This window comes from Zonotrichia leucophrys, chromosome 2 (assembly GCF_028769735.1).
Source record: "Zonotrichia leucophrys gambelii isolate GWCS_2022_RI chromosome 2, RI_Zleu_2.0, whole genome shotgun sequence".
NCBI classification, from domain to species: domain Eukaryota; kingdom Metazoa; phylum Chordata; class Aves; order Passeriformes; family Passerellidae; genus Zonotrichia; species Zonotrichia leucophrys.
Window position 1 is genome coordinate 99,703,861 of NC_088171.1, and position 975,655 is coordinate 100,679,515.

The 975,655-nt window shown below is 40.0% G+C and overlaps 14 protein-coding genes and 1 long non-coding RNA gene across 42 annotated transcripts; 6 read left to right on the forward strand and 9 right to left on the reverse strand.

The window, feature by feature from the left end:
* Positions 1-8,829: 8,829 nt before the first annotated feature.
* LOC135443263 (uncharacterized) lies at positions 8,830-18,984 on the reverse strand. Its single transcript, XR_010438926.1, has 5 exons — positions 18,843-18,984; positions 17,484-17,542; positions 16,645-16,727; positions 12,154-12,231; positions 8,830-10,067 (listed from the first exon to the last, which is right to left on the reverse strand). It is a non-coding gene; the product is annotated as an uncharacterized LOC135443263 (long non-coding RNA).
* Positions 18,985-163,635: 144,651 nt separating this feature from the next.
* MC2R (melanocortin 2 receptor) lies at positions 163,636-176,169 on the forward strand. 2 transcript variants are annotated; one of them, XM_064703474.1, is made up of 2 exons: positions 163,636-163,704; positions 174,888-176,169. In XM_064703474.1, the coding sequence occupies exon 2, from the start codon at positions 175,030-175,032 to the stop codon at positions 175,999-176,001; it is 972 nt and encodes a 323-aa protein (XP_064559544.1). In that variant the 5' UTR covers positions 163,636-163,704; positions 174,888-175,029; the 3' UTR covers positions 176,002-176,169. The 2 variants fall into 2 exon arrangements, with proteins under 2 accessions (XP_064559544.1, XP_064559543.1); XM_064703473.1 differs by lacking the exon at positions 163,636-163,704 and adding an exon at positions 164,014-164,116 and having other exon boundaries at positions 174,888-176,167.
* Positions 176,170-204,827: 28,658 nt separating this feature from the next.
* Positions 204,828-213,746, reverse strand: MC5R (melanocortin 5 receptor). Of its 5 annotated transcripts, XM_064705779.1 has the most exons (4): positions 213,669-213,746; positions 211,279-211,332; positions 209,126-209,226; positions 204,828-208,300 (listed from the first exon to the last, which is right to left on the reverse strand). In XM_064705779.1, exon 4 carries the CDS (start codon positions 208,212-208,214, stop codon positions 207,237-207,239), a length of 978 nt encoding a protein of 325 aa, XP_064561849.1. In that variant the 5' UTR covers positions 208,215-208,300; positions 209,126-209,226; positions 211,279-211,332; positions 213,669-213,746; the 3' UTR covers positions 204,828-207,236. The 5 variants fall into 5 exon arrangements, with proteins under 5 accessions (XP_064561849.1, XP_064561848.1, XP_064561850.1 ...); XM_064705778.1 differs by lacking the exon at positions 211,279-211,332 and having other exon boundaries at positions 213,669-213,740; XM_064705780.1 differs by lacking the exon at positions 211,279-211,332 and having other exon boundaries at positions 213,639-213,669.
* Positions 213,747-237,588: 23,842 nt separating this feature from the next.
* On the reverse strand, positions 237,589-254,203 carry RNMT (RNA guanine-7 methyltransferase). Of its 3 annotated transcripts, none has more exons than XM_064705783.1 (11): positions 253,697-254,203; positions 252,118-252,375; positions 249,803-249,935; positions 248,185-248,307; positions 247,032-247,147; positions 245,921-246,102; positions 245,159-245,323; positions 243,902-244,019; positions 242,128-242,229; positions 240,663-240,696; positions 237,589-239,388 (listed from the first exon to the last, which is right to left on the reverse strand). In XM_064705783.1, the coding sequence occupies exons 2-11, from the start codon at positions 252,343-252,345 to the stop codon at positions 239,351-239,353; spliced, it is 1,239 nt and encodes a 412-aa protein (XP_064561853.1). In that variant the 5' UTR covers positions 252,346-252,375; positions 253,697-254,203; the 3' UTR covers positions 237,589-239,350. The 3 variants fall into 3 exon arrangements, with proteins under 3 accessions (XP_064561853.1, XP_064561855.1, XP_064561854.1); XM_064705785.1 differs by lacking the exon at positions 253,697-254,203 and adding an exon at positions 253,135-253,157; XM_064705784.1 differs by lacking the exon at positions 253,697-254,203 and adding an exon at positions 252,814-253,082.
* FAM210A (family with sequence similarity 210 member A) lies at positions 253,812-273,592 on the forward strand. Of its 5 annotated transcripts, none has more exons than XM_064705789.1 (5): positions 253,812-253,853; positions 266,584-266,690; positions 267,885-268,357; positions 270,462-270,573; positions 271,630-273,592. In XM_064705789.1, exons 3-5 carry the CDS (start codon positions 267,909-267,911, stop codon positions 271,960-271,962), a joined length of 894 nt encoding a protein of 297 aa, XP_064561859.1. In that variant the 5' UTR covers positions 253,812-253,853; positions 266,584-266,690; positions 267,885-267,908; the 3' UTR covers positions 271,963-273,592. The 5 variants fall into 5 exon arrangements, with proteins under 5 accessions (XP_064561859.1, XP_064561858.1, XP_064561860.1 ...); XM_064705788.1 differs by lacking the exon at positions 253,812-253,853 and adding an exon at positions 254,255-254,296; XM_064705790.1 differs by lacking the exon at positions 253,812-253,853 and adding an exon at positions 254,282-254,296 and having other exon boundaries at positions 266,587-266,690.
* A 9,439-nt stretch (positions 273,593-283,031) lies between these two features.
* On the reverse strand, positions 283,032-581,794 carry LDLRAD4 (low density lipoprotein receptor class A domain containing 4). Of its 9 annotated transcripts, XM_064705795.1 has the most exons (9): positions 572,424-572,540; positions 525,380-525,504; positions 523,586-523,705; positions 523,293-523,495; positions 465,661-466,118; positions 431,347-431,487; positions 304,820-304,974; positions 294,798-294,851; positions 283,032-293,594 (listed from the first exon to the last, which is right to left on the reverse strand). In XM_064705795.1, the coding sequence occupies exons 5-9, from the start codon at positions 465,698-465,700 to the stop codon at positions 293,052-293,054; spliced, it is 933 nt and encodes a 310-aa protein (XP_064561865.1). In that variant the 5' UTR covers positions 465,701-466,118; positions 523,293-523,495; positions 523,586-523,705; positions 525,380-525,504; positions 572,424-572,540; the 3' UTR covers positions 283,032-293,051. The 9 variants fall into 9 exon arrangements, with proteins under 9 accessions (XP_064561865.1, XP_064561869.1, XP_064561867.1 ...); XM_064705799.1 differs by lacking the exons at positions 523,293-523,495; positions 523,586-523,705 and having other exon boundaries at positions 283,032-284,266; positions 293,039-293,594; positions 572,424-572,542; XM_064705797.1 differs by lacking the exon at positions 523,293-523,495.
* Positions 581,795-597,786: 15,992 nt separating this feature from the next.
* On the reverse strand, positions 597,787-679,053 carry CEP192 (centrosomal protein 192). The gene is made up of 54 exons (XM_064703205.1): positions 678,872-679,053; positions 677,156-677,206; positions 675,995-676,141; positions 675,395-675,606; positions 674,595-674,693; positions 673,408-673,548; positions 672,976-673,133; positions 672,102-672,252; positions 668,350-668,533; positions 660,273-660,346; positions 659,636-660,055; positions 659,036-659,260; positions 658,137-658,259; positions 656,431-656,585; positions 654,889-654,935; positions 653,404-653,536; positions 652,179-652,327; positions 650,947-651,087; positions 650,355-650,691; positions 649,900-650,040; positions 647,419-647,483; positions 647,150-647,341; positions 639,951-640,074; positions 639,694-639,824; positions 637,020-638,043; positions 636,774-636,897; positions 635,540-635,711; positions 633,367-634,246; positions 632,075-632,223; positions 630,232-630,462; positions 628,678-628,803; positions 628,140-628,274; positions 627,885-627,948; positions 627,086-627,225; positions 626,870-626,962; positions 625,959-626,074; positions 623,973-624,149; positions 622,079-622,169; positions 621,188-621,364; positions 620,403-620,663; positions 620,079-620,188; positions 617,888-617,997; positions 616,564-616,705; positions 615,820-615,992; positions 615,389-615,512; positions 613,503-613,608; positions 611,917-612,121; positions 610,453-610,532; positions 609,510-609,605; positions 607,913-608,032; positions 604,072-604,193; positions 603,066-603,189; positions 602,540-602,598; positions 597,787-598,043 (listed from the first exon to the last, which is right to left on the reverse strand). The coding sequence occupies exons 1-54, from the start codon at positions 678,980-678,982 to the stop codon at positions 597,905-597,907; spliced, it is 9,381 nt and encodes a 3,126-aa protein (XP_064559275.1). The 5' UTR covers positions 678,983-679,053; the 3' UTR covers positions 597,787-597,904.
* A 19,300-nt stretch (positions 679,054-698,353) lies between these two features.
* PTPN2 (protein tyrosine phosphatase non-receptor type 2) lies at positions 698,354-728,344 on the forward strand. 2 transcript variants are annotated; one of them, XM_064705803.1, is made up of 10 exons: positions 698,359-698,572; positions 701,125-701,215; positions 708,717-708,817; positions 709,440-709,538; positions 710,687-710,824; positions 717,466-717,675; positions 718,999-719,157; positions 721,584-721,774; positions 723,331-723,432; positions 727,981-728,344. In XM_064705803.1, the coding sequence occupies exons 1-10, from the start codon at positions 698,504-698,506 to the stop codon at positions 728,000-728,002; spliced, it is 1,182 nt and encodes a 393-aa protein (XP_064561873.1). In that variant the 5' UTR covers positions 698,359-698,503; the 3' UTR covers positions 728,003-728,344. The 2 variants fall into 2 exon arrangements, with proteins under 2 accessions (XP_064561874.1, XP_064561873.1); XM_064705804.1 differs by lacking the exon at positions 727,981-728,344 and having other exon boundaries at positions 698,354-698,572; positions 723,331-723,668.
* A 3,348-nt stretch (positions 728,345-731,692) lies between these two features.
* Positions 731,693-738,940, reverse strand: PSMG2 (proteasome assembly chaperone 2). The gene is made up of 7 exons (XM_064705807.1): positions 738,656-738,940; positions 736,893-737,064; positions 736,063-736,121; positions 735,142-735,260; positions 733,677-733,850; positions 732,379-732,499; positions 731,693-732,020 (listed from the first exon to the last, which is right to left on the reverse strand). The coding sequence occupies exons 1-7, from the start codon at positions 738,938-738,940 to the stop codon at positions 731,928-731,930; spliced, it is 1,023 nt and encodes a 340-aa protein (XP_064561877.1). The 3' UTR covers positions 731,693-731,927.
* Positions 738,849-753,936, forward strand: CEP76 (centrosomal protein 76). Its single transcript, XM_064705805.1, has 12 exons — positions 738,849-738,959; positions 740,271-740,426; positions 740,748-740,829; positions 741,191-741,415; positions 741,940-742,125; positions 743,842-743,939; positions 745,016-745,144; positions 748,236-748,427; positions 750,374-750,540; positions 751,410-751,743; positions 752,933-753,150; positions 753,588-753,936. The coding sequence occupies exons 1-12, from the start codon at positions 738,897-738,899 to the stop codon at positions 753,724-753,726; spliced, it is 1,989 nt and encodes a 662-aa protein (XP_064561875.1). The 5' UTR covers positions 738,849-738,896; the 3' UTR covers positions 753,727-753,936.
* A 2,258-nt stretch (positions 753,937-756,194) lies between these two features.
* On the forward strand, positions 756,195-884,970 carry SPIRE1 (spire type actin nucleation factor 1). 5 transcript variants are annotated; one of them, XM_064705808.1, is made up of 17 exons: positions 756,195-756,815; positions 768,627-768,661; positions 811,868-812,101; positions 834,865-834,990; positions 844,914-844,997; positions 846,487-846,651; positions 853,059-853,145; positions 853,521-853,650; positions 857,201-857,242; positions 864,158-864,321; positions 868,423-868,513; positions 869,250-869,392; positions 875,482-875,619; positions 876,690-876,760; positions 877,527-877,554; positions 877,643-877,773; positions 878,618-884,970. In XM_064705808.1, the coding sequence occupies exons 1-17, from the start codon at positions 756,509-756,511 to the stop codon at positions 878,868-878,870; spliced, it is 2,229 nt and encodes a 742-aa protein (XP_064561878.1). In that variant the 5' UTR covers positions 756,195-756,508; the 3' UTR covers positions 878,871-884,970. The 5 variants fall into 5 exon arrangements, with proteins under 5 accessions (XP_064561878.1, XP_064561882.1, XP_064561879.1 ...); XM_064705812.1 differs by having other exon boundaries at positions 869,250-869,347; XM_064705809.1 differs by having other exon boundaries at positions 864,161-864,321.
* Positions 884,971-888,671: 3,701 nt separating this feature from the next.
* PRELID3A (PRELI domain containing 3A) lies at positions 888,672-899,575 on the reverse strand. Of its 3 annotated transcripts, none has more exons than XR_010439206.1 (7): positions 899,410-899,575; positions 896,966-897,134; positions 896,574-896,663; positions 895,751-895,821; positions 895,554-895,656; positions 893,867-893,979; positions 888,672-890,340 (listed from the first exon to the last, which is right to left on the reverse strand). XR_010439206.1 is itself a non-coding variant. In XM_064705814.1 (7 exons), exons 1-6 carry the CDS (start codon positions 899,439-899,441, stop codon positions 893,926-893,928), a joined length of 519 nt encoding a protein of 172 aa, XP_064561884.1. In that variant the 5' UTR covers positions 899,442-899,575; the 3' UTR covers positions 890,225-890,340; positions 893,891-893,925. The 3 variants fall into 3 exon arrangements, 2 of the variants coding, with proteins under 2 accessions (XP_064561883.1, XP_064561884.1); XM_064705814.1 differs by having other exon boundaries at positions 890,225-890,340; positions 893,891-893,979; XM_064705813.1 differs by lacking the exon at positions 893,867-893,979.
* A 2,767-nt stretch (positions 899,576-902,342) lies between these two features.
* AFG3L2 (AFG3 like matrix AAA peptidase subunit 2) lies at positions 902,343-926,829 on the forward strand. The gene is made up of 17 exons (XM_064705816.1): positions 902,343-902,505; positions 907,488-907,587; positions 908,055-908,123; positions 908,568-908,686; positions 909,662-909,814; positions 911,928-912,002; positions 913,420-913,541; positions 915,840-916,113; positions 916,687-916,824; positions 918,917-919,070; positions 919,660-919,767; positions 919,889-920,014; positions 921,039-921,149; positions 921,723-921,838; positions 922,741-922,941; positions 924,536-924,730; positions 925,838-926,829. The coding sequence occupies exons 1-17, from the start codon at positions 902,380-902,382 to the stop codon at positions 926,078-926,080; spliced, it is 2,430 nt and encodes an 809-aa protein (XP_064561886.1). The 5' UTR covers positions 902,343-902,379; the 3' UTR covers positions 926,081-926,829.
* A 4,431-nt stretch (positions 926,830-931,260) lies between these two features.
* TUBB6 (tubulin beta 6 class V) lies at positions 931,261-939,257 on the reverse strand. The gene is made up of 4 exons (XM_064705817.1): positions 939,122-939,257; positions 938,461-938,569; positions 937,262-937,372; positions 931,261-932,876 (listed from the first exon to the last, which is right to left on the reverse strand). Exons 1-4 carry the CDS (start codon positions 939,176-939,178, stop codon positions 931,813-931,815), a joined length of 1,341 nt encoding a protein of 446 aa, XP_064561887.1. The 5' UTR covers positions 939,179-939,257; the 3' UTR covers positions 931,261-931,812.
* Positions 939,258-954,478: 15,221 nt separating this feature from the next.
* Positions 954,479-967,219, reverse strand: CIDEA (cell death inducing DFFA like effector a). 2 transcript variants are annotated; one of them, XM_064705818.1, is made up of 5 exons: positions 967,061-967,219; positions 962,997-963,192; positions 962,709-962,855; positions 960,399-960,580; positions 954,479-957,378 (listed from the first exon to the last, which is right to left on the reverse strand). In XM_064705818.1, the coding sequence occupies exons 1-5, from the start codon at positions 967,096-967,098 to the stop codon at positions 957,246-957,248; spliced, it is 696 nt and encodes a 231-aa protein (XP_064561888.1). In that variant the 5' UTR covers positions 967,099-967,219; the 3' UTR covers positions 954,479-957,245. The 2 variants fall into 2 exon arrangements, with proteins under 2 accessions (XP_064561888.1, XP_064561889.1); XM_064705819.1 differs by having other exon boundaries at positions 963,036-963,192; positions 967,061-967,218.
* Between the last annotated feature and the right edge of the window lie 8,436 nt (positions 967,220-975,655).

Sequence of the window (975,655 nt, forward strand, 5' to 3'; positions counted from 1 at the left end):
AATAGAAGCTGTACCCTTCCCAAGGATTTGTGGGTTTGACTGTCCTCAGGCAAATAAGGAATATCAATTTTCCCTATTCTATTTGAGTAATGTAAAGAGTTAGTACACCAGCTAATAAAAGAGCCTTCACTGTTATAATTACCTCTTTGGGCACACATGCCAACCAATTAAAAAAAAATTTATGAAGATGAAAAACGAGTTCCAGACTAAATCCCAAGAGCTGTAATTCAGAAGATCCCTGCTGGCCTGCCAATGGTTTTTGCTTATGTTCTGAAAGCCCCTGTTTGTCAGAAGACATGGATTAACAGGCAAAGCTGCAGCATCCAAGGACACTGAAAACATCAGGTTTTTCTGTTGGTGTCCTGCAACCTCCACAGATAAATTCAGATGCTTGTGCACTTACCTCTGTTCAAAAGCAGATAAATGTCCTGTCTTTTGTCTTCAATCCTGATCTGTGTTGATATCAGGAGCTAGTTTGGGCAATTTAAAAGTGCTCTTTGGCGAATTAGCTCTTTTTTTTATACACTTTATTTTTGAAAAAAAAAATCTGGAGTCAAAATTCTCAACACTCTCCAGAAAAAAACCTCAAGAATAGTCCCCTGGTAATATAATAATATGAATAAAATAATCACCATGTTTAGGCTTACAACAAAGCACCATAAAAGAGTCAACTAATTCTTGTTAATTAAAAATTGTGTTCAACCTGCCTCTTTTCCAGATGTACGAGGATCCATCATCTGATTTCATAATAATTAAATTATAAAAATGTTTTCAATGAATAAATGAAGCAACAGGGCATAAAATACTGAAAACAGTGTAAGAGCAGTTAATTATGTTGTACAATATATTATGTGGTTGTAAAGCAGTCAGAACCAAGGGATAACATGAGAGGAGATTCAGTATTTTATTACCTTCAAAATCTTTTTGCTTGTACTGTCAGCACAGTAGCCTGAAAAGATTGAGTTTGTAGAGAGGCAATTTTATGTCATGATAAGCATGGATGGTGGAAGTAGCCTCTGCCCACAGCATGGGGTGGGGATGCAGAACTATGCTGTTTGTGCAACATAGGCTTAAAAAAATCATCTTTTTAGTTCTTTTTAGAACTGAGTAATCATTACTTCACAATTTTCTGGGCAGTCCAGGAGCTTAGGGCATCTGACACACAGTTTGTATGTGACAGGTACTGTCACAAGTCATTATGAGATGAATAATAGATTTTATGTATTTGAGATTAGCTATGTGGCAAGTGTGGAAATGTTATTTTTTCTGATATGTCTCTGTAGAATTAAACTAGTTGTCAGTCAAGTCCCAAACATATTTTTACTTAAGCCAAAATAACATATTTCAAATAAATGTAAATATAAATATTGAAGCAGGCAACAACAACAAGAAAAAAGGGAGCTTGTGTTTGCTTCATCTAATCTAAAATGCATTCTGGATGTTTTCATAAAATACTAATTTGGAAAAGGAAATAAACATAAAAGATACATTAATGAATACAAGATTATTTTTCAGCAGTCAGTCCATCAGCTGCAGATAATTTGGAGGTATTAAATTTGAGGGGGATGGAAGTCCTTGTATCTTCTGAGCTATTCGAGTACCTGTGAAGTGCTTTCATTCGAGCTGAAAGGGGTCTGTGATCACCCACTTGTCTTGTAAGTAGCATTTAATAGAAGAGGTGAAAGGAAAGGAAAAATCTAGATATATCTAGAGGGCAACAGATTTCTTCCTGATTGACTGTTTAAAGACAAAGCTCATAGCAAGAGGAAAGTGAGTAGCACCAAAGGAAATGCCAGTATGTTTGCCAACATGCTGACGTTTGCTTACTGCCAACATGACCTATGCTTTTTGTGATTTGTATTTATTTCCTCCTTTGATTGTATTTGTATTTTTTTTCCTCTGAGAAGCAGCCTCTTCTGATTCAAAATTACCAAGTTTCATGGAAAATTATTGTTGCAATATTCTTTTCTACTGTGTTGCTGGTCAGTATTACATAAGGTTTTACTTTATTTAAAAACATTGAAATATATTTATAATGTGTTGGTGCTAGAGTAGTGAAACAACACAATGTTGTTGCTGTAAACCTCATCCTCCCCTTCCAAGCTGTTTCTAAAATTAGTTTATGCAGTCTCTAAAACAGCATGAGTCTTCTGCTAGCGCTGCCACAGTTTGTAGGATAGCTAAAAACAACACAGCAGGATGCTGCAGCCTCTGTGGAGTCATCACGCCAAGCTTCAGGCGCCAAGAAAAAGATGATACACCACCAGATTCAGGCTACATGAACATGCATAAACCTGTGCATTTGTCTCCCCACTTCTTTGGGACATTCTCTTCTCAAAGGGGAGACATAACTCACCCTCAGCACCCTGAAATGGATTGTGTTTTATTTGAGAAGTCTCTCGGGCCTGCAGTTAGGTTTGGATCTTGTGTTTGAAAATACATGCACTGGAAATGTACAAGAGGAGATAAGCCTTTCTGCTCTTTCTGTTTTTTACACAGACATCATCTGATACTTGGCTAATGTAAACACATGTGACTATGAGTAGGAAAGGAAATAGCTCTGGTTTCATTGGTCTCAGTTCCCCTGTTTCTGTGTGATTTAATCAAACACCTTTAGCCTTTTCATGCCCTCGGTCAAAGGGTAAACACAAAATTATGAATAGTCCAAGAAGGAAAGTGGCTGAAAAATACTGACCATTTTACAAGTCTTAGGTTAGAGCAGGGGAGCAGTATTCCCATGGGAATTCCCTTTCCTGAAATGGTACCTAAGGCACAATAAATTGCTCGCTGACACCTGCTTTCTCAGAGGAGGTCACTTTAATGACAGCTCTATATGGTCATTACCACATACCCTCTGGTTATCATGAGGACTTCCAAAGCACTACTTCCACAAGTCATTACTTCTTGTATTTTCTCTGCTAACAGCCTTGGCAAATTAGGTGGAATTAAATCAGAGTGACAGCATAAAAATGGAAGAAAATTAATTTGGTAAATTCACCTAAGGACATTATCAAGTTTCACCTTATCCTGGAGTATCCTTTGTCAAAAAAAAAAACAAAAAGCAAGCATGTGTTTAGTGTTTTTGCTGGAATTGTATTTGCTGTAACATGGATGGACAGTCTGGTAATGCACATTTTTTCCAGCTGAGACAAAAGAACACTGCATGTTAAAACAGCAATTTGCCATGCACTGATATTTGCCAAACTTTTTGGCATCACTTCATCTGTTATTGTGGAGTTGGCTTCTGACAAATATGTGTGTGACCTGCATGTCTCTCTGTTTTGTGTCCTTAAGCATTTTGGTCATCTGAATGTTATCATCCATTGAATTCAGTTGTTACCTTTTTCACTCTTCAAGTTAATGAACTTTGTTTCTTAAGCTGTACATCAATTTTCTGTGCATGACACAGCAGTTTGGAATCATAAAAAGTATCTGTCTCTCTGGAGCCTCTTGGCAAAGTTGGATTTTAACGCTCTGCAACCATGGTTACACTGACTGTGCTTTTGCTGAATTTCATGTAATTGAGAAACTGGCTTAACAGTGCTGCAGCAAGAAAGTCTATTCACTCACTTGATCCTTCCATGTGGTAGCCCTTCCTTTTTGCTGTTTGTTCTAAGCAGCTCGATCCATGAAACAGACCCAGAACATTTCTGTGATTATGGAAGATATATTTCCCTTAATTAGAATAAGACAGAAACAAAAGTTCATTCCTAAGTGTGCATTTGTGTTTGGGGCTAATTTAAGTTTAATTTCTGTAATACTTTTGCATTATATTTGCAATATTATCATGATTTTTTTTTAATTCACTGGTTCATATAATGTAAGAATGTACATCTTGAACAGGAAATATCATAATAATTCAGCAAGAAAAGTAGAAAAAGAAACCAAGGGGACCACTTAACCCCCAGTCAGAAATAGTGGTTGCAAACCTTCCATTTGCTTTTAAGGCTTGTAAAGCAGTAACAGGCCAGAGGGAGAAATGGAAAATTATAGGCACAGATGGTCTGAGGCTGAGAGAAGTAAAGGTAACTGAGAAAACTCTTTTCAGAAACTGAAAAAATATCGTTTATGTTCAGGTATTGCTTGGCTCTGGGCAGTTAAGCACAGCTGACTGAAAACTGTGGCTTGTTTTGGAATTGTGTGTGTTAAGAGTAGTTTTGCCAATACAGTATGTTATTTTTGCTATTATTAATTGTATCTCATTATTTTCAGCTGCATTATCACAACTAAATTTCAAGCTTGAAGTGCTGAATGCCTTTTTCAGGCATTTTTAATTTTTATTAACAAAGGATAATTGTACAATGTCATATTAATTCCTGAAAAATGTACAGAGAGTTTTCAGAAATGGTGATATTTTGGCAAGTAAAATAGAGAATACTAAGTACATAATACGTAGTATGCTTAAGAGTTGAGGAAGATACAATTGTTGCTAAATGGTAGCAGCACATTCTAAAGAAAATAATAAAGGGTTTAGGAAAAAAAATGCCTAGCATAGAGTTGTCTTAACGGGAATTTTCATATGACAAAAGTCTTTGGATGTGTATCAAAGCCCCCAACGCTTTGAGAGCTATTTAATGTATACATTGGAATGTGAGGTGTTTCCCTGCACACATAAGTAGATCTCTCAAGTTCTGGAATTATGCCACGCAAGACCCAAGAACCAATCCCAATTGCTGGGAAAAAGAGATGTGCACCAGTGTGTATGGTCATGACATGGGCACAAATGTATCCATACCTCATAGACAAAGTAAGGATTTTGGATAAAGAAAGAATCCTTGAGTACTTCCATACCCAAACTCTTGTTATGGATAACTGGCAACAAATCCTACTGTATGAAGACAAGCATTAATTATTGCCCTGAATTAAATATGAGAAATGTAATTAGGAGGGTATAAACAATTATTAGTTCAGTTACAATGTCAACATAGCCATGTCCAAATTAATAATAAAAGAAACCAAACCCTCATTAGTAATAGATTTTTAATGGTTCTTGAAAAGCATTCAACAGTCCCTCCTCCTTTTCTCAGCTGTGATGCTCACCCTTCCAGGGTTCTTTTGGGTCACGAGGTTGATGGTTCAGTCTTTCCCAAAAACACCAGGACGAGGGATTTCCTGCAAGTTTGTCAGCATCCTAGAATTTTTGCTGGAGGTTGACAGTGTCTGTGATGGGATTTTCTTCATCCCCAGTCTTGGGATCTCCTTGGATTTATTTTCAAATATTTTTTTTCACTTGTAGTCCCAGCTTCCCTCTGAGGCCAGTGAGTGGTAAAATTGCCTGCCCCAGCCCTAGTTGCCCTCAAGTGCTGCTGTTTCATCCACTGACTTCCTGACTTTGCCAGAATGATGCCATACCATGGGTCTCAGGGTGAAACTAAAACAGAGGAGCTACGGCCACTGCTCCTCTTATCAAGTCCCAAACCAGGCCAAATACAGCTTTGGAAATGGCAAACCTGGGTAAACCTTGGGTCCCTGCACTGTTGGAGCAGTACAGAGCCTGTGACTTGCTACAACTCATGACAAAATTGTATTTTCTGGACTACAATAGCAATGGTGGTGTGATTAGAGGCAACTGCTGCTGGAGAATATGCTGTTAGATACCACCACTTCTCCAAGGTGCTCAACCAGATACAAATGCTCTCCCAGTATGGGTGTAACAGCAGCAGGGGCTGAGCCAAGCCACTTTCCAGGAAAATGACAGGTCCCCAGCTGCAGGAACTGGCATCCTGGCAAGGAGCAGGCAAAGGGAACCAAACAGGATATTGCTGGTACTTATCAGGGAGAAGGGCTACAATAAAAGCAATCTTAAATGAAAGGTGCAGTTTTATATTTGGGGAGATGGGGATGAGGCACTAATAAGACTGTAGACCATTAAATTCTTTTCACAGAGTCACAGAATATGCTGAGTTGGAAGGGACCCACAAGGATCACCAAGTCCAACTCCTGGCCCTGCACAGGACTCCCCAGGAGGCACTGCCTGTGCCTGAGGGCTCTGTCCAAATGTTCCTTGAGCTCTGTCAGACTTAGTGTTGCTATCACTTCCCTACAGAGCCTAATCCAGCGCCCAGCCACCTTCTCAGTGAAAAAACAATTTATAATATCCAAGCTAAACCTCCCCTGACACAACTTCAGACCATTCCCTTGAGTCCTGTCACTGGTCACCACAGAGAAGAGATCAGCTCCTGCCCCTCCTCTTCCTCATGAGGAAGCTGTAACTGCAATGAGGTTTGTCCTCAGTCTCCTCCAGACTGAACAGGCCAAATTACCTCCACCACTCCTCATGCAGCTTCCCCTCACAGCCCTTCACCATCTTTGTTGCCCTCGTTTGGACACTCTCCAACAACTTAATATTTTTTGTTTTATTATGGTGCCCAAAACTGCAGACGGTGCAATAATGTTCATCACAGGGTAACACCAAATAATTGTTCTGAGTATTGACCAGTGAAGCCTGCTCAGCCCTAGTGGTTGTCTAATTTATACTGTGATTCACAGAACAATATTATCACCATGATTATGACTTCAGAATGTTTCTATGACCTTGATAAAAGGAAAATCTGAGGAAAATTTTTCAGTGTTTATTAGATTGTAAATCATAGAGTGATATGAGGAAACTTTGGTCTTGGAATGCTACATTTAAGTGAAAGCATGTAATGCTACCATTTCATAGATCATGCCATTTTTTCAGGAGAGTTGTGTCCATTTACCATATAAAATGTTAAAAAACTGTTTCTGCTAATGAGATTTTGAGTGTTGGTGCTTTCAGATACTTCATCTGTCACAGAAAGAATGATACAACACTTAGCCATGTAAAACAACTTGGGAACTAATCAGAAATCAAGTCACTAAAATAATGAGAACATCTGTTCAACATCTGTTGTTTAACTTAATTTACTAGACCTGTGTACAGGAAAAAAGAGTGCTCTCATTACTGGTCCATTGACAAATAAAGTAATGAGAAACTGATTGAAATTATTAACAACTCCATTTCAGCCTAGTGCATGAGCTTATAATTTTAGTCTGGTATGAATTATTCTAATTCTGAATTTGATCATAAAAATTTCTACTCTTCAGCTGCTTCTGCTATCACCACTTTGCATACAAGAAGCAAGTAAGAAAATGTTGAACATGTTTGAAGTGAACAATCATTCTTTTTTTACTTTGTTACCACTATAACTTTTTGAGTTCAGGATAAAATATTTTCTTTTTATTTCTCAAATGATTCTGTGGAAATGAATGTAATATTATGGAACCCAGACCTGTGCTAAAGTTTCCATTTCATCTATCTTACAGTTCTACAGATATTTATAAAAATCTGAAGTAAGGGGTTTTTTTCATCCATTCTATCCACTGTAATTTAATTTTTTTGAAGTATGCAAGCACCATATTATCTCCCTTAAGATATTAAAAGTAAACCACATAAAATATGAGATTAAATTATACCTCTGCTTCAGTTGTGTAAATATTTATAAGCTTTACATGAAACATAACAGTTGTTGCTAATGCAGTTATTGATTAGTAAATCTCGTGTGAAAAAGGTTGCATTAGTCTTGCATTAAAACACCCTGAAATGGATCTTGTATCACATTTTATCACCTTTTTTTTTCTCTAATGGGAGTGTTTTGGAAAGCATTTAAATTCATAACTAATCTTTCAAAGTTTCTTAATCACTGACTTTTCTGTTATGGAAATAATTCATAACTGAATCATATTTACTGGGAAATAATAGATTCCTCCTACTAGAAAAGAAGTTTTAATTTAAGCCCTTCCCAGGGGCCTGCATCCAAAGAAAACCTCTCATTCTGCTGAGGCTTTTGTTCACTTGAGTAGAGGCATCATTTATGAGGCAGGAGGAAGAGGAGGTTTAGATATCAGGAACACACACAGTGAGTAATCCTGCAAGTGCCTCCTTCTCCCTAACAAGTGTTCCTACATACTTGTTGAGAAATTGTGCAATCTGAGGGCAAATTAGACCTCACACAAATGATGGAAACATCTAATTTAATTTAAGCATGTCATTTAGGGAGCCTGGTGAAAGTGTAGGAAATCCAACAGGTTCCAACCCAAGAATGTGTGGGAAAAGCAAATAACTTTGTACCACATCTCATCCATGTAGTGGGGAAAATTCACTGGATTCCACTAAGTCCAAGTTCAGTGTATAACAGAATACAAGCTCAATCCCTGCTCTTTATTGTGCGGATGAGCCCAGATACACAGTCATCATATGTCAGCCAATTTCCAGGTATATCTCACGTGCATGGATTTTTTTCCTATTTCATTATAAACCAATCTAAGTCAAATTGCCAAGAATGGACATGAGTTGAGCACATTCAAACCATTCAGTGCTACTGCTCACCTGATGAACTTGCAATGCTGTTGTAATTTGGTTTTGTATTTCAGGCTGTTTCACAGTGTTCTTGACATACCAGCAGGCAAAATAAGCCAGATCAGTTTAGCTGGATATTTTGCAGGGAAGCAAAGCATTAGCTCCCATCTGTTTCCCTTTCTCAGTGTTACTCTTCTCTGGCACTCTGACCTGGAACACCAGGCACAGAGGAGCAGGAGGAACTGCTGTGCCACACTAGGCATGTGAGTGGTGTCGGCTCCAGGACATCAAGGAAAGGGGGGCAGCCCCAGGCTTTCTCCCTGGCTTGTGCCTGGACTAGGAAGGCACCATATGACTGGTGAGGGGGCACACACACACCCCTGCCATCTGGCCTGGCACAGCACACAGAGAGACATCAGGGCTTCCGTTCAGGCCAGGACTGGACCTATCTCTGGATTTTCCTCTGAATTAATTCTGAGCGGAAAAAAGAAAGAAAGGATACAGGTCTTCAAGTTCTGGAAGCTGTGAGAGAAGTGTTTATTGAGTTATGTGTAATTAAGGTTCAATCTAATCACAGAAACAAGACTCTACAGCACCTGCTGCATGTTATGCCTGGCCCCAGGTTCATGCAATAATTCGCACACTTCATCAAAAACTTGTGAAATGAAGGAGAAAAATTCATACGAAAGAGATTAAATTTTTCAAATCATCATCTATAAAAAGAGCTTGATCTGCTTTTGCAAAAGTAGCAATACTTTATTCCTATACCAGCTTGTAACACTGATTCCTGACATAACCACAGTGAATTTCTACATTTCAGATTATTTTTGATTTCTCTGAGGCAGATGGAGTTTGCCTTTCACATGACGTCCTGGGGGTGAAGGTTCAGTAAGGATGAACTATGCAATCTGCTTCACTATAACACATGACATACTGTTGATCAAAGAAGAATGTGTTAGGGACCAGATGTTACAAGTAGTAATAACATGTCCCAAGCCTTGCTTTCACCTAATTCATGGCATGGTAGACCTAAAAGTACCTGTAACTTTTTTTTCCCTGTCAATAGGGAAAAACATAAGTGAATATCACAGAAGAAATATCTCAGTTAATTTTCTTCTCATTATTAATTCTCCCCTTCCCTATTTAAACATTCTACTGTATTTCCCTCTTGTGTTTAATTTTCTTCATGATATTTTTATCCCATTGGGATATTTAACTTAAAATTGGATTGATAACTGCCTTTAATTTATTCTTCTCTTTTAAAATGAATGAGTCCACTTTTTCCCCAAGGGGTACAACACTGCTGAGGATTATGTCAAATCCTAAGGGACTGAAGAATGTTGCAATTAGTCAACCTCCCTCCCTTTGTCTCAGTATGGTTGTTTAATTCTATTTATTCTGTCAACTTATAATGTAGAATAGCTATTCAAACAGTTATGCTACTATGCTTTGAATCTGCTGAGGGAATCTAGGATTTAAGAGATGGAAAAACAAAACAGATAATTGTTGCATTTGCATATTTGACATAGGTTTCTTATGTGATGTGGTATCATTTGATCTTTGTGTTACACTTGCCTATCTACCAAATGAATTAGTGTGGAATATCAGCAGAATGTGATTGAACAATATCACGTTTTTTTTACAAGAAAGGTCTTTCCATCCATACTAGAAGGACATTCAGTCTGCAAGTTGTCCAAGGCAAGGCCCTTACTTCTTTTTTTCCTTGTGCTCTCTCTCTTCTTGTGCCCTGTCAAGAAACAGTCCAGACAATTAGAATAATCTTTAAAAAATAAACAAAAAATTAAAAATCAAAAACTATTATCTATGAGGAAAGCTATGAGGATTGTTTAGACTAAAGAAGAAAAGGCTAAGGGGAGAGTATGTTGAGAAGAGGGTGCATTAATCTTTTCTCCATGTCACTACTGAATAGAATAAGAGGCAATGGATTTATATTTCAGTAAGAAAAATAGGGGTTAGTCATTAGGAAGAAGACTCTAATAAAAAGGACGATGAATACTGGATTATTTTGGAGACTTTATGTTCAATAATAGATAAATATCTATCATAGATATTAACACTTTGGAGGACATATTTATGGCCAAGCTGATCCCTTTACTTCTCCATTGGCCAGATGTATTTTCTAAAACTTCTTTCATTTCCTGAATATGTTGCTCTCCTGTCTTCTCTGTAAGAGGACAAAGTGACTGTTTCTGAGGAAGCACTGACAGAACACCACAGGTGGGACTATGCATTCATCACTGTATATGACACTGAAATGCAATTAATTTATGTATTGCATACTTTTACAGATATTTTATTGCAAATTCTTACCGAATACTTGCTTACATTGAAAAAATATATTAGAAAAGACCATGTCTTAAGAACACTGTTTGCCAAATCATTGCATTTGTCTGGAATGTAATATGAACTTCCTTTATGTTGTTATCCAAACCACAGTGTCATCTTGTATTTGATGGTCACAATCTGTCAACACAGTCTTCTGTCTCATTAGGGACTCATATGATTGAGGGTTCTTTTATTCATTCCTTCTGTGATTTCTTTTTTTCTCCAAAACGGAAGCCTATCTTGGCCTTTAAGATGGAGTCCAGTCTGACTTTCTTGTTTTCAGTGTGTTTGCAAACCTCACCTGAGGCTGAAAGAGCATCTGCAGTCTGCCACCTCAGCTGCAAGACGCACTTGTCCCTAGGCTGTAACAGGTCATGCTTGCAAAAGTTTGAATTTTTAAAAGGAGAATTTAAAATGCTGTAGCAAAAAAGACTTTCACCTCTTCACTGTGAAATTTTAGGGGCCTATACAGATTTAGAGGTGAAGCTGGATTCTCTGCTGGTTGCTTGCAATCATCCTGGAAACCTGATAGTCAACTATTATGCTGTGCACAGCAGTTAAACCACATCCTTTGTTTGGTGAGTGACAGCGGGAAGAGAGAAATTAGTGCAGCAACATCATTTGCCAGAGTAGCTATGGGGACTATTGGCTTTTTGTAGTTGAGTCATTCATTATACAGCACTTGCTGAACTCATTTCCAGTGGGGGTTACTGCTTGCAAACTGCTTTGGAGAATTTAAGTAAATCAGATAACATGTTAATGAGTGTGATATAAATAGATAAATAGATTCAGCTGCTGAACATCTTTGTAATTTGTGAAAAGTAATGATCTTCTGAAGCTTTTGAGGTTAATGAAAATAAATAGTGTGTGCTTAACATATCATTGAAGAAGGTAGCTCATATTAGTATCAACTTTTATTTCAAAACATATTTGTCCAGGACAAATATGAAAGGAGTACCATATGGACATTTTCTGAACTCAGTGGGGAAAAGCATTGGACAGGTTTAACCCCTTTACCTTGGCATATTTATATAAAGCTAAAATAAGCTTCCCAGTAGAGCATTAATAGAATGGAATACTTGTACCTCAGAGAAATGGTACTGTAATCCATCACCTACTTTCCTTCCCCTTAATTCATGTAAGTAGTTTCTTTTTTAGTTTAGTGACATGATAATATGGTATCTGTTATTCTGCCTTTGTTGGTCTGAGTAACAGCACTTAATATTTGAGTTTATATTCAGTTCCAATGTCCTGTTGAGGTTTATAATAGAGAATTTGTCCTTTGCCTCTGCACAGTGGATTTGCCTCGGTTTGGACTTCTCATACACAGTCCTAAAAAGAATTCTTTCTTATCTGTGAGTTACACAGTCTAAATTCACTCTCTTAAAGAGTTTAGTAATACTAATTCACCTGCTTAAACCATAACAACTGTCATTATGGCCCACATTGCATAAAAATAAGGCAGAAATGGAAGAATGATGGCTTACCCAGTGACTTTAACAGAAATCAATCTTGTTTACCAGTTTAGATCTCAGTAGTTCATTGTCCCCCTGTTCCTCAGCCAGCTAGTATGAAAACACAGAACAAAGTAGCTTTTTTTGCTGCAAAACTTCCACACTCTACACCATTTCAGTACCTCATTGCACTGGGAATCAGAAATTTTTTCATTATTCCCCACATGAAACTTTCCTTCTGCAAGTTAAGCTTCTTACTCACTAACCTATTCATTAGCTTCTCTTCCAGTTCAGCATCACAGCTAGCTAGAGAATTTCCATTAAAACCCAATTTTGCCCACAAGATTAGAAAATTGATCATCAACATTTTTCATATAAATTTTAGCTATCAGCATGCTCTAGGACCATTTTCAGAAGCCTGTGAAAATGTTTAATAACTAACTGACATTAAACAATATGCAAAAATATCTTAATAATCTAGCATTGCATTTAATTGAATATTTTAATAAAAACTTAATTAAGGTTCCCACATTTGTACTTGGGGGCTATCCTGAACTCAATACCATTCAAATCCCATTAGTGCTAATGGCTTAATGCTATATGTGGAGAATATAAAACACATAAAATTTATTTTTAATAAGTCATTCATCCTACATTAAATGTAAAACTATTATTAAAAACACATTAAAGAGGATTAACCGCTAGTATTACAAAGAATGTTTTTAATAATCTGTTGATATTTATTTAGTTTATAGTGCTGTCTAATCATTACACAATTATGGTTTTATAATTCCCCTCTAAATCTTAAGCAAATGAAATGTCTATCTGGAAACATTAATTTTAAAAGTTACCAAAAAGCATATTTTAATGTCATTGGCTCAATTTTTTAATTTTCTTGTCTTTGCTTCTTCTTTTTTTTTAAGGGAGAGAGAGGTAAAAGTCTTATTGTAAGAATATTCAAGCAAAGAAATTTTAATTTAGAGGAAGAAAACAGCAAGTACACACCAGATGATCAGAAGAACATTGTATCTCAGAGCAGATATTTTTTGATGCAAAAAAACCTATATTTAAGTGAAAAGAGTCTGTCTTCTTAGCCTAAGATTTTAACAAATAAAGATTAATTAACAGAGAGTTATCAGACCGAAGGGAAAGGGCATGGCAAATTGGACAGAATGCAGGCTGGGGACGTGTCATCTGAGTTTTAGACAAGAAAACTTTTCAAGTTCTATAAAATAAAATGGAAACATTGAATTTAGAATGTTTCTGTCTATTTATTGTCTTTGAAAGGATGGTGGAAAAACAGAAAAATAAGAGTAGTATTGAAGAGGAACTTATCATAAACCAACGGTGGACCATTTCTCTTTCATTTGTCACACTTCTGTTCTAAAACCTTTTAGGGTGTCTTCTAATCACTTCTTTAAAACCTTCACACTGTCTCACACAAAACCACATATTGCCACATCTTTCCTCTTGATAAGCACAACTGAACTTCTTAGGAATTAAAAGACCCTCTCTGGTGAAGGCCAAGTGACCAATGAATACTGTCTGATAAAAGGCAAAATGAAAAATGAAGACAGAAAATTGTTTAAAGTACCATAAAACACACCTCCATATTTTGGGTATCTTGAACAATTTGATGAGTGTTACATGAGATAATAGACATGGGGAGCCTGTAGTCAACACAACTCCAAACTAAATGCAGAGGGCTACACTCTACCATGGAATAGCTACTGCACACAGGACTAGCCAGGGCTAATGGAAACACCTATATATTGCTTCATAATTATCCTTGCAAATCCACTGCCATTAATGATAGGAAATCTCTAAGAATAGCTTGGAGTCATGTCTTCAAACAGTTTATATGGTACGCAGGCTCTGACCTTAAGTCTAATGAAGCCAATGCTCATCTCTTCATTGACATGGGAAGGGTATGAGTCACAAATAATGCCATATGCCTGGAGTGTATTAATCTCTTTAATGAGCTAAGGTTGTACTTAAAAGAAGAAAGAAAAAATTAAAGATGAAAAAGAGGGTCATCTTTGACTTTGCAATCCTTTGATTTCACCAGTTTCTGTCCTAATATTAAAGTTATTTAAACATTTTAATTGCTTACATTGCAAACACATAAGGCTTTGAAATACAAAATATTAATGAGACTTCTTACTATTTGGCCACAGCATCTTATGAAATATATGTGATTTAACTGCATTTGGAGAGAAATTATCCCTTGAGTTCCAAGATAATTCAAAGTTGCTCCTTTTACTTGTTTTACTTACGTGAAATTATGTGAAATTATGTGAAATTAGACACCTCCTCAAAAAAGATAAAAATATCCATTTTCAATCCAAGAATTATACCTAAATATCAAATCATTGAAAAATACTCAATTTCACTTTGAAATGTGATAATTACTTCAACTACATTGTGTTCTTTTGAAATAATAAATACTCAGAGATTGTTGTGTTTTTTTCTTAGACAATCCATATCATTCATCTCAGTTATGATGCTTTTTTGCTTTGTTTAAAAAGACACTTTGCATCAAAATTTCACTTGATTTCAGATTACTTTTTCTGCTGAAGTATTCAACATAACTGAGTGCTAAATCAGTCTAGAAGGAGTTTAAAGGTTCAGCGTGACATTTTATGTGTGGATCAGCAAATTATGAGCAATTCAAAAAGAATTTGAAAATAAAAACTAGACATTGGAATCTCTTGTGTATGAGTGGAAGACACAGAAAAAGGAAGGAAGAACAATGTTTCGGAAAGCACCCAAGTCAATTATCTCAATCCTTTTATGGAGCAACAATTCATATGTGCTCTCATTCAATAATGCCCAGTCATGAGATCCTCTACTTAGTTCTAAGAGACTTTTCTCCTTTCTTTCTGGTTCGTGTTGATCCACTCTGACTCAGAAGAGATGGAAATCCTTTGACACATGAAACAAAGATCCAAAAAGATGACAGAAGTAAAAATGTTTAACATCTTTTAGTGGTCATCTTTGTTTAAAAAGTTTACTTGAACATAGTCAACTACCATCAAAAGTTAAAATGCAATAAAAATAAAAATAAAAAAGGGAAAATGTTAGGGAATACTATGTTAAATGTTTTCCAATCAACCATGTCTGCTAAAATTTACTCCTAGGTACTTAATAAATGTGCCTGAGGCAACCTCGAAATCATTACCATTGTTTTTAGAACAGGGAATGTGAGAGCTGCCAGATAAATGCCAGTCTTTAAAGAAAGTAAAAGAGGGCATCACACCCAGGTCTATGAGTGCCAGTGGCTTTGTGGGGCCAGGGCCCATGGGGACTACCCATCGTTCCATGTAGGAAGGGGCCCATCCCACCTTCCCAGGTGGAAGCGGGTAAGACGGGGGCACTCGGGCAGCCCAAGCCCTGGGCATCTGGCATCTCCCTGGGGACAGGAGCAGGCCTGTGGTAGGAAAATGGGAATGCAGGCTGGCCTAAATCAGCAGAGCCCATGTCCAGGCAGGGTATGGCTGTGGGAGCTGGAAATGTGCCATCCTGGGGTGCCACTGGATGGGGCAGAGGCTGGTGGCCAGAGGGGCTGAGATGGGGGAGTCTCACATTTGGGCAGGACCAAACAAAGCTGAAGCAGCCTCAAGGACACCACACATTAAATAGTTTCTTCAAGGAGACCCCAGGCACCATTTTGCAAACCACTGTCTTAGGAAAGTCAGGCAAAAACAGAACAATTGGAGCATGTATGCCAAAAGAGGTGGATAAAAATATCGAGGACACAATAATCAGTTGTTCAAGAGCTGTTTCAGGAGGACAAGATGAATGTTTTCTTAGCACATGAGACCATAAAATAGAAAATACACTGATTAAACATGGAGAAAACACTATGGAGGAATGTATTCAAATGTAACAGAGGTGATCTTCAAAAACAGTAGAAATGGTCTGGAAAATACAGGTCATACTGAAAAAGAACATTATCAGTGTACAGCACTGAAACAATGATGTGCTTGCTACTGCAAAACATAGATACACATCATTCTAGGCTTTACAAAAATATTTTAGTCCATGAGACACCTCAAATTATTATGTCGTTTTCAGAATGCAATATGTTCACTGAAGTTATATATTTAGTTTAGGTAAAGCCTTCAGGACCAACCAAGGAAAGCCCAGATCAAAGCAACTTTCTCTCTGACTTTAGGATTCTGGGATTTGTTAAAGAAGCCCAAATTTTTCCCCCTAGTAACAACTCTGCATTCTGATCATTTGCTGTCCTGTTGTAGATTCGCAGGTTCCCTGGAAGGCATGAGTTTTGTAGGAGCATTTGAGCAGCTGTTGGTAGAAGTCTGGAAACGTGCATTTAACACTGGGCATGAAGGGGAGGGTAAAGGGCAAAATTAAGCATGGTAAATAAAGAGAGCATCACCGCAATATATTGTAAACCCACTAAGTTATCAGAAAAAGGCAAATAAAAACAGCTTTTTTCACAGGTAAGAAGTGGCACAATTTATCTCCCAAAGACCAATCTGACAGTCTGATCATACATACCTTACATACATCTATGTAGGAACCTTATGTACATGTGTACTCTGACCCATGAAGAGCTGGACTGAAGGTGATCTATTGCAATTCTAGAAGAGATACAGTAATGCAATGAAAGATGGAGAACATGATTTTAAAAATACCATGAGTTCAGTTTTTGCATGCATCATACCATTTCACTATTTTATTTTTTCTTTCTTGCCAGACTTTACTTGTTCCTTCTGCTTATAGAGTCACATTTTCCATTGACATGGTCAGATTGCAGTGGGAGAATTGGTGAGACAAAACTACTGCAAATTGGAAGATAAAAGATAGTAAATATTCGTTATTGCTTGTTATTTGGTAGACACACAAGGAGGATGTTAAAAAGGACGGCTTGTGAATACAAGTATTTTGTTGGGTTTTGGCACAAATGTTCTGGCTGCTAGCTGTTGAAAGATGTTATTCTGCTGCCACTCAGATGGGTCTGCCAATACTAAGGGTCTTTTTGATGAGCTGGAACAAGGCTTTAGTGGTTTGTCTGCCACATGCTGGCTTCTCCTCTTCATGATTTTTAAATTCTCTCTTATTTGGCCCTGATATTATATGTAAGTCTAATGAACTTCCATCCAGAGCTCTACAGAATGTAAGCGGGTCTGACAGCTTTATACTGCTTATGTGGATAAAAAACTACTAAACATGAAGACAAATTGAAATATTATGAACATAAACAAAGAGTTTGCCAGCTACTAGCTAGAAGACCTAGTCATGGTTGAGAATTATAATTTAAAACTCGGCGCAGAAAACAAAAGCCTTTTGAAGAAAAGTGTGCAGAAAAATCCTGCATAAAATTAAGAAAGTTTTACCTTTAAACATGCCAAGAAAATAATTAAAATAGAAATTGCAGGCCAACAGTGGAATGAGTCTGAAAAGAAAGTAAATATGGGAAAACAAGATTACTTTTGAATACTATTTACCTGGGTCAAATATTAGTTCTAACAAAAGATGGATCTATTTTTCACTTCATAACTCTGTTAAATGTTGTTTAATAAAACTCCTTCGTGGAATCAAATTAAGTTAAACCACTTGGATTTTTCAAAAAAAGAAAAAATTCTGTGGCATTTCATCATATTTTTAATGAATTGATAAGCAAATATGAATGGCATCTATAGAAAGATAAAAGATGTAATTGTTTAGAATTTCTTGGTAATTCTTGTAGTGCATTCCATATTCTAGTCAGAAATGGCAGAAATCTTCTGAGCTGTTCACAAAAAAAATGGAGTTTTATGACTGTATTTTCTGTGTAATGTTCACTCATGAATTCTAAGTTTATAATAGAAAAGTTCTGGACTGTATTGGCAGTGAGCAGATTTGATAAGAATCTTCTCTTGAATCAAAGGACATTTGCGGCTCCTACTGTTTTCTTAACACCTCCATTTATCTACTCCTCCAGAAGGAGAAACAAGAAAGTGGCATGAAAAAGGTTATGCTCAAAAGTTTTCTGTTTGCAGTCCCAGGAATAAGTGAGTAACAACTGACCTTTTTTGTTATCTGGAACTAACAGAATTTCCATATCTTGTTTTATTAAGTTTTTTTTGCCATGCTCAGTTTCAATAAAGCAGCTTTAACTTGAGTGAAATTTCATCATCTCACACTGTATCTCCCACACAAATTATTTTGGGAGTCCTTCATCCCATGACAGCAGTGATGGGAGGGGCTGACCCTCAAGCCCCTGGGTAAAGGCACACTGCTGACACATAAAATATAAATTTCAGGTTCCTGCTCTGTCTTGTCCCAGACTAGACCCATTGTTTCTCACATCTCATAGAAATATCTTACCCACCAGGCTTTCAGCTATGTTGGATGTTGTTTGCTCTCAAAATAACATAAAATGAGTGGTTTAATGATACAGTTTTTTATAGTGAAAAATTATTATTACAAAGATTTTTTTATAGAGAGAAAATGGGACGAGTTTTAGCCCCTCAGTCAGCTGTTGTCTTGCTGATAGCATGAACATTATGCTTTGCTGGATAGAGAGTAGATTATTTAGTTCATCTGTCAGAAAATATAAACAATCCTCCTGCTCTGTTTAGCACTTGCTCTGTGGGGAAAGAAAGAGCAGGACTTGGTCCCTTTAAACCACAAATGCATAAACTACATGAAATCCAGATGTTTGTTCATCATCCATCTCCCTGCTCCACCCTGCCCCCCTTGCTGTTGAGTACCTGGCTATCCCACTTTCCAGTGCTGGGTCACAGCAGTAGCCTCCACGCAGCCCTTCAAAGTGCTGTGCAGAGATAAATGTCTGCCAGCATTGCTGTCCACTTGCTGGCTCTACGTGTTCACTGCCAGGGAGTTTAAAAAGTGAGCTACCTTCCCCGCCAGTTGCCCTGATTCCATGGCAACCACTCCTCTTCTTTCTACCACTAAGCATCTGTGACTGTGACATTATAAACTCCTGTTTTCAAGAGTTTAGGGATTGGCGTAAATTGTTATTTTATCAGAAAAATAAAAGATCTGGATCTTTCTCTTTTCAGCTGCTTAAAGGAAAATAGCAACGTCCTCCAGCATTCAATGCAAAATAAAGCAAAACCAATTAAAATTATTAGAGGTTGCCATGGAAGTCTGAATGGCACTTCAGCTCCAGTTCCTACCCTTCTGATATCTCAAGAAGTGAAAATTAGGTACACGAGTGATTTAGTGACAGGATACAGCAGTTCAGCTGCTGACCTCATTCCTGCTTTTATCTGATGCTGTGGCAGCAGATAAAAATTGCACTTGTAAAATGTAGAAAGCTGTGCACACTGGAGAATGAGAGAGGTAATCAAAGTAACAGGTGATGAACTAAGATGGAAGTGGGAAATGAATGAAGGAGAAGAAGGTATCGCATGTTAGGTATAAAGATAGCACAGCAGAAGAGCTGAACCAGGGGGAATAGACTCTAGATGAGGATTCTTACCAGTAAGAAAGAAAAAAGGATACTGTCAGCAGTGACAGATAATGGTGCTGAAAGAGGATCATGGAACACGTTACCAGAATTTCATTTTTCTCCATGATAGTTGTACATTTTCCTTAGGGACACAAGTTAGAGGCAAGGAACAATGTTTTGGAGCCAATAAAAGGAAGTCAGGATTAGTAAAGTAGCTTTTATTATCACTGAAACAAGGCTATTTTTACTCTTTTCTTCACACTGCAATCCTAAACAAAAGATGATTTTGCAGATTAAAAACTTTAGAAAGGACACTGTGAAAGCCGTACTATCCTGGGTAAATCAAGGAGATTGAACAGAATAGGAAGGACTAGGAAAACAATATGCACTTTTGAAAATCAGGTTCATCTAATAAACTGAAGAGTTTATTTCTGAGATTATGTGGAATGGCTTCTCCAGGAGTTTCTAGACATCACTACCTCCCCTCATTTCTATCACACAGAGTAAACAGATTACGACCTTATTTATTTGCCTGTGAATAACTCTTTGGCTCAGAAAATGCAGGATGTCCAACCAAATTGAGGCACACTATCTCTCTTTATTCTGCTCTTAGGACTTGGGCCAAAGCTGGCACTTTGTCAAGATCAATGTCTCACATCTGCCAGGGATATCTGACCTCTTTAGTCACATATTAACTCAGTTCCATCGCTGTCAATCATAAGTCTTCAATTGCAGCAGAGCAAGTATCAAGAGAACTGTCTATATTCATGATAAAACAGCTTTGTGGTGAAAAGAACAAGGCTGTGAGAAGTCTCACATCATGCCTTAGGGGCGCACTAAGGCCAGAACAGCAGAGATGGTCACAGGGTTCAGCTTTAACTGTGCCAAAAAAGATGGGTCAACAAGAAAAATACCTGACAAGATTGTTCAGCAAGACAAATAAAAATGCATAAATACCCGAAGGGAAATGCAAAGATGGAGACAGGTTCTTTTTCATGATGCCCAATGGCAGGAAAGATGCAATGGGCACAACCTGAAAGATAGAAGGCTGCCTCTGAATATGAAGAAACAATTTTTAACAACTGATTAAGCAGTGGCATAGGTCTTCTGGGGATACTGTAGGGTCCCCCTGTTGAATATATTCAAAAGCTGTCTGAACGTGGTACTGATTAACCAGGTGTGAGTGCCCCAGATGGAACAGGCTTTGAACATGATAACCTGAGGAGTCTGTTTCAACTTCAGCTGTTCTGTAGTTCTTAAATTCTGTAACAAAATAATGAGTTGTTTTGTGTTAGGTTTGAAAAGTCACCCAAAATTCTTGTGACAAGATGTTCAGTAGTCCTAAATGGAGAGCTAGTGGCAAAATCCCTAAGCACTGTAGAGTTTCACAATAACTGTAAGGGTGCCAGAAGTCAGCCTAAGCTCTGAACAAAAGAAGCATCTCCATCTTCAGGCACTTGTTCCCGTCTTTACACCTTCTCTCCCTTGTGTGACCACAAAGCTTTCATGCAGTTCTGCAGTCAGGAAGGGCATGGCATACTTTTAGGAAAAAAACTACCTTGGCAGCAGCAGTTTCCAACACAAAATAAGAGTCATGAGAAAGTTTTTGACAGGACTAAGGGCAGAAAAATATCTTTCTACTTTCAGTGTGAAGTCATTTCTAAGTCATTCCTCAATTACCTTCAAGAGTTTGGATCAGCTTACAAATCAGTACCTGCCGGCAGCGCTCCATTGTAGCTGTTAATTCTTGCTTTCGCAGCTGTTACATTAGCATGCCAAAAGAACTTACAACCTCCTTGAAATTTCCTTCAGCATAGTTTGAGCATAATTGAATATTAAGAGATCAAAATTTAATTTTTGTATTTTCTTAACCAAATCTATTCAAATATGCCCTATGCACCTGCCCCCTTGGAGTATTAAGTGTAGAACAAGGTCAGAACTTTAACAACCAAACGTTTCTGAGTGACATATAAACAAAGAAAGGTTGGAACCTTTTCTCTCTTTTAAAACATGAAAAGCCCAAATGTTTCTAAGTAATTTAACATCCACTGGGCCATGCTGCCACCTGTCAGTCTAGTAACCCCTCCTTAGATTTATAAGGACACCCAAAGAATAGTTGAGTTAAAAATATCCTTCATCTAACCGTATTTCATTCTAATTAAAAGCATGTAGCCTAAACTTTGTTAAAGAGGGGAAAAAACCTCTTAGAATAAGGGCCTGAACAGACAGTAAGGCTGCCTGTGCTGTCTAGGTGCACATTTATAAGCGCTTTCATTATGTGGTGATCAAATCCTTTCGTTAAATATTCTCATTTAAAACCAATTTGCATAAATAAGGGCTCATTTCTCAAAGAGTGCACTCATTCAAAGAAAATTAGATTTCACTTGGAAACACACACAACTCCAAATTTCTCATCGTGTTCTCAGGCTGTGTGAAACAGAATAATTTCCCAGTGTCCTATAGCAGGTCTGAAACATGTTTTTCCTGTTCTCTGTTTGATCCAACAAAGCTGCACCAGAGCCTCTCTGAGCACATCAGTAAGTGCTTCCACTTCTGGTATCAAAGGAAGATGTTGTCAGGCACCTACCTCTGCCTTGCTTTGATTTCAAAGGAAGGATGCAGATTTGCTGTCCAGAGGGGAAAATGTGAAATGCTCCAGTCAGGTCCCTCATGATGAAGCAATCTGGATTTCCAGTTGTTCTGACACATGTGCTCCATCTCAGTGTGGACATGGGCAGTGTCAAGGAAAGCCTACATCTCCATCCAGTTTGAAATCAGCATTTTGGAGATGGACAGAGTCCCTCTGTTTCCTTTCTCACTTTCATACATCAGCTTCTGCCCAAACTTCCCAAACTGTGTATTGGAAAGTTGTTCTGTTCATCCTCCTAAGCTTTTTTAATTGGTCTCCCAGCTTTTTAAAGGCACCCAGGGCTATCAAAGAAGACTTTACGTGGAGTTTTTGGCATCAGAGGAAAATGATAAGTAAATGGTTTGCAAGAATTTATTGTTAACTCATCCTTGTTCATTAAGACCTTTTAAAAGTCTTTAAAGCTTACCTGTGTCTCCTTAGCAGGAGCCAGGTTCTGTCACTGACTCTTTCCAAAACAGTCTCTTCCAGGCTTAATCATGGCCATTACTGCCAGGGTAATTCAGAGGCACTCCCTGAGTGCAGCAAGGGGCTGAGGTGGCATTTTTGCGTTTGACCACAATGATAATGTGGATTACAACTCCATGAAAGAGGCCTGGGAAAGTCACAGATTTCCCAGCTGCAACTGCTACTGTGTTAAGCAAGGAACCCCATAACCAAATCAGCATTATAGACAACATTTAGAGTACAACTTTAACACTTTAGAATGGGTTTAGTTGCATTGCATGAATTTTTCAGGCGCAGGGGTCAGCTTCAGACTGATTTCTAGTTGATTTTAATGGTTTTTTTTTGTTTTGAGTTGAAGCCATTCAGCAACTCCTGCAAATATACAAATGAAACATCACATTTTGATCCATTTTTAAAATGAGTGGTTACAATTTATTTTGAAGAACTCCAGGAATTCTGTGATTTGAAAGGCCTCATGTTTGGCAAGGAATTAATTGCAGAAAAATTCTCGTAGGTTTGGAGAGTTTACAAGCCTCCAGATTAATATCTGTTTAAGTTCAGTACAAAATGACCAAGTTTTGGCAGATGAATTTTCTTAAGGTTTCACTTTCACAGCACATCCTCTGTCCTTCACTGCCTCCTACATGCCACTTTTATAATGGCTAAAATATCTGTGTAATGACTAAACCATCTCTGTAATGGACATAAATGTGTTTTGGACAGAATTTGTACTAAGATTTTTTTCTTAAACCACTTTCTAGTTTTGGAAATTAAGTGTTACCAAACTCTGAAAGCATGAACAGATAAACTTTTTCTCATGTTGGCATAACTATTCCCTGATAACATATCTAGTTTTTCAGTATGTTGGGAAAGTTCCAAAAAATTGTCTTCTAGTTGCTGATTTCCATTTTATGTTTTGACAAAGCTTAAAATGCACAATATGAAACATATCAAATGGGCTGAATAGCTGATTGACTGGGTGATGGGATTTGTTTGTTTAAATTTTAATATACAACATGCCCCAGGCATATGAAATTTGGTTATAAAGCTTCATAGGTTCAGTTATGTTTCCTACTGAGCATGAAATTCATATTAGCAGAAACATGGGAACCTCTATCATCTATTAGTTGTACTTTGTATACTATGATTAAAATACATTCATAAGAAACCAGGAAATAAAAACACTACGATGTCAGCAATGTAACCTACATAACTACAGTTGCAATCCTCCTAAACAATGTTTTCCACTTCATGAGATTTCTGATATAATCTAAGTATCCAATTATGACATTAAAATTACTTTCTTATTTATATCACATGACATATTAGCCATATTAGAAATACTTGTTATAAGCCTACATCTGATTTTAAATGTTTTATTTGCAGTGATTTTCACTGAGTGCAATTCTTGCCATGCTTTTCCTTAACTAATTTGCTTGCTTCTGTTTACTAGCTGAATAATTGTCAGAGTATAATTAACACAGATGTCGCATGAGTTTAGTTTTCAGGTTCAGGTTAAATTTATACTACTGCATATGGAAGTGTCTAATTAGATTGCCATCTGAAATGGTGAAGGAGTTACTACATTTTGAGAAAAATCTTTTTCACAGACTTCTATCTTAGTGGTGCTATAATGTTTTCATTCATTAGCAGTTTCAAAAATAAGACTTTTGTATTAAGCACATCAGTTTACCCACATCAGTGTTGACTGAGAGAGGAATGTTTGTAAATTTGACACTAAAACCCCCAGTTATTCCAAAGTATTCTGAATTCTTTAAGCTAAAGTTTTAAACTGGGCCAATAGTTACCAAGATCCTAAATATTCCAACTCTCTGCAGCTCTGAAATCCAAATTCATTTCTTATTCCAGTGATTTAATTTCCAGTGATTTACTTTCCATTTACTCCTTTCTCTTTTGATAATACTTGCCGACCTGAAAGTACCAAAACATAGGATTCAAAAGACCTGGCATCAAGATGGAGTTGTTTGTTAGAAATAATCTTGAAAGATTTATGTGTCTGTATACTACTGTGAAAAAACAAGACGTGTGCCAAGTCAGACTTTGATACTTTATCAAACCAGTTATGATGAATTAGGTATGGTTCTAGTGATAACCTTCAACTGTGATATTTTACATTGATGCCAACAAAGTGGATCATGTGGAATAGGGAACATAAAATGGTGGCAAAGTCAGTGAGATAGCTGGTTGCTACATGAGAAATGTCATTGTGAACATCTTTAAAAAGAAATTACTTGAAACAGTGAGAATGAAAGTCATACTGATAAGTTTTGGCATAGAATACTAATGAAAGAAAATGTATTTATCACAGTAGAAAATAAAAAGTTACTAGGTCAGGGCAATAACTAATGCTTTTGCTTAATATAAGTTGATAATGCACCCCTTCCCTCTTCGTGCCTTTTTCATTATTGAGTAATTCCCATAAATGATTAAAGTGCTGATTAGGTTCTGTAATCCAAATTACTAAATGTGAGCTAAAGAGCCATTCACAGATCTAGTCTATGTTTTAATTCTAAATTGACACTTCAAATTTATAAGCAGAGATATTAAGTATGTCATTCACATTAATTCTGATTTATAATCTGATATAACAACTAAATGACAGAAATTTATTGTTTTATATACTTTTTTATTGAAGGAAAACTCTACCGTATGTTGCTGAGAGCAACAGACACTGCAATAACATCAATGTTGCAATTGAGTCTTCAAGCTCTATTGTCTTTCCTTGCCAACATTTCCCTACAGAATAACACTTTTACTCAAGTAAAACACACATGGAAATAATAGCATTGTTTTGATTGAGATTCCAAACCAAATAAACTGTCTCTCTATCACTGTTCTTCAGTAAGTGTATAGCTTGTATCACACATTTAAGAAAAAGAGATTCTTCATACATGACTAGGGAATTAGTGGAGCAGCTAATTGCCTACATCCAAACAAATGTATGACAAGACACAACTCCTCAACACTGTCTCAGTACTCAAAACCATCCATTTAAAGCCTACATTAATTTTACTGTATAGAGAATTTTATGTATGGAAATCCATCATTACTCTAAAACTGTGCAAAGAGAATTTTTTATTATTTATGATGAGTGGCTTTCAAATGTGACTAAATCTCAGAAATTTAGACTCTCTTTCAAAACAAACATACAAACCAAGGCAATAAATTGAACAAGTGGCCATGTGTTCTGTTATATCATCCTCTCCCAATATGTTTGTTTTTTCCTTTTCAGTATGTTTCACTATAGTTCTGGATGCTTTGTTTGCAATGCTATGATTGCTGTCACTCATCAGTGTGGCAATGGTTCTTTGCTTACCACGAATGAGCCTCTGAAAAGCAGACTCAACTGGAGGCCTCTTTGTTTTCTTTACTTAAAGGGAAAAATGCTTCAAGAAAGGCTTTATGGCCAGTTAGATAGGTGCACCTTCTGGATTTTTCTTGGAAAATTTTTTGTCTGGAGCACTCAGTGTATCTCAGGACACCATAGTCAAGTAAGTAAATGTAATTTAAAATATTGTACCAGTAATCTCTGTGTACGTGATGTTGGGTCAAAGAAGCTGGGTACTTTTATCACAACTTTTTTTGCTAAATTTCTAAACTTCTAGGAAGTAAACATGAAAAGGCAATTGTATTTTAACTGTTCTTCTCAGCAGGGCTGGTTTGGTGACAAAACATCCCCTTTTTAGTAGCACAAGTTACTTACCTTACTACACTACTATTCTGTGGTCAGAAATTTCTGTTGAGAAAAAATGAAACATGGAAGAGACATAGGAATATTTATAATGCCTAAATTTGCACAGTGCCGTTGCTGTCCATAAAAACCACCAGTACAGAACTGGTTTGTGCTCTCACTGACTCCCATGAAGTATCTATAACAGGTAATGCACATCTGTTAAACCTTTCCCAAAGAAATGCAAGACTTTTCATGAGACTCTTCAAGACAAAGGCACTGAAAATTTCAAAATGTTTGATTCCTGGAAGTCCTGCCTTGCACCTTTTGTGTGTGCTGAGCACTTACATTTCTGCCTCCACATCACTTGTTTCATCCAGTTTTATTGGCTTATTCCCATTCACAGAGGTGTTACAAGTCCCCCATTTTGTAAAGAGCTGTTATAGCGCAGCAATAGAAATGGGGAAAAAAGCCTCTATCATGTCTCTGGGGTTTTTTTCCTTGATACCATTTAATTAGAACCAAAGAGTGCAGAAGAAATGTTTAGAACTGAAGATATCAAAATTATCACATCAGTGGAAAGCTGGATCTTTTGGTTAGTAGTTTCTAATTTATACTGTAGCAGATGGATGGTGTTGAAGGTCACAATTACTGTGTAAGGCCAGCTTTTCCGTAGAGTTTGAACTTCATGTAGATAATTCTTATTGATAGAGAATGCTTGCAGTGAAAAACCTTTTGTTCTTTTTTTAAATCTCTATTTCATGTTGGTAAATTACATCTCTGTAATGAAACAAAATCAGATTTCTGGCTAGCCTCCATTTCATTCTTCATATTGATTCTGGAGCTATCTAATTAGACTGAAGAATTTTGTAAATATCAAAGAAAAATGGATATGTTACTTACTGTATTGTAAGAAAACTGTGAACTGAGAAATTTTTAGACATTCAGGCTAATAAAATTAAAAAGGGAATGCAATGTCAAATTTAACTAATAGATGAAAAACATTTTTTTTAAGGCAAGAAAAAGCCAGGTCAAATAACTTTTAAAATAGAGCAAGAAAAAATTTTCAGAAATGTTGAACTCACTAAAGCAGCAAGCACAAAACTCGTTTAAAATCACTGAAATCAGGGCCTGCTGCAGAGTGGCCCTTTATCAAAAATTGTGGGTGTATATTTTCTCAGAATCATCAATGGAAAACAACTGCTGTTTCATGGTCTTTCTGGAAAATAAATTGTAAGGTAGAACACTCCACATTCAGCAAGAGATGAACTGCTTTGTATATTGTGGGATAAAAGCATGCAGATGTATATATATTATGTAACACTTAAAGAAAAAATATACAGATAAACCCCCTTTGTACTAATTTGTGGAGCTATATTCCAACACTTATGAGACAGACTCCTGAATAGAAACACTTAAAAACAAAACCAACCCCAACCAAAAACAAACAAACAAAAAACAACCCTCTCAAAACCCTTTAATTTGAAAATTCAAGACAAAATTACTTGGGTAATGTTTTGTACAACTAGTGACTTGAAAGTGACATTAAGTTGATACTGGGAGCATGAAGCAAATGAGCTATAGAATTTTCTGCTGTGGTTTTTCCAGTCTAACTTGGGCTATGAACATGACTAAAATATTTCTGTTGAAAAATTAAGCTTTTTTTTTTTTTTTTAAGGAAGTAGGTTCATTTTCTAGCAAATATCTATGTATATAATGGTCCAGGTCCCATTACAAAGCTTGAAATTAAATTGTCTCCTGAATATTCATGTCCTTTCATCACTACCTGTCTAGGTCTGATTATCTTTTTTAAGCTAACTACTCTCTTGAAGTCTAGAAAACTAGAGCTATGCTACTGATACAGACAAAATAATTAATTCTGGGACTCTTTCAACAAGGGAGATGCAATCAGCTGAAAAGTAGACTTTGGGAACAAGTGCAAATATATGGAGAGTGCTGCAGCTGAACCCTCACCAACATTTGGAAAAAAAAAAAAAAAGCTGTAAAGATTGCTACATGCTTTTTTTGATTGAACACAGACACTTAAAAAGACTGAGGCTTAATTCTCTGAAAAATCCTTTTATTTCCTAGGCGTTGACTTTGATCAAGGCAGTATTAAACAAGCTCATCTTTTTCAACAATCTGTTATTTTTTAGTGCATTGCTATGTTTTTTGCAAGAGCGTCATATATTTGCAGATGTCACCAAACTGCAGCGAGGCAGAGAACATGGCACTGTGAGGAATGATTCTCAGCCACTTGTCTCACCTCTTAAATGTATGGAAGGGGGACAGGTACATGTAGGTTCAAGAAGCTGGAACTGCCCATTGAAACATATACACATGATTAAGGTAGCAAAGAGAGAAACACATCCTCCACTCCTAGTGACAGCTAAGTATGACACATTTGATATGTCACCATCAGATTCAACGGGACCTGTGTCAGTGTGTAGTACCCAATCACCTGGGAGATGTTATTACGTCTTATCTGTTCAGAACTACCTGTGAATAATGTTCTTTTTTCCTCATTTGTTTTCCTCACTATCTGTGTCCTCTGCAAATCTTGTTTGAGCAGCTTTCAGGTTCCTTCTTGGCTTCCTCCCATGAATCCTGTGGCATTGCAGAAATGGCCTCCCTGCTGCTTCTCTGCTTGAGCCCTGCACGCCCACTCAGGATACTTCAAGAGTTAACCCTGAGAGTGCCACCGTGGCTCACCCAGCTCCTGCTTGGACACAACCTGTTTGCACTAGATTTCTTTCTTACACCATGGTTTTTTGCTTTTATAACATCATTAGCAGTGTTAACCATGTTCTGCTAAAAACCCACTCCATTTTTCTTCATATCATGAAATGTAGTTAGTAGTGGTAGGATGACAATTAATAAAAAGCCAATTTTCATTTATATGAGCAGCAGTTTAACTTCTAATTTTTACTGTCCACGTTAGTGCCTTTTTCACTTCTTTGTGATTAGCTGATCCATGGGATATTTTAACTATAAATTGTGCCAAAGCTAAAATATATTTGTTTAGGATACACATGGTGACATTTTAAGGAAAGAAGCTTAACTCATCTGTGCAATTTATGTAACTGCATGTGCAGGCATTTTCTAAAGATTAGTGCAAATTACCACTGATATGTAATCATTTAAGGAGCAATTATTAGGAGCTGATACTGGATTTGTGTTTGTAACTGTGATGGTGGCCTAGACAGCTTGCAAATTTGATCAGAAAAAAAACGTAGGCATAAGTTGGCATCTACTCTTCAACAATGAGAATTTTATTCAGATATATTGCTCAAAAAAAAACCAAAAAAAATTACTGCAACAGAACCCAGACTGGAATATTGAAGTTAGCAGAACTTTTATACATATCTATGCTAATGAAATATGTACCATATTTGTGGTGAATGTGAATTCACAAATAAGTTTTTAAAACCTGAAATTTCTCATTATGAATATTGTATGTAGAAATTAGATTTCAAACTGGGATCTGGGAGATATATTCCCAAACTGTGTAAGAACACAGTATGCACTGGATTCTCACCCAAAAGATTTATGAGAATACACAGGTCTGTCGGCCAGAGAATAACTGAGATGGGTCACTTTATCCAGGAAATCAGGGAGTGGCAGGGACAGCAACTCATACTCTAAAGTGTTTCTGCCCCACCATAAACAGAGTACCACATGAGGCACTTTTCTGTTTGATACTATCCTACATCTATATCTTGTGGAAGTAGTAAAATCTTATATATTCTGTGTCATATATAGTTTTGCAAAGAGTTTCCAAGCCTTTCTTCATGGAAAATTCTGAGGTGGTTAATATGGCCCTCGGGCAGTGAATTCCACAGTTTATCTACATAATTATAGGAACTCACTTTGTCAGGTGCTTTTGATAAAATGAGCTATAAAATGAGCCACATAATCAATACACAGATTTAACACATTCAGATTTGGACTTTGCGAGGAAAAAAACACCACCACCTATCATATCTTTATATTTGTTTCTGTATAATCAAAATCCTATATGCAGGAACAGAACTGTTCCAGAATGCTCTCTGCATTCTTTCAGTGCTGCTGGGACTGCAAGGAACAATGTTCTCAGGAGCTTTGGTTCTCCATCATGCCAGTCATGCTCCAGAATACTGGCAAAGAAAAGCAGCCAAGGCATATAAATGCCAGGTAGATGCTTAGAACCCTGCTTCTCCAAGCATTGGCCTGGGATGAGTGAGAACACTGTGCTATCAAAGATTACTCAAACCAAGTAGAAAAGGGAGTGAGTTGGATTTAATACAGCACAGCCTTTCAGAAAGATTGGGTTTCCCTACTCCCACCTGCACTATAATGAGCCACCCCTCCAAAAATGGAAATCCTTTTAAAATGAGTACTGCTACAGTCACAGAATTTTTCTAGTTTTTTCCTATTTACAGCTTAACATCTATTTATTTCCTTTTTTTTCCTCCTCTGCTCCACCTAGTTTGAGAGTAAATATCAAGCATAACTGAGTAAACAGTTTCTTCTTTTAGCATATTTTAAGGAAGCTGGAGTCTAAGGGGCATTACAGAGTTAAAAAAGCAACTAAGAGCAGGGGAAAAGAGAAAAATTATGTAGTAATAGATGAGGAAGAAAGAATAGAGATTTGAGCAGAGGGGCAATGAAGCAGTGAGATATAAGAAGGCTGTTCCAGATGGCAGAAGCAGCAGTTGGGAAGGCTCTGGCACCAACAGTGGCAAGATTGCGGGCAGGGACAGTGAAGAACCAGGCGCTCTGCAGAGAGAGGAGGGAGAGAGAAATACAAGGTCAGGGAAGCAGTCTGGCTCAGCTGCATGGAAAATTTTAAAACCCAGGGTGATGATACTCTGCAACTGAATCTTGTGCTGCTGATATACACCTCTGCAGACCTGTGTGAAATGGTCACTGCAAGGTACTAATCATTCACCACTATGGTAGGCAACCTGCACTGGTCAGTAGATGACGAGCAGGGCAGCGTTCAAACCTCAGAGATGCAGTTGGAGAAGGTCCTTGAGGAAGCAATCTGCTCCTTATGTTTGTGAGTGGAATGGAACAAAATATCTACATTTAAGTGATAGGTTTACCAAGATTTTTGATGATAGCAATTGCCTTTTCAGCTTTGGAATTTGCTCTCATACAAACCAATTCCACAAGAACACCATTGTGTTATACAGGTGATGGAACCATACCCTCTGATAAGGTCTGGTAAGGTCATTTCCTCTTAGATGCTGTAAAAATACCATGTCTTCACTTTAAAAGAAAGACCTTTTTTGTTGGTTTTCTATAGCTCAGGCAAGTGTAAAAGGCTTTTTAAATGTGCATGCAAGAAGTTTCCCTATGTGAATTAAACAAGTGGTATATTGTGCACAAACTCTGGAAAAAATCTCTCTGAAATGTCTGTGGAGGATTTTATGACGATAGCTCATTATCTGCAGCACAGTTTTGCATATATTAATCTACAGCAGTCTCTGACTGCTTCACTCATGGCTCTTGCCAGAATAGCACCAGAGACCTTTCAATGGAATCTGGGGTCAAGCTCTGTTGGATCTTCATTTCACCACCACAGACATGGGAAGCCATGAATCTGGGTCTGGTCACCCAGCACATACAAACAGCACCATTATTAACTATCCCCTCCCAGCTGAAATAAAGAAGCTCTGAGTGGTCTGGCCAAATGCCAAGACCACAAATGTGGTGAGGTTCTGTCCTGTGCCGTAAGCCCTGTGAGGCAGATGTCAGGTAGGAATGTGTGCATGCAGATGGATCCTTCCTCTCCTGGCAAGACAGACCTGGGACAGACTCAGCCTCAAGTGCTAAAGCCTCAAAGTGCTTAAAATTAACATCAGAATGCAGTCAGTGCTATACCAGTTGGACCACTATGTTAGTAGATTGCATTGTCCTCTTTAAAAGTCCAGTTTGCAGTTAAGCAGCTGGGAAATAAGACATCAAGACAAAAAATTCCTAAACTCCTTTTCAATTTGGGCATTTTGTTGTGTATCTGAAACTCCTGATTTTTTGGAGGAAGTGCCCTACAACACTCCAGATGCTGCAAGCTTTCCCCTTGATTTAAACTAGGGTTGGAGCAAGTGATTAATCTTTTTAGTCACATTTTGAGATACTCTTGTTTGCACATCTGTCTAATCATATTGCATAAAATGCTTAAGAACACAGAAAACAGAGGGAAGGAAAGGCTGGATATGTTGATTGGGTACTTAATTACATTTAACTGTTGACAAACTACTTCTCATATGGTGAGGTTTTGCTTGCAGTATTTTTAGTGTGCTCTTAGGGAAGATCCAAGTTGACCTGGACTCTGGAAAGTGGCTGTCGCTTACTCAAACAATAGTTCTACATGTTATGACAACTAAGAGGCATCCAAAAGTTTCAGTCTGATTTGTGACATCAATTCTGGTTTTTACAATAAAAAAAAGCTCATTAAATAGAGACAACACTGTCCTGTGCCTATGTATCCCATATGAATGCACAAACATGTTATTAATGATATACTAAGGAAGAGGGGAAGCTATTATCTGGTGCCTCGTGATTTTCTTTTGGTTTAACCTACAGTTTAGTATAAGTCGGACATGAATTTGCACTTATATGTGCATGCAATAGGAAATTTTATAACCTATAAAATTGTTTCACGAAGGAGACTGATAGTAATTCAATTGCCAAATCCTAATGATGGCTTTGGGTATTCATGTCCACAAGAATTGGCTTTACTCTTTGACCTCACTAGTCCAAAATAGTCTTACCCTTCTTCATATGAAAACTGTAGGATAAATGGTGTCAGACTTTCCCTCATCTCCCAGAGTATCAATTAAGCAGCATAGTGCACCACCCAGCACAAGTAATGACTACTGTGCACCATTCATTTCATACTTTCATTCAATTCCCTTTGCCACTGTGATTTAATTAATTTCACTCCATCTTATTAATCTACAGATAATATCTTGATATGGACTAGAGTACAGCTTCAACATGTTCATTGGATTTGTTCTGAGTGCCTCTTCGCGAACAGTTTTCTGACTTTTCCCTCCCTGGAAGTTTACGCGAATAGATGTTTAGTTGCCGAGTTCACAATTACTAATGTCACATCTATAATATTAGCTTGTGAAAAAATGCATTCATACTTCTTTAAAATATGATGCTAAGTCTACTCTTGATTTTTTCTCTCATTTTGAATTTTACTTAGTTGCCCAGGGTGCTGTACCACTGGCTTCAGACGTGATTCAGGCCTACGTGGCTTGAGAGGGTTTGGAGAATTGTTGCTGTCTAACAGTGCTCTCTACTGATGAAGAGTGGAAAAAACATATCATTTTTATGCTTTTCTACATGCTTTTAATTTCTCTCAGAAACTGTGAAATTGAACTTAAAGTATTTTAAATATTGTGACAAAGTAGCAATTTCAGGCTGATTCATACAACTTATTTATTTGCTTTCATTTAATTATATATGACGGGTTTATCTGTATGCTTGTGAAATAATCACAGTAATATATCAAAATATTTAGATATTGGGTAGATATGGGTACTTGGGAAGAACAGAATTCCCACAGTCTGTTTTTCCTAAACGCTTGCAGCTTTCTAGCCAACATTTTCCCATCACTTCAAAGTTTACAGCAGAGAAAAATCAAATATTAGGGAGCATGCTCACTTTGCAGAGAAATCTACCACAGCACACACAAAAAATTACATCTGCTGAAAGCTGTGAAAGTGTCTCAGTTAGTATTCCAAATCCTTAGTGTATTTCACTATGTGAAAGTCTAGACTATGTGAAGTCTTCAAGATTTGGCTTTAAGTAATCTCATGAATTGAATATGAGGTCAAATTGGAAGAATTGTTGCCATAAAATATTGTTTGGGTCTTTTATTATATAAAAGGATGTAGTAAGAAGTTGGAGAAAGACTTAACCAAGGCCTGTAGTGACAGGAAAAGGGATGATAGTCTTAAACTGAAAGAGATCAGATTTATACTGCACATAAGGAAACAAAATTTTTACAGTGAAGGTGGTGAGACAGTGGAACCGATTGCCCATGGAAGTTATGGATCCCCCATCACTGGTCAGGTTGGATGGGCCTTTGAGATACATGGCCTAGTGAAAAATCACTAGGTCTAGAGAAAGATGGGGTAGGTGATGTTTAGAGGTCCCTTTCAACCCAATTTTTTCCGTCATTCTGTGAACAGGAGGAAAGAGACAGAGGAAACAAGTGGGACATCCAATATAAATACATGAGATCACTGTCTTTGGGTCTATTAATAAAGGAGACACAAGAGATTCCAAGTCACACTGCCTCAGATGTCCAGCATTCAGAGGCTTACGGCAGCATCAAGCACAAACTGGTATTTATTACTGGAAGGGAGGAAGGGAGGGAAATGTGATGGCCTGTCCAGTGCTCCAGAAAGCCACTGGAGGTCCCCGGCTTTCTATGCATTCTCCCTGATGCATTAATAGTATTCAGTCCTTCTCTTTCCTGGAGATGTTATTGTTACTGCTTTTTGTTGCTTTTATGTTAGAAAGACATTGTGTGTCTTCTCGTTGCATACTAAACTTGCTTAGCCATTTTCTGAGAGAGAGCCTTTAAGCCATCTTCTGTGAGGTTATATGTAAATCAATTGGCAACATGGGGCCACAGCAGTGACAATAATATTCAATCATATTTCTCCAGTTGCTGGTCCTTTTAATGTCTGGTTATGAAAAAATATAATAATAACTTTGGCTAACCAAATTGAAATTGAGTTTGGAGGCAAAAAAAACAACACAGGAAAGCCCTGCCTTATTTGCAGTACCAATGCTGTCTGACTGAATTTCATAAGTATTCCTTTGCATTGATTTTTGTAGCTTTAATTTATTTCTCTATTTAAGTCAATATAGAAAAAAGAACAGCTGGATCATAACCTCTTTCCTTGAGTAAACTACAATCACAACAATACTGAGACTTCTCCTCCCTCCTCTTTTCATTTTTGCCAATGAATTTAGTCTCAAGCACACAAATTCCTTGGTCCATTTGGAATTCATGTGACATTTTGCATGAAAAACAGTGTGAAATGCTGTTTTCTCTGCTCCTGTGCTATAAATTATTCATCTTTTTGATTTATCAGACAGCTTTTTCTTGTAGATAAGAAGTCACCTCTCATTTGCTCCACAGATCACATAGCCTAAACAATAGAAAATGGCTTGAATCCAGCAGAAAAAAAAGAGACCTGAGTATCTGTAGTTTGTGTTAGGATTATTAAAAGAAAATGCTTTGGCTCCAAACCTGTTTACCTTTGAATGAAGTTGTTTATGCATGAACTAGGTTATCCAGAGCACAATAAAAATTCAGGTGGCACTAAAGCCAATGTCCAGTTTTGAAGGGTTGAAAAGGGAGTTATAGAAATTACTGGGGGAATACCTGTGGTCTGAGCCTTATAAAGGGGTCTAGAAGTAGCATACTAAAATAAATAATTACAGGAGGCCCTTATTGATTCTTGACAGGTTTCCTTTGAAAAAGTTTCAGAAGATTTTCTTTTGTTGTTTTATTTTTGAAGGACATTATGTATAACATCAGGTGGTGACCTTGCTAAAAGAATCACACAAGTGTCTGGGGATCTGTGGTGGAAGGATTGTCATGGTTGAGTACTCAGTTCTGCCTCAGACAGTCCCTCGGTCACGCACTGCTTTCCCTGTTCCTCCACTCTTCCCCACATTTCCACTGTCAGTTTCTGTCTGAGGCATGGCACAGGGCCAGCAGCACTGTTAGCCTAAAGCAATACCATCATGTTTCAGGTTTTGCATTTCCTGAGATTTGAAACAAATACCAAATTGTTACATGCGTGGAGAATTCTGACAGCTTCTGACTGATGTTTTGGTGTTTCTTTTCATAATCCTGTTAACGCAAAATTTCCTGCTGCCTTTCCTACCCAGCAGTGTCTATGACAGCAAGCCAAAGTGGCCCCTGCTCCCTGGCCTTGGTGGCAAACAAAAGTTCTTCAGGAAGCTGAATTCTCTTGCCCCCCTCAGAATAGTCTGACCTTATTCATACAATTGTGAATAATACCCGGGTTTGGCTATCCCCAGAGTAAATTTTGCACTGCCAGGGAAGGTGTTAACAGAAATAAGTCAAAATTGGATTGTTGTTGACCTATTTTAAAGCTGTGCTTTGATGGTGTTTAGCTTACTGACATAGATGTACCCCAGTGGCTCCAGCAAACAGAAGCCTAACGTTATCATCACCTGGAGAAATGTATTTTGAACACAGTGAAACTGAGACTGGTTTGTTAAGGAAATACATGGAAATAACATCACATGTACAAAACCAGAGAGGCTGTGTGCATTCTTCACAGCTTTCACTGAATATTTTCAATAACTTATGTCGATAATATGAAGACAGTAAAATGCCCTTGAATTGCTCCATTTTTTTCTCTCAATTCTAAAGTTGCTGCTGCAGCTGTTGCATTTTATAGTAGTATCACAGAATCACAGAATCATAGAATGGTTTGTTTAAAAACAGCCTTAAAGGTCATCACATTCCAACCCTCCTGCACTGGGCAGGGACACCTTTCCTAGACCAAGTTACTCAAAGCTCCATCAAACCTGGATTTGAACACTTTCAGTGATGGGGCCTCCATGGCTTCTCTGGGCAACCTGTTCCAGTGTCTCACCACCCTCACAGTAAAGAATTTTTCCTTCTATGAAATATAGATTTACCTTCTTTCAATTTAAAGCCATTTTCCCTTGTTCTATCAATACAGCCCCTTGTTAAAAGTCCTCTGTAGCTCTCTTGTAGGTACTGAAAGGCTGCAATAAGTTCACCCCAGATCTTTCTCTTCTCCAGGTTGAACAATGCCAGTTCTCTCAGCCTTTCCTCACAGAAGAGGTGCTCCAGTCCTCTGATCATCTTCATGGCCCTCCTTCATACTCATTCCTGTAAGTCCTAGTAGATTTTGCTGTCTGGCTTGATGAGAGGCTGTGGTTTCTGTCACTCAAAACCCCAAAGGACTCTCAAGCTTCTGTCAATTTTGATAATAATTTCCTTTTGAGCACTGAAAAAATTAAACCTCATGGAACCTGCTTGAGGAGACCACTCAAAAGTGAAAAACTACATAGTTCAAGGTGCTGGTGACAGCAGCTAAGTAAAATATTTTTAATCTGAAAAAGAATAAGTATTTCTATTACTTTCCAACAGTTGCTTTCTTCACCTTTGTGAATTACTGAGCCATTTAAATCTTGCTTCAGATTTTAAAAGCAACCAAAGCTGTTTGTTGTGTCAGTCAATGGAGGAGGAATATGTCATAATTTATGCATCACATGGAGAGGTTAATGACCTCCAAGACAAGACAAAGCAAAAACTCAGATACAGCACAATTTGATCAGTGGCAATGACTGGCTATCCAACATCAGCATGTGAAGAAGTGAGATTTAGCCAAGAATTTTATGCATTTTTCTCAATTTTTACACACAAATGGTGAAATCAAGAACCTGTGAGACCAAAGCTTGACATTTAAAGTTCTTATTGCACTCTTTATTGCGGGGGGCATTACATGGGGTTTACACAGGCAAACTTCACAGTGGGCAGTGGGCTTAGTGTCAATTCCCAGATCTAACTGAAATTGCAAAATGCATACGTAGGAGAGAGACATGAATTCAGCACAGACAACAGTGCAATCAGGTCTGTATCAATACTGACTTTTTCTCACTGAAAGAATTGTGTAGAATCATAGGTAGAAATATTTGTACAGCTGCCTTCAGATATACCATTTTTAATCCTCTTTCTCATTATTTATAATTGCTAAATTTTAATTCCTCAAGGCAGACATTTTCCATGCCATGTGTTTGCCTGAGGACACATTTTTAATTGATCTTGAAAGTAGATTAAAGCAGACTTTTGGCTTAAAATACTTGGCTATTCCTCAAAATGAATTACAAGCAAAATATGTTTTGCTCACATTAAGATGCCTGAAGTTCCAGCACCTCTGCATTTGAACTGCTGACTCAGAAAGCCTTGCAATGGAATCTACTCAGATATCATTTTTTCTTGAAAATATGATCTCCAAATTTACCCCAAAACGAGGAGTTACATTTATGTAAGATTTTGTCTACTAGATAAGTTATGTGTTTTGTCTCTGGAGGTTAAGATGACTAAGTTTTTTCTTTTTGCTTCCTGTCTGAAGACAAGGAGAGCTGATCAGAGATATTCTGATCTGTGAATCGCTACAGCTTCCAGGATTGACAAAAATTCACAAAGATGGCTGACTGTTTTGCTCTCTCAATAACAGCCTTAGTGAAAGGCACTGGAATAAGATAATGAGGCTGTTATAAGGATAATGGACAAGGAACTTCAGAAAGGCAAAAACAAGGAAAAACACAGACATATAAAATTGGACAGTTGCAGAATGATAAAAAGTAGTTATAAGAGTAAGGAAGATATCAAGCCCTTGGGACATGCTGAAAAGAAAAGCCCATGCATTGAATGCAATTAGGTAACCAACATGCAATTTTACCAGCTTATTTCCTCACCCATTTATTCCCTGCTGAAATGAAGTCTTACACAACAAGGAGCATACAAAGCTGTAAAAATATTTCATATGTCTATGTTAACAGGCAAAAATAAACTTATCCATGCAAGCTTAATTCTAGATTTACCAAATCTTCACAGTTTATTCTTCAATGTGGTTTTAAACACAGAAATATTGTTTTGAGAGTTAAAGACTCCCAAAGTTCAGAGAGAATTGCAAGGTTGTTAATAGTCTGTAGACAACTAGTTAAACCTAGTTAACACAATAAATGTTTTCAGAGCATGCTGTGATAGTTGGAAGCAGTTGAGTACTGTGGCATTTTCCATAGAGTTCCTATATCCTACTAAGTATTTTAAACAGCTGAATCCATCCCAGCTCTTAACCTTTTGAATGGCCATGGAAATAGACCATTCAGAGAATGATGAGGGGCAGCAAAGTTTGAATGTCACAATCAGTGAGTGCATCAATATAGCTGGGGTTTTACATTCTGTGTTATATAGACCAAAAAGTTTAGAGTGTCGTTTCATTTTCTTAGTGCACCATGCACCATGCAAAGGCAGAGCTGCATGTAGCATCTGGCTGTGCTAGTTTCAGCTGGTGATACTGTGGGCAGGCAAAGGAAAATCAAACTTGCAGCCCCAAGTCAGTGGAAAACACTGCACGCTAGGTTGCTGAGGCAGGAGCATAAAACTGATTGCCACTGTATTTCAGTACCTCGGCTTTTCCTCTCCACGTGTTCCTCCTCTGAGTGACAGGGAAAAATGTGTAGTGCAGTGTTTGGTTTCTTTTACTGAGACTGGAAAAGAGGGACAATTTGAGAAAAGAAACAGCCATTGGACTGATTTTTTAAAGGTGTGGATAATTGAACAGGTTTGAGGCAGCTATTAGAAATAAATATTTTAAAAATGAGGTAGAAATTAACCTACTCAAAATACTTTAGTGCAACTTGTAAAAGAAGAATATTTGTTGATGATCTTTGTTTTACCTATCCAGCTGACATTGTTACTTTAGCAGAACAAAGAAATTATTCCCTTGGATTTCTGAGGCATTGATATTTTTCTTATTAGTGAAACGCATGTGGAATTATTAAGAATCATCAAATTTTTTGAAAGAGAAAAAGATTGGCATCAGCATAATTTCTTTACTTACTCCAGAAAAACTACATTTAAAATTAAAATATATTGTTTCATTTAAAACACATGGATATTTTATTTTTTTAACACAAATATATTGAGAAATCTTTAAAAGTACTTTTATGTATGACAAGGATTTCAGCAGGAATCACTATTGTGTCTAAGATAAAAACACAAAAATAAATCTTCCATGTATGTCTGTACCTCACAACTAAGGCTTTTAAATTACAACCAAAGCTATTAAGTGAAACAATTCAATAAACATGTCCTGGAATTTCTCTGATCTTTTTTCAACATGACCTATTATTTGTATCTCCTAATCCCACATTAACATTTTAATACACTTTGTATGTTCGTGTAAAGTCAGCATGTTAGTGTAAAGTCAGCAGTAGGGTCCAATCCAGGGGTTTATGGGATTTTTCCTCTTTATTGCTGTGCTTTTATTTCCTGTTTGAAAAATAATCCCTATTTTAAAAATGCTGGACACATTCTTCAATAATACCATAGTTCAGAATTACCTAATGCTACTGACATTATTGACCAGGGACCCCAACCTGTCAGTGTGAGGCGACTGCTGCTGAAGATTTCCCCATGGCTGAGGTCTACAGAGGTACATAGATTAGAGCAGCTTTTGCAAGGTGCAGAGTGTGTTAAGCAGGTGATTCTCTGTTTCCCAAGCCCATCAGGGAGACCATGAGACCAAAACATAAAGCAGGATGGCTCTAGAGCTGCATAATATAAAGCAGGAGTCAATACAGGTCAGTGGACAGCACACAGTGCAAAGAGCACAACTGTGCTTTTAAGGGCCTTTGTTCCTCTTCTTTATGTCCACTCTAACTATAAAAGCAGCAGCTGAGCAAAGGCTGGATTTTATGCAGCCATATAACATCCAGACAAATAAATGCCCTTGCTCTGCCCTTTTAACACCCATGAAGAATTCATTTCATTAAGTCTACCAGACATTATTTGGTGTAAAATGAAAGATCTGTTTAGGTCTGATCAGAAAAACGCTAGTAACATATTTTTGGCAGAAAAAGACTGTTAGAATTATACCATAACTACATATATTTTTAAGTAAAATTTCCGTCTTACAAAATTAAATACATACAAAATGGAGTACTTATTATTTTTAAAAACCAGAGAAATAATATTTCATTATATACTTTTTTCCCTATTTTCTTTGTTCTCAGTCATGCTTTCCAGTGCAACAGAAAAAGGTTGTTCTTTGACATTAAAAAGAAGAATGAATACTTTGCCTACCCAGCATGACAGTCTTCCTAAGATAAGGTAGATATTCTAAGAGCAGATATTCAATATTTCAGAAAATCAATCCTTTTAAGACATTAAGCAGCATCTCACAACTCTGAGGTCTCTGCAAAACATCCAAAGACAAATGAGTGTCTGCAGAAAGATAAATGAGGCTGCAAATTATTTCAGAGATTTTTGTAAATCGGAATTATATTTATTAATGTTTGAAGAAAGAAGATCTATATGCAGTGAATTCTTGATTTCCTGATAAATTGGAATCATATAGCCATGGGATATTCTGAGCTGTAAGGTACCCACAAGGATCACCAAGTTTAACTCCTGACTCCACAAAGGGCAGCCTAGAGATTAAATGATATGCCTAAAAGCATTTTCCAAACACTTGCTGAACACCCACAAGCTTGAGGCTTAGGATCACTTGTTCCCTCTCTTTTTCTTAATAGCCAGTCTGAACCCCTGATATAACTCTAATCCATTCCCTTATATCAGCAGACATAAGAAAGAAGAGATCATAAAATCATCAGATCACTAAAAGCTTTGGGTTGGAAGGGACCATTAAAGGGCATCTGGTCCCATCCCCCTGCAATGAGCAGGGACATCTTCACTGAGATCACGCTGTTTAGAGCCTAGCGCAACCTGACCTTGAAGGTTTCCAGGGATGGGGCATTTTCCACCACTCTGGGCAACATGTTCCAGTGTTTCAACACTCTCATTACAAAAACATTTCCTTCCTTATATATAGTCTAAATCTACTCTGTTTTAGTTTAAAACTATTACCCTTTGCACTATTGTGACAGGCCTTACAGAAATGTCTGACCCAATCCTTCTCCTAAGGTCCCTTTAAGTATTGAAAGGCCACAAAAAGATCACACTGGAGCTTTTTCTTCTGCAGGCTGAGCAACCTCAACTCTCTTGGTCACAGGAGGGGTGTTCCAGCCCTCTGTTCTTCCTTGAGGCCCTCCTCTGGACTCACCACTGATTCCAGGTCCTTCTATTCGGGGGCCCAGAGCAGGATGCAGCACTCCAGGTGGGGTCTCATTAGAGAGTAGAGGTGGAGAATGACCTCCCCAACTTGCTGGTCATAATTCTTTCTGTACAGCCCAGGATGCTGTTGGCCTTCTGGTCTGCAAGGGCACATTGCTGACTCACAGCCAGTCTTTCATCCACCAGTACCTCCAGCATCTCCCTCTGCTCTCCCTCCCATGAAGAAGCTGTAGACAACAATGAGATCCCCTCTCAGTCTCCTCTTTCCTAAGCTGAACAAACCAAATATCCTCAGCCTCACTCCTACTAAGTCCTGTCCTCTAGTTCCTTCAATATTTTTCAAGCTTTCTTTTGGATATATTCTAATTTTTCTGTATCTTTCCTATATTTTGGGAGCCTAAACAGCACACAGGTGAGGCTGCACCCAAAATGAGCACAGTAGCCAAATCTGTGATCAAAATGTTTACAGCACCCTACACAAGGGTTGGCTCTTTTAGCTGCCAAGTCAAATTGCTGAATCACATTAAACTTACCATCAACCAAAACCCCCAGATCCCTGTTAGCAGGGCTGCATTGCACCCAGGCTGCATGTACACCCACCAGATCACACTGCTTCAGATACAGAATCAAGCATTTGTCCTTGTTAAATTTCACGCGGTAGGTGATTGCCCGGTGCTCTAATATAGCAAGATCTAACTGTAAAGCCTCTCTAAACTGTCAAGATCTATCTTAAAGCCTCTCTAGCCTCTAGGGCTAAACAAGTCCTCCTAACTTAGTATCACCAGAAAAGATGTTTAGTGTACACTCAACTCCTCTGTCCGGTCACTGATAAAACCATTGAAGAGAACCAGCTCTCAAACTGAGCCCTCGTAAATGAGCTCCATAGGTGGCTGGACACCAGTCAGATGTTAACTCAGGCACTACAACTCTGGGAATTGAGCCCCCACCACATTGTGTACATGTCTAGTTTCATGCTGGACATTTTGTTCAGGAGGGCACTGCAAGAAAAAGCTTTGCTAAAACATGCTGCTCTTTATATGAGAGTGTCTGTAGTGTTTTGAGTGAAAAAATACTCTATATAATATGATTTTCATGAGAAACTCCAATGGATAAAGTTTTAAATATAAAATAGTACATCTTTTTCACTGGAGCAGAAAAAAAGGGAAGTTTTTCTTTACAATACTATGAGGTATTGGCCTGTTTATGCCCTTTTCACCTGAATACTACAGAGAACACAGTTTATCCAAGTAATTGTTCTTTCAGATGAATTTCTAGAGTTTGAAACACTGTCATGGGGCTTGTGGGAGAGCTCTTTTAAGGAGTGCAGTAATCCAGACTATTTTTTTTCTAAGGCAAATATATGTCATTCAGTCAGTGGATAAGAGATACTTTAAATGGATTCAGTCTTCCTATTACTGCGGCAGTGAAATGTAAATATCAGGAGAAATTGATTTGGAAACATGATTTAATTCATCCTCTATTTAAGACATCCAGGTGTGAAATGTGTAAGAGTGCTTTATGGTTAATGATGTCACTGCAGTATAGGAATCTCCTCAGCAGGAAAAAGGTTATTCTGTTTTATTTCTTCAGATAAAACCTGTCCAAAGACTCCAGACAGGGAAGAGTTTAAATGGAGCCAGGGAGAAATATAAGTAGAGTACATTACAGGAAATAAAAAGAATTTGTAGTCATTCTATGAGGAAATAAAATCTCTCTTCACTGCAGCTCTGCACTTTACAGAAGGTGATTTGGTTTTAATTTTAAGGGCTTCTAAGCATTATTACCATTATCATCATCATTATAATTATTATCAATAATATCATTATTCTCTTTTTTACCATACTTTTTTTATCTCAGTATCTGCCATTAAAATGAAAGACTCTTCTGGCTCAAAGCTATTTTTCCCACCCATCACTGACTGTGTTGCACAATATTGCTCTTACTTAATTTTTCTCCTGGTCCCCAGCAACTGAACTTCATCTTTCCTGCAGGTGAAGGATGCCTAATGTACCTGTGAGGTTTCAGTTTGTTTTTTTTAATTCTATGCTGTGGGGTTCTCACAGACAAGTTTCCTCTCTGGGGAATATTTTACCAATTAGTAATAAAGCTTTTTTACATCTGTGTGCCCTTATTTTACTTTAATAAAAATTAGCAAGCACCACTCTTGTTCTATAAGCTTCTACTGCAGAGCCTGTACACACAGCCTCAGCCACACAAAAGTTTCACATGGAGGGGGAGTAAGATTGAGGCAAATGTGTTGTACAGCTGACCCACTGCCAAGATATTTTGACACAAGAAGAAACCCTCTTCTTTAGCAGGTGATGTGGGTGGTCCTGGACCATGGAACAGAAAGACCTTCCTCTTCACAGCTTTGCATAACTGGTAAAAGGGAAATTTCAGTTCATGGTTGTTCTATTGATAACAGTGATCTGAATCACACAATGCAATTGTCTTCATGTCTCAGGGCACAGGATTTGACAAGATGAACTCTGATTCATTAAGTGTATTTTCCAGAGTGAGCTGTGGAAAAAAAAAATTCCCCTTGATTTGGTTTAGCATATTTATACGTCCTGGTTTAAAAACGCTACATCCCACTGAGATGCCCAGCTGTTTAGATCTGGGGAATTTTTCCTTCTAGGAGACTGCACACCTAATTAAAAACTGCCAAAGTAGTTTGTGTTTAAAAACAATTGTAGCTTTCAATGAACTTGACATATCGAGTGGCTCCTATTGTTCCAGTTGTCCAGAAAGAATGTCAACTTGCTGAAGGACTTTCATAAAATAACTAGTAAGATACATCACTTTGGTTGTTAAATTGTATTTTCTATTTCCAAACCATTCTTCAATGTTGTATACTTGTCAGATCCTACCAAAGCTATAACTTTCCAAAAAGCTATGAACTTTCTAAGTAATCAGCATATGAATAGGGTTTCAAAGCAATAGTGAATTTCATTACAACTTGCTTTATCTGAGCTTATTCTGGATGCCTCTGCTCCCAGTAATTTTAGAGAACTTGGTTTACAGTTGCTAATAAGTTTACATCAGAAAAATAGAAACAATCAGAGGCAAAGCTCTTAGCAAAATAGCAAAGCTGTGATCTAAGAATATTCTCATTCACGGTAGAATTACACTTGAAAGTTATTACCTTCAACATTGTCATAAACGAAGTCAGACATTCAGTGAATCCAATGGCCTAGGAAATTTTCATTCTGGGCAATCAGCAAGGTAGACTGACTATTACTTTAAGAAAGATTTGGGAATCTAGCAAAAGTAACTTCTATGATGATATTTTCTATGGAGAAAATATCTTGAAAACTTGGCTGTATTTCTGTACCTCAGACATTTGATTCCAGCTCAGCTGACCAGTCTACAGAACTGCTGTGTTATTATCTACTGGGAAAATTCCAGGTTCTTTTGAAAGCTTTAAATTTCATAAACAAAGGGAGATATATGCCTTGCTATTAAGCCAAAATACCTTTTGCTTAACCATGAAGTTTTAGATTACAAGAGATTAGATGTAAACAGTATAATAAATATAATACATTTTATCAATACATAGGAGGAGACTGGAGCATAGATTTGTGCAGGTCAATGCTGACACCAATTCAGCTTTTGTGAAACTTGCAATGGGAATGACTTACCACTGGGATGGCTCCTGCATAGCTGATGGCACAGCAAGCAGCAGCTCCAGTGGCAGTCAGAAACTGAGCTTGAAATTGCACCCTTCAGCACTGCTCTTTCCAGGCACTGCATTTGCTCTGCTAATAACAATGTTCATATTGAGTCAATTTAGCCAATTCAGTTTTTCTTCATGGATGCTATGTAATTCAATACATGAGAAATGTCTTCTGATATCACCTACCTGTGCAGTTCTTTCCTCTCACAAGTTATATATTGCACTCCCAAAGTTCTGTACCAAGCCAGGGCCCTGGGAATTAAGAGGAGCAACTATTGACTCATTCTTTTGAGAGGACTGGCAAACGCCCTCTTTTTAACAGAGTGAGTTGCTTACCCCTGACATCAGAGCAACATATGAAAGTGCAGATAAACTGCATTGATTTGTGAAGCAATCGGGTCCATCCTCTTGCTGTTCCAGATTTGAACAGAACTATTACCTTTCAGAATGGCAATCTTAACTCCTCTACCACAGCTTGATATCTTGTTTTTCTACATCTGCCAAGAGAGATGAAAAGAGATATCTAAAATCTAAATGTTTACAGTGGTATTACATTATTACAAAACAGTGGGAGAGAAACCATTTGAAAATAAAACACATTTGGAAAACTGAGAGTTAGGTTGTGAGACAGAGTAAAGATCTATCTTGAATTAGGTGAAGTGTCTAACAGCGGTGAAAAGTCTGTGAGTCCAAAGCTGAAGGAAAAACTCGCATGCCAAGACAGCAAGGAGACAGAGAAAGAAAAACAGAAAAGACCACGAAGTCAATTTGCCCCGGCCTAGGAATTCCTTTGATAAAGAAGAGCTGGTGCTAAGTGTCATGCGGGATGAATATGTATGAACTTATTGTGAAACTGTATGCATATGCGTTTGGAAGGGAGATAAAAGGAAGTCTGAAATTTTCAGGGGTACGCATGCCTTTTGAGGAGAATTTTCTCCGTGTGTGCGTCCGGCATCGTAAATAAACATACCGAGCTTTACAACTTTTATAAAGTTGTGAAGTTTCTCCTTTCTCCGCAAAACAGTTGCCCCATTTTCAAGATGCATAAGACTGGGCTTACAACAGAAATATATGAAAGACAATTTGCTATGATACTAGACTAACTTATGGTGCCAAACTTTCTGAGTGCAGTGTGCAGCCCTTGTCCTCACATCACTAAAAATGATCTAGCAGAATGAACAGAAAACAGGGCAACAAGTAAAACCAGAGCTATGAAACAACTTTCATACAAGGAGAGGCTTAATAAAATAAGTTTCTTATCAGAAAAAGGACAGTTGAAGTCATATGTAGCAAGAGTCTTCAAAACTGTGAGTTGCAGGGAAAAAAGATAACTCATTATGTTTTCCAGATCAGGACATAACTAGTGGAGGGTGTCCCTGTCCGCACCTGGCAGAGGGATTGAAATAGATGGTCTTTAAGGTTCCTTCCAACACAAACTTATCTATGATTCTATGAATCAAGGAAAAAGTAAAAGCAACAAGAAACAAGCTGCACACTCAAACCAACATCCAAAAAGAAGAAACTTCTTTGTGTTGTCGGGGATCAGCTGCAGAGCTCCTTGCCATGGGTGCTGTGAATGCATGTTTTGCAGCAGAAGTTATACAGAGTTACAGGGAAACTACACCCAAAAATAAAATAAATATAAATAAAAATAAATAACTTTTAATTTTATTTTTTTACCAATTTTTTAAGTGCATGATTTATTGGAGATTCTTCTTCAAGGCATTTTTCATGTTTGCAAGTGTCAGACATGGGACTAAAGCAAGATAGACTAGTTCTGCAGTCCAATATGATCATTTCTGCTTTCTTCTGTTTAATTACAGAAGTAAATTTAAGTAGTTGAAACTTCATTACACTTCATGTGTACTTAAACACATTTTGCATGGGAATTCTATGTCAGTGTAGGGAGAGGATAGTGCTCCAAAGTGAGACAGCAATGAACTCCATGTAACAAGGATTTTTCAGTTATATTCATGCATGTTTCTCTAAGTCAGTGGGATCACTTCTGTATAAAAGTAAAATGTCAAGTCATTTAAAATATTAAAATATAAAAACTTTCTCAGAAAAAAAAAAGGTGCCACAGCAACCAAATTTGTGTCCCTAATTTAGCTGACTGGCAATAGGAGAGATTCATGATATTTATAAACGTCTTTTTCATTGAGTGCCTTATTGCCTTCTGATACAAGGCAGGCGGCCTGGTTTCAGGAAACAGCACGGCGACCCATTTCCCCAGGGTCGCTCGGGCCTAAGAAACACGCGGACACCAATATGGTGGAGGATCAAAGGCCTTTATTCTCTCTTCCCGTGGGGTTTTATAGTCTAGGGGGCTTCTACGTCAGGTGAGGGTCTGTCCTTACCATCTATGGTTAGTAGGGGATGGAAAGTTACCTGGGCAAGTGGAAAGTTACTGGAATCCGGTTTGGGGGGCTACATTCCTATGTTAATTTTCTTATCTAAGGGGGCAGGGGCCCTGTCTTCCCGTAACATCACGAGATCTTCCGAATGCCAGGCCCTATCTGCTACATCTCCCCCCCCTTTTTCACAAATGAATGAGGTAATCATACACTGAAATGAGGTATAAGGTTGTAGTTCGATAAGGAAAACGGGGTTTGGTAAATCTGAGTAAGTTTTCGCCAGCCAAGGTTAGAACTTGTGGCTGGCAGTGTTCCCTGGTTGGATTCGCCGCCCGATGAACAGGATGTTGGCTCGTTCCAGGCGGGCCTGAACGAATGAGACCAGCTTGTTCAGCAGGCAAGGTCCGAAGGTAACCGCTAGAAGCAGCAATGCCAGTGGACCTATTAGGGTAGAAATCAGAGTGGTTAGCCATGGTGATTGATTGAACCAGGACTCGAACCAGCCCTGTTGGGCTTCCCTGTCCTTCTGCCTCTGAGCCAGTCTGTTTCTGAGTTCTGCCATGGAGTCTCTCACGACTCCTGTGTGGTCTGCATAGAAGCAGCACTCCTCTCTCAAGGCGGCACACAGGCCCCCTTGCTGCATGAACAGGAGGTCCAGACCTCGCCTGTTCTGCAAGACCACTTCCGAGAGAGAGGAAACTGACTTCTCCAGGAAGGAGATGGATTTCTCGATCCTTTGCAGGTCCTCATCGATGGTCATTTGCAGCTGGGACAGTCCTTGGTGCTGTGTCGCTAGGGCTGAGACACCCGTTGCCGTTCCTGCTGCTCCTAGCCCGAGCAGCATTGCGATAGTTACACCTGTTAGTATTTCTCTTTTGTGGAGCCGGCTGGGTTCCTCAAAAAGGTGGTACACCTCTTCGTCTGAGTGGTACAGGACCCTAGGAACAATCAGGACTTGGACACAAAAGTCGTTAGAGTCATCAAATTTGGCAAGAGACACACAGGGACTCACTCCAGATCGCTGGCAAACCCACATCCCAGGTGTGGATGGGACTACCCACTTATTGTTTTTCCTGTTAGGCTTGACAACTTTGGTGCAGACGTTGCCTTTCCGCCTAGCTAGGGTTTCATTGCCAAAGCATCTGCCCTGGCCTGTGACCTGGCTCAGGGAGATTCCTTTCAGAGGGGTTTCCCATCTGCACTGGTGAGGGGCATCGGCTGTGGAGTAACTGAAGGGGGTGTTTAAAGCAATTCCTTCATAAAAGGGAGGTTTGACCTCGTAGCAAAGCCAGCAGGATTCGGTTAGGTTAGGGTTGGATTCATTCAGGGATATAAAGGTAGCTTCTAACATAAGAAGTATTGGGTCTGAGTCCGATCTGGCTGCGCGGTCTGTCTGAAAGACCTCCGCATGGCCGGTTGGGACTTTGCTAACTCTAGTGGGTAGGGTTTTAGGGTAGGTTGCGTTTTTCCCTTTCGGCACGCTTTTAATCACTTTGTTTGGTCCGACCGCTCTGCCATTGCACCGTAAGCGGGGATGCAAAATTGACCGCTCCCTGTGAGGGCACAGGGCACGAGGGTGTCCTGCCCCCCTGGGGGTTGCTGTGGCTGGGCCGCTGCATCGGGGTGTCTTCCCGCAGCTCCTACAATCCCTCTCGGGCATGCTCGGAGCAAGGATGCTGCCAGGGAAAGCTGTGCCGGCTGGGGACAGCTCGCTGAGTTGCTGCCTTTCCCCAGAAGCCTGGGCTAACGTGGTCGTCCCGCCACCCCTGTTTAAATAGAATCCGCCCTGCCCCATCAAAAAGCATGCGGCTTATTCGCGTAATATCAAAAGTGAGCAGATCATTATTGTTAGAAAGGTCGTCCACAAAGTGGGTACTACAGCTGAATCGACCCTCTTTCTGAAATCGCTTTGACTTCCCCTGGGTTAACTGGGGTATATGCCCCCCGTTGGTTTCCCTGCGCTCCGGCAACCCCCACCGGGAAAGCGTTCATGGAGGCTGCCAGTGTTTGGCTTCTACACGTTGCTTTTACTTTTCCCCAATCGGTGAGCCCGTGTTGCGACCGTTTCCCGATATTGTTTAAAGCTTTATTCGGTTTCGCTCGAAACCGTATTAATTCTGCTCTCTCGGTTTCCGAATCCCAGCCGGGCTCGGTCCGACCCCGCTCCTCCCTTCGGGGGTGGTGCCGTTCCTTCTCCCTGCGCTCCCCCCGCCTGCTGCTGGGAGAGGTCCTTGCCCTATAAGGACCTAATTTGAATAGAACGCTCTGATTGGTCTCCCGCTCCACTGCAGGGGCCGCCCCTTCTCCCCCCTCGCCCGTGCATGTGTTGTCAAGCAGACTGACTGCATCTCCGCCCCCCGCCTCTTCCCTTCCGCCCTTGCCATGTGGTTCGGCGCCATCTTCAAACCCATACGGCGGCGGCGAGTCCCCGCCGGTCCCGGCGGGGTCTGACAATCTGGCCGCACTCCGCGCCCCCTCTGCCTGTCCCCGGCAGAAGAACTGCGAGTGCCGCTCTGCCTGCCGCGCTGGGCTGGCGGCCGGCGGGGAAGGGACGCATAGAGAAACCGCGGATTTTTCGGAAGGTTCCGCGGGGGGGCTGGGACCCGGCGGGCTCCGCGAGAGGGTCGGGGGTCCCATGGGGGCTCCGGGGGGTCCCCTGGGGGCGCTGGGGGGGCTGGGCTCGGGCTCGGGAAGGGGTGGAACGCTCCAGGCCCCGGCATATTCCCGCATTCAATCCGATCGCTCTCAGACACTGTGTGCGTCGCGGCCCCCGCCCCCCGCTTTACTGCAAGAAATAAACGTATATGCGCGACTTTCCACGTCTCCTGTTCTTCTAATGCCTTGCGTAGGGCCTCTTCTCCTTTCCCCCACGCTTTGAGGCTTTTACCACTGCCTGAGGACTTAGTATCCTCTGCTAAGGCGGCAGTGCGCTTCTCCCGCACTTCCGAATATAATATATTTACCGGACGTTCAATCGTCCCGAGCTCTAGGAGCCTTGCAATAGCAAGATTAGAATTCCTGAGCTCACACTTAATTTTACATTCTATCCTAAACTGTGCATGCATATCTGATACGACCTTTGCATAGGATTCCATGTTCCTTGCTGGTCCGGGGACGTCTCCCCACGCTGCAGTCGGAACCGGCCGCTGGCAGCCGCTGCTTCCTGTCCAGGCGAATCCCCGTTCCCCGGGCGCTGATCGGCTTCCCGGGTTTCGGCACCAGATATTGCCTTCTGATACAAGGCAGGCGGCCTGGTTTCAGGAAACAGCACGGCGACCCATTTCCCCAGGGTCGCTCGGGCCTAAGAAACACGCGGACACCAATATGGTGGAGGATCAAAGGCCTTTATTCTCTCTTCCCGTGGGGTTTTATAGTCTAGGGGGCTTCTACGTCAGGTGAGGGTCTGTCCTTACCATCTATGGTTAGTAGGGGATGGAAAGTTACCTGGGCAAGTGGAAAGTTACTGGAATCCGGTTTGGGGGGCTACATTCCTATGTTAATTTTCTTATCTAAGGGGGCAGGGGCCCTGTCTTCCCGTAACATCACGAGATCTTCCGAACGCCAGGCCCTATCTGCTACAGTGCCTGGCATTGCTGAAAAGACAAAAAGAATCTGTTGCCAATAAAGGAGGAAAATGTCAAACTTGATTTAATGCAAACTGGTCAAAAACTGGTCATAGGAAAACAAATTATTTAAACAGATTAAAGAAATCTTAGAGGTCACACCCACACCTGATTTAAAAGCTATTCATCAGAATTAAGGGTGTCATGCTTTTTCTGTATCAATATTTATGCTTGTGCTGAGCTGAAGATGCAAATGGGATGGAAATATAAAAATCTAATTTATTTAGCATGTCTACATCTTCAGATGTTACAGAATAAATTTGTTTACAATTACCTTTACAATTACCTTTATGTCTTTCTCCACTCACTGTTTAAAAAACCCTAAGGCTGTCCAAAACCAGTGTAGAATGTTCTTCACTTCAGTCAATGAGCTTTAACAGAAACCAATGATTTTTTAACTGAATTTTTGTTTATCTCAAGCAGCACATTTTAATGAAATCAATACATTCTTGCTGAAAGCCTCATGAATCTATTGGAAAGAATACATTTTTTACTGAAACCAATATACAGTTTTATAATGTCTGTATGTTTTAGTGAAAGCATTGCAATACATTTTAGCTGAAACCAATACATTTCTCCAAGGCTGATACCAAATAAACCTTATTTTACAGTGAAACCAATGCATTCTTACTGAAACTAATATTCCATATTCCTGAGCCAACATTGTCAGGCAAAATGAAAGCTATGTTTTATTTTACTAAAGAAATTACACTTTCAATGGAATTTTAACACAAGGAGTTTTGCAAAGCTTATATTTTAGTATGTGCATAAAATAAGAAGCAGATCATAAGAAGTCATTCTGAGATAGATCCATCTTCTTGGAGATTTTTTATGTAGTCTTGCAACATATATGCATTCTATCAAATGAGTTACGATATAGATAGGAGTTTATTTTCATTCTCATTAGACTTCCACTAAATCTTTTTTTTACTTTATGTGCAAACTGACTTAAAATAAGTCAACATTATGGGTGATTTACACTTCAGAGCAGAGGAACAGAGCAGTGGTTAATGATTTTATTGTAGACTAGATGTGATTTATTATGCAAGAATTTTTTGTAAGAATTGTTTTCGGTACATCAGCTTTGGTATTTTTCTCAACATTATGACTAAAGACGTGCTGATCTACATTACTTAGAAATGTTTTGGATAGTCTGGTACATGTAGCTAATGATTTTTTATCCTTCTAAGTGTTTCAATCGATGCAATTAATGTGAATTAGAAGGCCCCATTTGAATTTCAAAGATCTGAAGAAATATATAATCTGCTTAAAATTTAGATACAGTTTTTCTTTCTTTATCTTTTCAGTATAAAGATATAAAGTAGACTGAGCAAGAAAACAATCAATACTGTGAATTCCAATAAAAGTGTTTTGGTTTAACCTGATACACAGAGAACCACAAACACAAAACTCTTAAACAAAAAAGACCAATTTTATACCATTATTGTTCTCATCACAGGCACATCATAATATTATCTTCAGTTAAACCAAATATACCATCATTTCCTAGTGAAAACCCAAATGTGATGAAACAATAAAGGAATTTGCCATAGTTTATTAAACTGAAAGATTAGCTGTGAAACTGCAACACGTTACAAGCTAGAAGCCCAGATTCTAGATCTGATAATTTGCAAACTGAAGAGTGCAGAGTTTCCAAAACTCCCACAGAAAATATGTTGAAATTATTCAGTCTTTATTAGCTAAGAGATGTAATTGATTGCCTTGAGGTCCCTTGACTAAGTAATTGTTAGGGCTTTGTGCATTACAGTATCCACTTCTGACCCCACTGTTCATGGGTTCCTTGATGGAACACCAAAGATACTAGCAAGCAACATGGAGCACTCCCAATTCATCAGCTCCAGCTCTGCATTCCTATCTGTGCAGATGGGATCCTGATATTTCAGGCACTAATGAAGCCATAGCCTTGCCATTGCAAAGTTTGCTTTGCCAAGCTTGCTGGTTTGCAGAGCTGACCTACTTACAAACCTTATGAAAACAAAATGGTCATTTTATCTCTGAAGTTATGCCTAATGACATCTTTCAAAAAATTCTTTCCCTACTAATGATGCTTGAGAAATAAAGAATTAAATGCAAATGCAATGGAAAGTCAGAGGAAAAATGCAATATTGAGGAAAATATATAGTCCAATTAAAATTATTAGCATAGAAAAGGGTAGTATATATTGCTGCTGCAGCTGCTTGCTCACTGAATGGTTTTCTTCATGTACAATAGGCTGCCTTGGGGGTGATTGATCCATTTCCAGAAAGATAATCATTGCATTCCAAAGAATCTAAAAGACAAAGTGCAACAAGACCATTCACTCTACTAGTATTGGATTTTACTTCTCCTCATTATTTAGGCCCCTCTAGCAATATTCCCTTAATAAGTTCCTATAGTGCTTTCCAGACTCCTTTTTAATATACAACATATTTTTTTCTTTCAAATTTGTATGGTCCACTCATCTTGACATGACTTCTACCCCACATCTTTCTAATTACTGTTCTTGCTGGCATACCTTTTCTTGCAAGCACTTTAAAATACATGCCATTATTATAGTTATTTCAGAATCCCACACAATGAGGAAGAATAATGTTAGTTGCCCAGTTTTGTCCTTTTCAATGCCATTATTAAAACATACTTGACTTTAAAAAGGAGTTAAAATTTTGGACCTTTCAACCAGACACTTAAATGTAGCTGAATGAAAACCAAAGTGGAAAAGAAGTACTTCACTGTAAACTTATGTATGAATTGTAAATTGTCATGATCACAGACACAAACAAGTGTTAAATTAATGGTTAATTGTAAAGGCATGTAGTAGAAACCACTGGAAATGGGGAGTCTGGTTTCCATAATCACATTATGTGCATGTTTAGCATGAGTGTTTCTGTAGTGCTAACATTCAAACAAGACTCAAAGTCTTGTCCACACAGGATGTACAGACACTTCATGTCACAGCCTTCTGTTCTCATTTTGATAATCTCAAAAAAATCATGAAGGTATTGAAAAAATTTGAAAGATTATTTTAGATCTTTGGGGACTTGCTTTTGGATAATTATATGCCAAGCATATCATTCATAACAGTAGGAGCATTAGAGAGGACTTGATCATGGTCCTTAAAAGACAAGTCAGGGAATGGGTTTATGGTAGGAAGAATCTTACAAACCAAGAACAAAGGAGAGTCAAATATGTGAAAATGACATTGAGCATGAAATTAGGGCCAGAAACAATATATTCCTGTGAAATGTAATTAATGACTGAAACAGTCAATACAAGAATCCAAATCTGTGTGTTTTGAAATATTTCATCCGGCACCAAAGTTAGTATTCTAGCTTGACAGCTAGAATGAAAGTGATAAAAATATTTATGTTTTCAGATCTCAGGCTATTTTCTACAGAAGTTCAGTTTAACAGACACACTAGTTTCTCCTGTTGATCATAAAAATCAACATAATTGACATTATTCCATTAAATACACTCTCTGAGATTTATAATCAAACACTATTCATATTCAGACAAGAAAACACTATAGAAAAATCTTCAAGATGTGGCTGGATATAACAAAGCAAGAGGGAAATCCAGTATCCACATTGTCTGTTTCATGTTGCATTAAAATTAACATTTCAGTTCAAAAAGGTTCTTCTGAATTTACTTTTAAGACAGTAAATTAAATTTTATTTTAAAATATGGTTGTCATTTGAGATTGCGTTTCTGAAGTTAATAAGAGGAAAAACAGAAGTAAAAGATGCAAGAAACCTTTCCTACCTTATTCCACATAGGATTAGACTGACCTTGTCCATCACCATCTCATTACAATTACAACCTTAGCTTCTTAAGCCTGTTTTTCCAGACTCTGCTCCTATTCACAATACAACTTACTTTCCTATTATTACTTACAACACCTTCACCATTTGTTGCCCGCAAAGATTCTTTTTCTGAAAGCCAATTATTTTTGAGATGGAAATTTCACAGCTCCTCTCTCTTTTGCAATTGCTTTCTGCGAACTGTCATAGCATTCTGATCCAAAGGAAAATACACTTTATTCCTACATAGCTCCTGACTAGTTCAAAGCTAAAAGAAAGACCTCTTGGGAAAAAATAGAGACCAATAAGCGCAAATATAGCATCAACAATTGCCATCATCTTAGTAAAGAACACTTCACAGTATCCAATTTTCAGCCAATATCATACCCCTTTCCTCCATCAGTCACCATGCTTATGCGATAGGTACCCTCTAAAAAACTCACCCCTTTTGTTTCTGCTTTTAAAAATCCCTCTTACCTCCCAAAGTCTTTGTGAAGTAATTACTCCATCACTAAGTATTATCTCTGCTGCCAGGTTGCTTTGCAGAAATTGGATTCAGGGCAGGTCATGTGATGCAAAATGTGTGGGTAACCAAAGTAAAGGAAACAGTGATATCCTAGGTGCACTTGTGAAAGTTTTCTGCAAAGATAAATTCATTGTATGGTTATGACTGACCAAAGTAATTGAAATAAATCTAATGCCACATGCTGGAAAAACTGTTTTCAGAATATCAGACACAAAAGAACTGCTGCTCATAGGTTACTCCTTTATGAAGCACTTAGATTTGACAGTTGTCTGGCAGAAAAAAAAACCAAAACAGCATGAGTAAATGTAAAACTACCTAAAGCACTGCTAATGCAGAATTTGAGATCTAAATGAACTACCTCCTCTAATAATGATGCACTGAGCTTTATTAAAAATGCTGAGTATTTCATATCCCACAGAGTCCTTTCTATTGAAGCACTAGCACCGTAAGAGCTCTCTCCTCCTGTCAGAAAAATTGCTTCAAATTCTCAGCATGTTCACTTGGGGATGCTCATACAAAGGTATGTCTTTAGTTGTTCTGATAAGACAGAACAGTCTTTGTCAGTAATTAAAATCTCTATTAAAGGTGAAAGTAACTCTTCTTAAAATCAGTGAAAATATTTGCCTCACTTCAGAAAGTCCCATATCTTGCCATAAGTGATTTACAGTATCTTCTTTCTCTTAATTTGTGAAGGATGGTCCTTAGAGGAGGGGAAAATAAGGCACACAGCATCATATCCCATGTGGTACATGGAGAATTCTCTGACATTTCCTGTTCATAGAAATTGTCTCTAGTTAAAATTCACTTTTCACTTATTTGGTCCCTATATAATGTCATCTGTGCACATCTAAGACTCAGAAAAATTTGCTGCCTAGGGAAGCTCGGTGACAAACAAATCAATGGTTTCCATTTTGCTCTTGGCATACCTGACAGGGTATGTGACTGCTGGATGTCAGATTCTTTTTAGACTGGATTTATTGATCAAGTCTGTCCAAAACATTTAAAGCCTTCCCTTGTGTTTTGAAGAATATAGAAAATGTTTTGCTGCTCAAGGTTCTGTGGAAGCTGAGTTATCTGTTTTCACTTATCATTAGCGCACTTACAGGCAGCCTGTATGGTAACCATGTGTCTTTTCTTCCTTTTAGCCAGCTTCTGCCAAATATCCTTTCTTTTACCTATCCCCATTAAGTATTATAACATAGGGTTGGCAAAATGTTCTGAACAAGGTAATTGTGGTGGCTATTAATAATCATCTTTCTAATATGTCCTGGAGAACTAAGAATATTTGTTCTGAGAACAAAGGAATGGACCAACAATCCTTGATTTACTCCTTTTCATGTTCATTCACAGATTTTCAGGATAAAATTGTAAGCTTTTTCTCACTAGAAGGCAGAATCCAGAATGCTTTTGGCATCCCAGCCCTCTGGCATTTCCATTTTATGTCAGATGTGTTGCCTACCCAATTCTGTTATCCTTTAAATTCATGGTAAGCTGAAGTGTGTCAGTCAGTCCTGCATCAACACACCGCTTGTCATGGGATTTCATGAAGGGATCTGAGCCTATAGCAAACATCTGTATCTTTTTTGCTTTGCCTGCCTCACTTGGTATTCCACAAAATGATCTAAATTTCCAGTAACTGGTTCTATTCCCACAATCAATAGGACCCTGAAGAACAGCATGTATTGTTTAAAACAGTCAATCCACTCATGTTAGTGTGTGGCCTCACATTTTCTGGGTCAGCACAATCCCTTCTTCACAAGAGTGAGGGATGGCATTTAAGCACTTGAGTTCTCTGTATTTAGCATACTGTGTGCCTGTCCTTATTGTTCTATAACTTGTTGCTGTCTTGGCAGCCTCTGACAAAGGTGAATTCAAACAGTTCTGGGGCATGATTTATTTCCAGGAACATCAACAGACCTGCTATGTGTTGAAGATTCATACAGACCGTCTGTGAATCAGAACAGCTGGGTCATTCCTTGGTGTCATCTAGACTGAAACTAAATTCCAAATTTTGTAAATCCTCCAGCAGCAAACATCTTTTTCCTTTTTTTATACATCTCTGGGAACCAACACTATTTTTTTCAAAACCTTTGTATAGTTACGATTTTCTGACTCTTCACAGAAAGCATGTATGTCATGTACCAGGACGAAGCAGATTCTGTGTTAGATGCACATGAACGCTTACAAAATGCTGATTACTTGGCTTCACTCTTCTTTTAATGATCCTAACAGAATTTTCATTTGAAAAGCAAATAGAAAGATAGTAACTAGAATGGGAATGATATGAGTTGCAGTTCTGCCCTACTGTGATGGCTCTGTTATGCCTGTGTACCTTGTCCTGTAGTAGAAACCAAAGTCAGGGGAAGTGGAAGTGGAAAATATTGAATCTACTTGGAAGAACCATCAGCAAACAAAATCTACCACTCACTCACATGCCTTTGCATTGTAACAGAATACTGAAAGTCTTGAATGACCTCCCCACTTCCTCTTTCATCAATCCATTAGCTGAGCTGTGAGAGGAAGGACATAGTAGGTGAACTAATATTTGTGTGGCCTTGTTGCCACCAGAAAAAGATTTAAGTAGATTTCACACAATTCAGAAGGCAAAGAAAGGGATATTGCGTTCACCTTGTGTATGTTATTTATTTTTACAGTGCAAATGAAGGTGCTGAGGTGTTTCAGGTGACAGTTTTAAAGTTAGATACACCCTAAACTTGGGACACAAGCCCTCTGGAGGCTGCCCTGATGCACAGAATTCATCCCTGAGCAAAAGCACCAATCCTGAAAAATGCTCATATGAAATGCTCATCCCTGTCCATACCTTTCCATTTCATGACACATTTTCTGAAGCAGCTGAAAATGGGGGAATCCTAAGTTAAACTTCACGTTGCTCCAAATGTTTTCTGCCCATATCTGAATAATTATTCTCCCTAGGTGACATAGATGATGAGATTCCTCACACTGCAGTTTAGTTACTCTGGCTGGCCCTGCTAAAAGAAAAATGAGCAAATGAAAAATCTGTTTCAAAAAATAAAAAACAAGAATAACATTTTGCCCCAGTGACTACCCAAACACTTTGAAAGCAGATGAATATATGTATGTATCTATGTATCTATATGTGTGGTTTTGTGTATATATATGTATATATATATATATATATATGTATATATATATATATATATATCTGCATATATAGTCTTGTACTGAAGGTAAGGTCTAAGAATCAGATATTTTTGTTAACATTTTCTGAGATAATGTAAAAAAACATACGAATATATGATAAGATGTCTGGGATACTGCCTCCTAAAGTCCAGATTTATTTATCTGTATCACTAGGATAGTTCTTCTATGTTATCACACAATACAGGAAAAAATAATATGTAAAAATATGGAGTCTGATACTTTTTGAATGCTTAAGTTTGCTGAGATTAGAGAGCTATTTAGAATACAGCAATGTTATTAAATTAATGCACAAATTATATTGGGTCATATAATAACAGTATTTTAAAGTATAATTTATTTATTTTATCAAATACAAACCCATGTATTAACATAGAGTATTTATTTATGACTACAAAAGCTCACAATTTTTTTCCCAAAGGAGTAGTTTATGTGTCCTATGTGTATGTATTATTCTGTACCTTTATTCCAATTTTTCTGCCAGCCCTCTTTCAAACTCTGAATTTGCTTTTTACTCTCTATTTCACTTTTCTATTTTTGCTTGCTAACTAAATTTATTCCTACTGCCCGTTGACCATTTTGATTTTTTAGCCTCTCTTTATTGAAATGAGAGTCAAGTGATAAACTCTGAGCTTCAATTTTGAAACTATTATGCTGGAAGGAGCTTGAAATTGGATAGAATTAGCTTATTCATTCAGCATTGCAAAAGGAAAAATACTAGTAATTCCTGAGCACTTCCAATTTCCATTTACTTCAGAGCAAATTTCACATATTCAGCATGTACCCAGTGCTCGAGTTGCTTGGGAAACTCTCTAGGAAACATTTTCCTTGTCTGTGAGCAGAGGCATTGCTGTCCAGACCTGGAAAATAATTACTTCAGAGACTGCAGCCACACAAATGAAGAAAAGGACAGCATTAGCCCACGACAAATGAGCAGACAGAAAATGGATGGGAAATCCAGAATTACTATGTTTTCTTATACATTCTGAAATAATTCATGCATTGGAATAATGTCTGTATAGACCTCTTGGTGTAGAGGCCTACACAAGCTGTGGGCAGTGCTGTTGTGAAGGAAAACCTGCAGCATGCTGAGTACCCAAACAGAGCCATAAGCATGTATGATATTAACTGAACACTTGGTTCAACCAGTGCTTGGTGCCTCAGCCTATGCCTAGCTGGGAGGTAAAAAATTACAGCAGCCTAAAAGTTCAGGTAAAATATGAATAAGGGGATTCATGTTATATATGTAAAGAACTGATAAAGCTCATGGCAAGGGATAGCTGTACCATGCATCCTGGTGCTTCAAGCTGCTGCGAAATTCCACCTGTGTCCTACTTCTGTCCTATACACAATGTTGTATCACCTACAGTTTTGTCTGAATTAAAGGTTTCCCAGTTCATATGTTCACAGAATATGCTGAGTTGGAAGGCATCCCCGATCATCATCAAGTCCAGCTCCTGGCCCTGCACAGGACAGCCCCAAGAACCTCCCCCTGTGCCTGAGACTGTTGTCCAAACACTTCTTTATCTCTCTCAGGCTTGGCGCTGTGACCACTTCCACTCAGTTTAGACACAATTCTAGTTTTACAGTGTGGCGTCTACTGAGAAAAGACAACTTGTTAATAGCAAGCAGTATTTTATACACAGTAATATTCCTTTAAAATTACACCTCAGCCTGAGCTGCCAAATTCCTCTTCAGACCCCTAAATAAACGAACAGATGTTCAGAACTAACCCACTGCAAGTCAGCCTCATCATGCTTATTAGAAAGAAAGGAAATTTGATCACAGAATGTTTTTCTTGATGCCTAAAAAGGGAAACAGGTTCCCAACTTTTTCAAAAGAGATTTCAAATACCTTTCTTGTACCTTCATTAGCCCTTATAGTTCTTAATTTCATGTTGCTAGAGTCATTAACTCTTCTGTTCATGTACTCTTTCCTTCTCATTCTGCAGCAGGATGGTAGTAACTTTTATATGACATACTGCAATGATCAGAATTACTCTGCTAGTTATTGCAAATGTCCTTATCAAAAGAGATTTTAATCATAAACAGCACCTTTCAAATTATTTTTCAAGGTGTCTTTATAGTGCTCTAAATCCAGTGCGCCTGTACTTCTAGTATTTTGAATGGAACGAAAATATAGACAGTGATTACTTAACATCATAATAGGTCTCTAAATATTTTAACTGAATTTATAATTTTTTGTGATGTTCATTCAGCAACATTTCTAGAAGAGCTGCACAGCACATGTACAGACCGATGGTGACATCAAGTGGTGGTTTACAATTTTTTACGATATTTGAGAAAAATCACAGGTTTGGTGTCAACAACTGGCAGAGGGGCATTCCTAACTTTCTTTCCTTTATTTTATTTTTTCTTTTAGCTTTCTGCTTTATCTTATACCTTTTTTATTTTCAGTTCTGCGTTATCCTGTGGAAAACACCAAATACCATCCAGCCCAAATGATGGTTGTATATATCTCCAAAAATCACAGGTTAGGGTTTGCTGAGGTCATCAATACTGTGCCAGAGAAATACGAATACTAAGTACTAACTAAATACTAATAAACTAAAAACTGGTATTGAGCTAGGTATTTCACTTTTAATATGTGAAAGTCTCTCCTTCTTTCAGGATCTGAATTAAATGTGAACTCTGAAGGATAGAGAGTCTTTTGTTTTCTGCAGACTTCAGCGGTATATTACTCCTCGGTAGGCACTAAGGACAACCTATTTCTTTTTAATTTGATCCAATATCAAATACTTGCCTTGAGTCTTTCCATTTTAGAGACTACATCAAGGGCTCTTTTCATTGGTCTTGCTGGTTCTTCTCAGTAAATGATAACTCTTACCAGAAAGTCAGCACATTTAAACAAAAAAATATTTTTCAGGTGTTTCAGTGTTGTAAGTAGCAAATTGGATGCTGTCGGTGTAGTAGGGCACAGAAATAAATAGCAACCACAGCCTACAAACACAGGAGTATAGTGATTGCATAGTTTAGGCTTCAGGAGTCAGATGACCCCTACATCCTTTTGCTTACAGAGCAGATGTGATTCTGTGCCCCTCTGCATCCTCTCAACAGCTCTTTCCCATGGGCCCCACCCTTATGGTGACATGGCATAACTGGCTTTTTTCCCCTATAAAATGTCAAAGAGAATCACAGCCTTCCCTATCTAATGCTTGGGAATTCACTCTGCACTGCATAACCAGGCTTGAAATCAGCTATAGTGCTAAGCATCTCCATCTGTAATCCCCTTTTGAGAAAGAACATACCACAGTTAGTTTCAGTAAAGGGTAAATATTAAAACAAATCTCACATTTTGTTTTGGTGCTTTTGTTTTGGTTTTTTTATCTTAGTCCAGACTTTTAATAAGCTTCCACTGCTAGGATGTCAGAATGATTGTGAAAAATATACAGAAAGCAAAAAGACAGTTTCTTTTTCTTTAAAATGATGGATTATCTGACCAGTTTCAGTGCATTGCTAGTCCATTACTAGTGTCCGAATTACTTTCTCCTCCAGCTTGAACTGTTACAATGTGCAGGCCTGACTATTGGAGCACTGGATCTCTGGAGCTGGTGGAACACACAGGGAGGGAAATATTTCAAGAAGGGTTAAATCATGTGGTTAAAAAGAATCTGGCATCAACTCCAAAATCCTGTTTATAACAATACATCCAGGGGAGATTCTTGCGGAAGCTAGAGAAGATACCTGACATCCCAGTGCCAAACTTCTGAGCCTGCATTACATCTTTTGGGAACAGAAAATAGAAATGAAATTATGGAATAAATTTATCTTGTGCAAAAGGAAAACCAAAAGCTCACAAACCATTCAAGTCTGTCTCCCAGGTTGAAACTGGAAGTTAAGTAAAACACAAACCCTCCTTTGCATCATTTCTCTGACCATGCTGAATGATTCACCAGAGTATATGAAGTCCTAGCAAACATGGTACACAAAATAGCCCTCCCACTACAAATCTTGGCTTTGTGTCACCTTTATGAGGAAATGTTCTTTTCTCAGAGCAGTGTTTCCAGACATTAAGAATCCACTCTTTTAAAATAGAAAGCAAAAGAAAACTGAAGTCTATTGTGACATCTTAATGTGCAATGGCCAAACATAGACAAAGAAGAGAGTAAGAGACATCCAGCAAAGCACATCACCTATCTTTAGTCATCTAGAGAGGCTTTCTATGGCATTCCATGTGATGGGAAAAGGCACCACAACAGAATGAGTCCTAGAGTTACAGCCCTCTTTGTCCTTATTAGAAGTACCTCAACACATCACCTGGAGTGGTAGATGAAAAAGAAAGCAGGAGAAAGTAGGAGTAAGTTCAGCACTTTCATAAGTACATTTCAAATATGTCTGCATAATCTTAAAAAATGCTATAGTAAAGTAAGCCTGTAAACTTTTGTAAAATTTTCAAACCATGTTCTTTCACATTTTTTTAATGTATAGGTGATGTTTATATGTATTTCTATGCTTAATTCCATCGTTAATCATCTCTTGTTCCACTTGTTTTTCCAACAACCTTGCCACTTGTCTTCTTTACATCAGTTGTAGACTCATGTTAGAGCTGCTGAACATGTCAGAGCAGCAGCAGCACTTGCTTTTTTAAGCAGGATTTGCTTTTTAGAGATCTGCTTGTGTCACTCTTATTTGAAAAGACTTTCTGGTACAGCGTTGAAGCCATCCTGGATACTCTGGAGGGTCAAATGGTACAGGAGCCAATACCCCAGGAGTTCCTTAAAGACAATAACTGTTAACAGTGCACCAAGAGTAAAAACTGTTATAATGTAGGACCAAATCAGAATCCAAACTAAGGGCACAAGATGAATGACGGTTTCTGAACTAGAATCTAAGTAATCAGTTCTTGGTTTGGGTTTTATGTTTATGATGTACATGTTTATTTCTTCCCACAAGAGGGCAACAGTGAACTATAAATATATTTTTTCCCTCATTCCAGAGTGTTGAGACTATTGCAACATTTTTCTTTATAAAAAATCAGATGTCACGCTACTATAACTCAAAACCACTTTCTGAAACTAAAAAAAAAACCTCTGTGTGTAAGAAAATCTTCCACAAAGAAAGGAGGGGGGTTTTCTCCATTAAAAAAAAAAAGAAAGAAATCCAGTGTTTTTCATGTTGAGAAGCTGAAAATTAGAATTACATCAATGACTAAAGAGCTGTACTCACATTTCTATCATCTGAGGACTTTGGTCATAATTTATGCTCTGCTAGGTGTTAAGTTTTTGTTGTTTTATGCTCCTCATTACTTAATTCTCATGTTTGGATTTTTCTTTATCCTAAGCAAGATTTTCATTTTTTCCCTCCAGGCATTTTCCATTTGAATTTCAATAGTCCACTTCTAATTTTTTTTTCTTGTCTCAGTGTATTTGCTATATATATTTATGGTTCTAATGTGTACCTCGAACAACCAGCACACAATTGAAAGGAAATATTTGTGTATTTCTCTCCAAGAAAAAGAATTAGAGGATTCTTTGAAATATTTAATGGTATCCCACCAAGCACTTGATATCTGTGCATTAGAAACCTGTTGTTTCAATGCTTTATTTAATTTTTGTCACAGAAGGGGAAATTTTAAGTTCAAAAAAGGCTAGAAAATTTGGCCACCCATAACAATATTTCTGTGTTTGCCGCTGACTCGGGGTAATTTTTGTTTGCTATTAACAGCAATAAGGGGAAAAAAACAGCTGTAGTTTTCAGTTCTTGCCCATGCAAGATGAGCAACATTATTTCCTGGATTAAGAACATCATTTCTGTGCACATCAATCCAGAAAAAATTTGGATATTTAAAAAGAGTTTTGTAAAAGCTCTGCAACTGAAACCATAACTGAGTTACTGAAAGTTTTACCCCCATGGAATTTGCCTAAGTAACATCAGAAGATGATGCATCCTGAATCATAGGAAAAATCTTTTTTTCTATTGAAACACTTGATATGAAAGAAAATAACTACAAAGTGAAGCACTGTTTGTTCACCTGACAAACAGTCAACAGAACTTCCCTGAATTTTGTGTAGTTAAGAAAACAGTCGATTCTCTGAATGTATTACAATGTCAGCCTTGAAGACAGAACATTTCCCTGCTGTGTTTTTTAAAGCTAGTTTGCATACAAAATCTTGTATGTGTTTTGGTGAAATGAATTGCACATGGAAACTCTTGGGTTAACAGGAGTAGTTTATGTCTAAAATACACAGGACTTGTTCCAACATCTGCAGTATATCTCAGTTCTGCCCTCTCCCAACACAACTCAGTTACCCATTGCATGGAAGAGCAAGGGAATAACCCTAGACCAAAACCATCAAGTATTAAATCAGTCATTGAAGTATAAGCTGAAACATCTGAATGTGTTTTCTTACTACATCCAAAGTTGCACATGAACAGCAACTTAAACATAAACATTAAACATAGGACAACATTTATAGGCAAGAAATCAAGTGTCTTGCCCACGATGGTTTTTATGAGATTTCACAGCTTTGCAGGCTTGGATTGCCTAACCCTTCTCTCAAGCACTTGTCAGAAGACAGAGCAATCACATTCTGGTGTGTAGGCTACTGTCACATAACAAGGCTTTCAAATCTTAGGGGTAGGGGAGCAGATGAGAAAATAAAAGGGAAGTATCTCAGAAGTATGAAGGGACTTTTGCACTCCCTTTTGCACTCCTAGAGAAATCCTTAGGACAAAAAGTTTGAAGAGATGAAGCTCGCTGATGGGAGTTCTTGGTGACCTCTGGAAGAGCTAAAGCCCTTCAAGAGTGCAGCAGGAGAAGTGAGCAACTCTGGTCCCAGTGCAGAGGAAAGGAAGAACGACGCTGAAGTGTGGGGTCACAGTAAGAGGGGTTCTGACATGAGCCTCTTGTAGGTCCTTCAGCTCCCGTTCAGATCTCCTGCTTGCATTACAAGCTGTCATGAGAATATACCCATGAGTCATTCACTTCAGAGCTTGTGAGAGAGGAGAGAGATGAGCCAAGGTGAGTGACATTTGACATTAGAGGACAAAGACTTTTAGATTACTTATGAACAAAGTGTGGAAAATCAATAGAACCAAGCGAAGCATGTTGCAAAACTCAAACACTTCAATTTAGACATGGAGAGAAGATATTTGAACTAGTACAGTATCATATAAAAAAGCCAGCCTTAGAGCAGAATGCCTCTTATTTCATTTTAGGACTCTGCTCTCATGACATGAAAGAAACAAGCAAGGGCATGACTATGGCACTCAGAATAAATGGTCAGAAAAGTTGAATTTATTTGGGCATTTGCAATATTGACTGCTGGGTGCACAGGAGCCAGTTGGACTCTTTGGTGATCCCCTGTATGAAAATCAGAGATGATGTTATATCTGATGAAAAATACAAATGCAGCCCAATAATAACTGATAAGGAAAGGCCCAACAATTTTGGCATATGGCTACCAATGACTAAAAGAGGTAAAGAAGAGATCAGTGGAAACCTAATTGAAAGCATCTATGTAAATCATAATATATACCCAAAAAAGTAATGAGGAAGTTTATAAACATCTCTGCATAAGTAAAAACTAACAATCAAGAGAAGGATGTACATATATTGGGTAATGGAAGAAATTCTGATTTAAAAAAAAAAACAAAAAAAAAATCCCAAACTTTTGGAAGATTATTGTCCTTTATTTTAACCAAAATTGACCTTGTCTGTTGGTGCAGAAAACTAGCTGCAGGAGTTGTCTGGACAGCAGGCACTTTTTTCAACCAAAAATTAAGTTAATCCATGGAGAAATACCCAGAAGCTAAAATACTGATATTGGGAATCACCACTCCGTTTATCCTTATGTATAATTCAGGTACTTTATATTCCATTTCTCTTTTGGTCAATTCTGCCTCCTAGAATATACTCCCAAGGAGATCGTAGTCTTCTCCACTGATGAAGAAGAGCAAAATATTACACAATTACCTGGCCAAAACAGTTCACATTGAAAGATAACCTAGTCAAAATGCCTGTGCTGGAGAGGAGACTTGGGAACAGCCTAACTTAAATACAGTTTCTACAGCTCAGTACAGCAGCATCTTGAATCAATGCATTTCAATTTTAATTGAAAAATTTTCAGTTTAAAGCCTTTCAATGATAAAAATAAATCACAGAAGAAAGAAAGTGTTCCACAAAGGAACACTAACTGAAAAAAGTATATATTCAAGCAGCACAAAAGGGGGGGAAAACGTCATCAAAGTCTTAAGTTTTTTAAACTCTATCCATTGTAAGGAATGTTCTATTCACATTTTCATGATTAAAATAACATTAGACTTCATGTTGAAGTTGAGGTCTGAACAGATGTAACATGGAGAACAAAGCATATATTCACAAGAAACAGATTTTTAATCTCTTCAGGAGACAAAATTAATATAGTGGGAATTTAAAATTAAATAATTGGCATGAGTTAGACTAAAAGTGCATTAAAATATATTCAGTCTCTTGTATGATGTGATTCCTCATGATATCATACAGATCCAAGAGATTTCTCATACATATAAAGATCATCACTCTTGTGTAGATTCAGATAGTATACTTCTTTTTCTTTTTCTTCATTATACTTTTCCTTGTTGTTTTATTTATCTTAACCTTGCTGTTGTCCTGGGATTTCATTTTGGGGGTTTTTTGTGTTTTTTTAGATTGATGAGTAATATATTAAATTAAGCAAAAGTAATCCCTTTTTTTACATTATTTTCCCAAAACAAGTACCATTTCCTACTAGAATACTTGGACTAAATATTAACATTTGAAATAGCTCTTGGATGCATACACTTGAAATTATGCAGCTTCTATTTGATGCCAGGAACATTGAAGCTGGGCTAGTTTCATGTAAATTGATTATTTTCTAAGTTGTCTGTATTTCTGCACTTCCCTTAATTTACTCTTCATCTGTGAGTGAAAAAAAATTTAGACGAGAAATGTCAACTGAACAAGAAAAGGGCTGATTTAGATTTTGGCATAGGCTAAGAATTTTAGTGAAAAATAACAACAAAAAATGACAGCTAAAGACTTACAAAGTTAATAGAGAGCACCTGCAAGGTCAGATATGTTATCTGTAATTTCTGGCAGTTGAAAAGTTGTCATTTAACAGATACTTGTGAAATGTGTCAGAATGGAAAATCCTGTTTGTACACTGTTGTACCTGTGCATAATTTCTACAGGATGAATAGGCAATTTTTCCAATTCTGTATTTGATAAGGCAAATACAGAATTGGAAAAATAGTTAGTCTCTTGCAGGACTTTGTACAATGGAATTAACTATTTCTGGTGGAAGAAAGGCCCCTACAGTAGAATCAGCCATTGAGTTACTCACTGGAAATTAGTATATTATCTGTCAAACTACATCCACACTATTATACTAGGGTATCTTAATGAGTATAAACTGTTTAGGTGAAACAGCAAAGAACTGCTTATTTTCATAGTTGAGGAGCAGACATCAGTCATCAGATAAGCAGTATTAAATGAAAACCTAAATGTTCAGAGACCAGAAGAGGCTTTTTCCACCTAACAAAAAGAACCTGCAAGAAACTGTCACTCTCTGAAAAGATATCAGACAATGAAAAGTTCAAGGCAATTAAACTACAGGAGCAAGGTAGCATAGAGTGGTGAATGCACACTTTTATTTATCCAGGTCTTCTGCTTTTGTGCTGAGAAAGGTTCAGGAGCAGAAGGCACAATGAGGATGAAAACACCCGGGCTGTTTTAAAACAATGCTGCAGAGATCACCAAAAAATCCCAGGACTGCTTTCAATGGCAAAGAAATGGGCCACATGTCCCAGGTGACTGACATCAGCCTGACATCCCTCTTGTCTTGCATTCTGTAGCAGCCAGTTGCCAATTGTCCTTGGAAAATCTTGTACAGTCAAATAAAATCCTGAACTACACGGATAAAAAAACTGATCTAGAGATAGTAGCAATTATTATGCCAATTAGAAATGAAAGAAATTATGAAAGTAGTTAGGTAAACACTATGTCATGAGTGGATCATTTACCAATGCTTAAGTTGCCTGTTATTTTTCATATAAGTGTAATAAAATATGATGGGTTATGTGTTCTCCATCTAAAAATTGGGCTTTTTTTCCTCTTCCTCTGGCTGTACATAGGCCTCTAAATGAGCCAATGAAGATTTAAAATATAAATGTCAGCAAAAATGGACTTTCAATATCATTCATCCAAATTGTGTTTCAAAATTATGCAAAAATATGGTCACAGGAAAAATAATACTTAAAATGTAATCTGGTAGTTACAATCCCACTTTTTGAAAGGAAGGATTTTTTCTATTCTTGGTGAATGAAACTGAATTCAAATGAACAATCAGTAAGTATCCCAATCATCAGTGAATATTATCTTACATCCACTCCAGGTACAGACCAGGAAAAGGATCCAACCACAAATGAAATATGCCCAACATCACTCCAAGACACTAAAGCCAGCTGGCACACACTGGGAGAAAAACAGGGTTTTTAGCCTCAGTATGCCTGGGATTCATTGCCATGCAAAAACGGTTGGCATAGACCATGAGAGCAGCACAGAACATTGTCACCACCCCACAGTGTGCATGATCACACAGGAGTACCCAGCAGGGTTTCTGGACATTTTAATTTACCAGTATAAATGCAGCTGTGGGAGGCCAGAACATGTTCAACACAGTGCTTCAGGAAGATAATTTGGACAAAGGCTAATGGATTATCATGGCAGAGGAAAGTCTACCCCTTCCCAATTTCAAGCTCCAAAGCATGAACATAGCGACCACCAAAGAAAAGGAGGGGTGTTTTAATGTATTTTCCTTGTTCTAACCTAGAACATTAAAAACATCCTAAACAACTGAAAATGGGCATTTGGAAGAGTGTGAGTCATACTACAAGTTCTATCAAGCAAATGTCTCGTGATATGTTACTTTGGAGGTTTCATAGAGAGAAAATGCATGAGTCAAATTATGCAGACTGATTATTATAAATGCAGCTTCAAATTTTTTAGTATGGAAAACAAATTGAATCCTTAAGTCTATTCAAAAATACCAAATTATCTGAATACCAATCTGGGAAATTAACACAGGCTAGATAGAGACTCATCTGCACTAAATCCATGTAATTCTTTTGATCGAAAAGACTAGACTCATAGAAGTAAACTTGATTGTCTTTTCTCTTCTAATAAATGCAAAGAAAAAGAATATTAAACAGACGTGACAGGGCTAATGCTGAGAAGGAAAATTATAGAAGAAATTATAAAAGAAATTATAAATCTTAATATCTTTGAGATCTTCATGGAGCAAGCTTTGATTTCTGTATCTGCTATTCAAAGCAGAGAATTCAGACCCTTTTGAATCCCTTCCATTGCTGTCTTTATTTTTGTTCTCCACATCATTAAATTGGTCTCCTTCCATCACAATAATATAAGTCAAGAGCAAATCCATTGAATTCAGTATTTTGACTGCATTCAGGGGATTCACATCCAGAAATAAAAAGGAAGAGTCAGGTTCAGTTCACTGGATAAAACCCTTCGTGATGTTATATCTATTTCTTATCTCAATTTGATGGGAAATAACATATAAATCTAGACTATAGATTTAATTAGACATATTTTCCAGATAGTTAGTATATAAAGAATGCAAATAGTTATAGTAGCTTAAAAATATGGCAGTGAATCTTAATAAATATGCTAATCCTAATTAAATTGGCTTAAGACAAAGTTCTCTAGATCAGAGCTTAAGGGAGTTAGTCTTCCTGATAATAGCTTGCATTTTCAAGGAGAAGTCTTGATCAAAGAAAATCGGATGTTCTTGTGAAGGTCTTTTTAAAAAGCTATACAACATACTTCAGATCACCATTTGGGAAAATGCAAAAAGAGACCTAAGCTTCCCAGTTTTTGGTCTCCATAAAAACTTGCCCAAACTTCAAAGCCCCTTATCCAATCAAGTTCCCATTTTCTGTGCTTTCTCATAAGTTGGTTGGTAATTCATGTCCAAAACAGAAGAAAGATCAGTGAGGCATGACAATCACAACATATTGAAAAGTACAGTAATCTCATCTGACTGGTACCATTACCAAAGACAGCTTCCAATTAAAAGACAGCCACAAAATCATAAAAAAACAGAATAATGGCCAAATATGCTGAAAACAATATGTGAGAGATTGCTATCATTTATTAGCCATTTTATATATGTGGAAGTGGGACCAACTTGCTTTAAACTTTTTTTCTTTTTGATACAATTTTTCTACAATTTGCTATATTTTCATGCAAGTAAAAGAACAAGATTTCAGCTTCTTTACAAATCCTAAAGGAGCAGTATGATACATTTAAATCTGAGGAAAATATTCACTTCTTATAAAAAACTTTTCCCCTCTTCTTATTTATTTGTTATATGAAATTTTAACCGATACACCTAAGTAAAACCTGATTAGCATGTTTATAGTGAAAATTCTGCATCTGTGCTCAAATTGGACTATCATTTAGTTAGCCTGGTTGTCAGCACATCAGCAATTATACCTTCATCAACCAGCTCCTAAAAGCAGAAGGAATCATCTTAGCTTTCTGAGTAAGTCTGAGAAAGAGAATACAATTTGATATAATTAAGCACATTGACAGCTTTTACAGTGTGAATCATTCTGTTGAAGGCACCTCATCTTATTAATTAGAGGGTTTTGTGGCTGTATTTTGGACACTAAACAATGTAAAATTTATCACATTCCTATTCAACCATAATGTGTTTGTACCAGGATAAATTGCAGGATCCAGCAAAGTCCAATTCACACAGGGGCTTTGTAACTGTTGCCATAATCAGAAGAGTGAAGGAAAGGAAGGAAACTACCCAAAAAGAGAATTTGGTTAACCTTCCATTTTACTGCAGCACTCACTTCCTCTGCTTCAGCCAGGAAATACCATACTCAGCAAAGGTCAGCTCAGACAGTACTTTGACTATTTGACTTTGACTGTCCCTGAAAGGCAGACACACACCATCCTTACCAGAAGGGCTTCCCAGAAAATGTACCAGCCAGCATTCTTAAACTCATTAAACTCATTAAAGGAAACCAATTAGAGCCCTAAGAGTCATAAAACTAATTATTTTGTGTCTGATTCAATACCCTAGAGGTTGAATACAGGGGCCTGCCAAAGCAGAAACATAGGGTTATTGGTCAGAGACAGCACACTTACCTGTGTCATAAAAAATGCAAATATATCTATATAAATCCAGTGTTATGCAAGATGAAATCTTTTTTTCTTCCCCAAAAGTAAAGTTAATTCTTTACTTTAGCTTGCTGCCCAGAGGTTTAATTTCATGGCAATAGGCTAAAATTTCTTTGCAATAGGCTAAAAGCAGTGGCAGAATAAAAGCAACCTTTACAGGAGAGGAATTAGAAATAAAAATGTCAAAATCTTGTGAAATAACATTTTCATAGTATTAACAACTAGTTACTGCAACTTGTTTGCAATTATTAAGGGAAATTACCCATGGTGAGTTAAAATCTGTTGCTTTATAGCCTTCCCCCAGCAGTGCTCATTCCAGGTTAAAGCCACTGGAATGATTGAGACCTGATATTATGGCAAGATAAGATCAGGTGACCTGAACAGTGACATCACATTAAAAGCTTTATCTCTCCAGTTTTAGAAATAGCTTTTTATGTCACATAATTATTGCTATTTCCCTTCTTTCTGTAACAAGCATCCAACACAGCGGGTAGGAAAATAGGCATTCAAATTTTAAAAAACCAGTTTTCATTATGGAACTTACTCACTCCTGAGGAAAGACACTTATGCCAGAAGACAAAAAACAGATTTTAGTGTTACCTGCTGTTAAATTGCATATCCAATAAAGGACTTAGGAATTTAGATGTAAGCAGAACTGGGTCCCATCACAGCAAGCAGAGCCCTGTATGAGGATGATGAGGACCATGAACTCCCTGTGAAGGCCCCAGCAGTGAAATGCTCCAGCAGGAGATGGAAGCACACTGGCCTGTGGCACCTGGATCAGTGCGCACAACACAGAAGGAACGCAGCATCGTCTGTGGGAATTGATGTTGACCTCTCCTGTCAACTTCTCTGTAAGAACCTGGGTGATTAAAATCAGATTATTTTAATCTACTCATCCCTACTGGAACATTACTTTGGTCACTAGTCTGTAAATTCTGTCTTCACTACTGATGAGTATGTTCTGTACCTTTCCCACACTGACTGCACGCCACTTGAACCTTCTGAGTCAGAGCTGATCAGTAATTTTCAGAAGCAGAAGTAAGAAAAATATAAAAAAGTGAGTGCAGTTCCTTTGCAAACAAGTTTTTGAGTGCTTTGCATCACCCATAACATCCAGCACCATGCTGTGATTGGGTGAAGGAGAAAGCAAAGCACTGAGGATGCAGAGAGAGACAGTCCCAGAAAAAGGGTGAGCAAGAAAATACAAAGTAGGTAAGGAAGGTGCTATTTAAAGTTTGTTTGCCAAGAAAAGCATAAATGTTGTTAACAGGAAGGCTTTAAGGAATACAAAATCTTTTAAAGACCCAGAAGAACTCTGGATAAATAGAATCAGGTAATTCCAGCTCCTCAAAGAACTCAAAAAAAGGTAGGTGGTGAATAAATGAGAAAGGCACTGAAATGGAGACAGCTCCTGGGACATGGATCATCTGCTTCAGGACACTCAGCATGCAGTAGATGTGGGTTTCTCTTGTTCAGTTATGTAATATAAATCATATGTGAAAGGGCAAGGGTTTTATTTAAAAAATACTTATGATGAGACACAGCACAGACTTTTACATAAAAGTGTTTACTCTGTGGGGGAATCTGACCTAGAAGAGTTGGATTTGGCTGCACATTGGACACAAGATACAGATTGGAAGAGCTGAACTTCTGGGCATCACAGGAGATCTCACCTCTGTGTAATACAAATTAACAGACTGAAGGTGAATGAATGACACCTCACAGGTAATAAAAGAGAATCTGAAATGTGGAGACATTGTGTCATTAGTAAATTTGCTTTAAAAAGCATGAAGACTGCTGACAAGACTGCTTCTGGTGCCGCAGATTTGTTCAATCCAATAAAAATATAGTAATCTATGTTGGCGGTGTGTCTGACAGCTATTCTTGAGCAAAGCAATCAGTAAGTTTATGAACCTCTGCCTGAAAGTTTGTGAAAGATAAAAGAAAATTTGACTTACTGACAGGAGGCAAATGACAGTGGGTCACAATCTTGAAAAATATTCAGAAGTTCCAACTTAGGAAAAGGGAAAATTGTACTTCATTTTCTAAGCAGCAGTCACCTCTACCTCCTTGTGGCAGGGTACAAAAGAATAAGAACAGACTGACACACTTAATAAGGGACCTGAATTAGTAAAAATGGAGATTTTGGGCAGCTGTTTTCATGAAACTTTAAATGTTGATTCATTCCTACAAGACCCTTATCTGGGAAGGCACCTCCTAAGGACTCAGGCAATCTAACTTATTCTATTAAAGATTCTATTACAAATAGACTGTGAGGGTCTTTTCTTAAACGAACATTACTCCATATCATGAAGGCTTCCACTTGTCTTGTAATCAAAATATCATTTGTTGTCCTTCCAACCACTGGGTCTTTCCTATGTCTCCAGGCACAGAACTGAACTTAAGGTATTCAAAGCAAGGCACTGATGAGCACGACATGCTGTAGTGGTGTATCCCTGCTGAAAGAGATAAGGAGCTGCCTGACTTCAGCAGGGTAAATTCTCTCAATGTGGCACTCTCACAGGTGAAATATTAAGCAGAAATTTATCATTACTGAGGGGGAAAATACTGCCTTAATTCAGTCCAAATATTGGATGTGAAAAAAGAGACAATGAGAGTAATTGTGTGGCAAAAACAAGAAATAAAGCTTTGTCAGCAAGAGGATGTTGAAGTGATGAGGAAAGCCTTGAAGAATTTTTGAGACATTACAGTGAGAAAATAAAGATTTTGCCAGCAGGGTGTTTGCTAGCCTTGCATTGGACAAAAAAAACCCTGAAAATATAGAGTTGGCTGAGAATAGAATCTGCTTCCCCCAAGAGGAGGCTAAAATCTGTGAGCTCAGGCATCTAAGAGAATTATGAGCTCCCAATTCACTGCATCTCAGTAACATAAAAAACTTACTTTCCTCAGACAGTTCACATTAACATTTGGAAATTACTGGGCAGCACTTTTAGAGGAAAGGGCCTTTGCTACAGAAAACTTTGAAATAACCTTCCTCCATGTAGGTATAGAAAGTTTCTGCTTTCCACAGAAAATCCTGATTTATGGCACTGTTAAATGTAAACTAGACTTGTGCAAACATTAGGATGAAAACTAAAATACATTAACCAGAAAATATTTTTATCATTGATGTCTTGGAGAGGCTACCTAGAACAGAGGTTATGCCCAAGATGGACAGCAGTCACTAGTTTTTCAGATAAATATAAGTTTGGTCTGTAGCAGTCATCTTTCATGAAAAATCCTTTCCTTAGGATTTTTCCTCCTGAGAAGCTGAGAGGCCTCAGGAACAAAATGTAAACATTGATTATCTGCTGCTGTGGAATGCAACAGGTGGATCTACGATTGGCCCATGTTGGTTGTTTGTCATTAATGGCCCAATCACAGCCCAGCTGGCTCGGACAGAGAGCCCGAGCCACAAACCTTTGTTATCATTCTTGGCTATTCTATTCTTAGCTAGCCTTCTGATGAAACCTTTTCTTCTATTCCTTTAGTATAGTTTTAATGTAATATATATCATAAAATAATAAATCAAGCCTTCTGAAACATGGAGTCAGATCCTCGTCTCTTCCCTGATCCAAAAACTCCTGTAAACACCATCACAGATGGTCCATTTGCTTATCAGGGGTTAATTCTCCATTTACAGCTTCAGGTTATGAAGTCATATGCTCCCAGTTTCCCACTCCGTTCACTTTTGTTTATACTTTTCCATGCCTGAGGCTGTAGGGTGTCCTTGGGTTCCAGGCCCAGAGGAATTGTTTTGTCTGACCAAGGAGCGAAGACAGTAGTTAACACTTTACATGAAGTTTAGAGTTATGCACTAATGCAGCACAGGAATTGAAAAATATAAAGGATAAATCTTAAGGCATCATCACGACTAACAGAACTGCATTTCCTTATGTGTCAGCTTCTGTGGACTAGACTGGCTCCTATGAGCTGCAAAATACACTGCAGTAAGATTTGTTTAGGAAGAGACCTAACAAGGACGAGAAGATCTGCATGCGTACCTTCTTTGCTCCAAAATTCTCTAGTATTTAGATTTTCATCTTATATGGGATATAGCACTTCTCTTTTCCAACCCTGTTATCTTCATGTCTGCCCTGTCATAAGACAAATTTTCTTTTAGCACTTTATATTTGTCTTCTGAGACCTGATTCTTTTGGATCCATATTAACTTATTCATGTCACCTGTTTGTGCTTAAAACAAGGACAAAGAATTTGGTAAGCTTGTATAGTGTACTTCCTTCTTTTTAGAGAAATCCTGGTAGACATGGTTTTTATAGAAACTAGGAAAATAGACAATTTTCTTTCATTTCATCTATACCACATGCTCGAAATAAGCCCAGCATGATTTCTCATCTCTAGACTAACTGGTCTCAACCTACTCTATATCTCACAGAGAAGTATTATCAGAGTTCAAATAATTTACATTTTAGTCCATTCTATTTTCTTTTTCCTTTTTGACAAGACAGCGACATTTACCAAGCATAAAATCTGTGATGGAGGCAGTACAAGTAAAAGGCCATGGCTTGCTATTGGCCTGACAGAGCAGGATCTCAGGACATGTCTTGGCCTGACTTAAATGTCTTAATTAAATGTCTGTCTGCTAGTGAGGGGGCAGCTGTCCTGTTGTTTTGGTGTAAACCCTGCAAATGCCATGTGGGTAAAAAAGCCAACTGAGGCAAGGAATCAGCAGGTGACAAAGAGCAGCCCCTTGAGAAGGGCTGGAGCTGCTAGAAAAGAAAACATATAATCTAGTCATATGAACGAGTTCAAGAATATTTCAGCTTCTTCTATTCTACTTTAACTTTGTTTGATGTTATTCTTAGCATATACGTGTAGGGTTAAGGAGTACAGCTGCCTGCCTCAAACACTGTCAGGGCCACAGAAGAAATTTGCCTCTCTGGGTGCCCAGAAGGCCTGGAAATCACTGAGTCACTGTCCAAAGTGCAAAGGATTGTTCCTAGAGTCAGTGGTCAGCCTCAAAAAATTGAAAGGCTGCCTATCCTGCTTTATCTGGGTCTAGGGATGTATTTATATGGTGACTGAAAAAAAAAGGAATGTCTTTAAGTAATTTTGTATTTTCAGTGTGTAGCAGGGATTTGAATATATATACAAACAAATGAAAGGCTTATTTAGGATATTGGCCATCTAACTCAGGGCCCTTAGAAATTCCTAGTGCTTTTCAGTGGTTTAGAGAAGCAAAGAACACCCTACTTAATGGATTTATCTCCCTTCTGTCTTTCAAGTCTGTTTTGTACAGCAAGCCCCATTGAGCTGTGCTCTAACCATATGAGCACCATCCACATAAAAGACAGAGAAAAGAGACATCACAGTGCTTTTGAAATTCGGATGTAGCTTAAGAAAAAAAAAAAAAAAGGGAATATCAGAAAGAAATTAACCAGGCTAATCTTCTGAGAAATATTCTCATTTCCAGATTTTTTTTTTCTTCAGAGTCGGTATAATTTTTAAAAAAATATTTCTTCTGTTTTCTTCTGTCTGGGCATGAAATTTATTAGGTTTTTGTGTTCACCTAAAATGTCATCAACCCCTTTTGCAGGTAATTTTGGATGATTTTAACCATCTCTAGATCAGTGGTAGGCCATACTACCCATCTCACTTTTCTTCCTTGCAGAAACAGCCCACAGAAGATGTCATAATTCCTGCTGCACACTACAGGAGGAAAATATTCTTTCCACAAGGAAATCTCTTTTTTGAAGCTGGAAGCTGGTTTGTTTATAATGCAGAGAGAATAGTAGTGAATGCCAAGAAGAGAGCAAGTATCTGTGTGTGTGTGTTTTCTACTGCACGAACAGCAATCTAAGGAAACAGATGCTCTTCAGGGGACTAAACCATGCATTGAGGTGGGATGCATGAGAAACTAAGATTTGAGAGATATTGACTTTTTCAGCCACAGTATATGAGAAAGCAAGGGGGAAAAAGTGTTTTCTCTGACAGAAAGAAAAGGTCTCAGAAGACTTTATTAAAACTGTATAAAACTCACTTTCTCATTAATGTGCCCTCCCATTGACCTGTTTCTGAGAACATAGGAACATATTTGGACTTCCGAGAACCTGAATTTGCTAATTCAGTGCTACAAGGGAGAATTCAGCTCTTCACTGGAGGCCCAGCCTTGAAGCTGCCTATCTGTGCCCTAGGCTTTTGTGAGTTACCATGTTCAACTGTAATATGTACAGCTAAGCATTTAAATAGCACCTAACGAGAGGATAAGAACCACAAGCCGTTATTAGGTGAAAGGTTTCTTCTTGAAAATAACAAAAATTACAGACATTAGTTCAGGAGACCTTTGAAAGGAAAAATGGAATTGTACTAATATTATTATACATTATTATATTTTCATTACACTTAGATGAATAAATGATATGTAATTTATGAACTCTATTATAATTTATGAAGAAATCGCTATCCTCACATCCCCTGTTTACCTGCTCTGAACGATGGCAATCTGTCAGTTTTCTTTATCCATCCCAGTACATGGTTTTGCAGACCTTGTACCACCCTGGCAGTAGAGTTCATCCTGGCTCATTGCGGCCTCAGCCTGCTTTGCCAGTTGCCAAGAGGAGCAGTGCCTGTGTCCTGTCCAGTTTTAGCTTCATCCTGTGACCTCAGGGCAGCACTGGCCCCACTGACCAGCTGGGGAGCCAGCAGGGGACAAAGAGCAGCCCTTGAGGGCAGCTGGGGCTGGGCCAGTGGCTCTGCCACTCCCTGCTTCCAGCTGGGAGCCCCTGAGACGGGGCTGTGAGGGGGGGGAAAAAGAGGTAAAAAAGAAGAAAACAGCAAAGCAACACAAAAATAGCCCCAGGTAACAAGACTGGGGAGGAATATGAACAACTTGTAATCCTCCCCATTTCCTCTTGAAAAACTGTCATTCTCTCATTCTAGTGGCACACAGGAAGGGTAACATCAGACCAGGGTAAGGGGTGAGATAGCAATAAGCTTTCCAGAACAGCAGTTCTGAAGCTTTTGTTGATTAGGCTTTGTATTTTTTTGCATAGTAAAAGCATTATATTGACTGATAACAGCTGCTTGCTGTCCTTTGATTAGATTACTAGTACTGCAAATAAATTAAAAATAAAGACTTGGATACACATTTGTGCCATGTTCATTTTGCTCTTAAGAATATTCTAAATGTAGTGCTATCACGTCACTCTTTATTGTGCTTCCATATTTTTCCACACATCTTCTTTTTTTATAACTGAAGTTATTTTAGAGTAAAGAGTTCATTCAATTGCTTTTTACAAAAAATCACATGCAGCAAGTTTAGGGCATGAGATGCTGCAGAATCTTATTTATCAGTTTACAAGATCCAGTTCTATTATAGAGCTCTGAGGGACACTGTAAGTTCCACTATCTATAGAATATTACAGATGGCAGTGACTTCTTTCATCCAGTAATCATCACTTAAAATGTATTTTGTAAAACATGCATCCCAGAGGCCCCTGGCTGTGTTCAGACCTCTGATGCTGCCACAGCACAATAATGCAAAACAGCTCAGACAAAAATCAAGTACTATATGTATGTGTAAATGCTTACCCTGTGCAAGCACTGTACTTATCAAGTGCTGACCTGTACTTAAAAAGCACTAAACTGTACTTTGTATCTCTTGTTAAGGAAGAGAACAGAAAGGGAATTAGTAATAAAAAATAGTCTGCTGGTCAAAAGTGAAGCTAGCTAGCTAGAATTCATTTATAAAGCAAACACAGTGAAACATGCCTCTCTGATGGATAGCAGCTTCTAAACAGAACCTTTGAGTTAGAATGGCAAGAAAATCCAGTCTTCATAGGCATTCTCTTCATATTCATCTAGCTGACAGCTTATGTTCATTTCCTGCTCCTGGGTACTCACACCAATTAAAACTGTACTTGATTATATTATATTGAGTGCCTTGATGAATAGAAATGGTGTTTTCAAAACAACAACAAAAATCAAAAAATGAATGAGCTAACAATTGGCTGATTGGCAAAGAAATTACCAATTTTTAAAAAAATACTGAAATGTGAGTCGTGCCATACATAACATTTATCAATAATGACTGCAAGGGAAAAACAATTTTAATTAGAAGTAATGGCAACTCAGATGCTGAAAAAATTTACTTTTGTTGTGCTTCATATTCTTGTTTGTGTACTAAAATGAACCAGCTTATGAATGACAATCACACTTAGAACCAAAGGTCTTAATTAATTGCTACTGCCTACTTCATGTCTTTGTTAAACATTTGCAAGAAAAAACAACAGTCATAACACTGATCTTTTTACAGAGATCTGAAAAACTTCATACATTACCTTTTTTGTTGTTTTTTCTCTTTGTACTTGAAAAGCACTGACTTTATCCACTGTTTCCGAGTTAGGAAGTAATTTCCACACTACTTCCTTTCTTTTGGCATTGCCAATTGAATATCCCAACTCAATTCTCAAGCTGAGCTTCACAGCAAGACAACTTAGATCCCTATTGAAACTCAGTGTGTGGCAAATGTGTTTCTCTTTGTCTATGGAAATAGCTGCAGAATGTTTATATCACACAGAACTTGTGTTCTCACATGGCCTGTTGCACATGTAAGCCATCATGATTATGCTTCCAAAACTGAAAGCAGTTACCTGATGATCAATCCCAGCACAGCAGGCAGGCACAGCAGCATGTGTGGACAGAGGCACAGAAGGAAATGGATGAAGGCAGCAAGGGTCCACTGCCATGGAGGAGATGCCCCACAGGGCACAGTGCCCATCATCCGCAGGACCAACTCCCCCAGCACAGCAGAGGCTTTAACCCAGAGCAAGATCTGCAGGTTTGCAGGTCAGCACCTGCTCAGGCAGGAGGTCTCAGCCTCAGGGAGTGCTTTTACAGCCATGAGATCCTCTCTGAATATGGCAGACTGATAGAAACAGGCAGTATCCACCTGAAAAAGTGGAGCAAGGACACCTTTGCCAACACGCTGGCCAAGCTGATAAGGAGACGTTTAAACAAGGAATGATGGGAGGGAAATTGCAAACCATGATTAACAAGAAGACATTAGGCAGAGGTAGAAAACAAAGGATGAACAGCAATGGGAACAAGAGCTCAGGAGTGGTCAAAGACTGATGTTCCTATAACTATGTACAGAAGGGAAGACAAGCAGGGAAAGGGCACAAGGGAGGATGTTGACCCCTAGGAGCCGGAGCAGGTTGGATATGTGCAGCTACTGTCCATGATGGAGAGAAATCTGGGTGAGAGCTTGCAGATCAGGATCAACAGAGAGGCTAGGAAAGGTGTATTTAAAGTGTCAGTTTTTCACAAACCATCCAATCTGGAAGACAAAGTTGTTGACATCCTCTTTAAATAGTTCATGAAAGTCACTGCATGACAGACCCTGGTGCTTGATGGGGTCTGCCAGATCCTGAAAGGGCAACATCAGACGGGACCCAAACCATCAAAGGTGTCTGATGGATGTTGGGAATAACTTCTTGATGCAGGGTTTTCACACAGTTTATGGGGTGAGTCCTCCTACAGTACATTTCCGTGCTTTTGGAGAAGAAAGTGACTGGTAACAGTTAGCAGAGGTAAACCATAACACAAGCCATTCACTTAAGACTTGCACTCAATGATCTTTGTGGGTCCCTTCCAGCTCAGAATGTTCTGATTCTGTGATATCTGAACTGGAGAAGAGTAGTTGATGCCATTTACTTAGCATTTAGCATGGCTTTTAGCAATAACCATTTTGTATACAAGTTGGGAACTTATGGTGTGGATGGGTGGACCAGCAGATTGGTGTAAAACTGGCTAGATAATTGATTTGAGAGAAGATATCTGTGGGCAGTGCTCAGTAACTTATAGAGTACCACAGGGATCTTTGATGGGACCTTTCCTGTATGACAGATTTGTTAATGACCTAAAGAAGGCAATAGAGCACACTATCCTTGGCATTGCAGGTGCCACAAAACTGGATTTGGGCAGGGGAAAGCAGTCAATATATTCAGGGAAAGAGCTGCCACTCAGAGACCTAGGTGTCTGAAAGGGGAACGGGACAGCAGGGACCATGAGGAACTCAACAAGGACATGTGCCAAGTCCAGAACTAAATCTGGGGGAGTTTCTGAATTTATACAGTCTGGAGGTAGACAGATCAGGGAAGGACAGATCTGCTGGAAGTAACTGATGGTGTCAGGCTCCTCACAGTAGTGTTCAGTAGGAGGATGGGAGAAATAGCTTGAAAGAAGTGAGGTTTAGACTGGAGATAAGAACAAACTTTCTCTGTGAGGACAGACAGGCATTGGCTCATGCTGTGTGGGAAGAGTGCAGCTGGTCTGTGGATATTTTCAGAATTTAAATAAACAAAGCCTTGTGCTTTGGACTAGGGACTCCCAGAGGGCCCTTCTAACCTGAATTTTCCTACAATTTTATTATCCTCTGAAGATCATGTCCTACTTGAATGCAAAGGCTTGGCAGATACCTCATTCATGTTGCTACATTTTACATGACATCTTGGGCTGTCTCTGCTATTTTCAGGTGTTTCCATGTTTGGTTAATTGTTTTAGGGGCTCTTTCTGGCAGTGTAAGAGTACTGTGCTGTCTTACAGGGTTGTCAAGTGAGAGAAAGTAGCAAATACTGTACAGCACCTTCTGCCCAGGATGGCCTGCCTGCCTGGTGTACCACAACCACTTCCATCCACTCAATCTATTTCTTTAGCCCTGCCCTCCTGCCTTTCCAGCATGCCTACCACCTAGTAATGAACTAAATTTTTCCTTCATCTATGGACAGTAAGACCTAGGAGGAGGGAATACATCAGTGTTTCTACTTTTCTTTTAAGGTATTTTTGTCTAGTATTTCTTAATAAGCATCATGTTTATGTATTTGCTCACCAGGAAGCCCTTCTAGCTTGATGCATTCCCTCTGAACAGGTTTTTGGCCTACCAATGACTCATCCTTCATCTGTTTGGTCAGGGTAGCAAAAAATAAATACCATCCAGTCATTCTTTTAAGATTTCTATCCTCAAAATGTTTGATTGGAAGGAATTCTAGACAGAAATTAAAGCTTTTGAAAATATTATTAAGCCGTGGAATATTTCCCAAGAGAAAACTGCGATAAAAGAATGGCACAAAATTCAGCAAGCCTGTAGTATCTTTTCTTTAAAAAAAAATTCTGTTGGGAGAAAAAGTTTCTCTCTTATCAAATAAACACTTAAATACAGCTACTTTCTGGAATAGCAGTTGTTTGTTTTAATTTGCTGGTTATCTGCACACTCCAGTTATGTCTTCCAGAGGTACCAATAACAATAAGAAAGTGCTAATCCAGCTGCAACCAGGGACAGGAGAATATAAAGACAATATCTGCTGGCTGAGTTCAGCTCTCAAAACACATTGATGCAGTGAGGTAGCTGCTAGTGCAAGAGCTTTAGAAAAATTACTTGCAAGATCTTTCTCAGAGAACAAACTGGGATGTCAGAAACAATAACTTCGAACATCTGTAGGGAGCAGCAGAGTGGCTGGGGTGGGAGGAGGCAGCAGAGGAGCTCAGCAGGATATCACTCAGCAAAGCACTTGGGAAAGTGTATGGAGGAAGCCTGCCTGGGCCAGGCTTTGAGTGTGATTTTTAAGCAGGTGTAAAACTCTTTTTCAATCATCAAACAGTAGGAAAGAGAGGAGGCTATGCAAGTTTTAAAGGATCCTCCAGTTAGATTGGGGAAAGGATTATATGGCATCTCATTTAGGAGAGAGAACTCAGTGGTTCTTGTTTCCATTGCTCCCTTCAGCATATGTCTCATATCCCTTTGCCTGGCACCAATGATTTTTCAGAGAAATAACATTTGTTTTATAAAATGGACAGCTGGAATACATGTGATTAAGCTCATTTGTGACATAAGAATCCATGGACGAAAGGCTAAGTGGATAACTACTATTGATTTTGGCTCTCTTGGCAATGCTTAGTACAAAATCAAGCTTTTAACAGATGTTTTTCCCTGTATTTTCCTTTCCCCCCACCCCACCCACTCCTTTTTAAAGTCTTCAAACACTGATACCAACCTGCAGGATTTCCTGTGGGCTAAGCAAGTGCGCAGCATACAATTTCAAAGCCACACACTATGGGCTTCAGTAACTAGCACATAGATATATGCTGATGTGTGTGCCAAGGATCTCGAAAGGTTGGCACAAATGCAGGCATCTGTAGAATCACAGCCTTATAATCCCATTTTTCAGTACTCTGCTTGAACAGTGACATTTATTTCTCTATAGGTCAGAATCATATGTAAGAAATTAAGTACAAAATCATGTGATGCTGACATCATTTGTTTTTCCAGTCCTTGAAAATGTTTCCAGTGGTGTTCACAGGTCCTCAGCTGTAGAGAAAAGACAGGCAGGTAGACAGGCACCCTGCCATAGCTGCAGTGCACACCTCCAGGAGGAGTATTTCTCCAATGACAAAGAATAGGGGGTGACAGAAGGCATCACTGTGATGTCTTTTTCTTTCTACATTCACCTGTGAAGAGCATGACCTACTGAACCCCCAAAAAAGCACTGCCCAATTTCAAGGCAAAGGTATCACTGCTCTTTCCCTTCACTTCCAGAAAACAATTTGTCTCTTCTTTCCCGACTTCTGCTTGAAGCAGTGAGTGAATGAAACTGCCCAGTCTTGAAGAAGAAAAGCATTAAAACCTACCACATAAGCCCACTTTAAAAGTGAGTCTGTTTACATGAAGATGTCACTTACAGAAAGTGTCCTAGGCCAGACCCAGATCTCCTCTTCCATGGCAACCGCAAAATTGCTCTTTTTCCAATGCAATTTTGTAGCTTCAATGTAATTTTTTCTCCTCAGCGCTGGGATTTTACAATCTTGCTTTTAAAATAATGCCACGGTAACAAAGAAACATTGTTCTGATTTTGGCTGGGTTAATTTTCTTCACGGTAGCTGGTATGAGGCCATGCTTTGGACTTGAGCTGAAAACAGGGTTGATAATTCAGGGATGTTTTTGTTACTGCCAAGCAGGGCTGACAAAGAGCCAAGGCGTTTTTTGCTTCTCGTACCACCCCACCAGTGAGCATGTTTGGGGTGCACAAGAAGCTGGGAGAGGACACAGCCAGGACAGCTGATCCCAGCTGACCCAAGGACGTTCCATACCACACGGCATCATGCTCAGCATATAAATAGCCTGGGAGAAAGAGGCAAGGGAGAACATTCAGTGTGGTAATGTCCCCCAAGTCCCCACTATGTATGACAGGGCCCTGCTGTCCTAGAGATGGCTGAACACCTGCCTGCCAACAGGAAGAGGTGAAATAATTCCTTGTTTTGCTTTACTTAGGTGTGCAGCTTTTGCTTCCTCCATTGAAAGGTCTTTCTCCCACGAGTTTTCTCATTTTCACTCTTCCAATGCTCTCCCATCCTGCTTCAGGGGCAGTGAGTCGAGTAGTTGAGTGGGGCTTGGTTGCCAGCTGGGTTTGAACCAGACAGACATGTAATTTTTCCTTTAATTTTGAAACAAAACAGAAAATTCTGGAAATTCTGTGCCACTTTTCAGTCTACTGACCACAAAGCTTGCTGTCAAGAAGGGCAGCCAGATTAACAATTTCCTCTCTCTCTCTTTGAGGAAAAACTGAAGGTCTTTCTTTTTTTCACTCATGTGACTGAAAAATAGAAGTCCACTTCTGGAGTGGACATGCAGGCATGCAGGAGTTTTGTCTTCTGTGGTTACACAATATATTTTCTGAACATATTTATTTTTCTTCTCTGAAATATTGCCTCAGATCTACTGAAGAGTTATTTGGCCATTAATCATGCATTAAAAGATCCAAAGAAGCTGCCAGCAAAAGAGCAGAGTCAGCATGCCCAGGTAGTCCTGAAAGCTCCACAGTATACGGAATGCTCTCCACATTTCCCTGCATGCACACAAAAAAACCAAAGCTTTAGCCACAAGGAAATGAATAGATATGTTAAATTATTCATTATCCTCAACTCCTTTCCTTGAGAGAAGTTCCTTTTCTCTTGAATTGATTAATACCTTTTCCCTTTATCCTAAATATCCTTTCCTTTGACAGTGCAATTAGAGAAAATGTTACTGCATCAATCAAGAAATATTAGCAAATTATTCTATATTCTTCCCCAGTGCTTCCCCTAGAAAATTCATATCCATGTACCTATTAAAATTTACTGAAGAAATATGTCAAGTATTTAAAATCTTATTATGCTCCTCAATAGCCCAGATGGTGAAAGGTTTTTTCCAGTCATTTATATGAAAACATATCAAGTATCTGGAATAACAATATGATACCCAACTGATAGAATTGCTACACCTGAGAAAGTAATAGAATATCTAATAGAGTGCACTTTCTACAGGTTTCTTGCTAGTAAATATGCTTTCTCAAATTGAAACTGTTTAGCTTTCTCATTGTCTTACCAAAGTGTTCATATTTTTTAATTCAAATATTTTCTTTTGGAAAAAAAATGTGAATGCAATGTGCTTCTAAGGAAGTCAAAATACCTAAATATTTACTGAGGAAGTCGAGCTCTTATTTAAAGTTCTACTATTCACCTCTGCATATTTCCTGAGCCTTTGATAATCCCTTGCTTTCCTAATCCAACTTCTTTTGAAGATCAGAGAGAGCATCTACTGACTTGAATGAATGAGACTCTGTGTTTTTCCTTTTAATATCCTACTAATTTAGATTCTTTCTTTAGGTACCGGCACAATTTTAATTACTCCTTTTTTCTCCTAAAGTCTTTCCCAGTAAATTTTCTTTCTCTCTCTGTCTTCAAACACACACACAACACTGACCCATTATCTTCAATACTCCCCTGGCTATTATTTTGACTTAGAAATTTTATACGAGTCAAGCGCTCTTACTGCTGATATGTAGCACAGATATAAAATAATTATTGTACTGCTTTTTTCAATAGCACAATTTTAAGGTTGACTTTGTATGATCATTTATTTTCTTTTGTACTTCAGGAAGAAGATACTTTATCTTAAATATTCAAAGGCTCTTGCGTCTTGGACTCTTTCATCTTCAGTGATCCCTTATTTTAAGGATCAGGTTGTGCATTGGTTTACATTAAAATTGAAAACAACAAATGAATTCATAATAAGGGACAAAATAAAGGATAAAAACCTTAGGTCCCCACCAGCAAGAGGATGTAATGTATGTGAAATATCCATTTTATTCTCAATTATTCTCAATTGCTTGGAAATGTTATGAAAAAAAGAACCCCAAATTTGATTTCTCATCTTAAGATGAATGAGGCCACATGCTACCGCAGCATGATGACCTGAATGGCACATCTATCTCACACACTTATGCTGGTTCCTGTATAGCAGAATTTTGGTGGAGTTCAAATCCACAGACCATTTGCAGTGAAACTATAAATACTTTCTCAAACAAAATGCAAGGTTTCTTTTTGGCTGGGGGAAGGGAGAATGCCAAGATAATTCATAGGGAAAAAAGTTTTGACAATTTTGTGAAAAATTTCTCCAAACTTACCTGAAAATATAGGAAGGAGCTTCAGTGTAACACAACAAGCTGTAGCTTCATGGACACATCATATTTGAAGGGGGATTGCAATTCCCAATGTTCAAGCACTACACAGGAAAATTGTTAGCTGGACCTCTATGCTTAAACTATGAAGGTGGTCACACTTCAGATCTGTAGCAAATAGGAATTTTGGATATTAATTCACTAAGACAATCTTCAATCTTTCTTCTGACAATAAGAGCACAGGTAGTTAATATTCTCTACCTTCATCCCCTACCCTCAAGACAAGTCTTCCAGCCTTCGAAATTGCCTTCACGGTAGCTTGGGGGTTTTGTTGGTTTGGTTTTTATTTTGATTTTAAATTATTCTTTGAAGCTCTAACCTCAGAAACTAACAAATATATCCCCTTAGGTAATCTTTATTTACAATTTTTCCAAATATGTGGTTTTGAGTTAATTCTCCTAGGCAAATATCAAAAAGTTATGAAAGTTCAAGTTACTTTTATGAATGCATTATGGCCCTAACTCCGTGCATTCCAGATCTTACCAATTTGTGGTTCTTTTTCAGTTTGTTTTGTGGGAGACTGGGATTTGTTTTGTTTTGCTTTGTATGAGGGGCTTTTTTTGGAGGAAAGTCAAGATTGCCACATACACTCATACTCCAGGGACTCTAAGGGAGCGCTGTCTACCAGAATATTGAGAGTGGACCATCACACTGGTTTTTCAACCAATCTTCAAAAAACAGCCAAAAATTAAAACGATAGAATGAATAAAGATCATCTTGTGCTCTGTTTCACAGACTTTAGGATTGTAGTATTCTCAGGAGAACTTTTGGATGCTGACTTCCATTGGCTTACCTGTAGTTAGGATAAGTGGCGTTAAGTTTTTTGGCCTTAGGTTTGGGATAGGGCAGTTGTTTGGGTTAGTTTGGGTTTTTAAAGAAGGCATAATAGAAGAAGATGTCAGATTAATAAGCCTTCACATTCTGAAGAAAGAGCAACCATTACATGGCAAGACACTTTTCTTTAGAAAATAGACACATGGAAGTAATTCTTTAAAATAACTACAGAACTGGGAATAGTGCTCTGGAAAGAAACCTTAGCAACCATTTAAACATTTAGCAGTTGTCATCGGTTGCTGGTGATGACAGACAAGTTATAGAAACAGTTTAAACTCTATAGGTTGTTAATCTTTCACAAACCATTTAACAGGAAAATCAACAGAAAGAAGAGGGCTTAGAATGACAAGCTGACAAGTCCACCTTGCATGCAATTATTTTCTGCTACCCACTTGTAAAGGACAAGATTTCCAAGAACTGTAGAAAGTTAACCTTCAGAATACTTTGTGTGTACAATAAATTCTGAAGCAACTACAAAGAAAATATACTGTAGTTTCTTCTTAGGACAGTTTAACACAAAAAAAAAAAGTGGTTTAGAAGTTTGAAGTACACTTACAACACAGAAAAATGTCTTTAAAACTTTTAAGATTACTGTTTAAGAGTCATTTTACAACTCTTGTTTGAATGTTGGGTAACCACTTTAGGCAATGCATATTACCTGAGTTTGAAAGTGGTAAAATATCACCTTTCCTGCTTTGCAAAAACTCTTCATAGTTCAGTCAGTGATTACCCTGCTCTACAAAGCCAGGAAACTATTGGAGCCTTTGAATTCATAGATGAATTATTATCCCTAGCTACTTGTAAAAATGAAAGGTGTAGCTTGTATCCAAAGAAACATAAATACTGGAGTCCACATAGAAAATAGCAGTTTCCCAAAGGTCTTGCCTGGTGCCTAAATTTCCCTCCACCCAGTCCTAGATAAATTAGACAAAACATATGAATGTGAACCAATGCTTTGAACTGATTTTGTTGCCTCCTAAAAGGATTTCTATAACCATGCACTATTTTTCCCTCAAGACATCAATAGGTAGCCACACAGTTTCACAGACAATGCTACTCCTAATTGGTAGAGCTATTTAACAAGAGAACCAAACTAATAACCTGTCCTGAAATGTCTTTTCTCTGTTATTGCATATGTAATAACAGCCTGGTAAAGGGCTCCACTACACATGTATAAATATCTCAATAATATACCTAGACATTTTGATATTATTGATTTGTTATAGTGTCCAATCTCTGCCCTGGAAGCTTTACCACTCACTAAGAAGAAAAATACACTCAGAAATAGCAGGAAGCCAGTAAAAAATGTTTTAATTTCGTTTTGGTGGGGCTTATTTTTTTTGTCTTTCTAATGTTTATCTTCTTCCTTGACATGAAGAATTGTTGAAAGTTAAAGAGGAACTGCAATGCCTGGGAGAGCATTCCACCTAAATATTTAAAGAAAAGTGATGTAGAATTTTGTTAATAAGTACTTCAATGCTGTACTAACACAATTTCATTCAGAACACAGTGGTGAGAGAGGGAGCTATCCATCAGTCTATTATAAACTTGATAAGCATAGGCTGTGACTTTGAGGGACAATGAAGCTGGTGGTGCCTGAGAACATTGCTTTTAGGAGACACTTTCAAAAGTCTGAGAGGAGGGTGAGATGAAGACTGTGTTTCTGTGCCAGTACACTATATTTAGCAAGTGTTCCTTTAGTACTAATTTGCACACACCACTGGGAAAAACATCTCAGAGAACCCAATGCAAATGCCAGAACACCCAGCAGCTCCTGGCTTGAGAATGTGCATCCAGACAGGTACAAAACCTCCTCTGCCATGGTACTGTCCCTTCTCTCCTTATTCTCCAGAATGTACTCTATCCATGGAACAATATTAACTTATTCCTGAGTAAGTACCTTGAAGAAGGAGGTCACTAACATTGAAGGAAGTAAAGCAGTCAGAGACAACAGAGATAACAAAAATGATACATTGGAACAAAGGAGACAGAGGTGACTATACCTACATCTAATGAAGGAGTCACAGGAGTAGGAGGGATCTTGGCGGAAGGAAACGAAATTTTGATACAATTTCAGATTTCTATGTGCTCCAGATGACTCAGGTGCCTTGCAAACACATGAGTTTCTCAGGGCTGCACAGTTAGATCAATCTGCACCAAGTCTTAAGGATATTATTCCCACTTCTGAATGGATATACAACTATATATATAAGTGTATCATTTCTGAGCCACTCTTGAGTGAATGAAATGGTATTATATTTGAAAAATAATGCATATAATAAATTTTTTGCAGTAATCTATATCTAAATAGACCAGTAATTAATTTAGTTTTTTGTAAAACTATACATTAATAATAAGAAGCTTTTATTTAAATGCTCCTGTGTTTCTCTGTATCTCTTTTTATTCCTTATTCTGGAAGTTACAATACTGTGGAAGCCACTTTTTTCACAACTAGACAACTATTTATCTCAAGGTATTTAAAACTGCAAATTAAAAAAATTGGCAAACATTAGCAAAATGTCTGACACAAAATGGATTTGGAACACTAAAAATATATTTATACATGCGTTTATAACTAGATATGGATGATGTAACAGTTTGAAATCCATGGGAAGGTAAGATCATTTTGAAGGAAGAAATTGTTAGGAGGCAAAACTGGAAATATTTGCATTTATAATGCAGAACTTAGGGTATTCACGTGGAAAGGTAAAAAAATATCATGTTTATTATCCTAATCAAAGTTAATAATGGAGGGAACATGTTCAGGTATTCTTTCTTCCATACAATTTCCATGATCCCTCGGCATTTGTAGGAAGATAATGTCTCATCCTTTTTTCAGTTGTAATCTCATTGAAACTCCCCTTAAGATTCCAGCCCTTCATATTTAAATTATCTTGGTTTTAGCTTTAAAGAGTGTTTTGGTAAGCATTGCTTTGAGACAATTAAGAGCTAAAAATATTGTATTTTTATACACAATGCACAAATCTAAAGTGCATCCACACTGACATCTTGACTGCAAAGTATTGCAGAACCGTATGCAAACACCCTCACTTCAAACTTAGGTCTTTCCCATTGCTGAAAACTGGTACTCCAGGGAATTCAGGACAAGATGCATGAAGACTGTGTCCACATCCCAATGAGATATCAAGTATAGGAGTTATTAAGTATTAAGATTGCAGAAAGAGCCAGATAGATGGCTCCAGAACAGCAGAAATGGTAAAAGTCCTACTGAAGTCATTGCAGGGTTGTCAGGGGTGTTCTTTTAAAGCATTTGCTCTCCATCTGCAATCCAGAAAGGCTTGCCCCTATGGTCTGGAAGGGGACAAGGGAACTGAGGGCGCATCAGTCATATCCACCTTCTTGGATGTAGAATCATGTCACCAGCACGGGGATTTTTACGTGCTCAGAGCTACATTGAGGATGACATTCTTGTACATTTTATCTATAGCGATTTGAAAGACTAGTGGGAAATCTTAACACCTAGTGATTTGTCAAGCTGACAGCAATTACCTCTGGATGAGCAAATGCTACATGCTGTGAGTTGTAAGAATGAGGTGCCATTCTTATTCTGCTTGGTTCCATATTCACACAAAATATTAAACAGTTCAGTGAAAGGACTTTGGGTAAACAGCTTTATTTCCATTATAGCAAAGGTGATCACATGAAAATATTCTTAAGTTTACTAATTTCTGCAGCCCAGAAAAAAATGAGTGAAACCCAGATTCAGTTAGCACAGTAAAAGCTTTTGTCTTCTCTCATTCTGGACAGGTACTCTGGCAGCCTCACTCTAAAGAGGGAATAGTAAGGCATTTTTTCAGAAGAATATATTCCCATATACTATGTTTGAAATGCAAGCTGATGTTTTTGAAAAACAGTTGCTATCTCTATAACTTTTTCTACTAAGAGATGTGAGAAGCACTCAATTTTCTTTTACATCATTTTCATCATTTTGAATACACATGTGTCACCTGATATTTTAACAGCAAAATGGTATAGTTTTCTCCTTGGCTTTAAATGTTTCTAAGTTTCATTCAAACATAGGTTGAAATATAGGTTTTCAATTTCACTACAGAATGATCCTTCTCAAACTTAATTTTGGAAATTTCAGTAACTTAAGAAACAACATACATGTATGGGTTTGAAGTTTCTGTCTATTCATAATGACTGAAACTCCCTAAAATAAAGTAGTTCTTCAGCAACCTGTGTGAAATACAGATGGATGGTGCCAAAGCAGCCTCCTGACAGACAAGCTCTTGTCAGTGCTGTTGCTAATTGGCAGTGTTACCATCATTCAGGACTCAGTAGACAGAGATGTGCTATTTTTGGACTGTTTACCTACAAAACTATATGTCCAGTGGCAGCTGAACAATCGCAGCTGTAAAGAGCTTTTTTTTCTATTTCTATTTGCTTTTAATAAGGTGTGTGCGCTGGGTCCAGCTGGGATAGAGTTAATTTCTTCTCAGTAGCTCTTAGAGGGCTGTGTTCTGGATTCAGAATGAGAATGATGCTGATAACATCATGCTGTTTTGGGTTTTGCTGCATTTTGTTTATCCCCAGTTGAGGACTTTGTGTGTGTGTGTCTCATTTTCTGCCTGTGAGGCAGAAGAAACAGAGGACACACTGCTGGGGCAGATGACACAAACTGCCCTCAGGGATATTCCACACCACAGAGCATCATGCTTAGTGTGTAAACTGTGGAAATTACTCATAAGAGGGGGCAGAACTGAGTTTGGGAACAAAGCCTGGCATGGGTTTAGGTCTTGTGGAATTTTTTCTTTCCATTTTAATTATTATTATTATTATTTGCTACTACTATTATTGTATTTTAATTTGTTTTCAATTCTTGAACTTCTTTTATCTCAACCTACAAATCTGACTTTTGATTCTCTTCCCCATTCCACGGGGACAGGCATGGAGAGAGAGGGGAGTTGAACATGCAGCTCCGTGGTACTTAGTTGCCAGCTCAGCTTAAATCACAAGAGCATGTTAGCTTAATGGCTGGGACAAATGATCTCAGAGGTCTTTTCCAACCTTAAAGGCTCTATTATTTCTCCCTGAAGTGAAAGAGAGAATTAAATTTGCAGTTTCCCTAGAGAGAGAAAAGTCAGTTTTTACTCTTTTTTTCACTGTTTGTCGCTGTTGAGTGGCATCAACAGAGGAGGCTCCACCTGAAGACAAAAAAGTTGCTCTTGACTTTCAGCAAACACCAGGCTATTTTGTAAAGAGGGACATTACTTCTCCTTTACAGCTTAGTTGTTAAGAAGCCTTGAATCTAGCAGTTATTGACAAATAGCTTTTCCAATCTGGAGTGTTTTAAAAGGATGTCTGCTTTTGTCAAATGTCGTGTGGTTTCTCAATGACTGCTTTGCAGCAGTCCTCTGCTTTTGGTAACTCACAAATAGTGAGTAACCTAAGAAGTCAATTACTCCCCCCCAGTCTCATGAATACTTTTAGTTTTGGTAATTCATCCCAAGATGCAGCTAGTCTTTTTCTGCTACAAAGGCACCCTGCTTACTCATGGTCAACTTGACTACCATGACATCCAGATGTTCTTCTACAAAGACCTTAGATATCTGAGGGCAGATCACATTAGGAAAAACTGAGGCAAAAAAACCCACTGAGCAACCCAGTCTTCTCTATGACTTATGTCCTTGGACCCTCCACCTCGCTGAGCAATGGGCCCATTTTCTTTGGTCTTTCTTTTGCTGGCAATGCACTTGCAGAAACATTTCTTTATTGTACTTCACATACTTACTAGCTTCAATTCCGAATGAACTTTAGCTTTCCTAACTTCACCCCTGTACATTCAAGCACTGTCACTAAATTTCTCCCTGCTTCCACCTTCAGTACACTTCATATTCCATCTGTGCTCTGAAGTAGTTCCTATTTTATCCATGCTGGCTTCTGCTGTACTTACCTGACTCTCTGAAGATCAATCAGCTCTCTTGGGCTCCTTTGTCCTTCATGCACCAGAGTGCAAGCCTCTGTTCAATTTTAACCACAATAAAAAATGAGCCAAAAATTTTTCTTTTCATTATAATTGTAGGAATAAAATGACAGTTATGCAGTGTTTCCTGTGTTGCTACTTGTCAGTGCCTCCTGACATTTATAGGGATTGCTAAAAATCTTGAGTTTGCTAGTAGTACCATTTTCAAAAGCACCAGTCTTAAGTTAAATTAAGATGACCTTGATATTGAATACTCAAGTCAGAGACATTCCTTCCAGTGACTCCAGAAGTTCTTGGTCAATTATCCTTTGGCAGAGAGTAATGAGTGGGGATTTTGCAGTTTAAGGTTTAGAAAGGCAGGGTTTGAGGATGAGGTGGGCTTTTCTTCATTTTTTGAAGAAAACAAAGACCTTAAGATGATTCTACTATAATACTTTTTTATGTTGCAATGCATATTCTGTTTGGGAACTGCCTACTCATGAAGACCGTGGAAGGAGGATTTTCTTTGCTGTAATGAGGTAACCAAGGCTGAGTTTCCATTCAATATTCCAGCCCAGTCACAATGTTTTAATCAAAGGATTTGGGCCAAACAACATCTGTCCTATTCTTTTCCGGTTTGTTCAATGTCCTGAGATTCTGTTGCCACTGTCAGTGTAGTTTTTGGAGAAGAAGTGGGAAAGAAGGAATGGAAAGAATATTACAGAATTCATACGTAAGGTTGCACCATGCACTGTGGAGAATAGATACATGTAAAAAGGTTGGTCATGTCTGATTTTGTTTCAAGGGCTTTCATCCACAACTGTAAAACATTCCAACCAAAACCAACCAAAACCAACCAAAACCAGGTCTTATTTGTACTTTGAAGTATAAATATCCGAGAAGTGACATTTTCATAATCTTGGACAATATATCAACAGCACACTTCAATGTTTATGCACGTGTCTCCATAATGACATCTGATCCTTGTAACTCATATTTGAACATGATGAAATAAATACAAGGTCAGCTTCTGGGCTATTAGAATCAAAGTAATAAATTCATAGCTGACTTCTGGCTTCATTATGGGGGCAACAGTGGTGTAGAAAGGTTGCATAGGATTAAAAAAAGCATAAGAGAAAAACACTGCTGATGTGATAATTTATAAAAGCTTAAAATAGCAAGGCTAAGACTGATGTTTATGCATAAAAACTACATTTTTATTACAAAAGGAGAAAAAAAATATAGTGAAATATTGTACTTGAATGGGGGAGAAAAAAGCTTTAAAACTAAGAGGGACGCTTAAAAAACTGACTTCACATAAATATTGTTTTAAAAGGTCTGTTTGAAACCATCTCTGAGAAACGGACACTGTGCAGTGGAGAGAGAAGGAACTTTGGAAAAATCACCTGAGGGAGGAAAAGCAGAAAGCACAGCTCCACCATGAGAGAGATTTACATCACATGACATTATTGCTTCTTGTATCAGAAAAGACAAATAGTGCTAAAGATATTTTGTCAGGCCCTTGAGACAGCAGGGATTTGGCTACAGCAAAAGTTCATTTGAATTCCTTTTTCATTGAGGAGGAGAAAAAGACATCTAATTTGTTCTATCTAAAGTGGACCAGAAGAGCCCATAAAGAAACCACAGAAAGAAAAGACTGAAGAGTATCCTTCAGCAGTTAGGCTCAGAGCATATGACAAGTGTTGTGTCTCCTGCTTTTGAGATCATGCTGCAAACAAAGACCTTGGCAAACATTTGCCAGTGAATGCATTGCATGGTGACCAGGACAGACTTGTTGGGATCTTCATCTGCAGACAGTAGTTTTTCATAAAATAACAGTCATTGCAGAGAGATTAAGTCAAATTTGCCGGGTTGGTGTCAGTCACCAATTTGAGTAGAAGTGCTTGCATGATATTCTGGATGAAGATACACATACCCAGCAGATCTTCAACATTTAGACCTAAGAATTTTAGCAATGCTTTTTGGGCAGCCATTACCAAATCTAGTCAGAATGACTGAAAGCAGAGTTGCACATGCCTAAAATAATTCGGCAAAAATACTAAATTCTCAATACTAAAATACTAAATATTAAATTCTAAATACTAAAATACTAAATTCTACTAAAATAGAATTTTCTAGGATCAGACAGCTTTAGTTAGAGTTCAATGTATCTGTGAATCAAATCTCTATGACTATCTATTCTACAGACTCACTTGTAAACCATGTATATATTTATTGAATGTACATCATTAGTTTATCACTCATATTTGAGTGTTTTTGATTTTTAAATTGATGCATCCATGCAGGCTTTTTTCCATCCCAGCTCAGTGAATCTAATGTACAGCATCCCATGTTGGAAGATGTGGGTGGAAGTTTCAGAAATCATTTTGCTAGCAAAGATGAGTTCTTGAACGAAGTAGATACACTCTCATTTCTTCCATTCATCAAAAGTTCCCTCTTCTCAGGGAATGTCAGGATTTGTGGTAGTAAAAAAGGATTGCACTGCAAGCCCTATGAAGATTTCTTCAGTCAGTAGACAGATCCAGCAAAAGTTTCACAAGCTGGAATGGGAGATAGTTCTGTCTATTTTCACTCCTGGCTTATAATGGTTCCATACAACATAAATCAGGATTTTTGCCATATTAACTGTAAATTAACAAAATTTACAGTTAAAATCAACAAAACAGCCCTGATGTATTTGCTATTGAGGACCTAATTGCCTGATCAGTGCTTCCACTTCTATTTGGTTTTCAGATATAACAGAGCAAATGTATACTTATGGAAAAGGACAAATGAAAGAGGAATATTTATTTGACTGAACACTTGTAGCACAGGTATATTATAGGAACTTTGCATAACTATTCCAAAGGAAAACTAGCATAAAGAGAAAGGAGATATGGATGTACTAAAAAGGACTGAAGAAAATAAAATCTATAGGCTTTTTTCACCTTTAAAACTTGCAGTTAGGACAAACAATATTTATATATATTCTATTCAACTATGAATATTCTATATATTATGTTTTGCACAGTCCTCTCACATAGGTTTTCAGGAACTTCAGTGAAGGAAGGGAGATAAATAGAAAGATTTTTATTTTTGTAATATTTAGAGACAACAAATTTGTACACCACTTTTTTAATATTTTAGCTTACACAAAGACATTTCAGGTAATAAATTTTCAAATACTCTAATAAACTTTCAAATACTCTAATAAATTTTCAGTTACCCTGTTCTTACTTTTAGTATGCAAGTCACCACACTGAAACCCAGGTATGTTAAATATTCATCAAAGTGTCTACAGGGATAAGAATTTAAATCTCACCTGGGAGCTAGAGCAATCTCATCAGAAAATAGCATTAGTTTCAAAGCAAAATATGGAAAGGATGCTCAGCACCTTGGCATTTTGTTACTTAGCATATCAAGGAAGCTTCTTTTTAATGAGAATCAGCTATTACCTTGAGGATAGTGCTGTCTATCTGCATCACAACTTAATAACCCTTGGTAAAATCTTTCTAATCCTTGTATTCCTCTTGGACTAAACGCGGGAAATGCTCACACTAGCATGAAGACCAGCACCACAATATATCAGTAAATACACACCAGAAAAGGCAGATTACTGTGCCTGTGCATAGTCCTGAGTGGTGATTCCCTTATCTCTAAGTCACAGAGACAGGCATGTGGCAGCTTGAGCATGAAAAGAAATGCATAGGACAGAGTCCCAACACTGCAGCACTCCTGAGAGTTCATTTGTAAGGTGAGCAGTGAGAATTTGATGTGTGACTGTGTCCATCAGCCTCTGCATTTGTGATTAATTTGAATCCTTCTGTGTGCAAAACCAAGTTCAATAAATGTGAAAGGAATATGTAGGAGAAAACATGCAGTCTTTCTTAAAATAATGCCAATTTTACTTTTTTTATATGTAAATTGCTGCAGTGCCACAATTCCAAGACCAAGGGGAAAATGCCAAAAAACTCAATAGTGAATTGTGAAGCAGGTACCCATGTGGGCTGTAGATTCATTTAAGTTGTGTAGGATTTCATTTGTCTCTGTGAAATTGTATGGTTTTCTCCAAGAATCTCTGCTGCCCAATTTTTGGAAAGGCAAAGCATGATGTACTCTTGAAAAATATTTTTTTGACATGCCAGTCCCAACTGCATTTCTTGGAGTCAATGTTTTCCTGCCATTCTAACAGAGCCAAATTTTATCTATGGTACACTATAAAACCCAACTTCTCCTCTCACAAGAGCCCTTCTCTTCATTGTAACCCTCATCATGTAGTTATGAAAGTTAATTTGTGAAGCAGAGAATCATCAGGCCAACTGAATTTTAGCAAAACAGGCCTGTTAGCCTTTCAACAAAACTGTCATTGTTATAAGGCATTATGTACATGATTACGTCCAGCTGTTGTGAAAGCAACAAATATGGATTAGCAGAAAAAGAGTTTGCTTGCTCCACAGAGTCTATAAGGATTTCTAAAAAGTTTCTGTTTCCCATCAGCGCAGAATTTTGACCTTAGGAAAGCTGTAGAAGACAGATAAGCAAGCCTGGTCAAGCCTGGAAAGAGGTCTTCCCTCATCCAATATCAAATTCCAAATGGCTTTTGCAGTCATCTTAGGTCATCATCCAAGACCTTTCCTATTGCGCATGCACACGGATCAATATGAAACAGCTGAAGCAAGGACCAATATTCAGCCCTCCAAAAGGCTGAATGAGCACTACAGCCACCAGAAAATTATGTAATCTTTCAGACCTATAAATACTTGCCTGACAGGGTTCAAATGAAGAAAATGCTGCACTAAAAAAATTCTCCAAATTACTTTAAATGTGGAAAATACCAAGAAATTTTATTCTTTCCTGAAGGGATTTGGGGAGAAAGGTTACAATTTTATAAATATATAATATTCTATTTATGAATAGAATTTTATAAATTCTATTTCTCCTGCTTTTTATTTCAGTACCTGTGAAAATGAAGTAGCCTCCAAACTGTTTTCATCCCTGAAAAAATGTGCAGAAATGCTGTTTGGATTGTTGATGGAGATTGGGAGGTTTTTGTAACTGGGCACTTTGACATCCACCACTCATGTGCAAAAGTGGGAATTCAAAGCAGGAATTATTCCACAGGAAGCTTGGAAAGACAATGTGACCAAGAAAAACACTGGGCACTAGAAGAGAAATAAGGACCTCACGAGCCAAGTACCAGTGTCATTCGGTAACTTCTATGTGTAGATATTTCAGCTCACAAGGGCATCAATACCTTTGATTGTAGAAATCTAACAGAGACTATTATAGTTATCAAAAATGTGAACTAAATACATTGACAGGTGTGCAAAAATCACAAACCCACAGGAATTACAAATTGGCTACTCTTTCAGTTGGTGAGATATGTTACTATTTATTTATTTATTAAGAACATAAAGATGAAATTACCTTTTTTCCCCACTGGTTAAATCAAAAGAAAAGCCTGCAATATGCCAAAATGCCATAAATTTCCTTTTTTTTTTTTTTTCTAATAAGAGTTAGCTGTTTATTTCTATACACAAAAAAATTTATTATTGGCAGAAAAAAATGTAGAATAAGAGGTAAACATTCTTTATTTGATAATATTGCAAGTAATTTCTGGGGAACAAATTTTTCCCAAATAAATACTCTGCCACAGTAATATTATTTTCTTTTTATCCTCTGTAAATCTGCCTCAAAACAGAAATGCAAAAACGTTCTCCATTACTGATAGGTTTGCCTACTGCAATTTGTGCCATGTTTGTATAATGGAGGAAAACTTCCTTTCACTCTAGTTTTGACTGAAACCAGAATAAAAAATTAAAATTTGGGATTTTTTTTCCCAAATTAAATAATGAATAATTCTCTTCAGGAAACTGGTTCCTTTTTTTTTTTTATTTGATGGACTCTACATGAAAAAAATCTTTATTTTCAAAATGTCAGCCTGTGATATTTCAAATTAAGAATTTTCCATCTTTAAAAATTGACACCTCTGCTCTTCATCTACAAATTCATATTTTCTGTTAAAACTTCTAAATTCTTCCCTCTTGTGTTTGGTGTTAACAAGGTGGTGACTTATTTTTCATGCAAGAATAAAAGAAAACAAGAAGTGCATTTAATTTAGAAATATTCAATGGAAATAATTAATATTCTTTCAGGACAGACTCTTTACCATCAAAAAAAAAAAAGAAAATTGATATGGTGAAAATGTCTTTTATAACTTTTTTATAACATAAATTAAGAGGAGGGCTGTCAGAAATGTAATCATTCTGCAGGAGGCATTATAACCGAATTCATAATTTCTTGTCTAGTCAACTTCATGTGATTTTCTATTCTCTTTGGTACTACTCCATGACAGAGGAGTAAACTTCTTTGTAAACTTGCATACAAATAGATTTATATCAGAATAGAATAACGGGGAAGAAAGGGGTTCTTTTTTTAAGCTCCCACTTTTTTGGTTTTTTTTTTTCTTTGCTTGTTTGTTTGGGTTGGGGGTTTTTTTCAGGTTTTTTTTTCCTTTTTTGGAAGAGGAATGTATGCATGCAGAAATGTACATTTTTAGAGGCAGAGCAGCTTTGGGGGGGGACTCAGTCACACACTGCTCTTTAGGTCCTTGAGAAAATGAGGGTAAGGCTGCAGGGAGCTCAGTGTATTTGATTCTGGTCTGCCAGCAGCAGACTTCCTGCTAATACCTTCTATTATCACTATCAATAATCTGTGTTTCAAATCCACCCAAATATTATTGCATTAATTTTTTCATTAATTTCCATATGCTTTATGGATATTACATTGTTTTGTTCCATTACATTTATTGAACAAATTTAATGACAGTGAGAAATTGGTGGAAAAACTTTTACCATATGACAGAAAACCTATCCTAACACTGCAATGTAAAATAAAACATTATTATCTGCAACAACTTTTTGTGAACCTATAAAATTGGGGGTTTTGAGGAAGTGATAACAAAGTTTACTTTTATAAAGATAAAAAAAAGCAATTCAAGTCCTCAAAGAAAATTTTTATTGAGCCTTGTGTAGCTTATAACAGTATCATTTAATAATATCTTTAGTGTCAACTTTCCTCCTTCACACCCCACAGACACAAACATTTCCTTCCTTTTCTGCTAGCCTTCATCTGATGAAGCTAAAATTTTTGAGCAAAATCAAGTTTCGGACCTTCTCCTGAGGGGTGGTCTGAATAAAGTACATTTTGTTCTAAGGGCACCAGCCTCAAAATAATGTTGCTGCCAATCCTTTGGGATCAGTTTTCAACATACCATCCAGCTTCTTTCTCCTTCTAACAATTTCCTCTCTCAGGGCTGATATTTTCAGTAGTCCAGGGGACCGCAGCTGTGATAAAGATTGATTACTGGTGAGGGCAAAGTTGTTCATCATGGGGCTGGCACTGCAAGAAGTTTTTAAGGTAAAGGTCTCTTACTCTGTACAGAAACCTAAATTCCTCAGTATTGGTGATGATATGTTCCAGACTCCTGCGAACTGAATCAGACAGGAGGGGAGTTTTCAAGTAAAATGGATGAACAATGTTGTTGTGAGGAATTTGCTCTGTTCTCAAAGGCTACCTCTGTCAGGGAGCTCTGACTTTTCTAGCCATGAACTAGACTTTGTAACTCAATTGCCCTTCAGGTTTCTTTTAATCAGACAAGAAGGCAAGTGGCAAAACAGTTTTAGACCAAGCTTGAAGGAGAGGCTGTTATTTTTGTTTCCTTTTCAAGAGCAGCATGACCCATCATCCTCCCCCTCCAGCACCAAGCTCCTGAAGAGTTGACAGATTTCCTGCTGGTTGTCTTGTGTAATCACTGTGGTCAATTATGCCCAGAGATGCTGAGGGAGAGGGCATAGTCAGGGTCTTACAGAAAAAAAAATTTTAAAAAAATTTCTCTTTTATTAGTGTGAAAGGTACAATATTTGGCAGAGAAAAACAGAAACTCTATTGTCCAGCTAAAGATTATCACTATTTTAAGCCCTATAATTACCACTGTTTTAACAGCAACAAGGTTCTAATTTTTTTCTTTATGGTCTCTTTTTACTCATGTTCCCATTATCCAAAAGAATAAAGTCCAATTACAGCAAAACTTACCATCTTCCTGAAAGCTACAGCAGGATGGGGGAGGGAGAGGAACAGGTTTTTGCCCAATTTACTACTAGACTGCCTGTTTTGGTCATTAACAGCTGCTTAAATGACTTTTCCTTAGGTGCTCTAAAGGCACAGAATCATGTTTTGTAATGTTCCTATCCCTCAGTGAATGTTTTTAAAAAATGCCAGTGGAATCCTCCCTACCTCCCACCCTTAACAGTACAAGTTGCTTGTCGACGTCAAGGACAGCTTCCATGAATTAGTGATAAATAAATGACAAAAATGGTAAAAGGTGACTCAAACCTCAGGAGAGCTCATTTGTAGAGATTCCATTTCATAGCACACTGGGAAGTGTTCTGTCTTCTTCTCACACTTGGATGAAGTTTACAGCTGAAAAAATATGCATTCACTGAAATAAAAACTTCTCAAAAACTTAGAAACAGTTAATGAATTGTGTTGTTTTATCTCCTTTTCACCTATTTATTTTAATTTACCATTGACCCTTTGCACTCAGGTTTGTAATAATATTAACAATGAAAATGTCACTTTTACAAGGTTTATTTGTAGTGATATTACCAGAGATACTATACTTGAACCTGATAGGACACAATAGGACCAGAAGAACTTTTTGGACTCTGAAGTAGAAATATTTCTACAATTCATCTTTTTGTCATTGTCTGAGTTTACAATTTCAATTAATTTCATTATATTCTGGGGAACAGTCAGGCCTCTGTTAAGGATCCAGGTGCTATAAAAGATACTTCAGCAATTTTCAGTGCTTCTGTCAGTGTGTCCTGGGGTGACGTTATGATGCTTGTATATCCCCATTCATCTGTTCTGTGCCTTTAAGACCGGCACTGAAGAGTGGAAGTTTTGTTTGGGTTTCTCTTATCAGGACACAGAGACAAGCGGTACACAGAGCTGTTTTTTTTTACTTCCAGCTTGGGCTTGCTGCTTTCGCTTGCTGCTTTTGCTTGCTCTCTTTTTCTGCTCTTGCTTCTGCTCTGCTTTCTGCCTCTGCTTATTAGCTAGTTCTAGCTAAACAGTCCACATTGCTTCCTGGACTGTTTCTCCTCTCCTGTTCCTGTGACCATCTCGAACCTGCTCCGGACTGGGACCCGGGAACACCAAGGGTTCAGCTGCAGTGGCTGGCCCAGCGCCGGAGGGACTGAGAACAGAGCAACCACCCCCGAAAGAGACTTTCTGATTTTGCCATCTTTCTCAGAGCGGTGTCATCGGGTATTGTTCATTTTGTGTGCTGGGGGGTGCGGGGCCAGTCAAATAAACAGGTTCTTTCCACCTCTCTCCGAGGAATTTTTTTCCCGAACCGGTTGGGGGGAGGGGCCGTGTGGGTTTCGCTTTCTGGAAGGGCCCTCCTTTGCATATTCTTTAACAAATTTGCCCTAAACCAGTACACAGTGAAAGGAGTGAAAGGAGTGACTTTAAAGGTGAAACTAAAGTGATCTGATTCATACTATTAAGGCAGGTTTCTGATATACTGCAAAAAAATGTATTTAAAAAAAATACTCTAATTAAAGACTTTCTTGACTGAAAATCAGGACAGAAAAAGCAGAAATGAACACTAAATAATTGCAACACAAATTATTCATGTTCAAAATCCTTTTTCTGCGCTCAGAAAACCTGTCTTTCATGTCACCATCATATGTCATCAAATACAGCGTTTTCTTGACAAGACCCTAGTCTGGACCATGGGCCCAAAGTCTGCCTGTACAGACCCAGTTCTTGGAGCAGCTGCCTGCATCCCTGTCTGCCTGCATGAGATGATGTGTGATTTCACAGACTCTGCAGTTCTGGTCCACTTTCAGCACAGTTGCTGGAGAATTTTGGAAATATCACTAGGCTATACCATAAATATATTATTTACTGAGCAAAGTTCTACTAAAAGTTCCTAAAGACATCACAATTTAACCCATAATAAAATCCCCTTAAAATTGATGTGCTTGAGTGCATTTGCAACTGCATTGCAGTTCATTGTGCCCAAACTCCTTTATAAATATTAATTAAAGCTAAAATTCTGCTGATAATGAGGCATATCCTGAGCTCTAGAGAGCTGCCATTGTGCCAAACTCTTATAATTTGAATGCAAGTTTAGCATATTCTAAATTACATTATATAAATAATGTCATGTAAATTGATTTATAGAGTACATATGCAGCTATTAAAAATTAGATAAAATGTAATGTATACAACATAATGATAATTAAATAAAATTCACCTTTTTCTTGCCTTCTTAGCAACCCAAGCAGTGAGTAAATCAGCTTGGTTTGGGGAGAAAGGTGAGCCTCAGAAGGGCAAAGTGAAGAGGAGGAAGGCTGCAGCTTCATCTTGCAGAGCCAGCTAGCACTAGACTGACTCCATGTCTCAGAAAACCACCACTTCAGACAGGAGCAACAGAGAAAGTTCATTCATGACTGCAATCATATTGTAATATGTGAAATAAATAAGTCATATTCATAACCATAATAATTACATGTTCATAATTATGGAATTAAGTATAATTTAAGGACAAAAATTATCATACAAACTGTCAGGATCTTTCCTTTATGTTGTTATTATAGTGTTTTCTTGCCCTACAAAGTGTTTTCAGTTCTGGAGTTATATATTAATACAAAGGACAAACTGCTTGCAAAGGGGATTATTGGAATTGAGCTTTTTCTTTTTATCCCTATGATTATATTAGTGTTAACATAGACATTAATAAAATTCATTACCAAAAGAGTATATTGCATCTGTTTTCCATATTTTGAAGGACACTGAAAAAGTTTCACTGAGTTTGTATTATTCTTTGCAATGTTCACACTAAGCTGCCAGAAGAGTTATACTTTGTGGGTTCCATGTTTCATATTTTCAGCCACCAAGGTGTTATATTTTGCTTGAAACTCTAGCCAGGCTTTCTCAGTGTCTTCGCTTCCACTGCTATCAAACACTGGGGCTCTCCAAAGGCAAAGGCTATTCATTCCCAGCTTCACCCATCACTGCCAGCAAAGGCTGTATCCAGAGCTCAAATCAACGATCCCAAAATTGCAACACTTTGTGTGCACCGGTGCTGGCCCCAGCTGGTTTACAGCACAAGCATTTGAATAGAACAGGTGTCTTATTTTTCTATGAAATAGCCCTGACAATAGAACACTTCTAGATGAGCACTGTATTTCAGAGAGCTGGAACTAAATTGGTTGGTGATGTTCAGCAGCTCTTTGAAGCATGCTCTTGCAGCCACAGGGACCTTGGGCATCACTGCCAGAAGCAATGACAGCAGTGCTAAGCTGCCTTTTTCCCCAATGCAGACAAAGCTTTTGTTGCTCTCTTTTTTTGAGTCAGACTACCATCTAGTATAAATTGTTGCTTACTGTTTTTTACTTAATAATTTTTCCTTCCCGCCCTTCTTCTATTCCGTTTGTTTGTTTCATTTAAGAATATGTTAAATGTAGCCCCCAGAAATTAAGGAGACAACATACCTTTCAATGCTTTTCCAAATGGAAATCCCCACATCCTGAAATATCAGCCTGCAGAAAAATAATTGCAGTACAATTATTCAACTTCAACTTTGTAAATACTTAGTATTAAAAAAAAAAATTATCTTGAATGCTATGTACCTTCCCACCTGAATGGAAGTTTGTTAAGAAAGTAATGTTGTCAAAGTCTATTGAAATATGCTGAGAACTTTGGGGAAAAAACATTGGAAGCTGTGAAATCAAAGGAAAATTGTTAAATGCTGTGATGTTTCCTCATCTTTGTCAAAAATACATTAAATACAATAAATAATCTATAATTTTCAAGAAATTTACAGTTGTGTTCTTGCTCTTTGGAGATTTGGGTGCTGCTGGAGACTAAATTATTTAAGGCTGAGAATGTCTCTTTATCCTTAGCCCACTATCAAACTTTTAAAACAATAAATATTCTAAGGAAGAAGCACTGTTATTTGAGTTATGTTTAGATAATCCCCAAATTAAAAAATAAGAAGGAAATGTGAACTTCACTTCTTCTGATTTAGACTGAGAAATAAAGCAGTAATGGTGTTGTAACCATTTCTGGCAGTTTTCTTGTGAGAATCTTTCTCCTCAAATTGTAATGACAAGAACAACAGAAACAATCCATGGACAGATCCTGTTATTGCAGAGATTTTCACACATAAGTTTCACATTACAGCTCTACAAACTTTCAAAGATTTTCCATCTAAAAATGGTTCATTAACGTATTAATTATCCATTATTTTAATGAAACATAAAAATTAAATTAACTGCATTTTATTGACAGCAACTGTAGCTGCACCAAGGAAATACTGATTTCACAGTTGTCATATTAATTTCCTAAATATTTCATTTATCATACTTTTCCTCTTTCCCTTCTTTATTCTATAGCCAAAAAAGTAACAGACAGAAAAAGCCATGTGGATTTTTTTCCAAAAGGAAAGGGTCTCACAGTGAGGCAGCATTCAAACACACTCAGCAGGAGGCTGAAGTGCCTTTGATGCTATATGGCAGCTGAAATATATTAAAGGAGATATTGTAGTTGACAAAGATGAATTCTAGTTTTCTACAGGCAACTGCAAAATACCTCTGCTCTACCACTGTATGACATTTTCCACCAGGAATACATGAAAGATCCTCCCTTATTTCAGTGTATAAAATCACTTGGCTTGTAGACAAAGATATATTCTGTTGATTCTTTTTTAATTAGAATTTCTTTTCTTTTTGTTTTAGTTCTACCTTAAGAAGCATGAACTTTAGTCTCTGAATATCTCTTCATGTCTCTTCTGCATAGGCTCACTGTTTTTTGGAAGATCTCTAACTCTTTGATTAGTTTTTCCCTCTTACTTCAATGGCTTAGATAAGGGAGTCATCATTTTGTAATATGACACATTATCTCTCTCTCTCTTTCTTGTGCCTATCCATATATTTATTTCAGACACATATTTGACTAACATCAGCTAATTCTGCACTATAAAGCCCAAATTTTGTTCATTAACTAGATTTACATCGTGATTCTGCCCTTTTATTCATTTCACCATGTTATCTTAAAAAGAAAAATTAATGATAGCCCAGAATTATTTATGAACATTTATCTTTTGAGGTTTTCATAGCCACTGCTAAATATTTTCCTGTTTATGAGACTCCTCTTTCAAGCCCTATTTACATCCACATTTTGTAATGCTATCATGAAGATAGGAGCTAGCTTTAAATGTAATGGTTTAGAAATCAGAAATAATTTTGCCATGGCAGAACTGAGACCAGCATAAGTTAATTTGTAATCTCAAAAAACATGATGATATTCCAGTCTGCTGTGACAAGGTTGCTTCAAACTATAAAAAGTTCCTTTTTTAAATAATGCATTTGTGCATACAAAAAAGCTGACGTGGAATCACCTTGACAAAACCTGTTGGCCCTTTGTGCTATAGCAGGGTTTAATCATAAGTGCTCCTGAAACCTCTTTGTAGCCAAAAATTTAAGCATGCTTATAATTGCTATGTCATTATTTAATAATTTAAAGCCATTACAAATCTGCTAAGTGTTGCAGTCCAAAGAACACCCACTCACATGCAATAGTACTAATTACACACTTGAATTTGAAGATTTTATGTGCTTAATGCAATGCATTTTCCTATATAGTACTTGTCTCAGCTGGGATAATTCTCTTCACAGTGTCTGGTATGGGGCTGTGCTGTGGATTTGTGTTGAATACAGGGTTGATAATATAGAGATGTTTTTGTTGCTGCTGAGCAGAGCTTACACAGACCCAAGGCCATTTCTCCCTTTTTGTACTGCCATGCTGGTGAGAAAGTCGAGGGTATGTGGGAGCCAGGACAGGTGACCCAAACTGACCAAAGGGATATTCCAGACCATATGGCATCATGGTCAATTTAGAAAATGGGGGAAGAAGGAGCAAACGGGAACATTGGGAGTGGTGGAGTCCCAAGTGACCATCACATGTGATGCTCTCCTGGAGACGGCTGAACAGCTCCCTGCCCATGGGAAGCAGTGAATTCATTCTGTATTTTGCTTTGCTTGCACACATAGCTTCTGCTTTCCCTAACGGTCTTGATCTCAATCCACAAGTTTTCTACTTGTTGCTCTTCCAATTCTCTCCCCAATCTCACTGATGAGAGAGTGAGCAAGGGTCTGTGTCGGGTTTGTTTCCTGGCTGGATTTAAACCACAGCAATAGCAAACACATTTACAATATTTTCCCCCTGCATACAGACACATATTTGCAATATTAGAAATCCAAGCCACATAAAGGAGTTTTGCAAAGTTCCATGGAGTGGTCAAGACAATTGTGTGAACCTTTCCATTTGGGAAAAATATTCCTTGCCTTCTCCCATGTTATTTCCTATGAGGAAGAGGTCGACTCCTAACTCAGTGATTAAGGCTCATTTGTTCAGAGACTGATATTACCATGAAAACATGAATAGGATCAAAGTCAGTTCTGTGAAAGACAGCTGAGTAGATGCCAGCTGCCTCCTCACAAAAATCCAGCAGACCCTCCAGCAATTCTTCACCATCCATCTGGGCTTCTCCAAGCAGTTCTTTCCATTCGCAAGGACAGAGAGATTGGAGCCTCCAGGCTCATGAGTCTATGTCCTGAGCAGCACCAATAGAGAGACATCTCTGGCAAATGAAGAGAGAGGGCATGACATTTCATGCTTGGCATATCTTGCAGACACTTATTTCCTTTTGAACATATTTTTGTGTGAATCCCTTTCAACTTGCATTTCAAAATGAGTAGTTAGTGTACTCACCAACTTCTGATGACAAATATTTTCTTAGAATGTTCTAATTCATAGCATCTTCCTGAGGTTCCAAAATCCACTTTTCAAGAATTATGTAAGTGTGGATACTAAGACATTATGAGCAGCAAGGTATGCTTTAACAAGAAAAGTGCAACCGACATCTCATTGCCTTAAAAACAAAGATTGGAGATTACAAAGGTAGCTCTCAAGTGAAAAATTATCCATTCAAATTTTTAAAGCATTTTCTTAATCTCAGCTTGGGCCTGAACAATTAGATGTGCTCCATAACATAATAGACTGCTTGCAGCATGATGTTTATTTAATTAAATAAATAAAAATTAACAACTTACTAATGAATGTTTTCAGAAATAAAAACTCCTAGGCTTATTTGTTGAAAATAATTAATCATTTTAAAGTATTAATAAAAAATCTATCCGCTCTCCAATGGACTCAATTTCTTTCCCTCATGATAAAGATTTACTTTATAGGCACCATTACAGAGACTTGATCATGTGATGTAATAACACTGCAATAACACTGCAACTATGAGAGTCCAGATCTCAGTGATTTTAGCTGGTCAGAGTGACCCCAGGAAAAGTTAGAAAGTCTCTTTTCCCAGCCCAGCACTCGAAGAAGGAGTCAGAGCTCTTCATTCTTGGTCTCAAGGCTGTTTATTGTATCTTATCTATAAAATTCTTTCTCCTGTCCTGCCAAGATCCGCTCAGCACTGACAGTCCAAGGCACTCTGCCTGCCCTGGGGCAGTGTTATGTCTTTATACTAAAAACTATGTGTACAATATTTACAACTACTTTCCAATACCTATCACCTATGTTAGACAGTAAGCTTCTACTCTAAACCAATCTAAAAACACCAACATCTCAGCAGAAGATGGATGCCAAGAAGAAAAAGGAGAAAGGCTGGACATGCCCAGATTCCCCCATCTTGCCCCCTGAACCCCCATTCTAAAAATCCCAAAAATCTATTTTTTCACCCTGTGATAAATTCACTATCATTCTATCTAAACTTTTGTGGCTTTTAATTCTTCATACAAGGTTGGTAATTGTTTTTTCCAAGGGCTAACTTAAAGGTTCAGGGGTCCTGGGCTCTGTGCCAAGGTCTCTGAGCCCCCTGGGCAGGGTCTCAAGGCCTCCAGGGCAGCTAGAAGAATTTCCTGGATTCCCACATCCAGACATGTCTAAAGATTATTTAAACTATTTGATGGAAATTTTGGTCTGGAATTCCTATCCCAGAAAAGGATCATAAGCACATTCTAGTAAATGACTCTTTCCTTGTTTTAGGCAACCTCTGAGCTGTGTCCATGTCCAAAAAGCTCCCTCTGGATAAGCTGGACCACTCTGTTGGGATAAGAGTGCTCTTAGAGAAAGCAATTTTGCAGACACTGACCAGAGGATGCTGGTGGACCCAGGACAGCTGGTAAGACACATCTCTGGTGCTGGATCTAGATATGGGCTCCCCAGAACAAAAGAGATGTGGGAAGAGTCCAGTTCACTGGAAAGTCCAGGGCCACAAAGGAACCACAAAGATGAGTAAGGTAAGAGCTCAGAGCATGCCTCATTTGAGGAGAAGCTGAGAGAGCTAGAGTTGCTTACCTTGCAGAAGACAAGTCTCAGGGGCATCTTATCAATATGTAGAAATATGATTGGGTGTGGGAGGAAGGCGTGTTAGGGAACAAAGAAGTTAGGGAATAAGTTGTGCTTCTCTCAGTGGCTGGCAGCTCTGGAACCAATACAGATCATTTTATTAATGTTTGCAGTTTTCAAGGCATGATAAGCATAATTTAACTCCAGAGATTTAGGCATCAATTACAGTACAAGACTAGATATACCACTTTTCTGTGAAGATTTTGCTATCTGATCTCAAGTAGAAAGCGCAGTATCTTAGAAAGTAATCTTGAAAAGCTGCTAGGGAGCCAGTCCTGACTCCTTTATGAGAAGTTGATCTCAAGCTAAATCATTTTAAACTTGCCAGATTAGAATGCAGTAGAGAATGAGTCATTCCCTTGTGTGAGCAAGACTTTTTACCCAGAACTAGAATATTAAAATCAGAGCTTATCATACAGCTGTGAACACTAGAGAACATTTCTGTTCTGCATGTAAATGAAGAGAAGAATAAAAGTCTGCTAAGGGACCAGACAATGAGAGAAGATCAAGAGAGACAAAAGGAAAGAAATTCACAAAGAAAATATGGGAAGTAGCAGCAGGTCAAAATATAATTTAAAAAAAAAAGAAAGAAAGAAAACAAGATAAAGGGAAAAAGAGCCCCATTGGAGATTTAAACTATTTAGATAAGAAAAAAATTATTATAGGAAATGCCTCTAGCACACCCAAGTCTTGAAGCAGACAGGAGTATAAGAAGTGATGAAACTGTGTAATCAAATAAGAAGACCCTTAGTTAGAAAGAAAATTTGAAGAAGAAACAAAAGGCATGTAGGAGCTTTCACTGCAAGAAGCACAGTAGATAGTACTCTGGAATTTTCCACACATTCACATCTGCATTGGGGCTCCTTCTTTTGAAGCCCTATTGTAGGGTATGGACAATAAAAAGGATTGCTGTCCCTGGAATGTGTCAAGGACAAAAAAGCTACATCACTAAAAAAATTGAGAATATTAGCATGTGAGTTTGCAAATGGCTGAGATATGGCAGCTCCCATCAGTGACATTTGTAGATGTTGGACCCCATGGAGATAAATTGAAATCCTACTGAACTGGCACATTTAAGATGCTTTATCAGCCTCTAACATATAAACCCCATTCTTACACACACCCCTTACCCTTCTTACCCATCACATTTCACTTGTGCTATACCAGATGCAGGTCTACACATGTAGAGAAACATCTAGATTAAAACTGATCCAGACTTTTTTTTTAAGAGAAGTTCTAGTGTTTCACCTGTGCCCGAGCAAGGAAAGAAGCCAGAGGAGTGGCAGACATAGCAGGTAGATGGAAGACCATCTTCTTGAAATGCTGGACTACAGCATGCCCAAAACTGCCTTAAATGTGCCGTGCTGGATGCAGCTGACACTGCAAAAGGCACATGGGTGTAACTGCAAGGTGTAAATCCAATGTTTCAGAAAAGGGCTGAAAAGATCTTTTAGTTCATTGGTGGGGATGGGGATGGAAGAGACAGATCATACTCCAAAAATTCAATTTCTGTCTCAGTTTCTGCTGTGTAATCCAACTATTTTCTTTACAGTTGTGTACTGAGAGCTTACCAGATGCACAGAAAATGTTTTGAATAGAGTTTGACTCTTCTGAGCTGAGTGCTCAGTCCCTGAGAGAGAAATCTAATTCAACAGAAGAGCTTAGAGCAGGACTGCCTTTTCCAGTGGCTTGTAGATGGCTTTGCCATTTTCTAGAAGTTTATCCCACCTTCAAGACATTTCTTCTTGCCATCCAAACAAATGGTATTCATGTTAAGTAGTTACAGAGAACACATTGTGCCCATACTTACAAAATGTAACCCCAGGCCAAGCTAACACTTCTTGGACAATGCCTGTCTGTGTGGAGCATCATTATCAGAAAGAGCAAGTCAAAGACTCTCACAAAAATAAGATGAAAAGTAGTGCACTTGTACTGAAGTAAAGTGCTCTTGAAGATAATATATTCAGCTTTCAGGATTCAGAATAGCCTGTTAGGAAATCATGAGCATGTTTCCAAAGGTGTCTGCTGTAACTGTGGGGAGATGCTAGCAAGTACCTCTGCATCCTGGAGATGCATAGTCCCCATGGCAGATGCCTACAACTTTCCAACCCCTTTTGTTCTGTTATTCTACCATTATAATGCATAAAAAAGACAATCCAAATGTCCTAAAGTCATGTAACTCCCATGCCATAGAGCACAAATCTCCTTTTCAGTCCTGGAAAATTCAATTTTCAACTCCAAAACAATTGATCTGAAAAGTGTTCTTGTTCTGGAACAGTGTGTTTCAATTATGTTCTCTTTCCCTGAAAATGTGCTAACAAATTTTTGTGTGCTGCTCTAATTGCATCTCAAAGAGTCAACCACTTGTAACGCTTTCAGCATGTTTGAAATATTTATCTGAGGAATTAATTCAGCTGTTTCTCTTTTAGTGGTTTGAAGTCCTACATCCCCTCTGAAACACCAGCACACAGGGTGTTCACATGTATATTGCCTCCAGCTTTTACAGTCCTGGTGCATCATCTGGCTGTTTTCACTTGAATTCCTTAAACTAAGGAAGAGGGACTCTCACAATCCAGAAAGTCAAGGTGCTGGAGGAACTAACCTAAAACTTTTTAGTCAAAAAAGAAAACGGCTGCTCCTGTTTTCCTACATGTTGCAGTAACTCAGAAAAAAAGGAACAGTGATGCTGAATGCATCATTGCTGGTGTCGAAGCTGGGAGAAAACAAATTGCATAGGTCAATTATGTGAGTCAAACCAATTATTTTCAGACATCAAGCAGCACTGCCAAATGAATGGTAACACTCAGTTACATTTAGTCCAGTTTTCAAGGTTTTCTATACAACCATGACAACACAATGCTTCCTCAGTCTCTTATGGGGATGGTTTGTTTTGAGACTTTTTTCATTTTAATTTTTTTTTCTTAATAGGAGCCGACAATTAAAAATAAGAGCTAGGAAAGTAGCCATTAAGCAATCTTGAATGTCTCTGACAGAGAGGAAAAAGAGAATACTGTTTGAAAATAGGAGTGTAGACAGGAATAAATGCTTCCCCAGTGATACTTCCATGAACGTTACCAAATCTTCCCCGGTGTGTGTACATGGATATGTACACATGCACTAAAATCTCATTCACATCTGTAGAAAAGTGAGTCTCATTTTTTATAGCATGGTTACATATTCTGAACAAGGTGATAGAGAGAGAGCCACAGTCATGATGAGTGAAATTTAGACAAAACCTTCTTGGGTTTGGAGGAGTGTCCTTAGTACACTACTGGAAAAATTTGGTTTCTGGGGTTTCTTCTATTTTTAAATATCTTTGCATGTTATAGGGGGAAGGGCAGTGGCGGATGGGGGCTGCAGAGGGGGATGTGGAATGTGGAAATGTGTAGAAAGCCCTGGAGCCATTAAGGATAAACACATGGTAAAAGAATCATTATTCAGATATGTCAGTAAAGGGAATTGTGCATCCAAAAGGATGAACAGTTGCACTGCTTCTGCAAACACCTGCATTTGCAGCTGAGAAAACACTGCATAATTGAGGTTCTATTTGTCATATCACCAAATGCCTCAGGCTTTTTTCCTCCCAGCATCGTTCCCATTGCTGTTGCAAAATCAAGAAGCTTAATTGCTCCTCCTGTTAAGTCTGAAGGGTCATTTTTTTTCATCCTTTCATTTTATATATTTGATTAATTCTAGCTCAAAAAAAATTGTTAGTATCCATTAACTATTTTAAGCATAAGCTGTTCTGTTCAATACTTTTTCCATTTTATCTTCTCTTACAGTGTACTTGTAGAGAATTCTGATTAAAATCATTCTTATTGGACCATTCCAAGTAAGAAATTAGGAAATTACATCTTGTAGGTAAACCCATTGACTGATTTCTTTGTCATAGGGGATGAGACCATTCATACAGGCACAAATTGAACTGAAAAAAACTAAAACAGGTGTTTCATAGAGCTTTCACAAAATAAACCAAATCTTTTTGGGTATGAAAATTCAGTGACCATTGCAAATCCCACCATCTGGCACTGTAGTGTCTCAATTATTTCCTTAGCAGCTTCCTTTTAACAAGTGTACTAAAAGTTTTTTAAAAAATAAAAAATAAAAAAGAGGGATAAAGAGATTTTTGCAGAAAACCTTATAAAAAAAGGTGACTTGTACATGTATACACAAGAATATATAAGAATTTTAAATGCATAAAATTAAGCAGTTTTTAATTGATATGAAAATCTCCTTATCATAAAACCTCAAGTATTCATTGTCAAGTAAATCTCCTTAGCAATAATAACAACATACTCCAAATTTAACTCAATGGAAAATTGCATAGAATTATTATAAAATTTTTCTTTCCTTTTTTAATTAAGCTTTAATGCTACTTACTGTTCCATCCTAGCTAGCATTTCTTTCAACAAAACTTTTGAAGATTTGTAGGATATCATAAACTGGCATTGGGCAGATAGACATGATTTTTTTTCCAGTGCCTGAAGACCCACACTAGCAGGAAGACAATCTAGGGATCCAACCTTAGCCCCACATTTTCAGTCACAAATTAGTAATATGTGATTTTTCTGCCAACTTCTGTTAGTTCTTGCCTCCTCCTGGAGTCTTTAGTCTTGATCCTAACTTCAATATTTTTTTTTTAAGCGCAGTCTAAATATTTAGAGAAGATATTTGTTCCATACAGACTGAAAACATAGACCTGAGTCTGCCTAAACTGACAGCAAATCATCCCTGACCTGAACATAGCTCCTTAAAGCAGGAGCTGTGCAGGCTTTTCACCAAAGATTACCATGGACCTTACGGGCTGGTAGGGGACAAGAGACATTGTAGCAGGAGAATGACCATGTCAAAGCAATACTAATTCAAAATATCAATTTAGAAACTTTTATTAAGGCAGGTTTTTACATTATGCTGCTATCAAATTTCAAGATTTTTTCACATTCACAAGAAAAAAAAAAAAACCTGTCTTCCTCTGGGATTGAATTACATTTTAGAGTTGGAATCATGCACTTCAGATAGGACAACTACACAAGTATCTTATGCATCTCTTATGCATTAAAAACACATCTTAATAAAAGCCGTGACTGCTTAATGATATTTAATAGCCTTTATTTAACATCCAGTCTGTGTTCTTTCTGAAAAAAATCTCTCTTTGATAGACACTTATTATCCACACAATGTTATGCCTTAAAATATGCAAAGCTGGTGACTGCACACCATCATCAATTAACTTTATTTTTCATTTTGCCAAAGGAGAGGAGGTTTCTGTAAGCAGCTCTTTTATTACATACTGTACATTTAAAAGTAAAGAGTGGCTCTCACAGAATAATTTTCTGTTGCTAGTGTGTGTGTAGATTTTTCCAAGCAGCAAGACTGTAGGAGACTATGATTTATCGCTGTTTCAAAGGTATCTCAGTAGGACTTCTGAATGAGACAGACACACAGCACAGTATCTTCCAAAATAAATATTATAAAAAGCAAATTTTTAAAATTCATTGTAAATCTTGCATGAGTTTTCCTTTTTCCTTCTCTCACAGTGGCATTTTAAATAATTCTCCTATTATAAATGTGTTTACACATGGTTTTCTCATTTTTTGTTTTTTCACTGTAATCTCTCAGGGACGGGGATAATTTACATCTGTGCTCCAGAGGATCCCAACCACACTGTTCACATATAACAAACAGCACCATGCCAGCTGTTTGCCTGTGCTGTAATGTGAGGTAATTGCACTGTGATCATTCTCTTCTGCAAGTTTTAATTTGCACACTTCAAAGGCAAGCTTGACCTAGACCTGGGTCAGTATATTTCTGAGTCCAATGTGTTTCCACACAGCTGAGTTTCAAGAATAAGCATAAAATTCCCAAAAATTTTTAAATTTTAGTTTTTAAATGGCTATCAAAGCCCAATTTCAAAACAGGTATTTTCTAGGTTTAGATTCAGTAAGTCTCTGTTCCTGTTGCATTGAGAGATACTTACTTTTTACAATTATTGGTAAAAGACAATAATAATACAATTTTAAAACTGTCTAGTTGATCGTTCTTTCAAAGAAATCAGCCTATAGAGCTGCAGAGAAAGGATGGCAGTAACAAATAAAGGAGAATTAGTGTGTCTGACAATTAAGACCTAGGTTAATATTTACCAAAGGTGTGGATGAACAAGAAGGAAAGGGCACTCAAGAGACGCTGCAGCGACAGTAGAAAGAGCAACATCTGGTGACTCCAGACTCATATGGAAAATGCACAAGGGACATAAAAGCAGAATTCTTCACTTTCACACCAGGACAGCCTTTGTCAACACATCAGCTGTAGCAATTATACATCCCAATTCTCATCTAAGTAAAACACAAACTAGCTTCTCTTTGGAAGCAAAGGCTTTTGCACAAGCAGGAGCAGCAGCCTGATAGCCCATAGCAAAGGCAGTGATTGCAAAACAAAATAAATACTGACAAAGTAGGGAAAAGGACAAAATTTTTACAGAAAAGTCAGTCTTGTATAAAAACATGCTTCCTGCCCATGATTCAGAAAATCTTGAGAAATAGATGACTTTCACTGGGGTCTTTATACCTGAAAATGTTCAAATTCTCATTTGTCATTTTTATATTGAAGTAATGTAGGAAAGGCACGCAGAGACTGAGAACAATGAAAGAGCTCCACATCCCATTAGCAATAATTGAAAGGTGTCCTGTGTGTCCTGAACAGCTTAAATCAATATTGATATCTCTTGACACATCACAGTACAGTCAGTCCTCACAGCCTTTCACCTAACAACCCAGTATTGGCAGGCACTTCACACACTTCATGTTGCAGAGACACGTTGTTTCTTCTACACTTAACTACTTTGTAAAACACAGACTGATGGTCCTTTTCAAAATTTTAAAGGAAGAAGGCTACTATATTTCTTAATTTCTGAAGTTTCTTTAACTATTTTACTGCCAAGGTATAAGTCATGTTCTTGTTTTTGCCCTCAGCAATGCGGTTCAATTCTCATTATTGTATTTGTGGAATGTAAATTTTCTTAGAAAGACCAAAACTATCAGTGATTTTAAGAGAGCTGTTGCAATGCATTGCAAATTCTCTTTTGAAAAGGTCCACATCAATAATTCTATAGTCATCCATGGACAACAATTGACATTTGAGGATTCTTCATGTGTCTTACTCCATTTACTACAATTAGAGGGGAGCTATCAGATGCTGGAGAGGTGCTGATTAATAACTGCTTTCAATTTACCTCTATGATATTCTGACTAGACTGAGACTACAAAGACCCAGGCTTGCTTTAGAGTGTAGAGGTGCTCCTTTATATTTACTTCAATGTGCCTTCTTCACCTTATTTCTAATTCCTTCCCACCAAGCATGTACACTGCTGTATTTCCAAGAAATGTACATAGTGCGTCTATAGGTACTTGCACAAATATTTATTCATCACTGTAGGATGGCAGACTCTCAACTTTCTTTTAGTTTCAGTTCAAAATCCCATCTTATTAAACTGCAAATGTTCTTCCCACTGTATATGCAACAGAAAGATTGATTGGTTTCTTCCTCTTTTTTACCGACTCTGCTGAGGTGAGATTTTGAGATCCTTATTCTAGCTCTTTCAAGTGAATGCTAGCTGAACTCCATCAATGAAGAAGAGACTATGGGATTACCCACAGGATTACATCTGATCCTGTGTACAGTCCCTAGTTCCATCTGTGTCATATGTAGCATTGCCAGATTTGCTCTTTGGGCAAAATTATTTAAGCTGATAGTCTGAAAATCTTATGCAGTCTATGTCTTCTTTCCAAAGAGCTGAGGCTTTGCAGTATCTTTTCATCCTCACTTTGTTCCTTGAAGATGAGTTTGGTTCTTGAGTAAATTATGGGACTATAAGATTTCTAACTTCAAGTAAAATCATCTGGTATTATGTATGTTAACATGTAAAACCTCTTACATAAGTTGCTGCTGAAGAGAATATCAAATGGCTGCTGTCATTGTGTTCTTGTGATCCATAGCAGCAGGGCTGAGCTGTTGAGTCCACAGAGAAAAGGTGAATACGTGGGTCTGCAATACCCAGAGGCAGAAAGATTATGCTTTGATCAGGAAAATGTCTTCCATAATCACTGGGGAGTTTTCAGTCTTTGAGGTACTGAGGCCAGAAATCAGACCCAACAGTGCTCATCAAACTAAACTAAAACATGCAACAGAATAGAGATTCTGTGAAAAATTAAATGAAGGCCATGTCCAAATCAATTATGGTCACACACAAAGATTCTCTAATAAACATCTACACTGTGGAGATTAGATTCACAGAATCCTCTACGCTGCTGCTTCTCCACCTCTTCACCAAATGATGATGTTATATCTGGAGATGGTCAATATAAGCTGAATTTGTAGCCCACATAAGCAAGGCAAATAGATATTTCTTTAGAAGGCAATAAGGAATGACAGGTTTACAGAGACCCACACAAAGGTGTACAGAAATAAGGTTTTAAAACAGAGCCAGGACTGGTGGATAATATTGATGGAAATTGTTCCCAAACTGCAACTTATGAAGTAACCATAACTTCATAGGACCAATATTGTCTCTTTTCATCACAGATGAAAACACAGGTCCTGGTTTCTGAAGTGTTTGATTTATTTATATAGCACATTTGAGAAGGCAATTTTCTCTCCATTAAAATCCATTGAATCTGAAAAATGTATTTTAGCTACTCAAGATTTTGACTTTGTATAGCAAGCATAAATACCGCTTTGGTAGTTAAGTTCACCTTGGTTTAATTCTATCTTCAACAAAGGCTCTCAACAAGAATTTTCTATTTAATGATGTGTTTTCCACATGATCTGTAATTAAAGCCTGTCCACATGTTTTCTCCTAGTAAGTAAATGGCAGTCTGGATAATTCCTCTTCCCACACAACTACATCTAACAAAGATGCCAAAAACCAGTTTATTTTGCAAATCAACAAGCTCTGTCCATGCAGCAGTTAATTTGAACTCATGAAAATATTATTAGCTTGTGAAGATTAATTCATAAAAAGTAGCATAACACCAAGATATTTCAAGTGCAGAGATGAACAGCTGGGAGGGAAGGCACCCTTTGGGTGCAGTAGCTTCTTAGTTTTAATCTTAAATTCTTTTTGTATCTAGAGATCTATGGACTTCTGCTAGACACATAGAATACATCAAATGGCAAGAGTTGGGTTCCAGGTTTCAACAGTTTTCATTGTGAACTTCATAAAGAAAAATCAAATTTATGAGCATAGATTTTTTTTTTCTCTTAGCCTTTCCATTTTTTATACTTGGGAAATATCCAAGGCCAAATTACCCAGCAACACAGATTAGCCGTTGTGGCAAAAGTCATCTGTGTCTGAGAGTCTGTAAACATTAATATATCCAACAGAATAACTATATGAGTTGCTGATGGTTGTTTCTCTTTCTCTTCAGTGCCATTGTCAGGGAATTTTACTGAAGACCAAAGTGTGCTTAATCTATAAACAGAACTAAAACAATATTTTTAAAGTACACTGATACACATGCAATTCTTGACAGCAAAAGCAAGGAAATTGCTCTGCCCCTGCTCTTAAAATACAGCCTCAGGAATCTGTAAAGAGAAGTCTGGAGGAAGATGCACAGTGAGGTGTAGGCTACTTCCCCAAAAACCTTTAGCTCTAGGTAATACTTCTACAATGGGATTCCCAGGTGGGAAGGATGGACCTAAGGCTTGGGAGGCTCTTGCACTGTCTCTGGGACAAGAATATTGACACAGCACTAGCTCAACCATTAACCTGTAAAAGCCTCATAGCTGAAGATGTTGCAAAGGTCTTTTCTAAATAAAAGTGAGGAATTCTTTAGTTAGGCTTGACAGCTAAAAAAAGCATGTAATACAAAAGCACTGTGTCTGCTTTTCACAGCTCAGGAAGTTCAGCGGGAACGGTTTTGAATACAAATGGGCAATAAACTACCAATTATGAAAATAACCCAATTAGCTTGTTCTTGAACACTGAATATTTGCTTTGCATAAATATGCCTTATTATGCACTTGAAGAATGAGGAAAATCTAAATTTGGCGATCAGAGGAGGACAATTTTCCTCTTACTTTCAAAAGCAAAGCCAAAATGCTTTGGGGTAGGGCTGGCTCACTGTGATTGGGGAAAAAAAAGAAAAAAGAAATGAGAAAAACTGTGTGGTGCAGTTGACACACTGGAGGTAAGGGATGTCCTTCACAGGGACTTTGCCACACTTGAGAGGTGGAACTCTGCAAACCTTATGAGGTTCAACAAAGCAAAGTGCAAGGTCCTGCACCTGGGTCGTGGCAGTCCCAACATACCTACAGGTTGGGTGGAAAGGGTTGAGAGCAGCCCAGCAGAGAAAGACTTGGATGTGATGAAAAACTCAACATGAGCCAGCTCACAGGCTAGAAAGCCAATGAGTTGCATCAACAGTAGTGGGGCTAGGTCACAGAAAGTAATTCTGTCCCTCAGCTTTGCTCTTGTGAGACCCAACCTGGAGTGCTGCATCCAGCTCTGGGACCCCCAACCTAAGAAGGAGATGGAACTGTTGGAGCAAGTCAGGAGGAAGGTCACAAAATTAGTTAGAGGACTGGAGCGCCTCACCTGCAAAGACAGGCTGAGGAAGTTGGGGCTGTTCAGCCTGGGGAAGAGAAAGTTGCTAGGAGACGTCACAGCAACCTTCCAGTATCTGAAGGAGACTACAGCAAAGCCAGAGAGGGACTCTTTGTCAGGAACAGTAGTGATAGGACAAGGAGTAATGGCTTCAAACTGAAAGAGAGGAAATTTAAGTTAGATATTAGGAAGATATTCTTTACTGTGAGGGGGCTTAGACACAGGAACAGTTTTCCAAAAAGCTGTGGATGCCCTGACCTTGTCAGTGTTCAAGGTAAGGTTGGAGAATGCCTTGAGCAACCTGCTCTATTGTTAGATGTCCTTGCCAATGGCAGTAGGGGATGGGTCTAGATGACCTTTAAGAGGCCTTCCAACACTTAACATTGTAAAAGTGGAAAGATAACAGTGAAACACTGCTGTAAGTGCAAATCCTGGAAAGAATTGCAAGGCCAAAGAGTGCTACACTAAAAACACAATTTTCAATTGACTGTATATTCTATTTTCATATTAGAAAAAGTTCCCCTCTTTAAATTCAGGTTTAGCATTAAGTTGAGAGCAGAATCTAATTATTGTTGCTTCTAGGTGGACATGCACATGTGGGAACAGAGCTGGCATCCTCATTGTCATGTTGAATTTAATGTTTTTCTTCCAGGTATGTTCCTTGGTAGACGAAAACCAAAGCATTATATTAAGCTACTTTGAATATTCCTTTTTGTGACATATAGTTTTGCACACATACATTATAAATCTTTTTCTCATCTAGTTTATCTGCAATATTTCTGTTCTCATCAGAGTTTCTTCTCTCTTCAGACCCACATATTTTTTAACACAATGCCTTGAATAAGCTCTCTACAAACACTATTTTTTTAATATCCTCTATTTTCATTTGTTTGAGAGGGTTTTTGATTCAGTTTTACTTAATTCACATTTTGAAATCTACTGGAATGTGATTTAATTCACATTTTGAAATCTACTGGAAGGTGATTTAATTCACATTTTGAAATCTACTGAAATGTATGTAACTGGAATATAAGAGAGAAAAGTTAAGAACTTTTTTGTTCTTAATTTACTTGAAACTAAACATAATTTGTTTGCTTGCTGGGATACCAATATTATAGTGACTGTCTACTTTCATGTTCACTTCACAGGGGAAATAGAGACTGTACTTTGCTCACCAGTGCTACTGAGCCAACAACCACTCAAAACTCAATACTACTTTCACAAAAAAAGGTAGCAAAATCACTTAACAACTTAAAGGAAAAAAAAAAAGTTTTTTTAACATCTGACATGTTCAGTGAGAGAAAGGAGATGTCATGTTTATCCCAGCTTCAGATGTCCTTCTGTAACTCTTATCTAAGTGAATCCTCAAATATCCTGACATCTCTGTTTTTAGGAATATTTCTATGCTTAAACAATCTGGTTTTCAGCCGCCAGAGGGACTGGTTAAGCTCATTTAATTCTTTTATGACTTAATTAAGTTAGCATTAGTACAGCATAAAATAATGTGGTTATTTAATTTCTTTAAAATATTTATAAGAAGAAGCTAATACTTTTTATTTTTTTGATTTGACATTTATAAATGTAATAACTGAGTCAAACTTTCAAAATGAGCTCTGAAATTAATGGCAGTAAATCTTAATTTCTTCTTGGGTCTGTTTTCCATAGAATGGGAGAATTTATAGAAGAGCACTGAGTCAAATTCTACTCTACCTGAATTAATCCATTCAGCTCCCAATTCTTTGTTGTGGTGCACATTAATGCAGCTTTTGACCTATGAAGAGGAGGAGTGATAGGGAAGCCTGCTGAGCTGTTAAAAGCAAGCTGTATCTGCAAGAAACTGACTCCCTTTCCCTATACCTTGCCATCCTGCATGCAAATTAGGATGGTCATTTCTAATAATCCTCACAGCCCGCAGAGCTGCAAGGCATTTGTGATTGAAAACTGCAGTGATATGTTTTGGCAGGAGACAAAAAGCAACAGGATCAGAACTTGCCACATCTCAAAGATGAACTTTACTGGTGCTGCTTGACAGTGAGTGCAACAATAAATGTGCCTCACAAGTAACAGGTACTCTGGGAAAAGGATACCATTAGGAACTCCATGCTGCCAGCTTCTCCACAGCCTGCAGAAATATGTGAGAGAAGACCAGGTGTGCAAATAGAAGCATCTCCTCTCTTATTCCATAGGTGAATTCAGGTAGACAAATGGGCTTCCTGTTAGGGGTTATGTCAGTGGCAGTGCAAGTGGGTGAACTGATAGTAACAGCCATGAAAGTGATGAGAAAGCAATATAGGTAAAGAATGACAAAAGAAAAAGAAAATATCAAAATCAATATATATTTTCCCTTTCATTGAAACAATTATTTTGTAGGATGAAGATTTTCTATTTCTTCTGAAATTATTTTCTCAAATTCTATTGTGTCTACATTATGTTCTCTTTTAGTCAAAGTGTTGTAACATGATAGAATAATTAGAAAAATATTTCCAAAATAATTAATTTCTTAAGTACCTGGTAGCAATTAAATACATGAGGAAGAAAATACAAAGGGGTACAGAGCAGTGGGAACAGGATGAGAAATATCATAACGGATGTAACAGCTGTAGCTTCAAATAAATATTCTCCTGAAGAGAGTAAAGAATTGTTCCAACAACTTGACAGCTGAGGCAGTAGGGGTTTCAGTAAACAAGGAAACATCCTCTCATCTCTTTATGCAGTTTTCTATCTATCTGATCACTCTTCTGCCTTTTATCAGTACATTTTACCACAGTGATTCAAGTCTACAAGGGGAGACTGATAAACATCAGTTCTCTGTGCTGGCTTTTCTCACAAGCCAGTGTTCAAGCCTTTTTCTCTGAAGGGCAGTGTTCAATGAAGGCAGCACATAAGCCAGCAACCTGAAGTGGCGTGCCTAGCCATGAGGCAGGACAGATCCCAAAGTTGCCCTTCTACTGTATAAGAGGCAGTTAGAGATTCATGATGCCAGTGCTCCATACCACCAAGCCATGCCCATGGGAAAAGTCAAAAGCCAGTTTCTGCAAAAGTTTCTTGCATGGTCTGCTCACCTCAGGTGGGCACTTGCAAAACTAAACCCTCCAGCTAGAGTCGGCATCAGCAAGTTGGGCCGCTGTGTTCTCACACAGATAAAGCATACCTTTTCCCTTGGACAGTATCAGTGAGAAAGCAGAAATAATCCAGAGACTCTCTGGCCTCAGCCAAGTCACCTTACTAGCCAGGTTGCAAGAATCAGGCAAAGAAAGGTGCCAAACCAGTCAGCTCAGTCTGAAGAAATCCTACTGAGGAGCTCTACAGGTTCAACAAGTCCAATAACACAGCTGCAGATATCTTGGAAACTGCACAAAGCCTGCAGCATTGACAAATTTGCAAGCACCATTCAGGTAATTTCTTGTATTGTTTTTCTGAACATATATTCTTAAATTCCATTTCCACTAGACAACTGATTTATTTAATGCCTTCTGTATCTCAGTTAAAGGATTTGTCCCACTGCGTGTCCTTGGAAATTAAGCTGCTAAAAATTTCAGCCGTAAAGGTTTCTGTCATCTTTGGCATGTTTTTTAATAATAAGTTCCATAAGGCTTAAACAAAAATAGTTTACTAACCTTTAAAATAGTTGAGGTTTTACCTTTATGAATTTCCTGTTACTGTATTGTCCATAGCTTATCTTGCTACTCTAGCCATCTCCCTCTATGTCTATTTTTTCTGTTAAAAGTGTGAAATATGGGGTTGCCTGGTACAGATTCAAGAAATGACACAATACATGTGTTATCTAAAAAGTGATGGTATATAATCTTGATCCTTTCGACCTAATAGCATTTTGCATTACCCGGAGAGTATCTGACCTTTGAAGTTATGAAGTATAAAGTCAGATATTCAAAGAGATAAATAGTTCTTCTAATATTCAGCCCATTTCTAAAGGAGAAAATTAAGCTGGCAGGATTTCTGTGCTGTATAAAATAAAAAAGTTCTGTATTGTTTGGATTAGAGAGGAGATATAGAAGGATAAATGATAAATATACAGATAAGCAGTAGATCCTGCAAGTCAGAGCTTTCTTCACTTGACACAGAACCAAGAAAAAACCTGAAGTAAACAGCTGGATATGTTTTTCTGCCCTATGTGAAGGGGCAGTTTAGTTTAAAGATGACAAAATGAGACACGTAGCGGCAAAACAAGAATGTGAAATTGCACAGAGTTTGTGAGCTTGACTCAACTTTAGCACCAAAAATGAGTAAAAATCTCTGAGTTTGAATCATTGTTCAAGTTTCAAAATACTGCCTTAAACTCTTTTTAATTCTTCTGTATCAGAAAGCAAGTAAACATTGATACCTTTTCAAAACTAGTGAAAAAACTCTCTTGAGAGCAAGATTTTGTATAATTGGACATTTAGAGAAGACAGTTGTGTCCTACAGTGACACTTTTATCATTGACCCCTGTCATGGACAGAATGAAACAGATTAGTCTGACTTTAAAAAGAAATCAGGCATAGCCCTAAGTTCATGTCTTTTATCTACATTTTTACTTCACAACACTTCAATATAGAACACTCCACTTGGAACTCCTCAAACAGTTATTTTAGAATATAAAATATTACTCACTAAACAGGATTAGATTACGGAGACCAAGTATACAGCGCTTGTTCTTATATTGGAGATTACAACAGAAATGGTAGTGGGCTACTTCTTTAAAGCCAGCCAAGAAAGTACTCAGCTCCCATGCATTGTCTAAACATCTTTTCACCACACAGATTGATGCAATTTATGTTTCCAAAGAGTTAACAAAAGCTTTAAAACATTGCGTTCCACTGAATGCAGTTGCAGAACAGTTGATGTCCATACAGCAGAGACAGATTAAACTCCCACTGAAAGAAAAGCCATGAGGAAGAAAGAAAAGCAAAGACTCTTGGCTGTAAGCTCAGATGCTTACTGACCATAACTGCAATTATTAAAAAATATTTTTACCTTTTTTTTTTTTAGGCAGAACTGAATTCCATTCTGTACTGCAACATAAACACCCCCCAGATAATGAGAAAGGCAATTTCTATCAGTTTCCTTGTTTGATTGCAATTAGCACAGACAAAGGATTGTCAACACAAATGCTTTCAACAACCTCTATAGGCTTTTCCGAAGATGCCCCGAGAAGTCAGCAATGTGCAATTTATATGGAACAAATATGGGAGGTGCAAGATTAATCCTGCCAAGAGAAACTCGTATGAAGGTTGTCAGCTAAGCTGCACCTTTCTGAGCACTGTTACCTTGAGACTGATGTTTTATACACAAAAACTCACACTGCTGCTCAGCTGAGAAGACCTGAAGAATCAATAGTGCCACAGTTACAGTGCCCAAAACAGAGAGAGGTCGTGAAACCTGACACTCAAATTTGAAAGACCTGGCAGATTCACGGACTCAGGACCTTTACAAGAAGCAGAGAAACAAACACAGAGTAATGTAGGAAAGGAATTCAACAGAAGTGCCAGTGCATTAACAGCCTTTAAATTACTGCTATAAGGCAGAAGAAATAAAATTATTAAGTATAAAATATACTTCTATATGCATAATGAAAGGAGGTCAAGAAATCTCTTCAGATGCTACAACTGAGACATGTCTGTCTTAATTATTTTTACAGTGTCTGGTACAGTTGGGACTGTGCAAAGTCACTCTCTCTGAAACCTTCCCAAGGTTTGGGAGGGGTCATAAACACCTGCCAGTCAATCATCCCAGTTTGCAGGGTTGGGAGGATTAATTAGTTGCAGTAGTTGATTGCAGTCATTCAATCTAATGCCAGCCAGCATTCAAGCCCAGAGCAGTTGAACACCTCTTTAATTTGCTATCATAGACACTGCCTGATGGACTCAGGGAAGAATTTGAGGATGATCTTCTTTTACACCATATGGTAAATCCATAATGGGGTAAATCCAGCTGCAACATATTTTAGGGGCTGGGAGATGGAGGCTGTGATGGGGCTGCTGGAGCTGGCTGGAGGCACAGGATAGCCTTGGGCTCTGCTCACAGAGGCTGCCCTGCAGTAACAGCAGCACCCCTTGCTCTGTCCTCCTCTCCTGCTCCTCCCCATACACACCTAGACATCCTAAGGCATAGTTAAACTAAGAATAAGTAATCCTATCAATCATCTGAGTTACCAAAAGATTGAGCACGTGCAGAGAACTTTCCGTAACTTTTTACTCTACTGGTTTTACTTTTCCTTCAACAGACTACAGAGATTCTTGAAATGCAGTTGGTACCTAGATTTTGCAGTTGTCTGATGGTTACAAGGAAAGGCTCTGCACATGAGTACATTACCCATTTTTGGAAAACAGAAAGTTCCCATTTGGGGGAAATTTAAGCAGTTTGTGTCATCCCAGGAGATGCTACTCATAGCAAGAAAGACTCCTCACTGTCTTCTGCTCAGATTTCTCAGTGGCAGCCAGTTTGGGTCTCCTAAACCAGCACAACCCATTCATGTTGCATTTGATTTAAAAAGTTAATTTTCGTATCACTTTCTCATAGAGCAGCAAACCCTTCTTGAGATATTGAATTATTGTTAATAATAGCATTAGTCATAGGAATCTCCAGCTACCACTGCTTGAGCAAACACTGAATAAACATTCACGTGTTCTACTGTTTTCAGAGTGGGCAATCAGCCTGAGGAGCTGCAAGATCTTTGTAAAAAATACAAAGTTTGAGTCAGTCTGAAAGGTCACCTTCAGTATTTGCAATAGCATTCATTTCTACCGATCTTAAGGAGAGAAAAGAAGATAACATGGTGTGTTGTTAATATTAAAAGAAAAAGCAAGATGTGCATTTGCTTTAAATGCAATGAAAGCATTGTATTTCAGACTTCTGCACTGACATAAGAATGTAAGATGAAATAAAGCCTGAGCTTTATTTTATTTTTAAAATTAAACAAGCTGGTAGTAGAAATGAAGTTATGGTAGAGAAAATAATATTTGGTAATGTTTTAAGAGAAATAGAAAAAATGTTTAAAATTACCTGTGCATAGAAATGAATACAGAATTTAAAAATGCTTTGTTTAGAGAAGAAAGAAAGTAGAATTATACTTCAGGCTCTTCAGTTGCACTGCTTAAAATTGATTTATGAAACAAGAAAATGTGAATAAGAGAAATTAGGAAGCTTGGGTTTTTTTACCAAAACATCTGTTTTTAAAGATTTGTCTTAAAACAGCAGAATATAGCACATACTGGTCATCAGGCTTAACTTTATAGATTGGCAAATACAACTCTGCCATTTCTAATAAGGGTCCATATGCTTTGGAGTTATCTGATGCTTCAAGCTCTCAGGAACTTGTTTGGGCTGGTCTTGGCCTGAGAAACTTTAGTTTGTTTAGCTGCAATAGCAATTTTCTATCTGTCAAATAACTTGCTTGAATTTGGATTAGTTTTGGTTTGCTTGAGAGCCATAAGAACCCAGGACTGGGCCCATGCAGAGCACAATGTGCAGAGGCAGAGCACAGACACATCTGGGGGCAGCAGGGTTCAGGCTGCAAACACAAATCACAGTGGTCACATCACAGCCAGGGCAGGAGGGCAGCCTGGGAATTTGGTACAGCTAATTGGTTTCAGAGACAAGGATGAGAATGGGAGTAAGTACATTAACTGGGGAAAAGTGAACAAAGAGCATGTGCGGTGCCACTCTTAAGGAAAAAAAAAAAAGAAAACAAACAAAATCAGGCGAGTGGATTAGATGCTGAGGAGAAAGGCAAACAAGACATGAGTATCACTCTTGTGTCTGTGACAATGCCAGTACACTGCCAGATTGTTGTGAAGCATCCCTCCTGGTCTTCCCAGGAAAGTCAGAAATACCAGCTTTCAGACATCATCAGAGACCCATGGGAAGGTCAGCTTTGCCATCAGCTGAAGAAAAGGTGTCCATGCTCAGACATTCTGGAATAACATTTTGCACTGTATTACTAATGAGACTTTTCTAGGTTAATTAGGGCTATCATTGCTGCTAGACTCAGGATAACTCATTGTTGTATTTTGATTATCCATTTCAACCAGCAGTAATGTCTCAGCTTCATAGAAAAAGGTCTGTTGCCTTTTGTCCATACCCTGATTTTGAAAGTAATGGTATCAAGGTGGATTTTGATGCGTAGTGTATACAATCTGTAGCTTTTGGAAAATTAAAGAAGCTGTAAAATTGACAGAGAAAACTGGAAAATCTAAAAACAGCTTAAAAAGAGATAGCTTAGACATGTCAAAAATAATTTCCACTGGTTTTTGTGGAAGGGTTAGGAAGTGTAACAGGGCAACAGGCATAAACACCAAAGTGACAACCAGATCATATCCATTAAAAAGAAACTATAACAGAAAATCTTTAACACTGTTGGCAAGAAACAAAGGCTAGAAGTCGTATAATTGACATGACTAGGTATTCCTATATGAAAAAGCATAAAGAGTGAAAAATTCACCAAATTAAACGGTTACTATGTTTTCCACATTTTGTCAGCCATGTTATAAATGCCGACAGTATCTCAAAACCAATAAATTTTGGAATATATCGAGCCATCCTATCTATCTAGAAAAATCACTTTTAAATGGCTCTTTTATGAAATCTGCCAAATGGACTGAATGCCAACTTGGAACTGCAAACACATACTGATTCTGCAGTAAATCAGTGAATCATTTAAGTGGGAAGGCTTCAGGGACTATAAATGTACTGAGTTTTAGTTAACATTTTAACCAATTAACAAAAAGAGGAAAATAGTATGTTCATTTAAATGAAAAACAAATTAAATAAACCAATGTTTATTTGTGATATTACACAAAAATCTCATGTGGTATAATCTTTGTACTTCTATGACTGATACAAAAATGTTTGAAGACAAGTGGAGCGCCTACAGTGAACAGTCTGTCTGTCCAGTGTCAGTGATGCGACTACTAACCATCCATTCCCAGGCTTTTGCCTTGGGATCTTCCTCAAATTTCTCATTATGGCCCTGGGACACTGTTTTGAGACATCACCTGAAAAGCTGGATCTTCCAACAGTAAATGGGTCCTATAGACAGTATTATCAAATCCACAGGGTTCAGGACACAGTAAGAATGGGCACAGCCACAGACCCATCCCCTGTGGCTGCACTGGTTACTGGACTTAGTCTGCATTCTCCTTTCTTAAAAATTAATTTTAGAGCGCTTTATTTTCATTCACAAATATCCACAGATATTCTCCATTTAATAGCCAACAGAAGAGCACCAGGCTGACTGTTTCATGAAGGGAAAGAGAGAAAGAGAACTGACTTATAATCTTGAAAATTTTTTATTTTTCCAGTAAATATGTGTCTTTCTCTGGAAAACTTTATTTCATCAGGAAGCATGTTATGAATCTCCTAATTATTGATCTTCACAAGAGAATGTAGGAGGCAAATGTTATTCTGAATTCTGCTTCAAGCTCAAGTAGTCATTATTTGCCCACAGCCATTTCAGAATTAATAGAAAAAGCATTAAAATGTCACTCAGCACTGTTGCCCACAGCCTGGGTTAAATGCTTTATATGCTTGAATTTTAAGTGAGTACCTTTCAGTCTTCATTTGAACCTCTGAATTTTTTTGGGGAGGTTATATTTATAAAACAGTCTACATTTATTTAAATGCATGAAGAAAAGCTTTGGCCTTGTTCTATTTCTCTCATTTCTGTTTTTCTCAGCAGATTTCCTGTGGAGGGATAGAATGTAAGAAAATAAAGATAGTGCAGAAGGTAGTCTCACACCTGAGGAGCTGCAGCTGTGCTAATCACCAAAGATTAGGAACAGGCCACAGCTGTGTCCAATAAGGATGAGTGCTATAAAAGAGTGGGTTAGCTGAGTGAGAAGAGTGTTGGAGTTTGTTGCTTGTGCTGTGAGGAAAAGCCCTATGAGAAATCACCGAGAAGGCATGGGAGCTTTACAATAAGATGACAATATCCTTCTTTTTGTTGTTAGAAATTCTTTTGGGCTAACTTTGCACTTCAGTATTTCTGATAAAATGATTGGGAAATTTTGTGGCAATTTAAAATATTTATTTAAAATATGCTAAGCAATTTCTGAAGAAAATTTGCAGCCAGCAGCTCCAGAAGGGTCGTTTTCATCCCAAGTCAGGGAATTTCAAGAGTGGATCCTGCTCTCAGCTTTGCCACAAATCTGCTGAAAGACATTGTCCCCTGTTGCAGTGCTCTGCTTTCCCTCCAGGCTGTTCCAGGTAGATATCATTCCGTATTCTGTGTTCACTAGATCCATCACAAGACAGGTGACTTTCATCCACAAAGTATATATTTTGTTAAAGCAAAAAAAATAAATTAAATCTGGGAAGAAAGTTCTGGTATTTTAAATGAATGTGAGGTTTTGTTGAGGGTTAAAATTTAAGCTAAAACAGCTGAAGTCTGAAATTGATCTCAGGGTGAGACAAGCTGAGAATCAGACATCTTGTTCCTGACATCAGTGTAGCATGCAAGGGTATTCAAAAAGCCACAAAAGTTCTTGGTTTGTCAGAGACTCATCAGTCAAGTAAGCAGATAAGAAATCAACTGTTGACATGAATACACCTCTGAGAGCACAGGGGGTTAAAAGCAGAGAACTCCCAGGAAAACTACTTCTGGGTTCCGGTCAGAGAACCAAAGGTTCAGACCTCCCCTGCCCAGCTGCTGTGGCTGGGTGAGGGAGGCCTGGGCCCTGAGGATGGAAGGGTGGAGGAGCACCAAGAGACATTGAGCAGCCACCCCCAGGAGAGAGAGAGTCGGTGCCACCTTGAAATTTGATAGCAGGGCCAGCTGAGAAGCAGAAGGGCAAATGTTGCAGCAAGAAGGTGCCTGGCAGGGCAGCCATGGGAGTTCTGGACAGGCAGAGCCTGAGATTTTTAACCCTTTTCTTGCATGACATGATGGAACCTTACAAATGCTGATCCTCCTGGAGCTGAATGAGAAGAGAGATAGGGATGAATAGCGGGAAATGGGCAAGTGTGATGCAAGTTTGTGCAAGTGAAAGATGTCCGAGAGAAGTTGACAAGAATTCTAGATAGCAGGAGATGATGGAGTGGCCTTTGGCTGGACTTTTCTTGTATAGCCATGGACAGAACCATGTTCCTGTGACACAGAGACTGCATCAAGGGAGAGGCAATGCCCCAGAGCCAAGAGGGTTCAGTGTTGGTACCCCTCGGCCCCAGGGGGTGGAATTTGGGTGGGACAGTTTTCCTGAAAGTGAGAGACTGTGCTCTCTTTGGAACTGGACAAAGCACCCTTAAAAGGAAAACCCTAGAAGCAGCTCTGGTCCGTGTGCAGTGGTGAGAGTACTGGACATGGAAGGAAGATGTCATGATGGCAAATGTTCTCCAGGTGGTGCCACGAATGACGTGGAAACACACAGGGTTCCAACAGTGTTTCCTATGGCACAAGAGGGACTCCTGTCCTCTTGATGAACTGAGAATTGATTATCTGAAGGGTGGTGATAGACTGAGAGTTGGTGATCTGAGGGATGGCAACTGAATTGAGAGTCTAAGGTTTTGTCTTACTGTGATGCATTGGGAACTTGGTTGGGGGAGGAGGAATGTTTGGAAGGTATTTTCATGGGGGCACTGGCATTGTGCCAGCATCAAACTGTGACTTTTTTTGGCAGGTAGGGGAGGTCTGGATGATGGTCACAAGCTTCTGTAGTTCCATATAGTCAGTAAACATATTCTTACAGGTCATTTCGTAATGCCTGGTAGCCTCAGAAAGCATGGACAAGTGCTCCTCACAGGTCTTGACAACATCCTGCAGGGTGCCTGGTGGTTCTGTTGCCCTGTCACCCAGTTTCAACACGAGGCACTGCAGTTTCTCCAAAAGATCACTCAGTTCTTGCTCCGCTTGGCTGCTGATTCCCCAGTCCAGGGCTTCATAGATCACCCCTCCCAAGAACTCCAACAGCTTGTCCTCTGACTGCTGAATGATGCCAAAATCAGACTTGAAGGAAACAGTACCATCAGTATGGATAAAGATGCTCTCAGAACCCTTTATGAATACAGAATGGAGTGATGGGCTGTGGGCCAACTGCTCTATTTTTCTGCAACACTGAAAGAAGTGTAACCAGGCTTAGAGGAGAATCATAAGAAGCTCAGAGAGGAGATTAAAGAAGAGCTTCTCCAAATCTCCACTGTACAGATCAGACGTTCTGGTATCCAAGGCAGATGTTCCCCAGATGGCGAGAGAAGGTACGACCCTGCTGGCCAGGGGAGGGGAGGCCAGGAGGCTAAAAGCAGAGAACTCCCAGGAAAACTACTTCTGGGTTCCGGTGGTGAAAGAGCTCAGAGCTCTCCCCTGCCTGGTTCTGTGGCTGGGTGAGGGAGAGGGAGGCCTGGGCCCTGAGGGTGGAAGGGTGGAGGAGCACCAAGAGACATCGGGCGGCCCCCCCCCAGGAGAGAGAGAGCCAGTGCCGGTGTCTGTGCCGGTGCCACCTTGAAATTTGATAGCAGGGCCGGCTGAGAAGCAGAAGGGCAAATGTTGCAGCAAGAAGGTGCCCCCGGCAATGCAGCCATGGGAGTTCTGGACAGGCAGGGCCTGAGATTTCTAACCCTTACAAATGCTGATCTTCCTGGAGCTGAATGGGAAGAGAGATAGGGATGAATAACAGGAAATGGGCAAGTGTGATGCAAGTTTGTGCAAGTGAAAGATGTCCGAGAGAAGAATTCTAGGTGGCAGGAGATGGTGGAGTGGCCTTTGGCTGGGCTTTTCTGGGCTTTTTTTGTATAGCCATGGACAGAACAGTTTTTTCCTGTGACACAGAGCCTGCATCAAGGAGAGGCTATGCCCCAGAGCCAAGAGAGTTCAGTGTTGAGACCCCTTGGCCCCAGGACGTGAAATTTGGGGACAGTTATCCTGAAGGTGAGACTGTGCTCTTTTTGGAACTGGACAAAGCATTATTATAAAGGAAAACCCCAGAAGCAGCTCTGGTCCGTGTGCAGAGGTGAGAGCACTGGACATGGAAGGAAGATGTCATGATGGCAAATGTTCTCCAGGTGGTGCCACGAGTGACATGGAAACACACAAGGTTCCAGCTGTGTTTCCTGGGGAAGTCTATGGTGCAAGAGGGACTCCTCTCTTCTTGGTGAACTGAGAATTGATTATCTGAAGGGTGGTGTTGGACTGAGAGTTGGTGATCTGAGGGATGGCAACTGAATTGAGAGTCTAAGGTTTTGTCTTACTGTGGTGCATTGGGAACTTGGTTGGGGGGAGGAGGAATGTCTGGAAGGTATTTTCATCCTGAGTTTTGTGTGTTTCTTTTATATATTGTAGGTTAACATAGTGGGGTTTTTTTTCCCTTCTATTCCTAAGCTGGAGCCTGCTTTGCTGTATTCCTGGTCCCATCTCACAGTAGACACCAGGGAGAATGTATTTTCATGGGGGCACTGGCATTGTGCCAGCATCAAACCATGACATACATATATATATGCGCATAAGCATACATATATATATATACACTTGTTAGAAGATGCTGAGACTTTCATTTGAATGAGGTAAGTAAAGGAGCCTGAGGCCAAAATAGAAAAGGAGAAATTGTCCAGGCAGGAACAGAGTAAAGAAAGGCCTTGAATATTCTCTTGCCTTTAGTTAGTTGATAGAAAATTAAACAACTGGAGGATCACAGTGACTGGCAGCGACATAAACAAACTGTTAGAAACAATGCAAAAAAATCTGTTGTGCTTGTTTGTGCAAGTTAGAGTCAGAAAGTTAATGAAAAGAATAAGGTTTTGAGACCTTAATTAAGAGGTGGAGTACATGGATGACTGCACACAAAGTAAATTGTAAAGTAATAGGGAACAGAAATGCCCCTTCAGCTCAATACACATAAGAGTATATAAAAGAACAACCATCACCTCTTGTTCAGGTCCAGTAACAAGAACTGCGTTGCTGACAACAGCAAAAACCCTGAAGTGTAGATCCTGGAGCATAAAAGGTATAATTTCAGACTAGAAATATATTAAAGGAAGGGATAGTCCACTCACAGAGTCCATATTAAAAGAACACAAAATTCATCCCATGCTAGCAGGATGCAAGTAATTTTTCTCAATAGCTCCTACCTTAAGCCAACTTATGGTGGATGGGAAGTATTGAAAGTTCTAATTTTTTTTAAATTTCATTCATGTCTTTGTTATTCTGCCAAACTTGGATAGAAACATTCTGTATCATTGAATTTAAAGAATCTAATTTTGTATTAAACTGCTAATGTTTCTGTTTTCATTCCCACTTTAAATTTGAATCTAACCTTAGATACTCAATAATTTTAATGATTCAAAACCCTAAATGTTTGGTCTAAAAATGTGTATCAAGTCAACTGCATTTCCTGTGACCAGCTAGGGTAGGGATAAAGTCAAAGATCCAAGAACTTAATCTAGTTCTTCTCTAAACAGAGGGAAATTTCCCTGGACAAATATTTACTCACCCCTAAATAAGTGGTTTTGAAGGAGTTATTACATCAAAATGCACATTGTCAATTGTGAATTGTAACAAGTAGGTATCTTGTTACAGACGACCATGCCTCTTGTTGCAACAATTGCCAATTCCATAGAAGTGAGGAGATATTAAATATTTCTCAGTCAAAATGATGTTTATTAAGTCTTCTGACTAAACCATATCATCCAGAAAATCCCATTTTTCCAGGAATCCCTCTCAGTTACCAAAAAAACATGTTCCAGAAGATAAGTCTTGTGGAAAAGAGGAATTATGATGGTCATTCAAACACACTGATCATTAAAGAATAAATCTCTGAAGACAGTATTTCTTATGCCACTGAAACCTGGAATAAGCCAAGTCATGGTTTACTCCATTTCATGGCCTGCAGCTCAAGAAGAGTGTCTCTACTGCAGGAAATGATTGCAGCTGAATCACCAATTTTTTTAAACTGGTTCCACCTTGACAGTGTTAGCAACAATTAATTGGAAGCTTTAAGATCAATAATTCAGACTTAAATTCCTGAGGCAGAATGATCAATGTAATTATAATGATGGTAACAATAGCAATAACTATAGAAATAATATTACCGTGGAATCACAATAAGCAAATAAAACAATGACAAGAGAGTAAAGCTACTGAGAGAGATTTCTCTATTTCATACCTGCAGTGAAAGCCGCAGCTCGCCTAAGATCTAAATGCTGTGCTCTAATTATTCTTAAATGACAGAATAATATAGAATTTGTATAGGATATCAGTTGAACACTGTACTAATTAACTGCATTTTTGCATGTTTCAGACATCCATGAACTCTAACATCCCACAGACAAAAACTGAAATGCTTTGAATAAACTCTTAGGAAATATCTGCTTTTATCTCTAAGGTTAAGAACCTTAATTTAACTTGTGTCACTGAAGAAAATTGGGTATTTGTGCTAGGAGATCTCTCATTCCAGGAAACCAGAGAAATTTTTGCAAAATTCTAATATTTCTTATATATATTAATGTTATTAGTCTTATGTGTAATACTTACAATTACCAGCCCACAAAAGCTGTAGAGAGTTGGAGGAGTGTTAGAGAAGTTACTCATTTATTTCATATAGAGTTTGTCTTTATTTTGGATGGCAAAATTTCTCTTTCATCAAGGAATAATAGCTGACTCCCTGAGATGAATTTCAAATTCTGGCCATTTTCCAAGCCATTCCAGATTAAAGGGCTACATTTGTATGGAGCTATCAGCCTGCATCATAGTGAAAGAATTAAACTAGCAATCATGGCTATGAGTAATGGTTCCTTTATTATTAGTGTCAGATTAAAATATTTCACTATGCAAGTAAGAAACTCTCCTTCCAACAGCACTGTGAAGAAAATGAGCATCACTCAACCCAAATAAAATGCAGTTAGTCATCACTGCAAATAATTAAGCACCCACATATTGCTGACACACTAGTTTCCTTCTGCATGACCCAACTACCCAGAATCTGTGTGTTTACAAGAAAAAAAACCCCAAAACAATCCAATCAGAGCATCTTTTTTCCTACAGTTTTGTTATATCAGGCTTCTGTCTTTGCCTTTCCCATGACAGCAACTACCAAAAGTGAATGAGTTTTCATTGAAAACTCGGTAAAATTGTTGCTCTACATGACTCATGGACTGGTAGTCAGCAGCAACATTTTCCTGTGTACAGCCAAAGTATATAATAATTTTATTTCATCCTCTGTTTTTAGTTTCCAAAGTTTCTGCTTTCAAAGCATGAAGTTGAATATGCTATTGCTTGTTCCAAAGTCACAGATCCTCACTAGTTGTCTACACCTGCACCTCTTACAATATTTATTTTCAAGAAATATTGGCTGAATCTAAACACACTTTTTTCCTTTTTTGTAAAATTTTATTTTTACTAGTGCTATTCAACATGTACAGCTTTATCTGTTTTTGCAGAGTTACTGTTGTAGAGCACAAGTTGTTAATGATGTTAGCAAAGTTCCCTTGGATATTAAGGTTATAGGCTTATACTTCTAGTGAGACTACAGAAAAGGTATTTAGTAATGATATATTACTCTGGGAATGGGGGTATGTTTTGATTTGGAAATTAGTGAACTCAGTTGAGCAACTCTGCACAAAAGAAGGAAAAAATTGCTATGATTCACAGTGTATTATAAAGCAGAGGGTTTGATAGAATAAAATGTTGTTTGTCCCATTACCCCCTCCCTTGCTCACTTAAAAAAAGAGCACTTCTAAGGTTAAGCTTCCATATGTGAAGCTAATAATGTCTCAGGGTTTTTGTTTTTGCAAGAGATATATTTCTTGAATCATCTCTTATACTATAAATATGGAACATAAAAAATGATTTGCCATTCATGTTTCTGAAGTATCTCTAAGCCTCTTAACAGTCTTTGTACAAGCAGGGAGAGAAAGTAATTTTCATTTTACTGAAATTTGGTTCAACAGTTATCAGATTGCTCCTCAGTTTAGCACACAAGATCCTTCCATGCTGGAACACAGTTTCTTAGTGAATAACATCCAGATGCCTTGGGATGTGCCACCAAACCAGACAAGCCAACTCATGTCTCCAACTCAGGTGGCCTAGATGGAAAAGAAATGCAGGAATGGTTGAGGGCAGTGAATGGAACTGGAGACAATGAGCAGAAACTGAAGGACAGGAGGTTCCGTCTGAAGAACACTTTTCTCCTGTGAGGGTGACCCAGCACAGGCTCAGTTTGCCCAGGGCAATTGAGGAGTCTCTATCCTTTGAGATGTTCAAAAACCATTTGGATGTGGTTCTGGCCAATAGATGTAAGTGACCTTGCTTTAGTGGGGAGGTTGGAGCAGATGACATCCAGAAGCTCATTCCAAATTTGATCACTGATTCTGTGATTCTGTGCTTTTGTTCCACTGTTCTTCACACCTGCAGGCGTTACTCCATTCGCCAATAGCTGCACATTTACCTCTCATGACTGCAGCAAACAAAAGAGCAAAACAATGCTCCTGTAATTAATGCAAATTATTTCTCTCATACGTCAAAATCAGATCATGGATCAGTCAGATTGTGGAACTACAGTTTATGATGTTGAAAAAATTAATATTGATACTTGTACTACTGAACAGAGAACCATAGAGTTACAATTAGATAGGCATAATTCTTGTATGGATGGATAGGTAGGGAGGCTTGACTTTAACTTCTGCTAGCTGTTACGTCAAAAGATTGAAGGGATTCAAACTGACATGAGCAAATATTGGCTATTTGAGAGTTATGCTGGCTGTGATTTAGTGGGGTTTTTTAAGAAGTGAAAGTGCTTTCATTATTAACTTTTCCCTCATGGTTGTATTACTCAGTAAGTGTACATTTGAGCCCCTCTGCACATAAATGAAGTCTTCAAAATGATAATTACTAGGCAGATGAAAGTGGGATTTTCATTTCTGAATTTTTGCAAAGTATCGAGTGCACTATAGAGCACACAAATGTTAATACTTGATGGAACATAATTGAGATTTTATTTAAAACCCATCTTATCTCCCATGACAATCTTGTGTTTTCTATTATCTGCATTGTGAACGTATCTAATAATCATGTTCTAAATCTGAAATTCCATCAGACTGGGCATTTTGAACATCATTGTCTATTAGAACAGCTTTTTTTCCCTCAGTCTGCAATTTTGAATCTAATTTGTGGTTTTATTGTGATGCATCTATGACACAGTTGCTGATAAGAAAAGGTAACATTTCTTCATTGTAATCACAAGTTGTAGACCTATAATTTATTTTAATGCTGTTTTGATAGGAAATCTCATAAACTGAAGCTTTAAACCTTTCTCATTATTTTTGCAATAATCTTGCATCCATCCAACTTCCAAGCAAAACGAGAACTAAGAGTAACCCATAGAAGCCCCAAGATAGAGGGAGATTTGTCTTTCTTATTTTAACTCTGAGACAGAAATCAAGAATGTACCATGTTTCTAGATACTGTAAGAGAAGAGCTTCTGCCCAGGGCAATTCCATGGAGCCACAGAGGAAAACACTACCAATCATCTTCTGTCTGCTGAGGTGAATTTTAATCCTGTTGCTCTATTTGCAGGAGCTCTATATAGAGAGCTGCTAATGAAACACTTTTTAAACAATCTCTGATGCCCACAGATTACACATCACATAGCAAAGTCATAATCAGCCTAAAAAAACATCAGCCCCTTCATTAATACCCTCTTTATATACATGCTTAGAAATTATGCCTTAGTAAAGTTTCTTAAAGCAACACATAAATATTTTGAGGAAGAGCTTGATAGAGGAGGGGAAAAAATGAGTATTAAAAGTTTGGTGCTGTCAGATTGGATGAATGAGCCCAGAAGAACAAGTCTGAGTGATGTCTGTATCACCCAAAATATAAGAGGAGATTCAAGTAAATGCAGTTCAGTAATTCTACCAGAACAGACCAGCCAGATATCTTGTGTAAGAGTATGGGAAATTCTGCTCCCACAAGCAAGAACCACAATAATTTTCTCTAGGCCACCTTTCTTCTGCAAATTATTTGTCCACAGTTTTCCTGCCTGAGGCTTTAAATCTGCCGTGCCACAGAGCAGAGTGATCCAAAATTTCCTGGTTCTGACTTAGATGGATTGGCTACTACAATAATTCAATAGATAATATTTTTTTCAAATAAAATATTATTTGCTTGGGAACTTCAGCTTCCCTATTACATCTGTTCATGAAATCAAAATATCCATCAAGTAAGAAACAACAAAATTGGCTATGTACTTCTATGAAATGTGCCATATAATTAAACAGGGAAGAAGCTGTTTGGAAAAGATTGCTGAGATAAATTCCTCAGAGGAAGGAAGTACTTGGCTTTGCTGGTTCTCAAAACATACTTACAATGATTCTGAAAACAAACCCCAAAACATTGGCATCTGAACAGTCTTGTTATGTGTCAGATCACAGGATCTTTCTTTGAACAGATAAACTTTTAAAATTTATTCTGTAGTTAATCACAGTAAAAGTGGGGATCATCATTTAGAACTGATGAAATAGTATCAGAGGGAAATTGTCTTTCCTGAGGCAAAGTCCTGTGAGATTCAACTATTTTCTTTCACAGAAAAAGGTGCTTCATTACATTTCTAGGACCTTTTGTTTTATTCTGTGAATAGCCTCCAGACCAAATGTTGTGAGATAATAGCATAGATAATTTCAGAAGCAGCTTTACATAAATTTGATTTAAATGAAGTGACAGAAACTCTTCAATGCTGACGCCTTCAGTGTGGCACTGTTAAGCAGATGAGTTTGGCGAAAATCAACAAAGAAACAAACACAGTAAGAAAAACCTGAATTGAACGTTTCTATTTACTTTCAAAGCAGGAGACTTTACTAGATCCAGGGGAAAATGGGATTTAACACTACCTGTAAGATCATATTTCACAGAATATGCTGGTTGCTAAAGACTTGTTAAGCCACACTTCCCCAGAACACAAGTGCCAAAGACCTTCACCAGCACTCCAAGAACAAGCTGGGGACACCAGAATGGGCACCACATCACCACAGTGGTGACATCAGACAGTCCTGTTGCTGGCATAGCCACAGCTTGGTCAGTCTGTAAAGCTTTGTTTTCCCATATTCTCACATGTGTTTGTATGTTTCTATTCCACCGGATCAAGTAACTGATTACAATTCCCTTATATTAATTAGAAGAAAAATAAATACCAAAAAAAACCTCACACACACACACACAAAAAAAAAAAAAAAAAAAAAAGCCCCACCAGACTCTTCAGCCTTTTCTTTTTCTCCATTGCTGTCCAACATGCTTGCCCTTAGGGTTTTTTTTAGCAACTCTTCTCCTGCAATTGCTGTTGATGCCAATGCTGGACAGTTGGAACACATATGAGGAAGAAAGCAGCTCCCCAGAAAATCTAAGGCATCTGTGTAAACTACTGCTTCCCTATGCTTACCACTTGTTTCATTTAAAGTTGATAGTACAATAAAAAGCCCAGATCCATACTCTGGTTTCATGCCCCACATGTATATCCCCCTACAATATTTCTAGCTGTCTCTGAATAACACCCACAGAGAAGATAAACAGATTTTTCTTCTTTTTCTACCTAAAGAGAATATACTCAAAGATGAATCCCATGGAGGATGCTGATTTATATTTCTGTCGCAGCTGAAGCACAGAAAAGAATTGGCTCTCTTGGGGATTTTTTTTCTGTTGGGCTGGTTTGGTTTTTTTTTTTTGATAATGGATATAGATTTCATTTTGTATGTGTGAAATCACCTCAGATGCAATTTTTGAAGAAATTGTTTAGAAAGTGTCAATGTGATGTAAATGGCTGTTTAAATCACAGAACCTTTGCATGGAATGGATATGTTAATTTTTGTGTTGATGAGAAGAAAACAAGTGTCTGATGAAGATTTGATTCAATATTAATAAAAGCAGCCTGTAACCATGTCTCTTAAAGAGAGAGGAACTTCTTTCATTGCTCTACTGAACACTGTGAAAAATTATACCAGTACTCCATTCCACAAGATCTCTGATTGAATAAGGTACTATTTTTTTGAATAGCATCAATCAAAACCACAAAGTTTTGCTGCTAAATATATGTGAATATAAATCAGGGGGGAGCATCCTTTGTAGACACAAACTACCTGACAATTTAAGCCAGTCTAATAGGTAATTTAAATATCCTGTAGTAAAAACTGCTTTAATGGATACCAACCTCTCCTCTATTAGATGTAAAATAAGTTCAGTCTAACTATAAAATCAGATAGTTTATGCTATAGGTAAGCTTTGAACTGTGTGCTTTAAAGGTAAGATTTAAAATAAGAAAGCATGAAACAGAGATGAGATAGAGAGACTAATGCAATAGCCCTATGATTTTTGTTCAGAATTAAATAAAGAATTTAATTATATAGTCACTCACATAGAAACAAAATAGATGAGTACAAAAAAAAAGCTAAAAGGAAAATTACTGTGTTGTTACAGCCAGCAATAAAAGCAGGAATAAGACATGTGCAAGCCTATCCAAGAGCTGAGGAACAAACAACCCAGCCAAAATGATTGCAACTGCCAGAGACACTCTGTAGAAGCCACAGTACAGGTGGGCTTTAGCTCTTAAAGGCTGTAAATTCAGATATTTCAAGGTAGCCATCTGGAAGATTGGTGTTTATGTATAGGCAATGTGTCTGCACTCCCACTGCAGCCAGTGGCCAGACCAGTGTGCCCTAGAGGGGGCTCAGCTGACAGAAGCTCAAACTGCTCATTTGACTCACTGGGTAGACTTCAGCATCCCTCACATCAGTGCACGGATCAGCTGCCTAAACGTGGGTGCTCGCTGTCATCTGGGGCCCAACACTCACACACAGCATCTGATGGGTGGGCTGGTGGGTGTGACAGCAATGACACAAGAACTGCTTCTTTTTGCAGCTGCAGCTGGGCACCTGAAAGGGTATCTTACACAACTGCCTAGAATAATATTAGACATCTCTGTTTATGCAGCTGGTTCCCCTTTTCCCCTTCCCCAGCTCCAGATTGAGAATGACTTGCCAGACTTGAGCAATCTGATATATTGAGGGCTATTCTCAAAAGAGATGCCAGAGAAACTGGGAGTTTATAAGTTAAAATACATGCTACTTGTTCATTTTTAATGATCAGTCTCCAGGAGCTTCTTCAAAAAATTAAGGCACAACAGCCGCTCTCTAAAAAATGCAGTTTTTTCTCTCTCTTACATCTACTTCTGGCTGGTAGGATAATGATGAACATTTCAGGCTTGAAGCAGTTCAAGATGTAAGGAAAAATTCTTCCAAGTCAATTGACAGTTTCTGACTCCTCAAGCTGGGAACAGCTGGAAAATGACAACCAGCTAGACCTTGCAATAAAAGCAATGATATTAAAGCTCAAGTTTATTCCTAAGGGAGTGAAAACTGTGCCTAGACACTTGGGCTGTGATATTAACCAACTGTCTATTCCCTTTTTTTGTGCCTGAAAGGCTGAGGAGATAAGATTGTCATTTGAAACAATAAGCAAAAGAGGAGGACTTTAAATCATATCAAAAAGTCTTGCTTAATTTGTCATTTCTGGACAGGCAATTCACATCACTGCATTGATTCCCAGCAGCACTTAATCAGCAATTTGTGAAATTAAAAATTTAGAAATAATTGTAAGGTTTTCAGGGACACTACCTAATACAATTAGATTATCTCTGTGTGCAGTTCTGTGCCCTGCAGTTTAAGAAGGATATTCAGTTAGTTGAATCCATCCAGAGGAGGCCAACAAGGTAGGTGAAAGGGCTGGAAGGCAGGGCCTGTGAGGAGTGGCTAGGGACTTTTGGCTTGTCTAGTTTGGAGAAAGTGAGGCTCGGGGGAGATCTTACTGCACTCTGCAGCTTCCTGAGAAGTGCAGAGGGAGGTACTGAGCTCTTCTCCTTGGTATTCCGTGACCGGACACATGGAAATGGTACAGAACTGTTCCAGGGAAGCCTTAAAATGAAGATTAGAAAACATTTCTTTATAAGAGGGCAGTCTAACACTGGTGCCCGGTCATACACCCTAGAGAGGTTGTCAATGCTCTGAGACTGTCAGTGTTTAAGAGACATTTGGGAATGCCTTTAAAAATATATTCTTTAACTTTTGGTCACTCCTGAAGTGGTCAGATGGGAAGATTGCTGCAGGCCTCCTCCAGTTGAAATGTTCTGTTCTGTTCTAGGGATTCAGCTGCCTCATCCAGCCTTCAGTGAAGTGACAACTGCTTATAGCAGGGATCTCCAGCAGCCTGTGGAGAAGCTGTTGGCAGTTCAGCTGATCAGCAGCAAAGCTCAGGGATCAGCTGAGGCAACAAAGCCAGGTATTTTTCAAGTGGGACACAGGAGGCTCTCTGCCACATATGAACAACAATTTGGCAACTGTTTGGGCTTTTTTATATCCTATGCTGGATTTTGCCTAAGCCTCTGCTGTCAGCATCTTTGTTCCCTTTTTTGCAAGTAAATCCCACACACCCAGAGGAAGCCACACAGCCAAGTGGATGACCACCCATCTGAGAGCATGAGATATCTCAGCCCCTGTTTGCACACTGCTGTAGCCTCCTGGCAGCTCAGCACCACTCAGTGGCAGTGGCTGCTGTCAGACCTCTTGCTGCCTCTCATTGATGAGTTAAAGATTTATGCCTTCACTCCAAAACACTTAGCATTGCAATCTGTGCTTTAATGACTTATTCGAAACCATTTTTGTGCTGGATGTATGATTAAAAGCAATAAAGAAGCTTGTAATATTTTTCTCTCCTCAATGTACTATTTTTTTTAGATGTTAGCATTTAAATGGAATTAACTTCACAGCCAATACATTACTGAGGTGTTGTGGTGTGTTTTTAGCTTCCGGGTCCCTTTCTCAGGTGTGCCAATATTCCCTTCTCCCTTCCCCCTCGCCCCTTGCTGAGTGTGCCCTGTCAATCAGGCTAACATCCCAGCAAGGCGTCGTGTGGTTGGTCGATTTCAAAGGATGCTCCTCAGGCCTGGGGGACATTGGCCCGTATAGGTGTCCCTAGTCCCTTGAGACCCTGCCCCTTTCACCTGGTTGGTAGCTCACCTGTCCCCTCCCCTTCCCCTGTCCCGGAGCTTAAAAGGTTAATCAGACCATGCGGCCTCTATTCTGGTGGAGCAGTTGCCCCGGTTCAGACCTCTGTACCCATGGAATAAACATCTGGATATAACCCTCCAGCAGAATCCTCTCCTTTTTCTCTTCACCATCGCCAGAAGCTCTCTCTCCTGAGGTAAACGGAGTTCCTGACAAGCCTGGACTTGTTCAGTGCCCTGCTGCAATCTCCAGCAGCCAAGGTATCTCTGGGCTGAATTACACTACAGTGCTGCCTTTGGCCCAGCAGCGAAGGTCAGAACTGGCCCAGGCACCATCTAACTGGTAATATTGGGATTCTTATTCCAATACTGAGGTAAATACAATTTGTAATTTCTGAACTCAGCTATTGTTTCTGCTTTTAGCGAACTAGTTTTCTGCAGAGTTACAAATATAAAAATAATCATTTCAGTTGCTTTTCTGTGACCTTAAAAAAAATTTTTTGTTGGAAATATCATGTGTCACAGCAAGGATTATATCTCATCCTAAAGGAATAAGCTTGTGCTTGTGCCTAAACATTCTACTTTACCCACTCATAATGAAGTATTGAATAGATGTCAGCATCTATTTAAACAGGGAAATAATGTTATGAAGGAAGTTCATGTATCTATATTCTTTACTATGATTCAGTGCTAATAATCATATTGGCTAAAACCAAAATCTATAGAACTAGCTGTCAAGTGCCTCAACATTGGTTATTAGCATTCTGTAGTTAATCAAGCTAACAAAAAATAGTTTTTAAAGAAGATTAGATAAACATTTACTTAAAAATTTGCTGGTGCTTTCTTTTCCTTCATATACTTGAAGCAAAAGTATCTTGCGCTAGACCCAGTTCACAGTCATAAAACAATAAACTCAAAAAAGATTTACCAGTTTACCTTGAGAACACAATTATTTACTTACCATACTGTATCTCATCACTTCATGGACAGGATTGAAACACTGTCTGAAACTAATTCTCACGGCAGTTAAGTACCACTGTATCCCTTGCATGAACTTTTGATCCCATACATTATAAATATCTCCTAAGTGGAGCAGCAAACACTGCTACAGGTCAGCTGGAGAAGTTGTAAAGCTTCCATGCTCATATCTATTCAAAACCCTGCTGGACACAGCCTTGAGCACTGCAAGCTGCAATATGGAACTAGGTTTACATTGACCCTGCTTTGAGCAAGGGACTAATTCAGATGACTTCCACTGCTGCCTGTCAGACAGTCATTATATTTCTAGGGGGCAAAAAAGTGTTGTTAGCCTCTCTTCCTTTTTTTTTTTTTTTAATTTGCCTAATGGGTTGGGGTTTTTTTCTGTTTGTATTTTTTCTTTTATTTTTATTTCTTTTCCAGACATACATTTGCTCTTTCAAACAAAGATCAGGCCCCTGTTCCCTTGCTTCAGCATACAGGTTCCTGTCCAAGGAATAGTACTGTGTTAAATCTCATAGAAACTGATAATTGTTCTCCAAGCAGTTGCTATTCTTATTATTTCTGACTTCAAACTATGGCTCTGACCTAGTGATCAAGACACAGTTGGTTTGATTTGCATAACCTGCAGAAAACAGTTCTGGAATTTTCCTGAAAGAAAAAAATAAAAGAAAGAAGGGCAGAACCTCAGCAAGAGAGGCAGACAGAAGTGTCACCATCTTTTTTTATCACTAATTCTGATGTTAGTATAAATTGACACAATAGAGCACTGCATGCTTCATGACTTCATAAACCCTGATTCTGATGTTTAACCTAGTTTTTACCCATTGCAGTTTAACATTAAAACCTCTCTTCTTCTGCTTACATGAATCATAATCAGAGAAAATGAATTCTGGTGTTACCAATGAAAATTGTGGGCAAGCACCTCATCTCTGTGATTATGTTGTTAGTTAGTACACTTTCTTATTTTTTAGCATTATTACACTAATTAGAGTTTTAAAGTGTTTCATGGGGTTTGATGCTCTCTATGATCTTTGAGTAATTGCTTAGTTTGCCTTGAAACATAGTTTTAAAATGAATAATGGATCCTTTCTGGTGCCAAAGCCACATGAACCATTGTAAACAAGGAGATAATGATTTTTCACTGCATAATAATGTTTTCCAGGGGAAAAAAAAAGGGAGAAAAAGAAGACAACAAAAGAAACCTTAGTGTAGTACTGCTCAAACAGGATAGGATATAATTTACTCTGATACATTTAGTAATCATTGTCATTTGAACATTTATTTTATCATCACACTGCTTAGCAGGCAGAAGATAAAACGTTTGTTTTATCCATTTACCCTCCTATAAACTCATGACAGATACAAATCCATTCACAAACTGAGATTAATAGGCTCAATTTAATCTTTTGCAACAAGGGACAGATAAATTTTTACAGTGTCATGGTTCAGGCAGCACCAATATTCTCAGAATTAGTGATCACATATTGCTTAATCCTGGAATCATCAGAGCTCCTATGAGGTGGTTTGAAAAATGTGAATCGACACCATTTCACAAGGGAAGAAACCTATTTCTCTCACATTTTTCTCACTCTTCTCTCTCAGCTGCTGCACAGCATTCTTTGCCCTTTCTCAAATATGTTTTCAAGCGATGTCACCAGCGTTACTGATGGACTCAACCTTGGAAAATCATGACCTGTTTTAGAGCCATCTAGAATTGATGCTGTCCAACCTGGGGGCAGGCAGCTCCTGATCTCTTCTGAGACTAAAACTTAGACCCAATATAGCACCGCATAATACACAACTAAAAGCCAGTGCAACATCTGGCTCAGACCCTTCATTTGGAAATCTGAAAATTCTTATATTATACTTGTTCCCTTTTCTCATGTTCATGACCTTATTGCCCAAGTCCCACATCCATACATGCTGCCAATGCACAAAATCATGGTGCCTCTCAACCCAGAACATAATGACAAACCATGACAGGTATTTGGGCACCCCAAGAAACACCCCACACATAAACTGGAAAATCATCCATAGAGGGATGATCTGGGAGACTTCACAGAGCAGAGTCCTCTGAGCTTGTAGCCCTTTTCATGAAGGAATCCTATTGCTCCTGATCTTGCCATGAAAAGAGCAAACCCTAGCTCAGACGTGTATCAAGTACACCAGGTACAACCCTTCTTCCCTCAAGATGTTTGACATTTCAGCTGCATTTCCCCTCTTTAACTCTTCTTCCAGCCACACTAACAGGTAGTCCTTGCCACATGTATCTATTTACAGCTCTTCATGAAGGGTTTGTCTCCAGACACAGCACCACCAAAGAGCATCCACCAGCTCCTTCTAATTCCTGAGGAATACTTTCTTTCCCTATAGCTCAAAACTATCCTTTGAGGCTTAATTAATTCCTTGTATTATTCTTTGCTCTGCATCGTAAACTATACTGCTTCCTACAGCATGGATGAAAACCTTACATGGGTTTCCCTACAAGGGCTTCTTACAAGCTCTTCTTACTTACCACATGGATCAAACACACACAGGAAAATCCAGTTCAAATCAATTTAGGATGATATACACAGAGGTCCAAGACATAAAAGGGAACAGGAGATCCTCTTGTTGTTGAGTAACTGAGGTTCAGAGGTGAACCTGCTTTCTGAACTCCTCAAGAAGCTTAGGTGTGGCTTGATCCAGTCTTAGTCTCAGAGCTGGACAATGGTTCATAACTGAGGGAATTAACTGTATGGGTTTCATTAGTATTAATTTAGCTAGGTCTCAGCAATTTACTGAGGATCTGTTGTGAATAAGGGGTCTCTTCACTTTGGGTGAAGAAGAATCTCTCAGTCTCAAGTAAGGAATTTCAGACCTTGAGAAGTGTCCCAGCTCAAGGGGAGAGTCACTGGAATGCAGTCCAGTTGCAATTTACAAAGAATTCAAACTGGACTCATACAAAGATCTGTTGTTACTAGAGAGGTGCCCCTGCTTTAAGGAGCAACCTTGAGAGGTTTTGTGGCCAACAGGGAGTTCGCATACATACAGCCACATTGCCTAGCAGGGGGAGCTCAAAGAAGGCTCACTTGGGCTGTCACATTCATGGGATATAGCAGTTGGCTCACAGTCAAATTGCATGCCAAGGAAAGGATGTGCATGATACTTGTCTCAGTTTGAAAAGACAGGTGTTTGTTAAGGAAGGCAAGAGCCTCTCTTGAAATGGAAAATGTAAACCCCCTCCCTCTGAATTACTATAATTTTGAAATTAAGGGGCTCTCAGGCAAAGATATGGGAGTAGGAATTACAGTTCTTTATTTGGAAAAATAGAAACAAAAATAAAAATACAATAATATAAAACAACACTGACAAAGTATGACCTGACATGACACTGACCTGACACTGTTGGTCAGAGTGTTGGTAGCAGTCCAATTAAATGGCAGCTGCAGTCCTCCTGGAGTGACAGATGTGGTTCTGTTGGAACAGTGATCCTGTAGAAGGGTGGAGCTTTCTTCTGACAGTTCAGTGGTGGTATAGATGGATCTGGTCTTCCTGTGGGAATCCAGTGGAGAAGAAAGCTGCTCCTTTAGGAATCCAGTGGGAAAAGGCTGACTGTGGTGTTCCGGTTCTCAGATTATATCAAGGTAGGAATGCTTGGCTCCTCCCCCTGGGTGGAGTATCTCACAATACGATGATGTGATTTTATCAGTCATGCAGTGAGACTCAATGACCTATTAACAGAAGATATCTCCCTAGAGGGAGGATGGGTCCGGAAAGAGATAAAGAAAACTACCCCACCTGGTTTTAACAGGTGGCCCAATTAACAGCTGATAACTGCCCCACCTCTAACACAGAGCAGTAGAATACACAACCCCCGCCACATCTTGCATTTGCAACTTAAGACAATACTCCCTGTGCCCACAGTTTTCTCTGTTCCTTCATTAGTGAGTTTTGGTAAAACCATCCACTATTTGTGTGTTAATCTCACAGCTGATGTTCCAAGCTCACATGCATCAATTCTTATTGAGCTACTCTGCTCCTTTGTGGACATTCTTGGGGAATTCTTGGCTTGTATCCTAGGCCTTTACCTTATTTGGAGCCTCTACCAAATTATTGCTGGTCTGGTTAAGGGCATCAAGTACATCCATCATCCGAGCTTCCCCACACACACACAGGTTAACATCAAATGTCAGATGACACATCTGACTTCTCCAGGATGGATGGAGGATGTCTGCTGGGTTGGATGGTTTGTTTTACCACCAGTTTTTTAGCATCCCTCTGCATAAACTGCTTTCTGGGACTGTTATTTGTCTGACTGTGTGCCAGTGTGAACATACCAACCGTCCCTTGAGCTCTCTTGCTGTCTTTTGGTGTAGATTTTTCAGTGGCCATGTTTTCATTCATAGCAGTCAAATCCCTTCTGTAGGAGAAATGTCAAATGTTTTATTATCTGAGACAAAAAAATTGTTGATAGGTGACTTCCTGATGTACTGTCCATGATTTCCTTCTGCTGCAGGGGAGCGAACTTAGCAAATATTTAAGATGTAGTCTTTTTTGGTGTTTTGTTTCTAGACTGCTTCTAATATCCCTGGACAAGTAAATGAAAGTTTTTGCAGAGGCAAAATGGCTAAAAACAGTGTGTAGTATTCAATTAGTTACAATTGCAACAATATTATATGTCAGAAGAGCCTGTCCCATACAAAAAATAGGATCAGGAAAAGGCTGACCTAAAACTTTGAGGGACTTGAGTCCCTCAAAAACAAAATTATTGTTCATTATTTGCCTTTACTTTCTTTTTCATTTTTCTCTTATGAACACAAAAAGTAGGCAGTTAGAATGAAAAAGTAATTGTTCTTTAGAGCAAGTCTGTCAAAACACAATTTCCATTTTCAAATCATGCTATTTTTATACCACTCTGACTTTGATTGCAACAAAGGAAATTTAATTCACATGTGAAGAAACACTCAAGGAGGTTGTGACATACACAGAAATAAAGGGGTTTGATAAGAGGTTAGAAAAGTAACCTGTGCAAATCAGAATAGGTCTTTCTGCCTTGGGACCAGGGTACAGAGGAGTTAGCACTATTTTCGGAGGGGTTTTTTCTAATTTTACTGGAGCTAGCCAAGCCAACTCTCAGTGCAACTCAGTAGTAATTATTCTACTAATACAGCAGAAATACCACAAAAGATGTCTGTGAAAGGTCTAATGCTATAATTGTTTAATAACAGATTTATAATCTGTCACTCTCCTCTAATAGAATACAGAATTAATGAAATGTTAGAGCAAATGATAGAGGATTTACACAAACCAAAATGTGCAATTATCTAATTATATTAATTAGCTAGATGTTTGTTCTTTTTCCTATTTCACTATTGTGACACTACCTGGAGAAGTTTTTTCTTCTTTTTTGAGCTACTTATGTATGTTTTAAAATACATTTATGCAATATCACAGCTTGATTACCAGATCCAAGAGAAGTTAGGAAAAGGGCTGTTTTTTCATTACATTCCTTGTGCATCTCAGCTACTCTAAACTGACTTGCCATAATTATCCTTCTAAAAAATGTTCTATATATTAAGTAAAACCCTATAATGTTGATTAAAAGCAATTAATTTACCAGGTTTCAAAAAGAATTGGAAACACACACAGAGGAAGCAGCAGTTCTCTGTTTTCACATTGTAGTTGGATTTTGTGCTCCACAGCTACATCCTTTGAGTCCAGCAGAATTCTGCTCTATGTGAAATTGCATATATAAAAGGTATAAAACTAGAAAACCACCAGCAATTCCCCACTACTTAGAGATTTGAGTTGTTGTGGATGGGTTGCTGTTTGTTTTTTTTTCATCAAGCCTAGGCATCCTACAACATAGGCTTTAGCCTATCAAGGGGGAAAGGAATCTTGATGCAGGAACCATGGTGAATATGTCTGAGCAGCCCCTTACAGACAGACACAGGCCTGTTCTGACTGTTCTTCTATTCAATCATAGGATATAAAACTGCAAATCAATGCCAAACTGAAGCTATTAGCTTGGATTCTGCATCCAGCTAAATCTATCCCTTTTGCTTCTAATCAAGAAGTGGACATGAATGCAGAGAGACAGTGAACCTTCTTCTGCCTGCAGTCATATCTCATGTACCAGCTACAGCCTGATACACATAATTGTATTTTTTGTATGCCTCTCCCCGCAACAGAAAGTAATCAAAGAGGTAGTCTCTTAAATGAGCACATAACTCCACTTGAACACAAGGGTTTGATTAAATAAATGCAGCAATTCAAAGACATAATCTAGCAGGGAAGCTCTGACATCTGTAAAAAAAATCTGGTTGGCAAAGAAGACAGAATTAGTGGAACGGGAAGAAAACTGGTCTTATCAGCAACCACTCCCCACATAGTAATTTAGTTCTCCTTGCTACAGCACAGAAAAATTCCCCAGCTCTCCATATCTGAGTAAAACTAATATGTGAAGTGCAATTCTCTTTTCCTCCTGAATCTCCCAGAGTTAATCTGCTCAGTTTTCCATTAATAATACTGGCTTTATCCCATAGAGTAATTAACAATCAGTCCCAGGAAGGGTAGAAGGTTGTTTACTTCCAGTAGAAATGTTTAACTACTACAAAGCTTGAAAAATGCCTTTCACACATCAAATGCCCCATCCAGGCATCTCAGTTCATGGCAGAATGAAGCCATTGCACTCCACTATCAGTTTCAACCCAGCGTCATGTCTGTTCCCATATAGCATCCACACTGCTCAACAGATACTTTAGAGACTGCAAAGTCAAAATATGACATTCACCTCAAAATTGATGTGCAAGTGTTCATCAAAACTACAATGTCAAAAGTCTAAAATGGTTGCATCTTTCAAAATAGTATATTAGGTAACTATACTTTTTGTAAAAGGATACTTTATTATAATATGAAAAAAAACCCTGAGAAATCTACTTTTAGAGGTCTGTAAAGACTATTTAAATTCCACTGGACTGGAAATGTGTAGAATATTTTTAAATGACAATTCATATTATTTGGCAACCTTTACCCAGAGCCGAGTTCTAGGGAATAAGCAGAGAAATAATTAGTCTTAATAATTAAAGTGGTTTTTACAAAAGTAGGTCACTCCTAGACTTTTTCACTTCAGAGCAAGACTTTGCTTGTTCTCTGTGTCACATAAGGACTTGCTGCTGGAGAAATGACCATTACAAAATGCCCAGAGAGCACTCTGACAACGGACTTTGCGTCAAGTGGGATGCACTCAGGCTCTCATTTCCATTAAAATCAATGGCTAAACACCTCTGAGAATATGATGTTTATGGTTAATATCACTAATCAGAACAATAGCTAATAATTAAACCATGTTGCAGGGGCCGTGCATTCTGGCACCCTGCACAACACAAGCCATAGATTTAAATTATCGCTACTTTACCCTTTACACATTGTACCTCTTTTCAAAGAGGTAAAAAAGAAATGAGAATCTGAATGCATTCATCTTCAGCTTTGGACCTCTGTCCTTTGGTCATATCTTTAAAACCCTTTATTTTGAAACTGCTACTTGTGTGCCAGTAAGATGTATTCAGATCATCCCAATCTCTCTCTCTGGTACCCTGGATTAATGAGATAGAATCCAGTGTTTCGTTCTGATATTTGCTCAACTCTTTGTAAATAGTCTAAAAGTTAAAGAATATTTTTTACATATCTCTAGATATTGCATATTTTGTCAAATATTTGACAAGTAGGGCAGTTTGGAAAGTGATGCCTATTTGTAGTACTGTGTGCCAAATAGTCAAACCAATAGGTGGCTAATTGTTAATCCAATAGTGGATAGTCTGCATTTATGACAGTACTTATCTCCCTGTTTTTCAGTTTAGTAGCAGTGATGCCTTGGATTTTACATGCAACAGTTTTATCATAAAATCCATAAAGCACAGACAGCTTAGGAAAACTTTTGCTTTTGTTCAACGTTTTGAATGCCAAATCATGCCCTTTGCAATGCTGCTTTTACAAAGTGGACAGGTTTATAAATGGAAAAAGAAATGGGCATAATTTACAGGAATCTTTTTAAAGACACTTTTCCTAGCATAATGACCAGCTATTCAAATTCTTTTTTCAAACTCTTTCTTAGTCAATATCTTGTATTTCCTCACCTGGTGCAGACTCCTCTTAGTGAAGAAATAAAATAGCTCCTTCAGCTCCAGTTTTTAGCAAGACTCCAGTACCAAAATTACACTCAGGTGTATTTATAACTTTGCGTAAGCATTTGCAGAAATATAATTCTCTCATGGATGGCAAAATGCACTCATTCTCTCTTTTGCCATATCATTATCCTAAAATGTGATCATTATAATTAAAATTCATTCAAAGTTCAGGTTTAAATAACATTTTGATTAATTATGCATTGTTCCTTATTGTCGCATTTTGACATCTCCCCCTTTAGCCTTGTAGTCCATAAGCAAATTAGTATGAAAGAATAATCATTAATAATAACTCTTAGTTGAAATAATTTTCATAATCAATACACTGGATGTGTCAAACTGTACACATTTTTGTTACTGTTCTTGTTGTTCATTTTTTCAATTTCTGAATCAGTTAATTGTTCAGGCTTAATGTAATTATGCACCATCTTTCTGAATAAAGAACAAGCTATTTTGAGCTCTGCTGAGAGCCAATACAGCTCTTCAGCAACCCTGGAAAAAGATGAAAAGTTAAAGCACACATAATTTGCAGAAGAAAAACATTTTCTGAATAACATGGTGAAGGAGATAACTCTTTTTATTACAAAACATCAAAGATCAAACATGAATGGCAAAGTACAGGAATTCTGTGTTAATTCAATGTGATTGTTACAGGTGTTTTCACTCTTCTGCTTCTTGAATGTGTTTAGAATTGTTTCAATTTTAGCTATTTCATGTAATAAACTTGATGAGGGGAAATACTTTTTCAACTGATTTTTTTTTAAAGTGTTTGATTCAGCAACTTTAAGATCATCGTTGATCGGTACCAACACTTCCCTGGCCATGGCAAACCCATTTCACAAGCACATTCTGTGATCACATTGCACACAAACTGTAACATCATTAATGAACTGTGGAGAAAATCCCAACTGTTTTTGTTCCTTTAGGGTGATTCAATTGCACTGCCCATTGGTGGGAAAGAGATGGATGCTGAGAACCGCCTGGCCCCTCTTCTAGGCCATTTACTTGGCCAAAAACACAGCAAGAAACTTCATCTTCTCTTCTTCTATTACATATCAGTGGTAAGCCCATTAAAATGTAGCAGAAATTAAAAAGTCAATTTCTTTTTGATCAGGAACTGTCCCAGCTGTGGATGCAGGAAGTCTTTAGGTCTTGTCCCGTAGAGAATGGATGTGATTGTTTTGTGAAGCAAGGTGTCTTCAGAATTTATCCTCCTGACTGATGGAAATTTCTGGAAGATTGCAGGGAGGGAAGAAATAAATTCCACATGGGAGTCATTGTTTCTGGAAACACTGTGAGGATTCAGCATATTTGGAGTTTGACTGGAGCACATCTCAGGGCAGGTCTGTAAGAGCACTTTTCTGACTCTGCTTGCTTGCAAGCTGCCTTGGAGCCCAACAGGCAACCTAGTAGGAATTGTGCAGGCTGTTGTGGTTTTGTTCAAAAAGCATCCTTTGAGACCTCACCAATTGCAGTGATTTTTTTGTTTTACAGGATTCTCACTGCACTGTAGTTTATATCTAGTTAAACACATGTAATGGTCCAGGAAATTTTTCCATTTTCCACCTGTAAGTGGCTTAGTGTGGAAAGTTCATTCTATGTAACAGCCAGATTAAAAGTCAAGAATCCTCACATTTCTAGTGTTTGCTTTCTTTTTGTTTTTTTTTTTTTTAATTACATTTAGAATGCATTTCCAAGGGCTGACAAGAGACCATAGACAAAAATATTCACTCAACCTTGACAATCTTGTATTTAAATAGGAGCAGGCACATGGGTAACAAAATACAGCAAAAGGACATCAAAGAAGAGTGCCTGTTAGTTAGGGCACTACAAGAGAGTAAGGTGAATCCCTTGACAAAATATATGACTTTTTAAATGGAGGGGGGGAAAACAGAGACTCTCCCTTTTTCTACTTTTTTTTTTCCTACTGAGCCTAAACTCCACTTGAGAAGATTAGTACAAGAACAAAAAATTCATTTTTCCAATGAAAACACATTCAATTTTTTGCTCCAAGTCTCAGTACTCATGCATGGCTGAGAATGACAAATGAATGATATAAGAGGCTTTTCAATTATACATGATAGATAACCAAACACTGTTTGGGGGAAATGTGTTTAGTGGGAATAATAAGCTGGAAGATACAAACTAGATTGAGAACAAAATCCAAGTCTTTGTTGATTTTCTGTCACACTAAACAAATGAAGCATTCAATAAAAGCATGCTATGCACTAATTAATAGTCAGAGGGGAAAAAACCTCCAGTTGCCTGCAGAAATAGGGTTTTTTCTTCAATTTCCATCAAAAAGCTGAAACAAAAGCTGAATATCAATTAAAAGAGAAAAATCAATAGACAAATCTGTTGTATTGATTATCTCTGTTCTTTGCATGCCAAAAATTGTAAGCATTTATTTCGGGCAGTAACCACTTAACGCTAAACAGAATATGAAAGTACACTAACAGTATTTTTAAAAATTACATGATTCATGAAGTTAGAAATTAAATATAAGAAAAGTAACATGTCAAAAATGTCCAAACTAAAAAAAAGAGAACCAAGAGTTGTAAATGCATTTAGAGGCTACCCAGATAAATTGTTTTTAAAAATTCATTTGGATAATGCATTTGTTTTTATTAAGTAGTGATATGTGATGGTCATCAGAAAAGGTAAATTAACATACTTCAGAAATTTCATCTGTCTGCCTTTTGATATAAAAATTGTAAAACTTGAGCTGTATTTGACATTCCTGTTAACCCTCCTCCACCCACATATTCACTACAAGAGAAGGTCATATTTTAAATTGCATTATTCACTTCTCCAAAGTTGTTCCTCCTGCTCAAGCTTAACTCCACTCTCAGCTTAACTCCACTATCAAAGTTTCAAACATAGAGATAAACCAGAACTTTATAGAACAAAATGTTGTAGAGGTGGTCAAGTTTACTGCACCTGCAATCCTAGAATTGTAGGGATGCTCTTTCAGCCTGCCGAAATCCCTCTGCACAAAAGGAAATAAGGAAAATAAATGGAGATCTTCAATCTGCTTTATCAAAGGATTGCACTTTCCCTCCTCCTGCTCAGAACAAACAGACAAACTGCTGCCCTTGCCCTCAGACAGTCCCACTGAGAGCCCTGGGGCTCAAGGTATTTCTGAGACCAAAATAAGAAAAAAAAGCTGAAACAACTGAAGTATTCAGTCTCTGAATCTTCTGACAGAGATTTCAATAAATGGACAAATTATTTTACTTGTCCGAAATTGTAGAATACCATTTGTAGAATACATAGAATATTCTTGATAGTATTCATCCCTGTCATTTCACTTACTCCTTTCCATATTTGTATTTGTTAACTTTATTTAACATAAAATGCCTTCATGTTTCTTCTCCTACCTAGAGAGAAAACACAAATGTATAAAACTTTATTTAGAAATTCAGATTTCTTCAGATATTCTTTCTAAAGGAGAAAAAAATGTCAAATATAGTATTAAATTTCAAATAAAAAAACTTCTTATGTTGCATTTCATTTATTTTGCTATGCAAATTCTTCAGATATTTATGAGCTTTTAAAAAAATGAACTGCACTAACTAAGCATTAGTTAACAGGTTACTAGAAACCCCAGTCAAGAGACTATTGTTTTACAAGAAACTTCATTTTGCTGTTCTTAAGATGATGCATATTTTGCAATTAGGCAATAAAACATCTTCCTCATCAGACAGGGAACGGTAAGAGAAGTAAATCATCCCAAGGGACCTGAACATCAGATCCAAAGCTGCCTGATGTGTGTCACAGTGTGCAGAGTGTCTTCTGCTTAAGAAAAACCTCTTCTCCTGCTAATGTTTTCTCTAGCCATCTGTCCCCAAAAGTCCATTAGCAATTCTTGTCATAAACCAGGCTGGAAGGACAAGAGGGAAGATCTCCTGCCCTGGAGATCTTGGAGGTTCTGGAAGAGGAAAATGCAAAGTTCTGGATGTTTCCCTTCTGAGGTATTGACTCCTCCTGAATGTTAAAAGACTAGAGCTTCCCAAAAAAAGTGAATTTATATCTGTCCTGAAGGCTTTATTGGTTATAAGTTCATATAAAACTTTTAAGTTTTTTACCATAGTTACAGATCCATTCTTAACAAGCATAATGACCCAAATCTACAGATACATGCTGTACATATGTAATTTTCATTACGTTAAGGACATGTTTATTTCTTGAAGTCAACTGTATTAATTAAAATAGCTTTCACTGAAAACTACATTAGGAGAAATTAACATTAATAAATAATTAACATTATTTTGGTGCTAGTACTGAAAAAGCAAAATTAGTAAGAAAAAGCAAAAACAAAAATTCAGGAGTTTAAATAAATTGGAGATAATCACAGAAATAAAGTTTTTCATAGAAATAAATTTATAAATTGAGAAGAGTCACAATATTTGCTTTTTAAAAGTGAAAATAATTAAATACTAATTTTGATCATGGATAATCAAATTAACAAATGTCTCCTCTAGGTTTTCTATGGTTAGAATATCCTCCAAAAGCTCCATAAAGAGGAAACACAAGGAAAACAAACTAATTAGGAAACAAAAACTTTTAAAAAAATTAAAACCAAAAACTTAAAAAAAATATATTCCTCTGAGCTGTTCTTATTCATACTTTTGAAGAAATTAATGTAGTTTTTAATAAGATTACTAAATTCTCCTGACATACTATTGACTGAATGGAAAATGTTTTCCATCCATGGAAAATGTTTTGATCACCTTGAATACCAGTATCTGAGTAGAACATGAGCACTACACTATGTATGTGAAAATTATCTCCCAGGGCAAAAGCAATACCAGCTTTTCCTTTTAAAACCTAACTAATTTTTCATATTGAATAGCAACATTATTATTATACCTAGAACACTTGCAACAGCGCAATACAAAAATAGCAAATCCAATTATTTATAAATAAGTAAATGTTAACATTTAGTAGACCACACAACTCCCACATGTAGAGTTTTTAATATACTCCCTGACTATGTTGTAGGAATTAACAAAATTTCATAGACAATTCCTTATATAAAAATTGATCAAAAAAGCCCAGATTCATCCAAAAAATCTCTACTGGCATTCTAATCCAATTTTTTATCACTTGCTATATTTCAGTTTGCAAGATAAAACATGCAGACATCTGAAAAAGTTGGCAGAATCCTTCCTTCTTGGAGCTCTGCTTGACCATATGGCACTGCCTCAGGGACAAATTCATTACCAGTGTACCTCCAGAAATTCCCCAAAACTTGCTTTGCTTTCATACTGCAAGTCACTGAAAAATTATTTGGTGGCATCTCTGTGCAAATACTGGATTACTAGTAATAAAATTGCAAATACTTACATATTTTTGATTTACCAATTTACAATTAGACTGTCTTCTGCTTAAGAAAAACCTCCTCTCCTGCTAATGTTTTCCCTAACTATCTGAACCCAAAAGATCAGTGTTTGCTTTCTGATGACAGAGTAGCTTAATAGTTGCCTTTTCTGCAAAGCTCCAAGTTGGCACAGCATGTTGAAAATTGCTTGGAATAAAAACCTGGCCTAACAGATCTACTGTGTAGCAAGAATGAAATGGCAGGCTAAATCCATGCTTGCTTGTTTTTTTAAAGGTCATGGCTAAAGAATCTGATATTTGGCCAAGTATTTTATATAGCTAATAAACTACAGTTGATGTGTTCCCTGCATACTAGATGGGGGAAAAAATGTGTACTGTGGAAAGAGTATTTGTGTTTTTCTTGACCCTTCTGAGGTCACATTTTTCGGTCACTCCTAACCAACAACCAATCCTGTCTTTTCCTTGAAAGCCTGGACTATTTCTAGATCTCTTTTCTGCTACAATTTCTATATCTCTTACTCCCTTCACATGTTGTGAAAATACTGTTTATTTCCCAGAGTGTTCTTTTGAATTGAAACACAGTAGGATGAAAACACATGCAATATGAGTGTTAAATTGGTTATTTTTTTTTTAAGCACTGAACTGGAAAAATCATTGTAACAAGTTTTTCAGGTGATAAGGTCATTCTCTAATTATTTTGTATTTTTCAACCTTCAAATTCAAATAATCTACTGATTTAATGGCTCAATAAATAGAAATAATGAATCTTACGCAGTGTGATAACAGGGATTCATTTTTTATTTATGACATGCAATTCTAGATGCTTTTTCATTATAATTCACTGTAGTATATTTTTTTAATATTACATAGTTTAAAAAAAACTTGAATAACTCTTGGCCTCTCCCTGACAAATCCTTTCCTATTTACATACCTTCCCTTCACAAAACAAACAGAAAAGTCAAGAATTAACATTATAAAAACTGATTTGCCTAGAATTGTAGTGATTTATGCTTAGATAGGTGACTTGTCACAGGGCATTTTCATTTATTTCTCACCTCTGATCCCTTTTCTAAATGCCCACAGCACCTTTCAGAATAAAACTCTGCTAAATACTAACCTTCCTATTTCTTACAAATGTGCTTGCTCAAGCATTCACTTTGCATTTCCCCGTAGCATCAGACACCTCTGCTGAGCAGCAGAGAGCCTCTGTGGCCAGGTCAGAAGTACAGGAAATGCATCCCAAGCTCTCCTGCTGCTCCAGCTTTGCACTCAGTGTGATCCTGGAGGCTGAGAGTTCTGTGAGCTGCAGGTGGAACTCGAGGGCATGGTGCTGTCCCCTGTACATCTACAGTCCCAGCTTTGTTGGGCTGGTTGGAGTGACATTCACATTGTCCCTGAACAGAGGTGTTTGTAATGCTAGTAGGGACAGGCTGGAGTGCTGAGCTGATGTCTTTATTTTACACAGAGTCACAGAATGGTTTGGGTTGGAAGGGACCTTAAAGACCATTTAGTTCTGACCCCGCTGCCATGGGCAAGGACACCTTCCACTAGGCAAGATTGCTCAGAGCTCCATCCAGCCTGGCCTTGAACACTTCAAATGATGGGGCATCCACAGCTTCTCTGTCTGAACATCATTATTTTGAGTTCTGACTCTACATTTCATTCTCAATTCAGATTTCTTCCAAACTTACTTGTTGCCCAAAGCTGAATGAAGCACTCTCTGTGCCTCCAGTGTGTTTATTTTCTCTGTAACCAAAATACAATGCAAGCCTGAATCCATGGACTTTTCCTTATTAACTATTTATCACAGCTTATGGTACAAATTTTTTTGTGCATACAGGATATTGTTAGGCTGTGTATTGCACTCTTAGGGCAGAGCAGAAATTCACAGCACAAGGAGTGAAGGCCTTCACAACTTTTGAGGCACCTAATGAGTGCCTCAAAGCAGTGCAAAGAACCTGAGTTCATAGGATGAGTTCTGCCTGAAAATATAAAGAATGAGTACTCCTGAAGCTTGCTCCTGCAAGGACCATAACCAGTTATATTTGAAGAAGGCTATTCAAATGCTGCACAATGCGGGTAAAAAAATAGTAAACAAATGTTGTGCACTCCTGTGACACCAGCTGTCCTCTTGACTTTATTCTATTTAATTATTTTTGTGGATCATAATGGCGTTCAGCAGGTTCAACTGGTCTAAAGAAAAGGAAGTTAAAAGCAAACCTATGTAAAACTGAGGATGAAGAGTAAGAGTGAGACACTTTTTTTTCTCCTTGAAAATTTGAAGGACAATCAGATGATGGATATACCTTCCACTTTTGAAGGTTTTTTAATTTTTTCAGGTCCTCTCCCTTTGCATGTGCTGTTAAGATTTTTCTCCACCAGTCATTATGTTCCAGGGATTCAAATGACTCTCACTGAAGCTGTCAAACTGCTAATTGCTGGGAGTTTATGTTTTTACCAGCCCTGCTGCACAGAGATGAATTAAAGCCTCATTTCTTGAGCCTGAATTCCTTAGGTAGCTTGGAAGCAAACAAATTTACTTGGTTTATGCTGTTAAGAATATAATTCTGCTTTTGGGCATTGAAATTTAATTGCTACTTAATAGATCCAAATGTGAAGTCTTTCCCTAGGGTAGCTCACTTATGCTATTCCTTCCCATTTGTTTCAGTAATAGAGCCAACCACATCTTCATGAAATGTTGTTAAAGCTCAGTACATTTTTTTTAACCTTCACAACCTGAATTATGTATCTCCATAATGATCACTTGTATTTATTCAGACTAGTGCAGTTGGATTTTGGTGCTGCTGAGTTCTCTCTACCACGTTAACTTTTCAGTTCAGCTACCAGATGTGTCTTTAGTAGAGATGACAGTTTGAAAACAAAGACAGTGACATCTTGATGGCAATAAACATGTTACACCATCTCAACTATTTATCTGAGTGTTTAACTATTATTTATAATATAACCCATGGTCTTGTTGTGATTTACACACTCCTCCTTCCAAATATTAGGAAGGGAGGTTATAAAGAAGAGTAGCTGACAAGAAAATCCATCTGAAACAGAATATTTTCCCTTTGACTGGGCAGTTTTTGCTTTTTTTTTTTTCCCATAAATGTTTCAAGAGACAGTGGATGATTTATTTTAAAGAGATTCTAATTCAAGGTTGTGCCAATGAAACAACTGTCGTCCTCTTTGATTTAGATGTTCCAGTCTTTCCCTTACGCAAAGGCTGTGTTGGCTTCGTTTCCTTTATAAATAATCTTGCTCCCAGAGCTACCAGCAAACTGACTCACAAGTGGTTTCTCTAGCAGGTAAGTGGAGGTTCCAAAATATATCTAATGTCATTAGGCCTCCTTGGAGAAATTAGAAATATGCAGTGTTATTGTAGAATGAAGTGCCATATATCCTAATGTTCCCTGAAATCTTTCATCTTCTAGTCATTCTTCTTTCAAGCAAAATTTTGGCAAGGGTTTTTATTCCTCTTGTATGAAGACTGAGTAAGATTATCCTCTTTACCAATGGAAGAAGTTAAGTTATAGAGTAGGAAAACTTCTATTGAAATGTTTATCTTTTGTTTAATGTTTTTCCTGCTTCAACTGTTTTGGGTTTTTTCACTGTGTCAGCCAGAGGCCACACATCCCTCAGAGACTTTCTAGCTGGTCATCAATGAGTGGTCTTCTGAGTCTGGACTGGGAATTATCTGAGGAGGGCTACACCTGCCAGGTATGGTTTTGTAGTATTCACTCTGTTCAGGGAGACCAAATTCTGTTCTCGCTTGTTCAAGTGCAAGTATTGAATAATTCCATCGATGTACCTGACAGGTACAGATTTCTCAGACGACTGTGTGGTTTGCTGCACTCTAATTGCCAATACTTTCAGATGCTTAATCCTGCGTCAATCAGCAGCACACAAGAGAGGAAGGCAGAGAACAGCAGCAGTCTCTGCCTTCAAGCAGATAAGCACAAATGAGGGCAGAACAAATGTCTCTGCTTAAAACTCGTTGTTGTAGAGAACCAGAACTATTATTTATCCTTTGACTTTCCCTGTTAACTATTTCAGACCAGAAGCAGAAGGCAAATTTCACCACATGCACACACATCCACATCCCCTATATGTACCTTTAATTCTATTATACCTGTGTAGAAGTGGAAATACCTGCTCTGCCAAAGTGTCATTGCCATAGGAGTTCCACATTCATGGGAATGTGCATGGGAAAAACAGGCTAAAATTACCTAATCTTAGGTATCTTCATAAATCTCCCACACCTCTCCAGAGGTGGCTTTGGATGACAGCACACCTTTTGCAATGAGATTTTGTTTACTTCCACCCATAGCAGAAGCCACAGCAGCACTGAATGCCAAGATGTGATCAGACTAAAGCTTTATGTGGCCACTACTCCAAATGCAAGTAGATTTTTACAGTCTTAGAGAATTCAAATATGAGTCCTTTCACACTTTTTTCCTACTCATTCTCCCTCCCAGGCATAAGGAATTAACATGGCTCTGAAAAGACAAATCTAAAAGAGATATTTTTTTCACCCTGCCCCCTTTCTACAAGCTTCCCAGAGAAAATAACTATCTATTGAATTAATCTTTTTAATTATTGTCTTTTCACTACGTTACATTACTTTTTAGTATAGATGGATGTAAACATATTCATTCAGTGGCAAGACAAAAAGCACAATGGCACTTTGAAGTAGCTCTCAGGAAAGAAGGTCCTGTATTTTTGATTCATGTTTTTGTTTCAAAATAGATAGTTAATACATACCATAAGATAATGCGTTTAAACAGCAGGCTATATGCTATAAATCCACACCCTTGTTTTCTGTCATTTAAAAATATTAAATATTACTCTAATGATACCATCTACCTTGACTATTATTTTGTTTGCAACTATTGGAGAAAGCACAGCCAGAGAAAAAGATGGCTGGCTCCTAAAAGAGCAGCTAGGGGTGCTTCTTTCTTTAGAGCAGAAACACAGGACATCCTTTTCATTAAATGGTAAATGCTTTTATGTAAAGAAAATTTCCTTAATGCTTGTTGGTAACATTTTTGTGGGGCATTATTAATGGCAAACAGTGATTTAGTGGAAAGTGTAAAAACAGAGCAATGGCCTCCAGAAATGTCACTTGAAGGCCTCTTGATTGATTTTACAACGATCCCAAAGAAGAATTCACCCTGTGTTCAAATCCAATATAATTTTTCATTCTTTGTAGAAATTTACAGTTTTACAGGCTTAAAATTAATTTATTCTGGAAGCAAATAGGAAAGAATAGTGTCATAAAAGCCAGCTACAAAGTCTGGGGCGCAATAAATATTGTTTCAAAGAAACATGCATCTTTCCACTATAATCTTAATAAAGAAACATATTTAGTAGGCACTGATCACTGTAGCTTGTCACCAAGTGTCTCCAATGACATCACACTGATCTGAGGGTGAAGGATGTGACCAAAGTTTATAAGTACACCACTTCCAAAGCAATTACCTGCATCAGGCAGAGCAAGCTTGGTTTGGTTTGGTCTTTTGAGGTCTTTTTCTTTAGGTAGATTGCATTGTAAAAATTACAACTGATTAATAATTCTATTTCTTAGTATATCACAATAGCTGTATTTCTTCATGTATCTCAACTTTGCAAAGCAGCAGAAGCTTTGCAGAGAATGAGGCTCCACATATTTCAGAAAAAAACTCTCATGATCCCATGTACTGTCCAGCAGTAAAGGCAGGGGAAACCTTCACTGCAATTTCACTCCCTTCCCTGATAGCTGTGTAGTAAATGAATTGCAGAAGTTCCCCCTCCCCAGGGCACAGCATGTTGTCTACACTGGTGGGAAGGTTGCTCCAAAGTGTAACTACTGAAAAAGGAAGCAGAACACCAGTGAGAAGTGCATTAATATATTTACAGTCCTTGATTTTGTACAGGTCCTAGCTTTAATCTCTACAGGTTACTCATTTTCAATAAATTGTCCACACACTTGATATGAAGAAGATTATTTCACTAAAGACTTTGTGAAATAAAGTGCACTAATGACTCTGTTAACATTCTGTGTTTATGCCTTGTTACAAAACAAAAGTCTTTACAAAACCTCCAACATTTTATGCAGCTTTTTTTTTTAGTTCCAGGCACCTCAGCTAACAGCATAGCTTACAGACTCAGAAATTGTATGTGAAAAATGATCCTGCCACAAGGACTTCATCAATTAGAAAATGTTTCCTAGATTTTCAGGATTTTCAGATTTAATTTTTTTTCTCTCCGCCTTTTTAATGGTTCTTGCCATTTCATTCATAAGTATCCTAAATAATTCCTTTTTCCTCTCTGCTACTGCAAAGATTTATTTTGTTAAGGATATTAAGAACTCAGTCCATCCTTTTTAATCCTTTTTACTTTACCTGCTTCCAGTATTTTGCTGAAACACCCAGAGCTATGCACATCTTGCATGAAGCTACACTCACATGACAGGGAGAGAAGTCCTGATCAGTTTGTTTCTGCATAGCTTAGATGCCTTATTACTTTTTTTTTGCAACAAAATCATTGCATAGTGAATATACCTAAACTCAAATATGAATAAGAAAATCTTTCCTGATTTTTCCTTATTCATAAAAAAACACATAATTGTGTTACCTTGGTGCTGATCCTAAGGAAAAAAGAATTACCCATAAGAAGTAAACCAAAAATTCAAATTTTTTTCAGCTGTAATCTTTGCAAGATCTCCAGTCTGTTCAGATTATGATTTGGTCAGAAAATGCTTTTATACAGTTTTCAAAGCCAGGAAAAAAGAAGTTCTCTTCAACATATGCACACATGTCATACATTTAAAATTTTGGCAATTATGATTTGCACCTTAATTTCACTGTGGAAAGTATTTTTAAAAGGAAGCCACAGTTGTAATTATGTGAGTGAAATTTTAGTAGTAGTAGTTGACCCAACTGGTATATGCACAGCTTTAGATACAACAATATTTTTCAATGTATTTAACTTGTAAACATACACACTTCCCTTTTTTGCTTCCTTGCTTTTCTTCAAAAAGTGCCATCTCAATCAATGTGAAGTTATTTCTAAGAAAGTAGCGACATTGGAATAATATGGGACATACCCTCACTATCCTGGTGCAATAAATCACCAAGACCCATGGCAGTGAACACCCTTGCACAAAAAAAAGTTTATCTAGGCCTGATAACAGTTCATGAACTCGAGATTAGGAAACACAATGTTATGTAATGTCCACGCATGTGAAAAATTAGAATAGCTCTGATCAGTCATTAATACCTGGCTGACACTATTTTCTTGAACACTAGAGGGAGATCAAAGCAAAAGAATAAATTACCTGATACAGAGTGGATACTAATTGCAGTTGTTAATAAAATTTCAAAAGATTGTGTGATGAAAATCCAGATGTCTTAGCATCTCCAGTTTTCATCACTGTTTTCACATACCCTTATTTGACATTATTTAACCTACACTGTAATTTTAAAAAACAAAAGAAAACAGGATTAAAATACTTTAAAGGAAAATTATTCTATCAAAGCTGCCAGTACTCTATTCTGGATTAAATTGGTTTTTCATATGAAATATGTTTACTTTGTTGAGAAGATACAAATTCTAGCAAGAGAACAATGAAATGTGACCACGTGGTACTTTTTCCTAGCTGTACCTACAGCAGTAAGCAGAAAGAGAAACGCATGTTCCTTCCCTGGAAAGAGATCTTTCTGCTCCACCCCAATGCCAGCAACTGAGATGTTTCACATTGAGAAGTGAAAAAATCTGATTTCTGACGGATGGAAATTAATGCCATCACTCTTTTGCGATCACAGCCACTGTTTTGTTCAGCGTTTGCTGAACAAAATTTTTAACATATAATGCCCAATTTAAAATATAGACTTTCTTAGTTTTACAGGAAAGAAGGTTATCAGATATGCACCCTTTTACCATCCCAGTTTCTGATGGGAGATACCAATGCTTTCAGAAAGATTCCCTATAAAGGAACAATACTTGGACAATATCAAAGAACTGTGCTGCCACTAAATTTTAGCAACTTTCTTGGATGCTTTCTGCTCCATTTGGGTCTGTTTAATAAATGGTGAAAGATTTAAAATCAAGGTCATTTGAGGAAACTATTTTCTTCAAGAGTTTAACAATTACAGCTGAGGATGTTACACTTATGATCTGCTACTCTTCCTCAAGCAGGCAGGTTTCTTTTTGGGATTCTTTTGTACAGGCCATGCTGAGATACCTTAAGCATGGTCAACCTAGAAGTGAGCGAGATATTTTCTGTGCTTTGAGACAGACAGAAAAGCTACAGGAAGTAGAGAAGCTGACAGGGCCTTTAGGAGTCTGTGTTTTTTAGAGTAATTCCTCTGACACAATTACTTCTAATGACTGTAAAGAACCATACGATGTGCAGGGCAAGGCAGGATCAGGCTAGATGGGTTCTTTCACTAACTTGCTTGTTCAGGGTTAAGCCAGGCTGGCAGACAAAAAGAAATTCCCATTAGCGCACGCAGGGATCATCCTGTCCTCATAACTCACCTGCCTATAACAAGTCCAGCCCCTCTTGTCCCCATGAAAGCCATTGCCTACTTACTAAAGACCAAAAAAAAGAGAAAAAAGGTTGCATTTTCTTGTTTTACAGCTTTAAAAGCTAAGACTCCACATCCATGTTTTTGAGTGGCTTGTTTCCTTCTTGAACGCTTGGTACTCCCAGAAAAGCTAGAAACGAGGAAAAAGGTATTTGTCACCAGTTTTTTGTCAAATGTATCTTGATACAAAATTGCAACAGCTTAAACGCGAGTGACAGAAAAAATACATTGCTCCTGTCTGTGGGACTTTGGCTGGCATTTTCAGACAAAGGAGGTCATTCTAAGCTGCACCAGGCAAGGGGAACAAACCTGAACAGATTACCTGGTGTCCCAGTGAAAAACCTTTGGAGCTAGCTAGAGATAAAGGCATAGAAACAAGTGCTAGTACATTGGAGACTTTGGAGAACTGAGGGAAGGTTATGGCATTTCAAGAGACAAATGAGCACCTATTTATATACTGAGTGGGTTGTGAAATACACTACTTACACTATGTCTGATACACAATTCCCTTATTCTGTTGCATTCCTTCCAAATTACTTTTTTTCCCAAAAAAATTTAGATATATAGAACCAGGAATTCATACATTTCATGGTTCTGAAATAAATCATTGGCTCTATATAATTGGCTTGTTATCACAGCTGTTTTGTGCAGTCCTAAAGCTGAAGAAACTACTCAGTACCCTTTCAGGTTTTATTTACTTACAGCTATTTAGAGAGTAAATACATCTTGGGGTCTCTACGATAAAAGGAAGTATGGTTTGCTATTAAAACAATAATAGATGAAAAAAAAAGCCCCTGGGAAATTATACAGTATTAAGGTATATAATTTTTTAACCGTATCTTCTCATTATAGTTCACAGCTGAAATTACTTTTATTGCTATTGCAGCTGACCTGGCCAGATTATTTAGTATTTTGGCATCAAGGGAAAGGTGTTATTTATTTATTCAGTGAAATAAGTTTTCATCCAATAAAAAAAAAAGTCAAGACCAGACCCATTATTCCCAGACCTTTCAGATGCTAAGTTATTGTATTTCTACTGCAGAGAAAATTGTATTTTAGTTATCAGTGGGCACAAGACACACGGGAGAGAGTTATGGTTTGTGCCCAAGGCTAATGCTCTGGAGCACTGGGAGTTCCCAGCATCTTCAAGGGTATTCTCTGCCTTGCCACAGGCTGAAGAACTGGGGCTGGCTTTTAGTTGTGTATTACATACCAGTGTAAACAGGCTGTCGTGGTTTGAGAAGAAGTGAATTTTTTGGGATGCTGTGGTCAAGCCAATAGGTGCTCAGATTTGAATATTGGCACCTGGTGTGGACACTGGGGACACGGATATGACTCTGAGAACACAGGGGGTTAAAAGCAGAGAACTCCCAGGAAAACTTCTCTTGGGTTCCGGTGGTGAAAGAGCCCAGAGCTCTCCCCTGCCTGGCTGCTGTGGCCGGGTGAGGTGGGCCTGGACCCTGAGGATAGAAGAGGATGGAAGGGTGGAGGAGCACCAAGAGACATTAAGCAGCCAGCCCCCAGGAGATAGAGAGAGAGCCAGTGCCGGTGTCTGTGCCGGTGCCACCTTGAAATTTGATAGCAGGGCCAGCTGAGAAGGAGGAGGGAGGATGTTGCAGCAAGAAGGTGCCTGGCAATGCAGCCATGGAAGTTCTGGACAGGCAGAGCCTGAGATTTTTAACCCTTTTCTTGCATGATGGAACCTTACAAATGCTGATCCTCCTGGAGCTGAATGGGAAGAGAGATAGGGATGAATAGCGGGAAATGGGCAAGTGTGATGCAAGTTTGTGCAAGTGAAAGATGTCCGAGAGAAGTTGACAAGAATTCTAGCTAGCAGGAGATGATGGAGTGGCCTTTGGCTGGACTTTTCTTGTGTAGCCATGGACAGAACCATGTTCCTGTGACACAGAGACTGCATCAAGGGAGAGGCAATGCCCCAGAGCCAAGAGGGTTCAGTGTTGGTACCCCTCGGCCCCAGGGGGTGGAATTTGGGTGGGACAGTCTTCCTGAAAGTGAGAGACTGTGCTCTCTTTGGAACTGGACAAAGCATCCTTAAAAGGAAAACCCTAGAAGCAGCTCTGGTGCATGTGCAGTGGTGAGAGCACTGGACATGGAAGGAAGATGTCACAATGGCAAATGTTCTCCAGGCCATGCCGCGAATGACATGGAAACACACAAGGTTCCAGCTGTGTTTCCTGGGGAAGCCTATGGTGCAAGAGGGACTCCTTTCCTCTTGATGAACTGAGAATTGATTATCTGAAGAGTGGTGATGGGCTGAGAGTTGGTGATCTGAGGGATGGCAACTGAATTGAAGTCTAAGGTTTTGTCTTACTGTGATGCATTGGGAACTTGGTTGGGAGAGGAGGAATGTTTGGAAGGTATTTTCATGGGGGCACTGGCATTGTGCCAGGGTCAAACCATGATACAGGCTTTCCAAGCAACAAGAGCATCATAAGGAGCCACACCATAACCATGGTGATTACCATTCATTGTCAGGTAATCTGATTTTGATTTGTTTCCTAAGTTTGTACAATATTCTCAATATAGTTTCTGGTTCTGAGTTCCATTCTCCCAGTTTGTTGCTTCATCTTCCTTTAGATAGCAACCAAACAAATAAAAAATTGATGATAGTACTGCAAAAATATGCATGTTTTGTAACCTTACTATTGCCATCAGTTCCTGGCCCATGTTACCAGGTCAGGAGACTGCATCCTGATAGATAAATAATGTTTCTGAATATCCAGTGTTACTGAGCTGTTGATTTCTCCATCCAGGATCTAATTTAAACAAGAATGGGTTGAAGTTTTTGCTGATTTTGTTATACAGCTACATATGTAAATGTGTTTCAGATTTTAAGTTTTTCATTGTCATTTATTGCTTTTTGACAGTTTAACATTTCTTGCTACAGTCAGGCAGATTTATTCTTACACCATGAATGACCTCAAAAAAGTTAAAATCCAAATAATTCAGCTGTTGATTGTTAGGAAAACCAGACTTGTCCTATATGGTATTTTTTTAAATTGTAATGTCCTGTTTTTAATAATTCTGAAATGTAAGCACTAGTTGGGAAAGGTTGACTTTGCGGTACCTGCAAAAGATAAATCTGAGATATTTCAGAGAGTGAGTGGCATGGACCTTTCATCTGGACAGTACAAAGCAAACTGTCAAGGTACTGACAGGGGAGAGAAAATCTGTTGCATCCAAACTCTCTTTGGTATTAACACAGGAGTGTAAGCATTTTTTTCACCTTTTATACTTGTGTGAAAGGACCTCAGCTCTAATTTCTGTAGACAGTAGAAATATGCACCCAAGCCCCAAAGTGTCTTCTTTTCCCATTACCTTTTAAGACATTGTTAAGATCCAATTATTGAAAGACGCCTCTGCCTGAGTGAAGGTGAAGACAAGACCACATGACAAAGTAATAGCATGGGTTTTATTTAACAGTATGTGTGAGGTAGAGAGATAAAAAGAAATACAAAAGGGCAAGGAGGGAAGAGAGAGAGAGAGATCAAGCAGAAGACAGTCACTACCCATGGATTCAGTGGAGTCCTGGTGGTCCTTCTTCACCCTGGGCTTCTTGGTGCTGGGGCCCAGAGTCATTTTTCTGGGAGTACCACTGATATTACTCACCATGCTCACAACAGCTTTACCTCCCTTGTGTAGTCTGCCTGTTCCTTAGAACCACTAAACTACTCAATGCACCCTACCTGGGAGATCAGTAGCAGTGAAAACAATCCTGTAACTCTGGCACTTACTGCAGATGTATGATATAATGTCTGTTGTGAAGAGATCAAGCACTGATGACCCATGTTAAACACTGAATACACAGATATTTCTGTCTGGGATATCTGAGATTGAAATATGACTGTGCACCATGCTGAAGCATCAGAAAAGGAGATAATGGACAAGATCTTTGGTGGAACCCTAATAGAATAGTGTGCAGTAGCCATGTATACATGCTGAAATGATAATCTCTGAAACAAGATGGTCTTTTTTTGGCTTTCTATTGATTGTTGGAAAACAACATTAAGTGATGTAATTATTCAGTTTATTGTAAATCCAGCAAAGCTCTTATAAATTCTCTGCTCTTAGTTTAAAACAAAATTACTGTAAAATTATAAGCAGCAGATGTAATATACCATGCAATTCATAATATTATATCTTTTCAGTGAAGGAAACTTCATGTTTTTTCTGGTAGATTATTTCAGCAATATGACTATATCAGCCAAGAAGCATTCTTGAAATACAGTTTTGAGAAAACAGCAACTTACTAAATGTTGCTAGCTGATTCTCCTGTTTAAATCCTATTGAAATGAAGTTTTGTCTGAAGTGCCTGTGCTGACTTCCTATAAAGAGTGAAAATTGGTAACAGAGTGCTAGATTAGAAATCGTGAAACTTAACTGTGACAGTAGCTCCAGGTGAGAATAGGAAAAACATATCATTACAAAGACATTGTCAAGTTTCTCATTCTTGTTATAACTCCTTCCATCACATACTGACAGATGCCAGCCTAATTATCTTTGTGAATGTCTACACATGCTGCAGTGCAATACACTTTATTCAGCCCGTGTTTTCAGATATGTATGGGTACTCTCCTGAATACTTCTAGTTTCATCAAATTTGTGATGGCTGGTGCTCCAAGCCTTGTTTGTATACAAAATAAATGAAACTTTTAACTTCTCCCTTTGAAACAGGAACTGTGTGTTATAATATTCAGCAACCCTGATTATGAACAAATGTCTAAAGAAATTTCAAGATTTACTGATATGAAAGTGTCAAAGAAAGCTGGTTTAAACCTAAAAACAGAGGTGGAATCATGAAACTTTAGACTCATTTAGACTAGAAAACACCTTTGAGATTACTCAGTCCAGCCATTAACCCAGCACTGCCAAGTCCACCACTAAACAATGTCCCTAAGGGTCTCATCCATACCTCATTTAAATACTTCATGAGATGGTGACTCAACCACTTCTCTGGACAGCCTGTTCCAGTGCTTGACAACCCTTTCAGTGAAAATATTATCTGTAAAAAGGAGACTTTCTAAATACCAAAATTGCATCTGTATTTCCCAAATTGGCTATGACAAGAAGAAAAATTCTCTTATCGTTTATGGGTCATATCCAAGCTAAATTAATATCATATCAATTTATACATTCATGTAAAGAGTAAAAAGTCCATTCCTTTGGAAAGATTCCTATATGCTTGGATGTAGTTTAGATTAGGATCATTATGGAAAAAGGAAAACATCATCCCAGTGCTGAAATAATATTTGGGGTTTTAGATAGTTGTAAAATACAGACAAGAAAAAGTTGTACATAGGATCCTAGAAATACTTTCATGGAATCAAAAGACAGTTTCAATCTAAATTAAAATGAAGCCTTTCACTAACATCTAATATGCCTCTAAATCCATCAGTATTTTCTAATGTTCACATTTAAATTGAGGCCATTTCACTACACCATCAACAGTATGGGGGTAAATGTTATTGTTATGTTATTACAATAATGTAATGTTATTGTATGACAAGAGTTATCTTGGCAGTAGTTTTATTTGTGTCTAATAATGCTGAAAATCTTGTGAGAACTGCCAGGCTTTCTCAAAGCAAACATCTGGGCCAGTAAAGATTGCCAAACTCTTCAAGTCTGTAAGATTAGTTTCAGTAAATGTGGGATGCACATTAGTAAAGAAAATTACACACATTTTTTAAAATCACTTTGAAGCTAAAAGACAATTTACACTTTGATTCTCTTTAAGGTTTAATGAAGCCTTGAACAGCTCCTATTTAATAATTTTTTTTTTCTCTATGGTGATTATAGATGTGCTTTAAACTGCAATTCATGATATTTCAAATATCTATTTTTGCCTCATATGTGTGGTCAATTTCTTCCTGATATTTATGTTTCTACATGTCTTATTGTAGGAGAAATTCCAGACATTTCAGTTAAGTCTTAAAATTGCTCCAGATGAAGGACAGAGCCTTCATCAAAAGAAGAATGGTCTGATTGACAGGTCAGCCTCACAATAAAGCCAAAGCTGAAAAAGAAGCAACCTAGACTCTTTCCATGACCAGAAGAATGAACACTGAGAGACCTTCCAACTTAATCAAACACCCAGGGCAGACAAGCATTCCATCCCTTGAAAACATAAGCAATTTTTCATTAAATATCACTGACTGCACCCAGGTTGTGGTGCCAGAGGAAGTCTTTTTCACTGTTGCTGCCGCTGGGATACTGGAAAATCTACTTATCCTCATTGCTGTTGTGAGAAATAAGAATTTACACTTGCCCATGTACTTCTTCATTTGCAGTTTAGCCATTTCAGACATGTTAGGTAGCTTGTACAAAACTCTGGAGAACATCTTTATCATCTTGTGCAAAATGGGATACCTGACACGTCACGGAGACTTTGAGAAAAAACTGGATGATGCCATGGACTCCATGTTCATTCTGTCTCTGCTGGGGTCTATTTTCAGCCTGCTGGCCATAGCAGCAGACAGGTACATCACTATCTTCTACGCTCTGCGGTACCACAATATCATGACACTGAGGAGGGCCTTGGTTATCCTGGCCATCATCTGGGCGTTCTGTGCCGGCAGCAGCATTGCCATCGCCCTCTTCTCCTATGAAGCAGCGACGGTCATTCCCTTCACCATCCTCTTCCCTTTGATGATGTTTTTCATACTCTGCCTCTACATCCACATGTTCCTCCTGGCTCGATCTCACGCCAAAAATATCGCCTCACTGCCCAGCAGCACCGTCCATCACAGAACTAACATGAAAGGCGCCATCACGCTGACTATTTTCCTTGGAGTTTTCCTTTGCTGTTGGGCCCCCTTTGTTCTTCACATCCTCTTAGCAAGGTTTTGCCCACACAACCCTTACTGTGCCTGCTACATGTCCATTTTCCATGTGAATGGGACACTCATCATGTGCAATGCCATCATCAACCCTATGATTTTTGCATTCCGAAGCCCAGAGTTGCGGAGTACATTTAAGAAGATGTTCTATTGTCCCAGGTCAAGCTGCAACTGGTGAACACTTCATCAAAAATGAAAATTATAGAAGCATTTATGGGGTGCTGTGCAACATCAGTGTGAAGAGTTAAAAATACCAACAATTACACCCAAAGTAATGCTATGCTTGTAGTATACTGCCAGAGATTTTTCAGTTAACAAATAATGAATAAAAAATAAGTAAGCACACAAATCTTTGTCAACCAGACCTCCACACTAAGCTAATTCTGCTGATAATTTTCATTCAAGGAAAAAAAACTGAACAAATGTCTTAATTACCTTTTGCCATTTCAGAAAAATCCAAACTAAAATCCGCATCATGTTGCATTACCTGAGACATGAGCAAATTCATTTTGTATAAATTTCAATTCAATGCATATACTACTTAAAAATTCTGTTGGTTAAATTGCAATGAAGTGAACATTTGTTTCTAAACCATGCATTTGCATAAAAGTATATGGTTAAGTAGAAAACATGGACATGTAATTTTGCTGTAAAAGGGAACTCAAGACTCTTCTTTAACATCTAATCTCCTTAAAATCATGCAATTAGTGATCTCTAAGTTTCAAAAGCAACTTTTGGAGTGTAAGTCGAAAAGAATAGGATGTTTTGATTAAAAAGATATTTGTAGTCACTGAAGTTTTTTTCCAACATAAAGTTGTCATGCCAGCAAAGACAGGTTTTGAATTTTAAAACCCTTAAGCCAGGTCTGAACTAGCAAAGGGGATTGCTGAACTTGTCAGTGCCAGTTCTCTTCAATAAAATAATAACCTCCACAGATAGGAAAAGCACTTTGATTCAACCATGGCATGCTGCCACAAAGAATTCAAAAAAACATAATACCAGAGATAAAACTCAAACAGTTCCGAGGAAGTCAGCCACCCAGATAAGAAAACAACTCTCCAGTCTGGAAGGATGCTACAAAGCAGCCTGTAATTTAGAAACCCTGGTGGGAAAATTTTGAATTGTTCCTGCCAAAATAATACAGAGTTCACCAAATTTAAAGGCAGAATAGCTTTCAGTTGTAAAACATTCTGAAGCAGTCCAGAGTATATAGTGAAGAATTAAACTCTCAGTAATTCAAGGAAGTCATTCAGCTGTGCCAGAGAGAAGTTTCAAGAGTATGGAACATGGACAAACCATACAAATTCATGTTATCTTGGGTTGAATGAGGGACAATAAACCTGAAAGCCTCTACAGACCTGCAAAAATCAATTGGAAAAGAGATACTAAAATGAAAACTTTTCAAACCTATGCATTTATTGTAAAAAAAAAAAAGGTTCATCTATAAAATGCAAGTTTAGAAGGGAGTTCAGATAGAATCACATGTTTTATTTTAATAAGAATTGCTTCATTTTCATCAAATGGCAGAATAAATGTAAAGCTGCACAGGAAGAAATGACTGTTAGAATTGGGGGGAAAAAGAAAAGAAACATACAATGTTAAAGAAAAGGGAAAACAAAACATCTACACTACTGCAGTGCCCTGTGCTCACAAATGATGAATTTTAAAATGATAAAAAATGTTGGAAAGAAAATTGTGATTAACACAGAGCTCATATTAACTCTGCAATGCATGAATTATCAGCCAAAAGTTCCTTCCCTCAAAACACTATTTTCCATCTGCTTCCCTAAAGCAGACTTAGTTAAGAGAGATAAGTAGCTTCCACCATGTTAGAAGTGAATGCATCCTGTAAGGAAGACTAACTGTACACATGGAAAGACTTCACATTCACAATGAGCTGTCCAAATGAAATTATTCTTATCATAAAATTATTTGTACCTCATAACACCTAAACATGGAGAAACACCTAATCATTAAAGAAAACACCAAACATTTAGCCCCATAATGAGGAATGCTCAAGAGAGACTCATGTCAAAATCTAAAATTCAGCAGTAAAAAGTACTATTGAAAGTCTATAAAAAGTCCTTTGATAAGGACTCCTCTCCTGGAGATGCTGGCAGTTAGGGCTTGGATAGGTACCCCTGTGAAAGCAGGGGATGAACAAGGTCATGGCTACAGCAGACCTCAGGCAGTGCCACCACCTACTGCATTTTTCTACCACACCAGCCAGTGGCAGCTCAGGGTAGTCCTGACAGGTTTGTTTAACTGGCTGCCTTCAGCCCTCATCTGAGTGCCCTCATCTAAAAAAAGTTTTAGGGACTGGCTGGTGCCAACCTCACTTTGCAGCATCCCCAGGCCCAGGGGAAAGAGGCAGTGGTCACTCACAGACCCCAGGAGACAGAGACCAGCTCCCACCCCTGCACTGCCATTTTTTTTGCTTTGCTTTGCTTTGCTTTGCAATGAGGACGTGGGCTTCTACCTCACCAAACAAAATTCATCCCATGGGCACACCTTTGATTGTGTTCCTCTGAGCCCTCCTTCAAGGGCAGGACAAGCTGTTCTCCAGTAACCCATCTGCCCACTCTTCCCAAACTATCCCACTGCCTTTCCCAGCACCATCCCCAAGCCTCCAGGCACCATTTATCTGCAACACACAGAGCAGGTGTGGTTATGCAGGTTACGGACCAGTGAGAATTTTTTTCCATCTAGCTTGTTAAAACAAGAAGTCAACACCTAGGCAGTAAGATTTTGGTAGGTTTTATCCCACACTGCTTTCTTAGACTTAAAAGTATTTCTGCAGTCACTGACATTGAACCCAAGCACAATCTGGAACTGGCTCCCACCTTGTCTCACCAGAAATGACATGCCTGTTCTCTGTAGCCTACCTGCACTCAGCTGTGAATGCACTCAAATCAATATCCCAAAACATCTGTTCCTGTCATGATGCCTGAACAACACCCAAACTTACAGTTCATGGTAATCTCTTTAAACTGGTGTGGACACTTGATGGCTCTCACTGTTATACTCTGTGTCTAATACACAGACAACCAGCAAGAGTGGGAAAAGGCTGCAGGGTAGACAGGTTGCAAATCATGAAAACTGCTTATTTTTTTCCATTTTTGTGTTAGAGACAACAGGATTTGCCATATTCACTGTGTAAATTTGTAATAAGCAATCCTGTGCATTTGCAATACAGTTGAAATCTGTGTCTACAATATTAGATCTGAAGCTGAGCCTGGGGGTTACGTAAGGAGTCAATATAAAATTCAAAATACACATGTAAACATTTTTTCAGTTTGCACTAGTTATGATTAAATGGATTTTCTCTTGAAAATATTCCCTTCCTGGGAAGAAAGAGTCAGGAAGAACACAAAATATGTTTGAATAAAAAAAGCTTCTAGAAAGATTTTAATTTTTCAGTCTGCCTGGATTTCTAGCATGTTAGCAGATGGGTAAGTCTCTATGCATTTTCTCCTAATTGCCTGTAAATTTTTACTTGCATTTTAGTTGTCCACTGTCCCAGCAAGTTTCTCTGTCACGTACCAATGTCTCCATATATTTACCTATGTTGCTTTTTGAACAGATTCTTTAGGCCACAATTTTTGAAGCTTTCATTGTATTGTGCTGAAGTCACTATTGAAATTCTCACTGAATTTTTAAATTCTTGCTTTTATATTAATATGTAAAAGTGAAGACTTTTCTCAGATTTTGGAACTTCCCTTCATCTACCCAGCTTGAAAAGTTTAGGAGGCAGAAATGTACCTTAACTTTGGGAGAAAAAAAGTTCATTTTGGATTCTACCAGAAGCTAATAAGCCTGAAAGGAACATCCAGTTCTTTGAAGATCACAGGCAATGCTACAATCAATGTTTCATTTGGAAGGGCCCACAGAACTTTACATGCCTGTGGCAACAAAACATTTCCCAGTCACTTACTGCAAAACCAAAGAAGAAAAACTCCTCCTCTCCTTTATTGTTTTGAACTGAACTTCGTGTTCAGGAATAAAATGAACAAATCTGATAAAGACACCCAGGGGAATTAATTCTACTGAAAGAGTCAGTATGCCAGTGAGAGACAAACTTGCGGTTTGATTTTGTTTACAAATTAGCAAGACAAATACAGTTTATCCATGAGAAAATATAAGTTTAGAGTTAGTTTATTTATGTGAAAAAAATAAAGTTTAGAGTTAGTTTATTTATGTGAGAAAAATCTTGTTTCTATGAATTGTTGTTCTGGACAAGACTTTCAGAAAAATAGGTACCCTGGACTCCTTTCAGCCAAACAAAATTTCAGTTTTTCAAACAAAACTACATTCTTCAAATGATACATTTATTCAAACAGAATTATGCACAAGTAGGGCCTGGTTTATTAATTCTCTCAAGGTAATTTCAGCAGAGAGCTATCCATTGTGTCCTTATCATTCAACAGCACTTTAATACAGCTTTATTTGAAGTGTCATTTCTCAGAAGACACAATGCTGTTGTAAGCTTCCAATTCAAAGAGGATGACTTAAAGTACAATTCTGGAGAACTGAGTGGGACCACTAAACAAATGCTTTTCATGTCCACTGAAAGAAGTTTTCTTACATCCTCAAATCCCCTCACACCTATAACACAAAATCAGACTATTGAACTGTCACACATAGTCTAATGAGTAACCATTAACTATCAAATAATTCTGCATAATGGCTCTGGAGTACAAATTCTTACTGAGTAACTAAAATTATTTATTGCTTTCAAAAATTGTGGGGGTTTTTTTACATTAAGACCATGAGATGGGTTTGTTAGTCCACAGTCCATTGCTTCATAGCACTTTTACACTACCATTTATTACAACTTCAGTCCCTGAACAGCTACCCCTAAACTTTGTACTATCTGGATAAAGATGGTACATTTGTGGGTGGAGTTACTCCATTGGCAGCTTCTCACCCTCTGACAACCTAACCAAGGATAGAGGAGATGCAGCACATGGCCCAGGAGGACACTTGCACTGACATTTCAGCTGTAGTTAGCTGTACAGAAGGGTCCCCTGTACAAAAATACAGATTGCCCTGATGGACCCCAAAAGAGTCCCATGGCCCCTGCAGTGTCCTGACTCTGACCTGGTGGTTATAAAGTCAGGCAATAAAAAACCACTTTCACAATGTCTAAAGCCTCTCAAGAGCCTCTATGCTATCACATCAGGAGAGCATTCAGCCCTGCAGGAAGTCTGGGAGTCAGAATAATACCATGAGGTATAATGCAGTCTCTAAAATGAGCAAGAAATGTCTTCAGTCCCTTTAAAATCCCATCACATAGGTTTTTCTGGCTAATTGCCCCTGACAATTTAAATTGGGTCTCAGGGTTTGGTGGCATTGAAAATCTTGGGTAGGTGTCTTCCAATTCAGAACTAACTTCCCAGTCCAGGGACTCCTGCAGCTATTCACTTTCAAAAGTAATAATTATTATCCATCATTCTAAATATGCATTTGAGCTTTTGCTTGAATTTTAAAGAGTTGCTGATCCACAGAGTTGCTTAATGCACCATTTCAGTCTCACAGACCACAGTCTTACATTTTCATTTACTTGAGAAATGAAACCACTGCCAAGTAATTTGGGTAATCATATCATCCCGTGTGACAGCTAAACCTGTCTTAACTGCCAGCCTGTGCAACGAGATAAAAAGAGAGGGAAAAAAGAGCTCCAGCCCAGTATGGAGCAGCCCATGTCAGAGGGCAAGCTGAGAGGAACTGACAGAGCCCTCAGCCCTCATCTGCACTTTGCTTCCTCTCAGATCACAGCAGAACCTTTGAAAGAAGGGGGATTTGTATAAAAGGCAGCTGTTGACTCCTGGGTGAGCAGGAGGTGGAAAGAAGCACAGCCTTGCAAGTAAGAGCTGGCTGGTTAATAAGGGGCTGAGGCTGGCAGCGTTTCCCATTAGAGGGGCTGGCACTATGGGCAGTTAAATGCCTGGGAATACGCCCAGGGAAAAGGGTTGATAAAGAGTAATAATGTTTTCAAATAACGGTGCTAAATGAGCAAAATCAATTGTTCAGTTTTTTTCTGTACAGAGGGGTCTTTACTGAAGGCTTTGTCTGCGTGACTCAGGAGTATCAGGGGCACAAGAAGACTCATCACATGGAAGCATCCCTGGGTTCCCAAGTTGGAAGCTTTGCCTGCAAGGTCAAGATTAGGTTAGGAGAGACAAGGGCAGGAAAGAAAAGAGTAATTTCTAAGACTGAGTAGCACAGTATGGAAGTAAGCTGAAGAGAGAAAGAAACAGGTGGGGAGGACCTATTCATCTTGCATTCTGGAAAGAAGCATGTAGAGCTGAGAGAAGTAGAAATGAAAGAAGTAACATTCATGGTCAGACAAACAGAAATGCTGAGATGAGTGAAAATAGCAGAGATGTCCAGAACGTGGCTTCTGATTTGCAATAGCAACCAAAAATTGGTGCATCCATTTGATTTAGAGATCAAAGACACCTTGAAGTCTTATTTCTTTGGATATGTGCATGTAAATAAAGTGGTACCAGAACTCATGGAAAGAATTCAAAACAAGTCCTGAAGAATTCATAATGTAAACAGGGATGATGTTTGTGCTTTATAGCTTGATTATTAATTTATTTTTCATTTCCTTTCAAAAATGTTCCATTTCTTCCTTAAATCATCATCATAAAATTCTCTGTAATGATCCTGGTCACTGTTAATGTATCATGTCTGGGGGTCAGCCATAATACAGTCAGATTAGGCGTGATGCTTCTGGTATTTCAAAAATAACCTGGTAATTTAAATTTAAAACATATTGCACAGTCATTTGAATTTCAGATGTTGATGTTTCAAAAATATCTCATGCATCGTATGCTTTACATCCACTCTATAACTAAGCACCTTGCAGTACACTTTCCTCAGCTGATTGTCCTTCCAGCAACTAAGGCATGAATGCAAACTTTTGCTTTTACACGACTAAAGTTACCTGATATAATATCTACACTTACAGATAGTAGTCTGTTCGATGTCTGTCTTCTTATATTTGAAACAGAAAGCTTGAATAAAAAGCAGTACTGTGAAAAAGGAGGGCTAAATAAACTGAAGGACTTAGGTGGAATTTGGTGCCTGAAACAGGAGGACCTTCATCTGTTTCTGTTTTCCTTGCAAGCAAATGAACACGAGCTCAGATGACTCCTTGTATTGCACTAAGCCTGTAATGGAGAATTCTCCCCTAAAGAAGAGAGATAAGCTTACTAAATCATTTCCTATTCCCTGCAGATAGCTTTGAAGAAGCACAAACTCTCAGTTTAAGGTTTGGAAAATATTCTCCTGAGGCAACATGCTAGGAAATAAGGGGGAAGCAAAAGATCTTCTGAATTAAGTAAGTCTGCTCCTCCAGTGCTTCTAGACATATTAATGAAAAAGTCTTCCCCCTAAGGAATGTGCTGTACCAACTGGCAATGTTTTGAAACAAATGCCTAAAATAAGAGGCAGAAATAGCATCTGGCAGTTCAAAAATGCATCTGTTCTCTTAATGATACTTTCATATCAGTGTTTTTGGGTCACAGATGAAGCAATATGAAAATGAAAGTGGTTTTACTTCAGACTAGCTTTGCTTACACTGATTTCAAGCTGAGGCACACTTTTTTGTCCATTAGTGAATCTCTTCCAAAAAACATATTTGTTCAGGTCTGCTGAGTAAGTCCTGGAAAGGTATCCTTGGCCTGATTTGTGCACTTTACCTGTTACCAGCTTCTCCACAACAGAGTGAAATGCAGATTGCCTTGTCTGTGATTTTGTGGCCCCAGCTTCATGAATTAGGACAGCAGTGGGGAGAGGAGGCTTTTTCCATAAAAGAGAAACCTGATGCATCTGCAGAACTGGGTGACAGTCCCTCCAGGTTCTGAGAGGGAATATTGGTAGGAGAAGCCAGACTCTTTAAGGGCACAGACCTCTGCAGCAAAGCATGGCAGCCAGACCTATAGGATGGGTGACACAGAGCAAAGGAGTTGTCAGCAGATGTAGCATTAAGATAAAAAGGCAAAGAAAACAACCGAGTCGTTTTAGTACTGCTAAGAGTAGAAATAGTGTCAGCTATCAAGAGAAAAATGGCAACCACCACTGCACCCAGGATATTGTGGGTTGCAAGAAGTTGGCACAATAGCCGAGAATTAAGAAATGAGAAAGGTCTAATGACAGAATATTATGAACTAAGTTTAAAATGTATATAATTGGTTAAAAATGAATTTAATTCTAACATACCCGCTTCTTACCTAGCAATCTGTGAACAACCTGAAATGCACTCTCATTTTTGAAATATTTGCCTTTTGAAGGATATTCTGTTGTTGCCTGCATTAACTAGAATCCCTTCTATCCATCAACAGTAGAGATATTTTGCTGCATTTTAAAAATCACTTTTAAAAAAATCATACTTTCAAGACCTATTGTTTGCTGCTAAATCTTCTACACCTTTTGTCATTACCCACTCACTCCTTTTTTGACCTAGTTGCAAGAGGAAATTTTAAAATTGCTCTCCTAGGCTAGTTATCTCCTAGACTAGTTATCTCAGGGTATTTTCTTGAATGACAATACTTGAATTTATTACAACAATATAAGATGGAGTGAAGGTCCTCTGATTAAGTAATGAAGACATTGGAAAGTGGGAAGGATGTGTTGTGACTATGGGGAGGAAATGTTCTTGCAACAAAGCTCCCTCATGCTTTCCTCCAAAAAAGCCAAGGTGGGCCAGACTAATAGTAGTGTCCGGGCTGCAATACAGGAAAAGCTGAAAAAGATTTCATCCCATCCTGACCACTGTACCTAAAGGATCCCAAGAACTAGGAAGTCTTTGCTGTCAGCACATACACACACCTCCACACACATCAGGAGATCTCTGCAGCTGAAATAATTGTTCTTTAAAGGAATTAGAACTTTAAATTAAAATTATTATTAGCTGGCCAAAGGAAGACTGCATCTGGAAACAGAGGCCAGAATGCAGCCCGTTTCTATTTCTGAGGAGGAGGTTAAGGAAAGCGAAGGTAAGGAACAGACTGATGATATTCCAGGGAGGGTAGAAAACAACTGTGTCAAACCCAAACATGGTTTATCGAGCAAGAAAGTTAAAGGCAGAAAAACCATGCCTACAATAAACAGAGTGAATTCATTAGTTTTAGTACTTAGTGGTACCACTGTGTGTGTTTTCTGTGGGATGTTGGGCCCTGTTTATATCATGGGGACGTGACTCTTCTTTTTACCCAAGATACACAACAAGCGCAGTGCATTTACTGTGTGGAATTAAACAGCCCAAACAGTATCTTCCTTAAGGAATAGTAGCATCTCTTCAGGAGATAACTGCTCTAGCAAAGTGTAATGGTGAGAGTAAATAGCAGATATTTGAAATACACGTTCAAATATACACTTCCATGGGAGCAAATTAGCCATAACATATGGAAGGCAGTACCCACACTCCAGCCTGCATTGCTTCCTCTCCATTCCCTGGTCACCTCTTGCTGCCTACATTTCAAATGTATGCACAGATGCTCAAAGTTTAGATCAAGAGTCAGTCTGTCCTCAGCTGTCTTTAAAAAAATTGTGTATTATCTTTGGCATCTTTTATAGATGATTTGACAAGTTACCAAAACCACAATTACATATACTTGAAACACAATTGTACCCACACCTAAAGCTAAGCAGGCAGCAGCAAACAACAGGGAGAAGAAATGTAACCAGATCCTTTTCTAAGACACAAGGAAACCATAAATTGACAACCCATGAGGACAAGAGAAACAACTGACAGGGGACTGCATGTCTTTCATGCTGATGCACAGCTTGCTTAAATCTCTCCTTGGTTTTTCAGCCCATGACCTTTGGATCTGTGTACAGATGCCTGTTGTACAGTACCCTTTTGTTCTAGGAAAAATGTCTTTCCCAACTATAGTTTTCAGCTGGTTGCACAAGTTTCCTAATAAAGAAATGAGCTATTACACCAGGATGGCTTTAGGTCCCTTAGAAAGGTCGCAAGTGTCTGTGCTGCTGTAGGGGAAATTGGAAGAGCCAGAGGAACACATGCCCGTGCAGGATCTGATCTAAACGGAGTCTCTCAATGGGGGTTGTTACAGACACCAGTCCTCTTGCCTTCATTTACAGGGGGTGAGCTCTTCCTACCCTGAAAACAACTAAAAAGAAATAGTAGGTGACTCTTTGACATTTAACTAACTACTCACAATTTTTTCTCCACTAGATTGACTGAGTTCTTGAACCACATATTCTGAGCTGCCAGCACTCTCTGCATATCTCTGACATGGGATGCAGTTCCATAGAGCTATTTGTACATGGGAACAAAATAGGAAGGTTAAAAATAGACACCTAAAAGATTTTATCAGGATGTTCAGATGTGTTTGATGAGCTGTCAGCAGTTAGATCACCTACATGTGCCACTTGTCAGACAAATAAAGGAAAGGATAGATAGAAAATTATAGACAGACAGACAGATAGATAGATAGTGTTCCATCATCATTGAGCTATTTTCCTCCTTCAGAAGAAAATTTGGCCACTCAATAAAGCAGTACAAAATCTTCAGAGACAGAAGCTGAAAGGTAAGGAAAATATATTTTTGGACAGGACAAACAGAAGCAGCCCAAATAATGATGCCAATTTGATCAAAGTACAATGGACTGGCTATTTCCCACTAAGAAATGGACATGAAGGAACAGTGGTTGTAGGGGAATTAAAACATTCCCATCCTTGCAGAAACAGGAAATAACAGAAATAATGTTGCTATCTACAGTACTTATGAGGTTCAAGACCTTAATGAAGGCAGTTTTCATGTTAGTGCCAAAGATGGAACTGCAGTCCAAGGAATGGTCCAAAATTTCTCAAAATGAAAGCATAATGAAAGCATGTCTGATATGTTATGCCTCATTTCAGAATAGAATTTTATTTGCCAGAATGCAAGGGGCTTGCTACTTCTGTTCATCACTTTTACAGACAGGTGTTTCCCAATCTCTTGCTGCACTCAATGGTTTTAAAAACATGAAAATTTTGCAGTTCAAGGTAAGCACAGAATAATTTTATGCACTCAGCCATGACAGCACTTGATTTAAAGCCAATGAAATTATTACTGAAAGAAATCCCTAGCATATTTTGCAGACAGGTCATTACTTTGGCTGGCCTCTGAAAGCTCTGCTGATCAAAAATGTGTGTCTCTTACAAAGGAAAAATCAAACAATTACAGTAATTAACCAAGGAACAATACTGGAATCTCCATCAAGGACGGTAATATATTCCCTTCTAAAATGCTCATTCCAGGCTGCGTTATTAACAGATGTGTCACACTGGTAAGAGATGAAATATTTTTCTTTATCTTTCACTGAAAGTCTTATTACATTTACTTAAATCAAAGGCTACCAGAAAACAATAAGTTCTTCACTTCCTTTTTCTGTTGATTAAAGTAAAAAGCTATTTCTCTACCTAGTCTAGTCAGATTGAATCTAAGTGCTTTCAACATCATTATCACCATGGCAGCTATATTCATAGTGTTCTTCATTGCCTTCCCAGCCACTGTAACTGCTTTTTTGACAAACAGTGTATTAAATATTATAATTGCTCAAAAAGCTCTTCATAGATTAATTTTCTTGTGTATAAATTTATCTTTTCCCCAGATAACTAAAATACTCTTCTCCAAAGACATTACTTTTCTTTCAAAAACCCTCTATTAATTCTATTTGCAAAAGCTGACAACAAAACTAAAATATTTCAAACAGAAACACTTCAAAATCAGTTGTTTGGTTTTTAGTTTATTTTTTTTCACAAAGTAGAAAATTGTAAATGTTACTTGAGATGATAAATGGAACAAGGACATTTTGATAATGTGAAGGCAGATATCTTGGGGACAAAGGTTGGTAACCACAGTCCTCTTCATCTCTAGTAGTTGCATAACTAGAGATTTTGAAACAGAGAAGAAAAAACAAACTTAATAGTGATGCCAAAAAAAAAAATAGTTACTAAATTTGCAGAAAGCCAGAGTGAATAGTTAATAATTAGTCCCTTACACAGCCAGTGAGAAATATCTGTGTTTCAGAAAAACATGTTTTGGCTTCTTTTATTATTATAATTACAGTGAGTAATTGAGGATTCACAGGAGGAGGAGGGAGGAGGAAGGAGGAAGGAGGGAAGGAGGAAGGAGGGGAAGGAAGGAAGGGAAGGAAGGAGGAAGGAAGGAGGAAGGAAGGAAGGAAGGAAGGAAGGAAGGAAGGAAGGAAGGAAGGAAGGAAGGAAGGAAGGAAGGAAGGAAGGAAGGAAGGAAGGAAGGAAGGAAGGAAGGAGAAGGAAGGAAGGAAGGAAGGAAGGAAGGAAGGAAGGAAGGAAGGAAGGAAGGAAGGAAGGAAGGAAGGAAGGAAGGAAGGAAGGAAGGGAAGAAGGAAGGAAGGAAGGAAGGAAGGAAGGGAGGGAGGGAGGAAGGAAGGAAAGGAAGGAAGGAGGGAAGGAAGGAGGGAAGGAAGGAGGGAAGGAGGGAGGAAGGAGGGAGGAAGGAAGGAAGGAAGGAAGGGAAGGAAGGAAGGAAGGAAGGAGGAAGGAAGGAAGGAAGGAAGGAAGGAAGGAAGGAAGGAAGGAAGGAAGGAAGGAAGGAAGGAAGGAAGGAAGGAAGGAAGGAAGGAAGGAAGGAAGGAAGGAAGGAAGGAAGGAAGGAAGGAAGGAAGGAAGGAAGGAAGGAAGGAAGGAAGGAAGGAAGGAAGGAAGGAAGGAAGGAAGGAAGGAAGGAAGGAAGGAAGGAAGGAAGGAAGGAAGGAAGGAAGGAAGGAAGGAAGGAAGGAAGGAAGGAAGGAAGGAAGGAAGGAAGGAAGAAGGAAGGAAGGAAGGAAGGAAGGAAGGAAGGAAGGAAGGAAGGAAGGAAGGAAGGAAGGAAGGAAGGAAGGAAGGAAGGAAGGAAGGAAGGAAGGAAGGAAGGAAGGAAGGAAGGAAGGAAGGAAGGAAGGAAGGAAGGAAGGAAGGAAGGAAGGAAGGAAGGAAGGAAGGAAGGAAGGAAGGAACAACAAAAGGAACCTGAAGCTGACAAAGGAAGGTTGATAACAACAGCCATTGCTCTGCACTTAGCAGTGGTATAAATGAGAATGATTCAGGGAATTGCATATTCAAATAGTACAGAAAAAAACAACTAAAGAGCTACCATGCTGTAACAGTAAAGTAGCCAGGAAAGAGTAAAACCATTTTTTATTCAGCTAATAACCCTTAAATTCCACTAGTTCCCTTCAGTTGTCAATAGGTTTCACAAAAACACTTCAGCAACAAAATCCTCTTTAAATAGATGCTATAAAGAACTTGGCAAGGACAGTACATGTTGTGAAAGAGAAGTGGAAAAATATGTCAGTCAGTCTGCATGTGCTGGGATGCTACCAGATGATATGTAAGACATGGATATCTTAATAAAGAGACAGCTTCATTTTTAAAATATGAATCATTCTGAAGCTGAAAGTATATAATCTTCATTGACCTCATCATAACAGGGCAATGAAAAGGAGAGAAAACAGAAAAGGGGTCTAGCTCGTTTGTGGTGGCCCCACTATCCTTCCATGACTTCTGTCATCCTGCTCAACCCATTACATTCTCTACCTGTCCCTAAACTTCTTGAATCATCTTTGACAACTTCACCTTTCATCACAGAGCCTTCAGTTCACTTGAACTGCTCAAGCAGATCAAAACTGCTTGAAGGAAATTTCCTCCTTTTCTTTCAGCTTTTACAAGAATGTGAAGTCAGAACGAACTCCAGTGTCATGTCTTCAAAACAGCACGGGTCACTTGCGACCTGTGAAATGCCTCTGTCGCCATTTTAGTCATGTTTCAGTGGAGTTGTATTCAGCTTTTTATCTACTTATTTCTGCACTGTATAATCCCTCACCCCCAGCTGCACAACCAAGGCTTTGAGAGGAACAGAAACTCTTCTCTGAATGACAAAAAGAGCTAGAGAACTTGGCAGGGTTTTGCAGAGAACTCCTCTAATTACCCTGCAATATTTAGACCTGCAGCATCATAATTTGCCTTAGGAAATTATTCTTCCACAGAGTTTTGCTTGGAATAAAATCCTCAGAGGACGATAGTGACATCTGCAGCTCATGCACCACAGGTTTCTAAGAAGAAGGGCAAGGCTTTTGCTTCAGTGAAACTCTCTTTCATTTCTGCTGGTTATACATGAGTTCAGTGCTGCTCTGTTCTAAGTAGGCAGTTGTTGTGGGTGAACCACAGGTGGCAGCTCAGCCCCACACAACTCACTCCCTCCCCGGCACTGGTATGGGGCAGAGAATAGAAGGGTAAAAGTATGACAGCTTGTGGGTTGAGATACAGAGAGTTTAACTGATAAAGTGAATATTGGGCACACAAGCAAAGCAAAACAAGGAATTCAATTACCACTTTCCATGGGCAGGCAGGTGTTCAGCCTTTCCATCCCCAGGAATGCAGGACCTATCGCATCAGTGGCTTTTGAAGACAAACAGCATGTCTCTGAATGTTGCTCCTTTGTCCTTCTTTCCTTGAATATTTTTATCGCTGAGCATGACACCGTGTGGTATGCAATGCCCCTTTGGCCAGGTGGGGTCAGCTGTTCCACCTGTGTCACCTCACAGCTTCTTTTGCACTCTCAGCCTCCTCACAGCCTAAGGAGCTCAAAAGGGACCTTGCTGCTGTGTAAGCACTGAGCAGCAATAACTAAAACATCAGTTTTCTGTCAACACTGTTTTGGTCACCAATCCAAAATATAGAGCCATACAAGCCACTGTGGAGAAAATTGATCCAACCAAAACCTGTACCTCAGTGTGAAGAAATTATATTTGCTTCTGCTGTAGAAAGTATGATCACATAAGGTAAAAAAAAAAACAAAAAACCCCAAACGAACAAACAAACAAACAAACAAAAAAAAAAAAAACAAACCAACAAACCCAAGCTTTGTAAAAACTATCAGTAAACTTTAAAGGAGAAAATAAAAGTAGCACCAGTAAGATCCTTAGTGTCACAAAATACTTAACCTACTTTGAAGTTAGAGAAAATGTGGGAAAATAGGCCATTAACTTCCCATTCAAATTATGTCTTCCTCATTGCTTTTACACATGGAACTTCAAATTCTAAGTCATTTATGGATTTTTCACATATATGTTGAGCAGATACTCTACTACTATAGAATACTACTGTACTAGCTACCAAATACAGCAGTAAATTATGTTAAAACAGACACAAAAAGTGCTAGAAATAAGATTGCTTTACCCTCTTATTGGAAAAGAAGAGGTTAAAGCTTTTGGAGGTTTCTATGTTGTGCTTACTCTTCCTTTATGCAAAAAGTGTATTGTTACAAATGGATGCTTTCTCATGAGTTAAATAGACAGATGAGAACAAAAATGTTTTACTGTTTATATGGAATTTGCTTGCTCATTTCTGCTTTACAGAGCCACCACTTAGCTGAGGTGAACTTGCACAGAAGTTCATTAAGTGAAAGTGGAGAAGCAGGATGTACATTCCTGGTTTCACTCACAGTGCTGTATTTTGCATTCAACTGGGACATTAGGAACAATCAAGGACCTGCACTTCCCCACTTGTCAAAAGGAAATGCTGTGGTTTCTGGAGCAAGGCAGTCGAATGCTCCTACAGAACAGAGCAGAAATAAATGGTACAATCCTTTTCTTGTGACCATTAAGGGAATTTATGCTAATACAGTTCAGGCAATCTACATGACCAACCTTGGAACAAAGTGTATTTCTGCAAATTGGGTTGGGATGCACTAGTAGAAGTCCACAGCTCTAATCTAGACTAGCAGATATTCTTACAGCTGTCCAAAGCCTAAGCATGTTCAACTGCAGCCACATTCCTTTTCAAAGCTGCCATTTTTAGGAAATTATCTCTGTCACATGTTCTTGAGAGTTATTTAACAGGTATTAGCTGTTCACTGGAGCAAAACTATATCAGAGAAACAATAAGTTTCAAGTTTTCACCCTGTTTCCAGTCTTTAAAGAAATATTGATCTTTATTGCATAAACCACCTCTCCAGAAAAGTCTCCTAGCTCCCTGCTTTGTAGCAACAAATCAGTGAAATATCAAGTGTTGCCATACTTCAACTAATGTAAAAGGAGACAGCAAAATTATAAGCTGGAATGAATACAAATATTTTAAATCCAGTCCTTTAATTTAAAAATTAAATCTTAACTGGCTAGAAATTATTGATTTTTCTGAGAATTAGACAACATAAGATGATACTCCTTCAGAGGAACATCCTTTTAAAAGCATATGCAGAGAAACAGGACTTGCACCACTTGTGCTCCTACAGAAGAGATGTCTTAGACACACTCAGAGAACGTCCTGTATCTTCAGAAGGTTCATATATATAACTTTCAAGGTATAAGATAGTCATTGGATAGAAAAGTTTTGCTCCTGATAATTACAGAAGAAAATAACTGAACATGGAAATGCAAGCCTCTGTGTCTGACATCTTTATTGTAAATTCAATTGGTTATGGAGAATCCAATTGCTAATGGAAAAACTGGAGTTCAAATATGTAGGAAGAAAAGATCCACAGTGTCTTTCTCTTTTGGTAGCTATGGTTTAGATTTTTCTGTGACTGTTATGAGATAAATAGAGCTTCTAGTTAGAAATGTGTTCATCAAAACATATGGAAAGGGACTTTTTACAAGAGTATATAATGACAGGACAAGGGGAAATGGCTTCAAACTGAAAGATGATGGATTTAGATTGGATATTAGGAAGACATTCTTTACTGTGAGGATGATGAGGCAGTGGAACAGGTTACCCAGAGAAGCTGTGGCTGCCCCATCCCTGGAAGTGTCCAAGACCAGGTTGTACAGGGCTGGGAGCAACCTGGGCTGGTGAGAGGTGTCCCTGCCCATGGCAGGGAGGAGGTTGGAAGAAGGTGGTCTTAAAGGTCTCTTCCAGTCTGTACCATTCTGCAATTCTATGACCCTGCTCCAATGAGAAACACACCATGATCCAGCTGCAGACAAATGTTGCAATCTGGGAGGAAAATTCTTCAGAGCAAGTCAGGAAATAGCAGCAGGTACTTGTTGGGAATTTCTCCCTTTTTATCAGATCTATTCTGCCTACACCATTCTTGACTGCAACTGACTCTAAGAGCTCCAAAAGCAAATCTGGATTACAAAAATAAGATCATTTAAAGTACCAGAGGTGAAAAAAATTCTAGTATAGTCAAGTTCTGTTTCCAGGCCAAGGCAAATTAGACACTTGGCACTGAATGGATAAAGAGGAGCAAGAGGATAAAGTGTTCTTGAGCTGTTGCTTGGTTGTAAGTGGGCAAAATTACTTCCCACAGTGTCTCACACTAAGAAAGAGGGGCAGCACTTTCCATTTCCCTTCTCGCCTGCTTGAGGGAAATGCATGACTATGAGAAGACTGGAGCAATGAATTAATTTTTTTTCCCCTTTTCTTCTTGCAGTTGTGCAAGGTCTTTTATTCCCTCTATAGCCAGGCTTCAACTTTCAGTCTGTCACAAAGAAGGAGAAAAATCTTGCCTCATATAGAACTGGCCCACAAATTGTTGAATTAAGTAGAATGATGTGCAATGTGAAGCATCTCTCTGCATGATCCAAATAGTCTGTCTCTTCACCTCTCCATTCATTTAAAAAGTCCATTGTACTCCAGATTTCCTGGAGTTCTACTAAGAATGGGTATTTAGAGATATTTAATGTCTAATGGCATTCTACTGCTGAGACAGTCTTTGGGAAATTCCTACCCTGTGTTTACTGGTTTTTCTCTCACATTTTCACTCACATTTAGTTTCAGGAAAAAAGGCTGAGGCATAATGGGGTTTTTTCATTCATTCATTTTCTTTTAAGTCCATTAAGATTTAAAAAACTTGAATCAGAATAATTCAAGACTATAGTAAGAATTTTAAAGAAACAGTCATTCAAGGGAAGAATATCTCCAGAGTCCCAGTAATGACTACCTTTTATTTTGTCACTTAATTATAGGTTATCATAGATTATATAATTGTGTATGAAAATTGAAGATCAGTATAGTACCGTTCATATAACTGGCAATTAATCATGTCCTTTAAAATTCTCCATGTCTTTCCTCTTGTGTAGAAGAAAACAAAAATGTACCATCAGAGAACATCTGAAATGTGTGTCCTCTTTCTAAATACCCAGCCTGTTGCATAAGGACTCATGATGCTTATTTACACCTTTTCCAATCCACTTCTTAATTAAATTGTATCTCACCCAAATTTTTGTATCTCACCACCCCTCACTGCCCCTCCCTATGCCAAAGCCACAAAAAGTCAAGGAGCTGGTAACTCCTAATGGCCTGCAGTCCCTGGTCTGCAGACAGAGAATCTGGCAAAACCGTCTGGACTGGCAGATCCCAAACGCATTTTATGTGGACCTCAAACAAATTTTGAGTGGATCCAGTAAAGAAGAAGAAAATCTAAATAAACAGAAATTTGCAATGTGCAAGCAGTAGCAATAAAGGCATCTGTTTGAAAATAATTTTTAAACCACTAGATTATGGGGCTACTAAAATGATATCCAGACACCATATATGTTAGATTTAAACAGGGATTTGTGCTCAAACCCAGTTAAATTTCAAACATACACTTGGAAACTCCAGAACTGCTCTAGAACCCATAGTCAAATGCTTATTTCTAAATTTGTCCCAAAGGAATTCTTGCACCTCATTCAGGAAATATTATTTCATTTATTTTTTACAATTTTATTTAAACTCATGTTCATCCTGATGGTTGAACAGTTGTTTGAAATGACAGCTCCTCCCTTCCCTTGCAGGAATTTAAATAGGAACATTAGCAGATATGAATTTAAGGCAATTTTTATTATTCCCTTGCATTTCACCTCCTCCAACTTTTGTAATTCCTCGCTACCTATATTAAAAATTTTAGAAACAAAATACACAAATAGCCAAAGCTATGGGTGATTAGAGGAGCAGTGACAATAATCAGTGCAAAATAAAATCAAATAAGGCTAATCATGGTTGATTTGAATAAGGTTAAACAATTACAGGAAATTAAATTATTAATAAAATGGGTCATGTCACTGCTAGATCTGGATAAATTGATTTTAGCATATATTATTCCATTAACTTAATTCTTCTTTGTGTTTTGGTGGGGGGTTTTAATGAATCAATTTATTCCACCACTGCTTCTTAGTTCAAGCAGAACTTTATACAATGTTGTTTCACAGTTCAGGCTAGTCAATTGTACAAACGTGATTTCTGACTCAATCACATTAGTGTTAAATTTCATCCATTTCTTATGCTCTGGTCTTAACCTGAACTCATGAAAACTTTCATCATGAACCTTCACCTTTATAAATGTAGGAAGATTTCCTTTGGACCATATTTATTTACACGTTAAGAAGAACAGAGTTTTCATTGTTCCCATTCTTTGTTGGGAAAGAGACCTGAATATCTGCTAAATTTTCATTAAACTTATTTCAAAATTTTAAGACCAGAATGGATCAAAACAATCCACCAGCTTGACTTTCATAATAAAGACCATAAAAATCTCATCCTGTGATTTCTGCAGCTAGGTGATTGGTGAATTAATTCCTCACTAATAACAATGTAGCTTCTGCAGGCTTTTTTCACAGCCTCTCAATTTTTTATTTTAATGCAATAATGGCACCAGACAGGAAAAGTTACATTTTCAAATGTTTGTGGAAAAAAATTACTTCATTGATTGTGACTACGTAGTCTTTTACGGGTGTTTTCTTGCTTTATTCTAGCTCCAATATGAAGTATGCACACTGTATGGAGAAGGGACAGAGATTAATGACCTTTTGCAAAAATAAATTGTGTGATGAGTCATGTCATATCTTCAGGCACTTGAATTTGTCAAGTACAGAACATGAACACAATGATCCGGCTAAGCAATTTACCCAGGGTCCATCTACCTCTACATTGGGCCACAATGCAGAGATCTGTAAAGAAGCTCTAGGCAACCTGGTGCCAGGGCTGTGGGAAGCATAACATTGCTGGCACTGTCAGCACACAGCTGTTACACCCAAAGACAACACCAAATTACAGGTGGCTAAATCACCTGGGACCCTCAAGTCCACCCATGTGCCATGTTTTCCTTTGATCTGCTGGGATATTGGGTAGCAGGATCGCTGGTGTGGTTTCCCTGCCCCCAAGTCATCAAGTATGCAGTCCTGCGGATTTCAGAAATACAGTTTGCAGTTGTGAAGAACAGCCTGTTCTCATTTTTTTTTCTGCTTGAATTTGCTTGAACTAGAGGCCAAATCAAGAATGCTACCATAAAGTTAATGAACAGTGGGTGCCAGTCAGCTACAGATCTTTTCAAAGGAAAACCTGCAAACTGAAAAAAAATGCCTTCAAACTGTCTAATTGCAGATAGACTAAGGGGATTTTAGATCAAGTGCTTATGCAAAAGGTGAGTAATCAAAGACAGCAGCCTTAGAAAAACAGGTATTTCAAAAAACTTTACTTGTTTTCATTCACCACTGATTGTCTCTTTCCCATAGGATGAATCCATTTAAAATCGTGTCTGTTTCTGCAGTGCAGAGCAATGTGTTGCTGCAGGAGGTACAAGCAGTGCTTATTATGAGCTGCTATCAAAATCCATGGTTACTTAAGGAACAGTTAACCCATAATAATGATCGTCTGGATCAGTAGATTCGTGAAGGTTTAAAACTGAAAAAAATTTACCTTGAGATTGGTAGAGTTCTTTAGAGCCCCAAGGTCGTGGGTTCAACCCCCATTTACTTAAGAGCTGCACTCGGTGATCCTTGTGGGTCCCTTCCAATGCAGAGTGTTCTGTGAATTTGGGATTACAGCTGCTTCATCTGCACCACAAGCAGACAAATGCTGGTAGAGGGTCCCAGAAAGCTAAGCAGCAGCAACCCTAATGCCCCCAAAAAATTAGGAGTCAAATATGCCTTAGGAAAGAAGTAGAAAAGATTTTTAAGTGAATCCTACCTTATAGAAGAAGAATGATTTCTGTAGAACAAAAGTCACTTTCACTATTTTGTAGATAACTCAGGTTGTAACAAAATCTTAGCTTAAAACTGTGGATGTCATTAACAAATCTCTGTCTAATTTCCATCTATTTTTCCATTTCAAAGGTAAGAAACAGCATTTCATATTCTAACTCGACTTTTTTACAGAGAATTTTCAAATTCTCCCAGGGAACAGCAGGGAGAATTTGACACAAATGTCTGTCTTTGCCTTGTTTGTGGTTTTGCCAGGGCATTTGCACTACAAATAATGTTTCAAGACTACCATCATCCTTTTAAAGTCCTTGAAGTACAGTCTGAGCATGCCTCCTTCTGGAACTCCTCAGCCCCACACTGCAGGCCAAACTAAAAGAGAGATGTAAATATTCAAATTACAGTATCTGGTAGGAATTATTAAGTTTAGTTTGTCAAGTTGAACTATGCTGGTCACTTCGGGATAGAGGTTCTTTGCTACCTGTGTGCTATCCTGTCTCTCCCTTACAAAGTTTCCCTGTCTGAAGTGTATTTTGAATGAAAACAGACATTATGTTGAAAGTACATTTAAATTAAAACCTCCACAGGAAAGTGCAGGAACCCCTCAAGTACAACTTTTAAGGTGTCCTTCCCCTGTGACCTGGCTTATTAGAAAAAGGGACAGCAGTCTAATAAAGCCTGACCTTACCTAACAACTGAGACAATTGCTAAGAGTAGCAATGAATATGACACTCTTAAGCCTTGAAATCCTATCAGCTGGGACTGTTTAAAGTAATTAATATAGAAACTGGAGTGTAATTTGTTTGTTTCAAAGGACAATCGTGCTCAGCACAAGCATTTCAGAGGACTAAGGATGCATTAGTAAGAGGGATTACTTGTGTGCAAAATGCTCTCAGTCTAAAAAAGCCTCCAGACACTTTCACCTTCTGAATGTCACAGTGTCCTACTCTCTGTCCTTAACCTGTGTTTTAGCAATGCATTTATTTGTTTATTCAAACAGCAGTGATCGTAGCTGCTGCTTCAGTTTTTCACATTGCAAGGACGTTTCAGGGATGTTGCAAAGTTATCATTCACAGGCAACCAGCCATAGCTGAGAAACTAAAAGAAGAAAACAAAAAGAGAAGGGTTATTTAATCACAAAGGTATGAAGTCAGTATTTTAGAGCTCTACTTTCAAAAATAACTCATATTTACCTCCATGCCTGCACCCTCGGGACAATGCTAGGCTTCTGCAAGCAATCTTGCAACCATTGTTTGAGACTTCATTCATTAGTGTTTGAAAAATACTTTGAGACTCTCAAAAGAGAGATGCTACAGTATTCTAAATATCTGCCTAATTAGCTCTGATCAGAAGTTGTTTTACCCAATCAAGAGGAAAGATCAAAAATATCATTGAAAAATGAACCGCAAAACAAAACAAAACAAAAATCAAATTGAAGATGTTTAAATACCTTCCTATTTATTTATGGAGAAGGCTTAGTATATCTCTTCCAAAATGCATGACTTTTAGGACCACGTGGACATCCCTATCCAGGCCTGGAGCATAGATGAGGGGCACTGCTGCAGGCAGTGGTCTTAGGACAAGGTCTGGTAGCAGCCTCCACAGGGAACCTTCTTTATCAGCTCTGCTAGTACACCACAGTTTTCCTTCATTACTGTTAGCCCTAGTCATTGTCATCAGATGGTTTTGTTCTTACCCAGCACCAAAAATGCTGGCACTACACTGGCTGTTATTAATTCAACTAAGTTTTAAAGTATGTGTAGTGCTGGATGTCCAGCCTCCCTGCATCCTCACTTTGGTTCTTCCCTCAGAATTTAACCTTTCATTATTCAGCCCAGTTATTTATTACCCTCTTTAAAAATTCAGTACAGTCTTCTAACTGACATTTTCAACAAAAGGTCATCTGAAATACACACAGTGTTTCTCATATTGCCTGCTTTCCCCTCTAAAGGTCCACCAGAGATAATGTTGTGTTTGTCATCTATTTACTCATTACATTGTGCAAGAGGCCTTTGATCCCCGGTTTGTCTGCATGCCAGGTCTGTCTCACAGGAGGTAGCTCTAGGGTGGCTTTCCTCTTTTCCATTTCCATCCAATTAAGCTGGACATATTTTCAATATTCCCCACTCTAAATAAGAGTGTATTTCTTGAAATGCCATGGCTAAGTTCAGTTATTAATTGCACCTGACTGGAGCACCAGGAAAAACCAAGGAGCTGGCAGTGTAAATTCACCTGTCACTTATACCTAAATCCCTTGCACCTTCCAGTTTTCTGGAAGCTGAGCACCTCTGCTTTGGACAGCAGGAACACCAAGAGCCCACAGACTACAAATACCATTTTAAAAATTACTTCAATCAAAATTAGTAAAATATATGTTTCTCCTCTTATTTCACCAATGGGACCATTCAACTTTCCAGAGTGCAACTAAACCATCAGACTATGCAACAAATACTATCTTTTTCTTCCAAAAAATCGACCTTCAAATATCCACCTCCAGAGTCAGAGGTGGCCACACCAATGTCCCTTTTCAATGTGAAAACCTGAATATTTAGCAGTTTTATTGTGAGATTAAAAACTTGGATTTCATTCAGGATTAACTTTCTACCTCTTCATTTTTTATCTGCTTTATGCAGGAACAGGAACTCTCATTGGAACTTGAATTGAAAGTCAAGTGATTCATCTCTTTTCTTTGCCATTTGAAAGGAGGACTATTCAAGCACCTGCTTTCCAAACTATACCAAGTACCAAGCAGAGCACTTTAGACCAGGAGAAGTCAAAGGCTTAACTTACCTTTTCCAAGCGACTTAAGCAGTTTCCATATGACATGACTTTGCAGAGACCCCCAGCCATAGCACTGGAGCTTGGGGACTCACCAAGATGGGTTCTTGGTCTGAGGAACATAAGAAATAAATTTCTTCCTGAACATACTGATTTTCCATTAATGCTTAAAATTTTGTTGTTTTCCTTTCTGAAGGAGAAGGAGCTTGAGAGGTCCCCTATCCTGAATTCCTACTATGTGGCTCTGTGGGGAAAAGATGTCTTACAAGACACTGCAGTGGAATGGGATTCAGTCACACCTGGTGAGGGTCTTGCACACAGACTTTCAGCCACATTTACAGCAACTCACTGACTCTACTCCTCTAAAATTGAATTTGGCACAAGTATGTGTACCAGGACGCTTTTTAACGCAGCCTAGTCCTCACAGCAGGACACGGCTATTTATCTTCATCTTTTGTTAAGAGTCAGGTGTGAACTTGACAAAGACTTGAAATTCTTTCTTGCCCAAGCTCCTCCACTTACCTACCACTATGTGAGCAGAGAGCGGGAATGTCATCTCCTTTTTATAGCCAGGGCTCCTTATGTTCTCTGGGAAAAGCTTTTGTGAAAGAGCTGCTTTTAGTTTAGGTGAAGTATCTCTGTGTCACTATAGGACACGAAATAACACAAGCGCACTCACCGCTGCTCTTAAGGTGAAGAAAAGGGAAGTTTATTTTCTGACTCTAACATTTATACTTTTTTAAAAGTGACAGTGGATTGGAAGGTGAAAGTGCCACCTCTCCAATGGCACTGGACAAACCAACAGTCTATCAACTTTCTCTTCCTCTATAAAAGAATGCAAAACAAGTTATTTACAGAAAGTGTGTGAGAAAGTTTGCTACAAGAGTGTAAATATCAGAAGGTTTAGAAAAATCTTAAAAAATCAAAGTGACATCTCTGAGCTTAGGTCAAGGTTGGCACTACTAATCATGATGTTGCTATATATTTATAACAAGGTTAAAGCAGAGTGTGGTATTTTCTGGGTTCCCAGGACAAAAGAGGAATTGGTGAATCTGACTCCATGTTCTTAGAAGGCTAATTTTTTGGTTTATGTACTTATATTATATTAAAGTAATGCTATACTAAAACTATACTAAAGAATAAAGAAAGGATACAGACAGAAGGTTACAAAGAATGATAATGAAAAACTCGTGACTGCTTGCAGAGTCCTGACACAGCTGGATGGTGATTTGTCATTAAGTGAAAACAATTCACATGAAACCAGTCAAACAACCACCTGTTGGATAAACAATCTCCAACCACATTCCAAAGCAGCAAAACACAGGAGAAGCAAACAGATAATTATTGTTTTCATTCTTCTCTAAAGCTTCTCAGCTTCCCAGGAGAAGAACCCTGGGCAAAGAGAATTTTTCAGAAAATATGATGGTGACAGCAGAGGAATCTTTCCTACTATTCTTTGAATGGAAGAATATCCTGGACAGATTCCCCTGACTTTAAAAAATACAAGGAACCTCGGAAGCAGAAATAATAGTAAGGTCTATGTAAGGCTATCTCAGCACTATGAACTGTGGGAATGTAGAATTTCAGGGACTTGCATTCTGACTCAAAAAACCATGCAAAGCTTTTCAGAAAGAAGTTCAGAGCAAAGAAAAGGTATTATAGAAGGATGATAGTTACTACTATGGTCATATTTTCAGAGTAGGTGAAGTAGGCACATTTCCTTGAAAAATAAAAATGAAAAAGCTAATTCATGGGCAACTTTACTTATTGCCTGCCAAAACCAATTGTGTCCTGTTAAAAAACTGGCAAACTAAAGAGAAAAATGAATCTCATTTTGTTGTGGGTTTTTGTTTTGTCACTGTTAATTAAGGCATTTATGCAACAGAGCATCAAAAAAGTTCATGTGATGCCTTTGCAAATCATCTGGAGCCAGCATACAAAGCTGATCATTCTATTTCTCATAGTGCTTTAATCAGGTGTAAAACCAGCCTAATTGAAAGGAAGGGAGTGATAAATCACCATCTGGAGGTAGCTGTGCAAATTACAGGCTTACCACCCTTCTCAAGGAAATTATGAGGAGAAGTGCGTGTCTGAACTTGAGATCCCTGATCCTCAGCCAGGCAGAGCATGGCTGGGACACAAGGCCCTTCCAGTCTCTGTGGCCAGGCTTCCATCCCATCAGAGGTAGAGAAATGAAGGCTGTGTCCAGCAGATGAGTTCTGCTACAGAGACAGGGCACGGCCAAGGCATGTACTTGGTCCAGAAACATCCCTAAGAAATGTGGTTTTGACATAAGTTTTGCATGTCCTTAACATCAAAAATGAAAGCTTGTTTAGAGAACAGAGAGCCTTTGTTCCCATGAGCATTTTAGAGATCTTGAAATTTTCCAAATTATAGAGTGTGTTGTACGAAATGAAAGTATATTGTTACATACTGCATAGACAACAAAGAAGGCAGCAGCATCTGGCACTGTGGAAATGTAGTTTCCATCTAGATCTGGATTATCATTTGCTTATCTGGTCCCCTCTGAGCCAAAAACAATATAATAGGTCTAGGAAAACAACATAATAACAACAAGGTATGAAGATACCAGTAGAGATTAAATGGGCCAGGGTTCTTAGCTGGCAAAGATAAAATTTATAGAAGAATATAGGGGAGTAGGATAATGAATGTCACAAGGGAAATGAATGGGCAGTAATTACTTCTATTCTTTGCAACATAAGGACTGTAGGGCATTGAAGAAAACTTACAAGTAGATGTTTTATAAGAGAAAAAAAAATCATTTTTCCACTCAACATATCTAATTTGTGAAACAAGATGTTGCAGATTAAAATAAAGAGATCCAAGAGTGATTAGGTAAATTTGTGTAAGACCCATTCATTTAGAGCTATTCGTCACAAATCTGTAAATATAACCTCCTGCGCAAGAAGTCCCTAAACCACAGCTTCCTGGGAGCTCTGCTCGCATTCCAGAGGATTGCCAGACACAAGTCCAGACTTTACATAATGTCCCTAAAGAGCTGCCCTTTGTTTTGATGAAAACTCTTCACTCCTTGCTCAGCACAGCTAGTCATGCATTCCTAGGTCTTTTTTAGGCAAGCTGCTCAAAAAGAAACTATTGTGGGAATAATGCTTAGGCCATAAGAATTCGACAATTTTACTAGATCTTTAGTTTAACTGGTGTGAGGGGAACTCTGTTCTGTCACGCTAATCTACTACAATTTTCAAAACCTCAAGATGCAAAAAGTACTTGAGGTTTTTTTCTTCTGCTTCAGATTTTGACTGTTGCTGATTTGTTCACAGGGAGAGGAAATACATGAAAAACACTGCAGATTGGAAAGCAAATAACAAAAAGCAGAAAGGTTGGAGGAAAAGGAACTATACATTCTCACATACATTTCATCTATTGATGTCATTTGTGCTTTTATTTTATAATTGGGAGTGAAAAAACTGGTGTAGACAGGTATGTAGGTGTACACATACACTTCAGACTCTTCTGTCCTGCATGAAGAACAGGAGGATCCAAGGTACACCCACACCTGAGGTTGTAACACAGGCTAAGATTAGAAAAGGAGGGAGAACATCTCACCTGGAGATAAATTAGCAGAGAATCTTATGCAGGCAGCTCCGCCACAGCCTGCATGACTTTCTGTCCCCCAAGCGAGGATCCCTGTTTCCACGTCCATGTTCCCAAATGTTCTTCACCTGCCTAACAGGAAGGGCACTGTACTTGAAAACCAGCACAGCTGAAGACTGGGACCATCCTCTGCAATTCCTGAATGCAGCAGTGGTCACCATGATTTGGTCTCCTGTGCAAGAAGCTGATGAGCAACAGAGGAAGCATTTGCTGAAAAATAGGCAGGAGAATCCACAAGATGACTTTGGAGTAAAACAGAGTCCTTGAATATTTCAGAGAGCAGACTGTGTGAGGGAGTTGAGTTGTTTTCCCAAAGATTTTAAACCTTTTCTGCCTTCCTAAAGTTCGTGTGTGCAGGAAATTCCTGTGCTTTCTGCGCTTATTTTGCACTTATTTGATCCACAAAAAATGCAACTCCGGTCTCCAGAGAGACATTCTGAGAAGGTGTTCTGAGGGGATAAGCCTAAGAGGTGGGAATGAATGTGCAATCCACTCTCAAAAGGGTTCCACGCTATGTTAGTGGACTGCTGGACACTGGTTGCACAAAGGATGTAGACCTGTAGATTGTAGATTTGAAAACAATCATCCCTCCCAGCCCAGACTCAGTGGCACTGGTACTCAGTAATTAGAGCTTTTTGTGAAAGATTTGTGCCCATTTGGGGAGCAGGATCCTGAAGCCCAGGACCAACTTCTTCCCCAAAGAAGCAATTTTGTTGCTCCATCCAATTATAACCATTTTGTGTTACAGGAGATGCTAAGGGTCTTTGGGAAACTAGTACTTCCTAGAACCTTATTGTGGCCTTGGCATGGAGGCAGGATTCAGATTTTTTCTTTTAATATTCCCCCTGATACTAATCTTCTTTAAATGCAGATGACTTTATAGAAGTTGATCCCACCTGCGACAGGAGGGAGATCAGAATACTTGCTTATTAAGAACTTTTAAATTGTGACACATGAGTTAGAAACAGTGAAGTGTTCTATCATCAAAGCAACAGTGGGCAATAAAAATTAGCTTTGGCGCTTTGGGGCAGAAATAGTGTGATTTGAGCTTTCTTTTTGCAGTGACTAAAACTAAACCATAAATGTCTGGTTGGATAAGCAAGAGAAGTGTCATTAACTGCAGGGACATGGTGCAATGACAGTCTAGCAATTAATTTTCCATGGCTGTCCTGTGACAGCAAATTTCCTGCTTACACAATGCTGGCTCGTCCCAGTCTATCACAACACTTTGTGTTTTCCAGGCTCTGACAGATGTGACAGTATGCTAAATGTTCCTTTTATTCTGCAGCTAACTGGAAAAAGAAACAAGTTAAAGCTTGTCATGGTCTCCCAGAGATATGTATTTTATATTCATTACTAGAGTGTAAACAACCTGTTTTGCAAGAAATGTTCTAGGGTGTTTTGAAAATACTTTCATTTCACTTTTAAGTTGTTTCAGCTCCCCACCTTTAAAGCCTATAATGAAGATGTGGTGTAGACACCCACAGGAACATAGGTATGAGTGTAAATACACTGTATGAGTCTGTAACTCTCATTCAGAATGTTTCTTAAGAAGGCACCTGTTTAAATGAGATGTGAAAGTCTGTAATGCAATATTCCCCTCTGTGAATAATGCAGCAGAAATGTTACATTGAATAACCAGAAATGTGGGAGTTTCCAGCAATCCAGTTTAATAGTTTTTTCATATGTCTGTGTTTAAACATCAAACAGGCTTCAAACAAAACAAAAAAGAGTAATATACAATTCAAGAAAATACCTAAAGCTATTACAGTTTTGGTTTCTCCTTGGTTGATTTACAGTTATGTACAAAACTGTCTTATTTGCAATATCCAGTAATGATTTAATGATTTATTTACATCAGCTGGTGACTTTCACTATGCAGTGGAATGGTCTCCTTTTGTCTTGTATATTCATAGTTGCAAGAGCCAACATTTAGAGGCTATTTATGGATAGGATTAAGAGATGGGCTAAATCAAGGCAAGATTCTCACTTCTGACCTCCAGCATTCTCTGAAATCCTATTTTCAGATATAGCTGAAGGAAGACTCTATCCCCTAGTGCACTGATAATCAGTATATCAGTCAGCATAATAAGGGATCTCCACTGAGAATAATATTCCCACTTGTGTCAGAGGGGGATGTATGTAAGCTGGAGGAATAGTAAATTTTAAGCAGACAAAATGTATAACTCTGGTGCTAAAGCTGCACCTTACCTCTCCTGTCAGAAACCTCCTAAGCAAATGAAGACATAAAGTAGGCTCTGAGTGTGTGGAGGGGAATACTTTCCAATTTTTCTTATACAAGAGATAAAATTAGAAGGGAAAAAATATAATTTTATCACAATATGCAAACTGTGTCATAGAATCACTGAATAATTTGGGTTGGAAGGCACCTATGGAGGTAATCTGCTCCTAGTAGTTCAAAGCAGGGCCAACTTCAAAGTTAGTCAGCTTTCAATTTAGTGCAGATTTTTCAGGGCCATGTCAAGTTCTAAATATCTCTAAGATGGATTTTGCACAACCACTGAGCACCTGTTCACACATTTGACCATCCTTATGGCAAATAAATTTCCTAAAACCCAATCAGGAATTTCACCTTGAAAATGTAACCTAACACTCATGGAATAAATCATAAACTGTCTACTGATAAACAAGAGTTTTACAGCATATATAAACCAAGTATTACAAGCATTATTCTTCCAGATTTCAGATGGAAGAGTTCATTTTTTCAAGATATATTCAGCTATCTAGTCAGTAGTTTAACACCACTTGGAATCTTTCCATAACTTAAATCACAGCACAAGATATGCACCATTCATGCTCATCAAGAAATATCAAAGTTCCTCCCTCTTTTGTAAGCCCAGATTTTGCACCTTACACAGCTGTTGCAGAACAGCAGATTTATGAAAGCATGACTAGATGCAAACTACTCACACAAAAGGCATGAGGGTTTCAGCTTAGGATCCTCCCAATTAAGAGGAAAACTGTTTGTTTGGGGAACAAAAGTCAGGACTCTGTTATAGCTACATGTACTTGATGTTTCTAAATCCTTTTTTTTGCCATTGTCTGCCATGCCTTTTGATTATCAAACTTGTTTTGTCTCTCCCAACTTGAAAGATGCAATCTGCAGTAACACCAGCTCTTCACATCCAAAAGGGTTTTCTAATGTGTATAGAAAGGCAGCCACTCACTCAATCTTTCCATCTCCACAAAAATATTACACGAATATCTACAGGCTGTACTCCCTTTGCTTCCCTAGCCCTGCCAAAAAAAAAAAAAAAAAAAAAAAAGAAACTAGAATCTGCTTAGTCTTCATATTCAGCCTTAAAATCCACCTGTGGTACATCTTGCTTCACAGTGATTTGAACATATATAGTCATATATGACAAAGTGCTGTATCCAGCCTGGAAAATCTCGTGGAAACATTGGCATCTTACACAATACAGATTTTATTGACAGTAACAGTCATGACTGGAATACAAGACTGCTGATATGTGCATGCATATTGATCATAACTGCCAACCAAGGTACGTGGAGCTTGATAATTGGAGCTATTTCCCTGATTTTATGTCTTCAGAAGGAAATAGCAAAAAACTTCCATCTTAATTCTGGGCATCAAAATAAACCATGCTTGTTTATATTTAGAAAGATAAATTTTTATTATTTTTTTTATATCTAGAGAGAGAAATAACACTAAAAGAAGCACACATAGAGAGGCTAGTGGGTTCATTCACATGTCAGAACTCACTCATTGCATTTAGCAGAAATAAAAATAAGGTTTTCCCTGTATAATCCTCTTGTAAATTCCAATCTTCAATAGAGTAAATGAGATTGAAAATATCCTTTATCCGGATAATACAGATGGACTGAGTAGCTCCAACCACCAGCATGAGAGAGGTGTGTGGAGGGAAAGAAATGTAAAATCACATGTTTAAAAAGGGTTTCTGATTGCTGTGGGAATCATGACAGCTGAATGGAGAAAATGTTCCATAGGCATTTCACCAGAATTACAGGATGCAGGAAGATGTTGCCTTTCCAGTCTCTTCCCTGGTTTGGTTTTGTTATCTTAATATTTGTTTGATAACCCACAGAGCATTCTCAGGCTATAGCAACAAATTATCTCTTTGAAGGTCTTCCTCATTTCCTGGCTACGAAAGGCGTAGATCAAGGGGTCAATCACTGAGTTGCACATAATGAGGATGAGGTACATGTTGAAGTGAGACATGAAGCAAACACAGTAGAGGTTTTGAGGGCAGGAGATCATCAGGATGAGATGAAGGAAGAATGGAGCCCAGCAAACAATGAAGATGCCAAGAAGCATAGTCAGAGTGATGGCTCCTTTCATGCTGGTTCTTTGACGGACAGAGTTGTACCCAGGCAAAGCAGCGATTTTCTTCACATGAGTACGAGCCAGGAGGAACATATGGATGTACAGTGAGACCATGAGGAACAGCATGGTAAAAAACATAGTGATGAGACAAATGACCACGTAAGTTGATTCATAGTAAAGAATGAAGATAATGCCACAGCCCGTGCAAAAGGTCCAGATGCATGCAATAATGAGCCCCGACCTTTTCACTGTCATGATGTTGTGATAACGCAGGGCGTAGAAGATAGTGATATATCTGTCTACTGCTATAGCCAGCAAACTGCACATGGAAGCCACCACAGATATACAGATCATGGAATCAAAGACATTGTCTATATGACGGACAAAGGCATCTTCCATGATGATGTGTCTATTGTTTATTAAGTATATGGTTATGGTCTCCCAAGCATTAGAGACACTAACCAGCATGTCAGCCACTGCTAAACTGCAAACAAAAAAATACATGGGTGAGTGCAAGTTCTTGTTCTTAACTATTGCACATATAACTAGTATGTTTTCAAGGAGGCTTACAATGCCCAGAGTTAGGAACACCTCAGCTGAGACGACCACTTGCTCACATGGTGATGACTTGCTCTTCGCAGTAGGCACAGTAAAGTTGCTACCAAAGGCACTCAGGTTTAGTTCAGAAACATTGAATTGAGAGGATGTGTTCATCTCTGGGAGCTAACACATTCTGTTCCTTCTGAAGGGCTTGCCAAGGAGTGTGGTAAATGCATTTTCCAAAAGGCAGAAGATCCTGCCTAAAAAAAATATAGCATGAAGATTACAGGCAGAAGTTGACAATAAATACCAGACATTTCTATTTAATTTGGCTTGTACATGTCCCACCACATTCCTTCACTGATTCTAAATTAAACTTTGGTTGGCTCAGAGATTTTCTACCTATCCTTACTGGGAAATTAAAATCACAAACTGATGAAAAGATTCCTGCACTCTTCATTCATAGTTTTGTTTATTCTATCTGGTTCCCTGGAGTACTGCCCCAGAATGTCCTGGAAATTCTGCTGAAAAGCAAACAAAAAGCAGTTTTCCCAGTCCCAGCTCTCAGACCCCAGAAATGCAGGAGGATGTAGCATTACCTCCAGCAGAAACCACTCACTTGAATACAATATAGAGAAGTTTCTATTATTGACACAATAAAGGATTGAACATTTTCAGTAAAAGGTTTAAATGCTTTCCTGACCTTTATACATTTAATTTGGCATGAACTATATTACAAACAGCTTATCTGTGCAGTGTTAACATGCTCATTTAGAAGCATGGTATTAAACATCTAACCAAGGCAAATCCATACATTTCAGGACACACTAAGGTTACAGAACTGGTATGAGTAGATTTCTTTAGTAAAAGAAGTTTTCTCTTCCAAATCCAGAATATTTTATTCAATGGTTTTCTGGTAATGACAATATTTAGGGAAAGTTGTAAGTCATCCCATTTTCAATAAAAGGAATATTTAGAGCTGATTGTCAGTGACTTGTTGCAAATACAAATTCAAAGCATATCATGCTAAACAATTTTCAGTTTCAAAAAGCCACATTTTCTTTGCAATCAGGAATTTACTGTACCTATTTACCAGAGCCGCTCCTTCAGCTGCTTTTCCTCGTCTGCAACGTTTCCTCCAGAGAGCCCAAGTTTCAGCCCCCCTGACATCTGGGGCTGGGGACTCCTTGATGGCAAAAGATGAAAAAAAAATAGAGGGAAAGGAATTAGTAAATCCATAGAGTCAAAGCTGACCACCTTTAAATTACTTACTGTGCAACTGCCTTTTTATAGACTCCAAGCAATAATGACTTCAGTACTCAAACTGTGGCTCCTCCTCCCCTTCTTTGCCCCCCTGGACTTCTCTTGCCACAGATCTCACAGCAAAGGCTTGGGTTTTTACCACCATCTAGTGGCCTTCCCCTCTCTTTCTAACTGAACACGGATTCTGATCTGAAATTCATTATGGGCTTTCTATAATATTAAAGGGGGAAAATAGACCAGACAGGCTCCTTTCCTTTGTTTTCTTTGTTGTTCCTAGTACACTGACAATAATTTCATCCTACAAGAGAATTTTAAAAGAGGAGAAAAGACTATTATTGAAGTGGGAGGCTTATTGCTACTATAAGCTTTTTTTCTCATATTCAGCTTTGCTGGGATTTTTTCAGAAATAAGAACCCCACTGTTATAAAACTTAGAGAACATACAGTCAAACCCACCATGCCACTAATAGAAAATATATTTAAATAATTTGTATTAAAACAATTTAACAAATAAGCAGCTGTGTTCTGTGCCCCTTGCTAGAATAGAGATTTCAGTGCAAAAATGGAAGGCGCAGTGTATCATTCCAGGAGCCTGGGCTCCCCGAGATGGATGTGAATTCCCCCAGGGGCCCAAGAGCTGCTAAACTCAGTGCTCAGTATTCCAGTGGCTGAAGGTCCTCTGTGGATCTAGCAGTCAGGCAGCCAATGCTCCTTCTGGGCCTTGCCCAAAAGATGGTAAAATCAGTTTTAGTCCTTAACAAATGGTCTCTGCTTCCAGGCACGGGCTGGGGAAGGCAAAGCACACACCTTCCTGACACTGCAAATGCCCTTCTCCTGAGCTGATAACCAGACAGGCATCATGCAGGATTTGAAGTTAAATCGACACAGGAAGTCTCCTTCTCCAAGTCACCACTTTTCCAAAAATCAGTGGGTTGAGGTTTTTTCATGGTGGTATAACAGATGCAATTGCTTCTTTTTAACCTATTTTCTTAAAGCATCACTGTCGCAGACATCTTTTATGAAGAATCCTTTCCTTAGGATTTTTCCTCCAGAGAAGCTGAGAGGCCTCAGGAACAAAATGTAAACAATGGTTTTCTGCTGCTGTGGAATGTAACAGGTGGATCTATGATTGGCCCATGTTAGATGTTTCTAATAAATGGCCAATTACAACCCAGCTGGTTCAGACAGAGAGTCTGAGACAGAGCCTTTGTTATTCATTCTTTGCTATTCTATTCTTAGCTAGCCTTCTGATGAAATCCTTTCTTCTATTCTTTTAGTATAGTTTTAATGTAATATATATCATAAAATAATAAATCAAGCCTTCTGAAACATGGAGTCAGATCCTCATCCCTTCCCTCAACCTGAGACCCCTGTGAACACTGTGACAGATCACCACCAACAAATCCTAATTTTCCTGTGCCACTTTTGTGTTTTCATTGTTAGCTAAGGTTTATCATTGAAAAGCAGATAAATCCCTATTTCTAATTAATGTACTCCACAGTAGGTTTCTCTGTTGTCACTGCTGACTTCACTCTCTAACCCTTCACTCTAGGGGTGCAGAAATACCTGGGCCATTATATGAAATGTTTTTATGTACAAATAATCCCTGGACAAAGGGTGACAACGAAAACGGTTTTTTATCATTTTGAGTAAAATGGCTCTTTTAGCATTGTAGAGTTGTAGTCAGGAGATGAACTTTGCCTATCCCTTCTCTCCAGTACTGGAAAGAGAAGTTAAATTATCACAAACTAGAGGTCACAAACTGTGGTCAAATGCAGCTGTTAAATCCGAGTGGATCATGCCATCTGCTGAGCACACACACTCCCTGCTGTATCTCACCTGTGTGCCAGTTCTGAGCTCTTAGTTCTTTGCTATGACCAAAAGAAAAGAATAGAAAAAGATCATCTGCAGTCCTCTTTCTGTTCTTTAATGTGAAGCATGGTTTTGGTAACATGTTTTCAGCAAAGTTAACTTACCTTAGCTAACTTTGGTTATCATTTCCATAGCTTTTGATTTTCCCATTGCAGGTCCTGGAAGTCAGATACCTAACAGTAAATTTTACTTGTTCCTGTGCTCTTATATGTAGCAAGAACTGTGCAGACATTGTGCTCTTTCCCCTTCCAATTACTTCTCTTGCAGTACCCAACTTGCTTTTTGTTGTTGTATATCACATTGTCTCTTGTTATGTTCAGTTCATTCCATTTACAAATTGCTCTGTATGTTCAGTTTAACAAAGCTCTTTGCAGGCCAGCTTTACTGCTCTACAAAAGTTTTCAGTGTACCTGGTAGGGCTCAGCAAACCAGTCAGTTGCAGGAAATTAATTACTCATCAGACTGGGTGGCTTGGCTGTTATTTCTTAGAGCAATGCCAAGTTTCTTACAGATAAATTATGAATCAGCATTTGGATTTTTGTTCCACAAGCCAGACACTGCAGGTGTAAACCTTGGTAGAATTGCTTATGCTACAACAAAGAAAAAGCCCCTTATTTACAAAACTCACAGAAAAATCACCTGCCTAGGAACTGGGTAGTCATACAGACACATTTTTTTCTTATGTTAGAGGATGAAATGAAAAAAAATACTTCTCTTTTCCACCTCTACCCTCCAAAAAAGTTTTATTATTATATTGCTGCAGTAAGCAGCTCTTTAGTGCTTGCTGTATCTTGACAAGCAGGTAACTGAAGGACACCCAAACAGCAGTGAGTAGAGGCAGTGAGTTATAAAGATTTGAATTAAAGGGCTATGGGAGCAGATCTTTGGATTCTCTGGGGAAGAATCAAAGAACAACTTCCCAGCTGCAGGACTCCTGAACAAACAGGCTTGTTCATGATCTCAATGTTCAGCTCCCTCAACCAAGAAATTTCTTTGGGTTGTAGGAAAAGAGATTGAAAGTGCTACAGAAAGACACCAGTGAATAAAAGAAAGAAGTAAAATAGTATTCTGAGAGAAAAAGAGAAGCCAGGACCTGTCTCAGTCCCATGCTGTTCTTTTCAGCTGTGAAGTGGTTGAGAGAGAGCAGAAGCCACTCCAGATACATATTTGCCTCTCAGGTTTTGTCAGCAACCAGATTGGGAACCATGACAACATTGCTTACAGAAACAGCCGGGCCCTGCTTGCCATCAGCAGCACCAACAACCCCAGCCAGAATCCCTTTTGCCCTGCGCATCCACTGGAACTACACTGACACGTAGGGCAAGTTACATCACATCCAAACCAGCAGGGAATTGCCATCTGAATGATAACAAGATACTGATTTTATCAATAAATGGATAAATGAGGCCAATGGAAGCACATGTTCCCAAACAAGTTCCTGTAGAAGAGTTGGTTACACTCAGATGCTATCTGCTATTAATCTATGCTAATCTTAACAGATTCAGAGAAGTGTTGGTGGTGTTAATAAAAATTTACCAAACTTGTCTAGCACTAACACATGTAAGAAATTGAATTCCAGTATCCTTCTGCAGCTCTTTTTATCTATTTGATGAAAATTTCACATATTGTTTCACATAACAACTAGGATTGGTGCTCTTGGCCTATTTATAAAATCCCTCTTCTGTCTAATTCTTGTCTATGTTGTCATCAGCAGAATATTTCAAAGTCACAGAGGATCCTTCCAGACTGCTCTAAGAGATAACCTGTGCATGTGCCAAAAGGGAAGATCATGGTCTTCTCTGCATTCAAATCACATAACAAATGTTCTTTAATTTCCAGACTGAGAAAACTATTTGTCCTGGCCTGTGTACTGAGTAGCCTTGTCTGAGCCCCATCAAGGTCCCCACTGTCAGCTCCTCAGCATTACAGTCAGTTAGCCTTTAGTAATGACAGCTAATTAATTGAGATTAAAAAAAAGAAAAAGGCTTTATTACTCCTTGTCCTGAAATAAAAAAGCTGGATGAAGTGATGACAGACTGTCAGTATTTCAGTCCCCTTATCTGCCCAGGGGATGTCTGAAAGCCTAAAAGTTAAAAGTTTGGCTTGGCAGTAAGCAGTGGCATAGTGAATACTTTGTTTTACCTCATGGCCCTAATCTTCAAATCAACATCTGATCTTTTGTATTTTTTTCAGAAAGAAAAGGAAGTCTGAAAAATGACATCAAAATATAAAGCAATCTGTGCCCTGTTAAGGGTAGGATCAGCCATACTTAGCATGACTGCAGCAGCACTTTTGGCCATCAAACCCCTCAGCTGAGTCCTTCAAAATGGTTTGAGATAGGTACCAACTGAGAGTGGCCAGAGACTATCAGTGGTGCTTCTTGCATTAGAGTACAAAGCTGAGAAAGATACAGTATGGTACAAAAGGCATTCAAGATTTATCCTAATAACTGTTGATATCTTACTGTTATTATCGTATTTCTAGAGTCCCATACTTGCAATCATATTTCTAAAGCCTTGTATCTTCTTGGCTGGTTTTCTACCATGCCGCTCTCCTCTGCTCTGCAATTCCTCATGACTTCACAAGAACTGCTCCAGGGCTCTCAACCCACCCCCTTTTATCCCAGTTATCCTCACAAGCCACAGCTGCTGCCCAACCAAGGGGAGCTCATTTAGAATAACTGGGACCCACTTATCCAATACATAGATTTTACAGGGGCTCTCAGGGACTCTCACTACAAATAACCTAAAACGGATGATGTTGTAACCAGCCTCCCAAACTGTAAAAGAGCAATAAGAGGTTTAGCAACCATCATTTTTATGTGCCACTAAATGGAGCAATGAATCACCCCCTAGCCTTGTGTTAGAGGATGGGCAGCAGTACAGACCTGGTGAACCAGAAGGGTCAGCTGCAGTCCCCACAAGGCACAGATAACCAGCAGGAGGCTGCAGAAGCTTTCTGACAGAAAAGAGAGATGATTCCATAATATACAAACAGTCTGGGATAAGGAAAAAACCAAACCAGCAGGTGTTGATTTGATACTTCTTTCTGGAAGGGCTTGTTGAGACCCCAGAGTAATTTAAAGCCCTTTAAAGGGCCTCAGTAGGTTGGAGAGATGAGCAGAGAAGAACAGTCTGAAATACAACAGGGGCAAATGCGGGGTCCTACTAGCAAAGAGCAAACCTTCCGAACACAGTGCGCTGTGCTTAGATCATCCTTCCCCACTTTATTTTAGTACAAAGTATATGCTCAAATCTACTTTATTTGAGTGTAAAGAGGCAAGAATTCCTTGGACTGAGTGACAAAATTCTGATTTCTGATTTTTTTATAAAGTACTGGTCTAAAGAGATCCCTTGAAAAGCTGCTCACTTCCATCTTCCTTTCCTCCAGATAAGCAGAGGAGCACAGCATGAACCCTTCCCTGGGAGCACTGCACTCCCCATCCTGGCTTGCTTTGAGCAGAGAGCCTTGACAACTCAGTGTCTCTTTGTCCTGTGCTATCTCCCTAGTCAGGTGTTGGCATTTCAGCACAGCATGAACATGGAAAGGTAACAAAGCAGCTGAAGAAAAACCTCAATTTAATGCGCAGTGAGAATTATCCTTAATTCTCCATCTCACAGAGACCTTGCTACACACAGAAAACTGCAGATGCAGTAATGTGTGCATGCTGCTACTGTCAAGGCAATGCAAATGTCTCTGTTCGATGCACATGGTAGCTGAGCATGGATCCATGTGCTACACAGGCAATTTTCAAAAACACCCAGGCTACAATATCAACATTTGTCTCTAGTAGTGTTCAGTGCTACCTCTCTGTACTCATATATAGGTTCTTTCCTCACTCTCTGTTCAGGTTGGCAAAAAATGCAGCTACTTCCTATTTAACGAGGTGTCTAAGTGCAAAAAGAAGAACTAAATAACAGCCATTTAGCTTAGAACTCAAATTCTTTCTGTCAGTCCCTTCCTACACTATGTTTTCTGATCTTTTTGGCAATAAAGTCTTGCAATAAACAGTACCTTGTTATGTCAGGATCTTTTTTTAATCCCTGTATCCTAACAGAAAAAAATATTATTTCAGACCTTGCGATTATTTTCCTTCTAGTATTCACCTGCTAAGGAGTGAAAGGGTGGAATATTGCTATGGCTGAAATGAAAGCTGTCAGAATTCAAAAGGTTAAGTTATGTTAGCCAGAAGCAAAGAGACTTGCAGAAAGGAAAGCAGTTCAGTATCAAATCTGAACCCAGAATATCTTCTATACTGCAGTAAGTAGTATAGAAGTATATTTAAGTATACTTAAATCAGTTTACAATAAAACATTGTCCTCAATGGTAAGCTGTTTGCTGACATACAAAAATCAAGTGATTCTCCTGGTCCTCCCAGATTCCTGGCATTTAAAATTTCAAGCATCATTAATCCCTCACAAAAGTAGGAAATGTGTTCTGATGTTCTTGGTGTCTGATCCACTATTAAAAGTGAAGCAGAACCTGAGAAACCTCTTGTGATGCTGATTTGCTGAGGATGCTGCTATGATTCACCTTCCTGGCTTTCCTGCGTTTACAAAAAGTGCCTAGTTACAAAAGATCATACAATCATTTCCTTTGAGCTTGTTTTGAAACATGAATAAAAACCCCTTTCCTTTCTTTCTCCCCACCCAAACACAGAAACACATCATAACACAAGAAACCCCAAATGATTTCAGAGAGAGAACAAGCAAGCTCTGGTTCTGATGAAATTTAACCCTGAGCCAGTGCATGGCTCAATCATTCAGCTAAGAGGGATGGCAGATCTGTGTCTCCAAGAAATCTGCTATTGGATCAGTTGGGAAATCAATTTCTGCAAGAGCTGAGATGGACTATGCAATGGTTACTCAACTAAGTTATATTTCTTCATTCCATCTCCAGTGGCTGATAAATAAAAAGAAAAAAATAATGCTTGGCATCTACAATTTTCATTACTTTTATTGTTGAGCTCCTCATTAATTACAGGGTGGAGGTCAATGCTGGCTAAAGATCACGGCCTTCAAAGTGGTGAATACCTGCATCCTTGTCAAAGTGCTTATTAAAGACATTGAATACCTACCATGCACACCAAATTCAATGGCTAATTGAAAGCAGGCATTGAAATATTTCTATTTGGGGGATGACAGATAAAAACTGAAACTTCTGGGCAAAAAATTAAGCTTTAATCTTAAGGAAAAATCCTTTTTTTCCCCCCCCGCTGTGAATCTGTACTTGAGTTACCAGCCTTCATGGCCTCCAGGGCTGACAGAAAACTCCAGCACTCTTCAAGAAATACCCTGGGGAGCTGAGAGGGAGGATACAATTGTGTAGATCCTTCACCAGAACGTGATAGGAGTTTCTGTTCCACCTGCCCATGTAAGACACATTGATGGACCAGCAGTTTGGTACCAGCAAAACAACACAACCCTCTAGCTCTGGAGACTGTCTGTATTCCTTGTACTCTCCTCTGGACATATAAACCCACCAGCAATGTTGTAATTGAGATTTAAACAGCAAGGATTGCCCATGTTAGCGTAACTCCATTAATGTCACATACAGCTACAGAACATGGCTCTGATTCCTAAAACCAAGTATGCTTTTGTTGATATATCCTGGTCTGTCAATGATCAGCTCATACAGAAAATTTCCTGAAAGCCAGCAGGGAACAATTAAAGTCTGAATACTTACAGATGCACAGATTTGTAGCTAAGATATAGCCTCTCCAGGGAGAAAAAAAGGTTCAGTGAAAGTAGTAGCTGTGTACTAAATTTATATATATGCAAATATTTTTTTTCAACAGTAAGGGACTAGTTAATCCAAAGATTGAGGTGAATTAGAACAACAAGGCCAAAGAGAACTTGCAAATCTCCTAACTTTTCTCCAGAAAAAAAATTTGCAGGGAGAGCAAGTTCACATGCTCTTATTCAAAAGATGAAACAAAAGGAGCCTCATTTCCAGCAATGAGAAAGAAACTTAGTCAGTATACTCTCAATTTTACAAACAGAATTAATATTGACCTGCAGGATCAACATTATCAAGTTCAATGATACCACCATTTCTGACAAACAGGAAACACAAAGTATACTTCCCAATACAACATGAATTCAGCCTTAACAGTAGGACAGTTGGAGCTTTGTCTTAAGACACAATGAGAAAAAAACTAGAGAAAATCAATTCTCTCTTTGAGCGTGTTTGGCTAATTTGAGGTTTGCAATAAACTGATGTTTTTGATGCTTAGTTAAAATTAACTGTTACTAACGTAGTGACTTATAGCCATGAGAAAACAGAACAGTAACACAAGTAAACAGCCTTCTTTTTCAGGATTACAAAATTCTATTTTCAGCAGGCTAAGCAAGACTAGGAAAAAAATCACAGTGCTTCTCAGTTATAAATAATACAATTAATTAAAATACAAAGGCAAATGAAAGTTTAATATTACGGCATTTATAAGAGAGATAATTTAATCAACTAATGAAATTTCCACCTCTTCATTAGTCCTTTAAAAGGTAGTAAATTTGTCAGTAACTAGATGCAAGAAGAGTCTCTAAATTATTTTAAGATTATCACAGCAGGTTCACAAAGTGCCAGAAAATAACAAGAAGGCCATGGGAATTGCCTGAGAAGCAATATCCTCTAAAAGTCAGTGGATACAGTGAGAGGAAGTTCAGGACTCCTGTTTCTGTGGAATAGATATATTTTTTTATCCTGATTGTTAGTGCTGGATTTAGCCCAATGTAGATTTTATGCCCTACAGTGGATGATCAGTGTCTGACCTGACACAGAACGGGGTGGACAGGCAATAAGCACTGCCCTAAAGCATGACACTATATAGTTAAGCTATCAAAATTGCTTAAAGAAATTCGAACCAGCTGAATGAGCCTGTGTTGCATCAGAGCTTTGCATCACAGCCAGATTCCTAACAGAGGATCAGAACATTATCTTTACTGCAAATTCAAGCTGCAGCCCCTGCATCCTTTCCAGCTGAGATTCTTGCCAATTTTAACGTTGCAGGCTAATGTGCCAACTACTTGCAATTGTGTTAATAAGGCTTTTTCTTTGTGAATATGTGTACATTACATACAGCCAATAACACCAAAATACATTGCATCTTTATCTTTTAGCCCTGACCATTTTTTTCTATTCTGCCAGTCCACTTTTATTTTATACTTAACTTTTGATTTTGTCTTTCTTGAAGTTGACCTAAGAAAACTTTGATTTTTTTTTTCCCATAAGACATTTCAGAATAGAATTTTATTAACAGCAGAACGACTACTGCTTTCGAGATTCAGGACATATGTTTGGGTCATTAAGTATTGACTTAAAGGCTAACTCCACCAAGGGAAATCTTTGCCAAACCACAGCCTTAGACACCAAAACCACTCTGTTATCTTAAATGCTTCTCAGAAACACATAAAATAAATACAATTGACCTTACTTGTTGATGCGTTTTCTAACAAATTACATCTGTTAGCAGGAATACAGAAGCATTGCAAATGCTTTTTGTATCTACCAAAGAACAGCCCAATAACAAAGGGGCGAGCTCACTCAGATTAGCTGAGGGAGCCAATTAGTAGATGAGGGCAATGAGGTGACCATGCCCAACAGAAGGATGACAATGATACCTGCACTCCTCCTCTCCTGACCCAGAGCAAATCACAGCATTTAGCTGCCTGAAAGACCACATATTTACTTATTTAAGAGGAAGAAGAGTTGAGCCCTCTGATGTTTGTTGCTGTTGTGAATCCAGCGCTGATAAAACACATTTTCCAGGGAAGCAGGCCCATAATATCAGATTCTCCTGTCTCAGAGGAGGGTCCTAATGAATGGCTGCTATTAAAAGATCATGACTTACTACTTGTTTGATCCTCTTCCCTATCCAGAGAGTTCGCTTTGGTGTAGACTCAACAAATAGCATCTCCTACAGCAGTCTCTTGGATGAACAACTACTATTACTTACAAAGTGGGAGGCTTGGAGTTGGAGCCCCTGACTCCAAGGGCACTCAGGCACCACTGGCCTGAGCAAGAGCTTGGGCTCCAAGGCTTTTCAATGAGATGTAGGCATCTCCTTTACTGCTCAAGGCCATGCTTTACAGGGCTAAAATGCAGCTAGTGCTATATTTATTCTACCTTCAATCCCAATCTCAGTGTAACCATGATAAAAAGTGTGTCAGATGGAGCACAATCGTTAAAAACACCAGCTCTAGTAGCTTCTCTTCCTGTCCAGTGTCAAAACTAGGTTTGAAACTGTTGTAAAATAGTTGATAATTGTTAAGCATGTACTGTTAGTTTGGTTATGGTAAAAGGGGTTAAAAGGGTAGTTATAAGAAATGCAGTACTCAACATACCATAATACACCTGAGTGAAGTGCACCACCCCCCAAGTGAAATGAGCCAGCCTGGACAGAACTGTAATGGACGAATCAAGAGCCTTCAACCTTCATGCAAATGAAGGATCCAAACAGAAACCAATCCAAAGTGACAAAAAACAGGATAAAAAGGGGCATCTGACCAGTGGAACATTGGGGATATCGCTGCCCAAGAAAACCCAGTGCCGGCGCTGCAGCATCCTCGATGGGAACACTCCTGTTCTGCCCACACTTGAGGCTTTTTTTTTTTCTAATAAATGCCAAAATCACTGTTAGTACTGGGAGTGTGATCCCATTTCTAACACTAGGACACAGAGCAGCACTCACCAAGTGAGCAATGCTGGCAGGGCAGGAGCGAGAGCTGGAACACCCAGCTGTAAATAATATTCCCAAGCCTTGAAGGTTAGGAATGTGCACGATCACGACAGGAAGATCAACTTCCATTTCAGCTCCCACCATCTATTTTAGAACTGAAATATCAATTAGAGAGATGTGACATCTTTGCCAGGAGAGTTTACCCTAGCACACCTGGTTGTACTTGAGCAGGTGGAGATGTTTCTGTGTATAACATCTGTCGTTCTGTCTGTAAATGCAAGGAGCAGTCCAACTACACCTCCAGCAAGTACAGGTGTCCATCTGGGGGTAGGGGGTGGAAATCAGAAACAGACAAGCAAACATTACCACTGATTTTGAAAGTCAAAGTTCTGCAGTTAATGACGATGGCTTTTTACCATCCAATTGCTGTTCTAGCAAATTTTTTCATATTTTTTTTCAATTTATGCACCTTATGTAAGGTGATAAGAGATAAAGTATTGTATCTATGCCAGGAGCAGACACACATGTTGGGGACCAAATATCACAGGGGGCTGGAGAAAATGCTCAAACAGTGGAACTGGAGCAGAAGGCAGCAAACCCCAGGTGGTACACAATAACTAAAATGTCGCTTACATTTCCCTGTCAGGGGTAAGAAGTTAAAGGAATCCACAGAAATACACTCCACTGCCCCAGATTTCTTTCATTAGTTCAAGTTAAAATGTTATTTCATTAATTGTTTCTGTTACAATTAACATTTGGGAAGCCAGTGTCTTCTGCTTGATCCATAAGATGAGTGGGCTTGTTTCTTTGAAATAGTATCAACAAACTAATAGTATTTTGCAAATTCTGAATTTCTTATTAGATTAAATTCTACTATTTGCTTTCAATCAGGAGAAAAGTTTAAGTATACAAGATTGAAATAATTTGTTACCTTTCAAAACCACAAAAGTCACACTGGATTTTACTATTAAAATCCAGTAAAAAAATAGGAAGATTTTAAGACAAAATTTTCTGAGCAATTGAAGATAGATACAATTGAAGATACCTCTTAATACATCTGCTTTAAGTTGAGAATTAGCAGCACATCTAGTTCAACTGTTAATGAGAGAGAAAGCACAGCAACCTATCCTCACACACAGAAATAGTGACTGATTTCAGAGAAAGCAATGGAGCTCTCAGAACATCAACGAGACACAGCTTCAGTGAAAAGTCCATCCTTCAGCTTTTCACAGGAGCATTCTGCCCAATCTTTAAAGCAATAATGGTAAATTTGGCCACAAGTACTTCAAACCAATTTGCTTTCTAATATGTCTTTTTTCTCTTCAAGGGCATTTTGACCACAGATTAGGAAACTGTAAGTTTTAAGGAACAGATTCAAACAGATGGAAGAGAAATATTGCACTGAAGAGGTTGCTGTGACCTTCAGGTCTGAGCGAAGCCTTGTCCAGAAATTAACTCCTTTTGCCTCTCTGTGTTTCTTCGCTATTATTAAAGGTCGCCTCAGCAGAAGTTACTTGAAGTTGCCTTGGAAAACAGTCATGAAAAATTACTCAAAAGCACATTGAAGTTTTAGGTAAGGTTTGATATCCTTGGGTATATGTGGCGGCCGTTATTGCAGTATAGACTTGTACATTCAGATATTCTCTTAAGTGGTTGCTTGTTTTACTGATGTTGAAGAGGTAATAGAGGCCTTCTTGTTCATTTTAAATTATTCCATTTTAGGGGTTTAACCCCAGCTGGCAACTGGGGTTAAGCACCACACAGCTGCTTGCTCCCAGTAGGACAGGGGAGAGAACCAAGAGAGTAAAAGTGAGAAAATTCATGGGCTGAGATAACGATAGTTTAGTAGGGAAAGCAAAATACATCCACATGCAAAGCAGAGCGAGGAATTCAGCCACCACTTCCCAAGGTAATTCACCACATCCCTTTGGTCAGTTAGGGTCAGCTTTCCTGGCGGTGTCCACTGACAAGTCTTTGAACTCCCCCCCCGCCCCCATTCTCCTTGCTGGCAAGGCAGTAGGAGAAGCAAAAAAGGCCTTGACACCATGCAAGTGCTGCTCAGCAATAATGAAAATGTCCCTGAGCTATCAGACTGTTGCAACATACATTCAAAACATGTCCCCATACCTGCTACTATGAAGAAATTAACTCTATCCCAGCCAAAACTAATGCAATAATCCAATTATTTCCTTCTCTGCAACTTCAAGTGGATGTATAAATGTCAAAGAAAAAATAACTGAATACTTATTTTTTTTTTCTCTTAGTTGTCTTTGTTTCTTTCTGAACATGTAATAAAAAGTGATCCAAGTCTGGCCACAAAAACGCTTCTTACAAAGTCAGCAGTGAAAAAAGAAGTCTATTCCTGGGGTTGGAACAGCAGTGAGTAAAGAGGTACCAAGGATAAATTTGCTACAAAACTGCCCACACTACTGAAGTTAACACTGAACCCAGGTAACCAAGTTCCCCAAAAAGTCTGCTTTCTTCTCTAAACTTATCAAAGGTGAAAAACTAAGTGGTACATTTCAAGCAGCTACAGTAATTAGCACCTTTCCATCCAGTCTTAATTGCCTCCACAATAACAAGAGTCATAATTATGCTGCACTCCAATTTGCACTTCGTTACACTAATTGCACAGCAACCAAATTTTGAAACTTTAAGTAATGTACTGATAAACAGAATCTTCACTATATTTCACAAGTGTTTAATTGCATTTCAAGGCAGCAAAACCTTATTCTGTGTAGCTGTGCTGAAGTAGATCACTGTAATGATTACACATACTCCAGAAGAGATGTGTCTGCAAAAGCTGTGAAAAATCACATTGTGCTACTACTCAGTGAGTGGAGCACAAATATATTATATAAAGGCAGTCACCGGCAATAGTCTTGCCTTTAGCTTTGTAACTCATAGACTTCTAAACTTGCTCATCTTGCTCTCATGTTACTCCTTGTATTGTAGTACACACTGCTATTCAAATATCCACACGCACAAATAAATTTAGCAGCTAATGGAAATGGCTTTAAATACTCATTATACTTTCAGGATTCTAGGAGGGATCTGATTTTCAAGGACTGCCAAATAGGTCATCTTTAAAAAATCAGATCTGTTAATATTAGTTTTAGTAGGGTGCCTTAAGGCATTATTTCTAAAATCAGTAGCTTCTTAAAATTCAACTTTGTTGTACCATGGTGGGTTGGGCCTGACTAGCAAAAAAAATCCAGCCTGACATTTGCCCTACACTCCTGCTGTGGTATCTGAAGAAAATATCAGGAAGGTTAGAAGACTAATGGATCAAGATAATTATATTTTAATAAGAAAAGCAAAAGTGTTGCACACAGGCAAAGCAAAAATAATTAATTCATCACTTCCCATTGGCTACCAGATGTCCAGACTCGTACAGGAAAGGGGGTCCTGGCATCCACAATGATTATTTGGGAAAACAAGCACCATAGCAATCAGGATAACCACAAATGTCTTCTTTTCATCCTCCTTTCCCCCAGATTTTACTGCAGAGCTTGACATCATATCATGTGACCTCCCTTTGGTCAGCTGCGGTCAGCTGGCCCAGCAGTGTCCCCTCACACCTCTTGCCTATCCCCAGCCTGCTGGCCTTTGCAGGAGTGGTTTGGAGAGAAAACCTTGGTGCTGTGATAGCACTGCTCAGCAGTGGCCAAAACAATGGTGTATTATCAAGAGTGGTTTTGTCACAAATGCAAAGCACAGCTTCACTGATACCAGTGTGGCAGCAACAAAGAACAATCAGGTCTTTTTGTTTGTCCTACACACACACACAAGCCCTTGCTGTCTCTGATGGGCAGTCTGACTCATCCTAAGAAAAGAACATCAGGTGGAAATTGCAGAACTAACTGCCTGGACAGTTGCATAATTAATCCATTCCAGAAACAGAGGAGGTGTGATGATTGATACACATGGTACACATCTGCCTGCAAAAGGTTGTAAAGTGCTGCTGGACGCTGGGAGAACTGGAAAAACTGGTCTCCTGAGGTTGCAGGCAGCTTGTGGTGGATATTTGCCTTGACAGGGATGTCTTCAGGATACATCCAGCCTGAAGATGCAGAACACAGTTTTGGATGGGTGAGTAGAAGTTCTGAGATCTGATCACATATAGAGATAAAATCCTAAAGTAGCTCCTTAGGTGCTTTGTTTGTGTATTCTGCAAGGCCAAAGACTGTAAATTTCTAGCCAAACCTGCTTATATTATAATCCTCTAGACCTGCATGTATTAGATACTGCACGGGCAATGTTTAGACACTGTACAAGCAATAAACCTAATCATAATCATCCATATAATCAGTGTCATACTTCTCACACCTGACCAAGAGTCATCTCTCTACTAATCTGTCACACCCAGATATGTGTGACAGACTGTACAAATACTTTCCATATTTGATTTCTCCAGAATTCCTGTAGACTTTGGCCATACTGCTTTGTCTAGGTACTCTTTGTGCTATTCCTTCTCTTATTTTAGCATGTATGCTGATTGCAAGCCCACTGGGCAATGCAACTAACTCTTCTGTAATAAATAGTAAGATAATGCCCTCAGAGTTCAGCCTGTGCAGAAGAGAGATCGCAGTAAATAATTTAGAATGCCTAAAGTCTTACAATATGGTACTTGGAAAATACCCTCATTCAAACTAGAATATATATTATAATGCTTAAGTATCACAGCCTAATTGTACAAGCAGACACTGAATTTCTTTCTTTAGGTAAAACCTAAACAAGTAGATTTTGATATACCTTAACTCCATTAATCCTTTGTCCACCTTTCTCTATCATCATTCAGGCTGATAGGAACTCCATCCCAGACAGACCTCACACCAGGATTTTCTCTTTCCTCTTTCTGGTAGCAAGCCATACTTTTAAAGCTATTCCCCAGCATTACTTCAGTTTTAAGAGTGAGACTGCAGATGTCTAAAACTCTGCATTTGATTATGTAGTCAGCCTCATAAAACACACACCTTTCATTTTTTTAAAAAAGCCCAATAAAAATAATAATTGTTGTGAATATTAGAGTACCTAAAGTTTACTAGGATGACATTATCACCTCACAAAGCTACACACAGGTCACAAAGCACCTTTTCTCCCTCACCTAATACACAGTATTGGAAAAGGATGCTACACATGTTAGTGTTCTGGACTGCTCAGTGGTTTTTGTCAGGGTGACCCTGGAGACAAGAAGCAAATTACCCTGTCTTGGGAGAATGCAGCCTTGTATTTGAACAGTGTGGAACTCCAAAGAAAAGCTGTTATGGGGAAACCTGGCCCTGGTCTTGGGCTGGCAAAGGGGACTGAGTAAAAAGGATACATTCTGTCCTGGAGCCCCCATTACATCCTGGTGCTCCCAAGACAAGCATCACTGGTTTTATCTCCACAAATCTTCACACATGTGATACCTCTCAGCAAAGGGACAAAGTCGAGTACCAAAAGAGGAAAAAAATCACATGTTCAAGATTGACATCTGCGTAACCACCAGGCTCCTGAGAATTAATAGGACCACATGATGAGCCTGCATCCTGATTACATCCCATCTGCAAAATCAACATGAAGGAACTGGTTGAACTGTGAACTAACTTGACAGAATAATTGTGTTGGCTGATAAAAAAACCACCACAGTTACAAACCACTCCCTTAGATTGTTAACCTCCCTCCTGAAAGAAGGTTTAACAGCTCCACTAACAAGCTAAACAGTGAGAGCAGCAAAAATAGGCCACCTCCAACACAGGAAGTCTTGACTAGATCAGTATTTCACAAGTGTTTCTTTGGTAGCATCAGAAACTGGAAAGGACAGTGACTCCTCTAAACACAGCATACAGCAAGTCCCAATTGCCATCTGCTTCTATTTCCCAAAGGTCTGTAACAAAACTTGACCCTTTTTACAGTATTTTCCACCCTGGACCCTACTGAAAACAGTCAGAAGTTAAAATTTTAAAGGGAGCCTAGAAAGGCTAGGGATGAAAAAATCACCATTTCTTTTGGATCAAGGGCACACCCTAGCTCTCTGTAGCCTCCTTAGAAATTCCCAACCCCTGCTATTTTGGGAGATGGAGAGGAGTTAATGAAGATGGAGGGTTCTTGCATTAAAGAGTCTTTGCCTTATTTAAAACCACTTTAAAATTACTGTACTCACAATACAATAGAATAGACACACACAACCTAAATAGACAGTACTCACAGTGTTCCTGTTGATATGAAAGGGAAAGGGAAAACTCCAAATGTGATGTTTTAAGCCTTTTGAGTTAAATATCTTGCAGAACAGAGGCTATATGATACATGGACCACCATGACAATTTACACTTGAAAAATTATTAAAGGTATTCAAGTATTGAGGATCTCCAAAAATAATTGTATCACAATTTTAATTGTGAATGGTAAATGCAAGAAACGGAATTTAAAGATATACTGAGTGTGATTTTAACAGCTACATCAGCCAAGTATGTCTTCTACTAATAAAACCTACTACCATGCTGTTATTGTGTCCTTCCAGTTACATCAGAGTTCTGATGTGTTTAAGGAAATACCTTTTATTTTATGCTTGACTCATTTTGCTCTGTCAGACTGTAATTTGTCTGTGTCATTAATGGGTTTGTGCGTCAGTGAATTACAGCTTCTGGCAAATTCTGCTTCTGAATTTGCATGAAATTCCCATGTGATTTACAGAAACAGTTTCCAGGTGTTGAGGTATCATCTGGTTTCTAGCAATGGCAAGGAAAGTTAGCGCTGAAATCAGCAAGGCAAGGGATCAACTAACTTCTGAAAGAAGACAGCCAACAGTATAAAATCAACTTTCCAAAGTATGTTTTTAGTTTGGAATCAAGCACAATGCACCCAGTGTGGATATATCCAGGTTCTCCTGCACAATGCACCCAATGTGGATATATCCAGGTTCTCCTGCATAGCAAAATCAGGGTGAGTTATAGAACACTGCTGGAAAACTCTCTCTGACTGCAATGTAGGTCAGACTGAAGCCTGGTCTTCGTTTCATGTGGCTTTTCATCCCAACAGCATGTGCTAAACAAATGTCTTCAGCAAGTGTGAGGGGACTCAAGCTTCAACAGGCTCAGAAACTTTGGGACAAAAGTTGTTGACAGATGTAATACTTTCAAACAGAAAACAAATGGACTTCTATATTGCCATAGATCTACTGCAAAAATACCTACAGGCTTACACTCTTTCCCTCTGTAAAACTGGAACATGACCACAATTTTCCATGGTGCTGGGTACCAGACACAGTGGTGACACTGAGCACATTTATTTTGGCTCCACACAACTCTCATGATTGTCACTACTGGGAAGTGCTGCCTTCGAGGCTGAGACTACAGAAAGAGTCACACACTCAATATCAAGGGAACACCCTCTCCCCTCATTTCAATATGATCCTGCTACATTCACTTCTGCCATTTGAGGGTGTCTTGCCTAAATAAGGGATTTTCTTTCCAAGCACCAGCAAGCTTGCAGCCAGAGAAGACAGCCCTGCTGCAGTTACTCCACTTTTCAGTAACAAGCTGGAGATCTGCATATAAGCATGAGTTGCAGACAAAGCAGCACATGTCCTGGATTTGTTTTTTCCCAAGCAGAGTAAAAATTACAAATATCTTTTCTTCATTTAATAAAATGTTCATCAAATAAATAGATTAATGATTCAAAATTCAAAACAAAATATCATTTAAAATTATTGATCATTTTCTCTTTTCTGGCCTCTGGAAACAAATGAAAAGGTTTAGAGGAGGATTGGAAATAAAACTTTGTGAAGGCATGAAATAAATTTTTGGTGATTTCATTTTTCCTTTTCTCACCATGCTCCTATTTCTATCAATAGAGAACATGGTTTGCCAGCACTTTTTAATGTCAAGAAGGCTCTGATCAAAATCTACAATGTTTGGGCTGAAGAATGGCTCTCTTGGCTTGACTCTGTACAGGCATTGTCCAAATAACTAAGTCAGAAACCTATGGCCTTGGGAAAATGAGAGAAAAGGCATTCTGCAATTATATTCCATGGAGAATTGGATCAGAGAGGAACTCATTGTAGCAAAGAAGTAAGAGGAAATTTTAGAGACACCCCATCAGATCAGCTCTGTGTACAAATGCAATTGATGCATAGGAATAGGACAGAAAGACAAGAACAAACCTGGACCTACCAATGAAATAATAACAGCCACAGGCAGAAAAAAATGTTATGTTATAAAAAATGTTTCCTGGTTTATGGTACAGGAAGAAAAAAAAGTTTTGTTATATGCATAAAAGCCAACAACGAGCAGTTACAGCTGAATCAAATGGTTTTTAAGTGATTCTCTGGCAGTGCTAAAACACTACAGAGTAGACCTGCTGCTCCTTACAAATTCGTTTCTGGCTAAATCAGTCATCTTGACAGGAGAGCAGAAATATTTTTGTGTGCAACGCCACACAAAGCCTTTGCTGAGTCACTTTTTTCTGTCTCTATCAGCATACCAATTGATATCAGAATTCAATTGCTTGTTCATGTATTTGTACTAGTTCAGGATTTCCCAGACTCCTGAGCTCTTGCTGGTGGTCTGTATGTCTACCCTGCATTCATTCTGCTGCCTGCCATACATCATTTTACAAATTGGTATAATGGCCCATCAGAGCACTGCCTGGCATGTCTCATTAGCATGCTTTAATTACAGCAGGACTGAATGGCATGTCATTTACTTGTAAAAACTATTCACTGTACAGTACAAAAAAAGTGATTATAAGCTAATCTCTAAGCTCTGGCTTCAACTTGGACATGGCATTTTTATAGACATCTACACCTCATTCTGGTAGTTCATGACAACACATCCCCTTGACAAAGCTGTTGCCTGTTAATAAGCAATTTGTTCTAATTCATTATCTCACACTTTATTAAGCATAGGACAAACAAGGAGCAGGGAAATTCTTTTATTGCTTATTTGACTAGCAAGTAAATGATCATGCTAATTTGAGCTACTCTCTTAGTTCCTACTTTCCGATTCCACTGTCTAAAAGGAAGTTTGTATTTCAGCTGGAGTTATCTAAGTTTTGTAGTACAAGTACAAACTAACATGTTCTGCCTGAGTGTTGGTCCTTTTGCCTGAGCTCTCTTGCTGTCCCTTCTCCTTGCAGAAAATGATGGCAATGAAATAACTCTGAAAAAAAATACTCTTTTGGACTATGCTTACTCTGCTCAACATAGTTTGAGTAAACCCCTTGAATCAGGGCTCTCAAGGAGTCAGCCACAGAAGGGGCAAAATGTGGGAAAAGAAAGAAAAATTGGAGAGTTAAAAAAGAGGAAGGGGTTTCTATAAGAATTTGGAGTCTTCTGAGCAGGTGTGTAGGAATCAGAACTTCAAATCCAAATACTTAAAATTCCTCCTCTGTCCAGCTTCAGAAATTTAAAACCTGTGTATTACCAGCCATTTGTATAATCCTGTTCCAAGCCAGCCAGATAACAGAACAAAGTTTCACCTCACAGCACAAGGTTAAGTTGCAGAAACACTTATTGATCTTAGTGATTGATCTACAAGCAACCCTGTCACTGGGTGTCTACATAAATGTTATCACCATAGTTGATCAAAGCAAATTACGTTTTTATATCTAACATGCTTAAGTCTAAAAATAGTTTCATGGTGACAGAAGTAAAACAAGTGTTTTACTGTGCAAGTGCAAAGTCAAGATTAGCCAGGTTGGTTTGTTACTAAAAGAAAGAAAAATTACTACATCCTCTAGGGAATAAATGCCATTTTCCATTTAGGCTAAGGAGAAGTGTGGTTAGCCCCACTAGCTGAATACAGAAACCCAGACTATGAGTTAGTTTTTCTCCATCACACTGAGCACAGCCATCTTTGTACTGGACAAAGTGGGCAATATTAACGTCCTCAATCCATCAGGGTTTGGTTTCATGCCCACATAGGAGGTTCAGCACAACAAATGGCTGAAAGGTGACCTTGTGAAAGATTCATTTTTCTTTTTATAAGCCAAACTTCAGTGTGTAACAGAGAGATTGCTTCTAGAAAGGGCAGCTGAAGAAGAAAAAACCTGATAAGCAAAACCAGATACTGTCTGGAGAGAAATGCATCTTCAAGAAGGGAAGCAAGATGATACTCCCCTCACTTAAGACGTTAATTTAAAGGGGAAATTGCTCCTCAAGGTGCAATGAGGTAATGTTCTCTGTGCCATTAACTGCCTCTGGCCTTTGTTGTGGTGTGTTGCAATATCCTGTTTTACCTTCTCCCTTCCCCTCGCCCCTCGCTGAGTGTGCCCTGTCAATCAGGCTAACATACCAGCAAGGCGTCGTGTGATAGGTGTCCCTAGTATCTTGAGACCCTGCCCCTTCACCTGGTTGGTGACTCACCTGTCCCCTCCCCTTCCCCTGTCCTGAGCTTAAAATGTGAATGAGACCATGCGGCCATTATTCTGTTATCAGCAGTAGCCCAGTGCAGACATATCTGTGCTCATGGAATAAACATCTGGCTACCTTCTAGCAGAATCCGCTCCCTTCTTCTCTTCACCATCGCCAGAAGCTGTCCCCTGAGGTAAACAGAGTCCTGTCTTGTGCCCGGCTGCACTCTGCCGCCAGCCAAGGTATCTCTGGGGTGAACACCGCAGTGCTGCCTCTGGCCCAGCAGCGAAGGTCAGAATTGGCCTAGGCACCATCTAACTGGTTATATTGGGATACATATTCCAATAGCCTTGAATCTGAAAGCAGAATGTCATATTTTTCTCACCGTGGCCAATTTATGGAAAATTTCTTGCCTGCTACACCCAGAATATCTACATTGCTTTATTAGGCATATTCCCATCAAAATCTTGTTTGTACCCCAGGATTCGTGGTATTTTGCCACATGAAATAGATGTGTTTCATACAATAGGAATTGATTATTTAAGGCAATGACCAGTGAAGACTGAAATTCATTTTGAGTAAAACAGAAAAATGGGCACTGGTTATTCTGCACTCCAGTTTGAAGGAACTCCTGCAAAGCTGAAAAATGTATTTTATTAATAAATGTTCTTCTCCCCAAAATATTCTCTGTATAGAAGACTTAGTTACAATAATTGAACTGATCAACTCACAAAGGGAACTTGAAAAAACTTTTTTCAGAAGAGCAGCTGATAGAAAAATAGGGAACAATGAGGGGAAAGGAAACACACACACACAAAAAAAAGATTTTTTTTTCTCTTCTGTTTATTGTAAAGTGCACTGTCCCACCCTCCACAAACCATTTTTAAGGCAAAGCCTAATGAAATTAGTTGCTGAGACAGAAAAATTCTACAGCAGGCTTCAGCAGCGACTCCTGCACAGGCGCACAGACACTGCATATGTTCTTCATCAGTGCACCTAAGTCATCTTTGAAGTTAGAACAAATTGACAACAGCAATGATGACTAAAATTAAAAATTGTACTACAAAAGTAATGTTAGAATAGAAGAAAATAATTTAAGACACTGACTCTTCTCTCAGGCTGGCTGTAGATGAAAGTCAGCTAAGAAACCAACATTTTAGACAGTCTTTTAAAAGAGACATCACTATAAAACTCCATTGTTTTGTCTTGAGATTCTTAAATAATGCCACAGGAATGACAAGTTAAAATGCTGCAGAATTAATGGACTTGTACCTGCAGGAAATTCTTCCCTCTCTTCACTTCTTAGAAAAAAGGGGCACAACTTTGCTTGGTGTATGAAAATACTGAAGGCAGTGACAAAATTACACATTTCATTCCCATTTATCTTAGGAGATGACAGGAGATGACCTCTGAAAAGAAAAAACATAAAACTTGCTCCTTTTGCCTCTTTTTTTCCTAATACATTGCTAGTGATTAGTAAAACAGCAACGCCATTTTCATCAAAAGAATAATTTCATAAAGCAACTATAATTTTATAATATGTATTTCCATATATCCCTATTCCCCTTTCCCCTGTACTGCAGGATGGGAGGAGGTAAAGAATTCAGGAGTGAAAGTTGAGCCCAGGGAGAAGAAAGGGGAGAAGTTATTTAAAGATTTAGTTTTTCTCATTATCTGACTCTGATTTTTCATTGATAACAAATTCAATTAACTTCCTCAAGTCAAGCCTGGTTTGCCCATGACAGTAACTGGTGATTGATCTCTCCCTGCTCTTATCTTGAGCCACAAGATTTTCACTGCATTTTCCTTCCCCTGCCCAGCTGCTTGGTGGGCAGCTGGCATCCAGTCGGGATCAACTCACCATAAACATACAATAAAATATTGCTGCTTTGCTTGAAAATCTTTTGCCTGGAGCTCCAGGGAGACATTGTTAGGTCTTTTAATATTCAAAGAGAGGTTATTAAATAGGTGAAATTAGTATTTTATCAAAGCCTGTCGCAAAAGGACAAGGTGTAACAGTTTTAAACTAAAAGAGGGGAGATTTGAATTAGGCATAATGAAGAAATTTTTCACTGTGAGGGTGTGGAGGCACTGGAAAGTGTCAGCCAGAGAAGTTGTGGGTGTCACATCCCTGGGAATATTCAAGACCTGTCTGAATGGAGCTTTAAGCAATCTAGTCAAGTGAAGCTGTCCCTGTTCACAGCAGCAGGGGTGGACTAGGTGATCACTAGGTGATCTTTATTGGTCCCTTCTAACATGAACCAATCTACGGATCTATGAAATAGGCAAAATATTCTCACAGAGTTAAAATAAAGCATTAATTCATCTTTATTCAGGCACAAAGTCATAGTACCAGTGAAGCAATGTTCATCCAGGAAGGGCAACATAGAAAACCATTGTCTTCTGATATAAGGACTGGTCTTCAGAGGATAATCCATTTTTCCACCTGTTTGTACAGCATCAAACATGCAAGTGATATCACATCACAAGTTAGTGATACAAACCACCAGCAAAAAAAAAATATTTAATTTAACCATTGAGAGGTATATCTTTGGGGCAGCTTAGGAGTGTCTCCTCAATTTGTGCTGCATTTTATATCAAATTTACCTTAAATGGGCATTAGACAAACTATGTAATCAGCCTCTTGATTGCCACAGTTTGGATTCCATGGTTTTGCCTGAAAGCCTCCTGTGGGCTCAGACTCTCAGTAGCCAGCCCAGATCCTGCACTTTCTAAGAGATCCAACAGTACACCACCATAATGAAGGTGCAGGGTGCCCTGCACACTCAACAGCAGCCCATTTCTTCCTTGAGGCTGCTGTTAAGAGGAAACAGTGATTTGCTTCCAGCTGAAGAAATATTTAATTAAATCTTTTATAAATTATATAAAGAAGCCAAAACTTTCCAACCTTGTAATTATTGTTATTTGTTCAGCTCACAGCTCTTTTATAAAGAAGCAGGCTTCAGTTCCAGCTGTTTGTTGCAGAGATGTACACTGCAGGTGTCAAAATGAACTAAAGAAATTTTCTGCTACCAGAAAATTACTGTTCCACAGAGAAGTTTCCTTGGATTATAAAAATTAGAGACTTAAAAGCTGAATCTTATATATAGAGCAAGGCTTTCTTTGTGCTTATTATTTCGTGTAGCATTTTGTAGTCTAAAACCTACAGAGCCTAGCCATGTGTCTTGTGTCTAACTAATTCCACCACAGTCCAGTTGGAAGTGAATGCAAACTGAGAAGGAAGTTGTTACTAGCTGGGAGCTAGTAAGTCACCAGCTGAGTGGTCTTATTCCAAGATTGTGAGAGAGCCATAAAAGTTAAGAACAAAGTGAGAAAGTATGACTCCAGCAATGACAACAATGTTACTCTAAATCCCATGGTTCATGCCACTGCTAAAAGCAGTACATTTTTAGTTTAATCACAATTAGTGATTAAATCAGACTTTCAGAAACACAGCTTCAGTGAATTTGTACAATACTGTGAGATGCAGAGGGAGAGAGCCCAACCCTTATGAATCTGCCCCTTGAAAAAATATGGTCTATGACCTAAAAAAAAAATCCTTTTCTTGGACTTAAACTAATAACAGCACAGTTCAGTCAGACCTTAAATGTTCAAATACCTTATCCTGCAAATGGACCTCAGCTGCTGGGAGACACATTAACCTGAATAAAAAGGCAGCAATGTTCAGAACCAACTTTAATAAAATGAAGAAAGGATGACAGCTTCCATTAAAATGGCATTAGAAAACCTTTAACTTAGCAAAACCTAATTTATCAAGTTAGCTTTGCTTTACCTTACATCTGTTCTTTAAGTAACAGAAACATTCAAGGCAGTATATAAATCTGTGATGGGGTTTTCTGTAAGGGAGATTAAGGGAAAGCCATTTCACATCCATGTAAAATGAAGCTGCAAAAAACTTAACCCTAGTAACAGTTTGTTTAGTACACAGCATTCATAATGTCATCAGCAAAAGGATTTCAGACTTTTTCTTTATATCTCAGGTAAGGTTTCTTGTTCAAAAATGACTCAAACACTTTTCCCATGTCTTTTGGCATTGAAATGACCTGATTTTTGTGCTTCAAATTTCTGAAAAATCAGGATGCTTATTTGCACTCACAAGTAGCATTAACAGATGTCCATTTCCTCATTTCCATACAGACATAGGTTCTAATTTGTGGCATACAAAGAACAACAGGAACTGAGATTACAAGATTACTGTTAATCCTGTTTGATATTAGATCCTGCTTCCTCCAGAAGCATTATTACTCTGGCTTATAAGTGGCTTATATTACTCCACTTACAAGTGGATTGCAAAAGTGGATTTATTATTAGCCCCGTAATTACCCTGCAGATGTTTTACACTTGTTGCTCTTCAGCCGGATGTTCCTGAAATTAACGGTTTTCAATGTCTTTAAAAACAGTTTAGCAATTAGGACACAGCATATAATTACTCTTTTTCATAAAAATAGGTATTAGAGTGCTTTATTAACTAGACTATGACTCAAAAGGAAAACACTCATAGTCAAAGGACTGAGATGTTAATTATAGAAATTAAACTATTCAAGGGCTGTAACAGGAGAACGTGTAAGATTTGAAACCCACCTGAAGGATGGGCTGCCATTGAGAGGAATCTGGACAAGCTTGAGAAGCAGGCTCTTGAGAAAATCAGGAAGGTCAAAGCCCAGTGCAGAGTCCTGTCCCTGGGTCAGGATAACTTCCAGTATCAATACAGACTGGGAGATGAACAAACTGAGAGCAGCCCTGTCAAGAAGGACTTGGGGATTCTGCTGGATGAGGTTGGGCATGAGCCAGCAAGGAGTGCTAGGAGCCCAGAAAGTCAACAGGATCCTGGGCTGCATCCAAACCAGTGTGGCCAGCAGGAAGACGGAGGGCATTCTGCCCCTCTGCTCTGCTCTGGTGAGACCCCCCCCCCTGCAGTGCTGCATCCACGTCTGGCATCCCAGCACAGGAAGGACAAGGACCCGTTGGAGCAAGTCAGGGGAGGCCCCAAGCTGACCACAGGGATGAAGCACCTCTCCTCTGAGGAAAGGCTGAGAGAATTGGGATTGTTCAGCCTGGAATAAAGGCTTGGTGTGACCTCAGAGCAGCCTTCCAGTAGCCAGAAGGAGCATACAAGAAAGCTGGAGGGGGACTTTTTACAAGGGGAACAAGGGGAAAAAGAATAAGGAAACAAGGGGAAAGCCTTCAGACTGAGTATTTTTGAATCAGGTATTAGGAAGATATTCTTTACTTTGAGGGTGATGAGACACTGGAACAGGCTGCCCAAAGCATTTGTGGGTGCCTCATCCCTGAAGTGTTCAGGGCTAGGTTGGATGGAGGTCTGCACAACCTGTTCTAGTGAAAGGTGTTCCTGGACACGACAGGGAGGGTAGAACTAGATGATTTTTAAGGTCCTTTCCAACCAAACCATTCTCAAAGTCTGTCTTCTAAAGTCAATTAAACACCTTCCACCAGGCAACACAATTGCTTAAACCTTTGCTTGAAACTTAAGCATGAAACACAGTGCATGCTTAAGTGTTTTGCAGCAATTTCTACCACTTAACCTAAGCACAAAACATTTTCTCAGATCTGCTGCCTCCCCCTCCAGCAACTACATGCTGACCCTCTTGGTTACAGTTCTCACACAGATCTGAAGTGTTTGCCATTAGGGAAGAAACTAGAGGAAAAGGCTGCAATGTTTTCTAGCTGCTATTCCCAACTCATACATCTCACCACCTAGCTGAGGGAGGACAAAATGATCTACAAAGTTCAGTTGCTATTTCTGATTTCCTTCATAATGTAAAGTGAATTGGAAAATGGAAGAACTTACTTGGTGCAGTGTGGTGGTGTTTGAGGGTCCCCAGGATGAGGGAAGAGATGAGAATCTTGATTCCATGTTTCAGAAGGCTGATTTATTATTTTATGATATATATTAGAAGTGTACTAATATCAATACAAAGAAAAATATATATTAGAAGTGTACTAAAGAAAAAGAGAAAGGAGACATCAGAAGGCTAGCAAAGGAAAGGAAGGAATGATAAAATCTTGTGACTGACCAGAGTCCCGACACAGCTGGACCTGTGGTTGGTCATCAAGTAGAAACAATTCACATGAGACCAGTCAAAGATGCATCTGCCACATTCTACAGCAGCAGAAAATTATTGTTTGCATTTCATTTCTGAGGCCTCTTAGCTTCTCAGGAGAAAAATCCTAGCAAAAGTATTTTTCAGAAAATACATCAGTGACAGTGCAGCACCAGGTATCACTCCTACAGCTTCTTAATTCAGGAGATTACCAAATGCCTTCCATTGCAAAAAATCATCCAGCTCAGATGACCTTAGCACTCCCCTATCTTCAATGTCTCATCAGCAGTCCTGAGAACCCAAATGCTCTGCTCACCTTTAATTGCTTCTCTAAGGTCATATGGTTCTACTGGGAAATCATGTACTTAACAGGAAATGTTGCAGGGCTGTGATCTTGCTGGAATCATGGAGAAATGGTGAGATGACCTGCATGACTGAAGCTCTGCAATGAAGATTTTTTTACAGAGTAAGGACTAAAGAGGTGGCAAGTATAGGTGACATTATAGTGGTTGTTGGCTACAAGACCAAACACCTGAAGAGAGAGAATTGGATGAGGTTCTCTATGGCTGGAAGCAGCTTCACATCTACAGCCCTGGTCCTCAACAGCTACAGGAGGGATAACACAGCAAGATAAAAGCAATTAAGAAGATTCCTGAAGAGCATCAATGACTTCCTGGCCCAAGTGAGAGAGGAACCAAAGATGCTCTGTTGGACCTCATACCACCAAGGAGCTTGTTGAGGATGTGAAGGTCAGAGGCTACCTTGGCTGCAGTGAGCATGAGATACTGGTGTTTAGGATCCTGAGATGTGTTAGCAGCACAAAAGCCAAGCACAACACTGGTCCTCAGAAGAGCAGATGTTTGCCTTTTTAAAGGTCTGCATTGTAGAGTCTGATGGGATAATGCCCTGGAGGAAAGGGGTTCAATAAAGCGGATTATTATTCAAAGATCGCCTCCTCCAAGATCAAGAGAGGTCTATCCCCATGGAAGTCAGGCAAAAATGCCAGGAGACCTGTGTGGATGAACAAGGAGTTCCTGACTAAATTCAGACACAAGAGGGAAGTATACAGAGTGTGGAAGGACAGACAGGTAACCTACTCGAAATATGCAGTCAGGAGAGCAAGTGACCAAGCACTGGCACAGGTTGTCCAGTGAGTTGTGGACTACTCACCACTGGAGCTGTTCAAAAGCTGTCTGGACAAGGTCCTGGCAACCAGCTCTGAATGGACCAAATGACCTCCAGAGGTCCCTTCTGAACTCAACCATTATGTGATTATGTGATTGATATGTTAAGATTCATTAAAAGAGGAAAGACACTTCACTGTACTCCCTCTGTTTTTATTATTATTTCTTCCAAAAATAGCATAACAACGTATTTTCAAATGAAATTTGATACAAGAAATCCAACAAAACTAGTTTGACGCACACAAATTTCAAAGAAACATTTCAGTACTTCTAAAGTGTCACCATTTTTAGCTAGTTTCATAAGTACTAATTCTAGAAAACAAAAACATCTTATTGTCTTAATTTCAGCAGCAGAACTGACAGATTCTACTGCTTCAGTGAAGGTTACAAGTGTTCTTCTAGACAACAAAAAATAGGAGTCATGGAAGAAAGAGTACAACCTAATTACAGGGGGAAAGTAATACAAGTAAAAACTCTTATAATTTGAACATTTAAGTCTTAACAGAAATGTTCTCTTCTAGGTTTGCTATAACTTTTCAAAATACTCATGTACCATCATAATTTCATCTCTAAGTTAAATCTATTGCCCAACAGCAGCCATCAGCTACTGTTAGCCCAAAACTGGAGAGAGGAAACATGAAGTATTCAGGCCTTCTAAGTAATGGGTGGCAACAAGCACTGGGAAAACTGAGCTAACACTGTAGAGAAACCCCTAAGCCAGCTCTAAGAGACTAACAAGCAGTTATGACAGTAGATAGGCACAGTTCTGCTTACTGGTATCATTTGATTACATGCCCAAAGTAAGTACGTGTCTCCAATTTGGGGATTGTTACCCACAGGTACCAGAGTGTGTACGCACATACAAACCCTCCCTTCCAGAGAGAACTGCTGGTATCCTCAAATAATACACAAGTTCCGCTTTTGGTTCATGATACATGACACGACCATGTTTTTTATGCCTTAAGACTGCAATGAGGTCCCCATCACCACCAACAGCTCATTCTACTGCCAAGCCCATTTGGAATTTTATGAGATGAGAAAGAAAGGCATCCTAAGATCTGTCTAGTAAGTTTCAAGAAACACTAAAACTACTGAAAAGTCAGGAGAGTCTTTAATACAATAAAAAAATGTTCAGTAATCTTACTTAAGCAGCTGTTACTGATTACCACATAGCCATATTTGGAAAACGAAGTCGAGATTTAAAACATTAGAAATTGAGTACTTTCAGAGCAGTTTTGTACAGAACAAACTCATTTAATCTTAAAAGCACCATGAAGTGACACTACATATCAGCAAGCAGGAAAAACAAGAACATCATGGGATTTTACCATGTAAAATACACCCTGAATACCACTAAGGTAGATTTACAATGCAGGCTTGAGCACAGCACAGAGGTTTTCAAACCGACTCGGGTATTTTTTGCTCTGCATGCAATGTAGACATACCCTCTATGCTGAACAGGTCTCATTATGAATTAACTGAGCTCTGCAGAACAGTATTTAGGCCCTCATTCTGCATTATCAAAGTCAATGTTCTTCCATCAACTTCAGAAGGTGCAGGGTCAGGCTCATAATCACAAACATACTTCTACAAACAAAACATTTGTTTCTAACAAAGTTATGTGAGTTCAAACACAGGTTTTGAGAGCATGCAGATTGCTTACAAATGCTTAAAAAGACTGGTTCAGAATCTTTCTTATATATACACACACAAGTCCATCTGTCACAGACAGGCAATGTAACTCTGAATCACGAGCTTGCTCTAGTTTTTGGTAGTGTCCTGCACACGTCTGATAATTAAAAAATAAAAAATAAAAAAATAGTTGCCACAATGGATTTCTGATCATTCCAACTTGCACGTGGATATGATCCCTTCTTGCTGCATCCAGTATGTGAAGTTTCATGGTTGCTTCTCAAATGCAAATACTAAGTAAATACCTAAAAAAGAAAATGGGAGTATTTAAAGTTTCAGCTTCCTTGGTGACTCAATTAAGTTTTCAAAATGTAACCAGGTTGATATTATGCCCAAACAACCTGTTAGCAGATTACTGAAATGACAAAAGATCTTATGATTTTCCAGTGAGTAACTCTAGCATTCCACTCCAGCATAATTTTACATGCTTTCAGAAATGTGAATCAAAGTCATAAATTACTGTGCCATTCTACATATAATGAACACTCACTAGCACCTAAAAAGTCATGCAAGTTAAGTTTAAAGACTCCTTCATACTTGCAGTAATGGACAATCAGGGTTGAATTGTTAACTTCATTTTTAATTGAAAAGTGAATGAACTCCTGATACATATTACCAATTTTGATGGACAAAGATGAAATTATAGCATTTTTTCTGTTTTCCAGAACAGTATGATTCTATTACTGGATACTTGTACAATCCACACCAGCATCCTTAGTTGGCACATATTACTACAACTTAGTTGGCATATATTCAGTGCCAGCCAAGCCAGATGTTTCCGTGCTCCACACCAGACAGACGTGTTAAACCAGTCACTTGAGACCACATTTATAGATTTCCACTTGATTTCAACTTTTATTTTAAAGAGTGAGGTGCCATAGCTACTTCCAAATCTTTCAAGACAAGTTTATCAGACATTCTTCAGCAACAATGCAAAGTTTCATGTAAGCAACAAGCTATGCTAATACTCTTCTCAGAAGCTCAATACTCCACATGTTTCTGGAAAAAGAGACTGCTTAGGAAACATGGCAATCACTGGAGTTTTGAAGGTATAAATATATTTTTACATATGAAAAGGTGTAAAATTATATAAAAAGCCTCTCTCAAACAGCTAATTGAGATAATACTTCTAGATTGCTGGAAATTTATGTCTACCTTATAATTAATTCATAGATTCAATAATTAGATAATAATTTAATAAAGCAGAGTGAAGATTTGTCATGGTTTGATGCTGGCTTCTCACCGTGAAGTAAACAGCATTTTTTGGTTTTAAACTACTACCACAACCAGTATAATGGTCTGGGAAAATGCAAATCCTGGTTGGCTGCACTTATGCATTTCCTCGCAATTTCTTGAGATGTGCACACTATAAAACTATACACAGACATTTTGAATTACACAAATAACATCATCTTATTATATTTTTAAAATCTGGATTTTCTTCCATGACTAACAGGCTATTTTACACACATTTCAAAGCAGTCATTCAGTCAATAGTATTTTCAAAACCATTACTTACTTGTTGCTTCCCATTCAGATTTACTCAAGGTTCCCTAGAAGGGGACAAAAAAAACCCAGTTTCAACAAAAAATAAGGAAAGAATAGAACACTGATTTAGCTCCATTTTTCACTGACCAGTGTCTAACCACCCACACTGACTGGCTATTTAGGGGCAAGGAAAGCACTGCTGTAGACCACAAATATTTACAACTCCACTAACTATGCTGGATGGTTGGGAACTGGAAGATCCAGATAATGGAACACACCTAAAGTAAACAGGTACAGGAGAATGGGCCACCAGCCTGTTGGTGTGGATGCCCCTGCAATGCAGAGCACGCCTGTGCCCATCACCACCCACCAGCGTGACCTGAGCTGGCTCCAGGTGCTCTTCAGACTGAGATGCCCAGTATGTGTGCAGAAGCCAGGAAAAGGCCATACACCATGGTGCTGCCACCTTCCTCAGGAACACTGCCTGCCTCCACCCAACAACACCCCACAGCCCACAGAAACTCTGCTTGCAAGAGACTCTCACCCTCACTCACACATTCTGGAAAAACAGCCTGCCTTCCAGCCTAGGAAATTCCCAGCTCAGCTGATCAGATGAAAGCACGGCCAGTTCACAAGTAAAAATCTGCTTCCATTTACCCCACCACTTAAGACACATAACGCAACAAAAAGCTGATTTTCTGTTCTGCTACTCCATCCCCATCCAAGGAGTTATCACTGGGGCCATAATTTAGTCCATATGCTACGCACTGACCAAACCTTCACCTTTTAAAATAGCACTTGGCAACAGATGGTTTTGGTCTGACTTGGCTGTTCTCATGTTCTTAAGGGTATTTCTTAAAACAAGCATTTTTCTTTTCAAAAATTTTTAAATTTCAAATGTGAAGAGCAGGTTTCTTTTCTCTCTTGATGCAGGATTTTATATATGCAGTTAAAGGACTACATCTTGAAGAATTCAGAACATGAACAGTAGATGAATCAATGATTAAAAAAAAACCCAAACAATAAAATTAAGTGGAAAAACTTTAGGCTGACCACCCTCATACTGTATTGACGAAAATTGAAAGAATGATTTCAAATATATACAGTGCTACGGAGAAAGCTTTGAAGTGCCCCATCAAAGGATTAGAATTAGTGCTTTAAATCAGTACTGTGAAGATCCAGACATATAAGAAGATTCCTCAAATTAAGAATGGCTAGAAAGGAGAGCTGTCAAGTAAGATGGAAAAAATATCCTTTCCCTTCTGCATTATTAACAAATGTCTTAACAGCTACCAAATATGGTAAATTTGATTCTTTGAGTGTGGGATATAGGTCAGATGAACCCCTCAGCCCTGCAGCTCTACAATTTTTCACATGCTAAGAAGACACTCACACCAACTTCACTGCAGTTGAAACGAAGAAGGCAGCACAGTTTGAAAGATCAGGACCTCAATTTTAAGACACCATTATCTCTAGTGAAGAATGAAGGAACTTACCAATGGTAACTTTGCCTTGCCATCTTTGATAAACTCTTTTGCATGCTCATAATCATCAGGTTTATCAGAAACAAGCCTGGAATCACCATGTGTAGAATATGGCTGGAGAACATTGAATAAAACATTGAGTAGTGAGATACATTAATCACATCAAGTAAAAGGTTTGTCACAACACAGTCCACAACAGAAGTCAGTAAGTCTTAAAAATATTTTTAATTTATGTCTCTCCTTTATAGCATCCTCAGGAACAGGTCTGATATTCCCTACTTACCGGAAAATTTGACATCCAAGAATTATAAATTAAGTTTTATCCTTATATCTCTAAAGCAGGGGAAACAGAATAACTATAAACACGCTCCTTCATGTATAGTTCATTATAAGCACTACCTAGATATACCTTCTTTTACAAGAGCAACTATACCAGCAACTCTTCAGCAGAAGTTCTAAGAAATGAGCAACTACAATTTCAAGCAGAACAATTAAAATGCTTCAGTAACACACAAGCTGTAACAGTAGTATACAACAGGTTCTTCGGACTAAGATGTACTTACTAAGGATCCTGGGTACTAGTGATCTGTGTAAATAAATCTAATCATAGAAATGCAGTCCTCAGATATACGTGGCCACTACTTTAAGACAACTCTCTCTTTCCTAAAAAGGAAGATGGTAAGTCAAAAGCTGTGTCTCTGTGCTACTGTCAGTGTGAGCCCTTGGAGAGCACCATCACTTTTAGAGTCAACAAGTGCAGTCAAGTTGCAGTCTGACTCAGATCAACTAAATGGTGGCTTAGTCAGCTGAGAGTTTTCTGCAGAAGAATTCTACTGTTCAAGGGACAGACAGACAGCTGCAAGTAAAACCAAAGCCTCAGAGGTGGCCTGGAAAAGCTTCTCTGAAGCTGCTAAAGTTATTCAGGGTAAGAGTTGGAGGATAAACAAAAAATGCAAAAGCATTGGGCAAAAATATATGCTCAGTTACAGTTAAGTCCCATTTTTTTCTATGAACACAGACTGTTCTTTTATTCCTACAAAGATTCCTGTCCGTCTTTTAAGTCAATATTCCTTGCACAAAGGTCCAGTTTTCAGTCTCTCTGCTGAGGAAGAAATGGATTACAGTCACCACCATCTGACACTTGGCATGACTCTTCTGTTTCCTGCTGCACAAGAACAGAAACTTGCCTCAATATTGAAATATTATCTTCAAAACTTGAATAATCCATTGGGTGGGACCTGTGCTGATCTAAGAGAAGAGTGTGAGGAAGAAGGAGAGGCAGAAACAGAGTGTTATGAACAGACCACAATCCCCCTTCCCACGCAGAGGAAGGGAGAGGAGGTAGAAAGGTCAGGAGTGAACAAATGAAGCTGAGCCTGGGAACAAGCAGCGGGTGGGACAAAGGTGTTTTTAGGTTTTCATGTTTCTCACCTTTCTACTTTTTTTTAAAATTAATTAAATTAACCTTCTCCAAGTTCAGTCTGTTTTGTCTGTTACAGTAATTGCTAAGCAATCTCCTTGAATTTATCTTGACCCACAAGATTTTTTTTCTATTTTCTCCCCCTATCCTGTTGGGAAGAAGGAACAAGAGTGCAGGTCAGTGGGTGTCTGGCAGCCAGTCAAGATCAACAACCAGAGTCACACTTTCAGCCCCAGGAACTAAATACTTTGTATTGGTGGTCCTTACTTAATTGCAAAATGTTCACAAAGGAAATTTCAATTATTGTGCAAAAATTAACAAGATATGAAATGCTACTAAAATCAAACAAGTCAACTCCAAATTTACCTCCAAGGCTTGCATTCTCCTTAACAGCATTTTATGCTCATCATTCTTGATTTTTTCTTCATAGAATTCCCGAAACGTCATTTTGTAGACTAATTTCATACCATGCTTCTTTGCCATTCTGTCAAAATAACAAACTTAATTAGGGAAGCCATAAAATTATTGCAGCTTTATTTTCAAAGGAACAATTTTAAGCCAGAGTGACATCTTATGGTATTCACTAGAATAACACTTCTTTACAACTTTTTTCTCTAAGTAAAGACATTTAGATGAAAAAAGCTGCAGTTCCACCACAAATTGTAGTTTGTTTTTTTTTAATTAGGACATCAAAAATCTACACAGAAGTAATTTACAAACATTTTAATAGAAAAGGTCTCTTCTCCTGAAACATGTAAGTTCCATGTGGACTTCCAGAAAGATTACACTTTTCCCTGCAGAATCTATCATGTCAGATATTAGGAATATATTTAGAGAACTTCTTTCTGCTGTATTCAGTGGCTTACATTTCAATTTTATGTAGACACCGTGGACATGCAACACTGAAGTTACAGCTGTCAGTGACAGATGCTGTTATTTTTCACAGACATCTACAAATGAAGCTCTTGAACAAGCTTGAAGGGAAAGCTTAATACTGTTTAACCATACTGAGCTTGAATAGCAGGAAAAAAAAAACGTATGGAAAAATTTGTCTGTACCTCAAGATACAGCTGGGAAAACCAATTCCAAGGTCACAGAGAAGTAACAGCAAAATATATGCTTACAGATGAAGATCATTTAGAGGAAGAAAAAAAATCATCATAGCAAAAATCCTATTAACATCTAAGGAAAGGTGGAAAAGACAAGAAAGAGGTACCATGATGAAGAAGATGCACAAGAAAGCTTACTGAAAGACTAAAAAAGGGGTAGAAAGAAACACCTCAAAAAGTTACAAATAAAGAAGAGAAAGTTTAAAAGGTTTTAAAGGTTTGCTGACAGATCCAATATATAAGATCAGATGGTCCCTCATGAGACATAGTTTAAATCCTTACAGCTTCTGACCAGAGCATCTTCAACAGAGTTCAATGGACAGATTACAATTGTAGATAGAAATGCAAGAAACCTCTGTATGTGAAGTAACAACAAAAATTTAATAGCTGAAAAATATAATAAGAAAGGCAAAATATAATTTTCTGCAAGCATTATGCAATGACACATAAACTAAACAAATGTTTATTGCGCTCCACAGTTTTTATTGTATAATAAATTTAAAACATAACTTACTCCTCCAGTAAGGGAAAGTAAACCAAAAACTCAGGGACATCAACCACTTCTTCCAAGTGAAAATCATACTTGCAGCCAAATAAGGGATAGTCTCCCTTCTTTTCAAATTTTACATTGTACACATCATTCCCAAATGAATTAGTTTCTGAAGCTTCGAGTCTCTTTCTATAGAATGAGATATAAACAAACATTTTTTGATCAGTATTGAACAGGCAGAGAAAACTACACATAAGAAGCATGAAAGTATTTCTCCCAGTAATACTCAGTGATCTCTCCAGTTTCCCACTTCCCTTATCTCAAAAGGCACTGAAACAATGAAATGAAGCAGCATACTGGGTTTTAACAGGTTATTATTCCCATACAACATAACAAGGACAAAATGGACCTAGAAGATGAATTTTTAGCCTAGACACACAGACAATCTACATGGACAAGACATGCTTCTAGAAACAACCATAAAACCTTGACAGTTTTTCCCCAGGCTGTGGAAATTTTGACACTATTAAAGTCATGACAGAGGGATGAAGTGTATGAAGACCTGTATTCCCTAACAGAAGAGCCATGACGACATAAGACAAGGGTAAGTATTGCTTTACCTGTTTGAGTCAAGTTAGTGAGTGAGATTCTTTTTTATTAGATTCCAAAATTGTTGCAAAAAATTGCTTTTGCTTGCACAAACATATTGGAACACTGTAAGAACATCTATCACTTAACAATGCTTCCCAGAGTTTTGGAAGACTAAGAGGATATAAGAGTACTTACACAAGTTCAAAGCTGTTTGGAGTTGTGCCAATGAAATAACCTCCAGGAGAGAGGTTCCCACAAGCATTTTTAAGCATCATGTCAGCCTGCTCATACGTCTCAAATGAATAGTGGTAAACAAATTGACAACTGCAAATGTCAAAGCGCATATCAGGATCATTGTACTTGGAAGACAAGAGATCCTGCAACAGATAAAATAGAAAAAAACCTAAAGAAACAAGCATGATTCACTTAAATCTAACAAATACACCACATTCATGATAGAGACCAAAAGTCAGGGAAATTAACTTTTGTGTACAAGGACACATAGACCAAAGCATGCAACAGAAAATACATATACATCTAAAATTGAGCTGTAATAGCAACATGAAAATATCCCTTTCTTTCCTGGCCAAGTCTCTCTTTCCTCTCCCCCAAACTGAGAGATGACATGACCCTGCAAGAGACTATTTCTCAGAAGAAGGAAAGCCAACCAAGAATTCAAGCAGACCCTTCATGCAAGGTTGAGAACAGGTTCAGCTTTTCCACAGACATGCTGGAACCAGGTAGGTTCTGTCTCAGCCTCTATCAGCAGGGCACTCTCAGCCTGCACTTCTAGGAAGCAAAAGCAGTTCTGTGTACAAGAGTGTCTCCTAAGGCTCAGCCATGCATTCACCACTGCCTCCAGACAGTCTAAGAAACCTGCTCTACCACACAAATAGGGGCAGTTTTAAAGGTACCTATTATAGTAACAAAAAGATTTTTTACTTTCTAGTGGCAAAGTGTTAAATCAGTTAAATCAGAAGAGGTCCTTTATATATTCCAGCATTCACCAAAATAGTTTCCAACATCCCATGCTGTCTCATGTGACTCCAAAGCTGAATTCTGTTCCCCTTGTCGAGTAAAGGATAGTGAAAGCCCCAGATTTACTATCTGGAAAAGACCTTCAGGAATGTTACACTGAAAAACAGCAGCAAAATGCACCAAAGTGCATCTTAAGCAACTTTCCAGTAACCCCTAAGGCTGATTCTCCTGGCAGTACAATAATCCAACCTTAAAAATGTATATACCCAAATTGGTACAACATTACCACATTAAATCTCCAAAATATTACAAAGCACAGGAACTGTACCTTGGTACTATCTGCTTGTATGAATTCTGCATCAAAAATATGTTCATTATACCGACACCGGGACTTCATTTCTTCATAGCGGTGCTTGCACTGCTGCACAGAAATGTCAGCAATGTCTATATATGGAAACATAATAAATATAATAAATGCGAGTTTTAAAAATGTGTACACAGCTCCAGACAAGAAAGCTGGAATGATTACTGGAACACAGAAGGTACAAAAAGGTAGGATAAAAAAATGAACTTGAGTTCCATTAAAACAACTCAGCTCCCTGGGATTCTTAATAATCTTAAAAATATTAAAGATGTTGAAATACATCTCTGATATGTCACATATTCTAAGACTGCTTCTTTCTTAGTCATTGAGGTTCTCACAATATGCAATGAATTCACCTAAGAACTTTGTAAGTAAATTGATTAAGTGTATTTGAATGCTGCCCACTGAATAATGCAAGAAAGAACTGTAAAATGTGAAGTACACAAAATAATTCCCACTGAAAGAGTTTTAGGAAATTTCAGTACCTAATTAAATTTGGAGTTAAGTAATTCTTTCTCTGAATATCCTTGGGACACTTTCTGAGAAAAGGGAAGATGCATCATTCTCCCAATATCTAGGCCAATTATTCAAACCAGAATTTTTTTTAATCAGCTTTCAGCTCTACCCCGTTTCTGAGTCTGAAAATCTTTAGTTGACTGTAACACCCAAGACCATTTTTTTCTCACAACATTGGGGGAATTATTTGGTTTTTTAAATGCAACTCTCCTGTATGTGTTTCAGAACAATTAAAAATACTACAAGAGACTAGATGAGGAAGAAAAGAGATAAAATAAAAAAAGTCAGTCTTTTCCCCAGGGCCACATTTTACCTAAGGCAACCTGTATCAATGGTGTTTTTCTTTAGTGATAGCAGTTTTTATATTATAGTGATACCAGTTTTCAGTTGAACTGAAAGCTAAATATTGATGATTCTTATATTTCTGCTAGCAATCAAGTCATATCTTCAGATTAAAAGACAAAACACAACTTTTTGCACAAAAGGTGTACATTACATTCTTTGATTAACTGGCAAAAAAGAAATAATAAAATACTGGAGGTGTACTTGGTTTCCCATAAAACCTGATGTAGTTTCCCTAGAAAGTTATCATACTTCTTACCAGTACAGACGAGTTTTTTAATTCTGCCTTTTTTCCATTTCAATAAGTCTCCACCTTTCCCACATCCTAGATCCAAAACAGTTATATCACTCTTCTTCTGTCGTACCCGGTCTATAAATTCACCTAGGAAAATGAAAACCAGGAGCATATAAACATCTCTGCACACGTACTGCACCTAAAAGCCCAAAGAACCAAAAGGAGCTGAGAATTTTAAAACACCTCAGACCTTACTTTGCCTATAAAATGTTCTTAATATTACAAACTTAAATCTCTTTTTTTTCTAGAAGGATGAAAGGAACCACAAACTTTTAAAACTGTGGAGAAGATTAATATTTTCTGTGCTCAATGTGCTCTGCATATAACTTGACTGAGGCTCTGAACTGTTTCCTTGGCTAAGGTAAAACTGCACAAGGCTAAACAACCATCCTGGACACAGGGAGACAAACAGGGCTCCCTTTCATTAGCATTATAATGAATGCAGATGTTATTTGAAAGTATGGGAAAGCCTTTTGCAGAAAGAAAAAGCCAATTAAATGCATCAGCCACAACATCTCCTCCCAGTCACCTTACAGAAATGCATAATGTTTTTCACTCACTCTCCCAGGCTTTGCAATAACAGTAGCTACTTCTTTGCTGTCTTTCTACCCTACATACACCAGTCACATTTTTACTTCCCCTCGAGGCTGCCTAGATTCTCTCTGCTCTGACTGATGTTGGCATATTATGTAAAACATATCAGCCTGCTAGCAACTTTTCTTCACAGTAGGAGATATGAAATATGTTTTGATACAACTGCTATAAAGCCACACTGCTGAAATTCTTTATGACAGAAAGGCTTCAACACAGGCTTGAGGAACAGCTTTATAGAAATCTAAATATTGCTTCTAACTGCTCTGATACAACACAACAAAAAGCAGCATGCTAAGACAAATGGTGCCAACATCTTCTGGCACAGATCCCTCTTCATGAACCTGTGGTGCTGTGCTGATGATTCTTTTCTTTGTTGGCAGATATTTGATGGTTTTGTTTCCTCAATTTGGAATTAATGTGTGGAACAGCAGACTTTGCCTTTAAATAAAAACCTGCTGATTCTTAAAGAACTACATCCTTTAGCTTTCCATCTTTTCAATCACTGACTATGGGTAATATACGGGTAATACAGAAAATATTTATGTGTTCAAGCTTCCTGCAAAACTGCTTAACCAGGATCTGAACAGAGAGTGCTTTGGGAAAATGCCTAAGAAATTATTTGAGATAGATTGAGCTGTTCTTAGAACACTTAAGTTCTTTATGATTTAAAACTGTACTTTTCTCTTTAAAAATGCCATGGAGAAGAATAGTTTCCAGTATGAACTTTTAAAGTCAGTTGACCTTTGAAACTTAAGCATATGCTGAAGTTGCTTATGCAACTTAAGGATATGAACTCCAACAATACAAAACACTATCACAGAGATTCAAATTAAATATAAATATAGACATTTTACTGCAGCCGAAAAACTTACTATACATTATGAAACAAAGTGTTACACTCAACATCAGAAAACAGAAAAAATTACATTTTGATACAAAAGTTATTTACATTTTAATCATGTCTAAGCAATAAGTTAAGGGAACTTACCAATGAGGACACTCTTTGTCCAATTATTAAAGTTTCGGAGGTAGAATATGCGAGACTGGCTACGTTTCTCCAAACCAACTTCTTGAAGTTCATTATAATGTGCAGCTACAGCTTGCCCATGGCCAATCACATGCTGCAGAAAGGAAATCACACCACAGAAGCAACAGACTCAAGCAGTCAATTCTTTTTATGACTTAGTCATTTAATCAAAAGACACACGTGTTCACTTCAAGGATTTAAGAAGGTAAACAAGCAATACTATGAAGAGTATCATCATCATAAAGAGATTTCCCATATCTGTCCTGGTACTGATGTCAGTACTTCAATTATCACAGCAACACTCACAAACTTAACCCCCTTTTCAGTTCATTCAAGCAACTTCTGGATGACAGACACTGCCCAGCATCTTTCCTTCACAGAAATACTTAACTTTCAGTTCTCTAACACTCTCAACCACGCTCAAAGAACACGTTTCATTCTTCTTAAGTCTGGGACAGAAGAAGAGGATGTTCCTTCTCAAGGAACTTTGAGCCTCTTCAAAGAGCCTGTTTCAGAATTTCAGTGTTTTAATCTGACAGAAGTGTATAAACTGCCAATTTAACCAAAAGGCCAGTTGGCTGATGTCACATTAAGGTCCAAGTGGGTGACCCCACTGCCAGAGAACAGATCATGATAAAGGAATGAGAAGAATCATTTGACAACATATTCCATATAATGCTTAAGAGTTAGTTGCAGAAATGTCTCTGATTTAGCTTGAACTCAAAATACTCCAAGAGATTTCTGTCCAGCCTTAGCTTCAAGTACTACAAGACAGTTCTCTCCCCTATTACACAGAGAAGCAGTGTACATCCAGATATTATGCTCCCAGCATTTCTTCACCTTGAAAATAATCTTCAACTATATATATGAAGTGAAAATAAATTATAAGTAAAATCCAAAGTAACAGAACAGACACAACCAGCACTGACTCTATGAGGTACAAAAGCATTTGAAATAACAGTACAAACCAGAATGAAGCCATTAAAAGCATTCCTAACAGTTCACTGCAGAAGTCAATATTTCTGCATCTTGCTATTCAAATAGCAGTTCCTCAAGGGAAAAGAAGGTTTGGCAGATAGATGTGAATTCTTCAGTGTTTCATATACTTCTGGAAACATTCAGAATGAACACAGCCTTACTTGTCTGAAATCCTCATAACCTCATCACCTGTTTATTCCCACACTGGGCTGACCGATACTAACAAGTATTTTGACGACTTCTATTCTTCTCCAGGGTAAGCACAGACGCTCCCTGCATGGCCACTGAAGGTGACAGAAGCCAGAACAGCTGACTCAGACAAGTGTGGGGGACATACTCATGCAAACCATCAGCACATCTCAGCTGCAAACAGCCATCAGCAACATCTAGATGGTGGCACCTATGCTCAGTCACCTCTCTCCGCCCTTAGGCTACACAGACCCGAGGTACTTCTTGCTCATCCAAGCCTTATTCTCCCTTATTAAAAGGAGGAAAGGGTTAATAATGTTTCTACCACAACAAAGGACACCCTTTATTTTGCCAGACTGCTAAGCCGTATATTAACATACTGAGAAAATTCTGGGCAGATAAACAAAACTCTAGGTCAGACATTTTCGAATTACATTTAAATATCCCAAAAGGATGACCTAGAATGGATATTGAAGCATCAGCTTCTACAAGCTCATACATAATAAAGGACAGCATCATGTAAAATGTTTCCCTTTTCACCCTCCCAGGTGGACATATAAAAGGACATACATTTTCTGCTGCTTTTGAACTCTTAAAATACAAAGAAGCACCTGTAAGTCTTTCACTGCTTCACTTTGCCAACAAATCATACTTAACTGTATCACAGAGGATGCAGTCTGTTGAGTTTTGCAAGCCATGAATTTTGTCCTTTTATTACCAAGGAAATAAAAGGACAAAATTACCTTACCCAAGCACAGGTAACCAGACTGACACACAGATAAACAACATACTTGAGAACTGAGTTCAAGATACGGAACCTGGACTAATGCCACGAAAGCCTACACTACACTGCCAGATTGCTACCACAAGGAGGATGGAACAGTCTTAGAATTAGACTAAGTATGTGCTGAAATGATCATTCTAACTGCAAGCCCTCTTACTCCTCTGTGAAGCCCAACATCACTGTGCACCTGTTACTTCCCTAGGAAACATTTCCATACTTGTTTTGTGCTGGCTCACAGGCATCTAGCATAAATATTTTCAATCTTTTCTTGAGCTAAGGCTTTGAAACAAGGACTTGAAAAAAGCTCAAAATAAATGATACTCACTACTTTTTTAGAAGGCTCATCTTCAGAATCTAAATTCTTTGCTCTGCCATCCTGACCACCACCATCAACTTCTTTGTCATTTGCAGTGGACTGCTCTGCACCTGAAGCAGAACTATTGCCTTCACACCTGACACCTGAAGCTGACTCTAAAGCAGGAGGGGTTTTCTGCACTTCTTCATTCAAATTCTTCTCTACTTGCTGTTCTTCTGTCTTGGTTACTTCAGCCATTTTGACTGGTCCACTGATCAGAATGGATATCTAGGGGGAAAAGAAACAAACCACCAAGAATTTTCAGTGCTGAAAATTTCACTTACTTGTGGTTACGATCGTGACCTTCAAACATAATATTGGTATTTCACCCTAGGCAACATATAGACTTCAAATTTAACCAGTTGTTGAATAAAGGCAGCTCAATAAAACATGTGGGACTTAAAAGTACTCATTAAATAAGTTCAAATTAAGATAAATTCTTATTTTTCATTTTAGTCACTCTTACATATCTTTATTGACTCAACTGCCAAATGTTATTTTTTTTTCTTTCCCTTCCAATAAAAGGTAACCTACAAATCAGTTTATGTTTAGAAATACAGTAAGATTCTCTCAAATTAGTAAATTTGTTATTTAAACTGATATGTTTTGAAATGGATGCCTTCAAATAAGAGATCAAGATGGGTTTTTATGAGTAAATTTTCTTACCAGTTGTGGGTGGATTTTCCAGTTTGCCAAGAATATCCACTAGGCTCTGAGCTTAACCAATATGTGAATATTCAGTTGCACCTGTATTTTCACATCTCCACCTCACAAACATCAGCAGGGGCTGCAGGACTGCAAACAACTCCTACAAAGCTCATTTGGTCTCCAGCACATCCCAGCCTTCTTTACGCCAGCACGAGGAAGCAGAGCACCTACTTTTTAACAAGGCATGGGAGAAGGCAGTTTGGCACCCCCTGTTCTGAAAGAGTGGCCTAAAGCACAATTTAAAAAAAAAAAAAATCCAAAAATCACATTTAAACCCACCGTGTCCAGGCTCACCTCCTAATGAGGGCCGGAACACATCCACTGAGTGGGCCACCACACAGAAGCACCAGAGCAGCTTTCCTCGGAACAAATGGCCTCAAAGTACGACCTACAAAAATAATTCCTCCACTACTGCACAGCACCACAGCGCTTGGTTTGCGAAGCAGCAGCAGACTCCTCGTTATCCTCACCGGGCTATTCCAAGATGTTTCGAAAGCCCTAATTGTGAAACGATCCGACTTTCACAACTAGCGATGGCAACCAGAGAAAGCAGCAGCTCCTTCAGCCGGAGAGCTCAAAACGCTTGCAGTGATGTGGGAATGGCCCCGCCGGCCTCGGGACGCTCCCGCCCCCTCCTTTCTCCCTTCCCTCCTTCCCTTCCCCCATGACGGGGCTGGGAGGCCTCAGAGCCTCCGCTCCCGTTAACCGGGCGGCGGCGCCCGTGGCTTGTCTGCGGCCCGCCCGGCCCCGCTGTCCGGGGAGGCCGAGGGCCCCGGGCCCCGCCGCCGGTCCGCCCGCGGGCAGGGAGGGCGGCCCTGCACAGCCCCGACCCGGCACTCACCCGGCTCAGCGCTCCGCCATCCCTGTTTGCGGAAGTGACGAATCCCCACGGCGGCGTCACGTCCTGGGAGGGACCGCGGGAAAGGGAGCGGGAAAAGACGGCGGCGCGCGGAGTCCTGTGAGGGGCGGCTCAGGCTGCTTAGCCTGGAGAAGAGGAGGTCTCGGGGGGACCTTATCGCTCTCTACAACTGCCTGACAGGATGGTGTAGTGAGCTGGGACCGGCTTCTTCCAGCGTGCCTGCTCTGGGAGAGGGGAAATTTCGATTACATACTAGAACAAGTTTTTCACTGCGAGGAGGCTCAGGCGTTGGAATAGGTTGCCCAGGGAGGTAGTGGAGTCGGCCTCTCTGGAGGTGTTTAAGAGACGCCTGGCCCTTGCGCCGGGTGGTTTGGGTTACGGGGTCACAGTGGCAGTGCCGGACTGACGATTGGGCAGGGTGGTCTTAAAGGTCACTTGTTTTAAAGGTCACTTCCAAACTTAGCTGCGTGAAAGGCGGCGGTGTCCCAGCAGGGTAGAGCAACTACATGTTCCAGGGGGCCGTGCGAAAGGGGGGGGCGGTGCTCGCGCCTGCGCAGTGGGAGGGCGCCGCCGGGCCTGAAGGTGATGGTGGGGACGGGCGCCGCCGCACGTTGCGCTGGGCGGGCGGGGGGGGCGTGACGGGAGCGGCCGTTGGTGGCACCGTGCCCGAGGCGCGCGGGCCCCTGAGGAGCGGCGCGGGCCCGGCACGAGGTACCGGCGGGGCGGGAGCGGCGGGATCGGGAGGGATCCCACTCCGGCCCGGCTTGTGGGGGGATCGGGCTGCTGGCGCCTTCTGGCTGTGCCTTCCCTGTGACCGGTTCGCCTTGCCCGGCGCTGAAGGATGTCGGCCGCGGCCCAGGAAAGCGGGGTGGAAAGAGAGATTTCCTAGTAGGGAGGTGACGCTGGATGGGCCTGGGTGTTCCGCCGTGGGCTCCTGCTGCAGCATCTGGGTGGAGAGAAAGGGATCTCTGGGTGGGAGCTCAGGCTGTGACTTCTTCACGAAGGGCAGCGGCGATCCCGACTCCGCGGTGCCCAGTGACAGGAGCCAAGAGAACGGCACGACACTGTGTCCGAGGAAGTTTAGGCTGGATGTTAGGTGAAGGTTCTTCACCCAGAGGATGGCTGGGCACTGGAGCAGGCTCCAGGGAAGTGGTCACAGCACCAGCCTGGCAGAGCTCCGGCGTTTGGCCGCAGTCTCAATCACAAGGTGTGATTCTTGGGATGTCCTGTGCAGGGCCAGGAGTTGGCCGTGCGCAGGACATCGATGATCCTGATGGATCCCTTCCAAGTCAGCGTATTCCATGGTTCTATGTTACCGCTGAAGGACCGCGGATGGCTTAAGGGGGTTCTCTTCCTAGACATTCCTGTGTCTCGTCTTTTCAGAAAGCTTGAAGTGGCTTAACAAATGTTTTGTTGTCCCCATGTTATGTTTCCACTCCTGTTAATTAAGTATATCCAGGGAGTCAGAGAAGTCATCAGAATTTTTGTTAAGGCTGTTAAGTGAAACATGGATCTATGTCAGCTATTACAAACTACTTCAGCCTCACTAATGTCTATTAACAAAACTCTCTCTACTAACTGTCCTGAAAGAGAAAACATTACATTGGACAGCACTACATGAAGTGTCCTAGAATTCCTTACCAAAGCCAGTTCTTAAACTGAAAGTGTTCTTCAGTTTACCCCAAGGTGTCATTGCTGGTACAAGTATAAACATAAAATGGTTTGCCAAAGTTTTGCTGCTTTGGGAAGAGATAGGGCACAGGTTCCTCGTTTGGAATGTGTTTTGCTGCCTGTGCTTATGTGACTTGCAGCTGTTTCCGTGTGGGAATTGCATGCACAGAGGATAGTATGTCCCCACTGTCCATCTCCATGGAGGTGGGGGTGACAGCAGGTGTTTGTCTCCTTTTCTGTTTAATGGCTGTTTGAGGTAAAAAGGGTACGATTGACCCTTGTGGCAGCATTACTGAATTGCACTCACTGTCTAAAAGGCACTTCCATCAGGAAATTTAAAAAAAAAAAAATCATTTGGTGATTTGGGTAGGTGGATATCAGGTACCTTCCGCATGGCAAAAACTGAGTAGATAAATTCAGGCTGTTAAGGAGTCTGTAAAGAATGTAAGAAGTTAAAGACTTGTCTGGTGTGACTGTGTGCAGGTCTGCTTCACAAGCTATAGCGCCTGTAATAAAAGTTTTGATCGGGTTTGGTTTTTAAAAGATTCTTTGTAGTTCTGCTGTAGATGGTCTTTTCTGCAGGTAAAGCACCCCAGCTCTTGTGTATGCTCATAGGTATCACTTGGAAACTGAAGTGTGTTTTTGCAAGACAGGGATTTCTTGGTGTCCCCTAATGTCAGATAAGAGCCCTCAGTTTGCATCTTGGCACATTTTTGGATCTGCAGGGAGTTTGTTCTCGTCTTGAAGACGAGGGCATGAGAAATTCAACAAGAGCAGGAAGAACACTGATTTTCAAAAATTTAAAACTGCTAATGGAATCTCAGCAAATTCCTTGTAATCAGTTGAGTCCTGCAGGTTGGAAAGACAATCCAACGTATTTCTTTTTGGTGTTAAATCAGATGGTTGAAGATGAACTCATTTTCAAAATTAGATGCTGAAGCAAATTCATAATCATCAATATTCAGTATTAGAAATGGAATGAAATCACTGAAAGGACTGAGACCTGGGCCCAAAACCTGATGGGAGTCTTCCTGGACAGCCAGGTGTCATCAGAATGGATCATAAGGATTTTACCTTGATATGCTGATAGGTAATTGCATGGTTCCATCACTTTAGATCAGGGATCAAACTCGGGGTCAGAGACTCTTAATGACAATTATGTGCCCCTGGTAGATTTTTTTGCTTGAGATGAATGGATTGTGCAGTGAGACAATAACAACAACAACAAAAAAGAGCACTGTTTTAAGTTACAGAACTTTTTCTTAATTTTTGAGTTTTGAATCGTGACACCTCTAAAAAACACACATTATTCTTTTTGTCCCTGCCAGTATAATTCCAGTGAGAGTAAAATGTTATTATTCAGTTAAAAAATCCTTATGGTCTATTCTGATGACACCTGTGATTCTATTTTCGTAAATTTAGTTGAGTCTTGAAGGTACCAGTACAGGTCTGTTAAGTCCAACACACTTTGTCCACATTAAATTTTGTCCAGAAAATTGTGATTTAAGCAGGTGCTGACAGGCCAGAGTGGTGTGCCTACTTAGGACTTTTTGTCTGGTGAAGACTGAAGCCACATCTTCTTTTAGGCATTGGCGTTACACAGTAGGATTTACTCTGTTTGGAACTTTGTGCTTCCTCTAAAAATCTCAAACCCTTTGTGAAAATCTCAAAAACCCTTTGTAGCCCAGTGCCTTCCATCACTCAGTTTTCCTCTCATCCTCTTCAAACGAGACACATTTTTTGTTATGTTTCCAGACATGACCCTGCCCCTTGGAAATAAATTCATCTGGATGCTAAAGCTCTGTTTGTTCACATCAGGAAATGAAAGGGACGCTTAGATGGGCTATAAATTTTAATTCCCTGCATCTCCTGTTTTATCTTGTCCTGAGAATTGACCTTGATCCTGTGTAACAGTTCTTATGTAAACCAAACAAGTTGTGTGGCTGTGATTGTGGCTTTGTAGAACGTTGCAGCAGATATCCCCTGCAGCTCTTTAGGACTTGCCATGTCCTTGAGGAGAGGGATGGAGCAAGGGAGTGGTTGTTAATACAGTCAGGTGCTCATAAACAAATTATAAAACAAATCAACAACTTTTTTTCCAATGGATTAATTTTGTGGGTTGGAAATAAAAATGCAGCAAGTCTCTTCCAAAAGTGGCTGCTGAAAGATTTTAGTAAAACGTGACAGCACTTACCTTTAACTGCAGTGGTAGTGCTTAGCCACAGCGTGAACCAGGCGGTTAACTATTCTCTCTTAATATTTTGTGAATTTAAAAACTGGCTTTACTGATGTTAAAATTAGATGGCATCCTTTGCTTCCTGCTGTCTCAGGCCATAGGACAGTACTTTCTGATGAGAGATGTTTCTGTGCTGAGCCACAAGCCTTGGGCTTTGCTGATGACATCTGGCAGAAAGCAGCGTGCTTGCAAAGGTTGCGGTGTTGCAGTCACAGGATTCCTTTCCCAATCTGAATACAGCAGTGTTGTAATGCTGCTGCTTCAGACTGTGAATAGGAATGTTATTAGGGTTCTGATACTAAAGTCTCATCAGAGCTCCTTCTGGTGTTAAAGACACAGCTCTCTGAATCTGATGCACTTTCAGACACTTGTAGATGGTGTAGTTTTGTTGTTTGCATGCTTCTGTGCAAGAAATGCTGTGTAAGGCAGTAAACTGAATAATGGGCAAGAAGGTATAGCCACTCAGGTATCAAGACCTTAATAAAAATTTTACGTCTTTTATAAGAACTGTTCACGTTCATTTGTAGAGATGTTGGGAATAGCGTTTACTGAAAATTAGATGAAGACTGTGGTTTTGAGTGTGTGTGTGTTCTGTAAATGTTATGATCAGCCTCTTCACACATAATTTTTGAAGATATTCTGATTGATACTGCACATATTTCCCCATATGGAGAAATTTGAATTCACAACAGAGAATTCAGCACTTACTTTGAATATTTAGAAAAGATTTGTACTGGAAGTGAATGTCTGCCAACAGTAATTCTGCTGAAGGATGAACGTTCTGTATTTTTTGCTGGGAAAAATGACAGCTTTTCAGTGTTTGAAAGTGTGAAATAAATGTGGTGAGAGAATAAAAGAAAAAATCTTGAACCCAATGCTTCCACTGTGAATTCTGTTTTTACGGAAGCTGGGATGTTTTTTTTTCCAGTTTCATGCTGGTTTGCTTTTATTCCTACTTTGTTTCTAATTGTAAGGCTTCAGAGTTCTTCCTTGAGAATGTTTTTTGGGCATCTTTAGAAGCATTTTGGGTGAATTTGATGAGTAAAAGACTTGGTACTTAGAGGTTGTTAAGTGTCTTACGAAATTATTACATAATATAATTTGCCCTTAATGTATTATTACAGATAGTACTGTTGCTTGCTGTTGGGTTATGGAGAGAAGAAACAACAACGAGGCAAGACCTGTAAAGATCCAAGGTGGCCAAAATGGCATTTATCAAGGCTAGAAAGGAAACAGGTTTGGTAGTCACTGTGGAAGGTGGGGCAGAAGGCTGTACAAAGCTGATTCTAAGATCAAAGTTTAAGCATATTCCTAATAAATGCCTTTTATAATTAGTCATGATAAAGTATTTGAATATCTACGATTGTATTCTGTAGTTTGGTGTGGTAGTTTGACTCTGGCTGGATGTCAGGTGCCCACCAAAGCTGTTCTCCCCCTCCCCTCCTCAGCTGGGCTGGGAAAAGAAAATACAATGAGAGGCTCTTGAGGTGAGGGCAGGGAGAGATCAGTCAGTCATCGCTTGCTGTCATGGGCAAAACAGACCCAGTGTGGGGAAATTGATTGAATTTATTACCAGTCAGATCAGAGTACGGAAATGAGAGGTGAAACAAATCCTGACATTTCTTCCTGGCACTGCTCCTTCCTTACTGGGTTTAACTGTACTCCCAGTTCTCTCCCTGCTCTTCCTCTCTGTGGTACAGGAGGCCAGGGAAGGGGGTTACAATCCATTTCTCACATGTTTTCTCTGCCTCTGCTTCCTCCACAGGGGGAAAATTCTTCCCCTGCTGCAGCAGAGGGTCCTGCCCATGGCAGACAGTCTTCCACAAGCCTCTCCAACATGAATCCCTCCCATGAGCTGTAGTTCTTCTTCAACTGCTCCAGTGTGGGTCATTTTCCACTGTGTGCAGTCCTCCAGGAGTAGCCCATTCCAGCATGGATCCCCTATGGAATCACAAGTCCTCTCAGCTAACCTGCTCTAGCATGGACTCCTCTTGCCCCAGGTCCTTACAGGCCCTTCTCCAGTGTGGGTTTCCTACAGGTTCACAGCCTCCTCCTGGCATCCACCTGCTCTGGCGTGGGCTCCTCCAGGCTGCAGGTGGATCTGTGTTCCACTCTGGACCTCCATGGGCTGCAGGGACACGGCTCCCTCACCATGGTCTGCACCACAGGCTGCTGGCTTGTCTCAGCTCCTGTGCCTGCAGCACGTCTCCCTCCTCCTTCACTGACCTTGGTGTCTGCAGGGCTGTTCCTCTCGCATGTTCTCACTCTGCTCTTCCCTGGCCTCAATTACATCTCTGCAACAGTTTTTTTCCTTCTTAGCCGTGTTATCCCATGGCTCTACCACCATCACTGATGGTCTCAGCCTTGGCCAGCAGTGAGTCTCTATTGGAGCTGGCTGGCATTGGCACTCTCAAACATGGGGGAAGCTTTTGGCAGCTTCTCAAAGAAGCCACCCCTATAGCCCACCCTCCACCAGAACCTTGCTGCACAAACCCAGTCTTTTGCATCTGGGCAAAAAGGCTGAACTTTATTGGTGTCAGCACCATCTGTTTTTGTAAAAGTCACTGTATCTGCAGTGTGTCTCTAATTGTTTCATTACATTTTTCATTAATAAATATTTTATTACAATTCCAAAGACTTTAAATATTAATTATTATCATCCACACTGTGTATATCAGTGATGTGTTGAGTGACCAGAAAAGCTATGAATTAAAAAATGAGCTTGGCTGCTAGAATCCAAGTTGCAAGTAGCAGGAAGTCTTGAGCAAGAGTTCAGTTTTTGGCAGCAACCTTTTGACTCTCATTGACGACTCTATTAGTGAAAAGAGATGTGCACTACAGCTCTGAATTTCATCATAAAAGAAGTATCTGAGCTCTGAACATAGAACTAATAACCATATTTCCAGTGCATTTCAGTGTGTATTAAAGTGTAGAGTCAAAACACTCTCAGTGATGCTCAGTGAGTTGAAAGAGGTGTCAAATAAAATACAATGTACTATTGAGAGGGAAGATCCTAAGAGCTTCTCAAATGTTTTGATGAAGTGTAGAAAACTGATCTGTGTATTTTTTTAGCGTCTAACCCCTCATAAGTTTAGTTGTGGGTTAGTTTGTTTTTTTCCTGAGGGAGTTCAGAGTCATATGCAGGAAACTGCAGATCTGAGGCTTGCTTATGTGAAGTCCCTTTCCAGTCCCTGTTAGTTATCCAGTGGAAGCTTTCCACTGCTTTGTACACCAGACCACTACACACGTGCCCCTACAGCCCCCACACCTGCATGGCAAGGCTGGAAACCCTCTGAGAGACAACCACAAGTGTTCTAGGAGGAATGAACTACTGATAGCTTAGGATTCAGAAAGTTACTACCTAAGTGGAGTAGAAAGAGAATCAGATCTTATTTTGATCATTAGCCTGAAGTGGAAGGTAGTGTGAAGAAACAGATTAATACAGCCCCTGCTTTCAACTAACATAAGGCTTTTTTGGCCTTTTTTGGCATAGATATATAATATGTCTATTTTTAAGCTTAGTTGCAATCTATAAGCATAATTTCTCTGCCTTGCTTATTGCATACATGTCTGTAGAGTGATCAGTGGACCAAAAAAAATCAAACCAGATAGCACTTTAAAAGCCAAATTTTTCCTTGACGTGTGCCTATAATCTGAGAGGCTCTGGAACTGATACAGAGGATGATCCAGCAGCACTTGTTGGACGGAATCATAAGCGGCAGAGACCTTTTTGTTGAGTTGTACTTACATAAAAATTCAGTAGAGGGCAGAGTGAAACTTGTGAAAGAAGGAACCAGCGGTAACAGATGGAATAGCACCAGCCATTAAAACCTGTTCTGAAGAGCAGAAAGCACTGGAAGTGATCGTGATCCTTTCTTTGAGAAGCATTTGAGAGAGAGCATTCACATCTTCATATAATGGTCAGCTACATGCAACCTTAAGATCCAGTACTTTCCATCCCAGAGGAAAATGGAGTTACCACGGACTTACTGACTGTGCTAAGGCTCCTATTTAGCATTCCAGATGTATAATTCAACACACAGGCATTGCATTACGTTCTGCTTTATTTGTCCTCTGAATCCAATGTGCAGACTTTACACATGTCTGCAGTATCTTTTATTCTTCCTAAAGCTACTTCTTCTTGTCCTTTTTAATATTTGAGTATCAGAAGATTGTAGCAGTGAAGATTATTCGGTGTGTAAGGACTGTGGAAAAGTTTATTTGACTTTTTTGATTTTGCTCAGGGTGTTTTAGCAAGAAGAGTAGTTTAGGTAAAATAAGAGTAACAAAGTTATCTTATCTCCACTTAGCAGTATTGAGTTGTAATAATATGATCAATTAAAAAAATTATAGCATAGCATTTACTAAGTGAAAATAGTGTAGAGGTAGGGTAGGGCTAATGCTTTAGGGTTGTCTGTGTGCAAGGGTTTAGTTCCTTTATCCATTTTAACATGATTTTGCCAAGTTTTAAATAAATTCCGCTGTGACTTATTTTGCATTACTCCCTTTAACCTAAAATGTGGTGTTATATTTTCAGACAGTCCTGAGTGGTAGACAAAACTACACAGCTAATGATGCCCAAACTTCAAATTATAAGCAATTTTCTTAGTTTAGAGTGAGTAACAGATAGTTTTAGTAATACTGCAAAAGTAGTAAAGATCAAAATAGAAATTCTAAATGTTCATTGATGCACTCAAGGTATTAATACAAAGCATAAAAAGTCCCTGTGCATTGCCACTTTCCTATCCATGCTTAGTGACTCCATGCTGTACCAACCCTTTCCAGTTACCAAGAGGTTTATAGTTTTATTTTACATTGAATTTAAGAAAAACAATGCTTTGCATGTATTGCACTAGTCTTAAAATTATTTTAAAATATGTTCTCAGACTTTTAGGACACCTATATATGTTTTCAATTGTGGTTTTCCTATTTTCTTATTTGGTTTATAAGCTTGGCAAAATCAGTTTTGGGGTTTTTTTTATATACACTGTCAATGAGTGCTTGAAAAGAACAAGTTAAATCTGAAAACAAGCTTTGGGGTTTTTTTATTATGTTCAGTAAAAATGTAAGCAATATGGTGGTGTTGTTTATTAAACTGAGCTGCTTGGATGAGAGCTCTGTATTTGCTTTTTATGCCATCTGAAAGATGAGTTGAAAAGGATTTCTGAAAACTTGATTTGTTTCCTTTCTAAATTCTACTCTGTCTGCCACACACAATTCTCTAAGTTTTCTAGATTTTACACTAAATATGACAAGAATGTAAATTAATTCTCTGTTTCCATAGAAAGGTGCCTTGGGAGTAGAAAAAGCTCATGGATTTTCATTGGGAACTCTCCTGTGGTATAATTAATGTTCTTTTTTTAAACAGTAACAGAACAAGTGAAAATGCTTTAAAGTCATCCATATTTACATATTGTGTCCAGAGTGTTTCTGGTATAACTGAGAAAATAATCCAGTGTTCTCTGCATATACTATACCCTCAATTCCCTCAGATGCTTTCTGACCTCTTTTACAAACAAACTTAACACTAAAGTTTTTGCCATTATCTTAACACTTAAGTTTTTGCCATCTTTTATGCACTGCCAACTTCTTATATTTTAATTTTCCTGGTAAATCAAAAAACATTAATTGTAGCAGGGTAACCATTTTTAGACAAAATATCCTGATGAAAGTTTCATCTGACAGTATCTCTGACACGTTTTCTCTTTCGAACAGTAAATATCTACAGCAGCCTTTGCCAGACCTGTATTGGCCAGGCCCGTTACTTCTGTGTTTTCCAAAGATCTCCCAGAGTTTTTTTGGCATAGAACGTGTTAGCACACATCCAAAGCCAATGAGTTTGCGACAGTCACATAAACCAGATCTGTGGCATTTAAAATTCCTGAACTTTTTTTGTCCTCAGGAACAAAAAGCAAATCTAATATCTACTTCCTAATTATCACTGAAAGTAGAGCAAATGCAAGAGCTAGGATGCTCTTGTAGTATATCAGGTTTATGCCAAAACTGATCTGAATTTATAACACAAGTACCGAAGTTTCCTAAGCAAAGCTTCAGCACTGCAATGGGAAGCTGATCTGTTCTTTTCCTTAAGAGCCCCCTAGAGTACTCCCTTTATGTCAGAGGCCTTGTTAGCAGCTCACCACGAGACAAGGGTGCCTTTAGGAATTAAATGGATGTGCAAGAATCCCAACCAGGAGTTTGTCTTGAACAGCCAATATCTCCACAGCTCAATTTACAGTCTGCTGGAGATCCTACTAAATAGTTAGCTGGGATGTGACGGTGCTGAAGAGGAGACCATATCACAAGTGTCTGTGTAGCATTTCATGATTTCTGTAGCTAATATCTATTCTGTCACTGACCACATGGAATTCTTGGAGCAGAGAACTTGAGTTATATTTGTCCTTAGACAGACTTTTTTTTTCTTTGTGGCATTTTTAAGAGAAAACTAATAAAGTAATCTAAGATGTTTTAAAACACCGTTCCCCCTGCTCCCACCCCACAGATAAGTGCTTTCTCACGTTGGTATTTGGAGCTTGTACCTTCTTGTCCTTTTCTGTATCTTTGCAACAGGAAAAATGTTAAACACGCTAAAATGAAGAAGCAACTTCTCACAAGTCACTAGGTGCCATTGTGGGTAACATTCAGGTTACTGTCCTGACTTCCTTAGAATCTGAGTGTTTTTAACATCCTAAAGTTACAGGGGCAATTGTATAGCTTGTGTAGCTCCAGTAAGTTCTTTGAGAAGTATTATGCTTAGAGAAGAAATTCTTGTCTCAGATCCATAAGCTGACACACTTCCTCCTGCCTGTTGAGTGCACAGGGTTTTAGAAACTTCCTCTTACTAATTGTCTTAAATCACAAGTTTCTTTGTATTCATCTCATGTTTTAGAGGGATGAAACAGCTAGTTTCATATTTATTTGGATCTCCAACCATAATAACTGTGTACTTTATATGTCCTGATAAAAATTTGTTTGCATTGTTGAGCCAAGTAACTGAAGTATAACAATTGAGCAGCTGCACCCATCACCTCTTTAAAAATATTTGCTTCTTTAAAATGAATTTACATAGTGTATGCTGTATTAATGTGTTCCTTTATTCATATGCCTTTTCTACATCATGCTGTAACCTTTATAATAGTTCCCTCATGCCGTGCTTCTGGACAGCAGTGTAAAACTCAATGTACCAACACTTCAAAAGGGCTCTCCTTTGTTCATTTAAATAAGCAAAGCATTTCCCTGTGAAACACAGTAAGGTCATTAGGAAAACTTTTACCTTGGTTCAAAAAATGTTTTCTTTTATGCTCTCAAACATAAGCACTGTCATATCATACCCTTTCCTTATCTATCAAGCTATTGTGCTTCTCCACATTTTAAAGTGGAGAAACAAACAGTAAGCAGTTATGCAGAATATCACTAGAACCATACTATCTGCTTACAAGGTGCAAAACCTCTTCAGGGTCTACTGTCGATGTTTAGATAGCATTCCTTTTGACCTACCACGTCATGCATCATGGAGGAAAAAGCCTTTAATTAATGACTTTCAAGTCCATCTGAGTCTAGGAACAAAAAGTGGCATGGAAGTTCTTGTAATAGCCCCAAAACCTTCTCTGCTCTTTACATGGTGCATGTAACTTGGTGAGCAAAGACCTTGAAACTCATTTACTGATCACAGCAGTGTCATGTGCTGCCTGACAAGCATTGGACACGGTGGACCCACACTCAGGAGAACGGAACCATTTCCTCCCCAGATGTTCTGCAGCCACTGTGCTGGGTCAGAGGTGCTGGGACAGTGCTAGAATGCAAAACCTAGAAACAGTGCTCTGAGAAGTGCTGCTGTAAATAGACTACAAAGAATGGAAAAAATTCAGAAATGCTTGTTCAGCTTCTCAGTGTTGTGCTGAAGAATGATCTCTTCCCAAGGCTGCTGGAATGCAGTGTCCTGTTAATAACATAAATTACTTAAAATTATGGTTTCCCCCATGCTGGAATTTGTATAGCTTGTTTGAACCAGATATTTTTCAATAGGGTACTGGTGAACAGTAGAAGTCTGACTCAAGAGCCTCCAGATTCCCATACGTGGATGCCTTTTGCTGAGTCTGCTGGCTGGATATTGAGAAAATCTACTTAGGGCAGACACTCAGTGCTGTGTACTATTAGTGAGAGAGGAAAACAGTTCTCTGTGGAGAATGTTATCCCTCAGGAAAGAACTGTAAGTGGCAGTAGGCAAGGAATGCAGTTGTCATGTTCCAAGTTTGTTGTTACAATTTCTATAAATCAGTTAAGTAGTTGGCATATGATGGAGTGCCATCTGAACACTTGAGTTTTACTGAGTGTTTTCACTACTTCTTGTTTTGAGAAGCAATTGCATTTGGATTTCAGAAGTAAGCAAAAATCTCTGCTTCTTGTAAAACTAGACACACCACAAGAATTGCTGCTTCCAATGAAGTCTTAAAGAAAACTGAGTTGTGGAGAGCCAGTACCTGTAGCTGATTTACTGCTTCCTTATATAGAGACACCAGTTCCTTTTTCCCCGTTGATGCAGTACCTTTTGTTAGCAGGAGTTCAACAAAAGTGTGTGTCACAAGCAATGCAGAGGTTCCCAGGGAGTTTGCAGCCTGGGAATTTGTCTTGTCCCCACATCAAACATTGTAATTCTAGTAATTGCCATTAATTCAAGTACAACAGTAGCATAAAACTACCTAGAAAACATACAGGCAGGACTGTTCCAACAGATCCATTTGGATTATGAAACTTTCCTCTCTTGGAAGAGAACGGTAATTCAAAGTTGAGGAACTTCTAAAATTACACAGAAAAAATCTCCCATTAGCATGTCAGTATTCTAAAGGGAATTTACACCAATAACTTTTCAGTTGCAATGTTTCAGGTTGATCATAAATAAATCTTCACAGGATTAATTTGCTCTTGTTGCTATCTCTCTAAATGTGCCCTTTTTTCACTTTAGCAGGGGCCTCAATGTGTTCAAGACATATATTTGAAAGGTGGGGAACTAGTGGAAGAGTTGCAACTTTTTGAAGATACACACCTTACTGTATCTAGAAAGTAAAAAGGGTATGTATGGTTTCCATTTCTTTTTTTTTTAAATTCTTCCTGTGTTAGGAAGTATTGATCATTTTCTGCAGCCTAGAAAAATTCACTGCTAAAGCACCTGGCATATATCTAAGGTGAAGGGAAAGCATATATGATGTTTCAATTAAATTTCAATGATTTCTAGTTTGGATAAAGAATTGTGATAAGTGAAAATGGAAAAGCATTAGTAATGTACAAAACTCGTAAGGTAAGTAACTTAAGTGGCATTTGTTACATCAATTAGCATCACCTTTTTTTTGTTAGTTCTGTAACTTGCAACCATTGAATAAAGGAAAGGAACAAGTATTTCACAATTTCAAAGCATGCTTTTTGGGGGGTAAAAATTATTTCTATGCATGCAAAACTAAATTCCTTTCTTCTTTGTGGGGAAGCTCTCAATAGTTGTTTCAAACTTTCAGGAGTAATTGGTAAGTATTCAAAATCAGGAAGCTAACTGGGTTATTCCACAGTTTTAAAATATTCTTTGCATTGCAATGTTTGGAAAATTGCAATTCAGTTTTGCTCATGTTAATACATGACATTCAACAGTACCTTCCCCCTTCCTGACAGGTGTTACTGACAGACGTTGCAGTTACATTTGTTACTATTTAGGCTATTGCTTGATCATTAATAATTATTTCTATTGGACTTTTTCAATTTTATAAACTTCTATTGAAAATAGTATAGAACATGAAAAATTTTACCAAAACTAAGAATGCACTGGCACCAAAAATAAATTTTAATTGCACACTTACTTCAGTGAATTTATAATGCATTTATGTAGGCTCAAGGTTCACTCAAGTTATCAGATGCTACTATAAGTGAAGTTTAAGGGTAACTTTTCAATGGCTGTGCCAGGTTATGTAGATAAAAGCAGTAGAATTAAGTAGATTCTTAAACTCCTAAGAATGTTTTTTTGGGAGTATTGCAATCATTTTAGCAGTGAGGAGCAGAGTATGTTATGTGAAGGGACTATTTTTGTTCAGAATGCTGAAAAAATTAGAAAATTATTTCTTTCATTTCAGAACATAACTATTTCTGCAAAGGAAGATAAAGAAAACCTCTTTAAAGTAGAATAGGAAGCCATTTAAATTTTGAGAATTGTAAGTGGCATTGGAGCAAGCTGAAATCCCACCATTGAAATGCAGTTTGTTTACTCTTGTTTCTTTTTTACAGAAACTTCATCCACACTTCTCCAAAATGCAGCGGAGTCTGCTCCATTCTGCATCTCAGCTGGCTCATGGGACGTGTTGGTTCTTCCCTCGCACCGGTGTCTTTCAGTGCTTAAAAGGACAGTCTGTGCTGCCTAATGTGGGATGCAAAGTGATTCTGGCACTGGACCCTCCTAAACGATGTCTTCATGCAGGCGCAGCTCACTTTGCCTCAAAGAAAACTGCTTTTCCATCACAGCCAGCAGACACTTCTCACAAAGTACCAGAAGAGAGAAATCCTTTGCCTTCAGCCACTGATGCGCCCAAGCAGAGCCCTGCAGAGTCAGATTCTTCAGAACTTGATCCATTACAAGATAAATCAATTAGTCTTGTTCAGAGGTTCAAGAAGACTTTTAAGCAGTATGGGAAAGTCATGGTTCCAGTGCACCTTGTGACTTCCAGTGTATGGTTTGGATCCTTTTACTATGCAGCCATGAAGTAAGTTGGTATTTTGTTGCAGTGCCCAGTACCATGGTTGAATTGAGATCTACTAGTGAATGGACATATAAATTATTCTTGCCTGTTAAAAAGTGCCTTTATACTTAGAAGAGAAATGTGGCTACATTTTTGACTAAAGCATAAGGGTAGTGTTGGAAGTATATAGGATTCCTGAGAGTGTCATGTGGATACTATTACCATGCAGTTATTGCTGTGTGCCAGGTATGGTGCTGACATTTACAGGTATGCTCATCTCTCCAAAATGATGAATGGATGTAAACAGCATTGAAATTATTAGTAATCTCTCAAAAGGTAAAGATACAGATTTGGAATCCTGATTATGAATGGCTAGTTGAGATCTTTATAGACCTTTTTTTTTTGCCCTTGGACTTCATCCCCAGTCCTTCCTCATAACTGGATTTTCATTTCATGGATTTACCTCCCTTAGCTGTTCACAATGTGTATCCCCTCCTTTTTTGTTTCTGTTGTTTCTGTTTCCTGTCTTTCCTGCCATCCACTGAAAAAAATGCTGCTGTAGACCATACTTTTTAATTGAAAATTAAATATCTGTGTGGTTAAAAAAAAAAAAAAGAAGTAAACTAAGTATTCTAATTTTAGTTTCTTTTAGTTACAGCATGTGCTAGACACCATTCTGGAAAATGGCATTTATCAGAAAAAACTACTACATCAATTATGAGCTGCTAGTTTGCTAGTTCAGATGAAGGAGGTTTTATTTATCTGGAAATAGTTTGCTAAATATAAGCAAATGTTTATCTCTGGACTGCTGGTGTTGTATATTTAATAATAGAAAGCATGAAACAACGAGGTTTGTGGTGGCAAGGATGGAACTCTGACATCAGAATGCCTTACTGCACAAGTGTTTGTTTTAGTTACTCTAACCAGCTGGCATAATTGCCCTTTCTGGGAGCTATAGATCCAAATGTCATTCTAAATTTAGCTCATGTCAGAGGAATAAAGGTCTTGAACTATAAAAATATTTTGCTTTGAATAAATTCAGGTTGATGCTTATGTCCAGACATTTCACATTGAGTGAAGATTACTTTTCTTGAAACTCCTAAGCCTGCTGCTAAAGGAGGTATTTGGCAGATAAACAACTGAAATATTCAACTAGAAACTAATTAAACTAATTATAACAAAGCTTCAGTTTGTTATACCACAGGAGCAGTGCTCTCTTGAAGTGGAAGAATAATTCTCAGAATGACTGGTGATACAAGACTAAACAGCAGTGGTTTATGAAATGGCACAGTTAGAGCTGTGTTTTGGCTCCTACTAGATCTCCATTCCCTACTCTGGGAATTCCCTACTCTCTACTCAGACTGTAGGTTCTAGTAGCTGTTGGTAAATTACTGCCTGTTACTGTTCTTGATGCTAAAGTGATTGCATGCTCAGAAGAATGCTTAAAATATTAGATAGAAATAGATAATGGTACCAATAATATAAACTGTCAAATATTGGAAACTCAGGTCTTCTATAACTGCATGTAGCTTTCTTCTATAATATAAAGATGAGCTTTCCTTTCTCTTTTGGTGTTTTCCTGGATGTCAAATAGAAAGAAATTGCGATAGGAGCTCCCTCCACCATCTTGACAGCTTATATTGACACAGTAGAAGAACTGAGCACAAAGCCCCTGAAGTCTTGTCTGTGTGACATGTTGCTTCCTTTTCTTTTGCCACATTCCATGTTTGATATATTTAGAAGTGAATGGAGAACATTGTCTGAAATTTTAATAGAAAAAGAAGGTAATTTTAGGCAAAACAGAGCATGAAATTGAACGTGCACAGCTGGAACCTGAGTAGCTGTCTTACCACCATTACATCTACTTACCTCAAACATAAACTGGGACACAGGTAAGTTAGAAACCATTCCATCCAACAGAGATAATATAAATGGGTCACCTTTTGAAATGCTGAAAAGAACATTCATTTTCTTAAGGTCAGAAACATAAATCTTGTAAGTTTATTGTTTAGATAAAAAAAAAATTCTTTTCAAATTATGAAGTTTGTGTAATAAAGAAATAGTACTCTAAATTACTGTTCAGGTTTCAAATTCCCATTCAAGTTACCAATGTTTTTCTCTTTTATAGTGGGGTGAATGTTGTTCCATTCCTAGAGTTGATTGGCTTACCAGACAGCGTAGTAGACATCCTGAAAAATTCCCAGAGTGGAAATGCACTAACTGCATATGCATTGTATAAAGTAAGTATGATTATAGTTTGTAAATAAGCTCTAAGTCTTGCCTGGTGAACTAAACAGGGTTTACTTGTTTACAGCAGAAAGAATTAATTAGCTTTCTTCGATAGCTGCATGTACTTAAGCATTCATTTTGTGGTAAAAATAGTCCCATGCAAGTTGATATGTGTCCTGTGTTCCTTCAAGGAGTCTATCTAAAATAGACTTCAAGGAGTATTTCTAAAATAACTTCTTTGCTGCAGAAGTATTGCAGCCTTCTGAGATGACAATTAAGTTATTCTTCTGTATCCCTGACATAATTAGCAGGGACAAAGAGGTTAAGTCTAAACACTTCATTGAATTTCAGATAAAAGGACAGTTCTTTTTATCCTAAGTGATTTTTTGTCTTCCCCTTAGATGTCCATCACTCTCAAGTATTTTCATTGTCATTTGAATCAATTACTTATATTCAGGTTTGGGTTTCCTTTTGTTGCTTTATATGTGCAAAGTCTGTGTTTGGGAAACTTGAAACATGTCAGACCATTCAAAAACAAGGTACAGTATTCGCTGTACATGCCACTCAATTTGTTTTGTTTCTAAAAGCGATGTCCTTCTTGCCTGTTTTCAAAGGGGTTACTTTCCCAAACAATATGTGAAAGTACGACTCTTTCCAACTTTTCCTTTGCCTAAAAGAGACCAATAAATAAATACAGTTAAATATAAAGATGTTGTTATTGCTGGGAGATGTGGAAGTGTTGGAAGAAACTCGGTGTTCACATGCAGTCTGTTCTGAATTGCATCAAGATGCCGAATGCTTGTCTGCAAGCTGCACAGGGAGGGTTTGTGTGTTGAGTTTTTTTAAGGGAGGTCTAATGCCCTTGCTGGCTCTGACAAAATGATACTTAAAGTAAAAAGGTATGCATTTCTAGGGGATGCACTGTAAACTGGCTCATTTCATTATAAATTGAAGATACCTTTAGAATCTGACACTGGTCAAAATAGATTTTCAACACAAAAAAATACCTTTTGCTGGATGTTATTTTCCTATTTTATCTATGTGGTGTATTCTTTGGTTTCTTTAAGATTGCAACTCCTGCCAGATACACTGTGACTTTGGGAGGAACATCTGTCACTGTTAAATACCTACGTAAGCACGGCTACATGTCCACACCACCACCAGTAAAGGAATACCTACAAGACAGGATGGAGGAAACAAAGGATAAAATCACAGAGAAGATGGGGGAAACAAAGGATAAAATTACAGAGAAGATGGGGGAAACAAAGGATAAGATTACGGAGAAGATGGGGGAAACAAAGGATAAAATTACAGAGAAGATGGAGGAAACGAAGGATAAAATTACAGGGAAGATACAAGAAACCAAAGAGAAAGTTTCATTTAAAAAAATAAAGGAGTAGGAGAGATACTTAATTTTTGGATATATCAAACTTAGCACTTTAACCGTTTGTGAGGCAGGATATGCAAAGTGCACTTCTGAGCTTTTTTTTCTTTTTTTTTCTTTTATATTTTTTACCCTTTGTCTGGAGATGACAATTGCTACATGGATTTAAAGGTTAAAGTTCCTTGGGGAAGAGGTTGTGACCTAAAAGTTTCAATTTTCAGAAGGAAAAATAAATCTCAGATTAGAAGTTAACATGTCCCTTGGTAATAATGTTAAGAATTACTCTTCCCTCTTTTTTTTTTCCCCACACCCTCTTCCTCAAAATGAAGGTGATTTCTGCCAAGAGCCACTACTCTGTTCTTCTCCCATCATAGTGCACAGGCATGGTTCCACTAGACTGAGTCTTCCATAAATAAGAATGAAGATTTCTCTGTTGGGAAGAGCAGCATGTTTAGATTTTTAGAGCACGTGGACCCAAGCCTCTTCAATCGTGATCATCTCTCAATTTGGAGCAGACCGTTGCCACTGATACTGCACATGAAGGAATTTATGGATCAGCTGCTCAGCAGGAATTCATTACAATGGCTTCCTTGGCTTCAGCCAGGCTGCTGTGGTTTATGGGCTGAGACTATGAATCTTTCTTGAACAGTGCATCTCTTCAGAAATCTCAACTGAAAGCTATAGGAAGATGAGTTAATCACAGTAGCCATACTGTCAAGTATACTTTGTTTCCTGAAGTTGATTTACAGTACAAAGTCATTAAAATCAATAATTGTATATTAAACACTAGGATTTGTTCATTGTGTTAAAGTTTACAAACTTGCTCTATTTCATTTTTGAAACAAAAAAAATTTGAAAGAAAAGTTTATTTGAGAAATTGCTATACTAAGGGGCTTTTTAAACACATGGAAAGTTAGAGTTAAACCCCAAAGTTCCTCCTCCTCCTCCCTCAGTAAAACAATTTGACTAAAATAAGCATGATTTCTGAGACAGCGATCACAGTCTACCAAACTTTTTTCCCCTAGATTAAGTCAAGCAAACACCTATTCATACCTGAAGGCTGAAATGCTGTCTCAGATGTCATAAAGGACTAAAGTTGAAAGTGTTCTATTTGGCTGGGCAGGCAAACTTCTCTCAGTTTTATTCAAATGTAGGCTGAATTGAAGTCTGTTTTTCCTATTTCTACTACAGATCTCACTCTGCAGCAACTCAGCATGTGTAAGTTGTTTAACAAAGGTGCTTTTTTCAGGGGGATATGGGAAAGCAATAGAGTTGGACCCTGAGCATTGCAACTGACTGGAGTGAAAAAAATACAGCTGATGAAGTATCAGCTCTGCCCCATTGTCCCATTCTCATTCAAGTCACTGAGGGCTTCTCCATGTTTAAGTGAGTTGAACTTCATTAACTTAATTGTGCAGGATTCATTACATACTTCTCTGCCTCTGCCCACATGTTAAATAGTAACTGCAATCTAATGCCTACCTCACAGGGATGTTGTGAGGAATAATCATTGTATATTCAGTGACCTGAAGATGTAAAGTGCCATGTTTCTGATAAAGATTATTAAAAAAAATATTTCTGTGAACTCTTACACTGCTACGTACTACTGTTAAGGACTAGAGTTAATAGATGCTATTTTGTTTTTCTCTTTTAGTGTGCTTTTCCTTACTGTCCCCCTGCACACAGTCTTCTGATGTTGGCATTTCTTCTGATTTCCCACTTTTGGGGGCAGTGTTACCCATGTCCTGCAGGACCCTGCAAAGCCCGGAGTGTGCCCCAGTAACATTGCATGATCACTTTCAGTCTGGGGCCACGTATGGGATTCTTTCAGTGCAACTTACACGTGGCAGGGATTGCACAGGGGCACCTTTGTGTCCTAGGATGAGTTTTTAGCCCTGAGACATGTTAGAACTTGTTCATCACAGCACCTCTTCCTGCCCTTCCCCTTGCCCAGCTGGCCTGTGACCACTCCAGTGTTTATTGATCCATCTCTACTCATGCCAAGTACAAAAGCTGATTGACCTGGAGTTGACTGTCCTGTGTGATCATTTCTGCGGCTGCAGGAACAGCTCACGGAGACTCTTGCCAAGTGCCTCCTCTGTGTAGGTGGTCAACTTTGCAGCATGGAGAAGCTTGAGGAGTTTCTGGGACAACCACTTCCTCCACCCAGCATGTCAATTGACAAAGCACAGAGTTACATGGATCCATTTATACAAAGCCAGAGGGGAAATCTTCAAGACTTTAGAAGTCTGACCTGGAGAGCTTTTTTGACAATTAGTCACATGCTTGATGATCTTGTCTCAAATTGGCCTTCTATGGAACCTCTGCCTTGTTAGTGCAGAGAGCACCTGGGGAGTTTCCTGGGCTGCCCAATGAATGTAATGCCACTTGGTGCCCAGCAGGTGCCCAGCCATGCTGCAGTTTTAACTAAGCTAAAGTTGACTTCTGTCCTGTATCTCACTTATAAATTATTGCCATGATACTGAGGTGCAGTTCTTGTTAGTGACAGTCTGCCTTAGCATGAGTCTGCATGGCTGGCAGCCAGGGGCCACCACCCTTTGAAGAGGCCGTGTGCCTGCACTGTGCTGGCAGGCTGGGGCAAGCAGGGGGCACCTGGGGACAGCATCTCCTTCTGGTGCCCAGGCCAGCACAGTTGGCACACTCGTGTGGCAGCAGTGTCCCTTAAGGTGGAACAGTGTCAGTGAGAGCAGCAGAGAAGGACAGGGGAGCAGGTGCCATGGCCTGGGAAAACAGTTTGGCCACAGCACCAAGAGCCCCTGAGGCAGCCCACAAGTGACCCAACCAAGGGAGTGCCCAGTGAGTGCCAGGAGTCCTTGGTGAGGTGAAAAGCCCAGCAGCATCTTCTATTGCCTGTAGGACCGTTCAGTCAGTGCTACCAGGGCTTGCCTTTTTACCTCTCGCTGTTCAGCACCCTCATGGGAAAGGGCTGTCCCTTCAGGCTCTAGAGGGTGGGTGGGGGTGTGGGTCCCTCCACCTCTGCAAAGCTTCAGAAATCTGGTGAGACCAGGACTGAGACATCTATCAATACATGTACAGCAGGGAAATGGCTGCTTTGGCCACCTCTCCCACTGGTCTGCTGCCAGCTCACATGTAAACACCACTGCACAGCATCACCAAGGGGCTGGACCTGCAACTGTGCCTGTAATTGGGATCCCAAGATGAGTCCAGAGTACATGCTGTGATCAAAACAGGGAATCTGTGCCAAAATTGGGGCCCCAGGATGGAACTGGAGTAGATGTGAAGGTCCAAGCAGGGGGCAGATCTGAAATCACAATCCAAGATGTGACTGGAGCTGAAGCTGCAAACCAGTGCAGAGCCAGAGCCAACATCACAACTCCCTACTTGGCTTGGGCCTAAGTTGCTGCTCAAGATAGGGAAGAGACAAAATCAAAGCCCAAGCACTGTCCAGAGCCAAAATTGCAGCTAAAGGTGGGCCCAGAGCCAAGATAACATCCCTTCTGGGACTGGAACAAAAATTATGGCCCAGTATCAGGGCAGAACAGCAATCACCACCTGAGGCAGTGCCAGAGCCAAAAAGTTCATAACCCAAGATGGGCTGGAACCAAAGCCGTGGCCAGAGTTAGGGCCAGAGCCTGCACTGCTGCCAGACTGCTGTGGCACTCACTGTGTAAGCATGGACCAGAGCCAAATTTGAGTTGGAGGCAAGTAGTGGTCCAAGACAGAGCAGGAACTGAAGGTGATGAAGTTTTAGCTCTCTTATTTTTCAGATTCTGTACTGCATTAGTATATAACTCTGAACTTGCTATAACATGTTAGCAAGTTCTCTTCACAGGTGAAAAAAAACAATCCTTTTCCAGCCTGTGAACCAAGGTCACCAGGCTCTTGTACTGCCCAAGGTGTAATCTTTGAAGGCCTTTTTAATAAATACCTACTTTATTTCTTTTACTCTGTCTAGCTTCTGTTCTAGGTGACTTCTCCAGGCGTCCAAATCACAGCCAAATATTGGGCCAGAGCTGAAATCATGCCCAGAAATGCCACTGAGATGAAGCCACAGATCAACATGGGGCTACAGCCACAGCCACAACCTGCTATCCAGCCCTAGCCACAGTTACAGACCAAACAGGTACTGAAGCTGAAGTAGCAACCTGGTATTTGGCCAGACCTGTCTGAGGCCCAAGATGTGTCTGGAACTGAAATCATGGCCTGAAATTGCAATGGAGCTAAAGTCACATCTAGAGAGATGGGGCCAGAGCTGAAACCATGGCCCAAGATTTCCCCTAGAAGCAAAGTAACAGCCCACGATATGACAAGGAACAAATAGCAACCCAAATAGGGGCCAGAGCCACAGAACATGCTGAGATTGAGCAAGAGCCAAAGATACAGCAAAAGTGGCACTGAAACCACTGATGTTACAGCTCAGGATGGGGTTGGAGCTAAAATCACAGTCTGATATAGGGCTGGAGCCAAACTTATGCCTTGAAATGAGGCCAGAGCCCAAGTCATAGCTCAATATGGCACTGGAGCAGAAGCCATGATCCTCACCTGGGCTGGAGCAGGGACCAGAGCTGAAGCCCTGATCCAAAAACTGAGCCAAGCTCACGGCCTCACAGTGGACGTGGCTTGAAAATAGCCACCAATCATTAAACAGGGAACAGGGCTGAAATCACTGCTCAAGAAGAAAAGTTGCAGCCTGAAATGAGCTAAAGCAGAAGTCATGAACCAAGCAGGGACTAAAGGCAAAGTTGCAACTGAGTATCAAAGCAGTGACAAAGATGTGGATGGCCATGTGGCCAGAGTCTAGGCCACAGCTTGACACAGGAGTGAAGCTGAAGTAGCAGCCCAAATAAGAGCTGTAATAGCCTCCAACTGGGGCCAGAACCAAAGCTGTCCTCTACCATCAAGCTGTTGGCAGAGCATCTGGCCAATATCAGGCCAGAGGTTAAGTCACAGCCCCATACCAATCCAGAACCACAACTGCAATCAGAGCCAAAGCAGGAGCAAAAGCAGGAGCCCAAGATGGAAATTAAGCCAAGTTTGTGGCCTGAGCCATAGCTTAAGCCAAAGTTGCAGACGAAGATGTGGCTGGAGACAACAAAGTCACAAGCCAAGACGGGGCCAGAGCCAAAGCCATGGCCCAAACAGTGGCCAAGTCACAGCAGCCTCCTGAGGAGGGGTCAGACCCAAAGCAGCCACCTGAACAATGGCCAGAGCCAAAGTTACAGCCAAAGATGGGGCTGACACAAAAATCTCAACCCAGTGTTAGGCCAGAGCTGCAGTAGCAGCCTGAGGCAGCCAGAGCTCAAACTGCTGCCACAGATGGGAGCAGATAAAGTCTCACTCCAGTATCTTTACAAAGCTGAGGTTAACAGCTCAATCTGGCACCAGTCACAGCCCAGGCAGGGACCAGAGCCAAAGTTGCTGCCCCATGTCAGGCTGGACCCAAAGTCATGAACTGAGAAGGGCAGAGCAGAGTCAAAGACCAAGCAGGGGCAGAGCAGACATGGGAGCCTGAGCTGGAGCTGGATTCAGAGCCCTGTATCAGGCTGGGGACAAACTCATGAACCAAGATGGGACCAGAATCAAAGATGTGGCTCAGGATGGGTCCTGGAGCTGCGACCATTGCCCAAGACAGGGCTGGAGACATGATAGAGGCCCAAGGTGGCTCCTGACCTCTACTCACAGCCTGAACAGAGGTCAGACCTGCAGTCACAGCCTGATGGGACCAGAGCCAAAACCACAGCCCAGCCAGGGGCCAGAGCTGAAGCCTGATACCAAGTTGGAGATGAAGATACAGGGTCGAGGAGCAGAGGATGGAGCCCAGCTCAAAGAGTGATGTACAGCCAGAGCCAAACCTATGACCAGCGTGGGGCTGGCGCTCACATACTGGCCTGAAACAGGCAGGAGAAAAAGTTGCAGACCAAGATGGAGCTAAGTGGAAACAGCAGCTCAATATAGGGCCAAAGCTGAATTTACATCCTGAGCAGGACCCAGAGCCTGACAGGGGAACAGATGAAGTCTCAGACCAAGAGGAGCTGAAATCTTGGCCTAAGCAATGGCTGGAGCTGAAGCAATAGTGAAAATGGGGCCAGTCAAAATAATGGCCAGAACAAAGACCAGAGCCAGTCACAGTTGAAATTAGTGCCCAAGCTGAAGGTGCAGCTGAAGGTGCAGCTGAGCCTTTTGAGCAGGGTTGGAGCCAAAGCTGTGACCCAGTAACAGGCCAGAGCGAAAATAGTGACTCAAGATGCTGCTGGAGCCAAAGTTGAAAAATATTCCTCTGATTGTGTCCCCTTCAGGGTGTCAGCTTAGGGCATTGCATCACATTCATCCTTGTTCATCACTTACCATCAGCAACAATAATAATTAGAGAATTGTAATTATTCCCTGGCAATTAGCTACCTATTTTTATGATCTTCTCAAGTAGAAAGAATACATCTTGATTTCAAAAGCCCGCAGGGTAACATGTAGTGTTAAGTTTGGGCTTGAGCTTGATGAATTGATTGGACAATCAGAGAGGAGGGAACACAGGGGAGGATATTCAGGCTTGTTTAGGAATAATGCCCAAACATGCTACAGTTCTTGAGTCAACTCCATTGCCAGTCAAGTATTGAATAGTCTGTGTCCTCCTCTCAAACTCATGCTGAATAAAAAATCTTATGTACTCTTGCAATCAGACTAAAGTCATAAAACTGATGTAATTTCCACCTGAAATGCTATGCTGAATCCATTAGAAATGCAGTTGAGATCCTACATTTAATATCAATCAGAACTGTACTGCTGGGAGGCTGGTAGTGGAACAGATCCAGCACTGGTAATTTCAATGGGCTGCCTTGGTGACCCAAAGCAGGCATGGAGAGACAGCACAGGCTCCTTGTGAACACTGCCTTGACCTGGCCTTTGTGCTTGCTGATGACCTTCCATCTGGGATCACAAAGCAGGTGGAGACAAAATCCAACTCCACCATGAGGTTCTAAATACACAAACTGCAAGTTTGCCTCACATCCTTTTCTTGTTATAGTTTCACATGGATTTGTTCATAGGCACAAAAAGAGTTGCCAGACCTTGTAAGGGTGTTGATATAGGAGAACATGAGAGATCTCATGAGCAGTGATGCTGTTCTTGCCCTTCAGCTGAACAGACTCTGCAGTAAGTGGTGCTGATCCCCTCCGCTGGCACTGTCAAGCACTTCCACCAGCACATTTACACCAGCTCTTTATCCAGCCCTGCCTGAGAGCCACCTTGGAGCAGCTTTCCCCCAAAAACAGGTGCCTGCACACAGCTGTGACCCCCAGCTACCTCCCAGATGTGGCAGCTGTGTTTCAATGCAGAAGGAGACCTTTGGATGAATTGTAGTGGAGAAAGGGAAATTTCTCAGCCTTGGCTAACTGATGACTAATGATGTGGTTAGCTAAATACCTGAATGAAGTTTTTATCCTGGATTAGGTTAGAAAAGCCATGAACATAAAGAGAACACAGTGTCATTTTATAGAAGTGACCTCAAAGTTCTGCCTGATGTCCTAACAGTGTATTTTCTATTGCTGGATTGCTGTGCACTAGCCCTCACACCTCTGCACAGCACAGACCCACGTACAGGCAATCTTCTTCAAAAATAGAAGTGCCAGTGCACAAGCAGCACTCAGGCTACAGCTGCAGTTTACTCTTGAGCACAGTTTCACTGCAGACAGGCACTTCACTTCTGTGCCCTGACAGGTGGGGATTTAAGTGCACCTGATGCCATTTCCCTGACAGAGCACAATTTTACAGCACAGTGCCTGATTGCCCTGGCATATGGCTGGAGATAGCATGCATATTATCTATAGGTATAAGATACAGCATGACTGTAGAAGGTGAGAGGGCCTGCATGCTGAGTACTTAATGCAGTTATCACTCAGCCACAGGGCTTTTCTTGTTTGCCAATGCACCTCTCGCTGAAAAGCTGTGACACCCAGTAGTGCACCTGTAACTTCCCAAAACAAACACAGTCAGTCACTATCAGCACCTTTGATCTGCAGAAGGAGCAGGGGGGTGAAAGAAACCAGACTGACTCTGCAGTCCCTCAGTCAAGCCTTACCTGTTAAGCTTCTCCTGACAGTACATTAGTTGAAGTTACCAGCTCATCAACTTTTCCCCCAAGAGATATAAAGTTTGTAGCATAAGCAAATTTTATAGCACTTAAAATCCTAACCTCCTTGTTAGGAAAGAACTAGCTCCTATCCTTTTTGCTGTTGCCATAAACCCTACTGAGCAGTTATACAAGCACACTTGTGCTTTTATATTTGACTTACACGTCTTCTTCACCAAGTAAAGCCAACCAGGACAAACTTGGCTCAGTTCATGAAATATTCACAGCACTGTAACACAATTACACGTGTTTGCATATACACAGGGACATGTAATAAGTGGGAATGTTCTCACTGCTTTCAGATGAAAACCACTTTTTCTCTTTTCTCCTAAGAATTTCTTGCTGCCCAGGGTTAAATGTAGGTCAAGCTGTCTGAGCCCATGTCTGTGGCACACAGAGCAGGATTAAACTGGAATTTTCCACTCAACTCAACTGTCAATCACTATAATGTCTGCAAATGTTAAATTAAGCTGGAATGATCTGGTGTTGGCACTGACGGGGGCTCAAGGGTGGCATTTTGGCCTCTGTGAAAAAGATGCCCTCTTTCTCTGAACAAGGGGTGGCTATGTCCTGGCTGCTTGCTCAAAGCCCTGCCAAACAGAAAATAGCTCTGCACAAGACAGTGGGATGTGTTGGAAGTGGGCAGAGAGAGGGACTGGGAATGGTGGCAGGGAAAGGTTATTCCCAGTATTGCCACAGGCTGTGCTGAGACCTGGCATGTACTTCTTCATATGTTTCCTCCTCTTTAAAATACTTTTGGCACCTTTCTGCTGCTGCTCTGCAACATACTTCAGAGTGGAAACCATTAAAGGATACAAAATATTTTGTCTGATTTACAGATTAGCCCCTTTTTAAGGAGGGTCAGCCTTCCAATGTCCCCCTCTAGCCACAGCAGAGCATCCACAGGCTTAGCATGTGGCAGGAATCCCTGGGATGGATCGTGCAGTCCTGCCAAAATAAACAATGTATTTAAGGCAATTTGGAACACCTAAGGCAAGCAGAAATTTGCAGTTAAATAGTAAAAACTGCAGCATACAGCTTCCCCCTTATGTTTTGGAACATTCTGGGAACAAGTAGGGTTACTGACTATACAGGACACTGAGAAACTCAGCTCATCAATTTTACCACATGTAAAGAATTCAGTGTTTCAGCTCTAATCCCCATTCTCAGGCTCTCAGGAGCAATCATTTGGCAGCCAGTCTGGAAAAAAAAATGTAGAAAACAAGCAGAAAAAAAAATCATGCAAGTTTTTAGTTTTCTTAATCAATGCTAGAGTTCTGCAAAAACAGCACAATGCAAACTGCACAAAAAGCAGGGCATCACCGCAGTAGAAGCGAGCTATTAGGAGAGGATTCAGCAGTAAGGGTTTTAAAATGTGCATTTTAATTAGAACTCACTTAAAGCACAACCGATCAAAACAGTGATAATGAGAGAAGCCTAATTAATTTTTGTCTAAGTAACGAAGTCTCATTACAGAGAGGTCTTTGGAAGAAAAGGGTTTGGGATGTTAAAACCAGGGTGTTTGAAATGAGACACAATACTGCTGGGAGCCTGGAAGCCAGACCTAGAGGTTTCACAGGACTGCAGCAGCCACTATATTAATCTTTCAGCAGAAAAAAAGTAACCCTACTGAGATGAGACATCCCATTTACAGTCGAGTTGCAACCACTGGCAGTGATATTAAAACACAATCAAACAGAATGGCATATTATAAACTAAATATAAATACAATTAAAACCAGATTAAGTAAAAGATCAAAGCAGGCTCAAAAAATGCAGTTTCCAGGGAGTTCAGGGTTCAGACAGCAGAGGAGGAGCAGAAGCTTGGAGATTTAGAGGACTTCTAAGGACTAAGGAACTAGCATTTTCTACATACTAAAGAAGAATTAAAGTGCTGTATGTGGAGGAGAGCAAGCTCCGGGTGGTTATAGGAAAAAAATATGATTACTTTTGACCCAAAACGAAGTACTGTAACATTTAAAGAACTAAGTCTTTGAAAAGAACAGCAGCAAGGGGAACGCCCCCTGGTTCCTCTCTGAGTGGAATGTAGAGGCAGCTCCACAGCAGGCTGCCTGAAGTGGGATGGACCATGGCTCCCACAGCAAACCCCTTCCTGGAAAAGACCTGCAAGAAAGCCCCAGGTTTGAAGCATCAAACTCAGCATCACATCGCAGCAACACAGACACCCAGCAAACACAGGTATAAAACATAAACCATGAAAACTATGTTATTAATAATAATGCTAAATAAACCATCACTTCATACACAGAATGTACAGAAACTATCTGTTCTTTCCCAGTTTTGTTAAGCTTTAGTATGGCAAAGTGGGAAGTGCCAGCCAGGGATAATTTGATCTCCCTTGCAAAGATCTGTATTGCCAAAGACAGATCTTTGCAAAGGATCCTTTCATCTGGTTTCTTACTGAGAGCATCATCCCTCTCTCCACCTCATTACTGGACCACAACTGCTCTTTTTTTAAGCACTGGCCAAAGCATGTCCCAGCTTTCTTAAACCAGGTTGTGAATCTCCCTCCCACAAGCCATATTTTGCACCTTCATTTTTTAAAGAAGTTTTGCAGCTCAGTGCTTTGGGGCATTGCTTATCCCCCCTCCCTGCTGGTCAGTCAGCACTGCTGTGCCAGAGGCCGGCACCACCAGCAGGGCTTGAAATGAGATCGAGGTGGGGTTGTTGTCTTAAAGGAATTGAAAGCACAAACTGGCTTAGATTAAGTGCCTAGACTGACCTCCAGTGTGTGACAGGCTGTCTCCCTGTTCCTGCTCCAGCCCATCCTATGGCACAGGCAGGGCAGAACCGTCCCAGCATTAATCACCAGAGTGGGAGGGTCAGAAGACTGATCTTAAACCCTCATCAGACACAGCAAGGGAAAGAGACAAGTACTTATTTTTACCAAAGCCACTCTAGTGTTCCATGCTTTTTTGTTTTTTTCACTTCAAAGGGAAAATAAATCCAACAGGAGACAAATGGATTTAATAATTTTTAATAATTTTGTGCCATGGTTTAACCACAGCATATTAAGAACAAGCATAAAATCTGTATTTAAAACTAACAACAGCACTTAGAGCAACATCTTCCTTTAAAAGTATTGCAATAAACAGACCTTAGGTCTAAAAACTAGGACATCACCATTTGCTCAATTAAAAGAGTCAGATACACAACAGTTGAAATCTTTTTTCTGTATATAACTGGGAGTTACGGTGGAAAATAAGCAACAAATTATTGTGTTAAACACAAAATAAAATTAAAAAAAATAAAAAGTAAAGCAAGCCAGGTTTGTCATAGCATCACATGAACAGCTATTGAGAAATTCCAATACAGTTGTAAAAAGACTTACTGTTCTTAATAGCTTTGTTTTACAACAATAAATTTTAAAAGAAAGATTAAATATTGTTGATAGTGCTGTACATATTTCAGAATAGCCTGAAAGAAAATGGACAAAAATAATAGATGTGTTGAAAATGTGATCTTGAAAGCCACAATGTTGGAGATACAAAAAAAAAAAATTAAAATCCATACAGCAATAAAGCATTTTACACAGTAAATTAACTAGCAAAAAACAACAAATAAAGGGTAACGCTCTAAAAACAGGCATTTGATGGTTAATTTTGAGTGTAACAGCCTGACCGATGTACATACCATCATGAAATGCTCTGAGCACAGCAGCATTGGGCAGTTGAGAGTTATACAAAGATAAAACCCCTATCAACGCTTGTGTAGTCTTTACATTATGAGTAGAAAAGCTTTGTTAAGGAATACTAAAGTGATTTTTTAAAAATTATTATTATTATTGTTTTTGCTGTCCAGGTCTATGATGCCTGCGGCTCTCGTAACTTCTGCTCACAGTCCTTTGGAAATCTTGGCTGCCTGCTGTGCTTTGTGGTAAATGGAAAAGCATGAACACAGCTGTGAATACACTTAATAGACAGACAGTCTGCTCTTTCCACTGCAGCTTCAAAGCAAATTAGTGCCTCTAAAAGAAGACATGCTCGTGTTTGGTCCACTCAATATGCATGTTTTGTTATGATAAATCCTACTCTAGACTCCTCCAGCAGGAGGTTTACTCTGTACAGTCTTCCTAGTGAAGGCCCGGGGTTTTTTGTTTGCTTCTCTTCCTTCATGCACAGAAGTGGTTCTGCAGTGCAAACAGAAACGTGAGGATGGCCAGGCAAGGCACACTTCCAAAACAATTACTCCACGCCCTGACAAACAATAAATGAATTAACAAGTGACAATCAGGAAATATGTGTATTTACCTATGGTACATGCTTACTGACAGAACAGCTCAATAAACAGAAGGATGTGATGATACAAGCTACCTATGAGGGCATGATGATGCAAAACTGGCCATAAGAAACTTAACACACTTCTTTAAAACAAAAAAAAAAGCCAAAACAACCATGGTCAACATTCAGATACAGGACTCCTGTGAGGGCTTTTCAAGAGATATTTACAGACAAAGGTGTAGATGCTCCAGGTGGACAGAGAAGCAGTGAAGGAGTGTGCCCCAGGCACCACCCTCCAGCGCCACGGACGGGTTGAAAGCCCACTCAAACCAGAGGAAGCCCCACCACTGACTTCACTGGCCCCGGGTAAGGCCCCCTGAGTTTCAGCACAGCACTCTGCTAATCGTCTGAAAAACCAAACCAAAAGGCCATCTCAAACATCACCCAACACCTTGCTACCTTACATCTGTGGTTAAAGCCTGGCAAGTATAAAAAAGCTACATACAGACAGGAGTGTCTATCAAAGAGTAGTTGGCATCCATCTGTGAGAGGACGAGTCTGTCTCGGACCAATAAACTTTTATATTACCTACTGTCCTGGGATAGTCAGAACTAACAGGTTAGAAAAGTAAATACAGCATCTGCAAGTCCCTACACTAGAACTTCATGGTGAGTTTTCCTGAGGTATTTGCTTTACCGGAGAGCGTGCGGAGCACAGGAATGGAGCGCCAAACACAGGGAGACGCCAGGGGAGAACTAACTACCAAGGGAGCCCGGCAGGAAGCTGAAGTGTAACATTACTGCCCACACCACTTCCCCCATTGGGTTTGAACAGGTCTAAGCATTTCTCTGTCACCTTAAATATGAACCTGGGTGAGCAATTGCTGTCAGAAGCCAACACAGCAGCAGAGCTGCCAACTCAAAGCTCCCACTCAAACCCTGCATTCACTACCAGCTGGGGCCACTCTTGTCCACCCTGCAAGAGCACAGGTCACCAGGGAGCCCATCCACATCCCAAGGACACCAGGGTCACCAGGGAGTCCATCCACACCCCAAGCCCAAGGACAGTCTGTAGTGGCAGCATGGTGCACCAGCAGTGGGCACAGAGGGTTGGCTGCTGTCACAGAACTCTCATTGGCCTGGTTTTGATTTTGCAGGGATGCTTTGGGTCAGTTCCCTCTTGTCTGAGCTTCATTTCAAATCTAGGATGTGATTAAAAAGGTTTGAAAAGTTTTAGCCCATTTCTAAGTTAAAAAAAAAAGGTAATCAAGGATAGTAATAAATAATGTATCTGCTGGAGAAGTAGTAACTAATACTGGTCCAACTCAGCAATAGCAAGGCAACAACCAATACGAGAAGCATTTAGTTGCAAGGTTAAAGCTGTGGAGGTTTTGTTTGTTTTGTGGTTTTTTCCTTTTTTTTTAAAGTGACACATTAAGAAAAAAGAAGAAATCTTCACAGCAAAGATGCATCAAATGACTAATTGCTATACACAGGCTTGTCAAAAAGGATTTGTTTAACCTTTTTCCCTTATGATATTATATTGATATTTAATAGGAAAATAAAATACATAGACTTTTTGTCATTTGTATGCATTCATTTGCAAACTTTCTTACAAAAAAAGGACCACGCACAGATTGGCATTCAGAAAGTCTATGCCATTTTTTTTGTGTTAAAATTGGTATCATCTGTACACTATCTTACAGTATTAACAACATCTATTTGTTTTCATATGTTTGTTTGCTTGTTCTACCCATTGGGTAGGATATGTGCATAATATATTCAAGTTATACACAGCACCATACAAAGAAAAAAAAAAAACAAACTAGATAAAAAGACAGACAACTGAAAAAGCACCATTTTAAGTGAGGCACAACAAAGGTGGGAGTGTAAGGCCAGATGCAAAGCCCCCTGAAGTTGGCAAGAGTCTTCCTACCAACTTCAGCAGGCTTTGGATCAGGCCCTCTTGAGTGCAAGGGGATTCCTATCAGCTCAGACCTGAACATGAGGCACCTTAGTTGCTTACAAACTACTGACATGCAAACCTCCTCAAAATTATACCTAATAAGGATGTCTTTAATTGATTAGTAAACCTACCACAGCAGACAGACAAGCACAAACCAAGGAGAGAAAGGAAGAAGAAAAGAGACAGCTTTGCAACCCACGAGATCCTACACACACTGTGTTGCTTCAGGAAGCTCACACACCAAACCACTTAAAACAGCAGCAGCAATATAGCAAAGAAAAAGCATCATCTCTGGCAGTAAATCACACTTCTGTCAGAGGGAAGGGGAAGCATATCCACGTTACAGTTTTGTTTTTCTATCATTAATCAACATAAAAAGGTAAGCTCCTTTATAGCAAGAAAGCAACACCAGCAATACCCGAGTTGCTTGTGTTCAGCCTAAAAACAGAAGAGACACCAGCAAGGCAGAAGTAGCCAGGAGAGTTTGTGACACAAAATGGTCCTTGATCTTCCCTTTCAAAAGCAGGAGAATTGTACTGGGTGGTTACCAAAACAGCATTAGCATCCCTGAAATACATTTAATGCCAATGACAATTTCAAGAAAACATCAGTAGGCCCTTCCACTCGTGTCTGTGGTACTAAAGAGTGCAGCAAAGCACTTCATCCAAACACCTACACTTCAGTTTGCTGGGAAGAGGCAATGCAGGTCTCAGGCTCATTTTGGAGGATGGACTTAGTGGTGCAGCTTCTGTTTATTCCCCAGAGCTGTACCAAGAAAACTACTCTTTTTTTTTTGCTGGTGCAAGTGTGCCCAACGGGGCTTTTGCCAGCCCAAAAATGCAATCAGAGGTGGCTCAAAAGGTAATTTACATCTCTGGATAGGCTGGCAAACAATATATTAACTAAAAAAAAAATCCTGCCAACATTTTCAGTCAGCATACTCTCAAAACCTAAAGCTGAATTTCCTAACGAAACATACAGACCAGTTTTTGGATGGGAAACCTCTCTTTAAGTTCAACACATCCTCACAAGGGACTATCCCATGTTTTAAAAGGCCTCAGACAACTCAATAAAGCTGCCTCTTTCCAGGGACTGAAATGATTGACACATCTGGGGCTAGTGTAGGAGAAAAGCTGTAATTGTACTGGTGGGCAAGCAGGCAACACAGTGCAGAGAAAGACCAGATATGTGTAATTAAATTATGTGCAACAGCCTTTATCTAAAAAGCAAGGATGCAATCAAAAGCCAGACTTCATCTGAACCCACTGCACAGAAGGATCATTTGGTTCTCACCATCAGCTAGGTCTGAAAAACATGCTTATGAGATTTAGGGTACACAAGTGTTACTTTCTTCCTGTACATCAATACAGGAGATCTGCATTGGGGTTATCCCAAAGCACAAAGATTTTTCAAAGCTCACCCAAAAGGAGAGAGAGCTGTTGGATGGAAGATGCACAAGCACACCAGGTGACAGGCAAGAACTGGTGCAGCAAGAAAGCCCCCTACTGATAAAAACATAGGTCATGACATTTACAGGACTGAAAAGCAAATACTCCTCAGGCTTCCTGCTGTTTGACAAATGACCTGCCATTGTCACTGAGAGCTCAATACCGAGCCATTCAGCACTTCTGGAAGGTGATCATGGAATAGAAACTAGCACAGACAGAATCAAGGGGACAAGTCTGCAAGCAGGTCTGTATGTGCATGGACATGACTTAACTGTAATGACCAGAGAGAACCTGTGAATAACCCTGAATACTTTCAAATGTGCCAGCAAGCCTATTGTTTATCCTTGGAGGGGGGGCAAAAAAAAACATCGATGTGTATCTATTTTTTACCAACTTGCTATTTTGTTTTTCTTCGCCTACAAAATCAGGTTACCTTAGCTACCGTGAGCGCTCAGGGATAGAGTCAGAGAAAGGTCAGCAATCAATCCTCTCCAAAGCATCCAAACATTCCTTACAGATTACAGTGTCAGCTGTAAGGCCCAGCATCTCACTGCCTGGCAGGGTTAGAAATGACCACCTCAGACAGCACTGTTCCACACAGCCTCCACTCAGGGCTCTTCAGCAGGACAAGGATTTCTTCTCCATTGCAAAGAAGTGCACTCCTTAATAAACAATGCAATTCTGCTCCTTACCCTTCCCTGCACCTCATTCACAGAAAAAAACCCAAGAACTCTCAATGACACTTTTTAAAAAAAATATATCTGCACCAAGAAAATTCTGGGATTTGGCATAACAAGCACCTTCCAGCTGGGACAAACTGGTATAAGCAGTGGGCAAGCAGTAATAAAAGGCCAAATTGAAGCACAGCAGATTCCATGAGTGCAGGAACACAATCATCTTCCTCACTGGCCATCAGGAACTTGTACATGGGGCATATGCTGGAGTTATCATACTCCCAGGGGAAATTCATGCTGTAATAAAGTCCCATCAGCCCAAGACTGGCCTACATGCAGAGTCCATCAGTGACAAGATCAGGAGTAGCGTAATTAGATCCTCCCTGATGAAAAAATCCTATTATACAAATTCCTGTGAATTCTGGATGTGCCACACATGCCAGGAAAGGGATCTGAACACTGCATTGTTGGTTGGATACCCCTCTTCCTGTCCCTCACTCACACCTTTTAAGCAGCATCCCACTCAGTCTGCTTATCCAGCACTGAGGCAGGCCCAAACACAATTGTTCTAAACACAGGTACAGAATTAGAGCTAAGTGCCAAGTGCTGCATTGGTAAACTGGGAGAGAAACAGGTTTTTTCCTTTGCTAAACCCCCTGCCTTTTCTAGCCCTCAAAGATCATACAAAAACACCAAAGATGGGGCATATTCAGCATCAAGAAGAGAGTCATGCCAAGACATGTAAGGGAAAAATTAGTCTTTGCAGTAGGACAGAGGTCACAAAACTTTATTTCATAAAGGTGCATTTAAAAGAAAAAATCTTTCAACCTGAAAATTTCTAAAGTAGGAACATCGCTATTCTGAATTTTGGGAAAACGAGTTACTGGGCAAAGTCAGAAGATGCAACCAGAATTCAGGCAAATATGATCTATCACATAGAAAACACCACACACATATTGTGTAGGTTTTGTGGTATGAGACATATAAAATCTACACAATTAATGCTACAGTGTTTGCAGGACAGTTTCATTGAGTGGCCCTGGGATACAGTCTATCAATTCTGGATATTTTCAAAGCTGGTCTTCCATAAGTGCTTCATAGAATTACTTATCTTCAGAGCTCACCAATCTGTTCTGTTATCAAGAGCAGATTTTCTACCAAGTCAATGGAAGAAAAAATAGAAAGTGTTTCAATGTTACACTGTTGACTGCCATTCCATTGGAGAGCACTAATATCCATCAGAAAACAGCCTATTTACTGCTAAGAGAGGCCCCAAAACAGAAGATTACAAGCTCACCTATAGCAAGTGAACTAATCACCACACTCCCAGAGCTCAGTCACCACATTACATGTGGGAAAGCAGAGCAGACATTAAGCCATTAGAGCGTCCAAAGGAGGGCCATGAGGATGATGAAGGCTCCCGAGGGGAAGCCATGAGGAGTGGCTGAGGTTGCTTTCTTTGTCCAGCCCAGAGGAGTCTGAGGGGAGCCCTCAGTGCAGTTACAACTTCCTCATGGGGAAAAGAGGAGCAGGCACTGATCTCTTCACCCTGTTGACCGGTGACAGCATCCAAGGAAATGGCAGGAAGCTGTGCCAGGGGCAGCTGAGGTTGGGTATTAGGAAAAGATTCTTGCCCCAGAGGGTGGCTGGGCACTGGAACAGGCTCCCCCACAGCACCAGCCTGACAGAGTTCAGTTTGGACAGTGCTCTCAGGCACATGGTGTGACTCCTGGGGATGGGGCTGTGCAGGGCCAGGAGCCAGATTCAATGATCCCGATGGGTCTCTTCCAGCTCAGCTTGTTCTATGATTCTAGGATGATTCGAGGATTCTGGGATGAGAAGACAAAGATGCAAGAGGAGATGCAACTATTAGGTGAGCAAAGTTATTTTTAAACAAATATTTTCGAAAGAACTGGAAAAGGCTGCATTTTCCAGGCAGAAAAATTTTTCATCCAAGAAAACTTAAGAGACAGCATAGTGGACAATGTTAATGGGAAGTGCATAAATCCGCTGGCATGCAGAGATGGTAAAAGATGGCAAAGGGCTGTTTTTAAAGAAAGAACATTCCCAAGAGGCAACTTTGAAGGCAACTTCAAGGCTCACTTTGCTGAGATCACACATGGGGAAAGTTGGTCTCCAACCAGCCCAAGCCCAGGGCCAGTCCAGGTGTGCTCTGCCCTGACAACTGAGTTCCAGCTGTTCTCACCTCAAAGCTTCTCCAAACAATCCTCACTTAGGCAACAGCACAGTACCTGTGTAGGCACACATATACTCTGGCTTAAAGGCTTGCTCCTCAAGTGACAAAAGTCACTGAAGACCAAAACCAACATTTGCTGGCTTTGTCCTCTGGTTGGGTTTTGTCTGTTTGTTGTTTTTAACTAAGAACTATGTTTCTAGGTTCTTTGCAAAAATCTAATTTCACAGCTTTTATTCCCAGGAACCAGACAGTGATGAGAGCCCCAGCTGACTGAAAGCCACCTAATCATCTTCTAAACACCTGTCCTGCGGGTCTGAGAGGAAAAAAAATAAGTGAACCCCACCATGCAATCTCTATCTCTCCCTTCAATTAATACATACAATAAAAGGCAGCCTTACTCTGCATTACCAGCATGACTCAGACCAAAATAACAATTAGAGACAAATGGGGCTGTGCATTCAGACTAACAGTTATACAAATGTTTTCTAAACTAGAATAAAATCAAATTAACTTATGAAGAAAACAAATCTACACTGAGGCCCAAAAGACAACACGCACGCAGACACACAGACAGTTTTGGCATTAAAACTCTGCATAGATCAAAGATGCACTTCAGTTATCAGAGTCCATGTACAGAAGTCCTGCAGAAATCCAGCTTCCAGCCATGGGACCAGGGCATTGGTGCCCTTGGGGCACTCAGCAGCTGCTGCCCACAACCAAGCACAAGGCTCAGGAAAACAGAAAAAAGTGAAAGACCTTAACGTGAAGAGGTCTATGACACACTCATACACCTATATATATTAGAAACTATTCAAGCTAAGATTCTAAAGATTCTTACTTTTAAGTCCATTTCCAAAATGCATTTTAAGTGCAATTTGTGCTTTTTCATGTGCTTGTGATGCCACTATCACCTTCTGTCAACTGTGTTCCGGCACCGCGCGTGTTTCCACATGGGAACAGCCAGTGGAGAAACACCCCAGATGCCATGATACAGGCAGGGAACACTTCCCAACTACTCTCCAGGCCAGGTTAGCAAAAATCAGGGCTTACAGACACTTGGTGAACACATGAATCACCTTTAGCCATGAGCACAGTCCTGCTGTTGTCACGCAGACATCGTGCACCCAGAAGGGTTTCTGCAGCAGGGCCCAGAGCAAAATGGTTTGCAGGGAGAATTCCTGGTGCACCACCAACCCTGCCAGGAGCCAGCACCAGTGCCACGAGTGCCCTTGGTACTGCTGCAAAAACACCACGGGGGGGGGTTAGCCACAAGGGCTCCCTTCACTTCGACAGGACAGACCTCCAGGACTGAACTTCAGCATCTGAAAGGATGAAATGGAGAGCGAAAACCACGACAGCCTCACGTACTTGAACAGCAGAGCAGGGGAAAATAATCCCACCCTGCATTTTCAAACCATTTATTGCATAATGTCATGATATGCGACTAAATACATTTCAGGCTACAGTGAGGACAGAAATCTCTAGCACGGTAAGTACTGGTGATACTGCATTATGACAAGGAAAAGAATGGCAGCACTTAGAATCAATACAAATCAATGCATCTGGAAATTGTAGTTTTGCCATTTATGAAAGAAATAGTCTACACTGCAAAATAGATAAACCTTAAGTGATGGAAAATGCTGGGATTTCATATTTGCCTTCTTCCATCCAAAAGTCTCCAAGACACTTCACCGATACATTGTTATTTGAATGCAAATTATTGCAAAGACAAGTGTCCCTGTATTTTTTGAATTGTAAAAGTCAAGAGATGTTAGCCTAAGTCCTGTCCCCATCTTTTAGCAAACCCAGGGGGAGGGGGCAAACTCCTCCAGATTACTTCTAGGGCTCTATCATTATTCCACAGGTGAAACAACAACATATAGAAGAACTTCACATAAAACAGTTCCCTCATATATACTTTTTTTTAAAACAGTAAGATAGTGCAACTTTTTAAAACACATTTATCACAACACAAATTAATTCCTCGCATTCATCTAAGTTCTCAACTTTATACCTTGGCACACAGAACAGGAATTTTGTTTCATATTAAAAAAAAATTCACATCCTGGGAGAAAAAAAAAAGCAAACTGGCCAATTCTTCCCCCATTTATCTAGCAAAACCACCTTTTTCCTTCTGCCATTCAGTGAGTATAAAACAGGCTGTACAAGCCTCATTTCTGTGCTAAGTTAACTTTTAGAATTAAATACTTGAAATAGTTTATTAAAAAAAAATAATATATCCCCCCCCTTTCCCCTGAAACACTGCTCATAGACAAACCGAATGGAAGTTTGTATTTCTTTCAATCTGCTTTGCATGCAATTCCCCTGAAAGGAATCAGAAACAGAGAACTGGTTTGCACGTTTGGTTTTACTCAGTTGTACCACGTAACAACACTGTGCACCGGAGCACGGGGCTCTTCCTCCGCCGCCCCGCTGGGCTCTCCCGTCTTCAGTCCAAACGCACCTGGGCAGGTGACCTAGACCAGGTTCCCTGGCTTCCGGTCCTGGCCTTTGCTGGGGACTATTGTGCTCTCTGAATTGTTTTGCTGAAACTGAAGTCTGCTCCCCCTCTGCGAGGAAGGAGGCATGTTGCTGTGCTGGTGATGGAAAAAAGAGGAGCCGGGGTAATGGCCCATGACCTCGCTGTACGTCGGGGGCGGTCCTTCCATCCTTCCATTACTGCTATAGTTGGTTGCACTTATGCCCGAGTTGCTGCTGGGTGGGCAGGGACCCCCATTGTACATGGAGATGTCTATCAAGTCGCTATCAAAAATGGTTCGGTTGGGCGGCGCCCTGACGGATTCCCGGTTGAGCTCCATCTGCTGCTCGGGGTCCCGGAGCTGCAGCGTGCACGGGCCCTGGTACGGCGGCGGCTCTTCGCCGTCCGAGAGGGAGATGGTGGGAGGAAGGTCAATCTCATGCTGCATGTAAGGGTAGGTGGGCTGGAAGCGACTGAAACGGTCCCGCTGCATAAAGGATGGGGTGGTGAACCTGTCCCTGGACCTCGGGGCGTACATGATCTGAAACAGGAAGAGATACGCGTGACTCCACCTCTGCGCCAAGCGCCGCGGCTGCTCCAGTGCTCACCCCAAACTGATAAAACACAGAACGCTTCTTCCTGCCACCTGTCTTAGAGGTTAAACCCAGCAGATACCATGCACACAGATACCTGCAGGTGAAGAGGCAGGAGGTGCAGGAAGGATCCAGCACACTCAAGAACAGCTGCACAAAGGAAGCACAAGACCCCACACAGCTCCTTCTGAAACTAAAACATTCCAAGCAAAAATAAAATTATTCTGTTTCTGAAATCAGGAAATTAATTCTCTCTAGTCTGAGTAATTGACTAGCTCTACAACAATGTCCCAGTACTGAATTTCAGCTGCAGTCTGAGCTTCCCCCTCCTACTCAAGAGTTAATGCATCCCCAAAGAATTCACATGGTCATTTCAGTACAATCTGTAAAGGCTCAGTGTATCTCACGCTTTCACCATCAGAGTGTATCAGGTGTCCTCCTCCCCCTCAGTTCTCAGCCAGAACTCAGCCTCTGGGGAGAACCTAGAGGCTTTACATAAGGAAGCATTCAAGATACTCTGAGTGGTGCTGCTCCTCACTTGGTCTATCCCAGACCTGGACAGACACAGCAGCTTCTCAGATCTAGAGCTATCAAAATGCTCTTCTCGTTTTTGGATCCCTGCAGGGTCTTCAACCCCTGACCTCCACAGATGCAGGGCCAACCACCAGGAAGTTCTGCTGCTTGTCACAGGACAGCTGGACCACTCAGAGCAATACACCCACAAATTATTACATAGACAAGGAATCTGTGCTAGCTGGAAGAAGGGAGACACTGGTGATAGGTTATGTGCCGTAAACCCAAGAAAAGTTCAGAGACAAGAGGAACTGGTCTCCCAGCTTCCAATGAATACTCAAATTACTGAGCCACTGTGGGAAACAGACACACCTCCATCACTTATTTGTGGATGCCTACTATGACACAGGGAGTTGCTGATGGAGATGAGGTGTCAGGTAGGCAGAACTTCATTCTTTTACGAAAAGGTCTCAGGAATTTATGAAATGCATGTCAAGGCGGGCTTAGATGACAGTGTGAACTACACTGAAAAAGCTTCCTTTACAAAAAACAGATGTATGTTTTTGAAAGGAACCAAATACACATTACAGGAAAAAAATGAAAGCACTCGGTGAAGATAGTCAGAAATCTGTCAGTACCTCTGAAGCACCCTGGCGTGAAACCGAGCTTTCTGAAGGCCACAAGCACCCCTCCTGAAATGTGGAAGAAAACAACAAAAAAGAAAAATTAATAGATCACATCACCATTCTGCCTCATTATCACAGCTCTTACCAGCAGTCATCTTCTAAGGACTGGCTGTCTCCAGGAGCTAAACAAGCAACATCCCACCGCTTTCTTTCCAAATCATGAGCAAAGAGCAGCTCTGCTCCCAGGCAAGTCAAGCCTGGTCCATTTTGCAAGTGCCAAGATGTCATCCCACTGCACCCAGCCCCAGAGGCCATAAGGATGCAGCAAGCTGGTGGTGTCTGAGAGAGTGTGGCAATGCATGGAGATGACAGGAGACACCTCAGCACCTGTGTGCTGAGCAGGTACCTGTCACCTCCCAAACCAGCAAGGGTGGCAGGTCTGACAAAGGTCTGCCAGCCAGGATCCCAATTACACAGCACAGGCACAACAGTTCACAGCAAAACCTGGCGTCTGTAATCTCAGGGAAGTGACAGACACACTAAACCCAGGGATAATCTGGTCAGAACTGCCAGTTGCCCAATTCCCACCACAAACAGTAGTTAAAGCAGCTGAGGTTTCAGCCACTTTTTCAAACACTTCTCCAACCATCTTCTCAGGTTTTTTTCTCTCTCAAGCCTTGAAATGCTGTTCTGACACCGTACCAGCACTCAGGGCAGAATAAAGGGGTGACGAACAGTACATGAATAAGGAAAAATAGCTTAAGGTGTATCATTATTTTTCTTCTCAATTAATTGTTTGGAGTAGCAGTAACTCCCACAGTGAATTTATTTTATTGAAAAATTTTGAAGCTGAAAAGGACATACCAGAGCAGCTATAAAGCTCAGAACTTCAATTTTGGTGCACAAAGAGAAAACAAAAATATTTACAGCTGTGACTATTTTCTTGATGTTAATTCAAGTTTTACATACATAAGAAATTTCAGGAACTGGAAAGAAAATGCATACTGTCCCCAAAAGCATTACCATGTATAGACTGCTTCCAAATCTTACTGTACTGCTTCTTCTCACCATAGCATCTTTCAACATATTTCAGAAGTAAAAATAGACCCAACTAGATGTTCATCATGACACTCAGAGACCAAATGCCGTCTGTGATCTTGTCAGGAGAGTCCACTGCAGAGAAAAGCTGCTCTTAGAGGACTCTCCCACAGGATTCAGCTGCTAAGGGAAATGCTCTGAATAGCAAAGCTGGTACACTTCTCTTCTAGCTTTAGAGAGCAAAGATAGAGAGAGGCTGACAATTGCAATTATTTACATCTTCCCCAAGTATTCCCCTTTGCAAAGCCCTGAAAGGTAAATCTTATGCAGAGTCACTTATTTCAGTGCCTAGATGTGGTTCTGTCAGTTAAGGAATTGTAACTGTGGAACTAGACACATACATGTATATACACACACTTGTGCACACATTCGTTTCCATTCCTTCATTTTGAAATATCTGAGGGTATGTTTGCACAATTAAAGGCAATCAGGTTATCAGCAGTTGACCCAACGGGCTCCAAACCCACTGCAACTGTTTGTAAAACACATTAGTCAAAGCTAAAGTTCTCAATTAACTGCTCCTGAGTTACAGGCTCAGAAGAGAAGAAAAAAGGCAAAACCAACAAGCCACTCAGAAAGAAATAAAATCTACCTACACCAATCATATTACTTCAACTCCCTTATGAAAAGGAGCTGCTGATGAGATGTGGAAACAACTTCCATTCTAGGGCCCATCTCCCCAAAGGCAAGAGGGTAAGATGAGCTGAGAGAGATGGTGCAGCATATGGAGAAAAACTCCTTGCATGGAGATGGAACAGGACGTGCTCACTGAGCCAAGTCTCCCAGATCTGCTACCAGCCATGCCTAACAGAAATAACTTTTTAGAAGAGAGGAGTTGCCTGTTACTTCTACCACTGATGCCTGAATCCCAGAAGAGCCAAAGGCCCTGCCTGGAGCACTGCAGCTGCTGCAGGGATCCCGGTGAGTAACCAGGGCACTGGGATAGTCACACCAAGATGAGACCAAAGGAGCCCAAAGCTCTCCCCACTCTGGGATAACTACTTGAGAAGGTAAACAGCCTGGGATGCAGCTGAACTCTCAGGCTGTGAGATCCTTAGGATGCAAGGACATGCAACAATGTTATCCCTGTGACAGTAGGTCCTACACTTCACCTGCAGCTCCTCCCTTCCCTAAGGTTTCCCCTGGAGAGAGCAGCAGACAGAATAAATGATTTGGCAGCAGACAACCCCCAGCAAGATCTCTATCCCAGGAGCCAGAAGAACTCCCCAAGCAGATGGCTGGGTAACACGTGCTCAGCATGCCCACACTTGGAAAATACCAGGCTCAAACACGTGCAGAACAACCTCATGGCTGGTCCAATGACACAGCACAGAACCCTCTCCTCACCAAGGCCAGACTAACTGATCCAATACAGAATTTCTGCCCTCCTGAAATCACTGCATCTACCACAGGAGACATACTACCTTACCTTTCTGAGTCTTTATTTAAGGAAAACTCCCCTTTCCCTGCACTGGGTAGATACCAGCTAACCCTAGGCTTGGTACCCATCAGCTCCACTGATCTTGGGGTGATGGGAAGAGGTGGAGATGAGAACAAAGTGCTGCAGAAGAAAAATATGCCCATGACTACACTCCTCCACCCTGAGACACAGATTTAGGAAATAATGTGCTGGGATCACCCTGACCAATCTGGGGTAACTTATACTGAGGGAAAGTGTGAGTTCTTGCTCCCTACTTGTCCCTGTGCTTACAGACCTTCCTTTGAAAGCTAAAATGCTTCTTCCCCTGTGCTCACATCAGTGAAAATCAGATGAGAACTGACAGCATTTGTATTTATAATAGGGATTTGTACAAGTAGTTATCAGGTGTGTGCAAACAAGGCTAAACCTGAGCAAATGCAATCTACCCATATTTTGATGAGGGCAGTACCTCATTTACCTGCTTCTTACAGACTGTCAATAGCTAGGCCAGCTCAACGTGCTCCTTGTTCAAGAGACTTCAGGCACGAGCTTCCATGCTTAAAAGCAACAAGGAGAGAAAGCTTATGCATGCATTCCCTCTAGTGTATTAATTTTTAACACTGTTGGGCTTTGGAATGAAAATTCTAGCATCTACCAATAACACCAAGCAAGAAAAATCTTAGGGATCCACCTATGTCTTTTGCCGACCCACTGTCATTTTTGGGTTTCACCACAATTTACAGAAATTAACTTTGTGATTAGGTTTTGAAATAGCAGCATCATTTAATAAATCCAGCTGAGTGATTACTTAATTATCTCATGGTGATGATTATTTAACTCAATATTTAGAGCTTAGGAGAGTCCACACGCCTAGGATAATTTGTTATTTCATATTTTACAAAGCTTTAGAGCCTCCAGAATTAAACAGTGTAAGAAGATGACTTTCTGAGAACATTTTTAAATAGTGGAGCATACACTGTCACCCAACTGCCTCAGCTGAGCATCAGCCCCTCAACAGCCAGCAGCAAAGACATTTACCAGAAGAATGATTCTTAACTCAGGAAAAATTAGAGGTAAAAATTTACATTCAGCCAAAACTTTTCCTCAAGCTGTAATAAAGCAAAAGGATCCCTGTGCTTGTTAAAGCTGGGACAGAGTTAATTTCTTTCACAGTAGCAAGTATGGGGCCATGTCCATCTTGGATTTCTGAGCAAAACAGTATTGGTAACCCAGGGGTATTTTCATAATTGCTGAACTGTCCTTACACAGAGTCAGGGCTCACCTCACCCCACCAGCAAGGGGGCTGGGGGGGCACAAGGAGCTGGGAGGGGACACAGCCAGGACAGCTGAGCCCACTGAGCAAAGGGACACGCCAGACCAACATGGCATCATGCTCAGCGCACAGAGCCAGGGGAAGAAGGAAAGGGGGACTCTGGGAGCAAGAGCATTTGTTCTTTGCAAGTCCCTGTCACACAGCATGGAGCACCAATGCCCTGGCAATGGATGGGCACGTGCCTGTCCCTGGGCAGTGGTGAATGAACTCCTTGTTTCGCTCTCCCTATGAAACTGTCCTATCTCAGCCCACGAGTTCTCACTTTTACTCTCCCAGTTCTCTACCCCAGCCTGCTGGGAGCAAGTGGCTGTGTGGTGCTTAGTTGCCAGCTGGGGTTAAACCATGACAATCCCATATAATCCAAACTTTTCTTTTTTTGCTGACTCTTAAGGAGATTTACAGGCTTTCTCCACTATTAAGTTTCTGCAAAATAGAATTCTACCTGAAATAATGTCTTCTGAGAAACAAAAGTCAGTTTTTCACTTTCTAAAATGCATTACAATTATTAAGAAGGTCCCTCTTTTCCCCTTAACATAGATTTTTATTTTATTTTTATACAAAAACGTGCACACACACACACAAATACACACATTTCTTTTGCAAGTGAAATGTTCCAGATAGCAGTGTAGTTTCTGCTTTTGGCCCTAGGTGGTACATTACACCACATTAAAGCACTGGTTTGCTGAAAACGCTCCAGGAAGGCACAAGGGCTCGTTCCTCCCAGTATCTTCCTGGGTCATACAGACCACCACAGCTTTGAAGATAGCAACAAACACAAACAAAACAAACTATTCTGCTGTCCCCAACAGAATGGTGAGTATTCCAGCAGGACTGCTTGTTCCTTTAAAAGCAATTCCTCAAGGACAGGAGAGGTGACGCTGTCTAACACAGCAGTGCACAGTACCAAGCAGAAGTACTAGAGAATTACACAGAGTGCCAAATCTCTCACACATAATCTGCCTCCCTACACTTACTGCAATTATTCCTGTTACTTAATGCTTTAAAACTTTTATTTCCCCATCTTCACAGCACTTCATCACTTTAAGTAATCTTCATTTCATTTCAACTGAAGGGAGTAAGTACTATTATCCTTCCTCCTTTGTTTGGAGATGAAGCAAGTTGCCCAAGGTGACACACTGAGTCAGGTGCCACCCAAAGCCAGTGCTCCTTGCTTCTAGTCCTGCCTGCAGATTTCCTGGACAATCCTGCCCTTATTAAACATATAATGACTTTACTGTGGGAGACTTCAAAGGGCAGCAGCCGAGCTCGCTGTCCCTCTTGGCAGCACTCCCTGAGGAGAGGCAAGCCCATGTCCCTCAAGGAGACAGCAGGAGAATACAGTGCACATCCAGCCCTTGCCAAATGATGACTGATACAAACAAAAAGATTTGGCAAAGCAGGGTGGTCTACAGCACTCACACCCTCTCCTGGCTGTAGACTGGGCTCTCATTCCCAGTGGGATTTTCTTTCCTTTGCACATGTCAGTAAGAAAATGAGAATGAGTGGCGTAGGAACACCAGCAGGAAACAGACAGAGTAATGCCAATGCCAGTAGGAAATAATTTAAAAGACCAGCAGGAAAGACTATCATTTGAAAAAACGGCAAATCCCTGAGCTGTCAATATTATTGACTATTTTCTGTCACCCTCCTGACATTCCCCTTTTATTCTGAAATAGCTGGTGCAGGGCAGAGGGGAATATTTTTTACAGCTGTGCTCCTGGAGCTCAGCATCCAAGACTGGCATTCCCAACACAGGTTTAATGCAAGCTGAGCAGTCTGAGCAGCAATGCTGCCCTTGGTGCTGGGAGGCAGGGGCTGGTCAGGGTGAGCATCCTGTGTGATGGATGCAGGAATTTGCTGCCAGGAGTAGGCCAGAGGCACTACAAGTGTTCAGCAATCATTCAACACCTACTTTATAAAAGAGGACAATGCAAAGACACCAGGATAGGGAAAAGGAATGAAATTAGGAACGTCAAAGTTCATTAGGTACCTCTCTGTAAGTCAGTCAATCTCCTTCCCCTCAATGTCCCCATGGAAATCACTGGTGATGACTTTAAGAGTTAATCATTGGGAAGCAAGATTTATATTTGTTTTGTCCCAGCAAACAGCAGAGTGCCACAGCAGCAGCTCAGCTGCAGCTACCTACATTCCAGCAGGAGACTTTGGCTACAAGCATGAGTGCCCTCCCAATACCAGATCAACAAAGGCACAGCCAGCAACGCTGCAGCAACACAGATCTCCCCTGGGGTATCACACACACACACCCCCCCTGTGCACACATGTGCGCTGCCAGGGCTGCCACATGGCTCTGCCCCAAATTCCCCCAGCACTGCCAGGAGCATCAGCTGCCCGCACACCAGAGGCTCTGCTGTTTCACAGTGAAGCAGCCCCTGGGTAAGCTCCTGGTGCACTCCACGCCCCACGGCTTTTGCATCCCTCTCAGGTGCTCTGCAACCCTTGGCTTGCTCCCAGCTGTGAAGCCCAGTACTGCTGATGGATAAGCCAGCAGCAGGAAACGTTCAATATTTTATCCATTGTGGTACAGACATTGCTCAGCACCTTGCAGGCTCACTCCAGGCTACTGCTCATGCCAGCATGGCTATTGCTCAGCATCTTTCCACCTCTCATAATTAGGACCCCAAAACTCTTATTTCTGCTAATGTAAAAACAGGGCTGGAATGCTTAATGGCCTCACTAGGACAGAGCAGGCAGCAATCCTCAGCACTGCAGCAGAAGAACCCACTGCTCCTGAGCACTCAGCATTTGTCTGGTCTGCTTAAGGCCTTGGCCCAATAACCAAGGTAATAAAATACCAAAGACCAGGGGAAACCCTGGAAGATTATACTCCAGAAGAATGAAAAGAAATATAAATAAAAATTATCAATATGAACAGAAAACTGTATTTACAGAACAGGCGTGTAACAACATCATTTAGCGTGTACTTGTTGAAGAGCAGCCTTTTTTTCCTATGACTGGTCCTTTTTCTGCCCTTTAAACATTACTTCAAATCTTGTTAATATTCTAATTTTTGACTTGGCGTGAAAGTTGAAATTCTCATTATCATCCTCTTTTATTTTTTTTTTTTTAATTTGAGGGCATTTCTTCAGGGTGTTTTTGGGTTTTTCGGTTTGTTTGTTTTTGTATAACCACAAAGAAGTTCAGCCACAAAAAGAAATCCACTAATATCTTTCATTTCAGAAAAAAAATCCACTAAGATCTTTCATTTAATTACTCCTGATGCCTAACCCATGAGTTTTACAGGTGTGAGGCTGGTAATAAAGGCAGCAGGTAATTTAGCTGATCACTCCTATTACACTCTGTAGAAGAACCACAATAAGAGAGATCATTTGTTCAATAGTTGATCTTTATGCAGCCAGAAACCTGTGCAGTTCAGCCACCACTCAGCTGGTGGAAGGCATGATTATCTAGAAACAGGACGGGCTTAAAGAAAAAGAAAACTGAAGATAACAAAAGGACCAAAAAAAAAGAAAAAAATCCCAAAAAACTGAAACAACAACAAATCTAACAAAAACACAAACAAACAAACCCCCCATCTGAACAGGAAAGGCTGAGTTCTACATTTTCATACACCTCTCCTAACTCACTTACATGAAAGGGTGTTCACTTCAGAACTAGTCAACAGTCAAATAATTTGCTTTACCATCTTCTTTAAAGAAAGATGTCTGAATTTCCTCTATTTCCACTCACTATTTCTCTACCAATGAAAGACTTAAGTCACAATAATATTTTCTTCAGGTATTAGTGGTTAACAAACATTTTTATCTGTTTTCAGAGATATAATACATACCATTAAAAAAAAATTCCTTTACAAGAAAATCCACTTGGACAGCATGTGCACACAGAGCAAGGTGTGCCTGGCACAAGAAATGAATTTTACAAGTGTATAACCTGCATCTCACCACTCACACTATCTATTATCCTGTGCAAGCCACTCCACTGTGGACAATGAGAACAGGCTGGTCATTTGCAGTTTCTCACCACAGAGAACTTACTTTAGTTTTCTGACCCTCATTCTCTGCACATTGCTTTTAAGGCTTGTACTGCACAGCCAGTTTCTATCAGAATTTCCTTCTAACACCTGACACAAAAGAAAATTCAAAGTTTTTGACATCTCAACTCAGAGACCTGTAAATCCCCATTCCCCACAAGTATGACCTTCTTCTAAGAAGAGCTGCAGCTTATCAGAAATTCAGATGAGTAATAGTGATGACAAATCTATACCAAAGGCTTTCAGAGGAATCAGTAACTGCTTCTTGCCATCCCCTCATCAATTCCCATGAAGTGCTCACTTGGCTGTGATTATCATTACTTATAATGGTGACATCAAACTGAAACTGAGTCAGTGTTTTAAAAATGATTTAAGATCAGTTCTGGGCACTAAAGCAGCTCCCAAGTCCCTGTTGCCAAATTGCATGCTCTTCTTCACCAGAAGGCAAAGTTTTCTCCCTTGTGCCCAAGAGAAGGCAAAAAATAATCACTGGCTCTGATAACAGACAATAGTAATGAACCATACAAAGGAAATAATGGGTTATTTCATGCATTTGACAGCTTACTACAGTTTAAAAAGATTTGTGAAGATGAAAATGCATTTCATTTATCTCAAACTACTTCATTTTAGGCATCTGTAGCAATTACAGCTAACATTTTTCAGACAGAATTGTGGTTCTTGAATTACAGTGTCCATTTTAAAGCAACATTCAAATTAATCTAGTCAATTTTTCCAATCCTCAAGTCCAAGAGGTGAAGGCTTGACAAGTTCCAGTTTCATCTGTAACCAAATTAGAGCTAACCATTCGTACACTACCCAAGTGCCAGGCAGTGAGGCAGCCTCTCCTTGAGGAGGCAGCTCCTTTCCTCCCCCTGCAGCCTCCAAGGAAAGAGCAATTCACCCCAGCAAAATGGCACAGGTGATGCACTAAGAGAGAGCTTTGGGAACCCTGCATTGTCACACTGTACAGCTGATTTTCAGGAGGGAGCTGCCAATTGCCAGAGAGGCAGCTCCACAGCAGCCCTGTGGCATCTCTGCCTCCCCTGCTGAAATCTAACCATAACAAAAAGGCAAAAGCAAAAAGCCAGCAATTAGTGCTCAGCCAGAGCAGTCCCCAGGCCTCTCACCATTACCTTGGCAGCTCCCTAAGGAGCACAAACAGGGAAGAAACGTAAGACTGGAATGGATAAAAAGGTGAGACTGCGGTGTCAGAACTGGTGTAAACCATTACAATCACACCTCTCGGTTACAATCCGACTTTTTTTTTTTTGACAGCAAAAGGAAGCTGTGAACTCAGCACTGTTACCAGGAGTTCCATGCATCAAAAGGTGACTTCATAAATGGCCCCTTGGCCACCTCTGCCAGCAAAGAGGCCAAGGGCACCTCTCTGGGAAAAGCCCATCAGAAGGAAGGACCTCCCTGTAACACCATGGGACTCTGCATGGCTTGTGGGGGATATCCCAAGGTCAGGGACACACTGTGCTTAACCCTCACAAGGCAGCAGAGCATCCCACCCAGCAAACTCCTGGCTCACAAGGCAAATTAGGTGCTCATTTACTCTTGGGGTCACTAAACACATTCTTAACAAGTTCTGACTGAGATTCCATCTTAAGCCTTTGACCCAGTAACAACACATCTTAAGCACACCAGGTCCTTGGAGAGATCCTTTTCCTATCTCTTCTTGCTGTTCTAGTGAAACAAACACAACATCTTCCTGGGCCCTTACTGGGACAGTGGTTTTGATACAGCAAACAGCCATGGCAGCTTCACAAAACAGTAACAGATAAAACCCCAGGATACCAGACAACATATGGAAAGTCATAACAACATGTATTTCAAATCTTTGCACCCCAGCTCATCTCCATTCATTCCCCTTCCACACTCCCCTCTCAAAGTACAGCAGGAGCAAACACAATGTCCCATCTAAGCTCCAAATGCAAAATGAATATAGGCTACATAAAAGACAGCAGGATCTAAAAATAATTGAAGAGCATGTACCTTAAATTTGCGTTCCAAATTTGTTTTCTACTGACAAATACAACTTTGGCAAAAGACCTAACTACAGGGAGTATTAAAAGTGATATCAGAAGTTTTTCCAGCAGCTTCCTGTAGCAGAGCTCTTTGGGAGGCTTTGCTGCAGGCCCACACAGCCCAAAGAAAGGGCTCACACTCACCGTCTGCAGAGTTTCCTCCTGCCTCCTGCTTTGGCTCTGCCGGTTGATAAAGGAGCGAGTCGAGAGTTTGTAATGGTTCAACAAGCAGATGATCACTACCACCATAACAGTTATAACCACGATTATAATGATGATTTGAACAAACTCCAGTTCAGCTAAAACAAAGGAAAAAAAAAAAGAGGAAAACGTGTCATCAACACACAGAAGGTTAACCATCAAAGCAACAACCTGAAAAGACACTCAATATTTCTCTGAGACTGATCTGGCTTGAGATACTCTTGCTGTCCATTCTGCAAAGTTTTGTGATGAAAACTGTTCTAAAAAGTATGAAAAGTATTTAATTTTTGCCAGAGCAAACTGACCAGCATCAGTGGCTGTAGGTCAAAACTAAGAAGCTTCTTAGTGATCCTTCTATGCAGCCTCCAAAGGAAAAAAACTCTTCAACATTAACACCATAGACGGACCTTTTGGACAAAACAATTTCACTGAACATTAAACCAAAGGAACCTCATACACACACAAACCCCACTCTATTTTAATAGCCACCTGTAGTACCAATAGAGTCCAGAGGGCTTCATAAGCTTCAAAGCCTGAGAGGAATCAGGACACTGATTATTCAGTACACTAACCTTAATTTTTTTATCAAGTCAAGGGCATGAAAGCTATTTAACCAGAGTGGAAAACCTTAAGCCTATTGAATGTACATGCAGTGTCTTTTTCAATTACTACCTTCTCTCCAACGAGTGTAATGCTAACTTTTCCAGGCCTTTCCCGGTCAGAGCTCAAAAAGAGCTCTGGTACTCTAAAACAAGAGATGTTCCACCATGGATAAAAATGAAACCAGAGCCCTGGTTGTTGCAAGAGATACAATTACAATGAACTCCGTCAGAACCCATCATCTTATCTGAAGCCCTGCCTATACCACAAATATTAAGTATATTTAGAAATGAGTCACTCCTGCACCCTTTTGGCTACACTGGAGCAGCAAGGATGAGCAATGAAAGGGGAAAAATTGCCCTTTGCAGCTACCTAGTTGATGATATTTCTATGGAAACTGCATTGCTCACAGGGGATGCTCATCTTGAAAGACAACTCCAGTTAATGGGAGGAGGTCTTTGGTTGCTAGGCTGGTAGAAAAAGCAAAGAAGCAGCTCAAGTTGCTCAGTTTCAGTACTTTCCAAAAAGGGCACTACTTTTTGGATGCAAAAACATGAACTTTGGGGAACTGATACTAAATATCTGTTTTAAGAAGTTAACGAGTAAAGAGACATGCCACATGAAAATGGAAAATGAAAGAACAAGTATCAGCAAACAAGCCCCTTTTGCCCCCATCTTTAATTTGCAGCCACGCTCAGCTTTCTGTGTGACAGCAGAACACTTGTGCCGACACAACACAACTGTGAAGCTGAGCTACAAAAAACCCAAGATGAACCTGCAGTGCACCTAAAGGAAACCCAAGGCTGTTCCATTATTCTAAGATCTCTTGCAAACAAACATCAGACTCCAGGAGCTGTGAGCGTGCTGGTGTCCAGCGGGGGCTGGTGCCAAGCTCCAGCTGTCTGTCACCAGCCACGGCAGGCACAGCCACAGCACCAAGTGCTGAGGGTCTGCAATCCTCTCCTGGATTGCAGACCCTAACTAAGCCTACTTAAGGCTAAGGAAAGAGTAAAGGGCAAAAATATGTCTATCAGTTTATCACTCTTCGCTGTTAAGTGCTTCCCACTCATCATTAAGACCACCAGGGTTTTCAAAGAATTTGGTTAGTCAGTGCTTGGTGCTCTGCTTTTGCTATCAACCCCACACACAGGGCAGCGATCTTTCTTTTTCCCCTCTCTTGCGTCACTGGAAGCTCACAATGTCAGCACCAGAAGATCAAAAAGGCGGAAGAACAGAATTAATTAAAAAATAAACCCACCCAAACCACAGTTAAGTTAAAAGTCTTGGTTTTTCTTGGCTCAGAAACACAGAACACAGACTTCACACAGCTGACAACTTCTGCAATTCACATTCTGTGGCTACTGAAGTATTAAAGGGTTTCTTTTTCTTTATACAAACTTTTTTTGGGTTCATGTCACACTTTAGACTGGAAAATGGGAGACTGTTGCTAAAGGGCAACATGCAAAACAACCAATGTTTATTTGGGCTTTCCTAGAATGCACAGATCACTAGAATGACATGTTACTTCTCTATCTGCCAAGGACACAGTCTTCTAAATTTATCAAGACCCCTGCATTTCAGTGGCAAGGGACAGTACCTCTCCTTTAGAGATGAGTGATTTGGTCTGTGAGCACTTCCCATAGGAGGGAACAATTTAAAAATGCTTGATTAAAATATGGCCATACAATAAAGAAAATAAAAACCACAGCACACAGCTGTGAGCACATGGGGTTTCCCACATTCAGTTTGCATTGTAAACACCAAACTGCAACAGAACACCTTACTGATGTTCAAGAGGATTTCCTCAATGGAAAGCATGGGGAAAAACGATAATTTTAAATCGCTTCTTCCTCCTGAGTGACATTCCTGCTGCTCATTAGGTTATCAGCGCTAAAAAGCAAAGGCAGCCTGCAGCAGCAGCAGTCTGTATTTGCTGGCACGGATCGAGGCCATTTAAATAGTTCCTAGCGGCTGCTGACAGGCGCTGGGTCACCGCGGCCCCCATCGCGTCCCCTGCCCGACACCTGCCAGGCGCGCAGGGCCACCGCCTTCCCGACAGGCATCTCCTCCTCCCCACTTTTCCCGTAAACTGACCGGGAAAGAAACCGGGCAAAGCTTCAGGAAGAGAAATGCTTTGGTTTTACGACCCTGAGCCTATGACACTCACACACATCGGTTTCTTAACGCGCAAGAAACTGTATTTCTAATAAAAATTCTCCAGCGGAAAAAAACCTAAAACCAAACACAACGTTTCAGGGTAAACGCCCAACACGGAGAAAGCAACACGCTGAATCAAATTACCTTCTCAGAAGAGCTCGAAAAGGGAGACACAATTTACAGCCCTAGCAGCGACCACACCAGACCGGCACCCCGAGCGAGCCTCCCCCCGCACACGGATCCCGCAGCTCCGCCGGGGAGCGCTCCCGGGCTCTGCGGTGCCCCGGGCCGCATCCCGCGGCCGCTGCCCCTGCGGACCTCGGCACCGGTACCTCTTTCCAACAACAGGTCTTTTAACCGCGCATCCTTCACCGCTGTCCTGTTAAGCCGCTCACTGGACATGCTCGCCTGCGCCGGGCGGGGGGCTCAAGCCGCTCCGCCAGCCCCCGCGGCGGGCACCGCATCCCCGGCAGCCCCGGGCTCCATCCAGCGAGGGGGCACGGTCAGGGGGGCTGCCAGGGAGCCTCCCGCCCGCGCCTCTCCCGGCGCTCGGAGCGCCGCTGCCGCCCCGCAGCCGCCGCTGCCGCCGGAGCGGGCGGGCACGGCCGGCACCGGCCGCTCCCGCCCCGCCGTGCCCCGGCCGCGCGTGTGCGCGCACGCACGGACACCAGGGTCCCGCCGGGCTCCGCGCCCGGGGCGAAACGAGTTCGAGAAAAAAAAAAAAAAAAACAAAAAAAAATCGAAAATCCCAAACCACAACAACAACAAAACGAAAAAAAAATATTAAAAAACAGTCGACCGGCGAGAACAAAAAGAACGGAAAGGCGCTGCCCCGCTGGTGGGCGAGCCCCGCGGGGAGGCGCGGAGCGCAGACAGGGAGGGAAGGAGGGATGCAGGAAGGTCCGTACCTGACCCGCGCCGCTGCCGCTCTTTAAGCCCGGCCCGGCGCGGCGCGCTCGGGGCGCCCCGGCTCCGCCGCCTGCCCGGCCCGCCCGCGCCTGCGCCGCGCCCGCGCCGCCCCCGCGCACGTGCCCGCGCCCCGCCCCGCCCCGCCCGCCGAGACGGGACCGCGCTGGGCCGGACGCGCTCCCGGCCCTGGGCCCTTCAAAGGGCGCCGGCAGCCAAAGCTCGGGCCCAGCGGCACACCGACAGCCAGACGGATCCTGGGATCATCCCAGCTACGCGGCCTCCTCTTCCTTATCCCAAGTTTCACGGGCAGTCGTGTGTGTCTCCGCGTGTGCGTAAAATACTAGGGAGTCGCAGCCCGGCGCTATACCATAAAACCATAACCATCAGAAGGAACGATGCCTGTAACCTCAAGTTAAAAAAAAAAAAAATCTAAAGAAAGAGGGGAAAGAAGAACACCGGGCTTCAGCCGCATGTGTGTTTCTTTGGCAGAACTCCCAGCTCCAGCAGTGAGTGCTGCCTTCCTCTGAAGCCCTGTGCCTGCCAGTGAACCCTTGTGCCTGCCCCTAAAGTCCTCTGCCTGCCACTGAACCCCTGTGCCTGTCCCTGAAGCCCTGTGCCCATCCCTCAACCTCTCTGGCCCCCCAATCCCCTATGTCTGCCTCAACCTTTCTGGCTCCCTTCTGGCTGAGGAACGCTGCCAGGTGGGTTCCTCGTCCCGCTCCCCACCTGTACTCGCACTCAGCACCACGATGGAGGCCGGCAGCAGGGACTCAGGGCTGTCCCTGCTGCCACTGTGCAAAGGAGCAGCACAGTCCCACAGTGTCTCTGACATGTTAGGAAGCACTGTCAGCACCGTGTCCCTCAATTCCCAGAATATTCCTTCCATCCTGGCGTCAGCATCATGGCCAAGACTCCTCCCATTCCTAGTTACTTCTCTGGATTATGGTGGCATCCCCAAAACACTGAATGAGACCAGTGTCAAGAAAAGTGAGCTGACCCTCTGGGCCACACTTGGCCAGGGCCTTGGAGCTCCTGAGAGCAGAGGAGATGGCTGCAGCACTGGGGAGGCTCCAAGCCCCTCTCCAGCAGGCTGTGGATAGCTCAGCTCAGCTCAGCTCAGCTCAGAGCAGCACTGCTCTCCCCCACAAACAGCACAGGCCCCCAGGACATGCTGGCAGACCATAGAGGCAGACCCAGTGTTGCCCATGCCTCTCATGTTTGTAAATCCCAGGCACCAGCCTCAAATATAAAGATGCCCTAACTCAAAGTCAAAGAGCAAAAGCCAAGAGGGGAAAGAGGCAGAGAGGAGTGGGCCTGCTTGCAGTCACCTAGCTAGCACTATGAAGAGCCAGGGGCTTAAAAATATTAGGGAGACATATCCTGCTATATATATCCACAGCACACAGCAGGGCCCCTCTCCTGGTTACAGGCTATCCCTACTGTCTGGATTTATTAAACTGTTGTTGACGTTTAGCTTGATACTGAAGGTCTAAGGCCTCAATCCAAACACAACAGTCAAGCTGGGGGACAGTGATTGTGGACTGTAAATAAATATCCTTTGAGAGTTCCTAGAAGAGCAGAATGAGTTTAAATTATGTGTCAATAGAATGCTTTTGTACAAGTGGAGTATTAACCAAGTACGGCACTGTTACCAGCAGAGATAAGTAATTCAGTACAGATAGCAGATGTGAAGCGCCTTCAAAATTACAATCTGATTGTCCTTAAACTACTTTGAAGACAATTAATTCAATAGATCAGACTTCTGAGCATGGCTGTTGTGTGAGCATACCCACTCAATGTGTACAGAGCTGCTGCTGAGGCCAATTACCTTCCTGTTGCAAACTCTTTGTTTTCAAGGACGTTGTAAGATAAAGTTTCTGACCAAAGACTGACCTACATACATCATTCCCCAACCTCATGTTTAAAATGAGAAGCTGGTTTCAGATGAGTGCAGTTTAAAGACTACAAAGAAAGCAGAAAACAAACCAAATTAATATATTGGCACTAATGCTTGTCCTTTACTCATACAATTGAACTGTAGATGTTTAGAGTCTTCAGTTTCTGACGAGCATTAACCCATGACATAAAATAATTGCTTTGGCAAGATGGGGGATTCAGCACACAGACTGGTAACTAACACACTTTACTCACTCTCTTGCCCAATACCCACCAACTATTATTGTACAAGTGCAGGCACAATGACTGCAAAATGGTTACAGACTTCTGTGATAAGCATCCTCAAGAACGTCCTCAGAACAATATTTGGCTCATCACCTGTTTATTAAGAATTTATCACAAACTTTTTAATGTGAATCAAGCCCTGTGCCAGAGAGCCCATATAAGCTTCTCTGTCAACAAGAATGGGGGAGCAGCTTCCTGCTAAAATTCCAAGTAGCAGGTTCCACCATGACCTCTGAGCAGGACGGCTGCTCTGGCGTCAGGGTAGAAGTTCCTTAAGCAGGTTCTGGCACAGAGTCATAATGCTTCTCCACAGGCCATTACAAGTCTAGCATATTAATGATAAAACCAAGGGCTAGTTCAGCTTGGTAACAGGTGAAATTTTATGAAGGACATGTTCACTGATCTGTCTCCTCAGATCATTACTGAGAAAACTAAAGACTCATTTTGGAACCCACAAGAACAAAACCTGAATTTTTTATTTTACTGCTAGTAAAGATGTTAATCTCAAGTGTAAAGAAACAGTCATGCTTTGGTGACCAAAACTGCACAGATACTGTTTTCTCAATATGACTTTTGCATTTCTGCTACTTCTCCCTTTTTTTCTCTGATCCTCTAAAGACATTAATGACCGTGGGCAGGTTCTTGTCCAGTTGTGATACTTTGAAGAATAAGAGAAAACCCGCAGTCTTCAAAGTGGACAATAAGGGGGTGTTTCCTCCTGCCTGCAGCCAGCCCCTTGGGGAGCCTGGACAGTGGGTGTGTGTGTAGAGGCGCTTCCCCCTCCCTGCACTGCCAAGCGACTTCAAGGCTTCAAGCAACTGCAGATGCACCCACTGAATGCCCCATGCCCCCACCTCTCAAACTGCCTCCACCTGGGGGAAATGTTCACCTTTCTGATTAAATCTAGATTTTGTCAGAAAAAGACGGAGGAACAGCACCGACCGAGGGAAAGAAAAAGTGCTTTTCTCATAGGCAGTGAACTCCAGTAACCGATTTGCCAGTAGCATGTATCCAGATGTATTATGTTGTGTTTAATGTGATTAGGTGCAGGGAACAAGCAGATGGGAGCACTGTGGAGAGATTAGCAACACAGCCCAAAAGAAGTAAAGTTGGTGGAGGGAAGAAGACAGTATTTAAGGACTCTAAATTAACTCCCTGTTAAAGCTGTTCTTTACTCTGCAGTAATAAGAAGGATTAGGAAATTCAGGCAGTCCTTCACATGCATAGTTAGTTGCACAGCCTGAGTGATCCCTGTGCTGGCCACGCATGCAGTGGTTTGTTTTCCTCTGCTGGAAGGAGGGTTCAGTCAGGGACACTGAATTATAACATGCTGATTTAAAAGTAATCACCGTTTCAGACCTGACTAGCACTGGCTCTGTTTACACTGGCGAGTGAGAAAATCTACTTATGAATTATCCCCACTGCAGTTCTATTAGTCCTCACATGTTGGCTCGACATAGGCAATTTACAGTCGTCTGTTCCAGCAGGGTTAAATGGTACAGTGAGCATAACGCCCTGGCCCTGCTTACCCTGCAGATCACACTGCTGCTAACTTGGATGCTCCCCTGCCACTGCTGCAAAACAGGTACAGAATTTCCTGGTGCTGATGCTTGAGGAATGAGAAGCTCTGGGCAGGGAAAGGCAGCTGTAAATATGAGGAAGATAATCAACCCGGACCATTCAGACCAGGAAAACATCTCCAAGGGGACAAAGCCACCGGGTGTCTGAGAACCAAAATTTCCCACCATTAGGGTGAATATTGTGATACAGTGGCTTCCATGTGTTTTAGTCATTGGCTGCTTCAATCCTCCATTTAGTTCTGTCAAAAATTAGTGAACAAAATCAGCTGTGCTGAAAATATTGCACCTCATTCCACCCTTAGTTTTGATCACATTCCACAGCTTTTGTCACATTTTGAGCTCAAATCGACTAAGTGTAAAAATGAGCTATTTAAGTAAGAGAAAAGACAAGAAAGGATATTGTTTGTTTGGGGTTTTAAAATTCTGTTATTATTTAGAGCTCTCCCAGCAGTACTTGCAGTTAGTACCTGGAACTGGATTCTGTGGAGTCTCTGGTTGCAGCATGACTACCCTGCCTAAGCTCCCTGTGGTTTCCAGGCAATTCCCAGCGAGTACAGGAAAGAATCATCCCTCATTATTAATATTTTTTTTCTGTTCAAACAGGAGCTAGAAGAAATGCACTAAGCACCACATTAAAAAGCTGAGAGATCACATCATGCATTATCCTGCCATAGGAATGGATGAAAGTTAAATGAGGGACAGAATTAGCATGGATGCTAGAATTAAGCATATGCAAAAATCCACCTCCAACACAAAACTGAAAGCCCTGTTGTAGAAGTATAGGTTGCTAAATAAGTTATTAGTGGTATTTTAGATACACAAAGAACGTTCATTCTTTCACTAAAGAACATACTTCAGTTACAGAGAGTCTCCTGCCAGGTGGATTATTCGCTCCATAAATCTCAATTGCCAGCAAACTCCCTGGCAGCCAGGAAAAGAAAACAAGGGGTACTCAACTGCAGGTTAACAGACTATCAAATATTTTAGTACTTTCTGACTAAGGTGTATGCAAAGACTTCAAAAAGCTGGACAGTGCAGAAACATCACAAGGAAACCCAGCAACCCTGGTCTAAAAAAAAATATAATCTCAGGGCAAGACAGAACAGAGATAAGAAGGGAAAGCAGAACCAGGATTACAATACAGTACTAAAAATACAAGTAGAATGTGAAGAGCTGTATTTTATTTCTGACATGAATATAATCAGCTGGTTTAGAGATACAAAGCTCTCCTTCACTGATGGTGCTGTCTTGCACCTGAAAGTAAAGGATGAAGAGAGAACCTGAAAAAAGTATCTGAAGACATATGGGGAACAAAGGAAATAACAGAATGCAAAATTTGAGGTCGGGGTGACATAAAAATAATGCTTTTAAAGAACTACAATGCCATTATAAGCTAGTGTTAACATTTAAAAGTGAGCAAAGGAAAGACTTCAATACTGGTAAATGAATCTACATGCAAAACAAAGGAATTTGTTTTCTTTCATCCTGCAGTTTTCTTATCATTTGTCTTGAAGCATTTACATACATGCTGTCTGGATGTGTAATCATAAGGGAAATTAACCCTGGATAACCCCATGCTGCAGCACGTTTACAGAAATTGCTCTAGAGAAAACAACTCTAGGAATAAAATGAGGGATGTTCAAACCATCGGAAATCAAGTGAGTCACAGACACGATAGGTCTGAAGGATGGGAAAAATCTCTTTATGAGAACATGCCATTAAACATTACAATCAAGCATAAAATTGCTCTGCCACAGTATTTTGTTTTATTTGCATTGTTAAATTTCTTCTCCTAACAATAATGGATAGTTTATAGCACTAATGATTTATACAAAAGGAGCTCCGTAAATGCATCCCAAATGGGGCCTTCTTTCTTAAGAACCACAGGCTCAGTTTCCTTCAGCTTGATGGCAGATCGGTGACTCACACAGATTTCACATCTGCCTCAGGATACAATGGTGCAGCTTCTAACGAGGTTTCACGATGGATTAAGCTCCTATGGTGCAACAGAGGTGTAAAAACTTATGCCAGTTTAGAAAAGCACACTGCATTTCCACGAATTGCCATGGTGGTGCAAGAGCTACAGAGGCTCTGCCATTAACAACTGTTATCAGATTGCTAAATTCATTACTTCTGGCTTCTGCAAGCCCACTTAAAATAAAATACATGGCTGGCATACAATTTGTGTATGTCCATGCACAGAAACACAACTTTTCCCCAATAAATCAATGTAATTGATCACATTGTGTACAAGTATTTACATGTATCTGCAAAACACAGTCACCTCATTTGCAGCGCACCCTCAGAAGAGGTGAGGATTGAGATTTTTGGTGGACAAAATGATTTGGATTTGCTCTTGTTTATACTCTCTTTATGATATAGCACAGGAATCTATTCCCAATCCACAGCGTTCCAAAACAGTAAAGTCAGGCTCCTTCAAATCAGAAATCAGAAGAGTGACAGAAAACATCCCTGTGGGATCCACCCAGATCTTATCTTTCCAGAGTGTCCTTGACCTTTATGTCAAAATTAAGGTATTCATTCATGCTTGATTCCAGCATCTGAAGCATTAAGAAAATAATTTAACTCAAGGCAAAATCTTGAGAAAGGACAACACTGGGAACAAGAATCAGAATCTAGTCAGGATCTCTCAGGCCAGCAAGAATGAGAACAACTGCAGATAAGAAGTGCTCAGGTCATGGGGAAGTATCAGGAAGTTTGTAATGCACGTCTTTTCTGACTAATGGCCTAAGTGAGTGTGTGGACAATAATCTTCAAGCAGAGATGTGAGGAGGAAATAGGAGAAGTCCACAGAGAATGTCAGTTGTCAGATGCTTCCTGCAGTTTTTCCATAACCACTTATCGGGAGCCAGTTTTAACGCATCATCACAGGCATTCCTCAGCAAGCAGCAGCGTTTCTGTCACTTCCTTCAGACTGGAAAAGGAGTAAGACTTCCCAAAAATACATCTTCTAGAAAAGAGGAAATTAAGCGAGCAAGCTCAGCACTCAATGGGAATGGGATACCTCACTGCTACTTGTGAAAAGCAGACCTCTGAGTAAACCACCAGCGAAACGACAACCACACTGCAGAAGCTACCAGGATATTTTTACCACAGCAGAATATGTTATCTTTTCATTTTGTAGAAAGGCAATAAAAATTCATAAGATTCGTGCTCTGCATTTAAAGAGAAAAACTTGGTAATACAGCATTCAGACCACATGGTTTTTAACATTACCATGAATGGTCTAAGTTCTTCAGTCTTCTGACATGTTCAGAAGGGATGGTGTTTACATTGACTTGTTCATAGTACATCATATCACATTTTAATGATTCAGTTCACTCTGACAAAAGGAAACATCTGCCATAATTTTTTCTTTCGTGAACTTTATCACAATTAAAAATCTGACGTTTCACCAGCCTGTGTGCCAACTGAGAAGAACGCCAAGTTCGGCACTTCCCGATACATACAAATGAGTGCGGCATGAACAGCTAGTACCAACAGCACCAAGCCATCACTGACTTGTCATCTCTCACCACAAAAGAGAAGAAAGATCACAGTTTGTGGGCAATAGTTTTATAATCTTGATCTGGTTTCCATATGACAGAGTGCAAGAGAGAGAAAGCAAAAAAAAAAAAAAGATAAAAAGAACGTTTTGCAGCTCTGTGTGATGACAACATAAGATTTCTATGTCTTGCCCTATTGCAGCCAGAAAAATATTAAAACAGCATGTCAAAACTGGCATCGCTTCTAAAAATGATTTCCAAACATTGCTTGATGGACAGCACCCTAGCAACTCGATACAAAGCTGAAATCTGCATGTATTTTACATAAAATGAGACCAATCCCACCCAAGGCAATGACAGAATTCTCGTTTTCAACAGAATTAATGTTATCTTCAAACTCAAGCCACTTCTGAGACACTACACGTGACAGCAAGGCAGCTTGACCGTTTACCATGAGTACCCTGTGTAAGGGCAAGCTAACTTCTGTATTTTTAGGCAGTTTAAACTACACTGTCATTTCAGGATGGAAGCTAAGAGCCAGGAGCAAAACCAGCAGCCATGCAGTGCTAGCTCTAGTAGAGTAGCAGAGTCCCACTCTACTGTGACGTTACTGAGCCCAGGCAGTCGGAGGGATGGATGTCTCTGAACAGAATCCAGGACAGAGCTGGCGTCTCAGTGATGGTTGAGAGGTGTTTTCTAACACTGCTGCTCCACCCATTTGTTCCCTGTAGCCCTAACATAATATTGGATCAGGTAAGATACAATTAAACTTCAAGTGTCTCATAGGAGGACTTGAGGTATCAAGAAAGGAAAAATGACCCTGTATGCAGAATATACAAGACTGCATACAAAGTATGGCATAGATGCTTAGGGAGATGCATAACCTTCTGTCTGTGAGATCAGACTGAGACTGAGTTTCTCCCCTTAACTCTGTCACAGACCTGTTAGTGACCTAAGGCAAGTCCTTTCAGCTCTTCCTGCCTGTCCTCTCTTCTCTCTCTTGGTACCACAGCAGCACCTACACAGCACTTCCACAGAGCACAGCCTCACTCACCTCAGCCTTCACACGCTGTCCACTGCCAGTGCCATTTGTCATTTGGGCTGCCAAGCCGCTTTTGAAGATGACATGTGAGCATCAAAATCACAAAGATGCAGTTTCAAAATCTGCCCAGTGGTAAGTGAACAGGTGCCTTTTCCCAGTTAGCAAAAGGCTGGTCCCAAGGGACCGCAATGGTATTTTCCTGTGTGTGACAGCAAAAAAACCCAAAATTTGCTTGAAATCTTACCAGATGCACTGGGAAATGATAGCTAATGCATCTTACAGTTGGTTGGCTGGTATTTTTGGATGGGAGGCTGCATTGCAAACTACTTCATCCTGTATTCCCACTCTGTACAACTGCACATCCGACATTGTACTGACTCACCGATAGCATTTTTGTGCAGCCCACTAAAGAGATAACACTACACCCCATTTGGGTGGGGCAAGGCTTTCTGGGCAAACTGACTTGTTGGAGAGGAAGTTTTGAGAGTAAGATACTTGTTTTCAGGGTCACAGATAAACCGTGATCTCCTGTGAGTGCATTCAGAGCAGGAAAAACACATCCTCTCCCTCTCACTTCTCCATGTTACCCCATTGGGGGAGCAAAATGATGGATGCTTCACATTTGGTGCAGCCCTAATTTTTAATATAAAATGTGTTTTTTCATTAGGATTAAGGTAAAGGGTTAAAAGCAGATGAATCCAAGTTTTTATGCAGCCTTCAGGGAGAGGGCTAAGCTTTGTGCCCAGCCTAGGAGGGGAGGGGATGCTGTCCACACAGCACACCTTCCAGCCTGCCTCCAGGCAAACCCAGGGCAGACAAAGCCTTCTGGAGAAGCAAAGGGCAGAGAGATCTCTCCATCATCCTTTCCACTCTGGGATCAGGGGTCTCTGCCACACTTCTGATCCGCTGAGTTTTAAGTCAAAGCTGCAGAGAATCGGCCTGAGCCAGGCAAGCGTTTTACAGCGCTGCTCTGTGATCCCCTGCCACCGGCGCCGCTTCACGCGTTCGTGCAGCGACTCCAGAAACAGCCTTGACTGCTCACCCATTAACTGAGAGGTGCGAGTCAGGTTTGCACTGCTGGGAGACAGGCTATTTTTACCATACTTAGGATGTGCTGTCACAACGTTAAATCCCAGTTGCAGATTTACCAAAAGCGCTAAGGGGATTTGTCCGGGATTTCAGGATGCCGGCATCCTGATCTGCATAGCAGCTCAGACCAGGCTTTTTGCCATTCATAAGTCCCAGACAAATGACTCGTGAGAGCGTGCAGCTTGCCAGCACGGCGCATACCCAGCGAGCACGCGGGGTCTGGGATGTGTCTGACACTGGAGGCATGTGCTGGCCACCTGCACTCGGCATCCCAGCCTCCCCCACAGACTTCACCAACACCTGGCTGCGTCTGTGCGCCCTCTCCTCTGTGCACCATGCCTGGGCACACCACACCACGAGGACCACACATGTGGCACAGGCCTGGCCACACAGCCCCTGCCCTCAGGCAGGGCAGTATTTACACCCCGTACATCCCACGCCATTCCTGCTTTCTCTAGTCTCAACCAAGTGCAGCACAAACTTGCAGTTGCTTCCCTTATAAAGTTTACACCTTGCAGCAAGAGCTTCCCAGGCACTTCTGCCCTCAGGGATCCAATCCCCTGGCTGTGGTGGGTACTCAAAAGGGTCTCCTGGGAGAGATCATTGATGGCTCATGAGTCTTGGATAAAGTCATGGATAAAGTCTAAATTGCTGTCTGACACTCAGGATGGTGAGGCTGAGGTGCTGCCAATACCTTACCTGCCGTATTTCCTGCCTTGAAAGCTGCATGTCATCATATTAGCACGGTTTTGCTAAGTGAATTAGAAAAGGCACACCCTTTCCAGGGTTTATCCTGGATTTTTTTTAGACACACCAAATACGTTGCTGTTAATGCATCTGGTCTCTGGTTTACACACCTAACGCAGGAAGAAGGGAATTGCTCAATCCATAGTTGTGCATATAAGAAGCATGAATCTGTATACAACCCAAACTGGCTCTCAGCTTCAATCTATCCTTTTTTGGGCAGAAACAGCTTAGACATTTTGAATTTAAAAAGACTCTGGTAATTTTTTCCTTATTTCCTCTCATATTTCTTGCTCTGAAAGCTCAGTCTACGACTTTTTGTTCATTGTAAGTGCCTTACCAAAAGCCAACTTAAACCTGAACACCTCTAAAAATTTTCAGGAAGGTGGTTTTTCTGTTTGGCTTTGGGGTTTGGGTTTTTTGTGTTTTTGCTTTTGAGGTTTGGGGAATGGGAGGGGGTGGGGGGGAAGGGAGGGTTTAAGAGTCTTTGAGTTAAGAGTTTTGGTTCCCAGTATTAGAGGTAAGAGTTGTGGTTCCCAGTGTTAAATCACATAATTTTGAGTGTCTGGTCTTCTGCTAAAAAACAAAATAAATTTGCTCTTTTTTTTTAGCACAGTGAATTTTTGTAACCTAAAGAACTGAGTCCCAGTTTCCAAAATGTTCGTATTTTATCTTTTCTGCTAGATTCCGCTGTTTCTTCAGTTAATACTTTAACATCCTGCCTGAAACTGAAGCAGTTTTAGGTTCTGCATTGCCTACACATTTTGTCATTTCTAACACGACAGTTCTGTAACCTGTTTGTTTTCTCAGTGCGTCTTTGAGCATTGCTTGTACTTCACAGTGCAGATGTCTAATGCAGATCAAGGCGGGCGCTGCAGCATATTCTGTTCCAAAAGACATCCCCACCTCCTCATTTGTTTTGCAACATGGCTATCAAAGCACTAAATAAATAACATAATAGTTAGCATATACCCATTGTCTTACATATTCTGCATGGTTTATAAATGTTAACTAATTTCTTTACTCTTTTGGAATGGATACAGAGATGATCTCTTTATATAAATTGTGGATACAAAACAAGTTAATAGCTAAACAAAATAATCAGATCAAAGCCCTCTCTCAAATTTCTGAGGCCAAAATAAATCCCATTTATAAGGAAGAACACGCACGCAAAAAAAATTGTAGACCACCTCTTGCAAACAAATGAAATGCAGGCTAAAGTTTGATTGCAGCTTTTTCTCGGTGAGCCTCCAGCCCAAATCTGAAACCTGAGTTTTCTCCCTTAAAGCTCACACCCAGAGGCATGGCTCACTGGTCAATGCAATCCTCAGGGTTTCCCATCTTGAACAATTTATTTTCAGGAACAAAGACTGGAAGAGATCCAAACCCCTCGTGTGGATTGGCAGCAGCTCAGGATGCTGTCTAGGTGTGTCTGGCTTGCCCAACTAACAACTCTTTCCAGTTCGTCCATGCAGAGCACACTTGTGTTTCACCATACTTCAGAAAGCCACCCATAAACGTCTATTCCCTCTTTTCTAAAAAGGACAGCAGTTTCTCCCACTAGATCCCCAGCTTTTTGGGCTGTCAGACACTTTGGGGTTTAGCTGGTGGCTTAGAATTCAACAGCGAATGTACGGTTTAGAATTTACAGCTGGGAAAACAATTTCCCAAAATATCTGTATGAATGCAATGCAGAAATATGCCACATTGTAACAGTGAGTATTCTTTCTCAAAATGGAAGTGTTAAATTTAAAGCACAGCCCTATGCCTCAGATGAGCCAAGAAACTTCTGAAATGAGTAGCAGGCCTTGCTCAGCACCCTGTGTGCAAAGCAGCCTCTTCCTTCCTGCGCCTCTTGCCCCTCCAGGTAGCCCTGGCACAGCAAAGCAAAGTTTCTCAGCTGTGCTGTTAAGCCAAACTCCCCTCAACATTGTTATCAGGAGAGTGTTTCCCAGCTGTTACCACCAAACTGTTAAATCCTGAAATGGGTCCATCTGAAGGTTATTTGTATCATAGAATCATTTAGGCTGGAAAAGACCTTTAAGATTATTGATTCCAAACACAGTCCAATTTTTAATGTGCAGAAACACATAGGGAAACAAACACTAATATTAATCTGTTCAAACAGCAAGAAGTCCCCCTCCCCCATGCACGAAGCTGCAAAAATTAAATCCATAAGGACATTTATAAAGCATATCTTATTTCGGGGAGAAAACAAAAGTGACTGACACAGTTATTTGTCAGCGCCGGTAAATAAATTTGCACGGCTTACAATGTTTACCCTGGAGTACAGCTGAAAGATCCATTCGTGCTGCATTAGAAACCTGCCTCAATGACAAACTTCAGCTCCCCGCTCCAGCAAAGCTGATGTATTGACTAGACAGGTAGATATTAGGTGCTCCGACTGTCTGGATGCTATGGAAATCATGCCGCATGCATCTGACCGTTGTCAGCGGCAGAAGACAAGCGCTGGCCTCATTCTTATTCCAGCCAGGAAAAAGGCCTCGTCTGCATTAGCCTTTTTACTGAAAGGCTGCCATATTTGTCAGTTCAGACGCATGTAAGATAAGCTCTTTCCCCGTTATCTAATATTTCACCAGGCAGTGGAAACGAAGGATAAGCAGATCCTAATAGTCTATGTGGGCAGGGATCTTGAATGCTGTCAAGCTCAGCGCAAGGCCTGGATGCCCTAGACAAGGGGAAGTTTACAGCAGGAGTTAATCACTTCATTTTGAAGAAAAACTCACAGGGATTTGGGGAAATGGCTAGGACTTAACCTGGCTACGCAGCAAGCGAGGAGACGAGTGTAAAACCCTTAGTGCAGCATTATACTCAGGGCCTCTCCCCTCTTGTAATGTAGGTACTGCTTGGCTGGAATTCCAGCTCAGTCAAAAGGGATAAAGAAGGCAGCTGGAAAACCGCTGCTTTTTCCTAAGCAGCTGGACAAAACAGGACAGGCAGGCAGAAGCAAACTAAAAAAGAAAATCTGCATTCTTGAAATGTCCTGGGCTGATCAGTCCCTTGTACAGCAGCTAGCAGAGATGCCAAAAGTACTGCTGCAGTCTGATTTACCTATACTTGTACACTCCAAAACTGCCCAAATTGCATGCAGAGTTGGTAACAACCTGGCAAAGGGATCAGAAAGGCTCTTGCTCAGTTGCAGGACTCCCTGGCAAGCACATATCTTAACAGGCTTTTCTGCTGCATAATGTGAACACAACAGTGCTAAGTGAATTCCGAATCAAATTAAGATAGCCTGTTTTAGAGCTCACAGAGTAAGTCTGGTTTAACAGTATGTCTTCTTAAGAGATACACCATTTCAAACAGTAGTGACTATACAGTCACACTGCTCCCTTTTAATGCACCAACATCTTTGGTACAGCCCCAAGTGTAAGCTTTACATGTTGTTCTGGTTCACCCTGAATAGCCAAGCTCTGCCCAAACAATTTGTTGGGGTTTTTTTCCATCTGGCAGAAGTAGAGCTTTTGGGCATAACTGTTCAGAGGTGCCCTGCCAAAATGTATGTGACAGCCTTTAAGGGAAGGGTTATAACACATGTGGGATGTATCCAGCATCCCTCTGCTGCCAGTTCCCAATCCACTGCCCACTCTTTAAACCACCACCTCAGTGACACTTAGGTGAGCTGTGTCCTGTGCATGGACTCCTAACGTCAACGCTGCACTTAATACCTCATGTGGTCACCAATAATAATTTTGACCCTCCCTGGAGTCAGCACCGCTTTGGCTGCCGGCAGCAGCAGTCCCAGGATAGCTGCTGTCACCACGTGTGCCTGCACGTGACAGCAGCTCTGCCGTGTCGCCCACCTGCTCCCACTGTGGGATGATGGGGACTACACAAAGTCACAAGAAACCTATTCCCAGGGAGTCAAGTGCTCCTTGGCGTCAGCACTCGCCGTCCTCACGGAGTAGGCCAACTGGGGGAAGACGCATGTGGCATGTGAGCCTGCAAGGAAAACAAAGCCTAGCCTGCGTCTAATTTTAGGCTTGGCAGCCCTAAGGATGTTCTGGGCTGTCTTTATCTTTGGCTTTTCCAACTCCTCTTCCTTTAAGGTCATACCCTTAAAAGCTGTAGTGCTGCCTCTTTCCCCGGGTCTCTTTCCTTCCCCACACCAGCCCAGTCGGAAGATACAGCAGCTTGAAAGCCCTGACCCCCTGGAAAGCTTTCCTTTCAGCGAGCTGGCAGGACAGCCATCCAGGAAAAACCTTCCAGCCTGCCGGCTCAGCTGGGATAAAGAAGGGACGATCCCTCATGCTTTATTTCATCACCAGCTGGCTGCAAGGCTTTCTGAACCGCCCTTGTCCTCGGGTCAGTCCAGAGCTTCTCTGCCTTTTTTTCTCGCGAACCTTGCAGTGTACTTTTTCCTTTTTTTCAATCATGTACATTAAGTACGTCATTTAAGGTGAATGAACCCCAGTTTCATGTTAATGGGAAAGGAATGGGAAGGTACCAGGAGCTGATGCCACATGTCCGAGCTCTATTTCCCTTTATATACTCCCTCAAACCCCTGTCCAACAGGATTCAGATTCACCCATTCCTTACACAAGAGCAAGATGCCATAGGCTAGCTCTGCAGAAATTGCCAGGAGGTACAGGCAGGATAACTTCCAGCATCCTCCTGCTCTAAGCAAGCCACAATCTCCCTGCTGCAGCATGCTGAGGGAGGAAAGTGATGCTGGACCACCACCCTCACATGGGAAAGCTGCTCATTCTTCAGGTCCCTCAGCCCAAGACTGATCCCATCATCTAGGGCCAGCTCCAAATGCCAGCTGCAAGGAGCATGTACACAGCTGCCAAGCCTGCACTCACAGTCAGTCCCAACATCCAGCAAAGCAGTGCTCCATTTTCAGGGAGTCTAGAAATGCAAAACACAGAAAAAGGCTAAGGTGGTTTTCCGAAATATTTTGTTTCACTCCTAATTCCCAGGGATTTATTTAAAAGCTGGAAGAAAATATAACCTAAAGGTACTCCTTTATCCTTTACAGCATTCCACCTCTGGCAGTGTTTTCCACCCATGCCCAGAGAATGCAGCAGGTTACCCAGCCTGACACCAGCGCAGCATCCCAGCCCCAGGGGCACTGCACAACCTCCTGCTCACCTCTGGTAGGGCTGAACAAAAATACAGCTTCTAGAGGAAAGTATCTATGGTGCAGCCATAACCATGACCACTTACTTTGCATCCCAGCTGCCACTCTGAAGCTTGAACAGAAATGAATAATCTTATTTTCTCTGCTTTTTAATTTTTTTTTTCCAGGGGGAAGAGGGAAACCTTGATTACATAGATGTGGCTACTTAAAAGCAGTCTCTAGCAAGTCCATTCTCAGCTGAAACAACTGGGGCAGAATGGGTCTCTGTTAATGTTACATTTAGTCATTAAAAATGTGCATTTGTGATTCTAAAAGCTGCTAGAGGCAAAACACAAGAGAGAGATACATACTCAGATTTACATTCAGTTTCCAGCCAGGGAGACTCAGTGAAACAAAAATTAACATCTCTACCTTTCATATTTCTGGACAAACATACGTGGAGTAATAACCACCACTGCTGTACACATTTGAATCCTCTTTCAGCAAAAGCCTAAATGCCTTTTGAAAAACTTAAATAATTTAGCACTGTGATAGTGTGAAGTGTGTTAAGACACTTTTATATACTACTACATCTAGCTCTGGGGTACAGCACAGGAGACATTATAAAGGAGCAACACACAGTGGCTTAGGGCAGAAAAACAGTTAACAGATAAAAGGAACAAAAGTATTTGCACTGGATGGGAAAATATCACACAGGAATAACAGATAATCAAATAAAAATAGTACAAACTATAGAGTGGAATGTTTAATTATGACTCACTACAAAAACTTTGGTTTCACATTTAACCCATGCCAGTTAAACACCATCTTGGTAAAACTAGTGCATTCTCACCATTCATTTGTGTTACTGGAACATAAAAATCCTTCAGTCAAGGATCACACCTTCAGTGGCCTGAGCACTGCACAATTAAAAAAAGACAGCCCAAGGATTCTGAAGTCTGGAACTATGACAAAGAAGATGACTTGCTTATGAAAAAGGAGGTGAGATTAAGGCGTAAAATGTTCACATCCACTGCAAAAAATTCTGGGTATTCTTAGCTCAACAGCTGCCTAGCCAAAAAAAAAAAACTAAAAAAAACCCCAAAAAGTGAAGAAAAAAAACACTCCAAGGAAAGCCTTTTTAGGACTTTGACAGCAAATAGTCTTTCCCATGGATCAGTGTAGGGGGCCTTTTACTGAATCACCAAGACAGTTTTCTGTTGCACTGGGACAATCCCCCACAAAGCCACATGCAGTAAATGCACAAGCAGACTAAGGGGATTGGAAGGAAAAATTGGCATTGTATTTCGGTACTCCAAATTCTTTCTATTCTCTGTTTTTCTGAGCAGTAAAAGAAACTAAAAACAAGGTCCAGACACTACCTGAAATAAAGCTGTTTCTTATTGTCCTATTACCTAACTTGTAATAGTATTGGTGTCTCAAAAAACACACACTAGGAAATAAGTGAAGGTTTAAAAAACCCAAAAAGACCAACTTTAAGAAAATTAATTAGATGGACACACAGTTCAAATTCTGTGCCCATAGGCTGGACCCAAGTATCTCCTTTAACACCAGCAAGTGGAAAAAAAAATGTTAAAGCTGTTGCATTTTTGTTCTATCACCCAAATTTTGCTTTGTTTATAGGTTATGGGGATCAGAAACAGAGAACTATACCTGCTTTTCCTGTAACAGTTTCCAAATTTTCTTCCCAGAGCTCCTTGGAGCAGGGAAGCTTTAATAATTTGCTCATGCAATGCGAAGCAGAATACAAAGATGAAAAAAGAAAGGGGAAAAAAAAGAGAAAACAATCACCAACAAAATAAGCTTCAATGCTAAAAAGTAGAGAAATAAATTAAGGTGAAAGTAAGGGGGTGAGATGAATCAGGCACCCACGCAGGTGCTCAGAAGCAATGATCCAATAGTCTCTTCTCTGATTTCACAGTTCAGGAGCTCCTGGCACACTACTGCCCTATCTGCAGTATCTCCATGCTGGAAAGAAAAGTTTCCATCTACAACTCATTTGTTAAAAAGTGGCTCTTTAGGCTATCATGATACACTAATTTACAGTGCTTAGGTTTACTCTGTGCTTTGTTGCTGAGGAGAGCAGAAACAAACTTACTGTTGTTGTTCTTCTTCTACAGTGGTTTAAAAGCACAGCGCAATTTCAAGGGCAGATCAAAGTTAGACTAATTATTTCCTTTCTGTATATCACATAACTAAATGTAACAGGTCACTAGGGAAGGGGGAAACAAAAGATGAATGTATTTGCACACACCAACAGCAAACACCAAGAAACAAGGAGATTATTTATATAATAAAAAGATGCATAAGGGAAAACATCAAAGCCTATATTAAATATACAAACCCACAAATATATCACCAATGGTGCCTAAATAACTAGGGAAATAAACTGGCTGCTCTCTTCTCCACACTTCACATTAAACATAACTGCTGAGGTGGTTATATCCTTCAACAGCCTTTAGTACTACTGATGATGGAAGGTTTGGTAATTCTAGTATTGCTCACTTGATGTTAATCCCAATACCAAAAAATACATTGCCATTGTTTTCTGTTGTTTAGAAACATTTGAATTTACTCCGGCTATATCCAAAAGATTTGCACTGCAGTCAGGAAGGCTAGAAACATGTTTTACTGTATTTTTTTTGATGAGACTTGACATTCTTACTATACAGTTCCAGGAATCAGAGTTTTAAAATACTCCAGCTATCATGAGAACTGAAGAGTGGTCAAGAACATAACTTGCCTGTAGAAACTTGCAGAAGCAAATAGCTTCTGCTCTGCATTAATTCCTCTCTAGGAAACTTAACAGGCATATTCCACTTATGTTGCTGTTCCTTTGTCCTTTTCCCAGGTTACTTCATCAGCTAGTTGAGAAACTGCAAGCTTTGAGGCAAAAAACCCCCAGCGTGTAACTGCAGTGTGTTACACAGTGTACCTGTCAGCAACCGCACAAGCAGACTCCATGGCCTATCCTCAGCATTCCTACTTCCACCACAGCTTCAAAGTACCGACAAGAGGTACGATGGCCCCAGCATACAGGGACTCCTCCAGACAGAGCACAACACACAGTGGCATCTGTCAGGGGTCAGGCACTGCCCAACTTCTCTTAAGACCCATTAAATTTTCTACGATTCGGGACAGCTTTTGGTATAGGACAATACTGCTCCTTCTTCTGAGACCTTTCCAGTGAAAACCATGTTCTTGGACAGTACGTTTTTCAATGCTCACTGGGTGAAGAGGTTCACTGGAATAGCAGGAGAAAATGATAGCGGCATTTTCAGGCATGGAACTGGGGATCTTCAGGGAAAGCTCTCCTGAACCAAAAGGTGGCACACAGGGAAGGTCCCTGAGCTGGACACAGGTATGGTCACAGCTGCACGGAGCTCAGGGCCACAACCAGCAGCTGGGCCTCCAGGAGTGGCAAAGTGTGCAGTCCTGCAGGAATAATACTTTGATATTTATTGGTCTTTTCTTTCACTCCTGGAGCACCAGGAGGGTTGTTGCCTGGCTCACCTCCAGAGAAGGTGGCATGGATCAGGCTGAATGCAGAGAATTACAGCCTGGCATGCAGAGATCTGAGTGGCACACCTAAGTTTCTGCAGTTAAAACCACAAACAACCCTGGACTCCATCTCTACACACAAATAAAAGGCCTTTTATTTGCTTGACAGTACTCTTTATTTTTTCAGTGTGTGCCCTTTACTGTTCTTTGACTAAAACTACAGATACAGGCATTTCTCGCCCACACAGTACTCAAATGACTTTCAAACCTTTGTGTTAGCTTGTCATTTTTTGGTAGCTTTCACACCCCTATTGAAACAAAACTTAGACAAACCCTGAAAACTAAGGATCTCTCCAGACATGTCTAGACTCTCAGTTCAACCAGGCACAATATTTCTGAACTCTCTAACCTTTATGGGAGGTGACCAAAGCCAGCTCAGACAGACTAAACTGACACATTGCCAGCTAATACCCTGAACACCTTAAAATGCAAATAGCTCTAATCTTATTAGAAATGATGCAATTCACCCTACCACAACAGTAAGAGGGGGCAGGGAAGCAAAAATACTGTTCTTAGCACAAGCTACAGTTCTCATCAGAAAAACAAAATGGTAAAATTTATGAATTACAGCCATTTACAGTTAAAAGAGCCAAAGAATTAGGATTTTTTTTTTTAAATCCATATCGAGCCTGGTAAAAGACTATATCTAGGCTATGCGTGGGAGGTGAAGAACTGCCACCATCTCCCAAAGACATGACTAATACAAGATTTGGTAAGTCAGGATGACAATGCTGTCTTTCCTCATACTGTACAACTTGGATGAAAGCAAGTATGTAGGAAGGTAGCTAGAACATGCCAGAGGAGGCTCAAGCTGTACCCAGCTACTATAAGACAGGCATCTCACTAACTCGGAGCAAACAAGGTAGAAACAGAAAAAAGCAGCTCTTTGAAAGGCAGAGCTGTCATGCTCTCCTCCCTCCTGCCTCCACTGTGGGACAGCAGGAAACCTGCACTGTACAATGGAGGAGCTGGGCAGCCGTGAGCCAGTTCTGCTTGGAAGAGGCATTGTGCCACTGATGTGGTGAGCCTTGCACACCACCTGATTCAAATTGCCTAAACCCTGCTCATCTACAACCTGTTAAAGTACAGTCTTGATTTCTGAACATAAGGTAAACGACAACTGGTGAAAAGTTCCTTTTTTCTGACAAGCTACTTGTATCCAGTACCCTGGAAAAGTAATGCTGCCTTGGATTTCTGCATGCTCCTCCAGCAAAGAATTTCCAGATTCCTCCCAAAGACTTCCAAGTCCTGAATCTGTCCCTCAATGGAAATACCTCAGGTGAGGCTGCCCAACTTGAAGCTCATGATAGATCACATTGCCAGATACTGAATTCAGTTCTTTTCCAGGAGCAGAAACGTATGACCAGCCAGGGTAATTAAAGTATAAAAAAAGGACACTGATAATGAATTGGTTTCTATCGTGCCATATCAGCCAACAAGCTGCGCTGCAGTAGCACAAAAGCCTTTCAGCCATGCTAACAAGCAAAGGCACATAGGAGAAAAGACTGCTGGAGTTTTGGAACCTATTTGCTGTGGTAATCTGCAACTGGTGTAGAGCAGCATGTACAGAAGGAGTGTGGCAACTTGACAGAAAGCGAGTAGCAAGCTGCTTCTCTTTTATTGCGGCTTTGCTCAGCTGGGTTGCCTTATGCAACCACCACAGGAGCAAATTCACCATGGGAAGCAAGAGAAAAAAGACTGATTTATCTTAAGCCCTGTAGAGCTCCATTCTCAGTTTTGCAAAGAGTGCAGCCCCACAGCACAGATACTATCACATGAAAGACCTGCCAAAAATAAAAACCCTAATAATTCTCTAAACTCTAGGGCATCATCAAACATAGTTTGTCTCTAGATCATGGATTACTGTTAAATTAGGACAAATATCTTTTCAAGTGACATCTCAAAGTAAAACAAAACCAGCCACACCACTGAAACCCAAATGAACCAAAAGCCCTACAGCCTCCTCTCACAACCAGACACATATATATCCATGTTTCTGTCTGTTTTGGATCACAAGAACATAAATATGAACCTATCCTCACACAAGCATTCCTATGGCATTAAAAAATTTGCTAACCAGTCTTCCACACTGAAATCCCTGGTTTAAGTCAGGTCACAAAAGAAAGGATGGAACAGTCTTTGTAAGCAAGCTGGGTTTTGCTACTCCTTTGATGGATTTGAGATTAGGAATCTGGTGACAGTCTGGCAGTCATCAAATAAAAGGCCAGCAGGAATGTCAGCAATTAAGGGAGACCTGTGAGGAACAGGCAACTTCTAGAAAAAATCCTCAGTAATGAGAGTAAAGTTTGACTGGTGATCTTGTAAAGGGAGTTTCAAACACTGTGGACAGCGCAATGAGCGCTGTCTCTCAAGTTGCACTGAGTCACAAAATTCATCAGTTCCATTAATAAAAAATGAAATGTTGCCAATGTGGAGCACTTTGAACAAACCCTACTCCATGGTCTGTTATTCCTGCTTACATAAGGGTCCAGCTGACCAGAACTGCAGCTCTGCAGAGAAACTTGCATGGCTACTGCTAGTTCATTGCTAGCAATCTCAGACTACTCAGTCTCCAAATTACTGCTGAGTGTTATTAAAGGCCCAAAATAAGCCATCATTCCTATTAACATTTGGATTGCTTAACTTTTTCCTACAGGATCTGAGCATTGACTTGGAACATTCTGGGTCTTTATGTTGGTTTTAGTCTCAGAATGAGTTGGGCAAACAAAATGTGAAAACTGAGTGAACAGTGCATCACTGGGACAGCAAGACAGGAGTTTCAGGATTTTCTTCACAGCCTCGCAGACTCCACAGAATTCAAGGACTCAAATGGCAACAATGTTGGAACAGGACAGTGTAAAAAACGAGGGGCAGTAGAGCATCCAGTTACAAGCCCCACCTTCAAATTGCTAGAAGGACTTAGGTCAGTCATTCCAAGTCAATAACCTAAGACCCCTAGTGTGGAGCTTCTCCCAAGGAAAGCATTTTGCTCACGTCTTCTGCTCCTGTTCTTTGGCTCTGGCCCCAGTGCAGCACTGCTGACTGTCTAACTCCCAAAATCTGGCATGTAGAGACAGGAAATTGGAGAGGCACCACACTATTGGGAACAGAAGTTGTGCCAGCACAGCGACAAAGAAGCAGGAGATGAGAGATCTCTTCTGTAACGCCCCATGAACATTCTCAGCAAATCCATGTGGTAGTACTACCACCTCTGTGCCACAGAGAAGGAAAAATATCACCCAGAAATAAAAAAATAAAAACAATCTGAACACTGAAAGAGGAACTGGGAAGTTTTGTGTAATTTTCCTTCATGCTGCTAGCTCATTGAGGTTACTGAGTGCAAGGGAGGGATGGTAGATGGACCACAACTGTTCTGCATGGCATGCACTGCTGCATGTCAAAGACACAGCATCAGAAAAACAACAGGAACCATAACAACCTTTAATAGTTTAACGGTGTTTCAGCTGGTAGACCTCCACCTTGGAAACCTGCCAGGGATGGCAAAATGCAGAGGAACCACAGTGATCACAACATGAAGCAGAAGAGAGACCCAGGCACCTAGACATCTGTGATACAAAAGAACTTTTTTCACCCATTCAGGCCATTTTCTTGGCTCACCTTGCCAGCCCCTTTGAAAGCTACACAAGTCATTCTGATGGATACAGCACACACTGCAGCATTCACTGCCCATGAACTGGCACAGCCCTGCCCAGAGCCATGGAATCCTTCAGGCTGGAGTGGTCCTGGGAGGTGCCTCATGCGATGCTATGCCCAAAGCCAGGTCAGCACTGGAGTCCAGACCAGGCTGAAATTTATATTCTGCTGATCAGATTGACTTAAAAAATACCCTTTAACTCATCAGGACAAGAAGTCCTGATGGACAAGTCCACTAACTTAAATGAATCCACTTTTAAAAAGGCATTACATTGGTATTGTTTGGGTCTAAGTAAGGCTGGCGAGGGTTTCTGGAAACAGGACATCTTGGTCACTGACAATACCTCTAGCATGAGAGCACTTTGACAGAGTTCATGAAGTCGTGTGGGTGACTGTCTGTTACCCTAACACAGACTACATGTGCAAAGAAGCCCTCACACAGTACACTTTAGACCTGTCTCTTGGTGAAACAAGCTACACCAGCAAAATTTTTAAAAAAAATAATTTCATTTATCTTCCAAGTTCTGCTGAATGTGCTGGGAGAGTGATTTACGCACAACCCTTGCTGATGTGCCATTTTCTAGTGCAAACTAAGCTGCAGTCATTAACTAAGAGAGAACTTCAGAGTACAACAAGTTTAAAGGAGCTTCTAACCAGTTCAGAGATACATGCCAAGAAATTAATTTTTAGAAGTATAGCAAACAAGTCAGTAGTAAACACACAGTGTGGATATTATGAACACAAGCTGATGTGATACCTTAAGAACTCTCCAGGTAATATGAATTCATGTTCTCAAGTGCACCAGTACTGCAAAAGCTCTGCTTACAGCCCACAAGCTTCTAGGGACAAAACAGTAAATAGGAAATTTTTTCCTGTATTTAATTTAAACAGAAAAGTTCTCAGATCAGTCAATGAGTTATGTTTGTGCTACCAAGGTAAGCAACTCTCCAAACACACTGGGTTCAAAGCTGCAGCTCCCTCCTACACATGGGATTCCTGAAACCTCACTGGAGTACTGCATTTTTTCAGGAAATAATTACATATGCTTTCATTATTTTACTTACTCTGCTCTGTTCTGGTTCCAGAGGGTTTGTTTTCCCTTGCCCCGAATGATCCATTGCCACTTACACAGGCTAAAATTACACACATAGCTGGCACATACACTGAGAAATATGAAGAATAATTTTAAAAGTGATTTGCTTTTAAAGGCAAACCAGCAGTTACTAATCGGTTGACCTATTTCTACTCTAATTCACCACACTTAAAACACACAACCCAAAAAACCCTCTACAGAAATGAAAAACCACCTCAAAACTTAACTGGGCTAGAGAAAGAGGTAAAGATGCCATTACCTATTAAATTTCCTAGGGGAAAGAAAATTGGTATTTAGAAATAAGATTAACTATAATAAAAAAGAAGAAAAGCTTAGGGAAACGATCCAGGTCATGAGGATGGTATTTCCAATTTTTTTAAAGCTGCAATGCAACATTCCCAAGTTGAGAAAAACCTGCTCCCTGCCCTCATGGCAACCCCACCACAGAAATGCCAGTGGTCATCTATCTCCTGTTCCAGTTCTTCGTGTCCCACACCTTCAAACCCAGGGACTGACTCTTCCAAATAAGCACGAAGCTTCCCACATGTCTGAAGGAAGAGTAGCAGGACTAAAGACATTCCTTACAAAACATGTCCCTGTGGGTATTAGCCAGAGTATGTTTTACTGGTATCATTATTTTCACCTATTTGTGCCTTTCCTTCTTCTTTTTTTGTTGTGTTTTGTGTTTTGGGTTTTGTTGTTGTTGTTGTTTTTGGGTTTGGGTTTTTTTTTTTTTTTAATTCTTCCTCCTTGAGCAGGCAATAGAAAATGCCTGATCAGTTTCCCTCTTCTTGGCTGGCACAGATCCTGGTCCCAGTGCTGGGGCTGGCGAAACACCTGTGGCTTCCAGTGGGAAGAGGATCAGGCCCAGTCCTGCAGATGTTACTCATGCAAGTAACTCCAGCTCCACCCTTCATTTCTCACATCCTCCATGCTCTGCTGCTTAAAAAACAGGGAAAAAAAAAACCAGGGCCTCTTATGCCTTCTTGAAATTCTTATGTGATGCCCCCCCAAAGCTCTTGGTCCTCCGGATAACATCCAGCATTTCACATCTGGGACTGCCAACACAAAGCAGATTTTGGTGGGAGCCACACAGCATCATCTTTATTTGTCAAACACCGTCACTCTCCTGGTCTGTGGGAAAGTAGAAAGACAACAAAACCATCTCCAATGCAGCAGCATTTGCTCACTCTTTTAGAAGTCCCAGTCCCTGCAGTCATGTTTCTTCTTGAGAAACTTGGATTTCTTCTAAAAACTGAACTTTCCGGGTTCCCATAATTGCAGAGAATAGCTTGAAAATCTGGCTGCAGAGTTTCCCAAGAGAAAATAAAAAGCCAGTAAACAAATAAAAAGAACTGGAAGTTTGTCTTGGTCAAATGTAATTTGTTGATTTTTAACATCACTATTTTAAGCAATTCTCTCAGTTTTTTTTTAGTCTTGGCAAATTATTTTTGAATGCTTTAGAATGGCAATTTGCTCTGAGCTAAATCCTGATTCAGACTGTCATCACTTAATAGTAAAAAAATATTTCTTCACCTGTTTGTCAGCATTATCCAACAATAATTAATTATATTTTTATATATATTCTTTTATAGTAATGCTTTAAACTGCTTTATTGGATTACAGACATACTTGGGAAACAAAGTCCATTCCCAGTCTAGAAAGCCCTCAAGGCAACTAAGAGACTTGGATCTTATTTTATGCTTATGAAGCTGGTGTAGGAATTGTAAATGTATACCTGTGAGACACTCTAGATTGGGAAAGAAAAGCTGACTGCCGCCCCTTCACAACTGGACAATCTACACATCACTGTGTAATTGGGCACTAGTTGCTGACCTGTGAAATATGCATTATTTCACTATTTCCAACTCAAATAAAATGATGCTCATTAGAAAAATGTTCGGCTTGCATGAATTGAATACTTGAAACTGCTCTTCCCTAAGCAGAACTGAAAAAGCAAACAGGGATATATTTTATTTTTGTATGTATGTCTACACATACAAGCATGGTCTTTTTTTTCAAACCACACTTTGTGCCTCCAGCAGAGCAAGAAATGCAGCTTGGACCACTGCAGATGTCTAAGAAACTCTTACAATGCTTAAGGAAAGAAAGAAGTGAATTGTATTTGCCTAATGTCAATGTATTTTATGCATGTGGGTGCAAGAACACATTAGCTGTAAAACCCCCAATGCATTGTTGATCTTAAAAAAAAAAATACAGAGAGAGAGAAGAATGAGACTTTGAGTGCAGCGGGGTCAGGCCGTGCCATGGGACTGGTGTCTGGCACTGGCATGGCCCAGCTGCACAGTGTCTCTCGTGCCAGTGTCACAACCCAGCTGCGACAAGCGAGGGCTATTGTGCAGTGCTCACAGTCTGGAGCAGCAGCCTGCTGGGGCTGGACACACACAGCCCTGTCCTGCCCCTGCCACCTGGAACCACGCCTGCCTGAGAGAGGCTCCTGCTCGCAGACTGGCACTGACTGGGACTTCCATGCTCCCAGAATTTATGGCCCTCTACACTCTGTAGGCTTGCAGCAGCACAAGAGGGGCTGGCTGGCTGTGCTGGGGCAGAAATGCTTCCCCCACCCCTGAAAAGAAACCCTCTGTGTTTTCCCCTGTGCCCAGCCCTGACAGCCATCCTTCCCCATGGCCCACCATCGTAAAACAAGCTGCATTCAGAGAAAAAATCACAAGGAGCTATTTCACATGATATTTTGTTTAACCAGAATCTGAGCATGGGGTTTCCAAAACACACCCATGAAGATCTCTGGATTGGCCTCTTAACAAAGTATATCATCACAGCAAAAGTAAAATGCAATTGATTTAATTTTTTGATGCCAGAAGTGAGAAGCAGGAGGTTGCAGAAAAGATTTTCAGCAGCATGGAAATAAACAAACAAAACCCAATCATAACAACAGTGCAGTAAGCTTTGAAACAACTTAAATATAATACATTTGATTCCAGATCTAGTCCTGCCAGGCAAATAGGAAAACTTGAAGCTATGTTGGCAAAGTCAGGCTTGAAAATCTAAGCTGGACTGTTCTGCCCACCCCACCAACTCTCCTGGGTTTTGGCTGTAGTTTTCCTTATTTTAAGGGAAAAGTTAGGAAGCTGTTATCCTGGGCCTTGATGTGAGAAGTAGAGATGCCTGAAGAAGACCTTCTTTGGCTATGGTGTACAGACAAGTAAGTGAGACTCAAGGACACGTTTCTGAGAAAAATAATAGCAATGTATGCTGCTCCAGCCCATCAGGTGATGGAAAAAACAGCAAGCAAGTTTAAGGAACTGCCACTGCCATGCAAATAATAAGATGTTGCAGACAGGGGAAAAGATGGGACAAGATAAAAGTACCAGGAGAACATGGTGCTTTCAGGACTGACTCCAAGTTTCTACACCTGCAAAACATTCTCATGGATTAACCCTAACACAGATACTTTTACTTGGGATTCTGATTCAGAGGAAATAAACTCAATAGTAAATCATGTAGAAACTAAAAATTACCAAGGCTTTTCCTTTTCAACTCTCCCCCAATGACTTCAGGTCTAATTTAAGCATAAAAGATATTTAATGTATTGAGACAATTTCTTAATGGTAAACTATAATTTGGGGGCAAAACAAAAACATTTGATTCTTCTGGAAAATATCTATTGCCTTTTAAAATGGTTACAAAAAGCACCTGTTTGGAATGCGCACAGACTCAGAATACTGCTTGTGTTTACAACACAAAAAAGTAATGTATCAGTCCATGCTGAGATGTCAGGAACTGTCGCCGACTGACCTCACTGTGACTGCCCATGAAGGAATTTTCCAAAGAAAAACTTCAAAGAATTTTCAGATACTGAATGTGAGGTACAGTTTGGGGTGGGTTTTTTGTCCAGGAAGATTCAAATAATCTTGTTCTAGTTTGTTCCTGAATTTTAAATGAGATCAGGAAAAAAAAAATAAATCAGTCATTTCTTCCCTTCCCACAGAGGACTTTTTTGTGTCTGTTCTCTGAGAAATGCTTACATTTAATCAAGTGTAGCCTTTCAACCAAACATTCCCTAGGATTAGGCCAGTATTTACAACTACACAGAAAATTTTGCAGTGCATGCAAATCCTTCCTCCACTAAACTGCTCAGCCTTTAGTATGTTCAAGTAGTAACAGTCTTGAGGACTTGAGGAACTGCAGATCTGTAAAAACCACCCAAAAGCCCCAACCAAACATGATAAAACTCTTTAATCCAATTCCCACATTTTGTTTTTCTCCTGTTATACATGTACAATTCATACAATCTGGATGTTTTTATGCAGAGAAATCTGAGAGTGTGCTATTCCATATCTTCTTTCAGAATTTTTTTTCTGCTTCTCTTTGTTTTTCTGGGAATATGGGCTAAGGAGAGGAGAACTCTTTACATCCACATGGAAATTGGACTCCAATTTTGGTTTCTCCCATAATGGCTGGAATCAACTACAAGCTCAGTGAAAACAACTGAGTTATTTTGGTGGAAACTTCAGTGAAAAAAAAAGAAAACAATAACTAGGCTATTGCTTCACTACAGAAATAGATCAGTGATGTGTGTTTATGCAGTGGCATTTTTCAACCATGAACTAATAAGAACATTCAGCTTGAATATTCCACAAATTCCTTAAGATACTGCTGCCTCTTCCTGGCACTAGCTCTTTGTTAAATTTAATGGCTCCTTAAAAGAGAAAAGAGAAAATGTCCGTACCACCTGCTAGCAAGAATGAAAGCTACCCAGGTAGACCTGGTCAAAAAAAATTACACTGGAAACTTCCATGCATTCAGTGGCATAATGAGTATTTTCTTGAACACATGAAGGGGGAATAAAAACCCAACCTGTTTCAAATTCCTGTCTTCTCCTTGTAATCATCCCAACCCCCACCCCAACCCGAAAATGTGATTTACCAGAAGGAGCTCACAATGCTGCTCTGGCTGAGAAAGTACACTGAGAACTTCACAGGAAGCCCAAAATAGCCTGAAAAGAGGAAATGGGTGGGGGTGAGGTTCTTTCTTCTGCTCACAAAGGACTTCGCCAGCCGATATAGATCAAGTAAAAACAGTCCTGACATGCGGAGCACACTTGGTGACAGTCCTCCCCTCTTTTCCCAGTCTGGTCTATTTTAAGATCACATCACAGGAAACTTGGCAGCTACATGTTTCCGAAAGTTGCCCCTGCCACTTCCACAAGTTCAAATCGTTTGTAAGGGCACAGCTCACGGCACAGAACATTCTGAGGGGACACAAAAGGTACTGTCGAGCTACCGAAGGCAGGTCATTCAAAGAAAGAAGAAAACAATTAATAATTAAATGAAGCTGAAAACACCCTCCTTCTTCTGTCCTGTATTACTGGTTTTTAAAGAAATATAACATTTACATGAGCCATCCAAGTGCTGGCAGTACTTGTGGTGGATACTGTCTGTGTGTGTCTGCTCAAAGAACGAAGTCCTCTGCACCAAGACATTCAATTGTGCGGGCTATGTCCCCATCATTTTGTTAAGGACTTTCTCTCACCTTCTTATAATTTTTCCAGAAAATTTTAACACTGTTAGTTGCAAATTTAAAAAGGACACGTGTGTGTATGTGTGTGAGATTTCATGCAGACACAGAAGCAGGAACAAAGAACAATACTGTTGTTTTGTGTCAAGCTTCAACTCTGATTCCCATTAAGCATGAGTAGGAGGAATGTTAATGGCATGGTCTGGTTGGAGAAACTGATGATAATTAGAATACTAACAAAAAATGCAAAAGCACATAAACATTGCCAGAGCCTTCACCCTACATTATAAAACCATCCATATGTACAAAAGCAGCAATGGTAGATTTTCTGAAACTCGGAAAATGAAGAACAATTATAACTAATAATAAGCTCCTATGCTTCTCTTATAATTATTATTCTATAACCATATTTTTTACAAATGCCAAAGTTTCCCAGTCTCCCTTGTTCACATAACTAGGTTTCTGAGTAAACAGAGCTCAAAAAATTGTTGGGAAAAAATATTCTGCAGAAGAAAGATATACTACTTAAGCTCATTGGGTAAAAAAGTGTCAAATAGATGCTTATCTCCATTTCTCAAAGTAATTTATTTCTGGATATGGGAAGAGCATTCTCATCCCCAAAAGTCAATTTTAAGATATCTGTAAATACAAAATACAGGTTCTGAAGTTCAGTCTGTACACTAATATGACAACTGGAACACCATAAATCTTGAGTGGTAATCTAAATCCATTTAAAAAAAACCCCAAAAACTAATACTGTCTATGAAGAAAGAGAGCATGCCCTTGCTGCTTTATGATGAATAAACCTACACAAATGCTTTCAGGGAATTTCATGTGGTTGGTATTTTGCCTTTCAATGACATCTGCCTCAAAAAGAAGGCCACCAGAGGACAGGAGCAATAGATCTCCTCTTGCAAAGCTCACTCACTGCTCCCATGCTGAATATCACTGCCCCCTCATGCGAGGGCTCTCTGCTCAGCTTCCACACGCAGGCAGATTATCTTAAATTGCTCTAAATAACTCCTGCTTGCTATTCTTGAGCCCTTTATTCCAGGCTACTCTGTATTCTTAAACTGTACCTGAGTTACCTTCATCTGTTGTCCTTGTTGCTCTGGGAAGCTCGGGGTTTAGTAAACAGGTTAAGCAAATGAAAAGATTAGTCAGTATCCATTCAAATGGATGCAAGATGAGATTACACTGAAAGCAAGTGTATTAACAAAGAAAGTTTTCTAGAATCTAAATAGCATGTACTGCACAAAAAGAAACCATGTGCAAGTTTTATGCTTGAGCCTTCTTGACTTGGTATTGAAGACCATTACCAACACTGCCAGCTTAATGGGCAAACTGGAATCTTTGGTTGCCATACAGGCTGGACAACATGGATGTTATGAGTTCCCTCTGAATGAAATGAAATAAATTGGAAGGAACTGAAATTAAGGTGCCAACTAGCCGATAGTATTATTTATGGAAGACAAAACAGCACAGTGTACTTACATTTACTCCTCACCATGTGTTAATGTGTATTGCTACATCAAACAGCATGAAATTCAATATATTGAAGTACTCTTCACTAAACAAAAGAACAACTAAGGCAAGTTAAAGCAAAGCTATTTAAGAATGAATACTGACATTTGAGAAAGGCTTGAGATAACACTTCATTCTTTTTCAGGTTTCCCTCCCCTCAAACAAACATGCTAGTGACACTTGGGCATGACAAGTCACCACCAGTTCAAACTCAAAGCATGCCAGGGACAAAAGCAGTAGGTGGGAAGCAACATGATCCAACCAGTATGGCAATGAACAGGAAATCTACAGAGGCATGGAAGCAATCCAGTCTCTTCCATTCTTCTCTGTGCCTCTGTCACAGTAAGTCCAACCCTCACATCTCCACTTTCCACTGGCCAAGAGATAGGTCATAATAGTTATTTATCTATAAAAGCACTTTATAGACACCACAGGAAAATTCTCAAAAAGAACCTTGTATTCCTATGTCCTAAAAATAACTCTTCGTATGAGCTGGCTTTACAGTCTTAGTTTCTCCATGTTATATGGTCTCTCTGCGTGAACACATTCAGGTTCTGGTAATTACGCCACCATCTCTGTAGAGAGACCATCCATCATCTTGAGTTGCTAACAAATCAGCATCCTCAAAACTGAGAAGGGCAAAAGAAAGGCTAGAATGATTTCTCCCCTGAAAATTATCTGTTCTGAACAACAGAGAAAATACGTTGGATGTAAATCTGATCAAGCAGAACTTAAACTGGCTCAGTTTTCAGGCTGAGGAACTGCAAACTGACAGGAAATGTTTGGTGCAAATAACCCAGCCCTCTTAACAGTTTTCTGCTGCAGTCCTTCAGCTGTGAGATAAGGTGACTATTACAATCACTCTTTACACAAGCAGAACCCACACAGAGCTGAAGAAGGTTTTCCAATTCAGTGAAATCAAAGAAAGGAAACCCCCACACTGACACCACTGCATGTAGCAGCACTGCACCCACGAGCTGCTGCGGTGCCACGCGCTGCCCACGCGCATCGTGTGGCCATAACCAATTAAAGTTTCAGTGGGTGATAAAGGCAAAGGCTGGGCTGAGAAATAGGCACAGCAAGATGAACTCACTGCCCTGACTACCAGCTGAAGGCACATGGAAAAGCCAAGGGAAAAAAACAGCTGTGTCTACACAGTTGTAAAATCTGACTCGTGGAGAAGCCATAAGCATGATGCATTCCTTGCCTTCAATATACAGCTCTCACTCTGTGCTTGTCCTTACTCCCATGCCATGCAGAACACCGTTCTATCTTCTGTGTTATCTGGACTGCCACTTTTTTTTCTTTTTTTTTTTCTGACATACAGTAATTTCATGTAGTGGGGCACATTTTCAAAAGTTCTCAGCATCCAGAAATGTTGAGCTTTAGAAGAGCTCAGCACACACATTTTCTGAAAGTATAATGACATATCTAGAGATCTGTCTTGTTCAAAAATCTAACCTTGGTAACCTCCCTGGAGATTACATCAACAGACACAATGAGAAGAGCTGCTGAAACCCCTCCTTCCCCTCCTCCCCTCTCCCAATTAAAAGAGAAAAAATGAAGTTTAACATTACATTCTAGTTTTTAATAACTAAAAGCTAAACCCCAAATCTCTACTGGAACTCGAATGTCCCTTTCACAGCAAGTGGCAGTGAAATTCTTGCAGGGATGCCACCAGCTCTGTATAACAACTTTTATGGTGGCTCTAACTTTTTGAGCCTCTTGGTTAGCTTGAGGCACAGTTAGAGCCATGTACCCTACCAGCCTAGTGTTCACACATGTACACTTATTTTTTTTTAAATAACAATTTTTCTATAGCTTTTCAGAGATGCCCATCACTGTTTCCTGTTAGCTACTCAAGAAAGAGTGGAAACTCATAAATCCAAAAACTAGTCCACAGAGACTTCAGCGCTGAGCCAGTACTCACTGGGGTGACACCTTCTGCTCACTTACAAAAGCCAAAGTCTTTCCAAACTAAAGAATGGATCAGGATGGAACTGTGTACACAGAGCTACTGTGTCTACACACAAACATTAAAAGAAAAAAAATCCTAAAAAATCTGGCTATTTTTAATATATTGGCATTTAAAATGCAGCTTATCAGAGGTATATCTCACGAAGTGAGGGATCTGTTCTGTAGCTAGGAAGGATTTGTCGAGAAGAAAACAGCCACTGTGGTAAATGCAAAGGAACATGGTATTTGCCCCACCAGCTCAGACCCAGGGGTGTTGGCAGGCTCACAAAGGGGCTGTCAGCTGGGGAGGGATGCCTGGGGCACCACTGAGAGAAGGGCAAAGGCAGGTCCTGGGGGACACCTGCACCAGGAGCTCTTGGAAGGGATGAGAAGGTGCTCCAGGCAACCTGGTGGGCTGGGACATACTGTGCTGAGCAGTGACTGCAATGGTGAAACGTGATGCCAGCAGATAAGGGGTGAAGAAAATCTGGCAAGCTAGGATAGATACCACCGGCATTTCAGATAGGTAATGTCTGTCCACTCCTCTTTAGCCTCCCTGTTTGGATTACAGGATGCCCGTCTCCTGCTGACAGAAAATGTTTGGTGAAATCGAGTCCTCACTGCAGGCTCCACAGCTGGGAGCTTTCTCTACCATTTCCCTTCAAGTTCTCTGGGTGGGGGTGCGTATCAGTTTAGGGAGCTTTAAGGAGCTGGTTGGAAGCCTTCGGATGGGATGGGATGGGATGGGATGGGATGGGATGGGATGGGATGGGATGGGATGGGATGGGATGGGATGGGATGGGATGGCAGAGAAAGGCACTAAACAACTGTTTAGTTATGAAATATCTACGTTGTAATCCAACTATTAATTATTAAACAGTTCGAGGAATTTGATTCACTCTTATTTATTGCTAAATAGGTGACGGTCCAGGCTCGCCCCCACCTCTCTCCCTGAGCCCGGAGAACGGCTGTACTGCCTCCCGGCCGGATGAGGAGGGAGGGAGAGGAGGGAGGGAGGGAGAGAAGGAGGGAGGGAGGGAGCCCTGGCGTGCCGGGGCGCGGGAGCCCCGCGGTGGCGAGAGCCGCTGCCGGCCGGCGCCGGGGACACCTGCCGGGCACGGGCAGCGCCCCGCAGCCCCGGGCCGGCTTTTTCTGGAAACATGACAGCCGGCCCCGGGAGCAGGCAAAGGGAGGGGGACCCGGGTGCCCGGCAGGACGCGAAGGCGCGACGTGGCGACGGTCGCTAAGGGAGTGACAACAGAGGATCAACAGAGGGGCTGGGGCCGGGGGGGCGGCGCGGCTGAGGGAGCGGGCCCTGCGCTGCCCCCAGCGCCGCCCGCCCCGCACGGAAATAGCCGGGCCCGGCCAGCCCCCTCTGCGCCGCCCTCCGCTGGCAGCCCACCGCGCACGGGCTATTTTTGATCGGCCCGAGCAAGATAAAACTTGAAGCGCGGCAGATTTACGGCCGCTTGGAGTGCGGCGTGCCCGGCTGCGGACGAGCGGGCAGGCTCCGCCGCCTGCGCAGGAGGAACGTTCCCCGGCACAGCCGAGCGGGCCCGGCTGCCCTCCCGCCTCCAGAACCGTGCCCGGCGCTGGCAGCGCCTTTCCCCACGGCCACGCTTCCTTCCCGCAGCCTGCGTGCCCGCCACGGCTTGCCGGCCCTCTTAGGAGAGGAGCGGATCATGTCCTGGGACCTGTTTGTCGTGGGGCACAAAACTGGCCGTGGGATTGCCATCCTCCCTCCTGCAGTTCAGCGCTGCATCCGCCCGGAAAGCTGCTGTGCTTTCTGAGCCTCTGCACCTGGACAGTGGGGATGGGCAACTAAATCCAGCTTGCTTAAGCTCATGCTGCCACACCGTGCCTTAGAAAACAAGGAAGATATGGAATCCTCTCATGACAGAATTAATGTTCTGAACTGCAACAAATGCCTTGACAATCAAAGTTATGTTCCAGCAAAGCACTAACAATAATCTCCTACACTGCTGTGGCAAGGCCCTGAGTTGTGTTACATATACTCTTCTTTTTTTCTTGGAGAAAAGGAGAGGAAAGAATTATCTTCATTTACTAAGCTTCCATAACAGCAAAGGATTGGGTACCTTTAAAAAAATAACAGTATTTCAATGCAAATATAAACTTATCACAAGCTTCCTGAGGCACATGCAGCATAAAGGCAGTATCACTGCAGAGAGGTATCTGCTTTCAAGGGGATTTGCATTCTCATTGAATGCTGGACCAGGTCCAGAGCAGCCAGAGGATAACCACCCTCTAACCTCCCTGCGGAGACTTACAGAGACGAGACTGAAGCAGTATCATTTCTGACAGAAATCAAATCCTGGCTACTGCACTGCTGGGAACTCTACAGACAGGAAGAAAAAAAAAATAGGGAGGAATTGGAATTAAAACAATTCTGTGAAGCTCATTTAGGTATTACCTTGTCAAAGGACCTGATATGGAAACACACTGCACATTTACTGAATGAATGCAGAAGTTAAGCATCTCCTAGCATAAAATATGATTTTAACAAATGGAACATGCAAATATTAAAGATGACCAGTAATAGCACATGGGCTCAGTTGCATGCCTAGGTTAACCATGCTAAATAATACATCTAGTCAAATCATACATGAAACCACAAAGAGCATTCAAAAACCACAATTTTGCTCAAATTCTCATCAGTCCCTATCACAGCACTAGTGTTTCAGAGGACAGGATAATTCCTAGTGATGTGTCTCCGAAGATTCAAAGACAAGTGACCTTAATGGAAGCTTATGAATATTAGGATATTGCATTACAGGTGCTGGGCACATATTCAGTACCTCCTTCTTGATGTCATGCACCCAGAGACATAGATAAGAAAATCCCAGGACAGATTGATGAGCAGTTTCCAGGTATTCCCTATCTTGCTGTACTCATTCTGATGTAGTGGTAGAAACCTTTGAGCAGCCACACAGAACAAACTGGATCATAGAAATTGTAAGCAATTTTGGAGTGCCAGCAAAGCACAGGAGGCAGCACAGGAAAGGGAGCAAAATGACTGCACAAGGCAGAAACCACTCAATTCTGCCAATCTGGCCAATAAATGAGTACTCCTCACATATTTTGTTCAGGGTCAGTAAGCTCCAAGACTGTCCCAAAAGAAGAAGCATCTGAATTGTATTAAACCTACAGAGACCCTAAGCTGTGGCTGGACTGTCTGTGAAAATATGTCTAGACTACAAGAAAATGTAATGTTTTAGAATGTCCTAGTTGGCTTGTTTAAGCTGTAATACTAGCAACCCAAATTATAGATATGCCAAACCCAAAAGACAGACAGATATAAAGCCATTACCAAAACATTATATGCAATTTATTTTTCAACTGATACTTAAATGTCTACTTCTTTAAGCCACAGTTTAAAATACTTCTAACCAGAATATTGTTTTTTTCAGTTTTATAGCATTTGTAGCAGAAATATTAATATTGGTCTGAAGAATGCATGAACAGGAACAGTCTGTCAGTAAAAGCAACAGGAAGGGCAATAGAGCACAGTCACAGGAAAAATCCCAAAAGATTTTGAGAGCCATGGACACACTGACAGCAATCAAGCAGAGAAGAACTGAGGAATGTGGTGTTTGCACAAAACTTTGTGCCCTAGGAAGCCCACAGCATGCATTAGCTGAAGACCTGTGCCCTGACGGGGAGAGGATAGCAGGGAGGCTGCACCATGCTCTGTGTGCCCCTTCTTTTCCCTTTGTTCACCCAAAAGGGAAGATGGCTGTAGCCAGGAAGACACCCACAGCAGGCAAACCCAGGAAACAGCCTGCAAGCTGGGATTCACCTAGGGTGAGGTAAGCAAGAACAAGAGTTGAAAGGATAATAATGTGTTTGATTGCCAAAGGGTAGAGCAGGCTACACAAAAAACAAGATTCCAGATGCACAAGCAACGTGGTGACAACTAGGTGGGTGTCCTCCAGGGACAAAATTGATCCTGGCCAGATCACTTCTTGGTCACACATCCCTTAGCCCCCTTCTTAAAAGCATGGGGGTTGTGAGAGTGGGAATGTAAATGATAAGAAGCAAGTGTGGGACAAAGCAGTTTTGTTTAAAACAGATACCACCTTCTCTTTCCATAACATCTCTCTGAGGGTTTTTTTGCATTAATTTTCTTGTGTTAACAAGTGACATAAGCTTCTCAGATAATCATTAGAACTTCAGAGTTGAAACGTGCAGAAAATGGAGGAATATACAATGAAATCACAAGAACTAGCAGGCAATACTGCAAACAATTTAGCACACTAGCACATAAGAAGCCCAAGTGATGGAGAACCCTACTGCTGTTTATTTTACCTAGTTAATGATTTTTAAAGTACAATTTTCTCTATCAAAGTGTTTAAAGAATGTTTGCTTAAAAATACCTCACTTTCTTCCCTGCTTTTAAATGTCCTCCTGGCAGATTTAAATGGGGTCTATGAAAACCTCCATCAGCAGTGCAGTTAGACAAGGTTTGGGGTCTGATTGTATGCTAATTATTTGCATAGAGACATTTTCTGAAGAGAAAGGAGAAGGAATATACAGTAATTGTGGCCTGCCTCTAAAAATGGGACAGATTTACCAGAGGGGACAGTACTTATAACATCAAGAGACCTGTCAGTGTTAGTGCTTTGCCATCACATGTCTGTGTGGGTTCTTTCTCTGCCTCCACATCCACAGAAATCTGGGGATGTTTGCCCAGGGAAGGCAGCTCTTCATCTGATACAGAATTCAGGAGCTAATGCAGTTTGCTATTACTTGAGCCAAACATTAAGAAAGGCAAAAAAAAAAAAAACCAAAAAAACCCCCAAAAACAAAACAAAACAAAACAAAAAAAAAACCCAAAAAAACCCACCAAAAAAAAAAAAACCCCAAAAAAAAGGAACAGGGCAATCTGGTAGAAAAGAAAAAAAGAAAAAAAGAAAACCTGGAGCTATTCTAGATTAACAATTTCCTCACAGAATTGAGGAAAATCTCTAAAGCTGAGATTTATGTGAAAATAAATTGACTTTTTATGCTGAAATGGATTGGTCCCAAAGATTTGGGGGGATAGGGAGGGTGCAGGGGGTGAGTGTCACATCAATTTCGCTACAGCTGGGTAACCACTCTGCTACTGCTGTAGTGCAGATCCTCACAGTACAAACTAGCTCTGAGATCTGGTCTGTTGTTTCTGCACATTCATTTACAGGTGTGAGTCCTGCCTAAGTGGTTTACACCACCACACCTGTAATACAGACACCTCTACAGTTGTATGGAAGTTTCTCTGTGATGCTATACCTCCTCCCAAATGGGAATTCTCTGATAGTGGACAGAGAGAATCAGTACTGAAATCAAACTGGTTCACATTATTTTCAAAATAATTTGTTGCAGTAGAGTGGCTGCTTCCAAATGCTGGTTGCTCTTCAAGCACCAGTTGCTGTTTTCTGGGATTTATGACTGAAAGAATTAAAACCAAAGAAAACTAAAATAGATCTCCAAAAGATACTCACTCCTCCAAGCTCTGCCACATTTTAGATCTTATTATTACAGTAAAATATTCTTAAGGTAATAGATATGGCTCTCTAAATTTAAACATTTTTTACCAAAATGTAAATTCTAATTCATTGTACAAATATCCCATATCCCAAAAAACAATCCATGCAAATGTTAACTAGGTGATCATTTGCCCCATTTGTAGATATATTTAAAGAGCAGCTGAAAATTTGGGCCGGTGTAAACATATATGCATGCCATTGTTTTGCAAATGCAGGCCTAATGCCCTGGAAACATTGAAATGCCCAATGGCATCAGTGGGAATTGAGGGATTTCAGCATTTGGCAGAACTGAGCCTTTTCTACATGTGGGTATAAACACGTTTGCTTGCACATAGAGACGTTTTGAATAAAAGGCAGATGGACAATAATTTCCTATTCATCTGGACACTCTCAGAGATTACACTCCTGACCATAGTTTTAATATTATAAATTAAGATTTGGTCGTGCCTTTAAACATAGTTCATTTATTTTCTAAGGATTCTGGATTGTGCTTCTTAGCAAATTAAGAAAACATATTTCCAGCCAGCAGACCAATCATAATATTAACTCTCTCACACTTGCCGATAACCTTTAAGGAAGGTTTACTATTTATACCACAGCCATGCGAAAACATCCAAGAAGCACATTAATTAATAGTGATAATAAAAAAATAAAGCCTTCAGTCACGCGTTCCCTTCAGTCACTTGTACCCATATATTTTTAAAATGAACAAAATACATTTGCAGTTTGACAGGGAATTATTTTAAGGCCCTGGTATCCCTTAGAATCTCTTCTCACGTCTTTAGATGTCTGCCTTTCGCTCGCGCGGCCTGAAATGTCTAGACATCCAAATTAAGGAGTGACCAATCACTGACAGGCTGCTCTCTCTGCCTACAAGGTCAGCACTGCAGAGGCACACACGCTCACACACGCTGGCAGCAGGCACTACAGCAGCAGACCTTTATTTGTGCACAGAAATATTGATGTTGCTAAGTGATCCGAAGGCAGCTACTGGCCCTGAGTCTTTGTGTTTGTTTGTTTGTTTATTGCCGTGACTTCTTTCCCCAGTAAACAATGCAGCGGTGATGCCGAGATGGAAGAACCTGTCTAAATTAAAACAGCTATGGAACCTAATTTATTATGTCTGCATGGTATCAACCTATTGCCTTTTTTTTTTTTTTCTCCTGATTTTGTTCTGTTAAGTCAGAAGGAAAAAATTTAGGAGGAACTTCAAAGCACACATGTCCCAAATGGTCCCAATCATCCTCCTTTTCTTCAGTTAACCAATAAAAGCAATTTATTTGCAAAGGTCCCTCTGCATTTTATGCTTGCTGACACCACATTTAAGGAAAATTTTTTATATTAAAATAAAGGCTCTGTAGTAAATTCATATGTCTAGTCACTGGAATAAGGGGCAACCTGACAATCCTATCCATAATACATGTGGATAGACTTTCCTTATCTAAAAATTCAGTCCAGTTCCATTCAGTTCAATCCCCCCAAACCAAACACATACACACAGACACACACACAACTTTTCTGAGTCATCCCTAATTTGAAAAACTGTATTTTGGGGTATTAAGAGTAGATTTTCAGAAGCACAGCTGTCCATGACAGGGAACCTGTTCAGAGTTTTCAAAATAAGTCTGCTTTCTTGACTGCAAGGGACTCAGACTATGGAGAAGCTGGGTTTCCTTAATCACCTCCCCTGGCTGGCTTTCAAGGCTTCTGGAACATCCCAGCAGTGCTGCAGGCCCCCAGGCTTGTGAGCCCCTGATCCAATGGAGCTCCCAGGGGAGGTGCCCAGGTGAGATCCCGGGGAGCTCTGCAAATGCAGGTCCCAGACTTCACTGCACTGTCTGCAAGCATGCTGGGGGAGAATCGTTCTCCTCCTAGAAGTTTCCAGATGCCCAGAAATTTTTACAATTAACATGGCAGACCATTAGATTGCAAATCCTTTTTTTCAATACAGAAATATTTCAAAGAGCTTTGGCATAGCAGTGATACCACTGAAGCCAGGCCACTCTCACTCTCACCTAGAGCAGTGCTACTGACACCTGGAACCACACAGAACTTATTATTAGGAAAACAGTGAGTGTCTTTTGACTTTGATTTTATTTTAGCAGCAAGTTACAAAGATGACTACCAATGGCAACTGGCTGTGGGAAGCACACCTTGAGGAACACTTCAAAACTCCTTACATCCTACTGGAATAGCAAAAGCCTGCCCAGCAATATAAAGATGAAAATGAGTTGAGAACTAATGTAAAACAGTAATTCAGGTAACTTGGTTTTGGTTTTACTCTAGCTTCCTACAAGTCTTGTAATAAAGCATAAGACACCCATAAACTTCTGGCTTTAATTGTTGTGCACATACTAGTTCCTCCCAAACTCTGTTTCTCCCTCTCCCAGAAAAGCAACAGCCAGTCTACAAACCCATTATTCTGATGAGTACATTTTGGATGCCTGATACATAACCATACCCAAAGCAGTGCTGCTCCAAACCATCTTCCAGTCAGCCACCGGAACCATACACAGCAGCCATCAGTCCAGCAGGGACAGGACAGCTCGGTCCCTTTCTCCCTACATCAGTAATGTGCTGGATGAGTCACCAGTCCTTCTCTCTCCCCGTCTGTCTGTCTGTACAATGTAAGCTGTAACAATCCCTTCCAAGCAAAAAGCACTGCTTTAGATTCCATAGATCAAAGACCAGAAATGTCCCTGTTCTGAACAAAAGCAATTCCTTGCCTTATTCCCGAGCTGCTTGCATGGCCAGCACTGAGAGCAGACCATTCCTTCAGGAATCACAAGGTAAGTGTGATTCACCCAATCAATACTTTCCATTAAAACATTATTTCTGAAGATGTGCTCTGGACAAATACTTCTGTTGTGGGGCGTGCCCTGAACCAGGACAAACACAGATGAGGGAATAAATAAATCATGTTTTCATCAGAAAAGATGTATGTTAATTAGAAATGTTCTTCTCTAAGAGACTTCAATTTGTAGGAAGAATGAGATACTGCAAAGAACAGGCACTGCATTGAAGGACCTGACTTACCTGAAACTACAATATAGCCTCTCAGGCAAACAACACACACTGAAGAGCACATAATCACATATGAGCTTATTTATATTGCTCTTCTTCCTCTTTTCTTAAAAAGTATTTTACATCTCACTAAAATTCTAATTGTCCTGCTGAAAGTTCATGCTTCTGATTTTGTGCAGAGGAGAAAGCTTATTCACAAAAAAACCTTTCAGGATGGAAAAGTGACAAGGAAGAAAAGATCAAGTCAGACAAGTATAACTGGAAACTCAGATGTAAAGATTTCAAATATTTCAAAAGATGCCTTGATAGGTATATTCCCACCTCATTCCAAGCAAATAAGATTAGCATGTATTACAGAGAATTTTATGCCTCAGTAGACGGCCCTAATTATATTTCACACTGCTCTGAAGATTCCTGTAATATACACACATCTTTAATGTGGAATTTTATACCCTATTTATAGCATATAGGCTCTTTTTGATATTATTACTTTTCTATGAAAGTTCCTTTGAAGTCAGGTAATTACCTTAAGCGAAATATTTAGCCTGTTGTGAGAACTGAACCATAAGATTTGTGTAGAACAAGTAAGTCATCCTGTAGCTAAATATAAAGGTTTCTGAGCCACAAGTGGGGATGGAAACATTAATTATGAAGACAAAGACAAGCATACATTTTAGAAGTAATTTATTTAAAGTGAAAGCTGATAAATCTGTATGGTGCTACACCATGCTTCATTCACACACCTAAAAACTGTTTGAGCTAAGCACTAAAGAGAGAAAGCATTTAATTACTAGTTACTATCCTTAGTAAAGCAACAGACCTGGCCAGAGTAAGGCTGTAACTGTGAGGAGCTCAGGAGGAGTTGCTAAGATGGCTAATAATGATCTGCAAAATCTTATCCCTAACCAGAAATGCTGCATCATTAAAGATTTGTAAATCTCAATTCTTCCATACTAGACGAACGTGTATCTCTTTCTCTGCAAGGCTATGAATCTCTTTAGTGGGATAAATCGTAGACTCAAATTACGTGTGGCTACCATATATCAACATACAAAGTTGTGTCACTTTTGTATTGCGTTTGATCTAGGACTGAACCATGACCATTTTTATTTGACAGCAGTGTTTTAAAGAGACATCCCTTGTAGAAGGGAGAAGTCACCAGCAGATTCCCCTCTTCACCTCCTCAGGCACAGTTCCTTGAAAATACCTAAAAGTACAGGATGTTAAAAAACGATGCCATATGGGTTTGCAACTTGTCATGCAAACGTTGTCCCTCATAAGCAATGCATAGCATAACACATGAAACCAAAACTTCAAGATGTAACAGAGCCATACATACTGTGCATACACTCACAACACAAAAAGCCAGTCAGGCAATGCAGGACCACAAAACCAATTTATTATCATTTTTTACAGGGGTAAAAATTCACCTAATCTGCTGCATCCAGACAAGTGTTCCCAATTGCATGTACTTCAGTAATCGGAGAATTAAAATCACTGTTTCTCTTAAATTTTTTGCCGAAGCAAAAGTCTAGCTTCGTGTTAAGAATGCTTAATAAAACCAACACACATTAAAAACAGTCAGCAGGGAGTGCTGCAATTAGATACTTGCACAGTGCTTCCCTCTGTGCTACATGCAAATAATTTTCATCTTATATGGACTTTCAGAATCTTCAGCATGGTGCTGCAGTGAGAGAGACCTCCTCCCTTTTTTGTTCATGTGAGATGTAAATGTAAGGCCGCTGATTGCTTATCACCATTAGTTTATAGAATATAATTGCTTGGAAATTGGCTAAAAATATAAAGCTCCCCACTCCACGTGGGATCTTGTCACAGTGTAACTGAAAACACTGATACTGCAGTTTCATCCCCCAAAACTTAGGGGTGGAGGACTACAACTAAAAAGGGAGATGAGATATGGGTCTATAAGAATACAAAATGCTGGAAGAAAAATTTAAGATGACAGAAGTATCCACATAGATTATATGGAACATTTTCCTTTATGCAATATAAAAATGCTATTACGTTCTTCTCAGGAGGGGGTGGGAGGGGAAGGTTTGGACTAATAAGGACAAGCATAGGGAAGACAGGCATAGAAAATCCTCTCTATTGAGCCAGTCAGATGCAAAATTCACTCTGATTGCTGTGGGATTCTCTATATAAAGCAGGAGTCTACCGAGTCTACAGAATGCTTCGTGTTCTCAGCGTAATTCCTTCCATCTGAGCGAACGACGCTCAGCATTTTAAGGGAGGCACTCTTCCATCCTGTGAAATTGGCTGCACATAACTTTGTTACAATGTCTGCAATTCTCTGAATTCGTATTCTTCCTTCCCAGAGTAAGCTGCTGAAGGGACTGCAGCGCGTACATGAAAGAAACTGAACTCTCAAGAGGAAACTTAAGGAGGGAACAGCAGAAAGGCTCTGAACTGCAGGCTCACAGAAGGGTTGAGGGAAGGAGGGACCTCTGGAGGCCGTCTCGTCCAACTTGCCCATGCTCAAGCAGGGCCACCCAAAGCAAATTGCTCGCAGCTGTGTCTGGCTTCTTCTAGCCTTGCTCTGGCAAATGAGGGGCTCAGTTTGAGGGGAATAATTGCAGCTGTCTCACCTCATCCCAGGATGCTACAGCACACAGGCCTTTCCTAAACCATTTCTACAGTGTATCTTTTCTGAAAAGTTCAACCTTTCTTAAAAGGCTTCCAGTCAAAGGTGGCATTTGACATCAACTTTTCTGATGCCGCAGTCTGACAAAGGAGAAATCCATTTTGTCAGAGCTTTGTTCCCAACTGCTGTATCCTAGCCTGCAAACATAGCAAAATGTCTCTACCAGGAGCGAGTATGCAAACAAACAAAAAAATGCTGCAAAAATATTCAGTGTGAAAGAAAGCCACACCCACTGTCTAGGTCTGTCCACATCCATCTTTTCAATGTATTTATATCCCCATGTTGCAGGTTTTCCAGTTTATTAATTGAAAAATTTGTCTGTGAGAGTCTCTTGCACGTTCGTGACAGTCTTTATGAAGATATTCCTTGCAAATGCCTTGAGGTCACACTTAAAACCATGGTGTGAACTGTGCCAGACATGGAATTTGTGAAGGAGCTTCTCCCGGGCCCGTGCGTGCCGTCTGCCTCTCCGCGTGGAGCGCTTCCGAGGGAGCCGCAGCCACGGCAGGCAGGGCCTTCCCCAGCGCCACGGCCGCTCTGGGTCACGGCCCATTCCCACGAGATGCCACGGCACCGCTTAATCTGAGTTTAATCTGAGATTTTTAACGATGACTCCCGCACTGACGCAAAAGTCTGCCAGCGCGCTGCCTCGCTGCACATCTCTCACGATTCGCTTCCCTCACCGAGTGCCTGCAATTTTCCCTGGATCAAAACACCGCCGGTCTCTCCCTGCTGACAGCAGAGCACTTGTTTCTTTAGAGCTCTTCTGCAAAACAAAGTTCCAGTAACTTGGAAATAAAGGGAGTATTAGGTTGTGTGATCTACCTGAAACACCACTCAGGCAGTGAAATGTTGAAATGGTGAGGAGTTGAAAATAAAAGGGGAAAAAAGAGACAAAAAATGAAGAGTGTGGTTTTGGTTTGCTTTAAGGTTTTTCAGCTTTGATTCTTGTCAGTGCTACTAGTGCTTTGATTTAAATCAGTCTTGAAACAGTCTTGAAATCTTTAGTAAGAAATTTAAACTGAGATGGAAAATTAACACTGGCTCATCAGTACAGCCCCTCTGTTACACAAAATCTCCAATAACAAGTTGGGAAAAGAAGAATACAATGACATTTCTTGTAGCCATGCATGAAGTTGCAGAGAAAAACAACCTTTTGCCAAAAGCTAAGTAAAAATTTCCCCTTCTTTTCCCTATCTTTGTGGTTTCTACCCCTTTTTCTGCCTGAGACAATATTTCAGCTGGCTGTCTGGGAGCATTCTGCAGAGAAGCTCCCACACCACTGGATGTGTCCCTGCCTGTCCATGGCTGGGGAGAAAACAGTTAAGTTCAGCAGCAAAGTGACAAGAGAGGCAGCAGCCTCCGGGAGCCATGGGAACAACAATTTCTACAGACTAGAGGCTGAAATTTCAGAGGGAAATAATCCCAACTGTCACAGCCAGGTCAGAGAGCAGGGCCCCAATGGCACTGGCTTGAGTTTTAAGGCAAAATGTTACCAGAGACATGTGTGAACCTGACTTTACCATCCTCTGAAGGGCCGTAATAATGACATCCACATACCTGCAAGAGGTAATAAAACAAAGCAGGAATTTTGCCTGCACAAAATGTAAACATCAAAACAGATGGCGCAGTTATGTTAATCAGTTAATGTTTGCAGAGTGCTTTGAAGATGCAAAGCTCTGTAAAGGTACTAAATACTTACAGTCTTGTCTAGACATCATCAAGCTCATTTTTAGATTGCAACCTTTCCAGGCCAAACAAAGCCTCTCTGTGTATGGTTGCACTGTTCCTTCTGTAGCAGCCTCCAATCTCAGGATGTATTTGCAAGGGAGGAATAACAGAGGAGCAGCTCCTGGAGATGGAAAGGCCAAGCCAACAGCTCCTGCTAAAGCAGCATGAAGTAGCACAGCAGAGGGTAGGGCTGAATATCATCAGGGAATCAGATGGAAATCAAAATGTACTGAACCAGATTTCACCAGAGAAACAGGTAAAGATTGAGGCTGTCACAACAGATAATCCCTTAAAAAACAGTTTGCCACAATGGTGAGAATGGCATACTTGCACTAACAAGCCCTGATGAGAAAAACCCATCTTTGACAGACTAAACTATGTATGTAGACTTAACAGAGCTGTGAGAAGTGCAGAGGCAATCCTCATCACCCATAGTCCAAGTATGGAATTTAACAAAGTGAGTTATGAACAATGAGATCACAGATTTTTTTTAGAGGCTTGGGAAAAATCCGTCTAAACCATTTCAAAACTCACACTTTTTATTTGCTCTAAGGAATGTGGAATGCAAATAAAATTAAACTCCAGGGGCTTATTCTGCAATAAGCAAGCCTTCTGTGTCAGACTGCCCTGCAACCTAACCCAAACCTTACTATTCTGACATTAGGAAACCACAGATCTCAGAAACCTTTTCCACTCACATTTCCTCATCAGCTCAGACTTTAAATGGGGAAAGAAGTCTGGTGTTACACAAAAGGTGCAGACAGCTGAAACACGTAATCCTTATTCATGCCCTAAAAATAGACCCTAACTGACCACCCAGTGCATAGCCAGTGCTGCTGAGCATGGAATTGGAGTTTGGAATGGAGATTTCATGTCAGCTGTTAGCTTGGGGCTAGGTGAGGAGCTGGCACATGGAGCCAGCTTCCAATCCCTCTGAAACAGCCCCTTGACCCATTCTGAAATAAAATTTACAAGATCCACGAGGCAATAGCATCCTTTTGCCTTGAACAGAAGCTCAGCTCTGCTCAGGGGGCTTGGAATCAGAATAGAAAAGACTAAAGGAAGAGAGCTGTGTTTGTGTTTAGGAAATTGATCTTTTTACCCTAAAAATAAAACTTGGGTTTTTTTTAACCTCATTTTTTTTTTACATTTCCAGACTGGGGGGAAAGATGGCTTTATTCTTGTTCATACTTTTGAACCATTCCCCAAAATCTACTTTCTTATTGTACTGGGGGAGTATGCCAGGGGTCTGTAACTAACTCACTGTTCCCATAAACAGCTGTATAACAAAGGTCCTGTGCTGTAGACTCTCTTGAATCTTAGTGACAGGTAAGGCTATTCTCCTGCTTTTGAGGTTTTTGCCTATTTCCCAGCCTCTTCACTTCAGTTGTTAAACATTAATTTCTAAGCAGAAGAAAAACTTTATTATCATTATAGCTCTTATTTATCAATTTGTTCTCAAATAATTTCTGTCACCTTCCCCAAAAGAAAACCTTAATTGGAAATGGATTAAATTAATAAAAAACCTTGAGTCCTTTGTACTGGCAAAGCACATTAAAGAGCAATGCCAACACCATACTGACTTCTTTCTTTCCAGGGAAAGCACTGCCTCTCCCTTTTTGTTTCAAACAGCATGTATATATAAGAAGTCAAATTTTCAGTCTCATCTTAACTGGGTTACCAACTTTCCTTGCCCATAATTTTGCATATGCTCAGATAATTATGTCCTGAAATTTGCAAATACAATTACTTGCTGACACACTTTGTTATCTGAATGATAAAGTATTTGATTGTATCCAATGAAAACAATATTAAGACGGGGAAGCAAACGTGTTTTAGCAAACCTAATACACCACCTTAAGCTTCTGTTGTTTTATGGAAACATGATCCTCTCACAGCATGTCTACACCCTGTAGAGAAGTATTGTCTGGAGACCTGACATTAAAAGCAGCAGAGCCATGTCGCGGCATTACCACGTTTGCACTTGCCTGGTAAGAAACACAGCTACTCAGGAACAATCACCTTTTCATTCTTTCAAAACACAGAAGTTGGCTTGCATAAAAATCATCAAGTTAATCATGACATATTAATGGAGTCACAAAACAACTAACAAAAAGGTGCTGCCAAGTTAAACTAGTTTAGCATTCATATTGCACCTTGGTATCTGTAGGTTCCCAACATGTAATAAAACTTATTGATTTCTCTCCCTAAGAGAAAATTTGCACAAAGTGTTGAATAAGAACCCCTGATCAGAAGAGCAACTCTCAAGATACTGGGATACAGTTTAGCAGAACTAAGAGATTTTTGACTGAGTTTAGTTAGATTTGTCAGTAACGTCTGAAACTACATTTATTTCTCATTAGTTCAAATTTAGCAAATCTTCTATTATTAAAATTGAATAGGAAATCCTTAAAACTGCACAGTGGGTCTCTGAGAGGGCTGGCCCTTTCTCACCACATTTTCACAGAGCTCCTGCTGGATTTCCTAGTGCTCACCATAAATGCAAACAAGTAACTGGAAAATCCAGATGGGGTTCAACTGTATTTCAAGAACAGTTATGACATAAGACTTTCTTGATACAGAGCTCAGATGTGATGCTGAGGAGATTACACTAACAACTCTTTCTGGTTAGCAACTTACAGGAGAGACTGTAATGTAGGGGTAAGTAGCCTATCACTTATGTTTAAAGATATTATAAAGAAAAACCCAATTAATTAAAAAAAATACCAATGTACTTACATGCTTTATCAGTAAGATCATAAAGAAAAAACTTTTCATTAACAATATTATTCTCTGTGTCTGAACATACTGTCATCAATGCAAAAAACTACTTAGAGCCTGGAGTCATTTGTTTTAGGTCTTGAAAGAGGCACTGAACAAAAACACAGCCAAATATAGTGAGAGATATTTAACAAATTAATATTATATGGAATCAAACAACAGAACATGAGTTACCACTTCAAACTATTCAGAAATTGTGGCAGCACTTCTATCAGGAGAGCTTAAATATCCTTTTTGTTTTAATTTTATCTAGTTTCAAAGTCTTCAGGAATCATATTTTTAAGCTTTTCTTTGCAACTGGGAGAGCTGGAAATTAACCTTTTTTACAGCGAGACCAAAATTCTTAAGTATTTCTATAATCAGTAGCCTTGGAAGGCAGGTTTGGAAGAAAATGCAAATCAATGTGTGACTACAGAGGAGGACAGTAAGAGTTGGTAACTGTAATCCAGCAATGACAACACACCATAAATTGGATATTAACTTCAGCAAGAATCAAACAGCGAAATTTCAGTCAAGTCTTGAACAGTGTCAGCCTCCAGCTGTAATCCAGAGTGCCAGCACTGTGCTGGCCAAACCAGAGACAGAGTGCACACGCAGAAGACAGGTAGCCACTGGAAGCTGCTCAGTATTTACAGCTGCACTTGACACCAGTGTTAATGTACAAGGTCGTTTGCCCCTCAGTGAGTGTACTTAGCCATCCATATCTAAATGCTCCAGCAGCTCAGGAGGAAGCCTACACTTCATCAGACCTTCCACAGGACACATCCTACCAGCACTCAGTCCCTGGCTCCAGGGACAAGCACAACGCTTTTCCCATGGGCTGCCAAGTGCTGCTCCTAAAACCAACCTGAACTTGTGTTTGTGTTCCCGATTTCTGTTCCCATTGCAGCTATGCAGGATCAAAAGGTGTTTACTCCTTTGCCTTGGTAGGTTCTATACCAGGGAGATTTCAGGAAAATGTGCCAAGACTGCCAATCAGGGCTTTCATGTTGTTGTTAGAGCCTAAGGAGGGATGACACAGTGAGTTTACAGCTCATGCAGCTCTGAACTCTCCAGTTCCCTGGGCAGAAGAAAGACAGTCATGATCACAGTCCCCTGATTGCAGCTTGCACTTTGTTCAAATGTTCAAATCTTTGCAACCTTTCTGCAGCATTCAATGCATTTTAACCAAAAACTGCTCCAGAGGGCAGGCAAAAACAGTTGGGGAAATATTAAGCCTCTCCTTATGAGAGAGTGAGAATAAAAATAAGAAAATACCGTCTGCATTAAATATAATAAATGTCTAAGAAATTCCTCTTTGAGTTGATACTTTGACTCTACTAAGTACATTCACAGGAGACAAATTATTTTGGCATATAGAGATAAAAAATTGTGTCAGCTCAAGTTAACATTGTACCAAAATTATTAGAAAATTCTATTTTGACCTTTAAAAAAATATAGTATTTCCAGCCTTTCACCCACTCTTAATTCTAAGTGCTGTACAACAGTTCTTGCAAATTAGTCAAATATTTTTATTTTGCAGACGAGGAAACAGGATAAAATATTTAAGTGACTTCTCCAAACCATTACTAGACCAGAAGAAAATTTCAGAAGACCCCATCCTTTAACTTGTATGATCCATTAATCAACATTCCTGACAGAGTATGTAAGTATTACCTACCACCCCTATAAATGTTTACATTACATCTATGGAATGGCTACGTAAGTTGAATAAATTGCAGTAAGCTAATCTCTTACTGGGCTGCTTTCCTGTTGGGTCAGCACCACAGTCTAGGTCACCACACAGCTGTAGGAGAGCTGTCACAAGGAAGTGGGCAAGAACATGTGGCCGGAGGTAGAGAGCAAGACCAAGTGCAGACAGAGATAAAATTAGACACGGAGAGCAGACAGTGATCTAACAAAGTCCTCTGGGTTAGCCACAGGGTGCTGTAGGGGTCTCTTTATTCATGCATGAAAACAAAGAAATATGGGGCTGAAGAATTCACATATTTACAAGGCCAACCCTCCTAGTCTAAGATAAGAACAAACACATGTACATTGCCCATGGCTGATGGCTGTCTGAGCTGTTCTCTCCTCTAGTGAGGATTCTGCACTGGGTAACCCTCAGGTTGCCACTGATGATGCTTTATCATCTCAGTAATGGAAAGACCCAGTAGACTTAGCCAAAATCAGATCTGTGGCACATTAAATTGATTTCTTTGCTTCCTCTGGAAATTATGGCAAGCCATTGATTGCTGATACTTAAATACTGACATTTTTCATATCAAAGACTTCTGTCCTTTCTGGTCTCCTTTTTTTTCCAATCTTTTCTCTGTGGTTACCTATTTGAAATCTCTTATAATTCAGAACTTTCTCCAGTTCAGTCTTGTCTCTTGAAGGGAGGGAACTAAAATCAAACACAGTATCCCTCTGATGAGGATCAGTACCAAACATAGCAGCAAAAGACTTCCATTGTCTGATAGCTGATTTATCCTTACATGCAACAGTAAGTGCTGAGTGAATTTCAACAATATATTTTTATGTGGAGAATAAAATTAAACATGATGTAAGGAAAGTCCCTGCTCTACTTTTGAAACAACATAATTACACACACATTCTCACACACATTATAATCTGGCTAGCTGCCTGTCTGACCTACAAATTTAATTTCTTGTTATGTGCTTTTATTTATTCAACATTCTTCATTGTTCAGAAATGTTGTGTGCCACGACCTTGTCACTGCAGTCAGGAGACTGAGCAGGAACATCCTGGATGAGACAAAAGCTGCACCTGTCAATAACTGCAAGGACTGTCCTTTCAGACGTGGCCTCTCCGGCCACTTCAGAGGAAAGAAATGAAAAAAGAGAGCAAGGCTCCCAGCAGAAAGGTCTCCAGTGAACAGAAAAGAAGTGGACCAAGTGTCAAAGGTTCACTGCTGCCATGAGCTAACATAAGCAGGTGTTTAAGAGCAGGTCTTTCTACTTCCATGGGGCTTCCCATGTTGCACACTGCCAGTGGTCAGAGGGACTTGCATACACAGGTTTCTTTCCCACCTTCATATCTTTCTTTCAGAGATGGACCTGAAAAACTGAGAACTGCAAGCCGCCAGAAAAACAGGAATGTGGAGAAGTGTCTGCTTAAACTGGGTATGTGGACTGATTAGTACTGGCTCTAATGCCCTTTGCTTTTTTCCTAATTATTTTTCTGACAAATAAGTTCCCAGAAATACTTGACTGTAGTAGAAAACACCTGCATTTACAAAGCTCAGGACAGGAAAGAGTGGCTGGACAGCACAAGCTGAAGTCACCACCACTGACTCAAATGTGGAGCCAGAGTCTTCAGTCCCTTTGGTCAGGCCTGAGAAATACCAAAGAAAATCAGGAGATCAGTTCAAACAAAACTATTTTTATATCTTAAGAACCTGCAGATCCATTTATATGGATTATCTGAATATTGCAAACTACATGTTTTCTCATGACATGCTACACATGTTGGGCTTCACTCAAATTGCCTCTCATATCTCATAGCACAAGCAATCTATCATGTTTTTGCAAATCAAGGCAATGGATTTCCTTTAATTTCAGCCAGCAGCTGTTGAAGCAGACCAATAAACAACAGCACAGTTCCCACTGAGCTCCAAAAAAAGGCTGTAAATACATTTAACAACCTGCAGCATAAACACATCTTCTGCTTTTAACCCCACTGAATACCTTTCAGAGAGAGTTTTTATCATGTGTGTATTTGAAGAGAAGAAAGGCTTTAAAGGACACAAATGAAATGCCTCTTTTTCCAATGGACATATCCACGCTCCCTGCTGCATTGCATCTCCCAGATGAATCAGCAATCCACAAATACCAGCAGCTAACCAACATTCTGAAAATGAACTCAGTAATCAGTCTGATTAATTTGACATTTACGCATTTTAACGTGGAAACTTTAACTTGGGGAATACATGACAACTGGTGGAAGTCACAGCAGCCTGTAATTGTGTCTTGCTTGGTTGGAGGTATTTCCATAACACACTCCCACTGCCAGTACTTACACCAATTCAGACCTCTGAGTAGCCTGTGGTGTTTGACACCACACCGAGCTGAGGTTCCAAGGGTGCCCCTCACGTGGACTCGCACCACAGCTCTTTGTGCCACCATCCTACAAAACACATCTTTGAGTTGGTCTAGAATAACAATACCCAGCTTGTTTGTTCCTGCAGAGCTGTTTTTCCAGACAGATCTCTCCAGCAATGGCTCAGCAGCTCGGCCTTGCCAGCAGCCCTTCTGCCAACGCCTCGGTGGTGGCAGGCAGATGCAGAGCCAGAAGGCTCTGGCGCTGGCTTTGCCAAGGAAGCCACTGTCGTACCGGGTTACGCTCTCAGGAGGCAGCAACCTCTAAAACTCCCCTTGAGCTTAGCTAAGACGTGCCACTACAGCAGCATATACAACGTGCTGAGGCAGCTTCCAACTTACAAAACACAAAAATAAAAAAGGAGACAGAAAAATCAACCTGAAATATTTAAAAAGAATTAAACTTGAATTAAAAATTGAACTGTGTTTCTTTATAGCACTGAGGTACCTGGTGCTTCACCAAATCTGCAATTCATCCAAGAAACACTGAATTCGTATAAAATTAAACCAATTACAGTCTTTGCCATCTTTACTAAAAGTGATGGGCTCCCTCTGCTTGGGAGAAGAGTCCTTGAGGAGAAATCTCTAACCAGGAGAGCTGGTGATGCAAGCCCCAGTGCCTCCCTGCCCCTGAGATCAGTCTATCACAAAGTCTGGATAAATTAAATCAAAGCCAAACATTCCCTATTGCTGGTGCAGGATGTCTCACATTCATACCAAGTGAAAACTTTGCCTTAGATTAAATCTCTGGAAAAACAGGATATGCTGGGGAAGAGCTGGTGTACATCTGCTTGCCATTTCAACTCCACCTCCAGCTGGGGTAAGCAGGAGTCACTGGGAAGGTATTAACACTGTTCTGCAGCCAGGACCATCCCACCAAGGATACACAAGGAATGACTAACAAAGGAGACATCTGTTTATGCAGCGTGGAGTGTCACTGGGAAAATCATCGCTTTGGCTGTGTCAAATCCACTCTTCAGTGTGAGATTGTGGATCTTGGTATGGTGCTGGGCTGAAGGCAGGGTGAAAGTCAGGGGCTGGATCACGTGGCAGATTCTGGCATTAATGGTCAGGCAGTCAGTGAGAAAATCACTTTGCTTTCTGTCTCTGTTTCCTTCCCTTGCTCTGTTCCTCGTCTTCTATTTTTGCTTTTGTTTCGCTTTATTTTTTTCATTTCAACACATTGAGGGAAAGATTGAAGCCTTCTGTGCAGCTGTAGGTTGCCTGGCCATTTTATGACTTGTTTTCTGTTCTACCTTACTCTGTTTCACAAGTTTTTACTATTGCACAGTACTCCAGTCTCCAGAGAGTTTCTGTCCCTATTTCTAATTGCAGTGCATGTAAAAGGTGCAAAGTTTTCAATAAGAACAATAAATCACTAACAAACTCGGAAAGAAGAATTTGAAAATGTTTCTCCTTTAAGCAGAAATTAAATTACTCAAGTGGGGAGTGGGGTAGAAGCAAAGGCTGATCAGAGAAGGCTTACAAAATCTGCTTCCAAAACAGAGAGCACTTACCTGAGCAAGGAAAACTGCCTCTGCCAGCTTTAAAGAAAACATCCACCTTGGGTCTCCCCTAGCATCCCTGTCAGGATACAAAAGGCTCTGCTGACACCTGTATCTGCTCTCAGTAGCAACTTCCACCAAGCAAGAACAAGACACACTATATTTGGGGCAAGCAGTGATTCCCCATGTGAGGCTCTGGTGGGCTATGCAGGAGATCCAAGGAAGTAGGAATAATTCTACCTCCATCCAGGAAAAGATCTTCAGGTAGGCACTGCACTGCAGTTCTTGCGTTTCCTTGGTTTTCCTAAGAGCTTTCTGTAGGTTCAACTACCCTTGACTCCAACCCAATCCACAGAAAGCACATGGTAATTAACTACAGCACAATACCTTGTACCATTGTAAATGTTTAACCTACTCAGAAAACACCATGCAAAGAGTAATTAATCATGCAGTCACTATTGCTACATTGCAACTGAGGAAAAGATAGCTGGAAAGAAAAGATTTTACTACTGTTTGATAAGGGCAATGAGAAGTGCCTTAAAACAGGACAGCATTATTTGAAATGGTATTTGTGCAGTAACTAACACCATTTTCAGTGCAAGTGAGTGGAAACACAACCATGCTCAGCTGAAAAAAAAAAAAAAAAAAAAAAAGTACTTTCCTGTCAGAAAACCTTCAAGCAAATTCTTTGTACACTGGCAGGGAAGTCCTTTGGTTCTGCTTCAGTCAAAGGAAAAAAGTCAGTTCTACACTGTGAAACAGCCCAAATTAATGCTCCTAAAGCACTGACAGAAGGAAACATGGTGGGGAAAAAAGAGTTTGTGACAGTTTTTTGATTTTATTAGCTTAGGCATTCAGCTTCTGGAAAAGATGTACAAATACTATCTACAGTGACATTACCTCAGCTACATATTTGTGAGAGAGGCTGAGCAGCAGAGTCTGGGAAAAGTGCGAACTATTTCTCAAAGTAACCTCTTGTCCGTCTGGCACATTTCAGGGGACAGAACGTCTGGGTCACATAGGAAAGAAGCTGGAGTCTCTGTGAACCTTGACAGAGCCATGTTGCAAGCTGCATGAGCTGCTTCAAATGAGGAGGCTGGGAGGGAAGGGAGTGCCACTCTAAATGTCTCACAATAGCAATTAAAATACTGTAAAGCTTGTAGAATACAAGACTCAGCATTGCCAACCCTTGAAATTTTATTGCAAGTCTCATGATCCTCTATTTAAAGTCATAGCTTTTGAAAACAACTGATTACCTTGGAATCAGCTGACATTTAAGAAGGCCCCCAGCTGAGCTTACACAGAAGAGCCTGAAAAGCCCGAGTGGGCTACAAAGACTCAAGAAAATAACCTGTTTATTAAAAGCTCATGATCTTTAAGCTGACCATGATTTTGACAGACTGGCTCATGACTTTAACAGTTGGTGTGAGCCGTACCAGAGAGGTGAAAAAGCCCCAACAAACCCTGCCTAAAAACTAAGCTTAAATGAATTCCTCAACAGCATGAGAAAATTGGCAGCAGGAATGGAAAGCGATCTCCGCATTGGCTTGCCTTTGAAAGTCTCTGAACCAAACAAAAGAACATAAATCTCATACTTCTCTAAATCAAAGCGTAATAATTAAAATCAGCAGAACTCAAGAACTACGTTGGGTTTATGGAGCCATTCCCAGAAGGAAAGGTAATAAAAAGTGGAAGAGAATCTCTGACTTGTTGGTTCCAGCACGATAGCTGGAGCCTGGCAGTCAGCTGCAAAATAGGTGCAGCAACTTCAGAAACAGGAGATGTGGGAGCTGGTGGAAAACAGATGGATGGTTTGCCTACTATGCCAGGGAAGGTTATTTTTTGCTGCTTCTGCTTCCATCCACACAAATTATAATATACATCCTGTGGATGTTGACTATGAGGGAAGTGGGGCGAGAGGATCAGGCTACGGCCACAGCAGTGGGAGAGAACCATCAACACTCATCAAAGGAGCCTGGATGGGGAAAAAAAACAGTCTTCAAGTAGGCCAGATCAAGATAAGAGAGATGTAACGCCATGAATAAACTATCACTTCCACCTTTGCTACATTTATCTCTTCCTTCATCATTATTTCTCCACTCCCCCCCCACCACTCCTTCAGATTTCCAAGTAAGACAGAACATCGAGATGAGCACTTTATTTAAAAGGGAAGGCAAAGTGGAAGACACAAGGAGATTAAAGCAATCAGACTTACTTCTCGCTTGAAAGTTTTGTTTTTACAAAAGGGAGGAGGCTGGTCTGACTTAAGTCAACAGTGTTTTGTCAGGGTATCATTGCTGCAAGCAGTGGAGCACCTCTAGCCAAGATCAGCTGAGCCTGCTGGCGAGAGCCACACCAGAGACAGGAGCAAACAGGGCAGGGAAGTTCTTCCCATCCAGCCCATTTGGCACATCACCACGAAAGAATAAAAACAGTGCTTTTCCCGCAGGAAAAGGGTCTGTTTATCTCTATTAGACACAGATAGGTATATCCTTTTCATAGTCTTCATCTCTGTAAAGCTGCTAGCATGCAAAAAAACTGCTAACAATAAAAAACACACTTTTTTCTAAGATGGAAATTAAAAAGTTACAATCATACAAAGAATTCCTGGCAACTCTCAATGCCTGTTAGGTCTATCCCTGCTTAACTTGCTGCATGGAAATAATTTAGAGGTGGAAAGCCAGCCAGGCAACTCACAGGAGACTTGTAGTCCATATTTTTCTAGATTTTGGTCAATGTCTTATTTCCCATTTGTTTTTAATATACCCAGGATTCCTCTCAGACCTGCTAACCTCTGCATTGCTTTTGTTCATTCCGTCTAAAATCTGTTCCACACATACCAGAAAAAAAAACAAACAGGAAAAACACTTTGGGGAATGGAGCACATCTGCCATTAAAACTGCATTAAACTTTCCCAAAGGCAGTTTCCCTGGCCCAACACACCTCTAGATAATGACCACAAAGCAGAAGGTTAGCAAGCCTGATCTTCCTCATTTAAGTGACCTTACATTGAAATGGTTAGAGGAAAACGCAGATGTTGTCCTTAAAATGAGCCCATGGACGCATGCCAGCCCTGCTCCCAACAGCAGGGCCCAGCCTCAGCAGGGAGAAGGGACGAGGAAGGAGCAATGGGATCTAATCCAACCTTTCATCCACCTGTCCTGCGGTGAGCAAACCAGAGTGGCTCAGTTGAGAAGGGCTTGTGCCCCTACTTAAACGTGTGAGGCAACTACTGCCTTGTACTGGTGTTGATAACCATTCCTGAAGCTCTGGCAGATGTTTTTATTTCTGGCCATCCTTGCCACAGGTCCTGCCCCTCACCCTCTGAGAGCTGAGCTGGTCAGGGCTGGAGGGAAGGATGCAGTGGTTTCCAGGAGCAGCTTCTGCAGAGCTGACAAGTTGCTCTGCCCCAGCTGCAGAGTCTGCTGTTTGAGCACAGCTTAGCAAGGCTTTTGAAAGATGTTTTTTTGCTTCACTAGCAACTGTTTGAGTCAGTCGCTGATCAGGCACAGAGAACTTTCCACTGTGGAGACACCAGATAAATTGTTCGTTTACTGGACCCTGTAACCATTTGGAAGAACTGGGATGGTGCCAGGCCCAAGCTGCAAAGTCAGGCTGATGTGTTGCTTGCATAGTGTATGCTCATGCAATAACACTGTATAGACTGATAAATCACTGCATGGAATCTATTTATATGTGCCTGCTGACATATATACTACCAGGTCAAAGCCTTGTGTAAATGTAAATATTTAACAGCAAAGCAGGGGTAAGATTGTGCCTGTATCAAAATATTTTCAACCCAGGCCTTTACATTAAACTTATACCAGGCCAAATAAATGCTGCTGCTTGCTTTACTGAGTTCTGCTGGTGATTAGTATTTGTTCACCAAAAGACTCCATGTGCTGTTTGAACCTGACAGTTACCAACAATTTGCTACACACAACAGTCCTCAGAGGAATGTGCTACCCTCTTTAATATTTCCTGAAGAGTCCCAGCTCTGCCCTGTGCCACAGAGGAGCGAGGATGAGGCAGAGGTAGGACGGAACACGGCGTCACACACAGACATGTCATGCCCTGCCAGGAACTGATAAGGCCGAAAACAATTTTCATGTAAGCAGCTCAGCGCTACAGATAAAAGCACACGAACGCCTTTGTTGCATGAAACTTTTCAAAGACTGTGTGTAGTAAGATATGAAATCAAATTAATGGCCAACATGATATTGTGTAAGCATAATTATCAAGATGATGGGATGCATTAAGATAATTTAAGGAATAGTAACAGGTTCGTAAATCTTGCCAGATATGTTTATCAGATTGGAATATTTTGAAAACCTCACCAAACAAGCTCTGACTTTAGAAAGAGGAAGATTAGACTCTGCTGTTGCACATCTCATATAAAAACAAAACAGAAAGGTCAAAGCAGTGTGCCTAACATAAATTGCACTTGGAAATTTCATTACGGATTGGCACGCACTCTATTCACAGCATCATCTAAAGTTACCTTCAGCCAGGAAACGACAGATAAAAGCTTCCTCAATATTCAAGAAGTATAAAAAAAGGAAAACAGTATCTCAAGTGTAAAGCTGTCCAAAATGCTCAGTAAAGCATATTCCATCTATGAAAATTAGGCTCTAGTCAAAGGAATATTTAAGGACTATTCTGCTTCCCAGCCTTCCCACAGGACCCAGCCATGCTTCCCAGGCACAGATCATGTCCTAACTCAGCACATAGCTTTAGCTCTAATAACACAACTGCAACTCCTTTTAGCCTGAGCTACACAGACAAAATTAAGCATGCCATAACTTAAGATTTAACAGTATCAAATTAATTCTTTAACACAATTGTAACTGTAGTTGATATAAGATTCAACTTTGCCCATGAAGAACCAAAAAAATTTTAGCATATCTTGGGCAATGATTCAACCACCTAGTAAGAAGAGAGTTTATGTCATATATAGTTTAGGTTAACATCCACACATACCATACTAGGACCTCTCTGATGCAACAGATTTTATTCCATTTCATGCTATGCTGTCAACAAAAATGTTTCAAGGCTTATTGTTTACAACATTTTAAGCCAAAAATAACTAAGTGCGTCATAGGTGCTTACAGAATCATGGAAGTTGGGACGAATATCTACACCAATGCTTTTCTCCTCTAACAAAGCTGAACAATGTGCCTTCTTCTGTGCTGATTAATGTGAAACAATAGGCTGTCCATAACATCTTAGGTGAAACTTCTGCAGTCAGGGTTAGGGACTTTCTCTTGACTTAATTCTTTGAATCAATTTTACTTCCAACCATGTACTTTTGTTCATCTAAGATATTCAATAGCTCAGTAATAATTTTAAAACCATTCCTCTGTGCAATAGCTTGAGTCAGGTGTTTCACAGGGTTTCAAAGAGTCGTCTGATTTGAAATCTGGCCACATCATTTAATAGACCACCAACTCTAGCTGAAAGGTGGAACTCTCTTCCAGATTCTGCGAATTCCCCCCGCCCTTCCTCAGCTTCACAGATTCAAAGCAGATGCCTTTCCATATGTTGTGAGGATTAGTATTTGTTTGCTATTTTGGGCACAAAAAATACCATAAAGCATGTGTCTTTATTCTAGGTGCACAGAGCCACACCATTCTAGGAGTCTGCAATCTCTACAAAGCCTGACACTGGGCAATCTGCATCGTGATCAAATCTAAACCAAAACAAGGTTGTAGGGCCTTGAGAAATACTACTGACTACTTTCATTGAAGGAAACACTTTTCCCTGCAATATGCAGATGACGGTAGAATTGGCTGCTGAAGGCTGTCGAGGGTAAGAATTTCACAAAGTGCATGATGACATCTGTACAGATCAAAAGGCTGTCCAGAGTTGCAACAGTTAAAAATTCAGCAAGAATATTAAGTGTCTGACTTCTGGGTTTAAGCCAATCATGATTAGAAATCAAGCTGAAGCTCAATATGGAGCACTTTTCCTTTTTTTTTCCCCTTTAAACATTCCTCTAAAACCGTAATGATTCACTCATGGACAATTAAGGCAGATTTTCATTAGGGAGGATTTTCATTTTCATTCCCATCCAGCTGTTTTATTGAGCCAAGGGTGTTCCAGAAAGAACATTCATCTCAGTCCCAGCCATAGTGAAGGAAAGTATGACATGGGCTTCATCACCTCTCCAGCAACAGGATGAGCTCTCAGTGGGAGCACTCCGTGACTCTGGCACCCAAGAAAGAGGCTCCCACTAAACTCGCACTGGGAAGAGGTGGAGCACACCACATGGATCATGCTGGGCTGGCAGGGCTTATCCGCTCCTGCTCAGTTTAAGCTCTTTGGGACACTACAGTGCAATCTGAGGGAAGAGGCAGCCCAGTTCAGGCACAGAGGCAAGCCCTGAGCTATCTGTGCCTTATGGTACCTAAGGCACCAGACCTTGAGGAGGTCAATGCATTAACATCCATGTTCTTCTGCAAGGAGCCAGACCAATGGCCACCACCACAGCCCAGTGCTGATGACAAATGATAGCATTGCTGAAATAATCTGGAAAAAATGTCTGCTAAAAAAATCCTTTCAAGCCAGAAGGGGCTCTGCAGGGAGAAAAGGCTCTATTATTCCTGATTCCTCTTAATCTGCCACACAGGTAGCTGAGGTTGACTATCTGAGTGCGGGACTCCGGTGTTCCTTATCCATAACCTATTCACCCTGCCTCATTACATAACATCTCCTCCTGCATCCTCTGACTCTACTATGTGCTGAAATCTCCATCTTTTGTCTTTATACACTTATGAAAGAGCTGTACACAAGCAGGGTGATAAATGATTTACATGACTCACCAGGGATGAAGGGGGATTTGCACGTAAAAAGTATCATCGGGCTGGACAGATGGCTGTTCTGCAGGGGTTATGGCCAACAAAGAGGCAGCAGAGACTGATCAGAAAAGGGAGGTCCAGACCAACAAATTGCCAAGCACAGGTTTGGCAAGGAGTGCTTGACTGGGGCAAGATTTATGTAGGAGGCCATCCAGGTAATTTTAAGGCTGGATCCCTAGGCAAACACGTAGGCAAAGGACTGGAGAGGCTGCTTGTTAGATAAGGGTTAAGTATGCCAGTTTTGCCAGTATGCAAAGTCTGATGAATAAGCCTTGTTGCAGAGAGGGCTGCGAGCTAAAACTCCTTTCTCCAGCTGTGTAAGCCCTGCAGCCTCTGACAAGACACAAGATGAACACTGAAAGAGAGCAAGAATGCAAGGAAACCATCCAGTGATGTAAGTCAGAAGAATACCCTAACCTCATCACTGCCAAATTTCTGCAGACACAACAGCTAGGGAGACTTCTGAGAAGGAAGGCTCCTGTAGTGCTCAGAGGACGTGCCCCCGCAAAGAGGCTTCCAAAAAAGAGCATCCCAAAAAGGTGCTGAAAGGACAAAGCTAAGGAAAGTTTGCTCATGTCACTCTTCTTCTAATCCACCAATTCCTCTTCCTCCATAACAAAACTCCAGCACATAAATTACTTGCTTTTGCTTTCAAGACCTATTCATTTCCTACCTATCACATCTCATTTCTCACTGAAATATCAGCTCCTGTCTCTGATCAACCAGTGATGCCAACATTCATCACCAACTTCAGTGACAAGCTGGGACAACAATCTTTGCAGGAGAATTTGCCATGGATATGAGCAAGACTCTGTTTGTCAGGGCAAGAGAAAGTACACAGCAGTAGTTGAAACATGAAAGTGAATTTTAGTTAGATGAGAAGGTGGATAGAAACAGAAGATGTTTTGAGAAAATTCTAATTTGTCTGAGACTCTTCGCAGACTCTTCCTGCAGCTGTAATTCCACATATTCTCTTCCAAAATAAAAAACAAGGTTGTGTTCTGAGATTCTCATTACTTTTGCAATCTTTCTTTGCTTTTGCCTTAACGCAAAAAAAAATTCCATTGTTTTCTAAAGGAAGACACAGCTACCCAAACAAGTATAAAGAAAGGTAGTAAAACAATCATATAGAAAAAACAGAGAATCCAAAATCTTAACGGAGGCAGTAAAATTACTGCAGTAAATGCAGGGCTGAACGAGCTACAGACACATTGCATGGAAACAAACATCAGAAGACTTGCAACCTTGGACTAAATTTCAGGTTTAAGTCCCAGCTTGAGTTGGAGCTTGACAAATACTTGAGACATCCAGAGAGCATTTAATGTTAAAAAAGATAGATATCAATTACACTTCTGTAGCACTCTGCAAAGACTAAGTATTAATCTATCCTTTTGCCAAAATGTTTTAATTTACACTAAGAAGAGATAGTGTGAGGAGCAAGCAAAAAAAAAATATCATTGGCTCAGTACAAGCCACACTAGGCCAACAAAAGTATTTCACTTGAAGATGAGAAATTATTTGCTGAAATTCTTCATACAGTTAGCACTTGACAGGGGATTTTTTTGCCCCCGAAATCATAGACATCCAATGATAATTAATCTGCCAGCAGATCTGCCAGAATGGGCCTGACACAGCAGCTATTACCAGTGAAGCACAAAGCCTTCACAAGATGAGAAGCAGCAAAGCTATCACGTCCTTCAGGACTGGCAAGGGGCCAGGTGATGATGGGTTGCACCTAAGTACTGCACAGCCCACCAAGACCACGTAGGTACAATCTAACAGGCAGCATTTCAGCAAATAGAGCAAAATAAACTTTTGCAATCCCTCCCATTAAAATATCAGTTCTTTGATGGGCAGAGACCCTCAGACAGGCAATGAGGTGCCAAGGATAATGGACACAATGCAAGAATTCAAGTGGACTAATCACTGCAAGAATGATCATCCAGTTTTATAACCCAGTCTGTATTTGAGCACTGCACTGAAATACAAGAGAAGGCTTTAATACCACATTAACTGCAAAAAAGCAAATAATGTTAATGTAAAATAATGTCTTCTTTGGCAAAGGAAGTAGAGGATCTGTTCCACATCATGGAAGAGTTGCTGGTTACCAAAAGGGCTTTTGACTGTGTGTAGTGAAAGAACTTTTCAAAACTCTTGAAGGATATGCACTGCTATTTAACTGTGAGTATTCTTTTCTTTTGAATATACAAATTTTAAAAAACAAAACTTTTTGTGGAATACTTCTTTCTCCACCATTTGAAGTACTTGAAAATATTGCTCATGCTACTATTTCAACTTAAAATTTCTCCTGGGAGCAAATGAGAAGAACTATACAAAAAAAGGCAATAACATGAACAATCAAGTCTATAAAAATTATATGATGCCAAAAGAATGCTGCAGCCATTCCAACATTCTGTTATTGATATTTAGAAGTTGGTTTGCTGAATCTTAAGATATTCAAATTAACCAAGTATTTGATGTCACTATTCTGCATTCCTAGGTTAACCAAATCTGAATGATAATTTAAAGTGAACAAAATAAAGCATGCCTTGGTTAGGTAATGGATGATGAAGTACAGTTAACATCACTATTCAAAATAATGGTTCAGGTTCTCTTTGCTTTAGAATTTCTGCTTGGTTCAGCAGGAAGGAGGGTTAGAAAAACATTTACAGCTCCCTACTCATTTGTCCAGCCTTGAAACACAGACAAGCCTCAAATTTGCTTTAACATGCAGCACAAAGAAAAACTCAAAACATCCTCTCTCACCTAAAAGGAGATGAAGTACTTAAACCACAGCTTCTCCCTGTCTCCACCATGCTGTCTGAAAATACCCATGTCCTAAGATTTGGTGAGGATGGCATCCAGAGTAACCACCTTAGAACAAATCGCCAAGATATATCTGAACAGAGCCCAGTATAGGCAGCTGTGAGGACAGGAAAGATGAACAAATAGAAAAATATAATGCATTACATAGACAAAAATTATATTAACAGAAATAACTGGATTTTGTGGTGCTGCAACGACATTGCAATGCGACAGCAAAAATTCCTGGAAGAAATATACAGAGATTAATAACAAAATAAAAATCCAAGTAGTTTAAATTCAATACAAAGCAAGTAGCTGCCTGGAAAAATATTAAAAGCAGGATTAAAAACATGAAACTGCAAGCTTTAATATCTTTTGTCCTTTTTCTAGTTCCAAAACCAGACAGCACTACCCTTACAGAAAAGACAGACACATTAGGATATAAGCATGTGTTGCACCAGATGTAATTCAGCTGCAGCTGCTAAATCAGAGGGTCCAACAGCCCACGGACAGGTAACACAGATCGGTGCTCCCTTCCTCCTCAGCTGGTCTCCATATAGCACCAGCAATAATTTTGTCTGCTAAGCAACCCAAACCCGAGATGTGGCTTCAATAAAGCTTTTTCTGGTTTTTGGTGTTTTAATTTTTTGTTTTGTTGTGTTTTCTCTCTAAAACCAAACAAGCATTGCCTTGCTTCTCAGTGATCTAATACAATGTACTGGGCATTTCTAATTTGTAAAGAGACCTTGTTTGAATGGAAGAAAAAATAATTAATACACACACACACACAAAGCTACTTTAGACTTCTTTTGGGAGTTTCTATTTGTGCAATAGAAAATGTACAGGATAAGATCTTGAAAAAAATCAAAAGAAGATTACACAACTTACATTTGAATAAGGTTTAGACTTTCAAAGCAGAACATTTTGTAAATTATTGTAATGACATACACACACACTTTGCCCCTCTTCCTCTCTCTACCATTTAGCTTTCATAATATATACATCAGATGCATTTCTAGAACAGCACCATTCTCCAAACAAAAGGAAGACATTTGACTTAGTTATGGTTGAGAAAACATAACTACAGTTTGGGAGAAGGAAACAAAAAAAAACCGTAAAGGATTCTGAAGGCATTGCAAAAAGAAGGAACTTTAGAAAGCAGAAAAATTCAGAGATCAAGCTTGAAATCTGTATGTTTAAAGGCTGTGAAGATGTATAGCTGACAGAATAGAAAGACCTTAACTCTGTTCTCTAGGGAGGTCATTTACCCCACCCCTTTCTCCTCTAAAATCCCTATGGAAAATGTAACAACCTCAAGAAACTGTTATGGAGGGTGGAAAGTGGTAAAGCTACTTCATTCACAGCAAATTCATTAAATTCTTTATAGAAAGAGGGCATGTCAAGTAGGAAATCACAAAATCGGTCAAAAAACTGTTTGATGCTATCCCATTTCCCCTTCTTTTAAAACACTGAGGCTGAATACAATATATAATTAAGAGGTGGTAAAGTGTTAACCAGATAAATACTTTGGTATCTACTGTTGGAGGTGACAGAAGGTAAATCGTGCCAATAATTTGCATTCATTGTCATTCATTGTACAGAGCTTCCCCATCCCAAAGGCTCCATCTCAGAATTAAAGGTGGAGGCATTAGATGCTGCAATTGCCACAGAATTAAAGGTGGAGGCATAAGATGCTGCAATTGCCACTCCCTCAAACTTTCTAAGAGTCCCCATTTCTAATATAAATGCTCTGTGTGACACTGTATGAAAGCCACAAGATGGTTTTTTTTTTGAAAATCAAAGTTTATCATGCAGGGTAACTGGGTAGAACTGCACTTCAATTACCTTCTTAGGTAGCAGTGGAAACCAAACACAGGAACTCAACATTCCAAGAGATGTTTTGCATGCCCCGACTTAATACCAAGCATTTCATTTGTTTACTAACAGGCGCCATCTGAACAAAGCTGCACTGCAGTAAGTTACATGGGAAGCCTGATGAACATTGCTTGATGTTTCACTTCTACTTGGCAACAACCAGAAGCTCCCTGCTACTCCTAGAAAAACAGTGCCCTGGAAGGGAGCTCTGTGCTGAACCACTTCTCAGCTTCCCCAGCCACTTTATACCTGAAAGGTCTTAACCAATACTTACTGAATTGTTCCTGATGCAATTTACTCAATTTCTCATTTCTCAGATTTGTTTCCAACATTATAATGAAGAATTTCAGCCCTTGATTTACTAACAGGAACTTGTACCTTTAAGGTTTCAAGTATTAAGAACATTTGCTAAGAAACAAATATGTTTCTAAACAACTCATCCCTATCATATTGTGTATTGATTTAGATTTGCAAGGGCCTGGAACTCAGCAGAAATTTCAAGTGCACAGGAACCAAGAGTGTTCCCATCAGCCTGCTGGTACCTACATACGTTGCTTCTGAAGAAGCTGATGATCCTGAAGTGGCATCAAACACTTCTCTGGCAAAGAGATATTATCCACGGCTTTAGATACCAACTACCAACCACCCAGAGCTGCTTCCTCATCACTCCTTGCAGGAAATGTCTGGTCTCAGAAAAGACCAGCAAGGCACTGGCACTACCCCTGCAGTGACTCAGGATGGGTTATCAGCTGCTGGCTCCTTTTGAAGGACTTAACACAGTCTGAGCCATTCTTCTGTATATACAACATTGACGTATATCAGTACCACCATCAGGTGATTTCAAAATTTCATTCTGATGACTGTCTTTACTATCATCTTCTCAGTAAATAAATAACTAATAATTGAAAAGGAATATCAAGAACAGACAGACATTGTTTATTTATGTGGAGAAACATTTCAAGCTAGAAAATCTCAGAAGAAATGTTTGGTCTTATCTGCTGTTTATAGACTCACACCTTACCCCCTCTCTCCTGCTTTACTAATCTCTGGTGCACATGCCACACCTTGGGACATGTGCTAGCATGATCCTTACAATGATCTGAACCCCTCTAAAGTCACATGTCTTACTATGACTCAAAACCTGTCAGAACTACAAAATCTGGCAACACAATTCCTAAGGCATTCTGTTCCCTTTCCTTTTGAGAAGGGAAATGCTTCCAGTCAGTCAGCAACAAAAGCACCTGAAATCATCCTCCACCATTCCTGATGCATCTAGCCTGCCTCCCTTATACTTTCTAAGAGTCTCCATTTTTAATATAAATGCTCTGTATGACACTGCATGAAAGCCATGAGGGTTTTTTGAAAAAACAAAGTTTATCACGTAGGGTAAGTGGGCAGCAGCTTTCCCTGCTAAGGTGCTTTTTGCCCAGTATGGAATGATGGCAGAGACTGCATCATAGCGAGCAAAATGATGCATCACAGATTCCATGGGGGATTGCAGACCAGTACATGTGACACTGTGCCCAAGTGACGTAATTTTTGTGCAGCATTGCTTTGATAAGCAAATAAAAAAGAAAAGACACAAGATATAAAGGTCTGCTAAACAGCTTCAATCCTTCCCTGGAACTTCAGCAATAAAAATAATTCACCATTTTACTATTTAGTCATCAAATTTTATTGCACTTTTGCTAGCATTAATGCTTTTTTTCTTTCTAACACTCTGGGACTTAGTGATTGTAAGGTCTCCATGTTCAGCTTAGAGCAAAAAAAAAGGTGCAAATGTTAATACCTGTTACAGTCATTCCTCTCCACTCCCTGCTTCCCTGTGCCTGAGACCTTCAGAGCCTAAAATACATTTAACAAACTGAAGAAAAGCATTTGCAAGACACGAGGTGCTCTGAAAGCCACGCGCTAAAAACATCACATACATAAATATGGGGCTACAGTCCCAACACTGCCTCTACAGCAATGGCACCAGTTTTCTGTTTTCAGAAGCAGTGTTTGTCTTTGGGGTTTTTGTCCCACCCAACACAAGGCTTCTTCCAATTGCACTTCAGTGGATACTTTCTTTGGGATTTGATTTTTTTTTCCAGGAGATTTTTTTTCCACTTCCAGACAGCATCAGAGGAGTCATAAGATCTGGTATTCAAACCTGAAACTACTGAAGGCAGTGTGAACCCAATTGCATATCCAGCCACACATTTTTAATTTCATATGTATGATCACACACCACTGTCTTTGTATAAAAAGACATTTTGAGAGTAAATTTAAGATGTGGCCCTTCAGTTAAGTGGATGTGCCAAGCCAAAAGTCAGGTTGGAAAGTAGCAGGCCAATGTGATGTGACATTTCACCTTTCCCTCTATGCAATCTTCCCCTGTTCATGCATTAAAGGTTTATGTAACTGGATTTCAACATTACATAACACGTATGAACACATAATTCAGCGTTCACAGCTGAACTGAGTGAGTGCTTGCATTACCAATGGTCTAACAGTAATTTTCTAATGGTTTTAGAGTTAAAAGCTCTGGAGTCCAACTTTAATGATGATTACTTCCAGAACACAGGAAAACACAACCTCTTTATGTATCACTCCATCTGCCATTTAAAAAAGGGGGGTGATATGATGTCAACCCCACTTTAAGTGTTTTCATGGCAGTTAAATTGCTATTTGTGAATTATATTAAGAGCTTCGAGATAATATGTTTCAATTAAACTTGTTAAACTGCCACATTCAACACATTATCATTTGTCTGTATATCTGCTCTGTTACTCATTCAATGAGCAGTGATTTGCACAAGTTCACAGTGCATAAAAGCTCTTGGCATGAGATCCAAAAAACCTCAGAAGGCTGGTAGTGACTTTTTATTCAAGATATACCAAGGTTTGTATGACCATCAAAATACAAGCACATAGCTGTATCTATTCACATCAGCCTTTTTACTACATTCCTAGCATCACACAAGCTCTCTTACCTACTCTCAAACACTGCACAATCCAGAAAAAATTACTACAGGAAGCAGCCTCATCTTCCACTGATGCAAAACCACATGACCCTGGTCTTTGGGGAATTCATTAAATCTTTTTGTAAGCAGTGTTTTATTTGAGCAAGGGTAGTAGAGGGCATCCCACACACAGCTGTGTGTACATGGGGACAGATACACGCTGTGAGTAGAGTGAGATCTATGAACACTTTTAAGATTCTGAAAATTATTAACTTAATAATTTTTCCATAGATCAGAAAACTTTATGAAAAGTATGTTCTTCTCCTTACCTAACCTCCTACTCAACATTCACCTCTTAATTCAATTTATACTATTTTTAAGCATCTCTCATGGTACCTTCCATGGCATCTTGAAAGATCAGAAAATATAGACTAAATAATGTAATGAATCAACAGACTTGAACGAAGTCAGTGAGAAAAATGAAGTCAACATTTTGGGCAGCCCACTAGCAGAGGAAAGTTCCCTAAGGCTGATGCATGTTCTGCATTTTTACCACTTTTGAAAAATACTGCCCACCTTTGGTTATGGCCAAGGCTAACTCCTGTTTCAGTAACTAAACTGTGCTTTCAGAATTTTCTTATATGGCAACTAAAAAGAAAAACAGGCCCTAACTCCCCCTAAATTCTTACTAACCACACCACCATGTTAATGATTAGTAAAAGCTAAAGCACTTAGTGCATATTTTTTGTCTGCTCTTTAGAATATCTAAGTACATAGGATATTGCAAAACCATTTCAATTAAACCCTGGTTTCACTACTGTAATATAATTTATTTAGCCATCCTTTCTGCCAATTTTTAAAGCTTAAGAAAAAAACCCCACTAATAAAACTTTAACCTATTGTCCTTCAGTATCTGAGATACTTAAAAATCCAATATCTGTTTTTAAGAAGATACAGAAATGTGAACAAAAAGGAAAATCTACAATAGATGTTGTGAATTGAAAATCAGTTATATCAGAACCATACCTGAAGCATGTTAGTAAGAAAAAAGGACCCTTGGACTCTCATATCACTCCCCCCTCATTCTGCCCTCAAACCCAAAGTGGTCAGAACACAGTTTTTTTGCTCCTAAATTGCCAATTCAAATCCATCTTTAATTGGTAATAACTGAAATGAATTGTCACCTTGAAGGCTTTTCAGATTATGTTGAAGAAATCTGAGTTCCAAGTCTAGGTCCTGGAGCAAAGGTGACCACAACATGCCCCTTGACAACTGATTCAACTTGGCAAGTTCCTTTCCTGGCTGATTCACAAATACAAGAATAAATGGATATGGAAGGGGAAGCACCTTCGAGCTTTTGCAGGCAGCAACAATTGTGCCTTTCTGAAGAGCTCTGATGAAACGTGCAGGCACATAGGCTGTTACTCACACTCCTTTGCTATGGGACAACACACACAACTCTGAGGATATAAACATGGCAGTATTCATTCATTCATCCCACATGTTCTTCAAAGGAGATGTTAAAATCACACAGGAGTCTGTGAACAGCTGAATTAATGACATCTGATTTGACCCAGAGCTTTCTGGTTCAGTAAGACACCAGCACTAAACGGGAGTTCTGCCAGCAGCTGAAGCATCCATGCCATCCCCTTCCTGCCCCACGCTGGTGCTGACTGGGCATGGGGCTCTTCCAATGGGCTCACTAGCAAGGACTCTCTTCCACCTGCTTCTCACTTTTGAAGAAACCATTCCATCTCTAAGACCTGCTCCTCTTTCAGGGAATTCTTGGTTCTAAAATACTTGAGAAGGGTGTGAAGCAGGCAAACAAACAGGTAAATGAATGTCTACATATGCATACGCACACACGTGTACATAGGAACACAGGCTTCACAGACTGTCACGAAATTCTTATTTCTTTGGGAATTTAAAACTGTGAAGAAATGTTTTGCACTGGGTTTAGTACATCATTTTAATTTACTTTTAAGTGTCTGGAACATTATCAGAAGAAAATATCCAGAGCTTAGCAGCATCTGGTAAACACAGCACTGTGTTAAAAAAAGCAGTTTGAGCTTTGTGAAGAATGAAAGTTGGCCAGAGCTCCTGGCTCAGTGGAGATGAGTGCTGCTCAGTCTCCCTGTCCCCCAGGAGAGCAGCTAAGCATCTCTCCATGCAGCTGCAGGAGCCTCCTGACACTTGCTCCCTCGCTGTGCTGGACCACAGAAAACACTGCTGAGCACAGAGTGCACCCTCCCACCGCAAACCCAGGACCACAGCAGCTGGGAATCAGCTGAAAGTTTAGGATGTTGACAATACTCTCTTCCCATGCAGACCTCCCAGAGATCTGGATGCCACTGATGGAGTATGGTAAACAAAGACTCAACAGGCTGTTCTCAGATCTGAGTTCTGCCTATTACACTTCTGTCTGCAAAACACAAAACAATATTTATTTCCTGCTATTCAACCTTATGCAAAAACCTCTTCTCTTAGAAAAGGCATGAAGGAAACTCTTTAGTTTTGTGTTATAGTGTAATGTGCCAAACAACTTTGTTTATTTGGAGTTGCAGTTTTATCACTAAAACAATAAGGAACTGATAAAATCAGATTATCAATATCCAAAATAGAGTATGATCTGAAATGCTGATAAGTGAATGAAAACAATCATCTAAGGAATTGAAGACATTGCACATGGACATTGCAAATCCATTTGACAGCTGCTAATGATACTGCTATTAAAATAAAAAGGCTCTGTATTTTATTTATTTGTTCCTTATTTATTGATTGATTGATTGATTGATTGATTGTATATTACCTATTTACAAAGATGAAACAGGATAGCTGTTACTTTGTAATGGCATGACATTTGAGGGTAACTATCACTATGTAGTGAGCTCATAGGTTTCGTAAGGAAGTAGTAAAATAAAAAAAAAATTAAGTCAAGAAAATATAGAGGGATCACAGCTCAGGGAGGGGGTGGAGGCTGATGAGCTTATAATCACCAGGTGAAAGGATACATCTGCTTAATGCAAAGGTGCCACCATTTAGTCAATGAATCTAGGAGTCCATAGTCACATAGGACATGTATTTAAGAGGAAGTAGCTTACACAGTGCCAGCCCTGTTTTGTCATATTGACGCAGGCAGAGATTGCTGGTAACCATGCCATGCTGTTGGCAACCTGCTACATGTCCAATTCAGATGGAGATGTAAATTGTCAGGTCAAAAGATAAGCCACAGGACAACTTCTACATGCATCAAATTTTTGAGTAGAAGTAAAAGTGCATGCCAAAAAGAAATGTGTAACCAGTGCCTTACACATTTTTTGTCTGAGCCCTGAAATTGAAAACTTTCGTTTGGAATATACTGAAAAAAATTTGTTCACTTTTGGATGATCACTGGCCAAAAAGCAGCACAGGTTGTGCTGGCACTGTACATCACTACTGAAATAACATAATATTTTCTGTCACATCTTAAGCAATGCTGTTCTTTCTTTTGCCTTAAGTGATGAAATATTCTTAAAAAAACCCCGAAGATTATGTTCCGCCTCTGTTTTCCCCTGAGAAAGATTTAGAGAGCAGTGTCATAACTCAATGTCCATTCTTCTCATCCGCAGATGACAGAATGGAAAATACCACTTTATTTCAGAAATAAGCTACTTTTTTCGTCTTCTGTTAGTCATTCCTGCCTGCAGGCACAGGGGTTACGGAGATGACGCCTTCAAACTCGTGTTTAGAGTACTAGTGCTCTTCCCATCTGACAAGATAATGCTTGCACACTCTGATAACTAAGGCAGCTCAATCTTTCAACAAACCAGCTGGCCCCAATGCTATAGAAAATTTAATTCTTAAATCAAGAAGCCAAATTACTTTTATAATTTAGGTACAAACTAACATCCAGAAATATTTTGCAGTCTACAGGTACTTTCATAGAGAGAGCAATCTGACTTTGCCAGTCTTTTACCACTTCAATAACCTGGCTGAAACATGTTCGATTGAGGTCTTCTGCCTGCATCAAACTAGTTCGAATCACTAGTTAGAGGAGAGTGCCCTTTGTTTGACTATGAAGTATTGGAAATACAGGAGTGATAACAGACTATGATTATCTTTTATATTGCAGAGGAAAGAAAAAACAATTAGGTCAGAGACCTCCCTCAGATACTCTGGTGAAATACAGAGCTTTGACATAATTTACTGAGATCAAGCAAACATCTTTTTCCTTCTCTGCTCCAGAGGCCTATAACCTCTCACTGTTCTCTTGAGGAATGTCAGGGCACAGATCCCCTTTTGCTGATGGCATGTCTTTTACACTACTGTCTTTTAAGCCCTCACTATAAAATGGTACTACTGTCTCTGAAATGGTAGCAAAATCCTCATAACCAAGGCTGAACATTTGGTTCCGTATTTCTTTTGTGAGCTTTCTTTAACATTTCTGATGGAAATCTTAAGCACTGCTTAATCAAAATTATAGCATTACAAATGAAAACATTCAATTCTACCAATAACTGTAGAGTGGAGAGCCAATGTCCACCTCAGTGTTTTTGTAGTGTCTTTAACCCTGCAGCTGAAAGACACAGGATTTTTTTTTTTATTTAAAAGATGTTTCTCCTCCTTTAAGACACTCAGGAGACAGCAACTTGCTGCTGTGTACCAACAGAAAACATCCTTGCTGAAAAATAACTCAGCCATTACATAGGCCTATTGGTCCTAGACTGTACATCTCCAGTCCCCACACCATTTCCAGGGGAGTGATGCAATTTTGGCATACACTTTCTCAGAATTAGAACCAGTAAGCGTGAGGAGAAAAGTTACTTTCAGAGTTTGGCCACCCAGGAGAGCAGCTCAGGTAGAAGCCACATCTGTCCTGGCAGGAGAGAAGAAGGTGGAAGAGGCCAATCAGCCCAAACCTTTTCTCCATTAGGTAAGATGCCCATCATTTTCAACAGCTGAGAGTACTGACCTTTAAAAATACATCCAGTGATGAAAACACATAGGAAATCTACAGTATAAATACTACTTCAGATTTATCAACATCAAACCAGAAGAACAAGAGGCTTAATTTCACTGTGACTTTGCTGCATGTTTTCTTGATAATGCAAGCAATGCAGCCAAGTCAAGAAAAAGCACAAAAGTATTGGGGTGTCCAGCTTCCTGCAGGTTTGAAATGGAAATACATGTATACATGGGAAAATACTGGCATGCCAACACCAGGGGAGAGTGACCTATGGACATCTGCAGCTCTTGAATTCACAAAGGCATTACTGTGAGGACTTGGACAAATCAGTAACAGTGATACTGTATCCTGGAGTCCTTGAACCTTGCTATGGAAAAAAGAGTAGCAGTAGCCAAGCAGGTGGATGCAAGGGTAGGATGCTCTTTTAAAGGTGTTGCAACAAAAGCAACTGTTGTTTTTGCTGGAGGTTTTTTTCTTCCACTTTGTTTTTTTCCTATTACTATTTTTATTACTACTTGTCAGACTACTTGTCTGAAATACATTATGAGGCTTAATTTTTTAAGGAATATACAGCATGCTGCGAGTCTGTGATAGAAGACACTCTACACAGGCCAACTATCATAATTATGCTATGATTTTACACCCAGCAGGAAACTTATGATTTACCACCCAGGAACAAAGCTAAAGAAATGATCTAAGGTAGCCAATTAAAGTTTTCATAAAGAAACCCTCATCTATTCTCAAAACCCAAAAATCTCCTTTTATAGCACAATCCTCTTAGCACTTATCTCTCCCTTCCTCATTAATCCAGTTTCACCTAGCTGGCACCGACACATGCAGAGACGGGAAGGCAGATACACATATATACACACACTTTTTTCCTTCTCTTCTTCTTGACCTTTCTGATTTGGTTCACCATTTATACTAGCCCACCTGTCTGACCAATCTCCCCTGCAATGTGCCCTTCAAGATGAAAAACATCGCTTGATAAGGCACGGTGACAAACCTCGCAGAGAGCAAGCGTGCGAGCAAAAGGGAGAGAAAGCACTGAGGGAAATCGCTCCTAACCAGGATCTGCTGCTGCACAGCTAATCAGGCAGGTATTCAGTTGTTCACTCCTGCAGACTTGCTTAGCATAGAAATAGGCTGTCTGCCCAGGAAGATGAGGTAATGTCTAGGTTTAATGCCAATCTCTGTAACTGGCAGGACACATCGGGTAAATATTTCTGCAGCAGGAGACCACATTAATTTGATTTTGCTACCAATTTTCATTATTGTTATTATTTCTATTGATATGAATATGCATGAGTTTACCTGCTGACGCTGAGGATGAAGGGGGCACAGGGCTTCAGGTGAGGCAGCCTTCATGCTGCAGTGCTGTTTCCCCCCTCACACTCCTCCCCACACTCATTGCTGAACACTTTCTTCTTTCATCTTCTTTATGAAGGACCAGGCATTTGTCTGCTCAATTATCTCCTCTGGTCCATTTATGTCGTATTAGATCCCCTTTTCCACTCACAGCAGATGTTTTTTCACTCCTTATTGTACCACAGAACCCACCTTCCATTCAGTACTGCAATACTGTGGTCACCCACAAGTGCTTCTGCTCTACCTGCACACTGACATGGCCAGATCTTCTCTCCTATGGTCAAACATGAACAAAACCTCCATCAAACAAAACTTCTCACTAAACACTGCCCAGCAAATAGGCAGAGAAATCTTTTCCCCCTCTCTGCTCTCTTCCCAAGCAGAAAAGATCTTGAGAGGGTAAAGTGAAAACATAAACATGAAGTGAGGGTCAGTCTGTCTGTCCCAGAGCTTCACAAACATAGCCAGAGCTCTAAAACTTAAGAGATGTTTGAAGTAAGTAAGGAGCATGAAAGTCTGCAAAGAGTAGCAAGACAGAAGTGGAAAAATCTTTCAGAAACAACAGCATGAATGAATTCTCCATGACATGGTGACTCCAAAATGAGCAAAGACTTGTGGGGGAAAGGTTTCATTATAAAAGAGAACATCAACTTATGGTCTGAGCAGAGGATTGCAAACTAAGAATTGCCCAAAGTGACTCATTCTTGGCCTTAATCATGCTCTCATTTCACTATCAGTTAGACCAAAACCAACTATCTGAGCCTTAAAAAAAAAAAAAAAAATTACCCCAAACTCTGCCCAATATACCACATTTTCCATTTCTAGATCATCTGCTTTTAAGCTCTACAACCTACTTGAAAACAATATCCTGAGGATACAACAGTGCTTGTTGTAGGTTCATATTTGCTTAGAAACAGAGACAAGGGCAAAAATTTGGTTTTGGCAACTATAAAAGTATTCAAAGTCATAATGTTGCCTTTATTCAATTGTAAAAGCCTCAAATATAAATATAAACAGGTATTTTCTCCCTTTTCATGAGGTCTCTCCAGAGGAGCAGATTCCAACCACCTAAATACTCTCCACATCAGGTTTCTCAGCACAATGAGTACAATCATATTTTTGAGTGATACCACACTTGGACACCACACCCCAAGGCAGTTCCATGCAAACTTGTTCCAGTCAGGAGAGACTGTGACAGCACGGAGCTCAGGCAGAGCACCCCTCTCCTCCAAAGGGGTCTCTCAGCCCCAGCAGTGGGACACATTCACATTGGGACCAGTTCCCTGGTCAGAACCCATCTGCAAGTCCCCAGTTCAGACCCACCATGCAGATGTTTGCATCTCACCTTTCAAAACACTCATTTATATTTCTATTAATTGTTGTGCACAATTATATTATTTGGGGTAAAATCAAACGTGGTCATTTTCTTCTGTTCAGAAGTTTACTGTGTTTAAAAAAAAATCTTCTCAGTATTAAAACTGACCAAAATATTTGAAAACTGCTAGCAAACCTCATGCATTAAAACTACTTTTTTTCCTGGTCCTACCTTTAATGTCTTGAATGTCAGCACATATTTTAAATCATATAACATCAAAGAAGGAGAGAAGATGTTTGAATTCATTCTACCTGTATACATACTGTATATTTCAGTTTAAAAATCTGTTACCACTTGTGGTCGGCATCCAGACACTGAAAACAGCACTCCAGTTCTTCCCTCCATTCCTTTGTGCTTCAGGACATGCCCTCCTTTCAAACCATGCTGTTCCATTTGGTTCCACCATAACCACTCCTTGCACCAGATTTAATTTAAAACACATGCGCCACCAGATGAAATAGAAGTATTTGTTTCTGTGGGGTTCAGCCAATCTAGGGCAGATATAATACAGACTTACTCACTTTTACTATATATGTGTATTTTCTAAGTTCTTTGTAGCTTCTGCTGAAGAAACTGCTCAAACATCACACTTCTATTACAAATTTGTTTCTGGTTCATCACCACCAGCAATTCAAAAACATGACAGGAACATTTTATGTAAAGGCAGACTAAAATCTTCATGAAGGTGAGAGGCAGAAAGTGTCACCATTTCTTCCAGACAACTATTTGTGGCAAACAGCAAGAACTGAAATGGAGGAAACTTATAGAAACTGTCTGAGCAATGTGATGCATGTGTTCTTTCCTCTCACGTGCACTGGATACCAGAGATGTCTGACAAACCTGAGACACAGAATGAACCAGGGACCTTTGTCAGAACTAGAAAGAAACGTGACTCTGTTTGGCAAGAATGTGGTGACTATTCCCAAGCTGAGTGCAAGCCAGAGCATGAAGAAAGAAGCCATTTTCAGTATTTGGGATGGGCAGGCACAGAAATCCAGCTTGAAAGGGAAAACATCTCACTATGAAGCATAGCTAAAATAAAATCTGCAGGCTTGGTAGTTCTGGGACCAAGTACCGCCAAGCACCTTTACCCAGCAAGCCTCAGCTACTTGAGCTGACAAGACAAAGGTAATAAATGTGCCCTGCAAACTGCTTTTCCTGATAGGAATATGTTTTCATATCTCATATTCAACTGAGGCCATGCCCTGGCAAAAAAAAAGACCAGCACAGATTTGACAGGTGACACATTAAAATAAATTTTCAATATTTTGTAGCAGAAGAATGTGTCTGTTTAGAGAAAGGCTGGATATGCTGGCTGCAAAACAGTAATGGTATCCAATTTTTGGACATCACCAGATTGTACTGTACACCAAAGTGCTAACACATGTCCTCGCCTGCTTCTATTTGCTGCCAAAATCCCAACAAAACAGGTTCTCATCTCTGGGTCCCTCAAGGTAGCATGTTTATAAGGGACAATTTCATTTCAAAAGACTGGAATTATTTTCAGCAACTCCAGTTTTAAGCCATGATGTCACTGATAGACAGTAATCAAGGAGAGCTGCTTTTGAGTGCCAGTACCCTGACAGGTTGATGACACCTCAGTTTTATGCCCTGAAGTCCCTCATTCTCTCCTGTATGAAAGCTCCCTGGAGAGGTTCTTAGCAGAGACTTACCCACTTTCAGTTCCTACGCTTGAGACAAACTCCCATGACAAGATAAAAAGAAGACACAATTCTGACAAGATTCTCATTGCAACACTTGGCCTTCTCAAGGATGCCCAGGCTCAAAATTTTCATAATTATGTCAACAAGAGCATGTTCCTATGAGTGTTTCAGAACTCATTTAATAAAATGACAGCAGCTTTGTAAAAAATAAGGAGAAAGAGGTGGAAAAAGGAGTGTCCCAGCCAGAACCCAGCTCTGTGGAGAGTTAACACTGCAGTGAGCAGGCCAAGCTGGAGACAAATCCCTGCTCCAGGGTGTCCTGCCAGGCTGAGGAAAGGGAGCAGGGCAGAGGGTGGGCATGCCCCATTCTCCCTGACACTCCGTGGGTGCAAGCAGCCAGAGCAGGAACGCCATGGCCAGGTCTCTGTGATCACTGGGGTAGCTGCGGCAATCACATGAGGGGCAAACAGCAGGGTATCTTTGGGATATAGGAAAAACAAAAGAGTCCCTTCTTTGGCACTACACGGGAACTCACAGCAGAGCAGTACAGCTGGAAAATGGGGATCAGGCAACTTTACTGAGCAAAGGTTTTGATAACTGGAAAAGGAGGTATGGTGGATACAGCAGGGCCACAGGAGAATTTAGTTTACCAAAAAAAACCCCAAAAAACAAAAATCGCCAACAAAAAAAAAAAAAACCCAAACAAAAAACCCAAAAACCCCCAAAAACCTACCCCCCCCCAAAAAAAACCCAAATTGAAACAAAACAGACCCCCTACCCCCCAAAACAAAACAAAAACAAATAAACCCACATCCAACCAATAAACACCACCAAACCAGAATAAAGAGGATTTTGACAACAGGGTGTACTAAGGGCATCTACCACTCAACAAATCTAACACATACCTCTAGGCTGATGTGAACTTTACACTCTCCACTCCAATCTGCTGAAGAAATTCTCTCAAACCCCCTCAAAGTGGTGACAAGTATTCTTATTCCTGCTGGCTGCCAAACTTCCTTCCTCCCCCAACCTGTTAGAGCAGCAACGCAGGAAGAAGATAAAAGAGGAGGAAATAAAAGAGCCTCTAACATGGCTTTCCTAGAACAAAATCACTGAAGACCAGGTGGATGGATCTTTCCTGAGAAGCTTCTTATTTGTCATATTCTAACTGTGCATCATAACCAGGGGACTACAAAAAAAATATTCAGCTTCCTTCAACTCAAACAGAAATCAGGCAGCTGAAGATAGTGAATTAAGTAAATAGCAAACAAAGAAAAGCTCTTTTTTTATTATTTAGTATTTAAATATTTTCTAACATATGTTGTCTTGTAAAAAATATGTGAAATATAAAACTTAAAAAATTCTGAAATGAAATGTTTTGACAACTTAAAAATTGAAATACTGGAATACTTCCCTAAAAAAATTATTTACCAAGTGTGACAGAAATTTTTGACAAGACTGAATTAGCTGTAAACTCTTTTTCTCAGCAAGCTTACACCTCACCTTTTCTGTGGTTCACACTCCTGTGAAGTTTAGCTTCTCAGTCCATCTTCAAGATCAATTTTTCACCAGCAGGTCAGACTACACAGAAGTCCAGAGGTCCATGAGAAAACTTGTATTGAGATTGGCCTGTTGCCTTTCAGACCATCAAGACATCATTCAGTTCCCACTGATGTTAGCACAGAAAGCCCAAAATTCAAATTGCTTCTTAATTTGTTAACCAACTTTGTGGCAACTTCAAATACCAAACAAGACATTTCCTAATTACTTCCTTCACATAAAGCCACACGTTTTGTTTAATGCTGAGGTTTTGGGAAAGCAATCAAACTGGTTTACTACCCTTCTTAAAAATCCTAGTACATCTGATTTATCACCACATATCCTTGATGACAAACTTGTAAGGGGGTTTCTCTGAGATGCTCCTGAACCAGGAGTGAGATTCAGATTTGAGAAGGCTTCTTCACATGTCTCTACCACGTGGATTTCCAGGACTTTCAGAATTATAATTTTTTACTTCTTAAAAAAATGCCTTGATTGCTTCCTTGCCATGTACTCCCAGCCCCTCTTTTGTGTTCCTCTGGGTAGCAGACAAACAAGAAAAAGCATTGCAGACATTTTCACATAGCTAATCTTTATGAACCATCAGTGTTTCTGACAAGCCATTACCTACAAACTATGGCTATTACCAGAGGAAAGACATTTTTCAACTACTTACAAGGATACAACAACATCTTAAAAACACCCTGACAAGAACATTGTATGCATCACTCCAAAACTTTACACAAGCCTGTATCATCCTCCAGCAATCTTAAGTCTACGGGGAATAATTTTTCTTTTTGTTGTGCTTAAAGGCTTCAGGTTTGCGCACACAGGCAGTAAAACCAGGCTCCTGCCAGAATGTGAACAAGTTAACTCATTAGAAGTAGCAAACCTAAAGTTGTTTATTAGGCTGATGGAGACAAGACATTTGTTTTCTGAAACCAGTAAAAAACCAATAATTTTTTGTTAGCATGGAGCTCTATTTTTCAAAAGGGCATTGAAAGCTATACCTCAAATTAATTATCTCTGCACTAATGAATTAACCTAAAAGGTGTGATAGAAATGAATACTAGATTATTTTAGCCCTTTGTCCAGTTCCTCTTGTCCTTCCACAGATCTGTGTGCTCCCCTTGCCCACCACCTGCAGGTAACATGCAGAGCAAAGGATGGACACTGTGGCGAGTTACCACCAGGAAAATAATGGCTCCTGTAGAACCAGCCCGACTGCTTTGGCACCATTTCAGCTCAGAGAAGATCATATGAAGAAAAAATGTGAATGATGCTTTCAACCACCCACCCGTGCCCACTCGTGACACTGTTTGCTCACACTACCCACGCCGCAGCGTGCGGATCGGTTCCAAATTACCACCTCAGAGAGAAAGCGCCAAGTGGAAAGTTCCCCAACTGTTCCAGAACAGTGTGGTTTAACATCAAAATGCCTCAGCACACAACAGCACCTTCCTCACTGCTGACCACATTTATTTCCTACACGGTTATAGACTATCACATTTTACACTCCTATTTTCCATAACAGCTCATGACACCGCCCCTTCTCTAGAATCTTTAGTGGAACTCAGCATATGACAGGAGGATCACAGAGATCTGTTGTATCAAGGTCTAGCTTAGCCCTGTGAAGCTATTGAAGCTATCATTGTGGAGCTCAGATGGCTAAAGCAAAGTCAGGCTTGCATCAGGTGGAAATGCACCAAAATTTATTCCTTAAATAGAGCACATTGTAGCCTGCTGTTAAGTCTCAGGTCCTTCACTACTACGCTACGTTTGTTAAAAACATTTTTTAACACTGTGAGCTCATCAAAGTTTTCATTTATAATAAAATGGTTTCCACTGACAACAATCTACCCTAGATTCATGACAATCAAACTGCTGTAGCCCTTAGGACCAGAATGGAAGTCTCTTCAGCCTCTCAGATTTCGATGGCTACATCTGCAACATCCCCAAATCACAGATCAATGTTGTTTGGGGGGTTTATTACACTTTGTTGCATCCAGGAGAACACAGACAAGGGTTTTTATTTGCCATTTTCACTGAATATACATCTCATGTCAGCTGAAGTGAAAGCTAACACAGTTGGACTATACTAAATGTCAATATTTAATCTGGCCTTTCCTTTCCAATTTTTTTAAACCACAATGCATCATCTCAGCATGATTAATAACAACTCTTCTGTTGCTTTCCCCAAACCAACCTGAGGCATTTTAGTTGCTAGGTAATGTTTTGTTGCGAGCTGTCCTCCCAACTGTAGGAAAGATTAAGAGATCTCAGATGGAACCAAAGACAGCATGCCAGTAATCACAGCTGAAAGACGCTTGCACTTGACATCTTGAGATGGGAACAACATGTCTATTGTTTGGAGCCATCAGTCCTTTGCTATAATGCATGACAGACAAAACCACTTACCTTGTCAAGAATTGGGAACCTTGTCAAGAAGTCATTTGTACTGATTGGATAAACAAAAAGGGGAATCCAGAGAAGCAGGTTCATAAAAGAAACAGAATGTCCTAGAAATGGCCCATATTCACCGTTACATTCCAGAGAAAAAAGGAGCTCTCCATCTACTTTAACTGCTCCCAGGAGGATCCAATACTCATAACGAAATCTTGCATTGGCCTCAAGCTTCCACAGCAGCTTTTATAAGAATACAATGCATCACTGCCAAGAGAGTGGGTTTAGCCAGAGAAAAGAGAGTTTTGGCCAAGACATTCCTCCATCTGACTAATCCTTGGCTTTCCAAGAGCCTGTTAGAGCCACTGGCAGCTGATTCAAAAAGCCTAACACCTTCTTAGTCCCAACCTCTATGAGATAATATTTCAGCAGCCCTAAATCAGACAAACATGCAGTCATGCTGCATACTTCCTCCAGACTTTAACTATTCTTTTTCTTGCCTGACCAGGAAATCCATTCTAAAACTTTTTTTTTTTTTTTGCAAGGATCAACATTCTTATTAGCATATTTACAAAAATACATAGCCATATCTCCGAGTTTCCCAGCAATACCCTTGGCAGAAATAAAGGAAGCCAGACTGATAGAAGAGTTACACTCCAAAATTACCATGCTGTGTTCTTTGCCAAAGGGTAATTTGTCAATGCAGTTGACAAATTGAAAAAGGGGAACATTTTTAGTGCCAGCCCCAGAAAACAGCAGAAGTGAAAAACAATGCTTAATCCCTCACTGAAAATATCACCACGTAGCCTATAAGATAAGGACAGGAAATATAAGGGAAGAAAAAGAAATCACTGCGCTGAGGAACCTAGCTCTCTAATCTTATATTCTCTAAGACTATCCAAGTGAAGAGAAACACAGTTTGCTTTTTCCTAGTTAACAAGTTATTTGTGCATTCTGGTGGCACCAAGGCTCCCATCAGAGATCCTTTTGTACGAGGCACTGTAAAAACACTTACTAAAAGGACAGGCAACCCCAATGGCTTTATTATCTAGAATAAATAAATTACCATGACTTACAAATGAATTCTCTAGTAGGGTGGGTAATTAAAACCTGGAAAGGCTGCCACATGGTACTGACCATCACATGGAGTCTTGAAGATTGTATTTCTCTCTAAAAAATACACTTTCAACTAACTTACAGGAAAAAATAAATGCCTAGCTCCTAACAGGGAAGGTCAAGCTGAATAATTACAATGATCAGTTCTGCCCCTTGAACCTATGAATACCCCCGATTCAGCCTCTTACTGTATCAAAACAAAAGCAGATAATTAACAGTATCACACTCAGCTGCTACTAATACCAACTGTTCTGCATAAGGCAACAATGACAAATACAGTTCACACCTTTGGCCACCAGGCAGGAGTGAATCCGAGTTTTATTTTCTTCTGCACATTACAGCAAAGTGCTATGCCACAGCAAGTTACTGGATTGGATGGAATGATATTCCACAGTAACATGATATTCCACAGTAACACAGATAACTTTACTTCTTCAGTGCTTAATCTCATGGGCGTTATGGCTGTACCTGGTTATGCTGGCAGCATCTCCCAGATCTGGAACATTACAGGAATTTTCCTGCAGTGGTCTAATGACACATTTGCTTCCTTTTTTAGCAAAGTCTGTGAATCACTCGGTTCAAGCCTGGATCTCAGCTTATCCAGATGGGCATATGAAAGTTTTGATGTGATCTCTGTTCTGACTTCTTTTCTGAATATGGCATGCAACAATTTTTTCCAAGTAACACCTCTAGTGTCAATATTATGAACACCATATACATGGAATTCCACAGCCTTTTACATCCTCAAACTAGTCAGTCTAATGTAGTCCTTCAGGCTCTAACAGGCTCTAAACTCTCTGGGGTTGATAAAGTGGCTTCTCCATGAGCAAAGGGCACCAAACCCATTCTTTTCTAACATCTGTAACTCCTACTTTCAGTTTAATTAATATTAAACTGCTTAATCTTCATTATATACCTCACTGTGTCTATGCAACTGCCTTGGCTACTTGGAAGCACTAAGCTACTTGTCCCCAGTGACTTCTTAATGAACTGCATTCTCCTACTGCATGTCTGAGAGCTTCTCTCCCTTTATTATTTACAGGCCCACGTGCACAGGTGGTCATAAACAATGTGCTACATCTATACATTATTCATATGGTGACACCATATTAATGAAACTCATAAACGCAGAGCAACCTTAAAATAAAACTGATTTCTTCACAACAGTGTTCTCATGAATTAATACAAATCTCTATGAGACATTTTGCTCCCTTAGGTCCCCAAAACCTTCCTGGACCAAAGCAGAGAAAAAGCTGCAATATGACCTTCAAGATTATACTGGGTTTTGTTATTGCAGCTTTAAGAAAGCTGGCAGACTTGCTTGCCACATCCCACACCCTTCCCACATCCCTGCCAGTTGTCTTGAAGAGTGAAGTCAAATTAACCTTAAAAACCTGAAGTAGTTGGCCAGCAGCTGTGGAAATACTAAAAACAAGGAGTGGTTGAGCCAGCCAAATCACTTCATTTCCTCCGGCAACAGCAAAGAGAAAATGGAATAGGTAAAAACCCTGTAGGACCCGGGGGACTTCGGGTATATGTATTTGTACTGGAGGGTGAAATCCTCCCTTCCTGAATCAGAGAAGGGAAATAGATAAGAGAAGTTAGTGTTTCAGGTTAAAAGAACATCAAAACCTCAAGTAAACCACCACACTCAAAATTCAGCAGTTCTTCCTTCTTTGCTTAAAAGTCTTTGACCAAGTATGACTTTTATTATGTCCCTATTCTAGTTTGAATTCCAAACACAACACAAAGCACAGAGAACACAAACTCACTCGTATCAAAGAAAAACAAAACCAATACCCAACAACTCACATAACCACCACTTTTTAAAATAGCTCTGCTTATAAAACATTAAGGGAAGAATAATTTGTGTCCAAATGCCATTTGAACTGGCACTGCCACCCAGGAACACTGCCCAGTATAATCAGTAAGACAGATTCTAACCTTCAGGGATATTTTAATCATCACAACCATCCATGGTTATCAGTTCAAATTATGTGTCCACCCCTAAAACATTCTTCAAGGAGCGTTGAGTGTTCTGGCACTAGTTTTAGGGCATGTATTTTATGACACAACAAGTAGATACAAGTCTAAGAGGACCACAACATTTGCAAAATGGCATAAGCATGCCACCCTCCTATAAAATATAATAAAAATCTACGTCAGATCAGTGCAGGGGCTAAAGTTTTATGCAGAGTAGGCATCTGCTGGCAATCACCACCAGCACAGATCCTGTTTGAACACTGCAGCAGGAACATCTTAGGTGCTATTTGTCCCATAGGGTTTATGCTGGTTTCAAGCCGAAGGAAGCTCCATCAGGGCAAATAGCAGCTTTCCCTCAAAACCAAAAAACCAACCCAAACCAGTCCTCCCTACAGTGCTACTCATGACAGCTGCACCAGAGTTATTCAGCCTCTCTTGCTGGTCCAGAGAAAAGCAAGGAGCAAGACCAGGCAGCTCTGGAGAGGGAATCTTCAGGACAGCCCAGGCACTCTCTAGAGGAGTGCAATTATCCATATCTGACTCATCTCATGCCTGCAGTTCAGCTGCTTGCACTGCACTTTACTGTTGCTGCCATCTTAAAAAAACCCCACCAAACCAAACCAAACCAAACTGATCCTCTTTCAGCTGCAGATAGGCATCATCATCTGCTTAATATAATCATATCACCCCTTTCCAAACTCAAGAGATGAAAGGCTTCTCCTTCCAAAAGCTGTGAGACAGCAAATTAAACATCGTGATAAAAGAAGTTTCCGATCAGCAGGTGCCTCCTGTGCTGGCAGCAGGCAAAGCTCCTCCTGTCTGTCAGCAAACACGGCGGCCCCCAGACAATGACGGCTCCCACCTTGGGGCCCCTGCCAGAGGCTCCATCACCGCCACTATCAGGTAGCTGACAGCACACAGCGTTGTACGAGCACAGATTGCCCCAAGGTCACCCAACATTTACCTCATGGTTAAAAGCCAAAATGAGATTATCCCCATGGATGCCACCTAATAAACACACACACCAAGCTGTAAAGGATGCCAGTGTGTCTGCAGCGATAAGCACCTGCGGTGCTCGCCCTGGCTGGCAGCAGGGAAGCACGGAGAGGGAGCCTGCCATGCCTGCTCAGCCCCCTTTGGGAGGAACTCCAGACAGCCCCACAGCACACTTCATGGCCCAGGCACTGTGCTTTGCTTTTTAAAGCCTTGCCCTGTGCACAGGCCGAGTGGAATCACCTGAGCTGCCTCAGTGTACCCAAAGCAGCGCTGCTTCTTCTCAGCAGGAACTTTGTAGGGTGGGTACTTCAGCTGAGGTCTACAGATTGGCACGAGAGTTATTACACAGAAAACCTATGCAACAGATACCTGAAATGTGGGCAGTCCTCGGGAAACTTTGCTGTTAGAATGAGCACTGCAGAAAAACTCACTTGGCGCAGACTCCAAAGGTGCTATTTTTAATAATAAAGAGAAAGGAAAAAAGCTCTCAAAGTAAGAGGAAAGGCATACAGAAATTATGGAGAAAGGGCTGAAATGAGATTGTTTTGAGGTTTTTTTTTTATTTTTCAGTTGCAAATATAATTTCTATGATGATGCATGTATGTAAATAAATAAATAAATTAATAACAAGTGGATGTCATGCCAGGAAGAGATATTACTTCACAGCAAGTCAGTAAGTTTCTGTCACAGACAAAACCATCCAGCACAGACCAGATGCTCAAAAAGTCCAGATCCCAAAACCTCCCAAGTTCTGAATAAGGCACCATTTTGTCCTGAAGCCTCCTCTGCCATCCCAATGTGTTGACAACTGAAATTCAGGCGTAGCTCCACTCCCAACAAGGAGCAGAGTTTGCAGCTTGCCCTCCCCCAGCTCCTCTCACTGTCCCTTTCCATCCTCTCAGGAATGGCCCAGACCGGCACCCCCACCTGCTGCATCCCCATTGCTAGGTGGGACCCCAGCAGCACCCATCACACACATCTAACAACTTCTACAGCCAGTCTGGGGGAGCACCAACAGAAAAATAAATAATCCTGCTCTGGCAGCTCAGGATCAGATCAGTCAAACATGTCTAACTGTCCCTGGGAAACGCTCTCTCTATGAATTATTGAGAGGTAGGTTTGGAGTTGTCTAAATAATTTTAGGTGCAGCCTCTCAGGTTCTCAACAGCAATTAAAGGCAGTGAGCATTGGTCCAAAAAAAAGGTTAAAACTTTTTAGGATCATGCCCGTATTATTAGCAAATGCCTTTTTAAAACAATTGGCAGTTTGACTTTGTTGCCTCACAACATCAGGAAAACAAACGTCACACCTCTCCCCAACTAATAATGAGCTGACTTCACCTAGTCAGTGGACAGACATTTGTGTGGCCCCAAGAATATCCCACTGTTCACCCTACACCAGCAAAAAGCACCATATGGCCTACTATATTGGTGTCATATCTAATTTCTGAAATTATGTAGGGCACTCTTTCAGAGAAGTAGGTCGCTGTGATATTTTGGATGCAAAGGTCTTCCACTCTTGGAGACCTGAATCAAACTTTCATGTAAGCACAGTGCTTGTTGCTATGACATAATTGCAGGCTTGTTTATGTTATGAATACTGTGTAATGAAGTCTGCATGCAGTCTCCTCTATTCTGGGATTGAAAGTACTTTGACTTATGAATTATGGCAAACATTTTCAGTCTGGGTATCTGCTGTCACAGAACTATTTGGAAGGCAGTGGGGAAGAAAGGCGTGCACAAGGGGAAGGTGCTCAAGGACGTGATCAAAGGAACAAGAGCACTACTCAAAAAGCAAACTCACCAAAATAAAGTGCATGAGGTAGAATGTTCCTTACATTGCTCTCTGCTTAAGCCAGGGTTATTCCTAGTAGCCCCCTGCCCCTCTCCAAACAAAACTGCTAACTGTGCCTAGGAGTCACTGATGTGACTCAGTGCATACATCAGTCTCTGAATACACATTATTTTAATTTGAGGCAATACACCAAGTCATCAGTATTACTTCCCTTCCCTATGGCTGGCACAGCCCTCTAGCCCTCCCAAAGGAGCAGGGTATTACCAGAGCAGGAAACACTGGCATAACCTTTCACAGTTAATTTGCTCCTAGATCTCAGTGCAGAAAAGAAATATTTGGGCATGTATTATTATAATCATAATTTCTCCACCCAAGGTGGCAAAGGGAACAGCTCTGCTCTACACAAATACTTTTGAGTACTGATCTGAAGCTTAGAGACATTGAGATAGATTAACATTTTCTTTTCCAACTTGCATACTCCCATTCCCAGAATATATATGAGAGAAAAAGCATCCCTGGGTGACTCCCTCACAAGGGCAGTAAATACCCCAACAGGATAACTTCACCTGCAGAGTCATGGGTGAGTCTTGTCATGGTCTCCTCTGACCAAGCCAGTATTTTTACTCTTCACAGAGATGTCTGCAATTTCATTTTAAATGAAGTTTCAAAAACTGTGAACTATTTCAAATGAGTAATGGAGAAGGGAAAAAAGAAAGGAGAGAGAAAAAGAGACACACCAAGCTAAAGGCTATTTAATACTCATTTTATAGCTTTAAGAAATAATTCTTCAGGAACATGGAAAGAACATTACTTTGGAGTGGAGTATTCAGCATCACAGCATTAATTGCTCTACCTGAGAGCATAAAAATAATTTAGCCAGGCTTCTGCTCTCAGTGTGGAGCCAAAAAAATTGATTTCATAAAACTGAGCCACAGTACAAATTTATTTTCACAAGGAAAAAGTAACCATTTTCTTTTCCTCCAGAAAGTAATATTTTCCTTGAGTTTGTAATAAAAAGCAGTGGAACTAAATATCTAGTCTGTCTAGGAAAAAAAGCTAGGTGTCAGAAAGGCCACAAGACTGTATAAAATTGTTTTCAAAATGGAAGCTATGAAGAGATTAACTACATTACATGCTCTAGTAGGGAAAAATAATGGAGGGACTAAAGCTACATTCAATGAGGAAAGAAACAAGTCAGATTATCAAAGGGCAAATCATCACTCAGACCTACTTCAGGGTTTGGAAACCAGATTCAAACACTGCTGAAGGACTGTCTCCCAGGTGCAGACAGCACCCCTGAACAGCCAAACTCCGGTCACTACTTTCTCTCTCACATTACACACAACCACACACATCCCACCACTGCCTGATTCTCCATAAACAAACCTTCCCAAAGACGCTTTTTCAGGAAAAACCTGTCTGTGCTTCTGAGCATTCAAAATAGGGAACCAAAATGGTGGGAAGGCTTTGAAGGACCATTGACCCTCCAGTCACTCGGCCTGTGTCCTCCCTGCAAGGTGGCTGCAATACCAGCCTTGGTGAACAGAAGGAGACGAGCTCTTGGCTTTGATCCTGCCTCCAAGAAATTCGTCTGCCTGAGGACAAAGCACCAACAAACTACATTGAGAAAATTTTATGCAGAGATAAGAGCAAAGCTAAGGGCAACACCCGAGAAACCAAGTTAAGCCAGAACATGGAGTGCTGAAGAAGTTGTATCCAAATCAAAAGGAAAAAACATTTCCTCCTGGTATTCACATTTTTATGGCAGAAATAAACACACACAGCACCTTTAACAATAGCTCCAAAATCAAGAGAGAATAGTTATGAGAGAGTGAGTAAACCAGAAAGCACTCACTGGCAGAGATTTGCATTCAGCTGGAGGAAAATCAAAACAAAATTAAGTGCAGGGTAAGTTGAGCGCTAGAGGGGTGCCAGAGGTCCCCATAAGGTACTGAGATACACTGACTGAAGCACTTAATAGAATACCAGGAGCTCAATATTACACTATCATGCTTTTTCAAAGTCAAACTAGAAAGTTACCTTACAGCAGAATTTATCTTCCGGAACAAGACTCTGTGCTGCCTCTGGTGATTTGCATATTGTCTGCATTGTTTGCCAAATGCCATCAACAACTTCTCAAGGCCATTTAAAATTGGTAACTTGCTATATCTGTTTTAAATTAGCTGTGCAGGTGTATATGGGTTCTTTAGAAAAGTGGTTCAGCTTAAGGGGGAAGAGTAAAGCCTTTAGTAAAATGGTAATAACTGGAAGATAGACATGCGTTTGAAAAAAACACCAAAGCAAGAGAATGACCTCCAGCTGCAAGTCGGAGCAAGCAGAGTACAAAAAAGCACCAAAGTGCATTTTGCTGTCAGCCTCTAAGGGCCAAATCATAAGAGGTACTGTAGGGAGTGTTTATTTGCCAGGGACAGCAGTTACACAAGGCCCCCTTCCTCTCCTGCTGCCTTACGTAAGCTTCCCTGTCTAGACACAAGCTTGACTTTGACAGAACATGCTGGTCCTACATTTTTCCTGGGACTTTCCTCACCATCTGGAAGCTACAGGGGAACAACAATGAGACTCTGCCTCCCCTCAGCTGCTTATATAAAAAGTCTGGGCTCTTAAAGCACTCAATGGAGGATGAAGAGAGTAAAAATCTAACTGCTTGGATTTAATTTCTTACTTCAGTGAAATTTCCAAGAGGTTGAGCTGTCATGCCAACATAGACAAGAATCACTATTCCTCAGTTACTTCTGAAAATAAAAAATAAAAACCAGAATCTGCCTAAAAAATAAACACAGAGTGAGAGAAAAAAAGAAAAGGGGTACTAAAGGACAAGGAAACTACACATAAGCAGGTTATATAAAAAGTATTTTATATAAAACACCTTCTATACCCCATACACTTTTTCAATGCTTCCTGGCAATAACAAATGGCATTTTGTTCTCTGGAAAATAACATAGCCTAAATCAATGACATGTTGAACTCTAATACAAGAATGCACTGAAAGTAACATACGGGTTTGGTTGAGGTCAAAATAATACCTTTGCTATACAAGCTAAAATACCATCTTTTACTGGAGTTCCAAGAGAATCTGGCATCTTAATAACTCTTAAGGCAAAACTGGGGTAGAAGAGCATCTGTGAGACATCAGAAATTGGTTGGAGTTCATGTCCCAAGTTCTGTTGTCCTTTAACTCAAAACACAGACAGACAAAAACAAAAAAGAAAAACGCCATAGCCAATATTCATAGCTAGTGAAAATTTGTTTTTTGGTAGAAAGCAAACAAGAAAAAAAGACAACAAAGTTGATCTCTTAGTTGAAAACACTTGGACATCTCTTCGACTTTTGTCCGGGCATTGTTTGCCCATCCTGATCCAGTGGTCTGACATGAGCCAGCCCGTGCTCAAACAGGTGCAGCTGGACTACCAATAGAAAATATAATTTTGCATACTTAACAAATTTCTAGATGCTAGCCAAAAACTCAAATCCAAATAGGATTCTGAAAAGTATCCTCTGGATCCTGTCCAAAGCAAGGCAAATATCATTTGAAACAGGCCATAAAATTTAAAAAACCCAAAAAATTGTAGTAGTAAGTGCCTTGTTAGTGGAGCTCAGCAGCAATGAGGAATTGATCAAGTTGGCTGTCACCAGTGGGAATCACTATAAAGGTTTTTGACAGAGGGACTAGGATGGGATGATGAAGTATTTGCTTAACTAAGGAAAAGAAAAATAGCAATGTTTAATGCAATATATATTAAAAGATATTCACAAACATGTTTCATGGCAACCCTATAAACTCGAGAATTTTCTGCCATGACACAGGAGGACTGAAGGATCTGATGAAAGGTGGAACAAAAAGCATTTTATTCTTATGCATATATAATAAATAACACCCTCGGCTTTTGTAAGAAGCCAGTTAAAAATTGTTTGGCATCTCCCAAGATTGCTCCTCTTTGATCTCTCTGCCAACATGATCCATACTAAATGAAGAAGCAGAGCTTACACTATATATCTGTCAGTAAGATTCAGGAGAGGCGTTGGGAGAGGCATCAGGAAGGCACATCATGACATTTTCACCTATGTCATTTTTGCAAATTAAGGCAGAGCTTGCTATACAAGGAAGGGGAGGACAAAAAGCCATCACCTCTGTGTGCAAGAGCTGTTAAGTAATGGATGAATAATGCAGAACAATAGGATTAAACAAAATGCCATTGTTCACATACATATGTGGAAGAAGGGGATACATAAACACATGAACACATTTATGCAACTCTCCTGGTCACAAAGAAGAGGAAAATGGTGCAAGTGTTTTGACTGCCAGCATGAAACTTCCATTATCCTATCCAAACTGACAGTGTTCATATCAGATGTGATTCTTGGTTCTCATAATCCCTCCATGAACGACTGAGAGTCTCAGCACAGCAGTCTCAGGACAATAAGGAAATCAAGGAAAGAAGAGTACAAGTGACCCTGTAACAGGAATGCAAACCAGCCAGATGTGGACACACTGGTCCATTTACTCTGTCAGCTTCACAGCTGTACAGTGTCCAGGGGCACTCAGTACCTGCCACCATAAGGAAATGCAGAGAAACTTGTTTAAGGAATAATAAAACTGAAGTTAAATAAATTATGGACAGACCTTAATTATTCTGCATACAGCCAAAGAAAATGTCTGGCCATGTAGTTGTTAAAAAAAAAGAAGTGATGAACTAGCGGGATCTGAATGTTCATATGAATTAGGAGAGGGAAGTGAAAAGCCAAATATATCCTGTATCAGCATCGGCTTGAACAGTGTTAAAATTGTTGCGAGTGGATAGCTTTTGAACAGCCTGCATGAGATCTCACCTCTCTGTGCATTGTACAAGTGTCCACAGCACAAAGGCATCAGCCCAGCTGGCACTCTGACTGTTACAGCAAAGAAGTCAATAGCTCTACCTGACCCGAGGAGCAAAGACATAAAAGGTGTTTACGCCGAGACACCAATGCTGGGCAAGCTCGTAGTAGCAGCGTCCATATGTTCTACCCACTGAAGTACTGCCAACAACAAATACTCAAGAATGTGAGTCAGATGCCATAAAATTCCACATTTGGCATAAAAACAGACATTTCTTTTAACAAATAATGGACTTCAACATTTTATTTCCTTCTAATTTCTGAGCACTTACAGCTTCTAAGTATTTTTTAGGAATGTTAGGAATGCACTCTTCAAAAGGAAGAGCTGAAATCTTCCTGAAATCCCAGGATGCTAGCAGACAGGCTTTCCAATAGAAAAGAAACATACCTGAGAAAAGATGCAAATCAGAATGTTAGCAAGACTTTTACATAAGCAACATCAAGATCATCATCCACAGAAAGTCAAGAGGACAGGAGTGCATATTTTCCTGGCCTGACTTGTACAATAAGTGATTTACTTGCCCTTCTTGAACAATTTGTGATTTTGACACTAAAATTTCACATTGCCATTGTCGGTTTAGAAGGAGGATTGCATTTCTGCATGCAAGTACACAACTGAGTTCTACTTCCCTGTTCTCAGTGGAGGAAAAGAAAAAAAAAAACAACAAGTTTTTATTTTAAAGGGAACTGTAGCTCAAACAGACTTTTAGTTTTGGAAACAAAAATACTTATCATAAGAAACATTTCTTATAAAAGCACTAAATGATCAGAAAGCAGCACACCACACCTAGGGGAGCATCCTCATTCTGAGAATCACCACATCTCTCTCTGACAGCCCCACTGCACAACCCCAGCTTTCCTTGGGGGGACCAAAAGCAGTTCATTCTTCACTATCAACATTTCTTCAGTCTGACAAACTCAAAACTTGTAAAACTCAGTTAAATATCCTGTTATTGAAGAGAGCTGATGTCTCTCCTGAAGTGAAAATGTGCTATGACTTCGCTACCTTAGATCTCTGTGACTCAGACCTGGGCAATCTGCAGTTTCACAGGATAGTGTCCCTTTAAATAACTTTTTCTCGGTTTCATTAAGTTGTGTATTTACTTTAAGGAACATTTCTTCACATCAGCGTCAACAGAGTACTGTGAATTATTCCTCAGTGATTTCTCATCATACAGACAGAAGCGCTTCCACAAAGAGACAGTGGGTGGGCAGCAAGTCAGCTGGTTATCACCCTCCCGTGGGAGCTGCTCTCCTGGAAGCTCCCCGCCCAGCAGAGCGGACACTGAGGACCTCCCAAGCAGTGACCCAGGGGCTCTCTGTTACTCAACAGTCGATGCCACTGACTTAATTCACAAAGAGATCCACTGAGACAGAACAATTCGGCTCTCTTCATCCTTGTATGAGCGGTGTTACCGCTGTGTAGTGAACAAAAGCCAACTATGACTATGTCTGGTCAGTTATTAGCAAGTCCACTTCTCCCCTCCTCTCCTCGCCCAACACAAGCTGTTTCCTCTATTATTCACTACCCTCATTATCTGTGGTCAGGCCAAGGCATGGAAGGGACAGAGGGAGAGAATAAACACACCTGGGGAAAAGCAATGGTAAGAGTGGCCACTTGTGGACTATGTAAAAGCCTGAGGGACTGGCAGGGTCCAGGTACCCTGTGCTTGCTTCTTCTTACAGAGCATCTTAAGGGCACTTCCCATTTGCCATCTTGAGGTGCCCCTCAAGTGCTGCCCACCTCAGCATCCCCCAGCTGCAGGAGCTCGGCCATCCCAAGGCTTCTCTGGTGGCTGGCTACCCCTGGCAGCTTGGGATCTGCAGGGATGGCCACGGGGGTGACCACAGCACATCCCTGCGAGCTGCAACCCCACGGATCTGAGCCTTAACGTGACTGCAGTCAGTCACAGAATCAGGTCTGAGTCTGAGCTGGATTCACATCTTCAAGCAGCTGGGCTGAAGCTCAGCTTCTCCAGTCTCCTCTCCTTGCAGAGCCTCAGCCCACGCAGGTATCTCTGCGCCCGTCGCAATTAGAACTCCAAATTGCCAGGCAGCCATGGCAGTGACAAATCTCTCTCCGTGCCTTTACACTCCCCTCAGCCTTTGCCAGATCCAGCAGAGCCTGTGAGATGCAAATGCTTTCACACCTACGTGTTTTGTTTAATCAACCACAGATGCTCAGATTGATTGAGCAGTGATTTGCATAGATTAGCGTGATGTCAGTATTTATAATACAGCAGGAATATTATGCCAAAATCCACCCCTGAGGAGGTATCTACTCACCAACTAAACTAATAATTGGATGCAGTTCATATCAGAAAAAGAGACTAAAATTAAAAACTGGGAATCTTCAAGTCAGATTGATCAGATTTACTCAATCTCCTTCCCTCTAGTGGGTTTCTTTCTTCTTATCTGTCTGGTGACATTGGAGATTTTCCTCCACACCTTCCCTAGAACAATTACAACAGCTGTCAAGGCTGTCACTGTGACCAAATCTACCTTAAGTAAATAAGATATACAGTGCAAAGTGGGTGTTTCTACACATTGTAATTATTACCATCCTCGGAGATAGTTGTGGGTGAAGATCATAAATGTTCCTATTAAAATATTTATGTTTTAACAAGAGTGAAAAATAAAATGGAAATTATTTCCAAATTCAGTTTAAAATCAGCAAGAGTTGGCCAAAATAGGTCTGAAATCTGTAAGAGTTTTTTGCAAATAAAAACTCAGTGTTTAAGTAAGACTTAATTTCAGAAAAAAAGAAATTGTTAACATTTCTAAGCAGCACTAATCCTTTTTCTCCTGGCCTAAAACACAGATAGCTACAAGATCCACTTTTGTATTTTTGTAATTTGCATGGTGACTGCCTTTATTTTTAAAAAATTAATTAAAGTACCCAGAATATATAACTCAAGAAGATGAACAAGAAAACTAGATTAAGTGCTGCATGCTTTTCTGGAATTCAAGTTACACATTTTTTTGAAATATAGTGATAACAGTGAGTACAGATTACTCTAGACAGGCGATAATCCCCATTTTGTCATATAAGAAATTAATACCTACGTAACAGCCAGCCCTAGAAAACACCTATCAAAACAGCAGGGTAGAGAACTTCCCTTGCAATGTGAAGCAGTTACCATGACCAAAGGAGGAAAGTACAGTCAGCTGTCAGGAGATGCAAGTTGTACAAACAACACAAACCCCAGGTACTTCAAAAAATAAATCAGATGTTGTTTTGCAGAGCTTCAGAGCAACTGGCAACATTACTACCACTGTACTGACATAGAAAACTAAAGGGTTTCATTCCCCCCAGAGTTTCAAAATAAGATTTGGCACTGACTTATCTATTTTACTGTGTGTTGCCAATGACCAATCTATTTTTTCCCTTCTTTTTTTCCCTTCCTTTTCAAAAGAACAGCCCAGGAGCACATTCCAAACATTATACCACCAGTAGGCACCAAAATCCAGAATCACACAATGTAACTCAGGAATTACTGCCATGGCACATTGCCTACAATTTATTTTCTGTTTTTTTCTCCTGGTTTACCTCCTTAGAGGATGACAGATGTTTTCCAGAACACTGAAAACTAGCTTGGGGTTGAAAAACCCATGTAACTTGTTTTGAAACCCAAAGGTATTCTGGTAAGGCTGAATAGGACAGTCTTAATTCTGTACCTGAAGGTTCTTGTTATATTAAGAGTAGTACAGAGACATTTTGTTAAACTGTTCTTTCTTTTATCTATTTGATAGTAAACATAGTGAATCAACAATTCAGAGAGTATTTTATCTATTTCTATTTAGTTTTTACTGTAAGATGCTGCCCAGTTCAATATCCTAGCACTCACCTAACACAACCATTCCTGGCAGCAACAGGTATTACTGACTGATTTTACTGCCCTCTTGCAGAGGCCTTGTAGCAAGAAGTTTGTTTTACCCTTGCTTTTGAATGACAGTTGTAGTATTTTCAAGAGTAGCAAATTTTTAAATGGGATTTTAGCTGGAAATTTAAATGCACCTTTTGCTCCCATTAATTTTCATTGAGCATCTGCATGCACTGATGAATCTCCCTGTACTTCCACTAGAGAAAGCAAAGCTATTAATAAACCAAAAGTGAAGAAAGAATATATGAACAAAAAAAATTAAATGGGAAAAATATCCCCAAATACACAATCCTGTCCCCAAACATCAGTATAACACTTAAAAAATGCACAAATTCTTGAGGATAACAGGCAGGGTAGGAAAGGACTCTGTACAGTGATGCCAGCAGAAAAAGCATGCATTCACTCACTGTTTCTGAAGTACATGAATATGCACTTCCCTGTCTATAAATTGACCAATTTACCATTCGGAAAAGGCAGAGTGATAATTAATGTACGAGGTTAAAGAGAAAGGAAAGAAAAACAAACTCTTTCAAGAATGCAGCAAGAGAATTTTCTGCCTGCGGCTACATTAGCCAAAATAAGAACGTCCACTGTACAAGATCTCATTTCATGCATGAATGCAGCTCTGGGTCACAGCTCTACGCTCTCTCCCTCTGAAGCTTCCCCATTCACGCCTCTACCCCAGCCCAAAATACTGCTATTTATAAATGCCTTGGAAAACTGGTATCCCATCAGCCTCACAGGCTTTACAAACAAATGTGTCTGTCTAATCTGATACCGAATTTGTAGCATTTTTCAACCAGGAGCGGTTAACAAGATGATGCAGAAGGCCATTACTTCCAGATTCAGGCAGAATGTTATTGACAGATGAAAAATTGCTCCTATTTTTGCCTGCAGAATTAGGAACTCTGCTGGAACAAAATGAAAACTCTTTCCAATTTCCATTAACAATTTTTTTTTTCGTTTAATGGCAGAACTCAGGTTTGTTTTTGGGAAACCATACTCCTCAAAGCCAATTAAGATATGGTTTATCAGGACAAACAGTGCTATTTCTTCTATTTCAGTTTAGGAACAGCAAAATTGTTCAAATACGTCCCACATTACATCCTGGGGAGTTGAAGTCTGTTGAAATAAAATGAGGGCAGATACCAGGCTCCAGAACAACAACTCTAGCGCTGACTTACACAGGACAGCATAGTAACATACATGAGCAACTAATTACCTTGGACTTTTTATCCACATTAGCACAGCATTTTCCTAGACTAATGCAATTATGGTTCTGATACTTAACAAGTTTTCTGAGGTATCTCAGCAATCTTGACTGCATCCACATGGATACATCTTCTGATGTTGGGTTGTATAAACAAACTGATTCACAAGTTTCAGCCATCAGTGGACAGTCTGCATATGCAAATCAGGCACAAGCCAAGAGGGAAGGCAAAATAAATCCAGTATGAACTTGCTCTGTGCACCTGTGGAATTGCTATGACTGCAAGTCAGATAAGCTGCAAATAACAGTTTTATCTGTCTAGACTAAAGGTTTAGATTGGCTTGCAATCAACTGCTTCAAATAAGGCAAATCTTTGGAAAAGAAAGATGAAAAAGGAGAGAGGAAAATTAGTATACAAGAACTCCTTTAAAGACATGGAATCACAGAATGGTTGAGGATGGAAGAGACCTCTGGAGGTCTTCTGGTCCAAACCACCCTGTTAAGCACAGCCACCCAGAGCTAGTGGCCTGGGCTGTGTCCAGGCAGCTTCCGAATAATCCCAAGGACAGAGACTCCCCATCCTCCCAAAGCAGCCTGTGCCAGTGCTCAATCACAGTGAAAAAAAGCATTCTCTTATGTTCAGGGGGAACCTCCTTTGTTTCAGCTTGAGCCCACTGCTTTTGGTCCTGTCACTGGGAAGCACCTGGCTGCATCTCCTGTACATCCTTCCTTCAATGTATTAATATACACTGATGGTACTCCCTGAGCCTTCTCTCCAGACTGAGCAGTACCAGCTCTCTCAGCCTTACTTCAGAGGAGAAATGCCCATCATCATCTTCATATTCCTTTGCTCAATTCTGCCTGGTAGCTCCACGTCTCTCTTCTACTGTGGATTGCTTAAAGACCCTTTTTCCAAAAGATATTTTTCAGTCTGAAAGTAGTAAATGTCTCCAAATTCTAACCAGCAAAGAGTAAAGATTTACTTGGGATGGTTAATACAATTCACTTTCTCACTCAAAGATATTAAGCTTTTTTATTTTAAGGGGTAATTACTACTATTAGACCCACAAAAACCCAGAGAAGTCTCTAAACAAAACTGTTGATGCATACCATAATTTATACATGGCTTTTTCACACAATTTATAGCTGTCTTCTAGAAAAGGCTTGAAAATGACTAAAAAGGAAAGTTTATTAAATTGTTTACTGTTCAAATACATTCTGAGGCAAAAATAAATGCCTTGCCAGCTGGTGTTCCTGTGCTCTGTGCAAAGAAGCAGTGTTCGACACTTATCTCATAGGACCCAAAATTCTTCTTTCTGAATCTTTTTCCCCCTAAACCATCAGTTGCTTTTTTCCTTACATTTCCTCTTTAAAAAAGCAAGATCAATAAACAAATTCTTGTTGTAGCTGTTTGCATAATGTCATCAACACTGTGGGAGAGCACAAAGTGATCCTTGAACTGTCCCTCACTGCCCAGGGCAGCTCGGGCTGGGAGCGGTGCCACAGGAGGGAAGTGACCCTGTTGTGTCCCACACCTGAAGCCTTAGGTGTCCAAACTCTTCAAATGGGGAGCTTTCCTAACCCTTTCAAAGTCCTAGTTCCTGAAGCTTGAAAGAAGGAGGAGAGGGGGAAATAGGAAGGAAAACACATATGCCTGAGTCCTCTATCTGAAAGGAAGTAACTTGATAAAGGTTGTTTAAAACCAGCATTTTAATGAAACCAAAGGCAGGATATCAACTTTTAAACTACTCCTGTGCACAAACTTTTCCAGTATATGTTGGGAAAAAGTAACAGCAAAAACATGCTAATCCTGTTCTGGCTTACTAGGAAGTTATTTATAACACACTTCAAAATTTTGGAAGGTTATATTACGGAGGAGTTGTATTGTCTATTGTTTTACAAGCAGGTGCAGGAAACTCAAGCAGAGCCAACATGCTTGCTAAAAAAACCAAAACAACCAAAACCCAGAAATCTCTGGGTTGTTGAACTTGCTTTTTGTACTTATTCTCATGTATTTAGCAAATGCAGATACGCCATAAATTAATATTTACTAAGCAAAAATGGAAACACCATGACTTTCTCCTTATGTTTTTTTGGGAAGCTCCAAACTCACCTTAAAATTGTTCCTTCTGGATGACTTAAGATGACTGAAGTCATGTAATTTAAAGCAGCTTTGATAGAGAAAGGCAATTTTTTTGCAATAGTCTGCTTTGTGTACACCAAAGAAGAGACCAGAAATCTTCTTGGTTTTCTGAACACACAAGCAATAGAAAATTGTGGGCGTCAGTTCTTGCTACCCAGAAGCAGGAGTCACCTACTGAACACATCTCATCTCACTGGGGAGGGCATTCCCCAGGTCCTATAAAGCAAAGAAATCCAAGCAGAAACAATCCAACAGTACAAACACTATAAAAGGAGTCTGTATTTTAGTTTAGGTGAAAAAACACTGACTTCAAGAAACAGATGTTGAACAACCACATCAAACAGCTGCCAATTCTGAATGCTTTTCTGATCTTGCACATTAGCAGCCAGAATTTTGCTTTATTTTAGTGTTAGGTCAGGTAGTTGAACACAAAGCCTGTCTGGGGAAGCTATATTTATGTACCACTTATCTGTTCTTCCCCTCAGAAAATTCATTACCCAGTCTTCCTTCCTGCTTAACCTTAACCTCGGCATCCAAAAGAGTACCAAATTCTGCTTGCACAGTGTTCTTTATAATTAGACACAAATTGTTCAAGACGTTCAATTACAAAGTTTTCTGCTCTAGCATCTAAAAATTCTGGATATTAATGAAAGTTTTAATCATCTTGAAAAAATACTATGCTATCACAATTCTGTTCTGTGTTTTAAATTTCTCTGAGAAAGACTGATATATTAATTATTATTACTCACATAGCCATCATTCTGTGAATTTTAGAAGCTGCATTACAACAGTCTTACAGTGCTTAGAATACCTCTGTCAATTGAGTTTTCATCTATGGTGTTGGATACAGTAGAGCTTATTTTATACTATACTATATTTGTATTATTTTATATATTAGTTTAAAAATTAAATATATTACATTATTTTGTGTAGATATTACTTTTTTGTACACTTATATTATATAACACCATACAATAAATATATACATAGGTGAATGCACATCCATATATGCATGTGAAACAGGCAGAAGAGGTGTTCATATCCTTAGCAGCCTTTGACAGGTAATGCACACACCAGTCCAGTGAAATTCCTTAAATTATTCAGTCTAAGTGTTTAAGTACTTAAGTACCAGGTAAGGCCAAAACAACCTACCAAACCACACACTGTGGCAAACAGATTGTAAGACATGCAACGTGTCCAAAAACCATTCTTTCATTTCTGAAGATTTTTTCATATTAATATACATTTTTAACCCAATATAGGCATAGAGGAAATTTGCTGTCTTTATATTTAAGTATATAGTGCCTTGGTTTTTTCTCTCTCGTCTCAAACCTCTCTCCGTTAATTCTGCTGTCTGCCAGCAGGTCAGTCTCCCATTGTCATTTACCACATTTTATTTCTTTGGTCACTGGCATTCATCAACAAAATTTATTTCACTGGCACTTGTCAACAAAATTTACCCACTAACCTGCTTGCTGATGTTGACCTTTTCCAGGAATATGTGCGTCACTGAACGAAGAACTTAAATAAAATGAAAAAAAAAAAAGGCGGATTTCCTGGAAGATGCTAAATTAGTTTGTCCCTTATGCAAAGTCCCTTCAGTTACACAAAGACTGGGCACCCAGTGTAAAGTCCTGCCAGATAAACTCAACCTCTGCCCTTTGCTTTTTCACAGCAAGTACCTTTTTCCCTTACCAGCTTCTGCTTCCACAGGCTGGGCTTGGGGAGTTACCTGTGGCACTGCTGGTATTCTGGAGGATGTTTTGGTTTGTGTCTTGGTTTAGGGTAAATTTTTGGAGGCAACTTTTGAAGGAGTTTGGTAAGCAGTTACGATGGGTAAATACAGGAATGGATCACTGAATGCTGGAGAACCCTCTTGCTCCCTGCTGAAGGGAAGCCTTGCTCCCTGCTTTTTCACATTTACTTCAGCAGCTTCTGGGCTTTTCCCCCTTTTATTTCTCTGCTGAACACTGGCTCTGATCATTAACAAGGGCAGACAGTTGCAGCTGTTCAAGGGCCAGCTATGTTTTCTTGCTTTTCAACATACCTCTCTGTAGTTTTCCTCCCACCCATATGCTTTAGGTTGGAGAAAATGGTTTTCATGATGGCTTGCCAAGGAGATGATTCCAAACCTAAACCAGAAGGTTTCTAATTTAACATATGCTCTTTGTCTCCTTTCCATGAAAAAAAAAAGGTGTTAGAACTACAACTGGACAGCCATTGGTGGATGAGGCGTAGGATAAACACAGATCCAAAGGACTGAGTGCCCCTTTCCCAGGCACCAAGAACATCACACCCAATCTGAAGATACTCAGTGTTTCTGAAAATACTTGGAACACATGCATGGCCCAATGAAAATGAGGGGTGCAGTGACATCATGTGACTGGACACATTTCTATTTCCAGCAAAGAACTTTACATCCCAACTAGCACTGTTGCACTCACTCTATAGATCATAATCACACCTCCAACATGAAAACATTTGCACTGTATGTGATGAACATATCACAATTTACCATTTTAGGTAATTTGGATATTTTTATGTCAATACAGGCTTCACAATCATAAACAAGAAGTTTTTAGCCTTCCTGTTTACTCAGAACATATACAGATTTAAAAAACAACCTATTTTACAAGTTCATATCATAGGTCACATTTTCTTTTAACAAATGTTTACCCAACCAGAACATTATTTTTTTTAAACAACAGAGAACTAGGACAAAAAGTCCGAGCCTGAGGACACAACAAAATATAAAAAACAAGGACCCAAGGCAAGCCAACAAGAATTTTGGGGTACTTCACATGGAAGGCTCTTAGGGAGAAGATGAGTTTCATTACAATCATTCTTTGTTCCAAAAGCATTTTTTTCCCCAGTACTCTTGTGTGCAAGTAGATTTGTTCTAAAGTGTAAATTACTGACCTTCTTAAAGTCAGTAATGAAAAACAAACAAACCCACAGAAGAAATATAACCTGTAAATACTTAAGTACAGCTACACCAGCAAGAGGTGAAAGATTACACTTTCCTCAGGCAGCAAAACTAATCTGTGCTAAGTCAACTTAGCAAAAAAATACCATGCCATATCTCCTTGTAATCCTTCCTTGTTGAAGGAGGCAGATCTAACGAGATAAATTAATTTCAAACAACAGTTTTCCAAGAAAAAAATTGAGTTTTCCAAGAAAAAAAAACCAAAAACAACAAAAAAAAAAAGAGATAAAGCTAAAAAAAAAACCCCGAAACAAACACAAAACCAAACAAAAACCAACCAACCAAAAAAAAAAAAATCCCCCACAAAACAGAAAGAAAAAACAAAGGAAGAAATCAGGTGTGCTCATTTTATTGAAAAACATTAAGAAGTATTCCAAGAAGCCAGTTTGGTTTTTTTCTGCACTGAGTGGCTAAAAGTACTAAAACTACCAAACAGGAACACTCTGATGGGGCCATGGTGTAGAGAGTACAAACCCACGTCTTCAAGAGCAATGACGAGGACCTAAATCAAATCACACAATTTTAATTAAAATGAGTTCATCAGTTTGTTTATAGTAGTATTTAGTTTATCTTAATTGTGTTGTCCTTTTGTGTAAATGAACTTCAGCTGACTTGCTCTAATTTTTTTTTATTACTCTTTTCCTCTCATGCCCTTTTCAACTGAGCAGTTTAGTTAATATCTATTTCTCGGAATACATGCCATCTTTGAGAATGGAGCTAAACATGCTGAATGAAGCCTGTTTCTGAGAAGACCTTTAACAACACACCAAGCTTCAGTGGAGTTTCATTTCCCAGAGCACAAATCTCTCCTTGAGCTTGCTGTAACATCTGATTTATCACTGGGAATGTACAAAGTTTACATTATGTTTTGTGGAAAAAAAATATAGAAGTCAGCTCAAGTTAATACAGGCCCAAATGACCTTCTCAAAAACAACAACAAAAAAAAAATCTTAAGCTTCCAGAAAATAGCTCTTTGTGATGAACTGGGTACTTTTTCCTGCAAATTCTAGTCTATAGAGCCTTTCAGTAAACACTAAGCATTTTGCACTCCCTTCCAGCAAGACTGCCTCTTACTAAGAAAATAATATAAATAAATTTAAATAACATAAATATATTGATAAATAAGGTCTAAATCTTTTAAAGCTGGAACTGCTCCTTACACAGCGGCAAATTCATGCAAAGCAACCCTGTGACCTGACACGGGTCTGTGAAATCCAGACTTTAACCCTGAGCTGGTTCTTGAAAACTCCTCCTACAGTGGTCATGTGGGATGATTTTAAAGAACAGGAGAGTGGAAAGGGAAGAGAGAAAGGAGAATGGAAAAGGGACCCAAATTTCCAGTTAATTTTCTTCATTAAAATCCACATGGTTCAAAAACCTGGTGTACAACACAGGACAGGGTTACAATTCAGCAGATACAGTATGAATACTTCTTTGTTCACATTATTCTTAGATATTTTGTCCCAAAGAACAGAAGCCATACTGTTAGACTGGAATATGTCACCAAACTTGATTCTTTCATCTGAGACTGAAGTCTAAATGACTCCTTTTATCTTCCTTGCTGACTCATTGTCCCTTTCCAAGTGCCTGAATGAAAGCAAGGAACCTCAAAGCTGTCAGTGGACACTGTAACACCCACACTTTGACCAGAAGGAGTTGGATTGATTTGGCAAAAAGGATTTTAGGAGGCAAAACATCAAAGGATGGCAGGATGCAAGAAGAAAGAGTGGGATCACTGGCTAGTTCCATCCTTGGCATCAACTGAATCAAAGGGAGACTAAGCCATTTTTCATGAGCTCCTTTCACTTCTTTCCTCAGCAATGGGCAGCTGAAAAAAGTAGGTAGAATTCAGTAAAAGGAAGCATTTTACTTGAGTTTAGTACTTTTACTGACAAGCATGAATTCAAGTTCTCACAACCGATACCAGCATACTACACACCACCATCCATGTTTTGTACATGCTTGTTTTCAGCACCAGTTCCAGTTGGCAGTGTATCTGTTCGCTAAGAGAATCACTGTCCTACAATCAGCAAGTCCACACACCCTTCTCTCCCAGCCCAGAATTTGCTGAAGCTTACCCAATATATAGATTTGCTGTGACACAAATTAACTACACCAAGCAATGCTTTAAGAGAGCCCCTTCCATGCCACCATGTCCCAGTTTTGCTACTCTGTATGTCCATACTAAATAGGCCTCCCTGGATGTGTTCTGTCTAGTTCCCTACTTCTTTTGAAATTAAAATGAAAAAGTAGTAAGCCCTTGTACTATATTTGCTGAAGTAACTGAAGACATGAAGGAATTTACACTACAAACACAAATACTATTAAAACACAGCTTCGTCTGTATTCGTGCTATTTACCCTCCTCACCAGCAACGGTGGCAATCTCTAACTCCTCTTTTTCCTAGTCCTTAGGCTCCACAGCTTGGTCAAAAGAGCTGCAGCTGAACCAGAGCCATGCACACGCAGCCAGGTCCCTGGTATTTAACCTTCCAGTCATCCATAGGTTTGAAATACATTCAACACTTGAAACATTTTATTTTATTTTTCTTTTGTTTTTTATATTTACTGGATGAATCATTAGATATCCAACACAGCTAAATCAACAAAGCTTCTTTCAATGTAAGGTTCTTCCCACCCAGGCCGATCAAAGGGCCCCAGACAACTTCAGTTATCAATCTTTTTAATCGCTGCCTAATTTAGGAGTGAAAGGAGTGATGCCATGTAAGAAAGAACAAGGTTATTTTCACCAGCCTGAGCTGAGACACTATATATGAGCAATTAGGACCCTAATCCTGCAGCACTTAATTTCCCAATTGCTTTTACAGGGTGTTTAAAACGATGGATTATTGCTTGGTGTTTTCTTCATGAAACACCAGCAGTACAACTAGGCATTCCAAACACCCCAAATCTGAATAAACGAGGATTTGCAGTGCTCCACCTGGAGCAGCATCCTCACTACCGAGATGCTCCTGCCGAGTGGCTGACTGCAAACCCAGGACTGTCAACCCCACAGCTGCCTGCTGGGGCTCCTGCAGAAACAGCAGGACGCAAAACCCCAGGGAGTTACAATGCACTGACTTCAGGACAAGGAGCAGGAGGGGCAGCCGGCACACACTGCGAGTTTCGGATGGCAATAGCCAGGCAAGGCAGGGCGATGTCTTTGGGAACTCCGGCAACTTTTTCTTCCCACAACCTGCCACACCTCCTGCTTTCTTCCCACCTACTGACTCGTCAGGCAGCCTCACTCTGCCTACCACAAGTTATCCATCTTCCAGTCTCTCCACCAAATCTCACCCAATCTGTTCACTCTCAGACTTGTGAACTGTCCCTGTTTGAAACTTGAAACTGTCCCTGTTTCTCCATACTTCATGGACACACATAGAAAGCCCAGGTGTTTTTTTCTGAGGATTGTCACTGTTGAAACAAGTCAATGCAACATTTTGTAGAAGTCTAAACTCTTTTAAGGCAATTTACACTATAGACATGTGACGTAACAAATTAAAGGCTCTGTCAGAATACAATTACTCCTATGAGCAGCGGAAATACTGTGCAAAACTGCAATGCATTGTAAGGGCTTCATGTCCATGAAACATGTTTTATCCATGCCTAACTTCAACACACTGTCAAAGGCCAGCAGTTAGCCTGTGAAGGAATCAAATGGAGGTTACAAAGTCAAGATGAGGCTTTAATTCCTGTTGAAAGAATACAATATTGACAAGATTCAAAGGCCAGCAGGAGCATTTAGAGACCAGGGCTGATGCCTTTTGGAGAGCAAGTGATTCAGTCACGTAAAAAACAAACACCTCTGCAACTGAAAGGATTAGATGCTTGCTTATTTGTATTCAAGAACCTTTAAAAGACCATCTTCTACCCCAGCCCTCTACCAAAGATGTGAAAAAACTGAAAACACTATTCTACAATCTTCAAACACTCATGTATTTGTCACTTTTTCATTTCTATTTCCCAGTGTTCGTGCTCAGCCAGCTCTTCTTCACAAACATTGTCCTTCAGAAGAGAGCAAGGCACTGTTGGCAAGGAAATATAATGCCATGTGAAATAGAAGGGGTTTTTTTTAAAGATTAACAGTTTAGGATGATGTGGTATCATCACCCCTACCTGTCCATCTGGAAGGAGCACATTAAACCCTGGTTTCTAACACACAGTGTCCTGCCTTCACCGTTTTCCAGAGATTCTGTCACTGTGGATCATGGATAGATGCAGCTTCATGCATAACATGAAGCAGAAAAACCAAAGTATTTTTCTGATATTTTCTTTTGGTTTTAACTGAGATAAATAGATCACTAAGAAAATCCCAGTAACTGCATTTCTATTTCAGATTCATGTGATGATCAAAGATTTTTAAACCTCAAAAAACTATATCACATCTGCAGATTTCTTGCAGTGGCTCCACTCTGGAATCAGATTTTCTCTGGAAAATCACCTCTGGAGTTCTTTTTTTTTCCTCCCCCACTGGTAGACAACTATAATTAATTAGAAGAGAGGTGTGTGTGTATGTGTCTGTCTGTCTGAATAATGGAATGAGACACAGCTGGTAAAACTAGCAAAGCATAAATGTAATGTCTTGACCACTTGCTGCTATTACAAAATCCTATGGCATTTTTCCCTTGTGTATTAGTCTTGCAATGGGGATAATTACATTCTGTCTGCTTAAATCCTCAGCTTAAATAGCTACTATGGTCACATATAGAACACATTTGTGTGTCTAGCTCCTACTTAAATGACTTAACTGCTGCTGAAATCAGGGACAAATATACCTTTTGACTGGGGCTTATATATGACATAATTAAAGAAAACAATTTCTATAAAAAGTCTATGCAGTCTGTAGTTTACTAACGTAATTTTTCTGTTTAGCTGGGGAAAAAAACCCCAACACATTCCCTGTAATAACCAGTTATCCACCTAGTTAAAAATATGCTCTAAAGTCTGTGATTGCTCTTTTTCAGTCAGAGACCACCAGTGTAATGAAAATGCACTCTGCAAGCAAGATTTTTATATTTAAATAATATTTCACCTTTTCACTAGAGAGGCCAAAAATTAGAAATATTAAAAACAAAGAAAACCCGATATGCTTCAAAGCACTAGGTTTAGTTAGCCCTGCAGAATGGAGAGAGGAATCCTATTTATTATTTTTACTATCATTTAATCCAGCTCAGTATATTGAAAAGCACTGCAAAATTTTGTATCTGTGGGTGCAATTCAAAGGTCTCTGAAATCCATTTTTATTGTGCATAAATATTTTTGTACACAATTATTATCGTGACAAATGATGTCTTTATAAAATCCATACTAGAAAGTATGGCCAAGTACATAACTGAAGTGTTCCACGCAATATAGAGAAACAGTTTTGCTCACATAGAAATTAGGCTCTCCAATAGAGATCTCTAAAGCCCCGTTTGTACCTGAAAGACATGTCTCTTGTTTTCCTTTATTCTTTGCTAGCCAACAAATATCTCATCTGTATTCTGCAAAATACATCTTTCAACTGTGGGAGGAAAAACAGTATTTTAGTATTCTGTGGGAAGGGAAGATAAGCAGGGGGAGAAGGGGAGGGGAAAAGAGGGATTATTCCCCAGTTACCTGGAAGTTTAGAAACAGTCTTCTAATTCACAAGCATTTTACAAATAAAGAAACTGGATCAGAGGAAAATCATCTCTGTATTTATGTTCTGGCATCACATTCAGAGTCACTCTGATCTACAGATGTGCCTTTTACCTGGAACACAGCACAGTATAGAGTAGTAGATAATTTATAACCCCAGTGTGGCAACTCTAATTGTGCTGTCTGCTACTGCTTGTTCCTCTAATAATGTGCAGGACTGAAACATATCTTGGATCTGGACTTCACAAAAGAAAAAAGTCTGTTCTAAGAATACATGCTCATGTGTGTGCAAGCATGCATGGTTTTTTTAGGACATATAGCAGCTGGAAAATACCTTGCATCAAAATTCTTAAGAGATAACACAGCAAAACACAAACTTAGGATAAATTGCAGTAGTTTTCCTAAGAAGCTGCTTGTCACACAGGTAATATTATCCCATAATTTCCCCAGCTATGGGCAGCTGAGAAATTGGCTCCTCTTTGCTGCCTCATCACTGAAAGGGGTACAGTGAGAATCACCAAGGGGGTAGTTTAAAGTTGAGATGGCACACACTAGGTTCATTAGCATGAAAGGAAGCAAAACGGATGAGTCAGATTTCCCCTCCAGTGTTAACTCAAATGCTAGCCCTTCAAGGGCACAGAGAGCTGATGGCCCTGTACTTACAGCAATCTACACCAAGAAATTAATCTGTTGTAACAAGGAAGTTCTAGACACATCACTTTCAAAACAATTTTAATTGAAGCATGTTACTTATGGGACTGTGCAGCGATTGAGACAAGTGTGAAAAGCAGATGCAGGACTGCACTCAAGCAATCACACCAACACCAACGTTATTCAACATTCCAGGCACTAATTAGCAGGAGGATGGTATCTGAGTAATAGCTGGTGGTGCATCTATGACCACACATCTGTTTCCCACCTCTGCATCACTCTGCATGTTCACAGCCTACACACATTTCTCTCCCAAAGTCCTAATTAATGGAGAGCTCGTGTTGCAATACACAAAGAAACTGTTATCACCTCCTACAAGAAGAGAAGGCTTACAAGTGCTGTCCACTAATGTTGGGCATTTATATATGGAGTTCAGTACACCGTGTTTAAGGAGTAGATATTTTTGAGTATCTGGTTTATTATCTGCATGGGTTGAATGGACAGAAGGGCTGTAGGAAACTTCAAAGAATCAAATACCAATCCATATTGCAACACACTTAATTCTAATCCTTGCTTGCTTAAACCGGCTTCCTTTGTAATTCCTAGTAAACTCTTCCCATCAGCGTGCTCTCCTGCGCTGGAGATGTGCTCAACACCCCTCCCAGGGCTACAGCATGGTGTGCAGCAGGAATCCAGCACAGGCTGGCAGAGATACCACAGTTTTCACTTGTTGAGCAACTCAGTGTGCCAGCCTCACTAGATAACCACCTTCTATGAAAGACAGATACACACGACAGTCAAGATTTCTGTGTTGAAATATGACAGAAGGTTGTTACACACAATATCAGTAAGTACTTAAGTCAGGGAAACTCCACATAAGGATTTTGATCACAGCTGCCACGAGGAGCATTACAAGCCACTTACTATGGACTTCAGTTTCACACCAAATTTAGGAACCCACATGTAGTCTTCCTGGATAAGGGTGTTCAGTTCTCCAAAAGAATGAGAAAATGTCCTCCCAAGCTCTCAACATGATCTTGTAGCTAAAAATTAACTGAATGCCTGAAACTTTAGCCTTATATTTCTTAACGACCACCCCCTGGATAAATTACACACAAGTGGACTTGGTATTGAGAGGCTTCCTTTCTTTAAGTATTGCTAAATCCTGGCCTCAAAAGCATTGCGTGGTAATGAGCTATACAGCCTAAAGACAGCGAAAAGATTTCTTTTGTATCAGCTTTGAATTGTACTGAATGATCTTCTAATCTTACCACACACACCGAGTGCTTGAGCCACCTCTGTTCCACACCCTGAGTTCTCTGTACCTCTTTATTTCCCCACTCTTTACCTACACTCAAAACCAAATGATTCCAAAATATTTGGGCTCTATACATATCTAGGTCTGTTCACAGTTCTTTCTCAGTTTTTTTCCTGTGTTTTCAACATCCACAGTAAGTTTCTGTGCTGCAGCAACACATCATTCTAAATAAAGGTTAAATGTTGATTTATGTAGCAGCATCATAACATTTCACATCCTATTTTTATTGACTCAAAATACTTTTATCTGACCACAACTCTGTTCTCCAAAGAGATCTTCATTCAGCCTTTCATAGTGATGCTTTTTAGTAGTCCTTTTCCCTAAATTACACAATTAATTAGGACCTAATAAAATGTATAGTACTTTGCCCTCCAGTATGAATTACTTGCATTAATCAAGATTGAATTTCATTCATCATTCTGTTGACTGGTAACCTCATTTGATTAAATCCTTCCAAAGATCTTTTTCAAACTTCACTAACACACCACCAAACATCATTATGTTGCATTACATTCACCACGTTTTAGGAAATTCTGTTTCAACTGTGAAATTACAGATGACTGATGAAACTCTTTCCTCATCTTTTCTCTACTCACATTTTAATATAAATTGTGTACCCAATTTTTATGTACCTACTTAGAAACTATCTAGCATATCCATTTCCTTGTTGCCACACAAGTAAAAAATTAAATATACTTGTATTAATAACAGACTGTATGTGTTAATGTTAATGTACAACACAAAGCACATACTTTCAATTTTTTTCTTCTCCCTGTCAGCTTATAATTGCACTTTTTTCTAGTACATAATACTCATTTTCTGAGGCTATTACAGCTTAACGTCCCTTTTCATGTTTTTCAACCACATAAAAATTTCATCTTCTTTTATTACTTCTGCAAAGTAGATGAAAATCATAATCTCCCTTTTTAAAATAAGGAAATTCAGAAAGAAAACAAAGAATTATTTCATCAGGATTGCACAGGAAGTTGGTGGCAGAGACGTCAAGCAAATGTGGAACTGGTGATAAGCCCTATTCACTAATTGATGATTCCTCATATCATTTCAGTCCTTCGTTTTCTAACATCAGTGAAATTTATTTTCTTTACACATTATCTAAGATGCTTGTCTAAAGGGGACATGGTTTGAAACCTGTGTTCTACACTGCAGCAAATTTATTTTGCTGGAGGAGCACCACCAGCCCTGAATACTCAGGGCCAGCTGACTGATCACCTACATTGTTATAGCCTATGAAAAGTGACAGGTATTCACAGTGAGAGATGCACCTGATTACAAACAAAAGCCATGTGCATCTTTCCTGCTGGTAATTAAACAAGCCAGTATTTTTTTTTAGGGAGAGGGGAGGTTAAAAAAAAAAGGAGAGGTTTGCAACATAATGATGCCCATCAACAACTAGCAAATCTTCAACTGGTACAAAAGGTAATTTCTTCAGGAATATCCAAATCTGCTGGAAGTAAGTCAAGACCATTTCCTATTGAAAGAGCTGAAAGGTTCCACAGGATAGCAGCATCATTCTCATTAGCTGCAAAGCCCTGAACAGAAAGGAGGAGTGTGACCATTTGAAATGCCACGAGGTGGGTGGTGAGGCTGAGGCACTGGAGTGGAATGCAGGCCACTGTGACTGTTCTCCAGGAGACGATTCACTCTTCTCTGGGAAAGACTGGGAGTTGAGCTTTAGATCACACTGTGGCTCTACAGTTTCTCAAAGCAAACGGTTTATTCTGGCTCGATGAGCTCAGTTTTGAAACCAAGAACAAAAAAACAATCTGAAATTTAGTAGGAGATGTGGAGCATGAGCTATCCAAGAACTAGAACAGCAATCTCCATCATCAAACACAGGTTTCTTACAGAGCCCCTATCTGAATAAAGATGGCCCTGGCCCAACCAGCCTTAGTCATACCAATTTCTTTATACCTTTGTTATCTTGGACGACAAAAAAGAACATTCTAACTCTTAGTAAAATATCAAAGAAAGGAAGATTGTTTTGGAGGACTGTGCTGCTAAGAACACAATAACATCACCATCAGCCCCCACACATTTGTTATTGCATTCAGCACAAGTGCTGGATTAACATCTGCACTGTAAAAATTAAGCCCATTAGCTCCTTCAGCTTGTTAGCATATTTTAATACTGTGATCACAGCTTTCTATTTCTATCAAGGTGCTACTAGGTGTCAGACTCAGTATTCACATAATGCATCACTATTGTCTCTGCCCCCCCAGATCCCTCATGTGTTTTGGTTTCATGAAACTATTACACAGTGATACTGAACAGAAAGAGAGAAGAAGGAGGAAACTGAGAAGGAAGGAAGAAACTATCAGTGTAGCAATACTGCTGGAAAGATAAGCAGACCTGTGATCTTATCAGGTATGGTTGGACAATGCTGTGTTCGATAAATCTCTAGCACCTTAGACTGCATTGTTAAGTAAGAAAAGTCATCTAACACACACAAAACACAATTGATTTAGCAACTCACTGTCCTGATCTGTTTTCTGTTAGCTCCTAACAGTAACTCAGTATAAAGAATTGGTTCCACTGTCTCATTTATGGTCTAAATAAAATGTGAAATCCTCTTTTAGTCATGATTTTAAGCCTTGAACTGTAATTAAAAGAACAGTTGTTTTTAAACAAAGATAGAAATACCAATTTGTGTTTTTGTAGAAGCCGATTATAGATATTTCTTATGTAGCTGGTATTTTTCTTAACTCTAACTAGTCTGTATTCACTCCTTAGGTTTGCACACAACCTACATGTATAGAAAACAAAAATAAGCCCAAGCCTGCTCTAAGATACACGTGTACACCCACGGTATCTGATGCCTGTGTGCTACACAGTCACAGGTGACAACTGTGTTTTCTACGTGCAGCAGGCTTCGTGAGTGCATTTGTTTTCTTAAACAGCCAAGACAAATTTAAGCCTGCAAGATGAACTTGGTTCACCATTAACTATAAAGCTGACACACAGTCCACAAATCCTGACTAAAAAAACCCACAACATCCCTCAGAAAAAAAACAGTAAACTTGGAGAAACAAAAAGTCCATTTTCCTCACAAAATAAGTGAAAATACCTAGGCAAATAGACCCAGCTGACATGAATTCAGCACCTTCTAGCTCGTGTCCTACATTCAGAATGCCTCAATATGAAAAGTATGCTCTGCATACAGAAGAAGCCAACGGTGCCCACACATCTACTGGTTAGTGAAGGGTTGGTGGATCTTTGCTTATTCTCACACTTCAGAAATGAGGTGTTTTCTCTTTACCCCAGTTCTGCCCTTTCTAAATGCTAAATTCTCTCCAGAGGACATAAACCCCATGCTCTTCATGCAAAGCAGTGAAGCATTTCTCCAAGGAATCAGGTTTATACTGGGAAAAGCAGAACTCTTTATCTAATTTGCTTTTACTCTTTCACTTAGCATCTGCAATGGCTAGTTCTAGGTTTGATGGTGAGCTAGAGAGGCCTTTGATCTGACCCAGGAGAGCTGTTCCTATGTAGTCATTTAACTAGCTAGCATCATTTCAGTAAAGCGCTATGACTTAAGCCAAGCTGCACTTGGATAACCAAGTAATATACCAAAATGGCATATTACATTGTACTAGCAAGGGTTCAGTCCAAAATAGCCCAAGCCCATGGATGGTCTCAAGAGATCCAGTCTGGTACTTCACTCTTCTCTTTCATTTTTCTATTACAAAGGATGACAAATAATGAGATTTTCAGAGTTATGGAAAAGGGGGAAAGCAACTGTTAGTTGTTAATTCCCAAACTCTTTTGTGTTCAGGGAAAGGTCTATTAGCATGTACTTTAGAGGGGCAGGGACTAAGGTACAGAAACCTTAAACCATTCTAGGATAAGCCACAACTGAATAGAGCCACTTGTATCTCCCTCTGCTTTTGTGCAGGCAGAAGAGTCTGCGGAGCTGAGCTGAGAACAGAATCAAGGACATGACACCAGCCAAAGCAAAGTGCATGTTTCTCAGAGCTCATGTTTCTCAGAGCTCAGCAGACCCAGACCAGTCTCCAACCCAACCTCTGTGTGCCTGCACTAACACTTGCACAGGAGAAAGTGAGGGAGCAACCACAGGAGGCAACAGTGGCTGGTGCCACTTTCAAGCACTTGCAAAACTGTGGAGAGCACAAAGATTTCTCAGGCTTTCCAGTCTGAGAAAAATAGCTACACACTAATGACCAAAGCAACATGCTTTGGTTAAACACTACATAATATGGAAAAACATAATTTCACTCACAACACAGACCATTTTAGAGATCACTAAAAAGCATGGATTTCTTTGAGCATGATGCTGTTAATTTACATAGAAACTTCAGTCAGAAATATTTCAGTGTGCATGTATTCATACCAGAACTTAGACGTAAACTCCCAATTCACCTTAATCTCTAAAGCTGTTACTTTACAGCAGAAGTAGAAGAATGAGCTTGCTTAGGAAAAGTTAAAGTGGTTAATTTCATCAGGGAGATGAAGAGTTTCTGGAGATAATGGTCAGATACACATCTGGAGAATGAAAAGCAATCAAACATCACAGTCTGCAACATTCTTAGAGAAAGAAGGTAATCTGGTCTAACTTAATGTCCCTTTCTTGTGAGGATTTTTTTAAACATTATTTTTTATTAAACCTTAACAAAACACTTTCAACTATAAGAAAATATAATTTATCTTCATTCTGCCTAAGCACCTGAACAGCATCTAATGCTGTACAGAAGAAATAGGTCCCAGTGGCTCCTCCAGGCTTGTAGTAGCCAAGTGCAAACAGCACAAATGCAGTGCTCCTCCTAAGGAGTATTTACCAGCAATAACCAATGTGACTTGAATGAATCATGGGGAAAACTGGCTGTAAAATTCACACAGCAAGATTTCAGAACTGCATCTAAAACTTACAGAGGTTTAGCTAGGCAAACCTAGCTGTCTAGCGCACAGTACAGTGTGACCCCTGCCAATGAAAATGTAGCAGGGAAGGGCAGCAATGGACAACACTTACTAATGTGGACTGAAAATAAAAGTAACAAAAGTTGCTCAGTCACAACTTAAATGATTTCTGATGTTGTCTTCAAGCACCTACTAGGTATATGTGAAATAATGTCTCAAAATAATTGTCTCAGTTTATTCTCTTTCCAGGGGAGCATCTTGCCTGTGGTATGAGACTGCACTGTGGCTTTCATACTTGAGTTTTACACCCGCATTGATGAGATGTTTATGCTACCATGCCCTTCTGGTGGAGGACCAGTGTGTACAAAGAATGCCCTCAGAGTGTGTGGGAGGTCATTTCCCAGGCTCACAAAGGTCCAGGAGGAGCTCTGGTGACTTTAAGAGCCAAGTGTATCTGTAAGATACAAAGTCCCATCGTGCCTGGCAGTACTGCTCTGAGATTTCCAACCTGAAGCTTAATCACTTTCTAAGAGACATAAAAATCAGTCTTTGAATGAAGATTTTATTACACAGTATACTTTGAGAGCTTACAATTTGCATTTGTAAGAAATCAGTAGCCAAAAAAGGGGACAGGAGAAATCACACCCAACATGATCATTCTGAGAAGTAACATTTAGTAATGGATGAAGTTTCCTAAAAGTTGACAGGAATTGATGGAAGGGTGAATGAAATGTACATAATGAGCAAACACAAACAAATTTAAAGAACATTTTTTTCTACATCTTGATTAAATGTGATACAAATGACTTACATACTTTGAGAATGAACAAAATAGCATTTCAGAGCTACTGAGATTCCCACATTTTTATCTGCACAATATTGTGAGTTTTTCTCTCTCTCTTTAACCATAAATATGGGATTAATGTTCAGCTGTAAACTTTGTGAAATGGAAATTCCTTACCAGGAGCCCAGTTTAGCCCTGTTGATAAGCAGAAGCAAACACCTAATTTTGTACCAGCACATTCCATGGTTGTTATTGGCCACATATGTGTGTGTGTGTCTGACTTGCCCAAGTCACTCACAGTGTCAGGCCTTAGGGGAAGAACAGGTAAACTCCAACATTACTGACTTCCACTGCAGTTTTGTTACAGCATTCATGGGACCAGGATTCTATTTCATTTATTAAAAGCCAGGGAATACAGTATTTTTTTAAAAACAGAATTTTAAGAAAATAATATACAACAGTCACTTTAATGTTTTGCTCTTTTCCAAATTTTCAAGATCATATAATTGCTAACGTTCCATAATGTGCTTTAAAAATATGCAAGGGGGAAAATATTTCAGAACAAAGCACAGAACCTGATTATAGCACTTCAAGAAACAAGACTGCACTATAGGCTGAAAACCAATTGGGTTTTCTAAATAAAAATATCGGTCTAGTATTTAATGACATACACACAGAACTGAAATCCAAAGTACTATTATTTATTTGGCAATCTGAATCCCAGAGAACATCCTGATTTTAAATAAGTTAGCATATGTCTCAAATTGAGTTTTTGTTAAAACTCTGCTGGTCAAAAACTATTTTTTGCTCCATCTACATGAGAAATTTCCTTATCATTAACTGTGCTTGGTGACAGAGAAGGGACAAGTAACAGCACGAGAGATCACTAAATAGCACAAGATGTGCCCCAGGCTGTGGGTCTCACCTGCTTACCCACAGCTTCTCCTTTCCAAAGGCGGCCTCACAAAACCTCATCCCAACAGCCGGGGACACTGGGAGCCCCGGCTAGGGAAACGGATGAATCCTTCTGAGCAAGTGGCCAAATAAAGAAAACGTAAGCAAGGAAGTCAGCATTTTCCAGCGTATACTTTAATCACTTTTGTGGCTAAAGCAGCTGATAAATACAGGTGACCGGCACTCTTTTACAGTGTGTTCTTTATGGCCAGATGCGGACTCCAATGCCCCCCCTCCCGAGATCCACGCTCCCGGCTAGCCCAGCCCGCAGTCCCTGGGCAGACGCGGCCGAAATCAATCCTATCGCACCAACACGCCTCTCCTTTCCCCCCACAGCCCCCCAGCAGCCACGTTTCGGCTGAGGCCGGCACTGAGCGGCCCCCAGGCCGGCGGCAGGCCCAGCCCGGCTCGCTGTCTGCGAGAGGGGAGCACGTCCTGCCTCTCCCCAGTCACTTAAGCCGGCGTCTCACTGCTTGTCCTTAGAGACCACAGCTCCACTCAGGCAGAGAGCGTCTAGACAGTATTCATGATCCATCTGTCTGGCACAGCCAGGCTGATGACAAACTCTATTAGAGCCGAAACAATTTTTTTTTTTTCCTGCTCTTCCCTCCTCCCATCTCCCTTTTCCTCCGAGAAGCAGTAATCTGACACTGAAAATTACTATCATTGTTGCAATGCTCAAAATAGCAGTGCCAGACTTTCATTAACATCAACGCTAGACTGCTAAATATTTAAAGAAATGGATAAATTTCACCTGAAGTGGGACAGCCCGGCACACATGAAAGCAGAAGCACAATCAAAATGTAAATCTAAGCAGTTGTTTTTATCTGCGCAAATTCGGTGTCACAGTCAGAGGGGGATGCCAAAGGTCTCTTTAAACAAAATATTTTCCTTTGATTGAGCTTTTTGTTTTTAAAACAGAATCATTCTCCAACCCCCTGCAGATCCCTACAAAGCTCAGAGCTGACAGCAGTAGGTGGGGGTGGTGAAAGGGAGAGCTATATATTTGATTTGTTTGGGTTTTTTTACCTTGCAGAGGAAAATGAACTCCTACAGCAAACTCTTCTATGCCAAAACAGCCATGACACATCACCTCCATCAATGCTGACAACTTGAAATTTGATGTAGACATAATTTGCACATGACAAGAAGGATTTGTTCTCACTTATTTTATTCTTCTGTAAATTCTCAAGCATGTCAATATTTGTGTTTGATATACCCACAAACACATACAGATCACAGCAAAGACAACTACCGGCACTGTTTTCCACCAAACAACTAAAAACCCTAAAATCTCCACCACCACAACCCTTCTCAATAAGACACGACTTGGATACTGCAGCCTGCAGACAACAGACTACACTTCCCATTTCAAAATCTAATTTACTTTTAGCAGGACAAGGCAGGCTGATCATTTGTTGTGAAACAAAGGGAAATGCTCAAACAAATGAACTGCGTCCTTCTAGATGTAGGCACATTGTTTCAGTTCTTTGGAGTCCAAATTCTCCAGGTCACATGGAGTGGCAAGCTGCTGCCAAGGCCAAGTTTGCAATGTTTAAAATCCTACTCTTTGCCTCATTTTTCCTGTCATGGCTTTGTGCTGTTAAATACACCCTTGACCTCCAAGCAGTCTTAAAAGAACAGTCATCTCCATTATCTCAATCAATAAGCCTTTACAGCTGATGAAAACAAAAACAAGTAGCCCCACTGAAAGCTGCCACGGGTTCTGCACAAGGCGAGCTGCAGGGAGAGATGTAGCAGCACTGGGTGTCCTCACGGAGGAGCGAAGGTGTGCTTCAACATGCATCACCAAACCTGCATCCTGGGGTAAATCAAGCAAGCTGTTACCTTAACATGTTCAGCTTAAATGCCTTAGCATGTATTTTGATCAACTTGCTGGATTGCAGCTTGTGCCATCTAAAATCAGACTCTAACACACCTTGGATTTTCCCAGCTGTCCTCCAATTTCTCTGTGCTATACAGAGTGAATCGCCCACACAGCAGCAAAAGGCTGCCCTACCTGTAAGTCAGCAAAGGAAAATTAAGACAACCAAAGGGCTTCAGAGATGCACTTTTTGTTTTCCTTCGCACATGTGAGACACTGAGTTCAGCAGCAACATTTTTACAAGGGCATGTTGTGATAGGACAAGGGGGAATGGCCTGAAGGAGAACAGGTTTTAGATTAGGTAGCAGGAAGAAGTCCTGGACTGTGAGAGTGGTAAGACACTGGAAAAGGTTGCCCAGAGAAGCTGTGAGTGCTCCTGTCCTTAGGAGTCTTCAAGTCCAGGTTGGATGGGGTTTTAAAGCAACCTGTTCTAGCAGAAGGTGTCCCTTCCATGGCAAGAGGGTTGGAACTAGATGATCTTTAGGGTCCCTTCCAACCCAAATCATTCTGTGATTTAAAAGACTAAATTAACAGTGTACTAAATTAGTACACTGGAGCCATATAAGAATGGCAAAGAGAGAGGAACACCAGATCTGGGAGATGTGAACTCCTCTAACAGTAAGATAGCATCTCCTATAATCATGAGATCCAGGGAACAGGTCACCCACAAAAAAAAATCTTTCTATGCCATTGCCCATGCAACTTCAGTAAACTGAACAAGAAGTTCCAACAAGACATTCTGGATTTGGCTGCTGGCAAGAACACAAATGAGAAATGCTTCAGCAGCTGGGAAATATGGGGTACCACTAACACGGCACATACTGCTTAAATAAACTAAAGCAGAACTTTCATATGAAAATTTCTTTATTTAGACATTGGATATTTTTTATATCACAGGAGAACAGAAGGTTTGAATACAGCATGACAAAGGGATTCTTCGAACAAACAGCAGAGGGAAAGGCATACTGCTTGTAGTGACAATATGCTGTAGGTAAAGACAAGGGCAGTCCCAGGGAGAAATAGGATACCCTGCTTGGATGTTAACCAGCACAAACTAATAAGTGGCTCCTTTCAACAGCTTCTTTCCCATTTAAGAACTGCACACAAGCAAGAAGATGCAAGAACAGAGCTTATATGTAACACTAACTAGAAAGAAATACCTGGTGTAACATTCCTCAAGTTTTTTTTTTTGTTAATACTAATTTTCTTCTTATTGAGCTGTGTTACCGTCTTGTTACTAGTGAGAGAGCAATGAATGTATGCACTTCTGTGTTGAAAGGCAGCCTGCTCAGCTGGGACATTTCAAGAGCATACACTCTGTTGTACTCTGGTAGGGATCCCCATTAAAATCATTGAGCAAAAGCATGCACACATTTCTTAATTCAACATGTCATCCCTCTAAGGCCTGGGGACCTCACTTCAGCAAGTATTCTAAAAACATTTTTTCAAAGCTGGAATAAACCAACACAACTGATGTGTCCATAATAATCTTGTTTCCTATTACCAACTGGCACTGATTTCTACCATGCAGTAGTCTGTTTAATAGCCAGAACCTGGTAAATATAATTTAAATAGAGTTTATGGTTGTATTATTTTTCTGTCTGGCTTTGATCTTCTTTTTCTCTTTGTTTCACCATTAGGATCCTGTTTCACTGGGATTTGTTTGTTTTTTTATATTGAAAACCAAAGTCCCTTTATTTAACAGCACTTTTCACACAGTCCCTATTGCAACAAAACAGTACAGACCCTGTCAATATCCCCAAATGCAACAAATAATGAACTGCTCTATCTGCCACCAGGTAAGCAAAAAATAAAACATTTCCAAATCCTCCTAGCAATGCATCCAGTATTTCTTCTACAAACTCCTCATTTCCAATGATGTTGCAAAACCAGCAAATAGGGTTCTTGAAATAATAAGACTGTTTATGTAATTACCCCTCTTGCACTTGGACTCTACTCTGGAGATCTCAAGTAGTAAGCCTGTTGGACACCATATTTTAGAAGCAGTCATAGAAAATGAACAACTCTAACAGATTTAAGGAAACATAATTCATATGAATGAACTTGGGTGGGTTTGTTTGTTGGGGTGTTTTTTAAAACCCATGGATGGGTGGTAACAGCCCTCACAGCTGTAAAAGGCTGACTGGAGGAGAAAGCTGACTGTCTTTCTCCAAGTCCACTGAAAAGTAAGAAAACTGCTGTCAACTTGCACGATTTTCCAGAGACAGGATCATGAAACACACCAACTGCAATTCTCAGGAAAGCAGTAGGGAACCTTCTGCTGAAGGTTTTTCACAGACACATTTTTTTTTGGTTTGGTCACCACAAACTTCATGTCACTGGAGGCTAGGGGGATGACTTGCCAGCTGACCAGGCAGGCCTGTCTTCATGATCTGCAGCAAGACCAGAGGGGATAGATGTGACTTAGGGGAAGAGCAGGAAGTTTGTAGATCCTGGGTCAAGCAAATAACCATTTATAGAGTCCAGAGGGCTTTTGAGGAGAAGGTGCCAAGATGATACTTGATTACTACAAGACTGTCACCAGCACAGAGGGATACTGCAAAACCACTGTTGCCCTCGTTGTCAGACCTCAGGATAAAGAAGAGTTTGGGAGTTTCACCTAAGAGGCTCCACCCAGGAACTCACAGAGTGCCATCATCACACTGCAGCTGTGCAGGGCCACCCCCTGCGATGCCACAGCTGCTGCTCATCACCAAAGCCCTTCCCTCCACCTGCTATCACTGCGAGTTTTGTGGCCACCTTTTGGACAAACAGTTGTGGCTAGCTTCATTTAAGAGAAGAGCTGTACAGTAACCCAGTCAAGAAAAACTCCTCTATTTGAACTTAACAGATATGCTTAAAAGTTTTGCATGAATAAATAATAAAATGTTAACCTTTTTACAACTCAAAAGTCAACCTTATGGGCAAACGTGACATTTTGACTTGGACGCATCCCCAAAGCCTATGTCTTGTCTGGGACTTGGGAAAGAGTTCCACTCAAAACCAAACAAAACAAAAATAAAATGAAATAGCGTAAAAGAATACATAGGTGATTATTATTTCAAAGCCACCGAAATCACTGCAGAGGTACCAAAGTAACAGAAAGTACAAGATTTAAATGATTTAGAGTAGAGCATTTAGGAACATGTTCACTTGGAGGTTAGAGGGTACAGGAGGACAGACATCCAACACCTCACTCCGTCTTCTGTCCTGCTTATAGCCCCATGCATTAATTACAAAAATTACAGACACATGCTGCTCATAATTGCTATTACTGATAACAGCATAACAAAACAGATATTCCTAAGATATAATCACAATCAGAAGTGAAATAGAATACTGAGGGATGTCAGTATGGCCCGAACAAAATTGTCTGGAAAGCAGAAGTAACATAACATACTTCTATTGTACCTGAAAAATGTATCACCCATCCAGAAAGCTGAACTGTAGTTCAAAAATAAATAATTGCACAAGAAACAAAAGCAAAGTTTGATTTCAGTAGACATGACTGAGGACAAAGCACTAAGAAAGCAATTTCTGTGATAAACTCTGTGTGCAATATTTGTGCACTGAAGAACAGTAACTAAAGATATTTTAAATATATCAAAGGTCAGTAACCTACCAAATGATGCTGATCTCAGCACTAATAAAACTAACAGAAATTATGAACAGAAAATTATAATTTTCTTGATAGTCTTATTAGCATATAAAGACTTTTACACAGAGCACAGAATATTTTGTAGAATCTTGAATACAAATATTTAATTATGTTTTCTCAGAGGCCACGTATGATCCATATGATTATAACCACAATATCCATAGCACAAGCTTCCTTGGAATAACTAAAAATTAACACATTTAGAGTCCTGGGGAAAGTGCATCACAAATCCCTGCTAGTTCTGAGAAAAATATTATTTACTTTCTGTCTCATACTCCCTTGATATCATACTGCAGATCAAGATTCCAAAAAGACTGATTTCTGAGGTAGCCAGACATATTTGACATACATGGATGCACACAAGGAGCCAATACTCACAGCTGAAGATGCCTGGAGGTGGATGCTCTGTTACAAGCAGGCAGTTCTCTTCATCACTGTTATCCCCACAGTCATTCTGTTGGTTACAAATCAGTGAACCAAGATACAAGCATTTACCACTGGCGCAGGTGAATTTGCACTCTGAAAGGAAAAAAAAAGAAAAAGAAAAAAAAAAAGAAAAAAAAAGAAAAAATTGTGAGAAAATTGATGCCCACCCTTCTTCAGTGCTAAAATGGCAATCTTTTTCAAGTAGATGCTATAATGGTGGGTGGGTCTCTGGCAATTCAACACCAACACAAACAATTTTGTCCTTACAGTATTGCATGTATAAATATATATGTGACATATTTCTGATCACCAGAATCAAACCACTAGTAAACCAGATTTGCCACTTGGGAAAATTCACCTTTTTCAATAATAAGCAATATTTTTTGCAGCTCATGTTGAGTATAGTTCCCTTTGGACAAAGACTGTGTTTTCATATGTGTTTGTGTGGCACCTTGCATATCTGGGGTAAGACAGCACTATTAATAAAAATAATAATTGTCCCACATTAAAAAAAAAATCTTGCCATCAGCTGTAAGGTATCAGTATAGTTTGTAACCAGGAACAATCCTGTTCAGACACAGACAATTATTCCTTAACTACCTTCCCAAAGCCAATTTGCCAGTCTCCCACCTAATTACAGTCAAGCACTTGGTGTCTGCACATTAAAATCCCACATGCTAGTGTTCTTTATAAGTTAGTAAACTTCTAAAATGCCTATAAGATGTCTGAATGCTAAATGCAGGCATGGTGTAGCTTTTACACTTTGTTTTTACAAAAAAAAAAAAAAAAGGAGAACAGTTTCCCCTAAATATGATTCTGTCACGAGAACAATTCCTACGAGACCAAGTATACTTTATAGCAAGTACTGGAGATGAAATTAGATAATGTTCTCAAAAATATACACACAATTATGAAAAGCTTTCTCACTAGGATTGCTCCAAAGTAGAATACTTGTACAGAACAGAGAACACACTGTATCAAGACAAACTAAAATTTAATGATTACACTACTAGTATGTTGACAAATTCTGGTGATGCCATTCACAAGCAGAGGCAAAGCAGACAGAATTAGAAACTCTCACAGGCAGTTTATTAAAGGAATGCCAGTCCCAGAACCTTGGGCTTCCCTAACACTGCAGTATGGGTTGGCTGATTCTGCTTCAGAGAGATGATTCCTGGTCCTTCCCAGCAAAGAGGCAGAATTTGTTCATCTTCAACAGCATCAGCAAAAGACTTTGCTTTAATCTTAACTTAGTCTGAACTGAGACAACAGGACCTCCAATTCTAAAAGGTCCCTACATCAGTCACCGAGGTGTGACACTTACTCACACATGTCTGTTACATAATGCAAGCACCGCAATAGCAAAGGAGAGGAAAAAGAAACTGAGAAAGGGAGCGAATTCATTCTCATTTTTCATTTGCTTCACAGATAAAAGCAATTTGCAGACTTCACTCTGAACACTTTTCAAGAGTATTAATGATATTTTGGTATACATACCAGCAAGAGCCTACTGCAATAAAAAACTGTATGCATAAATATGTGTAACATATAAAAAGTTACTTAGGAATATAAATAGAAGGTATGAAAAGCAAGGAAAACAAGCCTTTCCTGCAGGGGAAAAAAAACAGATCTATTTTGCTTGGTGGAAGAGTACTTATAAAATAAGTATTTGTCTAAATGAGGTCCTCAAATTTAAGCTTTTTTTCAGTCCAACCCTGCAGTCCCTAACCTATTAATAAAATACTGTACAAACAAATTATTTTCTTCTGTATGTTACTCTGTTCTTCTCTGCAACAACAAAGAACTGAAGAGGCATTGAAGGGCTTAGATTCCTTCTGAGTATAGACTATAAAAAAATCATAGTGAAATGAAGTAAGCCTTTGAAACCCGTGGAACTGAAAAGGTCATTAACAATTACTCCTGGAAAGGAGACTTTAAAAGCCAGGCTCAATATTAGCAACCTGATAATTACAATGCTTTAGGACTCATTTCTGAAGAAACTGGAACAAGAAATGAACAAAGCTATCTTGGAAGGTTAGAAGAGTCATCTTGAAAGGATTCAAACTTCCCAGGTATATTAAAGGAAGAATATCACACAGGGTAAAGTTGGAGTGGTAAAGAACATAATGAATGCTTCTATTAGAAAGAATCAATCACCCTATTGCAGTTAGAATATGTGGCATGCTACTTTGGCTAGCTTTTACTGCTTTCCTGTGCCTTTGTGTTGAGTCCTAATGTAATGCTTTCCATGCTTCCCCCATGGCTGATGTAAAATGCTCAAGCAAGATGTCAAGCCAAAAGCAGTTAAAGCCAAGAGCTCACGGTGTCTGTTTGCCACCAGATTATACAGTTTTCATACAAAAGACTAGACGAAGCATTACATTTTTCATAGCTACATTAAAGTGTTAAAGGTTCTGGGGTTTAACTAACATTATCATAAGAGGACTAACCAGAAGTAAGGATTTGTGATTTAAGGTGAAGTGTGGGGGGGGTTGTCATAGATAACAGACCACACTGAAATTTAGAATCAAAAAATCAAAAAGCAGACTAAATCAACTTTTCCTGTAGAATATTAAGGCTACTTCCTCATTCCCTCACACATGTGAAAATAGCCATTGTGAAGGTGCCTTTTTAAAAAAAAGTGTCATGAGGCCTCTTGTCCCCTTTTTGCGTGCCCACATTGACTGTAACATTGCTCACAATACCACGGGAATTCTGTGTTGATTTGAAAATGGGGCATGTTGTCAAAAATCACATTGCCTTCTGTCTCCTACCAAACCTATTTGCCAAGGAAGCAGTCATCCTCTACTGGCCCTGGCTGGGATGGAGGTAACATTCTTCACAGCAGACCCCTGTGGTGGCTATTTGGATTTGTGATCCAAATAATCAGTGTTGGACAGTGTTGTAGGACAGTGCTGATGTCACAACGATGTTTTGGTTAGTGCTGAGCAGTGCCTGCACATCCATGGGGCTTCCGCTTTTTCTCACTCATGCATCTGCAAAAGTAACACCTAAATCTAACAAAATACAATATCTAATGGAGGACAGAAATTTGCAAAACTTAGTCTGCATAATCACATTCTGTTGAAGTCTGAAATAAATATTCAAAGAAAAAATGTATTGCAGGAATAAGATTAATTAATTAAACAGATTATCCAATGAGAATACAGATATTTCTGACCATAGAATATACTTAGCATCTGGTATTTGCAACTTGTGAACAAAATTTCAGTACTTTAAATTAGTTTGCTTAGTGAATGCATTTAAGCAGTGCTTTTACTAAAACCAGAGAACAACCCTTCCTTGTAAAGCAAAATGGATCAAAGTCAGGTTGAGGGAGGTAGTAGAAAGCAAATATTAGAGTATTTTCAAACTGAAATAAACTTGCAGAGCTCTGTACCAAAACACAAGGAGTGACCTCAAAACACTCCAACCAGGGAATCCAGACCAGTCCAGACTAAACCACTGTGCCTAATGACACACCAGAGAGACCTTTTCAGTACAAAGTCTTGTACTTGGCCTGTCTAGACAAGACAGGGGGGAAAGATCCTGTTCTGACAACGTGCCAGCATGATCCTTCTTTCATGAATAATGTTTCAAAGCTAGACAGTTTCCCTTTTCATTTTCAAGTGGCAATTAGTGAAACATCAGTCGGTTGGTCAGCAAGGCTCTGACTACAGCTAAACCTGAAGTAAGACGACAGCTACTGGAGGTTGAAAAATATCAATCCTTCTTATAATTATGTCTTACTATGTTCATAATTATGTCTGGAGCATACTTTAAAAAAAACTATATGATACAGTGGTTCTTCAATTTAAAATTTTAATAAACATACTTCCAGGTAGAACTTGACTATCTTGAAAAAAAAAGGAATTCTAAGGATACTATTATGAACATTTCCTATTTTTAGAAACTGAATGCAAGTAGTATAAATAAGTATATTGCACACATGTTCAAGGTATATGCTTGAATGCATAAAACTCTCTACAATTACCAATATACTGCATTTCAAATAGTTTCAAATAATTAATTGAAGGTTATGTTTCTGTTGCTACAGCAAAAGATGGATTTGCCTCATGATACAAAAAAACTACCCTGATCTGATTTTTTACTGTGAAATGCAAGATCTGATTTATTGGGTAGGCTTATTTTATACTTTCTGTGCCTAGCCAACAAGATAATTTTATCCTTGCATTCAACTTAATTCTTTTAGACTTCATTTACACTTGACTTCATCCATATGAACAGCATTCCCATTGTTTTGTCATCCCACTTACCGTAGGGCATTTTTAATTATAGCTAAGTGCTGTTTGTTTTTCTAATGTAAGCCCAACCACAGGCCAAGGAAAAAAAAAGCAACAAAGTGTCATATTGAAAAAATATGGTGGTTTAGGCCACTGTTATGATGCATGTCACAGCTGCTTATTTAACGGGTCTGAGATGATTATCTGACCCAGGGGCAGAATTCTCTTCCATCCATTCGCATAAAAACCAAAGAACTCTGTATGCAGCTAGTGACTCCAAACTGTTGTGACCAAACCGTAGTAACGCGCTTCAGAGGCACAAAGTGAAATCCCAAGTGATGGCTGGGACTCCACCAGGGCAGAAAGGCACTCTCCCAAAATCCAGCAGACTGGCAGCTGCCCGGGCAGCTCAGCCAGCAGAGGGTGATCAAATGCCCTACTGAAGTCATGGAAATGGAAGGTAAGGATCTCTTTGCCTCCAGGTGGGTGGATCTAGATCTCCAGAATAAAGGCCTAACTTCTAATTTCTTATATAAAGACACCATTTTAAGTACATCATCATACTTCCTCATACTCCTGCTTATATTGCAGCATGTAAGAGCCTGAAAGAAAATGTGTTTAAAGGGCACCATCACCTATTATAAGGCTAATAAGAGGCAGAAGCAGTAAAATGGGGAGGGTGGGAGGAACCACACTTCACTAGAGATTAAAGAAATATAAACCACAAATACCAGAGTCAGTACAGTAAAACCCTGTTCAGCCTCTCATAAACATCTGTCTGTGTATTATTTTTAATATTGTAGATTGTAGCTTTATAATGGGAAGTAAATCATAAATAGGAGACGTGCACACAAGGAGCATGTTTATTTGGGAAAAAGCTTGGTTAATAAGGAAGATGGCAGGCTGCCATGCAATCTAATAAACCTCCACTGGTGCAGGGAAGGGAGGGATAAATAGGTCTGTACAAAACAAAAAAGCACTTCACAAAAAGAATGCCAAGCAGAACACCAACAGGAATGAAAGAGGATCAGCTTTATGCAGGCTAAGAGCAGAGCTGTAAGGCACAGCCAGAGGCCCGTCCTCAGCGCCCACGGCCTCACGCAGGACAAGGAGCGAGGCTGCTCCCAGAGCCACACAACATGGGGACAGGGACCTGCTCTGCCCAGGGGAGATTACAGCCTTAAAACCAGGCTGATTGAAACAAGATTGTTGTTGGTTCACAACCAGTCTCATTTACTCTTACAGTCCCCCATGCTTGCTTGCTTATCCAGCAATTATCTTTTCATCTACTTCTTAAGGCAAAGCCTGGAGCTATGCCCTTTAACGAGTTACTATTTATGTCAGCAGCTAAAGGAAGCAAGCACAATATTCTTGCACACAGGTAGCGAAATCCACTGCTCAGTTCACCAGTTCAGGGCATTAGGACTTTTCACAAAGCTCACCTTAATTAATAGCCTGAATAAAATTACCCCAGACATCGTGGGGGTAAACAAAAGAGCTCCTTTATTTTGAGATTGGTCAATGAGGCTAGTTTTGCCTGTGATCTTTCTTCACAGCATATGCCTGTCTCTGGTGTGAAAATAAGGAGAAAAATCCCCCCCCGGGGGCCATGGGGGCGTTAAGAGAAGAGTTTTTACCAACACTGGAAACTAAACTCAGGAGAGTCACTGTCACTGAGCCACCATTCTGTCCACGCAGCAATTCTCCACAGCTTCACCTTGGGGACCAGCAGCAGCCCTGAGCATGTCCCCTCAGGAATGAGACAACAGTTCCCATCACAGCACTCATCACTAATGGACAAAGCCTCTCCAAGGTGATCTCAAAGACTGCCAAGCTCACACAAATTGCCAGTTCTGCCAACATACAGAAAAGCCAATAAAGGAAAGGATCTTCTATTGCCACTGTCATAAATGATTTGTTCTATTTATCACTTACCTTCCCATAAAACAGCAAGGCAGTATAAATAAGGAGTTCCATTTTCTGCCCTTCCATCCACTTGCGTTTCCTGGACTGGCAGTGCTCTGCCTGCTTATGCCCACAGAGAACTGAAATGCCAAGACTTCTCAACAGAAGTCGAGAACTGTGTCTCCTTCTCCTCATTCATGTGAAGATCCTTTACATCCTAAAGCCCACTGACACCCTCTCCAGCCACAAGGCTTCTGCAGAAACCTCCTTCCAGCAGCATGTGCCTGGCACTCCCCAGCACAGGGACTGGGGCCAGTGCCAACAGCTCCAGCAAGTGACAGTCTGGGCACTGCCCCAGGGCTCCACCTGGGTCAGAGCCCCCAGACAGAAGGACATGGCACCACCACAGACTCTCATTCCACCTGATGGGAAGAAATGACCTGTGAGGAGGGATGGGTTTCCAGAAGCCATGGGAAGGCCTTGTGTCTGCCCTGACAGACCACACAGGAGCTGCCTGCACTCCTCTACATGCACCAGCAAAGTTTTCCAAGTCAAGTATGGGGAAGGGGGGAAGGAGCATTGGTGACTCAACTAATGACACTCTCATTTTCAGTTGAGAAATTACATGAGGAGACTATTAAAGATACATTAAGCATGTACCTTATAATTTTTGTCAAGCAAAATGTCATTATCATGGGCAAGTGCAGGTAAGAAGGGTATATGTAAATGAGATTTTCTTAACATCTCATCCTCCTTAATCATAATTCAAAGAATTCTTGAATTATGGTAAATATTTTAAAATTATCTTAGTTGGTGTTCATCTTAAGAAATCTTTAATAATCACAAGCAGTGCCACTTACTAGGTTTGTAGAGTACTGCATATGTAGAGGAATATAAAATTAAAGAATCACATTACTGAAGCAGTTTGTTGCTCTTCCTTTGGAATATTGTTTGCTTGACAAACAGCTCAAGACAAGACCATTTTATCAGACAACCTCATAAAACTTTGAACCCACAGAAATACAGACTAAACCATATCCCTTCACAGATGCCTTGTGGACCTTTCACTAAAACCAGGCCCAGATGAAGACACACAACAGTTACTGCAATACCCAAGGATTATCTGGGGTTGGATAATATGGTTTGATTGATGGGGAAAAGAGTTCTCCTTATGTATTTTGTTGTTTAATTAGGTCACATTAAGCCTGTGACCCCTGTAGGGCAGGAGCTGTTTTACGTCAGCTCTTCTAGGAGGTACTGAAGTACAGAACAAATACCATTCTCCTCTGAAATGCTGTAATGCTACTGAATCAAGGAAGGGTCTGAAAACAGACCTGAGAACTGGACTTTTCATAAAAGCAATGCACAATGCAGGCAAGAGTACACTGTGTTACAGGTGGCTGCTCAGATATCAACCTAATACTGATGACAGTACCTTTTTTTTCATATGTCTTCCTCAGCACAAGGTGCAGAAAATCTAAGAGAAAAATCTAAGAGAAATTAATGTATTTACTCTGTGTCAAGATGCAGGACAGTTATGGAGTTTCCACTGTAACAGGAGTTCATATTTCCATGGACAACAGCATTCTTCTTTCATTTCTCAGTGGTATTTGAATTGTGCAAGGCACACTAACATGAGTAATGAGAAGTCTGTTATCACCCAGATCATATTCTCTGATCCACACCTGTGAAGATTTGCATGTTCCTGCAGTAAATACCTTGTCACTGTTAGATTTTGTACTTTAAAAGCAATTTTAACTAAAGTCCAATTATCTAAGAAGTGTCTAACTCAGTTCAATGTGCCTTAGGGTTCACATAAAAATATAAACAAAACAATAGCTAGATTACAGGGAAATTGATAGCTCTCAGTGTTTTGCACCATACAGCATGGACCAAGTTTTTTACAAACTAGTACTGTCTTGTATCAATTCTTACTAAACTCTTCCCTCCTTATTCATCTCTATCTAAAAATGAGTCATACATTCTATTCACCTTAGTATTTTTCCCAGAAGTCCACAGTTTTTTTGGCTAAGCCTTTTAAAGAAAATAAACAAAATAAGTCCTTTCTACCTGTCTTTAATTCTTCCTATTTACCAGTTGCCATGAACACTTCCACTCAGGTATGTACTGTAGTGCAGACTTCCAAGTATATGCATTTCCATACAGTGGAGCTGGTATTCCTTTGTTTTGCCTAATATTTTCCACAATAAATATCTTGGAGAATCCCTCTCATTTTCACTGCATGCAGCAGGTCTGTGATGCTGAGCTGGAAGAATGTCCCTAGCCTACAGAAGTGCCTTTTCTATGCCCCAAGAAATTATCTTCTGCTTTTATGGAAATAAAAACTGTTAAAAAAAAAAAAACAAAACAAACAAGAAAACCCCAAACAAACAAAAAACCAAAAACAAAACAAAAAAATCATTTATCTTCTTATTGTCTGCATCAGGGGAGTTTCTGGCAGCACTCCCCAATAACTCAAAGGCGCAAACACTGTGAGGCTCCAGCAGTACCACTGGCAGAGCAACAGCCCGAGCCATACTGGGACAGCAGGGGAAGAGGCAGATGTGGGGAAGGGGAAGGGAGGTGTGAGCTCTGCTCCCCCTCACTTTGACACAAGATTTCCACTTCACTTCCAGGCACAGCCAAGTTCAGCCATTACTACAACCACCAGGTGCTCCTCTTCCTTCCCCAAGTGCTCCCAACATCAAGTGCACGAAACAGACACAAAGAAGAAATGTGAACAGAGATCCAGTATTTTATGCTTTGACAAGGCCTCATTTAGCAACCTGTTCAGCATAGTTTTAAAAAGATTATTTCAAACTACAATGATGAGATTTTGTTTAAGCATCAGCAACATCTTTGACCACCTAGCAGGTATTTAATCAAGATTATTTAACTACTTCCATGGCCAAAGTGCTTACAAAGCACACTGTGCAGAAAACTCTGATACAGGCATTGCATAGAAATCTCTACCACTTAGATCTTTCTGCTTTTGCAACAGTATCATTTAAAAATGGACAGTGTGTTTAGGACAGTTCATTTCAGGCTGTGTACATGAACAGACTATTAACATGATGCTGGATGGTGTTGACTCTCTCCTTGCACCATGCACTGTCTTGGGTACCTTCATAGCAGAGACAAGCACAGCACATTACTTCCCTTCCCTAATCTACACTCAACTTTGCAGATACACTGAGTGTGTAAGTCAAAAAGTACCTAATAAGTAGACCCAAGCCTAACACAATGCAAAACTTGAATATAAACAGAGGCTCTAGTTCACAAGCTCAGGCCATGACTACACTGCATGTGATAACCAAAAAGAACAAAAATAAAAACAAGCTGGAGAACCCTGTCCCCATAATTGAGTGGTTTTTGCTGGCACTGCTTCCCAGTGACAGCTGGGGGGATATTGGAATATGAATCCCAATATTACCAGGTAGATTGTGCCTGGGCCAGTCTGACCCTTGCTGCTGGGCCAAAGGCGGCAGCTGTGGTGTATCACCCCAGAGACACCTTTAGCTTGCTGGATGTTGCACCTGGGCAGTGAACAAGTCCAGGCTTGGTAGGAACTCCGTTTACCTTAGGAGGGAAGGCTTCAGGCTATGGTGAGGAGGAAGGAGACGGATTCTGCCGGAGGGTCAATATCCAGAGCTTTATTCCATGGTCACAGACACCTGAATCTTGGTAACAGCTCCAACAGAATACTAGGCACATGGTCTGATTGACCTTTTAAGCTCGGCGGAGGGGGACGGAAGGGACAGGTGAACACCAACCAAGTGGGAGGAGGAGGGTCTCAGGGGAGGATGACACCTAGACAGGCCAATGACCTCTGGGCATAGGGGCATCTTTTGAACTTGACCAACCACACGATGGCCTTGCTGGAATGTTAAGCCTGATTGACAGAACTCACTCAGCAAGGGGGCGAGGGGGAAGGGAGAGAGGTATTGGCACACCTGGGGAAGGGACCCGAAGTTTAAAACAGGATATTACAACACACCACAACAGGGGGACATGGCACAGCCTTTCTCCAACATCAGCTGCAGTTCACATCCATCTGCAGCCACTCATCTGGAAAGAGACAGAGAAACTAAGGAGGTTTCTGACAGGTCTGCTTGAGTCAGGGGGACACCTGACCCAAGCTGAGTGTTGGCATGGTGAGGAGGAAAAGACTAGAGTGGGGCACCCAGGGAGGATTGATGGTGCCTGGGTGTCCAGGTGTCACCGTAAGGGCTTGTCTTCACACCTACACAACTGGCTTGGGTGAAGCCACACAGTCCGGAATCCTCTTGACAGAGTTGGCTTTTAGAAGTTAACCATGCTTGTCCCTTTCTAAACACAAGTTTTGCAAAAGAAGCTCAGTCTAGTGCCCACCTGGTATGCACTGAACCAACACACCTGAGAAGTGCCCACCTGCCAAGGCACACATCCAGCTGTGACCTGGGCTTGGAGTACCACTGATGGTTGAGTCTGGCTTTTCTGACAAAATGTGCTTTGCATCTGAGATCCAAGTAGAACTTGATCTACAAACCACACTCCAAAACTCTGACACATTACCTCACGCCTCCGGCTGCTCTGGACATGATTTCTGTCTGTGGTTTATCTTAATACGCTGGACTGGAAACTACTGTGCTTGACATGCAGATCAGTCATGCCAGCCTTGAGACAGCAACGTCTGTCAGAGAGGCAGGGTAGGCAGCCAATAGCAGTAATCATTTCAGACATCTAATTTAAACCTGCCACTGTAGATCTGTCAGAGGCCCCACAGAATTTTTTGGGTGGGGACAAGAGAGGGGCCCAGGATAACTCTCCGGTTACAGCGCAAGCTATCAGTGTATCGATGACAAGTTAAAGCACGTTAAAAATTGTACAAATGATGTGCTGAACACAGAGAACCTCCCAGCCACGAAGGAGAATAAACAGCCAGAGCACTGGAAACTCAAGAGCAACTCATTGTGTTTTAACTCTAGGCAAGGCAGTTTGTAATATTGTACCAGATCATCATTATAATCTGTTCAAAGATGGTGATAATTTTCTGTGTTTTTAGTCAAGATAATTGAACTGAGGTCAGTTTCACAGCACTGTTCCCTCCTCAGAATACTTCAAATAAGAAGCTCATAGTAAAGCAAAAATCCAGTTAATACCACACTGCTCATTTTCTAGCAACAACAAAGGAACAAAGTATTTGTTAGAGCTTCCTAATAACCCTCTAATTTAGGGTCCTTATGTTTAAGAAACTACTGAGACACTAAGAAACACCATCTAAATAGATTCCTTTTCCTTGGCACTAGGAGGTATTTCTTTAAAATATAACATGTCTTACTAGTGAATGTTACACTAACATACAAAAATACTTCTCCAGAGATGAGCCCAGTCTAAAACCCAGGATGTAGACCAAGAATATTTTATAATCTCCAGGCACTGCTTTCAGATAAATGGATATAAAAGGAATGATCTTCAAGAAAGAAAAAAGAAGTCCAACAGTCACCAGTACTAGGCAAAAATAATCTAGCACACAAATCTTTGGAAATCAAGTTCAAAGGTGAGTGAAATTCTACAGCAGTGTAATATAGGGGTCCCTCTAGGGATTTTTTCCTAGTCTAGTTCTCAGATACTGAGAGGTAACAAAGGCTACAATTAAATGAACACTGTGAACACATTAGCACATTCTAATGTTTGTGCATCTAATCTGTTGTTTTTAAGGTCTGAGCTTAGAGGTGGCATCCAGCAAGGAAATATCATCTGCTCTATACAATATTAAACAAAAAACATTCACCTAAAGTACTTCAGCAAAAGCTTAAACAAACCCTTTGTATTTCGCATGCCAGTGGATTAGGAACTACCTAGAAAAGTCGCAGTTGACAACAGTGGGGAAATGATAGTGAAATATGTCTTTTTATACTTCATGAAGTAACTGTCTTTGAGTTGACTGTAAAATATTTAAATGTGCCCTACTGCCTAAAAGACAGAAGCAGTGATGGCAGGACAACACACCCTGATAAAAGGTCATTTAAAAGGGTAGGAAGTCCCCTTCATAATGGATTAGTGTTATAAAATATGTAAGAAAAGTTTCCTTAAATGACCTATGCATTAGGGGATTTTGTGAAGTTCACCTATTTTAAATAGCAGACAAACACTTTAATACTTATTGGTATATGGCAAGCAGTCATCAAAGCCTTCAAAATGGGATTAACTATTTAAAAAAGATGAGCATGTCTGTAACAGATATGCACATATAAGAGTAATAACTTACAGTCTTCAGAGCATATTGCTGTTGTTAAACTCATAGCTGACATGGTAGAATGTTTGAGAGAAGAATATGGTTTAGGTTTAAACATGCTTTCTAGAGTTCCAAATATGACCTCACACACCCAGTGTTATTTTTGTCAAAGCTTAAAAAACTGAATAAAACAATCTTATTCTGCAAGGACATACTAAGCAAATCATTAATAAAAGAAAAATTACATTATCTTGTGAGTAAAACACTAACATTCACATGATGTCACACAGCAGAGTATCTGATTACTCTTCTTGAACGGCAAAATTTTGGCAGAGCTGCTGCTAGCTGAGATGGACTCAGTTTGCTTTGAGGAACACTGCTCCTCAATGTTATTCCTTAGGTTGCAATCTTTGATTTCCATGGCATTTTTTTTTGGGAATACAGATGAGAGTCCTGCTCTTTGAGAGAGTCCTGCTCTTTGAGAACCTTAATGAACTAAATTAGGGCAAACATCCTAAATGTCAGGTATTTGAGAGAACACAAAGGAATAGCTGAAGAAAAGAATTCAGTCTATTTCAGATTTCCAAATAGAACATTAGGATCTTTCAGGGAATCACCAGATTACAGCTTTTTAGAAGCACAGTCCCATTAGACAAAAAATTGGGTAAAAATTAATTCTATTTGATGACATCACTGATGGAAGGAATTCACATATTAACCATTAAAGAAATGGGCAGTGGGTATAGAAAGCTAGGCATCTTTCTAACAGTGTGCTGACGTTAGGTAGCTCTGTCCCATTTTGACATTTTGGGGGCTAATCACATGTATTTTAATGAGAACTCACTTCACTGAATTCCACCCCTAAACGTGTATTTTAAATAACTTGCTCGCTATTTTCTTTGACACTAAAGGTGACCTATATATGTTAAGATTGTGGAAAGATACTGTGAATATATAGAGAGAGATCTAGGAATGTGGAAAAGGAAGACTAAAAAAAGAGAGAGCAATGTTGCCCCTTCTTATTTTTTTAGAACATTAAGTATTTCATTCTCTCATATTACAAGTACCTAGAGATGAGAGAGGACTACTCCTTAAATCACTTTAAAACTCTCTAGATAATATCTTCAACTTTAATGGGGCTTCACATATTTATTTCACTTAAAGCTTATTTATATCACATGCCTAGCAATCAGCAGCCTACATCTTGTCTTTTGCATAAAGATTTCTCCAAGTGTCTTCTAAATATTTTTTCTCTCTCAAGCCATGTATCAACAGTAAAACGAGGAAAGAATAACCTGATTTTTAAAACAATCTTATCAGTGTTCTTTTCTTATAAAATAATTTCCTTTTTCACAACATATAGGCAAGTATCTTGCAAAGAAATAAAATCAAAGAACAAAAAAATCCAATCTTTCCATACGCTTTCCTTACAAAGTTCACCTTTCATGTACCATTATATAAAGAGACCTGTACTTTCACATGAATATATCTAACAGCAAACACAAAGCATAGACATTGTAGGCCAAGGTTTGAAGCAAAATCTGGCCTAAGATGTACTGACCTGGGGATTCCTTTACCAAGTACTCAGCCTGTGAATTATTTCATATTTCTTAAATGCAAGGACAACATAGAGCTCAAAATCTCAGCGCAAAACCATCTTAAAAATGCATTGGCTTGCTTTGTATGGAAATTTCCATGAGTCAATAGGCAACACATTTTTTATTTTAAACACAGTATCAACTGATTTTGAATCCATGTATCAACATATTATATAACCTAGATGTGATTAGGCAACACAGGTTGCAAAAGCACATTCCAAAAACACATGGAATTGTAGCCAGACTGTGCTACAATTTCCCAGCTTCCGTTTTAATACTTGATGTCTGCATATAAAACCAGCAGGCCAAACAAGAAGACTGGCCTGAATTATTTTCATTTGATATTCAGGAGAAAAGAGATTTGCTGGCTGCTGCACAAGGGAGCTGCCTGCAGTACTGCACTATTACATTTGCAAAGCATGCAAGACTCAAGTCCTATAAAGAACATGGAGCAGCAGGAAGAGAATGCATAACTCTGTGTACCAAAAGATCCAGGGGGTAAACTATTATGCTGTCTTAAGTAATAGTTCTAGAAATTTTCCTTTCAGTAAAGTCACAGAAGGTTTTGTAAGATCTTGAAACAAAATCGTCACGATTCTTTTCTTAGCTGCAGTTTTCTCACAGTCTGTATGACACTGGGCAAGCTGCTTGGATCTTCCCAGCATACCTAGAGCTGTAATAACAGTAATAACAATAATAATAATAGTAATAGTAATAATAATAATGATGATGATGATGATGATGATACTACTGCTGCTGTGAAATTATGTAGACATGTAAAAGCTCATGGTGACTGTAAGAAGGAAAATATTGAGGCAAACTGAGCAACATTACCATGTGTTGCAGTGTAAAGAAGATTCTCTATTGATTAATAATTTTAATAATTTTCTAGTTCCATTAGATTTTTAAAATCTCATCAACTATTAAAAAACGTATGTTATCTGCAGATTTTCTCAATGGAAACTGTTTCAGATGGGCCACCCAGACAGCTATAAGACAAGATATAATGCTCTTGCTCACTTCCATTTAACCCAAACATTTATCTCTAAAGACAAAGTAAACCAAAACAATTTTATGTCCCATCCTGCATGACAAGCCACTTTTTTGTTGTTCAGACATGGTTTCAAGCATCTCTTTTCAGCCAGCTACAGAGAACAATTAAATCAGTACATAACTACCATGGCTTCAGTGGTCAGTGGAGCTTTACCTTGTTTATCTTTCATTTCCTCAGGTAGATGCAACACCTGAAGAAGAAACCCTGAGCAATATACTCTTAGAAGACTAATCCATATTCTTGCTTCCCAGGATCTAATCTCTGTCCTCAGTGAAGGCAACAATAAAGCAGAACTTCACTAAAAGGCTACAAAGATCAGGATTTTAATGAGGAAGAATTATTAGAAATTTCTTGCACCAATATACAATGATATCTTTGTCCCTGATGACATTTCTCCTAAATATTTCAAATTGAAGCAGTCAAAAATATGAAAATGCTTTATCTCTGTATGAAGGACACGAATACTAGCAGGGTATATGAGGCATCCTAAGGATGGAAAGCTGCCATGAGCTCTGTCTAAAATACTGTGCATCACAGTCTGTGTCAATTGTCCATGACCCTGTCACCTCTCCACCCTGGAGGCCATGAAATTGGGCCTGTCTGAGACAGCCATCATTTCATGATAGATCTGGGACAGTTCCGAACATAAAAAATTATTGCAGTGTTAAATTACTAGTTTATTAGAAAGATGTGAAGGTTTGAAAGAACTGCTCAGATTTCTGCTGAACCTGAAAAGGGTTTTGAAGAGGAAGAAAAATAAAAGTACAGTTAGTGGACAACACAATCTAGCTATGGATTGCCTTTGTTTTATTCCTTGCCTTGGTTTATTATTCCACTCCCCAGTATCTTGGGGAAGGATAATTTTAAGAAGAACTACAGATGAACAGAGACCAGTAATTCTTGTCTTAACTGCTACTAAAACATGAACAGCCATTTTATTTTATTGCCAGTTCAGCCATTAGTACCAATGGGTCAGGGGCTCAAGTTCACTTCCCTTTGACACTGTGTCTCCAGTCACAAACTCAGTCATGATAAAACTTCTCATATTTTCCTCTCAAGAGCCCAATTTCAACTGGACAGCTATAGGATCTTAACAGGAATTTCAACAGGATATAGGACTACACCTCAAAACAGGGACCATGCTTTTCTGTGACTGCATGCAGCCCTACACCACCCTACTGCTACCCCCAGCTCCAGTGAACAAGAAGTGCCCAATGCTGATGGAAAGGAGTCTCCTCTGCAGCAGCAGTCGCAGTTGGGCAGATGTACTTGGAGCACATGACAGATCCAGGTGCTTCTCCCAGTTCTCCTATTCCAGAAAAATGAACAGGATAATTAAGCATGTTGGCATTTACTGAGCTGGCAGATTTAGTGCTGAAGGAGAACACCTTGTGCAGTAAGCAAAGTCCTGATGCATGCTACATTACCTGCAGGGCAAAAGGAGACAGTCTTTTTGTGTGTCAGCTTCCCCTCATCTTGCATCCAGTGATTTCCCTACTTTCTCCTGCCATGCAGAAAATACCCTTATAACACACAAGTTTTCAGTCTACACAAGTTTTCAGTTCTTATCTAATATTGATAAGGCCATAGTTTTGCTGGCAATGCCAATTACCTTCTGAAAGTGAGCTTCATGTATGTGTTTTTCTTTCTTTCTTACCACAGACAGCCAACAGACGCTGGTCCTTCAGAACTAAAACTAATTCAATCTTTAAAATATTCACAACTAGTTTTTTAAGGAATCACATGCACAGACAAATAAGTGCCAAATAAAATGAAAAGGTGAAAGTCAGAAGATTTTGTGAGCTGTGGAATTGCCATAGCTGGTTTTTTGCCATGACAGAAATAATGCACATTACACACAAATGTCAGAGAGGAACTGCCTCCACTGCATTCAGAGTGAAAATCAAACATCTTAAAAATTGATGAAAATATATCATTGATATTAGCATATTATTTGACAATGTCATTAATTATTAGATGTAAAATTACACAGAAAGGTAAAAAGTTTCTTAGAAGTCTTCAGTCTATCTGCACTTAGGACCTTAGATGTAGCTTCCTTATAATTGATATTTCTAGATTTTTTAAGATATCTTCTTCCTTCCTCATGAAATGTAAAATCTACCATATGCTTGCTGTAAAACTCTAGTTTCAGAAAATTTTTTAATGTTTCAGGCTACTGCTTCAATAATAAAAGTAAAAAGTTACTAGAGAAACAAAAAAATATATTTTAGCATTAAAAATTCCCCTCTTAGAAGGAAGTTTTATGGGGCAGTTGTGAGAAAATTTTAAATGCCAAATGTGCTTAAGTAGTTGCAAAAAGCCACCACCAACAAAACCATCTTACATGATGGCTCATGCAAGGTCTCCATGTACTCTTAAAAAAAAAAAAAAATTAAGTTGAAGAGTAACACAAGATGTCAAAGCCCAGAATCTAGGATTTCAAGATCTACAACCCATTTCTGCTCCTCCTGGTGCTAAGTTTTCATCACTTTACACACATTTGAATCACAAATACTTGCATACCTTGCTGCTGCACAAAGGAAATTTTAGATGGCATAAGCAGAGCCCCATTAGCCAGTCTGATGGCAGAAAGCTTCTAACTAAAGCTTACAAATCCTGATTTTGTAGGAAGGCTCCTTACACATGATCATCTCTCCTAGAGGACAAGAAACAGTGGTCTTAAAAAAAGATTAAATTTTTTCTCTTCCTCAAAATGTGTTGTAACTCAACACACACATCCAGCAGTCCATGCCCTGCTAGAAGGGATCTTTCAATCACTCCTCAGCATAGTTCATGCACAGAAACTGCTACAGACAGCTTGGTCAGCTCTTGGCAAGACCACTGAAGCCAGCAGAAGCCAATCTCTTGGGCTGTAAGCTGGAACAAGAGGGTTGTGATGGCTTCCAGCAGAGCCCTCTTTTTGACAGCTGCTTCCTCTCCACGAAGAAGAGGGAAAAACACACAGAGTCAGGCTCCCAAGCTACCACCTGGACCACAACCCCTGAGAGGAGATGGTGAGTCTTTTTCAAAGGCTCTCCTCCTTTGGAACAATCACCAGGAAGAGGTGAGAAATCAGGGCATGCACAGGGCAGCTGCCAGGAAACTTCTTGTCCATGTACTGAATCCCTTGTGTGCCCTTCCATTGGTCCCAAAAAATCTTCCCGAGGCAAAGGAATGTGCAAGTGGAATGTAGGCAGAGCTCTCAGAGGAGCCAGGGATCAGAAAGTAGGAGGAACATTCAAACTGACAGAAAACTGCAAATGCTACAAAGAAGAAAGCGACTAACCTGCTCTAGGAAAATTCCCCTCGCAAGGACGCAAAGCTGTGTGGTTGTCCCTGAAGCCAAGGTGATTTGACTGAGGAGCATGAAACCAAGCTTTAAATAGGCTGCTTGCATCACATATGACAGGCCACAAAATAAATACTTTGGCTACCAATGAGGTCTGTAGTGAAGTCTGAGGGATGGGAACAACATAGAAAACTGAAAAGCAAGTCACAGGCTCAACTGCTTCATCGGGTTTTCAGCACAACTTGATTTGAGCTTAGGTAAAAGAGTCAGCCCTTCTGGCTATACCCAGAGTGAGAAATGTGAAGGGAGAACAAAGCAAAATGGCTGAAAGTAACTTTCATTCAGGCACTTCAAAGAAAATGAGGATATGTGTCCTGATGGCAAATGCTGAAATTACTAAGCTGTGGTTTATTGTAGACATGGCAGTTTAATCAAGGTGAGCTTTATAAAGAGACAGGTTATCTTTTAATTGATCAACAGATACAAGTGGAAAAAACAGGTCAAGTTTGGAGCTTGCAGACCTGTCATTCAGGATCTTTCTCAAGACCTCAAGAAGGAGTTGCAGTGCACTCAGATTGTCTATTTTCTCCAACTAAATCAGATGGTCTAATAAAAGAAACTACCACCTCCTATAATTTATGCCTTGTAGAAAGTACTGATATGGGGATGTATAGCTCCACATGATATATTTCACAGCAAATGGAACAGCTCTTCTCAGTAACAAGAATACCCATGAGATCATCAGACTTGCAATGTCTTCCAAAGTCAGCCTAAGTTATTACAGGGAAACTGAATCTCCAGATATCTAACAACATCCAGAAGAATAAATTTCAGAAGGAACATTTCATTTGACACACTATGCAGCCACACACCTGCCAATACCAATATCTAAACTCTAAATCACATGCAATCTACTCTTCATGACACCAACAACAGTCGGTTGGAAGAAGACACAGAACTATTAAGAAAGTAATGATTGCAAATTTCAATTACACTATCATAGGAAGTAAAAAACAGTCACTTTTTTTTCCCAGAGAAAATACACTGAAATAAGACAACTGTTATTACTACTGAGAACCAAAAACCAAAGTTATGTCTTATCTCCCACATGACAATTGTCATAGCTTTTCCAATTACCTTTATTTTAGTCTTTGTTCCTTCAATTTTTATTCTTTCAATTTCTTGTTTTACACAAAACTATTTGCTGTTTTAAGGGGCAGTTTGAATTCTCTGTAATTCTTTCTAATATACAAACTCAGACAGCTAAACTTAACTGATTATTACTTGTTCAGAATACAGAAATCTATTAAGTGATCTTATAACCCAAATAACATCTTGTGTCTGCTTTTGTTGTAAAACTTGACAGAAGAAAGAAAAAACCTTAACAGTATTATTAACAAACTTAAAGTAAGGAGGGAAGGGTTACTGTCTCACTTCATACTAAACTATTTAGTAATTCTTAACGAACAACAGTATCAATGGCAGGTAAAAATATTCTCACTATGTTAGAACATTTGCACAGTAGTTAGAGAATACATTTCCACAGTGGACCAGAGCAGTAATGCATCTCCCCCTATATATCTGAATCTTTATGAAACTTGAAGTACTCTTTTCTAAGTGGAAATATTTTTCAATTTTGTCTCTTCTGGTAGACACATTTAGCAAAACTAAGTGTTCTTAACTGTTCAAGTTTTATTAAAATGGGAGCTCTTGTACCATTTACATGAAGACTACATTGTTCTTTACTTCACTTCTAGTTTCTGAAGAATAGTCTTGAAAGATTAGAATACAATAAAGGCATGAGGGTCTGCAGATATTCTACACATCACCCTCACAGTTTGAGCTGCACTCTGGAAACCTCATAACAGTCAGAAGATATTGACAATCTTACATAATATTAATCAATAAAAGAATTCACTTTGGAATGCCTTTGTAAAATTATTTCTATTTTTATATCTCTTGGATTATTGCTGCACTCAATTTAACGATTCATTACTACCACAGAAGTAAAACGAATATGTGAGGTTAACAGCTATAGCTATTAGGTGTAACCTAACCAGCATTATACTGCATAATTGATCTACTTTCTTCAAGAATGATATTCAGGAAAAGGGAATTACTACTACCATCTCTATAAATAGCACAGAAAGCCTGGGGCAAGTGTGTGGGATAATGGCAAAGATGAGAGACAGGAAAATGGGAGCGCACCAAGAGTTTATTTATAAATATCTGGGAACTCATTGCTTGGCATCATGTAATGTCTACACAGTCTAACACTGATCGAACTTTTAGAGTGCGGCTCTATATTTAAGAACATAAAAACTAAGAATGAGCACACTAGACTTCTGACACTCTTCCCCAAAATTAATGTAGCTCTTTCCCAGTTGAAACTGTTTCAAGACTGTCACTGCAGGGATAAGATTTCCAGAGTTTGTTCCCTGTACAAGTATTTTTCTGATCCGGTGTTGGCAGAACTTCAGTGTGGTTGAAGTGACAGCAATCACTTTTAAAAGAATCACCTTAACCACTGTACACACATCTAATTCTATCTTCAGCTTTACCTTCTGCAAGCATCCCAAGTCAGGCTTTGATGCTCTTCTGCCTCTCCAAGAGCACTATATCCAGGTGGAGGCTCAAGCACACATTTCTTTCAGGATGGAACTCCACAAGTTCAGTTCAGTTGCAGACATGGTCCCTAGGTCTCACTCCTCTTGCCTTCCATCTCACATTAATAAATCCAGCATCCCATTGCCTCTGAACAGCTGGAAAGAAGCAATTTCACTTTCTCCAACCTCCTGTTAGCAGGACACTACTATCTACTCTGGTAACAACAAAGCTGTCTTGTGGGCTGAACCACAGTGCCACGAATGGGGACAACTGGGGGATTTTGTTCCCAATCACAACACTAATTGAAAGCACAGGGCCAATATAGCAACAGCTGGTTTTATTTGCATGAGAATTTTCTCCTTCTTGCTTGTCCATTTCTGGTTTTAATGATGGTTTATGTAGCAGAAGATGTCCCTTAGCAAACTGAAGAATCTTGAATGCTTACTAAGAGTTTTCCTAGAGATGAAGAGCTCATATGCCTGAATATTTGTGGGGTTTGGCAACTTGTTTGTTTGCCTTTCAAACAGACCACTAGATGTAGTATGAAACAGAATCTTTCCACAAAGTTTGCCTTTTTGTCCTTCAGACAGAGCAAGTCACATAAAACCCAGGACTTTCTGAGGCTCTTCAAATTATGTCTTAAGATACCACATCAAGTCGGATCCAAAAGTGTATAATGCAACAAACCAATGAGCCTGCCTGCATTACATTAATGAAATTGTATTTTGCATTTAAAGACCTTTGAAAAAGAAGTGACACTAATATGGACAGCTTTATTTGTATTCATCTCAATAAATTTTGTTCTCATAAATTTCAATAATCCTGCTCTGTAGCTGGCAATTCAATGGCAGAGTTTCTTTAAGCCTTTCAGTAATATCCCATATACTTTAAGCAGTCTGGTATCCCAGCATCCTCTTCTTCCCAATGCACAATTAATACTTGCAGATGAGAAGGGTTTTTGTTTGTGTTACATATTTTATGGACAGCTGTAATTGTTCTTCAGAGAACTTCTTTCCAGCACTGCTGGCATAAAGCAAGCCTGCAGTTTCCACAAGAAATCTTACCAGTTTACATTCCTCTCCTCACAGCAGCAGGCAAAAAGTACAAAAATACAACACAGAAAATAGTGCATTAGGTACATTAGTACTTTCTGTTATAACTTCACCCTTCATACAGGGTTTAAATTCAGAGGCTGTAGCTTTAGTCCTCAGGTCTGCCAAGCTCCTGACTCACCTCACATCAATACTGCATCAGTGTCTCAGGTGCCTGTCTGCAAACACTGGACAGCAACACTTTTTCCTTCTGCTTCTATCTTGTCTTTTTTAGATGCTGAGGCTTTAAAAAGAGCTATCCTTCACTGTTTTGGCACAGCAGGGTCCTCATCTCAGCTGAAGGTTCTTTGGTGCAACACTGACCACTACAAGGAGGAGTCATGCCTGAGAGAACATTATCATGTTTATCTCAAAAAGTAGAATAACGTGGTTTTAAAGCAGTGACATACTTGAAAGATTGTACAAAGCCACTAAGTCAATGCTATGGCACTTTTTCCATGCATACACTAGAGAAGCCACTGAATAAAAACATCTTCAAGAACCATACTTGTTGCCTTTCTTGTTTGGGCTTGTCCCTCTTTCTTTTATTACGCAGAAACTGTCCAACAATTTATATAAACAGCAGTGGTTTGGGCACAAAGGTTATGATTGCTACAGGAAAAAAAAAGAAGTATCTTCAGTTTACAGATGTCACCTACTTCCCGAGTTAAGAAGAGTGAGGCTTTTCTGAACTTTAGCATTGCTGTGGCAGGTCATGTGTCTCTTCAAATTCTCGCTCTGAGCAACTGGAAGCAGATATTATCCTGAAAGTATTTCTTTTGAGATAAACAAATCAAGAATAATAACGATCAGAAAGAGAAAAAATGGAGACTCATGCCCAAATTCCAATTTTTCCGTTTAAATCAAGGACTGACTGAGTGCACAGCCAGGCTGTGAATCCATCTTCAGCCAGTATAAATTACTGGTTTGTATAGTCTGAGCCTCCAGGATAAACAGACAATTCTTAAACAATTCATAGGCAAGCCAGTCTTCCAGGCTTTTCTGAAGCCATTACCTCGTCCTCAGTCTACCTATCACCACCTCAGCATATGCACACCTACAACACAGGCATCCAGCACTGTCAGCCATCAAACAGCATTGAACAAAGCTATTTTACCCACTAATAGCAGAGACATATTTATCCTCAGAGGCGTGGATTGAAGGTGCTGCTTAGATGCTGGCTGCAGAGAAGGATTCTTCTTGGGCATTTTCATCATGAAAACTCTTCATTGTTAATTCCTCACAACTCAAACAAAGCTTCCTTTACTCTTGCACTTAAATTAGAAGGGAGTGACTTTCTTGTGAAGAAAGTGAGAAAGCTAAGAACACAACAGGATAGAAATTTTTAATAAAAGAAATCAAACCCTACAATATATGAAAGACATACTGCTCAGTCTGTTCTCCATTGCTAACAGATTAATCCTGGGATGAAAGAGAGCATGGAGACAGACCTGTGGCTCTGATGAACAGGGAGAGTGTCCCAACTTGCCATCCATGTACCAATACATCTGCTTAAACCCCAGGGAAACTCATCTTCATGGCTTTCAAAGTTTAAGGATTCAGCAGGCCAAACTACTGGGTAAGTTTCATAGGCAAATGATAGTGGTGTGATCCTAATAAATTATAGTGGAAAGGATTCAACTATGATACAGAGAAATTTTGGTTTGCTATTAAACTCCAAGTTCCTGGGCTCCAGATACTGTCAAAGCCTTCCTGTTTGAAGCTCCCTTGGTTAAAAAATCAGCACAAGCACAGCCTTGGAAAAGACGGGTCTCAGAAAGCAGCACTGTTATTACAGCTATATCATGGTGACGTATTCTCACAGGGAAAACAGTCTCATTGGGTGTTTGGAAGAGGGTGGAAGAGCTTGAAGGCTACACCATATTAGCAAGTAATGATCTTACTAGAAACCGACCATTTTGGTTATTCACTGTTGCCGACAGCTGAGTAGAAATTAAAAAGGGTGTGAGTATCCCTCCAGAAAGGTTTTGGAGTAGAGGTTGGGCAGCCCCCAGGGAGAAAACCTGGGAGAGGCAGAGCGTGGGGTGCACGCCTGGGTGGATCCATGCTGCTCCCTAATGAAGAGCTCCTGCTGAGAAAGCCAAGCCCCAGGATGGGAGGTGCAGCTGATACAGGCACAGGAACACGTGTGCTCACAGAAGGGCTCAGAGCAAGGGCTGTGCCAACCCACAACACCCAAACCAAACAGCAACAAAGAAAGGCCTAGAAAGAAGTTAATACCTGTGAATCCTGGCTTCTTTTGCTAAAAAAGCAAAAGGTTGTAAATATCAGAGAAGTGAGTGTAGCATTTAATCTGTATACAGGGTATTACCTTCTGCTCAGTAACTTTAGGCTTTTCCACAACATTTATCCTGTAATGTCAACTTTCACTTCTCTGTTTATCCAGACTGCAGTCTCTGATTTGTTAAGGCATTACTACAGCACAGAGCAAAGAAACATAACACTAATCCACACTATTTTTTTTGGTGGTAAAAGAAAACTGAGAGAGAGAGAGTATCAAGTCGAATGGGCCTGCCTGACATTACAGAAAAACCAAACAGCAAAACATTAGCCCAAAACTTTACCTCACCTCAAGACAAGTGCCTGGGAATATCCTGCATCATTTTTACATGAATAAAATTTGTTTTTTTCTAACAGCATTTATGTTTCCAATTAGCCACTGTATCTCTTCAGCTTCCAACACGGCACAGTCAAGTGCTTCTGTTGCTTTGCACTGATTTGGGGCTTAGGCTTCCTCTTTTAGAACTTTTAAATCTGTAACAAAATGCATTTCTAGCCTGCCTCACACTGGTGCTCCAACACAAGGAGGCAGCCCCACTGCCACTGCTGGAGACCACCAGCAGCAACAGGTAAAAGGCCTTTCCAGCAGTAAAAATAGACTCAGCCAGCCATGGGCACAGCCAGACTGCCTCTTTTCCCCTAAAGATAAAAAAACTCCAAAAGCAGCCCACCTAATTAATTAGAAAGAATTAACAGAAAGTATAGACGGCCAATTTAACAATCAATTTTCACCACTTTTTATTTTCTGAGTTTTACTTGAGGGACGATGTGCATTTTGTCCTTTTAAAAAGTCTGCCTTTTTATTATGATTAAGCACTGAAACATAGCATATTTACAGCTAAATTTATTGTCATATTCAGTCTGGAATTGGCCATTTGGCTGACTAAGTTGTACCACACGAAGGCATCGTGACATGTACTATTAAGAAATGAGAAATGGCAGATGGGCATTTCCAAAGAACCATCAGCTTTGCAAATGGCAATGCTACAGCTGAATATCATCTGCTAAAAATGGTTACCAAAGGTGAGGATCCAGGCTTAACATCCTGCCTGAACATGCTGGAGCATTTCCTCCCACTTTGGGAAGAAGTTTGCCATTTCCAGCAATACACTACTTCATAGAATAATTTTAATAATAGCACTGGCCAAGATATTTCTCTCAATTTGAACTTTCTTTTGCTCTGGTGTGCCCAAACCACTGCTTTTCATTTGGCTCTGGACTGTCAGAATGAGGGGCCCACATACATGTACCCAAAACAACACCTAGACTGAAAACTAAACTACGTCTAAACTGAACTTAAATTAAATCAAAAATGAATGAAAATTTAATTTAAAATAATTCTTTGAAATATTCCCGTATCAGAGTAAGTAGGATGTTGCTTTATGTGAATGGTGTTATATCATGCAGTATTCTGTAATTCCAGGTAGTGGAGAATCCTTTTCCAAGTCCAGGGACCCTCAAGTTGCTTCACAGGGCACCCCACCACTGCACTTCCTCTGGAGTCTCATTGGCTTCTTTTCTGCCCTTTTTTGCCTGCTGTTCATTGAGCTCCAGGTGGCTTCACATTGGCAAGGCCTCCTTCTGGCAGTGACTGCCACCCAAATTGTTCCCTTAGCAAATGGAAAAGGATGTAGTACTTCACTGAAACAAGCAAACAGGGAAGGAGGTCTTGCACCCCAATTAAATATAAATTTGAAAGGAGAAGCATTTAAAATGTGAAATCTTTGGCCTGTGTGACATGTCCCTCTGTTTCCAAAAGGACTGCCACGGTTCAAGAAGCAAAGGTAGTACCTGGCCAGTTGAAGATTAAACAATTCTCCAACCAGACATTTTAAGGGAAACTACCCATTTTCTTGAAGTGAAAGGAAACAAAGAAGAAAACACAGTATTTCACCTACATAAAGTTTGGGATCGAAACTTAAAAGCCAGCCTTGTAGGCTTGAAGAAAATCCTAAAGAGAAAGCATTCTGGTTCTAATCACTGACCATGAGGACGATGGAAGAACTATGCTGTGACCAAAAGCTATCACTTTCACGTGGCAACAGTGCTCTCAGATTCATTTTCACAGTTTCACACTCTTCTGTACTTCTATTAAAGTTTTTAACCCTGAAGAGGAGACTTCCAAACAATGCAATACTATACTTAAAAGAGGAGTGGTGAATGCTACTGAATGTCACATATTTAGATGGGAAACTCTTAGAGACCATGGTTATATCTTCTTCCATGTACTTTTGCTGAGAATACTATCTGTATTCCAAAAATTGCTTACCCTAAATAAAATACCTAAGGAATACAATGGAATATGATCTGTTACTATCTGTGTGCTGAGTAAGGGGCATTGCAAAAGAGCAATCTGTTTCTCACAAGAACTAAGAGACAGAGTTGTCTCCGAGTGACACAGTAACCTTGAAAATTCATAAAATAAGAATGCAATTGTTAAGAAACTTGCAAACATTTTAGTAAGGCCAGAACAGTTTCATGAAGGAGATGAAAATAAACTAGAACAGAGAGGGGTGAGAATTCTCTGCTACATATTCAAACTGAATTTTTAAATGAAATGTTTATCTGTACTTGAAAATCATGCAAATAATGAAAGCAGCAATGTGGGAGATCTGTATTAATGTATAAATTAATTTTCAACTGTTTTCAATATTAATTACACTATATACTTAATATAAGACATTTAAAACCTGTTTTTCTATTTTACATTGAGCCTCAATTATAATTCTGAGGAAGAAGGCTACCTTCAGCAGCAGATATACCAGTTACAGATCAGTTTTGCTCACAATAAAGAAAACAACCTCAGGGGATTGTTGATTTGGCTTTGTCCTATTTTTGGTTATTCTTTAAAATTACCTTTTAAATATGCTTACTATCTAAGAGTGGCAAAAGTGTTTCTTAAAATACTTGCATACTGTGAAATGGAAGAATGGATGCAGCATTTCTGTAACATTAAAATATTTCTATACAAGTTGCACAGACACAGAAACATGTCACACCCCCAAAAATAAGACATCTAAACAAGACCAAGCTATAAGGAAAGCAACGGAGTAATATTCCAGCAAAAGGAGAGTTAATACTTTAAACACCCACAACTCCTAATCTATTTTTTATCAATTATTCCAAGAGCTCAACAGAATCTACTTAAACACTGAGATGATAGAGTAGTACAGGTGGGTTACTAACTTTAAAAATGTACATTTATTATCCAGGGAACCAGCAATAAGAGCATCATTTTTACAGAAAAGTAAGGCTGGAAGTGCTCCCATGAAGTCCATTCCCCTGCCCCAGGGCAAAATCAACTGTACATAAACCATTCCTGACAGATATTTGTCTAACTTGTTCTTAAAAACCTTCAGTGACAGAGGCTTTGCAACCTCCCTAGGCAATCGGCTGCAGTCCTTAACTATCCTTACCATTAGAAAGATTTTCCTAATGTCTAACCTCAATCTCTCCACTACAGCAAACCTGACTGCTACTTTGTGCTCTATCCCCAGCAGAACTGGAAAACAGTTTCTATTACTTTACTCTTTACATGAAATTTCCATATATTTTTAAATGGTTATCACATCTTCCCTCACTTTCCCATTCCCTAAATGCATAATGGCCAACTAGGTCATATGCAACCTGCTGGAGCAATTTATCTGGTCTACCATGTAGTCCCCTCAAGGAGACTCCCTATTCTGGCACTGCCACCCCTGTACCACAGCCATCTCCACCCAAAATGCAGGCAAGTTAAGCAAAACAAGATGCAGGGAGAGAAGCCAAAGTGGATGGCAGCCTCTGAGATTGCCTTCCTGCAAAGAAAGATCCCAGCAGAAGCGACCATGGAAGAGATGCGATGTGGGGAAAGGTACTCACCCCAGAGAAGGGCAGATGAAGAGAGGAAGGGTTGAGTCTAGAAAAGAGGGAGAGAGGCTCTTACACAACCTGGAATTAGGGTGTAGTTAGTTGTCTGGAAGTGGGAAAGGTCTGGAAATAAAGGTGAAGGAAAGCAGTAAAAACAGAAAGATTACCACAAGAGTAGGGAATTTGGAAGATAAGTGAAACCAAATGTACAAATGGGGAGGGATGAAAGAGCCTCAACACAGAGAGAGGGGAGGGGATGTTGGCACTGACGGGAGAAGAGGCAAAGAGAGGTTGGGACAACATAAAACACAGGAAGAAATGCAGCAGAAATCCTGTGTGCCAGGAAATACTGCACAGAGGTGGGGACACTGGAGAAGCTCCACCAAGTTGTGTTTCTATGACCATGAGCATCTTCTAACAGATGAATTCTCTTTCTCTGCTACAGCAGGACCTGTGGGACTGCCAGCCAAGCTGAGGAGCTGCTCCTTGGGAGTAGCCTGGTCTCTCTGGATATGGCCCAAGGTCAAACTTTGGTGAGAATGACTTTCAGACATAAGGCTGCGAGGGATTACGGAAAGATTTGAGGGTGCCATCACTTTCACAGGGAAAGGTGTGAAGGAGAAGATATGCAGCTATGACAGAATGGGATCAGGAGATGACAGGGAAAGTCAGTGCTAGATTGAAGGGCAGCAGCACAGAGCCTCTTACTATTTATTCTGGTTTCCATAGTGCCAGAACTAATAATCCCTCCAGCACTGCTGAGGGTCACAGGGCAGGAATGCCTCTGAGTCAGCCCAGGTCTGACAGAGCTTGTGCTGAGATGGAGTTAATAAAATCCTGATGAACCTAGGCTGACCTTGCAAGGTCAGGAAGCTTCATACACTGATTCCTAATCCATCCCACAGTGTTCCCATTATCCTTTGATCATCCTGGATGTCTCTGTGCCACACACTCCCCAGTGATGGAGGGCAGACTTCAGAATCGCACTGTTCTCCTAAATGAGCACTCAAAACACACACTAGTGAAGGAAGTGGCTGATTTTAAAAACAGACCTTGGCTGTCCAGAATTGCCACTGCTGTTATCCAGCACTGGTGTGGCACTGGGAATGGCCAGTGCAGAAGGTGCAGAACTTCATGTGCAAGCGAGAATGTACAAATGGTCCTTCTGACCATCACCCCAAAGCAGTGCTGTGTCACAGCCACATCTTGTCATGTCCCTCAGTGCATCAGACACGCCTTGACACAAATCTGGGCTGCTTCTGGCAACCAAGGGAAAAAATCCTCAGAAAGTTTGAGAGTTACTGCTCTGGTCTGAACAAGACCCTTTTTGCAGTTCCCAGGGGTCATGTTGTCTAGACCTCTGGCCATTCATTCTGCTTTTCTCTGGATGCTTCCAAGAGACCCACAGAGCACTGCTCAGAGCAGAAATAGTACATCAGCCACACAAATGCCAAGTAGAGTGGAAAAATCATTTTGCAGGCAGACTCCTGTCCATATATTCTAGCACAATATTCATGGGACAGAATTGTTGATTCATAGCCATTTTCTGAACTCTTGCAACTGCCCGTCTGTTTTCTGCAGACCTAGTGTTTCACCAGTTATTCTACATTTTAATTTGCACAGTTGATTATTCCTGTTGAACTACAATTTAGAACTTGTCCTTGATGAACTGCATCATATTTATTTCAGATCAGTTCTCCAATATATCACATTAATTTTGAATTCTAATCCTGTGCTCAGAGGGCTTACATCCTCCCCCTGGTTGGTGTCATCTGGAAATTTTGCATGTAGATTCTATCATCTAAATCATTAATTAAAATATTGAATATTTTCTGGCAATCTAGGGCAGAATCCCACTTGACAGATCCTTCTGGTTTGACTGTGAATCACTAGTAATTATTCTGAGAAGAGCTTTCCAGCCAACTGTGTACCCACCTTGTAGCCCATTGTGCCACCTTGTTTATGAGAAGCTGAAAAGACTTCCAAAAATCAAAATATATTATTTCTCTGCTTACAGGAAAATTAGGCTCCACTGACAAGGTACCTTCTGGGAAAAAAAATCCATGCAAATTCATTTATCATATTATTATCTACAGGCTAATTATTAAAAAATACAGTTGACTCTTTGACTCAAACTTTTTTCCCCAAGAATATAAGATAAGCTAGCTACTCCAGTGGGGACATGGAAGGACCCAGAAGAGTTTATACATAGGCGCAGCGTTTGCTCTTTCATAGATTTTTTGAACCTAATCTGTCCTCCAAATGTTCTCCAGTGTTGCCACTAATTGTTCAGAGATTGCTTCAGCTATTTCATCCAATGTTGAAGAGATAATTTAATAAACTCCATCTTGTTCTAAAACACCCATTATCCTATCTCATTAGTTTATAATCTGTTCTTTTCCTGCTCTAGGTGGAATTCTTACCTTTCTCAAGGTCGCAGTTCTTTTCCTGCCACGTGATTCCAGACCATCCTTTTAGGCAAAGACCAATACAAACACTTACAGGAACTACTCAATCCTCTCTGCACCATCAGATTATGAGTTTTGTAACTTACATTTTGTAATTCCCTGTCAACTAGTAGCCCAGAAAATCAGTGTTCCTCTTATTACTACTGAGAATGTGGTATGTCTCTTTGCTATCATACCCTTTATTAGTTGTACCTTGTTCTGTGAACTGGCCTACCTGATTTCACCCTTGCATTTTTCTCATCTTCTTTTATCGTCATCTCCAGTAACATATTGAGTTTCCACCTTAGGTATGAGTCAGATTATCAGATCATATAATTTTGTCTCTTCTTGCCCTTTTTCTACTCAAATGCCTTTCATCTAGGCTTTTTTTTACTCTTTATTTTGACTGGGAAAGAAAAAGTTATTTCCTTTTAAAATTGCCAGAATTTCTCAGGCTTGTATCCCAGGAAACATTACCTATCAGTTCTATGAGCTCAATGCAATATACTTTCTTGCATACTATTGTTTTTATTCTCAAATTCTCTCTTCTCACCTTCTGAAGAAGGACAGGCTCACTCTTTCCTGATTGCTACCACTCAAATTGCATTTTACCACCATAGGCTCAGCCATCTCTTTCCTAACCAAGCCCAGGAGCACTTCCCTTCCACTGCTATTTCTACATTCTGTAATGCTGAACCTATTATACTCACATGATCTACTGAATTCAGTATTTAGCACATAAAGTGGAAATACTCTAAACCTCTGCTATTGTTTGGTAATATATGATAAAATGACTGGGTGAGCCCATGTCTTGGGACAAGAGCCATCTGCAAGAAAGAGAATCTTTGGCATCAGTGCCAGTAAACTGAGCATACAGACAGGATAAAAATTTCTCCTAGCCATAACTGCAAACCTTTCCAGGTAACAGCAAACAGCAAAGTGGAAAAGAGGTTTAGGAAATACTCTAACCATGGCTGCACAGAGGCATTGTCCTCCCAGGCTTCTTTTGCCAGCACACTGGTCAGCTGTAAATTGAAATTATTCCTCTGGTTGTTGCAATAGCTGCAATCACTTAGCATGTCTCAATTCAGTGTTGACACCACCCAGGCTTCAGATATCAAAGCTTTTTTGTACAAATTAGCTCCCTTCTCATGAGGCCATGCCCCCTCTGCTGCTAGCAGATATTGTTCTCTCCTACAGCTAAACTGGCACTCCAACAAAACAAAAGGAGCACTACAGCAAGGATCAGAGGAGCAACCATATGTACTGCCATTACATCCTTATTGCAACTCTTAAATTAGCATAACACACTCCAGTGGATTTCTCTGAGAAATACATACCTACCCAGTGTTTATTATTGTTGAGTACATCATTTAAATCTAATAAGGAACAAGAAGGATCTCCAAAAATATAGATATCAATTTGATACAAGCTGGAAGTTTTCTCCTCATACAAAGGAAATAAAATTCAACCTGTTTCTTTAACAAGTCTCCTGAACGTTTGGTGCACCTTAATGTTTAATAATTCTTTAGTACAGCTGCCAAGATTTGAATATGTTTATTAACATCTTTACCTAAGGGCAATTCCAAAGGAATATAAGAAATTCCTACAGGAGACCAAGCAATCTTCATGCCATTAAGTCTCCAGAATAGGTCTGAATCTGAATCTGCTGGGTTGTACCACTGTCTGACTGTTGTCCTGGGCTTCCGAGGACTCCATTTCACCTCTGAATTTTATGCAGCTCTGCTTGCCAGGTGTTTTCCATCCAGCAGCAATCATGAAACCTCAGCTTTCCAACACACCCTTCCCCAAGCACCCTGGTGACAGTGCCAACTTCTGGGAGCTCAGGGGCAGCAGACACAGTGGCAGAAAAGTGTAAAACTGGACAGAAAATAATATAGTAATGCAAGGGTGTTAGAAGCAATAGGGTTTCCAGCAAAGGAGAGAGCCAGGTTAAGGAAGAGAGCAGATATCCTCACAGTTGGGAATTTTGGTGGAAAGCAAAAGAGTGACAAAAACTCCTAAGAAAGAGCTGAGGATTGGCAGTAAGCAGCAAGGACAAGAACAGCAGTGGGGAGCTTTAGGAGTGTGCTGCTGGCTAGACAGAGGAAGGAGAGCCCTGGGGTTGTCCCAGACTTCACCTCTCCCATCAGCACTGGAGCACATGTGGAGGAGAGTTCCTGTTTCCTCTCCTTCAGGACACGTCTCACTGGCACACACAGAAACCAGGCTGGAAATCAAAGCAAGGCAACACAGACAGCTCAGAGCTGCACCACCACTCCAAACTGCTGTGCTGGTGCAGACAGCTGGGCACAGAATCACACCCATTGCAGCCAAAACTCCTCCTAAAGGCAAATATTTTATATTAGAAAAATAAATGTCTCGCACATCACTAGTTTATTTACACTGTGGAACTAATCCCTTATCTAGACCTACCAAAACAAGAGCAATATCCAGTTGATTTTCTATGCATTTTTTGCTGCATCTCAGCTGGCTGGCAGACATGGAAACAAAGCAGTAGGATCTGCTCATCCTCTTTTCCTCCTCCCACGTCTCAAATCAGAAACTATCCCATACAGGGAAAGCACTAAATGAACTCCAGCAGACTTTACACTAGAGGGAGCTTTCCTCAGAAAGTCACACCAGCGTGGCATCCTCTTTCTCATTGCAGTATTTTTAATTAATCTACAGAGAAATACACCAGACTGAGGTGAAACAATTCCCATTCAGACCATCCAGTTTAGCCCGTTCAAGCACTGCAGCAGGCCAGTGGTGAGGAGGGGGAGTACAGAGAGGGTGCCTGGCAAAGTCTGTCCAGAAATGTGCTCCAGCAGACAAGATCAGGCTCAACACTGACATGTTGCTGAGAAGCCTCCTGATATGACCCATGTCCATCCTGCAGCCTCACCAAACTCCTGTGTTGAGCACAAGAGCAACTTTACAGACCACATTTTATACTGACCCAAGAGACCACTCATGGTTAAGCTGTTAATGAGTACTTTAACGAGGAAAGCTGAGATAAACCTTCCCCAAGGCTCATGGCCATCCATTTCTGAAAGCAGAAACATGGATAACTGTGTTCCTCACTGTTAGTACAAGTGTTGAACTGATCTTCAAGTAAATTGTTTTTAAATACTATTTAAGTTGAAAGTACTACAAGATGCTAATGACAGTCAGGACCTATTCATTTTCCAAACTCCAGTAAATCATCCTGAGAATATGAGTGGAACTACAACAATGTCACATTCCTATTTTCTGGAAAAATCGCTTTGCCCAGGATTTTTCTCCTGGGAAGCTGAGAAGTCTCCGAGAAAAAGGAAAACAATAATTATCTGATTTGCTTCTCCTGTGTTTTGCTGCTTTGGAATTTCTTTGGAGATTGTTTAGCACAGATGGTTGTTTCATTGGGTTTCTGGTGTGTTTTGACTCACCGGCCAATCAGAGTCAAGCTGTGTCGAGACTCTGGAAAGAGTCACAAGTTTTCATTATTATCTTTTTAGCCTTCTGTAAGTATCCTTTCTGTATTCTTTAGTATAGTTTAATATTCTTTAATACAATGTAGTATCATAAAATAATAAATTTGCTTTCTGAGAACATGGAGTCAGATTCATCATTCCTTCCTTCCTGCCACGGGGCACCCAGCAAATAGAACAGAAATTCTTACCTGTGAAAGCATTTGTGGCCTGAAAACCAGCTTCCTGCATACTGCTCTTCCAGAGAAGCTTGAGATTCCCGTCTCAACCTGTCCTTACTGGAGACAACTGCTGAGCTTGTTGCTGTCAAGTCACTTCCATCTTAGCTCGTCAGAGTCCATTTCTCTTTCCATTCCTGTATCTGGCACCATCCAGTTCCCACCTGTTCCCAGGTCTTTTGATGTGTAAGCAGAAAGGATCTGCACTGAAACTAAGGAGGAGTGTTGGACAGTCCCATCAACCAGCCAGCCAAAGGATTTGTGCCATGATGAATGTGAAAATGAAGCAAATCTCCTGTCAAGACTTCCCTTCCCTTTTACAATTAAGTTCTAATCCTGTGTTCATCCAGCACCATTTTTCCAGGTCTCGGCCAATGGTGATGTTCAATTGTCTCTCCTCTCTTGTGTTCCTCTCCCCTCAGGCACGCTCACTGAGAAATTAAAAAAGAAGAGATTATGTTTCCTGATGACCTGTAGCAACACTAAAATTAACAGACTCCAGGGAACAAAAACCCAAAATACATTATCAGGGATTGATTGTACACATTAAAGGAGATCTTCAGAAGGCAAATCTTGCGATTTTGCTGAGATGCAAAGTGTGACCACACAGCTCTTTGAAGTGCAAAGAGGAACAGTGCTGAGGGTGTCATATGCATCTCTGAGAACATGATATGATTTACATTTCAAAAGCCATATTTAGCAGAGATGGGGGCAGCAATACAATAACAAAATTGCAGTTAAAAGAGAAAAGGAAAAATACTCAAGGCTCTCAGGTCTAGTCTATTCAAAACCACAGTGAAACCATTAGCATTTCATATAGCTGCTTCCCTCCTTTTCTGGAGCAGGAAAAAAGAGATCTGTGTGCCAACACTATATATGCCATTCTTACAGTCTTCTGCGGTTAAAAACCTCTGCATTTCTTCCTGTCGACTACCAAACTTTGTAGGTCTTGCTGTAGATTATCTTTTTAAAATCTCAATTGTAACACAGATGATACAATTCAGATGCCTTCAGACATTCAATGAGGTTGGTTAAAAACACCCACAGGCTACTCAGGCAGAAAGGTGGTTACATTTTACTTGATACTGCTACTTCTATAAAGCATGGACACTTACAGCTCACTGGAAACTACAGCTTGTTCCAGACCCAGCTTTTAAAAACTAGGATAAAATTACTTTAATGAACAGCAGACAGGCACATGTTGAAGAAGATTATTTTAGAAAACAAGGAAGAAAGAAAAGGGGACTTGGATGAGAACCTATCAGTCCCAAATCATCCTGCTCCTCGTGCAATGATGCTTGGCTCACTACTCCCAGCTCAGTGGCAAAGGCGGGTTGAAAATATATCTGTGATGATCTTATGACCTATTAATGGATTTTAGATGATGAGCCCAGCCAGAGCTTGCACTACAGGACTGGACCCAAGGTCTACCTGCTGGAGCAGCCCCTGTCAGAGTATGGCAGTCCCAGCAGCCGCTGCTTTGCAGAGCATTGCAAGAGCCAGCTCAGGGATATCCCAGAGAGTCCAAAACTGCAGAGAAGACTCTCATGCTCCTTGGGGTACTGCCAGCCAGGCCTCGAGGGCTTCATCAGGGACCCACCTTGGGTGAGGGACAGAAAGGATCTCTCCTCAAGTGTGCCACTGAAACCAAGTGAGCCTGACACCTGATGAATGTCATTTTCCTTGCAACACATTGAATGGAAGGTAGGTGCTAGCAAAGATGAATCTCAAAGGTATTGCTTTTGCCCCCAATTTTGTAACGCCACTAGTACTGAAGAACACATGGTTTTTGTCTCAACACACAGCACAGGAATGACTGATTAGTTACTTGTATTCAAATACAGTAATCTGCATTCAAATCAAACAAGGTTACAGAACAGATTTTAAATGTTTTCCCCATTTCTTACCCAAAGATCTCAAACTAATAGAGAAGAAAGTGGAAATTAAGGGAGAAAGAAAAAAAAAATTATGTGTAATATCTTTTATCAGAAAACACTGTGTAAAAAATTTTAGAATAGTGTTTAAAAAGCCATTATTCCTGAATATTATATAGGTCCTTGAGATACTCTTTCAACCCTTTGAAGTGCTCAATGCAACTAATAACAATTTCATATGAAGCTCTTTTATTCTGAAATATATATAACTGAGGAAATATAATATACATACACAGCAGCATATAGTTCTTTTGGGTCTTAACATTGTGCTAATTATTCTATAATGACTATAGGTGGATGCTGTACTCATTTACCAAGCTTTCTCTCTAGTGGCCTAAGTTTCCTCTGTATTTCTAAGAGGAGATCCATATTTACATTTACAGTCTTCTAACTTTTGATTTTGGTTTATAAATCCAAAATTTTGATGCTTGTATTTTCAACATTTTCATTTCACATCTCAGAGATGCTCAAGAGATGTGCAGTAACACATTTAGCATCCAGGGAAATTCTCCTTTTTGATTTCTATATATTAGATATAATAAACTTCTAATTCTTCAAAGAATAAAGTATTTTCACTTTACTGAAAATTAATATTTTATGAAAAGAATAATTATTCTCAACATCTTCAACAGTTCTGCTAAACTAGTTAAGAACCCAGTAGTGCTGAAGAAATGCTACAACACAGGCACTTTCAGTAACAACTGCTTATTCACAAGGAAAGATGTAATTTGATCAACATTACAAGATACTGAAACATTTCAAGAGTTTATTCCGACCTTAATATGCAAAGGATAGTGCACTGCATCAGGTTTAAGTCCTTCCTTAAGGACTCAAGGTACGCTAGTATCTCTTGATTGCCCTAAGTGAGCATTTCCTATCACCGCAAAAGTGCTCTTCTCCAGTGCCAGATAAACTCAGAGGTGGCTGCAGGATGGAAGGAAGTGGAGCAGGATGTTGGGGAAAGCCTGTGCAGTGCTCAGCCCTTGCTGGGCCTTGTCACCATTCAAAACCAAGTTCAGTACTTATAAAATGCTTGTCCCTTCCAGCTATGTAGCCTATTTGGTGATCCTTTTCATTAGGCAAACTTTAATCAGTCACATTTGCACAATTTCAGGTTTCTCAGATTATTAATGCATCCAAATGAAGATGACAAAGCAGCAAAAATTATACCACAGCAAATAAGGAAAACTGAAAATTCCAATTAGAACAGCATGCAGAGCTACAACCTTTCTATTGTACTTCACATTATCCAGAAATTTTCCACTAAAGCTGAGCTTATGTTTAAAGGGAGGAGTTTTATGTTTGTTTCCCAACACACTGGTATGTTTGCACGCATGGAAAGGGTCAGGACCTCTGCTGACACATTTCAGCGTGGCTCAGCCAACTACAGTGAAGCCATGTGCTTATCCTTTTCTACCAGAGTGGTGCAGAAATGCTGAACCAACCTGCTTAAGGCCCCAAAAAGTGAAAATACCAATCTAAAAATGAGAGAATAAACCATACTGATAGAACTGTAATAAGGTGTGATCTTTGATGTAACTTTTTTGCAACCTGCAAAGACCCCAGTGGGAACTGATGGCTAGCAAGAGAAAATGTGGACTAGAAAGAACAGAGATGTTCTCTTTGCTCCATCTGTTGCCTTCCTTCCAATAGCAAAAAGAACTCTGCTTCCACTTCTGCTTTCATTCATCTACTCTGCAGTGTTTTATGAGTCTCAGAAGCAAACCAGAGCAAACCATTGTGGTGTATAAATACATAGCTGTGCTATAAGGACTTTTGGCTACTATGCACTTACACAATGGAATATCTAGAAGAAAAATCAAACCCACTTATTTTCATCCTCTCTGCTTTTCTCAGATTTGGTCCTGAGAAAGACACAACCATCTAAACCTCACATGAATTGCAAACAGAAAGTATTTTGACTATTTAACATCTTTTGTGTCTTACACATTCTCATGGTATATTTAGCTAGTAAACATGTTATTTCCCTTTTCTAAACTTTCAAAGATGCAAAAGGCTAAAAAAGTAAAAAAAGAATCTGAGGGAGAAAAGCAAAGACTATAATGAAATTCTGTATTAATATCTACATTTTATGAAGTATTATGCAACCATCAGCCAGGACAAGACTGGAGGAACTTGTGCTGAAAGAAGAAGTGAAATATTGCTTTTTCCAAGACTGATATTTCCGTAACATCTTGAAAAACTCAAAAGCACTGGCTGAAATGTAAATGCTCCAAATTGGGGTTTTTTTTTGTTTGGAGAGGGGATTTTTCCATTTCCTTTCACTATATAAAGTCTGCTTCTCTGGCTCATGCTTTGGTTCCCACACAGGCTTGAAGAACTCAAGTGTGTTGCCAGAAGAGCTACATCCATAGGAAACGTTTCCTGTGATAGCCCTTGGCATCCTTAATGATGCTAAAGGACAGCATTGCACTAAGGTGCACAACACATTTCCTAACAGGAATATCTGCACAGGGAGCCCACGCATTCACATTTTTAAGAAAGTTACTGGACAACTTGTGAGCTGTGCTTTAAATTAAATTAATCCAGGGAGGACTCATGCTTGGATTTCTTGCTCTCAGGTGAAGGAGTGTAAAAGGGGAGAGAGCTGGAGCTTCCCTGCCCTGCTCTCCCTGCAGAAGGAGGGCGCAGCAGGGGCAGCCCCACTCCATGGATGAACGGAGGACAGGAGCACAGCGGGCTGGGCTGGCAGCATCCCATCTCAACGGGAGATGGAAGCACATCTCCAAGGACAAAAGTCTTCAGGCTGAAACCCACACAAGCATTGAACTATCAACATGCTTCAACACTTTGCTGAAGTAATGCCTATACTTCCCATAGGTTAAGGCAGCATAGACTTTGATATTTCTCTACGAAGTTTCTGGGTAGAAAAACACTTTCAACATTTTCTATTTTAATTTAACTGTTTTGTTTCAAAATATCTTTTCAAGTTTGCTAAAGCCATTTCAAATGAAGCTCTTGTGCACACATATAGCTCACCTCTCCAGCTCCTTTTGGATTTACCAAGTTTTCCAGGGTTTGTTTTTGCTTCTCACAGAGATTCAAAACTAGATAAATTAATAGCAACCAATTATACCTGATCTTTTTCAGTGGTAAGGCCTGCATTTTACTGTGCAGTCCTCATTTATTTTATTTTATTTACTGCTATCTATAATTTGTCTTCCATCCAAGATAGCACTGCACCAGTGCTAAGTAAATCCTGCTTCTTGGGAAATACTGTGCTCTATAACTCAAAGACCACTTAAAAAACTCAACACAACTTTCACAGGAGACCATACACAAATCAAGCAGAAAACCAGATGTTTGAAATATGTTTATCCAAGCACATCTTTCTCTCTCACACACGCATGCACATATATAATTTGCTTTTACTTTCAATCTTCAATATTTGCATAGGTCAGTTGGGACTTTTTAAACAGCTGCTGTATTTCACTTTTTTGGTGCATTTCAGCGACATAAAAAATGAGTTCATATGTTAAGCTATGTTATACACATTTATATTCCTATAGATATTATCAGATACTCTTAAGCTTGTCAAGGAATCGTGTCCAAGCTTTTTCTTACTTCTTTTTAGTTACAGCACTCCCTAAATTAGGGGAAATGGAGCACAAGCAAAGCAAGGTGGCCTTTTTTTATTAGCTGAAGCAGGAAACAGGTCTTGAGAAGAGGGCTTATGGCCAAACCCAAGCAGTGTTTTTCCTAGCCTGTTAAGAAAATGTTCTATAAAGCAAAATATACTCCAAACACCATCACACACTAAAAAACATTGCAGACAAGATCCAGCTAAAAAGGAAAAGGATAACTGTTTCAGTACAGACACTTCTCCTCCTCTTCCTCCTGTTTATTTCTTTCTGGAATGAAGAAACAAACTGAAGCAATGGCAAAAAATTTGTCTGTCTGGTAACTTCATGCTGAAGTAAATAGCCTCTGGTAACCATGCAGAAAGTATTATTTCCCAGAATTACAGAATATGCCAAGTTGGAAGAAAAATTATCGAGTCCAGCTCCAGGCCCTGCACGGCACCATCCCCAAGAGTCACACCATGTGTCCGAGAGCACTGTCCAAGCAGTTCTTGAACTCAGGCAGCCTTGGTGCTGTGACCACTTCCTTGGGAAGCCCTTTCACATAGGAAGAAATCCTACAAATAACTAATAACACAAACAAACATGCCACAATCCCTTCCATTCATCTTGTTAAGTGAAATAATTGAAACCTCTATTTTCTATCTCTGCAAACAAACTAAGAAGCCATACATTTTATCATATCTGTGCTGACAGAATGCAGTCAGTGGAAATCTTCACTAAGATCTCCATGGCAAATGACTGGATTTGGATGAGATAAGTATTGGGAGAAATTGCACAAGTTGTGTTATGCAGTGCAAGTAATAAGATTGCATTGTTTATTTTTGCAGCTTAATAAAACTATAATTAACAGAATCTGTCACAAGAAGTTATTAATCATGCTGCCCTGTGAACCTGACCTCTGAATTTTATTTGCCAAAATAACAAAAAGGTAGTAAGAGCAGAATCCAGTCTCAGTATTTTCCCAGAAAGGGTCACTATTTGAATTTGCAGAAGGCTGGTAAAAGCAAAAATTACACTGAACAGTAATTAACCAGATTGAGAAAAAAATGACGAATTTTTGACTGGTGTTTCTGCGACTTGTTTGGGAAATGAGCAGTAGACAGAATCCATGGGAATCCTGCATATCTCAAGACTTTGAGTATCCAACATCCAGCTACAATCCAAAAGGCATTTAGCAATGCTGCACACCACTGGAAAAACTGTGGTTGTTAGTCACAGCTGCAGAACCTGATCATCCTGACAAGGAGCAGTAGGACAGGGAAGTGACTCATTTAACCCTCTCATGCCACAATGGATGTGTGAGCAAGGAGGGGAGACCTTAGGAGAACACAACACAGTGTGCTCTGCTGTCAGACCATCGTCAATGCGGAGCTGAGCATACGATGAGGCACATTTGTCTCCTTCTCCACTCCCACAGAAACCCATGGCTGCTTCAACAAAATCTTTCTTCTGGCTCCCTTTCACCTCATCCTGAGAACCCACCACACAGACACACTCACTGTATGTTGTTTACAAGCTCTCCATTTGCCAAGTTCCTGGTTTTTTATCAGCCAACACAAGTTCCTCAAGGTCTTTATTTAGGCTTTTACGTGTAACAGGAGCACATGGTTATTTGCCATCTCTGTGCATTTCTGTTGCATAATAAAAGCAAATGGGCAGTGCTTCTTTTCTGGAGCAAATTACAATTATGTCATACATGCCCATCATCCCCAGAGGATCCAATGTCAGGCTTCCCCTCTCCACTGACAGCATTTTCTGGGCAAGGGCATCACATCCACCAAAAAAAGGTGCACAGATGATAGCAGCTTCTCCCACTGCATTGATCAGAGCAGCCAAAATGCCTATTACACACAAGGAAGACACAGACACACACACCTACTACGCTCAAAAAAGTCAAGAGTTATGTGGATCCAACCAAGCTGCACTTTGTTTCTGAAAGCAGAAATATCTGCTCATTGTTCTGGAAAGTGTTGAAGACAGTATCTCTCATGTGGAAATCTCAAGCATCTTAGGGACACGGAATGACAAGAGTCCTCCCACAGTACAGGAGACCATGGAAGTAAAAATATATGGGAATCTAAAAATTCAAGGGTTGGTTAATAAGAGTTACCCAAAATTATTCCAATTTCTATCAAAACACAGGGTACAACTGAAAAAGCACAACACTATGCTCATTTTGACAAATGCAAAATGCAGAAGAGAACAGTTCTAACTGTAAGGAAAAAAGAACTGATGCTGAAGAGACATTCAGGGGTGAGGAAGCTTCTGGAGAATGAAACCACAGTCTTGGAATACAAAGCTACTACCTACACAGCACTGGGGCTTGCTATGCACAGTTCTGGGGAGTGAGTGTGCTCTGCCAGCCTGAAGAGGGAAACAGCATCCTGTGCACCTGGGCCAAGATCAAAGCAAATTCTCTTCTACTAAGGAGTCAAACATGAGTTATACAATTGAATTAGCATAAACTGACACCATATTATTTGAAGAAACACTGATAAGAATGGCCTAACTTTCTGGAATGCTGAATCAGTCAGTGCAATTAACACCCATCTGCTGTGATCAGCAGCTGTTCAGGAGGGCAAGGGAAGAGAAAAGTCCACTAGTATTTTATACACATTACCACACAAAACTAGTTCTAGCTTCTTGTGAATCAAGCCATACCACAAAACTTCATTTGGTTTATTGACAGTGACTCAGGAGCCAACATCATCTGCATGCTGCGTGAAGAAATGCAAATGGAACATTATCCAGACAAGAAAAACCCAATTTGAAGAAAATTTTGACAGCACTGAGCACATCAGCTACAGGGTGTTCCCAGCACTATTTGGAGCAGCACAGGAGACACAGGCTCATGTGTATGCCTCTCCCAGCCTCAAGAAGGCATGCAACTATTTCTGACTGCACAGATCCACTTCACTTCCAGTACCATAGAAATCTTAAAAAGATGTGTGACTGTATCCAAAGGGGCCCTTGTTATAACAAATACCTAAAACTTCTCCTATAGAATGGCACCAGATTTTAGATGACTGAAAATCCATGAGTTATGCTGATGCACACTCTACCAGCTCTTTCACACTAAACTACAACCATCTACATGATGTAATAGGAGTTTTAAATTCCTGTTTGCCTCCATTAAGACCGGGTCTCCATTTTGACCAGTATCTAACCAAACTGGTATGTTTAAATTGCATCTCCATCATTACATTATGGCTGAGTTCTGAACTTAATGGAAAAATTCAAATGGATCCAAACCACTTCTTCAACGTGGTCTCCTGCTGCTCTGCTTTCCAGAGCATCCACTTGAATGTCATCCTCTCAATGACACTAGGTAACAACAAGATTAATATGTATCAGAAGCCATATCCGAGGAAAACTTTCTCCTGTGTCCACAGTGGTGTTGTCCATGCCAGACTAAGGAAAATGAACTTTGCCTTATTGCTCAATAATCCAGATAACACTGAGGAAAGTGTTCTTTCAGCATTTTAAAGGTGTGTGCTTTTGAGCCCTACAGTCAATGGGGCATAAGTAATTGTCTCAGCAAGTCTTAGCTACAACTAACAACACAATTTTACTCCAGTGTTTAACACATAAATGAGAAAAGGAACAAAATAATGGGTTAGCATTTCTTGTATTTTTCTTGGACTTAGTACATTGGACTTCATATTTCTGGGCATGTTATCTGATCTCTCTGGGCTTCATATCAAGTCACTGAAGTACATATAACTTCTACCTGTGGATTAAGGAGCTATAAAAAGCTTAGGGAACAGAAGTGTTACTGGTAAAACAGACAGAAAATGCTAAAGCAGAGCTTTGATTAATTTTTGTTCTCAAGAGAATATATCATTCTGCCAAAATCCAAACCAACTCAATTAGCACTGTAAAATCATGCCAAAGAAAGAGTTTTAACTAAGGTAGAGTCAATGATGCTTTATTTCCAGGTAATACCAACACACATAATCTGCCTCAAGTCTGGCCTTCTTCAAAAAATATACTGGAAAACTACTCCAAAAACTCACAAAAAATCACATGAAAAGCACATCAGGAAAGCAGTATCCTATGGTGATCAGCTAAATCTCATGTCCCAGAAAACCACAGTTCATTCTCTCCAATTCCCCATTACTCAAGATACAAAAGGAAAAGAGGTTATTTTCTTCCTGTGCTTGAAGGACAGCTTTTTACATAAAAACTGCATAAAGGCATGGGAGGCAATGCTGTTAACAGTTAAATCTGTGATATTCCTGAGAAGTTCTCGCTTAGCACAAATAAAAGAGAATCTCAACTCACTCACTTCAGCTTCAATTCATGAAGCATTCCTAATCCTAACTGGCAAAACCAAACAACTCATTAAGAACACTGTGTTTGTGTAATCTAGTGCCTTATCTATTTTCTGCCAATGTTTTTTTAATAATAGATTTATTTTAACATGCCCTTGCTGTATTTTAAAATCATTCTTGCTATGCTCACGTACAGTGTCTGGGTGCAACTGAGGCCTGTGACTGCATGCAAGTGTAGAAATGTGTTACTGACACAATGCTGACAGCACCTCCCTTAGTAACAGCGAGGGGAGGTCGACCAAACAACTCAACAATTGGTATTGTTATGAAGGAAAATTGGGCTGATTTTGTTTTTTTCAAGCAAACATCCCATTCAGCTGTTCTCATTACTCTCCACACATACCATCCCTTAGCTTTGTGTTTCACAGCAGCCTTTTAAAAGTACAAATCCACAACTTTTACTTTCAAATGTCCATGAGATTACATGTGCAGTATTTCAAGCCTACCTGTCAGTCCTCTCCCCCACCACCACAACCCTCTGCAATAAAGACAGATTCCCATAGGAAGGGCCTGCACAGTTGTAATTTATAAATAACTGCAAACTGTAATTAAAGCTTCACAGCCCCAAACAGAAACACTGCAATCTCATATTAGAAGAAAATAATGATCTCTGCAGATGAACAATCATTATCTTCCTTGTTAAGTCATGGAGCCGCAGCTTTGTATTTCCCAGCTGTTAAGCTACCACCAGTCTTACCACAAAAAAAAAACCAAAAACTTTTTGCCTTTCAACCCCACCAGCCCCCCTTTAAAACAAGTGGAAAATTTAATGAGTCTGACTTTGTGCCTTTGATAATTAAGCTTCCAATATTATGAAATTTGTTCTAACAGGAGCATCTGCTTGCTGCATTGCAGCCCTACAGCTAAGAAAGCATTGGACTTATTAATAAAATACAATAAAGAACTGAACATCTGGGTGGGAGAGATTCACAGAAAGGGAGAAGCTTGTTTTCCTCTCAAAATATTTAGGAGACAGCAAAGCTCATCCAAATAAAATGCAGTTTTTCTGTTGAGGAAGCAGCTGGAATCAATGATGCTGATTATTCTTACTGCACTATATCCTGCTGTAAGAAACAAACCTATTTAGAGGAAATAGAGGGGAAAGCAGGAAAATCCCTCCTGTAATAATCTACCACACAGTTAAAAGCTCCTGGTAGTGCAACCCATTGCCATGCCCAAGGAACAGGCAGATGGGTATACATAAGTTCTTTCTGCTAACAGCGCTGGCAGAAAAGGGCTTCGTATCAACACTTCAAATACTGAAAAGAGAAAACAGGACAAAAATAAAACAAGAAACACTAAGATCCCAGAAGAGTTAAATAGCTAGAATTTTGGATCAACAATTTGAGCATCTTATATAACACAGTTCATCATATGGTACCCAGTCACTCATGCATCAAGAGCAGAAACTGGGTTAACTACAAAATTTCTCAGAAACAAATTGAAACCTTGATTTTAAAACACTTCTAAATGTGCCAGATACTTCAGTACACTGTTCAAAGTTAATTACCATCAAACTAAATATCTGTGCCTCACATTCTTTTTAAATGCAAAATCCGTGGGGCTGCACGCAGATCCTGCAAATGGCACTCGCTTTCTGGAAGGCTTTGCAGTATTTCTTTGCACCCCTGAGCTAAGGGAACGTGAAGGTGTCAAAAAACCTTTCTGAAAGAGGATGGTCAGCCCAGAACCCACAGGTAAACTGGAATCTTCCCTGCAGCAGTGACGCGTACGTAGGCTTGACTGCATCACCCCACCTCCGGCTGAACGGGACACACCCCATGCCCTGGGACCACTGCCTGCCCTCCTGTCTTCTGGGACAGCAGAAAAAACATTAAGGGCTGCTGTCACTGATGGGACAACCCCAGAGGAGCTGCATCGTGCATCTCTTCCTATGGCAAACTGAAGGATTACTTTTCTCAGTCCCATTTTTTGGAAGGAGTCGGTTGCTACCCAGTACATGCATAAGCTAGCAAGACTGATCCTGATTTATCTAGACATTTTTCTACCTCTTCTTATCTCTTCTAGCTTAAAACTCCTTGTGTGGTGTTTGTTGGTGTTCTTTGTTCTTAAACAAGATGCAAGAAAAAGCAACCAAAATGATGTGTAATATCTGTTCCCTGCCATGATGACAGAACTAAAACCAAACCAACCAACCCCGGTATGTTAATTCAGTGCACATTATGGATTGGTAATGGGCCATTTTTAGTCACATACATCTTCACAATTTTAGAAGTCAAAGGTTTTGCTACTGTTTGCATCATCTTATACATAAAAATAATGTGGATGTAAACCCTATTTTTTATCTGTTGAGACTTCATGACATGACTGAAGTTCCACATTTATTTTAGAGTTTAGAAAAGGCTCTGGGCTTTTTTATGAAAATCATACAGAACTCACGAGGAGAAAAAAATCAAATATGCATTGCAGAGAGAGCTGAGTAGATTTTTAACAAATAACCAAGCCAAATTTACATTGTAGCCAGAAGCAAACATCAAAAACTTCAGTTCAGAGGGGTACTTTTTTAGTAACACAATCACTTCAGGAAACTATTAAAATAGCACAAACTTAAAAGCATAATTGGCAAAAACTGAATGTAGTTCAATTTTGGTTTCCAGCTCAATACCTTTTTTGCACACATATACTTTACCTTCCATACTCAGCTACATAATATGAACCACCAAACTGCACTACACCAAAAGTCTGAAGTGACAATGCCAAATTTTAATTGAAACAAATGAGAGAAGTTGGGCAACACTTCTCATGAGCATTTTAGAGGGAACTTAGCAGCAGTCACAGCTGGGATAAACCTCCACCCCTACAAGTGAGAAAGGGATCTAGTTTCCTCCTTTTATTTTAATCCTTCCTTCAAAAACCCAGACAAATCTGCTAAATTAAAAAAGAAAAAAACCACTGCAAACGAACAGTCTGACAAGTAGTGACTTCAAGAAAAATGTTATCTTCTCCCTCTTAATGAATGAAAATACATTCTCCCAATTCAGAGGCATTTTCTCGCAGCCTTTTTATATGTCAGCAACTTGCAACAACCTCTTGTCATTTTAAGCGCGATGCAAAATGTCTCTGAAAACTGTTGGTGTATTTGTGTACACACTTGTGTGGAAATGTCTTTGTACAAAGCCCTGGATGCAAACCTGGATGCCGGCAGTAAATGCTCTTCTAGAGCACTTCATGCCACCACTGCAGACGTCTTACTGCTTAAAGAGAAGACTAATTTACACTAAAAGAGAAAATCACCTCACAAGAATATGAGTCAATCCTCCTCCAGGTGCTTTTGCTGCACTTAATAAAGCAATTTTATCGTGAAAGTGAATGGAATAGAGGTAAAGGACACCTACAAAAATATCAGGAACTAAACACACGGCATTCAAATTGAAATCTACTAGCGATACCTCAAATCTAACTTTAAAATCCAGACTTCTCTCTGTTATTCCAGTTAGGTGGATGAAAAACTCCCTACTTCACTGTTACACCTGCTCCTTAGGAAAGCATGCCCATGGATGATAAGGCTGGGTGGGAACAGTCCAAGGTGACTGTAGCCATAGTACTGTCAAAAACCCTTGGCTTATACTTGGTTTTGGAAAAACAAAAAGATCATCTGAGATGAAGGAGGGTAAATCTGTCTCCATTTCCAACTGGTTCTTGACTCCTTAGGTGAGCTCATCAATAAAACATCACTGCTTATAATAGTCATGCAGTCCACAGAGAACTACACTACGATTACGGATGTCACTAAAAAGTCACAGCCCTAAATTATTTTTCAAATGCATTATGCAAATGTAAGTAAATGTATTTATTTCTGCAACCAGCTGAATCATAGCAGAAGTAAACTTCTGTTTCCTTACTGAATTTTTTAACTTCAAATCTCACATGCAATCTATGCAGTACATTATAATACAGCTGCACAGAAAAGCACCTCTATAATGACAGAGAAACCATAAAATGTAACTGCTGCACCTGTTCCCCTTGGGAATGCTGAAGATGCTGGGCAAATGCCCTTTGCTCACATCATTAAAACAAACAAAGCCATTGTCATGAAATCATTCACTGCACAGAAACTTTATAAGTTCTTCTATTATCTTTTATAGCTTAATTTGAGCATTGAGAATCTCTAGAGTGCTTTGCAGCACATTAATAAGAGACACTTGCTTTATAAAGTTTATCATTATTACTATACAGCCTATGTCAGCTCATTACACTCAAGTTTGGGGGTTTTATTTTAAAAAATTTTTCTCAGCCCAAGACTTGACTTTCTCAGTGAATGATAAAGGCAGTGGTGGTTCCCAAGGTCTCTTTCACAGAACTGCTGCTAGTTCATTTTCCATACTGCTTTAAGAGCCTATTATTGCTAAAACGGATGAAAGGATCTTCTCTGAAGTCATGAGGCACCAGACCCTGACTGCACTGCTATTTCCCTCACTAAAATCAGGGGCTACCAGAAAATACCAGAAGTGGCAGCTGGCAAACAAGGGAATGTTTCAGTTTTTAAACAAATTCCAGTGTTTCATACAGCACTTAGGCTACTTAAACACTTCAGAGCTTACATCCATCTTTATCCCATAAGTAAAGCTGAACCTGGAGTCAGCCATTTGAGGGGTTTGAAGACAGACATGGAGGAACACACAGGCAGCAGAGGCCAGACCGACACCAGCAGCTTTCACCAGCCCCACAATAATCCCTCAGGGCCTTCCCTGCTTCTCTGACAAACTCCCTATGCAGGTGGATGCCCCAACACAGCAGTAAGAGTATAAAACTCCACAACTGGAATGGCTTGGCTCAGCCCCTGAGGGCTACACAACCCCTTTTTCTGGAGTGAGCTCCATGTTGCCTTTCCTGAGGCTGGTGCAGCTCAACTGCCCTCAGGAGCCCTTCCTGCCTCAGTGCCCAGGTGGGAAACACAGGGGCGGCCCAGAGCTGGCCCATCCAACTCCACCCAGCTCCTACTGGGAAGGATCCATGGGAGCATCATCAGTGGGGACCTTGTGTTTCTGGAGCCCTCCCAAAGATGGAAACCTCCACCTGGATGTGGAGCACAAGCTGTAGCTCAGCACAGGGCACTTAGTGAAGCCCTCAGGTGATGACTACCACACATCAGAAGCACCACTGCAGTGCTTTTGGCAGAATTTTCCTGATGTCTGAGTTGGTGTATTCCTGTAGGATCCCCAACAGACAGATCTTGTGGGAACCCAGAACATCCCTCTGGCTGTCCTGAGCAGCCAAGACCCCTGCCAGGGGTCTCAGGGACCCTGGCACAGAGGCCAAAATGCCTGTGGTTTTGATTATGACCTGTGGAGCAAGTTACCAACCTTATATGAAGATCATCAAGCCACAACAGTTTAAGCAGAATAATAGTGAAGTTATCACAGGGTGGAAAAGTAGATTTTGGGCTTTTTGGAATGGGGGTTCAGGAGGCAAGATGGAGGGATCTGGGCGTGTTCAGCTTTTCTCCTTCTTCTTGGCCTCCATCTTCTGTTGTGATGTTGGCACTTACAGATTGGTTTAGAGTACAAGCTCACTGTCTAACATAGGTGATAGGTATTGGAAAGTAATTGTAAACATTGTATACCTAGTTTCTACTATAAAGACATAACACTGCCCCAGGGCAGGCAGAGTGCCTCAGACTGTCATGCTGAGTGGTGGACCTCAGCAGGACAGGAGAAAGAATTTTATAGATAAGATACAATAAACAACCCTGAGACCAAGAAATTAAGTGCCCTGACTCCTTCATCAAGCACTGGGCTGGGAAAAGAGACTTTCTAACTTTTCTCGGGTCACTCTGACAAGCCAGAGATCCCGACAGGATCTTGGCCTAAATCTGCAAACAAACTATTTCAAACAAATCAACCACATAAAGTGTTTTTCAAATCATGCTTCACTTTGTTAACAAATACTGGCTATCCACACTCTTTTGTAGTTTTTTTTTTCTCCCCTCAATGCTGCATCCCAACATATTAACCATGTTGGATTTCTCCCAAAAGGGGTAGGAGAAGGGACAGAAAGCACATGCAGGCTTGCTGGACCATCAAAGGCATATAACATTTTTAATTTTTCTTACACAGTAAAAAGCATTATTTAAACTCCCATTTCTTCACAGAACTTCTTTGAACAGAATTTATTTACTCAATTAGTTCTAAAACCCAACTCCCTAAGCAAATAAATGAGTGCTTAAGTATGGTGATGTTTAATTAATATTGCCAGAATATTAACTCATTTTTAACTATGAAATCTCACTGAATCCTTTTAGACACACGTAAATGCAAATAAGTTTTTCCTCCATTTCTACCCAGATCCTTGTGTACTCAAGAGAGTGTAGGTAATGGATTTTAAAAAAATTAAGAAATCTCAATCTCTTTACGATCAAGAAATACAAACAAAAACTAAAAAGGTGGGCTTTTGCTACTATATAAGGATTGCAAAATTTCTCCATGAGCTCTGATACTCTCAAACAGAGGATCACATCAGTCTCATGTTGATGAAAGCATCATGAAACATTTCTCTTTCTGATCAAAACCTTGAAGGCACAGTACAGAGAACATTATTAAGATGTTCAAATCATGTTCCTAAAAATGATTGTGTCGTTCCCAGTCCATTTGGGAATATGCACTAAGCTAATCAAACCGACAGATGTTGCAGCAGAACTCAAAACAATCCAAGTCCTGCTGTTCCTGGAGCCCAGCAGTCCAGAAGCTCAGACCTTTTCATATTCACTGTGTCTTCCCAGTACTCCCCAGCACAGCACTTACTTTAACATAATTTGTGTTTTTCTCAGAGTCCAGGACAAAAATGTTTTCAGAAATGAAATATGAATGTCTGATACTGCTTTTCTTCGTTGTCCTCAGAACACTGCCTCAGTCTTAGTTAACAAATCTGTTCAAACCCTGCTTTGACAGAAGAACCATGTACCCCCTCAGGGGCTTTTAACAGAGTTCTTTATTGCCTCAGTTAGATGTGGGTACACTTAGGTGAGACAAGAAATGCTTTACTAGTACTTATCGGTAGCACTGGAAAGTTAAAAAGCAAAAACCAAGTTTCTGTTCAATTCCTAAATAAGCAAGGACCATAAGCATCTAAAAAAAAAGTCTGCCAGAGTATTTCCTTTTTATAAATGCAAAACATGCTTTATATTAATCCCATTATTGTAAACCATGGAGCCATTCTGACTAAAATAAAACACACTGGAATGCAGGCAGCCAGCATGGAAAAATTCAGCCCAAAAGTTAAAGACATGTGAATTAATGTGCAGCTGAAAACAATCATACAACAGCAAATATTTAATAAATAGCAGTAGTTACATTACACACAGTTGTTTTACAGTATGTGCATGTGTATAATTCACACACATTTCCTTCTCACTTTGGAACCCTGAAGATTAGCAAAGCTTCCCTGGAAAACTTCTACAAGAAGTATTTCCCCTAATAGCAAAAACTTTCACTAATAATACAGGAAAAGGAATGCCAAGAGTATGAGTGTAAATCCTTGGGTAGTAAGCAAGGTAGTTACCAAGACATTACTCTTATAGAAACACACACAATCCATCCAAACACGCACCAAGAGTGCATGATCTGTTTACAATTAAATCTGATGCATTTCCTTGTATGTGTAAAATATGTATGTGAAAGATTCTAAATTTCTGAGTTTAAAAGCCTGTTCCTGTCAAACTGGGACATTCAAGGAGATGTTCAAATCTCCGAAGAGGAGGCTTCCCCAAAGATGTTTCCAAGAAGAAAAAAACATACAAGGAACAACACTAACGTATTGTAACACTAATGTAATCTATTACAAGGCTATGCAAAAGAGTTTTTAAAACTAATTAAATGTGGTAAGAGGGTAGCTCCTTGCTCCCAAAGGATGTGAATATAAAACAATCTCCAGAGTACTGTCAGAGCACTTTCAGGAGCTACCACCAAGAGCACCGTGGTTACCAACCACTTGCAGGCACTGCATCTTCCACTCTCCCAGAACAAGAGTAGGAGATAATGCAGGCTTGACAGCTTCTGCCTGCTTGCAGGGTGAAGGCAGACTAGATGCTGTCATGATTCCATGGTGTCGGCATGACAACAAAATTAATGCAGAGTCCACTAACCAAATACAACAAATTTTAAAACTTCAACATGTGAATTTGTTCTACTTAGAAAAAGTGGGGGAAACAGGATCCTCCGCAGCTTGTCAAAAGAAAGGGCAAATATTTTTCTCTCTCCTTGAGCTGTCTTCTCATGAGTTTAGTCATAAGAGAGCTCTGCTACAGCAGAAAGAATTTCACCTAAAACAGGTGAAAAACCGACCAAAGCCAGTCACTCACAGTGACTCTGCCTCATAGTGTCCACTCCAGCCAGAAAAGGAGAAGGGAATCTGGGTAGGACATGGGCTGGAGCAAAAGTATTTCTTAAATCTCCTGTGGTCTGCCAGAAACAGAAAATAAGAGGATGCTAAAATGCAGAAATCACCTTGCTAGCCCTCTTTAGGGCCAAAAATAAACACAGAAAAAAAAATCCCTATTTTATAAAGCATATTTTTAACAAACTGATTGGTCAGGCTTTTAGAGTTCATAGCCAAGCAATTCTTGGCAAATATGAGGGATAAAAACTAAAGAATCTCAAACAGATTAATTTATCAACCAGGAAAGTCATAACCAAACATTCAATAGAAGACTACTGAACTCAGTTGCTAACTGCTTAATGCTACCACCTAAATTTGACTTGTTAATCGTGCCCTTGTTTTAAACCAGAGGTCTGATTAACAGCTTCCAGGTTAGTGTTTAAGCTCATGACATTAAGTCAAATGCAGTTAATGGAGCAAGTTTTTTCATGTTAAGGAGGATGAAAATATTTTTCCTTTAGAAGGCACAGCCTCTGGCTATCTCCAAATTATAGAAAAACTACAAATCACAACCTAAAATAAAACATACTAGTGAGTATGTTACTAAAGACAAAATAGAGACCATCTGAAATTGCCTAGAGGCAACTAAAAATACTTGCTGAGGTGAAACAAGCCATCTTTGCTCCAAATGTAAAACCACCTCCTGACAGCTCTCCAGGCAGAGTAGGAGAGTTAAGAAACACAATTCACCTTTGAAGGGTATGATCTCTCAGGGTTTGTGGAAAGTTGCCTTAGATAAATTATGAAAGAAGTGAGTAGCAGTCATGAAGGTAAGGCAAAAATGGAGAGAAAGAACCAAGTCAAAATGGTTTGTAACAGCCAAGACAAATGCCTTTTGCCAAAAACTACAGGAGAATCCCCAGTAAGAGGTATTTCCCCAAGCAGCAATGAACAACAGAAATTATCATCATGAGCATTGCTTTCTAGCCTCCTATGCTGATCAAGCTGCTGCATTTTCCTCAGGAAACTTCAGCCTCTCTAGTTTCTCTGTATGGGATGAGAAATGGTTTTAAGCCTTTCAGTAAAAACACAGAGGGAAAATCCATGAGGACTTTCTCACCCTGCCCTTGCCACAGCTGCGCACTCAGCAGAGGGGACAGGCAGTCAGGGACTCCTTCCACCCCCACCATCCATGGAGTGGGCTTGTGCCCTTCACTGCTCTTCATGGACTCACACAGGTCTCTGCAGATTTGGTCCAGATACCACTGGGATCACTTTTGGGACAGTTTCTCCTTTCCCCTTTCCCCAGCATGTCTTCCAGCTATGCTAGTAACTCCATCCCAGCTGGACACAGCACTCCCCACTGCTCTGTCCTCCCTAAGAGGGATAAGGATTGATGATTTTCAGGCTCAAAGCACATCTCCCTGAGGTAGTGGTGACTGTGAAGGTCCCACAAGCAGACTACTTCCTGGCAGTCAGCAGGGCTTGTGTTTTGTCCCAGTTTTAAGTGCAGAGCCTAGGAACAAGCCGTCAGGGATTTCTTTCAGTGCTGCAGACTTCATGATGAGTTGGGTTCTGCCCCTCAATAACCCTCCATACAAAGTATGAGAGCTGAAAGCTCTGCTTTCATCAAAACAAGAAAACAATGAAGGCAGCACCTCCACTTTGGTTTTATGAGTCATCATACAGCATGAACTATAACTAAACTATGTTGCCTAGTCACTTAAAGACAAAACACAAGAAAGGCCTTTGTTTCACAAAATGTGGTTACTTGAATAGGGATAATATGAGGAGCTTCTCTATTTAGGATTAACACTTCTAATACTTTGTGCCAAGAGACTGATTCCTTTTAAAGGAAACCCAAATGGACATAAAAAGGTCATCAAACTGGAAAGGTGCTTATTAGTGCATCATCAATAAAAACAATCAATAATTGAACACAGTGAGGATTCATTTCTATAAAACTCAGTCAGATTTAACTTAGTATTATTGTCTGGAGAGAGATGTGACTTAGTTTGAAGAAGAGTAAATACTTTTTTTTAAATAAGGATGTAAAGTTTATGAGACAGACATATTATATACTTTTCAAATATGAATTAGGGGTTTGGTTTATTTTTTAACCTTGCACTGGATTTTAAGTGTCCCATGTGTCAGTGAAATTCTGCCCTCACCTCGTTCAATGGGAATTTAACTAATAACTTCACTCTGAGCAGAATTTTACCTAGGGGACCCACATTCATTTCATAATTTTATAGGTAAACCCAAGAGCATTATGTCTTATACAATGAGGACAGCTTGAAGAAATCAGAAGATCTTACACTTTATGCATTTTCCAACCACAGATACTTAAATACACTAAGACTTAGGGTAGCACTTTGTATATTTACTTTAGTTTTCAGCCAAGGATTACAACAAACTCCTAAGCTTTATTTTCTCATAATCAAATGCAAACCTTTCTAAAACATTTGGCATGTTTCACCTGAGCATAAAAAGGTTTGCACAACTACATTACTTCAAACTCCTATCACAAATTACAACTTCATATTTACTGTGGAAACAGAATTTGAGTTCAGTTGAGAAATAACTAAGTCATAAGGATTTAACTCCCCGTGCTATTCATTAAAAATAATTATTCACTGCATAAAGGCTTGGTGCTGAGTGAGTGAACGGTCAGGCTGGAGAATTCCATTTAGCCGTGGAACAGACATCTCAGATGCACCAAAGGTGCCTTTCCTCATGCAGCCCCCTTTATTGCTCAGCTGGAAAGACTATCTGTAGAACAGGATGAGACCTCAGACACCCATTTAGTTCCCCACTCCTATATTGGCTTTGCCAATAGGAGCACTGATTACCGACAGACAATAATGATTTTTGTAATGCGAACATCTGTGCAACAGAAAACAGACGGAGATCAAATTAATGGCCTGTGTCTCATTATTAAGCAGGTACCAAATAGTCAAGATGTTTTTAATTGCTAATAAACCTGAATTCTTACGGAAAATTTAGCCAATAGAAACACCAAAATTTTTATAAATCTACAAGTGAGATGCCCTTCAATACCCTTCTGAAATAAAAGAGAAACATATTTTTTTAAAAGTAAATAATCAAACTACTCTTAGGCAAAGCTCTAACTAAGGTCTGAACATTCAGAAATCCAAATTATGTTAGTTATTGGTCTCACTGTAACAATAACTCAGCCATACTGCCCACGAGTAGCAATTAATTAAATTTAATAAGGAATGCTACGAGTTGTTCCTGTTTTTAAAAACCCAGTCAGGGCCCTAAACAATGCTGCCTTTCTTATTCCAATTTTCAAATGTTTAAAAATCCAATTGAACAAAATCATCTTCAGTGCTGGAGAAAATCCCAATGCATAAAAAGTCACTTAAGTGCACTATTAAACAAACCAACCAAATCTACGTGGCAGAGGAAATGTCAGTTTTTAACAGGTTACTGAATACCTCCTTTCAATAACAGAAATATAATTTATCTTAAATAGCACACAAGAAGTTTTTCTCCATCACTAAACTCTGAATCAGGAATTCACTGAGGATTAAAAAGCAAACATTAGAAAATAGGAACTTGGTGTGCTGAAAATTCTCTAGTCACTTCAATGCATGCAGAAGATTTTCCCTTTCTTTTTGCAGTGAACAGGAGGGTGATCTTAAAAAGTCTGGAATTCTTTTCCTCTCTTTACTGTCTGAATAAGAAACATCACCATACAACAGAAAACCAAGGGAAAAAACCAAGCATTATACAAGTCCATAGTACCCATCTAATTCCTGGCTACTACAGGACAAGTGATAAATGGAAAACCAGCAAAATTTTTCCAACTGCCTTTTAGAAAAGCACATTTACCTGAAAAGACAGAGCGAAAAATTGTGCCAAATGCTCTCAGAAAAAGTGATCAGAGACAGCCTTTAAAGGAGTAACATTACAAATTACTGCCTCCTGAGTTAAAAGTTAAGAAGTAACTGATCATGTAAATCCATAAAACTACCAACACAGGGAACAGGGTATCCCATCTACATTTGGAAGACAGTTTAATGTAATCAGCACAAAAAAACCCATCACACTGGAAAACCACTCGATTAATCCAGTGTATTACATGTTTACACTGTGATTTCTATAATCTGATATTGTAAAACTCTAGTCTGCTTCCTCATTTATGCTTATTATCAATGCCATCAACAATATGCTAAGACAGAAAAGTGTAACTAACTTTGCAGAATTAGTACAGAAAGCACTATAGCAGCATAAATTCCACTGATCTGCTCCAGATTGGGAAAAAAAAAAAGCCTGAAATAAATAGGGAAAAATGGCAAAGGGTAAGCACTTTGAGAGCTGGATTCATAAGTGCCAACAACTATCTCTCCTAAGAAATTCCTGGGTTTGCTACAAATTGGGCTCAAATTCTGAGGATTTTCAAGCCATATTACACAAGGAAATTCTATGTCAGATTCAAAGTTTCTATTTCAAATTCCAGGTGCAGCTTTAGCACTTTTTACTTGTTCTTTGAGGAAAAATGTCTACAACGCTGGCTAGGACCTATACTTGCAAAATCTGCTTATGAAGGCAATCATTCCTTTTCAAGCCTATGGCAGAGTTTCAGGTGCTTAGAGCATGAAACAGGAACTCCACTGAAATGAAAGGTCAACGAGCCCTGCATTCCCACCAGGAAGCAAAGACTGGAAGGGCTTTATAGCAGCCAGTACCTCAGGAAGGATGCCCTGGCTGTCAAATGCCCTTGCAGACAGGTGGAGAACTCCTCCCAGCACTGTCAAGGGCCACAGGTTCCTTCAGACACTGAGTTCCCTTGCCATGCCACCAAACAAGGATACTTACCATAAAGGAATTACTTGTTAAAGAAAGCTCCTCATAGAGAACCTCTTTCAGTCAGGAAGGCTGAGAAGAAAAGGAAGAGGAAGAAAGTAGAAGAGTATTTTCCAGCCATATTTCCCTTTGTTGGAAGCTTGTGTGCTCCCCTCAGTGCAGACCCCCTCTTGCCTATTCAGCCTGGGGACCAGGATGCCAGCAGCAATCAGTAAATAAAAAAACTGACTCCCAACTGCACATGTTATTTGCAGCTCAATAAAAAATAATGCTGGGTCTTTGACACATGTTTATATAACACCTAATATAAAAGGCTTGTTTCTCATGAATAAATATGTGGTGCAGGCCGAAGTCTGGAAGCATTTTCTAACTAACAAAATAAAATCTGTGAAGTCTAAACTCCAATTCAAATTTCTCCTAAGCTTTTTAGACCTAGGGTTCAAGTTTGAGACCATATGCAATTAAAACAAAGTAGACTTGCCAAAATAAAGCATATTTTGTGATGCAGTGATCTTGACTGATTGGGTTTGTTTATTTCTGCTTACACAGAATTTGGTAAACTGCGACAAGTGACTCTGCTAATGCAAGACAGATTCATCCACCTGGAAACAACCAGTATTTTAATATATTTTAATGAAAATGCTCTAAGAGTAAACAGTAGCCTTTCCTACTGGGTGCATTAGTTATTGTAGAGGTTTATATAGCTTAATCTGATGATGCAGCTTCTTCTTATCACACACTACAGTGCTTATATTTGGAAAATTAATATTACAGCACTTTAATCTTTCTTATTCTCTACAGTTTGGAGTGACCTGCCTCTTCAACTTTATAAATAACCCAAATACTCTGTATGCTTAATTTGCTATCACCATAGTAATTTTTTCAAAGGATGACTCAAATTTTTTTTCCAAAATTAAATGCATTTTTTCAATCAAGTCTCTTCTTGCGGAACTAAAGCACTGGACAAAATTTTTATTCAAAAAACCCTTTCTTCTTCATGAAAACATTACAGCAATCATAATAATCCTTTAACATGAAACACTAAGTCTTATATAAGATGTGTTTACAACATTACTACCTTGTTAATTCTTTTGTTCATGGAGCACGCATTTGCTATGACACAGTGTCTGTCATTCTCAGCAATTCAGTGATTCATCTGCCTTTCCTACACTCATCTTCCAACCTGTCTTTCCTAATTTTTTGTTTCACTTATCACTGTTTTGGTACTGCTCTCCCTCTTTAGGTTCTGAACCAGGCTTTTTCTTTTTCACTATACAAGGTCTAATGTTTGAAAAGCTTTTGAGCCCTGCCATTTGTGGTACTGTGATTCATTTATGTAATGACTACTGTTTTCTGCAAAAGAAAACCAGTGTTACTTGCCAAATAATTATAAACAGTTAACTTATCCAGGTGTTATCCAGGATCACTGTAGTTAATGAAAGTCACAGCTACCAAAGCAAAGATACATGCAACTAAAAGCCAGGTCTGGAACAGGGTGGATTCCCTGATACAAGGAAAGAAGCTTTAGGAAGTTCAGTTAGGTCTGACCTCATCCTGACCATTCTGGATAAACACAAATACACTGGCTTAATTAATCATCTTATATATAGGTGTCTGCTTTGTTCAGCTGCTAGAGAATCTCTATAATAAACATTCTTTCTTTTCCAGAAATTTAGATTTTTTTTCATGGCTGTTGTTCTTACATGAGATAAAAATGGAGAGCTGCAGCACCCACATTATTCTCTTCCTTCTCTCCCTCACTGACTCAACTTCCAACATTCAGACACTAGTGGAATAATGAGATTTCCAGTCTCATACTCATTTTCATATGCTAACATAAAAATAATACCTCACCACTGTTCTCACTCTGCCACTGTACAAAGTCCCTTTTTTTTTTTTTTTTTTTTTAGTTTTAAACTATCTCTGAAAGATAACACCCATAACTCTAAGTTTTCAAACCCCAAATCCCTTCAGAAACACTTCCCACATGGCCGGCTGGCACTCTTGATCAGTGACAAACTGATGATTGCACAAGAGGTCAGTTGCAGGACAAATTATTTTTTCTTTAAAATAATCCTGGTATCACAGAACTTCACACCTTTCAGACATATTTGCTATCCAAAACCCAGTGGACAAGCCTACACTACCTTCAGCTTCATTACTTCTTCAATCTGAAATGCAGGCTCACACCACACTTAACTAAAGACACTGGTGCAGATCATCTCATTAAAAGTAATACTACATTTATTTTATCGTACCTTTTTTTTTTTATTGAGACAATTTATCTACAAGACCATCTTTGCTTTATCTAACAGAATGTTTTAGAAGTTTAGAATCAGTTCAGTGGGATTCTGTCATGCACTGCATTCAATCAATTTATATCTGCTCAAAATACTACTGTCAGAAAACAGAGCAGTCCCTTGCAGAGCATCTACTCTGTCAAGCACAGAACAATCCAGGCTCTATCCCAGAAACACAAGCACCTTCCCACAGGTAATTTTTCCACATCCTTCTAATGGCATTAAACCCCTGTCCAACACTCACTAAATTCCCAGGGCTAAGGTAAATCAGAGAGAACTACAGATGAACTGAAGCCCCAGGACTTTTAGAGACCATCACAGTGCTTTGCATCACATTTTACAAGCCACCATAAAGTCAGACTTTCCACACAGAGAACTGCTACTGGACTTTAAGCTGGATAATGGATTGCAATGCATCTTGACGCTTTTGAAGTTAAATTTCAAAGATAATTGTTTGCATCTTTGATACTTTCAATAACCATTTTGCAAAGAAAACTATTAGCACTGAATCCCATGAACATAGTAGTCTTTTTTTCTTTCTAATATTAAAGCTATTGAAAGAGTTGGGATGAGGAAGAAAACAAAAAATACATTTGTTTCAGTAACTGCAGCTAAAACAGACCCTAGGAGGACATGGTCTTGGCCCATCCACCTCTCTGATGCTCCAGCAGAATATAAAAATGGTTGGAAAGCTCAGGAGAAAAGTCAAAATTATCCAAATGCCTGAGGCTATAAGATGCTCTGCAGTAGAAGTAATTCCATCAAAAACCACAACTAACATTACCTTGCTAGCCACAGAAGATTTTCTGCTAGTCTTTTGTCTCCTGAAATGACAACTGAGAATCAAAAACTTTCTGGCAAGCAACAAAAAAACTAGATAACTGTAACAACATTAGAAGAGCTTTGGAAGACAGATGAAAAGAAGGAACAGATGTAGTGCAGGTGCCTGCTCTCTGCTTATAAAATGATGGTTTCTTGGGGTCACTACTGAAATAACAGAAACCTGAAGCAGAATGCAAACCCTGAGAAGGTTCCCCTCTTGTGCTTTCAGACATCAAATGTAAGATTTCAAGCATTCACTGTTACTAGGTAAAGTCCAAGGGCCAATTACTTTCTTACTAATTCAGGGAATGACCAAAAATAGAAGACAGCTTGCAGCACTCTTTTCAGAGCCAACCTATGGAGATCACAAATCTCAAGAAGGGCTCTTGTTTCTTCTCTCACTGAGGAGTGTCTGACATGACAATTCCCTAAAACTCCTACCAGAGAGACCAGATGCAGTTAGTGTCTCAACCTCCCCTGGTGTATATGAACACCAGGAAGTTTGTGATAACCTAAGTGAATCAGACTGTTGGTGTAATTTCACCTTAATAGGGCCTGTAGAAGTGACCTGCCTTTGAGCTTGAGTTGCTATCAGACTTTCATTTAAATTCAAAGTAGACACTTAACTTTTACAACAGCAGGGCCTTATACAACCCATACTAGGACTCAAATAGTTCAGACTCAACCCAAACTTGAACCTGAGGTGTATGAAACAGGCCCCTACATAGCAAAGAATGTGGGTGAACCACAACTATTATTCAATCCAGAATGGTCTCTCAAACGTGTTTGATAAGCCCATATCCTCCCTTCCTGGTAGGCCCATGAAAGACCAGCACCAAGCTCTGAGCCACAGGCTCTCCTGACTCAGCTGTGCTCAGTAACAACTGCACTTATTAGGAACTAACAAGGACTGAGCCACCTGAGACTTCTTTATCACAAAATCTTGGTTCAACATCTTCACATGCCAAATAATGATTTGCCTTATATTTGAGTTTCTCTAAATCACACCAGGTGCTTTAAGGTGCATAAGAGGACACATCAAGAAGCAGAATGGCTCTTGTTCCCATCAATTCTGCAAAGACATTGCCTTCAGATGAAGTTTGTGTCATGAAAGCAACTGTTTTGGGGATCTAGGATCTAACTTAGACATTTTGTTAGCGACTCTGTCTCTGGTCTGCCCAAGGAAGCTGATAGAGTTGTATCTCCTGAAGAAACAGAGACCATCTACTGGCACAGTGCACCTATCACTATCACTAAGGGTTGATATACCTCTTGACTAGTGACACAATGCAGGACACAAAACACCACAGCTGGGGCTGTAATGCTTGCACCATCACCCAGGGCCAGGAGATACTGGAGGGTGTCATTAAGATGCTGCCTGGTGTTGAAATGAAAATCCTGGAGCTTACACAGTCATTGTACACCAACCCACAGAAAGATCTCATGGACTTCCTAGAAACCTTTTTTTTTTTTAAGCCTTATGTTGATAGAACATCTCTAAATGCACATGCACAAATCCACTTGTTCTTCAACTTTCTTCAGCTGATATGCAAGGAGGAAACCTCCAATGCTCCTGGCAGAAACTGCCTAGCAGAGAACCCCCATAAGCTTTTAGCAGCCTCTTGCACCTGCTGAAAAGATTGTCTCCTTGAACTGACACCAGGCTACCAGAGGACAAAAATCTTGCAAGTCTTCAACAGCTGCTTTTCACTGTAAGTCAACAGGGGAAATGTATAAGCAAGGGAGAGAGTTTTCAAAAGAAATGGATACTATTTTATGATACTTTGCAGTCAGTCAGTGGTGGTAAGAATGACTAACAGGTTCCCAACACTTAAACAAAACCTGTGTTTCATCTATATCTTCCCCAGCACAAAGCTGTGTTCTTACACACGTGGCAGAGGTGTGTGGCAATATCCTGGGCTCTGATGACTAAGAACAACAATATCCCAATCAAGGAGCAGAAAAGTATTTTTTGGAGCTGAAAGCTTATGCAGAGAAGTTTCAGCAGCTCAGCAACTTCCTAGTATCTGGCTGGCCTCACTGAGCACAGCAAGATGAATCACCATTTTTTGTAGAAGAGATCTTCATTCCCTCCCCAGACAAGATTAAGACCTTTCTGTGAGTCTTTTTTGGAGGAATGCGGTTTGTGGCAACGTAGAACTGGCTGCCTGTAACTTTTGGCAGAACTACTATCGGCAAAAAAGGAAAGTAACTTGCATTCCTTGTATCAAGGAATCAACACCTTGTATCAATGTACAAGTGGTATAGAAACATGTGTATATGATGATATCCACTAGCAAATATGCCTACAGAACCATAGTACCAGAAAATACCCTGAGCTGGAAGAGACCCAAAAGGATCATCCAGTCCAGCTCCTGGCCTTGCACAGGACAACCCCAAAATAACACCATGAGCCTGAAAGCATGATATTTCTTGGCTGTGAAAGGTATTTTTAAAGCAGTCATAAAGCATTCATCTCTGTGAACATTTCTGCATAAAAACTTGTGGATACCTAGGGGTGATGTGATTAAAGCGTTTCTAGAGAAGTTGTTTGTGAGCAGAAAATCATCACAGCCAGCATCTAACCAGCCAACTGCTTGAATAATACTGACCTCAAACATGCCTGCTATCACATACAGCAATACATAAAATAATTTTCCCCATTCTTTCCTGTTATCTTTCTCCCTGCTAAAACATCAGTTGTCTATTCCTGCAGCAAACAGCAAGAACAAACAACTGGCTTCATCAAAACACAACACGGCCAGGTAACTAAAAGCACCCACATTTCACATTTTCAGACTACAACAATAAAACTGTACATGACTGTTACCTGCTGTTGGAATTCAAGCTTACAACACAACACATGGTCACATACCCATTAGTTAAAGTATGAAACATGTTTCTTTCTTCTAATCTTGCTATTTATTTGTTAGTAATGTCCCCAGTTCTCGGGTCATGTCTCCTTATCATTACTATAACAAAAAAAGCTGCCAGCAAACAAGTACAAAGATTTCAAAACTAAAACTGACTACAGGGAAGTGAAAGCTTCTGCAGCTGCTTGAACAGAGGTTTTGTTTCATACTGTGGTCTTAACAGGACACCAGGACACTGTCACTCAACTCTGCTAAATCCAGTAATTTGAAATTAATTTTTTGTTCTTTTTTTTTCCTGGTCTGTTTGTTTTAATATCCACCCCTCATCCAACTAATTTTCATATATAACTTGTCAGGAGCAAAGAATTTAGTCACATGTGAATGGAAAAGCATCTAGCAACTGAAAAAAAATTAACCTGTTTCCAACTGTGCCTAAGTTGTATTACTTCATTTTCACAGAAACTCTTTCCAATAAGCACAGAAATGCTGGTAACATTTAGGGCAGGGATGGGAGAACAAAACTGGGAAAAGGTTTAGCATCACTTGGCTGCTGTGCTTAGGTAGGTTGACATCAATAATTTCCAGGTTGGAAATTGCTGTATGCAGAGGAAACTAGTTTCATACACTTGGAGGACTGACATTTGAAATATCAACAAGCAACCTTTCCCTTGAGAATAGCATAGCTGCATTTTGCTGGCATTGCAAATTCCTTGAGCAATTATCTGATCAGGGATTAACAAAGAAAAAATGTAAAAATTAAGGTTGCTGATCAGTCACTGTTGTCCATTACCTTGTAATGGAAACATTTGCATTCAGCTTCATGAAAGTATCATCCACTTAGTGGGTGGATCATGGAAGTCCCTCAGTGGTCATGTGAACTCAGTAATCCTGAGTTTTTCCTCACTTGTGATGGAAACACTTAATTGATTAGAGACACATTGGAATTAACATGTAATCATGGCTACAAAATTATCCATGTTTTGTGAGTACTCTGCATTTTACCTCCTTATTTTTCAAATACTAACTTGCGTTGAATAAACAAGACCAAAAAAAAAGAGAAAAGCAGTAAATTTAAGAAACTCATGCATGAAAAACAGTATTTAAAGATTACTGTTAGTCTGGAAAGCATTAAAAAGGGGGACATAAACGTTTAGTTCAGGTCTGGTTAAAAGATTTCCTGGCTTGTCATTAAAGAAGAGATTTTCTGAGAGGCCCAAGGAGACAGTCTTGAAAGTTAAGCACAAAACTGGGCATTCAGACAAGTCTTTCTTGCTTGATTCTGGGTGGGTTCATTTGACCTCTGGCAGCCCACATAAGTCAGTTTATCAAAAAGAGTAACTAAATTGGGGTGCTCGGTCTGAAAGTTTTAAAGCCTGACAGAGGTGCTGAATCCTGTAGTTCAAACCTGAGTGAGCACAAGGTAAGAGCACAGGATTTCTCTTTAAGTCAAAGCCTCCCTCTGAAGCTTGGCACCCAGAGCTGATGCCCAAAATAGACTCTGTGAAAAATGTTAGCCTGAATTTCCCTTTCCCTCAGCCTGAGCACTTCAAACTGTCATCTGATGTGAAGCAAAAATGAAAATTATAAAGTATATTATTAAATACTTTAGATGTTGCCTGGAAAGAATAAAGTTATATTTTGTGAAAAACTATAGCTCCTATACCAGTGTGGCTGCAGAGGGTGGAAAGTTAAATGAAGCAAAAAAGTAAACTGGCTGCTGAAACAGAAACAGGGGGACATCCTGATCGTTTGCACTGGACTCCATCTATTCTGTGACAGACAGACCGACAGCTTTTCACCACTGTATGATATGTCTGTCAACCTAAATGTGGCAACCTGCTGTGATTATTATCGGGGTGTCAGACAACGATGTAGAGACAATTTGCTAAACCAAGACATTTTCCTTTTGTTTACTTCCCTCTACATTCTTGCTCCAAACAAATTAAGAACAAATTAAGACTCCTACTTTTAAAAAGGAATTTTCATTTTTACTTACAGCATGGGTTCTCAATTCAGGCAATAATTTCACTAAATCAAGGGTCATTCAGAAATGGTACAAACAGCCCTGGGTACTAAAACACAGCTTAAAAATAACTCCACACAAATTTTAAAAAAACTGTATTGCTATATTCATACATGCTCAAGATAATTCAACTTTACAGTTTTGACATCTGTAGCTTATTAGTCTCTTAAGTATGTAAAAACACCATTGGCATTTTTCATATTGCAAGTGTCTGGAGATAATGGCCGTGCAGATTTTGTACAGAACGGTGCAAATAAACTTGCCAAACTTTCATCATCACTCCTTCGGAAACTCTGAGGGGGCCGATTAAATTGGCATTTTGTTTGACATGTACACAGAATGTGCTTAGCATGCAGAAAAAGTATGGCAATAAACCTTGTCTTAACAGCTGTGTTATTTTAGCTAATGATAAACATGTATCCACATATCACCACGACTAAAATTGGTGAGAAAAGCTTAGTCACCCCGTGGAAAGAGAGGCCATCACAACAGAGGAAGGTTTTTTTTATTATTTCTTACTATGCAATTAATTGTTTCACCAATAAATACAAATACATAAACATTTGTTCTAAACTGAGTAAAATTTATTATCCTTGTAGCTTATATTCTGTCTCTGACCTTGCAGCATCTATTCTTTACCGACTCACTCTTACCCATGGGCAGATGTGTGCAACTACCACTGATCTCCCGTGGAAGCTGTGATTGCATAACTGAGCCAAGTTTATTTCCAGAAAGTTTCGTTACAGTCAGAGGGCTTTGGAGGGCCAAAAGGTTCTTTTTGCAATCACTGTGGCTCATTCCATTGTGACTGCATTCAAAATGCAAAACACCTTGACATGCGAAATGCAGACATTACCAGGCAAGACAGCATATTGATTTGGTTAAGCCATTTAATTTTGACAAACTGCCAAAACAACAATAAAAGAATCGCAAACCTGAAATATTGGAGATTTCAGCAGCAGCCTATAATGAACAGGGAGACAATGAGTACCCAGCAACCTCTAGGAAGGGATCGATGCTCTCCATGGAACTGCAGTGATTGGGAATTTCAGACAGTACCTTTCGATTTTCTCTGAAATCTTATCTTTACAAAGTAAACAAACACGAGATAATAACCTTTAAACTTTCCACAGCCATTCATAAGGGGATTCGTCGCTGCAGAATAGCAGCAGACATTCGATATCAGTCTCTGTTCAATGCATGGTACCCCGTGTGTCACAAAACTTCTTCTGTTAAAAGGCACAGGTTGCCTTTTAAATTAATTTCATTGCCTTTTAAATTGCCAATTCCCAAAATCATGGCATTTAACAAAATAAGCAGCGTGCCTCAGAACAACTTGTCAGTTTTTCACTGGACTAAATTTATCATATTATCACTGAGTCTGTAATTCAAAGTCTTAAAAAACACTAAATACTGCCAAAAACACTGCAAAAACCAATATCTAAGTTTCAAAATGGGAAAAAAACATTATTTCCACCATTAAACAAAAATGACAAAACTTGGGTCAGATTTTAAGATACTAACTTTTATGTAACTGCAAACAATCTTATTTTGGCTCTTATGTTCACAAATACCTGAACTAACTATGAGAGTTTTTAAAGAGTCGTGCTTAAACATTACTGGACTCCATAGATATGTTAACTAAATATTTTAAAACATCCTCAAACTTAGGTTAATAGCTACATAAAAGCAGATTTTTTCAAACCCAACTTCACACATCCATCTTCACTGAATTTAAAAAAAAAATCAGGTATTTTACTTTAAAGGTTGGCAAATGCCTTCTAATTCCTTAGAAACAACAGCATTTAGACTACATTACCTCTGTATCTTCTTCAACCATAATTGTATAATTTTATCGCACTGGATATAGAAAAAAAGAATAAGAAGTAAGTGATGCTACATTACTCCTTGTACTATTTTTTTACAGCAATTTGCAGGACATCAAGAGTAAACACAGCAGTTTACAAACCACATAAGAAAGGTCATTACTCCAGAGAGCTTACAACTACAGCAAACAAATCAAGTACAATAAACCTTCCATTCAAAGGAGATATAAGGACATTCCTCTTTAACATATTACTGCATCATCATTAAAGAGATCCCTAAGTCACGCAGCACCAAAACAGCACCAAAAACTTACAAAAAGGGTCATGTTTTTCTCCTTGCCCTTCCTTTCTCACAATGTGGATCCTTTAAACAGCAGGCAGAAGCATGTCAACTCACTTCTTCACCACAGACCCAGAAGGGAAGACATTGTGACGTAGAAACACATTGTGCCAGAGACACAAGTGACACCTGTCAAAAAAGTCTTTTTCCAATTTCTTTGATTAAAAAAACCTAGTCCTTAGTGCTCACTGCTGTGGTGTGCACTCCTTTCATTTGAAAGAATCCAGTCCACCATAGCCCAGGAAATTTCCTTTCTGGCTTATGCACCATCATCAAACTCCTCCTGCTACTTTTGAGGGACACACTTCATAAATCCTCACATGCTACAGCCTCCATGTTACCAGAATTTTCCCAACACTGAAGAAGGCAAGGAAGCTTGAAAAAAAACTGTGAGGGGACAAATACAACTTTCCATAAGCAGGACACATTTAAACCTCCAGGTGTCAGTGGTGAAGGGCCAGGGAGGTCACTGGGGCCTCGACCAGACCCCTCCAGGAAGAAAGGATGGGAAAAATAGGTGTGGCCGCTTAATGTATGAGACAAAATAATGTTCTGTCTAGAAATAAAATACTTCTTCAAAATTATTATTTAATCTTATTTTTCTTTCCACTACCACCCCCAAACTCAACCTTACTTTCCAACCAAAAAAAAACACTGGAGAAGTCTATCACTTAGCTAAGTGAGAAAAACTGGGGAAAAAAAAAAAGAGGCAGTGCAAACACCAGTAAAGAGAAGGTAAAAATGCTCAATATTTTTAGCATCAGTAAATTCCCAACAGTAATGTTTAGGAAAAAAATAATTACTCAAAAAGATGTTCCTTTTAAGAAATTATTTCCAGAGATCACTGTCAGACTCACCAAATATTAAGGTTTCATTTATAGTTGATTAACACAGATCATCTCTTTCTATACCCACTGCAGACAATTAATTTTATATTATTAATCATTATAAACAAAAGGTGGCTATCAATTAGCATGGTGTTTTCTTTTAAAGATGTATTACTGATAATGAATAAGGTATGAATACAATAAGGTCTCAATCGGAACTGTCAATTGCTTGCCCATTCATTAAAAAATCATTCCTGTGTTACTTGTGCATGACTATAAACCTGAATATAAAGTGGCACATTATTGTCTGACGACCTGTCAATCCAGCTGCCCAGCTTGCACTGCAACAAAAAAATTACTGAAGATGTTTCTTGTGGCTAAGTCAAGAAAATGTCTGGAAAAGTTACCACTGAGGTTGCCTTTTGTTTAACAAAAGCAAATAGATATATTGCATTTCCCCAGTAAGCCCCCATCCTGAGGCTTAGAGAAGAGGGAAGATAATTTACGAGGTGTACACAATCTATGCTGAATTACAAAAACACTGGAATGAAAACAGGAAGCTGCTGAAATGCAAGGGAAAAAAAAACCAACCCACATCTAGGTAAGGAATCAAATAGCTTAGCTTGATTGCATGGGAGACCAATTAGGAGCCTGGATCAGTCAATTACTTCAGGGAGTAAAGTTCTCCTGGACCACATTCAAGCTGACCAAATGGCCAATGCTAGATAGAATAGTCTTACTTTCAGTACACTCAAATATTCTTTTTTGGACTTGCCACCTAGTCAAGTGCACACCCATCATGGTAACTTCCACCTCGTATGTACCCACACTATCTTAGATTTTATTTGCAACTTACTTCTGTAGATTCAAATTATTTTCAGGATCTTTGCCCCATTATCTAGTCTGTACTACATTTTGAAGGTTTTGGGGTTTAAATCAAATTTATTCCCATTAGACAGCATCCTTCAAACACTGAGCAAGTGAAACAAAGTGGCACGGTTTATTGAGTTTTCCAACAAAGCATATAACAAGAATTCTGGAAAAAAAAATTATATCTAGCCACATGGGATACTGTTAGGAAGATACTTTATTTACTTTTATTATAAACCAATGTCAGGCTTTATTTTGCTGCTGTTCTAAATTTGCAAACATTTTTAAATGCCATGTTTAACAAATTGTCATGGGATTAAAAGCTATGGTCAAACACAGTCATGTGCAATACACCATTCTTTGTGTACCAAGCAACAAGCAATGTGAATTATGTCGTTATGCTCCAGTGCACTCAAGGAGACATCAAGTCCTACGAGAAAGAGGGGGTTTGGTTCTACTTGATTTTTAAATTGAATTCTTAGACAAAAAGAAAATGTTAAAAGCTAACAAAAATCGAGCCTCTCCCTTGCCCTCACAGTCTCAACCCTTCAGAACGGTGTAGGCTGGATGAGGGCCAAGGCATCCATGACCCAGCACTGCTCCTCACAAAAGCCAGAGAACAGATGTTTTAGAGTAGTGGAAATTAGGAGCACCAGAGATGCTGGTGGCTCTTCCAATGGCTTTTCTAATAACAGAAGACTTCAAAGAAAGAGCACAAATGCTAAACAAGCACCCAGGTGTGTTGGAAACAACATTTGGCAGCTGAAGCTAGACAAATCTTGTAAGAATGGCCTTGTGTAGCACAGACCTAACAGAACTGCAAGGTGCTGCAAGTTGAAGCAGCTGCACCAAAGGAGGTTTAGATTTGATATCAGGAAAAATTTCTTCACTAAAATGGTGGTCAGGCACTGGAACAGGCTCCCCAGGGAAGTGGCTGAATCACCATCCCAGGAAGTATTCAAAAAATGCGTAGATGAGGTGCTTAAGGATTTGGTTTAGCGGTGGAATTGTCAGTGCTAATGGTTGGATTAGATGATCTTAGAGGTGTTTCCCAACTTTAACAACTGGCTCCTGTGGAGGGAGATCCCTACACTTCACATACACAAAGAAGGACAGTCCTATAGGAAGCTGGGCACCTTGCAGTTTGCACAGTACATAAATCATCCAGTACCTATTTTGTGAGTGTTTGAGAATAAACTTAATTTCATCAGTGAAGCAGCAGCAGTGACTGCAACCAGAGCCTCAAAGAGAAACAGACAAGAAAATATAAAGGTGAGATACCAAACTTGGAATTACCAACAGACATCCGGAATGGAAAAATCAAAGCCAAACAAAACACTGTGACGCTGGGCAGTGGCTTGCCTAACTTAAATAAGCAACAACCATGGTGCATAGAAACCATCAGTGACGGATTTCCTTGAAAGATGAGCTCTCATCTATCCTTTAAATGCCCGAAAACACCGGCTGAACAGAGGAACGAACATTATTTAAATATACTCCTAAAAGCAGACTCAGAATGCTTTTCCTTTTTAAGCAAACATAGGAGAATAGACCATTCTGGTGAATCAGAACTTCTAAGCTAACCAAGTGGGGTGAAGGAACAGTTATTCATGGAGAAACAAAATAGGAAACAAAAGGAGGAAGAGCATTTCCTCTTGCAGAGTTCTGCTTCAGACTGTAGTCCCATACCTACAGTGAAGCAATAAATCTTTTCTTTGCTACTTAGGAAACGTCTCTTCCTCACAACAGAAAAATGCCAGATCATCTAGAACTCAGAGATTTAGGTCTGAAATGACAGTCTGCATGATGGACACATGCTTTTGTAAATAATTAAGTCCAGGCTGACAGGTTATCTATGAACATAAATGTCCTGCAAAATACTAGAAATAGCTGGCAAGTCTGATATACTGCATTACGGCTCACAGTTGTTTGAAGATTTTCTTCTTTTTTAGAAATATTAACATGTGTAAGTTTTACATGTACATGTTTTATGGCAAGTGTTTAGCATAACCAGGATCCAAATAAAATTGCAAGAGCCTAACTGAAATTATACTGTAGTTGCATCTATTTTATTATTTAATGTTACATACACAAATTGTACACCATGCTTACAACATTTTATGAATGATAATAAATAATCAAAGCCCTAGAGGATAAAACATAAAGCTTTAAGTAAAAGGGGAGAGTCAAATGCTACTGTAAAATGTATCATTTAAAAAAATATAAGGTAGATTTGTTTTGTTTGCCTTTTTTTTAAGTGTGTTCATCAAGTGAGAGTAACTACTAACTTTGCTTGGCAAATGGTCCTAGGTAACTACCAGGAATCACTGCAAGAAGTGGAAGAGTTTGTCTCATTAGAAGGTAATGAAACACAAGAAGCCTGGAAATGAGAGTAAGGCAATTTCAGAACAGGTAGCACACTTTGGGAAACACTGCAGTAGGCAGGAGCTGAAATCAGACAACCATCTTAACTCAAAAGAGCCAGTTAAGTAAGGCTTTAAAGCTTTCCGAGTTTGCTTTTCTTTCCCACTGTCTAATTTAAGACACGTTACCATCCCTATTGATTCTACCCATTACACTGGATTTTGAGATTGCAAAGAACAACAGAACTTTTCAGGGTGGAGTCCAGCCCCACACAAGAAGGACCAGCAGCTAACTCCAGCAGACGTGACCTTTCCGAAGCAGTATTATTCACCCTCTGCTCGCGGGCGCTTTGACACATTAGCACTTGGTGAGATCTCCAGGCAGTATTATTTATCAGCAGGGCCCATCCAGGCATGATGTGCACTTTCACAGTGCATTAGCATATCCAGAGGAGGAACACTGCAGACTGCAATGGCCTTTCCTTGTAGGACAGAGTTAAGTGTGAAACAACATCACTGACATTCTCACTGACATCCAGGAGCTCCTCTGCATATCCAAAATTCATAAGCACATAAAACCTAGCACTGTGTAGGGAAGAGACTAACTTCCAGAGCACCTCACCTGTTAGTACATTCGTCTTTGACTTGCTTATAGTCTTATATCCTGAAAAGTTCATTATTTTAACTTTTCCTCCCTACCTTGCATGTTAAGAAAGTATGGTCTATATTCTAGATACAAGCTGAATGCTGAAATTTAAAAAGAAATCAAATGTCATTGACAATGTAAACAGAAACCTTGCTTCTCACCTTACATCTGTACTGGCCAGAAGTAACCCTGGTGAAATCAGTCAGCACAGGTATACAAAGAGAGGGAATCTCGTCCAAAGAGTAACATAACCCTTTGCACACAGACGCAACTCAGCAAAAGAAAGAGCTGAGGAACCGATCTGAGGTCACACAGAAAGATGCCAGTGCAGTCTCCAAGAGATTTCTCCTCCTTAATCCACAACCAGTTTTGCACTCATTGTCTCTGGTGGCCACTGAATCCTGGTCACCTGGGCAGGGGATTCCCACAATGTGAAAATTCCCCACATTGCTCAAATCACAAACAGCAATCTGCAGTTACCCCAAACCAGTGTGAAGCACAGGAGCTTCAGGTGGAAAACTAGACTCAGATCTAGCTCATTATTATTGAAAACATTTCAAGCTGCTTCAAAATAGAACTTCCAAATTTTAGTAACAAAAATTTGTCCTTTCTCTTCCCTCTTTTATTAAACATAGCAAATGAGCAGAAACTTGGGCAACAAGCCCTTGGATATGAGTGCTTTTGCCAATGTCTGACTGCCTTCATCACTTTCTGAAACACACTGAATGCATTCCTTAGCAAACACTAGTTTTGACTTCACTGTCACACTTTGATTAACTTGAAGACACAACATAGCTCACTGCTTGAAAAGGCAGGACAGCAGGCATTCTTTAAAGTATTAGGATAAGGAATTTGGTTAAATGGTTACAATAATGAGACACTCTCGTGGATCTTGAGGTGACTTTTTCAGGAATATGCATTATCAGGATCCCAAGAGTTTCTTCTTAAATAATAGATGCTAAACAAGGAAGAGGAATTTCATCTTACAAACAGAGGTAAACTGCATCCCAAGTGCAACTGTGCTTCCCAAAGGATTTGCACCAAGAATTTACCTACTTAGTTGTACACTTTATAACCAACCCTCCTATTAGCAAATCTAACTTTTCTTAAAAGGCATTTATATCCCCATATCACCATATGATACATTTCACTCAATTCTGCAGTCAGAGAGAATCATGTTTATATCATAAAATTTTGGCTAATGTTACATACAGAAACCAACTTTAATCTGCATTAATCAATTTCAAAATAAATACTGCAAGCTAATGTTCTATTTTTTTTCCCTGCATCTTTGTCTTTAGGCTTGAGCACTAAGTGATTAAGAAGTTTATCTCATACTTAAGACACTAACACTAATCTACTCCCTCCCCAAAACTTCAACAAAAGGAGCTAAGGGTCATTGAGCCAAAAAATTAAATGCTGACATGTACATCCAACAACTACCCTTCACTAGCAGATACCCTGTAGAGGAAAAAAAAAGTCAAATAAAAACAATTCTAATGTCTAGCCAAAAGAAAATATTCAGAAAAGAACAGGCTGAAATTCAGTCCCACTCTTCAAGGACTACAGGTATCTTGTTACAGCTTCAAATCTTCTGTATCGTCTGCTTAAACACAGCTAGAACATGAGGAGAAAATTTATGGGACTTTATCATGGTTGGCTTGGGGGAAGGAAGAGGTTTCTCTGTGAGGTCAGGCACAGGACATTATTAGCTTTTTTCCTTCAGCTTTTCCACACATATTTTCTTCTACTGCTAACAGAGCAGTCATTTTGCCCATAGAAAACTGAGTGGCCAAAGCAGCTCTAAATTAAGGTTAATCCCCACTATAAACAGGCTGCCACTTTAGTGAAAGGTATGCTATTTTCCACTCAAATTCCAGTCCATATTTCAGCTATAGGTTTGCACCTGATGAGCTTCAAGCACCATATATTTGTCAAAGCGCTGCAGTCAAAAGAAAAATACAAAAAACTTGTAACTGTACTGTTATCTCTACTACTATTTTACTTTACAGGCCCTCTCCTCAAGTGGGGGAGGGGAGACTGGGGCACAGAGGAAAAAGCTTAATTAAATAATATAAACATAAATTACTCTCCCAATCAAATTCATCACAATTTTATAAATGGGAAAGAGACTGAATTTAAAAAAAATATATATTGTCTAAAAGCTGTCTCTGCAGTGTTCCCAGTTCAGCAGTTAGTCATCCAGCAACTCCAGCCAAAGCTCAAGGCAGATGTCCTAAGAACAGGACATCACCAACCTCACAGGAAAACAGAACTAGAAAACATTTTGAAGAAATGTTGGGGAAAAAATAACATTTACTAACTAAAATGAGAACAGAAAAATCAAACACAGCCACCATACAGTTCATCCTTTTCTAAGCCTGGTAGGGATTTAAGAGAATTTAAAAGAATTTCTTCATATTGAATTGGACAAAGCTGAGAGCAACTTCATTGTAGTTTGAAGTGGATTTAGGATAATTGCTGTCCAGAAAATTGATAGTTGGAATGGCTCTAAGCACACAACCACAAGTGTTCTGTAGTCCCAGAAAAGGAAAGAGCTAAAAGACATCATATGACATTTCAGATAGCTACAGAGAAATAGAGGGAAAAAATAGGTAAAAATGCTTGTAACTAAAATACATTTACTAAAAAAATATATCTAGGCCTGGAGTCATTAAAAGGATGCATTAATGAGAATATCTATAATATATTAAAACAACTTTCAAGTAATGCACTGAAGAAGACCAGAGAACAATAATTAAGAAATGATGGAACAAAACACACATATACTCAGCATCATTTAAACAGCTATGATAAATGAAACAAAATTTTGCTAGGCAATACTGCAAGATATGCTATCAAACTTACAGTTATACTGCCCACACTGGAATATTTTTAATCACTAGCAGGATAAATCCTGGGCAAAACATAGGAAAAGAGAAAGCAGAAGATTCAACACTTGAAATGAAAAAAAAAATTATCATCCAGTCTATTTTCCTCATTAGTATTTCAGTATCTAATGCACTTAAGTTCAGGCTGGAGACAAGCAATTCTCATTGCCTGCCCTCCAAAATAATCAAATCTGTACATTTTTTTCTTAGAATTCCCTTTTAAATATAAATTCCTTGTGATATATTTCCCCTAGTACATAGTAATACTGTAATATGCTTCTATATAATGTTTGCTCTACAAGTTTGACATGAATTCTTTAAATTAGAGTAGTATTTTAGGGGGGAAAAAATCCCAGCTTTGAAAGATGCACCACTTTTCCAGAGAATTCCATCAGATTTCCATCACAAACTTTGGACCTGATGATTAACAAGACCAAACTTCAGCTGTATTAAGATGAAATCCAAACCTAGTATTTGACATTCCATCAAGCAGATTGAAAGGAAGAAGGACCACTAGAAACAACCCTGTGCATGCATGAAAGCCACCCCACCACCACTACCAATCTCCTTTGGTCACATTAACTGCAAAGCAGCTGCGCCCTCACCAAAAAATCTCAGCCAGACTGACCTCTGTTTGCTAGAATTTTTCAGAGGACAAGAGCTTTGGTAGCAGTCTGTCATATCTCTTACAAATACTTAAAATTTTCCAAAAGGAAAGGAAAATGAAAACATCTCTCTGGTAATTAATACACAGTTCAGTATAAAATATTAATGTACCTTCAAATGCTGATTATTCAGAATTCTTTTTTAAGTGCTTTGAAATTTGAGGTTCAATTTGCACTAAATGTGCTTATTTCTGTTTCAGCAAGAAGACTGGTTATAAGCCAGAAACTAAAAAGGTAAATGAAACTAAATCAAAAACTTGTATTAATTTGTTTTTAAAGTCCTGTGTTTTAAGTGTATCTCTCTCTCTTTAACTTAATCCTCAAAATTACAATTAGACATTTTAGAACAAAGACCTTATGCAGAAACACAAGTTCTTCATCCTCCAAGGTTGTTCCTTGGTGTCACATTTGTATAAATGCTGTTAATGTCACACGGTGTCAGTGCATGGCAAAGGCTGCTATTACAGCCTGGAGCACTTCCCCAGTGCAAGCAAGCGCAGTGAGCCCCAAGAACTGCCCAGCAGCTCCACTTTAATAAAGCCAGAGTCATGCCCTGATGACCAAAGCTTCACTTAACAAACAGTAAAACACATGAGCAAAACTTTCTGAGTTTTGAGTTTAGGGGGAAAAAAAAGCAAACCATTTCCTTTGAAAAGCCAGAAAGTCTAAAGCACAAATAAAAACTAGAAAGTTGGCAACAGAGTGAGTTTTTATAGCAGAAGTGTAGAATTAAAGGAAGAGCATTCAAATTTGCCTTCATCTAAAAGAGCCTCCTCAGAACCATGAAAACTCTATCAAGTGATAATTTGTTGAGTGTGCGTGCTTTAGCACTGCAATTTGTATTTAATTACAGCTCCACAGTTATTCCTTATTTAAGCTATAATGTTCTCCAGGCAGAATGCATCTCACAAGGTTTATTGCATACCAAGGGAAGAAAACCTTGCTTCTTCAATCACCAGAAGGGCAGCAAATTTTCCCATGTACTCACTACTATATTAGAGAAATAGCATTTTTAAATATTACGTTCATATACTTGGACTGAAATTCATACATTACCTGAAATCAATGAAGATTTAATCAAAAGTTTAATTTGCATCTAGAGTCTAAGCCTGCAATATTAATTTAATATCACTGAAAACAATCAATTTCATAGGTGATAAACAAGAGGGCAAAGGACAATGTTATCATAAAAACAGAGCAACTGCCATATTCAATCCTTTGGGATTCTTTAGATCAGCCTCTAGACACTTATGTTTTATTTAATCAAGAACTTCAGACAACAGCCATAACTGTACATTTCAGAAACAAATCAAGGCCCATCAGTCTGCAGATGTATAAAAAACTTTCCCCACTTCCCTGATCTGTGTCTTAGGCATTTGTTAAGCCTTGAAGCACAAGGTTTAGTGTCTCTTCCAATGAAAACTCTCAGCATTTTTGCAGTAATTGGCATTAATGTTAATATTTCCTATTCCAATGACATCTCTTTTTTGTTGGTGAGGAGAACATAATCCACACAGCAGCACATATGAGGCACAGAAGACACACAGTGCCCACCCAAACACACTCAAGTGATGAGCTGCCCAAAAATTAAAACTACTATTAACAATGAGGAAAAGTTCTAAGCTCAGAAAATCTCAAATTATATTTTTCAGTTCTGCAAGACTGCAATTTCTTCCAGATAACCAAAAAAAAAAAAAAAAAAAAAAAAAAAAAGCCAGTGAATATGTGCTGAACTGAATTTGACACAAAACCACCACTCTGAACTTTGGAAGTGAAGCACATCTTCAGTAAAACAGAGAGAAACACAGATAAAACCAAGAAAAATGAGGGAAAGCATAAGGTCTCCTAACAACACAGCAGAAATATTCCCTGTTCCTTCATCACATTTCCCTTACAAGACCACATCAGAACTTCCTGCTCTAAACCAAACCCCATTTCAAAGCAAACTTTTCTATCATTAGGCTGTCATCAGTCAAGCTGTGCTCTGCCACAAAGAGTACTGCGTTTTTAAAAAAACTGAAGCCAAAATACCAGGTCCTGTGAATTTTCCTTAGAAAAGAGATCAGACTCATGAAGTCTTATCAAAGCCACACCACCAAATAAAAATAAAACCCAAAGCAGGTAAAAGAAACAACTCGTTCATGAGACAATAACAAGCTACTGAAAGCACACTAGGTGCAGATCTCTGTGTGGACACAGTTACCAGCTACAGGATTTCCATTTTGTACTGAAGTTTCAAACAGAACTTCCCTGATCTGTGTGCCAAGCTGTGTAGGAAAACCAGAAAGCTTTGGTTATCTCTGATATGCATCTGCCCTAACTAAAAATTTGTGCTGCTAAAATGTCACAGATGCCACAACAAAGTTGTTTTTCATGTGTAGGCACTGAGGGTCCAGTCATGTCAATACCTCTACCCACCTACATCTGGGAGACCTCTCAGCATTCCTAGAGGAGATGCCATTGTGTTGTCACACAGTGCAAGAGTTCTACTGTCATTACATTGCAAGGATTCCATATTGCTAGAGCTTCATACCTCCTTGATGGTTTCTTGTACGCAGCTCCTCCAGGCACTGACTCTTCCTTGTCCTCACAGCAGCCAACTGACTCCAGTTCCCACCAATCCACTCCTTTATAACACTTCTTATGGGCTACAGGTGTGGCCTGTTAACATCAGGCCTGCTCCTAATCTTTAGTAATTGGTTCAGCTGCAACTCTGTTAGGGGATAACATTACATTCTATACCACCTTCATTTACCCATACTGTATCCCCCTACGATTCCCCCTTTTTCTTTTAATTGCAGAGTTGCAGCATTTCTAGAAGTACATATTCAAATAAATTAACATTATGACACATTCATATATTTCATTTAGAACTAAGAGTTATACAAATGTTCAGACAACCTATGATAGTACGAATAAATATGTATTTCTGAGTGTTGGTTCAGTTTTGCAGCTTTTCTCAGTTTACAAAGTACTTACCTTCAAAATCGTTTATACTCATATTTAACAAATACTAATAGCTGCAATCGATATATTTTACCAGTAGTTTAGTATTCAAGTCCTTTTCCCCAAATCCACAGGCTCATATAGTTTAGTATTTGAGTCCTTTTTCCCGAATCACATGAGGTTCACCATTTGTTGTCATTATAGTGCAAGAGTTCTATTGTCATTACATTGCAAGGGCTCCATATTGCTAGAGTTTCATATCTCTTTATTGTTTTCTGTAGGCAGCTCCTCTAGGCACTGACTCTTCCTTGTCCTCACAGCAGCCAACTGACTCCAGTTCCCACCAATCCACTCTTTTATAACACTTCTTATTGGCTACAGGTGTGGCCTGTTAACATCAGGCCTGCTCCTAATCTTTAGTAATTGGTTCAGCTGCAATTCTTTGGGGGATAAGATTACATTCTATACCACCTTCACTTACCCATACTGTATCCCCCTACACCATCGTGCCTAACATTCAGGCCATGTGGATGGCCTTGGACAAGTCTAATCACTGTTCTGACTGTATGGGTGAGGAGCTGTAAAATGAGGTCAAAATTAAAGGTAAACTGAGAAGATTTACAATTCTTTCATATTTAAAGTTATCTTTTTAAACTGAAGTCTTTGTAAGATTTGCCTGTTTAACCTCAAAAATCTCAGTGCTCTAGGACACTGCTGACCCACTGTGGACCACTGGGTATTTATGTAAGGAATCCTTTCTTTTGTCATATTTTGGATATTGGCTTTCCTCACATGTGTGCAAACACATGTTCTTCTGAATTAGCTTAGACAAAAAGACAGACTGGTTTGCATGAGTGAAGGAGTCTAAGTGGTGCTGACTTTTTCACATTTAAAACGCAAATTATTTATTCAACTACGTAATGCCACATCATTTTTAAAAAAACTATAAAACACATTCCACAGCTAACCCTATTGTAAGTACAGAATGGAGCAACTAAAAACAAATGCTACCTTAAAATGTTATTTTCTTAGTACTTAAGGCACGTAAATTAGGGTTTATACGAGGTCATTTGCCTAATAAATATAAAACCACTATTAAATAGCAATAGCTTCTTCTAAAATGGCTGTTGAGGCCTCTGATCCAATGAACATGATACAAATACATGCCCATAATTCAAACTCAGCTATAACGTCCTAAACACTTTTTCCATCAGAATAGTCTCCATAATAACTATAAAGACAACATTTAAGAAGCAATAATAATACATGCAGAAACTGTGCTCATCTATATTTTCTAAGCTTTTATATTAAGACTTGACCTAAAACTTACATCAATTAAGACAGTAGATATTCATATGCTTCCTATAAACAACAAAACCAGTGTCATGCCCAGAATTTCGGAAAGAAAGCAGAAATTATAATTATGTAGGAGAGACAACCTGGCTGCAGTACCCTAACACACACTTTCAATAAAGACTGGAGAGGAGGAGACTGGAACACCCCAAGTTATCACAATATTATAGTTATTGCTTTATAAGCAAATAAACTGCATTTCCAAAGACAGAACAAAAACTAGACAAACTTTGTCAGAAGTTATTAAATGACAATGCAACACAGTAAGTTAGTTAAGCTTCATGACATCATGAATCTTCAGTACTTTGTTCCTGCTGCTTTTCCTCTCCCCGGAACCAAACTGAGAAATGTGTGGATATGAATGAATAGTTCACATTTTTGTAGGTATTACTTGAGGACCAGGTAATACTTAGGAAAATATAATTCAAGAGTAATTCAAGAGAGCCTGTAATTTGCTGGGACGACTGCAGGAAATGTGATTTTCAGCCACACATATTCACACACTCACTGCTTTCTTTATAAACATTAATAGAAGTGTTGATGAATCTAAGACCTTTACACAAGAAGATACAAGCTGACAGCAGCAGCAAAACCACAAGAGGTATGGCTGGTATTAGAAACATGGATGTGAATTTGATTTTTCAAGATGATCCTTTGTTAAGAGCCAATTTCAGTTTTGCAATCCAGCAAGGAACATCATGCCTCATACCAAATTCAGGGGATAAACTCTGCAATTCAGCTGAGCAACATTTGTCTTCTCTAATCATGATGTCTTGCACTTTTAAGATTTACACTAATTAAACTAGAAAAGGTCACACAACTGAAAATGTTCACGATTTGGGAAAGACTTCATAACAAAATCTTTCCTGTCTATCACTAATCTTCTATACACAATAACTGTCACTTTGATAAAGTGTCTCTGTCAGCCTGCTTGTGATTATACACAAGAAGCTTCAGCCTTTATCCACTACAAGAGTTCATGAGCTTTTTCTTGCGAACCTCAGTGAAACAGAGCCACAAAAGAGAGGAAGAGGAAGCAAAACCCAGCACTCCTCAGGATTACTCTGTCATCTGTTCAGGAAACAATTTCTTTGTAGTTTAAGAACTTGAGATTTTACTTAAGGATTTCAGTACTGAAATTCCAGAATAAAAATATGTCTATATTTACACAGACAGGAAAAAGAGGAGACAGAAAATACCACCTTGGTTATAATCCCAATCTTTGAAGATTAGCTGCAGTGTGATCTGCAGTTCTTATGTCTCCCTTTCCTCATGGGTTATCTGATAATACTGTTATTCTTCCAATGTTTGAAACCTTAAGACCCTATATAGAGGGTCCACTCCTTCCTCATCCCATACAGTACCTCAAAAAAAAAAAAAAATGAGACCAGAAAGCATTAATTATGTCTTAGACTGTGCCAACAGCCAGTGAAAATGCTTAAAATGCTTCCACATTTACAGATAATTGGTGAAAAATTGATCTGTCTTTAGTTCAGTTAGGAACTTGAAAAGATGCTGGGGTTAAGCCCTGTGTTCAGAAGTCCTCCCACAATGTGAATAATCTTCCAGGCATAACCCAGAAAGCTGCTCCCTCTCTGAATCTCTTCTTCTCCAACTTTTCTTATTATGTAGAAAACTTTTTTCCCCAATATCCTGCTTTTTCTCAGGTATTTAATGGGTGATTTGAAAGAAATAAAAGGATGAAGAGAAAAAGGTTCCTACCCTTCACATCACAGTGACTGCACAGGACCAGGAGGAAAGCCTGCATTGCAGCACAATTCTATCAAACTTTTGGGCCTTTCAAAGGCTGCAGAAATGCCTTCCTATTGCTGAAGGAGGTGAAAGAAAAATAAAAATCACACAATCTAACCAGCCTGAGAACAGTGGGCTTAAGAGTAAGTGTTCATTCAGCACAGATGCTGACAGAGCAGGTGAAAATAAAATGCTTTCAGAACCTTTCACAATCTATTTCTGGATCAAGTTCCCAGCTTCATATGGTTTCCTGCCACTTTGAACTACACCTTAATGTAGCTACCTCTTCAAACAGTATTCAGCATAGCAGACACAAAGAAAAACTACAGAAAGTACCAAAAAAACCCCCCACAACTACATATGAACCCACGTACATGTGTTGTTGCCATTCAGCCCAGACCCAGGAAGTTTTTCCCAGGGAAAAAAAACTTTAACTTAAACAACTCTTACATGCTGCACAACATAAACAGGAAACCCCAACAATCTAGCACCTTGTGTAAGGAAACCATATCCTCAAGTAGAGAAAGTAACATACATAATCAGAATATACTAAAAATCTCCAATAAACTCACTTGCGAGACAGCCATGCCATTGCTCTCTTTCAACAAAATCCAACAATCAGACTGCAGCTACATTTATTTCCCTCCTCATATGCAGGATTTCAGGATATATTCCTCTTTTGTCCCAGTCCTCATCTTTTTCTTTTTCCATTAGGACACTACAGATTGCAAAGGCTAAGAGGAAGCATGCCTGAGCCAAAAGAATTTTCAGTCTAAAGAAAACTGGTACAAAATGAACTCCAGAACTGCAAGTTAAGAGGAAGTTGGTCAAATTCAGTGTTCAGAAAATAGAGCATAAGCTTTTCTGTGGGAAAGCTTCTCCATAGTAACTAAAACTGCAATCTGAGCATTGACTCCCTGTCAAAAATACGCTCAACATAAAAACAAAGTACAAAAGCCTCTGAAAAGCGAGAGATTTCAATGACCCAAAAAAAGAGGACAAGAGGAGGATTCTCTAAGCATATACAATTTCTCCGCTGCTGATCTTTTTTACTAGTAAGGAATGACAGAAAAAAATATAACAAAAGATTAAACAGGTATTTAACATGTTCCAGGTAACATTATCATGGCAATTAGTAAATTGGTGGTAGTGCTTCTCAAGCAAGAAGGATCGATGCAGCTGACTCTCAGCATTACAATTAGGGATCAGAGAACTGTTCATCCCTTAAAACTGCTAAGCTTTAAAAATTGGTCTGTATTTTTTCAGGTCAAGTCTCTGCTTTGTCTTAATTTTTAAAGTATTTTAATTTCAGACAGAACAACTCAGTTGTTTCACAAAGCAAGAGAAAAATATCTTGTTTAGTCCTTGTAAAAAAGACAGACTTTATAAGAAAAGTTGCAAAGACTGGTGTTTCCAAGAAAGGGTCTGGGATAGTTTTGGATAAAGAAGATACCCTGTGACACTCAGGATAATGTCTAAATACATATCACACATATTTCAAAACATCCAGATTGCTCGTATTTTTTATAATACAGTTGAGGTCCTAAAAGAGTCTGATCTGACCAACCATTCCTACTTTCTCACCCCAGAAGGAAGAACCCCTGAAGAAACACACACCACCACAGAGCCAAAGCAGTCCAAGGAAGCAGTCATTGTCATTGTCACAACTACAGCTGCCTGCTGTAAGCATCAGGACAAGCTACCATCAAAACTTAAATTTTAGCAAATATACACAGTAAGGAATCTGCTTTTCAAGAAGAGAGGAATGTTTCTAACACTGGAGACCAAAATTCTAGTTGAACGATATTACAAAGTTAATGTGTATAAACCGTTTCAGCCACTAAAGCATCACACCCTGATAACGTGTACCTCCATCCAGAGGGATCACATTGTGCTTTGAGGTTTTTCTTAGGATTCACAGCACAAAGGAAACACCACAGGATGCCAGTCACCAGGAATGGGAAGCACAGCCACACCATTAACCTGGCACACCCCACAGAACACTCCCAGTAACAAGGACAGCAGGGAGAGTGAGCTCGCTGCCCCTCCAACTCGCCTTTGCCTCCCTTCTGTAGGGAGGTGATGAGCATGAAAAAACTGTTACTGTCATTTTCCCCACCATAAAAACCACAGTAAAAAGCACAGTAAATGATAGGGACAAATGAACTATGGCCAAGAACACTCCATTAAGTCAGCACTCAAAGTCTCATGGTTTCTTTCTGCTTAATATTTTGTACCTTACAGCAAGTTTCCCTAATAACACATACAGCTCAGATTCCTACATTTCCAAGGGCTTATTAAATTAGCATAGGTAAATATGAACATTTTCATATAGAATTAAAGACAAATATTCAGAATTGCAAGTGAAAATAAAATAACATCTGACCCTGTACTTAAAATACAAGGAATAATAAACTTGATTTATTAATATCACTGAAAAATAAATTAGATGTTCATAAATTAGGTAACTCCTGAACAATCAGGAATTTTCATCCAAAATGTTGGGGGATAATGTGGAAATTCTTTCCATTTATTATTAAATTGAACACAAACCAAAAAAAAACTCCACACCACAGGCCACTGTATTTTTCCCAAGATCATTAAATATAATCTTGAAACAACTATCCAATCTTCAAAGAATTTTTCTACCCTAGCTGAAATCAGTACAGAAACTTTGCTATTTTTTCTTGAAGGAATCCTTGCAACTGATTTCATTTGAGAACTTCCTAATTGAAAACATTAGCAGAGCCAAGAAGAAAATGTGATGCAGCATAAAATCATGCAAAATCAATTGATATAATTGTCAATACATCCGTTTTTTTAACAATAAATTGTTCAAAATTTCAAGAAACTACCAAATAAAATCTTGATGAATTTTCCTTAAAAATCTATGATCTTTTCCCGCTCTGTACAATTTGCAATAAATTACCCTCAGCTTCAAAAGAGTTCATTCCTGTGAGACTGGTTTCAGTTTCAGGATTGCAACTGTGTGGTAACTGCTTCTCTTTCTGTTGTTTTCCATTTCCAAATGTAGGCTTTGATCCCCTCACTCTTGCTGGTAGAGCAGTCGCCTCACACACACAGGCTCTCTTTGAAGCCTTCCAACAGTGCCAAGAAAGAAGCAGGCTATGGCAGCAGGCTCAGTATTCTCTGGTTATGCAACAGATTAGATCATTATCAACAAAACTGGATGCCTCCAGCAGAGAAAAGAAATGGGGAATTTGAGAGCAAGTTTTTATTTACTTTTTGTATTAAGGGTGGCTGCTTGGTCAGTTTGAAAGGAGGAGAAAGTTACCTCCAATTAAGAGCTGGTCATGTCAGATAAGATTACAGTGAAAAGCCCCATAATAAATATTACTGTCACATTTACCAGTCAGTTCTGTTCTTTCCCTGGCACCAAAGTTTTCCCATTCATTGTGTAATGCAAAAGAAATATTTGGCTCAAACTAATGCCAATAATTTAAGAAGTCTGATTTAGCCACATGGATTTCATTCCCCATAGATCAATGACCATGTGCCAACAGGATGCAGGAGAAGAGTCTGGATTCTCACATACCTGCAGAGAGAATCTGTGCATCTTATCTATGATATATACACAGCCTGTGCATGTGGATATCCTACACATTTGTCACATTTCTGTCTTCTCTAGTTGCTCCAACAACTTTTAAATCATCAATTAAAGATATTCCAGTTCAGAATTCCACTTCAGTTAATGGATAAAGCACCTACTGATTGGGCATGCAGCAAATATAGGGATTTTGAGTCTTCATATACAGCAGAAAAGTACATACTTAGTAATTTCTTAAGGGAATTCCTTGTATAGCTGCATCTTCCTGATAATTTTGGTTTCCTACATGAAACAAATCCCCCGAGTCAAGTTCTGACAATTAATGTATAGTGAGGAGGAGAGATTAGAGAATACCGAACAGATTAAACAATTTACTGTTTGTATGTAAGAATTCAGCCACTGAGGCTTACAAATGCATGCAGATGAAACCAAAAGGCTTTGAGAATCCTAACTGAAAGCTTTTACAGCTTCTACAAAAGACATTAAGAGTATTTAGATGATGGTTATAGGGAAAAAGCAAGTATAAACAGTTTAATATAGAAAAAACTATACAGTTGCTCTTAATAAGAGAGAATATTCTTATAGCGTTTCAATGTGTTAATTCTAGATCATTATAAATTTTTAAACTTAGAAAGCACTACAGAAGTTGAGTTTTGCTTTTCAAGTTCCCACAAAACAAGCATTAAAAGTATTGTGTGCCTGGTTACATTACAAGATGAATGTAACACTTAAAATGACATTATCCAATAAAATAAGTACTATTAAGAATGGCAGAAGTTACATGACCAGTGTAATTTGTGTACAAATGCATATTATAATGAGATCATCAGTAGCTTAAAGAAAATCTAGAAATCAGAAGTTCTGTGTTCTGGGCTTTATTTGTAGGAGATACTTTCCAGACATGAGATTACTCCTTTTTTTTTTTTTTTTTTTTCATTTCTAATACAGCTGAAAAATATTGGGCCAGATAAATTATGAGCATAATAATGAGCTCTTAGTCCTCACTTGTTTCTTCCCTTCTTTGATATTATCACTGAAGGAGCAGAAAAACATGTCCCCATCTCTCTTGAGAAATCATACAATACTTTATTGTATGATTTGACTCTTTAGAAACACAGACCTAAATAAAATCAGGTATTTATCTGGACTGCCTTCATCTCTATCTTTATCCCACAGTCAATAATTATTAAAACTTCCAATGAAAAAATAAATGGCATTGCCCCCAAATCATGCCAGAAGGAAAATCACTGATGAGTCAAAGCTAGTCGTAAGTGGGACACAAAGTATGATTCATAAGTCATTGCTTTGGGTTTAATTCTTGAGAGAGAAAAAGCTCCATCAATAACACCAGACAGAAACTCAAACTCCCATTACAAAAACATACCATTAAATTCAGTGCATCTTTTCATTCTGAATATTTCTGTTATGTGTGTTCACCACAAGGGTTTGAAGCCACGACAGTAACCTTCAGCAGCTCCTGCAGGCAGTGAAATTTTGCAGAGGACACTGAGAGTGCTGGGCCACATTCCTGAGCTGTCTCCTACACAGCTGCAGGGCACGAGCTCTGTGTCCACCACTGGGGCAGAGGGAATGGGACCTTTCTGACTGAAACCACAACAGAACACCAATCACGGCCCCACTCGGTCATTGCCAGCATCAAGTTTATCAAAGCAGATAAGATTCACCTAATTTGCCTTCTTTTTTTCAAATGTATTGTTTAGGCAAACTGGACTACAACACTAAAAAAGGAGATTAGTCCAATGAGATGATGGCAGAGGAACCAAGGGGAACAAGGAGCATCACCACTACTTTCAGGCAACAGATCAGATACTAAATACTATGTCAAAATTACCTCTGGGCATCAGCTTTTGTAGCAAATTGGGTTTTCAAGGGCATTCCCTCTCCTCTGCACGGCATATTTATCTTATGTCTTTCTTTCAGCCCACACCCAAAACAGAGGCTTTGTGCAGTAATTCCATTTTAAGCCCAAAGGTCATTTATGACAAGAATATTTTTAATATTTAAAGTATAGTAGAGTATATACAGAATTCCAGATCAATAGAGAAACAAAAAAAAAAAGAGACCAGGGAGCCTTTTTCATTTAGGAGGTAATAATAAAGTAAAAGGATCTATAAAAAGCCTCATTCAAAACCCTGTATGACCTTGCTGTTCACTCACATCCTTCAAGCTGACCACTGAAAGAAATATAAAGTAATATTCATTTTCCCACATGCTCATGGCAGTCCAAACGACAGCTCTGACACTGGAAACAGACTGGCAAAATATTTTATTTATCTTTAACCTCAGCCATGAAAAATGTGAGAAATAAAAAATTTAAAAGCCATGCTGCTATTGGATATTTCACAATTTAATACATTATACCTGTACAGCAGAAAACATGCAACAAGACTAAACTTCTAAAGTGTAACTGGATATAAATGTATGCTGCTTTCCCTGTCCTGTCAGCTAGCAGGCCTTTAAAAGAAGATTATCAAAGGCACTCCAGTCACTGTGATGTGAAGACAGAATAAGTGAGCACGACCTTGAGTTCTCCCTTTGTATTTCATGGCATTTTTTTAAAGTATTTTTAAATCATCCAAACAGTAAGTACTAACATGGCCACTACTGAATTCACGTGCTTTTGAACAGGATGATGAAAATTACTTGAATGAATGTCTTTTGGCTTATGTGCTCATTTACATTCCCCTCAGGAATAATATATTAGCAATGTCACTGCTATGAACAAGGAGGTGACATATCAATAACTATCATCTATTAATAAATACTTTGCTCATTCCATGAGGTTAATCTTCATATGCACCCATGAGGCAGGAAAATTACAGTCAGTATTTCCCCTGGGGATGCTAAAGTCATGTTATAGACTGTCCTAGTCCATGCAGCAATTCAGGTGTCAAAGCCATAAGTAAAATCTGTCAGAGACCTTGCCTCCTAATCCTACATTCTAATCACTGAATTTTGCCCATCTGACAAAAGAAACTATAAGAATCATGCTGCCTTATCATAACTGAAATTTAAAACTGACATTTATTAAAAGCTGTTATAAGCTAAAAGAAAAACTTGCCATTAAAAGGGGAAATTATGAAACCCCCATGATTTATCAACTGGTCTCCCCTTCATCTTCCAAGGATATATGTATGATAACTGCTAGAGTTACTGCTCCCTCGGATTAACATAGACCTTTATTTGGAATAAACATCTTTTATAAGGAATTTGAGAATGTTTTCTCTGTCTAAATTTATTGACTTCTCTTTACGCAGCTCCTAGTTCTCAAATACTCCCTGGAACGTGAACAGAACAACTATGATACGAGATACTGCTACTGTTGCCAAGAAAAGAAGGAGAAACAAAAAAAAAAAAAAAAATATATATATATATATAAATGTTTTGCTGCACAACACAAATTCACTGCTCATTTCCCTAGTTTGTTTCTAATAAAATTAATAAAGTAATGAATAGGTAGGCACTCCTCTACTTCTACAAGAGTGTAGTGATTGCCTTCAGGAAGGGAAAACTCTTGTGGTACTCACAATCTGCAAGAGTATTATAAAAGTTAGATTCTATCCATATGTTACATGTTTATTTCCAGCACATCTGTCTTAGCTCAGTAAATGTTTTTAAACTTACAAGGACACTGACTTGAAGAACTCCCTTTAAAAGTAGCAGGAAGTGTATGAACAAATCCCTTAACAAGCTTTCGGATCTCTACCTATGAGTTAAAAGAAAAATTAGGTTGCCAAGATTTCAAGGAATTCAGAATGTCACTTGTCCAAACCTCCCCCCACATCTACCCTCAATGTGTGCAGCAATGCATTTCAGTTATCACCCAGAATCCAGGAGGTGAGAATGTGAGAAATAGTGAAGTTCTAATGAATTTTTAAAAATCAGTTAGGAGCTCAGCATGGAGATTTGAATGGGTTCAGGGCTTTGTGAAGATTCCTTCCATCTCAATTGTCACCTGCCTGCTCGTGCTGAACGCACTGATGAGGAAATCCTCGGAGCATGCAGCAGCAGCCCACTGCAGGGACCTACGTCATTGGAAATCTTCCAAAGAAAACTTTGGTGCCTGAAGAGTTCTTTCCTTTCCACAAGTTCCTTAAGATAGAAGGAAATTAATGTGGCAGGTTCTGGTAAGCACAGACAATGGCACTTTTTTGGGTGGGTATTACCTCACCCAAGAACACCCACTTCTCATTTTTCAGCTGACTGAAGACCAGCTTCTTCTAGTACAGCCATGTCCTCCTACAGGGAACACTCATTTCCACTGCTACTCTAACAATTAGAAGACAACACTAATCACTGCAAGTACTACAGGCCCCTATACCCCATCACACGCACACAAAACACTGCTCATTTCTACCAGGAATTTCCAGCTTAAAGGGGAGTAGACAGATCAATATTCACAAAGTCTAGAATACAACTCTCAAAGCATATTCTTCCATAAGAGCTGGGCCAATACAAATGTTATTAAAAGCGAAGGAAAGGGGGTGGATTACCCATGGAATTATATAAATTATGAATACCATAAAAGCAAATGTCAGTCTTGAAACAAAACACTAATTTAACTGTCCTCCACGTAAGGCAAAAAAGCAACAAGTAACACATTCCTTGATGAAAACCACTCCTTCTAAGCCTGAAAGCAGGACTAAACTGAAAAAGAGGACTAAGCACTTCACCTTGTTTTGTGGGGAGTTTCACTGAGCATAACAAGAATATTCCTGTGTGCTTTATGCAAGGGTGTTTACAGGACAAGACTGAATTGCTGAGCCATTATTTTACTTGTGGCTCAGGAATCATTCCAAAGCAAACATGAGAGGGAATACAGCAACATGTATTTTCAAAATTAATCAAATGCATATTAAATTTTAAGCTATGAAATTTTCAATTTCATCAAGGTTGCTAAAGTTCAGCTCTAGTTGATCATCAAGAATATTTATTGCCTCGCTAGTAGTCAGTACTGACAAACAAGCAACCCCAAAGCCACTAACACTCAGCTCAGGAGATAAATACTTCTTCCAAAAGTAAATACTTCCAGAAGGAAAACAAAATCCTCTATATTGCTGATAGTACAAATAAGCAAACAATACAGGAAGTCCATGCTTTTTTGTTCTAAATACAACATTTTTTCCATAAAGGAATGTGTTTTGCTCATATGTCAGAAAGGAGAATGAAAGTAAAGGTCCCTTAACTTTATTTCCACACAGTGGTAGCTAATCCAGTGTATACAACAAAATGAGATCCAACAAATCTTATCTACCAAAGTGAATGTTCTGGAACCTCACACTCATTCCTCTGTCTCAGGAGTCAAAATATTTTTATCTTCTAAACAAAAAATTATTCTATGCTTATGAGCATGCACAACATTTAAGACTGTCTCCTCATCTTTTAAATTCTTGCTTAAAAACTACCTCTTAAAATTTTCCATAGTATTTCTTGCTGCGTAGATAAACAGTTTCTCTTGTGCCAATGTCAATAGGGCAGTATTTGATACAACTTCACCCAAAAGCAAGCCAATCTCAAAAAATATGGGTAATATTTAGAAGATGCACGTGTTCATGATGCTTTATCTTCTCTTCATTTATGAGAAATTCTGAAATTTGAGCCATCCACTATAAGAAAAGAAACAACCTCTAACAACAAGAATTTCACCAACTCAAAATCCTCCTCAAGGGTCTCCAGAGAACCAGGACAACCCAGTGTTTCATGGCACACACTCCAAACCACTGAAGCAAGCACAAGCCAGATCAGAAGAGTTAAATAAAGCAGCTAAAATTCAGCAGCATTGTGAGCCATTCCAGACTCCGGTTACTGTAACCTACACTGGGTGTCCTCTGCATAAGCACCAGTGTGACTTTGTGGACTGCTGAGACTCAGTCTGTTGCAACTGGCATAAGTTGCCACAGGCGAGTAATCACAAGAAACTGACCTTGGCAAAAGCACATTTTACACTTCACTGCTGTTCAACTGTGTTATACTAAAGAGAGAGCAAGTGAGCACAAGCAGAAGGGGGAGGGAGAGAGAACAAAGGGGATAGACAGCATAAAAGTGAATGTAGCCATTTTCAGCTTTACCTGCTTTTAAGATTTTAAGAGAAGTACATCACACCTCCAATGCACATCACAACCTACACATAGCTACATCAATTCTGCATGGTATCATTTTTAAACCATCAGGGTCTGAGGAGATTTTTGGAGGAGGAGGAAAAAGAAAGGAGACTAAGTACTAAATTAGAAATTAAGATCTAAAAAAAATTCTCACAGCAAGGAGGAGGGAAGTATAGAACTCAATTACAACTTCACATTTTCTTACCACTGGATTAATGCATAAATGAGGATTTTTAAATTGCTCCTTCCTCCTGTTTGGCTACATCTGTTGAGAGTACATTTTTGAATCAGCTGCAGCTAATAAAGCCTAAATGCATTCCATGAGGTGTGCTGCAAGATGTCCTAGTCCTAATTTTTAATGTTTCAGCTCGACCTTACCTTCAGCTCTCAACAGCCTGGCAGCAATTTGCAGGAACCAGTATGGTAAAATCCCCACTGCTGCACATCCAGTTGTGTCTGGCTTTTCTCAACCATCTTTGGTCTCCGAGAGTCTGAATCAGTTATTTCCTGCTAAATAATTTTCTTAGTTTCTGCATTACTTTTCTTTGGTATTGATTACTGCATCTCCAAAGAAACGGGACCTGGCAGAGCAAAATGGCACAGGATCCCATCATTAGCGCTAACCCACATCCTGCCCAAATGTTACAGCAAGTTTAACACAAGGATCTAACCTTGAGGGTATGCTGGGTTTCCAGGACATTCGCTGGATGAAGCAAAACACGCAGAAGGTTTGTACGAGTTCCAAAAGACCGAATCACTCTCCACTTGGGAAGGATACAAGGTATGCAAGTCTAGACAAAATAAAATGAGACCATATGCATCTGTATCTGCTTCCTCTTAGGTCAGTGGCCTAACAACTCTATGCAGCTTCTCTTCCAGATCTTGAAATCTGCTTTTCTCCTGTGCAGCCAGTTTCTCTCTTCCTCATCTGGTTCCATAAATAACTCAAAAACCCTGCTACAAAAGCCAGCCTTGTTCCTCTCAAATATGCCAACCCTTCACATTTCTGTCTTCACAAAGTCTCCATTCCTCTATTAAAACTCCCAATCCTCTGCCTCAGTCCTCTAAATGTCATTACTACCAGTAAGCAGAAGTGACTTTTTCGGACACAGCCACGTTGTTACCTTAAACCATTCCCATGTGAGATGGTATAATGACCTCCCCTGTCACTGGCCAGGGAGATACAAGACTCAGCCCTGACAGCAGATGGCTGCTTCACACACACGAATTCGCTCAGCGACTCAACAATGATACCATCACACTTAGCCTATGAATTATGAAAACAGCAATTCTATGAAGCATGACCTAAAATTCCAAGGGACTGAAGTATTTCCAAGTCTGAACTTCAGATCTGGGTCAAAAAGGTGTCAGCTGTGGATCTGCAGAATTTTAATCATCTCATCAGACTGTAGCTGCGTCTCTCACAAATACACAATGTTTGTAAGGCCCACGGGCATGCTTCCTGACACTGAGGCAGGACTCTGTCACACAGGGCTGGACAGGCCACAAAAATACTCACTGCTCCTGTGAAATGAAGTGTGAGAAACTCTTGCAGGGTCTAGACAGAAAGTAAACTGATGTCTGTCACATTTTTCTGACTGCACTTGGGCACAAAACAGACTTATTAAAATTTTTATTTACTAAGTCCTATAGTAATTAGTTATAATAGACAGAAAAAGGTAAAGTAATAAAAAGAAAAAGATAAAAAGATAAAGTAAAAAGGGCACAATAGTTCTGCAACAATTTCTGTGATTCCTCAGGCTTGGCTGCCTATGGTCAGCATTTCTCACAATGACACACAGCAAAAGACAGAAAAAGGTGATGAAAAAAATCCTCATATCCACAGAAAGAACAAATCTTTGCTTATACTAGGCCAAAAGTTAGCAGCTATTTGTATTACACAAGAGCACCCTCAGCTGAACATAAGGATTTGTAATCTCTTACTTCTTCCATGCATAACCTAAACAACAGGTTATTGAATTAGTCTCTCTCTTTGCAGCTCCCTTTGGGTGTCCCCAACCACACGATATTTTAAATATATGTGTCAATCAGTACTGCTTGAGTAATTTGACTTTATAGTTCACTAGCTAGGATCTCATTTTCAAGTAATTTTACTCATTAGGCAGAACAGAAACATTAACTGGGTCTTCCCCATCCATACAAGTACCAATAGGCTGGCTACTGCAGCCATCTCCCTTCTCTTTCCTCTTCCACCTTTTTTCATGTTAGAGAATTGCTTGAAACTAGTACATTTCCACAAAATATACAAGGGCTGACAAATCAAAATCTTTTAACATCTAAAAATCACTAGGAAGGTTTTGCTATAGAAATATATATATGGATATGTATCTACACAAAGTATCCAAAAGATGATGATTCTGTGGTTGAAATGTTACTAGAATGGGATTAATTTGACCTAACTATTCCTCAGCTGCAAAAAGATTGTTTGTTTGAATTACATTTACCTTTCTCAAAGTGTTGAAGAAAGAAGTCTTGTCTAGTTTAAACTCCTCCAATACAACATAATGATATCCTTGAAGTCCAGAGAGTCAGGAGAGTCTTGCTTCTAGTTGTGAATATGGAGTGTGATCTAAAAAAAAAAGAAAGTAGGGGGAAAAAAAGTTTGGCAGACAGTCCTTTATCTTTTCAACTGGTCAGTATTTTCAAAATCCTTACAGAAAATGGCCCTGACTCCAGAAATTCAATGAATCAAACAAACAAACAATCACTACTTGGTTTCCAGAAAGAATTCAAAGCAGATTTATTTTTCCATATGAAATATTCTGTTTCTCTCTCTTCGCTGTCTTAAACTTGAAGATATTAGAGTGAAAGGCATGACTTCCTCTCCTTATTTAAAAAAAAAAAAAAAAAAACAAAACAAAAACAACCTTGCAGTGCTAGCATAGGCTGCCATAAATTTAAAATTACCATCAGGGAATTTATAACTTCTTGTTAGAACCTACGGAAGAGAAAGGCTACAGTTTCTCTGATGTGAAGTCTAACACATTTCATAAAGTCAGTAGCAACTTAGAACTAAAATTATGAAAAACATAAAATACCCTTATCTCCTACTAGACACTTCAATTAATCAACAACTATTGGGGAATAAATTAAGTACTTAGCAGCTCTGTTGAATAAGCATGTTTTAGTCTGGAAACAGCTGTGAGAAGTTCACCAAATTTTATTCTCTGTGTTGTCCTGCTGCCTCTGGAGTTTCCACTTTTCTAAGGAATGTCATTTTTTCTGGAGAGCACATTGAGCCCATAATTTCGCAGATACTCATTGGGTATAGTATCAGCTCAGTCTTTCTAGTTCTTTCAGCGACAGCAAGCAAACTCACAAAAGCTTTGCCTCAGATTTCACAGGCATGTGTGTGCCTCTCTCTCAGTACCCCGGCCGACGTGCCAATATGTAGGATTAAACTTTTTCCAAGGTTGAATAAGCCACCATCTGTCTATCTTGTGTGGTGCTGTGCGCCATCCGGGAGACTTGTCCCTTAGAGCATGTTTCTACCATATGTCACTCCTGAGTGATCAGTTATGCCAAGACATTTGGGAAAAAATGACTAAGTCGAGCTGGAAAACCCTTTCTGAATTCCAGAGGAGGTTTGCCAAGCTTGTATTTGCAAATAACTTCACATCCACCGGTTTTTGCATATATTGTGCATAACAAGAAATAGTAACCTTTACTCAAACAGACAGGAGGTGCGTGCCTTCCACTGTCCCGAACTCAGGGACTTTTCAATAAGCCAAGGGATTCAAGTATGACACATCTTCAGGAAAAATACAAGAAACTTTTACAATCACTAACTTAATAAAGGGGGGGGAAAAACCATACTATAAGAATGCATTTTAAGAAAGACTCAGTTTGCTGTTTTAAAGCCACAACAAACCAGTAATTTCTTTCAGAATACTCAACTAGAAATACCTAAGGCAACTGAATAAAGAACTTTTCCTAATAGTAACCATCCAACAATGACCATCTAAAGCGCTCACCTGCATGCAAAGCGATCACCGAAACTAAACGTTAAACTGCTGATACACTCCATGCAATTAGAATTTGTCTAATAAAGAATATGACTCTATCCTATTTTAGATTTAAAGAACGATTTTATGTTCCAATTCCTCAATTATTAAATTAAAACTCAAGCCAACATCATTCTTATGGCCAGCTCAAGGCTGCTCATTTACATAACTGACTTTCAAGGGCACTTCCTCACACAGCAATTAATACCAGCAAAAAAATCCACCGGATCTGCTACCTAGTATTAAGGAAGACATTCTTGAGAACATTAAAAGAAGAAAGAAATTAGTAAATCTTGATTACAGCCTCCCTGAGTAAGATTAACATTGAAAGGAAATCTACTCCTAAGGGCAAAAGGAGAAATATTAAATATAAGAAGACAAATTATAGGAATCATTACATTTAGTGACAAAAGTGAGATTAGGAGCAGTACTAAAGTCCAAGAGAGAACACCGACCTTTGTGTTTTGCCTTCAGAATTCGGACAATCATTGAAAAAGAGGGAATATGTGAAACAAGGATTCACTACAGCCCACTGAGATTTGTAGAAAAAAAACACATCAAAAAGCACAAAATGTTCATGTCAAACAAAGAAAACCACTACTGAAAAAGGCTATTATTAAAGGAAAATTAGGTAAATTACCACCTTAGAATGGATTATGATTTTTTTTAATGCATCTAATTTAAACTGCCTCCTTATGCACAAAGAGTGAAACTTACAAAGGTGAGGATGTTGGTAACAAATTAGACGACCAAGGAAAGAGAGCCTCCTACTGCAACATGGACTTGCTGAATGGAAAGAAGACAGTAAAATAAATATAGAGCAGCTAGGCAAATCTGGACTACTTGCCTACATAACACACCTAATGATATTGAAGCCAGCATATTTTCTGAAAGGCTCAGCTCCTTCCTGGCCCACTCCAACAGCCTGAGGCATTCACACTGTTGAGCCAAGAGAGACTGGAGAGGCTGGTTCTACAGCACCAACTTTTCTGCTAACTCTCCTTATTCCAACAAGAAACCTTTAGGGTAGCATGCACCTGCCCTAAAGTCCTCCTTGCTTCTTGCATCCCCCTACAGGTCCCAATAATCTTCCCTTCAGGATGAAACATGATTTGCATGTAAGACTGACCAACTCATAAAGTTGCAAATGGGGACAAGAGAGGAAGAGGGAAATTCATCAAAGCTGCCAATTAAGAAAATTCTTATTCTGGAAAAAATTTGCACTATGAAGCCAGTCAACAGCTTCCTCACAGAGAGAGCAGCCATGCAGCTTCTGCACTGTCATCTCTTGCCAGAACTACAGCAGAAACAAGAGTTTCTCTTGAGCTTCTCAACAAGCATTGTGGAGATCCATACATATCTGTAAGGAAAAGCTATGGAGCAACATAAAGGGAGAAAACACTGAAACCTGGACAAAGACTAAAATTTTTCTTTCCCTTTATTTTCGGCTTGGGGAGGCTCAGGATCCATCACCCGTTAGTCCCACGCCAGTGCAGACATCCAAACAGGAATCTTATCACTCTTTGGAAATATGATGCTTTTTACTTTGGTTTAATCACTAGGAGTTCCTTGGAAATTCTTGGCACACACAGGCTGTTTTCTTTTGTGTTCCACTTCAAGTATGTACTAAGCCTCATCTCTTTGTTGTTCTCACACACTTTTTAGGGAACTCTCAAGTCCCCTGGAATTCAAAAGTTCAGGATACCAATAACCACATGCAAATCCGTTCTTATAGAAATAAATTCACTCTTGTGGCACAACTAAAAGTTTCTGTTACATAAATGCAAAACTTAACTGAAACATCTACTGATAAACACAAAACTGCAATACCTCAAAGGCAACAACATTGAAATTTATTTCCACAGGAAACCTCATTTAGCAGGTATGACTTCAGAGACAATGTTTAAAGACAAGAAGGGCTCTTCAAGCACAAGGCCAAACCCAAAGAGTAGTTATGTCCTCTGAGCCACCCATCTGCAGGGTATTTCATATATTCCCACAATCATTCATCACAATTTGCTCCCCAGTGGAGACTCAGGTAAGACTATTTTATTTCAGTGACCATGATATAAGGGAGAAAATGCAGGTTGATGGGAAGCTATGAAATGTCTCTAAAAACTGCCAAGCAGCCAGTCCTCTAACATAAAGTCCATTTTGCAAGGGCTATGGTACTGCAACATGGAGAGTTTGTTTTTCAAAAATGTTAATGCAATATTAAAACAATACACATTCTCTTTTCTTATGAATATTCAATACTCATAAAGTAACTCGAAGAAAGACAATCTCCACGTGCCATGTGAAAGCAGCTTGGAGTTACCTTTGCTAAGGGTGCAAAAAGAGGGATTGTTGAGGCAGAGGTAAGCCTTGCTTTTTCCAATCACAGAGATAAAGCAGTTTTCCTTACGTAGCTTTCCTCTTCCTCACTTCCCCCTCCTCCACACAAAACCCAAGAAAAGCTGCCATTGCTTCAGGTCAAAGGAAAACAGGCCCAGCTGCCGTGAGCCAAACAACGTACAGGTTTGCTATCTCCCCTGCTGTTTTGGCTCGGGCTCTTCAGACTGGAAAATTCAGAAGCACGATCTCCCAAGCTCTATAAATGCCAGAACCATCTAAGAGGAAAATAGGACAAGGCCACCCCCAGGCAAGTTTGTACTAAAATCTGCTGGCTGCAAGGCAAAAACACAGTAAACATCGCATAGGGACAGACTGCTCCTCAGAAAATATTCCACAAGAACAATATAGCTTCCAAAGAAAGGCTGCACTAAGGGGACTTCTGGAGGGAAAAAAAATGCAATGTTTTAAAATCCTTGTGAGGAGTTAGCAAGCTAATGGCACACTCAACGACAAATTGTTTGACAGGCAATATGCTTTTGACATTAATCCAAAGAAGAAATGTAAAAGCGACATTGAATGTTCTTCACGAAGTGGTAACAAATTGGGTATCCTAGTATAGTCCTGCAGCTCACTAAGGATATTTTGCTTTTGTCTGAACAATTGATTGCATGGAATAAAACAAGTAATAAAGGCAATTAATCATCAATATCACCACCCTGTCTTTTCAGGAAGGACAATTTTAGTTAAATTTTTGCAGTCCTTGAGAGATGAACTTTGCAACTCATTATAGTATGTTTTAACGTGCACTATACTGACTCAACCTTGAAAAACAAGCCAAAAACAGAAGTTGAAACATCCTTTTTCCTGTGTAGCTCCAATTTGCAGTAGCAAGAAGCTAAACAACATGCTCTCCACCAGATGGCTGAAATAAAAAGAACACTCCTTCTGATTAATTAGGAAACAAATGAATCTGCTGTTAGCACAACAAGTTACCATCAGGAAACCTGGGTTCCCATTAAACTTTGATATCTGTGCTTTCTCTGCAACTGTGTTCAAGACCATCCTCAGATCTGTCTCTCATCACAGACACAAAGTGTTACACACCAGTCCATCACACACAAATATCACACCAGCCACTGCACAACCAAAAGGGGAACTGGCCCTTTTCACAGACAACTAACACCCCAGTTTTCCTAAAACAGAATGCATCCATCACAGTAGAAACTAATTAAGGCCTCCTAGTGCTGTGAGGAGAACTGATGGGTAAAACCACCCATCCCTTGTCAGGGTTCAGTGAGCAGGGGAGGCTCATGCATGCACACCCAAGCTCTCCAGCTGGTCCTGGAAACGGAAATCCCCAGAGCAGATACAGTACAAGGAGCAAGGATGTGACAGCCCAAGCAGCCCATGGTTCCCTGCCAAGGATGACTGTGAACATCTCAAGTGAAGGTTCAGGATCCAGTGCAGGCACTGGGAGGAGAGGGGTGATGGCATAAAGCATGTGGGACTTGCACAAAAGATGTATGAGTGCATGCGCTTAGAACGTGAATACAATGTTTGCTGCTATGAGCTGAGTGACTCTGGGAAGAAGGAAACTGAACTTACCTGACCCAGGAAGGTGCAGATAAAAGCTCTTGGTATTGTCATTATTCCTCTGGTTTCTTGGCAAGAACAACTGCAGTGTTACACCAAACTTTAAAGAAGGATCATTTCAGAAGCTGGCTATGGGAAAGAACCTACCATATTTCAGGTATGAAGGACAATTTTGCCTTCTTTACTGATAACACATATGCCTTAAGAGGCACGATGCCTTAATGAGAATCCAGGACTGCCAACTAACCTACACCTCTATAATTTAGAGTATTTCTCCTATGTGCACAACTAAAGTTCTCAAACATGTTGAGTGTGTTATTTTCTAAGGCCAAAGGGAATGCAGAAGACATTTATTACAAACTAAATCTAGACTCCTTTTTAAAATCCAAGGTACTATACCCTATCAAGTAACTGAGAAAGCTCAGACACTTGGATAAGAAAACCCAAAACCACTTCCCCACACATAAAAAAAGGGTTTCAATAATTTTAGACATCTAGGATGGCTGTTGAATTGTGCCAAATGACTGTATCTCGTTTTTCCTTACAGACTGGTGATACTTAGGTACTCTGGGAAATACAGGGATACACAAAAATACAGGGATACGCAAAAGAACATAGAAGACACTAATATTTCAAAGTGCACCTATCCATTACATCACACATACAATCACAGGGGGGAAAATTACTATTTTTTGAACCTTTACAGTCAGAAAATGGAAAACTTCAATAAATGCAATATTCTTTGGCACAGTGTTTTTAGAAGACCCGCTTCTGTTTGCTTATGATTTATTTGATGCCTCCTTTAAGAGCTGGCAGAGACAGTGAACAATAAACCTGTGTACCCTCTCCTCACTACTCACAACGTTGAAGATCTCAAGAGTATCTTCCAATGCATCTTCTTCTCAAGATTAAAAAAAAAAAATCCCTGTTTCCTGTGGACATAAGCCATTCTATATCTCTTAAAAATACTGCTTTTTCCAAAATTTTCTCATCCTGTTATATTGTTTCTGAGCTGAGGGAACTGAACTGTGCATGATGCAAGATGCTGGTGAGCCATGAACATACAAAGTGGCAAAAAGGATGCCATCTCTTTAATGCTCTATTCCTTTACTAATATTTCCTAGTATTTGATTTGCTTTTCTGATCAGTGCAGAGTAGTGAGCTCTGGTTTTACACTGCTGTTTATCATAACCTGGTAACTGACTCACACATGGCAACAGCTCAAGACTCACCATTATTTTCTCCCTATGTAGACCACTTTATCCACACTGAATTTTACCTGTCTTTCCACTACTCAGCCACCTAGCCATGTCAGTCAGTCCTCCAGTTCTTCATGGTCCACTTCAACCTTACTACTACGAGCAGGTTGTCGGATCTCAGGATCTCAGTCCTGAGGTGCTGAGCCACCGAGACCACCCTTGGGGGGCTCGGGACTCCTGGAATGTTGCCAGAAGTGTCTGGTGGCTGCACTTTGACCCTACACAGGATGAGGATAGGAGGACTTCACCGGGGTGAATGGTGAAGGGATTAGTTAATTAGAGAGTGAGACACAAGGTTTAGGATTTATGTACAGGGGGGTTTAGAGAAGTAAGATGGAGGAATTGGGGTGTGTCCTGTCCTTCTTCTTCTTCTTCTCCTCCATCTTCTTTGGCCATGGTGGCACTTTTGGATTGGTTATTACTGAAAGTGCACCGAGTTATAAGAATAAATGGTATTGGGGAAAAATGATAAATATTGTACACGTAACAATGGGTATAAAGATAGGTGGCTGCCCCGGAGGGCAGACAGTGTGCTCATGGCTGACTGCTGAGCAGATCTCTGTTCGGCTGAAAGAACATCTTTTAGATAAACAATTAATAAACATAAAAACCGAAAGAAGAACTGAAGCCTCTTCTCGTCCTTCGATACGCGGGCTGCCCCAAGGCCACCTCGGGCCTTTCCAGGCCCCTCAAACAGCTGAAAAAACCCGACAGCAGGTTACAATCATCAGCACACTCTCTCACTTCATCAACAAGGTCAAATGCCCAGGCCAACTACTCTGAGAACCACTGTGTGGTGACAAGTGACTGAGAACCACTTAATTTATTCCTACCTTATTCCTCCCATCTTCTACTGATTCTTCCTAGAGAGCTTGTATTCATCTTGGTAACACGTCTGTAAATACTGCATTATGAAGTAGATAGTATCCTTGTTATTTACAAATTCTACATCTTTGCAAACAAGATGTAAGGGAAACAAAGTAATGTCATTTTCTGCCTTTTGATTAAAAAAAAAATCCCTAAGTGTTTGCATATTTTGAACCCAAATATCCAGGGAATATAAAGTAACATCTCTTTCCTTTATATATGGCCATAAGTAAGAAGTGGCATAAGCAAAACAACAGCAATTTCTCCTCTTTCTCTTCACAAAGACAAGACTTTATTAAATCTTCTAACAATTTTTAACCTGAGGATCAAAAAGAAAGCAAATATGTTTTTAAAAAAATTAAATATTTTTCTGCTGTCTGCCAGCTGTGTGGGAGTGCCAGCAACTGCATAGCAACAGAAAAATTTTTGAGTCAGCAAATTACAGCTTCCCCCAAGTTTTCTCCTTGATCTTAAGCAAATTGCTACTATTCTTTACTAGATTAATTTATTAATATTCATCCCCCTAGTGGCCCATTTTTGCTGACCATTAAGTTAATGGTGCAGGGAATAATGTCTTTCCAGCCTCCTAACCTGGCTGTTTCCTACCAGCCTACCACAAAGGGCACCTGAATTCTGAAAAGATACGACATTGATTTGTGGGAGTTAGCCATGGGAAACTGATTCCACTTGCTCCCATGTGTTCCTGCATTAACAGCAGCCACAGCTCAACCCTTAAATTATTGTCTGAAACCTGCAGTGACTCCTCTCATCAAAGTTCTCTCCCAACATTTATCCCAGCACTATTTGTGGCACCCTCAGCCTCTTTGATATTACCAATTCCAAACTCTTTGTACCTAGCTCATTAGTGTGAAGAGTGGCCAGAAGCTCTGAAGAGCACAAGACACAAGATGGGTGCTGGCACCCTCAATTTTTACATTACACCTCACACCAAATAACTATGTTGTCATCAAGCTAAAAAGACCAAGAAAAGAGCACAATGGAAAATTTCAACAAAGTGTGGCTTCATCATTAAAATCTCTATTTGATTTTTTTGTTGGTTTCATTATACAGAGAGGCAGAGAGCTCTCTAAATAGATTTGCTTAGTTTCCGTGTCTGTTGCCAAATTTCCATCCTGTGGAACCAATTTTAAATAGAAAAAAGTGTCTCTTCCCATCCTCTGATCCTTGGTGTCATTCTTATTAAGGATCCAGAGTAAAAAATGAATGGAAATGAACTAGTCCCAGTGAGGTTCAAATCCAAATGTTAGCTTTTTTATATGCCAAAAAAAATTCAGATCACTTTGATCCATAAGTCTTTCTTGCAGCTATGGAAAGTTTTTAAACGGAAGGCTGCCAACAATGACTTTGTTATAAACTAGAGTTCACAGTTGTTTTTATGGAATTTTGTCTCGGTAACTTTTAGCTCAGCAGTTCTCATGAAAATATTTCCAAACCACCAGCTTGGCTAAATATTTCCAGCAAAGCAAAATAATCCCTAGCTCCTAAATACAACTTTATTTCTTTTTTTAACTTCAGTTTATCCTTCAGAAAACTAGTATAGCTTGAAACATGGGAATGACAGAGAGGGGAGAAAGGAGACAAAAAAAATCTAAGAACTTCAAGCAGCCTCTCATATCTCTGGGTCATAGCAGATGCAGGTCTGGAAATGGAGATGAGATTTGGGAAATAATCTCCCACATATACACCGGTATTAATAGCAATAGCAAATAGAACCAGAATGAACACTGCAACTTGAAACAGTGCAGTACGTGCCTAACAGAAAGCTCTCAAATAGATTTAGCCATTGTTAGCCCATGCTCACTGAGAGAATTTCCACACTAGCACAAAAAACATAAATGGCATTGTATTGCCATTCTGTTTAGCTCTTCTGAAGAGGGAGTGTAAAGGAATAATTTATTATAACCCTTTTCATATCCGTCAGATGTTGCATGTTTTATGTAACTATAACACATTTGGCAAACTCTTCCTACCTACCCATATGCTAGGGAAAAGCTCAAACTGTGCAAGAGAAACCTTTCTTCACAAAGTGAATTTCCTCATAGAGAGGAACCGCGAGTTGGACTTAGAGCTCCAAGATCTCCAGGCCCTCCTCTCTCCACGAGGATTGACACTTCCACACAACCTAGAACTCACGTATCTGCCTCCTGGGAAGCAGAACTATCCATCCTGTGCTCTACACTGCCAGAACAGCAGTTGCACTGGGTCATTCCACACACCAGACCATAGCACAGACGCAGTACAACCAAGGCAAGCCCTCATCCGTGCCCCTACAATGGCTCTTTCAGAATGCCAGTGCCAGATGTGCTGGCAGTGCCCTCCATCACCAGTGACCAGGCCCATTATTCCCCAAAGCACAATAAAAGTACCCTGACATCCACGACTCCACCACAGACTCCAGGACAGCTGGGCATGAGAGTTGACCCCAGGGGCCAGTCCATGTGGGATGCACTGTTCTGCATGCAACAACCCTTGGTCTTTCACCTCAAGCACAAGAGGCCCCTGCCCCTGATCTTGAACTCAAACCTCATCCATCATATGTATGAGACCAAAATTTGCAAGCTCCATGGGTAGTCCTGAAACTTCTATCTTCCAGCTCTTCCCCGCAGTACATGGGGAAAATGGCAGCAGCTGTGATGAGTGGGAGCTGCCACCAGAATACCCAGCAGAAGAAGGAGAGGAGTGTACGGAGAATACGTAGGAAGCTATGGAGAAACAGAAGAGGGTACGCCACAAAGAACTTACAGCACAACTTGAGAGAAAAAACAAACCACTCTCAAACAATGGGGCTGAAAAAGAAATGGCAGTGAGGAAGAAGATGATGAGAAGAGTCCAGGTGCAGAAGAATGGGGAGGAAGGAGCAGGCAAGCAAAAAGGAACTTCCTTGTTGATTCATCCTTAAAACACATTTAAAATTTAGAATTTCAGAAATAGATTAGCAGAGCAAACTGATAATGCATTTCACTCACCAGAGCTTTCACCTGCAACATATCTATGCAATTTTAAAATGTTTTCAACTAAAAACATTTGTTAATTAAATACTTCACATAAATGTCAAACAGTTATGTTATCTTGGCAAATATGTGACAAAAAAAGCAACCTCATTATAAAATTCATATTTTCACTAGGAGACTAAGCAGGAAATACCCTCTGCCTTCAAACTTGTGTGGGACTTTGCAGACAGACCAATTGCTTTATCTAGCAGGATCATCCAGTCAAGTTTTGTGGCTGGCTTTGCTTGGAAAGCTGCTTCACTACCCTTTAGAGACTCTTGAGCTGCAGACAAAAACATCTGTACCTCAAATGTATGGGCACAATTTAAAACTGTGATGCATTGTGTTAACAAGAACTCAGGCAGCCTTTGACTGCAGCAATTGTGGCAGGGTTTCTGCAAGAGAAGATTGGAGGTGACTCTTTTGAACGCAGAAAGTGACCAAAGGGGGAGGCTGCAACACGGCTCATTGCAGCTGTAGAAAACAGTGCTAAGCTCATCCATGAAACAAGAACAGAAAAGGGATTTAAAGATTAAAAGACACAGCACTTGTTTTTTAATCAAGGAAATGAACCCTGCAAGAAAGTAGGATGGAATCGGGATGGGACAGGCAGAGGGATAAGAGCAGGCTGCATGAGAGACCTGCAGGTCAGAAAATGTCTGACTGAATAGGTTTTGACCAGTCCTATCAGTGCTTTACATTGTCTCTGCAAAGAAAATGGGAAGCAAATCCTTGTACCACCCTTCTCGCCCACCTGAATGTAGCTGCAGCACTAGATCTGAACCTGATGGGCAAAAGCATCTTTTGTGGACAGGACAGGGAGAAATGCACTCATTTGTCAGCTAAAAGGGACTGTAACTGCCTATCACCTTGAAGTCTTGCCTGTTATTTCTAAAAGGGTACCAAGGTACTGGGTATTAACATTTAGAAACCAAACCAGGTAGAGAAGCTCGCAGGAAGGAAGATTAGGTTTTCTGAGTGCTAAGAGATGTCATACTAAGCAAAGCATGGGTTTTATTTTACAAAATGTAAATTTATATATCAAATTGTTTCAAACAGCTAATAAATGCCCCCAGAATTGCAGAGTGGTTTATACACCCAAAATTATGGAAATTAATAGACACTTCTGGATATCAATTTTCTGAGATTCGTTTTTTTTGGCCCACTGCTCTACAAACAAAATGCACATTGATAGAAATGCACAGATGGCCAAAAATACTCCTGCTTCACAAATATACCAGTACACTAGATGGATTACATAAAATTCTTAAACTTTCTAGATCTCTCAAGTACACTGTGTGAATTATGCTTGCTTAGAATAGTGATAAAGCAACAAGAACTCCAGTGTTGTCTTATACAAGCACAGAAAACAAATGTATCAACTCACCACTGATTTTCAAACAGGTAACTATTTAATCCCTCCTAAAGTAGGCATGAAGAATATCAATTAAGGTATCTTTACACACACACTGAATCTCTTCTCCAACCAGTTTATAATCCTGTTCCCAATTAGCCTTAATGCTACTGATGTTTTTTAAGGTCTGTTTTGGGTTTCTGCGGCAAGGTTTTGGTAGCAGAGGAGCTACAGGGGAGGTTCCTCTGAGAAGCCGCCAGAAGCTTTCCCTGTGTCTGACAGAGCCAATGCCAGCTGGCTCCAGGTCAGACCCACCACTGGCCAAGGCCGAGCTCAGCAGTGATGGTGCAGCACCTTTGCAGTGGTGCATTAAAGAAGGGGGGGAAACTGTGCCATTTCAGCCAGAGTGAGGAATGAGAAGATGCGAGACAAGCATCCTGCAGACACCAAGGTCGGTGAAGAAGGAGGGGTAGGAGGTGCTCCAGGCACAGGAGCTGAGACAAGCCAGCAGCCTGTGGTGCAGACCATGGTGAGGGAGCCGTGTCCCTGCAGCCCATGGAGGACCACAGTGGAGCAAAGCCACCTGCAGCCCATGGTAGAACCTCAGCTCAGAGCAAGAAGACGCCCAAAAGAATAAGGGAAGTTGTGGGAAGCCCACTCTGGAACAGGCTCCCAGCAGGATCTGTCGATCCATGGACAGAGGAGCCTGCACTGGAAGAGCAGAAGAGTGTGAGGAGGAGTCCTCCCTGAGGAGGAAGGAGCAGCAGAGACCACATGCCATGAATGGAACTCAACCCCTATTCCATCTTCTCCTGTGCCACTGAGGAGAAGGAGGTAGAAAACACAGGAGTGAAATTGAGCCTAGAAGAAGGGAGGGGTAAGGGTGAAAGATTTAGTTTTTATTTCTCATTATCTTTCACTAATTTGATTGATAATCAATTAATTACTTCCCCCAAGTCAGGTCTGTTTTGCCCATGAGGGTAGTTGCTGAATCATCTCACTCCATCACTTCCATCTCAACCCATTAGCCTTTCAACATATTTTCTCTCCCCTCTCCAGCCAAGGAGGGGAGTTGTACAGCAGCTTTGTGAGCACCTGGCATCCAGCCAGGGTAAATCCACCCCAAAAAGTCCCAAATTATGTCAGAAACAAAGGTCTCAACTCCATAGACTGAGGTCAGCCCTGATGAGAACCACATTCTCCTGTGTCTTGACCAGGCTGGATGGGATTTTGAGCAACCTGGTCTGGCAACAGGCATCCCTGCCCACAGCAGGGGGTCAGAACTAGATGATTTTCAAGGTCCTTTCCAACCCAAACCATTCCATGATTCTATGACTTAACAAGTTTTTCTTTCAAGATTCCTCACTGAAGGTGTGTAGGAGTCTGTGCTTTGAACGCCTTCTAAAAGCAACCAACTTTACCAAAAGGAACTCAGAATATGTCCAAGAGCCAGGCAATGTACTCGGGGATAGAAACACTGACAATAAATCATTTCACGTGTGCATTGTACACTTCTAACTAAATATTGCTTAATAAAAAGGCAAAAGCAAAGAAAGCAAAATTATCAACCAAAACTATTTTAAAAGAAAATTGGGAGGAAAAAATACATATATTTGTCAAACTGTCTGCACTAACTCTAGATTTTTCCTACATGCACCTATTATGCCAATTTTTAACACAATTGTATCTCAACACATAAAAAATACACTCCCATTACACTTGACATACTATATCAATTATTTTATATGCTTATATTACCAATATCCTGCATAGTACATCACATATATTGCATGCTCCCTCCTAGTCTGCTCCCAAACACCTTCTCCAATAAGGCTGTCACAGCACCATCTCATGACTTGTACATTTTATTAATCTGTAGTGAAACAGCAAAGCTGAATGCAAACACAATCATTTAAACCTTCTACATTTCTAAAATTTTGGGAGTGTGTATCCTAATTTGACTCCATGCATGCCTTTAAAATATCAAAGGTATATTCATGCTTGCTTAAAACCTATGTGTCAAATAATTTTGGTTATGGTACTTCGTATACAGGTAACGTTACACATGCATGTAGAATGTCACATATGACCTAGTGGCAACTGTCATGTGTCACATAACAGTCTTCCTTTCTTCCTTCCAAGGAAGAAAGGAACATTTATTTACAGTTGCATCCAGAGCTGAACTCTTCTTTGAGACAGACAAGAAAAATTACACAGTCTACTAAAAAAAGTAAAATAAAAGGAATTTACTAATTCTGTGTCTAATCTTCCCCTTTGTAGCTGCATCAAGGCAGTTTCAGGCGCAGGGAGCGCAGCGTGCTGCGACAACCCCATCCACTATGTCACGATACTTCACCACGTTTCTAAGTTCTGCAGCTTATGCAAGCTCCCAAATCTTCCGCATAATACTTACTCATCCAGCTGGAGAAAACACAAATAATCTAAAGAACCAATAATATACACGGTTTACATAACACACCCTGCAAAACAGAACTGTGGGACCAGCCTAATGAATTCCAGACAGACTGAGGCTGCAAGGGCTCCAAGTCCCCAGCTGGCTGTGCCAGGCACTTTGCACTGTGTGTGCTCCTGGATCAATCCCTGCGCTGAGAAACGGACACAGCATCTGCACAGGCAGTACCTGCTCCATTGTTAGGGCTCAGATTCAGCTAATGGTACACCATTTACAGTGTTTTCTAGTATTTGCCTCACAGCAGGTGCTATCATGGGAAAAACTTACCACCCATTGCCATCGACTGCTGGGGGAATGGTAGCTTCATTTGATCAAGAGACAGTGAGTAGCGAACCAACTCAACAGAGTCACCTGTACCAATGAGGGTGTCACAATCACTAGGAATGGAGGGAATCAAACCACATGGGTGAAAAGTAGTTTATGTACATGGAGTGTCTTCTCGTAACTGGCTTCATCTCAAAGAGCTCCACTTTTAAAACCACCTAAAAATGAAAAGTGATTCACTGGTAACCGCATCTGAGTTTTTCAGTACCTTAAAAGGATATCAGCTCCTAGAAGATCAGAGATCCATTTATTTTCTCTTATCACATCATTTTCACATTTGTTTTTTCTGATGTTCATTTAACAACTTGTATTATTTTGATGTTCATTTAACAAACAGGACCAGACAGCTACTTTCCTTTTCCTGTCACCAGGCTTCTGCTAAGCAGCAGGGGTAAAATCATTACAATACAATAAGGAAACAGAAGTTACTAGACAGATTTCAGCAGCTTTAGTATACAGAACTGCTTGCAATTTAGTCAGTAGTTAGGACTGATTATGATAATTTAACTGTTAATGTTATACAACACAACTCCCAGTGATAGAAACATCTATGACATGGAGAATCAAGTGAGGGAGAAGGGGCAAGAACAGAAGAAATGTGAAAATCCCAAGAAAAAGGGAAAACAGCAGATTCAAAAAGCTTTGGAAACTGCAAATGAAGGCAGTGAACTGAAAACGTATTTTATAAAAACACAGACTGTTTTTCCAGACAGCTAAATATTTCTGCTAATGGATAACACTTCCTTAATATGTAATTCTACATGGTAACACTGAAATAAGGAAATAGGAAAAAAAAAAAAAAAAAAAGAAGCAAGCATCATATACAAAAATTGCCAATTTCTGTCCCTAGCCATCTTTTCCTTCTCTGGTGTGTTTTGGAGCAACCACAGCATTAAACAGAAAGAAGGCTGTAACTAGAAGCTTAAATATGACAGGATACAGACACTTGCCTTCCATGCACACTGTCACTGCGAATTAGCCATGAGTTGACAAGCTAAAGACCTGGCTTGCAGTCTCATCATTCAATCATCCATCCAATCTCATCAATTGAGCAAGGCAGTAACACATGTCCCCTCCAGCTTAAATGACAGCAAAACTGTGGGTTGTAATCACAGGTCATCTTCAAACGACACTTACCATTAAGGATGGCTTTGTTCCGAATCAATTTTTATTGAGAATTACTGTAATACAATACTTCTCTTTGCTTCTTCTAACTCCTGAATTTAACACTGTTTAGAAGAATATTTCAAAATGATAATTTAATCATTCTCTAGGAATAAGTTAACAACAAATGACATTAAGTAGAAGTCAGAATTAGCCATTTGCAATCCAAAAACGCTGACAAAAATAAGGTCACCTAGATGAACATGCACAACTGAATCTTTAGTTAGTACTAATCTATGGTGTCTTAGCTACAGTCTAGACTATTTTAACCATGTAGAAGCTATCTCAAATTACCTGGACATAAAAATTCAAAAAATAAACCAAAATGTAAATGACAACATTATGTATCCTTAAAAAAAACAAACAGTTCCACATTTACATGTAGCCCCTGATGTTTTCATAATATATAAAATGCATCCTTTTTCTAAATTTGTCAGATTGATATTTTGTTCTTTATTTCTCTTCTAGAGAGGAGTGTTCCTCTCTTTTTTTGGACCTTGAGCAGCAATTCTTTACTAAGTCAGCTGAGTGTGACCTGAAAGGATGCTGATGAAGCCAATGGAAAAACAAAAGGAAGAGAAGTTATGTTTCTATATAGGGTATAGAGCGGGTAGAAGTAAAGTGAGAATCCCTGCTTCAGAGAGAGGATAGGCTCATCTGGAACTCATTTACCAGTTTTTAAACAAGAATTCCTTAATAAAAAAGGGTCAAATCCAACAGACACCACAGCAGCATCTCTGATTTTATACTAGTCAGAGAAATATAATCAAATCTCTATTAACCTAATTTGCTTTGTGATAGTTTACAACCACTGAGGATCTGCCTTAAGGATAACTGGAAATTTATTTGTTTGTTCTCTCATATCACCAGATAGGATGTGCACATTTCCCAAATTGTACCAAGCTTAAATGAAATTCTAACCACCTGGCACAGATACTTCATTACACGTTTATTTTTCTCTATGGCACCCTCACCACCTTCCCCAGCATATCAGTCTCAAACATTTGATAACAGCTACAGAAAATATGGAAACAAACTTCTGTGACAGCATATAAACACTACCAAAAATACACTTTATTATCAGAAAATGTATTTTAAAATTTGCACCTAGTAAACAGTTAAACATGCAATTTTTCCATCACTCTGACCTGTGAAATGCGTTTACCCAAGCCAAAAGTAAGGAACAGCTTTTATGATATAAGCATATATCATGGGCTCGTAGAATAGCTTGTATTGGAGGGACCTTTAGAGGTCATCTGGTCCCATTCCCCTGCCATGGGCAGGGACATCTTCAGCCTGATTAGTTTACTCAGAATCCCATCCAGCCCAACCTTAGATGTTTTAAGGGCTGGAGTATCCACCACCCGCTTTTAGCAGCCTCTGCCAATGTTTTACCACCTTCAGAAGTAAAAAACTTCTTTCTTAAATCTGATCTAAACTGTCCCTCCTTCCATTGAAAGCCATTCCCACTTGTAAAAGGTCCCTCTCCCGCTCTCTTGCAGACCCCCTTCAAATAAGGCTGCTCTAAGGCCTTCCTGGAGTCTTCTCTTCTCCAGGTGGAACAGCCCCAGCCCTCAGCCTGTCTCCACAGGAGAGGAGCTCCAGCCCCATGAGCATCATCGTGGCCTCCTCTACACTCGCTCCAACAGGTCCATGCTCTTATGCTGGAGATCCCAAAGCTGCACTCAGCACTGCAGGTGGACTCTCACAAGAACAGAGTACATCCATCTATGTGCATAAACACATACAGAGTTTTACAATTAACTACAATTTCACAAAGATTGCTATTATATTTTAAACAATTCTATTTTCATGTCAGTGATGTTAAAAATGATCCTATGTTTCCCAAAAATGAGAGAACCAGAAGTGATGGAGATCCTGAACTGACCATGCAATCTGGCCCCTCTGCTAGTTCTGCCATCCTGCCTGGATGCATGCCTTGCAGCTGATCTTTGGACAAAAAGCCTAAATTTCAAAGGAATTTCAACAAAATATTTCTGTTGTTTCCAGAACTGAGTGTTGGGAGATGCAACATAGAGATAATTATTTATTCTCTCTGGGTTTATATCAACTACAATTAGCTTCAATTTGTTCAGAAAGATGTAACAAATAGTTCAATCAAGGAAGAGTTCTTACACGAAAAATCACACTAAAAATTGCTTTAAATAATAAAAGTTAGAAGATAAGGAACAGTTTAAAGCTCAACTTCCTCTGTATTAGAAGAGTTTTAGACTGCAACTTGATTATTCCAAAATCTTTAAAAAAAAAAAAAAAAGAGAGAGAAGAGGCTAAGTGCATGCAGACCAAATCAAGTATTTTGGGATAAGCACAACAGACTTGATCATTTGTATTTATTTTTCTTCAAGCTCTATCTCACACTACATATCCTCAAGGTTATCTTTTTATTTAATCTTTGTTCAAATACACTTTATTTTCTCACAGAGATAAAATATTTTCATTATACTTTTCAAGCTGGGGAAAAAGAGTACTAAAACTTATTACTGATATTATCAAAAAAGGAAACTTCTAAACCAAGATTTACAAAATAACTTGGAAAATTAATCCAGACATCCAACAAGAACAGTAAATCTAGCAAAAGGAGTGTCCATGAAAAATGAGCTATCAGAAGAATACTAGTTTTGACATATTCATAGTGACAACAAACTTCACAAAAGCCCTGAGGAATGGCAGATATTTTGTAATTTCTTTCCAGTCACTTCTTTATAATTAACTTTAAATGTGAGGCTTCCAGTGTCAGAGCTGCACTGCTTCTGTATAAACAGCATCTATCCAACCAAGGATACCAGAAATAGTTGTGCCCCTCAAAGTTAACATAATCACCACCTCGCTACACTGATATGGAAGCCCTCACACTGGTGGTTCTTGTGGTGTAACACTTCCTGTAAGCAGCAAAAGATCTGCTGAGAGCCAGGTAAAAAGAAGAATGTTACCCATAACAGCTCCAGCCACACATGAAACACCATCTCCCCATATGACAAAGCAAATCCAAAAGGCAGAAGGCACTCACAGCATGTCATAGGCAGGTCTTTGTATGACCTTTGTATGACGCACAAGGCATGACATAGGCAGGTCTTTGCACGACCTTCCAACAAGTGAGGATCCCACAGCAATATTTAAAAAAAGGGAACTCAACTTCTGCAACTGGCTAAAGAAAGAGTGATCTTGAACCAACATACCACACCCAATAACTTTTTTTTCTGAGACAGTGCTTAGTTGGAAGGACTTCATGTTCAAGGTAACAGACTGGCAGTAATGAAATGTGAACTTTTCCACTTCTCTTCAAAATCGCCAGCAACAACACAGGGAACTTCTCACACTGCCCAGTTCAATTTCCTTCTCACTTAATTATAGATCAGGAGTAATTCCACTACAATTAATTAAGTTACATCAGAGGCTGACAAGAGAAGTAGCAGTCTGTCTACAGCATGACACAGGGGAAAGACGGCTGCTCTCCCACCACGGCCACTCATTTTTAGCCTCAAAGAACATTAGCCCATTACAACTGCACTAATGACCAAAGCCATTCAATCAAAGAGCAATTAAAGTTCTGAAAAATTAAAGTCCTGAAGTCCAGTCCCACTTTTTAGGAAAGTACCTTAATGAACAACGTAAAGACAAGCCTCAGAGCAGAGCTCTGCAGCCTTCCTGTTTAAACTGACACAAGAGCCACGAGCAGAGGAAAGGAGGGACAGCCTGCAAGGACACCACTGATGGAGAAGTGTCCACCAGTGTGGTCCTTCTCATCAGGGCTCTGCTGTTAGTATTCCCTTTGGCAAACACCCAACATTTGCTGGACAAAATAAGAATACTCCCCCCTTTAGTTTTTTTTAATTTGCTCCTCCACAGCCGTAGTACTGACTTCATATTTAATTCCCCATTTTCACTGCAGAAGGAAGAAAATGCTACAGTGAATGCTCTTGTACACCCAGCGTACAACATCCACTCCAGAACCACACAAGACATCCAACACAAGTGAGAGTTTTCAGGCCTGGACTGAGTGTGAGTAACTACAGGTAAAAGTCACCTATAACCAAGGTTCCTTAATTTCTGAATATTTTTTAATAGTATCTACACTTTTGCAGTCATTTGCCACTCCTGTCTTCAGGATCTGGTTTATCCATCAGTTTCTCCATATCCACCTCAAACCTTCAGCATTCTCTCAGCTAATCTCTTCCCTGCTTGCTCATACTCCTGCCACTGCTTCTCCTTAGTTCTTCACTACACAGAGCAGCTCCATGGTCTCTCTCTCTATAGAGTCACCATTCGCTCATGTTTTACCAACAGCAGAACGAATCTAACTCTCACCCAGGCATGGGCCAGTCACCGCAGAGTGACTGTAGAACTGTTGTAAAACCCAGTTTTACAACAGAGTGCAGAATGGCACTAGGACAACAGACCTGGAGCACAGGAGGGGAAGAGAAGCAAGCCAAGACAAGCAGGGAGGCAGACAGAGCTCATTCTTTTGGGGGCTTTCTCTGTACTGCACAGATGTTGCCTTATGCAGCTCATCATGGGAAGCAGAGTGTGAACAAGAATCCTGGTGCTTCAGAGACTTCCAGGGAAAGGCTACCCAACTACAGGAATGCAGCTGAATAAAAAACCAGAATGCACAGGAGAACAACTTTTAATGGCAATACCGATTACAAGTCAGAGGGCTAAGAAAATGTCATGGGCTGCATTACAGCAGACATAGTTTTAATACCTAAAAATTAGTTTACTGGCATTTGGAAAAGTAAATTTGAGGCGACCAGCACATGACTATGATTAAGGACAAAGAGTTGGGCTGGACAAATCTGAACAAGCCACCTTTATAGAGTGGTGGCTGCTGCAAACCTGAGCTGCAAGGTGGGCTGGCACTTTCCAGGGAAACTCATGGACAGCCAGTTCCTCCCCTGCATTGCATTCATATCAAAAATTCACAAGCTCAACATGAGACTGTATTTTAAGTTAGTACCCAAAAGGCACTGTGGAACCTTCTGTTTGTACTCGAGTATTCCTTCTCCCTTTGTTACAATCCCAGAAGATGGAAACACATCCCTAGATTTGATCCATCCAAAACCTCATGGATCCTCTACATTCCTAACAATGTTTATTGACATTTTGATGGGCTACCCTTAAAAAACACATGAATAAAGACAAATTATTTATTACCCCATGTAAAAAATGCAGAGAAGTCTGCTTTAACCAGCCATTCCAGATCCATTTCCACTGTTTGTATGACAGCATGTGTTCTTGTTATTTATTGGGAGTAATCACACAGGTTACTGGATAACTTTACAGCAACATGTTTGCATTTTTTCTTTCTTGGTCTAACTCTCAGGCAATGTTTCTTTCTGCATTTATTCTGATGACTTAATGTGAAATAATTCTACTATCCTAGCCATTTCCTTTGTTAAACAGCAGAAATCCAAGTGTTTCTGGATTCAGCAAGTCTGAAAACCACAGGCATTGGCAAATCACAGTTCCCTGCAGCATAAAGTTGACAAATAGCATGAGAACAAGAGTTAGAAGTTATGTATCTTTTAAGCTGCATCCCAAGTACCTTACATGGAAGACTCGCCTCACTGAACTCACTGACCAGCATTTTATAGAACACCACAAACAAAAGGTATTATAGGTGTATTTACATCTATTTTAAGCCAGTAATAAAAAAATGCCATCCATTGCTGTCAGGCAGTATGGCAGGGAAAATTATTTTTCCATAGTTATTCTTCACATCACTCTTCCCTCAACTTACTCCCAAACCCAGGTACTTCCAATTGTTGACACAATTAAACAACAATTTTTATAGAACTGGTCCCATAGTGGGTAATCTATAAAGGCTCCTTGTTTCTAAATAGGAGTTTTTATTGTTATTTTTCTTATAAATTCCTCCTGCTACCTCCTGCAGGTTTTTTACATGCAGACAGGACCTAGGACCCTTGGAGGGAGATTTTCCCCAAACAACTGAGAGCTCTGTGTTCACATACATCTGGGGCAGAGGGAGATCACAGAACACACACATAGGTGCTCCTCCAGAAACCATCCTTTAAGTACAGTTCATTCTCCTAAACAAGAGGCTTCCAAGTGAAACACACTGTGACAGCCCCAGATGTATGGATCAAAGGCTGGCTTAAGCAGAGAGATTGTCTGAGAGATTCCCACCCCAGCAGGCCTTCCATTCCCAGCCCACAGACTGCTGACCTTCCTCTTCCTCCCACACCCCAGTCGTGCCTCCACAACCACTTGCAGGGCTGCAGTCAAACTGCATGGCTGGAAGGATCGGTACCAGCAGTAACTCCCTTCCCATTCCCACTGGGAGGTTTAGTCTAAATCCAGAGCCTTTCAGTAACCCACTTTGAAGTGCAGCACTGCAACATCTGTCCTGGCACAGCCCCAGCAATGCTCAACCACCACATGTCAACTCTTCCTCCAAGACAGTTGTGAATGGGTGAGACCTCACCACTGAGACAGCAGCGATCATCTTCATTCCTAAATTCCTGCTCAGAAATACTTCCAGCTGGTTCACTGCATCTGAAAAGCCTTCCAGACCAAATAACCAGTCCAAAGCAGCATGGAAAATTTCCAGTCCAATTTCCAGCTCCTGCTTGAGAAAGCAACAAACAACTGAAATAATCTTAACTAACTGAAAACCACTGAAAGCCTCAGCTATGGATACTCAGTCTTTTATAATTTGAGTACGTTATACTAATTTTTATTCAATAGCATTTTACTGTTTACATTTTTTCTCTCCTGAAGATCACTGAAAATTGTTTTGTGCAGGTTAATATTATAGACACCTTTTATTTAGAAAGTAGTCTCTCAAACTAATTGATACCAGTCCTAAGGGCAGAGAAAGTAAAGTACTAAGCATAAGCAGAAGACTCAAGTTCTTTTTCCACACAACCAGGTTGTTTTTATTAAAGCACAAAGATCTTATGCACTGTGACAGCCCAAAGAGCGATCCACAAAAACGAAAGATGAGAAATTCAAATCAAGACACTAACTTGTTCCTCTTGTTGAATGCATACTTTTACATCTGTTCAAACAAAAGGGAAAGCAATAGTTCAAATCTTCTTTCCTGGTTCATTTCAAATCTTTTGCAGGGGAGAAATAAATAATATTATGATTATCCTCCAGAAATAAAAGAATGGAAACTCAAAACCTCCACCTCTTACCATCAGCTTCATGGTCTTGACTACTGCCTTCCTCTCCATAACATCTCCAGATTTAAGACAGATATTTCAAGAAAATACAAGAAAATGTTACCTTTCTGCTATGAATTAAACATCCCCAAAGCAATTCCTGCCTCTGCAAATTTATGCAAAATAATTCCCAGGGATTACTCACGTTCCTGTAGATTAGAACACTGCACTAACATGCTTTTGGACTACTTCTCTGGACAATAGTAGTTTCGCAGAAGAGTCTTCCATTGCATGTTCAAAGGAACACACACAAAAAGAGGGTTTAATCACATTACATCCAAGCTTTCAATCAGCTCTTCAGCAAACAGGGACACACAGCAAGTGGGGGCTGCCAGCCTGAGAGAAACAGCAGCAGTGTCACACCACACCCCAATCACCTCCAGTGTTACATGGCAGATGAATGATGTCTTTCTGAACAAAGGCATTTTGCAATAAAAGGGACTCTCAGAGCTCATCTTTCACAGTTCCAGTAGAATAGTGATGTTTCCAGCATATGTGATTTTAAATACAATGTCCATTCTTTCACAAATAGTTAAAAAAAAAATCTCACTGCTAAATCTTCCTTTAAAATCACAGATGGAACCAGAAAAAAGGAGCTTGTCCAAACTCATTTACACTAACTCCCACTCCACTCCAAAATGCAGCCCACAGAGGATGTCTTTAATGCTGGGTAACAGTTCCTCCACTCCAGAAAAATTCTGCAGGTAACCAAAGAGCCTTCCTGGGTTTTTGTGCCTTAACTGAACGTGACATTTACACACAACTTCTGCTACAAAATCCTTATGCTACCTCCTCTAAAGCACCCTATATGCAGACGAACAACTTAATGCTGAGCCTGAACTGCTGTTCCTCTTCAGAATGAGGACCAGAACTTGAGTTCCATGTTTCAAGGTCTGTTCCCACCCTGCTCTGGTAAGAAGCATTATTAGCACAGCAGAAATGCTGAGGAGCAATCTGGTTCTTCTGGGAAAAAAATAGAGATAAAAACCTAATAACCTGCATAATAAAAGTTTGTGTACTGTTCATACTGTTGTCACATGTTACAGTGCAAATAGAGTGTCATCTTTGCAGCAAACTAGCACAAATTAACATGTTTTATCACAGAAAAAACAGCATCTAAAACAGATACAGATGAAGCCTACTATAAAACTGTTGTGCCATGGTGAAGCCTGAGCTTCTCATGCTACAGATCTAAAGCAAACATATTTGTGTGTGAGGTCAGGTCTCAAACTCAAAAATAAGTTTGAATTTTGTGAGAATTATTATATATTTGGACTTTTGGATTCTTTAGTTATCTATTATTAGGTGGAGCTTAGTTGTCAAGACAACAGTTTCCACTCCTACGAAATGCCTGAACTGTCAGCAAAACGTAACAGTCAATATCAAAAGGTCACCAGATTGGTCATGTCTATAGCCAGGAACTAAGAATATCTCCTGAGGGTAAGGGCAGGCAGCCTCCAGAACAATGGCAATTAAACACAAGGGGACTGGATGTTGCTGAATGATCCACCCAGTAGAAACAGAAAGATTCAAGGAGCAATCTACCCCACACTGTCCTGCTGGGCTTTGTGCAGTGCATTACCACAATGGCCATTCCAAAGCAGAGTACATACCTGATGAAAGTACATGCTTCAATAGAGAAAAACTGGATTTTAGATATCAGAGATACCTGAGAATAGAGCAAAAAACACCCCAAAAAAACCATCATAATGCAATGAAATCCTGTTATCCAAGAACTGACAGTTAAAGGAACACAGTAGTGAGGTACTGAATATACTCCATTGCAGAAATGTGGGGGAGAACGGAACATGCTCCCAAAATTAGGTCAAGCCTGATATCAAGAAAAAATGTGATTAGACACTTAATATTCTTTTTTTTTTTTTTTTTACTTTGAGATGTAAGCATGACAGCAATAAACATATTTCAACATAAGCTACACCCCAAAATCTCTAACTCAGAATGTTCCTGTATGCCCACAAGTGACTACTGGGAAACCCTACCAATATGCAGTTTAGTTTAGTTTTTGTAAAACCAAGTACCTTAGGATCACATCTCTTTTTCTTATACTTTATTTTTTTCCCCTCACAATAAGTATTTTGCATCAAGAGAAATAAAACAACAAACAGACGCAGCAGACCAACATGATGAAACAATGCACATCCTCCTAAAAGTCCCAGACTGGACTCTTCAGTGTGTGACTCTGTGCACACAGACAAAACAACACAGGCAGGTGCAATGTGTTCCCTCTCACTACTCACCTTCAGCTTTACATGAGCCATAGGTTGAGACAACAGCAGAATTATCTTCCCAAAGCATTTTTTCCACCCAATTTTTGGTTTTCATTCAGCACAGGGGAAAAGGACAGAGGGAAGGGTACTCAAGGGCAACTGTGCACAGAATAATCTAAAGAACTGAGAGTCAGCTAGCATTAGTCTCTCCACTTTAGAGATGCACGTGACTAATTTTTTTCTTTATATATAATGTATGTCTCCATGCACACACAGCTCCCCTACGCAGTCATCTCCTGCCTTTTATCTCCTTGTCTCTCTAAATAGACCCTTGCTTTAACTTAAGAGAAAGCAACTGTACCCTCACCCCAACCTCAGAAGCAATCCTTGCCCTCTGATGGAATGCTTCATACATACTTGCAGTACTCAGTCAGAACATTTATTTTGTTGCAAGAACAGCTGGGAATAAACTACCTGAAAGTAGCAATATTAGCTCCTGTTAACTCAGTTTGCAAGGAACCAGAACAGCTCACAGGCAGGGAAACTCAGTGGAAAGGCAAGGAGAGAAAGGAAGAACAGAACATCACTATACAAATAACCTCCTCAGTGTGTCATCCTGATGGATATGTGGGGAAGTTGTCTGGCAAATTAGAAAACAGTCCTCTTGGACAACAGGCACTCTTGTGAAATTAGCATTTCCTGGGATGTGAGAGTGTTGTTGCCTCCATACCTAAGTTGGAACAGCTCCTCAGCTCAGTGAAGGCATCAGACATTGCTTTTGCCAGATTTAAATCTTCTGACCTTTCTTTTTTAGGCACTATGTTTTTATTTTTATGGCACAGGTTATTTTCAACATATGGAAAAGTAACCTCTCTAATTTCTGAACTAATGTCTTTGCATTAAACTGGGCCAATGATAATCTATTCAGAAATCTTTCTTTTCCTTTAGATTTCTATATTTACTTCCAAGCACAGGTTGAAACCTACACGTCATAAGGAAGGTTAGTGACCTGGGTTGTTGTTGTTGTTATTTATCATTTCATATTAAGACTTACAGGATATATATTTATTTTTTGTTGTTGTTAATGGTCATTGCTTCTTTCAATATCTTTGATAATACACTGTAAACATCCTACAAAAATTCAGCATTTCAACATTTGACATTGCATTGGTTTTGATACCTAACAATAAAACAAGGTTCTCAGATTGCTCAGTGTATACCAATTCCTAAGTCTGAGCAATAAACAATATTGTCATCTGACACATCCCTGTGGTCCTGGTTTTAGAAGAGAAGATTTTTTCCTTCTGAAAAGTTAATCATCTTGTTTTGTATCTGGCATAACATATAAGAAAATCAGCAAGGTCTGTGAACACTGCTAAAATTACACTGCTAACATTTCCCTTTCAAATACCCACAATCAAAATATTACCTATATGCTGGGATCCTTCTACTAACCTTAAGTTAAAGCAGATTTTTTTTTTTTTTACACACACCCCAAATCCTAAACTACTGAGATGAGCATTCCTAAAGCCTTGTACAGCACAAATCTTGATGTGTTCAATAGCTCTCCTCACATCAAGAGGACCTATATTTGCACAGACACAATATGCAGTCACTTAAAACATAAGGACATTTTCCCCCTCACAGACACGAACAGAAGTTCAAATTTGAATATATCCCACACTTTCAGTTACAAACACAGACTTGGGTATAAAAGGAGAATCCGTATTGAGAGTAGTCAACACGTTTTCTTGGTTATAATCTCACTTGAGAGCCGTTCTCTTGCCAATGAACACAGCCAGCCATCAATATCAGCACAGGGCTCCTGCAGAGTTAGTACCAGTAAATTTGCTTTCCTGAAAATCATAGCTGGGAAGTACTTAATTTAACCTCAGTCATCTGGTAAGCTAGAAAGAACTGGGAAGGGAGGAACATCATGTTTTATAAAAAATTAATATAAAATACATAAAAGTACTGATCAGGGAAAACACTTTACTGTGTATTTGTTGATAATCACATTTCCATCTCTTCTACTCTCCCTGTTTTCTTGACAACTCTTAGCCTGGAGTGAGGAATAGGAAGAGGCCACTGGAGAATTTTTTGTTCTTTTTTTTAATGCAGAATTCAAACCACGGGACCAAACCCTTCTCTTACAATTAAATAAGCACTGCGTGTTAACAATTCATGTCTGACCCCTTCTGCAGTTTTTAATGAAAATGACAGCAAAGTTGGTGGCAAACAAGTGGCAAAGTTTGCCATTTTTCTGCCATCATGGCAAAATTTCTTGCAGTAGGAGGATAACATAAAACCTCCACCCCACACAGAGCCCTTAAATTATCTACTCAAGAGGGCTACTTATTCACAAAGTCAAATTCAGACCTCATACCCAGGAAACTCTCACTAAACTAAGATTGCCAAAGTTTGTAGAAATGGATTGAGAAATAGTCTGAATAACAAGAAGATCTAGGAGTTATCTTGGTGGCTCCGGATGACAGATGACAGTCAAGACCAGTTTTCTGGTTTTAGCTGGGGTAGAGTTAATTTTCTTCACAGTGGCTGCTATGGGGCTGTGGTTTTGATTTGTGTTAAACACAGGGTTGATCATATAGAGATGTTTTTGTTATTGCTGAGCAGGGCTCACACTGAGCCAAGGCCTTTTTTGCTTTTTGTATTGCCAGGCTGGTGAGAAAACTGGGGTGCTTGGGAGGAGACACAGCTGGGACTGGTGACCCAAACTGACCAAAGGGGTATCCCAGCCCATATTCCACGCTCAATATAGAAAGTGGGGGAAAAGGGGGGAAGGAGAGGATATTGGCAGTGATGGTGTCTGCCTTCCCCAGTCACTAACAGACATGAGAGGGTCTTGCTGTGCTGGAGGTGGCTGAGCACCTGCCTGCCCACAGGAAGCAGTGAAATCATTCAGGGTTTTGCTTTGCTTGTATGGACAGCTTTCATTTTCCCTATTAAACTTCCTTGATTTCAACCCATGAGTTCTTTAGCTTTTACCCTTCTGATTCTCTCCCCAGTCCCACTGGTGGGGGAGTGAGCAAGGGAGCTTTTTGGGGTTAAACCATGACCACCAGTCAGTTTAATTAAAAATAAGGAACAGGAAATGGAGTCTTATTCCTTCCTTAAACTTTTAAGACAGCATGAATCTAACAGCCACTCATGCAAAAAGAAGAACAGCAAGTAATTTTTTTTTTTTGTAAAATTATTAGAAGCCTCTGCAACATATACTTCAGGTTGGGTTGTTTGTTGGGGTTTTTTTAAGACCTTGCCACAGTTCATTGTGGATTTTAAATATTCACGAACTTTCACTTCAACTTTTTTATATGCTAATTAACATAATTATAGGTCTCATAAGCATATTTGGATTCTGCATTATCCATATTTCTCTACCCCATTTTTTCAGTAATTTTCAATTATATGGGATATTGTATTTGTACCATTTATCTTTTACAGTCTCTCTTAATCGAAGATGGAAAACATGAATAAAATGTGTCACTTTTTTTTTAAGTTAACAGATAAAATCATGTTTTCAGGCAGGTATCATCATGAATAACTGCTCAACAATTATTCTTAATTACAAAAAATGAAAAAAATATTTAATGGCCAGCTCTTTGCAGGGCTGTTTGACACTACAAATGGAGTACAGAGTTCACAGCATAGCTACGAAACCAGTACAGAGGAGACTGCACAAGGGGACTCATTCTCCTTTAATCAAACTCTAATCTGATGGTTTTACATTCTGACATAGTTTTGGTGAACACAGACACACCTAATTAAAACATGTCTTGTTTATCCAGCAGCACATAAGGTTTTGACTGTAAAAGTGATGTTCACAAAACAAATTCACCCTGTACTATGTAATTTGCTTTGATATGAAAAACCTTGAACAAAAAAATTATACTGTGCCAGCAATCAGACAGCTAAAATGAAATGTAAAAGATGGCTAATTGCTTCAGCAATAAATAGCAAGTACTTGCAAACAAAGCCAGTGTTTTGGTATCATCTACCATGTCTAGTAGGTCAGACTGATGTGATAACTCACTAATTGAAGTTAAACATCGTGTCCATCCTTAGTTGTGTGTTTGAAGTTCAGCCCCTGCTGATCCAAGTTGAAATGACCAAGGGCTCATTTCAACCTGGATTTGACAGCATTCAGGCCTGTCACATGCTCAGGCTCACCAAAGAAACTTTCCAGGCAAAAGTCAAAGTCAGTCTTTCCCATTTATTTTCTGAACCTTGTTTTTTTTAATTTAAGTAGCATAAAGGCTATACCACAAAACAGTGCCAAAGAGAAACCACTCAGCATAAGGACTACCAAGGGATCTATGTAGATCCCTTTTTTTTCCCCTTATTCTGAGTATCCAAATATAAAGACAGGACTTTAAATTCTACCACTGTGAGATCCAAGCAACAAGCATTCCACAAATTATACCAGAAAGATGTACCACCATTCTACATTCCCTTTTTTTATCATTATGTGTTAAAACACTACCTTAGCATACATAAGCTAAATTGGATAAGACAGTCCAATTTTATGTTAATTACTTCCATAGCTGTCAAGCACATAATCTTCTTTTGAAACACAGCACTTCTGTGTCACTGGACAAGAATATTTAACAACAAGGAAAACATATTCATCCACATATATGAAGTGCTGGCAGAAGGAAAACACTTGGCTAATGGGACAAAGACCTGACACGGGCAGTGCTATGCCCTTCAGAAGCAAAACTTCGTTTGGTTTTCCGTTAGTCTCAATTCTTAGCAAAAAGAAACAAAGTGGGTTCAAAATTATTTTGTATAAATCTCCTTCCATTAAGCTACACAGGATTAGCAGCAGGTGAACAGAACTGGGAAATCAGCAGCAGGAGATACAAAAAAATAATTAAGGTCTTGCACATGTAATATCTCCACATGTAAGAAATTAAGAAAAGAAGATTAATATTTCTGGCTATAGAGTCAGACAAAACATATCCAACACACAAGATAAAAGATAAGGAAGATGCCCCATTACTTCTACACATTAATATATTCTCTTACATGGTAAAACAAATACAAAGAGGAGTGAAGCAATGAAACAAAATGAAGCTTCAAATCGACTGAGTTTTAGTAATATCCCTAATCAAGTTCCAGATTTGCAGTGGAAATGCAAAGAAAGTTAAAGCACTTTAAAAAATACACACCCAAAACAAATAAATGTAAGATAAAGTAAATAAGTTCTTCCCAAACAAGAAGTAATCAGTTCTTGTCAAATACTCCTGCAGATCTGTTTTCCATCAGAAAATCCAATGCATCAAAACAGAAATACTTCCCTTTGATGACACCAATAATAAAATAAAAAACTGAAGCAGGCAGTTTTAAAGGCAGAAATTTATAAAACTTCATAGCTTTATGACTTCTAATTATTTTTTAGATTTTATTATGCATGGTATCATACAAGACTAAAGAATGCATCAATCCAATGCAAATCTAATTTTTGTGGAAAACTACAAAAATGCTTTTTTCATTCTGTTTTAATCAAGTTTTGATCCTGTAAGCTTTACAGCACGATGTAAATACCCCTTTTCTCCAAAGGTTTAATCAAAGTTACTCCAACGAATCAGAGTTACCTCTGAGAGGACTTCTGTTTTCATAAGGTGATACGGAAAAGACATTTTTATCTTATTTTATTTAACAATGGATAGTAGCCCTGTGACAAAAGGAATACAAATAAGTATATGTAAACTCATATCAGTGAAGAGTTGTCAGCTGTTCCCCTTCTCAGAAGGGAAACTACAACATTATTTAATTATTTAGAACATCTCAAGGAAATAAAAGTGTTGCTTACTTTAAACACACGCAACAGTTTTCAGATACTCTTAACATGGTCACTCCCTCCCATCTACAGCTAGAATTGTGTCAACTTTGCTGGGTTTGGCCTTACTTAGCATCTTTAGAAGTAAGATACTCTTTTTCTCACACTTTTTTTTCTTCCACTTAACCTTTTCTGCACTTCTGCCTAAACAGAAGCAGTTCAAAACATATGAAAAAACACTGAGTTTTGAAAGTTAAGATCTAGATAACAATTTCTAGATTCAAAAGTATTTCTTCAAAAAAGCCTTAGTCCTGTTACTGCAGACTGGACTAGAACTCCAGAAGGTTCCTTCTGACCTAAATTATTCTACAATTCTCTTTATAGCATTAGAGAATGAGGCAAAAGTGAGTACAGTTCACCCCTTCCATCTCCACACTCCTCCATGGAATTGTCCTGATTTCACTTTTACTCACTTTTCCAGCTTAGAACTGCTAATGTGCTCACACACACACAAACACCAAAAAGAAAAAAAAAAAAAAAAAAAAAGACCTCTAGTGTGCAAGAAAGCACATTTTTTTCTGTGCCTTACTTATGATCTGTTTCTCACCTGCATTTAGGACTGGCATAGACTACTGATTATTTTTTCCTTGAAGTTCACTAAGTACCTGTATCCCTGTCTGCTACTTTAAACAACATCTGTCAGGTAAAATTTACCAACCTCAGTAGACAGCCCTATGTTGGCTTCAACCCATTGAACCCACCGAAACCCATGTGAAGCTGCATATAAACTTCCTTGCAAGACATGGATGAAGATATGCTGGATCTAATTGTACAGTGGTCTGAATACACATCTGTATTTTTCCAGATTAAATTCAGTAGATTGCTTCAACGTAAATCAATATAACTGCCATTAACACAAAACATTCTTTTCATCTAAATTTGCATTTCTCCTGTTGTTTTGTCCCCTTCTCAACTTAAGTCTGACTCACAGACAGATTAGAAATTAGATTAAGCTAGAAGTTGCAACAAGAGTGACTTGGCCTCTTTGGACCTCGAAAAAGACCAAAACAGCAGGACAGAGTGACTGGAAAGAAATCAATGACAGTCAGTCCCAAATTTACCTCAGTATGAATGCAGAGTTTCTGAAGTTCACAGAGCTGGTCCTCCCACAGTATATTTCCAGCACAGTTCCTGGAGCTCTGACTTTCTGCAGGGCCATATGAGATTACAAATATCTACAACATGTATGTGGAAGACCCTGAATCCTTAGTCCCAAACAAGCACTTTCACACAAGTCACCGAGTGCAACAATCACTTGGGTTATTGCGTGTAGCCGGGTGAAATGTTCACTGTGACAATTCCAGCTCTGCCCACGGCAGGAGGAAATCCTCCCACAGCCCTGTGTGCTAAAATAACACCCTAAAGCAGCAGCAGCATGATTGGATTTCCCCATGCAGCTCAGGTCACCCAGGCCCTGTGTCTGCTCCAGGATTCCCTCGGCCCCCAGCCCTGCCTGGGCTGCTCGGTCAGGGAGGCTGGAGCCGCCTCCCAGAGCGGAATCACTCGGAATCTCACTCAGAATTCAGGACTGCAGCATCCCCAGGCAGATAAAACAGATCAAACCCACCAAGCCACAGGCTTCCTGATGTCCCCCAGAGCAGGCAGGCTTCTCTTCTCCAGAGCAGGGAGGTCTTGGTATTAATTTGAGCAGGGAGGAAAGCTGGATTCTGCTCTGCAGAAACAGAGTCAAATAAATACGTCATTAAGCTAACTAGCTACAGGATTGTCTAGCAGATGGATGACATCTTGGTTGCTAGTGGAACACTTTTCTATAGCCTTGTTTGAGGCAGACACATATGGCTCTCCCAAGCATTGATGCAAGCTCCCAGATGGACTAGATCATTGCTGACACCTTATTATAAATCCTAGAGATGAAAGAAGGGAGCACAATTTTTGAATCACAACACAGGACTCTAAAATATTCAGGCTTCCTAAAAATCAAATTTACAACAGAATATCTTAACTTCTTTATGTTGAAAGAAGCTATTTCTAACCAGGAACAGAAAATAGGGCAAAATGCTGCATCAAGAAAGACTAGAAGAGCCTTGAGGAAGCTTAAAAGACCAGAAGATCCCTAATGTAAATGTATATCATAGCTACATGTATGGAGTTGCAAATATTACAGTTCTAAGGATGCAACAAATTATCTGCTGTGCAGCTGTTACTAACACCAAAGAGCTTCCATCTGGAATTTCTTGATTGAGGTGGAAGGGAAAAAGAAAGAAGAGGAAGCCACTTAGACATTACAGATGCATCTCTGAAATGTCTGTACCCTAAAGGACTACCAAGGGGGAAAAAAGAGTGAGAGAGAGAGAGCAAGAGAGATGTCTAGATGGCCACAGGAGAACTACCAGAACTATGTGGGAGACTGGCCTAGATGGCCACAGGAGAACTACCAGAACTATGTGGGAGACTGGCAGATAACAGAACCAGCTGCACACAGCATTTGGCTTTTTGTAGGTGTCAGGGATACCTGAGAACATCTCAAGAACACAAGGGTACTACAGTACACTTTACACATCAAGGTCAGAGGCAGGAAAAAATATTCTTTCAACACTTTCACACTGTGAAAAGAGACAATCCTTAGCATCCATAAGAATTTGACCCTTCAACTTACCCAAACAGGAGACTCAAAATGTGGGGAAGATGACATGCTACAGATTTTCTCTCTAATGTCTGCTATACCACATACACTAAGAAAGTTACATCTTGAGAATGTTGTAACTCTGCAACAAAACTTTTCCATTTCAAAAGCAAATTAACTTGTTGACTCTGGGAATAGGTCAAGAACTCTGTACAATCATAGAAGAGATTCTTAAGGTGCTAAAATTTATCTGCTTCTACTGCAGTGGCCATAATCCTAATAAGCATGCAAACATCTCAGGACAATAAGCTAAATGTGGGACAGCTAATATAGCATAACAGTGCCTCTTGTTTTTTCAGACACACAAGTGTACTTTCAGTGTCTTCAACCATAAAAGAATTCCAATGTATTGAATTCAGAGTGGCTCTCGAGTTTTCCTTGACAGCTTTTAATGTGGCTGTTATCTTCTTGACCAACTGAAAGTTCAGAAGATTTATTTTTTTTACAGAGGAAATACAACAATGCTTGAATTACCTCATAAAATATAATATTTAATTTAAAAAAAAAAAAAGAGAGATAGAGAGACTCAAGAGAAATGTCCAGGAAAAGTCTTGATTTTGTAAGGTCACTTACAAAAGAATGTCCAGCTATGCACACTGCACCTGCAACTACTTCAACTGGACAGTTCCTCTTCTCTGTGGCACAGCTCCTTCTGGGAGGCAAGTTCAGATCCCTGAAGAAAATATGCTTCACTGTTCATTTTAATATTTTGGAATATAGATGCTTCAGGATATTCTTTCCTGTATTTAAGCCTTCCTATGCAAAACACAGGAAACTGCAACTTGCAAACCTCTGTCGTAAAGGTTGCCATGGAAAGGGGGAAATTAAAGACTTTAGGCAAAAGAGGTTTGGGTTCTCCTGAGGTACTCTATTAGATGAACTTCAGATTGAAAAGAAAGGGGAAGAGAGATATTAATTGGCACCCACAAAAGCATGATAAAACACAGCTCCAACTAGAACCAGACAGTTTCTGGGCTCTCAAACCCCATAAAACTCCAAATTTCCCACCAGCTGAAGGCTTCAGTTTTAAAACTGTCAAATAGAACTTTTTTTTCTTAGTTTTAACATTTAGAAGACTGACAGCTTCAAAAGACAGATACAGAGGATTACTGCAGGTCCCCAAATATGAGGCAAGTCCATGAGGGATTTCTTCAGTCCCTAACTTTGCAGCAGACTTCTCCTGCAGGTTATCCAATGAAACCACATGTTCCTAGAAACACAGCACCCCTGGTCACAAGCTGGGATCCTTGGCAGTTTATCTTTGCGACAAGGACCATGGAAACACCAGGCCTCTGGCCAAAACAAGTTCACCAGGAATCAGAGAGAGGTTGTGTCTTATTTTGATTCGGGTCAAAATCTGTCAGATCTAAAATACTGGCAGTGAAACTTAGCAATTTCAATGAACTGCCACTTTATGTGTAAATTACATCTACTTCAAAGTTTGCAACTAGGCCCATTTAAGATATCTCTAAATGGTAGCAGCATCATGAAAACTAATCAATAACAGGCAACATGGAGGAAAGTTGAGATAAATGAAGTCTAGTAGAAAACACTGAACCTGGCCCCCCTTTTCAATTTGTTGAAAGGGGGAGAGGGGCTTAGTTCCCCTAGGGCTCTCACCCCAGAGGCTCAGGTAGCTTTGGACAAGATCCAAAAGGCTATTTCGGCCAGGCAGGCCCACCGTTACCACCCGGGCCTGCCTTTCAAATTCATCGTACTGGGAAGTTGCCACACCTCCATGGCATCATCCATCAGTGAGACCCTGATGGACCAAGGCTTGGGAGACAAACTCTTAATCATAGAGTGGGTCTTTCTGAGCCATCACCGGTCCAAAAGGATGACAAGGCCACAGGAGCTGGTAGCCGAACTGATCCTCAAAGCGAGATCAAGGATCAGGGAGTTGGCAGGATGCAATTTCGCATGCATTTACATACCAACTGGATTGGAATCGGGCCAACTAAAATTGAAGACCTTCAATGAACTGCTGCAAACAAATGAAAACCTTCAGTTTGCATTAGACAGCTACACTGGGCGCATCACAGTAAATGGGCCGGCCCATAAACTGTTTAATTCGGAATTTAAATTATCACTTAAAAAGGTCCAGAGCAAGGAGCCCCTGGATGCAGTGACAGTTTTTACAGACGCGTCTGGAGCATCCCACAAGTCAGTGATGGAAGGATCCTCAGACTCAGCAGAGGGAGACAGATGTTGCTGTTGTGGAGGGTTCTCCACAAATCGCTGAGTTGGACGCAGTCGTCAGGGCATTCCAGAGGTTCCCAGGACCCTTCAATCTGGTTACAGATTCTGCGTATGTTGCCGGTGTAGTGTCCAGAGCTCTATTTGCGGTTCTTCAGGAGGTCTCAAACCAAAAATTATTTGAACTACTTAGCAGGCTCGTCGACTTAGTCTCCCACCGCGAGCACCCATTCTATGTAATGCATGTGAGATCGCACACTGACCTGCCTGGGTTCATCGCTGAGAGCAACCATCGTGCCGATGCCCCGGCTGCGGCTGCAGTCACGGTGGGCCCACTCCCAGATGTGTTCGGCCAGGCTAAGATCAGCCACCAACTCTTCCACCAGAACGCGCCTGGCCTGGTCCAGCAATTCAACCTAACCCAGGACCAGGCCAAGGCGATCGTGGCCACATGTCCCCAATGCCAGAAAGACCAAACGCCCACCATTGCCTCAGGGGCTAATCCTCAAGGTTTGGCGAGCTGTGAGGTGTGGCAAATGGACGTAACACATCCCTTCTTTTGGTCGATTGTGTTACGTCCATGTCTCAGTGGACACCTTCTCCGGGGCTATCTGTGCTTCTGCCCACACAGGGGAAAAGGCTGCAGATGTCCAGAAGCATCTGCTTCAGGCATTCGCTGTCTTGGGCATCCCTAGGGCCATCAAAACAGACAATGGCCCGGCGTATACATCCAAGGAACTGCGGAGCTTCCTGCAGCAATGGGGAATAGTGCATAAGACCGGCATCCCCTATTCCCCGACAGGCCAAGCCATGGTGGAGAGGGCCCACCAGAGACTAAAGAAGATAATATCACATCAACAAGTGGCATTGAAGGTGGAGAACCCCCACGTCCGGTTGTCGAGAGCACTGTATACTCTCAACTTCCTAAACTGCTCTTTTGACAACCAGAATTCTCCAGTGGTCCGGCATTTCGGCAGTCACCAGCAGCTGCAGCCTAAAGCCAGGCCGCCGGTCCTTATTAAGGATCCAGAGACCTGGCGGACGGAAGGGCCTTTTGACCTGGTGACCTGGGGGAGAGGATATGCTTGCGTGTCCACTCCCTCAGGCCCCCGCTGGATACCATCCAAATGGGTCAGGCCCTTCGTCCCGAAACAGAGGATGCAGAAGGAGGCTATACCACAGGTCCGGGAAGCGTGTTGGCGGCGGCGGAGGAAGCCCTTCCATAGAAGACCATCCTTCTCTCCAGGACTCCCTACCGTTACAGAAGAGCCTTCACCTCCTTCTTCCCCTCCACCCTTTGATTTTCCATTTGTCTACGAGCCCCAACCCTCCGCTCCAGCTTCCTCCCCTCTTATTTCAAATTTAAGTTGGTTATTTGGGGCAGAATCATCTGTTTAAGTTTTTCGTGCTTTAACTGTTATCCTTTTGTCTTTTAGTACATCTCCCCAACTTACTTTTGAATTTCACTCCCTTGATCCGCGAGCTGGTCCTGAGAAACTGACAGCGCCAAGTGCAAGCGCTTGACACATCAAACCCATGGAGATGAGCAACCCCTCTTCTTCGACCTCTCTTCGGAGGCAGAAAGAGCCACAGATGAAGGGAGGCCACCGCTCCACTGTCCAGCTATCCATGGGCCGATGGACTCTATCTAGAGAAGGCACTTGGCAAAGACTGGCCGCAGATCCCTGCGTTTTACGTTTCACATGGACTTTCCCGTTCTTTTCTATTTATTTGGTAAAAAACAGGGAGATGTTGTAGTCCGTTCGGTTAGTTTATTTAATTGTTCCCCCATTTTGTGTATTACTCCCCCATTTTATGTATTGTTCCCCCCTGTTCTATGTAAAATGGTTCTGCCCTCTCCAGTTTTCCCGCCAGTAGCTCTATTGTCCATTACGTTGCTAGGGTTACCCCTGCCCTTGGTTATGTCAGTTACTTAAGTTATATAATTTCCCCTCCTCCTTTTCCCCTTATAAGTAAACTTTTTCTCCTCCCTGGGCCCAGTCAATCACCCCCACTCCTCCCAGCTTGCTGGAATCTTCTTCCCTCTGGGGGTTGTGGTTGGCTGTGGTCCCGGGGCCCCTCCTTTACTCTGTATCTATTGGTTTCCCCTTAATGTCAGTTATGCTAAATTCATCCCCTTACCCTTCCCCATTAGCTCTCTGTAATCCCCTCCTCTGTACACCCTCCCCCTTTATAACCCCGTTCCACCCTCCATTCTGGGCCATTTTGCTGGTTGGTGCTATCCTCTGGTTGGTGCTCCAGTGCCATCAATAAACCGACCTTCACCCCCAGCAAGTGTGCAGCTCCTTCTTCTTGTCCCTTACGCCGTGAGACCAGTCCGCAAGCCAGCCCAGCCCCAGGCCCATAGGCACCAGGGGGGCTGGCAGTTTATGCAGCTGGGTGTCAGCCGCTGACCCTCTGCTAGCCGGACTTTGCCCTAGTGGCCGAATACACTGCGCCGCAACAGCATAGTAAACATCTGTGTCAAGAGCCTCTCAGCCATACAGAGATAGAGAGATGTAATTTAGCTTACATTCTGAATTATGATCTCCATCAGATGACAACATGAAATGACCTTTGATGGATTCAAGTTAAACATATAAAGCTGTTCTGTATTCAACAGAGCACTCACACACAAATTTAACATACTCTAACATACACATCCTGACTCAACACTTCAAGTGATTTGCTCTGGTGTCTCCATGTAGAGATGATTAAAGGCTTTCATCTCCAATTGCTAACAATACCCAGGGGAGAACAGGGAATGGGAAAAGGCAGAGTCTGGTACTGGTTGCGTATTCAACTGAAGAGAGAACTCAACATTTCAGAAGACACTTCCACAATACCTTGCACACCTAACTCCCACTCTTCAATCTAAAGAGGTCCTCTTATTCCTCTCCATACTTCTTTTAACTCATTTGCTTTGCTCTGCTTTTAGGTAATTTCAAACAAAATTATGAATCATTATTCAAATGCTTTTTTAACTCATTAATGTGCATTATCAGCACTAATACATTATCACTGTGATACTTCATTCTTGAAATTTACCTATTTTCCCAGCCACTCCCTATGAGAAAAAGGAAACCAGGCTACATAGGCTGTAGGAGCTTTCTGCTGTGGAAACTTTACATTATTCCAGCTGTTTTCTTCAAAAAGCTGTAAAGATCATTAGAACAGAATACTGATTTTTACCTACAGCTGCAAGTTAGAATCATCATCTGTGTAGCCACTGCAGGTGACTTCATCTTGCAGCTGAACAAAGATTTGTCCTCTAATCCTTGGTAAATGAATCCCTACAGTAAAAAGTTAGACTACTGTTGTTACCAACCTAATAAGGCGCTGTAAGAATAAAAATATTTGTAAAATGCTTTGATGAAAAAGTTTTGCCATAAGGTGCTAAGTAGAACAGGTCAGATAAAGCACACATTTGACAAACACTGGCAGTATTTCTGTTCATCAACAGATGGTTGCTTTTAAAAAAAATTATTATTGTAAGCTATGTGAAAGTAGCCACTGAACAGTACCTGTATTCAACATTATCCAAGCTGCTTTAATTGGACAGATGGATCACACGCTAGAGGCTTCCCAATTAAATAAGGATAACTCATACTTTAAGATATTCTAAGTGAAAAAAGGTTATTTGCAACAAGCTTGTCTCAAATGTGCTGTTTCTAAAAGCCTGCTAGAAAGGTTATTACATCAGCAAGAGTAACATGAGAGGGTCACAAAACCCAAAAACATCAGTGCTGGAAATACCCACAGAAGAGCGAGTTCCTCACTCACTCCTAATATCTATGTAAGTTTAAAGAGGAATTATAGTCAACACAAACCTTCTGTAAAACAAATCATCTACACATGAACTGCACTGGCCAACAGATGCCATTAGTTAGCCCAAGTCTAACTATTTTATGACCAGGTGCATCTCTAATTTAGGAGTACTGAACCTTAGCTGCATGCATTCCTACAAACATGCAATTTAATTTTGCTTAGCACTAGTTAAGGAAAACCTACAAAACCAGTCATCCATTGAGGTGAAATTGTAAGGGAAGAACACACACCACTGTGGTATCTCAAAGTTCCACAGCTATGGGGATTAAGTTGGGTTATTTATAAGAGTTCCTTACATTTTCTCTCCCACATCTTCTGCTGACCTATGGGGCAGAAGCCAGAGAACTCACTTCTGTCTTTTGAAAATCCCAGGAAACCAAGGCAGACATCCAGCTGACATTCTGTACAGCACAGGCCCAAAGAGGCTCTATGGATTGGCATCAGTTCACTCAGTAACGGGGCTGAGCAGAAGCAGAAAGTGAAGCAACACCAACAGTTGAATAAATACTGTTACATCAAGGCAATTACCTATACTAAGTACATCCTAACTAGATACAGGACTAACAGATTCACATTAATTCTTGCTTCATGTGTCATTAACACCTAATGGAATGTTCAGAGGTGTTTACAAGTCCAGAGTGATAATGGATCACTTTTAATTAATGCACAGGAAAAATTTCACGAAAGTCTCCGTGGAAGGAGGCAGCTGTTAAAGAGATGGCTTCATATCTCAGTCACAGACTGCCCCCTCCTTTCCCTCTATCAAATGGAGAACAAGCAGGTTACAGGTGTGAGAAACCAAAATAATACGCTCAGCCACACAACACAAAGAGGTAATTAAGAAAGTGTCACACATTTTCTCTCCTATAATTCTTTGAAAAGTTGAAGAGTGGAACTTGTGTTTAAAAACCAGAGCAGGGTACTGTTTGAAGATGCTTCAAGCACTGGTGCTGAAAACTGAAGACTAAACACAGTACCCTTGTAATGGCATATGCTAGATAATATGAGTCAACGCTCAACACTTATTTTAGAACTCTAAGTACATTTCAGAGTTTATCCAAAAGAAAACACTATTTTCCAGTCTCTTCTCAATATGAGAGAGATTCTAGATCTTGTTTTATTAAGCATTAACATTTGTTTTAACAGAAACCCTAAGAGAATTCTGTACTGTCCTCTAAAATCACAACTGAAATACACTCAGTGGGTCCAAGGTTATGACAGAATCGTTCAGACGTCAAGGTATTTCTCATACAAACATGCAAAAAAAGCACATCTTCCCCAAAGGTCAGTACATCTTTTACAATTTCAGAACATAGAATCTAAATGAAATGCTGAGTTTAAAAATAATTGAAATCTCCAAACTCATCTTTTACAGGCAATACAAATGCACTATCACGGCTACATTTTTTCAGAAGTAGATTTATTACTAGTTTTTAACAAAAAGGGTACCAGGGTGGTTAGCACAGAAGAAATCAAGAACACCAGCAGATGGAAAGACAAGGACATTCCAACAGACACTTCACCAACCTGCTCCGTTCTCACATGCAGCATTTGAGCACTGTATTTTTCCAGGCAGTACTGTCCTCCCTTTTAGAACTAATCCTAAACACGTGCTAGATTCAAAACGTGGGTACAATGTCCAACACTCTTTTTGTTTTCACAGTCCTATAGACAGCCAGGAGTCAATGTCAATACAGAGAAAACTTTGCAAAGATCCCCACACAACTGGCAAAATTTTTTTATCCACTGCAATTAGCACTGAAGTCCAATGAAGTCCAATAATTTAATTTCTCATCGCACCTTAGTGAAACCCAACAAAATGAAACAGGAGCACGTGGATTTTGATTTAGTCCTACCCAACCATACTCATCAGGTAGGTGCCACTATTCTAGTGAGTAGAATTCCTCTAAAGAGGAACAGTCCTCCTAAATGGTGAAATACGCAACTGAAACCTGTACTGAAAAGCAGGTAACAAGCATACATATTTCCAAATTCAGCCACGTGCAAAAAATACTCCTATCAGAATTATTTTGTATTAAAAAATTATTTTCAGTCATACCTACCAACCAAATGTCTATTTATAAATTTGTCTATAGTGGAGGAATACTGTTTTGGGTAGGTAAGGGAGAGACTAATGCCTGGGAAAAAATGCTGAAAATTTTCACACTTTAAATGTCTGAAATAATGTTCAATTCAGAATATAGCTAAGTTTGCTCAGCCAACCTTTAAGACTAAATATCTGATTCAACACAAACCAATATATTCTGGTTTTAATGGCACTCTTATGGAAAAATACCTCATCTGGGTGAATGACTGATTCTTTTAACAGTTACCTAGTCACCAGAGAATCTATTACACCTGCAATTCCACCTAACATGCAGCAAATCCTAAGTTCAGCAGAACCAGGCAGAGCCCCCACCACAGGTTTACACTGAGCAGAGGTGTCCCAGCAGCAGGAATTTAGCTATCCCTGCCATGTAACTTTAACAGCTTTTCTGTGGGGATGCTGGCAATCACTGACTTCCATTGTCCCCCAAATCATCTAACAACATTTTCAAATGCTTTTCAGTTTTAGCAGATAATAAAACATAAAATCACTATTATATCCATCCTCTTTTGGTGCTCTCCTCAAAAAACTAACCCCCCTAACTCATAAACTGTTCTCCTAATAAAACTGCATTTCTATGAGAACACAGCCCTCCCAATTTGAAGGATCCAGACTTCTGCTCCCAGCAAGTTTTCAAAATCCTGTGGTAAGGACTTCTGATCAGTTTCTCTGCAAAATGCAGACATTAAAAATAAATTATGGGTGTGTGTGTGCCGCCTTCCCAGCCCTCTCCCCACCGCATGCACTTCCACCCCCAGCTCCTTTGCTGGTTTTCATGCAGATTTGTGCCAGACATTCTGCATCCTCATTAAGTGGTGTCTGGCAACCTGCCTAAGCTTTAGTGGGTTCTGGGAATGCCAATATATTAACCAGAGGACTTTTTGCATACCCTGGAGGGATTTTTTTTTCTAGAAAAGTCAACCACTTGGCACTAAGAAAACTTACTTCAAATCTAGGAAAGCTCTCCATTGGCAATAAGAAGAAAAAATGCATTTACATTCCTCTTAATTTCTGTCTCCTACCTGAAAGAAAAGCTTGATGTAGAGCAAGATCATTCAAACACAGTTTAAAAGGTCGGTGTGTTCTCTGTAGTAGGATTTTAGAGAAAAGAACAACAGATACGAGCAACACAGACAGCACAACATCATGAAAATTACTCATTTTCAGTCCCTTGTCTCTTGTGAGCAAAATAATCTTAATCAGGAAGATTAAATTTACCAATTATTATGCTGAGTGATAATGAATGGTGATATTGGTGCTTGAAAATTTCCATTGCATGACTACACAATAAGAAAAAGCATTTAGTAAAATGCATCTACACTTAGCATACTGCAAATATGCTAAATCAAAGCATAGGCAACAGAAATCCATATATTAAATAAATACAGATGATGAATACCAACACATTCTGCCAGCATGAAATACAGGACACACTGTAATGTCATGCTCCTATTCACCTGCAAGCATTCTTTCTACTGCTGTCCCCTTAGAGTTACTATTATTCAACTGACAGTCTCAGAACCAAGCAAATAAAACTCTCTAAGAGGAAAAGAAAAGACACATTTCTTTTTCAAATATGAGGTTCAAAAGAACACAATGGAAAAAAAGAAAGGCCCATGGCTTTCCTTCACTTGAATATTCTGCCCATGCAGCACACAGAGAATTTTAAAGTACACTGGACAAATGTGTCATTTCAAGATCATTTCTTCAGGCTTGTGTACCCAGAGAACCCAATTCATTTCAATAAGTTAGTCAAGTAATCTGCTACCATATAGATATCACTACTCATTTATTACTGTAAATTTCTTCAAACTGGCATCTACTTCAAACTCATCATCTTTCTTTGTGCAAAAAATTGCCAACTTCCTGACATCAGCTCCAAAACACCACAGTCCCTTTATAATGGCCAATTAGAACCAGAGATTCAGCAAGAATCAATTAAAATCAATTCCATTTAAGTGTTTTAGTGTACTAAGATTATGTTTGGTGTGAAAGAAATTTTTAGCTATCTAGGCTGCCTTTGCTTAGATATCAACCTTCTAGGCAAGACAGCTATTCTTAAAAATAGCTGTCAACTGAGAAAAGAAAAATGTATATGCATGAATCATTTCACTACAGGCTTGGATTCCCAGCAACTGATGCACCACTGTTCTGGCACCAGTGCCTTGAACGAGCAGCTGATACTAGATTGGTGCCATTGAAGAATTTCACGGTTACCACAGAACCAATCTGCAGAAAAATTCATCTCCAAACTCCTAGAAGTATTTGCATTCTGTAACTGGCAATGCACTTGCAGGGAGCTGTTTCAAACCATGAAAAACCAGACAGAAAAAAAAAAAAAAAAAAAAAAAAAAAAAAAAAAAAAAACCAAAACACTTTTCCAAGACCACTCACAAGTTAAAGGCAATAACCTTGACTCCTGATGCAAGACTTGTTGGACAGGCAGGCACTTCTCAGCACTTCATTTCTCTTTGAGACTGTGCTAAATTAAAATACTTTTAAGGTATTTCTCTATTATTTCAATAATTATTTACTTTTTTCTGTCACATCATATTCACATTTGGAATGTATTCCAAATTATTTCAGACAGTGTCACTGACATAAAGCTAGTTTTTGGTGGAAGGGTAGCGCTAGACAGCGCTAGAGGGTACTGCAGGGCAGCTGAAAAATAACTAAATTTTGGTCAGGATAATCAGAGAGAAAACTTTCAATCCCCTCTTACCCACAATCCTCTCTTGCAACAATGCTCCTTCAATGCAGGGGAAACCAACAATTCCTCATTTCAAGTCTCACTTTAATGTTCTGCACAGAGAAAACAGGATTTTATCTACTTAAAAATAACAAAAGGTGAGTTAGTTCTAAATTCCTAGGTTAAGCTACTGCCAATGGCTGTAATCTTACCACATTTAATACAACTGTGCCTCAACCTTGAATCTCAACTTCCTTCTACTTGCATAAGTTTTCTTGTAATAAGTCTAAGGTCCCGAAGACTAAAAACTGCATCAGTCAAATGCTGCCTAGTGCCTGTCGTGTTTCAGTTAACCAAAACCAATGATCTCACAGTGTGTCTCACACTGTTAGCTCATTCTGTGTTACACACTGCTCATCATTTAGGCCTATTCTGGCTTCTGAATTTACTGGAGAACATTAATATGCCTTATGTGTGTGCAACAATGATCTTCACATACCTGAGCTGCAACTAACAGTGCTAGTATAAACACTGATTATACAAAAAGATGTGTTTCTACTTCTATAAGTAACTGTAGAGAGTTGGCACATTCCAGTTTGAGTCCTCCTCATGCTGGTCACTTTGTGTGTCACAGTAACTTAATACATGGTGCTAAACCTCCAGGACAGATATAGATGTTCAGATTATCATCTCTATCTCAGCTAATATGGACAAGGGGATGTTGATTAGGCTGCTTCCCACCAGTGAGTACAGTGGTTTTCCAGCAAAACTTCCCCTTCCATTTAAAGCCATTAAGCCATAATATCTATACATTCATTAGAGAATCAAATACGTGTGCACCATGCACAGTAATTTAAATCTACTCAAGGATGCATCGTATATTAGAGTGCTCTGGACCACTGCAAAGAATAAGTTTCCCAAAACATTTTCCTAGCAATGAAGTTAGAAAGCAGAATTGAAGTTCTGTCTAACCAACATATCCAGGTGTTGAAGGACCAGCAAGAGCACTGCCCCTGCTTAGGCAGCATTTATGTTCTTACCTCATCTATGACTACTGGTAATTGTCCCTTGGGCTTTCTTACTGGCAAAAACTCTCTCCCCCTTTTGGTCAGCTTCAGATTTATGATGCTGGAGACACCTCATTCCTCATGCTACGTGATGCACCTTTCCAGTCCACAATATTTTAATGCAGGATGGTTTTGGTTTGGAAGCTCAGACAAATCTCTTAAAGGAGCCTTCCATCCTGACTAGAAGATGTCTGTGGTTCTAGATGAACAAACTTTTATAACATCCAACACTATTTTTAACACCACATAAAATTATTCACCTGATATTTGCTCTTCTGCACAACCACCATTTGCTACTTAGAAAAGGTTCTGAATCCCACTAAAATCTGTACCAGTCTAGGTGTTAAGATCACCCAAGAAAACAGAAGTTACTTATCATTTTGCCTGCTTCCTGTTTGTTCTTTACCGAACTTAAACCTACACACAACGGTGTGTTTGCCTCTTCAGCAAGCATCGAACCATAGCCTACGCATAACTACCTACATGACAGGAAACCTGGCACACCATTCAGAAATTCGGGATGCACATACTCACTGCAAACAACGCATGCAGGCATCCGATACAGCCAGGCAAAGCTAGACTTCTGCTAATAAACTTTTTTTTAAGAGGAAAAAGGCACTCCATCAAATATAGGTCACCGGTGCGTGAGCCCGGCGGCTGCACCGCCGCTTTGCCTTCCTGCCAAAGTTGCCCTCCCGGCGCCGGGCGCGCACCGCGGCCGGGCATCCCCGGGAGGGTCACCCCGCGGGCCAGGCATGTTCCGCAGCCGGGCTGTGACACCGGCCCTGACCGAGCGGAGCTGCGGTCCTCGCTCGGGAGCAGCCGGGAGGTCGAGCCGCGCACTCCGCGCTCCGAGCGCCCTGCCCGCCGCCGCGGCTCCGCAGCCCCGCTCGCCTCCGCCTCTCCTGCGGAGCCCCGGGGCTCTCCCGTGCCGGCTGCCGCTCCGGCTGCTTCCCGGGCCGGCCGGGGCAGGAGGGCAGCGGGGCTGCCCGGAGCCCCAGCCGGGCCCCGCTACCAGCGGTACCTGTCACGCTGCCCTGCCCGCCGGCACCCCCACCTGCCCCAGGTGCCGCGGAGGGACACGCTCAGCGCGGTCCCGGCAGTGCCCCCGCCAAGGCAGGCAGGGTGGGCGAGCGCCGCCGGAGCCCCACGGCAGCCGCCGCCGCCTCGTCCCCCGCACGCTCACAGACCTTCGAGTCGGGCCTGCCGCACTTTCTCCAGCACTTTGTGACGCGGCGCCCCCCGGCCGCCCCCGGCCCCGCCGCCGCGGGCAGCACTCACCTCCCGCCGGCCCCCGCCGCTCGCCCCCGCGCCGCGCCGGCCTCCTCCGGAGCGCCTCGCCTCCTCCCCCTGCCTGTCTCCGGCAGCCGCTCGCCCTGCGCTGAGGCTGTGCCTGCCTCCAACTCATCCCCAGCCTCTCCTCCTCCTCCTCCCCCCGCCCTGCCCGCCCCGCTGGCTGCCGCCTGTCTGCAGCGAGTCTGGCTCCGGCGGGCGGCCGCGGGGGCCGGCGGCGGGGGGGCGGGCGGAGCGGGGGAGGGGAGGCGGCGCTGCCGCCCGGCCCCGCAGCCCACACTGACACCTGCCGGGTGGATGTGCGCGGCTCCGGCTCCGCGGGACCGGCCCCCGACAGCCCCCGAAATGCCGCTCGGGACCCGCCTTCGAGGAGAGAAACATAAGGAGGTTCAACAAGGGCAAGTGCAGGGCCCTGCTCCTGGGGAGGAACGGCCCCAAGGACCAGCACAGGTGGGGGCTTACCTTCTAGAGGGCAGCACTGTGGAGGACTTGAGAGTCGTGGTGGATGACAAGTTACCATGAGCCGGCAGTGCCCTTGCAGCTAAGAGAGCCCATGGGATCCTTGGGAAAAGTGTGGCCTGCAGGCTGAAGGAGGTGATCCTAACCCCCTGCTTGGCCCTAGTGAGGCCACATCTCCAGTGCTGTGTCCAGTTCTGGGCTCCTCAGTACAGGAAAGACAAGGCGCTACTGCAGAGGGTCCAGCAGAGGCCACAAAGACCGAGCATCTCTCATGAGGAGGGGCTGAGGGAGCTGGGCCTGTTCAGTCTAGAGAAGACTCAGAGGGGATGTCATTAATGGAGGCAAATACCTCAAAGGCAGGTACGAAGAACAGGGTGCCAGACTCTTTCCACTGGTGCCCAGCATCAGGGTAAGGAGCAATAGCCATAACCCAAAAAAGAAGTTTCACTTCAACATGAGGAAGAACTTATTGACCTTGAGGGGAACAGGCTGCCCAGGGAAGTAGTAGTTTCCCTCTGGAGACATTCAGACCCCATCTGGATGTGTTCCTGTGTCACCTGCTCAAGGTGACCCTGCCTTGGCAGGGGGTTAGACTAGGTGATCTCCAGAGCTCCCTCCCAACCCTACGGATTCTGTGAGCTGCTCCATTAGTGTGGGAATGGTCCTGCTCACAGACTCATGGCAGCCCCAGCACACACCCACCAGCCCTCAGGCAGCACCTCTGTAAAGGTCAGGACAGGCACAGGGTGCAGGAAACAAAAAAAGTACACTTTGTCCCATGCAGATTGAGAAATTTTTTAACTTTTCCAAAAATGTTGCAGGACAGGAAAACCCAGTTCATGTCACAGCCCAGCAGGCACGAACCCAAGGCAGCTTCTGCCTTGCCTGTGTTCACTTGCAGGTACTGTCCATTCCAGGCTCAGTAAGGCAGTCCCACACAGAACATTCACTAGCCCTTGGCCTCCCCCTGTCCCTGTTGATATCCTTTGGGATGCAAAGATAAGGATTATCTTATCCTTTACAAGATAAGAATTATCTAGTAAAAATGCTGCCTTAATCTCAACTACACCCAAACCACTTGGGTACAACCAAAGTTGTATTACACGTTTAAATGCAGGAATATTTATGCATGCCATTCTCACAGAAATAAAGAAATCCCTGTTTCTGGGAGCACCAGAACAGGTTACCCAGAGAGGCTGTGAAGTCTCTCTCACTGGAGATATTCACAAACCATCTGGACACAATCCTGTGCCGTGTGCTCTGGGATGACCCTGCTTGAGCAGGGAAGCTGGAACATATAACCCACTGTGATCCCTTCCAAACTTGCCTATTCTGTGATTTCTGTTAATTTGGAGAATCAAAGAGAGAATTAGATAATTTAGAGCCTCCATTCACATTCCCATCCACAATTGTACTCTGAAGACTTTTCCCTTCCCAGTTATACCTGTGAGCCTAAGAATGAAGAGGATAAATAACAGGGATGAGGTAACAAAGTATAAACATTGCTGACCTTAAGCATGTGCACATTCGATTCAAATGTGCTTGTTTCACTTTTTGCCTCACCTCTCCCAAATTGCAGGTTGGAAGAAGATGTAAATCTGCTTGAAGGAGCCAGGAATCTGCCAACCCAGAACACCAAGCTATGAAGATTGTGGAAGTGATGGCCTCAAGTTGGTGCTGTGGGTCACCATATGACCGGAAAAGGGGGAATTACCAGATTACTTCCAAAACAGAGAAACAGTCAGAATGGCAGTGAAAGATTATTTTAGCAAACGTAGTTTGGATTAAGCCACAAGGAGCCAAAGAAACATCAAACACTACAGAAAGGAAGAGCTTCCAGTAACATGGATAATTACTGGGGCTACTTGTCCTCAAAGTTGCAAAAATCATCAAGCGGTCACAAGGTTATTCCATAACTTGGTATTTATAATTCATTTATTTATAATCTAACAAACTTGAAAAAAATTGTTTTAAAGTTTACTCTGTAGTTTGCCACCAAAACTCAAGTGTTCCATTTCCAAAAGTGCCCTATTAATCTGTATACACTTCATAACAAATTAGTCTGACACACTTCAGCTGTATTCCCTTCAATGACTTCTCAAGGAATATCAGTCATTCACTTCCATCAAGAGAGTCTTCCCATGTGCAGAGGAGTATCCTAACCCATAGAAAACCTTATAAAGCATAACAAAATCACCTACCAAGTCACAAATTATTCCTATACAATACCTTTTGAGTGAAAAGATTTGCCTAGCAGCAATTTGGGATATTTTGGGCTCAAAGGAGGAGGAGGACAGCAAAATCTGATGAAAATGCATAGACATGCTCAGAAAGCATTGTGATAGATGCATGTCTGGAAAGTGAAATGCCAAGAACACTCTATGCTGCTGATACTCTTGTTCCTGTCCAAGATGTCTCTGGAAGAGAGAACCTGCAGCCCAGCATACTGGCACCTGCCAGGGGACAAAATTTCCACAGGTATACAAATTCCTTTACCTTTTCCTCCCCAAAATTTCCATTTAAAGGTCTGTTCAGGGTCTTGCTCCACTTAAATGTATCTGAAGAATGACAATATTTCTGAAGCTTAGAGGGACAGTTAAAGGGGAGTGTTAACATTTTTTCCCTGACAAAGTTATAAATCATAGGAGAACTTGGAGTTGTGTAGAGGGTTCACCATAAAGAGAATACCAGGGAGAGTTTGGTTATATGAAGAAACTTATCTTAAAAAAATGATTGTAAAAACCCCAACATCTCTTGAGTGAAAGCCATATTCACAGTATCATGAAATTGGGTTCTCATATCTGTAAGGCTGCACAGACATCCTGACTGTTTGTTTCCTGGATAAAAAAGTAAAAATTTTTATAACTGATTTAAGATGTAGGCAGATCTCTGTGGGGTTTTTTTCCTTCATCTTCCTCTCTAAACACAGCAATGGCATAGCTAATATTTGGACTGCTGGAGGTTTTGTTGGGATTTTTTAGTACTTCATTGTTCATCTGATAGTAAAAGTGACTTCAGTGTTACTGACAGACAGCAAGGTGCTGTGTTCCCAAAGGTATGGCTAACAACAGAAGCACCACTTACCCCTGCCATGTCCAGAAGCCTGGTGCGAGAACCCAGGAAACCTGGCAGACAGAGTCTCTGCTATCCTATAATAAATACTTGGCCCGATCATGCTATCAGATGTGGTAGGAGATACACAGTCTGGTGAAGCACTTAGGTCTGAGTGTCCACATCCATCCCTGGTGGGCCCCTTTCCTGGGCCTGTTACACATGCTCTAACTGCTATCACTTCTTCCTTCCCAGTCTGGCAGTCTGCTGCACTGCCAGGGAGAAGTCAGTGGGGAAAGCAAGTATTTGAACAATTATACTGAGAAGAACAAATTTGAATCCAGGGACATAAAGGCTGTTGGTTTTAGTTACTGGTGACTCATCTTGTTTCCCACCAGGAAGCCACAGATCAGGGTATTTCAAGCATTGCTGATTCCTATTATCTGTTATGCTGAGAGAACAAGGAGGAAGAAATTAAAAACACTCAAACCACAGTAAGAACACAGCTAAAAAACATATGGGCATGTCATAAACCAGCCTTGATAAACTACACATAAAAAGCATGCTACAATAAAATACCTACAACTAGTCAGATGAGTATTTGGTAGAGTTTGTTGCAGGTCATCCAAGTTCCTCTCCCAGTTGTCCACCATGGACAAACATTGCTCATAATTCTAAACCTGGAGCTGTTTTGAAAAAAAAAAAAAAAAAAAAAAAAAAAAAAAAAAAAAAAAAAAGAAGAGACTACAGCCTTATGGGAACCCTGAAGTACACAGGACAGAAACACCTTCGATTCTTCAATATGCCGTCCTCCAAAAATCCCCACTCAATCCAGCTTCTGGAGTAGGAAGCAGGGCTTGGTTTTGGTGGTTTTTTGCTGGTTTGTTATCATGACAGAGTCTACTGAGGGAAGCATTACAACAGAGAAAAACATGACAACTCTCTCTTACTAAAGCCAGGAAGTTATAGTCTTTCTCTTGGATGATTCCCAAAAAGGTCATTCATTCCAAGGGCTTCCACTCTCCTTCCTGATTAGACTAACCATAGCACACCAGGGGAGAAAATTTCTATATTAGGCAATTTATGGAACTAATGGCAAGCAATTAAATCCTTCATAATTTTAAAAATCAGTAACATGCCAAAAACCATGCCACAGGCTTGCCATTACGGTTTGGCCATTTTGAAGGAAAAAGGTCTGTTAAAGTACCACTTTTCCAAAGTGGTTCAAGATCTTAATTCAAATTACAATGTTTCAGTTGTAGAGGGATGAAGGCCTCAGTCTGCACCGGAGGTGCAAGGCCTTGACAGGTGCCTCAGTGCCCCAGCAGATGTGTGCAGATGGACTTAATGTAGAGCCCCTTGAGCAGACACAGGACCCAGACTGCATTTCCAACTTGTCACTGTGCTGTGAAATTGTGTCACTCCAGTGAGTGCACCTGTGTGCCTTGTTAAGGAGGTGCTAGGTAGGAAAGCAGTGACAGGGGGAAAATGGATGTAAGGATGGCAGCACAATAAATGTTATGGTTTTACTTAAAATATTTCCATGTTGTAGAAAATTCTCTGCCTGTTCTAGTCATTCACTGAAGTTAGACTCTGGCTCCTTTGCTGTTCCTGGGTGCACACACACACAGCTCATTCTGCAACACGTTGTTCATATGCCAATTCCACCCACACACCTGCAGACCCCATCACTAGATGCCAATCTCAGTTTTAGATAATCCCACATATGTTAGGAGATGTTTTGGTTTGCTTATCATGATGGACATAACTAAAATAGGTTTTCATGCTAAATAAAATGTAATGTCAGACTGTAAACTTAGTGAGCACTATCAATATCAGAAGCACCCCAGGACTCTCCAGACTGTAACAGCAGCAATGCCATCCTCTTTTCCTAAAAGGAGGCCTAAAATAAAGTTGACAATGACTGAGCACAGATCAGGTTGCCAGGTCTACCTTCAGCTTCTGATAAATCAGCCAAGAAAACTAGGATGCCAAAACTCTCTGCAAGGGACCAAGAAAAAGGGGCTGGAATCAAATTGGGTCTTATCATAAGATAAGACCATGTACATTACCATAATAAACAGAGAAATTACACACCCTGTGCAAGAGGGGCTGGGCTACATCTTATTATACAGAGTCAATAATGTATGTAGCAATTAGACAATATTTGATCATCAAATAAGAAGCTAATTCTTGTCTTAACCTAGATGTTCTACAGGATGTGCTCTGCTGTCACAAATTTACAAACAATTCACAAATAGGTATATTGTCAGTTTTGCAAAATAAAATCTTTGCCACATGAAAGGTACAAATTTTTTGTTTATAATACCATTTCCCAAATATATTTTTAATATCTTTCCCAAGTCTCAGACCGATTTGTGTTGGAGGGTAAGTCTCAATTTTCAGTTATATAGACACAGAATTTAAGTTATAAAATAAATATGATTTGCTTTAAGAATGTACTGTGAGAACAAGCATAATCGGGAACTGATCCAAGTTCTCCTGGTTTATTCTATGGTGTTCTGTCTACTGGATCACAAAGCAGCTATTCACTGCTTGTTATTCTACACTTTTTGATTTAATGTATTACCAAAACCCCCTTTTTCTCCAAAAACATTTCCAGAATTACTTTCTTAGCTACCAGTCCTACTATATGTGAGGTAAGTAGTTTGCAAAGGACTTGTAAATGAAAGAATTGACAAATATTGTTGGGAAAGATCGTCTTTTCAAAAAAAATCCTCCTGACTTCAGAAGAATAGAAATGATCAGACTCATTTGTCACATGCACACACACACAGAAAAAACTGACAGAAAAAGTATTCAATAAACAATGTGTTGTCCACCTACTACATCAAATGAAGCCATGAGTCAAAAACTACAAAACCTTGCAAAGTCTTGCATGAAGAAAGGGATATTGTATGACAGGAAAGTATAACAGAACCCATAACCAAGAGCAGCAGCAGCATCTTATATTTAGCTGTAATGGTAAAATCAGTATTACAATCTATAACCTTCTGGGTTTATGTTCACCAACATCATAACTCCTATTCAGCTGCCCATCTTCCTACCTTTCATAACCTTCCCAATAACTGGACACATCCACATATGTTTAAAAGTCACTCAGTTCTTCTTCAGGTTACCTTAGAATATTTCTATCTTTCTATTTATGCACTCAAAAAAATCCCTCATTTTTGGAAATAAGGACCATTTTCACTGTTTCCCTGGTACAGTACACAGGCATCTGTTCAATGCTTAAACTTTAAAATATAACTACCTTCATTTTAAAAACCCTTCCCTTCTGGTAAAAGACTTCTGGTTCTGCCCTTCAACTCTCCTAAAAGATAAAGCTGCAGAGCTCTGAAAACTTCCCAGTGTCCACTTATTACAACTCCTCCTTTTCTCTTTCTTGGGTTTGGTTTTTTTGGTTTGGTTTTTTTTGTTGTTTTGTTGGGGGTTTTTTTGGTGGGTAGTTTTGTGGGGGTTTTTTGCTTCTGCTTTTGGACTTTTCTATTAAAGCCTTTACATTAATGCAGCATTGAAAAATCTGAAGGTTTACCATCAGAGAAGACAATTAAATTGAAGCAAATAGTTTGGACAGAGGACATGAATCGAATTGCATGTATTGTCATATAGTATAGTAGATGAGAGTTTTTCATGCCTAATAGGAGCATCACCTTCAGGGACGCCAGGCTAACACAGACCACTGAATCAGATATCCATATTGTCCATAACAAGGACAAGTTGAACCTGCTGCTGACCACATGCCTGCTTTGCTACATCTGCTGCTCTAAGCAAATGCATCTTTTCATGTCTGGAAAAATGTGTGCACAACTGATTACAGAAATACTGCAAATTAGAAATTCCCTTCTAGGTAACTCCTCCCAGAGGGATTTTAGGAACTGTTCTCTATGCTCTTTCTTGTCAAATGAACCTCAGTGATTTTTTTTATCCTCTCCACTGTTTTTGCATATCACCTATAATATATTTTTAATACTGAAACTCTGCATAGCATGGAGTTGTTTAATGCCTTCCATTAAAGGCTCTCAAAGCATCTTGTTGTCACTAATCAGTTGAATCTCACCAAGCCGGGCATACACAAGCATTATCCCTATTTCGTAGACAAGAAAACAACTACAGAGAGGGCTGAGTGGCAGAATTCATTCCTGCATTCAAACTCCAACCATTTGCAAAAAGACAAACTGTTCCCTAATGCTCAGATCTGTAGGACTTCATTAACAGGATTTCCTCCAATAACTTGCTGTGTCTTCTCTCAGATACTTCCTTAGCAACTCATTTATTGGCAGGTTACCTACAGATGCTAACATACCATACAGACATCAAGAACAGAGGCCAATGAAAAATAAGTTATTAAAAGGCACTTTCACAGTTATTTTAGCATCAGTTTAACAAGTTGCAAAAGTGCAAAATACATAAAAGCTACAGATTTTTACATGTTTTTCCTTTAACACACTGTTTACTCCTTGGGCCATCATCTTCAGCATTCTCCACTGTCAGCTGAATTACTTTAAACTAGACACTATTGGACAAAATATTCAGAACATGCAAAAGGAAAAAAGAGTTTCTACATCTCAAAATCTTAACTTCAAAGCTCTATTTTATCTTTATAGGTACCATCCTAACAGGTTATACATATAGCTCTTGAGTGAGTGTTAGAAGTACTGAGATGTGCCCTGTCATGTTGTGAAAATAATACCTCAATTCAGATGTTTAACATAATGGGATGCACAAAAACCCCCTGTTTTTCTCTCTCAAATCCATGGAGTGGGAAACTACTGTGTTCCTGGATAGTCTTCTGTGACTGATTAGAAATGGTACAGATTATACACTATGCAACCCAGACTTTCACAAGTGAACCAGTTTTCCTAGGTTAGGAATTTTTGCAACAGGCAGTGATGCCATATACTAGAGGTTTGGAGGTTTTTAAAATGTTAAGTGACACGATGGATTGTAATCCTAATACTGAAAAATAAAAATCCTATTCCAGAGTAATGCAACTTTGAAAATTATTCTGATATAATAGTAACATTAGCAGAAATATAAGTCAAATTACACTGTAAAATTAACCTCTACTTTTGTTTATTTTCTGTTATTATATTACTATTTTTAGAGTAGTTTGACCTTCATTGCATAGAATGGAAGCTGCTTAAAGGATGAATCAGCAATACATATGGAAGGAGGTTGCTCTTGGTAGAAACTTTGCCTCATTTGTGCAGATTAACATCTGGCTCTTGTTGATTATCATATTGACTACACCACACTCTAACAGTAGGAATTCATGAAGGAATTGTCACAAGTTAAGCTAGGATGTCTAATTTACTATAAATCAGTTCATCTTCAGTTGTTTTCTATAAAATGTATACTATGCCCTAGCAGCACATGCAAAAGAAGTTTGCTCCTAACCAAGAAAATAAACAGCTTGGAATTGGCTCATACTGACCTGACAATAACAATTTGCATGCAGGCAGTTAATGCAAAACAGCTGACTTGGAGTAATTTCCTTAGAATGAGGAGTTAGAGACCAAGCAGGTTACTGGTGTATGTGTCCTCTCTATATACATGCACTAAGATTATATCAGACAGTCTGGCAACATTTTGATAAAATACAGCTACACCTGGATCTTATGCCAATCTAAGGCATTACCTTGTTTCCAGAAAACTTCACTTCTTCAAGCTACATCTTTCTGGCAAGGTGAAAATATGTGAAATAACGTCCTTGTTCCTCAAACTTGAGACTTTTCACATTGTGCAAACGAGGGCACATAAATACTCTTGCCATCTTATTTCAAAAGCTCCCATACCTTCTCAGTGATTTCTCACAGGTAGCTCCTCACAGCACTGACTCCTTCACGGCACAACCAACCAACTCCAACTCTCTCCTCACCCACTCTTTTATAGCACTCATCCTTATTGGACACAGCTGTGGCCTGTTCCTAATCTTTGGTGATTAGCACAGCTGCAGCTCCTCAGGTGTGAGACTACCTTCTGCACTATCTTTATTTTCTTACATTCTATCCCTCCACAAAATACCTGCTTAGGTTTATTTGTGGCTATGCCATTCACAGTCTTGTAGCACATAACTATCCTAAACTTCAAAACTCAACAACTCTAAGACAATAAAGCCTGTTCCTGCTCTCAGGTTTTAGAACTAATTTCTTAAGGTTTATTTGTTTATTCTTTATAGCTTTTACAATGCTATTTATTTATTTCTCTGCTGTACTCCATTTGTTACACTGAAAGCATGAAAGATGAGCAAGAATACAACTTGAATTACACCCCATGCAGTGAGGCCATGCAGAGACCTCAGAGCCTCCCCAGGCAAACAGGCACAATGTTATCTCCAAGCCCTTTCTCCCTCCAAATATCTGCCCTTCTGCTGGGGGCAAGGCAGCAGGGCAAAGAAGACATTGTTCTGTCCCACCCCATTCCTGGCACCGCAGTCCAACAGCAGCATGGAAATCTTGGCAGGGAACACTGATGCCAGGGCCACTTGAGCAGTTGCATGGGGCACGCAGCCAGAGGCTGCCCAGCTGCTGCTGGAAGGGGCTCCAAGTCCCCCTCTCACCTACTGGGCCTCCCTGGCTCCACAAACCACTCACCCAAACACTGCAAACTGGAGCAATATCATGGAGGCTTCTCCCCATCCACAAGCCCTTCTATTAACTAGTACAGGCTCTGCTTGGTGGGTAACTGCAATGATCCAGGCACAGGCTGGATGCTGAACTCATTTAAAGAGGCCTCAGAATCACCTCTGCCACCAGAAATAAAACCAAAACCGCTTCAGAGTCAGTATAGCTGTGATTTGTCTGTTCCTAAAGAGAATTACATGAGCATAGGAATTTATTTGTCAGTGGGCAGTCTCAGCTTTGTACTAGACATATGATTTTATATGAAATCCAGATGTCATTTAGAACAGTGTCAAAAGTCAGACTAAAATTAGTATTCACTGAATGAGTTTTTAAAAGAAAAAATGTGCCTTGCAGCTCAAAGAAGGAACTGTAAAAATATCTCAGACTCATGTATTTCTCTTAGCAATGTCAATGGGGTACAAATATATAAGTCTAAAGAAACAAGAATGAAAATACTTTCCATGTTTCTGTTCAGATATGGCTCATAACTTGGGATCAAATTAGGAGGCACAGTAGTTCCCCCAGAGTACAGATCTGTCCACCAATACTCTTTGATTTACATTCACAAAATCTACCTACCTGAAAATATTTCAAAGTACCAAGATGGGCTCTCTACATTTATTTAGCAAACAAATGAAATTACTTTCAACAGTCTTAGGTTTACCTAGGCAATACCAGAATTCTCTGCACACTAGTCTACTAGTTAGTGTAAGTAGGGGAAAAAAGCCCAAAATACTGCTTATTTTGTTTTGGAACAGCCACACCAAAGCTCTACCTTCCACTCTACAGAGTGAGTTCACCTTCACGCCATGCTGTGCCTACCCAAATTGTAGCAGTCACCCGCTTTCCCCGAATAAAATGGTGCTTTATTTGTAAAGATGTAAATAAAGCTCTCTTTGTTCATGAAAGATCCCTATTCTTTTCAGCAAAAGGCATGATCTCATCATTCTGATATAATTGTCCCATTAGTTGCATGAAAAGAAACTTTGCATTGCCACAGCTGAGAGAGATCACTCTAGCAGGTGAATTTGAGAGTCTAGAGGGATGTTTACAATTTACCTCATCAGCAGGAAGAAGAATATGTGTCATTTAGCTGTTCCCTAAGAGTGAGAAAGAAAGCAAAATCAGCATGGGGCTAGGCTGACATCGAGATGCCATTCAAAGAGTGTCCAGACCCAACAATGTCTCAGCCTCATAATAAGCCTTTTACGATCAGTTGGCCCTCAGCTGCACTGCAAACTTCCATTTCAGAAAGGGATTAAGGATATCTTTTAGTCAGGAACATTCCATTGCACCTTCAGGAACACCCATTTGCATTAATGGTTGGCTTTGATATTTTCTGCTGCATGGTCCTCTTTAAGTTCTGCGAAGACATACTTCATGTAGCTTTTTTATTAATTGCAGGTTTCTGGTTAAAAAATGTTTAGATTTGTAAGACACAGCAAGGAGAATTTCAGAAATGAAATATTATTATAGTTTGGTGTTTGTTTTTTTTTTTTTTAAAGAAGAAAACATTATGGTCATACAATAAATAAATTTCTCTGTTGTAATAGAGACTACTATTCACTACAAATTTTGAGCTAGACTTTTTTCTCATCACTCTTCTTTCCAGAGTTCTAAACAAAGTGAATAAAAGGTGATCAGACACAACAGCTGTATGAAAGAAAAATCCTTTCTTTCAGATGCATCTCAGTAAGTAGTCTCAGCAACTGAACACTCACTCTTGGACTGACACAGTACTTGAGTAGTTTCTAAAACAAACATTGCCAGAGTGAGCTACAATAGACATCATGTTACCCTTCAGTGCTTTGAGAGTTTCCATTTATTGAGACTGACAATTGCAGAAGCTTGATGCTGAAATAGCAGTACTGATCTGGGGAGGTGGTGGAGTCACCATCCTTGGATGTGTTTTAAAGAAAATTGGATGTGGCACTTGGTGCCATGGTTTAGTTGAGGTGTTAGGGCATGGGTTGGACTCGATGATCTTGAAGGTCTCTTCCAACCTTGTGATTCTGTGATCTGGATGCAAGAACGCTGCATTAAGCAGCCAGCATGTTCCCTAAGTCCCTCTAGGAAGACTGAAAGTCCTCATAAGAATATGCTGTTCTTGGTGATTAAAGCCAGAAATTCAGGAATGTGGAGTTACAAATTAGATCTAAGCACTAGAGAAGGCAAGACCAAGTCAAACTATCTCCAGTACAGGTCCTTTTACTACTCCCAGTTGGATATAGTGGTGCAGACTGACACCACGCCAGAACAGGTCAACAGACTTTTCACCTTTCCTCCAGCTCATCCTCTCATGGCCCTAGGATTGCAGTTCCCCCCTTGCACTCACATCACTGCTGCTTGGATTTCACTTCAAATATCTTGTTTGCCTTTTTGTTTCAGAGTTTGTGTCTGACCTCACATGTATGGCTGTTCTCTTTGCTTAAGATCATGACCTCTTGGATTTTGGGACTGAGTGGAAATACATCATCATCTTCAACAGGAAGCTCCATTTGAGAGACCATATATGTCTGACCTGCTAGCAATTAGGCCTATCATATTAACATAGAAAATAGACCTCATCCTATCCTCACATAAGTAAGGAAAATTCTTGGCAAGAGGAACCATAAATTGCCTCCTTAGATATCATTATTTAGATATCTTTTATTTATAAAGTTTCATATCCTGAGATATATAAACTAGGCTGAGCATTGTGGAATTCTTCCTCTGCAGAGAGGAAGTTTGGCCTCCCACACTAATAAGTCCTCAACTCATGCATCTCAATGAACAAATGCTTGAGCAACTCCCACATTACCACATTAACTCAAAAGCATCTTAGGACAACCTTCATGTAAGCATTTCAGCATGTATGAATGGGATTCATGAGAAAGCAGGTTTTCAAGAGCTGCAGTGCGCTCCAGGGCATTGACAGACCCCCACAGTCTCTGCTGTTGTTCCTGCAGCATTTGTTCCCCATTTTGCTGCAGTTACAGTATGAGAGCATCTGGATTTCAACCCAACTGCATCAAAGAATAGCACTGCCCCTGTAGGTGGGCTGATCCTTAGTCAAGCTTACAAAGGCATTCTCATCCTCAGCATCACTGTTCCAAGCTGGCCTGCTTTCCACTCCAGCATGTCTTTTTGACTGGAACAGGCTCTAAGTACTGACACCCTGCTCTAAGTCACATGCCTGTAGAAGGGAGCAGATCAGCAGCATGGGTGGCTCCTGGCTGTGGAAGTGTCAGAAGCAGCTTTTGCAGGGTGAGGGGTGTCTACAAGACCCCCGCCCCTACAGCAGATATGCTTGCTTCCACTCAGGTTTTGGAATAACTAATTTATCTCAAGAAACTCCTCCAGCTCAGAAGAGGTTACAACCTCCAGCCGCCTGTCATCACCCTTCTGCTTGAGATTATCTGCTGGAGGGGCTCTTATTACAAATGTTCCACAATCTGTTGCCTTCAAAGAGAACCAAGTTAACTTGAAAAAAAAAAAAGTCTTTTCAAGCTAACTCATTTTGACAGACAAGTTAGAAAATGACAACATGCACAACGAATGGATCTGAGATGATGATAATCACCAGCTGAAAAGATGGTGACAAGCAGGTGAAGGGCAGTTAGCTCTTCTGAAAACATAGCAAGATCCAGGCAGTAACTTCTGCCCAAGACTTCATTAAACTAGTTTTGAATTCTAAAACACAGCTTATTTTCTATACATTGCTAGAATAAAGAATAATTAATTCTCATATGTAGCTAAAGCTAACGTCTACTTAATCTACCAACAACATTCCTGCACAGCCAAGTGTTAAAGTATACAGTCTCCTCCCAAAATCTTTTTTTTAATGACCTGTCAACTTCCTTACCTTCAATGGATCAACATTTTCCTGTTTGTCTCATTCTATGCTCCAAAAAAAAAAGGTGTTTCATTTTTCATGTTACACATGCAAGTTCCATGTTAGTATACAAATTTCTCTTTGATTCTATACTCATATATGCTTTTGCAATGACACAAAATAAATTTCATCTTTCTACAAAGAGTGGATAAGGAACTTCATGCCATTAAAAAAAAAAAAAAACACAAAAACCTCCTTGCTGAAGCAGAGCAGGAGAATCTCACCTAGACCCTTCCTAAGAGGGTAAACATCTTACTGCCGCATAGCTGCTTTCATGTCTGGTGATGCCAGTGATTGTTCTTCTTGTGAGTAATCCTGCAGTGCTACAGCAGTTCCAGGAAGCCTCAGCTCTTCTAGGGGAGGGTCCTGTTTGTTTGCTTGGAGCTTGGAGGGGATTTTTTACTGCCTGGAGCTTTGGCAGTAATTCCTCTGGGGACTCCAGGAGTGATCACAGTGGAGAAGGGTACACAGAAATTATAGAGCCTACGCAAGAAATAGGTAGCATATGCAAGAGGCTTTGAAATAACTTCCCAACATACACCAGCTGCCTATCATGGACTGACTGACCCCAGAAAAAGCTATGCAGTTGTGAAGGAGAAGCAAATGAGTTTTGGGGAATCAAAAATTTGCCTGCATTAAAAGGTTTATACAAGCAAATGGTGAGATTAAGCACTGACTGCTGCTCCAGGTATGCAAGGGCTTTCAAAATTTCATTCCATCATTAAATTTATTTGATTTCTAAAAATGCCAAACCCCTTCAATTAGTACTCAACTACACAATGGGTTGCTAGTCTGTAAATCAGCAATATTTCCAGATGTAAGTTTTAGGCTCACGGATCTGTTTTCACAGTTAAAACCAGGTAAGAATCTTTATCTCATGATCTCAGTTTATGCTCACATCCTGTTCATACACATCTTGCTTTCTGTTTTATCACAAGAAAAATAAAGCTCAGACTTTTTACTACCCCTTCTGTACTTTCATTTAATTCTTCTAGCTTTTTAATATTGTAATATTTATTCAATTTTCAGATATTGTTAACAACCAAGGGGATCCACATTTTCCTTTCTTCTTTTTGACTCCCTAGAGAAAAAGCTAAGGGCCTGGCAAATGCATAGTTTTAAAATTTAAAACTAAAACCATTAAAAGTTAATGCTGTGAGTCCTTTTTCTGTATGGTTATTCATACCAAATATGCCAAATTTACAAGACCATGAAGTACGTAAGTAAGCCTTCAAAAGGCAGGAGTTTGTGAGAGTTTTTAGAGATAACATCTGTTTAAACCATTAGAAAATGAACTTAAACAGTTCATTAATGTTTGTTTTGTCAAGTAATCTCTGTATTTCATTAAATTAATATTTCCTAACAATTTATTTCCCTAACATTCAGCAATACAATTTAGAAAGGAAAGCATATTTGTTCAAGAGCAGCTTGCAACAGAACACAAGGTCCAAATATTCTGGAATTTTGAGAACTCTACTCCACACTGTTGTCTTTATTATGCTGGAAGAGAGAGAAAACTGTGAGAAGCTGTAGCAACATCAAAATGAGAAGGACATTTTAATACTTTACCTTTGTGCCGAGTGTTTCCCGTAGAGCAAATAAATCAAGAAACCACTCAAATACCAAATACTGAAAAAAACCCCCACAATGCAATACTAAAATTTTCTAAAACCTACCATAAAGACTTGTCAGACAATCCACAGGGTGACACTCTGTGATTTACCAGAAAGGTGGGTTAAATTACAAGCCTTCATTGTTTTGGCATTGCCCTCCCTTTCTGTGGAGGTCTCCAAACATTGATAGATAGAGCATGCACAGGAACAAACTGAAGCTCTGAGCTGATTTTCACACAATTGCTGAAAACCTGTAAGATAAAGGTGAAGAACCACTGAAGAACAGATTACTGAGACAGAAAAAAAAAAAATCTGCAGTATGAGGACACAAGATATTTCTTCTGAATACAGAAATTGCACTTGCCTATCCATCATCCTTTACTATGAACCACCTTTCAAAGACTATTTCTCTCTAGTACTCGTGAGTCATTTTCTAGCATCGCGTCTTTGGCAGCTTGAAGCATTTTGAAAGTGAAAGCAAATAAAATTGCTTTTAATGCACTCATAAGAGGGTACTTCAGGTTTTTTAAAAGCCATTTTTTCTCTATCTTTTAGCTGCTAGGAGGCTTTAAATGGGACCCCTGTAGGTTTTTGTCTGTAAACCATACGAGAGCATAAAAGCTTGGAAAACTTGCAGAGATTCTGAAGCAGGTTCACACAGCTTCATTGAAACTGTGTGTGGTTTTGAAGCTCACCAGGACTCTACTCACCAGGAACCATTTAAAATTGCCAACTTATGAAGTAGATTTAAAACTCAAAAGATTATGATGAAAACCTAAGACTTATTTTGTAGGCTTCCAGCTTGAAAGAAAAAAAAAAAACTTTCTGTAAACAGGGAGGAATGGGTTTTCATTCTCTAAAGGTTTTGGGGTATTGTTTCTTTGAAAACACATACAGGAGCCTGAAAAGGGGATCAGAATAACCTCTGTAAACACAGCCTGAATTAATCTGCATCAAAGTAATTTACCTGTATCAAAAGAATCAAACTGATCAATCCATTATAGCAACACGTGGTGGCTCAACTATCCTAAAAGCACTTGCAGGATGGTTACAATTGAAATGCATCAAATCTTTCCATCTTTGGAGATGACTCTGCTCAACCCACTTTTCTATCAATCAGAACAGCCAGCAAGAAAAGTAGGCTTGGAAAACCACCATAAATACCATGAGAAATGAGAAACTACTTTCAATTATCTGAAGAATCAGTCATAGAAGATGTCATGACTCTCTCTCTATTTTGTATTGTAAGGTTTATTAGGACTCAGTGCTACAAAAGAAAATGGAAAAATGTTGGTTTGAATGGCAAGGAAGGCATGAAAATTTATCACAATAGAGTCTAATACAGTATTTTCTTCTTTCTGTACCTATACAGTCATCTTTGAAGGCCCTGAAAGCTCTGTGAACAAAGATTGGGTTTTTACTTCAGTCAGCCCAGAAACTCTAGCAAGATCCCAAGAAGTTAATGGACAGAAATGAAACTGCTTTTCATGATTTCTGATGGCAAGCAGTACAGTGGAGGATGTCTGCTACTATTTAAATTTGTTGTGTGATTTGTTGTGTGATTTTTCCACTAGTGGTTGCTTTTGGCTTTTATACTCATTATTTAGAAATTTTATATTCATTGATAAAAAAGGATATTCAACAGTCCTGTTGATTTCAGATTAAACATTCAATACAACAGCAGCTGTGCAGTGCCAAGAAATCCACGACACTTTTCACTAGGGTCATAAAGAACATGGGGTTGCTCATAGAAGCTTATTTTTCCACAGTCACAACCAGCCATGGAATTAATTCCTAACTTGGGAAGGTCTATGTAACAACTCTACTGTTAATATATAATACACCAAAAGCTGACATTTTCTTCCTATTTGGCTTGGAATCCGTTGGCCCACACCAAATGATCAAAATCTGTAATATGAGCCCTTGCACAAGAGCAGGAGGAAGTAAAGATCACCAGTTGGTGAAGTCCTTAGACTAGCTGAAGTTTTTAAGAGCTTCCAGAGGTACAAAGGAAAATATTCAAACCTTGAAGAGGATGCCAAAACATTTATTCCTGCCTATTTGGAGGGGACAGAGGTCCTGACCTCAAATGTAGGGACAGGAAGCAAAATACACTGACTAGGTGCTTAAAAGATGAGTGCCAAAGGAAGTTCCACTGAACACCTTATGTGTACACTTGTAGCAACCTTCAGTGCTTCAGAAGAAGGGAAGGGAAGGGAAGGGAAGGGAAGGGAAGGGAAGGGAAGGGAAGGGAAGGGAAGGGAAGGGAAGGGAAGGGAAGGGAAGGGAAGGGAAGGGAAGGGAAGGGAAGGGAAGGGAAGGGAAGGGAAGGGAAGGGAAGGGAAGGGAAGGGAAGGGAAGGGAAGGGAAGGGAAGGGAAGGGAAGGGAAGGGAAGGGAAGGGAAGGGAAGGGAAGGGAAGGGAAGGGAAGGGAAGGGAAGGGAAGGGAAGGGAAGGGAAGGGAAGGGAAGGGAAGGGAAGGGAAGGGAAGGGAAGGGAAGGGAAGGGAAGGGAAAATTTCTTCCTGAAGCTTAAGGGTAAGTAGCAATTCTGAAGCATGGCATCAATACAGCAAAAGTGTAATGTAAACAGATACTCAAGTAGTCTGTTAAAAAAAAAAAAAAGTAAGAGAGAGGAGGGGGAGAGGTACTATTCAAGTACTACTCAAAGAGAGCAAAGTCTGGAAGAGCACAGCCCATGGCTGGCATCTTGGCATTTCTTTTCCACTAGACCAATTTGAAGAAAATCCCTGCAAAGAAGCTTTCATAAGATGGCATTTTTGTGATTCAGTATAGCACCAATATTCCTTTTGAGTTTTATAACTGTTCCTAGAACATTCTTGGCAATGAATTTAAACTTTTGAAAGAGGTCGCATTTCACTGTAAATGGTTATCTGGTATTCACAACACAAAATAAGCATTTGAATATTTATTGTGAGCACATTGCATTTTAGGGAGAACACACAAAGATTCTTACCACAATTATCTTGTTCCAGCTTTAATATATTAGCTGTCACCTCTTTAATGGATCTTGTGAGAAAGGAAAGTTTCTTTCTTTAACTCTCTTTTCCCCCTGAACGCAATTACCACCTCATTCAGAGCTCTTTGTGTCCACCTAATCTCTCTGATTATGTCTCTGACACCACCACAATACTCCATGACTGACATACCTGACAGCTGTGACTGGTGACAGAGCACTCACAATGCAAACCAGCTCTATGCAGGATGAGTATTACCTACCGCCAGCCTCCCAGAACAAACATGGAAGGAAGGTAGAAGGGGTGGGGGCATTTCAGCACCAGCCTAACCCCTACCGATTCTGCCTCCTTTTAGAGCCAAACAGCATTGACGAGCAGAGCCTCTTTGTACATACCTACCTAATGAACCAATTGTTGGATGAATACAAAAGCACACCCATTAGTATTTTAATTTTTAATTTATAGAGTGGAAAATGCATGTTTGGAGACCTGACTTACAAGCAGGACTTGATGGATCATTTTGTCATGCTCCAGCCCTTTCATGCTCCTCTCTGGGTCATAACTCCCAGCTGGTGCTCAACTGTCAGACTGAGGCAGGTGGCTATGGATGAGAGCCTGTGAGGAAAGACATACCTGAAAATGTCATTCCCAGACAACAAACTGCCCCTGCAATCAAGGACAAACTGTCTCAGCATTCAGCATTTTGAGCCATAAAGACATGAATTTGTGTTACAAATAGTTGCCAAGTACAATGGCAGTAATGAATACACTAATCAGGAAAAATATTAGAGTGCTTTATAAAGGGTCTTATACTTTATACTTTTTTATACTTTAAAATTCCATGGTTTTCAGTAGTATTTATACTTCAAAAGCTTCAGCTTGTCAGCACTGACTACCTTTTTTCCCCCATGGAAAAAACCCCAAAACTATGAGAATTTTGAGAACAGGGATAAAGCTGATTATTCAGACCAAGCAATTTTGTTGCATCTTTCTGAGCTTTTGAGCAGCTCTAGAAATTACATATTCTTAGAATGAGAGAAAAGGTGCAAAAATAAAAAAAAATAATAAACATTTTCATGTAGGAAATGTCTAGAGCCAAAAAGTAGCACCCAAGGATCCAGTTGTAAAAGATGATCAGATAATATTTACAGACAATTAATCCCAGTGCGTTATATCAATCTAATTTTACATCTGAAAACTGCTCATGTAAGACTGTCCTCCAACAATCATATAGCAAAAGTAAAACATCCAGGATGGAGGGATATGCTCAGGAAAGCTTTGTGGTCAAACAGTGTGGTATTGAAAGCAGAATTTTCATTTTATATCTTAACCTCCTTATGCTGCAAGTTAGGTGTTTATGCTATTAGTATAGATTGTGCACATTGAATTAAGTTTGAAAAGATTTCAGGATAAGTTTTAGCAAATTAATAAAATGTCTAAAGAAAATCCACTTTTTAATCCACCATGGTCCAGCCTGCAATACTTCCTTATTCTGTACTTGAAGTTACCACTCCATAGGAACCTGTAAGGCAGATTCCACATTACTTAATGTATCAGTGAACTAATGCAGTGCTCTAAAGGCGAAAAATCATTACTGTTATAAGAACATTGAGAAAAATATTTTCTACTGGTAATACCAACTCAAATTTTCAAATGGGAAGCTAGAAACAATATTCTACTTAACTGCAAATTTGGGGAGAAAATTGGTATGATGCAAACACTACCACTTAAAAAATTATTAAGTCACCTTTCTTACTGAATATGAGGCATCATGGCAGGCAGGTGGATCCTTCACCCAAATACTTGATGTTTGTCATTCTTATAAAAAGATGTATATTCTTCATTTATGGTATACAATGAAAGCAGTAAGGCATGAACTTGTGTTACCTGGAGGTTTTTTGGAAACAAGGTAGAACAAGATAGCTGTGACTAAAAGTCAGGATACTCAATTACAGTACGAGGGACAACTGATCTTATGTCACCTGCCCACTCTCTCACCGACTTCCAAGGACTTTGGCTCCCAGAATGCCTTTTCTCATTTCCAAAGATGCTGCAGTATGGCAAGCTAACATGCATAAGATACATAACCTCAGATACATAAGATCGCGTACATAACCTACTAACATAACCTACTAACCTCACAGTGAATCTTGTTACCCCTCAACTCCTCCACAAATCATAGGAACAAGAATATACCAGTATCTGACCTATCAGGCATTCCTACCACAGAAATGCCCAGAGTATTTAGTATTCTATTTCAAAAGGCCAGCACTGGCCTCAGTAATTTACTTTATTTATCAAAAAACACTCACAAAATTCTCTTTACCATTATAAGCTTTTATATAATCAAAATAACCTTCTAGACAGCCAGGCCTTGATATGCACCTATACAAGGTTTTCTGAACACTAATTAGTTTCAGATGCCAGGGCAACCATCTCCAAAACACACTGAAGCACGTGTACAGAATGTATTACAACCCCATTTGCAGCCAATGATGTGAAAACTTTACAAAGCTCTTGAATAATTATGATTACTAATATCCCAATTAGGTTGAACAGGTACACAGACATCCTCAGTGCTAGACACTTAATGAATTTTTAAAAATAATTATTTTCTGAATTTCCTTTCTGACTGGTATTAAAATCAACAAGCAAGATCGCTGTAATTAAAAAGACATAGTTTTAGGTTTGTTTGGGTTTTTTTTAAGTTTGCTGCTTGGGGCATTTGAGGCAATCTTGCCAGTCTGAGACAAAAGATTGCAGCCAGCAACATGAGAAAATTGAAAAAATGTTTCAAAGCTGTCAAAGATCAAAATGAGAAAAGAATTATACCTAAAGTTAATTCTGCTTACTTTATTAAAAGTATTACAGCTTAAAATCTTAATCAAATCAAATTCTGGACAGAATTGTTCTGTTTTTCTGCATCTCTAAAAGAAGTAGACAGAAATCAGGACTTCTTCACTGTAAGCACTGGAAAAATCAAAGCAAGATTGTCTTGACTACAGAAGTTTATTATATAAATAAAGCAATCATGGGGAAGGAAGCAATCTTATTTTGTGGAGAAGGAATGGAACCAGTTTGAAATGACTGCAAAGAAAGTGAAAGTCATTATTAGGAGTGAAACAAGCACAGTGGGCTGCAAACAGGTACCAAAATAATTCACATCACCTGCAAATCAGGATTATGAAGACAGGTCATTTGCTCATACTTAGATGTATTTCACCTGTATATATTTACATATTTATGTACACAAGCATAGTTCACCAGAATATCCACAGCAGCACATTCTGCGTCCTTTTTCTCCCTTACATCCAACCCAGGAGAAAACATAGGAAAAAATGCATAACCATTCCTCCCAATTCTTCTCATCTCAAGAACTCAAGAAAAGTCCATAGGAGAAGTATGAACAGAGTCACAGACAGCAGGCCTAGCAGAGGAGTAAAACACAAAGACAATTCAGAATTTACACCAAATACTTCATTATCCAAAATCAGGGCTTCTTATTGTAATTCAAAGGCAGCTTAGTCTTTTTTTCAGCTCTGGAAGAGACTTCCAATTGTGCTTCTAAAACTGATCAGACACGGGTTTTTGTACACTAAGGTCCTTCTTAAATGAAGCAGCCAAGCCTCTCAAGCTAAGGCAGCAGGCAGAAGATTCCCTCTATTCCAATTCTGTACTCAGAAGTACACAGGCATCACAGCAATTGAGGAAACACGAAACATCTGGCAGAAAGAGGGCAAAAAGAACATGGTCACAGTATCTCATAGACATGAACTTACATGTTGGGAGAATAAGGTGACAAGACTTCTCATCTCTAGTTTAATTTCTTTTAATAAATCTGCCCTTCCTGGTTTCCAGACTGCTGAGAAACAGCAGCTTTAGTATACTTTTACTTAACACTGATGGTATGTACCAAAGGCAATGCAGAGGGTACTTCAAGTCTTTCCACCCTGCTTTTTCACATTTCAGCTGTTTTAAATGCTGTTAAACCAACAACCTCCTACTAAAACAAATTTCAGTCACACTCCTACCAACCTGAAGGAGGGAATAATGTACATATGCTATGACAGAATAACACAAAAACCTGCACTTCTATCTTAAAGCAACTTTGGCCATACATGCTACAAAAATAAAATAGAAGACAGAGCCAAAGGCTACAAGCAATATGATATTGGAAAAGTCATGATGGTGAAGTCCCAGGTCACTGAAAAAAGGAAAACATTGCACCCATTTTTAAAAGGTAGAAAGGAGGAGCCCAAGAACTACTGACCCATCAGCCTCACATCTGTGCCTGGGATAATCATGGCACAGCTCCTCCTAGAAGCTATGCTAAAACACATGGAGGACAGGGAGACAACTTGAGACAGGCAGCACCCTGCACCAAAGGGAAATCCTGTCTAACCAGCCTGATGGCCTTCTGCATGGAGCGGCTACATCAGGGAAAAAGGGAAGGGTTACAAATGTTATCTCGACTCTTTAAAGCCTTTGGCACAGTCCTGCACAACATCCTTCTCTCTAAACTGTCTGATTTTCGGCTGTTTGGATAGCCTGGAAAGGCCCGGGGTGGCCTTGGGGCAGCCCGCGCTTCAAAGATGAGAAGAGGCTTCAAATCTTTTCTCGGTCTCGGTGTTTATTAATTGCTTATCTAAAAGATTTTCTCTCGGCCCGACAGAGGTCTGCTCAGCAGCCAGCCATGAGCACACTCCTTGCCCTCCAGGGCGGCCACCTATATTTATACTCAAAGTTACGTATACAATATTTATCATTTTTCCCCAATACCTTTTGCCCTTATTAACCAGTGCACTTTTAGTAATGACCAATCCCAAAGTGCCACCATCACCACAGAAGATGGAGGAGAAGAAGAAGAAGAAGAAGGACAGGACACGCCCCAATTCCTCCATCTTACTTCTCTAAACCCCCCTGTACAGAAATCCTAAACCCTGTGTTTCCCTCTCAAATTAACTAATCCCTTCACCATTCACTCCGGTGAAATCCTCCTATCCTCATACAAGTGTCGTCTCCTGTGTAGGATCAAAGTCCAGCCACCAGGCACTTCTGGCAACATTCCAGGACTCCTGAGCCCCCCAAGGGTGGTCTCAGTGACTCGTCACGTGAGTCCTGAGGTGCTGAGATCCCACACTAAACTGGAGAGAGATGGATTTGATGGGTGGACTGCTAACTGGCTAAGAAATTGTTTGGATGGTCATATCCAAAGGGTAGTGATCGCTGGCCCAGTGGGCACCAGTGCCAAGTGCTGTCCCTCAAAGGTCCATACTGGGACGAGTGTTATTTAATATCTTCATTGGTGGTACAGAAAAAGGGATGGAGTGCACCCTCAGCAAGTTTGCAGACACCAAGCTGAGCAGGGAAGGACACACCTGAAGGATGGGATACCATCCACAGGAACCTGGACAAGCTCAACAAGTGAGCTCTTGGGAGTCTCTTGAGGTTTAACAAGACCCAGTGCAAGGGGCTGCATCTGGGTCAGGGCAGCCCCAGCACCATTCATGGGAATGAACAGATCAAGAGCAGCCCTGCCCAGTCCAGCCTGGGGTGCTGGTGGGAGAGAGGCTGCCCATGAGCTGGCAATGTGCACCTGGAGACCAGAAAGCCAATTATACCCTGGGAACAGGCTGCCCAGAGCAGAGGAAGACATCCTATCCTTGGAAGCAAAATTTCAGATCAGACTGAGTTGGGCTCTGAACAACCTCATCAAGTTAAAGTTGCTCCTGTCCATGGCAAGGGTGGTGGACAAGATGACCTTTAAAGTTCCCTTCCAACCCAAACTACTCTATGAATCTATGACATGGCAACAAGGGATGGGGGAACAGTTGCTCAATGACTCCTACAATATAAAAATTAGAGAGTACTCAAATCAGAAATAATCCAGTTTATCACAGGAAAACTCAAATTTTCTTAAAAGAATAATAGACAGTGAATGTTTAGAGTTTGCTGCCACATAGAGCTGTGGAAACAGTCTCAAATGGGTTAAAAAATGTGAACAGGTGAATTCACAAACAGGCCAATAAATGCAGTGAAAAGGCAGAGGTGGGATTCTACCTCCCATCCTTATTCATCTGGTGGCAGACACTGAGGAAATGGAATTGAACCAGTAGGCAGCCAGGCTTCCATCATTTCTCAAAGTAACATCATCTTTGTGTGACTTTCAGAGACAGAATACTGGGTAAGATGCATAATTCTGGAGGGCTGAAGGCATTATTGGTAATGTTAAAATCTACATTGTTTTCACACTGTTAGATTAAAAACAATGCTTATGCTTGCCAATGAACTGTGTAAAAAGGTGGGGGCTGATTGTCAGATCCCAGCATTACCTCATGGAAATGTGATATTCATAGATCAGCTTCTGGACTGCAGTGCCTACCCCTGTTCCCTCACACTCCCCCAAAAATTTAGCATTGTCTAAGAGAAGGCAGCTTGATCCCTTACGTACAGCAAACAATTCTCTGAAACAGACAGAAATCAGGTAGAACCAACTGTTTACAAATAGATTTTATTTCTGAATTTACAATGTTTAAAATAAAATATATCAGTATCTAGCTATTTCTAATAAATGCAAAAATACAAAACTTCCATTTCCTTTAAAAGTGCAGAAACATAAATTACAAAATGGTAACTTTACAACATACAATGTTATTTCTCACTGTTTTTACTATCAAAACAGATTTGTGAAACAAGCACCATAATTTATCTTACAGAAGACTTTTCATCAAAGCAGCATCACAGGGCAAAACAAGTAGGACATTAGTATGGAAATGTAGTAGCAAATCTTTTAATATTTTAAATTATATTAACTGTTATAAATTCTTATAAACAGATAAAAAACTGTTCTATTTTTCTGCAATAGCTTTACCATAAAGCCGAATTTTAATTGGGCCATATCTGCTTGTCAGCACAACGAAGACATCTTCAAACATTCCTTCTACCTTTGGCTTGAACTGGACGGGCACAGCAATGTAGTGACAGGATCTAAAAAGGCAATTGTGGGCATAGAAATTGTTAATAAAGAAGTAAATACTACCTGATAGACAAATTCTTGTCTAGTTTAGATTTTCACCACAATGGTATACTGGATGTGCACCAGATCATCAAGTTTAGTTTTATAGATTTGATTATCTATTTTTCTTCTAAAGGGCTTTCACCTTCAAGGTAATTTTTTCCTTCTGATTATACAAAGTAATACAATACTTTACTGCTGCTTTACCTTGGTAAGCTTGGTCTGCCTCTTGGCAATACTGACAGTGCATAAACTTTATTTAGAGCAAAATGACTACATTTCTTCCCTTCAAACACCACACAAGTACACTAAGATTTCCAAGTCTTTTCTGAAATCCATGCATTTGAAGCTACTAAATTCTATTACTTTTAATTGCCTCCACATTAAGAAATGTTTTGTTGAATTATTGTAAATCAGTACGTCCATCCTCAAACAGCATTTTAGAAATCTTACACCATTTTTCTTACACAATTTTTCCTCTTCTATTTGGATTACATAAAAACATATCAAATGTAATAGGTATCCGTGTTAATTGCCAAAAGCCTAGACTGAATTACTTAAAAATATAAGCTGTAAAAGCAATTGCTGAAAATTCTGAGTGGCAGTCTATTGGATTCCATGGCATCCAATAGAAACATCCAGCTCTGAAACAGGTGGCAGTAACAGGCACAAACTGAAATAAGGAATTATAGAACATCCCCACTTAGTAGAAACAGAAAAGACAGTTTTGTTTGCTTTTACTATTCCTTCATTTTCCTTTCCTTAAGAGTGTATAGTATTGTCCAAAGTCCGCTGGAATGCGCTTATTTCTCCTACTTTTTCTCACAGTGTTCCTTTTTGTACTCCTTTTCTCTACACTAATTCAAGCTATTATAATCAGTCTGTGATTTTAACCTTCTACTCTATCCCTTACCACATCTGAAAGCGTAATACCTGCCTTACACACAATTCTCATTTGCTGGTATCCTTAGTGCTCAAGTAACCACACCAGTGATTTTTTTCTTACAACGGCCTGGTCAATCAAATAAGAGCATACACATTTAGAATAAAGACTGGGATGCTACTGTATTTTTTCATCAGGTGAATACAAAAATAAAGTACTGATTGTACCATAGTGAACTACATCCAACAGTGCACCAAAGGAATACAACCAAATTAGCTTCATGTCTCATACTTGACTGCCAAGTGCTGTATAAACAAATCTGGCAGTGTCTGTCTTTTTAGCCATCTATGATATACAGGCTGAAGATATTTACTCAGCTCATTTAACAGAAAATCAATTTTTTAAAGTGAAGGACGTCAGTATGACTATTTAATCTGTAACTTGCATTATGCTAGAAAACATAAATTTTAGTAGGAATAGAGTGTGAAGCTGCATATAACTAGGCCACCTGAGAATTTACAGAAGTAAATTCAGTAGAAAGCCAGAAGAGATGCAGAAGTCTGTATCATCTCCAAAATAATATATGTATGCTCCCTGATACATTACATAACACTTACTCAAAAAGAACAATATTACCATTCTCAAACTTACACTTTATCAAAAACTTAACAGTAAGTTAGGTATTGCTCTTTCAAAAAGATGGCCACATCTGGCTGTCAAATTTTAATTTCCAGTATATGTACCATATGGCCTGAATGGTACTGAGGCAGAGCAGTTCTTAGCAAATGACAACCATATTGAATTCCTCTTGATCTCTAAATTCAGGTGTCCATTGGGTGGGTGCTAAACACATTATTGTTCTTCCCTAAAAGCAGAGTAAATCAGACATCATGTAGTCTGTTTTGTAATTCTCACAACTGAGAAAAGACTCATCACACTTGCTTCCATTTCATTTTCTCAGCTACAAGACTGGAAAAGTTCAGACTCCAGATGTAATAGCTCTTTGGGCTACTCCATAACATAAATGTTCTCAGAAATTAGGCAATCTGGAAGATTTTTCTCAAGTACAGTAATCAAAAACTATAGTTTCAGGACAAGTAGAATTCTGCTGCAGTTAACTCTTTTTCTCTTAAAACAGCCCTTTTATTTCAAACTTTCCACTATGCCAGCACCTCAGTTAGTCTCTGATTAGTGTATGGCTTTTACAGGTTGTTGCATCAGTTTCAAGCGCCCATTTCTGAAAAGTCAGGCATGTCTGAAGCCTGCTTCACAGACAAACTAATCCTCTAATCCTCAAAACACAACACTGCAGTAAGTTGGAAAAGAAGAGTATGGGCAGTTAGCCCAGTGTAAGTCACAGTAACCAAATGGTTCATCAATGAACAGTGACCACTGACACCCAGAAGGGTGGCTACTGGAAACAAAACTAATTAGTGAAGGGAACAACTCAACAAACAGCTTTACCTTATAGTAGTATTTGGAAAATATACTATTCTGTAATCAGATGGCTTTTGAAAGCAGTAAAATTGGGACACTTTTGTTCTCAAGCTTAAAGTAGGCATAGCAACATGGTAGTCCTTCCGAAAACAGGAATTTGTCATTTTTTAATGCTTTATTCATACTTTTGTATCACTTAAGAGTCATATTGTTAAAAGTATTCTCCTTGCAGTAGAAGAAATTCTAGTCTGTCAACAAATAGAACTCTTTTGGGTGTAAATTGGAGACAGAATTCCACAGCAGAGCTGTGTACTGGTACTTGGGATTGCATAATCAACTGAAGAACTGGCAAAACCACTACACCAAATTCTGAAGGACAAGACTCTTGATATTAGATACAAAGTTTTACTTTCTTTATCTAGATTTAAAACTTGATTACACAGGATTACTTTTAAATTTGGCCCTCAAAATTACGAGCATCCAATAGACCACATTTAGTACATTACAATTTTTTTGGCAAAAAACATAAAAGTAGATGGTACTTTCTACTCTTATACTCTTATTTACAGACTTATATTTCAAGTTCCTACAAAGAGTCCTCTCATCCAATTAGTTTTGACCATTACTTCCTCAGATGCCAAGTTTAGAAGGAAACAGTTACCGACAGCTTTACTGATGTCCTCCTTGATGCTATTCTTGAATAAAAGCCTTTTAAAACACTTCTAACACTTTTTAAAAAAACATCTATCCAAGTCAAGCAAATCTTCTGTGCTTTATGCTCATAAATGGGAGAGCATTATGTTGACTTCAGAGAAATTATTTTTTTTAAATAGGAAAGGCTAGTATTTACAACCAAAGAAAAAACTGCCAAAATTACTAGGAAAAAAATAGTAGACTGACTTTTAAACTTGTTAAGTCTACTTTAGATAAATGCAGCAGGAGTGCATAATCTCATGCAGAAAATATACCAAATAGTTTCTACAGCATTCCTCAAAAATATTTTTGAAATATCAAAGTATCTTCTAGTGAAGTTACTATTTTTTTGTCAAGGACGTCTAAATCAAGTCATCCCGTCCTTTGTGTGCTGCTGTACAGCCTCAGACAGATCCAGGTAGTTGTCTTTATTTGAATAGATGTTATCCTGGTCATTACCCCCCAAAAAACCCTTCTGTGTCTTCTCATGTGAAATATTTAATAAAAAGATGACATTTAAATTGAAACACTAACACAAGCCTAAGAGGGGTTACAACACTTGGCACTGAGAAGTGGCCTTAAGAATACCTTGAATACCTCTGGCTAACACCACCACAGCCCTGTCTATGTGGGGCAGATTAGGACGCAGAATATCTAACTCCATTTACAATTTGCTCACAATTTCTGCTCTCTATAGCCTTAGCTTTCCTGTGTTTAAAATGGGAACCTGTTTAAACACTGAGAATGTATGCTGTACCACTTCTAATGAAACAGTAGCATTTCTGCTTCCTGACAATCCCACTGTTGCAGATGAGCATGTGAGATGCTGCACTTCTTGAAGAGATGACTAATACTACTGGCACATACTTGTAATGAACTCCACAGATGACTGGGATTTTTTTTAGGGACTGCTATCACTAACTCAAAAATTTCTTTTATGCAGGTAAAATGCTGACACAGTTGGTATGACCAGACAATTCCAGTGGCTGCTGAAACCTTGTGTTTGCAGAGAATCTTTGATGCAGCTCTGCAGGTTTGTCAAATTAGAAGCATGATGAAGGCAATTTGCTTGGTCTGTTGTGCAGAAAGTATAAATGGAAGGAGTGACTTGATTGTGCACAGCATGCCAAATGGTTACATGAAGCATTAGGCTTAACATTAAAAGCAGCAGCACTGTTAGAAACAATTTGCAGTGAAGAAATTGGCAGATGCAGAAATAACTGTGTGGGCTCATTCTGTTTCGAACAGAGATTAGAGAGTACAGTTTAACCAAAAAAAACAACCAAAAAAGCCTCACAAGCCCCTCCCCCCACCAAACCAGCAACCACAAACAAAAGAATCCAGAATATTTATATGTACATTTTAGCACTGTACATATATAGAAGATATTTATCTTACTGAATTACTTGGTTAATTTTTTTGTTAGGAGAAAATGTTAGCATATGCATTACTCACCTTAGAGAGTATTTCAAGTGCCTGATGTAGAAAGGCTCCCTGGGACTTACAAATTTCAGCTGTAATTTAATACAAAATGCTTAAAAGTGCACTATATTTAAGGCCATCATATTCAATTTATGATGTGTAAGATAAATCAGGTCATTTACAAATACAGCTTTACACACACACAGGGTTTAAAAATAGAGAATGCCCACATTTGTGAACAATAAAGAAAAAAAACTAACCTCAATATTTTGAATTAATAAAAAAAATTAAAATCAACAAATCAGAATAATAACACGCCTATGCAAACTATGATCTACCATACTTTACTATTAATATATTACAAATACACTCAGTTATTCAATCAGATAAAACAGAAAAATTACACATCAAAATTCTTCAAATATTGATTTTTGGTACTAGCAAACTAAGACATGTCCTATTGCAATCTTTGTCAAGAGTAAAAGAGAAAAAACCAGTGCAGTTGAGCAACTGAAAGGACTTACAAGTATCTATTTAAGATTAAATCTGTCAGACTCACCACGTGTGTTGTACGCGAGTTATTCCGCAAGTGAACCTTTAACGTGCATGCATCCCCAACTCTGGTTAGAGGAAAAACGTAGACATCTTCTGGTGCATACACCCCTTGAATGACCTCTTTTTGTCTGATTTGAAAAAGGAATTTAAGGTATTAACATTTCTGACCTGTATGATCAGTGTATGTTGATTGCATACTTGAAGTAACAAGTGTATTTTCTGAGAATAAATCAGAAAAAAATGGAAAGATCCAGAAAAAATCTACTCTCTCACTTCAAGTTTTGTAGGCAAGATATTTTAGCTAGAAAGAATAATGAAAGTATCACTCTGGCATAAATATACAGGAATTTCCTTATATGTACTTTCACAGTCTGAATTTTTCCCCCATATGCTTTACCAGAGACCTAGAGTCTTATCAAAGATTGCAGATTTGACCAATTGTTTTACTCTCCTGCCATATTGACATCATCCCATTGTAAAAGAACTGACAATTAACTTAAGACTGAACAGCAAGGTTAAGACATGCAGTACTTCGTAGTCAATTGGAGTATCCAAAAGGCAAATACATAAAAAGCATAGACAAAATTCTACTCCCAAGACCATTTCATTCGCCACAGCATATCATAGTTAGACAACTCAGAAACTCAACTGAAAACAAAAAGCATGGAAGATTGAATAATACAAAGCTACCAAGAGTTTTTGGCAAGTCTGTTTTTTACAGCTGCTTATTCTAACATAGAATCACAGGATCATTCAGGGCAGAAGATATTCAGATGGTTTGTAGCCCAACCTCTTGCTCCAGTCAGGGTCAGATGTGAGGTCAGAGCAAGCTGACCAGGTAAATCCCAAAACCATTTGAGGACAGGGACTGCACAGACTCTCTGCGAAGCCTGCTCCACCCCACAGATGTCCCAATGGTAAAAAAGGTTTTGGTTGTGGAGTTGGGTTCTGCTCCCTCACCCCCTTGCCCAGATGCAGACATACTCTTGTCAGGTTTTGTGCATACATACTTTATTCTTTTTGGTTGTCCTTCAGGGTAAGCTTTCCTTTCTGGTGTAACTGCAAGCTCACTTTTCTTAAGGGCACTTGGAGAAGATTTCACGACTGGCGTTTCATTTTCTGCTTTAGTACTCTGTTGGCAAAACCAGAGAAGATTGTAAACTTCAAGTTCAAAAGTACTTAAGTATTCAGGAATGTAAGTCATTCCCCTAACCCAATCCAAGACTTTTTATTTCAATAATAATCTTTCAGGAGCATGAGTCTGGATCATAATGATGGAAGCAATTAGTTAGGAGGACTACATCAACAGGCTTCTGTGCTTTACAAGTACTTATTTATTACAAGACAGTTCACAACAAACTAGGAGTGCAGGTGGAATCTCAAAAAGGCTGCAAGCAACCAAGATTTTACTAAAAGCCAAAAAACCCCTCACTTCCTCTGCAGGTATTATACCCACATGCCTCAAGAACAACCAAGTTGGCTAAACAACTACTCAGAAAGAAGACATAAGTCAGCATTATAATCTGAATTCTTAAGACAGCAAAAAGCTTGGTAATAATTCTGTACTATGAACAATACATCCTTCTCAAAGAAAGGCCTCTCCAGAGAGGGAGAAACAGATAATGCACGATATGGTATTTTCTGCATTCAGAAGTTAGGCCAAAATATTTATCATCACCAAGACCCCCACTTAGGGTATTCTAACACAGGGAGACCAGATCACCCAACGGGAATAATTGGACAAATAATCAATTTCAAATTCCATGTTGCTTAGTGAATCTTGCCAGATATTCTTTGGAGTCCCCTTGGGTCACAACATTTTAAACAAAGTTAAAGAACCAAAAGAACCTCCTACACTTATGGTTGTACAACATTATGTCAATTTTTGAAATGGTGCTGACGTTTTAGACAAGCAGTTGATTCCCTGACGCAGGGAAGATGAAAAAAATAGATTCATCTTCAATAGAGCTGCTATGACAAACTTGTCTTTTAGACATTCATTTCTTCTATTGAAAGAGCTGCTAATCAGTCTGTCAGAAATAGCAGCAGCCATAAAAAAAAATTCTTAATCTTATTTTAAAGAATGTATTTTTCAGTTGCAAATAACCCATGAACCCCAGTAGAACCTGATAAAGACAAGAAGGGATTTGCACATGTGTCGTTTCAAGAGCTTTTATTTTTCCACATAGTGAAAAACAGTGGACATCATGCCTGTTATCATTCAAATTCTAATTTATCAAAAGGCAATTTGACTGCATGAGAATAAGGTACATTATGGAAAATGATCCGAAGTTACCCCAGTCTTGATAAGGGAATCTTGAAATACTGATTGCTTTACCACAGCCTGTACTGACTTCTGCTGTTTCAAATGAGAGCAGTACATTAACATTCCAAATGGTTACAACTGAGCGCTGCAGTCCCAAAGACACCTCAGGAACACAGAAATTTATATACCTTGAAAATTGGAAATATTTTTCTCACAGAGTTAAAAAAGGTTTTCCCTCTTCTCACTTCTGAGATACACAAAGATAATGAAGCTCTGTGCTGCTGATACTTTCAAACTCATTTATTGTTACTTATATACATGATTTAACTTTTTAAAGTACATAAACCATGTAAATTAAAAAATAGCATGCATTCAAGGTTTGTAATACCTTAAAAAATAGCAGGGGTTCTTTATAAAGTCCTCAACTTTCTAGATGCTAAAGGAGCAGTCAGGACTTTGCTGCTGTCTCAGCCTTGTGGCAGATGCTTGCCAGTTCACCCAGAAGAGACTGATAGTTAGACCCAAATACCAGTCCAAGACTCCTGTGCATAACATTCATTTTCAGCTCAATGACCTTCAAAGAGCCCCCAGGAGCAGCTCCCAGCAGCAGGAGCAAATGTTCCTCAGGAAAGGACAAAACTAAGTTGGAATGACCAGCACTGAGAGGCTGGGGCTCAGAGCACATAGAGAATCCCTCCTTCCTCTGTGTCTCAGACTGCTTTCAAAGACATGATGAGCTGAACTCCTGACTACAGTTTCCAATGGTGAGGACTGCAAACACATGTAGAGCATAACCAAAATTACAGTCAATTAATTTGTCAGGAAAAAGATTAAAGTGGTATGTGCCACTGATTTTCCTAACTTGATGTTCTTTTAGTTCCTTACTGAGCTCTTTCAAATTTTTCATTTCTTCTGAAGTGGTGCTATAAATAAACATCACTCAGTCACTCTGAATGACAGTCAGTCACTCTTCCCCCCTTTATTCTATCAAAAGTCACACTAACCACAGCTGTAGCCCTCTGCCTCAGCAAAGCCACCAGATTCCAAGTCCTTTTCAAAGTTTCAGTTACACTGCCTAAACTCTTGATCCCAAGAAGATAACAGATTATGATTCACTTGTCTTGTCTTCTCAACTAAAAGCTGCAACACTCTAAATGTTCTGTGCTGATCCCTCTTCTGAACAGATGTTCCCTACCTAGTTGATAAATACAGTACTTCCTTTTCAAATCTTTCTGAAAATGATCGTGACATGCATTTCAAGTATTTTCTACTAACTTTTCTCCCATGTGCAGAGATGCTATCAAGATCTAATTGTTAACAGCTCTGAAAAAAATCAAGAACAAATCTGACACAGTAGTAGTTTGAAAACATTAATATCAAGTCATGCAGCTCAAAGATTTACACAACTCTGACAACTAGTCACGTTTTAAGAAGAGACTTCCTTAAAACTCGAGAGTTCTGTTAAAGAATTAATCTTCTCCACACTTCAACTAGCTTTAAAAAGACAAATGATTTAGACATTTTCCTAATTTTCAGGAAAATTGTGACCAAAGAATTTGATGAAAGTTACATAAAAACCCTCTAAAACCAAACATTATACAGAAAAAAATAATCAGAAGTTATTTAATATTAAACCTGTTTACAAGTACGATTTCAACACAATTAATTTGGAAAGAACAAGGAACCTACAAAACAAATGTAAGAAGGATAAGTAAGGTTCTTACTACTGAAGCATGCTTAATACACCAAAGAAAGATCCCAAATCTTGGAGTGGACTTCTTAGAAAAATCAAGTCAAACCTTCTAAAGAGGACAGCAAAGCACAGACAGCAATCATGCCATACTGAATGTAGAAAGCTCTTCACATTCAGCTTATTTAACTTATTTAACCATTATAATTAATTCTTCCTTATGGTAATAAATCCTCTGTCCTAGGTAAATTCCTCTTGTATAGATGGGATAAAAAGCAAGGTAAGGAGAGAGAGCACAAAAAACCAGTTGCAACTCCCAACCCACTTCTTCCAAGCCTTACTATGAAGTTTGAGCTGAGGAACAAAAGGGGAGCAAAGGGAAGCTCAAACCCAGTTGCTGCCATGTATAAATTTCACAATTATCCCCACCTACATTGTTACTCTGAGAAAATACTGAAGCAGGTTTTATTAGAGACACAAATACCCATTTGCAAGATGGATATTTGAAAATTCCAAAACTACATTGAGTTATGTATTACAGTAAAGGTCAGTTAGTCAACTACTTATTTACAAAAATAAAACCAGCAAGCAAATTAACAAACAAAACTGACAGAAATACCTTTGTCTACAGAAACAATTCCCATAGAATGTAAATTTGTCTCTAGTCTCTTTAAATAACAAATAGTTTTATACCATAAATGGCAAAAGATAATGCATTATCACATAAGGAAAAGGAACATAAGGAAAAAAATACAATTTAATCCAGCAAAAATACTAGCAGGGTTGAGTTTTCCCAGAATATACCAATGTATACATGAAAGAGAAGTGTATAGTAAAATCAAGATGTTATCAAAAATTTGAGCTCAAACAGTGTTTATAGGTTTTATATACTCACATTTCCAGAAAGCTGAAATTTTAATTTGTATTTCCTGCTTGGATTTCCAACTGAGTAATACTCAAGGTCCCAGAACTGGGAGTAATCTCCTGTATCTCTAGGTGAAAAAATTACAGCAACCTGCAAAAAAAAAAAAAAAAAAGGAAAATTTTGCAGAACACTAATAATCTTCAGGTTCAGGATCTTCACAATTTAACCTGTACAAAGTTATGGTTCAGCCAGCACAAAATTTACACACTACAGAATACACATGACACACACAGGTGATCTTGCAGAAAACTATGCAACTAGCTAATCCTCCTCTGCCCGCAAGTGGAAAAAAATGGATTAAATATGTTGTGCAAGAAGTTTTCAACAAAACTTGAGTTCAGATAATCTGCTTTAAGCAAAGCCAGCAAGTGCTGGCACAATTACTTCTGTTAGTAAAATGGAGAGAAAGGGGACCAGGAAGGGAAATATGTGCACCTGAAAAACTTCCTTGATCTGGCAACTAAGTTGTGAACAACTCAACTCCTCCAGCTCCAAAACTGAAATTCCTGCATTACAATTATTAAAAAGCCTAAAATTTAAACCAGCTTGCAACCTATGAATTTGATCATCCTTAAATGTCACCTATGTAACAATGGCTTGTCTCCATATAGTTCTGTACCAGGTTAATTCAGGAATAAACTTTCAGAACTGAGGTTGAGGGAAGAAGAGAAAGAGAGCAGCAGATTAGAATAGATGATTACAACTATATCTCATTAGCCAATCATAATATCCACTGCAAAAAAACCCCAGACAGTCATGATAGCACTGTACCTTCACAGCTCCAGCCCACAGCCTGGCATGGCAATGATGTAAATGGTATTCAAATAGGCCTGAACAAGGATTGCTAAGGCAAATACAATTGTTTAAATTCAAATAATGGCTTGCAATGTTATGAAATTACTATGAAACTGGTCAGGAATGGGTTTTTTATTCTTGTAAATAGATTACAAATTCCATCTCTATGGAAATAATTATCCATAACAATGAAAAGATAGGTTTTAAGGAAGATGAAAAGATAGAACTCAAGTAGCATTATGAGAGAAGATAAGGGAGCAAAGGACCCTTATAAATCCATTCAGTCTATCCGTGGATGTGCTTTATAATTATGGTTATGAAACCCTCTACTGGCCAGGAGATAAAATTGCAAGTCAAATGAAACCAACTTCAGGTGCAGACAGCTGTCCCTGAAGAAGTATAGCAAGAATGCTTCAAGGAAGGGAATCAGGTGCTTACACAAGTTTTGTAAGAACCCAGGATTATTTGCCATTTTCTTCTGGAATTTTACAAAACATTTAAAATAATTTTCTCTTCTGAAATAATTTGTCCTTAAAAACCCTCAAAGAGTAACATAAACACACCACCACTTTGAAATCAAACTACTTTGATTGCGTGAATTCTTAGAATTAACTCTGCTGAATTAGGCTGATGCAGAATATCTGACACACTCCAGAGCCCAGTACTGAAAGGCCAACATTTTATCATTATCAAATAAAATTTATTTCTCATTTAAGATCTTATTTTGCAATTGAGATACACTAATATGCCAGAAATATTTATAAGTGTTTACCTTCTCTTGTTCATGAACTTCAAGGGTACCAGAAACATGGGAAAATCCAAAAGCAGAGTAAGGAACCCTATAAACAGTGCCACTTCCATCCACACCCTGCAAATCAATTTGTGAGTCAGATTTGAAGGGAAAGGAAAAAAATAGCCTGAAACCACACAATACACCCACACACACACCCCTCTTGCAGAAGACTGAAGAAAATACACTCAATTAAAGTACTTTTAAGTAAAGAATTAAAACTGATTCCCTAAAAGCAAATTAATAGAGACTGAAACTACTAAATCTAGTCACCACTACTACTGACTTACAGTTCAGAGGTGGTGCACTGGCTGGAACATGACAAAGTACCCATGGGTACTGCTAAGCGTAATAACCATTTTTCATAGTTTCACAACAATAGAACATAATAATAATTCAAGCATAAAATCCAAAATCATCACAGCATTTCAGACTGTCAAAAAATAGGGAAGCATTTACAAACATCAACAGCTAGGCACAGGCAACAGCACTGTAATTAAAATATCCTTGACCTAACTCAAATTTCTACAGAGACACCACGTACAGTGCAATTTCAGCAGCAGAAGTCTGGCATTCTGCAGCCAAAAAGACACACCTATCTTTCATTTATGCTTGATCACTTAATGAAATCTGGATGATGACACTGTATGAGCACAAGCAAACTCTGTAAAGCAGTAAGTGAAGCAGAAACTGTACCACAGAGCACTGATTGATTCATAGTCAGGGAACACATCAGGGATGAAAAAAAGGAGCAAAACATTTCCCTGATATGAACAGAGGAAAAAAACCTTTGTAACTGAGGTCATGCTCAAATATATATTCTTCCTTGAGAGGCAGCAGGGAGAGAGAGAGCACAGCAGGAAGAGAAAAGTTAAAATAAAACCCAGAGATTGGCATAAAACTCCCAATGCAAGCATTCACTCACTTTAATATAGGGCGGTGCAAAAGATGATATTTTCCACTTCAGATTTTCGTTCCCTTTATTCTCCATTTCCAGGTAATTCTCTAAAAGAGAAATATCAGACCAGCATACAAAATATCTGTGTTCAAGTATCCCTGGTGTAAAGAGTTAAGCAGGAACTGTGTCTCTAGATGAACACAAGTTTAGTGGAAACAGTTTTCATTATAACAAATCTCAAGAGCAGACTCAAACAAGGCACACTGCCATAAAATTTGTAGAAGCTTATACACAAGAAATTTAGACTCCACCAAAAAATCCCCAAAAGATATCCAACTCCTTCCCAAGATATTATTTGATCATTCAGAGACAAAACACAATATCCCAGTCTGGGACCAAATAAACTTGTACCAAATAATGTGTTTTGTTACTCATCATGCATATAAATATGTCTCTTGGCAAGAAATTATTAGAAGATCATCTCAGTCTACAATAGCACTTTAAAAAGTTTAAGCTGCAGACATAAATGATATAGGAAATATATAAACACCAAAGTATTATTATTACAATACTTTCATAATTTTAGCAAAAAACCCCAAGATATTATTGATAAATTAAGTCTTGAAAGTCCTCAAGTCTGCTGGAAAAAAAATAGTGGCAATGAATCATTAAAAAAACCTTTATTGCCTAAAAAAGTATGTACTACAAAAAAACCTGGTCTATTGATAACAGAATGAGAGTTCCATAGAGTTACTTTGAGAATTTTAAGCATTACTGGAACTAAAAGTACAGTCCAAGCATTTCAGACTCCATTATTGACCCTGTCCTCCTCAATCACTATGTACCAAGACAAGGACAGCCAGCCTCACAACAGCTGACACTCCTATTGTCTTCAGGAAGAGCATTTATTTCCCTGCTAAACCCAGACAGATTGGTCTCATCTCTTTATGGGCATAAGTGCAGATGAGAAGGGATCTACTGCAAAGGTGCCTTGAGCCAGAAGAGTTTCAAGTGGACTTCTAACAGTCTCTTTTACCAGGCACAGCATAGCTGCATTCATCATAGTGGCAACTGATTTGCCTGTACACAAACCTAACTGTGGAAAAAAAGGTGTGACTATGCTGTATAAGGAGAATTGGGAAAAAAAAACCACCAAAAAACACGACAACAACACAACAACAAACAAAACCCAAACCAAAAACAACAATAACAAACAAACAAAACCCTCAAAACAAAACCAAAAAACAAACCCAACCCAACAACAACAAAAAACCTCCAAAACTCCCAAAAAGCCAAAACACAACCCAAAAAAACCCAAAAACCCAAAAAGCATTTCAAACTAAAGGCAGAAGTGGAGAACTGGTCATTCTCACTTATTAGACTCAGAGAACAAAACTAAAGCACTAAAATTCCCAAACATGCAATACAGTACACAAAGCCTCTGAACACAAGATATTACAGATGCTATATTTAATAACTAATTCCTCTTACCTGAGCTTTGACCAGGTCTTGTTTTAGGAAAAGCAATGTTTCTGTTCCTTATGTGCATTTCTGTTAGAGGGAACCTGGGGAGAAGCTTTGGCACATCAACAGTGGGATTTTCAGGCTGTGGAGTAATTATGTCACATCTTCTACATGGAAAGTCTGATCCAGACACGCTCTGTGTGCCAGCCTCTTGAATAAGCACTTTAATAAACTATTGCACAATTTGGAGAAAAGCAAAGTTTTAAACAGTCAATATTGATAGATCAATAAATCAAACCATTTAGTTTACACACAAGAGCTTATGTTCAGCTTTACATTTCAACAAAGGAAAGCTCTCATACATTACATCACCAGATGTTCTCCAATCTCCAAGTTTAAAGATTCTAGGACAAGTTTAATTTAGGAAAAAAGAAACATTCACTGAAAATTTGCTATCTAAGCAATTTAACTCAATAGGAATAATAATTTCAACTAGTTTAACTGACAATTCCTACAATGTTCTCTGTTGCAGATAATGAAAACAGAGCTGCCTCATTCAGGAGGAGATTTGTGTTCCTTTTTGCTACATCATTAGAAATTTTACAAGTTTCAATTAATGCCAGTAAAATCTTAGCATATTTTTTGCTAATTTGGAGAGGTAGCAAATAAATGACAAAAGCATTATTAACTACAGGATTTCCTATAATTTGATGGGTTATACTACATTATCTACACTTGTCCTAGTAGATTTCTTAAATCCTTTTCTCATATTGTAGAACACAACACAGTTAACTACGTGCAGTTATCATCTCCTTCTCAACAACTTCCCTGTTTATTTGGGTTTTTTGAAAGCAGTTTCCAATTCTGTATCATACCTCACACTTCCCTCCATGCAAAAGGAAAGTAGATACAGTTTTATCCTTTCAGTGTCTATTTCTCTCTCCAAGCATTGTTACAAATAACTCAAAACATACACTAACTGTAAAAATAAGAAAAAAAAGTCTCTTTCTTTAGGAGAGATTACCAAGGAGTCCTTCTGCTCTTACATAGAAAAAAGAAAAACTGTTGGCTTCATAAACTTTATTTCTATGCCTCAATTTTATCAGGGAAATGTCTTGGATTAAGATCTGCGAAGAGGCAGAACCTGTTCTAGACATTCTTTATCCCTGACCTGTCATCCAGAAGGTCAAGATTACCCTAAGGGAGCTCAAAAGGAGCTATGGCGACTTGTCCAATACCCTCTTTTAACTTCTTTTATTTTACAATATGATACAAACTACTTTTATGTGTGCACATCTACATACATACGTATATATACATATATATGTATATATAGTGTTTTATAAAATGATGCATAAGGCAGTGGTGGGTTCACTTTTGTTGGAAATTTAGTTAGTGTCTACATCACGGCATTTCTTTAGAGATTACGAACCAAAAATCAGTTTACAAAATGGCATCTTGACTACTTTTCTTTATGAGAACTTCACAAATTAAAAAGAATAATGGAAGTTGACAGAGCTTCTGATTCAAATCTACAAGGTTTTAGCAACTTTATTAGAACTGACAAAGTAAAATAAAAAGTTCCAATCTGAAGTCTCAAGTAAACCACATACCTTTAGTCCATTATCACAATGGATATAGATTAGGCCACTCCAAGGAATTAATATGGGCCTTGTGGCAAGTGATGGATTAGGACTCACCAGAATTAGTGTACTGGCCCTAAAATAAAAAAAAAAAAATTTAAAAAAATTAACTAGCATGACTCTCATACTAGAATCAGCATCTACAACATTTGTCACTAGCCCACCCAAAAAAAGGATGCACTTTTAAGATAGCAGATAAGTGAAGAGGCTCTACAGATAGTTAAATCTCAGGTGCTCAGATATGCCATAAATTAAGCTTTAAAAGCCATGATCCCAGGATCTTCTTTCACCATCACTGAAAAATCAGATCACCTCTTTTCATGGCCTAACTCAGTTCAAGAATTCTGCAGGCTCCAGCCCCCACAGTGCAGAGTATAAAATATTCTGGCTGGCTCCTGTTGTGACAGGTTGACTGCCCTTGGCACTGTGATGAGATGTTCATGAAAAATAAAGAACTGGGCAAGTGCAGCTTGCCGTGCTTAAGTCAGCTGTTCTCACGGGTCTGCTTCCTACTTGCAGACCTCTGCTCTTGATCCACACTATTTACTTGGACCCAAAATGTGAGGATTCTGCTCACTCTTTTCCAGTGAACACATTTTAAAATTCTACACTGCAAGAAAATGGCTTGCAGAAGGCCTTCAATACCCTCTTTCTAAAAAACATCCAGAGAATCTTGAATCTGGGGTATGAGACACTCAGTATATCCTTGCTTTCACAGCTACTGGAAAGTCATTCATTGTTACTGCTCTTTCAGATTATTTTTCTTGGCATTGACTGAATTTGCAATGAGTCGTAGATATCCTAGCCCTTCCTGAGAACAGAACTCTATTCTGTTCTCACCAGTAATGAAAGTTTCCCAGAAATTTACATCTACATGAATATGAAATTAAGTGTTTAAAATGCAATCAGCCAAGTAGGACTGAAGAGAAAGTATTTTGGGTAAACAACTTCAAAGTTAAAGCAACTACTGAAATATAATTCTGAAAGCAAAACCTATTTTTTGGTGGGAGACTTTTTGGAAGATGAGAATAGTTTAATAACAGGTTCTTAAAGCTGTCTTAACTGAACCTTAAAAGTACCAGAAATTTAGAAGGGAGAGATGAGCAGACCTTTCAAGCACAAGTTGTGGAAGTCTTTGCTGCCATATGTGAAAAGTCTTATATCCATATACAATGATATTATGATTACTTTTCCAAGAATACCCTAATTAGGGCATGGGCAAGCTGACACTGGCTTGTCATTATTTTCATACCTACAGATACTGAGAAGCCAAAGGTTGAATGGCAAAACCAAGTTTTCTCCAAATAAAAAGAATCTCAAAATCAAGTTGTGAGGAATATCAGCACATTTGCTAAAGAAATGCTAAGTCCCCAGAAGAGAAGCCTTCTGTAAGAACTATTATTTTGGGGGTTGTTTTCTGGTTGTGGGAAGGGCAGAAGAGTTTTTTGTTTTTAAATGCACAGCTAAATTTTAAACAAAAAACTACTGTGAAAACAGATTTTTAAAGCTTCAGCTTCACTGACCATTCAACTCCTTGAACTATGCAATAATAATAGAACTTCCAGGCACAGAAAACTCCTGGAATCGAGGTAATTTTACTTATGACAGAAGAACATTCCCACAATACACAACTGTAAAAGGATAAGGTCCTAAAAAAGCTAGATTTGCATGTTCATTGACCAAAAGTCTATACCCTGGAGCTAAAATAGTCTCAGGGTGCAGTCTAAGCAAACTAAAGTAAATTCCTAAAAACCAACTAAAATTCCTAAACTAGTTATACAGTTAAGCTAAAAATAAATTCCTCCAAAACCTCACCACACTTTCACACATAAAGGAACTTACGGAAATATACTTACCCTGGTTCAACATCTCCATGTTGTGGGGTTACAGTAAGGCAGTGAGCTGGCCATGAAAGTTCAAATGCCAACATTCGATTGGAATTGTTGAGAATTTGTACACGTCTAGTATCTGATGTTTCACCTGTAACACAAAAAAAAGCTAACATCATACAAAAATTCACAAAAATGCCCAAGATAAAGACATGTAGCAATGAAAACAAAGCATTTTCTGTCCTAATTTTACCTTCACATACTTTAAAACCTCCATGGGTATGCAGTGCATTGTCTATGTATACACAGAGCACATAACCTCTGATGATTTATCCAAAACTGTGCTCAAATCAAGTCTGTATAAAGATTACTGGCCAATCCACACTTAAAAACATCTTATGCAGTATAGTTATCTTAATACTTAAGTGGCTATTTCATTAACTTCAAAAAATACTTACCAAGAGTAGGAGATGTCAAAATCAAATACTCAGGTGTAACAGCCCAAGTCTCTTCAGCATCTGATTTATTCTGAGCTCGATCATTAGTTTTTGCAGATAAAGAAGTACCCTGAGGTCCTTTAACAGGAAGAACGTCCAAAGTTGCAGCAGTATGTGTGACAAAGTTCTCCAACCTGAAAATAAGACTGCATTAGGCAAAAGCAGTAAAAAAATATCTCATGAGTAATTATAACAGCCTACTTTTAGTATTTCTCAAAATTTTACTACAGAAGTACAATACTTTTTACATGGGCCCTCAATTTAATTCAGTTCTCCATTAAGTATAAAACAATCCAGCAGCTATACCAGGACACAGCTTTTTCACAGAATGTTTGGAAGTGGAAGGTACCATTTAGAATGAGAGGAATTAAAATAAAAAGTTATCTTCAGAAGATAATAATATAAAATAATTTGAAAACATATACAGAGAAAACAAGTACTGCATAGAGAAATAAGGCAACAGCATGCTGTGCAACACATTGTGGAGATCAGGAGGGACCTGTGGAGATCACCCAATCCAACAGCCCTGCACAAAGGAGGGGCAGCTACAGCAGGTAATTCAGGGTATTGCCCTACCAGGTTTTTAATTTCTTCAGAGATGAAAACTTCCCAGCCACTCTGGGCAACCTGCTCCAATGCCTAATCACTCTCACAAGAAAAAAAAAATAGTTACATACATATAATTACTAATTATGGTTCCAATACCTGTCTAATTCCAATTGGGGTGCAGTAGACTGCTGAAAGCCATCCTGATCACAAGTGGAATATCCGACCACAGAAAGGAGAATCCTTTGCATATTTGCATAGAAAAGATGGATATCATTTGTCTCTCGTGGGACATCACATACTAAAAATGAGAGTAATAGAGAAATTCTAGTAAGAACAACTCAGTAATACTCAGACATTACACCAGAGAGATTTAAGACATAGACTTAGGTAATAATCCATCAGCTAAGAAATCCTAGATCATTCCAAAACTAATTCCTGCAAGCTTAGCTATCAGGTGTAGCTCAACACTAACATCAAATACTATATAGAAATCTGAATACACACCAATTTAATACTTTTTATTATAAGACATAATAAATAAGACATATTAAAAAATATAAAAATATTATAATATAATTTTCACCTTTACACAAATGCTATATACTAATTTGATTCTATGCCAAATTAAGAGTTAGCTTTTACTTTTTTCTGCAACACTGGCTTAACAATTTCAAAGGATACTCCAGAACCCAAGTATCTGATATTCACCAGGATTTCACCTCAACTAAGATGAATGATAAAAAAAAATCTTTACTTTTCCAAGTAAAGACAATACATAATTCAGGGAAAGAAACAGACCATATTTATTCAGCTGTAGTAGCCTTAGGACAGTAAGTAATTCCATATGTGAATATAACTAACTCAAGAATAGGGTTTGACAGCAAATTTATTCACGACACTTGTGGGACTGAACACTTGGGGGGTGCTTTAAGGAACCCTTTACAATACACTGTATTCTTATTAAGGCATTTCTTACTAACAAGCGGAAGAAAATGCTATTTAGGAAGAAAAATATATATTTTGGTGTCAGCCAAGTTGCCTGCCTCTCAATTTTCAAATGTATCTGTGTACAACAAACTGAATCTTTCCCAATAGTTAATAAGGCAAACACTTTCCAAATAAATTCAGCATTTTAATGCTACAATATTTACAGACTGGGGATTCATGTTCCTAGGAGAAAATTACAGAAAATCATTCAAATAAATAGATACTGAATGAAAAAAGGCACATTCTGTTGTGATGGGTTGACCCTGGCTGGATGCCAGGTGCCCACCAAAGCCATTCTATCACACTCCTCCTCAGCTGGACTGGGGAAAGAAAATACAATAAAGTTTTGCCCAGTACAACTGTCCAAATTCAGAATTTTTCTTCTACATTTATTAAAAAAAATAGTGAAAAAGTAACAAGGATTCAAGCCAAAAGCACATTTGCCACATGAAAACAAGTACTATATTTTTCTTTTAAGAAGTCATAGTCTTACCTTCTGTCACAAGCTGCTCCCCTTGAAATTCTTCATCAAATACAGCATTTCTCACTAAGTTATTTTCTGGGATGATGCGTTTTTCCACCTCAGCTTTATACATCACAGCTCTGTTAGAGGTAAACAGAAGTCATTAAATTAAACAAAGTACTAGAAACAACAAATTGCAAAGATTGATATGAATCGTAGGAATCCACTATAATTTTCACTTCATCATTTCTTGACTACACCAAGCTCAAATCTGGGAGCATCCATTTAAAACTGAAGTCTTTTCACAGTCTTAAAAGGGTTAAAGAAATACCTGCTCTATTGCTGCAGAGTAAAAGGAAACACTGAAATAATGGTTATCATATGTTTGTCTTTCCATACTTGTTCTCTGCTGTCAGTCACACCTACCTAGATTTTTGATAAGTACATCAGGCATCTGAGTGATGTTTCAATCACCACAGGAAGCAGGAGAATGCTATTTTGGTTACAAGTGAAAGTTTTTTGAGAGGAAAAATTGACTAGTCAGTGTCAGAGTGGCAGCAGGTGCCAGCCAACAGCAGGAACACAGCCAACAGCATGACTGCCAACAGCATAGAAAAGACTGGGAGGCACAGGAATATAAATAGTCCTGGGAAAAATGGGAAGATACAGGTCAGCAAGAGGAAATGTGGCACTCAGATAAGGTCAGGGCCATGGAGGAGGAAAGAATACCTGAGCACTACTAACTCTCAGGTCTAAGCTACTTACTGAGCTGCTGACTATATATAATTTTGGAGTAAGGAACTTGGGGCACAAGCTGGCAGATGAGGCAGAGTACTCATCTCACATTCTTGCCCCTAAGTCCCAAATCACACTCTCATTCTAGTGCATAATTACAGAATGGGGTTGGACTGGCTTGGAGAACTCAGTCATTGCAAGACATAAACATCTCTTTCAAGTTATCAAGGGAGATTTTAGAAAAATCTCCCATCAAGAAACAACCAGCTAGACCACTACTTTCAAGAACAATATGTCAGCCTGCTGACTAATAAAATCAACAAGTCATTTTGCGTACATAATATCCACAATCTGAATTTAAAAAATTAAGTTTCCAATAATACTTATGTAGTTGTATTGAGCTTCTACATGGGTTTTCTGTTGATCTGTAGACTAAAAGCATTCCCTGCATGGGTTTTCTGTTGATCTGTAGACCAAAAGTGTTCCCTAAGTACTTTATCCCTTTTAAGGAGGATTCCAAGATAGACAGCATTGCCTCACACAAAACAATTCATACAAAAAAACAGGAAAAAGCATCCTCTAAGATATCTAAAATAAGCCAGTTTCCTATCAAGGTCAGGAACTCAGCTATTCCATGGGCTTTTTATTCAAAGCCATGCAGTTAAATCCAGACGCGTTTAACACTTAGTTTGGATAAGGATATACACAATGACTATCATACACTGTCAGGCAATAGCATTTAAAATCAATAATGAAATAATGCTGTTTTGAAGTTTTGCACTGAATTATGATTATCAGCACCTTACTGCTCTACCTAGTCTGAACATTCTGCATTACACTGAACCCCATGGACAGCACAAGTCACAAGTGCAGCTTCTGTCACTGAAGGCAGAATATGCCACTTCTGTGTGTTTGAGTTAGACAAACTGAAATGCAGAATAACATGACCACTATTTAAGATCAGCAAGGTATTCTCCACAAGTTTCCATGAGCATATGTGCATGTTATTTTTCTCATATATACACCTACTCAAACACATTCTTTGTCAACAGAATTCAGCAAACCAAGACATGAACTTTGCTTGAAACTGAATACCCCTGGATTTCAGCACTATTCTTTTCATGAGCCTTTTCTTTAAAGTTACATACACATTAGAAAGAGAAATACAAAGACATAACACAGATCTCTTTCAATACATAAATGAAAACATTTCCCCATAACCCAATACACTTGAATTTAAGTAAATTAAAACAGAATAAAACCCTTAACTAGGATTCTAGCTACAGTAAGCAAAGCCATAAATGAACAAACCCCCATCAACAACTTATATGTGCAAGGCTCTTAATAGATCACTACATATCACCATATTTTAGCTTGTTCTTGCTCTTTTTGGAAACACATTAAAATCATACTTGTGGCAGCACATACCCCTAGCTTTAACTTCTTATTAAACATCTGTCTGTTCCAACAGCAAAGCACATCTCACCTGCGATACTGCTGCCTAGAAACTTCATCTCCCCAAAAGAGACATAGTGTTGATACCACCATGCTTGGAGAGAAGTTCTTTTCCATTGGATTCCATGTTACAGTGACCACCTGATAAAATGAATAGACAACACACAGAGGGAAAAAAAAATCTTAATGTTTGCATTAATGTTTGGACTATGAGTCAACAGATTACTACAATAAAAGTGAAACAGGACATAACAAAAAACAGGCGAGATTTTAATAAAGAATTAGTCAGACATTTTCAATGATGACATTTAATTTAAATTCATAAAATTTGCTCAGAACAAAGCACTGTACTTACTTCATGTGTTCCTTCTCTTAGTACAAACTGCTCTGGAGACACTCTCATAACCTGAGGATCTATCTTTGTTTTTGTGTGCAGGTTTCCCAAGCACAGCACCTTAACATAGGCAGCCCGGGAACCTATGTTTCTCACGTGGAAGGAAGCTTTCTGTGATCTTGCAGACAACGAGCATTCCAGTGTAACCAAGAAGCTATCTGACAATTTTTTAACATTTTCTAAAATTATATTGCTTGTTCCTCCATATCCAGATAATGGTATCTGGGAGAGAAACAAAACCCACCATCAAAAAAAGACGTACTTCAAATGAAAAACGCTTACTAGCAAAACACATTTATGTACAACTATGGTAAACTATATAGACTTACAGAAAAACAAATGAAAATGTTAAAAATGTGAACTGAAAAGCCCTTGCAAGAAATAGAAAAGCTTAAATTTACTCAATCATTTTCAAGTTCTACTTCCAAGTTTGTTTAAGCCCTACCTATAGAACAAGACAAGTTCAGATTTTTTAACGCTTCTAGAGTTAAAATCTTAGGCTACTTTTAATGTAGTACATAAAATATTTCATCATTCTCAAAGGAAAGAATTACATGCAAAATCGATACTCATGTTCAAAGCATAAAATGTAGTGGCCATATGACTTTAACAAGTATACAGATGTCCATAATATGTATCTTGAATTTTCAGGTTTTTGACTGAAACACCTATTCGATGTTAGATTTTCAATAATTATCCAAAAAAAGTACATTTAAAATTTTTAAAAGTTATGTTGGGACTCTTACAGTAAACTTAATTCCTGGCTTTGATTGAATCCCCAGCTGTTTGATTTCCAGCTTTGCAAAGCAGCAAGTTACTCGAGTGGGTGTAAACATCAGGTATATGTTTGTATCTTCTTTGGGACGCATTCTGAGCTCCCAGCTACTGGTTAAGCGTTGTTCTGATCCAAATATACTTTGCAGCTATAAAAACAAAGACATCAAAACTGAGTGACTATAATAGAAAAAATAACATAGCAGTAAAACTTACTACATTTGGATGGAAGAATTAACTTCTTTGAACTGCACATTGACTTCTCAGACAATGGCATATTTAAAGTTGCAATGCTTAATATGCAATCAAATTACAAAGTCCAAGATACTTTATAGTCCCATAATGAACACTTCGATGCCTCTCAGTTTAGACAGATTTTTTTGTCCTCAATCCCCAACCTGTCAAGGCTGAGCTTTACCATGAGTACATTAATTCCCTGTCAGTATAAGATTTTAAATTTAAAAAATCTGAACATTTGAGGGAAAATGAGATATAAGTCAATGTAGGTTACATAACAAAAAGACCCATTAGCCATGGTAATTCCTAAAGACTAATTCCAGTTTTTCTATCCTCATCCAGACTCCCTCCTGCAAGAAGAGCCATTGATGGACCACTCCACCAAGTACTGACTCTGCTGTGAAACAGCAGCTTAGAGAGCTGTAAACTGAGCTCCAGTTTGCTGCAGCACTCCCATTTCAGCGGCTCCCAGGAATACCAGGGTAGCTTAAGCTCTGCTACCACACTCATCTTGGCAGTCTCAAAACAAATACAGGCTGCTAACACTTCAGGGCAAAAACATTTTCATTATAAACACAGCCTGGTAACTGTCATAAACACTAAAGAGAAATTTTAATGGCAGGCACCTGAAAGGAGTCTTGATCCTGGCCTCTTATCAACAATCTTAAATGCTGTGGCACAGATGGAGAGTCATTTCTTAGAATTAACTTCTTCTGTCTGAAAAATACGTTTGGTTAGATTTTACAGCAAATACTAATTAACGGCATATATTAATTCATGGAAACAATGGAACTGGGACAGTCAATTTTGAAGTAATTTAATGGAAAAAAATCACCTCTTGGAGCAACAGAATATGTTAAATAAAAAGTTATTTCTGTATTATCAAACTTACACATCCTACACTGTTATACACCAAAACACACTCATAAAATACTCATAGCAAAACAATCCCTAAATATACATATATATTAAAAAATATATATTTTTCTGAAGTTCAAGTACTGTACTTAACAGCTTGAACTTCCAAAGAAACCAGCAATTGTATCAATACAAAAACTCCATAAAAATCCCCACTTCAGGACACAGATATGATGAGTTTATCAGAGAGACTTGGTTATGCAGAAATAAAGTCTCATGAGTAGTCTGGCCCAGATTCACAGGAACAGTTGTAAAGAACTAAATTCAGGATAACTTTTCCTTCCCATGCACTTCTCAATGTAATAGCAACACAGAAAGTTAGGGTCACTTAACAGAATCAGGTTGATTGAAACAGTTTTTTTCTCTGCGATACATCCTAGCAGTGACCAGGCTTCTGGTACTCAGAGCTTTCCTCAGCAGAGGTAGAAAACATCTCCAGCAAGAACAAGTGCCTTTGTCATTTTAACAAGTCAAAAAACATTGACAAACTCAATTTGACAAACTCGGAACTGCTACAACATAAGAGAACAGATTGTGCAGTTGGAATTAAAGAGGAGGACAGAGAGAGCAAAACCTCTCTCTATCAACACTGGCAGACACTCTTTTGTATTCTGTTGAAACAAAATTACAGAAATAATTTCAGCTTCCTAAAACCAAGGGTTCCTCAACACCGTTTTACAGGAGGAACAGAAAATAAAAACATTGCAGCATACAGGAAAGAACCTGTAATTCCTAAACACCAAATAACCAAAACTACTGTTAGAAGCACACTACACCTTAACAAACCAGAAAAACAGAAATGCAGCTATTAGAAACAGTTATTGGATAAAAACATTGATTTTAAACCACCAGGAACATGATTAGATCATTAGAATCAAAAAGTTCAGTATCAACCAACAGTGGATTAGTCCTTCAAGTAATAATTACTAGAAGTTCAGAGATTTGCAAAACTTGCAGAGTTTACCCATAAAAGAAGCAAAGACCATCCTAACAATTAGGAACAGTTTCACTAAAGCATAGAATAATAAACCTGTAAACTTGAAACTAAAAAAGTGTGGACAAGAAGTAGTCAGAAGGATAAAATAATTCATAATTAGGGGCAAAACAGATTCTCCACATTAGAAGTTTTAACCCTGAAACACATTCAAATCAATCAAGGGATGTTCAACAGTTTATGCTATTCAGATGGTCAAATTACATTACCCAGACTGGATTCTGTTCCTTGTCATGGATGAGATGAAGAATAATTAATCTCTAGCAAGAGATAGGTATCAAAAGAACCAACAGAATTTTTCTATCAACTTAATTGAAAAATACTTTTCTCCTCATTTCTACTTAGGTGACACACTAAACTTACAAAACCAGATATTCTAATCATAATTAAAGAGTCCTCAAGAACACACAAAGCTCAAACAAGATCAGTTTGTTTCTAAAACTTTCTTGCACAAGAAAAATAATTGCAATATACTGCTTCTTTCACTTGAGGCACAGAACAAATTACTGCCAATTATCAATGTGAACGAGAAAATTTACTTCAAAGAAGTGCAACATAAAATGCTTAACATGATATTCTATATGAACAGCTGTTCAACTTGTACTTACACTGATGATCCAAGTGATACTGCTCCCCAGGCAATGAACTGCTTGTTGGAGAGGATGGGTGGAATGTCTGAGCACCTAGCAGGTGTAGACACAGGTCTGTTTTGCCCAGATTCTACCTCACCTTTGATCATCACTTCAAACTGAGGCCCAGATGGCAGCACAAGGATTTTCAAGATGCTTTAAAAATAAATGCAGAAATTTAAATCTCACAACATGTCGTAGGAAGGGGACCAGGACACCATATGGTTCATCACAGGCTCAGCAGGTCCGGTCCTTCAGGTCTAGTTTATTGAAGAAAGTATCAAACGCTTATACAGCAAATAATAAGCTTCTGAATATTCTGTAAGCTAAGCAATCTATTGGTTAAACTATACCATGAACTCTTCTTCATTCCTTAGGGGTTACATCTCTCTTTTCTCATGTCTCTTTCACTGTTTGTTATCTTACTACAGCTAGGCCCCAAAGACACACTATCTTGCAGGTGCAGGACTTGGAATTAGCCACAGCTTTGTAATTTTCTATTCTCTAGCAGCTAAATTCCCAACAACAACAGAACAAGATTAGCTGGGGAAATCAAAACATAACTGAAAAAATATTACAGATAGGCATTTTTAAAACTACCTTCTTAAGGCAAAAATATAAACACTTCTTTTTATTTTATGACAAAGGCCAGCTTTAGGTATGGCCTAAAGTAAGCTCTAAGTACACAGGCCCCACGTACCTCACACAGTCTTACAAAGTATTCCATCTGGAAATGATTCAGATAAATATTTCAGAGACTACAGCTCAAAAGTAATTTTGTCCATACGAATTATTTTGACAGAATAATTTTAGAAAGAAACAAAGTCTGGCTGTAGACTAAAGAGATGCCTTTTGAATGCCATGAGAAACTTCAATGAATTTTTACAGGTGTGAGATAACCAGGAGCATCAAGAAAGGAAATCTAGTTTTTAAATAATAGCCTGAATAATTTGTTATAGCACAGAGATATTTCAAGTAAAAAAAAATAATTCAAGAACCTCCATTGTAGCTGTCAGTGAATCCCCATGATGCCTGCTGACCAAGCCCCGAATCCCATCAGCAGGGAACATGGACCCTGGTTACTGCCTCAGTTAGGTTAGTAGTCTTTAGGCAGCATTTGGATGAAGATTACCAAGTTTCCAATCCTCCTGAGTACCTCAAGCCTGTAAAAATTCAACCTATCCAATAGGATCGTACTGTCACTAGCACAGAACTTCATTGTTTTACTTAAACGCACTGGGGAGAGTGAAGTGGAACATATAGTGAAGATACTCCTTTGTCCATTCTTGCAGAAACTGGAAGTCATGTAACAAGAGAGGAAAAGCTGCTCTGGAGAAATGAGTCATTGCCAAAAACTCTCACATGACATCTTAATTGTCACTTGAACCAATCAAGTTTATTTTGCAGCATGAAGTTCAACAGGAGCTAATGAGCAAAACTACGAATGCTTCATCCATCTGCAAAAGGAACTTGTACATTAGTGTTGTACAGAACAAACTTTTATTTGAGTACAGCAGACAAATAAATACTTAGGATCCTGATCTGTTCTTGACATTTTTCACATGTAAAACAGAAATAACATTTCCCTTGCCTCAGCAGAGAGAGAAAGAGGGAAGCAACTGAAGAGGCTGCTGAAGGTAAGTATTTTGAAGCTTTGCTGTACTTTAGAAATAACTACTAGATAAAGGGCCACCGGGATTTACTCTGTTTATTTACACTAAACATGTCTTAGAATATTTCTTGATAGGAAATGTTATCTATTCATTCTGCTATACATACCTATAAGAGGCAGATATTCTACAGAAAGGTGAACCTTAACATAAATCCTTTTGTAATGGATGAGAACTCTCATGAGAACAACTGAAGTCAAAAACTCTCATATGGGTGAAACTTTTAATTTGTTCATTACCTTAAGGTCAAAAGTAGTTCAGTTTAACATATGTAGCACAGAATTAGTTATATTACCTTTCTGTAGTTGTTGTGCTTTTTGGAAAAAACTGGACAGTCACTACTTGTTCTTCTCCAGGAAAAAGGAAAAGATCCTCGGGTTTAACAGCAAAGCAGCTGTCTTGATCTGATATCTGAAAGCAGGCAAGGGCAAAAGGGAGGGTTAGTTACCTATTTTAAGGGACTAAATACTTCTACAAAATGTAATACAATTTGGTTCTGCACCTGTTTTACATGCAATTCAGACAATTTGAATACACCTGGCGTCTTCAACACTATCAATTAGCACCCAGTATCATCACTTAATGTGGCAGATCCTATTTCCATGGCCTCTGATCTTAGAAATGATGGGCTAACACATCTCTTTTTGTAAAATGGAACCAACTGTTCCTTCTGTTGACTTTGAAACGCAAATTTCAAATGTGGTTAGTTATCTTTCAGTCTGGAACCACACTTTCCATAGATTCTCAAAAAGGTCAAGTAAAGATACGGCATATTTGAAAAGAATTCACTTTGAGTTGGCAAGATGTACACTAAAAACTACTGCAGTTTTGTTAGAAAATACAGATGTTTCCCAATGCTAATATTCATCTTTGCCTTAGGCAGGCTTTACTCTACCAGCTAACTAACACCTGCTATGCAGCACAGGCTTCACTACTTTCACATAACAAATATTTTAGCTAAAATTTATTAAAAATCATAAAGGTATGTTTGTTATAACAAGTAAAACTGAAGTTGAGCAAAAGAACACTCATAAGCTTTTTCTAAAAAAGCAAGAAAATCTCTTTGGCATTTTTCATTCCCTGTATGTAAAGTTGTAAAGCTTTTATCAAACCAGAGCTGAGCTAAAATCCCAAGGCTCACCTCTAGCTTCAGTACAATATGAACAGCACAAAAATAATGATTTCAAGAGGGAAAAGCCAACCTACCTGAACTTTCAAATGTACACTAATGTTTCCAGAATTTACCAATGGCAGCTGCTGCTTGACTGTTGAACACACACTAGCAGACAGATGTATTTTCTGTAAAAATAAAGTAAGTGTATATCTGTATATATACATATATAATAAAACCAAACATTACAAAAGTAGGAGGCTAGGAGAGGGCAACTGTTCTTGAAATACAGTTTGTAAATACACACAAACCTCTAAGTCCTTTGGAATGCGTATCCTTGCTGTTCCAGCTCTTGCTCTGAGAAAAATACTTTTAATCACAGTGCTAGGTCCTGGACTATCCACTTCCACATCCACTCTTGCCAGGAACTCCTCTGCTGGACCCAAGGAATCTAGGAACAATTTCATGAGTAGCAAACGCAAGTGTGCCAACAGCAAAGGCCATTCCTATGGATGCACGTCTCACTTCAGCTACTCTTCAATCTTAACATATCCATGGGGTGAGAAGAACAGCTCTCCCATTACTCCTGCAACACTTTTTTCCCCCTCTTTTAAATAAAGTCTCACAGAACCTTATTTAAGAGTTTTACCTTTTTGTCATATGTAACTGAAATTGTCACTAATGCAAAGAAAAAAACTCATCCTACCACACCAGCCAAACTAGTTGATATATATAGTATTTTCTATTCAGCAAGTCAGAACAACTCAGAGATTTCTTCAAATTTATTATCTATTTTGCAATTAATGCAATATTTTCTTAAGTGATGGTTTAATTCCCTCAGCAAAAAGAGTTAACACAAATTCCAGGCATCTTGCAGTAAACTTTGTACAGCTTCATACTAAAGTAAAAATGTCCCTGGTAATACATAAAGGATTAAGACATAGAGACATTCTGTCTCCTACAGTTACTAAAAATGAATATGATACCTGAAATATTAGCACACACAAACCAAACATGTTTCAAGTTTGCAGCCTGTTCCTGCAATTCTAAAACACATATACATTAAAAGTCAAATCTGTTTCAGCTGAAATGAAAATCCAATTATTTTACCTGAAGAAGAAATTTGTTTCTTAGGTGCATGGAACAGAACCCAAACTGTTAAAGCTTCAGGATCCTGAAAAAGAAATTGGTTGACTCACCTTATGGAAGGGAGAAAATTATTGAGAGGAGAAAACAAAACACCCACAAAACCTGAACATGCAAAAGGTGTGCTGCCCAAAAATCATTACTGTGAACTCAAATATTCAGCACTGTCACTTCAGACAGCAAGTAAAAAGAAGAATTGACCAACTATAAACTACTCACTTGCCCATCATAGCTTGCATGTATCACATGGTTTACAACTGATGGAGCTGCTGCCTGAGAAACTGCATCCATTTGTTCATTAGAAGTATTAACAGGTTCCTTGGAAAAGGTGAAGCACCTCCAGGCTACTGCATTCTGTCAAAAAGAGAAGTATTACAAGTATTAAATCTCTTATTGTCAGTAACAGCAATGCTCACAAAGCTGAGAAATGCAAGACAAGTTTTGAACAATTCAAGTAGCTTGGAAAAAAAAAAAAAGAAACAAATTTAGGCTGTAACTTTGAAACATGAAACAAAACCCCACACACCTATCCCAGATGCATTTTTGTTGGTACCATTACAGCAGAATCAAATTACCACCCTGCAAAAACTATTTATTTCCTGACTAACAGAAGACTTCTTGAGAAGTCTTATATCGAATGATATAGATAAGAGTGATATAAGATCTATTTCTTAATGATCTGTAACAAAGTGTTTGGGTACTAAAATCCAGTATCACAAGATGTTAGCTCTCACATACAGAACTTTACTGTACTTACTGCGTTAATAATAAGTCTAATTGGCATAAAGGCATGGGTTTTGTTGATAAGTTTTAGGGGAAGAGCCTTCAAATTGCCAAAAGGCAAGTCACCAAAATCCAGGCAATCTTCTTTTCCTGTTTCCACCTGGTTTTAAAACAAAGCAGAACTTAGAAGAAAGGAAAACCTTGAAAACACTCTACCCTACAAAAGTACCAGGATGTTACTCATCTATTTCACCCTCTTAACCCTATATCCACATATAATACAAACTATTACAGCCTAAGAATCATGTTTTCTTTGATATTAGAAGGAGCTACAGCCAATTGGCTATCTCCCATACATTTTACCTCAATCAATTAAGCCAGTCTTAGTGCAATGTTTATCCACCAAAATCCAGCATACAACCAAGTTATTTTGGATAATTCAAATTAAAAGTAAGTTTAAACCATGATTATTGCTAGCAAGTAAGAAATGCCAGGTTTAGATAGCTAAAAACACATTTCAGCAAGTTGAAAGTTAAGAAAATAAGGGACAGTAATTTTTGCTAGCTTAAAAACACCTAAATGTCATGATCTGTAGCAAAATACAGCTTTTATTTGGTACTTTTTCCAATCTCAGGAATGTAACAACATGCAGAGATTGAGCACAAGGTTTAAATTTTATTTGAACATGACACAAGTTTGAATATACTATGAGTAACATGGAGAATGGACTACATGTGAAAGAATTAAAAATGCATTAAAAAGAAATAAAAATTTATTGAAGAAGCATTAAAAATTATGTCAATTTGTGTGCGTTCATTACTTCAAAACACAATTAGCCCAAAACAAGTTATAAGACCACCATAAATTAAAAGAAAATGTCCACTGTGGCTGATGACTGAAAATTTTACTTTTATCAACCATGTCACAGACTACCATGAAATTTCTTCAGGCACCTCCACAAGTATCATCAAGCCTTTCTATGCCTGTCCATACTCTTAAATCAAGAACTATATGAAGCCAGATTTAATTATTGTCACACTCTCTCACTTGGTTGTTCTTCATGATAAGACACAAGACAAAAGCACTTTACACATGCATGTAGTTTTAATTTTTAATTAGTCCAAAATAAGAAAATATTCTCTACAATCATAAACAAGGTAGTGGTAGTGAGAAACCAAGACAAAGCCTACTTGATGTAAAAAATAAAGAAATCCTTACAATTGGAAATAAATGCTTTTTGTTACGATAAATTCCCAATCCAACACAGCAGATAAGCATCTGATAAGCGAAGCATCAGATGTTTAAGGTCTTAAGAATGAAAAAGGTAATGCCCAGTCTTTTCACAACAAAAAAGTAATTTTTAATTTATTCTTTCCACACAGAAGCCTTCACTTCTAGCTAGCTGTTTTTGCACAACTGGAACTTCCCAGATAACAATGTGCTTCTCAAAAATTTCCTCTATTCCACTCAAACATATGAAATTCCAGGTTTCTTTGAGGAGCAACCTTGCAATCCTATTATTTTCCAGTGTCATGAAATTATTCATAAAATTGCAACAACAAAAGACCCACAATAAACAGCAACTTACTTCTAAATTAGGATTTTCAGCAACTGCTGTCAGAACTACCCTGCTTGCCAAAGCTTCTGACTGAACGATTGTCTCAGCATCTGCAGAAACTGGCCAAGATGAAACATTGAGGATACACTGGAAGATGCCCGAGCGGGAAGGTAAGAAAAGTATTTTCAGGTCGTTGGTAGAGTAGGGTCCTACAATGGTTTTATTCTTGAAAACCAAACATGGATATTTCATAGGATCCATCTGAAAAACAAAATACCTGGCATTTTCAAACAGGCCTTTTACCAGAAGACATTTCATTTCCATCTGGCACCACTGCTTAACACAGACATTTTGTATATATTTCTCCTCCATTTAATTAATGCATCTTCATATCCATGGCCCGTTTGCATCCTGCTCGACTGCAGACCTCTTCTTTTAATTTAAACAGACAAGTCAGCCTGAAAATTGCTGAGGTTTCTTTCTACCATCTAGTGAAAGATTGACACTGGGAAAATTATTAAGTAAAACCCTGATTTTTGAGAAAGAACAGCAGTGGATCTCAAAGTTGACTGAAAAAACATCGGTTTTAAGCACACTGTGCAAACAATTGCATATATTTATTCATGAAAACAATTGTAAAGCAATTTCATTTTTAAAAAAAATCACCTCTTGATCTAACAGAATCACTGTTTACAGGAGATGCATAAAAGCTCTACGAAGCTGATTAGAAAATTATGCAACAAATCCTTATACACACACACACAAACACACACACACATCTATACATACACACAAGCACACAGAATTGTGGCCTGATGTTCTTCAAAGAGGAAGCATTCTAAGAAAACAAGATCAAAACCAGAAATCATACCCCTGGAAAGACACATGCTACATCTGCTGGAAGAATATACCTGAGGGATGTGATCAGGATTTCTAAGACTTATAAGATGCAATATTTAAAGCAAATAATTGTCTGCTATTCCTCAGTAATATGGACGAAATAAAACCAGCATGAACCGTATTTTAAAAAAGAAAAAAGCAATACTTGATACAATCTACAGCTGAACTGAACTGTGGACAACACTTCATAGTTTCAACAGATTAGCTAGATAAAGAGCACTATACCAAAAACTAGTAAGAACAGGAATAACAGCTAACTAAAGTTACCAGGTATCAAACTGCCAAAAGCTCAGAGCATCCTATGCCTGTTCTGTTGTTATATTCTTATCTACTAAGTCTATTCATCAATAAAAGAAATTAAATCCTTCTGATGGACCTTGAATCTAACTCATTCTCAAGTTCTCAAGGTATTTAACTTCTGGAACTATTAGTATGATAACAGAATTATACAGAATTTAACAAAATTGAAGTGGAAGACAGCCAACATATGGCCTACAAGCTACCTACAACCCACAGGACAACCCATCTAGCTTGAAGCCTGCCCTAAATATTTCTCATTTTCCATCACTCAAGATCTCCTGATTGCAAGAAAAAGAGGAGAAAACTGCCAAAAATATTTTTGCAGTAACAGTCCTATAGCAGTTTTTTTCAGTAGCATGGATGTTTTCTGGCCTATGGTTGACTTTTCTTGCATGTACAAAGGTGGGAATGAATAACTCAAACTCAAACCTTCCACGTTACATACACACAATATAATTCTACAGAACAATCCTCATGTGGCATTTACCTCACAAAGTCTACTTGCTAGAGGAAGTCAGGTGGCCTGGCTAAAGAAATTAGCATTGATTTTGTGCATATTAATGATAAAACAGGAAAAAAATCACAGATCTGTACAGAGGGCCTTGTTTTTACATATGATATCTGCTAAGATTACAATATTAATCAGTTTTATGAAAAAGAAAAAATCTCTTACCCTTTCCCCATTAACTGAAACACTGAGTATCCCAATGTTGACCTGCAACCACCGGTCAGTTGGATTATAAACACTAAGAACTGTCTGAGATGCAATTCCCACACAACAGGCAGTAGGAAACTTCAGTTCTTCTGGCACTTTTATATGTCCTTTGGAAGAAAAAATGCTCCTATTAGTTACAAGTACTCAGAAGCAAATCAGCATTCAGGCTGCCACCAAGTTTGTGAACTCATCTGACAAATGCTTCATTATGGCAAGGAAATGTTTGACTCCCACAGTTCTCATAAGAATGTTTTTCATAAGCGTGAAATTTGACATTTTGATCATTTCTAATTTGCATCTTAAAGTTTTACTGTCACACAAGCAAATACTTATGGAAATGGCACATTCCATACAGACCCACAAAGTGTGTATATATTATATATATATATATATATATACACACACACACACACATACTTGATAAACACTCTGTGGTCACAATTTAATCAGCACTAGCCCAGCTCGGAAAATCTGAACATTACTAGTACAAAATCTTGTTAGTATAAAAATTGGTAAGGAGTATTTCACTCTTTTAAAATGCACTAAGATCAATGATTTGGAACAATCAATAAACAAGCTCTAAACTCTTATATATTCAAATCTTCAATTCTACTAGTTTGTCATTTAGGCTGAAAGAATTAGCCAGGAAAAAAAAAAAGTACAGCAAGACTGTAGGTTAAAATAAGTTTTTAAAATTAAATAGTAATTTGTGTTGCTTAGGTTTAGAGCTAAGTCTAGAAAGGACAGAGAACACTTAGCTCATCCTTCCCTGCATAACCAGCAAACAGTTTCAACCCTCCATGGGGTTCAAATTTCTTATGAGTTTTGGCCTTCACTGACTGCTAACACTAAATTAGGCTGAAAATAGAAATGTCCTCTACTTTCCAGATAAAATACAATGGAATTTCAAGAGCATGACTTGTCTTGCCTAGTTTGAACTGCAGCTAGGATTTCTCTTCCTCCTATGAAAGGTAGTGCTACATCCTTCACACAAACAGACAACTAATTAATATTGAAGAATGCTGAAATTCTGATAAATGTTTTTTTTAAGACCATTAGGGGAGCTATAAGAATAGGCACTAAATTCAGAGAACAACATTAAAGGAAAACTAGTAACAGGGTTTGCACAAACAATAATTGCAGTTACATTTAGTACCATCTTAATTGTATTTACTCTAACATAAGCAACATCACTATCACCATTCCTGTCCACAGCTGTATTTCAAATACACTGTAAAAATCACACTCACCATTATCAGGTGACTTCGACAACTCCCACTCCCTTCCCCCAGCTCCAAGAGGTTGTCCAGTACATGGTTTTATATTTAAGATATTATTATTCCATGAGGTACTGTGTGGATTATAAAGTGAAGCTGCACCCAAAAAGCCAGGACCAATATTTGGACCTAAAGGAATTCCTAACATAAGTGGATTCTCAACATGTCCTCCTGGGATACCAGAACAAGGAAGCCCTGCTGGAAGGCCAAAACCTGCAGCATTGCAGCCATGAAAGTGAGACAGAACTGCATTTCCTGGAGGTTGTTTAGCTCCCAGATGCTGTTGTGCAAATGGAGTTGTTGCGAGACAATGCCCTGTAAGCAAGGTGGGGACCGAAGAAGAGATTGCTTGACTCTCAGAGGTAGTGACATGGGATTTAACAGTTGATATATGAACATGCTGTTCACCACATGGGTTTTGTTTGCATGGCAAACAGGTGTTTAATCCAGAATAAACAGGCAATCCTTGTCTCTGTGCTTTGTTTGTTTGATCCTGACACAGTTCTTGTGCATCCTTGTTGACAGAAAGTGGCGGAAAGGTGCAGTGTTTACTTGGTAAAGCTGATTTAACACGGTCTAGTTCTTCATGATTTGCTGGTACATTTGAAGGAATAAATGGAAGCTGATTCATCCTCAGAAAACCTTCTTTGGCCAGTTCTTGGTCCAGTACATTATGAGGTTTTCTTTGAAGACCAGCAAGTTCATTTCCTTCTTGTTCCTGGTCAGTACTAAGTATTGCTTTTTTTCTATTTCTTTGACATGAGCGGTCTTCTAGATTTTCTTTTCTATGTTCCTGCAGAGGAACTGGGCTGGCCTGAACTATTGTTGTGCTCAGTTCACCAGCATCTTCCTCCTAGTAAACAAATATAACATGCAGTATCACATACTTAAGAAAAGCAATAGGGTACATAAGACACACGTATTTCTGTAATGCCTGGAAACTTTCCTGTCTGATCATTATTGGGACTGCCATCCAATATAAATAATCAAGTTTGTCTTGTCTGAAGTTTTACTTTTTTAACTGTGACTCTTCACCTTGAAAAAGAAAACTTGCAGCATCAACCTGTCTGCTGTCCTTAAGACACATTTTACTGGGTCTGGCTGAGATGGAGTTGATTTTCTCTGCAGCGGTCTCTGTGGTGCTGTATTTTTAGATTTACGTTCAAAACAGCATTGACAACACACCAGACGTACTAGACAGATTAAAAAAAACCAAAAAACTGAATGGTCTTGAACCAAATCAGTAACCAAAAAGGATTTGAGATGCATGGAAATGCACTGATACAGACATTTTCTTTGTGTGCTCATAAGAAATCACTGAAGTCCAGAGAACTGCCATTTTGACAGGTAGGGTATAGCTGGAATAAGCATTCATATTCATATTACAGACATGCATGTAAATCACAAAGGTTCTTCAGGTTTTATCTGTCTGTTTTTAAAATTCCATCCACAATTACACAGACTTTGGAAAGGGGGAGACGTAACAGATTTCAGATTCCAGGGAATGTACAAATTCAGATAAAAGATTGCCAATTATTTTAATCAGGGTAAGACTGCAAGTCTGAACACAAATTTTACCCTCAGTGCACGTTCTCTTCTAAACCAGTAAAAACAGTGAGAATGACTGTCAGAGGTAGAAAATTATAGCTTCAGTCCTGAAAAAAGTAGTCCAAGCTACATTATGTATTTATAAATATTTCTCCAGAAAAAAAAAACAAACCAGGAAAATTATTCTCCCAACAGCTGAAGCTGAACAGCAAGGGAGCCTCAGGTATGATGAGAACAATATAGATCCTGCAAAATACTACTGGAATACTGCAGCACATTCCAAGAACAGAATGACTTAATGAGAAACTATCAAAAAGAATTAAAGGAAAAAATACATCAACTCAAACTTTTTCAAAAGTTCCGAGTTCTTGGATTGTTTTACTATGTTTGTATTTATTAGAGTGTGCGCATTTAGCAGAGTTGATATCAAAACTCAAATTTCCATATAACTCAGAAGCTGGAAAGAAGAATACCTTCTCCCTATGCACAGCATATCCTAAACTGTTTGAAAACCCTTAAGGCTTTTCTAATTTAGAATTACTTTGACCTATAAATGTTGGTTTGGGGGTAAGGTTGAGGTGCTGGATTTTTTCCTTACCCAGGATGTCTCTGGACTATGCATCACTGCTGAGTTCTTACGGGCGCTGCCGGATGCAGACACATAGGTTAACCTGCTCATGCTTGGACTCGAGTAAACAGACGGAGGTACCACATTCTCTTTGCAAGGAGATTCCTGACAACGTGATGGGTGAGTAAAGTCCACTTCAGATCTAAAAAAGAGATTCAAAATAGGCCAATGATAAAATATATACTTTTAATGCTGCCATCAAGAAAATCAATGTTAGCCATTACCTATACTATTCTAAAAGTCAACTTAATTAGCTGTTCTGTTAAATGCAGTAGAAATGAGAAATCAGCTCCCAATCTTTACAAGTTCTGGCTTTGATGTACACAAAACACATTTTCATTCTATATAAATCCATATAGGTAAAACATCAGAATTCCAAAACTGACCTCAGATGCCAAGGCCACAGAAGCAACACAACTTATTAAAAGAGGTGAATCAATATACTTGTATCTAACTAGATTAAAAAGTCAAATGAAATCATTTAACCTCCCATCACACCATTAGATTTCCTATTCACTGCTGAGATTCTCTTCATTTCAAACACCTGAAAACACAGGGTCTCTCAGCACTTTGCTCAACAAAAAAAGCTAACATGACAACAATTAAAGCACTGACAATTTTAATCGGACATCCTAAGAGCTATATAACATGGCTGCAAAAATACATATTCTCCTGCACATATTAATTTCTGAGAAATGCCAGACAGCCTGTAATTCTAATAACACATCCAAACATTTGGTATTAGTTAAATACCAAACAATGAAGTTCAAAGTTAAGTCAGGGAAATCAGCTGCCTCATCCTATCAGTCTGCACACAACCATTAGCTACTGGCCATGTTAGTGTTTAGTTGGAATCTTATGACACTTACTGTTACTGGATGTTTCATTTAAGAAACATTGTACTTTCAGTTGCTAAGGTAACCTTAAACCTTGCACACAAGTATGTATTAAAATAGTCAAAAGCCACACAAATATTTCTACCCACCCTCTCCCACAATAAGCAATGACACAAATCAGAGAACCAGATGGAGCAAAATACTTCTTAGTTTAAAAAACACATCTACATTGGTCTATACAATGTCCAGCTTAATGTATAATGAAGTCTTAGCCTAATAAAGATCACAGTCAACATTCAAACAAACACATGATCCCTCAACAATCCTTATGAAGCACTAATTCTTGTAACCTGCACCAAGAAATTTACCCTGAAAATGCTGTTCCAGAAGTCTCACTAGGAGAAGAGTGAATCAGAGGTGAAGTTGAAGGTCTGAAGCTACACTGCTCACCCTCCAGATTTAAGTCACATTCAGGTAGAACGGGTTTATGGTCTGGCAAATAAACAAAATTTAAGCACCATATTTATTTATGGACAGGAAACAAGTTTACTGACAAAACAAAAAAAAAAAAAAGCTTTTTCAACAAATAATTGCATCTATATAGGTTTACTTACCAGTATTAGTATTAGTCTGGAAAGTTGGGGACAGCTTCTCAAAAGTCACATGTTTTGCATTCCCCCTATGAGGAGTACTGGCATCCTTGTTTCTCTTCTCTGTATTTTGCCTCCTGTCATCACTGTTCAATTTCTGCACAGGCTTAGCTGCTGTAGGACTTACTGAGACACATTTACTCAATTGCTTGGCAGGTTTTAAGTTGCTGAGGGGCACGGTATTTCCTGCACTTCTCTCCACTAAATCATTACACGGTTCAGGAACAGCATTTGCTGCTTGATCTGCTGTTTCTCTATCTTCCCCTATACTACATGCATTAGTGAGATTGCTGTTCTGGTAAGCAAGTAGATGTCGCTGTGCCACTTCCAGTTTTGCTGCTGAGAGAATTCCACATGTGTGGGCTTCATTTTCATTAAGTGTCTCTGATCCAATATTGGCATCCATTGACTGTAAATGTTTACAATTTACCAAATCTGACAACTTTTCTGAACACCGAACATTATCTGCATTTACATCTCTGTGGCTGGGAACACCAGATAGACTAGAAAAATTCTGACTGTCACCTTCTTCATTAAGATAATCAAGCAATCGCTTCTCTATTCCTTGCTGTTTGCTGTGATTATTGATCCAGTCTTCTGCAAAAGCATCCTTACATTTCTCTTTACCCACTAAAAAGGTATCAGATGTAAAGTTCTGGACAGATGCTTCATGTTTCATGACACTCTCGTATTCACTTTCACATCTGTTCTCATCTGTTTTTTTGAGGTATTTTTCCATATCAAATGTACTATTTTCCTCATTGCTGGATAATGCCTCATTAGTAGAGAGTTTAGCCTCTTTAACAGCTCTAGGAAGGACACGTGTTCTTTTACTTTTACTGGAGAGTGCCATCATCATAGCAGCTAGCTGGGAAGGTTCAGCACTGGAGGAAGCATTAGCAATAGCATTTGCAATTGTGCTGATACTCAAGACAGAGTCAGAATTATTAGACAAGCTATCCTCAAACTTGCCTTTATGAATTCCATCCTAGAACAAAACAAAATGAGTTAAGCATCACGGCAAAAAACTTTTTGTTTAATGTTTTGTTTCATGTTTGCATTTTAGGATATGGGACTATATTAACACTCTTCGTTGATGCATTTTGAAACACCTGTCTAGAAGGAACGCTGCAACAGACATTCTCACTCTTCTGATTTTTAAAGTCTACTTCACAAAAGCTTTTCTAGACTAAATAATAACAATAAATAATTCTTCCTTCTACTAGGAAGCCTTAGCTCCTGTGAAACTTTAAAAATCCTAAAATGCTTTATTCAGTTCAGTTGAAAGAACTGGGAGGAAAATCCTATCAGGGACAAACAGCAGAGAAGTTACCATGATCAAATATACAGTAACATCCAAATTAACTTGAAATCATCTGCCTCTATAGAGAGAAGACACAGCTATTCCTACAGCTTTTTCTACTACTCAAGTCTGATTTCTTCTTTAGTTTTCACACTGGCTATTCTTAGCAAAGGGCACAGAGTAGGTAGACAGTTGGAAACTGGGCTCTGGACTTTTCTGTCTCTCTCAGACAGAAACAGACTCAGGAAGAATTGAAACCACCTGTCCTCCTGTAGATACACATGCATGACTTAACAACCTCCTCATCAAAAGACAGATAAAGCACAGAGCAGACACACACACCATGACTGGACTGAAAACAAGCTGAACTGCCAGGCTCAAAAGGTAGATCAGCAGCACTAACAGTGCATCAGGAGGCCAGTCACTCACTGGTAGAGTATCCTGGGGATCAAGACAGGGGCCAGTACTGTTCAGCAACTTCAATAGTGATGTGGATGATTGGGCAGAGGTACGGTACCTTCAAGAAGTTCCATTATTATACAAAATTGGGAGGTGTGGCTGATAGACCAAGAGAGTCAGCTGTCATTCAGAGGGAGCTCAACAAGACAGAAAGATTGGCTGAGAAGTTCAAAGGGAAATGTGAAGACCAGCACATAAGGAGGAATAATCCCAGGCCCCTGTACAGGCCGTGGGCCAACCATCTGGAAAGCAGCTTGGGCAGAAAAGGACTCGAGGGTCCTGGCAGACAGGAAGTTGACCACAAGCCAGGCAAAGAAGCTCAACAGCATCCCGGCCTGCATTAGGAGGAGCGCTGACAGCCGGCTTAGGGAGGAGACACAGACAGGGAAGGTAGGTATCAAGGACTACCAAACTAAAAAGACACTTTTCTCAGACTTGCACCATGCTTATCTTCTTAAATTCTATCAACTGAAATATTTTATTCCAATGCTAAAGGTAAGCTGTTTCATTAAAAAAATAGAAGGGGAAGACACAGCTGAAATTCAGAAACTTGATCACAGAACATCAATGGCCTGAGTCTCTGAAAAACTATGGCCTGACAGACTGAGCAATTCTTAAAGTGAAGCAGAAAGGAAAAGGAAAATGAGATGGTGATACTATCACCTAACTTACTACTACTAATGGATCATGCCATTCTAATCAAACCTACCTAAGAAACAGGGGCACCTACTAGGATTCAAATGATCAATATAAAAAGCAGTGAGCTGACGTGAAAGCCAAAATGTAGCTGTATTCAAAGAAACAATAATAATTGGAATAATCTGAATTTTGTTTCAGTTCATAGTTGCACTTTAAAGAAAAATACAAGAGAAATACCTTTGCTTTACTTTTGGTAGCAGCTTCTGTATTAATATTTTCACGCATTCCAGCAGCAGTATCCACCCTATGCCCTGAACCTTCAGAGCTGGTAAAATTTGCATGTTTTTTTGTTTGTGCTTCCAAGTCATCTAACAACAACAACATCAAAAAAAAGCAATTAATTTACAGTAAGGAAATTGTCTAAAAAACCTGCATCATTGGATACATATGCTCCCTTAATGCCCCATAGAAAAAAAGAGCTGCTCCATAAGTACCTGAAAACACCTCAGACAACTGTGAAATCTCTCGGCCGATGTCACCTCCTGATGAATCAGATCTCATGAGCAAAGGAACAGGCTGCCTCTTCTTCGGGGATGTAATATAGTAACCAAAAGATGGCTATAAAAAATATCCCAGAATACAGCATGAGTGTGACCATGGTCACAAGAGTTTGCAGGATGAGAGAGAGACGAGAATGTTGATTCCATGATCAGAAGGCTTGATTCATTATTTTATGATATATATATATAACATATGACTATACTAAAAATAATAGAAAGAGAAGTTCTCAGAAGGCTAGCTATGCTAAGAATAGAAAAGAATGAATAACAAAGATCTGTGTCTCAGACAGAGAGCGAGAGCCAGCTCTGCCATGAGTGGTCAGTAAATCCAAACATCCACACGAGACCAATCATGGATCCACCTGTTGCATTCCACAGCAGCAGATAACCATTGTTTACATTTGGTTGCTGAAACTGCAGCTTCTCACAAGGAAAAGTCCTAAGAAAGGATTTTAATGAAAAGATGTCTGCGACATGTCACCTTGTTTTATTTTGTTAAATTAAAAAGAAAAGTGTTTGTAATTTTCTCTGCTGTGCACATGCAGAGGAAAGGACAAACACTTGACAGGTTATCTGTTGCCAATCAAACTTCACTCAAGTGCTCCTGTGGAATGAACAGGGAATTTCTTCACCTGTAGAACATAAAATTCTATCATATCGCTAAAACAATTTTACAATATAAGAAAATGCAAAAACAATGCAAACAAAGACCAAGTCCAAGGAGCTGAGTTTCAGGAAAAGTCCATGGACTGAAGATGTTCCTCTTTCCATCTCTGAAAGTCCCTTTTGGTCCTGAAACAGGCTTGCTACAGAAAAATCCATCAATACTTATCAAAAGTCCATTGACAGTCATCAAACAATTTCTAACAATTTTGAGACAACTTCTGGAATGTACTGGCCACAGCCCTTTATTGAACAACTTGGGCTGAAGCTAATTTTTGGCCCTTCAATGCTTCAGAGCTGCTGCCAGCTATTTCAACCCTTTTTATTTAATTTTTTTTTTTTTTTTCAAAAGAGCAGCAGCAGCAGCAACAGTAGAGCATGAGAAAGGCCCTGGGAGGCCCTGGCCCATGTGGACGGTGCCCCAGGACCAGAAGGGGGAAGCAAAACCCCCAAACCCATCAGGAGGCCGGGAGGTGGCCCTAGCCCAGGGACCCTAGCCCAACAGCCAGGGCCCAACCCATGAGGCAGGCTCTGCCTTGCCACAGGCCTGCACTCCGCTGCCAGTACAATGGCAGAACGAGGGACGAGTGGCCAAACTCTTCTTTTCCCCAAAATCACCAAGGCATGCCAGCAGCAGGGGAATAGAAGCCATTCCAAGAATCTTCATCTCGGCTCTAGGAATGTTTTGTTCCCCACAGCAAACAAGCCATGATCGCTTCTCACTGTGCCCTCTGCCTCTGCAATGAAAATGCAGATGATGTTGCTCCCATCTGCCTCACGGCACCACGCAAACATTCTCCGGCCTGGGGACCAGGGGACAGAACTTTTGGGACCCACCTGCCCCTCACCGCTGGGATGCGCGAGGGGCAGCAGAGACGGCAACCTCCAAGGGGCAATCCCCGAACAGACACTCCCCAGCCCGCCAAGAAGACTGATTTTGAACGCAAGCAGACGGACTGCACCCACAGCCAGCTGGCGAGCCACACCTCCTCCACGGAAGGAGAGGCCAGCGGCCGGCGGCCGGGGCTGCTGCTGCAAGGGCAAACGGCCCGGGACGGTCCGAGCTCAAACAAGCCACCGCAGCAGCTGCCGGGGGCGGCAGGACCGCGGGCAGCTCCAAGGGTCCCACAGGCTTGGCGCCGTTTTCAGCATCATCCGGAACAGGGACTGGCTCGGTAGAAGGCGGCGAGGGGGCTGGCGGGTCGCTGATCTCAGCTGCAACCTCCAGCATCGGCGCTGCGGGCAAAGGCGCGGCCGTGGGAAGCGGAGGAAGCGGCTCTGGATGGCGGTTGCCTAGCAACAGCGGCGCTGGTGCAGGAAGCCATGTTTCTGAGCTCGCAGGCGGGGCCGCCGCGCCCACAGGCTCTGCTGAAGAAACGGCCACGGGAGGGGCCGCGCGGGGCGGGTTGGGGCGGTGTTCGTGGCGCTGGCCAGGGCGGTGCTGCCCACTCTTCATCCCCCAGAGAGAGAGAAGAAGGGGAGAAAAACGGCTCCATGTGAGCATGCTCCGAAAACGCAGTAAAAAAAACTTCAGCTCGGGGCAAAACTTTGCCCCCCCCGCCGGGATGCAGGGGGGCTGGGAAGCAGCAGATGGTCCCCCTCCAAAGGGTCTGCTCCCGCTGGAGTCGGGGTAAATGGGGCGAGCCCATTGCAGTTAGCAATCCAGGGAAAAACAGCTGCTCTCCGCTTCAAGACCAGGAAGAGTGCCTTAAATGTTAGGTAAATTCGGGGGTGTCTGAATCCACGGTCCAAAAGGAATTGGAAAATGAATTCCATGCACTCCCATACAAACACGTCCAGGGCATACAGCACATTCGTAAAAAAGCCAAAAAGCTTTGCCCATCGAAAAAACTCATGTAAGTGTCTCTCTGCCAGGACAATTCCAAGAATTCTTCACCCCATTTTGCCTTTCTCTGAAGGGGAGAAAGGAACTTCAGCCTTGGTGGGAAGACCCCACCACCTTTGCAGCCATAATCTGCGAAGGCCAGGATCATCAGGAAGGGAAAAGCCTGCAGTACTTTGTGACAGAGTCCAAAAATCTTTGGCCAGCTGCATGGTGCTGCTGAGCTTTCCGGCCATCTTCCTGGAGTCTTTTCAGAAGGTTCTCTTTGTGGTCAGCCTTGCTGTGAACTCTGTCCAAATCAGGATCTTCAGTTCTTCAGCTCCTGGCTAGAATCCACTTCTGTGATCACTTGTGAAGCAACCATCAATGCCACACATTTGGGCTTTACCCAGTGTAGCAATTGCTCCTCTGGGGTCTCACCAAGTGATGATTTCCGCTTCAGTCACTCAGGGTCACGAATTGTGACCGTGGTCACAAGGGTTAGCAGGATGAGAGAGAGACGAGAATGTTGATTCCACGATCAGAAGGTTTGATTCATTATTTTATGATATATATATAACATATAACTATGCTAAAAAGAATAGAAAGAGAAGTTCTCAGAAGGCTAGCTAAGAATAGAATAGCAAAGAATGAAAACAAAGGAGCTCTCTCTGACTCTGTCTGAGAGAGCTCAGTCCTTGATTGGCCATTACTTGTAAACATCTAAGAGGGGCAATCACAGGTGGACTTGTTGCATTCCACAGCAGTAGATAATCATTGTTTACATTTGGTTGCTGAAACTGCAGCTTCTCAAGGAAAAATCCTAAGAAAGGATTTTAATGAAAAGATGTCTGCGACACATGAATAAATTGAATAATGAACAAACAGATTCAATACACTTGCAAAGCAGTTTTGGCCCACAGTGCTTGCTTGGTATACCTCTCATACCACTAAGAAATAATACAGCATTGCAAATGCCCAATCTGAACACATACACTGCACTTCCCATACACAGATAAAATAAACTAACAACTGGCATGGCTGAACCCCAGCTAGGGACTAAGTACCTGTCCTGGGTTGACTATATGATGCTTTTATCCCCAATCGTCTCATTCTGTTTATGTTGAATAATAATAAGTTTTGTATCTTTAAGAGTGTTACAGAGAGTGAAGGGGGAGAGAGAAGAAGCGCGCAGTTTGTTTTCAGACACTGCACTCACTCCTCCACATTCCTGCTCCTGATTGTGTTGTCTGCGGACAGACAGCGGGACAGAGAGCTCTTCTTTTGCTTTTTAGTTAGTGTTAGCTAGCTGAGGCAAAGAAGTTCCCTGGACTGTTTTTTTTCCCTTTTCTTTGGACCTCTTGGAACTGCTCTGGACTGAACACCCAGGAGAGCACCGGCAGCTGCAGCTGAGGCCCACTGGGCCGGCCCTGGCCTGCGACAATTCCAGCACTGAGAGACTGATCAGAGACTGAGTGAGCTGCTGCTTGAACCCGGGGTTTTCTCAGTTTGTCATCTCTTTTAGAGTGGCAAGGGGTCTCATTGTTTTGATACTGTTTTGGTCTTATTTTGGTTTAATAAACAGGGGGTTTTTTTCCACCTTTCTCCAAGGAGGTATTTTTCTTTCCTCCCGGACCAGTTGAGGGGGGAGGGGCCGATTGGATCTGCTTTTCCCATCGGAGCTCCTTTGGGGGGATTCTTCCCCAAACTTGCTCTAAACCTGGACAAATACATGAATTGGCGCCCAACGGGGGGCTCGAGTCGTACGAGTTTTCGCCACATCACAGACGTGCATGGTACTAAATCTGGGTTCCTAGTTGTTACATCATCTGAGAAGATAATCTCAGCCACGGCCATTTCTCTCAGGCATTGGATCCCTTGCTCTATTGTCTTCCACTGAGTCTGCTGCATATAGAGATCGTCTGCACACAGGTATCTTTCTGCTACACTTCTTAGGACCCGTTCCCAGAGGCTCTGAGAGTTAGCCCCCCTCATCATTCCTTGGTCTATGACAGAATCCTGTGACAGGGATCCCAAATGCCTGGCTTCAGTGCCATCCAAAACGGTAGCCTCGCCTGCAGCATCCCAGAGACGGACCAGCCAACTAATTATGGATTCATCAGACCTTCGAGTGTAATCCTTCCGTAGGCCACGAAGGTCCTTCAGGGAGAAGGACTCAGTATTGGCATCTGATCTTGCATCTGCTGCTTTGACTCCTGACTTTACGTCAGGGGGCACTGAGGTTCCTTCTCCTTCATCATCATCATCATCCACTGGTCAATTGGTCTTGGCTGTGCATTTCCCACTTCTAGTGCTGGTAGCAACAGCCATGGGTTTGGCTGCTGGCTTCGAGCCTGGAGTGTTAACTGCAGCCTGAGTCACCGGGACAGTTGCTGATTTATCTCCCTGCCCCCCTGCCTCTGTCTGCTGCCCGACAGTATCTAGCAGTGTGCGATAAGCATATGCCAGGGCCCAGCTCACTGCAATGACCTTCCTCTCCTTAGGCTCATCCTGGTACTTCTCTTTCAGATATTTCCCCACCTCAGCTGGGTTCTGAATTTGTTCATGGGGAAAATCCCACACTATAGGGTCAGAGAATTCCTTCAGGATTTGGCCCATATCCTCCCATTTCCCACACCACTTAGGATTTTCCACACCAGGGTTTACTCCTGAGTCAGGGGTCTCATCCCAATTCATGTATTTGTCCAGGTTTAGAGCAAGTTTGGGGAAGAATCCCCCCAAAGGAGCTCCGGTGGGAAAAGCAGATCCAATCGGCCCCTCCCCCCTCAACTGGTCCGGGAGGAAAGAAAAATACCTCCTTGGAGAAAGGTGGAAAAAAACCCCCTGTTTATTAAACCAAAATAAGACCAAAACAGTATCAAAACAATGAGACCCCTTGCCACTCTAAAAGAGATGACAAACTGAGAAAACCCCGGGTTCAAGCAGCAGCTCACTCAGTCTCTGATCAGTCTCTCAGTGCTGGAATTGTCGCAGGCCAGGGCCGGCCCAGTGGGCCTCAGCTGCAGCTGCCGGTGCTCTCCTGGGTGTTCAGTCCAGAGCAGTTCCAAGAGGTCCAAAGAAAAGGGAAAAAAACAGTCCAGGGAACTTCTTTGCCTCAGCTAGCTAACACTAACTAAAAAGCAAAAGAAGAGCTCTCTGTCCCGCTGTCTGTCCGCAGACAACACAGTCAGGAGCAGGAATGTGGAGGAGTGAGTGCAGTGTCTGAAAACAAACTGCGCGCTTCTTCTCTCTCCCCCTTCACTCTCTGTAACACTCTTAAAGATACAAAACTTATTATTATTCAACATAAACAGAATGAGACGATTGGGGATAAAAGCATCATATAGTCAACCCAGGACATTACCACAGACCTGTTTGCTCACTCCCCACCTATTCCCCACAGAAAGCATTGGAAAGAACAGGCAAACCTTGTGGGTTGAGATAAGAACAGTTTAATAACTGACACAAGAATAAATTACAACTATAATACTGGTAATGAAAAGGAAGGAGAGGGGAATAACACCCAAGAGAAACAAGTGGTGCACAACACAATTGCTCACTGGCCAAAGACCAACACCCAGCCTGTCCCTGAACAGTGATCCATGGCTGCCAGCCAACTCCCTCCAGTTTACAGACTGAGTAGGATGTTCTATGGTACAGAATATCCCTTTGGTCAGTTTGGGTCAGCTGTCCTGGCCATGCTCCCTCCGAGCTTCTTGTGCACCTGCTCCACTGGCAGAGCATGAAACACTCCCAAGTCCTTGACTTAGAGTAAGCACTACTTAGCAACAACGAAAACATCAGTGTGCTATCAAGATTATTCTCATACTAAATCCAAAACACAGCACTGTACTAACCGCTACAAAGAAAACTTAACTCTATTCCAACTGAAACCAGGACACAATTTACTTCTACCAGTTACTCAAAATAAAGAAATAAAGTACATCACATTATCTCTGCCTGAAGGCATGGTCTGCCACTAAGCCTTGGAATGCTTAGGACAGACTCTAACTCTGCCAACTCCAAAAATTCCTCAGGACACAAGTGAATTACACAAGCATGTGTGACCACTTCTTCTCATTGTACACACTTCCCCACCTTATTTTTTTTTTTTTATGAAACACAGATGAGATCCTGTCTACCAATAGTAGAAGAGAGAAGCGTCAGTTATCCACCAGATATAAGACATATACAGGGGTTGGTAAGTCAGAATCTAAATGACTACATTTTTACTGAAGTTGGACACTGCCCAGATAGCACATCAGCTATCAACGCCACTCAGAGATGCCCTCATTGTTTAAATACCCTTGTCTGACCAGCGTTTCTCTCAACTGTGTGGGTAATTTGCTGGGATCTCTAACATGCCTCCTGTATATGGTGTACTTTTCTCCCTCTAATCCTACACATAATTAGTTCCTGACCAAAAGGCAAAGATCAACATTCAGCAATAACACCAGGCAGCACTTCACATCAGAAATTCCAGTAGGAAACCAGTCAACCCACAGCTGTAACACACAGAATTTCCTTCCTAAATCAACTTAGAAAATTAGATCTGATAAAGAACTGTTTACAAAATAACAAAACCAGTGCTAGCTGCCGTTTGTCTTGTCTTTTCCTTGTTTCTCAATACTAACATTTAGATACATACCCGTTTCACATCACTGCCTCCACCAAGACATCCAAGAGCTTCAGACCTCTGACCAAAGAACTCCCCCAAAGACAAACGTAAATAGCTGGCATCTTTATGAAGATCAGATGTTCTTGGCAGAATGAAGCTATTAGCAGATCTCCATGAAGTATTTGCTAATTCAGATGCATTCAGACTGCCTACCTTTCCTGCCTGCAACCAAAGAGATTTCAGAAGTTGTAATATGTAAATAAGAAAACTATTTTGTTTACATTGAGGTCATTAGTTACCTGCATAAGCCTGTGTGCTTTCTCGAATTCTTCCTGGTCTTGTGCAAGCATAGCTGCTGCTTCAGCTTAAAACCAAAGAGAATATTTATTAAAATAAAGCAAAAGTTACTAAGTACCATCATTACTATTTGTCATCATTAACTCAATTTGATGGAAAGTTATTGCACATAAAATTCTAGGCCTGAGACAGTCTGGGGCACACTAGGAGTTATTCAATCCCAGTTTGGTGAGAAAAGTTATAGGAAATTAGTTTTAAAGGAGTTCTTGCTGGATTTTTAGAAGCCAAAGTAAAATCAGCATGTAGCTAATTAACTTAGTGGTAAATAAAGAAAGTTTCTAACAGCCTTAGCCCCAGGCTAAACTAGAACTTTTTATAGGTTATGATACCCATACTAGCTAGAACCAAACATCACATGGCTAAATCAGATCAAACCTTTACTATATTTGAGGTTGAAAATTTTTTCCATCAAGGTGGTACCTTTGAATTGGAGCAAAAGAAAGACACTGGCTTGTACCTATTAATGAAAAACCCATGCAAATTAACAGGCCAAATAACCCAATCTTACTTTTGAATTCAAATGCCTGTACTATTTTCACAATTATCATCTACAGAACAACTAACACTTAAGAATCTCTGCACCAAAATGTTGTGAAAAAGTTATCAAGAGATACTACTCTACCACCTGACCACAATGTAAATGCATCATTAAGCTCATCAAAACTTCAAAAATACATGTCCTTGTACACAGAGTATCCCTAGGCATGGAGGGCAAAAGCTGAGAATGCATGCAAACTTGTAAGGTGAATACAACTGTTATCCATCAAACTACTCATGGGAAGTCACAATACACACTCTGAGGAAAAAACAGAGTTGACAAAGTTGGAATACATCTTCATTGAGCAATCCAAGTTCATCCCCTAAAGGCACTGTGAATGACATGTTGTTATATTCAGCTCTCTGACAGCATCAGTTCTTTATCTTCTATATGAGCCCTAAAGCCCCAAGAGACTTTCTGAAGCACCCAACACTGTCAAGTGAGCATTCCTGCACTACTCCATACAAGAACACACTGTGTGCACAGTTTGCTTACAGAGACATGTCATAAACGAGAGACCAAAGAATCAGATGTAACACGTCCTTTCTGTCCTTACAAATAAAATTTCTTCAGCTGTCAAACACCACTGCAGACAGACAAGCAGAGCAGCAGCCAGAAAAATGCCAACCACGTGGAATCTGTCAGTGCATTATCATCTACCATGCAAAGAGGTAAGCTCATTGACTTGAAAGCCAAAGTTTTTAAAAATCTATCAGGTGGAAAAACCTAAGTAGCCTTGGAAAAATTTATAACAGTCAAATATTCTAATCACCTGACAACTCCAGTCTAAGATATAGAAGGTGTCTGAAATATAATGATTCTGAAAAATCATGGGAGAGTTCTACATTACTCACATAGTAGATAGGAAAGTGTCACCCAAATGATACTGACTTGACCCATCAGAAAACCACTACAGTGCTGAAAAACATTACTTCAACCAGTCAACCCTGTTTGATCATTCATTCAAAATAAACAACATTAGACATAATTTGCTTTGAAAGAAAGAAGAATCTTGAGTGGACCATGGACATCTTGAGAATGTTAGCCCACCTACATGTCAGCTTCAGAAATTAGGAGAGATTAGGAGAAATGCTGTTGCACACATTGCTTGAATCTCTTACAAAACAGATGAACACATGACATTTTGGTGCTAAGGAATCAATTTGCTTATAGCACTGCATGTGTATTATCCAAGCCTGTATGACAAATATATAGACTCCCATGAAGATCAGTCTGATATAGCTTAAGGATAATAAACAACTTTTTAAGTAAACAGAGGTACAAAAAGCCTGGAACTCAAGGGAAGATGAGAGTCCCCAAGTCCCTCAAAAAGCTCCAATATTTTTCAGTACAATTTTTAAGCATCAAGACATTCCAAAGGGACTTCACAAAAAACCAGCAGCTAGCCAAGTCTCTCAAATTTTGACATTGTAACTGCATCTATTTGATTTTGTAGTAATTCCTCATTGATAATTATTTCCTCTCTTATAAGCATCACTCAACACAAAATTACTCTTCTTCTCTTTTTCTTGCAAGAAAGGAAAACAATCATTAAAGTCCAAAGGAAAAACTGTGGAAGTGAGAGGAGTTGCCTCAGCTCATACAATAAGTACCAGTGGCAAATGTTAGAATGCTTTTTGTTTTGTTTTAAAACACACTTCATGGGAAGAGTAGGGTACACAGCAAGAAGCTATGTGCTATAAATAATGATATAATATCACTACAGATTACTATCAGCATCACCTTTCAAATAATTTGTAGTATCTAAAACCTGGAGTCTTTGCAACACCAAATACTGATTTGTTGAAGTGAAAAAAAAAAGGAAGAAAGTTTACTTAACATTATTACAGACAACAAGAGTTAAGTAAAAAAGATGATTACATACAGCCAGTAACGAATTCCTCATTTCTTTTATCATCTTGAGACATATTTAAATCTTGTTCTTCATCAAATGCAGTATAATATGCAAGATCAGTCACCCATTTGCCCTCCTCATTTTGATAGACAATGCTGTGTGGCAAATCACCTAAAAAATACATCAAATGCTTCATTATGGATTAAAATAAAAAAGGGATATGGCAAAAGTTGCTCCAACTGCAAGCTTAAACTAATTTCATCAGCAAATAAGTAACAGTTAAGTACAATATACAACAATCAGTGTTTCTGAAAACAATAGCAAGTCCGACTTAATTCCTGCTACATTGCTTTTTATTACCAACTCCTACAACTAAATAAAAATGCCTAGCTTACAATTGTATTTCTTTTTCCATGCAACAGAATATGGTCACAATTGCACGGACAGGTTTCATGTAAGGATAGGTAGTATGTAAAGCATCCTACCTTTGTCTGTTGTAGCTAAACTTAAGTTCTCACAGCTGTCCCCAGCTGGAGACAGGTAAGTATCAGGAAGACCAGCTTTACATTGAGTTGCATCTGCCTGAGATGCATTTGCACTAGGAAGCTCAGGAGTGGTGTCACGTCCCAAAAATCCTCTTGCTGTGTGTAGCACTTCTGCATCAGAATAAGTAGCCTGACAGACAGAGGACTCCAGTTCTTGCTTTGGAAGGACATCTGAGACATCAGCTTTATGGCTGTCCATGCACTGGAGGTACAGGGAGTCTAATCGCAGCTCAGCAGCTGTGCGGGAATCCAGCACATCCTCAGCAGTCACCGAATTCTTTGAAAACAATAATCATTTGAAAAGTGACAGAAGCACAGTTATTAACTGCATGTATTAAAAGTTCTAGATACAAAACAGTCCAAGCTGACTATGTTTGAAAAACAGGCATAGAACCAAAGTGGTATTATTAATTTTTTGTAAAGGAAGATTGGGTGGTTAGCTAAAGAACTAACAAGTTTTCAAACACACTGCCATCTTCTACTACAGACTTACTCTACATGAATAATAGGAATTTAACTGGCAATTTCATACCATTTGCTGCACTGCTCTGGGCAGCGTTTGTTTTTGCACAGGACGTCCAGTTATCCCTTCATTTTGTGAATCTTCATCACTAGCACTTCCAGAGTCTATTTCAGTCACAGCCTCATAACCGGCAGAATCCTTAAAGCTCTCCTTTAGATAAAAATTATAAAACATTTAGGTAATTAGATATTAAAAAAAAAAACCAAACCAAAAGAAAAAACACTACAGGGCCTTTTAGAATACTAAAATTTCTCTGGTAGAAAAGAGATTAATGATTCTCTGTTCACTCATACGACACTGCCATAGCCAGCACCTCTAGTTAGCCTCTGCCACCAAGAACAGTTCCTGGCCATGCCAATCCATAGATGTGCCTGCAAGGGCATACACAACAAGAGGATGGGAAGATCTCTTCTTATTCCTACTACATCTTTTCATTCCCTTTAACAAGGGTTCTGTGTTATTCCCCTTTCACTCCTAGCTGACCCATTGTTGGATGAGGGGTCCAAATCAGACTCAGAGCCTTTTGCACCTACCCTACCGTCTATCTACAAGGCAGGGACATGTTGCACAGAGAAGCCCTGAGAGCAGAGCTCTGCTATTCTCACTCTTAAAACCACTTATCCCTTCCTTCATGCACCGCTGTAACAAACTGCAGCCTATCCAGACTACTTGAACAGGGTTAACATCACTTCCCAAACAGCCTGGAAACTCTGATGTCAGTTGGGAAATTTCTGAAATTTCAGAAGCTGCAGTTTAACTGTTTAAATCACACTTTTCCACTCTGGTCAAGCATGAGACTGCCAGGATCACAATGACTCTTGCAAAGCCAAGAAAATGGAAAGGCACTTAATCCCTGGCAGCTCATTTGGAATGGAGCTAACTGTTGCTCAACGGCAAACCACAAACCAGCCTGTTACTGCCCTACAGTTAACTTCCACATTATTAACCAATTATTTAAGAGAATTATTGACTCTCCTGGAAAGACAAGTCTCTGTGTCACTTTAAAAGACTTTAGACATTGCTATGCAAGATGAAAAACAAACGATTAAAATTATTATTTATAAACTTGTATCATCAAAAAGAAGTGTCAGCATGTTGCCTTAATACCTATAGAAACAAAAAAAAGAAACCAAAAAGACCATTAAAACTAACTCTGTTTAGAATACCAACAAATATAATCATTGAAAATTTAACATGTTTAAGAGCCATTGGGCATGCTGAGTTTTGAACTTTAAACCTACTTTTAGTAAGACATTTTCAGACAGCTTCAGTGCTGCACAGCGTTCTGAGAGGTTTTGCAGGTTGGTGTCTCTTCTTATTTCTGGTTGTATCAGCTGCTCAAAATACGCTTCTAGTTTGTTATCAAATTCTTCATCATCAATATCTTCACCTATGAAAAGAGAAGAAAATATCCTTTTCATTTTAACAGACATTTTATATCACCTGATATACTACCAAAACAATTCCATATTTTACACTGAATATTGAATTGCATGATAAAAACAAAAAGACCAGTTAGGTTCACCAGTACTGGAACTCTGAATAGGCAAATATTTCCAGCTAACAGCTACCAACTCTTCGGAGGGCAACCAAAAGTAACTTCATCTTCTTGAGTGTAAAAAAAAACCCAACAGTATTTCTACTCAGCAAACTATTAACTTAATTCTTATTATGCTAAACTCTCAAGTGAAGTTATGCAACAAGAAAGAACAAAACAACTTCAAAAGACAGTCATGACATACGTAGATGCCACGGGAGAAATGCAGTAACTTTACTGCAAGGGTACCTCATCTCACAACAGTAACCCTGTTGATCTCTCTGCCTCCCCCATTGATACATCCAAGAACATGCCCTGTCATCCTTCATGTCATGGGCAAAGTCAGCTGCACTAATGAAGAGCATGTTTGTCCTTCTGCAGCAGCCCCTGGAAGGGCACAAAAAGTTCCAAATTCTTAGTGATCTAGAACTCATGCATTCACTTTTATGCCTGCAAGTAAATTAGACTTAAAACTCAGACGTTACCGCACACATGCAGCATCTAAAGAGAGGTGAACTCAAACTCAAGTAAAAGTCCTTTTTAACTGCATGGGTGTGCTCTTCACTACAGAATTTTATCTCTACTGAACTGAACTGAAAATGTAGGTAGAGTTACCACTTTATTAAATCAATGCTGATGTTGCCACTTCTATCTTTGCTTCACAGTAACTGAGGACTATTGTTTAATTTTTTTAGATTAAAATTCCAATTGTGATCCTCTCTGACAAATTCCACAGCCACCTACTCCTGTTACAATTTTAAAATAATCAGCTTTCCAAAGAACAGTTTTCTTTAATATTGTTATACTACTTTTTTATCAAGCACAATCTGATATTAAATACTTAAGTAAAACAGAATCTTTCTTCTGAAGTATGCAATAACATTGAGACTAATTCTGACTCAGCTACCAAGAGTTATAAACACACCTACCAGTGGAATCTTCATCTGTGCTTAGAAGAGATGAGAGTTTCTCATTCTCCAAAAAACTTGAAAGGCTATTGCTAAGGTGAACACCTGAGATAACACCTTCCATCAGCTTTTCAGAAGGTTCAGATGGACCAACCTGTGAAAAGCACCCATAAAGAAATGTTTCTAGAAATTACTAACTATTGTATGAATTCAGTTAATAAAAATAATTAATGAGGTGAATAATAAAAATAAAATAATTAATGAGGTGAATAATATTGCAAAACTCTGCACACACTTTTTTATTTATCCCAGGAAACACTCTAGTTCCAATGGACTTTGCCTGCTAGCATCCAGAATGGATGCATGCAAGAAACATGGGAAGCATAAAAGGGGAAGACCAAAAAAGCATCTGAAGGACACCAAACTTAAGAGACCTCAAAATAAAGAACTGAAACATTGCAATGCAGAGTTTACACTTGAAAAAACTATCCTCCATCATTCATTGAGCTGCAATGCCAACTTAAATGTACAAAGACATCTCTCAATAGTTTCCTGTGCTGTTAAAACAGAGCCTCTTCAGAAATGGTACACACAGATCCAACTTTTGTTGGAAATTTCTCCAAAGGAGCACACTGAATTACTCATAAAGTAATATTTCAGCTGAATCTAGTTAACTGGAAATACTCCATCTTTTCCATAGCTGAATGATTTTTAAAAACAGCATGATGTAATGTCTGCTATAGATTTAGTCTCATATTCTTTGTGATGAACAGATCTTTGACACAGCAAAAAAAAGTCCAAGTTCATAAAGTAAAGAATTTGAAAGGAAAATGAATAATGGTTTTCAGAAGACAACCAGCAAGCATTCAACTGCAACTCACTGACCACTGTGGCCCCTACAAAAATCAAATGACAGAAAACTAAATCAGAATACCAGCTGACACGTTAAGGAGTATGTATTGGACAGCATTTGGTTGCAGCCTGATGTGTATTTTCTACAAGGAACAGGAGACCCCCCCATTCCTGTCTGCAGTGGGTCTCTGTGACCAAAACTCTTAGCATCTCTAATACAGTAGATAAAAACAGGTGAAGCATAACCCTACCTGTCAATACCAGCAGCTATTTGCTAGCTCTGGATTGTGTACTTCAATTTCCAAAAGCACTACAAAAGAATTCCTCAAAAGATGCTTCACTAAGACAGACTACAACAGGCATAAAATGCAAGGTCCATACAGTGACAAAGAACTACAAGACAGTGGAAGCTAGGAACAAACAACAGTTTTCACAGCTGAGGAATATTAGATGGAGTCATGTTCACACGGTACTAATGAAGTGATCTGCAAAATGAAGGCACAGTGAGTCATGACAGCACCTTTAAAACACAAGATATACACAGTATAAAACAATAAACACAGCTCCATTCCTTCCTCCTCCTCTCACAGAATTAAATTTATTAGATTAATATTAAAAACCATTTCATTTCACTGTATTTGGAAAAGTTTTTACCTTGCTGTTTTTAACATCTGGGAGACAACATATTCCAGTTGGCAAATCTGAAACATAAGAAAGTGGTGTAGAGCAGTATTTTAGTAGTAAAACATGAGAACATAAGTGCTGACTATTCTCTAAGTTTAAACTGAGCCTCTGGAAGGTCTTGGCATACACCATAGAAGTAACCCAAACATACAGATTACCACAACACTAAACCTCGTACGTTCTTATGACAATGATCTAAAGCATCTTGTTAAATAGGCAGAGTTTCATCAGGGCTAGAACTCTAAAAATGATCAAAGTTATTTATTGCCTTAAGGATTTCCACAAGGCAGCACAAGAAAGCAAGGAGTCCCAGTTTGTGCTAGCAGAAAGAGGAACAAGGGTTCTGTTCCACTGCTGCATTTCATCTATTGGACCAATTCTTGTTCTGGATCATTTAAAGCAGCTTCCAAATGTCTTTCAGATCCACACATAATCCAGCTGGAAGTCCCACATGACAGAGAACAGTTTAGATTTGCACACACAAATTTTAGCAAAAAAGGTTTGTAATTCTTTAGTAATAGGTGTGAATAGAAGACAATTTTCAAATAATTTCCAAGTTAAAATCAAGTAACTAAATCTGCCTGGCCACCATCAAGTCCAAACACTTGGGCAGTCTCAGTTTTCAAAAGCATCACCATTTTCTTGCCAGTTACTACCACTTACTCAAGACTACAACAACAAATGACTGGAGCCACCACTTCACTGTTAGAAGTGGATTTTATAAGCGTCTATTTATATTACAGGTCACAGTACTTTACCATTGAACATGTTATCTGTCAAAATCATTAATACTTCACAAAAACCTATGCAAATACTCAAAGCTTGGAAAAGGATAATGTCTAAAAGTATATATTTACTAATTGTATTTACTGACTTTTAAAGGACAAGTAGAATTTATTCACAGAACTGGCATTAGCAAAAACCCCAGACAAGCTTAGTATCAGTAGCCATGCTATTAAAATTAATTTGAGAATATTCTTTTGTTTCCAGTACTCTACCCAGACTTCAGAAAAAGTATAGTTTTCACAGCAAGTACTCAAAACTATTTTTTCATGCATAACCCCACTAGAGGGGCATGCTTCCAACACCTACAGCAGCAATAAAAGACATCTATTACAGGTTGGAATGGGGCAAGAGAAGAGATGCTAGCTAAAACATAACCTTGCAGCCTCACACTTATTGAAATAGAAGGGGTAGAGAACAAGCTACATACACTTCTTCCATAAAGTTCCTGAACTAAGTCAGATTACTACTGGCATTCTATTTATGGTACTATATAGCAAACACTTTTTTCAACAACTTGCTGTATAGCTTTGTACTTTGAGGAGAACTCAGAGAACATGTCAACCACAAGCTTTCTCTGTTTTCAATTTGCTCAAATCCAAGAGGTTTTTTTTCAAAAGCCCTTTATAATCTGCCATAAAACAGTGAAATGGTCAAAAGAAGACATCTGCAGTATAAAAAGCTAATTACAGTGACAGTAAGTACACAATTTTTCTCAAAATGTAATACCTTTCAATTGTTCAACAGGCAAAACTTCACGTAAGGTACTTTGACTGTGATTTGAATGTTCAACGACATTCTCAGGTTGCTCTCCATATATTGAGTGGGATTCTTTCAAATTAACACAGGATGGCTGAGGGTCTTCAATTTGGGTAGCAATTTCCCTAGAAAGAGAATTATTTAAATGAAAAATCAGTTAGCTACACAGACCATCATCTCTTGTGATAAAGATTTGATACATTCTCCAATTGCTTTGTCTCAGTCTGTTGTTTCCAATATAGGATAGATTCTAGAGACCCGTCATTTTACAATAAAAGAATACATATCAAAATTACAAGGACTTCAGCATCACAATCTAAACTGTGAAACAAATAGTGAAATTTCATGCAAAACATGCCTCTCTACCTATTTGTTCCTCTCTTTGATTTCCATAAAAAGAGGGATAAGTATAAGGACAAAAGGGCTTACTCTGGCCAAGTTCCATGCTCCATTTGAGACCAAGACAAACACTAGACAAGATTTTGCCAAGTTCACAATATCACCATTTCTGTTACACTCAATAAAGGACCAAATTATAAAGAACATGAGTTACTGAAATTGCATGTCATTAAATAACAGCTTTTGCAATTGTGCAGGAAAGTTATCCTTCGCTTCTGGTTTTACAGAACATCCACACAGGCTTATAAACTAATCATGCCAGATGTTAAAGTTTCATACTTTTGCTTCAGTATTTCAAGTAAATAAATGAAACTAACATTTCAAAGTCTAAAACACAACTAGTTCATGTTCTGTATTTTGTTTTCTTTCTTGAGTACAATCAAGACACTGACTCTGTCTCAAATCTTACGTTCTTTGTTTTGATTGAGCCCCACTGCCTGGGGTTCAATTTTATCAGTGAGAAAGGCACACAGTACAGTTTGTGTCACAACAGCAGCACATCTGGCCTTGGTCAGAATATGCAACAGCTTCCAACACTTCCACCACTCACCAATGCTTACTCAAGTGTATCTCTAACAATAACTATTTCCCAAGAAATACCAATCACTGAGGCTACAGGAAAAGCAAATTTAATAGAAACTGTTGCTCCTTTCTGTAAGCAAGCTGCTTGATTCTTACTCAAAATATATTTTTATCAGCGCAGAATGCTGTTCACACACATGACACGAACCAGAAACAGCAGCTTAATTCTAGATTATATAAAGCGAACTAGATAAATACAGGCCAAATTCAGGTAAGTCAATTAAATAATTATGCTTAGGACATTTTAAATTAGTATGACAACAAAACAAAACCTCACAGTCTAGGAAACATCCCTTGTGAAGATTTCGTTCCTGTCACATATATGAAGTCCAATTAATCAATCAAACAGCAGAATGCTGCTGATGTAGGGCTGCACTGGCTAAGTGGCACCAGCCACTGAGTGGAAGGCCACTGGGTGCTTCCACGTGGCCCAGCACGATCCCCCTTCAGAAAACACGGAGGAGCTGGTTTTGTAGGAAAAGCTGCCCAGGCTGCCAAACACTGTAAGCTAACAGGCCAATGCACAGCTGAGCTCTCCAGTTACTGCAGGCCAGTAGTAAAAGCTGCTGCTTTCAACTCTGCAACTCAATTCTGAAATAGCCCATAATTAGCCATATAGTACATATAAATCTATATACTAACTTACACTGTGCCTGCATTTTAGGACAGAATTAGATTTTAACTACCTCACTTACATGTCATCATGAAAGCAGAGGGCAGCTCTTTCCATTGGCTCAGGATGTGACTGACTGCTGTGAGAAGATCTGGATAGAGGTGAATGTTTCCCTTCTAAATAGGATGCACAGTCATCAGGAAGCCTGTAAATGTGGGGCAAAAAATCACATACCAGAGTCATTCTAATATGCACTGCTCCTGTTTTCCAGAAAATTGGGGGGGAAAAACTCGTATTTGTGACTACTTGTTTCCTGTAAGTTAAATTATTGCAATATTGTAGCTAATCTGTATTTACATATGTATCCTGAACACTCCTCTCCAGTCTTCTGTAGGAGAAAAAACACATTACAGTTTTTAGTGGCTAGTGCTGTCCTTCTGGGAGGACAGGGTATTAAAGTCTCATCTTACTTGTTAAGTAACAGGACAGCAGTTAAGCACAAAGGCTTCAAATTGTTACTCTTTGCTCTACTCCTTGTTGAGCAAATTTTAGATCTTATACATAATGCTGGATCTTACAGTTTCTAAAAGGAGCTAAATTCAGGTAAGTTCAGTGAACAGTTAACAGAGAACACACAGGTAAAAAATACATTCTTCTCTCTCATTCTCTTCTCTACACAGCTTCAAACTCGAGTCAAGTAAGCTGAAGAGACGAGTTAAAAGAGATTTCACAGTTACAGTCTAAAAATTAAATTAGTTTCGAAGAGCAGTTTTTGTAAATGTTAAGTATTCTACTAGTTACAAATTAAGTGTGAAGTTTACACTGGTAATACAGACAATCCTATGTTTGCTTACTGAGATACTGATTGGTAAATAGTTTTATCACTGACCAAGTAATCTGCAAAATTAATTTTTGCTCTCCAGAGTTAGATGCTTCAACTATTTTTTTTATATTTCTGAATGGCACTCACTGAGACCTCACCTGTTGTCACCGCCCTCTTGGCTCCTGGCGACAGTGGAGGCCGCCACAGGTAACCCCGGGTTGGAGGAGACGGTGACATTCTCAAAGAGCACACTCGCGCTGCTGTTCAAGGACTGGCCCAAGTAGCTCGGGAAGGTCTCGTCGGCGATACCCCTGAAGTCTTCCATCATCCCGCCTGGAACAGCGCTCGGCCCGGCACCACCATCAGCCCCGCCCGGGCAGCATCTGCAGGCAGGACCCAAACAACTTCACACTCGCACACGGCAACGCATTTCACCCTCACATCACTGCCTGGGAAACCTGGAAAACCACCCCGCTTTAGCCACAGAAGTGCTCAAGAACCGTTCCCAGCCCTCTCCCACCAAGACTTTAGAGGGACACGCTTTCACGGCGCTCTCGGAGCGCCCAACAAGAGCGGTGCTCCTGCCACTCACTCCAGCGCCGCTGCGAGACGTGCCAGCCTATATTTAGCGTGTAAAGCCGCGCGGACCGGGCAGTCCCAGCTTGCCTTCCACCCTCCGCGGCCCCTCCAGGGAGCAGCTGGGGCGACCCCAACTCCGTGTGACCTCGGGCCGCGGCAGGAAGGCTCCCGCTGCTCACCGGCCACGCTCCGACGCGCAGTTCGGAAGCCGGCGAGCGCCTTTTTGTCCAAAGAGGAGGGAGAGAAGGGCTCTGCCCTTCCCGAGGGTTCCAGGCGCACCAGGAGCGCTGGCGGACAGACGGACCGACCGCCAAAACTCGGGATGGGATCCGCCCCGCGCCGCCGCCGCAGCGCTCCCCAGCGGCCGGGCGGGCACCGCTCGCTCCCCCGGCACGCAACGGAAACGGCCGCGCGACTGGCCCGCCCCACACCCTCGCGGCCGGCAGCGCATGCGCAGCGGCGCCGCGCGCGCCGCCAAAACTTTGGCGCTCCCTCCCGCGCAGCCAATGGCAGCGCCCCAAGCGGAGCCGGCCATGGGCGGGCACGGCGCGCGGTAGCGATCGGGGAGCGAGACAGTCTGGGCGGGGCAGGCGGCAGCCCTGATTGGGCGATGCGCGCGCGGCACCGCCCAGCCCCGCCCCCCCGGCCGTTAGCAGGAACGGGGCCGGGTGTGGCCTGAGGGAGCGGGAGTGGAAGCGGGAACGGGAGCGGGAATAGGTGGCGGGGCCGCGGGCGGTGTGGGGAAGGGGAGGATATCATCGGTGTATTTTGTCTCAGGTATTTGCTTTCAGGCCAGCCTGGCTTGGGTCCCCGTACCAGGGAGTAGCTCCGGGTCTTCCAGGGAAAGGGCCGCTGAACATCCCGCCCGAGTCTGCTGTCCACCGTCCTACCTAAAAATGAGAAAAACAAAAAAGGTCCATTCAGATTAACTCATGTGAAGTTGTTTATATTCCCGGCTTTGCTTTCTGTTCCGCTTTTGCCATCGGAATCAGTTAGATGAGTGTGCCTTTTCTCAAACATCAAAATGAATATTGTATCTGAAAAACGCCAGTCATTTGTTTTTAAAATTTTAAAAGTTTAATAGTAATAAAATAGTTTTAAAAATAGCAATACAATTACAGTAATAATAATTTGGACAAATTGAATTAGGACAAAATGAAACAAGAACAAAGAGTTACGGACGGTCCAGGTACCATTTCTGGGCAGCACGAGCCCAAAAAAGGACCCACGTTAACAGAGGATTAACTCTTAAAAGGAGCAGCCTGTTGCACATTCATACACCTCATCCATGATGCATAAATTCCATTCAAACACAGGATTCTGTCTCGGCAGTATCAGCTTCATCCTCTGAATCCTGACAATGCTTTTGAGGACCAAAACAGGACCAAAGGGACCAAAACATGCCAAAACTAAGCTCACAGATGTTACAAAAGCAGGGGAAATGGCTTTTGCATTTCCAGATGCAGCAAAGCCTGCCTAAATCGATCTCTGCTGAAGGCCAAAGCAAATAAGAAGGACTTACAAACACTCTGGAATGGAGATTCCATCCAAGCAATTGCAATTGGAGGAGAAAAAAAACAAATGTGGGAAATTTGGGAAAAAAGTGACTACAACAAACTTGACGGGGATTCTATCAGGTGCAGTGCAAAGGACCAAAAGATGCCAAAACGAAGCTCAGCGATGTTGCAAAAGCAGGGGAAAAAGTGAAAGAGGAACACACCACTTGGAGGGGAAGATATGAGGGACATGCCATGGATACTTAGGAAAAAAAGAAAAAATCAAAGAAAATCTTGCTCAAAGTCATGAAAAGGCATGGCATGCCATCTAGTGCAGGGACATGCACCAAAGATTCCTCTCTTGGTCCCCATTGAAACCGCAAGATTCCGTTTCCCTTCCCGAAAGGAAATTTCATTTCCTTTCATTTCCTTTCGGGAAGGGAAACGGAATCTTGCGAATGCGAAAAGAAAGGCTAACAAACACTCTGGAAAGGAGATAGGATCAAATGAAATGCAATTGAAAAAAAAGCAGAAAATCGGGAGACTTAGTGTCTTCAAAAAATCGTTTATGAGGAAATGAGCTGCAGAGCAAAGGACCAAAAGATGCTAAAACTAAGCTCACAGATGTTGCAAAAGCCGGGGAAAAAGTTAAGGAGGAAGACTTAACTTGGAGGGGAAGATGTGAGGAACATGCAATTGATACTTTGGGGAAAAAAAAAAAAAGAATCAAGACAATCCTCCCAAAGTCAAAGCCATCCAAACCGTATGCCATCAAGTGCAGGCACATGCAGCAATGCCTGCCTAAATCGATCTCTGCTGAAGGCCAAAGCAAATAAGAAGGACTTACAAACACTCTGGAATGGAGATTCCATCCAAGCAATTGCAATTGGAGGAGAAAAAAAACAAATGTGGGAAATTTGGGAAAAAAGTGACTACAACAAACTTGACCGGGATTCTATCAGGTGCAGTGCAAAGGTGAAAAACATGCCAAAACTAAGCTCACAGATGTTGCAAAAGCAGGGGAAAAAGTCAAAGAGGAACACTCCACTTGGAGGGGAAGATATGAGGGACATGCCATGGTTACTTTGGGAACAAAATAAATTAAAAAAATATACTCCAGAAGTCAAAGCCATCAAAACCGTATGCCATCAAGTGCAGGCACATGCAGCAAAGCCTGCCTAAATCGATCTCTGCTGAAGGCCAGAGCAAATAAGAAGGACTTACAGTCTGTAATGGAGATTCCATCCAAGCAATGGCAATTGGAGGAGAAGAAAAAAACAAATGTGGGAAATTTGGGGAAATACGTGACTAAAACAAACTTGACCAGGATTCTATCAGGTGCAGTGCAAAGGACCAAAAGATGCCAAAACTAAGCTCACAGATGTTGCAAAGCAGGGGAAAAGTCAAGGAGGAACACACCACTTGGAGGGGAAGATATGAGGGACATGCCATGGATATTTAGGAAAAAAAGAAAAAATCAAAGAAAATCTTGCTCAAAGTCAAAGTCATGAAAAGGCATGGCATGCCATCTAGTGCAGGGACATGCACCAAAGATTCCTCTCTTGGTCCCCATTGAAACCGCAAGATTCCGTTTCCCTTGCCGAAAGGAAATGAAATTTCTTGCGAATGCGAAAAGAAAGGCTAACAAACACTCTGGAAAGGAGATAGGATCAAATGAAATGCAATTGAAAAAAAGCAGAAAATCGGGAGACTTAGTGTCTTCAAAAAATCGTTTCTGAGGAAATGAGCTGCAGAGCAAAGGACCAAAACATGCTAAAACTAAGCTCACAGATGTTGCAAAAGCCGGGGAAAAAGTCAAGGAGGAAGACTTCACTTGGAGGGGAAGATGTGAGGAACATGCAATTGATACTTTGGGGAAAAACAAAAAAATCAAGAAAATCCTCCCAAAGTCAAAGCCATCAAAACCGTATGCCATCAAGTGCAGGCACATGCCGCAAAGCCTGCCTAAATCAATCTCTGCTGAAGGCCAGAGCAAATAAGAAGGACTTACAAACACTCTGGAATGGAGATTCCATCCAAGCAATTGCAATTGGAGGAGAAAAAAACAAATGTGGGAAATTTGGGAAAAAAGTGACTACAACAAACTTGACCGGGATTCTATCAGGTGCAGTGCAAAGGACCAAAAGATGCCAAAACTAAGCTCACAGATGTTGCAAAAGCAGGGGAAAAAGTCAAAGAGGAACACACCACTTGGAGGGGAAGATATGAGGGACATGCCATGGATACTTAGGAAAAAAAGAAAAAATCAAAGAAAATCTTGCTCAAAGTCAAAGTCATGAAAAGGCATGGCATGCCATCTAGTGCAGGGACATGCACCAAAGATTCCTCTCTTGGTCCCCATTGAAACCGCAAGATTCCGTTTCCCTTCCCGAAAGGAAATGAAATTTCCTTTCGGGAAGGGAAACGGAATCTTGCGAATGCGAAAAGAAAGGCTAACAAACACTCTGGAAAGGAGATAGGATCAAATGAAATGCAATTGAAAAAAAGCAGAAAATCGGGAGACTTAGTGTCTTCAAAAAATCGTTTCTGAGGAAATGAGCTGCAGAGCAAAGGACCAAAACATGCTAAAACTAAGCTCACAGATGTTGCAAAAGCAGGGGAAAAAGTCAAGGAGGAAGACTTAACTTGGAGGGGAAGATGTGAGGAACATGCAATTGATACTTTGGGGAAAAAAAAAAAAATCAAGAAAATCCTCCCAAAGTCAAAGCCATCAAAACCGTATGCCATCAAGTGCAGGCACATGCAGCAAAGCCTGCCTAAATCGATCTCTGCTGAAGGCCAAAGCAAATAAGAAGGACTTACAAACACTCTGGAATGGAGATTCCATCCAAGCAATTGCAATTGGAGGAGAAAAAAACAAATGTGGGAAATTTGGGAAAAAAGTGACTACAACAAACTTGACCGGGATTCTATCAGGTGCAGTGCAAAGGACCAAAAGATGCCAAAACTAAGCTCACCGATGTTGCAAAAGCAGGAGGAAAAGTCATGGAGGAAGACAGAACATGGTGGGGAAGATATGCGGGACATGCCCTGGATAGTTGAAAATGGAAAAAAACGGAAAAATTCTTTTCCTATGTCAAAGCCATCAAAAGGCATGCCATGCCATCAAGGGCAGGCTCATGCACCAAAGATTCCTCTATTGGTCCCCATTGAAACCGCAAGATTCCGTTTCCCTTACTGAAAGGAAATGAACTGGGAAAAACAAATAAGATCATTCAGATTAACTTGTCTGACGTTGTTTTTATTCCCAGCTTTGTTTTCTGTCCCGTTTTTACTATCTTAATCTGTTAGATGAGTGTGGCTTTTCTGAAACATTATAATGAATATTATATCTGAAAACCGCCAGTCACTTTTTTTTAAATTTTGAAAATTTAATACTAATAAAATAGTTATAAAAATATTAATATAATTTGAGTAATAATAATATGGTCAAATTGCATTAGGACAATATTTAACAATAAGAATAAAGATTTACAGACGGTCCAGGTACCTTTTCTGGGCAGCAGGACCCCGAAAAAGGACCCACGTTAACAGAGGATTAACCCTTATAAACAATAGCCTGTTGCATATTCATATACCTCATACATGATGCATAAATTCCATTCAAACACAGGATTCTGTTTGGTCAGTGTCAGCTTCTTCCTCTGAATCCTAACAACGCCTTCGATGCAGGAAGAAGTTAGTTTCTTCTGATAGGAGGGCAATAAATTCTCTTTCTTTGAAAGACAGGTGTCCTGTGGCTGCTATCTTGCTGCAAGTCCTTTCTTTAAAAAAAGTATCTTGCATAGCATAGTTTCTATTTTAACCTTACTTTATAACCAAAAACTATATTTAACACACTACTTAAGAGAATTAATACAGCATTCGTTTCTAACACAACACATATAATATTCATTTTAATATGTGTGAAAAGCCAAAAACAAAATACTCATTTTTTACATTATATGTGTTATGTTAGAAGGTTATGCTGTATTCATTTTCTTAAGTAGTGTGTTAAATATATTTCTAGGTTAGAAAAAATGTTAAAATAGAAACTGTGCTATGCAAGATACGTTTTTTAAAGAAAGGACGCGCAGCAAGATAGGAGCCACGGGACACCTAAATCTTTCAGAGGAAGAGAATTTATTGCCTCTTATCAGAAGAAACCAACTTCTTCCTGCCTTGCTCAGCCTGAAGATGCCGTCAGGATTAAGAGGAGGAAGTTGACACTGACCAGACAGAATCCCGTGTTTGAATGGAATTTATGCATCATGTATGAGGTGTATGAATATGCAACAGGCTGTTGTTTTTAAGGGTTAATCCTCTGTTAACGTGGGTCCTTTTTCGGGCTTATTTTGCCCAGAAAAAGGTACCTGGACCATCTGTAACTCTTTGTTTCTATCATCTCATATTCCAAATTGTCTAAATTATTATTATTCTAATTGTTTTACTATTTTAAAACCATTTTATAACTATTAAAATTTTAAAAACAAGTCATTAGCGTTTTTCACAATGAGGCTGGAAAACAGAATTATTAGGAGTGGAAGGAACCTCTGGTCCAGTCCCACCGCCATGCCAGGGCAGGGTCACCCAGAGCAGGGGCTCTGGCTGGGGTTTGAATGTCTCCAGAGAGGGAGGCTCCACGACCTCCCTGGGCAGCCTGTCCCAGTGCTCTGCCACCCTCAGAGTAAAGAAGTTCTTTCTCATGTTGAGGTGGAACTCCTTGTGTTCTAGTTTATGTACAGAACATGGAAAATTTCATTTCCATGCTGAAGCGTACATGTCACAGGGATTTTTTAAGTAGAGGATGTGAGCAGGTGCCTTCCAAATGTGTGTGTGTGCATGAAAACTTCTACAGATCTACATCAAGTTCAGTGCTCTCCAGGATGTTTTCAGAATGCATTTCTATGGTTGTATTCCTTGTATGGAGAGTGAAAATCCACATTTGTCGTAATCAGAAATTCATACTGGTTCAAATATGTTCAAAACAAGACCAAACAACACCAAAAGCAAAACCACCACAGACACAAACCGCACACACAAACCCACAAAGCCAAAGAAAGCAAAGAAAACCACCAATGCCATCTCATGGCTTCTACAGGACCCAAAACTTTCCAATCCTGGCAGCTCAAACTAAGATGTGCTCCAAGCACAGAAGCAGTAGAAGGGCTATTGTGGGTATTCTTGCAGAAGAAGAAAAAGGAGTGTAGCCTTAAAAAGTGCTGCATAAATTTAAAATATTGTGTGTACCTGCTGTAATTATCCCTTTCAAAGCCCTTCTCTAATCTTCCCTCCTAGAGTTTTGCTGCCTATGTCCAAGGGCCCAGATCCTGCACAGAAATTCACAGGCTTGAGTCAAGGAAGAAGAGTCGATGAGTTTGAGGAAGCAGAGGTGGAAAGTCAGGGATGTGCATCAAAGGCTACTGGTTTGGAGAGAGGTCAATACAAAATAGCAGGTAGGGGGCAAGGCAGGCATTGGCCACAAAACCAGCCTGAGCTCATTTGCTGAGGTTAAAGTACCTGGCCACTGTGTTCTAACATGACTTGTTTGCACTCAATCTTACAGCATGTTTCCATTAGTAAGAAGTGTGACTGGAATTAGGATATCTAATAATAACACATGTTCATAACAGAGGAAAATAACGTGACCGTGCTGAATAAACTATTAACAACGCACTACTAGAAACTGCAAAAGATTGTCATTACTCTAACTGGTTATCAGTGACCTCTTCCAGGGTTAAGACATGAATGCTGCAAATGGTTTAACACTTAAAAAATATGTTTTGTTGCTTCCATATCAAGAAACAATTTGGTCTGGTTTAGGACTATATCCCAGTGTAATAGTGTTGATTTTTAATTTTTCAATTATTCATTCTCCCTTAGAGGAACAGTTATTTTCCACCCTCCATTTAAGCATTATCCTTTAATCATGTAACATTTCTGTTTACCATACAAAGTTGGCATGGTTTCGTGTTAACTTTTTCTAGTAAAGGTATAAAACTTTTTTTTCCTTTTGTTCACTTCTGTTCCTGTTGGCTGGAAAGTATCAGCAGCCTCCCTCCACACATGTTCAGCAAGCACATTCTAATACTAGTGTACCTCACGGGTTTTTAAATTAAAACTTTATTCCTCAGAGAGAAACAAAAAAACAAATGTGGTGGATCTGAGCAATTGAAGTTTTCAGAACACAAGTAAAGCTCATAGGAACATGTCATTTTGGAAAAATACAAGTTGTCCTCTCCCTTACCTCACAGTAGTGGTCTAGGAAACAGGGTAAGTCCATTTTGAAGCACATTGAAATATACAATTACACTTTGGGTTTCTGCAGCACGAAGGCCTCCTCTTTCCTTCCTTCCTTCCCCCAGGATCTGCCCAAAAACCTCAGCAGTCCCATCCTGTGCAGTAATGCTACTCCTGGGCAATACCAAGTATTCTTTGCCCAGCATTGTCTTCCTGCCTGCCTTGCACCAGACTGAGTCAGTGCCAACATACTGATCCACAGCAGTGATGCTCCCTCCCGTGCTGACAGCACAAAAGACATTTGGCATTTTTCAAGCCAGCACTCTTTCTTCAAAGCACCCTGATTGAATTCAATCACTGGAAAAGAACTGAGAAGTAATGTGAAACCAAACAGCTTTAGGAGCCTGCACAGACCTCCAGCACAGCCATGGGAAAAGTGAGAGCACACCTTGTGGCACAGACTGGGAATATGCAGCTGCACATCAAGAATGGCACAGAGCAGAGCTAGGAGAGTGGACACCTGATTCAGAAAAACTCCTTCATCAGGAACCTGTTAAAAAATAATTACAAGGAAAGACATACAAATACAGACCTTTCAGAACAAGTTTATTAGTCAACCACAATTATAAAATTTAAATATTTATATAGCAAGATGGAAAAACCCTAAGTAACCAAACACTTCAAGTTATTTTGCTGCAGTATACACAGGAATGGTTTTGTTTCTTTAACAAGGTGATGCAACATCATTCTTCACTCATAAGTGTCTTGAAGGCATGTCTAATTTTGAGAATGTGCTTCACACTTAAATGCAGTATACAAAAAGAAAAAAATAAAAACCATACTAAATTGATTCAAAAAAGATAAAAAGAAAAGGAGAAAACCCCAGGCAAATTGAAACCATCTACTCCATAAAGAGCGCATGGCTAATACTGTTTATGTACGTTCCCAAAATTCAATGGGTACAAAATAAAATGATCTTTGATACACAAATAACATGTTCTAAATGTTTTTTGTCTCACAAAACATGCACGAAATTCCCACATGTTTAAAAAAGTCTTTTGTACCAGAGAAGGAATACAAAGGCAGCCAGAAATGGAAGCATTCACAAACACCCAGAATAAGGCCCTTCAGAATTTATTTAAAGGAACACATTAAACCCCTTCATTCTCAGGTAAAAGATTAAGAGGCCGAGACACACATCGTCTGCGAGGGTGAGGATACTGGAGGTTGGCAGTGTCAGCATCACAAGACTGCTCTATCAGAGGAGGAGGAGGAAGGAGCTGGGCATGACTGGACCATCTCGATCCAGCCCGTGGGGAATCCAGAGGGGGAAAGAAATACCTGAAACAATTAAGAAAGGAACAAAACACCAAAACAAAAAAACAAACAAAAAAAACAAACAAACAAACAAAACCAACAAAACAAGAAAAGAAGAGAAAGGTAGTAAATACAAGGAGAACCAAAGGGGAGAAAAGACATGCTGGAAAAAAAAAAGGCTTTAGTATATCCATGCCAAAACCAATAGAACATAATAGCAGAAATCAAGGCTTGTAATTCAAAACAAGACAAATCTGGAAACTCTTCTTTAAAGCAAAATAATAGTCTTTTCCACCAAAATTCATTGAAAATACCATAGTCATAGTCCTAGCATACATTTTTACAAAAGAATCGATTATTTTGAAGTCAAAAAGGTGGTGTAGTACAGCTATTACCAGGCTTTCATTCTCCCAGAATTTCTGTGATTTGTTAACAGCTTTCAGTAATGCTTTCTTTGTGACACAAAATATACATTAAATATTATCAAAAAGTACACTTGCTGCATATGCACCTAATTCAGATTAACTTCACAGCATTTCTAGAAGACGTAAAAACACCACTTTTTACATTGATATACATTTACAAAGAATAACTGCTTTGAATGAAATACAGTCTTTGTATCTATTTACATATTTCTGCAAAATCCTCAATTTTGTGTAAATTCAAGATTCCTGGTGAATGCAAGATTCACAATTATGCCACTCCATGTCATTTTGCTACTGCTTTTATTAGAACTTACCCGTAACACTTGTGCATTTTAGTATAACTATATTATGTTTTCTGTCTTATTTACAATTCTGTGGACTTACAACAAAGAACAGCTATGAGTTTATTAACGAAGTTATGGGACAATTAACAACAAACTGCATTTTGGTTTCTATCTCTGTATGGCTAAAGTGTTTGCATTTTTCAAGGATATTACGTTGAGAGAATTTAAGTATTCCATGTAATTATAACTCTTACCACAGGAATGTACATATGTAACAGAGAAAGTACTTCTTTCAGAATGAAGTATGACAGTACTTACAAAACATTTATTTGAAGTCATACTAAAGAATATAAACGAAGCAATAACAAACCACTAAAAGCCATCATCTGTACAATTGTCAAAACAGATTTCTCACTTCTTTAGAACTAACAGTTGCATATATATTACAAAGCAGTTACAACCTTGTAATGTTTAGGGAATCCTTATCAAATGCTGAACACTCTGAAATGCAAAACAAATTGGTTCTCAAAACAATTTTAATGGAAGTTACTGTAATGGTCGTTTCCCTCCTCCCATCCCAATCAAGGACAAAAATTCTTGTTTTTAATCACAAACTATCTTTTAATTTTACAAGCTTTCAAAACTATGTTCTGATGGAAGTTTTGGGGTTTGGGTGGGTTGTTTACGTTTTTTTCCAAACAAGATGCCTCTCCAAATATTTTTCTATCGGGCGTTCCATCAGTATCAAACTGTGCAGGCTAGTACAAAAAATGCATACAACGTGTTTTAAAAAGGCTTTCTGAACAGTATTTAGTAGTTAGCAGGCTGCTGGTGTCTTGGGAGAGGTCAAACGGCGCTGGGGAAGGGGAAAAAGGAGTTCGTTTTCCATTCCTGTGTGCATGCAACAAGCAGCAAAACACCAAAGTTACTCCAGTTAGCTTGGTATCAGCTCTGCTTTCTGTTAAAAAGGACATAATACAAATGGAGAATGGAAATTGTATCATAAATCTACACACACAGTTACATCAACATAATAATACAGCCCTACTGGTTTATTTCCTAACAATCTACATCACATGTTCTGAAATTTATTTCAAGTACAAATTCAGTTTGGCCATAGTGCTTTTATAAACTTTTCCAGATCTGCCTGTGCTATAGCTGTCTTAATTGTTTAAATATATAGACACGAAACACAGCATGTACAGTCAGAGACAAGTAATGTGTAGGATACCTATTTAGTCAAATGTCAATGCATGAATCTTTATCAGCACGTTAACACTAACACAGAAGTTAGCAGCTGTGCTTACACAACTCAGGCCAGTATCACTACAAAAGAAAGCCTGTAGTAAAGTGTGTATCTTTTAATGTAAGGCTCAATCCTAGGACAAGACACCATACATCCCAAAATTCCACAGGCCTTGACTTAATTCTGGAAATAACATTGTTTTACAAATCAGAGGCAAGAATAATTTATTAAAAACCACAACAAAACACCTTCCAATACAGAGCAATGAAGGGAATAGAAATAATGCTAGAAGTTTCAGCTGCACAATGGCTTAGCACCAAGTTCAGGGACAGGAGAAGAGCCACGAGAGGGGTGGGGATGGTTAGTCTTGGTGGCAGCAGAGTCTTAGATAAGGAGATTGTAAAACCACACCCTATGCCAAAGAGCTGTAAGACAGCCTGCATTTCCCCACAGGAGCCCAAGCAAATGCAGCTACATAGCTCTGGATATACCATGTCCAAGGCAGGGCTGCATTTCATTTGCTACACTGCAAGTAGAATCTGGAATCATGACTAACATAATTTTGCTGCCCTTTCTTGTTGGGACCGGGCCCATTACCACCTCTTGTGTCCGCATTTATCTTGTGAGGAAAATGTGAAACCTGTTCTCTGTTCAACAGGGCTAGGGATTGTGAACTGCCATTCAGGACTGACTGCTGAAAGGGCAAGAGGGGATAGGCTGGTGCTACTCTCCACAAGCCAACTTTGCCAATAAGCTTTCCAAACTGAAAAAACCCCACGAGTAACTGCACATGGACGGAAAGGAAACTATCCCAAGGCACTTGAAACAAAGGTGGCCACAAAACTTGGAAACCACTGCTATGGAATCTGCCCACATCTCATTCTTATATTCTTATACAGAATCCTTAGAATTCTGTAAAGCTGATTGTACACACTGCACCATACACATGCAAGACTCAGCATATTTCTACATTTCAGTGTGCACAAATGAAAATGTTTTTTCAGAAGAGGCAGTAAAATTTACTCACTAAAATGCAACGATTACAGAACAAAAACCTAACAGATTGAGGCATATTATTTGCAATATGAATGCCATATGAGGAAAATTTTAAAATCTCAGAACTTTTATTCAATTGATGCTACACACCTGAAAAAAACAAGTAAACTAAATCACACTAACATTTGATTGTTGAAACTGTTATCAAGTAACTTTTCTTCCTTCCCTTCTGCTATATTATCCCAGAGAAAAGACAGAATTTGTTGCTGGCATTTTTGCTTCACTTTTAAGTATATATCTAAATCAAAGGGGCAGTTACACACCAGTAGGATGAAGCTTCTCCTTTAAAACTATTTCAGAAATGTTGTTTTTAATAATATGAAAGGACTACAAACCAAAATAATTATTTATATTGCTTATTTATACAGACTGATTCAGTATGACTTACTGTTTTGTTCATTTTCCTCTTAACACTTGCATAACAGATGAACCACAGAGCAAAACCAGAGGAGCTTATAGAAGTACTCATGCAATAAATGACACTGCACTTTAAAAACATGTAAAACAAATATGAGAGCTAAATGAAATAAAGATTCAGAGAACAGACTACTGAAAATCAGTCTCTCTACTACTTAACCTACCTGCTGGCAGATGATCCATTTAGTGAATTCTGCAGACTTGTATTGGCTGAACCTAGAGAGGCATTAAAAATTCCCTGCTGAGAACTACCATTCACTGGACTCCCATTACCTTTCAGTATACCAGTACACTTCCAGTTGTCCATGTAATTAGCTGCAAACACAGATATACAGACACTGTTAGTTTCTCTTCTGAAGCTCAGTTTCTCTACAAATGTTTCAACTGTCGCACATCTGGTGTGAATCACACCTGAACTTCAATACCTATATATAAATTCCAAACAGCTGAGGATCCGGCCCTTTAGCTGCCTGATATTCCCTGCCTGTCCATAATTTAAAACTCAGTTTCCACTGTTACAATACTGAAGAACAAATGAGAATGTGTAAGGTAACTGCCAGTAGATTTTTATTGTTGTTGTTGTGGGAATTTTGGTTTGTTTTTTTTTTTTTATTTGGTTGGTTGACAGAGGGATGCATTTATTTGTTTGTTTTCTCTTAAATATGTACACAGAAAAAAGCCATTTGCCTTGACATTGTGACTGAATGTAGATTTTCTAGGTTTAGAGGAAAATTTTCAAGTCAGAGAAAATATCCACCTTACTTTTTAAAATGACAACTTTATGTAGCTCTAGTCTGGTGAAACAATTTCAGGGTACAGTAACAGCTATTCACAGCAGCCTAAATCATGCAAGTATTTCACACAGAAAGTTATTTCTGAATTCTGTTTTTCTTAAACGTAAACAGAAATATAGAAAATAAAAATCTATCTTTCACAAATCTAAAATGGACACTCACTCCAGAATTATGTTTTGAGTAAAATTTCTCAAATATATTCACTAGACTACAAAGTTAATGTGATTCAAGTGGGTGACCTTACCCTTCCAGAGCCTAACACAGCCATCATCACCAGAGGAGGCAAGCACTGTGCCTGTAATATTCCAGCTCACTCGCCACACCTGGGAGTTGTGATTATCAAACTGTGCCACAATATGAATTTCAAATTTTGTTAATCCTCCTGATGAAGTCAATTCTTTCCTGTTTAAGAGAAAAGTGACAGTTCTGCACACAACTGTTCAAAGGTCTGGGCTTGAACATGATGTCAGAGACTACTAAATCCTTGTAATAACAACTGTTATTAGATTAGGTATTCAGACAAAATTATAGACTTGCTCACAATCTTGTCACCTTAAAAATCAGGTTGCTAAAAACAACCCTGCATACATTATTACTTTTGCTTTGCAGAGACAATTTGAACAAGATTGTATAGTGTGCATCACATCACATCAAACCATCTTCCTCTTAAGCTCACCTTAGAGGTTTTAGTGTGAAAATTCGTACATCTTTGGTTGCTACAGCCAAGATGTGGAAGGATCTTCCCAGATTTGGAGCAAATGCAATATCATGTACAGGATCTGTGACTGTCATCAGAGCTTCTGCTTTTGCATACTTCCTGTAGAGGGCAAGAAATTAACCTTTAATGCCATGAAAATTGCCAGTGATTAAAATTATATATACCAGATATAGTGGAAACGGGGAAAAGGGTTAAGAATACATGATAAGACTTGGAAAAAAAATTTTTAAACATAAATTTCTGCAATAATTTCAAGCAAATTTCTTCAGAAATTGAATCTATCAGATACAGTAGCCACTAAGTACAGTATGCTACAATATTGTGAATCATACAACAAAGCAAGGATTGCAGTACAAAGGATATTTTCATCTGCAATTGGAAAAGGAAAATGAAGAGAAATATTCCATTCACAAATCTAAAGGGAATTTGCATCTCAGTAATTCACTAAATTTTCCATGCTTTTAAGCAGACTACTGTCTGCCTCCTCTGCTGTATGATAAACACATATTCCATTTTCTTAGTACGTTACAGTAACTTTATTGTTAATGCATGGAGAGCATTGCCTGAAGCTGGGCATAAAATCCACAGAACACTCTGGCTCCTTTCCCACATCGGTCACTCCCAGTCAAACACAATTTCTCTGTTATCATTTAACTGGAAGTGGTGGTGCACAAACTTAGTAGCCCTTTCTGGTTCTGTGGACTCTTGACTGTACAACCTGAACTTTGACAGACCATGAGCAATTCAGAGTACTTTCTGTCATTGTAATAATGCCTTTAAAATCATTGCAAGGTGGCCTTGAACAAAACAGTGCCTGGTGCAACACAAGTCAAATTTCAACTGTTAACTCCTTGTGCAAAATTAAACACACAATTTAACAGACACAGAACAACTACTCTCCCTTTAAAATGCTGGTAAGAACACTGACACTTCTGCACTGACAGAGAATAAAATTATCAATATCATTTCTGTTAACATCAGTTACCATTCTGAGGTCTCCCTCTCTTTTCCTACCCAATGGATCAGGGACAAAATTAAGGTATTTTTATTTATTACTCCACATCTAATGATAGGAATAAAAGGTCATATATCATAAACAACTTCACAATCCCACAAATGTTATATATTATTATTATTTAGCATACCTGGTATTTTCATTATATTCATAAATTTGAACCTTAGCCAGTATATTTGGACTGTTGTCATCACTTCCTACAGCGATCATTGGAGAATGTGCTCGAGAGCTAAAAGGTGAAAACAAGTATTGTCATATTTACATATTATATCTATGTATATATATAATATTAATATATAGTATTTCCCATAGAAAGTACACCAAGCCATTTGTTAAATTTCAAACACATTATCTATAGAGAAAATAGAACACCACCACAAAATACCGCAAGGAAAAAATCCCAAAGAAAGAGGAGTTAAATGCTATTCAGAGTTACCACTATCTCACTCTGTTGTTTTGAAAGCCCACCTTATACACTCACTAAGGTGAAAACATTAGACAACATTATTTAGCAATTCAAGATGATGTTCTCAGAGAGAACTTTCCGTAACAGAAATTGCATCTGCAGTCTAGTATTTGCCACCAGTTTCATAGCAGAGTCTGCATTCTTTGCAGTGCTTTTAATTATTGATTTTGTGATATTTCTATCAGTTTTCAGAAGATAAATCACATAAGCTAAATGTACATGAATTTTAGTTTTTAAATCCACTTTTATCCTATCCCATGCATTAAAGTGAACTCCTGTATGCTGAACCTTCAGCATGGACTAGTGCTAATGAATAAAAGAGTAACTGGATCAGCAGGACACAACACTGTGTCCACAGGGAAAGCCATTAAGTGCTTCTGGACAAAGAGAAATCAAAGCAGTTCAGCTTTGAATGGTTTTTCCTTTCCTGTTACAGTCATAAAGCAAATGTTTTAGTAACATACCTTGAAGGATTCCAAGAAATACAACTGCAGCTGAGCTTACACGAGATTTCATGCTGCAGTGACCACTGGCTGAGATTCATCACATCTGGAGCTTCATAGATCCTTACAACTCCATCTGCTGAACAGGTTGCTAACATAAGACCCATGTGCTTGGGAGCAAACTTCACATCTGTAACAGATGTTCTACTGTCTACCAGAGTGGTCCTCTTGACCTGCAAGGAAATTTCCATCAAAAATTTATTTCCTAAGGAAGGCTAAGTCTGACAATACCATTTCATAGGATTGCTTACATCTTCCACGAAAAAATTCCCCCCCAACTTTTATATTGTTTGAAAGATGAACAAGAACAGCCAGTGTTGCTTCAAATTATCCCTTGTCAGAGAAAAACCCAACTGTAGGTGGGAATTCATGTCTGCCAGTTGTTTGCCAGGGAACATCTCATTATGAAACATTGATAATAGTGACACAAACTGGCCTGAATGCAACCAGTTAGCTGTTTTCCTCAAATGTTTCAAAAATACTTTGTGTTGGAATGCTGCCACAAATGAACAAAACATAGCCAAAATCAGAAACTTTACAGCTACAGAAAAGAAGTCTCACCCAGTGACTCTGGCCTCGGAGTTTATCATTTGACTCTCCCACTATTTCTTCCCATACAGCTGCTGTTCTATCAAAGGAGCAGGAAGCCAGGACCTGCCCAAATTCAGGATGGGCCCATGTCACACGCCACACTGATCCACTATGTGTCTGCAAGAAAACATCAGAACACTGTAAAGAAGCAAACTTACTGCCTTAGGAACCATATATTTTCATGACTTTCTGAAAAAGAGAATTCTAGGAAGTAGTAACACTGTTCCTCTGAAACCTATGTTCTTTTATACAAAGTTACATATCAGCTGTTGCAGTTCTTTATTCTAACCAGCACTGCAAAGTTGTTGCGCTTAGTGTTTAAATGCAATTATTACAAGCATATTTCAAGGCATCATTTATTACTACTTTAAGTTCCAAACTATGATTTTGCCTTGATGCAAAAAGTACAGTTTTGTTCTCCATCAAATTTCAACCATTACCATGTTACTTTCTGGCTTGCCTGTACTTTTCAAAAGCACTTGTAAGCACGATTAATCTTCTTTTTAATATGAAGCTCCTCTTTCATACCTAGTTCAACATTCCTGTCTTAGAGAAGGGGAATTCAAAAGCCTCCCTTGCGTTGACATTTACAGGGATGAATGCATTGTGGTCCTATTAAACACAAGTTTAAGAACAATTCAGAAGCTGAATGCACTAATTATCCAGATGAAGCAGAGCATCTATATGACACAGTTCTCAGAAAGGTTTTGGAGAACAAAAAGCAGAGGTCAGATGTTGTAACATTTAATAGCCAGACATTTTCCTTTTCATTTCCCCCTTCCCGCTTTTTTTTTTTTTTAAGTCTTACTATACACAGAAGGAAATATTAAATTAAAAATTAAGGTACTGTTTTCCCCTCCCTGAACACCAGTCACTGATAATATTTACTAATACTCATCTACCAACATAACTAGTACTAACAAGAGCAGACTGAATGTTTGCCTCTGCTTTAAGTGAGAGGCACTAGAGATGCTTTACAAAAGCAAAGAAAAAGTATTTTACACAAGACATACAGAATCTACATCAAACAAAAAACATTTCTGCTCTAAAATTCAGCAGAAATGAAGCATGGTTCTCCAAAAACAAAGGAGAAATTATGATTATGTCTGTGTAATTTTTACAAATACAAACCTTCCAGCTGGCAGTGCAATGCCAATCTCCATTTTCACTTTTGTCCCAGACCTAATGAGAAATCAAAATACAATTTGTAAATAAACCTTACTGACTAGTACTTTAAAGACACAACCATTCATATATATAAAATAAAAATAAACAAAAACATACACACGCATCCCCACTAAACCTTTTCATCGAGGACACTGTATTGGGTTGAGTACAAAATTGCACTTTACTCCACCATGAAATTATCCCTATTACAAGTAGGGAGAAGAGGCACTGCCTGCAAAACCCACTATTTTATGTCTTCTATCTTTTTTTAAACAGTAAATTACATAGAAGAGAAATTATTACAATTCCCAAAAGTTCATTCACTTTGTTCCAAGAGCACACTGTTCTGTTTCATTCCAGAGCCCCCAGCACCCTCACGTGCTCAGCTCTGGCTGCAAAACCCAAATGCAGCTCCCAGCACTCATCCCAAAAGCAGAGTAGGAGAGTAAAATATACACCACGGTAGTGGGGGAACAGATCTTGTTCCTTTTTATGAGCTTTCTGCCTTGATTTTTGACCACATGCAAGCCACTGAACCTTCCCCTCTCTTGATTTCCCATACATCTTTATACTTACGAGTTTCTTACTGAAAAATTATGTAGAAAGTCATGAACATAACCAAATGAAAGACACTACCTGACACTCACTCCTGTCAGTCACTCATTCACTCTGAAGCTGTACTAAAAGTCACCACGTCTGCCACTCCGGCTCTCCAACACAGCCTGGGTGATGTTGTTCCTCTGGCTGGAGGGACATTCTGAACATTCTCATAAAGGATTCAGTTATGACCGGAAAGTAACATTACACTGCTAGAGAACAGTTTCTGTGTTCAACCCACCTCATGGTATCTTTTTTAAGAACTGTACACTCTTGGTAGTCAGTCCAAATCAAAGATCTCCATGGCTTTGGCTTATTTTCTGGGGGGGGCACATTTTATTGTGGTTGGTTATTTGCTTTTTAGTCTGTGGTCAGGGAGAACAGGCTACTTCTTAGTTTTTAAGCCTAATATACATGTGACACAGCTTTCTACAAAAAGGTGACTTTTTCAACCATTTATCTGGATTTAATAACAAACATGTCTGCTCTCTGCAAATTAGATTTAAATCTATCCACGTGACTCCCAAATATTTGCCCATCTTCTCACTATGCACAAAAAAAAGCAAAAAAGCAATCAACTTTTCCTTTAAGTAAATGTAAAATGCTACTTTAATTCCTCTACAGGAACGTAAAATTGAAGACTTCTTGTATTCCACACTTTCCCCAGTCTGCCAGGGCACACACAGACCACTACGGCTTTTTGCTTACTGGCACTTCACCTCCTTCCCACAATAAATACAGATTACTGACACTACATTACTTAATAATAGTTTTTTTCGTAAGCATTCTTTAATAAACACGGATGTTCCGCTGAATAAACTCCACAAGCGGCACGGCTGCAGGCACAGCAGCCGGGAATGCGTTCCCTGCCGCAGCCCCGGCTCGGAAGCGGAGTTCCCGTGTTTACACGCGTTAGGGCGCACACAAACACAACGGGCACTGTGCGCTACAGCCTCCCGCCCCACGGCCCGACACCGCACGGGGACCCACCGCGCACCGAGCCCTCGGCCGCGCCCCGGCCCGCCCGCAGCTCGGTAGGCCGCGACACTGGCGCGGCACCAGGCCCGGCGGCTCCCCGCTCACCTTGACGCTCTGGTCGCTGGAGCAGGTGGCCATGCGGCGCCCGTGGAAGTCGAAGGACACATCGTGGATGAGGTCGCGGTGATCCGCGGCGATGCTGCGCGCCACGAACATCCCGCCGCGGCCGCCACGCGCGCGCACCGCGCACGCCTCACGCGGCGAGGCGGGGCGGGGCAGGGGGCGAGGCCGACGCCGCCGCGCGCGCAGCCGCCACAGCCCGCCCCGTGCGCAGGGGGCTGCTCCGCGCATGCGCGATTCTTCCCACCGCCGGGAAACGCGGGGCAGGGACCGGACTGGAGCGGACCGGAGCAGTCCGGACCGGACCCGACCCGATTCGGAGTCGGCCGGTGGGGGTTGGGGCGGTGCGGTGTGCTGCCGCGCCTGACTGCGTCATGTACCCTCGTGAAGTGACAGGACAGGAGGCCGTAACCTCAAGCTGCACCAGGGGAGGTTTAGGTTGGACATTAGGAGGAATTTCTCCTCAGGAAAGGTGGTTAGATACTGAAATGGGCTGCACAGAGGGGTGGTGGAGATACCGTCGCTGGGGGTGTTTGAGGAAGGACTCGACGCGGCACTGGCGGCATGGTGGTGTTCGGTCTCGATGGTCTCGGGAGTCTTTTCCAGCCGAGCTGGTTGTGGGATTCTTCTGCGGGGTTGCTGTGCCCGCAGCGCCGCAGTCCCACTCCATAGCGGGTCTGAAAAGCTGCGGAGGTCGCTGTGGTAATGCAGATCAATAAACACACACTCGGCGCTGTGGGATGTACTGCGTTTGCTTCGTTAATGATTTACGGTACTAATGAGCCCTGACAGATGAGCCTTGAGACCTGCTTCCTTGTCGGGGAAAGATTTGGGAGGGTGAAGTGCGTGAACGACAGTGCAGGCAGGGGAGGAATCCGCGGCCAGGTTGAGAAACTCCTCTGAGGAAAGGCTAAGAAAGTTGAGATTGTTCAGTCTGGGAAAGAGATGGCTCAGGGGTAACCTAATAGTGGCCTTCTAGTACCTGAAGGGAGCCTACAGGAAAGATGGAGAGACATTTTTTACAGGGGTGTGTAGTAACAGAACAAGGGGGAATGGATTCAAACTGAGAATAGGTTCAGATTATCTATTCTCAGTTTTCAGATTAGATATTAGGGATAAATTCTTTAGCGTGAGGGTGGTGAAGGACCACCATCACCACAGTAGAGCTGTGGTGACTGGTCTGTAGTCAGAGAGCTGTGCAAAATAAAGGAACCACAGCAGATGGAGACTCCTGAGGGCTCAGTACTTTCACCCTTGACCTTCCACTTTTCAAGGAGCTCTTCACTACAAGCAGCACTTTCTTCCAGTTTGTGTCCTGCAGTATCCCCTCACAAACTGGGGCATGCAGCTCATTTGCCAATACCTTTTAAATACCATTCATTTGTTGTAACACTGAGCACAAGACTGTTACAGCATCCTGTTTTTAAGGAATGTTTGATCTGCAAGCTGTGTTATTTGCTGACTGTTCTGAAGATAGCTACAATAGTGGACAAGTATTAGCAAAGAGGATAATTAATGCGCTATATTCCAAATAACAATAATGCAGTCAGTAGATTTAAGAGAAAAAAAATTATTAGCATGTCAATAGACAGTGAAAGCAAATACATTTGTATTTAACTGGTTTATATTTCAGGTTCATAACAGTTCTGAAGTCATCAGAACACCTCCAGTGCCTTAAAGCTATGATCCAGTTTTCCAGTCATCTATTAAAGGCGAAAGGATGAAATTCCCTGACATCAGATACATTCAAATTCTCCAGATTCAAGTCAGAGTTAGACCTTTTCTAGAAGATTTTTGGTAACTGCAGCTTTAACAGAAAATTAGTTTTGACATTTTCAAGAAGGCTTTTGCTTTTCACTATCTCATTTAAAGTTTTCATGTTTTTATGTTCTCGTTTAAAATTTCTGTTCACTCAGTGAATGGAATTTGTTCAGAGATGTTCAAATTCTTCACAGAATTATAAAGAAACTGTTATGTGCTTGTGAAATAAACCTGACAGTTTGATATTTTATGCATTTATTTTTACAAACTGCAGACTACATTCAGTAGGGACTGATGGAGGTGCTGTTATCACATGCCAGAGGGATTCTTTCACTCTTTCTGCATTACCTGCATACAAAATATGCAAGCATTTAGCACCCTAATGCATGAGTTTCATTGGCAGGCCTTATAGTAAGATAGATATGGTGGTACCTAAATGTGATAAAGAATTATAATAGAGAATAACAGATTAAGGTAAATTACAACAAACTTGGACTTGAAGGTACACCATAGCTTTTAAATGCTAGGATTCAATTATTGTAGTGATACTGGGTAAGGAAAAGTTAACGTGTTGAAAAATATATTTTTGCCCAAGTACAGCAAATATAAAAAAGCTTTCAATTCAACAGAGGGTCAAAAATGTGGAAGAATTTGGAAGAAAAATCACCAACTGATTTTACATTCTTGTCCAAGTTGGCCAATATTAGTTTTAAAAATATATTGTTAAAATACTACAGAACTAAATCTCAATAGATAACATCTGGAGCTGAAAAGAGGAATTTGCAAGAAAATTGTCAAGAAAATTTAGATATCTAAGCATTACCTGTTTACATTAGTGGAGAAATTTAGTTGGCATTTATAAATAACAGAAAACTTGCTAAGCATTTTTAAAAATGAGAAGTTAATGAAAGGAAGAGGTTAACATTTTCTCATTTCTGAAGATGAACTGGTGTTGCACAATTCCTCTCCTAGAGGGAACCTCACTCTGGGCTCTAGGTCTAGAGTAAAAATACCCTTTTTTTCCCCTTGCAATCATATGCAATCACTTTGGAAGCTGAAATTTCAGTATTTTCTAAACCATGGCTAAGTTATAGCTAATGGAATAGAAGAAGGAAGGAAATGTGTTTGTGACTGTTTCAGTGCTGTAGTGAGAGAGATAGTAAATTTTTCATGCTGTCCTCACATGTAAGAAAAACAAACAAAGGGCAAAAACCCCCCCCAAACAAATAGTAGTAATGCATGTATTTAGATTGCAAAAGAGGAAGATTTTTTTTTTTAATCTTTTAGCATAATTAGAGACGTGTACTTTGAAATGTCAGTTACTGCTTCATTCAAACAGCTGGAGAGACAGTGCGTAATAAAAAACATTAAAGCTGACTTTTAAGTTCTTTAGTCTGTGACAGTGTATCTGAAAGGTCAATTTTTTTAGCTATTTGGGGAAATGTCTTTTACTGTAAACCACTGACTATGTTTATAAAAACTGCATTTTTTTTTTCAGAACAATTGTTTCCAGTCAGTGATTCAGCTGTCAAAACCAAATTCTTTTGCAATTTTAGTAATGTAATGGTTTTGTTGAGACTTTTCAACTAGTACATTTCAAATAGTGAATTAATATCTTTCACTTGCTCAAACTTAGTTTATTTCTTCAGCCAGTAATATTGGTATAGTTGGAGCAGGGCAAAATTGTCAGATTCACAAATAATTAGCATCAGTCATTTTCATTTGAACAATATATAAATATGTAAATGTTTCACAAAGGCACATTATGACCTAAAATGTTTGTTTTCTCTGACAAGACACAAAAATTGTACACTTCAAGTCAAGATTAGGCTTTATTTCTGACATTTTAGTTTGGTCAGTAAGCAAAAAAAAAGGAAAATCAAACCCAAATAACTTTTTTTTTTTTTTACTACATGTACACATACACAAATATTTGTTCATTTTTAAATACAACAAGTCCCTGACCTCGTTCCCTAGATTCAAAGCAAGTTAGGTCAGGTTAGATTTATTTAGAAACTGGGTCCAAAATCATCACTTACTTAAAAAAATCCAGGAAACATGGATGATTGTCATCCCAGAATCTTCATTTACTGTGGTGTCTGGTTTTAGTCAGTGCCCAGGAATGAGATAAATACATTTACCTCATGTAGGCAATTGTATCTGGTGTTTTCAGCTAGTAGAAAGACTGACACAGAATTAAGGTTCAATAGAAGAAACACTTCATAGTGAAACACCAGAATTAGAAAGGGATGAGAGGACAAGATACAGCCTTTGTTAAGGCAAGCAGTCATTAAATAGACAGCCAATTAGGATGGAAGGCATCCAGTCTAATGAAGAGGCTTCATATTTTCTGGGAAATGAAATAACACTTGTTTAAATTCTTTTAAATGGCCAGAGTATCTCTCATATTAAAAGTAAAACAAAATTTGTTGAATAAGATCAAATCTCCCTGGATCTCTTCAGGAAGATTTCAAATGTTACCAAAAATTGGCTATAAAAGCTAACATGCTACATCAAAAGAGGGATTTTCCAGTGATGTAACATGAACACAAATTATCTTGGACCACAGCAATCTTGACATCTGGGTTAGTATGGTAAATCAGATGGAAATAGTATGAACAGTATGTGAGCACTTTCCTTTTGCTTCCTTACCTATGTCTAATAGAAACCTTTGTTATGAATAAATTTCTTTTTATCTTAATCTAGGTGAAATTAATAACAAATTCAATACTACTGCCTCGTGAGACATTCCCCTTTGAATGGTATAACAAATCCAGAAAGCAAGACACTTAGTGCTGGAAAGCTGCAGCTCCCTGCTGCATTTCCAGAGTATCCAGAGGGTTGTGAAGTTGCTGCACCAAGGGACAGTCCCCAGTGCACAGCAGTGGTTGGCAGCTACCATGGCCAGGTCAGGGGGGCACAAGCATCTGCTGCTGATGGTAACCAGAACATTTCCTGTCACACAGCAAGATGATGGGAAGCAATCTGGAACTCAGGGGAGCCACAGGAAGTTTGCAGGTTCCAGTTAGCTGAGGCGTGAATCAGGATTCAGCTACCAGCTAACCTTGGAGGCTTCCTCTTACAGCTGAACAGTAAGGAAAGACATTCTGTTTGTGGTGATGGTGTGCACGAGGTGGAAAAGACAGTTGTATTTTAACATTGCTATTTGCATAATGATGTGCAAAGGAAGATCACACAACTATGACAATGCTGGTACATATTTTTTAACATTTTGATTCAGTATTATACCTTGATTAAATTAAATTGAACCACAGCACAGAAGAAGAAGTAAAAGCATCTATAATAAGGTTAGTTTTTCACTTTTGACACAGTAGGCCAATTTTGTTCTCAATTTGACTTTATAAAACCACATAACTTAATTTATTTCTGCTGAAAGTCCAGTGTAAGTGTATTAGCATTGGTAGAGATATTCTCATGCAAAATTACTTTAACTGGCATTGCTTGGAATTTTAAAACCTACAGCTAGTACTTTCCTTTTCTCCCTTTCGACTACCTTCTTCAAGTAAAAGAGGCTTTTAAAATGCAAAGTCCTACCAAAAAGAAAGTAAATAATGAACTGTACTCATTAAGAATATTTGTATCAGCATGGGATAGAGGGTGAGGAAGCCTGCTTAAAATGGCTCCCACTGTTACATGCTTCAGTCATGTCTGCACTCGAAGCTGGTCTGTTACAGGCACTCATGGGTTATCATGCCAACAGCAAACAGCTTTCAGCAGAGTTAAAGGTTCCATTCCTGACAACCTTTTAAAAATATTATTTTTGGCAAGGAACACATGCCTGACTCTGTGAAATCCACACAGTTTTTTGTACCATGTTTTCCTTAACTTAAAAACTGGATTCACAACAATTAGTAATATTTCACAGAGAGTAAAATGATATCTATTATTATATGTCCTGGATTAAGGCAATGTAGAAATACAAACTGGTGTTATTGAGCAATTAAATTTGGGGGAAAAAATTCTGGTAAACCCAGTCATTTAGGAGTTTGCTTTGCTTCAAGAATCTGAGGATTAAAACTTGGAAAGCATTTGAAAATGTCAGCAAGTGGTCTTGTATGTGTAACAAAAGTGTCATACAAACTGGAAATCTAAAGGTGGATGTTTCAGAGGAAAGCACACATAATCACAGCAATGTGTGCAAAATGTGGGTAGAATTCCTGTTCAGAAAAAAAAAATACCAGCAATTACTGTTATGAAGAGTAAGACAAATTAAGAGGATCACTTACCAAGCATGACTGGCCTATCATGGCAAGAAATTAATAGCAAAATATTATTTTGTGGGTAAAAATGAGGGTAAAGTCCCCAAGCCTTTATGTGAGTAACCTGGGAGTAAAATAGGCACCTAAAGCAGAACAGTGAACCTTTATGTATCACCCTGCTTTGTTGCTGCTGCAGAGTTCCACTTAGAACCTGTTATTTATTTTGCTAGGAACTCAATAGAATGTCCCAAACTGGATTTAAAACTTACTGTTTTATCTAAAAAAAAAAGACTATTAGAAAGATGCAAGAAGAAAAATATCAGCTCCAACTCTATAAAATTAGGTTTTACCACTTAATGTAAAAAAGAGTACAGGAAGACAAAGTAAGCAAAATAATTATTAGAAATGACAGTCAAGCAAAGCAGTTACTCAGTCATGATCAAATATAGCTGTGGCAGCACATAAAGTTGAGTTAAGGAGAAACAGAAGTGGTGTTATATGTAAGTAAGTGGCTTATGGATGGGAAACTATTCTGAGTCATATGAATGTGCAAAGAAATGTGAGGGAAAATTGGAATGACAAGTTGACAAGCAACATAACTGACAGGAAGGGAATACTGATGGCTTCATAACAGATGAATATGAAGGTTGATCTCAGATGGTATAATTACATCAGAGCTATCTTTAAACTACTGATCTTAAGTTGGGAAATAGAAACAGCTTGTGGGAGAAAAAGTAGAAAATAGCTGGCCCTGAGAGTTTTCACAGTAAGAACAGACAGAAAAGTCTAAACTTAGCTGCGGTGGCTTTCCTCCGTCTGTTCTGGGGTGTGGAAAGAAACATCAGAAGTAGAAAACAGGGTATAAATGCTGACAAAGTTAGCAGTTAAATCATTTTTGCAGACTACAATTATGATGGGATATCAAATGCATTATTATAGCTGTTGCTTACAGAATGGTTGTGTATGCTTGTTTATGGGCAGAGGAAGCCTTTAATGCCCACCCTTTACTGTTGGGTGCTAACACAAATCTTTCACTACCTTACAAAAAGATTTCCCAGCACCACCAGTTAGCACAATAATATTTAATGATTTCGACAGTGAGGTCAGGCAGGGTTTGGTGAGCTGGGTTTGAAGAAGGACTTCTGCCTTCTAGATTCCATAGCCTCTCAGTGACCTCAGAGATGAGCCAGCTCCCGTTTCCTTCAGCAGTTTGCTCATGAAGAGGGAGAGAGTGCTGAGGGAAGGAGCACGTGCTGCAGCCTTTCCTCTTCAGCCTCTCACCATGGATGGAGCTGCAGGATGGCAGTCCTGCTCTGTGGGGACAGAGGCAGAGGCACAGCCGTGGTGGGCCACAGAAAGCAGGGCTGCACCACAGTACACATAGTCTTTGCTGCCAGACACACATCATGATGCCATCCATTCTGAATGTGACGATTTCATTTACTGCAAGTATCTCTTTCGATTATTTTTTCTTTTATTTGGAGTTTTTCTTTCTCACATATCTGAAGTGAGCGTACTACTTAATGTGATCTGCTTAATAGATTGGAAAATTTTAAGTAGCTGGTTCCTGGAGCTGACTCAAGGCTTCTCCACGTACAGGAAAATTTGAATTTTGCAGCAGTACTAGACTCTACAGAAAAGAACGTGGAGGTTGCAGAAGGTGGATGTGCATGAAGAGCATGGAGGAAAGAGGAGAGGGAGGTGTAGCGAGATCCATTGTCAAGGCCATTCAGCAAGTTTTGGGATGACCAGGAGTAGAATTAAGATGTCTCCTTCATCAGTCACTGAATTCCAGCTCTCCAATCTCTAGTTTCAGGAGATAGTTCCTCTCCCTGCCCACACTCCTCAACTCTCAAGCAGCAAAATCTCATCATTTACACCTCCTCCACTGCTCCCAGTGCTCAGCTGCTCTGGCAAAGGAAGGGGCAGAAATAGGATTGGCTCAGAAGGTCAGGTTTGCTACTGCTGCTGATGCATACTGACTCTTAAAGTGAGTACAAAACACACACACATACAATGTAACATATATATCCTTACAGTATAAAAGTATAAATTACCTAGGCTGAGCTAGTTTGCTGTTAGAAGGTAGAGATCAGTTGCTCACATGATATGAACAGCTCAAATGCATGATCTTCCCATCCACAGGAGAAAGGCCTTGGCAGAGGAAAGAGCAGAACTTGGCTGCTCTTTACTGGGGCCCTTGTGCCACCCTGAACAGCTGCATCCACAGGCAACCTGCCCACATATCCTGCCTATACCTGCTGTTTTCTGTTCAAATAAAATAAAAACTCTAAATTTAAAATGGAAAGCTCGCCAATAATTTTCTTTAATAATTTCTTTTTCATTTGGAAAAAGAAGAATAAATATTTATATTAGGGTGTAATATCCAAATGTTTGTCTGATACCAATCTGAGTTTATAGTGCAGCAGAGCTGGTACAATGCAGTTGAAGGATGATAACAACATAGTGAAGAAACTTGCTTATTACTCATTACATTTTGTTGTTGGTAAGTATAACAAACATGCTTCATTAAAATGCTATTTAGCTATAATAGTCTAAAGAGCTTTTGAAATCAGCATTTTAGGAAAACCGCATATTCCCCAAACACAACAGGATTACCCATTCTAAAAAAAAATTACTTAAGCAGCTATACAGAACGTTTACAAATCTTTGCATCTACAAGCAGAGCAGCTTAACAAACTCAAGGTCCGTCCCAAAACCATTCTTATACTTCTGTCTTCTTCTGTCTTCCAGCAAAATAATAATTCTTGGAGCCATTTTCGTGCATCTAAAAGAAGATGCATAAGAAATAAGGACCTATTGTGTGCTCTGGGGTTAACAGGAATCTCAGCTAAGGCAAGTGGCAATACCTACAGACAGCATCAGACTTAAGGAATATTTATGAAAGGGCATAGCCAAGATTTTCAAACTGTCAGATGATTCTTCAGTCTCTTCTTATGGAGAATAGACCCCATCTCTCTATCTCAGATTTCAAATTAAATTTGTGCAAGGTGCATGGGGAGACTATGTTATAGATATGGAATCACATATTTAGGGATGTCATATGCTATATATAGCTTATATATAATCATGAGGCATAACAAGACAGAGTAAATTTGACTAAGGAACAGTCTGGGAATATAGTCCAGATAATATACATCAGCAAATTTTAAATGGGGAATGTTAGAGTAATTTTCTGCTTTGACCACCATTAGGAGAAGTTAAACATATTTGTCTTGGGAGGTTTCAGACTCCAGCAGAGAAAACACCAAAAGGCTCCCTAGAGATGTGCTAAGCACTCCTCCTCCCTCTGACTTTTCTAAAAGGAAATGTGATTAATTTATTCTGACAATAATAATAGTTCATTGTTTCCAAAGCATTTGAAACATCTGGATTAAGGACATGTAATGAAATCCCAGAGAAGATTCCAGGGGAAGCATACTGAATTTCTGGAAGACACATGACTACAAAAGTTAATTTCCCATTCACTGGAAGTTTTGAAAATATTTTGTTGTACTCAGTTCTGCTCTCCTCTGCTCATGAAATTCTCATTAACAAAAATGCTGCCTTACTGTCAGATGTGAGGGTACACTCCCTTTAAAGAGAAAATGTACTGTGACTTCATACTAATCACCAGCTACTTTATTCATCTTACGTCTCAACTCAGCAATGCTGTTAGATCAGAATCATAACAAGGAGAACTTCCCAACAGGAACTGCTATGAGGACAGATTACTCAATCATTAGAATCATTAGAAGCAGCAAAGAATTTAAATAATTTGTAAATGTTATTGTGTAAACTGTATGGTCACAGTTTACGTTAACATATTTTTAATTAAATGATTTCTAAATCTTGAAATTTCATTGTTGCAAGAGAAGAATCAAGTCTGCCTGTTGTTAAGTCTCTTTTTTACAGTCTTGTACAAATTAGCATGGTGAGTTGGCCTTACAGGAATAAGGGATTTTTGTGTTGTGACAGAAATTTAAACTGAAAACTCAAGGCACATGCCAAAGCAAACACAGCCCAAATCTGCGAGAGCATCCACCATATGAGCATGCTGAGAAAAGTACTGAGTATTTTAGGAAATGTTCACATCGTGCCGCAGGATTAATGGTGCGCTGAACATTCCCACACAGCCCTGTGATGGAGAAATACAGCAGCTGCTGTTCAGGGGATGCTCCTTTCAGCTAAGGTCCAGTCAGTGACACTGATTGCCAGCGACTGCTTTCTGCCCAAGGTAACCCATTGCTACATTGTGCAGGAAACAGTGTATGCCTGAAAGACATAATTTTTATGCATGCAGCTTTTTCAATATTTCCCCCAGCATTATGCTTTTGCACAAGATGAAATACAACTATTTCAGATAGATGTATCATTGGTGAGTGGCTTATGTACCATGCCTAAATGCTGAGCATCTCTTCTGAGCCCCTGCCCTTGAGATATCTGAAATACAAAAAAAATACCCCGTACATTGAAGCGCTCTGTGGGAGGACAGTAGGAGCAGATGATATTTATATACACAAGTATCATGCACAAAGCATAAGCCTACAAATGGAACACTGAACAGTGTACAGAGACTACTTAACCACCATCTGCTGACTTGCACAGATTAATGAACACAAAAATATTATTTCAGTTTTTCCCCCGATAATGCTATATTCTGATGAAAAAAGTAAACTTCCAAGACCTAATCATGCAGCTATTTGAATGATGATTAAAAGTATCTGCCTTACTTCTTATAGAAATATTTTTAAATTATCAAGAAAAATATAATTTAGCACTTGATAATTTTAGCGAATTTAATTTCTATCACATTGTGTTAGAATGGTAGATTTAAAAAGTATATATCTATGAAATTCACATTAGAAAAACAATTGTATAAAATGCTGTGCATATAAGTTTCCAGTTAGAGTAACCAGAGGGCTACAACTTTCAGCACAGATTTTATTAATCTGATTAATTATCAAACCTATTAATGACTAATTCCTCTCTGTGAAAAAAGCACCTCCACTGATTCCTTTCTGAGAAAAGTGAGAGGCAAAAGAAAGAGAAGGGAAAGTTTTAATATCACCCTGAGAAGCATATATATTTATGTTTTAGAAATGTAATCCTTGCATTATTTCATTGGAACCTCCTGTCCAAAGAAATTCAGGATTTTTGCCATTTGCTGTGACAGAATTGTGTAAATTCAATAGTAATATTGCACACTGTAGATGCATATTTGACAGCAGAATTAGCTGTAATAACTGATGTCGTCACCTCCTTCAGTTGTCTGCTTCTTCCTGCTTTCCAAGGTTGCTGGAACTCTGGAAATTAGGTGAGAGTTATCCTTACCACTTTTTCAGAGACAAAGAAATATTGCCATCACCTGATTTGTGATGTTCCCCAGAGAAAACCCCAGGACAAAGACCGCAGGGTGGTCAGATGTGGCAGAGTTTCACAAATAACACATCCCACTTCTCATTCACCATTGCTGCTGGCATATTGCTCCTTGTATGGCATTTACCAGCCAAAATATATTCTGAATCTAGAAATTGTGCATTTACAACTTCTGATAAGAGTATCCATAAGGTATTACCAATGTGCTGAGAAGCAATAGAAAATCAGGACTGTTCTGATTATGACATACACGTTAATGTAACATTAACGTGTATGTCATAATCAGGGAATGCAGATATGGGCTTATGGCAGTTGTATCTCCTAACCCCTCCCCACAGTATTATTTTCAGGAACCTAACCACTAGACTCAATTAAATTTTCTTTCTTAAGTAAGAAAAACAAAAGGGAAAATTGAGGTGGTCTTTGATGAGCACAAAACAAATTTAAAAAACCCAAACATCTTTGTTTTTACTCTGCACCTCACCATTCCTGCTCAGTGCTTCAGAGGGGGCTGGTATGAAGCAAGCAGCCATCTTGGACAATGAAAATGAATTTCAAGTGAACAGAGCTTCCAAAATTAGTGTAAGAGAATGAGAGCTAGAAGCTACCTGAGATGTTGAAGCGACCGTGTGGGATATTTCTTGATGAATGCAATCTTAATAACATACTTTGTTTCTTTATTTCCTTGTAACATTTTTTCCTTACTGCAAATCTGTGTTAGAAAGTCTGCCACTAAAGAACTTGCAGAGGTCTGCTTGAGGTGGGGTATCATATGGTTTTTAAAAGGTAAACAGTGTCTTTTAGTGATGTCTCTTTGTATGCAGTGAGAGAGCAGGAGAAAAAAAATTAAATGCATAACATGTAAAAGATCCAGAGAGTTTAATATACCCATTCTGATACTGGACACGTTCTGCACAAGGGCACTTTTCTCCCTGGGTTGTTAATTCCAGTAAGTGGTCATGTCATGACTTGAACTGCTGGAACTGTTCCACTGGCTAAAATAAGATGTTAAAGACCTTGACAGCATTCCAATTGGAAAACGCGTGTTATGGATCCTTCTTTGAGTACATTACATTCAGTTTTTCTTTTCTTTGAGAAAACAAACAAATTGGCTTAGCAGTTATAGCCCATTTGTATGCCACAAGGGTATGAATTAGAGGTTTGAAATGTCTGGACCAAAGGAAACATAGCATACGTTCAAAAGCTCTATTATACTGGTTATGCAAAACAGCTTTTAAGACTCCTTACTTTAGCAGATTAATTTCAAAGACATTTTTATAAGAGACATTATCAAATTAAAAAAGGAAAGGTAAATTTTACATGGACTGCTAATTTGTTTTTGTTAGGAAATCATAACTGCCTGAAAAATTAACAATTTTTTCATGGCTCTTTGCCACCTACAGGCAAAATCTATTTTCCTCCTTGCTTTTTGATTTACTTTGGAGGTAAAAAGAGAGGTGTATTGATTATTGCAGTCCTGCCTTGCCAAGTAAGTGCAGCAATGTGAATTTTGCTGTAGTGTTCCATGGCCCTCACAAGATCCAGTGCCCAAGTCTCCACAGTGACACAAGTGTGAACACCTTGTTCTCTATAACATACCGAAGGACATCTCAGCAGGAGAAATGAGCCACACACTCATGGAACTCTGCCATCAAAACAGTGACTCAGAGAATGTGGCTCCTACAGGGCTGCTCATTATCTCAAGAGGACAAGCTTCTACGGGAAATTGTATGAAATTTGATATATTAACGTCAACTTAAAAACAGGCAAAGATATCACAAATCCTGTACAGACCTACCTCTGCTATCACAGGAAAGACAGAAGTAATTATTGTAATAAATGCTAAAGGCTCACCACTGCATGGTAAATTTTAGTATCTATGAAGTTGGTAGCAATAAGATATTTTAAATCCCTATTACAGCAAGTAGTGCAAGAAAATCCTTTCCTGTTATTGGCCCATCAGATTGTTTAATGCAGGAGCATAAATTACAAACATGGATTACAATCTGAAGACTCTTATCTTGAACAACTGGGGCCAAAAAAAAAAAAGCAAAAACAAAGCAAAAACAATTCAGAGATTGTTAGACCCATGAAAATAGTCACAATTGCTTTGTTCTGATGCTGGGAAACCCAAAGGAAAACCGGAACATAAAACTGAGAGCACAAGTTTATAATAGAAACATTTACTGTTACTCCTCAGGAGAAAGTCTTCTGTCTTCTGCTAAAACAGTATTTTCTTACCAGAACTTCTCCTAGCAAACAACAGTGGTCCGGTGCATCACAATCTTTCCTGCTGTAATTCAGAAAATTACCTTAATTTTGTAATGTGGAAGATAAGCTTGAATATAGATGAAGATACATATAATCAAGCATGGAAACCACTAAAGTACAGAATCTGTGCTAGAAACAGGTGACAAGATCATGATACTATGACTTCACAATTGTAAGAGAACTTGAGAGAGACTCCCCGGCCAGCATAAAGAACTACTCCAGAACTGTTTCCAGAACTGCTCATTAACCATTATGCCATCATACAAAGTAATGCTTCAAAATAATATCTGTGAGATTAGAAATGGTCTAAGCAAGGAACAGCCCTATTCAGTCTGTGAGGCAATTTTAAAGTTTAACAAACCCCTGATCTTCAAACAAACTTTCAACATGAAAACAATGTCAGCTACAGACAGTTATTATAGATGCCATTTCTAGCAAAAATTGACCTGACAAGGACCATGGAATGACACTAAGCCACACTCACTGAATTACGAGTTTCCCACTTGCAAATGATGATTTCAATAAATGTCTCTGTAGCTTGGGGTGAAAAGGAAAGAGAGATAGAAAGTCAAGTAACGTACACAAATCATCCCCAGCAAGCAAGGTCATCTCTACAAGCAAGAAAAATAATAACTCGGAGTCATCTTTCTTTTGGCAACTGCCTCTTTCCTTCTTCCCGTAGCTGTACCCAGCACCCCCTGCATTGACTCATAGGCATTAGGCTTTGTGGCTGACTGCACAGCCCAGCTTAGGTTGCTGGAAGGGCTGTTGCACAAAGCCACAGCAGAGCCTAAAGCTGTTCTATCCCTCAGACATCCTGGCTGGCTGCCTTTTCTGCCAGCTGGTGTGTCCATTCACTCGTGACAGCACTTCTGCCAGTTACCCTTTTCTTTTCATCCTCCACAATTATCCAGCTTCACCACGGGACTCCAGTGCCATACAGACTGACACAAATCTCCAGACTTGAAACAGACTTCCTTAATAGTTCTTAATATTTCCCTTCTTCCTTGGCTATGAATTTCTTCTACATAGAACTCCAGACAACAGTTTGGGCAATCGTACAGTCTGGGCACAGCTGTATTCCCCTTCGCTCCATAATCCCATCACCTTTACTACAGAGCTGGTTTTTATCAGACACTGGACACTAGGATCCCACTGTTGTGGATTTCTGACTGATGTGAAAGACCTCCTCAGCTGAAAGCAAATCTGTTTGAGGCCCTTGCACTTCTGCTTCTGTTTCTGCTTCAATGATTTGCATTTTGCTACATACATTTTGAAGGGTTTGCTATGGGGGTCTGGGTGTTTTCTTTCTTTTTTCCCCGCCCTTCTTGTTGTATGCTAGAATACAATTTTGGGCAGGGGAAGGAAAGCAATAATATTGCTGAGGAAAAGTATTTGCACCAACACCCACTTTCAGTTATGAAAATTTTAACGTTCACTTGAGCAAGGAATACAGCTTTCAAAAGTCTGAAATAGGAGTGCACTGTAAATGCACACAAAAAATGAAACCTGTTTTATCCTGACCACTGGACCTCTTCATTCAGCTTCTCCTACTCCCTACCAGATGCCAGAAGAGTGGCCAGCCCTTCTGGGTTTCAAGTCCTATCCAGTTCATCAGGGAAGGAGGATCCTCTTCTCCTTTAGGCCTTGGGCTATAAGACTTAAATCAGGAATTATATGTTCTCCTCCTTTCACATTGTGGCAAACTCAGGCACATTACAGCTCTCTTCCTTAACAATTAAAATTGATGTGGAGTGTATTTGTGAATAAAACTACCTCAGGGAAGAATTTGTTCTTCATCTACCAATATCTAAAATGGTTCTCAGAAAAGCAGCACAAACCAGATCATTTCCAATAAATGTGCTTAAGTAGTTCCAGTGAATGACCCAAAAAAGTACACAGAGGAACAAACACTTAGTCTGTTCCAGACTGGTACTAAAATAATTGTTCAGCCAAGGTCACTGGACAAAAACATTTAAAATTAACTCAATTGGTCTTCATGGGCACCAAAGTCAATTTTGAAATCAAAACTGCTGCAGATACCAATTACTTTGGGGTGACTGATTTGTCAGTACAGCAATGGGCTTCTCAAATTATCAGAGATTTTAATTAAAAAACATTGCTTGCTTGTGTTTATACTAAGACAGAAAACACTACAATACACTAGACTTTCCAGCAACTGTGTTGTCCCTCTTTACATGTCTTACATGGTCTCAAGGGCATAAGACTTTATGTAGTAGTTCATCTGGGCTTGGCTGCACAGCTAATACAGAGTGGGAGGTTACTATTGGCAGAATAAGTTTTCTAATGAGTGTACTTGGTTTATGTTGTATATACAGTTCTCCTTCACAGACCATTAGAAATGTAATCTTGGGCCTATCCTGGGCTCGGATACTAAAAGCCAGAGAACTGGTGCTGCATTTTCAGCATATTTGCAGTAAAAATAAAGCAACCCAAATATGGACAATAGCAGTTTCTTCAGAAAACCCTGGTTTACAAGTTATTGCTTTTCTAAGCCAGCCGCAAAAACCAAACTAATAAACATTTTTAGCTTTCCATGAGATGTCACTGGGCACTGATCTGCACTAGAGATTCTAGATGGAGCTGCTACCATAAAACTCCCTTTCCTAACCACACAATTACATTGATGTCCCAGTATTAACTACATCCCCAAATATCACAAGCACAATGAAAAGCACATCATGTCATAAATGCTATAAATCCAGACCAATCAGCAAGCTTATATACAGGGAAAAGCCTACCAAAGACTAAAATCAGTGAAGAAGATTTCTATTTTAATTTCTTTATTAAAATAGATTATTTTGCAGACAGCTTCCATGTACCTATTTTCTTTCTTGCACCCAGCTTGTGCAACATAAGTTTTCTGATAAAGAACAATTTTATTCATTGAACTTAAAAAAATCTATTTCAAATGAAAATCAATCATTACCTTGGACCCTTTTCTGTACTCTTAAATCACAAACATAATTCACAAAAGTTTTCTTATTTGCTTGTTTCATAACTGATCATACACAGAACTAATTAACTAGAGAACACCTGCAGAACTACAGACATGACCCATTTCTCAGTCGTGCAGGCAGAAAAATCCAAGAATGCCATTCCCTATATTGATTTCAAAGCTTAACCCATAGTTCAAGAAAATCTTGTGCAACATTTCCTTGAGTTTCTTGGAAAAACTTGTTATGAACTTACTGATTCATGCTGTCCCATCTGCTGTACTTCAAAGGCATCACACAGTCCCATGGTGTCCAGGACTCCAGCTTTTCTTCCAAGACTTGGGGGAGCACGTGAGCCAGTGGACTTAGAGCATTGTATGGCAGAAAGGAAATGCAGCAGCATTCAGTGACAGGTATTCAAAATCAAAAGTCAGTTTCAAAAAAAAAATGCTTGTTGTTGTTGTTGTGCTTAAACATCAGGAGAGGCTCACAGGAGGCAGGGGCTGTGGCGATAGCACACGAGGAACCACAGTGATGGCACAGGCACATTCAGCAAAGTGACACTGTAGATCACAGAATCATATGGTCTGGAAGGGATCTTAAAGATCCTCTAGTTCCAACCCCTTTGCATTCCACAAGAGCAGGTTGCTCAAAGCTCCATCCAACCTGGCTGTGAACACTTCCAGGGATGAAGCATCCACAACTTCTCTGCACAACCTGTTCCAGTGTCTCACCTCCATCTGAGCAAAGAACTTCCTCCTAATACCTAATTTAAACCTACTCTCAATTTAAGGCCATTCACCCATGTCCTATCACTACATGCCCTTCTAAAAAGTGTCTATCCATGTTTTCTTATAGGCTTCTTTCAGATACTGGAAGACCATCACAGATCACCCCTGAGCCTTCTCTTTTTCAAGGTGAACAATTCTTTCAGCCTTTTTTCATAAGAGAGGGACTGCATTCATCTGATCAACTTGTTGGCCCTTCTCTGGACTTGCTCCAACAGGTTGATGTCCTTCCTGTGCGGGGAGCCGAGGGGAGCGCCTGGCGCACACTGCAGGACGGGGGTCCCTCGGGGATGGGAGAGGGCAGATACAAACATTTCCAGGGAAATGATTCCGTGAGGGGCCGAGTTTGGGGTGGGGGAGAGCCTGCGGCAGGGAAAGGGTGTGCCAGGAATTAAGGTTCAGGACAGGAGCCCGCGGGACAGGAGGCGACGGCAGGGCGGAGGGTAGGACTCGGCCTGGGGTGCGGGAGGCGCTGTCACCTCTTACAAAACGTGGGAGATTGGGAGAGATCGTCTGATCCATCCTCCCTGCTCCAGCGGGGTCATCCTAGAATACATAGCCCAGAATTACGTCCAAACGGTTCTTGAGTGTCTCCAGTGAGGGAAACTCCACAGCCTCTCTGGGCAATCTGTTCCAGTGCGCGGGCACCCGCACAATAAAGAAATTTCTCCCCGTATTCAGGTGGAGCTTCCTGTGCAGCAGTTTCTGCCGTGGCCTCTTGTCCACTATCGAGAAGAGCCTGGCTCTTGGCACCCTTCCCTTCAGATACCCACACACACTGATGGTTCGTAGTTCCCCTTTGTGGCACTAATTCACACATTTTTAAGGCGCCGGGCGTTACCCAGCGGCCTGTGCTGAGCCACGATCTGTGCTGGGCCCCGCCTGCCCGGGGGCCCCAGGCTGGTGTCCCCCGACAGCGCAGGCCTCTCCGGCCCGGCCCGACCCTTGGCTGTGCCCAGCGTCTGCCGGAGCCGCCCTCTGAGGGACGTTCTGTCCCAGTGAGACAATCGCTGCGGGACACGGCGTTTCTGCTTTCGGCACGGCGAGCCCCGCCGAGATTTGTCTGTCCGACATGTCCGTGTCTCCGCACTTCTGCTTTTCGGAGCCAGCGGCTGCCGGTGGGGCACATGGCCGGGGGTGGGCGCTGAGCCGGGCTGGGGACCCGCCAGCGCCTGGAAGAGCTCATGCACCTTCCTTCGGGGCCTGTGTCCGCTCAGTGACATCGGCACAGCCATGCAGCACTACAGGCTGAGGGCAGAGTGGCTGCAAAGTGGAAAAGTGGAAAAGGACCAGTGGGCAACAGCAGCAGAGAGCCAGCAGAGTGTGAAGGTGGCCAAGAAGGCCAATGGCATCCTGGCTTTTATCAGCAATAGTGTGGCCAGCAGGATACGGGCAGTGATTGTCTCCCTGCACGCACTTTGGTGGGGCTGCACCTTGAATACTGAGGTCAATCCTGGGGCCCCCGGTTCAGAAGGACATTGAGGGGCTGGAGCGTGTCCAGAGCAGGGCAATGAAGCTGGTGAAGGGTCTGGAGCCCATGTCTTGTGAGGAGCAGCTGAGGGAGCTGGGGGTGTCTAGCCTGGAGAAGAGGCGGCTCGGGGGTGACCTTATTGCCCTCTACAAGTGCCTGAAAGGAGGTTTCTTCTCCCGGGCAATCAGTGACAGGACGAGAGGACATGCCCTCAGGCTGTACCAGGTTGGACGTTAGGAAGAAATTCTTTACAGAAAGGGTGATTAAATACTGGGACGGACTGCCTAGAGAGGCGATGGAGTCACCGTGCCTGGAGGTGTTTAAAGAAGGCTGTGGCACTTAGTGCCATAGTCTAGTTGATGCGGTGATGTTCGGCCACAGGTTGGCCTCGATGATCTCGGATATCTTCTCCAACCGAACTGAGTCGGTGATTTTTGTGATAACAAGCGCTCGGTGCCCGTTTGGCGACCGAAGCCCCCGGCCCTGCCGAGCCCCCGCGACACCTGGGCGCGGCCCCGCCCCCCGCCGGGACAGTGACGTCACCCCAGGTGCTTCCCGCCTCCTGCTCCCGGAGAGGCGTGATCGCCGCGGCCCTCGGTGGGCGGGGCGAGGGCCGCGCATGCGCTCGGCGCCGGCTGCGGGCCACCCGGTCGCGAGCGTATGTGCGCGCCCGCCGCTGCCGTGAGGCGGGGGGCTGCGTGCGAGCGGTTGCGGGCTCGCCGCTCGGCCTCCTGCGGACAGGCTCGCGCGCCCTGGCGGCCGCCGCCATCATGTCCGCCGCCATCGAGCAGGAGTTCCAGGAGATCGACGCCACGAACGACTGGCAGGCGCGTTATCTGGTGAGCCGAGCGGCGTGGTCGGCTCTAGCCGGAGAGCCGCAGGGAGGGAGGAACGGCGTGGGGCGAAAGACCCGCGGGCCGGCAGCACCCGTGCCTGGCGTGCGGCTCCGCCGCCGCCTCAGCAGCGGGGAGAGCGGAAGTCGCTGGGCCAACACGACTCTCGCCCTCAGGTGCGAGCAGCGGAGCCGTGGGCAAGCGCTACGCATGCGCACTCGGGGCGGGCTCGGTGGCGCGCAGGCGCGGGGCGAGGCGCGTGCGCGGGCTCGGACGCGGCTCCGGGTCCGCGCTGCCCCCGGGGCTGAACGGAGCCGGTACCGCTCCGAACCGGGACCGCTTCGAGCCGCGACAGCCGCCCCGGGGCTCCCGCGGCTTGTGGGAGCTGTGGGAAGCTGTGTCCGATAGGGCGGATTCGGCTGAGGCTTGGGTGCCCCCCCCAACGCTCCGCTGGTTCGTGCGGCTCCTCAGGCACCCGTGCTCCCTCCTCAGCCCCCGTTCCCGCTGCCTTGGCCAGCTCGGCGTCTGCTGCGGGGGCTCTGCGCGAGTGGCTGTAAATAAAATGCAGTATTTGCAGTTTTATTTTTAACGAGATTAAGAACTTCAGAGAACACTCAGTTCCATAAAACAGGCATTATGTATCATCTAGAGCAGTTATTTAAGCTCGCAGTATTTTATAGCACTACTTCACAAATTAAGAAAGAGAACCGAACCCCCAAAGTTTTCTTTACTGTCTTCAAATTATGCTTTTTCTCTGTTGAATCAGTAATTTATGTGATTTATATGTGACTCAAATGCAGCATCTCTACTGCAGTATTTCAGATGTTGCAGTTTTGGATATATTTGTATTACAAATAAGTAGGATCTAGCACCAAGCCTGCCAGAGTTCAGGAAGGGTTTGGACACTGCTTTCAGGCACATGGTGTGGTACTTGGGGTTATTCTGTGCACAGTCAGGAGCTGGACTTGATGGTCTTCGTGGGTTCCTTCCAGGTCTGGTTGTGCTGTGATTCTGTGTGATGGCTGGATATTATGTGGGAAAACGGATTTCCAAATTAGTAATTAAATTTCTTTAAATTTAATTCTTTTTAGCAAGCCTACCCTCCCACACCATCACAAAATTGCTAGAAGTATTTCTAGCTATTTTAATACTTCTTTACCAAAGCTTGGGTCTGTTCCTGTGCACTGATGGTGCAGGTGCTTTAAGAAACAGAATATGTTGCATCCTGTTACTGAGTAATACAAAATTTACCTTTCATCGAAACTCGGGTGTGCATGCCTGCCAGATCCATTTGTTCCATGAGCAAGTTCCCTAAGCTTGTCAGCCATGTAAACAAGAGAAGTTCCTTCCAGTGTGCTGTATCAAAATGGAAAACCTAATAGATCAAGAGGTTTTTATACAAAGATGTGGAGTATTGCTGCTTGGAAGTTGCTGCTCCACATTGTGATTTATGTTCTTTGCAGATTGGCAGTACATTTTACAGAAAGGTCATGCAAGCAGTGCTAAAAATTAGAGCGTTCTTTTGTATGTTCTGTTTCCGCTGATGCCCTTTCTGGCTGTGTTCATTGTCTGGGAATAGACTAGACCATTTAGGAAGTTTGAAGACAGAGATAGTGGGAACATTGAGAAGACCAAATAATGCTCAGTTGTAATAAATTTAAATGCCCTTTGGGACATAATGATCAAATGTGGCAACATAATCTAAAAACAGAAGGAGAATTCAAAGTAAAATATTGTTAATTCTGTACTAAGCAACATTTCTGCTGAGATGGCATCAGTACAGAGATATAAATACAGAGTACTTTGAAGGCCATTTTCAGTTTTCTACATAAGGTAATTCTGTATGCCTTAGTGAGATTGTAGAAAAGGTGCACTCAGGGAAAAAATCAATAAAGCAGAACATTCAGAACGTGTGAACAGTAGGGTCCTTAAAATAGTGTGTGAGTCTGAGTATCTCAAAGATCATTAGAAGGTTTGTGTTAATGTGTGGGGAGAACAGGCTTTGATTCACATTGATATTTGGGACTCCAGAATTCTTCATATTGGTTCACATTTAACTACAGCTGTATGGGATGAGCCATCAAACCACCAAGAATAATCCTATGGCCCTTAATAGCAGCCATAAAATCATTAACTGGTTCACTTATGTTTGTGGGGGTTTATGCTGCCAGTCACTTTAAAGGAGCCAGCAGAATACTGCTGTTGCATCTGAGTCCCTTACTGCTTTGGGAGGAAATGTGCAGCTCTGAGGTAAACTGTGAGCATAATAAGTTTTTGGGATTAGGGTTTTTTTTCTTGCCTTTTGATCCTGATGCATCAGTTGCTTGTCAGATGGTGCTTACATTTGGTAGTTTTAGCCAAATGTAGGAAGATGTAAATAATAGCAGTTTGGCCATGAATGAAATGCATCTTCTGGGTGAAAATGACACTAGGGGCAGAAAAACTTGGTTTAAAAAATGTTAGTTATTGCTAATGTTGCTTAATTAATAGTATGTGTAGAATGTTAATCTTAATCATGTTGCTGGCTATAAGTAAATTATTTATTTTGTCTTTTTAAGGAAATCCGACACAAATCCAGTGACTACCCTCACAGAGTTGCAAAATATCCAGAAAACAGAAATCGAAACAGATACAGAGATGTTAGTCCATGTGAGTACCTTTTCTGCAGTCATTGCACTAGACCTTCTCTTACCTTGTCAACACTGGAGTTGATAAATCATGGTCATTGCAAATTTTGCATTTTGTTTATTTCTGTAGGCATGTGTCCTGTGGTAAATGTGGGGGTTTGGCAACAAATACAAATGTGTATAACAGAAGGGAGAAGAGTCTGCATGTTAAACTCATTGTGCTGAGTGGTGAATGAGAGATGGTTGCAAATCACAGGTCTTAGTGTATAGGTAAAGTTTTGTGAGCTGCAGAGTAATGTTTTAGAGGTTTTTTTCTCATAGGGAAATTATTTGTTTGATAGTGCTTTTTCTGTTGTAAAAATGAGTACAGAGGTTAAGTTAGTACACCTTGACTAAAAGAAATGTTTTCTTTTTGAACTGAGTGATTCTGTGCATTTTTAAGATGGTGTGGATAAATGCCACTCAATTTCTACTGTTGCATTAAAAAATGCTTGAAGTTTTGTTGGTTTTGCCTGTGTAGTAAATAAAGTGTGGAGTGCTTTGTACTTCTATTAACTGCCATAAAACGGTCTTTTTGACATAAGGATCTTATGTCTCACGTGAAAAAAAAATTTTTAGACCAGCTTCTCTGCTACAGAGATGCTGTGGGCTTCTTTTCATCAGCATTTTACTTCAGAAATTGTAAGCCAAAATTATTGCGAAAAGGTATGTGAGCTACAGATAGTGGAAAACATTATACAGCTTTAATTTTTTTGTAGTATATTAAAGTTGGGACAGATAACATGTTTATGTGTTCCTTGTGAAGTTTCCCAGAATACTCAAGGGTCCTAAAAACCACTTTGTTATTGGATCTAGAGTTTTTGGAGGGTTGCTGGTATATTGGGGCTTTTTGCTTGAGAGCCTGATCTGAATACCTATTCTAAGATTTGGAGAAGTGCTGAGCTCCTTGTTTCCAGTTGAAAGTTGTGGTGACAGCATGTGCACAGCGCTTCTCAAAATGGCACAGAAAGGGTCCTGGATTGAGTCACACTGGTGAGATGCAGCGCTGCTCCTTAGGCTGCTGCCAGGATGCTCCCCTGGCACGGTGAATTTGTACCAGATGGGTCCAGTCTGGCGTGGTGTTGAACCCCCCTCCCTGAAATTTTCTGTAAATCCATTTCCCACACATGCTGATGGAACTCAGCCTCAGAATTCAGTGCATGGCCTGCTGGCTGTGTCTGCATGACATCCCATTGGAGGAGTGTCCCGTGCTGAGGAAGATCCCTCAGATGGGCCAAGGCTGGCTGACTGGCACCAGGCTCAGAAATGGAGCCAGGCCTCTGGTGGACACAAGATGGTCTGTGCAGAGGCACTTGGGTGTCCTGGCTTTGCTGTCCTGTTGCAGCACAGCATTAGCATCTTACCATCTCTGAAAGAGAAGTTTCATTAAATTTCTGTTTCATACCTAAGTTGCAATGGGGGTTGTAAGATTAGAAGGCAAGAAGTAAGATTTGAGTCCAGAAGTCCTAGGTTCTAGTGCTGGGTCTAACATCCTATACAATTTCCATGTCAGATGCTGTGTCTGTGCATTTATCTACTGTTTCTCCCATACATGAATGTAATTCATATAAAGAGAGTGAAGATTTACTTTCAAACTGTTTGCATTTTTTTCTTTTTAAAAATAGTGTTTCTAAAAGAAGTAAAAATGCATGATATTATTTAAGTAGTACCTAATAATGCCTCCAGTAATACCTTATGGATGTGACTTGTATTCATCTCCTGCAGCTATCTGGAGCTCAATATTTTCCTTAATCATGGCATGCCTTTTACAGTAGTGGGGAGCATCAAACGCCTTTGCTTTAGTCATGGCAAAACCTGCTTCTGAAATGCATGTTTAGCCAGTAGAAAAAAATATGAATGATTGCATTAATTCCTGGAGCCAGTGCAAAAGCAGAGAGACAGATAAAATCTAAAATTGAAGTAGTGGTTTGGCTTAGGAAAAGGCTAGAGCTTTTCTGTTACACTCTGACATAGATTATTACATGATGAATGAACTGAATAAGATGGTGAATTTTATGGAGAATGAGTCAGTTTCTAGCATTTATAAAAGAAGGATGGTTTGAATTGGTCCACCTAGATAGTTTGCAGAACTGGGCACTAGGAACAAAGTTGTATCAGGAGAACAGAACAAAACACTGTTTGAACTAGCTAATTCTTCCTGAATTTTACTTCTGTATTTTTAAATATGACTCAGTTGCTTCAGTAAGAACGATGAGAGTCAGGAGCAGAAAGAGGCCTGGAAGGGCAGTATATGATAAATAAGATTTCAAGGTAGCAGTGCCTAAATTTCAAAGCAGCTGGGATAAAAGCTGCATAGTTTGGTCACTGTGGTGAACACATCTAATTGTGGTGCATGCATGCAAGGACTTGGTGTTGCAGAAATGTGAGACAACTCAGTCCCACACAATCTTGACATTTCAGTCCTTCACTTTACTAATTTCACTGCTTTTTAACAGTGTTTTGATGAAAAACAAGTGGTACTAATATTCTCAAATAGTCAAATGCCTTCAGAACCAGCTGTTGGACTTTTAAGATCTAGCTACTTAATCATACTGGAAGATGTACTTTAAAGAAAGAGTTTTATTTCTCCAAAAGCAACGAGAAAATGGTTTGTTAACCATGGTAGCTGCCAGGCCTGTCTACAATCTGAGGTGGTGTGTCTGCAAGAGGAAGTGCAAAGGTTGTTCAGTTTTACGAGAAATATGTCAATGACGAGTCCAGGCAAAAATATTTTGGGTTGGTTTGCCCCGTTTCAACTGTGATACCTGGGACAAATACACTGAAACAAAGTTGTGTCTGTTCCATACATTTCTAGATAAAAGTTGATTTGTTTGCTGGGAAAGGTTAAGCATTGCTGCCCATTATGGTTGAATTTCACAGTGTTTCCTGTTTCATAAGTATTTTTGTTAGTGTCCGTTTTCATTGGCTAAAGATCTGTAGCATGTGTAAGTTTGGTTTGGTAAAAGCCCTCAAGAATTACTGCCTAGATGAAAAAAAAAATAGCAGTCTAATAGTTTGGTATTAGTCTAGAATAGGCAGAGGAGTATTTTGGCTTCATAGTACTGAAACAGGAAGTTAATCTGAAATAGGTTTGGTTTGACAGCCAGTCATTTCCGGACAGATGAAACCATTTCTCAGAAAACGTTGTTAACAGAGGAAAGTAACTTGTGGGGTTGTTATTCTTTATTAATAATTTTAATGAAACTCTAAAGATTTCTGTAATTAACTTTCTTTCTAAATCTTAACCTTGGTTCTTATCAGTGAAGTCTAGTGTCTCAGATTGACTGGAAAGACCTTTAGAGCTGAGGTCCCAGATTTACAGGCAAGAAGGAAATCCCCTCAGCAAAATTGGAAGGATTTTTTTTTTTGCCTTTTGCTTTTGGAGGGTAGATGGGGGTTTACACAATTTTGTCTTTAGCCTTCCTTTGTAATATGGTGTGTTGCTCAAGAACCTGGGTCATCTGAGCATTTTTGCTGTGATAGATCATGTTGCTTTTAGAAGATCTCGCAAGGTAGTGATCTCTCATGTTTTCTTCCTGTGGCCTTGAGTAGATTTTGTGTCAGATCTTTCAACCATAGGCTTATAGAGTACAGGAGAGGAACATGAGGAGAATTGTGCTTTACAGGGAACAGAGTTGGAGCTGATTTGAATGGTTTTTACACATGGTGCTGATTAATTATCATTGCAGAAATGTTTGTTCCCTTTCTGTCCTGTGCTTCCAGTGTATGTGCTGAGAGCAAGGAGATGTTCAGCCCAGAATAAGCCTGCTACATTTCTTGTCCACGTTAGAAGCTGACATTGGTGATTTTTATGATGTTATCTAATGATTCTCTAAAACATCTTACCACGTGAAACATTGTAAAATAAACTCAACTTGCTGTTGAGTTTGGAGATACTTCTTCCTTTGGGGTTGGGGAAGAGGGGAATTTTATAGCACATGCTGATGTAAACTTTATTGTGCCCTAAGATTTTTTCCCATAATCCTGCTTGCAATTGTATGGATGCTATGCAGCAGTGACATGTATATTTTGGTATGAATACATTTCAGTGGTGAGCTAGGCCGTGACTGATGGCATTCATTGTGTACAACCAGTGACAGGGTGGTGAGGAAAAGTCATTTTGCCTTTCCTTTGCCTTAGGCTACCTCTGAAACTTGAGACTGTAAGTCTAGTGACAGAGTATTGCAATTTTAATAATTTAGCAGCTCAGATAGGCTAGATTTAGATTAGTGAAATGGAAGGGATTTGTTGGTAGGCGGGAAAGGTTAGGCAGGGTCACTGGGATGGCTTGCGGCTGCATGTTTTATTTATGACTTTCTTTAATCCACTAAGTAGCATTTCTCCTTCCTCTATTGTTAATAGCTCTATATTTGGGGGACCAGAGATGTCTCATGGATAAAAAAAATTTTGAAGCTATACAGTGTTCTAGAAACACACTTGTTTTATAATTAAAGCCTTTCATTAATCAACTGCAAGAACTGCGTGATGTAAAATGCCAAACATTTTTTGTCTTTATTTCAACTGGATCTGTCATTTTTTGTTGAGCAAGAGATGGGCAGATTGATGAGCATTGTGAAGTTTTGGGAAGTATTGTCACTGGGATGGAGTTCCACTGGAAATGGGTAATCAGAATTTGCTTACTCAGACAGGGTCATTCTGGAAGTGTTTTTTCTCAGTGCAGGAGCCAGAATGAGAATAATTTTTAAGGTTTCCACTTCCTTTTCAGGCTGTGTAGTTTGTCAAAATAGGGGAATTAGTACTTCAGAAAAGCAGTACTGTGTTTTAGCTGCTGTGGGCATGGCAACACATAAGCTAAATCTTATCTTAAAGATAGGTTTATCATTCATATAAATCTAAGTACTTGGTAACTGGAAATTATATACATACGGGAAATACATTACAGCTAACTCACTGTCAAAAGCTGGCTTGCTTCAGTTAATTCAGAAGAGCAAGCCAGGGTTTGAATGAGGTTTCTAGGTCATTGTGTCCTTTAAGAACCTCATCCCTTGAAAGAAGAGAAATCAATATATTCTAGTGGTTTTTTTTGGTTGTTTTTTTTTTTGTCCTTTGTACTGTCTGCCAGAGTTCTTGCAGGATCTCTTCTGTTTTAGTTGGGGAGGGAGAGAGAGGCTGGCTGTGCATAGAATTTCTTATTAAAGGAACTTAAAAAAAAACATCTTGCAGAACTTTATTTGTTATGTTTACAAAGCAAAATGTGCAAGAAGGGAAAAAATGAATCTGAGAATGTAAGGATTACAGTAGGAAGCCTCCTTGGGGGCTGCAGTTATTTGTCCCTGGCAGCAGTACAGCAGCTGCCGCCGGGTGATTAAACTGTTAACTGTGCTTGCTTGCGTCACCTTTCCGAGAACACTGGTACCGGTATGTGTGATTTACTATAACAAGATCTTAAGTTTTTCCTGTTGGCAAATGACATGTAATATTTACAGAGGTCTTGGTTTCTTTCCAGTAGAAACATTTCAGATAAAGTGATACATGAAAGGAAAAAGTAATGCTTTCCTATCCTGGCAAAATAATATCAAAGAGATATATTTTACTTTAAAATGCACATGTGTCTTAATTTTGCTGTGTCTTGGCTTTGATAATATTTTTTTTTCTTCATACAGGGGTATCATAATTCTTTTAAGACTCCTGAAAGTTAAGATGGTCTTGCCTTACAGCTGGAATGCTAATGAAAACAGACTAACCCAGTATATCAAAAATAATTTTTCAGCATTTTTCTGTTCTCTGCACGTTCGTATGTGACTGCATATAAAAGCTAGGAGCTAAGGGAGGTGGGGCAACAACCCCAAATTTGAGTGCTTCAGCAGCAGCAAACCAGTTCTACTTTACTGTTGACTTCTTTACTCAAATCCAACAAGATCATCTTTGGTGGTTGCCAATAGCAGAGGGAGAAATTAAAGGCAGATCAAAACCTAGTAAATGTAGTTTTCCCAGGTTTCCAAACACATGGAAAGTATTCATATTAAATCATACAAGCAGTCTGTAGAACAAGAGTCTATCTAATTCTTTAACTGGTTTTTGATTGCCATCAGCTTTTTGCCTATCCAGGTTTATATAAGCCTGGTGCTGCACAGGCTGCCTGTGAGTTCATCTATTGCAGTTGTGCTGAATTTGATACTTGGTAGTTGCTAATGTCTTTGTGTGTTTCCCCAAGTGTTTGTCTAAAGGAAGTGTGAGCCTTTTGGTGCAAGGATGGGTGGGCTGGCATTTTAACAGCAGTCTGGGCACTACTTGAGTTTTGTGGGTCAGACTAGGTGAATTCAATTTTAAAAACTGGTATTGCATCATAATTCACTTTGCTGTCAGTTTTCTTACGGAATCTATTCCATCTCTTCCTGAGATATGTTGAAGTTTCTTAAAGTAATTTTAGTTTGCTATTTTTTATTTACTCTTCTTATTCTGCTAGATGTTGAGCTTCAGGAGGTTTACAGTCAGTTGAATCTCATTTTCTGGCATGTAGTTGTTTACAGATTTTAAATTGAAATTACTGTTTATTTCATACAGTGACTGATAAATGGCTGGAGGATTACTTACTGCCAACAAGTCTGATTACCTAAATATCTTCTAGAGGTTCATAAACCTCCTAGAGGTTCATAAATCACATACTAAAAGGTTCTAGAAACAGCCACAACGACTTTTTATTATGCAGTTTTTTAGTTTGACAGTATGATAATCTTTCTCATTTTAATAGTAGAATTTTAAACAGAGTCCTTTGCTTGTCTCTGCCATAAAAAGGGGAATCGTCAGTCTTGCTTGTGTAATTTTGAGATGAAACCATGTTGTTAGATTAGGCTTCATTTAATTGGATGATTTGTTGATTATTTTTGGTTTTGCATGCGCCTTTTTAGTATTTTTGTGTTGTATAATATTAGACAATAGCTTACAGGGAAAATGAAATTAATCAAATTCAAGCCTGGCTTGAATTACTGCGAGTAGATTTTCCTGGTTTTTTTTTAGCTGTGTGAGCTTAGCTTTATGATTCTACACCAACCTTTGAAACTTCAGTTCACCAAAAGTCTCAGAATTTAGGAAATAATGAACTTAGGAAATAGTGCTGTGGAGTGATCTGGTGTGATAGGACAGTTGTTTGGTGTGAGTTGTGGTGCTGTTGTATTAAGGAAGTGTAACTGTTGAGGGATGACTGTGAGGACCTTTAGGCTTGTGTGGGAGTGTTAATTTGTTTGCTTGGGTTTTTTTTAAAGAAAAATAGGTATTCCAGTTTTCTGAGCAGCTTCTATTAATAGCTGCCTGAAATTACTCTGATGAAATGCCAATGGGAGAATGGGACAGTTATCAAAGTTATGTGAGAAATTAGTTTTTCTTATTTGTAGTTTGCTGTTTGGGTCTTAGAGCAAAATTTAGTTCTAGTTGCTTGTAGACTAGACCTAAACCTAAACTTGCCTGTTAGAGAGTATTCATCGAGATGGATGCATCATTAATTCTTAATTTTCTTTGAATTTTAGATGATCACAGTCGTGTAAAACTCCAGAACACCGAGAATGATTATATCAATGCCAGCCTAGTGGTCATAGAAGAAGCCCAGAGATATTATATTTTAACACAGGTAAGCAGTACAATTACTGGGTTATTACAGGGATTGAGAATCTAGGGAGGGGGATTTGTACAGTTGTAATTCATATTTGGATTGTTTCATCTCTCCGTGAATTAAAAGTATCTCATTATTACATGAAGTACAGTATCTGTGTGATATAGTTGTTAACAGATTATTTTATAAGAAAAACTAAAGGGGATATTGAAGTATGAGTAATTTACTGCATATGAAGCTTCTCAAATACTTCTTGCACTTTTTTTCAGTTCTTTTGTAAATATGTTGCAACAATACTTTGACCCCTTAAGCCATCTTGTACCCTCTGAGCATGCCTGCAGTAGCTTTTCTTTTAACAGCACAGTAGTAGTGATGCTTAAACCAAAATAACCATTCCCTGAGTTCTTACTGATTTGTTGTTTGCTTTTGTTTGGTATTTTTTTCCTTAAAAAACCCCCAGCCTTTTTAAGTTCTGGAATGATCTGTGGCTACTTTCTTGCCTGCCATTTCTATAATTCTATTAATAATTTGTTTAAACTTAAGGGGAAGACTCCTTCCTGTTTCCCACAGTGAACTATGTGCTCAAACCCTGCTTTGCCTATACATTCTCATGCCTATTTTTGTATTTTTTACTACACAGGGTCCGCTACCTAACACATGTTGTCATTTTTGGCTAATGGTATGGCAGCAACAAACCAAAGCAGTTGTCATGTTGAACAGGATTGTTGAAAAAGAATCGGTAAGTGACATTGGGCATAAAGTTGTAAAATAAGCCACACAATTTTAATACAGTCGAGCAATGTTTGATTGTTACATTAGAAGAACTAATAAATATCCTCACTTGTGTGCAGTATAATATGTATTTAAGATGACAGTGAAGTGTGGGAGCTAAGACCTGCAGTTTGGTGAAAATAGCATCTAACAAACGCATATCCAGAAAGGTGAAAATAGCATTCTGAGAAAGGGTGTACAAATAGAACTGGTGAGGAGTAGAGGCAGTGCAAGATGTTCCCAGGACAAAATGGAAGGTGTGAAAAAAAAATAGATTGATTCTTCTAACTGTCATGGAGGAGCACATCTGTTATATAGAGATGTTAGCTGTAACAATGAAGGCAGACTGCTGCCCAAGAGCTGTTGAATTGATCTATTAAGTTAGTTATTTTTGATTCTTTAGAACCATTGACATATGTGCAGAATACACAAATCTGCTGTTGTGATGTAGTTTTTCTGCTATGGTGCCTGAAAGCATTGCAGATTTTTGTTATAAATGCATGTCATTTGAGGTTAATGTTTTTTATTCATTGCAGATTTGTGAAAAAAAATTGACTGGTCTGTTAAAAAGTCACCTATTTTCTTGTGCAAAAAATTTCCTAGAGAAAGTTTGAGTGCAGAGCAAGAGGAATACAAGACAAAGAATAGTTTTGCATTGGTTTGTTCATTCTTTTGTTTGACTAGAACCTTCCAGTATTCAGCAGGCCTGGGTAGAACTAGGTGTGATAGATGAGTTCTGTAAATGTGCAGGTGTGCAAGTCAGAAACAAAGGGGAGAAGTGCTGAAATAGCTGAGCAGAGATCTCAGTTCCCTGTGGAGAACTGGAGGGGGGAGGGGAAGGCTTAAGATGTATCTCAAAGCTTGTTAGCCATGTGATGGAAGAAAGCATAAACACATAAAACTGGAATGCATAATAGCCACTGAAACAGTTGTAGTAACTTAGCTGTAAACATTGTGGACTTCAGCAATTCCTCAAAGTGGGAGCAGGTGCTTGAGTCTTCTGTATTAATAGTGTGGACTCAGAATTTGCACATGCAAAGCCTAAGATACTAGGATATTTAACAAGATTTTTCTTTTTTTCTTTCCCCTTTTTCTTTCTCTTAAAAAATCCATTAGGTGAAGTGTGCACAATACTGGCCAACAAAAAAAGACGACGTTATGACATTCAATGAAACAGGATTCCGTGTGAGACTGGTGTCTGAAGATGTCAAATCCTATTACACAGTGCATCTACTGCAATTAGAAAATATCAATGTAAGCTTTGCTCAGTCTGTACAGCTCCTATTTGTGGGCTTAAGTGTGTCATGAGAACAACTTAGCATGATGTCACTTCAGGTTTGAGTGAGCTTTTACACTGGAAATTTTAATGCACTTTGCTTCTGAGAATGTTGAAGATGTTTGTGTGGAAATAAGCAGGTGATTTAGACCTCAGCCTATACATTAGGAGAGATAACATCTTTGGCATTTGTGTACTTGTATTTTCCATTTGGTACCTTAACATGCTGAATTCTAAGTGATGGTAGTGGTGATTCTAAAAGGAGCTGTAAGAATTAACTTAAGGGAGGAACACAAGAGTAGAAAATTCTGATTTCCTTTGAATATCAGATACCTGACTGAGTAATTACTGATTTTGTACTGGAACTTGAGATTTCTATGTAATTTAGTCTAGCTGTCTTAAGTTTCTTGGGGGAGGAGTGATTACCACCTGTAGGTAGGTAACTTTATCTTCTCTTGCTCCACCTCCCCTTTTGCTCCATAGGACCAACCATCCTTTTCTCTTAAAAAATTAAGCACATTGACAATTTAACCAAGCTAAGCTTAAAATAATTGTTTCTGGCCTGAGCTTGGGTTGGAGCTTCTGTTTCAGATTGGAAGACAGGATTGAAGAGCTCATCTGTTTGTTCCAGCTATGTCTTGTAAAATATTATCTCTTCCTATAAATCTTGCCTTATTTTAATTGAAAGTGCTAGTGTGGCAAGTTTTCAAGGTCATCTTTGTCAGAGAACTTGGGAAAACAAAGCTTGAAGGTGTTCTGCCTGTTGTTTTGTACAACCATTGATCTATTTGAATTTATAGTAACTATTGATGGTATTCTGAGATAATATTCATTAATTCATAACCTCCCTCATGAGATCAACATGAAAAAACTTGGCATGTTATTGCTTGGTCTTCTCCATGTTAGAAGAGCTTTATGAAATATTGTCCTGCTGACCTGAATAATTTCTCTTTAGTAGTTTGTTTATTGACAGCAAAGGCAAAAGAAAGATGAGTAATGCTGGGTAGCTAGTGCCTGAAAAAGAACAATTCTGCCTTCTGGAAAGCTGAGGCAAGTTTTCCTAACTACCAGAAAGGCTTCTTTGTGGAATTGTTCAGCTGATGTTGGCTCTTACTTTTAAACTTCCTATTTTCAAAGGATGCAATTTTCTTTATGTTTGAATATTTTGTTTATGTTTGAACATGACATTAACTGGAAAATGCAGAAATGCCTCAGGGAACAGCACAGTGTATACTTTAGTAGACTTTTGGGTTGGAGATATTGAGCACTTAAATTTCTGGGTTTGTTTTCGACCAGCAGTGCAGACCTGTCAGCACTGTACAGAGTTTCTTGTGTGTCATTGTCCTGGTTTAAGATGGCAAACCCAGGACAGTGATATAAATCAGTTTCACAAATACCAATCTTTCTGTAATGAATTTTTATTTTATATCTCTAACACTCTGGTAAGGCTCCATGAACATGAACTCCAACACATAATTTTTGTAGGAGAAGCAGAACATACTTGGTTCCTCAAGCAAAAAAAGCTGCATAGTTTCTAGTCTAAAACTGTCAATGTTATGTGCAGCCTTTTGTAAGAATTTGATAATTATACCATAAAACTTGTGGGAACTGGCTATTCACAGTAACTTGAAATGTGAGCTTAACTGTGTTTATGTAAGTTATTCTGCAGGGGCCTTTGGTGGAGGCAGTGTAAGACATTTAGCCACTCAATGCCTGGAATATAGGATGACTCATGAACAAAATATACTCTGAATGCCCAGAATACTTAAAATTTAGTATTTCCTTGAAAACAGAGAGAACCAAGGTTGTCTTTATAATGCAAGCATTCTGAGCTCAATTAAGTTTGTCTTACTGCAGCAAATTTCTTTAAGAGATAAACAAAATATGGGTATATGAAGAGTCAAGTGTTTATGTGGTTACCAATGAAACAACCTCTGAGTAGTTGGTTGGTTGGTTTTGTTGCTTGTGTTAAAGATTGCTTAGAAATACAAGTGGGATTTGGGGCTGTTCTTTCTCAGGATTGTATCCAGGTATTTGTTGGTTTGATTTTTTTTCTTTTACATCTGTTACAGGAAAATTTTGTTCTTAGGGCTAGCACAGAGAAAATGGAGAGAAAATGGTGTTTATTGGTATCTTTCCAAAAGATGCCTAATGTTCTTTGTTTTGCTGGTGATCATTTTTGAATTTGCTTATTTTTTTGCCTGACCCAATCTGCATTTTAGAATGCAGGTATTTGAAGCTGCTTTTCCACCACGGTTCATTTTGTATCTTCCATGGGTTTGGTGGTATCAGTTGTCAGCTTTTCTGAAAGTTGAGTACTGCTTTCTACTGGAATAGTTCAGTTATCAGAACTGTCCCTTAATAGAGACTTACTGTGAAGGCTTCCACCAACCAGTGCCCCTTGGAAAATAAAGGAGAAGAAAGATAATGTGCTCATGTTAAAATTTTATAATAATTTATGAGTGAAGCTGTTGAATGGCTGTGGTTTGAAGCAAAGTCACCCAGCTTACTGGAGAAGTCATAGCAAGGTGTATGAGAGCCTGTTAAATCTGTAAAATAACCTTTGCAAAATGCTGCAGGAGAATTGTTAGATACTGATATCTAACTTGGGAAAGACTCCACCTTGTGTTGAATATGTATTTTTCTATTATTCTTTATTGTTGCTTTTAGCTTTTTTATTCCTTAATGTCACAACTTTTTGTATTGGTCTTTAGAGAAAGAAACTTTGTTTTCAGTAATTTCAGGTACAGACTAATTCAGACAAACTATGCAAGGGCAAATGAACATCAGATCTTCAGGGAAGACAGGGATTGCTTGGATAAGGAGAAAGAGCAGTGGAATTTGATATTGCAGAAGGAAGCTTTCTGAATGTATCTCAGCCTGGGTTTCTGGAAGTAAGAATACAGCAGTAAAAGGAGAGGTTTGCGAAGAAAATACTTGTTGGTGGAGAAAGGACTAGGACAAATGAACTAAATTTGATGTGACACTGGTGGGGTGATACTTTAGAGTGAGGACTGTTAATAAATCTCTACTGGAATCTTGGGTCTTCCACAAATAGCAAATATTTGGAAAAACCCATTAGTAAAATGGATTCTCAACTTAGTACAAAGCTTCTGTGTGGCTGTGACTGTCAGATTAAGGTAATGCAAGGCTGCTTAGCTGATCCTGTGGATGAACCAGAATGTTTCTGATAATTATTTGTCCCCCTTGTCCTCAAGGCCATTTTTATTTAAATTTTGGAAAACATTTTGGCCATCATGAATGAGCAAATAGAGGAGACTCTGGTAGAAGTTGATTTATGATTTTGAATTTCAGTTTGTAGAATATTGCCATTAGAGGATGCCTTTTCATTTTCATATGATCAAATTAGTTGTTAATGAACTTAAGGCAAGTTCATTAAATATGGAACCACTGTAGGGTTGTAGGTGTTTTATGTCTCCATGTATTTGACCCTTTCCAGTAGCACTTTGATTATGGCTTTTATCAGCAGTGTGTGAAACATAACAGACCAGCATTGTTTTGTTATTCCCTTTTTGATTTTTACTTGACCCTGAAGGCACCAACTTCACCTTTGAGCATTTTGGTAGTGCTTTGTTCATGTTCAAACTCTCATGTGACTGAACTACCTGAAGTTACTCTGAAGATTTTTGCTCCTTTTTGTTTGGAGTGATAGGATAGTCACTGTAAAAAGGTTATGGCAAGGCTTGTTTTGCTGGAAGTTAATCTATATTCCTGTTCTGTTCAAGTCCTCATGTGGATCTCTGTAACTTGGAGCTTGTCCTTTGATCATCTTTTGATTATGCTGTTGATGTTTCCAGTAGTTGGTGCAGCGCTGTGCAGAGTGGTGTCTGTCTTTGCAAGTTCATCAGGTTTAGCTATCTTGGTTATTTATGGAAAGCTTATCCCAGTAGTTCATAAAACTTCCACAGTTTGAGTAATTTAACCAAAATAGTTTTGTCCCATGATCATTCAAGGATTTTTTTGTTTTTGGTAGCTAGTTTTAGGGAATAAATCTTGGAAAATTGCATTGTGGTTACCATAGAACTAGCTGGTTTTCAGTTACCATGCAGAAATATATAATATTTCTATGTTATATCCCTTGTGTATTACATATAAAATTTTATAGCACTGCCTGAGTCTTGGAAGTCCAGGGGTTTTTATTTGAAAAGATTAGCTAGTTTCCTGGTAACACTTCAAATTAAATTAGTTGTTATTTAAATTTGACTTTTTGTCCATCAAGAGTTGCGAATCAAAAAGCCAGACCTCTTCTCGTAACAGTCCCACGTCACTTCATGGAAGTGCTGTGTGGCTCAGTGACTGGGAGCTGTTTGAGAAAGGGTGGTACAGATCCTCACAAAGGCAGTGTTTCAGCTGTACAGCCTGGCTGCCAAGCACCACTTGAAAGAGCCATTCTGTTTAAGAGCAGTGTGGGAGCTTTGAAATACCCAAATGGGATTTGGCGGTAGGATTAGAGGCTGCAAATTCAAAGATGACCAGCTGGTTCCAGTGCCTCGCAGTGGGGCTCTTGAAGAGTGATGAAGAGAATAGGTATTTCTAGAATGAGCTGAAGGGATGGAAAATCATGGGATGGATAAAGCCTCCATACAAGAAAGGAAGGAAAAATGTAGTTCTGTGGGTTACAGCAGAGTGACGTACAACAGCGCTGTTTCATTTCTCTTTTACAAATAACTATTTCAGATTAGTATATAAGTAGGGTCACACTTAGCCATACATACTTTGTTCTTTTTCTTCAGGCAGAAGATGCCAGTGCTTGTTTGGGGTAAAAAACCCACACAAAAGAACCCCCCTAACCAAACAAAAGCCCACACAAACAAACCCCACAGGTCACCTTTCTTGAAGTGACAGAAAAAGGCATTTTTACCTTCTTGAGGTGTAAGGGATGCTTTCAGAATGTTGAAGTAGGGAATATCAATTGCTACCTACAGAGATCATCTAGAAACAACTTCAGCCTTTACTTAGCATGTGCATTTAGCTCACCTCTCTAGTTTTTCTCTTAGTTTTGTTTTTAAAGTGATGAATTGTTTTTCTTAGAAATTGAGGAAATTGCTTAAGTGTTACTTAGAGATTTCTTATGAAAAATGTGCCTGCTTCATAATTTTTAAACAGGTCATTCAGTTCATTTGTGAGTTAACTTGCTACTTGAAAAACTAGGTACAGAAGAGCAGTAGGAGAGCAAATGCAAACTCTTTAATCTTTGCTCAGATAAGGGGAAGATTATTTAATACAGTATATTTATACAGTTTGGGGCCTGATATTCCTTTTTTCCCCTATGAAATCTTAACGTAAACTTGTTTTCCCAATATTGTAGATCACACTTTATTATCCTTGTTGGGCACCTAGCCAAAAGACAAAATATTTCTGGAAGATAGCTGTGCATCTGAGAGTGACTGGACTTGTGTTAATATCCACTGTTTTCTGTGAAAGTGTTGGCAGTCTTGCAGTATTGGGCATTGAAGGCAAAAGACAAGTTGGGAGACTTATTTTTGTTACTGCAGAAACCACGAAGTGAATCCTTTTAGTTTCACAAAGGAATTTCATAAATTGTCTCTCACAGGAAGTAGAAACAGACTGAGCACGTGAAGAACAGTAGAATTTATTTTATTTCATGGCTATATTTTACTGTTGCTGAAGAAGAAGAATACCTTTTGTGGAATACATTGATTTTAAATCCTTTTGTGTTCAAACTTTGCCAAGATCTATGTAGATGTCAGTGTATGTGAAAAATTAAATAACTGAAGTCATAAATTATAGATGAATTAATTAAAAATGAAATAACTGAATTAATAAATTTTAAAAAGTAACTGAACGTGTATAAAATTTCTGAGCTAAAATCAGAATCACCGTGGCAAGGAGCAGCACTTAACAGCAGGTCTGAAGTGAGTTCCATAAAATTGTGATCCAAATTTTATATACATACTCTCTTGCTTTCATTTCAGCACTTGCAATTAGATGGTTGAGTTAGGATAGGAGCTCTAACAGAGTGGTTCTAAAGCAGCTGTATGATTTTGGAATCCCCCTTTTTGACTTAAAAAAGATAGAAAATGTCCGGCAGAAGTCCTGCTGGACATCCTGCTGCTGTATGGGTTTTATAGCCTTTTCCAGGAAGGAACGCTTCCTGCTGCTCTCAGTAATGTGGTTAGTGTACAGGAGATGTAATACCTCTTGGCATTACAACTAGCTTGAAGCAAAGTGCAGAGTGTGCACAATGCTGACATGGGTTATTTCAGTCATGTTAATTCTAGCTGTCTAGTAACTGCTGTCAGACATTGAACTGCATTATTGGGAGTAGGACATTTGGGAGTAAATAGTAAAGCAAACCAAACATAATATTGGAAGTTTGAGAAGAAGAAGAAGGAAAAAAAGAAAAAACTCACGTGTGGTAATAATTGCAAAGGAGAAAATTACCAACTCAGATAAAACTGCTTCAGTGTGCACTGTTGGTTGTCATCCAGCTTGAAGCAAGTTACTGGGTTGTTTGTCTTAATGGGAGGTTTAAAATAGACAAGAGCTGTTGATTGAGCTTGGGAGAGTGTGCACTAACTGAGCCAAAGAGGAATCCTTTCTAGTTCTAGTGTTTATTATTTGTTTTCACTTCTAGAGTGGTGAGTCCAGGATGATCTCTCATTTTCATTATACTACGTGGCCAGACTTTGGAGTTCCTGAATCCCCAGCTTCATTCCTGAACTTCCTGTTTAAAGTCAGAGAATCTGGTTCACTGAGCCCCGAGCACGGACCTGCAGTCGTTCACTGCAGTGCGGGAATAGGACGTTCCGGCACGTTTTCATTAGTAGATACTTGTCTTGTTCTGGTAAGTGTTTGCATTCTCTCTGTCACCCCTTCCCTTGTCCTGACACCCTGCCAACCTTCCCAATATGGGCTTTCTGCTCAGAAGGCTATAAAAACATTGAAGTTAATGACATTCCAGTGGAAATTTAAATTAAGACATCATGCTTTTTTTTCCTCACATATTTTGATGGCAAAACCACAGCTCTTGAAATTTACAAATTCCTCTTGGAGTACCCCGGGACAATTATATATTCTCAAAGCTTCCTGGAAAGTAAATTGTAAACATTCTTTTCCTTTTACGTAAGATATGCTTAGAAAAGGTTGAGGATTGGTTGTTTTTTCCATATGAAAAAAGCTTGTGAATATATATTGAGATGATTGAATCTGTAAGTCTTTTTCTCCAGGGCCTTTTTAAGCGTACAGAAAATTGTTATTGTTATCTGAACTAGGATGAGAACTCAGGCATACTCCTAATTCTGAATTTCCCCTGCTGTGCAGCCCTCTGGGTAATGGGGCTTGGCAGCCAGTTCCAGTGCCACAGGGATGTATAGATTGTTTGCTTATAGTGAACTGCATCATCTATAATTGCTCATGACATGAGTGAACCATGAATGTTAAAAAATATTTTAAATAAATCAAAAATTTTATTGGACTTGAAAGTCCGGGCACAGAGTTTTCTCTTTGTGCTTGGTAATAGTGATAAGGACAGATTTAACTGAAATAGAATTTCAATTGAATTACAAGAGACACATTTTCTGGTGTGATTAGATCCTCTCAACTTACTTTTTTTGTTGGTTTTTTTTACTTCAATTTTTCTTCGGTTTTATGCATTTTGAAAAGCATAGAGGTATGTTTTGATGGAAATGTACTTCAGAAACACCCTGTGAATGTAATGTGGGGACAAGTGTGTGCATTGCTTGGGTTTGGGGTTCTGCTTTACATAAAGAAACTTCTGCCATAATCAGTCAATCTGAATTCTGTTCTGTTCAGAAGCAGTAGGAAATATTACTTTACAGCTCTGATTCTTATAGTCCTATTTCAAAGTCCAAATACAAGCCTGAAAAAAATTGAACATATCTATATGTCTTAATTTTAAGGCTTAATGTTAGGGTACAGTTTATTTGTTTAATATACTATCCTTGATTTGTTCATAGTAAGTTTTCATTAGATAGTTTGCATTTTTCCTTCAAAAACAAATTAGAAATAATTTGAGATGTTAATCTTCCTTATAACTAATGGAAGCATAATATGGACAAATTAGATTTTAGATTGAATTTAATGATTAATTTTTACTTGTAATTATTTTTATATACCATTGACACTTTCAATGTAACTTGCTTTACAGATGGAGAAAAAAGACCCATTTTCTGTAGATATTAAGAAGGTATTACTGGATATGAGAAAATATCGAATGGGACTTATTCAGACTCCTGATCAACTAAGGTTTTCATATATGGCTGTAATAGAAGGAGCAAAATTTATAATGGGGGATTCAACTATACAGGTAAATATTTAGCTCCATGTATTTGAACAGCAGATTGCAACAGTAGTTAAAAATAAGCTCCAGAGTATTTTAAAATATGTAATTTTATGAGATCTAAATGATTAACCTTTTTCATTAGATGCCTAGGAGGTATCAAAGGGTATCTGTTTGTGTGTGTCTTCTATCAAACTAAACTTTTGACCCTGTGTATACATCCCCTCTTAGATAAAATATGAAAATAATTTGTCTGTCCAAACATTTAAAGAAAAAAAATGGTTCAATTGATATTTTCATTACCAAAAAGGCAAGGTAATGCCCAGTGTCACTTTGAAGATAGCAAGGATCTGTTTTAGAATTTCTTTGCTATTTTCCTAGCAGATAAGTTGCCTGATGCTACAGATAATATTTATTTGTAAAGTTGCCTTGTTTCTTCATAGCCTTTAAAATTTGTGTTAGAGATAGTACAATCTAGCCAAGTATAATGATTTTGGGTGCAAAGAGATTACCGAATCTCACTGTTTTATCAGTGCAGCTTGCACTGCCTTAAGTGGCTAGCCTGGGTGGGAGGGAGAAATGGGAGGAGAGGCTTTGAAACACATTTAATTCTGCTTTCATATGCTAGGGCTCTTTTATTTTGTTGATTTCTTGAAATCATGAATAGGGCAGATAAGCTAAAACACATTTCCTTTCTTTGTGGTATTGGTAGTGGTCTGATTCTTCCCTTTAACAAATGTTTCTTGACTTGCTGTGTAAATAAAGAAATAATTTTACACTACTGCTAATCAACACCTAGATGGTGTGCTGCTGGTCTGGTACCTGTGCCAGATGTCTAGAAGACTTCATGGTTCATTCTAATGCTAACAGCAGTTTAGTCTCTTCATTTTGTGGAAGCTGTTTCTGGTGGTATGAGGTATTGTGTCTAGTAATACTTTTCTGCTTGGCTTTTTTTGAAAGCCATGCTCCAAAGTGAGCAGCTCTGGTTCCAATACTTACCCATCTAGATCACAGGATTTCTTACTTCTGGATACAAGTGAGCATTGTCAACTCAGAATACTGCTTGTCGTGTTCAAGTGTGTTATTTATTCATAGTAAGAAAATGCCTAGGAAGGCACACTTCTCTTTTGTTCTCTTTTTCTTGTTACGAATGTTCTGATGATCTTCCTTAAATCAGTGTTTCCTGCAGTGCAAGGCATTTGTCCTGATGCTTCTCTCTTTAGGCCTTGGCAATATGTGCAGAAAATCAATTGGCAGTGCTCAAAAAAGCACATTTCTCTTTCAAGGTCAGCTAGGTCATTTTTATTCCATGAGGAGTGGTTGACTCTTCAGAGTGTGAGAGGTGTTCATTTCTCTCTGCTAGTGATGGAGAGGGCTTGAAGTTATTGAATGCCTCTCTTATTTAACATTAGCCAAATGTCCATCTCTGATGTCTCCTTGGATTTGGAAGGCAGTAAAATGTGCAAACACAACTTTAGATTTTAATGGAGGAGTCAGTTCATTGTTAAAACTCATTTTGCCAGCAGTCCATTTATAAGTAGCTGATTTTTTATATCACTTTGAGTTTGATATTTAGTTTAGGCCAGCAGTCTTGAAATCATTCAGTAGACAGGAGTCTATTGCTTGGTTTGAGAAGATTCAATTTTCAGTTCATCTGCTTTATCATAGACTTCTAAAAGTAACTGATTTTTTTTCCTACAAGGTATTCTATGTCTCTGTAGGCACTGGCTGATTTGTGTGAGAAAAATGATTGGTTTTTAGGGCTGATTCTTTTCCTTCCTGTGCACTTTCTAGGCTTCTTTTCTGCATGAAATTTTGTTGCAGCAATTAGTTCTTCAGACTATTTATCATTAGGACAGAGATCTAGCAAAACAGGTTTATGTCCAATGCCTTTTTTTATTCCATCTGATTTCAGATTACTTCTCAAAACAAGATGAATAACTGTTTTATGATGCTGCAGATCTCTGGGCTAATGGGCCACTAAGTGAAATAGTAGGCCATGACTCTGGCATAGATAACTCTAAGTTAAATTTTCCCAGTTCTCTCTTTTTAGGCAGTTCTTGTATACAAGGTCTTGCTGTATTTTGAAGCCGTAAAAGGTAAGAGCACAGCACAGGCCTGTAGCAAGTAGAGGGACATGGGAAGTGCAGGACAGTGCAGGATTTTATGGGACATAATGCTTCCTAATTGTGGAGCTGCTGTGGTCAGTACAAACCCTGAAGGTTAGAGGCCTCATGCCTTTGAAGCACCATCCTGGAAATATAGAAAAAAGGATCATTGATAGTTGTTGAAGACACATCTTGACCTAACTTTATTTCTTCATCTAGCAAACTTTTTTCTTGATCTGGTAGTTCCTTTAATCTACTTCTGTGACTGTTCTTTTGGAAGACATGTTGGCAAGGGAGCCCTTTAATATTAGGGGAGTGTTTGAAATGTGTTCTGCTTGTTTTCAGGAACGGTGGAAAGAGCTCTCTAAGGAGGACCAAGCGCCAAGTTCTGAGCAGTCTCCTCCACGCCCAACCAAAATAACCACAGAGAAGTACAATGGGAACAGCATAGGCCTGGAGAACAATGATCAGATGGAGAAAATAAACCCTGACCTGTCCACTAAGGTTCAAGATATCGTAGATGGGAACGTTGAAAAGTAGGCAAGATAATGAAACTTTAAAAGGCAGATACACTCAGAAGGCTGAATTATTAGGCTGCTTTGCTTATTGTAAAAACATTCAAGATCTTTCTGTAGTAGCAAGGGAGAACAGGTGGTATTTGACTGTCTTATTTAATGATTTTAAAAATACCACCTCAGTGATTCCTTGTGATTTGGTTTTATTATTCAGAAGTCAAGAGAAGAAAAGTTAATGTCTCTAACTGAAGCAGCTAGACCTCACACTTTGAAATCATTTTCTTAACAGATTGTCAGTGAACTCCACTGTGAAGTGTGAATGAGGTCCTGAAATTGTCCAGTATTTCATACTGATTTTTAAATGCAACGTTGACCTATGTTTCAAAAATTACACGGTTCCTCAGAAACACAAAGGAGTGGTATCACATACCACTTTCTGTGTCGTGGTCGAAATTGTATCTCTGGAGCCGTGTATTAGCCTCTGTTCATGTTAAATCTGCCTGCTGTGAGCAGGTTCCTGTGGTTTAGCTGTGTCAGGTGAATTTGCCTTTCCCTCAGGAGCGCTGATGCCTCAGCTGGGAGGCACGGTGTCACTTGGGCCTTCCCACATGTGGGTTGCCACATGTTGATCCATAGCCACAGATCCAGAAACTGGGTCAGGGCTGTGCCAAGCTGAGCCATGTGGTGCACAGAAGGAGGCAGGGTGTGTCCCAAAGGGCTGCAGCTTGAGATGAGACACAGCAGTTCAGTGTAGATAGGCTGGAATTGCAGAATAACGGTTAATGCTGTTATAATAACAGCTAATATAACAGCTTTTATAAAAACAGCTAAATAAATGCCCTCATGAGTTTCTTCCTGTGTCTTCATGAGTGTTTTGAGAGAGAATGACCACAGTTCTGTAGTTGTTTGAAGGAGCCCCTCACAAGAAGGAGTGAGGCTATGGGGTTGTACGTTAGAAGTCAATCAAAGTTGGTTTTTGTGTCAGTTGTGCTGTCTTAGAGATTTCGAGGGCACTTTGGAGATATAAATTACAAGGTTGTGCTGCTAGTGTAACACACAGGACTTGGTTTATGGTGTGTCCTGTATCAGGATCTGGTTTGCATCCTGAGATGAGTACCATTAATCCTGCATGCAGCTGTGAGTAGGGGTTGGAGTCAGTGTATCGTTGAGGCTGCTGTGAACTCTGCAGTGGAGGCACCCTTGTAAATACTGGGACACTTGCACATGGTACCTGGCACTGCATGTAAGGGCAGCCTCCACACAAAACATCTCAGCTACCAAATGGGGCCCAGACAGGGGTGGAAGACTCAGCTCAGATAACTTAACTAATTCTGTTCTCTGTCGAACTTGTAGATTAAGTACCGTGTACATCTTTACATCTGTCATTTACTTATTTGTGGGGCTTCGCTATCTGAAACTCTCTACAAGGAAGATTGCTTGGTTTGGATTTTATATACTGCTGCTGTATGCTGCTGCTGGGTTAACTATTTGGAGTGTTGGAAAGAGGTTCGTTTTAATATTATAATAGCCTTTTTTCCTGTTCTTCAGTGTAAGAGTCACCTTTTTTTCTTTTTAAGTTCTGTCCGAAAACGACTGCGGGAGGATAGAAGAGCGCAAACAGCACAGAAGCTGCAGCAGATGAAGCAGAAGCTAAATGAGACTGAAAGAAAAAGAAAAAGGTGGTTATACTGGAAACCTATTCTCACTAAGATGGGGTTTGGTGCACTGTTTTTAGTTGGTGCTTATTTTTGCTGGAAAATGTATTTTCAAAAACATTCCATGTAAGTGAACAGTAAGTGTGACTGCTCCAACAGATTTTGCTGGAAGGTAATGAGTAGGGGTGTGACTTTAAGCATAAACTCCTTATTCCTGGAATGGGTACAGACTGTTACAGACAATAGAGAAGTGATGTAAACTTGATCTCATGTCGACATCTCAGGACTTTCCACTGCAGGTACTTAGAAAAATGAACCGCTGCCCCCCACAGAATTGATGGTTTTTGTTTAATATGAGCAGGTACAAACTTGCTGCAACTGTTTATACACTTTTTAAAACGGTGTTCTACCAGATCTTGAACAAATGCTGAACCATGGAGGTTTAGCTACTGAAGGCTGTCTGGATTTAAATTTACATGCCTGACATAAGCAATAAACAGTGTTGTATCATTTACATTATTAATGCAAAGAAGTTATCCTTAAATATGTGTAATGTGTAATGTACTAGTGACATGAACATAAACATTTTATATTCTTACAACCTAGGATAAATATATTTTATAATTGCATATTTAATCTTTTTGTAGTTCACTGTACTTTTAAAAGCTCAGTTTGTACAAATTTCTGACCAAAAGAATTTCATTTTGAAACTAAATGTAATTATAATTTGTGCATGAAAAGAATAGTGCAACCATTCCCCACATTTGACTCTCCAGTTTGAAATGAGCAGCTAGGGGTCTGATGAAGCACTTGCCAATTTCTACTCTGTTAATTTGCATTCCTTATTTATTTTTTGTAGTTTTCATTATTTAAGACTTGGAATTTTTTTTTAAGGCTTTTGAGAACTTAGCCCCGACTGAAAGTCATACTGTTGATTAATGTATTCAGACTTCAGCTACTGTTTGAAGGCCAACATTTTTCAAGTTCTGACATTCCATTAAATATAAAACATGTTTTGTGTGTCTATAGATTTTAATTGCTAGAACAAATAAAATTAATTCACCAGTAATAGTTGTAGGAAACACATCGAAGGAAACTGTAGTTGAACTTCCAAGGGTGGCTCTAATAGAAAAGAAATGTTGGTAGTGTTCTGCCATACCCGGTGTTTTCAGCTGTATGAGCCACTTTAGTAGCTTCACAAAGTCTAGAACTGCTTTTCACGTTCCTCAGCACTGTATTAGACATGCTAGTAAAACACATTTAGGACTAATATTTTGGGAGTATCTCTCCTACAGCCCCTTTAAAATTATTGAGCACTCCCTTTCCATTACTTGAGTAGTAACACTTCCTAAATAGTAATTCAACACAAACCACTTTCTGCCCTTTAAATTACCTTTGAATACAGAGATGGTATATGGCTGAATGTAGCTTGTTGTTCAAGCTAGGATCTAGTAATTTGTAGGATTGGATTGTACTTTGAAACGGGAATTTTATTTATTCAAGCATTGCCTTGTTGGGTAACTTCAGAGAAGTTATGTTTTCTTCTTCTGTTTTCTAAGCTTGGTTGTTTTCTGTTGGGTGTGGGGTCCTGGGGGTTTTCTTCCACCCCCCTCCCCCATTTTGTAAAGCACTTGTTGGATTTACTGCTGAAAAATACTCAAAAGACCTGGCTGATTATTTGCTCCTTATTCAAAGGAATTGACTTCAAAGCTTTGCAGTACGTCCAGGCTTCGTAGTCACATACAAGGCATGGGGCCCAATTCCTCTGACATTTACTACCCCAAGCTAAGTACAGTTTACTCTTTAAAATTCTCATTTCGCAATAGCTAATACTATTCTGGACCATGCTGTTTGTATAGTAAACAAATGCTGAAGGGTCCAGATGAGCAAAACAAATGCAGTTTTGTGGAGCACTGGATTTGGGAAGTTGTGCGTCAGTAGAACAAGACAATTTGTTCCATGGCATTGCTGACCAACTGTGCAGCTCCAGTAGCAGAATGACTGCTGGGACAGCTAACTGCTGGGACATTGCACAGGCAGGCAGCTCATGGATTGTAAGACATTTCACAATTTTTACAACCACAGTAACTTTTAGCCAGCAAGAAGACTGTCAAAAGATTTTTTTTTCCTTTAAATTGAGGATAGGTTTTTCAGTATCAGCTGTAACTGATAGTAGGTGTAAATGTATGTGCCTTATAAAGATATTTTGGTTATGGAAGAATACATGGAATGTAATTTAAATGCTTTTGTAACAGAAATATTCCAGATTTTATTCTAGATACTTAAAAGCAGCTAAGGAAAAAGTGCAGGCAAAACTTGGACTGATACCACACTGTTATTTATTGCCCTTCTTTTGGCATGAGGAGGATTTCCTGGGCTACCAGTATCCTACAGGCACTTGAGCTCTAACTGCAGCTTGTCAAGTTGTAACTTGATTTCTTTTTTCCTAATTCCATCTTCTAAATTCTGGCTTTTCAGTTTTCTTGATCCTGAGTAAGCATTCCTCAGTTCAGGGTGGGGCAGGGCAGGGGGCAGCCAATTCAGATCACCTCATACTCTGTTACCTTCTTGATGCAATAAAGCAGGACTTGCACATTCAGCAGTTGTTCTGTAAAAGTTGGGTTCTGTGATTGCAAGTACCTTGGGAGTCTTAAATGTTAATAATTTAAGGAGGATGAACCAGTGCAAGCCTTGGACAAAACTTTTGAACAGTGAATTGTTCATGGTAGTCTGAGAATAGTAGGAAAAATCAAATGATTGATTTCTTTTTACATTCCAGGAAATAATTTGGATAAAATCTTCTTTCTGGTCCATCACTAATCCTTAAAACCCAAAATCTGGAGGATTGTTTTCCTTGATGCACACTAAGCCCTTGTGATACTTTGTTATTCTGGAGGATTTAAATTTGCAGCATTTTTGCACAGCTTGGATGTTAAATAGGAACAAATTTGGGCCAAAATTAAGAACTGTCAATCCCAGTCATCTCTGTCATAGGAAATGCTTAAAGGGTGAAATTGAAGGGCATGCCTTCTGACCCCTCTTCTCTCCCCATCCCTGAGTTCTGGCAAACTGCTGCCTGGTCCCAGCTACTTCTAAAATGTCGTTGGGCTCGATTCAAAATTGGTTTTGGTTTGGTTGGTGTTGGTTTTCCTCCTCTTCTCTGGAAATGCATCGGTCAAAATATTTGATGCGTAGTGGGCATCTCTGATTAAACATTTGGCTCTCAGATGAACACTGGTGTACAAATCACGCACGTTTTCATAAAGAAATACCTAGCAAACATTTGGACCTCCACTGCAAGGGGTTTGCAAGATTGGAATTAATCCTCTAGGTTTCCTGTTTGTGTTCTTGGTGCAGGGACAGTCCACTTAGTGACGGTACATCTGTATTTTCTTTGAAATGTATTAAGTAAAATAATATAATTCAGTGTGAAATAGCAATTTGGAAAAAAAACCTCTGGATTTGTTATGGAAGTGAGATGTTGCCAGTGAAATGTGGCTTATAATGTTAAACCTCGAGTAATATGGTTTACTGACATCAGTTTATGTCCCCCTGAAAAGGGAAGAGGCGTAAATGTGTATGCATGTATGTGTGACTGGATCATGCAGGCGATGAAAAAGCCTGGTTAGCTTTATGTTTAATGAATGTAAACCAAATGATTTAGTTTGCTCTTTGGCATTATAGTAAAACCTGAGACACTTGAGGACTGCACGAGAAACTAAATTAACAATGACGAAAGAGGAAGTCCTCTGCAGGGCCAAGTGGCCTAAGCTAGAGGATGGTATTTGCAAAGGTGACATGACACACAGTAGTCTTCCTGGGCCTTTTTGTTTGCCCCCAAAGTTTTAAGTCAGTCTTTCATTTTTATGTACAAAAAATAAACGTGTTCAAAATTGCATCTCTGTCTGAGTCTTTATTTAATTGGAAGGATAAATACTTGGAAGCCCTCTTTCAATGTGTCGTACCTGGTGGAGGAAAGCTGCTTTATGAATCAGTGTAGTGCTTGCAGAGCTCAAATGCATTTTACTTGTAGTAGCTTGGGGGTGTGGTGCTGTGAAAAGTCTCTTTCTGGAGACTCTCGGAGTAGAGCCTTCCCGTGCCTAAAAACAAAATGTCCAGTGCTGGGGTGTCTTTCTCACTACAGGAAATCTATGCCTAGAAACAGTTTCTTTTAAGCCGCTGTAGCAGGATTGGCCTCCAAAGCTGTTGGAGGTGATGTGTTTTGAGATGCAGCATGCCATAGTCCCTCTGAGGCCCAAGGAGACTTCTGCAGTGCTTGTGGTTGCATGTGTGAGGAAGTGGTTTGCTGGACTGAGACCTGTACTTGAAGCTCTCCAGCAAGGATGTGCCTTACACTGTAACATGGAAATACCTTCTGGAAAAGCAACGGCTTTCCAGGAGTACTTGCTCAGAGGCAGTAGTTGCTCCAGGGAACACATGAGAAGCTGTTTGGTGTTACCAGTGAGCTGCAAACCTACTGTCAGTTCTTAGCTCTTTTTTTTTTTTTCTTGTTGTTTTTTATCCCCGTACTCTGTACTGAATCGGTGACTTTCTTTTGGTTGTATGTCGCAGGCCGAGACTGACTGACACCTAAGCCTTCGAGACTTGGGAATATTCTGCAGCTATAAACTGCAAATTATTGACATGCAAAGCAAGACATGACCCCCCCCTCTTCGGGAACAAAAAGTGAGGTCTGTTAAGTACCAAGAGGACCTCAGTTATCTGTTTACAGCGTAAACTGCACCGAGGGGATGAAGACCACCAGCAGCGTGTGCTACTTTGCAAAACAAAATAATTTGCCATCTTGTGTTTTTATAATGCCTGTATTAATGTAGAAAGATGTAAAAGAATTAAATTAGGAAGTATTTTGTTTTGTACTGCCATTCTTACTGTATTTTTATACTTTTTGGCAGCATTAAATATTTTTTTAAATTGATGATGTGCTGTTGTGTGCGCGTTATGTTAGGGAGAACCTGTTAAGAGTGTGTGTTGTGGAAAAAGAAGAGTTTTGCCTTAAGGTTTCCTGATACCTGTCTTAACTGGAAAATGGCAAAATTATTAGAGTGTGCTTTTTGCAAGTATTTTCATTATTGCTAAGTATTGTAGTTTGATTTAGGAGGAACTCTTGTACATTTCTTTTGTAATACACCACTAAGAATATTATTTTAATAATCTGACTAGTTGGTTTGGTAATTCTTTTTATGTTTGCTATAAAATATGCACAAAATGTTCAGAGTAACTTTGTGATGGGAAAGTGTTCTGTTGGTGATTGCTTTAAAGGGAAGAAAGAGGTTGAACCTGACCTTTCTTGACCCAGAGTCCTGTGTAGTTAATGGGAGCTGAGGAACAAAACCAAAGTGCACAAAAGTCAATGGTGTCTGTAATTAAACAGGTTTTGGATTGTGCCATTGCCGTGTGTTCTATGGATGGTATTTTCCTCACATCTCCCACCTTCTGTCAGCCTTCTCCTTGACATAGTCAGGGTGGATTGAAAATGGGTAAGCCAGAGTGCTGCTTAAAGGAGTTCTTCCAGCAAAGTCAGCAGGGTTTTCAGCCCTGTGCCTTCTGTAACAGAGCTGATCTCAGTTCTCTTGTTCTCTGATGGTTTTGGATAAACCTTAACTCACAAAACTATATATTTATTATGACTGTCTGAACAGGCATGTGGTGGGGTTTTACATGGTAGCAGCCTGAAATCTTATCAGAACTTGGTCTTGAGGGCCGTTCATGAAAGCAGTGATATTCAGAGTTGTGTTCAACTTGTAGGGGAATCAGGGGAGTACTTAATGCTATTACTTGAGCTAAAGACACACTTGACACCATCCTGAAATAGTCTAAATTTCCAGTCAGGTTTATCCAGTTTTTTTTTCTTTACACGATTACCATTGTTCTGAGCCTATGCTGGAGGAGAAAACAACATTGTGACTTGAGTTTTCATTTTGAAGTTGGTGCAGCTGTGAAACCAGGAGTGTTTATAGCAAGAGATTAAGCTCTGCCAAAACCACTGCAACAAACCCTGCTGTTGTTGATTACAGGAGCAGGGCCTGTTTATACCACTTGGGACATCTTTGGATAAGGCTTTCAGCTGTTCATGCCTTTTACCTTTAGCTATGGTTTGGGTTTTCATTCTTTTTCCCCTCTTGGAGTTGAGAGGAAGCACGCAGTGCATGACTACTGGTGGTGTGCAAGTGCCGCCTTATTCTACCTGCTTCTATCATGTGCTTGTTTATCTTGTGGGGCATAAACAGCTGAAAATACCAACAAAGATGCTGATTGCCCTTAGTTTTTAAATGGCTTTCAACTATTGAGATGGTGGAATAAGGTCGATGTCAGCCAACTTGATGAATGGGCAAAGGAGATAGAGTAGTTCCAAAACCTTTGTTGTGTTTAGTTGAATGCTGTCTTGTGACAGGAGAAGTTTTGCTTCTGACCTCTCTACTTGTTTGATTATTTCTACACAGGCCCCAATTCTTGACAACTGTTGAGAAAGTGTATTTAAAAAGGTAAAGGAAGGGGAGAGAAAGGACCAAGTGAGTGTGTAATTGTAGCCTTTAAAGAAATGGCTTTAAAATTGTCAGACTTGTGAAAGGCATTTCTTTCCAAATGAAGAAGCTGTAATTTACTGTCTGCCATTTCTTTTCTCCATGCTCAAGGGCAGTGTTGCAGAGGTGTTTCTGTTTTTGCTGGTGATCTGAACAGCAGGGCAAAGGCACAGCCTTAGTCCTGCAGGAAGGTTTTGGTGGGTGCAGGGCTGTGCTGGCCTCTCCCAGGCACTGGAGGCAGGAGTGGCTCCGGGCCAAGAGCAGCGCCGCCCGCCAAACTGCCGGCCTTGGAGAAGCTGCATCCTTGTTCCTCCCACAAGGATCCGAGTGCCCTCTACCTTCTTCACAGGGAACAGGAAAGCCCTGAGGATTCACTCTGTCAGAGAGTACTCCCAGTGTTCTCCCCTTCTCGAGATTTCGCTCGGCTGTGCCTCTTGAGGTACTGAACATCTTTGGCTCACTTTGGAAAAATCTGTGAAGCAGATAACACCCCTTTCATTGCTTCTGTCTGCTCCTCAAGACTTCATTTGCTCTCCTGCTTTATCTACACCTTGTAGTCACTTGGCTGAATTTAAATATGGTTATTTTTCCAACTAGCTTTAGGCTTATCAGAATTGCCTTGTGCTATGCATGGCCTTTTGTCTGCATTCCCTGACTATATCTGCATTCTGACTCACCAAATTTGACTTACCAGTCTGGATACCTGTGGGAGCTCCTAAAAATAGATTTTGGTTAATTCTCACTTTTCAACTCTACAACTGACCATCTTGCATCCATGATTTAAAGTTGTTTTTAAATCAGCTGATGTGACCAAGCACTTCCAAAAGGTCAAAACTGAACACATAGCTAAATACTATAGTGCAACAGGTACCATGACAAACATGGAACACTGAACTGTCCATCACTCAGCTGCTCTCTCAGACTAAGCCTGTAAAACACACAGATACCAGACTGCCTGATATCAGGCAAGGTTTCCTGATTCCTTTATATTTCAGGGTACTGTATTAATGATCAGTCTAAGAAGGCTCATTGACCTAGAATGCTTTAGTTTCAGCATTTTAGCAGCTTCTGGAAATTGCATCGAAGCCTGGAAAGGAAAAGGCTTAGGGGTAACCTAATTGTGGCCTCCCAGTTCCCAGAAGGACCCTACAAGAGAGCTGGAGAGGGACTTTTTAGAAGGGCATGTAGTGAAAGGATAAAGGGAAATGGCTTCAAACTAAGAGTAGGTTTAGGTTGGGTATTAGGAAGAAACTTTTTACTTTCAGGGTGGTGAGGCACAGGCTCTAGTTGCCCAGAAAAGTTGTAGATGCCTCATCCTTGTAAGTGTTTAAGACCAGGTTGGCTGGGGCTCTGAGCAGCCTGGTCTGGTGGAGGGTGTCCCTGCCTTCAGCAGTGGGGTTGGAACTAGAGGATCTTCAGGATCCCTTCCAACCCACACTGTTCACAACTCTATTATATAGACAGGAAAGACAGAGCAGCCTGTTACACTGCTTGCAGTCTCCCCCAGTTGAAGTTACCCCAATAGCACTGGGAAAAGAAGGCAAAACCAGATCACTTCTGATCTTCACTTACCTCACCAGGAAGTCTTGAAAAAAAAAGTTAAGATCCACAGTGGACATGGAAGTGGAGGGTTTTATCTTCCAAGAAAATCCATGCCTACACATCACTCTCAGTTCTCAGCTGCATTAGAAAGTAACACCTTAAGCTTGTCCATGGCAGTAACACTTAACCAGGGAAAAAAATTTCTTAAAAAATATTTTATTAGAAAAAATTTCCAACCAAAGTTACTCAATAAACAACTGTACAAAACATATTTCTTTGGTGAGTTTGTGAAAGTTACCTTAATTTCTTTAGCTACCCACATACACAAAAGGAATTTTTCTTAAATAAAGCATTTATGTAGACAATTACTATGTAATCAGCAGCTCAGGGGACATCTGTGACTGCACAGGTGACTCTCAGCAAGCTCAGAGCTGATCAGAAGAGGGCAGGTGGGAGACCATTGCCAAAAAGCAGGCGCCAAGAACTCGGTATCTTCCACTGTGAAGAAGGATCTGTGGAATTGTTGCTCTGCAACAAACCCAGAATAATTAAGTTTTAAATAGTAATGATGTAACTGGATATTAAAATAATAGGCAGCAGTAAAAATATCGGTGTCACTGCGTTGCTTTAGAAAAGAGCATCGGAAGAGAGAACGCAATCAAACATTTACACAATTTTTGCCCACACCTGTCAAACAAAAGAACTGGTGTTCAGATTTGTTTGTTCAGGTGGGGAAACTCCCACTGAGGTTTTAATACAAATATATATTTTATTTGGCATATTCTTGATGAACAACAGCCAAAAATGAACCCATCTGGACTGAAGAAAAATGAAAATAAGGGATATAAAATATGACAGCAAGAACTTTAGATCAAACAGTACTTACTTCACTTTTAATTAGCTGGAGCCATTCATTAAGATAGTTAACAAGAACAAATGCATCAGGGATGTTGTCTCCTTCTGAGCAAAATTTCAGAAGAACTGCCATTTGGATTCCCTCTGAACAGCTGCAACAGAAATGAGCAGGCATTTATATTTCCTTTAGATCCATAATAATTATATTTAAGTATTAAGAGCAGCCACAACACGCATGTATCTTGTGTAAAGCCAAAACCAAAAAGGAAAAATGTATGTGTATATATTTCTTTTTCCTCCAGATTTCCTAGATCACATTTTCACACTTCATGCTTTTTTGCTTAGTCTTGAATTTGTTTCTTACTTTGCAAGGCAAGAATCCTACATCTTGCAAGAGTATTCAGGCCTTTTACGTACTTAGTTTGCATTTTTGTGCTGGTGAGGTGCCTAAACACCTCACCATACAATCACTCCTTATCTTTCTGTGTATTTTAAACCAGCAGTTTTGCAGGCTGCGTGTCAGTACTTCACTCAGAATATTCTAATTTTTTAATTTAGATATTAAGATGGTTATTTTTAATCATTTTACCTCAAGTCCTGGCAGTTTTTTTCTTTTGCAATTGTTTATTGTTTCCATTCTGAAGTCAGTATAAATGTAAGCATAACATTAGTAATTTTGCTGCTGTTGAATGCCACAGTGTGGTCAGGTGTCAAAAGTAACAATTAAAAAACAAAAGTCAATTTTCCACTGGACACAACACATCTTTTGCAGAACCACAGGGTTGTGTTATAAGTAAGTATTAGTTTCTAAAATTAAAAACCTCAGCTTTCAGCACAACTTCTGATGCATGCACCTTTCAACAAAACCCTCACATCGCATTTTTTTGCTGGCCCTGAAATCTTAACTCATTCATAGTGCTCAGAATTGTTTGCAGATTTTTGGGGTTTTTTGTATAACTGATGTGTGAACCATCTGCCTCAGGGAACAGTTTTAGTTAAGGTACAGGAATTCTACCATTTACAAATAGTGGTTTGGATAATATCAGATACTGGATTGATTGTGATCATAACTGTAAAGACTTTATTATTTTCCTTTAGCCTATTCCCTTATATTTTTATCTTATTCTAAGTTTATGATTCAGGACTCCCTACTTTTCTTCCTCCTAATTATGGGCCTGACCTGAAAGAATTTGTATTCCTATAAAGCCCTGTTCTATAAACAGAAGGACTTTTCTTTTCCTGTAACATAGCAGTTTATAAGACAATTTTACCCAAGTACTAAAAACAAGACTTCTGGTATCTTTCCATGCTTACCTTTAGGCAACTCACCTCTCAGTAAACAACAGTTTTGTGATGCCACCTCCAGGTATATGCAGAACTTTATCTGTATCATTTATTCCAGGATAAGCTGCTACTTTTTCCATTTCTTTCCAGTTTAGCTCCTTCACGCGGCCTCCAACTGCTTTCTCCAGATCGGGTGTGAGCAGGTAGCGCAGTGGTGTCCTGGAAACAAGTCAAGGATGCGCTCAGTCTGCCAAGGAAGGACACTGCCACACCTAGCACCTGTGGCAGACAGAAGGTGCCAGCACTGGGGACCTCACACCTGCAGGGAAGAACTGCTCTGACATTCTCTCCCTCTTCAGATCAAAGTTACAAAGTAAGTCTGTGGCCTCAAAACTGTACAAACTATTCAACTTTATGCCACAAACAGAATTTAGGTACCCTTTCAGGGGCTCAGTTTACTGGCAAGTGCCAAATACATAAGCACCTAAATAGGGAAACTGCTTATGGTTGTTAAAATAATTTACAAATAAAATATGCTTTTTCTTCCTTCAGATAGGAGGTGATTAATTCAAATTCTGTTCGGGTAAACTTAGACTTCATGGTACAGTATTTTTAGTAAGCTCACACTACTAATACATTTAGACTTTAGTCAAGTTAAAAGTATTTTCTGAATGCGTTACCCTCACTCTTTAGTAAATCCCCTGTAAGGGAGTTGTTCTGTGGTGCTGAGGGAGCAGGGAGGGTTTAAATCACAACTTATGACTTAGACCTCATCAAATAACCATCAGTCCCTCTCATTCCATTCCATGTTAGCTGGCCATCCTGCAGTTGTATGGATCTTAGCCCTATATCTGGGACATGCATAGATCTAAAACTCCTTTGAGGCCCTATACATCTATAGAGCCTGAGGATAACAACTGCAGAAATACTGATTTTATTTGTTTCTCATTAAATCACCAATCATGATGCCCTCAATCATCAAGAAATGCCTGGTCTTTGGATGGGTAATATCTAGTAAAAAAATACTGCAATTGCATCCTTGCAGTTGCCTCCCAACAAATAATAACTGATAACTTCCTATTAAAAAAAAAAGAATGACAACTTACTGTACCAAAGAAAACCTTTCAAATGTAAAATGATGATAAAGAGGTCAAAACCAAACCACTACTGCAATCAATTATTAAAATTCCAACCTGTGACCTGTATGTCAGCAGTTAATCCCTGACATTGCCTGCAACCACAGGAAATTAAAACTGAGGCAATGCAGGCTAAGTGCAATTTGCTTACAGCTTTTCATTTGATCAGCACTTCTGACAGAGTAACCGAGAAAATTCAGTGACTTATCCTGTAATATGTCATGTTTTAACAATATACTAAGCATTTTATGACCAATGCACACATGCAAGCAAAAGAACCTGCCAAAAGTACTCAGGACATGGAAGAAGAGGGAAATATGTCAGTCACAAAATCCCAGAAACATCAGTTAGGTCTTTTAAGGACACAAACATACCCCAGAAGCTGCTCATCATCGCGCTGGTACGCGTGGCTGCTGGACAGAAGGACAACCCTGGCACATTTACTGCTCTTCACCCAAGAGAGCAGGGTTTCACAGAATGGCCTGTACTTGTTCTTCATGCAAAGACACAGACAAAAAAGTGGAAAATTTAATGTGTCCTTAACAATACTAGGTGTTACATATAATGTTTGGCAGTGATGTAAATTAGTCTTCATATCCACTTAGTCTTCAGCCCCACATACATTATTAGAAAGCAGAGAACTGCACTGGTTGTTTACTTAAGCAAAACTACACGTAGAATTACAAGAATTATCATTAAGACCATGTCAACAACAACAAAGGAAAAAGCTTTAGAGCAAGATGGGATGGCAGGATCACAAAGAATTTTTCCACACTTTGAACTGCTAAAATACTGCACTACACTTTTTTTTTTTTCTGTCATGGCAATCTGCTTATTTTAAGTTATAGCCACTATCCAGTTAATGAGTAATATTAAATTCCTCATTTTTACCAAATGAGTGCTGTTAAAATGAATCTAGAATACTATGAAATAATTTAACTGGCATGACACACAAAAATAAAGCCATTACAAAGAACACAGAAAAATAATAAATGTAAAGGAAAAAATGGACAAAACACAGACCATTTTGTATTTTCATGACTCATAATAACTAAGGAGATATTTACACTAAAATCTACCAACACAGGCTACTGTTGTGGGGCTTAGAAACACAAAATGCAGAACTCAATGATGCAAAAAGTCTCAGTGAATGCAGAAACCAGTAAAACTTTACCAACTGCAGAAGGTGTTTACAGCATGAAGGAGAAAAATACTTTTGCCAGGCCACTTAGTATTTGCCAGCAGAACTATTCAAACCAAAGAGTGAAGAAAGAACAATCAATGAACATACGTACCTTTATAAAAGGTGATCTGATCTGCAGAACTACAAGTTTCTTTGAAGGTAAGGAGTACACTACAAAAAGAAATCATTGTCTTATTAAGCAGAAACTAAGAAAGAGACCTGGGTTTAAATAGATCAAGAATTACCCCATTTACAAACTTCAGGATAGTAAACCTTTCAGCTATCAATTCATAAGGGAAAGCCTGACAGCATCCACTGTGTTTAAAAATATGTATTTCTGTGCATTGTACTTTCAGTTGTACTAAATTCAAGGACTGGATTATGAAAGATGTATGAGGATTTGCCTCCTGTAATGATTCAGATAATGTATGCATCTTTGCAAAGACTGACAGATTATTCTGAGATTTCTGTGATTTAAGAGGGTAAAAAAAATAGATACATTGATCAATGTAGGAAAGAAGCTAAGAATTTGTGGGGAGAGTGGGAAAAACATTACACAGGGAAAAAGGCAAAGGTATGTAGGAAAGAAGAAGAGTGGATAGGAATCCTTCTAAATCAGAAATTCAACATGTATTCCAATAATTTATTTTAAGTATGTGCACACTTGATATTGCTTTGGATTAACACCACAGAGAGTTTTGGCTGCACTGCAATCGCTCAAATTCAACATTTCTCACTGGTTCCAAATGTCAAACTGGTTTTCCCAAAAAAACAACAGGAACAGTTTCCCCTGTAGATACATTCCTGTCTGCAGGTTTCTGCAGCTGTTATTACTGCCCTTAATTTAAGAACATCAGCAGAATATAACAACAACAAAAAAAGTAAATGTGATGTTCTTGAATCTTATGCCCCTTGCAAATACCTTCAGCATTCAATACCCACCTTCAGCATTTATACTCAGCTCCACTGAGTTTTCCTCTGCTGTTGCATATGGGTTATTTCCAACCATTGGCACCAGGCAATCGGTGTAGAAGTAACCAACTTTAGTCATGCCAAGTGTGGAAATCACCAGATCTATTGCCAACTGACCGACATTCCCCACGGACACTGCTGGCTGAAGGAACAGAATAAACCCAATTACAGCCTGCTTTGTGGATGGCATAAGGTGCTCTTCAAATAGTGAAAACTTAAAATCTGGTCAAACATGATTTCTAAAAGTGGCTGCTCATCCTCTGGCAAACGTGACTATTTCCTACTAGAACAATTGGTAAATACAGGGTTTGGTCTCTGTCTGACAAAAAACATCCTGGCCACTTTTGTGAATAATTCTGTCTCGTCGTAAACTGAAGGAACAGCTCGGAAACTTACCTCCTTTTCCACATTTTTGGATTGAGAGTAGGTAAAAGCCACTCAAGCAACTGATGAGAGTGCCAAAGCTCACTTGATGCCCAAAGGCAGCTCTGGTATTACATATTAAGCCTCTAAATCTCAAGACTGACTCGTAGACAAGAGTAGGTTGTTCTTCAATTTGTTTTAAGGATAAAAATTATAAGAGTGACTTTAAATTAATTTCACAGGAATTGCTGCGGGTTATCATCAATTGAGGTAGATACTGACCTAATATGATGGCACGGAAGGAGAAAGTCAAGGACTGTGTCCTTCCAAAGAAACTATTACAGGAAGACAACCATAAAACGTTCGGTTGCTTTCCTCTCATTTATAATCAAACCTAAGAATTGCTGCTGCTGCTGCTGCTGCCCCCTGGGGAAAGCCAGCGGGTTTGAGGCTGGCAGAAGGTGCGGGAGGCGCGGCAGCACTGAGTGTCCCTCGCCCTGGCTGCTCCCAGCTCCCGGCAGTGCCAGGCGAGGGGCCCGGCAGTGATGCGCTTCCTGCTGCTGGTCAGCTGACCGGGAATGCATTCCTGCGCAGCCTGCACAGTCATGCCGGGCTCTGCAGCCCTGCCTGGGAAGCGATGGGCTCCCTGAAAATGACGGAGAAACTGACGGCGTTTGTCCGTCCGCAGTCTGCGCGGGAGCCCTCGTCCCACACCGACATCGTCACCGCGGGCACATGACCTGACACTGATGTCATACCATGTGTGAAGGCGATAAAAACACTTCCTAAAACAATCCTAATCCGAGATTTAAATGTAGCAGAATGATATTTTTAACGCTGTAAACATTTATATATCGCATCTAAATGAAAAAAATCCCAATCGTTTATTGCAGTGACAGCCCAGGGGTGCTGCAAATCCAGTAAAAGCGCACAGGGCGCGTTAAATTTTAGAGCAACAGCACATAGCTATAGCTCCGAAATAGCAAATAGCTATTGCTCCAAAATAAAATACAGCTGTTGGAGCTCGGCACGGATCGTCTTGACAGGGCAAACCCGGGTTCTGAGGAGGGAGAAGCTGACAGAAACGGAGAACACTGCGCTAAGCTCTGCTGCAGACAGAGCCCTCCAAACCCTCTTTTCCCCGGCAGAACACCCCACAGATTCCACACACACCGCCTGCCCTGCGCCTTCTCCGCTTACCCCGCGGCCAAGTGTCCAGGGACGACCCTCGGGCAGGGCAGGGAAGGACACTAGAACCCCCCGTGTCCCGTCCCACAGGAGCGGAGCGGAGCCCTCAGCACAGGGACCGGGGGCAGCGGCCCCTCAAACCCACCGAGGGCGGGGAAAGGGGAAGCAGGAGCGCGACTCACCATGAGCAGGGTGAAGCCTTTAAAGTCGGGGGCGGCCGAGCCCCCGCCGCGGTCGCACGGAATGAACATGCCGGCCGTGAAGGGAGAAGGGAAGCAAGCAGTGAAGAAAGGAAGGAAGGAGGGAGGGAAGGAAGGAAGCGGGGCGCGGACGCCGCACCCCCGTGCTGCCGCCAGGGGGCGGTGGCGGCGCTGCCCGCGCTCGCCGCGAGGCCGTTGGGGCTCGTTCGCTGGCGCCTCCGCCATGTCGCTGCCGCCGGAGAAAGCCTCGGAGCTGAAGCAGATCATCCACCAGCAGCTGCTCAAGGTGGGACCGGCGCCGGAGAGACTTTCCCCTGGCCCTCAGGGGGCTGTGCTGGCCCCCGTGCCGGTGTCACCCGGCCGCGGGTGGCGGCAGCGCCCGCTGAGGCGGTGGCGGAGCGCGCCCGCTCCGGCGCCCCGCTTTGTTTTCCCAACTTGGGTCGCTGCAGGTGGTTTCCAGGCGCCGCTTGGTCGCTTTCGTGCTGCTTTTTGAGCGAGGGTCTTGAAACTGGCCGGGAAATAAGTAAGGAGGCTGTAACTCCTGTATCGCTTGTCAGTGCAGTGGTGAATATTCCCGCCTGTCACACGGGAGAACGGGGTGCTTGGAGCGAGTCCGGAGGAGGCCAGCAAGATGGTTAGAGGGAGGCAGCTTCGGGGAAAGGCTGAGAGAACTGGGATGGTGCAGCCTGGAGAAGAGAAAGCTCAGTGGAGACTTTATAGCAGCTTTCCAATACCTGGAGAGAGCCTGCAAGAAAGAAAGAGACAGACTTTTTACCAGAGCATGCAGTGACAGGACAAGGGGAGATGGATTCAAATTGAGAGACAGCAGGTTTAGATCAGATATCAGGAAGAATTTTTCACTCTGATCGGTGCTGTGGGACAGGAACTGGTTGCCCAGAGAAGTTGTGGATGCCTCGTTCCTGGAAGTGTTCAAGGCCAGGCTGGGTGGGGTTCTGAATGACCGGATCCAATAGAAGGTGTTCCTGCCCATGGCCGGAGCTTTGGAATGAGATGATCTTTAAGGCGTTTTCCAACAAGGCTCTTCTGTGGTTCTGTTTCAGGTTCCGGTGGCTGTTTCCTTAGCATCCTTCCAGTGTGAGAGTCAGCTCTAGAAATCCATCTGCTTTCACGGCTCAGATGATGGGCAGACATTCTCAGACTTCCCTTTGAGCATAGGGAAAGCTTGCAAGGGAGATCTATTTTTGTGCCTTACCTGTATAAAAAGCATTTTTCCCCTTAAAAAATAAGGAAGTATTATATTAAGCTTCAATTTTGAGGGAGACAAGAAATTGGAACAGTGACCATTATGTAATTGATGGATTTGCAGACCTTTTTGTAAGAAGGGAAGTTCAAGATGAGTTGCTGTCAAAGAGCAGTGAAAACACCTAGGTTTTTATGCTTGTAATTTTTTTTACTGGGAGAGCTGCTTTTGTAAAATAGTGGCTCATTTGATTAATTCTGCAAGGATCAATATTTTGGTGTAGTTATTTCTGTGTTCTTAGGAAAACCCCCTTAGCCTTATAGACTTAATTGGTAAGTTGTACCTGCTGCCATACAGAGGGCTGGTGTTTGTATCACAAAATGAATTTTCTTTCAGATGGATGTCCATGGGAGGATACGAGAAGTTCTTGCTGAGACTATACGAGAAGAGCTGGCACCTGAGCATCAGCAGCTGTCCACAGAAGATCTGATAAGAGCCCTGAGACAGCGGGGAATCATTGATGATGTTATGAAGGAACTTAAATTTGTAGCTGTAAGTAGCTTTTTCAGAGGGGAAGTATTTCTGCTTATTCCTCTTATTGAGGTGGTTTTGACAAAGTGAAACCGTGCTGCTTCTGGAGGTTTGTAAGGACCTTACTGATGTGAGACATTATAGGGGCAGAGAAGATTAATGCATATGCTGAAATCGCTTTGGTGGTAATACTGCACTGAAAATACTTGTTCAGTCTTAGAAGGGAGTGTACCTAAGGAATGGCATTCAGATGAAATGCAGGATCCTTTAATTTTTAGAAGACTGTGGTGAAAGCACTGTTGCATCCTTTGAGTCCTTAAAAAGTCTTAATTGTAATTCCAGGATGTGAATGGAATGGAGAGGACTTCAGCTCCAAAACCATCAACACATTTTGTTGACAGAGAGCCACCAGTTTTGAAAAAAAGTATGTTTCTTGTTTATTTAAGTGTTTGGATCATAGTTTTGAAACAAATTTGAAGTATATAAGTTTTGCACTCTGAATTAGTAATCCAGTATGAACTGGCATAAAGGTGGATGTTTCCTCTGCTTATCCACAGAGAATAAACTCATGTAAGCAGCAGCAATCAGTGTTGCATTAAATATGATTTATTATTATTTCATTTACTTTACACGAAGATAACTTCCATATAATTTAAAATCACTTTCTCCTAAGCATGTTTCAAAGAAGTTTGTTTTTTGCTAGTCTCCTGTTAGCTGATATTTAGCAAATTAAGCTTTCTAAGATCTGTTTGTAGTCTCTTCATTTTTATTGCTACGCTTTACAGCTAACATTGACCCAACACGGAGGTATCTTTACCTTCAGGTTTTGGGTGGAAAAGCCTTTCTGGAGCATCTTCAGGAACCTGAGCCTCTGCCTGGCCAGATCTGTTCTACCTTCACTCTGTGTTTACATTTTCGAAACCAGCGCTTCCGTTCCAAGCCTGTACCCTGTGCTTGTGAGCCAGATTTTCAGGATGGTTTTCTACTTGAAATACACAAGGATAGCCTAGGTAAGGAACATTGTGGGTTTAAAGCTGATGCTGTTGGGATTTTTTCTGACCTAAAAGTTACTGTGAAATATGTTTGATATTATTTAGTGGATTTCTTTCCTGTTTTTGTCATGTTTTCCTGAGGAAATTGATTACTGTATTGGGTTATGCCACTTGTAGATCTTTCTCTGCTCTTGCTCTTTTCCTTCTTTTTCACTCTAAAATATTTGAAATTGACCAGCTTTATGCTCTTAAGTGTAAATTCCATTTTAATTTTTTGAGTATCTTGACCTAGTTGCATTGCAGTATTAACTGCAAAAATAATTTTATCTTCTCTGTTATCTCTTAGCTTAATCTTTTAGCTCTGTCCTAAAATGAGTATGGTTTTAGAGATGGGACCATTGCTTACACTTCTGGACTACAGTTCAGGATCTTTCTTTATACTTACTACAGACATTGCATTTTGTTGCATACTGTTTTAAAATCCTGAGGGGAACTTGGGATGATAATATTCTTGCTGTCTTCTTTTGGTTTAATAATGGCAGGTGACGGAAGCAAGATGGTGGATGCAACCACTATGTTATCTATATGTGACCCAGTGCATATGGTTCTGATCAAAACAGACACATTTGGTGAGACCACACTGGTAGCATCCTATTTCTTGGAGTGGAGGTCTGTCTTGGCTGCAGAGAGTGGCATAACAAATGTTGCTGTGGAGCTCCTGGGTGTAGGTAAGGATGAAAAATGAGCATATTATGGTGACTTAAAATATTGGCTACTGAGCTTGCTTGCAAACTTAAAGCAGTGTTTTTGATCTAGTTAATTTTTTTCTACAATGTAGAGTATCCTTAGAAAATGCCTAGAAGACTTAATGGTCAGATTTTTCTGTTACCGAGCTGCTAAAATGAGTATTCCAGATCCCATGTAAAAATGATCCTCATGTCTTGGAATTCCCACTATTGATTATCTTCAAAATCTGGTTAAGTTATCAGAATCAAACCAACTGAGCAAAAATCCAGTAGTTCATCTCCAGGAATATATCTGATCAGTGCACTGGGGAGTAAAATCGAGTTTGTATGCCTTTCATAGCAAACCAGCAATTGCTGGAGAAGGGATTTCTGCTCTGCTGCCATTTATCCCAGTGGCTGGAAGTGTGTTTTCTGAATGGCTTGGTTTAGGTGCTCAGCAGTTAGTACACGTGTCTGTTTCTGTGTGTCACTTGTCCCCAGTCCTCTTCTCAGGAGTTCCTACCCAAGTTTTTAGGATATGATATAGTGAATAAAGACTAGATCTCTCAGGACTTCCTAGGAGACTTTTTACAGGAGCAGGTAATGACAGGACAAGGGGGCATGGATTCAAATGGAATGAGAGTAAATTTAGATTAGATCTTAGGAAGGAATTCTTTCCTGTGAGGGTGGTGAGGCACTGGAACAGGTTGCCCAGAGAAGCTGTGGATACCACGTCCTGAGAAGTGTTCAAGGCCAGGTTGGATGGAACTCTAAACAACATGATGTTGTGGAAGGTGTCCCTGCCCATGGCAGGGGGATTGGAAATAGGTGATCTCTCAGATCCCATTCAACCCAGGCCATTCTGATTTTAATTTTCTATAATGAATTGGAAATGCATAACAAATAAGTTGGGTATAATTCTCGGGTTGGTTATGGAGCAAAATAAATTTAATTCTCAGTAGCTTTTTTCCTAGTAATAAAGTATTAGCCCAATAAATCCAGTGCTTTTTCTCCTCTTCAAAATCCTATAAGTGTACAAAATTCATCAAGAACATTAAAGGATGCTGCCATCTCAGAAAAAACAGATTAAACTATTATGTGAGGTTTCCATTGCTTGTATTGCTTATGGACTCATCTGTAATCTGTTTTGTAATACTTGTTGTTTATGTAATCTCAAATTTTGAGCATTAGGGGGGGTTGCTGTTCATTTGTTTGTTGTTTTGGGGAGTTTTTTCTAAGTTGATTAATCTCTTTGTATGACAGCCAGAGTCCTTCATAATGAACTGTGTCCTGGGGGAAGATGAACTTCACTTATTTCCACCTATGTAAATTTGAGCTACTTGTGTAATCAGTAGAAATAGGCACATTTGCAGTATGTGATTCTCTGACTTGATTTTAGATGCCTATTCTAGACATTTCTAGAATACCATTCTATAATTCATCTCACATGTCCCAGTACTGGCTACAAATAGGGCCTTGGATAATTGTTTTGGATGTAGACACCAGTGCTTTTTTTGTATTTTATGCTTTTCTACAGACTCATTTGAGTTCAAAATTTAAATAAAGATTCCCACTTTGCCTATGTTGAAAGAAGTTTAGTTACTTTTTGCGATTATATAAGGCTAACATACATATTTTAATGGTTTGCCCCTGCCTGGCTGAAATAATCTAAGCAAAATGAATGTGAGAGAACTGATGAAAATTAATTTTGTTTCAAAGGTACAGAATCAAAGGTTTCTGTTGGTGTTTTAAACATCAGACTGGAAATGTATCCACCACTTAATAAGACACTTTCTTCAGACATAACTAGTACTCAAGTAAGTAATTTTGGGGAGGGCTAACTTATTCTTTTGTTGGTGGGAAGCTCAGTTGTTGAGGACTGTGGAGTTTTTGAATGTTTAATCCTTCTTTTTTTCCTATTGAATTTAAATATAATTACCTTTTTTAAACTATTTTATCTATACTGAGGATTACTCAAAATATTACTGTCATAGGTTTTTCTAATTACTTGTATCAAAACCTCTGAAGAAAAAAGAAGGTTGCAATATATCTAATTTTCTTCAAGTAGTATATATGCTTTCTTGCTCTTTCCCATGTGAAACAGTAATTTGAAGTTAGCTGTTCTGCTTGGAAAGCCAGTAAATGGTGGCCTGAAGGTGCATGCAGGTATTTTTCTGCACATTAAAAGCCAAGCAATCCTTCTGTGCAGAAATGCATTGCTTAAAATGAACAGTACTTCAGTCAAGCCTAATATATGAACCTGCAAACAAGAAATACAGCTTGAAGTTTTTCCTAATTGGATTTCCATTTACAAAATACTATGGATTTGCATGATACACTTAAAATGTGAAGCTTTGTTTTACATATGCCAGGATGTGGTGTTAATGTATTTACTGGGTATGATGCCTTGAGAGGCTACCTAGGACAAAGGCTAGACAGTGTTAAAGAATAAAGTAGGTATTTATTAAAAGGCCTTCAGAGGTTACAGCTTGGGCAGTGCAAGAGCCTGGCCATGGCTACACCCAAGATGGACGCTGGGTCAGGAGTTTTCACACTTTTATAAGTTCCAGTCCATTTACATGTTTGGGTTAATTGTCCAATTACAGCTTCAGGGTATGAAGCCCCATCCTCTCAGATTGCACTCCTCAATTTGCTGGTTTTTGTACTTTTTGGGCCTGAAGCTGCAACAGTGATCTTGGCTGTTGGGCTGGCAAAGGATTGTTTTGTCTGTGAAGAGACCTTGCTAACGCTTTATATGAAGTTCAGTGTTACATACTAATGCAGTACAGAATATGGAAAATATGAAAGCTGAAACTTGAAGCACCATTCATGGCTTTTTTCTCCTGTTTGGAATTAGTATGTGTAGGATTGGCTTTGTTTTTCCTACCTACAGTTCACTTTGGAACGTCAGAAGACAGCAGAAAAAGAACGTTTATTTCTTGTGTATGCTAAGCAGTGGTGGAGAGAGTACCTGCAGATCAGGCCTACCCACAATGCAAGGCTGGTAAAGATCTTTGCACAGGTTTGTACATTCTACAAATAGACCAATCCTTTCTTTAAATTATCTTTTGATTTTCTTTTGAACTTCATGCAATTTCATGGAATCTGTATAGACTTATGATATGCTTATGTTTGGATCAGGGCTAAATGTGGTGTATCTTGCAAAAAAATGAAATTTGTAAGGACTGAAGTTCTGTTTGTCTATTGAAGCTTAAGAGAATGATGCAGACAGGAGGATTGCTCTAACTACCTCTGATGTACCAAGTGAAAAAGCCTGCTTACTCTTGTCCTTGAATACTCACAAATGTCCGAGAGTTAGGTGATCTATACAACCTATTTCAGATAAGTTTTGTACCAGATACAACAGTTACAAAAAATTGACTTCCTAGATGTATTAGAACAGATCCTCAAAACATTTGAGCTCTCTGTCATCTACAATGCAATCTCTCTGGTTTATGTCACATAACAACTACAGTCATAATTACTTGAGTCTGATAAGTTACTGTATCAGTTACTCCTCAGTAACTGTTCCTCAGTAAAAGGAATGTTCTGATCCTTGCATTTTTCACGCTGTGAATTTACCCTGCATTGTAGCAATTTCCTACCACAGTAACTTCTTATCTTAGAGCAATGTCCTGAAGCGATCTGTGCCTCCTCTTGGGTGAGGCAGCAGCATCCCCTCTGGCTGTGAGTGCACAGGAGTGATGAGAACTTCCAAATCCCAGCCAGCAGCTGAGCCTCCATCCTGGCACTCTCTCACTCTTCATCAGTGGGATGGAGGCAAGAATAAAAACTGCAAAAGCAAGGAAAACTTCATGGGTTGGAAGAAAGGTGGTTTAGTAATAAAAAGCAAGGAAGGAAGGGAGGGAGAGGAAATAGTGATAAAGACAGTCACTCCTCTCTCCCAGAGCATACAAATGCCTGCATAGTTTCCAAGAAGGGGCAAGTTTAGAAAAAGTCTTTTCCCCACCCTCACTGTTTTTATTGGCTAGTATGCCACTGTATGGCATAAAATATCTCTTTGGTCAGATCAGGTCAGCTGTCGTGGCTGTGTCCCCTTCCAGCTTTTTGTCCAGCTGAACCTACACCTGTGTGGTGGCAGAATGAGAAGCAGAGGTGGCTGTGATCCTGTGCAAGCCCTGCTCAGCAGCAGCAGCTAAATCCCTGGTGTGTTCACAGCACTGTTTGGGTCACAGATCTAAAACACAGCACTGTGAGGGCTGCAGTGAATAAAACAAACTCCCTTCCAAATAGACCAAATACAAAGGCTTAAGGGTTTCAGGGCAGGGTAGAAAGAGAAACAAGTCTATAATTAAATAGGATAGGAACTAGGCCCCTGCTAGTTTAGTACCTACATAGAGCTTATCTTGAGTTTCCCATTGGCCATAGCAAATCTTAGTAAAACTTTCTGGGAACAGAAACGAGTTAATTAGATTAGTTTGATAATGTAGTTACCATCAAGCTTCAGATGAGTAATGCAGAAACAGGCACTATATATAAAAGACAAAATTTAAAAATAAATCCTGCCTGTGGGGTTTTTTTAAATTGCTTTTGAGCTGTGAAATAGTTTTCAACAGGATTCAAATAAATGCTGCTTTTTTTCCCACCAGCTTGCTGGAAAAGCATGACAAAACCTTAACGGGGACAATATGTGACTACAGTAAAAATATGAGACCATAATCTCCTGAAGCTGCAGAGATTCAAAAGACTTTGATCTCTTTTAAAAAATGTATGAGCATGAAAGTACCAATTTAGCCCAGTGAGGAACAGAAGACTTCTGTGCTTCTTGAAATAGTTTTTAAAGATGATAATCATAGTATTTGCCTGCAGCATGTAATAAAACAGATTTTTAAAAGTCATCTTATTTTTTAATTTTTACAAGAACTTAGAAATTCTTAGTATTATTAAGCAATAATATTAAGAATTTCTATGTTCTTGTAAAAATAAAGTTTAGATCTAGTTACTAGATCTAGTTGCTTAATAGATCTAGTTACATCATTTTGAGTATTTTTTATTGCTTGCTGTTACAAAAAGAGGTATGCAAATTTAGAAGCAAATAGACACCTTTTAAACTCTAGAATCAGTTGCTGAATATTTAATGTTTTGGAGGGGAGAGTTTTTTTGGGGTGATTGTGGAATTTAGTGTGTTATATTTGTTCTGGCTTGTTTTTATACTTGATGATAATGTGGAAATTGACAGTAGGTAGAGCATAAACAGCTCCTCACCCATTTGAGAAAATTAATTGCAGCCTGTGCTGTTCTTGGTGTTCAGACATTTAGTCCGGAATGCCCTGTGAGTGACAGAGCCCCACTGAAATCTGTGATGTCTGTGAATGAGTGGTCTTAATGGTCTTGTGTCCTAATTCTGGGGGTATTTTCATATCTTACTGTTTCTGAGTGAAATTATTCCACGGAGGATACATCCCAGAGGAAATAAGTTCAAGCTCAGATTTGTTGGGAGTTTGGCTGGCTAAGGACTGGAAAAGTACAAAACTGTGGCTAATTCCAAGTCCTGCACCTGCAAGATAGCATGTCCTTGGGCCTAGCTGTAGTAGGATAACAAACAGTGAAAGAGACATGAGAAAAGAGAGATGTAACCCCTAAGGAATGAGGAAGAGTTCATGGTATAGTTTAACCAATAGATTGCTTGGCTTACAGAATATTCATAAGCTTATTATTTGCTGTATAAGTGTTTGATACTTTCTTCAATAAACTGGACCGGACCGAACCAGACTGGGACTGGGTTGAACCTGTGATGAACCAAATGGTGTCCTGGTCCCCTTCCTATGACACGGATTAACATTTTGTTACACTTGTGCGGCTGGCAAATAACCAACCCCGTTTGCCGTGTTCAGGATGAGAATGGGGGTGAACCGGCTGGTGTGTTTGTACGTGAGAGTGAGTGGACAGAGCCAGATTGAAATCTGTGATGTCTCTAAATGAGTGGTCTTAATGGTCTTGTGTCCTAATTCTGGGGGTATTTTCGTGTCTTCTTGTTTCTGAGTGAAACTTATTCCACGGAGGATACATCCCAGAGGGAAAAAAAATCTCAGATTAACGTTTTGCTACACTTTTGCGGCTGGCGAATAACCAAGCCCGTTTGCCATGTTCAGGACGAGAACGGGGTGAACCGGCCGGTGTGCTCGTTCGTGCGGCCCCTGCGGGCCGGGCGGCTGCTGGACACGCCGCGGCAGGCAGCGCGCTTCGTCAGCGTCCTGGGCCACGAGAGAGCGCCCGTCATCGGCGGCGGCGGCGGCAAGCAGGAGCAGTGGTGCACGCTGCTCGCCTTCCTGGGCAGGAACAAGGTGCGTGACACTGCCCCGGTGTGCCGCTGGGGGCTGGTGCCCTGCTCCGACCCAAGGCGGGAATTTAAAACAGGCTGCCAATCAGATTTGGATGGTTCTGTTGCAGTCGTGCTTGAGGTGTTTTTTAAAGACAAACAGGTGGTAAATAGTAGACAAGAAGGGTTTGGAGCAGACTTCCTTTACTGCTGTACTTGTGGTCCATTTGTCAATGCATATCTTTGACACTGAAATTGCTTCTCTTCTGTCGCATTTCTAAGAACACTTATTGTCATCCAATGAATCCCTGCTGCTGTGCAGGACACTAGTTAAAACTCTGGACTAATCCAGGAAGAGTAGAAAAAATCTCTTTAGTCTCTTGTCTCTTTTTCTGATTTGATGGGAGTTTTTTTTTTTTTGGTCTTTGTTTTTTGTTTGGTTTGGGTTTGGTTTTTTTTTTCCAATAGATGGGCTGAAATATGCTGATGGTTTTTATGTTCCATTTTTGCAAGACAGGAATCTTCACTAGAAGTTTCGGCCTATTTCCTGGAGGTCTGACATTCATATCATAATCAAAAAGCAAATCAAATTGTAACTGGTTCTGGTTTTATAGCTCTTCTGTTTTATGAGCAGAAGTACCAGTGATCACTACTGATACCTCTTTGGAGTGGTCAGTGCTTTTCATTGCCATGGAAAGACTTCTGCCTTCAAAAATTATGTCACTGGTGTGTTTGCATTTAAAAGATATGTTCAGGGCAGCAGGAGCTGTATCCCAGGTTTTAGACCTGCCTCCAAGACCACGTAGAACAGGCATTGGCTGTTGCTCTGAGTATCAGGTGATGCATAGGTGCCCTATAAAGGCAGCTCTGGCTGCCCACTGGCTTTGAGACAGAGATGGCAGTAGGGACTTGGAGGACCACTGTGTTTGGAGGCACAGAGAACGGTGTTCCTTCAAGGCAGAAATGGAAAGCTGTATGGAAAATAACTGAATTTAGCCCCTGAGGTACCAGACACCATTATTTTTCTCGTGGAAAGTGGTATAGTATTATTAAAATAACAGAGGTTCACTACAAACTTATTTAAACCTACCTTTCTGCATATTTCCCTTTTATACTGTAGTAGGACAAGATTGTGTTGTTTTGATACATCCAAGAACTCTGAATTTTACATTTTCAACATTCTGAATAGTTATTTGACTAAAAAGCCTTACTGTTCTGCTTCTGAATGCTGTACTTTGTGTTATGAAGCCTTCATTGTTTGAGCAATTTTTGTTGTTACTTTGCAGCTAACAATTGTAAAGAGCTGAACAGACAAAAGATATTAGACATTGCATTTGGAAATTGTTTTCTGTGAATTATCAGTGGTAGTAATGTGTTCATGAGATAAATGTTTTCTGACTGAAGGAAAAAAACAGCTGCACATGATTCCCAGCTGTTTTACAGTTAGTTCTGTGGGGAAACTTGTTTTATCTTTATCTAGTTTCTGAAGATTGACAGCCCATTCAAGAAGGTGAAATACCAGTAGAATTACATTTTATGAAGTGAAAAAAAATCCTAACTGTGTGAAAATACTGTGTAATTTCTAGTCTTGCCTCAGGTGTTTGCCTTATATATATTTTTACATTTCATTAGAACATTGTTTTTGTTGTCATGGTCAATAGATTCTGGTTTTGGGTTTCTTGAAGGTATCTCTATATTCATAAGAAATGTTTCCCAGTGTTAATCATACACTATACTTGAACAAACAGTATCAACAGTCTATCATCAGAACATGCATTTTAAACTCATTTATTCTATTACAGAAAACTAAAGCTTGTCTAGTTTAAATGGTAAAATCCTGACTTTTCATACATGCTTTAGATAAATAGGAGAGTAACATAACTTGTTAAATGGTGGTTTGAGAAATACCACTATTTTCTTTCTTTAAGGTTTTATTATTTATAATAATATTTATTAATACTTACTTTCTAGGGTGACTGTGAAGACCATGCTAATCTTCTGTGCAGTCTTCTCCTTGGGTTTGGATTGGAAGCCTTTGTGTGTGTTGGTACAAAAGCAAAAGGAGTCCCCCATACTTGGGTAATGACTTGTGGATCTGATGGAACAATTACTTTTTGGGAGAGCTTAACAGGACATAGGTGAGTAAAACAATATAAGAAAACAGAACAGTGTATTTTTAGGTTTGTGTAGGATATTTCTGCTCTTGTGTTTATTTTTTAATCTCTATATCCTGTCATATAATCCAGGTGATGTTTGTCTTTGAATTTTTTTTCCGTCTAGTGCTTTTGCTTGGAAAATAACTGATTCAGTGTGAGGGGAAGTATTTCATCAGTTTGTAATATATTAGTGTCTTTAATACTGTATGGTAACTGTTTTGTGTCTTATGGCAGCTGATTGCCATCAAAGTTACTGCTGCCATCATTTGTAAAGGAGATGAAATCTGACATGATTGTTTAGGAACCCATATTTTTTTGCTTGATTTCATCAGTGAAATCAGTGTTGCATTACATTTTTTCCCCCTGAAGAAATCTCTGAGTTCTCTGAGATTTTCTCTTGCCTTGAGTCATTAGAGAAGGGCACATGTAGTTGTTAGGTGTAGTAAAGCTTCTGGAACATGTTGTTTCCAGTGTTCAAAACAAGCAATTCTCTTTTGCCACTGTTTGTGTATCCTGTGATTAGCATTTGCAGGTGTATTTCTCTAAATGATGAATAGCAGGGAAACTGTATGAGCATGTTCTTATAATTGCAAAATTTAACTGCTTGATTAAACAGCTTATTTTTCTAGATTTAAAGACTAAAAATGATGTATTATTTGGTTGTATATTATGCCTCCAAAGTGTATACAATTACATTTCTGTAAACAAATTAATGCCATTTTGGGGGAAAAGTTAATGACAAACTTGGCTTGTATTTTTAAAGGAAAAATGTCTGTATCTGTCCCATCTAAATATTTTTACCTTGCCTTGAAAGAAGTTGTATTAATGCAAAATTGAATCTTTTTGAGTAGGTACATCCACAGACCTATCAACCCTGATGACCCTCCCCTGGCTGAGCAGCCCAAGCCACTGTATCCTTACCGCACAATTGGTTGTATCTTCAACCACGAGAAGTTCTTTGGAAATTGCCAGCCCTCTGATGCTGTGGAGGTGTGTGTGTTTGACCTGCATGATGAATCCAAATGGAAACCCATGAGTGGAGAAGCAATAAAATCTGTATGTGCTCCTGGAGCAACGTCTTCAGTTCCCCCTTTTCCTCCTCTGTGTGCTTCTACAGTAGATGCTGCTGTAACAAGCAACGAGATGGAAGTGCAGCTGAGGATCCTGGTCTCTGAACACAGAAAGGTGAGACAGATTGGCAGTGATCTGTCATGGTAATAGAGGTTCTTGTGTTAATTGTATTTCTGTTTTGGATAGCCTTTTGTTAGTTCACATACTTGTATCTTTGCAATGTGTTTTTCATCAGCTTTTGCAGAAATGTGATAACTGAAAAAAATGTTTGGGAAGACTGTAATGAGTTGGTTTAGACATCATGCTTACAGTTATTTGCAGTGGTGATCCACAGCCTCATGTGTGGGCTTTTTCCCCCCACCCTGCCTTTGCCCCTCATTCTGGGTCTGTGATCTTCAGCTTACTGGCACCTGCAGACCAACCATGAAGGGTCTCTCAAAGCACCAGGAATGTGAAATCTGGTGGTTAGTGGGCTTTGCCAATCCAGCACAAATGTTTCTGGTTCCTAGATAAAGGCAGGCTTTCAGCTTTTGTGATCTTACTCTGACTGCTTTAAAAAATCTGAGATATTTTTAGACGTTAGTTTTGTCCTTTACCAAGATTGTTACAAGGCATAATGTACCAGAAATTATACTTCCTGTGCTGGCAATGATATTTTAAGTCCCTGTTAGCTTATGTCTGTTTTTAATGAGGTTTTTTGATTGTTTCTGTTTTATCTCCCCACACAATGCTCAGCCTTTAGAGTGGCAAAGTAGTTCTCAGAGTATGAGTCTGATGCAGTGTTGAATACATATATATAAGATTTTTCTACTTTGAGTTTGGGATGCTGGGAGGAAGGTGCATGTACGTGGTGGGAAGATAGATGGTAGAAAGGAGGTACCTTTGTGTTTTGGGGAGCTGTTGTGCATCATTTTTACAGAAAGGGTTTTCCATGAGACATTTGAAAAAAAAAAGGTGAATTTTAGTTGATCTTTTCCATATTTTTGCTGTGTATTTGTGCATATCTTACATTTCATGCAGAGATACTGTAGCTGAAACATCTGGTTTCCACTCTGCTGGCCTTATGTTTTAGTCTAATAGTTTAACTTCATTCCTTGATAAATGACACTTGCGGTGTCACTTGCTTTTGATGGTGATGTTTGCTTCTCCCAGTTGGTGTGTGAGTCAATAAACAAATCTCACTGCTTCGTTCACTGCCAATATAAGATTCTTGGATTTATTTGAATCTACACTATAGGCAAGTTTAGGCATATCCTGATGTACCTTGTGCACAGCTCTCATGGTTCTGTGACTTGCCTCCCAGGATCTTGGCTTTTCAACTGTTTGGGATGACCAGCTGTCGTATCTGTTGTCACAAGCATTAGCAGCCTATGAGCTGGAGCGCACAACAGGTGTTTCTGCAGGGAATGAGGAGTTTCAGGATGCCGTAAGGAGAGCGGTACCCGATGGTCACACCTTCAAAGGGTTTCCCATCCATTTTGTGCACAGGAATGCCAGGAGAGTATTTGCCACATGTCTTAGGTAAGTCTAAGAGTAAAGATATAGGTATATGTTAAAACTCAATAGTTTATTTTTTAATAATGAATTTTAAAGAAAATTAATTTCCTGAGGTTAGAGATGGAGGAAGAGCGGTGTGGAGTGTGTAATGGATCGTGAGGTACAGAGCTTTTAGGTTACATTGGTGATTCAGTGGTGATAGAATTCTTGTGTATTAAATTGAAGAATGAGGAGTTAATTTCATTTCTCTGTACCTGTTAAAATGATCAGTGGTGGTGTCATTTTCCTCCAAGGCAACAGCCCTTGCACTATAGAATGATATTATTTGTAATGACAAACTCATTATATTAATTTTTACTTAAATGCTAGTCACACTTAAAAAAAAATTGCACTGTGTAATTAAAAGCTTTAACAATATCTTAGGATTGTCTGTTACTCCTGTGTTTCTTTTTGTCATATAGGTCTCCTTTTTGTGAAGAAATAATCTGTTGTAGGGGGGACCAAGTGCGACTTGCAGTTCGTGTGCGAGTGTTTGCATACCCTGAATCTGCGTGTGCTGTTTGGATCATGTTTGCTTGTAAATACCGCTCTGTCCTTTGAAAAAATCCCAAATTGTTCATACCTTTTTAGTGCTGCAAAATAATGTATGTGGGTGTAAAATGATTCCATTAAAAACAAATATAGTATTTTATATAAATGCCACTGATTTTGAACACCATAGTGTGTGTATTGAAGGGGATTGTGTACACAGTAATGATTGTATTTATAAAGAGAATTTATTCTTTGTAATAAAAGTTACTTTTTATATTTATAGAAGTGTGAGTCAAGTTACTAAAATGTGTCCAAAAAACATTGGCTTGTTTTTCGCAGTTCTGAATCGGTTTAAGAGTTTGTTTAGGGCTGCTTTACCTCTGCAGAATAAGAGACTCTTTTCTACCTCACCTTTCCTTGTAGCGTACAGTGTGTACTTTGTGAGTGATTGAGATCCAGAAATACTGGTGTTTAGCCATGTGTCCTTCAGACAACAAAATTTATTTCTCCCTCTTATGGATCTAACAGTAACTTCTACATTCAGCTTCTGAGAACAGTTCAGTCAGATAAAGATAAACATGTTAATCTGTGAATTTAATAATTATATGGATTTATTTTGAAAATACACATTAAGACTTGAATACCTGAAGATGTGAATAGCTATGATAGGTTAGAAAGAGTAGTTGAACTTCGTGTCTTTTGCCTCTTGTTACCTTAAGAAATTTCTGAGGTAGAAGTTGTAGCCAGGCCGTTTTGCTTGACACCCATTCATGATTTTTGTCTAATTCTGATGCTCAGATCTGTGCTTAATTAGCCATCTGTGATTTTTGTCTGTCTTAAACCTGTGGGTGATGATTTTGCTGAGTATCTTTAGGTCTTTATGCTTAGCAAAATGACAAGCTGTTGGGCTTACTGAACTTTTCCGTACCAAACTTCTCAGGTTTTTCCCCATGTGGACTCCAGACATCTCTTCTTGCAGCTGGAAAATCTGAAACTGTTTGGTTCCTTCTGTAGAAGCCATTCTGTGTCAGTGATAGCCCATGACCACCTCCTTTGGTTGTCCTTGCAAGAAAGAGGCAACTCTTTCTGCCAGAAAAACTAACTTAGAGAACCTTGCAACACATACAGCAGGAGTGAATGTTTGGCATTTAATCAGCAGCGTGGCAGTGTGATACCATTTGTGTCTTTTTTTTTCAAGAGGTGTTAAATACTTCCTATGGCAGCACTGAGCTTCTTTAAATTTAGGACTCTAATAGTACTGTATGTACTTATTGGCCCTGCTGCTAATTTTACAAGTCTGGTTTAGTGTTTGGTTTGGTTTTTTTATTTTAATACCTGAAAGATAAAAATGCATTCGACGATAAAAGCTTCACAAGTACAAATTTCTCCCCCCAATTTCCTTGTTTCTAAATGTGGCCTGAAAGGCTGGATCACATTGCATGGTGAATATCACCAAATTTAACAGCATTGTTTAAGTAGCAGTTGTATCTTGTATGCAGCGTATGTCACACAAGAGGAAAGAGGAAAAAAGCAGTGGTATTGAGCACAGCTGGAAGTGAAAGGGGAGAGAGGAGAGAGAGGAGCTGGAATGGGAAGAGAGGAGCTGGAAGTGGAATGAGAAGAGAGGAGCTGCAATGGGAAGAGAGGCGCTGGAAGTGGAATGGGAGGAGAGGCGCCGGCTGCTTGCAGCGGGCGGCGGGGCCCTCCCAGGTGCAGTACCGCTCCTGTGCGGCAGGGGGCACCCCCGGCGCTGTCCCTGACACCCTCCCGGCTCCCAGAGGAACAGGCGCGAACGGGGGATTTTGAGTTTCCTTTCCCATCCGAGAAGTACAACACTAGAGAGGGAAACAGAGAGTGTTCGGTGTGAGCTGCAGCTTGTTTAGTCTGATGCTTTTCTGCGTGAAAGTGCTCGTTTGCTTGAGGTGAAGCTGGCATGAAGGACCATGCCCTTCTGGTGCCCAGGTGTGTTCAGAGGCAGGGACGTCAGTTCCCAGCTGCTTGGAAGACGATTCCCTTGTTGTTCCCTTTCCAGACTGAGCTGCTTTAACTCTGCTAGCCTCCCTGTGTACCCTGGACCTTCCAGCCTTGCTGCTGCCGAGGATGGAGCTTTCCCGGAGGAAGTGTTTGCTTTGGGAGTGCAGACCCTGTAATTCAAAGGCACTCGCTCTGCGCTATGAAAGCGGGGCCCTGCTAATATGTTTCGCTGTATCCGTGGTGGCGCGGGTTGGCGTCAAGGGCTCAACACTTGGGGGTGCAGGGAGTGTCATCCCGCGTCCCGCCGGGCGTTGTTTGTTTCTGGAGGTGGTGGTTCCCAACACCCGGCGCAGAAACAGCGGCCCGGGGGCTGTGGAGGAGTGCCGCACGTCTGTCGGTGTCTCCGGCGAAGCTGGAAGGGGGGCTCGGCGGCGCTGCGGGCTCGGTTGCCGTGGCAGCCCCGAGTGAATGCTGCCCGCGCCCGCCATGGCGGCCGTGCCGGCAGGGGGCGCTGCGACGGCGGGCGGCGCCGCGCGGCGGGGGCGGGCGAGGACGAGGACGCCATTGCGTTGCTATGAGCTGTCGCTCCCCCTGCGGCGGCGGCGGCAGCGGGCGGACCGGGCGCCGATCCTGTGCCTGCCTTCCTCCTGACTCCTGCCTGTTTCCTGGCTCCTGCTGCCTGCCGCGCGGGCCAGGCTGTCCGTCCGGCGGCCTGGTGGCACTAGCGGGGCGGAGAGGATGAGCACGGCGGGACCGGGCGGCAGCAGCAGCAGCACAAGCGGCGGCAGCAGCATCAGCGCAAGCAGCAGCATCAGCAGCCGCTGCCGCGGCGGCGGGGCCGCTCACTGAGCCAGGAGCACCGCGGCGGACGCAGGGCATGGAGCCCCAGCCCGGCGCCTCCCGCCCGGCCGCCGAGGAGGAGGAGGACGGCGGCGGCGGGTCCGGCGGGCAGCCGGAGGCGCTGTCGCTGGAGGAGATCCTCCGGCTCTACAACCAGCCCATCAACGAGGAGCAGGCGTGGGCCGTGTGTTACCAGTGCTGCGCCTCGCTGCGCGCCCGCGCCCGCCGCGGAGAGACCCCCGCCGCCAGGCTCGGGGCGGCGGCCGCGCAGCTCCGCGTCTGGCGGGACGGCGCCGTCACCCTGGAGCAGGACGAGCCCGACCGGCCGCCCCCGCCCGCCGCAGGTAAGGCCGGGGGACCACCGGCTTCAGCAGCCGGGGGTCGGGCGCCCGTCCCCATCAGCCTTTGTCCGGGACGTGACGGTCCTTCCCGCCCGAGGGTCGCGGTGGGCGAGCGCTCGGGCCCTCGGTCTTGCCGGAGGCTGTGGGGGCTCTGCGTGCGTGTGTCTGTGTGTCTGTGTGTCTGTCTGTGTGTGTGTGTGTGTCTGTGTGTCCCTGCGGCATCTCGGTGTCTTGCGTGGAAAGGTAGAACCCCTCTCCTGGGTTGCGATCGCCTGCGTGCGGGCACGGGCAGGCGAATGCGGGTCCAGTGTTTTATAATTGCGTCGTCTCTCCCGGTGCGTAATGAATCCCGTGTCATCCGCACACCGGGAGGGAGCGCCGCTCCTGCGGGCTCCCCGCTCCTTGGGCTCCTCCGGCCGGGCCGCGCATCCCGCAGGGGCTCCCGGAGCAGTTGGGCATCAAAAGGCACCCATTAGAAATATATCCATTTAGATGTGTGCTGACACTAAGTAAGTGAGAAAGCCGTGTACAGGGGCTTAGCACCTACCATCTGTTTCGTTAAAATGCCCAGGAAAGCGTATTTTGCATTGGAAAGGAAAATGAGGGCGTATGTCTGTTTCTCAGCCTTTCAACGCTTCTGATTTTAAATGTGGAAGGCAGTATTTTTTTGTTGCAAGTAAAGCTCGATTTCTGAAAAGAAATCAAAGATGGGCAGCAGAAGGATGTGGCCAATACATGATGGTATTCCCCAGGATCAGCCTAGTCCACATTCAACGTCACAGAATTTTCCGAGAAGACAGAGGTTTCAGCATTTTAAAGTTGTGTGAATCAGAAGGCAGTGGTAAATTCACAAAATGGGATTAATGGAGCCCTCAGCATTTAGAGCACGAATATTATGCCTGGTGTTACAATTTAATGAAGCCTTTTGATACAGTGCCTGTCTGAAAAGTCTTTTGGCAGAGACTTGCAGTAATCCAGTTTGGAGCTAGTGGTACATGCAAATATCAAAATATATTTAGTGGAAGAAAGGACATCATTTAGTTCTGCAATTGTAATGAGTCTAATAATGACTTCCATTTAAATGTGATCTGGTGTGCTTTTAAAATTGTTTTAAAAACCAGGTCTTTGTAATGTTAATTAAATGCCAGACCAGCACCCAGAAATTCCAGGAAAATGCTCTCCTGACCAAGGCATCTGCATGTCACAAGCGCATTGAAGAGTTTTGTGTTGCATGTCGTGTGCTGCTTTTCCTTACAGTCTTTTGAGATGACATCGACTTTTTCTTTTCTCTTTCCTACTGCAGGAAATACATTAGCTTACTATGTATTTCTTTCTTTTGTGGCTTTTTTTCTTGCTATTGGTGGACTTAGCCAATTTCCTCTTGCACAATATCATTACTGGCTGTAGGAGAGTGTTGAATATACTTGGATATAAAGTTCAGGCCCCTCACTGATATCCAGCATGTTTATTTTATGCTAAAGCTTTATTATGAAAATGTTTTAGTCAACATGTGCTAACCTGTGTATGTTGACACCACATCTAAATTTTTGGATGGGTGAGATTTTTAAAAAAATATTCCAGCCCTGTCCATTTTTCTTTTTTTTTTCACCTTATTAGTGTATGTATTATTTTGTATAACACCACATGTGTGTGCTTATATCTTGAGAATCTTGAGAGTGTGTATATGTACCTAAACAAAGATAAGCAGTCTGTGAAGACCTCCCAGGAAAGCAGGAGGCCGGAGCTCTCCCAGGGAGAGTACCCCCTCCAGTGCCTGTAATAGAAAAGGGGAGGCAGGGATTTTGCTGCCAGCTGTCCATTCCTAAAGCATCCTTGGTGAACTCGCTTTTCCATCAGCTGCAGGCTGGTAGGTGCCTGGATTTGAAAAGAGGCAGGATTCCTCCTGGGATACTCTCCCTGCCCCTGGCTTTCCTCGTCTTCCTAACTTTGAACAGACTTTGGAAGCAGAGGCTGCTCAGCCTCCAAGCTTTCACAAGGGATTTTGTGTGTTCTTTGATTTGTGAAACCTGGAGCAATTTTCACTGGAAATTGTTACATATATGATACATCGCGTGTTGGGAGTTCACTGTACTGAGTATTGAGGAGCTGACAGAAGGCTTGCTTGTTGTTGGTATCTTTTGATCTCTTCCTATTATTTTCCTTATTGCTCACTGCATTCTCTTTGGATGATGATTAATGTGCTTCCTCAGCCAGTTACAGTTTGAGCCTCTGGAACAGATGTTTGTTTGTAGGCTCCTGTGTTGTCTTTGCACTGGTGAAAGCTTAGGAAGAGCCAGTGCTCTGGCTCTGTGACCTGGGGAGCAGCACAACATAACAGGCCCTGAAGCTGTATGGTCACAGTAATTTTACTTTCAAGATACAAATTAAAGTTCTCTTAGAAAGAAGTACTGATTATGCAGAAACTGGTGGTATTTTTCCAAAGCAGTTTCTTGTGAAACAGTTTACCAGTTCATGTGCGATACTTGAAATTCCAAGTAACAATACATAGAAATTGAAGAAAAATGTCCTTGAGATAGGAAAGAGATGAGTTTCGCTGATAGTGGGGCAGAAGAATGCCCTTGGAGTTGAATCACATCCTTAAATAAAACCAGACGGATTTTCAGATCTTTCCAGTTTTATCTGTGTGATCTATTAATATTTCATTATCTTCAAAAAATACAAGGTTTTGGTTAAAAAGAAGTAAAAAGATGAAAATGCTGCCCAGTTGTTCCTTTTCATGTCACCATTGATATCACCTGAATCCCTGACAAGAGGAGGATCAGGAAGGATTCCTGCCTTTGTATTTCAGACAATTTAGATTTAAATGCCTGTGTCAGGAGGTTTGTCAGAGCAATAGGGGTTCTGCGGGTTAATGCTCTCAGTTGTAAAGCTGTTTTGTTCCAGCAATACATAAAAAATGTATAGGTGTAGGTTGGTGCATAGGTTTGGATAATTCACAGGAACAAATATTGGCTGTTAGTTTCCATTTTAGTAAACAACAGAATCCAGTGTGGGCAAATAAAGGAATCCCTGAAGAATGGTGTCTTTGGGTAGTGAACATTCGGGCTTTGTCCAGGACTGTGGCCGACGAACGATGTGATCAGTCACGCCTGTCAGTGGCAAACGCAGTCGTGTCACAGAGTTTGCTCTAGAGATGCACATCAAGCCATGTTTTTACAGAGCAATATGAACCTTTTACTTTTCCAGAACCGAAGTAAGAAAGAAAGAAAGATTTTGCATGAATATGCAAAATAAACATAAAGCTCACTGTGGTTGTCTTAGTGACATCGAAATGCCACAAAAGTGTGGGTTGCTTCAAAATACCCATGGTGGAATTGGAGATACAGTGTAGAATTTATTTTGACTAATGGGTGCTTTAGCAGTCTTTGTAACTTGCAATTTATATGAATAGAGCTAATGGTGGCATCCAGTAAAGTGTCAGATGCGATAAAAAATAACTTCTGAATGAGCTAAAACGTTTGGGGTAAACATGTGGTTGGACTCCTCCAAGCTTTCTTCTTGCAGAACCTCATTTACACATGTTTTTATAAACCTGCAGCAGTAATGAAATGATAGATAGAGGAGCAGAAAACCCACACAAGAGCTGGCAGCTGACATTATGCCCAGGATCTGGGGGCACCTGGATACTGTAGGGTGCCAGAGGCTGTTTCACTGGGGCTGTGTCATTGCTGCAAGCTGGATAAGGAGCTCTTGCTTTTCAGCACAGAGGCTGTGCCACCTCCTTCCTAGAGGTGGGAAACAGAACAGTTTTGTGGGTGAGTGAGTTTGGTAAAATGAGGGTTTTCCCTGCGTGTTTTGTAAGTGCCAGATCCCTGGCTTAGCAAAGGTGGCCACTGACTTTGGGCATTGCACTGAGCTCCTGAAGATGAACAGGCCATGGGGATCTGGGAAAGTGGCAAAGAACGATACTTTGAACACTGAGTTGGGCTCACTTCCAGCTGTTGGCTGTTCAGGGCTGACATAATTGTGGCTCTTCTTGGCCTTCATCTCCCTCCCAAGACCCTGAGCTGTGGGTAGTGTCACTGGCCCTTCTTTTGCCTCATCCTCCAGCCCTAAGAGAGAAAGCACACAGGGAAATTACTGCTGGTCTTACCAGAAGCCAGTACTATGCAGATTTTTCTCTTGGAAATCTGCCAGGTGTTCAGCAGGAGGGCATAATGCATGGAGTATTCTGGCTTTGAATCAGAAAGATCACAGAGAAGTTGACTGCATGGTGGCTTTCATGGGACTTGGAGGGCTCAGGGTGAGACATGCTGGAAAAGAATAGTTTTTGTTGTCTTGGCAGTTTTAATGACTTCCATGTCCCTCTTACATCCTTGTGTGCCCAGGTTTTGGAAAGCAAGAATAGAGAAACAGGATGAATAAATGCAATTCAACTTGAGTGCATGAAGACATTCTTATGTGTCAGTCCCTGGTGGATTACTGAAAAAAATATGCATGATTTTTAGTGGAAAATGAGTGTACTACCATTTTTCTTCTAATTTTGTTGACCTTTTTAAAAGACAATGGGTGGGAGTAGCCTTTCTTGGTGTTGAAGTTTTGAAAGAGGTGTTGCTATGAATAGTGCTAAAATAAATAGTACCTTTAGGATGAAGACTTAATTATGTTTGTAATTCAAATCTAATTCAAGGATATTCAGAAACATCTGCATTTAAGAATAGTAAGGCTTGATGTATTGAGCCTGACTTTCTTGTGTGAGAGTTTTAAGATAGATGCCTATATAGGTATTTTAATATTGGATGTCAAGTAGGAAGAAAATACTACTAGACAGCAGAGAGGAGGCTCAGTGAGCTGATGCTTTTATCTCTTCTTGCTCTGCTGATCTGTGGAAGAGAGAAAGCTTAGGCCTTATTTATGCCAGGCTTTCTGTCAACAGTGTGGTTCCCAGTACGTAAGCATGAACTGGAAGGCTTCCAGTCATGGCTCATATGGATGCATCCCATGCACTGGGGGTTACATGGGCTCTTTGTCAATATCAGCAGATGCTGGGCATCCTATTGTAGGCAGTTCTGGTAGGGGAGGACAAAATAAGCAAAGAAAAGATCTCAGCATAACAAAATAATGTATTTGGTTTTTTAAAAAAAGTGCATATTTCAAATGCCTGCACAAAAGAAATGGAAGGAAATTGCCAACAGGGATAAGTGACCTTGTTTGCCTATATTTGTGTGGAGAAATACTGAAGATGTTAAGTATGCAGTGAACAAATAAACTCTGATTTGGTGTTGTCTGAAAACTGCATTTATTCCTAAGGAAAACATTGAAATTTGAACTTAGAAAGAAGAACCTTGAGGAATTGTGGGCCCCTGGTATTAATAATGACTTAAAGTAAAAGATAAGACTTTAACAGATTTTCATGTCTAATGCAGTAAAAATGTTGCTTTAGGAAGGAAAATGGAATTTTAGTTGTCATTGCTAACAGCAGTTGAAGAGAAGAGTGAAGAATGAGACATCTGCCATGGTGTTGTGGAGAGTTAATATCATGTCCCTGTGGGACATTGCTGGAGAAAGAACAAAGATGCTTTTTTGGGGGGAGGTGTGGAATAGGTAATGGATAATGGGGTCCAGCTCCAGGGCTGGCTGGGGTGATAGTTTACCCCACAGTGCCCAGTGAGAGGTGATGGGTGGGACGGGGGGAGCACAAGCAGAGCTTTGAGAAGGACAGTAGCAGTGTTTGATGTGACAGAGGGGAAGAGAGAAAGAGGGAGAGCCTTGAACAGGATGATTCAGAGCAGGACAGGATCAGAGTCACAGGCAGTGCAAACGACCTGCACAGCAGCAGAGCTGTGGATGAGTCTTACCCAAGCCTGACTGTGTTTGCCAAGTGTGCAGTGGGAATGTTGCAGGTAACAAGAGGATTAAAAGTATGAAACATCCTGCATCCACGTTGGCAATGAACATGAAAGTGGAGAAGCTTTTTCATAATATCTGTTAAAAAGAAACTGAGGAGTGTTTGCTCTTTATTTCTGAATTAGTTTATCACATTACAGCATCAGATCCAATAAGGAGACAATGTTGTTTTATTCCTGATAAAACCTTAAAACAGCTTGCATGACACATGCAACTATGATTGCATTACTGTATTTTATTAGTGTGCACTTTAAGACGAACAAAAGGAGATGAGTAGCTTTGTATAGTGCAAAGACAGCTGAGGTAAAGAATTAAGAGAACTCCTTTTTCATTTACTTGAGAGAGTTTATTAACAGCTGGTGACAGTTCTTAACAGATCCAATAGTGCTGAGTTATCAGTTTAGAAAAGCTGTAACCTGCTTGAAGCTCTGGATCCATCAAAAATGATGGGAGAAAGTGCTGATGGCTTGAATGGAGTCACAGTTCTGCCAGGAGCACACACATGTATTGAATGAGCAGGCAGTTGGGTAGCTCTGGGAAAAATTAGAATATGATCAGAGTAACAGAAATTTTAAAAAATAAAAATCAAGACCCATGAACTCTGGGAATTCACGCTTTTTTTGGGAAGAGTTGATACCTGTACAGGCCTGAGGAGAATGAATGCAGTTTCTGTATTTATTTATTATGCATCTACAGAAGAGAATGGCAGCTATGAATGGATTCCAGCAGTACCTGGAGGTGCAGAACTGCCACAGTATTTATCTTAGAGTAACAAAAATTGATGTGATCCCAAGGAAAACTTACAGGTTTGCTGAAGAGAGCAAGCAGTGGAACACAGAAAAATCCTATGTTGATCACAGCCTTGTGCAGAATAGAAATGAGACAAGACAATGAACATGTAATTATATCTTAGGAAGTAGCACTAAGGTAGCATGGATTTGTTAATTTGCAATTTAAAATATTTTTATTTAAAAATCTAGCAGGTTATTAATACAGAAGACCTCTTAGTCATTACCTTTACTTTGTGCAATAGACAAAAAGTGCCTATGACTGTTCAAAATGAGGAGTAGCTTCCATGAAGTGTTAAATGGAGAAAATAGAAAGCATGAAAAAAAGATTGACACAGGGTAGGAAAGTCCTGATTGCCACTGGTCTAGAAACCTCTCTAAGATTTTTCCTTGTACTCTCTTAAAAATTTTACAGTTTTCTCTTTCCTAAGCAGAAAAATGAGGCCTATAATTACTAAGTCATCAGCTGTAGTCTGATACAGAAATCATGAGTCATAGCCAAAAAGCCACAAGCTCTGAAATGTCATCCCATTTCTTGTTGCCTTCTAATTACAGTTTAAAGAAGGATTTGTTGATCCTCAAAGCCTAAGTATTTTTCTTAAGCACTTGGGTCTCTGTGCTTCCTGCTCACAGGGGGTCTCTACCTCTCCTAATCCTGGCTCCTTCCTTCTACTTCCTCATGTTCTTGCTCTTTTTGACCTTCTTCCTTGCATCCTGATGTGTCTTACTCCTACATATCCTTTGCCTATATTTGTCTTTATAATTTTCACTTTTTTTCCTGTTTCTTTTTATCTTACAAGTTTTCACTGTCTTTTCTCAGCTTTGCTCACTTGTCCTACATCAATGTTTTCCTCTCCATTTAATTACAAATCCCATTCTTTGCATATTTATCTCTTTTCCTTCTGTGACGTGATTGCCTTTGCTTTCTTCTTCCATTCCCTTTCCTTTTATTGGTGCTCATCTTGAGTCTTGTATTGATGAACTTGTCATTTTTGGTAGCTAATGTGACCAGTTTCAGATTAATTACCAAATCTCCAGTTTTTGGTAATTCCAAAGTTACCAAAACTCCAGTTTCTGGATGTTTAAATGAGAGTCTGAACTTTTTTTTATTTTTTTACTTGAAGAATCCTCATTCACTTAAGGGCAAAGAAAAGCTCACTACTGTAGCTACAGTGCCTCTTGAAGATGTAAAAGCTAGAAAGCAAATACAAATTCAGTTTTTTGTTAATTTGGGGGGCATGACTAAAGACTGTTCAACTCAAGGAGCTGAAGTTAGTGACTCTCATGTTCTTCTTGCTCCCTTTCCCTAGGTTAGCCCTTATGTTCTTTCTTCATCCTCTTCTTCCTCTGTCCTCCAGTGCATACAGGCAGTGTCTGTCATTCCTGAGGGCAACTTGAGTTTTGCTGTTGTAGGAAAAGCCATTTGATTTCACTCCAAACCTGCAGAAGTGATCTGTGACATTTAATTATGTTCATCTTCAACACAAAATAAGTTTCTGGTTTGTTGCCAATATGTGCATCAGCCACAATGTTGCCAGAAAAATCAGTGCTCATCATTTCAATTCTGGAAGAAGCTGTCTTGAAGGAGCTGCCTGTGGATGTGAGCAGAGGAGTCTGAGACACCAGAGGAAGGCTAGGGAGATGCTCTGAGCTGCAGGGCTCTTAGACCAGCGGGTTATAGCTGAAATGGTGCCTCTGTGTGATTGTGGTGTCACATCACTAAAGTCAACTCAGTAGCTTGGTTTTTCTTCAGATAGAGGAGTGCAGATGGGTTGGCACATCCCACAAGCTGTCCTACAAATACCCTGGGTCAGGCCATTCTAACACACTGAGTTATCTCTGTTGCTTTTGAAACTCAGTCTAGTGTGTGCTTCTTACCATTGGTGGGAGTAGAGGGAGCTCCTGCCTGAAGGGGTGAGATAGTCTTCTCTGGTGCTTGAGGAAAGTTTGTCATGACTCCTCTTGCTGAGAGTTTGACAGAAGAATACTTTTCAAATAAAAATTTTGAAGAAAAAAAAAATGAATGTGAAGGTTTGGGGTTTCTTTTTGATTTTCTTTTTTCTGTCAAATGTGTCTCTCTGAAGACTGTTTTTAGAAATACAGGAGACCTCCAATATAAGTCACTTTCCTTCTTTCAAAAACTCTTCAGTTTTTTCATTTCAACAAACTGAGAGTGAAAAATTATCTAATTTTCCAAACCATAGTTCGTTAATAAACTGCAGTTGACAGTCAAAGTTGTGCTGTTTACTAGTAATGAATGCATTAGCTTTTATTTGAAAACTGTCACGGAAAATTACTGGTGAATATTTTTTGGCAGTGAGAGTGGTAAAAATGCTGCACAGATGAATATCTAGTTGAATGGTTCTGAAGTCTGGAAAAGTCTCTATTTATATTAAGAATCAGCAGCTGGAAGAGTTTTTTAAGGCTTCACCTGTTTACTAGAGAAGCATTTCATCCTGCTTGCAGACAGAGACTGTTCTATGATTTATGGGGAATTTTTTTTTCTCCAGTGCTAATGAAGGGAGTGTGACCCTTAGGCTACATTTACCAGTTACTGCTTTTTCAGTCATGTCAGCTGAAGAGAGAAGAAATTTCTACTGCCAGGCACTATAGATAAATAGTGCAAATAAATTGGCTTGCAGGGGCCATATGAAAGCAAATTCATTTCAGTCTTGATAGATGCGTGTGAGTGCATCAACAGTATTGTTAATGATCTCTGCAGACATGTAGTAAATTCCCAATGGAGGGAGTCCACAAGTGACTGTGAACAGCTTTGGGAAATCTGCTAAGTGTATAGCTGGTCTCAGGGTACAGAGGCACATGGAATGGTTAATAATTACCATAATGCAGTGTATATTAAAATGCTGTAAGTCAGTCACTTGCACCAGCTAGGATACTGTCTGGGTGCATGAAAGACTTGCTATTCCCCCTTCCTGCCCCAGCACATGCACTCATGACAATACTATTGGTGTTTAAAATACTGGTGTAAATAGGTATAAAAAGTTGAATTTAATAATAAACAAAAGCACTCCAGAGTTTGAGTGCTTTTCCTTGAGGAACAACTTTCCTGGAAGTTTATCAAAGGAGCTGCAAGATAAGCTTCTTGCTGTTACTTTCAGAAGTTCAAATTTTGTCTTGTTTTGATCCAGGCTGATTTATTTGTTTCCTGTGCTTCAGGACTTGTTTGGCACTTCTGCTAAAAGGATATTCATAGGATCTCAGCTCTGCTGTGAGGTGCAGCAATGAGTGCATGGTGCTACTCAGAGGATCTATGCACAGCTTGGCTCCTGTTCCCTTAGACCATAGGAAATGCAAGTCTGAATATCTTAAACTATCAGTGATTGCAAACATTGGTGGCCTAGTGTATGCACTGCATTGCTATAGGTTTAAAATTAGTACTTTTTAATGAAGAAGTAATGTCTTTTTAAAGACAGCATATGGTTTTTTCTTCCCCTGTCTTGACTACATTTCTCTGAATTAATCTTGTATCATCTTGTATCATAAAGATACGTTGGTCACCTGTCATTTGACTACACTAAAGTAGCCCCTAATATTAATAAATCTGCTAATAATCCTAGCAGTTAAAAAACATTCTCAGCAGATTTCCCCTGCTTGTAGTTTGTAACAATCACATGAATGTTAAACACCAAAAAATTTATTATGTGGATCTGAAAGTGAGTGAACCAGAGGTACCAGTCCTTTTGAAAAGATAATATGGGATGCAAAAGCCTTTTAAGGTCACTCTTTGCTCTTGGTTTTGAAGTCATACACCAGTGCTAAGCATTAGCTTGCTTTGGCAACAGTTCTAAAGGAAAGTAAACAACTTTCACTCTGTTAGGTGGGTGTTCCCTATTAATTCAGGATGTGTTTAACTTTAGTTTCAAAGGGAAGGTGACCAGTTCAGTTTGAAAAATGAGGTTTTTCTGTGCAGGTGACTCTTCCCAGAGCTGAGTGTTTTGCATGCCATTCACATTTGTCATATGAAGTCAGTGCGATCACTCTGCAAGCATTGTGCCAGCCACTCTGATGAAATAGTCCTTCCAGTTGTGGGTACAAATCACAGGCTTTTCCAAACTACTGCAGTAAATCCTTCCTAATCATCACCTGAACATGTGCTCTTCAAATACACATGCACAGTCAAGCAAATGCATCCTGTTCTGGTTTTTGAGTACATGAGATCTCAGAATTCTGTCATGCATTTTGTAGGCTCTATGGTATTGGGTCCAAAGCTGCAAATTGTAAACCAGCAGTGTGAATGCAATGGAGCTGAAAAGCTAAGACAAAAAATGTAAAATTTTATATCTGTGTGTTTTGAAATTAAAGTTTTGGGTAGATCCACTTTCACATGGATAGATTTCTGTGGAACAATTAAATACCTTGAATAATTTTTTTTCCAGCAGGAAATCATCCTGTCAGGGTTCCTTGACCCTACTTTGATAAGGATTATTAATGCAAAATTATAAACTTGCTGGTTTTAGTGACATGATGCTTTCCTAATGCACTGTGAAATTTCAGTCTTCTTTTGGCTAAGCTGTCAAACCACTTTGGTATAAAACTGTTTTGTGTTTCAGAAAACTGAGATTTCAATTTAATGAAACAGTTCAGAAACTTAATTTTTCTTTATTATGCAAATTCCTGAGTGATGTTTCTGAACTCAGAGGAAATGCAAAAATTGACAAGTGGGACTTACAAAAATAGTATAGTAATGTTTTAACTTTAATTTATTTGAACTTCATATATCTGTTGAACTCTTTGAAATCCCAGAAGTATCAGATGAAACGGTGGCTTTTCCCCAGTTTATGAATTAATGCTGCTTATTCTCTTGAAATAACTATTTAGTACTGCTTAATTTAAGCCAACATGTTTTCATGTTCCCTCCATGGCTAAACATCAATCATACGATTTAAATAATGAAGCCAGGCATTAAAGAGACATCTTTTTAAAAGCCAGTATTGTAAAGGATCCAAAGAAAAATCTTACAGGGTAGGGCCTTCTTGTTGTTAATACCAGGATTCATATATAATAAAAACATTATTGAAATGTGTGATTCAGGTAAGACAAGGAATATTGGTAATTACTCAAAAAGAGAAGTGACTCAAATTTTTAGTTTTGTTCTTCCATTGTCTCTTTATCTGAAAACTTTTTTTTTCTCTTACAGATAAATCAGGCCATTTACACTGCACAGAAATGGAGGTAAGAGAAGTATTTTGTGTTCTCTCTTAGTGGTGATTTAGCTCAGCCCTTTCTCATTAACTTATAGTGTAGATGTAGTATGCTTACAGTGTGGAGTGTTCATTGCAAAGTTGTAATGTTTATTGTATTTATGACTTTCTCTGGCAGCTGATAAATGTGTCTTAATATGGGATATTTAGTCTCATGTTCAAAAATACAGGAAAAAAAGGCTGTGTGGTTTTTTAAAAGATTAAAGATTTGTGATGCAGCCAATGTAATCTCATTTGATGTTAATCTCTTAAAAACATATGTGTATTTTAAAGAATATTTAATGTAGGTAATTTCTGTTGGATAAATTATTCTGTTATAGTTACTTTAGAAAGGACTAATTGGTCATGGAATAGATACTTAGTGTTTATGGAATGGCTCGGTGATTTTTCACAACCTGAGAATTTGGGTGGAAGCAGAGAATACAAGTGATCTCAGGGTTGCTTGTTCATTTAAAAGCATCCTGATTTCAGATACTTTTGGTATGACCTTTAATTTATCACTCGGCAATATTTTGGAGTCCAAGAAATATTGTTGTATGTCTTGCTGGGGTAACAACAGAAACACAAATCCACTTAAATCTTTTTAATTTATATCTTGTCCATTATTTAAATTCATATATTTGTTACTAAACTGTGATTAGATTTAATCCAGGACTGAATGCAAAACTAAGTAGAACATCTAGTTGAAGAAGATGTGAACTCATACTCTAATTTTTATTATCATGCAGAGTAAATAATACAGTCTACTCAGATAAAGTTTTCCAGCAATAAATACAATTTCTGTGTCCTTTGCAGGGCAGCCTTTTCTCACTGCCTTTGAACTTTCTTTGAAATGTAAAACTGAGTTTTCACTGCAACTGTTCCATCCGTACCTCAGGCTGAGCCTGGAGATGGGACAAGCGGTGGAGGGTCTTTAATTGGCGGCTTGTCAACGTTTTCATCAATAATGAATGTGAAGGTGACAAAGTACTGTTACCAAGTGGTTTATTCCTAGATAAACTGTGCTGCATGATGGCTGGCTATAATGAAAAAATGAAAGACCAGCTAATTCAACTACAGATGGTAAAATGCTAAGGCTATCCAGGTGTTTTCAAGTATTATTAATAACAATAAAACCAGAAATGTTCTTCCTGCAGGATACAGTGTAAGGAGTAATTCATACCAGAGAGAAGTACAGAAATTGGAAGTAGGCATGTTTTATTCCTTTGTGTGGTTTGGTTTAAACAAATGCATCCTGCATTTGTTTCAGGATTTACAAAATCTCAGTTCACAAATCTAGTGCCTTATTTACAAATTATAATCTAGTGTGTCAAATGCTTTACATAGTAAATAGGATTACAATTTTGCTTAGTGTTTTTTAAAAGGAAGGTAATCAAAGGCCCTACTATTAAAAATACAGATAATATGCCACTGTTAAAATGTTTTTAACAAAACATAAAGTCCTTCATTTTGGGAAGGTGAAAGTGTTATTGCTTCAAATGGAAATGTCTAGTAAGAGTCAGTTCAATATGCTATATTCAATCTTCAATGGGAAAAGAGTTTTCTAATTTTGATCTTCTAAAAGTATATTTTTGATAGCTGAAAAGCAGATTGGAGCTTCCCATGAGACAGGGGCTTCACTTTAGAATGCATCTAATAAGCAGCAGTGTGACCATTATCATATTGACTCTTCTCTTTATCTTTGTCATTTTGAAGGAGGCTGTGAAGGAGTCAGTAACTTTTTTCACCTCCAAAATTCCTTTGGGGTTGCAGCGTTAGACTTGAAGTTGATGATGTTTGTGTTTTTTAGAACTAGGAATTCAGCAGAGACAGCTGATCTCTCATTTTCTTGATTCCTGTGGCCTAAATGAACATACTAGGATATGTAGGAAACTTCTTAAAATCTTAATGAATGACAATCATAACATTTTTTTTACAAAACATAAACTATCCAGAATCGGGACAACTTTTATTTCAAGCCAGCAATATGAATGGTGTGTCTAGTTCAGAGTCCAGGTGCTATAGCCATAATAGGAGGATGGGAGTAAGGAATAAGGTGACCTTGTTTAATCTGCACCTGCCTGTAACTCTGTTATGTACATAAAGATAGCGCTCCTTAGTCATCTCAGCCGAGGTGGTGAAATTATATAAAATATGCCAGCCTCATTTGTAAATATTTAGTGCTCTCATAGAAAGTATTCTGTGAATGTGAAGTGATTCATATGTGGGAGGGTTTAATTGCCATCTATTTGAAAAGACCCACCTAAGTGAGCACAGGCCTGTTGTGTGTGATTAATGCAGTTAACCAGGACGTGCGCTAACACAGAGACACACGCAACCTCTCATGCTGTTTAAGGGTCAGAAGGGAATTAAATAGCCTGTCCCAAACAATGGTGAATAAATTACTCAACACCATTCAGTCCAATGTCAAATCACAGAAGGAATCAATTGTAGAAGTGTTCTGTGGAGACGGTGCGCTGTCTATGCAAATTCTATTCATGAGCCCTTGGTATCACTATTAAAAATCTTAATGTATATTGAAAATCACAGTACTTGTCTATGGAGCTAATTTTTCTTACCCTTTTCATTGGAAACTTGAAGCATAGACTGTATTTTAGATAATAATTCAGGGGAATAAATATACAGCTTATAAGAATACAGCGTTCACTGTCATACAAATGACAATATACCTGTTAGTTCAGTGTATTGATGCAAATAAAATTAACCACCTGTCTCATGCAGATGAAAATGAGAACAGGTATTTAATAGCACAGAATGTTAGGATTTCAAAAGAGGTGTCATAATTTTGCATTAAAAGCCATGCCACACCTGTATTAAAGTGTGTTGCCTGCTCATAATTCAAGCAGTGTAAAATGTGTATTTAGCATATGGTAATATCTAGGGTTCATATTTTTATCCTTGTTGAGTGTAAACAAAAGTAACATTCTGATTGAAGAGTAATTGCTGCAGCAAACAATCCTTGTCAAACAATAGTCACTTTGTTCTCCTTCCTGGGCATTAACCTTTTAGTGACAAGGGAGAAGAGGACAGGCAAAAATGTTTGAGAATAATTTCTTTTAGTAAAATATGAATGCATGTGGCTTCCATCAAAATAAGTTTTCATTGCGTACTGAAAAAATAAAATTCTCTGTCGAAGCTTGGTTACAAATCTGGTAATTCTATGAAAGCTTTTGATTCCTTGTGCTTTTAAGAGGAAAAATTAACAAGAGCTCTGAACTGCCTTCTAGAAGACAAAGCAGAATCATGCATCTTTTCTTGCTAGCATTAATTTGTGCTTAAGCATTATGTGGCAATTCTGATAAGTGAAGCACTCATCCCTTGCTGATGGAATTATCTCGCAGAGAAGCTGCACTCTAGCCTTTGAGGGACCTGTTATTTCAGATACCTGAAAGTCCATTATGCTTGTTCATTGATGTGGGGGTTCTCTGGCAAGCAGTCTGACCTCCAGATTTTCCTGAAATACTCCATAGTTGCAAAGAAGCAGCTTAACAGACACTTAATTAAATAGCAAATGTACAAAAAAATAGACCTTTAGTGTTTTGTAATGAGCTGCTTTTTCAAGAGAAGCTTTGCCTTTTTGTAATTTGTATAAGTTTCTAGCACATCAGGAGGAGATTTATCTTGGAGAAAAATGGATTTCTGATTTTTACTTGCTATAAGCTTGACACATTGCGTTTTTCATTCGGCAGTTTCATTGGGAATACACAGCAAATATTGGCCTGAAGAACTAATAATGTATTTGACTAAGCTGATTTAGTGATAGTCAAATCCTGCCATCTGTCCAGAGTTCTTGAGGAGAATGTGGCTGTTCCTTGTAAAGGCTTTGTAATTTTGCAGTATATGATGTGCCTTTATCAATCTACACGCCCTGAAGTCACACAGGATTTATGATGAAATCTCCATTCCAGAGATACCACTGATAAATCTTTCAATCAACTGGGGAAGAGTCCAGAGGCAGTTTCAGCCTTTGGTCTTCTGACAATTTCAGATAATGGCTGTTGGAAAACTAGGTCTTACAGTAACTTGGGCCCTTCTAGAGAACATTTTTCCTGCAAAAACACAAATAATGAAGCATAAAGCATGGAGTTAAATGGCAATGGTGTTTACTTGAGATTTTGGGGGTTTTCTTGATTTTGGTTTTTTTTTCCTGTGATTTTTTTTGGCTTTTGGTAACTACAGAATTCCCTTTTTTTTCATGGGATGAGATGGAAAACTCTGTAACTATAGATTGTATGAATCTTCAAGAGGGCTCGGAGTTTTGGAAGAGTAAGATAATTTTTACAGAACCCTTCCTATATAAATTCTATTAAATTGTGCTTGGGAAAATACCCATCTAACCAGAAGCATGCTAGCACACTTATGGCAGCAATCATATGTACTCATTGATAGCTATCATATCAATTAGCTTTAAGGTGCTATTTTCTGATTAAACCAGTGCTGGTGGATATGTTTGCCTGTCTGTTCAGACCAAGAGACTAATTTGATTGCTCATTCAAACTGGAAGAAAAAATTAAGCTTTAGATGTTTGCATACCAACAATTTAACAGCTCTTGGTGTTGTCCTTCTTTGTTGCTCTGTATAATAAAAGACGAGTTTAGAGTATCAAAATGAAATAGCAATGCTGTCTCATACCTTTTTTTCTGCTAAATCTCTTGAAGCCTTCTGAGATTATATAACATTTTGCTATGAACTCTGCTGCTTATGAATTTTCTGTTAGAGATGCTGTGTTTTCCTACCTCTTTGCTAATTTCCAAAAAGTTAATAGTCAAAGCACAATAACATAAGGAGCATTCTGTGGATGAATAAAAGAGGATAATAGTGTGGTTGCATGGTGGGCGTTCTTTGTTATTGCTTGAAGGACTTTGCCTAGGGCAGTGCTGAAACTGAGGTAAAATACACCCTGGAGATCAGTAAGTTCAGTTTCAGTGATAAGTTTGACCTGATAGCTTTAGCTTTTGGATCTGCAGGGGACAAACTCCAACTCAACCCCTATTCCGGAATGTCCCTATTCACTCAGAAGTTCAACACCCACAATATAAGAAGTGCAGGAGATACACAGGTGATGAGAATAAAATATGTAAAACATAGGTTAAATGACAGATGAAAAGCATACAAAGCAGTTCAGTCTCTGAAGATTTCCTGTTGTTTACATCTCTTCTTTCCCTGCACCGCTTCAGTCCACACAGTGCTTACTTGCAGTGACAAATTTAGGAATACTGAATAGGTTCAGTTTGATATTTGATTTTTTGAAAGCCAAAGAAAATGAGTCTTTAGCGAATTTTTGGGTTTTTTTCAGATGAGCAAGGAGCACTGTAGTGGGCTGGTTAAGTATATTAACAAAATACAGCATTCATTTTGTGATACATTTTTTCTTCCATATTCTGCTTTTGATGTTGTAGGACATGAGTAACATCCTTGGACTGAAGTAGATATTCACAGTGTTTCATGAAGAGATTTGGATTTTTTTGTTTTTGTAAAATATTACAGTTTAATCTTAAGAGAGAAAGTTGTTCAAGCAGACCTTTTGTGTCTATGTGTTTCTAACTAATGTCTAATTTTTTTACATTTCTGTGTGACTGTGTTTAGAGGCTCTCTAACATAAAGTTCCTTGAAAATCTAAGCAGCATTATTTCAACAATAACATGCATTACTGGCCATGGCTAATTTTACACAACTAAGATAGCCTAATTGCTTGTTAATCAGTTTTGAATTTGGTCAGTGGTCAAAGAAGACAGGACCTCAATGGAGCTAAACACTTTATTTCACTTCATCAGTTCAGTTACGAGGCACTGGTTTCCCAATTTAAAAGCAAATGTTGTTTTAAATTTAGGCATTAAGAACTTGAGGTAAAGATTGAAAGACAGTTGTTTTCAAAATGTGAAGAGATTTAAAGTGAGAAAAATAGTTGTTTATGAATAAGGTGAATTCAGAATACTCCCAGCTACTTTGTTAAATACACCTGTGCTCTTCTTTCAAGTGATAACTTATTGAGTCATTCTCACATTCCTTCTTTGAATGCACTTAGAAATATTGACCTAGTTCATCTAAACAATTGTTGTATGAAGTAGATAATGTTTTAACATTTAAATTCTTGTTAGTCACTTTATACTTCATGTGTATTAGACCTTTAGCAATTTATACTTAAGAAAATAACAAATCCTTATGAAAGGCTTTTTTTAAAATGCAGCTTTAGCTGACCTGATGCAGATAAACACATGGAATTTTTAATGAACAAATAGACAGTGCTCCTAATCTTTATTTGGTCTTCAGTCTCTCTTGCTGCCTTCTGTTTTTTTCTCTCTCTGATATACATTTTCAGTAGGTCAATAACAGGAAAGGTCATGGTGGTTACTTCAGAAATTCCCTGTAACAGTGTCTTCAAGCATTTAAATACCATAAGGCTTATTCTTGCATGCAGTGAGATCAGCAGAAAACAATCTGTTGAAAGTAACATTTTTTTTTTATTAGTTTCTAGGTTTTAGTACATACATACCCAAATAACTACAGTTTTTCTTTGCACTTCTATGACTAAATGTTTTTCTTCACAGGAACATTGATCATGTAGCTTTTTATCGAAATCTCTTGACCTGAGAAGTTGAGGCATTGAACAAAGCAAGATTTGCAGTGGAGTCGTGAGAGTGTGCAGCACTGCATGCTTTCTTTGGCACAGAGGATCCTGACTTGGTCTTGGGGCTCACTGAGGCGAAAGGGGGTTTTGTTAGTTTTGTGCTTTCTTTTGTTTGACTCGACACAGTGCAATTCATTTGAGCTTTTGTTCCAGAGTGAACTTTATAGCAACTGGTACGTTTCTGTGCTCCCCATGACCTACCAGTGTGAACATTTTCATTTAAGCTGTTTGATTTTGTCTGCCAGTTACATGTCTGTAATGTCAATCATGGGAAGACAAAGCAAGTTCCAAGATTTCTTCTTAATAGCATGAAGGAAAGAAAGATGTTCCATGCTGAACTGTTGGATTAGCCTTCAGTGTTGCTGTGAGCTGTAGCAGGTGAAACAAAATACTTTTATTTGCCAAAAGGAAATGCAGAGGGTAAATTAAACACACAGATAAAATTAGACTAAATTCTAAATGTGTATTTCATCACGTCCCTTTCTTCTATTAACCAGTGGCAATTATGAAGCACCTGTAATGCTTTTAGTACTTCACCCTCAGCAAGAAGTAAAGGTTAAATAATTAACTAGGACAAGGCAAGCTGTTCACACTTAGTAGATTTACTCCTGCTTCATTTAAGAAAGTAGAGGTACTCTGTTAAATTGACAAGTGTTTCTCTTCCACCTATTAGTCCCTAAGCCTGAAACATCCTTGTCCAAGTCTGAAGTCACCGTTTCTCACCTGTATTGTACCTTTAGTTCCAAGAGTCCCTCTCCTGCTTTCTTCCAAAATCTTTTATAGTTCATTCATTAACTTCCTTTTTTCTGTTTCTCCTTAACTAAAAAGTTAATCATCTGCTTTTGCAGGTGTGTGTTACTGCCTCTGCACAATATTTTATGATTCTCAGTGTTGCTGAGATGACTTTCTGCTCCAAATGTGTGCTTTCACAGATCTCTGCTCTTCTGCTTTCTTCTGTTGGTCCTAGTGGATGATGTACTGCTATCTGAATTCATTATTTTTCTGCTGTGTATTTCTTATTGTGTCTTTATCTTCCTCTGTTATCTGGACCAATGATACTGGTGTTATCTTCGACTCGCACCCTTTCCTTTCCTCCAGATGCTTGCCAAATCCTTAATTGCTGTCTGCCAAAAGCACCCCTCTCTTCTCTGTTGCCAAGCAGGCTTTGTGTTTTTTGTATTGGGTTGTCTTGGCTAATGCAAACTGCCTGCCACCTACTCCTTTCTTAGCAATGATGGGAATTATTTCTTCAAAGTTTTTTGAAAGACTCTCCTCTGGCTGCCTTGTGGTTTTGGGATTGCCATATGTTGCTTTTTGCTTCACCTGTGACCTACACATTCAGGCTATCTTCTTTCTGCTCTTGCAGATCTGAAGCAAACACTCACTGCATAGTAAACAAGTTGCTCCATCTGGTCTGTTTGTTAGGAAGATGTGCCATGCGTTGTTTGCTTTGAAGGGAAACTCTTACAAATGCTTCAGGGAACATAGATGAGAAAAACATACGTGTATCCTTCGACTGCATATTGCAAACTCCTTCACTAGTTGGTGATTGTGAATCAACACTGCTTTTTGAATATACTTTGTAGCATCTCAAATTACCTTGTTTTTCTGAGCATTTTGTCTGTCCTCGAATATTTGAGTATTTCATCTATATTCTCAGAGTGAAAACTCCATGCAATTCCTAAGTCTTCCTGAAATGTTTCATGCCACTGGGCATGGAGAAAATAAATACAGTTGAAACTGAATTAAAACAGTCAAGTAATTGTGGTCTCTGGTCCTTGGCCACCTTTTTACCTTGTAATTTTCCAAAGAGCAGTTCTTTATAATTTTTTATTGCTTGGTGTTGGAGTCAGTTTTAAATCTACAACTAGTAAGGCATGTAGAAAAATAGTTATTTTTCCTTTACGTCTTTCTTTTTTTATCTGTCTGTACAATGACAGAAATAATGTCCTTAATGAACTTTGTTGGCCAGAATAATGACACCCAGCATTACTTTATCATAATAATTTTAGCTTTCATGGACCAAATGAATGTACTCAAGGACTTTTGATTTTATTAAAAACACACATTTTTTCTTATAGTGAATTTTTCTTCAAAATTCTGCCAGTTTCAAAATTTTGTGAGCTGTCATTTTTATCTGATAAAGAGAGCTAGTGCTGAACCTGAACCTCAACCTGACTTTCTTTATGCAGAGTCTGGTGCTTCCATTTCATGGCATAAAGGGCATTTGAACAGTAACACTGCATGTTTATGGAGAATCAGCTGCATAGTTATGCCTGTAACATTTAAATCATTGGCACTGGGAAAATGTGTTGGAATACTATTTGGTTTTCATGTTTTGGACTCATTGCTGGATGAGAAATAAAAAGTTAATCTGAAAAACATATGTAAACGTTGTTATATGAGACAAGGAAAGAAAAACATCCCATTCTGATGGGGAGAGTTTTGCCACTTATTTAGAGACATTACAGCAAAATTATTTTTCAATTTCAAGTACCTCATTCTCTTACAGAAAGAAAATGTTTGTTTAAAAGTTAAGATCTCTTATCTCTGGGCTCCTAGCTTTCTGGAGTGTTGCCTGGCTGCAGCTCTCAGATCCTTCAGATGATTTCTGTGTCTTGTTATTCTTGTTATACACACAGATGTTGTAGCAAACTTCACAGTTTTAAACTCAGACTAGGAGTAGATGAGTGCATGATGAACTTTTGGTTGTATGAGTTGCCCCAGTGACTTAGTTATATGGACACTAAAGCAGACTAGATGAATATTTTGGTGGGAGAAAATGAACATTCTCATTTTAAAGAAAGAAAACTGAAGTTTGAAGACATCAGGCAGATTGCCTGGTGTGACATTTGGACTACATGGTGGAGCCAGCATAGAATCTAGATTGTTTAAGCCTTAATCACAAACTCCAAGATCTTCCTTTAGATTAAAAAAACTACCCAAAATAACAAGCCCATTACTTTACTGCCAAGAAATTACTAATTCCCTGGAGAGACATTTCATCAAGATAACTAGGAATTTACTTTCAGGCTGGACTATTCTTTATTTCTTATGTCAACTTCTTAAATACTTTGAAATTCTATACAAGTAGTAGCCTATTCTCTTTAAAAATAAATTTCTTATCTTTCATGTTTATTCATGTAGATATTGCCATCCTAATACAAAATCAGACTTTACTTTCTATTGTTCCTCTTCTGAAAATAGATAAACTGAGCTTTGTTCCTACACAAAAGACAGGCTTACCTCTAAATTTCTTGTGTACATTTCAGTCAGAAAAAGCATTTCAAAAGAGATATAGAATGTTTGGAAAAGATAAAAATGGACAGTTTCATAGAAGGAAAAAAGCAAACATGGGTTATTTGAAGTAGGAGTCATATTTAAGTGTGAATAAAGGGAAATTATTCCAGTAATAAAGGATAGAAGCATCAAGAACTAATACAAAATATGGACACTTCTTTTCTGCAGTGTTTGGAAAGGCAGTGAAACAAATGAGGCCTATTGTCATTTAAATGTGGATTAAATAATATTTGGCTTTGCTGTGTGGTATTACTATAATGGTAATTAGTAGATCAAAGAACTTGAACAAAATATTCTGTTAGAAGTGAGCAAGCTTGGGGTCCTGAAAAGAGAATTTCATTTCATAAAATCTGCTTGAGAGGACTGGTATAATTTTTTTCTTGCACTTGTATTGAGAGCAAAGATATAATCATTAAATCTAGCCTGAACCTCACTGTGAATTTATAGTGTAAAACAGCATGTTTGTGTTGTTTTAGCATTTGAAATGTCATATGGAAACACAAAGTGTCAGACTAATAAGATTCCATGCATTTTCCTGTCAGTGGCTTGTCCTTTTGTTTTTGGAAAAGATGGCTTGTATGGAGATCTTGTTTCTTCAATCTTATGTCTGTGTGAATATCTAGATAAATGGATTTTAGCAGACAGTGGGTGCTGCTGCAGATACTCATATACAGTGCCTTGCATTTCCTGGCATGGAAATTGGAATATGGATCAACAGACAACTGCATTTGTATTTTTGTTGTGTGGTTGTTTACCACTGATTGGATTTGTATGACACTGGGGTTTTTGTTTGACATGGCCTGTTACAGGTTTTATAAAGTGACAGTGAAAGCAAGTTTTCAAAAAGCTTTCTGAATAGAAGAGAGAAAAGTGTTGGTTGCTGTGCTTTTCCCCTGTTTAATGGCTGCAGGAGCAAAGATCTAGTTAAGATCTTGCTAATGTCTTGTTAGGAGCATGCCCGTCCCTCTCAGTCACCCAGTACAACAGGAACTATATATTACTTTTTTATGATTCATTCTGTTGAAATTATCTCGACTCACTTCTGCTCTTTTACATCCCTTTCTCCCTTAAAATAATTATTTTCTAATTACTTTCCTTGTCACCTCTTAGTGCCAGATCTCTCTAGCTCCTCCATGAATGAGGATCTCAGTCTGCCCCTTTTTGTTTTGCTTTTTAAAAAAAATTTCTTTTAAATTGATGCAATCTGCCTCCAGAGAACAGACTCCTCAAAGCATTCTTCTTGTCATCCACCCACACATGGAGTATCTCTGCTGCTCCAGAGAGTTCCTAAGTGTAGAGCTGTCAGTGGATTCAAATCCCACAGTCAGAGGAAGCAAAGCCCACATCTGCAGAACCCTTCCTTGTAAAGGAGATGGGTGGCTATTTAAACCATGCTGGCCCTGTTTGTGTTCCAGGCTAATTCCATTGTTTTATCCCAGTTCTGCCAAGGCCCCAGGGCTGCAGATGGCAGGAGTGCTGAGCATCGTAGTGCATGATTTCATCTGCATATCTTGTGATGGTATTCTGAGCTAAAAAAACCTGAGCAAAAGAATCTGATATGAATGGATACAGCAAACAGTTGTCCTCAGCCACAAGTTCTGCTAAATTCTGTTTGTCCTAAATCTCGCAGGTGCTGCCACTGCACCTTCTGACAACACCTACAGTTGCAGAGAGTCAGGATTCTGAATGTACAGCTGACTCTTAGAGGGGCTGTATCTCCCTTTCCACCTTGGGCCTGTCACTTGTTCTTGGCCTCTGACCTCCAGCACTCTCGTGGGCACTGTGTCCTCTTGACACTGAAGTGGGGGAATAACTCCTGCTGCCACAGCCCATTTTAGAGATGTAACTACTGCACAAAGTCTCTGATTTCCACAGCTTCTTCTAATACAGTGGCTGACTTAAGAATGTCTTGCAGAATTTCTAGGGTCAAGAAAAACAGGCATTGTCCTTTTCCAGCCTGCAGAGAATACTCCTAGGTCATAAGATGCTAAACAATCCGATTCTTGTATCATGAGACTGAACGATGCAACATCTTACTGAATTTGTACCTTTGGCAATATTCACTTGTGTTTCGTTCAGTGAAGTTGGTTTTGCTGTTAATCACAATGTTATTTATGAGAAGACATTGAAGACATATGAAGAAATATGACAACTGTTCCTGTACAGACAATTTGTGTTTTTCTTGTGGATACATAAAATTTATGTACTTTATAACTTGCTCTGAAGCTGAAAAATTATCTTCTAACATTCATGGGTCTGAGCCCTTCATATTAACTCTCAGATTTTTTGTCTCCTCTGTGGAGTAACTGTGGGGTTTGCCTATCCCTACTCAAATCCTTTTGACATGGCTAATGTGTTGTGCCAAGACAGATTCTATTAGCTGTGGTCGTGTTGGCTGATTGCCATTTATTTCATGAGTCTTAGCTGCATTAGAGTTGATGCTGGGAAGGTTTCCAGCACTGACTTCTTCAGCTTGGGCACCAGGATCTCTGCAGTTTCATCAGCTGTGGCATTGCTGATGACTCTGGCAGCAGCGGGGTTTGCCTGGGGCTGTGCAGGGCTCTGGGCCCTTGCATGCATGGAGGCCTCTGCATTTTAATGCCTGTGTATTGTTGGTGAGTCAGGGCTTGAGATCAGCCAAAGCCACAATGTTATGAAATCACAGAATAATATATTTAGAAAGGACATTTGAAGTGACCTCTGGTCATCTGGGGTGGATGACCAACATGCTGAGGACAATACCAACTTCAAGTTAAACGTGGTTGATAGGGACCTTGCCTAGCTGCATTCAGGGTTGGACATCCCACAACCTCTTCAGGAAATCTGCTCCTCTTTCACCACCCTCCTTGTGGAGAACACATATGCAGACAGCCACCCACCCAAACATAGAAAAACAACTTAGTGGTAGCTGTAGTTACTTGAAAATGTAATTCATGGGTATGAATACATTCTTTCTGTCTTGTCTTTAATCTACCATCACTTGTTTTAAATTGCGTGTTGAGAAATACCGAGGGCATGGAGGTTAGTGCTCAGAGCAGAGCATTAATGTGGCAGCACAACGTGAAAGACAAAGGCATGAGCTCCATCTTGGAGTAGTGTTGAAGCTAGAGACAATGGGTGATCTTATTTAAACTTTGCATTTTTATTATTATTATTTTCTGGAGACAAAGCTCATAATTTATCATGCATAGCAAGCAAAACCACATAGGAGTCGTTGTATGTATTTATTTATATTTATTTTTGTCATGGTGAAATAGCACACAAAAGAAAGCAGAGTGGACACTTTGGTGTTTCCTGTGAGCAGCAGGATGGTATTGCTTGCTTTGTAGGCATGTAAAACAACAGTAGGAATTACTGTGGGTTGCACAAGGAAAAAATGAGGTGAGGCTTGGTAGCTTTTTGTTAAGTAGGTATGGTAAACAGATATGTGCTCATTTTGAATATGTAAATATCTGAAGTGGGATGAAACAATTCCCCTTTAAGTGAAATGATGATTTCACGAGTCATAGAACCTTGTGACTGATCACAAGTTTTAGAAGAAACTTCAGTTCACTGAACCTAATGTTACTTACATAAAGTTTGTTGTTACTTAATGAGTCTTATGGATTGTGATGTTTAAAATACCCAACATGTGTTACCATAATGTAGCCATTTTCAAATGTTATTAAATGATCTTAAAAAGACTCTTAGGCTGTCATTGTTATTAGGCAGCTGAATATATTTCATTTTCTGATTTAGATTGTATCACTGTTTACCTGCAGTGACACCAGTGATGAAATGTTTTCCAAGCATATGAGCCCAGTTTCTACATAAACTAAGAGCTCTTTGTATATCCTGGGTCTTTCTGCCTTGGTTGTGCATACATCCTTTTTTTCTTCCCACCTGGATGTCTCAAATTTAGATAGATCTTTGACAGGGATTATTTGTATAGATTTTATATACCTGATATTATTTAATGTTTCTTATAGAAATGCAGCTGCCTAACAACAAGTAACATGTTATAAACCTTTTGCTCATATATATGCCTATACAAATAACTCAGTTTTAAAATAAGGAGGCTTCAAGATAAGGAAGTATTTCCCAGATATTAGTAATGTTTTCATAGATGCTCATTTTGCTAAACCAGCCTAAACATATGCTGTTTGGAACACTGGTGGTTTGTTTGCTCATTTGTCATAATGAAATAATTTATGTAAAAAAGACTAAATCCCTGTGTATAAGTCAATCCTTTTTATTGCTCCTTAAATGCTCTGAGTCAGGGTTATTTTAACTGTGCATTAGCCTCTTCAAGTGTTTGATAGAAAGAAAGTTTGGTTGTTTTCCAGGTTCAGAGAGGAGAGAAAGGGAGTCTAACACATGGGAGTCCTAGAACATTTAAATAGCTTGGAACACCCACTCTGCCCTTGCACAGGGAGATGAGGTGTCAGAGACAGCACAGGGAGGTTTCAGGGAGGAGGTGGAATTGCTGCCCTGGCCTCACAGACTGCCAGCTGACTCACAGAGTGTCACTGGGCGTGTAGGATGCTCAGGTGGCCAGGGGGAATGAGCCACGTTGGCTAAACCAGGTTAGTGTCTCTAAGAGAGCCAGAGTCCTTACAAAGGACAAATGGGAGGAGGATCCTGCTGCTGCAACCCCCCTGCATGCACTGGGGAGGATTGTGCCACCCAAAATGAGTCTGCCAGTGCAGGAATCACAGTCACATGAAACCAAGACTGGTTTGTGGATGTAAAAATCACATGCATGTTCATGTTCAGTATTTTCTGCAGTAGCTGGTGTCATTTCTTTTAAAGGAAGGTCTTGTTTATTTGTTACTGTTGATGGACCTAATTGGTGTTAGTTTCATAACCAGTATTGGATTAAAAAGGCCATTGTTTGCTTCCACAAACCCATCAATGACTTGATCACAAACATTTTCCAGGATATTCCCAAATACAATGGACTTCATTTAATTAAAAAATGAACAGAACAAAAAGGAACAATGTAGGCTTGTGAGTGGTCTCATGGACAGCTATGAAACAAGTGTAGTGAGCAAACTGCCAAATCTTTATTCTGTAGGATGAAGTTTCTCTTTTCCTGAAGAACGTGACTATTATTTTGTCTCATAGGTCAGAAAAACTCAAGATTAATTAAGAATCTGATGCAGCTTCTCATAAGTGAACTTTCCAAGTCCATATATATTTCAGTTCTGTCTCATATATCCTAGGTTATGTCTGAGCACTAGATTGTACTTTTCCTTGACTTCAGACATCTGATTTTTCAGTAATATTTTCTTTTCTGATAGTTGCCACAAATGTTTAGTAGAATAATTCACACTTTTTGCCCATGTTTTGGTATTTCCTGGTACCAAAGCACAGTGCCCCTCTGCACACACCTCTGGTATAGAGATGGGTTTCCCATGCCCAAAGCTGGTTCTGCTGTGGCACAGTAGCCTTGGATTAGGTGACTCTGGAAATAGCCGTGTCAGAGGTTTTAAGAAGCCTTGTTGCAGGCTTCCCACCTCCTTTCTAGGAGGAACATTTAAGCTGAGCCTTCATATTTTGTCTCTTGAGCTGTGCTGCAGCTTGTTCTGTGCCCAGCCACATCCCTTGCTGGACCTGACCCACTGGCTTGCCCTCCTGGCCAAGCCTCCTCCTGCCTTGTCACTGTGGCATGACTTTGGTCATCGTGGGCTGTGGCCTGCCCTGGCTTCTCTGACCAGACCTGCTCTGCTTTTCCTGTTTGAGGATGTGTGCCTGCATCCCTGGTCAGTGAGGGCACTGCCCCTGCCTCTGTTGTGGTCACCCTGTGCTCCTGACTCGCCTCCTCTTGCGGAGGTGCCTGCCCTTAAATGCTTCCTCACATGAGTTCCTTTACTCATTCAGGAACAGGGAAGCGTGTTTCCTTCCCCTGATCACAGCATGAAAAACCAGTACAGAAAATACACACACACACACAAATGCTGAACTTTGAAGGTGGGTATGCATGCACTTTTCTCTGCCTGTAGCCCTGGCTGCCAACACATGCATGTGAGTACAGGTTTACACAGAATACAGAAGGTTTTTAGGTAAAGTTGTGAATGATCTGGAAAACACATACCTCAACTGCCTCATCTTTTTTGAGAGTATCATAGGGGGTATCAAAGTAAGTAACTGAGGAGCTGTCCTGTGTTTGTCCCAGTGATTGCCATACCCTAACTGCTGGCAGGAATCAGCATGCCGCTGTGACGGTGTTTGCAGGGGTCTTAGGATGAGGGAAGAGATGAGGATCTGACTCCATGTTTCAGAAGGCTTGATTTATTATTTTATGATATATATTATATTAAAACTATACTAATATAATAGAAGAAAGGATTTCATTAGAAGGCTAGCTAAGAATAGAAAAAGAAGGAATGATAACAAAGGCTTGTGACTGACCAAGAGTCCGAGCCAGCTCACTGTGATTGGCCATTAATTAGAAACAACCACATGAGACCAATCACAGATGCACCTGTTGCATCCCACAGCAGCAGATAACCATTGTTTACATTTTGTTCCTGAGGCCTCTCAGCTTCTCAGGAGAAAAAATCCTAAGGAAAGGATTTTTCATAAAATGTGTCTGTGATATGCCCCAATGCCTGAGAAATTAATTCCAGGTTTGTTTCAGTATTTTACATCTGCATCCCCTACCAGGCCAGTGAAGATGCCATGATGAAACGGCCAATATCCATAGAAGAGCCACCAACCAGCCAACTGGATGGCTGTGGCCTATCCATTTTTTATATCTTCCCACCCTTGATGTGTGATTTATGTGGCCATTGTGAGTGAGCTAGTCAAAGTATAAATTTAGATTGTTACTGGGATCATTGTGCCTGTTTGCATGAAGGTCAAAGATTTGTTTGTGACTGAGAGAAATTCCTTTGTGGAAAGTCAAGCATCTCAATTGTTTCATAGCAAATTATATTTAGAAAGAAATATTTTTACTGTAACTTCTGAGGAGAAAAATTATGTCTTACTTTAAATAAGTCTTCTTACTTTTGAGTCAGAAACGAGCAGGCTTTAACTTTCAGGCCAACAAAAAATAATACAATAAATACTAGATCTCTGATACTCTAAGTGCCTTCCACTTGCTTTCCCTAGCTGTGTTACTACCACACACTGCTGTAAACACAGTTTTAAAGCAAGCTAATACATTTTGTGTCCCCCTCTCTCAAAGAGGGAGCTTTACTTGCTTTAAAGAGGAACAGTAAAAGCCTGACCTTCCCAAGGATGGATAACAAAGTCAGTCCTGTGTCCTTTCTCCTCTTGCAGCATCTAAACTGGGAGCTGTTTTGAAGAAACCTCAGTTTTGTAACTTCCATAGTGTTTATGTATTAGTTAAAACTAGGTGTACTTTAATACCAGAGTTGACTTTGAACCCTACAGAACACACAAAGTAGTTCTTTGCCCATTTTCATTGCTCCCCAAAGAGGAATGAACACATACTTCACGTATTTGTGGAGCTTTTCAGTTGGGAATATTTGTCAGATGGCTTTGCTTGTGACACTGTTGTTAAAGTGGTAATGGAACGGAGCACATCAGAAATCTTGCTTTTCTAAATTACTAAGACAGTATTTCAGAAAAGCCTAGCAAAGAAAATGGCAGTGTCTGTCTGACCTATGGCTGCTCTATGAATAGAAGACTGAATATGAAAAATGATGAATCTCTTACTTAGTCAAGTGGTTATATTCAAGAAATCCTAGAGTGAGCATCCCGTAATCATCTGATGCCAACTCTTTCACATCTCTCTGCCATTCTGGTTCCTCTGACTAGATGCTGCTATATTGCAAATACAGATATTTCATTAAAAACAAGAACCCACTATATCCATTTATGACATAAAATTTTTTTTGAACAAAAGTATCTACAGATTGCAAAGTGACTGAATCTGTGAACCAGGGAGATTGGGTAGGGTAAGAATTGGCATACAGATATTTTTTCAGCAGCTATTTTACAAGGGGTACCTCTCTTTACCATAACTGAATAATTTCCTAATTGATGTGGAGTGGGCAGAAGTTCCCCAGCCAATGAGTTGCAGTTGAGATTCTTCTATCCTGAGCTGACTGATGTATTTGGGCTGCCTTCAAGGCAATGAAGCAGAGATTGCAATCCTTTGGATTTGAGCATGCAGTTTTTCCAGAAAGGAGGTTCTTTCTACTTAGAAAAGCCTCAAATATAATGCTTGAAATCTCAGTCTGGAACATAACTAACTCTTGGTTCAGTGACTGTCTTGCAGTGTGTTTCAGTGTTTGAGCAGGAGTTCTGTCTTGCTGAAAGAGTACAACTGCCACAGTTTCCAACAGAAAATACAAAACTTAGGGCTTGTAACCACAGGGAATACCTGGCTCTCTGTTTCAGCCTGCTGGAGCTGACAGACATGCCCAAAACTAATGGTGTATCTTATAAGTCAAAAATTGTCACACCAAACATTGAGCTTCTTTTTTTTCTCTTAGCAGCAGAATGTGAAAGTGGGAAATCTCACCACACTGCAGGTCTTACCTGAAATTCTTCAAGATAAATAAACTTTTAAGAGAATTATGTCCTGCTATAAATACATTTTTCTGCCTTTTAGGAGTGGAAGAAATATTTTTTAGACTCTTGCTGTCTCATCAGAACAATAGAAACATTCTATTTCTTAGGTCTCATGACATCTTCCATACTCAGTGTGGAGACTTTGGTCATTATAACTGCCTGAAGCTCTACTAAGCACAGAATCATAAACATGTAGATATAAGGGACTTCTAAAAATCTTGTATAATCCTCGCTTCTACATAAAAGCAGGAAAAAAATCTGTGTAATTTTTGCCATCACCTTTCACCCACTAAATGATTTCTTTATAGAAAAGTGTTGATTTGCTTGTTTATTCCTGTTGGCTTGCTTGTTTATTCCTGTGCAGCTCCTCTTTGTTCTTGCTCTTCCTACTAAGGAAGAAGATCAATGCTCATAGTTAAAAATAAATAAAAAAGAAAAGAGCACTAATAAGGAATGTGAATCCTTATCTTTTGCTTTCTAGGTGGTGCCTTTCATGCCTTTGGGTAAACGTAATGCGATAGATCAACCACCTCAGCTGTAAATATTCTATCCTGTTGATAATATTTTCTAGTTCTTTAATTCCTTGGGATGCTATAAAGAGCTACCTGGTCTCTATCTTAGGAAGCAATGAAGTGAAAAACTAGAGAAGATTAAGTTTAGGAGAGGTTTAATGTAAAAACTGGAATGATTAATGGTTTTGGAGCAGTAGTCTATTTCTCTTTCTATTTCTGCTTTATTTTGTATGCTACATTAGGCAAATTGCTTGAAAGTTTGTGAAATTACTGCATGTGATTAGAACATAGGGTACAGCAAGCCTGGTTTTTGTAATTCTGAATGTTTTGGCCTTGCTTAGTTAATTACTGGGAAAGTATTATAGTGGTAATGGCTACTAAATCTGCTCATTTTGGGTAGGATTTGATGTTTAAAACTGGCTTAATGTTTTTAGGAGTGAGAATGTTGGTAGTGGGATAGTGTGAGTTTGGCTTTTTACTTCCTTTTTTTTTCCTCCCTAGAACTTATAATACTGGTGTAAAATGTATATAGACCCTGTGTATCCTAAGCCTCCCTAGAAAATCTGCAGCTGTTAAAGTAGAAGTTACATAATGATTGTTATGGGAATACTAAATCTTAAATGAAGCACAGCAGTAGTATAAAAGCAAAGCATTGAAAATTGGGTCAGGCTTTAGAAAACTATTTTTCCCCCTCAGAACTTCTTGAGTTTGAATTCTTTTATTTCTTCCCTGAAGCCCCAAGCCTTTTAGGATTCCTGGAGTTTAGTTTTTGGTTTTTATTTACTGGAATTTAAAAACTAAAAGAAATCTCAACAAGCAAAAATCCCTAAACTTTGTTGCACAACTCAAGAATTGTAATTGTAAGGAACAGACTAAATTGCACGAGTCTTTGCTGAAATCATAAAAACTGCTAGCTAGTATTTCAAGTGCAATTACAAATATGTCTCAAGACAGAACAGGTTTTAGTAGAAATATGACCAGATAGTTTTCTACCTGCTGTGCTACAGTCCTCATAATTTGTCTTAGACCACTATCAGTTTATTTTGTTGAAGCCCCATGGAATGCCTAGAACACATACTCCTCTGCTACATCTTAAATATACCCTATTATCATAAGTAAGCATTATATTTTAGGGGAGAAAGGGGAGAAGAGGTAGCTGTTTTATGCCACAAAAATTGGCCTAAGGTAGAGCAAAATAATTTGTTTGTGATGAAGCCTCATCTTCTTGGGGGAACAGAAATCAAGGGTTTTTTTATTAACCCCATCTGGTTCATATCCAGAAACTCAATCTTCATCTGGCAAAGTCAGAATATACTGGCATAATTTCTGCTTTTAACAAATAATATTTTTGCGATGCTGGTACAGTCTGGCTGCTCTGGCGGGAACATTTAATGCATTCCATAATTACTGAGGAGAGAAGGTGACCTGGATTTTACAATATAAATGTATGTATTTCAGAGAGTCTGCTCTGTCAAACAGCAGCACTTCTGTGAGTCAGTTAAACTATTTTAATTTTTCAGATGAGGAAAACCTTACCAAATGAGTCAATACTAATATTTTTGTTAAAGTCAGGAATTCTGAATATACCAGAGTCTTCCTAGCTTTGTTTCTCTTTATATCTAGTTTATTTCTAGTTGCTGTCTTTCAGATATGATACTGTACCATCCCATCTTCCATTGAAGTTGAATGTTTCCAAGTTGTTCTTCTCCCTTTGGGATCAAGAAGGATGCATTTGTGTTTGGTACTGCCCAGCAGGCAGCTGAGTCAGATGGGACAGGAAGAGTTACTGTGCCAGAAGTGGGTTCTGGATCTTACAGATTTTTAGTGACTTTTAGTTCTGTGGTATATTTGGTCTTTCTTATAGTTTAGCACGGTGTTTAGAGATTCTGCACTGTACATTGCTATAATCTGGACTGAAATACTAGTAGAAAAATATACAAGGATTAGCTGCTTATATTTGTTATTAAAAAAAAAGGAGGGAGATTTCTTATAGGCAATTATTTTTGCACTATTTGATAAAATGTACTTTTAAGGCTGTATAAATTATGAATTGTCATGTGTAAATTTTAAATCAGCTTGCCAGGAGAATTCTTTATTCTCTGGTAGCCAAACCAAACACCAATCCCATAAACACCTTTATCCCAAAATATCCATACATAAATATGTAATGACTTTTATATTTTCATTAAAATAACACAAAACAATAGCACCTGAAAGAGATAATAATGCCATAAAAGAGATAATAATACTGCATGCATGTGCATGAACTTGTGCCCATGGCAAGATTCCATCTTAAAACCTAATAAATACTGTCATATAAATAAAGCCTCTAAGAGTTGAGTTTTAAGTGACAGGCTTTATTTTCTTTTAATCATAAATGTATGATGATTAATCACCATATTTCCAGAATAAGGAAATTCTTCATTTCTGTATTTGCTACTGTTGAGGTTGTGGCCATCAGTATGATTGCTTTATGCAAACTTCTGCTTCCTTTGCAATGGCAACATGAAAATTTAAAGAGAAATGTTTGCTTAAAAATTTCCAAACAGAGCCATTAGGTTGGAAGGGGCCTCTGTTCAGCTCTCAGTGCAGACTAAGTTACTCAAGACTTTTTTTTGGGGTTTTGAAACCCTCTGAGGACAGTGGTTCCATAACATCTCTGGATAGCCAGTTCCAGGGCTTTGTTGCCCTCCAGGTGGGGATTTTTTTGGTGGTTTTTTTTTTGTATGTGTGTGTTTTTGTTTGTTTGTTTATTTGTTTTAGGTTTTGTTTGTTTGTGTTTTGTTTTGGTTTTGGTTTTTGTTTTTTAATGTTTTTATTATATCTAGTCTGAACGTTTCCTTTTTCATGGTCTTTTGTTCCCACACTGTGCAGTGCAATGACGAGCCTGGCTCTGTCTTCTCTATGACTGCTTTGCAGGTATCAGCAGGCTGTGCTTCCCTCCCTCAGCAACATTTCCTCTTTTCCAGCCTTGAAGAAGGCCAGGCCCATCTGCCTGTCCTCTAGTGGCAAGTGCTCTGGTACCCAACCATGTAAAATAAAGGAAATAAGGACAGTCTCATCCAGGGATTATTTTCCTTGTCTTTTTAATTCTTGGAGTTTTATGATTTTTTAAACATGCTTTTCAATAAACTGTGTTTTAAGGAATATCAAATAACACTAAGGGGCTGATTAGAGCAGAGGATGTGGGAGAAGCTTTGGAAAGGAGCACCTCAGAACTTTGTGAAGTTGAACAGAAAGGCAGCAGCCTATTCACAGCCAAACCCTGGTCCAAAGAACAAACTGCTTTGAAATGTGGCCTTACAGAGACAGAACCTTATTATGATACACATACAGGGTATTTTAATGATTAAAAGTGAAATCAGAATGAGGAGGTGTTCTAAGCTTTTGAACCATCAGAATAATAGGCTGTCCCATATTATCTGATTATCTGTTGTAAGCAGGCATGCATTTTTTTTCTGTAGACTTTCTTGGGTTGCTTTGTCAAGATTTTGTTGAAATGAACTCTGAGAAGGGGAGACATGTGAGATACATCAATAGTTTTGAATTAATGCTCGTGGAAACAGTATGTCATGTTGTGAAAGCAGAATGTTTGAAAGGAACATATTCTGCAGGAAGGTCTGTGTGCTTTTAAAAATGAAAGCTCTTTATAATTCATTTTGCTGGCAGTTATTCTGATATTGTGTTCATCCTTTGTTTTGAATTCTTTAAACTGATAATATTCAAGATGTTCTTGGGATTTACTGTTTTTTAGTATAGAGGAAAAATAGTAGAGGTACTTACAATACCAAAAATTCCTCTTTACATGAACAAAAATCCTTGGTGCTGGCTAAAAGTTAATGAAGCTTTTCTCTGATCCTTTATTTTTTTGAAAGCAAGGAGGTTGAAAAAAAATCCTTTTGTGATGCTTTCTTTAACTTTCTTTCTTCCTGCTTGTAAAAATTGAGCTTTGTATTCTTGACCTTTCTGCCCTTGAAAGCACAGAGCAAAATTCCTGTGCTGCTGCTCAGTGTGTTTACTAACAAACTGTCTCATTGAAAGCCTCCAAGAAATCCTCTGTGGTGCTGTCTGTTCTGTATACTCATAACATTAATGTTCAAATGATAGTATTTTTTATCAGGCAGAATATTTTTGTGTGCATATATATATATATATACACAAAATTACTTTCTTCTACTATCGTGCACTCTAATTGTACAGAATTCTGTAGTATTTTAAATATTTTCAACAGCTCTGAATGGAAAAGGATATACCAAATCATCCCTGCCTTTTTTCCTAGCAGTTGCTGGCAAAAGTGTTGGAAATGATGTTGAAATAGAACACTTTGCAGAATGCAGAATAGGTACGCAGTAAAAGCATGTGCAAAATAGAAGCCAATCTGCTGTAACAAATTTCATTTCAGCTTGCTGGTAATGCTTGTATTGACTGAAATGCGTATCTTTCTCTTCATATATCTACAGAGAGGTGTCAAAGTTCATGTTCATCCATGATCTTACTAACAGCTGATTTAAAAAAAAATTACTTCTCTTAAGTGCTTAGAAATAATTGCTCCTTTGTTCCCTGTATGACATCATTAATTAGAAAGAACAATAGTATTTTAAAGGTTCATATTTTAACAGACCTTATGACTGTTCCTTTTAAAAACCCAAAGAAAAAAAGAAATACCAAGAACAGCAGTATATTATATATATTAGCTATGAACTCCCTAATTCTGGAGACCTATAAATTGGCTAAGGGTTTCATTTCTAAAATGTAATTACTGTGTCTAGGTGATTATTTTTTCCCAATTAATTTCATGTAATACCCTTGCAAGTCACATTTCATAACTGGAACTTCTTTATGTTCCAACTATGGTTGAACTTATAATTTGCGTAATGACACTGTAAAACACTTGTAAAGAAGACTTGCTGTAATGAAGCATTAAAAAAGCTTAAGCTGATTTTCACAAGCTCTGTGCAACTGACCTAATGCTTGAAATTTGTAGGTGGTACTAGCAGCTGGTAATCAAGAAAAGCTTGCATAATTTCTTTAAATGAATTAGTTTTAATTTAAAGCAAGCTGCTAACAAGTGGTGATGATTAACATCTGATACCTTGTGCTGCTGGGGCTCCCAAGCCCTTCCTCTGGGCTGCTCCTCTGGCTGCTCTGGCTGATGGTCTTGGTGAGAGGGACTGAAGCTTGGTGCCTGCAGCTCACTGCTGCATGGCTGAGAGGCCACATGAAGGGGACAAATGGCAGTTGTCCCCTGTGGAAGGAGTGCTTGGTGCCATGCCCACGCCCTGAGCTGCGCTGGCCGCCGGTGGCATCCTGGGTGCGGCTCCAAATGGGGCTCCTGGGTTCAAAGCCCTAAATGGGCTCAGACAGCCTTATCACAAAGGCTGCCTGTCTCCTCCACAGCAGCTTCTCCCAGAGAAATAAAACTGCTGGAGTACACCTTTGGTCTCTGCTTTGTGAAACACCCAGGCGCTAGATGGAAGGTTGAACATCTTATGGTCTTCAGAAAAAGACAAATCTATTTTATGTCTGGGATTGTTTTTTAAAGCAATTATTCCCCTAACAGTTCTGGTGTTAAATTGCTTCTTGTAATAAGCTTCCAGAGTAAATAGAATAGGTTCAAGTCTTTTAAAATAAGCAGCTTAGCTTCAAAGCCATAGGAGGCATAGAGAGGAAAGTAGTTTACTGCTGTAGGTTGTTGTGTAGACTTTTGTGTGTCTGTGTGCATGTGCTCTCACACTATGTGGGCACACTAAAAACATCACTGAGGTGAGCTATGCACTCATGTATTTTAAACATTATTTTGAAGGAATATCTTAGTGTGCTACTATTTCTTGACACACACATGTTTAAGAAAGGAAAATCTTATTAAGGATGTACATTCAGGAGTTCACAAACTGTGAAAGCCCATAATTGACAGTGACGGCTTTGCAAGAGCAGTTTGGTTCCTTTCAGTGTTTGCATCATCCTGCAGGTTTTCCCCAGGATTTTCACAGAGTCATCCTGTGTTATAATTGCAGCATTCAAATCAAATTTCAAAGAAGGGTTGGCTCTGTCATCAGCTTTGCCATTATATTAATTACTGTAATTCAAAAAGGTTTTACAAATGTATTTTCATAATATGCTTTCATTTTATTGTACAGATAATCTAATTTTAGAAGTCCCATTTTGAATACCTAGAACCCAATTTTCAGAGTACTTAACACTATACAGCACTTGAAGTTCTGAGCATGCAGCTTTCACTGATTTCCTTCCATTTCAGATCTGTGGGTTCCGTGCCTCTGTCATTCTGACCTCAGTGAAACTGAGGTTTGTTAGAAAAGAGAGGTATAAAATCTAGGGATGAACTGTGCTAAGTATGTGCAGCAGGTCTTTTGGATACTTATAAAGGCCTACTGTGACCGAATGGTAGAAGATTTTATTAAAGATAAGAGAAGTTAATCTCTGAAACCAAAGCCATGGACACCCAGATGTGTTTTAAGCCAGATTTCCAATCAGTGAAGACTGAAGTTTTACCAGGAAAAAGCTGCCTGAGTTTAACACAATACATCTTTGTTCTCCCCATGAGGGGATGAAACAGGGTGAAAAATGGGTTGAAAAGCACAGGGATGGTTGAAAGACAGAAGAAGAGTTCTTGGGTAGAAATATCAAGGAGACTGCTAAGGATAAACCAGTCCATGTGGAAGGCTGCAGCCTCATAGTGGATTAGGGCTTCAACCCTTTTCTTAGGGTTGAAGCTTGCAATTTTACAGGTGTCTTTATAGTAATGCTTTGACAGAGGTGATTTTTGTTAGCACCTAAACCATCCTTTCTTACTTCTTGCTTTGCCAAAATAAAACCTATGATCTCACTCATGTGACAGTTGGGAAATGGCAAAATTAGTGTTGCCCCTTCCATCACAATAGGAAATCTCTTCTGCTTGTGTAACAAGATTTTCATGTGCCATGACAAGGCATTCTGCTGTCTGAAAACTTAGCCTTCATAATAATGAATTATATTAGTTACTAGAAATACCTTTGCTGAATTCTGATTTGTGTATTTTTTTAAAAATAAAATTAATTAAAGTGTCCTGGCAGGGGGTTGCTTCATAGCCCCTTGCCTGATTCATGCTATGCCAAAGGCATAGATTACATATGTTTTTCTGCTTGGTAGGTTCTAATTAAATCTGTTCAGTGTCTATATTTAACAGCAAGAGATTCAACAGACTATTTTCTGTCCTTTAAAATTTTAAGAAGCTCCCTTTTATTATATCATTTTAGTGGGAGTAGCTTTGAAAAAGACATCTGCTATCTGAAACTAAAATTAGATGTCTAACAACGCCTGTGGGTTCAGGGACAGGAGAGGGAAGAAAAAAAAGACAGAGACAAGCCTGTGTAGCCAACACAAACTTTCTTTCTGTTTCCCTTTGCTCTTTGTTGGAATAGGATACTTGGGAGACACTAAAGCTTTCTCTTCTCTTTAACTGCATTTATCTGAACTCTGCCAGAGTTCAAGTTACAACCAGCTCGAGATATCTGACCTTGACAGCCCCAAGCCCTGCAGAACAGGTGTAGACCACCTGAGATTGCATCTCACAGGCTGGGCATTGTGGAATAACTACAATAACTACTTGTAATGTAGATTTGTACATCAATGCTGCTTTGTGAGTTGTGCTCATTAGAAGCCTTTATAGTCTCTTGTAATGTAGATTCAGCCTGGCAAACTGTTCAAGGTGATGCTGGACAAACGCTGATCTGATCACAAGTTATCTCCCCCTTGGAATAAATCCTCATTTGAGAGGGGTCTCCTTGGTAAAGATCTGTGTGATAAGATGGCTTAAAGTACTACATCCACTTGTGTTCCCAATGCCATTTATTTTAGGGACCATGTATCACAATTAATGCCTGTATTTTCAAGTGCATTTCACACAGGTTATCAGTTTTCACTTGGCTTTTTGATCCTTTCTTTTCCCACAGAGACTCAACAGAGCAGTTTCACATAGGTGTGAGTGGTTGTATGAGGTGTAAGGTAGTCTTAAGCATCTTAAGCATCCCGTCTCTTTGCAGTTCCCTTCCCTTTTCCCACCCCTGATTCTGATCCCTCCAAAGCTCCCTTACTCATTAGCACATGTACAGGTTTTTTGAGGTAACACATTTCCTGTAAGATGCAGGTTATTTCAGGTGAGGGTCATACAGGTAAAACGTTGTGGGCATTTTGTCTCTATGGGATTTTAACCTATTGCAACATCTGTGGTATAAAGCAGAGCATTTTTGAAAAGCTGAGTGATCAAACACTGTGAGATGATGTTGAAAAATATTATGTCCAGATTAGTCTGATATTTGTTGTCATGAAGCAAATGCTTATTATTGAATATTTTTGCCCCACTATATCACATCATATTATATCATATAATAACTAATGTGTTTTAATCAAGCATGCCCCTTCATCTTAATAGCTCATTTCATATACCTCCTTTCTTACCTTTATAAGGCTATGAGTGTCATGGTTTCATTTTGCAGAGGAAAAGGAAAAACTTTGAGAATTTAACTGTAGTCCTTGTTTGGCTTTCCTTGAGAAGCTGCCGTTCTCTCACTTGCTGATTACAAAGTGTTAAGTAATTTGTCCCTGGGGTGGAAAGATGTACTACATTTGGTGAGTTCAGAGAATCCAGAATCCTTCTGGCCTTCCCAAATCCCTCTTTTGAGGTACTAGAAGATGTAAGCACCTGCTGGTTGTAGAAATGGACAAGTCACAGTGAATCCATTCTCCTATTTCACTCCCATCTCACAGTCCTTGCCCACAAGACATGGACTAAGCAGAGAGGACATCCCTGATTGGCAAGCTGGGTACTACATAGGTGAAAAGAATGTTATATGGGGATGGTGTGACTTGGGAGGTGATAGTTTTAGTACCTTATTCCCAGGATGTTGTAAATATTGAGCATTTAACTACAGCTTTTTTACATCCATATTTCATTATTGGTAGTCTCATTGAAATGGGACTTGCAGTAAGAAGCATAGATGTCCTAAAAGAAGACAAATAGAGTGTATATTTACTGGTATTTATTTTGAAAACCCCACAACATTTGTCATGAGTGTTAGACTACCCATTAGTTTTTAGTTTCTTTTATTTAACTTACATTAACATATCCATGGCCTAGTCTACGTAGGATTTTTTTTCACAAAGGATAAAGAAAAGTGGGTAGCAGGTGTATGTTTGAACTGCAGTATATAGATGTACCTGTATTATTTCACTTTTTAATATCCAAAGCTCCAAATTATATTTTAGATCTGTTACATTATGGTGGTTATTACATTCCCCTGGTAATTCTGCACTGATGGTAATGACTTGCAGTTTCACAATATTGTAGCAGCAAGAAAAAAACCCTAAGTTTATCTGAGCTGCCCAACTAAAACTGCAGCTTTTTGTTGCAGTATATGGCCCAAGAAAATGGCTGCTGCTGTTATTCTTTCTGTACTGGCTTAATAGTTTTCTGGTTATTTTACAATTTATGACATTTCAGTCTCAACTCAGTCTTCTGCATTAACAAATAGCATTTTGCAAGTCTGTAGAGCAGCAAAGTTTGTGTCAAGGACCCTGTGTCCATGGAATACATATCCCAGTTACTTTATTTCAGCTGAGCTCTCTTCTGAGAGCCTTAGGCTGAACATGCCATGAGCAAAATGAGTACCTTAGGTGAGCTTTTGGATTTCATCTGATGTTTTAGCTTCATCCAAAAGGAGCCCCATTCTGCACAGCACCCCATGCTGCAAGCCAGAAGCTCAGAGAGGGATGCTGGGGAGGTTCCCTTCAAAAGGTCTATTCTGATCAGTCAGCATAAACGTTAAGGTGAGATCCCCAAGGGAGAAGGTCAGTCAAAAATCTGTTTTGTTAAGGTTAACAAAAGGCCATTTTGCTTGAGAAATGAAGTGCTGCATTACCCTGTAGCAACTGTGGCTACTTTATCCAAGCATGTGCTTCCTCACTTTAGCAGCCCACAGTAAGCCTGAAAGCATCATTTGGCTGGGTAGCACATTCATCACAAGATGAATGATGAATGCAGAAACAGGGTGATTTCTGTGCAGTCACAATTTGTATGCAGTTGCTTCTTAGTTACTGAGTTATAGAAGAGAATTTTTTTTGACAGATCCAATGTATTTTTTAATGCTGTAGCCCAAAAATGTGACTGAGCAAGACACATAAAAATGGGCAAATATTGCAAAATTGGTGAATTGGTAGCAACCTGGTAGGTCTGATAATCATCACAAGTTTCCTTTCTAGGTTTAATGGCCGTTGTTCCTTAGAAAACAGTGACAAGTGATCTGTTGTGAACAGCTTAATGCTAACATTCAACTGTCTTTTGTAAAAAAACACTTTAGGAAAGAATAAAATATTCCAATAGGGATTTAACTGGAAATTTCATAGCAGGATGAGGTATGTTTGGAGGAAGCATCTGTAAATCAGTCCAAAAAAACTATCTGCAGTCAAATGACTAGAGAGATGTGGGCAAATATCACATATGCTCTAAGAATATTAAGACTTGCCTTCAGTTAAAAATTCCTCTGGAGTTGTTACTGTCTGTATCTGTGATGGCTGCTGGCAATTCTGCCTAACACATATTTCATGTAGTGTTCCCATAAGAGCAGCAGCCACTGAAGTCTCTGCTCACTGGAGGAAGTTTCTCCCTGAGGCCATGTTTTCTAGTGAGCAGTAATCCACAGTTTGAGGTGCACCTTATGCATAAGGGGAAAAAACCAAATTTTTTTGGTACCAGTTTCTAGGTCAGATACACAGTTCCACTGGTTGGTCAGTTCATGGTGTTTTAGCTGGGAGATGTGTTTAAAATTGTTATAAACATTATTCATTCCCATCTAAAAATAGAGAGCTTTCTAGGACAGAGAAAAGCTTAATTATTTCTGGTAGAACACTTTTATTGGCTTAACTAGATGAGGACAGTGAGCAGGGAAGGTTATCTTTTTAGTATGCTTGTTCCTTTGCACCTGGGCTTTGCTGGAATGTCACATATTACTCCATAAAAACACCTTTGAGTGTAATGGAAAAATCCTTAGAAGCTTGATTTTAAGGGGTTTTATTTAATTCAGTTCAAAGAAAAATCTAAAAGAACACGTATTTGGAGTGTTTTACTCTGCTTTAAAATCTTTTTAATCTTATTGGAGTTCTCTTACTAAGAAATCTTAGTTTAAAATATTATTATGATTTGAGTTAGACATTTTTATTTTATTGTGTTTGGCTTTTGGCTGACTTGATTCATGTTAAAATCATGTTTTTTAAAGAACCAAATGTTTCTTCTTTTAATTTCCTTTTTAAAAATGTATTTAGTTTTTAATCTTAACTGTACAAATGAAACCCTCCTATTTTTTTCCTAGGTAGCTCAACCTACCCATCCTACCTATACCTATCATAACAAGTATTTGGTAGAAATCATTGTTCATGGGTTAAAAATGGAGATTAGGGAAGACTGCAAACATAGGAAAAACATAGAAAAATTGTTAGAGGGAGGATTACATTACACCAAGCATTTTATCAAAATATGTTATGGCAAACAATCATGCAGTCACTCCTTTTTAAGGCTAATTTTAGCTCTTCCAGTTAAAGCAGACATTTATTTCTTTCATGGGTAGGAATAGATCTGAGGTTTCTGCTGTGCTGTGCTTTCTTTTGCCCTAAAGCCAGCGCTGATGTCTGGTAGCACAGGATGCATCTGTGCAAGCACAGAGAGTGGGGGTTTGGGTTTGTTGGGCTTTTTTCCCCTGAGCTGCTGAGGGAAATGTGATTTTTCCCAGGCAGATCAGCTTTGTGAGCTGTCAGACCACCGTGCAGCACAAGCCCTGTGATGGTAGCAGGGGATACACGGGGCAGGGGGGTGACACCCACCCACCCCTCTGGCTTGGCAGGTAAAAGGTGTTCCTCACAAGCAGCATTTTCTGCAATTGTGCCATTGCAGTTTGTCTCCTGGTGCTGATCCTCACCAATCCTCTCCCTTGGGACGTGTTGCCTTTGCATGAAATGACATTTACATGTCTCTGCCTGTTTGGTGCAAATAATCCCTGCAAAGGGCTGAATGAAAAGAAAAAAAACAAAGCAGATTCTGCTATCACTCTCTGCTGCAGAATTCACAGATATAAATTGTTCAATGGCACTTGAAATACTGAACGTTTGAGTCCCTGGAGGTAGTTGAGTAGATGCTCTTTTAATCTGATTTAATTGAAGGTCTTTAACTCCTTCAAGAGTATTGATAACTGTGTTCATTTAGTCAGAGAAATCTAGGCATGTGTTTTTAATACATTGGTACTTTTATTCTTAATTTCTTAAACTTTTGGGAGGGTAGATAATAAGAGAACAAGAGAAAAATACTCTCTTTTCTTTTGGAATCAAAAGGATATCTCTCCAATCTAAGGATATTACTTTTAAATAACTTGTTTCTTGGCTAGGCAGGAATGTTTTTGCTATTCCAAAACTAAGGTTCCTATGAAAGTCCAGTGGAATTCTATGTTTCATCTTAAATGGACCTTCTAACTGTTACATTGTTGTTTGGTAGTTGAGTTTTTTCTGGTGTTTTGGTTTTTTTGTTGTTTTGTTCTTGTTGTTGGGAATGTTTTTGTTTCATTTTGTTTTTAATTAATTACATTTTTTTATTCCCTCTAGGAAAATTTTTCCACTTGTTAGAGAACTATATGAAAAAACAACCATTTTTTCATTTTTATTGGTGTAGGAATTGCCAGACAATTTCTGTTTGGGCTGTAATATGAACTGTAGGAAAGGTATTCCCAAAAGGGCATGTGAATATGGTAGAGTTTGTAAAATGTTAAAGTCTTAAAGGATAATAAAAATACATAGGAATACTTAATTTAATTAAGGAGCAAAATTTAAAGCCACAGTGTCAAAAATCATTATAACCTTGCTTTTCCTCCCATTTCTTAAGCTTCAAGACATTAATTCTCTAGAGTGTAGCCTGGTAGGTATAATTACATTGGTGCAACAAGACAAAGGGATGATGCTGTCAGAATTTATTTTCTGTGAAGTTTAGAACAATCTGATATTCTAACCTTAGCAACTGTTTTCTTTGGCTACCTGTGCTACTTACATTTAAATAAACCACTCTTACATCTTGCTTTATTTTCTCAAAGAAAAGCAGCTTTATGTGTTGCATTGCACCCAGCTGATAAGCCTAACCATTAGCCTCAGGCATGTACTTTTCTTCATTTTCCCTGCCTCTGGTTTATTGGGAACAAAAGTCATATGGAAAGCTGGATGATTAGAAGCACTTCCAGCTGTGTTTAAGTCTGTGTGCATGTCATGCAGAAATATAATTTAGACTTGCACAGCACTTCTTATCCAAAGCTTTGAAAATGGGTTAATATCCTCATATAGCAGGTGGTAAAATTGTTAAAGGAGAGGGGAAATGACCAGTGGGAGGTTTCACAGGGAAGAGTGATGAGGAAAACCCCACAGGACAGACCTTCAGCCCCATACAGTTCCTACATTTGAAACTAGCTCCAGTACTCCAGAAGAGGTAATGCCTGTGCTTTGCAATGAATTTAGGAAGGGCAGTGCAGCTTGTTTTGCTGGGGAGGCTGGGGGTGTAAAGATGGGACTAAATATAGGATTTGAAATATTTGGCTCTTTTGTGTCAAAAAATTGCAGGGGCAATTGTATTCTGACTTCAAGGTGCTATGACAACACTTACCTGAACATTAGTTTATATTTTACCCCAAAATTTTCAAAAAATCAGGAAAGTCGCCACAATATGAACATAATTCCATGACTTACTTTTTCTGGGTAGGGATCTCTTTTTGTCATTTAAAGGGTAATAATGTGGTTAGAAAGACAGGGTAATATTGCAGCATTATTTTCGTTTCCAAAGCATAAGAAGTCAAAAGGGATTTATAATCCATGTACACCTGATCTCAGCTCTGTTCTTTACAAGGCAGTGAGGAGGCCTTGGGAAGTTGGTGTGAATCCTTCATTCAGGGGTCAGTTGTGATTAGAGCTCCTATGGATGTGACAGGTCCCTCTGTCCTGCTGTTCTCCCTTCCCCTTGCTACCTCAGATACACACCTTTACCTACCTCTCTTTTTCTTGGGCTGAGCACAGGAGAGTGCCTTGTACAGGAACTTCAGCACATCCATTAACAAGGTCTCAGCATGGGAGAAAATCAGCATTGCCTCTTTTAGGCCTACATTTATGAGACTGTCAAGTTCCCCAGGCACTGTAAAATGCACTGAATGGAGCAGATCATGTTGTTATAGTTTTTTTGAGGCAGTAAATCTATTTAGTTGATATGCATATAGCTTTTTTTGGTGTGTGTTTTTGTTCTCAAGTACTTGTGTGTCTTACATAGATGGAAGTGTTGGAATTAATCCCTCTCCACTAATTGTTGGATATCTAGTAACTTGGCTGCCACCTAAGCAGCTAAATAAGTTATCTGGATAATATCTGTATTCGATTCAAAGGTCAGGTGCTGAGCATTGTGGAAAATTTCTCTGTGTGATGGAGGTTTCTGCAGACAGACAGAGTCAGGAATGCTTTGGTTTTGTTATAGTTTTTGGAGGTTGGTTTTGTTGTTGTTGGTTTGCTTTTTTTTAAAATCTAAGCATAAAATCCATATGAATTTTTTAAAATGGCATAACACTTTTGACCTGTGACTGAAGGCAAATCTATGTTATCATCACTGTACTGCAATACATAGATATTGTCATTACTGGCAGAGAGCAGTGAAACAATGCTTAGCAATTTGTAATCCAGGAATATTGCTGTTCCATTAAGGATAATAAACTGTCACCATTCAGCACTTTGACAACTTTGACAGCTGGCAGGTGCTGGAATATCTTGTGCTAAGATACTTCATGCCTAAGGTTATAAACTGTGTGCTTTATGCATAAATAGCTTTTATCTGTGATAGAGGTGTGTCTTAATATGTATTTCTTCTGGGGTGATTTCATTGCTCAGAAGGAAATAGGAATAGAAATCTGTGAGTGCCATTTCATACATGGATTCTCTGGGGTTTTGTGGCCCTAAGAGCAGTTGCTGAGCTTTTTGCTGAGTTTCAGCCACATGTTCTGTTGCTCTTTGGTGTAGGGTAAGTCAGCCTTCCATGCTATGATTGTATGAAGTTCAGACCTGAAAAAAAGAATGTCAAGCTAATGTCTTTTTATAGGTAGGTAATTTGTCAGCAGTGCCTACTTGTGCTTTTTTGAACTATTTTAGCAAATGCCAGTTTTTCCAATAAGGCCATTATGAGAACTTGAAGGTAATTTTGGAGTAGCTCCCCTCGCTTGTAACTCAAATATTTTATATTCACTTAGGCATTCAGTTTTGGATGAATATTTGAGAGATCCAAAAGCCTGGTCCAATGTTGCTCTTTGTGGGGAAGAGGGCCTGGAAGAATATTCATAAAATCAGGAGCTTTGCAGAGGCTGTGTCAGCCTGCAGTAATGTTTTGCATGACTTACTCAGAGATCATATGTGACCTAAATAATTAATGTCTGACTCATTAGTAATTCCTTGGACTATCATGATAGTCTATGTGAAAATTTGCATGCTTCATAATCAAGGCATGTCCTTATGTCAGGATGATGTTTCCTTACATTTATAACTAGCAAAAAAACTCTCAGTGAGAGTCTTAGATTTGTTTCCTTTCTGGTCACATGCTGTATGTGTGAATTCCCATCAGCTTCTTTAGGAAGGAAGCCCGGGTATGGCTGAGTGACCTTCCACAAGGCAGGGGAGGTAGCTGGGCATGGCGTGTCTTAGGTGGCTATGTGATAAATGCAACATCCCACAGACATCTTTGAAGTTTCTCCTTTGGCATGGATGGAAAGGACACCCTTGCTATGGGTGGTTGTGTGACTTGCCATGAGTATGTGGTACCTCCAAGAGAAGCAGTGTTAAATGAGGTTTGCTTTGGGTGGGGATAATGAATGCTGCAGTCACTAGGAAGGAGCAGCACATACCAGCCTTCTTTTGTGGCGCATCCCTTCGAGTCAGTACATTTGGGCTTCTTTCTTGACATATTTGATTTTATGCATGGAATCTTGGAATTAGGACAATTTGACTGACAAGAAAAGTCTGTTAGGAGGCAGAAAGACATATTTTTTCAGGAATGGAGGAAGATGGATTTGAGGAAAGCTGAAGTCAAACCAGAAGAGTTGTCATGTTCCCACTCTGTGTAAACTTGTTCAGGTGCTTCATCTGTTTCTGTGAAGTTCATAATCTGTGAAACACTTGAAATGCAGGCATAGCCCTGACAAATATGGTGAAACCAGCCTAACTTTTATAAAGTCTGTTGTGAGTTGCTGCTGGAAAGCTTCTAACATGTACATGGAAATGTAAAACTTTAACCAATAGAGAATTTGTATTTAAAAGAATAGCTTTCATTGTCCTGGTATTTTGTTTGCTTGGCTTTTGTAGTCATTAATTTTGGTGAAAATAGGTGTGAGAAAGTTCTTTACTCAGAGGAGAACAAATGGTTTATATTGCAGCAGGTGTTTACTCACTTTAATTTTTGGATTAATTAAATGAGGGCCAAGCCTATAGCAGACAGCTGTAATGGTTGACATAAAAGCCATGGGGAAGGCTGAAAAATTCATGCAAACTGACTCTTTGAGTAGAGCAGTTAAACAGTTAAAAGTAAATGTTTTGAATAAAAGTAGCATTGATTTTTCATTGCTTCATGACTACCATAAATTGAACTGAATCAAAGCTCTGGTAAGCTCTTTACTATCTATCTTCTATATCTTGTTTGGCAGACCATAGGCAGGTGTGCAACGTCAGCCAAACTTAAACCAGTCACACACGAATTCTCAGCATCAGAGCTACTGAACAAGTCTCACTCTCCTTTGTGCCAGTTCTCCTTGAGCTGCTTACTTCTCTCCCTCACTGCAAAATCTTTTGCTGCAGTTAATCTGGTGCTCTCATGTAATCTAGATAAAGCTTTGTTCAAAAGGCTGATGTGATAAATGGCAATTTCTGTCACTTACACAGTTTGAACCCACTGGCATTTCTGTGGCCTGGTTATGGTTTTGGAAGTCAGCTGAAATCTTTCCCCCTTCTGTTTCCTCACCTGGAATGTTCACCTGATTGCCTTCTATTTCTATAAAAAACTATATGTATATGTTTAGCTATGTTTTATAAAATAAAATTTTAAAAAAAGACAACAGAACTAGAAGCTTGTGACATGACTGGATTTTGTGTCTTTAACTTAGGATAAAAACCATATTCTCCTTATGTAAATGGCATCAGGATAACTTGACCTGTATTTGAAGCCTGATATGGATAGAGGAGTATTTCAGAACTTTCAAATGACTTTCACCATCTAGGTTACTTAATTCTTGCATCTAATTCTTTTACTGATGCTTCAGCCATTGCTAGAGTCTCCACAGTTAAATTAGAGAACTTTATTTTATTTTTTCTCTGGGTATGAACTGTCACTATGGTGAAATTCCTTCAGGTTGAATAAAGTCAGTAGTAACAAAGTAATGATTTGTCATGATCTTGAGGATTATAATGTCTGAACCAAAGCTAGGAGAAAATTGACAGTTTTCTTTCAGTGTTTAAAATGAAACACTGCAGATAAAATGTAAATTGAGACTGATACAATAGAAAAAATTCTGCTTTCATTTATGCTTATAAATTATGGTTCTCCTGACATAATATCTATAGTGAAACTGTAACAACTAAAACCCACATTTATAATTATCAGAACTTTTGAATAAGTTGAAGAGTTGTGTTACACTTGATCCTTAATAAATTTACAGTTACATAAGTGCTACACTCCTAGAGGCAACTGTGTCCAACAACATTTAGCTCCTTCAGTTTTCACATATTCACTTTGAGGGGAATAAACCAAAACAAAAAAATCCTAGTATCCCCTTTGTGTGTTTTGGGCTTGTTCTGTGTCTTTGATCAAAAGCTCTTGTACTGAATTTCTTTAACACACACCTGAATAGTACAAAGAATTCAGTAAGTAGGTCTGTCTGCCCACTTAGTGCATTCAAAGACTCAGGATATAAAACCATTTTGAAAAAGAGCTCTGAATATGATAAAGAAATTTTCTGAACTCTGAATGTATCTAAACAAGACTGAATATCATTAAAAGGATTTATTTAATTTTGTCTCATATTTATTTTCTATTAGACCTGACATACTCTGATTTTCTTTTTCTTTGCTTTCATTACAGTTTTGACTTAAAAAGCAAGGCTCATTATATTGCAGAAAGCAGTACCTTGTTATTTCAGAAGCAAACCAACATCACCCAGAAGTTAAATAATTCTGTATCGTTTGTCTATATTCTTTGGAAATGAATGATTCATTTGATTCGTTGGAAGTAGTCCACATCCTTGCTGCTTTCCTGGAAGCACTTGGAATTTTTTTCACTCTTCTCATTTGACAGTCCATTGCACGTTGCTCTAATTTAGTGAAGGTCACATTTAAATTTAGCAGTGTCCCCTGCCATTAAAACCTGGGCAATGCTACCCCGTTTCCACTTGGGAATGCCCTGGTGAAAACTACATTAATGTACCTGTGATGTGCAGTGACAGCAGCACATCTCTGTAGTGTCCTATTTAGACATGCTTTTCCACAAGGTGCTTCTGGGAGTTATGTAGGGCACCTCAGGATGGGCTAAATAATCAAAAAATGTGCATGGGGTTATCCTAACCAATTGATTTGTTCACCTTTCTTAAAAGTCTGGGCTTTTTCAGTTCCAGAATTGAATGCTGAAGAAACAACAAATGACTTTGTTACAAATGGAAATGAGAGCCAGAGCAAAATCTTTCACTCTCTGTTGTCTAGTTAGAGAGGATCAAGTTGGTTTTGCATAATATTTTAACATGCCAATTCTTTGAACCATATTGCAGAAATTGAGCACAAAAACTTGTGTGTATTTGTCTTCTAATATGTCACACATAATTTAACATACCTAACTCTTGACTTGAAGGGTGTCTGTGTCTATGTTTATATGGCATGTTGTGGTGTCAGCAGCATGGTGTGGAGCTCCTGGCAGGCTGATTGAAAGTCATCATTAGGCCAGGTTAGTTTTTACATAGCAAGTTGGTGGTTGTCCTGGGGTGACGTTATGATGCTTGTATATCCCCATTCATCTGTTCTGTGCCTTTAAGACCGGCTCTGAAGAGTGGAAGTTTTGTTTGGGTTTCTCTTATCAGGGACACAGAGACAAGCGGTACATAGGGCTGTTTTTTCACTTCCAGCTTCAGCTTGCTGCTTTTGCTTGCTCTCTTTTTCTGCTCTTGCTTCTGCTCTGCTTTCGCCTCTGCCTATTAGCTAGTTCTAGCTAAACAGTCCACATTGCTTCCTGGACTGTTTCTCCTCTCCTGTTCCTGTGACCATCTCGAACCTGCTCTGGACTGGGACCCGGGAACACCGAAGGTTTGGCTGCAGCAGCTGCCCCAGCGCCGGAGGGACTGAGAACAGAGCAACCACCCCCGAAAGAGACTTTCTGATTTTGCCATCTTTCTCAGAGCGGTGTCATCGGGTATTGTTCATTTTGTGTGCTGGGGGGGGCTGGGCCAGTCAAATAAACAGGTTCTTTCCACCTCTCTCCGAGGAATTTTTTCCCGAACCGGTTGGGGGGAGGGGCCGTGTGGATTTCGCTTTCTGGAGGGGCCCTCCTTTGCAGATTCTTTAACAAATTTGCCCTAAACCAGGACAGTGGTGGAGAGGAGCTCTGCCCTAAGGAGTACCAGCCCTGAACTCTGAGCACTCTCACCATGAGGCAGAATGATCCTCCTTCATTAAATGTGTTGGAGATCTGGATAAAATATGGAAGCACTTAAAAATAATTATTGTACTGCACATTTTTAATAAAAAAACTATTGGAATTCATAAAAGTGCCGTAGTAATGCAAACATGGCTGTGGCTGGTGGCCATATTTGAGGTCCCTGTGGGAAAGTTCAAAGTTTGGTAACTCACGTCAGGAGCTGGAGCTTTACAGCATCTTTAATGCAAGTTTAGGGATGCAAAACCTGAGTGGCCTTTTGACCAAGGGAGAACTTTGGGGAGGGACAGGCATTTGAGCTGAAAACAGTCCTTTGCTGTTCTAAGTACAAGCCTATCCTTAGGCTTTGTGACTTTAAAAATTGAGGCAGGCCTAGGAGGGGATGAAAGCTCAGACAGTGCCCCACTGTGTGTGCTGTGAGATGTGGATTCTGCCTGTTCAGGGAGATGTGTATGTTGAGGGGAAAACAGGCTTTTTCTCAAAGTGAAGTACTTGCAATAATTGCACTTTTGCAAGTGTCAGAACTCTTTGGTTTCTGTACAAAGGCTGTATATTTGAAGAACTCAAGGATGTTAAATTGGCAGAGTTCAGTGGAAGAGTGTAAATTGGTTCCATATGAAAAACCTAAAACACTGGTGAACCCCTGTCCAAGAGGCTTTCCTTAGGATGTTGGAGGAAGGTCTATGGAATGGAAATATGGGCAGTGTTTGTGCATGGAAAGAATCAAAATAATTTGGGTTTTGTTTTTGCCATGTGTGTAAAAGGAGTGTGTGGATATTGCATTTACATTGTTTTTAAAGTGACAGTGTTCCAGCAACTTTATCACAGTCTATTATAAAAACACTGTATGAGTCCAGACTGGTGTAGAAACTGCAGGAATGCTCATGGTGGGACAAAGTTGCCCTTTTACTAATGATTTCAGCACAGCAAAGTACAAGTTCAATATGTGGGAAATGTTTGTATGTTGGGTTTTTTTTTTATCTGAAGCCATGACTTTTGAAAGAACTTGATGAGAAGGTGTAAAGCTTAATAATACAGGCTTCCTTGTTTATTTTTAAAATTTATTTATCTACTGACTGATTTCCAGAGGTCAGGTCTTTGCTTAAATTTAAATCAATCAGGAGCAAATGTGTTCTAAAACTCAAGGTTCAGGTATTTTTTTTTACCTGAGTTTAGCAGTATTATTTAGTTTTACTAATGACACTTATTTCAGTATTATGCAGTTGTTTTGGGGTGTAAATGTGCAAATTTGTGATTTAAAAAAGCTTTGCTAGGTCCATTTTTACCCTTGCTTTTCTTAATATATATCTGTTTTCGCATATAATTGAAGACTGTATCAGTGCTTGTCACTTGCTAGGTGCCAAAGGTTTTTATTTTCTGCTAAATTGGCCAACAGTAGAGTTTAGAACATGTGATTTCTTTGTAAATAATCTATGCTTTAAAAAAAAATTTAAAAGTGACAGTCCCTGATTATCCAACTCAAAAATCCCTCTTATTTATCAATTCATCCAGTTAGCTGTGAAAAGGTTTTCCTTTTTTTTTTTTTTTTTTTTTGTTTTTATTTGATTTGTATTACAGGTAAAGTGACAGCACTCATGCACTGAAGCAGAGCAATCACTTGACTTGTATACTTTGCTTCTGGTTATATAGACCTAAAAGTTTTATTTGTATGAAGTTGCATTAGTAGTTTTATCCATGGGAAGAAGCATTGACAGCTCTGTGACTTTAGTTTGATAGTTGTATGGCAATTGTGTGGCTTACAGGATCCTTGGTAAACCAATACTCCTGAAAGCACTGAGCGTTTCAGTTTCAATGCAAGTCAAAGCAAAGTTACTCAGTTAAGTTGTTTGCTGCTTTGTCTTTCAGCAAGAAGAATCTGTGATACAGACAATGAGTAAATATGGTTTTGATCACGTCTCCTAACTAAGGAGCTGAGAGACTGAACTACAGCTCTGACTTGGTGCTGTTACAGGCTTTCCTCTTGTGTCAGCTTTGCATGCATTATGGAATCTGTCCATAGCACATAAAATCTCACAAACTATATTCCTGAGCTGCAGAAGCCCCTCTGCTGAGACATCAAAGAAAGCAGCAGCTGTCATCCAGCTTTAGCCACGGTGCTTTTGAATGCCTTAATCCTCTTCCCAAACAGAAGGCAGAGAGAGTGCACTTTCTTTATCCACTCCCTCTTCTATTTTTTTGAAGTTTTGGTAGCAAAATCCAGAAGCTATGTTCAGCAGCCGTCACTGCATGGGACAAGACACAATTTTCTTTGCATCTGATCTGGACATTTCAGTCTTCGTGTATGCTAAGCCCTGTCAAATGTACTTGTTATTAAAGTTAGAAATTACTCACTTTATGTTTATTCCCAGGAGCTCAAAGTATCAAAGTGATTCTTCAGTTATACTTCATTTTCATTTCAGTTTCCTTCAAACTGCTATTCTTTGTTCCCTTTCAGTTGCTGAAGGGGTGTATATTGGGATTATGTTCAGCACCTGAGTTACAGGAAACAGATTTACCATTGGAATTAATATATTTTACTTTGTGTGATTCCACATTTTCAGTTTATTTTTTTTAACAAGTTTTACAAGACAGTTACTGCAAAACAGCTTCCTTAAGAAGTGAGCAAGATATACTACAAATATAAGTTTAATCTTTTAGAGCTTTTTTAAGATCTGTATGGTTCACTGTCCTGTCTCCAAAGTGAGTTGTGATAGAAGCCAGCGGAAGGATATGAGAGCTGAGCAAGAAAGCATTCCCTGACATACTTTCCTGTCTCAATAGCATCCCCCAAGACAGAAGTTGTTCTTTGAACTGAAAAAAACACATACAGGTTTTTCTTCTTCACTAATTTGCCTAATCACTTTCCCTAGCTGCATTTTAAAATAAATATGTATAAACATATTTCAAGGGTTTAGCATGTGCAAAATTTTTATATTGAACCGAGTTAACAAAATTATTGGAAATAAATTATAAAATAAAGTGGTTTATATATTGGGGTTTTAATTTGTTTTTTGTTTATTCGCCACTGTCTTGCAAAGTGAATTTGCACTGTAAAGTAATCCCAACAGAGGAATGACGTACACAAGTGTAAAGCTGTCAGACTACAGCAATCATTAAATTGTCTGTCTAGATAAACTAATGGGAAACGATTTTAAGTCTTTGCTAACCTCCAGCCTCTCATACCAAAAATACTTTGTTGTGCTGAAATAAGTAATCAGCTAGAGTAAAATTTAATGTTTTAAGAATCCCTTTGTGTTGTCCTATTTCCTGAAAAAGAATTTCAAAACTCTGCAGTAAAAAGTGTGTCGACCAGGATCGTACCGAAAGGCTGATTAGAGAAAATGTCATTTGATGACAAGGTTTGGTATATTTAGAAATGCTCCTGTTATTAAAGTTGCTGCTGTGCCAACCACTCCTACACTGGAGTCTGCTAATTTGTGTGACATGCTATCTATCCCAACGCACAAGGAAGATCAGAGATTACATGCAATAACTCCAGTCCTACTTCCGTTGTCAGACAAGGATCTCCCAGTAGTGACATTACCTTCTTGTGGTTTACTATTGCAATCCCATTTTCCCTTCCCTCTTCATTAATACCCATTTTCAAACTCCTGTTTGTAATGCCATTATTTACATCTTTAACATTCCAGAGGCTTTGATATTGCTCATAAGGAAAATAACTAATGTCAAGAGAGAAAATGTGCATTTATCATTGTGGGATGTTCAGGAAAATATTTTCCTAGCTCACACTGAGTAAGAGGTCATCGGTTTGCTTTGCTCTTGACAGGGCACAAATAAAAAGCCTCAATTCAATGAAAAATTGAGGTACAACCTCATCACTGTGGAATACAGTTGTTGGCAGTTTCAGTGGCAAATGTGTGCCTTCAGAGCTGTGCAACAGGCAAAGGAGTTCTTGGGCTGCTGTGCCAGTGCTCAGTGGGTAATGCTGGGACATCCACAGCTGTGTCCAGACACCTCTCAGGTCAATGAAGAGGCACAAACTGAAGGGCAGTTTCCAAGTGTCATTAAGATGTGAGAGGAAGAAGGCATCTCATGTTAGTTTATTCTTTCTTTGAATTTCTTCCTAGCTGCCCCAAAAAATTATCTGTGTGCAATATAGTCTTAAAAAGTAGAGTAATATTACTTTGAGGTTTGAAGTATCAGAAGGAAAAAGGGAAAATAACCTTAAAAGGTCCTACTTTGCTTTTAAATTATGAATTTTTATTTCAAATATTGAAAGAAGAAAACTGTAGGTATGTGGTATGATCTGCTCTTGCTTGTTCTATGCTGTATTACTCAAGTGCTTACTCAAGTGCTACTATAGTTATTAGCAGATCATTTTACTCTTAGATTTTGATGTTTATTGCCCTCTCAGTTGCTGGGTCTGTTATATAAACACCAGAAAAGGTTGTTCCTTACTTGACCTCTTCGTTCATGTAAATGGCATTAATATATATTTCTTTTTTTTTTTTGTTTTTACAGGTTATTGAATCACTAGGGATTATTATATATAAAGCCCTGGACTATGGTTTGAAGGAAAATGAAGAGAGGGAATTAAGTCCTCCGCTGGAGCAGCTTATTGACTACATGACTAATGCCACAGAAACAGATGGGAGTAGGGATGAAGGATATGATGCTCTGGATGAAGGAGTGGAGGATGAGGATGATGACAAAGAAGAAGTTGAGGCCATTCACTCCTATAAAGATGTCATGAAGGTACAGTAGTGGGCAGTTAATATGATAGTTCTGTCAATGAGAAGACTCTGTTTTCTGCATTATTATTCTGTGTGATGCTGGCTGTGTCATTTTCTGATTTCCCCGGTCCTTTATAAGGTTTGTTTGTGAAAATGACATGCAGCATTATTTCAAGCTTGACAGTAGGCAACAGAAAATCCATGATCAACTTTAGCATTGGATGTGCCATTAACATCACAATCTGATTTAATCCCTGCACTGGATAGTCAGCCTTCCAATGTAAACATCTGTTGAATTACTTTGTGTACTCTTGGATACTTCGTGGTGTGTTTCAATTAATTCACCTTTTCATTAGCAGGTTATTAGGGTAATTATTTCTTATCAGTTCCTTCACTTGGCACCCTCCCCTCCTGAAGCACAGCAGTGCTTTTGTACCAGTAGCTTATTTGGATGGAGTGAGTCAGGGCACAGTATTTCACTGGTGATCATTATGGTTGCTGTTCTTGACCTGAGTTGTGAAATTCAGAAATACAGCTTATGAATTTTAGTTGTGACAAGTTCTTTAATGTTATCTGGGTGACTGTGAATAATCATTTAAAAGTATTACCTTCTGTTTTCTACAGAGTAATCTGTGCATGTTTTAGAGCCCAGTGAGCTCTTATTACAGACAGGGGTATTAATAAATGTTGTTGAAAAAAAATAGTATAATTGGTTTAACTCATAAAAAATCTGATATTAATACAGGTTGGAAAACATTATGCTAACTTGTACCAGAGGAGTGAGCCATTTATAGCGCTTCTTCCTAAATGCAAGTCATATCTAAGGACCAGGAGCTTAATGCACCACATAAATTAAGTGTCATGGTGGAAACTGAGACTAGAGGAATGTCCCAAATAGCCCATCAGAACACACTGACACAGGAGAAAGACCCCACTAAAACCCTTCAGTTCTGCTGAGAGAGAAACTCTTAGAAAACTGGAGAGGGAGTAACTTTAAGATGCTTTTGCATCCTCCTTGTGTCAGAAGTAATGATAAATGCTTAATGCCATTGTTTCTCCTCCCTCCCTAAGAGAAGCAGAGGCCAGAGGGAGAAATGAATTAAATATTCTTTGCTCCCTGTGATGGGGAGGGCCTGGCTGGCTGAAGAGCTCTGCCCTTCAAGCCCTGCCCCTGCCAGCCTTGCTGAGTTGCTGTGTGCAGGTGCTTTGCTCTCTCCTCCCACTGCCTCTCCCCAACACCCAGAGGGGGCCAGTTGCACCCTGCTAAGCCCCCATGCAAGCTGCTCCAGACAGTCTAGGAGAAATGGAGAAGATTGATGGGATACATCCTTTTCCCTCAGTTTGGCAAAATGCTGTGAATTGCTGACAGCTGAAGTTTTTGATAAATGTTTTGATAAGATTGATAAGTGAAAATTTCACTTAGTGCAGAGGCAGACAAGACCTTTGTATACACAGAGCTGAAGACAGTGTCTTTATGGAAGTGATTATTTTGCAAGTTCTTTACTTGATTTCTGTGAACAATAAAAGATAAATTTGGAAAACTTGGAGCAACTCCTTTAGGTACACTGGTGTAGACATCCCTGGAATTAAAAGCAATAAGAAAATTCAACAGGTTTCAATGGTTAATGCCATGGAATAACATCCTGTTCATTTGGCTTTGTTAATATCTCTGCTAGTTTGCCTGTTTATATGTTTTAAAATCAGCATCTTACCTTTTGTTTCTTCATTATACTTTGTTAATAGTTTTATATCATCCTGGACATGTATTGCTTCTGTGATTTCATCTTAGTGAACTGCTCAGCTGTCGTTTGTACATCATCCTGACTTCTACTCCTACATCCCTTGGAATTCTCTTTTATTTCTGTTGTTATTTTTGCCTTAATTATGTGCTGCAGGCTTAACTCTGCAAATCACCTTTATTCTCTACTCAGTGTTATTACTGCATTGAGAGGACTAGAATGGCAGCATTGTTCTGCCATATTTTTGACATGTGTGCAGATTTGAAAGATCTTTTTTTTTCCTGATTTAATACCTTTTTAGAGGTCAGACCATCTTCTGCATGTGGCTTTCTCTTAATTTTTTCCTTCCACCAGCAGTGGTAAAATGTCAGAGGCTACACCCTTATTTACCCAGTGACTGTTTCACAACAGTAATGTGTGGTCTTGTGACCATGAGGTTCAATTATTTTAAGATCCTCTTGGCAAGACTCAGTGCAAAGCCTTTTCCCCCACAGTTTGTAGTGAATGCTGAAGCAGGTTTGCTCTTGAATTGAGAACTGTTGTTCTTGCCTCCCCTGCATTCTCTGCATCACAAGCTTGGAAAATGGTAGTGATGGCCTGGTAGTGTGCTACTAATACTGATTTTTAAGGTTTTTAACTATGTAGTCTCTGGTCTGGAAATTATTTTGTCCTTGAAAAGTGATTATATGGTTCCTCCTCCAAAAACTGTCTTTGTCCGCTGAACTCTTCGCCATTAATCACTAACTTGGGTGAGTATATATTGTGATTAAAAAACACAGAGGTAGTTAAGATATGTGTCAGGTTTTTCTGTAATGTGAAGTAAGCAAGGTCAATCCTGCACCCTCCCCCTAGCCTGGAAAATGCTGAGTAATATGGCAAACACTGATTCCCAAGAACGGAGAAAAGGGTAAGTGCTAAATAGTACTGCCAAGATCATCATTGGCAAAGCCAGTGGGGAAGACACAGACAAGCTTTTGTGCTGCTTCTTGGTATATTTGGCTGATTTAGGTTCTGATTTCCTTGGCAGGACCAACCTGCTGTCCAGACTTGACCTAGTGTTTTTTAAAAGGCATCTGTGAAGAGAGGAGACATTGGTTACCAGAAGCTTTTAGTCTTTGATATATTTCTGATTTGCCAGCCCTGCTGCAAAAGAAGGGAGAAACGGAGACAGCAAAGACTGGACATTTCCAGACAGATGCTCTCCTTGTTTGAGTCCCTCTCCCCACCCCATCCACTGTGTGTACACAGTGTGCTCTGTAGATCTGTACGTATGGGAGTGCCAGGCTGGCTCTGCATGTACACAGTACAGTAATTCCAGGATCAGGAGCACGGGTTGGCAGCACACACACCTTGGGAAGCCTTGGTCAACAGAGAAGAGACCGGGAAGGCCTGGCATGCTGGGCAGTGCTGGGCTTGCTAAGGGTGTGGGAAGTCCTATCATGTGGCACCTTTATCACAGCGTGGGGCCCTCCCTGATACTGAGACAAGATGATACAGTTTATCAACCTCTTCCAGAGTATGCTCAAACCCTAATTCCACTCCTAATATTAACATTATCACACTCCTTATCCCACAGATCTCTGCAGACAGATGGTTTAAACCAACAGCATCTTCCTGTTAACCCTGAGGCACTTTCTAAACTGCGATTTATCAATATCTGCTGGCTTGAGCCCCAGCCCTAAACCCAGTTACAGTATTATACTTCAGTCTAGGTCAACACCCCTTTCTAATTCTGGGTGTAGAGGTAACCTCATAAGGCTTTGATAGCAGGTTTCATTCTGTGCTGGTATTTGCTGGGCTGGACTGCCATCCTAGCCTGGCATTTCTTCCAGATTTGAACATCATTGTAGCCAAATCACTGCCAGTAGTAGACATTGCCTCAGCCCTTCTGCAGAGCACAGGTATTGTAGAGGTGCTGTCTGTTGTGCCTGCAAGTCACAGCACTAACCTTTGTCACTGCCTTGCTGCCTTTTTCTGCAAGTCTTGTAGAAGGTACAGAAAGAAGGCAGCACCCTTCCTGAGCCAGTATCTTTCTCTTTCTTATGTTCACCTTTCATCCCAAAAGTTAACTCGACTTTTAACAGGAGCCTTATCTGTAGCTAAGCCACACCTTCTTGTCTAGGACACAAATGCAGGTGGTTGGTCTCTGGTGCTCAATGGCTTCGGGTCCCAGGTCTTACCTAACTGCTTGTAAGAAGTTCAGTAATAATGTTTGTTAATCCTGACCAAAAATTAACTGTCATGCAAGTGCTGCTTCACAAAGGTGAATGAGTGGCCCAGGTCCCCTAGCAAACAAAACTCATACACAGAAAAATCTCCATGCTGACTTAATTTGCATGAAATTTCTTTTTCAGAGCAGCATAGTCAGTATTGTGTTGTCTCGCTATAAGAAATATAAATAAGAATGCAGTTTGCAATATTTTTATTGGTGAAAAATTATGTTTGTGCTTTGCAAAAAGGAAGAATAAATTGTTTCTCTCAACCTCAAACACTCCTTTTCTCCCATTTCAGTTGTTTTAATCACTGGCATGGTCATGAGATGAGAAACTTGTATGTCTAGGTGACTCATATGTCTTAGTAGTTCAAGGATATGGCTGACTCCTTTCAGCTGGAAATTTACAGTGGTGATATTGATCTGCCTCTGTTTTATTTTGAGTACTTTGATAGTAGAACAGATCTACCATCTATGGCATGTGTAGGATTATAGGGGAAAAGAAAAGTATGTCCTGTCTCACTGCAATTATAGGCAGGATAAGAAGATCTACATTTAGATCTAAGCATTTTGGAGACTCCCTTCTGGGTCTGAGGACTATTATCATATAGATGCTGTGACCCCATGTGAGTATAATATGGGAACCTGTCAGAAAGGAACCAGAAAATGCAGTTAAAAACAAGTCAGGGTATTTGTTTATGACAGACAGTTAAAGAGTTCATGTTACTGGAATTCAAAAACCCATAATTTTGTCCAGTACAAGCTTAGTAAGGTGCAGCTTTCTGTCAGTGTAATTCAGTTAAAGGCTGGGCTGGCCTAAGCATTTTTGTATGAACCTGAAATTTATGCTTCATTTCCAAAGAAGCAACTTGCAGTGTATGCTGTGTGAAGCTCCTGATGAGTTGGAAACTTACTGAGATGGTAAAGTCCCAGATGTTGCCAATTGATTTTATATTAAAAAGGAATGCAGCAACGTTGGCCATTTGTCAAAATGCTCAAAAAAGATACTTTTCTTTCTCTTGAATCCTGTACTACATGTTTGTGTGCTAGTCTTTATCTTGGTGGATCTCATTTTAGAAAAACAAGATTTTTGTCTCATGTGCATGGAGAGGCATTGAAATGACAGTGGGTTGGAAGTCTTCAGTTCTCTTCACTTTTTTTCTTCACTGTACTTGCTGGCTTGAACAAAAAATTATCATACTCCACTTGGGGATCTTCAGTCACATAGACCTGCTGTCTGTGACCCCTTTTGTAATATTGGGAAACCTCCTGTCCCATCTGTTTGGCTCTCTGAAAGTGCAGCCATCTAGTTTTTGTACCTCTTAAGTTCTGAGGAAGGCAGGTTCTCCTTTGGCTGTTCCTTTTTTGCAGTTTAACTCGTTGGGGACTGTCAGCTAGAAAGAAACCCCAAAATGTCCCAGAGTGACTTTGTAACCACAGCCCCATCTCACACTGCAGTGACAGGACACCGTTGCGTGGGTGCCCCTGGGCAGTGTGGGCCTCTGAAGGTGCAGTTTTTTGGTGCTGCTCTGACCAGGTAGACAGCCTGTGTCAGCACACCTCCTGGCCACCCTTTCTCTCTGCTGCATTGACAGGAGTGGGAGCTCTGAGTTCAGCAGTGAAGCCACAAGGACCAGGGCTCATCTCCTGTGCTCACGAGGTGAGCATCTGCTCAACCATTCCCTTTGGGTCTCCTACAAAACAATCGCTGAGATGGGACTAGCAAAGGAATAAATGGACCTTGGCTGAATAGGACCCAACCACAGACCTTTTCTTATTCTTTCACTGTGCTTTGAGAGAACTTGGATTTGTCTTAGAAATGCAGTAAACCTGCTGCTTTTCTCTTGTCCAGGCAAGCCTTGTGCATCATGGCTATTCATTCAAAACACAGTATGTTTCTCATGTGTGTGCTGTCACCTTTGCTGGGACCTTTGTCACCTGTGTGTCATCAAAGCATCCCAAAAGTTTATTTGTTTGCCTTTGTTCTTTAATCAGTTCCTTCATCTACAAACACCATTGTGCAGGTTCAGAGTAAACACTGCTCCTGGCTGAGTCATGGGCAGAGCCAGTGTTGGAAGTCCTGTGCTGTGCAGCCCCACAGAGCTGAGCAAAAATAAGCAGGAGTGTCTCCCTGCATGTTTGAGTGTTTGTAATGTATGAGCAATATCTCCATGTTGCTGGTATTAAAGTAAAAGTATTTAACAATAATAATAGGGCTTTGATATGAAGGGCTTGTACCTGATGTACTTGCAAGGAAGTTGTCCCTCAAGACCTTGCTCTTTCCATTTAAAAAGAAGAACTTTTTGTCTTCCTTACTTTAATTATTCTTGGAAACATTCCTTCCATCAGTATGGGCTTAGATAGATTGGAGTGTCTTACTCCAGGCTGGGAGACAAAACCAAATGACCTTTCCTGCAATGATTTATGGCTCACAGTAGCACATCTACAATGGTTAAAAAACCATGTACCCATAATTCACTTAATTATACTGGTATAACCTGTCTAAGGTCTAAAATAGTCTGAGGAATCCAAGGAGTTGTCCAACAAAAACAGGAAACACAGATGGGGCATTCAGATTATTTTTATGGGGAGGTTGGAATACACCTGAAATTTGTGTGTGGGCCTTTATGCATCTAAAAGAGGCACAGTAGGGCAGGGACTTTTCCCCTCTGTCTTTTTTATGCTGTAATTATTATAAGTAATTTATACAAGGGTAAAAATAAAGTTCCATATTTTAGTGCAGGTGGAAGGATTCTTTGGTGGTAATGGTGGCCCATAATGCATAAAAAGCAGAATTTCTCATTATAGAGCTTCAGTTATTGCATAAAAAATACAAGTTTGAAAACATGTAAAACATTCTGTAAGAAAGAATACATCTGAAGTATCAAAGAATCTGTGTGAGCCTGCGCTGCCTAAAATATACCCTGGAGACTGAAGTAGATCAATGAGTGTTTACTCTCACAAGGTATGTTCTGTTTGATCAGATTAATTTGAAGTTCTAAGTAATGACTGGAAATCAGGGTAATGGTCAATTAACACAGTAAAGCTGCAGAGACCCAAAACAAAGCAGGAAAAGAGCAGAGCCACAATTACAAAAAGGACCCACATCTTCTCTGCCCTGCAGATTACCTGCAGCACTCAGCAAAGCAGTGCTGCCTGACCTGGCCAAAGCGGGAGGGATCTGCCTGAGTCTCCCTCTCCATCTCTTAACCTCCCCTCTTCTCCAGCTGTTAAAACTGCCAAGTGCACAGAAGGCTGTGATGGGTTTTTCAGATTTGCTGTCAGCCTGGTGAAGGCAGTAGATCTGCTCAGAAAAATTAGCCAGGACAGCAGCTTGTCTTACGTTAGGATTTGGTGAAGGTTCATCTTGTCAGAATCCTTTCTACCCATGTAGGCTTGGGTGTTTGTGGTGTTGCTGGCAGCTTTTTATCTCTGCAGGCTCCTTTAGCTTCTTTAAACGTGAAGGCCATTCTTCAGGCTCACATGATACCTTCTATCATGCATGTATGGTACAAGTGTTTGATTTACATTCCATGTAATGCCAGCATCTCACAGGGGAATAACCCATGAGGAATTTCCAGTGTAGCTTCCCAGGAGCCCCTGTATTACTTACATCATGTGTGGGATATGTGTTTCAGTAAAGAGATAAACTAATGGTAACATGCAAAACTGATGGGCAGTTTTCTCATGTAGTATTGTGTGCCACAGATTTCCAGTGACTGCACTCACTGACCTTGTTCAAAACAGCAGATGAACTTATTTCTGCAGTTTTTTAGGTTGTGCATCTGCAGATCATTTGAAAAGGGCACTGTGAGTGTTCTTGTAGCTCTAGTGCTCTACAGGCATGAGAGAAGCAGGACATGTGGGGCAGGGGAGAATTTCTTAATTAGTCTAATGTAGCTGGGGTAAAATATGTTACACCTTCCAGGCTGAAAGGAAAGGTCCAATGGCAGAGTCTGTGAGTGCTGGTCCTCTATAAATTGTGGAGTCCCTAACTTCTCTGAGGTGTTAGAGCCTCACAATCCATCAGTCTATTCAGGAGAGAGGTTAGAGGAAAAGTGGCTGTGGAAGTTTTGCCTTTTCTAGATCTTGCCAGGAAGTAAATCACCAAATATGAGTGTACTATTGCAATGTTGTGATGGCCCTGATGAGGGGAGAGAATGATGTATTTGACTCCATGGATATCAGAAGGCTAATTAATTACTGTATTATACTATATTATTCTATATATCTAAAACTGAATTTGCTAAGTATTCAACTTTGCGCACAACTGCTTACACTGCATTGAATTTTGTGACTGTGAGCCAGCAGTCCTGACACAAACACACACCTGGCCCTGATAGGCAAAGGAAACAAAACACTATGACTTTGGGCAAACAATTTCCATGTTGTATTCTACTTTTGCACATACACAAACACAGCAAATGATAAGAATTGTGTTTTCTTTCTCTGAGGTTCAGAGAATGTGAATCCCAGAAATATTCTTGAGAAGAATTGTGCCTTGCTTTTTTCCGAAGAGAAATGTGGCTACAGTTTATCTTGGTGATAGCAACTATGTAAAAGACTATGCATTTTGCATATGTAAAAAACTGAGCATTTCAGTTGTCAATATTGCTAGTCCAGAGTCACTTATAATGGTATAATTGCATTAGCAAAGAAAATAGAAGCAGCATAAATGCTACAAAATTACTTAACTTCTTGCAGAGGCATATTGTCCTGTAACAGCAACATGGGAAAAATAAAGAAACAGAGGGAGGGCCCTTTAATTAAGCCACTGTGATCTTCTTGCTTTTGAATTATTCAAGAAGGAGGCTTGGGCTTGAGGCAAAAATTGTATTGGCGCATTTATTTCAGTGCCAGTAACAGTATAAAAAGAAATTAAACATTTGGAGGAAAGGTCATAGAATTGATTTAAAAGTACCATTAATTGTCCAAAATAATAATCACTTTCTTTTATCTATGCTTTTTTTAAAGCATACTCTTGACTACTGTGCTCCCATTACACTGTTTTCTGCTGCCTTTTGCTTAGTGTACTGTTGCATGTTGTATTTTAGAAAAATATTTAAGTGAGATAAGGCCATTTGATACGAAGAAATAAACAGGGTCTGCTAGATTGTGCTGATCCCTGAAGATGCACATCTAAAAGGCAGGATATCGTATTTATCCCAAAGATTGGTCTGAAGACAGAGCATGTTTTGCATTTTTTAGTAAAAGGTTTTTTACAGTAGGTTTTTGTTTAAAACATTTACTTCCAACATCCCTAAATAGTACTGTACCTGAAGCAATCCTGAGAGGTAGCTTTCAAAAGATTATTGTCTGCAGGGTGCATGGCCCTGAGTGTGTTTTAAGTGAACGATTTGTAAATATTTTTAATGAAATAACAGAATGGGAAAAGCAATATTCTTTTGGGTGATGGCTTCAGGGCACTTCTGATGTAGTTTCAGGGTTGTCTCACTGCAAACTTTGGGGCACACATTCCAAAGCTTCTTCATACGTGGGCTGGGTATGCAGAATTGTGGGGAATGATTTGAATGTTTTAACCTAGCAGCCTTTCAGATAACTTGCTGTCAACTGAATCAAGTGGTCCCAAGAGATAAATTCTTCAAATCTACTGAGCTTGGCAGAGCTTTTACTGAAGGGAGGGTGTCGGGCAGCCTGGATGTTATAGAAAGGTAGCAGGCATGGGAATTCAGGGATTTTATGTGAGGAGGCAAAGCAAACTGGCAGCACTGAGCAGAACCACGAGTAGTTGTTGTTTGTAGACCCAAACTAAACCCTCTCAGGAGGAATATTTATCTGAGGGATTGACAAGCACAGAGAGCTCAGGGATTGTGCTGAGGGCAGGCAGCTGCACACAGTGGCAGAGCTTCACACGCTGCTCTCGGCTGGCTTTGTGTAAATGCTGGAAAGAAGGCACTAGGAGGATTCTTTTTGGAAGCTTGGGTGAATGGAAAACAGGCATTTTATTGCCTCTGCACTGAAGAGAGAACAAAACCCTTTGTTTTGTTGTTATTGATCTATTTATCTCAGAGAAAGAGGCTAGAAACTTAAGCACTAGAAAAACCAGGCATTTGTTTTGTAGTTATTGCACTCATGCTGGCAGGGAAGAACATGATACTTTGGGTGATGGATGATACTTTGAGAGTTGTATGGTTGAGGTTTTTGGAGCAATTGGCTGGATTTGGGGTTTTTTGCCTTCTCTTAGGACAAAGCAGGCTTGGAGTTGGGACAAGAAGGTCCTAATGTGCAATTGTATTTGTTTTTTTCTTTTTGGCATGCCAAAGTTTCTTGATGTGAGCATTAAGACCAACACTTGCTTTAAATCAGCAAATTTTCATGAAGCCAAAACTCTTTATGAACTGGACTCTTCTAATCAATTCACATCTACCAGTCTGTTACATACTGTATGCAACAAGCCCCAATATATGTGTTTTGTACAGTCACATGTACTTACATAGGTAGATGTAAGGTATCACTATCCTCACCTTTTGGAAAGGCAAAATTGTAAGGTGATGTTTAAAAACATGACAGTGTTAAGTGAAGAAAGTGAACTATAGGGCTTGTTTTTAAATAAATCTTCTGTGGTAGCATGTGATAGTAAAAAACCAAACAAACAAAAAAAACCAAATTAAAAATACTTAAGTTCAAGCCAGTATTAGCAAGATTTATTAAGTCTTTTCATGTCTGGACAGAAGCACCATGTCACACTTAGAGCTATTTTTAATGGCTCAGAGGTAAAAAAAGAAAAAGGAATATGTTTTCTAGACAACACACATTTGGAAATAAAAATACTCAGTGAGTTAATTTTGTCCTTGTGTTTGCCCTTGTGTTTAATTTCTTATAAACCCATATAGAAAGTGAAGGGATTCCTGTACCTTAGCTTGATGAAGAAAGCTGGGGACAGTTCACATAAATCCCTTCAAAGTAATTTTAAAGCAGCTTTGAACGTGACAAGTGTTTAAGTGAATTATGTTGATAGACAGGTTTCATTAATTAAAGTGATGTCATTTGCTGTCTTAAACAGTTGTCCTGATTTTTCATCTGGGGCAGTGTAACTGGAGGTCAACATGTGGTCAGCTTTACTTTGAAAGTAACCACTGTGCTCCTTTTAAAAGGGTGATGTCAGTCCCTTTCAAATTTGAGTGTGCTGGTGAGCAAAGGAGGGTTCTTATTGCAATTTCTTGCCCCGGTAATGGTGCCTACTGTGTTTGGAGCCAAGGCACTTTGCTGGGGACTTTCCAGTGAGGTCTTGGCCTCAGGGTGTCACTTCAACAGAAGTGCTGAAATCTGTCTGTACCAGAAACCTTTAAAAACCAAAAAACCCTCACCTCAGAACACTACAAGTTGGGCTTGCTTTCCTGCATTGGAGAGGGAGAGAGGGAACATCCCTGCTCCTTGCAGGTGCTCTCCTGGTGGCCAGGGGATGGATGGCACCCACCTCCCTCAGCCTGGCTCTGTGGTCCAAGTGAGCAGGTAGAACAGGACGGGTGTTTGTGTTGTGTTCAGGACAGTTGCTGCTGTGCAGGTGAAACTCAGGAGGTTTGTAATCTCTGGGCAGGTAGTGCTTGTGCCTGGGTGCAGGGCAGCTGAGGGGAGATAACCAGCAAGATAACTAGACACCCTCCACAAACCTCTTTTGTCTGACATGCCTACCACAATAAAAGGATTATTAATTTTCTTTACCACTCTGGCAGATAAAGCTAACCTCTCTTTGAAGGTAATTTGGCAGCTATCTAGGCCTTTTAATGAAGGTGCTGCAAGCAGAGTGGTTTTTTGGCAGCCCCTTGCTGGTGTCATGCAGAGTTTGAGGAACTGATCCCCCCTTGCGTTCCCTGCCTCCCCCAGATTCCTTCTGAAGCCATCTTTCTTGTGGGACACTGAGGTGTACTTCAGGATACTGGCACAAAGTCCTCTAGAAACAGTTTTGGCTTTTTGACAAGAGAATGATGTTTTAAGTTATCTTTGCTGACAGAACAATCTGTGTGTGAGCTTTAACACTCAGCAGTTTTACCCTGGACTTTTGGTAGATGTGAAGGTACATCCAAAATTCGGTTCAGAGCTGTTGACTAACTCCAGTTGAGGCACTTTGCCAATGTCTTAGGGATGTCACTTAATCCATTTTTATAAAGTTCAGTATGAAGTTGATGTTAAACTGCCTTTCATCTTTCTGAATGTAGCAATATTTGAAATAGATGTATATACTTGCATTTCTAGTTGCTGTACTGTGCTCTAAGTCCTGGTTTTTTGAAATATAACTGCTCTGACTTTCAGCTTTCAAAAGTGGTTTTATTATGAAAAATGTTAGTGTAGAAAAGAGTTGTCCAAGAGTAACAATTGGTCTTTGAGTACATGCAGGAGAGTGCTCTACCATGATCACCCCTTTGATAACCTTGCTCTCTCCGGACTGCAGTCACTACAGTATTAATTGCCTTCCAGAGATAAAATTCCCTTTATATTTCTTCTTTAGAAGGCATTGATAGACTTATTATGTAAAAGCATCAATTTCAATGCACATGTAGTATATGCCTCTGCAAGTGCCAGGGGGTTTAAAGGTAGCTTTGAAGTTGAAGAACTGAGCTGGGAGTTCCTGCCTGACTTGTAGAGATATATCTTTCATGATGTGTAACTGAGAACAGGTAAATAATTACCTATGGCACAGGTCCTTAGAGTACTTGGCACAAAATTGTTTAATTATTCTAAGGGCTGTGTTTGAAAACAAAGCAATCATGCAGCCTTGACTGGAGAACTAGAAAAATGGTTTGCTACCTCCATTTTCTCTTTTTCCCTTCAGATAGTAAGATTTTGATTAAGAGGTGGCTGGTACCTGGGTTGTGGTGTTTGGGGTTTTTTTATTGTTGGGGTTTTTTGCTGTTTGTTTTTTTCCCCCTGAGCTATTCTCTGTTGAGGGCCACATCCCTTTTAGGGAGGAACATACTTGTTTCTACAAGGTTCCTTCTCAGATAAGAATGGTAAGACCTATCTGATATGGTTGAGATAACCTAAAGTGCAAAATTATTTTATGCTAATTAAAAGTAAGGTAATAAAGGTTGGAACGATTCTTCAAATACTTTAAACTATGTATATGTTTTCCATCCATCTTTTTCTGAGTGTGCAAGTAAATTCATTTCCAAAAGAATGCTCAGCATTTGAAAGTACAGGGAAGTTTATTTGAAAATGAAACAAACTTGCTTGTGCAGTCAGAGATTGGCCTAGGTGCATGGGTTGCCCTACTTCTACAAGTGGCATATTTTGAAATAAACAAGGTAACTGTTAGAAAGAATAGGCAAGCCCTATGGCAAAGGAAAAAATGTTCTTGTATTCAGTTTATTAGCAAGAGACAATCTCTCTTGTTCTCCATCTTGGGGTTCCCATCTTGTGTTGAGGTCTGTGTTCATCTCTTTTGGAAGCAGAGACTCATTGCTCTCCCCTCCAAGAAGTCACGATGTGAGGAGACTAATACATTTTAAGATTGCATCAAGAGATCAGCCTTTAAAATGTGCTAGAATCTTCACAATTTCTTAATTAGAAATAGTGAAGGTTATATTTCGTATATATTCTTATGAGTTCAGGAGCTAAGATTTCAAGAAAACTATCAATTGCTGCAAGATGGTTAATAATTCACTACAGCTGTCCATCCTAAATGTTCACCTAGAGACCAAGATCTTTTGAGCACATAGAAGTGCAAATGGACCAACAGAGCAGGGAAAAATATGCTGTAACATATGTGATTTGCTCAGCAATGGCTTTAATCCAGAATTTTTAATTTTCCATATCAAAAAAGATTCCTGACCAGCCCACTGGGCTTTGTGTTGACCTCAGCTGCACTAACAAAAATAAAATTTGTAATTCTTAATATCACTAGGGAGAAAGAATATGTGTGGGCATGGACTGCAAGGCTGTGACAGAGCCCCAGCAGCACAGCTACAGTCCCCACAGTGCAGATTCAGCACAATCTGGGGTACTTGAGCTGGCCTTGAATACTTGACTGAGTGGGAAAATGCTTTTACTCCCGTTGTTGCCAATGGGAAGAAACGTGTGGAGGCAGAGTGAAGCAGCAGAGTTGTCTTTGCCTCAAGGCTCTGAGCATGCAGGGCAGTATAAACACCATCTGCAGTCCCTACAGGTGGTGAGTCCCACCTATGTGCAGGGAGTATTTCAGAGCCATTGGCTCCAGGTAATTCAATTTCTAGTAACTGCCATACTGGAGACAATTTCCAGGAATAAAGTGTGTGTAAGGAAAAGGACAAAAAAGGGCCACTACAAACAGAGGGAACTGAGGAGAAAATAACATTTTTAACCACTTTTAACATTTTGCCTTATTGGATATCTATTCTGTTTGGATAAACAATGATATATATATGAATCAAAACTATTTAATCAATTTAATCAATAAATTGTGGGTTAAATAATTTTGTTCATACCTACCTTACAGTGGCATGTTTAACATTTATGTAACTGATATGCGTGATAAGGCAATTGCCAGATTCAGTGGCTATAAATTTTAAGAGAGAAATGTTAAGCACACTTGCCTGGAAGAAGAAGAGAAAGAATTTTTCTGTAGGCCTTTTTTATGCAGTCAGGGTTCCAAGACCTGGTTTCCCTGACAAAGGTTGTACAAATAAGGAGTAGGCATACATGAAGGAGTAGAAAAGCTTTCCATAAGCTGAGGTCTAATGGAAGCAAAATGAGACTGGTTAGAAATTACTTGATTTTTTCTCATTGGGAGTGAAGTTTAAAAGCTTGTTATGCTTTGTCATGCTGTATATTTGGTTATGTGGCTGGAAAACTGTTTTTTTGGATAGAATAAAAAAGTCATGCTTCAGGACAAAACATGAAAGCAAATTATTATTATTATTATGCCTACTGAGAGAAGTTTCAGCACTGTACATAAAAACAAACAAGCTTCCCACACACACACACACACACTTTAAAGTTTTGTATGTGAACTGCTGTAAATTGCTGCCTAGGAAAGTGCATGTTTTTATTTTAGTTGATATATTTTAATTGGATTTTAAGTGGCTCATGAATAAACTGCCTTACATTAATATATTGTCTCTCAATTAAAATGTATACAAACATCTCACCTGTGTAATGATGAGATGGATGGGCATTATTCAAAAGCTGAGAGATGCAGCCTCTCTTCTGCACTATTCTCCCCTTCCTTTTCTACATGTGTCTCTGTGATTTGGTTTCTGATTTGAGGGTGGTCCTCCAACATTTTATGATACCTTTTGATAAAATTGTTTTCTCATTTAAACTGTTTTAAATACTTCACTATTTTCTACTGTTTTCTGTTTTTTCCTGAAATGCTCTTTTTTTTTTTTTTTTCACGCAGCAGCCTGGGTGTAATCACTGTTTTATCTGCTCATGTGAGGTCTTGGGGAGAGGGGAAGAAAGAAGGGCTTCCATCCTGACCTCATTCTCTGCTGCATATGCCAAGCATCCTGGTACAAAACCAGCTCTCCTCTCCTCTCCTGAACAGAAGCAATAATTCAGGAACAGGAGAAGGCACCCTGCAGCCCTAAGGAGGGCCCGAGCATACAAACATACAAAATAGCATACAAACATACAAAATAGCATTACAAGGGTGCAGCTCTTTGCTAGCAATTGTTCAGCTCTAAGTTATTTAATAATGTGAAGGGTGGTTCCACAGCTTAATGGGCTGTTAGCTAAATAACTACAGGTAGCTCTGTGAATTTGCACAGCCACTCCCCTTCTCCTTTAATTATCCAGTTTTATCGTGTTTTCCCATCTATGCCTCTGCTCTGCTTTTGAAGCTGGTTTTCTTACCCAGATGCCTCCGTCTCATCCTTTACTCTGCTGCTCCAGCATGAAATGCAGATGTGTGAGTGGTACAGATGAGAGTTGCAGTAAGCTCTTGTCTACCTGTGAAGCCGAGAGCTTTAGAAAGCAGTTGTTGCTGACAGGCTACCTGGTGGTTTTGCTAAGTGTTGCAGGGATTGACATTTCACGTAAAAAAATGGGAAAACCAGAAATTGTAGGTTTTCTCACTTGCCCATGAATAATCCCATTGATGTTGTGCTGAATAGTCAAAGGAAAGCTAGCAAATTCAAATTACTGCATATTTATATTATTAATTCCTCCATTATTCTGCTAAGAAACAACAAAGCACAGTTTCTCTGAAACTAAGACAGAATGCAGAATTGGTTTTCACTTAATTGGCTCTTTTGAGACAAGTCTCTTTGAGAAGCAGGATGTTGTTAGTCCACTGTGTAAAGACAGCGTAACAATACACTTAACACATAGTCCAGAAACAGTTGTATGTAGGGACTTGTATTTGAGGGGTAAAAATACTATCCTCATGGCTTTCAAGTGGAAATGAGAATTTATACAATTCTATACATTTATGCAATTACAATTGCATAAATGCAATTACAATTTATGCAATTACAATTTATGCAATTACAATTGCAACTTTGTCAAGAAGTCTGCACTAGCACATAAAGTTAGTCAGTCATTGAAAATTTAATATCAAAATGTCCAGTGGAAATAATCATTGTGTCATAAAAACATAGGTTGACTTTCATTTCAAGTCTGTTTTGATAGTCATGGTCTTCCTTCATTCTTAGAAAGCTAATAAAGAGTGAGAGTAGGGTTCACTGAGCATGAAAAATACAGGATTTGGCTTAAAAATTGAGATGTACTCAGTAACGCGTAGTGGAGTTTGTTTTCTCTTCCTGACACCAGTGTAAGTTTTAAGTACTTTCAAAAGTGTTTATAATTATGTTAAATATTTGTAAGACTCATTTTCCTAAAGATGGTATCATATAAATGTAACAGATTACAAATTATCTTCACCTTTAATTGTCTGTTGTTGGGTAAGGTTCAAGTTTTTAGGTGAGACAGTTCAGTGGGGTGTTAGTCTTGCAGTTGCTGTCTGTTAAAATTTTATCAAGATTCTCATCACTGCCTAAATTCAGTCTAATAGCAGGGAAAAGTAGTTAAGACTCATCAAATAGTTGTGTAGTGTTAAGATTTTAAGAAAGAAAATGAGTCATGATGCTCAGCACTTCAATGCAATTGGTACCTGAAGGAAACAATGTCAGGACAGATATTCTATTCAGGAGAAAATAGTGGAAGGGAGTCCTTCACTGTGAACCAGCTTCATCCTCAACATTTTGAATCTGTGTGTTTTGCTTTGTGTTTCTAAAACAATGGCAGCACCCAAAACCTCACAGCAGCATTTCCCAGCACAGTCTACCCTAATGAGGAGCATCTTTCAATTTTACTTGCAGGTGACTTCAGTTTTGACTCAGGAGGGCATTTGTAAACATTTGTTAGTCCATTCCTGTTTGACATTTCAGCATAAATATAAATAATTTGCTCAAAGCCTTTAATCCTTAGACTTTGCAAAGCAGAGGGTAGTTAGCGATGACAATGACGATTATCTGATGCAGACAAGTGGACATTTCTTTAAGGATCAGCATCCTATGCAAAGCAGTGTTTTCAATCCTTGCATCATCCAATTTCCATTTGCAGTTTTGGCTTTAATTTCAGCAGCTGCCTTGTTGTGTCCTTTACACAGTCCTGAAAGAGAGAACCAACCAAGGCCGCTGTTTCTTCAAATTATACCTGTTATTGCTAAATGCAATAGCTTTGCTGCTGCATTTGCAGGTTCATACTAAAAAGGAAAGTCAGTAAAGAAAGACTGTGTTTATTAAATATTAAATTATTATAAATATGGGGAGGATTACTCAAAACATTAAATTTGGAAATTGTGAAGTAGGGAACTGTGTAGTACTACTCTTGTCCACCTGAAAGCGATGATCAAAACAACAAATACCAGCCCAAGGGAAGGCCTTAGCAGAGTGCTGGAGAACACTTAAATACCAAGGTAGATGTGCTTGGTACTGGCAATTTGCTTCAGTTTCCACAAAACCTACCTTTTCCTTGAGGTTTCCAAAATTAACTAGGAGATCACATGTCAAGCAGTTGGGCATTCCACGGCACTTGAAATAGATCCTTTAAAATATCAATTAAAAAGTTACCAAACTTTTGCAGGTGAAGAGTAAATATCTGTGAATACTTTCTGTATTTTCTGTTAATTTATTTTGTGGATTAATAGCTAACTCTGCTCCCATCCCTTTTATCTTATTGCAGTCTTTCCTCAGGAGTGTTCCCCTAGAGTCCTTATCAGAGGGATCAGGCACTCCTTGGCCCATTGCAGTTACAAGCAGCAGAGCCAGGGGCACATGGCTGTCTGGAATGTTTGAGAGAGCAGCTCTGAAGTGCTGGGAAGCAGCTGAAATTGGCTCCAGATGTTGTAAAAGCCACCTCAAAGCTTTTACTGTGCCTAAGATGTGGGTACTGTGTACAGGGGTGGTCCTAGCAGGCAGAAACATCTTACAAACTCATGACAAAACACTTATTCCTGTCAAGAGCCCGTCCCTCAGTATTATTCTGGATAGTAAAGCAAAATGCTTAGTTAAATTTTACAAATATGCAGGTCGTGTCTTGGTAAGATTTCTCTGGTAAGGTGTATGGCTGCTTGAAGTTCATATTCATATTAAGAAGGATATATATGAAAACAAAAGCCTAATCATAAACTCTAGTTTATCTTCATGAAGGTAAAATCTTTCAGAAAGTAGCCTGGACTTGAAAAGGCATCTCAAGCTGAGTTTTATTTTCTGAACCTGTTGCAGTACCATACTGCAAAGGATGAGGCAAATAGCTGGTACGCTTGCATGTTCAGTGATCTGTTGGTTAAACTAATTTCTTCTTGTTGCTTAAGAAAAAGTACATCTTTTAAGTCTTTGTTAATACTCCAAGGCTTTCCAAACACTTAACAAGCCTGGCATTTGCAGGCTGGTAATATGTTTTGCATAATATCAATGGCCTGTCTTTGTGGCCCATGGGAAAAAGAAATCTTTTTCTTCTTTGTGGTGCATTCCCCAAGATAATTACAAGTGGAAACACTTTTTGTCTTCTGAAATCTTAATTCCAGCAGCCCAGGTGTTTTGATGAAGCTTCCAGTATATATCTAGCCAAAATGGTTTTGCAAAGCTTAGCTGCATTTTAGTGGGAGAGTCAACTGTATTTCTTGTAACTTTATGGAAGCCTTGCTGGAATATATTCAAAGAAATGCAAGAAATGCTGTTTGATCTCTTCAGATGGTTAAATTGTGATTCCTGTTAGCACTGCTTTGGCTTGGTGCACCCTGTTTCCTAGTCAACCGAGGATGAAGTTGGAGGAGCTGGCAAGGCTATGATATTTACATAATGCCTTTTTTTCCTGTGAACCCTGAATGTGGATGGAAACAGCCTCTAATCTTCTTAGTGATCTAAGCAAAGATTGAATGCTTTGGGTCAAACTGGGGTTTTGGATAGGCTCAGTTAGAAAAAAAAAATTCAGAAATCCCAGCTCTTCACAATGATTGCAAATGGAAATGTTTACAGACTGAGCTAGTTAATGTTTTAGTAGTTGATAATATTTTTATTATTTCACCAGTTTGCAAATACCACATAATCTGTTTTGAGCCATACTTTTTGAGACTTCTTGGAAGCAGAACAAGCAGGCCTTGTGTTAAGCTCTGGGCACTGTTTGAGTTCATTCCCCTTAGGGTAGCTTTAAGTTGTATCATGAGGGATGAAAAGGCAAGTGTCAGAATAAGCATACAACCTCAAAATGACTGGGAAAGACTGCATATATGATCTTAATCCTTCTTGCACTACTACCACCCTGACATGGTAAGAGGAGGAGTTCATTAGGTAGTTATTCTTTCGTATCTCAGTTATTAAAACATACTGACTGGGATTTTTGTTGTGTGTTACAGAAACATAGCTTTTCAAACACTACTACATAAACTTAAAGATTTTAATTTTTTTAAAGTGGATAAATATTCTGAACTCAGGCTAGAAGTGACATTTCATGCTTGATTTGCCTTGCCTGCCTAGATTTTGTGGTATTTCATGCAGAAGTTACAGCTTGTCGGGGTTCTGAACCAATGTGCAAGTACAATATATTACAATGAAGGGGGAAAAAATCAGCCTGTCCTACTTACATTTTCCTTTTTCTTCAGGCTTACCTTCCCTAATCCAAAAAACTCATGTTGAGTCGTTTGACTTAATATTACCACAAGAAGTTTTATTATGTAATGCATCTTCACATAATATAAGATGATTCATAGACTGATTTCTCAGAACATGAAAGTTGGTAGGAGCTGCTGGCCCTCTTTTAATACCTGCAGCCTAAGGTTTGCAAAGCAAATGGTCAGGTTTTATGTGATTGCTTTTGTAACTTTGGTTCGGCAGGCTTTTTTTGTTTTTGCTTTACTTTGTGTTCACTAATAGAATCAATATTTCAACCATTCCCTGCTTGAACTTCTCACCACTGCATTTCATTAACTTTCTCAATATTTGATGCAAAATGTTTCTAATTAACATGCCTCTGAATAAAGAAAAGAAGGATTCTTAAAAACCTGTGTGCAGTCTGTGTAATAATAAAATTTTATTCTCAGCTATGAAGACTTACAACATTTTATGACCTTTTTCAAAATTGCAGTTGCTAATATTTTTATTTTTGTAAGTAGTGTATTTTAGAATGAAACTATTTTTTCTGTACTATAATTAATTACTAGAAAATGAAAACAGAGTAAGGCAAGTAAGGACATGATTCAATTTTGAGAAAAAAGAGCACAACCATACTCAGAACTGGTCTAATGTTCTAATATTTTCATTAAGGGAAATGTTTAGTAGATTCTATCTTTTTGGTATGTGCTGTCACTATTGCATGCATTAGGAGTGCATCTGTTTGGGTTTTTCTTCCTTTATCTGCCAAGGGGATGAACCCATTTGTTAAAAAGGAAAAAAGGAAAAAAAAGAAAAGGAAAAAAAAGGAGGAAAAAAGGAAAAAAGTGGGGAGTTGGGGGAGTGGGGAGAAAAACAGAGACATATGTCAACTACGTCCTTGTGATTATCCAGAAATTAATTTGAAGAGTGTCAGAAAATTTTGGCCATCCACTGTAAAACAGCATAAATTTTGAAGTGCAGGGATCAAGGGCAATTTCATGAACATGGCTGCCTTGCATTTCCTATGTGGAAGGAATAAAATATATAGGAAGTAATAAATATATAGGAACAAATATATAGCAAGGAATAAAAATATACACACATGTATATATAAACTTTCTGTATGTGTATTCATTTTTACAATGAAAAGTAGATAAATACATAGGGGTACATAATTGTGCTTGTAAAGGTTTATCAAAGGAGTTGACCAAATCTGACCACTGAGCTCTGTGTTGTTATTCTAATGGGAAGAAATAAAAGATAGCAAGGGGCCTATGGCCTCAGAGAACAACTTGTCAATGAGATTGAGGCAGTCTAAATCTCTTCAGCCCTTCCTCCCTTCTCCCACCCTGGCAGCATGTTCTCCTTGCTCCTTTTTGCCTTCACTTCTGGGAGTGTGTCCATGCCGTGAAGAGTAATTGTCTCCTGCTCCACTTCCTTCACATTGTTGATTTTTGTCAGGGTGAGTAATCCTCTGAGTTAGGGCATGAACTCCCGTGCCAGCAGGAGGGTATCTGTGGATCCCTACAGCTGGAGGCCACAGCACCACACCTTTTAGTGGCAGTGTGGATTTAAATCAAATGGAAAGTAATATGGAAAAGCAGCCTGAGCTTTACATGCATTGTGCCCCTTGTAACAACAGCGTTCACTGAAATAACAGGAGAGATTTAGACAAGGATGCCACTAGGCTAATTAAGGGCTCTTCTGCTAAAGAGGCTTTTGTCTCAAGCTTTAGTTCTGGAGATCTGAATGTAGCTATATATATATAAAAATAGTTACAATAGAACCACATAAACAAGACCAAATTTATGGCCTTGGTTAAGACCTTGGTTTTACATATGTACCAGTATATGGCTGTCCATACTCAAGTTTCAGCTTTGGGGGTTTTTTAATTTAAAAGTGTTTAGGAAACAAATTACAGATGTTATTTTATTCTGTCTGTTTTCAGCCAATATTTCCATGTAAATGGTATGTCCATGAAGCTGGATGTCACTCAAACAATTCAGTTTCTCAGTTTGAAATGTAAAGGCTGGTTTCAGTAAAACTTCTCTTGTTGGAATTGGGAGCTGCATGTTTTGCTCTAGAAGCAATGCTGGACTGACTGTTCATCAGTAACTGTGAATACTTCTTAGTGATTTGAATAGGCTTTCAGAGTTTGACAAGTTTAGCATATATGGAAACACCTGTAGGGTTCCTTTGCATTAGCTATGCCTGTGTTTGAAAATGTTCATGTGTGTCTGATGTAAAGCAATAAGCCTGTGCTTCCATAGCTCTTGCTGAGTTTTAAAATCTTTGTGCTGCTTGAAACAAATCTGATCAGAGTTTCAGCTTGATGATTACACTGTACTTTTTTCCTTGCTTCTCCTTCCATCCTTTCATAAACCAGTAGAGATAAATTTCTCTTCCATGTTCATAGGAATACTTAACACTTACTGTTAAAGCTGGTTTGAATTAAGTATGTTTTCCCAAAATTTGCTACTGCAAGATGGCTTGTTTTCACAATTATGTTGAATTATATTGTCATCCCTCCTTTTTTTTTTTTTTTTTTTTGTTATGAAAAGGCAGTGTCTTGGTTTTCTAGAACATGGTCTACCAGTCCCCTTACCATTCTCATAGTACTCTTCTCATAAAACAAATGGGAACAGAAGGTTTAGAAAGTGCACAATTCCTGACTAAACTTAAATGTCTCATGGATGCTTGTGCCCTTGATGTTTGGTTGCATTCACTTTCATGTTATTTCATGCTCTGTAGCATTAATGAAAGCCATGGGGATTGTTTTGATCCTGTTATTTATTTTTCTCCCTAGCTGTGTGCTGCCCACCTGCCAACGCGATCGGAGGCGCCCAACCACTACCAAGCTGTGTGTCGGGCTCTGTTTGCTGAAACAATGGAGCTCTACACTTTCCTGGCCAAAATTAAAAGTGCAAAAGAGGTAAGCAGTCTGAGAAGGTTTTCTGCTTTTGAGCTCATCACCATGTGAATTTGGGTTACAAAATCACTTCTGTACCCAGCCAGTAGGGACTGTCAGATGCTTGAGGAGATGATCTGTACTTTTCAGGGAGTACACTCCTTCATCTCGGTTTGTTTGTTTTTTTTTTATTATTGTAAGCATTTACATCCTTCAGAATTTGTTATTAATCATGACTAGTCTAGTTGGGAGTAAAATAGAGTATTTTCTTGGAGGGTAACACATTGGATACATGTACCCATTCCTGCATGTATGTATGCAATATATTTGAATATAAACTCTTCTCTGGTGTTTTAGGGATGTTATGAAGAGTCAGAGCTTTGCCTGTTCTTCCTCAGCTCCTTCCCATGAGGGAATTCTCTTTGCTGAGAATTAGTTGATATTCTTCTTGCTCATATTTTGTCCCCAGTCAGCAGCTTCTCCTACCTTTTGCTGTATGATTGGTTTGTTGTCTGTCACATTGGTTTCACAGCAGAGCCAACTTTAAAAGTAGAAAAATTTTCCCCTTCAGGTCACAATGCTTATGTTCACTGCTTGTTTGGCTGTTATTGTTGGCTGAAAGGCCATCCTGTGAACCATTGCAATTATCAGGTCTGGCTGAAGAGTGATTTTAAGGTTGATATTTACTGCAGATAGTTTCAGTGATCTGGCCTGCAGAGTGGCCCTGTGAACAATTGTATTAAAACAGTCTGGGTGCTGGTAGCATTGGAAAACTGGTGGGTGAGGGGAAGGGCAGGAAGGGAAATTCATTTCTCAAAGCTGGTTTCTTCACCAACGCAAACTTTTCAAGTAGCAATGCTTTCATAATTTTTTTTTCCTTAATAAATCCCTGAAGGATTTTCTTTTCTTTTGTAAGTCAAGATCTACAGTACCTTTGAAAAGCAGGATAAGATTTTACAGGCTGACCTAAAAACTTTGCTGCTGAAAAAGGCAGAGCTGTTCCACCCACACACACATACTCCCACTGTCTCCCTTCTTCTGGTTCTAGGGAACAAATGCAGTAAATATCAAGCAAAACAAAAAGTAAAGGAGTTACTCCTTATCAGGTTAGTGAGCTGAATCAGCTCATTAAAGGGTCAGATGAGCCTCAGATGAGTACAAGAGAGCTTTTATCATGTTGATGGTGGAAGATGCAAACTACTCAGAGGCATAAGGGTCTGCTGCTCTTTCTTTCCTGAGTGAGATGCATCATCCAGGAGGGAGAATCCTTCTGAGATGTTTTTCTGATGTGCAGGATCACATTGCATCTCCATTCCTTCTACAGTCCTATTCAAACTGAAAGCAATTTTTAAACTAAAGCAGTGTCATAGAAGGATAATTTTGGCAATGTCAGCATAGCTAAAGAGCCACTTGTTTTCTGAAGTGCCTGTGTTTTGGAACATCTGGATCCAATGTCCCTGACACAGGAAGCAGCCAGGATACAAGATCTCCATGCTAAAGCTGTCTCCTAAACCTTGACATCAATAATTTCACATCTTGGCTTTTAACTACTGGACATATTAACTGAGGGACCTGTGCTGGAAACACCTCACTCAACTGCTATTGCAAAGTCCATGTTGAGGCTCAAAGATAGCACCTTTCAGAGTTCTTCTTTCTGCTCAGAGAGGAATTAAGTTTCCAATAGTTCTCAAACACCTTGGGCACAGTGAGCAAAATAGGGCATCTTTGTTGTCAATGTCAAAATAAAATATTGTGGCCTATAACCATTTAAAATCATGTCTTAACAAAAATATTTTTAATATTATTTTAAAAAGTGGAAAGGCATTTTGAATTTGCAAATTACTTAATCACCTTATCATTGGGCATAAAAACCCAACAACATCTGAACACACCATAGAGAATACTCTGAGTTAATCCCAAATGAAAGAAGCCATTTGCCTCTCACAGACTATTAGGCATTGATTCAAAGCACATTTAGGTCAAAGGAAGTAATCCTTGTGGATGGAATTTTGGCCCTACTAAATCAGTAAGACTTTTATTGCTGGCCCTAACCAGGGCCAGAATTTTGACCTTTTGATTTCATTTCACTCTGGATCATTTCCTTAGTAGGCATGTAAAAAATTACCTAGAAAATTATCTTGGAAGCAGCTTTTGGGATCTGAATACTTTGGGTTTATGATGTGCTTGGTCCTTGGTCATAGCTTTTATCTAACTATAAATTTGGAAGGTGTTTAATTTTGAAAATAATACAGTGTACAAAATAAAAAATAGGTATGAAGAAAATATGAAGTGGAATGCTGTAAATCTTGTTGCACCATTTTAAAGTGACCTTTATAGTTTATACTTGAGGCAAGCAGGGATCATATGATCACGCTAGGTTTGTGCCAGTAAAAGCTATGCTATTGTTTACATGCTCTTCTGTCTTGCAAACACACAGCAGAATCTTAAGTCATGAGGAGTACAGTTAAATACTCTTCTAGTGAATTCCTTTTTTCTTTTCCTTTTGTTGTTGTCATACAAGTAATGGGTATAAAAGAGATAAAGACTGAATACTTCAGTAAGGAAATTTTGTTGTCATGGATTTGTGGTGATTGCCTTGGCAGAGAACTGGGGGAAAATAACCAAGTTACATACATCAATTCCAATTAAAAAAAAATTATACTGTGTAATATTTGGGTTTGACACTAAAGATGCCAGGAATTTTAAATTTTTCGTTTTTTCAAAAAATAACAGCCTAATTTGGAGAGCGTCCTTTAGATTTCATCAGACCTAGATGTAGTTGTGGATGTGAGATCAAAATTAAATTAAAAACACCAAAAAAGGGAAAGAATCCTCTGGAATGATTCAAAGTAACTTTCCTGCGGATAAAAATTACTTTGAAATTATTTGGATTCCTTCTAGGGCCACTGAGTGGCATTTGGGTGTATTTCCTGGGTACATGAAGTTCATATTTTTTGGTCAGTAAATGCTTAAATAGGCAGCTTCACTGTAGTGGAAGAGGGAGAATTTTTATCAGTAAAAATTCAGTTGCTTGGAGTGAAGTAAATCTGACCTATATTATGCTACAGCCTAGAACAGGTTTAGATGGGAAATAAACTGTGAAAGAGTCAGGGAAAAAGAATATTGCTGCAATGCTGTTTTCAATTTGGGCCCATAAAAACTTAGCAGGACTTTGAAAGTCCAGGATTTCAAGAGGGATTGAGTGGTAGGTAGGAGGGGTAGGTTTATAGGTTGTAATGTGTCGTAATACTAATAAATATACTGAGGAGTTGCATGTTCCCCAGTCATCATCTGCCATATAACAAATAGAGTATAGATTCACAAAGGGCTGGACTGCATGGATTTGAGTGAGTGTTAATCAGAAATGATGAAGTGATGAGTGAGCTGTTCACATCATCTCAGTGGATGTCAAATAGAATGTTTTAGGCACTTTGTCACATAATTGATGCCATATGATTATTTCCAGTCTGATTCCCTGTGTATGAAAGGTCAGCAGCAAAGTTGACTTGCAGCCAGGGAGATGGTAATTCTCTTCTTGAAAAATTTCATGTATTGGATGCACAGGATGAGCAGAGTTGAGAAAGATGTGATAGCATTGTTGCAATAGTTTAAAAAAGTAAACAACTAAAAGTTTTCTTTTTGCAAGGTGAAGTTTTTTTTAGCAAGTTTACTGGGATGTTTCCCAGCTTGCTGGCAGCACCTGCATGCTGCTATGGGTCTGTGAAAGGTGCCCTTGCTGCAGACTCACCCTGGGTACCATCTGCTTGGTATCCAGGAGTGGTCTTCTGATGGGCCAAGACCTCTTAATACTTGTGACCTTGTGACCTGCTGTTTAAGCTTTTACAGCTGATAACAAAGATAGAGTACAGCTTGTTTTTCATGTCAAGAAGTGAGCTTTCAAAATTGCAGTAAGAAAATCCCACAGAAAGGGATTGTCTCTTTTTCTTTTTTTTTTTTTTTTATTTTTAATTTCTTTTTAATTGCTTTTGGGAGAAAATAGTCCACAAGATGAAGGAAATGCACACATGTATGGCAGGGGGCAAGGTAGTTTGAATATCTGCTAAAAATTGACCCATGTAAAAGAAAAGAGCCATCTTTTTCAGAATTGTCCAAAAGTCTTTGACATAACCTTTGGTGGCACCGGGCCATAGACAGAGCTGTAGGCACAAATAAGTGATGTCCTTGAGATAAAGCAAATGTTCCTGCTGTGAAGTATCTGAAAAGGTCACACACATTGCTCAGAAGTGGCATCGAGTGTGACTGAGAAAGACAGGGAGAGACTATGCAAGCAAAGGAATGCAAAATTGGTGCTCTGGATCAGCCAGGGGATTCACCAGGCCTGTATCCACATTGTGAACCTGCTTTTTGAAGGAACATCTGCCCTAGTCCTCCTCTGGCTCCCTGTTACTGCCCAGTCTTGCCTTCCCCTGGAGTTAATGTTCCACGTGCGCTTCATGGCTGAGTGAACCAGCAAAGTGCCCTTGCTGCAAAGGAACCTTATGATGTCCCAGGCTGCAGCAGGAGAAATGCTGCCAGCAGGCTGAGGGAGGTGATCCTCCCCCTCTGCTCAGCACTGGTGAGGCCACAGCTGCAGTGCTGGGTCCGGTTCTGGGCTCCCCAGTACAGGGGAGACACTGACACCATGGAGAGAGTCCAGGGAAGGGCCAGGAAGATGATGGAGAACTGAAACAACTCTTCTGTGATCAAAGGCAGAGAGATCCAGGGCTGTTGAGTCTGGAAATGAGAAGGCTCAGGGGGATCTTATCAGTGTCTCTCAATACCTGAGGGGAGAGGGCAAAGACAACAGCATCAGGCTCTTTTCACTGGTGCTCAGTGACAGGACCAGGGGCAGTGGACACAAACTAAAACTCATGAGGTTCCTCTGAACAGCCAGAAATACTGTTTTTACTGTGAGGGTGAGCAAAGATTTTCTGGGGAGGTTGTGGATTCTCTGTCCTTGGAGATATACAAAAGCTGCCTGGACATGATGCTGGACAATAGGCTCTGGATGGCCCTGCTTTAGCAGGGAGCTTGGGCCAGCTGCCTTTCAGAGAACTCTTCCACTCTGAAACACTTTGGGACTCTGTGGGTGGTACCACTAAAGGTGATACTGGCATGTGGGATGTAGACCTGTGCGTGATAAACTCCTCGGCTGGCACAGGTGGTGCTAGAAAACGCCATGTGATGCTGGCTGGCATGGGAGATGAGTGTCCACCAGGCAGATCTGTTGCAGTAGGTTTTACTTATACCTCAAAAAAGTTTTAGAGATTGATGTACACCCTACAGCATCAAAATTAGTATTCCTTCCAAAACTAATTAAGACTTTGTATATTTTTATAATTGCCTACATCTCTAATTGCAGTGAAAATCCATGCTCATCAAAAACTCATCCATAATTTCATTATCCACAGCATGCCTTGTAATTAGGCTTTTGGTAGAAAATAGAGAAAGCTCCCAATCTGTCATCTTTGTACTGTTCTTTTAACAAATTGCCTTGCATTTCTGTCCTTTCTGATGTAAAAACACAATTCTTTCAGTCTGCCTGGATATATTTCAATCCAATCTGTATGAAATGCAAACCAAAAAATTCTAATTAAGGACATGCATGAAATGAAATTGTTCCTTTCTTTTATTCCTAATTTCACGCCATATGAAAGTTCAATTGCAAAAGAGCTGATGAAAAAGGTCAGGTGGCTATACTGCTGTATTATTTGTACAAAATATGATAATGGAGGTAGTTAATAGGTACCTAAACAATGTTAATGGCTAACTTATTTTGGAAATAGAGTCATTAGCCACGTTGTGCTCAAAAGTCTTGTGACTGTGTAAGCTGTCAAATATTCTGCTGCTTGGATTTTCAGAGAGCACAGCTGTAAAAATAAATCAGTTCACAAACTTTTCAGCTCATACCTTCACTTTTGCCTACACTTCCAAGTCTCCAGTGATTCCACTTTTGCAGCTGTGTTTTCATCAGGCTTGTGCCTCCATTCTGATCAGTTTGATCCTTCAATTTAGGACCTTTAATAAAGGAAAATACTGCTGGTTTGTCTTGGGCAGGGGAGAGTTTGGCTTTCTTGTGTGATGCAACCACTGTCACGGTGTTACCTGCCCTTGGTTTGGGTTTTCTGTGCCTCTCCTTGCACAGTTATGTGGAGCCGCATGATGACTATTGCCCCTCCAGAGCTGAGCAAAGGGCATCAGCCCATATCTCTGTACATGAAGAATTTTGTCTGCTATCAGCTCAAGGTTTGCAGGGACTGATTTAACTGATCCTATTCCCAGTTTGAATTAAATGGCGTTTGAGTCTTTTCAAAGACCTAGAGCGATGCTGCTGCCTAAGCCCTTGGAATTTAAACCCACATTGAATAGCTGAAGGTATATAAAAAAAGGAGTTTTTCCCATATGTGAATATTATGTATTTTTAATTTGAACCTAGATGTGCAAGAATGTGTTACTAGTTTCACAGACAGCAGTGTAGAAATCAATTTAATCAGTGAAAAAGTGACTCCTAATTTATAGTATGAACTGGGAACTGCAATAGACTGTGCTCTGCAATTGGTGAAAGTCAAAGTCCAGGTCTGGATTCCCTAGAATACCGCATTCATTAAAGCATCATGTTTTTAGAAAGCATTTTATGGAAAAGAGTCTTTGACACTGTGCTGACAAGAGTCTTACATAAATTCCCATCTGTCACTGAGCACATCTCAAATGTGGGCCACACAGCAGCAGCAAATCAGCTGCCTGCTTTTAATAGTACAGCAAGAGGTTTGAAGACATTTGATATTTTTATTACTGGCTTTTGCCACAAAATGCAGTCTTTTGAAAAAATGGTCAAATGCTGGAAAGGTTTTTTAAAAAAGCAAAAGCTCTTGAAGCAGTAATTTCCTACACATCCAACCCTTATTGCCTGAATGAATGCCCAGGCTCTAATGGGTGAATTGAGTCTAAGGTTCTGGGATCATTTAGAAAAACCCTTTTAAGACGTTTCTGCTTTCTGGAATAGAAATCCATTCAGGCCCTGTATTTATTGTACTGTAATAGCTTTTCTTAAGCCATTGTCCCAAGGGTAAGTGCAAGTGGCTACAGCAGCAGCAGCTGAGGTTACTTGCAGGCTTTGGAACACAGCTGAATTCTGACAAAGGATCTGTTATATTTAAATATGTTGGTTTCTATTATTTATGGTTGAAACAGAGGCAGAAACCCACTGATGCTGGCTGAGGATGCTGGAGGGAAACCCTAATGTTCATTTAGTCTACAAGTTTAAATATAATCATTTGTCACAGTGAATTTATTCCTTCCCAAGCAGCACCTGACAGGTGTAGAAGAGCTAAAAAAGCCTTCCTAAACACTTCCTGCAAACATAGAGCACTTGCTGGTTTCTTCCAAAATTTTGCTAGTTCTGTAATGGTGGAAATTTCTTTATGTCCTGCTCTTCTCTACTGATTGCATGGTGAGCTGCATTTAAGTGCCAGAGCCAGGTGCCAGGGCAGGGAATGTACTCTCCCTACAGAGTGGGTGTCTGTGGTTGCAGGGCTGCAGCCAAGCACTCAGCACAGGGATGGGCAGTGAAAGAAGCCCAGCTTTGGCAGCAGCCTGTGCTTGTACCAGCTCATTTGTGTCATAAAAGTGCACTTGGAGACGCTTCATCTCTTGGCTGGCAGGTTTTGCTCCTGCAGCTCTCTGGTGCACGGTAGCCAGCATCACTTACACCTGTGCTGTTTTGGGGAGGAGCTGCCCCTCTAGCTATGCTCCAGAGAAACTAATTAGATGGCTGCCTTATTTGGAAGAGCTTTCAGCTGCTCAGGGTAGGTTTTTTCCCCCTTCTTATTTTCTGCTGTTAAAAAAAACAGGTTGTAATCTCTTCTAGCTTCATGAAATATTTATGTCAGCCAAAAGCATCAGCCTTTGGGCATCAACCAGCCCCATAAACTGTATGGTAGGGAACCTGGTTGCTGAGATGGGCGATGGTCACCAGTCTTGTTGAATAGCTGAAGTATAAGTTAAGCATCTGGAACACATTAATTTTTTTAAAAAATTAAAGTTTACCTTGCAGTATGGGAAGGAGGAGCAGATCTGACAGTTGTGAGCCCATTTAATGAAGTTATCTTTTTGGTTACAAAGGGATAAGGGAAAAAGTATCAGCTGTTTTATTTTGCAGTTTACCAGTAGATGTTAACAGTTTGCAAGAAATAAAGTAATTTACAGTTCATTTAACTGCATTTGAAATGATTACTCCAACTGTATGATATAGAAAAGAAGAAACCCTGGATAGCAGAGTACACATGAGCAAGGCCTTTCCATTACCCATTCTTTCCATGTTTCTGTTTTTCCCTTGAAAAGGGCAATTGCCTGTGTCAGACTGACCACAGTGCCAGGGCCGGCAGAAGTTTCCATAAAGAATTCTTTCCCAGTTGGGTATCCTGTTGTGATGCTGCAAGTCATGCCAAAATGTTCCCACATTGTCCCATGATGGATCTGCTTTTGTTAGTGTGGGTGATTTATGCTTTTCTGGAGTCTCCTTGTAAATGATGTATTTTATTTTGATAGGGCAATGGTAATATTTCTTCTTTGATACTAAAGCAATTGTGCTACTTACATAAATAAGACAATAAAGAACCCATCTGGTCTCTTTTCAAAACCTCTGTGGTAGCTGACTCACATGTCCTATCTCTGCAGCCAGGTTTGGTGGATGCTTGCACTTCTGAATGTGCAAGTTAAGGACTCTTCCAGTGCTTCCATTTCTTGTACTAAAATGTTAGCAGTTCAAGAACTACCTCCAGGAAAAAAGGAGTTTTTAAGAGTGCGTTTATTTTTATTTTTTCTGGAAAGCTCAGAAGCTGAATTGAGACTGATTGTTCAGTTCCATTAAAAGAACATGAGTGTTTAAAGGTGGAAATACTTTTGATAGATACATCTTTCAGATCTCTGACCTGTTGCTTTTGTCTCATAAAAATAAAAAACATTTTTAGTAGAGGACTTAAGTATCCATTTCAGATATATTAGTGAGTACTTAGAAAATCGATCTAATTGAACATTGTTAAAGGTTTCCTGGAAAATTCTACATAAAAGTGAAGTGCATTACTGAAAAATTGCTTGTACTGCTGATTCCAAAACATTTCAATACAGAAGTAAACAAAAAAAAAAAAAAAAAAAAAGCCCTTTGAATAAACAGGTGTTGATGTGTATAAGAAAATTTGTGTAAAGCCACAGCCTTCTGTGTTCAAGCTTGCCTATTCTATGGTCTGCTGTAACTTTTAATAGTTTTTCATATTGTTGGTATGAAAGGGTTTTTTTGCCCCTTTACACTCCATCTTTTCCATATTTGTGTGATCTGATCTTGTTAATAAGTAGCAGTTGTCATCTTTGAAAGATCAGTTTCTCTGCCTCACATGATTTTATTATGGATATTTCAGAATCTATACCCATGTTATACAGACTAATTAATTATAATATATATATTTATATATGCACAATTCTGGCACTATTCAATGTTTCTCATAGTTTATTTCTCCTTCTACAAAAATGAGCTGCCTTGAATTCAACAAGCATTAATTTTGGTATGAATGGATCCTTATCAAGCTGGTAATATTTTCTGTTTTGTAGCTTAACAGACCTAATAAGTGGTTAAGATTTTTTTTCTGTGCATATAAAGATTTAGGGATATAAACATTTTAATGTGTAGTTTTATCTCCAGCATATTATTATCTGAAGTACTTTCATACTCAAAACTTAACATTTGTTCCCAGTATTTAAGATGAACTTTCCAAGGGAGAGAAATATATTAAAATAGTGTTCCAAGTTACTTTTACAGTATTGCTATTCAAATAATAAAACATTCAGCAGAATACCCAAACTACATTATACAAGAGATTAAAAATTAAGCTTCAATTTTACTTGAGAGTTAATGCCACTGTTCATTTATTGACTCGTTTCCTTTTCATTGCCAGAACCTGAAGAAGATCCAGGAAATGGACAAAGAGGCAAGTGATGATTCCAGCACGGATCTCGATGAACTGAAAAATGCTGACTGGGTAAGACAACAATGGAATAGTGATTCAGCATCACTACTGGCAGTTTCTTTTTCTTTATAAAGCTTAACTAAGGCATTATTACCTCTGCCCTCATGAGTCCCCACTTGAAAGAGTGTCTGTAGTTCCCAACAGAAGAATCATGTGGACCTGTTGGATTGAGGCCAGGGGACACCAAAAAGATGCTCAGAGGGCTGAAGCACCTCTCTATGGAAACAGGCTGAGAGAGCTGGGGTTGTTCAGCCCAGAGAAGGCTCCAGGAAGACCTCAGAGCAGCCTTCCAGTAAAGGAAGCCTCCAAGGGAGCTGGAGAGGGACTTTTTATAAGGACATTTAGTGAAAGGACAAGATGGAATGGCTTTACTCTGAAAGAGGTTTAGAGTAGATATTAGGTAAAATTCTTTATAATGGAGGTGGTGAGGCACAGGAACAGTTTCAGCAACCTAGTGAAAGGTGCCCCTGCCCAGTGCAGGGGGGCTGGAACTAGATGAGCTTTAAGGTATTTTCTACCCAAACCATTCCATGATACTGTGCTCAAATCAGTCTCTAGGGTTTTTTAAGTATATGTATTAATAGTAACCCACTACAAGTTAGAACTAAATGAAATCCCAGCTTCCCTTTGCAGACAGATGAAACAGTGCAAGTATCCAAGCAATATATTTTTCCTTAAGCTGTTTTAATGGAGAAGCTTTTGCAGTTTTCAGACTGGACATTTAGACAGGTACCATGCTGACTGCCCTTCAGAGGGGCAGTCAGGCAGTAGACAGAGACACCAGCTGAATTTCTCTAGAGATGAAAGAAAAAGGCAGCAGGGAAACTCTTAAGCAGAAAGTAACTTAATTTATTTTCTAGGTACTGTTCTTGCCAATTCATAGAGCAATATTACAAAGTTCTTAAAATGTACTATATTTTACTTTCCAGTCTTCAATCCACCACCTGTTCTTTCTTCTCTCCAGCCATTCTGCTTCACAGAAAATGAGAGGGAGGTGTCAGTGTGAGGTACTCTTACAGGCAGAGCAAAATAAGTTGAGTTTTTCTAGTGCAAGATCTTAGGACTTGGGAGTCCATTCCAAAATTTCCGTTTAAAGAAAAACTTTTGAGGATATTTTACAGAAGAGTCCTGGGTAACAAAGTTTCAGATTCAGTCCCTGTTTTAATTCACACAGTATCAGCTATAGGTCAAAAAACTTTGATTATGTGCTTGCAGTATACTAGAAATGGGAATTTAGATGTAAGATATGAGAATTTCAGATCCTCTTTCCATACTTGAGGTGGGACCCAGCACTCCTGCTGAGTTGCAACAAAGTTTTATTTTGTTCATGAGTGTTAAAAATAAGCTTATATAAAATAAAATGGGATTTGGTTGATGTGTTAAAAATAAAATAGTACAGCTGTAAATATTTGGTGGTGTCCTGGAAGGAAACTTTGTTTTAATGTGAGATGGTATTCAAGGGTAAGGTATGAATTAAAACTTCTGTGTCTTTTGTCTTCAGGCCCGTTTTTGGGTGCAGGTGATGAGAGATTTACGGAATGGGGTTAAACTGAAGAAAGTCCAGGAGCGTCAGTACAACCCACTGCCCATAGAATATCAGCTCACTCCCTATGAGATGCTGATGGATGACATCAGATCCAAACGCTACACCTTAAGGAAGGTCATGGTAAGTCAAGAGAGTCACTGGAGCTTTTCAAGCCTGAAATGTTGTTTTCCTTTTTTTATCTTCTTTCTGACTTTTTTTTTCTTCTGAGAATCTTGAAATTATTATTTCTTATAGATACTAATGTTCATGGGGCTTATATGGCATCATAAATTTGTGCAGTGCATTGAGGAGAGAACATGAAACCAACACATGTAGTGTACTTTGTTTTCCATTTAAAATTCTGAAAGACATATCTGCCTATCATAAGCTTGAACAAATCACTTGTGTTGGGTTTATGATCACTTTAAGAGTCATCTCAGAAGTCCTGTCATGCTTTCCAATGAGAGATTGTTTTAGACTTTTCTTATTAGCAGTACATTTATCTTGAGCTACAACATAATTTTTGGAGTTCCAGAATGTAAAGTGCTGCCATGAATGATACTGGGATGGGAAAGGAAAACCTGCAGTGGTTGAAAACTGCCTGTATCACAGTGTTTGTAAACTTACTTTACTATGATCTATTACAAATTTTCAAGGAATAGTCTATGTTAAAAAAAAGTTAAATATTCCATTTGTAGAAGTTGAGCTCAGTTATTTTCAGCATATTTTCTTATTGCTTTCTAATCAAGACTATGCCACAGCAAGCTAGAGAATGTTCATGGGTCTCCTCTCCCTAGATCTCATAAAAGTGCTTGTAAAATTGACTTGAGGCACTCTTTTTATCAGAACCCATTCACTGGTGTCTCCCTGTTCTTTCTGTCCTTTTGGGTTATATTCTTTTCAATATTAAGATCTTCTTCCTGATCATCTAGCAACTGATCTGAAGAGTGTCTTATCCCTGGTAGGACATTGTAAATCCCTTTGTCAACGGCGTGTATTTGGTCAACATCAATACTTATACCTTACACTTACTTATCTTCACCTGGCATTAGTTACAATGGAAGCATTGTCTTAGAATATTCAGTATTCAGATGTATTTCTTTCCTGACAAATCTTCCCACAGTGAGGGAGCTGTGATTCCACACAGAAAAAATCAGAGGGGAGGGTGGGGGTGAGGGAGACAGATGAGAGAGGCAGAAAGTGTGTAGTATAAATGCTTTTTATGTTTGAACTGAAAATACTTTCCTAATCGAGATCTGGATTTAGCCTATCTGATTGTATTTATTTTCTGCAGCAGATGTTGCTTAAATGTTAAATCAATAGAGTAAAATGCACACCCGGGTAATGATGTTGTCTGTCTTTCCCCTAACAATTCAGGGAACTGAGCTAAGTGTTCCTACTACCCTCTGCAAAAGAGGACCAGTCCCCTCAGGACCTCAATTTCTGTGTGCAATCAGAACAGTAGTTTTGTTTGAATGGGAAGCCCTGGGTCATCTAATTTTGCTTTTGTCAGACCAGCTTTTAATTCAGCTGCTGCTAAGCAAGCTCCTGCCTCTTCAGAAGAGATTTCCTTCATTATGTGGTACATCTTGGGGGCACAGCTGCTGCTCTGCTTATCCAGACTCTGGCTCTGTACAAAATCCCTGGAAGCAGCTATTTTTGGCCTGCTATCTTGTCTTCTAGATAGAGTGTCCAAAGTGAACTCTGGGAATAAATGTGATTGCAATCAGCTGCAGGTACAGTACCTGTAAGGCTGTCTGTGATGCAACTGCTGGCTTAGTCTGACAAGTGATGACATTGTGTTAGAAAAATCACTACTTCCTTGCTGGAAACCTTAAACTCAGTAACTTGGGTTCTGCTGCAGGGTCTGCTTGAAGATTGTGTAAAAGCATGTTCAACAATGAGAGTGCAGCTTGACATGGAACATGTGGAACCTGAAGGATTCACACAGAATTACAAGTTTAGTTACATTGCATAGATGCATCTTCTAACTGGCTGCTGCAGGTTGAAGTTGATTGTATGGATTCCCATCAGCAGAAAGCCTAGTGGTTCTTGAGAAGAGGAGAAAAGGATCCCAAATCTGAATTTTAAGGAAGTCTAGGAAAGATGGATTATGTTTCTTTCTATCATTCAAAATAGTTCCGCAAAATTTGTGTTAAAAGTAATTTTGCTTTAAATTTATGGGTGGTAGTTTAGACTTGGTAGCTTGTGAGGACATGTATCCTACTAATGATACCAAAAGGTTAAGTAAATTTCCAAAGTAATAAGTAATTTCTTTAAATAAATGAAATGCAACATGGAATCTTTACTGTTCTTTTTGTTAATGTGATGCTGTGCTTAAAAGAGTAGCTTGATCTGTCGCTGACTGCTCAGTGTTCTGCATAGAAATTAAGGAAGGAACAGATGTTCCTGTTAGGCCATATTTTAATGTATCAGATTGTTGTGCTAGCAGACAGCAGTAACTGGAGCTTCCTGTTCTCACCCATTGTTATAGTGCAAATATTCAAAATGTTTTGAAGATGTAAAATGTCAAATTCTGGGCTTTTGGTAAATAACTGGTTTCATTTGTTTCGGTGTCGTTGGCATTTCTATTTCAGTACATCTGAAAATAATTTCAGATTTGTCATCTTTCTGTCCTGAGGCAAGTGTCCTCATTGCTGCAATTGTTGTGATAGCAAGATAGGTTTCAGTCTGGAATTTTATAAACTTTAAGTATCTACCTTAGAGAGATTTAATAGCTTTCCTCACCTATGGAGCACCCACTCCCACAAAAGCTAAAAGCTGTGGTCATTGGTACAGTCAACACCTGGAAATTAAGAAATGTAAGAATTAAATTACTCTTTTAGGTTTAATTTTTCTTTATTATTTGTATGTGTTGAGCTGCAGTTTTTAATTTCAGAGTGCTTCATAATGAGCTCTGCTTTCTACCTGTCTCCACCTCCCTCCAAGCTATGCACCATTCACTGTATTTCTTGAGCAGTGCTTACTGAACAGTAGCTGATGCCTCTTGTGTTACCTGCTCAATTCGTGCCTGTCCAAATTTATGCCCTATCCAAACTCAGCATTACATTACATCACAGTTGCACTCTTTATAGGTAAGAGCACTCTTGTCATCATATTCAAGCTCTTCACAAGTACCTGTAATGCAGTGGTATTTGCCATGTTGCAGAAGGGGAATTTAAACATACAGGTTGAAGCCATTATTATCAAAAATATCCAGTAATTTGAATATCTAAGCTGGAATCCTGTGGCATGGGTTTTTTTCATTTTGGTTGGGTTTTTTTTTCATTTACTTCTTTGCAGTATTTATCATCTTAGAGTACTTAGGTTAATTGCAGTAACAGCTGTGCACAGACAGTATTTTCATAAGCATGAGTTATATGCTTCAAGCAGGACATAGAGAATATGAGCTTTGCTGTGCACAGGACTTTGACCACTTTATCCAGCTGGACATTTTAGAGTTTGTTGTTCCCATACACACAAGTCTGACTTGGTTGTGGTGAGTTGCTTTCAGCAGGGGAACTGTGCTTTTTATTTTACATCTTCATCACATGACAAGTGTAGGAGTCATCCTAGGCAGAGCAGGGAGCTTTGCAGTTCCTAGTCATGCTTTAGGGGTATTCAGAGGAGGGACTCTGTGGTTACCCTGTGGTATCAAAAACTTGTTTCTGCAATAGATGTGCAGGAACAGCAGTGTGAGTACAGTGCCTCATGATGGGAAATACCAGAGCGCTTCATTTTTGGACATTGCTGCTTCAGCTTGCTGTGGGGTGTCAAAATACTGTGTAACAACTGTGTTGACTAAAACACTATAGTGTTTGCATAATGCAAGCTGGTAAATAGAGATCTACTTAAAATAATTTAATTCACCACTGAACTTTATTGTGAGTTGTTCTGGAAATGATGTAGTGTGTCCCCGCTGTTTCAGTGCCCATGCAATTTCCTTTTAAATGAAAATTTCTAGATAGTACAACAATATCAGTTTCCCATTGACTGTTATTTAAAGATAGCTCTCTCCTACTTATTGCTGACACCTTTTATAGCTGAACAGATAAATGGCTAAGATAATTGAGTGTCAATGGTAGGTGATGTTACTTTTTGTGAAAGTTATCAGCAATGTACTTCCTGCTTGGGATCACTATTTTTAAAGCTTTGAGCTTCAACCAGAGGTAGTTAAGTACCATTTGCCATTATTTTTTAAATTGCAAATCCGTATTTATATATTAAAATGTGATGGTAGCAGGTTATTGGTAGATTATGACATGCTAATTTTTCTGTGCATTAGCTGTTTAGATCTCTACATTTATGTTTGATATTTATAATAATTGGTTAAGCTTTCTTCACACTGTCTGTTTTAATGCATACTGTTGTACAAAAACTGTTTTACACACATGAAGGCTTAGGGTAGCTCTACTTTATTCAAATACTGGTTTGTAGTTGGGGCCAGCCTGTTATGTAGAGAAGAAAAAAAACAAACAAACAAACTTTTTCGTTGGTGTTTTGGTGGGGTTTTTTCCCCCTGCAGCCTGGATATCATGGCTGCATCTGTGCAATGTCTTTGATTGAGACTTTAATCAAGAGCCATGAATTTTAATTAAGTAAAAGTAAAGGATGCATTTGAAGTTGCTCACTACAGAGAGAGTTAGTTTGAGTAAATAAATAAATCTAGTCTGAACAGAGAGGATAAAAGTTTCCTTGCAGTATCTTTCATGTCAGTATCTTGTTTGGGTGCCAAGTACAAAAAGGTGGATTCTGCCACTGATGCTGCTGCTCTTGGCTTCTTGGCTGCAAAGCATCCACTTGCTTGGCCACCAGCTCCCCATGTATCCTGTGGAAAATCACTTAAGCAAATCCTACATTTCTCTTTTTCCAATCAGATGGTAATACTGATACTAATTATACCCTGGTGGCATTAAGTCAGGGCCTGGAGTGCCCTGAGGTGAAAGGCTCAGAGCCATGTATTATTTATTGACTATTGTCACACAGAGGTTGTTCCCCAAGGCTCCAGCAGAGATTATCGGTTTACAAAACGGCTGTTCTGATGCTAATAATTCTCAACTTCAGCCATCAACTTTGACATCTGATGAACAGTAGCTCAGGGAAGAGACACTTCTCATTTCATTAACCATCTTCCAGGGCATGCTGGCCTCAAAAAACTGCTCAGTCTTTGAACAGAAGAAATCAATCACATCCCTTAAAATAGTATTCTCCTCATCAGGAAATGTCAAATCATGCTTTAGTATAAACCTTTTCCATTTTAATTTTTCTGCACTTTTTTTAAGAAGATGATGCATGTTGCAGAGTTTAGCAGCTTGGAATTCTTTGCCAAGCAACATGAAATTCACTCTACAGAAACTAAGGAGGGTGGAACAAATAGAGTTTGGAGCGTGTCTGGGGTAGGATATCTCCAGATAGAGTCCTCAGGAAAGCAATTAAATGTTCCCCAGGAGGGATTCTGCATCTGATTTCTTAGAGGACAAGGGATGAATCTTCTCAAGGAGACTGTCACTCAGCCTCAGCCTGGACACCGGGCATGCCTGAGGTGAGCAGAGCTTGTATGGAAGCTGCTTGGCATTGGTGAAGTTCAATTAGGGATCATATTCAGGTGACCTTATGGGCATTTAAACCCTTTTTTGTGATAGCAGCAATCCTTCTGGTTAGCAGAAGGGCATGTTATTTGCCAAAACCAGATATGTGTCTTTACATAGGTTTTCTGGCTACAGAGTCTGGATGAATACAGTCCCACAAAAAACAAAAAGAGGCAACTGACCCTTAAAAAAGAAAAAAGAAGTCTGAAATATGGAATACTGGGTCTAAGCAATACAGTGTCATTGAAATTTGTGTCAAATTGGAGGACAGGGCTGATGGCTAGCTACTGTGCAGTAAGAGGAGGTGGCAGAAGGATATATATGACATAGGATGATCTCTTGTCCCTGACAGCGTGCTTGGGCACTGTGCTCTGTGACAACTGAACCTGACAGGTGGGGTTTCTTTAAGCATACACTAATTCCCAGTTTACAATTTATACATTCTTCATATGATATAAAAGCTTCCATTGCCTTCTTTAAATCCTGTACTTATAGTCAATTGATGACTCTTCCCTGTGATGTCTTGTATATGGTCTTACATCTAAATGTCTAAGTGTTTCTGGAGAAAACAAAAAAAGCAAACAACCCTCACCCAGCCCCTCTGCTGCAGAAATATGTGATTTACAGTGAGAAAACCTACTTCTCCCATAGACACAATTGCAGCCTTGATGTTTGATTTCATTACTTCAAAATCCTCAATATTGCTGCTTAAAGCTGCTGCAGTTGGAGTTATTTTGCAGCCATCAGCAAAACTGAAAAGCTGCTAAGTACCTTTTTTTCTGCTTGCCTGTGCTCTGCATGAGGATTGTTGCTCCACTCAGGACTGGTGGGGTTTTATGTCTGGTGCAGGTGTCAGAACACTGCAGCACTCTCAGGGTTGTTGTGAGTTTCCAGTTGATCTCATCTGCATGAATATAAATGTGAAACACAGCAATATATATTTCACTTTCTCCTTTCCAGGTCAACGGTGACATCCCACCTCGATTAAAAAAGAGTGCCCATGAAATAATCCTGGATTTCATCCGATCACGACCTCCACTAAATCCTGTACGTAATCCAGCGGCCTTCATTCCATACAAAACAGTGGCTTTTCAAAGCATGTTTGATCCCAGCAAATACCTAAACATCATATTTTCTGCCAGGGCTTTCAAAAATATTGTCTTTTGTACATAGAACAGGATCGCTTAAAAGAACAATGTGTAGTATGTTGCACATCCCAATTAACAGCTGTTATTGCCAGCAGCCCTTTATCCCTAGGGAACCACAATGCATAAAACCCTCTTTCAATTTATGCTGAGGTTTGAAATTGAGTATATGTAAAATCATATCACAGCATTCCACATTTTTTTTTCCAAAAGAGTGTGAAATCTACTTTCAAGGATGCACTTTTTAATGTCAGTATGATTATCTCTGTATCCCAAGGCCTCAGCAAGGAAACTGAAACCAACGCCGCCGCGGCCGCGCAGCCTCCATGAGAGGATCCTGGAGGAGATCAAGGCAGAGAGGAAGTTGCGTCCAGTCTCCCCTGATGAGATAAGGCGGAGCAGGCTGGGTAAGCACATGGCCAGATTTTACCTGCAGCATCCACAGAACACTTGCCACACAGGAAGCAGCAATTTTAGCCACATCTGTGCAGATGTCACCAAAGATAAAATTAATCCTTCAGAAAAAGAAATAACTTACAGACTTTTCTAGGGCTGTGCAATCTTTGTGCTTAGTTATATTTTAAAATATGAAACTGAATGGTTTACCTTAATTCCATTCAGGTTTTTAGTGTATTAGATAAGTGGAATGGTATTGTATTGCTTGTTGCACATGACAGTCTATGTTAGATTTGCTGAGAATGGAACAGGTATTGCTTGTCTCTAGTGCAGTATGTCTTGACTATCTGCAAGTATTCTTTACATGTTGATTTTTAATTAATTTATTCTCTTTGTTTCCTGTTGTTAGCATCATCAAATTATTTATTTTAATTTAAAATTGGCTTTTATTGTGTTTACTGAATCTGTTGCATTTATTTTGTATCTAAATCTTTGCTTCCTTTTCCAAGTTAAGGAAAACATGTTTGTCGGTCTTTTCATGGGAAAATAATTCAGACTTGCCCTGCAAAGCATTTCATTCCTGCAGTGTATTTTCAGCAAACCTCTATGAAATGATGCAAATACTATGCGATGCAGCATAGTCACCGATTTGCATTATTAGTTCAGTGGTTCTGATGGCAAAAGCATGACAAATACAGGCTTACGTAGTGACTTAGATTGCTTTAAGTGTACTGTATTTATGTGTATCAGAAAAATTGAAGTAGCTAAATTTTTAAAGAGCAAATGTAGACTCTTATGCCTGAAAACTGTCAAAAATCCATGTACGTACTCTCTGTCACTGCTTTTTGAAAGATATTTGTTCTTGCCACATGTGCCCAAAGGCACTGGTCCAGATTCAAGTGGATTGTGACAACCCGTTGTTTCTGGAGAAAACCAATTCCATCAGTCTTGCTTTGTTGCATTGTTTTTGAAGTGCTTAATGGAGTTTGGGGAATGCTTGCCTGTGTTTGTAAAAGAACAATGCTTCAAATATTGGTTTTTTGGGCCTTCCAGTTTCTGGTTTGGATTCAGTTTATGTTCACTGTATCAATTAACATTTCTCACAGGCCTAGACTTTTTTTCCAAATGTAGGAAGCTTGTAGGAATGTGGAATGATTCCTTACTTTTCTTTCAGACATTCAGTTTCAGTGTTTTATATGTTGTGCATCTGGGAACTACCGTGTTGTCTCAGGGGCAGAAAATATGATCTAATAAATCTTTACAATTTCTAACTGATATAAATGGCATCAAACCCTGTTAGCAAACAGTTTCTAAAACTGATGTTTAATTTTGAACTACTACTGCTTAGGACTTCTGGACTGATTTCAAGGCATTACTTCCAATGAAGGATACCTGTCTTCCACTTATTCTTCCCTTTTTGTTAGAGCATTAAATGTTTGTGTTTTGGAACTGGGGTAATTCCTGTCAAGTCCAGTGAATTGACTGAATTAAATGCCACATTAATGGAAGGTAAAAGTAGATGCATGCAAGTTTTTTGTCCAAGTATATATTAGTTGCTAGCATGAAGAACTAAAAAGACCAAAGGCCTTAAGATAATTTTCCTTATGTTGACATATGAGGTTTCATTCTTTCTCACAAGTGGAATGATTATTACACCTTAAGTTCCTTTTAAAAAAGAATGTGCTTGTGCAGTTTGGGAACAGAGTAACATTAGTGGCATTCAGTATGGCACAAATAGATCTGCCATACAGTTTAAATGACCACTGGATGTAATTTAGTGTAACAACATGTAAGGTAATGAGTTTTAAGGATTATAAATCTAAGTAGAAACACCATGTAGGACACTTGCACCATCTGGACAGAAATATTTGTTGCTATCAAAAAGGAGGAAAAAAATAGCACATTACAGTGATGTATTCAGGAGCATAAGGTGTGTTTCACATGTCCAAACTCCTTTTTGCTCAGTTTATACAGTCAAGAGCCCAACTGCACTTGGCTGTTGGGGTGAGTGGGGGCTGCACTCTTGCAGTTGCTCATGTCTGATAAGGCTGTACCTATGGCATGTGTTCCCCAGCAGCCACAGGCTCTGTCCCTCTCTCTGCATCACACATGGTACAGGTAAGATCTTCTCTACCCTGGCCAGTCTCAGTCTAAACCTTCTTTAGAAATGGAGTTGAACTGTGCTCACAAAGGGAGAGGTTTGCGTAGAGGAGTTGGAGTGAGCTTTCAAAGGACCCCATAAAATTATCATTGTAAGCCATGGAGACAAGCACAGCCTTGAGGTACATCTGCTTTTAATTAAAACCATGGGTTTGTGACTCAGGCAAGTGGAGCTAATGGAGCTTGCAGAAAACTTTGTTTCATGTGCAGGTTTTATCAATGTCTCAGCATCAGGTGATAAACACCTTCTGCTTTAAGTATGTGCCTTTATGCTAAGTATGGACAGAAATTTTGGCACTGTTACTGTAGCTATTACCTATGCATAATTTCTAGTTAATGAATACAGAAAAAAACTCCCTGACTCCCAAATTTAGCTCTGAGTCAGCCACCTACTGCATGCAGCACTTTAAATTATTCTCATGAGCAAAACTTGTCCCAGTGCAACCTTTTTATAAACATCTTTTGGGGCAATGGTGGTATGTGTGTCTGACAGGCCCTTTCTACCAGCTTGCAGATTGATCACCTGTCAAGTAAAACACATAAGCTGATTTCAATTTTGATGCATTTTTGCACATTCTTGTCATTAGGCTTGGCCTATTTATCTGGATTAGTGCACTGAAATTTTGTTTTCAGTTGAAGAATATTTTGAGGGTCTGCCCTCTGAATACAGTGTTTAATTGGAAATATGGATAGGTCTTTCCAGAAACGAGGAACATCTGACCACTTTCTTATCTAACAATAAAATCATCAGAGGCCCAGGAAGAAGAGAATAATATTATGGATGCATTTTAAAGGCTAAGTGCACCTAAGGTTTTTAAAAAGAACGGGAATCAGCACAAATCAGATTTTGTGTGGCCTTTTTTTCCATCCTCTTCAAGGAGGATTGCTCTACTGCGCAAGCTTAGCTTGGGTGTCTCTCTTTATTAGTTTAATTGTAATCATTGGAGATTATGCTTAAAAAAATTAGAAATATCTTTATTTCAGGTCACTGAAACTTGTGTGAAATGTGGTTTTGTGCTTTCAATTTTTTTTCCAGCTCTTTCTCTCTCCTCTCTCTCTCTTTCCCTTTTTCCTGTTGCTCTTTCGTGGTGATTTTATGTTAGAGTAATAGATTTTTTAGATATTTGTCTCTTGTTTTGATATTTGATTTATTGAATTCCAAAAATCATAATTTACTAGTAATGTAATTGCTCTGTTTGCAAGTCCCGTTTATGCTACTGTAGTTTTCAGATTTTGAGCGTTACTACAGTGAAGCAGTTGTATGTCTGACACATTTTGGATTTAAGCAAGAGAGTCCAAAATGTCTCAAGCAGAGTTAATATTTTGTTTTTGTTATCCTTCTGCTTTTCTAAGAGCTGAATCATTTTCTTTTTTTGTTATGTTTGTTTCTTTTTTTTACAGCAATACGGCCACTTAGCATGTCTTACAGTTTTGACTTGTCAGGTAAAATGTGCTGCACCACCTGACGTGGTTGTTGTGCTTATTGTGAAATTTGTTCCATCTGTTTGTTGAATTCCCATCTAAGAAAGAAACTTGAAGGGATTCTTCCAAGATATGGTCAGTGAAAATAAAAAAATAGATAAATTAGTTATTAATACATACATTTCCCTTGCCATAAAAGGATGCCTAGGAGCAGGAAACATCTGCATTTCACCTGAAATACAGAGTGTATTCACCAGAATGCTGCAATTCTGCTTAAATTAATAAACAAAATAAGGTTATTTTGAGAGCTATTCCAGACTCTTAAAATGATTGCAGAGTTCAGCATCACCTTCAAGTCTGATTTATTATTGATAAATCTGACTTCTGTGTCTTTGCACTCACTTTTTTGACCATCTTTTGCAGTGCTTCATTTCTCACCAGGATCCTAAAACTAGCTTTGAACTCATCTACCTTTCTAGATTAAATGAAATATCCCTATGTATATTGATCTAGAAAGAAACTGCCAATTCTACAGTGTCTTTATGGCAAAAGCTTTCTGAGGTTTGAAATCAAAAACATTCACCAACAAAAAGGCTAAACCTGCCTTCTTTACTTGTTAGAACAAATAGGTTTGCTGGTAATAGCTGGTACAGAGGATCCAAAAGGTGACCCTTCATCAACTATCTAATATAAATTTTCAGGTTTCCTCTTGTTTGTAAGCCATTAGTTAGGACATGCAGCAGCTGTATGAACCTGCTCCCTTTGGATACTGCAATGTCAGATAGCCTAGTAGCCAGAAAAGAATTCATTCCTTCCTCATTATACACTAACATTTCCTGGATGATCAGTCCCAAAATTTCCATCATTGACATTGGAAATATTCAACATCAGCCTCAAAGGTTTGTTGGCAGAGAAGATAGCTAGCTCTTATCTAATTTTCCCTAGGTGAGTCTCAAAAAAGTCTCCAAATAAATCCATGTACCACCTCCCCTCCTTCCTCTGAGTTACAGATAGAAACATCTCATCTAGGACTTAGCAGAGTTCGCATCCTCAGTTTTTCCATGCATCCTTTAGCCTCATCTGGTTATTTTCCCCACAGAAAGGCATCATCTGACTGAAATGCTGGCATATTGTGAACCAGAAAGACCACATAGAAGTTTTACCTTAAAAATACAGCATTTATGTAATATGGGAACACAGTTCACAAGTGACATATCTGTGAACATGGCTCTGTGTTCTGACTGAGCCAGGGAAACAGCTTGCCAGTGTTGAGAGGGGAGGAGGGACTCTCACTGCTCCCTTCCTCCCCAGGCTCCCCTCTAAGCATGTGATTCTCCCCTTCTCTGTGTCAGTCCTGCTCATTTATTCACAAGAGGATTGTGTTAAACTCCTGTAACCCAGGAACAAATACTTCTAATAGTTTTTACCAGGTTGTTCTTCTGCTCTTTTAGTGATTGTAACCTGCCTACTATCTGATCAGATGATCAGAGAGCTGGCTGAGGAGGGCAGCTGATGAGCAGGGATGGAAGGGGGGGAAGGAACAGGCTCTGCTGTCAGAGGTGGTGACAAGCTGTTAATGCAGCTCGAGCCTTTTCGTGAAACCTTACACTCGTGGTGTGTGGTGCAGCTACTACAGCTGTCTGCTGGGATTCACATTACATATGTACATGGCATCAGATTTTACTCCCCTGAAAGCTGCAGGGCCCCCAGGGCCTCAGATAGAAGCATAAACAGGCAAACTTATGTTTTCAAAAAGTATTGCTACTTTCAGATGTGCCAAAAGTTCTAGTTTTAAGAATATAAAACTGAATATGCCAGTGACCAGCTAAAGGGAAATGTTCAGATCTGTCTTTCTATGTGTGTCTGTCTGCTTCTTCTTTTGCCTTTCATTTCTAAGAATTCTGAGATATCCTCATTTGTTTAAATTCAAACAATATTTTGTAATCCATACATTCATAACCATATTTTTTTTCTTTTGAAGAAGTAACTTTAAAAATCTGTAATGTACTTGGATTTCCTGGTTTTGACTGACCACTGAAGAATCTTCCTGGTTTCTTTATCCATCTCCCAAATGTGATTGGTTTTGGTTTTGCAAGTCATGTGGTTCTCAGCAAGTAGCATCATATGGCGTGACTGAGTGATCTGATAAAGTGTCCTTAGAAGTTAATTCAGGATGATTAAAACATTCCAGTTAGGTAGATGTGAGACACCAGATGAGCACTACAAGTGAATTAGGTGGGTTGGAATATTGATAGTAAGCAGATAAGCAGTAATTTTGGATGCTGTTGCTTCGCGTGCTTTTACTTTTTTCATTCTTTCAGAGGCAGAGAGGCTGTACTGTGCTTCCATCACTGCTTGCACACACTTGCTTTTTCACTGCTCTCATTGCACTCTGCTTGATGGAATTGCTGTCACAAAAACCCCACAAACCAGCTGAAAGAGAGAAGTGTTCCCTGCTAAGTGCTAAAGGACGGGTGCTGGTTTCTATTATTCATGCTGCCTGCGATGGGGAGGATGCAGAATCCTGAGAAGACTTGCTGGCACCAAGCCAGTGTAGGTGGTGTGTCACAGTGCCCAGCTCCACACATCTGCCTGCTGTTCTCCTGAAGAGGAGAGGAGAGGCTCCTGGGGTCTCCTTTTACGCTGCTTTTTCCTTCTGGTAGAATAGAAGGAACAAGTGGTAGCCACCTGTAGTGAGTTACCTGAGAGGTACTCAGAGAACAACTGGGGACCAGGGCACTCATTACCCCTTCCTTTAATAGAAAAATAGCTGAAAAGCAGCTTCATTTCAGTGCAGTGCTGAATGCAGCTCAAAAGATCAGTCATTGCCACTCTTAAGACTCCAGTTCTTACCTCAAAGCTGTGTGCATTGCTGCTTTGAAGTTGTTATTTCAGAAACAATTTGTACATTTTGGAGGAAGGAGGGAACTGGGAAATGTGCAGGGAGAGAGAAGGAAACTGAAGCATTTAACACCAAATTTCATGGGGATTATTACTTTTAGATTATGTCTGTGTCAGACCAGTGGGAGGCACCAGGTCTTTGTAAACTCTTTAGTTTACATAGCACAGTGATACATGGGATGCAAACACAGCAAAAGATTGATTTATTCGTTCTCAGGTTTGAATTTAACATCTGAAGTCCAGTGAAATGAGCACATCTCTGTTACTTTTACTTATTATGTAATATGTCCCACCATATTATTGACATAGTAGCCAGCAAAAAGCAAATTTATAATAATTCTGCAAATCTATTTTAGCCTTCTTTTAAACTCAGTGTAAAAAATTATAATCCCAAGGAGTACATTTCCTGTATAGAGGAAAATTTAGGTTTCTGTCCTCACTCTTGGCTGAGGAGAGCTGGTTAGGAAGCAGACAGCATATGGTTATATGGCTGCTGAGGTTTGCATGTAATTTGTGGTCTGGTTAATTCCTTGTTTCACAAGACATAATCTTACATGTAAACAAAGGCACATTTCATATTATCCTAAGTGGGGGTTTTTTGTCTCCCCCTTCCTAAGGCTGGTCAGGGAAGCCCAACACAAAGATCAAGTAATCAAATCAAGACCTTGCCTTCTTTCATTTGCCTGTTGAAAGCTTAGAGAAAATCTCAAAAGAAACCAAACACAATCATCCAATTTTCAGGTACTGTTCACTGTACTTGCTGCCTGAAAACACAGAGAAATGACACTCCCCAGCGTGTCTGATCTGACTCTCTAATAAATCCTAAACCCCAGGCTATAACTCACACAAGCCTTTTTAAATGTCATTGAAATCATCAAAATGTTTAAGTGTTCTGTGAACCTAGAGATTGTAAAATACTATCCATTTTTAAAAAATATATCTAAGTTTTTTTTCAAGGAGTTGTCCATTTATTTCTTCTGTCATGTTCATATTTATAAGATTTAGTCTCTTTGTTGCTTCTGACTTGTTTATCCTAAATAGTTTTATCTTGTTTCTGACAGTGTGTGATTATTCGTCACCTGTGAATGTTTCTGTTGTCCAAACAGATCACTAGAACAGCTTAAACAAACTAATCATTTTTTGGTCTATGTCTGCTAACAGATTCTGGTTTTAATTTTAGAACAAGGCTTTTTTCTTGAAATCTGTTTGTTAACACCTCAAATGTTTCAAAATTTGAGCTGAAACATTTCAATGTTTCATGATCTTTTCCTTAAATTATGATAATTCATTTATTCACATGGATTCAGTACTGTAAGTGCAAGAATGATAAATTGAACTTGATTGATCAAATGGATTTTATAGATTGGACTGTTTTCTAATTTTATTCTTTTTTTATTATTATTCTTTCATGCTTGCCAGTTGCAAAAACTCCCTGGTTTTTTTTTTCTCTAGAGGAAAGAATGGTGATAAATCACATTTCCTACTGAAGAAACCTTGAAAACAAGTACTATGATGGATTGTCTTCTTGATTCACCTAAAATTTCTTTGGTGTTTCAAGAAGGCTTGAATCAACATATGAGCAACTCAGCAATATGTATGAACAACTCACATGTGCCTGACTTTAAATGACAGCTGGTTTGGGCTTCCTAGATCATGATTGGCTACATAAATTACTTGCAAAATGGACCAGAGAGTTCTATTTCTGAAACCTAAAGAAATTTGGCCTGTATTCCTAGGGGAGAAAAAAAACAAACAAAAACCACCAGAAAAAAACAATTTTTGATGTGAAAACACATTCCATCCCCTGCCGTAGGGGTGTGTCTGATGGTGTCCCCCCTTTTTCCTTTCCCCAGGCCTATTGTGTATTTTGCTTTTTGGCAGGAGAGCAGTGCTGCTGGGCTTCCATCATTTATCTCCCAGTGAGTCCAGCAGTGCTTGCAGGGCATTCTTCACCCTCCCTACCACCAGGCAGGGGAGTCCCCACCCAGGAGGTTTAGAGGAGAAGGGGCACCACCTTTGGCTCTTGTGGGGTGGTGCTGGGGCTGCTTCCTTGGATGGTCTCTTCAGGAACCGCCCTGTGCCATCCGAAGACAAATCAAAGGTTGTTCTTGATCATTTGGGAAACTCAGAACTTCTTCAATCAGCTACATGCCAGCTAGTTATGAGGTCTCCAGAAGTGTCACTGGCAGCAGGGAGGGGAGGCAGTTTGCGTTTTGTTTTCCTGCTGCCCCTTTCTGGAATTGCGTTGAGCTGCTGGCAGAGCAGGAATGCATTTGATGTGGGGGACGCCCATGCTGTACCCACAGAAATCCAGGAGGAAGAAAACCCATGACCTATAAGCCATTGTGGTAGTCAGGACAGCCATTAGCAAAGCCTTTGAAGATAGGAAGTAAGGGTTAGGGAGACTAAGTCTTTGATTGCAGCTCTTTGTAGGAAGGACCTGAAGGCAGTAATCACACTGTAGTACACAGATTCATAGGGCTGGAATGTCACCATGACTTTATTAGCCCAAATAATTGCCTTTTCTTATACTCCCAGTTGAAGATATGATTTATATAGCAACTATAATGTACCTCCTCTCCTTTTTAGATCCGTTTCCAGCATTTAACAATAATCTGGATAATTCTTAAAAATAAATATATTGGTTTAACTTATTCATTTTCTTAGTTTATTTCAATAGGTGCTGTGGTGAGAATGTTGTTAAACAGACCTACTTCTGTAGCTGTGCTTTGTGTAGTGTGTAGCTTTGATTTACCTGGTGCAAGGATGGCTTTATCCATGCAAATGGTGTTGTAGCAGGAGTGACTGTCTGTTTATACCAGGGCAACTGTGTAACTAACTCCCGGTGATGTGTGAGTGCTTGCATTGTTGGCACTGTGAATACCTGGGTGATAACATTTCCCTGTCACAGTCCTCCCAGTAACCTAAGGTACAAGTCACTTGACCCTCTGTGCCTCTTTTCACCCTGTATAAAAATGGGAATAATTACTCAGCATTACCCTAGCCTTGTAATACCTGGAGGTACCTTGTTATTACAAGGCTGGGGAAGGAGTCCTGTAATTACATGAGTAGAAAAACACATTTGCAGAAAGACCAGCTGCTTAGACATACATGCAGATGGGAGATTAAAAGCTTCTCTTCCTTGTCCCTCCAACATAATTTTCTTCAGATTGGAATACTGTACTTAGTACTTTTACAGGGATAAAACTGATTTATCAGACCAAACTCTAAGCTGTCCTAAAATATCAAAGGCTAGGTCATTATCTTAATGTCTAAAGCTAAGCTAGGCTAAGCACAGCAGACCCAAAGCTTACATTATCCAAGATGCATCTTCATTGCACACTGGCAGAAATCCTGAGTAATTTACTCAGTGGAGTTTCATCCTTGTAAAAGTTATGTAGATGAAAATAGAGCTGGAGCCTCATGTTTCTGCTGTTCCGTGAAGGTCTGACCTCTCAGACCTGTTTTTAATACAAAAGGCCAAGCAAGCCCAAGAGTTGTGCATGTGTTTGATGAACACTCATTATTTACCTCATTTTCATTCCTTCTCTGTATCCTGCAGAGTAAAGTGCAATTCTGTCCTCACAGGAAAAACTGGGTTTACTCCATACTAAACCTCCTAATTTCTGTGTGGTGATGTCTTCAGATTCGCTGGAAACCCACTTGCCCAGATATGGTTGTGCATTCTTCTGGTCCTTGTTACATAGTTAATTACAGACTGTAGCTTGAAGGAAGAATATTTTCGGGTTTAACACAGGCAATTTTTCTAAAGTTGATTGCTGTTGGTGTGAGGTTGGGTTTTAGCATTATGCAATGCTGCTTTTTGCACTGCTTTCATTCTTTCATACTGCTTTTGTACTGCAAGCCATCGCCTGTAATTGTCTGAGCAGTGAATCACTAAAGTAAAATAATTGCACAGATACAACTATCACAACAATTTTTTTTCCCTTTTGAGTGTATTGCCTTAGCAGTAAGATTTGAGAAGGCAAAATGCATTTCAGGTGCAAACACCAATTGTTCTGTTTCTTTTGGTAGAAGTACCGACGCCAGAGGCTGGCAGAAAAGTAGCGGATGCCTCTGTAGTGAACGGCAGCCCGGCACCCCAGGGAAAGCAGAACGGGGCCACACAGGCGACAGTGCAACGCAAGAGACTCCTGAAGGCTCCCACACTGGCTGAGCTTGACAGCTCAGATTCAGAGGTAAAAAATCAGGACACAACTTGCTTCTCGATTTGTCAGAACTGAGTCTTGCGTCTTAGTTTGCTGAACTGATCAGATGAGAAGTGACTGTGCAAATTATAATCCGAATTTTCCATGGCTACTTTGTCAGCCCACAGAACTTCAAAAATACTAAATCAGACCCAAAAAAGGAGAATATTCTTTTGAAAGATTAAATGGTAATTTTGGCATTAAACCCACATTTACTTGCTTTCCTAAATACCCAGTATCTGTCCACAGTGTGTTTGTAGCAATTATGCTTTTGGGAATTTAGGAAAGTACATAGCACCCTTCCGGCACTCATGCAGTAGCTGCTAAAGGACTCAGATGTGGGCCTAGCCTCACCATAAAAGCTGTTAATAAAGAGCAGCAGCTGTGCCAGAGGGGTTGCAGTTTGGTGCAAATGTCAGCGCATTAATTTGCTATATAAGATTGGGAAGGAACACCCCAAAATGTTTCATGGATAGGGACAAGCAAATACCACTCAGATGGAGAAATAATTTTGAATTCATCCACTCCAAATGAAGTGTTAAAGATTTAAAAAAGCATTAGAAGGAGAAAACCTTAAAAAGCTTTTTAGTTTCAAAGCTGCATTATATATGATCCTCAGGAAGCACCAACATTACATCCCCAAGAATGAGCTTTGTCTTCTGGACCAGTAGTGTTATTAATTGAGTTTGGACCTTTCTGAAAGTTAAGCTGTCTGGAAAGCACATGCAGGCAGGCTTTATTCACAGAGGATAATTTTAGCCTGGGGAAAGCAGTCTTCCCTGACTCTTTTTCTCTCTTGTAAATGGGTAAGGAGGGGTTTCCTGACAGGGTGGTTACAAAGGCGTCTATGCTGAAAGATAGGAGGCTGGGAAGAAATATATGTGGGGAGAAATTTATATCTTTGCATAGTTTCTGATCTGTGAAAGGTTGGCCCTCTTTGGGGTTATCCTGTGGGTGACTTGTGTGGGTGCATAATTTGGTGCATCTGTTCTGAAAGGAGAAGAGATTTGCATTCTGAGATCAGTCATCAGTCTTTAAAATTACAATGGAGGCTATATGTGGTTTGTTAATATGAATGAAGCTGGGCAGGATGCAGGAATACTAAGATCTGTCAGTGAGAGTTGGGTCTTACAGCCTGTGCCTCTGTGTATCCTGAAGCATCATGCTATTTCACACAGGAAAATGGGCAGAAGTCAGTAAAAGAAAATTGTGTAATGGGAAATGTGAAATGCTTCTTGTAGAAGGGAAAAATAAAATGTCTGAACATGACTATTGATTAGGGAATACTGTATAGGCAAGCAAAGTGGTATGGAACAGGCTCTGGAACATATAGCAAAAGATAAATTGAAAATAAATCAACCACATTGAGCTGTCACAGAGAACAGATGCTGGACTAGTTTGGGTCAATAGAAATAGCTGGTGAAGCAACTGAGATGATAAAGATGCTCAGCAGAATACTGGTTGGGCTCAGGAAGAGTGCTAAGGTAGTGAAAATAAACTGAAGGGACTTTAGGTGAAGTTTTCAAGGTGGTGAAGGGCATAAAACATTGGAAGAGAGTGAAGATTTCTCTGTCCAAATGTTTTATTTCTTCCCTGACTTTTACTTTGTATGTAACACAGAAAAGAGTCTGTGTATTTTTCTGATTGCCTGTAAATGTCTTGGCCACCTCTTTGTCTGCAGTTTGAGTTGGGCTTAACCTATTTGGAGTTACTCACTGGGAGTGAAATTATTAATGTGTTGTGCCCTAAATTACAGGCTGGAAACACCTGCACTGCTGAGCTGTGGACCTCCAAATGAGCTGTGATGCAGATGCATTTTCTTCCCCACGTGTCCCCTTTGTTCCTTCATGAGTGTTGCAATGCAGGCTGTGTCCCAATACTCAGTGTAGCCAGGCAGAGGTGAAAGGCAAGGTCTGATACAGCCCTATGCCCATTTTCTATGAAGGAGGAATATTATATAAATTCTTCCTTCTTTCTGTCCTTGCTTTTTCTACATCACCACTAAAATCACAGATTCCAGGGATCATGGAAGAGGAAGTGCCATTTTGCTTTGTGTGGCTAAGAGAAGTAACAATCTAATAGTCACTTTTGATACAGATTAAAAAATTGTCTCTTCCTTGTGAAGCTACAGCTATCTGGCCCAAAATTGTGTCTGTAATAGATTTAGATGTTTTAAGATGCAGCTTTTTCAGTAACTGTAAAATTCTTATTTTTTGACACTCTGGAGAAATGCAGAGTTCTGGATGTTTGGTTTGATCCAACATCAAATGTAAAATGTCAGATAGTCTAAAATAATAATCAACAGTTGCTGTATAGATATGGAGGAATCCCTCTATGTTTGAGAAATTGTACGACAGAAATAGCATTGTCAGTCCATCTGTTTGTGCACAGAAGTAGTAATTTGAAATTACTAACATTGAGTACCTGTTGTCTAAGTAGGATTTTATGTCCAATTTAATTTCCTCCTGGCTTCTGTTTTCCATGCCCTGGTTTATACTTATTATTTTTTATACTTGGCCCCTGGCTCCAACAGTTCATTCTTTAGAAGAGCAGAAGAGCTTACTTAGTTCTTCATCTTAGCTCATTAGCTTCTCCAGCAATGGTAAACTTCTTGTCCACTCAGAACAATCTGACTTCTACAAAGTGAAAAGTTTAGTTCCCTTTGTTCAGGGCTGTTCTCTTTCTCAAAATGTAAATATTTTACTCTAGGCTTACAAACACTCTTGCACCCCGTCTAAAGGACATCCAATTGTCATGGAGGTTCTCCATTGGTCTTTTAAGGCAACCATGCAGCAATGCAGAGTTACAGCCAGCTCTGTAGCTGAACTGTACTGCTTTCTGCAAGTAAAACAGCTGATGTAGCTCAGTGTGCTGCTCAAGCTTCCTCACAAGCTTCCCATCACAAGTGTTTTGTGGGGTCCCAACTGAAATGTTAAAGTGAACATACTGTTTTGGGATGAGAGCTGGTGTAAGACCCCTTGCAGAGTACTGTGTTGTGGCAAATAGGTGGGAACAGTTTCCTCAAATACAACAGCTACCCTTGGGCTAAGCCTAAAGGACAGATCACCTGATGGGAATTTGTGGAGGCCTGTGTCCTGTGATGCGTGGTGCTCACTGAGGTGATCCTGCCAGCTTTGCTTTCTGACTTGCTGTTACCAAAGAAGGCAGTCTTGCAGCCAGTGGAGATTTTCAGCTAAGGAAATCTGTGAGAGAGAAGCTTAGCCACTTGCTGGATTTTAGGGCAGGTCATTTGTTTGATCTTGTAAATCTTGACAGCCTAAATGATGTTAAGTCTTTTTGGTTGAAAGCGTTCACGTTAGAGGTAAAGAGTGTTCAAGCTCAGTCCTCCAGCACTCTTCATTTGGGAGGCTTCTGTGACCATCTCTTTCTTTGCTGGTAGCAGGTAGCTAGAGACAGGCTTTAGGTGACAGCCAAGGATTTAATAATTTGAGTGGCATAAAGGTTTAGATAGCTGAGAGGTGTTAAGTCAAAGCCCATTTCACTTTCCTTCATCTCACAGGAGTTGCCCTTGGCTGTTGAGAAGAAGCATGCAGACAGTGAATGAGATTTCTTTTAAATACAGAAGAAAGGACAAACACACCAGGATTGGGAATTAGGGAACAGTGCAGTCAAATTCAGTTTAATTTCTCTTCACCAGAGTCACTTGTGTGAGTGGCTTCTTTCCTTTGGAGGCCAGAGAAATCTAAGTGTTAATTCCTTGTTAACGTGAGATATAAAAGCTGTGTTAACATATCTGCTGTAGCTGAAAATTCCTAGGGGTCTTTAAATACAACAAGGAAAATTAACAGTTTACAGTGCACCTCTCTCCCTATCTTGTTCTTTCATGCAGTAGTTAAACACACTGAATTCAAATAATGTACCATTTATTTCACTTTCTAAAAATTGGAGCACTGAAATTCTGTTTGCTCAGTACTGTGGAGAGTCAGTGTTTTTCTCAAGACTTCCAAGACTTTAAGTGACTGAATGGTCCAAGATATCTTTGATAGCTTGTGTTTTCTGTGTGCTAAAAAGCAGTAAAAGAACTAAAAACAGTCCCTGAGGATTTTTGTTTATTTCCTTCTTGCCACACAGGAGGAATCAGTGCACCAGTCAGGAAGTAGCAGCAGCATCTCCCCCTCACAAGTGGAAGACCCCTCTCAAGAAGGCACCAGCAGCAGAAAGAGTGAGTTATGAGAGAGCCCAGTGGCTGCTTTTACTCACCTCTATTGTCTCCTGTGCTATGAACTTTGTCTCACACTTATATGGAAAGCTGAAGCTGAGTGTGGTTAATGGAATAAACTTCTAAAGCCGAACCCTGCTGAATGGGTCAAGTGTGATAAACAGTTGGGAGGCATTAGCCTCCACTCTGGGTGGATATCTTTGTGAAACAGGTTTCATCCCTGAAGTTTATGTAGGACTGTAGAGGAAGTCACAAGTGAATGGAGGGGATAGCTTAGCTATGCTCATCTCTTAAAATAATTTTTTGCTATTGAAGCATGTCCAAGCCTAAGACCAATGTAAAATTCTCCTCCATCTCTGCCACTGTGGCAGTGTTTGAAAGACACTTAGCAATCACCAGTATTTCCCAAAAATACTTACTGGGAAAAGGGCAAGATCTGGCCTCTTTTTTTAGGCACAGTTATTGCAGGTTTTACTGTGTAACAATATTTTTAATTTGTTTGAAGCATTTCAGTTTCATTGGGAAGGTTTTGTAATGAGCTGTGTAATCTGTGCATGTTTCCTGTGTATGATGGTGAAATAATGAGAACAATATCCTGAAACACCTCAGTATGGATATGTAACTTCAGCCACCAGTAGTAGGAATTGTAGCAAATCAGTGGCTGGATGAAGTACTGAGCAATGTTATCCAACAGTCTCTCATAGAAGAGCTAACTTTTTTGTACTGATTGAATCCTTAGTGCCTCCAAAGTTCTTGCCCATATCATCCACGCCGCAGCCCGAGAGACGGCAGCCGCCGCAGAGACGACACTCCATTGAAAAGGAAACACCAACCAATGTGAGACAGTTCCTACCCCCTTCAAAACAGAGCTCCAGGTCACTTGTAAGTGGAGTGGGTGGTAGGAGAGAGAAAAAGAGGAATGCTAAGAGTATAATGAAAATTAAAACTTGGCTTCAGTGTGATTAGAACATGACCCAAAGAAAACTCCTCAATTCAGAAACAGCTCTTGGCTACTAAAGGTGTTTTGAAATCAAGATTTGAACTTTGTCTCTCTAACATATTTATCCAAAATCCCAGGTACAGGTGCCTCAGAAAACATTTGCACTGTGATTAGGACTCCGGGTAAACCACGTGTCTTGATTTTTGTTTCAGAATGTTACCAAAACAGATGAACTTCACCTTACTGATATTCCACTTGAATAGAGACAATTCCAAAGCAGTGGATCTATTTTGGGATTTGGGGGAATTTTTTTACTTGTTGGAAGTATTGCAGATAATAACTGGATGAATTGAATGATTTCTTTTCTTCCCACCTTAAGAACTTGCCTGGTAATGTTTATACATACGAAAGCTCTTTCAGTAATCCAAATCAAGGTTTGTCTGTGTTGCTTTGTTGAAGTTACTGAGGCAAAAACCTGTTTTACTGCTTGAAAAGAAAGTACAGTGCATTTGATCAATTAGCTTTAATTGAGAACTGTTTTCCAGCAGAGTACAAACAGCAGAGGGTATGAAATCCTGGTTCGTTTATGCTGACATACTGATTAGTGCATTGTAACTTCATGCAGGGTATGTTCCCTGTCTCTTTTCCTACCAGCAGGGTTTCAGAGTGTGCCCCATGAGGTGCTGGTGAACAGAGAAATCAATAAACACATCTGAGTTTGAAAGGAAGGGAATATTCACTCGCCCTGTCTTGTAGTGCAGTGGTATTAAAGGGCTTTGAAGAGCGTTTTTGTCAGCCCAAGAGTTGACAGCCGGGATCCCAAACTATTAGATGATGATGCTGATCAATTATAGGGAAAATACCTCCAGATATTCCCATAATGGGCCTTTCCTTTTCAGAGGTCTGCTGGATTTTATTACATCCATCCAAGTAGAATGTAGTTTTTTATTCCAGGTGCAGGTCAGGTAGTAACGTGTTTATAAATGCACAGCCCAGGTGGACATCTCCTGCTAAAGTGAACTTGGAGCAGGATGTATTGCAGCAGACCCATACTGGAGAGCTCCTTCAGCATGTGTTTGAAGTCACTGTCACATTAAATGGGTTGCTCTGGCACCTCCTGCTGCGGGAGGTGGAAACCTGTGGAAACCCAGACTTTGTCTTCTGGTAAGCCCAGTGTCATTCACAGACAAATAGTTCAAAAGGAGGATGGCAGAAGGCATCCTGAGTTATACTGAGACATTTGCTCCATCACACTTCTGGTGTATCTGAGTGTGCTACATTGTAATATTAATCTTGTGTATTTCAGAGGATCATGCAACTTAAAATCTTATATGAGGCTGTTGTTTTAAATAGGTCAACCAAGTTATTACCAGAACCTTCTTGACCACATACATACTCTCACTCTGTCAGTCTGTTCATTGGCATAAGTCTAGAAAAATACATTAAAAATAAAATCATTGCAGAAAAACTAATTCAGTTATTCCATTCCCCCTGAAAAATACTAAAGGAAAAGGGAGGAAAAGCCATTAGATAAGTCAGGCTAATTTGGGAACAGATGGGAAGGGTTTTACTAGTTTCTTTTGTGCTTAGGGGGATATTTTTTGCTTGTTTTGAGTTTTTTTGTTTTTTTTTTTTTTTTTTAATCTCTAGAGAACTGCCACCTACCTTGGTTTTGACTTTGAAGGGAAAAAGAAGGAAGCTAGTAGTGAAATGATGTTCTGTTAATAAGAACCTATTTTATTTGATGCCTGGAGAGCTAATTCTTTAACTTGGCAATAGTGCCCTCTAGGGTGTAACAGACGCCTCCCTCAACTCCTGTTTTTCATTCTGGGAGATGTGTTCTGGTATGCTGGCACTGGCCCAGTTCCACGCTTTGGCTTTCTGCAACTCTCTCCTTCCCAGAGGGATGCCAGCCTCTTCCAGTGGCTGCTCCAGATGTTGCACCTGTGAAATTGCCATTCCCAGAGTGAATGCTTCTCAATAAGTGCAGAGTATAATTTATTTTTTATTTGACCTCACACTTCTTTATCCCTTTCTCCAGGACTGATGGAGTTTCATTTCTTATCACCAGCTCCTGTGACCCTGGTTTCTCTCCAAGGTGAAAGAGGCCTTGTCAGCAAATAGCTGTCAATGCCAGTGCAACCAGGCAGGGGTTTGCTACAGTCTCTTAGCAGGATTAGCAGGAAACTGCTCTGTCTTGCATACTAATGATGATTTTGTGAACTGGCATCTCATCAGACAGAGGTAGTTAGGCCCAAGTAGGTGGAGAGGGGAAACTAACTTGGAAAAGTGCCAAACACAGTCCTTTTGACATGTCACCCTGCCAGTGGTACATGGAAAGGCAGGGTGGCTCAGTGATTTTGGGGGGGTCAGCCCTGGTGGTTGCTGTAGTGAGCTGATTTGGTGCTTAATCAGTGAGATCAATTCAGTGTCCTGAGATTTACCTGTGGGTGCCTTTGCAGTCTGTTTGCTTTTTTAATTATTATTTTTATTATCATTATTTTTTTTCATGACCCAGAGGACCAAAGCTAATGGTTTCATTTATACACAGCATTCGCTTCTCTGCTTCCTATCTATTGTTCAGGTTCCTAGGATAACCAGTTTATTTCCAAGGATGACTTTCAGACCACTTTTTACAACTATGCAAACAGCTTCTCTGCTCAGCTCTCATCCCGTTGAAGCAGCCATGTGTGGGGTGGCAGGGGCTATGTACTATCTCTGTGAGAGAGCTTTTGCCAGCAGGTGGAAACCCGCAAAGGTTTGCCTCTTTTTGCTGGCTTTGGAAATCACCTTCACCAGCATGTTCCCTCCTAGGGGAGCACTTCCTCAGCTGTGGCAAGAATTACAGCTTAGGCTGGGACATTGCACCTGATTGACTTTGATTTCAATGTGTGTAGGATATTTGTGTGTCTTCAATCACCTCACGGGGAAAAGAAATCAGTTCTGAAAGGACAGCAAACTAAAAATGCAACATCACCAGATTATCAATGGGACAGACTTTAAACATTACAGCACGTGAAGATCCTGCAGCAAAAATCCAGCAAAACTATTGTGATCCTTGGACTATGTTTAAAAGAATGAGGTTTTATGTTTCTCCCAAGGTACACTATGTAGAATGGGAGGGCATTTGCAATCTGCTTTACTTGAAAGCCCATATATTGTTTTGGTCCTCAGCACACTTGTGTATCAGAACTTGCAGAATAGCTCATATTCATCTATCAGGGAAGGCAAAGCCACTGAAAATAAAAAGTATGTAATTTACCTCTGTGTTAACTGAACATGAATTATTTAATTTTTCCTTCATTTTGTTGTCCCAACCAATAAGTGGAAGGGTGAAACCTCTTGTAGGAGAGTTTATAGTTGAGATACACTGAGCTGACCTTTTAGAAACTTTTAGTCTGCAAAAGGAGCAAGAGTTTAGAGTGCCTGACTAATTGTGAATTGCAGAATTTAGAGGCCACTCTGGCGCTCATTCATTTTGCAATTTACCAATGCAACTCATTTGAATGTCTAGTGACATCCTTTAATGAGAAGAAGGAATACATTAGAGTAAAAATGTGTTAGTCAACAGAACCTATTAGGTGTGTGTACACTGAGAATGACCTACAAAGCACATTATGGGTATGCAAGTCTTACTACCTGCTTTTCCTGCATAAAATAATTATACATACACACTTTAAGGTATAGTGTTTATAAAATGATTGCATAGTCAGAGTTAAGCCAGTCCCCAAGAGGATCACGGACAATTCAAGTTCAAAATCATATTTGCAAATAATATTTTTTTCCCCTTTAAAAATAAGCATATGGGCTTGTGTTTAATATTAAAATGAGTATTGAGTGTATTTCTGGAAAATCAAGACCATTCAAATCACATTTTGCCTTTACCATGTTCTGTCATATGCGAGTATTGCAGAGAGTACTCTCACTTGGAGCTGCTGAATTTGGGTGCAGGTTTGAAGTTTGAGCAGTAACTCCAAAGCATCATTGTTCAATGAAGTTTAGCCAGTGCTTAGCAAAATTTAATTAATTTCAATGCCTTAGAGGTAGTGTAGAAAAAAATATTTTCTTGTGTACTTATTTATATTCTGAAAAGGGAAAAAAAACCCCAAGCAGTTTTCCGAAAACTGATTATTTATCTTTCATTTAATGTTGCATTAACATTTTGTTGTCCTTGTGTAATCACTGGAATTAAAACATTAGCATTTAAACATGTGAATATTTTCTATGTTTCCCCTGCTGCCTGCTGGCTATTTCTATTTTAATGGTATTCATTTTGATTGGTACGACAACAGGCCCACACTATTCCCCTAGTACGTGCTCTACACCTATAGCAGATCCGCAGAATTTCTTCAAAGGAGCAATATTCCCCGACGTCATCGTTCTGTAAATTAAAGGAATGGGCGTTCATGAGGGGGAAGGAAGAGCTTCAAGTAAGAAATGTCTTTCTAAAGGACTTAAAGCTCTGGTTGATTGCAAGCATTCAGTCAGCTCATTCACCTCGGATAGTTTCCCTCAGTCTCCCAGGATGCAGACTGGGGGGTTTGCTGGCATTGTGTGCATCCCGCTTTCCCACCCACTTCCTCTCCCGTGCCTCCCCATAACAAGGCAGTTGCTATGGGAAGAACCCAGAACAAAATGCTGAGAGCTGCTGGTTAGCTGTAAAGTTGCTCATAAGGAACAGAAGATACTTTGTTTTGGCTGTGCACTTTTACACCTCAGAGCAAATTGCAGCTGCTTTTGATATAGTTTGTTTTTTCCAGAAAACTAGTTTTCCATATCCCAAAGGTTTAGCTGGCAAATCTAACAAAGTTAACTCAATTCTAGTCTTTTGTGGGGTACCCTAAACAGAGTGAAGTTTCTTTGTGTTCCCTTTCTAGATAGGTAAGACAACAGTTTTTAAAAATGTGGTGGTTCCTAAATGCTAATGTTTGCCAGGTCTGCAATGTAGAAGGATTTTCTTTTTAATCTGATGGAAAGACAGAACTCTGAGTACATGGAAATGGAGCATTTCCGTACTAATCCGATTCATCACTTCAATTTGTAAACGAGATCTCCAAACTGTCAGCCACGTCTTTGTGTATGCAGGAGAAATTTCCTTCGTTTATTCAGAGAGCAGTGCCTGTCATTGTCATTACTGCACAGTAGCCCCTCTGGGCTGACTGAAAAGGTTCACTAAGCATTAAGCAATGGGAGTTCCCACAGAGGTTTCTGTCTTTCTTTTGGAAATGTATAATCAACTACTGGGCTGAATTACAAATTGGGTTGGTGCTTTTTATTCCCTGGTACCAAATTCAGGAATTCTGCACTCAATATTCTCCTAAATGCTGCAACACAGAACAAATACAACATTTTGTAAGTGGAAAATTGTGCTGTTAATTCTCTATTTGAGTCTCTACCATTTATAATGCAGCACTGGGTAAGCAGTTCACCTGCTTGATACTGGATCATTATTCTGTAAAACTTAAATTGCTGCTGTTACTTTCTGGGGCAGAAAGGAGAACTTTTCTGCCTGAGCTGATGTAACTTTTTATGGTCTTGGTGTGATTGTGACCATGTGGTACCACTGAATAAAAATTTTTGCTAGAATGGGCTACTAACAACTTTCCTTGGCCACTCTGGGCATCACCAAGTCTGAGAGAAATTATTTGATGTATACCTCAAACAGTATACATAAAATAATGCCATCTACCATATTTCATTTTCCCTTTCAAATTATAAATCTGAATGTTGATTGGCTTGAAACAAATGTTCACAATTAAAGACAAATGGAGAGAAGGGTCAAGTGATTTGAGGAGGAAAGATGAAGAAAACTCATCATTGTGAAGGCTGAACATAAAATCATTTACATCACATTTATGCAGCTTCCAGTGGTTTGAGACTCATGTGATGCCCATGAATGAGCCAGTGCTATTCCAGTTTGATGGGAGAAACCCCCTGTTTCTGGAGTTACTAACAAGGTGGCTGGTTGTCTAAGTTGAACTCTGGAAGAAGCCATTTGTCTTTGAAATAATATGGGGTTTTTGGCTTCCAGGAGGAGTTCTGTTACCCCGTGGAATGTCTGGCTCTGACAGTGGAGGAGGTCATGCACATCCGTCAGGTGCTTGTGAAGGCCGAGCTGGAGAAGTACCAGCAGTATAAAGATGTCTACACTGCTCTCAAGAAAGGAAAGGTAGGGCTCAGTCTGAGGAGGCTCTGAAGGGCACTGAGAGAGGCCAGTTGCACAAGCCTCCCATTTACACATTTGTTTCTTACCCTCTATTGGAGAGAAAGAAGAGTTATCCACCAAACATGTGCATATCCACCTAAATGTGTGACACATGGGTCAACTTCCTCGAGTGATATCCAGAAACATCAAAACTTTTCATGGAAACACTTGGTTTGTTCAGATTGCCTATAAAAATTCACTAGCATTTGCAATTATCAGAGTGTTTATGTGTGTGTCTGGTTTGAACTTCATTGACTGAGGTGATTTCTGTCCCCATGCCTTCTGCAGGTTTGGTTACCTTTTCTGTTCCAGAAAATAGAATTACAAATAGCAACAGAAAACTGCAAGTTCTTCATATATGAACCCTTACAATCAAGCACAGAGGGAATTAAAGCCTTCAGAGAAGTGATGCAACCAGAAGGAGGTTTAATTTTAGAGACCCCTTCACTAATGCATTTTTCTGTAAACTGCAGATTGGAGACTGGTACTTCCCAGTAGAAGCAGCATCCTTTTCTCCCACTTTTAATTTGTGCTTCTTGGACACCTCCAGAAAGCCTATTTTGACTTCACTGTGTATTTTATCTACAGGCCTACCTGTGTCTAATGTGCAGATTTATGTTAAGGGCTTAATACATTTAAGGCAGAGGAACAATAATCTTATAATGTCATTCATTAGATTCAGCTGTTGCCTGTTGTCATGACATATAAAGCTTAGTAATGAGCTTTTCTCAAATCTCAAAGTAGGTTGAGGATTTAATTAATTTACCCCACTATTAAAATTGTTTGCTTTTATTTCTAACCAAAGTTATCTAGTTAATGAGCAAGTATTTAATTTAGGCAAAACAATTAAAGGCTTAATTCTAAATATATGAAGATACAGTTCTGGACCTTGTTCTCAACATCATCTTAGAAGTACAGAGCCAGAACTGGATGTAGCCCTGCCACTGTGACCTTGCCATCAGCAGCTGGTCAGTGAAGTCATCACTGTGGGACTGTGCTTAACACTCTGCATTCCCCTGTTCTTCTTCCTCCAGCTCTGCTTTTGCTGTCGAACAAGAAGGTTTTCTTTCTTTACCTGGTCTTACACTTGTCAGTTCTGCAAGAGGTAAATATTTTATGTCTGTTAATAAATTAGTACAATTTCATAGGAAAAATAATTGATTTATACATTAGAAACCCTCAAAAATTTTTTGCTGTATACTGTTGGTTTGGTTTATTTCTCTAACAGTCTGTGTTAAAAAAAAAGAAAAAAGTATTTCATTTGTAAATATTCAATATTTCATTTGTAAATGACTGAACTGCTTCCTTGGACTGAAACTCTTGACTAAAAGTGAGAGAAATGTTTGTTGTTTTTTTTAATGCTTTTGAGAAAGCAACATGGAATTTACTCAGGCTCCCCACTCAACAGTTCTACAACCTCTGTGCTTGGGGAAAACATTTCAAGGCAATTTATTTTTTGGGCAATTTATTTTTTGGGCAATTTTTTTTGAGTATTGAGGCAGGGGAAATGCAAGAAGGAATATTTGCAGGCAAAATGATAAATTTTAAGTTAACAGTGAGACAATAAGTCAGAAGATCTATGTCATCACTGAATTTTGGTCTCACTTACCAGAAGAGGTTTCTTTAGAGGAAAATCAGGGGGTTTTTTTCCTGTTTTTTGATTTTGTTGTCATTCTTGTTCAGCATTTCTCCTTGCTTCTGGCTTCATGTTCTGATTGAAGTTACTATGTTGAAGAAGCTTTAAAAAATAAAAATGTTTGTTTAAGGGGAGAATGGAGGGGGGTGGGCTTCTAACTCCTGAAATCCCTTCTTTTTGATTTAAACATAATTTTTCCCAAAGGATTGATTCATGCTCTTGTTTTTTTACACAGGCCTGTATGCTCACAGTGTTGCAAAAAAGTAAGTAAGGAAACCTCTGTTTTGAGCCTTTCTAAAAAGCTGCAGGCTTTGTAATGATGCTGCACGTGCCTTGTGCTGTCCCCAACAGATGCGGCTGCCATCGAAGCCATACTCCACCCTCCCCATCTTCTCCCTGGGACCCTCAACCTTGCAAAGGGGAGAAAGCTTCATGAGGCCAGAGAAACCCTCCACCAGTCACCACCATTCCCTGCGGAGCAGGTGAGAGACAGCCCAGCCTCACTTGTGTCTGTTGCAAATGTTCCCCAAATGTTTCATGCCGGCTTATCAGTCATGAACATGCTGCTCACTTGTTTTGTATTTGGCCATGTTTCTAATGCCTGTAGTAACTTTCCTGAAGATACCTGAAAGGCCAGGTCTCTTCTAGTCATTGCTTTGATTTACAGAAATAGCAACCTTACAGTGTCTTAAACCTTTTTCACATTACAGCTGAAAAATAATGAGAGTCTGGGACGACTGTATTTCTGTAGGACCTCTGAGAAAATATCCTTAATATGTCTTTTTTTTTCTGGTGTGAATGGACTCTTTGGAGATAAATTTTACAGGCTGAAATCACCCACTGAATGAGAATTCAGAGATGTCTAGTGCACTGATTTATCTTCTTTTCCCTTAATTTTTCTTACTCCAGTTTTCATCATTTTTTCACTTTAATATTATGAAGTTATCTGTTGGCTTTATATCTTAGACATGGATGGTTGTCAAAGATAATCAAATATAAAAGAAATGCTCCTTTTTGGGGGAATCCGCTGTATAAACCCTCTGCATAGATTACCATTGCTATGGTGCTGTGTAGATTAGCCAAAAACATCAGCTATTTTTAGTTACTAGGAAGGTTGTTTTTGCCAGGATGTAAATGTTACACACGCCCTCAGTCAGGGGCCCTGCAATCTTGCCAATCCAGGCAGAAGCTGTTGTCTCCAGTGTTTGGAGTAATTTGGGACAGGAGGAAGGAAAATTTAAATCCAGACCTTTCTGATGTGATTTTTTCTGGGGCCTGCAGCCAAGCTGAAGATAACGTGACAGATCCTGCTCTTTTGCCTTTCAGGTTGACCTCAAGGTCCAAGTCTGTGGATAAGTCGCACGAAGAGTTTCCCAAAGAATTAATGGAGGACTGGAGCACAATGGAGGTTTGTGTGGACTGCAAGAAGTTCATCTCAGAAATCATCAACTCAAGCCGGCGCAGCCTGTCCCTGGCCAACAAGCGAGCCAGGTTAAAAAGGAAAACGCAATCCTTCTACATGTCCTCAGCAGGAACCTCGGAGTACTGCCCCTCGGAAAGGACGATCAACGAGGTCTGAGCCTGTGCCTTCTGCTTTGCTTCAGCTCCACCAGGTCATCATCCATCAGCCAGGTCACTGGGTCTGGATCGTCACCCCGTTGCTTTGTTCCACCTGACTGGCTTGGGTTTGCCTTCAGTCACAGGATTTCCTGCTCCAGCAGCTCCCAGAGACACAGAGCTGTGCTGGGATCTGTGCAGGGCGATACACGACGGGGCAGCTGCTTGCACTGGGAGACATCAACAGTTGGAAATTGTTGCCTCTTTTGTATGTGTGCGTCGAAATGAGAAAGCCTTTTCTCACTTTCACTCTTTTTTTAACCATGCTTTGAATCATTTTTCAGGAGATGAGCAGGTGTCTGGTGGAGAACCAGATCTAGCACAGTGTCAGCACCAGCACACTAGCAAGCAGTAGGTCCTGCTGCATTCCCACCCTCGGAATGCTCACGCCCAGCAGGCACCCAGCATGAGCAGCTCCAGTCAGATCCATCTCCCTTTGAGCCATTTGGTTGCTCTGAGATCAGGGCTCAGCACGGGACTCTGCAGTGTCAGTGTCCTGGGGCAAAGCAGGTGACAAAGCTCTTGGCCCGTGTGGTCGGTCGTACCCCTGAGCTGCTGTACTTCTTAAGCCTTAGTGTCCTTCTGAGTGACTCCTGAGCAGGTTTTAGTAGTTCACTTTCTATCTTGAATGTATGATAATGACTACTAGTAGCAGTGAATTTTAGTAGTAGACAAAGTTGTACAGTTTATGGGGAGGACGGGAAATAAGGGAGGCTTCTAATTTTAACTGAATACCTGTAAAATTGTTCTCGTGGTTACTCAGAGAAAGCAGTGAGTAAGGTGTACATTTGTATTATAATGGAGCACACAGATACTGCTAGAGTTCTGTTTGACAGCATATCCACTTGTAACCCCATTTTTTCTGGGGTTTATAACTTGGCTGTAAAAATTCGTGTTTGGCTGAAATTTGGGACAGTGCTCTCTCAGATTGGGAGCAATCTCTTTTTTTTCTTTAATCTTTTTTTCGTTCTTTCCCCCTTTTTAATTCACTCACAAGGGAGTGCTAGACTAATTGTGTAAAAGTTCCAACAATTTTACAATGTTAACTGACTTCTCATGCTTTTTTGCACTTTTTTTTACATTCAGAATACTTTTTTTTTTTTTTAATTCAGTCATAGCCAGAGTTTAGTCAATAATTTGGGGCCAGATCTTTTTGGTATTTAAAAACAAGCTAACATAGCCAAGTTATTAATACTTGAAATCAACTACTGTAACTTTTTTCATAAATTTTTTAATACCCTGAGGCATATTTAATATCTATATAGCAGTGTATTATAGAATGACATAGCAGAAAAGTTTCAGATCTATTTATTAACATTTCTATTCTTCGAGTTAATGAGAGATACCTCAGAACTGCTCCAAAGTAGCTGGGACTGGACTTCCATAACATAATTTTAAAGGTGTATTAAGCAAAACAGCTTCCTCTGTCCAAAAAGCCCAAGAGGCAGACTGCCTCTCTGGCCCTGGCAAGGCACAGTGCCCAGGCTGGGAGGCACCAGGGCTGCTTGGCTCCCATTTGGCAGCCTTTGGAGCAGCCATCCATATCGTCTCTTTTAGGCTGATTGGAAAAGCACATGCAAAAGTCTCTGTAAACCTTCCCAGAGAGTCAGCCATCCTTATTTTTTTCTTAGAAGCCCCCTTGGAAAATGAGAATTATCACATATGTAGGGCTTATTGAAATAGTTTCTATTTTTTTCTGAACCAATGCAAACAGGAAAAGCAGGGCTCAGTGCTATCTCTCCCTCCTTGCTGTCCCATTTAAGGTCAGGTGTCACAGCCCTCTCCTCATGGTACCTCTGGAAAAGTGTCTTGCATGTTAAGGCACCTGGAGTACTGGCATGGGATAGGGATGTAGGATTGCAGGGGAGCAGCACAGGCTGGCTGGTGGGAAAGGTTCTGCTGTCGCTGGAAGGGTTGCCTGATCTCAGTCACATCAGCACTTTGTCTTGTTTCTGTGCCAAAACCAGGCTGTGTGTTTGCTGCACAGTGCACCAGGGGAACCAGACAGAAACAAATGCAGGAAATCTCGCTTTGCATCTGCCTGTTGTTGTCAGGATTTTTTCATGGAGATGCCCAGGCCATGTTTCAGTTGCACAGTCCTCTGCTCACAGTCTGCTTCCCTGGTGTCCTCAGGCCACTGAGGTGCCGGGCATCCAGCACATTTATTTTCCTCTTGGAGAGGTATTTGGGATGTTGTAGAGCAGGCAGGATGAAGGACTAAGTAGCTCCTGAGCATGTGAAGGCAAACAAGTCTTTCATGCCTGTGCCCTGCCCCACTCTGGCAGTGTCTGGGGGTGGCTCTGGGGCAGTGGCAGAGCTTTGTGATCCAGCCTGTGCCTGCCCTGAAGTCTCACAAGTCCCTGGCTCAGGACAGGCTCTCCTGTGCTGAGCAGGGCACAAACACTGAAAAACAACCCAGTGGTTGTACAGATGGCTCCCCATTGCTGCCATGGGCCAGGGCCTGGACAACCTCCCTTTTTCCCTGGGAAAAACCCTCCAAGCTGCTGACACGTGCTGTGGCAGGCTCCAGAAGACACGGTGTGGAGGGCTGCCTCTCCCTTGGCTCCATCCCTTCCTCCCTGGCACAGTTGCTCCACATTATCCCAGCATTTCATTCTGTGAGCGGAGGAGCAGCGGGTTGGCTGGTCGCGGGAAGCCTGAAGGAGCTCGGCTCGCTGGTTGCCTGGCTCTGCAGAGGGGGCTATTTTTAGCTTTCCATCTCCTCCCTGCCTGCACCAGCATCCCAAATGCACTGCAGCCATTGGCCCAGCAGCCCGTGGTGCTGCCCAGCATGTCCTAGTTACGGGCTGAACTTCACGTCAGCGTCGGAGGGGGAAATCAGAAGCTTGTAAATATCTGTAATATATTTATTAATATTTAGGAAGTCTCCATCAATCATGCAATGGGAATGGAATTTCCCATGATGTTTTAAAAAGGAAACGAGTCTTATTTATATGTGTGTTGGCTGTTATCTTTTATTAGAGTTAATGCTTTCAGCCCCCTAATACAGTTTGCACATCTTAGAGCGAATTACTGCTGAAAAGAACGCGGCACTAGCACAGAGAACTCTGTTCCACAAATTTTAAAATTATTTTCTTTGGGTTTTTTTAGCTTTATTAGTATGCCCAAGGTCTGTTAAAGTTTTTCATAGGAGACCCAAGGAGCTAAAAATGCCTCTGGCAGCATCAGTCTTGTTTTGTATGTGAACCTGGTTGTGGGGAATGCAAAACCAGCTCTGCCTCACGGTGGTGATGAAAGATGTGAGCAGGCTTTTGCTGCAGCTCTCAGACCTGACCTTTCAAGTGTTCATGGTGACAGTAGTGTTTTGAGGGGTTGTTGGGGTTTTTTTTTTCCTTTCTCCATTACTTCCTTTATACAGGGAGGGGTGTTGCCTGGTAAAAATAAAATGTCTTTCCATTATAACCTTTGTCTGTGTTAATTATTCATGGGGAAGCTGATTTAAAGGTTCTGTCTCTCTCTTTTTCATGCTTTTATAGTTTTGTAATATCAGTCAGATGTTTCTTTTGGTAAAGAATTGTTAACAAAAATGATTGCATAACAGCTGAACACTGGCTGGGCTGCATGAAGGGATGAAAACCTGTCGAAGTACCTTTAGAATAGCAATAAAAACTGCTTGTGTAACCTCAGTGATGTGATTAACTCCTTGTCATCATCTGCAGCCAACTCCCTCTGTTACCAGTGTGCTGCTTCTTCCAACGCTGGCGGGCTGTACCTGAGGCAGCACATTTGTCCTGCATGTAATACAGGCTTTGGGAAATCTCCATCCCTCCCTCATCATTGGGAGAGAAATGCTGACAGTCTTTTGGAGAGGTTCTTGATGGATTTGGTTTAGTTTTTAAACCAGAAGTGGAGAGAACATTATTATCACAACTCTGACATTGTTCTCTCTTCTCTCCTGAGCATCCCTTTTTCCTCAGTCAAGTTCAGCATCAGCTTCCCTGGTTCGTTACTGGCTGCATGCTCTATAGGTTAAAACTTATTTAGAACCTCCAACTTTAAACTCCTGATTGCTGCCTTCCTGCTTTACTTCATCCAGCAGCTCTGCACAACTCTTAGGAATGTCTGTCTTACAGCTCAGTCTCATCTGTGAAACAGTGACAGCACACAGGCATGAGAGAAAGGTGCTGCAACTCTACACTCTGGTGCTAAGGCACATGGATTATGTTCATGTTACCAGAAAATTTTATACTGTTGCCATGTTGATAACTTGGAGCTGCTCTGGTTTATTTCTTCTTTTGTATATGTGTATCTTAAGGCCAGTCTGAGAATGTTTATGAATACCAATTCCAGCTATAGAAACCTTTTTCATTGTTTCTGTCTGATTTTTACTATTGTGTTTCAGACTTTTTGGGTACCTGTAATTACTATTCCCCAGAACTTCCTTGTAGGAGAGCCATGACAGAGGGGCATGAGCTCAGCCTGGTGTGACACACAGCACAGAAGCCCCATGCTGAGCGGCACCTGTGAGCTCCTGCAGCCTGGGCCTTCCCTGTTCCCTCACCTTGATATTGAAAAATCCCAGAGCTGCCCATGTTGCCCAGCTGCCCTGGCACATGTTGTGAGCTGCTTTGTGTCCCAGAGTCCCCAGCTGCAAAATGACATTTCAAAGTGGTTACAAACCATTTAAAGAATTTTGAGAGCTGCTACTGAAGAGCTGAGTGCTCAGTGTCAGAGCTGAAAGGATCCTGCAGTGCAAGTTTCCATCTGCTTTCAGTACTGGAAAACAATTAGCTCTACTTCCAGGTGAAACAAATTCCAGAGAGATGAAACTTGACAATACTCTGACAAGCAAAGACTTGTGAATGAATTTTTCCATGGTAGGTCTGCACTCAACAAATGTCATGGGGTGTAATCAGGAGAAGGAGCTAAACAGGCATCAAATTCTATGCAGTAGTAGCTTAGACTGTTTATTTGCAATAAATCAATTCAGTAACATTCCAGTTTCTTCCCTAGTCAGGCTGTTCTGCAGTGGCAGTGCCTGCCTGAACTGAGTGTCAGATGTGAGGCAGTCCAGGCTCTGTGTCCTGAGGTAACAGGAGCTGCTGCTGTCTGCACAGGGCAGCGAGATGGGTTCTGTAGAACATTTCTAGATCTTTGGAACAGCCCTTTGGAACAGACCCTTCAGAACAGGCCTTACTATAGCTAATTTAAAAATACACTTGTAAACAGGTAATTTTTCAAGGTGCCAGACTGCTACTGTAAACTCACAGCTAAAAAGGATTATTGATATACTGTTTGATTATTGATATATTTGATTTTTTAAAAAACCAACCCATAAGAGCACTCAGTATGAAAAAAACATATTCTTGGACCCTCCAATGCAGCTGAAGGTGTTTCCACTAAGCTTCAGGTCCTCTCTGCATTTCTCTAACCAGTGACACCAGTGCTTAGAAATGGGAGCCAGCAATGCTTTGGCTTTTGCAGGACAGGCCCTGGGCCAGACAGTGCAATGTGGGATTTTTTAAACTGGATTTCAGAAATCTGAGTTCAGAAATCTGCTAAATCTATAATTAAAGGACATGGGCATGAGTTGATGTAATCCCTGCAGGAGGTGGGCTCCCAAAGTTTAGTGGAAATAAGCACCAGTTCAGCTGGCACAGATTATAGAGAGGCAGCACTCTCAAGGCCCATTTTCAGCTGAGACATTTAAGGTGGGCATGTTCCTTTTGAAGGGCTGGTGGTTACACTCCCTGTGACTCAAAAGCAAAATGAAGATCATGAGAAGGGTTTTTGAATTGTATTTCTGTTAAAGCTGGTTCCATCTCCCTCACCCCCTTCTTTAATAAAGAAAAAAAATACCCCAAACAGGAGGTGCACTTTTTGGACATGAACAGGCCTAAAGCACAAACCCTTCCCCTCTGAGCTCCCCCTGCTTCTGTGCTGTCACTGTGCATGTACTGTCTGCGCATCTTCAGGGACACCAGGGGCATCAGCTCTAACAGCAAAAGGCCACAGAACTGTCTCCTGCTTGTTTCCATGTTATGTGGTACTGAAATGCAATTTCTTGTCCATGCATTACTAATTAAAACTCTTTAAAATTACTGCATTGCTCTCACTTTCTTGAGGGAACTGTAAAGATCACTAGCACTCTTTCCTACAGAGCACATGTGGCAAGGCTGTGTTCCACATTTGTTTGGCCAGGCAGAGCTCTGAGCTTTAGCTGCTGCAGATCTTAGCAAGGTCAGAAACAAAATTATAGCAAAGTAAAAGAGAAGGTATTGTACCAGCAGGGCACCACATTAGGAGCCCTTAGTGATCATTTCACTTGCAGGTGCCTTCCAGTAAAATGAGAATCATACCTCACTCACCACAGTGGTGGAAAAATTAAAAGGACAGGGCTTGTGTTTCACAGAAATGCCTTCTCACTGAACAAATCCATAGTGAAAGCATGACCTGCTCCCTGGAGCTGTGATTAAAAGGCTTAGCCCATAACCTGCATGATACTCACAGGTGGCAGGTAGTGTTGGTGGGGTGACAAGGTAATTTATTAGATAAATAAAGTCTTATTTACAAGTCAAGGCTAGTGATTTTAGATGAGTCTTTCCTGTTCTAATGCAAAATGAAGCAGCTGCCAGTCCCAAATGCAGTTACCAGCCCAGGCCCAGAGGACCCCAGCAGAGCTTTTGAGCAGTGTGTGGCTTACAGCAAGCTCCAGGGAGACTGGTACTGCATCCTGCTGCCCACCCAGCACAGACCAATGGAACTTGTTTTTCTGCAGCTTTCTCAGAAAAACAACAGTGTGTTAGATATTACCACAGTCACACCCAGAAGTGATTTTTTTAAACTGCACATGGCATTTATTTTGGATAGCACCACAGGGTACATGGACACTGCACAGCTCTGTCTAGGGAGGCGCAGCAGCAGGAATGGTGTTGCCTACCCACCACTGCTCCACCTGAGGATTTGAATGGGAAGTGTCTCATCAAGGAACATGGCTGGGCATTTTCCCAGTGCTAGGTTGTTACATTGTCAGTACATCAGTGCCCAGTTTGTGCTCTGCAGCAGTTTCTGACACCACCCACTGCAGCTCAATGCCTTTGCTTACTTTAAGCAAAGTTTTAAAGAATATGGGAGCTTTCACTAGGATTGCCTGTTGTCCCAACAAATACAACCCTTCCTCCAGCATGCCTGCTGACCTGATGAGGGAAAAGAAATAAGAAGCACGGGGGAGCATGGAAGACTCACACTGGCACAAGGCCAAATTAAGTCTAAACAAACCCAATTAATTACACACCAGACCATTTGATTATGATGTTTTTAGTCGATACTTTTGTTGCTAACATGAGCCTGCACCAGCACAACAACTACACATCAACCAGACGCCAGTCTATTTTGAGTGTGGGATCTTCAACATCTTAAAATCCTTCAGGGCCAAGAACCACCGTGCCCAGTTTGCCCCGCTCTGGGAACCACTGCTGCCCTCGCTGCTCCCCCTGCAGTCACGAACCAGCTCTTCCCAGCTCCTGCCCTCCACAGCAGGCATGTGTGACACAGCCGTGGGGATAGGGAGAGCAGCCACACTTCTATCCAGCGTGGAGATCTGATGCGCTGGCACTAAATTCTTAAAATCTGACCACCTCCCTACATTGCACCCTTGAATTGCAACTCAGCAGCTGAGAAACATTGAACTGCAGCTTGAACAACTGCTGTACACAACCTCCCTCTCACAGCTCACAAAACCCAACTTCAGTTCCACTTTCAACTCTCCAAGTGCAGAATTCTTACTCAAGATGGCACTTTCTGCCTATTAATCTACATAGTTACAACCTCTGAGCTTTTTTCTGCTTGGCCCCCAGCACTTCAAGATCCCTCCAAGTAAATCAGCACTGACTTTACAGCATTTCTGCTTTACACATTTTTTCCTCCTACGTATCCCTTTTCCTCCTTCTGCTGCAATCCAAAAAGCTGTGCTCTGCTGCTCCCACAAGCAGCCTAACACTTTCCCTCACATGCAGCTTTCTGTCTTTGAGAAGCCTCAGCCAATGCATGTGACATAAAACTGACTTCAGAAATATTTTTTAGCCATTTCCAGTAAAGAAAGAGAAGATGGAGGAATTTTTCTAGGGAGCAATGAAAATAAACAATTCCAAAGGCAGGAAGTTTTTTTGCCTCAAGGGCCAGCTCAGTCTATAACAGTCTAAGAACTGGAATGGGAATTGAGACGCTTCAAAATCAGTGTTATGCACAGCACAGAGATGCCACCAGATCCCATTGATCTGACCAGTCACATAGCCAAGGGAGAAGGACTGAAGCCCCATATGCCAACAATAAGGACAGAGAGCAGGGTAAAATCTTCCCAGGAAAACTTATGGGAAATTAAGAACCACTTCATCTCCTGAATACTGGAGCCTACCTGTAGCCATGATGTTTTCTGAAAAATCCTTTCCTCAGGATTTTTTCTCCTGAGAAGCTGAGAGGCCTCAGGAACAAAATGTAAACAATGGTTACCTGCTGCTGTGGGATGCAACAGGTGCATCTGTGATTGGTCTCATGTGGTTGTTTCTAATTAATGGCCAATCACAGTCCAGCTGTCCGGACTGTCTCGGTCAGTCACAAGCCTTTGTTATCATTCCTTTTCTATTCTTAGCAAGCCTTCTGATGAAATCCTTTCTTCTATTCTTTTACTATAGTTTTAATATAATATATATCATAAAATAATCAATCAAGCCTTCTGAAACATGGAGTCAGATCCTCATCTCTTCCCTCATCCTCAGACCCCTGCAAACACCATCACACCTACCTGGCTCCAGTGTGACCCACTGCAAGGTCCTTTGTACACACTGGCAAAATGAGCAGCCACAGGAAGATCAATAATCCCATGGATGCACAACTGGCACCTACCCCTAAGATGAGAGGGAGCCAAGTGATGAACAGGCCTCCAGAAGAAATTTGTCTTTTTCCTACCCAAAGTGTCCCCACTCTCCTTTAGCCTAGAGAAACACAGGAGAGGACTGAGCACGAGTAGGAAAGCTGCTGATGCCTGGCAGGTGGAGCAGCAGACAGACTGGAAAACAAAGCATTTAGCCACAACTTCCTAAGTGGGAGGAAATGGTGGAGTGAAAGCAGCCCAAAAACAGGGAGGAACAGAACAGAAAGGAGCTAGGGAAGGAAGCAGATAGGGATTAGTTCCTGCAAGAAGGAAACAAAGTGTCAAGAAAGTAATCTGGGAACCTGACGTGTAATTGGCACTGACCCAGGGTGTGGCAGAGGAGCTCGGCTCCAGAGAGCCCGTGGTGACTTTGAGGAAGTGCCATGCACAAGTCAGCCAGCCTAAGACAACACTAAGTAATATTTCATTTCTGATGCAAGGAGCAGCTTTAGACAACTCTTCTCCCATACCAAAGCAACACAGGAGCCTCTCCAAAGGCTTTCCCCCCCTGCTGACAGTCATGTTTCCATCCCTCCAGCAGGCATGCACGGAAATGCTGCAGCACAGGTTTCCAAATGGACACACCCCACCCAACTCTTCCCTCTTTTGTGCAGAGCTCTGCCATAGCTGCACTCCCCTGCCTAGCAGAACACCAGGAGCTAGAACATCTTCTGTGCTCCTCACCCAGGAAGTGACATCACTCCTGGAAAGGGGACAACAACTGACCTGCACCAAAGCCATCCACCTTATTTTCCAGACATGGGCTGCTTCAAGCTCTAAGTTTCTGTTCCAAAATAGGAAGGGCTTTAGTCCACATAAAAAAAAGCAATGTAAATATCTGCTATTCATTTAATTGCTTTCAACTAATAGGCATATTTTTTAAAGTAGGTTTATTCATTAGGATCATGTAATTTAGTTACACCCAGATTAAAGTTTACTTTCAAACCAACCAGAATATGAATGCTGCAAATTCCCTTAAGCTACAAACACTTTAAAATTATCAGATCAAAACAGTGACCAACATTTTACTCTTCAATTTTTTCAGAAGTTACTCATGCTCTTTAACAGCTTCCTGAGCACATGCTTGCCACTTGAACAAGTAAACATCCTTGCAACACTTGTTTCACTTTGTGTGCATAACAAGAAATAAGTTAAAATGCCCTAACAGAGGGTTCTGTCAGAGAAACACATATTACATCTGGACCAAACATGACAATTCTGTAAACATCAGACAAGGTTAGAGTCATCACCAATATATATTTATGCATATTTAATAGGAAAGTTTCTGCAGTTATTGGAGTATTTTTCCAGATAATGAGAAGCATTTCAAACGATTTTAAAACCATTTTGTACCCACGTGGAAAAGAGTTGAAAAGGTTCAGTTACACTGGTAGTCAGTAGTTAACAAAAAGCATTTAGAAATGAGAGTCCACTTGTGGTTCTTGTATTCTTGTTTTCTCCACTCAGGAAATTAAAAGTTTCTCTTTATGAAACCTTATCATTTAGATGTAAAATTTTCTGCTCATTTCTCATTTCAACTCTTCTGGTTATTGCATCAATTTCTCCCTCAGGTAAGATGTGATGTGAAGAACAAGGACCAGTGGAACAGCACGGTCTCTTCATTCCAGCAGCCTACAAATACCCTTCTTAGAGATAAGTAAGTATTTTCCAGCACCTTCAAGTAATCCCTGTCCCCACAGGGAGGGGAGGAAAGAGGAAAAATTAATAAATAAGAAAATAAATTATACCCTTCTTCCCACCAGAAAAACTATCTTAGGCTATTAACATCAATAGAAACTTTATCTTTGTTTGGATACAAATATCTAAGAGGTAAATTATCTATGTGTCATGTTCAGGCAGCACCTAAGAAGAGTTAGTTCCACACAAGATGTAGCCTTTCAAGATGATCCTCTAGATAAATATCAGATTTACAGTATCATGTTCTGACTCATGTAGTTCCCTTTAACTGGCCATAAGACATTATCAGATTACAAACCAGACAAAATTCAGTGCTCTAGGGCCTATCAGCCCTTTACAGAACAAAAGTTCACACAGAAAACCCTTAATCCCACACATGCTTTTTTTCAAGCTTTTCAGTTTGAGATGGTGTAAATATAACATGTCCTCTACCTTTATTTGAAAAGGTACATTTAGGCTGCTTTGAATGTGCTAAACATTTTATTTCCAGTGTTAAACATAAACTGTTCAAATGAAAAGAGCATCTGCAGGAGGTCAGTTTAAACTTCAGTAGGCAACAAGAGCTGCGTGGAGATGATGGATGAGGTTACTTTTCCGCTGATCCAGTATTCTTACAAATGGACAAATCCTCTGCAGATCAGCCTTGGGAGGGAGCTCTACAGAGCAGTCTGCAGAATAAGACTTTTCTGTCAGTTTCTTGGTTTTATTTGGTGAACCCAAAGATTTGGCTTTATTGTTCCGTGGACGCTGCTGCCATGGCTGGTTTGATCCCCTCACGCGTGGACTTCAGCTCTTCCAGTTCTGTGTTTAGTTTGCTGATCACCCACTCCAGGGCATCCCGGCCCTGCCAGAAAAACACCAGGATTTAGGATCACAACAGACACACCACCACTGCTCATGCTTCTATAGTTCTTCCTCTGTCAGACATGAAACTTGTTTCAAAATCAGTGCCATGCTCTGCATAGTCTGATACCAGATTATATTGATAATTTCTTAGCATCTTCTTATGGAAACTTCACTGCAGAGGCATTTGCTTCACCCCTAAGTCAGAAGCAAATGCAGTGCTGGTGTGAGCTGCCAGTAGCACAAGGCCCAATTCAGCAGTCAAGTTTCCTTACCTAAGAGAATTGCTGGTTTTGCTCTTTGCTGCTCCCACCACCCAAATAATACTATGGCAAAATCTCAGCTTTATTAGCCAAGTTACAGAGAAAGTTTTTGAGAAGATCCGGGACAATGAAAAGTCTTCCAGTGCTCTTTGAAGTAGCAGCTAAGTGATCTGATACCTATCTAGAGTTCAGAAGCGGACTCACACTGAATTCTACATTTGTACACAGCAACTTTTCAGCAGCTAAATCAGACTAATTGAGAGTTGCACATTTTATATCAATGCACGGGAATGTCTCAAGATCAGAAATGACAGCCAGTGATTCAGTAACAGCTGGAGAACCCAGGGCAATAAGCCTGGCAAAAACCTTTCACCTGAAGAAGACTCTGTAGCAGTTGCATCCCAATGACCACAAGATGCAGCCAGCAGCGCAATGAAGTCAAGAAAGAGAAAGACTTTAACTAAACAAAAGTCAAGATTTTAGAACTCTGCAAGCTCAGAATAGCAGCTTTTGTCAAAGCAAGCAGATGGGATCAGACCAGGAGAAGACTTGGTCTTTTTTCACTTGGAGATTCAGAGAGATTCAGCTCTATTACTCCACTAAGAATAAGAAATACAAGGAGTGGAGAGCAGTAAGTGGGAGCCACATGGCTCTGGCCAAGTTCAGAATTCTGGAGATAAAGGTTTGAGCCCAAAAAGTCATAAATGTTCAGGAGAGCCACTGTCAGTGCTCAAGCCTTCTGCAGACATCGATAGAAAGGACAAGCACGGCCTCCTCTGCACAGTGTTGTGTGCCAGACTGTGATGTGCTAATTTTGTTGTGTTCATTAAAGGTGTACAGAAACACCACAGTGTCCAGAACCTGCTGCTGTCCTTTATAGACTAGTAAGCATGAACAAGAATCTGCATAAGCAGCTTTGAAAACCTAAGGAAAAAAGAATGTCAGAAGAAAGCTCACACACTCCTCAAGAATTTTTTGCCAGGCTAGAAACATCAGCCTAGAATAATATGAAAAGCCCAGATCCAGAGTGCAAAGTGTAACCTGTTAAAAAGAATAGTTTTACTGTGAATAGGAGCACAGTTATCTCAAGACGCTCTTGAGATGACTCACAAAGGTCAGCAAACTCCATTTCTCTTTGGATTTTCCATATTCCAAGGACTCACAGAATAAACACTAATTCCTACTTCTGCACTGGCAGGCAGTCCTTAAACTGAGAAAAGTCATCCAGGTATCACAATAAAGTGATCAGATCTTGGTGAAGGCTCAGAAAGGGAGATTAAGCTCCACCCCAAATTACCTCAAGAACTAGGATGTCTAAGTTAACTAGTTCCAGAGATGTCTTTAAAAAATACTAATAATGTTCAAGAAAGTTGACTGAAATTGTCCACTTTAAGTTCAAGTTGCTGATAGAAGACCTTAGAAGGGATGATTTAACTTCTGAGCTCCTTCCATTTGAGCACCAAAGTGATTGTTCTTCAGAAGGGAGTAATTTCCAACTTCTCCACAGGCTGTGCAAGACCTGGGAATGCCAGCAAAGCACAAATAAAAGCACCCAGACCTGGGCACAGCAACAAGTTGTAACCAGCTGTGAATTAACTGAGATGAGTGCTCACTGAGGGAGAAGTGGGGGGCAGGGAGGGGGAATCATCTTTCAGTAAGCAGGCATTTGGACCTTTAAAAGTCAGGTTTAAATATCCTCTCCGAGGTGACACAGGCACACAGAACTGAGACAGCAACAGCTTGGATGTTACATTTGTTATATTGCTCAAAGAAGACTTGTCAGAAGGTAAAACACCCTGGCCATAGAAAACAATCAGTAGAAAAACACTGAGATTCTTTTCAGGCCCTGACTTGAAACTATCACATCATTGTGTCTTACTTGATATCTTTGTGGATGAGATAAATTAATTTTAAAAATCCATGACATTCAACTAGAGCACCAAGATATTTCCTCTGATTTTAGGGAGTACATAGGTCTGTGTATATCTCCTTAGACTTGCCTACACTATATACCATATTTTGCAGCTAAGAATAAACTCATGATTTTGGCAAGGAAGACTTCAGGAACATCCTGCACAGGAAATAAGGTTAGAAATCTCAACTAGATCCAAAGCCTTCAAGTGCCACAAAACTACCCAGTTATGAGAAAAAATCTGACAGAGGACTGTCTATAAAGTGTCATACTGTACAAGAAGTTCTGCAGTCAGTCATTAAGCAGGCACACTCATCCCCAGGCATGCACGGTGTGTTATTCATTATTGCAGGTGTCAGCAGCATGACGTGGCTGGCAGGACAAGCGCTGCAGATGAAGATTTGTTGGTAGAGCTTAATGACTGATAAGTGCTGAGCCTTTGTACTGGATGTTTTCCAGAAAAACAGCCATAAAAGCTTAGTGGAATGAGAACGTAAAAGCAAGCACTCATGGCATACATGAATCTCAAAGTAAGCAGTGTAAAAAGCCCAACTTTCTTAACTAGGAGAAGCAGCAAAATGGATCTTTTTCTTTTTAGGAAATTTTACTGGTTGAAGCAGAAGCCAATACAGGAATGACAGGGACAGGCTACACTGACTAGTGGAAGAAAAATAATCTGCACAGAGGTCTCATAGAGGCAAATACACTCAGTTCTCTCAACCCTGAACTCAGATTTGTTCATAGCTCTATAACTGCAGGGACAAGTCGCTACCAACATGAACATAACTACAAGATAAATGAAAAACAGGAACAGTCTGGCATCCTGACAGCTTCAAGCTTTGCACAGATTTCCTCAGAAGGGCAACACTACTCCTCAGGCAGAAGAAAAGCAAATACAATTCCGCTACGCAAAACATTACCCCTGCTAGGCAACCTGTTTCAAGAAATCAATTTTATATCCTAAGAACACAGTTCTGTTTTATTTTTATAAAGCCAATTCCACTCACTAGCCAATTTATTAATTTCTCTAGGTACCAGCCTTATATACTGAAATCACAGAAACTCAGACCAGATTAAATGCTCAGTGGAGGGACTCCTCACAGCCCTAGCTGTCTGCAGCCCTCAAGCCATAAGCAAGGCTGTGTGCCACATGGCTGCAGCACCTTGGCTGCCCCGTGGCACAAGCACATGGATCCAGCCTGGGCCTGTGCTCACCCTCCACAACTGCAGGGCAAGGAGCAGCTCTGCCATTCCTGTATGCAAGGTGTGTGAAACAGACATGCAGGATCATTTATGGAATCCACGTGACAACAGTCCATGCAGATATTGGCTAGAAAGCTGAAATGCTGTACCAAGAAGGAGAATGCTGGCATTACCACTAGTTAGTACAAACTGCAGGTGTGGAGAACTGCTAGCTTAGAGCGCTCTCAGAATTTTGAATTATCCACTCAATAGCATCCCACCCCTAGAGTAACACAAAAAGATTTACAACAAACAGCAAATGATTTTTTCATCGTCATTAAAAATAATAATGCATCACCTGCCACTGCTACCTCAGAGCAAAGTCTCAATAATTCCTATTTCTTCAGAACAACAAAACATTTTTCAGTAACTGTCATGAAGTTTAAGAGGGGTGTTCAGAGGCACAGCACAGCATGCAAGAAGAGCCAGTATTAGCACAGTAGGTACTGGTTAGCAAGGAGAGGGCTGGTAACAGCAATTACAAATTCCTGCCAAGTTCAAACTCTGTAGAGACTTTGTATTTGTGAAATACACAGCACAAGAAGATCTTTCTGATTTGCAAGAAGCTTGTAAGCCAGTGCCTTCCCTGAAAATGGCAGAACGGAACAATCTTCAAAAGAAATTAAGCTCTCTCACAGGCAACACCTCAGCAGGTACCAAGAAATATTTACAGTTTCTCTGATTTCAAAAGAGATATGTAAATGTAGCCAATGCCTTCAGAGGAATTTTGCCAGTATTTTTAAGTGTGCCTAACTTGATCTGGCACATGAGCCAACTAGACAATGCTTTGCTAACTCTGGGCCAGCCTGAAATTTGGTTGTGAGCCAGGGTTTGTTCCTCTTTCAAGAATATACACTCCACACAGACTTTTAAATGGAAACCAGATCAGAACAGAACTGGAATTTAACTGAAATACCTTCCATAAAACAGAGAGCACCCAGCTAGGTAAAGGTACTCTTCAGTGTCTAGAAATGATCCATCATTCCTTCCCCATGCCATGATTTTAACAAATTTTCCTCTCACCTTAGGAGAAGCACACAGAAGGGTGGCAAAAGATGCTTTCTCCTCTCTCATCTAGTTGGTCCTACCAAGTTGGCTTACACTGGCCAAGGAGCATCCCTCACAAGGATGAAGGGGTGGCCAAAGCACAGGATTTCTGGCATAGCAGGAATTACCTGGGCCAGATTCCCACTGTGCTGAACCCCTCCAGCAAAGCAGAACAAAATCTCAAACGCCAATAGCATCCATCCTGCTGTTAGGCAGCAAGGCCTATGCTTCTCTAGCAATTCCATTTTTCCCCAAGAAACTGTAGGACAAGGTGCTCAAGAATAAACACTCCCATAGCTCTGCCTGTGCTGAAGAGCAGCTCCAGGGCTGCAGGCCAAACAGAAAAAGCACAGGACAGAGCAGTCAGGGCAGCGTTACCCAGGTGAGCCAGCACAGTCTCACCTCCTCAAAGAATATGCTTCTGCTTACACTAAATTACTTTTAGCCAAAGGAAAGGAGACAGCTCAATGATGGATATGAACAGGAACAACTTACAAAAACAGCACAGAAAATATGCTGGTATTAACTGATAAATCCACATTATAAAGGCTGAATGTGAAGTTACATTTTCTACTAGCACTAGCTCCTAGAAACAGGTTGCTGAGGTTCTATAAAAAAACCTACTGAAACACTGCACACAAAATCTGGAGATATTAAATTTAACATTCAACACACACCATTGACAATTACTATTTCAAAAGAAAGAGTGATTGGGTGGAGAAGAGAGGAGAAAACAGAATAAATATGTACCTTTCTGGCATTAGAAGATATTGTATTTGCCATCAAGCTTTCCAGATAACTGCTCAAGCTAATGCCTTTAACAGTAATAATTGCTTCTTGGGTTAGCACAGTCCTGTAAGGCAATAAGGAAAGGTTAACACCTAAGCTGAACTGAACTAACAAATTGTCTCCTAGACACAAAGACACACATAAATTTCCCTACTTACTTTTCCGGGTTTTCTGGATGAGGTGTGTAAACCAGTCTCTCGTCAACAGACACCAAGTTTGTGAGTGTAATCTTAAGAACAAAAACAGAGCTGAAATCCTCACTTCTCACCTTTTATTTTTCTGTTATCAGCAGCACTCAATACTCAATAGCAGAGCACTCGATTTAACATCAAAATACTGTACACAGACTATAAAACCCACAACATAGTCAATAAAAAGACCTATAAAGGGTGACATATATTCTTCTATCCTTGATCTAATTATATCAAAGTTCCCATTCACAGGACAGAACACCAACAGCTTTCCCTGAATGTTGAGTTTGATTTATGGACAGTGGTTAAGAGAGGCTCTTCCAGACCCCCATAGCACCACCTGGATTAGACAGAAAATCAGGAAGGACAAGGCCTCTTGTACAGAGACAAGGCTCTCCTACAGACAAGCCCACGTTAAATCTGAGATCTGTGAGTTACCAGGATACCAAAACATAGCACAATGCCTCATTCACATTCTATGAAAAAAGGCATTTCACATTAAAACTTTTGTTGGAAATGACAGAACTCATTCATCTAAAAGTCAAACTATTTCACATGCACTCTGAGAAATAATCTTACATTAAAAGCAGAATCACAAATGTTTGATGATGAAGTATCTAAATTAGAAGAAGAAAAAGGGAGGGGAAAAAGAGTCATCTAAAACACTGATTGAGACCTGTAAATTGTTGCCTCCAATGAAAGACACAGCTACACTTCTAATCTAAATGTTGAGAGCAAAACATCCAACTTCCAGAACTAATTACCAGAAACTTCTTAAGCCACCACTCACATTAGTTGAGCAAAGCTCCATCTTCTTTTCCACTGGATCTACCACAGAATGCTCCTCTATGTAAGTCAGAGTTCTACTTGTTCCTAATATCTGAAGGGGAAAAAAATGTTAAGTACCAACATTCAACAAACAAACTGAACCTCAAAACACGTAAGTGCAAAGTTCTCAGTGACCCCAAATAAACACAATTCCATGGATATCAGAGGATTGTGATCAGTGGCAAGACTTCATTGTCTAGATTGTATCAGCCACAGAGCATGGCACAGACCAGCCTGGAAGGCATTGACAGGCACACACAAATTTCAGCTTTTACTTCAAAGTCAGCTCCAACTCACAGGGTGACATAAAAGGGATCCCACCCTAACTAAAGAATGAAGGGTGCAAAAACGTACCGCTTTGACAATGCTGGGCAGTCCCCACTCCGTGCTGAGCAGGCGGTGACTGTGCAGCCTCCCCTGGTTATCCAGGCTCCTGTCCAGGACATCCACTCCCACCACACACGGATTCATGGGGTTGGGGTACTTCCTCATAGCAGCTTTGATCACTGTATCCCAGGGATGCCTGAGGGAGGAAGAGGGGAGAGTATCTGTAAGTATTTTGTATTGAATTGCAAGTAATCCCATGATACTAAATCAGGATTTAGGTTGTGCAACATGGGACAGGCTGTGCAGCTTCACAGCTCCCAGAAGTCCCTTTGGAATACAGTTATGCTTGGAAAGGCAACACAGATATAAAAACAGAAGAAAAAAAATTCTTCTCTCCAGACTGAAGCAAGGAATTATTAATGCAAGACTAAGAAAAATGAGGGCAAGGGGCAACAGTCACTCACTGCTACAAGTGACATTCCAAGTAGTGCCCACAGAGATGTGGGAATCTCAGCTCATTCCACAACTCCACCAGGAAAGCAACTTCACCTAACACTTAAGCTTGCCCTGCTTGGAGAAGAGGGCTAGACTACATGACCTCCAGGAGTTCCACTCCACCCCAAGTTTTTCTGTAATTCTAAGCATACCAAATAAACTAAAGAGGACATCACTAGCTTCTGCTCCTCCCTATAGCAAAAAAAAAAAAAAAAAAAAAAAAAAAAAGCAAAGTGAAATTAAATTCTACTAAAAAAAAGGATGATTGGGAAAGAAACAGATTTTTAGAAAGCCCACCAGCTCACAGCCTGATGTCTGCACCTATACTACTGCTTCCAGCAGTTTGCTAGCATGAATTCCACTTATGGATACTCTTCTCAGAACTGTTTTTACAAAACAAATTTTGATAACCTCCAATTCCTGAGATTGGAGCAGTCCTGCTACTCAAGGCCAGACTGTCCACACAGCTCTCAGGTACTTCAGACATTTCTTTCTGAAACAGAGGAGGCTACAGAAACCATGGACTTGATCCAACAGAGAAATTCTGTCCCTATTATTTCTATATTCAGAATAACTGACTGTCCTGACATAATCGCCTTAAAGCCTTTAAAGGTACGTTTAAAAATTCAACAATTGGCATCTAACTTAAGAAGGCTTAGGGGTGCCAACTTGTACTTAGGAGTTGCACTTGGGGCCCTAAATGGATTTTATTTTAGTCTTAAAATAGACTGGTACAGAAAGGCACTGACAGTACAGCACTACAAGAACAAACAGAAAGTTGGAAAAATAAGTTATTTTCTAACAAGAAAAGTGTCAGAAAGCTTTACTGGTGCAAGCAGGAGAAATAAGAGCCCTCAATTCCTGTAGCAGAAGGAGAGCTGGAGGATTGCTCCTTGTTCCATCTTTGGTGACTTTACACCTCCATCAACAGAAGATACACAAACTGAAAATGACAAAATTCTGTTAAATGTCCCTAAGGGACTGAGTCAGAGAGCTGATAAGGCACAACAACATTTTATTAACCATTCAAATTAACTACCTACACCCACACACATTACGCCATAAGACGTGGATGTTCTAATACAGAACTTGATGAGAAAATGTCAAATAAAAATAGCTTTTGCATTCCCTAGGTGACAGATACTCAGACTCGGGAGTTGTGTCATGCTGGAGCAGCCTCTGCCTGATATTTCCTGCTAGAAACCACAGTTCGCTTACACCAGACCAGTGCTGAAGCTGAGCACCGAGTACCTGCATCAGCGCAAGGAATTCAGCTGCGTTGAGCTAATTAAGGAAATTCAGAGCAACATATCTGGGATATTTCGTAAATACGTTAGTGCTCTTCGGGCCTCAAGACTTGGGAACACCTGTAGCAGAGGAATCACCGGCGGTGGCACTCCCAGAGTGGGAATGCCACGGGCCGTGGGGAGCCAGCTCCCGGGACAGCTCGCTACAAGCTCCCGATACTTCTCCCTGCTGCTTCCTCGTTAGGCCAGACCGCGTTCCATGCAGAAAAGCACTGATGGAAAGAACATTTACTGAGAGCCGGCTGCTGGGCACACAGCGGCACACCTGAGACTAAGGGACACCGTCACTCTGTCCTCACCTCTTGGAACATGTATCATAGGCTCTACATCGGTAGCTTGAGATTTATTTTTAGTTATGGTGTGAAAGTTATTTTTCCTAAGCACCCAGCCCTTCACCAAGCCACCACGCTGTGGGGCCAGCTCTACCACTCCATCCTGTCGGAATGCTGTTCCCGAGACAGGAGAAGCCCAGGAGCGGGGTCCGCCCGCGATCGAGACGATGCAGGACCGGCACCACCGGAGCCCGTTCCCGGCCTCCCTCCTCCTCCCGCGGCCGCGCCGCAGCATTGCCATTTCCGCCGTCACCCCGGCGGGACCCGGCTCGCCCCGCACGGCCCGGCTCGGTGAAGTGCCGGGGTCGCTCCGAGCCCTCCCCGCCCGGCCCCTCACCCGAACACGTGCTCCGAGCTCCAGATCTTCATGGCCGCTCCCGGTGCGTCTCGCAGAGCCCGACGCCAGGGAGAGCGCGCGACGGCGGAGCCCGGCTGCCTGACAGCCTCGCGCCGGCTCGGCGAGCGCGAGCGGCCGCCGGGAGGGGCGCGGGGGGCGTGCCCGGACCGGCGCTAGCGTCACGCGCTTGCGTCACCGCCCCGCCCCTCCCGCGCCCGCGGAAGAGGCGACGCAGCGCACATGCGCAGGAGCGCGCGCCGGCCGGGCCCGGTGTCACCGCGTCCTGGGCTGGACGCGACACAGGAGATTGTCCAAGTCCGGTTCGTAACCCTGCAATGGACAGCCCCAGGAATCACCGTGTGCCCCACAGCGTTATCCAAACGCTTCTCGAACTCTGTCAGGCTTGGTGCTGTCACCATTTTCCTGGGGACTGTTGCAGTGCTCACCCAGCCTCTATTTAAAGAACCTTTTCCTGATATCCAGCCTAAGCCTCCCCTGATACAGTTCGCGCTGGAAAGGCGCATCCTGGGAAAGCAATTCTGTATTACCATTGACTGGTGTTCCTCAAGTGCTCACAAACCAACCCTCAGCACCAACTGCTCAGTGCAAAGGAGACGTGGTGCTCCCGGAGCAGCTCTGGTGGAGAGGTGCGAATATGATGGAGTTGGAGCATCTCTCATGAGGGAGGAAGGGCTGAGGGACCTAGGGCAGAAGAGATGGCTGAGAGAGAACCCCATCAATGTTTATATGTATTTAGAGTGGGGGGTGCCCAGAGGATGGATCCAGGCTCTGCTTGGTGGTGCCAAGCATTAGGACAAGAGGCAACAGGCAGAAACTGATGCGCAGGAAGCTCTGTCCAACTGAATATAAGGAAGAACTTGTTTACTGTGTGGGTGACTGAGCCCTGGAACAGATTGCCCAGAGAGGCTGTGGAGTCTCTCTTACTGGAGATATTCAAGAACCATGGAGGCAGCTCTGTGTCATGTGCTCTGGGATGACCCTGATTGAGCAGGGAGGTTGGACCTGATGAGCTGCTGTGGTCCCTTCCTTTCCCATTTTGTGATTCTGGGGCTCTGTGAGCTACCAGCGTTTTGGTTTAATCAAACCAGGAGTTTTGATTAAATACCCTAATAACAGCCTTGAGAGTGACACACAGCCAGGGACATCATGTGCTGAGGATATATGTGGGGCAGTAGCTCGGTTTGCAAGCTGCAGATGGAGATGTAGGTGGAGTTCTCGGTGGGAGCCTGAGACAAGAGGCCATGAACTGCCAACCCTTTGGTGGTGCCAGCCAGGTGAATGGACACTGAGGGACACAGCAGGAGCAAAAACTCATGAGTAAGAGTGAGATTTGCATGTGGCTTGGACTGTGGGGGTATAAAAGCTAAGGGTTCCTTTCTCAGGGTCCCATCTCAGAAGCATGAGCTGGGGCTGTTTCTGTGTTACTGCACCATGAATAAATTGCTTTATGGAATGAGACATTTGAGACTCTGCCATGAGGAATGTGGGGTGGATCCAGTAAGGAAACCTGGCCTGACTGTGTGAGGGGGGTCAAGTGGGCACCTGTGGATGCACTGGAGCTGCCTGCTGGAAAGGGGCTCTGGTCCCAGCAGTGAAAGTCTCTGGCCTTCGGAATGTGAGGGAATGTGAGTGACAGAGAGTCTTGTGAATGGTCAGATGGGATGTTTCCTTAACAGTGATAACACCAAACGCCTGAGTTCACTAGAGGACTTTGCACAGACTCATTCTACAGCAAACACATTGATATAGAATGCCTTACAGAATGGGGCAAAACCAGGAGACAGGTTTCCTTATTTCCTACCTGCAGGCTTTGTAGAACATTGCTGCAGGCTAAACCAGCCCTGGCAGCAGGGAGACCCGCCCTTCCCAGTGAGGCTGGCCAGCCTAGGCTGGGCTGGGCTGAGCCTGCCCTGCTGACTCACCCACACCCTTGAGTCAGCAAAGGGACCGGCACAAGCTGGAAAGATGGGCTGGGACCGATGGCATGAAAAACAAATGCTGGGTCCTGCACTTTGGCCACAATAACCCCATGCAGCACTACGGGCTGCAGTCCGAGTGCTGAGAAAGTGGCCCAGTGGAAAAGGACCTGGGGATGCTGGTCAGCCAGAGCTGAACGTGAGCCCATGAAAGGCACGGGCTGTGCCCAGGTGGCCAAGGAGGTCAGTGGAACCGTGGCCTGTATCAGACACAGCGTGGCCAGCAGGAGCAGGGCAGGGATTGTTCCCCTGTATCCAGCACTGGTGAGGCCACACCTTAAATATTGGGTTCAGTTCTGGGCCCCTCGGTTCAGAAGGACATTGAGATGCTGGAGCTTGCCCAGAGCAGGGCAATTAAGCTGGTGAAGGGTCTGGAGCCCATGTGCTGTGAGGAGCAGCTGAGGGAGCTGGGGGTGTCTAGCCTGGAGAAGAGGCAGTTCGGGGGTGACCTTATTGCCCTCTACAAGTGCATGAAAGGAGGTTTTGGCCAGGCTAGGGTCGGTCTCTTCTCCCGAGTAAGCAGGACGAGAGCACATAACTTCAAACTGCACCAGGGGAGATTCAGCTTGGACATTAGGGAGAAATTCCTTCAGAAGTGTGATTAAATATCGTAACGTGCTGCTCAGGGAGGCGGTGTTATCACTGTCCCTGCAGGTGTTCGGGGAGAGCTGGGACGTGGCACTTGGTGCCATGGTCTAGCTGACGTGGTGGTGCTGGGTCACAGGCTGCCCTCGATGATCCCGGAGATCTTTCCCGACCCGATGGATTCCGGCATCCTGAGAATCCCAGGGCGCGCCGGGCTCCGCTGGTGACGGCGGTGGGCGTGGTCAGAAGGCGGTGCGTGACCCCCCTGGGGGCGCGGCCTCACCAGGGGGCGGGGCCAGGTGTGCCCTTCGGCCGTAGGGGAAATGCACGCGGCGGCGCGGTGACGTCAGGCGGCGCGGGCCGGCGGTGACGGCGGGTCCGGGCGGCCATGGCGCACCGGTACCTGCTGCTGGCGCGGGGCGGCGGCGGCCGCCGGGGGCTGCCCGGGGCCCCGCTGCAGCAGCTGCTCTGCGGGAGGGGCCTGCTCGGCGGGGCCAGGCCCTGCCTGGCGCAGGTGAGCGGCGAGCGGGCCGGGGGTCGAGGGAGGGCCGTGCTGGCGGTGGGGCGGCCCCGGGGCGGGGAAAGGCGCCCCGCTGCTCGGACCGAGCGCGTCTCTGCTGCCCGCGGCCTTCCCCGGCTCGTCCTCACCCCGGCCGGAGGAGGCAGCCCCGGCCTGCTCGGTATTGGCCCTTCCGGGCGGCGGGGAACGAGGCCCGTGGGTGGGTGAGCGGGCGGGCGGGCTGGAGTGCCGCGCCTCCCGGCCTGGAAGGGGCAGCCGGCTCCGTGCGGGAGAACCTCGGGCTCCTGCGGCAGCAGCAGCAGAGTCCTCCTGCAGAGGGAGGCGACACCCCAGAGCTGCTGCTGTGCTGCATCCCGCCGCTATTCCTAGAAACTTAGGATTTTCTCTTCCCAACTCCTCTGACATGCACAGGGACACCTCCCACTACACCAGGTCGCCTGGTCTTGAACACTATATCTGCAGCTTCTCTGAGCAACATGTTCCAGTGTCTCACCACCCTCACAGTAAATAATTTCTTCCTAATATCTAACTTAATTTCTCCTCTTTGAATTTGTATCCATTCCTTCCTGTCTTATCACTGCAGTTCCTGATAAAGGGTCCCTCTCTGGCTTCTCTGTTAGACCCACTTCAGATACTGTATGGTAACTGTGAGCTCTCCATGCAGCTTTCCTCCAGGCTGAGCAGCCCCAGCTTTCTCAGCTTCTCCTCATAGAGGAGGGTTCCCATGTTGCCAGTGGTTTTCCAGGTGCTGTGTCCCACCTGATTCCAAAGTTCTTCCATTGCTTTCTCAGGGTGATGAGTTGTGTTAGGTGGGTTTGAGGCTGGGTGAGAGACTGAAATGTTAAAGATTACTGACTTAGCACCTTGTTTTGGGTGTCAGTGTTCTGGATAAGAGGAGCCTGGTTGTTTGCATCCTGGGATTGCACAGTGCAGTGATGCCATGAACCTGCACCTGCAGCAGTTGTGGTACTAACTGCTAAAGCATGATGTCTGTGTGTTCATCCTTAGTAAAATGGCCTTTGCTGTCAGCTGTTACAAGATGTGCATTACCCTTGTTGACAGCTCTAACATAGTGCGGGAATGACAGGCCTGTGGGAAAGGAAGGTGCTTGAGTCCTCTCCCTTTCATGGGCATCTTGCTTTTCTTTGTTTTCCTGTAGCACAGAGTGCTGAGCAGCCACACCTTTATAGCTGTGAAGGTTATCTCTAGGGTAGTGATGACTGTGAGAGGAATACACACAGAAGGTGTGTTGTAGTTTTGTTCTCAGCATGAATATATATCTGGCTTGTTTTTCATGGTGAATTTGGTTTTTGATCAGAGCTGAACATCATTTCAACAATAAATAAAGCATTGTCAGCAGTGCTGCTGATCTCTCAGGAAGCTAATTCTTGTTACTTTCAACAAAATTTAAAGAATTCCTATTTGGAATCAATCTTAGGAAGGGGTCTTCGTATTCATTCTAGCATCTGGCTTTGAGTGTAGGCAGAAAAACGATGATCTTTGTTCCATAAAAGCCATTACTTTTTTTAAAATTAATCTTAATGTGAGAAAAAGTGAGTAGCTTGGAGTCATAAAACTTTAGAAAGGCTTGGGTTGGAAGGGACCTTAAGGATCCTCTAGTTACAGCCCCCCTTGCCATGGGCAGGGACACCTCCCACCAGACCAGGTTGTTCTGGGCACCATCCAGTCTGACCCTGAATACTTCCAGGCATCCACAACTTCTCTGAGCAACCTGTTCCAGTTGCTCACCACCCTCTGGGAGTAAAGACAGTCTTCCTAATTTCTAATCCAAATCTCTACTCTTTTAGTTTAAAATCATTTCCCCTTGTCCTATCACTATTTGCCCATGTAGAAAGTAACTTGCATTAAGGTCGATTTCTTTACCACCTTTTTGTTGTGTGTTGTCCCCTCTTCCCATTATGTTCTTATGTAATATTTTGATGGCTGTTAGATAATTAAGACTTCTGGTTTAATTTTGCTTTTATTTGGAACTTGATAATGGGTAAAGCTGTAACTTCCAGCTTTCTACAATGAACAGATTCTCTATCCTATTTGTATAGCTAAGCAAATGGATTTTCTGTTCCTGCTTTGTGTAGCCTCAATTTTGTAAACTTTTTAAGGAGTTCTGCTTGTGCTCTTGGGTTTATGTAGCACTCTGAACTAGTAACATTTTATGGGTTATTTTAACTCTAAAACTGACCTTTGTTTGTTTTGCTTATCTGAAACTTACATTTTAAAAAGTCTTGATTTTTAGAATGGTGTCACAAGGTCTGCCCGAAAGAAAAAAAAATCAGATTTTTGGTTTGGTTTGGCTTTTTTGGGGGTTTTGGTTTGGTTTTTTTTTTTTTGCCTCTGATTGGGAGATACTTGGCAAGAGTTTCCTGGTATACAGCCTGAAACAGCATCCAGTCAAAATGTGCTCTGTTTGCTTTCTCTGTGTTTAGGCAGTGGGTGTGCTTATATCAGCTAAGCTTGCTGTGGCATTCCCATTGCCAGACAGACCTGTATCAGGATGATCAGCTTTTGTGCTGGTGTTTTAGAGAGTTCTTGAATATCTCCTGTGAAGGAGACTCTACAGCCTCTCTGGGCTGCCTGCTCCAGTGCTTAGTCACCCACACAGTAAAGACATTCTTCCTCCCATTCAGGTGGAGCTTCCTGTGCATCAGTTTCTGCCCATTGCCTCTTGTCCTGTGCTCAGCACCACTGAGAAGAGCCTGGATCAACCTTCCTGGCACCCTCCCTTCAGATACTTAAAGACAATAATGAGGTCCCCTCTCAGCCATCTCTTCTCAAGGCACTCAGGTGACACTGAAGGTGCCATGAAGTCACTTGTTCCTTTTTCTCACAAAGCAGCTTCAAAGCACTCAGCTCTCTGCATATTAACTTGACAGCATGTGTTCATGGAATTTAGGATCTGTAGAGACAATCCAGCAAGAAGCAATCCCATTATTCAGGTCTGCCCCAAAGCTCTTGTCTGCTTACCCTTCTCTCTCCTTCTCTTAAACTATAACTTAATTCTGTAGTAAACCTGTGCTAGTCTGGGCCAGGCAATTAGATTTGGCTTACTTAAACTTTTCTTTTAAACACGAGCAGTTGTTTCTTCTTAGGTGGAGTAAAGCTTTCAGAATATTTCAGTCTCTTTGCAAATAAAAAGTAATCTGAGTTTGCAGAAGAACTAAGTCTCTAATTTTGTGTTTTGTAGGGGACCACTGACAGGAGAAAACCCCACTGTTTCTTTGAGTTTCATTAGTTGCTGCAACATTCGCTCCCTGTCTGTATGTGGAATATACATGATCTGTGGCAAGCTCTTTTTATTTTATTGCCCACATGGCTGCATCCCACTTGTCCTAAAACTTCTTCTAGGAGCTCAGATGGAATTGCTCATGTGGGAGGTCATAATGTGTTGGATTTAGTAGCTGTTCTCTACATTAGCTTCTCTCCAGACTATCTGCACTGCACGTGCTTCTGAGAATCAGTGAAATCCCCTCTTGGATTTTCAGTATCAGATTTTATTCAGAGACATGCAGAGACACAAAACTAATCCTGACCAAGCAGCCCAAGAATTCTTAGCTCAGTCCACAGCAAAAGCAAGGAATGAGAACATTTTGGTGTTCTTCTTTGTTCCAGCAGGTGGAACTATAGGGATGCTTGAAATAAGCCTAATGTATTTCATCATTTAATAAGGGGTGGAAGGGGAAGCTCCAGACAGAAGATTTCAGCAGAGTTACAGCATTCAGTTAATGAATGACAGCATGCCTAGGGTAGTTCTATGTGTGCAACCAAGTAATCAAAAGTTTCTTTAATATGCAGAAATGGAATTTGTTTACAGCCACTGTACTTTGACTATAGCACTGAGCTTTCCTTCACCAAAATAGTCCTAGGGGTATTAGTCCCAGCTGGATGTTTGCTGTCTTGCAAGGATCCTTGGAGTCATGTTTTCAGGACCTGTTGGTTTTTGCATTTTACTATTTCTGTGGCTCTTAAGGTAAATAGCTTCCAATCAAAAAGAACAGGAGACTGAGTGCCTTTATGTGGCGGAAGGAAGTGGAGGCAGAAGGAAAGTCAGTCTGTGGGGAAATCTTGGCATGGATAATATTTTGTTTCTCAGAAGCATTGGAAAAGCTTATGAAGGGCATTTTATCTAACATATGTCCTTCTTGAAGAAATCAGGTATGATTTCTCTTGAATAAAATTGCAGTTTATACTTTTTTGAAGTATCCAGCTGTAGTAGCAAAATTTTATTAAGAACTCGTGAGTTTAAAGATTTAATTTTCCTTCATTGCACTTAAATGATGAATAACAGTAAACAGCCTTAGGACAAGGAGCAAGGACAGGAACAAGCCATGTTAAAGCTTAAGTTTGTTGTGGTTTTATAACTGGATTTTTACTCACATAGGCCTTTGGATCTTCTTTTTGCACTGAGATTCCTTGTCTGTTTTAGTTCCTTAGCTGTATGTAAGCATTGTCTGCCACATCCCTTTCTTTTGGATTCAAGTGGATCTCTCATATTCAGAAGCTACAACTTCTTAACTATTTGTAAAATGGTTGCAGACAAACCATGATTGAGTACTGTGTGGATCGTGCTTGTACAGTCCCAGTTAATGTTGCACTTTAATGTCATTTGGCTGGTATGATTAAACATGTCCCATAGAAGTCAATGTGTATTTAATGTTCATAGCTTGTAGTGTTTTCTGCTTGATTTTTCTCTTTTAATGAACAATGTTTTGTTTGTGTGTAAGATGAAACTTGGTTCTTAACAACAAGAATAAAAATCTCCTTGCTGTAGAAATTACTCATTTGATGAACTTTTCTTTTTCCATTGTTGTTTTACTTTCTGGCACACAGCAGTTACTACAATATCTGTTGTAAAGTTCCAGTTGTAAAGTATTGTCTGACTAGCTGCAAGGCTTTACTAGAGAACTTGAAGATTTTTGTGGTGTGTTCTTGTTGCTTTATATTTCTTTTTCATCTTTCAGCTCTGTGACCAAGTTACCCCTGGAGTTCCTGCTGATAGAAGCACTTTTTTGGCAAGTGTAATCGCTGCTTGCAGAAGGCTTTTCTCTCAACCTCCCAAAGGTGACTCTAACTTTGATTTGTGAAACAAAACAGACTGCTTGCATACCTTGCTGAGGACTGCACTTATGTGCTATTTAGCTTTATTGTCTGTGGGGAAGTCAGTTCTTGTACTAACCAGCCTATAATCTTGAGATGAAACATTTGATTTATGGGATTTTTAGGAGCTATTAAAGAATAATGTACTTTGCTCAACACTGTGCAGTGGAGCTTTCTGTTGACCTAAATTTCTCTATGTCTGGTTAAAACATAGCTTTACTTCAGGTTATTAAATAGATGTGATATTCTCTTGTCAACACAGCAGATATATTTATGGAGACCAGGTAGAGCTTTTTGACAAAAAAACAAGAGCAAAGCTGGTTTTGCCGTCTGTATGTTCCTAGCTTTTTTGCTGGTGTATACAGTCAGCATGTGATGAAAGAATTGTAAAATGAAAACCAACTGTGATCTCTTTTTCTCTTTCTCCACAGGATTTGAAAAGTATTTTCCCAATGGGAAGAAGTCTAATGGAACTAAAGGTACACCTGGAGAAACAAAAGGTACAAAAAGCTGCTTGACTTCAGTTCTTTGTGGAATGTGCATTCATTAAATTAGATTTTGGCATAACAATTGTGAGTTTGGATTTTAGTTTTTTTCTTTATTTTTCAGGGAAGACCAGATTAGTTTAGAAGTGCAAATTGGTATGTTTTTATTATACATGGTATGAAAGCAAAATAATGTTCATCTTCTGGAATAGTATTTATTTTTGTGCTTCTGTTGGAGTGCTGTCCCTCAATTATAAGTTAACAGACTTCTTTCTGGTCATAACTGTCTCTCTGTCATTTAATGGACTATATATATTTTTTTTTTCATGGAAAAAAAAATTTTTACATCATCTAATTATTGTAGTATTGCAGACTAGTATATTTTCCAGAACATCTCGTTAATATAACTAACAAAAGGTAATGTGAGATTAGCATAAGATGTAAATTTTTGTTTTTTAGAAACAAAGCAAGCTACTACTTCCAGACAACCCAGTGGAACTAGCAGTGGAGGAGGTGGGAGTGGTGGAAAAAAAGGAGGCAAGAAAGAAGAAACTAACTGGTGGACCAGATTACAGAAGGTTTTGACTTTAAAATATCTTTCTTTATGTCACTATCTTGTCTTCATGAAATAACCTTGCATGATTTTGCTTTTTAAAGCCATATTCTGATTGCCCAAATCTTGCTCAAGCCTCCTGTGCCAGACCTTCCATGGCAACTGGCCCTGGATGGCTCCTCACTCAGTGCCTTTCATGAATAACTATTTTGTGCATAACTCCAGAGGCATCTACCTCTGTTCAGGAATGTTAATGAAGTTTAAGCTCTGTGAATGTGGTTGCTAGTAGTCAGTATTCTTAGAGGGGAGCCTCAGACCTTTAAAGGCCTCGTGTTTTGTTTCAGTGGCAATTTGGAGAATTTTCTGACCACACAATGGTCATTAAATGTAGTTTGCTCTTACATGTTCTGACCTTGATGGGATACTTATGTGAGTTTCCCTTTGAAATTTATTGCCATTTATTGCCAGGTGTAGCACAAAGGTGATGGCACCTGACAGTACAGGAATAAAATATTCCTGTATGTATATAAAGAATGTTTTTGGTGCATGGTTTTCATTCTTATTTTTGGTTTTGGTTTTGGTGCATGGTTTTCATTCTTATTTTTGGTTTTGGTTTTTTCTTCTGTTAGTTTTTTCCTTTATTTTTTGTTGGTCTTGCATGCACTCCTGGAGACCAAGGAGAATTGTTTTAGAATGGAGGCAGAAAGGTCATGTGATTTTTCTTTTTCCCTTTCTAAAAACAGTAGTTCATGGATCAAAACTCTTCAATTACTGTTTGTAAAACACTTAAAGAATTTCTATTGCTTGTAATTCCTCAGTTCTATGGGAAATTTCTCAAGTGTGTTCATACAACAAAGCAGGCTTTTGTTTAACATTCTCTGTGGCAACCTTGAAGGCAGGGAATAGAAGCTACAAAGAAATATCAGAACCTGTTTCCTATGTGCCTACTGTATTACAGACTCTTAATTTTTTTTTTTTTTTTGCTTTCTCTATTTCCTAGGGTGACATTCCATGGGATGTCAGAGAGTTTCGGATGTATGTGGTGGGAAGTTCTTTTTTCTGGACAATGGTTGTGTACTACTTCTTCTTCAGGGTCCCTGGGAGAGAAATCACCTGGAAAGACTTTGTCAACAACTACCTTTCTAAAGGATTGGTGAGTGGGGAGGGGAATCAGCGTGAAACATCAGAGTGCTGAAGATGCTCATTGCTGCCTCCCCAGCTGGGCTTGTGTTTGTGTGTCAGCAGAGTGAGAACTGGCTCTGTGTAGGTTTCAAGGGAGAAAGGAATTAGCTTTCATTTAAATCAGTTCCTAGATCTGATATTTTGGATGGATGTGGGAAGATTTATGTCATTTCAAGAGAGGAGGGGGAATAGCAGCTCAGGACAAAGCTTTGGTTGGATAACTCCTGTGGGTGCTGGGGCAGTGTAGCCACACTCTCTCTGGGTATGGCTCTGCAGTACAGATAAGCTGACATAATGGCTTAAAGAGACATGCCAGCTGCCTTTGGAAGAAGTTTGCTCCTAACCTTATCACTTGCATGAGCCCATTCCTCTGAAAAGAACAGGTTTTTCTTATCTGAAATCAGTTCCTTGGGGAATCTGAGAAGCAGCAGTGAGAACCTAAGGGATGGGTGGGGAATGGAAGAATCCTTTCAGGGACAGTACATTGGCATCCCTTCATCCCTGACTGTGTTGTAAAGTAGCCTCCTCTCTTTGTTTTCTCCTCTCATTTTTTCTTACCTGGAGCCACTTCTGGAGCAATCAATTCTATCATCAATATCCCTGTAAAACTTGGCAGCTTTCCATGCTTGGAGTAATAGGTTGGTGATGCCCTGAAGTTCAGGAGGTGGTCTTGCACAGGCTTTTTCCACTTCAAGAGCCATGAATTCTTTGCTCTGCTCCCTCCCTGCTTGTAGCTTCATCTTGCTAGGAAGGCATTGGTTTGCTTTGTCCTCTAGGTTTCAGACCTAGAACACAAAGTTAACCTTCCATTACCTTACTTTTGTGAGCTGCTGAACAGGGTGTTTCTTACCTTTCTTTTCTAACTGGTCTGTGCAGAGTTGCTCTGTATGCTTCTGCCTGGACTATCTTACAATCAGTCCTGTTCTAAATTGGTGGTTTTGCACATCTTGTGAAAAAACTCATACTGATTCAATTTCTGAAGCAGTAAGACACTTAAATCTGTAAAAATATTCATTTAGCTGTTACAGTGAACAAAGCCTGAAGCCTCCTTGCAGAAAAGCATTGTGAAAGGAGGCTGTTGCACAAAACCAAGTTTCTTGTGACTTTGTAAGATGTAGTGTGGATATTCAGACAGACTAAATGTGTAGCTATTAAATGCTGTTGGCTGCCTTAGTGGTGGGGAGAAGACAGCAATACTGGAGTCATGTGCTTTTCAAAACAAAGGTATTCAGATAGTGTTGTGTGAAATCAGGTTAGTTCTAGAGTGACTTCTTAGCTCATGTTTTCCTTCAATTCTACCAGAAATGGCCATATGTAGTGAGTTCAGGGAACAACCTTAGTAACCTGTGTGCGATTCAGGCCCATCTTCTAAAGCTAGATTGCTAGTTTTAAATGCTTTAAAATGTTAAAACTACTTATTTTATGGAAAAGGGAAGAAAACATGGAACAAATTTTACTTGACTTCTAAAAAGGCCCTGTCAAATCCAAGAATCTAACCATTGGAGGAGACCTGTAAAAAAATCTTAATGGTATATATCTGCTAAAGCTGCAGCACAGTTCCCAGGTTTATATAGTATCTGTTACCCCAGCTAAATACTTTATGTAATTGATGTTACTGTATTTAATATTGTAGCACAGGAAGCCCTTTCTGGTAGGGAAAACAGTTGTAAGAACAAAGTTCAGATTTTCCTCGTTTTGCTCGGTTTGGTTTGTTTTGGAAGCTGCTCTAAGAGTTTGGAGTCATATAACTTACTGGTTTTGGTGTTTGACCACTGAGACAATTAACTACTGTTTAACTATTTTACTGTAACTGATTTTTGCTGATGCATGCATTGAGTTTTTCCTTGAGAAAAGGATATAATGTCAGTCGTTCAATTTAAATTCCTATGTGCCAGTATTCCTTTTATCCTGATTACATACATGATTCCTAATGGCAAACTGTAGACTGTGGAGCTGTCCTGATGTACCTGATTAATTGTACATTCTAAGTGGAAAACAGATTCACATTTGTTATCTGAAGCTGTGGTGGAAGCACAGTGACTGTACACTCTTCACTCAGGTTTTGTTCTTTTCTCCTCCTCCAGGTGGACAGACTTGAAGTGGTGAACAAGCGCTTTGTTAGAGTCATCTTTGTTCCTGGAAAGTCTCCTCATGAATGGGTAAATACTTTTAATACGTGTACATGGGATATTAGAAGCAGCAAAACAGTCTTTTTATGTAAAGTTAGAGGCAGAAACTTGGTCTGGATCATTAATCATTTCTTGATCGAAACATTTTTTCTTGTTACATTATCCTACATTGTGTGCTTTTCACTTTACTGTATCAGTTGTTTTGCCACGGATATCTTTAAACTGTGACAAGTAGTTCCTTTCCAGCACTGTGCTCTTTAATACAGATACTTAAACGAGAAGAGTAACAAATTGCTGAAGGTTCTGTGTTTTTAACTGCTGCTTTCCATCTGCTCAAGAAAATCCCAGACTTAAGTCCACATACCTAGGAATCTTTTCTGTTCCAGACTGCTTTTAGCCAGTTACTGGAAAAAACAAAGAGAAGCGTTGGTTTCCAAAGTATTTATTTCATGGAGTTGCTCTTCTAGTAGCACAGTGAGGAATAGACTGATGCAGGTGAAAGTTTTCCAAAGAATGATACCCAGTGGCAGAGACCTATTAAAAATATATATAAAATTTTCATAGAAGAAAAATTCAAAGAAGCATTAGAAAAGCTTTATCAGATTACCTCTTCTTAGGTGGTGGAGCTTTTCTTAAGTGTCTTGGTGAAACAAGGTCTGCAAGTCCCTCCTGGGTAAAGTGAAATCTGCAGCAATTACATAATCAGTGGGTTTCATTATGGCTTATTTATACACCTACTCTTTAGCCCACATACAACCAGTTGCCTTTGTTTCCCAATCACTTAACTGCTCTGGTGTTTCTTTTTCAATGTTAGGGTGAGGAGGGACAAGTCAGGCAGGTCATGGTGCAAAAGGGAAGATTTTCTTGACCAGATCTCAACACATTTTGAAAGTAATGGCTGGATTTTTCTTTCTGGTCTGTGATAAATTTGTGCTGTTTTGTTTTGTTTGTTTGTTTGTTTGTTTTGTGAAGACAGCTGACTTTAAAGCTAGTATAAACTGCAGAAGCTTTTCCTAAGAAAAGCAAAAACATTTCTTAATCAGAAGGGCTGAGACCTTCAAATGAAACAGTAAATTATACGACTGCTGTGTTTCCAGGTTCAGTGCTCTGTATTACTCTGACTATATAGGTCCCTTATAAAGATCTGTTTATTACTCCCTTCTATTTTTTTTCTGGAGAAAATACTGGCAGTATTTCCATCTGTTTAAAGTGCCCTAAAACCATTGGGATTTATCATCTCTGCATGATAAAGTGATAGATATAAGTGTATTCAGGTTGAGAGGCTTCAGATTTGTTGTGTGCCTCTTATACCAGTTACACACTTGACAAGGCAAACTTGGTCCAAATCTAACGCATGCACAAGGAATTACCAGACTAGAAGAAGCTGGCTTGTAGTGAAGGTGAAATAAGATGGGGCACTTGGTCATCTCTGCTTTTTTCCTTGCAGTACGTCTGGTTTAATATCGGTAGCGTGGACACTTTTGAACGGAATCTGGAGACTGTGCAGCAAGATCTGGGAATTGAAGTGGAGAACAGATTGCCTGTAGTCTACTCAACAGAGAGTGATGGGTAAGAAGTTGCTTTAAAAAGTCTCTGGTAAAAAAAAAAAGGTTGTATCTACAGTAGAGTAGGTTTGTAATGCGCATACCTTATGCTTCACTAGGTGGCAGTATTATCAGAATAACAATCTGCTTGGGTTTGTTTCTGAGTGTTATGTGTAAGAGAAGCTGTTCAGTACTTTGTCTATGAAGAAATCCATATCCTCTCACTCTAAATATAGCTTCTCATTATATAAATGTTTTACTGTAACTCCTTTCTTAATTTAAGCCCTTCCTCCCCGTGACTTTTACTAGAGCAAGAGTTAGCCGGGAACAGCAGCAGAGCTCCAGAGATGATGCTCATGTAGATTTTTGAACAGGGAGATTATATCATAGAACCATAGTATATTGGCTGAGCTATTCTGGGCATCAATTTTTGGCCAAAAATAAGCATAATCAAAATCTGGGGCCTTGGAAAAAAAGCAAGAAATAGGTGATTAAGTAGATCACATTAATCTGCCTGTTAACAGAAACTGGAAGATGGATCATACTCTTAATTGTTAAGAAAAATAGTACTGATTTTAGATTTACAGCATTGTTGCTTCCCATTAGGGAATAAGGGCTCTGATACTAGATTTGTGTTCTTTGTATTAGCCTTATGTGGCTGGATTTTATTGACCTTATTTAGAAGACAGTAAAAGTGCTTCTCTGATGTATTTTTCCAAATGGCTTAGAGGACAAACATAATCTTGTAACTCAAGGAGTAGTTTCTTTTTGATTCTAAGTGAGCAGTTTAGAAATTACTCCTGCTGATGTCTGTCAAATAGGTTTTTTATCATCAGGAAGTTGTACTTGTAGTTTGTGTATACTAGCTCATGTGACTAATGAAAGTGGCTCATTTACTGCCTCTCTTGTTTTTACATACTTGTGGGTATTTGTTTTGATTTGGGGGGATGGAGGGGAATGTCTTGATTTTACTGCAGTGTGTGTTACCAAGCTGCTGCTGCCTGTTGGTCTTGGTGGCAACAAGAAAAATGGTGGCCTTACTCTGGGCAATCCTGCAACTTCAGACAGAGGTTTTTATTTCCCTGTTCTACACACTGCCTGCCTCATTTCTCTGTTTCTTTATAATGGAGCAGGATCTTAAGGATGGTCCATAAATAAACCTGTTGAGCCCTTATTTAAACCAACCTGGGGAAAAGTGATGGTCAGGGCAATGCAGCACTTGTGCAAGAAGGCTGCATGTTGGCCTGAGGCTTCTCACCACCGACTAGGAAAAGTAGATCAGTTCCTATGCCTTTTTCAGCCTTGTACAGACCTTTACTTCCTGAATCTCTCTTCCGTACCACAGCTCTGATTCTTTCCTCAGTGTCTGTTCTCCATATAGATATTGATATATATTGCTCTGCCCCAGGAATGCCACAGAAAGCAGGAGAGAGCAGCTATATATAATCAAAGTACTGCTGTTCCCTGTTGGATCAGAATCTGCTGAATACCACAGTAGAGAAAAAAAATCCTTGTTTTCTTCTTTATCCCAGGAATGTGGGTTATCTGTAAAGCCTGGAAATCCTGTGCTTTGTGATTGTCCTTCTTTTCTGCATTTTGTTTTTGTTGAGTGTGGGTAGAACGTCTTGTGAGCTCTTTGTTGAACTGTTCCTTTTCACAGAAAAATCTGTACAGTGCTCAGATACTATGATAAAGAGGACTGTGTTAGGGTTTTGGGCTTTTACAGAGCTGTGCTAGAAAGCTGGAGGACAATGAACAATGAATAATAATTAAAAACAACTAAAACCACAAAACAGAAAACCCCACCCCAAGAAACCACTCCCTCCCTTCTGCAAATCTGTATCCTTGAAAATGAAAATGGAAACATTGAAAGGAGAAAAAAAATGTAAAAAGCTGAAAGACCTAAGGGAAGAAGGGCATGTATTTTGGAGAGAAATTTCTGCTTGAAGTTATAGGGCACACTGTCTATATGCTACCTAATGCAACTTATTTTGAGAATATAACCATTTACATAACTAGTCCTGTAAATTTGCCTTTGAAAAACAAGCTACTTCTGTTTATTAGGTAATGCAGTTTTTCCTCTGGAAAACTCAACAATGTTACTTGATGTGCTTGGTTTAAAAATAAGCAACTATAACAATTTGTTCTCAATTTTATTTTGATGGTTTCCCAGTGTGAACAACCTGCATAAGTACAAACATTGCAAGTTAATAGACTGTTAGTCCTGAATTTGCTTATAATGGAACCAACATCTTATATGTGTTATTTGCAGTAATGGATTATTGTGATAGGTTTCTCTTTTTTTGTTTGTTTTTCTCCACAGATCATTTCTCCTCAGTTTGCTGCCTACAATTCTGATTATTGGTTCATTGCTGTACACATTAAGAAGAGGACCTGCAGGCTTGGGTCGGGCAGGGCGTGGAATGGGTGGACTTTTCAGTGTTGGTGAAACTACTGCCAAAGTCCTTAAGGATGAAATAGATGTTAAATTCAAAGATGTAGCTGGCTGTGAGGAGGCCAAATTAGAGATAATGGAGTTTGTTAACTTCCTGAAAAATCCCAAACAGTATGAGGATCTGGGAGCAAAAATTCCAAAGGTAAGGGATCGATGACTTAGACTTTATTCTTCTACTAGTCCTCAGTATTCTAAACTGTACTAGGACTGTTTACATATGCAATGCTTTCCAGCTTCTGTCTTCCAATCAGAAAAAAAAAATAAACAAGCATTGAGTGCCAGCTGTGTAACTGTGTGTAACCACAGTGTAACTGTGGTGCCAGCAGACTTGCTTTGTGGAATACATTGTCTGTTCACGTGGGCCAGAAGTGATACACACCATAGGTATAACAGCAGTCTTGCAAGTGGTTATTACAGAATTGCCTTTTGGCTGTGCTGGCAGGGGAGCCCACCTGATGACATACCTTTCTTTTTCTTACTTAATATGTCAGTCAAACAAAACACTGTTCCTGAAACTCTAAGACAGCATGGAGTGTTGGATCTAATTTGTTTTTCCTTTTGCTCCTTTAAAGGAGGGGTTAATCTTCAATTATTTCCTTACATGATTTTTGACTGTGGTGCAAGAAAAGCCAGAGGGCTCAATATCATTGACTTGTTATTTCATAGGCTTAATATTGTTTTCTTCATGAAGAAAATATACCTGTTTGTCTTGCAGGGGGCAATTCTGACAGGTCCTCCAGGTACTGGGAAAACACTTCTGGCTAAAGCTACAGCTGGAGAAGCCAATGTGCCATTTATCACCGTCAATGGCTCAGAGTTCTTAGAGATGTTTGTTGGTGTGGGTCCAGCACGAGTAAGTCCTTGGCCTTGCTCTGTTCTTTCAGTATTGGCTGTTGAAAGGATGTTGTCAAGTGTGGGAGACAAATGGTTTGATTACAGCTGAAGTTGTTTCTTCTATGCAGATTTCTTACAAGTGATGCCAGATGCATGTCGAAACACAAAAATCACCAGTGAACCTTTAATAAAAGTTACTAAGGCAGTTCATTAGCTAGTTTCACTAGCCTGAAGCACTTCACTGTTAAGGATGTGTCTCTTTTCAGGTGCTTGAGAACACAGAACAGCACTCTTTAAGCTCTGATCTGAACTAAATTTACTACTTGAATCAGAAATCTGTAGCTCATTGAGCTACTGTTATGGGAATGCCTCCTCCTGCTCTAAATCCTGCTTCTTTGAAGAACTTTATTCTGTTTGTAGTTTGAAACTTTTAGTTGTAAAGAGTTGTCTAAGACACACAGATAAGCTTCTGATTGAAATATGAGTCCAATGACTGATTTCTGATGATCAGATGCTTTAAATAACCAGATATATGTCTGATATTTTTTTCTGCTTTTCTGCCTTAACTGTCTTAAGAAAGGTCATTAAAAACATGTGAAGTAGTGTAAACAAGTTACTGATGGTATTTTATGGTAATTAAAATTTGGGAAAATATTAGGTATCCTAAAATTATAGTGATGCTCGGACTTCTGTTGTCAATAGATACCTGAAATGCCCCAAAGCAAAATGACTTAACTTTTCTGTACCGGTCTGTGATGGTCTTCACAGGGGTTCTTGGATGAGGGAAGAGACAAGGATTTGACTCTATGTTTCAGAAGGCTTCATTTATTATTTTATGATATATATTACATTAAAACTATACTAAAAGAATAGAAGAAAGGATTTCATCAGAAGGCTAGCTAAGAATAGAATAGGAAGGAATGATAACAAAGGTTTGTGGCTTACCTCTCTCTTTGAGCCAGCTGGGCTGTGATTGGCCATTCATAACAAACATCTAACATGGGCCAATCAAAGATTTACCTGTTGCATTCCACACTAGCAGATAATAATTGTTTACATTTTGTTCTTACAAACAAAAGACATTACATTTTGTTCTTGAGGCTTCTCAGCTTCTCAGGAGGAAAAATCCTAGGGAAAGAATTTTTCATAAAAGATGTCTGTGACACTGGTCTATGAAAATACTGTTACTATCCAGTGAAATCTCTTGATATAACTTTGGCTGGGAATTGAAGTTTCAACACAGTTGATAATTTCTGGTGCCTATAGAAAACAATATGAGAGAGTTTTACTTTCAGTTCCTATTAATTTATTAAATAAGACAGTTGTTAGTGATGCTAAATTGATCATTTGTAAATTGAATGTGCTAGAACTAAAACTACTTGTGTGATTCTGGATTTCTGCTTATTCCATTGAAAAGAGAATTCACTTCAAGCATGTGACGTGTTTATCTTGTTCCTTCATTGTACTTTTTTCAAAAAATTTGGCTGACTTTCTGTTGTACAGCCTACTGTCCAAAATTTGCATCTCTTCGTGTGTACCGTACATTTTTTTGTCATCAGAGAAGTGTTCTGCAATTGCATCACTAATGTATAAAGTAGTAAAGCTCTGAGCTGCATCTAATTCTCACTCAGGTCAAAATTCTTCCATTAATTTTTCATTTCCTGTTTGCTCCAGTTGGATTCCTGGCTGTAGATCTGTTAACTCACTGAACTGGTTTTAATGAGACCCTTCTGATAGGTTTGCAAGCAGAGCAACATTGCAATGTTGCGTCTAAAATTCAAATCAGATTGTGCTGCATCCACCACAGTAGTTAGGTAATACCTTGCTTAAAATATGAAAGTCTAAAAAACAATTTCAGCTATCTACTCACGTCCTGAGTGTTTTTTCCAGACATCTAGAAGTTAATTTAACTTCCACATGAATATTTGGAGGGGAATTAAGTAACTTACTATTGCCTTGAAGGCTGGCTGAAGGCTTTGGAATGAGTGCTTGCTTAGAGGCATACCCAGTTATAGGGATACTGTTACTGATGTGCCTCTTCCCACCTCTCCCCACCCCCAACTCAAAAGAGTTACAAACCAGTCTGATACAGTCTCTGTTCTTTTGTTAAGGTTAGAGACTTGTTTGCTCTGGCTCGGAAGAATGCCCCGTGCATTCTCTTCATTGATGAAATAGATGCAGTAGGGAGGAAGAGAGGAAGGGGCAACTTTGGAGGACAAAGTGAGCAAGAGAACACACTCAATCAGCTTTTAGTAGAAATGGATGGTGAGTATTTAATGCCTAATACTATGCTATAATAACAAGGATATTGGATAGAATATGCTTGTTCAGACCTGCTAACCAAGATCTGGATTCTAGCTTAAATTCAAATTATCCCTGTTTCCTTGTTTCCTAAAATAAAGCATGGTGAGTCACTTTGCTGCAGCCTGATATTTTACTGAAATTCATTCAGAGAAAAAGAACCCTAATTCTGTATGTCCTAACTCTTTGTCATAGTTGAATAGTCAAAAAAATTCTTCACAATGAGACCAGTCTGTCGGTAAAAAAAAAAATACAGCCAGCCATGCTGGTTCTGTGCTTTCCTGAGCAGTTAATCTGTTATTGTATTTTGAAGATAAAGCAGGATTTGATATAGTAGTTCACAAAGCAGAGCCCAAGGCCATTTTCTTGCTTGTTATGAAAAACTGGACAATGCAGCAATAAATAGAAATATTTTCAGCTTTAAGATAATTTGTTTGAACTGGCAGTTCTTACATGACCCTGTAAAGTGGGCAGTCTTTATTTCTGGTTTTGGAGGTTTTTTTCCACAGAAATTATATTTACACAGCTTTTCTCTATCACTTTTCTTTAACAGGATTTAATACAACCACAAATGTAGTCATTTTGGCAGGTACTAACAGGCCAGATATTTTAGACCCTGCCCTGATGAGACCAGGACGCTTTGACAGGCAGATTTACATTGGTAAGTTTTACCTGGGTGCCTGCAGTCAAGGCAGCTATTTATACATGTAATTTCCTTGCACACACTCAATTTGAATATATATGTGTGTGAAAAGTAAAACTATATGTCTTCTATTTTAAAGGACCCCCAGATATAAAAGGAAGAGCGTCCATTTTCAAAGTTCACCTTAGACCTCTGAAATTAGACACTGTCCTAAATAAAGACAACCTAGCAAGAAAGCTTGCATCACTAACACCTGGGTTTTCTGGTAAGTGACTCCTAATGCCACTATTATTCTCCAAGCTTGAGATATTTGATTTCCCTACTAATTCTGGTTTTCTTGCACCTAAACTTCTGGATGGCGTTTGATTTAATTGTATTTACTGGCACAGCCTGAAATTCTCTTTGCCTCTTAGAGCAAGTAGGAGATTTCTGAGGGTCTCGTTTTGTCAGCTTCAGTCAGGGTGACATGAAGAGGGAGTTTCTTCTGTCTTCAGTACAAGCAATTCAGAGGTTTCTGATTGTTATCACTCCTGTGTGTGTTTTTCCTTTGTCCTTTCCTTTGTTTCATTCTTGAGCACTTCTGGAGAAGACATGGGTTTTGTGAAGTTTGTATGCATGTTCTGTAGTAGAATTTATGTTTCTGGATGTAAAAACCAAACACCAGTGCAGAATTCAACTACTGGTTGATACAGATTTGAAATTAATTAGATTATAAGCCAGTAATGACACTTCTCACATCTATGCCAAATTCAACACTTGTGTATTCTTCACTGGTTTTTGGTCTATATAAAACTGCTTTTCTGTGATTCGACTGGCAATGTTTCTGGTAGCTACAGTGATGATGTTTGTTGCCTCAATGGCACTACTGCAAATAATTTACTGATTTCAAGTCCTCCACTTTCTGTTAATGTGAAAGGATATCCTCTAAAGATAAGCCAACATCGGAGCTATACAGAAGTCATGTAGGAAATGCGTGCAGCTAAATATATACTAGTTTAAGTATAATCTGTTGCAGACAGAAATGGAAGGTGGGATGTATCAAACAATTACTTCACTGGTAATAAATTTTACTTGCTGGCTGTCTACCTATGCAAAAAATCTTAAAGCCTATAACTATAGTAGATGCATTTAAATATATCTTAAGTAATTAAACTATTTCAGAACGCATTACCTTTAATTTTCAAGCTCAGTGAGAGTTTATAGCAAACCAGTTGTAGGTAAGATTATGCTTATGCTAAACTCAGAGAAAAGTGTTGAAAAGGATCAGTAATTCTTGCCTTCTCTTTTAGGTGCTGATATTGCTAATGTTTGTAATGAAGCTGCTTTAATTGCTGCAAGGCATCTCTCAGATGCTATAAACCAAAAGCATTTTGAGCAAGCAATTGAAAGAGTTATTGGAGGTAGGTGAATAGCACCAATTGTTTCTCAAAAATTGTAATAGACAGCTTTTAGATGTGTAGGAAGCCATGCTTTTGAATATTCGTGCTGCTCTTCAAGGTTGTTTTCTTTCTCTCCTAAACACACTTGATGTTTGGAAAAGAAGTATCCTGTCTATATTGCTGACTTCTGTAATAAAGGAAGGGGTACAAAGACAGATTTCATCAGGACACGTCTCTTTTATTTCTTCTTCAAAATAGCAAGAAGAAAAACTGGATTTAGGGATGCTTTTAACTGCTGCTAGCCTGAAACAGTCTAGAAAAGATTTTTAAAGTTCAGATGTTTTATTTAAATATTTGAATATTCTTAAGAACTTGCATTGAAATGGGAAAGTCTAAGGAAGGACAAGGTTACAGCGAAATCTGTAAGATGTGAATTTCTAAAACTTGAAAGTTTTGGGGCGGTGTTTAAATTTTTTCAATGGATCACATGTATGGCCTCAAAGTATTGTTCACCATCTTTGCAAATGAGGTAAAGGATTTCAGAGGAGAAAGTTGTATCTGAAACTATTAATCAAATTTATTTATTTTACAAAGGTTTGGAAAAGAAAACTCAAGTACTCCAGCCAGAGGAGAAAAAGACAGTAGCATATCACGAGGCAGGACATGCAGTTGCAGGGTGGTTTTTGGAACATGCTGACCCCCTGTTAAAGGTAAGAAGGCTAATTTGGACTTTTAACAGTAGCATGGACAACATCTTTTTCTTTGGGGTTCCTCTCCCCTCCACCAATGTTAAGAAGATATTAAAATATAATAAAAAGCAGTGTAAGTGTGTCAATTTTAGAGTACATTTTTGTTCATTTCTTGTTACTTTCTTAACTGTTTTCTGAATTAGCTGTGACATAGTTCGTAGTATAAATGTCCTTTGAAAGTGAGAGACCTGCTCTCATGAGTCTGTCAGCCTTGATGGCTGCTTTTTCTCTGAGGCTTTCAGGACTGATTAGTGGTTTAAGTTACTCTTACCAGGTTACACAGGTATACTTCAGGAATATAGAAAGTTAAATTTTACTTTCAATTTGCTTTCTTTTGGCTTTACAGCGTGACAAGTTGAATGTAGAAGGAAAAGCACCCCAATCTCCCAAACTTGCTTTAACATCCATAGTTTTGCATAGCTGTGTTTTTCATCTCATCTCAGGCTTAAAAATATTGTATGATTTACTTCTGGAAGAAAGGTCATTAGTAAATGTGGAAATTCCTTAAACTGTTCAAAATGCTGTATCTGTTACAGAGTACATAATGCCCAATAACATTCAAGGAATTGTGGATTTTAATTAAAATGGTGTTTTTAAAATATGATACAGTTTTTAGAGAAGATATGACAGTGGTCTTACCTTTCTTTTCCAGATATTCTAGTAGTTGTTATCCCAGTTTAGAGCTAGCCAGGGCTTTTAAGGATAGAACATAATGGGGGCAAAACTGTAAATGGAAATAATGTCTGAATTAAACCTCAAGGGTGAGTATGGTGTGGGCTGTGGTATTAAAAATAAGTCAAACTGAAGAATACTTTATGGTTTTTAACACTGTTTAGTTGTAGCACTGTTACTTTTTTTTGTAGGTATCTATTATTCCACGTGGTAAAGGACTGGGTTATGCTCAGTATTTGCCCAAAGAACAGTATCTGTATACCAAAGAGCAGCTACTGGACAGAATGTGCATGACTCTGGGAGGACGTGTGTCTGAGCAAATCTTCTTTGGAAGAATTACAACTGGTGCCCAAGATGACTTGAAGAAGGTGACCCAGAGTGCATATGCTCAGGTATGGGCTTGACTGAGACTTCTTTTTTTCCTTTACCGTTTTCTTTATCTCTGACCTAACTAATATTCTGCTATGGTGCAATTTCATCAGGTGCATCCCTCAGAAGCCTTGTTTCAGAAAACACTGTATGAATAAGCATCATGGTGTTGTTTAGAGATGCTGATGACCAATTATTTCATTTCAGTCTCACAACAGCAGTGTGTGCATTAGGCTTCAATTACTGCCCTACATCTGCCCACAGGAACATACACATTGATCCCATTGGGTCACATGTGGGAGTTGGTATACTTATTTTAAAATGGAATTTAGTTCTCAGATTTGATCATATCATCCTACATTTACAATTGCCCTGTGTGAAGATTCAATTTGGATTCACACTTGAAATCCAGACAACCTTGTTTGAAAGCACTGTTTGATGTCAGTTAAGGCTATGGGAATTGAGACATTGGTTTGTGTGTGTATCATATTAACTAATGTAGATGAGTAATTTAAAATCAATTATCAATGCAATGACTCACCTAAGTGTAGCTATGGGCTACACACAGGTGTGTTACTACATTTCCTGCATCAGGACAAAGGATGTCATCTCATAAGACACTCACAAGGAGCAAGAGACATTTTGGAGTACACTTATCTTCCCCTGCACACTTATCCCCAAACCCCACCTACTTCCTCTTCTCAAGCGTGCTTTTTGTTGCCTCAGTTCTGGAAGGCAATGTGTAATGGTATCTTGTTAATTCTATGATATCTTCAGTGACTCTTGCTCAATTCTAAATTTATAAAATAAGTCTACTTACGGACTTTTGTATGTGTCAGCCAAAATTAAGAAAGCAGGTTAAGATGCTTGGTTCTAATGGTGAGGTCTCTTTGAATTCTGAATATTCATTGTCGTACCTGTGTGGATCTTGCTGGACTGAGAAGTGCTACTTTAGTAACCATCAAATTGATAGTAGTCATGGAGTGAATAAATAAATAGCAGTTTGAACTTGCTTCTGCCTCTGCTGGAGGAAAATGCAGCTTAAAACATCCCCATTTAGCAACCAGACAAGTCAGTATTCAGTACTGAGTGAAGCAAGATAAGAATTGTTTGACATTTGTAGAGGAGTGTCTTGGGATGAGGAACAGCATATGATTTTTGGACTTGATAGAAAAAACCTTCAAGACCCTCTACTTGAGTACTTAAGTCAGCTTATCTTTATGGGTGAGTAGATTATACTAAACTTCAGAAGTATTTTGAATTGGCAAAACACTTCTATTTCTGGTAAAGAAGGGCTTTACTGCTTAAGGAAGGCTGAAGTAGTTTTTGTGTAATATCTTAGAATTTAAACAGCAAAGCACTATGCATACCACTAGCAACCACTTTAAAATGGTGTTATTTGTGTCCTTCACTTTAATCAGTAAAAAGAAATAAATGAAAGTCAATGCATGTGTGTTAACTTCAGTAGACTTGCATTTTCAGGGAAGGGTTGATGTTACAGGAAAAGATTAGGTTATAGCAAAATTCTTCCTCTCCCTTTTTGTTGGCCATATTTACTTCAACATACCCTAAATTCTTGCTATCTCTCCTTTATTTATTTAATTTTTTTCCTTTCAGATTGTTCAGTTTGGTATGAATGAAAAAGTGGGGCAGATTTCCTTTGATCTCCCTCGCCAAGGAGACATGGTCTTGGAGAAACCTTACAGCGAGGCAACTGCCAGGTTGATAGACGAAGAGGTGCGGTCACTAATTAACATTGCCTATGAAAGGACATTAAAGCTGCTGACTGAGAAGAAAGCAGAAGTGGAGAAGGTGAGCATTACAGTGTTTTTAGCCATTAAGTTCCAGCTGGTAAGCCAAAATCTGAATTGAACTGAATTAGATTTAAAATAGACTGTATATGAGGAAGTTTGCTCAAAACCCATTTGATGTAATCTTAAGAATGTGTCACAAGACTTAAGAGAAACCTTTTGTGTTGGAACACCTCTGAGCATCTCACAAGCATGATTTAACATCCCTCCCTGCTTATGTGGTCAATATTCATTTGGAAAGTTGGAGGGAAGAGACTGCCTGCTAACATAGGGTTTAGTAGATGTGATAGGCAAACTTAAAGATTAAATACCAGGCTCCCAATTTTTTTGGGCAGAAGAAGCTCTTGTAACCAGGGAAATTCATATGACTTCCTTTCTCTGAATTCCTTTTTAGTGTTAATAAAAATATCTTTGTCTTCTTCCGTTCTGTCCCTTGGCTGCTTATGATCTGCCTCACTGCAGCCAAGATTCAGCTTGTGCATATTCTCTTTCTTCATGCTGCAAAACCTGATACAGCAAAAGGATCATCTTCTAGGACAGGCATCCAGTAGGCTTAGTGACAAGGAGACAATTTTGTATGGGCTCCATAAATCCTGTTGTAGCAGGTCAGCATCCCAAAAGAGATCACTGAATGTGGTTTGTGCTGAACAATGAGCTCACTGACCCAAGGCTGCAAACTCCCCTGGTGCAGTGTTCACACATTGGTATTTTATGGTGCTCTTGAGCTTGTAACACAGCAGCAGCCCAATTGAACCATCCCCACTGACTGGAAGGGAACACTTGTTTTCATGTACCACTTAATGTCTTGCATCCAGAGCCTTTTGGCAGAAGCAAAAAGCTGCTGTTCTGAAGCAACAATAAAAGCAACAGTCACCCACAGTGAGGGCACTTTGCTTAGTCTTAAAAGCAGGATTAAAAATAAAATTGTAGTTGTGCTCCCTAAAAGTGCTCAAGGGGGAGAAGAATCTTGTATCTGATGAACTCTGAACGACCTTTTTTTTCTATCAAAATTAATCAATGCCAAGCTAACTGCCTTAAGAAACCCTTCCAACTAGGACAGCATCTCAGGTGTTTGATGTGTATGACACAACTTGTTGTGCTATTCCAGGTTGCCCTGCGGCTGCTGGAGAAGGAAGTGCTTGATAAGAGCGACATGCTAGAGTTGCTTGGCCCAAGACCATTTGCAGAAAAGTCTACTTATGAAGAATTTGTGGAAGGCACAGGAAGTTTGGATGAGGATACTTCACTACCAGAAGGCCTTAAAGACTGGAACAAAGAGCGTGAAAAAGAAAAAGAGGAGACAACAGATGAACAGGTCGCTAGGCAGATCAGAGGAGGGATGCCATTTTAACTGTGAAGTGTGTGCCCATGGTGACTTGCACTCTGGAAGAGAAACAAACTCACCTAGTTTGTACTTCAAAACAAAAAATATTTATTCAGCCAAACTGTATTAGTGATGGGTGAAAGAGTGATCTCGTGGGATGAGACAAGGATGTTCTGCTTCTGATGTACGTGTGTGAGATCATCAGTGCACTGGTAAAAGGTGATCATCTCTTGTTTGCCAGCTGGAGAAGCATACAAGGAATTGGAGCTGCAGTGGAATGCCAGAACTGAGCCTCTCAAGCATTGGAACAGTTCAGATTCATGCACAGATTTTGTGGCACTGATTTTTTTTTTCAAACATCTGTAAGCTTACAAAAATCAAAGGGTTTTTTTGATTATTTATCTAAACTATACCTGAATGTGACCTGTTTCCAAAAAGAAAAAGAATCATACAAAATGCATTGTCAAATGTGGTTGTACAAAGTACTAGCTTTGCAAAACTATCAGCTCTTTCATCTGACCCTTTCCCCTTCACCTCATTTTGATTTTAGAGTTTGTCTACAGAGAACTGCCATGTAAGTTGACCGTGAAAACTGAACACTTGCTTAAATATCTTCAAATGTACTCATGGTTCAGTGTCTTAAATTAAGTCTGAAACTTTTTGGCTCCTGCAGTTTTACCAGTCAGTTTTTTACAGAGTTCTGTAAACTATTGAACATATGAATGTGATGTGTAAATACAGTTTGAGTCAATAAAAACAGTACTTTTCTGAACAAAGCTGTCCCCTTTTTTTTTTTTTCTTACTGGTTTCTGGGTATAGAATTCAGAACAATGCAAAACTCTGTTAATATAGGGTAAAAGGATTGTGTTCATAAATACAAGCAGCAACCAAAGCCAAAGGTAATAAAGCAGATTGTTAGAGTTTCATACTCATTTGCTTAACAAAAAGCTATGGGGGAAAAGCTAAGTTAGCAGTTGTCTTCTGCTAACAATTCATTAGTTGGAGAATTTAGCTGTTCAAAAATTAATGGCCTTTCTCCTCATCCCAGCAGAAGACAGGGAAGCATGGGTGGATTGGTGGTTAAGGAGGGGAAGGAAAATGAACCAGTCGTCTCTGCTGGACCAAAAATCCTTTAAGGGTAATGAGTCAGAGGGCAGGTTAAAAGGATAACTAGTGACTGATTCCATCTGTATGTTGCAACATACTGGAAACCAGTAGGATGACAAAGGCAAAAGTTTATCTGAAAGTTTATACCCTTGGTTCTAAATTTATTTGAGTTGAATTGTTTATGGAAATTATTCTTTTGGATTTTCTTTTTCTTCATGACGGAACTTTTTCCACCTGTGATGTTACTTGGCTTTATAGTGAAGAGGAATGAGGAAAACAGAGCAAATATGGCTATTCTGGGCATATTTACTGGGCATTTTTAGTTGTTAAACACTTCTATTTATCACTATTGCATTTATTAAAGAATGGATGATAAACTGGAAAGCAGCCTGCAAAAACTAAATTTCCCTAATTTTTGGAGTCAAAGTTTAGAATGGTTTATTGCAATAGTGAAATTCTTCATTAATACTCAAATGCTGCACACATGATAAAGCAGTGCTTGATTTCTGTGCTTATGCTCCAGTGTTGTAGCTTATTATATATTCTGCATTAATGCCTTGTTTGTTCTTTTCTCATCCTCCAGTTTAGCTGAACACTTCTTGTCTGCGATATTCAGTTTGTAGCCCATGCTGAGGAGTAGCTGTGCTTATACATTAAAGGTCAGAGTTCTGGATTTCTTCATTCCTTGCTAAATAAAACCAACAGAAAACTCAGCAATCAACCACCCAACCTCCAAACCCTTAACCTGACTGTTCACAATGGCACTACCAGACTCTGAAAAAAATCATCTGCAGGAGATGGTTTCTCTTACTCCCTGTTGGTGTCTATTAATAAATTCCACTTCTGTTCAGTTGCAGCATGTAATTAATAGATGTATGAAAATGACCTTACCTCTCCTTTACCTTTGCCTCTGTTTTAGAACATTAACTTGCTTGCTTAGCCTTACATTAGCAGGTCTTAATCTTTTGCACAAAAAATGGCAGAATTTGACAGCGTTGGGATTTTAGAATCAAAGATTTGGAAAAACAACAAAAAAAAGCTGTTTACCCAAACTGCTTCTTTGAAGAGGATTGCTAGCCTTCTTCAACTCCCAAATTTAGGATGTCAGGAGCTTGAACATGAATCAAGAAAATCAAGTTTAGTCTGTGCTGTGGCTGCCAATAATGCCAGGTGAATTTTTGCAAGCACAGTGAGCAGTGCTACTTCAGCTACCAGGGGCTTGTGCAGCACCAAGGGAGGAGTTGAGTTCCCTGCTCCTCCCAAGGCTGGGAAAAGGAGCAAGTCTAGACCCTCTTTCCCAACCTGACTGTTCCCAAGGGCTGACCACATTTTCCTGAGGGATACAAGTGCAAGAGAAGGAAGGGAGAGCATAACCTGAGCAGTAATCGTGGGATGCAGAGAAAGCAAGAGCCGGACATGGTAAAGGCAGCACGTGCAAGGACTCTCCTATGAGCTGAGGGCCTGCTCCATTCCTTGCTGGCTTTGTCCAGATGGCTTTGCAAAGTTGCTGCCCTATGGAGTTAGATTCCAATTTCTGTCCTGATGCCAACACCCTCTTCCCAGGCAACAGCTTCCAAGTGGTGTCAGTGGTGTAGGTTGCCATCTTTTCTCCCAGCCTAGCCTTGACACGTGTTTGTGTCTGAGCAGTGGCAGCTGCACTTCTAGGACTCCTGTGTTCTGGCTTGTCCTGGCAGCCTGCTGCTAGATACTGCTCTGTGGCCAGGTGCAAAAAAGAGAAAAATAGAAACTGCTCTGAGGCCAGTTAAAAAAGAGAAAAATATGATGGGCCAGGCACATAAATAACAGGTGTCAGCCAGAGACCAGGCTGAAAAACTAAAGGGGAAATGAAAAACATACAGGTGAGGACTTTGAGAGGAAGAGTAACAAAGCCAGGTGGGACTCACCATGGAGATTGCAAAATAAGAGAGAAGCTTCCAAGGAAAAGGTGGGAAGTTATTTGAAAGGAAGAGCAACTGAAGGAATTGCTCACTAAATTTGCTACTAAAACAATTTTCAGTTGTTTCTCAGGAAAGGAAGGTGATTAGAGTTGGTTGACTGAAGAGAAACAGGAAGTGTTTGTGCTTCCCGTGGCTCTGTTACTGCTTGTGCACAAGCTGGTCCTCTGATGATCTTCCTGCTCCAGGGTCCTGGGTTCATTATGGTGGGAGGGGCTTTTCCCCCTAGGATCAGATGGAAGAGCTGTCTCTTTTTTCTAAAGAGAGCATTAGTTTGCCTCTCCCACCTCCACACATTCTAGAAATTCACATCAAACAGTTGCAAGTAAACACATGTGCAAGAATGGGTGAGTCAAAGCAGGATCATTGTGAGGGCTGAATTCCACAGCCTCAGAGTCTGCATTCTGCATTTTGAGTCAAGTGTATGAAATGCAATAATGAACAGGCTGGTTCACCAAGTTAACAACTCCATTATTTAGCAGTGCCAAGATTTCTGGCATTTTTAAAGTATTACCGTTTTTCTTTTTTTTCACAGAAATACCAGAATTTATGACTTGGACTTAGTTATGAAATCTGTGTTACAACAAAATGCAGTTTCACACACAATAAGATGATCAATTCTATTTCATTCAGCAGAAACTATGTGAGTACTTTAATTGGAAAGCCTGTGCCACAGCTGTGTGATGGCATGCTCTGAGCCTGTTAGGCATCCTCCTCCCTTTCAAAGCAAATAGTCAACCATGTACAAAGAATCAACTTCACTTTGTTTAGTGGCTTTACTTCCAATGGATTTTGCTTTATATTGTTCTGCACAGTTAATTCTCTTCAATGTATGTTGTGTTATAACTTCATCTCATGCTGTAATTAATATATAGCCACATCTCACATTTATAAAATACATATTTAAAGGTGCTGTATGGCTATTTATTTATAAATCTTTTAGACATCACTAGACATAGCAAAGAACATGGCCCTGTGACTTTGCTGTCTCCTCTATGATTTTTCTAAAGACAATCAGTCGGGCCTTCCCAAGCTCTGCCTCCGTTCCAAGTTCCAGCAACTATCTCAACCTCTGAAGTCACTTTCTGTACTTGTACAGACTTTTGTACTTGATTAAAGCTAGATTAACTAGTTCCATTTCTGTGTGGAATAGCATTGGGCAGACAGCTTCAGGTTATGTGATTAACAGTTGCCTGGTTTATATACTTCCTAAAATACTGTCTCATTTGCTGGATCCCAAACTAGCAAAGCATCATCTTGTCAGGAGAAGCAGACCTTTGGAAATTTCACTATGTTTGTAAAGTGCCTTTTTAAATATTGAGCAACAGTTTTGCTTGGGTAGTGCTTCTGAAAGCAAGAAGAAAAAGCAAGAGTTCTTGAAGCATTTAAAGTTTGGATTTCCAGAGGTTTTCTCCTTTGTTTGCTTGCTTTGTTGCCTAGGAACTGGCCTAAATAAGAGACTCCAAGCAGACAGAGTGTTCTCTGGTGGAGGCTCTCTAATGGAGAGGGCTGTTTAATTGATATGAGCAGAAACATAAAGCATGCACAGAGGGCAAATGCCCAGCAGTCACTTTGTCAGCTGGCTTAGGCAGAGACCTTTCTGACTTGGCTTTAGTTGGGGCAGATAAACCTGTTGTTCATCTTTCATTTTGCCAACTGCTTTGAGTATCGTGGATAAATGCTCTTGTACTTTAACCTCTACCTGCCCAGTTGTTTTAATCTATCTTGGTAGCAAGACATGCACAGCATCTGTAGGTGTGGTGAACTTACAAACCCAGGTAGTGAGATCTGTTGGCACATAGCCTATGTCCCCCGTCCCACCATGATCTGTGGAATATCTGGATTTCAGCTACATGGTCTGGGTCAAATAGAGTTAGGAACAGCATTAGCAGCTGGTGATATCCAGGAAGACCAGTAAGATATTGGGGTGCCACTTTAAACCTCAGGGATTTATGATGAACATATCATAAACTGAGGGATTTAATTTATATATCAGATACATCTATCAGATTCATCTATATATCACAGATATCATCTGTGATTATTCAGCAGCAGTAAGTGATAAAGTCACATCAAACAAATCCAGCCTCTAGCCTGCAGCTCATTGGGTATTTATGTAGCATTGACTGCCCAGAACACTTCTGCTTGAGAGGGTACTATTAATTTTTATTTTATTTTTAGAGGACTGGAATCAAGTATCACTGTTAACAGTTACTGTACAGAATATCTAAAAATGTTTTCTTTTATCATGAATAAATTTTGTTTCTGGCAGTTTAGTATTGTACATTTGGTAGAGAATACTTCAAGCTCACAAGATTTTCTTACTCATAATTGGATGAAAATAGTGCAGCTCTAATTTGTAGATTTTCATGCCTATTTTACATCTTCTCTTCTGCAGCTTTAGGGATGACAGCCCTAAAGAAAAAAGATCCCAAACCAGCAATCTCCACATTCAGACTCTTAGGCCAAAGTCTTAACTGAATGCCTTACATTTGTCTCATGAATAGAAATGGCCCAATTTCCAGCAATGCTGAGTGTCCTCAGTGATCCAAACAGACTCTGAAGAGCCCTTCTAACACTTGAAATTCATGCTCTCTTTTTTATTGCTTTTTAAATGTAAGTATGGATTTACAAGCCTAATTATCAGAAATCCAGATTTGAGAATTTGGCCTGGAAAAAACCTTGCACCTAACTTTTTTATTCATTGATCTCTTCTTCATCATCTTCAAACGCTTCCTCTCCATCATTTGCTGTTGCTTCTTGGTATTGCTGATACTCTGAAACCAGGTCATTCATGTTGCTTTCTGCTTCCGTAAATTCCATTTCATCCATCCCCTCTCCCGTGAACCAGTGGAGGAAGGCCTTCCTCCGGAACATGGCGGAAAACTGCTCCGAGATCCTTTTGAAGAGCTCCTGGATAGCAGTGCTGTTGCCAATGAAGGTGGAGGCCATCTTGAGGCCACGAGGAGGGATGTCACACACCGCCACCTTGACGTTGTTGGGGATCCACTCCACGAAGTAGCTGCTGTTCTTGTTCTGGATGGCCAACATCTGCTCGTCCACCTCCTTCATGGACATGGGGCCGCGGAAGACGGTGGCCACCGTCAGGTACCGGCCGTGCCTCGGGTCGCAGGCCGCCATCATGTTTTTGGCATCGAACATCTGCTGGGTCAGCTCTGGCACCGTGAGTGCCCGGTATTGCTGGCTGCCCCGCGCCGTCAAAGGGGCAAAGCCCGGCATGAAGAAGTGAAGGCGCGGGAAGGGGACCATGTTCACTGCCAGCTTCCGGAGGTCGGCATTGAGCTGGCCCGGAAAACGCAGGGATGTGGTCACCCCGCTCATGGTGGCAGAGACCAGGTGGTTTAGGTCTCCGTAGGTGGGGGTGGTGAGCTTCAGGGTGCGGAAGCAAATGTCATACAGAGCTTCGTTGTCGATGCAGTAGGTTTCATCCGTGTTCTCCACCAGCTGGTGGACTGAAAGCGTGGCGTTGTACGGCTCCACCACGGTGTCAGAAACCTTAGGAGAAGGCATGACACTGAAGGTATTCATTATCCTGTCTGGAAACTCCTCTCGGATCTTGCTGATGAGCAGGGTTCCCATGCCAGACCCTGTCCCTCCTCCCAGGGAGTGAGTGAGCTGGAATCCTTGCAAGCAGTCGCAGTGCTCACTCTCTTTTCTCACTACGTCAAGAACAGAGTCAACCAGCTCTGCCCCTTCTGTATAGTGTCCTTTAGCCCAGTTGTTTCCTGCACCAGTTTGTCCTAAAGTGAGATACAACAGGGAAAGAAAATACACAAAATTATTGGCAAGGTTTGATATTTGCACTCTACATTGACTCACATCTGTAACAAAAGCTGCTGCACATCTGTCAGGTAGATAACTGTGCTCTTCAGTTTTGCCTACAAATATCTCTGTAAGTATCAACATAAACTTTTTATATAGTCTCTGGCAGTTTTCACTAATGCCTTTTTGGTGTATGGGGGGTTGGGTTTTTTGGGTTTTCTTATTTGTTTGTTTGGTTTTTTGGGGTTTTTGGTTTTTTTTTGTTGTTGCTTTTTTTTCACTTTTATCATTTTACCTCCCATAAATGCAAAAAGATGGCCTTAACTCCTTGTTTTGGAAACTTTCACACTCCCAGTTCTGATGATTCTGTAAACACAAGATGACTGTTTGATATTTAAATGCTTTCTGTTTGTAAGGACCATGATGCATGCAAAGCTCAATCACAGATACATGTATCTCAATGAAAGTGAGAGGTTCTTGGATTGTTCTTGCGAGTCAAAGAGAAAACATTGTCATTCAAGAATAAAGCTGGGCTTCAAAATCCTATTTAACTTGTTATATCAGGAAAAATAGCTTTTTAAATTCATGGTTACCTAGCCTGAATGAAAATAGTGATCAACAGAAACTTCAGGGACATTATTTCCAAAACTTAGAAGTTAAGGGCCTTTGAGGTTTTACTGATTTCCTTACAAACTCACTATCCTTCAGGATATGCAAAATGACTTGGAAAATTGGATTACTGATATTTTAGAAAAGTGATGAGTCCATTCTTTTCTTCCCAAGGCTTCCCTTCTTGTTTTATGTGCCGCTCAGTTTGTTAAGATAAACAGTGTGGATCATTTGCTATTGTCACTGTTTTGTTATTTGTTAGATAACAAGGAGGATTAAATTGTGCAATCAGTTTTTTAGTACTCCTGTTCCTCAGTGTCTACTACACACACACATTGTGCCACTGAACTCACTTAGGGTACTCCTGGGAGTGGTATTCAGACTGAGCAATGCTTTCAGAATTAATTATAGAGCTGGCAAATTCTGTGCTGTTCCCCAAGACCTTCCCTCCCTTCCTATTACCATTTCTCATTTCAATTCCCACAGCACCATGTTGGTGCCAAACACAGGGAAACTGCTGGCTGGGACACTTCAGAAATCCTCTGTACTTTTTTGCACTGCATAAATGCTTGGTTTCCTCATGGTGTATTTGGTTACCTAATGCATTGTTCTGTATATTGCTATATTTTTCTCTCTTTGAGCCTAGTGAGCTCAGCACTTCCTGTCCAGCTGGGCAAAGCACAAAGTAACATCCTTCCAGAATTAAATATGTTTGTAACACCTGCAGCCTGCTTGAGCAGATCCCTACTATGGATAGGGAAGCACATCAGGATGCACACAAGCAGACATCTCTTCAAAAAGCAGAAGGCATTTATCTCCTAATGGACTGATAAATTCTGATTTTTAGGACAACTATCAGCTACTCCTGTGGCAACACTACACTCCATCCACTAGTCATGGCCAGCCATGTGCCTGGGGTCTCCAGAATTTTTACTGCTGATTTCCTGCTTCTACACTCAGTTATCTAATACTTCCAGAACCACTGGCTCTACAGCACTGTAAGGCTACCACAACACAGAGCATGTAAACATGCCCTGGAAGCTCCAGCCCCATGACAATACAGTCTTGAGGTGCCATGGCCCTGACAAGGCTCCCACAAATCTGGAAATCCTGATCACAATCCTGTGAAACTCTGCTGGATGCCCTCCAATTATCAGGTGCCTACCTACCTGACCTCTGAAAATCTAATGCAAACACATAGAAATTATCAAATTTCACTGGGGCTAAACTCTCTGGGTGGAAAATGAGCCTGTGCCCATAAAACTCAGGACCTGGCAAATTTTCTGCCCATCCTGGAAGCCCAGCTCCAGCATCCTCCGTCTGTCATCTGCCAGGATTTAAAGAAGCCTGCATGAAGCAATCCCACAACTTATCTGCATTCCTGGCAACTCCAGGCCCTTCTATGAATATTTCTTCCTCCAACACACTGTAGGGTTATCACACATAACATTCAGGTTGAGTTGCACATGCAGAGAAGTCATTTGTCTAACAGTCAATTTATTTTTTAGTCCCTAAAATGGCACTTGTTTCCTTCAATCTTCTTTCACTCCTCTACTCTCTTCACTGCTCAAAATATAAGATAAACCTGGTAAAAGAGCTCAGTAGCACATTAACACTTAGGAGCCTGATGTGAACAGCCCTGCTGCAGAACTTGCCTTTAGCTGCTGGACAGATGTTTTTTGGTTGCCTCCATCAGTTCATACAAATTAAATTGGAGGGGTATCTCTAGCAAATCTAGCAAGGGTGTACACAAGAAAAGAACAACAAATGCAAAAATGTACAAATGAAAACTGGTTAACAGGAGGAGCCACATCAGAGTTCACAGCAGCTCCTGGTGGGCTATAGTGTGTAGTCAGAACGCCAGGAGGCCTACTGCTCTCATACAGCAAGATTGTTCTGCCTGCAATTCTTCACTTTTTAAATCACTACCTTGTCAGCACAGACATTAAAGTAGAAGGATTATTTTGTGTCCATCTCAAATTTCTTGCTGGTTTGATATAAAATTCCTGTATCTGGAGTATAGTGACCATGTACTCAATAAACCTGCATGAAGTCCTGACTGATGATCCATGGCTACTTGCTGTGGAGATGTGGGCACATGCAGGTCCAAACAAGCAGAGGTGGAAAACATCCCCATCAGAATGGGCCCTTGCAGCCTGGGCTACAGCAAGTATGGAACCGCCAGCTCCTGCCACAAAATCCTTTGTGGGCCCAGGCCAGATTTTTAAAAGAGAAAACAAAATGCTTTGTTGGCTTTTGACACAGAAGTTCATTACTTCAGCGCTCAGCCATTCTACATTATTCAGCAGGTTGGGAGGACAGTGCCTGATGCTGGCAGGGGCCTCTGACAGATACGAGTCGATCACATGCTGTGGGTTCATTGTTATCTTGGCAGGAAGGGAGTACAGCAAACTGGGCTATTGTTGAAGACATTCTGAATTGATTTTGCTCTGGTTTTACTGGTGTTGTGCCAAACTGTAAAGCTCCAGTTCAGGTATTTCCATAGGTCAGGAAAATTCACTTTCAGAGGGCTTGTGTGGTTCGTGCAGGTGAAAGAGAATGAAAGGAAAAACCTGAACAGAAACAGACTTCATAAAGCTGTCTATGTCTGTGGCTTTTCTCCCTAAGTTTACACCTTAAGCTGCATGTTGTACTTTACAGCTCCTTTGGAAGAGACCCTTAACATCACTGTCATGGAGTTTACAGGAGAACAGCATGGATGGCATAAAAGTTTTAAGTTCCTCTTAAAGGAGCTCTGTATGGCTTTTTCACTCCCGTCTCCAACCCAACAAACCCACATCTGTTTTATACTGCTCAAACTATGTTTATCTTTCCTCTGTCTGTCCCTGGCATTGCTCCTTCCTTATGTTAACACAACATACCAAACTGAGTTCCAACCTAAGCTTGCCTTGTCAGGGGGAAATTGTGTTTGTGGCTAGTGCAGGCTTGGAAACCAAAAGGACATGAAAGTTCTCATGGTAGCTTTCATTCAGACTTCCCATTTCAGCAAGTGGCTCACTTAACTTCCACATGCTGTTCCTCCTTTAGTGCAAAGGGACTGACAAAGCTTCTGTGCCCACAAAGATGCTCTGAAAGGGTAATGTGCAAAGTACTACAGCAGTCCAAAGTAAAGCAGTAAAAGTAACAACAACCCTCTGCAAGAACACTGCAAAACCAGAACATCCCCACATACTTTCAGACTGTTCTTCATTATGCTAGAAACTAACCCAGTAACTGTGGCTACATCTGTGTTTTCCGTATTACAGATTATCTTCTTCCACTGTTATTACACTGCAAGGATATACTGAAAAAGTTTAATTACACAGCCTAAAAACAATTCTGTACTCAAGCGTTTAATGTGAATTTAAGTGAAGGGTAGTCTGGTGGGTTTGTGGTTGAGGTTTTTACCTCCCCCCTCCATTTTCTGAAGAACTTCTGTGCATTTTGTTGTGAAGAATTGGCCTTAGGATCTCTCTGGAGTTCATATATGTAGAAAGCCAATGTACTTTTTCTGAATACTATAGGAAACTTCCAGCAGTTTGCTAACCAAAGGAATGATCAACAAAAGAATGACTTTTTCACTTAACAGGATGTTTTCACTGGCTCTCATAATAATTGCAATTCCGTTGTTGGCTATTAGGATTTCTCAGTAGGATCCCTTTGGAACAGGGAGATTGAATGCTTTTTGACCATTCACTTAGTAATGAAACAGTTGTTGTAGAAGTCTGTTTTTTACAGAGAAACATCCACGTACCAAAGATGAAATTATCGGGCCGGAAGAGCTGACCAAAAAGACCAGAGCGCACACTATCCATGGTTCCCGGCTCCAAGTCCAGCAGGACTGCTCTTGGTACAAACTTGTGGGCTACAACACAAAGTAAGCATGCCCTTAGTGCTCAGAAATAAGCCAGCACAGTTATAGCTTTTAATACACAAATATGTTACATCTCATATTGTTACTCTAATGTATAAATCATACATATGTAAGTACTTCCTATAAAGTCATGGAGGTGAAAAACCCACCTCCACAGGAATAAATCAATTCAGCTTGGAAAACAGGCCTGACATAATTTGGACTCTACAGACTTTACATTTTGTAAGGTCTTCATTAGCAAGAGATATTAGGGAGTTTCTGATTAGAAAAAAATGGTTTACTTGTTCTTTTTAAGAAAGTAGGTAATCTTTTCTATAAAATCAGGGTGAGGAAGTACTTATGTTCAAGTTATCCACAAGCTTTTGTGTTTGAAGGATTCTCCTCCACTGAAAGAGCTGCTTGGTGTACATGGCAAACAGTAGTAGTCAGCACATCTACCACAAAGCACAAAACAATCTGTGTCCAGTTCAATTTGTTCAAGAAAACTCAGGTAAAAAATATGAATTAACCCCAGTGGGCAAAAGATGAAACATTTACACTTGCAGGTTCATGATTCCAGCTCCCCATTTTACACTGTTAACACTTCTCAACAGCAGAGGACTCTGAGGACTTGGATGCCTTTTGCCATCTCATTAATGAAACAGTTGTCCATTACCTGTGGCCCAACCCTCTCATTCATGAAAATTAAAGAGAGAGTACTACTGGTGTGGGCTTGTGTAACCAACAGTTTAATTTGGAGTAATTGAAGAAATGCATTTGGTGAAGTAATCACACATTTGAAGAACAAACTCCTACTGTAATGTTAAATAATAAACAAACCTCCACCTCCAGGCCCCAAGGACAGCCCCTTGTGCCACTTCTCTGTGTCTGGGGAGATGGCACCCAGCCATCTTAATACTTTGTAAGAAAGCAGATAACATTTTCTGTTGAGCTGGGCGCAGCTGGGGGGGCTGGTGGCATGTGAGGAGCGTGGCCAGATGTGCAATATGGCTTTATGGGCCCGTCATCTTCTGATTCCTGCACCCCTTCCCAGGGAGCCCCCTGTCCCGCGCCCCTGCCGGTCCCCATCCCACACTTACAAGATGATTCATTGTAGTAGACATTGATCCTTTCCAGCTGCAGCGCTGAGTCACCCACATAGCCTCCGGCTGGGTCAATGCCATGCTCATCACTTATCACTTCCCAAAACTGAGGGAGGAAAAGCGAGAAGTGGGTTGGGAACTTCCCTGCCGAGCGCGGGCCGGGGTGGGCGGCGGCAGCTGCCGGATTCCAGGCGTGCCCGCCGCCCCTCCCGGCCCGCGAGCGGCAGCGGGAGCCGGGCGGGCACCGGGACCCGAACCCCGCGGGCGGCGCCGGCCCCAGGGCCCGCCCGGGCTCTGCCGCCTCCCCCGCCTTCAACCGCGGCCGGGCCGGCTCAAACAGAAAAGTAGTTTTAAAAACAGTTTTTTAAAAGCTGTCCCGTTTGGTTTCGGTGCTTCCCAAGGCCTTTTATGGTCACGGGGCGCGGAGCGATGCGCGGTGCCCCGGGCGCGCCCGGCGCCGCTCGGCAGCGGCATCCAAGCGCGGGCGATGGGAGCGGGGGCGGCTGGACCGGCACGGCCCAGCCCGGCACAGGCCCCGGTGTGCAGCAGCCCCGAGGGTTCCAACAGCTCCGGGGGTTCCAGCAGCCCCGGGGAACCACCGGGCGCGTCCCCCGGGCTCTCCGAGGCTCCGCAAGCGGCGGCTCCCTTTCAGGCTCACCTTGGTCCCGATCTGGTTTCCGCACTGTCCCGCCTGGATGTGCACGATCTCCCTCATGGCTGCAGCCGCTGTCCCGCCGTGCGCCCGCTGTCCCGCCGCCCAGCCCGGCTGTGCGAGACGCCGTCCCACCGGGCGGTGCTTTATGGGCTCCGCACCCCCGCCCGCCCGCGGCCGCCCCCGCCCGGCACCGCCCTCGGCACCGGGGCGCGATCCCGCCGCTGTGGGACACCGGGGCCGCGGTGTGACACCGGCCTGCTGTGGGACACCAGCCTCGCTGGGTGACACCAGCCTGCTGTGGGACACCGGCCCGCTATGTGACACCGGCCCTGCTGGGTGACACCGGTCCTGCTGGGCGACACCGGCCCGCTGTGTGACACCGGCCCGCTGTGTGACACCGGCCTGCTGGGTGACACCGGCCCTGCTGGGTGACGCCGGCCCTGCTGGGCGACACCGGCCTGCTGTGTGACACCGGCCCTGCTGGGCGACACCGGCCCTGCTGGGCGACACCGGCCCCTCTCTGTGACATCTGCCCCGCTCTGAGACACCGGCCCCGCTGTGTGACACAGACCCCTCTCTGTGACATCGGCCCCTCTGTGTGACACCGACCCCTCTCTGTGACATCTGCCCCGCTCTGAGACACCGGCTCCGCATTGTCCCCGACGGCAGCGGGGTCCCTGGGGGTCCTCCTCCCCATGCGGGGACCGGGCATCGCCGCCTCTCCGTGCCCTGTTCCCGGTGCCCCCGGCCCGACGGGCACCCCTTCGCTGCACAGCTCTGCTTCGGTAGAATTTCTTCGCAGGAAGGGTGATGAGACATTGGGACAGGCTGCCCAGGGAGGCAGTGGACATGTTTAAGGGAAGACTGGTTGTGGCACTTAGTGCCATGGTCTAGGTGACATGGTAGTGTTAGTCATGGGTTAGATTGGATGATCTCAGAAGTCTTTTCCAGCCTAACTGATCCTGTGGCTCTGTGGTTCTGTGAAGGGGCAGCATCCAAAAGGATGGGTAGCCCTTCTCTGTGCCTTGCCATCTTCCTCACACAGCTCTTTCCTGGTGGGTTTTTTGGTTTTGTTTTTTTGGAGTGGTTTTCTTTGTGGTTTGTTTATTTATTTGGTTGGGGGTTGTTCTCGTTTGTTTGTTTGTCGTTTTTGTTTTGGTTTTTGTGTTGTTTTTGTTTTCTTTTGCCAATAAAACAAGCTTCTGCCCAAAAATTATAACTGGAATGTCAAGCAGTCTGTGAAGAAACTTTCCTGACAGCTCATGTCGCCACCATACAGAGTTTGCCCTGGGATATGCAGGGTTGGAAATGCTTCATTTTTAATGAAAAAGGGGATTTTCTTTCCCCTCCAGAGAGGAAGCCACTTTCCCACAGCTGCTGAATCTGCTTTATGACCCCTTTGGGTAACTGCTGCAGAGTTTCCCAAGTAGAGGTTTCCTGCTCTCATGCCAGCATGACTCTTCCACGGGATGAGTGGAAGATATAGCCTATTCCAGAATTTAGCCCTGGTGGGAGACATTCACCTGTCCATGCACATCTGTGCTGCCCGACCCAGTCTCTGCTGTTGTGCAGGAGCAGCCCTGAGGCCAGAGTTACAGAACCTCCTCATCCACTTGTTGTAAGGTGGCCTATCTGGGGCTCTTCTGGAGAACCATCTTGGGTGCTTTCTACAGCTTGAACACAGTCAAGGCAGCCCTCACCAATCAATACATAACCTCCAAATAACCCAGAAACTGTGCACTGGGAGGCCAGCCACTGCCTGTCCGCCCTTAGGTTGCTGTGACATGAACAATGTCAGCTCGGCTCTGTGCTCTCCTCTCCAGCCTTGCCTTTCCACAAATGTTTGTCAGCAGGGCTTGCAGCATCTTGCAAATCACCTCTGAGTAGCCCACATGCATTATGCTAGGCTGAGTCAATTCTCTTTCTGACATCAGGGAGGCAGCTGGAGGATCAGGATCAGCATGTTTGCCTTGCACCAGCCATTAGCAGAGGACTGGATACTATGTGCCTTTTCTCTGCCGAAGGACTCAAAATAAGTGTCCTTCTGTGTGTGAGCTGCATTTTTGGAAGAGATCCATGAACAAGGCATTATTCAGCAGCCTGATTAGTGAGGTTGGCTTGGACATTGCCTGACTCTATGTCCTTGACTGTGCCTTCCAGGGCTGGCTTTCCCCACACTTTGCAAACCCTCCCGTTTACAGTTCATACTCACCATCCTCTCGCCTGCTGCTAGTGTGCCAGTTCTTAAAATCCAGTAGGTTCCCAGATCCAGGTAGTGGCAAGGCTGGGTGTGTGTTCCCAGGAGGCTCACACACATACACATACACATACACATACACATACACATACACATACACATACACATACACATACACATACACACTGGCCATGCTGACTGACCCAGGCGGAAAACACAGCACTCACAAAAACAAACAGCATTAATGGCCCCATCCTGTTCCCCTCTCTGGCTGATCAGGACAGAAGCCCATGAATGGAAAATAAACATGTATTTGCATATGTGTATATGTACAATATAAATCTGTACCTCTATAACTGGTCTGAGACACTAATCTTATTCTGTTGTTAACACCTGGATCCCAAGTCTTTCCAGGTTTTGGCATGTGGATATATTATCCCAGAGGCCTGTAGTTCCACTCTAGTTGCAGGTGATCAGATCTACAGCTATGAATGGTGGCTGCCTTGTCCAGTGTTGGCTTTTGGACACTCAGCCTGTTCAGTGGATGACCTCTGGATCCCCAGAGATACAAATCTGCCTCGCACAGAGATACAAACAGGCAAACAAGTTCCTCTGGTAGCCAGTCCAGAGTTGTGGCCTCACCAGCAGCTGACCCCACCACAGTCCTTTCAGAAGGATCCCTTGTCTCTCCAGTAGCCAACTCAGAGATCCCCTGGTCTCTTCACTTTCTTTCCTGGACTCATGGCTACTCCAAAACTTGACTCCCATTTGCTCTGGCTTTAGCTCTTTGCTAAAGACCACACACAGACATGCAGATTCACATAAAGTGTGTGCTCTTGTCTCTCCAGTTGCTGTATCTAAGACACACAGGCCCCTGTGACTCGTGGCCCCTGTGACTTGTGGCCCCCACCTTTAACTGGTGGCACTCAGGCCACCGTACACATATATACACATCGAATATAGGCGCTACTCTCACCCCCAAAAAAATTAAAATACAGTCTGAGACAAAGACAAGACAGACTGAGATGATCAGGTACAAGGCATAGCCAGACAAGCATACTCATCAACAACCTGTTTACACCCAGTCGGATCACTTTAGCCCCACACCCTTTTATTTTTCTATATCAAACTGTCTTTGTCTCCTCTTACCCCCACCTTTGATTCCTCCTCTAAACATCCCAAAAGTTGTCTTGTACAATCCCAAAGATGTTCTTCCCCTCCATCAGCAGGCAGTAACTCCTCTCTATAGAGTGACCCAGGGAGCCTTTCCCATGGACTGTGGAGATGGGTGTCACACCAGACCCCAGGCTGAGCCCTCACTGATGGGAGCCAGGCCAGAGGCTCCTTTTCTCTGGGTGTGCCATTGGATTTCTCCCCCTGCCTCTGTTCCTTTCCATTTGTGGAGATAAGCCTTGAATCCCATACCCAGCAGAAGGTAAAACCCATAGGATGATCTGAATCAAAGTAGATTTTAAGAATAAAAGCAAGAAGGACCAAATGGATATAGGTGGGCAGTGAGGGGAAAAAAGAAGCGATGAGAGGGTACTGTAGTAGAGCCTTTAGTCCATGTGCCTTCTGAAGGGCTGTATTGGTTGCACTGCCAATGACTGTAACCATTGAAGGGTCTGTCTGCTCTTTGTGAGCAGCAGTCGGTCAAACAACATTTAGAGGCCAAAAGTTCGGCCAGTTTCCCACACATACAGAACAATCCACTGAGGTACACAGGAGGCTGTGGAGCTGTGTGCCTAATGGAAGTCAGCAACAGCTTACCCAATGAATTTCCCTGTACAAATTTTACCCAATGAATTTCCATGTACAAATTTTATAGTTACATACATAACTTTTACTTTTCAGTCAGACCTGAATCAATTTGCAGCCTATCTATGTTTTACTGCTGGTAATCTGAAAGAAGACACTTTTGTTGGTTGCTGAATGTAGATGTACCTTCAAATCCTTTTCATCCATGCTTGTGTTTATTTAATAGTTCAGCTGATTTAGGAGGTGAAGGTGCCATTATAACCTGTGTTGTAAAGCCTGCATATTCTTCTTAGGTCTCCACAGACTTGGTCTGGGATTTTAAAGGTACTTAGGTGTTTCACAATCCTCCTAGGTACTTAACTGTTACGGATTACTTATGGCTGTATTTTAAAACCCCACTTAACACCTCTTGGAAATTTAAGGCATCTAAATTTCTCCCTGGTGCTTCATCTGACTGAGTCCATGAGATTCATTGTATATTTAGGTTAATATAGAAGCACACTGTAAATGCTGTACAATGGATTCTCACTTGTTATATTTGGCTCTCTCAGCTATCTCTTTCTCACGTACCTATAATATACATTGACCTCTAACCTTCATAACTCATAGTCTTTTTTTAAATTTCCCATTCACTCCATGGGTTAATTTAATACTTAGAGTACGGCTTTTTTTTTTCCACCATGCACAAAAAAGACCCCAAAAAAACCCCCAAACAAACAAAAAACCCCCAAAAAACCCCGACAAATGTGAGAACTTTAAGATTTCCTTTGCAGATTTACTCCCTTCATTGTTGTTCCTTATTTATTTTCTTTTGCAATTTTAATTTCATTTCTGCTGTTAAAAAGAATTAATTAATATGTTTAACCTGAAAAATTAGTAAAGTGTTAACAACAGCTACAAACACCAGCTCAAGTTTGCAGATTCATGCTCCAAGCAGCCTTTTGAACAATGTTTGACTTACATCCTCAAGGTATCTCTTGCTCCAAGTGTGAAGGCAAACCACTAAATTCTAGAAGAGGTCAAAACTTGTGTTTTAGGGAATGGCATAACCACTTATGATAGAGAGGACATGGACTGAGGAAGATCTGGCTGCTGGGCCATATCTGGATTAGTCTGACATTGCTAGCTGGTAAAAACCCAAGAGATTTTATTTCTACTGGACAACTCTCTGGGGCTTCAATGTGATGTGGTTCTTTATTCTTGTTGGTCAGAACTGACAAGGCATCAGACATAGCAGCAAATTAAATGCTCACTCTGATCTTGTGTGAGATTCAGCTGCTTTGAAACAACTGCACACGGTCACAGGATGGGGCCATGGGGGGTTGCAGAGCATTCTGTGTTCTGTCTTCAGGTTTTCTCATGTTCTCCTTGCTCGTGCAAAGGCTAAATGGAAATGGATTTCTACAAGATGATGAATTTCACAGGCGGGACAAAATGTGTAAAGTGCCCATGCTGCAGAGCAAAAGGATTTTCCAGTAACAGCAGCTGAAGCAACAGTCATGTCCCACAAAGTCACATGGAAATTTGCTTTAATACCTTGGAAAAAAACCAGCAAAGCTCTTCTGTATTTAACTAGTCATGTGATATGATTGTTAAGCTGCTTCCTGCTTTTCAGGAAACACATTTGAGTTTATATCAGGGCTGTTGCTAAGACTATTTCTATTTACTAAAGTTTTTAAAGACTTGAGAGAAATTCATGCCATAAGAGAACACTTAACAAGTTACCTATTTTTTTTCCAGAATGATAAATTGGCTGTATTTTGATATTTAATAATACGTGTTATAAAGCTTGTTAGCACTTATTTTAAATATCAAAGCAATAAATATAATCCATATAGTGGATTTACTCTGACAGCTTGTACCAAGCTATTAAATGCTATTAAGTCCATGGTGACTTTTAGGACAAAAGTACAGTTTAGTTCCTCTTTCCTCTTTAGTCTGAAGAATTTCATGCAAGTTGAGAAAAGGAAAAAAATCTTAAAAGATTTTTTTTATCTGGCTTCCTAAGAAAACAAAGCATGCTCCTGCTCAAGTGTGTACCTGTGTATCTCCACCTCTACCTCTTTTTCCATCAGCCTCTTGTGACAAAATCTACAAGAAGCACGAGTTACAGACACCCTGCAGCTGCAGATGAGTCTAGAAACAGCTCAAGAACCCAACAAAAACATTCCAAAGGGGAAGTGAGACAGCAAGACACACACACACACACAGAAGTGTATGGTCTATTATGACAAACACCAGATTGCACATTTAGCTCAGATTTTTGGAGTTTGCATTCTGCCCAGAAAATCCATTGTATTTCATACAGTTCTCAAACAGTTTCTTGCTTTGTCACCCTCTACTCATTAAACTTGTTGCTGTGGCAGCTGTGGTTTCATGAATTGCCACCTGTGCTCAAGCACAGCACTCAGGGGTTGTTTTAATGCCACTCACCTGGCTGCTAGCTGTGGCTGTCAATGGAGATAGTGCTGATGTTTGTTTTAGCCCACAAGATGTGGTCTGAACTTTGCAATGTTAAAACAGAGGTCACTAAGTCAAGTTAGGAGAAAATACCTTAAGGTGCAAAGTCCAAGAGGTTGTGAAGAGACACTGGAGTAATTCCACATCTGGTCCACAGGAGTTTCTAGCTGCATTTTCACACACTTCTATCACTCTTTGACAAAATGGATGGAAAACTTTAACTCCAACCCTGAATATTCATGTGCTTGAGTATAGGTGCTTTTGCACTTTCCAGCACTTAATGTCTTTTGATTTGTAACATATTTTCTGTCCTTTGGAAATGAGTATTTTTTTCAGTCCTTTGTTTCTCCCCAAGCTTAGCCTCATTGCTAACTATTGCTCATGCAGGACTTTTTGCACAGTTGGTCATAGTGGTTTTTATGCAATAGCTGTAGCACCTGGAGTAGAGGGAAGCATGTACCTGCCTGTTTTGTCAGGCAGAGATGTGTGTTTGGTGTGGCTGTGTTTTTAACCTCAGTTCTAATCGGTCACTTAGCTACACAAACAAACAGAGCCAGAGAATGGGCTGCGCTCTGTGTTCTGCAGAGTCAGTAAAGGGGCGACTCCAGTGTTTCCTTACAGCTACAACCAAGACTATGGGCATGCAAAATTAAGGCAGGCATTTATCTCTGTTCAACTCTCCGGCCTCTCTACACATCAAAGGTTTTGGGGAACCAATCTGTTTGGAGGACAGAGTGAAAACATAATTGAGCTGGAATGGATACCACCCATTGTCTGTACCATGTGGTGAGTGAGTGGTACAGCTGTAAGAGGAAAATTAATATGAATTTTGACATCTTGTTTTTGGAGTTTAGTCAGCTCTGAATAGATGGCAATACAATGCAGAGCTTATCAATGAAGTCCTGGTATTTTGAGTGTGGGAGACCTCAGAACAAGGACAAAAAGGTCTCTTAACCAGAAGTCATGCTAAAAACTATCAGGGAAAAAAGCATGTTTTGACCAGATGAGTGCATTGATGGCAGCTGGTCCTGATTAGATGGAATATCTGTCTAACCTAGAATTCCACCTCTGACAGTAGTCAGTGATGGATGCTAGGGAAAGAATATGGTAATTCTCCCCCAAAATACCCTTCTGCATCTTGCAGTCAGTGATTAAACCCTTGGTGAACCACAGGAAGGATCTGGAGCCCACATTTAATAGTTTGTTTCAAGTAACCCTGAAGTGATATGATTGCTTTTTAACACAGTTACACTTTCAGCCTCTGAAGTCCCCTATGGCATTGCCTTCCATGCACAACTGAATTCCATTCTGTGAGGGAGTAGTTCTTTCTGCTGTAAAGCTGACAGCTGAAACTGGTGCCCCCATAACTCTCCTGTTTTGAGGAACAGTGACTACCAGTTCCTAATGACCATTGTAGCTGTGTGTAAGGGGAAGGCTTTAGTGGTTTTGTTCTTCATTTTGCCTATCTGTCTAAAATTTTCTGAGCTGAAAGTATTACACTAAATAATCTCCCCATGTCTGAGTGTGACCCTGCACTCCTGTGACAGTTCTTGCTTATCAGCCTCCTTTACTGGCTCTACTGCAGTGTCTGTGGAATGCGAGTAAGAGTATTTAAATCATGGCCATCGTTTTATGCAGTGTTATAGGATGCTTCTTGCCCCTGTTTTTATTTTCTAATATATAATATATAATTTCTAATAATATATAATTTCTTCTTGTGTTTGCCCTCTTGGTTGCTGCTGAGTTTTTCCTTCACTGAGCTGTTCACACGACCTCCAGCTAAACTAAATCCTGTCACTGGGAACACAGGGGTTGTTTTTCCTGTGTAATGGAGTTATGGATGTTAAATTTCATCAGGTGTTTCTTATTCAAATTAGTATCATGGAATACTTCTGAAGCTCAGGCCACCTGACAGCCTGATTAACTGTCTAATTAAAAGATTTTTGTACAATCATAGAGATTTACCAGTTCAGTATTTTTTTTTCCCCCAGATCATTTAGAAATTAGCAGATCAGGTCCAAGCACAATCTATGGACTTTATCTGGAGTTTTCTTGTCTTTTGTTACTAAAGCATCTTGTTCCATCCAGCTCAGTCTCCTTAACATGCTTAAGTAAAAACCCTTGCAGCAGAGATCTGTCCTGCAACCTGGAGGAGGGGAAGGGAGAAAGACAGATTTAGATTTTATTGCACAAACTTAACTTTTCATGGTTTTATTCTCTGAGATAAAGGAAAAAAAAAAAAGCAATAGACCTCTACGATGAAGGGCTGGAATCCTATTTAGATTGTCACTTCTTTGACACTTACCAAGCAAAGCAGGTATTTGAGATGAAATGTGTAGCTCTCCAGGTAAAAGTGATTAATCTCATTGTGGGAAACATTTCTTCTATAAGAGCAGGTTTGCAGCTAAAATCGACTATAAATTGCTCCAGTCAGGTGTTGGGTTTCTCAGGTGAGTCACAGTTTTCCTCCTCACCTGTTTTCTCAGGTGGTGAGTGGCTCCTGGCTGCCACCCTCCCCTCACCAGCACAGATCCCACTCATCTGTCACACATGTCCAACCAGAGCAGCATACCACTCCTCTCCTGGTGCACAGATGATCCTCTCAGCTTACATTTGTGAGAAGAGCACCATTCCTCAGAAGTCCACAAGCCCCAGGACAAACAGCACAGCACAAGCTCTGCCTGGACAAAGCCTGGCTTATTTTTAACAGCACATCCTCAGCACGGTCAGGGCAGGCTGGGTGCAGCCACTGAGGGAACGTGCCCTAAAACTGAATGCACAAAAGCAGCTGAGCCATCCTCCTGTGAGCAGGGGACTCCCAGAGTCACCGATGGGAATGAGGAGAGCAGCCAACACTGACACACACAGAGAAGTGAACATTATTTTTCTTAGGAAAGCACTGCAGCAGTGGCACCGAGGGTGTTCACCCTTGCCTGGGACTGCAGCCATGAGCAGCATTGCCATATTCATGATCTAAAGGCTGTTGAATGCCAGGAATGTACGAGGTCAGTCTGGCCCAGGGCCAGGACTCAGCCCACTGCTGGCCCTGTGAATAACTCACTTCACGGTCGGATTGCTGAACAGAGAGCCGGAATGGGGGAGGATGTGGGGCTGCAATAGACACTGGCTGCACAATGGAATGCCACTGCTTTGTGGGAAGGGTGTGGAGTTGTTGCCTGTGCATGGGAGATTTGCAGAGAGAAACATCTCTGTTGTGCAAATTTATTTCATTGTGGTACCCTGACTCTGTTAATGAACAGGGACTTTATGTCACATGTGGCCTGGATGATCTGCCAGGAATAGGGCACAGCTCCAAGTAATCAGCAGCGTCTTAGGACACCACCTTGTTAGCATGGAACACAGTTATGCTTAAAGTGCTCCAGAAACAAGGAGGCTGATCATTTCTATATAAAAAGACTTAACATGAAATAGAACAAGACATAGATAAATGTATTTTTTCCTTAATCAGCATTTGTTTAAAAACCTGCCCATCCCCTCCCCCCAACCCTTCTCTGCTCAGGCATGAAGTATTTTTAGTTTGAATGTGGCCAGAGGATATCTGGAATAGGTGATGGAAGGCCACAAGAGAAACAACATAACAGGTCTCATGTGTAAAGGAGCCACCAGGGCAAGGTATAAAAAAATAGCCAAAGGTATAAAATAATAGCTTGAAGTTGGTGACATCAGGCACAGAAAAAAGAAGAACAGAATGTAGCAGCTGGAATTATTCCAGTGAAAGAAAACCAAAATGTCAAAACTAACCAACCAACCAACCTACCTCCCCACTCCAATAAAACCCCCAACTCCAAACTCAGCAACCTTTGGAGAGAGAGAAGTTAGAGAAAGAAAAGTGACTTTTATCTGTTAGATTGCCACTGCCTTTAGCCATAGCTGGTGCTGCAAGTGACAAAACCTGCTTTGTTTTCCCTGATCTCATCTCTTGTGAAATCTGAACATGGTACCATGGCAGGGCCAGCTAAGACTTGGAGGAATTGAGAGGACTGTTTACTAAATTCAGTGGTCACAAAGGTGGAACTATGAGAGACAGTACTCATCAAGATGAAACATTGCTCCTAATGTAGTATGTAGAAAGTGCTTGTAAGAATGAGGAAAACCAGCTTGATCATCCCATCCAAAGATGAAATGGTTCTTCTGGGACACTGGATATTTGCAACAGCTGTCTAATACTTTATGTTTCTGGTCAAATGGATTTATTTTTGAATAACCAATCATCTCTGAAAACACGTTGGTCATTGTACTGGTTTAGGGCAAATTTGTTAAAGAATCTGCAAAGGAGGGCCCCTCCAGAAAGCAAAACCCACACGGCCCCTCCCCCCAACCGGTTCGGGAAAAAATTCCTCGGAGAGAGGTGGAAAGAACCTGTTTATTTGACTGGCCCCGCACCCCCCAGCACACAAAATGAACAATACCCGATGACACCGCTCTGAGAAAGATGGCAAAATCAGAAAGTCTCTTTCGGGGGTGGTTGCTCTGTTCTCAGTCCCTCCGGCGCTGGGCCAGCCGCTGCAGCCGAACCTTCGGTGTTCCCGGGTCCCAGTCCGGAGCAGGTTCGAGATGGTCACAGGAACAGGAGAGGAGAAACAGTCCAGGAAGCAATGTGGACTGTTTAGCTAGAACTAGCTAATAAGCAGAGGCAGAAAGCAGAGCAGAAGCAAGAGCAGAAAAAGAGAGCAAGCAAAAGCAGCAAGCAAAAGCAGCAAGCCCCAAAGCTGGAAGTAAAAAAAAACAGCTCTGTCTACGGCTTGTCTCTGTGTCCTGATAAGAGAAACCCAAACAAAACTTCCACTCTTCAGTGCCGGTCTTAAAGGTACAGAACAGATGAATGGGGATATACAAGCATCATAACGTCACCCCAGGACAGTCATTCTGGAAGATAGTGGCTTTTATTTGGAAAGCAAGATCACTTGAGTGGAAACTAGGACAATATTCTTCAATTGTCCAAGGCAGCTTTTCTAAGCAACTTCCCTAAGGAAGCAAGCAAGCAAGAGAGCTGCAGCTGGGAGAGCACCTACACTGAGCACATTTTGTGCAGGAATCACTAAGATGATGGCATTTTCAACTTAGCTTCTCAGGAATAAAACAGAGTTTACCACAGACTTCAGTTTGTCTAGCTCAGTAATCAATCTGCAGTCCTTCTACTTTGATTATTTCTAGTTTTCTTGTACATTCTCTCCCAATTTTTGAGATGGGAGAAGATTATTTGAATACTCCTAATAAAGAGCAGCAGCAAACCAAGCCATGTACCTATGCAAGGGAAGACGCTTTGTTAATTAGAAGTGTTTTAAACATAAAAGATTATTATGGACTTCATGGTGTAATTAAAAATGTGTCATAAGAAATTACCTTTAGGACTTTAAAGGACTTCTTAGATGTCTGAGATTTCTCTGGGTCTATAATAGCCTGACTACACACATCATTAAGCTACTGTTTTCTTAAATAGAGTTGTTGTCTGAGGATCTAAGCTTTTTCTTTTTTTTTAATGCATGACAATCACAAAAAACCTATTATTATAATTACATTACATAAACTCCCCCTCAATCTATACATAATGTATGCTAATTATCAAAGCAGACTTTTTAGAAAACTGTTGGTCAATCAATTTTTTATATTGAAACTGCATAAAACGCATTATCTTGATTCTGGGGTCTATTAAGACATACTTTATTTCTAGTGCTGCATCTTATTAGTTGTTTTGTTTTATGAAACTACTAAAGTTTAAATTTTTTTGCCAGTGATAATTTTTATTTATTAATAAATATTCCTAATCAAGAACACATTAGGAATAGGGCCTACTATGAACTATTCAGACTGAGGGGTGAAAACATTCCTGAGACTGAGCTTAGTACAGTGAAAATATTAACTTTGCCTCGCATATGACTGCATTCTGTCCCTCCAAACATTGCTGTGAAAAGCCATTCAGAAATCACTCGAAAAGATTTGTTTCCAATTTGGCCACCATCAGCACCAACACCTTGGGGTTTTTACTTATTTTTTCTTTCAATGTTTTGTGCTTGTGGTAAGTTAAATTTTGCTGTCTGCCAGACAACCACCAGTTGATCTCCCACCTCATCCCCATAGGCAACGTGGGGAGACAATAGGATGAAATAATCTGTGGGTCAAGGTAAAGACAGGGGGACCACTCACCAATTACTGACATCAGCAAAACAGAACTCAGGGAAGACCAACTTAATTTCAGAAAAAAATAGAATAATATGGTGAGAAACAAAGACAAAAGACAAAACAAAAAACACCTTCCCCAAACTCTGCTTTCTTCCAAAGCTGAACTTCACTCCTTCATTCCCAGCTCTTCTACCTCCTCTCCCTGTCCCCAAGCAGTGTAGAGGAATGGGGGCCATGGTCACTCCACATCAATTCTTTGGTGCTGTTCCTTACCTCTCCCCCTTTGCCCTGCTCCTCCCTGGGCCCTTCCAGGGTAGAGTAGAGTCCTTCAGATCCTGCTGCAGTGGTTTCCATCCATATTCTGTGGAACAAGGCTGCTCCAGAGCAGGTCCCTCACTGGCCACAGCTCCTGCCAGAACAATTGCTCATCCATGGGCTCCCCGTGGCTGCAGCTCCTCCAAGGCAGGGCTCCTGCTCTGGGAGAAGGAGAGGGTCCATGGGGAGATGTTTTCTCCAGCGTGCTCCTCCACAGCCTGCAGGGAAAGCTCAGTCTGGCACGTGTAGTGCTTCCTCACACTTCTTTTCTGACCTTGGTGTCTGCAGGTTATCTCCCACATTTTTTTCAGTCCTTTCTCACCGCTGCTGCCCAGCATTTTTAACCTTTTTTCTTAAATAATGTTTCCACAGAGACCCAGCAGCTTGTCTGAGGGTCTCAGCTTTGGGCAGCGGTGGGTTCCTTTCAGAGCCAGATGGAAGGAGCTCTGTATGACACAGGGGCCACCCCCACAGCATCCCTCTGATTCCCACTGCCAAAGCCTTGCCACTGCACCAAACACAGCTCAGTTCTGTGCTTTCCCACAGCCAGAAACCAGACCATGATTCCCTCACAAGAGGGGAACTGCTCCTCTAGTCAAGCTCTGCAAAACTGTCCCTCAAGCTAAATACAAGATGTACTTGTTAGATAGAACAGACAAATCACACTTGCATGCTAACTCCCCTCAAGCCCAATTTAATCCTGAACTAGACAAATATTATATTTCACTAAACTAAATAAAATTTTCCCTGCAGTCAAATATCTACTACTCTATCTTTAGGTAAATGACTGCAGAGAGGTTTGGTGAGGCAAAATAAAGAGGTCCTTGATCCTAATAGTGAACTCCAGAGATCACTGAACCCTTCTATCCCCTCTACTCAGTATTCGGTAGTCTTTTGCAACTTTTGTAAAAGATGGAGGAAAGCAAACCTTTTGTATGAAAGGAAACACAGTTTGCAGAGTTTCTCTGAGGCCAGAAAGTGAGTCAGCAGTAGGGAGTTAGGAGCTCAGAGCCACAAAATAGTATCCAGTTACTTTACTGCCACAGTCCAACATTTGGAAACAGTTTGTGCCAGACCATAGATTCATTAATATTAATGATTATTTCAGGAATAAGTTATTCTGGAAATGAATAGAGACAACATCCAAAGCCACTACATTATTTGATTTATTAATGAACGATGTTCCTTAAAATTGGCACCACACAGCAGAAAATATTGACATCACTGAATGCAATTTTCACCTATCTCAGTTTTCACAGCAAGCTAAACTACTGAGATTAAAAATTGTGAAGTAGGAAAACACTATATTTTCCCTTAGCAAAACAACAATCTTTACTCTTGAAAATATCTTAGCTACATATACAGCAATAAGAAAGCTGTGATAAACTCTAAGCCCCACAAGGATACTTGCTGATACATAACTGAAGTGGTATGTTAATCACAATAAGACCTCTAATAAACCTTGGGGCATCAAGTCAAAAATATGCTTTGTACTTTGGTGGTAAACTTTTTTTTTTTTTACTTTCAATTAAGTAGCTTGTGCCTTTAGTTCAAGTGGGATTTTCAGGGAAGAAGCACACTGAAATGGTTGAGAATTATATTTCTGCCAGTTAGGAATTACCATATGAGGTTTTCTTCACATTTCATATTTAGAAATACCAGCATTTCCAAAACTGTGAATACCTACCTCTCTGCACACTTCACTGAAAAAAATTGCAGTTCAAATTCCAATATTCCTGCTTTTATCTTCCGTCCTCTGTAGGGAAGGATTCATAACGTTTCCTACAGCATATTTCAAAAGAGTTCAGGAATTTAGACCCTGGCTTTTCCTCTCTCCCTGCACAGAAAGGCTTTCTCCAGAAAGAATTGGAAGGTGCAAGAAAACTTCCAGGGGTTTATGAAAGGAAGGAAATGAAGTAATGATAAACTGCACACAGATGAAAGGTACTAGATTCTTCGTTCTGGTAAAGAAGAAAGCAACTTTGAACTGTTTGCAGAACATGAGCAGTGCCTGAGTCAACAAGGTCTCTTACTTCAGTGAAAATTCCTTTTTTGGTCACCAGAGAGTAGGACTTGGTGCATTGTTAGTAAGTGATGCAAAGCAACAGGCAAAAAGGGTCAGTGAAACAAGGAGGCAGCAAACGTGTTCCACACCTCCTGCACATCACTGCTCCCAGCCTTGCCTCAGCAGCAACAGGTGCAGGTTAACTGATTTATGGGAAATAAAAGTAAAGCTAAAAATGCCAAGTGGAAAAATCTAGCTGCTTCTCCACATTCCTGCAGCAAAAAGCCCATGTATTCAGTTTTTCTGTCTTGCTAGATAATGTACAGCACTTGTATATAGTTTTCTAAAAGGTAGATAATGCAAAAGTTTTTCTGTGCTGCATACAATATACAGCTGAAGTAAAAGCCATTCTTCTTAAGCATGCTGTAAAAAAAAAAAGAAATATCAAACTGGTTCCAACTCACTGAATGACAAACTCCTCCAGTTTGACTCAAAGCCAAAATTTTATTTCCAGAAAGAAGCTGGTACAGCAGAAAACATCACCTCCAAATACTAAGCCTGTGAAAGATCCAGATTCAGAAGCAATGAAACAATTTTAGACACAACTTCCAGGACACTCCTCCCATTTTGAGAAAATAACAAAGTTGAGCTACTTTAATTCAAAATGCAAACAGCTGAACAGAGGGAATTGCTCCAAGATGGAGACTGCTGCACACAGGAGCTTCAGCAGCTCAAGTTTTAAGTGCTAAGCTGTTCAAGGAGCAGCTGCTTAAAAACACTGCACAGTCATAGCAGTTAGCTTTTCAGATCACTGCTGGATTCCCAGATAGTGCCACTGTAAACTGTGGTGAGTTAGTTCTGTAACAATTGCCTCTGGCTAAAGAAGGCTGGAATTTAGGCTCTGCACTGTTCAGACATGCACAAGCTTTTGTCCTACAGATGTTGAAGAAGCAACTCAAACAAAGCAACAATGAGCTATTCTGGTTGTTCTACCTTCTTTTAATGCTGGTGCTCCCACCATAGGCAACATAAATACTCATAGAAGCATTTAAGAGAATTTGCGTTCAAGAGGTATACTTGTTTTAATAGAATAAGTGGTCCTTAAAAGCAAAAAAATTAATTACTGTGTCCTTGTAAAGTCAGTTAAATGAATTCCTTGACAGGGAAAGACTTTGGCCAACTATCAGCATGGCAACAATCATTTATGCAAAGGGTGTCAAGAAAAATACAGATAAAACATTAAGAGGTTATATCAGAATGGAAGCGTTCTCATTACTCCCAGAATAGTTTATTGTTTTATTCTGAAGGACACCTGACAGTGCTGCAAGCTCCAGGCATTTTCTCCTGTGAGAAATTAGGAAAGAACAAGTCCTCCCCTTATCTGGAGCAGTATGCCCTCTGCCTCCTCCAGCAAATGCTCAGAAGTAGATGGGAAACAACAGGAATTAGGAAAAAAAGACAAAGCTTTTCTTAACTGTCTGTTTATTTGTAATACATCACTTAAGAGATGGGCAGAGACTGACCAAAAATTGTATCCATCAGTCCCTTTAGCACGTGGGTTCAGGCTGCCTTTCCTCTCAGCAGTGATCTGAAGGATGCAGCTCGAACTGGCACAGCCACACTCACAGTGGGAAGGAAAAAATAAGCACATGGAGGTGAGATTTGCAGCTAAAAGCAAGAGCAATTTCTCACATATCAGTGACCTCTGAAGTGAACAGATACAGCTAAGAGGTCAGAATAAATATCTCCAACCATGATACTTCATCTTTTGCACCTTTCTGCTTCTCTTTTAGCAGATCAGGTCAGTGCAGTTGGTGCACACAGTTAATGGATTCCTGTCTCAGAGGCATGGCAACAACCATGGGGTCCACAGTGGTCTTCTCCCTTTCACTCCCACTGACTTCCGTGCCTTCCTTGTTCTCTCTGCACCAGAGCTTCTCTTACTAGGTGGCACCTACTGTCAGGACAGACATTTTCTGCATCTGATGTCACCTTAACAGCTTTCAGCATTCCTGAAGTTCATGTGCAAGCAAACAACAACCTCAAAAGCTACACCAGTGAACAACCACAACTGGGCTTTTTTTCTCCTTCACCAACATGAGTCTGCACTTTGACACAAGATGCCCAAGGGTACTTGTTCTCCACTTTTCCACACTGTTGAGGAAAAGCTTACTGAAAGTTGGGCACAGCAACAGTTCAATAAACTGCAGGAAGCATTACTTTGTCCTCTAATACAGCTAGTTTTGAGAGATCATGATCCCACAAATACTCACTTTGAAGCCTACATGTATGTTACGCAAGACTAGACAGTGTCCTGCTGCTCTCCCCTGAACCCAAGGGCAACAAGATACCAGCATCTCTTACATGTACCTCAAACCCAAGTTGACACTTAGTGTCATCTTTTAACAGTAAAAACTGCAGAAGTGGTGGTTTAAACCCTAAAAAAAAGCTTCAGCAGGTTGTTTATAAGCCATGTTCACAAAACTACAGCAGATTATTCAATGCTCAGGCAGAACTGGGCATCAGATTCATTAAGAAAATGTATCAGAGTGTGAGCCCTGTGTGAGCTGTAATAACCTCAACATCCTGAAGATTTGGAAAAGAGATATCAAGAACTATAACAAAAAGGATTTATTTGTTTTAAGGGAAGTAAAAGTGATTGCACAATCTCCAATTAGACTTCATGAGAAGAGTCAGTCACTGAAGTAAGACTGAAGTTGCACTAAGTAGTTCCATTGTCAGCAGGAGTAAATAGGTACACTTCACCTCAATGTCAGCCTCACACTAATCCCAGCACTGCTAAGGATTAAAACTAACAAATAAACAAACAAACCCCACAGTCCTCCCCATGCCCTCACCTTACAGCCCAGTCTATTCAGAATGCATGTAGATAGCCATGAAAAACAAAAAAACAACCACACAAAAACCCCAATGTCCTGATTGGTGCAAAAAATATTCCATTGGTTACAAAGCATTAAAGTTTCCAAGTATACTTATTCTTAATTTTGAATTTCTGGAACAAAAACCTGCCCTCTCTCTCCTCTTGCCAGATTAGGCACCCATCTTTTTGTGGTGTTAAGAGCATATGAACATCCAACACTTCATGACTAAGGCCTACAAGCACCCCCAAACAGGATAAATGTTAGTTCACATTAGTGCACATCCCTCTGCTATAACACTGTTACAATCAGAGCTGGGCAGGACAATGTCTGTGAGCAAGGGATTCGACACCAGGAGCGTGGCTGCGGTCACTACTCCCGCCTGGATCTCACGCACATTTCTTCTTCATCGTATTCACCCATCAACTGCAGCATGTATGTTCCAGTGTAGAGCAGAAACTGTCCTGTTATTTGTGCTGCATGGGATAGTAGCTGAAGCACTTTCCTGGAAGAGAAGTAATTTGTTTAAGAAAAAAATCACCAGCAAGATGACATTGTCCCTTTCCACCCACACTATGATAAGTCAATATATTTAAAAACCCCTCTTATTCCTTCTCACTTCTGAGGAGATGGTCATTTTTGTACCTTCTTTAGAGAAAATACTTGATGGTCAAAAAACTATTGACATATTGGAAGGACCAGAAATCACATTCAACAAAGCAGACTGACATCCCGCTAGATGTGTACAGGCCTTCTGCAGAGCCATCACTCAAACCATCACACAAGAAAACAGCTTTGATTGTTGTTTGATTTGTTGCCTGGGAGCAGCATTCCTGCAGCATAAACTCACCTCATGTCTCACCTTTGTCATTCACTAATACAACCCTGTATGTATCTGCAAGCCACTGACCAAACCTGATTAGATCTGAAGCTGAACAGTCACATTACAGTGGGTACTCAAAAGCAAAACAGGTGAAGCAGGAAAATTACTGCTGTCCAAGCTGCAAGCTTAAGAATTCTCAGTTCACAACTACTTTGTTTTCTACAAATTTGGTAAAGTCAGTTTTCAAGTATATAGTGCTGTGTAAGAATCAGTACAAATCCATAAGATAACATCAGGCAAGCATCAGAGGTTGACAATGTAAACTGTCGATCTTCACAGGGGAAGAGATAATCATATTTGAATGGTCATTTATTCAACTTAGTTGTAACTGCATCTTCCATTCTGCAAGAAACAACAAGGACACAAGTACTGAGAGCTACATTTGAGTCTCCCCCCTCAGAAGTTAGGAGGGCACTCAAGTATGATGCTGAGGCATTGAGAAGCAGTACAAAAAAACTGGAACGGGATCAGTTTCTGAAGATTCAGAAACCAGACCAGTCTCTCTTCTGAAGAAAAAAAAAAAAAAAAAGATTTTCTGAATTCTTGTCTAAGAAAACACACAGCTGTGAACCCTCTGCTTCTATTCACTTGTCCTTTGAGCTTAAGCAGAGAAGGAAAAAATCTTCCTACAAATTAATTTTAACCCCGTCATGAAAGCTTTGCAGTTGAAATCCAATGCCTCAGCACAGCAGAATATCCTGTACTTAGATCCTGTGAAGCCTGTTCAGAACACTGTACCCTTATTCATGCTTCCCACACGTGCCACTGCAGCCTGTTCTTCCTGCAGCACACAGAGGAGGCCAAGGAGCTTTGCAGTTGCAAGGAAAGCTGCACCTGGTGCTGGGCTTTGAGCAGCTGCAGTGTGTCACTCGCACACAGGGGCAGTTGCCACTTGAGCCATGGAGCAAGTGATTTGTTGAACCGGACATCTGATCCTTCAGTGGGACACCACAGGGAAACACCACCAGGGGAAATGCACTAATCAGACCTGGCAAGCTCCCAGCCCCTCCCATCTGAACAGCTGCAGCATTTTTCAGTTCTTTCCCTCCACACTCAGCATGTGGGCTCAGGCAGAGAGCATCAGAGTTGGCAGTCTGGAACTCATTAGCAGAGGGACTGCACCAGGGTCCTGACATCCTCTGTCTCTGATTTCAACAGCAAGTTGAGACAGGCCATGTCACTGTTGTGTTCAAGGGTACCCAAGGTTATGTTTTCTGTCACCCTGTTCTTTGCTAGCAGAGTGCCACCCCACCCTGACAGTGACACCTCCCTTACAGCTCCACTCTGTAACATAGCAGAGCTTCCACAAGAACTCCACAGCTACTTCAGCTGCTTGCCAGCACTGCTCCTTTCTCACCAGCTGCCCTGTCTTGGCAGGGAGGCACAATTGTCACTTCAAACTCTCCTTAGCAGCACAAGTCCCAGTGCTGATACTCAGCTCCATAGCAGGCAGGCAGAGATCAGAGTTTGTTTTGGCTCGAGAGATTTTGACAAACATAAGAACTGGAGGAATGCAGCTGTTCAAGGGCAAACCTCTGCTCAGAAGAAACCCTAATGAAATCTGTGTTACAGGTGGGTGTAGCATGTAACTGGATAATCATTCTATCCTGACCAGAGAGGACTCTTGTCTCCAGCCACACCAGCTGTAGCCTGAAAGCTCAAGGACCACCCAAGTAGAGTGGAGAGGTCAGTGAGACTGAAGGACAGGGAAGAAGATCAGCATTACAGTGCTGATCAGCACACCTGCTTCAGGAGAGAAAGGACTGCTTAAAGAATGCTTCATCTAAAGGCCACATGTCACTCAGGACAAGTCCAAACTTCACTGATGACATACTCATCTGTCTGTCAGGTTTGGTCCTCAAGTGATAAAATGCAGCACACCATTGTGTGTCAACCAGAACTCTCAAAAGTCAGGTAGAGAAACTTGGGGTTGCAGCTTAACAGCTGTCAAAGCACAGCACCTCTGGGAAGGGGTCTGAACTCAGGAGTCTCCTTGGGCCAGGGCAGCTGATCTTGACAAGGCACCAACTTTCAACTCATTGCTGAAAACAGTGAACTGGAAAGGTATTATTTTGCTCCTGAATAAGACTGCTTTTCCCAACTGGCAGATCTACCAGCCCACAGCAGATCAGTGCTGCAGGAGACAGAGGTCCTTGCTCCCTTAGCAAGCCCAGAGACCACACCAGCTGGCTTAAGAGCAGTGATATCACAGTCTTACTACAGATGACAAATCCACATTAGGAGCCAAGAGTGTCATCTCTCCTCCATTTTCCTTTGCCTCCCTGTAGCTCTAGTGGTGAATCTGGCAAACAGGAGCTGCAATGTCTGAGCAAGCTTTAAGACCCCTGACTTAGATCTCAAATTCCATTCATTTCATCCCCTTGAAGTCTCCTCTTCAAAGGGCTTCTTTCCGCAGCCTCCTGCATTCTTCAGACAAACAAGTCAAGGAAATGTGAGGAAATTCTCTCAGCAGAACAAAGAAACCATACTTACACCCTTTCAGTAAATACAATAAATTGGCCAGTAGGTAAGAAATAACAAAAATCCTGATTTTATAAACAGAACCAGTGCTCCACTGAACCAATGGCAAACAGATTTTTACATTAGCACGTACACCTGCCCAGTAGTGGAAACACACTCACCGTAATACACTTTTGGCTCCCATGCATTTGATGTCATATGAGATAGAGTAGATCTCATAGAAGGTTGCCTTGATGTTTAAGCAGCCAATAAAATCCTTAGGGTTCAGTTTGTACAGGTCAAATGTGATGTTAGCTACTCCCATTTTCTTCTTTTTTCTCACAGCCACAACTCCATTTTTTGTCTGATTTAAAAAGAAAGAGACAGTTTGTACCATGACACAGGAAACTACAGCCAGACAATTGTTAACAGCGCAAATCTTCAGAAGCACCTTTGCTTACTCCAGTCTTGGGGCTAGTTCTTGGTCAAGTCTAAACTAGAATTAAAAGCATTAGCACTCAGAAAAGGAGGTCTGTAGCTCATGTATTGTTTTACAAGTTGTGAAAGGCTTCTGGACTTTTTCAAACAGACACTAAAATTTTAGAGTGACAGAGCACCTCCTGAATATTTATTTTCTGTAGTAGGGCCTCTTCAGAGTACACTGAAGCCACAGGTAATTCCTGCTATTTATTTATCCTGGTACATTCCGGCTTCTCTCTGAGGTAGTGAGGTCAGGCCACCAAACAACCAAGAGGACATCAGGTCCTTCTGATTAGTCAGGAACACAATTCTGATGAGCACTCTTGGAGACAGCTATACAGATGACATCTGTGAAAAGTCAGGGCATGCATTTCAAAACCTGGCTCACAAAATCTTTATTCCTACTAAAAAGAAACACAGGGAGGGAACCACTGCTGATTAGGCCAAGGGTTTAATAATGAGATTTTAAGACGAAAAGCAAAGGAGAGAGAGTGTAGAAAAAGTCATCTTCCACCTTAAGTGCACCCTCCTTTTTTGCAAGCAGCCCTTGTCTGCTGCAGGGTGTGTGCTTCAACAAAGGAAAGCCAAAAAGAAAACAGCCAAGAGAACCCATATTCACAGAGACATCTAGTGGATACACGGGATCCTCTGCTCAGCACATTCCTCTCAAGGTTACCGGCCTGGCAGCTGCCAGGCTGTTTTCTGCAGGCTAAATGAAGCAATGAAGTTGTGTAAGGCTGGCCCTTTCCTGTACCCGACACCCCCGCCCTCAGACAATGTCATGACAAGTCAGACAAAGTTAAACACAGCAGTTCATCATTAGCCAGCAGTGTTATGCCTGTTTTACTTTGATAAGCTCCAGCCACAGGGTCCCCTATCAACAACAGCTCCGGGCATGCACGAGCAGTTGGTGTGCTTGGAGGCATCTCCCACAGCCATTAGCACCCAGAATATTTGGGTAAAGCAGGACAGGGCTGGTGCTACACTCCAGGTGACTGGTGAGGCTGTGACAATCCCTCTGCTGTCACTCAGCACATTCTGAAGAGGGGCTGCCTCCACACTGCAATGCCAGACAGGAGACAGGGGGAAGGAGCAAGGTGGAGTCACACCCTGGCTGCAACTCCTTTCCTGCCCTTGGAGCTCGTGCCCCAGGTGCAGAGCTTGAAAAACCAGTGAGGTATTTGGGAGAAAAACACAGAGGCTGCCCACACTGCAACAGGAGACTGGGAAAACAGGGCCACATGATTGAGCTGTATGTGTGCAGGCACAAAAATTGTGTCCCTGCTTACACACAGCTCTGCAGCCAGTAGAAAAAAATTCTGATGCCAGCTTTACAGCAACAACCATCTCAAGGAAAAACATTTAGGAGCTTGACTCTATGTTACTAACGTACAGATGACTATTTCCCCATAAAAGAACTAATTGAATACTGAATTAATATGATTAGAAGGCTAAAGCAAGCCACTTTTAATAGCTCTTAAAATCTTGAAGCATGCAGACTAACATTAGGTTCTGATGCCAACCTCTGGCTATTTGCAAAATCAAACAAGGCTTTTTTTAACTATCATTAACTATTACTGCCTTCAGATGGCAGAACTTGCTTTATATTACTTTGTTTGAGCATTTTTACAGTCTAAATCTAATCTTTAAAGACGCTGTATTTTTTGTACTTCATGGAGTCAAAGTCCTAATTTTCTTTAGGTTACAAAAAGGCTCAAGAACAAATATTTCTGAGCTTCTCCAAAAGAAGGGGATTTTCCCTGTAAGTCTTTTCAGTTTAAATGTTTTACTTCAATTTCTGATGGATTTTGCCAACAGATCTATGTCCAGACAAGGGACAATAAGAAATATGAACTTGATTTTTCATCCAAGAAGTCTCAACAAGGTGTTTACATTGTACCTCTTCAGAGGAATTTTTCTTCCTCTTCTCCCCTCTTTCCAACAGTTTTAGAAGCCACAAACATTTCTCCATCCATTTCCACTCAAATGAGGAAGAAGCAGCCAATACTTACTGGTGTCCATTTCTGTCCATTTTCTAGAACCATGAAGTGTGTATTGTCATCCAGGGACTTGAAGAACTCTTCTGTGTCCACAACTGTGCCATCTTCCTCCAAAACCAGAGTAACTATCCCAGCAGTTATAACAAAGGCGTCCAAAGTCTGGAAAAAAAAAAAACCCAGGAAACTGTAGCATTCTAAAGAATCATTTAATATTGAGACTTACTTATCTGAAATACTTCCCTAGTGATGGTCTTGTTTAGAAGAACGAGAGTCTGTGGGCTGTCTTTCTGGGATACTCACAGGTATTTCCCTGTGAGCTTCAGTCAGTGTTTGCTGTACCTTGCTGAGGAGCTCCTGCAGGCTGCTGGCAACAATTCCCTTCCTGCTGCTGCGGGAGGCGTTGGACACACGGAAAGGGCGCCCTGCGGGCATGAGAGGAGGGAACAGGGTCTGTTTTGTTACTGCTCCTACTGATGCTCCCATGGATATGAAAGATCTAAGACAAATAAAAATGAAGAGTTACAAAAACAGTCACGGCAAGTACTGCAGGAAGGAGGAAGACTGTTGACATAATCACATTATACAAGTAATCCACAGATCACCTCAAGACTCTTGGAGCTTAACTTGAAAACTAAATACTGCACTGCCCTACAGATATGTTATATCTGTACACTCTCTTGCCCATGACATTTGGAAAGACTTTTAAAATTAATACAATTTCAAGCAGACACCTCTAGCTTGGCTGACATCAAGGACACAATCACAGTGAAGCTGATGGGTTGTAAAACTGAATTTAAAAAGCAGCAGCTCTTACTGCATTCAGTCACTTAGCTCATTCTCTTAATTTACAAGATAAACACTCAGTGAGATACATAATTAGTTGAAAGCAGTCTTATGTGTTAAGACATGGGTTTGTTTTAGGAAGACTGAAGATATTACCCATATTGAAAGCACCCGTTGGCAGAATGCAAGCGGAGCTTTGTGATACAGCTACACTTGACTTCAAAGAGTCAAGGCATTTATTTGTAAATTGTATCTGCAGCCTATAAAACTCCATCTGGTTTTGGAAAACACAAAATAAGAGACTTGAATGAGAAGGAGTTAAATGCAAGCAAAGTTAATATCCAGGTACATTAATACATAGTCTGCTGCCAGCAAGGCTGGAAGAATTAAATCACTTTAAGAAAGAGATTTAAAATTTTTCAGGGCAATTACATATTTACCTTTGGTAAACCAAGCACACAACACCAGTAACAGCCTATTCCCCCACCAATGTACAGATCTGCTCTCATCTACACCTAGTGACAATTTTTTCTGCCAAATGATAATGGCTAAGTCAATACTCAGCATGCCAGAAATGGCATTGTGCCTGACAACTGGGAAGGACTGATTGCTAAGCCTTTTAAAGGGAGGCAGTATTTTCTCCCACACTCCTGGACTTTACCCTCTGTATGTACCTTTGGCTCCTTCATGATGAATTGCTCAGGGATGGGAAAGGGATGCATCCCCATTTTGTTCTCCCACACAGGTGTAAAAAGTCAACTTTATGTGGTAAAATCTATTCTCTTTCAATGAGGGCAGAGTGAACTGCCAGTCTTTATCTGCAGCCAGAGAGTAAACACAGGACTTCATAGAACAACATACAATGAGAAGGTATAAAGTTACTCAACTTATGATGTCCCTTTTATGCAAATCCACACCAACCGTGCAGAATAAATATCTTTTCCACACCTCTTATGTGGTCCATAAGCATATTTCTGGAATGCACAGAATGTCATTTTTGTGCCTGAGCAGATTCAGATTTCAGCAAATAATTTGTTTACCAATCCAATTCTGAACCACTTTTTTGGGCTATCACCTTTCCTCTAAACAATAAGTCTATACCTTCCACAAAAACTCCTTGCCATTATTGGAGCTTTAACTGTTTTTAAAGGAGGAGAACATTCAGCAGTTTTGTTCCAGCTCATGCTTTTGTTGCTAGTTCTGGCTATACAGTGGCTCTCACATTTGGCATTTACACACAGGGCTGATGGAAACCTCTGTCCTTAACTGTGACAAAGCTGGAGGGGTTGAGCAGCCAGCCTGGCTTTCAGGAAACAAGCACGGTTTCACATTAAAGAGCTAATAAGCACTGTTCCTCCTGGAAAAGTGGAGGAGGACATGGGGACAGCAGCACTGTCAAGGGCATTGAAGCCCCACAGAAGGGAAGGCTGCTGGGGCAGGCCCTGTTTGCCAATCTCTCTGCTGACTAATTAATGGGGCCCCAGTCACCCCGCTGCTGTGGGCAGCTCACATTCTGAATCACTGAGTCTCTCCCTCAGGAAGGAAGGAAGGAAGCCTGCTCATCTTCTCTGGGGCTGGTGACATCACTTCACAGGGCACCCTGATGGCAAACAGTGCAGCACTGGGGTTTCAAGAGCTTTCACAGCTGATTACACCTCATTGCCTCCCACAAATTTGAAAACTTGTGTGTAGAAGAGTAACCTAAGTGATATATGTGTGAATACTCCAATTTTTTTTCTTTTTTTTTGGTGAGGACAGTCAATATCAGCCCCATTGAAAAGTTTCCTTTCCCATTTCTTGAGCCAAGCTGTCATTCACACAAGACAAGGCAAAAGGGTAACAGCCAAAACATACACACTGACAAAGAATGAGAAGTGTTAGGGACACAGCCCATGGGCAGGACTTGAGCTAACAGGGTCCAACCCAGCCAACTCTACGAGCTGCACTTTGAAGCTCTGAGCAAAAGTTTCTCAAGGAGTCAGGATCAGCCACCCCACACTGCTGTCTAGCTCTATCTAAAGTCAGAGCAATAAAAACAAACAGATCAATAAACCAGGGCTTACATTATTGCCACCGGACAGTCACTGAACAGGAAAGAAGAAGTTATTTAACAGTGGTGAAATTTCATTGATATTGATAAAACCTGTCAATATCATCTTTAAACTAAGCCTGCCTATGAGGAAGTGAGTCTGGGCTCCAGGGCAGGCTGAGGTTTCAGCTAATGAGGAGACAAAAGGCGGGGTAATGAAAAGCAGCAAGACAAACTGAGTGTGAACCCTTCCATTTCTGGGCCTATTGCTGAAAGCTTGTTTCTATTTTGTGTGCCACTCTCTTTCCTAGATCATAGGATTAAACAGACCAGCCTACATTCACAGCTCTTAGAAAGATCCATTCTTGTTGTAGCTGTCCTCAAAACACAGACAAACTAATTCCTGATACAGGGAATTCCTCTGTTAGACTAGACCAAAAATAATTTCCTATTAAAAGCTGATCAAGCTAAGTCATAAAACAAGTGGTGGAAGGTGAAGGTGCAGTCGGTTTTACTAGAAAGTTGAGTGACAGGTTAAATACAGACAAATCCACTATTGTTTTATTAATCTTTAAAGGATCAAGTCATAGCTCTTCTCTAAAGGAAGAAGGAATCCCACATCTGTGGAGAATACAAAAATATTTTATAATTGGAAGATCAAATACCTTCAAACCCTAGCATCTTATCCAGTTTGTTTTGGAAAACTACAATCTGCTAGAGAGGGCTTCACAAATGCTGCCACAAGCATTCACTCCAGTGTCAAATCTGGTGGGAGAGATGAATTAATTCTTTACGAGGACACAGGGATTAAAAGCCTGCCTTGAGCCCTGTACACATATTTCACTCCTTATCTTTGTTTGCAATATGCCCCATATGTTTGTCTAAGAATGTGGTGCAATGGTCTTCAGCCTCGCTCAGAAAAACCAGCGTTGCACAACACGGCATGGATTGATTTTTAGGTTAGGGTTCACTGGCAACCACAGCAGCACTAACAGCCAGGCAAAACAACAGAAAACAAAAATCCCAAAACAAAATAGAAAAAGGTTGGAAGTTAGTTAGTCAGGAGATTTGGGGTTCAAGTCGCAGCGCGGTTCTCCTGCTCAAACACGAGCTGTGGAGCGGCCACAAGGGCGGCGGCAGCGGATGGGCGTCCGAGCAGCGCACGGAGCTGCGCTGCCCCGGCCGGCTCGGTGACAGCACCACCGGGATTGCGGTCAGCAGCCCCGGGCGCCGAGAGGCCACTACGCCTCAAAGGCGGGTAGGGCTGCCGGGCTCCTGCCTGTGCTTCCCTCAGCAGGGCTTCAGCCGGCTGCAGGGCTGCGACACCGTCCTGACCCGCTTCTCCCACGCAGCGTCCATCGGGGTTAATCCCGCACAGCCCCGCCCGCCCCCGCACCGCGCCCTCCGCTCCGCTGCGGCCACCGAGGGCAGCCGGAGCCCACCGAGGGCACTCCGGCCCCCGGCACCGCAGGCAGCCGGAACCACCGGCCGGCATAGAGAAGGGGATGGAGAACCGGGCACGGAGAAGGGGCGGGAGCGTGCCCTCACTCACCGCAGCAGCAATCCCACGCAATCCCGTGCCGCCTCCATGGCTCGCCCGAGCGCGGGGCAGCGCCGGTCACGGCCCTTAAGTGCGGCGGGCGCGGCTCCTCCTCCGGCCCCGGCCCCTCCCTGCCCGCCTTTCCCCGGCCGCGCCGGGAACCGAGCCCCGGGACAGGGAGCGTGGCCGGGACAGAGCCTGTCCGCTGTCCCAGGAATGCAGCAGCAGGTGCCAGGGAGCGCTTTGGGAAGGGGTGTTTCTTCAGGAGGCGCCTTGTGGGTTACCTGAGAAAGGAGAGGAGAGGTTTTGTTCAGCGTGTGGGGGATGCGCTCCGCACGTTTGCTGCTTACAGCTCATGGAACAGGGCAAGGCAATCTCATTTGCGGCCGGCCGGCATTAGGGCAAATCAGCAGATTAAGTGTCTCAGCTGCTGATTTTAGGGCCTGTGAATAAGCTTAGAGCTCGGATTAATGCGTACAGTAGTGGAGTATTTACTGCTACTCCTACGGGTGGGGGAGCAGTGGCTCCTGTTCACTACACAGGAGCAAAGGCAGTGTTTTCTGTTCACATGGACACAAATCCTACACCGTCCTTTCGGGCTCTGGAACCAGGTTCTGTCACTTACAGCTGTCCAGCAATTATTGTACAGGAAAAATAGAGCCAGGAGCATCAGAACCTGCCCCAGGCAACAGCCTGACCTAGGGCCAGGATCTGTACAGGAAACCTTGCCACTGCTGATCAGGGAATGACTCCAGAAGCCCTTGCCACCAGCACCCAGGGTCAGGAATAATCAATTACTTGGTTGCCTGAATTGCTTTTCCTGTTTAGGGTAGAAAGGACCACTCAAGATACCCCTTGTAGTCCAGGTTTCTTTAGCAGGCAGTCTGACACCTGCTAGATGTTTTCTTCCGTCCTCAGATTTAAGGCCTTTACCAGCTATTAAGAATTCAACATTTTTGGTCCAGGGCAAATTGCTTTCTTGGATGACATCTCCTCTCCAGCCTGATGAACAAATAGTTTATTTCCTCAGAGCACACTCTAGACCAAGAAGCTTGCTGTTAGCCCTGGGAAGGTGAGGCCAGACTTTTATCTCTTCCTCCTCAAGCTGCTTGGTCTTGCAGGTGTTGTAGGGATCCTTCTCATATGTTAACCCCTTTACCCCCTTGTTTCCTATGGCATTTAGTTTTGTTACTCTTCTGCAATTAGTCCCTGACAACATGTCAGAGAGAGCAGGCAGTGAGGGGCAGTACATAATTCTTGAGCACTGCACTCCAAACAGCCAGTTTCCCCCGGATCTGTATCTTGTGGTGGATTGTGGGGCACAGCTGATGTTGAGTTTGAAAAGTGATGCATTTTTAAGGAGTTCTTGGCAACAGTTTGTCCACTGTCACAAACTTGTGTGTACACTGCAGCTTTTCCTGCTGTGGAGGGAGAAAAGGAAGAAGGTGTTTTGTCAGGTGGTCTGTCTCCTCCCCAGTCTGTGGAAGGGAAGGGAGAGTGGCCCTGAGAAATCTTATGGAAACTGCATAACTTTAGGGATTTTTCTGAACAGGCTGGGATACAGATGTCTGGAGGAGGTGGACATTTTGGTCTTGCAGAAGCTCAGTTTTTCTCTGGTTACCTGGCTGTCCCCAAAGTTCTCTGCAGAGAATTCCAACCAGCACAGCCACTGCTCAGCAGCCCCCAGGGGACAGGCCAGGCCTGCCACAGCTCTGTGCTCTGCAAGGACAAGCTCCTCCAGCAGCATTAGTGCTTCAATTTGCATTAGTTGTTGTAACTAATGCAAACACAGATGCCTAACTAATGCAAACATAGATGTACAAGAGTAACAGGAAAAACACGTCCTTTTAAAGCCTGTCCTCATCCGAGGAGGAGAGAAGGGTATTGCCTGTAGTTTTACAAACTGCACAAATACTCCTTTCTCCTTTTTTTTTCTCTTTTTCCCTTTACTGCAAGGAGCAGTAAAACCATCAGAGGGGTCAAGTCACTGACCTAGCAGCTGGGCTCCTGAGAAAGAAGTATCTTTGAACAGTAGCAAGACAGGACACAGATGGGATTTGCACAAAACCTGCTGAGGAGGAATACAAACCAGGAGCAGGTGCCAAAACTGGCAGGCCAGGGCAATCAAATGAGAGGTCATTAAAAACTGATGTGACAAGACAACACCCAGTATGAAGATAATAGCTGTAAGAGGTAGAGGTAGACTCTTTCCACTCTTTTACAGGGAGAGAAAACAAACTGCAGGCTGAGGTGAGGAGGCCAGAAAACTTAACAACATTTGCTTCAGTCACATCACTGAAAATACTAATTGTACAGGGGACAAAGTACATGGCTGATACTGAAGGAAGTGAATACTACAGGTGGAGTTAATAAGGATGCTAATCCCTCTTGCTAAATTACTCATTTACTGTCCCCTTGCTGAGTGCAGTGACTGCCTCCATAGGTGTTACTTTTCCACTGCAGTTCAGGTCAAACAAGTTTGGTTAAGTAACTCCTCACAGGGGTCATATTGCTATGGAAAAAGGTTTGCATCTGGCATGTTTAACAGGGAGGAGGAGGCACTCAAAATAGTTCTGTGTGCAACTTCACACTGATGAGCTTGCAGTATCAAGCCAGGTTTTCCTTACTGCCCTTTGAGAAAATAATGTCAGATTGGAACAAACTCAGAGCAAAGTGGGAATGATCTGACATGCAGAAAAACATGGTATATGGGCTATGTAGTTTAGGAATTGGGAAGATTGGGTGGAGATACCAATCATGGACTTCAATTATTTTAGAGAAGTCTCTGAAGAGGAATGGAATAATATTTTTTTTGTGCCTACAGGGGCTTAACCTGTAGGAAAGGAGAATTAGGTTGTCCATTAAAAAACATTTCACCTCTAAGGTGACTGGTAAGTGCTGGGCTCAATTGCTGACTGAAGATGTGAAGTCAATTAGACAATGACATTTCTTGGGCCAGTGGTCAAATAACACAAAGGACAAGTTCAGACACTAAGGATCAATTTGGACATTCCTTCTGTTTCTCAAGGCTCTGGCAAATAATATGAATGAGATTAATGCAGAATAAAGTGCATTAATGATGCAAATTAATGAGGTGCCACCTCACTGGCCTTCCTTGGCCCAAGAGGGGAGTGAAAGAAGTGAGCAGACACATTTACAGCAGTGTTGGCAAGATTAGAAGGGTTGGCTTAAATTTGTAAAAGCTGGCCTTCTATTCAACTTTCTGGCCTTTCTTAAGCAAAGTTAAGTCTGATCAGATCCTGATTTCTGTTAGAAGCACTCTTGTGATCACCCCTAAGCAAATTTATTTCTTCTCCCCTCCATAGAGAACCACTTTCTATTCTTCACTGTGTCCTCAAGATAACAATATTTGCTTCTAAACTGCTTTTACTGCTCAGCAGATTTCTATCTCCACTGCCTCTGGTTCTGCTTTATTTCTGTCAAGCTGTTTATGTTAAAGATTTGCTTGTTCATTATTAATATTTGTGCTAACCAATAGTGCACCATCCTTGAAAGTTTTCAAGAACAAATTAGACAAGCATCCATCACAAGAGGTTAATATACAGCAGATTATTTTGAGAAAAGATTATGGAATAGATTTCATGAAGTTGCTTTTTGTTGTTTTCCATCTTTTTCAGAATCTTTGCTAGTGAAACCATATTTTGTGATGTAAAGTTCTAACAGCTTTGCAGGAGCCTCCAAGAGTTTTTGTCAGCTGTACAGAGGGGATGAGGCTCCTCCTAAAGGTGATATCGCTGCTCTGCATGGCTATGTAGAAGATGGGAAATTTTTTTTGGAACTGATTAAAATCCTCTGAAATTTGCTGGAAATGGTTCTGTGGCCAGCAAAGATCCCGATGTTAAAAGCTCTGTTTGAACTAAAAACTAACCTTTCACTGCAGGGGATTATCTGGACCAGAAAAATCTTGTTCTTTATTCTGAGATTTAATGGGTGAGTATTTTGTTTAATTTTGTTCATTTTGGTTTTCAATGATTTTAACAGTAGGATCAAGAGAGGGTTGGTGGGTGGGCACAACTTAGGAACACTTAGGAAAAGTTGCCCTGTCAGGAGTGTCTCAGGGCTGTGAAATACTTTGACACACAAATTTATATTTAGAGGCATTATAGCTAGAAGGGACATTCAAATCCCAATGTAAGGCTTTGGCCTTCTTTACCCCTTTTGCAATAATGCACATATTTGTGGGCAGCATTTAGCTGAAAGCTGACTCATGGAGGGCATCCCTGTGACAGCAGTAATGAAAAACAGAAATATTGCCCAGGAGATTTTTGAAGATAATGAACTGGAAACTTATTATTTACTTATTCTGATGATGCCAAGAATAATCTCAAATATTTTATTTTATATTTCTAAAGTTGGAACTCCAAAGATGTATAAGTTCTAAATAAAAGGAAATCACTTTTTTGTTCATTCATTTCTAATATCTTTACAATTTCTTATTGCTTAGTGATACTCCCCACAGGAAGAAAAAAATATTCCAGAAGAAATATGAATTTTTATTTTACAAGCACTGAAGTTCTCTTTTATGAGGCTTTTCATCACAAAATGAGAGGCTGTCAGCTGTGGAATTGTCCCGTAGCTGCACAGCCATGTGATGGTTTCTATAGCAGGGCTTGAAGAGCTTCTGGCTCCAGGCAGCTCTCCAGAACTACTGGGCCTCAGATTGAACTGTGAGCTCATGCTTCTTTGGTAGCTGCACTAATGAATCAAAAAACTAGATTTAAAAAAATCTTCTTGGACAAGGAACATCTTTATGTCTTACATGGCATTCTTTCAGAGTTTAAAAATAACAATTATTGTACCTTTGTGTTGTCCAAAACAAAGACTAAGGCAGTAATAGTCAGACAGGTTAATGGGTGACTTTCCTGACTTTCCACTGCATTTGAATCCATGTGGTTTTGACTATTATGGGTTCACCTGAGAGCTTGAGCAGTCATTTTTAGGCATGCAAGAACAGGAACTAGATTCATAGATGCTACACAATAATCTATGTGCACATGAAACTTCCAAAGCAGCTCCACTAGGAAATTTTTAGGGATCACACATTAAAACAGACTGAGAAAAATATTGCTATGACTTACTTTAGATTCTACTCAGGTATTTTGCTCTTTAGACAAAAACACTCTTGGGAAGCTGCAAGCCTGAAGTCAAGTTCCTGTCAGACCTAATTTGGTGTCTAAGCCAGATTTAGGATCTAAATGCCTTCTGACAAGAGCTGGCCTGCCTCTTTACCCATCCCTGTAAAACATCCAAGGACTCTGGCAGCTCTTTGCACTGTCTGGAGGTGGGTCAGGCTGCAGGAGGAGAATGGGTTGTGCTGTGGGGCCAATAGCTCTCAGACCTGAACAGTCTCACTGTACCACTGCAGCTTCCTGCCCCTGGCCACCCCAGCTCCAAAGTCCTTGTCACTCACACCTCACACCCTCAGGTTTGCTTGTGCCTCCCCCATCAGCCCCAGCCCACACAGATGTGACTCTGTTGGGTTTGATTCTGGCCATCAGATGATCTGTCCAACAATCCCAATTAGTGTGGGTCACAACACCTTGGAGCATGAAGTTACAACATCCTTTCACTTATGGTGAAGCTAGAGCACTGATAGTAAGTCTGGGTGATTCCTGAGAAATTAGGCTGTTCATCACTTTGGAACACGTTGAGGAGGTGTCAGGGCTGCCAGCCTTATCTTGTGGTCACTGTTGAACCATTCCTCCTAACAGATACAACAGGAATCTCGCAGCAACTCTTTGAGATTGAAGAAATTTACTTATTTTTATAGCTTGCCTGACACACACGTGTATGTGACAGCCAGAGGCTCAGTGCCATGGTGGTTTGCTGTAATCATGCAGGGAAATCTCCCACATGGTCAGTGGGGATAAATCTTGCAGAAGGTGAGAAATGCCAAGGGATCACTCTTTCAATAATTAATTCTTCATTCAGCTGATGGGTTTTCTGTTTAGGCCCAGCTGAGTGGTTTAGCAAAACAAAGACAGATGGCAGCAGATTATATCAAACATGTCTTTGTTAGTGGCTAATCAGCACAGATTCTGCCACCTTCCCACCCCCTTCCCTCAGAGCTCAGCCAAAGCCCATTAAGTAAATAGAAAGGCTCCTATTGATTTTGGTGGGCACTTGGCCAAGGCCTCTGTCTCAACAGTGGTCTCAGCTTAACTTTGGCCTAATCAAATTTTTTTAATGTTTTGGGGTTGGGCTTTTATGTTTGTTTATAAAAAAATAAGTAATGCTGATGTAGCCACTCTTGGGAACTGCAAGGGGAGACATTATATGCACAATATGCTGCCATTAGCATATCCAAGGTAAAAGTTCAGCCTCTTTCAACTCTGAGTTTTATTCCAGTTAAGTTCAATTTTTAGGGAAAGTGTAGAGGGGAGGGATACAGATGGAATATGTGCTCTGTCTGCCTTCTGAGCTGCATCCCCTGGAAGAGATCCTTGGAGCAAGCTATGTTTGGGACAGACCTGGGAGCTTGGATGTGCTCCGAGTGGATTCTAAGGGCTCTTGGCTGCAGGTGCCTCGTGAAAACTTTGTCCCTTTCTGCTGAGGTCTGCCAGACACTGCCTACTTGTTTCTCCTTTTAGAAACACTTTATCAGGCCAATCTGACATTTTGTTCTCAAACTCGTTGCTGTCCCTGGCACAGCCTTGTAGAGGTTGGTTGTATTTCATGTTATTTCCACAAATATAACTGAAGCACTTTCCCTGTTGCCACACATGAGCTATATTGATATCTAATTGGCTTTTCTGCATGGCACATGCCTTTCTGGGATGCTGGCTCTCCCTGTCAGTGCCAAAAGTGCATTTTGCTCCTTACAGTGGGTACATGTAGACCCATGACCCCTTAGAATGAATCCTCCCTGTCTCAGATGCTGTGTTTAGTCTTTCCCTCCTGACACACATTCTCTTACAAGAGTGTGCAGTGCCTGTGTGTTGCTTAACCAAAGAGATGCACTATCAGCAATGCTCTCCTCTCTCAGAGCTCGAGGGGAGATGTAGGGCAAGGCTTTGAGGTGCTCCTCTTGTGCTCCCATATTGCAGCACATCAGCAATGCCAGAGGAGCAGGGTAGGGCTGTTTCTCTCTCTGGCTGGCTGACTGGGATGGATGGGGGAGCTCCTGGCAATGTGCATCCAGGAGGCATCATGGATGAGTGGATCCTGGGAACAGAAACCCATCCCAACCTAGAGCTGCCCTCTGTCGGCAAGCCGGGCTGCCCGAGTCAGTCTCCAGGAAAGGGGTTTTTGTGTATGGGAAGGACTCCATTTGGGGCAAGTTACAGCTCCACAGCCCCTGAGCTGCAAGGTGGTGAGGGAAGACAAGAGAGCCTGAAGCAGCCACCAGAGACATTTCAGGATGACTGGAACAGAAAGGGATCAAATGCTGCTGGATCAATAATTGCATCAGGTTTTGGCAGACTTCTTCCATACAGCTCTGAGAAGGAAAGAAACAGAGATGGAACTGTCCTGTGTATGCACCTCTCTCATTTTTTCATACAGCTCCAAGCAGAAAAAAACATCACTCTCAAATCTGTGCAGATTTACAAATGTTTAAAAATTCAACAGGGCTTCTGCATAGTTATGTTTGTTTTTAATGACCTGCTTTTTAACTTCTGTCCCTCAAAGACTTTTGATAAAGAGAAAAAAAAGTGTCAAGAAATGTTGTTTTCCCAGAAACAGAGATACTTCAAACTCAATGTGTGACTATACTTGGTTGTCAGCAGGTGGCTCTGTGTTGAGTGAGTTCTTGTTCTTGATGGATGCACAGAACTGAAACTGTTTAAAAGAAACTATTTCATTTTTTCAAGCCAACAGGAAGATGATAAAGGCCTATAATTTGTCAGTAGGAATGATAGTGGTCAGAGGAAAGATAATCAGTGAGAGACTCTTGCTTGAAGGAAACTGGCAATGATAACAGTCTGCTGCTAGAAGAAATGTCTGGTCTTTTCAACAAAAGCCATGTCAGCTTTGCTAGATATAAAGGTTTTTAGGTATGGCATCAAGCATTTAATTTCTGTTTGAGGGTTTGGATTTTTGTTTTCTTTTTAAAGGTCCTCTTTTCAAGGTGTGATGTCACTGAATGTAAGCACTGGAGCACAGATCTTACCCATTTGATTGCAGTAAGTGGGAATGTTTCAGTTTCATTCAGTGGGGGTAGGACTGGCTCCTCATTGCCTCACAGTGTCAGGCTGAGGACTGTACCAGTGCCTCTCTGGCAGTGTTGCAGATCAGATGGTGTCTGAAAATGCTACAGTAGCAGCTTCATGAATATATAAAAAGATACCCTTATTTGAAATTATAGTTTATTTCAAATAGATAAACAATATAATGTGATTTAAACAAGAGGAATGTGCTTTCCCAGTATTTCAGTTGCCTTCTTGTTTTAATGGTGGGGAGCAGCTGTCTGTCATAAGCAGGTGAAAGGATCTTGTGTGAAGGTATATTTAAGAGCTTTTATGAGAATGGTGAATCTGAGTAAGGTTTTTGGCTTGCACTGGATGAGTGGGCTGTGGAGAGATTTCAGTATGTAAGGAAGGGGCAAAAAAGGAACAATATGTTAGCCACAGTTCAATAGTACTGGCC

What these genes read in the sequence shown, in the direction of transcription:
- RNMT (XM_064705783.1), bottom strand. Translation starts at nt 252,345, where the DNA reads ATGGCTGAAGTAACCAAGACAGAAGAACAGCAAGTAGAGAAGAATTTG. An exon ending in ATGAGCCTTCTAAAAAAGTA is followed by an intron (nt 249,936 to 252,117) that starts GTGAGTATCATT and finishes TCCTTTCTGCAG; the next exon opens with CATGTGATTGGCCATGGGCA. An exon ending in TAAAAAACTCGTCTGTACTG is followed by an intron (nt 247,148 to 248,184) that starts GTAAGAAGTATG and finishes TTCCATATATAG; the next exon opens with ACATTGCTGACATTTCTGTG.
- SPIRE1 (XM_064705808.1), top strand. Translation starts at nt 756,509, where the DNA reads ATGGAGCCCCAGCCCGGCGCCTCCCGCCCGGCCGCCGAGGAGGAGGAG. An exon ending in TTGACAGCTCAGATTCAGAG is followed by an intron (nt 864,322 to 868,422) that starts GTAAAAAATCAG and finishes CTTGCCACACAG; the next exon opens with GAGGAATCAGTGCACCAGTC. An exon ending in AACAGAGCTCCAGGTCACTT is followed by an intron (nt 869,393 to 875,481) that starts GTAAGTGGAGTG and finishes TTTGGCTTCCAG; the next exon opens with GAGGAGTTCTGTTACCCCGT.
- MC2R (XM_064703474.1), top strand. Translation starts at nt 175,030, where the DNA reads ATGACCAGAAGAATGAACACTGAGAGACCTTCCAACTTAATCAAACAC.
- FAM210A (XM_064705789.1), top strand. Translation starts at nt 267,909, where the DNA reads ATGCAGCGGAGTCTGCTCCATTCTGCATCTCAGCTGGCTCATGGGACG. An exon ending in TTTTACTATGCAGCCATGAA is followed by an intron (nt 268,358 to 270,461) that starts GTAAGTTGGTAT and finishes TCTCTTTTATAG; the next exon opens with TGGGGTGAATGTTGTTCCAT. An exon ending in CTGCATATGCATTGTATAAA is followed by an intron (nt 270,574 to 271,629) that starts GTAAGTATGATT and finishes GGTTTCTTTAAG; the next exon opens with ATTGCAACTCCTGCCAGATA.
- LDLRAD4 (XM_064705794.1), bottom strand. Translation starts at nt 465,700, where the DNA reads ATGCAGGAAGCTGGTTTTCAGGCCACAAATGCTTTCACAG. An exon ending in ACCTCCAGGCATCTTCAGCT is followed by an intron (nt 304,975 to 431,346) that starts GTGAGTATTGGC and finishes CCTTTGTTTTAG; the next exon opens with CTGAACTGGAGTTTGTTCAA. An exon ending in AGGAGGAAACTCTGCAGACG is followed by an intron (nt 294,852 to 304,819) that starts GTGAGTGTGAGC and finishes TCCACATTTCAG; the next exon opens with GAGGGGTGCTTGTGGCCTTC.
- PTPN2 (XM_064705804.1), top strand. Translation starts at nt 698,504, where the DNA reads ATGTCCGCCGCCATCGAGCAGGAGTTCCAGGAGATCGACGCCACGAAC. An exon ending in ATACAGAGATGTTAGTCCAT is followed by an intron (nt 701,216 to 708,716) that starts GTGAGTACCTTT and finishes TTTGAATTTTAG; the next exon opens with ATGATCACAGTCGTGTAAAA. An exon ending in TGCAATTAGAAAATATCAAT is followed by an intron (nt 710,825 to 717,465) that starts GTAAGCTTTGCT and finishes TTTCACTTCTAG; the next exon opens with AGTGGTGAGTCCAGGATGAT.
- MC5R (XM_064705779.1), bottom strand. Translation starts at nt 208,214, where the DNA reads ATGAACACATCCTCTCAATTCAATGTTTCTGAACTAAACCTGAGTGCC.
- AFG3L2 (XM_064705816.1), top strand. Translation starts at nt 902,380, where the DNA reads ATGGCGCACCGGTACCTGCTGCTGGCGCGGGGCGGCGGCGGCCGCCGG. An exon ending in CCAGGCCCTGCCTGGCGCAG is followed by an intron (nt 902,506 to 907,487) that starts GTGAGCGGCGAG and finishes TTCATCTTTCAG; the next exon opens with CTCTGTGACCAAGTTACCCC. An exon ending in GAAAGTCTCCTCATGAATGG is followed by an intron (nt 912,003 to 913,419) that starts GTAAATACTTTT and finishes TTTTCCTTGCAG; the next exon opens with TACGTCTGGTTTAATATCGG.
- CEP192 (XM_064703205.1), bottom strand. Translation starts at nt 678,982, where the DNA reads ATGTTCGTGGCGCGCAGCATCGCCGCGGATCACCGCGACCTCATCCAC. An exon ending in CAAGAGGGCGGTGACAACAG is followed by an intron (nt 658,260 to 659,035) that starts GTGAGGTCTCAG and finishes CCACATTTACAG; the next exon opens with GCTTCCTGATGACTGTGCAT. An exon ending in CACAGATGAAGATTCCACTG is followed by an intron (nt 652,328 to 653,403) that starts GTAGGTGTGTTT and finishes CTCTTTTCATAG; the next exon opens with GTGAAGATATTGATGATGAA.
- PSMG2 (XM_064705807.1), bottom strand. Translation starts at nt 738,940, where the DNA reads ATGATCTGCTTCAGCTCCGAGGCTTTCTCCGGCGGCAGCGACATGGCG. An exon ending in GATGATGAGCAGCTTCTGGG is followed by an intron (nt 733,851 to 735,141) that starts GTATGTTTGTGT and finishes ACTTGTTTCCAG; the next exon opens with GACACCACTGCGCTACCTGC. An exon ending in AAACTGTTGTTTACTGAGAG is followed by an intron (nt 732,500 to 733,676) that starts GTGAGTTGCCTA and finishes TTTCTGTTGCAG; the next exon opens with CTGTTCAGAGGGAATCCAAA.
- PRELID3A (XM_064705813.1), bottom strand. Translation starts at nt 899,441, where the DNA reads ATGAAGATCTGGAGCTCGGAGCACGTGTTCGG. An exon ending in AGCTCGGAGCACGTGTTCGG is followed by an intron (nt 897,135 to 899,409) that starts GTGAGGGGCCGG and finishes TTCCTCCCTCAG; the next exon opens with GCATCCCTGGGATACAGTGA. An exon ending in TGGAGCTTTGCTCAACTAAT is followed by an intron (nt 895,822 to 896,573) that starts GTGAGTGGTGGC and finishes TTTGTTCTTAAG; the next exon opens with ATTACACTCACAAACTTGGT.
- TUBB6 (XM_064705817.1), bottom strand. Translation starts at nt 939,178, where the DNA reads ATGAGGGAGATCGTGCACATCCAGGCGGGACAGTGCGGAAACCAGATC. An exon ending in GAAACCAGATCGGGACCAAG is followed by an intron (nt 938,570 to 939,121) that starts GTGAGCCTGAAA and finishes TTCCTCCCTCAG; the next exon opens with TTTTGGGAAGTGATAAGTGA. An exon ending in CTACTACAATGAATCATCTT is followed by an intron (nt 937,373 to 938,460) that starts GTAAGTGTGGGA and finishes TTTGTGTTGTAG; the next exon opens with CCCACAAGTTTGTACCAAGA.
- CEP76 (XM_064705805.1), top strand. Translation starts at nt 738,897, where the DNA reads ATGTCGCTGCCGCCGGAGAAAGCCTCGGAGCTGAAGCAGATCATCCAC. An exon ending in GAGAGCTTAACAGGACATAG is followed by an intron (nt 750,541 to 751,409) that starts GTGAGTAAAACA and finishes CTTTTTGAGTAG; the next exon opens with GTACATCCACAGACCTATCA. An exon ending in TGGTCTCTGAACACAGAAAG is followed by an intron (nt 751,744 to 752,932) that starts GTGAGACAGATT and finishes CTTGCCTCCCAG; the next exon opens with GATCTTGGCTTTTCAACTGT.
- CIDEA (XM_064705818.1), bottom strand. Translation starts at nt 967,098, where the DNA reads ATGGAGGCGGCACGGGATTGCGTGGGATTGCTGCTGCG. An exon ending in AAGCTCACAGGGAAATACCT is followed by an intron (nt 962,856 to 962,996) that starts GTGAGTATCCCA and finishes TTTTTTTTCCAG; the next exon opens with ACTTTGGACGCCTTTGTTAT. An exon ending in ATGGACAGAAATGGACACCA is followed by an intron (nt 960,581 to 962,708) that starts GTAAGTATTGGC and finishes TTTTTAAATCAG; the next exon opens with ACAAAAAATGGAGTTGTGGC.